Raw genomic sequence first — 940,718 nt, forward strand, 5'->3', positions numbered from 1 at the left:
GGCTCCAGGCTCTGAGCTGTCAGCACAGTGCCCCACACGGGACTCGAATTTATGAACCACGAGATCATCACCTGAATTGAAGTCGGATGCTTAACTGACTGAACCACCCAGGTGCCCCAAGTCTATGCAAGTTCTTACATCATTTACCAAGATGTAATCTGAAATAGGCTGTATTTTATGGACATTCTGTAAAATGTCATATTTATTCACCATATGATTGACATCATGTAATAGTAACAGATGAGAGATATAAGGCAAGTATGGTGGAGGCCTTTGTTTATACATAATATATACACCAAACTATAAGGTTTACACACCATAAACCTTAGAGAATAGGTAGTACATCTACAAAGATTTATAGGATTTCTGACTCCAGACAACATGGAGTAGACACAATCTGCCTACTTCTCCCACTATAGACATAGACTCTGGAAAATATATATATATATATATATATATATATATATACACACACACACACACACACACACACACATATATATACACATATATATATATGTATATATATATATATATATATATATATATATATACATATATATATATATTTGATAGATATATCCAATATAATAAGGCTCTAAGAGGTGGAGAAAAAAAGGCAGATCAAGGAGGAAACTTGGGATCTAAGGAATGACATTACAGGGATTTCCCTTGCTTCTGCCCTCCTCCCTTATGTATCCCAGACTAAGTAATAGAGAGACCAACAACCCAGAAATGCCAACAGGTACAACCACCACCACCACAACAGAAACTACTTGTTTTCCCACTTTTCCCTTATAGTAAATGGCATCACTGACTGCTGTGCCTGAGAAGTAGCAGCAGTGGGATTGGGGGAAGAGGCAAGGGTGGGTAGAGGTTAAGAAGGATTTAAATGTGGGGTGCCTGGATGGCCTAGTCAGTTAAGCATCCAACTTCAGCTCAGGTCATGATCTTGCAGTTCATGAGTTCAAGCCCTGCATTGGGCTCTGTGCTGACAGCTCAAAGCCTGGAGCCTGCTTTAGATTGTGTCTCCCTTTCTACTCCTCCCCGCTTGCACTCTATGTCTCTCTCTCTTTCTCTCAAAAATAAATAAACATTTTTTAATTAAAAAAAAGAAGGATTCAAATGATAATCCAATGATAAACAAGTTTTAACTGTATTATTTATGATTTGTCTTATTGGTTATCGATGATGTAGAGCTAATCATCAGTGGTGTAGATCAATCATCAAAGGAACTTTCTAGGGATACATACATTCTTATGTTGTTCACTCAATAGCAAAAATTCATTTTCATTGACTTTATAACTTAAAAAATCTATCAGCCAACTTCAGAAACAAGTGAATTGAAATATCTTATCCTCATTTAAGTGGAATATTCTGCCCCATTTAATAAACTAAGATAAATTATTTATTAAGTTAAACTTCATTCCTTTGAAATCCATAGAGTAAATCAACCATATGCAATTTTATTATAGTGTTTATTTTTTATTGGTAATTGAGTTACGTGAATGTCATATAAGTCAATTAGTTGAAAAACAGAAACACTGTGATATCAAGAAATGTCGAAATGTTTGAAAGGTGATTGTGAAAACGGACAAAACTCAGGACAAATTCTGGCTTGTTGAAGACACAAATGTGGTACCCTGGTCACTACCAGGAAGATGAACTTCTGTATTTCTTATTCAAAGAACACAATGAGAAGAGCTCAAGAATTCTGTCTTCAGCTGCTGACCAATCTGTAAGAGGCTTGGAAACTCCCCAAGACCAGGACTGAGAGCCATCCCCTTCACCTCTGATCCTTGAATGCCTGATTCTGATTCTCTTTGATGGTGCCAGGCCCCAAAGGGATTGGTTGCAGGATGTAGACTAAGGATTGAATTCACCATGACTGGACAAAAGCACTCTGAACACAGTGCTCCTTCATTGCCCGCTGAAACAAGTTCTGAATCCCATTTTTTTATGGCACATCACACCAGGATCACATATAATCCTAGAGTATCTTTATTTGTTCTATAATTTAATAGTACACCTATAAAATAATTACATTATACTTATAGCTTTTCTTCATTTATAAACAGACAAAAAAAAAAACAATTAAATACAATTTGAGCCATTGTAAGGTAAACTTTGTACATACCCCCAGAAGGAGCTTCACACTGCAGCATATCATATTGCTTCCATTGCTACTCCCACAGTTGGGTTCAAAGAGTGTGTGCTCATGTTTGTATTCCGTGAGTTCATAGCTTAATCCTTCCCCTATCTACTTGGGTTCTGTGTTAATAAAATGACAGGGTTGGCTCTGTTGTCAGCCAGAGACTCCCATCCACCCCTACCCTACTCTACTCCATTGACCTCAGGTACAGTCACGTGGACTTCCTTCCTTCGCAGCGTTTCTGCTGTGGGTCCCGCACGGAGTCTGGCTTGAGGTTTTCCATTAAATGGAAAAATAAATTCTAAAGCTGGACACACTCTCCACTCTTTCTCTCTATCCCAAGGTTCCAGCCTTCAAGGATTTCTGTTGAGTTCTGCCTCCTGATTCAGGGCTGCGTATAACCATTTCTAAAACCAATACCCTCTTGTGCAACAGCACATTCTGCTCCGGTCTCATGGAGTTACAGAAGTGATAGAAATGAAACCCGCAGCGTAGAGGCAGGAGACGGATTCACCGCCATGCCACAACCTTGCTCTCCGGGTGAACACCTGCAGATCCCCCATCGCTGCCAAAGGTCAGGAAGCCTCAGTTCCCCGAGCAGCTTGTAGAGGGTCTCACAAACCTGGAAATGGGTTTTTCTGAGTGCCTTTGGCAGCAGCACTTGAGATTGAGTGCTCGGGGGAATTACCAATGAAAGGTCTTCAAAGTGTGCTGCTTCCCGCCAATGGCATCTAATTCACATTTACAGATTCCATAAACGTTACTCACAGGGAAGTCTTTGCGGGGCAATCTAGCAAAGGGACTCGATGTAAGTATAAGTTTTCAGGATGATAAATTATGTCAACTTTCTTATGCCAAGAGTGCACAACATGAAAACCTCAATGATTCATAAAAATGAAAAATGAGTTGGTCATCTTTTTGTTTTTTCAAAAATTCCATTCTTTGAAAAGGAAGCTTCTGTAGGATAGTTTAACTAGCTTTCCGTTCTATATATTTTATTTTTTATTTCCTCCCACACCACAAAGTGAATGGACTCCTTATACTTTTAAATATTTCTTTTACCAGGAAATATCTTTTGTTTAGTGCCATGGCAGTGAAATAGTATAACTTCTCACACCGCATGTGCATATTAAATATCATAGGGCTTTTAAGTTCCCCCTTAATGACTTCCCAGTGAGTCCCCTCCCTACACCCTTCCATCCCAATCCACTTCCTATATTGTGCTGCAATGCTTTAGGACCTTCAGTGAAACATTATTCATTGTCAAATCACAATGTAAAATCACCTGGCGTCTCCCTGCCCAATCTAAGAATAGGTGCATGACAATGAACTGCTGACTAGGCATTATTTCTGAGTGAAACACCTTGTTGTGGGCCTGACTCAGAATAGTGCTGCAAAGCCAGAGTCCAAACACGTGAAACAATACATGGATAGGTCTATAGTGCTTTTTAACAGCTCTTTACAATACAGGTCAATTACAAAACCAGCGTTAATATGGAGACCTTTGTGTGTAATAATATTCTAATTGCAGCAATAATAGCATGCACATCAGGGTTCATCTGAGTCCACAGATGGGGGGGGGTGGGCGAAGTGAGGAAGAGGTGGTGGGGGCCGGGGGTAGGGGAGAGTGTGGCCTGCTGAGCAAGGTCCCCAGGGAAGCCCATTTCATGATCCCAGTGGCTCAAGTCGTCTTCTCAGTATTGGGGTTTTAGAAGAACCTCCCTGTGTCCGGACGTTGTCCAGAACCGCATCACAGCAGCGCGAGGGCAGCCCTCCCTTCCCAAGGGAACCTCTCAGCTGGAGGGCCCTGGCCCAGCGGGAGAGGCGTGAGGGCCGCATCCTTCACTTCCTGGGAAGGGGGAGCTGGAGTGTAGGGTGAGGCCAGGGAAAGACTCGCTTTTCCACATGGTGGAAACATCAATGCCGGATTGGCAGGGCAGCCCGGGAAAGGCCCTCTCCGGCCGCTGACTGGTGGCTGGTGGGTTTCCAGCCACGTCCCTCGGGCCTTGAAACGCAGCCCGTTTGGGACGCATAGGAGAGGCCCGCGGTCGGTCAGGAACACATCGCAGCGAAGCTCCGCTTGTGGCCCGCGCGTGTGACGAGGGCGCCGTGGGCCCCAGGAAACGTGCTTGCTGCGGAAGGGGCCACCGGGCAGCGCGTGCGTGGGCTCAGAGGACGGGGACGCAGGCGGCGGCGGCCCAGCCAACTGGCGCGCGGGGCGAGCTGCGTCCCGCCGCAGGTGCTCACTGCTTGTCCGAGTCGCTCAGGTTCACCGACATGCACCGACACTGCTTCACCTTCTGGATCTTTTTGAGTCGGAAGGGAGGGTCCAGCCCGGGACATTCGAGCTCCACCAGGACCGAGGTGACGCGCTGGGGCTTGCAGAAGGCGCACGACTGGAAGGACTCCTCCTCCTTGCGGACGTGGCGCGGGATGTAGAAGGAGTTGCACTGGCCGTAGCAGAAGCGGTTGAGGATCGTGCGGCTGCGGCAGCCCTCCTCGCTCACCGTCTGCCGCAGCGGCTGCGTCTTGCACCAGTCACTCTTGAGGTACTTGCGCTCGGTGACCACCAGGGCCTCCTGGCTGGAGGCCAACACCTCCTTGATCTGGTGCTGCCATCTCTCCGAGTGGTTGCTGCTGCCGTCCTTGTAGGGCGAGGGGATGGCGCCCGCCGGCCGGTTCTTCCGGGCCTCCGCCGCCTTCACCAGCACGGCCACCAGGCACAAGGACAGGGAGAGCTTCCAGAACATCCTGCAACGAGAGAAGAGTTAGAGGGGGCGTCTGTGGCGGGTGCAGGCGGGCAGCCGGTCTTCGTGGTTTCATTAAGAAGGGCTGCCGTCAGGTGGGGCCGCTGGAGGGGAGAGTGCAAGGACGATGTCCTAAATACTGCCCCGCAGGCAAGACGGGGGCTGAGACACTGCCAGGACAGTTAGAACACGAACACACGTTGGACAACTACAGAAGAATTAAAAAGCAAATGTTGTCAAAACTAGCCCAAGCCAGTTTGCTGGAGTGCCGGTGATAGTCAATAAATGTCACTGCATTTTCACTTAGTCCTTGCGCAGTGCTACCCTATGCGCATCACGCGTCTACCTCATTTGATTCTCAAAACAGTAGATGGGAGGTGGCATATATTAGCCCTACTTTGTAATGGAGGAAATTGAGGCCCGTAGACATTGAGTAATTTGCCCAACGCCACACAATGACTAAGAATGTCCCAGGATTTCGAGCCAGGCATCTGCCTCCAGAGCCACCGAAAGTAACCGCTAGACATGGATATATGATCAAGAAAATTAACAAAAAGGAAAGGAAAGGTGGGTATGGTTCCACAAGTTTCTTAACAATGAGTACTTGGGGGGGGAGGGGAGGCGCCTGGGTGGCTCAGTCGGTTAAGCGTCAGTCTTCCTCTCAGGTCATGCGCTCACAGTTCGTGAGTTCAAGCCCCCTTCCGGCTCTGTGCTGACAGTTCAGAGCCTGGAGCCTGCTTGGGATCCCGTGTCCCCATCTTTCTGCCCCTCTCCAGCTTGTGCTCTCCCCAAAATTAATATTAAATAAATAAATAAATAAATAATGAGTACTAAACTTAGGAATGGCCACAGATTAGGAAAAGTAGTATTTACACCTCTGTTAATTGCTGTGAATAAAAAATCACATTTAACATCTGCACGAAGATAGCCACATTAATTCAAGTGAGCCACGAGTTAGTTTCTTATAGTGGAAACCACTTCCCAGTTGTGAATTAAGAGATGAAGGCTGTATTAAAACTGCCTTAGACAATGCAAGAGATTGTATCTCCCGTCTGCATATTAGGGCCTGGTGACACAAGTGTGCAGGGATGGGAGCTGGAAGAAAACTTCCTTTGAAACATGTTTTGTAGAAAGCAAACTGATGTCTCTGAAGTTTAATTCGCAGTTTCCATTGTAATGTTTACATTAATACCCTCAAGGGACAGCAGTGCCTCTCAGTAGAGATGATTCTTACATCCTGACACCTGTAGTTCCTTCTTTACCCTTGTCATCCTCACCATCATAGTCACATGTGTTCATTGCCTCGCTGGGTATTTTAGCATTTGTAGAACTGCATGAGACTCTCATCCTTTCTTTTTTTAACTTTTTTTTTTTTTTGAGACAGAGAGAGACAGAGCATGAACGGGGGAGGGGCAGAGAGAGAGGGAGACACAGAATCGGAAGCAGGCTCCAGGCTCCGAGCCATCAGCCCAGAGCTGGATGCGGGGCTCGAACTCACGGACCACGAGATCGTGACCTGAGCCGAAGTCGGCCGCCCAACCGACTGAGCCACCCAGGCGCCCCGAGACTCTCATCCCTTTAACACGTACACCCTTTTAACATGTACAAAATGGCATGTAGTTATATGTATATAAAAATTATATAGTTGTAGAGTGTATACTAATTACATAACAGGCATAAACATCATGGCTGAAATTTATAGTAAGTATATTAACTCTCTGAAGTATTATCAATGTCTTAAATATATTTCTGCTAATAATAATAGTTCGTATTTATTGGTGCTCAAAACCTATCACTCTTAGGGCGCCTAGGTGGCTCAGGTCATGATCTCAGGGTTCGTGAGTTGGAGCCCCGCATTGCGCTTTCCACTGTCAGCACAGAGGACAGTCCACTTCGGTTCCCGTCTCCTTTGCTCTCTACCCCTCCTCTGCTCTTGTGGGCTCTCTCTGCCTCTCCCTCAAAAATAAATAAACATTAAAAAAAAACATTGCTCTTACATTTTCCTTTCGTGTGTAAGCACATTTAATCATCAACATTCTACGAAATAGCTATTATTATTTCTCCCATTTTATAGATGAGGAAACTGAGGCATTGAGAGGCTTCACAACTTATCAAGATCACATGGCCAGTATGTGAAGTATTTGAATCCTGGCTCCAGGCATGCTAGCTCCAGGTGAGTATACCTATCTCATTGTTAAAAATATTGGTGTTAAAATATCTATGCTAAAATATTTCTTTCTGTCATTGTTATTAGTCTAAGTGTAAGCCACAAGAGGCTTTTGCAAATCGTCTAGCAGAGAATTCCTTCATTCATCAAGTTTTGTTGAGTATTTATTCTGGAATAAACTTTAATAAGCCTTGTGAATTCCAGCACCTCCCACAGAGACAAAGCTAAAATTCTTCCAGTGTCAGATGAGCCCTGACAAGATCTGCTGTCCCCATCGTTACCTCACGGGCCTCGTCACCTACACTGTCCCCCTTGCTCATTCTGCTCCAGCAACACTCACCACCTTTCTGTTTCCAGAACATATGTGGCATTTTTTCTGCTCTAAAGCCTTATGTTTGCCTTTCTCCCAGATATCTGTATGGCCTTCTTCTACAGTCTTCAAGTCTTTGCTCAATTATCGCCTCCCCAGTGAGGCCTTAATAGGTAACTTCACCATAACCCTGGCATTCATTGTCTCCTTCATCCCTGCCTTGGTTTTCTCCGTGGCACTTAGCATCCTATAGAATTGAATAATCTTACTGATTTTTGCATTGTCTGACTTTTCCAACTCGATTTAAGGTCCAAGAAGGAAGGACCGCCTATTTTCCATTATTATATGTCTTGCATTCAGAACAATGCCTGGTACATTATGGGTGCTCAATAAATATGTGCTGAAGGAACCATGAATGCCATGCATTTCATTGCCTTCAATGAGCTTGCAATTTCTTTTTTTTACATTTTTTTTAACGTTTATTTATTTTTGAGACAGAGAGAGACAGAGCTTGAACGGGGGAGGGGCGGAGAGGGAGAGGGAGGCACAGAATCGGAAGCAGGCTCCAGGCTCTGAGCCATCAGCCCAGATCCCGATGCGGGGCTCGAACTCACGGACCGCGAGATCGTGACCTGAGCCGAAGTCGGACGCTTAACCGACTGAGCCACCCAGGCGCCCCTGAGCTTGCAATTTAGAAGTTGGAGAAAGGCATGCAGTTGACGGTGCTATAGTTTTAGAGACACAATGGCATAGGTTTCCATGGTGGTGATCCTGGGACGGAGAACATCTGAATCACCGGGATGCTTTAGAATGTAGATTCCTCACCTCCACCCCAAAACATTCTGAATCAGTAGAGTTGAGGTGGAGTTTGAGATCTGTATTTTAAAAAAAATGCTTTGGGTGATTTCCATTGGCACCAGTGCCCCCAGGGCGTAGGGGCACAAGGAAAGAGCATCAGTTCCTCCTGGAGAGGGAGCAGGAGATGCCCAGGAAGTAACAGGTAAATGGGTGGCTTAAATTCCAAATAACGTGCTCCCAGGCAGTGACACTGACAAGAGTGCAGAGGTAGATAAATGTAATGGCAAGAGGCAAGGGAAGTAAAAACACTTAGAGCAGACCGGGGAAAAAGGGAAAGATTTTCTTTTTTTGTAAAAACATTTTGTGCAATGCAATTACTGAAATTATGAGGCCGAATTTTTAAAGGACTCTCCTCATGCCTCCTTAGTTCCAGCACGAATTGTCATATTAAAATGGCCATGCTTCTAGCAGACTCATGGCAAGCAACTGAGTATTGGACTCATTCAACTTACACAGCTTATTATATTTGCAGAATGATTTGTGATCTCAATAGTCTCTTAAAAAGAAAGTATGTTGGTTCCATTTTAATAACTTCCAAAATTATTAACATTCTGAGTAAACACAACCAAAAGTTTGTAAGTCCCAGCCAGGAAAGATTTACAGAGTCACCCTGGTCCTCCATACCTAGTTCCAGGAACAGCTTCACATGCATCTCTGATAGGCTAAAAAAATGCATGCGTTCACTCAACAGGTCCTAGCTGTTGTCAGGGAGAACAGAACTAAAACATGTTCTGATCAATTTGGGGCAAAACCCCTTAGAGTCACAGTATTAGATGTGATGACTAACAACATGCATTCTTTGAACACTTGGAAACATTTTCAAAACATCTGGCAATCACCCTTAGAAGTTATGCCTCATAAGAACCTAAGAAGAAAAGCAAATCTCCCATTCTCAAGACCAAGAAAAGAGGCTGATGATAGCTAGGTGACTGGGATCAGCCCAAGCTCCTCTCTTTCCTTTCCTCCATCTCATATCTTTATACTCCTTCACACATAGCAACAGGAAGGTTGTCGAGGATCTGGAACCTCAGTGTCAGGACAGGTAAGTAGGCAAGAGGTATTTGCCGCAGCGACTGTTAGGCTGTATCCTCTTCACTTCAAGGGTTCAAGGGCACACTAAAGGCTCTGAGCCAGGTTTTGCTCATGGCAGATACTACAGTGGCCCTGAAGTGTGTGGGGTTCCTCAGGAGAGAACAGGCATGCCTCTTTCTTCAGTTCACTGTTTCACACACACTTGCACACACATGTCGGTGGCCCCACCAGGACCTGAATTTAGCACTGCAGAGTCCAGCTTTGCCTTGGAGCCCTTTGCTACTCAGAGAAATGCATACAATTTGCATTTCGTTGTGTGCATCGAACATCTTTCATCTTACCCTCACATCTTGTGTTTGGCTTGTCTCAGAAGAAACTCGTAAATAAATCTTGTTTGCTTTATTAACCATCCTTGTGGCCTGACAAAGTTATAAATTTGCAAGGGGTGCCAGGACCATAAATGTTGATATGCTAAGCAGCGGGGTTGGTCAAAGTAGGCTGTGGGGAGAGAGAGGTAGCAAAAGCACTTTCTTCTTTTTTTTTTTATTTTTACTTTTTAAAAATATTTTTTTAGCGTTTATTTATTATTGAGAGGCAGAAAGACACAGAGTATGAGCAGGGGAGGGGCCGAGAGATGGAGACACACAGAATCTGAAGTAGGCTTCAGGCTCCGAGCTGTCAGCACAGAGCCCAACGCTGGGCTCGAACTCACAAACCTCAAGATGATGACCTGAGCTGAAGTTGGACATTTAACCGACTGAGTCACCCAGGCGTCCCAGAAGCACTTTCTTCTTAAGTAACACCCCCAGGGCCTGGCCTTTGTTGATATCAGAACAGGGGCTACACAGACCAGGGTAATATGTAGGCAGCTAAAGAACAACTGGCCCCTTCTGTCAACCTTTCCTAGAAGTGTCCAGGGGTTCTACAATAGGAGCTTGAGCAATAATGCTTCCTAATTTCTAGGAAAGGCCGTGGCAGTGCTGAATCCTCCCTGCCAAAAGGTGTATGTAAGTGACCAGAGGCCAAGGGTTCAGTTAAGCTGATTAACTCACTCCCAGAGTGACCTTCTTGAGTTTTAGAGGTCGAGTCAAGACAGTACAGAGCTGTGCATTAGTGGAAGGTAGGATGCGGCCCGAACGTTTTCTGTGACCTGAGAATTCTAGGATATCCTTGGAAGGTTGAAGGGAAGCACCCAAGGCTGAATATCAGCGCACACATCTGAGACAAAGTTGCTCCCATGGCCCAAGTGAAAACAGAATCCAAATCAAACAGGAAACTCCAAACAAAACCCCCAACAGGGTTAGCATTTAGAGATTATCTTTGTGAGTGTTACTACTAGCACCTCAGCAGCCAAATGTACTTCATCTCGACATGGCTTTTGGGCTGGGAGGCTGTGCTTGAGCTCTCCAACTGGTGGTGGATATTCCTTGGCTCAGGCCTCCTCCTCCTAGCCTAGACCGCTTGTCTGCTAAAACCACTTGCTTTCAGCCACCGTAATCTGCCGCTCACTGTGGCCCGTGGGCCTACCCCAACCTGAGGTCTGTTTTTGTAAACAAGGTCACGTTGAATACACCCATGCCTATTAGCTACATTTTCTTTATGGCTGCTTTTGTGTCACAAGAACAGAGTGAGCAGTGGGAACAGAGATGGAAGAGCCCACCAGTCCAAAATATTTACTGCCTGGCCTTTCACAGAAAAGTTTTGCCAAATCCTGTTCCAAACGTTTTCTCTCCCAATTCAGCCATTGCTTTCTTTTTATCTTTGTTCTCTTTTGCTAGAAAAGTAGCTCCGAATTTTAAAATTTCTAACTATGAAATATTTCAAACATAGGGCAAGCTAGAACATATAATAAACTCTCTCTACCCACCACCAAGGTTAAAACAATATTAATATTTCCCATCTTTATTTTGCTATCGCTTTCAATTTTGAAAGAAATAAAGCAATATGGGTGATACCGAAGTGTTGTCCTCCTATCCTTCTACACTCATTGAAATGACCAGCATGCTAAAGTTGGTTATATCATTCCTAGTAATATGTTTACGGGTTATGTTTTGTGTATGAGGGCATGTTTTTGTGCACGTTTGACCTTCACATATCAAGTATATATATATATATATATATATATATATATATATATATATGTATATATATGTACTTCACATATATATAGCTATACTCTTCTTGAGCAACTTTATTTTAATTTTTAAAAATTTCTGAGCAACTTTTAAATTCAACAATAGGTGTTTGAGATTTTACACATGTAGACGTTTTTAGGAAGACTCTATTCACCTCCACTGCTGAATCTTAAATACCAGTTGATAAATTCACCTTATTGAAGGACAATGAGGTTGCTTCTATTTTGTCACTATGACCAACAGTGCTGCACTGAACAGTTTTGTGTATATTTATTTGTGCCCACCTGTCACAGTTTTTCTAGAGGAGACACTGAGAAGTGGAGATCCTGGGTCATGGGATATGTACAACTTGAGCTTGACTAAGTTTTGCTAAGTTACTTTTCAAGTGCTGATACCAGTATTCTCTCCCCTGAGTAATATGTGAGTCCCTGCTCCTACACAGACTTGCTAACACCTGGTGCTAACGATTTATTTCCTTTTGCCTATCTGAAAAATTTGAAATGATGTCTTATTATGATTTGAAGTTGCATTCTTCCAATTATAAGGGAGTTGATCACCGAGCTCAAATACTTTAGTTGTACACTGAAAGGGAGTGATTGCAACTTGTTCTAAGTAAAGGAGGAAAATTAAAATTTTAGGAAAGGAAAAATAAGAAGTAGTAACTATAAATCTTCTTCTTTTGAATTTTTATTTTTTATTTATTTTTATTTTTTTAATATGAAACTTATTGTCAAATAAACCTGAACTGTCATGAGAAGAATAGGAAGTGGCTTAGGATTTCAAAGCAGAATGATCAGGGAAACCCACATGACTCAGAAGTTTGAAATCCAGGGGCACTTGGGTGGCTTTGTCAGTTAAGCGTCAGACTTTGGCTCAACAGTCCGTGAGTTCGAGTCCTGCATCGGGTTCTGTGCCGATAGCTCAGAGCCTGGAGCCTGCTTCAGATTCTGTGTCTCTCTCTATCTCTGCCCCTCCCTCACTTACGCTCTGTCACTTTCTCTCTCAAAAATAAATAAAGATTAAAAAATCTTAAAAAAAAAAAGTTTCAAATCCAAATGGGTCATTTACTTTTCCAAGTGAAAGTGCCTGAATGGAACACTGACTATCATTTTGTTCCAGGAGAAGTTTAATTTCATCTGGAGAAATTATATTATGTTTTTAAAAAAAGTTTTCAACCAAAGAAGAAATGATACTATCATTACTTACTTTGACTTCTGGATAGCAAGTGTATCATTTAGGAATTTGTGATCAGGGTTCTTAATCTTTGAAAAAATTGTTGGGATGAACTCAGTCTGGGAAATGTAACACTGAGGCAAGATGGCAGCAAAGCGTTAAGTTAAATAAGAAAACGGATGGGAAAGCTCTTTGAAAGCTGTAAGCTTATCCACACATGGTTGCTTTTCTCTAGAGCAGAGTCACTTGGGGATGGGAGTGAGAACATGGTTTCTGGGCCTGAGGCTGCCCATCTCATGACCTTATGTGACTCACTCCTGAGCTTCTCTGGGTTCTCCCCTGTAAAATGTTAATGGCACTTGCCACCCCCCGTTCCATGTTTCTGTTATGAGGAATGTGGAACTGAGATCCAGTCATAGTCCAAGAACTCTCTGACCGAAAAGGACCATGAGTTTTATTTGAAAGGAAGGAAGAAATTATGAGCAATCTATTAAAGATTTTATAGCCAGTGACATTATTCTCTGCAGCCGTTAAGCAGAACCTTCATCGTCATCATCATCATCATCATCATAGTTGTTATTATTATTATTATTATCATTTTCAGATGAAGATTTCAGGCTGTGGTTCAAGGAATCCGTCATACTTCAGTAATTCTGCACTCCTCAAGCCCTTGTGGGACAGCCTTGTGTGTTCAGGATGAGCTTCTAGAACAACAGGCTTCCACGTCTTCGACAGCAGAGTAAAGATTTTCCATCAGCGTACACATAAAAACAGAGTGGCCTGTCCAAAATGCTCTGAGCAAAATAAAAAGCATGTTGCCCAAGCACCCCATCAGCTTTTCTTGTTCACTCTCTAATTCTAGCTACTTTGCTTCACTTGTAGTGTGACAGTGCATAACAGTGGGACATAGCATATACCGAAGCCTCACGAAACTGTGTACCCCCTGCTCACTTCCTCTGGAATTCACGACAAGAGTCTTTTTATTCTTTCTCTTTAGTCTTTTGATGTGTTTTACTGATTTTTCTCTCTCTGGCTTCCTCTTAGAGGTTAGTGTTCCCCAAGGGTTTTTCCTGTTTTCTCTTTCCTCACATTCCTACTAAGAATTTCATCTGTGCCCATTTCAGCCACCAGCTGCTATCTGCTTATGATTCCCAGACTCCACCAAATATTCCCTGGATGCTCTGTAGGCAACTCAAATTTTATGTGTTCCAAATCTCATCCTATTTTCTCACTCATCTCTTCGGAAAGTTACTATCTCAGTGAAGAGCACAGCACTTATCCTTTCAGCCAGGCCAGAGAGATGAGAGTTAGGGCAGGCTCTCGTTGATTTACCGCCTGAGAGCCAGAGGCACGATGCTGTTCAGGTGCTGGAGCCCAGGTTCTTCATGGATGCTGCCACATACCATGGAGCACAGAGTTGATAGGTCTAAGTCAATGAGTAACAAAATGTGAGAAACAACCCCCTGGCAAAGAGTTTTACTCCCCAGGAAAAAGAGACATGCTGGAAGAACTTATTCTGGTCTGGGTTGTGCTGACACAAGGATCTGATAACCGATGCTTCGGCAGCCACCATGAAGATACAGCATGGGGTGAACGTCAAACCTTTGCCATATAAAGCACAAAATGGAAAGCTGCTGGATTCTTGATTATGTTGGAAAGCCATTGAATTAATTATCCCTAGAGCTGCTTATCTGGACTTCAATGTTGTCAGTTAATAAACTCTTTAGTATTTAAATCACTTTTATTTGGGTATGGAGAGTATCCTATCTTCTCCCATATTAAATCCATTAATAAGACCTCATTGTCTTTCTTGCCTCACTGCTAAACCTTGCTGTTACCACCTTGGTCTGGGTGCTCATCACCTGAATATTACACCAGTCTCCTCACTGGCCTCCTGCCTTCACACTCACATATACCTTCCAGAATCCTATCAGAATGAACATCCTAACATGAAGATCTGTCTATCCCTTTCAGTTAAACCCTTTTCAGATTTCCCGTCATGTGCAAATTCAAAGTCTTTGGCACAGTGTATACAACTTCTGTGATCTCTGTCTCCTCCAGTCTTATCACATTATCCCCTCACAATATGGCCTTATGCTTGAAACACACAAAACTCTGTGTCCTACCACATGCAAGGCTGTTTTCCACCTGCAAACATTTGCACAGTTATTTCTTTTGTTTCTCTGACCACCACTGGGCATTTAAGTTTCATTCAAATGCCACTTCCTTTGTGACACCATCTGTGTTTCCTGTATTCTTCATTTCTGCCACCATCATACCTGTCTCATTACAACCACAGGGCACTGGATGGCTATTTGCTGCACACTTTCCCTCACTAGAGTGTACGTTATTGGAAGATAAGATATTTAATCTTTGTTTCCATACTGACTTGTAGTGGGTCTGCAGAATAGTTTTAAATGCCTATTTATGTATGAATGAATGAAAGATTGAATGTTTTTGTAGGTTTTAGCTACACTGGTATAGATGTGAATGTTTTTATTTTGATTTTTTTTGGTGTATTTATTTTGAAAAAGAGTGAAAGGGTGGGGGGTGCAGAGAAACAGAGGGAGAGAGAGAATTCCAAGCAGGTTCCAAACTGTCAGCTTAGAGCTCGACGTGGTACTCAGTCTCACCATCCATGGGATCAGGACCTGAGCCCAAATCAAGAGTTGGATGTTCAACTGAGCCACCGACGTGTCCTTATTTTTTAAAAAATGTTTAATGTTTATTCATTTTTTGAGAGAGAGTGAGACAAATACAAAGAACAAGTTTGGGAGGGGCAGAGAGAGAGGGAGACAGAATCTGAAGCAGGTTCCAGGCTCTGAGCTGTCAGCATGGAACCTGACGTGGGGCTCAAACTCAAGAACTACAAGATCATTACCTGAGCCGAAGTCAGATGCTTAACTGACTGAGCCACCCAGGTGCCCCAAGGTGCCCCTATTTTCAAAAACTATAAAGAAGAACTTGAAACTGGGTTAACTTTTCAGTAGTAATGCTCCTTTTTATGCAAGACTCTAATCATGATGATTTTTTTTTTAATTTTTTTTTTTAACGTTTATTTATTTTTGAGACAGAGAGAGACAGAGCATGAACAGGGGAGGAGCAGAGAAAGAGAGAGACACAGAATCTGAAACAGGCTCCAGGCTCTGAGCTGTCAGCACAGAGCCTGACGCGAGGCTCAAACTCACGGACCGTGAGATCATGACCTGAGCTGAAGTCGGATGCTTAACCGACGAGCCACCCAGGCGCCCCTAATCATGATGATTTAATGCATATTAGGCTATCAAAATCAGAAGTCAACATAACTTTTTAAAGTAGAATAATTTTTTTTACAATCTAATAAACTGTTGCTTACATTTCAGTAGTTATATTTTTTTGGGTCCTTATTCTCTTTTTATTTCAAGCTGTTGCCCACTTCTTTTTGTATTTTCTGCCACTGACCTAATGTTTTTGGCATCTCTCATCTTCCAACTGGCAGAAGTACAATGCTGGGGGTTACAGAAAGTCTTTCCAAGAGGTATGTGTTCAAGGGTGGCTTTGAAGGAAGCAATTTTCAAATTCTCAACCTCCATTTGTTCCTTCTCTTCTCAGAGATCTGCCCTAGAAGTTGTCTTTACACTGAAGGCGTCTGCAATGGGACAGGTAAGTCCGCTGCTTCCTGCCTCTATCAGTGTCCCTTCCCCCACGTGACAAAAGGAAATGACAGCTTTCATCCACCCTGCTTCTACTGTGTTGTATTGCTTGGGGTATAACAAAGATTCCAGGGTACAAAGTGAAAAGACAATTCTAAATATTGGTACTCTCACTAAAAAGTAAAAGTCATTTTCATAGATCCTTTTCCATGTCAGATTGTTTTCAATAATTTGCTTTAAATCAACCCTGAAGGAAGACCTAAATTGTTGGGTGATCTGTCACCAAAAATAATTTTTTGCTGAAATGGTATTTTACATGTAAATAAGTTTGAAAGATTTTAAGAAATTGAGACATTGTTATTAGAAAACACATTTCTATTACAACCTTTTCTTGTGAACATATTTCTTTAGCATAAATTGTACACATAATATAACCATACACATACATACACACACACACACACACACACACACTATATGGTAGAAATTTTCTGCTGATTTGCTGAATCTTGTTTCTTCCTGGCAATAACTAGTATTTATTCATGAAATTATAAATAACAGTAGCAAGTCTCCATGTAAGGGGCATCTTTTTAACAGAGGTAAATAATTAAAATTTACCTTTTTGTATTTAATAATTTGTTTACTAATTTGTGACTTATTATGCTATTTTGATCAAATACTATTCTATACTCTAATGAGTAAACAATCAGCAGGAAATATTTAAATACTTAAAGCTTACAACAAGAGAATTAAAATTTGCATATATACCTTTTGGTCACAGAAAAAGAAGGACAATGCGAAAAGACTTTTAAACATAAAGCATGTTATAACAGGATAAATTCTATGGGGAAAACTAGAAAGACATATGAATTCAAGGAAAAATGATGTCATTTGCTCAGGGGTAGAGCAAGACGTGAAGTGGGCTGCAGGTGGAACTCTGGGATATAAGCTTTTCCAGACACTGAGGAGAGGAAACCTACAAAGGAGGCAGAGGAAGGGTAGAGCTAGGCTTTAAGAAGTCAGATGAGAGAAGATTGAGAAGTGTTCACTGGATCGATCTTTCATCAGTCTTGGCTGGAGGAGTTTTAGAGACTTGATAGGGTGGGAGCAAGATTGCAGTGAGGATAATAGGTAATAGTTTCTGGTTTCTGTACATTGAAATGTTGTTGGTAAGCAGTAATTCATCTAACCGTCCAAATATTTAACAGTGTACTCCAAATGGAGTAAAAGGACCAACTGGGAAAGACAGAAATTACTTTCTGAACCACATCAGCAACCCAACCAATATCACCTGAAAAGCTGAACAAAATGAGGCAAGTGCCAAGCTGATGCCTGTGATTGAGGTTCCTGGTACTTTTCCTAAGGTTTCCTTGATGTTCAGATAATCTTCTCCCCAAACACCTAAGCTGCTAGTCCTCTTCAATGGAAGACTCCATCAGAATATATATCAAGCCTGTTTTGATCACTACCATATCCCTGGAACTCAGCATGGGTCCTGGCATATAGAAAATGACCAATAAATATTTATTGACTAAATGAACAAATATATAATATTTTAGAGAAATTATAGATGTCATAATTGCTAATATTCAAACAGTCATAATACAACTGATATTTGAGAAAGAAGAAAGCCTGAGAGATTAGGAATCAGTCCTTTGCCTTTTATTTAGGAAATAAAGTAACTTTACGTGTACCATTCAGGCAGCAAATATTTACTGAGTGCACATGTGCTCATGATATGTTTGGTGTCCATTCTGCTTTTTATAACTCTCTGTTTAGATCTTTTCTTGGATCACCCTAATTATAAATAATGTAAATAAAAAGACTTCTACTGAACTTTTGAAGTAATTCTAGAGAATGTTTCTCGTTAACGTCAAATAAAGCCAGTTATACCTTACGTCAAGCTTATCGAATCTTTTCTAGTGTATTGTTTCCAAACACAAGTATTGGCACATATTTCTATAGAGCAAGTTCTATTAACAATATCTACTATTTGCATTCAATACAGATTCAATATAGGACTCTCTTTAATAGGTGGTCCTCAAACTTCACTATAAATGAGACACACCTGGGAACTTGTTAAAAATGGAGATCCCAGGACCTCATACTGAAGGAGTTCTGATTCTCAAGATTTGGGCTGGAATCTGAGAAATAGCATTTGTAATAAGCATTCCATATTCTGAAAAACACAGCCTAAGTTATTTGTCTAAAATATAATTATCTAGGTTCTGGTCCATTGCCCAGGGCAAACTTCGTTAATTATATCTTCATTAATAAGGACTAGAGACTAATCCAGCGACATGGAGCAATCAGTGTTAAAGTTAATTGAAATTCAGATCTAACATCTCTTCATTCTGTGAGCAATTTCCCCATGTTTAGAGTAGAGGATTTCTTTAATGGTTTGTGACAGGAAGATGTGAGGGAAACGATTTGCAAATATTGTGCTGTATGTTTCCATTTAGGATGCCTTTCTCTCACGCCTGTGTACTGTGGCCTCTGCAGCTCCATGGATCTTAATGTTGGGAGAAATCCCTGCACGGGGCCCAGGTGAGAGGGTCTGAACCAGGGACTGGCCAGTGCAATTCAGATGTGGTGGATGTTGGCTTTCACATGCATGCAGAGGCCTGCAAAGGAACCAACTCGTTTGATTCTCATGACCTGCCTGCCCTTCTCTTCTACTTTTCCATGAAGCTTGGGTCCCTTTCAGGTAACACACATGGAGTGGGAGCTTAAAAAGCTAAAGAGAATCCACAGCAGGTATCAACTATGGTAAAAAGGGCCACATAAGGAAACCTGTACATTTAATATTTAGAAAACCATAGGTATTTGGCAGAGGTATTGGCGATGACAGTGGTGGGTGTTAAGGGAGAGGAATCCCTACGAGCTACCATCACTATTTAGAGGGCTCCTGGCTGCTCCAAAGCAGGTAGGCCAAAGCGAAGTATTCTTGCTGAATGTATGTTATTTTAAAAGATAACAACTATAGCTCTTTAAAAAGTGAACTGGTGTCCAGAATACATAAATCCACAGAGACAGAGCACAGATTGGAGGTTTCCAGAGGCTGGACGTGGCACGGGGAATGGGGGACTATTAATTCATGGGAACAAGATTTCTTTTCGGGGTAACGAAAATGTTTTGAAACTAGATTGAGCTTGTGGTGGCACAACTTTGTGAATGTACTAAAATGTCATCGACTTGTGCATTTTAAAATGGTTAATTTTGTCCTAATTTAAAAAAAATAGCAGAGAAATTAAAATAAACAACGCCTTCAACAAATTCCATTTATAGTTAAAATCTAAATCAGTAAAAATCAACCATTTAAAAAAAAAGTACATGAAGAGGTTTATAGCACATTAAATACTTTATCTCTGAGAACATACGTAAATAAAAGTTCCATGATTGCCCTTCAAGGACATTATAAAAGAGATGTCTGCCTTGGGTGAAAAATAGCATTATGTATAACCCACGTTAATTTGCTTTTCTTTTTAAACAATGTTTTTGTCTTTAAAATAATATTTTCATATGGTGGCAAAAATTCTGTTTTATACTTCTAGAAAATTTGGATAATTCAGAAAACATTAAAGAGAAATACAAATAAATTTCAATGACTGTAGAATTTTCTAATAGATATGTGTTCAGTGTACTTAATTATTCTTCCGTTTAGATTGTGTCCCAATTTTCAACTTTATGAGTATTACTGCTATAAGTATTTACCTGTGTATGTGAATTTTGGAGTATCACACAGAGATCTCTGGACTCTAAAATTTAACGGGTTTGAGCATTTATTTAGGAAATCAAGTCTCTTGGTCCAGGGACAGATAGTTGAGGTAGCTGCTGCAGGCCTTGATAAGAATGAGTGTGGAAACCAATAGTTCAGAACTCCTGACCAGTGAAAGAGCCCACAGAAGTGACAGGGGCTGAGCAGAAGCAGAGGAATGGCCTTTGATAGAAGGAATGACGTTTGATAGACTTACTATCTTCTCAGTTTACCATGTCAAAGATTTTTAAATATAATAGAAATTTTTGAAGATCCTACACAGGAGAACAGTGAGAAGCAAACATTTGGGGGAGGTTCTCTTCGAATAAATATAGGAGAAGACTTTGCTGGTGAGGAATAAAGGAAACATGTGAACAGAGTATCAGTATGAAGTGTCTATATGTGTGCTCAACAAATATCTAGTAATAAAAGGAGGGGTCTTGGGGTGCCTGGGTGGCTTAGTTGAGCATCTGACTAGATTTCAGCTGAGGTCATGATCCCAGGGCTATGCGATCAAGTCCTGTGGCAGGCTCTGCATGGAGCCTGCTTGAGTCTCTCTCTCTCCCTCTCTCTTCTTCTCCCCTGCTCATGTTCTCTCGCTCTTTCTCTCTCAAAACTAAAACTAAAAAATAATAAAAAATAAAAGGAGGAGTCATGGGGCGCCTGGGTGGCTTGGTCGGTTAAGCGTCCGACTTCGGCTCAGGTCACGATCTCACGGTCCGTGAGTTCGAGCCCCGCGTCGGGCTCTGTGCTGACAGCTCAGAGCCTGGAGCCTGTTTCGGATTCTGTGTCTCCCTCTCTCTCTGCCCCTCCCCTGTTCATGCTCTGTCTCTCTCTGTCTCAAAAATAAATAAACATTAAAAAAAAATTTTTTTTTAAAAATAAAAGGAGGAGTCTTGACATCAAATGGGACAATATCCTTTTATATTAAAATAAATGTAAAATATTTTAAAAATGATTTCTCCGGGTAACTCAATAATAGGTTAGTAGAAGCATTCTGGAAATTATGGATAAAATTTCCTATTTTCTTCCTTAGGGCCCTTTTCCTCTTTTCACAATTAATTACAGATACATTTTGATCAGAGTTTCATAAAATGCGGTTCCCTGATTAGCAACATTTATATCACCCGGGGATGTTCTAGAACTTGTCCCTCACTTCCATCCCCCAGATCTATTGACTCAGAAACTCTGGGGGAGGAGATGGGATGTTTTGGGGTCCAATAATCCACCTTTTAACAAGCCTTACTGATGATTCTGGTTTTTTTGTACATAAGCTTTCTATTACGAAACTTGTAGGTAGAGGGCTTTAATAATAAGAATTTCTAACAATTGCAATTACTTTGCTCCTTACTAATGGCACTACATTTCTTACCTGACACATTGATTTAAAATCAATGCAAGTACTGTATATAAAGTGTCTTGGGGTGCTTGGGTGGCTCAGTCGGTTAAGCGTCTGACTTCGGCTCAGGTCATGATCTCACGGTCCGTGAGTTCGAGCCCCGCGTCGGGCTCTGTGCTGTCAGTTCAGAGCCTGGAGCCTGCTTCAGATTCTGTGTCTCCCTCTCTCCCTGCCCCTCCCCACTCACTCTTTCAAAAAATGAATAAACGTGAAAAGAATGTAAAAAAATAAAGTGTCTTAATCATTCCATATAAAGTTTTCATCTGAAATACTTCGTAAAATACTCACTACAGTGCGCATCTAAAAATTCATAGTTCATTTGTTATTTCATAGTTCCACTTTTCCTGGAAGTTACATTTAGTGAAGGTGCACAGGTAAGTGCCCAGTGACACAGTAAGTGACAGAAAACTAAGTTTCAGATAGCAGGAGGTCCTATGAAGAATGAACACCAGAATGATGGGAGAAAAATGTTTTGGCTGTGGTGTCCTTAGATCGAGTGGTTAGGGAAGGCCTGTCTGAGGAGGCCATACAACCTGAGCCCAAGAAGGAATGATACTCTGATTTCTGGAAAGAGGGAAGAGCTAGCATGGGAACAGCCTGGGGTGAGGACAGCTTGTCATGCTCTTGCAAGAGAAATGCCAGTGTGGCTAGTGATTAGTGAGCTGGGGGACAGTATCGAGACATGGGGAAGAGGCAAGTGGGACCAGATCATGTATGATCTTTTGGACTACAATGAATGTTTGGACTTTATTGTATGTTCAGCGAGAAGCCAGTACAGGGTTTAAAGTAGCAAAGTGGTATGCCAAAATTTCATGCCTTAAAAACTGCTCTGTGAAGACAGGAGAGTACATGAGTAAGAAAGCAATTTGGAGACCATTTGGGGGGCTACTGGGATAATCTAGATGAGAAATAATGGTGGTAGAGAAAAAGAGAAGGAAATGGTTTTGAGACATGTTTTGAGAATGGGAACAACACAACATATATTTGGCTAGATTTGAGAGTGAAGCAAATTTCTTGTAATAAAAAAGACTAAGGGAAAACTGGTTTTAGGTCAGAAATCAAGGATTTGATTTTGGCCATGTGAAGTGAGACGTCTAGTAGACAACCAAATGGAAAGGATCAGTTAAGTTGTTAATGAGTCTAAAGGTGAGATGTGACAGTGAAGGGGAGATGGTGTTTAAAGCCAGGCACACAGATAAGCATATTTAGGCAGACACCAGAGAAGAGTGAGTGCTAAGAACGGCTCCGGGGACTTCCCGCCTTACAAAGGTATGCAGAGAAGGAGAAACCAGCAAAAAAGATTGAAATGGAGCAGCCAGAGGTGAATAAAGTAAATGAGGAGTAAATGTCACATAAGCCAAGAGAAGAAGATGTTTCAAGAGGGAGTGGTTAACTCTTTGGAATGCTACTGAAATCAAGTAGGTGAAAAGAAAAACAACAACAACAACAAATGGTCCATGGATTTGACAACATGGAGGCCACTGTCAACTGAACAAGAGCTATTTCAGTGGAGATGCTTTAAAAGGAGGCCACATTACACAGGGATGAGGAGAAAATGAGAGATGAGGAAGTAGGAACAGTGGCTATAGACAACACTTTTTGGAATTTTGCTGTGCATGAGCACATAGGAAGGAGATGGCAGTTGGAATGGGGAAGGGGGGCAGATTATGAGGTTATGGAAAGGTTATGGATTGTTTCAGTGTATGTGTGTGCAGTGATGCCATTAAGCTTGTTCTTCACTGAAACAACAATGAATGGCTCCAACTTATCCTATAAATCTTCAGGTCCAACCAACTGAATTTTAACTTTTTCTTTACTCACAGTTTTGATTATTTATTAAATGCTTTTTATTAAGTGGACCTATTAGTCCAATGTCTTTTTGCCTCACTTTCCCCCTGAATAATTTAAAGTATTAATTTTTGTTACCTCCCCTTTGATAAGGTCGAAAGACATTAGTATAAGATAATATCTCAGAAGCGCTTTAAGTCCCTTGGAGGTACTCTATATCAGCAAGGCTTTTATTATTTTTCCTCATTTACTCATTTCCTTTCTCTCTCTGGGAGGGCACTTTTGAGATTATACGAGGTTGGGATTTATGAGTTAAACAACACAAATACTTAACAACACAACTACTAGCACTTAAAGAAAAAGGGATAGGGGTCATTGCATAATATTGTAAATTTTGGGACTAACAATTTTGTTTTGTGGGTTTTCTTCCTGAGGCTGTGTTCCAGAGAGGGCAATAAAGGGTAAAACTCATTAGTGCATCATTATCTTTTGTCTGAAGGAAACAATGTGTGGTTTCTGGGCAGCCCACTTGGTGTTTGCATTGGTCCTGGATGTATTTCAAACCAACTATATTGTTTGAACAATTCCCCCTCTTAAACATGAAAAAGACCACCACTAAACCACAGAGTTGATGCTAAATTACTAGGTGATGACTCTTCTGGCTCCTAAAGGTTTCTAGATCTCAGTCACTGAAATCATGGATCTTTCTTCTAATGAGAAAGATCTAAGCCTTTATGGTAGACCTCCCATGCAGTCTCCCCACTGCTGCCCCCAGTGTGCTCCATGGACTTCTGAGAAGTTTGCTTTAGAATCAAGGTCGTTGAGTTCTCTCCAACCCTGACTCTTAATAGCAATTCTTTGGGAGCTACAAAGTATTCCCAGGTCAAATCTGCAAATTCACAATTATCAGCAATTGTATAATAAATCAATATGTTTGATAACGAAAATCTAGTCTGTTTTCTCATTATCAAAATGAGGCATTAAGTGGATAGTGGTGATTTTATTTTTATACTGTTGTTCCCTAAGTTTACTTATCTTCCTTAGGGATTTCATTGGACTTGATTTTTGTTTTTATTTTTTAAAACGGTGGCATCAGAAGAGCATCTATGAAGAAACTGAAAAAATACATTTGGGGTCGTCTTGGCAGAAAATATTTTTCATAAGGATTTCAATTAGATATAGTACTATCTACTGTGTCTCAAAAGATTTGTTGATTAATTTGTTTGATTTGCTTATTGATTGATCTATTTATTTTATTTATTGCTTGAATTGCTTCTAGGAATCATATGTCTAGATTTAAGCAATAAAAATAAAAACAATTGGTTTATATTATTTTCCAAAAATGCAAAAGTTTCAAGGTTTGAATGTCAGAGACCTAGAAAACTGTAGGTATAGAAGAGTCATCGTATACTGACTGAGCCTCAGATCTGGGCCTGAATTGTGGGTTTTATTTTTGTTCTTATGATGATCAAGTGTCCAATATGATCCAGTTATGCAACATATATGGGAAGATGATGGTTAAGCAGTGATATGGTTGTCCTGGAACCAGGCTGTCTGGGTTGCAATGCCATTTCCAACACTTTCCATTGGTAAAATCTTGAGCAAGTTTTGAACTCTCTTTGTACCACAGTTTCTTCATCTATGATCAGCTAAGGAAACTGAAACTCCATCATTATTAAGAGCCAGGGTTCAAATTTATGTCTGACAAAATGTTCCTTGCTCTTTCCAAATATACCACAATTACTAAAAAATGAAAATTTCCTTTACCTATGTATAGTTTAACAACGTGTCCTTCTAATTCTATCATTTAGATATAAAAAAACACAAAATGATATTAAAAATGGAAGGAAATTATTGTGCTATTTTGAAATTCTTAGTAAATTTTGTATAAGGAGACCCATATTTTTAATTTTCTCTGAGTGTTCACACTTAGAGGCAGAGAATTCAGGAACTGTCTGCTCCAGGCCTCTCCTGGCTGCCCTCTATTTCCAAGGGGATTATTCCAGCACATTTATAATCTGCTGGGGCCCATTTGTGTGCCCTTGGTTAACACTGGATGGCAACTGTTTCTTCAAGATAAATTCTTTGATTTATTTTTAATTATGAATTTGTTGAAAGCAATTTAAATCCTGAAATACCACATTATAGCTAGGAGTATACCTAGTGCCAGCAGAAAATAAGAGTCCTGTGACATAGACCCACTACATAAACCCGTACCTTAAAAAACCCAAATCCTATGTAGCATCATTCAAAGATACTTCAGAGATGCCAAGACAGTGAAGGTGATACCTTATGAAACAGCAGGTTTTGTCATCAATGTTTTTTCTATTCCCTTTCACAGTGTTGAGAACAAAATATCATCATTCCTGCAAAACATGCCTGTTAAACTCCTTTCACATAAGCCAAAGAGTTGTTTTTCACGTATCTAAAGATGTCAGTTTTTCCCAGTTAATTCAGGCTGTAGTTGACTTACTTGTGCTTTTCAAAGGACTATACATTCTTGGAAGGCAAGGGAATAGAGAGATACTCTTGAAGAAATGAAAAATGCAGTTTTGAAGTATTATCACCTGTCAAATTCAGCCATCAAAGAGACATGGCTAATTAACTCATGGTGAAAAATGTCAATAATTTTGCTAGATGTACTTGCTTTTTCTCTAAAGGTTCGGCAACAATTCTGAAAGGTCTATGTTATGTAGAGAGAAATGTGTCCTTTCCTTTTTTTCACTTTTTAGCTATTAATTCTTCCCATGTCTGAAGGTCAAAGTCAACTATTGAAGTGTAAGAGTTTCCAGATTGCTAACTAGATGAATTTATAAGAACTAGCCCTGTTCAAAAATTATGTTTTGACCAAAGAAGTATATCACATTCAGAAACATCCGCTTCATGAAGAGAAACATCCTTCTGTGTAGCAACATATTTCACTCTGATCCTGCCCCAAATTTGTGCTTTTGGTCAAAAGAGGCTTTGGATTAAAAAAAAAAAAAATTGCATGGATTGCACAGCATTACTGGACGGTAATTGGAAAATAAAAACTCTCAAAGTAGAGACTGTCTTTATGTTAGGACAGCATGTTTTTATTTCTTGATTAATTTACCTTTTTTTAACATTTATTTATTTATTTATTTATTTATTTATTTATTTTTGAGAGAGAGAGAGAGAGAGAGAGAGAGAGAGAGAGCACAAGTGGGGGAGGGACAAAGAGAGAAGGGGGGAAAGACACAGGATCCGAAGCAGGCTCCAGGTTCTGAGCGGTCAGCACAGAGTCCAATGCAGGGCTTGAACTCACCAACTATGAGATCATGACCTGAGCCAAAGTCAGACACCCAACTGACTGAGCCACCCAGGTGCCCCCCTGATTAATTTATTTCTTGATAGAATGTCAGTTACTTCTAAAGACCAGTGTTGTTGTGGGTTTTCGGAGTGCAATAAAGTGGTGGTGTTGATGGTGTTTTGCTTTTTCAAGTTTCCTGAGTTTGGGGAAGGAAGAGAACTGGTTGTCAGCTTCAAGAGATAATTGTCTTGGTCGAAACCACATTTGAGAAATTGATTCATTTTAAATGCATTAAAGCTAAAAGTCCATCACTACATGAAAGACTCTTGCAATGCATTCTTTTAAAAAGCAGGTATTTTTGGAAACTGAAGGACCACCCCTTAAGTTTTCCAAATGTACATTTCACATATTAGGAGTATGTGAAAAACAAAAGTTAGTGATGTGAATAAAGTCATTTGCTCATACACTCAATGCTCTTAGGTTGGGGCTATAATTGTAATTGGTATTTTTTTCTCTCCCTGACCAAAATGATAGCTTTTTGCTTATGTCACTATCTGGATGGATTCTTCTATTATGTCTCTCTTCTAGATTCTTCATTTTTTATTTTCTTTACTTTTCATTTTAGTTGTCATCTTTATTTTCTCACTTTCTTATTTTTCCTCGTAATAGGACCTAGCTTTTATGATCACCATTTCCAAAAATAAAATTTCTTTGTTCTCATTGGTAAACCAACCAATCATACTAAGTTTCATTATTTTTGGACTTTAGGTCAAGATAAGCTGGGTATTAGCGTATATACTATTCACTTGACACTTAAAAAAAAGTGAAACCACATTTGGTCTTTCTTCCTTTACCTTTCAATTTCTCTTGGTCTCCTAAAGTTAATCCTAGTGTTTGTCTAGTACGTTCTGGAAACAGAAAGGCACGCTTCTTGTTTTTGATGATATAATCGAAGTTTTTCCAATTTCCCATAAAATAAGTTTAAAGCAAAATGAAAAAGACTTAAAAATGTTTTATGAAAAGGTCATCCACAGGTTGTCAGAAGTTGCTTTCTAATTTGTAAAAGCCGCTCGAACTCACCTACTTCTGAAAACATTTTTTGTGTATATCCCAAGATCATGGTTCTCCTACTCTCTTTTTTTTGGAGGGTGGGGGGGCAACTCATCTCATCACCATTTCTGCATTTTCCTTTTGTTCAGTTTCCCTAATTTGCTCGTAAAGTCTTTGAGTATAGGTGTCATGTCTTAAAACTGGAATGGGTCCTAGTGGTCTTCTTGTTCATTCTTCAGACACAGGAATCCAAGCTGCAGAATACCTACCTTGCTTTTGACTTTGTTTTCAAAAGCAGTGACACTTGGGTGAGACTCTGGGACAGAGTGAAATGCACACTCTGCTTGCAGATTAGCTGCTTCGAGGTACAGCCATGAAGCAGATATTTCATGGATGGATATTTAGATGGAAAACAAAACACTTTCATGAAAGTGGTTTGTTTTGTTTTTCCATCTAGATTTTAAATTCATTGAGAGGAGGAATTATTTTTTCACATATATATTTCTTTTAAAAGTTTTTTTGTATAATATTTTGTATTAGTGAACAAAAGAGGTTTTTTTTTTTCAATTTAGCTTAGAATCAACAATCTGCTTCAGCATCCTGTCTTTCATGTTTTTTTTGGAAAGCAGGAAAAGTAGAATAAAGTACCAAAATAGACTCCTAATATAACTGTAGTTTGGGTAAACTTTGTTTATGATCCCACTAAGTTCTCTCTTTGAGTCCCTTAGTCTCTTCTGGTTTCTCTGCTCTGAGTTACAAAGGCTTCATATTTTCCTGACTCTGTCTTGTGAGTGATGGAAGCAGTTTATAAATGTCATTAGTATGCTTTTGCTTAGGATTTCTTATTTCTATATATTTTAAATATGAAACAGAAAAAGACAGGAAGCATCCCAAAGGAAGCACAAATGACAGGATATCATGTATTAATGACATCTGTTAGAATATTATCTATTCACAATGGAGAGTTTTCTTTAGATCTCTCATATTGTGCTTACAAGGGCCAACTCTTTCTATCCTCAAGGATATGAGGTATATACTTAAGGAAGTATATATATTGCAATTCAATCAGGTTTCTTACAAATAAAAGTGGAGGACTGGATTTTTTAAATTGAAGTTTAGTTGGCATATAGTATTATTTTAGTTTCAGGTGTACAACTATTGATTCAACAATTCTATACATTATGAAATTCTCACCACAATAAGTATAGTCATATCTTCACCATGTAAAGATATTTACAATATTATTGACTATATCCCCTATGCTATACTTTTCATCTTTGTGATTTCTTTATTGTATAGCTGAAAGTTTGTAACTCTTAACCCCTTCTGAACAAATAAACCAACAAAACCAGAAATAGACTCATAAATACAGAAAACAAACTGATAAGACTGGTAATATTTATTATACCTTGGGTTGTTCATATAAGTGATATATATATTTGTGTGTGATATGTGTTTTTAAATATAATTTTAATCCTAAAACAATAATTGAAATGTCACAGAAAATCCTGAGGTGGGGAGGGAGATATTGAGAAAGTGTTGAAACTAAAATAAAAAGTAAACATAAAGCACAGACTTGTGCAACATCTTTGTCAAGGAAAGCCATAAATAATACTCTGGGCAGAGTCTTACCTTGATCACAGTGAATTTGGCTTCTGACACATTCAAGGCTCTGTTGAATGCTTTACTTTGATAAAGCAGTTTTGGAACAGTAGTAATTAAAATGGGAAGGTAGAGTTTTAATGGGAAATACAACTTTAACACCTTTCTGTCAGTATCTAGCAGTGACATGGAGCGGGAATGACTACTAATGAAAATTTACAGTAGATTTATGAAATGATTCCAGAGAAAATGTTATAGGTCCTTTAACCTCTAAAGGCACCATTGTCAGGAGTTCTAATCAAAAGGCACCTCTGCCCTATCAGTTCCCTTGTATAGGAATGTTTGTCCTTGCCCCTGAGAAAACATTGACTTACACATTTGTAACTTCTAGTAATTTAGGTTACAATTTTCTCTGGTGTTTGCTAAGACCAAAGCCTGTTTGGCCAGATACAATACACTGTAACTTCATTCTCCTGTTTTACTCTATTGTTTGAAGTACCTTTCCAGGAGTGAACATTCCATCTATGTTGAAACAATCAATACATATGTCCTTGAAACTTTCCAAGGGACAAGAGGACTCAAGAACAAAACACCAAATGAGTAAAATCAAAAACTTTTTCACACCCCCTACAGATTTTTTTTTGGAGATCCAACAATGACTTTTTTTTTTAACAATGACTATTTTAAAATAAATAGTACGTATACAAGCATGTAATAAAATGGAACAGAGTGGAGAGTTTCTGTCGTCCCTCTCTTAGCCTAATAGGCATATAATATCATCAGTTTCTGATCGTTATTCTAGAGCAGGATTTCTCCTTCTTGGCGCTATTGACATTTTAGACTGGATAACTCTGTGCGGGGGGAAGTTATCCTGTATATTGTAGGATGTTTAGTAGCATCCTTGGCTTCTACCCACTGGATACCAGTTGCAGCCCTTCCCTCCCTCACAGACACAACACCAAAAAATGTCCCCCAGATAGTCCCAAGTGTTCTTTGGGGAGACATTTAACAATATACCTAAAAAAACCTCTATAACAGTAACTCTCCATAAAGAGAGGTCTCACTATTTGGGAGATCCACACCATAATTCATTAAATGCATTATGAGAATTTATTGAACTAGTAACTTATTGATATTCCTTTAGATTTTTTTTATATAAAAAAAAGGTGCCAGTGAAACGTTATATGCAGGGTGCATATATATTCGGGATGCCAGTGAAAAGTTTCACACATGGATTATTTCAATATATGTAATTTCACCTTTAATATAAATTGCTGGGTCAAAGGTTATGTGTGTTTTTAATTTTGATAGGTATTTCTAAACAGCCCCTTTCAGAGGCCAATCAACTTACATTCTTGGTGACGAGATTGTTTTGCGAACATAGTGTGTTATTAACATTTAGATTTTTGCCAATGTCATAGGTTAAAAAGTGGTGTTCCAATGTGCTTTTAACTGTCATTCCCACATTAGGAGAGAGATTAAGTAGCTTTTCATTTATTTGAAGATCTATTTATATATCCCCTTTTACGAATGTCTGTTCATATCCTTCACTTATTGTAACTGACTTTTAGAAATCCTTTACATACATTCTTTGTGATATGTATTGCAATATTTTTTTTTATCCAGTTCTTTGTTTTTTGATTGGCTTATAGGGCAGAATATAGGGTTTGGAAAAAGACTCAGATACATATGGATATTTAGAAAGTGATTATGTTGGTATTTTGAGTAAGTGAGGAATTAATAGGCTATGCAATAAATGGTGTTGGGACCACTGAAAAGTCATGTGTGAAATATAAAGTTGAGTCAATAGCTTACATTATACCAGTATAAATTCTCATGGATCAAAGATTTAACTAAATGAGTAAAGAATCAGAAGAAGCCAGAGAAGTGTTTCTTAATAACCTAGGTATAGAGAAGATGTTCCCAAGTATCACAAAACAAACAAACAAACAAAACATACTAGGTTGAAATACATTTCCTTTTTGATGCCCTTTCTTTTGTACCCTTTTTTCCTACCATAATTTTCTGAACTAGTTCCAAGACCAAAACAGACATATCAGCAGGGCCTCAGCCCCTTTAGAACAAGCCTCAAGTGACCTCAGGATAATGATGTTGAAGCATTGGGCGTTAACAGCCACACCAGGAGCAGCTCAGGACTGTGGAGAGTCCGTGGCTTTTGGACCAGGCACACCTGGTTCTGACCTTGTGTTCCTGTTGTGGAGAGACTCTATAGAACCTTGGGCAATTCACACAACTGCTCTGAGTCTTAGTTGTCTTCACTTTCTCATAACCTCAGCCGAATTAAATGTTATAAGGCATGTGAAGCGCCTAGAGGGTGTAGGTGCTAAATGACTGATGCTCATTCCCCTACTCTCCCTTCTCCCTGTAACATCAGATTCTGTACAAGCTTCTTCCTATATCCCCATGTCCTCTCCAATTACACACTTACTGAGTAGGAAATGTCATGATTTCTTGGCTCAAGATTACTTAGCTGTACCCTGGTGCTGAGTCTCCTTTTAGAGGCAGTGTTGTAGGTAGGACTATGGCTCCTTGTCTTCTCTCCGAAGTACCTCCTTTGGAGAGATGAACAGCAAGCCCCAAGTATGTTTCTTAAGGCTCTCCTGGCTGTGACCCTGGAGCTACAGGGGAATTTTTGAGACTGAAAGGACAGGGGGAGGATCCTGCCCTGGAACCTGTAATCCTCCTGTATTCATTTTCTACTGTCATAGCAAATTGCCACACACTTGATGCCTTAAATCAACACAGATTTATTATCTTACGCTTCTGTAGACATGGAATTCAGTAGACTGAAATAAAGGTGTCTACGGGGATATGTTCCTTTCGGGAGGCTCTAGGAAGGAATCCACTTCCTGCCCTTTCCAGGTTCCAGAGGCTGCCCACGTTCGTTGGCTCATGGTTCCCTTTCTCCATCTTGAAAGCCAGCAAGGTTGCATCTCTTTGACTATTGTTTTGTACTCACATATCCTTCTGACCCAATCTGGAAGGGTTCTCCTCTAAGTACCCTTGGGTTTATTTTGGGCCCACCTAGATCATCTCCCCATCTCAAGATCATTAACTTAATTACCACTGCAAAGCTCCTTTGCCACGTGGGGTAAGATAGTCACAGGTTCCAGAAATTAGGTTGTACACACCCTTGAGAAGACGTTATTTGGTCTACCAGACCTTTATAACATGATCTGGATGCTGTGCACGATCTGGGTGGTGGGCAAACCATCCATGAGACATTGGGAATCATATTTTATAATTATGTCATCACGATAAATACATTGGCTGGGTCGTTTGGGGTGATGCATTTATCAAACTTAAGGCCCTTTGTATAACCAGCACATGATTTTAATATGCTGGTTTCTGTAGAAATCAAAGCAACTCAATCTCCTCTGTGCCTCTAGCATTAATCCAGCAAGCATTTAAACCCGTGTTCTCCCTGGCTTGCTTGGCCATCCAGGCAAGCAGTCCGAAAGGCCCTGGGTGCAGCTGCTCAGGCTATCATCCGTGCCATGGCCTGGATCAGGTTACTTTGGCCTTCTTCTCTAACTTGGCTCCCTCCCAAGAAGTACTTTGATTTAAATATTCTATTACTGATCTACCAGGCACTTTCTGACCCCCGTCCATCTTTTTGGCAATTCCAAATTTCCATGCTTATACGAACGTGTCTTTAAGAGCATCTATTGGGCAGATGCACACTTCTTTCATTGCTTCCAAAAAACTGGACTATAATGAAAGTCTCTTAATATTGACACACGGCACAAAAAGTTAATGTTGCCAGGTTAGAAATTGCATTTCTAAACTGTTTTTCTGGGCCTATGAAGAGATGGCCTAAGTGCAACTGGCTGGAGAGAAACTTGAGCCCCTAGGATGGGGTCAGTTATCTTGTTACCTTTTAACCCTATTAGCTGATGTTCCACTAGCTAAGCAGTACTCACTAACAGCGATCCTCAAAGCCCAGACTACTGACAAGACAGTTTGAGAAGTCAAGGAAGGGAAACAGAAAGCGAGCTGGTGAACCGGAAGCCCGAATTAAGTCAACTCTGGGGAGAGGGTACTTCTTCAATACATTCATTGGTATCCACGGCATGTTGATTAATCTTGTTCAAAGTCTGTTGGCATTTTCTACCACTGTCTCAGGAGCCCATATACGAAATGGCATTAATTTTTATTAAAGAAAGGGAAATTTTATCTTGATAGGTTTAACAATATGTACAGTTGTTTATCTTCATAGATCACTCTCTATTTGTAACTTGAAGCCATTTATAGGTGTCACTAAGAGTCTTTAAAATAAAGATAATTGCAGCGGTTTTAAATCATTAAAGAACATTAGAATTAATTTTAGTGTTTTTGGTTTTGGACCAACTTCTTAGGGTATACTCAGATTTTACAGAAAATACCTTGTTTATGACAACCCAATAGAACTAGAAAGAAAATAAAAATATTTTATAATGCCATTTCTGCTGTTGACAGTAGGAAGTGTTTTGAATATGTGTGTTGGTGGGTTTGGGAAAGCCATTTAGAAGGTGAAAGAAAAAGGAGTAAGGTGTGGCAGAAAAGGAAGAGGAGAAGGACTCTAGCTGCACCAAACTGTCATTTAGTTAGTGCTTATTGTACAGGTGGAATAAATATTTATAATCTCTCATCCTTAATGCAGGTGATATTGTTTTCCCAACCTCATAGATACACAGAGTAAGGCCTTAATTACTTGTCCAAGATCACATGTGATACTGTTTTCCCAACCTCATAGATACACAGAGTAAGGCCTTAATTACTTGTCCAAGATCACATAGCCACTAAGATGTGGAGACAAAAGCAAATCCACTAGTGTCTGAATTCTGTCTTTGCTTATCCCATCATGCAATATGTAAGATTATAGAAATCACCCATGACTGATTCTGCTTTCTTAGCAGAGGAATATGAAGTTATAGAAAGTGGGTTAATGTGGAAATGGCCAAAAATAACTTTCAGACAGATACAAAAAAAATAGGTATTTAAAAAATGCACTTACAATAGAATCCTTGATTGTGTGTTCCAGGTAACGAACACACATCTTATTTAGTCCCTCCAGGGACCTTTAGGGGCATAGTAGGCTCCTTACTCCTCTGTTATATTTGAGGAAGCAGAGGCTCCTAGAAGTTGGAACTCTATTTAAAAATTTATTTGAATATTAAATTTTACTCAGAACGATGCAATTGCCTTTTAAATAATGAGATTTCCTATGGGATTTTGAAATTGCTGATATTGGATCTACTCTGTGAATTTAGGGAAGTAGGTGCTCAACAATGTTTGTTCAATTGGTAAATTCTAAGTCCCAAATAACCATGATTCTCACTGGCTACTCACTCTTTCTTTATTCATCTATCTCCAATTCCTAAAATTTCAGAAACATAATTGGCCGTAAGGAGAAAGCTGTATCTGGATTGAAAAAGAAATATTTTGGAAATGGTAAGAATTGTTTTCTTTACAAAAAACAAACAAAAAAAAAACAAAAAAAAACCCAACCTAGAACCACAAAACAACTACGTCAAGTTAATTAAATAAATAATTAGTACTAAACCCATTCTCAACATGTTCAGTGAGTTCCTTAGACAAGTCTGACTTGAAAACACATCTCACAGGCCCCCTCCATGCATGTCCAAGTGTTCTGGCTCCTCAGTTCCAACATTACCCAGGGACTTGCCAGGGAAATGATAAACAGCCTGCCTGCTGGGGTTTTATGACTTTCTAGCCTTAGAACAGCTCTTTATATCCAAGTAGAGCTTTAGATTTAGCATCAAGTTTTGCCAAAGCCACATCAAGGAGAATCATTTAACTTGAATTGTTTTACATCTCTGATTCTTACACCCCAGTGAGAGGGCTCTTGGGGATTTTTTAAAGGGAGCATTTGATGAATCCCTATATCAGCAGCCAGAGTTGCCCTAAGGTGAAATAGGACCAAAACTGTTTGGATTCAGTTTCCTTTATTATCTGACCACTTAAGATGACAAGAAACTTTTAGCCTTAGTTCAGTAGGTATGTGAGGGTGTTGGGGAAGACATTTTTCTGCAGGACTTTCTTGTGAGGTGAGGGAAGTCAAAATGGATGGGTTCTTACAAAGTCGTGTCCCAGAGATGGCATGGTCATTTATATTGTGCCTTTTTGATTGACTCATTTGAGCCACTGGATAGACTTCTCCTTAAAAATTGCCTATGACTTTGGTTTTCTTACAGTTTGTTAAGCTTGTGACAGCATGCTTACGTCAAAGAATTTAGGAAATGACAACAAGGCATAGAAAGTCAGAACCAGAATGAACACAGGAAAGTGACAGCTCATTTAGCAAAATGGCATATCCTCCCAAATTGCTGATCTCATGCCTCATCTTGACACGACTTCCCAGCAGCCTAACCCACGGGGCTTCTACCCTAAAGCAAGCTAGTGTAAATATCTACCTGACATATCTATTATTCAAAATGGTTAGTAATGAATATATCAGATAAATAAAAAACAAAGGAAAACAAAAAAACAGAAACAACTTAAGTCTGCTCACAGCTCTGTTTTATTCACTAAATTCCAGGATTGTCAAAAAGTCCCGAATATATTTAATGACTTAGAAAAATGGAAGTGCAGTGAGTATATGAGTTGTATAAATTTCCCTAAGCTCCTGGAGATAGATGCTTTGGTGATGTACTTCCCAAATGATGTCAGTGTACTATTGATCCCCCTTAGGCTGGGCTTTCTCAGGTTCATTTCCACAGACACTAAGACACTGACCATACCGTTGTTGCTTAGATAAAAACAATGTATTTTATTAATAAGCAAACACAAAGCAAGTCCTTACATTTACTACCCAAGGACTTTGATAAAGTAATCTTAGAACATAGGTTATCTCTAAATGCTAGTTAATGTTTCAGTTCCAAGATTCTGGTTTTAGATAATAACTGACCACTGACAACGTGATTGGGCCCCAAGTTTCTTAAGAAAAGGGAGTAGTTCAATGTTTCCTAAAACATGAATCTCAGAATGTTCATTCCATGGAATAATAGAGTTCTGTGACCAAATGAATTATGGAGACTAGGGTTAACATGGCTATACAGCCTCCTTTTCTGAAAGACTTAAATGTGACTAATGTGATATGTGAGTCTCTAAAAGAGAGTTATAGTGTGAAGTATTTCCTGACTTCTCAGACAATGGAAACTTTGGAGAAGTATCTCACCGGACTAGTGTTACAAGCTAGGGACATACTTTGGGACCTTCCAGACAAGATGATTTCTAAAAGTTTTTCCTGCTCTAAATTCTCTGATAATCTTTGGTTCACACAAAAAACCAAGCTATTCTCCAGATACTTCCTATACGCCCAGCTCTCAACATTCCTTTCTAAAATATATGACTCCTTTAGAGTGTAAGGATCAAAAGGATCACATGTGGCTTCCATGAAAAGAAAGGTATTTTGAAATTGTAGTGCATAAAAAAACACACAATTCAAGGGGAACTTTACACATAGTTTTAAATAATGTTATCATCACTAACCATTCTGACATGGAACAATACTAAATGAAATCACTCTCTTAAAAAATGAAAAGATCAATGTATACCAGGCAATGAAATGATAAGCTCGATGGAGAGCAGCTATTACCAAAAAGCCAGAGAGTCTTTCTGCAGTGGACATGTATGTATAAAGGACTCCAAGTTGAATGATATGTCTCTCATATTTTTCCTTGCATATAAATTATAAAAATTGGGCCTCACACTTTGAGGGAATCATTCATTTTATCTAACAACCAAATGCTTGTGAACAATAGTACAAAGTGAACCGATAAGCTGGATGGAGAGACAGTTGTTCCTAGAGCTAACTTTTGCTGCTTTAAAGAAATTTCAGAAGAAAAATAGACAATCCTGTAAACTTTGAAATGCAGACAGACAGGTAGAAGCCTGTGCTATTAAGGGCTTTATTTTATTCTATTGAGTTCTCAATCAGATTTGTTGACAAATAATTTGGATAACTGAACTTATTCCCAAGAAGTTTGTGGGATTAAGAAACTTGCTTAACCAAGGAAGATTCATTTAGAAGCTCCCGTTTAGATTCCCACAAGAGGAAGAAATAGTCTCAGCTATTTAGCAATTTTTTTTCTCTTTCTGGCACAAACTGATATTTTTCTTGTATGTTCTCTCAATCTCCATTTATAGAGATTTTCTTTCTTTACCCTACCCTTCTGGAGTACCTCAAACAAATTGACGGTATAATTAAAATTTTGATTTTTCTGGGAGATAAGTTAATAGGGGAAGGCAACATAGTTAGAGCTGGACAGAAGTGGTGAGATTAAACATGATCAGATCTGCGTGCCAGCCCTGGGGAATGTGTCCATCTCAACTCATGGTTTATAGTCACTGGAGTTTTAATCAGATTTGTATATAATAGTATTTCATAATTTTCCACAGAACTCTTTTTCCTTTCTTTGGAAAAAAAAAAAAACAAAACCCTCCCAAACAAAGGAAATAAAGAAACAGAATAGTATAGTTGGTGTGTGGTTACGCAGCAAGGCCAGTCACTTTTCCACCCTTTTGACATCTTTCTCCTCCCTGACACTGACTCAAGAATCTTAAGGTGCTCTCATTGTTCTTCAGATCTAATAGTCACAAATTTCATCAATCCAAACAACTGGGAATAATAGGCATTGATATATGCTTTGGTTCTAGTCCTGGATCTTCACTAACTAGCCTCTAACAAGCCATGTGACCTATTAGTTCTTCATCTTTTTTAGCCCCTATTTCCTGTTATAAAAAATGAGGGTTTTGAACTAAATGGTCTTTATCGTCCCTTCCATCCCAAACATCTATGAGTCTTGAACTTAAAGAAAATTTTCCAAAATAAACCAGAGTTATACAATTTATTTTCATTCTTACAACAAATTTTAGTTAAAGGACTAATAAATTAAAAAGTACAATTTAAAGCAAATTGCCAGACACAAGTAATAAAAATGTAAATGACATTTATTAAGGGCCAATCTATGTCAGGTACTGTAATAACCATATCATAGAAGTTACATGAATTGATCCGTGCAAGAACCTCACTGTTACCACTTTACAGGTAAGGAATAATGCTTTGAGAGTTGAAGTACCTATCAAAAATAGATAGCTAGTGACTAGCCAAAGTGGAATTCAAACCCAGGTTCTTTATCCTCTAAAGTCATGCTCACAACCAATGCAGTTTACTGCCCCTAGAATTCTGCTTTGAATTGTACACTGGTTCCCTCATACTTTTCAAGCTTTTTAACTTTTCTGAACTTTATTTGTATTGGTGCATTCATTCATTCAACCAGCAGCATTCGAGTGCTTATATACCATAGGCATTATGATTGATATTACAATACAGGGGTGACTACAGCATTAAACCTATGTAGGAAGAGTTCTAGTTTTGTTAAGGAGTTGGGCAAGAAAGGTTGTGTTTAAAATAAAATGTAGTAGGTACTATGAGATATATGAGACAGGTGTGCATGGTACCTGAAAGTAGAGATCAGGGAAATAAAAATCAGTTCTTCAGAGAACAAGAAGTGGAGGGATATCTGAATTGGCACTTTAAGAACCAATAGAAATGTGCTAGCTGAAATGGCTGGGAAAGGGAAAGGCATTCCAGGCAAAGAGAACAGATGAGTTCAAGGGTTTGTGGGGGTATCACATTTTCTGAAAACTGTATTTATCATACACAGTTATAGAGAGGCACTGTGTGTATGATAAATACTGGGAGATGACTCCGTAAAACTCTATGACTGTATGGAACTCCATCCTGAAAACATTAGAGAGTCCCTCTAGAATTTTAAATATATTTATGTAATAGGGAAGTCTCTTCAGAAGCAGCGATAAGGCATGAGTAGGATGGAGGGTGTGGGTGGCCCTGTCTAGAGGTAGGAAGAAGATTTTAAAACGTTTCACAATATGCAGCCCCCACCCAAAACTCAAAGGATTCAACTGGTGGAATATAGAGAAGCAGTTGAATATGAGTGATGTGTGGAGGCAGGGAAGCAGGATGGAAAGGATTTTGGTGATGGAACAGATATTGGAAGTAGAAGAGAAGGAGATACTAGTGGCCGTGTCTCCAAATTTCTGGTTTGGCTGACAAAATGGATGGTAGCTGGCTCTCTTCTTGGGCAACTAGTCAGCAGAAGGAGGAAAGACTTGAAGAGACACACAGTTTAGTCTGGAACATGATATTTTTGAGTTGCCTGTGAAGTTTCATTCAGGTAGGTAAATGTTCCTACCACATACCAAATAAGACATGGTGTGCTTACCTTGGGTCGTATATATTTGAGAAAAGGACAGATTATAAACAAATAACAGTGTCAAATGTGTATTAGGCATAGGTATTAGTTAAAAATTATTATAATGGCAATAATATTAATAAAACTATAAAACTATAATTTTAATCACTATGTACAGGAATTGAGTAGTGTATACTTTATATTGATGCATACATTACCCCATTAATACCCTGATAACAGTTTGGAAGTAAACATCTGGATATGAATCCTTTTTATAGAGATGAGAAATATGGATAAGATAATGTAACTTATCCAGGGTTATGCTGTTAGTGAAATTAAGTGTAAGAGCTGACACTTACAAACTCAGGTTTGTCTCTGTCTTCAAAACCAGTGTTTTGTTTGTTTTCTTAGCCACAACACTTCTTTGAGTTTGTAAAGAGGGATGATTATAAAAAGAAGAGATCATAAAAAGAACAAAGAGCCAAGAATGACAACGTCTAAAGAACAAATGTGAAAAAGCATTATTTGTACAGCAAATTTTGGGTAAAAAGATAGAAAGCAAAGTTCAGCCAAGGCTTTCATATAAACCAACAGAAAGATAATATCAAGAAATAGGCAGTGATATACCATGTTAGCTGTGGCCAGGAGGAATAAGATAAGGATTCAAGTGAATCCTTTGAATTTGGAGATACGCAAGGTATGAATGATATTTGTCAGAGCAATTTTACTGTGGCAGGTGTCACAGTGACCAAATTGCATAAGGCTGAAAACTGACAAGGATGTGAGAACTTGGCAACACAGTGCAGACTATTTGCTCTTCGTTTTAGGTAAAATTGGTATATAACATTATAGAAGTTTCAGGTGTCAAATATTATTATCCAATATTTGTATGCACTACCAAGTGTTCAGTCTTAAAATCCAGCTACCATTCATCACCATACAATTGACCCCTTCACCCGTTTAACCCATTCCCCACCCCGCTTCCCTTCTGGTAACCACCAATCTATTTTCTGTATCCATAAGTTTGGTTTTATTTGTTTTTTAGATTCTACATATGAGTAAGACTATACAGTATTTGTTTTTCTCCAACTAACATATTTAATTTAGCATATCTTCAAGGTACATCAATATTCTAAATGACAAGATTTCATTCTTTTTAGTGACTGTGTAATATTCTAGTGTGTGTGTGTGTGTGTGTGTGTGTGTGTGTGTGTGTGACATCTATATCATTCATTCATCCATCAATGGCTATTTAAGGTTGTCTCCATTTTTCCATTTCTTGGCCATTGTAATAATGCTGCAATAAATATTGGAATGCATGTATCTTTTTGAATTAGCATTTTTGTATTCTTTGGAATACACCCAGAAGTGAAATAGCTGTGTCATATGGTAGTTTTATTCTTAATTTTCTGACGAATCTTCATACTGTTTTCCGTAGTGGCTTAACCAATTTACATTCTCACCAACGATGTGTAGGTTTCCCTTTTCTCCATATCCTCTCCAATACTTGTTATTTCTTGTCTTTTGATATAGCCATTCTAACAGCTATGGGGTGATATATCATCGTGGTTTTGATTTTGGTATTTCCATAATTAGTGGTGCTGAGCATCTTTTCATGTGCTTGATGGCCATCTGTATGTCTTTGGAAAAATAACTGTCTATTCAGATCTTTTGCTCATTTTTAATTGGGTGTTTTATTGTTGTTGACTGGTATGAATTGTTCATGTATTTTGGAATTGATCCCTTCTCAGATATATGATTTGCAAAACACTTTTCCCATTTAATAGGTCTCCTTTTGTTTTGACAATGGTTTCTTTCACTTGCACAGAAGCTTTTTAGTTTGATGCAATCCTCCTTGTTTGCTTTGCTTGAGGAAGCATGATCCCTTGCCTTTGTAGTCATATCCATAAAAGTATTGCTGAGACCAATATAAAGATTACTACCTATATTTTCTTCTAGGAATTTTACAGTTTCAGGTTTTACATTCAAGTCTTTAATACATTTTGAGTTAATTTTTGTGTATATTGTAAGATAGTGGTCTGGTTTCATTCTTTTGCATGTGGTTGCACACTTTCACCATCACCTTTTATTGAGAGACTGTACTTTGGATGTTCTGGGTTCCTTTGTCATAAATTAATTGTCCATATATGTGTGGATTTAACTCTGGGCTCTCACTTTTATTCCACTGATATGTGTGTCTTTTTTTATGCCAATATCATGCTGTTTTGATTACCATAGCTTTGTAGTATCGTTTGAAATCAGGAAGCATGATACCCCCAGGTCTGTTATCCTTTCTGAAGATTTCTTTGACTCCTCAAGATCTTTTGTGGTTCCATAAAAATTTTGGAATTGTTTGCTCTACTTCTTTGAAAAATGTCCTTGGAATTTTGATAGAGATTGCATTAAATCTATAGATTGCTTTGGGTAGTATGGACAATTTTAATAATATTAATTCTTCCAGTCCCTGAGCATAGAATATATTTCCATTTATGTATGTCTTCCTCAATTCCTTTCATCAGTGTCATAATTTTCAGATCTTTCTCTTCCTTGATTAAATATATTCCTAGGTATTTTATTCTTTTTGATGCAATTTTAAATGAAATTACTTCCTTAATTTCTCTTTCTGACAGTTTATTAGTGTATGGAAAGCCACAGATTTCTGTATGTTGATTATGCATGCTGCTACTTTGTTGAATTCATTTATTAGTTCTAACAGTTTTTTGGTGGAGTCTTCTGGGTTCTATATTTGTCATCTGCAAATAGTGACAGTTTAACTCCTTCCTTTCTGATGTTGATTCACTTTATTTCTTTTTCTCCCTGAATATTTTGCATTTTTTATTTTTATATCTTTTAATTCAAGTATAATTAACATACGGTATTACATTAGTTTCAGGGGTACCATATAATGATTCAATAATTCTGTACACTTGTTGGTGCTCATTAAGTGTACTCTTAATCCTCCTTATCTATTGTACCCATCCTCCACCTGCCTCTCCTCTGGTAACCATGTTTGTTCTCTGTATTTAACAGTCTGTTTGTTGTTGTTTGCCTCTTTTTGTTTGTTTGTTTGTTTCTTAAATTCCACCAGGAGCCCTACTGCACTGCTGATGGAAATGCAAATTTGTACAATCACTGTGGAAAAAAGTATGGAAGTTCCTCAAAAAATTAAAAATGGAATTACCATCTGATCCAGTAATTCCACTACTGGGTATTTAACTAAAGAAAATAAAAACACTAATTAAAAAAATATATGCACCTCTATGTTTATTGCAGTATTATTTACAATGACCAAGATATGGAAGGAACCCAAGTGTCTATTGATAGATGAATCCATGTTTTGCCTTTTTGTTGTCACACTTCAAATTTTCTTATTTTATGCATCTTTTAAATAATTATTTCATTTTTAATTATTTTTACGATTCTCACTATTTTACTGTGAAGATTAAACTAGTTGCTTTAAAAGTGCATACCGTTACTATGCATTTACCTTTTCCAGTGAGATTTTTACTTTTGTATGTTTTCTGTTATTAATTAGTGTCATTTCAGTTTAGAGAGGTTCCTATAATATTTCTTATAAGGACAATGTAGTGTTCATGAACTACCTTAGCTTTTGATTATCTAAAAAAACTCAATCTTTCCTGCAATAATGAATGGTAATCTTACTGGGTAGAAGTCTTCGTTGCACTTTTACATATGTTGTGCCACTCTGTCTTGCAAAGAAAGATTTCTGCTGAGAAATCTACTGTTAGCCTTGTAGGGTTTTTCTTCTGTGTATTATGCTGTTTTTCTCTTGCTGATTTTAAGATTCTCTCTTTATCTTTAACTTTTACCTTTTTAATTATAATGTGTCTTGGTGTGACTCTCTTTGGGTTCATTTTATATGAGACTTTCTGTGCTTCCTGGATCTGTATGTCTGTTTCTTTTCCAGAATTAGGGAATTTTTCAGCCATTATTTCTTCAAGTAAGTTTTCTGGCTTTTTCCTCTTTCTTTTCTCTTTCTGGGACCCCTATAATGCCAATGTCATTCCACTTGATGTTGTCCGAGAGAGTCCTTTAAGTTATCTTCATTTTTAAAACTCTTTTTTCCTTTTGTGTCTCTACCTGGGTGAATTCTATTACTTTGTTTTTCCAGGTCACTAATCTGATCTTCAGATTCTCCAGTCTGTTGTTGAACCCCTCTACTATATTTTTCAATTCAGTTGTTTTATTCTTCAGCTCTGTAACTTCTGTTTGGATCTTTCTTATATTTTCTGTTTCACTGTATTCATCCATTCTTCTTGTGAGTTTAGTGAGCATCTTTATGGCCATTGCTTTGAACTCAATCAGATAGATTGCTTATTCCAATTTCGCTAATGTCTTTTTCTGTTCTTTTTTTCTTTTGTTGGAATGTATTCCTCTGTCTCCTCACTTTGCCTGACTCTCTGTATTAGGTAAATCAACTAACTTTCCCAGTCTCGAAGGAGTGGCCGTTTGTAAGAGATATTATGTGGAGCTCAAAGCACAATTACCCCTGACTACTAGAGCTAGGGCTCAAGTGTCATCCCTGTGTGAGATGCATACATGCATTTGTTGTTTTGAGGCCACATCCATGGTACAAGGGTGGGTAGGGCTGGTGCCTAGCCTGGCTGCCAGTACAGACTAGTCTTTCAAGAAAAGTGATTAAGAAGGGAAGGCAAAAGTGGCTACACTGAGACACAGGTTATGTTTCCATCACAGCAGTGACAATAAGACCCGTAACAATTTTTGCTAGGTTCATGAGTAAAGAGTGGATGCAACTAGACTTTTCAATATTAGAAACTATTAAGGAATAATGTATCTTAGATGATTTGCCAAAATAGCAATCAATGTATTTCCTACAATTTGCCTTCTATGGCCCTAAAGTAAATTGCTTGAAGAAATTGGATCTTAAAGATTGCAGATAGAGAATTTTTGAAGTATATCCATATTCAAGCAGAGATCAAAGAAGCCCAAACAAACCAAAGGAATTTTGGGCTAACGATGACGACTGGGGATTGAGTAAAAATTCTTAAAAGAAACCTTTTTAACATTTATTTATTGTTGAGAGACAGAGACAGAGCACAAGCAGGGGAGGGGCAGAGAGAAGGAGACATAGAATCTGAAACAGGCTCCAGGCTCTGAGTTGTGAGCATAGAGCCTCACTTGGGGCTCAAACCCACAAATTATGAGATCATGACCCGAGCTGAAGTTGGACGCTTAGCCAAGTCACCCAGGTGCCCCTGAAGAGTTCTTTTTATTTAAAAAAAATTTTTTTAACGTTTATTTATTTTTGAGACAGAGAGAGACGGAGCATGAACGGGGGAGGGCCAGAGAGAGGGAGACACAGAATCTGAAACAGGCATCAGGCTCTGAGCTGTCAGCACAGAGCCCGACGCGGGGCTCGAACTCACAGGCTGAGAGATCATGACCTGAGCCGAAGTCAGCCGCTTAACCGACTGAGCCACCCAGGCGCCCCTGAAGAGTTCTTTTTAAATGAGCTATCTTGAGGTGTCTGGGTGGCTCATCAATTAAGTATCCTACTATTGTTCTTGGCTCATGTTATGATCTAACAGTTCATGATTTGAAGCCCCACATCAGGCTCTGCACTTAGAGTGCAGAAGCTGCTTGGGATTCTCTCTCTCCCTCTCTCTCTGCCCCTTCCCTGCTCATGCTCTCTCTCTCTCTCTCTCTCTCTCTCTCTCTCTCGTTCTCTCTCTCTCTCAAGATAAACATTAAAAAAATGAAAGTGCTACCTTGAAGATTATGACTCAGATTTTTGAGGAACTAAGGTATTTGACAGTGGAAGAAATCACATGTGAAATTCCTTAAATAAAAAAATGACTTTAAAACATAAGAGAGAGAAAGAGAGAGAGAGAAGGCAAAAGATCAGCACTCACCTAGAGTGGTTAAAAGAAAGGCAGCTCCAAAGAAGGTAGTTTATTATTTATCCATTAATTTATTTTGCTAGATTATAAGTACATGTATTTTCAAAGCAGAAAGGGAAACAGTAGAAGGAAGCAAGAGGTTTAAATTACAATAGTCGTAGCCAAATCATATAGTAAGAGACTATAATGAATCCTGGAACAAGATCTGTAATGAAATGAGAATGAAGGGGCATTCAGCCAAATGCACAGGTAGATGTGCTGACCTTGAAATGATCAATGGGTAGTTTGCCTTTGACTTCAGGGAAAATATGTAATGATGGAAGAGTAAATTGGTACATTTGTATAAAGAGGAGTGAGAACTTGATGCTTGTGCCTGAACCATTTAATTTTCTCAATCCAGGAGGGGGTATGGCAATTTTTTCCTAGTATGAAATATTGAAAATATGGGTTTCATGTGTAACACAAAGTTCCAGCATGGGTTGTAGATCTGGAAGCCATCTGTTATGTGCATGAGAATAAGATCTTCCAGGAGTGATGTGAGGTTTAAAATAGGTAAACATTGAACCTTGGAGAAAAATGATATCTGGGACGAGCAGAGGATAAAATTCCTTCAAAGAAGATGGAGAAGTTTGGAAGAAGCATCACGCAGAATCCAAGAAAGGCAAGAGTACCAAAGAGCTGAGTGCTGAACAAAGCATACTGCCACACCATGTTAGAGAAGATAGGATGGAAATGACCAGTTAATTCCTAACAAAGTAGGTACCTTAGTTAAAGCAGTTTTGTTTATGCTGTGGGAGAGAAAATAAATATAGGACTAGAACAGACCTTAGAAATTACAACCTTCCTTCCTCCCTCCCTTCTTCTCTTCTGGTTCCTTCCTTCCTTCCTTCCTTCCTCCTTTCTTTCTTTACTCTTTTTTAAATTTCAATTTTAAGTGAAAGCTATTTCAATATATTTTAAATTGAGAGCAAAAAATGGAGTGTGAAAATAGAGGAAATAGAGAAAAGACTGGGCAAGATTGGACATTGCATTCTCTAAGATGGAAAGTAGGGAGAAAAGAATGGTGACTTGTGGATGGAAGTAAGTTCTCTAGGTGAGGAGATTCATGTCTGGTAGCCTCTCCATTCTGTGAAGCTGTCTACTGGGTTGACATGACTGTGAACATGGGATGAAAGCTAACAAAAACATGGTAAATGAAGGAAATAGCACTGCAGGAAATTAAGAAGGGAGATAATTATGCCCAAGGAAACAACAGAAAGAGTTCGATAACCTCTACTTGTAGCATTTTATTATAAAAATGAAAAAAAAATCAATAATATAAATTCTGAAAAATACACATGATTTACGCAATAACTTCCATAATGTCCTATGGAACTTTGTGTCAGACATTGAGCCCTGAAATGATTGAAAGACTCCATTTCCTCCAATAAAAAGACCGAGTTCTGCCTTATTAAAACTAAAGAAACATTAAACCTCAATAGATTTCATATATTTGAAACATTAGAATTTAAAACTAACAAAAGTCAATAGAGAGAGAGGAAAAAGTCAAATAAGATTGTCTAGAAAGTAAAATTTCTTGGCCACAGGAGCTTTAAATTTAATTACTCCTATTACCTCTGTACTAACTTAAAATGTCCAGGGGTTAAGCTTTAGTGTGTCCCCAAATGCCAAGGTCTGTGCCTATGTCTTGACTGTCTTAATTAAAAGAGATATTTTAAAAATCATCTTGAGAATGGTTTTTCTTAGCTCTTTCTTGATTTATTATTCCCCTAACAAAGTCAACCCATTTAAGAAGAAATAACATAAAGTAGCTTCCTTAACTTCAATAACCTGGGAAAAGGTTTACAAGAGTATGGAATCATCAAATTATCCTTCCATCCACGTCTGTATTAAGGACATGTAAGAACTTTTTAGAACAAAGTTTGGCTGCCAGCATATACTCAATTAATATTGCCTATTTATAAAATATTAAATTCAGTGAAATACTATGTGTATGTGTCTCTCCCAAAATGAATCTGAAACTTGGCACACTGGCTAAAAATGCTTTGAAACATCTCTCAAATGAACAATTTTTAGATATTACATTTTAGAAATGAAATAACAGTATCAGATAATTGGCAGCAAAGTCATTTTCCCAAGTACCGATGCCAAGCACATGGCAGACATCCATTATGGGCTGATGTAGATCAAAAGGGGCTGAGACACCATCTCATGCTTATAGAATTTCAGAATTAGAGACATTTGGAAGGGAAAAGTTAGCATCATTTGCCACGTGAAAGCCAAGCCATGTGCACTGAGCTGCATTTCCTCACTAGGCAGGACCCATTCCTTCCATCCTTATTTACCACCCCCTCTGGGTTTCTTATAATAGCCAGTGAATCCAGAATTAGTCAAAACTAAATGCCTCACTCCAGTTACAACAAAGGCTGACTTAGGGTCTTCCTGTTGGTGATAGGTCTCCTCTCTATGTGCCTGATAAGCCAGAATCTTTCCCCCTCTCCAGATAAGCGTGCATGAGTGAACCATCTAAAAGTACTTAGAAAAAAAAAAAAAACTCTAATACTTCTAGAGAAGGGAAAAGTCAAACACCGCTCTCCTTTCCTGGACCCCCATCCAAGGGCCTAATTTTCTTCTATTAGACCACATTCTCTGGTCGCTCTTTCACATCAGGCTCTTTAACAAAATACATTTGTGAATTGATGCACAGTTTTAAAATGTGCTTGAATACTTCCAGGACTTTGAAAGGCCTCCTGAAATAATGTAGTGAGACTCGCTGGAACACATAATCCGTACACACATGATGAAGAAATGACTTGGAGCTAACAGTAGGCTTTGGAGGGTAGAAGGAGGAAAAGGGCAATTGACTTGTCATGTTAAACTCTGTGTAACACGGATGAAGTGGAGATTTTAAACTGCAATGTTATTGTAAATTTTCCAGTAATCTAGATTTCTGAATTGCAAATACTGGAAACCAGTTCTGCTTTCCTGCTTCACACTGACAGCGACACTTTGCTTACCCACATCTGAGATCTTGTGGCTTTTGATTCATGCTGTTGTTGATGCCTCCTCTTCTGTTTTCTCAAAATGTAAATATTTGTTCTGTCTGCATCCTAATTGCTAGTCTTGGTGTCTTATTGTGTATGAGGGCTGTGGTAACTCAGATGCCTCAGGGTCTCTTGCTATGTGCTGGGATTTCATGTCTTATGACATTAGCTTGGCATAGTAGTCAGCTACCCTGTTCCATGCCCCTGACTAAACTGCAGTTATGTCTCTAATTGAAAGCCAAAATTATTTGAGTCCTCTCTACAGAGAGGAAACCCAGAACTATTATTCTGTACACACACCAAACCACAGGAGCCTGGGTGAGGGTCTGTAATGACAGGGCCTCCTACACAGCACATTTGCAAGCTTTCTACTAATTACCTTAATTTTCTTTGTCTAGACTAACTTATTGCATTGAAAAGCTCCTTTTCTAAAGGAGTGGGGGTGGGAGTGAAAGGGACATCGTTAGTCCTTCAATTCCTGCCAAGTAAAGAGGAGAGAAAGACATGAATAGAACCAAGAAAACAAATAGAACAGAACCAGAAGATTTGCCCTTGAATGGACTGTTTCCTAGAGCACATGCTGATTTAAAATTGATCTGGGAGTCTGTGATCTAGGAAGACTGGAATCACTACATCAGAAAACACATTAAACAATATATAAACCCAAAGAAGAAAGGTGTTTCATAAGAGAAAACAGTCACTAAGCAGGAAAATGACACTCTGATGAGTGTCAATTCCTACATCACCAGCAATAATGAAAATTCTGTTCTGTTCTGCTTTCTTGACATTTTCCCAGTTTGTCTTTTCAGACTGAAAGTAAATGGGTTTGTGTGGAATAACCTGGCTTCTCTTTGGCTCATTCTTGTGGTGAACACTAAGAGAAATTTAATGTCTCAGCTATAAGCCATTTTGAAAACTTTTTTTCGTAGATAAAGGGGTTGGATCAGCTTAAGTAACTCAGGCTGCATTTTCACCATCCCTAAAAGCTAGAGATGAAAACAAATATTGATATTTACAGATTGTATGGCTTTAAGGCTAGGAAGAGGAGCACGAGAGGTGCTCATAGATGGCCACAGTGAACTGAAAGGCCAAAGGGCAAGGCTGGCTCTTCCTGGGCTGCAGCTGCCCCTTTGGTTGCCAACAGGCCAAGGCCATGGGAACATTAGTCCTGGCTGGGAGCCCTAGAAACTCCTTTCCTGTGAGACATTCTCTTTAGCCAAATTCGTAAGGCCTGCTGGTTAACTGACTTCCCACCTCTCCTCTGTTGGGAACATTACATGTATTTCCATTTGCCATAAGCAAAGACTTATTGGTTTCCTAGGATATGATGATGGGTTTCATTTTACTGCTATCTTGTGTCTCCATTATGTTTCCCTTGATTGATCTACTTTTGATTTAGGTTAAAGTAACTCTCAGTGGACCAAAAATTCAGTGTTTATTTTTATTTTTGTTTTCGGGGGTTTGTTTTTGCGTCTTCGTAAATTGTGCATGATAAAGATATTTTTCTGGATTAAATATACTGATAAATCCTCAAACTAGGTGTAAATTGAAGAACTGATGCTGTGTTTTTCCTAGCAGAACAAGGAAATAGCTTGAGTTTCTCTTTCTAAGTCTGAGGGCACCATTGTTGTGAAGGTCCCAGATGTGTCTTGGGTCACTGGCTCTAGGATAGGCGTAGGTAATTTGGGCTGGGCAGCTACACACTTGGAAGTGAACAGTGCTCCTGCGGGCTTTGTCACTCATTTATCCAGAGTAATTTATTACAGAGTAATTTATTACATTTATTATAGAGTAATCTCTGTGTCCCATTTCTAGGAGTGATAATTAGATATTGATTAGATTGGTGGTTTTTAGCCAGACGTGACTTTGCTCCCCAGGGGATGTCTGTCAATGTTTGGAGTCATTTTTGGTTGTCACTACTGCGGAGTGGAGTGTTACTGGAATCTAGAAGGATAGGCTCCAGGGATAATGCTAAACATCCTACGGTGCTCAGGACCATCCTCCACAAGAAAGAATTATCTTGTCCCTGATGTCAATAGTATCAAGAAATTTAATTCATGAGAAATCATGAATTAAACTGACAGTTTGCTGCTCTCTCACATCTTTCCAGATGCGATGGAATTTAGAGCTATCTCTCGTCATTCTATGGCAACTGATTCAGCATTTTACTTTCTTAGGAGCTGATCCGTTTTTTCTATAATGCTGGATAACTCTTTGGATTTTTTCCCTCAGTTTTAATGGAACTGGAATCATAAGAAGCTTTGGCGTAAGAAATTAACACCAAGCGAATCTGCTATAAAACTTTGCTAATGCTTCTGATTTGGGATAAAGGTGTCATATTTTTTTTATGCCTGGTAGATTTTTATCTAGATTTTTTCCTAGTAAATTAGAGGTTGTTATAAAATTATTCACCACCAACTGGAAGAAAAAGTTCCTTCCATTTATACAAACTCTATAAAATCCCACAAAAAAATCACCTTCTTTTTGAAGCCTCCTACTTTCTTCCCAGCACATTCTCAAGATCTCATTAAAACATCATTTCCTCTGTGAAGCATCCCTAAATGTCCTAGGCGGAATTTTCTAGATCACTATATCATGTTTATTTGTCTGTAATTTTATCCCCCCATCAGATTATGAATTACCTAAGGTTGGGGCCAAGCTTGCTTCACGTTAGGATGACTCTACAACTCAGCAGAGTAAACAGAGAAAGTGCTCAGTAAAATGTGTCAGATAATTAGTCTAGAAATTATCACAAATATTTCATGTTAGTTTTAGGAACAGAGTACACCTTTAAAAAATATTTGACATAAACACAAAATATGTCATCAAAGGTAACTTGCTATAATAGTAAACCTACCTTGACATTGATCTTTCCTAGCAATAAGTAAATAATTACATTTTAAAAGGGTTGATACATAGGCTTAGCACTATTTCTGAAATTTGACATTTTAAGAGAAAAACTATATATGAGACTATTATAATTTTAAATTTTTTTTTTCAACGTTTTTTATTTATTTTTGGGACAGACAGAGACAGAGCATGAACGGGGGAGGGGCAGAGAGAGAGGGAGACACAGAATCGGAAACAGGCTCCAGGCTCCGAGCCGTCAGCCCAGAGCCTGACGCGGGGCTCGAACTCCCGGACCGCGAGATCGTGACCTGGCTGAAGTCGGACGCTTAACCGACTGCGCCACCCAGGCGCCCCGAGACTATCATAATTTTAAAAGCATATTATATCCTTTGCTATGGAACCAAGAATAGAACTAAGGTTCATATATTCAAAATGCCCCAAATGTGACTTGAAAAACTTTGTATCAATCACAGCTATGTGGTTTCTATTATTATTAGAAAAATGATTCCACTCCTATGTTTTTAAGCATTTTCAAGTTCATCTATGCCCTTTCACACATCGCCTTTATTTTGTTTTATAATCTTTGTAGTTTGAAATATGTGATTTTGGCATACTGAATGCTATACTCTTTTCCTTTTCTTATCTTAATGGCTAATGTTGTTTTATGTATGATTTGTGTATGTGTTGTAAAGAACTAAACTATCAGACCACTCTAAATCTTCTCATCCCTCTGGCCCATGAAAAGTTTTACAATTCTCAAAATTCAAGACTTCATATTACCCACACCAATTCATTTCATAGACAAAATTAGATTGAATATTACAGATCACTAAAATACAATACAATCAAAAGACAGTTTTGCATAAAACTATACAAAAAAAAACACCAATGACAGTTGCTTAATTAACCAAGTAATACTTATTAATTAGTTATCACTTAAGTCAAAATATATGTTATTATTTATTTTTAAGATTTTATTTTTAAGTAATCTCTATGCCCAACATGGAGCTTGAACTCACAACCCTGAGATCACGAGTTGCATGTCCTATAGGGGCGCCTGGGTGGCTCAGTCGGTTAAGTGTCTGACTTCGGCTCAGTTCATGATCTCACGGTTCCTGGGTTCGAGCCCCGCATCGGACTCTGTGCTGACAGCTCAGCGCCTGGAGTCTGTTTCAGATTCTGTGTCTCCCTCTCTCTCTGCCCCTCCCCACCTTGCGCTCTGTCTCCCTCTGTCTCAAAAATAAAATAAATATTAAAAAAAAAATTAAGAGTTGCATGCCCTACTGACTGAACCAGCCAGGTAGGTGCCCCATAAATAATGTTTAAAACAAAACTAACTAACTACTCCCAACTTATCCCCATCTCTTCACAGTTGTTTCCAATTTCTCTAGGAAGAATTTGTCACTTCATAATTTGTCCACTTTATGTATGTCTCACAAAACCGCTCACTGCCAGAGCCAAAAGGTAGGGACATGCGCATGTCTCATCACATTTATCTTGCCCTCCCACAGTACCTATCACAGAGTTCTGCACATAACTCACTAAATTCAATGGAGGTATGCACTACAGAGAAGCTTGCAAACAATACTCCTTGCATCTGTGCTTCAAAGGTAGGCTTCTCAGAAATTAGTAAAATGTACTGCAATGTGTTGGCACTGTCCATGGTATCTTTTGGAAATGAGAGATAAAATAAGATTTGTATTTAATTGAAAGAAGTAGTTGTCAGCTCATTAATATTAATCACCTGCCTTGTCTGCTTAATATTTTAAAGTACCATTTTAGATGCTGGCAACACAAAGAAGCAACTTGTCCTTTGTGGGTTTATAATAAATACAATTAGGAAAGTAAAATGCACACGCACAATGTCAAAAAATGCATAGCAACATAGGTTATCATGTAGAAAATGCCAATGGAAGAAGGAAATAGTGACACCAGAGTTCACAAGAGAGAAGACACTGAACAGTAAGGTCCCTGTAAATGCCCTAATGAAGGAGGTGAAAATTGGCCTGACCTTAAAAGGAAGAAAGGGATTTAAAGGGGAGGGGATTGGGGCACCTGGGTGGCTCAGTGAGTTGAACATCCTACCTCAGCTCAGGCCATGATCTCATGGTCTGTGAGTTCAAGCCCCGTGTCGGGCACTGTGCTGACAACTCAGAGCCTGGAGCCTGCTTCAGATTCTGTGTCTCCCTCTCTCTCTGCCCCTCCCCCTCATGCTCTGTCTCTCTCTCTCTGTCAAAAATAAATAAACATTAAAAATTTTTCTTAAATAAAAAATAAAGGGCAGGGAATGATGAAAGGTATTCTTGGCAAAAAAAATGTGAAGAAATGCCTTGGAAGCTGGAATGCATTTAGCATGGTTACAAAGGAGAGATGGGAGAGGAGTATTTTTATGTGAAAGAAGGTTAGGAAGGTGTCTCTAAGAAGACAGAGTGGTGCATTAGACTAAGAATGTTAGATACCAAAGAAATTTAGATTGGTTTTGATAACTGAAAAGATCTTTAACAAAATAGTCAATGAATTAAGAGTTGTTTTCGGAGGATTAACATGGCACTTAAAGGAAAATTCTGGGAACAGGAAGTCTTTGGGAGAAAATTATAATCATCTACTTATTATATTAAAAAAAACCAAGAAGTCAGGTTATGGCACCTTAAATGCTGACTGACAAGTTATTGAATAAATGAGTAAATAGATTTGAGAATCACAAATATGTGATAGGAGAAAGAGAAGGGAATGTTAAGTTACTGTAAAGAAAGACAATAAGATTTAGTGATAAACATTTGCTTTTTTAAAAAGGGAAGAATTTATATGGATTTTTTTATGTTTATATAAAAAAACATAGAAAGAGGATTTAGGTTATTTAATCTCATAAAATATCTAAGACTTTCTTTTGAAACTTCCAAATCTTTCCCAATTGCTCAGATTTAATTTCTCCATCCTAGTCCTTAGAACTTTGTAAGCAGTTCTCTTAAAGCTCTTATACTATGGTCTATATTGTATTATTTTAGTACAAGACTTAAAAGCTTTGGGTTTGGGTTGATAAGAAAATAGTGTTTCCAATAACTTATAAAGAATAACTAGTTTTGCCAAAAAAAAAAATACATGAGTCTAGTTTAAGATATTGAGAGTTTGAAGTAATTGTAGGACTTTTAGTAAGGGGTGTCTAATCGATAGGCAAAGATAAAGAGTTCAAGAGTGAGGATTTGACAAAAGTGTCCCTTTAAGCCATGAAAATATTCAGTTGAGATTCCTGAGAGAAAAGGAAAAAGGTTATACAAAATGAATGTCCATGTTCAGGGAGGGAATGAAGAAAAATGAAGCCAGTGAATTTCATTTAAAAGAAAATTTCTAAAGTAAAATAAGAACTAGGCCCATGTGGAATCACAGAAACTAAAGGAGGGAAGGAATTTTAGAAGAAGATAAGAGTAATCCAGGAGAATAATGACTGAAAGAAAGATCTTTGGTTTTGGTATTTAAAAGGTCACTGTTAACTGTTGAAAAAAAAGAAGACCCAGGCAAAGTAGCAACCAAAGTCAGATCAGACTTAAGAAGTAAAGCAAGAAGTAGAGATAGAAAATGGAAGGAGCTTGAAGGTAATATGTTAATTACTGAGTCAAATTTAGAAAGAGAGAAGTCACCATAGGGTTAAAAAAGAAGTTAGGGTGTGCCTATGTGTTAGGAGGTCTGAGCAGATTTACAAGGTAAAGAATCAATAAGGAGTAAAAGATTAAAGACGGAACAGGAAATACTGTGCATCAGAGCAGCAGAAAGTTCAAGAGGATATGGGAATTTATAGTACAGAATGACTAGAAGGGAACTAGTCTTGTAAAAGAGGAGATGCAGCTCTTTCTCTGAGATAAGATGGTCCGGCAAGCTATGAATATATGCTTTGAGCCTGTGAAAAAGATGTGGCTCTGAGTTGTGCAGAGGTGGCAAGGAATAAAAAGAAAGGTAGAGTTCCATTTATGGAAACAAGTTAGCCCTTGAGAAGGATAGAACTGTGAGAAAAGACTCTGGAGGCAAGGTAAAACAGGATTAGGGGCAAATTTAAACCATGAAGACCTTATAATGAGCTTATAAATGAGTAAGTTTTAAACTCATGGCACAATTTTTTGCTTTCTCCAGCAATGCTCAGAAGACTGAGTGAATGTGGATGTGACTCAGGATGTGGGGGGCAGCATAATTAAAGGCCCCAGTGAGATTTGGTGTGGGGGGTTGGGGAGTAAGAGGAGATGGAATAAGGCCAAAAATGGCATTAACTCAAAAGCTAGAAAGGATTGCTTTCTGTTAAAATGAAAGATGAAAATAGAATTCTTTTAAACATTGTCAACACCCAGTTTCTAATCTTTAATTTTCTAGCTTTATAATGGCATTTCCTTTTTGGTCAGTCTGAAAAGATTTTAACGATACTTTTGTTATATGCTAATTAAAATGGTTTTCATTGCAAATTGCAATGTTTTGATTGATCAAAAGCAGATATTGTGCTGACGTATGCAATAAATGGGCATTTTCAAACATTCCCAGACTATATTCTTTAAATTAGGTCTTTCATATATCTGGACATATTGCAAATAGTATGACAAGACCATGAAGATCAATTAGAATGGAAAATTAGAATTTAAAATACTGATTTTGAAAAAAAAAAATCTTCCATGGCCTAAAGAACCTACTAAAAGTGTTCTATAATGAGCTAAATATTGCAAAATGTTCTTCCATTTGATTTATTCTGTTGTATTCTGAATTGGGCTGGTTTCTCATCTTCCCCATGCTTTCAGTGGAGCTGATCCAAGCACAGAGTCTTCTTTAACATTGGAAGGGACTTTGCATTTGGATCTCATCCACAAGGATTCAAAGCTAGATGGAACACTGGTTCTTTGAAATGAAATGACTGTGGATCTTAAGTCCCTGACATTTGAAAAAAAATCTGGTTGATTCGTGTTGAGATCTGAGTTCAGTGACGAATACATATATTGAGTATTGGGGCCTCCTTGTCATTAAACATTTTTTTAAATGAACAGTTGAATGAGGTGCAAAGTTTAAGCACAAATAAGAACGAAAAAAACACATAGAAATCAGATGTGTGTTCTCTTTCTTTTTTCCTCCTTGAATGCTGAGTTCAGACTAGTTGAGGCTATTGAAGACAAATCTTTGTTGAATTAATGGAGACAGGAGGAAGAATCATTTAGAAAATCAGAGGTTCTTGGAGCCAGAAAGGATCCTACAGATTATGTCACCGTTCCTTATGAATTTTGTATATCAGGAAAACTGTGACTTCAAAAATAACATGATATGTCTAGGTTTACACACCTATTTACTGAATAATCCAGGACAATCCACCAGAACTTTCAGTTTAGTTAGCTAACTTTCCATTGCATCATGCTGCCTCTTAGAAGTTTCTCTTAACCCAAATAATTTATTAATTGGATAACTTTCCATAGAGAGTATAGATTTTTCTTGTAGCAATAGCATGAGGATTCTAGGGTAATTTATTTCTCTCCCTATAGGAATCAGCTACATTTAAAGTATTCAACTAAAATAATTTCTAATAGTTATCTTTGAAAGTGATTTCAGTTTTTCGTAGTCTTCATAGTTTTAAAAGAGATTTTTATATTTTTAGAGAAGTTTTAGGTTGACAAAATTTTTGAGAGGAAGGTAGAAAGATTTTCCATATAACACCTGACCCCACACACTCATAGCCTCTCCCATTATTAACATCACTCACCAGAATGGTACCTTTTTTTTTAGCTAAAGATGAACCAACATGAACATATCATAATCACCCAAAGTCCATAGTTTACCATAAGGTTCACTCTTGGTGATGTAAATCATGTGGGTTTGGAGAAATGTATAATGATGTGTCTCTTATCATTATAATATCATACAGAGTATTTTCAGTGCCCTAAAAATCCTCTGTGTTCTGCCTGATTATCCCCCCACCCCCACCCCTTGTTGGCAACCACTGATCTTTTTAATTGTCTTCATGGCTTTGTGTTTTTCAGAATGTTATATAGTTGTAACCACATAGTATGTAGCCTTTTTAGTTTGGCTTTTATCACTTCATAATGTGCATTAAGGTTCCTCTATGTCTTTTAATGGTCTGTTAGCTCATTTCTTTCCAGTGCTGAAAAATACTCTATTGTTTAGATATATCACAGTTTATTTATCCATTAATCTATTAAATGACATCTTAATTGCTCCCAAGTTTTGGCAATTAAGAATAAAGCCACTATAAACATCCTTGTGCAGGTTTTTGTATAGGTATAACTTTTCAATTCCTTTGGGTAAATACTAAGGAGTATGATTGCTGGATCATAAGGTAACAGTATGTTAAGTTTTGTAAGAAACTGCTAAACTTGTTTCCAAGGTGGCTGTGCCATGTTGCACTCCCACCAGCAGTGAATGAGCATTCCTGTTGCTCCACATCCTCTCCAGCATTTGGTGTCATCAGTGCTCTGGGTTGTGGCCGTTCTTATAGGTGTGTGGTATCTTATCATTGTTTTAATTTGCATTTCCTTGATGATATATCATGTGGAGCATCTTTTCTTATGCTTACTTGCCATTTGTATGTCTTCTTCGGCAGTAGGCTTTATTTTATTTATTTATTTATTTATTTATTTATTTTTTAACGTTTATTTATTTTTGAGACAGAGAGAGACACAGCATGAACGGGGGAGGGGCAGAGAGAGAGGGAGACACAGAATCGGAAGCAGGCTCCAGGCTCTGAGCCATCAGCCCAGAGCCCGATGCGGGGCTCGAACTCGCGGACCGCGAGATCGTGACCTTAGCTGAAGTCGGACGCTTAACCGACTGAGCCACCCAGGCGCCCCAGTAGGCTTTATTTTTTTAAAAAAATGTATTTGTGCATAGGAAAACAGTTTTTGGTGGAGCATAAAGAGCCCCAGGACAGGCATCAGTAGATTTGGTCTTGTCATGGATCTGCTGTCTACAAGCTGTGTGATGCAAGATCCAGCCTTCTTGAGCTCATATTCATTGGCTGTAAATGAAGAATGATAAAGTTCTTCTAGCCCACTTTGATGTAGGGATGAATCTTATAAGATGTTATATTTTAAAGTTCTTGAAAAATGCCTATGTAAACTGATAACACCTTTTCCTAATTATTAAGCTCTTCTCTTATGTAGTATTCCATGGATATTAAGAGTAGTTGGTGACCACTTTCTATATATTTGAAGATTCTCAATCTCATTTTAAACATTTCTCTTCTATCAATTGCATTCTTGTCTAGGTACCTGGAAAACATCTTATAAGAAAGAAATTCAGTGGTATTTCTGCAAGAGACTCTGTATGGGAAATAGTATATGGCAACCTGATTTCAGCATGCTGAGATGCCAAAGAATATTAGAAGTCTACGGGAAATCACAGAGGCTTTGAAGTGTCTGTATCCTGACCACTGAGCTAAAGTGACCCCTGAATCAAAATCTTGTCACTTGTGACAATGTGGATGGACCTTGAAGGCAAATGTTAAGTGACACAAGTCAGACAGAGGACAAATACTATATGATCTCACTTATTTGTAGAATCTAAAAAGACCATATTCATTAGAAGCAAAGATCAGACTTGTGGTTGCCAGAGGTGGAGGTGGAAGGGGTGGAGGGGTGAGGGGGTGGAAGAATTTTGTAAAGATGGGCAAAAGGCACAAATTTATGCTTATTAGATAATTAACTTATGGGGAGATAATGTGCAACATGATGATTATAATTAATAATAATGTGTTGTATATTTGATAGTTTCTAAGTAAGTGTATATTAAAAATTCTTATCACACGGAAAAAATTGTAACTAGATGAGGTGATGAGTGTTAACTGATTGTGATAATTAGTTTATAATGTATGCATATAAAACATTACGTTGTACATCTTAAGCTTATACATTGTAAAAGTAAAGGTACTTTCCATCTTGACCATGATATGGCCTAAAAGGAGAATCTAGCCAGAGGGTGGAAGGCTAAACTAGGTTTCAATTCTCTTGCAGTTGGTATGTGGCAGCTTTCATGGCCACAGGGCAAATGGCACATGCAATTTTTATTGTCATTTCCCCATTCCCTAGGAGTTAAATTACATGGTTTTCTTTTGATGTCTTCACTAGGGCTCTCTACATACTGGCCAATCTGTCAGATGTGTAAAAATCCCCTAAATTCAACACGAAATATGGACATTGACACAATCTGACAGGACTCCACATTTAATTAGGCACACGTTCCCAATTAACAATCATAAAGGAGCTCACACACTTTAAACAGTTAACACTTCATTTTTAAGGCAGTATGAGGTCTCATTATCTACACAATGAATACTTTTGAGAGCAATTGAAATGAGATGTATATGGAGAAGTATAAAGAAATGCTGTGCACAGGTCTATAAATAATCTAAGTAGAATTTAGTTCCTCAACAGATAACATCTGAACTCTTACAGAGTTTGGTTTTCTTAATTCCTCTCCTAAAATTCCATGGAAAATACTCCACAGATTTACAGACAATGTGAATCTGCTTTAGAATACACTGACCTAGAGAAAAAAAGTGAAGAAAAACAAATTCCAGGTATAGGTGGATGAACTCTTCTCCAAGAGTGAACAATCATCCCTGGTTGAGGGGCTTGCCAGTGTCCCATGAGTCTAGAAAGTCCCCAGCCTCTAGAGTTGCTTGAATCATCAACTCCAGACTTGGATGCTAAATGCATTAATGTCTTGTCTTCCTTTTTGCATCATTTCTTTCTTCTTTATCCTGGAAGAAAGCAGTGACCTATGATCTATCACTTTCCAGGTTTTTTGGAACAGTTTCTAGAGTCAGCACCTCTTTCTCAAATACTACTTATAACCCAAGAAGGAAAGAGATGTTCTTTGCAACTAGTGAGAAATAACTTCTTGAGCAGAGGACCATCACTGCCTTTAACTCTGCCTACACATTCAGGAAAGCCACATAACACAGTAAAATGGAGTTGTGAGTTGGAAGTTTAAAAATTCATTTATTCCAATTCAAATTAAATTGAGAAAAAAGTAATGTGTTCGTTTGATTTTCACTTTGAAAATGAGGAAGGTAGAAAATGAAAAAAAATTTTTTTTGCTCTAACATGAGTCTTCAAAGACACTTGACATATAAGTTACAGTTAGAAATAAATGCATAAATATGGAAATAATATAAAGTAAAATTATACATTAGGGAAGCTGTCTTTTAGGTGTTTTCTCTTTGAAGTCACTATCTAAAATCCTCCTTTCGAAAAAATATAATTTATTGGACACCTAGAGTTGCACCCTGCAGTAATCCTTGGAGCTTAAACTTTTGATAAACAGACAAAAAATAAACCAACTCATGAATGCCTATCTAATTCTGCTGCCATCTTCCCTTCCCTTTTCCAAATAAAAATGAATCTGCCCAGGTCCCTTTGGGGTAGATCATTCCCTTCTGCTAAGTGTGTCCTTTTTGGTAGCACATTTAGATTTTTAAAAATAATTCCTTGGGATGCCTGGGTGATTCAGTCGGTTGAGCGTCTGACTTTGGCTCAGGTCATGATCTCGCTGTCTGTGAGTTCCAGCCCTGCGTTGGGCTCTGTGCTGACAGTTCGGAGCCTGGAGCCTGCTTCGGATTCTGTGTCTCCTTCTCCCTCTGCCTTTACCCCACTCATGCTCTGTCTCTCTCTGTCTCAGAAATATTAGAAAAAATTTTAAAAAATAATTCTTTGACGTTAAAAAATGAGAATTTAATGACTCAGTGGGGAAGGTACAAAAGACTGAATGGATTAATAAAAAAATGAATGAATTGGCAAATTCAAAACATATTTTTTGAACATCTTCTATGTTCCAGGCACTGGAACTACTAAAAAGAACAAAGCATATATGGCTCATAGATTCATGACACACAGTCTATAGATGACCAATAATGCCAGGATAGCAAAGTATTTGTCTGCCCTGAGTAGCCCATGGAAATTAGAGATAATTGCCTCCTCTCCAGTCACATAAGCGATTCTCTTGCACTGTCCATCTCATTTGAAGTAGATCATCTCATGCTTCTTGTTATAATAATTTATAAACATGTTTTAGCCATTCTCCACTTTATTTTTCTTTCACTTGATTTTAGGTTCTTTTGAGAACAGAAACAGGGTCTTATTTGTCTTTACATTATTTACAATAACTATAGCTCCATAGAATATTTTTAAGAAATTTAATTTGTTTTCTTCTGGTTCAGAAGAATGATCAAGAACAAATAGAAGGCAGAAATTTTTTTTTATTTACCTTCTTTATTTTTTTATTTTCTTTTTTAAAATGAGAATACTTAAGTTCTACGCTCTCAGCAAATGTCAATTACACAATACAGCGTTATCAGCTATAGTCACCATGCTATACATTCAGTTTCAGACCTTATCACAGAAAGCTTGTATCCTTTTACCAACTTCTCCATTTCCCTCACTCTCCAGCTCCTGGCAACCACCATTCTACTCTTCTTTCTACAGATTTGACTTTTTTTGTCTTTGCCTGGCTCATTTCACTTAGCATAATGCCCTCTAGGTTCATCCAGGTTGTTGCAAATAGCAGCATTTCCTTCTTTTTAAGGGTTGAATAATATTCCACTGTGTACATATATACCATATTTTCTTCATTCATTCATCTGCTGACCAACACTTAGGCTGAGATGATCATGTGATTTTTATGCTTCATTTTGTGAATGTGGTGTATCACATGTATTAATTTGTGTATGGTGAAACATCTTTGCATCCCAGGAGTAAAACTCACTTAATTGTGGTGTATGATCCTTTTAATGTATGGTTAAATTTGGTGTGCTAATGTTTTGTGGATGATTTTTACATCTATATTCATCAGGGATGTTAGCCTATAATTTCTAGAGAAAGTGTGTTTTTTAATTTGGAAGCTTTCAGCACCTAAACTTAAAGTTCAGATTTTAGAAATCCCTAATTAGTTTCAAAAGAAAAGTTAGAACTGAATAAGCTGAAATGTTTCATGGTGTATAATTTTCAGATACTACATAGTTCCTGAGTTGTACTTATTTAATTCTGATAGTCCTTTTGGTATAATGCTAAAAATTTTCAGACTTCAGCCCAGGAATCCTAGACAGAAAAGCTGGTAAATACACAAATGTTGCATTCGTTCAGAGTGCTTAAATCTATTCCAGAATGGTACCACCAGGAACATAGGTACAGTATGAGATTTTTTTTTCCCATAGAGCCGATAGTATTTGGTTGCAGTAGTGATATCTCCTAACCACAGCTGTCCAAGTAAGCACTGATGTCCATAAGTAAATGTTGACGTGGACAAACACATTTGCATAAGCAGAGCAGCAGTGATTACTAAATTGTTATAAAAATTTCACGTGGTCACAGAAAACAGAATCGGGATTTAAGTTTCATCGTTTGTGCACTGCATTTCCTTTATTCTTCACAGTTTTATCTCATTCCCATAACCACAGCATGTTTTTCCCTGTTAGAGTTGGAGTTGGCATATCTTGTCCCCTCCCTCTCACTTCCTTCCGTGCTGTCAGTGCAGAGCCCAATGTGGGGCTCAATCCCACAAACTGTGCCATCATGACCTGAACTGAAATCAAGAGTCAGTCACTAACTGACTGAGCCACGCAGGCACCCCTAAAATAGAATTACAAAATTTTAAAAAAGGAATCAATCATAATTTAAGAATTATGGCCACATAACTAGGAGGCCATATTTTGTCATGTTAAATAATGCAGAATCTCTATCCAAGTTCAGGCCTCACTGTGCTTTGGTTCTACATTCATAATAACGAGTTATTATAAGGACTGGATACAGTTTATATGTGTAAAACATAGCCTAAAAAGCATTAGAAATAGCTACGATTGGGGATCCTGGTTGGCTTGGTTAAGTGCCCTACTCTTGATTTAGGCTCAGTTCATGATCTCGTGATTCATGAGATCAAGCCTCTCCTCGATCGGCACTAGCAATGCAGAGCCTGCTTGGGATTCTCTCTCTCCCATTCTCTCTCTCTCTCTCTCTCTCTCAAAATGAATAAAGTTTTAAAAAAGGAAGAAATAGCTATGATTATTGCCAATGTGAAAATGAGCACATGTTGGTTTCTAAAGTGGGGTGTATAACTCAAATATCATTTTAAATAAAGAGGATTAGTACCAAGATCAAGCAGAAATGAATGATGCAAAATGACACTGTGACAGTATTTGGTGTGCCCTCCTACCGTCTCTGAGGATGGAAGAGAAAGCTGTACATAAACTAGGATTGAGTGTATATACCTCGGGGAATGTTGATGTCACCCTTATTTTGGTTGCAGATGATCTTTTTAGGAGTAATTTATCGGCAGATCAAGAGATGAGTATAAAATAGATCTTCAATGATTTGAGTTTAAGATATTTGTACTGGGAAGATATTCAAAGCATGTTATTCATTAACTACTCACCCCAGCTATCCTTGGAGAATAATGTTATTTGAAACAGATGCAAAACCTCCAGTCAATTCATAATTCCCACAGAATAGATAGATTTTAGTTGCCAGGACATTTTAGTCACCTTTGATTTAATAGTCCTTGGGTTTTCTTTTCTCTGTCAAATTTATTTTTCCAAGGTGGGACAAAAATTAGCTTTGTGACATCTCTTTACAGTTTATATGAGTTTCTAGTAGAACATATCCTAAAAGCGTTTATTCAATAAATACTTGTTGCAAATGCTGAGAGACTGACTTTAGTCACCATTTATTAATGAGCTACAGCTTTCTCTGTCATCAGATTCCAGTATCTGTATGCGGCTTTACATACTATATTCATTTAAGTTACGTTTGATGTTTGAAAATGAATAAATCTTCAGTTAGTGTTATAAATTAGTTCAAAATTTAACAAAATCTTTAAAATTTTCTTAGTCTCTGCAAATCCTGGAATATAAAATCTCTGACAAGTTTGGGAAATTTTGCTGAACAATAAGTAATAAAAATCAAAGTAGGCTTTTATTTAAAGGTACCAAGTTGAACACATACAAAAACTGCCAATGCCTCCCCCAAAAAACTGCTTAAATGACAGGATATTAAGAAAAGGATGAAGGATGAGCACCTGGGTGGCTCAGTCGGTTAAATGTCCAATTTTGGCTCAGGTCATGATCCCACAGTTTGTGAGTTTTGAGTCCTGCGTTGGGCTCTGTGCTGACAACTCAGCGTCTGGAGCCTGCTTCAGATTCTGTGTCTCCCTCTCTCTCTGCCCTATCCTGCTTGCATTCTGTTTCTCTCTCCCCAAAATAAATAAACATTAAAAAAATTTTAAAGAAAAGGATGAAGGTATTAGGTTAAAAAAGAGATATAAATCAAAATGCATACAAATCCAAACAGGAGAACAGACAATAGCAACAAAATGTTGGAGGCTGGAAGGATGGGGTTGGTAATTCTCTAAACACCCTAAGCCAGCAGGGAAGCAGTCAAAAAGTAATTAAGTACACAAGGAATCTCACAAATAGGGGTGAATTGGGGGCTAAAAACAGGAAAGTTGGTTTAAGGTCTGTTTAGGACAGAGTCAGACTTTAGCACCTCTACTGCTCTATGTAGAAAGAGATCATCTCGCCCCAGAGTGTGATGTATATGTTTATTTTTTGAATACACACATGTACATTCATTCTTTGGAGATGGTCAAAGCAGAAGGTCTCTGGACTAAAAGACAGCTATAAAGTGAGGACACTTGTTAAAAAGAGGGTGACTGAGGGAATGTTGGAACAGGAAGTCTCCAGACATCCTCCTAACTCAGCAACCAGAACTCTGGCAGCCATCTCCTAGACAGGATAGGAAGAGCCTTCCCAGGGAAATCTGTTAACCCAATGTGCGATGGAAAAGGCCTAGTGATATTGCCTTTGGGTCTCCCCAAATAAAGATCTAACATAGATCACTCACAGTACATTTTACTATTACCAAGTCTATTCAGCAGTACTGCACTGCCAATCAGTTTTTTAGTTCAATTTTAAATTTGTACCAAAAACTGCGAGGATGTGTGGTAGGCATCTGAGGAAAGCCTTTAGTATTAAAGAAAGCCCCAAATCAGCCAACCAATGAACAGAAACAATTCAGAGGAAATAACTATTCGGGGAGAAAAAATCTTGACATCCTCAAGGAAGACATCCTCAATGGAACCTTTGGGAAAAAAGAAAACACCACCAAGAAAGGACTCTTCAGGGAATAAAAGAGAGCTCTTGGAAGCTAAGGAATTCTATAGCAAAATAATTAATAATAATAATAACGCAAAAGATTAGAAAAACGTAATAAAATGGGGAGATAAAGTTGAGGGAATTTTACAAACTGAAAACAAAACAATAAAAAATGGAAACAGGAGAGAGATGATTAAAAAAAATTAAAGGACCTGTCCAAGATTTATCTGAATAAAAGGAATTTCAGAAGGAGTAGAAGGGAAGAAATTATCAAGAAAATAATTGAAGAAAATGTTCAAGCAATAGAAGACTCCACCATTATCTATCATAATGAATGAAAACTGCATACCTAAATACATTGTTAAGAATTTTCAAAAGTGAGGCAAGGTGAAAATCCCAAATTCCTCCAGAAAGGAAAACCAACAAAAAACAAGAATAGTTTTTACATAAATAACCAAGGATGAAAATAACATTGGACTTCTCAACAGCTCTACTAAAAAACAGAGCATAATGGAACAAGGGTTTCAAAATTCTGAGGCAAAATGATTTTCAAACTGCAATTCTCTTTCAAATTAATAAACCTATTTTTATTTCTTCATTAACAATTAAAGTAATACATGTATTTTCAAGCATGCACATTGTAGGAAATTCAATCTTCCATGTGTCTTTTTTGATGAAGTTACCAGACTGTGCCACACCAGATTAAGGAGAAACATAATAAAGGGGAAGACATGGGCTCAGAAACAGATGCAGTATTTGGTGAGCTGTGCTGGTGTGAGAGATCCCAAAGATGGCTGCTGTGCAGCTGGCCCCAGAGCAGCTTCCGGACTGGACCAGGTCAGAGGGCACTCACAAACACTACCTCAGTAAGATGAAAATCAGAGAACAGCTAATGTGATTAAAATATCAACAGGAGATGATGCAACTATGGAAAGTTTGTGGCTGGAGAAGCAATAAATAGAAAGAATATAAAAATAACAACCAATTATTAACTCAGGGAAAATAAAAGATGCAGGAAAGGGAAATTAACAGTAGTGCACCGCATAGCTCCATAGTGAATTGTGTTTACATATTTATAACGGTATATGGAGTTAATATTTTACCTAACCAAATCTCTAGTATTAGGAGGATGTGTATTAGGGAACACGTGTGTGTATTTGGGAGATGGCAGTGATGGTTTTGGTGCCATGAGGTGACAAATCTCAATCCTCATCTTCCACGGATGCTAACGGCTGAAAAATTAAGATCTCAACATATAAGCAAATTATATACAGAAATAGAGGTAAATACCAAAAAGGTTAGCTGTTAACATTGGAAATAATTGCCTTTCAAAAGTTGAAAATTTGGTGATGGATTAGCATCTGAGGGGTTTCTGATTTCTTAATTAAGCTTTGTAGAAAAATTTGCCTCCAAACTGTGAGAATGCAACTTCGATGAATTAAAAAAATAAACTCAAGAAGAAACAAAGCCTAAAAGTATATAAAGCATTCCAATAAATGAATAAAATAGTAACTATGGAAAGAAAATACATAACTAGTAAAAGCAGATCGAAGAAGTTCAGCAAGTCCTGAATTATAATTTAAACTCTGATAATTAGTGAAGTACTTTGATTTCTTTTTCTTTTTTTCTACACTGATTTCTACTAATTGGAAAGATAAGGGAACAACTGAAAAGTGGGTAAAGTCTTCCTTGGACACTCCACAACTGGCTACTCCAGCAATTCTTGAACTTGGCCTTAGAACCTTTTTTACTCTTAAAAAAATTATTGAGAATCATGAAGAGCTTTTGTTTCTGTGGGTTGTATCTATCATATTAATCATATTAGCAATTAAAACTTAGAAATTTTTAAATTAACTTAATTAATTTTCATTTACAAATAATTATAATAGATTCACTATATGTTTTATGAAAAGTATATTTGTCAATAGGGAGAAGAATAACATTCTTTTAGATCTTTTGTAAATCTCTTTAATATCTGGCTTAACAGAAAACAGCTGGATTTTCATAATCTGCTTCTGCATTCAAACTGTTGTGTTGAAGTACATGAAGAAAATCTGGCCTTACAAAGATATGTAATTATGTACCCTTTCTAGATACTTATTGTGAATGTTCTTTGGTAGTACACCAAAACCTGACATAAAATTGTTTCTAAGGGTTAGTTGAAATGTGGAATTTAAAATGATATCAATTAACTTCCTGAACTCTGTTACATTAAAACTCATCCGTCTACCATTCACTTCAAATGGATCTTGTATTCAAACAGGATTTTATCAACATCATGCACTGGCTTCCTGAAATGCAAAGATCCTGAAAATGCTGACACACTTATACAATATGAAAGAAATCAGCCATTATATCACTGCCAGTCTCATCAAGAAAGTCTTTGACAAGCTGTCAAACTACTGTGGCAGATAAAATTTTCCAAACTTCTAATATTTTCTTGGAAGGTCGGAGTTTTCCATTGGCAATAAATACTGTCAGTTGCTCTCCTTGAAGTGACAGACTCATTTTGTTCCGTTTTGTTAAATTCTTCCAGATATACATGTTGGAGTAACCCTAGTTTTCCTGATGTTTGTTGGTACTCGATGGTGTTCAACTCAGTCACACAAGTGCTTTGCCTTGAAACAGTCGTGGTGTTTCAGTGTGCAGCAAGAATGTTTTTTGTGTGCTTCTCATTTGCCACATACAGTATTAAAAAGACATCTACTCAAGGGTTGATATTTAATAAAATTAGGAATTTTTACCACTCTGTTGAGAATGTCCTTAGGTGAAACTGAAACTGGCAAGGTTCTTTTTTTTTTTTTTTTCTGTGATTGCATGGTCAAATACGACTATGATACAGTTTGGAGACACTGCCCTGACTGGTGCTGAGACACTTTAAGTTTTAGCCGCCACTGCTTTTGTACCATAATTGCCAATGTCAACACAGTTAAAAAGACCAATAATGTCTTAGTATTATTATGACCTTTTGGACTGCCAGAAACTGTTTCAGGGACTCATTCTGGGCTAAATAGTATGCTCCTGGAAAGTGGTGATTAATCCTTACTCTTCTTTGTTTCTATAATATATGGTCAAAAATATAATGACTTGAACGAAGATAGTTGAATGCAACATTTATGTGGAAAATAGTAAATTCATGGGAGAATGTGACAAGAGGCAGACCCTCAAATAACAAATTTAAACTTCTGTATGATATTACTGCTTACTATTTTCCTTAAACCTTGGCCTCCACTCATCCTCCACCTCTCCTACTGCTTCCCAACTGGCACTATATTGGCCTATAGAACAAATCAGCATTACGCCAAGCCTTGCATCCAAGACGTCTCCATCCAGCTGAAACCAATGCCTTTATAGTTTCTTTTCCCTGATCCCTAATAAATTACTTGGTTTCTTTCCAAGAGCTGATTGTTCTGTCCCCCTACAGGCAATATCCTTCTACTATTTCCTAACTTCTCTACGTTTTCCCTGGTCTTTCATATCTGGCGAAAATCCAAACATTTTTATGATGTATTTCCTGGTCACCTGACCCTAGTGACATATGCCATCCCTGGCCAATGATTTAGGTTAGGTTTAGATCACATGACTTAAGATTTTATAAGTAAGCAGTCAATTTCTTGCTAATTAATTCATGGGTATTAATCTTATCTCCCTAGACATCAAGCTCTTGAAGTGTGGAAATCATCTCTTTCAAGATGAGCCCAAGAAGGAAGGAGACAAGTTCAATGAGTGGCTTGTGAACCAATAATTATTATGTAATCTGTCATCATTTATTTTTCTTGCAGACTCCATAGTGTTAATAAGATACAGGCTTATTATAGGTCTTCAATAAATACTTGTAGATTAACTGAATGCAGAAAGCAAGGGTTGCTATTTGGGAGAAAGATTATCCACAAGGGAGTTAAAAGACTTGAAGGGTTGTATGTGGTAAGTTTGAACACAGCAAAACCAAGTAAAGTTGGTAGATTCCAGTTTTCCAATTGATTTTAATTATATTTTATTTGTCCACCATAATAGGCCCAGGCAAGAGTGGAAAAGAAGAATGCAGTTAAAAAGAATAAAGCCTTTGTTTCTATAAATAGATTACTTTACATAAAATAGCTCTTTCAATAATAGTAAGATAAAATTTTCACAGAATCAGTCATTTTTGTGTCCTGATACAAGGTTTTTACTGAAAAAATTTCCTTAAGACACTTGCTTAAAACTGAGATTTGGTCATCAATCTCACAAAATAATGCAGCACTTAAAAAAAAAAAAAACCACCATAGAAACTGTGAAATGGAAATATTTATTGTATATTTATTATTTGTCAGATACGTGGATATCACTTATTTAGCCCTCCCACCACGTCTTCAAAATAGGTATTTTTATCTTCATTTAGAGAAAAAGTCACTGACACTTAGAAAGAGTAAGAAACTTGACCAAAGTCACAGAATGTCTAAGTGTGGGTTCAGTGTTGCGCACTATAGTCTGAACCCATGTTCTTTTCTCTCTATCCCATAAAAGGATTTCTTGTTTTAATAAGATGTAAAATAGCCTGATGAAATATTGACTAATTAAATATATTATAAGCTACTCTGTGACTACTAAATGCAATACTATGCTTCTTCTTGCTAGTTGAAAGATGCCCTACCAAAAGAAAAAAAACATAAACTTTTTTGGATGAGGTGTGCATTTGGGGTGATGGTAGTTGCTTAGAGGCAGGTGATGCAATCGCCTGCTTGTTGCTGACTCAGAAGGGCAAAGCGATTGTAAACATCAACAGATGGTCCCAAGGTCCCATTCCTTTGGTGAACTATGTGACGCCAGCTCAACAGATCTACGGTTGTGGCACTGGATGCCCTTCTACTACATCATTTTACCTCGTCAGTCTGATGAAATAACTGAAATTGAAAAACGACAGAGCTGCCGTAACCTTTAGAAGCAGCCCTGCCTCTGAGACACAGCCATTTTGTGCTCTGAGGGATTACGATTCCTACGCTGACAGGTGGTGTGTCAGAAAGCAGAGCCTAATCCTCCAGGGGCTGCCTTGGTGTTCAGTTTCGCCTTTCACTGTAGGTGTAATCCATGCCATGAGTTTAATATTTCTCTGTGGGAAAGACACCAAGAGACAGGATCCTGGAGAATGTCCCGGGATTTCCAATGTCTCTAGAGGAAATTATTTATATCTGACGTAGGGCTTTCCCTTTAGAATTTCCTATATAGACGTTTGTAGAACTACAGAGTTTGTAGTGTATGTATGCAAAAACATATTTGTTTTGAATTTAACATCTCTTTACACACCCACTGCATATGCCCAAAAGCATGAAGTCCTGTGTCTGGAGAACACAATGCTCCTTGGGCTAAATTCAGGGAGGATGAACTTCTGTTTGTTGCTGTACATTAAAGAGTAAGAGGCAAGTTAGCAAAATTCCCTGTATGGATACATTCTGTCGTATAATGGCATAACAAATTGATTTAGACAAGAACAAAATAGCTGAGGATGGAAAAAAATGTTCTGTGCCCAGCTATTAATCCAAGTATGGGATAGGATTGCTACCTTTTGTCTGAGTTTCCCAGGATGTTAGTCAAGGGGACCCATGTGTAACTTAGGCAGTCTCCATAGCAACTGCTAGCATGACCAGGGCAACCTGGAATCCCACAGCATCTTGCAAATGTCTGTGTTGGCAGGACCACATTACCTAGATGGCCTTGCCTCGCCCACCTTCCCATCCCTTACCCACTTTTTCCCATTAACCTTCCTTCCACTTTATGTTCCTGGCCAAATAAAAAAATAAGACAGACTCGTTCCCAATGGCTTTTGAACTTTCAGTGTTTAGGGATATATAAAAAGAAGATCCATAGGAGCACCCAGAGTTGAATTGTCTAAAACTACTTTGGAGAGAGGTGAAGGTGTGACAATTTTAAGCCCTATTATCAGTATGTACTACTGCCTTGTCTCTTACCCTTCCTTCTCTGAGCTGAATCTAGGATAAAGCTAATGAAGTGTAACCTCAGGGTCCCCTAGAGGCCAGCAATATACTCACATGGTCATATGGTTTTGTAACATTTGCAAAGGTAAGGTATATTAGCTGCAATTGGTTAATACTGAAAATCTTTCCATTTCAACCTGCCCTTCTGCATACTTTCCCTCGTCAGGTAATACCGGCATGGCCAGGGGCCCACTTTGCACTTTTCACCTCTAGGAGAAGCAGAGTTGGAAATATATTCATTCTGGGTTTGGTAGGATGCATTTATGTGGTTCACAGTCACTCCTGTACACGGGTGAATGAACTTCCAGTAATTGATGCCTTTTAGGAATAGTGCATTGACTTTCTTTTCGTCAGAGCTATATATTTGTAATTTTAGATTCTGTTCCTTGAAGAGGTTCCTCAAATTAATTTTTAAGCCCCACGAAACCTGAATCTTCCCTTGACTTTCTTTTATATGTCTCTTGGTGTTTGCCTTATGTTAATATTTTATTCTATATGGATAGAAGATTTCCTGTTGTTAAACGTATGATTGTGGAATCCTTATTACACTTTAAAAAATTTAGTTCAGGACAGTGTTCTATTCAGGGTTATGCATAGCCTCTATATGTTCTAATGCCATAGCGTATTTACTTTTGAGAAAGGTTTGAGATATGAATATTTTACATATGGCTTTGTGGACTATGTTTTTACTAATTGCAGTGAGTGTCATCGATTAAAGCAATGTTTTAGGCAGTACATACCTAACGTTTACCTGTTGGTTACCTGAAGTTATTCCTATTTATTGTTTCCTCCATAAACTTAATGTCACTGAATTATTTGACAGTGTAGGGAATAGTCATATTTAACTCTGAATGCTCATGTTAGATTTTTTATTTGCAGTGTTTTGCATCAAAGCCACAGATGGACACTAAATCATTTAATCTTTGAGCTTTTGTGTTTTTCTTTGAAACTGGGGGACATTTTTTACTTTGATATTTCAGCATCAAACTTTAAAGTATTAGTTAAAGATTCTGAGAAATATAAAAACACAACATCCTCCAAAAGAAAATGTAGATTTGTTTTATAACAGGTTACAAATTGAATTGAGGATCTCTGTTTCTGGCCAAGTTAGAAAAGAGGGGACTGAATTTGTGCTCCTGCCTCAAACAACCAAACCCCAAAACCAAAATCAACCCAAATAAAACAGACAAAATATTTGAAACTGTGGTTTTCAAAACAATGAACCCAAGGAAACAAAAGACACTGATCCTTGAGAGATGGAGAACAAGAAAGGTGAACCTTATGATTGCCCCAGCTTACTGCTTTGAGAGTTTCTAGGTTGCACTGCAGGGAGAGGGAGCACAGGTGGAGCCCTATAGACCTCCTGAATTGAAGAGATAAAGCTGAAAGTCTGGGGAGATCAAGGTAGCTAGAGTTCTCAAAAGAGAGTCTATAAGTGGAAAGAACAGCACAGGGAGAGAATTTCAGATGTCTTTCGTGGGTCCTCTTATAGCGTTCAGCTGAGTACTGATCAGAGAATTCATGTGAAGAAACTACCCAGGGCCAGGAAAAGAATTATCTAAATGGATTAGAGATCCAAAAGGATCAAACTGCTTCCATGTAACTTGACCACTTCCCAGAACAAAACCCAAGAATTTTTAAAGCATTATAGAATTATCCAGTGCCCAACAAGGTAAAATTCACAATGTCTGGCATCCAATCCAAGATTACCAGGAATACAAAGAATTGGGAAACTATAAACCACAATGAAGAGGAAAAGCAATTAATTGAAACCAACTAAGAATGGACACAAACGATAAAATTAGCAAAGAATTATACTAAAAGGTTATTATATTATAGCTATATGTTCAGAAAGTTGAGACACAAAAAATATAAAAAGACCCAAACAACTTCTAGAAATGGAAACTACAATATCTGAGATTAAAAATACACTGGGTAAGGATTAATGCAAGATTATATATTGCCGAATAAAAGATTAATGAACTTGAAGACACAGCAATAGAAACTAGAGTTGACACTTGAACAACACAGGAATTAAAGGTGCTGACCCTTTGTGTAGTCGAAAATCCACACATAACTTCTGGATCCTCAAAAACTTTACTAATAGCCTACTGCTGACCAGAAGCTTTACCAATAACATGAGCAGTTGATCAAAACACATTGTGTATGTTATATGTATCATATACTATATTCTTATAGCATAGCTAGAGAAAAGAAAATGCTGTTAAGGAAATCATTAAGAAGAGAAAATACATTACAGTAGTGTATTGTGTTTATTATATAAAAAAAAAAAAAACCCTATATAAGTGGACCTGTGCCGTTCAAACTTGTGTTGTCCGAGTCACCTTAAAAAAAGAACTTAAAAAATGAAAAGAGCATCAGTGAACTGAGGCATAACTTCATTTGGTCTAATATATGTACAGTTGAAATCCCCAAAGGAGGGGCTGAAATAGAAAAAAATATTTGAAAAAAATAGCCTAAATTTCCCAAATTTGGTGAAAACTATAAACCAACGGACCTGAGAATTTCAGTGAACACCAAGCAAAGAAATATGAGAAAATTATGTCAAGGACCATCATAATTGAATTGCTCAAAAACAGTGAGGAAATACAAAAATTACAAAAGCAGCAATATAAAAGAGACATATGTACAAAGAAACAAAGGTAAGGATAGGAAGAGATTTCACTTCCGAAAGAATGCAAGCGAGAAGACAGTGGAACATCTTTAAACTATTAAAAGAAAATGTTACAGCAAACACTAAAATAACAACAAAGAATTATAGATATAAGCCAACAAAGCAGTTATGTAAGATATATTCATAAAAATTTCTTACTTCAAAAGAAGGCAAAAAAGAAGTAAAGGAGAACAGATATAAAATAAATTGTTAGATGACGGACTTAAACCTAACGATATCAATAATTGCATTAAGTGTAAATGGTTTAAACATTCCATTAAAGGAAGATATTGTCAGATTGGATGAAAAAGCAGCTATATCTATAATAAAGACCCTTAAATATGAAGTTAGATTAAAATAAATAAGAAAGTAGATTAAAAGTAAATGGGTGAAAAATGGTACACCATGCTAACACTAATCAAAAGAAAGCTAGAGAAGGTTCCAGATGGAAAGGAAGGAGTAGCATTGTCTTTATTCTCAAATGACATAACTGTCTATGTAGAAAATATGATGGAATCTATTAAAAGGTACTAGAACTAACACATGAGCTTAGAAAGATTACAGAATACAAGGTTAATATATAAAATCAATTTTACTTTTATATAGTGGGAACAAACATTTGTAAATTGAAATTAAAAAGTGATATCATAATAATAACAAAAATATGAAATACTTAGGAATAAAACTAACAAAAGGTACACTATATACTACAGAACATTGCTGACATAAACTAAAGCAGACTTAAGTAAATGGAGAGACATCTTGTCTATGGGTTAAAATGCTCAATATTGTTAGGATGATAACTATGCTTAAGTAGATCTACTGATTTAATTCAATTTCAATAAAAGCCCAAACAGGCTATTTTTTGTAGATACTGAGCTGAGTCTAAAGTTCAAATGAAAATGAAAAGAACCTGGAATAGCCAAAACAATTTTAAAAAAGAAGAACAATATTTGTAGGTGAACACTTCCTGACATTAAAACCTTTTATGAATTTATTGTAATCAAGATAGTGTAGGGATGCCTGAGTGGCTCAGTTGGTTAAGCATCCCACTCTTGATTTCAACTTGGGTCATGATCTCACGGTTTGTGAGATCAAGCCCCGCATTGAGCTCTGTGCTGACAGCATGTAGCTTGCTTGGGATTCTCTCCCTCTCTCTCTCTGCTCTGCCTTCCCTCCTTCTCTCTCTCTCTCTCTGTCAAAATAAATAAATGAACTTAAAAAAAAAAGATAGTGTGGTGTAGCATCAAGATAGACAAATTAATCAAAGAAAAAGAATAGATTGTCCAGAAATAGATCCACACATGTATCCACACATGATTTTTGACAAGCATGTAAAGGTAATTCAGTGGAGAAAGGACAAACTATTCAGCAAATGGTGCTGAAGCAACCAAATATCCGTATTTGAAAAAGTGGACTTTGATCCATACTTTTGCACTGTATGCAAAAATTTTGTGATAGATATGAAATCACATATAAAATCACAAATTTGTGATAGATATAAATTTATTTGTGATAAATTTATTTGTGATAGATATAAATGTAAAACTTAAAATAAAAACTCCTTTAAGAAAACAGAAGAAATCTTTGTGACTGTAGGCCAGGCAAATATTTCTTAGCTATGGCACCCAAGGTAAAATGTATTTTTTAAAAAGCCTGATAAATTGGATTTTATCATCAAAATTTAAAATGTCTGCTCTTCAAAATAAACTGAGAAAGAAAGATGTTATTTAAAAAGTGAAGACAAGAGCCACAGACTTGGAAACAATATTTGTAGAACAGATATCAGATAAGGGACTTGTATCCAGACTCAGTATATCCTAACGTCTCCAAATTCATTAATAAGAAAATAAACTAACACATGGGCAAAAGAACTGAGTCATCACTTCATTAAAGAATATATACAGGGGCGCCTGGGTGGCTCGGTCGGTTAAGCGTCCGACTTCAGCTCAGGTCATGATCTCGCGGTCGGTGAGTTCGAGCCCCGCGTCGGGCTCTGTGCTGACAGCTCAGAGCCTGGAACCTGTTTCGGATTCTGTGTCTCCCTCTCTCTCTGACCCTCCTCCGTTCATGCTCTGTCTCTCTCTGTCTCAAAAATAAATAAATGTTAAAAAAAAAAAAAAGAAAAAAGAAAAAAGAAGATATACAGATGGCAAATAAGCACATGAAAAGATACTCAACATCATGAGTCATTAGGGAAATGCAAATTAAGGTCATAAAAATACTGCCGCATACTTGTTAAAAGGCTAAAAAGGGTGACCATATCAAGTGTTAGCAACTGGAACTATTTCACCGTTGGTGCAAATGTAAAATGGTACATCCACTTTAAAAGACAGTTTGGCAGTTAAAATAAAAAAGTTAAACCTGCACCTACCATTTGATACCGTCTTTCCATTTCTAGGCTTTAACCAAGCGAAAAGAAAGTATTTCTGTGTCTAGACTTGCACAAAAATGTTTGTAGTAGCTGTATTTATAACAACTCAAATGCACATCAACAAAGTAAATGGATAAACAAATTGTGGTAGAGCCAAACAGAGGAAAAAAAGACTGAACATAAGGATACATTGAACAAAAGGATACATACAACGACATAGATGAATATCAAAACAATCACCCAAGTTAAAAGCCAGACACACTTAATGTTTCCATTTATACAAAACTCTAGAAAATGCACTGGGTGGTAGAGGGATTCCAAAGGGCTAGAGGAAGCTTCTGAGGGTGATGGATAGCTCACTGTCCTGATGGTGGTGATATATGTCAAAATCCTACATTTTAACTAAGCATAGTTTATTGTACAATTTTACCTTACTAAAGCTTTCTAAAAATGAAATTGAAAATGTGTGTTAATTCTGTATTGGCTGTTGTTTGCTTCCCGCTGGTTTCCCGGTGGTCGTGTGGACTTCTGATCCATTATGTTCTTACAATTTGGTTGGAAATCTCTTGTATTCTTCAGAAGCTTCAAGTTGCAGATGTACAGATGGAATTGCTTGTTTGATTTTCATAGGCATTGAAATACTTTCCCTGGGCTTAGTGTTGTTAGGTCTCTGATACTACCTTTTTAAAGCTAAATTAATTAGGATATGAAGGTTTTGTGAGTAAGTTGCAGAAAGTTGAGGAAGCTCTAGTAAAGGACAAATATGCCTCATTTTTTTTTTTAATTTTTTTTTTCAACGTATTTTATTTATTTTTGGGACAGAGAGAGACAGAGCATGAACGGGGGAGGGGCAGAGAGAGAGGGAGACACAGAATCGGAAACAGGCTCCAGGCTCCGAGCCATCAGCCCAGAGCCTGACGCGGGGCTTGAACTCACAGACCGTGAGATCGTGACCTGGCTGAAGTCGGACGCTTAACCGACTGTGCCACCCAGGCGCCCCCTTTTTTTTTTTTTTAATTTTTTTTTCAACGTATTTTATTTATTTTTGGGACAGAGAGAGACAGAGCATGAACGGGGGAGGGCAAATATGCCTCATTTTAATAAAATGCCTGAAACACTTATTGTCTAGACAGCAATACTCTACTGATGGAATTGCGTTCTCTATCAGGGATTTTCAAAGTGTCTTCCCGGAAAAGTCAATGTAGTACTGATAATTCTGTTTTGTAGTTTCACTTCTTCATTTATTACCACCAATAAAGTCATTCCAAAAATGACAGTGACGGGTAACCTAAGTAATCATGTATTTGTAGGTCATGTGCCACGTTGTTTTTGAGTGAGTATATTAGTAAAATGTACAAGATGTAATCATCTGCATATAATTCTATGTTAAATTCCTTGCTCTTTTGATATTAATCATTACTGTTCTGAGCCAAGTGCCCCATACCCTATGGGCATACAATTAGTGAATCTTATGATTTAAGTAGGAAACAGTGCATATAGGAGAGACCTGGCCTATCCAGGTTAAACATCCGTGTATTACCAATTTCATTCATATAATATTTCAACATTTGGAACACCTTTAAAATGTTATCATTAATTTTGATATAGAACCAGTACATCTAAAAAAAAAAAAAAAAAGAACTAGTATGTCTATAAAAGAAACGTCCAGATTTTTTAAACTGAAATTTCACGTGAATGTATTTTTCTACTTTGTGAAAAAAATTGATTCTACTCCATGATCTTCTAATTATATTCAACTTAAAACTGGCAATCCTTATGAGCAAGCAGAACTGACTAGTAGAAGGAACATTGGATAACAAATTCCATAAATCTGTATTCTATTCTAAAAGGTGGGTAGCCTTGAAGAAGTTTTATCACCTGTAGAATGAGAGCTGTTTGGATTGACTGATTTCCAAGACCCTTCCCAGTGTTACATACCTGATTAGGACATATCTTTAGAGGAGGATTCAGGTCAGTTTCATATGTGGTATTTATGGTAGTCTCTGCCATGCAATGAACATTTTAGGGGTGCTACATGGGTCCTCAAGTTCCACTACCAATTACTTCTCAGTTTTCTAATTGAAGAATTTGAATTACTGTGTTTGAGCACTGAGGAAATAATGAAGCCAAATGCAAGTGCTGGGTTCATCATCAATCCTCTAGTTCCTGAGACATTCTGACTGCCAGAATCAGGCATCTACGTCAGCATCACCAGTGAGAATTGGCTGATTCCAAGAGGGAGTCTAATTACACCCACAGGGCCCCATGAGAATTTTGGCACCTTTTGATCCAAGATGTAATTGATGCCGAAGTAATGATAAATAAGCTTATTCTTTCTTTCTCTTGTCTTCTCTAGTTTTAAGTACAGCTGGAATATTCCAATAAATTTATTAGGAGTCTTTTATTTTATTATTTAAAAAGATATTTGTGTTCTGGTGTATCCAGACAAATCTTTTACATTGCACATAGTTTGTAGAAGAATTTCAAGCAGTAGCTAATGAGGAAATTGAGTTTATCGCACTGGTGTGTTCCCATTGCTTTAACTGTCTATAAGGTAATAGAATGAATCAGTAGCACTGGAGCAATAACGAAAGTACTTGACAGATGAGACATAGAATGACTTTTCTAAACCTTATTTTTCTATATAATTAGACACACCACCATTAACTCAAATTACCTTAAAGAGTTAAGTCTTCTCCAGCAGCTGACAAGTTACATCCCTATGTCAACAAAGGAGAGACATTGACAACATCTGGTTTATTTTATCCCCAGGTGGACTATGTCTTTGACTAATGATTATAGAGAGTTAAAAATCAATTTTCTTACAGTTTTGAAGTAATCTCCCATAAGTCTTGTTTCATATAGATAAGGCCCTGTTTTTCTTGGTGGATTGGTTATATGGGATATCATCAATTCAAAAATGTTGACTGAAAACCCTAACTATTTCAGGCAAGCAGTCAAATAGGGTGACTAGTTGCATAATCATTAAATTAAGCATTTGTTTTACCCAAGTGTCTAGACTGGCACCACACATTGAGGTATAAGGAGGGAAATGATATGAAAAAGGAGTTTTGTTGTGATAACACAGCTGACACTAATTCTCAACTTGCTTTACTGGCAAAATAAAATGATGTATCTTTCATTTGAATCATAGAGTCTTTAATCTTGTATTAGAGTTAGTCACCTGCCTTTGGAAGTGAATCTATCAAAATAGTGCTAACATGTGGGCAGAGCTGGGACTAGGGTGAAGCAAGTAAGGTGCTTCCCTCAAATCAAAATTTAAGTAGGAGCAAAAAAAAACTCAGTAATTAAGATAAACAACATTTTTAAAAAAATTTTTTTTAACGTTTATTTATTTTTGAGACAGAGAGAAACACAGCATGAACGGGGGAGGGGCAGAGAGAGAGGGAGACACAGAATCAGAAGCAGGCTCCAGGCTCTGAGCCACCAGCCCAGAGCCCGACGTGGGGCTCGAACTCGCGGACCGCGAGATCGTGACCTGAGCTGAAGTCGGACGCCCAACCGACTGAGCCACCCAGGCGCCCTGAGAAACAACATTTTTAAAAGATGCTAAAAAGAAAACCCAAAACCAAGCCAAACACCAAGTCCATGCAAAACTATCCATGATGAGTAAAAATATCAAAATTTTAATAAAGATAAGATCACTATTATTTGGATTTTTATCCCTTGTGGTTTGAGATTAGTATATATAACTTCACACAGTATCATTGCTGACACCATCTATATTTAAAACTTTGATATTTTGTTCATCATGGATTTTTTTGCACTAATTTTGATTATTTAAAATATTGCATTAAAATATTATTTATCTTGATTACTTAGGTTTTTTGGCACCCTCTTGAATGTTGTACCAGAGGTGTTCTTGTCTTGCCCTTGTACCAGCCCTGGCTTTCTACCTCAATGCACAAGGTCAGGGATTGATATTCCAAGGTCACACAGTCAATAAGTGGTGAAGTCTGGATTCAACATTAAGCCTCATCAGGCCTTCTGTTGAGGACTGTGGTCTAATACTTCCTAAAGTGGCTGTGCAGTCTAACAGCTCTGGAGAAACCAGCTTTGTTTCTTTCCAGACTGGGATAGTAAATCCAGAGCTAACAATCTCAGAGATGAGATTGAACTTTGACAGGGATCCAGGAATGAGTTAAGAGCCAATTATCTCATGTTAGAGGAATCTTTACATTTTTTTGTTATTGTTATTGGACAGGATTCAACCCTAAAAAGACAAAAAAAAAAAAAAAAAAGGAACTGGTAATGCAAAATGGTAACATCTAAGGAGTAATTTCTCAGAGAAGAATCTAGTTTTATATAGCCTAATGATGAAACAATAACCTCTCTAACATAGTCCTGGTGCTTTTCTGATGTTACCTCACCTGTGCATTTATTTCATGCAAGCAAGAGCTCTGGTACACAAAAGTAAGCCCTTGGAAGAGGAAGGGGTGCTTTCCTCTGAGATAGGACAGAAGATGTCAATGGCTAAAAATAAGGGAAAATGCTTACTTGCAGAACAGAAGAGGAATATCAGATATTTGCAGGTAGAACTAGTAAAGTTAAAGTTGCTCCAGACAGCCAGCTTGGAAGTCAGTGAAGTAGAACAGTGGAACTATTGGTGGGCAGATGGGGGTGGTGAGAATGTGGAAGGAGAGGGCAAAGAGGTGGACAGTTTTGGAAGACTCTTTGTGGTAAGTGTGGTGAGAGTTATTCTAATTTTTTCACAAAAAATAAGACCGCAAGATCATAGTCCAATGGGAACAAATCTAAGATTACATGGTGGAAGAGAATATGAACCTAAGATTTACTTAACTGAAACTTAGTTTTCAATAACATTTCATTTTTCATTTAGGAAATTTTCCTAAAGGGTAACTCTTCTCTTCCATTTAGTGTGTTGTTGCATTTATATTATTAACATGTTGTTCATTCCAAGTACCATCACAGCAAGATTGTTCATTAAAAAAAAAAAAAGATTATACAGAAGGAGAATGAATAACAATATCAGAGTTTGGGTGATACATGCTATACTGGGAAAAAAAGAGGAAAGAACAAAACCACTTCTGTAAAATCATAGAGCATTATCAATGGTAAACCCAAGAAAGAAAGGCTATTTTCCCAAAGTAAGAAGCAAAATTAATCAAACTGCTATGTGTCCTATGGAAGTAACTTTTAAAAACATTTCTTCCAACTCCTCATGGCAAACAACCACATATCTTATAGAAATGAATTCTCTGGAGAAAACAGACAATGAAGAAAGAAAACCTATGAGCTCAATGATGTACACCAGCTAATCCATAAAGGCAAGCATGAAAGCTGAACTAGAAGTCTGAATTCATAGATTACTCACTTTGAATTACTGGGGCCAGCAATGGAATTGGCTATGTTCTCTCTGCACCTTGGTTTAGCTCCTCCCCCCCCCCCAAATGTAGTGTTTTTCCAATCTTGTAAATGGATCTGCCTTCCCTTTCTTGACTGAGCTTCCTGCTTTCTTCTAGGGAATGTAATGCAGCATTTGTGACAGCTGGTCACATTACTAGCACCACCCTTCCATATTTTCTGTTCAGATATCAGGCAAGCCACAAATTCTGGAGAATCATAGCTTTGGTTTGGTTTGGTTACAAAATATTTTTTAAGAAACCGTGAAACCACACGAGTCCATAGTCCCAAAGGCTTCCAAGCATCCCTGGTTGACTTAGTACTGTAGTGGAAATGGGGAGGGGTGAAACTTAAAGAATACAACTCTAATTAAAATATTCAGAAGGCTTTCAAAAATTTTAAACTGAACTCTTTAGAGTAAAAACAACTAAGCATTTGGATGTGATAACATATCAGAAATTATAACATTTTTTTCTAAAAATTTCAAGTATCCCAATGGGAACTATATTGCACTCAATAAACTGAGATTCATTGAGCTCTGCTAGTTCTTTTTACATTTGCTTCCAGTATTTTATTTTTAAAATAACCACATAATCAATATTTCAGAAAAGAATACATAAGAATACTTGGCAATATTTTTTATTCTGTTTCTGATGTATATTTCTTAGTAAAGTGCTACATGGTTTCCTTGCTCAGTCTCAGTACTCATCTAATAAACAAATCAACAGATTTATATTTGAAATATTTATACAAAATTTCCAAATGAATTATTTTGTCTCTATTTATAGTAGGCTTCAAAATTCGTCTTTGGCTTATAGTGGGTCTTTCTTATTTTCCTTTACAAAGTCATGCAAAGCCAGGATCTCTTCTTTAAGTGAGTTTTAAAAACATTCCTGGCAGTGTCAGTATCAAAATAAATAGAAGTTCCATTCCTGAAAACTAACATGGAACTGAGTCGGCTATAAAAGTGATGTTGTCGCAACTTATTTCAACAAAGAGAAGTTCTAAAATTAAAAACATGTTTCTTCTGTCATGTGTCATACAAGAAAAAAATTGGAAATAAAGGAAAACTCAGTGTGTTCCTAATTTAGATTCCTCTTCTCTACTATAAACATAACTTTCTCCGACAACGACACACAAATATGTTGTGCTACTCTTGAGTATTGAAGGAATTTCTTTTTTTATGTTTGGTTCCCACCATTTGGACACAGCATTAAAAAATAAAGTTTATATACATGGATGATAATGAGAGGTGGGTCTACTATTTATTTACACGTATGTTTTTTTAAATAGGGTGTTAGTCCTAACTTGAAAACCAGAGCATCATGAAACATATTTCTTTGAGAAATTATAGTTTGGGATGTTAGTCTGAATGCCAAGTTTTTAGATAGTTTGATTAATTCACAAATTATTAAATTACCTGGTTAATGATATTAGCAATTTCTAAATCATAAGCTTATGGTTACCTATGTGTATGTTCTATATAAAATATTTTGTGATTTTAGCTATAGGTTTATGGAAAATTCACAATGAATATTAATCAAGTACAAATCAAATCCATGTAAGCAAATCTACATTTTTTAGAATAATTGAGGTGACTAAACAACTTATTTTCTAAAAATAAAATATCCAAGAATTTGAGGCCATCATTTCTTGAGAGCAAGTCATGAATCTTTGTATACCTGTGGCATTAAATTCAAAGAGCAGGAAGCTGAAGGTGTGTGGTCTGAAGACTGCAGGGTGTTGGCTTATTCTTTTCTTTCTGGCTTCTCACTCTATGACCCTTGGCAAAGCAATTCTCTTTCTCCAGTGTGCTCTTCTAAACAATGGGTATAAAAGCACTTGCTACTCTACTATTTAGCCTGACAGAGGCTTTCTGAACAATGCTTCTGGTTTGTATGTCATATTTCCCAATTATTTTGTTTTTATTTGTTTCCAACCTGCCTCCACTCAGGTTCTGAGATCTCAAATTCACTGATGGTAAAATAAATGAAATTGGAATTCTTAACAGATGCTTCGCCATAAATTCTTACGGGTTTCAGCCAAATGCATGGCAAGCTTTACGGCTGCTTATGAGGGTTAATAAGATTAACATCTAAGAAGGGCTCTTGGGAGGAAACAGCAAGTTAAAATGATCACACAAGTAATCCACATGCTGGACTCACAGGGGCACATTATATTCCCTTGTTTCCCAAATTGTGATCTACTAATCACTTTTATTAGAATTACGTTAAAACATAGATTACAAGACTTTGGTAGACACTAATGAATCAGAAGTCCTAGAGCAGAGATTGAAAATCTGCATTCTTAAAAAATCTCAAGATTAGGGAGTTGGTGAATCTTATTTGAGAATTTTATATCTCAGGCTTTCTTTACACAACGGGGCATGGAGAACAAGCTTGAGCTGAATATCAGCTGAAATCAGGGTGCTGCTGTCATTCACTGTTACTCTCAGCTTCCTCCTTCCCCTGGTTAGACTCCTGGTTTACAGTTCTCATTGAGATACCCAACTGAAATGATTTGGAAGGGATGGTAGGCAATTGTTTACTGGAGTGATACTTATCCAGAATACAATAAATAGTATATATTGAGTCTCATAAGAAGGAAATTGATTGAAAGGGAACAATCTTCACACTCAGGTAGGAATTCATCTGGTATTTGGCACTTTTGAGACTAGAAGATCTTCTCCCTCCTGTTCAGACACTTGTTGTGAGGGCATTTCTCGAAAACCTTCAGGGAGGAGAGATGAATTCCCTAAGCCATAGCTGCCAGATTCCACATAGCAATTACATCCATACCAAATTCTCTCTGCCACTACTCTCTGTGGAGAAACGTAGAGATTTGTAGAGAAGTCTACAGATTGTGGGAAAGCAATGGAAGGCCGTAACATCAACTTTACAGGAGGATCCCAACTACCCCAGGATTGATTAATTTATTTTTACATTTGTCAGTTCATTCAACAAATATTTCAGGACAGATGTGCATTAGAAGGAGCACAGAGTCAGAGTGCAACTAAGCCAAATACTTTCTATTACTCTCAGAGTCATCATGTACTGTAAGAGAATCATGATTATGCCTACTTTAGAGGGTAGATGTGAGGATGAAGTGGTATCTGGGGTGAAGGCACCTTAAAAATAAACTCTAATGCAGAGCAAGCATTCTTTTTCCCATGTGCAAGATGCTGCAGTAGAGGTTACAGGAATGCAAGGATGTCGAAGACATGTTTTCTCCCCCCTCAGAGTAACCGCAGTGTCATAAGGTGTTGACATCCACACGAGCAGCTATAGTGTGAATGCCATGGGAGTGGATGAAATGCTAAAGTTCTGAAGGATTTTGTCTGGGATCACATGGAAAGTTTTGTTGCAGTGCATAACGGCATATTATTTGGGCTTTGAAGTGTGGTTAGGATCTCCAATGACGAGTAACTAGACGGGCATTTCTCAGAAAGGAGAGGACACGAGGAACAATGTAGGCTTTCAAGGATGGAAGATGTGCTTGGGAGAAGATACACTTTGCCTCTAAGTCCATCCCTACCTTGGGACCATACTCTTCCATGTGGCAGTACAGAGAGCAGCTATAAAAGGAGAGTAGTTGGGGCGCCTGGGTGGCGCAGTCGGTTAAGCATCCGACTTCAGCTAAGGTCACGATCTCGCGGTCCGTGAGTTCGAGCCCCGCGTCAGGCTCTGGGCTGATGGCTCGGAGCCTGGAGCCTGTTTCCGATTCTGTGTCTCCCTCTCTCTCTGCCCCTCCCCCGTTCATGCTCTGTCTCTCTCTGTCCCAAAAATAAATAAAAAAAAAAAAAAAAAAAAAAAAGGAGAGTAGCTAGGGTCAGCCATATATGCTTGTTGCTCTTCATGAGACTCAAAGAAACCTAAGCCAGTATGTCTCTAAAAATGGAGATTTCTCTCCAAGATGTTTGAAATTTGGGCAACTGTAAAACATTATCAAAAGTTCATGTCAATGCTAAAACAGTTCACAGTAATATGTATGCAAGGGTGGAACATGAATAGATAAATTAGGCTTTTGTTAAATTTCTCTTCTTAGCCTATTGAAAATAAAAATTGAATTTTCACAAGCTTTCTCTTCATACTAATCATCAACAAGTATTTTCATTTGTTGGCATGCTTAATCAATATATAGTTCTTGTTTAAAAAATTGATAACTCTCTTTGACAAAATGTTTATGGAGACACTTGTCTTAACTTGTTAATTACTACTACATACTTCATCTTCTATGCAAAATTTAGTTGTAAAATATTCAAGATATTGTATATATTATATAAATATTTGCATTTAAAAACCTGAAATAATGGAGGGGGTAGCCAGCTAGTTAAGAGCATGAACTCTGGGACAACTGAGTGATTTGGTTGGTTAAGCATCTGACTCTCGATTTTGACTCAGGTCATGATATCATAGTTTGTGAGTTTGAGTCCTGCGTTGGGCCCCATGCTGACAGCATGGAGCCTGCTTGGGATTCTCTCTCCTTCTCTCTCTGCCCCTTCCCTGCTAGTACCCTCTTTCTCAAAATAAATAAATAAACATAAAAAAAAAGGAGCATGAACTTGGAGTCAGACAGCCTGAGTTTTTAACACAGCTCTGAGATTTCAGTAGCCCTCTGATCTCAAGCCAGTTACTCAACCTCTAGCTGTCAGTTACCATATGCAAAATACAGCTAATAGTATTCATCTTTTACAATTGCTATAAAGACTAGGAGGACCCTATATGTAGTCAATTCTGAATGGATTGTAGCTAATATTAAGTCCAAATATTTTAAATCAAATTGACTCTTATCAAAAAGCTTAAAGAGAGTTTTATAGCCTCATAAAAACGTTAATAAAATGTATTAAATCAAATAACATTTTAGTTAAACTAAGTTATAAAAATTAATAATTTTACTTAATTTACATTTTTATTATTTATAAAAGTAATGCATCTTGTAATAATGTAATATATAACACATATATAATATATTATATGTGATTTATATAATTATATTTTACGTTAATGTGAATATATACAGTGATATTATAATAAATATAACATAAATGAAAATAAACAATATAAACATAAACATAAATATAATATATGTAAGTGATACATATTATTTATATAATTATATTAATGTATTATATAATAAATAATATGTATATAAAATAATAATTAATTGATATTTTATTAAAAATGAATTCTCTTTCTCAATTGTACTGCTTTAGATTTCCAGAAGCATTTTTGGGCATGAAATATTTTCTAGATAAAGAATTAAACTTGAAATTGAGCATTTCTATGCCTGTTAATTTACATATATAAATAGCTATTGACTAAATAAGGGTTCTGACATCAAATTTTCAATACAAAGATTTCTGCCTTTAATTTTTAAAAAGATATTAATTACAAAATAAGCTAATATGAATATATAATTGATTATGGTGGTTCACCAAAGCAAAGCATTAATATTCATAGTTCAAGTAAACTCTTCAATAGATATCTATTTGGAACCTGTAAGGAGATTCTGTAATAAAGTGGTCCTCAAACTTCAGAATCATGTGAAGGCTCATTAAAGCACTGATTTCTGGGCTTTATCCCCAGATCTCTGATTCAGGAGGTCTGGGTGGAGGTGAGAATTGCCTTTATAACAAGTTTTCAGGTGATATTGATGATGCTGGTCAGAGAACCACACTTTGAAAACCACTGCTATAATTCATTACAAGAATTAAAAATGTTAGATTCTTATTGTCTCATATGAACAAAACTTTATTAAGAAATCTGTTATATTATTTTTCTCTTCTTTGAACCAAGGACCAATTATTTGTATGTTTTTCTTTTGTCTTTCTTTTTTTTTCTCTTTAGATTTTTTTTTCTTTGAGTACAGTTGACACACAATGTTACATTAGTTTCAGGTGCACAACATAGTGATTCAATTTATCTATATATTTGTTCCTGAATTCAAAGAGTAAATAAAATCTAGGAAAATCTGTTTCTTGGAAAACGATTTCTGGATTCCATTGCTGACATTTTTTCTTCCACTTTAGATATGCTCTACTAAGACCTCTTTGTATTTTATTTCTCCTCCTCACCATACTTTATTTTAGTGATAATGACAATCTCCCTTTATGGGATTTTAGGATTTTTCTTTGCCTAAGTCCTAAAAAAAAATATTTCCTTGTATCTACCTGTACATTGTCTTATAATGTATAGTTATGTTGAATTACCACCTGAAAATACAATTTCTGGAATGTGACACTTTGGAAATAATCCTTAATTGCAGAAAATGTTGCTTATTCAGCATAATATGCATTAATTTCATGGAGGATAAAGGGGCAAAAGAGGATAAGAATATGTTCAAGCCTGAGTAAACATCAGAAGTATCCAACCACAAAAAATACAGATGTCATTTAGGAAAAATAAAAAGATGTGACAAATAGCTAATAAGAAGTTGCCAATTTTCCTATTTCACCAAACATTCATACCAGGAACTTTCCTTGCAGGTGCTGCACCAAATATGCCTGAAGCCAGTGCCTTTTTTTGAGGCAAGTGCTCCATTCAAACAACAGGGCTTGAATTGCCTTCTATAATTTTGCTCTGATGACCAAAATATGCTCTACATGAATTCAGACTTCTAAATCACCTTCTTCTATCCTCTTCTTCCTGCTTTCTTCCCTCATCCTGTTTTTGTCCATTTGATTCTGCATCACATCTAGTTTTGAACCTGAATCTTCTAGACACACGGCTATCTCCTTCCCTTCCTGGTGCCTGAACAAGAATGTGCAAGGAGTACTGCAGAGTTGGTCATTGCTGCCACCCTCCCATTTTTGTAGTTTCCTTTGCATTTGGAAAAAAGAGTGTGGTTTAGTACACACAGTGTGGCATTAAAATGAAGCTGTAGGCTCCAGTCTATCCATTAACTGCGATACCTTTACCTACAAATTTAGGTTCCTTATCATATTTGTTTGATTTCATGAGATAGTAGTGAGAATCAAATTAGATAATCCAGGTAAGTTTCTTTTTATGCTATGTAAGCATAACCTACATAACAGGGCTGGGACTAGGGTAAAGCAGGTGAATTGCCTGGGTGCAACATTTAGGGAGGTGCTCACTCTCAGGGTTGTGGCAACGCAGAGTGTGAAGGCTGCCTGCAATTTTCCACCCTTAACTGTTGTTGTCACATGCAACTCAGCTGTGATTAAGGGGTTAAAATCAGAATGAAAAACTGGCATTAAATAGATTAAACACTATTCTTTTCCCCAGGGGGGATGTAATTAACAGAGACAACAGTTTGGGGATTAAAGAAAAAGAAATAAAGCTCCTAGCTGGTGAAAGACCCCTCAAAAATTCGCAATGGATACATGGCAACACACTCTACCCACGAATAAAGCTAATCCTGGGTTTCAAGAACACTGATTTAAGAGTACTAGCAGGGAGGAAGCTTGCACTTTTAAAAAGAATTTGCATTGACTGAGCGCCTTCTCAGAACAATTTTCCCACTTGGGTCCTCAAAGAAAAGAATTTAGAAGAATTTTACTATATTTAATTCAGAACCCACATTAAAAACAAACAAAACCCACACATAATTAGAGCAGGAAGCCTTCTCTCTGACTTATCCTAGAAACTGTTATGCTTCACAAGCAGATTGAAGGGAAATTTCTCCCTGCCTCAACATAACATTAAGACAAAGATTACTACATAGTGACAAAGCTAAATCATCTCAGGAGGATAGAGTTCCTTGCTCACTAATGATTATCATGTGCCAAGAACTAGCATGCTATTAATACTTGCAAAGTTCTCTGGACTAGGAATCCATTACTAGCAAAAGTACAAGTCCATTTTTATTCTAGGTAATTAATCTAATTTGACTTTCTCCTGATTGCTGCTTAGCAGAAATGGATGCTGACTCCCTTCTCTGTAAAGAACAAGTAGATCTTTACAGTTCTCACCGAGTAACCTTACAGCATAGTTATCTCTCTCTTTATCATACCCTGTCTATGTTCAGTGAGTTTTCCAAGTGCAGAAAATTGTCCAGGGCTATGATTATTAGCATAAAAGATATCTAGTGCCCAATGGCTGGCATGTAAGGAAGGAGGGGGGCCTGGGGAGAAAGGCCCAGGAAAGACCCACAATCCAGGCCCCCAATCCCAAAGGAAAATAATAACTAAACCCTACACATTCAAGGTGATTTCCCAGAGAATACAGAGTTAGGCAGCCTTCAACCTTCATATGTTGCTTCCTTCAAAGAGAGCTGAAAAAGCATTTACCTCACTATAAATAAGATGGCTTTTAAAGAATGAAGTTCAAAAGTGTTGATTTCAGGGATTTACTCAATCTGTAAAGATGCTTCAGGCAAAGAAACATGTTTGAAAATATCCTTCCAGGGTTCCATGCAACCCACTCTTCTACTGAAAGTGAATTAAATTGGACAAAATCAGAGACTGCAGAAAAGGGCTGAATACATATCAGTCATTAAAGCAGTCAGTGGAGAATTCTGGAAATAGATATGACATATATTGTAGATATTTCTGGATTAAATTGATTTTACTCTCTAATCTGATTGTTTGACCTACTCTTGGGTATGATTAATTTTGCTATTCTAAAGTCAAATTGTTCTAAGCAATATGTCAGAGAAAAATAAAAAGGCAGAGATAAATGGAAAATAAAATCCCTGAGAAAACTGCCACCCAAAAATAACCTCTGCTAAAATGTACACTGTGTATAAATATTTCCTTCCAGACTTTTATGCATACTTATATACATATGCTTATGTCCAAAAATGTTTAACTTGTGTTGTCACTTTAATGAGCATTTTTCATGTAAATAAATAAGCTTTCATACATTATTCTTACCCACTGAATTGTGTTCCACTGTGTAGATATCATGGAAGTTATGAATGCTAAATTTAGATTAGACTGAAATATACTATAATGAATGGCATCCTCATTAGTCCAGATAGACCACAAATGCTTGGTTTTCTTTTTCTTTTTTAATTATGAAAAAATACCCTATGTTAGATATGGTCTTTACTAGGAACTCACTTATGTGGTGTAATCTCTAATCTTTGACCTGATGTGCAAGCCACAAGAGTAAAGCCTGCCAGAGCCCCACCATGTTCCCTCAGTCTCCTTACCACTTCTGTGCACTCCAACCTGGTTCTCAGGAACTAGCGCCTTCCTCTTTGATGGAAGACTGCCATCACACCGCCACACCGAGCTCACTGTGCCTGCATGCACAGGCAGCTGGCAGTGCCTGGGAGTCCATGGTCTCCCTGGGGCAACCCTCAACCAGTAACTGACTGACAGATGTAGATGTATTAATATCTCAGCTCTTTCACTTCTGGGCAAAGATAATTCTGAGGTTGAATTTTGCACTGTACTTTGGTGTTGTCCCACGGGATTCAGAGCCAACTGCTCACCATGGTTGCTGGTTTAAAATGCACTCCTTACTGACTGCCTTGTTCTCCCTGGTCACGTCTGTGCACTTCCCAATATACTGCTTGCACTTGAATCCTTGGCCCAGGGTCTGCTTCTGGGATTACCCAAACTAAGACACCTGTTATGGTCTCTTCACCAGGAGGGTGCTGAAGGCACCACCTCTGTGTTGTTGCAGAAGTAACGTAGGAATTCACCCAGTCACCAGACAGGAATACTCTCCTCACTGCACATCCGTATAGCATTTGATGTATTCACAGAAAAGCAAAGCAGTGAAGGCCACGTTTATTTTTCATATTGAAAAACTGTAGACTCTGAGGTTAAGAATATTTTGTACAAGGTCATGCAGCTAGTTACCAGAGGATCTGTTTTCTTATTAGACAATCGTATCTTTACTAAGTAGCAGTTGTGTTTCAAAAGTGAGGTTAGCTTGGGATGGATATGTTGCCTGAATATCTTTTATGAAGTCTCAACCTTGAAATGTATAGTCTATTCAGAGTATTTTAAAAGCATAGTTATTTGCTTTATTCCTGATCATAATCTCCGCTTCCCATCCTCTTTATGTTACGTCTGCAGCACCTCTCTCACTTCCTTTGTCACCTAAGGGTAAACTGTCTCTGCCATGCACTCTATGGGGTCATAAACTCCTAAGTGCCATTTAGCTGAACCTCAGTAGGTTGGACTCAAGGGGGGACAGTGATGTGCATAGTTATAGTTCAAGGCAGTGTGCGGTAAGCACTCTAAGAGAGGTGGAAAGTCCTTTGGGAGGACAGAGGAAGGAAAGATAAATTCTGGCAGAGGGAGCAGGGAAGGCTTGATGGAACAGGTGGCCTTTAAGCTGGACTTGGAAGAATGGGTAGGATTTCAACAGGCGGATGTCAGGGTGGGGAGGGGCAAGGAGAAAAGAGCAGCATGAGCAAAGAAAAATGAAATATGTGTTCAGGGAACGTCAAGTGGAGTGGGGTAACGGGTTCACAGAGCACATCGTCAGAGATGGGAGAGACGTGTTTAACATTACATGCCGAAGGACTCTACTCTTAGTGCCTGGGGGGTATCATTTTATTTGGTGAGCAGCAGATCTGTGAGCAAGGAAGTGTCTTACTTAGTGTGTATTTCAAGAATATTTATCTGAAGACACAGTTGTTGTTTTTTTTATTAAATGCTACTGTGTTGTACTCAGTCATCTTTTTGCTATAGAATAAAGTTCACACAGAATAACATCAGAGTCTTTTGCCATGACTCTGACACTGTATAGTATCTGGCTTTGCCTGCTTTCCACCTCATATCGTGCCACTGCCATTGGTACACTTAGCTCTGAGCACATTTGCTTCTAGAAGTTCCTGGAAGTTCCTTCTGGTCATCTCTGGCCCAGGGATTCCACACTGCTCCTCCTTCCAGCCTCCACTGGCTTCCTTCCCCCACCCCCCACGTTTTATTGAGGTATGACTGACATAGATCATTGCATAAATTTAAGGTATACAGCATAATGGTGTGACCTACATATATTGTGAAGTAGTTACCACAGTAAGTTTAGTGAGCATCCGTCATCTATATAGAAACAATAAAAAGAGAAAGAAAAAAAAAGAGACATTTTTCCCTGTGATGAGAAGTCTTAGGATCTACTTTCTTCACAACTTTCCTATACATCCTGTAGCAGTGTCAGCTGTCGTCACCGTGGTTCATGTCACATCCTGGTGCTTACTTGTCTTGTACCACAGGTTTATACCTTCTGACCATCTTCCTCCAATTCTGCGCTGGCTTCTTCTTAACTGACATTTTTTCAAAGAAAATCCCCTTGCCCACCCAATCTAAAGTAACATTTGTGCAATTTTCTACATAGAAACTAACAAAATTATTTATGATTTGTTTGTTGTACCCTCTCTGCCACTGTAATTGGCTCGTGAGGGCACGGATCCTATAGTCACGGTCTTTTAGGGCATCCCCAGAGCTCGGCAGGGTGACTAACACATACAAGAATCTAAAAAAAAAAATTGTTGAATGAATAAATTGAATGAAGTAGGATTAATATTGTTAGAAAACTGAAAGACATAACACCGCTTTGAGATATCTCTAAATAAGGTATTCAGCATCTGATTATGGAGGTTTGTATCATGGTCTCTGAAACATACTGGCTCAAGTGTGTAGAATATCATACAGTTTTGGATTTCCTTGCTAACTGATGCATCGTTTCTAGGTGGAATTTCCTTTCACTACATTTGTTCCTTCTTCCCCACATTTCCCACCTCCAGCATTTTCTGGCCATTATTTCAACTAAGTGCTAGGCTTGGTAATTTTCCTAATGATCTGGAAATGGATTGCTCTCTTGCAGATGGCCATCGATTGAGTTGCCCAAGACCTGGTCATAAGTCATGACTTGCTGAAAAGAAAGGGAGTTTTTTGAAGTGGAGGGGCCTTTGGAGGTCATCCAGCAGCTTTTGAAACAGCTCCAGAATCCAAACTAGTAGACCCAGTACCTTCCCGGGCAATCTGGTTTCCTGATTTACTATGAGGTACGGAGCTGTTTATGATGCTTTTGATAGAAAATAAATGACTCTTAATTCCACTGTATGATGAAGTTCATATTTGAAATGTTTGAATAGGTTTTTCAGACCATGGTCCTACAATTGGCTATAAAATTTTACAGTCTTGTTTCAAGGATATAAAAATCTGTGATTGGAGCCTCTACTCCAGGCTACAACTGGAAGAATCATAAAGCTGAGGCTACAGCTGAGAGACACTTCTTCCTGGCTTTCGAGTAAAAAAATGCATCAAACTAAAGAATCAATGTATAAAGGTTGGTAGGCCTGATTTAAGACTACTTCTAAAATTAAGTTTCACCTGGAGGCTGAATGAAAGAACATTAATTAACACGCCCAATGATCTCTAGAGTGAAAGGCAATCAGAACTGTCAGACACAGTTTATTCCTAAACTGAGTTCACGTGGAAAGGAATTACTTGTTTTATAATTATTTTTATCGTGCCAATAAATGGGCACAATGAGATATCATCACAATAGTGGCAGTTTTGATATTTGAAGGGAAGCCCTACCTTTGTTTATCATGTGGAATTTCTTCCCTTCAAGCACATGATTTCTTGCTGTACCTCCACGAACATAACACAACTCATTCTCAACATTTCAACGTTAGAATAACCCAAGGAACATATGTATATGAATTGCCCGAAGTTATGTTGTAGGTAAGTATCCATGGCTCGAATAGAAGGTAAAAGTTTGTATTTCCTGGAGCTGTATGATTAAAGTGGCTCCTCGTATATGTAAATATTATTTATCTCACATCTTTGAATGCAGTCAAGAACCGGAAACCAAGTTAAAATGATCTCTGAATAGCAAAAATACGTGGTGCAAAATTCATGCACAAAATCTTCTCCATTTTTTTAGAAGACCGTCTTCCACAAGCTTGTGTACTTTTATTTAATACTTAATTTTACTAAGCTCTGTTATTTGGCTTTCTGTTGCTAATGAAACAAATTCACCATGGTTGAAAGTAAGGAATAAGAAACCACAGATTGGAAGGAGGAAAAGGAATAGAGTTCTTATGTGATTTAGTACACAGCATACAGATGAGAAATGTCTCAGTCTCATAAAGATGACAGGACTTAGTTATAAAGCATTTGGAACAGTACCTGGCACATAGCGAGCACACTATAGATACTTATTAAATTAATATAAATAAATGTGTGCTTAATAAAACATGAGGGCCTACGGCACAATTGATGTTCTCTAGGATGATAATGATTTTACAAAGGAGGGTTTTATCACTTTTAGTACATTATGTTTAATAGGGCAGAAAAATAAACAATTTTGAAAATATTTCCATCAGGGAAAACAAAACATTTAAACTTAAAAAAAATAGCAGTTAGAGTGGTACATTGTGATTATTTTCAAAACTCACATAGGGTGGAAGTCCAACACCTGATGTCATTGGACAAATAGGGTTTTCCGAAGTCTTTCTGTTCTTGATTTATTCCTTGATTTACTGTGTAACATGGAGTCTATCACAATTCTGAGATGTGACAGAAACTACTTTCTAGTGACAGCAGTATATTTGGAGTCAGTTTGTCATGTGAAAGGAAATGCTCGAGGTCCAGTGGGGACCGAGCTTCTGCATCCATCTCTGGCCTTAACAGTGATCTTACAGAACTTACAGAAAACTGCCGAAAATCATATGCTTATGCACCTTCAAAATGCTGTCAACTTTGGGCCTTCTGCTCTCCACCACAGAGACAAGCACTCTGAAGACACAGGTCCTGTCACTGCCCCTTACACCATGATGCTGAACGGGAGAAATTTGCTTCCCTGGCTGGCCCCTTGCCTGGAATGTCTCCATCCCACTCCTCTACTCCCTGATGAAATTCCAGGATTTCTTCAAGGCCCATCGCAAATGCTACCTCCTTGGTGATGCTTCCCCTCCCCGCATGCTCCACACGCACCACAGGAAACGGGAGGCTTCTTTGTGCTCCACCATCACTGGGCATCTACGTCCACCATGACCTCTGTCTTAGTGTCCTCCACTGGGAAGCAGAAAAGCATGGCGGCTATGAGCAGAGGCTATGCACGCATCGAGGCTTGTAACCTGTTTCCACCGGTTGTATGTTGACAGACCTTGGACATGTTCTCCTTGCTGAGTCTCAGTATCCCAGTTTGAAAGGCCAGCATAAATATACTACTTAGTTTATAGGACTGAGTGAGAATTACACGGGATAATGAACAAAAAATCAATTAACAGAGAGGGCGTCATATGGACAGTTCTCAGGGAATGCTGGCTGGCACTGTTACTATTACTAACATAAGTCATGCATGTATCTTTTTTCACTAGATTGTGAGTGTCAACAGTGATTTCTTTTTTTTTTTAAATTTTGTTTAATGTTTATTTATTTTGGACAGAGACAGAGAGAAAGACAGAGCATGAACGGGGGAGGGTCAGAGAGAGGGAGACACAGAATCCGAAGCAGGCTCCGGGCTCCAAGCTGTCGGGCACACAGCCCGACGCAGGGCTCAAACTCCCGGATCGCAAGATCATGACCTGAGCCGAAGTCGGATGCTCAACTGACTGAGCCACCCAGGTGCCCCAATAGTGATTTCTTAATAGTGCCCAGCCCCACCCTGGCACACAGGAGGTTCTTAGTACTTGTCAATGAATATATGTGGTTGCCTTCAGTGTCACATGTGATTTTCCAGGACTGTGTTTTCCTGAAGGGCTTACACTCCCCGAGGGGCCAGACCACTCTTCTTCCATGCCCTTGTTTGCCTGTAATGGCCTGCCTTCTGCCTGTTGTCCCAGAATATTTATTAACAGCACCCACTTAACCTCTGAAAAATGTCTGGTTTGGACAATAAATTTTATGGTCACCTAGTTTTGAGTGGCATCTCATCAGCTTTATTCCCAGAAACTAAGTTCCTTGATGTGCAGAACACATACTACATTTGACATTGTGGGGAACAGTCAATCAGTTGCTTTCTGGAGCTAAAGTCCTTCCTACAGAGGAAATATTCAATAAATAGATGATAAAAATAAATGGATGAAAATTGAGTCATTATTTTCCTTTTTGGGGGGGAAATAAAATAGGGTGAATACAGGATATGAGTCTAGGAAGCTAGGAATATTGGACTGGGAAACTCTTTCTGCCATTTAGAATTAGAAGTGGCATCACCCTACCTGGGTAGAACATGAGAGCATTTAATAATAAATCCATAATGAGATATAAGGGCAAGACCAAAGAAAAACCCAAGTTAAGGGTATATACGCTTATATATATGTTTGGCCTCAGATCTACTTATGAATAATATTTTCAGGGAATGCTACTATGAAATTTAAAGAAAAAACTTAGTTCAGAGCTTTCTGGGTGTTTGCTTGTTTGTTTTTTGATTCTAGGCAGTGTGATTCACTGGCCTAGCCCTCAGGAAAATGGTGCAGTACTTGCTTCCTCATTAATCCTCAGGTTCCTTTTCTTAACTTATTTTGCTCTCTCAGCACTAGGCCCCCATCCCCTCCCTGTGTACCCTGTTTCCTGTGTCTCTCTCCCCCTGTGCACCTGTATACTGGCCTTGGCAATCCAGAGTTCTTTGGTCAATCTTCAAATACCCCAGCAGTGTTTTTCTTTCCAAGTCACTTTCCAAATTATGGAATGGAAGGTGTTATTTCCTATTAAGGGAATTTCAGGCACCAGAAAACCCACTGGGAGGAAAGGCAATCTGAGGATGAGGATAGCATCCTGGAACACGTCTGGAGGCAGCATATTGAGTGGATGGAAAGCATGGGCTTTGGAGTTCGGCCGAGTTGGGTCTGAATTCTGGCTCCTTGCTACTGGAAGTGTGGCTTTGGGTCTTCATTTGTGTGAAAAGAATAACAATAAGACGTGACTCTAAGGTTGCTTTGAAAATTAAATGGGATTGTCTTTGTAAAACACCTAATAATACGTGTGTAGGTTGTAATCTTGCTGAAGGTTATGAGTTAGAGCTTTGGAAGTAGATAGACAGAAGGCTTAACTTTTGCTTAAGGGGAAATAACTTGACACCCATGCTTCTGAAGCACAGAGATAGTAGTGCTTTTCTCAGGATGGTTATTAAGGCTTAAGTGCACGTAAAAAAGACTGACTCCAGTCCTTGAAACATAGTAAGTCCTAAATGAGGTGTGGCTATTATAATAACAGTTATAATTAGATTGCTCTACTATGGACGGGCCCGATGGGTGATAGAGATTATTTTTCTTGTCATTATTATTATCAAATCTTTGGCATTTCTGAATTCGTTTGAGAGATGGATATCTTCCTTATTTCAACATAAGGTAGAACCCTGAATCTAATCAATCATTTTATATAATAACATTTCTTATGTAGGGGCAACTTAGTCAGTGTTTGAAATCCATTATGTTTTTCCAGGGAGAAGCTAAGGAAATGCAAAAGTACATACAGATCACTTGTTATTTTCTGTCCCCCATCACCACTTACCACAGTCATTTGCATGCACCCACCCGATATGACAAGGTGACTGGATCTATCTTTAATGCCATCTTGGGCTGCGGAGAGCAGTTTAGAGCACTCCAGGTAAGCCGCTGTTATGAAACAGGATTCCAGGTCAGCTGCCTCTAGTCACGTAGATGTACCCAAACTTATGCTCTGACAGAAAAACAAACATTTGGTTATCTCCTTGTGCGTACTTGGGGGAGAGGGGGGAAAAAAAGAAAAAAAAGAAAAGGATCTGACCTTTTGATATTCACTTTCTCCATCCTGCGTTCTGGCCAGTGGACAAGTAAATAAAGGCTGGAAACTACAAGCCTGCTGTGCCATTCTTCGTCATGAACTAAAATCCAGCCAACGCCAGATATGAAACCAGAAACAAGGAGCATTACTACTCTACTGAGGCACATTGCCTTCCTCGGATCATGTTTTTCCAAAGAGCTACACCTGAATGTGACTTGCTGGGATTCCAATAATCCTTTTTTATGATCGTGGTTACGATCCTTTCGGAAAAAGCCAGTAATGAGACCACTGTCTCTGGTGTGCAGCAAAACCCAGAAGCCAGAGCGTTCCGAGAGCAGAGTGCCGAGGGAGCCTCCTGAGCCACGGGCAGGCAGACCAGCAGGACATTTTAGATGCCACGGACTGTCTGCATTTACTCTTAGTTCAAAGAACTAGGAAAAAGTTGCACAGCACATCTATTGTACTCTCACAAAAGCAGAGCAACAACAAAAACGAAACTGCTAAGCAGATGATGTGTGGGAGTTGTAAACTGCTTAGCATACCAGGCGCACGCTCTCCTCCCGCACAATGTGTGCTTCCTAGTCTCTACAAAGCAAAACTAGTGATTCACATTTGCCCCTTTTGCCCCGTTCCCACTTCACTTAGCTCAGAGGTAGCCCTCCCTATTGAATGCTGCTGTTACCTGGTTAGCGTGTGTCTCCCCTGCTGGACCGGGTGCTGCAGGAGGCCCGGAGCATGGCTTAGTCCTTTTTTTATATTCCTCGTGCCTGGCACACTGTAAACACTCAATAATGTGTGTTGATCGTATGTGTGTAAATCAGAACCCTGGCGAAACAGGGCAGAAGTTCTAAACTGATGGCCAACTTGCTAATATTACCTGTGACTTCTTCTACATTTAAACAGTTATAGATCCTTACTTTCAACTCCACATGCTCGAAGTTACTCGTTTTTTCACGCACCCTAAAAACATCTTCAATGCACCTACCCTTCAGGCCAGCTACTGAAGGGGTTTACACAGATGGAAAAAATCTTTTCCCCTCCTTTAATGAGATTATTGAGTCTGTGTCATGAGCCACAGTCTATATATTCAGAAGCCTCCCTAATAAATATTTTTGGGTTTATTTGATAGTCTTGGCTGTCATCTGAAACAGAAAATCAGTTCAACGCCACAGCAGTTACTATTGACTAAACAGCTCCAAACCTCAATTGGCCAATGTTTTAATCATATGGAGACAATCTGAATTTTACTGCCATTGAGAAACAACAGGAATATCTAATGCAGGAATTAGGAATGCATATCAATTTTCACAGTGCAGTGTGGCCATTATGAGAGTACACTTTCTTGTTGTCATTAAAAGGGCTTTCTGGTAGCCAAACTATTGTTCTGGTGTGTGGTGAGTCTAAAGACTCCAACGGCCTCTCTGCCTTTGATCTTTTGAGTTTCTAAAGTTGTGGGATTTTGCATGCTACACTGATAATCTGGGAAAATGTACAATCACTATAAAAGGAAATTTTCCTATTAGTCCAAGAATAATCGTTTATAGCAAAACCACCTGACAGAAACATGTGGGTGCATATCACCCTCGTGAAGACCAAAGATATTTTTACAACTGAGGATTATTTTCTTCCCTTTGTACAAATCCATATGGTGCCTATTCAGACATCAGTCATCAGCAATACTGTCTAATTCAACCCCAAGAATAGAGTTCACAATTTTTGCTCCAAATATGGATAAAAAGAAATTTTATGAAGAGTTAGCTGTTTCATCTTCCACAGCCCAATTACTTGAGGTCAATGGCATGTAAACTCAACTGGAGTAGGGAAGCAAACATGAATGAAGTAGCCAAGGAGTATGGCTTTCCTGCCTTGAACAGACCCTGCTTCATCTATGCCGTTTCCTGCTGCTTCCTCTCCTGGAGTAAAACATCTTCCTCACTTTGCAAAGGATAATGCTTCTCCCACACTGAACAGTCCATCTGTTGCCAACTCTCATGGTAATCTGGGGGCACCACAGTAAGGACTGCTGAGCCTCATTCATTCATTCAATAGAGAGTAAAGGAGGGAGGTGCCCACTATTTATTGGGGGATCTGTCCCAGGTGGACGTCTGGTTGTGCATGTCTGGTTCCAGAAATAAAAGGAAAGAGGAAGGAAAAAAAGCACTGTGCCAACATGACTTGGCTAAGGAAGAGCAGAATGTTTTCCTCCTGAGAGTGACCTTCCTCTGACAAACAAGAGGGAGAAGGTTCTGGATGGACTCTGACACCAACTCTTTTCTTTTCCCAAATCCTGTCCAGAGGTTGCATTTGTTGGTGAAAGTAATTCTAAGTATGACCAAGCAAACCAGTCTAACCAGGGCATTTGAACCAGAGAAGACACTAGTTGTTGGGGATGAGGAAAAACCTGACTACATATATCATAAGAAAGATCCATCCTTGATCCAAACAGAAGGAAAGGAAAGTCATTGCCATTATTTCAGTAAGCCAAAATGTACTATGACACTTGGAGACCTGAGAAGAAGAATTTAAGGCTACTTTACTCCTCCTACTACTTTATTCCATTTTCTATCTGTTCATCACTTGCATTGAAGACACTGTTGGACTTCTAAAAATGACTGGGACTATTTCAATGGACCTCAGCCTTGGAGAGTTCAAGCTCTGGGATTATTTAGTATTACAGAGAGCAGGAGAAAAGTTCATCCAAATTAAACAACAACAAACTCCACTGCATTTATACAAAATCCTTCTACTGTCCCCAAAGCAAAGTGATTTCTCCCCCACTTTGGCACACATCCTGAAGGCTGCACCTTGGACCTTTGTGAAATCTCCTACAGCACTTCATGTACTGTTGATTTAGGCTTAGCGTAGTGGTGGAGGTCCACTGGGGAACGCGGTGTAGTAGAAAGAGGAATAGGCAGGGAGATAGGGAACATGGATTCTACTACCAGTTCTGCAAAAAGCTAGTTAACTGTCTTTTAAAAAAATTTTTTTTGAAAAAGGTTTATTTATTTTTGAGAGAAAGAGAGAGAAAGTGCAAGAGACAGAGGGGAAGAGAGAGAGGGAGACACAGAATCCAAAGCAGACTCTGAGTTGTCAGCACAGAGCCCAATGTGGGGTTCAAACCCACAAACTGTGAGATCATGACCTGAGCTGAAGTCAGACGCTTAACCCATTGAGCCACCCGGGGGCTCGGGGGCCCCCAGTTAGCAGTCTTAAAAATCACATGACTTTCTGAGCTATCAGTTCCTTATCTGTAAAATGAGAAGATCAAATGAATTGTTTCTTTGTATCTCTAAAACTGGAAGTTAGAAGACTAATACATAACACGGGTCATAGGGTGGAGAAAACAGAAAGGTAATCATGAAAAACGGCGCACGGTATGATTTGCCCAGGCCTTAAGCATCAAAAATTCTTCAATGGAAGTGACATCTCAATCCTCCAACCCCCCTGGCACCTTATCTGCCCACATCCTTACCAATTATATCCAGTTTTCATCTTGTGTTTTTGTTATTGAAATATATGTTCTATCTTCCCCATCAGCTATAAGTTCCTTGAAAATATAGTCCATCTTCTGATATTCTGCCATTTCTAGCTCTGGATCCATAAATAATCGTCCAAAGAATCAATGGTTCGGATTTAATGTTTAATTCTTTAATTAACTTTAATTCTTCTACAAATTATTACATTTGAAAGATAAAATTAAGACTCAAACATTGATCTCAGTTTATAAAATTGGATTTGAACTCTCAATTCTAAAGTATTCACAGAAATGAGCTGTTCTTTTAGTAAACATTCACAGGTACTCATTCTGAGAACCTTTGCTTTTTTGCCCCAATGCACTAATACCAAAAGCCTGCTAAATACATACATACATACATACATACATACATACATACATACATAAAAACAAGAGTTACATCTTTGTGCCTGGGTTGAACATATTATCTTATATAATTCTTAAAACAACACTATGGAATTTTAAATGAGGAATACTGCTGCTAAGTAGCTACTAAGTCATAGTGCCACTCAGACAGGAATGGAGCCTGGTTTATCTGATTCCAAAGTTCATGCTTACCAGTGCATGCTCCCTCTGTGTTTGATTATCCACCCAACACAACCTACCTAGACTGTTGTCTCTGTGAGTCTTTAGTAGGAACCCTACATCAATGTGAGGCAATACAGCTAAAATTATTGAAGAAAAAGGCAGTATGTAAGAGCTTTGTTGTAGTGAAAAGGCAGTGAATTTTATTTGGCGTTCTTAATTTAACGCTTACTTAGCCCCCTGATGGCTTCACAATGTTAGGAAATTTACTGAAGCTTAATAAGCTTCAGTTCTTTGTCAGTAAAATGTGGACAATAGCACTTATCTCAATAGTTTTTATAAAAAATTCAATGAGATATTGTATGTTGAAATACCTGAAATGCATAGTATGTGCTCGATATGTCCTTCTTTGTCCCCCTCCCGAATCTGCCTTTCAGCATAGGCACTGCCTTCGCAAACAAAGTCTGTAACAATAATAAATGCTTTACCTCCTTAGAAGTTACCGGAAGCCACCAAGGCTCCAGCCATCCTGAAAGCCATTTGCTATCAACACTTCCATTGAGTTGAATGGAAGTTGCTCATCCTGCCATATACAGGATTCTTTTTTGGGTCTTATTTGAGTACTTCGTGGTCCAGAACTATGTTCTCCGTGAGCCAATCTCACAATGATACTTATATTGAGTAAAATCACAAGTATCCTTTCTCATATGTTCCTCCTTAATTTATTTTTTAAAAATGCGGCCACTGGTTCTGCAACAACAGTGACCTCTACAGGGGTATTCATCGATTCATTTGCCAAACATTAAGTATCTTGGACTAGAGATGTAAAGATGAAAATGCATGGCCCCTTAGATATCTCACAGGACAGCAGGGGAGAAAAGAAATGAAAAGACAGTTAGAATGCAGCATAGAGCTATCTATGACTGACTGGGAAAGCCATGCAAAGAGTCTCTGACTCTTTAGGGCACTCGCCAGACCTGATCAGCAACTGTGGCCTTCAGCCATCCAATTCACTCATCCAACAAGTGCTTTCTGATGTTTGAGACTAGCCTAGAAACACTCGCAAAGATATGTGGTATGAGACATGACTTTCAGGACTCTTCTCTCTTTATAGAAGCTGGTTGGCTCAAACCCTTGCAAATCCAAATTGAATAAAGCAACGTCTTTGTCTTTTGGTCTTGACCATGTAGCCTCAGTGTTATGTGGAAGCATCAAGGGCCAACTCCATATCTGATGTATGACTCCCCGCAACTGAACTCGATCCAGTGCCCCCCTCACTGCCGCCTGCCAGCAAAGCTTCCTTGGCTCACAGGGTGGCTCATTCCAGTTGAAGCAACTTCAGCTGATAGAAAGTCTGCCATCGAATAAGCCAAATTTACCATCCTATAGAGTGAGGTGTCTTACATTTTTGTCCCCCATGGACTTCCTTTGGGTCTGATGAATCTCCTTTTCAGGATAATGTTTCTAAGTTCAGAAATGTATACTCTTAATAGAAAACTGTGTGTGTGTGTAATATAATAAAATATAACAACATATATTAAAAACAAAGTGTGATATAGATTCATGAGGTCTTTTTTATAACCTATTAATAATAAGATCTAGAAATAGGTATAATAATTACCATAATTTTGAAGTAGTGATATGTGTGATATTTTGAGACATCTGTATCAACTGTAATGTGATATGAAAATAGCTCTGGGGGCGCCTGGGTGGCTCAGTTGGTTAAGCGGCCGACTTCAGCTCAGGTCACGATCTCGCGGTCCGCGAGTTCGAGCCCCACGTCGGGCTCTGGGCTTATGGCTCAGAGCCTGGAGCCTGCTTCCGATTCTGTGTCTCTCTCTCTCTCTCTGACCCTCCCCCGTTCATGCTCTGTCTCTCTCTGTCTCAAAAATAAATAAACGTTAAAAAAAAAAAATAGCTCTGATCTCTATTGGTGACAAAGTGATGGTTCTGCTAACACTACTGTGGTTTTTTGCTCACATTCATAACTAAAAGAAATGGGAAATTACAATCACAGGGTAGTGGAAACAAGGATGCAGTTTTTTTTCCACCCAAATTCACAGACTCCCCTGAGTTCTCATAGACTACCCCATAGTAAAGAATTCTTTCACAGAGATTTTTAAAAAACTGTTCCTTGCAACCACAGACAGCAAATAAGTCCTCTTGAACTCTCCTGCTTCTCCTAAATTAAGCCCTCCAATTCAAAAACTGACATTGTTTCCATATTCTTCAGTAACCTTATCACTTTGTCTGTATGAGATAGTTTGCTAATTCCTAATTAAAGCACCGAGACCAGAAAGTCAGCAAGTATCCCAGTGTGTTACAACTAGCCCACAAAACCCCAAAGGGATGAAGGATAAACTTGCACTGGCACCCTCTCATAATGAAGTTGTCTCTCACAGGAGAAAAGTCTGTCAAAATGGTTATTAAGCATTTTAAAGTCAAAGCAATACTTTTTTAAAAAGAGGAGTAATTGACTTTTAATGACAGTTGATTTTCTTACTGAAATGATCATTTTAAACAAACGTGTAACACAAGGCATCAGTAACACAAAGCAAAAAATGAAAAAGTTTTTTCCCAAGATGACTGGATTTGTCATTTTTTTGGCCTATGCTACATGTGTGTATTTACAGGTTTTTGAAGACTGCACCTTTCAACAGATAATAAGCAGGAGTCTCTGATCCTAGCCATAAACTAGATATAATTGGATCTCAATAGAGGTACAATTAATTAAGCACCAATTCTGCTCTGGAAATAAAAAGATGAATAAGAAATGGCTTCTGTCCACAAGGGAACCTAAAATTTATTGAAAGATGTAAACAGATGACAAAAATAATTATACAAGGGAGACTAAAACCATCATTTATTGGAGGGGAAGAAATAGCCAAATAATGTAAAGAAAAGATAATAATCAGTAGACTTATATTGTCAATCAAATGGTTTTGTTAACAAGGCAAAATGATACCATAGACTTTCAAGGCATCCTGTATTATAATACTATGCAAACACCATTATCATTACTAGGATATTCTTTGTCTTTCCCACTTGTTTGAGCTCTTCACAATTATCCCATATAACCTTGAAGCACCTCCCACATGGTATCCTCTCCACACATAATATAAATAAGTGAATGAAGGTGTAACATACTATGCGAAAGGTGGAGGACAGGGGTTTGAAACCCAGTTCTGCAATTTGCTTGGCTGTGTTAAATTTGAAAGCTCTTAATCTCTCTCTAACCTTAGTCATCTCACCTGTAAAACGGGGATAATAACAAGAATACTAGGATTTTGGTATAGATTATACGATACCTATAAACTGTTTAACAAACAATCAGCCTTCAAGGAATGTCAGCTATCGTCACAGAAGGAAGCATGTAGAACTGATGCTCAGAGCTGGAATGAAATATGATGACCCACTTCCACTTTCTCCTTTTAAAGAGTGGACTCAAGAGATTGTAGGTTGTCCCTAAGGCCATATTTCCAGTGTGAAAAACAGGAACAGGTGAAATCCCAGTTCTCCTGAGCTTCCCAGCTTAGTAAGTTTTAATACTAACCAGATAACACTCTTCTAGGTCAAAAGAGTCTTAATACCATCTGGTTCTCTAAAACAAAGTAATGTTATTGTCTGTTTACTCCAAAGTTTACATTCTCTGAATTCATAAAAGTGAGATACCTTAAGTACCTTTCCCATATTATTTGTCAAGTTGAAGTCTTGGATATATATCCCTGAAGCATTTCTATTGCTACAAATATTTAATGAGGAACAATGAGGCATGCTCTCTGCAGGCTAGAGGATGTGGCCCTGAGACACGAGCACATCCTTAGCAAAAGTGTTAAAATTGACACCTATCTATTTTTCTCTCAGATACTAGGCTTGAGGATTAATATTTTTCATTTGTTTATAGTCTATCAAATGAGACACTCCTATGACTACAGATATAAATCAAGCCACAGTCAATCAAGATTATTTCCATATATGTAATTTTAATCATTTAGTGATGAGTTGGTGATATAGAAAGACGTTTGCTGTTGTTGTTTTTAACCGTATGAGTAAATGGCTTATACAGGAATTAAATGCAACAATGTATGTGGAAATATAAAGGGTCATGCTGGTGATAATAACCATACTATTTTATTACTGTTGCTGTTGTTACTGCTATACAAACAAGAAGCTCAAGAGCTATTTGTTGAATGAATGCTTGCATAATGGCCACGTTCTTAGCTATCAAATGTTGTGGTTATCATCAACCGCCTTAATCAATAAACCTTGCAGAAGATAAATCCTCGAGGTTGTAGTAAAGATTAAATCACATAATATGCAGGAACGTGTCTAGTATAATCTGGTAAGTGTTAAGCATTCAAGAAATGTTAGCCGAATCTTAACTTGTAAAATGATTAATAAGGACAAATTAAAGATAGCTTGAAAATTTGATGAAACTTAGATTCATAGAAAAAGCAGTTGGCAATGAAATCTCATTACAGAGCTGCTGGATTTAAATGAACTCTAAGTACAATATCACACATTTATCAACTTTCCCCAAATGCCGCTACTGCAATTAGAAAATATAACGCATTACTCAGGGTTTGTGTTGTAATTGCATAAAAGCAGAGCGAAGGTGGCAAGTTTCCCACAGGTGATAAGATTAGCTTCCTCCAGCTTTTAGAATCATGGTCATAGAACCAGGTGGAATGATTTTTAATGCAGACAGTATTTGTACTAGACAAAGCCAATTTGGCTTAGCATTTCACATGAGCTAGTCAAGTGTTCGCCTGCTCAGTGTGTGCTCTTTTTCCGCTCTCTTGCTGTTTAAATAAATTATAGGAGAGGAGAATTTTAGTTTGGAACTGCTACTAATCCATAACATGAAAGTCATGTTTGCGAATATTTGTGCTCTTGGCATCATATCCTTCAAAAACTCTATTTCAGGAGAATTTTTCCATTAAGTCATCTATTTCCTTTGTTTCTAATTCCCTTGCATTCATAATTCAGAAATGTTTTCTTAGTGTAACATACCCTCAAGTATGTCTTTTCCTGAGGGTTCCTGTATCTGCCAGAACACCATGATCTTACTTACCCTGTTTTGCCTCTCAAACAGGTAAGTACCTTCAAAGAGATTTCTCCTTCAGCCATGGGATTCCTTTATTGCAAAGTAATCTAAAAAAAAAAAAGAGATGGAAACCAGAGTTTCTCTGACTGAAAGGAGCTTCGAAGCGATACAATAACTGAAAAGCCACGGTGGAGATTCTCAGCCTCTAGGATTTATCTCTTCCTCCCTTGTTGCTAACACCCCACTATTAAAGCATTGTGTTTGGTTCTGTGGTGACCCTGGATGAATCCTCCCCTTTCATCCAAGCTTTCTCAGCATTGGGGCACTGCATAGTTCCAGACGGTACATGGGAGTGCTACACAGGCTAATCTGACTGCAAATGCGGAGGACACACAGTGACCTCCCTTTCTTCCCAGACACCAAGAAATCTTTACTTTGTCCTTGAAAAAACCTTTTTCTCTGATTCAAGGACACCATACCTCCTAGCAGAGTAGAGTGGCACCAGAGAGAAGCAGCGATCAGAGCCTCCAAGGCCTCATTTGTACACACAAATTGAGCCTTGCTGGGCAGCCCCTGAAGGTCCCAGGATTCACTTTCCTGAATTAGCCTCAGAATTATCCTTTCTTGACACAGAGGTCATGGCTTCCCTCACCCTCCTGTGCCTGTCCCCAGCCCAATGTCCCTTCTGCCTCCTCTTCTCCCAGGAGGAACCTCAGCTTTTTACCGAGAATGTTTTTTTCTGGGCCTCTCAGACTTTGTTTTAAAGCCCCCTCCTGAGCTGCCTCCTAGGGCCTTCATATTTAGCAGCAAGTTGTGTGGCATTTGAACTAAAGAGGGCAAAGAGACAAAAGTATCTTGTAGCTAAAATCACCGACCTAGCTAAATTGAGACGAAATGTGCAGAAATTACCACTGCCAGTTGCAGGCTTCCCACTTTAAGAGTGATTATCTCTCCTATGCACATTTATACTTTGCCCCCATGATTTGGCTGATCCGTGAAAGAGACAACAGTGCGAGGCTTATGAGCCTTGAGTTTGTAAAAGGCTGGACCAGGTGTGCTAAGGACTAGGTTTGACCATCTCTGAGATTCTAAGAGGTGGATGCATAATTCTTATTTGTTAGCACATGGTCTTAAACTCTGGAACACTAAGAGACGCTATTCCAGCCCTTCTGTTTTGAAACCAAATTCGCGAGGATTCTAGACACACTATTGACTGCCAGCACATAAAATGTATTCTTGTGGCCTTGAACCTGCCTTTGACACATGCTTCATGTAAAGGCTAGGTTTATGGCTAAAGCAGCGCATAAGCCTTTCCCCTGGAGAACCAACTCAAGAAACCTTATTCTTTTTTTATCTTTTATTCTCTGCATTCTACTTCCCTTTTCCCCACCCACCTGCGGGCAGAGCAAAGATAAAGACTGAATAGCTTCAAAGAGTGAAGTTAATTCAAAGCAAGAGAAATTGAGTTCTCTCTTAACTATGTTGCTTTCCTTATTTTGCCAGGCGGCACCAAGTCTGGAGGCAAAGGTGGAAACAAACCTTTCTGAATGTGGTATCCCTTGTTAAGTAAGGCCCTAGACTCTCCTTTCCAAAAGAAGGAAGGTGCAGACAATTAGGGAGACAGGTTCAGCTATTTGGAGATTGGAGTCTCCCCCTGGTCAAGAGGAGGCAACACTTTTCAGAGTTTGTATGCTGCCCTCTCCTGGCCTGTGTATACAGGAGTGTTAACAGCTCATCAAGTGTATCGATTTTCATCCCATACCTGTGTGCAAGGTACCTGTGTACACATGAGACTGTTTAGAATACTCAGAAAATCTCACTAAATTTGATACTTGAAGCTTATTTGAGGAAATAAACTCATTATTGCTTTGACTCTTGGATTCGTATTTAAGGATGCCAATCTTTATGCCATCTTCTCTCATACCCTAGTGCTTTGACTCTCTCCTTATTCGTCCTCTTACTGCCATGTGGGGCTCTGCTCTGCAAATCAGTGTTCCACATGAGCTGGGTCCTATGGATGTCCTGGCCAAAGACATCTTCCCAACTAAAAGTGGTGGCCATGGGAAATATCTGTATTTAGATTAGTGGTTTGAGGACCATACTTCAGCCTGACATGTGATCAAGAGTAATTCTATGCATTATTAGTCAGCACGTCCAATTCATATAAAGGAGTACTCTGTCGTAGGAAGAGAAACAGCTAAGTGAACACAGGAATAGATGGCACCGGAGGCCGAATTTATAATTGCATGTTTTCCCCTTCGAAACAATTTGTCTTATTTGGGCTGGTCCTTTGTGTGACTTGTTTTAAGCCCAATACTTGGCACGTTTGGTTGCAATAATTCATTACTTTCTCCTAAATACTTAAAGGACCCTGATACTGAGAAAATGCTTACAATCTGGCATGATTGCTGTAGCGACCCTGGGGTACAAACATGGCTGGTCTAATCTGTTGTGTGCCTGTGACTGCGCAGCCTCTCAATGTTTGTCCTTGACCTAGGCCGGCCAGGCCTCTCCATATCAATAGGAACTCGGGCGCCCAGACTGGAAGCCTAATTCCATTCCTTTGCTTTAGAAGAAGAGGGCTAAGGAAGAGGTGTTTACTCTAAAGAGATTTAAAGGCATGTACCTTGTTTAAACTTTACCAAACGGGTAACTTGCGGGCATCTAAAGCTCTGGCTGGCTATACTAAAATGCACAGGGAATGAACTTTTGATTACTTCTCTCAGTGAAGAATGATAGCACAAAACAATGAGTAATCAAAGCATTGTTTACATTTATCTTCAAAAAGCCATCGTGTCTCTTAGTTCAGACAAAGTGTGTATATACATTCAGTCTCAAATTTACTTTGTCACCACCAACATGACCAAAGTTGCTTTAGAGTTTGAATGGCAAGAGGGAAATGGGCCTCAATTTATTTCAGATATTATATTTATAGATTGAAAATGTTTATAGTGACACAAGACTACACTTTTAACTGTAAATAGAATTTAGTTGGGTCAATTAATTATATTTATTTAAATAGGTGAATTCTTCACAGTCAGTTTCCTTTGTGATGTAAAAAGAGAAAATTATTCATCTATAAAATAAAAATGCTCTCTCCTAAATAAAATATTCATTTGCCATGTATATTCTCTGACATGATTTCAAAAATACCCTGTTAAATCATTCAAACTTGGCAATGGGCAAAAATATGGACATTTTTCATGACTACATGCATGCATTTTCCTTAATGACAAAAGAACATGTTCATTTGATAAAAAAAAAAAAAAGGGTCAGTGTAAATTCTCCATTGTGATATGTAAAACAAATACCTTTCTTATAACTTCCTTATCTACCTTGGGCAGGCACATGTCTTGGATAAGGAGTGCCCTGAAAACCAGCCATGACAGAATGGGGAATTGATTGCGAATTACCAACGGATGGTTTGAATATGTTCCACCAAGAATCCACAGAGAACAGTGCTAGTAAGATAAGGTATTCTATTGCTCTTGCACCTGCTGCAGTGGCATTCTCTTGTTGAACTAGAGCCTCAATCCGAATATGTTCTTCACTGCAGGAAAAGCTGGTTTTCCAGGCATTCAGAGCAGTTATACACCAGTTATTTGAGGATCGCCCAAAGCAAGACTAATCTTTTAACTCAGGCTTCATTCAATCTCTATTGGCTTTTCGAAGGGCAAGACTGAACTCATTAAGCAATGTTAATTTAATCACAAGTAATCAACAGGAAAAAAAAAGTTATATAACCATCTTCAAATTTTGAAATCAAACATGGTAAAAACCCAGGGAATAGATTTTTTTTTTAAACAAAACTCATGTCTCAAAATAAGATGAAGAAAAAATGGAAAAGAAATGGCCAGATGTCTACCGAATTTAGTATCAAATAAAATCAAACCAAAAATGGGCATTTCCTTACAAGTATCACATTTATAATACATTTCCAATTCACGACTTTTTCATGGAGTAATATATGAGGTCTTGAAACTCATCCTGCCTGAGGGTGCAGAATACAAACGCATTTTCCACTCATAAGACGATGTAAAAATAAATCAGGTACACAAGAAGAGTCACTGACCATTACACTGAGAAATCCCTTTCTCCCTTCTCTCTTCTTCTTCAACCACAGCAAAGCGATACAGAGATATTTCACTCAAGAGCTTAGTCCACGTTGGCCATTCGCTTTAAAGATCAAAACCATGCTCAAGTCCGCTCTGGTTCCTGTTCCTCTGGGGAGGCTATTAACCTGATAGGTAGGTGGGAACGCTCAAAGCCTGCTTTCTAACAATCAGATAGTGTTTGAGTTGCTGTAGGTCACAGTTATAACGGAGGTCACCGAGATACAGAAGTGGGCAGCATGGCAACATGCAGGTACTGATGTTATTTTAAAGGAAGAGATGACGGTCAAGTTTGAAGGTCCTTGTTTTACACTCACGGATAATTCGATAGGTGAATACACCCTGTGGCCCCCAAACACATGTTAACAGCTTTGATTATCCAGGGTGAATCAAGCGAGCCACTCACTCAGTGCTTTCTACTCTGACCGGCAGTGGAACCAACGATGTCCATTACTTTTAAGTGCCCGGCGAACGTAGAAACCAGAAACCTTGTCTGTGCCACATTAGTCGTGACAAGCTGCATACCTGCAATGACGTGATGGAAGCCTCCTCCTCGGGTCCCTCTCCTCTGAGCTATATAGTCCACTGCCGGCCGCGCGCTGGCTCTCCCTCTGCCGCCTTCGGGGGCCGGAGTGCCGCGGACGCGCATGCGGAGGCGCGCGGGGCTGGGGGCCGCGGGCAGCCGGCTCCGCGGGGCGCGCTGGGCTGCGGCTCGCAGATGTGCACGGGCGCGAGACTCAGCTCTGACTCGGCGCGGCGCTGCACCGGGATATTACCGCGGTCTGGGATTTCTATTGGCTCCGCGCACCAAACAAATCACACCCGCCACCCCCCTTCTCGGTTTCACTCAGCGCTTGTTTCTCATCTAAGCCACAAACGTTGCAGCCACACACACTTCACTCGCTTGCAGTGTTTCTCTTTTCCTCCTTCCAGTCTGGATTTACAACCCTGTGGTCAGCTGTAACATTTTTTTTAGCAGACTTCCAATCCAAACCTTCTTGTTTATGTAGAGAAATTCTCCATCCTCTAAACCCGCAAAAACCACTCATTCCCCTCAGATCTTCCTCCTTTTGTTGATGGGTTTGCAATGTGAAGAATGTACAAAGCCTGCGTGTGTGTGTGTGTGATGCGTCCGTGTGTGCGCGCGCGCGAACACACACACGCACACACGCACACACACGCACACACTCACACACACACACACACACCAGACTCCTTTTGTTTTGAATAACTGAGGTCAGTGAAATTAAAGGCAAGCTGAGCCCAATAACCTAAGTGAGAGCTCAACTAATAAAATCTTGAATGAATTCAGTGGAAAACACTCATTGCTTGAGTTTGTTTTCTGCTCCAAATAGAGCTTTGGTCATTATCCCTATTTTTGTTTATTGAATGCAGAGGTTTTTAATGCAAATCAGACTCTTACAGCATCCAGTGAACATGGAACAATGACGCCAGACCAATTCTTGTGCTGCGTGGGCTCCGTGTGTTGTATCAGAAGGCTCCAGTGACGCCTGCCTGCTTTCTCTTACTATTTTTTGGTCTTCGGTCCACTGAGGGTCTCAAGACAGACACTCTCTTAGTGGGATTCACTGGCCAAAGAAAGCTGGTGAGACTCTGCTGATAAAGTTTCCTGAATTAAAAATTTCAATCTGTATATGCCAATAGTGAGGAAATGGGCCCCTCAGCAGAGAAGGAGCCCAAGAAACATTTTCTGAGTCTGACAAACTTGGCTTGGAAAATTAAGAATAAAATAAAATTTCACTGTGTTTTCTCAAACAGAACTTCCCTTAGCTTCCATCCCCCCTAAAATCATTTTTACTTGTGCCTGTGAAAATTTTAATGACGGTTATTTTTGATAAGAAACGTTGCTTCTGAAATACTGAGCTCTATTTTGATTTTTGACTTGAAATTTTTTCCCAATGTTATGACTTTTGTATACTATTTTAGTATTTGGTATTCTGGTTTCAGCCCAGCTCGCAACACGTTTTGTTGCAAAGTCACAGGAAATAAAAATTAGTTTTGAAATTTATTATCACCAAACAAACTACGTGCTTGTTTTCTTGCTTGGACATGTTCCAAGAAGCCTTATTTTCAGAAGAGGCCAACCTGAAACCAGCCGAAATTGACAAAAGAAATACAAAACAAAACCACATTTATCCACATTGGTTTCTGTCAACCACAATCCAACTTGAAATGGCATCTCCTTATTACTTTTACAACTCCAGTCCGTTCCTTTTCCTTAGTTAAAAAAATAACACTGTCATAAATCTTTGAATGTGTGAAGTGTATTTCCTCTAAAGGTCTCAACATGTGTAGAAAGAAAGGAGGTATAGGTAAGACTTTCCAGATTTTCCAGGTGGAGAAACAGAGTCAGAGAGTGATAAAGTGATTTGCCTTAGGTTATGAAGGTAGACAGCAAACAGAGCTGGGGGATTCAATGATTGCTTTCCTTCTTATCTTTTGAGATTACTGTTCTATACAAATTATTCAACTCAAAGGAAAGTAAAGTGTTAATACAGCAGATTTTGGATTCGCATGTGCCTTTGCAAAGAAGAGCTAACAATTCGTGAAATCATATGATCAACTTGATAAATAGTTATTTTACACATTATTCCAGGACATGTCATGGTATGTTCTGATAAATTGCCAATAATTTGTAGTTTCTTAGAGTTGTCTTTCTAGAAAGAAAGAATTGACTGATAAAAACAAGCAGGTTATGATATTTTCTGCTTGTTATTGGGGGTTCACTATCACTCTTTGTATCCCTGAAAAGACAGTGTCAATAAAATCATGGATAACTTAAAGTCACAGAGAAATCTTAAACTTTATTTTAGGTGATAATTCAAGCCTTCTTTCTTTTCATTAATGAGGAGCAAAGCTGGATGGTTAAGAGACACCTCTTCTAACCAATTAGTCACGTGATTAAGAGAAAATAAATTATTAGTATTTATTTTTCTACATTTTATTCTTTTGATCATTTTGCTACTTTTAAAAGATAGTTTTCGAATACCTTTCTCAAATGCTGCAATCCAATTTGCTCTTTGTACATGACATAGGTGGCAGTAATAGGAAAAACTGCATCTCAGAATGCGCTACAGTAGACCGGCAAGCAGATTAATGGCAGAACAATCCTATTTTATTTTCCACTCATTCAGCCACATCAGGATCATCCTGTTAAGGTCACTGTGTGTGGCACTTTTTACAGGAGACGTTCACAAATTGGCATGTATCCAGAGGAGTCAATAAGACACATGATTCTGGATATTATAATTTATAAGAGATGATGGAGAGAATTGGGAAGTTTGTCTTGGAGAAAGGACTTGAGGTGAACATGATAACAATTTTCAAATAATATATGTGAAAAAGGAAATATATTTATCATCCATATATGCTTCTCATGTATTGTCATTTTCACAAATATTTTCTTGAATCTTTTAAGAGCCCTATGAGGAATATAGGATAAGTAGTATTAGCCTGATTTTACAGATAAAGTCTGTATAGAAAAGGATAGTAAGCTAACATGATTTAGTTATGGTTAAGCCAGTAAAGGATGGGAAAAACTTGAAAAACATTCCAAGCCCAGTGCTCTTCTGGGGAGAAGGTAAAGAAGGTGAACTAAGTTCCAAATAGGGTAAGATTTCTCATAATAAGGGGATGCAATTAATTGTAAGGATTTCCTGGCAAATTGATGCTTTGGCAAGGACTGAAGTAGTCAAGAAAGGGCTCACATTCATTGAAAGAGATTATTAAAGCATCGCAGAAAGGGTCAAACTGGATGATCCATGGTCTATTTCAGTTTGACAGCATCTTTGATTCTATTATGGGCCTTCAGATGTTGTAAAAGAACTTGTAGTTTCACCAAATGATCTTCACGATATATTATTAAGTTTAAAAAGGCTTTGATTATGATCTAAGTATATTTCTGGACTAAAAATGACTACAGGCAGTCTTTTAACGTTTTACAGGTATTATAATATGTATAGTTTGTAATAGGAAAAAAATAAAAAATGATATATGGGGAAAAATAAAAGAGGTTGCAATTTTTCTCTACTATTCAAAGATATGAGATTTCCACATAACTAGCATACTGAAGACTGATTGCATTCCTAATAATATAAGCATCATACTTGATGTTTCCTATACCTATTTATCATTTTCTTTCCAATTTATATTAGATACCTTTTTAATGCTGATATTTTTTCTTGCTTATCTCATATTCATCTTAGTAGCTTTCTTTTAACCTCTCAATTTATTGATAAATGTATAAATAAATGCTTGTTTAGTCCTTTTATTGCTATAATAATTTCCCTTAGGTTATTATGACAGTTTAAATTTGAAATTATTAAAATGATTTTTATATGTGAAAAATTTTAATTCTTCAATTTAAATTTATCGTCATACATCAGATAAAAATCTTCATTTTATAGAAGGTAGAAACTGTTTATTAATGTTGCATACTCTCATCAAAATCTCCAAATGAAATAATATTTACGATTCCCTGATATATATGAATCTACAGTTTTACCACTCACACATTTCTACTGTTTACATGTATGGAATAACATTTATCTCTCTTGTGTCACAATCTTCCTGCTCCAAATGCATACGAGTGATTTATAAGATTTATATGAGTTTTATAGCAAAAAATATAGCCCTTACTGGGTTGCAGAACAAACTCCTTGAGCATGAGAGTGCCATCTGTCATGTTTGTGTCACCCCAATGGAGCAGAGAGCACAACCCACAGAGGAGCTTGGGAAATTAACAGGAAAGGGAATGACCACATATTCAGCTCAAGCTCTATATTTTCCCTTAAGACCCAGGGAGCAGGTGGCTGTGGGTGTTTTTGATTCATTAGTTCCTGTTCATTAGATGTCAGCAAGGCCTCTGCACTGTACTCTTAGTTCTGAGATATGTATGGAAGGAAGCTAAGAGGGCAGATTCAGAGTAGAGGGAAGATAGAACCACCTCTGGCTTCAGTGTGCTTATGACATGGCAGATACAGGAGATAGTTAAAATAAGATTTAGTAATGACAAATGTGGTTGAGATAATGGCCAGGACAGTCTCAATTATAGTGCCTGCCACCCCACAGCTCTTTCCCCAAACTCACAGCCCAGTTAAGGAAGTACTAGATAGTTTCATAGATGAGTGTAAATGCATCAAACTCATGTCCCTATCGCTACAGATATCAGACTGGACTAGGCTCAATGGCAGCCAATCCATGCAAAGATAATGGTGGTAAACTGTCATGGAGATTTCCTCTTTTGAGAATCTTGAACTAAGGCTATTTATGTATCTCTCTCTCTGTCTACCTACCTATTTATCCATCTATCTATATCTTTCCATCTATCCACTTATAGTTGACAATTGATAGCAATAACATAAGCTTAAAAAGTCTGAAAATCAGAGAAAAGAGAATATCCTACTTATGATCATGCTAAAAATGGTCATTTATGAAGTTTTGGCTAGGAATGCAGCACGAAGAATGCAAGCCAAGATGAGGTCCAGTTGTTCAATCTTTCTTAGCTTCCACTGGCTCTATTTATATTTCTCTCGTTTGTATGCATTCTTATACCAAATCTCCCAATGCTTGAGGTACGTTTTGTGAGTTTCTCCTCCTTGGAAATGAGACTACAAGAGGAAAAGAGTGCAGTGAAATATGGGGGAAGCTCCCATAATCTGAAAAGTTTAGATTAACCACAGGCTGAGTTTTGGACGATGGACATTACTGCACTATCATTTGGCATGTGGACTTTGATGTCAACACAGGGGTGAATGCTGAGTCACTTACTGTTTGTGATTTCTGCTTTTCTTCTTGGGTTTTGGTTTTTACATATATAAAATAAGGTTAAAATACCCACAGTGTAGACTTCAAGGAAGATTAAAGTAGATTTTGCTTCAGAGAGATTGTACAATGCTTGGTCCAGAGAAAATACTTAATAAGATGAGGAATCCAAACTCAATAGAGCAGACATTTCATATGCTATGGATAGCAAGAGCTGCAGAAATTCACTAATCAGCATTTGAATGCGGATGGGAGAATCTATGTTCAAAATGAATTGGGAAGAGGTTGTCCTCTCTGGGATTGCCTTTAACACCCACAATATAGTCTACTGATTTGATTTTTAGAGATAATCCCAAATCCTCAGAGCTGTACCATATGGGAAAAGACTAGGCTGCCTATTTCTATTTTAGAATAAATTAAGACTATACAATTATATGATAAGTCTCTCTACACTCCCTAAGGGGAGGGACTATGTCTCATTTGATTTTTTATATCCAGTGCCTACCAGTGTTCCTGGTACATAGCTGGCACTCATTAAAGTTTAGTTGAATGGCTTGTTTTATAAATAATTTTATGAGAAAATTGACTGATTGATGAGTTGGTTTGTTAATGGAAAGATAACTTCTTTACATGGATTGTAAATTGGCTTGGAATGTAATTCTAAAAAAGGGGGTTCCAATCTGTTTTGTCCAAGAGAAATACTGTTTGAAGTAAGTGGCTAATGGTGCTTAATTGTATTATTGTTCAAAATACTAATTTCCCCACTCTATTGTACCCATCCCTAAGAGAGAGTTATATAAGTCCTCTTCCTTGACTAAGACTTGGCAATTTGGCTTACTCTGGTCATAGGTTACATTTTATTTCCCCAACAAAGCTTTTAGAGCTATGCATGGCTCCCAGTTGCCCACCGGCTCTCATTTTCTTCCAGGAGACCAGCAAGGTCCTTGGGTCTCTGAATCAGGACAGCATGAGGACAGCCAAATTGATACAGATATGAGGATGAGAAATAAACTTTAGTTGTCACAAACCACTGTGATTTTGTGGTCACTTAGTGACTGTAACAGAACATAGTTTCAGCTGACTGATACCACACACTTTTAAGTCACTTAAGATACCAGAACTCTTTTGCATAGATAAGATCCAGTATGCTTGTTAATAGGCAAATATCCATTTGTCTTACTTACATTGGATATTACACTAATATAAATGCTATGTAATGAAATGCTAATAAAGAAGTATCAGATTTGGCACCTAATTCTCCCTTCTGTGTTCAAGCTTTATTCACCCCAGTGCCATATACTTTCTGAATACAAGGCTCATGTGTAATCAGGAATCATTTGGTGAATATTTCTGAAGCTCATTTCCTGACATGAGGCCACAGAGGACACATTGGGTTGACAACTGTGATGCTCCAGAAGGGGCCCATGCTGGAATGAACATCCACACCAACAGGACCTCTGAATGTGTCTTGATCACTCCTTTCCTTCTTCAGTGACTCTCCTAGGAAGGACAATAGCAAAGGGGGGGTTTGTTCTAATTCTTACCAGACTTACTGATCTATCACACTTTGTTATAGAAGTCAGTTTCCACATCTGTAAGATGGGAATGTTAAGACTTATCACCCGACGTTGTGTAAAAACTATCCATAATATAAGCAAAGTGTTGAGCAAACAGTAATGTGTGTTTACACCTCTGTGGATTTTCATGTGCACTTTCTTCTCTTTGAAATAGTTTTTCACCTTGAAAATTCCTGCCATTCCTTATAGACTCAGCCTGATGCCACCTTGTCCTTCAGCATCCTCTTTTTGTAGTGGATCAGACATTCCTTTCCTTCTAAAATTCCCATTATAGAAAGTCTCCCTTTGTCTTGTTATTCTTAGTGAATATAATATGTTGCCCATATTTTACTGCAAACTGCCCAGACAGATTAACTTCACAATTAAGACAAAGAATTTGGGAGTCAGACAGCCCAGGTTCAAGCCTTCACTACATCAGTGTCTCAATCTCTCTCTGACTCAGTTCCCCATCTATAAGAGGGATATCAATAACCCTTCTTCATGTATGTATCTGGTAGACTTCTTGGCAGTAGACATACAAATAAGCTTTGTTAAATGAACAAGAGGCTGCTTGTGCCATTGTGGAAAGAAACTCTACTTTTCCCTCTCTTCTAGTATATTCTATTTAATAGACACCTTCCATGACTGCTATGTAACATCCATTGGTTACATCTCGGAAAAATTTCTGGAGGAACAGTCAGAACTTAAACACTCTGTAGTGATTTTCTTTGGTTGTGCTTATAATAGTAGAAGGTATTAATTTGTAATTAATTTCTGTTAAGAATGGCAATATACAATATTATTATTTCTTTAAACTCTAGTCTGGGTTATTTAAAATGTACATTGATCGGGTCACCCCTCTCCAGTTCAGAGCCAGAATTAAAATAAAACAGTCATCACTGTCGCTTCTGTTCTCCCACACACACATTCCTGCTGTCTGAAAGGACCCAAAGCAAATGTTCCTGATATATTTGGAAGGGAACAAAAATTAGTACGGAACAGCATTTGACCTCTGTCTTATATTAATGTGAATCTTAGGCTGCCCTACACGAATTTCCGAAAGTGACATATCTCCCTGTGGGATCAGTGACAGGGGGACAGCTGGCCAGCCTCAGAACAAGCTTGGCCCCATAAGGGCTGCAGGGCTGTCCTGTTAGAAAAGCAAGGGTAACAGACTCCTCCCCAGCTGGTGCCTTTGTATGGACTTTCTCATCAAGGGTAGTTACAGAACCAGGGTCAAGGAGTCACAGATCTATGGGGATTTGGTAACAATAGGATTATGTTCTGTTAGGCTTAAGAATTCAGAAATTCATGAATATTGAAGAAATGCATGTGGTCACCATAAGAAAATATTGATTAAACTTCTGTACCCAAGTGTCAGCATATTAGGAGTTAATAAAGTGAACCAAATTGATTGGTAACATTGATCTCTAACTCAGGCAGTGGAATTAGACCTTGGGTGGGTAAAGAAATCAAAACCAGTAGACATACCCTGTGTCTTTGCAAATAGGTCTAAAGTTTATTCTTTGGTTTCATATTATCAAAAATATTCTTTAATTTAATATTATGTATGTATGCGTGTGTGTGCCTGCATATATGCATGTATGTATGCGTGTATGTATTGACAGTCACTTGTAGACAGGATGCAAGACAGAGTTGAGTTTAGTGTGAGACCCCAAGGCATTCATATAAATCACATTACACACAGAAGTACCTTGTCCCTCTGTTCTCCTCTTGAATGGTTGGTTGCACTACTGAATAACTCCTTACCACATCTTCACTCAAATTGGGATAAATTAAAAGAACTAACATCTCTTATGGGTATATTAAGCTTTATGTACTTTCAGTGGTTTACTTCATTTAAGCTTAACTATAATACTTTAATTTCAATAGCGTTGTTCTCATTTTACAGGTAAAAAAGTCAGAGGCTTCCCCAGCCAGCAAATTTAAGACCTCAAACATGAATTTGAATCCTCCATACTCCACAATTTATGCTTTCTGTCTTGCAATAAATATTTTCCCATAAGAAACATAATGCATTCTTACTGTAAAGCTCTAATGTAAAGCTCTAAACGCACGGTTAAAAGAAAGCATATCAACCATAATTCCATCACTAACTTTTTAGTATTCTCTTTTCTGACTGTTCGTTTTTTGGCTCAGTTGAGATCATACTATATATTAAACTTCCATATTGCTTTTCTATTTAGTATTATATGTGAACATTTGAAATCTGAAACAAGATTATTTAAAAAAAATTTAAATGTTTATTTATTTTAGAGAGAGAGACAGAATGTGAGCAGGGGAGCAGCAGAGAGAGAGGGAGACACAGAATCTGAAGCAGGCTCCAGGCTCTGAGCTGTCAGCACAGAGCATGATGTAGGGCTTGAACCCACGAACCATGAAGTCATGACCTGAGCTGAAGTCAGATGTTTAATTGACTGAACTACTCAGGCGCCCCATGAAACAAAACTATTTATAAAGCATGTTGTGGTTACATAATATTCTAGGTTATGAATACATTAAAACAACTTTTCTTATCAGACGTTTGAATTATTATCAGATTTGCTATTATAAATAAATTTGTAAATAAATTTGATTATATAAAAATAGCTATACATTGTGGATATCATAAAAGATACATTCTGAGAGATGGTTCTGGGTTTTTGTATATTCAGCTTTTTTTTTTTAAGTTTATTTTGAGAGAGAGAGAGAATGAGAGTGGGGAGTAGCAGAGAGAGAGAGAGAGAGAGAGAGAGAGAGAGAGAGAGAGAATCCCAAGCAGGCTCCGCACTTTTCAGCATAGAGCCCAATGCAGGGCTCAAACCCATAAACTGTGAGATCGTGACCTGAGCCGAAACCAAGAATCACGCTTAACCGACTAAGCCACCCAGGTGCCCTATGTACATTTAACTTTTAAGTAACACTAATTTTCTCATTGTGACGTTCTTAGCCACCTATTCTTGCTAAATTTGGAATTCTGTGCATTAACTAACAAATACCTCAAGCTCTTCAATTCTGATAATATCTTCCTTAATTTAATATTTGTTTGCGCACTTATTTATTGGTGATTAACACCTCTCAGAGAGGATTCCAGACAGAGCCAATTTCATGTGAACCGCAAGGAATTCATATAAATCATATTCTAAGCCTGAGTACCTTGGTCCTCTATGATCCTGATGGGTGCATCAGTCTCCATCTTGTTTTCCCAGAAAAGAAATTCCAGGTATTTTCCGGGTTCCAGTACATTTCTGAGTGAACTTTTATTTGTTTCTATGACACCAGGTATTTGTCAATCATTTTAATATTTTATAGTATTTATCCTATTTATTTTACAAAAACTAATGACTATTGATCGTGGAGGTAGAAAATGGAAATTATTATGTATGGCCAAAGTGGCAAATTTTTATCCTCATTTGACCCTCACTAGCCTTCAGTTATTTGACTATGTGTATGTTCAGTAATGAAAACACAATTAAGAAACATATGAAATGTTGAAAATGCATGTAAAAGATAGTGTTTAAACAGTGAGGTGAAATTAGGGATATTAGAATGATTTCAGCAATTTGGTGATTGAAACTTCTCTTTAGAACTATTTCTTAGTTTGTGGCCTGTGGATGGTCTGTGCCAGAATAACCTGGGGTCCTTTTGAAGAATGTAAATTCCTCTGCTTCCACCAGGAGTGAGAGGTGGAATAAGAAATGGCATTTTAACACATTTCTCAGGAGAATCTTCGCCACTTTTAATTTTGAAAACAATTGCCCTTAAAACTTCTTTTTCCACTGGTCAGCGTTTCCATGTTTGGCATTTGAGTGGGTTTTCAGAAATATGTGATAAATTCAAGGAATGTCTATAGTACATAATACTGTTAAAGGCTACTCATACACATATCTAAAATTGCTTGAAAACTTTCTATGCTCTGCTGTTCCATAATCTATGAAATTGCTAGTTTCTTATTACAGGTATCATTTTTTTTTTCTCATTTGTCCAATCTTGGATTTGTCCTTTGTTGTTTCCTGTTTTTAATGACAGGACAATTAGGTGTGTGTGTGTGTCTTAAATTATCAGTGTGTGTTAACCAATTTATTTGCTTACAGTTGCCTCTTGCCATCCACTCTTGGCATCCAGGAGACAGTAGAGCATGGTGGCCAAGTGTGAGTCTGGGTTCAGATGAACTGGCAGACCCTGACCAAGGAGAAGACCCTGGGCAAGTCAACCCAAATTAGGTGTTATTTTCATCTGCCCTGTAGGAGCCAGTGTTTACAACAGCCATGTGCCTTGGTATTCTGTAAACTGTTTCTTTGTATATGCTGTATTCCTTTAACTTTTAAGATCTTAGTATGTATTTTTCTGAATCTATGAAGTAGTTCTTTATATAGCAACGGTCTTAATCATCTGCCATGTTTATCATAAATATTTCCACAGTATATTGTTTCCCTATACATTTACCCATGCTATTTTAGAAATATAGCATAAAAGTTTTAAAGTATATTCTGTCAATATATTAATATATTTCTTTGTTATGTCTTTCATTATTTTGCAACATTTGAAATCTATTTCCCATCCAAGGGTGAAGTCAATTTTTGCCTATATTTGCTTTTATTTATATTTGAATTATAAAATTTGACAAAGAATAATATATTAATACAGGTTAATTTTAAGTAATATGAAGTAAATTACATTTAAGTTAGGTAAAATGTATTTCATTACATAGTGTAAGGTGACATGGTTGGTGAATAACTAATACTTCTAATTTATATTAGACTAGATATTTGTATGTATGTTAGATTATATGTGTTTTATATATTGATTATATTTTATATAAATGATATACCCATTTCTCTGCTTAAACGGCCCTTAGCTAACAAAATAATGGTCCTGATCCTATTGGCTGTGGGAATTTTCATAGTAACATAGGTACTAATCAACAGAGTGGTTGTTTTTCTCCTGATTTGAATGGTAATAAGTGAAAGTTTTACTGTTTCCCCATTAGGTATAAAGTGGGTGATTAATATTTATAAATATTTGTCATAAATATAATATTTGTTATATGTTATTTTATATTGGTTAATTATGATAGGGAAACGTTCTTCTGCAGTAAGAGAATATTTTGAAATGTAGTTAGTGTGCACTCCTCCTTACGCTCATTTTGTGTATAGCTAACTGTGCTTTAGGGTAGGGACCTAACAGCAAGAGGAGAGAAAGCATTTATTCAATGCTCAGCTTTTGAATTTCAAAACAGACCTTCTATCTTCCACATCAGGACACTTTTGATTGTGAAAAGAGGCACGTTTAATTATGTTAGGACAACAGGGTAGGCCCAGACTGTTCCCAGCTACATTGAGAGAGTCACAGTCATTCCAATCACAAAGGATAGAGTTGGAATAATGCATGCAAATGTAAGAGGAATGAAAATCCTCAGAGCTGGTGAGACACCAGACAGTCGAAGGAAATGCAATGGATTTGGAAATTGTTCAATGTCCCTCAGAAGGGATTCTGAGCAGATACTCCAATTCCCTTCTGGGTCTAAATCCCCTGAAGGCAGAAGGAACCTGTGAAGTCCTAGTTATTCTTATCCTGCTAGTGTGAAGCTGATATGGCTGAGGGTAAGTTTAGGTACAGGCGGCTCAGTCAGGCTCATAGGACCATGCCCAAACAGGGTGGCATGGGGAGCAGTCAAAGGAGTGAGGCATGTGCATGGGGAGCCAGTGAATCTGGCAAAGCCCCTTGATAGGGACCAGAAGGATGAAGGAGCAGATGTTGACGTGGACAGACACCTGGAGTGAGCAGGAAAACTAGTTTCAAGAAATGACAAAGGGAGGGGGAATGACCGCTAAGGACCATGGAGCAAGGATGTGTATGACAAGATCGGGCTCTATATTTGGAAGATAATTCTGACAAAGTTATAGAAGATGTACAAGGGGAGAGGTGTAGATGGAATCTGTAAACACCCAGCTACCAATACCGGAAATCATCCAGTCATCTTTGCTTTCCTCTCTCCCTCAGCCAAGCCTCCCGTATAGCTGAAGACCAAGTCCCATTGTGATCTTGAATCTTCTTGCCCTAACTCAGATCTTCTTTACATAATTCATGTACTTTGAAATGACTTTTTTTCTGCCACTCCTTCCACATTTCACTAGCTCTTACTCTTAGGAGGTAAGCCATGGATCTCGCTGAGAGTCTATTAAAATGTATAGACCTACTCAGTCCAATATGGTAGCCAGTAGTAACACGTGGCTATGGAGCACTTGCATGGTGTTGGCTAGTCCTAATTAAGATGTGCTGTCAGTGTAAAATTCATACCTGATTTCAAAGATTTCATATTTTGAAAGGATGAAAAACATATCATAATTCATTTTTTATTATATTTTGAAATGATAATATTTTGGATCCTTGGGTTAAATAAATTAAACTTTCTATTAAAAATAATTTTACCTGTTCCTTTTATTTTTTATGTGAATTCTAGAAGATTAAAGTTACATGTATGGCTCACATTACATTTTACTGGGCAGTCCCAGTATAGATACTTGCTTTAGAAAAATACACATAGTCACGTGAACAATTTATTTTTTTTCAATATATGAAGTTTATTGTCAAATTGGTTTCCATACAACACCCAGTGCTCATCCCAAAAGGTGCCCTCCTCAATACCCATCACCCACCCTCCCCTCCCTCCTACCCCCCATCAACCCTCAGTTTGTTCTCAGTTTTTAAGAGTCTCTTATGCTTTGGCTCTCTTCCACTCTAACCTCTTTTTTTTTTTTTTTTCCTTCCCCTCCCCCATGGGTTTCTCTTAAGTTTCTCAGGATCCTGAGAAACGTGAACAATTTAAATGCATATTTAATTGCTGGCATCTATAATCCTATGTAGGATTGGTAGAATCCAGGTAGAAAATCGTAGGCCCAGGGGCACCTGGGTGGCTCAGTCGGTTGAGCGTCCAACTTTGGCTCAGGTCATGATCTTGCAATGTGAGTTTGAGCCCCGCATTGGGCTCTGTGCTGACAGCTCAGAGCCTGGAGGCTGCTTCGGATTCTGTGTCTCCCCCTCTCTGCCCCTCTCCCGCTCATGCTCTGTCTCTCTCTCTCTCTGCCAAAAATAAAAATAAACATTAAAAAAATTAAAAAAAAAAAAAGAAAATTGTAGATCTAATCTATTCTCCAGAATGCTCTCTGATGGAGCTTTCAAATAACAGGTATAAAAATGGATCTCTCATTACCTACAACATGAGATATGAATTACTGTAATATGAATTTCTGTATAATATTTACTTTTCCAGTCCTTTTTCCGGACACATCCTGAGCACACACATCCTGTCCTTCAGTTTCTCCAAACAATTTGACCTTCTCCCAAACAGATATGTATACAGCTTTTTTTCCTTTTCTCAGCCTCTTCCCTCAGCCTAGGTATTGCCTCCTTCCTAGTTTTCCTGTCTAAATACTCCTCATTCAACAAGTTTCCATTCAAGTATCATTCTCTCTGTTAATCATTTTCTGGCACCAAAGTTTGAGGTAGTTACTGCTCTAGAGTCATTCTGCCCAATTTCAGTGTATTCACATTACTATTATGTCAATGAACTTCATGTTGCAATTATATATACACATAATTAAGGGTATTACACATAGATATATGTATCTGTCTTCCATACCGCAAATATGAACTCTTTCAATCAATGACCTTAGTCATTAATAGTAACAAAACCTAACGACACAAATAAACAAGAAAAACACCAAGTGAAAGAGAAAGTTGACCACAAGTTTCATATGAATTGACCTCTTCCTTAGCATATTGTGGGTGCACCATAAAAGTTCGTAATGAATGAAAAAGAAATCTTAGAGAAAAGATCACGTATTAGATTTCTGTTTATGTTAATAAAGGCTCAAACTATGTGAATGGAATTGTGGAAATAGAAGAGAGATAAAAGAGATCTGTCTCATGTTTGGATAGAGAAAATAAGAGAAAAAAGGGGCCGAACAGCACTTTGAGCCCACGTGATGGAAATGAATGATGATGGCATTACTGGAAATGGTGGGAGGCTGGGAAAAGCCAAAATGACAGAAAGGTTAAGATAGAGCACAGAAAGTTAGGTGCTGAGCCCAAGTGGGTGTCCGGTAACAGCAGGGTATATTACGAGGAGATTCCAGCAGTTACAAAACATTTGACTAGAGAGTTTGGGTGACATTTGAAAATTATCTGCTTAAAATTTGTAAACACAGCCATGGGAGATGTGATCAAGGGAGAATATGCGGAAGAAAAAGAAGAGAATCAAGGCCAGAGTCCTGGGTGATAACACTTAAGGGTGGGAAAGAAGAAGTGAAACCCAACAAATAAGATAAAGACAAAGAAACTAGAGATGGAGAAAGAGAGGGAGAAAGTTATGCCAGAAAAAAAAAAGAATGGAACAAAATAAAATATATGCAAAATTGGGCAAAAATAAGTATCAAGATGATGAGGAAGTTGTGAGTGTTAAATGTCACAGAAATCAAGTGTGATGAGGACAGAGAAGAATCTATTAGATTCTATGTATGTGAGTAAAATTTCTTTGCAAGGAATAGAAATTGTTTGGGAACTTCAAGCAGAAAGGGATTTACTATATGAAATTAGGTGTTTTTGAAGTTGTTGACAGGGAAGGAATAGTGAAAATCAGGGGCTGATGATTGGTTTCAAACTCACATGATCCTCGTGGAAATCAGTGGTCAGCATGGTTCTGCTTTTGTTCCTGCTGGTGTCACCACAGCCCTCCACCCAGGGAGCTGACCACACTTGTCCACTTCAGGAGGAAGATGGTGATCACCTCACCCAATACTTTGGGATGAACAAGTTACATGTGACCCGTGAAAGAATGGTTTTAGCAAAATGGTAAGATCTGAAAGCAGATCTGAATAGGTAAGAAATGCAGAATAAAATGGAAGAGCGGCAGTTGAAGCATAACTGCCCTTTTGACATGGTTCACTATTTTCTTGCAGGTTCGAAAAAACCTCGCGTTTGTTAGGAGAATAGCCTCTGGACTAAATCTCAGCTATTCTACTTACTAGTTTTGAAATTCAGAGCAAGTAGCATAAGCTCTAACTATCCACTTGCTTATTTGTAGGATGAGGGTAATAGTAATACTTGCAGGATTCACTCTGAGGGTGAAATTATTCAATCCTTACCGAGTGCTCACAATAGCACTGGGCACAATGCAGCATACAAGGCTCTGGCACTCTTGTTAGTTGGGCCCCATGCCCTTTTGAGTAGGACCCCTACCTACCATAACATGAATTTCCTAATTTTTATCAAGTGTTACATTAGTTTGCTAAGGCTACTATAACAAAGTACACAGAACGGGAGGCTTTACCAACAGAACTTTCTCACGGTTCTGGAGGTTGGAAGTCCAAAATGAAAATGACAGCAGAATTGGGCTTTCCTGAAGCCCCTCTCCTTGGCTTATAAATGGCTGTCTTTTCCCTATGCCTTCAAATGGTTTTTCTACTGTGTGACTGAGTCTAAATTCTCTCTTATAAGGAGGCCAGTAAAACTGGAGTAGGGCTCAACCTAATGACTTCATTTTAACTTTAACTCTTAAAAGATCCTATCTCAAATATAGTTATATTCTGAGGTACTTGGGGTTAGGATTTCAACGTATGAATTTGGGAGGGACAAAATTTAGCCCATAATAGGTGTATCTGACTGAAAAAAACTTTACATTTTATCCTTTGGGGAGGGAAATTTGGAAGCGTGTTAAAGGACTAAGTCAGATACAATTTTTCACCAGAGGAAGAACTAAAAAACTCAGTCATTAATTGGTTTGCTTGAATTCACACAGCTGATAAGTGGCAACAAATTCTGCCAAGTTCTAACACAATGTTGTTATACACTTGACCCTCCTCTGTTCCTCAGTGCCTCTTATTTATGTCATCTAAGCCTGAATGCTTCTATATATATAAGAACAATTCTTATAGCTTCCGTTACTTAGATATTGGATTAAGTAGTGCTCTTATTCCATTAGGGTGGAAAAGGCAGAGAACTAGACGCTTTTACAACAGAGACTGAGTAAAAGACAAAAATACAAAAAAGCCCTTGGGTAGGGCTGTCCCCAGAAGGCAACTTGCTACTGTGTGGCTACATGAAGTCTCCACCAACTCCGCGTAAAACCTGTTACTGGAATCCTCTAGCTCAGGCCCCATGGCTGCTTTTAAGGCAGTCTGTGCCACATATGTATCTGACTGATGTGGTCAGTGTGGTCATATCCAGCTTATTAATAAACTCTTTTGGCCTTGCAGATTGCCTAGAAGATTCCAGATTTCCCCAACTACTCTGTTTGCTGGACAACTATCATCAAGTCTCAAGTAGGACAGCCATCTCTGTCCTACTATTTAATGATTGGGCATAATAATAGTATAATGTACTCACTTTGAACAGGTGATCTATTCTTTTTTTTTAATGTTTATTTATTATTGAGAGACAGAGGACGAGCATGGGAGAGGCAGAGAGACGGAGAAACACAGAATCCGAAGCAGGCTCCAGGCTCTGAGCTGTCAACACAGAAATCCACGCGGGACTCGAACTCACAGATTGCGAGATCATGACCTGAGCCGAAGTCGGACGCCCAGCCAACTGAGCCACCCAGGCAGCCCACAGGTGATGTTTTCTAATCAGGAATTAAACAGTATATCAACTCTTCCTTCATCGTCCTCTGTGAGGCGTAGGCTTTAGAGGTTAAGGAAAGACACTTGAATTTGATCCTAGCTCTGTCTGCCCGTTAGTGGTTTTATAACTTGGTGCAGATTTTAATCTTCCTAACCCTATTTTTCTTACCTGTACAGAGGTGATAATAATACTGTCTTCCCTTAAAGGTTATTGTGAGTATTAAGAAAATGCAGGTAGCACGAGTTGCATAGTCTATGGTATATAATATGTACTCAATAAATATTAGCTATTATTAATATATATAACTAGTTATGTTACATATAATATATAATATATAATTACATATAATATATAATAAGTCTTGGAGGAGGAAAAAATGCACATGGGGAAAATAGCTGAAAAATAAGCTTCTAGTTCATATTAAGCAACTGCTCTTTGGGGGCTAAGTTTCCAAATTTATATGTCACATATAAAATTTTTGTTCAGAGATCTAATCTCCCTTTTCACAGCTCACTCTTATTGATATTTCCAATTTTTGCCATTTATGTTATTATTATAAAATAATTCTGTGATGTAAAAAGTACGGAGAATAATACAATGAATAAGCACATACCTACAATCCAACATGACTTCACACATTACAAAGCACAAGTGGAGCCTATTGTAAGTTTTTATACAATGCCCTTAACCTCTCTCTCCCTCTAGATCTTCAATCTTAAACCATCATTCCACCTTAAATCTTAAATTTTGAATCATTATTCCACATTAAAATGGGCATGACTTCCCCCAGATAATAGTTCTACTTGATAGCTAGTGAAGGAGCAAGGCTAGAAACATCTATAACTGGGTGCCAGACTCTGAAAACTGTGTTTTCCTAGTGAACATTGTTCTATTTGTTAACTTACAGAGAAAACTGCCACCACCATACTTTTCTCACCCACTGTATTTAGAGGAACGGGTTTTAAATTCTATGCCCTTACTCATTAGTGAGTCATGAAATCAAGTTAGTGGGTTGTGGCCTGCATGATTAAAAATAATAAAATAAGACAAAATAGAAAAGAGAAATGAGGAGAAAATATCAAAGTGCACATAAGAAGGACAAATTTTCTTATGTGAACTTTTTGTTTCACTTGTTTCAGACTTGTACATGATTACATATTTATATATGTATACACAGTCGCTATGTGAATTATGTTTATGTATTATAATTCAGAAAATTAGATTTCTTCCCATGATTTCTATTGAAAAAATCCTAAAAATGGCTGAGGTGGAAGATTTGAAAATGCTACAACAGACCTGCTGTCCAGTCTTCAGCATCTGAGTGAAGAGGAAGCAATGAGATGATAGTGCAATACCAAGTCAGTGCTTCAAGACCAAGGCTTCCATCCAGAAACTTGAGACAGGAAATGTACCCTCAGTCCTTCTTCTCCCATGTAAACCATTCACTGCCTGGGAGTGTGTATAGACAAGAGTGCACCCTCCATCCTGAACACCAATACCTCTGAGAGCCGAGGTGGGGTCTTACTCTTCCTTGTGTTCTCCATCCCTCCCACTACCCAGTGACTTTCAAAGTAATATGCATGAAGTAGGCTTTTCACTAAATGTTTGTTTTTTATGGGGACCTGGGATTTATATTTATTGTCAATGGTAAGATATGTGGACACAGAAAAGACTGTCATGAAGAAAGAAGTGTTTTTCACTCACAGATTCTGGAAACAAGAACCGCAGCATGTCATGCAGGGCCACCTGGGGAAACACCGAGGTCAGTCAGGAGGTAGAGAAAGTGAGGGAAGAGCATGGGCCTTTACTGTGATTTCTATGGGAAGGAATGGATGAAACAAGCTAAGTGAGTTTTGGATCAGTTATTTTGAATTATTTCAGTGGCCTCTGGGGCCAAGGAGCTGTCCCGAGTTGTCTGGTACCTGACCCTCGGGTGATTAGGGCAGGTGGATAGTGGCCCAGAGTGTGAGAGCCCATGAAGCAAGTGGTTGGGTATATGGGCTCAGAATTGTTGGTTTGCAAATGAAAGGCATACTGAAAGGTGAACTGTTTGCTATCTCTAGGAATTGGCTGGTCAGAACCAGCATCAGCAAGACCTCAAGATATCAAAGCATCAAAAATACAGAAAATAAAGAGATACGATTAATGATTATCACAGTTCGAGAAATGCACATAGACTGAGTAATAAAGTTGTTTTGTAATAGTTGTGCTGTGAAGCATACAGCAGAATATATGTCTGTAATTTTATGTTGTTCTCTCTCTCTCTTTCTCTCTTTGTCCCCTATTAATACGTCTAGTTTGGTGCTTGGTATTCATTTTTCTTTTTATATTTAAATATAATAATAATCTTGAGTTAGTAGATATAAATTAGTTTCTGCATGAGAGGAGATTCATTAGAACATCACTTTGCATCAAACCAGGAGTTATAATATATTAAATGAATGTATCTACTCATATGGAATCCTACTTTTTTGGCATTTTTTTGCTTTATTAAGCAAAGAAAGAGTGATAATAGTGGTTTATATTTGTTAAGATTTCCAGGTAAGATACAGAATGTCCAATGAAACTTGAATTTCAGGTAAACAACAAAAATTTTTAATATAAGTATGTTTCTTATACTAAAGTATTGCATGAGATAGACTAAAGAAATATATTGTTGTTTTCCTAAAATTCAGTTTAACTGGGTATTCTATACTTTATTTTTTATTTTTTTTCCTTTGGCTAAGTCTAATACCTTAATGTGGTAGACAGAATTCTAAAAATGGCTCTCTAGGACTCCACACCTTAATCTCTGGAACCTGTGAGCCCGAGGAATTTCCACTCCCATGATTATATGATGATACATACAGTTCTATAGAACACAACTGACCTTAAGATTGGAAGGTTTTCCAGTGAGCCTGATCTAAGCAAATAAACTTTTATAAGCAGAGAGCTTTCCCTGGCTGATGGAGGAAGAGGGAACAGAAAAGAGGGCAGAAGAAGAAATCAGAGAGATTCAAAGTGGGGACAAAGTGAAGACTCTACACTCCATGGCTGACTTTGAAGATGGAGGGGGACCACATGATAAGGAGTATGGGCAGCTTAGAAGATGGGAAAATTGCAAGGACCTGAATTCTGCCCAAACGTGAATGAGCCTGGCAATGGATTTTTTTCCTAGATGCTCCAAATAAGAACTCAGCCCATCTAATACCTTGATTTTGGCTTTGTGACAAACTGCACATCATACCCAGATGAGCCCATCTAGACTTTGGATCTACAGAATAGTGAACTTATATTATGGATATTGTGATTAGCGTCTATGTTTGTAGTACTTATGCAGCAGGAGAAAATAGATATAGCCTTTATATACATTTGTTTTCAATACACTTCACATATATTTTAAAATTTGATTTTCAAATGGAAGATAGACACAAGATGAGTTTTACTGCAAAGTTTAAGGTCCCCTGGCTTTGCAGATATAATTAAAAATCAGATTGTCAGGAAGCTTTTGTTTTGTTTTGTTTTGTTTTGTTTTTGTTTTAAACAAGTGTTATAATAAAATACTTGAAATAAGGCATGGATGTTTGTGAAAACCTAGATTGTTTGTTCTTTGCTTTTTTTTTTTAATCTCTCCCTTAATTTTCCAGATATGAAAGCCATCCTTTTGGAGAGGATTTCCCATGTTTGGTACCATGGAAGAGTTTTTAAAAGAAGTGAGCTTTAATGGGATTGAAAACTAAAGAAGGAGTCAGTTTGGGGGCCTAAAGTAGAAGAGATAGAGAGGATTAAGGGCCTATATATAAGGTACCAAGGGAGTAGCTCCAAAATTATTCTGTCACTTTGGTTGTAGAGATAATCCAAGGCTTTGTGTGTGTTCTACAGACCCCTAGCCAAGTATTAAGTTCAAAAGCAGCCTGCTCCATTTTTCATTCCACATCTGAGCATGGCCAAGGAATAGGATTAGAAAGCAGTGAGCTGGGGCTCATACTCTGGCCCATGGGGCTTTGAGAACATGATCCACGTTTTCACAAAGAATGAAGACTGACAGTACGGAAGCTTGCCTGTTCTGGCCTAAGGATTCACACTGCTGAGAGATAGCGTGTCCTGAGCTATACCAGGTGTTTATTGTAAGGCCCACCCCAAACAGCTCCACAGAAGGAGATTCACGCCATTTTCTTCACCCCAGCTTTCTCTGACTATACACACAAATTCTCTCTTATTTCCATTGTCTTTAAGGTCAATAGCCCTTTCCCTTTAACCTAATAGTTAAGATAGTAAGCCCTAGAGGCAAATCAACTTGGGTTCAAATACTGGATGTAGAAAAAACTCTGATTTTCAGCAAATTACTTAACTTCTCCAAACCTCAATTTCCACATCTGTAAAGTTGGAATAATAATAATCAAACTCATAGGGTGTGATAAGAATGAAATAATATGTAAATGAAGCTATCATTATGCTTGGCATATGTTATACATTTTTAATAATTAATACCATTGACTTTATTCATTATTTGTACTATAATTAACTGTTCATTTATGTTCATCTCTTATCAGATTATGAGTAAGTTTGGAGAGTAGTGGCCATATCTTACTTCTATTAATTTCCCTGAACGTCTACCATGATGTTTGGCACGTAATAGATACTCAATAAATGCTTGCTGAATGAATGGATTGATGAGTCAGAAATTGCTTTGAAGTGTCCCTGCTAGAAAATGTGTTTGGCTGATTTTTTAAAAAATGAAAAGTATGCAGTGGGTTTGGGTAAAGACAGAAGTTTTTCCTTACCAGGTCTGGGACAACACATTGTCAGCATCCTTGTAAACTTGGAAAAAAAGAATTGGATGGCATGCTTTCCAGATATATCACATTAAGTGACAGGCCAGCTAAGTTTCAGTCTTGTCCCCATGTACTTTTTTAATTGACCAGCCATGGCAACTACCCAATCCAATGGCTTGCCTTCTCTCTGCCCATAGTCTGTTTCCCTAAATTTATCCCCATTATCAAAGTGAGAAAACTGCTCCCAAACTCACTGCCATGTGGACATACCAGCATGGTGTTAGTTCATATTTTGCCTGAGGTGTTAGAGCCATGTGGATGCACTTGAAAAACAGGAAAGCCAAAACGATTCCCAAAGGATTCCAGAAATTACTTTTGGAAGCACATTTAAAAAAATTCCAAGTGGATGTGTCTGGAGTAAGAAAAGCCTGCAAGTGTGTATGTCCACCTTCAAAGTTAAAGTTTCTCTAACTCAATTGCATACTTATGGGTTTGTTGTTTCTAAATGTCTGGTAAGATGCCCTGAACTATTTGTGTACTATCACATACATCTCCATATTTCAGTGCAATTTTCCATCTAAAAACTTTCCACATTTTTCCATGGAGATAATGCAGTTTTCTTAAATCCACACATACTCCTTATGAGTCAAGTAACCTACATCATTATTCTCAGACAGGAAGTTTGTCTGTGTGTTTGTGTATGTGTGTATAGGCACACATGTGTGTGTGAGGTGGAAAAGTAATGTTTATGTTTGACTATTCAAAAGATTTCACTGATTTTCATCCTCATTTCTAGAATACGGTCCTCTTTCATAAGATATGTTTCTGTTGGAAAGATTCATTTGGTTCCTAAAACCAATCACTTATACCTATAAGAGTGTTTGTTCAACAAACATTTTTGAGCACTATGTGCATAAGGCTCTGATAAGAATTCTGGAAAATGCAAAGTGATACAACAAAGCTCTGGATAAATAGGAGTCTGGTTGTATACAATTATACAAAATGCAAGCAAAAGCAGAAATGATACCGCTTATGGAGTTCAACAAAGAGTGATCATTTCTGGCTCTAGTGAGCTGGAAAGACTTTGGAGGAGGTGAAATTTGAACTCAACCTTGAAGTATGGGCAGGATTTTTGTCAATGGAGTGAAAGAAATATGGTGGGAGAAACTTCCCAAAAGGTAGATGAATAAGGAACAAAGAGACAGAGCTAACAGATTATAGGAATGTGTCAGGAATGCATACAGGCTTGTTTATCCAGAACAGAGCTTTTATGTTGAGAAGGAATAGGAGGAATATTTGCAAGGTAGACAAAAGTCACTGGAAAGGTCAAGAATGGCAGCTGTATCAGGACTCATTAGTTTGTAAATAACAAAATACAAGATAAATAAATGACTTAGAACTCTTCAGGAAAACAAATAAACAAAAGAACCCCAAATTGATACAATTCCAGGCTTCAGGAAAATAAGGTGTTGGAAATACCCTGTGGCACTTCAAAGAATCAAGAGAAGACTATAGGAACCAGAAGAAGGGATATAACCAGCAATCAGTGACTCCAGGACTCCAAATCCCCCTTCCATTTGTTTTATTTTATCCCTTTTGTTTAGTTGTATTCTTTTCTGTTATACAAATCTTTGCAGAATAGAGTTAAAAACAATGGCCACCTATAAACCCCCACTTCACATACCTCTACTGTCATGCTGTTAGAGGCAAAGCTGCCTCTTCTGCTCTAAATCAGGAAACAAAGTGATTGGACTCTAATTTACTTAACTTCAGTCACATGACCACCCTAGTCCAATCACATAACAATGGGAACTGCCATTATGATTGCCAGGCCTGTATCACATGCCCACCCTGTCATCCTATGAGAAATGAGCAAGCTTTCTGGAAAAAACAAGTACAGTAACAGCCACAATTTATTGCACCATGCTAAGAGTTTTATTCTTTTTGAATTAATTCACTCATTTATACATTTATTTCTTTGATTTTCATCATATAGACAAAGGGGAATCATTAAAGGTGTTTTATCTAGTAAATAAACCAATCAAAGCAGAGATTATAGTGTTCTCCAGGGTAGACTGGAATGAAGAAGAGAAAGCTATTTGATTATCATACAAAAAGTGATGCAGCTGGAACCAGGGAGGGGTCATGTGAATGAAGAGAAAGGAAGTGACAAACTGGATAGTTAAGAGGTAGATCATTATGGAAGAGACAAGAAGACTGCAATTTAAAATATGAATAATATAGGAGTCAAAAATGACTACTGACCAGAGTAAGGGAGACTATTAAGGCAATACAAATTGAAATTGGAAAGTCAGAATGAAAATTAGACTGAATAAGAAAAGAATATTCCATAATAATAACATTCTGGAAATAATGGGTTTGAAGTGATAGGGAGTCATCCGGGTGATATTTCGTGCAGATAGTTACAAAGTGCTCCAGAGGGAAGTTGAGCTAAGGATTCACACTGGGATCATCTGAATCAAGATGCAGTTTGAAGTTATGGGAGGGGACCAAAATTCCATAGGAAAGGATATAGAAAGACAAAAAACAAGAAAGCATATAGGATGATGGGGCAGGAGGAAGAAATCTTTAACCAATGATGGTTCTTATTATGAACAGAATTGTGTCCCCCTAAAAAGATATTTTGAAGTTCTAACCCTGGGTACCTGTGAATGTAACCTTATTTGGAAATGAGGTCTTTGTAGATAAAATCAGGTTAAGATGAAGTCATTAGCATGGACCTTTAATCCAATATGAGAGATATCCTTACAAGAAGGGGGAGATTTAGAGACAGACATAGACACAGAGAGAATACGGCTATGTGAAGGTAGAGACAGAGACTAGACTTCTGCTGCCCCAAGACCAGGAGTGCCTGGGACCATGAGAATCTGGAAGAGATGAGGAAGGATCCTTTCTGAGAGGCGTCAGGGGAAGTACAACTCTGCTGACATCTTGATTTTGGAAGTGGTGAAAAAGGGCACACAGATCCTATTATTGAGAGTTTGGCCCTCTTCATGTTTGGGAGTGAGTTTTCATCTACTCTGACTAGAAACAGTCTGCGGTGTAGACTCTTCCACAGCTGAGCCATTAGGGAAATTCAGAAAAGAGAAAGTTTTAGGTAGGGAGGAAACATTTTGGGACTGCTATGTATTCCCAGGCAATAAGCCATAAATGGAAGGAAAGGAGAATCACCTGGTCTCCTATTTCCGGAGTTGTGAACACTCCTGGATAATATCACAGGCAAAATTAGGAGACAGAAGACATTTTTTAAAAAGGGCCCAGTGTTTGGGATACATATTTACTAAATTTTGTTAATATTTTAAAATTCCCTTTAGGCCCATGGGTTCTCTGTGTTTAAAACTAGGGGATTAATGTAGCCAACTGGACCATCCACTGGAGAGATTAGCCCATATTCTTGTGAAAAGCTTGAACTAAGAAAATCTGCCAGCTGCATAACAAGCTAGTCCTCTGACAAAAGGGCTACACATATTTTCACTATGCTTTGTGTGTTCATGAAATGATCCAATAGCTTTTTTGTCAGTGAAGACCCAATGGATTGCTTAAGATTACTGGAGACTTTCACCGACCTTCAAAATTTGATCTCTGTACTAAGTTGTTTGAGGGCCCAACGTATTATGTAGCAACAAATGGATAATGTTTTATAACAAATCCTTTAAAAAATATGTCTATAAACATCCAGTGTTGTAGTACAAATGCAGTAAATGTTATTCCTGGTAGCCAGAATAGGCTCCCATACCAGGAGCAGGCTCAGTTCTGCTTAGTGCACCAAGCTGAAATTCACCATCCTCAGGGTGGCCAGGATTATGAGTTTTGCTTAAGATGAGGCCAATATCATGGTCAAATCAGAATGTTTCCTCCCCTATACATGCAATTCCTTTAGGAATGAAGAAATGCTTCTAGAAGTCAAACCTTGGGAAACAATACTCTCTTTGAAGTGTTTTCCTTCAGTTTTTGCACAAGTAGCTTAAGAATTGCCTGATTGAGACGTGAAAACTTTCTCCCGAGTTTTCTGCTGAAAGGAACATTTTGGCTACCGTTTGGAGTGAAAAGCATTCTTCTCATATAGGAAACCTCAGTTAAAGTACCACTAAATATATTAGCTATGTGACTTAGGGCAAGTCACTTCACTGCTCCAGGCCACAAGTTTCTCTTCTGTAAAATGGACAATAGATTATTTCTGAGAAGGTTGATCCTATAATTTACTTTCTCAAGTGAATTATACTAGCCACAGGAATGCACTGGAACTATCCTGGGGAAACTAGAATGTATACTCATTCCTCTCTCAGGAGTTTTGAAGCCCTGTAACCATATGCTTCTCAGGTTTACTGTCTGTACCCAAATCTAATCGCTGGGCTGGTCTTTATGTTACAACTTTCCTCTGGGCAGGATGTGTCTATTCTGCTTTGGAGAATAGTTCAACTTAATGGAAGTGTTTATGTCTCTTAGGTACAGCAGAGGTAAATGTTAGGGCTTGGGTAGCTGCTGGGGAATAGTCAGGTCTCTTATGTCTTATCTAAGCAAAACCCAACTCCAGACTCACTCTTCTCCCACATGGGTTGATATCCAGGTCCCAAGAGAGAATGTTTTATTCCTACAACCTGGGATCTGGGTAACCATGAGCCAGTACTAATCCTTTGCTGTTCTGAGAGTGATATTAAAAACCATTGCAGTGAAGACTGTGCATAGGTTACCGTCTTTCATTTGTGGTGATAATAGCCATGATCCTTACATTGGAGGAGGTAATAGAGTCTAAAGGAACCTAGGAGTAGCCCATCTTTTTATCATTGGCAGATTGGAGACTAGAGATACGATTTTCAGTTTAGAACTAACCTACTTCACTTATGTAATAATTAATTCATCCAGCAAAAACTTAATGATTATAACTATGCACCAAACATTGTAGAGGAGACTCAGCTTATCGGCTGGGAAACTGATAATTACAATACATTACAAAATTGATGGAATAGAAATCTCAACAAAACATTAAAAAACCACATACTTTGTGAGGTGGTTCTTATTTCTCTCCTTAATATGCTTTTCCAGTCTACATTATTTAAATTACTTCAACTTACTAAAATGCAGGAATTTAGTTAACCCTTTGTCATCCAATTCTACTACCCTGTTCAGCCCAGAGGAGTTTAATGTTGGTTTAAAATGGATTTCTTGTTAGCTTATCTCTAATTTTTTTAAAAAATAGTATTAAAAACATATTTCATATTATTAAATGTGCATTTAGGAATAATTTATTTGGGGGACATTTACTTTGGCACCCATTTTAAATTTATTTCTCCTTTGTTATTTTAAGAGATTAAAGGTAATTCATGATATAAAAGTAATAAAATAAAAAAAATAAAATAAAATGGATTTCTTGTTAATGACATTGAATTGACATCCAATGCAGTTATACTAGAGTGACATTGTATTTACACAAATTCCCTCTTGCTGGAAAGAATCTAGTTTCATCCATGTTTTTTCTCTCTTCTCATTTCTTTCATTTATTTTCCTTCTCTGTTCTCTCGCACAGACACTTAGTCACACATATGGTGTTTCTGTGACACATATTCGTCTTTGCCTTCTTTACTCTGTCACACGCTCACTGTCCTGGGCACATACGCATCCCTAATCACTCATCCTGTCGAAGCCTCTTACACACTGAGTTTCTCACTCTTAACTACACATGATCTCAAGTTTGTAATTTCCTACAGATGCTCTCTGTCCCTGGAGACACATTCTCTCTCCTTTGAGCACACATCCTTTCTCCAACAGCTTTGCTCTCATATGCACACACCCACATCTGCAGGCACTCATGCTTTTGCCCCCGGCCCCTCCTACACCTCAGGCTTCTCACTGGTGATCAGAGTAGGGATAGGAGACAGGAAGGGTGGAGGAGATACCAGTAAGTCATCTGCCTTCCACCCACATTTTCTTTAATTTTTTTTCTTCCTTTCTGGTAAGCAAAGAGAAAACTTGCTGTCGTATGGTATGGCTTTTTCCAAGCATAGCTGTGGTGCCAAGGATTAATGTAATAAGAAGGCATTTGAGAAACCTTCAGAGTGATGTCTTTACAGGGGACAAGGAAACATTTTACTGTCCCCAAAGAGAAAAACCTATCTCATTAAACAGCTATTCTTCTAAGAATTGTGACCAATGAGGTAGTTCATTAAATAAGGCACTGTGTCTCTACCACAAATATTAGAATTCTAGAAGAGACAGTACATGAAATAATCAGGAGTTATTATTGAATATTGATCTACATCAGGAATTGGCAAACTTTTATGTAGCAGAAGCCATATAGTAAATATTTTTGGGCTTTTAGGCTACAACGATTCAACTGTGCCATCATAGAATGAAGGCAGCCATAGGTAATACATCAGTGAATATGTGTGGCTGTGTTCCAATAAAACTTTATTTATAAACACAGGTAGTGGGCTGGATTTGAACCATTGTCCCTAGTTTGTAGACTCCTTATCTACATAAACAACACGATGTTTAATTATACTTTTTCTTTTTTCTTCCTCCCCCCCCCCCCAACCGTTTCTCTTACCATTTGATTTGAAAATGGCTGGATGAAATTCTCATCAAATTTGGAAGATTCATTTAGAATGGTCAGATGTAAAGAAATCAGCTTTGTACTTCATGAAAAGTTCTCATTTGCTGGATCTAGAATCTTGCTAAAAAGATAAGAAATCATTTTCTGAAGTAGTAACTGTATCATGCAATGAGAACAGATAAGTAAACAACTGTTTCAAGTATAAGCCCCAATTAGATTTTTACCAGAATCAGGCTGCTGCTGCATATGTAGCCACCTCTCTCTCTATCTCTTAGGATATTCCTGGTGTGTAAGGGAATGACATACAAGGGGAATGAGCCCTAGTACAGAGAAGCTGAGACAGTGGGAGTGAGCAAGACCTTGCTAATGGGCATGTTGAGGAAGGTTACATCCACACAAGGGAAGCTGGGGAGAAGGGTGACATGATCACCTTGGGGACTAGTTGACTCCAGTAATTCATAGTCTAATTAAGGTTTTTAATTTTTTTCTCCTCCAGTAAAATTTCATCTGAAAGTATTTTGTTCTTTCTTTTTTATTATATATACATATATATTTTTTGAGAGACAGAAATATTGAGAGCATAATCAGGGGAGGGATAGAGAGAGAGGCAGAAAAAGAGAGAATCCCAAGCAGGCTCCAGGCCACTAGCACAGAGCCCAAGGTGGAGTTCAAACTCATGAACAGTGAGATCACGACCTGAACTGAAATCAATGATCCAATGCTTAACAGAATGAGCCATCCAGGCCTCCCTGAAAGTATCTTGTTCTTGAGCCAACCAGCTAGAAAGTAGTTGTAGATTTGCATGCTGCACTCTTTATTAGTTTTCCTTTGTTCTTGAAATGCTATTTAAATTTGGCAACCATTTCTGAATAGTAGAATATGGTGAAGATATGTGCATATTAAGATATTTATACAGTATATTGTTAAATGAAAGAGAAAAGCAGATTTTAGTGAGGTCCTTATAGGAAAATCTCACATTTTGTGTGCATGCATATAGACATAGACACACATACACATATACACACTCTTGTCTAGAAAAGTTCATACAAATATGTACAAATTTTTAACATGGTCATTTCTGGGCAGCATGGTACTACTAAGGTACTATACTTTCTCCTTATCTATTTCAGTCTCTTTGTCTTCGTCTTTGTCTTTCTAACCATAAGCAAATATTAGGCTTATAATTCAAAAGGGCAATGAGGATATTTTCACTTGGAATATTTTTTAAAGTTGAACAGTCATGACTTCAATTCTAGAAGGAGGGTTATTCTTATGTTGAGACTGGGGAGGAGAAAGCCTTCCTCTTATTTACCTTGCCAGGTCTTCTTGGCCCTTCCTACATGAGTTGTTGGAGTAAAGTTACTTCCCATATGATTCAAGAACGTGCTTTATGAAGTGAAAGGATAACTTTGTCCTTGCATTTAACATTATCTATGAGTCAACAGTTGAGCCATATTAAAGAAAAAAGAAGATTTTGAATGCAGTGTTCTTTGTAGATTATCATTTTTATCATTTCATTATCATATCATTTTTGGAAAAAAAAATCTTGATTCAGGCAGGTTTTATTTTAAACCAGAGATTTAGTTTATTGCATGTGATATCATTTCCCCAGATTCCCCAGTTCACCACTGAATCACCAACCCCTTTCCCTGATTCCTTGTGACCCAAAGACCACCAAAATTTACATAACATCCAGTTTCTTCCTGTTAGTGGAAGACTGTCATTCAAATGTGTGCATATTTCTTGATTTTTCACTATTCTACACATCACTACCTCATGGTATGAACTGGCATGTCATGCCTCCCTATCAGGAATGTTGGGGTTTTCATTGTAGACAAAGATATTAATACCGATTATGTGATTTTTCATATAAGGGAGAAACAGTGTCAGCCTCAGCATATACCAAGGTGAACTCACAAATGTTCTCTACAATCTCCTTCTCTTGCACACACGTTCTCTCATAATAGTATCACATTTAACCACATCATCCAATTTGAAGGTATCATCCTTTGCTCCTCCTTTGTTTTTCTTTAATCATCTAGTCCTCTCTATCCCTGCCACCAATGCCAAATTCAGACCCCTATCATCTTATCTGACAGCTGCAAGATGGCCTTCCCATTTAGTGTACTTGCCCTCGGTTCCTTTTCCCTCAAATCCATTCTCCACGTCTATGTCATTACCAATGTTAATTTGATGGGACACTTTTTTGTTTACAAATACTCATTGGTCCTCAAGACCTACAGAAAAAACTCCATATTTTCTAACATGGCATTCAGGACCCTTTGTAATCTTGGGTCAGCATCCCTGGCTAGATACATGGATACATATCTTGCCATTTTCTGCTTCCAGTGTTTCATTCCAACAGCATAAAACCGATTCCAAATTCCCATATACATCATCCTATCTCATGAATTCTGTTTTTGGCTCATGTCTTCTCCTTTTGAAATGTATTTTTTCCCTATTGGCTAACTTCTAGATGTTCTTTAAGATATAATTCAAGTATAAAAATTCTATGAAGCTTTGCCAAACTCTCCTGGATAGATTAAGTCCCTCTTTTTGTGTGTTTTTTTATGTAACTTTTTCATTGCACTTATCAACTTGAACTAAAACTATTTGTGTATCCATATTTCAAATGGTTCTATTAGCTCTTAGAGGGCAGATAGCTTGTTTTACTGTGTCTCTGACGTGTATCATAAAGATTGAAAGACTGTAGATGTCTGCAGATACCTACTGAATAAATTGATTAATCCATAGGTATGTATTAGTTATCTGTTGCTTCATTGCCTCAACATTCAGAGGCTTTAAATAACAGATATTTGTTATGTCCCATAGTTCCTGAGAGACAAGAATCCAGGAGTAGCTTAGCTGGATGGGTCTAGCACAAGGTCTCTCATGAAGTCAAGATGTCAGCTGAGGTTGTAGTAACCTGAGGGTTTGGATATGGCTAGAGCATCCACTTCCAAGCCCATTCACATGGCTGTTGTCAGGGACACTTCATTTAACCTCTCCATGGGCATCTCCACAGAATTACTCATGACATGCTAGCTGGTTTCCCCCCAGTGAGTGATCTGAGAGAGAAAGAGAGACCATAATCTAGATGAAGTCACACTGCCTTTTATAACTTAATTTCAGAAGTGCTGTAGCATTACTTCAGTATTACTGTAGTATTACTCCAGTATTCTACTGGACACAAAAACCAACACTGATACAATGTGATCTGGATATCAGAAGGCAGGGATCACTGGGTCATCTTGGAGGCTGGCTACAACTGGCAAAATTTGTCACATTCCTAAAATCCTCCTAAGTAGATATTCTCTCATTGCCTACTTATAGGTCATTTCTGGACATAGAAATTATCCACAAAGCAATGGAAATAAAAACAAAAATAATAGTCCAGTTGGGTTCCTAAACAAATGGTACTCAATTCAGGGAAGAAAAGCATTCGGACAAGAACAAATACAACGGATGCAGTTTGTATTGAGCTCTGTAGACAACAGCTCAGCTGGCCAAACTCTTTGAGCCCTTTTGTTTGCTTGTTTAAAGAATGAGTGTACTGATTCACATATAAATATATTTTTCTAAAGAAAGACATACTCACTCATAGACAACCTTTTTTTAAAGAGGTGAGATGGCAGCTAGCCCTGCACAGAGGTTGCTTCCTCCCTGGCTGGATGCATAGTTTCCATGCCTCACATTTCTAACATGGGGTAGAGTTCTTGCCTCCCAGGAGGGAATGATTTTTTTCATTCAGTTGTTTTCCATATTCCTTACTGACTTCCTTCCAGAGGAGGAGTAACTTACCTGGCTGGAAACTGGGAAAACAGTGCAGCTCTCCATTTTTGTTTGTTTGTTTGTTTGTTTTGGCTGTATCTCATATTTCTGGCCACTCATAACTATATGGACTATACCTATTCTCAGGCAGTCCATTTTGTCATTGGGTCCAAGCCACTTCCTCTGAACCTGTTTATTGTTAAATAAAGTTGTTACGTTGAACTTCTATGATTTCCATATCTGTCCCTCAGCTGGTTCCAATACACTACAGAATCCCAGGTTCAGTTAGATTTCCCATGTATACAGTCTCATTACACTCTAATTTTTCATGGCACTCCTTACACGTGCAATGTATTTTTTCCTCTTCAGACAGACATGCGTTATGCCATAGCAGTTACAGTATGCACATGGAAGTCATATCTTCTGGGTTTACATTCCAGCTGTAATATTTATTATTTATATGCAGTTTAGCAGGTTACTTAACCTTAAGAAAATAGTTCACAGAAAAATTGAATTCTGAAAAAACAGAGTTCTCATATACTCCTTCTCCCCTTCACCACAATTTTCCCTATTCTTAACATCTTGCTTTGATGTGATACATTTTTTTTTACAATTGATGATCCGATGTTGATACATAATTATTAACTTAAAGTCCAGAGTTTAATTTAGGGCTTATTCTTTGTGTTGTGCAGTTCTCCAGTTTTTGTCAAGTACATGATATTGTGTATCCACCATTATTACAGTATCATACAAAATAGTGTCACTGTCTTAAAAATCCTTGTGTTCATCCCATTCATCCCTCCGGCCCCCCAATCCCTATGAAACCAATTAATAAAAAAATAAGATATTGGATTTTACCTTTATTTATTCTTTCTTTAATGTTTTCTCTTTCATTATGTAGATCTGTGTTTGTGACCTATATCACTTTTCTTCTCTCTGAAGCTTCTTTTAACATTTACTGCAGTACAGGTCTACATGAACACATTTCCTCAATCTATATTTGTCTAGGTCCTTTTTTTCTGTGTTATTTTTGAAAGATAGTTTTGCTGGATATAAAATTCTAGATTTTTCTTTCAAGATTTTTATTTTCCTTTGATTTTTCTACAGTTTTAATTAATTTGTCTGTGTGTAGGTTCCTAGGTATTTCACTTGTTTGGTGTTCTGTGAAGTTGTTGGATCTATGGGTTGATGTCTGTTATTAATTTTGGAAAATTCTCAGTTATTATTACTTCAAACATTTCCTCCATTTCTTTCTCTTTTTCTTCTCCTTCTGACATTTCCATTATAAGCATGCTGTATCTTTTATAATTGTCTCATAGTTCTTGGATATTCTGTTGCATTATTAATTTAGTTTTTTAAATATCACATTCCCAGGACTTATTTTTTTTTGTGATTGGAAGTTTGTAGCTTTGACTGCCTCATCTGTTTTGCCAACCCTTCTACCCCCTACCTCTGGCAGCCACCAATCTGGCCTCTGTATCTGAGTTTGATTTTTTAAAATCCATATATAAGTGAGATCACACAGTATTTGTCTTTCTTATTTTACAGCATTTATCATACAGCATTTGTCTGACTTATTTCACTTAGCAAAATGCCCTCAAGGCCACAAATGGCAGAGTTTCCTTCCTTTTTAAGGCCTATATATGAATATTACTAATATTCATATATTATATATATTCATAAATATTATATATTCATATTATATATATGTTCATATATATATAAATGTGATATTATATATATCGCATATATATATAATGCGATAATATATATATATATCACATTTTCCTCATCCATTCCTGTTGATGGACACTTAGGTTAATATGTTTTGGTTATTTACAATAGGTTATTTAAATACACAGAAATGGAATTGATGAATTCATGGTAGTTGTATTTTTAATTTTGGGGGGACCTCCAAACTGTTTTCCATACTGGCTGTACCAGTTTACAATCCCGCTAACAGTGCATCATGGTTATCTTTTTTCCACATCCTACACATACACTTGTTATCTCTTATCTTTTTTATGATAAACCATTCTAACAGGTGTGTAGTGATATCTCACTGTAGTTTTGATGTGCATTTCCCTGATGATTACTGATGTTGAGCATCTTCTCATGTACCTGTGGTCCATTTGTATTTCTTTTTGGAGAAATGTCTATTCAGATCCTAAATTTTTAATTAGATTGTTTGTTTCTATTGGGTTTATGGTTTTTTTAAACCCATATATTTTGGTTATTAACCCCATGTATAGCCTTTATGATTTGCTCATATTTTCTCCAATTCAATAAATTGCCTTTTGATTTTGTTGATGGTTCTGTTTGCTATGTAGAAGTTTTTAGTTTTATGTAGTCCCACTGGAGTTTTGTTTTTGGTTTTGTTGCCTTTGCTTTTGGTGTCAAATCCAAAAACATCATTGTCAAGACTGGTATCAAGGAGCTTAGGCCTATGTTTTCTTTTATTTCCTCTGTTTCTTTCTCTTGTCCTTCTGGCATTCCCATCACGTGCATATTGTATATTTTGTAATTGTCCTTATAGTTCTTGGGTATTCTATCCTCCTTTTTCTTCTTATTCTTTTTTTTTTTTTGCTGTTTTGGGGTGGTTTTTTTGCACCTCAGCTTTAGAAGTTTGATGTATTGATGTCTGTTTAAGCCCAGTGATTCTTATATATCTAGTCTACCAATCAACCTGTGAAGTGCGTCGTGCACCTCTGTTACAGTTTTTTTTTCTAGCATGTCTCTTTGATTTTTCCTTAGATTTCCCATCCCTCTGCCTACATTACACATCTGTTCTTGCATATTGTCCACTTTTTCTACTAGTGTACTTAGCATATTAATCATAGTTATTGTAAATTCCTGGCCTCATAATTCAAAACTCTGTGCCAAGTCTGAGTTTGTTTTTGATGCTTGTTCTGTCTCTTCAGACTGTGTTTTTGCTTTTTAGCATGATTTGTAATTTTTTATTGGAAGCTGTATGTAATATATCTGGTAAAAGGAACAGAGATACATAGGCCTTTAGTCTGAGGTCTTATGACTTTGTGGCTAGGAGTTAATATGTGTTTCTCGCTAGGAGTTAATTTGTGTAGCTCTGATGTCAGAGGCCAAAATTTCATCTAGTGTTATTGTTTTGTCTCCTCTGTTGGTTTTGGGTGTTTCTATAGACTATTTAAGTAGGGTATGAGGCTTGCAGTTATTTTAGCTCTAATCTTCTGGAAACTTCATGAAGTAGGGGGTAAGGTAGAGAGGAGGGAAAATATTACATAGTCCTACAATTAGGTCTCTTTTAGTGTGTCTAAGTTAGCTATTTCAAAACTCAGTAAGTTAGAGGAGACTGGGGCACCTGGGTGGCTCAGTCGGTTAAGCATCCAACTCTCTGTTTTGGCTCAAGTCATGATCTCACGATTTCATGAGTTTGAGCCCCACATCAGGTTCTGTGCTGACAGTGCAGACCTTGCTTCGGATTCTCTCTCACCCCCTCTCTCTACCTCTCTCCTGCTTAACACTATCTCTGTCTCTCTCAAATCAATAAATTTAATAAACAAATTTTAAAAAGTTAGAGGAGACTGGAGTTGGATTTTTCCATTTTTCCAGGTTGTTTAGGCTTTGGTAACAACTCCTGCTAGTTAGGATCCAGTAAGAGCATTTTCCTTGAGGCAGCCTATTTTTAAGGAGGACAGAGGATTTGGGTCATATTTAAAATGGCTACTTTTCCTTTCTCCTGCTGGAAGAAGGAGAGGATTTTTTTTTTCCTCAGGTTTTCACTGTGAGAACTTGGTAGGGATCCTGGAGGTAAGACTCACAAAAATGTGGAAGCCACCCAAGACTGCATCCCAGTACATTTATTCCTCAAGCTAATCTACACTGAGCATCCAACAATGCACCAATTACAGTTTTAAGTGTTCAAGCTGATACTGGATCCAGCTGTGGAATTTTGCTCCCGGGCTTCCTTTCCTCACAAATTGTGGTTCTCTGCATCTATGTGTTTGTTTCTCCAGTTTTCAGGGCAACAGTTTACCTCATTGCCTCAATTATCTGATGCATCTAAGAAGAGTTCTTGAAGTTTAGTTTGTTTAGCTTTCCTTTTTTCCTGTTAGGAGGACAGGAGAGATGGCTTCCAACTTCCTTATATTTTGGAACAAAAACTGGAACTCCAAATTACTTAATTTTTTGTACTTTACTTTCTTCATTTATACAATGAGTAGAGTCATATCTACATTACAGGATTGATGTGAGGTTTAAATGAGTTAAGGGGTATGTAGAAATTGCAGCAGAGCCTGGCATGTACTAAATTGACAATTAGTAGTATTATTAAAGGGCATAGGGAAGGGACCAGGTTTGTCTTGTTCATTCTGCTCCCCGGCGCCTAGCACAGAGTAGGCCATAAATATTTGTTGACTAAATGGTCTTGAAGACTGACTAAAACTTTGTATCTCTAACATACCACATGTTTTCTTTCACTTCTACAATCATAGGATTGTGTTCATGTCTGGGGCTCTTTAACTCCAGATCACAAACAGATAGGGCCAATGACACATGTGAGGAGGGACGGCATTGTAGCTACTTCCCACAGTCATTCACTGGAGATGAGGGGCTGACCAGTGACTAAAGAGATTCACATCATGGTACCATTTTATATTTTCATTAATCCAATAGAATGTATAATACAGGTCTTCACCAACTCTATGTCCCTGTGACATCTTGAGTTGTTTGTTTTTTGTTTTTTGTTTTTTGTTTTTTTTTTTTTTTTTACCTAGTTGGGTCCTTTCTATTGCCTACATAGGGTACATCACATCCTTCTTACCTGAAAGTCTGGTCAGTCTAGGAAATTATGAACGTGACAGGGAACACATTCAGAATTCCTTATCAGAATGAATTTCACAACGTCCATGTCAGTGAGAACCCTTTACTATGTAGGTAATGGGATATTCTCAACATTTCAATACCAAGCAGATATTTTTGGCTTTACTCCATCTAGTGGTTAAAATCAGAAATATTTCCTTTGGCTCTTTCCCTTTCTTCCCACTTTATCCTTGCTTTTCTTCTAATTTCTTTTAAAATTTACTTTCCTTAATTTTAGGTCATCCAGTCTTCTCCAGATCTTCTGCCTCCTATAGATGCAAAGGGTTGTCTGAGATTGTAGATCTTTGGTTTTACACTTTTTGTCTTTTTGTTAAGGTGTGTTCAAAATAGCAGGTATTGAATAGGTAAACACAATTTATGCTTCTTTAAAAAAGATAGACTTTGGTCCTGTCTGTTTCCTTTTAAAACCCCTGTCCATTGAGAAAAGTAGCAAAGGTAGGCTCGAAGAAAAAGAATTAGCATTTAGTCAGCACTTTATCTCATTATTTTAATTACTTGTTCTAGAAAATAGTTAAGGTAGTTTACAAAGTCTTATGAACTTTAGGAAGAATTCTGCAATAAATAGAGTAAAATTAGGAAAAGGAAAGAGGCAAGGGCATAACATGGAAGCTCAGACAATAAGACAATCAGTAAAGATTGAGAAACTTATATGAGGGCCACAAATTGCCTATAGAGTGTCCAGCAGTGACTCCTGAAAGGGAAGTCTGATTAGTCACTAGTTTCATAATTATGTATCAGAAAAAATTAAATCAAAGATACTGAAGAAGTGCAAGCATTCCTAACAGACTAGAGTGGAATATCTGTCCAGATTAGCATAAAGATTGTCCAGTGTGTTATTCTGAATCATACCTTCAACAACATTATTAATGTCAGTACAATGTTAAGGTATTATAACGCCACAGGGGCATCTTTCATGATTCACATTACCCTCTTCAGAGGTAAACATGAAAATGAGATCCAATTCATGTGGTTTGACAGGAGGTCAAGATGCTAAGGTTCAAAATCACATCTTGTGGATGGTCTGCCTCCATAAATGGGTGAAATTTAGAGCCACAAGAGAAATGACTGAGTCTATCCTGAAAGTAGTTTCTCTCCACAGTTGTTCCTAAATGTTGGGTGTCAGTGAGCTGAGATTGTTACAGTATCTAGTGATTTCTAATAAAATAGTGGTTTCTATCTTCGTCTCTTCATGAGGGTTTCCCTGAGATGACCCCAGTTTAGACCAGCAGCCTCACACTTATTTGGTTGCACATGGGTATCTCTGCCAACAACCTGTCTAACATATTCCCCCAGACTAATCCTTCAAAATTTGCCTCTGATCACACCATTCCCTGTTCATAAAGATGAAGTGGTTTCCTTATTGTTTGAATACTTCAAATCATAAATCTTATCTTATTATTTAAAACCTTTCAAACTTACCATTACCGTGTAATGGTAAACTAACCTATCACATCCCCCTGCACAAATGTTTGAATCATCATACCATTGTTGACAGTGTTTTTGCAACTGTCTTATTTGTGGCCTCTTACATACACCACCAAACCAGCAGAAAGTGTATCATTTCTGCAAATCGTATTTCAAATACCAGCTCTTCCATGGTATGTTCTAGATCCCGCTTCCTCCTTCATCCTCTGCGTTCTTATGTAGTTTGCACATCTTGTGGACCTCATCTTGTTCCAATTTACCTTTTCATTTCATTTCAAGTGCTCTTCTCCTAGCTCGCTGTGTTTCAGCCACCCTGGCTTCCCTTCAGTCCCCAGGGCCACCATGAACTTTTCTGCCTTGGAGCCTTTGCCACCCGTCTCCTGTCTGACAGGGTGTCCAATTATTGACTCTTTGCATGGTGACACTTATCTCAGTTCTCAAGATGTCCCTGCTATAAGCCTTCCTTAATAAAGCTCATAAAGTGGATGTCCCTCTTTATTCTCCATTTTTCCCATATGACACATTTTTCAAGACATAATTTACAGCTGCATTCATTTGTTTGCCAGTTAATTTTCTATCTTCCTCCACTAGATTGTGAACTTCAAAGAGTGGGCTTATAATAAAATTTTGCTCAGTGAATGAATGGCATATATCATGAATGCTGTTATAGTAAAATATTGTAATTATTTGTTTTTATGAAACATCACAACTTCTCTACGCCTGGTACAGTACTGAAAACAGAAGATGATTGATAAATAAAGATGTTTCTTGAAATCAGTTGATTGTGTGGCTTTCTCCTTCATGGTTTGTAAGACTTTTGAGGACAAGAATGGTGTTCCTAGGTGATACTATTTCTCACAAAATGGTACACATGACAGTAGTTGTTTTATTGTATTGAAACAATAAATAGAACATTGGATTATGGAAAATGCTTCCTTTTTATTTGTTCCAGAAAACCAGTACATTGAAACTATGAAATTTTATGGAAGATCATTATAATGTGTTATCATAGTATCCACATGTAATTAAACACATTATAATGGATGTATAAATAACAGGCATGTTTATATAGCACTGCACATTTTTGGGGCAATAACTTTAGTTGATAATGTCAGGGCAATCACCCTCATTTTCTTCTAAAATGGGCATGTTGCCGTTTCTAGTGCTTCTTTTCAGGATTGAATGAATGTTATTTTCACTGGCTATTTTTATCACCCACAAAACACCGTTTACACACGCAAAAAAAAAAACCTTTTTTTTTTTTTTTTTTGTTATTTTGGTTGTCACAAAGTCCAAATGTAAATATCAACATGAATTAGCGGATTGGTAAAATAATGTAGTGGAAAAGAGCTTCAGCTTGAGCCTAAGTCTGAAGTAGCTTTAAGCTAGGAACCAAACCACAAGAGACTCTTCAAAACTGAGAACAAACTGAGGGTTGATGGGGGGTGGGAGGGTAGGGAGGGTGGGTGATGGGTATTGAAGAGGGCACCTGTTGGGATGAGCACTGGGTGTTGTATGGAAACCGATTTGACAATAAATTTCATGTTAAAAAGAATGAAGTAGCTTTAAGCTGTGGCTTTACAGTAGACAAGTTTGACCCTAAGAAAATAACTGGTCTCTTTTCAACCACAGTCTCTTTCTCCTTTTTGCTTAGGATTGTATGCAAAAGGGAATTTTGTATATTGCTCTATACACAGTAAGTGTTAAGTATTATATCCTAATAATAAATAAAGAGGAAAATTTTGAAATAGGAAAATAAATTCTTATTTCCTAGTAATTTTCCTAATGTGATCAAAAACTAGCCAAACTATGTGGCTCAAAAAATTTTCCACTTTATGTATGTTGATTTCTTGCCTGAAGGCATAGTTATTTTCTGGTTTGGAATTTTTCTCAAACTTTGTTTCTGCCAATACTCTTTAGGGTAATGGCTCCATTTTAAAGGAAATAGAGTACTAGATGTATATAGAAAGAGCTGTCAACACCTCTGTTAAGTCAAGTGGAATCCAATCTGAGCCCACCCATTGCACATGGAGAAATGGTTTATCTGCAAACTGAAAAATCCACTTCATTAAAAAAAATAGCTCTTTATGATGTGATCAATTACTCAGAATGACCTGAAAATGTCAGATGTGTGGTCCCTACTCCAGTCCAATGAAGGGAGTAATTTTCAGTCACTTGTCCAGTGGTTGAGCCAAGAAGAGAGTAAATATTTATAGGCTTATCCTAGGGTGCTGGCTAACAGAGTGCCTGGACAGCTTCTAGAGCAAATAAACAAGACTCCCCTACAGTATTTAAACTTGTCCACTATTTCTCAGCCAGCTTGATTATATACCACTCATTTCCAACCACATTTTGATTGTCCTGCTGCTAAGTTATAACAAGTATTTTAGAGGGGACAAGAGTTGTTTTCTTTCTTTTTTTTTTTTTTTTGGACCGCATGTTTAGATTACATGAGCCATTGTGTTTATCCCATTTTTTACTCCTTAGCTTGCTTATTCCGTCTTAGTAGGTGACCACAATGTTTGCTTTTTCTCATTAAGCTTTTGAACATCACACAAAGTATCACAACAGAAAAGTATTTAAACAGTCTAATACATAAACTGATTAAGTAATTTCATCTGAAATCAAATATCTAACTTTCAAGAGACTTGCAGTTGAGAGACAATTAATTTTATGAGGTTCTGAGAATTCATGAAGACTTTAATTTCCTGTTTAAATTTTCATTGATTACATTAATAAAATCATATCTGTTGTAAGGATTTTTTTAACCATGTGTCTTTTTAAGTTCATATGTGAATCTTCCTGACAAGTCTTAGAATTTTTCAGCTGGGACTGATCTTGGAATTTATTCATCTAGTCCAAACCCCTCATTTTACAAATAAGGCAATTGACATCCTGGGAGGTTAGTAAGGGATATGCCTCAAGACTCGATGATTGCTAGTGATTTTGTGGTATGTTTTCCCAAGACGAGCCTTCTAGCCTTCCTGATAACATTTTAATTGTTGTTTCATGAACATGGTGCTATTCCAAAATACAGAGAAAAAAAAACCCACCTGGTTTATCAAAATATTTCTTAAGCCCATAAAGATGGTAATTAATCTTCTTTGGATCATAAACTCCTTTGAGAATCTGCTGAAAACTCTGGATACTCCCAATAGAAAAACTCACACAGACAGAAATTCACATCTCATTTCATGGAATCCATAGACTCCTGAAACCTTAATTCCAGATTTATTTATTTATTTATAAAGATCTATCATAATAATGGTAGTCTAATTATATTTCTGTACTTGAGTCAATTTAGATATTAAATGCCATTTGAAGTAGTGTGAGGGTTACTTATTAAATGACAGCTATTATTACTAATAAGAGTAAAAATAATACACTCAGCAAAAATACTATTTTTGATTTCTATGACCACATTGTCAGAAATAATGCGACTATTTCCTTTCAATTTCAACTCAAAAAAGTAAACAGGTTTTGTTTCACATGATGGAATGCTTTACAGACAACACAGAATGAATGTTCTCAAGATTCCCTAACATACATCTAAGAAATAGCAATAATAAATGCCATTGATCTACATTCAGGAATCGGAGGGGATTCCTGTACATCATAGCAGAGTGTTTTATCTGATATGCAATGGCCACATCGTAAGGGGCTTTCTTATGCAGTGGGAGGCTAGCACAAGTTTGTATCTCTCCAAGATTCATGCTTCAGATCTCAGCCATGGCAGTGTCAGCGCAGCTGTAAGGAAAGACATCCACACTTATTCACGCTTAAAGACATAAAGAGAGACGTTATGTTAAAAGGATACTATGTTAGCAGCTTCTAATCCGGCCTCTCCTAACAAATACCCCATCAAAATACCAAACAAGACAGAAAAACAAGCATAGGAAAAGATAGGAATCTGGGTGGAATTTTTAAATTGCCTAACTTAAAAAAATGCAGATGCCAGTGTTATTCTACCAAACAAAGCAAGTCTGCTTGCCTGAAATAAGGTCAGAAAACACTTCCTATTTTCCCAGCTGTTTACTGTAAACAAACATAAATAAACTGGAAAACTAGAAAACTGTATTTTGCAAAGATGCTGCTCTTGAAGGCAGGTCTGAACTCTCCAGCACCTTTTCTTCCACTTCTCTCCAGCACCCACTCAGAGGCCAACCCAGGAAATGAAGAGGCAGGAAGAAGGGAGTGGAGGCAGTGATGTGATATTGCCTTGGAGGAGAACTACTCACAAGAGAAGCACAGCGTCTTCACAAGTGATCCACAAAATGAGGAGGAAAAGGCTTTCTGACAGGAACATTTGCTGAGGATTATGGTCATCAAGAACAAAGTTTTACTCTGAAGTCACCAGGCATTGAGATAAGAGATCCAGCCTCGTGACAGCTGAGTGATACTAGATGAAAGAAAGCCCTCCAGACTTTTGCAATTGGTTGAGGGGCTCTGCGCATCAGCCCACCTTCCCTCCATTAATAGGAAATGTGGATTCAGCCAGAGTCAACGTGAGTAGAATGAATGAGCCAAGAATAATCCAAGAAGGCTGTTGGGTTTGAAAGTTTTTATTGAGGTCTTCTATTATTCGAGGATGAAGTAAAAAAAAAAAAAAAGGAATGAATGTGATAAAATATTTCAGGACAAAGGAACAGAACCATCGGGATCTTAGAAAATTTGAATAAAAGTATGTTAAATCACATACTAATGTATTCATGATATGATAGTGAGTGTAAGAAGCAGGGCACAAATCTAGGCATACACTATGAACTCAATTTCATTTTAAAATTATATAACACACCCATATACTCATATACCCAGATCGGTAAATGGTGAAATTACAGTTTATTTTTAGTTTCATCATAGTTTTATGTATAATTTTCCACTATAAACATCTGTCATTTTTGTATCAGGAAAACAGAAAAAAAAGTTTTTAAGAAAATTAATAAAAAGAAATATTAAGGAATTGACTGAGGTAAAGAAACATGATCTCCAGCCTTATTTTAGGTCTTCAGTGTAAGACATGAACAAGCAGAGTACCTTATATTTCACAATAATACCCATTATCACAGTGTGGTTGGACCACAGGGTGAATATATTAGTGGCTGATTTCTTTCGGGTTCTTAGGTTTAAATGTTTAAATATTTCATTTTTAAAAATTAAAAAAAAAACATTTCAAAATGTTACTAATTATTTTATAACACAACATTTTTATTTATTTTTATTTTTTTAAGTTTATTCATTTTTGAGAGAGAGAGAGAGAGAGAGTCAGAGCATGAGTGGGGGAGGGGAAGAGAGACACAGAAACCAAAGTAGGCTCCAGGCTTTGAGCTGTCAGCACAGAGCCTGACTCAGGACTCGAACCCACCAGCCGTGAGATCATGACCTAAGCCAAAGTCAGATGTTCAACAGATTGAGCCACCCAGGCATCCCAACACAAAATTTTAAACCAGTTGATGATTTATTAAATGTGTTTAGTTTTTCCCAACGAACAAACAAACAATAAACACTACTAAATCTATTTTATTGCATGAATTTTTTTCATTAAATCCACTGCTTTAGGATTTCTGTGGCCTCTGTGTTTTGTTCTAAACCTTGTGCATTGGCAAAATCATTAGATTCCTTTGAGAAATATTGAGGCTATTGTCAGCAATAATTTTTCGCAGGGACTCCATGATCAGCACACTTTGCCTTCAAATGGAGATTATTGTGGTATTTGTGGTACCATTCAGGCTTTCCAATTCAAAGAATCTACTAGTGATAATGTGACTTATTATTTCCCACATAAAAAGATCAATGCCAATGGTGCAATGTGGTTTCATTGGCTTGTAGGCAGTTCAGTATTTGCACTCATTGGAGACAACTGGATGTTTCAAGATAAGTCAGGCAATTCTCAGACACAGTATAAGCCATGAGAATATACTCGGGTTTTTGGTTTGCATTTTTCCAGACCTGTGGGCTAAGGTTGACTTATGTTAACATAACTAATCTCCATGCATGTGGAATAACAATTTTCATACCATTTATGAATAACTCTTTTTATCAAATTTAGAAGTTAGCAACACTAAAGATTGTCTTGCTGATTTGTCCAACTCCTTTACTTTAAATTGTTTTTTAGAACTAACAAATCTTGTACATTAATCTAAATTTCTCTAGTTATTGAGAAAAAGCTGATAAAAACATCTGTGTTAGCTTATATGTGGAATCTAGAAAAACTGAACTTGTAAAAACATAGAGTAGAATGGTGGTTAGCAGGGCCTGGGGGCTAAGGGAATTGAGAAGATTTTGTTTAAGGGTACAAACTTACAACTAATAGATAAGTAAGTTCTGGAGATCTAATGCACAACATACTGATTGTAGTCAACAATACTGTATTATAAACTTTAAAGTTGCTAATAGACTAAATTGTAACTGTTTTCAATACAAAAGAAATGATAAATATGTGACACGATAAAAGCATAAACCAACATATTGTGCACCTTAAACTTATACACTTAATATATCAACTACATCCAATTTTAAAAAATTATGAAAAAAGATCTGTGTTAGTATTTGTATCTTTGACATCCATGCTGCCGACAAATAACTAATGCTTTCCATATTGAGATGTCAGAGAATATTGAACTGTGTGGAATTCTCGAACTTGCATATACCTTTGGGCTCACTGTCCCACTTTTAAACATGATAGCATGTTTACAGGGAACTGATTATGCTGTAGGTGGGAGGGAAGGAAATTATAACCCCCTTAAAGGGAAGTCCTTATGTATCAGTATTTTGGTGTTGCCAGACTAATGCTATGTAACATACATTCCCATAATCAGTATCTTAATAATCATAATAACATATTCTCAAGGATGTGCTAGTTGGTTAGGGTGACTCTGCTGCTTGTGACTGAGCTCATTCATGTAGGGTGGCTTGGATTTCTTGATCTAGCTGGGACACGGATGTATAGCTCTACTTTTTGCTTCAGGTCTGTGGGTTGGCCAGTAAGCTCAGCTCCACATGTTTCTCATCCTCCTTGGGGCAGCAAGCCAAGTAGGCAAGTTCTTCTGATGGCATGACAGGGGCTGAGAGGGCTGTGGAGCCAAGCACATGCATCTAAAGCCCCTGCTTGCATCATGCCTTAATGTTAATATCCCTATAGCCAGAGAAAGTCACAAGGCCAAACCCAAGGCCAAGTGGAAAGGAAGTACCCTTCTCCCAAAGTGGTTAGAAGAAGGAACGGGAATTTTTTGAACAACAATCAAATGTATTACATCGTGGTAAGTTAAAATGCTGGTTGAAAAAACCTGCTTCTGGCCATGATGAAGTAGCTTCAACTGGACTTAGCCTCACATTGGGAACTACTCTAAAAGCTGGAAACACTACCGACACGACCGCTTAAAGACATCTCAAGTCCGAAGGCAGCCAGGAGTTGAGAGGCTGAAACCCAGAGACGAGAGAAGCACATGGAACTGAGCACCACGTGGCCTTTTCTTTTTCTGTTTGGAGCACGTGCTCATTTGCAGCACGTGAAGTAGAGGCCACATGTAGAGAAGCGTGTGGGGCTTGCAGCAGTCCCTCTGAGCTAGAGAGCTGGAGAACACAGATCAGTGCTTCCAAGGCATCCACTACTTATGAAAATCTGATCAGAGAGAGAAGGAAATAGAACTCTAGAGACTTGAGCCTAAAAGTCTGTGTGAAATGCTTCCTGGAGTGTTGTTGTTGTTGTTGTTGTTGATGCTGCTGCTGCTGCTTAATATGTACCTATGTGATGGGGCGCCTGGGTGGCTCAGTTGGTTGAGCGTCCGACTTCAGCTCAGGTCATGATCTCTCCATCTGTGAGTTCGAGCCCCGCGTCAGGCTCTGTGATGACAGCTCAGAGCCCGGAGCCTGCTTCGGATTCTGTGTCTCCCTTTCTCTCTGTCCCTCCCTCGCTCATGCTCTGTCTCTCTCTCTCTCTCTCTGTCAAAAGTAAGTAAAACAGTAAAAAATATATATGTACCTAGGTGAGGCAAATATTACTAGAAGGGTAGAGAGCTAGGAAGAGATTTCATCAGTCTTATAGTGCTGCAAAGACAGAGGTAGTTTAGGGTATGCCATGCAGGAGGAGACCGAGGAAATACTCTTCAATGAGAGTCTTCTGGAAGAGAACTAAAAATCTCTAAGTATTTGTAAATTAGGCAATACATTTCTAAGTGACTCACGGGTTGAAGATGACATCAACATAGGAATTAGAATATTAGTAATAAGAAAATATTTTGAATGGATGACAATGAAAAATAACATATACCTTGTGGGATTCTGCTAAAGCAAGGCCCGGAAGAAGATGTAAGTGCGTATTCTAGAACAGAAAAAAAAAATGCTAAAAAGAATTGATCTAAGTATTCATCAAATTAGCTGGGGGAAATATGGTAAATTAAGACCAAAGAAAGAATAAGGAGTGGAATAACAAAGCAAATGGCAGATATCAGTGAAACAGCAAACATAATATAGAGAAAATCAATAAAGCTACAAGTTAGTTCTTTGTAAAACCTAAGGTCCATAAACTACTAGGAAGATTGATATCATAAAGAGACGAAAACACAAATTGCCAGCATAATCATGTCTCATAGATATTGGAGAGGTTTAAAAAAGGATATAATGAACAACTTTTGCCAAAATTAGGTTATGGTCAAATGGACAACATTCTTTAAATATAAAGGACTACTTAATAAAACCAAAATAAGAAAAAAACCCAGAAATTCTGAAAAATGAAATAATGAAAAAATTGAATCTGTGATTACACACCTTTACACACACATGCATGCGTGCGCGCACACACACACCCACACCCACACCTCCCCACCCCCCTACACACACCAAAACAAAATCCCAAACCAAAAAACTCCAGGCTCAGTTGTCCTTACTGGTAAATTCTTGTAACATTTAGGGAAGAGATAAGGCCAATGCTTCAGAATCTCCTCCAGAGAATAGAAAATGTGGGAACGCTTCCAAACTCACGTTTGAGACCAGCGTAACCTGACTACTAAAACTCCTGAAAAAGATATTAGGAGAAAGGAATATGAACATACATAAGAATAGCCTCCACAAAGTAGTAGTAACATATCAATTCCAGCAACATTGGACAATAGATAATGACCACATTGGGTTGATTTCAGGAATGCAAAGTTGTTAGATACCTAGAAAATAATGTAACTCACCTCATTAATAGGATAAAGGAGAAGAAAATAACATCATCTCAATAGATTCAATAAAATATTTGACACATTTAATGTCTCTTATCAAACTAGGGATAAAATTGAAGATAAATGAGTCTTCTATATGTCAAATTATAAAACATTACTGAAAGAAATTTTTAAAACACCAAGGTAAATAGAGGGTTAAATCATGTCTATATTGCAAAACTATAAATTGATCCCAAATTGGTTTATAAACTGAATACAACCTATGTAAGATTCCTGCACATAGTTTTGCATGTATGGGAAAATGAAAAACTAACTGAATTTCATGCTAAAATGGAAATGGCAAAGATAGTTAAGTCAATGTTGAAGGGAAAAAACCACAAAGAACTTGTACCCACAGATATCAAGAATTGTCTTAAAGCTATAGCAATTAAAACTATGCAGTATTGGGGGAAGTACAGATAAGGAGATAAGTGTAAATGTAAGAAGACTGCAGAAACAGATCTATTTATATGCAGTCATTTAACTTATAAATATGCTGCTGCAATACTATGGGATTGTATCCAAAATATGAAGTTGTTCACAAAAACGATAATCATAGGGATTGTCTTTTATCAGTAAACACATCATTTCCCTTTGAAATTGAAAGCATCATTGGTTGATACCTGAAGAGCTCATTCACCTTTAAAAGAAGCACCTTGTCACTTTATTGTAATTTTGACAAACAACTGAAGAACACTGTTTCTTAAATGCCAGTCTCTTGTGTATTCTGTAAATTAGGCCGGGGCAAGGAGGCTCCTCTCTAACACACGAGGACATTCAGAGCTAAAACGAATTATTATTATTATTTGGAATGAAACAAAGTGGAAAACAGTCTCCACTCTGCCGGTATAGACACTTCAAATTCAGGTAAAGTGCCTTGCACTTGGGTCATTTGTACTCTTACAAGAGACTGAAATTTTTACAGCTTCAAATCTATTATAATTTTTAGCTGGGATGAGGAGAAAAGAGTAGGAAAAACCCCAGTTGTCAGGCAGAACAGGTATCTGACTTGGTCTGAAGGCCATGCTTTAATTTCCAGCCAAACAAACAAGGTTTTTTTCTGTCTGTTTGTTTGTTTGTTTGTTTTGGTGTTTTTTTCCCCCAAGTTATATCAAATATCTGCTACCCAGACCCACCCTGGTATCCTGCAATGAAAACCCTTGGTTTTAATTTGACAAAGTATCAAAGAAACAGGGAAAACTCTTTTGGGACTAGTTTTAACATGAACTCTGTGCCCCCAACATGCCATTCTCACTTAAATTTCTATTACGTGGCTGTTCTGAATCTATTCACCAATCTATAAATGGTAAATGCTCAGACCCGGTTTCCTTTCTTGCGTCAAACATTCCCATTTGGCCAAAGTAAGGGAAGTAGAGAGGGCAGGACCAGCCACTGGTGTTTCTACTTTACATTGTTATTCATTTAGCTATTTAGGGTAAAGAAACTTGGAGAATCAAACTACTGGTGTTGAACTGGTTAAGCAGATTATTTTAGGGGATTTCTCTCTGCTTTTCACCAAGAATCCACTACATCAAGAGGAACTCTATTAATACGAGAGATGAGCCATCAACTATTTTATATTTTCAAGGCTTTGGAGGCTGATGTCAGTCCAGACACATTATTCCCTGGAGCTCTCAAGTCAGGCCCACTACCTTTCAGTGCTGAGAATTTGAGTGATCTGCGTGTTCTGGCTTTAAATAAGAGCATGTCGTAGCAGAAAAACTGGAAAGTGAGGCTGGGTATTAAGTCAGTTACAAACTAAGTGGTTCTTAAGGGTTTTGCTGCTTTGCCATGAAATTTGCATCTAGGAAACTGGATCTGTGCTCTAGGCACCACATATGTTTCATATTTGCCAAATAAAGTTTCAAACCTTCTCCTCTTGTTCACCGATTTCCCATCTGTGATGTGCATCTCTTCCTTTTTCTCTGAACGACAGTCATTGTGTTCTGCCCTTTCAGATTATTATCTTATAGTGACTGGAACTCATTGGCCTCAGAAGTGTTCTTTCCCCCACCCCTTCCCCCTGCTTCGGGAATGTAACCAGACAGCTAGACCATTCCCAATGCAAACTATGATTGAGACAATACTATTTTAGAGCTGGGAGACACAGTTTCGTGCCATGGCAGGTAACTGTTTTAGGTAAAAGATACAAGACCAACACAATCATGCAAAAGTCTTAATGATCGGAACAAAAACGGCCAATAAATAGAAATAGAAGAAAAGGGTCCACGTGCTTAAGTGCCAGTTTACACTGAAGAGCATTTGGAATTCACCATTCTTGGTATGCCGTTGTCTTCTCTTATTTTATTTATCTGGTCTTTCTTTGGGGCAGGGTAGGAGGGAATGACCCGCCACTAATAAATCTGTGGGACACAGCTAATCACTGTCCCTCACTAATAACCTTGACTGACCCTATGTTCTCAAGCATTTTCAAACCTCATTTAAAAAGCTAGCCTGCACAGCAGGAGATATTAATCTATTGTATCTGCTAAAGAATTATACTGTCAGTGAGATTTCATGAACTGAATGCAAAATCATGTATAGATACATATGTTTATTTTTGGAGAGAGGTTGTATAGCTTTCTCCAGATTCTCAGAGCAATCCAATGCTTCCAAAAGGTTAACAGCCACTGTAATTAGAATTGCTTCTTTGTTAAAACACACCCAATCTCTGGGTTTTATACAAAGTACTGAAATTTTAGGTCTCTCTTGCTTGCCTAAGCTACCATCATTTCTGTTTATTTTCTGAATTATTAAGAGTAAAGGGATCATATTGTTCTGCCTTTTGTGTTTTTTTAAATTTTATTCTTGTCTACATCTGGGCAACTTTCAGAAAAGCAGAAATCTGTGTTTGGCTTCTCATCTTACTTTTGAAGGGCTGGCAGAGCAGTGACTGCCCACCCTGGTTGCTACAGGACTTTTGTTATTGTTGTTAATTATTATGTTTCTGGGATGCTTTTAAAATATTCTTTTTTTTTTTTTTTTTTCATTTCTGTCTCAATTACCCTCAGCTTTCTTAGCTCAGAGGAATTCAAATAAATTACTTGTTCCTAAGAAATTTTATGCTGGTAGATTCGTGAAAGACCTTCTCTGCTTTTTGCCTTCCATTCTTAGACACAATGACAGTTTCCTGCTTATCTTAAGGGCTATCTTGTTTCCATAATTCACTTCAATGAAATTGCCAACTGTATAGAGAATTAGCTCTCTAGCTCCAGAGAGGTATTTGGGATTTCAGTAAGTGGAATTGCTATATTCTATTTACTAAAGAAAAATGCAGTCACCTTCATCTATCCCCCAGCTTTGCTTAGATCACAGACCCACAAAGCTGTCTGGGTAGCCTACAGTCTGGCCATATTCATCCAGTTCATTCTTCATTCAAAGATACCAGCCTACAGCCACCTATTACTTTCCTACAAGATCTCTGGGGAGGTGATTTGTCAGTAACTGGGTCAGAGGACAATGGACTGGGATAAAAGTCAAAGTTTGAAAGTTAGATTTTTCAAAGTGCTTTTAAAACATTTTGAAAGAACAAGGAATATTAAAGAACATCCCTTGGTGATTTGAAAATTTTAAAAATTTGTTAATAGGTTCACATTTTTGAACTGGCAAACTGATGTAATGAGTATTATTTCATAATTTACACATTAAGGTAGATGGAAAGTGATCATTCAGCTAAGACTACTCATCTTCCTAATCAGTTAATTTTTTTAAATTTTTTATATGTTCATTTTTTTGATAGACAGAGAGACACAAAGCACAAGTGGGGGAGGGGCAGAGAGAGAGGGAGACACAGAATCCGAAGCAGGCTCTAGGCTCTGAGCTGTCAGCACAGACCCTGACGCGGGGCTCAAACTCACAAACCGTTGAGATCATGACCTGAGCCCAAGTCGGATGCTTAACCCACTGAGTCACCCAGACACCCCCTAATCAGTTAATGTTTACTGGAGAGAAACCAAAGACCTAGTCAAATGGCTGGTACTGCTAAAGACACAGAACACAAAAGTTGCTTACGAAAGCGTTCTCCCAATTTCTGCTAAAATTTCAAGAGACAACACTTGAAATGTTGCTTCACCTGAGAATATATTTGAGTGTTTTCCTCAAAACTACTTTTTTCTTTATTCAGTGTTCATTCTATGGGCCCTGTATTTGGAAATCCATAGGCTGGTTTTGATAAAACATTTGCTTTTTTTCTGAGAATGGAGAGCCAAGGATAGCTGAGGCTAATTGCATAAAAAAGTCTGAGCTACGAGTCAGTGACCCACCAAGAAGCATGCACAGGTTATGAATGCCATTCAGTAATGAAGTTATTTTTATTAATCTTGAACTCAGGAAGTTAAAGTGTTGGACCCACAATCCTAATTTCTTAAAGGGCTGATCTTATGAAAATTTTAACCTTAGTTAACCCAGCTTATCACAATACTGAATAACCAGGATGAGTACATAGTTGTTTGTTATGAAAAATAAACTGGGCTATCTGTGTTGTACAAAAAGCACATAAGAACAAATTTACCCTCTAGATTTTAGCACGAAGGAGAAAGGATGCAAGTTATCTAATGATCCCAAAAGATAAGAGCAATTGTCTTACCTCCCATCCTGTGTTCTTGTTGGTCACTTGGGATCCAAACCTATAGTCCCCAAATCCCAACATCACTAATAGTGCTTACAGCCTACTGACTTCAACATAGATAAATGGCCCCGTTAATGTCAGGGCAGTTTTGTTTGTCTGTCTGAAGAACATACATCTGTATTTTAAATTGCGTTATCCAGTTTATCCATGGGATAAGAGATGTTTACCTTCACAAATTCCTGGCTTCTGAGCTGAACTAAACAGGACAAGTTTAAAGACAGGAACTCAGAGCAGTTCATAGCCTTTTGGCAGCTCTGATGTGGTCTGCCAAGGCTGAGTTAGTAAGATCCAGGCTTATCTCTTGGCTTCTGGTTTGACTGCAGTGGGATCTCAGGTCTTTTTTGCTACCTGCATCTCCAGTGGACTCCGTGCGAGGCTGGTACTTGCAAAGACGATAAAATAACACTGCAAAGTATTGTTTGGCATGGGATGAGTGTTCGCAGATGTGAGTCCAAGGAATTGCTCAACAGCTTGCGGAGGCCAAGTATGATCTGCCACATCAGTGGCACGCCTTCCTAGGTCACCTCACGCTGGCTCTGGTCCAGTTCAGTTGCTACAGCCAAACCCAGGCTTTTCTCTTATCCTCTTGTTTCCAGTTTGCTGTGTGTCTATGAAATGAGGTGTTTCTTCATTATCAAGAAGGGCAGAAAGGTGGAGGGAGAATATGAGATAATGAGCACAGGACTCTAACAGGTCAGCCCCTCCATTCCACTAGGTTTGTGCTGGCTTGGAAGTGAGCTGCTGACCAGTGTTGGACAGGGCAGCTACCCGCTGCCCTCTACTGTGTTCCCTGCTTCCATCAAGCACCCTACCACAGCTCACAGTGAAGAAGGAATGGGAACCAGAAGAAGCAAGGGATGGGGAGTGTCCTCTTTACCAGGCAGATCCCCATGGTCATGCAGCTATGGATTCATGCCAGAAAAGCAGCCACCTTTCCCATAGTGAATGAGCCACAGTGATTTTCAGGACATTTTTTTCTTTTCACTAAAATGTGATTATTTTTTCCATATTACGACATTCAGTGGGAAGGAAAATGTGTGTGCAAATAAATATAGGTTAGGTCCAATCGAATGCAAGGTGTCTTGTATCATTGACAATAGAATCCATTGGTCATTATTACACGTTTTGAACCTCTACTCAATAAATGTTGAATTAAAATGTAGAACAAAGAATTACTGGTGAGTAAGATTCTAGATGTCAATTTAGAAGATACGCATCTAAAGATGATCTTTTGTCCTGAAGTCATCACATCACCCTCCCTTCCAACAGCTGAATCACTTTACTTTCTAAATCAGACTCCATAAACGATCCCATTTTTAAATTTCCAGATGCCGACAGTAATGTGTCTTCCAGTGGCAATTCTCAAGTGAAACAAGTAAAATGAAATTTTATCTGAATTCATTGTTGGTCTATTTAGTTCTTGATTATAGATATTGCCCTCCCTGACTTCTGCCAAATGCAGTTTCCTAAATATAGTCAGTGTTTGGTCTGATGTCTTCTTTTGAAGACCTTTCACTTCTTTTTGTCCCAGATACTAATTTTAGAAATTCAAAGCAAAGACTCAATTTTGTTTAATTGTAAGCATTAGGAATGAATCTGAGCTTAAGTGTTGAATAGGTTGCCTTTTCAAACTTTGAACTTATTTTCTCTTTCCATCCATTTATTCAGTTTCAATAATGATGAATTTGCTAACGAATTATATAGAAAATCTCTCTTTTGCCTTCCTTCAGTGTTAGTTTCTCACTTCCTAGCACTGTTTCATGGGATAAAAAATAGTTTTATCCTATAAAGTTTATAGCATAAACTATATAAATTCTGTAACAGAGCCACAGATTAAGTTGAAGCGAATAACCATGGGTCACATTTGGCTTTGGGGAAATAATTACTTATATTACTTTCATGGTTGAGTTAACATCCAGGATCCAGTAGTGCACCTTCCTGAAGTGTCATCAGTCTTTAAAGAGCCATGTCATCTTTACCCTTTAACTGATAATGAGGAGGATTTTTTTTTTCATTCTCAGTCTTGCATAGGATGATATGAAATGTTTCTTTCACTGCATGTTACTAGCACACATCTATCCTCTGAAAGTTTATTTGGTAGCTTGTCAATATCAGTCAACTTGAGGATAAGGTAACAGTAATTTGATGAGTAATTCATCCTTTTGTGAATTCTAACAGACAGTGCTGTAAATTGGAAATGAGAAAAAATATGCTGTGATCGGCCAGGTCCTGTGATGTGTGCATCTACTGACAAGAAACCATGAGCACGTGCGTGATCCATATATCTAAGTTTATGTAATAATGTATATCTTTAAAGACAATCTTTTGTAAGTGGGCATTAAGCTTCCACTTATTTTAAAAGTTCCACTAAATGTTCCCACTACAAAAAGAAATGGTAGTTATGTGATGTGATGGAGATGTTAGCTAACACTGCAAGTGTATTTCATAAGTGCGTCAAATCAACATATTATACAACTTAAATTTACACAACGTTATCAATTGTATCTCAATTGTATCTCAACAATAATCTTTTGTGTGTGGGGGGGAGTGTCAGACACTGTAATAAGGATCAGAATGACAAAATTGAAGCACTGTTTACCTCTTTTGTGAAACTTTTACTTAACCACTGCCATCTCATAGTACAGACTCATTCTTTTATACTTTGATTGTACTCCATACAGACAGTAGAATGTGGATTTACAACATTTGTTGAACTTTTTGTTTATATATATCTCTCACATATTAGACTGTAATCTCATGGAAGAGAAACACTATGTTTTTTTTTCAATATATGAAGTTTATTGTCAAATTGGTTTCCATACAACACCCAGTGCTCATCCCAAAAGGTGCCCTCCTCCATACCCACCACCCACCCTCCCCTCCCTCCCACCCCCCATCAACCCTCAGTTTGTTCTCAGTTTTTAACAGTCTCTTGTGCTTTGGCTCTCTCCCACTCTAACCTCTTTTTTTTTTTTTTCTTCCCCTCCCCCATGGGTTTCTGTTAAGTTTCTCAGGATCCACGTAAGAGTGAAACCATATGGTATCTGTCTTTCTCTGTATGGCTTATTTCACTTAGCATCACACTCTCTGGTTCCATCCACGTTGCTACAAAAGGCCATATTTCATTCTTTCTCATTGCCACGTAGTATTCCATTGTGTATATAAACCACAATTTCTTTATCCATTCATCAGTTGATGGACATTTAGGCTCTTTCCATAATTTGGCTATTGTTGAGAGTGCTGCTATAAACATTGGGGTACAAGTGCCCCTATGCATCAGTACTCCTGTATCCCTTGGGTAAATTCCTAGCAGAGAAACACTATGTTTTAATTACTCTGAACTTCTAGGTTTTGTTGCCTTACACTTAGCAGATATTTAATAAATAGTCATTGAACAAATGAATTAACAGTTTCTGATCTCAAACAGATGGACAAAAATTTCGAACACATGAATTGTGAAAGAGAAATTGAAGGTATATGCCAAATCCTTACGTAGAATATTATGTGTGAAGATTGGACCCACAAAGCAATTACTGTTGTATTTTTATCTTTTGTCTTAGAGTCAGAAACATTTAAATAAGAAGGGATAATGTGGCCTAATATGTTTATTTTGCAGAGAGGGGAAGAAGGACTTATAAAGGTCAAAAGACTTATCCAAGATAAACAGATGCTTTATCTGTTTAGAATTAGCACTAAAATCTCCTCATCCTTTGAAAAATACACGTATTTTTCAGGTTGCTAGTTGTGTGTTTTCAATGTGATATTTATTATAGATCTACCTCGGTTTACCCTTTAAGTTTGCATTTGTGAGAAGTGTGAATGCACGTGATCATTAAAAATTATAGTTTTTATTGAATCAAAATAAAAGTAATAAAATTCATTAGTGTGTCTTTCACAGTCATGTATGAAGACATACAATTAATAATAATGAATACTTACTTTTATTGAGAGCTTATATATTACCATGTATCAAGTGCCCTTCTAAGCATTACTCATATATTAATTCATTAATCCTCTTAAAGAACAGGTATATAAAGATAAGACAATAGTGACAAAACAATTATGTGTATTGGCCAGTATCACAATCTAGTAAGTAGCAGAGGATGATTTGAACCCTATCTTTCCCTGGAATCCAAGCAATTGACTTCTAGGCTGTTTTCTGCTTCAGATCAGACATGGTCCTCACCATCGAAACAGGTACATAAATGTGTGAACACAGCACAAGGCAACAAGTCCTAAAATTTAGATATTTGAGAATCCAGAAGAAGTAAATAGTATTCATTCGGCTTCTAAAAGTGGCCATAAACCAGCAGGGAGCTATGTATGCATTGTCATCTATAAACTTCACAGGGCGTTAAGACCTATCACTTGACTCCCTCCTACAATAAGCTCACATATCCTCCTTGATTTCTTCTTCCATTGCGCCAACTTTGGTGTTGAATAAACATGTTGCTGGATCCTGCAGAGAATGTTTGTGGAGTATACCTTTTACTAACTCTTAGTCCTACAGATAACATTCACCAGTTAGGAGCTCTGACACTTAAAAACAAGAAGAGATTGGACTAACTCCGTTTCTCTCTGGATGTCTCTATGAGTTTCTTTCTCCTTTATTCCTCTTCAAAAATCCAATGTATCATGTTTATTAAGAGATCTTGGCAGAAGATCAATAAACTCATATTATTGGGATTTTGATTTAGTGTTTAGTGACTTTGGAATCAATACTAGAGTATTCAAACACATATCAGAATTGATCTATAATATAGTTGAGGTTCTGGTAACATATTTGCCATGGGGTTGCTTTGAAATGTGTTCCTGAATTCTCCTACCAGAGAATGTCAATTTCTCCTGTATTTAAATTTGCCCATTGAAAATTACAAATCCCATGAAAACTTGAAATATATTATTGACACTATTTTTCATGACATAATATCATCTGTGTTTAAATAACAAAACCATAATATGGAAGAAAAAGCATTATTTACTTGCTTGTTCTTCTGCTCTTTTCTTTCCATCCCTGAATGGAATAGTGGAATGGTTAGCACTAATGAGCTAAACCAACAATTGAAATGGATATAAGAAATCCAGGCATCCCAAAGCAGACACAGCTTGCTGATTTTAGACTCAATGTGGCACATGAGAAAACAATCAGATGAATTTAATTTACACCTCTATTTTTGCATTTTATATTAAAATAGCACTATGATACAATGGAATGGCCATTTAAATCTTTCCTAGTTTTGCCACGAACAGGCTGTATGACTTTGAATACATTACTCAGCATGATTTTACATTATTTCCTTTTCTGTAAACAAAGAAGGTTGTAAATAGACTGGTTTCTTATTCTACTACCTTTAAGATCCTGAATCAAATAACATGGATAAATTTAATAAGGCTCTCAAGGTATTAAAGTACTTTTCAAGAGTACAACTTTGAGTCAAACAAACCTGGGTTGAAGGCCAACTTTGCCACTTCCTAACTGGGATCTTGGGTAACATACTTAGTATTTCTGAGCCACACATTCCTCATCTATGAAATAGTGAGCTCTTTACCCATCTCACTTGCTGTGTAGATTAAGGGAATGTACACAAAGCCATTTAACACAAGATCTGATGTAAAATCAATTCCAAATAAATGGTTATTTCTCTTTTCCCATAAACCCCACAACAGATTATTCCTCTTAAAAATCCAACCAGTGATAGAACCATATCAACCAAGAATTATATCATTAAGTTTTATTTCCATTGACTAGAAAATACATTCTCTCTTTAACTTTTGGTTAAACTACTAATTCGATGATACCTGAAGCAAGGCATAATCAGCAGAGAACCAAAAATCTCTGCTGATAATCAGCATATCATGTGGATGATTAGTTTGGTTGGAATTTGCTTTTTGATGTTTTATTATGAAAATTTTAAATAAATAGAGGTGTTCAAGTAATTGTACAACAAACTCTCACGTAGCCATCATCTATACTCTACCTTAAACTGTTAATTTATTTGTTGTATCACATTTCTATCTACTCATTGTTCCTCCATCCACCTGATTGGTATTTATTGCAAAATTAAAAGAAGTTACCTCCATTAAAATCCTGAGAATAAAAATAAAAACTAGAAATATGCTTCCCCTAGAACCAGACCAAAACATATACCAATGTTTCAGAACTCTTAAAAATAATGAGATGTTTCCTATTCCATAAAATTAGTAAACAAATTTTTTACCTCTTTGATAGCTAAAATATTTATGATAACTATAAAGCAAGAATATTTAAAATAGTGGAACTGAAATACATTGTAAAATTAGACAGTTCAGCCATCATAGCAGAAGACACATATGTCCTTTATTTTTCTAACTTGAGAATAAAGCTAATTAATTATATATATTTTATTCTATAAAAATTAACTCCAAAAAGTATTCTTATATGAACTGAAAATACAGAGGCACCTGGGTGGCTCAGCCAGTTAAGCCTCTGACTCTTGATTTTCGCTCAGGTCATGATCTCATGGTTTGTGAGTTCGAGCCCCTCATCAGACTCTGCACTGACAGTGTGGAGCCTTCTTGCTATTGTCTCTCACTCCCAATCTCTCTCTGTTCCTCCTTCAGATGTGCGTTCGTTCTCTCTCTCTCAAAATAAATAACTTAAAAAAAGAGAAAATAGCATCCTCCAAATGCTATATTTTGACACTTATGCAGCTCAAATATTAGATGAACAATATTTGGTTCACCAAACTTTTCTATGCCAAATTCAAATCCAAAGGAATATTTCTGTTTAATTATTCTACAATAATGCTGTCAAATGAGCACTGTTAATGAAGATCCCAGTGGTCACTTTGTTAAGGCACATAGTTGACCCTGGAACTCTCCATATTTCAGTTGGTTACAGCAAAAAACCTGCTTTGCAGCATTGTGAATATTTCTTTAGGAATGAAATATCCAAGGGCATTTATATGTTAGTTTAAACTATCTCTGTGTGCAAACTGTTTCTGTACACTATTTCTATGCAAGCTCTGCCCATCTACAAATGTGATCTTTTAGATTCTGAGCTCTTTCTCCAGGTGGTTTCAGTTTCATGGGATCCATTCTTCTCTCCCTCGTTGTGGCACTGCTGGTACCATTTCTTGCTCCCTTAGGCAAGTTCTATCATAATAAAGAGCAGCCTGTGTTTCTCCAGAAATGCTCATCCATTTCTCCTTGGGATTGTCTGCCCTGCAGAGATAGTGTGTTCTATAGAAATAACAGAAGCCCTTGGGCCAGTTATTCAAAAAATATTCACCAAGTGCCTGCAGGGTACCAGGCACTGTTCAAGGTGCAAGGGTTACAGTGGAGTGAGATGCATCCCTTGTCTTTATAGAGCATACTTTCATTCAAATGGGATTGAAAAAAGAAGTCTACAAAATGGCTGAGATAATTTCTGGTCCTGATAAGAGCAATGAAGAACATAAAGCAGTGTGATAGGGGTAATGGAGGAAGCTCTTTAGGGTATCAGAAAAGACCTTTCTGAGTAGCTAACAGTTGAATTTTTATCTGAATGATGAGAAAAATGATTGTGGGCACATCGAGGAAAAGCCACTTCTCAAGCAGTTGAGGAGGAGATAACTGGAAGCATTTAGGTCTCAGGACAGTAAGGAGGGATCTAGTGCACAGAGTGGAGAGGTTGTCTTAGGCAGGGGCAGTGACTTACTCCACTGAAACAGGAGGGAGGCAGGTGTGGGCACTGACTCTGGGTGGTATAACAATAAAGGCATTCTGGATGAAGCATGAGGTTCAGGCAACATCTGATGGTGAGAGGAGGTGAGGTACTGGATATTCTAGAAGGGAGAGAAGGAGAAGTGACTAGGGCAGCATGGAAAGAGTGTATGGCTTTGCTAAATGCCTGCTTCATACTTGTGGTCTTAAGCTTAATATGTATTCAGTTATCCTGGTTGTGTGACTTTTCTCAGACTATTTCAGTTGCTCTGGGGAGGGGGGTGGTATGGACTAAGTAGATGTTTGGAAATTCCAGACAAGTATGACTGTGGGAAAGAGGAGGAACAGAAGAAAGGATGTTGGTGGGGCAGTGGTTATTGAGGAGGATCATGGAAGCTAAGCTTGTTAAGAAAGGGAGGAAGAACATGTGAGGGTGACAAATGATGGAAAATGGTAGAAGGAATGAACTAAATTAGTTATAGGTGAGAACTTGAGTAAGTTCGCTGAAATTAGTAGAAAGTGATGTTGAGATGTGAGATATTTAAAGTGGAGATATTATAGGTGGTGACAATAATTCAAATGATAGTAACCGTTATTGCTTACTTACAATGTGCCAGGCAAAATGCCAGGAGGTTCAGAGTCATGAGTTCATTCAAACTACACAGCAGTTCTCAGAGTCAGGAAGCACAGATGCAGCCATTTTACAGAAGAAACTACAGAACAAAAAGTAAGCAACTTGTTCAAGTCATGTAAGTAGAAAGTGGCTGGGCCATGTTACAAAAAGATAACCACATTTAGAGTGAGGCAATGTGAGTTGATGTCCCGGGTAGAGAAAAGATTATTGGAGCAAAGGAGAACGTGGTCAGAAAAGCCAGGATGAAAGATAAATCACTGTGTGGACTGCAAAGATGGAGTTATGACAGGGATAGTAGCAATGGAAAGAAAGATGGCCACAGAATCAAATTCATCAGTACTAGGTCGAGTAACCAAGAGGTTGACAAATGATAGCACCAAGAGGAGTAATGGGTGTAAACTTCTGATCACCTATGTCGCAAGCCATACGGAGGCTTTGAAGAACGAAGAAGAGGTGGTTTAGAGGCAGCAGTGAGGACCAAGGAAAGCCTAATACACCTCCAGAGCCTCAAGTATTTGGGAATGTATATGTTAACTATGTTCTCTTATTTTCTGTGTTCTTGATGGTCTGGCAGCTGGGGCCTCACTGACTAGGGAGAGACCCAATGTGGCTAACCAGTTCTTACAGAGAGCAAACTTGCCCAGGGGTGTGCCTTTCATATGCAAACTATTGAATGCAGCTCTTCCCCTCCATCCACTACCCAGCCTGGCTTTTGTACTCCAACAGTATAGCTACTCTGAGTAAAGAGCCAGACAAATAGATCTAAGAAAGGCTTAGTCCAGAATCAGAAAGAGCAGTATCCAAAACATAGCACAAGTTCATGTGCCTCAAGCACATGACTGCTGGCATATCATGCCCAAAGACTTCATCTACAGAGATGTTAAGAAAGAGCATTTAAAAGATGTGCAGCACTGAAAAGATGAGTTACACTCAAAGTTACTGTGCTCCTTCTTTTTTGGGTTCCCTTTGACGAGCATTGAAAGGGCACAAGCATAAGCTGACTCCGAAGGGGACCCTCTGCCTCTTGCATCCTTGTTCCATTTCCACACATGCCACAGGCTTTATGTCATGCCACCAGTTATAAGTCAAAGATGAAATAGCTTTCCCTCAGGAAGCTATTGATATTCTTGTTAAAATTTATTTAGCATTTGCACTTATACAAAGCATTTCATCATATATTACCTGAAGAATGATGCCAATAACAGTATAAATGACAGTAACAGAAGCAGAAACATACTTGGTCACAAAGGCAGAATTCTATGGTTTGCATTATAGCTTTGCCACTTAGGAGATTGTGGTGCTTGGGAACGTTCTTTAACCCCTCTGGGCTCTGATTCCTATGAGATGCATGATCCTATTCCTCAAAGCTTTATGCTGTAAGTATCGACATAAATAATGGATAAGAAGAAATCTTTAAATTTCCTAGTACATCACAGGGGTTTTAAAATGTATATTGTTTGTGCATGCATATACAGATGTATTAATACATATAATTTTGAAATATAAATTGTTGAATGTGAAAATACCAAAAATGTGAAAATACCAGTCACTGAAGCTTAATGATTTCTAAGCAGTCTTGAATGATGTCACTATTGGTATTTTCTTTTCCAGCGGTACAGCTATCAGCTTATTTGAATATACAAAGTGACATATAGAACAGGGGTTAAAAAAAAAAGGAAAATATTTACTTGTGCCAATAAAGTAAAAAAGCAAACAAACAAGTTAGTTTGAAGAAGATATAAATGGAGATCTAAAAACCCAGAAGATAAAAAATGAAGTGAATACAGAAAATTCTGAATCCTGAGAAAATTCATGGAAAAAACCCAAACAAATAGAATATTTATGGCAAAGAATGGAAGGAAGGAATTGCATACACCAGAAAGACAAGACCACAAAGCAGCCTGGCACCATGAAAGGAGAAAGCATGTCTAAGAGAAATGGAATAAAGCCAGTGAAGATGGGAATCATCAAGGAAAAACTGCTGGAATAGAATCATTGGGTAGGAAATCAAAAGCCAGTGAAAGCCAGTTCAGAACAAGTATTAGAAGTAAAAACATTTTTTAAATATTGTGCTTAATAAAATGCCTTAAAACTGGATATTAATTAAAAAAATACCTAGATTGTCAAATGGTCTCTTTCTTCTTAAAGAAATTATATAGAGCCTCAATGTACTTGAATACACCAGGATGAAAAGTAGGGCATAGTGGTCATCAACAAACACTTTAATCATCTGATGTTTGACTCTCCTGAGGTCAGAGTTTCATCAATTTTTAAATTTAGTTTGATAATTTGGATGTAATTGGGGTATGGTGAATTAGTTTAGATGAAGTTTGCATGTTCATATTAAACATAGTTGCCAATGATTTCAAAAGTCCTTGACTGCCAAGATGAGATGCCTTCACATTTTCCCTGGCAAGGCTTTTCCTGGGTTTATCCTTCTTCATAGACATAAAGCTGAGATGGAGCCAAACATGTCAGATATTTATATCCCTTTGCTCTTTCCATGCCATACTTAATCACTAGTCTTAGTTAAATTGCTAGATGAATTTATTTCAGGTAAGATGCAGTGATGGATGGCTGGTCCAAAGGGCCATTCGTTGAAAATGTATCTTACATGACGTCAGAAAGCACTTTGATAAATGATAGATTCTTAGGAGGACATTCATTCCAGGCTCTTTGTAGCTTTTTCCCTAATTCCCACTCATCTTTCAAGTCTAAGTTTAAATATCACTTTATCCATGAAGGTTTTCCAAACCCCCTCAGCTATGTTAGGAGAGCCTGTTTTCTGCTTCCTTAGCTCCTGATTTCTTAGTAACACACACATCATTCTTCTAATGACCTATCAGTGCAGTACTTCCCAGCCCAATCATAAGATCCTATGACTTGCTCAGTGCTGAAGCCTCGATATCTAACACAAAAGCTTGGAACATAGTCAGCGCTTAATGAGTACTAGCCTGGCATACAAACTGGTAAATGACTATGTAAATAAAATGAATAGAATCTGAAGAAAAATTTGATAACAGTATGAACCACAAGGAAAACTTTCCATGTTCTTTTAGTCCCTGGAACTGTCCAGAAGTACCGTGAAGCTGGTAAGGTAGGCAATACTATGTCAATCTTACACATAGAGACTTGATCATTGTCATATGATCATAGACTTCCTACCTTTATGAAAAGGAAAATGTTCATCTCATGGAATTCATGTTAGTTCATTTGGATATATGATGACTATAAAGCTACACATTGGCAATTTTATTTGATTTCTAACCTAAGAAAATTACTTATCAGGTCTTCATTATTGCTTTACTTTCTAAGTTCAGTGTGAGGTCAGATCAAGCATGTTGTCTTCCAAGGAGCACACTAAAGAAGAGTAGGCCAAGCTTTCAGTAATGCTGAAGAATTTTGAGAAAATTTTACATTGATACAAAGGGCCAATGTGGAAAAGACTTGGACAAAACCAGAGTTTTGTCTTTGAACATGGGTGATGAAGAAAATTGAAGGGATGGACAACAGTCATTGTTACAAACCAGGAGGCCAATTCTATTACCCATAAATCTTGACAGATGCTGGAATTTTCAGTCACAAAAAATATCTGAATATCTGGTAGAAATCATCTAATGGCCCCTTCATTGCCTGTAGAACAAGTTCTTTGCACCAGATACAAGATCTTTCCCAGTCTCCCTAGAACCCACCTTCCCCTTCTCATAATCCATCCAAGCACCCTGCACTATGATCACATTACCTCAAAACAACACACACTTCTCCATTCTGGGTCTTTGCAAGATGTTCTCATTCTTCCTAAAAGGTCTTTTTTGTGACACTTTTTTTTTTTTTGGTATGCTTAGATTCCCATACAGAATATTACCAGTTGGGTGGCTTGAAAACAGGAATTTATTTTACCACAGTTCAGGAAGTTTGAAATCCAAGATTAAGGTACCATCAGAGTTGGTTTCTGGTGAGTGCTCTCTTCTCAGCTTGCAGAAGGCACTTTCTCTGTGCATCTTCAAATGGTCTTTCCTCTGAGCACATGAGAAGAGAAAGAGATCTCTGATATTCCTTCCTCTTCTTGTAAGAAAGCCAGTACTACCAGATTAGGTCCTCACCCTTTACCCCACTTAAACTTATTTACTTACCCCAAAACCTGTTTCCAAAGAGAGTTACATTGAGTAGTAGGGCTTCAGCATGTGAATTTTGGTGGGAGGAAAGGGGGCAGAAAAGGGACAGAATTCAGTCCAGAACACCTCTCCAGGGAAATTCTTACCCATCTTTTAAGATTCACACTGAATACTTAGGTACTAAGGGAATACAATAATCTAGGATTATTGGAGAGGGGAAACTTTAAATTGATTTCTAAAGGATGCGACACATTGTTCAGAGGGAAGAAAAGAAACTTAAGGAGGATAATCAATGAAACAATGAGGCAAGAATCAATAAGTGTCATGAAAGAAAAGGGAAAAGACTGTGGCAGAGAGGTGCACGCTCAAATAAAGAAGCAATATCGATTAGTCACCAGACTTCGTAACAGACAAACTGAAAGAGACTGAACCCACCAGGGAATGACATACTCTAAAATATAAATCTCTCTTGGTACTCTCAATGTTAGTTAGCAAGTCTTGAAGAACCTGATAGCACCAGAGCTTACGGGTGCTTACGGACTTTCAGTGAAGAAAATGTTTCCCTTCTTCCTTGGAAAGTCACTTGCAACTTCCTAGGATGGAGATAATTACTAGTAATACTGAATGACCAAGCACATACAAATCTCTGTTTTTAAATCTAAAGATGCTATATCACTGCTTAGAAACACAGAGCAAGAAGTTTCAAGAACAGACGTGTAATATCTACGCACCTTCCTCCCTTCTCCCTGCTCGATGCACAAAAATGCTACTTCATTTCTTTGTGGACTTGGGAGTCCCAGTCAAGGTCACTCCTGTGGGTGGAAGGTCTTTGGTGAAAGGCTAAATGAGAGAGGTCAGCATCTGGCATGAATGCTAGTTGTTATATATCGACCAGAAGGTTCTTCATCTCTTTGGCTAAAATGAATTATGTCCACAGGATTAGAAAATCCCCTGAACGAACCAATAAAGCAATTTCCAGAAGAAAGAGGTTATCTGAAAGAGTTTCTTCTTGGAAATTTTTCTATCCTTAGAACAGACAAAACAAGTTTCACTTAATGGTCTCTTGAATAAAACGAACAACAACAAAAAAAGAGATAAATTTTAAAAGGCAACATATCCATTCTATTTCGTTCCAGACAGGCTTTTACTAAAAACATTGATCATGAAGGCACCAGCCTTAGTTTTCTAAACTTCAGAATTTAAAATAAACAGCTATCAGTCTCCTTTCCTACTGAGGGAGGTTAAATAGCACATTCTTTCCCACTAAACCAGAAGCAACATAATGCAGAAATTTTACTGACAGTTTTAAAGTGAATTACTGGATACAAAAATAACAGTAACAGTCCCACAGCGTAGCTAACCAATCAAATGCTTTGCATGATAAAAATACAAACATGGCCAAATCCTAGATTTAAAAGAAATAATATTTAGATGCTATTAGGATTTCCATTTCATAAAGTAAATCCAGCATACGAGCTGCTGTCTTCAGCAACTGAAGCTTTTCTCTACAGCTATTACTACATATCTATACAGGGTCAGGCTCTCATTATTCATGCTTAAATCATTGCCTTTTCATTCCATTCTGGAATCTCACATTCACCTTTTCTTCACTTCCATTCTTTACTGTACTAATCAACATTGAACGTCTTTATTTCCCCCAGCTTTATTGAGATATAATTGACACATAACATTGTGTAAATATAAAGTGCACAATGGGTTGATTACTTTGAATTACAAGTATGGATGTTAAGACTCTTTATATTCTACTCCCATGCTACCGATCACCTTCACTCTTGCCCTAAAGTCTTCATGCCATAGTCTTTCTTGCATCCAGGGTACACCCAAGCTGCACCTGAAACACCAGTTTCTTACCCAGGCCTCTCCCTGAAACATCAATGCTGTAAGGCTCAGCACTGCTCCGCATCTGCCCTCAAGTCTTTCCTAAGAAACACAGCTGGTCTTAACAGCTTATTTCTCTTACTTCTTTTGCAACTGCTACTTACCCCTTTTCTCTTGTATTTTACTCAGTGTCAATACATTATCCTCTCATTTTATGCTTCTATGTTTGTCATTCTAGTTAGGGCTTTAAGAGCCCTGTTGATTTCAAAATAGTCCCCTTGCCCCAGCCAGTAATAAATATAGAATCTACATTCTAAATGACAATTGGCTGGTTGACTCTGGTTCAGCTGAGACCTCCAAAGCCCTTATTGTCCACTATTCTCAAACTTCACTGAGAGATAACAAATAACAAGACAAACTAATCAAATTTTCTTGCCGCACTTTCCCTATCATTTTCTAAAACAAATTTTAATAAGACAAATTAATATAAGAGAGGAACAACAGTGCACAATAGGAATACTGAGGAAGAGATGAACTCTCTGCATTCAGTGTCCCAGGATACGTTAATTTATGACTGTTGAAATATAGCAACAGACCTTAGTCTTTAGAGAAATTTTAATGTTGTGGTTTTGGAGTAGAGATTCCACCTCCAACAGCTCTGAGACAGTTTGTATTATTATATACTCTCTCTTCACCCTTCTTCCTGCCATATTCCTCTCTCTTGCTGCTCTCCTCCATCAGGGCCCTGATCTGTAGCCTTCTGCTACATGGCACTCTACCGCTAGTTCAGGGGCTCTACCTCCAACGTTCTCTGACCCCTAAGGGCTTTAAGGAATCACAGAAGTGCCTTGCTTACACGAAGGGCAGGTACAGGGCTTTTGAAGGACTGTTTTCACAGTCTTATTGAAAAGGAATCAAGCATGGTGCCAATCGACAGTGTGCTAAGCATCTCTACACAGCTGAGTTTGACAATATTGACAAAAGAGAATCTATTGGATCTAGATTTCCCAACCCATCTGTGGATAATGTAGCTGACGTCAGAAAATTGTGTCAGCATCAACATGATTTGGTTGGGATATACATTAACTTGTATACAGAGAGATATTGTAGTCTAGTAGCAAATATCACTGCCCTCCTTCAAATCACATCAATCCATCTATCCATTTGCAGTCTACACTATTTCACCCATGTGTCAACATCACTGAAGTCATCATGATTTCTCATTCTTCCCACTAAGTTTCTGAATTCTTCTGGAGAACTAAAAGATGTTCTCCTTGGCCCTCCAAAAAGCCATACTAAGTGGACCTCTGTATAAGCTGCTATTTAAACACAGTTCTCTCACTCCAGGCTTGCTTTATCACTTTCTTTCATCTCCCAAACAGCTTCTGAATCCAAACTTTGTCCAGATAATTTTTAGTTTAAATAAAAGATAAGTGATTACTTACTCTCATGCAATCTGCTACATATTGAATGTTTGGATCCCTAAAATTCCTATGTTGAAACCCAGTCCCCAATATGATGGTATTTTGTGGGAAGACTTTGGGAAGTGATTAGAGTCATGAGGGCAGCCCTGGTGAGTGGGATTAGTTTCCTTATAAAAGAGATCCCAGATAGCTTCCTTCCCCTCGGCTATGTGAAGACACAGTGAGAAGACAACCAGGAAGTAGCTTCTCATCAGACATTGGATCTGCCGGAGCCTTGACCTTAGACTTCTCAGCCTTCAGAACAATGAGAAATATATGTCTGTTGTTTATAAGCCCCCCAGGTTATAATATTCTGTTATAGGAGCCCAAACAAAGACATAATACCATCCTGTCTCAATGTGGATTAGCCTTTCTTTTTTTTTCAATTAAATATTCTTTTGTTTAGGTATAATTACATTTGTTCATTTTGTTTAGTGATGTGTTGGTAGAGTTTATAGTGATCTCATCTGTTTCTATATCAGTACCCTGTCTTAAGTTATCCATATCTTCATAGCAAGAAGGGATGCTGTAACATAGCCTAAAAAACTACTGAGGGCCAGGCACTGTGCTAGCTGCTTTCACATGCATTATTACCTTAGTTTCCATTGAGTAGGACTATTTCATTTTCTTTACACTGTGCAATCTGTAGTAAATCACCAAAAACAGATGTGTACCCAATCATTCTGCGGTGTAGAAGGAAGATGACGTGGTTAGGATGATATACTTTATCAAAGCAAAACTACCAACAACAGCAGCCAAAACACAGCAAGAGATGATATCATTTCTCTGGAAATACCATGCCTCCCAGAATGGAAAAAGCAACTTCAGAGAGAAAAAGAAAAATCCTTTTAAGTCATTTAAGCTGTGAGTGTCCTCAGGACATACTATTTTCTTGTGACATGATAGGCTGACAGAAGCTGTGAGCCCTCACTTTGTTCTATACTTCTCACTGCCTTGAACAAAAGACTGAAAGGGGCTTGCACAGGATTCAATTGCACAAGGGCTGGGTACCCTGAGAGCCCTCTGCCTTCGTGCTTCAAGGTTAACAGAGAAACAGTTTCCCCCAAAGGCTTTCCAAACAGAATTATTTAGGTCTTTTACACCTTTCAACATGTCTTTCTTCTCCTTCACCTCTACCTCCTCCCCCACTACCCTATTCACTCCTTCCTCTAAAGTTGGCTATAAAAGACTTTGCATCTTGGTTTAGGGTTGGAATCACATCAATTCCAAACTCAGCAGGCAGGCTCCAAGCCTGTCTACTTCCAAGGGGAGGCTGTCAGAAGCAAGGCTGCCTCTGTGACGAAGACCAGTGCAGGAGGGGAAGCCACATATTTCAGACCCGGAGGGGGAAGTGCTGGCCCCGTTGTGACGGATGACAAGATGCCACAGGCTGTGAAACAACACCAACCCAGTGGGAGCTGCACCCTGCTGCTTGGAGATGGCTGTGCACATTTTGGCTGGACTTCGTTTCTCCTCTTCTGTAGACACTGAAGCCTGTGATTAATGGTGGGTTCCAGGGGTTTGAAAGTTATGCAAGTTCTCTGTGGTCTCCAGGGAAACTGGTGCCAATTCAATTAAACCTATCACATGGTATTGAACCTCTACTAGGCACTTGTAAGCGAGCGAGGTTTTTGGGGGGAAGGAAGACACAAAGAAGTAAATGATGTCATCTCTAACTTTCAGGGTTGCTGTGCAGATTAGAGATTGTATTTTTAAATTGCATGATACGTAACAGGCACTTAGTGAAAGAGAGCTTTGGGAATTGGAATGGTGATTATGCTTATTTACTCTTAGGTGTGGAGGAAAATGTTGCTGTCCACTTTACAAAATGTATAGGTAGAGAGAGGGATAAAAGGTAGGAAATGTTTCCCTTCTAAAGCGTGTGTGTGTGTGTGTGTAATCATTTGTACCTTAATAAAAAGTTTTTCCAGAGACCCCAATGGACAGATAACAAGCAACGTGGGGGTAGAGGCATGATAGAATTGATTACAGCCAACTGCATTAGTTGTGATCCTTGATTTGAAATTAAACAGAATGGGGCACCTGGTTGGCTCAGTTGGTTGAACGTCCCACTCTTGATTTCAGCTCAGGTCATGATCCCAGGGTTGTGGGATCAAGTCCCACATTGGGTTCTGTGCTGAGCATGGAGCCTGCTTAATATCTCTCTCTCTCTGTCTCTCTCTCTCAAAATAAAATTCAATTAAATTTTTTTTAAAAAAGGAAAATTAAACAGAAATGGCTTCTGGATTGTGTCCAAGTTATGTCACTTCTTTGAGGCTCAGTTACCTCAACTGTGAAAGGAGAAATAACACTACCTTGTAGTGCTGTGGTGAGAATCTAAATGAGAAAAAAGCTGTTAGGGTAGCACTCTGCCTGCCAAGCTGCAATTACTCTAGCAGTAACGCACCCAAGGGTTGGACCAGAGGGGAAAAGAAAAGGCTAGTTGAAGAGGCAGTAGATAGAGAAATAGAGAGACCTTGTGTTCAAAAGCTCAGTAGGCTACTAGTTCATTCAGCAGTCTTGGACAGTTGGCATCACCTCTCTGGTTGTCAGTTTCCCCATTCTGGAAATATAATTAGAAGCATGTTAGTGTCCTTTCACCTCCAGTGCTCTGGGATTCTTTGAGATGATTTCACCTTCCCTAGAATTCTCCTCTCCAACCAAGTATAGATGGAGGTACTGGCAAAATGTTCAGGCTTTCACTCATTCTCTAACCCTAATGAAGAGTTAGCTCTGTTTTCCTGAGGGGAAGAAAAGGCTAGAATCTTTCTTAATCTCACATTCTGCTGTGTGACCAGGCACATGTTATTATTATTCTTTGCTGTCTCTGCATATTATTAAATAGATGCCAAATTCAACTTGACATTTCAAAAAAAAAAAGCTTTCAGAAATGCAGACTGCTTTGGGATGTAAGATTTTTATGCAAATATAAAACATTAATACATTTAAAATTTAGAGCACTTTAGTCTCCAGGAGAGAAAAGAGTTTATTTTTAGATACTTAATTCAGTGCTTATTTAATAAGTATTTAATAAATATGAGGCAAATTATTTAACCTCTTCCTTTTTGTGTAAAACTAAGGTACCAAGCCTGAAACAGTCTTCTTGAGAACTTGGGGCTGAATGAGGATAGAATTAGCTTTTTCTACCACCTAGTTGTGAGGAGTGGGCTTCCATTCAATGGCCTCATGTTAAAACTAGCTGTGGAGTGTGGAGGATGAGGCTCCTACTACCGATGGGTTCACCTGTTACCATAGTAACCACACATAGTTTTGTTTTCTTCTTCTTCACCATCACCTTTATGGAATAGCTTTTTGGTGTAAGTTATTAAACTAAACCCCAGAAATGTAGCAATTGGTCTTCCCAAAGATAGGTGAACACAGAGTAAACAAATCTGAAGAAAACCGATTCTTTCCTTGAAGTGGGTGGAAGTCTGGAGCAAAAATTAAATTGAGAGAAAACAGGAAACTTCTTGTGCCCTATGAGACACCCTGCCCCCCATTGTGATGCTCATTACAAATGCAAGCTGCTGGACCCACTATGTGTGTGTCTGTGTGTGTGTGTGTGTGTGTGCGCATGTGTATGTGTGTGTGGCATTGGGGGGGGGGGGGTGAGGTATGCATAAACTCTGAAAATTGGGTTTGTGTTTCATAAAGTCCACATAAAAATGAACCTTAGGGGAACTGGTAATCAGAGACTGGTGTTCTTATGTAACATGGACATTTTGCTTTTAAATAATATTATTAATACACTTGGCTGCTTTAAAAATAATATATATTCATTATTGAAAGTTTGGATAAAATAGAGAAGAAAAAGACACTGGATAATCCCAGGATCTCCAAGTAACATTTTTCACTGATGGACTTCTGACATGATACATATATGTATTTCAGATTACAGTTACATAGTAGTTAAATATAATGCGTTTATCTAATGTGTATATTTAAATTTACATTATGAGTGTTTTTTTTTGCTACTTTATATTCTGCTTTAACAAATCTAATAGCAAGTTGTGAACATTTACATGGCCACCAAATATTCTATTGTAATTTGCTCAGCAAACTTTTTCTGTTAAAGGCAATACAATAAATGTTTTACTTTTTGAGTCACAAGGTATCTGTTGCAACTACTCAACTCTGCAGTTGTTCAGAGTAAACAACCCCAGACAGACAATATGTAAATGAATGAGCTCGGCTGCTTTCCAGTAAAACATTATTTACACAAACAGGTAGCAGGCTGGGTTCAAACTTCTCCAATAGAACAGCGTTTTAAATGACAGCATACTTTATTCTGGGGATGTACTCAAATAAAAAGAAAAGTCATAATTGTGTGCTGTTGAGCATTACACCTTGTCAGCATAGTGGTAATGTGTATTTTCTTTTCTTTCTTTCTTTCTTTCGTTTTCTTTTTTCTTTTTTTTTTTTTTTTTTTTTTTTTTGTAAATCAAACTCATGTGTCTATAAGATTCTTTCTTTGGAAAGAGAGATTTTAGGAGAAGAGCTGTGTAAGAGCTTGTGATACATACTAAAAGAAACTTTGGAAAGTTTATGGCAATTCCTGTGTAGACAGCTAGGGGTGACAGAGTGTGGAGCATTTTTTAAGATGAAAGAGGTTTACCATGACTAGATGCTAGAGCTCAACAAGGGAAATGACAATGAAATTGATCAGCCATCATTCTTGCTGCAAATATATTTTTCAAAATGTTTATTTATTTTGAGAGAGAGAGAGAACATGAGCCCATGAGTGGGGGAGGGGCAGAGAGAGAGAGAGAGAGAGAGAGAGAGAGAGAGAGAATCCCAAGCAGGCTCCATGCTGTCAGGGAACTCAGGGCTCTATCTCACGATGTGAGATCGTGATCTGAGCCAAAATCAAGAGTCAGACCCTTAACCGACTAAGCTACTCAAGCACCCCTTTGTTGCAAAATTGATTTGTAGTGTTTTTTCTATACAGGAAGCTTAAACATTTTATCCAGCTAAATTCACCCATCTTGTTCATTGTTAATTTATGTTAAGAACTAAGAAAGTTTGGGGCGCCTGGGTGGCTCAGTCGGTTAAGTGTCCAACTTCAGCTCAGGTCATGATCTCACACACCATGAGTTCAAGCCCCGCCTGGGGCTCAGGGCTGACAGCTCAGAGCCTGGAGCCTGCTTCAGATTCTGTGTCTCCCCCTCTCTGTGCCCCTCCTCTGCTCATGCTCTGTCTCTGTCTCAACAGTAAAAATAAAAACATTTAAAAAAATTAAAAAAAGAATTAAGAAAGTTTTTCAGCTCTTGATATTGAAAAATATTCTCTTAAATTTCTCCAAAATGCCTCTTTGATATTCATTTTTCTGTTAAAAACTTGAATGCATCAGCAATTGACTTTGTGGTCAGTGTTGAAGGTCAAACTTTCTTCCTTTCATTTCTTTTTTTGCTTTCTCCCTGCTGGTTTTTTTTCTTGCATTCTGCTTGCCTTCCTTTCTTCTTTGTCTTTCCTTCTTTCTTTCCCTTTCCTTCCTTCTTTCTAATAGTTAGGCAGTAAGAACACACCAATTATTCTATGATCCATAGTTTTTCTATGTATCAGCAGTGTTATTTTGTCATTTAACACTATATTAAAAATCCATGTTTTTTTTTTCTGATCAATCTATGCTTTCCCATTACTTTCTGCCTGTCCCTGAGTCACTGCAATATTGAACACTGTTTTGATAATCATGACTTTATTATGTCTCTTAATACATGCCAACCTTTGTTTTTTTAAAGCTATCATTTATTCTTCTAGAGCTTTAGAAAAATTAAGTTTATGAAGAAAATCAGAATTTTATAGCAATTATATTATTTTATAGATTGATTAGAAAAGAATCAACGTATTTCCAGTATTATTTCATCCCATCCAGTCCGTAAAGTATCTCTTAATTTATTAAAGTCACCTTTTAGTGCCTTGGCAATGTCTTCTACTTTATCTCTACAAGTTGCACGTATGTTTTATTAAATTTATTCCATTCAATTTTTGTGTGTTTTAGTACTATCGTGGATTGTATCACCTTCTCTTACAATATTCCATTTTTCTACTGTAGCAGATATAAAGAAAAACATTGAGATTTTAGTATAATTGTAATTAGTCAGCTTACCCAACTCTCTGTTGTTTGTTACAATAGCGTTTCAGCTGATTTTCTGTTACATTTCATCTCCTTTATATATAAGCATTTTCCTTTTTTTCTCTCATTGCATTGTTTAGTGCTTTCAGGAAAATACTAAAAAAGTGTTAATAGCAAAAATCTTTATATTCTTCCTCATATATTTAGATCAATTCTATTTTTTTGGCTAATATGAAATTGCCTATTATTTGATACTCATATGCTTTACCATATGAAGAAAATACCCTTCTCTTAATAGTTTATGAAGAGATATATTGAAACTAAAAACTGATAGATTTTGTCAAAAGAATTTTTTCCATCTTTCAAAGTGATTATGTGGTTTATCTGCTTTAATTCATTGGTATTGAACCATCATTGTATTTTTAATTAAATTACTCTGGTATTATTCTTTTATTATGGTATGTAAGGCAGATGTTTGCATCTTTCTTCATAAATAATATCTTAATTCTTGCAAATTGGAATAAAGTTAAAATGTCTCTTCCTCCTACTATATTATAAATATATATAATAATATACATATTACACAATTATGTACATTATAATTACACACATATGTATTATATATTTAATGGCCCTATTCTTATTTTTAAAAATTTATGTATTTCTTTAAGAAGGATAATATTAAATACTTATGACAACTTCATTTCTCCCCAGTAAAGTCCTCCAAATCAGTTATAGCCTGGCCTTTCTTGCTGAGAAAACATTTGAAATAGAATTTCTTTTCCTTTAATCCAAATGCATGAGATTTTTGTATTATCTTCATTTTACAAGTGAAAAAAAAAGAATTTTGCCCTGTTTTTCCACAAATAAGTGTTGTTGTTGTTGACTTTTGCATCCAAGATTTTCCCATTCCACATCCACTTTCTGCCATCCAAAACCACCTAGACATTTCTGCTGGTTTGTCTTCTGCCATATATAATCCAGACCTTCTTCTTTTTTTTTTTTTTTTAATTGTCATATCTATTTTGGGTCTTCTATTTTACATATCTCTACACTGGTGTAGTGGCTTTCATTCAAACAATCATACCAAGCACTGCTTTCTGGGTAGGGGAGAGAGACATAGTCATCTTGCCTTCAGAACACATGTAGAAGGATATTTATCCACACAATAATAACTAAATTATAAAGGCTTTTCTAATTCCTCCTCCTTTACCTATCCCTGTTCTCCAAGACAGGAAGGGAAACTCTCGAATATGTGGGATTTGTGTTCTTCACCGCCCCCCTTGCTCATGCTCTTCCCCACCCCACAACTCCCCAACCTCTCAGTGTGACCCTCATTAATTGCTCTGACCTCACAACAGCCCTCATTTGTTCCCCAGAGTATCGCCTCAGATCTGTACATCACTTTGATTACTTCCACATCTGGGATTCGTCACACGCTTGTGTTAACCATGACCATGTGCAGAATTACCCAGCAGGATTTAGGAGACACTCAGTCAGAAAAATCATCCCTACTAAGAACAACATCTGGAGAAAATTAAGGGAAGATATTTTTCCATTGAGAATCCTTTGGAAATATATTTATGATGTAGAGACAGACAGACACTAGCACACAGGCAAAAACGGATGCTGCGTCTTCTGTCCTGACGGATAAGGAAGAGCACTACTTCTTCAGAAGATTCCTGAATTAATTATGCACCATAAATGCAAATGTCTGGCAAATTCACAAATAAACAAGGGATTTTCTCATAAAGTCTTGTTTAGAACCAGGCGTCACTCCCAATAGAAATGTCTCCATGGAGTTTTTTGATACCATGTGTGTGAACAAATAAAGATTTTATAAAAGGGAGGAGGGAAGTGGGCCACATTTTCCTGAGTTGGATCATTGAACATCTCCAACTATTTTCCAAAGCTTTGGGGTTGGCAAAAGCCAAAGTTGGCTTCGCCAAGCATTTTTCCCTTAATTTTTAAATCCATGTGCATTAAGGGAAATTTAATCCGTATGTTTCTGATTCATTTACACTTAACTCATCAAAATATTGTTTTGTAAGAGTCATTTGGCCCTCAGAAGGACTTAGGAGCCCTCTTAGCAGCACACAAACTCTCTCTTTCTCTCTTTCTCTCTCTCTCTCTCTCTCTCTCTCTCTCACACACACACACACACACACACGAGATCACAAGGGTACTCACACATATCCTTGGTTCCTTAGAATCAAGTGTCATTACTCTCCCTGAACCCACATCTAAATGGCTTTGTCTTGGTAAATGATGGCCATTTAATGTGTTTTAGGCTGGAAAAAGTTTTATTTTCTACTCTTCTGAGTATATTTGGAATGAATCATTTCAGGAGTCCCTACTTCAGGTGTAGGCTATATTCTGCCTCTGGATGAGTGGCTCCTTTAAGGACCTAATGTTAGGCAGCTTAGACCTTCCTGTGTTACTTTAGTGAAATATATAATAAAAAATGCATTAATTTTTAAAACGTGGATTACAGTCAGTTTAGAGGAGATCAATGATGATGGTGAAGATTTAAGGAAAGATAGACATGAGTACCTCCATGGAGCCTGGGGTTGAGGAAAGCCAAGTAATGTACATGAAGGTGTAGGTGTGGGGAAGGCTGTGCTAAGGTTTCATTTTTATATTCCCTCTGCCTTATATAAAGGAATGATTTACTGGCAGCTGTAGATTGTGGCAAACATTTCAGAAGTGTTCCTGATATTAAGAGTTGGAAACTATTAGAATGTATTCTTAAGAGAAGTAGCGAAATATGTAAGCCATCTAACAATACATCTCAAAGAAGTAAGATGAATGCCAGGACATCATAATGCCTATGAAAGTCTCATCTTATACCTATTTTAAATAAAGTCCCATTCTCCTATATGGCAGATGGGAATTTGGGGTGGTAGTTAAGGAGGCAGAAGAGGGTTCAGTAGGTTTGCTAATGGGGGAATGACCTCCATTTCTTTCCCCGAGGCAACCACTAGGGATTTGGTGAACTCAATTGTCATGTTTTGCAAATCTAAACTAGAGGAAACAGGCTATTTGCAAAAATATGTCTGTTACTGGTGACAGCATCTTCTAAAGAGGGATCTGTCTTTCTATTGTTAGCGTGACATCATTTGTTTCACCTGACTTTTTCACAACTCATGTTTTTCTTTTCTCAGGGAAATGTCTATAATTTGATTGTATTTTTCTAGTTTGACAGCAGGTAGTCTTTCTTCCTGAAGCTGTCATCTTACTGTGAACAATTTTGTCAGACTCTTAACAGATTTTACTTTTTTGAACATTTGTAAGTTTTCCTAAGTATTTACTTCCAAATGAAGTTATACTTGTTTAATTTTGCTTAGGATTAAATACTATTTATGTTTCTCCTCCGAGGTTTTGAAACAGAGTATCACATAATGGATTTTATAAGAAGAATACATTTAATAGCCAATTAGATTAACTATCAAATCTGTTTAAAGAAAAAAAAAAAGAATCTGGTAATGGCTTGATTTCACCAAACTACTTTGTATATTTTTATTTTCTAAAAAAAATTCTATTTCCTGGAGCTTAAGTTCTTCAAGTTTTTTTTCCTCACTTAATTGAAACCACTATTTTCAAGGGAAATGAAATTAAAGAAAGATGATATTTTCTCACTCAGTAGAAACTTGTGTCATGTGAACAGCACAGATTCTCCATTGACATAATTTTACTTTTATTTTTTTTGTGTGTGAATTTTTTAAAACCGTAGCACTCCAGAAATCCTGCTTTCAAAGCAAAGACAACTAAACATTTGAAACATTTAATCTTTGTTTCTGATCTCCCACTTTCACTCATCCCCAAACCTGGGCGGTTATTTTTCCTATTCCTGCATACTGGCTGTCTTCAGGCAGTGTGGCTGGGCATCCTGAAACTACATGGCCTTCCCTTCTTTCCACCAGCAAGTCTCTGCTTAGCCCAAGAAGATCCGTTCAAAAGGCCACACAATGTGTTGTTTTCCCACCTCTCAGAACAATTTCCCACCTCTCTAGTCCTAAACAAGTATAACATCAGCTACCATTTACTGAGTGCTCAGCCTGTGCTAGCACTTTATGTAGCTGATGAGGTCAATGCTCACCTCAATGGGCAAAGGCTACATGATTAAAAATAGGATTATTTGTATTTGGGTCTGTTTAATAGATTGGGATTTCCTGAAGTCAGGAATTTGATATGCTATTATATATACCCACCCAATGTTAATTGAGTTAAATATCAACAAACAGTCTTGGTAATGAGGCTTGTAGATATTACCCTTTCAAAGTGGGGAAATTTAGTCAAGAACATGGCAGATTCATTCAACTTCACACATCTGGAGTATAAACTCTATAACAGTGTATCCTTATTGTTTCATTCACGAATTTATTCCCATTTTTGTTGCAACTCAATTTTGTGACACTTAATTGGACACCTAATAGGTGACTAATAACTGCTTTAGGTCTCTTGACCTCACAGGTCTTACCTTCTATTTGAAAGAATCAGATAGAAAATAATTAGACAATAACTGAATCCTATAGCAGATGATATAGATCCCGTGGAGAGAAGTAAGACAGTGTAAGAAGGAAAAGAAATACAAAAGATGGAGGTCGGGGGCTTGCCCTGGAGTGAGCAAGGAGGACCTCTTGGGTAAGGGGATATTTGGACAGAGGCACAAGGAGGGTAGAGAAGCTGGCCATGCTAATACCTGAAGGCAAATGCTCCAGCAAAGAAAACTGCAGAGCAACAGTTCTGGGGTGGGTACATGGCTTTTGAGGAGCAGGAAGGAGGGCAGGTGGGTAGCAGCCAGTTAAAGGAGGCTGTGGCAGGATACAAGATCGAATAAGACAGAGTCAAATCTTGGAGAGACTTTTAGGTGATGGGGTGGGAAGGTGGAGGGTTTGAACAGGGAAAAGCTGGCATTGACTTGTGTTTTAAAAGAAACATCCTGGATGCTGTGTAGAGAAGCCTGAAGAGGAACAAGGACAGATTGGGGAGACTATGAAAGATGCTAATGCTGTAACCCTGGGAAGAAGAGCTGATGGATTGGGGAGAAATGGCTGGATTCTAAGCACAGTTTGCAGTTTGAGCCAGTATGATTTGGAATAGTAGAATGTGGATTGCAGTAGAAAATGAGGAAGTAAAGACTCCACACTTTTGGGCTTCAGAAACTTGAATGTTGTTGTGTCCATCTATTGAGGTGGAGGAGACTTCAGGGGAAGGAGGCAGGCCAGGGTGGTGAAGAAAATGAAAGTCACACAAGACAAGCCAAGGCTAAGGCCCGGATCTGACTTATCCTACTGGTAAAGGTATACTTTTATATTTCAACAGCTCATTACTTACCTACATAGTGAAAAGAAAAGTTCAAGGTGCCAGTTCCCAGTTCCCACACACCAAAATGATGACCCAAAAAAGAAGGGGCTAACTGACGGCAATGTGAATGTGGGGCAGTTCTGCTCAAGTTACCTCTTGAAAGAAGCAAAGTGGTTTTCTAGTCTGCAGCTCTATTCTCAGGGTGAGTAGGCAGAAAGCTTGGGAGGCGATGAGCAACTGTCTCATGACAGCCTCTCAGGGGATATGGAGAGGCGAGTAAGGGCTGGCCTTGTAGCCACAACCTCCAGGCTTCCTGTTATCTTGTGTTTTTGGGGAATCACAAGGCGTTCCGCCAAGACCTAGAATAGCTGTGGTTCAAGCCTTTGCCTACGTGGCCTCTTTGGATACATGCAAGGCCCCCAGGGTGACATGGTGTAGCCCTTGCTCTATGGGATTCAAGAGTTTGGGTTTGGGGTATGTTGGACATCCACATGGATGTTTGAGACGGGTTTGGAAAAGGGGTGGGGGAAGAGGTGCTGGAGTTTGGCCAGGAGATTATACATTCGGGTGTCACTGGCACATACATTTTAAATTAAAGCCAGGAAATGATGAGATCACCTAGAAATGAAATGAAGAGCTGAGATGAGGTCCAAGTTCAGTATAAGCTTACTCATTAATTTGCATGTATTCAATTATGTATTTATTCTCCTTACCAAAGCATATGAAACACTTAGAATTAAGTTTTCAACTACCTCCACAAATTAAATACTAGATAGCAAAAATAAGGAATTGAAAGAACTTAGAAATTATAAAAGGAACCACGAAGAACAAAGCATGATGTAAAGAAACAAGTATTCAGGCCCTTTGCAGAAAAGAAGGAAGGCTGGGTAGGAGAGGGAGGCATGGTGATAACCATCTGCCGAGATCCGATGATCTCAGCTCTCCTGTACTGTCACTGTAAATAGGAAAAAAATTATACTACAGAGGAATTTTTCACTTTATCTTACTTTCTTCCGAGTATCTTTTTTTCAGCATGTGGTCAGGACAAGGGCAGGGTCAGAGGTGCATACTTCAAGAATAAAGGTATGTATATCCCTGGTACTTCGAATGAATGAAAAAAACATTTTAAAAAATGTCAAAGAAGACAAATGCATCCAGAGAAATAAATTTTATATTTCTACCTTCCCTCCTTAAAACTTGTTATTAGAGTGAGAGCCTCTAACCCACGAGTCTAATGCTTGCCAACCCCCATAGCTGGAAGTCAAGCAGTGATTAGAATAGAAAGCACCTGAAAACACCTTCTCAGTCACAGCTCCTCTGAGTGAGCGCGTGAACACAGAAAGTTTGGAGGTGGCACGTCAAAGTATTGATGATTTTTAACAGGCTTATCATGGGATTCTAAGTATCATCCCACTTCACCTACTTTAGGCATAAAGTCAAGCGACATCTATTTATACGTTTGAATTTAAACGTCCCTAAGCTGTTATCCTGTTCTCGTTTGAATACCTTTCTCCCTCTTGAAAGCCCCACCTTGGCCGAGATCATCAGTACCAAAGCCTCATGGATAATTCTCAGAACAAAGGCTCATCCCTAGATACTTTCCATTTCATCAGGGACATGTTGGTGTTTTTCAGGGTTGTGGCTGCTGCTGCTGCAAGGGCTGGTTACTGAAAACATCTCTGGCAGCCTGGTTCGCCCACCGGTGACCTAGCCAATGCCACCCTGGTTGTAGAGGTCTGACCTTTGCAGCATGTATGGGTCAAGAAATCCCTCCCTATTGGGATTCAATGTTGCTCCCTGACCCCAGGCTGGGCTGCCACTACATGAGCTTGCAGCCACTCAGCTCTTCGAGCAAACAGCTTCACAGACATTGTCTGCAAGGCACCGCCTTGTCAGGCGGCTGACAAGTGCCCAGTCAGCCTCTAACATGAAGCAACATCCTGGCCTGGGACAAGAGAGACATTTTCTGTCTGTCCTGATCCCAGGCCTGCCAATTTCCTGCTCTGGTATTTCATTTTGTACAAAGAACTCCTGTTTAGCTTGTTGTTGAACAACAAATGACTGTTGTAGACAGTGACAGTGCCAGAGCTCAGTGAATTTCTGGACACCTGTTACCTCCTGGATGTCACCACACACCCGTCCCTTGTTATCACACTTGTGCACATGTCCTAAGTCATTTGCTCAGTGCCCTTTTGGATCATGCTGCCCCTGGAAGCCTCTTTCTAACTTTTTAGAGATTTCTGACTCAGATAAGGGATCTGGGAGGATCCTCTGGGTAAGCTCTTAGACATTTCAGGGATTCAGAAGAGTTCTCCCAGAAACTGTGAGATACAAACTGAATAATATCATCCAGCTTCCATAGTGATTCAAACCTCAGTCTGCAAATCATCTTAAGGTGCAGTGTGCTTATCACCCGGGGCCCATGATCTATAAATTTAAAATCTTAGAGGCAGTCACCAAGCTTCGGAAGGGCTTGGCTGAGGTTAGAAGAATGTCTAGAGCACTGTCCTTGGCAATCACACGTCATGACAAAGAGCTGCCCAAAGGCTTCTGCAAGAGGGAAGGGTCAGCATTACTTCGAAGGACAAGCAGTCCAAGTCTTGGAGTCTGCTCTCTCTCTCGTCAGAAAACGGGGACGTGAAGGGATTAAGGATTTCTTTGGTTGTCCTTTCTATTCAAATATAGCCTCCAGCTGGAAATTATGATGTCTTAAAGGAAAAAAAGCAAACAGGATCAAAAAGAGAATTTAATGTAACTGATATACATACATTAATTGAATAGCACGCAATTCTAGAATTCTACACTAGGGTAGAGGTTTTTTTTTTTTCTTTTAGTTGTCTTCAATTTTATAGATAGATGACCCATAATAATTTATTCATTCAGAAAAGAAAAAGCACTCTTACTCACTCCCTCTGCCTTGAACTATAATAGCCAGTAAAGTATTTAGGGCAGCAATTTGGCTCTACCAAATTTTGTCATAAGAAGTTGGGCAACTCAGCAAGTCACTTAGCCCATCAGTTCTATCAGCTATAAATATTGTAATATTTATTTTTTTGAGGTTGCTAGGAAGACGATGATGTTTGAAGCATTTAGTGTGAAATCTGTCCCCTAGTATCATGTAAAATAGTTATTATTAAGATTGTTAGTAACTGATATGTACTACTCCATGCACATTCTCGTTTTTCTGTCCCTCTCTTCCTTGTGAAGTGACTGCCTAGAAATTACATCTTTGAGTTGCCATAAATTAAGTTTTCTGTTTATAAACAGGTATAATAGACTTCAGAGTGATTTTCATAATTTCCATCCTTCACCTTATACTGCAGTCTCACTGAATCTGTCAGTCAGAACTATGCTTAAAATGTATACCCAACACTTCTGTGACCTTGAACATCTGCCTCTTTCAGCCTCCTGAGAAATACTAAGTGACCACTAGATGTCAGGCTTGTTAAATAGTTAAAATGCACTGTATTTTTCACCCCTATAATTCAGAAACATTTTTTCCTCTTTTTTTAAAACCTTTTTTCTCCTTTTAAATAAATTTTCAGTGCATTTGACCACAGTCTCATGAGGGTCACGTTGCCACTGGTTTAGAATGTTCCAGTATGCTGCTCAATTTTATCTGAGTTTGTGAGTCTGTGATTCATGCCAGTGTAATTTGGTTTGTTCAAAGATAAAACTTTAAGGACAGACTCTAGTGTCTTTGTGCTCATGTGACGAAGCAGCTGACACACACATTCATCCATGGCCCCAAGTTATGTTGAAGAAGACACACAACTGCAAAGCTCTACGGAAATCAAATGGTGAAGAGACACCAAGCTCAGAGAATGGTCCAAGGGTGGCGACAATCAGAGGCTACATCGGAAAGAAAACAGCTAGTATGATTTTTTTAAACAGCAACTAAATTCTGTCTTAGACATTTAGGTTTGTGGGATAAAAGGTGTCTTCTTTTCCCTTAATTGCACTGGGACCCTGAAACTGGACAGTGGACATGTGAGCTTGGAATCTTGAAGGGCTGGTTAAAGAACCAGCTCTGAGGGTAGCCTGCATAAGTGCCTTTGCTTAGCAACATTAGTGTCTGGTTTAAAGAGGCATTCAAATGTCTGAATATAATGACGGAAGTGAGCCATAATAGGACTGAGGAAAGAGCAAAAGAAGAATGACAGAAGAGAGCCCTCTGGGGGAAGAATAAGCTTGCCGAGGCACACAAGAGGAAGAACATTGTATTTTACAAATTATGTAGGTTCCTAGGGCCTAAAGTGCATAAACGAAGAAAACAAATAAATTTGATAAGAAAATTATACTAGTTCACTTTTTTTCCCTACCTATGTTTATAAGCTCTGAATTAAAAATATAACTTATTCATTTGTGAACAGTCATAGCCAAAATGTAAGTTTGTAAGTTTGCACCGTAAGTGCATTTCACAGTCTAGAGCTAACCATTACACATGGAACCCCATGTAGCTATAACATTGTCCCATAAAAGGCAATATTATTCTAATTAGCCTATCTTTATATTTCACCCTAGTTCTCAAAAATGCTTTTCTGGTGTTTCTGGTGTTCTGGTGAAGGAAACTTTGAGAGTATCCATCCCAATTACTTATATTTCAAAGAGAAGCGAACACCTCCTGGAGTTGATAAATTTACTGCTCAAGATCTCAGTCAGCCTGAGATAATTCTTGGAGTTCATTTACATCTTATAAACATTTTAATTACTCATGTAAGACAGCATTCTTCAATGTTTCACAAAGCAAACAGGAGAGGGAGGCTTCCCTGGTGTGGATATAGCACAACATCTCTTAATGGTGATGGCTAAGGGGACCCTACTATGAACTTTCAGAAATAAAAATAATAATAATACTTCATTTATTTTTGAAAGAGAGAGAGAGAACACGAGAGGGCCAGAAAGAGGGAGACAGAGGATCTGAAGCAGGCTCTTCTCAGTGACTGTAGAGCTCAACGCAGGGTTTGAACTCATGAACTGTGAGATCATGACCTGAGCCAAAGTCAAGAGCAGTCACTTAACCGACTGAGCCACCCAGGTGCCTATGAATCTTCAGAATTTGAGCGCAGTTGGCAGACTCAACCCCCTGAGACATTGCTCTCTCTCAAAGGTTTATTCCTTTACCAGTGACATAGGGGAAGAAAAAAAGGGGTGGATCTTCACTTTACGGTTGGAGAACCCTTTCAAAAGGAATCAAGTAAAATTTTGTCGGTTAGTGGAATGAACACAGGGTTTGAATGCATGGCCGGAGTTAAAACCTACATGACTTGTTAATTAGCCTGGAGCTAATTCTCAGAGTGGCAGAAAAATCAATTGTTAAGGTTAAACTGCCCAGTTAGCCTATTATTACAGCCAGAATTAAAGGTAGTTTGTTGAGAATTCGGAAGAAAAAGCAGACATGGGCATAACTTGTGCAGCGTAAAACACGGTAACATAATTTGAAAAATCATCTGGATTTTCCAGGACAGTATCAAATTTCATGCAACAGAATATATTAAATGTCTAAAGCATTAAAAGTGTAAATACGTAAAAAACATAAAAAATGTAAAAAACATAAAAAAATATGTAAAATATGTAAAAATATTTCTCTGTAAGATTTCTTCTATGCTTAGATTAGTTACCTTTTTTATTTATACTAGTCTTCTTTCTAAGAGATTGAAAATGGTTTATAGAAATACATAACTACAAATAAAATAAAATTAACTGCATTAGTCAGCATGTCCTTATGTACTTGCATATAAATACATTCAAATGCTGGAAAAACTCCTTGGGGAATTTTTTATTTCTAAAAATATCCTCATTATATGTCTAATAGTAGAAGAGCAAAAATGTGCTCAAAAGCTCTGAGGGGGAAGTGATTACTTTGGTGAAGGAAATCAAGAAGGATGGCTCCTGATGGAGAAGTCTGGGGAGCTGTCCTATTGTGAATGCCATGGCAATTCTTACTGGTCCAGCTTAAATTCTTCCTAGAGAAAGCAGTAATACAAAGGATTCCTACATGATGCCTTCTGATGTCAGTGATATAAATACAGGACCCTTTTCCTCCTCTCCTTTCTTCTCCCTTCTGAATTCTTCTGCCTTCTTTCTTCTCATTTCCTTTTCAAATTTTCTTTTTTCCTCTCTCGCCTCCCTCTCCCCCCTCTCTTTTGGGTTTGATTTGCTAATAGCCAATAAAAATAGCAAATATTGGGGCTTAAGTGGATGAAAAGTCCTCAAACTAATTGTCCATTACTTCTTGAACTAATTATCCTAGGGATATATTTAAATATAAAGTGAGTCTGGCTCAACGACTCATACACTATTTCCCAAATCTCTCTGGCGGGAAGATCTGTGGGAGATCTGTTTTGCCCATTGGTGGGTAAAAAGTTCATGTCAGATGCCCTTCAACCTAAGGCCAAAATGCAAGTTCATTCTTGGTTCTTGTTGGAAATGGCATGAAGTTACACTGATTTTTATTTTTTTGTACACTAAGCACTAGTTACCGAAAATCTAGCAGATTTAGATTATATTGTTAGGATTGAGAAGTTTTGTTATTTAACACCTGACAGTGTTTCAGACCTCTACTTTACTTTGCAACATTTCCTACATGATCTCTGCTATGTTCAGGACAAAGATGCTCTATCAGTGTTCCAGCCAGGTTTGAGTTTCTATTAATTTTTATTAATTTCCTAATTATTACCTTAGTTAACTCCATCATTATTAATTTAGTTTGGAATGGGTTTTTTATTAACCCTATGAATATTTCACATTTAGATCTGCAAGATTTCTGGCTCCAAATTGTATCATAAATAAACTTTAAATTGATATACATTGCAGTTCAAAAAGAAACTGTCTATAATATATCCAAATATTAACCTTGTTGATATAGCTAGTATATTTAATTCCACCCTGCCCATACCACTTTCCCTAAACAATGACATTTCAATGCTGATGTGTTGCTGATGATGAATTTGAGTACTTAAATACATTGCCATGTTCTGCCAAGGTAAGCATAATCAAATTACTGTATGTAGAACATTGTTGCTATTTATTTATATTTTCTCCACCTTTGATGGTTAACTTTATGTGCCAACTTGATTGGACTATGGAGTGCCCGGATATTTGGTCAAACATTCTTCTGAATGTTTCTATTTTAACATTTAAATAAGTAGATTGAGTAAATCTGATCACCACTCCCTTACGTGACTTCATCCAATTGAGTGAAGGCATAAATAGAACAAAAACACTGACCCTGCCCTGAGTAAGAGAATTCTTTCCCACCTAAATGCCTTCAAACTAGGACATGGCTTTTTTTCCTGCTTTTGAACTCAAACTGAACCATCAGTTCTTCTGGGTCATGACTTACCCTGTAGATCCTGGGAGTCACCACCTCCATAACTCCATGAGTCAATTCCTTATAATAAATCTCTCTCTCTCTCTCTCTCTCTCTCTCTCTCTCTCTCTCTCTTTCTCAGTATCTATTACCTATATATATCCTATCTATCTATCTATCTATCTACCTATCATCTATGTATCTACCCTCTATCATATAATCTTCGACTGGTTCTGTTTCTCTGGAGAATCCTGACTATATATCTTCCAACATTTACTTTTCATTTCCAACAGCATCCCACTTGGAAATTATTTCACTCACACTGTGTACATATTACACACACCATTTTTCACAGTGGGACCGTAGGTACCTGTAATCTTGTTACTGAGACTAAACTGGATGCCTTTCTCACTGGATACTTATAAAGATAAAAGCACTGACAAGATCAATAATCATGCATAGAGAGGTCTTACTATGTGTCAGACACTGCTGTAACTACATTATATGCATTTTAACTCTTTTAATCACAAAGCAACTACTATGCTCTTTTTACAGATAATAAAAGTGAGGCAGAGAAAGTGAGATAACAACTGTGTTAGCTAGAATTTCAGCCATAAACATTCTGATTCCAGAGACTATGAAGGACCAGATAAGGAGCTTGGATTTTTACCTAGATGGCAACTGGAAGCCATTAAGAGGTTTTTCTTAGGAAAATCACATTGAAATTTCCCACCCACATGCGTCTGGCTATGTCAATTGGAGGGGCTGACCCAGAAGTAGGAGGGGTAGGCCAGCTGGGCAAGAAATGGAGGATCCTTGACTGATGTGGCCAGAGCTTCATTTAGGCCACTCACTTCTGGGAATTTACCTGCTTATTCCAAAAAAGCTAATCCAAGCATAATGCTCCAAAGAAGTGCCTCTATCCACTAGTCCTCAAATTGCTACCCAGCAATCTTTTGACTTGTGTTCAAAACATTGGAAACTTTTCACCAGGACTGTGACATAGAGGGACAGAGTGTGGGAAGATGGCTGGAGTCCTCTCACTGCCCTTTGGGCCCAAGTGACGTGACCAGTGTTCCTACTACTCAGGCCACTAGGAATCCTCATTTCCAGGGCTGATGCTCCAGCTTCCCATCATCTTGTGTGAGTCCTGAAAGCCTTCCCAAATTTCCCTTTCCTTCAGGTGAACTATAGTGGGTTTCTGTTGTTTGTAAATGAAGAATTCAAATTGATATTCTAAGTTATTTAACTCTTTTTATACAAGTGACTAAGTTATTTATATATACGTCTGTTTTCTTTGCTTTAGACAGAAAATTATTCTTAATATCAACACTAACTTTCAGCTGGCATAATAGGGTATATGCTCTCTCCCAATGCTCCCAAATGTTGCAAAATTCCGGGGTACTGAAATGAACAGAAATTAAATTTCATTGTTAAAGCATATTTACATTGCATTTCCTCCATCGGATTAGAAAGTAAAAATCTAAAACGTCTGTATAATATTATGAAGAGATATGCCATTAATATGGACAATTAATGGTAATAATAATATATAACAATGATTATGCACGTTCTCTACAGCATTGGAATCCAGCTATCCTGATATGTGTCAGCACTATAATATTATAAAAAGGGACAGAAAGCATCCTTATATTCTAAAATTTCAATATTCTGTAATATACTGTATTCTGACATTCAAGTGGATGAGATTAGGATGTACTTTGAATGATGGAACTGTTCTAGCATAATGTTTTGCTAAGATACTTTTGAATATTTAGCACTTTATGGTTAGAAGAGTGACATGGAGAGTCTCATCTCATGGAAGGAAGATCATCTCTTTTTGTCCCTCGCCTGTAAGTCACACAGACAATTTTGTAATAATGGATAAATCAATGGAGACACAGATAAATGCACACCAATTCTTTGAAATATTATATATTTGCCTTGTTTAGTGATTTAAAAAATGTTAACTCATTTGATACTCACTGAATAGCTCTGTGGATAGAGTAAGATAAATGCCATCGTTATTTTCCCTGTAATATAAATGAGAAAGCTCAGATTCGAAGATATTAATAATTATTACACTTAATATCTGTTGAGTTTCCACTAGCTATCTTGAATTAATTTCTCACATAATACTTCAATAACGAAGTATTTCTATTATTGTTATTTAACGGATGGGGAAATTGAATCTGTAGAAAATTAAGTATCTTGCCTAAGTCCCACAGCTAAAGAGGATCAGGTTTAGAGTGGTGTCTCCCCTCTCACTCCAAACACTGGGCTCTAAATATTTTTCTTCTGTCACCTAAGATGACACAAATAGCAAACAGCAGACTCAAGGGCTCCAAGACATACATTTCCCTGCATATTTTACTTCTCTGAAATTGGGATGCATCTTATAACCAACAGCATCATGCAATCACTGTCTCCTGTCTTAGCCATTGCTGCCTGTGTATGCAACCCTCCGTTGCTATTCTTGGTGCAGGATTGGAATGCTTCAGTAAGCAGACCCTTTGGGGAAGAAATAAGAGATTTGGCTGTTGCCTGAAGAACCTTCCATTGACACCTTCTGGTAAGGTCAAGAAAAGATTGGCATCCCTACATTAAAGCAAATAAATATACCAATGCAACAGAATCAAGAGCCCGGAAATAAGCCAAATCATATACAGTCGAATCACTATATGATAAAGGAGCCAAGAATACTCTGGGGAAAAGATAGTTTCTTCACTAAATGGTACTGGGAAAATTAGGTATTAACATATAAAAGAATGAGAGTGGACCCCTTTCTTACACACCACACACACACACATACACACACACACAATGAAATATATTCAGCCATAAAAAAAGAAGGAAATCCTACCATTTGCAATGACATAGATGAAGCTTTAGGGCATTGTGCTACTTGAAATAAGTCAAACAGAAGATCAAATACTGTATGATATCACTTATATGTGGAATCTAAAAACAAAAAAACAAAAGCAAAAGCCAACCATATAGAAAAATAAATCAGATATCCAATTACCAAAGGTGAGGGTTGGAGGTGAGGGAATTGGAAGAAGGTTGTCAAAAAGTACAAACTGCCAGTTATAAGATAAACAAGTACAATGGGTGTAATGTGCAGCATGATGACTATAGCTAATACTGCTATATGGCATATTTGAAAGTTGTTAATAGAGCATATCCTAAAAGCCCAATCACAAGGAAAAAAAACATTTTCTTTCTTTCTTTCTTTCTTTCTTTCTTTCTTTCTTTCTTTCTATGTGAGATGATAGATGTTACTTAAACTTATTTTGGTAATCATTTTACAATATATGAAAGTCAAATCTTTATGTTGTACATCTTAAATGTACATAGTGGTCTATGTCAATTTTATCTCAGTTAAATTGGGGTAAAAAAGAAAAGGCCAACATCAAAACTTACAGCCTGGGTGCCAACACCCAGTTATAGTAATGCAGCCCTCTTTTAAGAAGTGCTAGACCACCAGCCCTTGATGATATAGATGAAAATGCTATGTGGAAAGATGAGGACATCAATGACTCTGGTTCCAAAAGTGACCATGAAGAACCAGATTTTGAATGAGGAGAAACTTTTGGGATCCTTTGACAACCTATTCCTTTCCTATTTTCCTCTTTGTAGAAATGATAATGTGACTAAGTATTAGCTGAGTAAGTTCTAAAGAAGGTTTCAATACATTGAAAATAGAAATTGTTATATAAAATCATGGTGTTGGTTTGATTGGCAGTGTTTGTGGGCTCTCCCCACCCTTTTAGAGTGGTACATAATAAACTAGTTCATTTTACAGTTGATGCATCTTTGATGTGATGAAATATGGTAATATTCCAATGAGTTAATCTGTTCTTCACCATAACAAGCTGCTGGGTCCTATTTTTATATTTTATACATTTATATTTTGTGCTTCCTTTGCCTTACAAGAAAGCCAGAGGTCAGAATGCAAGATTGAGATAGCATGTTAAACAACTATTCCAAGTGAGTACTATGAACCCATGAACAAGTCTTAGACATTGGAAAGCAGGCCAAAATTACTTAGAACTTTCTTGCTTTGCTTATTGTTCAGAGCCAGGTGTCAGCAAGCCTCTGAGTCTGGCAGACATGAGGACCCAAAGAAGCCTTGTATACTTGAAGTTGCAGTTCACTTTAGATCCTAAGAAGCAGGGAGCACACACACACACTCTCAACACTGTTTCATTGTAAAGGTATGTAGAACTTTCAAGGCAGGTGGCACAGTAGTTTAAAAACTTCTGTCCAAAATTCACTGTATTCCATGCCCTGTGCTTACTCCTGGATGGAGCATGGCAGGTCAAACAGCTGTCCACATAAAAGACAGGGACACAAAATAACACAGATATAACTTGTCTCTGGTTAAGATGAAGAAATGCACAGCCTCATGGGGAAGGATCCCTGAGGCCAAAGGTAGGTGTTAAACAATGATGTATGAGAAAAACCTTCCTCACCAAGAGAAACAATTTCCACCTTACTAGGTTTCCCTGAATTCTTCAGTTGTTGAAGTTGAATGTTAAGCTAAGTCAACATTTAGTCTTTGGTAAGAATGATAGAACTATGTATATATTAAAGAAGCTGAATAGCCTAATGTGAGATATAAGAACTAAAAAAAAATCTGTCTCATCTAACATTGGATACTAATTGGTCTTCAATTTTGATGATCTATTAGATAACACACAAGTGTATTATTTCCTTTAATGTAAGCTGAGGTCAATTTATTAAGTCAGTTGTTCCACAGACACTAGTCAAAACTTCAGTCTGATAAATGTGAAACCTCTGTTGATTTCTGTGAAGTTGATTGCCTACATAATGTTTTCTTCTTTATTGGAAACAGTTCTTGAAATTATGGGTCTTCCACAAAGTCTACACAATATTATTTTTTAATTTTCTTTTTAAGTTTTTATTTTAATTCCAGTTAGTTAACATACACTGTTACATTAGTTTCAGGTGTACAATATAGTGATTTAACAATTTTGTACATCATCCTGGTGCTCATCACCACAAATGCACTCCTTAATCCCCATCACCTATTTCCTCCATTCCCCCACCCACAACCTCTCCAGTAACCATCAATTTCTACTTACTAATTAAGAATATGTTTCTCAATTTTTCTCTCTTCCCCCCATGCTTGCTTGTTTTGTTTCTTAAATTCCACATATGAGTGAAATCATAAGGTATTTGTTTTTCTCTGATTTATTTTGCTTAATATTACACACTCTAGCAACATCCATGTCATCATGAATGGCAAGATTTCATTCTTTTTTATATAAACAATGCTGCTGTAAATATTGGGATGCATGTATACATTGAGTTAGTGTTTTTGTGTTCTTTGGGTAAATACTTAACAGTGCTATTGCTGGGTTGTAAGGTAGTTCTATTTTTAACTTTTTGAGGAAATTCCATACTGTTTTCCAGAATGCACCAATTTGCATTCCCATCAAAAGTGCATGAGGATTCCTTTTTCTCCACATCCTCATCAACACTTGTTTCTTGTGTTTTTGATTTTAGCCATTCCGATAGGTGTGAGGTAATATCTCATTGTAGTTTTGATATGTATTTCTCTGATGATGAGTGATATTGAAATCTTTTCATGAGTCTCTTGGCCATCTGTATGTCTTCTTTGGAAAAATGTCTATTCATCTCTTCTGCCCATTTTTAAATTGGATTATTTGGTTTGGGTGTTGACTTGTACACCTCTTTAGATATTTTGGATACTAACCACTTGTCAGATATGTCATTTGCAAGTATCTTTTCCCATTCCATAAGTTGCCTTTTAGTTTTATTAATTGTTTCCTTCACTGCGTGAAAGCTTTTTATTTTGATGTAGTTCCAGTACTTTATTTTTGTTTTGTTTCACTTGCCTCTGGAGACCTTTCTAGAAAAAGTTGCTAGAGCTAATGTCAGAGAAGTTACTGACTGTATTTTCTTCTATGATTTTTATGGTTTCAGGCCTCACATTCAGATCTTTAATTCGTTTTGAATTTATTTTTGTGTATGGTGTAGGAAAGTGATCCATTTCTTTCTTTTGAATGTTGCTGTCCGGTTTTCCCAACACCATTTGTTTAAGAGACAGTCTTTTTCCCATTGGATATTCTTTTCTGCTTTGTTGAAGATTAAATGACCTTATAACTGTGGGTTTATTTCTAGGTTTTCTATTACATTCCATTGATCTGTATATTGATTTTTTTAAAGACGGAAGAGTTAAGATGGCAGAGAAGTAAGGGGAACCTGGGATTTCCTTGTCCCTCAAACACACCTGTGTTGAGGTCAGATCATTTAGAACACTCAGGAAATTGATTTGTGGAGATGCAGAAGGGTCTCCACAGTTGGAGGGGGACGGCATGGCAATTGTTAGGTGTGTGGAAGAGAGAAAAATTAGGGGAAAGTATAATAACTGTGCTGTGGAAGGAAGGGAACCCTTTTCCCTGGAGAGACAAAAGGGAGAGAAAGAAAGAGGAATTGAAAGAGTGCAGCATTGGGTTCAAACAAGAGGAAAGCCTCTTGGGACCTGGACTGGGGAGCAAAAGATAATGGGTATTGTGGGTATTTGTTTGTTTGTTTGTTTGCAAAGAACGTGTGGTCCTCAAACTCTGAGGTTTTAGAAGTGCAAGACTTTCTACAAAACAGAGCTGTGGTGTCAGCTCCTGGGAAGAAGGAGGATATGGCCCTAGAGTGCATAGTGTAGTGTAGGGATCTCCTGGGTCCCACTGGGAGACAGCATTACCTTTCCTGGAGTACTTTTGAAAAGGGTATAATACCTCTCCAAGGAAGAAAGGCCCATTTGCCAGCTAAGGGCCTTTCATTGGCAGGGGACAGAGGCACTCACAGAGGGCAGATAACCTGGTTCCTGCTTTTAGCAGTGCTATGTTACAGATTCCAAGCACTGCACAGACATGGGACTGTTTTTCTGGGACAAAGGACATCAGACACAGCACTGGAGAGGGTTCATTCAGGAGCAGAGGGACAGGTCTGTGTGGTGCCAAGTCCTTTGAAATTTTGGGTTTTGAATCCCAACCAGATGCCAAAGGAAAAACGCAGGAGAGCTGTGGTACAGGGCACGTTGACTGCCCTTGTTATTCTGTGAGGGTTTCCTGAACAGTGAAGTTGTGAGGTCTCCTGTCTGGGGACAAGAGAGTGGGGTAGCACCATTTCCTCCCTCAACACCAACATGGTGGGACTTCAGAGAGCAAAAACAGCAGACTCCAGTGGAGGCGGGATCACTTGCATCAAACCCCATTCCCCTGTGCGTGCAACTATTTATTTCCTGGGGCAGGACGGCGGACTCTGAGTCATCACGGAGGGCCTCTCCTCCAGAAGACCAGCACAGGCAGCACTCCACATGCACCAAGTATATGGAAAATAGAGTGCTTCAAAGCACTCTAAAGCAGTTCAGGTGGAAATAGAATGAGGTTTACTTTTTTTCTTCTTTTTTTCCCCTTTGGAATCATGCTTATAATTTTTTATTTGTTTATTTGTTTGTTTTTCTTCCTTTTTTTTGGGGGTCGGGCTTCTTTTTTCTTTTTTTTTTATTTTTCTTTAGAATCAGACATATAGTTTTTTGATTATCTCCTTGGTTATTTTTATTTCATTTCCTTCTCTCTCTCTCTCTCTCTCTCTTTCTCTGGATTACACTTTTTTTTACCTTTTTTCCCCAGACTTATTTTAACAAACAAATCAAAGCATACCTAGTTAAATGTCCAAACACTCCCCACTGCAAGCAATGAAGAACTCTGCAGAGGACTGAGCAGTGGGAAAGAACAGCCAAATGCAACAGCAGAATGCATACAGCATATATTAGAAACACTTCCTGAAGTGCCAGGCCCTGGAAAGTGTATGACTCCTTCTTAATATAGGATTACATTCAGGTGCAGGAAGCATAACAAGCTTTAAAAACACACAAAAGACAGAAAGATAGCCAGAATGACAAGACAGAGGTATTATCCCCAAAAGAAAGGTCAAGAAGAAATCACAACGAGGGACTTACTCAAAACAGATGTAAGCAATATATCTGTACAGGAATGTAGAACAACTGTCATAAGACTATTAGCTGGGCTTGAAAAAAGCATAGAATACACCAGAGAAACCCTTGCTGCAGAGATCAAAATCTAAAAACTAGTCAGGCTGAAATGTAAAAAATGCTATAAATGAGATGCAAAACTGACTGGATATAGTTACAATTAGGATTGAAGAAGCAGAGGAGAGAATAGGTGATATTGAAGATAACAATACCGAAAATAATAAAACTGAAAAAAAAAGAGAGAAAGTAGCTATTACATCATGAAGAGAGACTTAAGGAGCTCAGGAATTCCATAAAACAAAGTAACATCCATATCATAGGAGTCTCAGAAGAACAGTTGGAAAACGGAGCAGAAGGTTTATTTGAACAAATTATAGCTGATGACTTCCCTAATCTGGGGAAGGAAACAAGCATTCAAGTCCAAGAGACATCAACAAAATCAACAAAATCAACAAAATCAACAAAATGGGTCAAAATCATGACATATCATAGTGAATGTGCAAATTTCAAAGATAAAGAGAGATTTCTGAACGTAGCTAAGGATAAAAGGTCCTTAACCTACAAGGGTAGACACAAGGTTAGCAGCAGACCTGTCCACTGATACTTGGAAGGTCAGAAGGGATTGTCAGGGACTATTCAACATAGTGAATGGGAAAAATATTCAGCCAATAATTGTTTATCCAGTAAGACTATCATTCAGAATGGAAGGAGAGATAAAGAGTTTCCCAGACAAACAAAAACTAAAGGAGCTCATGGAAACTAAACCAGCCCTACAAGAAATTTTAAGGGGGACACTTTTAGTGGAAAAAAAAAGGACCAAAGCAACAAAGACTGGAAAGGACCAGAGCACATCAACAGAAACACCAACTCTACAGGTAACACAACAGCACTAAATTCATACATTTCAATAATCACTCTGAATGTAAATGGACTAAATTATTCAATTAAAAGACATAGGGTACAAGAATGGAATTTTTAAAAAATCCATCTAAATGCTACCTTTAGACCTAAAGACATCTGCACATTGAAAGTAAGGGGATGGAGAAACATCTATCATGCTAATGGACATCAAAAGAAAGCCAGAGAAACCATACATTTATCACACAAGCTAGATTTTATTTTTTTATTTTTTTATTTTTTTTTACTTTTTAACGTTTTTTATTTATTTTTGAGACAGGGAGAGACAGAGCATGAATGGGGGAGGGTCAGAGAGAGGGAGACACAGAATCTGAAACAGGCTCCAGGCTCTGAGCTGTCAGCACAGAGCCCGACGTGGGACTCGAACTCACGGACCGTGAGATCATGACCTGAGCCGAAGTCGGCCGCTTAACCGACTGAGCCACCCAGGCGCCCCACACAAGCTAGATTTTAAAACAAAGACTCTAATGAGAGATTAAAGGGCATTATCACATAATTAGGGAGTTTATCCATCAAGATGATCTAGCAATTATAAATATTTATGCCCCCAACTTGTTATCCATAAATATATAAATCAATAATAAAAATAGAGAAACTCATTGATAATAGCACAATAATAGTAGGGGACTTTAAATACCCCACTTACAACAATGGACAGATCACCTAAGCAGAAAATCAACAAAGAAACAATGGTTTTGAATGAAACACTGGACCAGATGGACTTCACAGATATATTCCAAACATTTCATCCTAAAGGAGCAAAATACATTTTTCTCAAGTGTACATGAAACATTCACTAGAATAAATCACATACTGGGTCACAAATCAACCCTCAACAAATACAAAAAGATCAAGATCATACCATGCATATTTTCAGATCACAGTGCTATGAAACTTGAAGTCAATCACAGGAAAAAAATTTGAAAACCCTCAAATAAATGGAAGTTAAAGAACATTCTACTAAAGAATGAATGGGTAAACCAGTAAATAAAAGAAGAAATTAAAAAAAAAAATACATGGAAGCAAGTGGAAATGAAAACAAGAGTCCAAAACCTTTGGGATGTAACAAAGTTAGTCCTAAGAAGGAAGTATATTGCAATTCAAGCCTATCTCAAGAAGCAAGATAGGTCCCAAATACACAATATAACCTTACACCTAAAAGAGCTGGAAAAGGAATAGCAAATAAAGCCTAAAGCCAGCAGAAGAAGAGAAATAATAAAGATTAGAGCAGAAGTAAATAATATAGAAACAGCAACAACAAAAATCAATAGAACAGATCGACAGAACTAAGGTCTGGTTCTTTTAAAGAATAAGCAACATTGATAAACCACTAGTCAGACATATCAAAAAGAACAGAGAAAGGACCCAAATAGATAAAGTCACAAATGAAAGTGGAAATATCACAACCAGCACCACAAAAAATAAAATATAAGGGAAAGTATGAAAAATTATATGCCAACAAACTGGACAATCTGGAAGAAATGGACAAATTCCTAGAAACTCATGCACTACCAAAATTGAAATGGGAAGAAATGGAAAATTTGAACAGAGCCACAAACAGCAAAGAAACTGAATCAGTAATCAAAAATCTCCCAATAAACAAGAGTCCTGGGCCAGATGGCTTTCCAGGTGCACTCTACCAGATATTTAAAGAAGAGTTAATACCTATTCATCTCAAACTGTTCCTAAAAATAGAAATGAAGGTTAACTTTCAAACTCATTCTATAAGACCAGCATTACCTTATTTCAAAACCAGACAAAGAACCCACTAAAAAGGAGAATTATAGGCCAATATCCATGATGAACATAGATGCAAAAATTCTCAACAAGATACTAGCAAATCGAATTCAACAGTACATTAAAAGGATTATTCACCATGATCAAGTTGGATTTATTCCTGGGCTGCAGGGCTGGTTGATATTTGTAATTAAATCAATGTGATACACCACATTAGTAAAAGAAAGGATAAGAACCTTATGATCTTGTCAATAAATGCAGAAAAGACATTTGACAAAATACAGTATCCATTCTTGTTTAAAAATCTTTTAACACTTATTTATTACTGAGAGACAGAGCATGAGCATGGGAGGGGCAGAGAGAGAGGGAGACACAGAATCTGAAGCAGGCTCCAGGCTCCAGGCTCCAAGCTGTCAGCATACAGCCCGATGTGGGGCTCGAACTCACAAACCACGAGATCATGACCTGAGCTGAAGTTGGCCACTTAACCGACTGAGCCACCCAGGCACCCCTGCAGTATCCATTCTTGATAAAACTCCTCAACAAAGTAGGGATAGATGGAACATACCTAAACATCATAAATGGCATACATGAAATACCCACAGCTACTATCATCCTCAGTGGGGAAAAGCTAAGAGCCTTTTCCGTACAATCAGGAGCAAGACAAGTATGTCCACTCTCCCTATTACTATTTAACATAGTATTGCAAGTCTTAGCCTCAGCAATCAGACAACAAAATGAAATGAAGGGCATACAAATCAGCAAGGAAGAAGTAAAGCTCTCACAATTTGCAGATGACATGATAAAAAAAAAAAAACCCAAGACTCCACCCAAAAATTGCTAGAACTAATACATGAATTCAGCAAAGTTGCAAGATATAAAATCAATGTGCAGAAATTGGTTGCATTTCTACACCAATAATGAAGCAGCAGAAAAAGAAATCAAAGAATCAATCCCATTTGTAATTGCACCAAAACCCATAAGGTACCTAGGAATACACCTAACTAAAGAGGTAAAAGATCTTCACTCTAAAATCTGTAGAACACTTAATTAAAGAAATTGAAAAGGACACATAGAAATGGAAAAACATTCCATGCTCATGGATTAGAAGAACAAACATTGTTAAACTTTGCTAACCAAAGCAATCTACACATTTAATGCAATCCCTATCAAAAGGCCACCAGCATTTTTCACAGAGCTAGAACAAAAATCCTAAGATTTGTTTGGAACCACAAAAGACCTCAAATATACAAAGCAATCCTGAAAAAGAAAAACAAAGCTGGAGGCATCACAATTCCAGTTTTCAAACTATATTACAATCTGGTAGTCATTAAGACAGTATAGTACTGGCACAAAAACAGATACATAGATCAGTGGAACAGAATAGAAAACCCAGAAATGGACCCACAATTATCAACTCATTTTTAACAAAGAATATCCAATTGAAAAAAGACAATCTCTTCAACAAATGGTGTTGAGAAAAGTAGACAACAACTTCCAGAAAAATGAAATTGGATCACTTTCTTACACCAGACACAAAAATAAATTCAAACTGGATGAAAGACCTATGTGTGAGAAAGGAAACCATCAAAATCCTAGAGAACACAGGCCCAACCTCTTCGACCTCGGCCAGAAGAACTCTTACTAGAAAAGTTGCCAAAGGCAAGAGAAACAAAAGCAACTATGAACTATTGGGACTTCATCAAGATAAAAAGCTTCTACACAGCAAAGGACACATTAAACAAAACTAAAAAAGCAGCCTAAGGAATGGGAGAAGATATTTGCAAATGACTTACCTGTTAGAGTTAGTATCCAAAATCTATAAAGACATTATCAAACTCAACACCCCCAAAACTAATAAACCAGTTAGGAAATGGGCAAAAGATATGAATAGACATTTTTGCAAAGAAGATCCAGATGGCTAACAGACATGAAAAGATGCTCAACATCAGTCACCATCAGGGAAATACAAATCAAACCATCATGAGATACCACTTCATACCTCTCAGAATGGCTAAAAATAACAACACAAGAAAAAATAGGTGTTGGCAAGGATGTGGAAAAAGGGGAACTTTTTTGCACTATTGGTGGGAATGCACACTGGTGCAGTCACTAAGGAGAACAGTATGGAGATTATTCAAAAAACTAAAAATAGAACTACCCTATCATCCAGCAGTTGCACTATTCAGTGTTTACACAAAGAAAACAAAAATACGGATTCTAAGGGGTACATGTATCCCAATGTTTATAGCAGCATTGTCAGCAATAGCCAAACTATGGGGAGAACCCAAATGCCCATTGACTGATGAATGGATAAAGAAGATGTGGTATATATATATATATATATATATATATATATATATACACACACACACACACACACACACACACACATACACACACACATATACATATATATCCATATTCAGCTATACAATAGAATATTACTCAGCCATCAAAAGGAATGAAGTCATGCCATTTGCAATGACTTGGCTGGAGCTAGAATGTATTATGCTAAGCAAAATCAATCAGAGAAAGACAAATACCATATGATTTCACTCATATATGGAATTTAAGAAACAAAACAAATAAACATATGGGAAGGGAGGGTGGAAAGAGAAGAGATGGAAATGAACCACAAGAGACTCTTAACAATAGAGAAGATACCAAGGATTGATGGAGGGAAGAGGGTGGGGGATGCGCTAGATGGGTGATCGGTATTAAGGAGGACATTTATGATGAGCACTAGATGTGGTATGTAAGTGATGAATCACTGAATTCTACTCCTGAAACCAACATTGTATATTAAATAACTAAAATTTAAATTAAAAGAACAACAATAAAGAAAAAGACGGAAGGAGCTTTTACTATATTTACATCCAACAGAACTTCACGAAGAACAATCCTTAGTGCACAATCAGGTCCCTTGGTGGGCGAGGCATTTCACGTGGTGGAGTGGATTGGAAGGATTAGGACTGTATGGGGCATCAGTTCTTCCTGAGGGTAGCTTGGGGCTCCTCTAGCTCCCCTGCCCCCAACTTCCACGAGTTTATCTGTGTTTTTGTGTCAGTACCATACTGTTTTGATTACTATAGCTTTATAATATAACTTGAAGTTCAGAATTGTGATGCCTCCAGTTTTGCTTTTCTCTTTGAAGATTGCTTTGGCCATTCAGGGTCTTTGTGGTTCCATGCAAATTTCAGGATGGTTTGTTCTAGTTCTGTGAAAAATATTTTGGTATTAATAGGAATTGCATTAAATATGTAGATTGCTTTGGGTAGTGCAGACATTTTAAATGTTTGGTAGAATTCACCTGTGAAGCCATCTGGTCCTGGACTTCTGTTTGTTGGGATTTTTTTTTTTTTTTATTACTGTTTCAGTGTCTTTGGCAGTTTAAATTTGTTCTGTTCAAATTTTCTATTTCTTACTGTTTCAGTTTTGAAAGTTCATATGTTTCTATGAATTTATCCATTTCTTCTAGTTTGTCCAATTTGTTGGCATTTAGTTTTTCAGAATACTCCTTATAATTGTTTGTATTTCTGTCATTTTGATTGCTATTTCTTTTCTCTCATTGCGATTTTATTTGCTTTGTTTCTCTTTTTTTCTTGATAAGTCTGACTAGAGGTTTACTGATTTTATTGATTTTTTCAAAGAACAAGTTCCTGGTTTTATTGATTTGTTGTATTGATTTTTTAGTTTCTATACCTTTTATTTCTGCTCTAATCTTTATTATTTCCTTCTTTCTGCTTGTTTTGGGTTTTGTTTGTTGTTCATGCTCTATCTCCTTTTGGTGTGAGATTCAGTTGTTTATTTGAGATGTTTCTTGCTTCCTGAGGTAGGCCTGTACTGCTATTACTTCCCTCTTAGGACCACTTTTGCTGCATTCCAAAGGTTTTGGACCACTGTGCTTTTATTTTCATTTGTTTCCATGTATTTTTTAATTTTTTTCTTTATTTCTTGGTTGATTGATTTATTGTTTAGTAACATGTTATTTAGCTTCCATGTATTTGTAGTCTTAACAGATTTATTTCTTGATTTCTAGTTTCATAGCATTGTGATCAGAAAAGGTACAGAGTAGGACTTTGATCTTCTAGAATTTGTTGATGCTTCTTTTGTGGCCTAATATGTGATCTGGAGAATGTTGCATGTGCACTTGAAAGGAATGTGTATTCTGCTGTTTTAGGATGGACTGTTCTGAATATATGTTAAATCCATCTGGCCCAGTATGCAATTCAGTCATTGTTTCCTTGTTGATTTTCTGTTTAGATGATCTGCCCATTGATATAAGTGGGTGTTAACATCCCACACTGTTATGGTATTATTATCAATTAGTTCCTTCATGTTTGCTATTAGCCTTATTATGTATTTGGGTATTTCCATGTTGGGTGCATAAATACTTGCAATTGTTAGATATTCTTGCTGGATTGTCCCCTTTATTATGATATAGTGTCTTTCTTCACCTCTTGTTACATTCTTGGTTTCAAAATCTAGTTTGTCTGATATAAGTATTGCTACTCTGGATTTCTTTTGATATCTATTTGCATGGTAAATGTTTCTCCATCCCCTCCTTTCAATCTGCAGGTGTCCTTAGGTCTGAAATGAGTCAGTCAACTGTAGGCAGCATATCGATGGATCTTGTTTTTTGTTTTGATTTGTTTTGTTTGTTTAATCTATTGTGTTACTCTATACCTTTTGATTGGAGCATTTATTCCATCAACATTCAAAATATTATTGATAGATATGTATTTATTGCCATTTTATGACTTGTTATGTGGTTGTTTCTAAAGATTTTCTCCAATCCTGTGTTGTCTTTCTCTCTTTCAGGGTTTACTGGTTTTCTTTAGTGATATATCTGCATTTATTTATCTTTATTTTTCTCATATTTGTTAGTGGTTTTTCATTTGTGTTTACCATTAGGTGTGTGTATATCATCTTCTGCTTACAGCAGTCTGTATTAAGTTGATAGTCATGTAGGTTTGAACCCATTCTTTTCTCCTCTCCTCCCCACGTTTTAAGTATATGGTATCATATTTTACATCCTTTTTTTTGTGAGTTCCCTGACATATTTTTTATAGAAAAAAATATTTTTACTATTTTTATGTTTCCTAGTTTCATACTGTCATGTTTGGCTTTTTTTTTTTCATCCAAAAAATCCCTTTTAATATTTCTTGCAGGGCTGGTTTAGTGGTCATGAACTCCTTCAGTTTTTGCTTGTCTGGAAACTCTTTATCTCTCCTATTCTGAATGATAGCTTTGCTAGATAGAATATTCTTGACTGCAGATTTTTGCCATTCAGAACTTTGAATATATGATGCCACTCCCTCTGGCTTGGAAAATTTCTGCTAAAAAATCCCCTGATATCCTACTGGGATTTCCCTTGTATAGTACTATCTTCTTATGTCTTTCTGCTCTTAAAGTTTTTTTCTTTGTTGCTATATTTTGCCAATTTAATTGCAAAATGTCTTGATGTGTATCTGTTTTTGTTGATTTTGATGGAGATTCTCTGTGCCTCCTGGATCCGGATGTCTGTTTCCTTCTCCAAATTAGGGAAGTTTTCAGCTATTATTTCTTCAAATAAAATTTCTGCCACCTTTTCTTTCTCTTTTTCTTCTGTGATTCCTATCAAATGTTATTACATTTGATGCAGTCACTGACTTCCTAAAAGCTACTCTCTTCAGTTTCACTTGATCACTTTTCGGAGGGGAAGATGGTGGCGTAGGAGGATGCTGGGCTCACCGCGTGTCCTGCCGATCACTTAGATTCCACCTACACCTGCCTAAATAACCCAGAAAACTGCCAGAAGACTAGAAGAACGGATTCTCTGGAGCCAAACACAGACGAGAGGCTCACGGAAGAGGGTAGGAAGGGCAGGAGGGTAGGGTAGGCAAGAGGGTAGGAGGTGGTGTGTACTACACGGACTGGTGGGAGGGAGCCGGGGCGGAGGGGCAGCCCGCCGGCCAAGCAGAGACCCCGAGTCTGGCTTGCAAAAGCAGAGAGGCTGTGTGTGTTCAGACAGCGAGCAGGACTTAACATCTTGAAGGTTATAAGTTAACAGCTCTGCTCAGAGAGCGGGAAGGCTGGAGGACAACGGGAGGGAGAGTTGTTGAGGCCTGGGATGACAGAGCTCAGCTTGGCGGGGAACAAAGGCACTCTCCAGCGCCATCTCCCTCATGCATCCCCCAGCCAAAATCCCAAAGGGAACCAGTTCCTGCCAGGGAACTTGCTTGCACTGCACAAACACCCAACGCTGTGCTTCTGTGGATCCATCCCTCCGGCGATGGGTCTGACTCCCTCCTGGTGTTGCAGGGCCCCTCCCAAAGCGGATCACCAAGGATAAGTGAGCTGACCCTGCCCCTCCTGTCCCTGTGCACCTTGCCTATCCACTCCAGCTAATACACCAGATCCCCAGCATCACAAGCCTGGCAGTGTGCAAGTAACCCAGATGGGCCACGCCAACCCACAGTGAATCCCGCCCCTAGGAGAGGGGAAGAGAAGGTACACACCAGTCTGATTGTGGCCCCAGCGGTGGGCTGGGGGCAGACATCAGGTCTGACTGTGGCCCCACCCACCAATGCAAGTTATTCAAGACAGCACAGGGGAAGTGCCCTGCAGTTCTTTCCAAAATGACGAAATGGAAGAATTCCCCTCAAAAGAATCTCCAGGAAATAACAACAGCTAACAAACTGATCAAAAAGGATTTAAACAATATAACAGAAAGTGAATTGAAAATAATGGTCATAAAATTAATCGCTGGGCTTGAAAAGAGTATAAAGGACAGCAGAGAATTTATTGCTACAGAGATCAAGGGACTAAGGAACAGTCAGGAGGAGCTAAAAAATGCTATAAACGAGCTGTAAAATAAAATGGAAATGACCACAGCTCAGATTGAAGAGGCAGAGGAGAGAATAGGTGAACTAGAAGATAAAATTATGGAAAAAGAGGAAGCTGAGAAAAAGAGAGATAAAAAAATCCAGGAGTATGAGGGGAAAATTAGAGAACTAAGTGATGCACTAAAGAGAAATAATCTACGCATAATTGGTATTCCAGAGGAGGTAGAGAGAGGGAAAGGTGCTGAAGGTGTACTTGAAGAAATAATAGCTGAGAACTTCCATGATCTGGGGAAGGAAAAAGGCATTGAAATCCAAGAGGCAAAGAGAACTCCCTTCAGACATAACTTGAATCAATCTTCTGCATGACATATCATAGTGAAACTGGCAAAATACAAGGATAAAGAGAAAATTCTGAAAGCAGCTAGGGATAAACACGCTCTAACATATAAGACTCGTGCCGGATCTCTCTACTGAAACTTGGCAGGCCAGAAAGGAATGGCAGGAGATCTTCAATGTGATGAACAGAAAAAATATGTAGCCGAGAGTCCTTTATCCAGCAAGTCTGTCATTTAGAATAGAAGGAGAGATAAAGGTGTTCCCAAACAAAAACTGAAGGAATTTGTCACCACTAAACCAGCCCTACAAGAGATCCTAAGGGGGATTCTGTGAGACAAAGTACCAGAGACATCGCTACAAGCATGAAACCTACAGACATCACAATGATGTATCTTTACATCTTTATATCTTTAAAGATATAGAATATCTTTCTATAATAACACTGAACGTAAATGTACTAAATGAGCCAACCAAAACACATAGGGTATCAGAATGGATAAAAAAACAAGACCCATCTATTTGCTCTCTACAAGAGACTCATTTTAGACTTGAGGACACCTTCAGATTGAAAGTGAGGGGATGGAGAACTATTTATCATGCTACTGGAAGTCAAAAGAAAGCTGGAGTAGCCATACTTATATCAGACAAACTGGACTTTAAATTAAAGGTTGTAACAAGAGATGAAGAAGGGAATTATATAATAATCACAGGGTCTATCCATCAGGAAGAGCTAACAATTATACATGTCTATGCGCCGAATACAGGAGCCCCCAAATATATAAAACAATTACTCACCAACATAAGCAACCTTATTGATAAGAATGTGGTAATTGCAGGGGACTTTAACACCCCACTTACAAAAATGGGTAGATCATCTAGACACACGGTCAATAAAGAAACAAGGGCCCTGAATGATACATTGGATCAGATGGACTTGACAGATATATTTAGAACTCTGCATCCCAAAGCAGCAGAATATACTTTCTTCTCGAGTGCACATGGAACATTCTCCAAGATAGATCACATACTGAGTCACAAACCAGCGCTTCATAACTATATAAGAATTGAGATCATACCACTTGATTACTTTCCATTGCTCTGTTTTTGAGTCATTACTTGGTTCCTCTGCTTTTCCAAGCCTGCTGTTCATTGCATCAAGCTTTTGTCTAATCTCGTTTATTGCATTCTTGATCTCTGACTGGGTCTTCTTTATGTCTTTATTTATGTCTGATGTCTTCCACTATTTTCTCAAGTCCAGTGAGTATCCTTATGATCACTACTTTAAATTCTGTTTCAGGCATGTTACTCATCTCGGTTTAACCTTGATCTCTGGCTGTGACCTTATACTGTTTTTCATTTGGGATAGACTTCTCTGTCTTCTCTTTTTTTCTATGCCTCTGTGCCTGTTTCTCTGTGTTAGGAATGTCAGCTATATCTCCTCTTTGTGAGGGTAATGGCCTTATGTAGAAGAGGTCCTATACTACCCTGCTATGTGGTGTCCTCTGTTCCTCAGGGCCTGGTGTTTCTGGGAGTGTCTCCAATGTATGCTGCATGTGTCTGTTCTTTTGTCCTGGCTGCTTTATCCTTCAGACTAGTTGCCTGCAGTGGCTTTCTTTGCCTGCTATGGGCAGTGTTTGATCCCTGGCCTGAATGTGCCATGTTTTAACTAGGTGTGCTCTGGTCTGTTTGTTAATCAACATCTGTCATTGTCATTGGAGCTGAAGCTCCACAAATCTTTTGAGTCAAGAGAGGTGGTGTTGGCAGGAGTTTGTGCCTATCTTCTTGGGGAGAGGGGCCACCTCTCTGGTACTGAGGAAGGGCTGTTCCACCAGGGCCTAGGGGAGGCAGGACTTGGTATAAGTAAGGCAGGTAGTTAGTGTTTGCTCTGTTGCCACAGATGGCTTTGCTGATTGCCACAGGTGGCTCTGTGCTTATGCTGAGGTGTCAGGGAGGGAAATAGCACCAGCCGGTTCCTTTGTTCTAGAGGGGTCTCTCTGGGAACACTGTCTCTCTGGGACAGCTCCAAGGTAAGCAAATAACCTCCTCACTGTGTGCCCCGGGTGATCTCTAGATTGCTGTTTCCACACACTGTATGCCTGCTGGTTGTTTGCCTGACTTCTTTCCAAGAGCAACACAATGCCCTCTGGGCTCTATCTGTGCCAAGCCCTTTGACCTTCAGAACTATAGGTTTTAAGCCCTGCTAATTGCCAGAAGTCACAAAACTTGGCCCCTTTTGCTTTCCAAGACAATTGCTGTAGAGAATTGTCCACCCCATCTGCTCTTCAGTGTGTTTGTCTCTTGCTCTTCTTCATGACCTTGGCTCTCTCCTAACCACAGCAACCACAATCCATTTCTCTTCCAAACCAAGTCTCTGCACTTCCCACCTTCTTTGATGTGGCCTCTTCTCTTGTGGGACCCAAGGAATTTAACAAAAATCCCCTACCTCCGAACAAGCAGAGCAAGACTAACTCCATTTTGTGCTACACCCACCGTCTCACGTATAACCCCCACCCTAGTCAAGCCCCTGAGCACACCCTTACTGGAAACCAGCTCATATAGGAATGCGGAACCCCTAACCGCCCAAGAATGTAAACCCTGCCTTTTGCCTGCCAAACTTGCGCGCCAATTCTTAAACCCCGTCTTTTGCCCGCCAAACTTGCGTGCCAATTCTGACCAGAGTGATAGGCTAGTTCAAACAATTACTATAGGGTAAATTGTAATTCAATTGGTCACCTGCGTGTGGACTGACATGACTATGCAGCTTTCTGTGTGTTATAATCTCATTGGCCACTGGCCCCTATAAAATTGCTACGCCTCTTAACCTAGGGGTACAAGTCCCTGCTCCGCTGTCGGATATACTTGGGCCCAAGCTTGAGCTTGCAAATAAACCCTCGTGTGTTTGCATCGGTATCGGCTCCTTGGTGGTCTCTTGGATTCGAAATCGGGGGCATTACACTCTACCTTCAGTTGTGGAGTTTGTCTTATCAGACTTCAGGTTGCTTTCTGGGACATTTAGGATGATTTGATAGTTATCTTGTTGTATTCATGGGACTTTTCTGTCATGTTCCCCTCCTCTTGTCTACACAATATGTTTTAAAAAATAATAATTCTCAAGCCTCAACATCTGCTACTCCGGCATATTTACTATCTGGGGCTATTGACACAGGAAAAAGAGCAAACACAAGAAAATTAGCTGCTTTTTTTCTGCCTCTTTTTCTTAAACATAGATGAAATTCCCCTATTAAAGATATCCTGCCTGAACCAGAGAAAAGTAACATTCAAAGATAAGAATTTGAGACTGAGTGAATTCTATACACACAGACTTTGTCAAAATCATTTTCTTCCTTTGGCCTCTCCACATAGTCACTTCCTTACAATCACCTTTCTTTGTTCAATCTAATATAAAAGTAAGTGGGTTTTTCCTCTCTTAAGCCACCATGACAAGTTTTGGGGGGATAGTGGGGTTCATGGAGTAGGGATCCAGTGACCAAGAAAGAATTTTTGGAGACGTCTTTGGTGCCAAAAGGTGATTTCATTAAAGCATGGGTACAGGACCCATGGACAGAAAGAGCTGCCCTGGGACCATGAGGAAAGACTGGTTGTAAACCATGGAGTTGGGGGAGGTAAAGCCCAGGGGAAGTTTCTAATGAGATTTTCATATGCTAAAGACTCACAGGATACTGGAGGCCTAGCTATTGTCAAGTTAAGATTGTTTTCCCTCTAGCAAAGTATTAACATTAAGACATTAGGGAGTTCCTGGAGAAATGCTGTACTCTGCCAGCCTCAAATATTTGCCAATGGGCTACAGGTTATAAGGAAATTTAATTTTATCTGCCATTTCCTTCTGCCGTTGTTTCCCACATCAAACTATATATTAGAGAGGACTGCAAAAATCTCTAATATTTGCTTTAGAAAATATAGTTATTTTTCTTAAAATATTATTTATGTTACCATGTAATGATTTGTTCCTTTTTATTTTTAAATAAAATAATAAATGTGTTTAAAATAAAAGAAGTGGGTTTTGCCATTTCTTTAGGTCTTCATTCTGTATGAAGTCTCCATGTCATGTAAAACTTTGCATTAAATAAATTTCTATACATTTCTCTTGTTGATCTGTTTTATGGCAATTTAATTTAATTTTCAGGCCCAGGTGGAAAGAATCATAAGAGAGTAAAGGTAAAAGTTTGTTTCCCCTATAGATCTTACTCCTGGGATGTTATATATTAGTTAACTATATCTTATACAGTTCTCTTTTGAACCATAAGGTAAAACTTATCATCTCTATATTCTCTCAACATTTATTATTTATCTGTATGTCTTAGATAATACGCATACAAATGAATTCCCTCCTACTTAGTTAGATATCATTTATGCAACATCATTTTAAGCATACACCAAGTGCAAGATACAGTGTTAACTCACTTATGAGGGGCCATATCTGAATATGGTGAAGTATAAGGGCTTTGGAGTCAGGCACACTTGAGTTCAAACTCCACCTCCTACCAATTACTAGCTGTGAGGATGAATTTTCTAATAAAGCAATTAGTAAATTTACTAATAAAGTGAATTTATAAATTCACTAATAAAGCACAGATTTCCACTCTGTGACTTCTTTTCTCATTCTCTTAACAATCTCTTTTGAAGAGCAGAGGTTTTAAGTTTTGATAAAATCCAATTTATTAACTTGTCCTTATATGGATCATGTTTTTGGTGTCATATCTAAGAAATCTTTGCCTAACCCAAGGTCACAAAAATTTTTTTGTTGTTTACTTCTAGAAGTTTTATTGTGTTGGTTTTATATTTAGGTCTCTGACCCATTTCGAGTTAACTTTTGTGTATAGATTGAATTCAAAAGTTTTGCATATGGCTATCTAATTGTTCCATCATTGTTTGTTAAAAAAGACTATCCTCTCTTCACTGAATTACCTCTGCATATTTGTCAAAAATCAGTTTTGAATATAGGTGAGTCTATTTTTCCCAACCCATGGACAGGGCATATCCCACCATTAAATTAGATCTTCCTTAATTTCCCTCAGTGAAGTTTGAAGTTTTCAATGTATAGATTTTTCACATATTTTATTTAATTTATCCCTAAGAGTTTCATATTTTTGATGCCATTGTAAATAATATATATGTATTTTTAAAGTAGGCTCCACATAGAGCATAGACCCCAAAGTGGGGCTCGAATTCACAACCCTGAGATCAAAAACTGGGCTGCAATCAAGAGTCAAATGCTTAACTAACTGAGCCAACCAGGCACCCTGTAAATAGTATTTTTCTTTTTAAGTTTCAATTTCTTATTGTTTGTTCCTCCTGTATAGAAATACAAATAATTCTTTACTGTAACTCTATGGGTATATAATTCACACATCATAACATTTATCCTTTTAAATGTACAATTTATTGGTTTTTAGTATATTCATAAATTGTACAACCATCACCATAAATATTAAAATATTTCATCACCCAGAAAAGAAACTCATTACCAATCATTCAACGTTCCCCTCTTCAATCAGACTCTAATGACCAGTAATCTAATTTCTATCTTATTGACTTGCTTATTTTGGTTATTTCATCCTCTAATTTATGAGATATCATTCTCATATTTCCCATTAATTATTTAGATATGTTTTCCTTTAGTCACTGACCATACTTATAATAACTGATTTAAAGTCTTAGTTTAATAAGTTCAACATCTGAACATCTTCAAGGACAGTTTTTATTGGTTACTACCCCCTGTCCCCCATGTTCATGTTTTCTGTCTGTGTGCATGTCTTATAATTTTTTGGTGAAAAATGGACATTTTATATAACATGAAGGGGAAATTTTGGAAATCAGATTCATCACTCCTTCCTCTAGTTTATTGTTGTTTGTTCTTGTCATTATTTTTGCTGTTTGTGACTTTCCTGGACTAGTTCTCTTAAATCTGTATTCTTTGTCATATATAGACACTTAAGTCTCTGTTAGGTAGGCTTAGTGGTCACCTAAAATTGGACAGATACATTGAATAAATAAATTTCCAAGCATTTGCTGAGAAGCACTGTGTGTGTGTTGTGTTTATTTTTAATACTGTAGCAAGTGATTTACAATTCTTCCTTAATTCCCCCTTTCTGCTTTCACAAAAGCTGGAGGTCAACCAGAGGTGAGAGATTAAGACCTTCTCAACTTTTTCCTGGTCATGTGTCTGGCCCTGAGCCTATGCATGATCTAGATTTCCTAGGACTATCAGCTTTTCAAAGCTCCCCATAGACATCTTATTCCTCAGATTTTCTTTTCATGTTTTTTTGGTCATCCCCTTATAAGCCCCAACAGAATCATCACCTCACGCCATTGTAATGTTCAGCAATTACCACTGATTTTTTCTGGCCAACACCCTACTGATAGAGCTGTCCTCACAGAGCAAGCTCTGAGTCAGCTCAAATAAAGAGAAGCCCTGAAAATAAACCCTTTCAAGGAGCTGCTAGACAAGAGTGACAAACCTTTTGAGGTAAGTCTGTTGGAGAAGTCTAAACTTATTGCTCCCCCTACACTGACAGAGGCTTTTGGTTTTCACTGTAGTTGTGAGAATCTTGGTTTTCAAGGTTATGGACAAGGGAAATGGGGAGGAAAATAGGACAAGTTAAAATACCAAAAGCTCACCATTTTTACAATTCAGATGGCTTTGTTGAATAAATGCTCTTCCAAGTTAATTGGTTAATTGCCAATTGGCCAATTGGCCAATTGGTTAATTGCCAGAGTTGTGGGGGGGTGGGGGGAAGGATTTTGGTTATTCATAATGGCTAGTGTTCTCATTATTATTATGGAGGATCAGACTTTTGGAGGACTTTATCATTCTGGAAGTACTTCCAAAACAATGTTTTTTATATATAGATCTTTCATCTTATAACCTTGCTAAATTCACTTATTAGTACTAGTAGATTTTTGTAGATTTAATTGGTCCAAAATGTGGACCAATGAATTTTGGCTTCTGGCAGATCTTATTAAGTGTTCCAGTAAACTGAGAGACAAAAAATTGTGGAAGACATTACCTGGGCTCAAAAGCAAGTACCAGGGTTCCTCTTCTGCTTTCCATCCAACTTATGTGAAATTCACATGGACATTTCCTGTCAGGAAATAAGTATTCCATTGTTTCTGTTTTATGTACAAGTGGCTATGGGAAGCAATCTGAGGTCTTAATGTTCTGGCTAGAAAAGAAATCTCAGAGTCTATCTTGCAGACAACTCTTCCTACAGACATGCAGAGAATGTAAGTTCCATGACTTGGGTTTGGACTTAGAATGTCCACACGATAGCCCGAATCTTTATCCATTTTCTCCATTCTATCATTTGTATGAAAGTCCTGTTTTTTAAGACTTTACAATGATTCTTCCTGGTTAATTTATTAGTCATTAATTCTTAACAGAAGGCATTTTCTTTCAATTTGCTTATAGACATTCATAAGCACTTATGAATTTATTTATGTATTTTTTTTGTGGGGGGAACTCCGGAGGGGAGGATGAGGGGGTCTTGTGGTGACATTGCTGGGGAGCTTTCCTAAGCTAAAAAAATCAGTTATTAATATTTATTTGAATCAATTGTCTAATTTTTAGTCATCCAAAGGCCTGAAGGTTAGAGAGGCACAGGGCCAAGTTTTGAATTTGTGATACCCACGTGTGTGTTGACAGAAGAAAACTTTAGACACAGAATTAAAATACAGATCTTTCAATTCACCTTTATATCATAAGGCTTTCCTTGCTCCATTCAAAACTTCAAAAGAACCTATGAGATGAGAACTGCCAGCAAGCTGGAGGAGGGAACAAGTCTCTCTGAGAACAGACAAGACAAAGTAAGACACAGGCTCATGACTGGTCTTTTTGCATGGTATAGCTTGTCTCTTTCCTCAAGGTATCATTGATAGAGGACACGATGGGTCAGGGCTTTGAATATTGAAATCATTATGTAAGCAGCAAACTGATGAAGTTCAATCTGTTTATGTTCAGAACATGCAGAAGTTCACATGCATAATGATATTTAATGGTTCTGATTTTGACAAGATTTATAACTTGTTCTTCAAATAGGTAATGAGTGCTGACGATGTATACAAGAGAAAAATGAGGCCTATTCAAACACAATACAGAAAGAATACATGTTTTTCTCCACTATGGATTTATATTAGTAAGACCTGCCTAAGAAGCCCATAAGGCTGAGACTTACAAGCACATATTCTCCCAAAAAGCATCTCATCTTCTAGTCTGTGTTTAGTTTATTTGGTTGTCTGGATATCATATATCTACAGTGAAAGCAGATGAATGTGTCAGATGTTTTTCCCTTTTTACTAGCTGATCAGGATCTTCAGTTCATGGCTGATCGGCCGTCATGTCATAGATGTTAGTCAGCCACATGCAGTGTTTTCAGTCTTTGGAACACAAATCCACACCCACACAGATCTGGGGCTTTACATCTTTGGGATATTGTTTCCTCACTCAGTAATCAGGGAGTTCAGAGTTCAGGGCTTTAGGCTTCAAAACCACCAGAGACTGAGAGGGCTGTAGATTACTCTCAACTGACATGGCATCCCTGAGACTAGTCTGCGTTTGGATGCACCAAGCCAGTGAAGTCTGTAAGAAGCTCCGTTGGTTTCACAATTAGTTTATCACTCACCTTTTACAGCCAGAAGCCAAGAGCAAAATGGGTATTAGACTGCCCAAAGATTCACTGTATTAAGTACTCAAGTGTCTTAAATGGAGCGAAGAAACTGCAGGTCATAATCTTCCCTTATCTCTACTAGTTTAATTTGTTTCTCTATACAGAATACATTTCATAGATAATTGCCTCTATTCTCTCTCCACAACCATTTTGAAAGTGCCATGCTTTCTTCTTATAACAGCTGATAAGTTATTAGTAATAAAGAATTCTGCCTTTTCATTCTTAACTAATTTGAAATGCAATATATTTGAATACTTTAACATTCACCCTCAAACTAATCTTCTTCAGAACCATATCCCAGAAAGTCCGAAGTAAATGGAACTTTTTGGTAAATCAGACTTTTTATTTAGGGCAGGACTTAGAGATATTTTAATCTCTTAGGGCATAAAAGAATTTATAAATTATTTTAAACCAATGAAGAGTAGTATTTATGTATTTTGAATGTTAGCAACATCACCTTTACTGGAATGGGGAAAAGAGAATACATTTTGATAGAAATACAAGAAAATGCATCCACAGTCCCACCAATTGGAGTTAAGCATATTAACTTTTTAGCATATTTATTTGTTTTCCCCCTCAGGTTAAAAAAATGCACGTTATAAATGAACATACAAAAATTTCTTGAAAAATTAGAATGTTACTCCCATTTCCAAGTAAACTTTCATCTTCACCTTCACCTCTGTCATGATCCATATTGATTCAACCTCCAAGTACAGACAATTGCTTTATCAGAATGTTTCTATGCACTTTTATACACACCACACACACACACACACACACACACACACACACACACAGAAAGTGGTTTTTTTTTTCTGAGTTTTTTTAAACATAAAATAGTTGTACACTTGATTTATCGGCTTACTTTTGTATTCAACATTATTTTTGAGGGCTCTCTGTATTGGTGAATACAGACAGAATAATTCACTCTTATAACAATTGAATGATAATCCATGGTATTTAATTTCATTATTTCCCTATTGCATTGTGAGGTTACTCTATTTTCTTTTCTGTAATAAAGCATATGAAATGTTCACCTTTGTCTCTGTCTCCTTATCCAAATGTATTTCTTTAATCCGGAGACCTGAAAGTAGAATTGATGAGAGATTGGGTATGTACATTTTCACATTTAATACATACAACCAAATTGCTTGCAGAATGGTTGTAATGATTTTTACTCCCATCAGGGAAGTGTTGGAGAATGTGGATTTGTATACTCTCACCAATATTTAACACATTTGGATATTAAAACATTGCCCTTCCAGAAAGATGAAAAATAATTATCATTATTTTTTAATTTAAACTTAATTTAAATTTTAGTCAGTTAACATACTGCGCAATATTGTTTTTAGGAGTGGAATTCAGTGATTCATCATTTACATACAACACCCAGTACTCATCACAACAGGTGCCCTCCTCGGTCAGGTACCCATCACCCATCCAGCCCATCTCCTACCCAACTCCCTCCATCACTCCTCAGTATGTTCTCTATTGTTAAGAGTCTCTTGCTCATTTCCCTTTCTTCTCTTTCCAACTCCTCTTCCCATATCTTCATCTGATTTGTTTCTTAAATTTCACATATGAATGAAATCATATGGTATATGTCTTTCTCTGATTGACTTATTTAGCTTAGCATAATACATTCTAGCTCCATCCAAGTCATTGCAAATGGCAAGATTTCATTGTTTTTGATGGCTGAGTACATTGTGTGTGTGTGTGTGTGTGTGTGTGTGTGTGTGTGTGTGTGTGTAATGGATACCTATAGTTATTTATAGTTAATTTGTATTCCCACCAACAGTGCAAGAGCATTCCCCTTTCTCTGCATCCTCACCCACACCTGTTGTTTCTTTTGTTGTTAATTTTAGCCATTCTGAGAAGTGTGAGGTGATATCTCACCATGGTTTTGATTTGTGTTTCCCTAATGGTGATTGATGTTGAGCATCCTTTTATGTGTCTGTTAGCTATCTGGATGTCTTCTTTGGAAGTGTCTACTTATGTCTTTGGCCCATTTCTTAATTGGGTTATTAGTTTTTTTCGAGTGTTGAGTTTGATATGTACTCATAGATTTTGGGTACTAACCCCTTATCAGATATGTCATTTGCAAATACCTTCTCCCATTCCTTAGGCTGACTTTTAGTTTTGTTGTTTCCTTCATTGCGCAGAAGCTTTTTATCTTGATGAGGTTCCAAAAATTCATTTTTCCTTTTGTTTCCCTTGCCTCCCGAGACATATCTAGTAAAAAGTTGTTCCAGCCAAGGTCAAAGAGGTAGCTGCCTGTGTTTCTATATCCACTCATCTATTGATGGGCACTTAGGCTGCTTCCATAATTTGGCTATAGCAAATAACATTGCACTAAGCATAGGGGTGCATATATCTTTTCCAATTAGTGTTGCTGTATTGAGTAAATACTCAGTAGTAGAAATATAGGATCATAGGGTAGTTCTATTTTTGACTTTTTGAAGAAACTCCATACTGTTTTCCACAATGGCTATACCAGTTTGCATTCCCACCAACAGTGCATGAAGGTTCCTTTTTCTCCACATCCTTGTCAATACCTGTTGTTTCTTGTGTTTTGTTTTGTTTTGTTTTGTTTTTTTATTTTAGCCATTCTGGCAGGGGTGAGGTGATATCTCATTGTGGTTTTGATTTGCATTTCCCTGGTGATGAGTGATGTTGAACATCTTTTCATGTGTCTGTTGGCCACCTGGATGTCTTCTTTGGAGAAAAGTGTTATACCTTTTTCCCATTTTTAAGTAGATTATTTTTGGTGTTGAGTTGTATAAGTTCTTTATATATTTTGGATACTAACCTTTTTTCAGATATGTCATTTGCAAATATTTTCTCCCATTCCATAAGTTACCTTTTAGTTTTGCTGATTGTTTCCTTCACTTCCTCCTTGTGCAGAAGCTTTTTATTTTGATGTAGTCCTAATAATTTATGTTGTTTTTGTTTCCTTTGCTTGAGGAGACATATTTAGAAAAATGTTATGGCTGATGTCAAAGAAATTACTGCCTGAGCTCTATTTTAGAATTTTTATGGTTTCAGGTCTCAAATTTAGGTCTTTAACCCATTTTTAATTTATTTTTGTATATGGTGTAAATGGTGCAGTTGCATTCTTTTGCATGCGGCTGTCCAGTTTTGCCAACACCACTTGATGAGGCTTTCTTTTTTCCACTGCAAATTCTTGCCTCTTTTGTGGAAGATTAATTGACCATATAATGGTGGCTTTATTTCTGGGCTCTCTATTCTGTTCTGATCTATGTATCTATTTTTGTGCCAGTATCATACTGTTTTGATCACTACATTGATCAAAGTTGTAATATAACTTCAAGTTTGGGATCGTGATTCCTCCTATTTTGTTGTCTTTCAAGATTGCTTTGGCTATTTGGAGTCTTTGTGGTTCCATAAAAAAATTAGGACTGTTTTTTCTAGCTCTGTGAAATATATTCTGTTTTTATTTTGATAGTGATTGCATTAAATATGTAGATTGCTTTGGGTAGTTTGACATTTTAAAAATATTTGTTTTTGCAATCCATGAGCATGCAATAGCCTTCCATTTGTTTGTATCATCTTCAATTTCTTTCATCAATGTTTTCTAGTTTTCAGAGTTAACATTTTTCACATTCTTGGTTAAGTTTATTCCTAGATATTTTATCATTTTGTGTGTAATTATAAATGGACTGTTTTCTTACTTTCTTTTTTTAGTGTATTATTTCTTTCATTATAAGTGTATTTTTATTAGTGTATTTATTAGATTTTTATTAGTATATTATTTCTTTTATTATTAGTGTATAGAAATGCAATGGATTTCTGTATATTGATTTTGCATCCTGTGACCTTACTAAATGTATCAGTTTTAACAGGTTTCCTTTCTTTCTTTCTTCCTTCCTTTTCTTTCTTTCTTTCTTTCTTTCTTTCTTTCTTTCTTTCTTTCTGGTTTTCTCTGTAGAGTATCATGTCTTGTGCAGATAGTGAAAGTTTTACTTCTTCCTGACCAATTTGGGTTTATTTTATTTCTTTTTTGTGGTCTGATTTCTGTGGCTAGAACTTCCAGTGCTATGTAGAATAAAAGTGGTGAGAGTTGACATCCTTTTCTTATTCTTGACTTTAGGGGAAAAGTTCTGAGGTTTTCCTCATTGAGAATGATGTTCGCTGTGGGCTTTTCATATATGATCTTAATTATGTTGAGATATCCCCACTCTAAATTTGCTTTGTTAAGGACTGGAATTTTTTTCATGAATGGATGTTGTATTTTGTCAAATACTTTTTCTGTGTCTATTGAAATGATTGTATGGTTTTATGCATTCTCCTGTTTATGTGATAAATGACATTGATTTGTTAATATTGAAATATCCTTGCATCTCAGCAATAAATTCCACTTGGTCATGGTGAATATTTTTTAATATATTGTTAGATTTAGTTTGCTAATATTTTTTTGAATATTTTTATATCTATGTTCATCAGAGACAAGAGCATGTGTTTCTTTTTTTTGTGGTGTCTTTATTTGGTTTTCATATCAGGGTAATGATGACCTCAGAGAATGTATTTGAAAGCTTTATTTCCTTTTCTATTTTTTGGAATAATTTGAGGGAATAGTTATTAACTCTTCTTTGAACATTTGGTAGAATTCACCTGTGAAGACATCTGGTCCTGTACTTTTTTTTGTTGGGAGTTTTGGATCACTGATTCAATTTCATTGTTGATAATCAATCCATTCAAGTTTTCTATTTTTTCCTGCTTCAGTTTTGGTAGGTTATATGTTTCTAGGAATTTTTCCATTTCTTTCAGGTTATCCAATTTGTGGGCATATCATTTTTCTTAATATTTTCTTATAATTCTTTGTATTTCTGTGATGTTGGTTATTTTCCCTCCTTCATTTCATTTTTTTGAAGACAGTACCATATACTCTATTGATCATACATGACAAGGTAGGAATCCCCAAGCTCTTCCCCTTCCTCAGAGGGGCTACAATATAAACTGTGGAGGTTGGGAGCTTCTCAGTATGTTGGTAGGTGAGTTGGGACAAGGACTCCCCAGCAACTGAGGGCCTCTGTCTTCCTCTTGCTCTTGCTGAGGCTGGTGGTCCAGGGGGGTCTTATTCCTTGGAGGCCATGTGGACCATAAGGTCCACCACCCAGTTGCTGAAGCCAAATTCACTGTGTCAAGGAAATGAGCTTGACACAGTGGTCATTGAGAGCAATGCCAGTCCCAGCATCCAACGTGTAAGAGTGAGTGTTACTGTGAAAGTCTCAGTAGACAACCTGGTCCTTGGTGTAGTCCAGGATGCCCTCGAAGGGGCCCTCTGATGCCCGCTTCACCACTTCCTTGATGTCATTGTATTTGGCAGCTTTCTCCAGGCAGGGGGTCACATTCATGATTGACATGTTGAGGGTGGGTACATGGAAGGCCATGCCAGTCAGTTTCCCATTGAGCTCAGGGATGACCTTGTTTACAGTCTTGACTGTACCAATAGAAGCAGGGATGATGTTCTGGACAGCACATCTATCATTACACAGTTTCCCAGAGGGGGTATCCACAGTCTTCTGGGTGGCAGTGATAGCATGGACTGTGGTCATGAGTCCCTCTATGATGCTGAAGTTGTCATGAATGACCTTGGTCAGAGAGGCCAAGCAGTTGGTGGTGCAGGAGGTATCTTGACAGAGTTGTCAGACTTCTCATGATTCAAAATGATCACAAACATGGGGGCATCAGCAGAAGGAAAAGAGATAATGACCCTCTTGGCTCCACCCTTCAAGTGAGCCCCAGACTTCTCCATGGTAGTGAAGACCCCAGTGAATTCCACAATATACTCAGCACCAGCATCACACCATTTGATATTTGTGGGATCTTGCTCCTGGAAGATGTAGCTGGGCTTTCCACTGATGAAAGTTTCCTGTTCTTGGCCTTGTCTGTGCTGTGGAATTTGCCATGGGTGGAATCATAGTGTGGAACATGTAGACCATGTTGCTGAAGTCAAGGAAGGGGTTATTGATTGAAACAATATACACTTTTCCAGTATTAAAAGCAGCCTTGGAACCAGGCCCCTCAATATGGCCAAATTTGTTTACTCGAACCTTCACCATCATGTATCAGGACATGGTTGGCACTGCACCAAAAGATGCACCTATCTGTCAAATGGGAAAGAGCAGAGAGCCTATCCTCTTTTGTTTCTAATTTTGTTTATTTGAGTCCTTTTTTATTTTTATGACTCTGGTTAAAGGTTTATCAATTTTGTTGATCTTTTCAAAGAACCAGCTCCTGGTTTCATTCATCTCTTCTATTTTTAAAATTTTATTTTCTATTTTGTTTATTTCTGTTCTAATATTTATTATTTCCTCCCTTCTGCAGGCTTTGCATTTTGTTCTTCTTTTTTAGCTTCTTTAGGTGTAATGATAGGTTGTTTACTTGAGATTTTTCTTGCTTTTTGAGGTAGCCCTGTATTTCTATATACTTCCCTCTTAGACCAGCCTTTGTTGCATCCCAAAGATTTTGGACTGTTGTGTTTTCATTTTCATTTGTCTCCAAGTGTTTTTTTAATTTTTTCTTTGAATTTTTGGTTGACCCATTCATTGTTTAGTAGCATGTCATTTAACCTACATGTATTCTTTCTAGATATTTTCTCATGGTTGATTCCTAGTTTCTTAGCGTGGTGATTGGTAAGGATCCATGATATGACTTCAATCTTCTGAAATTGTTGAGTCTTGTTTCATGGCCTAATATGCTGTCTATTCTGGAGAATGTTCTATATGCATTTGAAAATAATGTGTATTCTGCCATTTAGGATGGAATGTTCTGAATAGGATGAATAGGACAGACTGCTCTGTTAGATCCATCTGGTCCAATGTGTCATTCTAAGCCATTGTTACTTTGTTGATTTTCTGTTTATCTAATATCTGTCCATCGATGTAAGTTGGTGTTAAAGTTATTATTGTATTACTATCAATTATATCCTTTATGTATGTTATTAGCTGCTCTACTTTTTGGGGTGCTTCAAGTTGGGTGCATAAATATTTACAATTGTTAGATCTTCTTGTTGGATTTTTCCCTTTTTGATAATATACTGTCCTTTTTTGTCTCTTTTTACATTGTTGGTTTTAAAATCTAGTTTGTCTAATATAAGTATTGATACTCTGGCTTTTGTTTGACATCTATTTGCACAATAAATGTCTCTCCATTCCCTCACTTTCAATCTGCAGGTGACTTTAGACCTAAAATGGATCTCTTCTTTTTTTTTTCAATTTAAATCCAAGTGAGTTAACGTATAGTGTAATAATGATTTTAGGAACAGAATTCAGTGATTCATCACTTATATATAACACCCAGTGCTCATCCCAACAAGGGCCCTCCTTAACACCCACTAACCATTTAGCCCATATCCCACCCAACACCCCTCCAGCAACCTTCAGTTTGTTCTCTGTATTTAAGAGTCTCTTATGGTTTGTCTCCCTCTGTTTTTGTCTTATTTTTGTTTCCCTTTCCCTATGTCATCTCTTTTGCTTCTTAAATTCCATTTATGAGTAAACTCATATATTTGTCTTTCTCTGACTATTTCACTTAGCATAATACACTCTAGTTCCATCCACATTGTTGCAAATGGCAAGATTTCATTCTTTTTCATTGCCAAGTAGTATCCCATTGTATACATATACCATATCTTCTTTATCCATTTGCTAATCAGTGGACATTTAGGCTCTTTCCATAATTTGGCTATCGAAGATAATGCTGCTATAAACATCGGGGTCCATGTGCCCCTTTGAGTCATCATTTTGTATCCTTTGGGTAAATACCTAGTAGTGCAATTGCTGGGTCATGTAGTAGTTCTATTTTTAATTTTTTGAGGAACACTTATACTGTTTTCCAGAGTGACTGCACCAGTTTGCATTCTCACCAGCAGTGCAAAAGGGTTTCCCTTCCTCTGCATCCTTGCCAACATCTGTTGTTTCCTGAGTGTTCATTTTAGCCATTCTGAGAGGTGAGGTGACATTTCATTGTGGTTTTGATTTGTATTTACCTGATGATGAGCGATGTTGAGCAAATTTTCATATGTCTGTTAGTCATCTGGATGTCTTATTTGGAGAACTGTCTATTCATGTCTTTTGCCCATTTCTTAACTGGATTATTAGTTTTTTGGGTGTTGAATTTGGTAAGTTCTTTATAGATTTTGGATACCAACCCTTTATCTGATATGCCATTTGCAAATATCTTCTCCCATTCTATCAGTTGCCTTTTAGTTTTGCTGATTGCTTCCTTTGTGTGTAGATTTTTATATTGATGAGGTCCTAATAGTTCATTTTTGTTTTTATATCCCTTGTCTCTGGAGACATGTCAAGTAAGAAGCTGTTGCAGCCAAGGTCAAAGAAGTTGTTGCTTATTTTGATGGCTCCCTGTCTTATATTTAGGTCTTTCATCCATTTTGAGTTTATTTTCATGTAGGGTATAAGAAAGTGGTCTAGGTTCATCTTCTGAATGTTGCTGTCCAGTTTTCCCAGCACCATTTGCTGAAAAGACTGTCTTTTCCATTGAATGTTCTTTTCTGCTTTCTCAAAGATTAGTTCGCCATACGTTTGTGGGTCCATTTCTGGGTTCTCTATTCTGTTCCAGTGATCTATGTGTCTGTTTTTGTGCCTATACTATACTGTCTTACAGCTTTGTAATACAGCTTGAGGTCTGGAATTGTGATGCCTACAGCTTTGATTTCCGTTTTCAACATTACTTTGTCTACTCGGGTCTTTTCTGGTTCCATACAAATTTCAGAATTGTCCTAGCTCTGTGAAGAATGCTTGTATTATTTTGATAGAGATTGCATTGAATATTTAGATTGATTTGGGTAGTATTGACATTTTAACAAGATTTGTTCTTCCAATCCAGGTGCATGGAATGTTTTTCCATTTTTTTATGTCTCCTTCAATTTCTTTCATAAGCTTTTCATAGTTTTCAGTATATAGATCTTTTACCTCTTTGGTTAGATTTATTCCCAGGTATTTTACGGTTTTTGATGCAATTGTGAATGGGATAGATTCTTTTATTTCTCCTTCTGTGGCTTCATTATTGGTGTATAGAAATGCAACCGATTTCTATACATTGATTTTATATCCTACGACTTTGCTGAATTCATGTATCTGTTCTAGCAGATTTTGGGTGTAGTCTTTTGGTTTTCCATGTAGAGTGTGTTGTCTGATTGTTGAGCCTAGGACTTCCAACATTATGTTGAATAACAGTGTTCAGAGTGGACATACTTGTCTTGTTCTTGACCTTAGGGGGTAAGTTCTCAGTTTTTTTCCCATTAAGGATGACATTAGCTGTGGGTCTTTCATACATGGCCTTTACCATCTTGAGGTATGCTCCTTCTATCCCTACTTTATTGTGGGTTTTTATTAAGAAAGATGCTGTATTTTGTCAAATGCTTTTCCACATCAATTGATAGATAATGTGGTTCTTATCCTTTCTTTTATTGATGTGATGTATCACATTTATTGATTTGTGAATATTGAACCAGCCCTGCATCCCAGGAATAAATCCCACTTGATCGTGGTGAATAATTCTTATAATGTATTGTTGGATTCAATTGGCTAGTATCCTGTCGAGAATTTTTGTATCCATATTCATCAGGGAAATTAGTCTTTAGTTCTCCTTTTTAGTGGGGTCTTCGGTTTTAGAATCAAGGTGATGCTGGCCTTGTAGAATAAGTTTGGAAGTTTTCCTTCCATTTCTATTTTTTTGAACAACTTCAAAAGAATAGGTGTTAACTCTTCTTTAAATGCTTGGTAAAATTCCCATAGAAAGCCATCTGGTCCTTGACTCTTGTTTGTTGGAAGATTTTTGATTATTGATTAAATTCTTTACTGGTTGTGGGTCTGTTCAAATTTTTTATTTCTTCCTGTTTCAGCTTTGGTTGTTTATACATTTCTAGGAATTTGTCCATTTCTTCCAGATTGCCTAATTTGTTGGCAACTAATTGTTCATAATATTCTTTTATTATTGTGTGTATTTTTGAGGTGTTGGTTAGGATCTCTCCTCTCATTTGTGATTTTATTTATTCAGGCTTTTACTTTTTCTTTTTGATCATTCTGGTAGAGGGTTATCAACATTGTTAATTCTTTCAAAGAACCAGCTCCTGGTTTCATTTGTCTTTTCTACTGTTTTTTGTTTGTTTTTTTTGTTTTGTTTTTGTTGTCAGTATCATTGATTTCTGCTCTAATCTTTACTATTTCCCTTTTTCTGTGGTTTGAGCTTCATTTGATGTTCTTTTCCCAGCTCCTTTAGGTATAAGGTTAGGTTATGTACTTGAGACTTTCTCCTTTTTTTAGGAAGGCCTGGATTGCTATACACTTCCCTCTTATGACTATAGTTATTGCATCCCAGAGATTTTGGGCTGTCATGTTATCATTTTTGTTGGTTTCTGTGTACTTTTTAATTTTCTCTTTAATATCTTGGTTAATCTATTAATTATTTAGTAAGATATTCTTTAATCTCCAAGTATTCATGGCCTTTCCAAATTTTTCTTGTTGACTTCAAGTTTTGTAGCACTGTTCTGAAAATATGAATGATATGATTTCAATCGTTTTGTACTTGTTGAGGGCTGACTTGTGCCCCAGTATGTGATATATTCTAGAGAATGTTCCATGTGCACTTGAGAAGAATGTGTACTCTGCTTTAGGATGAAATGTCCTGAGTACATCTGTTAAGTCCATCTGGTCCAGTGTGTCATTCATAGCCATTGTTTCCCTGTTGATTTTCTGCTTACACGATCAGTCCGTGTTTGTAAGCGGGGAGTTGAAGTCCTCTATCATTATGGTATTATTATCAATGAGTTTCTGTATGTTTGTGATTGATTTATATATTTGGGTGCTGTCAAGTTGGAGGCGTAAATATTTACATTAGATCTTCTTGGTGGAAGATTATGATATAATGCCCTTCCTCATCTTTTGTCACAGTCTTTGTTTTTTTAATTTTAAATATGAAATTTATTGTCAAATTGGTTTCCATACAACATCCAGTGCTCATCCCAACAAGTGCCCTCCTCAATGCCCATCACCAACACTTCCCTCCCTCCCACCCGCCCCCCCCCTCCCCCCCACCATCAACCCTCAGTTTGTTCTCAGTTTTTCAGAGTCTCTTATAGTTTGGCTCTCTCCCTCTCTAACTTTTTTTTTCCTTCCCCCCCGCCCCCATGGTCCTCTGTTAAGTTTCTCAGGATCCACATAAGAGTGAAAACATATGGTATCTGTCTTTCCTTGTATGACTTACTTCACTTAGCATAACACTCTCCAGTTCCATCCACGTTGCTACAAATGGCCAGATTTCATTCTTTCTCATTGCCAAGTAGTATTCCATTGTGTATATAAACAACAATTTCTTTATCCACACATCAGTTGATGGACATTTAGGCTCTTTCCATAATTTGGCTGTTGTTGGAAGTGCTGCTATAAACATTGGGATACAAGTGCCCCTATGCATCAGCACTCCTGTATCCCTTGGGTAAATTCCTAGCAGTGTTATTGCTGGGTCATAGGGTAGGTCTATTTTTAATTTTTTGAGGAACCTCCACGCTGTTTTCCAGAGTGGCTGCACCAGTTTGCATTCCCACCAACAGTGCAAGAGGGTTCCCATTTCTCCACATCCTCTCCAGCATCTATAGTCTCCTGATTTGTTCATTTTAGTCACTCTGATTGGCATGAGGTGGTATCTCAGTGTGGTTTTGATTTGTATTTCCCTGATGAGGAGTGATGTTGAGCATCTTTTCATGTGCCTGTTGGCCATCTGGATGTCTTCTTTAGAGAAGTGTCTATGCATGTTTTCTGCCCATTTCTTCACTGGATTATTTATTTTTTGGGTGTGGAATTTGGTGAGTTCTTTATAGATTTTGGATACTAGCCCTTTGTCTGGTATGTCATTTGCAAATATCTTTTCCCATTCTGTCGGTTGCCTTTTAGTTTTGTTGATTGATTCCTTTGAGTGAAGAAGCTTTTTATCTTCATGAGGCCCCAATAGTTCATTTTTGCTTTTAATTCTCTTGCCTTTGGATATGTGTCAAGTAAGAAATTGCTGTGGCTGAGGTCAGAGAGGTTTTTTCCTGCTTTCTCCTCTAGGGTTTTAATCATTTCCTGTCTCAAATTCAGGTCCTTTATCCATTTTGAGTTTATTTTTGTGAATGGTGTAAGAAAGTGGTCTAGTTTCATTCTTCTGCATGTTGCTGTCCAGTTCTCCCAGCACCATTTGTTAAAGAGACTGTCTTTTTTTCCACTGGATATTCTTTCCTGCTTTGTCAAAGATTCGTTGGCCATACTTTTGTGGGTCCAATTCTGGAGTCTCTATTCTATTCCATTGGTCTATGTGTCTGTTTTTGTGCCAATAACATGCTGCCTTGATGATGACAGCTTTGCAGTAGAGGCTAAAGTCTGGGATTGTGATGCCTCCTGCTTTGGTCTTCTTCCATATTACTTAGGCTATTCGGGGTCTTTTGTAGTTCCATACAAATTTTAGGATTGCTTGTTCCAGCTTCGAGAATGCTAGTGCAATTTTGAATGGAATTGCATTGAATGCGTAGATAGCTTTGGGTAGTATTGACATTTTAACAATATGTATTCTTCCAATCCACAAGCACAGAATGTTTTTCCATTTCTTTGTATCTTCTTAAATTTCCTTCATAAGCTTTCTATAGTTTTCAGCATATAGATCTTTTACATCTTTGGTTAGGTTTATTCCTAGGTATTTTATACTTCTTGGTGCCATTGTGAATGGGATCAGTTTCTTTATTTGTCTTTCTGTTGCTTCATTATTCATGTGTAAGAATGTAACTGATTTCTGTACATCAATTTTGTATCTTGCGACTTTGCTGAATTCATGTATCAGTTCTAGCAGACTTTTGGTGGAGTCTATCGGATTTTCCATGTATAATATCGTGTCATCTGCAAAAAGTGAAAGCTTGACTTCATCTTTGCCAATTTTGATGCCTTTGATTTCCTTTTTTGTCTGATTGCTGATGCTATAACTCCAACACTATGTTAAAGAACAGCGATGAGAATGGACATCCCTGTCACGTTCCTGATCTCAGGGGGAAAGCTCTCAGTTTTTCCCCATTGAGGATGATATTAGCTGTGGGCTTTTCATAAATGGATTTTATGATGTTTAAATGTGTTCTTTCTATCCCGACTTTCTCGAGGGTTTTTGTTAAGAAAGAATACTGAATTTTGTCAAATGCTTTTTCTGCATCTATTGACAGATAATATGGTTCTCATCTTTTCTTTTATTAATGTGATGTATCACATTGATTGATTTGGGAATGTTGAACCAGCCCTGCAGCCCAGGAATGAATCCCACTTAATCATGGTGAATAATTTTTTTTATATGCTGTTGAATTCGATTTGCTAGTATCTTATTGAGAATTTTTGCATCCATGAAAAGATGCTCAACATCACTCCTCATCAGGGAAATACAAATCAAAACCACACTGAGATACCACCTCATGCCAATCAGAGTGACTAAAATGAACAAATCAGGAGACTATAGATGCTGGAGAGGATGTGGAGAAATGGGAACCCTCTTGCACTGTTGGTGGGAATGCAAACTGGTGCAGCCACTCTGGAAAACAGCGTGGAGGTTCCTCAAAAAATTAAAAATAGACCTACCCTATGACCCAGCAATAACACTGCTAGGAATTTACCCAAGGGATACAGGAGTGCTGATGCATAGGGGCACTTGTATCCCAATGTTTATAGCAGCACTTTCAACAACAGCCAAATTATGGAAAGAGCCTAAATGTCCATCAACTGATGTGTGGATAAAGAAATTGTTGTTTATATACACAATGGAATACTACTTGGCAATGAGAAAGAATGAAATCTGGCCATTTGTAGCAACGTGGATGGAACTGGAGAGTGTTATGCTAAGTGAAGTAAGTCATACAAGGAAAGACAGATACCATATGTTTTCACTCTTATGTGGATCCTGAGAAACTTAACAGAGGACCATGGGGGCGGGGGGGAAGGGAAAAAAAAGTTAGGGAGAGAGCCAAACTATAAGAGACTCTGAAAAACTGAGAACAAACTGAGGGTTGATGGCGGGGGGGTGGGGTGGGTGGGAGGGAGGGAAGGGTTGGTGATGGGCACTGAGGAGGGCACCTGTTGGGATGAGCACTGAGTGTTATATGGAAACCAATTTGACAATAAATTTCATATTAATAAATAAATAAATAAAATCTTTGATATACTTATGGCTACTCTGGGTCTCTTTTGACATCCATTAGCCTGATAGATGGTTCTCCATCCCCTTACTTTCAATCTGCAGATGTCCTTAGGCTAAAACGAGTCTCTCATAGGCAACATATAGATAGGTCCTGTTTTCTTATCCTTTCTGATACCATATGTCTTTTGATTGGAGAATTTAATTCATTTACATTCAGAGTGATTATTGAAACATGAATTTAATTCTATTTTATTACCAGTAAAGTTGATGCTTCTGGTAATCATCTCTGGTCCTTTCTAGTCTTTGTTGCTTTTGGTCTCTTCTGTTTTGTTGTCTTTCCTCCATTCAAAGAGTCCCACTTAAAATTTCTTGCAGGGCTTGTTTAGTGGTTACTACCTCTTTTAGTTTTAATTTGTCTGGGAAACTTTTTATATCTCCTTCTATTTTGAATGACAGCCTTTCTGGATAAAGAATTCTTGGCTACATATTTATGTATTTTTTATTCAGCACGTTGAATATATCCTGCTGGTCCTTTCTGGCCTGCCAAGTTTCTGTGGACAGATCTGCTATGAACCTGATCTGTCTTACCTTGTATGTTAAGGACTTTTTTCCCTTATTTCTTTCATAATTCTTTCTTTGTGTATTTTGTGAATTTGACTATGATATGTCTTGGTGATGGTTGTTTTTTGTTGAATCTAATGGAAATTCTCTGTTCTTCTTGGACTTCAATGTCTGTGTCCTTCCCCAGATTAGGAAAGTTTTCTGCTATAATGTTCTCACATAAACCTTCCGCCCCTTTTTCTCTCTTCATTTTCTGTGACTCCTATGATTCAGATAGTATTCCTTGTTAATAAGTCACTGAGTTCTCTAAATCTTGTATCATGATCTTTTTTCTTTGTTCCCGTCTTTATTTCTGCTTCATTATTCTCCATAACTTTATCTTCCATATTGCTGATCCTCCGCTTTGCTTTGTCCATTTTTTTCTTCATGGTGTCAATTTGAGATTACATCTCAGTTATGGCATTTCTAACTTCAGTCTGACTAGATTTTACTTCTTTTATTTCTGCATAAAGGAATTCTCTGGGGTCTTCTATGCTTTTCAGAAGCCTAGCTAGTATTCTTATATTCGTGGTTTTTTCTTAACTTTTTTTTTTCTTTCCCTTCCCTCTTTTCTCTATTCTATCAAGCTTAATTCAACAAGCAAACCAAAACAGACCTAGGATCTACTTTCTTTTATTTGATTTTTTTGTTTTGTTTTTAATTTTTTAATTTTAGTAATTGTTTTCTTCCTCTAATCTACTATTAATTCTCTCCAGTATATTTTCAATTTTCTTTATTGAGTTCTTCATTTCTGATTTTTTTTCTATCTCTTTGTCTTACTGAGGTTCTCCACTCTTATCTCAAGTTCAGTAAGTATATTTATGATCATTAAATTCTTTATCATATTACTTACCTTTGGTTTGTTTAGATGTTTTGCTGTGATTTTGTCCTTTTTTTTTCCATTTGAGATATATTCCTTTGTCTCCTCATTTTTGTCTAACCTCTGTGTCTGTCTCTATATATTACAAAGTCAGCTATATGTCCTGCTCTTGAAAGTAATGGACTTATACAGAAGAGGTCCTGCAGTGCAGTGTCCCCTGTTCACTGGAACCTGGTGCTTCAGGGGTGTCTCCTATATGTGTTGCATGCACCCTGCTTTTGTGACTGAGCTGCTTTTTCCATCAGTCCAATTGTCGGCAGTGACTCTCTTTGCAGGGTTTGGTCCCTGTGTTGTAATGGGTCAGTCTGGGGCCTCCTTGGGCTTGAGTTGAGTCAGACTAGCTGTTTTCCAGGGATGCAGTAGCACTTAACTACAGGGCACTTCCCAGTGTCCCTTGAGAAGCTTTCTTTGTTGGGTGAGACTTGCAGTCAGATCACCTGTCCTTCCCCATCCCACTGCTGCAGCCACAGTTGGACTGGTTTGTGTGGTTATCTTCTGTCCCTGCGACAGGAATCACTTTGGAGTGGTGTTGGTCCCTGTTGGGGCTGCTTGCACACTGCCAACCTTGTGGTGCTGCTTTGAATGGGCTCCAGCCAAGTGCATATTGGAGGAAGTAGGTCTAAAGGAGAATGTAGGAGTGTGGCATCTTGTGTTAGCAAGGTTTGTTCAGGTCTGCTGTGGGAGGGGAGCTGGAGCTGAGGCCTGGCTGGAGGGGGTGTGTCCACAGGAGAATGCTAAGATGGGGCAGTATTGTAGGTAGTGAGTGTTGGCACTTTGTTCCACAAGTGTTCATCTGTTTAGGCTGGGGGGCCAGGGAGGGAAATGAGAACTAGCTCTTTTGTTCCTGTCGAACAAAATCTCCCAAAGATCCCTGACCTCTTAGCACAGGCTCTAAGATTAGTAAAGAAATCTCCCGCACCCCATATGCCCCAGGTTTTTTTCAAACTGCTGATTTTATGCTGTATCTCTTTGGGTGTTTGTTATGCTGTCTCTTGGCAAGGACTCAATTTCCTTTCACCCTTCTGGTTCACCCATTCCTGAGTCTGCTATTTTTAAAGTTCAAGGTGTTAAAGTCTGCTGATTGTAAGAACTTGTAAAATTATGCCCCTCTGATTTTCAAAGCCCAATGTTATAGGGATCCTCCATGCCTGGAGTGGCTGGCATGAGGGTCTTTTTTACCTTCTCTGCTCCCACGGCATATCTCCATCCCAGGGAATGTTCTACAGATTCATTTAGCTTCTCAACCACATCTCCACCCTCCTTACCCTCTTTAATGTGGCCTTTTCTCTACATTTAGCTGTGGAGAGTCTGTTCTGCCAGTATTCTGGTCATTTTCTGAGTTATTTACACTGATGTGTTACCTAGTTGTATCCATGGGATGAGGTGAGCTTAGGGTTCTCCTATCCCACCATCTTCCCCAGAAGTCCAGTTGAATATATAGAATTTTAAAATCATATTTTCACTTTGCTGACTTCTGACATTTCACATTGCCAAAGATAATATAAATCAGACTTCTGTTTCTTTGCCCCCTGGTAACTTTTGGGATATTTTAAAATTCTCTTTTATTAGCGGTGCCTAGGTGGTTCAGTCGATTAGGTGTCCGACTTCAGCTCAGGTCATGATCTCGCAGTTTGTGAGTTTGAGCCCCACATCGGGCTCTGTGCTGACAGCTTGGAGCCTGAAGCAGCTGGAGCCTGCTTCAGATTCTGTGTCTCCCTCTGTCTCTCTCCCCCTCCCCACTCACACTTTGTCTCTCTCTCAAAGATAAACATTAAAAAAAATAAAAAAAATTTTCTCTTTCATTAGTATTCTAAAGTTTCACTATGAAACTCTTGGTATGAATTCATATTATCTATCTATCATCTATCTATATATATATATAACTCTGCCTCCTCTTTTCTCATATTTAAATACTTTATTGCTTTAAAACTTTAAAAATACTTATTTTGAGGTACTCTTCAGATTGACTTTGTCTTTTTCCTTTGGTGTAAATTCTTCCATATTCTGTCATTGACAATGCTTACCTTATAAGCATTTTTATGAACATAGTTTATAAGCTCACATTTCACACATTTCTCCCGTATTTTCTCCCATGGAAAGCCACAGTCTGTTTCATATCTCTGGGTCAGGGTACACTTTATGCTCAGGGAATGCCCTTCTATTTCCTGCCCTGCACATGCTGGTGACATGACAGCACACACCTTTCATGTATGCAGGATGATACTGGACACTATGGCCCTTGGAAATGGCTTAGTTCTCTAGTAACCTTGGGAAGTGTGCCAAGCTATCCCAGTCGCTGCTCATGGCAGAGTGCTGTGTTTCACAGTCTAAGCTCCCTGGAGGTAGTGTTGAGTCTCTGGTCATGGAAGTATGAGAGTTTCTGGCCACTGCCCCTGTACTTTCTGTTTAGATCCATGCCTAGCTCTCCAGTGCCGAGTTATTTTAGTTTCTGACAATATTCACTTTGATAATTTTCTTGTTAGAAATGGTTCCCGTTATCACTTTCATAAGCAGCTATGTGTTTTTTAATCTTGAAAATTTAAAAATTATTTCCATTTGGAGTGGAGATTTTAGAATGTGTTTAATCTACCTTCATAAATATTAGATCTTAGTCTAGAGGAAGCTGAAATTCTTTTCAGGCAATCTTGTGCTAGGGCCATTAAGGCTTATTATGGAAAAGAGGTAGAAAGAGGGGCTTTTGTGCCTGAACACTTGAAGAAATTTAGGAAGACCAAAGGTAAGAATAAATCAGGGAAACGGGATGGAGAGTGCATACTGCAAATTGCAGTATGTACCATCATAAATTTGGTTCCCTTATATATCTGCAGCCCCAAAAGTGCCAGGGCAAATAACTAGGATAAGAACTAGTATGTGGAATTGATTATGTACCTCATTGCTGTGTCACCCCACTGAGTTGGCCTACGGGCAACTCTTTCAGATCCACTTTCCATCTCTTTCTGTAGCCTGTGCATTGCAATCTTACCTGCCAAATGGCCAGTTCTTACTTGACTGGGACTATCACCCAGCCTGGACCTGAGAGCTCACATGACAAACACCACAGCCCTATATCATGGAATCAAGAGGTTTCAGAGTGTTTAAGACCTTTCATGACAAATAATTCAGTCTCCCTATACTTCATATCCACTTCTCTGGTCCAGGAAACCTCTGGAAATGTAGTGTATGGGGAAGGAGAAGTTCCTCTATTTGTACTTTGGGGCCAAAAGTCATCCTGCACTGAGAAAGATGGATGATTTTACCCCTGATATCTTATTACTACCATCTTCTCTCCCTTGCACTTCTAGCTCACACTAGCTAGGTTCCTAGAAGAGTTTCTGTCACACACACAGGTGAGACCACAACTGCTTTCTAACAAGTCCTATTCCTATTTTCCAGAGATGCAGTTTCCAGTTTCATTTGTTCAGGATGCAGTCTCCTTGACTTAGCCAAGTTTCATTTTTTGGTCGCTCTTTTGGTCCTGATGCTTTATTGACTCCATATGGTTGGTAACCAACCTACCATCACACCTAACGTCTCTCCATGTCTTTCCTCTGGTCTCTGGTATTCTGATTCACCACTTGGCTTTGGCCCTCTGCACGTCAAACCAAATGATTCCACTTGGGCTAGGAGTGGTGTTTGAACATGTATTTTATCTTTTTAGAAAAATGACCTTTTGGAGGAAAAGAAAGGGAAAAGAGTAAAGTACATATTATTTTTGACTTCTATTTATGTGCCTAATTCTGCACTTGATAGTTTAGATATGTTGTCTCAATCCTTTCAATCAATACTGGAATTAGATGTTACTAACCTTTAAAAAGATAACAAACACCAATTCATTTGATTTCCAAACAAGTTGAAATGATTAAAGTGTCATAACTTAATAAAGACATCAAGATTTAGTAATCAGTTTATTAATCAAGGAGTACTCATGTCTACCCAGGAACTAATGATCTTTGCAAAGATGAAGTTGCAAATGGATTTTCAGCTCCAGGGAAACTTCCCTAGGCATTCAACGGCATATGTAATAGTTTCTGTCTTAATCTGACTTTTGAATAATACATCATTTGGTATTTTTTAAAGGTTAATTTGGTGTACAAAATTCTGAATAAAAAGATACAAAAACATGGTTGCACAACAAAATATGTGGGATACCTGCATGTGACACATGATTTTAGTTCTCTCTCAATTCTTCATGTTCATCAAATTCTTCTCTATTTTCTCAAAATGGCTTACTTCCCGTTGATGTTTTAGAGAGTATTAGAATAAGCAAAGGGTTACTCATAGACAACAGTAAAGCCATTGGCTATTTCAATGTATTCTTTCAAGTACATAATTACCTCTGGTTGATGTTTTAGAGGGTATTAGAATATGCAAAGGGATAGTCATGGACAACATAAAGCCATTGGCTATTTCAATGTGCTCTTTCAAGTATATAATTAAGGACACACAAATCCTATGTGTGGAGACAATCAGTGCATTTACTTGGACTAAATTTATGTTAGTTAGCCAAGACTTGCTTTCCTCACAGACCAAAATTATTCAAAAACCATCATACATGTATAAAGAGAAATGAGCACTCAACAAGGAGAATGGCGGATGCATGGAAGTTCTGAGTAGCAACATGCACTCACATACTTGTAATGAAGAGGGAAAGTTTTTGCCTTCATTTATTTTCCTGGTCCCTGACAGGGGTAGAATTGCTGACCATATTTCACTTACTTTTATTCAAGCAGAAAATCCATTGAAGTTCCACAGGAAACATTGCTGTAGACATTGCAAAGGGAAGAATCAGGTCAATGCAGTTTAGAGGATGAATTAGTTTTGCAATTGAGTGTGGACACTCTGGGCCACTGCTTCAGTGGATAACTTTTTAAATTGCTTTAAGGGAGAAAAAGACTTCTTAAAAACCATTTTAATCATTAGAAACTTGAGAGCTTTTCTTCTATGCTTTATAGATCAAATTGTCCCAGAGTCAGGTGGGAGACAGTTGCCATGTGCTTATTTGAATGAACTCCAAGAACTCCAACATTTTCTTATATGCTCCTCCTAAAATACACTGTTTTGTATACCGAGCTTTGTCTAAAGTATATTAAATGGAGTCATTAGGTTATTTAAAGATTTTATGTACTTGAACTCAGAAACTGACTCACAGGCTTACTAGGAGCTCCTGACTTGAGGATACTTGCCTGAATATTTTTTTCCTATCATCTGTTGACATTATTACCCCTTTCATTTCTGTATAAATTTTTGATTTAAAATTTTCAGTAAGGATGGGCATCCAAGGAATGACAATTTATAAGAGATAGCCTCCAAAAGAACCAATTCTATTTGTGCAAGATTCATTGTCTATTCATCTAATAGGTATTGCTTTCAAATAATGTTTCTTTGAAGTAGCCTTTCAATGTAGGTTCAGTACCATCTGCCCAAGGCTGTCCTGAATGTTTCTAAGAGAGAGCATCTATATATTTATATTTATGTGCACTTTATGTACTCCTTTTAAAAAGTCATAGGATGTATAATTAAATCTTTTTTAAAAGTCTTAAAGTAGTTACAGTGTTCCGATTATTGTTCATATGTAAACTTCTCCTATCAAGTGGCTTCCATTTTGTGACAGTTCTAGACACTAGTTCACAGACTTACTACTGATTTCTCACCGATGTTGGTAATTTTTTTTTAGAATTTAAATTTATCTACAATAATTAATAATTACCTTATTTACAATATTATGTTTCTCTTTTTTAAATATCCAGAATCTGCAATGCCTACATGGATGCAAAAGTAAACAAGTTAGGCCCATTTCCCCACTGTGTGACCTTTTGTGTCCCTGACCCAACTTTTTAAAAATTTTTTTAATGTTTATTATTTATTTTTGAGATAGACAGAGCATGAGCAGAGGAGGATTAGAGAGGGAAGAAGACATAGAATCCAAAGCAGGCTCCAGGCCCTGAGCTGTCAGCATAGAGCTGACGTGGGGCTCAAACTCACGAACTGTGAGACCATGACCTGAGCCAAAGTCAGAAGCCACCCAGGTGCCCCTATTCCCGACCCAATTCTTAAAGGGAGTCAGGTTTCTTATTTGGGGCCCATGGATGAATTTCAGAGGGTATTCTGTGAATGCTCCAAAAGTCAGTGGAAATGTTTCCTGTGTGAGAGCGTATGTGGATTTTCATAAATTTTACCAAAAGAAGTTGGGTGGTGCAGTGGATTGGTGCAATAGAGTGGGTTCTGGAGTTGGACTGCCTGAATTTGTATAGCAACTCACTACATGGCTGTGTGACTTTGAACAGGTTACTGAACCTCTCTCTGCTTTAAAATTCTCAAAATTGCAGAAACGGGCTGCTGTGAGGATTAAATGTGAAGATTTTATGGGTATGTAAAGCCCATAGTACTGTGGCTTGGCATTTACTAAGCACACACTAAAGATTAGTAATCACCATTGTGTTCTCAAAAGAATTTGTAACCACCAAAGAGTTAAAAGCCACTGACTTAAGGCATTTTTAGAATTATACTTGAAAGAAAAATACCAGTTTCTGAGTTGGGAAGTCACACTCAAACCTAATTCCCATTAGCCATTAGCCAAACATAGAGATGTGTATTCATAATGAGGCTGAAAGGGCTGGTAAATTGCTCTGAAAATGTGAAAGGCCAGTTTGTGTTGCTCCTGCAGGAGAGAAAAAGAATCTACCCAGTCCTGGCCTAGCCCCCAGATGAAACACTTTCAGTCAGCTCCTGACTCCTGTACCATCCAGGGTTGCCTTAAAGCCCTAAAATAAACTTGCAGGGTGATAGCTTAAATTGCAAGTCTACATTTATGGATGTTTTTCAGCATTTTCTTTATCAGCGTGTGGAAGTCAAAATTACAAAAACAAGGAGATTCTGCATCTTTTAATGAAAGATAAAACAACAATATAAACATACACAAATTTACAGAGAAGGGATCAACTTTAATACATTTGGAGTAAAAGGTGTTTCTTATTTAAATATGGTATAAAAATAAATGCAAGAAACATTAACTGAGAATGTATAGACAACAGACAAAGACAAAGCTTGTTTCTGACTGTGAACACATTGGTGAAATGAAACTTTCTGTGCTAACTTATTGGTTAATAAACGTGAAGCCATATGTATACTTATTGATATATGCTTTTTTTCTTTTACAATTCTTCCAGTTTTTGAGTGAATTTTCAGTGAACTGTGTGTCTAGCAGAAGCTTTAAGAGAAAGAAAAAAAAAAGGTTTACTCCACTTGAACTTGTTAAAAAGGAAACGACACAGATCCAGCTTAGTACAAGGAGAAAGTAAGCAGACAACATTTTGCAGTGGAGGCATTGAGACGGTAGAATCCCTTGGAATGGCAATGCCTGAATGTACACAAAGAGAGAACAATTCAGGTCCTTTGCTCATGCAACATCTTGGCCTAATGTCCTCTGCTCCAGGTAACAACAAAGAGCTACAAAGTATATGCAATGACTCCAGTCTGCTTCCATGCTACAAGATGATCCTTTTAGTAGGACTGAACGAGGCTTGTTAACCTCTTTGACGTGAGAGATTTCCCCTGAGAAAAAAAATATAAAACAAGGGGGAAAAAAAGAGTATGATCACTGAAAACCCGATTAGGAGTAACATTTATTTACTGCAGTTGATTTTAGTGCAAGGGTCAAAATGGAACCCTTTAGATACACCTTAGTTCAACTTCCTTCCTCCCTCCACCAACACATCAAACAAAATGATCCACCCCTCTTCTACCCTCCCACCCCTCTACCCACTTCCTCCCCACTGCAAACAGACTGATGGGTTCACAGCACAGATTAGCAAATAATAAAACATGTTCATAAACGTTTCATCAAGGCTTAGCAATGATGCAACACCTAGATTTGCAACTGGTTCTAAACATGTTACAACAAACCTTAGTAAACTGCTCTGAAAGATAGCAATGTGAATGCATTCTTGTTCAATTGCTGGAATTAGTGTCATGTTTATAAATATCTAGATATGCAGAGTGTACGACTTAATTAAATAAAATTCATTTTTTTGAAGGTGGTAGAAACTCACATTGAGTCTGTCCCCCATCCTATGTTATAATGGAGAAAAAAGTGCCAATTATACATCTACAGATAAAAGTCTATTTGCTTCTGACTTCAAACCATAGACATCTTCTTATCCTTTTCCACCCAATTTCCTCCAACCCCAACCTCAGAAAAATCCCATATATTCTGATTCCACATATGTGTTAATGCCTAGAGTACATATTCATTTTTTTTGAAATCTTGAAAGCCAACACTGTCCCTGTTGATACTAGTACTCTAGAGAGATAAAAAAATTTAAATTTCTGATCAAAGTAACAGATTGTCAACTGATAGTTTCTGTTTCATGTTTCATTTTATATGTACTAGTAATGAAAATAAGATGGTCCACTTATTGAAGAAAATTTATATTTCTCAGAGGATAAAATAATAATGGAAAGACAAAAGATTTTTTGAGAAATATAATATTTTAGTAATAAATTACTCATAATAATAGTCTTGATTTACTACTAATATGGATCAGATTTTGATAAAAAGTGGTCTGCTGTTGGGAGACAAATCATCACTCATGGCCATATTTCGGAGAAAAAAAGCAATATGTTTAAGATATGATCAATGATTTCAAAATCAAGCTTTCTTTACACGCTTCACAGTAACTGACAAGGGTCTTGAGGATGACATGAACAGCAGCAATGAAAACCAAGCACCGTTTCCTTTTAATCGGGGAAAAAGGATCAAAACTTAGCTTTCAGCAACTAATAGTAGAAGATAATTTCCCATTGGCTATGCCTTAGTCACTTTATTGGAGGAAAAAAAAATAAAAGAAAAAGTTTGTTAACAAGACACCCTACTTTACATTATATATTGGCCTTATAAACAAAATGTTTGCTCTTTTTGTCTCCACTTCTGTGCTTGTTTTCTTATCCATAAAATGGGGATAATCACAGTACCTACTTAAAAGCTTTCTTCTGAAGAATAATGAAGTTAAATTGCCTAAAACTAGTCTTGGAATATTCTATGTACTAAGTTCATGTTGGCTATTACCTCACTATATTATTGCTGTCATTGTTTTTATTGTTATAGGTTTTCTAATTAGGACACGGAGACCAAAGTCACTATTCTGACTCTAAGAAGGGCATAGAGTTGCTAATGAATTGGAATCTAAAGTTTTACTGCTTTTCCAAACCCGGGCAAATTGATCAAATAATTTTGGAATCTCAAAGCTACCCTTCTATACTTGAAGACCACAACTATTTCCTACATTTACTACTATATTCAATTCTTGTGCTGTTACTATAAGTGTGTACATGAGTTTGAATATATATATATTCAATATATATATATTCAGAATATATATATATATTCTGAGGCTGAACAATATATTTTTAAAAACTGCTTACTATCTCTAATGTCATTTGTGGGATGAAGAAAATGTCATATTTATTGAGGCATAAGACTGAATGCTTGCACGGCAGTAGAGGAGGGGAAAGATGCTAATGTAAAATTGTTACTTTTCAAACTACTGATTAGTGCGATTTGTTAAAAGCTACTGGGAAGAAGAATGAAATAGTAACACTGAAAGAAATTCATTTGGAACTCATAGAATCATTTTTTATTTGGACTATGAAAACTACGGTTATCTTTGAAAAAATCTAATAAATATTAACATGGCTCTCTTTCTCCAGATTTTTGAAACATCTTTGAAGCTCTTAGTACTTGGGATGGTATGGGCTTCACTAAAAAGGGAGTGAGGTACGACATTAGCTTGAGAGGCTATTGTCCTAGGAGATCATTACAAAACACTCATTCATGGAGCCCCATAGAAAAGTACAGGCCTACAGTCAATCTGGAAGTTTGTGATAATAGCAAAACAGATGAACAGAAATGGGAAACAATCACATGATGAAACACTTTGTTTGATATGAACTTAATGTAATAAGGATATTCATTTTGTGCACTGAGACAACTAAAAGGCAAATCTGGGTACAACATTAAAAAAAAAAAATTAAATTCCCCACTCTGGGGTCAAAGTAAACAACATGGGTATGCAAGGAGTCATGCAGATTTGAAGATCTGATTTGAATCTGTTGGTAAACCCTGTTCAAATCCTGCCTTGTTCACACACTGGAAAAAAAAAAAAAGATAGGCACTATTCTAGTGCAGAAGGAAATATAGTTAATCATTCTATTGGAAAACTTAAATTAAAAATAACACTGATCCTTTCTTGTAGGTAAGAAAGGATGTATTTATGCATCTGCTGTTTTGTAAAAATCCTTTCCAGTGCAGTTCCTTGGAGGCTGTATGGAATCAGCCCTTGCCAATTATCTTTTCATAATTTTTTCAAGTTGAAGAATCTGAGAAATTTTTATAACTAAGTTCTAAAATCTTAATACTGGGAACTGAGGGCTAAAAAACCCTAAACAATTGCAATTTTTACCAAATTGCTTACAATTGAATTCTGTATGAATAACATTTATTTTAAACCAAATGACTACATATGTGTTGTGTCACTTATCCCTTTCTGATAAGATTCTAAAGAATAAGGATTACATTGGAAACAGCAATCCACAGGAAAGACAAAGACAGAAACTCAGAACAAAACAAAACAAAAATTCAAAATCCTATGAGATTTTGTAATATTTAGTTAGTGGGGAAAAAAAAAAGAAGCACATAATCAGTTTCAGGACAAAATACACCTCAGATTTTGCTGGCATCTAGGTGAATACTGTATCTACCTAATCTACAAACAATATAGTTGTCACAAAAATTCATATAAACAAGGAAAGTTTTCTGGTGTCTCACAGTAAAACCTCACCTCCATCAAATCAATCCCTCCTTATCTTAAATGCTGCATAGAGATTTTGTTATAGTTAGGAAAATATGCCCCACACCCCAAAACAAAACAAGCAACCTATGTGTTTGTTCTTAGCTCTTCTAAAGTAACTAACAATATTTAAGAATTTTACATGATTTTAAAAATCTTTCTTGGTCTCAAAGTAGTAACACAAAGTTGACAATAAGGAACTGTGAATCAGTAGACATGAATACGAAAGCCAGGCTCTTAATTCTACTCTGAGAGCCTGAGACACTATGGAGATGGAGGTAACTCTCCATACTCCTTTCCTGCAGACACTAATCCATAAAGGGAGTGCAGAGAAGCTACATATGCTTGGGTGACTAAGCCACTTGTTTTATTACTGTTGTAAAAACACACAGCAGTCTTTCTCAGTCGATAGGACACTCAACAGACCAAGGAGAAATGAAGGGATAGATGTTTAGAAGACAGCCATGAAAGAGCTTAAAGAGAAAAGTAGGGGATTATTAGCATCTTTTGGATTAAAAAAATAGTTAACCTCTTAACTCACGCATTCCCTTACCATTCCAACTTGTATGTTTCCTGTCATTGCATCCTACTGTCTCCTAAGTGTTGCTCTAGACCCTGGAGTACATTCTAGAATGTCTTGTAGGCTCCAGAGGTCATATTGAGGGATTGAGAACAAGAAAATGCAAGTCTTCCCATTGAGTGCCTGTTGGTGTATGTGACCCAGTTGTCTCACAGAGGCCAGCCCCACCCCTATGTGATAAGGAGCTGACTGCTTGGTGATGATGTGATACTGCTGGGCCAGAGATGGGGTGTGCAATTAGAAACACTGAACTCAAGGATGCTGTTTGGTTTTTTACTCTCATGTTGAAAAATGCCCTTGTTTCACTTAGAAGTACAAATGTCTTTGCCTGAATTCCCAAATACTTCATAACATGGCTACCCTGGCCTTTCAAACTGCCTATCATCACTCCACAATATGGTTCATTTTATCTCTATCAGCTTGGGCCACTATCCTTGCATCTACCTGTTCAGATCTTATCCACTCTTCAAAGACAACCTTATCAATGTCTTTGCTAGACTCTTCTAACTGGCCCCCTAAACTGCTCTGCTGATTCCCTCTCTTGGCTTTCTTGCCCATAGAATCAGAGCTAGTGTATTTACAAGCCGTTTTGTATAATTCATTAAGTCGATTGGTTTGGTGAAAAAATCAATAGCTGTTAAACAACATTAACATTATAGAAGTCCTCAAATACATACTTGATTCTTTGCATGAGTTGAGGTCCTTGGCTGAAGTCATATTTTAAGACTAAACTTCCTGAAACCAGGGAAATGAGATTCAAATGTCTTGGGCTAAGTAAATTTTGACTTGGGGGAGGAGAGGCACAGTAGAGTGAAAAATGGGAAACACTCTAGTCATACCCTAAATATTGACTAATTAAATGACAGAATCTGGGTCTTTTTAACTCTTATTTTGCCCTGGGTGCTCCTATCAAGGAAATTAATCGAAAAGGTGTTAAGAAGGAATTGAAGCTAGACTACGTGTTTGGAAAGCTCTTCCCTGCTTAAAATGAAACCAATTCTCCTGGGTAAACTTGCAGGTGAGTTTACTGAACATGTGAATAATTTTAGCAAAACTATGGGGAGTGTCAGTTCCTAGAAAGTTAAAAATTTAACTTTAAAAAAGTTAAAGATGTAATCAAATTGTTGAGAGGAAGGAAGAAAAGAAGGAAGGAAGGAAAAGAAGGACTCGGTAGCTAGTTTGGGGGATGGTATATGTGATATTGAGCACTGGAAAAAATTCTATCATTATACTAAAAAGAGAGGGTTTGTGAACACATTTACATTTAAGTGTAGATTACTAGCTTCCTGTGCATATTGAGAAAGAACAAGTAACACCAAATACTTTCATTTTCTTAGTTTAAAATATTTTCCTAAAATAAACGTGGTATATATCCATTTGAAAAATGAGGGAAACATAGAAAAATATAAATAAGAAATAAACATTACTTAAATTCAGTTATTTACATACTAATATATCCTTCTATGTTGTATGAATTTTTTTAATTTTGTGTTTTTACAAAAAACTGAAATTTACAAGCCATTTTGTGCATAGCATTGGCTTATTATGAGTAACATACATATTACTCATGTTACATATGTTTTTTTTTGTAAAATAATTTCAAATTCATTGCATTAGTGAAAAAGGAAATCAATTTAGACAGATGCTACCAACATTAAGAAAAAAATTTAATATCAGCATGTATCAAAGTGCATCACACATCATAAGGGGATGTACTGTTTCTGAAATATTATTTTAGTTCTACACATATAAACACACACAAGCAGATTATACAGTAATACAATATACACACACACAAACACATATTAATTATTATGTCAAATGTGGGTGACAATACAAAAAAAGATGAAAGCCACTGTTCTGAAATATAATTTTCAATAGTTGTATAATATTCCATTAGGTAGATATACCTTAATGTATGTAAGAAATTCACAATTGTTGTACATTAAGGTTGTGTTTTTGATTGGCAGTTATATGGTACAATGAATATTCTTGTATATGTGTGAACATCTGGGTTTTCTCAGAATTAAATTATTAGAAGTTGAATTACTGATTGAAAGTGAAATAATTTTAAAACTTTTGACATATTCTGTAAAGTTCTGTTCAAAAAAAGTGTTTAGCAATTTGTATTCCTATTAACTGTGTATGAAAACACTGGTTTACTTACTCCCTTTCTAACACTAGATATTATCATTTTAGAATTTAAAAAAATTTTTTTATGTTTATTTATTTTTGAGAGAGAGAGACAGAGCATGATCAGGGGAGGGGTGAAGAGAGGGAAACACAGAATCCAAAGCAGGCTCCAGGCTCTGAGTTGTCAGCACAGAGCCTGACGTGGGGCTTCAACTCAAGGACCATGAGATCATCACCTGAGCAGAAGTTGGTCCCTTAACTGACTGAGCCACCCAGGCAACCCCACTAGATATTATCATTTAAAAAAATAACCTATTTGGAGGAAAAGGTTATTTTGTTGTTTTTAAAATTTTACTTGACTATTAATGAAGATAGATTTTCTTTCTGTTTTGTCATATTTATTGATTATTTGTATTCTTTTAAAACTGTTCAAGTCTGGGGCGCCTGGGTGGCTCAGTCGGTTGGGCGGCCGACTTCGGCTCGGGTCATGATCTCGCGGTCCGTGAGTTCGAGCCCTGCATTGGGCTCTGTGCTGACAGCCTGGATCCTGCTTCAGATTCTGTGACTCTTTCTGTCTCAGCCCCTCCCCCGCTTGTGTGTGCGCTCTCTCTCTCACTGTCTCTCAAAAATAAATAAACATTGTATGGAAACCAATTTGACAATAAGTTTCATATATTTAAAAATAAATAAATAAATAAACATTAAAAAATAATAATAATAAATAAAAAGGGTTTAGCAGACTTGAGGATAGGAGGTTGGTTGCTTTAACAAAGGTTTGTGGAGTAAGTCATGTAGCAGTCTTTTGTGGTATCTCTGTGGCCAAGATACAGAAGGGTCAATGAAGACTCCCAATCAGGTTCTGTGCTGTCAGCATGGAGTCCAGTGTGGGGCTTGATCTCACCAACCGTGAGACCATGACCTAAGCTGAAATCAAGAGTCAGATGTTTAACTGACTAAGCCACTCAGGTGACCCTCTATTTTTTTTTCCTATTGGGAAGACAATATCCCCAATTAGGGGATAGGATAGGGGTTAGGTTATGTCTCTAGTACTGTATTCAGTTACCATTTTGGAGGACTGCTGACTGGAGCAAATGTTTGAGGTAAGCAAACAAGATGATGAAAGAACATGAGACTATTACATGAGAAAACATTAGAAGTACATTTTTATGATGCAAGTCTTACTCAGATTTAATTTAATAGCAATTTAAGGCATCTTTACTATATTGAGTCCCATTAAGTATCCAGCTTAGTTTTCATAGAAACATCTTTCCTTTTCATACTCAAATTTCAAAAGCTGATATATTTAGTTATGTAATTAGTATCAATTCAGATATGATAAAATGAACATGGCAACAACATAATTGACTGTTAACCACATAATTCAACTGGTAGTTGCCGAACTCTGTGCGCACAACTGGAGGGTTGCCTCTTAGCTGTGACATTTGTTGTGCCCTTGGCATCTACCAGTTGGGAGAGAGCGTCCATTAGTCTAGAGCAGTGGTTTTCAGAGCGTGGTCTCAAAGCCAATAGGAGCAGTATCACTTAAGACTTAATTAAAAATGAAAATTCTTGGGGTGCCTGGGTGGCTCAGTCGGCTAAGTGTCCGACTTCGGCTCAGGTCATGATCTCCCAGTTCGTGAGTTCTAGCCCCGCGTCCGGCTCTGGGATGATGGCTTGGAGCCTGGAGCCTGCTTCAAATTCTATGTCTCCCTCTCTCTCTGCTCCTCCCCTGCTCACACTCGGTCTCTCTCTCCTTCAAAAATAAATAAAAATATTTTAAAAAAAATTAAAAAAAAATAAAAATGAAAATTCTTGGATCTCAGCAGAAAACTGCTTAATCAAACCTTATGAGAGGCGAGATTTAGCAATCTGTCTCATCAGGTGTTTCTGCTGCAGCCAAATATGAGAACCATGGATCTCTGGTAAGAAGAGGTCAGGTAGGAATGCTTCTACCTAGATAACAGTTCTTAAATGTTATTGTTCTGACATGTTTGTAACAAAATGTAAATGCGGGCAGAGGGGCAAAAGGAGAGAGAGAGAGAGAGAGAGAGAGAGAGAGAAGGCCTCTGACTCAGTTTATCTTGTATGAGGTAATGAAATCTGTATTTTCCAAGCCCCAGTGATTTTGAGATTATGGGATATGGGTAGTTGAACTGCACAGAAAAACAGCAAATTTGAGATTTTAGCTAAAGAAAATAAAAAGAACACTTGAAAGGAGTTTATGTAATCATGCCTTCAAGAAATTTGACAGCTGTCAAGATCTAGATAAATGTTTATTTTATTCTGTCCAGTTCCAGAGATAGAACTAGGGAGATTGCATGGAAGCTACAGAAAAGTAGATTACGCTGAAAATAAGAAATGAATTTCTAATATGTGGCATGGACTTCCTGTGCCCTCCAAGAGTACCACATCTCTGGAACTTACGAGCCAGGGAATGCTAGATGCCTACTTGTGACTGCACCCACGGAAGAGACTGAGGCAATGTGCTGCCCACTGAACCTGGGGAAATTGAAGCCTCTAAATTCCTTTTCAATTCAGAGGCTTAAAAAATTCAGGATCTCCTCAAAGTACCTTGAGGACTTAACTTTTATAATTAGAAAAGTTAAAGACTTCCCAGTATCTTTTACTAGTTTTATGAGAAATATGTTCCTCTTAGATATTAATAAGCATGTGTCAAGTGAATACCCTTGATAATAGGTGTTTGTTATCCCCTTTTGTGATTCAGCCATGTCTACTGGGTAGTTTTTCTGTTCCTGATGAAATAGAAGGGAAAAAATCTTTAATATCAAAGCAAGTAAATCAAAATGACTTCATAAACCAAAAAAAATAAAAATAAAAATAAAAATAATAGCAGAAATTTTCTTTTCCAGAAACAATAGTCAGTAGAGTTTAGAAATGGTGTTTTAAATTTTCAATACCACAAGTCTATCTTAATAATGGTCTTTTCTGGTTGAAATTATAGGTATAAGCATTGTATTTGGAGTTGTCCAATGTTTGCTCTTATTACTCGTAGATCCTAGCCACTTAAAAACAACAACGAAAAAAAAAACAGCCATCAAAATGTGACGCATAATGCAGGAGATACGGGATTTTGCCCAGTCTGGGCTTGCTGGAGGGTATCTGGAGGTGCCTAAGAAAATGTAACAGGGTGACTGTAGGATTGGACATAACATATCTAGGTCAATAAACATGTATGCAATTTATATAAAGATGTCTATTTTTTAATTTTAAATTGCCTATTTTAGTTGTATTGCCTTGAAGTCCTAGCAAAAGTTATAGAAAAGTAAAAATCTTTTTTTTTTTTTTTGACCAGCATGGCTGGTCATCAGTATAAAAATGGTGATGAGCACACAGCAATGGTGCATGTGGCTTTAGAATGGGTAAGAAAAAATGAGAAATAGATGGCTTGGTGATGATATAGGGTTGCCTAGTAAGACCTCATATCTAGAAATAATTAACATATGAATCTACTTTTAGCGGAAATTAAATTTAGACATCATAACAAAACCAATCTTTATCAAGTTAAGCTCCATTTTTATTTTCCTAGCTACATAAAACAAATTTCTGAAAAGAATATGTAAACATGCTGCCTTTAGACCATTGATGAACTCGTATTTAACTCTATGTAATTCTCTTAAATTCTATTTAACTCAATGAGGTAATTGAGACTGATACAGAGATTCAGTTGATTATCTGCAACTACTTTGCCAAACATTGTAAGGCTGAGTACGTAAGCACACTGGAACATTCCATATTCTCTTGCGTTACTCAGCTAAATTCTGCGACTTGATGTAAGATTCAGATATAGTTGAGTAATTTTCAATTTTACATATCTTCAAATAAAATCAAAGTGATAATGTAAAATTACCTCTTATGTAACTTTTACAATTCCTAATTGATAGTTTGAAGTTTATTTTTCTATCAACTCTTCCAACAAACTTGGTTCAAAAATGTTTTAGCCTATATGTAAACTTACTGGTGTTAAAAGTTCTACACTCCCACCTATACTTTTTCTATTTTACTGGCCCAGTTCTTGTTATCTTCAGGTGTGGATTAATATAGTAGCTGCTAATCCTGCAAACATGTCCTCCTGTCTCTAGGTTCTCCTAACTTGCCCTCCACCCACATCTTCAGCAGAGATGACGATGGCTTAGTGTGTGGGTCCAGAATACAAGGTGTCTCCTTGATGACCTTCTTTTGTACTATGCTCCTCTAACTGGAGACTTCATGGCAGTCCCTGCCTGTGACACAGCTGCATTTATCAAGTGCTCAGACACTTTTTCCAGTTCTGCTTTTGTTCTCTCCCCTTCAGGGCCAGCTCCCCCAACTATCCAGTAGGCAGGTCTCTTGCTTAGGCCTTACTTAACTCTTCTCCCTGCCTACTCTGTGCTGCTTTAAGCATGATTTATATGAAGTAAACTAGTGGGAAGCTAGTAGGAATTTCGTTCTGTTCATTGAACAGTTAACTTTCCTGAGAAGAATGAACCAACTTAGGTACACATTAGTGGCATCCCAAAAGTAGTTACTTCTGTTAATATCTGTTGTTATAAAACTGTAAGCTTCCTAACAGTTGTAGCTATTTCTTATTATCTATGTACTCTAAGATAGGGAGCAAAGTGTCTGACCCCCAGCAGGTGGTCAATTACTGTTTTTGTTGCTGTTGCTGTTGGATAAAAGAATCCAATAGTGCTTGGATACATGAGTACTATTGGGTTATAAACTTGTTATGCAGAGCCGCCAGGGTGGTTTCCAATTAAACAGGAAACTGGGACCTTGTAACTACTGGTGTTAACCCAAGGCTTCCCGTATATTAGAACAGTACTTTGGGAAATGCTATTAAACTTCTGCCTCTGGGATATGTACTAGGAATGGGGAAGTTTCCCACTGGGGACTGTCTACTCAGCAGCCTCAAACCATTCCTTAGGGGGCACCTGGGTAGCTTAGTCTGTTAACCATCCAACTTCAGCTTAGGTCACGATCTCATGGTTTGTGAGTTCAAGCCCTTCATCGGGCTCTGTGCTGACAGCTCAGAGCCTGGAGACTGCTTCAGGTTCTGTGTCTCCCTCTTTCTATGCCCCTCCCATGCGTATGCTCTCTCTCCCTCTCAAAGATAAACATTAAAAATACATATTAAAAAAAAAAACATTCCTTGGGAACCCCCAGGGTTGCATTGGATGCTCCCTGACCAAAACCACCATACAATCCACAGCTTATAAAACTTGAGTGGCAATTTAAGAACTAATGATGTTACTAGGGGAACATAAAGATATGCTGTCCAAATGAAATCAGCTACATTTCACACCAATCAATTTACCACATGCTGCAGGGAACCTGAAATTGCTTTCTTAGGCAAGTTATCACCACAAACAGTTTCAGTAAAACAAGATAGATAGCCATATATGCCAACAACAAAATGATAAATGAGTTTCAGGTCCAGAAGAGAAGAAAGAGGAGAAAATGTTTCATCTTTTAGCAGATAGATTTTAGGTATTTACTGGTAATATCTATGGTGGGAAACCCCAACAACCAGTTTATAAATTATATTTACCTAAGATGCTCTAGGAATTTTCTAACATAGAGATCTCTATGAATATACCTGTAATCTCAAGCAAAGAATCTCAACCAGAAAAGAATATGCACAAAGTTCTCCTTCAGATTAGTATGCATTAGTATGCATTCACAGGTGTACAGATAAAATAAATAAAAACCTTCCCTAATCTATGGTATATCGTGATGGATGTTTATCTGAAGCAGAATCTGCTTCATTATGAGGGATGCTTATGTAAATCAAGGGTCTCACTAAGTCCTTGAAGCCTTTGCTGTAATGCAACTTCATTAGTAAAAACACAATCTGGAGAAGGACCATTCTGAATACTCTAAGGTTTGTCTTTACTACATTGTGGTAGAAATTGGTATCAAGGGAAATGAAAGCAAAGACAGGCTATAGGATAGTCAAAACTTAATGTATACCAAGTGAATGAATAATCCAGACTAGTAAAACAGTATATAAAAACAATGATAAAAATGTAGTGTATGAGTGGATCTTAGATTACCAGGTCATTTTTCTCTATTGGAATTACTCATAGTGAACAAATCTGAACAAGTGACAAGTTTATACAGGATCCTTTCTAACAAAGTTTATCTACACTTAAGGTACCTGTAAGCCCAAAGGAAAATCTAGAGCACTCGACCAGAAGTGCCAGGGCTTAATCCTAAATGGAACCAATGTCCAGTCCAATGGGCAGTTGGGAGGTCCACACGAATAGATTTCACACTGCATTGCCCTACTCCTGGCATTGCCCCACAGCTAGTCTGGGGCTGTGTTTCCCAAGCCCGGAATCTGTATTATTCATAGGATTATACTGAATTGACTGAATGGTCTCAATGTATAATCTTGGCGGTTATTAGCGTATGTGGAGAAGATTTTATGCTGGATTTCACATTTGATGAAAAACCAAGTTAAAAATCATTTAACTAGAAACAATCCCTAGAGCCTGACAGTGTCTTAAAAAAAACAGCGAAAGACTCCCAGAATGTGACTACAATTCTTCATAGATTGAGGACCAAATGGTAACCAATTTTTTATTAATGTGTAACACAGTAGTTTTGAAATTAAGAATACAAAGTATGATTCCTGCCTTCTTCAACCAGTTATTTTTTCATCTAGTGTGTGCTCTCATGTTAGGGAAAATATAAAGATAAGAGAGGAGGAAAAATAAATAAGTAAACATCTTTTATAACTTTGCATTCCATTTAACCAAGCAATTAAAATTTTTATGACCATAAGAAAAAAAAACAATATTTTACTTGACAGATATTTATCATACTTTGATCTACAATATGAAGAAAGAAAGAAGGAACAATGTAGATATCCATCAATAGAAGACTGGAAAATAAATTTCAAGTATATCTATTCAGAGGAAATTTGTGTAGACAATAAGTAAAATTATGTAGAAGAATATGAAAAGACCTGGAAGATATTTGTGATGCATTTTAAGCAAATAAAGCATGTTTCAAAAGCATATGCAATGTATAACCCCATTTATTTATGTATTTATATAAAGAATACTTATATTCATTTATATATGTTTGTGCAAAGTGCTAACTAAAGCTACTCCTGGCTAGAGAGATTATAGGTAAAGAAGCAGGGGTTCAGCAGTTTCTAAAAATTCATATGGCATGAAAGCATGGATTAGGTTTCAAATGTAAATATTAACATGTCAAGCTTTCAGGTCTGGGCTCTTTTACCTCATTTGTTGCATATATTAAATTTACATGAGGTGTGTTAACCAGCATCTCCATAATGAGCTCAGGTAAAAAATTTAATTAGATGTAAACAAAAAGAACATTCTAAAAGAACTAAGTATTCTTTCTCACTTGTTAACACTCCAAGGAAATTACAGGATTTTATTTACATTTGTTCTTATTAGTATGCATACCAATCAATTATAGTGTTACATAAAGATTTGATCCCAAAAGATTAACTGATTTCAGAGTCAACTCAATGCTTTTGTTAAAATTCTCTCACAGAGTTTTCACAACTTCTGGTAATTTATGACCATCTCCAGAGCATGCCTTCCAAGCCTAATGCACTAGCATAAGTACTGGGGCCACAGGGTTGGGACAGCCAAGATGGTCATGATATCCTTTCTGTCAATTCTTTTTTTTTAATTTTTCTTAATTTTTATTTATTAGCTTTGAGAGAGAGAGAGAGAGAGAGAGAGAGAGAGAGAGAGAGGAGCAGATAGAGAGCGAGGGAGACACAGAATCTGAAGCAGGCTCCAGGCTCTGAGCTGTCAGCACAGAGCCTGATGCGGGGCTCGAACTCACAAACCGCGAGATCATGACCTGAGCTGAAGTTGGACACTTAACCAACTAAGCCACTCAGGAGCCTCTTCTGCCAATTCTTTTAAAGGCTCTGCAGATACTGGGCTTCATTGAGATAGAGTAAACTTTCTCCCCAAAAGAGGTTAGATTAGGCAAGTTCCTGGAAGCTCAACATGAACATTCTCTATTTCTCATTTCTCCTTTTATAGCCCAGAGCCAGGCTGATTTAATTTCCCCTTCACACAAACTAAGGAGAGGAGGTAAGCAGTACAGTCAGAACTCGATATATGAGTTGTGGTTGAAGGTGTGGACGATCAATCCTCTTACCCAGTTTCCCACCCCTCCCCCCTTATTTCCTATCCATTCTCCTTGTGATTTGTGTGGCAGACAGATGCCATGAGACTTTAGTGGTTGGAGAAATGGTGTCAGATTTGGTGATGGTGATGGAGGAAGAAAACAGCTGTTAGAATTAGCACAGCACATGAACTCTGTCAAAGGGAATGACGCCTACGTAGTAAGAATAACATTTAAAGGCATGAGAGAACATAGCAAACCTTGAAAGACCTTACCCTTAAGGTCTTATCTGATGGCAAGGAAAACAAAGTAATAAAAAAGTAAATCACAGGAAATGAGATGCCTTGAGACAACAAGGGCAAGGTGAAGGTATTACACAAATTTAATTCTTAACCCTCCAGTGTTGGGCAAAATGAAAAGAAAATAAGTAATCTATAGAGGAGTGAATTTAAAGTCAGGAAACTTTGCTTCCAGTCTTGGCTTTAATTCTCAACAACTGATTGATACTGGTGAAGTGATCTATCCTCGCTATTCCTTAATTTGCTCATCTATGAAAGGGTGGTGACACCTGCCCGACCACCTCCTCAGATTGTCATATATGTCAACAACAGTGACAACAAAACAAGCAAGAAAGAATGAGTGTCTTTGGAACATTGTAAAATGCTGTGCAACTGTTAACTGTTTATTCTGTAAGGTGCTGGCAAGAGTTTATTAGTCTTGGCAACCAACAGAAGTTTTAATGGTATTGGGAAGAACTGTCAAGCAAAACGTTTTTGATTCTTGTGTGAAACAAAACAGTGATGCCATTTCTATAAGCCAGGTTATGAGTAACTGTGTTAGAACATGTAAATAAACTTCTACAAACAGATACTAATTGGAAATGGACTCAGACTCGAGAGGAGTGGCAGGTGGCTGATCTTCTATCAGTTGGAAGTATATGAAGGAGCAAGGTGATCAATGGAGAAAGAAAGAATTTGGGAACAAAATAAATGTGGGGTCAGTGCCAGGTCCTAATAACTATGTGATTCTGGGCAAATTTTGTACCTCCTTCGACCCTTCAGTTTTCTCACTTATAAAATGGGTAACATAATGAGTATAATAATACCTAACTTGCAGGGTTAGATTATATTAAATTATATAACATAAAGTGCCTAGTGCAGAGACTGGTACATGGCAAGAATAGGAGTCATTACTATCTCACTTTGCCCAGGCCCTTTCATAGTCTACATACTTGTTTACCTATATTTTCCCTCTTCTGTTTCTTTCTTGAATACTGTCTATCCTGTAGCCTCCCTGTATTTGCCAGACTAATCTGCACACAGGACTCCTTTAAAATGTTTATTTAAACTCCATATTGCCTTCATTATGTCTACCTGATTAATAATAAAATCATTTTTCATCCTGTGTTAGAATTATTGTATTGATCCTGTAAAGATATCCTATTAAATTTATTATGTAGGTACATTGGATTCCTAACACACCTGCTGACCCTAAAAGTAATCACAAACACGGAGCAACACAGAACCAAGGGGAAAAAAAAGAAATGAGGATAGAAAGAGTTAAAGGGAACTTCAAATAGAAACTAACCATCCTAAGGTTTAATATTGTATAGTATATTAATTTTAATTTTTGTATATAAATAATTGCCAGGATAGAAACTTTCTTCTCACGAGTAATAAAATAGATACAATTGTTTGTAATCTACTGAGGAAATCAGAGAGCCTTTCTAATTTCCTTATTCCATTTCTTTAGAGTACTACTGAAACAAAATATCCAATGAAAAATATTACTTTTTGTTTTCCTGGATGGAAAAAATAACCCCAAACAATTGTGTCTGAAGATTATCTGTAATGTATTAGTGTGTTGTGTGTATATATGTGTGAATGTGACTCAACCTCTTTTTCTTCAGTAATTCCAGCCTTTTCTCCCCTTCTCCTTAAAAGGATGGATGTCCTTCTTGTCCTAGTGAAATCCACTTAAATGTAATTTCTTCTGGGAATTCTCACATTACCTGTGGGTGCTCCCTCCCCACCCCAACACCAAGCAGAAAAGTTTATCTTTCTCCTGTGCGTCACAACATCTTGTTTATACCATGAGATTCCTTAGCAATTAAGGTATCTACCTTATACACGCTCCTGAGACACAGCACAATGTGTGGAATATAACTGACATCTCTTGTATGAATTTTGACTGAAGGCGTAGATGATTAGGCTTGCCTTCCCCTTATTTCCTATTGATCTTTTCTTAAGTTTGCAGTGTGTGACAATGTGGTACTATTTTAAAAGTTGGAGAAGTAGGTCAGAATTGGGGATGGTGTTGGAGGAAAGACAACTATTTTGCTTCCCTTTTCCATCTTCCATATGTTGTGTTATAACTTTTAATCATATCAAAGAAAATTCCATTCCAATCTTTAGAACAATATTATTTCAGCATCATGTTAGCAAAGGATGAATTTGGAAGAATTATTAAATGTTGCACAGAGCACTGTGCAACAGCCTACAGCTACTTTCTCCAGCAAAATCTTGAGGCTTTTTTTAAAATATTGTCTTTATCTTCCCATGATGACTTATGAGGCATGGTTAGGAAAATTTTATTTTAAAGGTCAGAGATTCCAACAGAACCAGCCAAAATTTTTTGAAGTTTATAGAGTGATTAATTCCTAGAGTTCTTCATTTTCCAGCCCTTTAATTTTTGCAATCACATTGACTGTTCAAAGTATATACAGCTTTTTAAAGTCTTTCAAATACTCTGTTCCTAGTCACAACTGGCAATTCATAAATAGAACTGATTAACATTCCCCACCACAAAGATATTTGAAGGAAACTAAAAACAAAAACAGCGTCTTTGTTGAATCCAATTTGCTTACATTTCAACACACATAACTCCACTTAACTGGCCATCACAGCAAAAGCCACAACACACACACACACACAGCAGCATGGAGCTAACCACACAACTCAACAGACAATGCAGACAAACTTGAGTATAAACCAAGATTTTTCTACCTCTTTTTCATAACAGGTTAGTGCTGGCCCTCAGTGTTGGTGTACAGTTTTTATGGCATGGGAAAATAGGGATGTTTCTGCCCTATAAAAATAAATGTGTTGAAGGCTTTAGTTTGAGCTTACACAACGTCAGAAAGTTGCAAAGGCACTGGCACAATACAAAAAAAAAAAAAAAAAAAAAAAAAAAAGGAATCCCACATACAAATATATCACCAAAATATCACCAAAACACATGGCAAGATACTAAGAAAACAGTGGTAGGAAAACTACTGGTTTCTTGGATGATTTATGCAACAGTTTTCAACACCTTCCCAAAAAATAAAGCATAAGAGAGGCACGCTGGTGGGTCTTTGGTGGGCATATCTTGTCACCAACCACCATTCGTACCAAGTCTTTGGCTTTAAACTGCTCATTAGGCCATTTTCTCTCTGCAGAAGTAGAAAGCACAGAACCCTCATTGTTCTTTAACTTTTAAAAAGCCTTAGGAAGGGCTAAGAGAAAGAGCATGTAGAAATGCATGCACTATCTTTAAGAGAGAAAGGGATACATGGAATGAAAATAAAAATACATAAGAAATACTTTCTTCATTTTATATGTCATAATATACACTTCTTTCCAAACCTTAGTTTGACACAAATGGTTTCTTACGGATGACATCTTTACTCTAGAAAGAGCTGGGTCAGAAAGATAAGCAGGAAGCAGAAGTTCTGAGTTCGAATAAAGACAATACTTTTGTTACATCAACGGATGAAAGGTGAGTGATGGGGCTAGAAATTGGGAAAATTTCCCAATTAGACTTAATGATTTGTAATTCCTCAAAAAAAAAAAGAAAAAAAAAAAAAGAAAACTTACCACATTCTGTGCAAATTTCTCAAAAGATGTTCTGCGATCCATTGAGTGTTCCGACTTACATGAATGGGGTGGGTGTGGCAAAGGGAAATAGGGAACATAAATAAAAAGAAAGCAAGGAAAACAGCATAAAGAGACAGGATGATGAAAGGAGGCAATGCCAAATCCATGTTCTAAGTCACAGGGAAGGTAGGAAAGCTGCCAAGGAAGGACGCTAGACACAGGACATAGGCTCTGTTTTTATTAGAACTTCTATTTTTAACACCAAAACTCTTCCTGTGCAAACAAAATGGTATGATTTCAAGCAAAATCAAATGACACTAAAATGAAGTAGATTCATGAAGGTTTTACGCTGACATTTGCAAAGCCTACATATTTGAAAATCAGTGGAATATCTTCAGAATTTCTTCATACTTTTCTGTTAGGACTAGATTTCTGTTGATTATGTCAATTCTGTCAAGCATTGCTGTCCAATAGAATTTGCTGAAAGGATGGAAATGTCATTCTATGTTGTCCAATATTTCAGAAGCTGGGGCCATTGAGTACATGAAATCTGGCTAGAATTTATGTACTCTTAATTAATTTAAATTTAAATTTAAACAACCCCATGTGGCTAGTGGCTGCTGTATTGAACAGGGCAAGTACAGAGTATTTATTGGCAAAGGCAATGGACTTTAAAAAATCCTATTAGCCTAAATGACAGTCATGAATTACACAAAATTATAATTTCATCTCAAAAGTTTCAGGACGCTATGGACTATTTTAACATTAAAAAATAATGAATGATGTTCAATTTTTATATTCAGATTTTCCATACCCTGCCTTAATGATTACATTGATTATAAACATTAATTGAATAATGAGGTCTATTGCACCTCTTCCAAAATGTGTTTGGCTACCTTGTTAGGTGTGTAAAGTTCACCATCAGGATACTAAGTAATCCAGGACAAATGCCAAATTAAAATATTTTGAATCGAACATAACTACATTTTGGCAACTATCATTGAAAATAATAAGTCTATATTTGGTTATGGGGTATGTGGCCAAAACCTTACACTCAAGCTTCCTGGACAAAGAAAACCCTCTTCAAGTTTTTCACCTAATGATGTTATTCTTTCCTTTTCATTAATTTTAATTTTTTATATTTTTATATCCATAAACTGGACATACAAGAGACTAACATGAAACATGAAAACAGGTTCTAAAAAATGTTGTAAAGCATGAACATCTGCAGAAATAAACAAAACAAAAAAGAAAATAAGCAATCAACAAACAAAAACAAAAACATCTTAGATGGACCTTATAAAACACAAAGGTTTGGGGAAGGTCTTGGAGTGTGTTCACTTACCATTTGTCCAATACCCTGGCCTCAGTAGAAGGAACTACTCCATACAATTATAACTGAGAACCAGATCGAAAAAGGTCACAAAGAACCAATACCTTTTTCTTTGCCTGTAGAAGCTCTTGATAGGCACTGGATCTTATAAAACGTGGGTATGAATCACTTTTCATCAATTTGTAAATGTGCTCCTAAAAAGAAATAATGGTTGAAGCGCTTCTTTATTATTTCTCAGGGAAAATCAAATCCTTTGTCAAGAATACAGGGTATGGTTCAAAACAAATCTGGAAACAGCTAAAATTAATAATGATAATGTTGATGAGAATACTTTGTGTTTACAGAACATATGAATCTTCAGATTTATAATTTTATTCATGATCAATATTTAAACTGGGTTGAGAGCTACAGAGGAGGCAAATCATATCCAGTCCTTGAAAAACATGGAATTCAGTTAATGGAAGGTCATGAAGTTATTTCAAATCAAGTTGTTGATTTATATAGGTCATTTGAGAATATAAATAAATCTACTATCTCTTAAAATTACTCCAGGCCAAAAGTGAATGATATGAAGTCAAGACTCAGTAATCACACTAGCTATCTACTTGGAGGATGCAGACTGCCCAGATGAATCATCTCTTCGGTACAAATTATATTAAAAAATTGTCATCCACATCCACTTTGGGCCAGAGCACAAATCCAAGAAATATTTTGTGATATTTAATTGCTAAATCTCCTAATTTGTATGCATTAAAAAAAACCTCCTTCAGTGACAGATTAGGTAAATATTTAATAATTTAAACCTATAATCAGTCCACAATGTTCTATTACGATGATGAATATTGATAGACAAAGAAGTCAAGGAAAAAAATATATTCATCCCATTCAGTTGTTAGCCCCATCTAGGGAGATTCTGCTCTGGCCTATTGAAGTTCAATGGAGCATAAATGCTCCTTCCTCTTTCTAGTCTAGTGAAAAATCAGTTAGATGTAGAGAGTATCCTGGATGTCCCAATCTCTTTGTTTGCAGAAAAAAAATATATTTTAGGAAATGACTCAGTTTCCCCAGTCTCAAACACACTATTACCACGTAGAGCAGAAAATCCTCTCGGCTATGATTTGGAGTTATTCTCACTCAATATCTAGCCCAAGGCTCACCTCCAAAAGCACGGTACATTCAAGACCCTATCAGAATTTGTTGTTGGAAAAGTGGAGAGAGGTCTTGTTTTGGAGTCAAGCATTGAAGGTTTCAGATCTTATCTTGCTCGAGACCTGCCACTTACAAACATGTAAATTTAGGTCAATTATCCCATCTCTCTGAGCCTTAGTTTTCCACTCTGTACAATAGGGTTGTTGTGAGGCTTAAAGGAATGGTATATATTTAGCAAAGAAGGGGAGTATGCATAGTAAGTGCTCAGATATACTTGCATATATACCAGGCACACTTCTAGTGATTGCCTGTATTAGTTAATTTAATCCTCACAAAACTTCAGTGAGGATGGGAACCATTATTATACCCATTTTAAATATGAAGAAGGTCATAGAGCTTTGACTAGAACCCAGGCAATTTGGCTCTAGAGTCTGCTTTCCTAACCATTACACTGTTTCTTTTCTCAAAAAAATGGCAGGAATTTTCATTACTATATTTTTGAGGATGGGGTTAAAAAACCCATCAAAAACTGGAGTTAAATATCTGAGCTTAACTGAAAAAGAAGCCCAGGGTCAGGTGGTAATGTTTTCTATAGAAAATTATGCCTTTTCATTTTACTGAAGACCTATTAAGCAAGAATATTTTTAATGCCACAGATAACAAAGAAATGTTCTTTTTAGGACTTCAGGGAGATCATTTCAAACATTTTACATATTGTTGGCTCTAGAAAAATGCTTGAAATTTTCTCTTGAACTGAAAGAAAGATAAATCCACAGAGAAGTAAGCAACAGGACTATAATTTTCATCCTGCTCTCTTGCATGTGTCTATAATTATTTCCACATAGAAGCCCATGGGAAAGCAAAGATGGGTGTCTGCTTAGCTATCTCCACCTGTGTTAGTTTTCTTTTTTTTTTTTTAAATTTTTTTTTTAACGTTTATTTATTTTTAAGACAGAGAGAGACAGAGCGTGAACAGGGGAGGGGCAGAGAGAGAGGGAGACACAGAATCTGAAACAGGCTCCAGGCTCTGAGCTGTCAGCACAGAGCCCGACACAGGGCTCAAACTCACGGACCGGGGGATCATGACCTGAGCCGAAGTCGGCCGCTTAACCGACTGAGCCACCCAGGCGCCCCTGTGTTAGTTTTCTATACGATGGCTCGTTTCTTTAGACCAAAGCCAGGAGAAATGTACTTTCCACCGGGAGTGAAAATAAGGTCTTTTAGATTTTAAAATCTTCTAGATTTTATTTTAGTAATATTGTTATTTGAAAAACAAGATACTTTCTAGAACTAATATTCTTCTTTTGAAGAGGTTTAAGAAATTAAGATGTATGCATGTTCCAATTTAAAAGCCAATTTAATTTACAGGGGCGCCTGGGTGGCTCAGTTGGTTGAGTGTCTGACTTTGACTCAGGTCATGATCTTACAGTTCATGAGTTCAAGCCCCGGGTCAGGCTTTGTGCTGACAGCTCGGAGCCTGTAGCCTGCTTCCGATTCTGTGTCTCCCTCACACTGCCCCTCCCCCGCTCTTGCTCTGTCTCTCTCTCTCTCTCTCTCTCTCTCTCAAAAATAAATAAACATTAAAATTTTTTTAAAAAAGCCAATTACAGCATATCATTAGGAAAATAATACCCAAAAGTTTAGTTTTCTTCTTGAGCACAATATTTTTTTAGAGAAGGAAAAATTGAGACTGTGTCTAAGGAGGCAATTGTGCCCAGTTTGAGGAAAAAAAATCTAAATATTTGTCTTAGGATATTAATATCTTAATATTAATTTCCTTTTTTCCCTTTTCACAGATTAAAAACTTAACTTGGGAAATTCATATATGCCTAATTCTATTATTTCATTGTATCATAAGAGACAAAACTGGCTTGAGTGTGACATAACTGTAACCTACTCTAGCTTAGCCCTGACTATTCATAATGATGAATAATTTAGGAACGTCAGCATCTTAGAATCTCCACATTGGAAGATACCTTAAAGATTTCAACTATGTGTTACTGAGCTGAGGTCAACATTAGATAAGTGTTTTCTCGCATATTGGGAGATGAAGTAGAAAAATGAAGTAAAAGTGTTCAAATATTTCAAATATTCCCCTTTAAGAAATTTTCACATAAAAACATTCAAACTTATAAAACATTCCCAAGCTTCAGAAACTGTTCATTTTAATGTGTCTCTCTTTTCTTCCAAATCAATTGGAATTATTTTACATACAGTTACCTAAATTGAAAATATTAAGTCTAGCTGCCAATTACAATGAAAATAAAGCAGAAATACCTCAAACGTCAATTTTCCAGGAACACATTTGTGACATAGTGTGAGGCCCACCCATATACCAACCTGAGCATCTTCGAATGTGTATCGTCCAGGTTCCTTCACATTCTGTGTGGTTTTATCATAGCTCTTAGAATCCAAGTTAATGGCACTGGGAGCTCCAGGAGCCAGAAATTCTTGCCATATTTCCTGAACTCGGGAAGGGACTTCTCTAATAGGCCTTTTCTTCAGGTCTTCCACTGCTAGCCAGAATCTATGGAAAATGTGACACCAAGCATTTACTGTGATGCCTCATAATTTGCAAATTCTTATAATATTGACTGATCACACAAGTCACAATAATGCCTAACAATAAACTCCTTTTTTTCTCAGGGTGTCCAATATATGGCCTTTACTGAATTTTTTTTCATTAGTTGTATTCAAAAGTATAAATGTTTTCAAAAGGAAATATTGAAAACAATCTCTTTTAAGTGTTTGCTATTGAAAGCAGATCTCCCAGAGCCCTGATTCTTCACAACTTTAATTTTTACTACAGCAAAATAGCACCACTAAAGAACCATTTATTAGAAAGGAAGAGGAGATTGTAGGGAATTAGAGTGAATGACACAGAGCATCTGCTTGGGGGATAAAGCAGTGCATTGTACTATATTCTTTGGATCTGTTGTCCATGTGAGCAATGAGAGTTAGTATGGAGAGGATTTTCTGCTCTACGTGGCAAGGGAATCACAGCGAAGCTTTACTGGAATTAAAAGAGGCCTGGACACAAGATCAGAAAAGGCCCTAGCTGGAGAAATCAGGGCAAGTAACTAATTTTAGGCTGTTTAATTCAGAGAGTTATGGAATGACAGAAGCAACAAGCTTTCACGTGCCACTGTTTGAAAGGTTTACATTTGCAGAGGCATCAAAGCAATTCAGAAGCTCTGGAAAACAAACAAACAAAACAAATACTGACTTTCTTCTAAATATGTAAATACATTTTATATGCTTCTGTATAGAATATATATGCTGTAAGGAAAAAAACCCACCAGAACATGTTTTGGCTAAGAGCAAATAGCAATGTCTAATAATAAAGGGTCACATTGTATTAATAGGTTTCATTTCTTTAAATTTTGCTCTATGTTATATCATTTTGGTTAGGACTGGAAATAATGTTGAAAAGATGAAGATGGTGGGTGCCTGGGTGGCTCAGTTGGTTAAGCATCTGGCTCTTGGTTTCAGCTCAGGTCATGATCTCATGGTTTCGTGAGTTCAAGCCCCATGTTAATCTCTGTACTGACAGCATGGAGCCTACTTGGGATTCTCTCTCTTTCTCTCTCTCTCTACCCCTCCCATGCTCGTGGCCTGCCTCTGCCTCTCTCAAAATAAGTAAATAAACTTAAAAAAATGAATATATATGACATATATATTATATATATCACTATAATTGTTAAAATGAAAAAAAAATACTTGAAAACGGAACATACTAGGTCTATGTTATCCTCAACATAGACCATTATCACCCTAATGGCATATGTAGTCATGAAATGGGAAAATGACGAAAGACAAAGTTCACTACAGGCTACAGAGTCTTAAGAGAGGTACAATATGACCTTTAGAAACAGAACCTTCATACAAACAGAACCTTCATAATTATTAACTTGGGCATTAATGTTTGGGCATAAGTTTTAACTCGGGCATTAATGAAAGGTCAGAAATAAGTAATAAAGCAGTTGAGTTAGAGTTAGAAAATCAAATATTATTCCACCTAGTGAGTTTCCAGTTTCTAGAGATTATTTTCCTATAGATATATATAACAGTAGATACTCCAATTTTGGACAACGCCTTACACATGAAACTACCATTATTGTCTTCAGAAGGGAAGGCTCAAGACTATTTCCTCCAAAAATAAGAGATTTGGACACTGTGCAATCTAATTGCCATCTGAGGGAGCATAAATGTTGTAATGAATGCTCATTCAAGTCCATTCCAGCATGCTTTCAACACCTTAATTGAAAGAATTTTTCTGTCCTCAAAGAAGCACTAGAGAAAAAGGTACACCATTCAAACAACTGCCTAACATTAGGACCCCGGGAGCAGCTATCAACAGGGCAAACCACATAGTGTGGGAGTGCAAAGCAGGAAAAAGCCTTCTGCTGGGCAAAGCGCTGGGCTGGTAAGGGAAAGCTGATACAGATGCAGTGACATCTTAATAAACTTGAAAACACAGAAAAATTAATAAGAACACTTACAGTAATAAGTAAGTGCAGGCTCTATTCTAAGTGGTTTAGTCATATTTACTAATTCAATCTCTACAGCACTAGAGTATGTGCTATTATTTCCCCCATTTTTGAGAAAAGGAAACTGAGGATATGAAGATTAAGTCACTTATTTAAGGTTGCCCACTATGAGTGTCATAGCTGGGGTTTGCCCCTGGATAATTTGCAGCAGTTGATGTGCTCATAACTGTCCCTAAGAGCATCATCGCCTTTCTTTCTTTCTTTTTTTTTTTTTTAATGTCTATTTGTTTTGGAGATAGACAGAGAATGAGTGGGAAAGGGGAAGAAAGAGAGGGAGACAGAATCCAAGCAGGCTCCAGGCTCTAAGCTGTCAGCACAGAGCGTGATGTGGGGCTTGAACTCATGAACTACGAGATCATGACCTGAGCCAAAGTTGGACCCTTAACCAACTGAGACACCCAGGTGCCCCACATCATCACCTTTCTTATTCTCGGCCTTACTGTAGATGCTGTAATAACTCAGTAGAATGGAAAGCGCACTGGTAAAATCCCATCATCCTTAATATATGGCAGCTGGAATATGAGGAAGTAAGTGTCTTAATGTCTTTGAGTCTTGAGTTCTTAATCAGTAAAATGGGATAATAATGTCTGTCTCACTAGGTTTCCATTAGATGACAAGACAAATTATGTAAGAGGCACTTCTGAGTGCCTGACACATTTTTAGACACTCCACAATAAAACTCATATTACTACATTTCCTTAGTACTTCCGCTATGCTGCATGTTTTACCTGAAAAGGGAATGAGTAAAAACACACTAATGGACAGCAGAGGTTATATTTGAGGAATAAGTTATCAATAAACATTATTTCTTGACTTTATTTTCCCTGTCTTAATTCTGGAAGAACATAGGAGTGTCATGCTTCTGTAAAGAGCAGGTGCTTACAGGCAGCTGCTTGATAAGACAAACTGAGACTACTTTAAGCTCAATTAGCCCTCCTGGACAACTGGACTATTCTTTCTTCCTCAGTGTGTGATACCAGAAACAGTGGGTTCAGATTTGGGGAGCAGTGGAGTATAGCCTCTATTGGCTTTTAGAAAGCCCAGGATTCCAATTACTAGCCTGACTCGGACAAGATGCTTAGCCTACCTCAGACATATTTTGCTTATCGGAAAATGGGGCACAAATGTTTAAATTTCATTTTTGTTGTGGTGATTAGATGTTTGATAATCAGAAAGAGTGAACACTAAATATACCATGGCATACTTATAACAGTATGGATATAATTATAAAATATATTAAATATGTCATATTTCTTAAGTGAAATGACTTAGATGGAAAACTAGCATGGCAGGGGTGCCTGGGTGGCTCAGTCGGTTGAGTGTCCAACTTTAGCTAAGGTCATGATCTCTCAGTTCCTGAGTTCAAGTCCTGCGTCGGGCTGTGTGCTAACAGCCCAGAGTCTTGGAGCCTGCTTCGGATTCTGTGTCTCTCCCTCTCCCTGCCCCTCCCCCACTCAAACACACACACACACACACACACACACACACACACACACACACACACGCTCTCTCTCTCTCTCTCTCTCTCTCTCTCAAAAATAAACATTAAAAAAATTAAAAAAAAGAAAACTAGTATGGCATAAAATTATTGACATAAGAAATGGTTAAGGCTTGAACTAAGGAATCAGCAGTGATTCAATTCATTCATGAAACAAACACAGTTGCCACTATTTCCTTTGCCCAGACCTTCTTTCTTCTTACATTTTGGCTGGTTATATCTTGACATCCAAATCACAGCCTAAAGCTATTTCCCCTAGGATGCCTTTGCTGACCTCCAACTCTAGGTTAGCTATCCCTCTGTACTTCTCAGATCTAAATAAACACGATTTTGTGTTGTGATCTGTGTTCTCTGTATCCACCACTAGGCTGCAGTTTTAATGAGATCAGGAACCATTTTTATTTGGTTAGGTGATACTGGCCAGGCTTATTACTTGTTTATTTCTTAAGTTTATTTTTACTTGTTTTGAGGGAGGGAGAGAGCACGAGCAGGGGAGGGGCAGAGAGAGAGAGGGAGAGAGATAGAATCTCAAGCAGGCTCCAAACTGTGAGCATGAAGCCCAATGCAGGGCTTGATCTCACAAACTGTACGTCATGACCTGAGCCAAAACCAAGAGCTGGACCTTTAACTGACTGAGCAACCCAGGCGCCCCATTTCTTGTTTATTTTTTCATCATGATACCTCTGATGTTGGCATTTATTTAAAAACTTAGAGAACTAGAGGAAATTCCATCTTCCCATCTGCTAAAATGCTAAAAATATCTTTTATCTCTGCTATATTTTTTATGCATTCCTTTACTCAATAATTGATGATGTGACCTTGATATAAAAAAAAATCCTTGGGGCGCCTGGGTGGCTCAGTCGGTTAAGCAGCCGACTTTGGCTCAGGTCATGATCTCACGGTCCGTGAGTTTGAGCCCCGCGTTGGGCTCTGTGCTGACAGCTCAGAGCCTGGAGCCTGTTTCAGATTCTGTGTCTCCCTCTCTCTGACCCTTCCCCGTTCATGCTCTGTCTCTCTCTGTCTCAAAAATAAATAAACGTTAAATAAATAAATAAATAAATAAATAAATAAATAAATAAATAAACGTTAAAAAAAAATTAAAAAAAAAAATCCTTAGCAGTGTAGATCTTCTAAAAGCCTTCCCAAGATGGGTTTGCACAAACTTGAATGAATAGAAGGCTGCATCCCAACAATTCATGACAGGCATGCATATATAATAAAATTATTCCAGGTTCCATCTGTGATCATCTTGCTTCAACCATAGGACATCTGTCAAAGTTCTACATGCTTCTGAATGGTTTGGTATTGGTATCTGTTAAATCATCTCTAAAGAATGGGACAATGCCTGGAGCTGCAGTGTTCCAGTGAAAATAAATGAATGCTGGGACCTTACCATAAATGAGTTCCACAGGACTGCATAAGTCATGGGAAAGTAAATTAGGGTATCATTTTCAAAAGAATAATGAATTAAAGAGCTCGTGGAAAAACATTTTTATGCAGTGGAAAGTTATCACTCACTTTGGTGATCTCAAAAAGAGCCATTACAATCTATTGCAGTGTCTCACATTTAAAAATTCAATTTCCAGGTGCCTCTTAAGTTAGAAAAAATTCAAAAGTATGTAAGGATGATGCATACAACAGATGGGTGGAATGCACACCCCTCTCCTACTAACAGCTCAGTGTGGTGCGGCCCTCAACTGTCCTGAAGCTATATTTAAATGTGCCAAGTGAATGAACTGCCCCACAGTGTTGTTTCAAGTTATTTTTAATAGGCACTCAGACCTTACTTTAAGAAGACCAATACTGATAAATAATGATAATTTAACTTCATAAATATTGTTGGCCATTCTTCACTTTGCCAAACATTAGTTCAGGTATTATACTTCTTTATGGAGTCCATTTCAAATGCATCACACTTATATACTTAATAGATGAAGAGATAATGTAAAAATAAACCATTATAAGGAACTAATAATTCTGGATAGGCTTTTCCTTTGTTACCTTTTTCCCTCCATCAGGAGGCAGAAATTCAATGGGTTCATATTGTCATCATGTTGGTACGAGGGTAACTGATCTATTTGGTGCAAAATAACCAGACATATCACAGTAAGTCTCTCTGACATAGAATAGGATACAAACAATGTGTCTTACCTTAAGTTTTCTGAGCTGAATTCTGACTCTAGAAATTTAAGAAACTGTTCTCTCCCAACTGGGTCTTTCAATGCTTCATCCATGCCAAAACCCCATCGTTTTACCCTCTGCTGACTTGGTTCTTTGCTATAGGAGATAAAATGAGGAAAAATATACTCCTTTCATGCCAATTCTATCTTCTGCTATTACATCTCCCCTCAAAATCATATATATCTTGAGGTTCCCATCTTTAACATATCTTTCAGGAAAAAAAAAATCTGTGATTGATGGCTGTGCATGAAATCATAGTGAAGTATACATTAGGCATTAACAACAGTCTAATCTTTATTAAGCCTAGGCACCAAGTGCTCTAGAGGGATTCTTTTAGATTTTTTTCTGCAACTTTTGAGACAGGTACTATTATAATTCTTATTTTATAGATGAAGAAATCAAGGCTCAAAGAGGGTTATAACTTGCCAATGTATGACATGTAATAAGGGGCAATATTCTAGACATTCTCACCTCAAAGCACAATTTCTTAACCAGCATATAGTGTGCAGTCTCATAGTGGTATATTCTACTGGAGGAAAATGCATTGGGAACCAAAAGGCCTAAATTCTAGTTATGAGTTTGTTGTTGATGAAATGTGTGACCTAATCCTGGCTGAATCACAACATTCTGGGGCCCCAATTCCTCATGTATAAAATCTAGAACTTATGGATGAAGAGCCTGCACTTGTCAAGCATTTAAGAACACTGTCTGGAGGTAAAAGAAAGAAAAAGTCCATAAACACAGTCTAGAGAAAGGCCATAGAATATGAAATCCTCACTCTGTATAGTGATAGGCACTGCTCTCTTCATGACTCTGTCAAGATTGATGATATAAGTCTTCCCTTATACAGGTCATAAAGGAAACCAGGGAATCTTAAATTGTGCTTTGGTTTTCTTAAGACGTCAGTATCTTGTCAGATTCTCTTAGAGTGTTAATGGCAAGTTCATTTTGTTTTAAAATTGAATGTATAGAGCCATACCTGTATGGTGCTTAAATAAGTATGGATTTAACAATCATTTTGCTTGAATACAGGGGCCTGTGTGGCTATGCGGATTTTCAAAGAAGCAAAAACCATGAGCTAAATTTCAAGAACTGAAGATCCCAACTCTGAATAATCTATCCTGAAACTCTTGTACCTCTAATTTTGTGCCAGTCCTCTGGCAATGTGCATCTGAACACAAATGCAAGTATTTAAGGTTTAAAAACCATTACCTTGAACAAGAACTTCATATCACGGGCTAATAGAGACACAGAGTAAAATTAGCCTTACAATTATCAGTTACAGAATTCTTCCTATTTTACCCCAAACCTGAAATAACTGAAATAATTGGAGAGAAAAGAACATGTCACATACCTTGCTTCAAGTTCCCAGAAAGTAGTATCATCAGACAGCCATGGGTTAGAAGGGTCAGGTGGCACAAGAAATGGGTCATATTCTACATACTGTTCCGTGTAACTTAACAGACTAGAGAGAAAAAAAAAATATTTTCATCTTTATTAGTTTTTTCGCTGAGGTTATACCCAGCCCCAAATAAGGGATACAATATAAAAAGGTCTGGGCAAGGAATTGCTTGCTTATAGAGTAGAACCCAATGGCAGTTTCCACGTTTCCATAACTTTTGTGCATCAACTTATTGTTCACCTTGGAAGACAAATGTAGCTAAGGAGTCCATGTCTGTCCATGCCCAAACCAAGTGAGGCAACATCCCTCCATTAAAATGAAGTAAAATGGAAGGTGTCAGTGTGTGAAAAACAGTGCTAAGGGTCAGTTCCAATCCTTGGCCAACCAGTCCACTCACAGCTGAAATTTTAGCAAACTTGGAGAATGGGTAAAGGAAATTTTTATTAAAAGTATCTACAGGAGTTAGATAAGGTGGGAATCACTAATATTTTTTTTTAATTTGTATTAAAAAAATAAAGAAAGAAAAGAAAAAGACAGAGAGGAAAGGAAAAAAGTTGAAGAGGTGGGATTTGGCAATACTCCAAAGTGAAGAACATGTGTGCCACTAATAACAGATTTAAATGAAGAAAAGGAAAATATCTAAAATTTGTGTTTAATTCAAATTCTGAAGTCATGCAATAACTGAAAAGTGTCAATGTTAAGATGAATTTACAGAGAGGCTCTAAGTTGCCAAAAAGTAACTTGATAAATTGAAAGGTTCATTTCTCTCAGCAGGAGTGAAAAATTCAACTCCTTGGAAATATCTTCTGTATCTGATTCTAGTTGTGCAGGACTGGATCTCGAGAGACTAAAGACAGTAATGATCATTCTTTCATTTAAACTATAACAGAAGAGTTCCCTGAAAGTTTCCTTCCCTTCCCTCCCCTCCCCTCCCCTCCCCTCCCCTCCCCTCCCCTCCCCTCCCTTCCCCTCCCCTCTCTTCTCCTTTCCTTCCCTTCCCTTTCCTTCTTTCTTTCTTTCTTTCTTTCTTTCTTTCTTTCTTTCTTTCTTTCTTTCTTTCTTTCTTTCTTTTTCTTTCTTTCTAGGTTTATTGTTTTTGAGAGACAGGGAGAGATAGAGCACAAACAGGAGAGGGGCAGAGAGAGAGAGGGAGAAACAGAATCCAAAGTAGGCTCTAGGCTCTGAGCTGTCAGCACAGAGCCCAACGTGGGGCTTGAACTCACAAACCATGAGATCATGACCTGAGCTGAAGTTGGACACTTAACCGACTGAGCCACCCAGGCACCCCATTTTTGAAAGTTTTCTATGTGCAAAAGGAAAAATAAAATTTCTTACAGGATCCCATTTTAAACACAGTTAACTATCATATGAATTTTTTTTATTTATATGGGCATCTTGAAATACTTACCTATCAGCAACTTTTGACATTTTTAACCGATGTCTATCTAACTGTATTTGCCAATATTTAATCTGAAAAGAATTAAAGAAGTAGTTATGTAAGTAGTGACATTCTCAAAATTTTCACCTCGAAATTCTGATACACTGGGCAATTCTAAATAAGAATATGTTCCAAGTCAGTAAAATTTCAAAGTCTGAAAAATCAAATGAGACGACTCTGAAAATTAAAGTGTTTGAAAAAACATAGTCAATATCCCTTTAGAACAGCAATGAATTTGAACATTCTGCATACTTTGACAAAATATAACTTTATTTTAAAAGCATTATAGAGATTTTAAACATTTATTCGGAGTGAATAACCAAATCAGAGTCAATCCCCAATATTAAATTCAGAAAATAAATATATTTGTTATTTGTACTATAATTTCTTTTTTTTTTTTAGTTTATTTCTGAGACAGAGCATGAGCAGGGGAGGGGCAGAGAGAGAGGGAGACACAGAATCAGAAGCAGGCTGCAAGCTCTGAGCTGTCAGCACAGAGCCTGACACGGGGCTCGAACTCACGAACTGCGAGATCATGACCTGAGCCGAAGTCGGTCGCTCAACTGACTGAGCCACCCAGGTGCCCCATGTACTATATTTTCAAAGTAAACCCTACTTCCTAATACTAGCCCAAGAAAGCATCAAAGATAGGTGTTTGGGGAATAATTTTACCAACATTTCATAACAAATGTCCACAGGGACATAATCACACATAGAAAACTTCAAAACTCTCTAAATTACTTTCCATTCATGGTTATTATAAATATACTAGAGGAAGTATCATTACACTATTGCTAAACCAGATCACAATAAAATATCAGGGAAAAGAATAAAAAAGTTATTTTGAACCAAACCAAGAGATTTCACTATTATTTGATATAAGAGACCCCAGTGTTTGCTCTCGAATATTACTTGGGGCCCAAACTATTTATCAATTTGTGAAACAACAAGTGACATATGCCATTACTGCACACCAGTGTTAATACAGGAAAACTTCAGAGGCTTATGAGGAGCGGGGGGGAGAAGCAAGAAAAAGCTCTACGTGAAGATCATGTCACATGATTGGATACAGAAAACACGTGACTCAACGGTCACCAGCTTCTAGTCTTCCGTTCTTCAAGAAGAGCTCCAGAGTACAAAATAACTCTTGAAATGGAGACGCCTAATCATCAGTGTAGGTCATTTTAAAGAATTGGTTCGAGGAAGCAGGATTTGGGGAATTAAAGAGTGAAGAGATCTGAAAAACACCTCTCTATATTGATACATTTTCGAGTGACTACACACCTTAAAATAAGTGATTTCACTAACTTTTAACTGCAAGTCTTCTCTATGAAACAGTCAACCCTTCAAATAACCTTTGAGAACCCTTGGCATTAAGATTCACCATGTGGTCTTCATAGCTACTACTCTGTAAACCCTTAACAGATCATTTTATAGGTAGACCCACCTGTTGTTGTAATTCATCTTCTGTTGGAGGTTTAGTTTCTGGTGTGGGTGTGTGGGTAGGACTGTGACTTCTAATGTCATTTTGTAAACCATAGACAGACTATATTAAAGTAAAAAAGAAATATTTTAGGACAAAATATCATTTATAGCCACAGACTTTCTAAAAGGTAATTTTGTGTTATATATTCAGTAAGGTAACTCAAAGCTTTGTTACATATTTGATTAAGCTTCTCATTAAAATTCAAAGACACTGCTGTCATAAATATCTTATGAATATAAAATAGAAGCACAGCTCTTTGAAACAATATGTGGTTAGATTATTAACTTTGACAGAATAATCGATTATATGGAAAGATCACGGTAAGTCTGATAATAAAATGTGGGGATGGACTGAGAGTACTAAGTTGGAAAATAACACTGTACAGCATTTAATAAATATTGATTTCAAAATAAAATAGGGGTGGATATAGAATAGATTAAAAACTTTATAAACCAAAAGAAAATGAAAAGAATCTGAGTTTTACAAAATGGAATACTGAAGAGAGAGACTACGTCAACAATTCTGTTGTTGATTTGGTTTCTGCTAGTGTGATCAAGGACACCCCAGAGTGCTCCAAATTTCCCACCTCAGCATTGGGTTATTTACCTCAACACACGGGCCTTGACATTTGGTGCCTTTGGGTGCCTTTTGCAAGCACCAGTGACCTCAAAGTTTTCACCTATCTTTGGAATCCTTGATGCCCCAGTGCTTCTTTAGTATTTTGTCAAAAGGCCAAATCTACTGTTTAGGAATACTCTTTTTTGAGAAAGACCCACTGCTTAGTATGTACAAATAAATATTTAGAGTCTTACAGAGACAAAAAAAAGTCTTCACCTGAAGGCGAGGCATCTCACATATCAACTCAAGGGAGAAGCCAAATAACTTTTTCTTTCATATCAAAGAATTATGATTTTAAAATAAAGGATTTAATATAAGCTACTGAGCACTTTTTGTTTGGACAAGAGGATGAAAGATAAGGACATAATAAAACTGCTCAAGCCCCACAAAATTGAAGTTACCAGATAGGTTTGGAAGAAACTCTTGAAATCAGAAGAGGGTAGATACAGATGTTTAAATGAGCCAATTTTCAGGCCCATCACTAACCATACAAGTATCTCTACCTTCTATTGTGTTTTGTTCCTGACCTGTTTTTACTCGGACTCTATCTTTTCTTAATGTTAACCTGTTAGCTCTATACATGGACCTTTGGACTTGGTTTTTCCCTTGTAACTCCTCCTTACTTTGCCCTTAGCCTTTCTTCAATAGATACTCACTTGGATTTAACCTGCCTGAATTATCCAATTTAGACTATCTTTGGTAAATCTTTCAATCTGCCCTCTCTTGACCTAGTGTCAACCTCTTGGAACTTAATTTCTGTCACTGGGCATCCACAGTGTATTCACATATGCCGTGAATTAATTATTAACAGGAGTGAACTGAATGGCTTAATTTTTTCTGTTCTTCCATTCATTCATTCAACATTTATTGAACACCTACTGTATGCTGGAGATAATGCTGAGCACTAGGGATGTAGAAATAAACAAAGATAGGTATGCTTCCTCCTCCATTGGAATTCACAACCTAGCGGAGGGGAAACATGTTACACAAATAATCACACAAATAAACATATGATTAAAACTGTGGTAAGTACCATGAAAGAAAACAATAACAAGAGCATAGGGCCTGTGTACAGGAGACTTAATTTTCACCGAAGAAACAGAGAAGGCCTATGTGAACTACTAATACTCATATTTGAACTTTGAACTCTGAAGTGACAGCTGAGGTTGATGATTTTTTAAAATTGGGTGAGTAAAAGATCACCAATTATTCAATAATTGTAGAAAATAAATGTAGACATTGTCCAATGTTTATTATTTTTCAGGTGTATTACATTAATTTTTATAAAGAAAATAAAAAGACTCTAAGGTTTAAACATTACATTCTTATTTACCTTAGTTTAATTAAAGTACTTAATAAGAATCAATAGTTCATAGAAAGATGCTTATAAGATAAGATCGCTGACTATTTTAACAGTAAGTTTTTGGGTTAAGATTAAAAATAATTTAAAACACGGCTGGAAAAAATACGACATTTTGTGGTGTCATGGAAGTAAAATGATGTATAAATTATCTTCTGTCTCTCTATTTCTATGATTACTTCAGTATGTATGCACAGCACATAGGTTCAGGAAGGTCCATGGAAGAATCACATCACGGGAAGGTGGTGTTTAAAGCTGTCTTCTAGCAGTCTAGCTACTGCCTCTGAGGTTACTGTGGAGTGTCCATTTTTTGTCTTACATGCAAGTAAACATCAGGAGTCCTGACTTTCATCAGTCAGAGTGCCTTTAATTTTCTGGGGACCAGTGATAGCTTTTAACTTTGATTCTTGGTTACAGTGAAAATGGCCACGAGTAATGAAGTTTTACATAGAGGGCTTATTTTATGAACAAAGGAGGTAAGGAAATTGATACGAGTTTGGCAGACAGGTTATGAGGATCATCTGAAATGTAAAAGGCTTTGAATTTTTTTTAAAGTTAATACATTAAAATATTGGCCTAGGGTGGGTGGAGTAGACCTAGCAACAGGTAGGAATGGAGAGAAAGGGACATGGAGTTGTCTGAATGTCTCAATGTCTGCAGCTGGGGGTAAAGAAAATTAACTAACTGGGATCCATTTTGAGTTGTTAGCAAAGCTAGTTACTAATCAAGATGCTTTGATGTGATGAACATGTCCACTTATTCAAATACAGGATTCCTGGACCAGCTTTCTTCATATAGGGTACTACCCAAATGAATACTGGGCAAGTTATTCATAAAATGAAACAGATCTGATGTTCTACGTAAATATGTTCATATATGATTTCCCTTCACGTCTTAGAAGAAAGAGGTCTAAGAAAATTCTCTACTTTTAAAGCAGAAACGAAAGAGTGCAGAAAGTTTTTATGCTTGTCTATACTGAGTGAAATCTCTGGGATTTTTCCGACTGGTGGTGGAGGGAGGGGATATTTCTCTTTCTTCTGGATTGCTCAGCTCAGCTAGAAAATGGATTGTGACCACATTTGCTGCCATGTGCAGGAAGCCCTGGCAGAGAGAGGGTAGAGAAGAGAGGGCAGGGTTAGAGAGACCCTGATGAGTCCCTGGGTCCATCACCCCCAGGGCTAACTCTGCCCCTGCTGGCTCCCAAGGCTTTAGAATATCCCCTGCTTTTAGCCATTTTGATCAGAGTGTCTATTGCCTGCAAGTTTATTGTCCTTCTTACTTAAAACCCTTTTGTGTCACTGTAAGGCATGAGTAGTTTCTTCTGTTAAGATTAAAATGCCACATTATGCATACAGACATGAGGAAATGCCAGTATTTTTATGTATAAACAGCTGTAGCCACTGCATTAAAAGCAGAAAAACTAGACATTTAATTGTGAATTTGCTAACCGTTCTTCCAGAATGTCCACATTAGCTATTAACTAAAATATGAAGTGCCTCAATGCCTAAATGAAGGTGATAGAAAAAAGAAAAGTAATGAGACAAGAAACAGCTTACTGTTGTTTTGAAATATGGGCTCTGGAGTTATAGGAAGTAATCCAAAGTGTGGGTTCAGTCATGTATGCACAAATGCTTTTTTAATTTTCCTCAGGTTTTGTGTTGTTCTAGGACCCTTCTAGTTATTGTCGTAGAGAAGGATTCATCCTGTGATGCTTAATTTTTTGTGTCAGGTTGGCTGGGCCACAGTGCTCAGATATTTGTTCAAACATTATTCTGGTTGCTTCTTTGAGGATGTATTTTGAGTGAGACTAAAATTTAAATCAGCAGACTTTGAATAAAGCCTATTGCTGTCCATAATGTGGGTGGGCCTCATCCAATCAGTTGAAGGCCTGAAAAGAACAAAAAGATAGACCTCATCCAGGCAAGAGGGAATTCTGTCAGCAGATGGCAATTCTTCCCTGGGACTCTAGCCACTGGCCTACCTCATTAGATTTGGGGCTTGCTAAGCCTCTACAACTGTGTGAGTTAATTTCTTAAAATAAATCTTTCTCTATCTCTGTCACTCTCTCCTGCCCCCTTTGGGGAACCCTGACTAATACACAGGCTGACCTATTATAATTAAAATTTTAGAAGCAGGCTGAAGAAAGCCAGGCACACAGTGCCCCTTAAAATTTGCCTAGATTAGGCTGACTTCCTTCTGACTATGCTACCTTATCATCCATAGAGACTTACGGAAACACATTTTCACCTACTTCTTTCTATTTTAGTAAAGACAGGTTTAAAAACTGCCTAAATACTTAAACATATCTCAAATAAGATATACATCTAAGCCTTCTCTTCACATATTTGATATACATATTTGAAACTCAACAATTAAATATAACATTCCAAACCCTGACATTGTTTAGGTACATGTGACGGATTACTGCTTTAGGGATTTACTGAGTCCCTTATTCTTGTTATATAATCATGAGAAATATTATTGCAGCTGAATGCCAAATAAATTAACAGCAGCTCTCTCTGCTAAGCTCTCTCTGTTTGCAAAGATTAAATATAATTCAGGGGTTCCACTTTCTTACTAGCAGTGGTTTAAGACAGAGCGTGGTCACACAGCTAAGGGAATAAAGGACACAGCCCAATTAGCTGTGGCAGACAAAGGCAGTTTCCAGAGGTGACAGATTGGCCTCTGCCATTTGTGTCTAGGGCTTACAATCCCACAGACTTGCCTGCTCCCCAAGGACATAACTGTGAACACTTCAGAGGATAGTGGGATAGTTTGTTGTTTTGCCATTTTTTAAAATAAAATGGTGTGGCAATTGAGAATCCCAAATCATTTAAATTCCCTCGATAACAGGTTATGGACTGAGTTGCATCCCTTTGAAATTCATGTTGGAGCCCTAATCCCCAATGTCACTGTATATGGAGATGGAGTCTATAAGGAGGTAATCAACATTAAGGGAGGCCATTGGGTAAGACCCTAATCTCATGGAGCTGCTGTCCTGATAAAAGGGACAGACACCATAGCTCTCTGCCACGTGAGGACAGAGCAAGAAGACAGCTGTGTATAAGCCAGGAAGAGAGCTGTCACCAAAATCCAACTTAATCTGGGACTTCTAGTCTCCAGAACTTTGAGTAAATAAATTCCCATTATGTAAGCCATTTGGAGCATTTTGTTATGGTAGCTTGAGCAGACTAATATATACCACTTAACACAATTATGTGGCTATATATGTATAGACATTTGTCTGCTTGCTCAAGGTATACACTGTCATTAGATCATGAGCTATGAGCGCAAGGTCATGTCTGTCCCATTTATCGTCTAAACACCAGTAAAAGCCTAGCACAGAGACCTGTTAAATCTACTGATTGAATGGCTCATTCCAGTTACTAACCAAATATGAGCTAAAGTAGCAGTGGTCATAATTCTAAAAAAGAAACCAGTATGTGGCTTAGAGTCCTATAACCTTCTATGTAAAATGACACTTGTGAAGATTCTAGAAAATTCAACATGTTTGAATATGAGAAGCTATATATATCCAAAGGTGAAAAAAAAAAAAATCAGCATTCTCCAATTGTTGAAAACAAGGGCATGCATGAAAACAAGGGCAAAAACTTTCTTTTTTCTCTGGTAATTTTCGAGTTAGGGAGCTCTGCTTTAGGCCCTGTGGTTCTACCATTATTGATTTACAGGAAACTCTACCACAACCAAGACAAATAGAGCTTAGTAGTTCCATCTCTATAGCATTTCACCTTGCCAGGCCTGGTGTTTTCCCATTATTAAGTGAAGCACGGCAATGCCAAGTAATGCTTTTCAAGCGTTCAGAAAGCACGATGCCACGTGAAACACTGTCAAAATAACAATACCGGATGGCGTTAAGAAGACAGCGTAAATGATGGCTCTCTTATCTTTCAGTCCTATCTGCCCATCCATATGCTTTCTCTTTCCGAGTCAGAGCATATCTCAGTTGGTGTCTGTTGGGAAAACTTGACACAAAGGAAGGTATCATGAAAAGTAATTCTTCAAAATTCAGAAGTAGTGATAGGTGGCTAAATGTGCTTTTGGAGAGCTGATTGCAGCTCTGGATGCTGTTCCACAGCACAAAGCCAGTCCCTAGTGCCCTCAGGCTGTGCTGTGTGCAGAGGATGGAAGGAACTGCAGGAGGCCCGTCACAGGAGAGCAGGGCCAACAGGCCTGCTTTGGTCTGGCTTTGCCTCTTTCTCTCAGAGAGCCCCTGGGAGCCACAGCTTTGGAGCACTGCATCTGAGCAGGTTTTGTGGCACTCTTCCCTTGGCTTCTTTATCCTGACATCAAGGTAAACTGCCTTAAAAGAAATAAAGAGTACTTGGATCACACTGGGGCCTCTGAACATGATATTTCTAGGGATAGAGGAAAAAGACCACAAGAAATAAGACTAAAAAAAAAAAAGTGTTTAGTGCCTATAGCAGGGACATACACCCTGGAAAGCCCTAATGCTACATAAGGAAACAGCCATAAAAGGGAAGGTTTTAAACTTCTGGAATGCTTTAATTCATTGGTGCCCGTCATGGGCTATGTCCTCAAGCCAGAAATTCTGATATGCATCAAGTGTTCTTCACGAAATGAATAAAAATGCCTTCTATGTGTCTGTGTTACTTAAATAAATATGTAGGTACTATCGCTATGTATTTTCAGGAGATTATTTACAATGTCACTGAATTCTGGATAGGTTTCTTTTTGTTTGTTTGTTATGTATTCTCTCATGTAACAGATACCAAATGAACAAACAACCACTATCTTACGGTTGTGTCACAAAATTCTGGTGTTAAAAGGGGTCCTCATGCAAACTCTGTAGTCCTACATCTTTATGATGTCCCTTTTCCTTCAGAATTTTCTCTGAAAATGCCCTTCTCTCATCAACATCACTTTTTCCAAGATAATCTCCATCTGTGTTTCCTCATCCTCCGGGTGCTGAAAGAGAAGCCTTTCTCTGTTGATGACCCTTCTTTCCAATGGAGATAGGAGGTATCCTTGGCATCTTTGCCCCATCAGGGACACTTGCATGCCTTGGGACCTGTGCATGCTGGAAAACCACATGCTGGAGAACCGGGATGGTTCCACTTGCTCAGGAGAGATGGACTGACGGAAGACCAGGGTTTGAGCTCCCAGATTTCCTTCTAGCCAAGGAACAAGGAAGAGCAGGGAAGATGCTAGAATATATTCCAGGAAGTGGGAGAAAATTTTTTATGACTGGCATCCTCCTATGGCGTCCTCCTATGGTGTGCAACTTATTACCGAGATCAGCACAGCAAAGGTGGATTTTACCTTCCGTGTTTTATGTGGGTTTCTCATTCTGGATGACTTCTTAATGTCCACTTCAGTGGTATTTACACATCCGGGCTGGAAATGGAAACACAGAGAGACAAAGGAATCTTTGGGGGTGAGGTTTTTGATTCATGCATTAATGACTTGCCATCCACAACCTGAACAAAAGCTGTGATGACACAGGTCTCTGGAAGTTCTTTCTAAATGGCCACAGCCACCCATCAACGGAGCCAGTAAAAAAAAAAATATAGTACACTCTCACTCCTTGCACATAAAGGACTTCAGATACCATTCTTGAATATATGCCAGAGAAACAGGGACAAGAAATGCACAGGCTCTGCCTTTGAAAGTGGGTATTGACATTAGTAGGGGCTAATCCAACAGACTGGGAGCAAGGGTGTCCAGAGACCAAGCGGCTGATGGCCCAGCTGGTACCCACAGACAGCCCTGCTCAGAGTACTCCTCTATGTGAGGTGACACTGTTATCAAATGGCTGTTTGCTTCCCAAGTTGGAAAACTACAATTAGTTGACCCAGCTCAAATCCCAGGTGAATTTTTTTTTGCAATGATTCGTGAAATTGCGGGACTAGGAATATTTGTTTTCCATACACAGAATAGGATTGTGGTCAGCCTGTTACTGGTTCTCTGACAATCTCAGGAGCATCATTTTGCCAGACTTACTGTTCTGTTGCACAGAAACAGAGAACTGTAAACCTTCTTTTGTATTTGGAGGAGGGGAGGGGTTGAGGGAGGGAGTAAGAAAAGAGGGAGAGGGTGGGGCTGAGGAGGAAGGAGAGGGAGAAAAGGAAGGGGAGGAGGGAGAGGGAAGGGAGAGGTAGTGGGAGGAAAAAGAGAAGAAAGGAGATTCAAGAATACAGGGGACCTTATATCTGGAAAGGTCCTTAGATATCACTTAGTCTTTAGAAGTGATTGGAAGGAAGCATTTTTGTGGGTTGTGTTTCCCTAACTTTCAAGTTTTGGTACCAGATATAGGGATCTCTGGTACTAGTATAAGAAGTATCATGTTGTATAACTCTGGGCAGTTTCTCTGTTTTTTCCCACAGAATGTAAGATCGTTACACATGAGATATACTTGAAAGTGATTACAGAGACACTATGAATGTGGAAAAAGACTTTTGCACAGTTGGGATGTTATGGGAGGAGGAGGGGCAAAAAGGCAGCAATGATGTGATTCTGGAAATAAGCTGTTCTCCACACTCATTGGCAGGCAAGGGGCTTCCCTTTTGGTTTAATGAAGACTTGCATGCAGGAATTTCCTTGAAGAACCCTCTCCTGATAGAACAGCCATTGGGAAGAAGCTCCACCATAATAGTGTAAAGGATAAAAAAGTAAGTAAAGAAAGCCCTTTTTCTTGATTTTTTTCCACATAGGTTGCATGTGAAATATATATACTACAGACACACAAATACACACATGCATGTGCATGCACCCACACACACTGCACTAAAAATGAATAAATCACAAATTTGGTTTGCATATATAGATATGCATATATATATATATATATATATATATATATATATATATATATATATATACCATGATCTGCTTGGCAGTAAGGAGGAAAAACACCCACATGGGTGGGATGTAGTTACTAATTGACACTGAGTAACTCACTTTAGCTACCTCACCATACTGATCAATGTCTGATATTCTGACTTAATTTTTCTGTGGCTACTAGCAGCATAAGTATTTTTCAAGAGACCCCAGTGAGTTTGATATGAAGCCAGAATTCACAACCACTGATAACAAATATAACAAAGATAATGGTTTAAAACTATTAAAGTAATATTAAAGTGTTTTCATTTCCTATTCAATTTCCATTTCCTTGAAGCCTTCCACCCATAAGGCTCGGTCCATTAGGAAGACAAGGCACTGAAATTCTTTATGCTTTTATTGATTCATGGCAAGACAGATCATAGAAATCTTCTTCTAGGGGCACCTGGGTGGCTTAGTCAGTTGAGCGTCCGACTTCGGCTCAGGTCATGATCTCATGGTCCGTGAGTTCCGGCCCCGCGTCGGGCTCTGTGCTGATGGCTCAGAGCCTGGAGCCTGTTTGAGATTCTGTGTCTCCCTCTCTCTCTGACCCTCCCCCATTCATGCTCTGTCTCTCTCTGTCTCAAAAATAAATAAACGTTAAAAAAAAATTTAAAAAAAAAAGAAAAAAAAAGAAATCTTCTATATGTTAAAGGGTGGGAATAGTAAGGGCATGCCCTTCCATGACCTGGAGAAAGACAGACCATTTATTATTTATTTAATAAATACTTATTTCTGATTTTGTGATAAGTTTTGTGATAAATAGTGACATACAAGGACAAAGGGATGATCTTCTAATATAGTAAGCATGATAAGTATGTGAATCATCAAACTGTAGGAGCACAGGACTGGAGAGAAGTTTGGCCAAGGCATTATGCAACAGAACATTTCATATATCCATTGTTATGTACATCCTCTTGGCTCTCACCAACATGGCTGAAATATATTTATTTATCATTTGAGCAAGTTTGATCCCAATAAGACCATGCTGTCTTTGGTTATTTAATTTCTTTCTTTTAGTTTTAGAGAGAGACAGTGTGCAAGTGGAGGAGAGGGCCAGAGGGAGAGAGAGAGAGAGAGAGAGAGAGAGAGAGAGAGAGAGAATCCCAAGCATGGTGCCCGATGAGGGGCTCAATCCCATGACTCTGGGATCAGGACCTGAGCCAAAACAGGAGTCAGATGCTCAAATGACTGAGCCACCTTGGTGCCCATCTTTGGTTATTTTAATATATCAAATGTACCACTAGCTGGCACCAGATCCACATGAAATGTTATGGCTAAATTGGTTTTCTGCACTACTAAGCATAGCTTCCCAATAAAATACAAATAACATCACCGTTACCAAGTAAGCACTCAATAAAAATGTTCAAACATGTACTACTGGCCAGATATAATATTAAATTCATAGTATTGTTCAATTTAAGGAATAATGAAATAATATTTACACTGACCTAGAAAAGAATCATAATTATTTCTAGTGATTCAAAGATAAATTTATTTTCAATAGAATTAAGCTGTGTTGTGACATTGCTGTAACACTATTTATTAAAAAGTACAATTGAATTCCTTGGAATCCATTCCTGAAGGAGCAAAAGGATCATATTATTGAGAAATATTACTGCCATAGTGTACATGTAAGTGTCTCAACGAGTTGCAAAACAGAGATGAAATTTTGGTTTCATCATTGATGAAACCATCATTTTACTTAAAACAATCTGAATATCATTTAGTTCCTGTCATGCAAAATGACATTATTGTAGCAGAAGGCACACTCTGCTCAGGATAACTGGGGAAACTTAAGGACTCTTCAGTGAAGAGAGTAATGGAGAACCACTTTCTTTAATTCAGTCCCAGTAGCTGAAGTGAAATTTTCTGAAGTGATTAAAACAATGTCTTAAATGACAAATAAATGGAGAGTTAAGAATAAGGTGGCAAATAGAACTGATAATATCCATATTCCTGGAAATTAAAAAAAAGACATGATTCTGGGAAAATCAAGACTTTGAATGTTGAAATATTTGTCTTTTTGTAACACAGTACAAGTTTTAAAAGTTCAATTTGCAATGTATTTTACCTCAATGAAAATGATTCTCTCCTTATCCTCATAAAAAGTGGTTATAGATTTTAGAGTGATCAATCTCAGGATACTTTTTTAAACATTCAATTGAAGCTTTTATTTCTGTTCTTGGGCCAACAGGGCTTACTAAATGCTACACACAAAGGAAGTTGTTTAAGGTAACTACACTGGAATTCCTTTCATTCACCCTTTCATTCATCTGACTACTACTTAATCTTATTTGCTGGACACAGATTCTGGATTATGTAATCCTGCTTCAGTGTAGGCTATGAACAAATTCTGAGAGTCAACAGACAGAAGGAAGGCTCCTGCATCAGAGGGGAGGGAAATGTACCAAGATGCTTGGAGCTGTGGAAAGTGGTCAGGTCAGGTAGAAATTATAGCCCACGGTAAGGACTTTGGTTTAAGTCTAAACATAAGGGGATGTCATAAGGGAAGTGACTTAATATGATTTATATTTTTAAAAACTCAATCTCTGTAGGGCACCTGGGTGTCTCTGTCAGTTGGGCGTCTAATTTCGGCTCAGGTCATGATCTCACAGTTCATGAGTTTGAGCCCTGAGTCGGGCTCTGGGTTGACAGCTCAGAGACTGGAGCCTGCTTTGGATTCTGCGTCTCCTTCTCTCTCTCTGACCCTCCCTGGCTCACACTCTGTCTTTCTCTCAAAAATAAATAAACATTAAAAAAATTAAAAAAATAATCTCTGAGCCTGGAGCCTGCTTCAGATTCTGTTTCCCTCTCTCTCTGCCCCTCCCCTGCTCACTCTCTGTCTCTCTCTGCCTCTCAAAAAAAAAAAAAAAAAGTATATATATACACATATATACATATATATTTATATGTATTTATATATTATACATATAAATAATATATATTCATATATATAACATATATATGTATGTGTATATATATATATATACATATATATATAATATATATAAACTCACTATGGTTTCACAAAAAAATAACTCAAGATGGATCATAAACCTTAATGTGAAATGCTAAACTATAACCCCCCCGGAAGATAGCATGGGAGAAAATCTAGGTGATCCTGAGTTTGGTGATGACTTTTTAAACATGACACTAAAAGCACCATACATTAGAGAAATCAATGATACATTGGACTTCATTAAAACTAAAAACTATGCTCTGTGAAAGACAAGCCAGATTGGGGGAAAAAAAAAAATACAACACTTGCAAATGGTACATCTGATGAAGGACTGTTATCCCAAATACAAAGAACTCTTAAAACTCAACAATAAGAAAAAAAAAACTCATCAATAAGAAAATGAACAACCTAATTTAAAGGTGGGTAAAAGTATCCACATATGAGTGAAGACATATGGTATCTGTCTTTCTCTGCCTGACTTATTTCACTTAGCATAACCCTCTCCAGTTCCATCCACATTGCTACAAATGGCCAGATTTCATTCTTTTTCATTGCCAAGTACTATTCCATTGTATATATAAAACACATCTTGTTTATACACTCGTCATTTGATGGACATTTAGGCTCTTTCCATAATTTGGCTATTGTTGAAAGTGCTACTATAAACATTGGGGTACAAGTGCCCCTATGCATCAGCACTCCTTTATCCCTTGGGTAAATTCCTAGCAGTGCTATTGCTGTGTCATAAGGTAGATCTATTTTTAATTTTTTGAGGAACCTCCACACTATTTTCCAGAGTGGCTGCACCAGTTTGCATTCCCACCAACAGTGCAAGAGGTTTCCCATTTCTCCACATCCTCTCCAGCATCTATAGGCTCCTGATTTGTTCATTTTAGTCACTCTGACTGGTGTTGAGGTGGTATATCATATGTGGATCCTGAGAAACTTCACAGAAGACCAGGGGGGAGGGGAAGGGGGAAAAAAAGTTGCAGAGAGGGAAGGAGGCAAATCATAAGAGACTCTTAAATACTGAGAACAAAGTGAGGGTTGATGGGGCATGGAGGAGAGGAGAAAGTGGGTGTGGGCATTGAGGAGGGCACCTGTTGGGATGAGCACTGGGTGTTGAAACCAATTTGACAATAAATTATATATAAAAAATAAATAAATAAAGATGGATAAAAGGTCTGAACAGACACCTCACTGAAGAAGATACACAGATGACAAATGAGCGTAAGAAAAGATGCTGTACGTCATGTGTCATTAGAGAATTGCAAATTCAAACAATTAAATACCACTACACGCTTATTAGAATAGCCAAGATCCACAGCCCTGACAACATCAAATATTACAGGGCATGTGAAGCAACAAGAACTCCTATTCCTTGCTGGTGGGAATGCAAAATGGTACAGCCCAGTAGTGAAACCCTTGACGGGTTTGTTTTTGTTTTTGTTTTTGTTTTTTACCTTTTTGTAATTCAAGTGCCTGATTTAGGCATTGATGAGTGAGCAACGATTTCAAAGAGGAACCCACTTCAAATAATAAAGAAGCAGTTTGTCTCCAACACAGATGCTCCTTTGTTTTGGAGATCTTGGTTGGTTTCAATACTGATCATCTTGGCTACTTGTTTTTATTTTATTTTTGTTCTTTCTCTTCCAGTGTTTAAATTTCCACTCTTATGTTTTAAATTCACCAATAAAGAGTGAGCCCATGAAACCCTAGGTCCCCAACCTCAACCCCAAGAAAAGCAGTACTCTGGGGCTCATGCGCTCTCCCCTCTCCTCAACTTTATTATGTGGCCCCAGATGTGCTATGTAATTGCTTTTTTCTGTAAGTTGTAAAGCATTATTTTTTCAAAGTTTCCTGATAATTGTTGTGGAAGGGCAACTTGCAGAAGAACCACATAAGAACCACATCATTGATCCAACCATAACACTGGTTATTGAGAGGCTGAGACCAACACAAAACAAGCCACTTTGGAAGACAGTTTGGCAGTTTCTTACAAAACTACACATACTTTCACCATTTGATCCAGCAATTGTATTCTTTAGTATTTATCCAAAAGAGTTGAAAAATTGTGTTCCCACAAAAGCCTGCACGTGGATGTTTATTGCAGGTTTAGTCACCATAACTGCCAAAATGTGGCATCCTTCAGTAGGTGAATGGATAAATAAACTGTGGTATGGAACACCATGGAATATTATTTGTGGATGAAAAGAAATAAGCAAACCATGAAAAGACATGGAGGGCCTTAAATGCCTATTATGAAGTGAAAGAAGTCAGTCTGAAAAGGCTACACTGTATGATTCCAACTATACGACATTCTGGAAAAGGCAAAACTATGGAAACAATAAAAAGATCAGTGGTTTCCAGGGGTTAGGGAGAGGAATGGATGACTTAGGCAGATCACAGAAAATTTTTACGGTGGTGAAACTGTTCAGTATGATACTATAACGGTGGATACATGTCATTATACATTTGTTTAAAGCCATAGAATGCACAACACCATTACATTAGAGTGAACCCCAATGTAAATTATGGACTCTGGGTGACGATGATGTGTCTGTGCAGGCTCTCTGATAGCAACAGAGGTACCACCCTGGGGAGGGATGCATTTTGAAGTCAGAATCAACACAACTTGCTGATGGATTGGGTTAAGGAGCATGGTGAGGCAAAAGAGTCAACAATGACTCCTAGTTATTGGCAACTGGGTGACGTGGTGCCATTTATTGAGACGAGGAAGGCTGGGAGAGGAACAAATGTAAACAAAGAGAGAAATCAGGGATGGCTCCTGGATTTCATTTACACACAATTTTAGTATTTTTACTGAATTCTCCAACTAGAATACAGCTCTTTATGCAGTCATTGTCAAGGTTCATGGCTCAGAACACTTCAACATTAATGCTTATACAATAATCTGTCCCTGGCCGGCCACATCCTTTTGTGTCTTTGACTTTTTAGGTGCATATCATTGAGTGTGCAAAACCAATGTCTGATAGTCAGTTATGGAAAACCTGGTGGAGTGGCATCCCATTACTCAGAGCCTCTACTACATTTCTCTAAATTCTTCTCCAGTGCATCCTACCACACTCTCTTAATCTGCTCTGGTTGAAATCAGACCACTTCTACTTAATATCTAGTAACTGTCTGTTCATCCTTCTGTGATAGTCCCTTTTTATAGACTAGCAGCTGCCATGCAGACAAGTACAGCCAGATTGTCACAGTTCTCAACAAGCTACCAAGAGGACCCTAATGAGTGAGCTTGCTATGGCTTCTCTGTGATCACAGGCATTGCTCATGTTTCATGTCCAGTTTTTAGACATTTAAAATATTTCTAGCTAGAATTTCTTTGGAATAAAAAAAAAATCACTGGGTAGAGGCTGAGTTGTCATACTTACCTTGAATAAAATATGAGCTCCTTCAGGAAGTGACAAAAGCCTGAGGCAGGTATGCATGGGTCTACCACTCATACAAGTGATTGATCTCCCTCATGTCCTATGATTTTTTTCTTCACAAAATGCTGGTTGCAATTTGAGGGCATGGAAAGATTTTTAGTTGGGGAATGAAAAAGACCCCTCTTAGACTGAACACACACACTCCAACTTACTGTGCACTAGGAAGTCCTGGGTTCGCATCAAGGGCGTTTTCATAACCTACAGCTAACTGGCATTTGGGATGGCATTATGTTGCTGTCCTTCTGGGATCTCATTCATGGGAGGGTGAGTAGCAACATGATTTTGGGATTCCTCGTCCATAAGCTTAATATCATCAAATGTCTTCACTTTTTTTTTTTTGTTTTTACTTTAACTCCTCATGTGTTTGTTGAATGTAGGCATGAAGGAAATAAACCTAAACCAGATCTCTGATGGCAATGGAAATTTCCCCAGCATAAAAGTTAAGAGCTGAAAAGTAGGAAAATGGATCACTTAACTGAATTGGTGAAAACAATTTTGCAGGTAATACTATTGTTGGTCTTGACGATTTAATGGTGTGCTGTAACTGGTGAACAGAACCAAATAAAATTCCTCATAATATAAATAACTCACCAAAAAATAACTAAAACTCCTAAGTAGTACAAATAAGTAACTTCAAAAGGCTTACAATAATTGTTGCAACAAATGACAATGGGACAACTAGAAAATAACAACTTCATGAAAATCAGTGGATATTGGAATTGGCCTTGAATTCAATAGCCTTGAATTACAAAGGATATGGGAGAGTCTTAAGTCATATGTTCCCAAATGGAAAAGAGGCATATTTCCCTCTCCGGACCAGATACACAGAGAAAGGCTGTCTTTACACACAACTCAGCTCAGCAAGACCTCTATAAAGAAGATGAATTTCAAAGACACACTCTGTTGCATTAAACTTGATTTCCAAAGGTAGGAAAAGATAAGTATTTTATTTATCTAGTGGTGTCAGAAAAGAGAGGTTCACGTAAAGTTATTTTGCAGATTAAATATTTATCACTAAGAGCCAAAACTCAATTTTATTTTCACCATTGGAAAAAAAAGATATTCTAAAATAATTCCCACACATCCCTAGATTCTTGCACAATTATATCCAAAGCAATGCAATCTTTTCTTGTTGATTCAAGGTCATTATTGAGAACTACACTTACTGTGCCATCCTTAAGACAGCAATGCCTGTGAGGCTGGATGGCCTTAACTCTTAATGGCTTTTGAGCTTTCATGACATTTTAGGTCATTTTTTGAATGCCTCTGCCTTCTGCCAGTCAGTTGTCAATTTTGCTGCTCTCAGTGTCCTTCCTCCCAGCACCAACCCATCATCCTCTAATCTGTTACTTGGATTCTGACAGGGGTCAGGAAAGCAGAAAAATGCTTCTTGAACAGTGTCTCATATTTTTGCAAATGAGCCAACCAAAGCACCTGAGTTAGAGTGTGGGTGTTTTTAACAATTTCTTTGGCTAAAATTTTTGGAGTTTATTCTTGGCTAAGTTTTAGGTAGAATTAGGTTTTTGGATATGTGAGGAAGGAAATGCAAGTTGTGACAAAGGGAATGTAGGTAACTTCTCATATCTTTCAGAAAACTTATCAGGACATAAATATCTACAGGCTAATTAAGTGGATCAGAGTAGATGACATGAAAACTTTTTCTGGAGTTCTGAGATACGGGGACTTCACACAGAAGGGGAGCTGGCAATTCATTCTGTGCTCAGGGGCGGGAGGAGAAGTGCAGTGAGACACTGGGCAGTGCCCTACAGGAGTGTCTGCCCCAAATCCTGCAAGTGAACAATCATGCCCCTGCTCTACCAAACACTGGTGGGAGAAGCCTTCCAGACACAGTACTAGTTTTAGTTCAGTTGCTCAGAAAAGACACTGACCAGCCCTGAGCTCCTCCTAGCCTCCCCATTCCATTCCTCATTGCCTTTGCAGCAAAGGCCATATCCATCCACCAGGGTGTTCATGCTATGATCTGGCAGTCGTCAGCCACAGCTTGCTTTCCCTTCCTTCCCACATTTCATTCAACAGCAAGTGTTGTGCACTTTACTCCAAACACATCCTGAATTTATCTGCTCCCCCTCGTGCCAAAATCCTGGTCCAAGCTGCCATTATCTCCCACCTGGACTATCTCAGCAGACTTTTGATTTGTCTTCATCAATCCTTTCTTGCTTTTTACACTCTACACCCAAGTTGTTCTCTGCACTGAAGCCAGACTGACCTTTCAATACTGTAGCCATGTCACCACTCTCCTCTTCAAGCCTCTTCTTATCACATTTCAGATAGAAGGCAAACCCTTTCCCATGTTCTACCAGGTGCTACATAAATGGCCTCTGTCTGCCTTTCCAACTCTGTTTGGTGTCTCTTTGCCTCTGCTCACTTCAGTCCAACCTCATCCACCTCCCTCCTATTCCTTATATGTGTCAGGTTCTTCCCTTTGGACTGGCTGCTACTTCTTTCCACAAGTATTGTGTAGCTGGCCCCTTGCCATTTGGGTCCGACATAATGCTTCCAATCATATCACCTTGTTTTTATTTATAGCACTTGCCTCTACATGTAATGTTCTTATATATTATCTTTGTTTATTCTTTCTCTACCAAAATGTAAGCTCCTCAAATATAGAGGCTTTGCCTGTCATGTTTAATGCCATTATTTTTTTTCTGTTATGTAGTAGGTGCTTAATGAATATGTAATGAATAAATCAATGAATGAATGAGAGAAATCATACATTTTACATAATAGTTATTTCTGAACACTACTCATGCTAAAAAGATGAAATGGGTTTTATTTACTGTGTTTTGGTATATGTGTGTGTATGCTCAAGCATATTTGTACCTATAACTTAAATCCCAGACCAATTGGTCATAAATTATCATTATTATCTTACATTATGAACAGGAAACATATTGTCTAATTCTTCAGTTAGGCTTCAAAGAAACATTTGTTTCAAGAAAATTTAGCTCAAATATTTTTTTCTCTTGAAATATAAGTAGCCCATTGACTGATAAGTATATATGGCTAATGGTATATTGCTTCCAGATTTTATGGGGGTTGAATACTTAAAAAGCAGGAGGACACTGGGAACTTACAAAGGCTCAGTTTTAGAGAAGGCAATATGAGCAAACTCCTCTGCCCCTGAATTTACAATTTCCATTCAAACTGTCTCCATTTTGACCTACAGTCTTCAAGGACAAATAAAACTTGTGCCCCTGTCCATTTTCCCTACCTGGATGTTTAAGGCACAGTGCAGTTAAGATGAAACAACTTAGCTATAGGGCATAATAGCACAGCTCATGAGTCAGTTTTTGGTTTTCCAAAGCTTGTGGGTTTCTAACAATATAAAGTCACCCAATCCATAAAAATGGGATGTCTTTCCATTTGTTTGTGCCTTGTTTAATTTTTTATCAGTATTTTGTAGTTTTCAATATACAAGTCTTTTACCTCATTATTTAAGTTTATTCCTAAGTAATTTGTTCTTTTTATGTGTCCTGTTGTAAATGGGATTACTTTCCTAATTTCCTCTATAGATAGTTTGTTGTTAAATATTGGAACCTTTGCACACTATTGTTGGGAATGCAAAATGGTGCTGCCATTATGGAAAATAGTATGGACATTTCTCTAAAAATTAAAAACACAATTGCCAGAAGACCCAGCAATCCCACTTCTGAGTATTTGTTTTAAACAACTGAAATCAGAATCTCTAAGAGATAGAAGCACTCTCATGTTTAACTGCAATACTACTCACGATGGTCAAGATGTGGAAACAACCTAAATGTTCCTTGACAAAGAAAGGATAAATAAACTGTGGTAAATGCATACAATAGAATACTATTCAGTCTTAACAGAAGAAAGAAAGAAAGAAAGAAAGAAAGAAAGAAAGAAAGAAAGAAAGAAAGAAAGAAAATCCCACAATATGTAAGAACATGGATGAACTTTCAGGTCATGGTGCTAAGTTAAATAAGCTGACAACCTAGAAGACATGGATAAATTCCTAGAAACATACAATCTTCCAAAACTGAACCAGGAAGAAAGAGAAAATCTGAATATACCGATTACAAGTAATGAAACAGAATCAGTAATCAGAAAACTATGAAAAAATAATAGTACAGGACCAGATGGATCCACAAGTGGATTCTACCACACATTTACATAAGAAATAATACCTATTCTCCTCAAACTATTCCAAAAAACAGAAAAGAAAGCAAAACTTCCAAATATATTCTATGGGGCCAGGATTTTCCTGACACCAAAAGTACACAAAGTCATCACACACACACACAAATCTATAGGCCAACAACCCTGATGAACATAGATTCAAAACTCCTCAACAAAGTATTAGCAACTACATAAAATACATTAAAAAATTATTCATCGCAATAATGTAGGATTTATTCCTCGGATGCTATGATGGTTCAATATTCACAAAAATCAATCACATCACATACCATGTCAAGAAAACAAAGGAAAAAAAAACTCATATGATAATTTTAATAGATGCAGAAAAGAGCATTTAACAAGATTCAACATTCATTCATGATAAATAGTACTGGAAGTCGTAGCCACAGCCATCAGACACAAGAGATGAGAGACAGCCATATTGGTAAAGAAAGAAGCTAAACTGTCACTATTTGCAAATGACATGATGCTATACATAGAAAATCCTGAAGATTCCACCAATAAACTACTAGAAATTACAAATAAATTCAGTAAAGTTGCAGGATACAAAATTACAAATTGGTAGCATCTCTAAACACTAACAATGAAGTCGAGAAAGAGAAATTTAAGAAACAACACCATTTACAATTGCAGCCAAAAGATTAAAATACCTACAAATAAACCTAACCAAACAGGTGAAAGACCTATACTGTGAAAACTATATAACACTGATAAAAGAAGTTACAGATGACACAAATGGAAAGATAACCCATGCTCATGGATTAGAAGAATTCATATTGTCAAAACATCTGTATTACCCAAAGGAATCTACAGATTCAATGCAATCCCTATCAAAAGGCCAACAGCACTTAAAAAAAAATACAACTAGAACAAATCATCCCAAAATTTACAGGGAACCACAGTAGATCTCAAATAGTCAAAGCAGTCCTGAGAAAAAAAGAACAAAGTATAATAACTCCAGATTTCTTTTAAAAAAAAATTTTTTTTAATGTTTATTTATTTTTGAGAGAAAGAGACAGAGCATGAGTGGGAGAGGGGCAGAGAGAAAGGGAGACACAGAACTGGAAGCAGGCTCCGGGCTCTGAGTTGTCAGCACAGAGCCCGACGCGGGGCTCGAACTCACAGACCGTGAGATCATCACCTGAGCCGAAGTCGGACGCTCAACCGACTGAGCCACCCAGGCGCCCCTAAATTTCAAGATATACTACAAAGTTGTAGTAATCAAAAGTATGGTCCTGGCACAAAAATAAACACATAGATCAATGGAACAGAATAGAGACCCCAGAAATAAACCCACATTTATAAGGTCAGTTAATCTATGACAAAGGAGGCAAGAATAGACAATGGGAAAAAGACAGTTTCTTCCATAAATGTTGCTGGGAAAACTGGACAGCTACATGTAAAAGAATGAAATTGGACTACTTTCTTACACCATAAATAAAAATAAATGAAAAATGGATTAAAGAGGTAAACATGAGACCTGAAACCAGAAAAATCTTAGAAGAGAGCACAAACAGTAATTTCTCTGTCATCAGCCATAGCAACATTTTTCTAGATACATGTAAGAAAGGAAATAATAGCAAAAATAAACTATTGGCACTACATCAAAATAAAAAGATTTTGCACAGTAAAGGAAACCATCAAAAAACAAAAAAGTCACCCTACTGAAAGGGAGAAGATATTTGCAAATGATATATTCCATAAGGGGTTAATATCATATATCTATCTATATCTATCTATCTATCTATCTATCTATCTATATCTATCTATATATATATATATCTCATACAACTCAACACCAAGAAATCAAACAATCCTATTTAAAAAAAAAATGGGCAAAGGCCCTGAATAGACATTTTTCCAAAGACATACAGATGGCCAACAGACACATGAAATGTTGCTCAACCTTACTAATCCTCTAAGAAATGCAAATCAAAACCACAATGAAATATCACCTCACATCTGTTAGAACTGCTAAGATAACAAAGACAAGCAAAAACAAGTGTTGGTGAGGATGTAGAGAAAAAGGAACCCTCTTTCACTGGTGGTGGGAATATAAGCTAGTGCAGCCACTGTGGAAAACAGTACGGAGTTTCCTCAAAAAGTTAAAAATAGAACTAACCTATGATCTAGCAATTACTACTGTGTATTTATGCAAAGAATACAAAAACATTATTCAAAGGGATATATGTGCCATGTTTATCTCAGCATTATTTACAGTAGCTAAGACATGGGAACAACATAAGTGTCCATCAATATCCAAATAGATAAGAAAAATATGGAACAATGGAATATTATACAGCCATAAAAACGATGAGATCTTGCCATTTGTGACAACATGCATGAACCTAGAGGGTATGATGCTAAGTGAAATAAGTCAGATTGATAAAGAGAAATACCATATGATTCCACTTATGGAAAAATGAAATGAATAACAAAAAGCAGAATCAGAACTATAAATGCAGAGAACAAACTGATGATTGCCACAGGGGAGGAGAGTGGGTTGGGCAAAATGGGTAAAGGGGAGAGGAAGATGCAGCCCTGCAGTTTTGGAATGATTAAGTCATGGGAATAAAAGACACAACATAAGGAATATAGTGGATCATATTGTAATAGCCATGTAATGGGACAGATGTTAGCTACCTTGTGGTGAACATAGCATAGTGTAGAAACTGTCAAATTACTAAGTTGTACACCTGAAACTGATGTCAACTCTATTCAAAAATTAAATAAATAAATAAATAGATAAATAAGCCAGTTACAGAAAGACAAATACTACATGATTGCACTTTTATGAGGTATCTAGAATAGTAAAATTCACAGAACCCAAAAGTGGGATGATAGTTTCCAAGGGCTGGAGGGAAGTGGAAATAGGGATTTTCTAATTAACAGGTTTATCATTTGAGTTAAGGAAAATGAGTAAGCTGTAGAGATCTGATCTCATGTTAAGTATTCTTACTATAATATAAAATTAAAACAAAATGTGAGTTTTAGGCATAGAATAAAAGAGCTTAATTTCCAAAGGACTCATTCTGTTATCACTGTTCTTCCTTGCTCTGTATTATGGAATTAATGATTAAAACCCCGTAGGAAAAAAATCTAGATTCTAGATGTAAAGCATACAAATAATACAGATAATAAGAACAGTTCTTACATCATGGAATACTTTGTCATTTTCCAGCCATTGTCATTTGAGTTTTGTAAAACATTTTATAAACCACACAGGTTCAGTCATTCTGAAACTAATTTTTACTGAAACAAAACATCAAAGACTTGCACATTAGAAGAAGGCATCAATTTTATCTGGTCAATCCTAGCACCCAATTCAAGATTCCTTCTGAAACAGAAGTCATTCAACCTTAGCTGCTACAAGCATCACACTTTCCCCTAAAATTACCCCATCTATGTACATTCTTTAGAATGTAGAAAATCTTTTAATAAGTCACTTATTGAAAGGGTTATGCTATCTTTTAAAATGTTACTACCACATGAAAAAAGAGAAACAACATGACTACAAAATAGTTAGGATCATGGGCTGTATTAACTCCTGGAAAAGTTAAGTAGCCCCTGGGAGCCTGAGTGTCTCCTACATAGTGGAGGTGAGAGTAATGGTACCAAACTCGTTGTTGTACACAATAATGTGTGTAAGGGGTTAGCATATTCCTGACACACAAAGTACATGGAGCACATGTTAGCTGCTATTATTATTGGAAGTAAAGTTTGACAAACAGAAAATAATTACACAGCAGGAAACTGGGTCTTTCAGACTGTTAGAATTTGAGGAAGTTACCGAATGGAACCAGAAAACAAAACGAACAAACTTTAGCAATTTAAGACCAGATACCATATTTAATCAATAAATGAGTAAGTACCTTTTGGGGACTAATTATAAAGTATTGTGGAGGGAAGAGTGCAGAGAGCTCTGTTCAGTTCAAAATCCTTCAGTTCCATCAAGTCAGGCACCAAATTCATACGTTTGAGTTTGACTTCCTCAATGACTGCTTTAACTTTTCGCTTCTCAAAGGGCTAGCTTCTAACGTTTGAAAATATGTAATGACAAATGTCTTTATGTTGGAGTTTATTACATGAAATGTAATTTGGAAAAATCTAGCTGTTACTTGTGAGAAGATACATAAAATTGTTGAAAGGGAATAGCAGAGCTGAGGAGAAATTTTTAGAGCTTTCTGGGCTTCAAAGAATTTATTTTTGTTCTCATTAATTTAGATTGTTTTAAATTTCAATTTAGTTATGTTTATCAGAAAAAGAAAGTTCATCTGAAGCTGACACCTGACATTGGATTAAGAGAGCACAGCCTTTCTTTTTCTTTCTTTCTTTCTTTCTTTCTTTCTTTCTTTCTTTCTTTCTTTCTTTCTCTCCTTCCTTCCTTCCTTCAATACAATTTGGGGAAATTGTATCTGAGGAAAATCAAATGAACAGAAAAAACAGAGCCCAAATAATCACTGTTCCCTATGGAATCAGAATCCATGCTGGCAGTATTGGCAGATTGAGCCCATTTTTGCTTGCTCAGCTATCCCTTTATAGACCACGTGCACTTATGTGCTTGTGTGTGTGCACACGCATGCACACGTTCTTAAATTAAATTTCATTTGATTTCAAACCTATGGAAAAATTGTAAGGAAGTTCAAAGAACTCCATAGACTCTCAGATTCTCCAAATATTTTTATTCTACTTCTCTGCCTATAGTAAAAAAACAGCTACTGGCGACTGGGGTGGCACACAGGACTTTACCTCAGCTATCATAGGAATGGTTTTCTTTTCTTCCTAGCACTTGCCCAGATGCCCAGCAGATGCAAGACCAAAACTGTCCTCTACTCACTTCCCTGAGATGTTGGCTGTGGCCCTAGGGCCTTGCTCCCAGGACCACATCCACACCCTCACGATTTCAGAAGGAACAGGATAGAAATCTGAGCACAACATTTTGAAAAGCTGCCAACACACAGGCTATAGAAACACCAAGTTAATAAGGGGGAAGACAGTTTTTATTCTCACTCTAGCCATGGCTCACATAAATAGCATCAGATATTACATAATAATAGGACACTGTATCTCCAAATCTATTCCAGGATAGAAAGAACAGAGGAAGGATAAAAGATGTAACCAGGGAGCAAAAAAGAACAGTTTCACTCACAGAGGCTCATGATAGTTACATTGTCAAAATATTTTTTAATCCAAAGGAACAGATGAGAATGATAGAAAAGCTGTTCTTTTTTCATAATACAAAAGAAGATTTAAATTTGGATTAACACATTTTGGATTTCCTAAAACAGTGAAAGGAATCAGAAGCTGGATTGTGGACCACTGGTAGGCCTACTTGAGCACTGAGGATGGAAAATTGCAGCATTTCTATTGGCTTCAGCATAATTTGTTTCTCATGGACACCCCAAAACTGACAATGCCAAAAGTTACAACAGGAATATCATTGAGACTTTTCAACAATATTAGGAAATATATTAGGAAATATATTAAAGCTCCAAATGAACACGTGGAATTATGTACATAAATTATACATACAGTACAGAAGTAAAAACTACCCCCTGACACACACACAATGTATAGACTACTATACCTGCTCGTTCAAGTCCAGAGTTAGCCCTGGGAGTTTCTAGGTTTTATACCTGTCCCACTTATACAGCACATTCCACATCATGGCTCTTTCCAGCAGCCTAACATGGCTATACTTAGCTCCTTTTCAGAGATGTTGTGATAACAGACATACACTGCTATTTGCCTGCCTCAGAGATCAAACAAGAAGAATGAAATCTTGCCATTTGCAATGGCATGGATGGAGCTAGAGAATATTACACTAAGTGACATAAGTCAGAGAAAGACAAATACCATATGATCTCACTCATATGTGGAATTTAAGAAACAAAACAAATGAGCAAAGTGAAAAAAAAAAAAAAAGAAAGACAGAGAGGCAAACCAAGAAACAGACTCTTCACTACAGAGAACAAAATGATGGTTACCAGAGGGGAGAGGATGGGGGGTGGGTTAAGCAGGAGGGTACTTGTGACGCACAGTAGACCACATAACAAATGAAAAGTTCAACTAATAATTAAAAAAAAAAAAACTAGTTGCTATGCACAAAGCTGACGCTGGTGCAATAAAATAGACAGATGTGTATTATGAATTTACAAAGAATGATTGATTACTATTTAAATAGAGATTGCATGGGGTTTTGGAGCAAATGCCAGGCTTTTAGCCCTAAGTAAGGAATTCAGTCTAAGTCCTGTGATGGTTAACAAAACTCAACTCCTCAGAGACTTGCTTGTAAAGCAGGGGCACTAATTACCTACCCTACAAAATCTCTGTAAGGAATGAGTGACATAATGAATGTAAAATGCCTTTGTATAAAGGTATTAATCAATGATCTTATTGTTATTGACATAAATCTACAAGTACTATTATTCCCTTACACTTTGCAGAGAAGAATCCATGTGGCAAGTATTTCACATGTGTTTCCGCTGAATAATGTACATCTGAACAGCAGCACAGCTTGAACAGCTGAGTATCCGGAGCTCACAGGCGATGCCATAAATCGATGAGCTTTGTGATAGCTGACAAAGTTCTGTTGACTCAGACCTGGTCACTGATGCCCTGGTTGATTCAAATATCAGAGCCCTGTGACAGAAAAACCTGTCCTACGTCCTGCATCAGTGTGTTGAGTGTCACCCAAAAGGTGCATGTAGGAAAGAGGGAGAGCAGGTATTATTAATTTGCTCACAAATTCAAACCGTATCCACAGAGCATCCACCATGTGCCTGGCACTGGGGTGGACATAGTCAGGAGCAAGCTAACTGCAGGGGTGAGGACTCTGTATTTTTATAAGGAATGGGTGCTCCGGCATGCCTGCCATCTCATTCTCAGTAATAAAAATCATTTGTATGAGGTACTGTCATACTCCTCTTCATAATTTTGTTTTGTTCAGTATTGTGACAGAAATTATTAGCTCTCTTAAAAATGTGAAAATTAAGGAGCCTGGGTGGCTCAGTCAGTTAAGCATCTGACTCTTGGTTTCAGCTCAGGTCATGATCTCATGGTTTGTGAGATGCAGCCCTGTGTCGGGCTCTGTGCTGACAGTGCGGAGCCTGCTTGGGATTCTCCCTCTCCCTCTCTCTCTGTCCCTACCCTGTTCACATTCTCTCTCAAAATAAATACATTTTGAAAAATGTGAAAATTAAAGTTGAAAAATGTTGCCTAAAGGTCAATATAGGCAGCAAGAGGCATTCTTTAGTTTAGGAATTATACCTTCATGTTCCTTCTCTGGGGGTTTGGCAAGGAAATCACCTGGCACAACTGTGAAACATGTGTACAGTTTCCTCTCTCCCACTGACCTAGAACCCTGTGTCTCCACTTCCTACTTAGAGGTTCCTAGAGGCAGTGCCCTCAGCACTTGCATGGATCACCCATAGCAATGACAGGGATTTCATTCATGGTAGGATCGGACCTGGTTTCCTCTTTTCTCTCCAGTTTTGTTTTCAAATTCTCTCCAGGGACTAAATTTCACTGTGGGGGTTACTCGCCAAGATGGTAGGTGATGTTCCCTAGCGATATCCTCCTGGTATTCATACCCCTGCACATCACACTTTACTACCATTGGTCTGTGTGACTAATAGACTATGGCAGAGGTCATGGTGTGATACTTTGAAATCTGGCTATAAAGGAGTACTTGGGGCCCTCTTTCTATCTTGGGGTGTCGTGGGGAAGCTATGTCTTGAGTACCCTTATGTAGAGGTCTTTGTGGTCAGGAACTAGAGCCTCCTCCCAACCATGGAATGAGTGAAGTGGATTCCCCAACTCCTTCAAATGACTGCCGTCCTGGTCAACAGCCTGCCTGTAGCCTCATGGGAGATCTTGAGCCAGAACCATCCAGGAAAGCAACTCCAAGATTCCTGACCCTCAGAAGCAGTGTAAGATAACAAACGTGTGTTTTTTTTAATGCTGCTAAGTTTGGGGGGGGGGGGTAATTTTTTATGCAAAAGTAGACACTATTACATTTATTAAAGCTTTGAACTTCAAATCCAGCTTTTAGTTCCCAAAAGACTTCAGTGATGCCACCAGGTCATACTTATCTGCCAACTTTTTTTACAATCTTACCCTTTGCGTTCTTGTCTCCCTTCAAAAGCATGATTGCCAAAAGAACTTTACCAATTATTGAACAATGACTATGTTCTATGTACATATAAACAACTTACATACTTTATCTCAGTGCATTCTCAATGGTCTACGAGGCAGCTATTATTACCCACCTTTCAAAACTGAGGAGCCTGAGACCTGAAGGTGTTTAGTAAGATCACATACCTACGCAGTAAGCTGGTATGGGAGCCAAGTGTTTTTAGCTGTAGTTGTTCTCCTGATGTACTACATCGAACTGAGTGGCTGTGCTAGCTCCCCTCAGGCCCTCAGCTTTCAAGACAGGGAGAATATAAATGGAGAGAAGCTGTGGTTTGTAGAGTTTGTATCGTAGGAGGAGTGGGGACAGAAGTGAGAAGCACGATTTTTCTGTCAAGCTTTATGTAATCTATCATTTGGATTTAGCTCACAATCAAATATTGCTCTACCTTATGTCTCATCACATGAAGGAGAGATAATCCCTTATCAAGATTTTCTGAATCATGGGAAAGCATACCAAAATAAATACCAATGCCCTTCTTTACATTAAAGATTTTGTTACAGAAATCAAAAAGAAACCTAATATGGGCCCCAATCTCACTTTTGAACGTCCATATCAAAATCCTAAATAAATAAGAACAAACAAAATCCAGTATTACATTAAGAAAACAATGAGTCACAACCAAGTGGGGGTTATTCTGGGATTTCAGGGATCAGTCAGCATTAGGAACTCCGTTAAGAGAATTCACATATTATTAACACATGTGAAGAGAAAACATGAAAAAAGCCTGAGAAAAAAATTCATCAGTCATTCCTACTTAAAACAAAAGAACACTCTACACCAGCAGTTCTCTTTCAAGGGTTCTGCAAGATCAAAAATATTTTCATAGACTACTATGACATTATTTGTCGTTTTCACTGTCATTCTCTCATGAGTATACAGCAGTTTCCCAGGAGTTACATGGCATGTGACACAACAACAGATTGATTGGAAACCAGACATGAGGACGCAGCTGTCTTCTACTGATTAAAATGATTTGCAAAAGTGTAAAATAGTGCCACTCTTCTCGCTAATTTTCCTTTAGTATATAAAATGTGCCATTTTCCATTAAAATTCTACTAATTAATTTATTTTGTTACTGGTTTCTTGTCATTTTAAATAAATCAAAAATATTTTTTAAAATATATCAGTTTTTTTTTAAGAGGGACAGAGAGTACACGTGCATGCAAGCAGGAGAAGGGCAGAGAGAGAAAGAGAGAGAGAGAGAGAGAGAGAGAGAGAGAGAGAATCTTAACTAGGTTCCACTCTCAGCATGAACCCCAACTCCTGCTGGCTCCCACAACACTGGGATCATGTGAGCCAAAGTCAAGAGTCAGATGCTGAACTGACTGAGCCACCCAGGCACCCCAGTTTTAATTTTTAATATAGTAACTACCAATAGAGAAAACTCACATAAACAAAAATTCTTTAGGGCACATCATAATTTTTGGGAATGAAAAATAATAATATGACCTAAATATCTGAAAAATCACACCTATATAAGATACAAGTTAATGTCCACTTTCTTAATTATATACCTAGTTGCTTTTTTTAAGATATAAAAGTAAAGAAAAGCCATTTTTATAACTACAACAATTGAGAAAGAAGAAAGAAAGAAAGAAAGAAAGAAAGATAACAAGAAATGTGTAAAAACTGCATGAGGAAAATTTAAGATGCTTGTGAAAGACACAAAAGTAGATATGAACAAATGGATAGGATGACTCAACACCATACAGAAGTCAATTCTCCCAAGTTTTGTATAAATTTAACAAATCCAGTTAAAATGCTAAAAACTCTTTTTTTCTTCTTCTGATGCTAGACAAATGGTTCCAAAGTTCTATGGAAAAATAGCAAAAACCTAAAATGAAGAACAATGGGTGAGCAGTGGAGTCCGAGGTGGAGGAAGCAGCCTTACCACACATTAAAACAGACCGAGATCAAAACGTCATGGTGCAGCAGGTGAAATCCCCAACCTGGACCTCATTCTCCTCCTTCATAATTAAAAGGGAAACTAAAGAACCAACCAAGACAAAAAAATCATTAATATAAATGTCACCTTTCCTGTTTCTAAAGCACAAAAACAACCATTCAGTCTTTGGGATTGCTAGGGTTTTTTTTTTTTGTCACTTTAAGTGCTACTTTTCAGGAACTTGAAAGTTGATGGGAGGGGGGGGTAGGGCAGAGCAATGCAATTACCCTTGTTAGTGTGGTGAAATATCAGACATTAATGAAGATTGATGAGGATACCACATAATCATGTAAGTCTTTTCTGGCCATTTTTATTTTTATTTATTTTTTTAATGTTTATTTGTTTTGAGAGAAGGAGAGACAGAGCATGAGCAGGGAAGGGGCAGAGAGAGAGAGAGAGGGAGACACAGAATCTGAAGCAGGCTTCAGGCTCTGAGTTGTCAGCACAGAGCCTGAGGTGAGGCTTGAACTCATGAACTGTGAGATCATGACCTGAGCCGAAGTCTGACGCTTAACCGACCGAGCCACACAGGTGTCCGTTTCTGGCCCATTTTTAAGCATTTTAAAACGAAGAGATAAAATGTAGGATGTCATATGAAGAAATCACATAACTACTTGCATATTTTAAGAGGTTTCTAGGCCTCATTTTCTCAGAAAGAAAATATGCTAAATATATTTTCTCTCGAAGAAAATATTGTCTCCTGTGGAGAGTGTATCCCAAGTTGCAATCACTTCTTTAAAGTAGTAAATAAAGAACAGTCTTATCAGAAATTTCTATGGTGGAGTGGAGACATTTTCCTCAGGATAACCAAACATTATATGAACATGAAATTATTATGAAATTTGTATTATTTTTATGATGATAATATCCTCTCAAACATAAAATAAGATGTAGCTACTAGGTCCACATTCGCACAAAAACTACCAACATTCTCAATATTTGAGTTAATGAAGCCAATGGCATAAGTTATTTGAAAATTTAACACCACTCCTCACAATAACAACAGCCAGAAAACAGCAGAACTGCTTGCAAAAATCGATTCAGTTTTTGGTGCAATAAGAAAAAGGAGCAGTCACTTAATGTACACCAAATTTCAAAAGCACGTTATCTATGTTAGAAATGGAAAATATATGAAAAGCTATGTTGACTATGAAATATGCTAAAAAAAATATTCAGTCAAGTTCTCTGGGAATGCATCCATCCTCCTTTCTGGAGTTACTCCAGAGAGCTGTCACCGCTTCTGAGGCTGAGTGGCATTGAGACAATTTAGGTGATTGCTCTCACATGTGTGAAAATCACGCTCTGGTCCTACCCAACACCACATCATTGGCTAAAAGGATATCAGATATTAATTCCACGTGCAAAGTAATAGACTTTGGGTCACAGAAACACGTGTGCAATCAAGGAGCAACCTTCCTGTTGATGGATTTAACCTTCAAACCTCTTCTTCCCTCTTCCGTCTGTGTTCCTAGTGAGCTTACTACACATATAATCCATAATGTACTGAATTTAAGAGCTGTATAGATAAAAAAGCATCATGTATCACTTCTTTTCATTATGTTGACTGAAATATGATGCTCTCGAATTTCCGTCTGAAGTCCTTTAACCAATAACTTTCCAAGTGCATCTTCCCTGAGGGAGAAGCGCTGAGTCATGTTAGGTGGGGGAGGAGGGAGGTAAGGTCCAAGTTCTGACTTAAGAGAAGGGGACCTTATGCAGCAGTCCTGGGCTATTCAGAACATGAGATCTCCCTGCTCTCTGATGCCATCCACTGAACAATTAAAGGGATAAAAACATTCTTCATTTAAAGAAAATCTGCCTCCTTTTTATCCAAAGAAGGATAATTCTCCTTTTTCCAGGGACAGCTGCTGAGATACTTGAAAACAGATGATTAACAGCATCCAGCTTTTCTGCCTTAAGCTTAATTTCTTAGCTCTTCTCACTCTTGTACATGTTATCACACCTTCCTGCCCGCCTCCCATCATCCTACTCATGCTCCTCACAAGATGGCCAGCATTTCTAGTTAGCCCTGAGAATGCAGTGCCTGGGGTGAGGTACCACTCTCTAAGTATGTTGTGACCACTTCAGAGCATGGCAGAAGTGTGCCTTCCCTCATCTGGGATGTTATGGCTCAATTCAGTGGTTCTAAGACTATTTGATCAAGTGTAGTTTTTCAAGTATAAATGTGATGCATGCTCCTTGTAGAAAATTTTAATTACCTATATATCAAATACCCAACAATTACTACAAATCAACATTTGGCATATTCTCTCCTAACTGCTTCTCTAAACAGCTGTTTTTTTTTAAAACAAACTTGGGATCATATTAAATATAATTGTATATGCATATAATTTCATTTCATATTTCAGCATAGTTTTTCTCTATATTTATTTTTGTAAGAGAGACAGAGAGAGAGGGAGAGAGAGAATTCCAAGGAGGATCTGTGTTGTCAGCATGGAGTCCAATGTGAAGTCCAATCTTACCAACTGTGACGTCATGATCTGAGCCCAAATCAAGAGTCGGACACTTAACTGACTGAGCCACCCAGCTGCCCCAAATTTTCTCGACATTAAAAAAAATTCTTTGAAATGCTCATCTTGAATGGTTATATAATAGCTTATATTATGAATATACCTTATTTAACTACCTCTTATTTTTGAATATCTATGCTAGTTCAGATTTTTAGCTACCTGGATATATTTAACCACTGTAATTTTGCCTAGTTTAGGATAAATTAACTTACTGTTTTAAAAGATTTTAACTTTTTATTCATACTGCTTACTTACTTTTCAGGAATGTAATGTCAATGCACACATCTACCATAACACTTAGGAGTGATTCTCTCCCCATTGATCTTGGCAGGATTATGTAGGATTAATTTAAACTGTTTTTTTTTTTTTTTTTTTAATTTTAATGTTTATTTACTTTTGAAGGAGAGAGAGACAGAGTGTGAGTGGTGGGGCGGGGGGTGGGGAGCGGCAGAGAGAGAGGGAGACACAGAATCTGAAGCAGGCTCCAGGCTCTGAGCTGTCAGAACAGAGCCTGACACGGGGCTTGAACCCACAAACAGCGAGATCATGACCTGAACCGGTCGGACGCTCAACTAACTGAGCCACCCAGGCACCCCGGATTAATTTAAACTTTTAAATTTCAGCCCATTTTAATGGACTGAAGAAAATCAGCATATCTTTCTTTTAAGTTGCTCTTTTTATGACTAGAAAGGCTAAACGTGTTTCCTATTTTTAATAGACATTTATATTTTTGTGTGTGAATTGTCAGTTTAATGCTTTTTTCCACTTTTTATGTGAAGTCACAGTATTTTTTCTTTCTGAATTATATATTATTTTATACATTAAGAACACTAAAATTTGTCATGCTCGTTCCAAATAATTTTCAAAGATTATCTATTCTCCTTTTATTATGTTTTTAAACATAAAAACTAATTTTTAAGTTAAATTTATTTGCCACTTATCTTTGTGATTTCTTTTGCTGTCTTTAGGCACAAAAAGTTTCCCCTATCCTAACATTAACTAAATGTAAATATATTTTTAAATCAGGTTTTTGCACCTTTTTTATTTTGATTTCTTTCTTCCTTCCTTCATTTCTTTTCCTTTCCTTTCTAAAAAAAATATGCCTTTTAAATGAATTTTATGTGTTTTGATGTGAATAATAAGGTGAAAAGTTATTTTTTCCAACTGACTTAAGAGCATTTGTTGAATAGTCTACCTTGTGCTCATTATTATGTGATGTTTATTATATATCAAGAGCTTAAATATGCTTATATTCATTTCAGAGCTATCCATTCTACCATTATCATAAGGTTTTATTTATTGCATATTAAAATAAACATGTGAATGATTTCCACATATACCACCAGTCTTTTAGATCATGGTTTTCACATATATTAATTATTAATTCCATTTACCTTTGGTCAACTGGAGTAGTTCTCAAGTAAGATTTTTTTCCCCCAGAACAGTTATGTGGGTGATATAGTAACATAGTTTCACTTATACCTGAGAATTTCTGTATTTTCATTGTACATGAAAGACAAATTACATATAATCTTTATCCCTTTAAATTATATACATGTTTTGCTGTCTTGCAGCAGAAACTAAATTTTGATTGTATGTAGCTAGCTAACTACTTTTTTTCCCCTGCCTGAATAGTACACATAATATAAAGTGTTTTTTTCTTGCACTTACAGAATATAGTTATAGTTAATTTTTTCTTAATTTATAGAGCTAATGAAAACAAAATTTTAACTTGAATAAGTGGATATATATGTTCTCAGTAACTTCCAAATGTAGCAATATTTTGAGAATGGAAAGGCTCATTTTAGGTAGAGTGGTAGAAAAGTTCAAATAGAAGGCCAAGAACCAGACAATCCTTAACCCTCCCACTCATTTTTGAAAATCCTTTAGCCAACATCACAGTTAATGGTATAACATGAAGCCCTTTCCCCTAAGAATGAGAATAAGACACGAGTGTCTGCTCTCACTGGTTCTATCAATGACTGGAGGTACTAACTAGTACAATGGAGAAGTCTTAAATCCCTTGCTAAATCTGGGGATGGGTGGACAGAATGAATACATCAGGAGTCAGAGAACAGGTGGGAACTGTAGAAAAGAGCACTTCAGTTAAGTCCAGCTTTATCTCTGTCCAAGCCAGGAGAGAAGGGCTTTAAGAGACTTTTGTGAGACTTTAGTATGTGTCTCCTACAGTGTCAGGGACACCATAGATTGGTGATGACACAATATTGAAAAAACTAGCACAAGAGGCAGCTTAACCAGCCTGTGGCAACAAAAGAGAATTGAAGTTTTGCAAATGAGTGTGCTCCTAGGGTTCAATGGGAAAGAGAACATGGGCTTCCAGAGGTCCAGTTGTAGTTCAGATAAGAGAAAGCTGGATGGGTCTTCTAAGGTGCCTATCCAAGAGGTCCTCCTGGAGGGATGAAGAGACAGCAAAGAAAAAGCAATACAATAGTCCCCCCTTATTCGGGGCATACATTTCAAGACCCCCGTGGATGCCTGAAACTGCAGATAGTACTGAACACTCTATGTACCATGTTTTTTTTCCTATACATAAACACCTATGATAAAGTTTAATTTACAAATTAGACACGCTAAGAGATTAACAACAATAACTAAGAGTAAAATAGAACAATTATAACAATATATTGTAATACAAGTTTTGTGAATGTGGTTGCTCCCTCTTTAAACCAGCTTACTGCACTGTACTTACCCTTCTTGTGACAATGTGAGATGATGAAATGTCTACGTGGTGAGGTGAAGTGAGGAGACTGATGTAGGGATTGTGATACAGTATTAGGCTACAACTAACCTTCTGACCGTCCATCAGAAGGACCATCTGTTTCTGGCCCCATGGTTGACCTTTGGGTAAGTGAAACTGCAGAAAGTCAAACCACAAGTAAGCAGGGAGTGCTGTAGATATTGCTAGAACCCTAGGGGCTAAGGAAGAATTATGTAGCTAACCAGATTAGGGATCTATTGTCCCTAATCAAAGACAGCTGCAAGCAATAAATCCCCAGAGATAGAGGTGTGGTCAGCCAAGGGCGTATACAAGTTCCCACAAGAGAAAGGTACTTTTGCACATCTCTAAACCCAGGGGTTATGAAAGCTAAGTCAACCTATCAGTCAAGTCAGTTAAGAAGATATCTGCTCCTAGCATCTCCAGCTCCCACCACTCTATCCCTGGATGTGTCAGAAATCATGGCTAGTGAGATGGGAATAGGGAATAAGAAGCTAGATTGGAAAAGGCAGAAGAAAACAACAATTGCCTCCTTTCCCACCTCTAGGAGCCTGGGAAAAAGAAACCTCAATTTCAAATTAGATGTGTAGTTTGATTATGTCTTGCAATTGCATATCTGATCAAAATTATGTTTGGGATTTACTGTAGCCCATAGGATGTTTCACCTAAGACCGAACAGAGAAGTCATGGGGTCCATACAAGTTTTTGTTTGGGTACAGAAGAACTAGCATGGTAGGATGTATTTAAAGAGGAAAATAGGAACCTAAAATAGTTACTTTACAATCACTGGCATATGTCATACCATTTTCACTCAGCGTCTTTAAGTCAAATCTAGCCCACATTTGGCTTTTGTATGTAAGAAAAAGATCTGTTCCCTTAAGTCTCTCTTCCTTGGGATAATCATAACTAACCAATGATTCCAGTCATTCCTGTACTCCCCAAAGCACTATATTATAGCTCCATTAGAGATCTCATCATTTTCATGATAATTATCCTTATAAGTCTCCATCCCACTCATCCCAAGATAAGAATTTCTCCATCACAGGGACAGCATCGTATTCATCTTTGCGTTTTTAGCCTTCAGTACAGCAAGCTTCCATACATGTTGGTGGAAATATATACCAAATGAATGGGTCATTTAAAGAAACAGTCTTTTCCAACGAAAACAATGTTTTTACCTTATTCCATTTTTTTTTTTTTTCTGGCCAACCACTTATCCTATTAATACAGGACTATATTTAGTATATTAATAGTATATTTAGAAAAATGTATTCCATAGGAATAATGAAATCTCATGATGTACTCATTTGTTTAATGTGCACACTGAGTACACGATCATGCATCAAAACAGCATAGGGGTATACACATAGAGTAGTACAACTAATCCTTAAAAATGGAATTCTGATTTTTTCTCTTTCTCTGAAGAATTCTTTTGAATGTATTTATTCCCATCCAGGAGAAATGAATGGCAGGATTTTCCAATACTATATTCATGGCCTACAGGGCATTAGCTTCATCCTTCAAAGAGATAAAAATGCCTGCAATTCATTTTTTGTGGGACTTTGGTTTTTACCACTCCGATTTCAGATGTCAAAAACCCATCCACCATATAAGGCAAATAAACCAAGTATACTGAATACAACAGAAAACTAATAAATAGGCTTTATCATATTCCATTTCAAGGTCATGACTATACAGTGAACAAAGACATGCAGTGAAATAACCAGCAGGTTTTCTGCAAGACTGGACCTGACGTTATGCGGATAGAATTCATTTTTATCTTCTACTGTCATATGACATTGGTGCGTCCTTGTGATCAGACATTTTTCTGGGCTCATTGCTCCTGGGACATGCCCTCTATTTCACTTTAAAAAGATGTTTTTATCTGAGGTTAAAAAAAAAATTAATAGGATTTTTGAACAGCTTTAAGTTTACGGAAAAATTGAGCATAAAGTACAGAGATGTCCCATATGGTCTCTCACCCACCCCGTGGTTTCCCTTATCATTAACATTTTATGTGAGTGTAGTACCTTTGTTACAATTGAGAAGCCAGTATTAATACATCATTGTTAACTAAAGTCAGCAGCAAACACTGGGGTTCACTCTTTGTGCTGTAATTTTATGGGTTTTGAAAAATGTAGGACATGTATCCACCATTATGATATCCTACAGATTAGTTTCACTGCTCCCCAAATTTCCTGTGCTCCCCCTGTTCACCAGGTCCTGCCTCTATCTCAAACCCTGAAAACTATGGATATTTTTCCTGTCTAGTTTTGCCTTTTTCAGCATGTCACAGAGCTGGGATCATGGCCTTTTTAGATTGGCCTTCACTTAGCACTATGCATTTAAGGTTCACCCCATGTCTTTTTTGTAGCTTGACAGCTCATTTCCTTTTATTGATGAAAAATATTCCAGTTTATGGACCACAGTTTCCTACGGAAGAACATCTTGCTTTTTTTCCAAGTTTTGACAATTGTTAGTAAAGCTTCTATAAGCATTTATGTCCAGGTTTTTGTGTAGACATGTTTTCAACTCATTTTGGTAAATATATGGTAAGAGCATGTTTCATTTTGTAGGAAACGCAGAATGTTTTTCCAAATTAGTCATGTAAATACTTAATATTTCACTCCATTCTCTTGTTTGCATGCTTTCTGAAAATAAGTCTGGTGTAATTGTTATCCTTGCTCTTCTGTATGGGTAAGGAGTTTCTCCCCCTCTGGCTTCTTTAAAGATTTTCTCTTGGTCTTGATTTCTGCAGTTTGAATGCAATATACTTATGCTCAGATTTTTTGGTATTAACTCTGTTTGACATTCTCTGAGCTTTGTGGCTCTGTAATTTGGCACTGATTTTTGGAAATTAACAGTCATTGTTGCTTCAATCAGTCATTGTTTCAATTCTTCCTTTCTGTCTTCCTTCTCTTTCTAGTCTTCTCACTATTTATCTATCACACCTTTAATATTGTTCCACAGTTCTTGGATAGTTTGTTCTGTTTCTTTTTTGTTGTTCTTTTTTTTTTTTCTCTATACAATTTAGTTTTGGAATTTTCTATTGATACTTCTTCAAGCTCATTGATTTTTTTTTCCTTTGGCCATGTCCAGTCTATTGATAAGCTCATCAAAGGCATTCTTCATTTCTGCTACAGTATTTTTTTCTATTTATAGCCTTTCCTTTTGACTTAAAAACATTTTTTAATGTTTATTTATTTTTGAGAAAGAGAGACAGACCATAAGCAGGGGACAGACAGAGAGAGGGAGAGACACAGAATCTGAAGCAGACTCCAGGCTCCGAGCTGTCAGCATGGAGCCCGATGCGGGGCTTGAACCCACAAACTGTGAGATCATGAGGTGAGCTGAAGTCAGATGCTTAACCAACTGAGCCACCCAGAGGCCCCACCTTTTGACTTTTTATTAGAGTTTCCATATCTCTGTTTATATCATACCTCTGCTCTTACATGTTGTCAACATTTCCTATTAGAAGCCTTCGCTTATTCACCATACTTTTCTCAAATTCCTGGTCTGATTATTTCACTATCTCTGCCATATTTGAGTCTGATTCTAATGCTTTATCTCTCTTCAAACTGTTTTTCTTTTTTCTTTTTCTTTTTTTTTTTTTTCTATATCTTCAATTTTTTGTTGAAAGCCAGACATACATGATGTTCTGGACAAAAGTAACTGAGGTAAAAAAGCATTCAGTGTGTGGTTTATGTTTATCTGCCTAGGGGTTAGACTGTGTTTACTGTTTTCTATTGCTGTAGTTATTATCAGAGACTAAAATTTTCCCTGAGGTTCTTGTTTTTATCTCCCCAGTTGTCTTGGGGAGACAACCTAGGCATCTTAAGATCTGAGATGTGTAGCTCCTTCCCCTGTAATCCTCTGTTGTTACTTAGCACTACTCATGTGGTGGTTATACCTGGGTGAGGGGAAGCACTGGACAGTGTATGGTGAGGTCTTAGTCTTCTAGGGAGCCTGTGGCTCCTGGGCTGTAACCTTTACAAGTTATTTTCCCCTCTCTCAAACTAGAGGGAGGCTTGAGTTCGTTAGGCTTTGGTAAAACCTTGGTCAGTCTGGCTCTATTGCTTCTCTTGAAGGCTAGTCTTTTTACAAAGAAGAGAATGTTCTGGGTATATTTAAAAATAGTTTCTTTTCCCTTTCCTCTGTGAAGAGCAGGAAGGGAGTTTTCTCAGATCTTTGAATCTAGTCTGAATCTAGTAGAGATTCTGGAGGTAAAACTCACAAAAGTGTGGGGCCTGCCCCTAACACTGGCCTCCCCTGGAGTTGTCATTGTGAAGCTTGTCTACACTGAGCCTCTAGCAATTTGTCAATTAAAGCTCAAGATTTCTTACCCCAGCACTGGGTCCTGTAGAGGTTTCTGTTCCTGGGATTTTCCCTGGTCAGTTGTGATCTCCTGTAACCGCCTGTCTGCCTCTCCAGTTTTGAGGACTGACACTGGTTTGCCCTGAGACATCATTCCCTGATGGATCTAAAAATGGTTGTTGATTTTCAGCTTTTTCCTGTTATGAGAATGGAAGTGACAACTTCCAAGGTCTTTGTATGCTGGACTGAAAGTCTTGATTCACTTTTTAAAACTATTATTGTTTTTTCTTATTATATGTTGGAAATCAAATAGCTATGTCCTGGGTTAGGAGATTATAGGAAATGAATTGCAAAGCAGAACACTGCTTTCTGGCCTTGCTGAAAACAGCAGCCACACTTTGCTTATCTAGTTAATGTGTATCTAGGGGTTAGGTCCTACCTATACTCATAAATTCCTTAGACCATGTTATCTCATGGAATATTTTATCCTGTCTTAACTTGTTTTTCTGCACACTTTCTATACGTTCTTACTGGCACGTAGCCAATACTGACATTGCGCAATGTTTCCCTGAATGTATGCTCAATAAATACGGGAGCCTGAGAGCTGCTCAGGGAGACATCCCTTGGCCTCCCTCTCACCTCTCTTGACTTGCATGGAGTCTTGAGTAATACTTTCTGCCGTCCTTGGCTTTGCTGGACAAAGCTGAAACCGAACCCACAACTATATATGTAAACACCCATTAGTTTCTAATTTTAATACAAATCAGAAAGAGAGACAGAGAGAGAGAGAGAGAGAGAGAGAGAAGACAAAATAAACAGAATTTCAACATTCAGAGAACACTACTGTTGATACTTGTGTATCTATCCTTTTCAGGGATTTCTCTATGCACACATCAGCCTGTCTATGTAACAGTCTGTGTATCTATCCATCCATTTTTCCAACTACCTACCTATCCACTTACTCCTCTGCAACAACCAAATAACTACCTCTGGGCCTAAGATGGTAAGACTGTATATAAAATAAATGGTTGTGGTATTATCCTTTAAAAAAAAATCTTTGCAAAGAGGTTAGAGAGGGAGAGAGCCAAAGCATAAGAGACTCTTAAAAATTGAGAGCAAACTGAGGGTTGATGGGGGGTGGGAGGGTGGGTGATGGGCATTGAGGAGGGCACCTTTTGGGATGTGCACTGGGAACCAGTTTGACAATACATTTCCTATTAAAAAAAATCTTTGCAAACTTGATAGGTAAAAAAAAGTAAGCATTTTTCATTGCATTTTAAACGTTTCTTTGATTTTTTTCTCACTGATTTACAAGTTCTATATTTATTAAAAGATCACTCTTTTGCTATATATAATATGGTGTCATTTACCTTGTTTTTCTCTTTTGTTTTTGTGGTGTGTATCACTTTTGAACCTAAACACAAAAAAGATTTAATTGATGGTTTTGAGTGATAAATAAGTCTGAAGGAACTCAAGTTGAACTCAAGTTGAATATAATGAGTTAGTGAAAATTATAAGTTGAATATCAAAATTATGGATGAAATGGTGGAGTATTAATCATATGGAAGGTAATTTATCATCAGCATATAATGAAGTCTCCTTCTCCCATGTAATGAAAGTTATAAAATATTGAGGATAGCAAAGTACAACTACCTTCAATGATATGAAAAAAAAACTCATATGAAAATGCTTAATACAAAAGAGTGCATGTTGATAGTGTCTATAAATTGATTATTTATATAAAGATTAAAAGTAGGCAAACATCTACATTGTATGAGAAGTTACTACTGGTAGAGAGAGTAATGACTGGAATGGTCACCAGTGGGGCTCTGGGATCCTCGTAATGTTTTTTGTTGTTGTTTTGTTTTTTGTTATTTTTTAAACTGGATGCTTGTTACATGGCTGTGTTCAGTTTGTGAAAATTCATTGATACTTATGCTTTATGCAGTTTTCTGTATGTATGTTATACTTTAATAAAAGTTTAAAAGATAACTGTCCCTTGACCTTATGCTAGGTTTCCCTACCCTTTTCCCAAGAAAATGTGCCATGTTGGTATCTCCAATAGCATATGTGCAGGAATATTTTTAATTATAGTCTTGTGCTTTATAGTTTGTGGTACAAATAATATTTCTTTTTAGTCTTGTCTTCAAAGTATAACTAGGCAACTGTGGGTTTTCAAGGTGAAGAGGAAGGGTGGCACACTATATATAGCCAACTCCACTTCTCAGGGCACACATCTGACTATGCCCAGAAGTAAAAGGGCCTATGTTCCCTAAATTACAGCTTTTTGGATTAACCCTCAAAGTCAGTGTTAATTAACTTGGTGGGGGGAATCCTTTCACCATGTATACGTATATCAAATCACCATGTTATACATTTTAAAATATCTTACAATTTTGTCAGTTATACCTCAGTAAAGCTGAAGAAATGTAAAAAAACAAACAAAACCAAACAAAACAAAAGTCAATTTAAAGGATGTAAGCTGGATCCACAGTTGTGGAGCACAAGTTTGGTTGGACCCAGAACACCACCACCATTGTGAAAGTCTCCACTAGACTTCCTTTATTTCCTCTATGATGATTTTATTTCAAGAACCTCATTGCTCCTTTCTATTATTGGACTTCAGGCAGAATCACCAAAATCTAACCAAATAGGTCTTAGCAACTCTGAATCTTATGGGACTTATGCAGATCTACCACCTCTTCCCCCAGACACCTTTAAACTTCATATTTTTTTAAAGTTTATTTATTTTGAAAGAGAGAGAGTGAGAACATGTGAATATACATGTGTGAGTAGAGGAGGGGCAGAGAGAGAGAGAGGGGGAGAGAGAGAATTCCAAACAGGCTCTGTGCTGCCAGTGCAGAACCAGATGCAGGGCTCAATCCCACCAACCGTGAGATCATGGCCTGAGTCAAAATCAAGAGTTGGATGCTTAACCAACTGAGCCACCCAGGCACCCCAAAACTTCACATTTTAATAAATTTACACACACATGCACACACACATGCTTCATAATACTGCTTCATACTGATTTATTTGAAGAAAAAATGTATAGGGAGCTTAAACAGATTTTCTGGAATTATGGGACTATATATAAGGAAGAAGAAAGAAAAGAAAACTTCTAAATAAATTACTAATTTTCTTTGACTCTGTTGCTTCCCACAGACAAACAGTTCCTGCCTCAGAGCCTCAATTGTTACCCTTAACATAATGAGCTTCAAAATTAATTTGATGGCCCTAAAATATCCCTTAAACTATGTCACAAATCTACAACTATAGACATTTCCATCTGGATGTTATGTTGTCATACTCAGCATGCCCTAAAACAAACTCAGCATTCCAAATCTGCACCTAACTTTTAGAAAAATCCTTTGCATATTTCATATTTCCCCGATCTCTCAATTACTTGGTTTGAGATTTCAAATTAAGTTGTATCCTACAAAATGCTACATTGAAGCACTGAAGACACACTCTTTGCTCCGAAGACCATGGTCTGACAAATATAAGACAAGTATTCTGAAGTTAGTGTCAATGAAACCATTAAAAATGCTAATATGCGACCAGAAGTCCTAGCCAGAGTAATCAGGCAAGAAAAATAAATAAAAGGTATCCAAATCAGAGAAAAAGAAATAGAATTACCTCTGTTTGGAAATGACATGATTATATATAAAAATTCCTAAAGAGTCTACCAAAAAAACCTGTTAGATTTAATCAACAAATTCAGTAAATTTGTAGGATAAAAGTCAACATACAAAATCAGTACTGTTTCCATACACTAACAAAGAATTATTTTAAAAAGAAATAAAGAAAACGATACTATTTACAATAGCATCAAGCACAATAAAATCCTTAGGCATAAATTTAACCAAGGAGGTAAAATACCTGTACACTGAATACACAAATAAATGGAAAGATATTCTGTGCTCATGGCCTGGAAGAATTAACGTTGTTAAAATGTCCATACTACCTAAAGCTATCTGTAGGTTCAATGCAATTCCTATCAATATTCCAATAGCATTTTTATAGAAATAGAAAAAAAATCCTAAAATTCATATGGAGCACAAAAGACACCAAATACCCCAAGTAATACTGAGAAATAAGTACAAATCTGGAGGCATTACACTCCCCAATATCAAATGATATTACATAGCTACAGTAATCAAGAGAGTATGCAATGGAAATAAAAAAAATGACATACCTACCAATGGAACAAAATCAAGTCTAGAAATAAACCCATGCATATATGATCAACTTAATATTTGACAAAGGAGAATAGATACTCCAAGGAGGAAAGATAGTTTCTCCAACAAATAGTGCTGGGAAAATGGATATTCGCATGAAAAAGAATGAAACTAGACCAGTATCTTAGCCACTCACAAAAATTAACTTAAAATGGACAATATGTTAAAAAAATAACTTGAAATGGATAAAGGCTTAAATGTAAGGCCTGAAACCATAAAACTTCTGGAAGTAAATATAGGGGGTGGGGCATCTGGGTGGCTCAATTGTTTAGGGTATCAACTTTACTCAGGTCATGATCTCGAGCTCTATGCTGATGGCTCAGAACCTGGAGCCTCCTTCAGATTCTGTGCCTCCTTCTCTCTCTGCCCCTCCCCAGCTTGCACTATCTGTTTCTCTCTCTCAAAAATATATTAACATTAAAAAAAAATAGGGGAAAACTCCTTCCATGGGTCTTAGCAATGATTTTTTTGGTTATGATACCTAAAACACAAGCAGCAAAACAGAAAATCAACAAGTGGGACTACATCAAATTAAAAAACTTCTGCACATCAAAATAAACATTCAACAAATGAAAGACAATCTATAGAATGGGAGAAAATATTTGCAGGCCATATACTGGATGAGAAGTTAATATCCAAAATATAGAAAGAACTCATACAACTCAATAACAAAACAATAAATTGAATTTAAAATTAGGAGAGGATCTGAATAGACATGTTTTTTTCCAAAGATGCCTAATGACTAACAGATACATGAAAAGATGCTCAACATCACTAATCATATGGGAAATGCAAATAAAAATCACAATGACATATCACCTCCTATCTATTAGAAAGGTTAGTATCAAAAACACAGGAGAGAAAAAGTGCTAGAGAGGATGTGCAGAAAAGGAATCCTCATGCACTGTTGGTGGGAATGCAAACTGGTGCAGCCACTGTGGAAAACACTATGGAGGTTCCTCATAAAATTAAAAATAGAACTACCATATGATCTACCAACTTCACTTCTGATGTATTTCTAAATGAAAAGAAATTACTATCCTGAAATTACTATCTGCATCCCCGTGTTCATTGTAGCATTATTTATAATAGGAAGATATGGAAATAACCTAAGTGTTGATCAACACATGAATGAATAAAGAAAATGTGGCATGTGTTACACACACATACACACACACTGAAATATTATTCAGCCGTAAAAAGAAGGAAATCCTGCCATTTATGACAACATGGATGAAACTTGAGGACATTATGCCAAGTGAAACAAGTAATGGAGAAAGACAAATCCTGTATGATCACTTATATGTAGAATCTAAAAAAATATAACAGATGCATTGACACAGAGAACAGATTAGTGGTTGCCAGAGGCATGGAGTGTGTGTATGAAGGAAATGGGTAAAAGTGGTCAAAAGGTAGAAATTTCCAGTATAAGATAAATAAGTCCCAGGAATATAATGTCAGCATGGTGACTATAGTTAAATACGTATATTTTAAAAAGTGCTGAGAAAGTAAATGTTAAAAGTTCTCATCACACACACAAAATTGTAACGATGGATGTGGTAATCATTTTGCTACATACACATATATCAAATGATTATGTTGTATATCTTAAGCTTATTCTATAGTACGTGTCAATTATACCTCCATAAATGGAAAAATTAATTTATAAATGGTAATATATGTAAGAATAAGCCATTGCATGTAGAAGCTATAGGTAAATAATAACTATTTTCACTATTTTGTGATGAAGATTTGTTCAATTTAAAATCAGGAAGAATTAAGATTATTATTTTTATTTTGAACTTTTAATGAAGTACATTTCCATTTTCTGTACTTAAGTATTTTTATTCTGTAAGCCTTTTTTGAAGTACATGGCATGAATCAATCCCAAACTAACAGATTTGGGAAGCAAAGAAGTTGATCTAATTCTTTTTTGTTTGTTTGTTTGTTTGTTTGTTTGTTTGGAGATGGGGGGGAGGGGGGAAGGATGCAGTGAGGGAAGGAGAGAAAGAAATCCCAAGCACTCTCAGTGTGGAACCAATGTGAGACTTGAACTCATGAACCATGAGCTCACGACCTGAGCCAAAAACAAGAATGGGATGCCTAACTGACTGAGCCCCAAGGTGCCCCAAGTTGAACTAACTCCTGATACTTCATGCTGGAAGGACCACTAAAAATTACTAATCTCACTATACAAAGGAGAAAAGGAGAAAATTGCCTTTTCTCCACCATATTTCTGGCGAATGAATTTCAAAGTATACTTGAATTAATCATTCCTATCATTTAAGGTTGGCAATGATATTTAGTTAAGTATTAATGAAGTTTTTACATTGAGATTTTATTTTCCAGTTGTTTCCACATTGGTCATACAGAATCCAAATGGGGTAAAAGAATAAGCCTCATTCCAACTCCACCTAATCAAATTTCCAAAATATGAAGACAACTTTCTTGGGTTTTCTTATCCTTAAGGCCACTAATCTCTCTAATAATTTCACAATTAATTTTTCTTTTTTTTCTTTATTTAAAAAAAAATTAATGTTTTTATTTATTTTTGAGACAGAGAGAGACAGAGCATGAGCAGGGGAGGGGCAGAGAGAGAGGGAGACACAGAATCCAAAGCAGACTCCAGGTTCTGAGCTGTCAGCACAGAGCCTGACGCGGGGCTTGAACTCACGGATTGTAAGATCATGACCCAAGCTGAAGTCGGACGCTTAACCGACTGAGCTACCCAGGTGCCCCACAATTATTTTTTTCTCATTTTTGACTTTGCCCCTTTAACATTCACCTCAACTAGAGCTCAGCCACATTTTTTTTTTAAGTATGGTTTCTAGAACTAGGCACAAAGCTCTAAAATTGAGTTCCTCAGCACTGTGACAAGGGTAATTTTTTCTTCAATTGAATTAGTTCCTAAAATTCTATTAATACAGACTAAGAATATGTTGGCCCTTGAAAGGGCTTCATTCAAATGTTGAAACATTAAATACAAAAATTAATATAAATCCCAAATTATTTGACATTTACTACAATTTAGTGTATTTCTCCAATTATATTCTTGAGTAGTTAGTTTTTGACAATTCTATGTGGAATCCCTGAAAACTGAAGAGTCCTTCTTGGGGTTAATGACTACTTTTCTGGAGTAAATATAAGCATGCTCAGAGAAGCTAAATTTATTTCATAATGGTATTAAGTGAAATAGAAAGATTATATGTTAAGAGGCCTCACGGTTTTTTAAAAAGTAAAATCATATTACATATATTTTCTATATATTCTTCAAGTAGAAATTTATGTAATATAATATTTTAAATTAATTTTTAAAGTATACTTTAAAGACTCTGAGCTGCTGAGATTTCCCTTTCTCCACTACATTTCTAGCTACTGGCTTCCAACCCATTTTTGATTAAGTAAATGCCAGAGTAAAACCAGATCAAATCAAAGCAAACCAAACAATGCAATGTGGCAGATACTTGAATTAATAAAATCTTCATGAGGATTAACTGTTCTCTGTTATATTTTTTATTGAATGTTTAATGGTAGGATTTTACAAGAAGAGACAAAATGAAAAAAAAACAACAACAAATAATGCTATTAAAATAACTCCATTTCTGGTTTTTGAAAACAGAGATATTTTCTATATTGATGAAGCTAAAATCAATCCAGGAAAATGTAATTATGTGACTTAAAGGTCTTTCAATTAGGTTGTATTATAAACCAGTGAAATTTGACTAGAGTTTTTTTTTTTTTTTTTTTTATTCTAATGGGAATATCGATCTCTAGACTTTTAAGACTTATAGTGGTCAGTTAATATTTTTATAATTAGTCTTTTTGAAACCAAAATAAAAACAAGGGCATTCTTTGTGATCTTTTTAATGTACTAGTAATTTATGTGAACTAGATTTATCAATATATTTATAAAAATTTTAGATTGTTCTTGAAATAGTAATAAGTTACACAAGATTATTCTATATGAATATAGGAGATAGTACTTACTGGAGAAACACTACTGGAACTAGCCCTTTACATTTCATATTGTATAACAACACCTGACCACGGTGTTCCCTACATGGTAGCTGGGTGCCCCTAGATCAGGGATATGTGGCCTACAGTGTTTTAAAGATGGCTTTAACTTCGGCCTCTTGAAAACAGTAAAATGAATGAAAAAAGAATATTCAAAAACCAGAAGTAAAATATACTAGTAAAATATTCCTATAACAAGACACCTATAAATATAGCCATATCACACATGCAATATTGCTAACTTTTTATCCCCTCTTTTTTTCAGAATGGAGGCATGCAGTGAGCATCTCACTCTTGCTGCAGCTGCTTTCTTTGACTGGAGCCACTCTACTCCCCTGTTGCTCCCCTTCCTTTGTGAATCAGACTATGGAGTAGAAAATAGTTGGTTCAGGCCACTACTAGCCTTGTGTACATGGGCAAGTCATATAAATCCCATGACCATCTGTATTTTCCCCACAGAAAACAAATGTGCAGTCATGCCTGTCTTAAAGGGTTCGTGACTATGTTCATAAAATGCTTCCACTGGATGTGAATTTTAGGAATCAAGGACTATGTTTTAATCAACATTTCATGCAGTACAATGCCTGGCACATGTTGATACAGAGTAAGTAGTATTCTTTTTTTTTTTTTAATTTTTTTTTTTTTAATGTTTATTTATTTTTGAGACAGAGGGAGACAGAGCATGAACGGGGGAGAGGCAGAGAGAGAAGGAGACACAGAATCGGAAGCAGGCTCCAGGCTCTGAGCCATCAGCCCAGAGCCCGATGCGGGGCTCGAACTCACGGACCGCGAGATCGTGACCTGAGCTGAAGTCGGATGCTTAACCGACTGAGCCACCCAGGCGCCCCAGTAAGTAGTATTCTTACATGATGCTGCACATGGTAGGAAGGGTGGCATGCTGTGGTATTCTGTGTTTCATGGGGTTCAGATATGGCTTTTGAAGGAAAAAGTGATTAGTCATTGTGTTGGCATGTGTCTACAGGACTGATCCATTTACCTAAAAAAGTTGGGGACAAAGGCTATCCTTCAGACGTTTCAAAAAGTAAGTTTTAGAGGTGAACAGAGAATAATCCCTTTGAAGAGAAGAGTCAACACAATCAGATCATTCCAGATATATTAGTTGATAAACACCAAGGAAGGTCATGTTATAATTCTATTGCCTAAACCTAAGAGATAGATTTCAAGTTCGAAAATAATAGCCTAAATAAAATGAAAAGTGTAGGAATGATACTAAGGAGAGATCCCACAGATTAGCTTCCTCAACATTTGCAACTGCTGTCATCAGCACCTACACGTTGAATAAAGGAAATGAATTATATATATTCAGGGTGGTTTCTCCCTCTGGGTGCTCCTTAGGATGATTTTCTAATTGGAAGCCTAGTAAGGGGTGCAGCAGGCGACCCCTTGGAAAGCATTCATATGTGTTCCTTGCTGCAGGGAGACACAGAGGACTGAAGCATGACTCACACTAGACAGAGCAGAAACAACTGTGTACAAGTTCTGTCTCCAACACGGCCACACAGAGGGCCAAGGACCATGGAATAAGTCCTCATGAGCAACCCTCTTGAGTTGACAGGAGGATGCAGGCCATGAAAGCTGAACAAGGCTAGCGATGGGCCACCAGATGTCCAGGGGCATAAAGTGGATAAACACAGAAACATAATGTGTTGACTGGTTTCCAAAGACAGCTTAAACCAAACAAATAAGCAAGCAAAATCCTACTTCATATTCTTTCCATTCTTATGCATGTAACCTTATAATCCTTTTTCACCATGAGTAACAAAACTCAAACTGAATATTGAGCAAAGAAGCCAGTTAATTCTCAATTCTAATCTTCTAGAAATTCAAAGAGAGAAAAATTCAATATAGAATTTAACAATTGCATTGTTATCTGAAATTGAAATATATATATATATATATATATATATATATATATATATATATATATATGTAAATCTTTGGAAAGCAGATCTATTTTGGTCTGGTCCTGAAGGAAGCTGAGAGGAAAATTTTAAAATATTCTCATCAATCTTGATTTGTCTCATGCTGTGATCCTGATATTTATTCTAATAATACTTCCAGAAATATTATTCTCTAATGTCTTGCCTGCTTGTGTTTAAAGAAATATATAGAAAACAAAGACATACTATTAAAATATAAAGAAATATATGAGATCAGACATGTTTTCTTGTGAATGCCCATAACCAGTGTTGAATTCCTTACAGTTTTGTGGCATTAATCAAGGACATTCATTATTTGTCACTCTGGGTCACACAGCTTATGTAAGACTGCTTTGTTGAAATCTTTTTTCTTTCAAGGGTATAAAAGTATCAGGTACCTCAAATTCCAAGAGTGATGTCATATTGGGAAAATGCACAACTTTATAAATTAAGCGTGACACTACTGAATTCTGGTCATCGTACACGAGAGTGGCAATCTTCCCTTAATGAAATCATCAAGATTTGTGGAAGAGTGATGGGGTTACCTCATTCTTCCCTCACTTTCTCAGGCATCCTTCACTTTCCAAAGGCTCAGATTATGAACTGGAGATAAGGTGTGCACTCATGCTTACCACAGGTCTATGAACATCCCAGAATGCTCTCTCTTGGCTATCGAGGATCTTCCTTTCAATCTTGTCTCTCTTCTTGTCCACTCTGTCAACATGGTAACAATGGATAATAAGTGATATTAATTGTAGCACCTCTCTGGACAAAAGGCCGCAACTTGAACAAATTTTCCAAAAGACTCACAAGGACTCACTTTGCTTGTGCTTCTGCTTGCATGAAAATGAACTCCCACTTCCGGGCAAATGCTCTCTGCAGCCTGGCCAGGCTCTCCTGAAAAATACACCACAGGTGAAGACTTTCTGGTGCTCATGATCACTACTCCCTTCTCATTTATCTACCGTATGAATTTGTCAAGAAAATATAGTCTCTAAAGTAGTAAGTGTACTCCAGTTCTGAATGATGAGTCATGCTCACTGAATATAACTCATCCTCATATTAACAGAGGAAACAGGGAAACCTATCACAAATATTAATGTTTATGAATAATTGACTTGAGAGAATACAAGTAAACATCTAAAATACTAAAATTACTTTGTATATAAAAAGTGCTCAGTACTAACCTATTGGAGTTTTCTGTGCCCATTTTAGTGAGGAACAGAAAAGCAATGCATTTTTACTATTGATTCAGTCAATCCATCCAGTTCCTGACAAGAATGTAAACCCTCAGAAGACTACTACCATTTCTAGTCAATGCTTCAAAGTCAGTAAATCACAACATAGCAATTGTCGGAACAAATTACATCAGATTAATTTTACCTGCTGATGGTGACCAACCTGAAGGTTCTGCAAAAACCATTTACCCAAAGTAAATGTTCTTTACTTCTCTAAGTTTGGATGTCTTTACTATATGCAGGACACATCTCACATTTTCACACTTGAGTTTAGCAAGTAAGACATACTCCTCCCTTCTCCCATGAATTTGTGTGTGTAGAAGTTCACCGTCTCCAAGGAAGCAAGCAAGTCAGGCATTTGGGCCATTATGATGCTCGATCCCTGGGAATCTGGTCCTTAAAATCCAGGCATGTAGAAAGTCAACAGAATTCCCAGAAATGACCATAGGCCTTATTCCTGTTCATTTTATGACATTCTTTGCCAGAAAGTCCTTAGTACTTACAGCTTCATAGTCAGCTAGTTCCAGCCTTGCCTTGTTTTGCATTGTTCTCTTGCAGAGATAAACCGCTAAAAGGAAAAAAAAATTAATTACATCTTCCCTGCTTGTTAACATGAAGGCACTTACTGAAAATAAAAGATAGTGTTATAAATCAAGACATCTCGGTCTTTGCCATTTTTTTCCACTCATCATTTTCAATGATTTATTTTTTTGACAAAAATAAAGAAGGTATGATATTTTTACTGAAATTCAAACATAATGGTATTTATAAGAAAAAAGATGTTCATGGGGAGTGGCTCAGTTGGTTAAGTGTCCGACTTCAACTCAGGTCATGGTGTCATGGTTCGTGGGTTCAAGCCCCATGTTGGGATCTGTGCTGACAGCTCAGAGTCTGGAGCCTGCTTTGGATCTGTGTCTCCCTCTTTCTCTGCCCCTCCCCTGCTCACACTCTGTTTCTCTCTCAAAAATAAATAATAAACATAAAAAAATTTAAATTCATTCAAAAGACATAGGATATCAGAATGGATAAAAAAACAAGACCCATCTATTAGCTGTCTAAAAGAGACTCATTTTAGACCTGAGGACACTTCCAGACTGAAAGTGAGGGGATGGAGAACAATATATTATGCTCCTGGAAGTCAAAAGAAAGCTTGAATAGCCATACTTATATCAGACAAACTAGACTTTAAATTAAAGGTTGTAACAAGAGTTGAAGAAGGGCATTATATAATAATTACAGGGTCTATCCATCAGGAAGTGCTAACAATTATAAATGTCTATGCACCGAATTCGGAAGCACCCCAATATTTAAAACAAACACAAACACAAGCAATCTTATCCATAAGAATGTGATAATTGCAGGGACTTTAATAATCCACTTACAACAATGGATAGATCATCTAGACAGAGAATCAGTAAAGAAACAATGGCCCTGAATGATACATTAGACTAGATGGACTTGACAGATATATTTAGAACTCTACATCCCAAAGCAGCAGAATACACTTTCTTCTCGAGTGCATATGGAACATTCTCCAAGATAGATCACATACTGGGCCACAAAACAGTCCTCAATAAATATAAAAGAACTGAGATCATACCATGCACACTTACAGATCACAATGCTATGAAAATTGAAATCAACCACAGGAAAAAGTCTGGAAAACCTCCAAAAGCATGGAGGTTAAAGAACATCCCACTAAAGAACTAATGGGTCAACCAGACAAGTAGAGAAGAAATTAAAAGACATATGGAAACAAATGAAAATGAAAATACAACAATCCAAACCCTCTGGGATGCAGCAAAGGCAGTCCTAAGAGGAAAATACATTGCAATCCAGGCCTATCTCAAGAAACAAGAAAAATCCCCAATACAAAATCTAACAGCACTCCTAAAGGAACTAGAAGCAGAAGAGCAAAGAAACCCCAAACCCAGCAGAAGAGAAATAAAGATCAGAGTAGAAATAAACAATATAGAATCCAAAAACAAACAAACAAACACAGATCAATAAAGCAAAGAGTTGGTTTTTTGAAAAACTAAACAAAATTGATAAACCTCTAGACAGGCTTCTCAAAAAGAAAAGGGAAAGGACACAAACAGATAAAATCACAAATGAAAATGGATTTATTACAACCAATCCCTCATAAATACAAGCAATTATCAAGGAATACTATGAAAAATTATATGCCAAAAAACTGGACAACCTGGAAGAAATGGACAAATTCCTAAACAACCACACACTACCAAAAGTCAAACAGGAAGAAATAGAAAATTTGAACAGACCCATAACTAATGAAGAAATTGAATCAGTCATCAAAAATCTCCCAACAAATAAGAGTCCTGGACCAGATGGCTTCCTTGGGAATTTCTACTAGACATTTAAAGAAGAGTTAATACCTATTCTTCTCAAGCTGTTTCAAAAAATAGAAATGGAAGGAAAACTTCCAGAATCATTCTATGAATTTAGCATTACTTTGATTCCCAAAGCAGACAGAAACCCAACCAAAAAAAAAAAAAAAAAAAAAAAGAAAAAAAAAAGGCCAATATCCCTGATGAATATGGATGCAAAAATTCTCAACAAGACACTAGTGAATCGAATTCAACAGCATATAAAAAGAATTATTCACCATGATCCAGTGGGATTCACTCCTGGGCTGCAGGGCTGGTTCAATATTTGCAAATAAATCAATGTGATACACCACATTAATAAAAGATAAGAACCATATGATCCTGTCAATAGATGCAGAAAAAGTATTTGACAAAATACAGCATCCTTTCTTGATGAAAACCCTCAAGAAGGTCAGGATAGAAGGAACATACTTAAACATCATAGAAGCCATTTATAAAAAGCTCGTAGCTAATACCATCCTCAATGGGGAAAACTGAAAGTTTTCTCCCTGCAATCAGGAACACGACAGGGATGTCCACTGTCTCACCACTGTTGTTTAACATAGTGCTGGAAGTCCTAGAATCAGTAATCAGACAACAAAAGGAAATCAAAAGCATCAAAATTGGCAAAGATGAAGTCAAACTTTCACTTTTTGCAGACGACATGATATTATACATGGAAAACCCGAAAGACTCCACCAAAAGTCTGCTAGAACTGATACTTGAATTCAGCATAGTCGCAGGGTACAATTAATGTACACAAACTGGCTGCATTTTTATACACCAATAATGAAGCAACAGAAAGAGAAATAAAGAAACAGATCTCCTTCACAATTGCACCAAGAACCATAAAATACCTAGGAATAAACCTAACCAAAGATGTAAAAGATCTATATACTGAAAACTATAGAAAGCTCATGAAGGAAATTGAAGAAGATAGAAATGGAAAAACATACCATGCTCATGGATTGGAAGAATAATATTGTTAAAACGTCAATACTACCCAAAGCAATCTACACATTCAATGCAATCCCAATCAAAATTGCACCCATATTGTTCTCAAAGCTACAACAAAGAATCCTAAAATTTGTATGGAACCACAAAAGGCCCTGAATAGCCCAAGTAATATTGAAGAAGAAAACCAAAGCACGAGGCATCACAATCCTAGACTTTAGCCTCTACTACAAAGCTGTAATCATCAAAACAGTATGCGATTGTCACAAAAACAGACACATAGACCAATGGAATAGAATAGAGAACCCAGAATGGGACCCACAAATGTATGGCCGACTAATCTTTGACAAAGCAAGAAAGTACCCAATGGAAAAAAGACAGTCTCTTTAACAAATGGTGCTGGGAGAACTGGACAGCAATATGCAGAAGAATGAAACTAGACCACTTTCTTACACCATCCACAAAAAATAAACTCAAAATGGAGGAAGGACTTGAATGCGAGACAGGAAACCATCAAAACCCTAGAGGAGAAAGCAGGAAAAAAACCTCTCTGACCTCAGCTGCAGCAATTTCTTACTCGACACATCTCTAAAGGCAAGGGAATTAAAAGCAAAAATGAACTATTGTGTCCTCATCAAAATAAAAAGTTCCTGCACTGCAAAGGAAACAATGAACAAAACTAAAAGGCAACCGACAGAATGGGAAAAGATATTTGCAAATGACATAATGGATAAAGGGCTAGTATCTAAAATCTATAAAGATCTCACCAAACTCCACACCCGAAAAACAAATAATCCAGTGAAGAAATGGGCAGAAGTCACGAATAGACACTTTTCCAAAGCACACATCCAGATGGCCAACAGACACATGAAAAGTTGCTCAACATCACTCATCACCAGGGAAATACAAATCAAAACCACACTGAGATAGCACCTCACACTGGTCAGAGTAGCTAAAATGAACAAATCAGGAGACTATAGATGCTGGAGAGGATGTGGAGAAACGGGAACCCTCTTGCACTGTTGGTGGGAATGCAAACTGGTGCAGCCACTCTGGAAAACAGTGTGGAGGTTCTTTAAAAAATTAAAAATAGACCTACCCTATGATCCAGCAATAGCACTGCTAGGGATTTACCCAAGGGATATGGGAATGCTGATGCATAGGGGCACATGTACTCCGATGTTAATAGCAGTCCTTTCAACAGTAGCCAAATTATGGAAAGAGCCTAAATGTCCAGCAACTGATGAATGCATAAGGAAGATGTGGTTTATATATATAATGGAATACTACTTGGCAATGAGAAAGAATAAAATCTGGCCATTTTCAGCAACGTGGATGGGACTGGAGGGCATTATGCTAAGTGAAATAAGTCAGGCAGAGAAAGACAGATACCATATGTTTTCACTCATATGTGGATCCTGAGAAACTTAACAGAAGACCATGGGGGGGGGGGGAGGGGGAAAAAGTTACAGAGAGGGAGGGAGGAAAACCATAAGAGACTCTTGGATACTGAGAACAAACTGAGGGTTGATGGGGGTTGGGGGAGAAGGGAAAGTGGGTGATGGGCAGGGAGGAGGGCACTTGTTGGGATGAGCACTGGGTATTTTATGGAAACCAATTTGACAATGAATTCTATTTTTAAAAATTAAAAAAAGGAAAAAAATATATGTTTAGAAATTTTCTTTATTTTTATTAAATAAGAGGGAAAATAAAGCCTTTTAAATAACACATCAAATGAGCTTTAACATCTAGAGACACAGATAACACCATTTTTTTAAAAGGAACTGCATGAAGAAGGAATCATTATTGGCACATTTGATTATTTCCATAATCTTCTGTCAACTGAAAGAATCTCTTATTGTAAACTGAAGGCTTCTTGGCATCTCCTTTACTACATTTCAGAATCATCAGCTGTTTTTCCACTAGGAGAGAGAAAGCTGTAACATCTTCCCTAACTACAATATGATGACTTTTTAATTCCATTTTTCTGAGGACTCCGTGTCCTTGCTGCCAGGGGAAGCCCACCTGGGCAACAGATTTACAGGATGGGTGCCAGAGGGAGTGCGGAGGTCACAGCAGCTCTGTCACTGACAAATAATGTTCCTTAAGTTATTTCAGGATTATTAGCAACTCTTATGATACCATCAAGACAATCAGAGCCCTCTGGTACAGTCCTGATTTCCAGGACATTTTTTGCCATTTTCCATAACATATGATATTTGAATCTCACGAAATTCAAGATAAACTCTATATATGGTAAGTGCTGAATGGATCTGCTGGATGAAGAGTGTAAATTTCACTTTTTTGTAAGGTTAGTTCTGGAGGTGCTTTTATAATTCCCACCATTGCGCTAAGCTATGCCACCCTCAGTTTTCGATAATGAAGTTTCGATACCACTGAGGAAATTATCTTACACAGAAAATCTGAGATCTCTGCAAACACTGGTGTTGTGTCTTCAATTTCTGCTCTCTAAAGCTTCTTTTATGAAGGCCCAGGCAAAGGAGAAAGCCAACTACGGCCCAATGTTAACATTACTACAGACACGTAAGAACCCAGGAGATGATTTGAGAGCATATCTTTGTATAAGCAACCATGGGAATTTTATTTTTCCATTAGTATTACTAGTAGTAGTAATTTTCAAAATTTCTGATTCTCAAAATTAGTAAAAGACAACCTTCAAAAACAAAAATGACATGATGCATTCATTTTCTAATTAGCCATAGTTCATGCTCACTCTTGAAGAAACTCTTACTGACAGGGCAGATTTTTTTTATTTTTTATCTTTTTATTTTTTTAATGTGAAGTTTATTGTCAAATTGGTTTCCATACAACACCCAGTGCTCATCCCAACAGGTGCCCTCCTCAATACACTGACCTTAACAAAATATCTAACATGTTCTCAGCAGCTGGTGAAAGAGATTGTAGTGTATGTGCAATACTCCTGAGAATGTCTCTTCTTGAGAGAAAGACAAAAATCTTCCTAAATATCTAAATTAAATAATTTCAGCTTTCCCATAGAATTACCTTTAACCAAATTTCAAGCCTGAACTACAAGCTCCATGGGTTTGTCCTCCTGCACCAGCCTCTACTTGCTTCATTTATTCCAGTCATCTAATCTTTGCTCTTTTCAAAATCAGACCCCCTCTGGGAAACATATTTCTACCCTCATTAGGTAAACTAATAAATAAAAGCAGGAGCAGGGTGATTTTTTTAGATGCCTGTTCACTAAGAAGTTATGCATCCTTTAATATAGTTGTCCTTCAATGCAGTTTTCTTTAATTCTCTAGGAAACAAAGTGGAGGCGTGGACAGGCAGAACTAGGTAAATAGTAGCTGTTCCATATGTATTTGTTAAATAGGGTCTTTTCCAAAGGAGTTATTTGGAAGTCAAATCTAAAGTGATTTCTACGGGTCTTTTTTTGTAAAAAGGAAGAAGGAAAAAGTCTGGGTTAGCAAGTGGGGAACATTCTGGATACTGTTAAAGATACTGCAAATACAGTTGGGACTGAAAGGGCCCAAACCTCACTGAACTAGTCTAGATACAGGACAGTATGTGGACAGGTAGAGATGATCCTTCCATTCTTTATCAGCAGAGGGTGTCAGCATTGAATAGGATGCAGATGAGAAGGGGCTTCTTAGATGAAAGAGGGTTTCAATTCTTATTTACAGTTTATTGGAGATTTTAAAAATGAGAGTAGTTATGCATCATCAAAACTATGGCTCAGGTCAAGTGTTTTTGTACTAACCCTTAATCATTTAGGGCACCAGAGTGCTCCAGAGGGTACTATATATGGACATAGGCCCAAGTGCAAGTATGAATATTCCTTAACAGAACCCTTGAGTTTTTTTCTGCAGTGCCAACATATTGAAAACAACTTTAAAAAATCATTTTCCTGGGTTATTTTTAAATGTTTTCCATTATTGAGAATTTAATTTAAATTTCAAGTTTAAATATATCTCTCTGCAGTAATTTTCGACTAGAGAAGACAGTTTTGAGGACTTAGGCTCAAACAAACAAGAAATTTAATAGAAGGATATGCCACTAAGTGGAAGAAAGTTCGAGAAGGCTTAACGTACCACTTTGGCTAAAATGGCCACATAGTAAATGCATAGAATGTGGCCTGAATATGCCTTAGGTGTAAAAGTTTCTGGATCACACATCTACTGAACATAGAGTGAATGCTGGCATTAGTTTTTTCCATTTAATTTCATAAAGCTCTCCAAGGTGGAATACTCTGTTGAACAAAAACCGATGTCTATGACAAAAGTGTTCAGAGCTATATCACAGAGGTCTGTGAGAAAATCATGAAGGTACCAATATGTAAACATTAAAAGAACATAAGTATATAATATAATTCATGAAGACTAGAAATATAATTGCCACATAAATATTTGAAAAATATCCCACTTGCAACCAAAGTCATACAAATGTAACATATACCGCCATAATGAAACTGTTTATCTTTTCAAGTTTATTTGTGTGAACAAATCCTTCCACAGTCCCTGAATGAAAACTCAAGCAGTATCTACACTCTTGCTTGTCACTCAGGTAATTCAGAGTCCCAACTTATAAACAAGAATGTCTATCCTGAGTAACTGTCAAACATTCATGTCTGGTTTCAAGCCTTGAGGTCTGTCCCTCTCCCCCAGGTTCTGTGAGTAAAAGAAGCATGGTTGTCTTCTTTGTCTTCCTTGTTCTTCTGTGTCCCTGCCAAGTATTGCTGACCAGGGCTTCTAAGCCTTCTGGAGTTGGAGGATAAGGAGGAAGGGGAACAAAGGAGGGTGCTGCCATTCTTACTCGACTGATGCCAGTGTGGTGATCTAGTGTTGTCATTCTCTGGACTGGGCAGAGGTTTAAAGCTGATTATGTTTCTCATGTTACTTAGTAGGATGCTTTGGAGAAAACCCATCCCACCATTGCCGGGGATCTCTCACCTGTAGCCATTGTTGGGGCTGATCACTGCCACAGCCCTTAGACTGTACCTCTGGCCTCTCTCTCCAGTGTGTTTGCCTGTCCAGGCTGTTCCCTAGGACAGGACCATCTCTCACATACAGCTTAGATTACACATGCACTCTTTGCCACAGAACATAGCCACCTGCCTTTCAATTCCTCCATCCGTAACAAGATAGCCTGTCCCTTGCCCTTTGTAATTCCAAGGCCTGGAATTCATGATCCATTGTGTCCCAGAAGTAGATGACTCCTGTCAAGTATTCTCAGAAACCCCTTGAAATCTTTGTCACTGGACTTGAGGTGGGGTGCATTCCCCATTCATTCCTCCCACTTGGGGCTGATGGGACCAATGACTTCTGATGACCTAACGGCTACAAAACTAGTCTTTAAGCCAACATCTTATCCTTGAATACACTCAATGTGAGCTGACAGTAGCTAGTGTGACAATTTGTATGTCAGTGTAGCGGAGCACTTTCACACCTGGTCTTGATCCACTTAACACTTTGGCTGGATTTCCGTTTTGTAACACCCAGTTACAAAAATCACTTTCCACTCATCAGAAGAGCAGAGATGTTACAGAGTGGCAATAACCCATTCTGGCCACAGAGCAGTGGAACAACACTGTGGGTGGGCATGTGAACAGCAAAGATGTCTTTGGGGAAAAGATTTTGACAATGAGTAACAAAGCCTTGAAACATTCACGGCCATTGTTCCCGTACTTGCTCTTCTGAGAATATAACCCAGGGAAACAGCAGGAAAAACAGCAGAGGTGTAAGCCTTCATGGCATGGAATATAGGACCACAGTGGGGCAATGAATTCATGCATTCAATGAAATGTTATATTGTCATTAAAAGTGATAAACCCAAAGGGGTGCCTAGGGGGCTTGGTCGGTTGAATGTCTGACTTTGGCTTAGGTCACGGTTTCATGGTTTGTGAGTTCGAGCCCTCCACCAGGTTCTCTGCTATCAGGGTAGAACCTGCTTCAGATCCTCTGTCCCCCCTCTCTCTCTGCCCTCCCCAGTTCATGTGAGCTTTCTCTCTCAAAAAATAAACATGAAAAAGAAAATGATACACTCAAACTGGTTAACTTCAAAGTTGAAATAATTTGATTTTTAAAGTCCTTATCTCTCAAATAGACCTATCCTATGACCCAGCAGTAGCACTGCTAGGAATTTACCCAAGGGATACAGGAGTACTGATGCATAGGGGCACTTGTACCCCAATGTTTATAGCAGCACTCTCAACTATAGCTAAATTATGGAAAGAGCCTAAATGTCCCATCAACTGACGAATGGATAAAGAAATTGTGGTTTATATATACAATGGAATACTACGTGGCAATGAGAAAGAATGAAATATGGCCTTTGTAGCAATGTGGATGGTACTGGAGAGTGTTATGCTAAGTGAAATAAGTCATACAGAGAAGGACAGATTCCATATGTTTTAACTCCTATGTGAATCCTGAGAAGCTTAACAGAAGACCATGGGGGAGGGGAAGGGGAAAAATATGGTTAGAGAGGGAGGGAGCCAAAACATAAGAGACTCCTAAAAGCTGAGAACAAACTGAGGGTTTATGGGGGAGTGGGAGGGAGGGGTGGGTGGGTGATGGGTATTGAGGAAGGCACCTATTGGGATGAGCACTGGGTGTTGTATGGAAACCAATTTGACAATAAATTTCATATTAAAAAAAAAAATAAAGTCCTTATCTCTCATTGTAAAAGTTCAGACAATAAAGAAAAAATATAAATATTAAAGAAAAAATCATTATAATCTCACTTCTGTCATTGTTTGGCACATATTCCGGATTTTTCCCTTCTATATACATCCACTAACATACACATGAATATCTGTATTCACATCAAAAATCTGCATATATTTACATAATCTGCATATATTTACTTAAAACATTTTCAAACTTTACTACATATGTTGTCTTATTAACTTGTTTCTTTAATATTATATTATGGCTAACTTCATATCAATAACTATTGTTTGGTAATATTCATAAAAATTATTTCATGACAATCCATTTATTATTTATTTAATGAGCCATTATTGTTGAACACTTGGATTATACCCTTTGTCTTGCATTATTTATTAATACTTCTGCAAACATGTATGCATATATGTATACAAGTATGTATGGCTGTATATTTTTTAGGTATCTGCTAATTTCCTAAAGTACTATTGCTTCATGAGGATGTGTGCACCTTTCAATGCACCTTTCAAGTCCTTTGGTCTGTGGAACTAAATTCCATAGAGTTTAGGCATGAGTAAGTCTTCTTATACCCTCTCCAACTCTGGAGAGTCCATTTTCAGCCAAGCAACCAGAGTTATTCTGTTAAGACTTAAATCAGGTTTCTGGGGCACCTGGGTGGCTCAGTCAGTTAGGCGTCCAACTTCAGCTTAGGTCACGATCTCAAGCACGGTTCATGAGTTCAAGCCCCATGTCGGGCTCTGTGCTGACAGCTCAGAGCCTGGAGCCTGCTTCAGATTCTGTCTCCCTCTCTCTCTGCCTCTCTCTCTCTCTCTCTCTCTCTCTCTCTCTCAAAAATAAATAAATATTAAAAAAAAAGACTTAAATCCGATTTCACTTTATTTTAACTTCCCACTTTTCAACTACTTCCTATCTTATCTCATTTCAGGTAAAAACCAGAGTCCTTGCTCGTCCATTACTTTATCCTGGGACCTTGTTTCCCTCTTCTCTGGCAGTACCTGTGTCCCCCTGGGCCCAAGCTCCTTATCTCCCTCCTCAGGGCTGAACTGCCATTTTCCCAGTGACACCTCTCCCCCTGCCCACCCCCCCCCCCCCAAGCCCAACATCCTCTTCCACACAACTTTCCACCTCCTCACACACAACTTCTTTTTAAAAATTTTTTTAAATGTTTATATGTTTTCGAGGGAAAGAGTGAGACAGAGCGTGAGTGGGGGAGGGCCAGAGGGAGGGAGACACAGAATCTGAAGCAGGCTCCAGGCTCTGAGCTGTCAGCACAGAGCCTGACATGGGGCTCGGACCATGAACCCTGAGAACATGACCTGAGCCAAAGTTGGAGGCCTAACTGACTGAGCCACCCAGGCGCCCCCTCATACACAGCTTCTGTATCCATTTACATGAGTAGCTGAGGAGCTTACTTTCACCCCCTCCCACCTGCCCTGGAATGCCAGCTCTACAAGCACAGGGAGTTCTGCTGATTTTGTTAGTCTATGTGTCCCCTTGCTTAGAACATACTTGGCACATAGTAGGTGCTCAGGACATACTTGTTAAGTAAAAACACCACTAAATATTTCCTGACCATTTGGGTGTCTTTTTTCTTTTGTGAATTAGCTATTCATGACTTTGCTAATTTTTCTCTCGGGGGATTTGATTTTTTCTTATTAGACTTAAGTCCTCTTTATACGTGAGTGATAGAAACTAATTTTTAGGTATATATGCAGAACATATATTTCCCCATGTTTTTTGAGGAGAAGTTTAATAAATGATACAGATAATATTGAGCATACTTCAGCAAACATTGATTTACTTTTAAATTATATATATATGTATGGGTGTGTGTGTATATATGTATATACACACACACATATAGCATTCATAGGACATGTTCCACAACCTGCTTTTTTTACTCAACTTTACTGAGATTCACACAGTTTTCCATAGTTGGTATCTCTTAACCGCTCTCTTCTATCCTGTGAATGCAGCACACATTGTTTCAGCCATACACCTATTATTAAATACTTGGATTGTTTTCCTTTTTTCTTTCTTCTCAGTTTTATTGGGACACAATTGACACGCAGCACTGTAGGCGTTTAAGGTGCACAGTGTAATTACTTGACTTACAGAATTGTGAAATTATTACCACAATAAGTTCAGTTAACATTCAAAAATAAGTTTTTTTTCCTTGTGATGAGAACATTTAGGATCCAGTCTCTTAGCAACTTTCAAACTATGCAAACAGCAGTGTTTGCTGTAGTCATCATGGCACACATCATATCCCCAGAACTCATTTATCTTGTATCTGGCAGTTTGTACATTTTGACTCCCCTTCCTGCAATCCCCCCACCTCCCACCCCTTGCCTCTGATCTTTTTCTATTTTCCTAGGAATCTGTTTTTTTTCTTTCACACTCCATATAGTAGTGAGAAAATGCTTTCATTTTTCAGAGCTATTACAAATAATGACTCCATATAGGCTTCCATTAGCATATTTTCTTGGAATTGGTAGCAGGGATTTGTGGGACAGGCACAGCATGCATTTTATAAGACACTGCCAAACTTCTGCCCAGTATGCCTTCCCAAATATGCCAGTATCCTCACCTTCAGGCCAGACTTGATTTTGTGCCAATCTGGCTTGAAAGAGACACTTATTTTCACTGCTTGCACATGAGAGGTTTTAATGGGAAAGATGTCTATGGATTGCCCCCCTCACTAATGTGGCTCTATTTAATACTTTGTACCCTGGTTATTTTTCATTCTATCTATATTGCAAACCCTGGTTCCTTTTTCTAATTGTATTTGCGTGATATAGCTTTGCTTCACCACTATAACTGACAGAGTCAGCATGTTTTACTTAACTTCCTTGCAGACAGATATTATTGGTTTTTATTTATGAGCTAACTTAAAGATGCCTGTTATTTTATTTTTTTATTTTTTTTAACGTTTATTCATTTTTGAGACAGAGAGAGAGCATGAATGGGGGAAGGTCAGAGAGGGAGACACAGAATTTGAAACAGGCTCCAGGCTCTGAGCTGTCAGCACAGAGCCCGCGGGGCTCGAAGTCACGGACCGCGAGATCATGACCTGAGCCGAAGTCGGACGCCCAACCGACTGAGCCACCCAGGCGCCCCAAGATGCCTGTTATTTTAATAGATGGACTTAAATATTTACATTCATTCTTGTATCAGCTATGTTTGTTATTCCTTTTCTTACATCTTCATGCCTCTGTCTCTCTCTCTCCTCCATGATTGTAACTTCTTTGTTGTCTACTTTTTGTGACATGGAATGAGTTTTCTTTAATTTATCCTTTAATAATTTGGAATAAAACTTGTTACTATTCCATTAGTGGCCATTCTCATATGTTTAAATAAATGTCTAATATATTTTTCTTGAATTTTAGCTGCAGAAATTAAATACAGCCTAGTGCTGCCCCCCATAAACGATGAAGAAAATAATACATCTTGACTCTCTGCTATTTTTATAATTTTAGTGACTAGATTTGACTGTATGCTCTATTATAGTTTTATAAAAATTAATTATAGTATTCACATTCCATTTGGAATTCCTTTTATCATAATTATTTAGATCCTGGAGGGCATGGAGAGAAAGCTGTTGTCTTGGAAAATTAAGGTGAGTAAACTTTGCTTTGCACATTTCTTTTTAAAACTAAATTTGCGAAAACTATTCTATCACAACTCAGATCTTCCAAAAAGGAGGGCCATGGCCCATTGTGGCTACCCTGTCTGTTTCTAGGTTCCCCTGCCGTTTGCTCACTCATTTTGGAGTGAGGCCCCTGCACTGGTGAAGCTGACCTAAGGAACCCTGGGTTTGCGGTGGCGGCTGTCGGCCCACAGCAACAATCCTGCAAGGATCCTACGTTCCTCCCCTCTCCCCACTTTCCCCCCTTTATTCTTAAGCTTGCTCCCTAAACGTCCGAGAGCCTGAGGTGCTTTATGAAATCCATGTCAGAGACAAAACATCAGACAAGGCATAGGACTGTCTCTTTGAGTGCTGCGTTTAAGCTAAGAAATCTTAACCCAAGACAGGGCAAGCCTTTCCCTACCCTCCCAATACTTACTTTTATCTCCAGCCCACATGGGTTGATGACTCATTAATGGGGTAGGTCTGAATTTCATCCAATTCCTTAAAGCTGCCCTAGTTTCTTGAGAAAAGAAATTGTAAGTCTGATATCACTTCCTTTCATTTGGCTAATCTTCCTTTCATTTGGCTAATGTCTGTTGATTCCAGAAAGAATACATCTTCCAAGTGAGTTGTATGTGGTGCCATTCTCTAATTTCCACACTGTCCTAGTAGTTCTTTCCATTCTAGTTTTGTTTTCTTTTCTTTTTATTCCATGCAGGGGCAGCAGGAGCAGTTTTGGAAGATGTCCTGGAAGTATAGTGTGTAAGTTCATTTTTGCTTCTTACATCCACCCAAGATGCAAACATGTTTCGTAATTGTATCTATGCTGAATGAACATACCCTTAAAACCTCGATGAGTTTTGGATTTTTATTTAAAAAAAAAAAAAATTTTTTAACGTTTATTTATTTTTGAGACAGAGAGAGACAGAGCATGAACGGGGGAGGGTCAGAGAGAGGGAGACACAGAATCTGAAACAGGTTCCAGGCTCTGAGCTGTCAGCACAGAGCCCGACGCGGGGCTCGAACTCACGGACCGCGAGATCATGACCTGAGCCGAAGTCCGCCGCTTAACCGACTGAGCCACCCAGGCGCCCCGAGTTTTGGATTTTTAAAAAAACAAGAAAAGCTTAAAAACATTACCCTTAATTTCACTCTAAAGGGAAGAGGTAATTATCTTCTTTAAGAACAGAATTTCCAAAATAATTCTTTGAAGGAATTTTAAATTTAATGATAACACAGTCCTATAAAATCTAATACTCATTTAATGATTCAACCACTGGGAATGAATCTGTAGGAATGAAAGGTAATGAATAGCAAAAATTTAGGGAATTTTATTTTCTTAAAATTTATAACTCAACAGCAACTCATACATTAATTAACTGAAAGAAATTAAATTTTAGCAGAAAATTAACTAGAGGACATATTATGAAAATAATTTTAAAATTATTTAATTTTTTGATATATGTTAATGAAGACCATGTTACTATAAAGTAGAAGTAGGACTTCACTGCTGTATGAGATGAAATACCTTAACTAAAGAAGATTAATCAAGCTAAGAGAGATCTACTATGGTAATTGAACACCTGGATGGTGAAAGTCTTCAAATAACTGCCTTGAAGGTCTAATCGTAAAAAGAAAGAATTCCTTTAGGGCATCTCTGGAATAGTAGCCAAACACCACAAAATGAAAAGAATCAGAGCTGTGGACTTCTATCTCCTCCTAAAGGAAGAGGAAGTGCTCTCTGATGATTCTACCACACAGACTGCTGCATCTTGAGGCGTTTACATGTATTATCTCATCCACAGCCTTACATCAACTATCTCAGAAAAGGTATTATCATCTTTATTCAACCGACAGCAATAGTGAAATCCAGAGAGATTAAGTCTATTTCCAGAGCCATACAAATAAGTAGGTGAAATCCAGAGAGATTAAGTCTATTTCCAGAGCCATCCAAATAATAAGTAGGCGAGTCAGAGGATTCTTGGGTTTGTAATCACATAGCAGATACTTATCACACGCAATATAGGAAGGCAGCAGCAATGGGAGCCCCACACTGGCTCTCAGAGAGTGCTAAGAAGAGAAGTCTTTTGCATTTGTTTTCTACATGCTTCCATTTTTCTTAATTTCTGAGAATGTTGCTCTGAAATATAAGAACTATTACTGTCACTGTGAATCTTATTTTAATCCAGTTCTCTGGGCATTCATCCATAAATTATATTACAGATTGTATTCTCTAGCCACTTACACTGCTAAAGAAATGAAACAGAGCTGTTTAATTTGTCTTTCTTTGTAAATATACCAATGGTTCCTAAAAGGTTTGATTGCTTTGCTAAGGCTCATGAGTTTCGGCAATTTGTAATTCCGTATGTTGCCAAGATATTTTATCTCCTCAGATTTTCTTTCTCTCTCTTAAAAATTACAGCTGATCATCATTTGCTGATTCTGTACCTGAAAATTTTCCTACTTTTGCTAAAATTTATTTGTTGCTCCTCAGTCAGTACTTGTGATGTGTTCACGGTCATTCACAGCCATTCAGAGCAGCAAAACTTGAGTTTCCTGATGTACACATTCTCGGTGGAGGTGGAAGAAGGCAATGCTCTGCCTTCCTTTTCCAGCTCATTCTGCACACAAGTGCCCTTTTGGTGGTATTTTTAGTGCCACCTGTTTTGCATTTTTGTGCTTTTTCTTGGTGATTTTGCTACCTAAAATGACCCCCAAGAACAGTGGTGCCGTGATGTCTAGTGTTCCTAAATGCGAGAAGACTGCTATGTCCTTTTTGAAGAAGATATATATGTTGGATAAACTTCATTCATGCATGAGTTAGGATGCTGTTGGTTTTAAGGTCAATGGCAATTATGTGTATACATATATATATGTGTGTGTGTGTGTGTGTGTGTGTATGTGTATATATATATTTAACATATATATGTTAATTATATAATTGTATGATTATATATAACATTATATATAATGTACATATTATACATATTATTATATATATTATATATAATATATTATATTATATATTATAATGATATAATTATTGTACCTGAGGCTTGCAGAAAGTGAACCCTGTATTTCCACAAGGAACAACAGCTCAGTATCTACTAATACAGTATTTGTGGCAACTTTATAGGACATGACTACCTCAAATAATAAGAATCAACTGCGTGTGTTTGTACCTTATTCCCTCTGTTGGAGAGCAGTGAGTTAAACAGAGCTTTTCTATGATAACAAAGATACCTTCAAAACTTTCAGAAGCTCTTTCAGAAGTTACTCGTAGTAGTACCTGACTTCTCATTCTTTTTTATGTGGCATTATTATCTCTGGTGCTTATAGCATTTAATAGGTTTTTAAACCAATAATGTATTTTTTAATGTAGCATAATAAGAAACACCAAAGTTTAACTTTTATCATGATATTTCAGAACCACTGTTGTGATAAAAATATTAAATTTCAAGTAACTTTCCCATAATACTAGGTCAGGAGCACTTAATTTCTCTTTCTCTTATTTAAATTTATCAAATGAAGCAATAGGTTCTGAAAATCGGTGCCTTTTCCAAGAGTACATCAATAAAACATCCAGCAGGAATAGGAAACCTAACAGATAATGCCAAAGAGCTGTGTAACTTTCTAATGAATGAGTGATCTACATTCACTGAACTGGGATCAAAATAGTCATGGGAGTACCTGGGTGGCTCAGTCAGTTAAGTGTCCAACTGAACTGATTTCGGTTCAGTCATGATCTCACCATTCATGAGCCCTACATCACTATCTGCACTGATAACATGAAGCCCGCTTGGGATTCTCCCTCTCTCCTCTCTCTCTGCCCCTCTCCCACTCACAATCTCTCAAAATAAATAAACCTTTAAAAAAAAAGTCATAAATAGTATTTTTGGATATCTGAACTTGGATCCTCCCCACTCCTTTTCCTTGGTTTCTTAGATAAAAGGAAAAAGACACAGGCAGTATGTTATAAAATAATATTATAATCTATAAAAGGATGCAATTGACATCAGAAATTACTGATAACTCGGGACATGAGACTCATGCTATGCCTATTGTCTAATCCCCGATCATCAATTTAGAAAGACAAAATCACAGATATCCTAGGAGAGGCCATGGGGTGTAGTACGTAGTAGGAGCAATGGTCCATGAGTTTTCAGATCTGGAGTCTGCCCACCCTCATTAACTGTGATTTTGGAAAAGGCACTTAACCTTCATGAGACTCCAGTTGCTCACCTGTGTAATGAGGATAAAAATACTTGGTGCATCTATTCCACAAGATTGAGGTTAGGATTATAGGACACGATATACTGACGAGTGCTGTGTTAACTCCAAAGGGAAAGTAATGTATGGAATTATTAGCTGTACTGTTTTTCAGGTTCACTGGACAAGTTTCTTCTTATAGGAAATTACAGAGTACTTTTACAAGTGAACTATCCTTTTAAAAGCCTTGTTGGCTATGGATTTCTACATAAAGCTTTTTTTTTTTTCCAAATGGGACACTGCAGAGAGGGCCCTTGAGATTTTTTAGTATCTCACTTGTGAACTGTCTCTTCCTTGCAGAACTATCATGAATTAGCACCGCTAAGAATTTTAAATAATAAACTTAAGTACATATGTGTTGTTACATCTGAAGTACACTGTCCAACAATCTTGAAATATTTTCCAAACTTTATGTTAAAACATACTTCAATTTTAAACATATGACCAGTTTTGTTCATAACAGGCAACCATTAAATTATATTTTTAATTTCATTATTCACTCTACTTTCTCATCCTTTTTACCCTTATTATCACTCATCATCTGAATACTGAAACTCTATATAAAACTAAGTAACTGATCAATGTTTTATGTTAATAGCTGCACCAGATTTTTGGGCCATCAGGAGAGAAAAATGATAGAAAACGATTTTTAAAAATTCATTTATTTATTTAATTCAACAAACATTTACTAGATGCCTGCTATGCGCCAGATGGTGGGAGTACAACTGTGAATAAAACAAAAAGACAAGGGTCCTATTCTCAATGAGCTTACATTCCAGAGAAATTCAAAGTGAAGAGGGCCCCGAGAGGGCAAAAAAGACAGAACTTCCAACTGCCCAAGTACATATAGGGTGATGGGGGTCAGAAGCCTGGAGCTGGGTTCACTGTAATACTGTCTTCTACCCGCAGGGGGCCACATCATACCAATTACTCTTTCAGCCTTGGCTGGTAAAAATGGAAAAGTGTCGGTTTTATAAAGATTTTAAGAATCTTAGGATGAGAGGGGTCTATGTGAAGTAATTACATGAGTCTCCAAAGTATCTTTAGTTCCTGGAGAAGAACTGAATATCTGCCTTTATGACGGGGGAAAAAAAAACAGAAGAAGAAGAAAAAGTACAAGAGATGTGATGGCTATTGGATGCATTCCTTCATTCAGCAAATATTCATTGAATGCCTACAGAGTACAAGTGTTCTTCTAAGCCCTGGGGATAAAGTGATGAGGACAGTGGTCCATCACTGCTCTTAGCTTATAGGGAACTGGTCTAGAGTGATGGGCAACGTATAGTACTATGAATAATGTGAAAGCAATGTCCAATATTTATTGAATACTTTCCATGTGCCAGGAACTATTCAAACATCTCACATACTTATCTTGTCCAAGTGGTGTAGCCACACCAAGCAGGTGCTATTAGTTTTCCCATTTTGCAGATGAGGTAATGCAAGTAGGAGGAGATTAAGTAATTCTTAGTTGAGGCAAGAGTCAAAGTCAAACATTAGACATCAAGGAACACTGGTTAATCACCAAACCATGATAGATACTGGGGTGAAGCCCCCACTTGTGCTAGCTCTGTGTCTTTCAAAATAAATAAATAAACTTTGTAGAAAATTAGTCAAGCTCATATGAGGTATATGGATAGTAAATGGGAGAGAACAGATAACATAATTTTTAATAATAACAATGCAATAGAAAAATAACACAACATAGTTGCTATGTTAATGTGGTTGAAATATATTATTTTTTGTTAGAAAATAGCACACCTGTTTTCTGTTATTTATCTAAATGGAGAGAATCTAATATAGAGAGAATCTAAATAGAATCTAAATCTAAATAGAGAGAATCTGATATGACTCACATAGTGATTTTGAAACTTGAACACAGAAAATCTCTAAATGACAGTGAATCTCAAAATGGCCCTGGGTCAGTTTTATGGCAACCTCTCCCAATGTATACTGGAGGTTGATGGTGGCTCAGAGAAGCAGCCAATAGGGTAGGAAAAGCTGATTTTTAAAAGTAACTTGGCTAACCTATATGCAACTTCCCTCTCAAAGTTCCCTTCCATCTCTTATTTCTTCACTCCTATTTGCCAAAACAAAAACTGGTTGAGAACCTTGGCTTCCCCGCCCCCTCTGCACTCCAACCACCCCCCACCCCTGTCAGCACTACATAAAGTAGCCTCAATAAAATGAAACCATCTGCTTCCTTATGGACAGAACCACAATGACCTTTGAGGTTGTTTCTCTTCTTTTTAGGAGAAGATAATGCTTATACTAATAAAAGCTTGAAAATAATAAGGGATATAAAAAGAGTAGTGATGAAAATACTAATAATAATAGTAATAGCTAACACTTATCTAGCTCTTGCTATGTGCCAGCCACCATTTTAATGCTTTATAAATTAGACAATTAATCCTTCAAGCAACCCCATCAGGTGGATGTATTACTGTTATCTCTGTTTCACAGATGAGAAAATTGGGCACAGAGAGTTAACTTGTTCAAGTATATAGCTATTAAGGAGCTGAACTGAAATTTGAACCCAGTTGTCTGGAAAGAACTATTCTTATTTGGAGAAATATTCAGTACAGACTCTGAGTCAAGGGTGTATCCTAAAACGCAAAGTAACCTGGAGAACAGTTTCATGGCTCTCCAGGCTGAAATAAGAGGCCTAGGATGTTCAGGACAGTACAAAGTAAGAAGAGTAAAGTAGCCTGATCAAGGCAGGAGAGGATTAGGGTGACATAACTTTGCTAAACATCTAAGGACCTGTTTCCTGAACTCTTGTGTTTATGTTTTGCTCTTTGACTTTACGTGTTCATTATATTTCTTTCTTGTTCTTTGGAAATTCTGATAGGTTCCCTCCATGGACCTTCCCCAGAGGTGTCCTGATTAAAGGATATTAGCAAAAGCATCTGTGACCAGAGCAGCACTACAGGTCTGCAAATGGTAAGTTATTCTAATTAAGGTTGTAAAGAAATTAAATAAACCAGATTGTTTCACAAACCCAAGAAAAACACACAACAGGTAAAAGTTAGGGCTTTGACAAATGAACAGATGAGACATAATTTCAAAAGTCAACAAGTGATGCCTGTTCCTAGGTGGGTGACAAAGTTTTCTGTCCTTTCTGAGTCTGATTCCTGACAAATGGGAATTTTAATACATTTTTTTCTGACTTCATATGATGGCTGTGAAAATTGAAGGAAATGATCAATGTAAAGACCTTTTGAAAATGTAGAAGGTATTATGCAAATGTAAGATTAAATGTATCTGCAACAGAACTGATTATCAGCTTTTTAGCCAAGTCTGATGAAAACTCTAAGTACACTTCAGATTGAAAGGAACATATAATTTTTAGAAATAAGTTAGAATTTGACTTCATGACCTTGGCAATAATTCCATTTTAAATATTCAACAGTATATTTATAGTCTAGATCTCTCTGTAATGCATACATTTCTTTAAGCTATGATTAGCCAACTATATTAAGAAACAAAAAAAGATACATTTTTTTTTCAAATTTACGATGTAACTTTATATAAACTGAGATGTATTCATTTGTTCATTAATTCATTCAGTGTGCCAAGTAAGGTTCTAGGCACTTAGATACACTGAAAATTCAGTCAATATTCCTAGCTGCCTCAATCCTTACGTTAAACTGGGAGGAGACGGACACATAGGTAAACGATAATTATTTTTAGTATTCACTATACATCTCATAAATAAATGAATAACCACCATTACTTTCCAAGCCAATTTAGTGTACAAGTCACTTCCACGTATCTCCTCTCCACCTTCTCTGCGCCTGACAGTAATGATGTCAGCTACAAACATATACCCCACCTAGAGAGGGAGAGGTGCTACATTCTGGACTGAGATAGGAATACTCTGCTCATTCCTACTCTCTTCTGGACAAGAAGCTAACCACCTGTGACAGACATATTGCCCACCCTACTCTAATGCCTCTCTGTTCACTGAAGCTTCCCCTCATTTTCCAAATAAATCCCACTTTCTTCCATAATGAACACCATACCACTGACCCTGCAACACCATTTCTATCCAGTGAGCAGGCTCACTCTTTGCCTTTAAATGTTTAAAAAAGACATTTGTTTTTTTTAAACAAAAAGTTATATGGTCCCTTCAATCTGAAGTATACTTAGAATTTTCATCAGACTTGGCTAAAAAGCTGATAATCAGTTTCATTGAAGATACATTTAATCTTACATTTGCAGATACATTTAATCTTATATATATATATGCAATATAGTTGGACATATAAGGCTGAAGATGGAAGAGTTTGGCTAAATTTCTCCGAGGTAGTAAATGGAAGAGGAAGGGCTCAGCTCAAGGCTTTAGGACAAAAAGTTCCTAGAGTATCCCAGAGACTCCATGAGAATAGGAGTATCTTATCAGGTGCTGACTCTGGCAGTGGTAGTTTGTGGTAAAATCCCTCACACTGCTTCCTTATTTCGTGTTCATATAAGTTAATTAAATCAGAGTATGGGGGTGCCTGGGTGGCTCAGTCAGTTAAGTGTCCACCTCTTGATTTCAGCTCTGGTCACGATCTCACGGCTCGTGAGTTCAAGCCCTGCACCAGGCTCTGTACTGCCGGTGCAGAGCTTGCTTAGGACTCTCTCTCTCTCCTCTCGCTTGGCCCCTATCCTGCTTGCTCTTTTTCTCAAAATAAATAAACTTTTAAAAATTAAAAAAAAAATCAGAGTATGTATAATGTATCCTATAATTAGTTTCTCTCATACACTTGCTCGTATTCTTTTTTGAGGTTCATAACAATTGTATGTCCATTTAGAATATGAAATTAAAACCAACTATTCTACATTGCTTTCATCAATTTACAACTTTTGATGGACTTGACATCTTACAATTTTGTCCCTTAAAAATCTCTCTTGATTTCTAGGACAAGGGATGTTTTATGACTGCTTAACTGTAATTTCAAGCCCCATAGGACAAGTATAGAGGTCCTCGTTGAAATTCAAAGATGGTCATCTCAAATATTGCTGTTCACAATCCCTACGTTGTTTTCTTCCTACAAATTTGAGCATAGATAGTTGGCGTCTTTAAAGCTAAGTATAATTCATTGGACCACAAAATAAACCCTAGGAATCACTCAAAAATGTTTATTGAACACCTACTGAAACTTCGGCTATTGTCCTAGGCACAGGGGATACAAAGTGAAATAAGAACTAGTCCACAAACATTCAAGTGACTCACAATCCAGGGAAAAAAGATAGCTGCCTGCCCCTCTCATCTGGGCAGAGAGGATGGGGGCAAGAAAGGCTTCCCTAAGCTGACGGTATGTTTGCTTAGTCCTAAAGATCCAACTGTGTTAATCTAGCCATGACATTTTTACATGACTCAATTTTCCTTTGATTTTCTTCTCCTTTCCACGATGGGGATAAATCTATTGTGATAAAAAGTTACACATAAAGACATCCTTAAGAAATAAAAAAAAAATCTTCTTCTAGATAAGCAGCAGGAACTTAGTAGGACTCACTTTTCTTTTTCCCTTATTTATATAGTTTATGTTAAAATCATACATATTTCTCCCATAATGGAGCTTGAAATCAAATATTTAACCATGCTTTTCTGGGTGTTATTTTTGAATATGTCTTAGAACCCTTTTATCTGGAATTTGTCACGCCCAACCTTCCTCCAAGGATGCCCTCTATGAAAGCATGGACTCACCTCAGGGAAAAAAAAAAAAAGCATTTTTAATTTGACTCCAAAAATTTTGACATAATTTATTATTAACTTGCTTATTTTTAATTTTTTAGAGAGAGAACACAAGCAGGAGAGAGGGTCATAGAGAGAGAGAGAGAGAGAGAGAGAGAGAGAGAGAGAGAGAGAGAGAATCCTAAGCAGGTTCCATGCTCAGTGTGAAGCCTGAGGTGGGGTTCAATCCCACGGCCTTGGGATCATGACCTGGGCTGAAATCAAGAGTCAGAGGCTCAACCAACTGAGCCTCCCAGGCACCCCTGACATAAATTTAAATATTAATAAATCATATAATTCTAAAATGTAAATACCCACATTTAAAAAAATATGGGCTGCAAACAGCAAAGAAAATACATGGACAACCTCTTCTGTGGGAGGAATTTGTATTATTCTTTCTTCTTGAACTCATACATTAATTACACTATCTCTATAGAACTGATCACTTGTTAGTCTGCTTTACAACAGAACTATATTTAGAAATTAGTTGACATTTGAAAATTTCCTATGATTATAAGGCTTCTATGAAAAATTTTTCTGATTTCAGTCATCTTTACAATTGTTATTAATCTATAGTTTATGAAAAAACATAAATATATTGCAACATTTTCTAAAGAATAATTTTTAAAAAGTGAAACCTTATTGAAAAATTTTCACTTAATATAAAAGCTTTTTCTTAATAGGAAAATTTCATAACGGTTAGAAAGTCCACTGTAAAAAAAAAAAAATGAGGAAACATAGTTGTTTAAATCTATGGTTCCCTGGAAACCTTGACAAGTCTGTGAATACCTCCAGAGGAAAATGTAGCCCAGTCCTAACTATTCTGAAATTTCCAATGTGATTTTCTTCCCTGAGAATACCATTTTGAAGAGTGATTTTAAACTGTCAAACATAGGAGATATATGAGATTTTCAGAACTGATATATTATTATTGTCTGCCTTTTTAATTCTACTTTGATTTAAACTCTAAAATTAATTAGTTTTTAAAAAGCAGTGTTTGTTTTGGCATTTGTCAATTTTTTATCACTGTTTCTTGCATCTCATTCTTTCCTTTTCAGCATAATTTCCAAGATACAAATAGAAGTCATTCCCTCTTTTTGGAAGAGGGGAGTCAGGGTGGAGAAGAGACTGGAATCCACTGCACTTTTTTTAGCAAAATAATACATTAACTAAAAATAAACAATGCATAACCTTCTCCCAGAAAAGATAGAGACTGTTAATGATATACAGCTTTGACGTTACTTAAAGCATGTTTTGCTATGCTTTTTGTGTGGTCCACATACGCAGACATACATGCACGGTGTGAGTATAACATAAATTTACTTTCTTCTGTAGTTTTGGAGTAAGTCTAATAATTTAGAGTGACTTGAGTATTCTTATTGAATATATGCCAGTCACCTGTAGTTTTACAAAAGGATAACATTTTCTCTCTGTCTTCCTTTTTCTCTCTCTGTAAATTTCTGTCATTCTCAACTTGCTCAGAAAGATTAAGCAGTAGAAATCTAAAGTTTAGAAAATCTGCTTCAAAAGAGAATACTTCTTTACTATTATAGAGTAAATTGTTATTCCCTAGGGGTTGGGGAGAGAAGGTTTGTAAAGGTTTATATGCATTGCCTAACACAGAATATTGATTAGTCAACCATGCTGGATAATGTGTGATATTAGCCTTAGACTGCAGAAAAATAATGCTAGCAGATGGACATAAACCTATTAAAAAAACAAATAAAACACAGTTCATATTCTTTCCAATTTCAGTGAATAATTCATATTATTTATAATGTTTCATACATTGTTAAATATACAAATATCATAAATGATTCTAAAACATTGCAGTGCACCTACTATTAAAGGTTACCAGTAGCTAATACTTTTTTCCAGCTCAGAGGGCAGAAGATTTAAATGCCATGAGGAGCTAAAATGATCCATATCGCTATGGTTATGAGCCTTGAAACTTAGAGTGTGCACCTTAAAATCAATTTCAAAGTTTCCAAGGAAACCAATGAAGACATTTCAAGACAAGATTAATGTGATTTGCAAATCAAAATCCACTTAAGACTGTTGTCACAGCATTATGAGTTAATTGGTGCTTGCCACATTTTTTTAGAAAGCCAGAAAAAGATCTTATATTCATAAACCCAGCAATAACTGAGACAGCAGCCCTCAGTTTCTTCTCTGCTTCGTTAACATAATATATTTTGAATACAATGAAGAATACATAAAAGAGTCCTTTGTTATGAACTCAGATTCTGTAAAACCTTAAAAAAAAGAGAATAAGAGCATCAAAAAGCCCACAAATCTGTGGGGATGTGCAAAAGAGTAAGAGAGAAAACTACTGATTGAGTAAACATTTATGACTGATGCTCTGCTAGGTGTAAAATGCGATTTGATTTTGAGATCCCATTATATTGATGAGGAAACTGAAATTCAAAAAGTTAAGTCACTGACACAAGGCCACAGCTAGTAAATGCTGAGTGAGGATATGAAGCAGTGTTTCTGGTTCCCAAACTCATGGTCTTCCCAGTGCATCATGCAGAAACAATGGTAAGTGAAGTGCAACGTGTTCAGGGTCCTCGCAGAAGTTCTAAGGTGTGGAGTTCAAGTCCAGAGCTGATGTATGTCTGAGACAAAGAGCTAGAGGTGAGAGAAAGGTCATACTGGAGGTATGCTGAAGGGTAAGGTTCATTTGTGGAGCCTGCCTGTTACCTCTCCTTGACTGCTGGCGGATGTGGATTAGGGACCGTCTCTCACTTACCGTTGTTCCTGCCACTGCATGAGCACAAGGCCTTGCACACCCCTAAATGCTCAGTATTTGTTGAATTGCATTGACATAATTGGTTGTGTCAGGTGTGAAATAAAACTAATTTGTGAAAATGTCACCTGGGGCTTTGAATCTTCAACTTCTAATTTCCCAGTGTCCATCTAACCTGCCATCTGGCATGGTCCTGCTACTTATATTGTGACACAGACTTCAGGTGGGAAGTCCTCTGTGTGTTCACTACAGTGGCCTGAGGCATACAGATGCTACATGGGACCAGGATCTCTAAGCAAATGTTTATAAAGTTTACCCCAAGTTTGTGCTGGTTGTGGAACTATTCACTTTGATATCTCCTTGTGTTTCTGTGTGACTGTGCTTTGGAAAGACTGCCAGTGTCTCATTAAATGTCTTCTCAAGGTACTGCACGAGCCGTTGTGCAGGATTGAACCTCCAAAGTGCACTCAGCAATTGCTAAGTAGTGTCCTAGTGATTCCATTCCCAGAATTCACTCCTGACACATTTTATCTTAAGGGTCTTTTCATCGGGTGGTTTGAACAGAGAATTGCAATAGTCAGCTAGGCAGTGGAATTCGGGTTCTCTCTATAAACTAAGCAGAGTTACTCAGCTGGCAACATATGTCTAAAACAGAAATATGTTTCAGAAGGGTTTGCAACAACAACAACAGCAAAAAGAAGAGTTTGCAAGCCTTGTCCTCTGCTTCCCTGCCACCCCAAGGAAAAAGCCTGAGGTATAGCCTGAAACTTGACAAATACCACAGTGATCTGGGAGTACAATGTGTTATCACTTTTATTATAACAGTTGGGAGCCAGCCAAGGCTTTATAAAGAAACCATAAAGCAACAGCAGGAGTTTGGGCAGCCTTAGAAAAATATTTCTTGGCTTAAAGAGAAACTTCTTAACAAGAATCTGACACCTCTAACTTAGCATGAAAGCACAGACCAGGTCAATCACAGAAAATTCAGCTTGCCAGAATTTGTTCCATAGCAATAATAGAAACACAATGGCAGAGCACATTTAGTATATACTTGGTAGCCTGAGAACAGTTGCAACCATTTAAGACTAAGTTATTGAAATTTTTTATTGGATGCTCTGCTAAATAGGGCTTCAGCTATCTTCCTACTTATCTCACTTTATAGTGTGTTCTAAATTTGGACAATAATGAGGGGTATGACCTTGGCCTGGTAAGTCCTGCCACTCTCTGGAGCTCAGTTGCCTCATCGTTAGCTGAGACCATTGAATTGAATCATTTCTCAGGCTCCCTCCAGCTCTGACATTCCACGGCTGGAGGAGGTCATGGTCTAACACTGACAGTAGCATTCTGGGGTAGGGAAGAGTTTTAGTGCATACAGCCCCTACACCCACAGAAAATTCAGATCCTGGCCAGGGTCCTCAGGTTTTCTCTCTTGTTTCACTTTCCAGGGTTCTCATGACAGCCTTTGCCTAATGCGATTTAAAACAACATAGAGGTGCCTGGGTGGCTCAGTCGGTTAAGCGTCTGACTTTGGCTCAGGTCATGATCTTGCAGTCTGTGAGTTCGAGCCCTGCATCGGGATCTGTCCTGACAGCTCAGAGCCTGAAGCCTGCTTCAGATTCTGTGTCTCCCTCTGCCTCTGCCCCTTCCCCCACTTGTGCTCTGTCTCTCTCTCTTTAAAACATAAAAAGACATTAAAAATTTTTTAAAAAATCTAAATCTCCCTTCTGTTAAGAAAATGTAGAAGCAAAATACTAAAAGTCCCCCCACCCCTTCTTTGCTCAAGAGGAATGTAAAAACAGATATGCAAATCCCCCTTTAAGCAGGTACTTAAAATTTTTTTAAAGTTTATTTTGAAAGAGAGAAAGAAATTGTGCACCTGAGCGTGGGAGGGACAGAGGAATAGAGGGAGAGAAAGAATCCCAAGCAGGCTCCATGCTGTGCTGTCAATGCAGAGCCTAATACTGGGCTTGATCTCACAAACCATGATATCGTGACCTGAGCCCAAACCACAGGATTTGGAAGCTTAACCAACTGAGCCACCCAGGTGCCCCTAAGCAGGTTTTAATTAAGGGATTTTTTTTTTTTTGGCAAATCACATGGACTTAGAAGTACTGTTATGTTTGTTGTTTCAGCTCATGTTACAAAAAACCTCTGTTATCCAACCAGAGAATCACACAGTGTAGACTATTTACCACTCAGGCATAAAAGTTCTGCCTCTAATTTCCCAGGTTAACATTTCAAAGTAAGACTGAAAACTAAGTGAGCTATAATAGTCTGTTTTCCACCCCTGCCACTCAATACTCAAACAATGAAAAAAATAATACCTCTCCTGCTGATATGCTTATTAACCAAAACTGTCTTTTCAGCTTTAATTGCTAGACCTGAGAAAATTGAGTCTTCATGAAATAGTACTTCTAATTCATACAATCCAGGAATATTAATATTTATTTAAATTATAAATGATCTTGCCTATAGTCTTCTGTATTTTTTTTTAACTTTCGTTTTCATTCTTTGATCTTCAAAAAGTCTGCATGGGGAGTCCAGATCATTTTTGTTTTCATCACTGCCATGGTGACTAGCTATTTTTTGCTTACTAAGACTTTAAATGAAATAAATGTACTTCCTGATGTTATTAAGCCTAAATATAATGGGATGTTTTGCTTGTACCCTGACACCATCAAAGCTCCCTACCTTCTTCCCATTCCACCTCCACCTAGGGGTGCCTGGGTGGCTCAGTCTGTTAAGCATCCGACTTTGGCTCAGGTCATGATCTTGTGGTTCATGGGTTCGAGCCCTGCATCTGGCTCTGTGCTGACAGCCTGGAGCCTACTTCAGATTCTGTGTTTCCCTCTCTCTCTGCCCCTCCCCTGCTCATGTTCTGTCTATCCCTCTCAAAAATAAATAAACATTAAAAAAAAAAGAGGTCCACTTCAACCAGAATGTTTCCATCCTGATTCAGGTCCCAAAACATAATAACCACAATTACAATTTCCTAAGTGCTTCCATTGTGTCACTTGAAGAAAGGCACCTGATTGTGTGAGTCAAGTGATTCACAAGGAAGCTAGAAGGTGTCCTCAGTGAACTGGTATTAGGAGAGCTTGTTAATTCAAACAAACCCCTACAGCTGTGTTTGTCAATGCAAGGCCTGCAGTGCACTGCTCCAGGGATCCTGAGGGCTGTAAAGGACGCAGTGATGCAAGTATTCCTTCAGTTTGCATCAGGAAATATCAGGCAAAAAAGGTTACGTTAAAATCTGGAATGCAGAGGGGCGCCTGGGTGGCGCAGTCGGTTAAGTGTCCGACTTCAGCCAGGTCACGATCTCGCGCTCCGTGAGTTCGAGCCCCGCGTCAGGCTCTGGGCTGATGGCTCGGAGCCTGGAGCCTGTTTCCGATTCTGTGTCTCCCTCTCTCTCTGCCCCTCCCCCGTTCATGCTCTGTCTCTCTCTGTCCCAAAAATAAATAAAAAACGTTGAAAAAAAAATTTTAAAAAAATCTGGAATGCAGAAACTGAAATCAGCTAGTGAATAGAACTTACTGAGGCTTCTAATGCAGACTTTGCTGAGAAGTCTGTCACATGATACTTGGCCAGAACGTTGCAAAGCTTTGAACACACATATCCATGGATAATTGAGATTCCAATCATTTTCCAGGAGAATATTTTATCATTACTGAAGCCCCAGTGTTGTTTTCAGTTGGGCATGATTTTCAGTGACTGATGTCCATGGCTTTATTTTTCATTTTTTTATTTTTTGAGATGGATCTGTTATTTAATTAGGTTCTTTGTAAGAAATTTAGAACACCAATTTGTGAGGGTAAACTCCCTTCGTGAGAGCAAACACAGCGGAGGTAGCCCTGAAGCTGAGGAACGGCTTTGATTTTTGGCAGAATTTGCGAGTCCACAGCTTTCTGATCAACCTTGCGCTGCTCTGTAATCTCATATTTCTCTTTCTCCGTGTCGAAGATCTCACCTTCCTGGTGTCTGGGCTTACGCAGCTGCTTCTTCTTAAAGTAAGCATCAGTGAGGTGTTTGGGGATTTTCACATTGCTGATATCAATTTTGGTGGAGGTGGCAATGACAAATTTCTGGTGTGTTCTACGCAGAGGAACTCGATTAAGGGACAGAGGTCCAGTCACAAGTAGCAAGCCACTGCTCAGTTGCTTCAGGAAACCCACTCTCTTGCCTCTGTGGCGCCCAGTGAGGATGATCAAAATGGTCCCAGGAGTGATGCTAGCTCACAGTTTCCTCACATGCTGACTAAAAGGTTTTTTGCCGTGGCTCAACAGCTTCCGAGGCACATCTTCAGTAGGATAATACGTAGGCATTTTGCGAAGTTTAACCACTCGGGTACCACCATTCTTGTCACCACCAACTGGTTTTGTGACAGTAGCAAGAACCTTCTCCTTCTTTTTCTTTTCAATCCTGGATTTAGCTGCTGAATACTTCCTCTTGTACATGGCCTTTCTCGAATACATAGCCGATCGGGAATATCTGCCAATTCCTCTGACTAGGACAGGGTTTCGGCTGCAGTGGGGCTTCCCCTTCTTTGGCGTTTTAGCCTTGAGGTTACCCTTCTTAACCTTGCCACCAGCATCAGCCTTCTTGGCTTCAGGTTTCTTCTCCTTAGCATCCGGCTTCTCAGCTTTTTCGCCTGCCATCTTGCAAGATGGGAAAGCTCCATGGCTTTAAATAATTCAACATTAATGCTTATCTTAAGTCATCATCATCCACTTAGATTGTTCAGAACTGTTTAGTTAATCCCATGATGCATATTTGTATCAGTGGCATTCCTAGACAATAACCTTCCAATAATTTCACAGGTAAACAGCACACATACATTACAGTTCATATATGAGGTATCCATACTCCTTTTTTCTGAAATAGATACACCTATTTTGTAATTTATCCTATACACTGCCACCTTATGGTCATTTTTTTCCTACCTAAAACGTACGTGGGTAAGATAATGGAGACATTATCTTTTACCCTACCTAAATGTGCCATAATAGAGTGGTTGAAATTCAGCTGTAAATTATAGCATAGATAGATGAGAAAATGATTTCCTAAACAGCATTGCCCATTAAGGATCAGTATTCTAGAGAGGGAGAGGTGCTAGATTCTGGACTGAGAAAGGAATACTCTGCTCATTCCTATTGTCTGTTGGACAAGAAGCTAACCACCTGTGACAGATGTATTGCTCACCCTACTGTAATGCCTCTCTGTTCACTGAAGCTTCCCCTTATTTTCCAAATAAATCCCACTTTCATAGTGAAGGCCATGCCACTGACCCTGCAACACCATTTCCATCCAGTGAGTAGGCTCACTCTTTACCTCTTTTCTCTCTTCCCTTATTTATCCATTCATCTCTGTTCCTTTTTCCCACTCCATTGCCAAGTAGTTGAGAAAGCAGTCCCAGCTGCCCAGTTTCCTCACTGCCCATTCCCTCGTTGGAATCTGATCTCCACATCCTTTTCTCATTCCCTTTTGCTGGCTCCTCTTCTGGCAATTTCTCCCTACATGTTGATATTCTCGAAATTCTGACCTGGTCCTTCTCTTTGTTTCACTCTGCATGTCCTTCCTGAATGATCTTGTCCACAACCATGCCTTGAATTACATTGTAGACACTGAGGACTCAAAAATCTTCCCATCTGATGCTGACTTCTCTCCTTTACTCCTTTACTCCAGAATTACATTGGCAGCTGCATACTGACCATGTGTGGCTAAACATCCAGCTAGTTGTAAATCTTGTAAACACCACCATGGTATGCAAATCTGAGAAACTCTCATGCTCACTGGACCATGAAAGTAAGGCAAGTGTGGTAGAGCTTTATGGGAAAAGCATAAAACTCAGAAATCCTGGCTCCAATCCTGGCTGTGTCGTTTTTAGCAAATAGGGAAGACTCTTTATCTCTCTGGCTCTTTTTTTTTTCCATCTGTTGACTATGGCTAATGACATTTTGAAGATTTTTTTGTGAGGGATTAAATCAGATAATGTATGTAAAGATGCGATATAAGCTGTGAACTCTTATTCAAATGTCTGATATACTATTATTTGAAATGCTGTTGGATAAACAGGGATATCCATTTAAAGTGAAACAAAATGTTGGGGCGCCTGGGTGGCTCAGTCGGTTAAGTGGCCGACTTTGGCTCAGGTCACGATCTCGCGGTCCGTGAGTTCGAGCCCCGCGTCGGGCTCTGTGCTGACTGCTCAGAGCCTGGAGCCTGTTTCAGATTCTGTGTCTCCCTCTCTCTGACCCTCCCCCGTTCATGCTCTGTCTCTCTCTGTCTCAAAAAAATAAATAAACGTTAAAAAAAATTAAAAAAAAAATAAAGTGAAACAAAATGTAAAACCACCAGGAATGCAAATATCAAACTAATCTGACTTGGCAGGGGCGCTTGGGTGGCTCAGTCGGTTAAGTCCAACTTTGGCCTAGGTCATGATCTCACCGGTCCCGAGTTTGAGTCCCCCCATTAGGCTCCGTGCTGACAGCTCAGAGCTTGGAGCCTGCTTCAGATTCTGTGTCGCTCTCTCTCTCTCTGCTCCTCCCGCACGCACACACACACACACACTCTCTCTCTCTCTCTCTCAAAAATAAACATTAAAAATAATTAATCTGACTTGGTAAGCTAAATAAATATTGACTGCATGGCTTCCAAATATTAGTGTACATCTGGAAGTGCTTATTGATGCCAATTCTTGGGTTGGCATCTTAGATTTCATTGGTTGGGAAAGAGGCCAGGTTTCTGCATTTTAAAATTATCCCAGTTGATACTGATAAGTTAGGGCCATACATTGAGAAAGAGTGAAATATTAGGCACTTGAGAGACTACAGGTCCCCAAAACTCCATTCTAGTGACTTGCAAAGGCATCCAGACTAATCCCCTATTAGGAAGCATTTTGATTATTTCATATTATAATGGATTTCAAGGCTTCCAAATTTGGGCTTTGTACACAGAGCAATCATCCATCACCCACCCCCAATACATATACACAAACATACACATGTATATTTACATATGTGTATCATAGACTGATTAATGGAAAAATTTTTCCTCGTAATATGTGAATAAATAATAATGTAAAGACACAAAATAATGCAGACATTAATTAGGCAGTTAAAAGTTGAATATGCATTGCTATAAAATATCAAATGTGTTTCTCTTTTTCTTGTCATACTGTTGATTGTGGGTGGCATAAAGACAAGACTACAAGCCAGCAGAGGCCAGGGAATTGCTAAGGAAGGGCCAAACCAGAAACCAGTAGATAATGCAAGTCATTAGGCATGAGTCTTCTCAACAGATATGCTTCACTATTTGGACAAACCAACATCAAGAGATTTCCAAGCTGGTGGCTCAGTTAATATGTGAAGTTCTTTTCAGTACAACAGGGAGCATTTCTAGAGTTGAGATTAGAACTAGAGATGCATTTCAAAAATACTAATAGAGTCTTAATTTTATTTTGTAGATACCATGTTTAGGGATGTTTAAATTTTCCATTTGGATAACTATATGTGTATTGTATGTAGGCATGATACACGTATACATATAATACACTCAAACGTGTGTGTGATATTCACACACATATGTAAATGTATATATGCACATGTCAATATAAGTTAAGAGAGTAAATCAGGTGTCTTAATTTTTGCCAAAGTCAGGTAAAAGTCAACTGTTTAGTGGCTTACTTTTTTTTTTTATCAGTAAGTTTCGTGTCTTGAAATGACGAAGTGTGGGACATTTTAAATTTTTTTTTTAACGTTTTATTTTTGAGACAGAGAGAGACAGAGCATGAACGGGGGAGGGTCACAGAGAGAGGGAGACACAGAATCCGAAACAGGCTCCAGGCTCCGAGCTGTCAGCACAGAGCCCGACGCGGGGCTCGAACTCGCGGACTGCGAGATCATGACCTGAGCCGAAGTCGGATGCTCAACCGACTTAGCCACCCAGGCGCCCCTGTGTGGGACATTTTATAAAGGAGGAGAATGATTTGTGCCAATATATATATTCTAAAGATGTCATAAATTCTTTACTTCTTTTTAACTAAAAGTCTTGGATGATGAGTTAATTCTCACATTATACTGGGTAAATGTGTTTTGTTTTTAGGACATGGTTTGTTGTTTTTTGTTTTGGCTAAACTAGTTCAGGGTGAATATTTAATTTACAAAATAGATTATAATACCAATACTACCCTTTATAACTATAGTCATAAAAATACAGTATAGCTTTTCTTTTTTGTTAACAGAGATGCATGGGTGTTCATCAATTCTACAAATTAGAAGATTCCTGCAATTTAGCTGAATCAGTGGAGATTTTAATTTTTTTAATTTTGTGTTTTAAAATTTTAATTATCCCAGAGCCTCTGTAATTTTGAATGATGATGTGACATTCTTAGTGGGGTGTGATGTTTTATCTTTCTTTCCAGATGCATCTCTGAACTTGTGCCAGGGCACATTAATTTGCAAGTGACCACTGATCATGATAGCTTTGGGGAAAACATGTCAGAACATTAACATGTTAATTCTGTTCATCACAGATTTATGGTGGAATGGATATAAAGTTTAAAAACATGCAAGGATTATTAGAATTCAGTTGAGATGCACTCTTTGTTTGTCTACCCTTTTATCAAGGTCTGCCAACTTTGTGTGCCAGGTTCCTCTCTTTTTCCATTCTAGGCCACTTCCAAAGCTACAGGGAAATCAAGAGGAAAATAACAGCCTCAAATTTTCCATGACTCTGATGGTTGGACTTCAGACATCCTCCAAAGGCCAGGGGAAAGGGAGAACACATGGAAAAGATACAACCAACTTTGTTTCCCACTTCTCTCAGATGTTGATTGAGAGATGATCCCATGATGAAATATTGAAGATAAAATGAAATAAAAGCAGAAACAAAATAGACAAAAACAACTTGCTTAGTAGTGATTTGTTCTTCCTTTCCCCTATAAAAATCTGCTCTCTGGTTTCTGGCCCAGCTGTAAACAGCTTGGAAATCGTTATTCCCATCTATCCTCACAAAACTTTAAAAAGCTGAATAAAGTAAAAACCAACTGTTTCTTCCTAGATCCATCAGAGAATGGAGACCAGAGGGCAAATCACTGTCTCTAAACTAGAGAGGCAGACAGGCATATACAGAAAATCAGGACTCACTGGAGCAGAAGCCCAAAAGCAGAAACCTCCATCTGGGGTAGGAAAATTAAAACTGTTAACTGACTTATTGCTGGAAGCTCAGTATGAACAAGCTAGAACATTAAAAACTCCGGGGGACTGGGGACATCACCCATTTGTGAATTTTACCTCCAGGAGCCCTACCAGCTTCTCGCAGTGAAGATCTGAGAAAAATTCCCTCATGCTTCCAACAAGAAAAGGGAAATAGCAACCATTTTGAAATACACCCAGAACATTCTGTTCTTTTTAACAAAGCTTTTCTCAGGCGAAACTATATTACAGTGCCTAATAAACTGGGGTTATATCTGAGTCTAAACTACCTGGGGGGAAGGGAAATACCAATTCCAGCCCAGTCTTGTCTGCTTCCTGGGGATAAACAAATAACCAATTTAAGCCCCTTATACTGTTCCTATGTCACTTAAGGGGGGAGGGAGGGGGCCGGGGAGATCATCTCAAACAACCAAGGAGCATCTGTGAAGGTCGCAGCTCAGGGGCACAATAAAAGACTGAGATCTAATCATTGGACTATATACTGCTTCCCTTCCCACACTTACACACAACTCCCTCCACATTGATAAAAGGTTCCTGTATAAAAGAAGCAGCAAATGTAAAAAACAAAACAAAACAAAACTCATGTCTCAGACCTTATGTCAGAAGAAATATCTAAGGAAACCCAAATACAATAGGGGAGCCAAAAACAAATACACCAGAGGAAAATAGAGCCTCCAAAACCTATAGCTACAGAAACAGGGGACGCAGCCTAAGGCCTCGTTAAACATAAAACCTCACATTAAAGGCCATCTTAGTTTCTTTTATGCAGTACGTTATGTTCAACTTTCAACAAAAAATTACAAGGTATGTCAAAAAAACAGTTTGAAGAGGCAGAGCAAGCATGAGAAGCTGATTCGGATGTAGAAGGGATACAGGAATTATCAGACTTGGAATTAAAGACAACTGTGACTAAGATACTCAGGGCTCTAATGGAAAAGGTAGACAACATGCAAGAACAGGCGAGAAATGTAAGCGGAGAGATGGATATGCTAAGAAAACAATCAAAAGGAAACACAAATCAACACACGGTACTAGAAATGAGGAATTCCTTTGATGGGCTTATTAATATTAATATTATATTAATATTAATTGCATTACATTAATATCATATTAAATATTATATTAATATTAACATTACACAGCTAAGGAAAGAAATCAGTGGGCTTGAAGATGTCAATAGAAACTTGCAAAACTGAGGGGTGCCTGGGTGGCTCAGTCGGTTAAGCATCCGACTTCGGCTCAGGTCATGATCTCACGGTTCGTGGGTTCGAGCCCCGCGTCGGGCTCTGTGCTGACAGCTCAGAGCCTGGAGCCTGTTTCAGATTCTGTGTCTCCCTCTCTCTCTGCCCCTCCCCTGTTCATGCTCTGTCTCCCTCTGTCTCAAAAATAAATAAACGTTAAAAAAATTTTTTTTTAAATAAAAAAAAAAGAAACTTGCAAAACTGAGATACAATGAGAGTACCAGAAAAGAACAAAGAAAGAACAGAAAAAATATTTGAAGCAACAATGACTGAGAATTGTCCCAAATTAGTAATAGTCAGTACTATGGATTGAACTGTTTCTCCTTAAAATTCATATGCTGAAGCCCTAACTCCCAGTAAGTTCCGAATAGGACTGCATTTGGAAATGGACCTTTAGAGAGATAATTAAGGTTAAATGAGATCATAAGACTGAGACCCTAATCCAACATGACTGATGTCTTTATAAGAAGAAGAAGAGACACCAGGGATATGCATGCATCGAGAAAAGACCATGTGAAAACACAGTGAAAAGGTGGCCATCACTAGCCAAGGAGGGAGGTCTCAGGAGAAAACTATCCTAACAGCATTTTGATCATGGACTTCTAGCTTCCAGAACAATGAAGGGGGGGGGGGGGAACCTTCTGTTGTTTATGCTACCTAGTCTGTGGTATTTTGTTATGGGAGCCCTAGCAAACAAATATAGGCATCAAACCACAGATCCAGGGTGCTCATAGAACATCAGATATGATTAATACCAAAACATCTTCCCTCTTTCCCTCTCTGTCTCTGTCTCTCTTTCTATCTATATTTATATATCTATCTATATCTATATCTATCTGTATCTCTATCTCTATCTATCTATCTATCTATCTATCTATCTATCTATCTATCTATCATCTATCTCTATTATATTCTGAAGGTGAAAAACCAAAGACCAAGAGAAAACGTTGAAAAAAATTGGGAGGAAGATGGGGGGGAACACATTTAGAGGACAAAGGATAAGAATTACATGAAATTTCTCATCAGAAACCACACAAGCAAAAAAAGAGTGAAATGAGATATTTAGTATGTTGAAAGAAAAGACTGAAAACCTAGAATTCTTTATCCTGCAAAATTATCCTCCAAAAGTGAAGAAGAAATAGACACTTTCTCAGACAAATGAAAATTGTGGATATCTGTTGTCAGTAGGCCTGTCTTTTAAGTAATGCTAACAGAAGTTCTTCAAAGAAAAGTAAAGTTATATAGTTTGAAACTCAGAGCCACATAAAGAAGGAAGACTTCTAGAGAAGGAGTCAATGAAGGCAAAACAAAGTATTTTATTTTTAGTATTCTTAATTGATCTAAAGGATAATCATTTGTTCAAAATAGTAACAGCAACAATATATTCAGTGATTATAGCTTATAATTAAGTGAAGGGAATGACAGCAGTGTTGTAAGGTTGGGAGGAAGAAAGTGGGGATATTCTCTTATGAGGTCCTTATACTACTCATAAACTTTACAGTGTTATCCGAAAGTGATCTTAGATTGGTTGTAAATGCATATTTAAAACTCTAGGGGAATCTTTAAACAATTAAAAGCATATGAAATGCTCAGTTAAAAGAAGAGAAGGCAGAGAAAAGATGGGAGAAAGAAAGAAAGAAAGAAAGAAAAGAAAAACAAAGAAAAAGGGAAATAAATAGAAAATAGCTACAAATAGGATAGATATTAATCCAACTACATTAATAATCACTTTAAATGTAATGGTCTAAATATGCCAATTAAAAGACAAAGACTCTCAGAGTGGACAAAAGATAGGACCTAATTATACGCTGTCTACAAAAAACCCACTTTAAAAATAAAGACACAGATAGATTACAAATAAAGGGGAGGACAAAAATTTGCCATGCTAACACTAATAAAAAGAAAGCTAGAAGATTAGCTAAATTAATTTCAAAGCAGACTTCAGAAAAAATAGCAACTATTAAGAAACAGAGACATTATTATGATGAAGGGGTTAATTCTTCATGAAGACATAAAAATCCATGTTTATTCTCCTAATAACAGAGCATCAAAACGCTTGAGACAAAAACTGAGAGACTTCAAAGAGAAATGGCAAATATATATTATGATTAAAGACTTCAGCACACATCTATCTGTAGTTGAGAGATCCCGTGGTGGAAAAATTGGTAAAGACAAGCTGAACAGAAGAGCATCCTCAATCAATCAGATCAAATTGACATTTATATCCATCAATAGCAGAATGTATAATCTTCTCAGGCTCCAATGGGACATTCACCAAAACAGGCCCTGTCCTAGACCATAAAGTACACTCTAACAAATTTTGAAAATAGAAATCTTACAGAGTGTGCTTTCAGACAGCAATGAAATTAAACCAGAAATTAGTAACAGAAAGATCACTAGAAAGCCCTCAAATGTTTGCAAGTAAACAACACACTTGAAAATAACGTTTGCAAAAACTCTCAAGACAAAAAAAAAAAACAACACTTTCACTAAAGGACACTAAAAATACAAGTTATCAAATTCTGTAATGCAGTGAAGGCTGTGCTTAGAGGGAAATGTATAGCATTGAATACATACATTTTTTAAAAAAGATCTAAAACCAATAAACTACACTTCCAAAATAGGAAGTGAAGAAAAGGAAGAGAGCAAATTAAATCCAAAGGAAGAAGAAAAGAAATACTAAGAATTTACAGCAGAAATCAATGAACTTGAAACAGAAAACCAGTAAAGAAATTTAATAAAATCAAAAGTTGGTTATTTGAAGAGATCAATATTAATAAACCTCTAGGCAAGCTAACCAAGAAAACAAAGACAAAAATTACTAATATAATAAATTTTAAAAAGGGCTATTACTACTGATACCATAGACTTTAAAAAGATAGTAAAGGAATATTTTTTAATTGTTTTTAACGTTTATTTATTATTGAGAGACAGACAGAGACAGAGCAGGAGCATGGGAGGAGCAAAGAGAGGAGGAGACACAGAATCTGAAACAGGTTCCAGGCTCTGAGCTGTCAGCGCAGGGCTGGAACTCACAAACTGCGAGATCATGACCCAAGCTGAAGTCGGTCGCTCAATCGACTGAGCCACCCAGGCGCCCGAGGAAAGGAATATTTTTGATTAATTAACTAATTAATTAATTAAGAGAGAATCCCAAGCAAGCTCCATGCTGTCAGCACAGCACCTGATGCAGACCTTGAGCCCACGAATCATAGGATCCATGACCTGAGCCAAAACCAAGAGTCAGATGCTCAACTGACTGAGTCCCCCAGGCACCCCACAAAAAAAGATAGTAGAGGAATATTAAAAACAACTCTAGCCTACAAATATGGTAACCTATATAAAATACACCCATTTTTTGAAAGATACAATCTAAGAAAAGCCACACAAGGATAAAAACATAATCTGAATAGACCTATAACTGTTAAATAAGTTGAATCAATAACTGAGAATCTACCAAAACAGAAAGCACCAAGATGTTTTCAATGGCAAATTCTACCAAACATTTAAAGAAGAAATGATACCAACTCTCCACATTCTCTTCCAGAAAAGAGGCAAAATAAAAAGGAGTCATTTATAACAGTCTATGAGTACAGTATTATCCTAAGAGTAAAATCATAAAAATACATTACAAAAATGGTAAAGTATATATCAATATTCCCATGAACATAAATATCTCCAATAAAATATTAGCAATCCACATCCAACAATGTAAAAAGAAGAATCATACACCATAACTAAATGAGATTTATTCTTGGTATGCAAGCCTGGCTGACCATTTGAAAGCCAATTAATGAAACCCATCACATCGAGAGACTAAAAAATAAAAACCATATGATCATATCAATAAATGAAGAGAAAGAATTTTTTTTTAATTTTGTTTAATGTTTATTTATTTTGGGGAGAGACAGAGTGTGAGCGGGGGAGGGGCAGAGAGAGAGGGAGACACAGAATCTGAAGTAGACTCCAGGCTCCAAGCTGTCAGCATAGAGCCCGATGCGGGGCTGGAACTCACGAACTGCGAGATCATGACCTGAGGTGAAGTCAGGCACTCAACCGACTGAGCCACCCAGGCGCCCCATTGCAGAGAAAGAATTTGACAAAATCTAGCACCTGTTCATTAAAACAAAACAAAACAACTCTCAACAAACTAGGAATAGAGGGAAACTTCCTCAACTTACTAGAGAACATCTACAAAAACCCTATGGCTAACAGCATATAAATGGTTAGAAACTAGATGCTTTCCTGTTAAGGTGAGGAACAATGCAAAGGTGTCCCTTTGCACACTCCTATTCAGTATCTTCTGGTAAGTTCTAGCTAATTCAGTAATACAAGAAAAATAAATTAAATGTATACAATTTGGACAGGAAGAAAGAAAACTGTCTTTGTTCACAAATGACATGTTTATCTATGCAGAAAATCTAAAAAGGGACTAGAAAACACTTAGAACTACTAAGTGATTATGACAAGTTTGAATGATAAAAATTTGCTTTTTTTGTAATCCAATAATGAACAATTGGAATTAGAAATGAAATATGCAGTACCATTAACATTAGCATACAAATGTAAATAGTGTGCTAAAAAAATAGTTTCTTTTAAGAAATTTAATGAAATGAGTACCAGATTTTTAAAAAATAATATATTTCATTTGACTAATGATTCAAAATATTATTTTGACATTTAAAAATAAACATTATTTTTGACATTTATTTTATTGTTTAATGGGAGATTTTTAATTAAAGTATAGTGACACACAATATTACATTAGTTTCAAGTATACAAAACAGTGATTCAACAAGTTTATACATTATGCTGTATTCAACACAAGCCATTCTATTAGAATGGCTAAACTTCAAAATACTAAACACTGGTGAGGATGTCGAGCAGTAAGGAGCTCTCATTCATTGCTGCTCAAGATGCAAAATGGTACAGCCACTCTAGAAAATTATTTGGCCATGTCTTACAAAGCTAAGCATAACCTTACCATATAATCAAGTAATTGTTCTCCCAAGGAGTTGTCCAAATGAATGGAAAACCAATGCCCCACAAACCCTGCATACTAATGTTTACAGCAGCTTTATTCAGTTACCAAATGTGGAAGCAGCCAAGACGTTCTTCAGTTGGTGAATGGATAAACAAACTGTGGTATATTCATAAAATGGAATGTTATTCTGTTATAAAAAGGCAGTGAGCTATCCCATCATGCAAAGACATGGAAGAACTTAAACATTTGTTATTAAGTAAAAAAAAAAAAAATCTGAAAAGGCTCCCTACTGTATTATTCCAATTATATGACATTCTGGAAAAGGAAAAACTATGGAGACAGGAAAAAGAGCAGTGGTTGCCAGGGGTTCAGGAGGGAAAAGGGAAGGATGAATAACTAGAGCACAGGGAATTTTTAGGGTAATAAAACTATTCTGTAGGACACAGGAATGGTGGATACATGTCATTATACCTTTGTCAAAACCCACAGAATATACAATACAAAGATTAAACTCTAATGTAAACTAGGGACTTTAGTGAATTATAATGTATCAATATTGGTTCATCAATAGCAACAAATGTACCACTCTAATGTAAGGTATTAATAATAGGGAAGAGTATGAGTAGGATTGAGGTGGTTTTATGGGATTATACATTCTGTTCAGTTTTTTTTTCGGTATACCTATAAAACTACTCCAAAAACTAGAAATTAAAAAAAAAAAACTGGCTTCAAAAATAGACATAGGAGTATAGTTACATCAAAAGTGAATGGTAAAGAATTTGGGAGTTGTATGGAGGACTGTGAAATAGAGCTGTAGACGCTCTTAAGTTAAAGCCCTTATGAAATAAACAACATCTAAATTAAGTGCCAAAATGAATGAAGCTGGAGCAACCCTCTTTCCCCTCTGCAGTTTTGTTAACGGGATGGACTCATGTTTTAGGGCAGGAAATAAACAATGCCTACTTTTAGAAAAGTGAAGTTCTTTCGTGGCTTCTGTTTCAATGTACAACTCTGTTACTGTGTCTACTTGTTAGCACAGTACTCTTGAGCTTCCTCGTGCCTTGTCCTCCAGCCCTCACTGCAAGCACTTTGTGCTAGATCAGTCTTGATGCACATACACCTGGGGAAGTCCATTCCTGACCCCATTTTAATTGGCTTGGAGTGGAATGATTCTTGCTCTTGGATGGAAACTATCAGAAATCTCACTTAAGTTGATTGTCAAAGAGTGGTGTTCATAGATGTGTAGCCCTGCAGCCCATACTGGCTTGTCTTAAGCACTAAACATAATCAACATATTCTGCTTTTCTACAACACCGAGGTGAATACAGAAAAGTGTTTCTCCACAGAAACTGACCTGTAAAGGTTTATTTTTTGCAGAACCTACTTGGTAAATTCAAACTGGTGGTGGAAACAGAGGTTGGGATGCCAATATATAGTGAAAGAAAACATTCCTCAAACCTGCTTAAGCACTAAACTCCTGTCTGCCCCAAGTTATCTTAGAAAAGACAGACTAAGTAACCACTGTGCTTTGGGCTTTGTGGCCCAACCACATCACATCATCAATATCCTCTTTATAAATTTTTTTTAATGTTTATTTATTTTGAGACAGAGAGAGACACAGCATGAATGGGGGAGGGTCAGAGAGAGAGGGAGACACAGAACCTGAAGCAGGCTCCAGGCTTTGAGCTGTCAGCACAGAGCCCGACGCGGGGCTCGAACTCACGGACCGTGAGATCATGACCTGAGCCAAAGTCGGAAGCTCAACTGACTGAGCCACCCATCAATATCCTCTTTATAAACAGGAGCTCACATTTCATAACAGTATTTTTTAAGCACATGCTGGTAGGAAATTCAAAGTTGGATAATTTGTATTGCTGCTATGATTTATTTGTGCCTAAAAAGAAAAATCATAGAAGATGCAGCATCATCGCCTGTGGAGGTGATGCAGTGTCTAAGAATCATGATTATTTACTTCCTCTCTTTTTTTTTATAACATCTTATTGAATAACTATTTTTCCTTCACTTGTATATAATCCAAGTAAGCTAGACACAAACAGCTATATGTTTATTCAGGAGGGAAAATAAAATATGATAATTAAAAGTTACGTCTATGGTTAGTTAACAAATTGCAGGTATTCCAGCTTTGGGTAGAAAATAGAAGGCGACCCTCTCTAAAATGGACACAGTAGGAGTTAACGTGAAACGGAATTACATGAATCATTTTGAGATGACTGACTCTGAGGGATGTTCTGTAAATGATGTGCTGTGTAGGCCATGCCATTTCCTCAGGCTTTCCATTGGAACATCAATCTGCTGTGAAATGAAACATGAGCCGTTATTGTGAACACTAACATATTTGTGAAGAACACAAGAGATGTGTCTAGAGAGAACACTGAGAGTAAGGATTTGCTTTTCTGCAAGGAACAGAGGCGATGCATCTGCCAGGCAATAATGATGATGAGCAAAAAACAATATTGATTTACTGAATATGAGAGGAGCAATGCCAGTTTCCTTAGGCATATTAATTTTGATTATTCCAATAACTTTAGAAAGTCAGTATTACTATTTCTGCTTGAAAAGTGAGCAGACTGGGACTCAGAAATATTACATGCCTCACCCAAAGTCACAGAGTTGGGTCTGTCTGCCTCCGGCTCATGGGGCTTTGTCCGTGAGCTCTTTCTCAGCTGTTCAAGTGTTTCAACCACTAGAATTTCATCCTTTGTAGTGAGACAACTACCAGGCAATATCCCAGGTTAGAAAAGATCTCCACAAAACTCTCTAGATCAGACCCACAAAGAAGCAGCTGTTTTTTTTTTTTTTTTTTAATAACTTCTTTCTCTAAGTGCCTCAGTTTTGAAGAATGTGTGCCCTGAATGAATAAATCAGTGCTCTCACTACTGGAAATGATCATCTATTCTATTAATTTATAACTTTGCCGGTTTTTAGATGGTTTCCCATGTTAGTTTGAATCTTTGATTGGCATCTTGGATGAAGTACTAAATTCAAGTTTCTGAAATGACAGAAGTGAAGGATAGCTCCACTGGATTTTTCTACAGCCTTCTTATAAAGATGTCTCTCTAAGAGCAATGCCAAAGAAGGCCAGATGCTGTAAAGCTTCTCACTGCCTTTGCATATGCTGGTCCTTTGCTTCAAATGTGTTCTCTGCACTGTCTCCTGACAAATTTCCCCTCCTCCTTCAAAATTCAACTCAAATGGCTCTCAGTTCTGTGAAATCACTCTGCAATTTCCTGAGTAAATTCAATCTCTTGTTTATTTTAAACTTGTACATAATTTTGCACACACTGCTGCTATATTCACTCAGCACTCTATAGGAACTCCTGTATAATTCTTTCTTCTCATCTAACCTATGAGTTACCCAACGTTTTAGATGAAGTCAGAGTCACCTTGTTACCCTAGCACCTAAGAAAGTATTTGGTGTAAGAAAAAAATCCTCAATAAATATTTGTAGAAATGACACTTTAAAACCATGCAGTCTTATCTTGGAAAACTGTAGTCTTCAGGAAGATGTGAAAAGATGTGCACTTGTTGGGGGTCTATGTTCTTGAAGAGCTTACCTAAAATCATGGTTGTTGAACCAAGTTCATTCTAAGTTCACTAAACTTGATTTATTACAATTAAACTTCTGTTATAGCTTTCTTTTGCTTGCCCTCACCATATTTAATATACCTTCTGCTTACAGAATCATAGGATGCCTGAAATAATAGTGAGAAAAATGGAGCCCCAGAAAGTCAAGGGACTTACCACAAATCACATAGCTAAGTGGGAGAGTAAGGTGGAACTCTGGGTCTCTGAGCCCCTTTGTTATTCTTTCTAGTGGACCAAGGTCCTATGGAAAAATAACAATAACTTTTTAAAGCTTGTTTATAGCTTTTTAACTTATTCACAAGAAATGGGTTTTAATAGTTGTGTGGGGCATTATACCATGGAAAAAGTTGCCACCAGGTTTGTGCCTTTCCAAACAAAGCCATTCACAAATTTGATGTTGGCAATATTGGTCCCATCGTGGTATTGTGGTTTTCTTTTCTCAATCACAAAGCAATAAAATGCGAGCACGTGTTCATCCATACATATTGGCTGTCAGTAATAAAACGAGGAGATATTGTACTGACCGTAGTCCGTGTTTTCTGGCTCCCAACAATTTGATGGCCAAAAATAGGGTGTCTGTGGAACAAAAAGAAGTGGAACCCAGGTTAAACAGACACAAAATGAGTAGAGTTCTTGGTTTATGAGCTGTGTTCATCTTTGGCAATTATCCAGAATAGTTTGCTAATGATGTATGTTTTGTAATACAGGGAAAGTACCCAAACAGGCATTGTAAGACTTTCCTTCTACAATTACTTGCTGAGCAATTGTTCAGTCCAAATATGTGCAGCACCAGCCGGTTCTTTAAATGTCATACATTTGCTGCAATTTTATGTCAACTGACATAATGGTAAAAGGTGTGATTGCATCATTCAAAAAAAAAGTTTTAATCCACAAAGACTGAAAGCAGAGTATTAAATTCAGCACGACTCAAGATAAAATATATTTAAATATAACGAATCATTTTTTTGATTCATGTATCTCATTATTGTCATCAGTAGACCCAAAAGCTCAACTATGAAAATTTACCCTAAGATCTGGCTCTGTTAATTATATGATGTAGCTCTCAACATTATCCAACTAGATTAAAATTTTTCTGTCTCACTTTAAAAAAATATTTCTTCATAGGGGCACCTGGGTGGCTCAGTCAGTTAAGTGTCCGACTTGATTTCAGCTCAGGTCATGATCTTGTGGTCTATGGGTTCCAGCCCCACATCAGGCTCCATGCTGACAGTTCAGAGCCTGCTTGGGATTCTCTCTCTCTCCTCTCTCTGCCCTTCCCCTGCTCATGCTCTCTCTCTCTCTCTCTCTCAAAATAAATAAATAAATTCTAAAAAATATATTTCTTCATAAAAACACTTACTGTTTTAAAATTTTAAACTGCACAGCCAGAAGTGATTTTTTAAAAACTAATTTTACTTAATTGATTTAATTTTAACCTATTTTAATTGATTGGAGTGATTAACAATTGACAAATCTCAGTCTGTGAAATTCTAGAACCTGACTGACAAAACCACAAAGACACTGACCAGGAAAACCCTGTTATCATCAACATTTTGTATTTTCTAATAGTGCTTTTCTAGCCCCACTAGTTGGACATGCATGGCTCCAGACCATGGGGAAACTGAATGACTACTGTGTACTCTCACAAGCTTTGATGATTACTCCAGGACTCGACAGAACAAATGACTGCAGACATCAAACTTGTGGGTTTGATTATATTTATTAGTCAATTACACTAGCTATCCATGTGTAATGAGCATATTTGACGTAATCTCTGATGAACCATTTGATAATTCTCCCTCTAGAAGATGGATTCTCAAGAAGGGGGAAAGGATAATTGGGGAGAACTGTTTGAATCTCTGAGGGAGAGCCTTTTCAAATTGCTTGAGACTTTCAGGGGATTTTGATTTAGCCTCTACTCCTTCTGGGAATTGCTAATATAATAAAGAAGTCTACTGATGTTAGTTGTGTACACATGTGAACAAAATGACAACAAGAATTCGAGGTGGGGCGAGTTGAAACGCTAGAAAAAGCAAGACATCAAGAATTTTTATAACCCCATCCTCACCTGAATCCCACTTGACTCCTTGGGAGATAGAGCTTTGAGGGTAAAATTGGGTCAGGATTTAGGGGAACCATAGGGGGACAAGTAGTTAAAAATCTTGCTTTCATGAGGGCCATTGGTTTTTGAGATACTTCTCAAAAGTGTTATTTCCTGAGGGTTGCTTCTTTATTTTGTGAGGGGCGTGTGTGTGTGTGTGTGTGTGTGTGTGTGTGTGTGTGTGTACATGTACCTTACTTTTAAAACACCTATTCTAGTCAGACTGGTCAAACACGTACTTTTTTTCTCAAAGCCACAAAGAATGTTCTTAACTTCATTCTCACCATTTTTCTTTATTCTTCCATCATTTACTTTAGTGACAATTCCCTGACTAAAAGTAACAGAATGAAGCTATTTTATGTTCTGATATTATGTGGAAATGCCATCAAACCAACATTCTTCACTCATATTGCAAGATTTTTTTCTAGGAAAAGTATTTTAATTTATAGTAAAAGAGAATTTAAAGAATAACAAATGCTTATAATTCACCAAAATTTAAAAATTTACTTTTAAAGTTCAACTAGATTTCAGGACATTTTAATATATGAGTTTCTCTTTGCTTTTCAGAGTTGGCTTCTTTCAACTATGATAAAATTGAGCTAGCTATTGCTCAATAACCTTTAGCACATATACTAATGTGATGAAAGTCATGAAACTGACCTAGAGAATCATGTCAGATCTCAATTCCAGCTAGCTAATAGAGGATAATTAGACAATTGCAAGTTTACAATAAATATAGAAATCACATGCTTTAAATTGTGCTGAAAAATGGAGACAAATTTACATACTGCAGCATATCAATGAAATTAAATGAAGAGTTCTATTTGTCTCAAGTTCATGCCCAGAAGCTTCTTCAGATTCCTAATGATAGTTAAAATCTCAGTCATTCACTGGTAGAGTAGTAAATATGATATGGCAAGTTTCCTATTTTAATTCATGATTTTTGAAATCCTCCCAGGGAGTTGAATTGCAGCTCAGTGTAATAAAGAACTTTCTGCTGCTTGGAACCAACACAAAAATGGAGGTGGACACCTTGAACAAGAATGTGTTTTCTCTTACTAGAGCTGTTCAAATAAAAACCGATTAATGCCTTCACAGTCATTACAGCAGGAATTCAATTACCCCTGACTTTTCTGGAGCTTCTTTTGTTTGCTTTTTAAATCTCAGTTTTAAGATCCTATGACTATTAGATATACAAATATGTCATATTTAGATCCTATTTCAAATGTTAATAAGTCTTTAAAACATTTAACATTTAATATTTAACATTAATTAATGTAATTTAAAAGACTATCTATCATCTGTCATCTATGTAGGCACATTGAAAAATTGCTAGCCTTCTGCCAATACCTAGCAGTGATGTAATACACCTATCACTTGCACCCGTTCCCTTGCTTTGTTCTAAAGCTCTTTAAAAACAGTCTCTCCTCTCTCCAGAATGTAGGGTGACCCATTCCCAGCTCTGCTCATCTTTGATCCATGGCCATGACTAAGACATATAAACCTTGCCTGCCTACTAATTTCAATACAGGGAGGACAAGAGCAGAGTCAAACATTGTCAATCACGTTAACTCACAACATCATTACCAACTTTGGGCCATGTCTGAGCTAGTTTGCTTTAAGAAAAAAAAATTAAACTAGGTAATTCTCCAGAAATAAATAGACTGTATACAATGCTTCCCTTACAGATATGTTATTTTGCACAGAGACAGTTTTACTTGTAATATGATTGTGAGGATAGATAAAAGTTGTTATTTTTGTAAAAACAAAAATCACAATTTTTGAGATTTTTATTAGGCCTAAAGTTTACTTATAGTCTGTATATGAAAAAACATTTTTAATTTTTTTAATGTTTACTTTATTTTTTAGATAGAGACAACAATAGATATTGGGGGAGGGGCAGACACACACACACACACACACACACACACACACAGAATCTGAAGCAGGGGCCAGGCTCTGAGCTGTCAGCACAGAGCCTGACATGGGGCTCGAACCCACAAACAGTGAGATCATGACCTGAGCTGAAGTTGAATGCCCAACCAACTGAGCTATTCAAGTGTCCCTATATGAAAAAATTTTTAAAGAAAGATTATATGGAAAATGCAATCTTCCAGTAGAAAAGTAACTCCCTTAAAAAAATCAAAAAGTGTTCCTAGTATGCAAATAATTTATTTGCTAATAAACTAATAATTTCTATTTATCAAAATGTTACCTTTTAAGACGACAAGGTACTTTAACTTCTCAATAAGCTATTTTAAGCTACCACCACATTAACTATAAAAAAGGATAATATTCCTCTATTTTAAAGCCTTTTAAAATTATGTAATTTGACTAACATATGTTGCTTGAATATTTAGGTCAGTATCATGATTTCAGGAGACTGCTTTATCTCCTAGGTATTCAGTACATAAAATCCTACGACTATTTGCCTTGTATAAAAGGGTCCTAAGGAAGTGACCGTGAGGGTGTTCCAGGAAGACAAAGATCTTTAAATGTTTTTAAAACATATTACCTCTTTGTTCTCTGTTTGCCCAAGCAAGTTCTTTGGTACCCAGGTTATTGTTTTGTCATTTATTTATAGAACATCTAATGATATTCAGAACAAATGAGAGAGAATGCTCCAGTGTCTACAAGTTTGACAATGGGGAGAATCCTCCAAAAATACCTAGAGCAAGAGTCTCAACTCTGGCATTATATGTGCCCTAATTTTATGGGCTGGAATCCACCAGTCAGTTATTAAGAAATCATTATATCTAATGAAATATGAACTCAAGTGTCAAGTGCATGCTCAATGACCAAAATTAGAGTCCACAATCTTTTTTGAAAGAATCTGCATTTTTGAAAGAATGAGCATCTATTTCATTTGAAAAGGACTTAGAAAAACTCGGATCAGTTTACAGGTTATCTAAGGTATACTTCTGTCTCAGATGAGTGCACACACACAAAGCATCATGCACGTCAGTCTTCGCAGTCTTCTTGTAGGAAGGCCTCAGATACCAACATGCAGAAGGCCTTATAAGTAGCTAAATTCTGTATTGGAGCTTTCCCATGAGAATTTGCTTTGACCGAAGGCAGTCTTATATCATGGACAGGGTCCAGAGTATAATCAATTCAGTTCCACCTCTCAACTTCCTTCCCAGTGGCTAATGCAGCTTACACATGAATAACTCTCCCACCTCCTGAATTCCAGTAAGCCACTCTCTGAATTTTTCTTAACATTTTATATAAAACATATCTTCAATCATTATACATTTTAACTTTCACAAGTCATCTTAGCCAAGCACATTCCATCTTTCTCTGCTTACTGTTTCTTCAGTTTTAAATTTAATATTAATTCGTTTCTAACTAGCTAAGTCAAATAAAATAAGTTCTATTTTCAAAATTTGTTTGTAAAAACAATCAACAAACAAAATGCAGATTTCTATTTTACAGTTAAGGAATATTTTCATCAAACTCACCTGAAACCGGTAAAAGGTGCCATCATCTTTGAGTGTGAGGACGTGATCCGATATTGGAAAGAAGTAGCCATGGGCAGCCATTAATGTTCCCAAATGTAGCGCCTCCACTATTTCATGAAAACAGACAAATAAAAATGTATGTAAAATCTTTTTTTTTAATGCTGATTTACAGGAGTAAAGGATTTTATTCTCTTTAGAGTATATTGTTACATTCAAATTCTTGGCATCCTAAACAACTTGGCTTTGTACTTTTTCTTTTTTTCCAGTTCTTTCACACAGGGTACTGAGATGGCTCTGCTTCCTGGTAGTGACTGTGCAATGGCCAGCCATATTGCATGACGAACGGTGGACAAAAACACAGCACTATGGAACATTGAGACTGGAAAGTTATTCTGAAATCATAGAATCTGAGTCCTTCATTTTACAGGTGAGATGTATTTTGCTGTATGTTAATGTCTTCCAAAAACAATTCTATTCGGCATTTATATAGCACTTTAAACTTTTAAAAGTATTCTCACTTGTATCACCCCCCGGCCTATATTATGGATATCCAATACTATCAACAATTCTTCTAATGACATGGATCACTATTACATGATGTCATCGGGGAACATTAAGGCATCTAGAACCGTTTATGCTGTGTTAAGTGAGCGCTAAACAACCATTCATGCTGCTACTACAGTCCTGAGATCATCTGGACTGCTCTAGCTTCTACAGCTCTATATTCAATGTTCTAGATATGGACTATGAAGATGTTTATTTGACAATGAAAATATTACAGTTTCCCAGAAGGCTGAGAAATGTTTGGAACATAATACTTTGATACTCATTCTCCTTTTATAGCAGCCAACAATTTCTTCCAATAAAATGGTTAATAAAATTTGGTCAACAGAATTATTATTGCATTTGTACAGGGACAACATGAAGTTTGGCTAACTTAAATTCTAGAAAATATGAAACTCGATAAAATAATTTTTTAGTCCATCAACAAGTTAGATTTATTGATCTGTTTTGTATCTTTCTATACAATTTTGTTATGGATTTATTTCTGTTTTTTAGACAAGTAAATGGTTCTTTAATTCTAGAATTCTTGCAATAGTTCCAGGACTGTATAGATCTATCTTTATTTCTAGCCATCAATCCTGGGAGCTTCGATTCTCCAGCCAATACTGAGTCACTAAGCTGCTGGCTGTGGTGCAGATAAGCATAGGAGTCCTGTCCCTCCCCTCCACCCTCCCATGCTTATAAAAGCTAATATAAAAATAATTATATTTTTATAATATAAAAATAATATAATATAATTATATTATAAAATATATAAAAATATATATTTTATATATAATATAAAAATAATTGTTAAATTTTATCTGTGACAGTGCCCCTTTTAGTTGTCATCTATCATCCTGTAAACACTTCAATTGGTAACTTACTTCTGGCCTGTCTCTGTTTTGTTCTTGTCGATAATAAAGAACAACTGCCAATCATCCTCTTTGCCATGTTCTTGGACGACTGTTATTAAGTGTCCCAGGCATCTTATCCATACTATGAATTAAGTCCTTCCCTGCACAGAATTTATTTTTCTACAAAGGAGCATTTTTTCATCAATTATATATATGTGTGTGTGTGTGTGTGTGTGTGTGTGTGTGTGTGTGTGTATAATGTCTATATCCTTTTAGCTCAAAGCCAAGACCTTTTCAAAGCCTGTGCTGCTTACAGCTATATACCCACATATTCTTTGACTCTTGCTGAAACTCAGGAGCTAGTGTGGTGTTGTAAGAAGAACAAAACCTTTGGAGGCACTCACGAGTTTTTGTTACTTAAACAATGTGTGCCCCTCCCACCTTACAGAGTTGTTATAAGAATCAAACAAGAATATGTGTAAAGAAGTTGGAATAGTGTCCTGTGTATAGGAGACATTCAGTATATGGTAGCTGTTGTGCCTTCAATATTTACACATGAATTCATGTTACCTGAATCCAAATCACTGCTAGGAAGTCCGCTTGCATAAATTTGTGTTCAAGTAGGCTGAGTGAGAGAAACTGGCAGTCCTAAATAGCATCCTAAGTAGCCACTTACATATTATTTTGTGTATGTGTGGATTACTTATAAAATTGAAATAGTAAGAGAATCTATAAGGATTGCTGGCTCATAATAATGTGCAGGTGCTTATAGACTTGTTCATATTCTGAGTCCCTGGACTCTCCTGTCAGGTAGCACAGGTCAGAGCAACCCATTACATCTGTTTTCATATTTCAAAGTCAGATGGTGCACCTATAATGTTATAACCATCTTTATTTGTTATTTTCCCAGCAGTCTATGGCTGAGGAAAACATGATTAGCACTACTTTCCAGAAAGAGAAATGAATTATGGCACATGAGAAGGTTTGCAGGGAGTAGATTCAGGAAAGGAAAACTGAGATGCCCAGAAAGATAAATAGAAAAAGCCTTCTGAACTCTAATCATAGGACTGAGTGTGACTAAAGAAACAACAAAACCAGTGGGGTGCTAAAGTACTCATCAGGATTAAAAAAAATATGGTGAAAGTAACATAGCGAAGCTGCAGGAAGAAAATCAGAAGCAAACAAACGTAAGCACATTCTGACCTTCCTGCACCCACTGGATACTGATTCCGAGAGATCATCCATTTCTGGAGGGGTAGGTACATGTCTGGAGGTTTTCCTCACGTAGCACTACCATGCATAGTCAGATGGTAACAAGTCATGTGCTTTGTCACAGGACCACCAGAGAACGTAGCTCCAGGACCCGAAAAATACTCAGAGGAAAAATCAGGGAGTTGGGGTGGATTGTCTGTTTTCTTTCAAACTTTTAAACTTGGCACTTAGCATATCAAGAGTGATAAGAGCTATTGAGCCAATATTTGCTGAATGAGTAAATAAGCAAATTTATGAATCACGACATACCAAAAATATGAACAACGTAGTGCTGCGTGAAAAAAGACAACACTAGCTATTTTGTGTTGTGATGATGAGCACCTTGTTCAGCTCTTCCAAGATAATGCAGATGTTCATAGTCTCATTTCACGATACTTTTGTAAGCTTTTGAGGTGAGGCTGTGGTAGGTATTTCAACTACGGGAAAAGGTAATCATGAGCTTAACGGCATAAATGCCACTAAGAGATCTGAGAGTGGGCATGGTGTCGCGTCGTCAAGGTTGAACTGTTTCTTGCTAGTGATTAAGATGGAGCTGTACTTCCCCATGGTCCTTCTGCTTCTGAATCTCAGCACAGCCTTAACCTAATAAGAATCCAGAGGACGGCTGACAGTCTTGGAACAAAGTGTTGAAAGAGTTTAATGAGTAATCCATCAAGATGGCCCTCCAATAATGACACACCAGATGGCTCCACAACATTACGCTTCTCGGCAAAATAATCACTAATTAATCTTGTACGTGTGTTATTTGCGTCACCCACACAGCTAAATAAAGTTCAACAACAAACCTACCATAAAATTCCAGTTTATTTTTCTTTCGGGTAGTCAAGCCATGAACAAACTGAGAGATAAAAATCCATCTCCAAACCACAGTTACGATGGGAACAGCCTAGTGTAGCTTTGTTAAGCCTGATCTATTCATTGCATTACTACGCTCCAAACCCTGACTCAACAGGATTATCAAAATTCTTTAAAAGCAAAGAGAATTCTGCATAACATAATTTACTTTTGAATCACAAGTACTTGAGAAAGTTAATAGGATGAAAAGCATATTATAAAATAGGCTTGTGTTGTTCAGTGCTAGATTTCTGTACATAGAAATATACATAGATTTCTATACTTACAACATATTTTCAAAACTCAGTAATATTTTCCTTATCCAGAGGCCCAACCCCTGGAAGTCCCAGCCCCTCCCAAATGTAGTCCATAATTGTGAAGTGATAGAAAAATGTCTCTGAATCAAGAAAATAATAATAAAATAATCTTGCTAAATCATGTTTTTATTTCTATCATATATTATTCATTTTTATTTTCTGTGTAATACTTAAGAATGGTATTGTTTCATCAGCAGCACACAGCGTACTTGAGGTAGTAATTGTGATTAGTATGTGGGGAGAAATATTTTGGAAGGAAATCCACTCAAAATAGAAAAAAATGACAGCTGATGATATGATATTAGGGAGAAAAAAAGCTAAAAAGCAGACAGAGGTTAGTTGCTAAATTATCAAATAACAGGCATTCATCAAGCTGATTCTGAGTCATAAAGATTTTGTTGAACTTCTTACTCTCTGTGTAAGGAGACAGGGGAGTGGTCATTTTAGAAACTCTTCAAAATATTATAATTTTTTTAGAGTTGGCATTTCAAAAGGTGAAGTTAGCCATGTGGAAAAATCAAATAGGTAGCACATTATATCCTCTCACAAGGTCAAATAAAAGTGAACTATTACTATATTTAGGAATTTGTGAGGTAAGTCCACATTCTCAATAGTTCTATGGTTACTGAAAGAAGTAGGTATTTGAGATTTCATTGATTTTTTTTTAAAGCATCATTTCCACATAGAAAAATCTTGTGCGGCTTGCTTTTTAACAATCATAATCAGGAAGTAGAAGTGGATAATATGGTGATATAGAATAGATAAGATAAAATAGATTCTGTTTGGAAGACATAAAAACAGAGGCATAGTTTAGATCAACCGTGAGGAATGCACTAGGTAATTAAGTACATAATATTCCCGAATAAAGGAGCAGAGTAGAGGCGAAGCAGCCAGGGCATGCAAACCTGCTGCCTGGGTTCAAATCCTGACTCCCTCACTTGCTGGCTGTGTGACTTGGCAACAGACTGGCATTATCTGGGCTTCAGTGCACTCATTGCAAAATGAGGATAATAAAATATTTACATCAAAGTTTTGTTGTGAGGATAAACAGAGATAATATGTGCAATGTGCTTAAAATAAGGTCCGCCATGTAAAAAGCATTCTAAAACTTGAGTTATTATCAGTTAGTTGATACTTAAGAAAGGATACATAGAGTAGCACTTAGTCTAGTGCTAAAACAATGAGGAAACTGGTAGCTGGTGTTGATCTAAGCCTCCAGGTCATGTTAAACACTTATAATTCAACATCTTTAAAGTCCTCCAGGTGATCAAACTGGAGTCTTTTGTGTGTAGACGATGAATCTGCTCTAGAATATACCTCTACTTTCTCCTAGACAGCAAAGAACACTAGCAGGATCCCAAAGATTTGGTGTCATAGTTATAAAGAAAGATTTCCAGAGGTAATATACCCTGCACACTGGGTTTACAATCCAAAACCTGACAACGCCAGGGATCATCGAGAAAGCCCCTGGCTTAGGAGAGAGGTGGGCAGGACTGACTGACCAGGACATGCTGAGCTGACACTGCTGAGAAATATTGGTGACAGGGGAATCACAGTGACAGCAGCCAGAACACAGATGAATTCTTAGGAAACCATAATATTTGCTCAGGATTCCAAAACAACCCATTAAGAAAAAAACAATTGGCATTGAGAGTAACACAATCATAAATCAGTGGCCCTTATCAGAGACAGAGTAGAACAGTCAAGTTGCCTAATATCAGCAGGTATTAAGAAATTATTGAAATATTAAGAGCAATGCTAATTTATTTTATTTTATCTTAAGTTTACTTATTTATTTAGAGAGAGAGGGAGAAAAAGAGAGAACATAAGTGGGGAAGGGGCAGAGAGAGGATCCCAGTGCAAAGCCTGCCTTGGAACTTGAACTCACAAACTGCAGGATCATGACCTGAGCTGAAGTCAAAAGTCAGATGCTTAATAGACTGAGCCACCTAAGGTGCCCCGGCTGAAATTTTTTTTTAAGAGGGACCTATGTAATACTGGTGTGGAGAACTGGTTTAAGGTCTATGTTATATAATAACTACATGATATCAAGATGTTTATTTCACAAATACAGTATATCCCTCTGTATAACTGGTAGTTCCATCATTGTACAAAATGGACTACATTTCAACAAGACTTTATTATATTTATATGTATTATAGGTGCATAGAATGGTAATTCATATAAGAGAAAATCACTTTGAGTTTATCCAAGAACCGTGTAAGGAAACTGTAATAGTCACAAAAGCCAAGGCAATAATAAGTTATTCTGGAAAGCAACATTCCCTCTAAAATTCAGCATACTGGAATGCCTGGGTGGCTCAGTGGGTTGAGCATCAACTCCTGATATCAGCTCAGGTCATGATCCCAGGGTTGTGGGATCGAGCTCCATGTTGCTTCTGTGCTGAGCATGGAGCCTGCTCAATATTCTCTCTCTCTCTCTCTCTCTCTCTCTCTCTCTCTCTCTCTCTCCCTCTCCCTCTCCCTCTCCCTCTCCCTCTCCCCCCCCTTTCCCCATGTGTGCTCTCTCTAAAAAATAAAAATAAAACAAATAAATAAAATAAAATAAATAAAATAAAATAAAATTCAGCATACATTCTGTAAAATTTCCACCAGTAAGCCTGGCTGAATGAGCTGAAAGGAGGTGGGGGGGGATGCAGTGAGTTAATTTATTAGACAGGGGGTTTCCCCAGCATGTGTTGGTTCACATCAGCAACAGTACATGCTACTGAACAAGCACACATGCGTATCAAGGAGAAACATGCTCAACTGCAGGTTGTGGGGTTGAATTTGAATCCCAGTTTAGTTCTGTGACTGCATATCCTGAGTAAGTCATCTTGTTTCTCTGGACCTTAGAGTCAGCATCCATAAGTGCAGGGCTGGATTGCCACATTCTTTCCAACTTGGATTCTCTGGCATTCAACCAAGCTTCAACTGGAAGTTGTGGCAAAAATGCTGCCACCCTTATTTTGCCTCTTTGTGTCAAAGGGAAATTGATTTTTCTTCTTCTGCAAATAATCCTTCCACGTCTATGGCCAATTCTCCAAAAAAAAAAAAGTACAGTATAAAGTATACTACCTGAATTGAATTTCAGTTGCTTAAAACTCAGTCCTCATGATGACCTAGGGCTGCTACAGTAAAGAATTTTGTGTCCAGAGCAAATATCACACTTATTTCAAACAAATAGGAACTGGATTGATGAGTATTTTATATTTATATATTTTTTCTGAAGCTAGTTGTAAAAATACAGGCATGATATGGGAATAACCAGTAATTCACCCCATGTAACAAAATGACCTGGATGCATTTGGTTTGAAAATCAAATGTCACTCCTAAAGAATAAGCAACATAGTCTTCTGATAATACCTAATAGTATCTCTTTTTTTAAAAAAAAAAAATCACTATTCATTAATGTATTTAAATCATGATGAAGTATAAGACTTAGCATCCAAGATCCATAGCCTTGGTCATAGAAAAAGGCACAGTTACTATGAAATTTCTAAACAAAGCCAGATGTAATTTCCTTTAATACTATTTTGCAGAAACCGGTGCTTCTACTGGAGGAGCAGTTTGGGGCATCAGAACTAATGTCTGAAACTCTCTAGATTACCTTTACCACCTGCTGTTCTCTTTTTAAAATAAAAATCCCAGTTGGCATAAACACATGTAACTTATCAGTTTCATTTTCTCATGTTTGTGTCTTTATGCTGGGTTTTGTGTGTGTTGGAAATAAGCAATGTCTGGGAATTCCTGATTTTTAATACACAATACATGGCATGGTTCTACTCAATAGAGATGGTCCCTTGCAAGGAACAAAGTTTGGAAATGAGAAGGTGTAAGTTTGTTAAATGAGATGCAATCATTAAAATAACTGCTCTTTTTTCCATTTAAAAACAGCACAACCATCCATCAATAATCTGACTTTAATTTTAAATATCAAAAAGTTATGACATTTCACAGAAGTGAGAATGAGGCAGACTCACAAACCAGAATGAAGAAATACAGATTAAAGGATCCTAATTAAAGGATTAACACCCCCTAAAAAATTACTTTTGTACAATAAGCCAAAATTTAAACACCAGATGTTTTTAAATTAAAATCCAATCTAAAAATATGGTTTCATAAGATGTGTAGACAACTCTACTGCCAAAATTCGAATCAAGATACTCTAGATGCTATATAGATGAGAACAATAAGACATGACTGATCCTCAGTGGGTTTGTAATATTTGTGGACCACCCTTCTACATTTGCACCTGCTGCAGAGTGCACAGCACTTTATGAGGCAGTAGTTAGAGCACAGACTTTGAGCAACATTGTCTGGCTGTGCTGCATATTAGAAATCCTCTGGTTTTGGATTTGAATTTTTAAAACTTTCACTGTCATGAACAATCTTGTGATAAACATTCTGGTGACATACCTCCTGCTTGACTTTTCCCCTGAATAACTATATTGTATCCAAGAGCCTGTGTGACATCTCCACTTGAATATTGTACAGGCCCCTTGCATTTATCATTGCAAAACCAAACTGCTGACTTTCATCTCACACCTGCTCTTTTTCAGTCTTTCCCATATCAGCAAATGTCAGTGATATTCATTTAACTTCTCCAGCCAAAACACTTGAATTGTTTTCGATGTCTGTCTTTCTTTCACTTATCACATCCAGTCCAGGAGCATATTCTGATGATTGTTCCTTGTGAACCCAGAATCTACCCACCTCCACCACCCCCAGCCCAAGCTTGTATCATCTCTTGATGAGATCTCATTCAGAGAGGAGATGACATTCAGATTAGTTTCCCTTCATGCCCTGCTCTTTGCCACAGTGATCATTTTAAAATGTAAACCCAGCAATTCCATTTATAGGTATTTATCTGAAGAAAACAAAAACACTATTTCAAATAGACACATGCACCCCTATGTTCATAGTAGCAGTATTTACAATAGCCAAGATATGGAAGCAACCCAACTGTCTATCAATAGATAAATGGATAAAGAAGATGTGATCACACACACACACACTCACACACACACACACACACACACACACACACACACACACACACACAGGAATATTAATCGGACACAAAAAAAGAATGAGATCCTGCCACTTGTGATAACACAGGTGGGCCTAGAGGATATTATACTAAGTGAAATAATTCAGATTGAGGAAGATAAATACTGGATAATTTCACTTATGTGTGTAATCTAAAAAACATGAACAAACAAATCAAAACACAGACTCATATATACAGAGAACAAATTGGATGATTACTAGAGAGGAGGGGGTTGGGGGCTAAACAGAGTTGGTGAAGGGAATTAAGAAGTACAGTCTTCCATCAGAATTACAAAAGTATGGCCAACTAATCTTTGACAAAGCAGGAAAGAATATCCAGTGGAAAAAAGACAGTCTCTTTAACAAATGGTGCTGGGAGAACTGGATAGCAACATGCAGAAGAATGAAACTAGACCACTTTCTTACACCATTCACAAAAATAAACTCAGAATGGATAAAGGACCTGAATGTGAGACAGGAAACCATCAAAACCCTAGAGGAGAAAGCAGGAAAAAACTTCTCTGACCTCAGCCACAGCAATTTCTTACTTGACACATCTCCAAAGGCAAGGGAATTAAAAGCAAAAATGAAGTATTGGGACCTCATGAAGATAAAAAACTTCTGCACTGCAAAGAAAACAATAAAAAAAACTAAAAGGCAACCAACCAATGGAAAAAGATATTTGCAAATGACATTTCAGACAAAGGGCTAGTATCCAAAATCTGTAAAGAACTCACCAAAGTCCACATCCAAAAAACAAATAAATTCCAGTGAAGAAATGGGCAGAAAACATGAATAGGCACTTCTCTAAAGAAGACAGAAGGCACATGAAAAGATGCTCAACATCACTCCTTATCAGGGAAATACAAATCAAAACCACACTGAGATATCACCTCATGCCAGTCAGAGTGTTTAAAATGAACAAATCAGGAGACTATAGATGCTGGAGAGGATGTGGAGAAATGGGAACCCTCTTGCACTGTTGGTGGGAATGCAAACTGATGCAGTAACTCTGGAAAACAGTGTGGAGGTTCCTCAAAAAATTAAAAATAGATCTACCCTATGATGCAGCAATAGCACTGCTAGGAATTTACCCAAGGGATACAGGAGTGCTGATGCATAGGGGCACTTGTACCCAATGTTTATGGCAGCACTCTCAACAATAGCCAAATTATGGAAAGAGCCTAAATGTCCATCAACTGACGAATGGATAAAGAAGATGAAGTTTATATATACAATGGAATACTACTTGGCAATGAGAAAGAATGAAATCTGGCCATTTGTAGCAACGTGGATGGAACTAGAGAGTGTTATGCAAAGTGAAATAAGTCAGGAAGAGAAAGACAGATACCATATGTCTTCACTCTTATGTGGATCCTGAGAAACTTAATAGAAGACCATGGGGGAGGGGAAGGAACAAAAGTTAGAGAGGGAGAGAGCCAAACCATAAGAGACTCTGAAAAACTGAGAATAAACTGAGGGTTGATGGGGGGGGGGGGGGGGGAGGGTTGGTGATGGGCATTGAGGAGGGCACCTGTTGGGATGAGCACTGGGTGTTGTACGGAAACCAATTTGACAATAAATTTCACATTAAAAAAAGAAGTACAATCTTCTAGTTATAAAATGAATAATGACACAGGGATATAGTGTACAGCATAGGAAATATAGTCAGTAATATTGTAACAACTTTGTGTGGTGACAGATGGTAACCTGACTGACTGTTGAGAACGGTCTAATGTATATAAATATTGAATCACTGTGTGATACACCTGAAACTAATACAATATTGTAGGTCCATTATTCTTCAATAATAAAATATAAATAAGATCCTGTAATTCTTAGTACAATCTTCCAACAAGTTCTCATATTTCTCAGAACAGAGCTCAAATTCCTCGACTTGGCCTTAGAAAATCCTACCTGATCTGGCCACCAGTTACTTATCTGTCTTCTATTATTCACTCCTTCACAGATCCTGCCCTAGAGCACAGACCTCCTTGCTGTACCTCAGACATACCAGGCATGTGCCTGCCATGAGGCTTTGCACTCTCCGCCTGGAATGCCAGCACTCTTTGTCCAAAGAGTTGGACATCCCACTTCATTCCTTCAGTTGATCTCTGGCCAAGGCCACGACATCAGTGATTACATACCTGACTGCACAGTATAAAACAGGATTCACTCTCTACACATTTTTTTTACTTTGTCTTCTCTTCATAGCACTCACCACCACTTACCACATTACACATGTATCTATTTATTATTAATCTTCCAATGAACATGCAAGCTCCATGTGAATGGGAACTCTTTTTTTCTTTTTGGTTGTTTTTAATTTGTTTGTTTACTTTTTTGGTTTGCTATCTTATCAGCACCTAAATTGTCTGTAATATTACAAGCAACTAAAAAAAAATCTATCAGCAAAAATGGACACAAGAATCCTATATTATTTCATAGAATGAATTCTTAGAAATAATACAGTCAAAAGTTACAGACATTTTTAAAGCACTGTTGAATATTGCAAACTTAATTTCTAAAAGTGTATATAATTTAAATTCTCACCAGGAGGTTATAACTGTATTGGTATCCCTGTAAACTTATGAACCATTTTGCATTAGGATTCATTTCCTCATTCCTCATTTGCTGGAATAAATGTCCTGCTTTAATTTGAATTAATTTGTGTTGTGATACATTATACTGAATTTTAGCTTAAAAAAAAAAAAAAGAAAAAAAAGAAAACGCCCCAGTCTTAATATATCTAGCATGAGTGAAAGAAAAATACATACAAAGTTTTCAGTGAAGGCTTTGAGAAAGGCTGGTTAGACCAGGCATGGAAGGGTATTAGACCCATGGGAAGAGTAAAGTCTTCAATTTCTCTCCAATCCTCCTAAAAATGCTTTCCTTTCTAATTCTTCATTTTTGATTTCTTTCCCTAGGATTTAACTTACTTGTCTACTTAATTACATTATAAAACCTTTTATACTTCCTTTAATTTTTTCTCCATTATTGATTCATACCAGGCTTTAGCAATTTACTCCATGAGTCTTCATTTCTTCATCTATCCATTCATCTACCCAACCATCCATCCATCCATCCTTCCACTCATTCATCCATCTTGCTATTCATCTAACATATAATTATTCACTTTATGCTTGGTTTCATTCCATGGATACAAAAGTGAATATAACATGCTCTCTGTTTATATCTTCAAAACACACAATGCAGTAGAATATGCTTTAAGAAAGCAGGTAATGACTCTGGCTTCAAATGAGACATGATAAAGAGCTTAGAAGTTGTCACTCCCATCCTTACAATAAGGAAAAGCTGAACAAGCTGAAAATCAACTTTTCCTGGAGCAATCAGACAACTGAGGTTGTAGGAAAACCTCTACCTGAAAATCTGCAGGGACAGGCTCATTCAGAGACATAGCCCAGATTTACTTACTTGGAGAATCAATTCATCCTTTCTTTCCATTAGTGATAAACCTAACAAAATATATACAGGATCAGTGTGTAAAAAACAGGAAAACACTGACAGAAGAAATAAAATACAGTATATTTCATGGATTGGAACACTAAGGTGCCATTTTGTTTCAATTTGATCTACAGATTCATTGCAATACCAATCAAAATCCCAGCAAGCTATTTTGTAGACACTGATAGAATCATTCTAGAGTTCAGATGGAAAGGCAAAAGACCCAGAATAAGCACCATAATACTGGAGAATAAAAACAAAGTTGGAAGAGTCACACTATATGACTTCAAGATTTACCTTAAAGCTATAGTAATAAAGAAAGTATGGTATTGGTTAAAGAATAGAAAAATAGATGACCAGGGGTGCCTGGGTGGTTCAGTTGGTTAAACGTCCGACTTCAGCTCAGGTCATGATTTCATGGTTGGTGAGTTTAAGCCCCACGTCGGGCTCTGTGCTGACAGCTCAGAGCCTGGAGCCTGCTTCAGATTCTGTGTCTCCCTCTCTCTACTCCTCCTCAGCTTGCACTCTGTCTCTCTGTCTTTCTCAAAAATAAGTAAACATTTAAAAAAAGAAAAGAAAAATAGATGACCAGAACAGAATACAAAGCCCAGAAATAGACCCATACAAATATAGTCAATTGATCTTAGACAAAGATGTAAGGGTTATTAAAAAAAAAAAAAAAAAAAAAAGGGTAGTCTTTTCCAGGAATTATTGTGGTTTTACACAACCAATTGTTATGTGAAAAAAAAAAAGCCCAATGAACTTAGATACAGACACTTACATTATCACAGATGATGTAAGGTTCACTGTAAAGTGATGCCCCACTGGCCCGCCCTTCATACTTTTCTTTGGAAAGAAGTTATGAATTGTAGCCCAAACTTAAGGAGTGAGGAGTTACCCTCCATCTCATTAAGGGTAAAATGTATACATAAATTATTTGTAAATTTTTGGCAATGGACCTTTGTTTTTATCCTTTATTTATTATTTGTTTATTCATTCATTCATTCATTCATTCATTCATTCATTCATTCTCTATCAGTATGAACCTATGGATGCATTTTTAAAAAAATATTTTACAATATAATCCAGTGGTACTTTATTTTGTTGCAAAAATTATTCCATCTCTGGTCACTGGGAACTCTTTCAGTTGGCTCCCATGTCCCCTTAGCATACCTCCATCATTATGTGTACCCTTAAATACATATTACTAACTGAAAGAAGCCAGCTTAAAAAGATTATAGACTGTACGACTCCATTTATATGACATTATAGAAAAGGCAAAGCAAGAGAGATGGTAAACAGATCAATGGTTGCCTGATGTGATGAAAATGACATTTTATATCTGGTTTTCCTGCCCCAAACCTATAATCCCAGTTTAATAATGCAAAAAAAAAAAAAAAAATCAAACATATTCCAATCCAGGGACAGTTTATAAAATACCTGACTATTACTCAAGACTGTCAAGGTCATAAAAAACAGGAGAGTCTGAGAAACTCTCACAGTTTAGAGATGGTTACCAAGACATGACAATTAAATGTAATGTTGTAACTTAGATGGGATCCCAGGACAGAAGAAGGACATTAGGTAAAAAGAAAGACAATCTGAATAAATTATGGACTTTAGTTAATAATGTATCAATATTGGTTTCTTCATTGTGACAAATGTATCATACTAACATAAGACATCAATAACAAAGGAACTGGGGTGGGAGAAATTGGGAAGAGCAATCAATGAAATTGTATTCAATAGCATGGAAGAGTTGAAGTTGTTTTCAAGAACTCAGAATAAAGATAAATGAAAGATGCATTGGTCACATCCCCAAAGGGCTTCCTGCCTGGCTGTCTTCTGATCTATGTTCCACAATGTTGTCCTTTGATCTTCTAAAGAACAAACTCTAACTTTGTATTTGTTCTAAGGATCAAATATAATGCAACTAAAGTTATTTAACATCGTCTCTGGAACAGAGTAGAAACAAACAAATGTGGCTATCATTTTGTTGCTTTCCAACTTAAATCTATTCAAAGTTACCAACACCTCCCCATCACCCAACTCAGTCCTTAATGATGTCCTTGGGGGCAAGTTTCATCCCTGCTCTACAAAGAAGTTGTTTCTGATAACTTATCCTGCCCAAGCCCTGCCTTTGCATTATATTCACTCATTCTTTCAGTCAAACTAGATGGTCTGGAGCAGGCTGGTTTTCTCTTCTGTGCCTTTACTCTAGTATTTATTATATCCAGAGAAGCCCCCTGGCTTATCTCCACCGGGTGAAATTCTATGCAATCCCCAGGGTCCACTCAAATACAGCCTTCCCTCATGAAGTCTTTTCTAAACCCGCCAGGAGTGCACCCTCCCTCCAATGAGCTCCCAATGCTTGATATCTTTTATTGTAACTAATTGTGTTCTGGTATTAGTCTTTCATATTATTTCACAAAGATCCTGAAGGATACGTTATCTGCTTAAACTCTTTTTATTTCCCTGGCCAAGCACTCTACACCTGTTACATGTGGAATTTATCAATTGTGTTGAAAATAAAGAAAGGAAAAATGACTTTAACTTTAAAAAATATTTACTTTTGAGTATTTCTTTGATACCTATAATAAATTCCCACTTTGATAATAGATACAATTAAAGCTTGCAATTCAGGGGCTGATATATTACTTTTAAAAGACAAAGTTGGACGAGCCTATGTGGCTCAGTTGGTTAAGTGTCCAACTCCCGATTTTGGCTCAGGTCATGATCTAACAATTTGTGAGACTGGGCTCCATCCACATCAGGCTCTGCGCTGAGGGCATCAAGCTTGCTTGGGATTCTGTCTCCCTTCTCAATGCCCCTACTCCACTTGTTCTCTCTCTCTCTCTCTCTCTCTCAAAATAATAAATTAATAAACATTTAAAAGACCAAATTAAGAGTTAATGTCTTGATTGAAGCCTCACATCGAATAGTTGCTCTAAGAATAACAAGAAGAAAATATGTAATTTGTATGAAAGGATTATTAAATTTATTATTTTGTACCTATAAATTGCAGTGTTTACTATAATAAAACTTGAGAATTTATTAAATTTTGAAAATAACAGAGGATAGAAAAACCTCAAATGTCATCATCTCAATTTTTAATTAACACATGGCGCAAACACAAAAATTATTTCAACTCAATCAATCCACATTTTATATCCAAGTACATGCTTACATACATTTGGATAGAAAACAGCTAAAACCCAATTTACTTTTCTTCCAGAAATCTTTGAGCCCAACTTTGTTTTAAAGTAGGCTTCACCCTCAGCACTGAGCCCAACATGGAGCTTGAACTCACAATCCTGACATCAGGACCTGAGCCGAGATCAATAGCTGAATATTCAACTGACTGAGCCACCCAGGCAACCCTAAACCCAACTTAAAAAACAAAACAAAACAAAAACAAACAGTAAAATACTCAGACTAAAGGCATTTGAGGTGAGACTCCTGGAACTTGGGACCTTACCCATTCCTCCACTGATGCCATAAATGGGCCTAAGTCTAGTCCCTTAATTTTACCCGTGGTAAGAAATGTTGTATTGCCTAAACCACAGTTTTAGAGTAACTAGCTGAAACAAATTCTGAATGTAAAAACTTCACAAAAGCAACACAGCTTGAGACTTAACTATGTTTAAAAAAAAAAGAAAGAAAATATATTTTATTCACATGAAAAAAACTGTTAATAAGAACTTTAGTCTAATTACAAAAATGTCTAATGGGAATGGTCTATGAAGTGTGGTTATGAATAAAGATATGGTAAAATCCATTTTAATCATATTAATTATTTAGCATGTTCAGAATTTGAATTTGAGTAACAAAATAAATTTTGAAATTGGAAGAAAAAAGACAAAAGCTTTATGTAAATAATTGCTTCCAGAATTTTTATTTATTTTTTCAGAAATTTTTATTTACATCATTAATAATAGAACTAATTACTTGAATTGTTTAGTTTTTATTGATTAAAATGGTGGAAGTAGGGGCACCTGGGTGGCTCAGTCGGTTGAGTGTCTGACTTTGGCTCAGGTCGTGATCTCATGGTTCATGAGTTTGAGCCCCGCGTCGAGCTCTGTGCTGACAGCTCAGGGCCTGGAGCCTGCTTCAGATTCTGTGTCTCCCTCTCTCTGCTCCTCCCCTGCTCACACTCTGTGTCTCTCTCAAAAATAAATAAAGATTAAAAAAAAAAAAACTACAGAAAATGGTGGAAGTGGTAAAAATAATTTGTAAAGTAAGGCATGTAAATGTACACTTTGAATATGAAAAGAGCAAAGTTGTTAAAAAAAAAACAACTAGTATCAATGATAATAAAATACCACCGTTTTTAAAGTTAGCAAGTATGCAATGATAGGGAAACATACTGTATCAGAGAAATAAAAGCTTCATAGTAGTATTTATTTCCGCTTTCAATCTTCTTTGCCACCTCCTCCTTTGTTTCAGTTAATACAACAATGATATCAATATGTAGGTACCAGGTTGATGGATGAACACCAACATTTTATCTGCCTTATATCAAAACAATCTATTATAAACTGGGAGCTCATTTTAGTTTTAATCAGCATCTTCAGAAATTGACTGTAATTAATAGATAACAGATCACACCTGTCAGAATGGCTACAATCAAAAACACAAGAAACAAGTGTTGATGAGGATGTGGAAAAAAAGGAACCTTCATGCACTGTTGGTAGGAATACAGATTGGTGCAGCCACTGTGGAAAATAGTATGAAGTTTCTTCAAAAAGTTCAAAATATAACTACCCTACAATCCAACAATTGCACTATTGGGTATCTATCCCAAAAATACAAATACACAAATTCAAAGGGATAGCGCACCCCTATGTTTATAGCAGCAGTATTTACAATAGCCAAATTATGAAAGCAGCCCAAATATCCATCAATAGATGAATGGATAAAGAAGATGTAGTATGTATACATATTATTCAGCCATAAAAAAAAGGATACAATCTAAAAAAAATAAAATCTTGCCATTTGCAGTAACATGGATGGGGCTAGAAAGTATAATCGTAAGTGAAATCAATCAGAGAAAGACAAATGTCATATGATCTCATTCATATATGGAATTTAAGAAACGAAACAAATGAGCACAAGAAAAAGAGAGAGAAACCAAGAAACAGGCTCTTAACTACAGAGAACAAAATGGGTGATGGGGATGGGGATTAAGAGCACACTTGCCACGATGAGCACTGAGTAATGTATAGAATTGCTGAATCACTATATTGTACACCTCAAATGAATATAACACTGTATGTTAACAATATTGGAATTAAAATTAAATACTTAATAAAAAAAAGATTCAATATAGGTGTAGCTTAGTAAGCAGTCACAGGAGTGCCATCTCTTCTATGTAGAAATCACAACTCCAATTTATAGGATGCAAAAATATTTTACTATTATGCTCACGCTTATTTTTACTTACTTCAAATGAAAACTTCTGTGCAACCAACTGAGGTGTCCAAACATAGCAGGCATAGACCAGGAATTTGATGAGTTGTATGCTATCTATTGGCATGCTCTATATGACTTTAAATTTGAAGTGTTCCTTGTGATTACAGTATGTAATGAAGTTGTTAGCTCCCTGCACTCTGTCTTCTGAACCTGAAGCTTTACTAAATCTGCTCTCTCAGAAAGGTCACCGATGACTACCTAGTACAAAGGAGAGCTTCCCCTTGCTCTCTCAGTGCTCTCTCCTTAACAAGCCACTGATGAATCTCTCTTCGTGGAACCTCTATTTGATGCCCTCCAAACTCTATCTATTTTGCTGTATTTCCCACTGGCTCCCAGACTCTTCTCTGTTGTTGTCCTCCCAAATGCTATAGTGAGGAACTCTCTTGAAATTTATCTTTGCAAGGGATCACATTTGCCTTTACTTTTTCTACATGCTTTCTTCTTTGGCAAGCTCATCGAATTTCAAAGCTTTGATTTCCAAATGTATAGCTCATTCATTCACTTAGTCAGTACAGGGGGGAAAGTACCAAACAAGGTGCCAGTCCTATTCTTAGGAAGTGTGTAGTGTATTTTAATAGGCAAAACAGGCAAATAAATGGGCCAACCACACCATGTAATAAGAATTTCAAGGAAGTAAGTGCAGTGTTCTGGAAACACATTAAAAAGACTATTCAATCTTGAGAGGTCAGGACACTGTTCTGAAAGAGTTGATATATAATTCAAACCCTAAATGAAAGGCAGGAGCTATGAAGCAAAGAGGAGGTTCCTAGTAAAGAAAACAGCACATGGAAATGCTTGTGATCAAGAGGATAATGCCATTTAACAAACAGCCAGCAATCTGGTGGCTATGAGGCACAGGGTGGGGCAAGAAATTGTGATCTGAGTGGACACAATGGTAAATATGGTTACTTCAAAAAGGGTTACATATTCAAGCTAAAAAGTTTAGACTGTATCCTATAGGCAATGCGGGATCAATTGGAGTTATGAAACCTCAGAAAAGACATGCTTAGATGGAGTTTTGGAAAGGTCATTGTAGATGCAGTAAAATGAATATATGGGTGTGGGACAAGGAAGAAGGGACATGAGTTAGAAGACTGTGGTCATTCCCCATAAGATGTGACTATGGCTAGAATTAGGCAATGCAGAGATATTTTTTTCCACTGAGGTATTTTATTTGTACGTATATATTATACCCCCAGGAAAAGAATTCCAGGACTTTCCCTTCTATGTGTTTTCATCTTGCTTCTTCATGGTCCATGATGTCAGCTGAGGCTGTTAGTACAATGAAATCAAACTAGTGGGATCAGAGAAGATTATTCTGCCATTTTTCTAGATCTTTGTGTTGTACATCAAATCTGGGGCTGATCACTACACACTTGTTTAACATGTCCATGAGGTTCACAACAACTTTCCTAGTTTTGTGATCATCAATGACTTCAAATTCACCAATGTAACTAACCATGCTTCTTCATCACAGTTAGAAACTGGACAATGACTTCTGAACATGGCCTGAATGGACAGGGAGCTTAGCATCTGCTTGTATTTTCAGCATTGTTAATGTTCTAGAGAGCATCTGCTAGAACATTCATGAGCACCATTATGGCAGCACAGAAAGATGGTGGAAAGAGCAGTGGAGAGGTATTTAAGAGAAGTCTACACAGATTTGAGGATAAAATGATGAGGTCAGTTTTTATTTGTTGAATAAATGAAATGCCTGCTAAAAATCCAAGTGAAAATCTCTGTAATATAGTTAGATCTATAGACCAGGAAGTCAGAAGGAATTCTACACGCGTGTACACACTAGCAGTGAATTAAATAAAGAAGTACATGGCCTGTAGAGAGCCAATAAAGGAGAAAGACCATGTTTGTGTCTGAAAAACCCTGACAGTTAAGAGGCAAATAGAGAAATCTGTGAAGAATACTAAATCGGAGGGTGAGAAAGTTTTAGTGCAAACCAGACAATGGAGTAATGTAAGACAAGAGGGAGTCAAAAATGTTACAGTGAGGTCAAATTAAGGGCTTAGAAATGATAACTGAATTTAGCAACAAGAAGAATATTACTGGCCAGACTAAGTAAAGTTTCAGATTATAAGCAGAAGATACAAGCAAGATTCCAGTGAATTGAGAGATGAGTTATAGACAGAGGAATTAGAGACAGGACAGCTGAGTTTATAAAACTAAGAGAGAGGAAAGTAGCCAGGATGGACCATCTATCAACATAGAACTGTCTTGTAATGGGGAAAACCAGTGGTGAATAAATTGATTAGTATACGGCAGTTCAGGATAGACAAGAGAAATAGGAAGGATGCAATAAGAACCCTGAGGTGGTGCAAAAGGTAAGGATAACAAGCACAGGAAGCCTAACCCAGATGGGCAAGGAGACAAGAATGGTTATAGACACTGTCATGTTTTCTTGTGAAGCATAGTGAGTCAGAAAGTTGACAAATTTCCTCTTTGATTTATATTTTCACTAAAAGTTACAGTCTGCTGTTGAGAATGGCAGAGAATGAGTCTATTGGGAGACTTCAGGAAAATGAAGGCTTTGAATAATCACTCCCATTGAGTAGGAGCTATGACTACAAAACATGATTGCCAAGAGACCCTGAAGGCCTGATTGGGTTTGGAAACTTAGACACCTTGGGGACAATAATCTATAGCACTGAGTGTCTTTTCCATAGCATGTGCACAATTTTAGATAGAGACAGGCCCTTAGCGAGACTGACCCAGGATTATACACTCTGTTGGTGGATCACTGGAAGGACAGGCCAAGAGAAAATTGAAAGCATTTGTTAATTAAAGTGGCGGACTGTTTTGCTCCTGGTACAATGATTCCTCTAATGTCTGTCTTGCCTGTGAGAGGGGCAGTATGGGTATATTGACACCACTGCACCTCAAATACAAGAACAAGCACATTTTGTGTGTGCATAATTGTTAAATGCATGAATGGTCCTATCTTCAAACCTGGGTCTCCGGTTACTGTTCAATCACACCATCACATCACAGGGAGAAGCCTGGGCTTCTACCATCCTCATTACTCAAAGAATATAACATTCCACAGGGGTGTTGTTTAAGATGATGGGAGAATTTTGCATCATTTGTATGATATAATCTAAGTAATAGCTTACACTTCTGCCCCATTCTTTATTTTTAAACTGTCTGCATCTCTGTCAACTTACTTGAAACTTTGTCTGTGACATGGTGTGCCTAAAATCAATGGTTTGCTCAAATGCCTCGGTTAACAGAGGTCTTCCCAACCACATAGCTTTATTTAACTTTTAGTGGCAGCTCCTGCAAGCCATGCCCCCAGGATTTGCTTAAGTGAGCGAATATGCAATGTGATGGAACATTTGACAGAATCTGCAGAAGTGCAGGTGGACAATGAGCATAGGCATGAGAAGGAACTGCATGAGCTCCTCCTTTCCAGCAATGCCGGCGGGGATGGTGGGGCGGAGGGCGGGGGAGCTCCCAGGTGCCAGGTACTCATGCTCGACTCTTTGCTCTTATTTCTCTTATAAAGGGCTAGGTGGAACAGTAGGGGTGTAGGTAAAGGCAAGTTAAGGCACCAAATTAAAATTTCCTTTATACTTTGAATAATTTCTTCCTGTTTATGATACTGCATCAGTGACCAAGAACTTATTAGGCTACCATTGTACATATGTTAGTATATTAAGCATTTTATCAAATTTGGGGGCCCAGTTGAGAGCTGGAAAACATTAATAAAATATAGGGGTTCATGATTATACAAAGGCAAGGAAATGGGGAAATACCTATTTCTAGAGGGACAAGATGTTCTCCTTCCTTGATGGCTGATCATTGCTTACCAGATGGAGCAGAAATGTCTCAGGAGAGCAATTCTAGGCTTTGCATGCCCAGCCACCCAACACCTTCATCTTATCTCCTGTGTCATTCCAAAAAAACTGACCTACTTTCTCTCCCTAAACCATAGGAAAAGAAATGTCGACAACTGCTACTTTTCTAAGCTAGAAGCAAGTGGTCTGACCTTGAATCATGTTAGAAAACATAGGATATCTGAAGGGGTCAGGATACTTTCCAATGGCTTTACATTTGTTGAAAAATTCTCAGAAAAAAAAAAAAGCATAACCTAAAGTAGTTATTTCACTTGCTATAATATCATTTCTGGCCTAGAGATAAATTTCCAAATGATAAATTTGGGTTTTTTTATGATTTTTATGAGACTTTATTATGTCCTTGCTATGCCTTTGCTTGGGTTTTCCAGTGTACTCTAATATTTCAACCAATAAATCATGATTGCTTCTAATAGGATCTACTATTTGCTCATAAAACTCATTTTTCCATGGAATAAAAGCAACCTCCTTTAGGCTGTTTCAGAACATTAGAGTAATTTCTTGTGGTTGGATAACATACATATCCTTGACTTTACTTAGGGGAAAATAGATTATTTGAAATCTATGGATGGATAAACCTGGAAAGTTTCACTTTCTGTTCTATAACTAGACACTTTGTATGGCACGGAGGGTCATGGGAACCTATTGTTTCACACTTCGAGGTAAACTTCCATCTAGAGTGTGAACCAAGAATATTGAAATATGAAAGATAAAAAATAATAACAGCCTATTTATATGTTAATATTTTCTTTGTTAAAATATTCAATTCAATAATATTTAAATGCCCAATATGTGCCAGGCACACTAAAGATGCCAGGGGCAGAGCAAATACAAAACGAAGACTCTGCTCGCAAAATGCACATTCTTTTTTTTAAATGTTTACTTATTTATTTTTTAAGTTTTTTTAATGTGTATTTATTATTGAGAGACAGAGAGAGACAGAGCATGAGCATGGGAGGGACAGAGAGAGGAGGAGACACAGAATCTGAAGCAGCCTCCAGGCTCTGAGCTGTCAGCACAGAGCCCGACACGGGGCTCGATCTCACAAACTGCGAGATCATGACCTGAGCCAAAATCGGACGCTTAACCAACTGAGCCAACCAGGAGCCCCCAATGTTTATTTATTTTTGAGACAGAGACAGAGTATGAGTAGGGGAGGGGCAGGGAAAGAGAGGGAGGCACAGAATCCTGAAACAGGCTCTAGACTCTGAGCTGTCAGCACAGAGCCCGACGCGGCGCTCGAACTCAGGAACAGCGAGATCATGACCTGAGCCGAAATTGGACGCTTAATCAACTGAGCCACCCAGACTCCCCTCAAAACGCACATTCTAATGAATAGGTGCCTCAGATTTTTTTAAATGACCTGAAGTCAGACCATCATGTGACAGTGGAGGGACAGCCCATGCCCCTTTCAACAACGGTGGTATTATGTCAACATGCCTTTGGAAGAGGTCAATCCCCAAACATACCCTAAAAAGAGGTCAGTCCTAAGATGTCCTAGGAAGAGGTGAATCCTGGAGTCAGATATGAGAATTCAGAAACTGTGGCCAACAGTAGGATGAAGAATAGCTGTATCCTTTTCTTATTGACTCTTATAAGCCCTGACTCTGGGCCTGAATATGCCTGGAAGATTTTCAGGGTTTGGGATGTTGACCACTGTGCCTAGATGTGAGGAAGGCAACAGGGAATCAGTTTCTAAAGGACTTACCATCAGATCTGGACTGTGAAGGGGTAACAGTTACTTTCCATGATGTATTTTCTTTTTACTATCTGTGACGCTCAAAAACATCTTGTGAAAACTTAGAGTCTGGGAGATGAAAGTGGGAGTCTGTGAGGATGTACAGTCTTCAAAGAACCCAAGTAGGAGTGGTGCCCTTGGTCAAGGTCCAAGTGATGGTAGCAGATGATCACTGTGCTGGAACACAGCAATCTCAAAAGGGCAATGGTGGCTCTGGTAAGGATGTGGACATCACAAATAGGTGGAGGGAAGGGACACGAGATACTGGTTCATGAGTGGCCCAGGAAAAATATAAGATATGGGGAAGGGAAGACATGAGTGGGACTAGCTCCAATAACAAAGCCAGTGAGATCTCACGTCTTCAAAGGAGACTGGACAGATATGCTAGAATTTTAGCTGTCACTACCTGAGTGCTTTTTATGAATGCTTTTATTCTCTTCTTTATACTTGCCAGATTAGCTATCGTGGGTTTATAATGGTGTTTTATAATTCAAAATGTTTTAACAACATTAATGTGTGCTCTATATAGTACTATATGTGACCGTCTGATATCCATCCCCAAGAAAAGTCTGTTGACTGACCTACCAAGCAGCTACTAGGGGGCCCTTGAGGAAATAACCAAGGAAAACCTGGCAGATCACTTAGTGAAGGTTAAGGTCTCAGCACTAAAGCCCCCAGAAGGATAATAAACAAGTGTGTGTCCATATTATTGCTTACAAAGAGGCCCACAACTACCCAGACCACAGATATTTCCATGGATGAACCCCAGCAGAGGAAAAATCAAACGTCAGGTTTGCTGAAATAGCCAAGTAACCCTTGACAGTCTGAAAAATCTGACATCCTCTCTTTTTGTGGCTAGGATCAAAGTCGTAATGACATCTGGCAGATCGCCTTCCAAAAAAACTGGATTAAATAAAAGGAGCAGTTATTTATAGAAAATGACAAAGTCACAGTCCAAACCTGTGCCTTACATGAAATGGAGTTAATCAGAATTCTATGTAGTGTACATGATGTACCCTAGTGGGCTTCAATGTCCAGGTATTCGTGAATGCAGCAAAAAGGAACAATTCTGAATAATCTAGAGATACCAATCATTTAAATTATAATGTAATTGCAAAATTAAAAAGGTATTATTATTATTAGACATAAGGACTTCTTTGCTTACAGGGGAATTTTCAAAGTATGAAAATCCTATTATATGTTTCACTGAGTTTCTTAGAGTCATTATTTTAAAAAAAGGTCTTCTTTTTATGTAAAAGCAGGAATCTTTATGTGTGGTTTGCAGCCAAAGGATAATGAAGAGACTGGTGCATTCATGCCATGGTAGGATCACATTCTGGTCACAAATCTTCTGTGAGCACTGATATCACATGTTCTGTGCTGCTGTTGCAAGCATTTCTTGCCATTCTTAGATATAACAATTGGAAAAACTTTATGAATAGGACAAGTAGCCTTGTTCTCAGCTCAAATAAAGAGGGGAAAATCCCAATTCATTCTTCGGTTGGGAAATGAAAAATCTGCTATCTTAGTGAAAGATAAAGGAGCCTGACTTTTCAGACAGCTCTTAGACAACAGTCTACGGCTCTCTCTGGATAACATATATAAGTACTTACATTTCCCTGTCCTTTTTGAGTGGCTGATCCTGATGAACTGGTCTATTTTCAACAATGTCCTATGCTCTAGGCCTTATTATCTTTACCAATTCCTTTATAATTTCCTTTCCTTCTTTACAATTTTCATTCCTCCCTTTTTTCCTTCTTTTCTCCCATCCAAACCTCCTACCTTTTTTTTTAAAAAAAAGTGTACACTCGGGGCACCTGGGTGGCTCAGTTGGTTGAGCATTCGACTCATGATTTCTGCTGAGGTCAGGATCTCACGGTTCATGATGTAGAGCTCTGAGTTGGGCTCTTCACTGACATTGTGAAGCCTGCTTGAGATTCTCTCTTTCCCTCACTCTTTGCTTCTGTCCCACTCATGCTGTCTCTCTCTCTCTCTCAAAATAGATAAATAAACTGAAAAAATGTGTATATTTCTTTCTCTCCCCCCAAAATCAAGTTGGCTTATAAAAGAAACATGTGTACACAAAAAAGTTAATAAAATAGACAGTGAAGACCTAAAAAGAAGAAAGCAACAGAGAGGTCAACCAGCTGTTAGAAGAATTAGACAATGCCACGGGGCAATTGTGTTTTTCCATTAGGTCTTTATTTTTGTTTTTTGTTTTTATTTTCTAGTGAATAGGATAGAAATATCAACCTCTGCTGATTTATGGAATGTTCCTAAGTGAGTTAAACAACTATTTAAAAGTACACTGAATTCTAGCATCATTATGCTTGCTCAAATTTTACAAGCAAAAGGACAGCAATTCTAATTAGATTCCCAGCTGTTTTTAGTATTTTCCTTAACTGTTGGCAACTCTAATAAGTAATCTATAAAAAAAAAAATCTGCCAATCAAGTAAAAATGGGAAAGATCATAAAACCCTGGGACTGGCATTTACAGGTGCGTGTGCTGGCCGGTACAAACCAAAATAGGAAAATGGCATAACCAGATGGCATCTGCTGAATCTCTAACAAATGTGCAGTGTGGATATCATGTCTTATATCCATCAGGTATGAATCCTAGCTCCCCATCTCAGCTCTTCTCCAAGCCTTAGAGACCTCATCTATAAAATAAACTTGATACTCCTTCTCTGGATCTGAAAATGTTAATGTTTTGATATCAAATGTATCTGGTTTGAGTACTGGTTCTATCTTTTAGGAGCTTCATGATCTGAGACTTAGATTTCTGATATACCATGTACTTCATGAAGTTTCTTTCTCTTTTTTCTTTAAGGCTGAATAACACATATCAAGTTCTCAACATGGTGTTTGCACATTGTTGGTGTTCAGTACACCTGAGTTCTCTTGTCTCTTCCCTATTTCCAAGAACTAAATAGGAAGGAAACATCCAGCATGGTACCTGAAGGCACCCAATTAATTAATGTTAATGTAGTATAATTATTTTCCATTGTTATTGCAATATAGTGATGGAGGGGGATATGAAGGCAGCCAGAAGCCCAAACCAGAAAAGGCTTCTATCAACAGGAAAAAAAAAAGCCCTCTTGGTGGCAGAAACCATAGCAGATATACTGGGAATAATGACTTCTATTTTGGTAATGAAAACTTCTATTCATCGACTTTATGAAGACCTTTCAGTATATTTTGGATTTTAAGTTTTAATTACGTAGGGCAACTGCAGAGATACATTCGTCAAATGACAATAGCAGTCACTTGTTCCATTATAAAGTGCATTTTTAAATGCAAATGCAGAACATGCATACATACATACATGGAAAAAGTGATATTGTTAAGTAATAAGTTAAATGAGACAGTTGGCCTCAACAGGCTGGATGTGATTGGGCTTTACTTGTTGGTACTGATTACTTTGAATGGGAGACATCATGCAGCAAACATCTGCAGACTTTTTCACTTTCTGCATTTGTAGAGTATTCCCAAGGGGCAATGGGCACCAAGAGAGACTTTCCTGATGATATGAAATGTACAGGATACCATACTTTTTTAAAGGTGGGGTGGTAATAGAATATACGCAAAAAGGAATTACTGTTTTCTTCCGAGGAAAAGCTAGTAACACACTGAAAAGAATACATGAAGAAAACCATGGCTCCTGCTCATCTCATGTGAAAATAATTAGAACGACAAATAGTTTCCCTCGTGTAGTTAACTCTGAAGGTTTGGCTGTAGTAGCAGACACATGGGTTGGGAGCAAGTGCCCAAAGATATGAGGCATTTATTCACGTCTCTTTAGGCGTTATTTAAAACAGAAAGTGCATATTTGAAATATGTATACTTGGGTTATGTCTACTACCTTGAACTAAGTCAAACTAATCAATCTTGTTAGAGGTGTATGAGATGGCTCTGATTTATGATTTCTTGCATGTTATCACCAGAAGGTTAAATGATGCCTTAAAAACTCAGAATGTTTTCCTAAAATGGTTCACTAGTATTGGAACAATAAATAATAAGGGAGTCACTTTATTTCTTTCATATTGACATGATAGCTTACAGAATGGACAATAAAATATGTATTTTATAAGGTTTTTTTTTTTTTTTTTTACAAGAGGGTCTTGATATAATTTGAAAGAGTGTTTTAAATGTCTCTATTCTCCTGCCACCCAAGTAAGATTGTTGTTTGAAGCAATATGAAGAGCACACAGAAAAGATTTCTTTTTGATTTGGGGTGCCTGGGTGGCTTAGTTGGTTAAGCATCTGACTTGGCTCAGGTCATTATCTCACAGTTCATGAGTTCAAGCCCTACATCAGGCTCTGTGCAGGCAGTTCGGAGCCTGGATCCTGCTTCAGATTCTGTGTCTCCTTCTCTCTCTCTCTCCCCCTTCACTCACATCTGTCTCTCTCACAAAAATAAACATTTAAAAATTAAAAAAAAAAGAAAAGATTTCTCTTTATTTTGAATGTAAGATATATGCATTGGAATATGTAGAAAATAGCTTTAACAAAGGGTATACCCAGGATGCATTAGCTAAATATAACACCAAATCTAAGAAAATCAATTACTGTATCCCAAAAGACACTATGTAAGGGACCATCTGATCAGCTGGATTCATGCACCTCTCATGGTTGCTAACCATGTAAGGAAAAGCAGAATCTAAGCCTGAAATAATTGTGCCAAAAGGAGAAGACACACAGGGTAGAGATTTGGAGATCAAAGTTCTGTTTCTTTGAACAGGTTTTTGTGTGATTTCGGACATTCATGTTTTTCTCAGTTGACTTTCCAATTGTAAAATGAATATGTCTTATGTCTGCATGGCTACTTCATACTATTGTTGTAGTATTCAAGTAAAACGATCTGTTTTAAATTATTTAGAATAGCATGAAATGCTTTGCAAGTACAAAATATTATCAAGGATAACAGAGACATTCTATACGTTCTCAATTCTGATATACCCTCATGTTCCTTGAGCTGATTTCTCTGGAAGGCCAACCAAATCCACAGGATATGAAGGCTACTTGTAACACAGTTTTATTATATTCATTAACAGAATTTGGATCATTTTGTCTAGAGGACTTGTAGAGAATTGGGAGGTAGATGACGGACTCTAATGGTGAGCATAATGGGTTGATTTAATTAATTCAGTGAACAAGATATTTGATCCAGTTGAATGATGTGTAAGCAAAATATCTGGTTGACTTATCTGAATCTCAATTTTCCAGATATTTTTACAATAGATAATACCTTGAGAAGAAGAAATTTTACAACTATTCAACATTCAGTTTTTATCCTGGATAAATCTCTATTTGTTCTTAATCTCACTCTTCTATCTGCATTTTAAACCACTTCTTTCAAATTGGGTTTGGTTTAGATAAAGAAAAATTCATTTGAAATTTCTTTCTCTTCACTTTTCCTCATCTATTTAGGGGAACACAAACTGAATCATTGGTTATCAAAAACTTAATGTCACTTCAGTGGATTCCCATTAGTAAAAATCAAGCGATTATTGATAACTGATCTTGACACTTCAGTCGATGACTGGAGAGGATGTATGTCTTCTGTCATTAAGATTTTTTTTAGATTTGACTAAAGCAATAAGGCTAACATGTAAAATAAAAAATAAAAGATAAAATTAATCAATAAATTGAGTAGCAGCAAGTGTAAATAATTCATGGTAAAGAAATTCAATTGGGAGCTGAATTAGAGTCTTCATAGAATGAATAGGTTGTGTTTGAAGGCTAGTATAAAAATTGCATGCATTTTAAAGAATCCAAGTTAGCTAAATATGCCTGCAAATGTTCAGAGTTTTAAAGGAATCTGGCCTATTTAAAAATAAAATCAAGATTTGGGCACACTAGAATGTTGACTCATTTAAGCTTCACAAAACACCGTATTAAAAGCATTTTGCTGAAGAAGAATAAAAAGAGAGAGAGATTAACTACCTTGCCCATGCTTACAGCCAGTAAGTACTTGAATCAAGACTTGAGCTCAAGTATGTCTTCAGAGCCTATGACTCATTTTGTATGAGTCAGGTATGAGTATGTCAGGTAGTGTCTCAAGGAATACTGAGATCTGAAGAAGTATGGGTGGATGGAGAGAAAGAGAAAAGTGGGGCAAGTAGGGTACCATTAAGGGAATACAGAGAATGTACTTAATATTCTTTAATATCTAGTAGTCATAGTGAGGCTCATTTCAGATTTTGGCTACTCATTGGACTGAGGATCTTAAAGTACTCCTCACCTTGGTCAGCATCACTTCAAGAGCTTGGCAAGGGTGATTCTTCCAGTGAGAGGCAGCAAAGATTACAAATGAGCAGAGTGATGTCAAGAAGTTATTAATATCTGCCAGTCATTTTGTGAAGGATGTAAACTTCATTGAAGCTTTGTCTTTTGATAAATTTTCTCAAAATATCATCCATAATTAATGACATGATTGATACTAGACACAAAGCATATTTACTAACAAATGATGAATAGGTTCTGGAGGATAAATTTTGCAAACAGAAGCCAAAATATAATAATACATATCACAGAAAGGCATATCTGAAAAGCAGAAGAAATACAGATGTGGAAGACTTTTGCAGTAATGGCCCAAATTTGTTCACATACTTCTGTATCTATGCTGTTGGATAGTCCTTCCCTACACTGGTTCTGGACTTGGCCATGGTACTTGCCTTGGCAGATGAAACTATAGAAAATGTGACTTAAGTACAAGCCACTATAGTAAGACACCAGTGCCAGCCGGCCAAAGGATGAGAGAATGAGATTCACCTAGCTGACAACCTACCCAGTATCGAATACACCAAAAAATCCTAGATTATCCACCCAACCACCTGGCTACAATCCAGAAGAAGAAAGCCCACCAGAAATCAGCCAAACAAACCCCCAGAAAATGTGACCAGCCAATCCACAGAATTATAAACTAAATAAAATGGTTGTTTATTTTAAGCCATTGAGTTTACACAGCAAAATCTATTTGATATGATAGAATACTGTTTCAAGCAATGAGAAAAACAAGCAAAAGGTATTACATACTTGTTTCCCAAATAGAGACCTAGTAATCCAGAAGGATCATACTGCAAGGACTGTGTGTATGTCCAGGCATAAAGGGTTTGGACATCCTTAAAGAATCCCATACCTCAGAATGATAGGAGAGAAGCAGAATATTGTTGTACAACCAAAAGTAAAATAGAAAAGTACCATAGGGTCTTGGGAAGCACAGCGTACTTTCCCAGTGTGAAGCAACATCACTTGGTGTGCCCCCAATCTAAGCTTGGTAGAAGCAAAGATTATAGACAGCCAGGAAGAGGTCCTGTCAATGTGAACATGAAATCACATAGAAGCAATGGAGTGGACCACCAACTGAAGACACTGGTGGTGGACATTATGCCTCCCAGTAGGTGCCGATATAGACAGAGATCCACCAAGGGCTAAATTCCTCCTCTTACTCTCCTGCCCCCATCCAACAGTTGATGTGCGTCAATTTCCTCTCTATGAAACCAAAGTACCACTTTATTTTATCAGCTAGACTCTAACTCTGAGACTAATGCAACTTATTCTGGGCTTTGTGTTTTCATACATATTCTATGTTCTCAGCAATAGAGTTGAAAGGTATTAATAAAATTATTAACTCTTCACACCACAAAAACATAAGCTAACTTTATAACTATTAACTCATCAACAACAACAACAAATCACACAAACAGAAACCTGCATCCAGTATTAAAAATTAGGGAAGGGTGCCAAAACACATGACTCCAAAGTCTAATATACTATTAGACTAATCTATTGGATTAGAGTGCAACAGCCTCCTAAGACGGTGCAACTCTCGCCCCTTGTCCCCAGATGGGCATCAGAACCTGCTCCTTTCCCCAGGAACTGGTGTCTTCTTCCAACTTGCCACAAAATCCTTTCAAAAATGATTGACATCTAGAACTTCCAACAATCCTAGAGGTCTTCGAACAACCACTTCACAACAAGATAGAAGCCTGACAGAAGTTCCTGTCTTCTTTTGAAATGTTCAGAAAATTTGTACGGTTAAAATTAGACCTTTTATTATAACAATTATTTAGTCTCTCTTTATGAGCAATTCCAAAATACTACGATTAATTTCATATCTGCATCCATCAGAGTGAGTTTCATGATGTCGGTTATGTTCTTGACCATATTTAATCAGAATCATGCTGCCAGATTGATTCATTTCTTTTTTTAAATTTTTTTTTCAACATTTTTTATTTATTTTTGGGACAGAGAGAGACAGAGCATGAACGGGGGAGGGGCAGAGAGAGAGGGAGACACAGAATCGGAAACAGGCTCCAGGCTCCGAGCCATCAGCCCAGAGCCTGACGCGGGGCTCGAACTCACGGACCGCGAGATCGTGACCTGGCTGAAGTCGGACGCTTAACCGACTGCGCCACCCAGGCGCCCCTGATTGATTCATTTCTGTGTGCACATCTGTTATATCTTCAGAGCAGTCATCAATGCTTCTCACTCTTCTTAAAATCTAGCCTTTTACTCTGCAGAGGTTAAACTAGTTCATTCAAACCAATCAACCAATCAAAAACTGTTTTTTTGGCCAGTCATAAATATGACTAAAGAACATATATGTTCCTTCCTGGATATGATTGAATTTATCTTTCCCATGTACCTTCTAATGAAGCTTTACAATTTCCTTCAACTGTTGAGCAGCCAAATAAAATCAGTTTTCAGATACATTATAGCTAAAATTATATCTCATGTGTAAATTATAAACAATGATTGTTTCCTACTGGCTTATCATATCTGTACCTGTTTCCTGCTTCTTAGACTATTACCAAAGTGCACTTTTGGTCTTAGCTTACAAGAAATATTCTTGAATCCACTTCACCCTTTGAGCAATAATGTTTCTCATAAATCAGTAGTTTCTTGGTTTTCAGTGACTGTGCCAAATGGGGCTTTGGTCTGGTGCTACAGTTTGTAAAGCCAGACTGACATGAGGCTAAAATGTAAATTTGATAAGACTGTGGCTCCCTATGCCAGTAACTATCTCCTCTTTTCACTTAGTAACAATATGATGCTGGCCATAGGTGCTTCAACTTTAATTGTTTTAATCCTTTTTAACCTACTAGGATAGGTATTCTAAAAGCTCACGTGCCAGATGAGCAGGGGGTGTGCACAGGCATTTATGTATGAAATTACACCTACAGTTTCTGATAACATGGCTTTATAAAGTTAGCTCAAAAGAAGGAAAAATACAAACTTTGCCTTTCAATGTACTGTTATTTCTAAACCATTCTAAGGTGGTAACCAACCGAGGCAGCAGCAAAAGACGTGCTGAACTCTTTTCTAATGGATGTGACAGTTTATTGTGTGGTTGATGTATTGCCCTCTTTCCCTACCAAGTCATTCTCAGTCACTGTAATACCAATTTCTGTGAGTTTTTTGTTTGTTTGATTTCTCAGCATCCTCTCTAAACAAAATACATCTTATTTTTCACTTTAGGGATGTAAACTGTTTACTGCATGTGAAAGCTCTTACATGACATTTTAAAAAAGCCATTAAATGCCTTCCATATGAAGAATTTGTTCTAGGCAATGCACAATGTGAGCTGGTAGAAACTGTTCCCAAACTGTGGAAATAAGCTCAGTGCTCCAGAACAGACATAATGTCCACCACAGTAAATGGCTCCATGACTTAAATAAGAGCACTAAAAAATCATGTAGGCATGATCAAAGAATCAAAATTACAAATAACATTGTCTTCAACCTCATGCAAAAATGAAGTTAAGGAAAGATTATAAGTTAATGAAATTTACCCTTATGTGTTTTATGAAGGGCAATTTCATTACTTCATAGTCATATATAATATAATCACATATATTATATCTACAATCAATTATGAACATGTATACAGATTACCCATTCTGCAATTGCCAATCATCTGAATCAAATCTTATGAAATGGAACATTAAATATGTGAAAAATTGTTAAAATACACTAAATAAATTTTAGTTAAATATATGTTGATTGCCATAAAATTTGTATAAATGCTAAAAGCATAGTTTAGATGTAATTATAATTTTTCAGATTGGCTTGCTTGTCATATTAGCCCTGAGAAAAACATATTTTTTAAAACCACAAAGCAAATAATTCTATCAATGGGAAAATGATTTATTTACCTGGATCTTCTATAGTTAGGTTCTTTATTAACCATTGAACAATGTCTGACCCTAGAAAAAGGAAAACACAAATATTTGTGAACATTTGTTTATATATGTTAACTCTAAGAACTTGCAACTTTTGTCACTCACGTTAGTAAGAATGTTTATTTTTTAGTTTATATATATATATATATATATATATATTTATTAAAGTATAGTTGACACACAATGTTACATTAGTTTCAGGAGTACAACATAGCGACTCAACAAGTCCACACATCATGGTGTGCTCACGGCAAGCATAGCTATCATCTGTCAGCCTATAACACTATTACAATACCATTGGCTCTATTCCCAATGCAATACTTTTCATCCCCATGACTTATTTACTGTGTAACTGGAAGTCTTTACCTCCTACTACCCTTCACCCATTTTGCCCATACCGCCTCCCCTCTCTCCTCTGGCAACCACTAATTTGTGCTCTGTATGTATTTCTCTGAGTCTGTTTCTGCTTTGTGTTAAAATTCCACATCTAACATGAAATCATATGGCATTTGTATGCCTCTGTTTGACTTATTTCACTTAGTGTAATACCCCCATAGAAGTCCATCCACACTCAAATGGCAAGACTGAGTGTTTCTAATTGTTACAATAACATTAAAGATCAACCACATATGGAGTACCGAAAACAGAATGTGAATACATAGTTTGTTTTCAATGAGCCCAGGTGAATACTAGTAAATTAGTTAATACTAAATATTTAGGCACAAAGGTTTAATATGCCTGTACTGGATAAAATGGTTCATTCATCTGTTCATTGAATAAATGCTTATTGAATGCCCACTATGTTTATTTTTTCCTTTTTTTTCAAATTTTTATTCAAATTCTAGTTAGTTAACATATAGTGCAATACTGGTTTCAGGAGTAGAGTTCAGTGATTCATCACTTACATACAACACCCAGTGCTCATCACAAGTGCCCTCCTTATTACCCATCACCCATCTAGCCCATCCCCACACACCTCCCTCCATCGGCCCTCAGTTTGTTCTCTATTGTTAAGAATCTCATATAGTTTGTTTCCTTCTCTCTTTGTTCCTTCTTCCCTCCATATGTTCATCTGTTTCTTTAATTCCACATATGTGTGAAATCATATGGTATTTGTCTTTCTCTGACTTATTTTGCTTAGCATAATACACTCCAGCTCCATCTATGTTGTTGCAAATAAATGCCCACTATGTGTGAAGCACAATTCTGAGCATGGCATAACCAACATTTTATAAGATGGTCCCTTATATCTACTCTCAAGCTAAACCAAATTTGTTGTTAGCTTTTAAACACTCCTGTATGTTTCAAGTCTCCGTGTCTTTATAGTACTATTCCCTTTGACTGAAATGTCTTACCACTATTTTCAAGACACACAAGACTCATTTACAATAGAACTTTCCTTAACCCTCACTTTTGTCCACTGACTTTACAACAACCTCCATTGGAATTCACTGGTACCTGTGTAGAATTGTATTGTAGAATAGATCACACAATGTTACAGCTGTTTATTTGAATAATGCCCTCAAGGAAGTACCTTGAAGTGGGGTACCATATTCATGTTTCTATATTCAGAACATAGCAAGTGGTTAATAATGTAGGATGAATAAAAAAAATTATTAAATATGTGTTTTTACTTCCTAAAGAAGGAATGTGGGATGGTCTGCAGAAAATGTAATGTTTGAGCTAGATTTTGATATATGATAGACAAAACTCAGTTGCTGGAGGCCTATGTCAAAGTTAAAAAGGGAAAAATAGCCAGCAAAAACTATTTGGTGTATTCTTTCTATATACCCCATGCTGGGAATAACAGGAACTTGACACAATAAAAGTATGTGTATTCTTTTAAATACAATAATAAAAGTATTCACAGTGTATTCAGCAGATCTTGAACTCCAGGCTAAAGAATTTGGATTTTTTTTCCCCATAAGTCAGGCAGAGAAAGGGAGACATGGTATGTTTGTTGTGTTTTGTTTTGAACAGAAGAATAACCTTATCAAAACAAGTTTAAGGAATTTGATTGGCAATACATAGGAAGTGCCTTGGGCCAGTCAAAAAGAAAGCAGGGCAGCCAACATTTCTACTGGTCGAGATCCAGGATTGAAAGAAAAAGTACTGAACCAGTTCAGTGTACAAGTGGGTTAAAGCAAAATTAGAGGCTTGCTTCTGGACTTTGTGACTCATTTGGTATGGAGGTGGCCAGCGGAAGAACGGAGAGAACTCAAGGTTTCCAGTACAGGAGCATTGTGGATGAAAAGGATGGTGAAAACATGAGCAGAAATGGGAGATTCAGGAAGAAGACTTGATCTACCTGAAATACTAATTTCTATTTAAATTTGGCTTTCAGCATCATTCATTTATACATAAAACAGCAAAAAATATGTATGAAAATAGTTTTGTCTACATAGTAAGCTGCGTCAGGACTACATGAATGAACTTTCATGTGAGCTGAGATTCTACTTCTACGCTCTCGGGGACTGGCCTCAGTTGCGTCTCAGATGTGTATATGTACACATGACTGACGTTAACAATGGCTAAATAATTATTACTGCTTGATGCAAAATAGCTCAAAGCTATCTTCAAAGTAAACTTGGGGGAGCCTAGCCAGCTCAGTCAGTAGAGCATGCAACTCTTGATCTTGGGGCTATGAGTTCAAGCCTCATATTGGGTGCAGAGATTACTTCAAAAAACTCTAAAAATAAAATAAATACACTTGATTATCAAATTTGAGAACAATATCCTAAAAGTTTTAAAAACACTAATACTCAACATTGATTTCCATATGCATGCATTTTTAAAACGACTTCACATGTTGAATCTAACGTATAGTCTTCTATATCTGTTTTGTTTACAACTGCCATTGATTTCAATACATGTGAGAACATGGTTTCACCTAGATCCTAAAGCAGCTCTGAGGTAAGGGAGGAGGGGAAACCACTCACGAGAACACAGGTATTTCAGAGAGCTATGTTCAGCCTCACAACCTAAGGTTGAGGCATGGTCACCCCTTTAAAAAAGAGGAGGACTCAGTTTTTCAAATATGTATGTATTAATACTTGACAAATGTAGAATTCCAGGTATTCAAATCTTATGTGCTATCTCCAGGTAACTTGCTCATTTTCCACATTTGAGCATCTACTTGGGGAACATATGTGAGCAGCCACTGGACTTTTTCCATCTTTTCGAAGAGAGCCAAACATTGGTTCCAAGACTATAATTTTCTCTTAGTGTAAAAAATGATTTAAAAATGCTTTTAGAAGGAGTTTTTTTAAGTTTTCTTCTTTTTTGTCTGAGCAGAAAGAAATACAAAAAAGCCTAATTTGAAACTACATTTAATTCGGGAAACAGGAAACTTTCTTTCCTAGCCTAGATTTGAGTACTTCTATTATGGTCATATTCTCTGCTCAGCTCTGAAAGGGATGATTGCACCACTTGTCAATATCACTTAGCAGATGCTATAGTGGTTTTATTGTTGTGTGGTCACCTCAATATATCTATGGCTTTAAGTGGAACGTTATGAATTACTTTATTGTTAAATGTATACCCAAACTCACCATATTCACCTATTCTGCATCTATGACAGCAAGATCTTAACTCCAAGAGAAAGGTAGGACACAGAGAGAAAAAAAAAAATCCAGCATCATGATGGAAAAAGAAAACTGAAAGAGAAATGTGGTATCACAGTCATATTGAGACCTACAATTCAAACTTAAAAGGGTGCATTACAGCCAGGAGGGGTGTAGAAAGAATGGCACATTTCTAGCAATGTGCCTCAGCCTTATGTTTAATGAATAAATGAACAGATATGTATAATGTACATATCCAGAGTATTTTAGCATGCATGCATCTTTATTCACAGTGCCTTACAGTAACATGAAGAATTGTTTTCTCATTGTTTTTCTTTTCTTTAAAAGATGGCAAAGAGCTATTGAATAGCTATAATGTGAAACTAGCTAAGAGACGCAACAATATCTTAAACCCCAAGAAATAAAAAAAAATACCTCTATGACTATAACTACCAGAAACTTTAGCCCTGAGCAGTACCTATTATTGCTTTGAATTCTTAGAGGTTACTCTTGTAACCTTTAGAGTTACAAAATTATGTGTTCCCTGTACTTAGCAGAAACAGTACAGGTTTTATTATTGTGTAATCCCAGTAATCTATGACTCAAAATGAAAACAAGTTAAGACCGTTCCTCATACACTACTCATAGTTGCTCACATGCTGTACTGTTTCTTACTTCCATGACTTTGATGGTGCTATTCCATTTCCATCTCTTTTTCCTTTGGCCAATTTCAACTCAGCCCATTAAAGTTCAGGTCACACGTTAACGATTCCAGGAAACCTACTCTACCCACTCCTCCTGCAGGGGGGGTGTATTCGTCTTTGGATCCCAAACACCCAAACCAGTGCCTCACATGTAAAAGATGATCAGTAAATGTTGAAAGAATGGATGAAATGACCGCAAGGTTCCCTCTCCAGATCATTCTCTAAGAAAGTTTACAAAAAGATGGCATCCATCATACAAAGAATATTAGATTGGCATATAGTGTTCAGCCACCATAATCACCTTTCACAGTGATACTTGTCCCATTTAAAGGCTATCTCTTTACCACTCCACCCACAATTAAAGCAAAACAAAGTAAGACATTTAGACATCAGTATTATTTCCTCACCCAGGCTATGGAACTGACTGGAAGGGGCTTCCCCAATTCTGGCTCTGCTGCAGAGTGACAAGACCTGAGCCAAGTCCTGCCCTACACCTGCATTACTTCCATTACACCCATGTTCCCTCTACTGATTAGAGCACACTCTCTCAGCTATAAGTGTCAGCTATAGCTATCTGCTACTGAAGCTGATGGGAGGCTCACAAAGAGAAAAATATTGTGAAACTTTTGCACGTATATATGAGGACTTTGTAAAGCAACCAAAATGTTACACTTTTGATTTGTATCGTTTACGAAAATACTCATTTTGTAATTTCTGCTAAAGCCATTAATGAAAATTTTAGCTCTTAATCAGTGGAAGAAGCCCAAATACTCCTTTTCAATATTTCTCTTTCAGGAAAGTAAATAGGCTCTTTGCCTGGGGTAGAGTTCCTGGATTGGTTTTCAAGCCGATGTTTAATCAAGATCATGACAGTTTATCTGCACTTTTTAAACTTTGTTATATAAGTTCCATAAACCATAAAAAGAGTTCTTCAGACACAAAACAAGGACTTTGTGACTCTTCAAAGCCTAAGAAGCTGTAAAGTTAGAAAGTAAAAACAGCAAAGCAGCAAAGATGGCAATAATCAAAGGATATGAGAATATCAAGATGACCCTAAGGACAGTTTCCCACCCTCTCCCAGAACTCAAAATGATTACTGACCAACCAGAGAAGCTTTTTTTTTTTTTCCCAAATTGTCTGCTCAGCAACACCACTTGTCTCTTGTATAAGATGGCAAGAATACATGAAATGTTGTGGAATTAGGCAAGTGAAGGGGAAAATGGTTCCTTGCTTTAGTCTTTGTTGTGATACACAACACTGTGAAAAATCAAGAGAAGGATGAGTTTGCCATAATGTTGCCTCACGATAGGGAGAGAGGATCCCTTTGAAGAACCATTTTTACAATTTTATTTTATTTTATTTTTGTTTTTATGGTTCTTCAGACCCACAAGAAATGAAATAATTAATAAAAGTAGAAGATGTGCAAATAAAATATGAGTTAATGTGCAAATAAAATAACTATGAGTTAGCTAATCATTGGAATTTACCAATTCTATATGCTAGCCACTAGGCATAAAGAAAAGATTGTAGACCATTCCTGTCCTCAACACTTAATCTGTTTAAAACTAAACACAGGCTATGTCTCATTGTCTCTGTGAGGAACTATGAGATGAAGAAAATATGTATTTATTGATAAATAAAAATTTCCTCCAGTGAAGTCTACAGCTGCAATAGGAAGTTAGAGCAAACTAACATTTACTGAGTTTTAGGTGCATAATATGGTAGGTATTTCACATAAGTTTCCATTAAAATCTCTACTTCAGCTTTTAATAGTAAATTCTCAGAAATATACCAAATGAAAATACCCAGAACCAAAATAAGAATGAACCATCCCAAATGTATATCTAAATATGCCTCTCTCCTAATGAAAAGTTTGCAATGATCTTTTCATTGGCATCTGGAATCTGAAGACTTGAATGGCATACAAGGTCCTCCATGGCATGCCTCCTCTCTACCTCTCAGCCTCAGATCCCACCCTTCCATCTTCTGGATATTACAACTTAACAGCATCAATTTGAACTTCTTTGACCATAAATAGCATGATACTTTACACTCTATGCTTTTACAGACACTGTATATTCTGGTTGGAATAACTTCCTCCATTTAAGACACAGCCCAAGTATCACTTTCTCTTGGAAGTTGTCTTGGTTATTATCTCCTTCACCTCCTGTTGCACCTGTTCCTGCCCTGGGATCTCATAGCACCGTGTCCATTCTTCCATTACAACATACCACGTTGAACATATAGCATCTAAACATGTATCGCTAGAGTAGAATCCTCCAGTACTTGAGCATGGCACCTGGGAGAGCCTCAAAAACTACTAGTCAAGATTTGAAACTAATTTCCCAAAGACCAAACTCAGAATATAGTATTCCTATATTCTATGGAATCTCCCTGTATTTTGAGGTAGTTATTGGAATTCTTTAGCTGTTATTGCTAACCAAACAAGCGTATATTTTCAATGCTATGAAATTAAGAGGTATTTGATTTCTTTGGATTAACAATATCTTGTAAATAATCAGAATTTTAATAACAATTGTTAAATAGAGTAAAAAGGTAGTAATTTTGAACAGTACCTTTTAAACTGGAAACTCTTCATTTTGATAAATAATAATGGTACTATTGAGATAAATACATGTATCCTGTTGATGATATTTATATTTAAGCACTTCTACTTTGCCTCATTTGGTCAATAAAGTTAATATATTCAGAGTTGAAAAGTAATTATACGTGGTCCACAACTACATTTTGGTAATTTTATTTTTTAATTAAACTTTTTAAAAATAGACTTTATTTTCTAGTTCACATAAACTTAAGCAGAAGGTACAGAGATTTCCTGTATACCTCCTGTCCTCATACATGCATAACCTTTCCCAGTACCAAACCCTACCAGAGTCCTACATTTGTTACAGTTGACGAAGGTGCATTAACACATCATTATCACCCAGAGTCCCTAGTTTATATTAGAGTTCACTTAGTGTTCTACATTCTATGGGTTTAGACAAATTTATAACGACATGTATCCACCATATTGTATCACGCAAAGTAGTTTCATTGCCTTGAAAATCCTCTATATTCCACTATTCATCTCACTCTCTCTAACCTCCATCAACTAATGATCTCTTTATGGTGTCCATAGTTTTGCTGGTTCTAAAATGTTGCATAATTTGAATCATACAGTATGTAAGCTTTTCAGTCTGACTTCTACAGTTAGTAATATGCATTTGAATTTCTTTCATGTCTTTTCATGGTTTGATAACTCATTTCTTAGCACTTTGCATTGCTTGAGGGTGCCTAGAATATGCAATGGGGAAGGATAGTCAACTCAGTGAATGTTGCTTGGGGAACTAGATAGTCGCATTCAAAAGAATGAAATTAGACCCCTATATTACACCATACACAAAAATAAACTCAAAATGGATTAGAGATTTGAATTTAAGAACTGAAACCATAAAACTTGACATTGTCCTTGACAATGTCTCATTGTCTCTGTGAGGAACTATGAGATGAAGAAAATATGTATTTATTGATAAATAAAAATTTCCTCCAGTGAAGTCTACAGCTGCAATAGGAAGTTAGAGCAAACTAACATTTACTGAGTTTTGGGTGCATAATATGGTAGGTATTTCACATAAGTTTCCATTAAAATCTCTACTTCAGCTTTTAATAGTAAATTCTCAGAAATATACCAAATGAAAATACCCAGAACCAAAATAAGAATGAACCATCCCAAATGTATATCTAAATATGCCTCGACATTGGCCTTGGCAACAATTGACATTGGCCTTGGCAACAATTTTCTAGGTATGTTATCAAAAGCTCAGGTAACAAAAACAAAAATAAAATAATAAGTAGAAATATATCAAACTAAAAAGCATCTGAATAGCAGGGTAAGTAATGAACAAAATGAACACAGAACCTATGAATTGGGAGAAAATATTTACAAACTATCTTATAAGGGGTTAATATCCAAGATATATAAGAAATTCCTACAACTCAATAGAGAAAAAATATGGGCAAAGGGCCAGATAGATGGATAAACAATAGGTGTGATAGTATTCAGCCTTAAAAAAGAAGGAAACCCTGCTATTTGCAATGACACAGATGGAGAACATTATGTGAAATAAGCCAGATACAAAAAAAGACAAATATTGCATGACCTCACTTATATGTGGGATCTTGAGTTCATAAAAGCAGAGAATGGAATTGTAGTGGCTAGGGACTAGAGGGTAGAGGGTGGAGGTGGAATGGAAACATGTTGGCCAAAAGGTACAAAGTGTCAGTTATACACTATGAATAAATTCTGTAGAGCTAGTGTATAACCTGGTGACTACAATTACTGGTATTGTACGGTATACCTGGAATTGGCTACAAGAGTATAACTTTAAGTGTTCTCACAACAAATAACGGTAACTATGTGAAGGGATAGATACGTCAATTAGATTGATTGTAATATTCATTTTCACAATGTATACACATATCAAAAGATCAAACCGTATACCTTAAATATATGCAATTTTTATTTGTCAATTATACCTCAGTAAAGGTCCCTAAACCTCTCTCTGCCACATGAAGATACTAAAAGTACGTAGTCCGTGGGCTGGATGAGGGCTCTTAGCCAACCATGCTGGCATCCTGATCTTGGACTTCCAGTCTCCAGAACGGTGGAAAATAAATTTCTGTTGTTTACAAGCTATCCGGTCTATAGTGACTAAGCCCGAGCTGACTAAGGTGAAGGACAAGTTCCAAGGTTTGACAACTATGAATGAAGCTGATCTGTGTGCAAGCTTTGTGTTTACAATTCCTTTGAATATATACTGAGGAGTGCAATTGTAGGGTTCAGAGCATGTTTGTTTGGTTTTATAAGACATCACCAACCTGTCTTCCTAAGTGTCTGTACCGTTTTGCATTTCCACAAGCAGTGAATGAGATTTTCTGTTGCTCTTCATCCTCAACGGCATTTCGTATTGTCACTGTTCTGGATTTGGGCAGTTCTAACAGGTGTATGGTGGTAAAATGTTTAAATTTGCATTTTTTGATGACATATGATGTAGAACATCTTTTCATGTGCTTATTTGCTATCTGTATATCTTCCTTTGGGGGGGGGGAATCTGGTTTTAATAAACATTGGATTTAATAAACCTTTTAATAAACCTTTAAACCTTGGCTCAGGTTTTAATCAAGTTGTTTTCTTATTGTTGAGTTTCAAGAATTATTTGTATATTTTGGCTAACAGTCCTTTATCAGATGCTCCTTCTGCAAATATTTCCTTCTAGGCTATAGCTTATCTTTTCATTCTCTTGACATTGTCTTTCACAGAATATAAGTCTTTAATTTTAATAATGCCCAGGTTATCAACGATATCTTTAATGAATTGTGGTTTTGGTGTTGTTATCTAAAAAGTTCTTGCCATACCAAAAGTCAACTTTTGGACCAAAAGTTTTCTCCTATGTTATCTTCTGGAATTTTTATAATTTTGAATTTTGCTTTTAAGGTCTATGATCCATTTTGAGTTAATTTTTGTGAATAGTATAAGGTCTGTGTCTAGATTTATTGTTATTATTTTTTTGCAGGTGGATATCCAGTTGCTCTACCACTATTTTTTTGTTTAAAGGACTATCTTGGGGCGCCTGGGTGGCTCAGTCAGTCCAGTGTCCAACTTCGGCTCATGTCATGATCTCGGTTTGTGAGTTTGAGCCCCACATCAGGCTCTGTGCTGACAGCCCGGAGCCTGGAGCCTGCTTCGGATTCTGTGTCTCCTTCTCTCTCTGCCCCTCTCCAACTTGTGCTCTGTTTCTCTATGTCTCTCAAAAAGTAAACAGATCTAAAAAAAAATTTTTTTTTTAAGTACTATCTTTGTTCCATTGCCTTGCCTTTGCTTCTTTGTCAAAGATCAGTCGACTATATTTTAGTGGATCTATTTCTGGCATCCTTGTTCTGTTCCATTGATCTATTTGTCTATTCTTTCACCAATACCACACTGCCTTGATCACTGTGCCTTTATAGTAAGGTGTCAGACCTTCAACTCTGTTCTCCTCTTTCAAAATACTGTGTTGGCCTTCTGGATCTTTCACCTCTCCATATAAGTTTAAAAATCAATTTACTGATAACAATGATATAACTTGCTGGTATTTTGATTGGGATTCACTGAATCTACAGATCCAGTGGGGAAGAACTGACATCTCAACAATATTAAATCTTCCTGTTCATGAATGTGGAATTCCTCTTCACTTATTTAGTTCTTTTTTTATTTCTTCCATCAGAGTTTTTTAGCTTTCCCCATACAGATCTTCTACGTATATTTTCTTAGATTTATACCTAATTTTCCTTAAACTTTTAATTTCAAAAAGAAGTATAGATTCACATGCAGTTGTAAGAAGTAATACAGAGGAATACCATGTACCCTTCATGCAACTTCCACCGAAAGTTAACATTTTGCAAAACTGTGGTGCAATATCACAACCAGGATACTGGCATTAATACAATGAAGTTATATTCTCATCACTGCATCACTACATCCTCATCACTACAAGTGTCCCTCATAATGGTCTTTTATAGTCACTCAATTGTTCTTAACCCCTGGCAACCACTAATCTATTCTTCCATTCTACATTTTATCACTTTAAGAATATTTTAAGAATATTATGTAAATAGGGTCATACCATACACAAACTTTTAACATTGGCTTTGTTTTTCACTTGCTCAGCACAAATCACCGGAGATTCACTCAAGTTGTTGTTGCACATGTCAATAGTTCATTCCTTCTTCTTGCTGAGTATTACACTGCTATGAGCATATCAGACTATTTAATCATTCACCCGTCGAAGAACATATTTGTCAGTTTGGGCTATTATGGATAAAGATGCAGTGCTATAAACATTTCTGGGCAAATTTTTGTATGAATATGCATATATTTTTATTTCTCTAGGATAAATGTCTGCAACCACAATTGCTGGGTCTTTTGGTGTTTCTTTTTTTGTTAATATGAAATTTATTGTCAAATTCGTTTCCATACAACACCCAGGGTCGCATTTAAAAAAAAATGTTTTTGAATGTTTATTTTTTTGGGGGGGAGGGGCAGAGAAAGAGGGAGACACAGAATCTGAAGCAGGCTCCAGGCTCTGGGCTGTCAGCACAGAGCCTGATATGGGGCTCGAACCCACAAACCATGAGATCATGACCTGGGCTGAAGTCAGACACTTAGCTGACTGAGCCACCCAGCGCCCGCCCCCCACCCCCAACTTTTCTTTTAAAGCAATGGCCAAACTATTTTGCATTGTGGCTATTTTCCATAGCCACAAATTCACTGTCATTTTAATTTGCATCTTCCTGATGGCTAATGATGTTAGCATGTTTTCATATGCTTACTTGATGTATCTATTTTGATTTTTCTAAGTGTTTTTCAGGGTATTGCTTTGTATAGCCTTTCACAGTTAATGTTAAAATTACATTACATACACAGACCTTATCACAGCCTCTTAGTGTGTCATCATTTTACCAGTTTGAATGACAATAAAAATCTTGTGTTCTTTCATGTCCCTTTAATCTCCATTTTATAGTCTTTCCTAAGCAATTATTCTATATATATTTATAACCACATCGTGCTTTGTTATATTTTTTTCTTCAACAATCAAACAATTTAGAAAACTGAAGATATGGTAAACCTACTGTATTTGCCTATATACTCACTTTCTATGTTTTTCTTCTTTTCTTATCTTTTAAGCTTCCTTCTTTTAGTGTTTCCTTTCAATTTAGAAAACTTGCTTTGGCCATTCTATTCAAGTAGGTTAGCTAGTGAACAAATTCTCTCAGTTGTCCTTCATCTGAGAATGTTTTTATTTCCCCTTTACTTCCCAAGGAAATAATACTGGACACAGTATTCTGGGTTGACAACTATTTTCTTTCAGCATTTAAAAATTTCATGTCATTTCCTTCTGTCTTCCACGGCTTCTGATGAGAAACCTGTGGCTATTTGAATTGTTTTTCCCTTCCAGTTAGAGTCGTTTTTCTCTGACAGCTTTCAATTTTCTTGTTATTGTTGTCTGTAGTTTCCAGAAGTTTAGTTATGATGTATATTGGTGTTGATTTCATTTGGTTAATGCATCCTGTTCTCTCAGCTCCTTGATCTGCATGCTATGTTTGGGGAGTTTTCAGCCATTATTTCTTTGAGTACTTTTTTGCCCTAACCTTGTTTTTCATCTCCTTCAGGACTCCAATGACAGAAATGTTAGGTTTTGTGCTGCTGGTTCTAATTTTGCTATGAGGTTTCTCAAAATGAAAGCAAAGTATGGAAGTTTAAGGTAACTAAAGTGTATAGTCCTACTTTTACTGAGGTATAATTTATACACACTGATTTTTGGTATAAAATCTGGTGAATTCTGATAAATATACATACCACTTCAATTAACATACAGAAGAAAACATTTGCATTATTGTGGTATCTTAAATGCCCTTATGATTGCTTCTAGTCAAGATGACCTCATATGCTGACAAAGAAAACTAGGATTGTCATTTCTGGCACCATGTTTTAGTTTTGCCTGTCCCAGAACTTTATGAAACAAAATCTCATAGTATGTACTTGCTTGTATCTGGCTTCTTTCCTCAACAACTGTTTTTGACAGTCATTCATTTATTGCATGATCAGTTCTCCTTCTAGGTGCTGAGTTGTTTCCACTGTATGAATATACTACAGTTTGTTTATAGAGCTTTGGGTTGTTTCTGGTTTATGGTCATTGTAAAAAAACACAAAACTGCTGTGAACATTAATGTGGATATCTTATTGTAGACATATGTTTTCATTTTATTTTATTTGTTTTATTTCTGTGAATACCTTCCACCTGCTTTTGACAAAGATAGAATATAATATTTCTTAACCTTAAAAGTTAGAAGGTGGAGTGCAAACAAATGCCGGTGGTTTCAGTGGGTCAATAAATCTCAATCTGATACTGAATTGGTCTGAAGTATAGCTCTCATTGCTTTCACTTCAATTAAAAAATGAAGTTTAGCAAGTATTAACTCCATCAACTTACCATCCCTGCATGTACAAATTTGTCTCTATTTATTTATTTTTAATGTTTATTTATTTATGAAAAACAGAGAGAGAGGGACAGAGAGGGAAGGGAGGGAGAGAGAAGAAGAGAGAGAGAGGGAGAGAGAGAGAGAGAGGGAGGGAGGGAGGGAGGGAGGGAGGGAGGGAGAGAGAGAGAGAGAGAGAGAGAGAAGCAGAGAGAGGTAGAGAAAGAGAAGCCCAAGCAAGCCCTGCACTAATAGCACAGAGCCTGATGCAGGGCTTGATCTCATGAACCACGAGATCATGACCTGAGCCAAAATCAATAGTCAGGCACTCAACTGAATGAACCACCCAGGTGCCCTTAAATTTGTCTGTCTTTAAATCTCTCCTCTCCTCTTTTCTCCCATTTTCTGAGGAAGACGGTTCTACCTTCCTACCCAAGGTGAATCCCTCCTTATCTTATTTTCTTCCATCTCCTCAAGAGCTTCACTATACTTTGCCCTGAAGTCTTTTTCAAACTTGAAAAAAAAAATGAAGCTTTACAGACAACAGCATGGCACTCAGACTCTAGCAAGTGAGAAAATATTGCACAAGCAATCCTACAATTAAATAGGTAACTAAAGTGACAAATGTGAATGCAAAGTAAAGGGAACAAGGAAAGATGAAAACAAAGGATCCTGGTTTAGCTTGCAAGCTTGGGAGGCTTCTCTGAGCAATTGTTTAGAAAATGTTGAACTATGCATGAGGGAGAATTATAGCTAAGGAAGGTCCCAGAGCAGATAGACCAGAGTTAGAATCAAACTACAAGGGATGTGATTTAGGCAGGAAGTGAAGCAAAACCCTTTTTATGAGATGGAAAGAAACAGTGTGACTAGAACGTGAAAGTATTTTAAAAGTGTGGAAATTGTTATGTTTACATCTCAATTTTTCCTGTGACCTGGGAAGCATAACAATTTTTTGAGGCAGCTATGGGTGACATTCGGAATTTGAAGAAAGATGTGAGGAATTGGTAGTGCCTCTAAGAAAAGTGGGCGAGGCTGCTGATGCAGGATCAGTTTGCTACTGGGTGAGTTTGGGAAGCTTAGGATCTGGAGTGTGAGCACCCTCCCCCCACCACACACACACACTCTCCTCCATCACCCCCATCCCCCAAATCTCCATCATCCCCTTCCCTCCTTCATCCCTATCACCCTCCCCTCCCAACGCCTCCATCACCCTCCTCTGCACTCCCCTCCATTACCCCCTTCCCTCAAACCCCCATCACCCCATCACTCCTCCCCTCACACTCTCCATCACCCCCCTCCCTGCATCAAGTACTTCCCCCTCCTTTCTGCACACTTCCCCCAGCCCCCACCATGGCACAGCTCTCAGCTATGCAGACACAACCACAGCACAAAGGCAGCAGGAGGTTTTCATGGTGTGTATGGCACAAAGACAAGCCCTGGAAGTCTTTCACTGGTTGAGGGGGTTGAGAGAAACTGTTGAAAGAATTAGAGGAGATTCAAAAGTCTTGACGTGATAATAAAGGTAGGGAAATTCTGTCATTCCTCTTAGCCCACAGCAAATGCACAAATATGTGATGTATGGGCAAATGGTCAATCTCTGCTGTATACAGTGGCAAAGGATGCAGTGTCCCTCAGGGAAAGACCAAGTTTCTGTTAAGGCCAGGAATCTGCAAGGCAGTTTGTATATATAAGCAAGATTCAGTGACTTACATAAAACTCTAGTCTGTCTCCTCTTGAATGATAGAAAGTTACCTAGACCAGCACTAGCCAGTACCCCAGGGTAGAATGACATATGACAGTAGACCCAGAAATGGGAAGTGGGCACCTCTGTCATCTTTACAAATGAGTAGGTATGTTGGAAGGCACATTGTAAATGGCTGGAAGCAGAGTCAGTGATGGGGGACAGACTGGAAGGCAGAAGGATTAGGTCTAAGTACAGTGCAAAACTGAAGAGTTCAGCAAATGTTACAGGCTGAAATGATGTCCCTCCCGAATTCCTATGTTGGAGTCCTAACCCCCAGTACCTCAGAATGTGACCAGAGGTATTCGGAGAGGTAGTTAAGGTTCAGTCAGGTCATAAGAGTGAGCCCTAATCCAATATAATTGGTGTCCTTATGTCAAGTGGAAATGAGGACACAGACATACACAGAGGGAAAACCCTGTGGAGACAGGGAGAAAGTGGCTGATGAGAGAGCATAAGGCAAGCTGAGGGCCAAGTACAGGCTAACAGCACCACACCCCTCCAGGTGGGATATGTGTGATATTTCTTGGACACTCCTGGCTGCCCAAGAACAAAGGAAAGGAAAGAAAACAAATGGTTGACTGATAGAAATCAATCATGCAGGGCACGAGTCTCCTTCAGTCTACAGATATCTTAGTAAACTGCAAGAAAAAGGCAATCTTATCCATAGCCTAATCTCAAGAAACCTATAGACTTCATTGCCTGGAGCCCTAATCACCCTCATCAAGATGTTAAGGGGGTTGCCATCATAATGTGGGAAACAAAGGCAAAGGAAAAATTAAATTCCCTTACTGTCTACAGCCCATTGACAAGTCCTTGAAACAGGCAGAGTGACCTTTCTCTAGAGACTCAGCTGCCTCAATAATGACACTTTGCTAAGGGAAAAAGGGAATCTTGGCTTAACATTATCCTAAGCCCCCAGAATCCTGTGAGTCTCCTTAAATACATAAAAATTCCTTTGCAAACCTCCTTTACCTATAACTCCCAAGTATATGTTGGCAATTATACTCCAAGCATATGGCCCCTGATATACATCTGAAGGGTCTCATGACTGAGGTTTTACTAACCAGCAATAAATAGTGTTTTCCTAGCAACAGCTAGCCCCTCAAGGTCCTGGAAACCTTGCTTCCAAAATTCCTTAGAGACTTATGCTTTCTTTAACCCCTTCCCAACCTGAAGGTATATAATCAATCACTCTTCACAACCCCAGTGCAGCTCTTTCTGCCCATGGGTCCTGTCCCTGTGCTTTAATAAAATCACTTTTTTTGCAACAAAGACGTCTTCAAGAATTCTTTCTTGGCCATTGGTTCCAAACCCCACCATCATTCCAAAACTCGATCAGTGGCCATATATAAACCAAAGAGAAGCCTCACGTGAAACCAAGCCTGCTGATGCTTTGATGTCAGACATCCAACCTCCAGAACTGTGAGACAATAAATCTCTATCATTGAAGGCAGCTAGTCTGTGGTACCTTGTTATGGTAGCCCAAGCAACCAACAGAGTAGATAAGAAGGCCTTTGGGTAGGCCCTAGAATAAAGGTATAAGAGGCATGGTGTGACTTTATGGGCTGGGGGATCTAAAGGGGACATGGCACTGAAGTGGTTGCCCATTGGTGCTATGATGAATCTCTGATGACGTACTTATTGGATAGTCAAAGCATTGGGGTCCTCTATGGAGTCATGCTGACAGCAAAATACAAACATTTACCTGGATATAAATGTTTAAGATGAAAAAAAAAAAAATCAGCAACTTACGCTTTTGTGTTTCTAACCCAAACACACCAGGGGAAGTCCCAAATAGATGAGGAACCCTGCTTTGTAATGATCTTTCTCTGGCAAGTTCAACACCCAGAAAAGAACAATTGCTGATCATCTGTAATATGTCAAGAATGTAACTGCATTTTAGAATATTTTATTCTGTCCTCCTTCCTAGAAGAAAAGACCAAGAGACAGAAATTAAATTGAAACCCATAGATCAAAAGTTTAGCTTGTCTTCCAGAAATGCATCCATATATTGGTTAACATTTATAAGACTGGTCCCTTGGTGGTTGTATGACTTTTAAGTTAATATCTTTCTTCAACCAACGCTCCAATCTCCTGCTGATCCTATCAGTGGATCTCATCTGGGAATCTCAGTATCTAGGATGCCATAAGAGGGAAATGTGCTGACTGCCTCCCAAGGAAGAGTGATGAGTTCCACCAAAATCTTGATCCTCTTATCAGAAATATCACCACCACCTCTCTTGCCACATGAGTTTCCCCTCTCTTGATGTGGCCCCTAGGCCTGGAAAATCTGTATAATGAGACAGTTTTCATAAATTATGTATAAGCACCACATAAATTGTTTTGGCCTCTAACCAGAACTGTATGTGTTTAATTTTAATTAAAACTGAATACATAACTCTAGTGATATAAAAGTAAGGTTTATTTTGCCTCAAGCAGAGAAAATCCTGTAAAAGAGGATGCTCCTGGGAGAGCCAATCCTTTTGGGTTAGTCTCAGAAACATAAAAGGATTTTTTTCCGAGTTCTTGGATTGCAACAGTTAGGAGAAAGTACTGGTTGACTGCCATAAAAGGACAGAACCCATAATTCCTGAATAGCCAGAAATGTTTGTGGGTCCAAAGGCAGAATGCTGCATGTGCTACTTCTTAGCGCCAGGGCAGGGGCTGGCCTTGTGGAATGGGAATGATGGCAAAGGGGAACAGCCTCAGTAGAGAAACAATAGCATCTGGACTATTTGCTCAAGGAGGACCTGGGGGAGATGGAAGAGATCCAGCAAATTTTTGAGGCTTTTGGGTGCTAGGCATGGAAGCCAGATGACAATTAAAAAATATGTGGCTTACTGGGGTTGTTGCCAGCATGGAATAGGGTAACTATAGATGAGGGTGGCCAGTTACAGACAACACAATGGTGGTGGGGTGGTGGTGGTGGTGGTTAGAGGGGGTGTCTTACATTGATCATGTCCCGAGAATAGACCACGGGCTGCACCAATGCTGGGAAGTGTGGGTGCAGCCAGGCCAGAAGGCAAGACCCAAAGACACAAGACACCTCAATGAAGGCCAGTTAGAGCCTGAGGGGCAAGGACAAGGACAAGATGCTTGTGAGAAATTTGAGGCCCTTCCTGCAAAGCCATGTCATGTAACCTAACTATGCAGTGGAATACTAAGGAACTGGATGTCGGTAATGTCTCTCTTGTTCCATTTTATAGTAACAGCTTCTTAAATCTATGATCAAGTGCCGTTTCCATTTGTTCTGCATGAGTGGGAAGAGGCTCATTTATTGGGCTGGATCAGAATGTCATCTAAGAGGGAGAAAAGGAAGGGACTTGGGAAGAAACTTTACCCAAACGACAGTAAATCTCCAGGGAAGTGACAGTATAAATAGGAAGTGATTCAGTTTTATATAATAGGTAAGATTAAGCCATATTCCCAGTCTCTCACTATCCCCCTTCCTGATGATCCTTCATCTATGAATAGAAATTAGGTTCATGAAGAAGTTCAGGTCAGTTTTACAGAAATAAAAAGATGTATATTTTGTTCAACCTCGTGTTATGGTAGTTAATTTTAAAAAGCTGCAATAGCAATCTGAAAGGGAAATTTCTTTCCATTTCATAACTCAGAAGGCTTGACTATTGCCTCCTCCCTGCTGGTGAGAAAATCCAGCTCAGTAAATGAGCCTCTTCCCACTCATGCAGAGTCCAAGGAAATGACCCTTGTCAATGAATTTAAGACACTGTTACCATAAAATGGAACAACAGAGATGTTACCTACATCCAGGTCCTTAGTGTTACACTGCATAATTAAAATGTCTCTACCATATCATATTAGTAAAAGACATAATGGCAGGAGGGGACAAAGTGAGGAAATGTCACTTCTGAGAGTCAGAATATTAATGGGACCTTTCTGGCTGATAATGTTACTAACCTTGTTAAATCCTATTCGCAGTAAAATACTAAGGAGTGAGAGCCACTAAGAAGATGTCCCTCTTGAATAACTTCAGTGGCATCAGGGAATTAACTTGAGAAATGGTGGTGATGGTCTGCTCTAGATAATAGACTTTAAAACGCTGTTTCCAAAAAGATCTCAGCTGTCAAATATCACATTCAAATCACCAACCCTACGTTTTCACCTTCTTGTCTTCATGAAATAATTTCTCTTTTTCTTCATAGACTTTCATGGTCTACATTTATTTTATTGGAAGTCTTAAAATACAAAGTCCAGACAGTGTTACAGTACCTAACATGGAAAATGAAAATGATTTTCTTCTGTGCATGCTCTATGTTTGCATCCACCCCTCCATGTATAAAACTTGAGTCTGTCCAATAGTCAGCTAGCATTGTATAGATAGTATCTATATGTAATTATGATATTAGCCTTTCATGCAATGCTATCTAATGATCAAATTTTAAATATTAACAGGTCACACAGCACTTGATCAACTTTAAATCCACTGGACAAATGCATTCTACATTACCTATCTATATGAATTTACAGAATTAAACTTTTACAAGCTCCTTCCAGTCATTTTGGCTGTGACCCAAATCATGTCAAGACGAAGACAGAAGAAATTCCTAGGCCAACAAGTGGGTAATGGTACAGCCACTTCCTACACAGGAAAACTGCTCAACTCATTCACATATTCATTAATATTCTTTTAATATGTATTATGTTCCAGGAAGCACCATGATAGTAGAATGCCTACAGTCATATGAAGGAAGTAAAACATTCCCATAAATAAATACAGTATGAACACTTCCATATGAGTAGTAGAAATAACTATGAAAATCTTGGGAAAAAGAAATATTTCCTGCTTCTGGTGACGACAAAAGGCATTTCAGCTGGCTGTGAAGACTGAGTAGGTTTTCACCAGACTGACATAAGACCAGCACATGGGGTAAAGCAGGTTTCACAGGTTGCACTAAAGGCAAAAATTTTAATGGAAGTGCCACATAGTTCAATTCAGATGGGATACAGTATGCGATAAAACTTTAAAAAGTTGCCAGATTTCAGAAGACCTCTTCATTCTCCTGTATATATATAAAGATTTTATTTTTAAGTAATGTCTATACCCAATGTGGGGCTCAAACTTACAATCCTGAGATCAGGAATCATTTGCTCTATCCACTGAGTCAGCCAGGCATCCCTCTCCTATATGTTTCTAAGCATTGAATCATGAGTTGAAAAATTCTCTCATGTTCTTAATTCACGATTAAAATACCTATATACAAATATCCATGATTTCAAAAGATTTGCATTTTTTATCTCCAAGTTCTTGCAGAAAGTGCAAGCCATCTCTTGGAAGCTGACAGAAAGCCATGACTTTCAATGATACATTTTCATTTTACCTGAAATTTTAAGTTTCATATGTTCATCTGTTCCATACTTTCTAGGCTCACTGTTCTGATACAACTTAGAAGACAAAATTAAATGCAAGAATCATTCGATAGAAGTTCCCATTCTGAGTTAAGATTTTCACCACTTTTTCTTGGTTGCTAAAGAGGTAAGCTGTATTCAATTTGCCTTGGCTTGAACAATTAAAAAAACAGTCTAATAATAAGACGTTAACCCATTGATATTTATAGCCTGATTTCATAGAGATACTAAGAGCCAAAGCATGTGCTCTGAGGTAAATTTGCTTCCCAGAAGGTTATAGTCTTGTAAACTATGGATTAAATGATTGATCTTATACTGATTGACAGCACTGAACAAATGTCAACCTCCATTATTTTCATGTCAGTTTCCTCAAAATTTTGGTCTATCATTATCAACTGAATTTATTTAAATTAATTTAATTAAAGAAATTAATTATTTGGGATAATTTCACTAAGATTTTTAGCCTTTTAAGAACAAGTATTTTCTTTCTTTCCAATGATTAACATTAGGATAATATCTGTTATAAAGAATCAAGTCAGATCAGAATAAGACATTGGCTTGCTCTGATTCTCCATTTTAGTTGTCTCTTCAAGTTGGAAAATTAACCAAGTTCTGTCTTGTACTATAGTTAGAAAACTCCCATATAGATCAAAATCACAGAATTTTAAGACCATTATGTAATGGAGTCAAGCTGTTTGCTCAATCCATAAGTGGATCTGAATTTATTATTTAATTTATAAGGTTACAAGAAAGTGCTCAGCTAAAAATAATTAATCAGGAAATAGGCAGAACTACCTCATAAGACTATGGAAGAAGTCACATGTAGGGTATGAGGCAGGGTGGGATTATGTGGCATATGGGGAATGATGATGAGTTGGCCCCTATATCATACCAAACCAAGCTTAAATTCCTTAGCAAAAATGTTATATGAGGGGAGCCTGGTGGCTTAGTAGGTTAAGCCTCTGAATATTGATTTTGGCTCAGGTCATGATCTCAGGGTTTGTGGGTTTGAACCCCGCATCAGTCTCTGCATTGATGGTATGAAGCCTACTTGGGATTCTCTCTCTCTCCCTCTCTCTGCCCCTCCCCTGCTTGTGCACTCTCTCTCTATCCCCAAAATAAATAAACATTAAATGAATATAAATAAATAAATAAATAAATAAATAAATAAATAAATAAATAGTATGTATGTATGTTACATGTTCTCTTTCCTGCTACGCAGCATCTTCCTGAGTCTTTGTGTTCTCACCGGGTTTTTATAGACAACGCATTATGGAATCTAATTGTTTAAATCCACTTTGACCATCTCTGTCTTTACCTGGCAGTTTTATACTATTCACATTTAAAGTCATTATTTCTATCTTTGGATTAAAATCTGCCATCTTCGTACATGTTTTCTACTCATTGCACTTGTTCTCTCTCTTTCCCCTCTCTTGCTGTCTTTTCTTTTAATTGAGCATTTTATATGATTCTATTTTATCTCCTCTCTCGGTGTATATAATTTATGCTTATTTTTAATTTTTAATGGTTGCCCTATGATAGACAATATACAATTTTAAATCATCTAAATCCACTTTTTTGAAAGAACAAACTAAGTTGTACTTGCATCTTCCTGTATAATCGAATCACAATCATGGGAAACAAATGTTGAGGATGATGAAGAAAGATAACACTCAAGACCTTGGTGATGAGGTAACATGGTGCAGTAGTGAAGAGCACGGACTCTGGAACAGTCTCCTAGGCTCAAATTCACACTGCATGTCTTTCTGTGCTGCAGACTCCTTCTCTGTTAAAATGGTACTGTAGGGGCGCCTGGGTGGCTCAGTTGGTTGGGCGGCCGACTTCGGCTCAGGTCATGATCTCGCGGTTGGTGAGTTCAAGCCCCGCGTCGGGCTCTGTGCTGATGGCTCGGAGCCTGGAGCCTGTTTCAGATTCTGTGTTTCCCTCTCTCTGACCCTCCCCCGTTCATGCTCGGTCTCTCTCTGTCTCAAAAATAAATAAACGTTAAAAAAAATAAATAAAATAAAAAATAAAAAATAAAATGGTACTGTGATAGTACCTACTTCTTTGAGTTGCAATGAATAATGAATACATTTTTGTAAAGCTCTTACAACAGTGCCTGGCACAGTGTAAACACTGTTCCTAGTTACGTGACTTCTAATAACACAAACTTTGTTAGCATTTGGGCACATTTCTTGCAGGCCCTTATGGGTTTTTTTTTTTTTTTAATTTTAATACTTTCATTGAGGTATAATTCACATGCCAGAAAATTCACCACTATAAAGTTTACCCTGGAGTAGTTTTAGTATAGTCCCAGAACTGTGCCACCATTCCCACAATTTTAGAACATTTCAATCACACCAAATAGAAACCCCATTCCCATTATCAGTCAGTATAAATCTATACCTGACCCTCAACCTCAGCCCTAGATAACCACTAACTGCCTCTCTGTCTCTAAAGATTTGCTTATTTTAGAGTATTCATATAAATGAAATCCTCTCGATCCATTTTCGGTAACATTACACCACTTCATTATAAGTGCAGGTACCTTCTAACAGAGAATTTCTAATTCCTCCTGTCCTTTGTGACATTGCTGTCATTTAATTCACTTACCCATATGCTATAATCACCCAATGATTGTGCCTATAATTGATTTTAAAAAGCCATATTTTAGAGGCGCCTGGTTGGCTCAGTCAGTTGAGTGTCCGGCTTCGGCTGAGGTCATGATTGGTTCATGGGTTCGAACCCTGCATCAGGCTCTGTGCGGACAGCTCAGAGCCTGGAGTCTACTTCGGATTCTGTGTCTCCCTCTCTCTCTGCCCCTCCCCCACTTGCACTCTGTCTCCCTCTGTCTCAAAAATAAATAAACATTAAAAAAAAAATTTAAAGCCATATTTTAGACAAATTAAGAAAAATAACTTATTTTATTTTAATTTTCATTAATTTCTTTCCTGATGCTCCTGCTTTCTTTGTGCACGTGCAAGTTTCTGACCTAAGTCATTTTACTTCTGCCTGAAGAACCACTTTTAACATTTCTTGCAAGGCAAGGCTGAAGGCAGTGACTTTCTTCGATTTTTACTTGTGTGAGAGAATCTTTATCTCTATCACATTGCTAGCTAGACACAGAATTCTAGGATTGGTAGATTTTTCTTTCAGTACTTCAAAGATTCCACTCCATTCTCTTCTTGACTGTATAGTTTCTAGTGAGAAGACTGCTGTCATTCTCATGCATTTCCTATTGATACATTGGTTTTTATCCCCCTCTTCCTTCTTCCAAGATTTTCTCTTTGTCTTTGGTTTACTGAAGTTAGAATATGATATACCTAGATTTTGGTTTTATTATTATTGTTATTATTTTAAAAAATCTTACTCCTCTTTCTTTTAGGCCTATTTTTTTCTACTATAGCTCTTAACATATTAGTCATAGTTATGTTAAAGTCCTCATCTGATAATCCCAGTATGTTTTCTATACTTAGTTTGGTTCTGATGATTGTTTCTTTCTTTTTTTTTTAACGTTTTTTTTTTAAATTTATTTTTGAGACAGAGAGAGACAGAGCATGAACGGGGGGGAGGGGCAGAGAAAGAGGGAGACACAGAATCGGCAGCAGGCTCCAGGCTCTGAGCCATCAGCCCAGAGCCCGATGCAGGGCTCAAACTCACGGACCGCGAGATCATGACCTGAGCTGAATTCGGCCGCTTAACCGACTGAGCCACCCAGGCACCCCTAGTTTGTTTCTTTAGACAGTGTTTTTCTGGGGTTCCTGGGTGGCTCAGTCGGTTGAGTGTCTGACTTCAGCTCAGGTCATGATCTTGTAGTCCGTGAGTTCGAGCCCCGCATCGGGCTCTGGGCTGACAGCTCAGAGCCTGGAGCCTGCTTCTGATTCTGTGTCTCCCTCTCTCTCTGCCCCTCCCCCACTCATGATCTGTCTCTCTCACTCTCAAAAATGAATAAATGCTTAAAGAAATTTAGACTGTGTTTTTCTCCCATTTTTGCATCTCTTGTAATTTTTTTGTTGAAAGCCATACAAGATGTATAAGGTAATCAGGATTGAAGTAAATGAGGCTTTAGTGTGACTATTTCTATTAAGATGGGAGCGTTCTATAATCTTCTGATTGTCAGCTAGTTAGTGGGACTGTTTAGTGGGGCTATGGGCTTCACATGTGTTTCTGTCCCACTCTCCTTGGGGGGTTCCTGTTCCCTTCCCTAGCTAGTGTTTCCAATATATTTCCTTGAAGTCCTGCCCCCTGGTGACTATGTTTTGTTTTGTTTTTTCTTTTTTCCCTCAGGTTAGGTAGTGCAGAAATGGGGTGGAATCCTTCCCCTAGCTAGAATAAGGTTCCAGAATCGCACTCTAGAAAATTGCTTCCCCCTGGAGACAAGAACTTTTTTGGGCGAAAGAGATTGGGACAGTTTCCTTTCCCTGCCCACTGTCGAGGCCGTGTAGAAATCTTTCTTAGAGCCTAACCGGGAGAACCTGGTCTGATTCCTGAAGGGAAACCCCAGAATGTGTACAGAATGTGTGAGGGCCTTACTATGAACCCAGGAGTTTCTCATTCTCAGGCTAGTCTCCCTAAGCCCCCAGTAATTCATCACAGTTACTATTTAAGTGTTCCTGTCAGCTTGTGGTGTTTAGCATCTTCTGCTCCTGGTACGCAAGCCTGTGTCCCTATCCCCACCCCTATGCAGCTTTTCCCCGGATGAAACTCTATCTGCAGGTTTTGGGGTGGCAGGTTGACCTATGACCCTAGTGCTCTGATAAATCTAAGAAAAATCATTGGTTTTAAGTTTGTTCCAGTTTTTCCTGTTGTAAGGACAAGAGTGATGAATTCCAAACTCTTAATATGTTGGAGAAAAAAGTAGAAATCATGTATTCTCTTATCTGTGAGAATCTTAGCAAGTTTCTAAATCTCTTTTTGCATCACTTTTTTTTTCCATCTGAAAACATGGGTGCAGAGTGATTTACCTCATGAAGTTGCTTTGAAGGGATAAGCTCTAGAAAACATTGGCTACGAAGCATGGCATGAAGTAGGGGCTCAATTAATGCTATCCCCATACTCCATAATGCCAAGTAACTAGTTTGGCTGCATGAAAAGGAATGAATTATTGATTTGCTCCCCTGACTTCTATAAACATAACATATTTTTATAGGTAAGTGGATTTTTATGATAGTGGATCAAATGGCTGTTTCGTAAACTGTATCTAAACAAAAGAGAATAATCCAATGAATTGCTCATTCCAGGGATATGGTCTGTCTAATCAATAAAATATGAATGTGTACTCTCCTAGGGCGATCACAGAAATTGCCACAAACATGTGGGCCTTCAACAAATAGGAATTTATTCTCTCATAGTTCTGGAGGCCAGCAGTCCAAAATCAAGGTGTCGACAGGGCCATGCTCCCTCTGAAAGCTCTCAGGGAAAATCTTTGCCTGCTTCTTCCAGTTTCTGGTTGTTCCAGGCATTCCTGTGGCTGCTTAATTCCAATCTTTGTCTCCATCTTCACCTGGCCTTCTCTGTGTCTTCTTCTTTCGTGTCTCCCATAAGGGCACACTTGTCATTAAATTTATGGCCCATCCACTTAATCCAGGATGATCTTATCTCAAGATTCCTAACTTCATTACATCTACAAAGACCATTTTTCCAAGTAAGTTCACACTAACAGGTTCTGGGGTTCAGGATGTGGACATATTTGGGGGAAACAACCATTTGACCGACTAAAATACATTAGCTAGCTATGGCACTGGGCAAGCCTATCGGTTTGGTTAAACAATTAAAGTTCTGTGTAAAGTTATAGATTGCCCCAGAAGAACAGAGAAGGGTGTTTTTATTCCTTGTCCAATATAATGGATTCTGTGATACAATCACTGGGGCTAGATCCTCAAAGAAACATGATCAATTGTATCAACTTACTGTTTTGTCCCAGAATGGGTCACAATATTTTGTCTTCAGAGGCAATTTTGGATGATTCCTTTGAATAGAGAGGAAGCAAATAATATGGCTCTTATATTATAAATGGAAAATTAAGACAGAAGGGTAAGCCAGTTACTGTTTACAGTTTAATTAGAAATGCTGACAGAAAGACTTGCAGTGTTGGTAGAGCTCCCTATTAGTGCTGTCAACATAGCTGCACTGCCTCATCTTCTTATTTTCTTTCTCAAATTTCAATCTGGGCTCCAGAACCAAAGAAGTTCTATTTTGCATGCATCAGTAACAATGAGCAATTTACACTTAGCTATCTTCGCCTGTAAAACCACAGCAGCTGCTTGGGAGTCCTCATTCTACTGTGATAAGCAGGTTTGCTGTTTTCTTCCTCACTGGCTCAGCACTCATGCCAGGGCTGGGGTGGAGGGCTGGGTAAACAGGAGAGCAAGGAGACAATAGCATTCCATTTCTAAACAAAAAAAAAGTTGTTTCAAAATCCAGTTTACTGTCTTAATTTCCAAGGTGTGTGATTCATTTTCAAAATGTTTAGATATTCTCTTGGATGTAATGCTTTGGCTTCAATCCTGAGAATATACATAGCATTTGGACAGCAGCACACCTCTGATTGGTGCAGAGCAATGCCAAATTGTACAGCTTACTGGAAGGATGGATGCACAAGAACATTTATCCAATTTCAGAGTAAGAACAAGGTATTAGCTGACTCAGTGGAATGTGGACACTTTTAGATTCTGTATTCATAACTTTTAAACCTATATAGGAAAATAAAAGTAAGTGGAGGGTAGACTATTAACTAGGATTTAATGTTTTTTTCTTTACTATTAAAAATCTCAGAGGAAACATTCTAATGGATATGATAATATCCCAGTTTTATACCTTATGAAAATCTATTTAATTTGTTTCCATTAATCATTAATCACTAGGTGCCCCACCACTATAGCTGTACTTTACTTTTCAATACACAAGTATGTGCTCTGTTCAACTTGAGAAAAACAGTGGGAAAGGATGGCCTGAGGTGTGGGGGTGAGAACAGTGACAGGAAGGTGGCCTTGTGGATTCTCTCAGACAACTGGATGTTCTGCTGTACTGTTTAAGAAAGCCATTTTAGGTGCAATGCAGGGACCTAGGATAACGATATTAGTTGCCCTTTCTTGATAACCAATTATACACAAGGCTTTTCATATTCAAAACCTCATTATTCTTCACAATAGCCCTATCATAAATGCTTTCAATTTCATGTTGTATATGATAAAAATAAGGCTTAAAAGGTCAAGTAACTTGCCAATGACCTCACTAAGCAAGAATTTATGGGCAGATCTGTTTGATTCCAAACTCCATTCTCTAAACCACAGATCCTATCCCTATCATGAATAACTAGTAATACTTTTTTTTAGCACCCGTGACATTGTTTTTAATACTTTACATGGTTTTATCCGTTTAATTATAAGAACTATAGGATGTAGGTACAGACCAAGATAGGATATTTTCCTCAGCTTGACTAAAGCTTAGACAGGCTTCTTCCTGAGTTTTAGCCCCAACCTCCCTTTTCTTAGAGCATTTACTTTTGAAAACCTGTAATTGTAAACCCTTTCCCTGACCTTTGGGGATGTAAATCTTTTAACACATCTAGCCTGTTTTACAACTTAGGACTGTCTGTCTCAAAGAGCTGGGAGCCAACCCCATGAAATGTAATCATCAAGAAGACAGCACCCCTAAGTCCCAATCTCTGTGAGAGGATAGGAACCTAATCTTAGCGGGGTCTTGACCCAAGTTGTACAACTATTTCCTCTCAGAAAAATACAAGAAAGATGACTTTTTCTTTAAGTAAGGCCAATTGACAAACACAGATGACCTGTGATCTTCCTCACCCAATTCTTAAAAACTCTCCCACCTCGACTTCAGTGGAGTTGAGTTCAGACTGCTTTCTGTTTTCTCTCCCTTTTGTGATAGTCCAAGTAAAGTTTTCCTTACTTGTTTAAATTTGTCCAGTGCAATTTTTGCTTTGATAGTGCTTTTTAACACCATTTTAAAAATAAGAGCTCTGAAGCCCAAAGATGAACTATTTCTCCCAAGATCACATGATTGGTAGAGCCAGGGCTAGAACTCAGGCAGTCTAGTTTTAGAGTCCTGCATGAATCATTATACTCAAAGAGAAATACTATATTCACAGTGTTATGGGGAAACATGTGCCTTCACATAATAGGTGCTTGAAAGCTGAAAGCCATGCTTATGGAGAACAAGAAGGGAAATATGACTCAAGTCAAGCAGGATCTGCTTCAGATCCAGGAGGTTCTTCTCAGTAACCTTCCAGCCTTGGGTGATCACAGTAACAGTTCCTGAGGTTTGTGCTTGTCTGTTCTTGTGGCTGAGTGGAAGTACAAGGGCCCTCATTTCCTCCACTGGCTTTACTACTCTCTTAACCTTCCAACAAGAAGGTCACAAACACTACTGAGGGATAAGGAGCTAGTGTGTGACATTTCTGGGTGACATCTCACTACATTACTTATTAAGGTCAAGAAAGAAATGTGAACTGGCCCATTTTAAAGATAATCACATCTAATGTAAATGTCATTTGATAAGTTTAAGGATGCCAAACGGAAGACTAAATTACGGAGTGCAAAGTCAAGTTTAGTCAAGAAACTAATATATATACACAGAGAACAAAGGAAATTGTGGAGAGACATGTTTCTTTATGCTCAAAAAGGCCTTGTAGCTCATTGATTTGAAATGCTTATGTATTAATTTTAACTGAAGACAATTTAGGCCAGCTTTGTATTGTGCCCATATTAGAAAAGCAAATGTGATAGTCTCATCCCTTTATCAAGAACTAGAATAAGTCAAAGCAACCCCTGATTGCAAATTAAAATGCTAATTTCCACCCATTTTAATTTTTGATAAATTCCTACTGAGAGCTACTGATTTTAGAAACTTTCAAACTCCTCAGTAGCTTCCGTTCTATTTTGTCCCCAGGAGTTTGCCTCAAGGGTCAATTGGTTTCAAGCTCTATTATAAGGAAGTCTAAAATGCTCTCAGGAAAAGTGAATGCCATCTTGGTAGAGAAAACACATTGAAATTTATGAAAGGCAAAGTATTTTAGGCCATTTAATGTGCTCTCAAATGCACAAAAGAGTTGAGGAGACCAGCTTTTAGGGAAAGTAAAATACACAGTCCTTAAGGATGATAGGCCAGTGGTTAGTAGGTGGTAGCAGTAACTGGAATGTGCAATCTAAGCTTTATTGAATGCTTACTAAGTGCCTATGAATGGCTGAAAGGCCTGACACGTGTTAGGCATTTTAATCCTTACAAAAAATACTTTAGATGCTATTATTATTCCCCATTTATAGCCCAGAATAGTAAAACAGAGAAATTCAGTCATTGCCCAAAGCCATACAGCTGGGTAGCTGAGATTTGAACCTACAGGCTGACACCAGGTTCGTGCTCTTTTAGCCACTAATGCTTAGGGGTAGTGTGATTGTGGGAGGGAGCATTTCATACTATGTATTGTTGAAAATCACTAAGACCAAATTTGTAGGAGGGAGGACTGTTCTTTTCTTTAATCTGCACCTGGAAAGCTAGAGAGGATGAAGCATGGGAAATTGTAAAAGCTTTTCCTTGAGTGGAGGATATGACAGTTCATATAAGGACGTAACTGTAACAGGTTATGTTATAACAACTATAACTATAACTATAACTATAACTATAACTATACCTAACTATAACTATAACAATGAATTCAGTTACCTGATGGAGCTACTGGAAGGGAATACAGAACCCAAGTGCCAAGAGGTCTACTAGATAATGAACAAAGTCAATACTATAAATATAACTGACAGTGCACTAACTTCCTGGAAGTGAGGGCGGACTGGTGTTAAAACTGAATCACAATAGGATGACATATCTCAGATGAAACAGAGTCTAGATTCTTCAGGCTGTTTTATTCACTACATAGAATGGACAGTCTATGGTGATGTAGGCATACATTCTAAATATGAAAATACTAGGTGGATATTGGTAAGTTATCTCTTTATAGAACTTCTTCTTAGCACTCAACAATCCATAAATAATTAACTGAACAGCTATTTGTTTAGTGTCTACTGCCACTATTTGAACATTAAGCTCTGAATGGGCAGTAACCATGTTTCTAACAGTGAACCAGACATGCAAAGTGAGGCTCTGATGGCACTTACATTACAGTGAGAGAGACAGATAATTGTAATGTTGCATAAATGAAAATATTTCAGATATTAAATGCTGTGAAGAAAATCAAAAGCATACTATGAGAGGAATCACGAGGTGACGGGTTATGTTAATAATATTCCATTTGACTGAGAAATCACTTTACTGAATTGAAAATGTCTACATTAAGATGTCTGCTAGGAAAAAGTTTGGAATTCATACTCAATTTACAGAAACAAGTACAATTACAGTGTATGCATAGCCAAAACTTGAATGTTGCAATATTATACTTGTTATACAGCTAGAGATGATGTATAGTTAGAGAACGGAAAAAGAGGGAATAATACACAGCCCTGTGCCACTGAATTCATCTCAATATTAGATTTTGACCCAGGAATGGAGATTGAGGGTGACACGTAGGAGAGCCAGGAGAGCATGGCATTGCAAAAGACAACCAAAAAAAAAAAAAGTGTCTCAGTCAAGAAAGTTATGAGTCAGCAAAGAAGGTGGAGACCAGTGAGAACCTAGACAGGCACAGTGAGTTTTGGTCAGGGTACAGATACCTTTTGGATAGGTAGAAAAGCAAAGGACAGGTAACGAGACACCAAACAGACAAGAGTCAACAACAATGTTTTTTGTCTTTGAAAGTCTAACAATCTGAGAAGCAAGACAGGATGGATTCATAACAAGATACATCTTTAAAACCAACATGGCAGTTGTAGTCAAGTGTCATCAATGATCCAGAAGAGCCACAGAGAAGGATGAGCTGTGGCAGACAGGAGAGCTTCCAAGGATATAAGACTTGATCCTTATCTTCAAGAAGTTAGGAATTAGATGAGAGAAGAGAAGGAGAAAGGATGTTCTAGACAAGGTGTTTGACCAATGTGGGCAAGTGGGAGAAATCATTTGATTGCTGGGTTGCAACAGAGATTTTTTCCTCAGGATAATGGAGGATATAATTGAAGAGGCTGAGGTCAACAGGACACCTATCTTGAGGTGGTTCAGTAGGGTTCCAGGGTGAGGTTTTTGAAGTGAAAAAGAAAGCAACTGTTTTCTCACTAACACAACACTTACAGTGAGAAAAAAAAAAAAAAAGGTAGCAATCTAGTAAAATGGATTGCATCCAATTCCTTTCAACTTCAGGTACAGATACCAGTACTTATTTTAAGTGATCTTTTAGGAAATTAAAAATAAAACAGGTAACATTCACTCATTTTAAAAACAACCCTTCCCCCCTGCAAATCTAGCTTTTTAATTAAAAAAAAAAAAAAGGTTGACACGGGGTTTGGAATTGTGGTTTATGACAATTTGGGTGGTAGGCTAAACATCTTAGAAATGAGTTTCCACACATTTGCTATAGAACCTGTTGTTGCCATTTGATCAGAATATTCTGTTCAGTGGCATGTGAAAAATAAGAGATTTAATATTTCAAGCCTTCAAGATGAATGTTACAACATCTGAGCGAGAATAAATGCCATGATTATCCAATTACCTTGCATCCCTGGGTCTCATTTACCATCAGTTTTCCCAGCATGCTGATCTATTTATAGGTAAACTGAATAATTCTCCCTAAAGGGGATAATATACTCTTACTGACATCTTGCCCCCAAACTCCCTGATTCCACAGCATCGATACATAAATATACTATGCAGGAAACAGTTGCTTATGTGCATAAGGTCTGACATAAGCCACAGCTGCCAAAAAGACTGAATTAGCTTAATCTTATTTCACTTCTTTTTGGTGGTGTTCACCTTTTAAATAAAATTGGTTGTGACAATATGTGAAATGGAGAGACACAAACCACAGACACATTATACTGATGACAGTTCTGCAGCTTTCTGCTGAAGGCATTCCCACATGATGTACGACACAATACTACAGCATCCATGTTTGTCCAAGAGCATTTGATTAAACTATTATGCTGAGTGTAAAGATTACTCTTCTTAGCTTGCCACTTTCTCTCTGATGTTTGGCAATTTATTTAAAGGAATAAGCTACGTGTAGTGTTTTACCTCCTGTTATCAAGACAATACTGGATTGACTGTAAGGTTTAGAGGTGGTGTCTTTTTTTCTTTTACACCAACATGGTCTGTCAAGACAACAGGTGCATCCAATACTGATTGACAGATGTGGATTTCTACTGTAATTCATTTAAGTTGGTCTGATTTTGTCACAACTTATGTAACTTTTAAAAATGTACACACCCACACACACACACACACACACACACACACACACACACACACACTCCTCAGTAGATGGCTCTGGCTCCTATCCAGCTGTACAAATCCTAACCTAGATCCTCCCTGTTCTGTCTCTTTTCCTCACTGTTCCCATCATCAAGTTCCATTGGCTCTGTCAGTACAAGAATCTCAACACCTGATTCATTCTCACTTTCTCTGTCTCCACACTAGTCTAAGCTACCATCATCTCTCCATGGGCCTCTTAATGGGTCTCTTGGCTTCCACTCTTCCTTGTAAAGCCATTCTCCACATAAAAGCCAAAGTAACCTTTTAAAAATGTTCCTACAAAAAATCCTCTCCACATATTACCAAAGATGGAAGCTGATAGTCCAAGATTGTGATCAGGGGACAGTAATCTCAATTGGGCCAGCCCAAGTCATATCCCACCCCTCTGACCAACAGACACAGTGAGCCCTCCTCACAATATCCCAAGCTAACCATGCTGAATGAATTCTCCTTATAAAAGAGTAGGGGTTCTGATATCAGAAGAAAGGGAAAGCAATGATCCATACTAAAAAACAATGGATGTGTATTATACGCTCATGATGAAATTCTCAGATTGGTTCACAATAAAATGAGAAAAATAAATATGACATGTTGAAATTTTTATAAAGCTAAATATATTCAATTTAAAATTTTTCTATATTTTTATTGTCCTTTCTAGTTTTTTGGTGATAAAATGCCCTCCCTTCTAATAAATTACAGCAATAGCAGATTCCAGCTTTTCCTGTGTTGTCTTTACTTGGCAAAATAAGGTTAGCAACACTATGACAGTCCCCAAATATATTATTTAATTTTACTTGTTCATAATACCCAAACCTTTGGGAATCCTTAATTTAGAGCACGCATTTCTGAAGTATATTCTAAACTGCAGTTGAGGTTGCCTGCCACAAAAGGATAGAAGAAGTTTATTGGTTTATTTTCAAATATGCTCAGAAGTGCTGGGTTAAAAAATATTTAAAAAGAGAAAAAAGGTATCCTTCTACAGAACTTTTCATAACCTTAAAAATGCTACCATACACTGTGAATCCCTCCCCCCAAAAGATTCAGCATATAGCATATCCCACAATTATTTGGCCAAGGAATTTTCTCATGAAGAATCAACCTAGGAGACTTATCCCGGGAATTGCTAATCTAGAAACACATGAAACACTTCAAACATTTGGTGTTTGCTGGTGAATATAAATGCATCATTATACTTTTTATAAAAAGAGAAAATGAAGAAACACAAACAAAATTAAGATGTAAATTCTTAGTGTCATATTACCCTTGATTACAACCTTAGTATTTTTGAAATATTCTTTTCTTAGCTTGGTCTGCACATTTGTAAAAAAAGTAATTCTCATCACATGCTTATATATTCCCAAATGACTAAGATAACAAGCCTTTGTAAGAGTTTGAAACAATATCTTTAGACCATTTCTGAAGTTGTATTACTGTTGCCAGAGTAACTATGAAGTATCACCAGGCAGGGGAAGGCACAAAAATATCTCTCTCTCCAGGTATCAAGCATTGAATAAAGCAAGAGGCTTGGAAACTTGTGATGGAACAGGATGTTACAAAGCTATCATTCCTGTACCTGTAGGTTAGAGCTAACAAGGTCAATTTAATGACAAAGAGTCATGAGACAGTTACACTCAGCTCCCCTGCAAAAGGAAACCATAAAAACTCAAAAATACCAAGTAACATGCTTCTTGCTGTAAAGTTATGCTGGTTACATAACAGGACACAAGTAGTTTTATAATCAGCATTTGTTTATAGAGGTCTTATGCTGTGTCATCCATGGAGTAGCAATAGGGGTTCTGATTTATTCATTTGGATAGAATTTATTGAGGCCATGTGGAGAAGTGAGAGAGCCAATACCCTAATGTTAAGTAGATTGGACAAGGGGAAAAGAATAATAACCAGAATAATGACAGATGTTAATAGACATCTGTATCACTGATAGAAAATGAGAGTATGAAGTAATACTCATTTAAGAAGATAGAGACATCCATCCTATTTCGTTCTTCTAACCCTCCAGTTCTTTTCATACTTAATATTAATAGATACTCAGGGTAGAATGGCCACTATTTTAAGAAAGAAAGTACTAACAGGGAGGGACTATTGGGAGGGGGGAGACAGCTTTGCTGTGGACTCAGGATCCAAGCATGGCTGTAGGTCTCAGGATACAAGGGAAGACATCATCTCTTGTTGGGGTAGTGTTTGGTGGCAGGGAAATAGGAGAGCAAGGCTAGGTCACAGCATGCAGGCATCAGGTAGTGTGCAGTCCAGCACCTGCTCTGAAGTTAAGTGACGTGATGTAAAGGGAATGTCTAAGTTTATCCCTAGAGTTCCCAGGCCAGAGATCATTAAAACATGGAAAAAGGCAGGGATGCAGACTTTCTCCAGGTACACACACACAGTGTGTTTACCTTTAACTCTAAAACACGGGGATCAAATAGAGGGATGTTAAAACAACAACACTCCAAGATCATCATTTCAAAGAAGGATCCGAAGTAATTCAGAGAAGAGAACATCGTCTCAGGGATGATTAGGAAAAAATTCAGAACTGGGGCACAGTGCAAAAGACACTCAGAATAATTATGTAGTGTGCTTTCTCAGTGACATCTCTCAGCGACTGACAGTTCTAAGGATGTACTAAATTTTCTCCTGAAAGTTATGGCCAAACCAACTCATACAATCACAAACACTACCATCACCACCGTCATTACCATCACCATCATCATCCTGGTCGTCATGATAGCTAACAGAGATGGAATACTTACCGCATATTTATCATTATTCTTAATGCTTTACATGAATTAACTCTTTAAACTTACTTCAACATTCAGCTGAAAATTTCCCTCCCTTCATTGAGATTTTCTCTTCCTCTACAAACTCAACTATTTAATGGAAAAGAACATAATTCCACATTGTAATACAGATATGTTACTTATTTACTTTCTTAAAGGACATATTGTGCCTGGTTCCACTTTATGCCTCTCAGTGTACCCAGCTACTAATAATTGCACAATAAACTTTTTTTGGTAAATAAACAAAATAAAAATAAAATGATCTGATATTTTGAAGACTCACTGTCATTTGGAATACAAACATGCCTTTGGATATATCATTCAAAGAGGTCAATTAATTACCTTCATTTACTTATGTCAAACTGTGTATCTTCAAAATTACCAGAAAATAAAAGACAAATTACAAATGAATCTTACATTAGTTGTGATAGCAAACTATCAGTTGATCATTAGCATAGTAAGGGTGCAAGTACATATCACATTGAAAAAAACAGAATAATTATGCTATTGGCTACTTATGCATTACATTCTTGATTTGCAACAGATTTTCATTCATTAGTCATGCCACTGAAGGCCTAAAGGGCAAAGAAGTGTCATCCAGAAAACAGCTTTGCTGTAGTCGCTGGGTGCTTGCGGTGGTTGGTGGTGGTTGTCTTTAGCAACATGTATCACATAAAAAATCTAATTCTAAAGCACATACAAAGTTAGTATACTTTTCATTCCAAAGGTGTCTTTGCCCACTTCAATGAGCAATCAACATAGTTTCCTGAAGAAGCCTGTGAAGTTACTTGATAAGTTATTTGCTGCTCCACTGTACAAATATGGATAATTGGGAGCAGGGATCCAATGATTTGCATAAGTGTTCTGTAGTAGAGACCAACTAACCAAGTCTTCCTGGACACAGAGACACATGCGCCCAGCTTCCCTTGCAGTTGTGGTCATGTGACTGAGAACTAGCCAATGTAAGCTGAGCAGAAATTTCCAGGCTGGCTCATAAAAACTTCCCGCATATGAACCTTCAGGCATTTTTCTGTTTGAATCCATGGACAAACATGGTGACCACGTGAGCCACAAAGTTAAGCTGAAGAAAAGCACAAGGTAGAAGAAGCCTGAGTGGCTGAGTCACAACCTGGAAGAAAGCTGACTAGGGACAACTGTTTTGGACTTTATACAGATAAGAAAAAAATTTCTATTATAATGAATCAACTAATGAACTAAGATTTGAGAGTTTATCTTTTAGAGCAGCCAAGCTACATTACTAACACAGAAATTGGCATCTGGAAGTGAGATGTTGCTATAATGAAAGCTTTAAGTTGGCTTAATAGTCACAGAGTACCTGGCTAGGAAATATCTATCTGAGGTTGGAAAGATGGAGATCTGTGTTATTGAGGATAACGTAAGTCCATCATGCGCAATGATGTGTAGACCAACTAAGTGCTCTGGGAAGTGAACAGGGAAAGTTAGATTCATAGCTGTATTTATTACAATTGCCTCTTGCTGGCACATCTTCTTTTTCTTTGGCATGCATCCAGAGTAGATTTCTCATGATCCTTTGCAATTCACTGTGGTGTATGACCAAATTCCAACCGTGTGGAATGCGTGGAGTGATCTGTGCTACTTTCTAGGCCTGGCCACCAAAATCTCCTGTACATGATACTCTATGATCTTTCCTCTTATAGGTTGAGGCACACAAGCCAGAGACCTTGAAAGTCACCTGGTGCCAATGGCAGAGCCACAAGATGGAAGAATGCTGGATCCATGAATCACTACTTCGAGGAGAGATGATGGCTGATCAGGGACACTTGCTTTGGATTGTGTGTGCAACAAATAAACTTCTATTGTATTTAGACACTAAGACTTAGGGTCTTTGCTTTTAACTGACAGCATTACTCTAATAGTAGATTCATACCTGTGTTAAAGAAAATTGAACATAAAATGATTTCAAGGGTCCAAATGCTGCTTCTCCTAATATCCTACCCTAATCTCACTATGATGATGCACTAGGAAGGACAGAAACCAATCAGATATACTTATTCTTTAAGACAATTTTTACCTGTAGAACAACTATGAAGAATAACCCAAGATGGACATATCTTCCCTTGGCCACTCTTGGCCTTTTAGTGTTTGCTGTAAACTGAGTCTATTCTTTAGAAAACTAAGCTTTGATGGGCTAGAGCCATCAGAGAAGTAGAGGCATCATTTATGCTGAAGCCAGTAGACTAAGGTTCTTTTCCAAAGAGTTTTATTGATTTTGGCAAATGTGCTTCCAAATGTATTTGACATGCATAGGCATGGGTGTTTAATGAACAGCTTTTTCTACTGAATGTCCTTTTCCCCAAGGTTTTCTTGCAAGCAGCTTGACATGTGTAGATAATTATGGAAAAATATGTAGACTCACATTTTTACCTTTTTAAAAACCTTTTCCTGTTCTCAGAAATCTCGCTCTGGTTATTATAAATCTTGGTTCTAAATAACCAACAGCACATATTAACCTCTGTAGAAACATGTCTCTGCAACTCTCCTTTATGTAAAGTTGTTGTATTTATCCAACAGGTGTGTGTGTGCGCGCATGATTAAATTATATATGCAGCTCAGAGGCAAATGTAGATAGAAGGCTATGCTAGAATTCATAGATTCAATGTTGAACTGTGAGACTCTCTGAAAATATAACATGCTTTTAGAGGCATATTTTTATTCTGATTATTACCTTTTGAAAGTGAACTGAAAGAAGAAAATACTTAGCAAATTATAGACACTTCTGAAAAACTGACAAGGGGCTTATTACTTCTGTTTCAATTTTTTAGTTTTATGAATTCCTCTGGCACTACTGGGAACTGAGTTTTACTACAATGATATTTCACTAACGTCAAATTAATTCCAATCACTTCAAAATCCAAAGTTTGGTATTGCATACTCGGCTTTCTCATCATCTCACTTCTTATTTTATTAACTGGAGAGGCTGAGGCCTAGAGAAACTACCTGTAGAAGTTTATGTGACTTTATATCCCTCTGTGATGTGCAGTCAATCTCTCTTACGAACACTGAACATAGCAATAACCCCTAAAAATATAGCTCTACCCCAATCTTGAGGTTAAGCCCCAAATGCTGATACTTTCTACAGAGTTATCCCTGCAAAGATGTCCCTTCTGTTTGTCCAGTGGCAAAGGTGCCCCATTATATTTGATCTCAAAACTTCCACTTTTCCCAATACCCTCATGCTGATGTCATCCACAGAAATGAAGCCACCAGACATCAGGCCCCAAACCAGCCTGATGTCACAGCTACAAACTCTCAGTTACAAGCAGGGCAAAGGGGGACTGGAGGTTCACATCACTTACTACACTTAGGATTCTAGAGGCTCTGAGCACTCAGACTCAGTTTCAAAAACTCAGGATCCTGGCTGTGAACTAACTTAGTACCACTGTTGATAAAGGAGAGATGATATCTTTTGAGAACAAACTGTCCTGCTAGACTTTGAACTTCTGGAGGATTGGAAGCATGTCTTGTTTGTTGTATCCTCAGAATCTATCAAGTACTAGGGCATGATGGGCTGTCTGAAAATGTCTGTGGGTTGGCGTAGTAAGGAAGAAGTCAAGACATCCTTGACCAACCACATTGACTAAGATACTGCAATGGAACACCTGCTATTCCTAAATTAACTAAGGTGATATGAATCCCCCATATACCACAGAGAAAGAAAATACTTAGTGATGACTGCAGTTTCTTCCAAATGAATCCTGTCATGTGTGTGGGAGCCTGTAAGTATATACCCTCTGGTAACTACAATCTATGCATTTAATTTGTTTAGCAACATATATAATACTTGCTATAGAACATTCAGGTAACACAAGAAGGGATTACCAAGAAGTAAAAATCTCCTAAAAGTCTATCACAGGAAAAAACTCCCACCATTTGTGTAAACATCTTTCCAGTAAGGTTTTTTAGGTATATCTATGGCTATGCTTCCTATAATTTATTTTTATTTCTGTTTTTTGCTATATGAGTTGTACTTTTCTTCCTCTTGAAAAATGAAGGTGGTATGTATATGTGTCTTGTTTATTTTATTCGTGGTCACTTCTATAACTTTAAATAATACATTTTTAGCTTTATTTTAATTCCAGTAAATTAACATACAGTGTTATATTACTTTCAGGAGTACAATATAGTGATTCAACACTTCCATACAATACCCTGTGCTCACCATGACAAGTGCACCCCTTAATTCCCAGAACCTACTTCACCCATTCCCAACCCACCTCCTCTCTGGTGACCCGCAGTGTGTTCTCTAGATTTAAATCTGTTTCTTGGTTTGTTTCTCTCTCTCTCCCTTTGTTTTATTTGTTTGTTTGTTTTATTTCTTAAATAGTACATTTCAACAAAATTTTAATTTATTAAGTTCAAATATAAGACAATACTTAATAAAAAATATATAAAAGACTAACAGCAATTTACTTATATTTCCTCTCATCTCCATTTCCTTGTAGCATGCTCCAGGATTTATACGCCCTCTTATCCTAGAGAAATTGTCATTGATTATTGTATGTAGTATAACATTTCCTTTCTTTTGTGTAGAATTTCCAATAGACATTGTGAAAGATTACATGTTCAAATGATTTTGAATGCTCATTATTAGTCCATTCATTCTACATATGAGTTTTAAAAAAATTATTATCCACTTTCGGTTCAGTAAACTATACCTTCTAGTACATTTCCTGTCTTTGAAATGCTCTGAATCTTTTTTTTTTTTACATTTATTTATTTGGGGGGAGGAGGGATAGGAAGAGAGAGAAGGAGAGAGAGAATCCCAGGTAGGCTTTGCACTGTCAGCATGTAGCCCAACGCAAGGGCTACATGAGATCATGTAGATCATGACCTGAGCCAAAATCAAGATTCAGATGCTTAAGTAACTGAGACACCCCGGTGCCCCGAAATGCTCTGAATCTTTGAATTTGTGTACAGTGCTTCTGTTTTCTTTTTATGTGGACAATAGCATAGTTGACTAAAATATAACTTAATTACACAGTTTTGCCTCAAATTTTGTACATCTTGTTGCAATCCCTTTTGCAATACAATGTTGCAGAGGAAAAAGTCTGAATCCAAGGTAGTTTTTTCCTTTATAATTTATTTTATGTGTATACTTGTAGTAATATTTATATATCCTTGCAACTACCACAGTTGTCTTTTTCCCTTTTCCAGTTTTACTGACAAATTTAATTTAATTGACAAATAAAATTGTATATATGGGCAATGTGATTATTTCATATATGCTTTCATTGTGAAATGATTACCACAATCAATTTAACATTTCCATACCTCATATAGATATAGTGTGTGTGTGTGTGTGTGTGTGTGTGTGAGAGAGAGAGAGAGAGAGAGAGAGAGAGAGAGAGAGAGAACCTGTAGGATCTCTTCTCTTAGCATATGTCAAATATACAATATCGTATTATTAACTATAGTCATCATCCTGTACATTGGCTCCCCAGACCTTATTCACCTTAAAACTGAAATTTGTACCCTTTGATCAACAGCTTCCTATTTCTTCCATCCCAGCTCTTGGCAACCACCATTCTACTCTCTATTTCTATGAGAGTTCACAGTTTTTTTTCTTAGATTCCACATGTAAGTGAGATCATACAGTGTTTCTCTTTTTTCCTCTGGATTCTTTCACTTATCATGATGTCCTCCAAGTTATGGAGGACAAAATAATGCAGTGTGTGTGTGTGTGTGTGTGTGTGTGTGTATGTGTGTGTATACACATCCATTCCATTCCATTTTCTTTATCCAGTGATGGACACTTAGGTTTCCACATCTTGGCTATTGTGAATAATTCTCCAAACAACACAGAAGTGCAAATACCTTTCCAAGATCCTGATTTCATTTCTTTCGGATATATACCCAGAAGTGGGATTGCCAGATAAGATGGTAGTTCTGTTTTTAATTTTTGAGGATCCTTCGTATTGTTTCCCATTACAGCTGGACCAATTTACAACCACCAACCGTGCACAAGGATTCCTTTTTTGCCACATCCTCACCAAAACTTATCTCTTATCATTTTGATACTAGTCATTCTAACAGATGGTTAATGATGTTGAGCATCTTTTCATATACTTGTTGCTAACCTGTATATCTTCTTTGGAAAAATGTTTTTACAGGTCTCATGACTGTTTTTTTTTTTTAATTTTTAATCAGGTTGTTTGATTGCTATGGAACTGTATGCGTTCCTTAATATATTTTGGATATTAACCACTTATCAGATACAGAGTTTGCAAATACTTTCTCCCAATCTGCAGGTTGTCTTTTCATTTTGGTGATTGTTTACTCTGCTTTACAGAAGGTTTTTTGGTTTTATATAATCCTTCTTGTTTACTTTTGCTTTTGCTACTCGTGTGTTTGGTGTGATGTCCAAAAAAATCATTGCCAAAGCAAACCTCAAAAAGCTTTTCCTGTGTTTTTTTTTCTAGAAGTTCTAAAGTTTCAAGTTTTAACATTTAACTGTTTAATCCATGGGGCACCTGAGTGGCTCTGTTGGTTAGGCATCCGACTTCAGCTCAGATAATGATCTCACAGTTGGTGAGTTGGGACCCCGCATTGGGTTTTGTGCTGTGGGCTCAGAGCCTGGGGCCTGCTTCAGATTCTGGGTTTCCCTCTCTCTCTGCCCCTCCCCCACTTGCACTCTCTCTCAGTCTCTCAAAAATAAATAAAAATATTAAAAAAATGTTAACTCTTTAATCCATTTCAAGTAGTTAATTTTTTGTGTATGGTGTAAGACAGGGATCTGATTTCATTCTTTTGCATTCATATATCCCGTTTCCCTAGTACCATTTATTGAAAAACTATCCTTTCCTTATTTTGTGTTACTGGCACCCTTGTCAAAGAATAGGTAACGGTATAGATGTTGATTTATTTCTGGGCTCTCTATTCTCTTCCATTGGTCTATATGTCTGCTTTCATGCCAGCCACATACTATTTTTATTGTTATAGCTGTGTAATATAGTTTGAAATCAAGATTGTTTTGGCTATTTGGAATCTTGTGGTTTAATACAAATTTTAGGATTTTTTCTATTTCTATGAAAAATGCCATTGGAATTTGTATAGAGATGGCATTGAATCTGTTTATTACTTTGGGTATAATGCATGTTTTAACAACATTAGTTCTTCTAGTCCATGAACATGGAATATCTTTCCATATATTTGTGTCTTCTTCAATTTTTTTTTTCATCAACATCTTTTAGTTTTCAAAGTACAGTTCTTTCCTCTTCCTGGTTAAATTTTTTCCTAAGTATTTTATTATCTTTGCTGCTATTGTAAATAGGAATATTTTCTTAATTTCTCTTTGAAATAGTTTAATGTTAGTATATAGAAATGCAACTTATTTCTTTAGGTTGATTTTGTGTACTGCAACTTTACTGAATTACTTTATTGGTTCTAACAGGTTTTTGGTGGTCTTTTTGGTTTTCTATATGTAAAATATTGTCATCTGCAAATGGAAAATTTTATTTCTTCCTTCTTCATTTGGATGCCTTTTATTTATTTTTTTTCTTGCCTAATTGCTCTGGCTACAACTTCCAGTACTATGTGGAACAGAAGCAATAACAGTGGGCATTCTTGTCTTGTTCCTAATCTTCACAGAAGGGCTTTCAGTTTTTCATCACTGAGTATGTTAGCTGTGGGCTTGTCATATTATGTTGAGGTATATTCTTTCTACATCTGATTTGTTGAGAAATTTTATCATGAAAACATGTTGAATTTAGTAAAATTCTTTTTCTGCATTTATGAAGATGATCATATGATTTTTATCCTTCATTCTGTTAATGTAGTATATCACATTTATTGATTTTTGTGTGGTGAACCATCCTTGCAACACAAGGATCTCACTTGAAGCTGCTGTCTAATCCTTTCACTGAGTTGATGTATGTGGTTTGCTGTTTTTTTAATAAGAATTTACACATCTATGTTCATCAGGGGTATTGGTCTGTAATTTTCTTTTCCTGTGGTATCCTTGTCTGACTTTTGTCATCAGGGTAATGCTGGCCTCATAAAATAAGTTTGGAAGTATTATCTCGTCTTCAGTTTTTTGGAAGAGTTTGAGAAGGACTGGTATTCCTTCTTTATATGCTTGGTAGGAAGTCATCAATGAAACCACATGGTCCTGGGCTTTTGTTTTATGGGAGTATTTTTATTTATAGATTCAATTTCCTTACTTGTTATTGTCGGGTTCTGGTGCTTTGTAATAAACATGTAGCTTTGTAATAAATATGCCTGAAACACCTTGGCTCATTTTAATCTATAGACGAGTCTGGATCTATCTTAAAAATCATTCTTGTTGTTCTGATGGTATAACCATTATCTATAGGCTTAATATTCATTTCTTGCTCCCATATCTATAATCTTTTCTCTAATTAAATAAGTCAACACAATAATTTAGAGTAGTTTTTAAACAGAGTAAGTGCTCAGAATATTAATCACCAATATCATTAGTTGCTTTAACCTCTCCTTATTTCTTATATTTAGGCTGACTTCTTGGTCTTGCTCCTCCTATTACTGACTCAGCTCTGTAGTGTTGATTCTTCACTTTGAGTTTCTAGTGAATTTTTAATTTCTGCAATGGCAATTACTTTCTCTTCAGTTTCTTTCCTTATTATGGCTAGCTCCCTTTACATCTAATTCCCTTGTATTATCATCTTTGATCTCTTCACTCAAAACATTAGATGGTGGCTTTAAATTTTACTAAATTCCTTCATGTTGTAAAACATTTGTCCAAAAATTTCTTCTAACTCCTTGTGTGTGCCTTCCCAAAATGTGTTCTTAAACAATCTTTTTCATGTTCTTTTACTTTTGGGCTACATTTTGCATACTTAACAGGCAAGTTATGTTATGTCTAGGTATATTTGAATAGTGAGAACTATTCCATGGAAGCCTGTCTTTTGTCCCAAACTAGAATGGATAGTTTCTCCTTGAAACTCATTGTTGTTTATTTGAATATTGTTTGGAAAAATCTCTTTAGAACATGAGCAGGAGGGCTAGAATTTACTCTTTTTAATTATTTTTTAATGTTTATTTTTGAGAGTGAGAGAGACAGAGCATGAGTCAGGGAGGGGCAGAGAGAGAAGTAGTCACAGAATTTGAAGCAGGTTCCAGGACCTGAGCTGTCAGCACAGAGCCCCACATGGGGCTCGAACTCATGAACCGTGAGATCATGACCTGAGCTAAATTTGGACACTTAACCGACTGAGCCACTCAGGTGCCCCAAATTTATATACTCTTTTTAAAAAGTCTTTCAAGAAGGAGTTTGTAAGAGAAGGGAAAAGGGCCCTGAGTAGTTATAGTCAGGTGATTCTGTTTTCTCTCTCCTACATTAATTACTCTGAATCCCCAGCACCAAGGGCTAGCTAGCTTTATAAAACTAAAAGTGTGCCCTGATCTGTAAATAGTCCCTTTGGGACTCTGACTTATTTATCTACTTTTGGGGTGGAATGGCCAAACGTTTTGTGGTACATTTGTAGTTTATGACTTAAGAATTTTTCATAGTCTCCCAACTATTTCATTTTCTGCTGACATTGTGGGTAGAGACATTCAATCCCTAAAAAATTGTCTCTTAACTTGCCAAAGGGGAAGTGGTTAATATTTTGGTGCCATTCAAGTAAAGGCCTTGACAAAACATTTGTCTTTAGTGGGGAGGACAAATTTTGAATTATTCTGCATCTTCTTTGAACTGCCCATACCCTGAAAACTTCAGTGTCTCAAAATTAGAGAATACCAGTGACACTGTATTCAGAATTCTTTCCTGAGACTCCCCTCATGCTTCAGTGATCCCTCCAAATGGGAATGATTTCCCAAATCCTCATGTATTTCTTTTGGTTTGTACAAATGATTCTGTAGTGACACTGAAAGTGTTTAACATGTTACTGAGAACTTTCTTTAGGATGAAGGTACATTTTTACAAAACACTGTGAACTTAAGTATAAAATTACCTTTTTTTCCCCTGAGATTTCTTAATACTCAGAAAATTTTATAAATCAGAGGGAAACAATTGGGTAGATCAGATGAGGAAAAATTTCATTGAAACCTGGAGTTTTTAAGAGGAGAGGCTCTAGAGTTGTTGAAAAAGCTGAACTGCTCCTAGAAGATTCTGTCCCAACCCCCAATGCATGTTGGACTTATTGCCTGCCTTTCCTGTCTGGAAGTGTTTCATCTGACCTCAAATGTCCCCACTAATAGGACTTTTTTTTATAAACCAGTGTCATTTATACTAATCAGGAGCCTAAAATCCACAGTATTTTTTCTGGAAAATTTCTTCCTGATCCTAACTCTACTGTGCCCCTGACAAACACCTAAATCAACAGCCATCCAGTTACCACTGGAAGACTTTGGAACAATTACAGATCAGGATTATTAGTGCTACATTTAGTTGTCTTATGCCATTTTGTGGGCTGGCCTAAAAAGATGAAATTCTATCAATGAGACATGATGGGAAAATTCATTTTATCCAACAGATGACAAAATAACTTATGAATTAAAATCTATTAATAATTGGGCACCTGTCTGTATTATGCTGTCATTTTGTGTGCATTCCTTTATCTCTTACAAGTTGTAGGCCTTTTAAAGGGAAAAAATGCCTTACTTACCTTTTTTAAAATTATCTACATACTTTGCAGGAAAATTACTTCTCTAAAGCTGGGGCTACTTTTTAAAGGGCTTCATTTTTAATAATAGTTTCTTACTTATCATGTTATTGCCTCAATTTGTTCATTTAACAATAATTCTACCATTACAGGAAAGCGAGGTCATGTGAGAGCCATGTAGTGGTTTCCTGTCTCCAACAAGGACTTTGAACACATTTCAGTGAATATTTCAAATTCTCTGCAAGAAGATGCTTAAGAAGCTCTGGGCATTAAGAGAGAAAGATGTACAAATATTTTCCAAAAATAGTAATTATCAAGTAAAAACATAGTAATAAAAAGTAAAATACGGAGTTAAAAAATAAAACATTGAAGAAAACTTAGCTGAAAAGTCACTTCTTCCAAGAAACTTCCCCTGACCCCTCAGACTAAACCAACTCCTTTGGGCATCCATAGCATCCTCTGCATAATTCTGTCTTTGCACTCCCCACAATACTTGCAATCATATGCTTACACATGTCTTTCTCACTAAACTGTAACTGTCACTTGTGGTAGCACAAGACTCTATTGGTCTTTGTCTTCTCAGTGCCCAGGTGCTCTACATAAAGATTAATTCTCCCTTGGAGTGTAACTAGAATGATCTATACCTCAAATCTGTAGACAGAAGGTTCTTATGCTACTCTTTAGCCACCAGGCTTTTTTCTTCCTCTTCATTATCCTTCTCAAACTGGCAATTCCTTATAAAAGGGATGTGCAATTCACACAGGTTTAAATTTTACTACCCCTAAATGCCCAAATGAACTCAGAAGAAACAGGATGAAGATAAACGCTAGTGTTCCTCCAATGGCTTATTCTTCCAACAGCAGCAAATTTTCCGAATAGCCAACAGGCCCCAAGTCTCAGGTGTGCCTAGAGGCAGAGGGCTGCTGGGATTTAAAGCCTATATTTATGGTCTTGATTACCTTTTACTCAGAGCAAAAGGAGAGGTTATAGAGAGAACCAGTCATTCTGAGGTTTGCACTGAGGCCACATCTCTTCCAGGTTACTACAAATAATGATTGAGTATAATGGGGTTACTAAAACAGGCCATTCCTGGGAGGCACAGCACATTCTGACTATGAATTTAGCTTGAGAACTTCCAAATGGCCTTGTTGAACTTTTCATAGAACTGCACTGGAATCGGAGACACTTTCATCCAACATTCCTTCCTTCCATCCCTCTCTCCTTTTCCTCTTTCTTCCATCATCCCTCCTTCCTTCCTTCCTACTTTCTTTCCCTCCTTCCTTCTTTCTCTTCCTCTTTTACATGGGGTCAGATTTGTACTATGGTCTGACATATGTGCTTTTATAGCAATACAGTTCAAATTTTCATATTATATCCTTTATTATACTCTCTAATGTACTTCAGACAGGGAACTCTGCATTCAATTGTCACTAATACTACTTACCACTTAATAGAAGAAGAGAATCACTTTAATATGAAAAAATTAATCACACAAATATCTAAGCCATTAAACACTAGGTACTATTCAAATCTTCTCGGTCAAATAATTGTTTACAATTCCCAATGGCCTGTGAATGGCCTTCAGAAACCATCATGGTACATGTGTGTGTGTGTGTGTGTGTGTGTGTGTGTGTGTGTGTGTGTGGTGGGGGTGGGGTGCCGCAGGTCACTATAAAGTCTTAAGTCTAGAGAGTATTCCCCTGACTCAGGATAAAGTGTTCAAATGATGTTCCCATGTCCCTGCTTCAGGTCCATCTATATTCATAACCCCAAGACAGGGTCAATGATCTGGAAACCAGACTCAAATTTCTTCACATGTGAGTCTAATGAAGGACATAAACAAAATATAAAAGTAAGTTTGATATCACCTCTTACAATCTCATTAGAATTACTAAGGAATAAAAAAAAACTTTAGAGAATTTTCTTAAGGAGTAAATGAATGTTCTATCCTCATAATTTCCCTCTCCCAACCTCCACTCGAGGTCTACATAAATCTGATGAGAGAAGCCCACCACGAGGGCATGGCCTCCCAGCCTCTCACCCACAGGTCATGGCATCACTGCAATGGGACTATTATTAAAAATAGTACATGGTGCCCCCTTTCTAATTAAACTCTCTGGAAGATGTTATATAAGTCTGCTGCAAATTTGTTTCTAAATTTGCTAAATAATGCCAAATCATTTATAACATCTTGGATGCAGCTAGAAAGTTTGCTACTAAATTTATGCCCCATTTCATTGGGGAAAAAAAAAATCACATCCATATCAAATAACATTTAGCAAATCTCTGCACCTGCATAACTCCATACTTGTCATCAGGGCTATTAAATAACATCCATTGAGTGAAGATGCAACCCGCTCAAGTGGAAAAGGTGTATAACAGTTGTGGGTCAGGACACCTGAATTCCAGTATTCTATCTGATACACCATGAGCTCATCACCTGGGGTGAGTCATGTACTTTCTGGGGCAACCAATCAGTCAAGAATTTTTCTAGGGAATATACTGCTCCTGTCCCTGTGAGGTAACATTCTATGCCTCTAAGAGACAGGCACACACAAGAGCGTGTGATTCTTTGGTCTTTTCATCCCACTGTTCAGCACTGTGTCAGCTTTCTAGGGCTGCCACAACAAAACGTCACAATCCAGTTGGTTTAAAACAAGCAAAATTCATTGTCTATGGTTATGGATGTTAGAAGTTCTAAAATAGACATGCCAGCAGGGCCATGCTTCCTCCGAAACTATAGGACAATCCTTCCTTGCTTCTTTCTAGCTTCTGGTGTTTTGCTGACGATACTTGGCATCCCTTGGTTTACAGCCAAAACACTTCAACCACTGTCTTTGTCATCATGGTGTCTCCATTTCTGTTTCTGTGCCTGAGTCTCTTCTCTTCATATAAGGACATCATGCATATTGGATTATGGCCCACACCAGTGAGCTCATCTTAACTTGATTACATCAGCTTCCTGATATATTCCAAATAAGGCCACATCCGCAAATAGTGGGGGGTTAGATCTTTAACGTATCTTTTTGGGGGAACATGATGCAACCCACAACATTCACTAAGATTGGAAAACTGGATCATTGAGTTAAATATATTTCGATGTGTTCTTTAAAATCTGATTTCTATGCCTCTTACAATGAACTGGGAATTACTGATGGTGTCCCATATCCATGTTTTCAGAGTTCTGAGCTATCTTTATAACTTCTCATTTACAACGCAGATGCATCAGAAGCAAAGAAATCTTTATTCCTTTGGATATTTCCTTACCTTTGTAAAACATCTGAAAATAAAGACTATCCAGTCAGCTCAAATATCAAGAGACATCTTATTCCTCATGCTTCTGTTAAAGTGTCTCAATATCTTATTCTAATATGTGATCAGTAAAAAGGGCTTTTCCCCCTTTAATCACAATTTACTGTGCACAACGTTTGTAATGAGTTGCATCCCAATGTTTCAGAAGACTTAGCTTGACCGTAAGTGGGAGGATGACCCATCTGGTGCATCTGGCAAGCTTTTGGCATACCGCCAGGAGCCAGGGGATCTTCTTGCAAGAAATTTTTTTGGGGAAAGATGAAGCTTGGCCCAGTGAACTTAGAAAGAAAGCTCTGGCCATACAAAGGCTGGGGAGTTGTTGAATATCTCAGTAAGTTCTATGCCTCTGTTCATCTCCAGGCCCTTGGGACTGAAGTCTGGGATCCATGTTAGTAGGGGTGGTTCACTTAAGATTGATCAAAAAAAGTTATTTTATAAACACTAAGAGATTCTCCATAAGACAGTGAGGCACAGAATGTATGTGTTACTTGGGTGTATCCAGCACTTCCCTCAGACCTGGGCAAGAGAGGTCTGGCATCTGGTTGCATCAGGCTACAGCCCCCCTCCTTGGACCTCCATCAGGTGAAGGTTCCACACAGCTAAGGGGATGGGTCCACCTACTGTCTATGCTCTTAATTCTAGGCCATGCTCTTGGTACTCAGAAACTCTATACCCAAATAGACCTGATTCCTCTTCCATGGCCTTCCCAGGTCCACTCCCCCAATTTATCATCCTGATGGCAGATTGCTCATTCAGTATGCATACAGCAGGCTTGAAGGGTGGCCAAGGGGTTGCTATTCATAGAGTTGCTATGGATAGTGCTTGGATATGCAGAATGGAGCATCCATACATTTTTCCATGAGGCTGATTGGCATGTAAGAGAAAAACAGAGGTAGAAAAAGAAGCAGAAGTAGGCAGTAGGCCGGGAATGGCATTCCAACCATCATGGAAATCTGAGGAGTGCAAGAATCTGGCCTTCCTGGTCATTATCAAGGTAGACTTATCAAGATGGGAAGGTAGAACATATATTACTGAACATTTTCTTAGCTTAATTCATAATTCAAATACGTAAGCCTAGATTATGAGGGTCCCCATTTGTGCTCCTGCCCTGAAAATGTTAAGAGTGGGTCTAGGTGCCCCTCTGCCACAATGCGCCCCCAAAGAACAAGTGGGAGTAATTGTAGGTCCAAGGAAGAACAGAGAATAGCAGGGAAGCAGCTGGGATGACAAAACAGAAGTTCAATGAAGTTAGGTCACTGGTCCCACATCACGAACCTAAACAAGGGTAGAGATAGGATCCATATGCAGGTCTATTCCACTGCATTGCAGTTTCTTTATATTATGAAATCTGGAATTACTTAGGGTTCTTTCTCTTCACTGTGTTTCATGGTGTCTCTCATTCTCATGGTGCTAGTAGTCCAGCACATTGATAACAATCGTGTTCACATATCTATCCAACACCCCTCTTGCAGCAAGTATTATTAAGTTACTTTGGAAGAATGATTTTAATTTCCTTTTATCTTAACCAGATTCTCATAATTCACACAAACCAATCAAACCACCATGGAGCTCTAGCTACTTCTCTTTTAACTGATGCTGCTCTGACTTTTTTGGGAAGACCTGTCAGGACCATTCTGAGACAGGGGCTCTACCAGGGGCTGCGTACAAGGACTTCCGCAGATGTCCCTGCCCCAGAGCACACAGCCTCTCACACTCCCCTCAGAACTGCTTTCACTGAAGCCTTGGCTTTAAATTTGAAGTGATGGGGATCGTGAGGAAAACATGCTTTTTTGTTGTTGTTGTTTAGGAAAACATGCATTTTAAGAAAGGCAAAATTTGGGGGCACCTGGGTGACTCAGTCAGTTAAGCATCTAACTCTTGGTTTTGGCTCAGGTCATGATCTCGCAGTTCATGCGTTCAAGCCCTGCATCACTGAAAGTGTGGAACCGGCTTGGGATTCTCTCTTTCCCTCTCTGTCTGCCCCTCCCCCACTTGCACTCTCTCTGTCTCTCAAAATAAATAAATAAACGTTAAAAAAAAAAAAAGAAGGTCAAGACTGGGCTTTATTATTTATCTTATCAGGTTATTTTCACTGAAACCTTTTATATAGTTTTCCCCTATTTTCCATTTTGCTAACAAATGGATTGAATTTTTTTGTAATGGTAACACATTAAGATTAAAAAAAAACCTAAATGTTATTAAAAAGATCCAAATTCATCTTGACTAGAACGATCCCCTTTAATGATGAGTTGATTTAAATATCCGCAGCCAACATTCACTAACATTTGGACAAAGTCGGCATTGATAGGAAGTATAGGAATTAAGGAAAATTTAGAAAATTATTTTAAATTCAGAGTCTAGTATTCACTATTTGACATTGCAACACTGGGGAAAATACAGTAGGCCCAAGAAATATGCTATCTTCATATATTGAATCTTCTTTTCCCTCTATTATGAGAAACTTGGGAATGTTTTACAAAAGTTTTGGAATTAATCTTGCTAATCCATGTTCAAATAAAGCCACTGGCCCTCAACAACCAGAGAATGAAATGACCATTATTCATGAGGAAATGTGGCCCATCCACTGAAAGGTGGGCCCTGACTCATGGGCCACACCACAGCGGGAGGGAACTGGAAAATGTATGCACCCCGTGCCTGGTGATTTACATAGTGTTTAAACCTTGCAGTGAGTTACACGTTGTTGCCTTCATAACTGAGGAAACTGGGATTCAGAAAGATTAACCTTCTACTTGAGTTTAAAAAAGTAGACAGTGACAGTCTCTTCAGACCCGGATCTGATGGTAAAGCTTTGTCTCTAACACATGGAGCTGCCTCAGAGTGTGGGCAACCCACTACCACAGACAAACTCAGGACTTACAGCAACTCAAGTTTATTCCCTCACAGGCCTACAGAGCGGAGATCTGAAGCGGGGCTTACAGGGCTAAAAACATTGTTGACAGGGCTGCTCTCCCTCTGCAGGTGCAGAGAACTTGTATCCTTGTCTTTTCCAGCTTTTTGTGGCTACCTTGGCTCCTTGAGCACTCTGACCTCTGCTTCTCTCTTCACATCCAGCCTCTCCAGCTGCTTTGCCCAGGGCCTTCTCCCTGCCTCCCTCTTGTAAGGACCCCTGTGATTTCACTGGGTTCCCCTGGACACTGCAGGCCACATCTCAGGGACAGCTGATTAGCTGCCTTAATCCCCCTGCTGGGTAACCCCATTTACCAAGGGAATAGACAAATTCAGGAGCCCTGATTCTTTTTTTTTTTTTTTTTACGATTTTATTTTTTTTAAAGTAATCTCTACACCCAGTGTGGGGCTCGAACTCACAACCCCGAGATCAAGAGTCACATGCTCCACTGACTGAGCCAGCCAGGTGCCCTGCAGCCCTGATTGTGCCTACCGCAGGCCGCACCCACCCACACATCTTCAGGTATGTCACCAGGTGGCAGGGGATGAATCACACTCTGTGGTTACAGTGACAGGAGCCCTCAGATCAAGAAAGATGGAAGGAGTTGAGCAAATAACAGTGAAACAAGAACTCCACAACCAAGCTCTTGTCCACTGCTTCTTTTCTTGGTGAAATAAAATGTCAGTCTCACTACGGCTTGCTCTCTCTCTCTCTCATCTTTCTCCCCCTTCCTTTTCTACCCCCTCTCCCCTTTCCCCACACACTTAATTAGACAACCAACCTAAACCATTTAAATAGCTTCTGTGGGGGGGGCGCCTGGGTGGCCCAGTCAGTTAAGTGTCTGACTTCGGCTCAGGTCATGATCTCACAGTTTGTGAGTTCGAGCCCCACATCGGGTTCTGTGCTGACAGCTCAGAGCCTGGAGCCTGCTTCGGATTCTGTGTCTCCTTCTCTCTCTGCCTATCTTATTCACTCTTTACAGTTTCTGTATTCAGGAGAGACTGCCATTACTCCTGGCTCGTTTCACAGATGAGGACATTTGGAGCAGTTAAATAACTAGATTGCAATCACACAATTAAGTATTAAGTGGCAAAGTCAGTCCTCAAGCCATGCTCTAGACTCCCACACTGAGACCCTCATGGCCACATAACAGGCCCACAGTGCACGGTTTCACTCCGATCTTACCTGCAAATCCTCACTGAGCTTCCCCAGGGATATGTCCATCCTCCACAAACATACCATACACAACATTCATGACCAGCTGGTTCAAATCAGTTCAACATTTCCCAAGAGCCTAACATGTATCAGGGCCTGAATTAGATGCTGGGCATACAAATATGAATAAACAAATGTCCATGCTTTTCAAAATCTTATGGTTTATATGGGAAAATGGGAGTACCATGAAATGTTAATTCGGCATGTTAGGGGCTAGGATAGAGGTATGCATAGTATGTTACAGAAGCCCAACGGAGAGGCCCTCCACCAGCGCTGCTGAGGAAAAGGAATGGGGTGGGGTGGGGGGATTAAAGTTTCCAGGTAAAGAAACACTTGAGATGGATCTTAATTGCTGAATACAAGGTGAAGAAGGTAAGGATAGGGTTTCTAGTCAGGGATAGAGGCACCATCGAGGCCTAGGGACATGGGAAGCATGCCCCATTCGCAGAGCTATACGCGAACTTTTTGCCATCCACACTCTGGAAAGCCACGTATCTCAGCTTCACCTTTTCTATTTGGATAAATGATGAAGTCACTCCTCCCTCCTGTCAAGGTTGGAAACTATCTATTTGATTTCCAAATTGCCTGAGATGATTTAACCTGAGGGATCCCACAATAAACCTAACCTAATTCTTAGCAATTCCCAAGCAAAAGTATCAAATTGATGGCTCTCCCCTGAGACAAAGCAATTCTCTCAGGAGATATGGTCTTAAAAACTTGAATTTTACTGCATAGTGTGGGTGCTTTTTTTTTTTTTTTTTTGACAGAACACTGATTTCTGAAAATGAGTAGAAGCAAGCTGTGCAGCTGAACTTAAACGGCCTAATCATGTCATCTGTCTGCCAGAATAAGACAATTTTTTACCCTAATTCACACCATCCTCCGCTTGATTTGAAAGACACCTACATATATTTGACTAAATTCTAGGTGTTTCAAAAATGTATACTGTTTCTTCCTAAAGGCATATGAATCTGAGAGAGAAATCCATTATCATAAAGCAATAGCACTGAAAATACCTCTTGACATATATTTAGACTTTCAGGAATAAAATGAAGATTGATGTCATACAGTGAAGTAATTCACCAGAACTCAGTGAAAATTGAGGCCAAATAAACTTTCTAACCAAAATAGTATCCCTTCCTTCTTGTTCTTAGACCTCCCTCCTCATTTCTTGGCCACACAACACAAAATATCAACTGTTATCGCGAATATCTACAGCAAGGTTATTTGGGAAAGACACCCGCCCACCATATAGGACAAACAGATCCCTGCTCAGTTACCTGCTGGATATTCTCAGTTGCCACCTTGTAGATCTCTACTTAGTTTGCTTTAGTGAATACTGCCCACACTGACCCTAGAGGATGGAGCGTTTTCCTAGCGTTTCCCCTGGGGCATAGGAAATTAATAAAGTTAGTTTTGACAATTTTGAAATGAAGTTCCCATTCATATTTGTCAAAGAATATAGCAAATACCAGTTATAATACAATGTACCTTTTGGCGACCTATTATTTCTAGATTGACTACAGATATATTTAAATAATTCTACCTTTGGTGATCCTACCTAGTAATAAGGTTATCACTGCTCACTATTGTCATAATGAGTTTTTTGATGCATAAAATATATATTAAGCATCTACTCCTCTGTGTTCAGAAATGTTCTATGACCTATGCCTGTCCTGCTTAACAGGTATCTATTGATTTAATGGGTATGACAGAAACAAAAGAAGTAGAAGAGAATCCTTGATCTCATTAGACTTATGATAAAGTTAGGAAGAGAATATATATGAATGGGGATTCATAAATCATCCCAGAACAATAGAAATACAACTAAGGGCTAAACTGTGATTTGGTTACGATAGCTCAGCAAAGGGTGACACCAGGTGTAGCAGAAGAGTCAGAGGGAAGTGTATTAAGAGATAACTGTGTAAAAGGCAAAACCTCTAGTGCCCAAGGTGGCCAACCTCCTGGCCAGCCTCTTCCTTCCATCAGACTCTCTAAATGCTGACGATGTCCGGCCTTAAATCTTCATCATTCTCACATCTATCTGCATTGTCTCCTTTAGGGGAAAACATTCAGGTTACATGGAGCACATACCAATGATTCCCAGTCGATGTCTCCTATGCCAACCTCCCCTTTGAATACCTGATTTGAAGATCCAACCACCTACTTGACAGCCTCATATTCCACATCCAGTAGGCTGTTCAATGCATAACATGTCCAAAACAGAACTTTTAAACTCTCCCAAATATCCCCAATATCCTACAATACTTCCCAAGTATCCCACATATCCATTAAAGATGTCAAAGTCCAGCCAGTTGCTTGGACCAAAACCTAGGAGTCACCTTTGACTCTTTTTTTTTTTTTTTTTTTTTTTTTTGCACATATATAATTCACCAGCAGATTCATCAGCACTCATATCAGATTAACCCAATCACTTCTCACCCTCTCCACTGCCCCCACCTTTGTGCAAGCCACAATTCTTTCTCTCTGCTCCACTTCTGCATGTCTGCTATCCAACAAGCAAAGTTACCTTTTCAACAGCCCAAGTCAGCACCCTTAACTTAACACATTCCAACTGGTTTTCCATTACTAACAGAATCCAAACTCTTTTACTATGCTTTACAAGACCCCACCCTATTAATAAATTATGAACCATTAATCATATCAGTTTGGCTCATTATGACCCACGTTAAAAATACTAGTGCAGACTAAAAAATACCTTGTTATACCATATACAGTAGGAGTAACTATTTTTTGTTTGTTTTTTAGTTTTATGTATGTAGGCTATGTGTGTATTTGTTTGCAATGCAAAATGTATTTATTGAGTAGCATCTAACAAAACATGTTTGCATAGGGGAACCTGGGTGGCTCAGTCGGTGATCTCACACTTCATGAGTTCAAGCCCCACACTGGGCTCTCCAGGCTCTCTGCTGTCAGCCTGATTTGGATCTTCTGTCTCCCTCTCTCTCTGCCCCTCCCCGACTCTTACATGCTCTATCTCTCAAAATAAATAAACATTTAAAAAAATGTTTGCAAGTCCCTGACCTACATGATCTGGCTCATACCCACCTCTCCAATCTTTTCTCACACCACACTCCATCTTTTTCACTGCAGCCCCACTGACCTTCATTTTAGTCCTCAATCAAGAAAATCATCCCTGCCTCAGGACCTTTGCACATACTACTCTCCCTGCGAATGATTTATCTTCAGATTTTTACATGTTTGGTTCTTTCTTATTATGGATCGCTATTCAAGTATCAACTCCTAATAGGTGTCCTATCAAAAGTGATACCTTCCTTTCTGCACTGTGTCCTGTGACTATCACACCACCCTATTTAAGCTTCCTCTTGACACTGTAGTCACCTCATCTTATCCATTCACTTATTTGCTTGCATCTATTTTCTTCATCTCTGTATTAGATCGTAAACCTCCATGAGTTCAGGGTTACATCTGTCTGATTTACTACTCTGTCTTGGTATAAAGAATAGTGTTTATCATACAATAAGTGCTTCATAAGTATTTGTTGATGAATAAAGGAAACTGAAGACCAATTCTCTCCTATGGGGGCATAGCTAGGGAGATCTGTAGTCTCTCTTGGGCTTCTCAGGCTTCCACTTAGAGATGATAAAGCAGAGGGATTAGTATCCAAAACTCCTCATTTTGGCTTTGTATTCAGTCTAAGAGGCCATTCATTTCAGCACGTTATGCTGTTAATTATGGGTCCACCTTCTTCTATTATGTAGAAAGGATAAATAGTTATTATTAAATAGTCATGTAATAGGTAATGATTTCTTTCAGGGAAATCATTATTAAAACTGCACAAACACATCAATAAAGCTACTTATTTGACATTAGGACATACTGACTAAATAGATTCCATTTCTCTTTCATTCACATCATGTGTACTACCTGCTTAGAATAAGGAGTCATTTTTTTGCTCTTCCTCCCAATTGATTTCTTAGTTCATGCCAACATGCACATCATTGCTATGATCAAAGTAATTTTTTATAATAGTTATTTACTTCCAAGACAGTGATGTTATTCTGGCATTACTGACTTAGTTAACATTATTTTAGACACTAATTAGTTTCTTAATTCATTGTAGAGAATAGTCAAATTGATAATTTTATATAATATACATTTCATAAGCATTGTTTTCCCTGAATTTTTTTGGAAGTAGATGGAACGTGATTCATTGAACAATGGACATCCTGGGTGTCAGTTAAGTGTCCAGCTTTGGCTCAGGTCATGATCTCATGGTTTCTGAGTTAGAGCCCCATGTCAGGCTGTGCCCAAACAGCTTAGAGCCTGGAGCCTGCCTTGGATTCTGTGTCTCCCTCTCTCTCTCTCTCTGTCCCTCCCTGCTTGCTCTCTCTCAAAAAGTAAATAAATAAGCATTAAAAGTACAAAAAAAAAAAAAGAAAATTAATAGGAGAAGGAGATGAGAAGTCAGCTATTTAGTGTCCTGGTTCTAGCTCTAATCTTTACTAGCAGAAAGAAATGGGTATGTCACCTAAATTCCTGGAGCCTCACTTTTCTCATGAGTACAAAAAAAGACACCAGTTTAGGTTAACAAAAATCCTACTCTTTATTGGGAGTCCTTGTACTCCAAGAGCTATTTTAAATTAATCCTCAGCTCATCCTCACCAAACCCTCTGGAGTAGGTTATATTAATTCACCCATTTTCCATATGAGGGAAAGGAGGCAGAGAGAGAATAAGTAACACAGACAATTAAGTGGTAGAGATGCTTTGAACCTAGGTGGTATGATTCCAGAACCCATATTCTTATTCACCTATGTTTCTTTAGGATCTACAGTCTTGTCTAACTGTTAAGAGTTAAATTTACATGTTTTGTATACTTGCATCTTATGTTAGCATATTGTATACTTATCTCATTCATCTGGCAGATTGTAAACTACTTAAATGTAGAGACTATGCCCATGTTTGAATAATCAGGGGCAATTAGCCTAGTGCCTCGCATGCAGTAGGATTCAATACTTACTTTAAAAATTGTCAGTGTGGAGATAAATTCAGGCCACAATTTTGAGATAAACTGAAATGAATCTAAGGTTGTTTCTGAGAGTCTGTGATTCAGGGGTTGAATTCTCTTCTTGAAGGGAGTGCTGTGTCTGCATGACCTCACCTATGACTTATTCTTCAATCTACTGCAATATGGTTTTCACTCCATTCATGCCACTGAAATTGCTCTTGCCAAAGTCAACAACAAACTGCAAAAGAGTTTCTTATCTCTGTGTATGGTCTCTTCTGAGATCATTTGATATTGTTGCCTACCCCGTTTTTCTTTTTTTTTTTTTTAACGTTTATTTATTTTTGAGACAGAGAGAGACAGAGCATGAACAGGTGAGGGGCAGAGAGAGAGGGAGACACAGAACTGGAAGCAGGCTCCAGGCTCTGAGCCATCAGCCCAGAGCCCGACGCGGAGCTCGAACTCACGGTCCGTGAGATCGTGACCTGAGCTGAAGTCGGACGCTCAACCGACTGAGCCACCCAGGCGCCCCTACCCTGTTTTTCTTAAAGCACTCATCTCTCTTGTACTGGGTGATACACCACCCCCCTGGCTTCTCTCCCACCTCTCAGGGTGCTGTGCTTGGTCTCCATTTCAGGATCCACTTTCTTTACCTTATACCTACAATACTGGCATCTCCCAAGACTCTGTCATAGGCCCTTCATGCGCTATCCTCCCAACACTGTATTTGCTCCTTTGGCTTTGCTCTATCATCTAAACACTAATGATAAATCTATTTTAGTAGACGTAATAGATTTTAATAGATAATCATTCCAATTTTAAATCTATACCTCCAGCACAGATCTCTCTCATGAGCTTCACACCTGGTATAATGGTAAAAACTGATAACTTACTCTTAACAATACTTCATTATAGATGGTGCAATACATGTGTGGAGTGGGTTAGCATCTGAAGTGTCCAAATAAAGAATCCATAATCCAGGGATGGATAACTAGCATTTGGAGTTAATCAAGGATCCATATTCTAGAGGTGGTTTCATAACTGCTTCGTATTATAATAGTGTATCCCAGAAGGCTTAACTAGATGCCAAAGTTAGAAATAAAATTTTGCTTATGAAATGAGAGATGTACAAACTGTGTTTTTGGCTGTAAAGATCCAGCAAGCCCAGCAGTCCATCCCTCTGAAGCATCACTCAAGGGTTAGCCTTGATAGACCTGTGTCTCCTCACTTCACAAAGAATGCTGTCATTTGACCTGACCCTATAAATGACTGGTCCTACCAGACACAAAGTTTAAGAAGTCTCATGTATCTTGAACACCTACTGCATAGTGCTTTGTATCTTAAGTTCAACATGTCCAAAACTGAACTGATCAACTTTGCATGAACTTGTTCCTCCCTGTAATGTCTTTTACATACTCAGTGAATGCATCTGCATTCACTCATGGTCTGAGCCAGAAATCTGGACATTACTTTTAACTTCTCCCATTCTTCCATTCTCCAAATTCAACAAATTACCAAGCTCCATCAACTTTATCACCTAAATAATTCTCTAATCTACCCATTTCTCTCCATATTCACAGGCATTTCTCAAATCTATGCCACCAACTCTTCTCTCTCCTGGGTTACTACAATGACCTTCTGTTTTTTTTTTTGTTTTTTGTTTTTTGTTTTTCTGTCACCAGTCTGCCCTTTCTATTTTATTCTCTATACACCAGTGACTAATAAAATGAAAATCTGTATTCTAATTATCCTGTATTTACTCATCATAAAATATGGGTGGTATTCAAAATACCTAACTGTTAATTGTATAGACACCAAATAGTCAGAACAAATGCCAAAGAATTTACAATGAGAAACTGTTGTAAACACCACTTTGAACAAGCCAGGTTATTTGTGCAATTGTATCTCCTACTAGTCTGTAAACTGTGATGTTGTAAATTAGGTAGGTCAGAGTCAACCTTTGTATCCTTACCACATAGCTTGACATATAATAGGCTACTGTTAAACCAACAAAACAATGTGAATGAGAAAAGAATTCAATCGGCAAGCCCATATTTTCAACCTGGCATCTAGAATCAATTTCAATCTAAATTGGGGTTAAGGAGTGGTGTGGATTTAAGGAATAGTGACCTAACACTTCTAGGCTCAGTATGAAATCACACCTGATGCTTTTGCAGCCCCAATACTGAACTCCACATTCACATTCTTACTGTCTCATTCTCATTTCTCTTTAGGAAGTGATTTCATTTCTTCTACTCTCATCTCCCCTTCACTTCCCAGTTTCCTTCTTAAGAACTGGAGATGTTTCTCAGGATCCACATAAGAGTGAAAACATATGGTATCTGTCTTTCTCTGTATGTCTTATTTCACTTAGCATAACACTCTCCTGAGAAACTTAAAAGAAGACCATGGGGGAGGGGGAGGGAAAAAAAAGTTAGGGAGGGAGCCAAACCATAAGAGACTCTTAAAAACTGTGAATAAACTGAGGGTTGATGGGGGGTGGGAAGGAGGGGAAAGTGGGTCATGGGCATTGAGGAGAGCACCTGTTGGGATGAGCACTGGGTGTTGTATGGAAACCAATTTGACAATAAATTTCATATAAAAAAAGAGAAAAGTTTATTGGTTAAACCTAAAAAAAAAAAAAAAAAAAAAAAAAAAAAAAGAACTGGAGATGCCCCAAACCTCAAGACTCAGTTCACTAAAGCCTATTGATTGACTTAGTGCAACCGAATTCTTAATTGCCTACCAAGGTTTAGTTGAGCCCAGTTGAACAAATATTTTTTGACAAATTCTTGGAATATAATGATGAACAAGTCATGCTCTCTTTCCCTTTAAGGGAACACTGTGCATTGGTGGAAATAAATATGTAAGTGAGTCATTGAGTAAATGGCTAAAAAATGTTTAAAAAATGTTATCCAACAAGAAGACTAAACTCATATTTAGGATATCAGCATAGTGGAGCACTAAGGACAGTAAGAAAACAATTAGGAGAGTTTGATATAGTTGTTATAAAAAGGAAGCAAAACAAGGAGCAATAAACAAATTCAGAGCTTTGAAGACTTCCTTAACCTTCCTCCCTTAACCTTCCTTAAGGTTACACAATAAGTAAGATTACACAACAGTCTCATCCTCCCAATACAAAGGACCTCTAAGAGTCTTAATCCACCTCTAATAAGTGCTAGAATAAAGACATAAATAGGATGGTATGGGAACACACAAAAAAAACAATGAATCCAGTTAAAGCAGGGGAGGGCAGGTTAGAGAAGAGAAAGCATTTTAGAGGAAATGATGTTTGAGCTAAGTGTTACAGGACAAGTGAAACAGGTGAAGGCTTGGGGAGCTGGGAGACAGGCAACCCTTTGGTGAGAGCCTTTCATCACACTTAATTAGATCTTCAATACTTCTGCTAGCCTAGAGCATCATCTCTTATCTCTCTATTATCTATCCAATTTGCCACATTGAACCCTTTCTCTGTGTCCACTGTACCACTTCTGAGGTTTATCGAGCTTACAAGCCCTATGCTTGGCTGGATCCCAACACCCATCCCAACGAGGCTGGTTTGTTCACAGTTTTTATTTTGCTTTTCTGTCAGGGTCACCTGAACTTCTCTTTGCCATTAGCAAATGTCAGCTTGCATCACCACTATCTTTCAAAACCTTATTCAAAATTATTTTTCTTAAGCAGTTTTTCACAGTGGATAGAAGCATACAGTTGAAGAACTCCTTCCTTCTAAGTTTTTTTTAAGTTTTTTTTATTTATTTAGGTAATCTCTATACCAAACATGGAGCTCGAACTCATGGCCCCAAGATCAAGATTCACATGTTCTTCTGACTGAGCCGACCAGGCATCTCAGGCCTTCTTCCTTCTAATGAAAAGTGATCAATGCATTCTATTTAGAATTGTGTATTCATAAATATATATTCAAAGAAAATACATATCTGTATGGCCAGTGATAACTAATGTTATTCAGCCAAGACTGTGAACTTCTCAGCTGAAGGTATCCAATTTTTCATTGCTTCACATCATCCTGTCATCATCTCAAATGCCTGGTAGAGCAACACCCACACAGTATGGCCACAAAGGCTCATTGAATTTTCACTTAGTTTTCTCATAATTTCTCACAAATGTCAGATTACTGGCAAAAATTTTATCAGAGGGAGCAAAGTAGGAAATTACTTAAATCTCTTGATGGAACTTAATCGTTTTTGAAGAATTAGGGCATTTCATATGGGAGCAATATCGAAATAGATGACCTGAAACAAAACTTGTTTCCCCGAGAATCTGCAACTCCTGAATTGTCTCTGGAGGCTGCTAATATTTTTTTCAGTTCTTGCTGAAAAGGAAAATAAACAAATGCAATCTACTTCTGCAATCACTCTTTGCTTCTCTGTGAATACAAAGGCAATATTTTATAAAGGATATTCCTTAGACCACTGATCTTGTGAGGTGCTCTAGAAAAAAGGCTTCTTTGGGAAATAACTGGGAAACACTGCATTGGATAGCCCTGGTTTGGAGATGCACAGTAAACACTAGCATCTTAAACACCATGGTATCTCAGTAAATAGCCTAGTTTTACTTTGTTAAACCCTTCATTTCACAAGTGTAAATGAAAACAGATTTAACAGATTTTTCTCCCTCAACAATATCCTTAGCAACCCTACTGCGTGGAATGTCAGATTGGGAAATGCTATATTGTTCCCTCCACTGAATTCATATGCTGACAGATAAGTGCTGTGTAGTCTGAGGCATTTATTTTGACTTTATATAGAAGCTTAAAGTAGCAAGTATCTTTTTGATGTTTGTTGTATTTAACCACAGTAAACAAGCACAGAGTAAACAGTTCTTCGATGCTAAGTGTTTACTTGCGTAATCTAGTGGATTTTATTCCAACTTTTATAATTGTAGTAGTTACTGCTTGAATGAAAAAAACCTGAAAATAAAAATAGAAATTCTAAGAAATGAGAACACTAGCACTGAACCATAGTGCTGCGGTCTAAGCAGACATTCCATCATTGGGTTGATGGTGAATACAAAATGGGTGTTTGATCACCATATACTCACTTGATATTCTCCTCTATAAGAAGTCTTGTTTCTGGCTTGGACTAGGGCCCAGCCAACGTCAGGAGAACCGCAGGCTCCCACATACAGATTCAGAGCAGAATTACAGGTTCGCAACATGGGATCCCCAGGGGGCATGTGATTTACTCATTAGGCCCCAAAGTAGGTATTTTAAACATGGACCTGGTCTCTCTAAAGACACAGGATTTATTTATTTATTTGATAGCCATTTAAAACAGACTGTTTTCATCTGCCTTCATTTCCTTTTGGTGCCACTCTCTATTTCCAGAAGCTTCTTAAAAGTAACAACTATCGGGGCACCTGGGTGGCTCAGTCGGTTAAGCATCCAACTTTGGCTCAGTTCGTGATCTCATGGTTCGTGGGTTTGGGCCCTGCATTGGGATTTGTGCTGACAGTGCAGGGCCTGGAGCCTGTATTAGATTCTGTGTCTCCCTCTCTCTCTGCCCCTCCCATGCCCATGCTCTGTCTCTCTCTCTCTCTCTCAAAAATAAATAAACATTAAAAAAAGGTAACAAATATACAGAGAATTGATAGGATTTCAACATTAGTGCTTTACTGAGTTTCAGTAAAGTGGGCTATTAATCTCTCGATAAACTATTGCAAATATTCAAAATGGAAAAACAACCACTAGCAAGAAATCATGGGTATAAAAACTCAGATGTTGATCCCTGACACTCTTCAGTTTTCATGCCTTAGCACCCCAATTCAATCTAATATTCTATTTAACGGAATCCATGCACTGTGTCCCTTCCTATTTTCCAACATAGAGCAATTTCTTGCAATTATACCATTTATTCATCCATTCACTTGGCAAGTATTATTGACAGCCACTCACTGCTCTGGTTTTACATTACATTTGCAAAATGAAGTCATCATTTGCTTTTCCAATTCAAGAAAAATTTACCTAGACTGAAGAATCTAAGACATCTTATCAAAAGGCAACTCATATCTGAAGGAAATCAGATAAGGGGCAGGCTATACATTTTGTAGGTCAATATTTTTCAAAGACATCTGTTTCAGAATCGCCTGAAGTGTGTTTGAAATGCAGACTAAAAGGCCCAAATGAGACTATCTGGGGTCATGGTCCAGGAACCTACATTTCTAATCCGTACTCCTGCTGTTCTCTGTGCACCTAAAATTCCATGGGGAATCCTCCTCTAAAGGGTTGGTGGATGGAAGTCTGCACACAAACCCTTCAACAGGAGCACCTCCACTCTTAAGTCTTCACTTTATTGAAGTTCCTGTATGAAGTCTTCAAAATCAATGGATTTCAGTGCTAGAGCTTCTTTGAAAACCACTTAAAGTGTGAGATCACCAGAAAGCTTTCTCTATGGGGCTCTAGTTTGACCCATCATATTTTAAGCGTGGAACAGTGGAGCAAGCATGGATTTTGGAATCAGAAAGATACCCCTCAACTAGTTACTAGTTGGGTATGTTTAACAAGCTAATTAATTTCTGTGGGTCTTTTCTCCTCTATAAAACTGGGTCAATAGCAGGGAATAACAACAAGGTGGTTGTTCAGATTAGAAGATTGACAGTTAAATACTTAACCAAAGAGTTGGTTTATACTGGGTATTCTCCAAATTTTAAGCCTCACCCCTGCCTAATTTCTTTTTTTTTTTTAACATTTATTTATTTTTGAGACAGAGAGAGACAGAGCATGAACGGGGCAGGGGCAGAGAGAGAGGGAGACACAGAATCGGAAGCAGGCTCCAGGCTCTGAGCCATCAGCCCAGAGCCCGATGCGGGGCTCGAACTCACGGACCACGAGATGGTGACCTGAGCTGAAGTCGGAGGCTTAACCAACTGAGCCACCCAGGCGCTCCTCACCCCTCCCTAATTTTGTCAGCTTCTAGAGAGTAGCTGTATAAAAGTTCTTTTTAAATATTTTCTAAAATGCTGTTCTTGAAGACACTGGCCTTTATGTTGCATGAAATAACAAATGTTAAATTTCTTACAGAATGAGGTACTAGGATCAAGTTCATTATTTTCATTAAAACATTACATATTTCTGTATAACATCAATGGGAATTATTTAAACCACCACGCATTCTTTTACCTCTACCACAAAGTTTGGATACAACATTAATACTCAGTAACAGGAAACACTTCTTACTGTCTCTAGACTGTTTATGTTTATTTTTTAATATCATTTATTCAATAAAATTTTTAAGCCATTCGACAGATTTATTGAGAGGGTATACTGTCACGTGGAAAAGCTAGACTCTGATTACTTGAATATAAATAAACCTCATTTTTTAGCTCTAAGATGTTGGACGAACTATTTCTTAGCCTCAAACTCCTGAAATACTAAATTAGGCTAATAATAGTACCTTTCTCATAGAATTGTTATGGAAATTAAATAAAACAAACCATAAGTGGCACTTAGAACACTATCTGGCATTTGCTATGCACTCTGACCATGCTATTTAGTATTATTTACCACATGGAGAGTAGTTAGTGAAGATATATGGTTAAAAGGGCATGTAAACTACCTCAAATCTTCCATGAAAGTAATGTAATATAAAGCATATAAGTGAATAATGTAGTAAATGATAGGCTCCTTTATCTCATGCAAAAAAAAAAAAAAACAACTTGACTACCATCATTATGTAATATTGATCTTGACATCAATGCTAGCTCTAACCCATTACTCAAGAAGACATTCCTCATTTACTTTCCTTGAGACTGTCTATATGAATCAATGGATGAGCAATCAGAAATGTATATGCATTCATGCACACTCCATTGATTTGTGTTATGAAGACCAGTAGACCTATGAAGCATCTAGTCCATTCTAGGATGGTCCCCACTCAAACAGAGACACCTTCAGCACTGGTTTGTTCTGTCTCCCTAGCATAAGGTTTGCAAAGGAAGGAACTACACTCATAGGACCTTTGTGGTTAAGTGGTTAGCTAAATAGCTCACTTCTATTTCCTTCTCCCTACCCACACTCTAGGTTCATTACTATTAAAAATCAAACAATGTGAGGTCTTGATTTAGTATTTTCATTTAGCAACACTGTTCCCTCAACACATAGTTCTTACAGCCTTCTTTCTTTTTTCCTAAGGACCCTCACCTCTTTAGACAAACCCAATTGTCTAAACTTCATTTGCTCCTTAAATAATAATCACCATCACATCTAAAACGTAAACACTCTCACTGAAGCTTTTATATTAAGGTATTTGATTGACTCAGGAACAAGAACACCAAAACTGGGATCTGTTTTATTGTGTGCAACATTATTTCAAGACTTCCCTGGAAGTTAAGGTGAAGCTAAACTGTTTATCCCTTGCTTTGCTTGTTGGGGGAGAAAATAAGATAGAATCTTTAGACAAAGGTGGCTGTTAAGGAGGGCTCAGTGAAATAATCAACTGATTTGTGATGGAAAGAGGATAAATGTTTCCCTCCTGGGCTGAAGTACAGTTTGTTCAACCCTGCATAGCTTAGCATCAGGGGCTTAGATTTTCCAAAGGGTGTAACTGCTAACTCCCAGGTGAAGTTGCTGGTTGAGCGTTGTTAAGCCTTAATGTTCCCTTTTCTGATGAAATGCCACAACAGTTAAATGAAGCTAAATGAATGATTTCTGTTATGTGTCTGGGCTTACTTAGTTGGTTCTTCCTTTCTATTTCTATTCTGTACTATAAAGATCATTGTGTATCCCTCTGTCCCCATTAGCCAAAAACTCTTTAACTATAAGGACTGAACCTGATTTAACTCTATTGCATGATCCTATCTTGACACTTAGTAGACCCTCAATCAATGTTTGTTAAATAATCAGAGACTACATGAGAACCACTAAAACTGTCTTTCCAGGGCTTTGAACAACCTACATACCCACTTAGTGAACATACATGAAAAAATTAAGAAATGAGAATTTTTTTCTAAGAACAAGATTTGCAAATAGGTTAATAATTACAGAGATCATTATAATAAGAACAAGAAAATTGTGTTTTATGTAACTAGTTTCTGGCCTATAGGTTAGTTAGATGCATAGGTAACTGCTCCCATCTAAATGATCTAGACAGAGTAGAATGAATGTTCTGAGTTCAAGAAGATGGAATCATAAAAGTAAAGCCTTATACTGAGGATATTTTAAAAGTAACAGCATAGGGGCATCTGGGTGTCTCAATCTATTGAGGTACCGACTCTACTCTTGATTTTGGCTCAGGCCATGATCTCAAGGTTGTGAGATCAAGCCCTATGTCAGGCTCAGCACTGACCATGAAGTCTGCTTAGGATTCTCCTTCTCTCTCTGCCCCTCTCCTGCTCATTTTCTCTCTCTCTCTCTACCCTCCCCCCCAAATAAATAAATAAACTTAAAATTTTTAAAAAATATATAAAAAACAACAGTATAGAATGAGGCAGACTTGACAGGAACTCACGAGGTTTGTTGCCCTCCAGCAGCCAATAGTGGGATGAAGTTAACAAAGAAGCTAACACAGTATTCACAGAACTAATTCAGTGCAAAATTCAGTCAGAATTTTGAGTAGTGTAAAGTTTACTTTGAGCTTTTTGGGTTCTAGGCATATATTATATATATTAATTGAACACTATTTGTCAATACTATTTATTTGTCAATGCTATTTGCCAGTCTCTAAGGACCCATATGATAACCAAAGCCAAAGAATTATGAACAGCATAGACTTCATTTGGCTTTTCTTCCTTATTCTGCTCTATGATAACCAATAACTGTAGCTGAAGTCTGAGGATTTACCAATCATCCAGATGATACAGTAATATATATTACACATATTCTTACAATTACTCCCACTCCCTTTTTGTAGATGAGGAGGCAGAACAATGGCATTGGATAGTCTGTTCAAGGTCATATAGCTGATGAATGGAAGAGCTGGGTTTTAAGCAGGGAGGGCTTGATGTGCACTCCTTTTTTTAAAAAAAAATTAGTGTTTATTTATTTTTGAGAGAGAGACAGAGCATTAGTGGGGGGGGGGGGGGGGCAGAGAAAGAGAGGGAGACACAGAATCTGAAATAGGCTCTAGGCTCTGAATTGTCAGCACAGAGCCCGACATGGGGCTCAAACTCGGGAATGGTGAGATCATGACCTGAGCTGAAGTCAGGCGCTTAACCAACAGAGCCACCCAGGCACCCTGAGTTTGCACTCCTAATCATTACCTCATAGCTCCTCTTCTCTGATAGGATTTGGAAATGGAAAACAGAAGAAAGCAATATAGTCTTAGCAAGAAGGTAAAAGATGTTTAAAAGACAAGAAGAACATTAGGAGTATTTTTTTTCAATTTTGGTCAATATCATGTTCTTTATATTATCAGAGATATATATTTTGACACTAGTACTGTATTTTTGTATAGGTAATGCATTGGTATCTCTCATAACCCTCATGTTCCATTTCTCCATGGATGCAGTGCAGCCCTATGAATAATTTAAAAGCATTACCACCTAGCAGTGGGTGCCTTAAAATATTGCCAGATACTCCAGAGATACTCCAATACCTCAGAGCAATAAAGAGGAACAGGGGAAAATTTGTCAATACAGATTACTAGCGGAACCATTTACATCTTGGTAAGTCTTCCCTATACAAATCAGTAAGAGAGAAAAGAAAGCATTACATGAATGGCAACCCTACTGAGGAAAATAAATTATACAATGACATTGGATCTCTTTGGGGAAGAGGGAAGAATATCACATCATTCCGACTTATTCAAATTTTCATATGTGGTTTTTTATATGACTGAAATGGTAAAGCATACATGAGGACATGGGTGAAAACGACATTGAGGGCTGTATGAAAATACAGGAGAAACATACTTTGGTTTCTTGCTGACTTATTTCTGAGACATGAAATTGTGCTAACCAAGAGTGCCCTTGATGTGGGGAATCTACTGGAGTTGTCAACACACTGAAATACCTTCTTCCCCTGTCATTTACTTGGTCACTGCCATGTACAGGTAGGTGAACAGCTGCCACCCCAGGGAGTCTTTTCCATCTACCACACATGTCACTTCCCAGTCTAGCAGCTGAACCTCAGAGAGGGCCAGCTTCTGGTTTGACTGTTAGATGCCTGTGCAATACCAATTATTGGATATGTTGAGTACTGCCCCACTGATGTAAATAATAAACATGTTTCCTCAAGGGCAAATAACTTCTTTAATTAAAAAAAACATATAAAAATCAGGGCACCTGGGTGGCCCAGTTAAGTGTCTAACTTCAGCTCAGGTCATGGTCTCATGGTCTGAAGTTTGAGCCCCACATCAGGCTCTGTGCTGACAGCTCAGAGCTTGAAGCCTGCTTCACATTCTGTGTTTCCCTCTCTCTCTGCCCCCCACTACCCCACCCATGCTTTCTCTCTCTCTCAAAAATAAAATAAACATTAAAAAAAATTAAAAAAAAAACATATGGAAATCAATTAAAATGTAATCAGTGATTTAAGGGACTGATTTGGCAGAAATTAAAAGTGATTCAGATGTAAAGGTATAGGTTTAGGTATAGGTAAAGGTATAGGTTAGTTCATGGTTCCTAGGTAGACTCGGGGAAATAAGTCGAATCCAGAAATGTGCAAAATGCTGTAAAAAGTCAGTTACACAGTTAACTCAAAAATAAAACTGAAAAAAAAAGTGTGCTTGATAGGAACAGGATATTGGAAAATTACACTGCAAGAAAAGTAACTGACAAAAAATCAAATAGAATTTGTATTAGGAACAATTCACATGCTATGAGTACCTTATGTTTTTTGTTTTGTTTTGTTTTTTAACGTTTTATTTATTTTTGAGACAGAAAGAGACAGAGCATGAACAGGGGAGGGGCAGAGAGAGAGGGAGACACAGAATCGGAAGCAGGTTCCAGGCTCTGAGCCATCAGCCCAGAGCCCGACGCGGGGCTCGAAATCACGGACCGCAAGATGGTGACCTGAGCTGAAGTGGGATGCTTAACCGACTGAGCCACCCAGGTGCCCCTGAGTACCTTATGTTTATTACATATGTATATTTGTATTCATATTGCTACTTACATATTAATGTGTAATATCTATACATTATATATACACACATGTATATGGTCATTTAATGCTTATAATAACTTTATGAGAAAGGTATTGTCACCTTCATTTTACTCATGAGATAATTGGGTCTCAGATATACCGTGTACTTTGCCCAGTGGCACACACAAGTTAGGCAGGTTTCAATGAGGCTCAGATGGCACAACCATCCAAACACAGGGCCACCCCAAGAAGGGTGGAGTTCTCAGTGCTCACAGGGAGATTACCAGCCCACCTGCACCCTGATCTCCAGGTAAGGGAGCAGGTGGGGAGAACTGGAGAGGCCACTGAAGAGGGCTAGATTTTTAAGTTCACCCCCACCTATAGATAGTCTCGCAAAATGCTTTACCAAGCGGAGGAAGGTTTTTTTTTTTTTTTAATTTTTTAAAAAATTTATTTTGGAGAAAGAGAGAGAAAGAGAGAGAGAGAGCACACAAGCGGGGAGGGGCAGAGAGAGAGAGACAAGGACACAGAATCTGAAGCAGGCTCCAGGCTCTGAGCTATCAGCATAGACACCAGCGCAGGGCTCAAACTCACAAACCATGAGATCATGATCTGAGCCAAAATCAGACACCTAATCCACTGAGACACCCAGGCACCCCACTGAGGAAAGTTGTTTTACACACAGCTGTGAGTGTCTTTCCGGGCCTTGGTCAGGGCCAAGTTGAGCCTGCAAAGGAGGGCAACCAACTATGGGCTTAAGCAACCCCAGAGGACAAGCAAGGTGAGCTGGGAAAGGGGGATAATTATATTAGGTGTGGAATGTGCCATGTCACTGTGGGGAAATATTATGAGAACAGCCCAATGGAAGGCCACACTTGAGTGCCTAGCCATTGAGGACAATGTGGGATGCTCCCTGTTTAGAGGAGAAAAACGGGAGAGAATCTTTCATACCCACATAACTCAGAGGGGTAAGTGATGGGAGTAAAAAATTCCCATTGTTTTTCAAAGAATTTGACAATAGCTTTGGGTTTCCATTCTGTGCACTTTCTGTGAAAACTGAGTAAAAAGAGCTTGATTGTCTTCCTTTTACTGATATTTACTAAATATGTATTCTCTAGCTATCTCGGTGGTTAGTGGCATTTCTGTGAAAACCTGGCACTCATGACTACTTTCAATCTTTTCCTGTCTCCATAGGAACTTAGTTTGTAGCTGAAAGAACATACTCTGCAATTTGAGTTCCTTATTTCCTTTTCTAGGTGGGAGGTTTGGGACTAATTACATCTTAGGTAACAGGTATTCCTCAGAACCAGCATGCCTTGCCAGATATTTTGAAAATTATCACAAATCTAAAAAGATATCCATTTATCTCTCATAGCATAATTTAGTAGATATTCTATGGTTTATGTTAGGAGCTCGTCCTGAAGAGAAGGCTGGTTTGGTCCAAGAGAAATATAGAATGGGGTTTAATTAATGAATTCCCCAGTTGCTGTTCTTATATTAGTTTGCTAGACATGTCATAACAAAATACTACAGACCAGATGACTTCAACAATAGAACTGTACTACTCTATGATCCAGCAATAACACTGATAGGAATGTAGCCAAGGGATACAGGAATGCTGATGCATAGGGGCACATGGACCCCAATATTTATAGCAGCACTTTCAACAATAGGCAAACTATGGAAAGAGCCTAAATATCCATCAACTGATGAATGGATAAAGAAGATGTGGTTTATATATACAATGGAATACTACTTGGCAATGAGAAAGAATGAAATCTGGCCATTTGCAGCAATGTGGATGGAACTGGAGGGTATTATGCTGAGTGAAATAAGTCAGTCAGAGAAAGACAGATACCATATGTTTTCACTCATATTTGGATCTTGAGAAACTTAACAGAAGACCATTAGGGGACGGGAAGGGGTAAAAAAGTTACAAACATAGAGGGAAGGAGGCCAACCATAAGACACTCTTAAACATAGAGAACAAAGAGAGGGCTGATGGAGGTGGGGGAGAGGAGAAAGTGGGTGATGGGCATTGAGGAGGGCACTTGTTGGGATGAGCACTGGGTGTTGTATGGAAAAAAATTTGACAATAAATTATATTTAAAAAATAAAAAGAAAAAAAGAAATGTATTTTCTCCTAAAGCCTCTCCCCTTGAATTGGAGATGGCCTCCTTACTGTGTCCTTACATGGACTTTTCTCTGCATGCACCCCTGGTGTTTCTGCATGTGCCCTAATACCCTCACACCAATCAGATTGGATGGGGGCGGGCACACTAAGGGACCCACTTAAGTTAATCACTGCCTTGCAAGGCCCTATCCCCAAATGCAGTCATATCCTGAAGTACTGGAGATTAGGACTTCAACCTGTGAATTTGGAGGGGATGCAATCATGCAAAACAGTGCCTTAGAGAACATGTATGAGATTAAAGATAATTATAACTTAGTAAAAATATGTCAGGCTTTTGTTCATGTCTTATTTCCATATTCACTCGCAGTGTCCTTTTGGTCAAGACAGTTTTGCCCTCTAGTTTTCACTTGCTTTGCTATAAAATGGCAACAAAAAAAATTATCTGTACTTCACTTACTAATCTTCAGGTGCTAAATTAATTTTAAAACATAATTTCAAGGTATATATTTTAAGTAGGATGAAAATATCCTTTGCTACTTAAATTTGTATACATTCTTTAATTCTTATCTGATTAAATGCACCAAATTAAAAAAAAAAAACAGTTAATAATCAAAGGTCCAATAACGAAATATGGGGTGGATGTTCAAGTGTGCATCCTGACTCTCACTCTCCAAAGTCAGTTAAATCCCATTGTGAAGTAGCCCCATCCTTGGATAAGCATGGGACTACACCACCTACCCTACTAAAGGCAAAAATAAAGGAAAGGGGAAGGATGGAATGAAGGTAGAAAGGGAGAAGGAAGGAAGGAAGGAAGGAAGGAAGGAAGGAAGGAAGGAAGGAAGGAAGGAAGGAAGGAAGGAAGGAAGATCTTCATGTTGAAAATGAAGTTCTATGTAATACTAATTCTTAATTAGCATTTTATAGTTTTTGAAGAATTTATTATCACTTTCAGATTACACAAAAAGAGTGAAGTTGAAATTGTTAGTTTAAGAAATGGGTAGAACTAGATAACATTTATGACATTTTGGAAGGCATCAAACAAAACCCAGCACATCTGATAAGTTGAATAGATGTATTTCCTTAAAATATCACAGTGTTGAGGGGCGCCTGGGTGGCTCAGTGGGTTAAGCATCTGACTTCAGCTCAGGTCATGATCTCACAGTCTGTGAGTCTGAGCCCTGCATCAGGCTCTGTGCTGACAGCTCAGCTCGGAGCCTGGAATCTGCTTCGGATTCTGTGTCTCCCTCTCTCTGCTCCTTCTCTCTCTCTCTCTCTCTCTCAAAATAAACATTAGAAAACTTTATTTTAAATATCACAGTGTTGAAAACCCAGGCCTTGAGAAGTGACAAGCACACGGACAGCTCTGCTAGAGTGCCCTGTGACCTGACGTGTGCCCACACAGCCCCTGCAGGCAAGGCTCATTCAACTGCAGTCTCAACCTTGTCTGGCAATATGTTCTCTGAGATTCTTCCTGGAACATGGCAAGATGCTGGGCCATGAGGAGCTGCCACACAGCCTAAACTGCAGCAGGCTCTCCATCCCACAAGAGGCTGTCCATCCCTCAGGAAGCTGTCCATCCCACAGGAGGCTGTCCATCCCACAGGAGGCTGTCCATCCCACAGGAGACTGTCTATACCACAAGAGGCTGTCCATGCCACAGGAGACTGTCCATCCCACAGGAGGCTGTCCATTCCACAGAAGACTGTCCATCCCTCAGGAGACTGTCCATCCCACAGGAGGCTGTCTATCCCTCAGGAGGCTGTCCACTGTCAGGAGGCTGTCTATCCCACAAGAGGATGTCCATCCCTCAAGAGGCTGTCCATCCCTCAGGAGGTTGTCCATCCCTCAGGAGGCTGTCCATCCCACAGGAGACTGTCCATCCCACAAGAGGCTCTCCATCCCTCAGGAGGTTGTCCATCCCTCAGGAGGCTGTCTATCCCACAAGAGGCTGTCCATCCCACAGGAGACTGTCCATCCCTCAGGAAGCTGTCCACCCTCAGGAGGCTGTCCATCCCACAGCAGGCTGTCCATTTCTCAGGAGGCTGTCCATCCCACAGTGGCCTGCCCATCTCTCAGGAGGCTGTCCATCCCTCAGGATACTGTCCGTCCTATAGGAGACTGTCCATCCCTCAGGAGACTGTCCATCCTACAGAAGACCATCCAGCCCTCAGGAGATTGTCCATCCTACAGGAGACTGTCCATCCCTCAGAAGACTGTCCATTCCATAGTAGACTGTCCATGCCATAGAAGACTGCCCATCTCACAGGAGGCTGTCCATCCTGCAGGAGACTGTCCATCTTGCAGAAGACTATCTATCCCTCAGGAGGCTGGAAAGGGTTGCTTTCCATCCACCTCCCTGGTTCCAGTGGGCATGAAATTTTGCACTTTCGCCTTCTTTGGGCAGAACCACAGACTATAAAACCACTTAGCTGCAGTGTAGAACTGACACGCCACTTACTCTGTATGTCATCTGGGCCCCTGGGTTTGGTGACATCCTGCAGGAACAGGGATGCCACGGGCTGACACCATCCTAACCTTGCTTTTGCTCTCTGTATAAATAAAAACTTTCTGAATGCATTTAGCCTCCTTACCAACCAAATGTATGGACACGGGGCAAGCCAAGTGTTTAAAAATATATTCATGCTTTTTTTTATGAAGGTAATTTATTGTCAAATTGGCTTACACTCAACTCCCAGTGCTCATCCCAACAAGTGCCCTCTTCAGTGCCCATCACCCATTTTCCCCTCTCCCCCACACCCCCATCCACCCTCAATTTGTTCTCTGTATTTAAGAGTCTCTTGTGGTTTGCCTCCCTCCCTCTCTGTTTGTTACTATTTTTTTCCCCTTCCCTTCCCCCATGGTCATCTGTTAAGTTTCTCAAGATAACACATGAGTAAAAACATTGTTTTAATCAGGTATGGTAAGATATGCAGACACAGAAATGATGGTCATGAAGGAAGACATTTTTGCTTACAGTTCCCTGACGCAGGAGGGACCTATGTGCCGTGTGGGGCCACAGAGGGAAGTACTAGGGTCAGTCAGGAGGCAGAGAGGTCGAGGGGAAATCATGGGCAAGATCCTCATTACCATTTTCATGAGGAAGGCAAAGTAAGATAAAGACAGCACAAACAGGATTGCCTGGTTTGAATAATTTCAGGGGGCTCTGAGGAATAGGGGCTGTCCTGAGTTGTCTGATACCTGGTCATGGTGGGTAGTGGCCCAGGAGTGTAAGGGCTCTGTGACAGCCAGACAGAGGAGGAAGTTTGGGGTATGGGCTTTGGACTGGTTGGTTTGCATATGAAAGGTCCCTGTAGGCCAGACCTTCACTATCTCTAAAAATTGGCAAGCCCTGGGGGTGGCAGTGTTTCCAGGGTAATAAGGCCCCAAGATGTCAAAGCAGCAGAAAATATGGGAAATAAAAAATATGGTTGACATACCACATTAGTAGCTGACACTGTGCTATTGCTTAAGAATCGCTTGACTGCTCAACAATAGATATATAAAAAAACGTAACAAGCATTTAGGGGTGCCTGGGTGGCTCAGCTGGTTAAGTGTCTGACTTCGGCTCAGGTCATGATCTCACGGTTCTTGGGTTCGAGCCTCACGTCAGGCTCTATGCTGACAGCTTGGAGCCTGGAGCCTGCTTCAGATTCTGTGTCTCCCTCTCTCCTCTGCCCCTCCCTGGTAGTGCTCTGTCTCTTTCTGTCTCTCAAAAATTAAAATTAAAATTAAAATTAAAAAAATTAACAAGCATTTATTTAGCGTCTGTGTGTGGGGGGGAGGGAGGGATATAGAAGTGGGTGAGATCTAGCCCTAATCTCAAGGAATTTACAAACCAAAATTAAGGAAATAGAAATGAACACCAGACCAAAAAAAAAAAAAAAAAGTCAGAAGGGGATGATCATAAATGTAAGAAGCTGATAGTGATTTTTAAAAACTTTAAGAAAAATATAATATATAAAAAATGTTTCAGAGGCATACCTTTCTCCAGGCATGTGTATGTGTGCCCCTGTCTTCCTGCGTAATGTTATTTCTTTACGCTCCCAAATAAATGTAGGACTGAAAAAACTACTAGTACAGGAAGGCCATTGCTCTGGGGCCAGTGACTTTCTTCAGAGGGGTGTCCCCTAAGATCCCAGCTAGGTAGTGTGCACATGATTGTCAGCACTCTGGAGACAGGCTGGGGAAAGGAGGTAAGTGTCCCTGGGTTCAGTAATACAGATTTGCATTTATTTGCCTTTTCCATCCAAGCTCTCCCTACTGTACCTGATATTCTCATATCAGGAGATTCCCAAGATTTCCAGAAAATAAGCTGTGAGTTTGTTGGGGTACAAAAGTGACCTGGGTCCAGTTGCTCTAGATCCCCATTCTTTCAATAAATCCATCTCTTTTCAGCCCTGCTCCTCAGCTAAGTCTTTCATCGTACAGAGTTCTATGGGGGTAAATTAGCTCATTTCTCACTGGTGTCCTCTGTTGCAAGTTGGGTGATAGTTCTGTCTACTCTGCTAAGAGTGGACACTTACTTCTCTTCCATAGCTTCCCTTATTCCAAACCAAATATATATATATATATACACATATATATGTATGTACATATATATGTACATATACATATATGTACATATATATGTATATATATTTGCATATCTCACCCATTGTTTTATTCTCTTTCGCCTGTTCTCCTTGTCCTTGTGGATTAACACTTTTCAAATATTCTTTTATCAACACTTCTGTGGGTTTGAGGAAGAACAGAAGATAAATTGTCCTGGTCAGTGTTCCACCATGTGTAATGAGAAACTCCCAGCGCAGTTAGGTGGAGTATGCCTTCTGGTTTCTGTGACATCCACACATTTCACAGTGTCTGATTGTACAAGGTGCTCAACAAGAAACTATCACTAAAGAGGCAGCTGCATAGGACAAATGTACACTTTGCAAAGTTAGACTAGTTTGGTTCCACAAATATTTTCTGAGCACATATCCCATGCCAGGACCATGGACACTGGACATGAGGGTAAACAAAACATGACTCTTACCCCCTGATCCATATTGTGATGAAATCCTCTTGGAAAAGGGCTAGTCTGAAAAATCACAGTGGAAACCAGAGTATGCATCACCCAGGCTTGTTCCTAGTGGTGGTTTCTAGCATCTGGGAGGAAGAGAAAGCTGCAGAAACCTGATTACATTCAGATAATTTAAAAGTTAATGGGCAATACCCTGGGGGATTGATTCACCCTTTATAAATGCCATCTTCTTCTTTGGATCCCTGCAATGGGCAAATCAAGTGTGGGCTATAGACCTCAGTGACAGAAGCAGTGACAAAGCAAAGCTGTCTTTGTAGCTTAGCTTATTTTAAGAGAGAAAAAAAATGATGCTTTATTTTGGTGTTTCAGCCTAAAAGCCACTTAAAAAAGAAATTTTCACCCAAAGGAAAAAAAATTGATATAACCAAGTCAGGTGCCAGACACAAAGAACCTCTGGGATACAGATGGACTGAGGATAATTAAGAGGAATGTATTATTCTGGGCTCATTACCAGAAGCCCAGGTTAAGCTACCTTAAGTAAAGTTGGAATTCACAGGCTCAGTAGCTGAAAGTTTTAGGAACCACTGGATCCAGGTGCTTAAAAGTTGTTGCCAGGAGCAAATGGCTCCGCTCTCTTCTGCGCTGGCTTCACTTTCAGACATTTTCCCACTTTCAGATTTATACCTACCAGCTTAACAACATTCAGGAATAGAAAGTCTTTTCCACAAATGTACCAGCTATGAGTCTCTGATTTTCAAGCCTAAGTCACGTTTGCTCCCTCGCCATTGATCTGGAGATTAGGTTGTTCCACTCAAACCACATAGATGGAGAGTGTGGTGAGGTGGTTACCCAAAGGAAATCAAGTAAATGGTGCTAAGAAGAGGAGGGATGGCTTTTAAGCCATCAAATATGGTAGCTACTAATTGGTGTAAGATAACACTGGCCTTGGGAGTTTTGGCTGCATCACTATTTTCAAAAACTCCCTAAGTTCTTAAACAAGCCAGACTGCTTAGCACGGAGGGGTGGTTCTGAGTGTAGCTATTTTTGGATTATTTACTGATCTTCCACTGAATTTGCCCCCATCAACCGTTAACATCCCTCTCTTGCTAAAAGGCCACCTGACCAGAAAGGTTAAGAAAAATATTCAGTAACCTCCAGAGAAAGGGTAGAATACTTATTTTTAGCTTTCTGGTATTTGATCATAAATGCTTTCAGCCTGGAATGACTTCAATGAGATTTGTACATCTGAAGGCTGCCAAAAAGAGAAGGGGAAAAAGTCAAATATTAAAGGAAACCTTGCTCTCATCCAAAAGAGGAAGATTCCTTAAATTTTTAAAGAAAATGTTAGTTCTATTTTTAACTCTGTTTTTAGGTTCTTTAAGGCTTCGGCTAAGAGGAGAAGTAGGTCTGATGGCAAAAAGCTTTAAAACCCAAAGGTTTTATACCCAGTACATGTTAACCCTGTATTAACAAGTCCTTGATAAAGGGGAGAAAGCAGGTGTTCCATGTACAATCCAGTTGTCTATAGTCTCAGTATTGTCCCCAGATGGGTCCTGGAAGATTTCTAAAAGGGACTTGTTCTGAGAGAGAAAGGTCACTAAAAAAAACATGATCTCATAAAAATAGATCCACAGGCCATGACAATTGTCCTTTTAAATTAGTTTGTCACCTTAAGAAACCTATCTGTGGAATGAGTGATCAAGAGGCCAATGATTCTTTGCATCAAGTTTTTGTCAAGGTTTGCTTTTCAAACCTTTTAAATCATTGGTGCAACTCCTTTGAATGCATCTTCTAAGTTGACTCTTGGAATGGTACATCCATCACCAAACTCTGCTCCAAATTCACTTGAAGTTGGCAGCTTTAGGTTTCAAATTGTGACTTAACACCCAACCCATCCTAAGATTATACTGAGCATAGGGCAGCCCACCTGGAGGACCCCACAGAGGAGTATCCAGAGCTGCCATGATATGTGGAACAGATAGTTCCATTTGATTCAGGTGTGATGTTTCTCAGGCTGATTCTCTTCTAGGATGCTCTTCATTTGCTTCCATACCTCTCTCCTCTTCCTTGATAAGTCTTTCACTGATATCAACCCCCCCTTTACTTTTTATTTTTTTTTATTTTAGAGAGAGAGAGGGGGGCAGAGAAAGAGGGAGAAAGAGAATCCCAAGCAGACTCCATGCTCAGTGTGGACCCCACATGGGGCCCAATCCCACAATCCTGGGATCACGACCTGAGCCAAAATCAAGAGTTGGATGATCAACCCACTGAGCCACCCAGGCGCCCCCAACACAGACCTTCTTGATGGCTCCTCTCCACTCTGAACCCCACAGTATGAACAATTCAGCATTTAACAATATACCATTTTACATTCCCACCTAATTATTTCAAATGTGAAATTTTGTTCTCACAAGAATTTTAGCATGGCTGTGATAAATACCTTCTGGTTTGATACTTCACTGCACAATCTCTGAGCAGACGATCTGAAGCTCCACACACAGGTACTCCCACTACATATTTAGGTTGGAATGATTATTGAAGTTTAAAATCCCAGTACTATTATGAGGTAGAAAATTTATTGCTTATGCCAACAATAATTAGACTGAAAATCACATCAAAGAGATCTTTGGACTTCGTTTAGTATCTATTTAGTTTGAGGCTGGGTGTATAGTTTCTGTTTAAGGAAAGAATATTGTCCTTCATCTGTGCTGCACTTAATGGCCAATTGATTTTTATTTACATCCTGGTAATTCTTTGAACATTAGGTTCTCTAACATGAGAATTCAGCACTCTGCAATAAATATGGGGGAAAATTTTGCTCAGTGAGGAACTCCAATACCACAAAAGAAAGGGTGTAGTTTTCAAAACTCATTTTTGTTTGCATGGCAAAATTTGACCTGGTGAAAATGATTCTCCAAACCTCCAGCTAGAGAGGTCATGGTCTAAGTCCATCCCACAGCACAGACTAGAGACAAAATTGAAAGTCCAAGCCCTTAACTTTCCTCTTCTGACTCTCCATGGTCTAAACAAACACTCTTAAATCAACTGTTTTCCTTTCTCAATACAGCCCTGTGTACAGGGGAAAAATGGGATTGGCACAGAAAAATAATTTAGTATGTAATTTTTGAAGAAGAAATTTAAAAATAAACAACTACCCAAAATATTTCATTGTAACAAAATGCGACAAAGGGGAGTTAGGACAAAATCTCATATTTACACAAAAAGCACAACTGTTTCCCTGGAAACAGGCTGAGCAGTTATGCAAATGATATGAGCTGGTGGAAATATGACCCAAAGAATAAATGAAAAAGACAAAAGTGGCTAACAAGGATACAAATATGTCCTGTGGTGAACAATGATAAGAACAAGTCTGAAAACCGTGTAATGTGATAATCGTGGTGTTTAGAGAGAAGTAAGAGACATACTGCTGTGGAATTTGGATGGGCCAAGATTTGGCCCAGGTTCTGGGAACATTCGGTACTTTGTTCCTGTGTCTGCTGCTCAGTCAGAGGAGGGCAAAGAAGGAGGGAAGGCAAGAGGGAGAGGGTCCAGTGTTTCTGGTTCAGGGATAGGTCTCCAGGGAGTTTACACAAACACAGTTCCTTCTTTAGGCTGGCCACTGTCCTGTTTGTTTTGTTCTGTTTTGTTGTGTTTCTTTGCACCACATCATACTTGTTCAGCACAGGTTAGCATGCTGTTTTTCTTCTCCTTCTCCTAAATAAACATGGCACTTTCTCACCAAATAAGGCACCAATGTCCTAATGTGAACAAACTGATACTTGTAATCAAGTCTTAAAACCCAACAAAAAAGCCAGTTGATTACTACTCATGCCACCTTCTCTTGAGAAGTCTCTTACTGGACTGGTTTCTCTGTGAAGAAAGAGACATTTTCTAGCTGAATACATAATGAAACAAAGAAGGAAAATTAATTCAAATTATTTTAGGGAATCAGATTATGATATATATTATACTCCATATAACATGTAGCTATGTTATATAATATGACAATATAATTATATAATTATACCATCATAATATGTACAACTATATACACATTATTAGATTTACCTAGATTCAAATGTTAACTCTACTGCTTACTAACGGTATTACCTGGGGAAAGTTATTTAACTGCTCTTTTACTTATCTTTGTAAGAACACTAATATAAAAATAATACATCTAAAAGGTTAATATTTACTGAGTGCCAAGTACATTGTAAGCACTCATTAAATGTAAGTAGTTGCTATGATAGCTCCTTTGACCTAAATGTTTTCATATTCATATATGCATCAGAGACAGAACTGTCATTTTAACATATAATGTTCTTCTCTGCAACTTGGGAAATGGGACTAAAATCCACGTCTCTTTCCACCATTCAAGACGGGCTTTGAAGAATATTTACATTTGAATATGGGGATGTCCAATGTTCTAAAAATTCCCTTTAAGCCAAATAATAAAATTTAAATTGAGAGTGTTTTCGGCCTCTGGAGAAATTTGAAGATTGTGTTCAATTTCCTGATTCTCCATCCTGAAACCCATCTCAGCCAGTAACAGACAGCAGAACAGAACTGCCATCATTCTCGTGCTCCCCCCTGAGATAAAGGCCTCATGCAGTGCTGGATGCCAACAGAGCAAATAATTAGACTGAGTGCTCTTTCCACTGCCAACGAATCGAGAAGTGAAATTTGTTGTGAATGTACCTGAATGCCCAGGACATCAGCTGTCCTAGGAGAAGTCATTAACATTTGCTGAGTGTCTTCTACTGAGCACTACGGAGGATACGAATTGAAATGAAAGATTATTCTCATTGCCCAGATGCTTACAGCCTCTAGTAAGAATCACATCATGTGCCCATTGAGGATAAAATGTCAGGTAAAAGAAATTCCGTGAAGAAGAATGCAGTGCTAGGAAAACCCACAGGTACAAATGATTATGGCAGGCTGGCCTAGGAATGGGGCTGGGATGGGAGGGAGTAAAGGATGAAAAAGCTCTCTATCCTAGAGTTCTGGGAGGTGAGAATTTACAAGCCATTCTACATATGTTCTCAGAGAGGAATGAAGGGAAAACCAGATGGTGTCATCAGGATAAAAAGACAGCACAAAACATAGATGATAGACACACTTTGAACATGTGTGAATAATAATTCATTATTTCACAAAACACCTCCACGCTCACAATTCAGTCATCAAGATTTATTCATACTTGGGGATAATGAAGACTTTAGTGTCATCCTAACTAAATGTCTAACTCTACGGTTAATTTGGATTTCCTCTCAAAAGAAAGCAATGTTAATGGATTAATTCAAAGAAATAAGCTCTTCTTTAATAGGCTTTTCTTTCGCAACCTATCATTTCTAGGTTTTTAGAAAATAACTAACCAAGGAACAAAATTAAGCTTTTCAGGTCTGTTGACTTAAAGACAAGTTGACATTTGTGAGAAATAATTTCCAGAGTTGATTACTACAAAATGAAAATGTCTGCATCAGTGAAATCTCCCAAGATAAATTTGCAAGATTGCTTGTGACTTTCACTCTTTTGTTCTTTCAGTAAATGTCCAGATGACACAACCGCCTGAGTACGGACATTATAATAACACAGAAATTAGTTAAGAAAGTAAAAATGTGGGGCACCTGAGTGGCTCAATTGGTTAAGCACCAGACTTCAGCTCAGGTCATGATCTCACAGTTCATGGGTTTGAGTCCCATGTTGGGCTCCACGCTGACAGCTCAGAGCCTGGAGCCTGCTTCACATTCTGTGTCTCCCTCTCTCTCTGCCCCTCCCCTGCTGTCACTCTCTCTCTCTCTCTCTCTCTCTCAAAAATAAATAAACAGTAAATTGTTTAAAAAAAAAGAAAGTAAAAATATGATTTATTTAAGTAAGAAAACCAATATCAATATGTAATGATCTTTAAGTTCAAATGGTAAGATGTGAAAAGGGCAATCAACAAATCTTTATGTCCCTAAAAGATTTCACTTTGATATGTACAGCTATTTTGTTGTGAGGAATAAAAGATAGGACACATTAAAGAGTATTTAAGGCTATAAGGCACTTTGACAATGTGAAGAATGATTATTATTTAATTAAAGTGACAGGACTTAAGTTAATACCTTTTAAGTACCTACTAAGCAGACCTTGTACCAGATGTTACAGAGCATCCAACATAGATAATTCCTTGGTCTTGCAACATATTAGTTGCCTAGTAGGGAAGAGAATTCCAAATCCAGGCCAAAACCAAGCCTCTGGAAGGGGTAGTAAAAATCATCATCATAGCACTGGGTGTTGTATGGAAACCAATTTGACAGTAAATTTCATATATTAAAAAATAAAAAAATAAAAAAAAGAAAAAAAAATCATCATCATAATATAAAGCATAACTATAATAATGTTTCTAATTATTGCTCATTTTCTATGTGTCACACACAGAAATAGTGACTTTCCCAGTAACATCAACATCAAAAACAAAACAAAACAAGACAAAGCCTAAATATCCCCTTTTTTCCTTGTTATCTCTTGTGCATGTATTATTGTCTACTTATCTCTTTTCAAACTGTATTTTTAACACAGGACCAGTAACAAGTTCTACCTTTTAATTACTTAGTCTATAAATTCTTCATATCTCTTTAATGTAAAAGCTACCTTTTTAAGGGATACCCTTTTACTGATCTGTCCAAACTCTGTTAAGTCAACCCTGAGGTTTGATTCTTAAAAAATGGCATGAAATGGTCTCAATTCTGAGGAGCTCATATTCATTTGGTTTTAAATATGGGTAGGATGGTTTTCTATTTCTCTCCAATTTCCTTCCGTGTCATCTTCAATGCCTTACTCAAAACCTCATGTGGTCTTGTTCATCAGAGGAACACATTGGAGCAGTGACTTCAGGAGACTGGACTATTGGTGGCCCTCTGATTCATTTCATAGGTCTCAACTGTAGTGCTGAACCTATCATCCTAAAGCTTGATTTTGTTTTATATCTTAAAAATAATTAACTTTCTATGTGGCTCAATCTTATCTGTATTGATAACTTTCAGGACTTTCACATATTCTGGTGTCCTCATCTTTGAATTTTTTTCTTTTTTGGCTTGAATTGTCACTTTTTAGTACAATCTGGCATCCTCTGTAAATCTGAAGAGTCCAGATGCCTATAAAGATAGTTCTTAAATGCTAAGATAAAATTCAGCACCAGCTGGGATTCCCCAGACTTCCAGAACATTGTTTGTTTATGACTGCAGTATGTTTTCTTCCTTTTCTATTGTCCCTTAACCATGCCAAAATAGTCCCAACTTTGCCATGTAGAAATTCTAAATAAATGATATCAATTGCCCCTTTCATAACGTCTCAAAAAGAAGTTACAACATCAGTAAGCTCATTCCTTCATAGAATCTTGGCTATGTGTTTGCCCATTCACTCTGTATTTAACTATGAATCCCATCAGATTCCCAGGGAGGGACAGGAGAACTGTAAGTTCATACACATAGTTCTTTTCTAGTGAGCTCCTTAAGAATAGAAATCCAGTATTCTGTAGGCACGGGCATATCTGTCCAGTAAAGTAGCATTTGGCCCACTGATTTACTCTTGAGGTCTGTATATAATCTTAAATAGAGAAATCTATCTCCAGAGATTTATTTACAGCTGTTGGTCATACAGCAATAAAATGGGTCAGTTGTGTTGGAAAGAGGCTTTCCTCTAGGGAGGACATCAGAGGGAGAAGCCATGGTATTCTGAATAAAAGATAAGGTAACAGAACCATTCCAGACAACCAATGTGGTTGGTAGTCAGAGAGAAGTCTTATTTGTAGACTTTGATAGACATACTTGTGTATTTGGACAGAGTTTTTCCTCCTTGAAATGGAGTAATCTGGAGAACAAAATCAACCGCAATCACAACAATATTCACTTAAAATATAAAATGGCAAAATAAGATGTTTAGAAAGCACTACAGGGAAGCAGAACCACCATGTTCCAGTTACCTGGACAGAGAAACAGTTAATGGTCCTCGTTGATATGTCTATTAAAAAAGCTAAAGTGGGGTGCCTGCATGGCTCGGTCAGTGAAGCGTCCAACTCTTGGTTTCAGCTCAGGTCATGATCTCATGGTTCATGAGATAAAGCCCCATGTCAGGCTCTGCTCTGACAGTACGGAGCCTACTTGGGACTCTCCCTCTCCCTCTCTCTCTGCTCCTTCTCCTCTTTCTCTCTCAAAATAAATAAACTTAAAAAAATAAAAATAACGAAGCTAAAGCTAAAATCAGCATTTAGATATTGCTCAACTTGTAATGTTTCTTCTAACATTCTGGTGAAAATAAGGTAAGTAAAAGCCTGCCATTCATCTTAGTCATAACAAATTGATCCAACCATATTATATAATAAATCATTTCCCTACAAATACAGAAAGCGCCCAATAAATGTGTTACCTCATCATTTCCCCCAATAAATATCTAACCTTATCATTTCCCAATAGCATTGAGCTATTAGAAAAAGAATTATCTAGAACATATGCCAGAATGTCCAAGCAGCTGAGATTAGAATTCTTTGCTGTTTCTAATCACTTACTGGTGCTATTTTACAATAAGGAAAGAGTGACAACGAAGAGGGAGTGAAGAACCTTTCACAGCAAAGATAATTTAAATACCTAGTTGATTATGTGACAGTTCAGCTTCTCCTCTCATTCCCCCATTTGGCTGACTGTGTAGTTACTATGTGCCAGTCACCTTGTCACTTTGTCAGAGAGGGTGTGGCAAGGAGATGACAAAGAAAGGATGGGCTTTTTGCAAATGTTCCTGTCTCTCACAGATCAAGTTAGCATCTTGTTTTCTCCAAGAACTTATTTTTTCAGAACTCAGCTTTAAAAACTGCCAATATTTTTTTAGAGTACTTTTTTTCTTTCTTATTTACCACCCATAAATTTCCCTTTTGCATTCTTGAATTTTCTTTGGGACATCATAAAAACAAAATATTACAAGCATAATTTCTGCCAGCATATTTTATAATTATTTTGAAAATCAATCTCTTTCTGAGTTTCTGTATACCCCATGATATCCATTCCAACAGTAGATAAAACATATATATATTTCACAGTAAGCTGTCAGTTTCAGAAAGGAACATCTTAGACTCTTAGAAGCATCTTATAATTACCCAGATAGTCTTACAGGCTCCACAGAAAAACATTCCAGATTACTCATTCTTATTGTTTTTAAATTGATTCCAAATACAATCAGGGTTAAGTCATACAAGGCATCTTGAAAGTTATTCTCAAAAACAGTTAGATGTAAAATATGTACTTATTAAAACCTGTATGGCTTAGACCATATCATCAAGCTGGCTCTTTTTAATTCTTACCTCTACAACTATCCACATGACAAAGTTAAACCTACAGATTGTGCCTCTATGACACTAATAAATATGAATATAACCCTTAGAGGAATAAAGGAGAAGAGGCAGGACATCTTTATATTATTACATGTAAAGGCAACTTGATTTTTAAGCTCATATACACCGCCCAATTTTCATATACATGACTGAAAACAGCAAGGAAACACAGAGAACAGTGTACATTGTTAGACAGTCAAGTTAATAATAAAATATAAGTAATGATTCTGTATCCAGTACTATAAAATATAACAATTCCTATTTCGATGCATTGGAATAACTCAACATGTCACTCCTTTTGACATCAAACATGTTAAGAGAAAAAGTAGGACAGAGAGAGAAAAAAATGGTCAGAATAAATTCTAGAGAATTAAAATGTTTTTCTGAGCCTTAAGACCAGAGACCAACAGAATAATATTCAGTCTTGGAAAAGAAGGACATCCTGACTTCTGTGACAATATGCATGAGCCTGGAGAACATTATGCTAAAGTGAAATAAGCCAGATACCAAAGAACAAATACATGATAGCATATATATGAGGAATCTAAGTTGGTCAAACTCATAGAAGCACAGTGTAGAACAGTGGTTGTCAGCAGCTGGGGAAAGGGAGAAATGGTACAAAGTTTCACTTATACAAGACGGGTAAGTCCTAGAGATCTACAAGATCATAGTGCCTAAAGTTAACAATATTATATTGTATACTTAAAATATTTGCTAAGAGGGTAGCTCTTATGTTAAATGTTCTTATCACCCATAAGTAAGTAAGTAAGTAAGTAAATAAATAAATAAATAAATAAATAAAATAAGGTGGGAGGAAACCTTAGGAGGTGATGGATATGTTTATGGCATAAATATTGCTGATGGTTTCACCAGTTTATACTTATCTCCAAAGTCATCAAGTTGTATACATTAAATATGTATAGCTTTCTTATGTTAATAATACCTACATATGTAAAGTAGTCTAAAAAGAAAAAAAAAGACTTGAGACCAGCCAAACCCACACACACAACATACAAACTATTAGACAACTTTTCTGACCATAAATTTTGGTCTTGCCAATTGGTGGTAAGTGCTGTACATGAAATCACATTAAAAGTGACTCATCAGGGACACCTGGGTGGCTCAGTGGGTTAAGTGTCTGACTCTTGGTTTCAGCTCAGGTCATGATCTCATGGTTCGTGGGTTTTAGCCCTGCATCGGGCTCTATGCTAACAGTGCCGAGCCTGCTTCGGATTCTCTCTCTCCCTCTCTCTCTCTCTCCCTCTCTCAAAAATAAATAAATAAACATTTTTTTAAAAAGTGACTAATTCTGATGAGAAATGGAATTAAGTTGCAAAAGAAGGACAGAAATGAGATTCAACTCTTTAATTATCAACATGTTTCTGATGGAGAACCTTCTCAAGCTAATAAAAGACAAAAGATAGAAATGCAGAAACAGCTGACTAGAAGGCCCTCTTAATTTCTACCATTTTCTCCTCTATTTACAGTGCTTGGTGATTTAGAACAGGCACCAGCCTTTTTGGCTCCTGAAAATTTGTTCAGTAAGTTGAACCTTCAAATATGTTAAATAACTGATTTAATAGGGGCATTTTTATTTGATAGTTGCCAACAGGCAGTCCTGCAGACTTTTCTGATCCCAGTGGGCTGCTTAATGAAAACCCACATCATTTACAAAAACAAAAACAAAAACAAAACAAAAAAAAAACAACAAAAAAAAACTGAGAGGAGAATTCTGGTTTATTCCCTGCTATTGAAATTCATTTACAGGGAGTAGGGAGGTGGTGGATATTTCTAGAACTATTACCTGAGGTTTGGCGAGCATTGGTTTTAAGCTTATCTATCACAAACACAGTGATAGCTTCGCTCCACATTCTTCTATAGTGCACAGACCATGATCCATTTTGAATAAAGCAGATTAATGGGGGGTTTGAACCTCATGTACTAATTGGTTTTCTTTGTTAAGACTCAAAGAGAACCACTGGAGGGTTTTTCCCGTGAGTGCTACATTTCCAGACACAGAACAATGTGATTCTCAGCCACTTACATGAGATCTTTGTGGAAGTGAAGTGAGGCCACAGTTCTGCAGGCCAGGACTTAAAGAGCAGACATATATGAACCACATATTCTGCTCACCCCTAAGTGCTCACACTCAAAGCGCACCTTTGGTCCTCTGATATCCTCCTTCCACACAAAACTCCAAAAGAGATCTACTCAGCTTCTAACCAACAAGTTACCCAGACCAGATCTCGTGTACTTATTGTACTGCTAAATACCTGTGAATTCCAGATATGTATATTCAACAGCTGGACATTTTACCTGGTTGTTCTGCGAGGATGATCTGAAACTCAACATGTTTAAAATTTACCATCCCTTCTCCATCATTTCCATGAAAAGAGAGAGAGAGAGAGAGAGAGAGAGAGGGAATTCCTGTGTTTACCAGTTCATCTGTAAAAGGCATCATTGTACATTCATTTTCAGGTCATAAATATGGGTGTCTTTGTGGGCAGTGCCTTCTTTCTTACTTGATCTAACCTCTCACTTCCCCTACCCCCACCCTGCCCTCTTGAATCCTGCCACTGAACTAATGAAGTCCATTCTCAGTCCTTAAAGTTTCTCATACATCTGATTATTTCTTCAATTCCACTGGCCCTAAGGCTCAGGCTGTTATAATCTTTGCTCTAGATTGCAGCCTCAGCTCCCATCCTTGTCTCCCTTGTCTATAAACTGATATTTACTCCCTACATTTTTCCCAGACAAACTGCCATTTAAAATTTTTGAGGGGTGCCTGGGTGGCTCAGTCAGTTAAGCGTCTGACTTCAGCTCAGGTCATGATCTCACAGCTCGTAGGTTTGAGCCCCTCATCGGTCTCTGTGCTGACAGCTGAGACCCTGGAGCCTGCTTCGGATTCTGCGCATCCCCCTCTCTCTGCCCCTCCCCAACTAGCGCTCCGTCTCTGTCTCTCAAAAAATAAAATAAAAACATTACAATTTTGTTTTGATAATGCCATTTCCCTGCTTAAAATTCATCAATTGCCTCTGACTCTTTATAGGATAAAATTCTGTTTCCTTAAGATTCTAACTACTGCTTTCAGTTCTAACTTCCTCTCTAGACTCTCCATATGCCTCATCCTGTGTCAAGGTCACTACAACTTAAGAAGTTCCCTGAGCTTACTAGGCCCTTTCATATCTTGAGTTTTTGAACAACTGCTCCCCTTTTGTCTGCCTAACTCTGATTCATCCTTTACAGTGAATCTTAGATGTCACCTTCTCCAAGAAATGCCTCTGACCCCAAGAGCATGGGTTAGACTTCACACACTCTTCAGTGCTCTGGGTTTACCCCAACATGAAAATTACCTCACCTTATTTGTCCGTCTCCCCACTACAGAGTAGTCTCCTCAAGGACAGAGACCATGTCTTGCTTCTCTGTATCTCCAAGCCTGGCAAAATGTTTACAATACAGGAGGCTCCTATGGCATATGTAATTTATTAGTAACAAACAGAAATCTATAGAACCTGCTACAACCAGCCCTAGACACCCACCTCAAAACATCATGGAATGAATTTCCAGGTTCTTGTTCATGTGGTTTATATTATAAATAAAGATAATATCATTAGATTCCAGAGAAAAATTTTTTTTTTACTTAAACACAATTTAAAAGCCACAATCATTGACAAAAGGTTTATAAAAATCCAAATAATTTATGTGTTGATAAAGCCACACAATAGTGAAACTACTTTCATGATTCATATGAATGCAAATATCTCCTCTATAATTACTATTATTAGTTATCCACTTAACAAATATTTAATGAACACCCCTATGTTAGACATTGTTTTTGGTGCAGGGGTTACAAAACTGAGCATATGGAACCTTCTTATAGTTTACCGTATTGTCTGGAGGATAGACATTAATCAAATATTACCACTAATGAGTTTATAACTATGCAACAGAATAAAGTACTCCAAAAGAAAATAGTCTCATTTTATGAGAATAGATAAGAAAGGAAACTGGCCTAGACCCAAGATGGGTAGGTCTAAATTGAAAAAAAGGGGAAAGGGGAAGAAGCATTCCAAAAAAAACAAGGAAAAAGCCTAGCAGTGGAAATCTTCCATGGCAAAAGGGAGCATGGTGACGTGTAGGAGATGAAAAGTAGCCCCTGTGGCTAGAACCAAGGGAGCAAGAGAGAGTCCTCTGAGAGATGGAGTCTGATGGGTAGGTAGGGGCTGAACTATGTTGCTGCTGGGAATCTTGTTCAAGATTTTACCTTAATTCTAAAATGAGAAAAGGATTTAAATGGATCAGATTTGCAACTTGAAAATACCAGTGTGGAGAAAGATAGGATACGGCACGGAGTGGATGTGGAAACCAGTTAGGAATCAATGTGATAATTCAGACGAGTGGAGATGACAGTATGGACCTATAGCAATATAAGAGCAGACGGCAAAAAGCCAACAGATTTGATGGCTGCTTAGAAGAAAAAGGTGACAAGACGTGTTAATGAAATAGGTATGAGAAGAAAGGGCTGTAAAAGAGAGGTCAAGGTGACCCCAAGGTGATTCCAGTACTTCTGGCATATGCCACCTTTCCTGAGTCAGGAAACAGGAAAGGGGCCGTGGAAGAGACGTGAATTTGTGGAAGAGATGTGACACGTTGAGTTTGAGGCTTCTTTGGGACATGCATTGCATAAGGAGTTGAATATGTTGAGTTTCTGAGAAAAGATCTGCACTAGAGGAATAAATAAAGTCTGTCATTAAAGCTATGGGCATGGAGGCGCTGGTGAGGGAGAAAATATCTTTAAGATTTCCATTGATGCTTCATCAGTCTAGCTATCTCATGAATAGTCTACTCTGTTGTGTTCTCTTCCAGTAATCCTTTTCACACACTTTCCCCCACACTGGGTTCTCTGAATTCTAGAATGTATGTGGAAAGGAACCTTTGACATCATTACGTGTAACCTCTGTGTTTTAGAAGCAAAGAAAATGCAGCTGTTTTCCCCAGGTCTTGAAGGTCCCCAGAGGTAAAACAGACAAAAGCTCAGGTCTTTTTGCCAATCATTCCAGTTTTTACCTGGAGTGAGGACATGAGGACATGCTGGGAGATAAATGTAAGCGTCCCCAGTACTCAGAATCCTACAGATTCTGATATGTGTTCATTCATCATAATGAAAAAACACAGGCTCTAGCAAAGGACGAAACTTATGGGGGAAACCCACAGCACTGGCAAAACGGAAGTGGGATCTTGAGCTGAACTGATCTTGGTTTGAATATTAGTAAGCAAATATTGCTTACTGCAAAACTTGACTAAAAACTTGAACTCTCTAACCCCCTATTTCCTAATTACCTTCAAGTGTTATAAGGAATAAAACTGATATACTAAAAGCTACTAACCAGATAGTAGGCTTTCAAATTACTAACATTTTCCTGGAAAGTAGAAATAAATGTTTTTCATCCATTATATATATGATATACAAAATTAATATAACATATATAAAACATATAATATATAATTATATATATTAAATATATATCATTATATATATTTTAAAATATATATTAAATTATATATTAAATATATAAAACTATATAATATATAATTAATATAAAGCTAGAAGCTATTGTAATTGTTAATATGATACATAAGCAGTTACTATTTTAATATATAAAACCAAAATAACAAACCCTTATAAAAGAAACCGTTATTATTAAAAAGAAAATCCCAACATATGATTCAAACTCTTAAAACATTAAATATTGAACAAATAATTATTTATCTCATCAGGACTTAAATCCTATTTATTATTATTAGACTCTTAAACTCTATAAATGTCCATGATTGTGAATGGACAAAAAAAATCTACATCCAAATAATATTCAATATTATTAAAATGTAATGTATTTTCCAGAAATAAAGCACTCAAAAAAGCCCCATTTCAACATTTTGTTGTTAAGCAACTAAAAAACTACGTAGTCAGTTTTTCAATTCATTCAAATATGCATGTAGTCAAAGGTAAATGGTACAGTAGTAAAATACTATCAAAGATGGACCAAATGTTGTGGAAAATGTAAAATTAATCATTTCCTCTTATTCACAAACTTGTGCTCCATCTGGATTTGGATCTATATTCTGCTTCCATTCAGAGTTTAAACACAAAGGATTTGTGGCTGATATCAGTGTCACAGTTTGCTTTACCAAGGATTTTCAGGTGAGAGATGAATAAACATTGTAAGTTACAGGATATGAATTCTAGGGCAATAGTTACATCATAGGAGTAAGTTTTATGAGACTCACTCAGAGAAAATCCCCAGCAAAATCTGCAAATATTATATTTTTAGCTTCATAGTTATTTTTGTCCAATTTGAAGATGCAATTGTATAAAAACGTAATGAGCACTTTTATGATACTTTTATGCAGTATTATTTGAGCTTCATCTTTCATTTTATATTGTGATGGAGAGTTTGAGTTCAAAGGCAAGATGTAGCCCCACTTGAATGGTGAGGATTCTGGACAAAACAATTCCCAAGTACACGGACACTTCTCAGATACTTCTGGATTTATTCCTTATCTATCTTTAAAACATGACTTGAAGCAATTTATAATATTAATCCCACTAGTCTTTCTGTCTCTCTCTCTCTCTCTCTCTCTCACACACACACACACACACCAGATTAAAACAACAGCAGCAAGAAAAGACAGACAAAAATAAAAACAATTAGAAGAAAAAAGAAGGTGGATATGTCAGTGATGAGTCAGGTGAGAAAGTACCAATGAGATGTTCAATTTAGCAATGAGCTTTCTAGAAACTAGAGAAAACAAGAAAAGGAAAACAGAAGTTACACATTTCTTTTTGTTTTAAAAAAGGAAAAAGTCAAGTTTATCATCAAAGACAAAATTTTCTTAGTATTATTGTAGAAGAAGTGTATGTCATGGACCCTGTCGTAAGCAATGTAATGAACATGATGTAAATATCCTCAATTTATATTTTTCAAAAGTTAACAAAGTAGTATGTAAATAATCATTTCTCTACCTAATCCAAAGGCTTCTATATCATCATACCTAACCTCAGAAAGGACGGGGATAGGCTCGATTGAGGCCAGATTGTAGAAAAGAAAAAAACAATAATAATCAGAGCCCTTGAAAGCCTGAGAAAAATCTGCACAAGCAAGTTGATGACTGCACTCAGTGCCCTGGATGAAACACAGGTGTGGCCTAGAACTCATTCCAGTGCCCTGCCTAAGGCATACTTCTTAGGCTTTGGTGTTAAAACTGAGGTTCTGATTTAGTGGGTCTGGGGTGGGCCCACACACTCTGTTTCTAATAAGTTTCCAGGTGATACTGACACAACTGGTCCAGCGACCATGTGTTGCGCACCAAGACTTTAGGGAGCATCAACGGGTGACCTGAAAGAGCTGGACTAACAATACTTGAGACACGTTTCCCTTGTGGAACAGTCCACACAAGACAGACTCCCAACCATCACGCCACCCTCCTCTCACATGTGACATCACTCATTCATCACAACTGGTTTCTGGTTCTGCTAAGGGTCGTGAAGCTAGTAGATTCCTTGTTTCGTTAGGAGCTCTGCAGTAGAATATGGGGCCCTCCTAGAGAGCAGAGGGAGAGGCAGACAGAGGAAGGAGAGCAAGCAGCAGGTGTCAACCGGGGCCACGAAAGAACACAGGAATTAATCCCAAATCACTGTAAGAAATATCAGGGGAGAAAAATTACCACAAATACCAAAAACTGCTAGTCAAGCAGATACCATTATAATTTGGGGATATGAAGAAGAAGAGGTTGGTAAATACTAGACATAATACTATTCTGCCAATTAAATCTATAGAAAAACATCTCATTAAACCTGTGAGGCAGAGAGCTCCTGAAAAGTTCCCAGAAAACACAGAATGATACTTAGAAACTAATTACATTAATATGAAAATGTCACGGATATTCTCTTTATGTAGTAACTACCATTGTTGTTTTATGTTAATGAACATTCTTCATCTATATGTCCAATCTTACCTTAATTTTTTCTTTTTTCTTTTTTTTTTTTTTTTTAGAGAGAGAGAGAGAGAGTGCAAGCAGGGGAGAGACAGAGGGAGAGAGAGAGAATCCCAAGCAGGCTCCATGCCTAGCACAGAGCCCAATACAGGACTTGATCCCACGACTGTGAGATCATGGCCTGAGTCAAAATCAAGAGTCAGACGCTTAACCAACTGAGCCACTCAGGTGCCCCTCCAATCTTACTTTTTAATTAAGATCTTAATATTGTCAAGCAAGAGTTCTTCCAACAGGATGCTACATCAGAATAGTATGAATTTTTATGGAATCGTATGAGGTACTGCTCCTCAAAGAAGTCAACCAAAAATTTTAGATTTACTACTAGAGTGGGTAACTCAAACTTGCAGTCCAGCTTAATCTGGTGGGCTAAACTTTTCTTGTTCAGCCATTTTCATTTATGGATATTGTCATTAAGAATTCCTCAACCGCAGTGCCTTTACATAGGTCATGCCCTGTTGACTTGACCACAGTTCCCAGGGCAGATGGGTAGGTAACTTAGAGCATTTATCTGCCTAGAATCTAACTGCATTTTGGGTTGTAACCCTCGTATTAGAGTATTTAAGGAGGCAAATTCTCTCATAGGTCATCAAAATATGAGTAACTTTCATATTTGCATTTAGATGTAAAGTTAACTTTAAGTTCCTGACTGCAAGTTAAATATTTCCTAGAGGATATAGGACACATAAAAAAAAAAAACAAAAAAACAAAAAACAAAAAACAAAAAACAAACAAACAAAAAAAAACCCAAAAAACCTTATAAGACAAAGTAGAGCATAATAACTGCTATTAGAGAAGCAAAAAGACAAGTTTTTGTTTTTGTTGTTGTTTTTTTTTTTTTTTTTTGAGAGCACAGATAATGAAAGCTCAGGATGGTTTTCTCCAAAGAGCTCTCTGAACTAGCAGTTGAAGAATGGACAAAATTCTGCAGTCAGAAGGACCCAGAAGTGGGGAAGTGAGATGGTGAGAAGGGAAGAGATGGGGTACAGTCCCAGATGTTAGACAATACAATATAGGCTATTGTCAAAGAAGAACAAGGAACTGGAACAAAGTGGGCATGAAAGGAAATAACAAGAAAAAAGGGGCATATTTTGTGAGAGCAAATTTCATTCTATTGCAGCTTTTTAAAAAATATTTATTTTTGAAAGAGAGAGAGACAGAGCATGGGGGGTGGGGGGCAGAGAGAGAGGGAGACACAGAATCGGAAGCAGGCTCCAGGCTCTGAGCTGTCAGCACAGAGCCCTTCCCAGGCTAGATCTCACAAACTGTGAGATCATGACCTGAGCCAAAGTCAGACACTCAACGACTGAGCCACCCAGGCGCCCCCATTCTATTGCAGCTTTTGTCTGGTCCCTGTTCTCTCTCCTTTTCCATCAGAGAAAATTCAGCCACTAAACACAAACATGTAGGCCCACCTATCTGCATTCTGGTAATTACTACCCTCTTACCAAGGCTGAAAACCATTGCTCTTCTTTCGACACTTGTTCACGATGAAGCACCACAGAACTCTTCTTCAGGAGCCCCATCAACACCCTTCCTCCACATGCTCTGCACCAGCCTCCTCAGCCTACTGACTCACTGTGAAGGCTCTGGCCTGTCTGATTCTGCCTCCTCTCCAAGCTGTGCTTGCCCAGGCCCAGCATGCCCAAGCCCCACAGCTCAGGCTCAGCTTCAGTCTCGTGGAGCCAGAGCATAGATTTCTAACTTACTCCTATCCATGTCTCTAGGCTTTTTCCTAGTCCCTTTTAATCAGACCCGTGGGGTCTACCTATTTCTGTTAACGAGTCCTTTGTCTCACAGCCACCCAAGTGAAAAACAAAACCAACACCACTGGGTCATATCCCCTAAAGCTTATATTCCCAGCTATTCAACAGATCCTCATGTTGAATCCTCATGTTGAATGAAGGCATCCTCTCTATGCCTTCACTTCCTGGATATCAGAATGTTGGCACCCAAACTATCCCTACACAGGCCTCAGACCTACCATAGTGACAGCAGCCCCCACTGAACACCAATTCACCCTGAGGGCCTACGTGCTCTGGGAGAGTCTAAAGTGTGTCTCCATATTCTCCACACGTCACGGTTAGATTCATTGGATGGGCTTCCAAGACCCTCATCCTCTGACCCAAGTCTGCCTGCTCCATCTCTACAGCCCCTCGACACATTGTTCCCTCTACACATCCTCACCCTGGTCACCCCAGTGCTGCACACACAGCTGGGGGGGCTTGAGGCTGACAGGACTCCTCACTTTTCAAACTCAGCTCGCCCCTGCTGTCCAGGAAACCCTTCCTGACTCCTCATTGATTTTTTTCATGCTCTCAATCCCTACATATAATCTATACCATCTTGTTTCATATAATCTTTAATATCATCTTCTGTTATTTCACGTTTGTTCATTATGTCTTTGCAACTGACCCAGAGTCAATTAAAGTCATGATTTTTACTTGTTTTCTTTTTTGTCTTTTGGATTTGTTTTACTGTCACTCCAAGGATCCAACGTGATGTTGGCATGAGTATTTTATAAGGAGTTGGTGAATGCATGAGTTTGAGAGTTTCCATTCTCAGTGGCTACAATTGTTTTTAAATAGTCATGTCAAAGGTGCTGGAGAAAAGGGTGCTGTGCCGAATACACACTTACCAGAGAAGACACTAGGTATCTTGGAAAGAAAGCTTTTGACAGTACGAATAGGAATTCCGTTTTTTTCATCTTGCATGCGTGCTATGACGTCTTCCATCTGTAACAAAATAATTAAAACCCTTTAAAAGTTGAACTTTTTAGAAAAATCAGTTCTTATAACAATTACACCAGTTTTCCCCAACTGAGTATAATACCACATTCTTGCCTTTCTACACTTCATCATATTGATATTTTATTTTGGTTAAAAGACGATGGAGAAAACAGTAAGCAAAGTGGCCACTTTAAACTCCATTAAGCTACTAAAAGGAATTCTGTGCTTTGAATAGCACCTCTCTCTCCTCGTTTCACATTCTTTGGTTATAAAGGTCGACATAAAAGAGTGTTTATTTTTGAAGCTGTCAGAAACCACTGTAATAGCAAAATTCTCCCTTCGTTAATGTTTTCTCTACGGAACTCAGTGCAAAAGAAAAGAGAAACCTTAAAAGTGTCTGTGTGGGGGCGCCTGGGTGGCTCAGTCGGTTAAGCGTCCGACTTCAGCTCAGGTCACGATCTCACCGTCCGTGAGTTCGAGCCCCGCGTCAGGTTCTGGGCTGATGGCTCAGAGCCCGGAGCCTGCTTCCGATTCTGTGTCTCCCTCTCTCTCTGCCCCTCCCCCATTCATGTTCTGTCTCTCTCTGTCCCAAAAATAAATAAAAACGTTAAAAAAAATTTAAAAAAAAAGTGTCTGTGTGGATTTCCTCTTCAAGCAAGACAGTTTCTATGATTTGGTTTATTGTGAACTTTAACCTACCTAGAAAAGCAGGACCAACTGCCAGCAACTGAGGCTTCTCTTGCCCAGGCATTTACTCAAGGGTGATTCCTACCCACATGATCAGATGCACGCAGCACTGTAGCTCTCGGACCATTTCCACCGTATCTATGTTTCAGTCTGATTAGTACACTATCTCCTGCTTTTGAGAAGTTTTCACGGTTTGAAAGAACTATGCTTTACAAAGCCTGATGTGGAATTTAGTTCTGAATAACATTCATGCAAATCATAACCGCTGTGTGTCTCTAAATCTGTGGCACACATATACGCACAAACACACAGAAGTGGTGCCATGGAGCTCAACATCCAGTCATTCACGGACTCGTTCCACAAACAGCTGGGATCACCGACTCTCAATCAGACTTACCGATGGGCACTGTGGAAATGAAAATGAATGTAATACAGTTGCTGTCCTCAAGAAAAAGTCACAGTCAGTACTGAAAACAGTGGTAAAATCGGAGTAAGGTCTGTGGTTTGGTTAAGAGTGTACCAATATCAATCTCCTGTTTTTGGTAATTTTACTAGAATTCTATGAGATGTTTATATTAGCAGAAGCTGAGTAAAGCGCATCTGGGAATTCTCAGAACTATTTTTGCATCTTTTCTGTTTAAAATTATTTAGGGGCGCCTAGGTGGCTCAGTAAGTTGAGTGTCCGACTTTAGCTCAGGTCATGATCTCACAGTTCGTGGGTTCAAGCCCCGTGTCCGTCTCTGTGCTCATAGGTCAGAGCCTGGAGCCTGCTTCAGATTCTGTGTCTCCTTCTCTCTCTTCCCCTCCCCCACTCATGCTCTGTCTCTGTCTCTCTCTCAAAAATAAATGAACATTAAAACAATTTATTTTAATTATTTAAACAGAAATGTTTAAAGTTTTAATTTTAAAAGCTTGAAATCATTCCAAAATAAAAAGTTAACAAAAATCACAGTCTAAACCCTATACCAGTGAATTGCCAAATTCTCACCAACACAGCTTCAGAATGGTTTTCAAATAAGAAATTTTATTTGCCTGGATGAGTATTTTTCAGACTTATTAACATGAGAAACTGTTCACCAGAAACTGGAGAAGTGGGAAGAATGGGTTTCTGACTCAGCTCTTCTTATGACCATCCATGTTGCTTTGAGCTAAGTAAGCAACCTCTCTAAGGCTGCTTTCTCACCTGTAAGTGGTGATAATAATATTTATAATTACTCCTTTACAGTGTTCATAGGGTGGGGTTGGGGCTGGGCCGGGGTAATGATTTTAAGGTTAAATGATACAACATACGTAAAGCACCATACACAGATAATAAAGCTTGGACTTCAAATATCCACACGTACCCCCAATGCTGAGGGATGTTTATTCTCCACTCCCCATGTTGTGGTTTGTTTCTTGTTTTTCTTCAGAGGGAGCACCACTGCCTCAGTCCCCTACACCTTTCTGCTCCTCACACCTGCCACTCCAGGCCTGGGCTGACTGATCAGGCAGAAGAACTGGGAAATGAGCAATTGGTTGTGGGCCCATCCTCCTTCCATTGGGAAGCCCACATCTAACTCTGCTGTGTGAGAGACCTGCCCGAGTGAGCGAGTACGTCTGATGAGGACTGGGTTTCAGGATTAAAGTTTATGTGTGCATGAACATTCTTCAATAATAGCTGTACCTGCAACGCAGCTGATGCTGTGACTTCTTTCTGCCTTACGCTTTAGTTGTGGTTCTCAACTGGTTCGGAATTCGGAAAATGAAGGTGTTATAATCGGCCCTCCAAAGACCCTAACAACAGCTACATCGTTTCACGTAACGAACACATTTCATCTAACTATAGAAAACTGAAAATAGTTATACTTTTATGACTTTTTGTTTTGTTACTGTTTGCCCTTTGTTCACCTGACAGTGTCCAGGAATGGAAAATAAGCTGTTCTGCGATGTATAGTGGCAGCCTGTAAACCCTTGGATTATCAGTTTAATGGTTTAAAGTAGGTCAGATTAGACAGATGTGGAAACTTCTGACACCCGTTAGTACCTCCAACACCCCAGGATGTGGCAACAATCAGCTCTGGTGGGGGATGAATTAAGGTTCATTGCTATGAGTAGAGGTGTTTTCTCTGCAAAGTCGCACCGCCTCTCAGTTCACTGGATCCCAAAGGAATGAGATTAGGAAACTGGGAATTGAAAGTGAGCTCTGTGGTTTTATTTTGAAAGTTTCAATTTTTTTCTGAGCCATAATTTCCACAATAGAAAAAAAAAAAATTAAACTCCACGTAAAAAGAGGATGCGTGTTCTAGACTGAAAATGTGATCATCAAAAGGTATTCAGTTGTTTATATCTTTATTCAGATATTATTTATCCATGAAGCTTATTTACCATGACCTAGAAGGAACAAAGAACAACTCAAACAACAAAACAAAAACAAAAACAAAAACAATCTGGTTTCTAAAAGGTAACATCAGTCCCAGAAGCCACATGTAAAAAACATATCCATCTTACTTAATAAAGTTTCCTTAAGCATTCACTTGGAGTCTACTTATTTTTATATTAAGCGTGGTTTTAACACACTTGATTATCTGCTTTCCCACTATTTGCAGTGGCAACTTCGGTGAAAAACAGAATGTTAAGAGCAGAGAAACTAATAGAAAAAGCTAGGCAGCAAGAGGGACAAGAAAATATATAAAGTAACTCCAATAAATACTAAACTTCTGTGGGACGATTTAAATTTAAGGTCAAAAGACTCAGATAGCTCTCAGATAGCTCCAACATTCCAAAAGAAGATATATACACATACACACATCTATTGATCAATCCGTCTATCATCTGTCATCTTCATCAGTGTGCCATTGAGCTGTGAAGGGTTAGACTATGTTCACTCTCAAGCCCTAGGGTGAGGAAAATTTCAGCATGGGATGACAGAACACTGAGCATGCCTGGTCACTGGGCATGCCTGGTCACTGAGGCTCTCTCTGAGTCTTATTTTCTTCACCCTTCAAACAAGAAGTTAGAGTCATGTGATCTGTAAGATTTCTTCCAGCTACAAAATCACTGAAGTCTAGAAATAATCATCACTTTTCAGAACTGGGTAAGTTTCCTCACTTAAGTTAAAGAGCCAGTTTCTGGGGTGCCTGGGTGGCTCAGGCTCAGTCAGTTAAGCATCTGACTCTTGGTTTCGGCTCAGGTTGAGATCTCAATGGTTAGTGAGTTTGAGCCCCACCATTAGTGCAGAGCTTGCTTGGGATATTCTCTTTCCCCTTCTCTCTGCCCCGCCCCTCCCTGCTTACTCTCTCTCACCTTCTCTCAAAATAAACTTAAAAAAAAAAAAAAAAAGAGCCTGTTCCCTGTCAGAGACAAATAGATGAACCCATTAAATTGATCAGGAACTTTTACAAATTGCTTCCAACTGTCAGCACATTTTAATTTCAATGCATATAGCAAAGGGATTAAGAGCATGAACTGAGGCCAAATTTGTTTGAATCCTGGCTGTGCTACCTGCAAATTGTATGAACAAACAGGTTAACTTCCTTTACAACTCTGAGACTCAGTTTTCTCATCTGTAAAATGGAGATAATACTAATAGTATACATCTTATCAGGGGTGAGGATTGATGAATCAATGCTAATTAAATGTGTACCCATAATACTGCTATCCTCCTCCTCCTCCTCCTCCTCCTCCTCCTCATCATCATCATCCTCATCAACATAAGTTTCTTCTCTCATCATTATACTAGGAAGCCACAGGCCTTCTCTCTTTCTTTGACAATTGGGCTGGCAAAGACAGCTGTGGTCAAATGCCAACTATTTATTAGAGGCAACCAACTACCAATCACAAAGTAGACAGAGGTACCTATGGACAAGCTCTCTCTTGGATTTCTAATAGAAGACTGGGTTTGTGTTGCCCCTCAAAAGACAGGTTTGATTAGAAGAAATGTCAGGAAGAATATTTTTGCATATAAGCAAGGACTATGTAAACTATGAAAAATAATATTTAGAAGAAGGGGGGAATGAATTACATTCTTTTTTGACAAAGTGAAAATGTCCCTGCTCTCATATTTTCTTGATGAATTTGCCTCTTGAAATTTAGAGGGTCAAAAGACTGAATTACAGGGCACCCGGGTTTCTCAGTTGGTTGAGTGTCTGACCCTTGATTTTGGCTCAGCTCATCATCCCAGGGTCATGAGATTGAGCCCCGCGCCAGGCTCAGCGCCTAGCAGGGATCATGCCTGGGATACTCTCTCTGTCTCTCCCTCTGCCCCTCTCCCTTGATTGTGCTCTCTCTCTCTCTTTCTCTCTAAAGTAAAAAATAGAAAAAAAAATTGAATTGAGATTGAGTACTCTTTGCAAAAGTAATCTTTTTTTCTACCCGAACTAATTCTCTATTTGTTAAAGAGTAAAAATTATCTCTTGCAAAGTAGTTTTGAGAATATCCATGGTTCAATTTGTTCAAAAAAGTTTTAGACCTCTATTACAGAGTGCTTCACATTTTAATTACTATCTTACATCTCTCTGTTCTCCCTCAGATGTGAACTTCCAAAAAAAGAAATCTCACCTTACTCATTTTTGTATTGTTAATATGTAAAGTATATGGCCCACAAGGTGGGGCAGGGGGAAGCACTGAATTTTTGTTTATAGCACATGTTTGATTTTTCTGAGACCTAAAGCAAAAGTGCAAGTTAAATCATTTTAAGATTTCACTTTGAGATTTTGAAAATGTTTTATTTATTTTTTCCTCTTATCTGACATTTGGTGAAAAACTAGCCTGGGTCAGAAATATTAGAACAGAAGAGCTCAAGGTGCAATAAGCTAAAATATTATTTCTGTTCTATTTCATGCAGGGGTTCTTCAGCTTGTTTATTAGAGGAATTCCTTCCTTCAAAACATGAGGGTAAATCAGTGACTGAAGTAGGTCCTACTTGTCGGTGTGACACTCAAGTTCACCGTCACGTACGTGTAAGCTCTTGAGATGAAAGGCGCTACTGAACTCCAACACACTGCTCTTTTTCCGGGAATTCGTAATTAGCCTTTCCTTTGGAATAGTTTAGAAGTCACTTCAATGCTTGTGATGTATTTCAAATACTGCTCAGGTTAAACAGTGCCCGCCCTCACACTTGGTGGAATGAAAGAGAAAGCAGACTATGCAGGTACATCTTTGAGGAGCTTTACTAATTATTCAAGAGGGGCCCGTCAGACAGGGGACTCCCACGTACCTATGAAAACCAAATCACTGCCTTGAAACCTTTCTTGTTCCCTAATGTTCTAAACAATGATGGGAGTTTAATTAGATTTACTTGCAGCTATATTTGCCAGAACTTTATCATAATATCAGTACTACTGATTTCATGCAGAGACACCCTGACTGTAGGCGAAACATTTGTATGAAACAAAGCTAAAACATTTTGTTCTCCGTAGTTCTAAAAGAGAAATGAATCAATCAAAATCTCAAAAAGGAAGTTTCCCAACTTCTTATTGTAATTCACCATTAAGCACAGACGTTTGGAAATATAAATGAGAGCCTGAAAGGGCATATTGAATGGATTTTTTTCCTACGTGCACATGCTTTCAAATCATTGTGTGTGGCCATCATTTCAAGTGCTCGCTATGACAGAAACAATTACACAGGTGTTTCTTGGATAGCTTAGAATTTAGTGGTGGCAGGTATTATATAACTTAAATCTGCCTATAATTCTTTTCCCTTCAAGAAGCCTTGCTAAAGAAGAATATGATTTGCACTTCCGAATTCAGTGGTGACAGCGAGAAAGCAGAGTCAGCCTCTAATGAAGGTTAAATAAGAATTATGAGATTAAAATTTGCAACCCAAACTGTTTTCTGCTACAATAATTCAGTTAAAGTTGCTTCTAATTGGTATGATTTTCCTGCATGTTACAGTGATGGCAGTCAGTTTCTCAACCCAGAATTAATTGCTTTTTCACATGAAAAAGCTACCATTTTCATGAATAAATTATGACTAAAAAGCACATTTATAAAATCTAGTTACATGTAAACCTGTTCTAGTTCATCTTGTGTGTAGATTTATTTTTTCAAGAGCAATAACTAATTTTAAGAAGGTAGAGATTTTATGTTTCTATGATTTTACAGAAGTAGAGAAAGATTTCTTCCAGTTTATGGATGTTATTCTCATTTGTTTTTAAATAAAGCAATTCTCTCATCTATGTTAAGGAATATAATAAACAAACAAACAAACAACTATGCTCATTAGATTTGTTAGGATTACTTGGGTTACAAGTGATAGAATTCTGACTTAAATTGTCACAAACAAGGAAACGTGTTGTAAGCATTGTGGGATGTTTTATGTAACTCAAAGATCAAAATGTGAGTGGGTCTCAGGCAGAACATTGTCTCTGCCTTTCATCTTGGCCCCTTTCATGTCTGCTTCACTTTTCTCCACCGTTCAGAAGCTTCTCCTCGTTCTCCAATGGATAGAGCAGGCAACATGGTGCCCCTACCTTCTGAGTTTTATAGCTTGTAGTCCAGAAACCCAAGGAGAAATCGCTTCTCCCTCTCATTCCCATACCTGAAATTGGGGCCAAAACTATGCTTTGTTGGGTGGTTGAGTTTGGAAGGGGTGCTGGCAGAAAAAAACAATAGTGTTCACTATAGCTTTATTCAATAGGAAAAACCTACTGAAAACATAGGGATAGAGTAGTATGGTAGGAAAAAGAAATGCAAGAGAACCAGTCTAGGGGAAAGAGAGAGAGACCTACTGAGTAATGATACAGCACCAAAGAAAGACAAAAAGGCAAAAAGAGAAGAACCATGGGGCAGGCAAGCAACTCAACAGAAGTAGTTTTCACAGCCATAAGAGAGAAAGAAGCTTCTTGGCTAATTTACATGTAATATGTGGTCATGGCAGTATTTGCCCATGAGTTAAAAAAACACACACACACAAAAACAAAACAAAACAAAACAAAACAAAAAACCCAAGAATATTACATATCTATGACAGAATAACTTACGTTTTCAGATTATTTTGTTGTTGTTGTTCCTCTGAGGGGCCATTTGTTTAACTTTCAAAAGGAGGCTAATGGCTACTTGTTACTGCAGTCAGAGTTCAAGTAGGAGAGTTGCCAGTGTCTCCTGAAATATTGGGAAAGGTTTCATGAAAAAGATAAGACTGAGCTGAGCCTACAGGGCAGCCAGGATAAAGCAATGGAAAGAGAAGGAGGATGCAGAACATGTGAATCCTAAATCAATTGCTCATCCTAGCTTCAAGAGGAGAATGAGCAAGACTCTTGCTTACAATGGTGACCTGTACAAGAATCCTTCTGCCACCTCATCTAGCTCTGTCCACCTCTCTGAAGGCTACAGTGATTCTCAAACCCATGTCCACTGTGTCATCATTTACTTCACGGGTAGCCTGTTTGATATTCTCTCTGTAATAGACTCCTGGTGGCACCTATCTTAGTCCGCTCAACAGACAAATTAACTTGGGAGCAAGTTGAATATGTCACCCTTTATTTCAATTTTTGATTGACCTGACGACCTCATAAACTCTCTGTAAGTTAAATAACAATTCAAATTTATCCACAGTAAGGTCCAAAACAATTATTCCAGCCTTGAAAATTCCCACTCTCCTCACAACACCTCATGCTCTACAAATGCCCAGCTATGGCTCATTGCTTCACATTTTCTCATACCATTCCTTCTGCCAGCTGTGTCTTTCCTTTTTCTACCTTCTCTGGGGGAAATTCTATTATACTTTTAAGATAATTTTGACATTAATTTTCTTACTGAAATCTTCCCTAATCCTTTCCCCTGCCTCCCTCATCCCAGCTGAATACAATCATAGCTCCTTTGGAACTCATAGATAACTTTATTATAACTTTATTTTTTTATTTATGCCCACCTTACTTTAAATGACTTATGTATAAGTTGATTCTTTACCTATTTATCATTTCTTTTATTTTTTAATATTTTAAAATTGTTTAATGTTTATTTATTTTTGAGAGAGAGACAGAGAGATAGAACAGGGGAGGAGCAGAGAGAGAAAGAGAGAGAAAATCTCAAGCAGGCTCAGCACTGCAGAGTCCAGTGTGGGGCTTGAACTCATGAACTGTGAGATCATGACCTAAGCCGGAATCAAGAGTCAGACACTCAACTGACTAAGATGCCCAGGCACCTCCCTAAGTTTTTGTTTTGTTTTTGTTTTTAAGTAGGCTTCATGCCCAGGACAGAGCCCAATGCAGGGCTTGAACTCATGACCTTAAGATCAAGACCTGAGCTAAGATCAAGAGTCAGAGATGCTTAACCGACTCAGCCACCCAAGTGCCCCTCATTCCTTTTAGATTATAAATATTTTGATGGTGAGCCCCCATTATGTATTTGGGGACAGAGACCATAAGGAATTGGTGGTGGAGATCCTCTGTTTTTCACTTTACATATTTCTGTGCTATCTGTAGGCTTGTTTGTCTTTTAACCATGCACCTTGTTTATATATTACCTTTATAATTTTTTTCATTAAAAATTTGGACTGAGCATGCTCAAATAATAAGATTAAAATCTTATACTATAAACTATTCAAACATCTATCATCACACATTTTGGGGTCAAATGTCCCCAGTTATGTGCTGTAATATACTGTATGTAAACATTCTGTGCAACGACTAGTGGTCTTCAGCAACTAGACCGGTCTATCTAGAAATTATTTTTTTCTCTGCCTTTTAAATTCAGTGCTAATGGACTAAACTGTTTACATTCTTTTTAAATTAGTCACACCTCATTATCACCCTGGTAGACAGAATCAATAGTCTTATCATCAGCCCTCACTCAGGAGACAGGAGAAATCCTGATGAATGAGAAATCTTTCTTGCTAACTTTCTCCTTGATGCAGATACCTGATTCTGAATGAGCTCTTTTCCTATTTTAGTTTCTGGAATTAGCTTGAAATTCCTCAGCCTCCAGGGTTTAGCAAAGACAGACCAGTCATTCTCTTAAAATAACTTCTCAGTGAATATTTAGGAAACAAATGATCTAAAGACAGCCACTGCCTTGAGCGAGAGAAAAAGGAAGAGAATGCAGAATATACCCTGTATTTACTAATCCTCCGACATTAGGAGAAAGGACCAATAAGAGATGTCAGGAGGCTCCTGACTGAGCTTGCCATTTTAACACAGTCTCATTAATGGAAAGGGCCTCAAAGTACTGTCACAGAGTACAAGAGCTCAACAATAGCTTTGGAATTACGCTAGTGTTTCAGTTCTTTGATCAAACCTTAGCTTCTCTTTACAACCATGTATGTCTCTTCATTGTTCATAAATTCATCCAACACCTTCCGAACCCATTTAAGTTTTGTGGCTCCTTGGGTAATACATCCTGTTACCTGAAGTCATAGGTATTATTTAATTTTTTAACTAATATTGGACTTTCCCAAGTTTAAAAGATGCACCCTCATCTTAAAATTCCAGACTTCAGTGACTAAGACCTTGTCTATCATACTCATGGTACATAAATTATAAATTCTGATCCTGTGTTATCCCCTTCCCCTAATAAGGAGGCCCACCCTTTCGCAAAGTTCTGCATAGAGTACCTCCCTTGGTATTGCCAGCCCTAAATGATAAAGAAATCCTGGTCTATTGCTGGCCATTCAGCACCACAGACCCATTTCCAGGAGCCTGTGAAATAAACTTTATCCCTTCCTCCAAAACCTTCACACTTGGCAGAACAGAAATTTATGCTTACTACCTTATCCATCCTCCATCCAAGATTAAGAACAATCTTATATAATGGACAGACAGCATCTTAGCCATCTACATAAAGTGACTGAGATCAAGAGATCAACCCAGTGGCAGAAAGAAAGCTCTCATCATGGTGTTTTGTGATTCAGAAAATGGCACATTTGCTGAAGGCCTAGAACAGCCCCACTATTCTGTAAACCCCCTACAAAGTTGCAAATTTCATGCATGGGAACTGTTAAAACAAATGATGCTTCTATCAATGACTTTGTCCTTCATCTTTCTCCTCAGACTCATCCCTCAGGAGAAATTCACTCAGCACTGTTTCCTAGGTACCTCTGTTCTCCAGGATCATTATGTTAAAATCTTTTATTATAGTTTAAGAACATTCACACCTACTGCCTAAAGGGGTGAGTATCACCTGTGATATATTCCTGAGCTCTTAGATAAAAAAAATTATGTCAAAATTATCAGAGTCATTGAAGTCTTCACTTGATTACAGAAAATCTGAATGTCTTCAAAAAGGTTTCAATGAATACAAATTCATAAGAATTCATGAGCATAAAAGAGACAGGAATGGCTATGAAGGGAAGATGGAATTTAAATCAGGAGACATCAGATTCATTTTAGCTTTTACATTAAAATATAAATTATTTAACCTGTAATTCAGTTTCAACACAGTTATCTACAAACTATAAAATGCAGTGAAGTCCACCCTTCCACATATTCAATAAGCATCCAGTATTTGTGAACAAAAATGTCATTAATATGACATAATGAAGTTGAACATTCATGCTTAAATAACAAGAAAGACAACAAAAACCTGACTTTATTTCATCCCCTCCTTTCTTGCTCTCAGCCTCATTAAGGAGTTCTCATATCATCAAGCTTACATAGTATTTTTAGCCAGGGGATGGGGGGGCAGGTAACAGTTAGAAATCAACCAAATAAAAGTAAAGACAGAAATATGGATGCCATGTTTCATCATTCCATTAAAGATATTACCACACATTCATTATTTGTTCTGTAAGAATCTATAGAGATTCTCAGAGAAAGACATGAAAATTCTTCTTTCAAGGTCTCTTGTCATTACACAATTTCCATAATGACACTTGGCATGATGTGGAATGATGTTGGGAACAGTGGGATCAAACACAGGAGGCAAGAAGTGAGGCAAGACTGTACAATTAATTTGAACACGTAAAGCTCCAGAGTTAGCCGAGTGTCTGGAGACAATGGAAGGAGGATGCTATGTAGTCCAGTCCAAATGTGAAATGAGGCTAGGTTAAAGATTCAGCTGGAAGGCATAGTAGTTCACTCATCTTGGGGAAGCCTCCCATTTTAAACGTTTGTATCTTTATCCATTAAATGGAGATAATTCTACTAATAATTCTATTAATTCTATTAGAAATTTTTATTAATAATTTAATAGAAATATTATTTCTATTAATAATATTATTTCTATTAATATTATTAATAAATTAATAATTTCTAATAATAATTTCTATTCTAATAGAATTAATTCTATTAATTCTATTAATTCTAATAGAAATAATTCTATTAATTCTATTAATTCTAATAGAAATAATTCTATTAATTCTATTAATTCTAATAGAAATAATTCTATTAATTCTATTAATTCTAATAGAAATAATTCTATTTCTCATGTTCAATGAGGAGCAAGTGACATATATGTATAAGATACATAGTTATAAAAACTATCAAGTATTATTATGAATACTATCCTTAAGTCACTGAGCACATGTACCAGGGTCTTCTTAAGTGCAGAAGTCGAACTGAATTCTGATTTCAGAAGACCAAGCATTCAGTGGTAAAGTAAGAAGTAGTAAAAATAACAAGAAGCTTGACCTTTGATCCATCTTATACTCATTGTTTTTTGTCCTTTCTGTACCCTTAGCCTGGTAAGAGCTATAAATATGCGATGAAGTTCTCAGAGTCCAAGCACTGTCAGGGAGACTTCAGATACAGATACTAATCAAGAGGGTCAAGACCAGAAAGGATAGCACACTGAGTGAGGAAATGTAAGAGATACATGTTCTTGCAGCATTGATCATGGTGGGAAAACATGACAAACTTTCTAAGTTGGAGAGACAAGGCATCTGTGTTCACCGTGGAATGTACTATTTCCCAACCTTGAACAGCCAGGCAGCTCTTTGCCCATATGCCTTCTTGGGAATCTAGAATCTGAAACTTCTTGCCAGGGCTCAGAAGCCAAAGGTGTGAGGTCCTTTCTAAGGATAATGAAAGGATGCTTTCCCAGTGGTTTCATTGATGTACAGACAGGTTCACCTGAGTTAGACGCTTCTGTTATAAAAATGCAAACAATAATGCCAAATGAAGTCATGCCCTACACAGCCTTCTTTCTCAGTGAGGGTTCTGTAAGAGAATTAAGCCCTTCAGAATATAAATAATTATTTTCTCAATTCTCTCAAGTTGGTAGAGGACTAGCAGCATTCCAAATGCATAGGAGAGAGGTTAATTTATCACATACAATGGCTCCCTCAGGCAATTAGGGCTTAATATTCTCAGAAAATCCAGGTTGAGAGTGCTGCTCTGGACAAAACCTGTCAGCACATGGAGTGCTATTTTTGGAGCCAGAAGCAATAGCTGTGCTCTGCTTCCCCTGAGAGGAAACAAGGGATTTGGATTAAGTGTAGGCGTAAGGGCTGAAGACCCGTATTTTCAATGATGTGATACCAAAATATATTACTTAAGTAACTTACTTTATGACAAATTCTTTTGTAAAATGGGGGCTCAGAGATGTCTCTGGGACAATTTTTGTGTAGTTTTGCCAGAAGTGATCAAAAAGATGACCTTCAGTCACCCCCACAACATATAGGTTTCCCCCGTTATGAAAAAGTAACGCTCCCATGAAACCTCTCATAAGCCATAATGGCTTAAGGTGAAGAAGCCATTACCACAAATTTATTTGGAAAGTTTTCTGGACATTCCCAGACCCCCAAAATAAGTCTCCTAGGCTTTTCTGATACCTTAGGTCACATTTTGCCAACAGCTACACAAAATAAGTGGAGATAAAGCACAGATGGTCACGGACAGAATTCAAAGCTCTGGTGGCATGATGCTGAAACACTGAATGTAGTTCCTGGGGAAGGCACTAGCCAGCACCACGCTCACTGACTGGGGTAAGCACTGCCTCTATTAAGGGCTTGCTGCAGAAAGGATGCTTAATATTCCAGTTTGGGCCTTTTTTCGTAGAAATGAAAACCATCTTTGGATGTATTTTGGCCAGTAAAAACAGGTACTAAAATATCTCTTTCATAAAAGCAAAGTGGCATAAAGAGAACTTTCTAAACGCAGGGACACCTGTACATGATTAGTGCTAGCAGAGGTTCATCCGGGCTGCTTAGTCTAAGAATTAATACCCTGCCTGTGAGTCTCATTCAAAACATTTTTTAAGGGATTATAACCTGAATGCAAGGCAAAAGCACTTTAGGAGGACAAAAGCATAATCACGGCCATCATGATTGCCATGATCATCTACTCCAGATGCACACGCTAAAAATAAATATATGTGTAGTGATTTGGCCATTGGCCTTAGGTTTCATGCTTTTTAAGGTTTTAAATTGGTTTTTGCTCCTGCTGAGCTTGACCTTTTCCTCTGTGTGACATTCCTTGGTTTACTTATTTCATACATTGATTTTTAAATTTCAATTTTCTAGAATTCTTTTGAGATCGATGAGTAAATCGTAGAAAGGAAAAAGGAAAAACATTTCCCCCTTTAACTGTCCCTTTGCTAAGTGCTGCCAATTCAAGGCACTACAAAGTTAAAATGGACTTTATTTTTCAGAAGCATTTGAACAGGCATATTGATCTTCCGAACCCACTGAACAGTTAGCTCTAAAGAAGAGAAAACTCAATGTAAATTTTCTGGTTCATCTTTTACATGTGCAAGGCTGGGAATGGGGAGCAGGCAAAACAGCCCCCTTGCTGATCCACCTATGAAAGAGAGCTCTCCATACAGGCTTAGTGCAACTGCTCATTCATTCTCTTGTACTCTAGAGAGGGAAATTAGGATGCATTGTGGATTTGTTTACACAAAATCCCTAGGCAAAGTAGGTCTAAGCCTAGACAACTGGATGGATAACTTCTAGCCCAATAACTTTCTTTTATATCCCCCGTGATTTTGTTTTCTCCATACCAAGGGCATCAGACCTCTTGGTTGCCTTCTTCCCGACAAAAGTTCTCAAAGATTTCATGATAAACTGAAAAGACAAAACAAACAAAGGAATGTGCCTTACTTACTGCGAGACAACCCGTATCTATTATCTTAAACTTTGGACTTCAGAAGGTCACATAGACTCAGCAACTGTGGCTGGCTTGCAGCTGTTCCACAGCACCAGCCAGAAATCCTGATCTGAAAACCTAAGTGTATTTGGCTACTGTCAGAGGCACACGTACCACGCCCAAAATAGTTCAAATACTGCAATGTTACAATAATTATTATTTATATGTGCATGTGTCTAACAAAATTATGGAATGTAATCATTTGCAATACTGGTTTGAAGGACTTGTCCTTATATCAACAATACTTCCCCTCCAGATTCCGTAAGCTGTGTGACGTTTACAACTATTATGTCTCCTGGATCTAACTTGACCTGCCATATGTGCACTTGCATGCAAAAAGAAGCCACATTATGATGGTGTTACATGGGGAAAACTGTCTAACCCTATAATCTGTAAAGTGCTTCCTTGCATGTTATGTGCATGTGGAGCACCACGTAATACTAAAAACTAAGTCATATTTGTAAGGAAATGTAGTAAGATTGATTGGATGTGTATATACAATTTGTAATGATATTATTCCATTTTTCATTCACATCTACCAACTTATCCCAGTTCCTAAATGCATTCTGTTTCTTCCAGTGAATGTGGCTGAAGTGTAGCCAGAAAATACTGAGAAAATAGATATAAATGCTAAAAGCATAAATTCACCTAAAAGGCTGGGAAAGATCTCAGTGTCCCTTATGCATGTTTAAACCCTTGCCAGGATGTGTCTTTCATTACAAAGTGCGTTTCTCCTTTAAGCCAACATCCCTTATTACAAAGCACAGTATCATATGCTGTGTAATACATACATCACCAAGGCAACAACAGAGCTATATGTCAAGCAGGGAAAACAGAAATTAACTTCGGACAATTACCTAGCATTACAAAGAAGGAAAGTAAAATATGACATAGTGTAACTAGGTAACACAGGTTGTGTGAATGGAAAAAAGAGTCCAGGTGAAGGGAATCACAGAGGAGATGCTATTAAAGAGATAGCTGGGGCAAACGTAATTTCAGCTACACAGAACAACTTACTCCACATGTTATATATATAGGAATTTGTATGCATCTTTTTGGAGGGTGGGTGAGTGTTAATGGGATGTTCATGTTTTGTCTTTTTTTTTTTAAATTTTTTTTTCAACGTTTTTTATTTATTTTTGGGACAGAGAGAGACAGAGCATGAACGGGGGAGGGGCAGAGAGAGAGGGAGACACAGAATCGGAAACAGGCTCCAGGCTCCGAGCCATCAGCCCAGAGCCTGACGCGGGGCTCGAACTCACGGACCGCGAGATCGTGACCTGGCTGAAGTCGGACGCTTAACCGACTGCGCCACCCAGGCGCCCCGGGATGTTCATGTTTTTAAAGCACAGGAGTGAAATAATAGAAAAAATATATATTGATCTCTGCCCTGGGTTCCTGACACAGAGCTCCTAAATCCCTTGGCATTTCTCAGGTGAAAGCGTCTTTTGTTCCAATGAGATGACTCTTGATGGGGTCCTGCGTGGGGGCCAGTCACCAGAAAGACCAAGCCATGATTAAAAGCTTTGAATTTTCAGTCCCATCCCCCATTCTCTGGGCGGGAGGGCCTGGAAATGGAGTTAATGATCCACCATGCCTAGGTGACGAAACCCTCATAAAACCCCCAGAAGTAAGGGGTTCAGAGAGCTTCTAGGTTAGTGAACAGATCTACCTGCCAAGAAGATAGCACAGCTCAACTCCAAGGGGACAGGGTTTTCTGCTCTTAGGACCCTTCCAAACCTATGTATCTGTTCACATGGTTATTCATCTGTATCCTTTCCCATAGCATATTTTTTATTATATAATAAACCAGTAAATGTATTTATCTGAGCTCTGTAAGCTTTCCTAGCAAATAATTAAATCCAAGGAGGGGAAGGATCAAGGGTCAAAAGTTGTGGGTAACCTTGGGACCTACTACTTGTCAACATCTAAGGTGGGGACAGCCTCATGGGACTGAGCCCTTCCTTACGCTGTGGGGTCTGCACTAACTCCAGTGAGTGTCACAGTTGAATCGAATTGTAGGACACCCAGCTGGTGTCTTAAATACTTGGTGTGGAAAAAAGCCCACATAACTGGTGTTAGAAGTGTTGTGAGTGCGGTAGCAGTGTGAGGGTAAACAAGAACCACTCGGAAGTAAATGGTTTTCCCTATAATACACAAGTCTACATTTCAGTGATGACTTTAAAATGCGCCCTGCGACATGCATACACATACACATGCATGTATATGTACATGCTTTTCTATGTATATAACATTGTCCAACCCCCCCATGCTGGAATTTCACTGAGGTCTTCGATTTCTGACAATCCCTCCCGGCCCCCACCTCAACACACACACCTTTTTGCATCTGATCCCTATTCTCTTGCTACTAATGCCACCATGAACATTACTATCCCACTCATATGCAGCTACAGATTCCTGATTACTCTCCCATCTCCAGCCACCGCTTCCCCTAATCATTTCTTTCTGGATAATCCTGCCAGATCAACGTGTCAGAAGCATAGGTCAAAGCAAGCCAGTGGGTTCGTTATATGTAGCCCTACCACTAACTACACACTTAAAAATCTCTGGCGGGCCTGGGTGGCTCAGATGGTTAAGCATCTGACTTTGGCTCAGGTCATGATCTAGTGGTTTCTGGGTTCAAGCCCCGTGTCGGACTCTGTGCCGAAAGCTCAGAGCCTGGAGCCTGCTTTGGATTCTGTGTCTCTCTCTCTGCCCCTCCCCTGCTCTCACTCTCTCTCTCTCTCTCTCTAAATAATAAACAAATATTTTTAAAAAATTTAAAAAAAACTTTAATGGCTCCACATCACATACTGACTTAAGTCTGACTTAAAATTTCTATTATGTTTCTTACCTCTAAGTGTTTGGGATTTGACATACTGTCTCTAACATGTGGTACTAATTAATTTTTTTGTAATTAATAATTTTATTATATTAATTTTATTAATTAATCAGCATAATTTGAAAATGATTACTAATAAAAATTAGTTTGTAATTAATTTGATTAATTCAGAAAATTAAACAAGGAGGCCATTAGATCTAAGTGGCTCTAATACTTTGGTGGCCTATATAAGCAAACTACAACCTTAGCCTGTAAATATCTCAATGTTAAGAAATTGAAACCTAAGGGGGCACCTGGGTGTCTCAGTCAGTTAAACGTCCGACCTCGGCTCAGGTCATGATCTCACAGCTCATGAGTTCAAGCCCCACATCAGGCTCTACGCTGACAGCTCGAGTCTGGAGCCCGCTTCAGATTCTTTGTCTCCCTCTCTCTCTACCCCTCCCTCACTCATTCTCTGTCTCTCTCTGTCTCTCAAAAATAAATAAACATTAAAAAAATTTTAAAAAAAGAAATTGAAACTAAGGCCAACCAATAACAGTCAGCCAACTACACTCTTCCAAATAAGGCAAATACTAAGGACAACCAATCATAAACAGCCAAGTATGCCTGAAGCTATAACCCATCAATTTCCTTTCTTTGATTCTATATCTTCTCTAGATAAGACTTTCCCAGCTCCCATCTCCAGAATGCTGATAACCAGTTCTGGTTTGGTAATGGCCTATTGGAATCAATTTTTGCTCAGATAAATTCTTAACATTTTTAACATTCCTCACTTTATCTTTTAACAAAATATACTCAGTCTATTTTTGTTTAGTCCTTCATTGTTTCATTGTTTGTCTAATCAAATGTCTATTGAATAAACAGGGAGGACCTTAATGGGAATTATAGCTAAGGGCGCTCCAACAAGAAACATATAAAGTACATTCAAAACCACGGCTTCATGAGCTATAATGCTTACTGGATTAATATTGAGTATCAGGAGGTTCTAGAACATCTAACTCGGCTTGATATGAAAGAAGGGGAAAGTGACATTTATTGTACACCAAATATGAGCCAAGTACCCCACACACATTTAATTACATATTCATAACAATTGTAAATTAGGTATTATTGAATATGATTAAATATAAGGTGATAACCCCCCAATAATTATCTATCAGAAAAGATGGGGCATATTTACACATGAAGTTTTACCAAGTTTCTGATAACGTGGAGATAACATGTGCTCCACAAAACATTGTCACTTGGATGCTAGCTCAGTCAGTGACACTTTCAGATACTTATAAAGGTTATGTACTGGGATTAATTTTTAAAAGAGGCAAATTCACTTAACATACATTTAATAATTATGTACAACTTCAAATATCAGATATTGTAAACAAACTCTGAATGAGTGTATTTTTAACAAATACACCAAGCAATAACTTTTTCCAAAGTATAAATATTCACCACAAGTCAGATGAGTGGGTGAGTGGGGGATAGTCTGGCTCAAAATTTGCCATATATGGTTTTGTCTTTACCCTACTGAGGAGAAAAGAGGCTCAGCAGGTTGGGACCTACCCAACAATACACAGCTGTGAATCAATCTGCATGGAAACACTAAACCACAGTGATGTTGAACCACTGACAATGATTTCCCCCTTTGTCAAGTGTAAATCCCACAGGGACCCCAAGATAATCTGAAACAGCCCCACTGAGAATGATCAATTTCTTCAAGTCTCCACCAGTCAAGAAAAGCTTGTGAACTTTACTTTTTGTAGCCAGAATAAAGAAAACAATGCCTTTGGTTTTCATTGTCTTAAAGAAAAAAATAAAAATTAAATAACATTTTAAAACTGTTACCTGCTTCCTTAACATTTTGATACCTTCATGGATATACAACTTTGGGAACTAGAATTAAGAAATATATGACCCTCGTCCAACAGAACCAGGTGGAAGTCTCAGTTCTGTCATTTGTTGAACGATTTTAGGAAAGTACAGTTCACCCTTGGATAACATGTGGGTTATAGACACTGCCCCACACCCCCACTAAACACAGATGAAAATCCACATATAACTTTTGATCCCCCCCCAAACTTAACTATTAATAGCCTACTGCAGACCAGAAGCTTACTGATAACATTGTTTATAACACATATTTTGTGAGTTATCTATATTATATCCTGATTCTTACAATAAAGTGAGCTAGTGAGAAGAAACCGTTACTAAGAAAATCATAAGGAACAGAAAAATACATTTATAGTCCTGTATTTACTGAAAAAAAATCTGCATATAGGTGGATATACACAGTTCTAACCCATGTTGTTCAAAGATCAACTGTAATTTATTTTTTTTTAAAGATCAACTGTAATTTAACGTCTCTGAGCCTTAATCTCCTTCCCCATAAAATGAGAATTCTAATTCCTTGATGAAACACATGCTTTTCAACTCAACATTTGTTCCCCCTCCCTCTTCCCCCATAAACCCTGACATGACACTATTTCCAAAAGCACCTACTCTGAAGTGAAACTACCCTATTTTCTGAGCGGCTATTGTGACTCTATTCCCTTTTAAAACTGTGCCCTATAGGGTTAATGAGGTTAAAACCAGCAGAACATTTAAAGCTTGTTTTTCAGAGAACTGTTTTTCCCTAATCAGTTATTGTTTCTTTTCAGACCCCATGAACAAATCTACTAGCTCTCTCTGCAGAAGCTTGCACTCAAGGTCAACTGATTCCAGCCTATGAACAAGCAAGTCCTGCATACCTCACCTGAGATAAAAAGCCTAAGATCCCATCCATTTTATAGACTCTCAGGCCACACCCATAGTCCCTTCCCCTTGTACAGCAGTTACCTCTGCTTCATTATAATGTTAAAGTCCCCACTATAGGGGGAGCACAAGGTTCACTAACATATCATACGATGCACATATAGGCATGTTTTCTAAGTATGCCTGCACAACCTTATGCCCATCTTTACATGCGATGACAAAGTTCCCCTTTCTAAATATTCATCCAAAACCCTAAACAAAAAGAACCTCCTCACCCCTGCTCAGGGAGTCACAACCTTATGCCCATCTTTACATGCGATGACAAAGTTCCCCTTTCTAAATATTCATCCAAAACCCTAAACAAAAAGAACCTCCTCACCCCTGCTCAGGGAGTCACGGCTTTGGAAATTATTCCCCATGATCTCCTATTTGCTGCAAATAAAGATTAGTTTGTGTGACAACCCTCCTGGTGTATTTTCCCCCTGTAACTCACCAAGGAGCGAGTGCACATTAGTTCAGTTACACTTTTATATCACACTCTGTATTACATTATAGTCATCTGTATACATCTCTTATTTGTTCTGTCCCCTTTTAATGGGGATAAATAGTTGAGGATAAATACTGGTTTAATTACATCTGTATGTGTATCCTGAACAGTACCTTCTGAGAGACTGAATACACAAAGAGAAAATAGCCAGACCACGCACGACAATGGAACGCTGCCCCACAACCTCTTCAATCAACCCAGGAAGCCAAAATCACAACATCACAGTGATCCCAGAGTTAGGACCTTGGTAATGACTATTGGCTTCCTCAATTTTTGCTCCTGCTTCTATCTCAGGATCAACCAGAGAAAGCTAAATGTGCTCCCTCAACCAATCATCTAAGATGCTCACCTACAACTTCCCACTTCAAACTCAGCAATGCCTTACTGCTCAGTTAAAAGCTATGGGTATAAAATTAACAGGATTTCTTCCAGGATACATTTACCCTCCTATTAAATAAATATCAGTTATTTTTTCAAAAATCCACTTACCTACCATTGAGGGTCCTGAATACTAATTCTCAAATGGAGAGGCGAGAACAAGGGCACTGGCAGTGAATTCAGGCCCTAGTGGGGAAAAATGATTGTTTCTCCCCACTGGATTTGTACTGTGTGGCTCAGGCTTACTTCTTTTCTTCTCGCCAGCCCTGGACACTTGTTTTGGATCAGTATCCTTGGGGAGTATGAACATTGTTCTGCCGTTAAAGGGCCATCTTTTGGGGGTGCCTGGGTGGCTCAGTCGGTTAAGCGGCCGACTTCAGCTCAGGTCACGATCTCGTGGTCTGTGAGTTCGAGCCCCGCATCAGGCTGTGTGCTGACAGCTCAGAGCCTGGAGCCTGTTTCAGATTCTGTGTCTCCCTCTCTCTCTCTGCCCCTCCCCTGCTCATGCTCTCTCTCTGTCTCTCAAAAATAAATAAATGTTAAAAAAAAAAATTAAAAAAAATAAAAAATAAAAAAATAAAGGGCCATCTTTGTATCTTCGTGGTTGGTGTTAGTATCGACAGACATGGAGGTGATAAATATGTCCTGTCTAGGAAATCTGTGCTCTTAGAAAGTAGAGTCATATGAAACCAAATGTTATGTGACATACACTTAGACTGCTCTAAAATTCTCATTATATGTGCAATTTTTAAGTTTTTACTGCAGAAAAAATTAAATAGGCACAAATAAACAGAATACATTGGACTCTTGTGTACTCATCACTCAGCTGTAGCAATCATCAATTTATTACACCAACTTATGTTTTAAAAGGAATATAAACTCCTCTACAAATAGTATTATTTAAGAAAATGTATATTGATTTTTCAGTTAGGGTGACTTTCTCACATAAGAAGTAATTGGGCTCCTGCGTCACAGTTTGGCTGCTGGCCTCCTACCACTGCGGATACTTTGGCATCAGATGTGATCTTATTTAATAAGCAAAAGAGAACAGTTCATATACTAATAAAGTAAAATTTATACTCTACTTTTATATACATTCATAGATAACATAATTTTTATTAACTCCTTTGTACAGATGATGGAAATAAGGGTCTGGAAAGCCAAGGGACAGACCCAAGGATAGACTCAAGGTTACACACTGGTAAAAAGTGGACCTTCTCGTGAGGCACACTTGTAGAACAGGACAATACGGAATAATATTTCCAAAAATATACACTGCCAAAAAGAAAAATGAACGTCATTTTTTTCTTCAAATAAAATATAAATGTTTTTGTAATACAGTCCCCTCTCGGGGAAATTTGGGGGAAAAGATTTATACCACCCTGAAAATTTTTCACTTGGTTGCATACAATGACAGCAATCCTTTGCATTTCAACCAAGACCTTGAAATGTTCTCACTTTAAGTTCTGCTTGTCTTCTGACATTCCCTGGAATTGCTGCTAGGATTAATATAATTTTGAAACTACACAATCCACGTCATTCAATCTCTATGACAGTTGTTAAAACAAATGTGTAATGATTCTCTCAAAATGCCTCACTAAAGTAGCTGGTATTTATTGTGAATCTACCATGTTGAAAGGTTAAATGCTTATTGTGGTCTGTGGTTTGTGACAGGAAAGGAGGTGAAGAATGACTTTCCCAGAGAAGGGGTTTTTCAACTTATGCTTTTAGCCCTGAGTACAAATCAGAGACAATGAGTGGAGGGACATAGCCAAACCATGGGCGACAAGGCTTTGGATGAACTGGACCAGAACAGAAAGTTTGTCGGGCATTATCTGTAGGATTAAATTGAAGAGTGTTACACAGAAGCTTGAGTGGAAACCTGACAAGGGTGACAGAGAGAAAACCGTAGGAAAAAGAAAAGCTGCAATATAATTCAAATCTGGATAATCTAAGGTCTTGATGGAGAAGCCAACAAAGACAGAAAGGACCTTGGGCAAGAAAACAGGTAATGGCTATGGGAATGATAGCCAGCACTGTAGAGAATCAAAACAGCACAAGGTTGAATCCAAGCCAAGGCTGGGCTAATATGACCATTTGTAAGAGTGATAAAGATTCTCTACTGCAAAGGCTTTCACAATTTTTCAGCAACCCGTCCAGTAAGATAAACATTTTCCATTGTGACTCAGTACAAACATGCATATTCCTACATACATAGATTTAACTGAAACAAAAGGTTCACAAACCAACACTTACCTTACCCTACTCTCTGGTATTTTCCATTCTATTCCATCATATTAAAATAAAAATACTGGTTACTACTTTCTCAGTTGCTTCCACAACCTACTAATGGAACGCAATTCAACAGGCAGTTTGTAAAATGCTACTCCACTGAGTGCATTCCATGAAGAAGTAAGTATAAGCATGCAGTTTCCATCCTTAAGATCCAATCACAAAAGTTAAACAAATAAAAAAAAACTACCTGCCCTCCTCTGCCACTATCTTATCTCATTTCATTTAAAGCTAAACCTCTTGCCTTCTAGAAAGAGCTAACACAGTCTTTAAACTTTCTGATCACAGGACCCCTTCATATTTTTAAAAATTATTAAGAATCCTAAAGAGTTTGTGATCTATTAATATTTACCATTTTTGAAATTAAAACTGAATAACCTAAAGTATGTATGTGTGTGTGTATATATATATATATACATATATATATACATATATATGTATATATATATACTTGTTTCATCAAAATTATAATAAATCCATTACAAGTTAACATGTTTGTCAAAAACACAACTATATTTCCCAAGACATATTTAGCAAAGGGAATGGGATTATTTTACACTTCTGCAAATCTTTTCTAAAATTTTTTTTTTTTTTAACGTTTATTTATTTTTGAGACAGAGAGAGACAAAGGATGAACGGGGGAGGGGCAGAGAGACAGGGAGACACAGAATCGGAAGCAGGCTCCAGGCTCTGAGCCATCAGCCCAGAGCCTGACGCGGGGCTCAAACTCACCGACCGCGAGATCGTGACCTGAGCTGAAGTCGGACACTTAACCGACTGAGCCACCCAGGCGCCCCTGCAAATCTTTTCAAATTTGGCTGAGGAGAAGATAGCTGGATTTTCATATCTATGCTGCAATCTGTTACAATACATATATATACTTTTCCAGATATTAGTGTTTTTATTTTTTTAATTTTTTATTAAGCTTTTAATTTTAATCCCAGTTGGCTGACATACAGTGTTATATTGATTTCAGGTATACAATATAGTGGTTCAACAATTCCATACATCACCCAGTGCCCATCACAAGTGTGCTCCTTAAACTCCATCACCTATTTCACCCATCCCCCCCATCCTCCTCCCCACTAGTGACCATCAATATATTTTTTGGTTGCATAAAATCTGGCCTCACACAGAAAATACTTTGAAAATGAACAGGTATTTTAATAGCCTTTTTATACAATTGAGGATACTCTGACACTGCACCAAACACTATAGGTAGTAGTTTCTTAATGGTTAGTTGAGCTATAGAATCTGAAGCCTTATCAGTGAACTTTTCATTCTCTATTACATTAAAATCCATTGGTCTATGTTGTACTTTGAATGGATCTTTTACCCAGGAAAATAGTGCCAGTGGTTGTTTGGAAAATATTGGTTCACTGAGTTAGGAAGATCTCTCAAATACGGACACATTTCATGATACAATATCAAAAATGGCACTTGTTAATATCACCTCTGATCCACTGAGAAGCCTTAACTATGGGAAGCTGCCAGATTCACCATGCATGACAATTACACATTTTCCAGAATCCTTTCATGTGAAAGCCTGAACTTTGTCTATGGGCAACTAACATTGTCAGTTGTTTTCCTTGAATTGAATTGAATTGAATTGAATTGAATTGAATTGAATTGAATTTCTGCATTTTGTTCATTAAAAATGGATGAACAAGTCTTCCAAATACTCGTGTCTGAAACAACAGAGTTTGTCCTTTGGCCATTCTTTCCAGTAACAATGCTGTTCCACTCAAAGGACACTAGGTCAGCTTGCCCCTCAAAGAGTGGCACAGTGCTGTTCCCAGAGACAACATCGTACTCAGGTAGGCAGTCATCACCCCTTCAAAGCCATCTTCCACATTGTGGGTAGAGTGATGTGAGTGAATTCAATTATTTTGCTTTTACTGAAAATGTTTTGGTGTTTCTCCCTTGTCTTTAGGCTTAAGCTCAAAGTGCTTGGCACTGTATAAGGTCCTCCCCATACTGAAATTCTCATCTCTTTTCCTTCCCACATTACCGTTTTCAGTCATTTTCCCAAGTGAGCTGTCCTCATGCCTCTGAGCCTTGGGACAGCCTGCCTACCTGGGAAAATTCTGCTTATCCTGCAAGATTTTTCTCGAGGGTCCATAGCTGCAAAACACCTTCTCTCATGCACATTGCTCTCTATATACCTCTATTATAGTCCTTATCACTGGATATTGCATTTGTCATCTATTTGTCTCTCCATTAGACTATGAATTTCTTATGGATCAAAATTGTATCTTGTACAGAAATCTTTTCACCTAGGATACATTATATGTCAGAAATACACTTGTTGAATGAGTGAGTGAATGGGCCAGAGATCCCTTGGATTCCCTTATACTTCCTGTTCATGGGCAGAACTAGTCTCAGACCTAGAAACACATGGGCCTGTAAGCAGAAGTGAATAAGGACAGCAGGCTTAGCACAAAGGGGCTATTCCAGACACCACAGCAGCAGGTGATGGAGTCTGGTGCCCACAGAGAGGATCTGGAGTACAGGTGTACCAGTTCAGCACATTTTAAACAGATTTAGTAAGCCTGCTTCCTACCACTTTGAATTTGGAGGAAAGACTGACTAGAGGCCAAGCTTCTATACACACTGAGATCCCAGGAGAAGGCTGTGATCCCAGGAGAATGTGTCTCCTGACTCTAAAGGATACTCAGAGTGCAGAATACTAGTGATTTGGACAGTTCATAGATGATATCAGGAAGCAGGATTCAGAGCCAAACTGTTTGTGGAATGTTGGGTAAAAAAAAAAAAAAAAAAAAAAAAAAAAAAAAAGTTCTGAACAGATGTCTCCAATATAAGGCTTCCAGAAGTCTCGCTTTTCCAACTGCAGCAAGATCCCTAAGAGAGGACTGTGGTTTGCAGTGCTTCCAAAACAGTGGGGCTGCAGAACCATGTTTTATAGGAGAATATCAGAAACTAATGCTCAGTAGAAGACACTTGGAATGACCCTGAGGCATGCAAGGGTCTAGGTTTCGGTAATGAAAGAACAACAAAGGAAAAGGAACATAACACAACTCCCCCAGGAAGTGGCAACAAGAAAACTGTCATTTGAAAATTTGTCCAGAAATGAATCCTGGAACTGATGCGGCCATACATCAAATGTAACAAACTATGGTTTGACTTTCCAATGGAAAAATCTGGGGGAAAAACTAATCGTATGAAAGCTTCTAGAAGACCATACTACTCTAAATATCTAGTTAGAATCCACTTGTAACTTTGAGGTTTACAGAAGACAGACAAAGCGGGGGTTCTCCTGTGTTATCATTCCAACTTGTTTTCTAAAGGTAGTGAATTATCAAGCTCTGTTGCAAGATTCCTTTACTACTTTTTAAAAAATCCCTTATAGTGTTGCCTTTAGCAAAGTCTGTGCTATGCAAACACAGTTGGCACCAACAGTGACCTTGGTCAATGGATTCACACTAAAGTAATCCAACGACTTGGCACTTCTTCATCCTGCTGGCAAGAGGCACAGAGTGAAGAATGGAATCAATATGTGATCTTCAGCTAGCACTTGTACCTTCTGCTTAGTATTCTTCCTGTTCTTCACCATTCAAATGCCTAACGCTCATGTGGTGCTCAATAAACAATTGTTAAGTGACTGAACAAATGCTGAAAAGCTCCTGCTTTTGTGTGACCAGCTCGGCATGGTTGCTCTCATGAGTGCACATGAACCCCTGAGGACATGAAAAAATAAATAAATAAATAAATAAATAAATAAATAAATAAATAAATAAATAAAGGGTAGCCTCAATCAGGCTCTGAGACTCACCCATAGCCTTCCCTACTGTGATCTCCAGGCCCCGAAGTTCTGTTAACACCCATGGCTCTGAGATCTTAAATCTAATGCAGCCCAGCAGCTCCCTTCTCCTTCCCATGCCCCCATTTTTAATAAATATTTATCTATTTTTAGAGAGAGCGAGAAGGGTGGGGCAGAGAGAGGGAGAGAGAAAGAATCCCAAGCAGGCTCCATGCTCAGCACAGATCCTGATGCAGGGTTCTGTCTCACAACCATGAGATCATGACCTGAGGCAAAATCAAGAGCTGGATTCTTAATTGACTGGGCCACCCAGACACCCCTATTTCTTCATTATTTTAAGCAGCCTCTATATGTGACTGATTCTGTCTCATCAATGGCTCTCCAAACCACCTGCTCCTTTCTGTCAATGGAACAACTTCCCTGGTTCAGACAATTACAGCTGGACTAATCCGAGAGAATGCCCTTCCCTCTACCGATAATCCCCTACTCCCTGGCAAGTGTATTCTCCCTAAAAAAAAAAAAAAGAAAAAATCCACAACCCATCAAGGCTTAGGGGCCAGATGAGAGAATGTGGCTTTTGGTTTTGACACCAAACATGCTTGATAATATGTTACCCCAGAATGATGCAGATCTATCCCCCAGCTGTGGCCACAGTGGACTGGGCACCCACAGCCTTCCCCTCCACCCTCCCACCCTCCCCAGGAGAAGCAGAGAATCTTGTGCTCCTTGAGGGAAGCTTGATCCCAAGGGAATGAATAAAGGTGGAGCTGGACTTAGAATTCTCTATCATCCTTCCAAAAGTTACTGATCAAATTAATCATGCCAATTTCCCAAGCGAGGAATTAAAACAGGAGTGGGGATAATCAAGGGCTATGCTTGGAGAAATGTTTCTTTACAAGAACCAGAGATAGAGGAAAGAGGCTTTCCACCACCAAGCTTTATCAAAGCATTAGTCAACCAATGGGAAGAGAGTTTTTAAGGACAGCTGGATCTCCCTTCAGATTTTTGTCTCATTCCTACAGAAGGTTGAGGTAAGGGGCGGGGGGGCACTCAAAGAAAAACAAAATAATAAAAAGTTGTTCCATTAAAACTGTAGTGTCAGGGGGAACCAGAAGTATTGCTTTGGAACCACTTGATCCCCATGGAAGGCCCTAGAGAGTTGCTCTGGTCAGGTGGACACACGAGACACACATCAGGGGTCCCTGCAGTGCCTGGAGGCTGGACTGTTGCTGGTTATCACCTCTTTCTGTAGTGTTAGACTGGTGAGGCCTGAAGGAGCTTGGTTACATGAAGATGAGGGGCTGTGTTCAGAGACTGAAGCCTTTGTCCTCTCCCAAGATGTCAAGCAGAAAATGCTTCAATTTGAAAACAATGCATCAATGTTTTTGGCATGGTATTGCCTTCTTGCTTCATGAACCATAGCCCACACAGCTGGGATTCTGTGCCCTTGAGTTCATGGAGGATTACTTTGACCTTCCAGTGGACAATCTGAGGAAGTCTTAAGCCACCCCGAGATTTCCGCAAATTCCCTTTCTGGCTCAGCTCTGTCTAAACCCAGGGTCGTTATTCTGTGCCTGTATTGTACTGAGCTCATATTCGGCCCTCACATGGGTCTCTACAAGAATGCTACTCACTCCAATATTTTGTGAGATCATCTTACCATCCAAGGGAGTAAGACAGAGGCTACATCTCACTGCAGTGTTCGGGTTCTCCTGTGGCCAGACACTTGGAAGCACATGTACACACCCTGACCTGGTACTCCCCTTCCTCTGAGAAAAACCCATCCTCCTCTGCTCTGAGAACAGCTTCACCACACCCAGCTTTCAGTTTCTACCCAAGTGTGCTCAGCAAGGAATTTTCCCAACAAACTCATTCTCTATTTAGGAAGAGTTCTCCTGCCAGCTGTTAAAAGAATAAAACAATTTCTCTGTCTTTCCAAACTAAAGTAATTTCGACACATGGTAGGTTCTCAGAATATGATAGGTACATAAGTTGTTCTGGGTAGAGTCCTTTTCAATGTGACCTGCCATGGAAGCAGCCTGGGGCTGAGGGAGAGTTTTATATTCCCCCATCTAATGTTTAAAGGATTAGGATAGGCATATATCAAATCCCCTGTACTGCATAGATCTTATTCCCTCTTAGGAACCTAAAGTACTTTCAGACACCATCTCACTAACACCCACAGCTCCTAAGGCGAGGAAGAAATGCCCTTGTCTCCAGTTAGAGATGGAGCCCAGAGATGTACATGAGCTAGGGCTTCTAATCTTGCCCACAAGGAACACAGCACAGAACCTCAGCTGGGACCACCAGTTTGGGGAACCCAACTGTAGGGCTAGAAGACAAGGTTGCCTCACAAACAGTTGTCAAGGTTTGCTCCTTCTGCTCTCAAAAATACTAAAAATGGAGCTTTTCCCATTTGTACTTATTGAGGTAGTATAGCATGGGGTTCAAACTACAGGCTCTAGAACAAGTCTGCTGGGGTACAAACCATGGCAAACCACAGGCTCTAGAATGAGTCTGCTGGGGTAAAAACCATGGCTCTGCTACTACTCTCTAGTGTCTGATCCTGGATAAGTCAGCTGACAGTTAAGTGTCTCAATCTCAGCATCTGAAAAATAGAAATGGTAAATAATAGTATCCACCTCACAGGATTATTATGAGGATTAAGTGAATTTACACCCTCCTACTCCCAGCCCCCCATACACTCAATATAGAGCTTAGGAAAGTATCTGGTACAGAGAAACACCACAAAAGTGTTAGCTATAATTATTTCTTCTTTTCAAATTGTGCGTTCTTTATTTAGTAACTTGAGTTGATTTTTTTTTGCCTGGGTGACAGCATTGTCTAACTATAGAAACTAAACTTGCAGAATCCTGAGCATATGATTAACTCCAATATATTACCATTCTATTGTTCGCTCCCCTGCCTTCCTTCTTCCTTCCCTCCTTCCTTCCTTCCATTTTCTTTTTCATTCTTTCTTTCTTTCCCTCTTTCTTTCTTTCTTTCTTTCTTTCTTTCTTTCTTTCTTTCTTTCTTTCTTTCCTCCTTTCTGTTCCTTCCTCCCTTCCTTTGTCCCTTTCTCCCTTTCTGTCTCTTTCTGCCCCTCTTTCTCTATCTTTCCTTCTTTCCTCCTTCCCTTCCTTCTTGAAAGATTTCCTAAGTGCCTACTATCTGACAATGGTACAGTCACATAGTACACAGTCACATCTGGTACACAGATAAAGGAGTATCTAATTCTATGTGAAACTATCAAGAGAAACTTCTCTGAGAAGGAGGTATTAGAGCTGAATCTTGGTGGATAAATAGGAGTTTGCCAAGTAAAAACACTTACAATATTTGGGAGATTTTTTTTCCAGAATACATACATTTTTTGGGAGCCCACATGCAACAATTATAAAAATAACCATATTTTATATGGTCATAAATCATGTTTCAACACATTTAATGGATTGAAACTATATAGAAAACCCAATTCTATTAAGCCATAAATCAGTTACTAACACAATTAACAATGCATATTAGATGGCTGTTTAAAAAATTATAAATTTCCATGCTATTTTATCAATTAAAACAAAAATATGGGTGAATATTTAAATAGTATAGACTACAGAGTAACACTGCTGTATATCTATATTTATTGTCATCTATATATTTAAATATAAAAGCATAGTTTTAGAGGTTGTTCTCTACAAATAATTTAACATATTTCATAAATATATAAGGATGTTACTTTCAACCGAGAATAACAAAACAGCTTTTAAAAGTATATGTGAATAGATTTGAAGGGGGAAATATGAAGATACATATTATAAAAAACTTCAAAAAATGTCACAACATCAAAAAATGTGAACTATGGAATACATGTATATATGTAAGCGCATAAGAAAGACCTGCATCTCTATGAACTATTTCAAAATTATTTTGTAAAGCAATTTCTCAGGAGCTGATTATGCAAATTCTCTTTGGACATGAGAATAATAAGCAAAGAAAAGCAGCTCTTCTGAGGAGTGAGTACGGAATCTTATGTCAAGAGGTGGTAACTCTTTTAAGGTTTTTCAGCCTTAGATACAGCTCACGTTTTTCCTCCCATATGGATCTACCCTCTTGGGACCAGAAAGAAGATAAATTAAATAAATAATTTAAACAAGTTAATAATTAAACAAGTAAATAATTATACTGATGTTCCCACCCAGAAATACTAACAGAAGGATAGCTACTTCCTAGAAATATTAACAGAAGGATAGGGGCAAATATCATTTTGAAGAACTTCTCAAAATTAAACTCTTCTAACATCTTGAAAAAGAATTTTCAAAACAGAAGTGATATGAAAAGAGCTGAGTTTTTACCCTCAGTATCTACTTAAAATAATAGTCAAACTTACCAGAAGACTTACTTGCAAAATGCCATAAACGACCTTGTATATTCAAGTATACCTAGAAGTTACAGGATACTCGAAACAAATGAGCAAATAAATGAAAAAACTAAACCTGAATATCTTCAGGCAGTTTGTTTTTTGTTTTTGTTTTTTCCATTTTTTGTTTTAAAGTTTTTTTAATGTTTATTTATTTTTGAGAGACACAGAGACAAAGCTTGAGTGGGGGAGGGGCAGACAGAGAGGGAGACACAGAATCCAAAGCAGGCTCCAGGCTCTGAGCTGTCAGCACAGAGCCCATGCGGGGCTCAAACCCACGAACCGTGACATCATGACCTGAGCCAAGGTCGGACACCCAACCGACTGAGCCACCCAGGCACCCATTTTTTTTTGTTTGTTTTAAAATCCCACAATATAAGAAATCTTGAGTTAGGGTGACTTGAGATTTCATTAAACCAGGTCCTTTCCATATTTCCATTTTATACTATCAGCATGTGACCTTCATCATCAAAAGATGTCTGTAGCATCCCCAGGCATCATGTTCTCACATATCAAATTCCAAAGACAGAGGAAAAAAAGAAAAAAAAAAAAAAAAAAGAAAGTCTGTCTTTTACTTTTACTTCCTTAAATAGAAAAACGGTTTTCTTAGCAACCACAGAGAAAAAATCCCTTTAGGTTAAGTCACCCAGATTTGGGCTCTGTGTGCTTCCTTAGACCAATCACTGGCAAAGAGAATGGACTACATATAATCAACCTCCCAGAAAAGCAGTGGTTCTCAAACCTGAATGTGCACCAGAGTTACTTGGAGGGTTTACTAAAACACAGATTTCTGAGTTGGTCTAGGCTTGGGTTCCTGAGTTTGCATTTCTAACAGGCTTCCTAGTGGCGCTGGCCTGTCTGTGCATGTCTTACACTGCCAGAAACCATGTGGGAACGTGAAAGCCTACATAAATTCAGGGATATGTTAAGAGAGGGGCAGGGGTAATGACTCGAGTAATCAACCAAAGTTCGTCCTAAATCTGTCACTATTATTTTAAAATTCCTTTTCAAGAATTACTATGTTAAAAGGACATCACAGGTATAAGATGAGTATCACTTAGGCCAAGTCACTGTACCTCACCTGACTTCAGTTTCAAACTTCCCAAGAAATGTTTTAACAGATCAGTTGGGAATTTTCTGATAAATGAGAAGAAGATAATCTGTCACTTGGACCCTCTTCAAGTCTCCAAAGGAAGATGAGTTAATCTCCATGATAAGACTCTGTCCTTATTCCTCCAAGGGAAAATGACCTTGCCCAGAATAATCCTTTTTATTTTGCTTACAACTTCCTTGCCCGTCTCCTCCCTATAAAAACCTTCCCTTTGTACAACTCCTCAGAGCTCCCCTCTGCTTGCTAGATGGGCAGCTGTCTGATTCATGGATCATTTAATAAAACCAAGTAGATCTTCAAATTTACTCAGTTGGATTTTTTTTTTGAACAACTATTATATCAAATTAATGATATGACCACACTTCTGGGTAAGAACACAGTCAGAAAGTTACTATCACTGCTCAGTAACTGCATTCTTCAGATTCAGTGTCATGTAGATGACAGTACCAAACTTCTAATAAGAATGAATATTGTTGAGGTGCCTGGGTGGCTCAATCAGTTGGGTGATTGAGCATCTGACTCGGTTTTGGCTCAGGTCATGATCATGGGATCAAGCCCTATGTCAGGCTCCATGCTAAGCATAGGATTCTCTCTCTCCCTCTGCCCCTGTCCCCTGCTAGCACTCTCTCTCTCTGTCTCTTTCTCTATAAAGTAAAATTAAAAAAAAAAAAAAAAAGAATGAATATTGTTTGGCTGACTTTAAAAAAGAATAAAGAAGGTGGAGATTAAAATTTTTCTAGCCCAGCAAGCATCCACTTGGTAACCACTTTTACATAAAACATCCAAAAGAATGGACTTCACCAGATGTTCTTTTAATTTTCCAGGGATTAATTTGAGAGTTAATTATCCATTTTAAGTGATTAACAACAACAAAGGAAAAAAAAAAACACTAAGCTCTGTACTGATGCTTTTAATTGTACTATGAACCACTGTTCATTTGCATTTTTAAGAACTAGAATCATTTTGACATGCAACAAAATGTCCTGGAATGAATCTGCTATTCTGCTTGGCAACACTAAGCAAGTAATTATTTCTACAAATCCTGAAGGATACTCAGATGTTAATGTTTGTTAATAAGAAAGGAAATTATAAGAAAAACACAAAAATGACTTCAATGATGACTTCATGACCAAAAATAGATATTTCTTAGTAACTCTAAAATCTTCCACTAACAAAAAACAATGGATCGTTGTTGGCTAAATAGCAACTTGGCTAAACCACCAAAGACCCAAATTTTTTCAAGTCACTTAACTTCTCTGAGCATTGGCTTTCTCACCTGACCCACTGAGGGTTTGGATTGGTTTTTTTTGTTTTGTTTTTCAGTGTTCTTTCCACACATAATCTAAAGGTGACAACTCCTTTCTCTGTCCCATCCATTTTGGAGACAGGTGTTATAAGCAGTTAAATGATGGGGCACTTGGATGGCTCAATCGGTTAAGCATCCAACTTCAGCTCAGGCTGTGATCTCACAGTTCACAGTTAATGGGTTCAAGCTCCACATTGGGCTCTGGGCTGACAGCTCAGAGCCTGGCTCCAGAGCTCCAGGCTCCTGGAGGCTCTCTCTCTGCCCCTCCCCTGCTCCCGCCCTGTCTCTCTCTCTCTCTTCCAAAAATAAACATTAAACAAAGTTTTGTAATAAAAAATAAACAAAAAATAAAATAAAATAAAGCAGTTAAATGAGAAATGATAGGAAAAAAGATTTAATTACAAAGTGAAAGAGAACAAGAGGTCAGGATAATTCTGGTCTGAAAGGTGAGTTGGTTGTGACAAAATAGTGATGCCAGTGATTTAGAAAGCAACATAACTGAATTACAGAGTTATTTAATGCCAGCTTGAAGAATGACATCTTTGGAGCACCTGGGTGGTTCAGTCCATTAAGCTTCCAACTTCGGCTCAGGTCTTGATCTCACGGTTCATGTGTTTGAGCCCCACGTCAGGTTCTGTGCTGACAGCGTAGAGTCTGGAGCCTGCTTCAGATTCTGTGTCTCCCTCTCTCTCTGCCCCTCCCCTGCTGGCACTCTGTCTCTCTCTCTCTCTCTCTCTCAAAAATAAATAAAAATATGGGGCACCCAGGGAGCTCAGCTGGTTAAGCGTCCGACTTCGGGTCAGGTCATGATCTCACAGTTTGTGGCTTCGAGCCCCACGTCAGGCTCTGTGATGACAGCTCAGAGCCCGGAGCCTGTTTCAGATTCTGTGTCTCCCTCTCTCTCTGCCCCTCCCCCACTCACACTCTGTCTCTCTCCCTCCAAAATAAACATTAAAAAAATTAAAAATAAATAAATAAACATTAAAAAATAAGAATGATGTCGTTGTATCAATGACATGTCTCCCTTTTTTAAAAAACATTGAGAAAAATATGTTTTTCTCCTTTAGATTTCACTCTCTGTACCGTAAAAAACAAAAACACCTTTCCAGAGTCACACATGAGTCATACTGATTGTCAAATTATATTAAACACTCACAGCACACAGAGAAAGAAGCCAAATGGATATTTGGAAATGTAAGGGAATTTGAATCTCATTACATCCCAACCTCACTTTTTGCCAAATGTAAGCAGTAAAAATGTGCAAGCTGCAGCTGGCAAAGGCCCAGCATCCTATGTAACTTAACTAATTTTTTTCTAAGGAAATTAAAAAAAAAACAAAAAACTTTGGCTCCCTTTGCTAGCTGCCCCATAATAAAATGGAGAGGAAACAGTTATTAGCCAAGCAAAGACTGAAAGACATTTTGTTAATCAACTTGAATCACATTACATATCCTGTTAAGAATAGATGATGCTTCAAAATACAGCAAACTAAATGTAGCATCATCACCCATGCTGACTGGAAAATGTGAAGGATCAGATTTAATGAAAGGAAACAAAGGAGGAGTGGTCCGTGATGTACACCTCTCAAAGGACTGTCACCGTTCACAAGCCAGGGATTCTGCTCCCTTTTTCATTAATAAGAAACTCCCATGGACACAGTTGAAGCCTTTGCGGAAGCCTGAAGACGGCAGACATGATTATACTTGCTCTTATGCGTCAAATACAGAAATAATTAAAAAGTAGGAGAATTTAGGGAACTGAATTGTTCCAGAGAAGTGTTCATTCATTAGCCACTCAGTAATCATTACAGAGCACGCCCACTGGGCAAGGTCTGGGTAGGTAGAGACATGCCTGTCCTCATGGAGTTCACAGCCTATCAGTTACTAACAACACCTGGTAAAGAGCAAAGTTCCAATCAATGCTTTTTTTAATCAAAGGAAAAAATGATCATACAACTAAATAATTAAATATAATTGCCAGATGGGCGGGACAGTCTGGAGCTCATGGTACAAATCTGTGAGAAGAGATACTTGAGTTTTTTCAGAGAGGTGTATTATTAGCCCAAAACTTCATAAAATATAAGCAATCTCAAAGTTAAAAATTGGTTTTATTATTAAAGGCATTAATAATTCAACTTAAAATAATGGGTTCTCTGTAGAAAAAGCTCCGAAAAACATAGTGAAACAGTGAAGTTATAATACATCGAACAAGTTACAAAATAATATGAAATAGTGTTTCTTTACATTGGTAAAGATTAGAAAATATAGTTAAGAGGGGCGCCTGGGTGGCTCAGTCGGTTAAGCGGCCGACTTCGGCTCAGGTCATGATCTCGCGGTCAGTGAGTTCAAGCCCCGCGTCGGGCTCTGTGCTGACAGCTCAGAGCCTGGAGCCTGTTTCAGATTCTGTGTCTCCCTCTCTCTGACCCTCCCCCATTCATGCTCTGTCTCTCTCTGTCTCAAAAATAAATAAACGTTAAAAAAAAATAAAAATAATTAAAAAAAATTAAAAAAAAGAAAATATAGTTAAGAGAAAATAATTAAAAAATAAACTTTTGTTTACCTAAAATTGACTATAAACAGAAATAAATGAGATTAGCTATATATCAAGCTGACAACCACAAAGAAGAAAAAATTATTTCAAATAACTTTTCAGTATAGTTGTGCAGTTTTAGTGATATATAAGTCTAAGGACAAAAAAAAAGTGTGAAAACAAGCTCTACATTTTATTAGTGGGTTTGCTGTTTGTAATAATATGTATTCTAATCTTGAGACTTTTGGGTGCACACTGTACAGTAAAGAAACTAAGCAGATGTGTTGATATCAGCAACCATGATGTTTACTCCGAGGGAAAGGAAATACAAATATAGAAGAAAAGAAAGCAAGAACACTCATGATATTATTTTTTAATTGTTTTCTTAAGTTTATTTATTTATTTTGAGAGACACAGAGACAGTGTGAGTGGGGGAGGGGCAGAAAGAGAGGGAGAGAGAGAATCTTAAGCAGGTTCCGCACTGCTAGCATAGAGCCTGATGGAGGGCTCGAACTCACAAAACCATGAGATCATAATCTGAGCCGAAACCAACAGTCAGATGCTTAATCGACTGAGCCACCCAGATGCCCAATTTTCTTTTCCTTTTCACAATTTTAAATTTAAACTGGAAAAAAATAGTGTAAACTAAAAAATATGTACACATTTTCTTCCCACAGTTCTTTCTACTGAAAAGCTTAGACACATCAACACAGTAGCAACGAGAAAATTTAGCTCCTTGGTCCTGGTTTCCAAATACATTTCCCACCAGATAAAGAGCTGGTGGAGTCCAAGTTTAGGTCTGGACAAGGTGAACTTGGGACAGTTTGGGGTGTCAAAAACTAATTTAAATCAAACTATATCAAAGGACTCAAAGGAGGCTGAAAGAGCTCCCATGGATTCACAATAAGAGAGAGGGAGGGAAGGAGAGAAAGAGAGAGAAAGCCAGGAAACAAAGAAGTCCATAACATCACCTATGAAGTATTCCTGCCCAAAGTGTTTATCCTGAATCTGACCCAGTGTCTTCTCCGGCACTAATACCATGGCCATTAGCCACTTATAACTATTTAGATTTAAAGTAATTTATGTTAAATAAATTTAAATTTCTGTTCCCTAAGCATCCTAAGATAACTCCCAGGATCTCCACCCCTCCCCCCCTTGACTGTGCTATGGTCACATGACAAAAAGACTTTACAGATGTAATTAAAGGCCAATAATCAGTGACCTCAAGACAGGGAGATTATCCATCTAATCACCTAAGCCTTTTAAAAGCAGAGTTTTTAGGGGCACCTGGGTGGCTCAGTCGGTTGAGCGGCCGACTTCGGCTCAGGTCATGATCTCAAGGTCTGTGAGTTCGAGCCCCGCGTCGGGCTCTGTGCTGACAGCTCGGAGCCCGGGGCCCGTTTCGGATTCTGTGTCTCCCTCTCTCTCTGACCCTCCCCTGTTCATGCTCTGTCTCTCTCTGTCTCAAAAATAAATAAACGTTAAAAAAAAATAAAATTAAATTAAAAAAAAATAAAAATAAAAGCAGAGTTTTCTTCCATTGATTACAGAAAGGAAGCCAGACATTTGAAGGTGAGGGGGTTTAACTGGAGGATCCTAGCGCGGGCTGTGACATTGTGTGAGGGCCTCTGAGAAGGCCCAGGGCCAGGAACTCCGCTCAACACGGAGGGGCAGAAAGACAACACCCCCAAGGGTATCTCCAACCACAAGGACCTGAAGTCAGCCTACAACCAGAATGAGCCTGGAATCAAATTCTTCCCAAAGTCTTCAGATCAGAGTGCGGCCCTGTGACACCTTGACTCGCCTTGAGAGACCTTGGGCGTGAACCCTGCTGAGCCCCCTGGACCTCCGACTTACAGAACCATGAGCTACTAGAGACGTGCTGGTTCAAGCTGCTAAGACCACAGTGAGGCAGCTGTGGAAAACTAAGATGTTAGAAGGCTGAACCGAGGTGGCATATGGATACTCACCGCATTATTCCTCCAACTTTTCTGAACGTTGGACATTTTCAACATAAAAGGTTAATGAAATTTGTATTTTTTTCTCTGCGTAAAAATCTGAGAAAATGCAGAGTAAATTAGAGGGCGGGACTTCTGGCTACTTCTGACACTTGACAGTACTGACAGTACTGACAGTGCTGACCCTAATTTATGATCAGCTTTACTACAAAAGTCCATTTCCTGGTTCTGGATTCACAGAAAATCTACTTGAGAGCCCCAATCAATATTTCCTTTTTAAGTGGCGGAAGTATGGAGTGTGTGTGTGTGTGTATGTGTGTGTGTGTGTGTGTGTGTGTGTGTGTGTGTGTGTGTAGTGGGGAAGTAGACTTGTGTTAGGAGAAAAACAGGTTATTTCCTAAGGTGAATGGGCCAAAACTGAGGGAAGAAGTGACAGGTGTCTCCACAGATGTTCTGTAAGAAGGGCACATAGATATACTAACAGGGAAGTTTACAAGTTTAAAAGACGTTGGCCTTTCCTTCTTCCCATACTCACTCCATCCCCACACCGACTCCTTAGAAAGAGAAGTCATCTGGGTGCCTCTGTGGCACAGTCGGTTAAGCATCCGACTTCAGCTCAGGTCACAATCTCACTGTTCATGAGTTCCAGCCCCGCATCAGGCTCTGTGCTGACAGCTCAGAGCATGGAGCCTGCTTTGGATTCTGTGTCTCCCTCTCTCTTTCTGCCTCTCCCCCTCTCACTCTCTGTCTCTTTCTCTCTCTCAAAAGTAAATAAGCCATTTAAAAAAAAAAAGGATAAGTCATCCTTAGCTCTATAAAGTCTATGAGGGGAAAGCATCCTACATTTTCCCAGAGAGAGGAGCGGCTGGCAGGCAATGAATGGCAGAGATGAAGCAGGTGCCCAGAGAGGAGAAGATTTGCCAGAAATGTAAAGGGAAAGAGATTCACTCTATCCTCACTACTTCTGGGATATCTCTTCCCATTTTTTGCAGCAGTGTTTTGAGAGAATAATGGGACTGTGTTCGCCTAGGGTGGAGGAAACCTATGTTCCAGGACTCCCATGTCTGCACAAGACTCCTAAGAAGAGAGGCTGAGTAATCACGGGGAAGCAGGCACACAGTCCCACTGACAGATTCCCAGGAGCCACCATGGGAGCTGCCTGGAAGCAGACTGACCCCTGAAGTTTAAATGTGGACTCCAGTTGCATAAAGATGTCCAGCACAAGATTATCTCCCTGAGTACTCCATATAAAATGTCCACTCTGGACACCCTATCCCTCTTCAATAGTCTATAAAATTCATACGTTCCTCCCCTGGAGTGAAGTAAGGTCTTAGAAAACCAGTAAGAGGACAGAGGGGAGTCAGCAGTCACCACCCGAAGGTGACCACACAATGGTACACACCTGTACATGTGATGCTGCTTTGACTCTCTTTTTAATAAAATCATGTCCACGCACTGGCTTTCTCATTATAATGATGAAAACTATTTTTTAAAAAGACATGTTTGAAAAATGAGAAAATTTACTGACTGTGGACAACAAAAGATAAACAGTGTTATGAACATAGTATAAATCTTCTTGAAGAGAATAAAATGTGCCAAACAAGATACATCAGGTCTAGCCGATCATTTCTTCACTAGCCAGTCAGTTTCCAATGAGCGAGCATTGACAGTAGAGGATGGATAACAAAGTTTGGTTCAATCACAAAAATATATTGATACTTTGCAACATCAGATATGGTAACGCGCTCTAAAAGGTGTGAGTAACAATTACTTCAGAGACTCAATAGAAATATAGGTTTCAAGGCTCAACTCCCAGAGATTTTGAGTTTGCAAGTTTGAGGTGGGGTCCAGGAATCCTCCTTTTTCAACAGAGATCCCCACTGTCTCCACAAGTGACTGTGATAGAGATTTGCCTGGGATAGCACCTTGTGAAAACCTGCTCTAGTGGTTTGGGAGTTGAGGATGCCACCCCAGGGCACTGCCCAGCCCCACTGAGTCCCGCCCCCTCCCTGCTTAATTTCACGGTGAGCGCCCCCTGTGGTACACTGGACATCCCCGTACTGAGCTCCAGCCACAAAGCCCATTAGGCAACAAAGCTGGGGTGAAGAAGAAACAGAACCATCTGGTTACCTGAAAATGAGTATAATCTCCATTTTTAAGGAACAAAAAAGTTGCTTAATTTTATTCTACCCTGTTTTCGTTTCCAACTGGTTTTGGGACGGCCCCTACTCCCAGCTCAAGTACATTTGTTAACACACTTGTTTAAAAAATTAGAAATGGAATTGTACTATCCTTACTTAATTGTCACAGGGTGTTAGCATCTGACTTTCTCTTCCCATATGTAAAAAATGCATAAGTTTCACATGTGAGGCCTAGAAGGGCCCCAAAGCATCCATGAAGACGAATCTTCTGTGAACCTGTAGGTCACCTGGGTCACCTTAATGTCCATTAAAGCAAATGTAAAATTCTATTACAAACCTAATTCTAATACAATGTCTATTACATTTAACTGCTCTGACCAGGTTAGTCAACAAGGACAGGTTCTAAAGGATGTATGGTCCCTGAGGGCTCCATTCAGACATCATACTTCAGAAATATTTTCTTTACCCTTACGCTCTCCTCCCTGCACATAGGAGAGATGTTCCTCGATGTTCCACCAGAATATATGGCATTTTATGGCATTTCTTTACATTTTTCTCTCTTTCCTACTGTGAGTTCTCTGAAGGAAGCAGTTATGTTTCTTTGGTCTTCACGTTTCTACTGCTTAAGTCAGAAAATGGCAGAGTCTCTGGTAAATAAATAACTTTAATGAATTACAGCTGAATTAAAAACACTGGGCCTGGGGTGCCTGGGTGGCTCAGTCAGTGACTGGTGATTTCGGCTTAGGTCACGATCTCACGGTTCTTGAGCTCAAGCCCTGTATTGGGATCCGTGCTGCTGTCAGCATGGAGCCTCCCTGGGATTCTCTTTCTCTCCCTTTCTCTTTCCCCCTCCATCTCTCTCTCTCTCTCTCTCCCCCTCTCTCCCTCCCTCCCTCTCTCTCTCTCTTTCTCAAAATAAATAAACTTTTAAAAAAACACTGGGCCTATTTAATATATGTAGAATGTTATTGACATGTTTACTTATTGTGTTTCCTTTATTACTGTTTTAGGGAATATGAATATATTACAATGGGTCTTTTATCTGGGCTCCAAAACTGTTTATCTATTCACCAGTTGTGATGGACATTTGGGTTGTTTCCACTTTGGGGCTATTATCAACAATGCAACACTAATGTACAATTCTTTGGATGGACATATATTTTACTTCTCTTGTGTAGAGAGCAGGAGTGGAATTTGTGGGTCAGACAGTAAGCTTCTGTTGAGCTTTTTCAGAGACTTGCCAAACTGTTTCCCAAAGTGGTTGCACCATTTTCCATTCCCATGAGTAAGTGTGAAGGCTCCCATTTCTCCACATCACGGCCAACGTTTGTTACCGTGTGTCTTTTTGAGGACAGTTATTGTACTGGGTGTGTAGTTGTATCTCATTGTGGTATTTACATTTCTCTAATGACTACTGATGTTCAGCATCTTTTCCTGTGCTTAGGGCACACTTTTGAATAAAGGGACAATTTCAAAATACATTCATTTCACTAATCCCAACTAATCTTTTCTTATATAAGAAAATGTCTTATTATCAATTTCTTATTGTAAATCCCCATCTCAGAAGATACTCTCCTTGTCTTAGGAGTTTTGCCTCATCTAATATTTACAGTCATGATCTTGGTGCCAACCTGATTAGATTCTATACAATACACATCTTGTTTCTGAGGACGCCCCTTTAGGCGAGCGACCCTGCCAAGAGGGACCTGCAGGATGTCCTTGCTGGCCCTCCACATCTGCCCTGCTCTTTCTCCCCCCTACTCTGTGCTCTGCAGGCTGCCTCTATGCCAAGCTCCCTGTGTCTGGCTTCTGACTGGAACATGGGCAAGAGGAGAGCAGAACTGGAGAACATCCTCCCTCTGCTCCCTCCCTGTGGGCTGCAGTTTGGCAGTGACTCCTGTCTGACAGGCAGGCCCTTTCCTGTGGCTAGATGCTCTTGTCATCTCCCACCAAGATGTCCCTACCCTGGTATCTTCAGCTCCAGCAGTGGAAAGGGCTTCATGTGGTGACATTTCCCTTACTGTTCTCTATTCCCTGATGGTCCCTTAAACTTGCCATCCTCTGGGCCATCATTCACTCTCTTCAAATACCTCCTGTCCTAGGTGTATTCTTCTTCCTGGTGGCATACTGACTGATACAGAGGGTGAGCAAAACTCCTCTTTTAAATGCAAGACCAGAACATAGATTCATATAAACAAAAGGTTAATACTACAGTTATCTTAAAGTAGTTGCTTCAGCCATATTTGGCAGTTACACATTATGTTCATCCCTCTCTGATCTCACAGCATTTGGGCTTCTCTTGAGGACTTGAACTCCCTGTCTTGTTTTGTAGTCACTCATAATAGAAGAAAATTCCACCACCTCTACCATAAATGGCATAATTATGGGAAAGCCACACTTTGGTTTCCCTACAGTCTACTAAGCAGCTTTCTGTAGTCCACGAGTATAAGCACCTTTAGAGCCTATGGGCCTTTACAAAAGATACTCTCTACCCAGACTGGAATTATGGATGGCTGACCATCAAACTTCTCTACCAACAAGGAGTGAGGGCAAGAGAGGAGCAGAGCCCCAACCAAAGCCTACAGAAGGAGGTCCAGGCAGAGTCTGAAGACAGAAGCTCACACCAGTTAGATCTCTATAAAAAAGGAGCATGCTGACCTGAGAGAAGGCATCCCTACCACTTCCAGAAGCATTCAAAAAGGATTTTTGACAAGGGCTTCCACTTCTGGTTCAAGGTTGGGTTAGATAACCTTCAAAGTCCTCTGCTACTTTAAAATTCTGATTGCATGGTCTTATTTCTGGTTTAATTAGCACTTCTAATGGTGAAATTAGAATGAAATTTGCATTTTCCTACCTTGCATACTTCCTGATAATCCTCTCCATTTTGGAGAAGATACAAGTTATAAGATTTTTGTCACTTAAGTTCTCCTTTAAAGGGAAAAACCACAGTTAGAAGAGGATAAAGTTTTTATATCTGTTGGCTAAAGATAAGGAGGTAATCACAGGTCTGCTCTGTGGGGGTGGGAGAGGCAGCTGATGAAGGGAGACGAGTGTGCTCTGGGCTGAAGCATTTCCCGTAGCGAGTGACCTAGGAGCAGAGTAGTCACACAACTGCTGCCTTACCCTTATTTAGTAAGATGCCAGCATCAGAGGAAATATCTGGAAAACCCTATGGTGTCACAATAGCTGACTTCTGACCATAAATAAACTAAGGACAAGATTCCCAATCTACACTATATGACAAAGCAAAAAAAAAAAAAAAAAAAAAAAATCAGAAGTTATCTTCTTTCTCCCCAGAGGTCAGTCACTGTCTTTCCCAAGTATATAATGCTTCTTTTTCTTTTTTTCCCCCTTTGCTTTTTTAATAGCTAAGTTTTGCCATTCTGCCTTGGTGTTACCAATCACCACCTCCAGCCTGCCACATGGAACTGATAACACATACATATAGATTCTAATTTCCACCAAAGGCATCTCCAGAAAGAAACTGCTCAAAAAAAAAAAAAAAAAAAAAGGAAAAAACAAAGAAAAAGAAATTGCTCTCTGGCTGGTCCAGAGATCATTGCAAAACTCAGGACAGCCAGTGAATAATGCAAAGAAAGTCATGTCCCCATCCTTTTCCTCCACTCATTTGTATCCAATGTGATAATTCCTTATATGCCAGAACTACATAATCTAAATTAATCTCAATCTGCTTTAAGGTGAGACGACCATTATCATTCGCTGTGGTTAGCAAACCATAGCTTAGAAGTAGGATTATTTTCTCAGTATTGGATGAAAATGCTCGTTATATGATATATCACTTACCTTTCCCTGTCTTGGTCTTCCACCATCTATAAAACATAATGAATTTTCCCTTCTCCATATATTATGATTAAGGAACAATAGAAAAAGTTTTGATAATGATAGACATAAATGATTTAGAAAAAACAGTGCCGATACTGATAAGTAAATAACATAGTCTCAACATGGAATTCCTATGCAAGGTCCCAGAAAAACACATCTTTAAATCATTTGGCGAGTCAGTCCACAAAGCAATAGAATTTTGATATTTTTCCCTTTTTTTGGTAGATTAAATATCCCATCCAGATTAAGTGTATACATGTAAGGAGTCAATACAATACCTAGACAACATGTTATTTTCTTACCCTCTTTTTACTCATTTGTTCATTTAATAAATATTTATTGAGAGACTACTATTTTTCCAATAAGTGTATTGGGCCTCATAGGCTGTAACTATATTCATGTGCCTGGTGACAAGAAAATCTGAATTGGTCAATATGGTTGTTTCAAATTTTCTATTGACTTTGCTTCAATTTAGTCAAATGGTAATGAATAGGTTCTACTGATAATCAGGGTCAGGATAAAACATAAACCCCTTGGTTTCCCTATGTATATCTTAACTTCTCATAGACTATCTCTCATTATTTTATTTCCAGCATTTAGCCTCATGCCTAGCACAAAAGAGACTTAAGGATTAGTTGAACTATAGAAAATAATCATAATGCTAAATGGCAACAGTCCCTCCAATTTCACCTCATGTTTTCCTGACCTGCAAAATGATACAGATAGACAAGGCTGGTGTTTCCCAACCAGTTGGGTCAAGACTGGAGCTATTGTAAAGACCTGAAAATCCATATATATTCTAAGCCTTGTGTAAAGACTGAATACATTATTTGTCACATATGTACACAGACATAGACACACACACACACACACACACACACACACTAATATAATAACAAAACAGTTTCAATGTATGTAGATTTTTGTGCCTAAGGAAATGAGGGTCATTTAAAAGCATTATTGAATTTATAATACGTTTTGTTTGGTCATTATATATATAATTTTTTAAGACTATTTTTAATCTTTATTTGTGTATTTAAGGTTGTCCTAAATTTATTTTATCTTAAGATGATTGTGTGTGTGTGTGTGTGTGTGTGTGTGTATATGTGTGTGTGTGATAAAAATACTTAACATAAGATTTACCCTCTTTGCAAATTTTTGTGTATACAGTGAAGTTTTGTTAACTATAGGCTGTGTGACACCTGGGTGACTCAGTTAGTTAAGCTTCTGGCTCTTGATTTAGGCTCAGGTCATGATCTTACGATTCATGGGATGGAGCCCCACATCAGGCTCGGTGCTGACAGGATGGACCCCGTTTGGGATTCTCTCTCTCCCTCTCGCTGCCCCCTCAATGGTCACTCTCTCCTTCTCTCTCAAAATAAATAAATAAACTTTAAGAAAATAAAAACAAATCTCTCTAGGACTTATTTATTTTGTATAACTGAAACTTTGTGCCCTTGGACTAGTACCCCCTCCCATTTAAAACAAAATTATTTCAGTCTCAGTTTTACCTGAAGCACTAAGTCCTTCCAGGATTTGAAAAACAGATGGTCAGGGGGAAAAAAATCATGACTGAATACCTCAGTCATATTGAGAGTTCAAACTGGTAGGTTTGGAGATTAAAATAGGGTTTCCTTGGATAAGCTGCAGTATAAGCCCCATCCTGTAGGGTATGTAGGGTATGTAGGGTATGCCCCTCCATCTGAGGGGATTGGAAAACTGATACATATCCCCTGGGGCTTGAACTGACGTCTGTCTGATTCATACCTAAAAATCTACAGGAAGAGAGATAGTAGCTGACAAGCAATGGTGACAGTGCCCTGAAGAGCAGGTGCTGCAGCCTGTGTCCCCAGAGTGTCACAGCAAGGAAGGCTCTGAGGTAGACTCCTTGGACCCTGCCTGTGAAGACAGCCCAGATACGTGAGGAGGCTCCAACAGAAGGAAATTGAAGGGTATTACCCAGTATTCAGGGATTATAGAAGGGATCATAAATAACTACCAGAGGAGAAACACTCAACTATGTCAAGGACACTGGAAATGGGACATATCAAGTGAACAGAGGGGGTGGTGGGCTAAGAGCCCTTTTAGGTATGAACTCCAGATTGCCAACATACTTAGGTTACATCTCATACAATGACTCCATTTCCACTGGTTTGTTACTCTAGTGAGAAGATGCACTATAATATATAACACATTCATTAGACGAACTAGGAAAATATCAAATGAAATGCATCTCAAATTTATATTAATGAACTTTGTCTCAGAGGGAGAGATACCTTCTCATGTTGGCATCTACAGGTATTGTGAATGGAATACCAACTTCTAATACTAAATGATTATCTATAAAAACTTTTCCTCTACCTTGGGCTGTAGACTGAGCTACCTTTGCAAACTATGTCTATGGTACATTCATTTCATCAACAAAGCTATTCCAGAACATTCCACGTACTTACTTCTTATTTGCTTTTATAACCTAATGTTTGGCCCTGTAAGTAGCATTCTCATTGATTCCAATGTTTATGTTTAATGGGTGACTTAATGGAAAATGAGGAAGGAATGTGCCAATATTTCTAGTTCACTGAGAGAGTCAAGCAAAGGGGATTTCAGGACAGACCAAAGTCCAGAGGAAAAATGAAAATGAAGAGCTGGATACCAAAGTCATGTATATTTGATACTTTTCCTGATAATTTATATCTAACTCTGGAACAAAAAAATTCCCAGTTTGAAATTATCAAGAAGACATCATTTGACAATATGGATTTTTTAAAAACAGGGAAATATAGGGGTGCCTGGGTGGCTCAGCCAGTTAAGTGTCCAACTTCGGTTCAGGTCATGATCTCATGCTCATGAGTTCGAGCCCCGCATTGGGCTCTGTGCTGACAGCTCAGAGCCTGGAGCCTGCTTCGGATTCTGTGTCTCCTTCCCTCTCTGCTCCTTCCCTGCTTGCGCTCCCTCTCTCTCTCTCTCTCTCAAAAATAAACATAAAAAAACAAAACAGGGAAATACAGGTCCCTGATAGTGCCTTTTTGCATCACTCTTGAAAATGTTATCATTCATTGAAAATAGAGCAGCAGTACCCTAGTAAAGACTCTTTCAAGTTGTTCAGAAATACTGAGAATGTCACCAATAGCAACTGTTATTTTTTTTGTCATTGAATGCAACTCTTTCATTAAAGTTGTTGAACATTCTAGATTCTTTCAGCCATGCTCTAGTGTGCTTCGATCTTGCCAACTCCGTGTGTCCAGCAACACTGACATAGTCCCTAATGCTCCTCACCAAGTATTTCAGAGTCTCCACTTCAGGGAGATGATAAGAGAGTACAAGGTGGACCCCTGTATTAAATGGAGCCATGTGGCCTAGCTCAGCCAAGGAGCTGTGAGTGGTAAATATGTGCCACTCCTGACAAGCATTCTACATATCTACTGGTGTGAGACCACCCTCTTCTGCCTACCTCAGCAGCCAGCAGTGTTTCAGTGGATGCGGACAGCACAGGGTAGTGCCCTCAGCTGGCTGTGCAGGCATGTAGCAAGAGCGAGGAACAGAACTTTGTTCTAAGTCGCTGAGATTTGGAAGTTATTTGTTTCTGTACCTTAAACTACTCTGATTGAAACAAATGTCTTATTGCCTGTCACTTTACAGATATATGTTGATGGGGTCACTTATTAAGTATGCCTGGACTGCAATAATATCTTTATTTTTATAACTCTGAGTTGTATAATTAGAATTCAGTTTAATAGAGATAATACATTTCTCATTTAAGTGTCACTCAAAATAAAAATCTGCTGATGGGGTAGCCGGGTGGCTCAGTCAGTTGAGCGTCCGACTTCGGCTCAAGTCATCATCTTGTGGTTCGTGATTTGAGCCCCGCGTCAGGCTCTGTGCTGACAGCTCAGAGCCTGGAGCCTGTTTCAGATTCTGTGTCGCCCTCTCTCTCTGCCCTTCCACCACTTATGTTCTCTCTCTGTCTCAAAATAAATAAACACTAAAATTTTTTTTTTTTAAATAAACATCTGCTGCTAGTGAATAGTCATTGTGGATTTTGTGTAAATCCAGTGCAGAGAATGGTGTCAGAACAGCTGGCAGCTGAAGTGAGGGCAGAGCATTCCTGGGAGACCCACTCACTGTCTGCAAGATGCATGCAATTCAGTTCAATACACTTTAAAATAAAAAATAATCACTAAGGGTTTTCTATGAGCATCGCATTATAACAAGCATGATGAGGTACTGTACAAGTTGCTGAAGAGGAGAGTTATACAAGTTATACATATAAGATCAGATTTGACCCCCAAAAAAGTGATTAGTTTCACAAAGGGCTTACAGGGAAAATGCATTAAGGGAAATATTCTGCTCTGGGGAATTCTTTCAACAGAGGAGGGGCACGGCCCAGGCTACTGCTGCCTGGGGCCCAGCAAGCAATGGCCAGCACATTCACCTGCAGATCCTCATCTCTTATGTGGCCTTATCAGTAATAATTTGATCAGTGGTAATTTGATCTCCTTGCCCTTACTGCTCTTTTCTGTGTCTCCATTTGTCCAGAATCTGGGCAGGGAGGGGGCACTGTTTGTTGGCCCCTCAAATGCAGCAACAGAAATGTGTAATGGAGAAGTCCAGTGTTAGCCTGAGCTTGGAAGCAGGGAAGAAATATGGTTTGGATGTGAGAGAGGTGGGGGAATATTCCAGAGTGCAGGGTGCTGCACAAAATCAAGGATGAATATTCTTAGCTGAATGTATTTTGAATTCTCTAAAGGGCTTTCACCTACATGATAGAAGTGTATGATTTTTCAGATGGTCAGTATAAGGACCTCATGCCCTCTTCTAGGGACACAAGATTAACAGGGAAGGGCACAGACACATACTGCTTTTGTGGGCAACACTGTAATGGAGGAAGATGGACAAAATCAAGTGATAAGCATGTAAAACATTTATAGACACTAATGAGTCCCAGGAATAAAAATAAAGGCAGGCAAGAAGGCAGAGAATAATGGGGGTTGGCTCTTTTGGACAGGTGGTTAGGGAGCTCTGGTCTGTGAAGAGAGTATTTGAACAGAGACAGAAAAAACCTGAGGAGACGTGGGGAGGAGATAATCTCAGACCCAGGGAAGAGCAGCTGTACATACCCTGAGGGAAAACTGGTCTGGTTTCCTGGGAGAGGAAAAGATGGGGGTGGGGGGTTGGAGCCCAGGACACAAGTGATAATAGGCTGACAGTGGCAGGAGAGGCACCTTAAGAAAGGGTCAGTGAACGCCAGGGCAGAGCCCAGAGAAGTGAAGTGATTAGAACATTCTTGAAAACGAATCTGCTGCTGGGTGTAGGGTATTTCCAGAACCACCAGGAAAACTGGCCAGAGCCCATTAAAATATTTCAGGTGTAAAATGATTAGAACCCAGCCTTAGGCAGTTACTGCAGATGCCAAAATCTGAAAACTCATACAAACTCATATGAAGATAAGTTGGCAGAGCTCTGGAACATATTGGATGACAAGGGCAAAGAGGAGAGAGAAATGACAGACAAGTCAGGGTCACTGACCTGATTTCACTGTCAATGATGGCAGAGATGGGACATAAGGGCACCTAATAAATGATCACTCCAAAGGGAGATATAGTCACCAATGACAGTAATTGACTATATATATACATATATATATACGTATATATATATATATACACATATATATATGTATATATATATATGTATATATATATATATGTATGTATATATATATATATACATATATATATATTCCAAACAGCTATGTTTTTTAAAGAAAAGATACAAATAAGAAAATCAAAAAAAAGGTAATAAAAAAGAAACCTTATCACAAACTCACCAAACTCAAGATAAACTGCCAAAAAATGTCATGCTTAGTAATGAAAACAAAATAAATACCTTTTAACCAGTTAATACTGAAATACAACCATTTTGATTATACACCTTCAAACATGAACAATGGAGATTTGCATACATGAATTTGTTAGAAAAAAATACGGTATCTTTTGTATTTTTCAGGGCCCAGTGAAAAACCAAGAAATTCGAGAACTGTCAGAAAGCCCTGAGTAATACATAGTCCAAAATTTATGCTCATTTGAAGAAAAATAATCCAAATTCCTGTGATGCCTAGTCAACTAAGAAACCAAACACCTTTAAATAAAGTTGTTTAAAATATGCATATTTATAATTTACTTTTTTAAGTTTTATTTATTTTTTGAAAGAGGGAGATAGAAAAAGAGAGAAAGAGAGACATAGAGACAGAGAGAGAATGAGTGGGGGAAGGGCAGAGATAGGGAGACAAAGAATCCCAGGCCGGCTCTGCTCCATCAGAGTGAGCACGATGTGGGGCTCGATCCCACGAACCATGAGGTCAAGACCTGAGTCAAAAAAAATCAGCCCAACTGACTAAGCTACCCAGCTGCCCCTAAAATATGTATGTTTAAAGTAAAGTTGTTTCCCCAGGCTCAAAATGAGATTTCCAGTAGCCTTCTATTTTTAAAATATGAAAAACAAACACAGATGAAGACAGTTAATCTCACAACTGAACCCTGTGTTTCAGGTAGTATGACTCTTCAAATCCAATATTTAGGTATTGTCTGGTTTTTAGAAAAGGCCAAATGGATCACAGGCTCAGTCAGAAATCCTTCTTTGAGTTCCCTCTTCTTTTCTCTAAGCCTCAATTACTTCTTAGTAATTCCTGTGTGACTAAATCAAATTAAAGTAACCATCACAGAAATTATGATGTGTAGTCAGACATCAATCATCATTAATCCTCCCAGCAAATTATTTCAAGTGCTAACCACTATGTTTGGAGCTATAATATTAGAATTCCTAAATTTTCACACACATGCATGCACATGTGCACATACACACTAGAGGATTAATACACAGACAGACAGATGAATAGATGGAGACACAGATAGACAGATGGATCCCAGCACTGAAGAACTTACAGTCTGGGTCTGAGAGAGCAGACAGTAGACAGCCTTGAGCTGTCAACCACTTCAGGAATTGCCCTAGCTGCAGACAGCTGCCTCACACAAGGTCATATCCCTTCCTGGGTGGCTTACAATCTAATAACGCAATCAAGTGAGGGCATAAAGACCTGCCCATCTTGGCCCAATTTGGGACAACTCTGAAGGTCACTCTAATTCCAGCAATCCCCATGGGGTCTCTGCCACTGGGCCAGCATTGTAGCCTGAATTCTTCCTCTTCTGCCTCTTGTCTCCTTCTCTTCCCCTCCAGGTGTTGGTCCCAAGAATACTTCTTAATCAGTGTTTCATATCCCAAACTCTGACTACAATCTGCTTCTGTACATGCACATGTGTATACATACATACAGATGCATGAGTGTCATATATATTTAACAAGTCTTTACCAAACATAAGCATGCTACCTGCCACTCAAGCTGTTAGAACTCTTACTTCCACAGTGCAACTTGCATAAATATCCCACTGGCAGTTCTTGAAAGAAGAAAAAAAAATGGAAGCTGGAAATAAGTGCCACTCTGCTCCCGGCTGGACATCCCTTTATATTGCTTCCTCCTACCTCTAGGATCCCTGGCTGGCATCAGCTCCTGAAAGTCTGATGCTCTAACATGAGTCAGCGAAGGAGGCGAGGAGTTGAGGCTAGGAAAGCTTTGGAAGTATGCAAAGGGACTTCCCACACTTCCTTCCTTCCACAACCCAGAGTGTGTTCCTTGTGCTCCACATGGTAAACCACCTGCCATAGAAAATGGTTAGTAACTGGTGTGAAAATCATTCCTACTAATACTTAAGTAAAAACTGTTTGCAAGAAAGGGAAGCTTCTCATCCCTGAAGCTTCGGAGTAAATCCATCCAGCAGATCCAGATGGCCATTCTAGCAGCAGAGACAATCATCTTTGTCTGGGATCAGCTAATATTGGCCTACGGGCCAAATCTGGCCTGCCACCAGGTTTTGTATGGCTTATGAGCTAAAAATGTTTTCTGGATTTTTTGATGATTGAAAAGAATAAAAAGCATAATATTTCATGATATGGGAAAATTACATGAAACTCAAATTCCAATATCCATAAATAAAATTGTAGTTAGAACACAGCCATGCTCATTCATTTATATATTTTCTATGGCCCCTTTGCCCTACAATAGCGGAGGTGAGAAGTTGTGACAGATGTCATATGGCTCACAAAGTCAAACATGCATACTATCTGGCCCTCTACAGGAAAAGTTTGCTAACTCCTGAGCTATATAACTTAGGGTTCCATGGGCAAAATACCACACATCTGGTTACTGGTGAATGTCCCAATTTGGGTCTTCACATAGCTAGACTGGCTACATATACACAAGTCTGTAAGTGCCTAGCCTCTCACAAAACTCTAAACACCTTCCACAAAAGCACACAATGGTTTATAGACTCCAATTCAAGCTCAAACATAAAGGCTGTCTTTCTTCACATCTTTTTACATCAAAATATCTGCATTGAGTATGGAGCTGGAAAAATAACATTTGTCAAATAAATGGGAGCCACTTTAATGTTGAATAGGTGAATGAATGGCTTCATATTCTAATATTTAAGCAGTAGAGAAATGTGCCAGCAATGATGATGCCTATTGTGGTATAAAGAATATTTTAGATCTGCTTCTCAATGTAAGGTAGAAAATATTTTCCCTGGACTTTTCCCTAACATTTCCAAAAATTTAACTCATCCCTGGGTGTCAATGGCTTTGACACAGCACTTACTCTTCAGATACTAAAAATTATGTAGTCAAAGATATCAGAAGATTAGAAATGAGATGTTCAATCCTAAAAGTTCACATTAAAGGTCAATTAAATATAAAAACGTCTGGGGTTCCTATAAGCACTGCAAAACATAAATATCAATTTGTTACAAATCTACCCATGAAGTCATCTATCTGTCTCTCCATGAATTTATTTATGCAATATTTCTCAAAAGGGCACTTAGGAATTTAGCTTACTCTTATTTTTCAAGGTATATTGAACTTGAGGGAGTCAAAGTTCACAAAGAAATGATAAATACATTTTTAAAAATATTTTGTGAACACATAACCCATTTTTGTTACACCAATTATTACCTTAGAAATGACAATATTTTCTTTCCCACTTATTTAAGCTTTAAATACCTTCCATAATTTAATCTCACCTGACCTGTCCAACATTACATTCTGTTACCCACCTGATTCCACTCTACCTCATCTACTTGCCTCACTATCTACCAAACCATTAAGTCCTTCCCCTACTCACCATGTGTTTTCAGTAACTGTATGTCTTTTGTTCTTCTTCCCCAGAATCCCCTTTTCTTTCTTCCCTTATTGACAAACACCTACCAACCTTTCTAGAAGGTTGCCTCTGCCCCAAGGAGAAATAAACATTACTTCCACCCATTTGTTATTCTTTATTTAAAAAAAAAACATATTGGGCATCTACTATACACTCAAAAATAGACAAGAAAATGAGATATTTCTGCTTAATAAGAGCACTGAGGTATGAGCAAAGTTTTATGGGATCAAAAAAGAACACAGAAGAAAGACACTTAGACCAATAGTACACCAGTGTAGAAAACATCTTTAAGAGGAGGTGATGCTGAGTTAAGTACATGCAGGGATGAAGGATGGGAAAGGGGAGAAGGTATTCTGGGCCAAAGGCATAGCAGGTGAGAAACCAGGAAACTTCTTGAAAAGGTTAAGTGAACATGGTAGAAAGAAAACCTTTTCCTAAGTCCATTTTGTCATACTTTTGATAGAGCACTTGGAACTTCATGCTATCATTAAGTAATATGGACCTGATACCCCTATTTTAGCTCCTCTTTCTACAATCTGTCAGTTGTACAGCATCAATCTGGAAGCATTTGGGCTAGGCACTGTCCTGGAATTGATTTTGGAAGAACCATGGTCCATCGTTTTTGCCTTATCATCTTGTGATGCAGAGCATGACTCAGCCCTCAAAATCAACAAAACACCTTTCTTCTGAATAGGCCAAAAAGCTCTGGGTAAGATTCTCGTCCTCTTTATAAAATTCACGTCAGATGTTAAATGGCAGATATTACTTTGTTCTTCCAAATGAGGGAGAGTGAGTGACTCATCACCTGAATAGTCTGTGAAACGGAAGAAATGAGCAGCAATCAAGAATGGGGATGTAGAAGAGTGTTTGAATTTAAAATGGAGTGTTCTTATAACTTTCACGCTCAAAAAATTCTGTGAGTCTTATGTATTGGTTTTTTATATGTATCATCAGTATACCTAATAAAATAAGCTGTTTCCACAAAGGTAATGAATCAATTCAGAATTAAAATGGTGATTAGTCAATTTGATGCGTAAACTGTCTTAGAATTATGGAGGAGTCGCATATCTTATTTCACAGCATCTTATTCAATCTTTCAACTGAAATTCGATTTCCCTTTTCCTGACCCTACAAAACCACCCAGGCCTTACTTTCTATAGCAGAACTTTTCAAAGTGAACTCAATATTGTTTATCACATTTTGTGAGTTTGAAAATACTATGTTAGATGCTGGAATATGGAAGAATTGAGAACAAATATGGAAGACAATGCATTTGGAATTCGGTTAAACATGAATTAATAACACCCAAACCATCTGCAAAAATGCTTAAGAAATCTTCATAAAATACAACATCCTCTTTCAGGAGGAGTTCCAAAGCAGAAACGACATAACTCCAAGGTTGTCTGTATATGCAGATGTATCAGGATAATTGAAATATAATTTTTGACAGGCCTTAGTTGTGAAAAAGGACACTATTAATGTAGTCACAAGTCCGCTGAAAGTTCTGCCACTGACACGGCACAGAGGTCACTCCACTGACAGGGCCAAAATCCCTATTCAGATGTGGCCAGTCCACTCTACCTGAATGGTGTTTCAAAAACATGATTAAAAATGTTCACACAAATGGCATGGACCACAACAGTATTAGTAACAATAACTAACATTGAACTTAAATGCTTATTTCAATATATGCCAGGAGATTTGCTCAGCATTGTGTGTATATTATCTCATGGAATCATAACTATTCTATTAAGCATATGTTATTATTATTCCCATTTTACAGATGGAAAACTCAGACTTAAAAGTTAGAAATTTATTTTCCAAGTTTATGCAGCCAGTAAATAGTGGAGCAGTTATTTGAGTTAAGATAATCTGAAGCTGCTTTTTAAACCAGTTTCCAGTTCTGATCATTGCTGCCTTCGTTAAAGCCTGTCCCATGCTTAGAAGGCAGACCTAGAGTCACTATATTGGAAATGACAGTGTTACATTCCAAAACTTATAAAAGATGAGAGTTAGGCTGTCCTGATATTTGCCACTATGAAAACCATATGATCAGAACAGATATGTGCAAAGTCTCTTTAAAGACAGGCTGGCTGCATGGCCAGGAAAGCATAACAACTTGTGACTTAACAGGGGTGACAAATGGGCTTCATCAGAGGAAGCCAGGAAAAGAAGGAACCTGAAGCAAGCCTTGTAGTGACCTTCCAACCCTTTCAGTGGACAAAAGGGTGATTTAGCTCAACCCTTTCAGTCCCAATGCTAAATGTGGCTTTGTGGAGATAACTGGGCAAACTGCTTCTTTTTAAGCACAAGGCCAGCAACCAGTTTTCCATTTGTAATTTGGCTTCTTAATTACTTTGTCTGTAAAGAGTATTTAAATTGACTAGAGAACATAAATTGGCAGAATTCTTGCCAATTTCCACTGCAAATTAATAAGTTCTGCTCTGCTTTAGGTATGATTTTATAAGCTGGGATGATACATATTTCCATACTAGGGATGGACCGCCTCTGGGTTGTGCCAACCAAATCAGGTCTCCAAGTCCCCAGGGCCAGGCCCACCCTTAGAGCACAGTGGGTTGAACCCACTGAAATCATGCTCAGGGACTGTTTGGCAAAAGGACAAAGGCAGACCCCAGCAACCCCCAAGAGCTCCCCTTGTGCCTCCCATTCAAAATTCCTAAAGCCAAAGCAAATCAAATTGGAACTTTCATTCCAACATACTAGAATAGTCATCTTGAAGGTTAATGATTTGCACCAACTTCTTCCCTATACTTTCTTTAGAGTTTTTTCTGAGGCTCGCCATTCTTCAAATAAAATGTCATTTTGTTCTGGGACAAGTAACATGTGGATTGGCCGGCAGAAAATAAAGAACACTGGCTCTGCTGGAAATTTAAACATGGTGGCCAATTCTCAGCATAACAATCCTTCCCATGTGCTGACCCCAGAGGAAAGGGTAAAAGAATGAAAACACAGCAGGGCTTTTAACAACGTACTCAGTAGGATGTCTTTATCAGATTGACAACCTCCAAGTTCTCAGGGCAGCCAGATACACCAGACCACATTACCTTCTCAAGAAATATTCCATACCAAATGAATTCACACTACTCTGAACATGTTAAGTACAAAATAATGCTTGGTACTCTTCATGTTTCCAGAGTTTGACTTTCAAGAAATATTTGCCATAGTTCTGTGAAATTTTTAGGATGGTCTTTATTTGGTGGTAACACTCTGATAATAATATATATTTAATTATATTTAATAATATATATTTAATAATATATATTTAATTATTTTCTGCACTTTAGCAGATTAATTCTCATCACTACCATTTAATTTTTTTTAATGTGTATTATTTTTGAGAAAGAAAACGAGCAAGCAGGGGAGAGAGACACACACACACACACGCACACACACACAGAATCTGAAGCAGGTTCCAGGTTCTAAGCTGAAAGCAGCAAGCTAAACACAGGACTCGAACTCACAAACCGTGAGATCCTGACCTGAGCCGAAGTCAGACACTTAACTGACTGAGCCACCCAGGTGCCCCCTTATCACTATCATTTTATATAAGAGGCAAAAAGTATTTCTTTTTATAGAGAAAAAAAAAAAAACAAAAAGCAAAGATAACTTAAGCATGCTTGACCAAGAGAAAACACTGAAGAAAGTAAAAATGCTGAGTAGAACTGCAGAGAAATAGAGACAGAAGCAGAAGCATTGGTGCAGGGGCATGGAGCACACATCGTCAAGAAATGAGACTCATACAAAATCAAATGTTTGGCACTGACAGTCACTTTCAGAACACCTTGAAATGCCTGGACATAGTAATTACACTTACTATCCAGCCTTCATTTTGGTGAAAATCCTTTGTTGGTGGACCCCACTATGTCGTTCAAGATCGTCTCATGTACAAACATCTATCGACTTTCAAGTCTGAGAACCTCTCCTCTCTCAGTGTTGGTCCTGGCGTTGTGTTCTTTTTCCACCAGTAATTAGCACAGATAATCAAGTGCATATTCCTGAGAGGTAAGGGAAAGTCCTTTGGGCAGAGGTCACAAACAGAAAGATGTACGAATGCCATCACAAATCACATATAGACATTTCTCCCAGTGTTCCTAGCCAAATACCACATTAAATAGGACTTTTGTCATAACTGCCCAGGAATTATCCTGCTTCATACGTCCAGGTTAAGAATGGTAATTCTGATGAAAAGTAAAACAAGTCGATGAAGAGTGGCTTGTAGGCGAGAGTTAGCTAAAACTGAAACAGTGCTCACCAAGTACAAAGCCTGTTGGTGGTGGCGGTAGTGCTTTGTTTATTTCATTATTTTTTATTATCATTTGTTTCTGGTGACACTGAAAAAGCGGGACTCTGAAATGAAATACTTTATCATGCGCTTGACAGCATGAAGAAAGTAAAAACCAAAATCGATAGCCTTGTAATCATATCACTACCTTCAGTGGCAAAGATAAGAAGAGTACAAACTAAATGTTTTTAATAAATAGAACAGTTACACACAAAAAGGAAAGAAAGCAAAGGAAAATCTCAGTGGAAATCATGCGCTTTGCTGAGAATCATTCTGCTTTTTTTTTTTTTTTTTTATCTTCCTCACATCAGTGGCAATTCATCTAAGAAAGACAAAAAAGACCTTTGGATCCTTTTTTTTCTCTCTCTTGATTCTTTGCAATAATTAGCAGTATCTCCTATAATACTTTATGCAAACTTCCATTACAGCGCTTTTACCATTAGATTATTTGCTTCAGCACGGGTCTCTCCCAGCAGACCTAGTGTGCTTGGAGGGCTAGGGCTGTCTTAATCATTCCTTCACATCCATTCTCAGTTCCTGATACACAATACATGTTCATTGATGTTTGTTATACAACCCAACAGGTTGAAAATTTAGTTGTCTACAGGAGGGCCAAGCAAGCAAATGTAAATGAATGAACGCCAGGTATAAGATGAACAGTGGGGTGACTGTCACTCTTAGGAGCCCTTGACCCAACTAAATGGGGCAGCTGCTATTTAGATCTGGCAGACCATTGGAAAGGACTTTTCTAAAGAAACTAGACATCTGAATATGTATGGGAAGATTTCCACATTTACAAATACTTTATAAGCCAAACAAAATGTGTCCATGTGGCAGATTTTGCCCATGACCACCAGTTTGCAAGGAGCATATGCTAATATACTTGGGATCTATAAATTTAATAAGAAGGAAACCTTTTTTTTTTTCCTTAGTGTCTGAATTTAAGGAACTATTCTCAGAGTTGTCAATAAGGTCTAATATAAACTGAACACCACCTAAAAATATCTATCTCAAACGGCCATAGCCATAAACAAAATACTGAGTTAGGCCATTCACATACAATCTCACTGGTCAAATTTCCATTCTATTCAAATCTTCAGCTTCCTCTGTGTAAAGAGCTCACTGATTTGTATGTGAATCTTCATAATTTTTTTCTTTTTTTTTTTTTCAACGTTTTTTTGTTTTTGTTTTTTTTTTTTTTTATTTATTTTTGGGACAGAGAGAGACAGAGCATGAATGGGGGAGGGGCAGAGAAAGAGGGAGACACAGAATCGGAAACAGGCTCCAGGCTCCGAGCCATCAGCCCAGAGCCTGACGCGGGGCTCGAACTCACGGGCCGCGAGATCGTGACCTGGCTGAAGTCGGACGCTTAACCGACTGCGCCACCCAGGCGCCCCGAATCTTCATAATTTGATGGACTGACTCTGGTAAAGAGCTAGGAGACCTAGATATTTGTGATAGCAAGAGGTAGGCACTAACTTTATATATAACTTGATTTGGGGGCACGGAAGTCTATATTTTTAAGCAGTTGGCTCATTCTGGGAGTGGAATATGTTGGATGAATAACATACACAAATATGATTTTCTTAACCTACCAATTTATTAACTCACTCAGCAAATATTTAGTGGTTGTACACTGGGTGTCAGACTCCATGCCAAGGGTGAGCACACAATGTTGAAAAAGACAACTCTGATACTAAACTTTCAAAAACTTGTACCTAAAAGCAGTGGTTCTCTGGTTCTCCAAGTTTGGCACTCCTCCCCCCACCCCCAGTCCAGAAGCATTAGCATGAGCTGGGAAATTATTAGGAATGGAAATTCTTAGGGCCCACCTTAGAAACACTGGGGGTGGAGCTCAGCAATCTGTTTTACTAAGACTTTGCGGTGACTCTGATACTTCATGTCCGAGAAGCAACATTCTAGAGGACAATTTAAAAAAATCAAATAAAAAAGAAAGTGTATTAGTTTTCTAGGGATGTCATAACAAATTACCCCAAACTTGCTGGTTTAAAACAGCAAAAATTAGCCCTCTCACAGTTCCTGAGTCCAGAAGCCTGAAACCAAGGTATTGGGAGGGCCATGTTCCCTCCAAAGGCTCTAAGGGAAAATGTTCCTTTGCTTATTCCAGTTCCTGATGGCCTCTGACATTTCTTGACTTGTGACAACATAACTCACGTCTCCCTCTATCTTCACATGGCCCTCTTCCTGGTATATTTCTCCATGCCCTCTCCTCCTCCTGTGAAGACACCAGCCACCGTATTTGGGGCCCACCCTAAATTCAAGATGATTCCATCTCAAGATCTTTAATTATATCTGAAAAAAGAAAAAAAGATCCTATTTCCAAATAAAGTCCTATTCTGTGGTTCTGGGTGGACATAAATTTGTTGGGACGGAGTGAGCACTACTCAACCCACTACAGAAAGGAAATTTTAAAATCATCCGTTGAGTGAACATCATGAAGGAAACAAGGAGCCAAAATAGAGAATTTAGAGAATAAAAATGGGGAACTTGTTCACTTACAGTGGACAGAAAAGTCTCCCTTAATAGGCTACATCTGAACTTGGGAACTGACGGATGAGATGCAATCAGTTGCTGAAGGACAGGAGAAAGAACAAGACAATGAGTGGGGGGGACACATTTCAAGGAGAAGTAGCATATGGCCATGACCCTGAGCAAGGAAAGAGATGAGCATATCCAAAAGAAGCCCCTGTGGCTGGAACCTAGTAAGCAGGAAGAGATGGAGAGAGTTGAGACCAAATCAACTATTCCAAAGCAGCTCCACGGTATAGCCCCAAGGCTGAGGACAGGGAAAAGCTGAAGCCATTATTTCAGAGGTCTCTAAGAAGTCACTCTGTAGCTGACACAGACTAGGATGGGAAGAGCCTGAGGTTTGGGATTTAAAAATTTCCTAGACAGTGCCTTTGGTTGCAGTTATTTACAGACGAGACTGTCGTGAATAAATAGATGAGAACACTTCTAAGTTTGTGAAAGACTATACTGCCGAATAAACCATACTCCCAGCCTGCAAAAACCTGCCAATGTTCAGAATCCAAGAGAACCCTGGGCTCTAAAACTAACATCAACTGAACAACCCCAAGAAGGGCATGATCTCCAATGTCCTCCCAGGAATGAAGTCATGGGCAGTAATGCACGAAGAACAATCTTTCTGAGGGCTCAGACAGAGGGCACAAAGACACTGAAGAGTGGTGTTCCTCTCAGAGGGCATAACCTGGGCTTGCAGGATAACCTCAGTAAGAAAAAATGCTCTGCTACCAGGGAAGAAAATCTTTTGCTATTCCTGACCAGTCAGATTTGATAATTACAATGAAACAGTGTCTGGCCTGTGTTCCCCATTCTCCTCCTCTATGAATGAGAATTTTTATTAGGGTTTCCTATGCCACTGATCCATTGCAGATGGGTGAGTTGGGGGCCAAATAACTTGTCTTTTAGACAAAGAAAAACACTATTCAGACATGGGAGAACGTGTGAGGATGGCCCAGAATATCTTGGACTTTGGTTCAGATGCAATAACTGGTTAGGACTATGGGCTTTCCTCCTTTGGGGATCAAAGGAGATATGTTATACGTGTGGTGTAAAAACACAAATATTTGGGTGGCCAGGGGCACACTAAAGCAGATTGTTGGATTTCCTCCATTACCTATGCTCCACATTTCAGTGTGATAAAGACATCAGCTTTTAGCTGAGTATATTTCCACCCAGGATAAATACATTGTCTAGCCTTCCTTGAGGTTAGGTGGGATCTTGTGACTAAGTTCTAACCAATACGATATAAATAAAAATGTTGTGTGACATCATCCAGGAGTCATCCATACAAATACAAGTTATAAACTTTGACTCTCCTTTTGTTTTGTTCTTACCATGACCCTGTTATTACCCAAATGTTGCTTGGACAGAGACAACCAGGGCCTTATCGCAGGGTGGTATGGTAATGGGAGCTAGAAGAAGGGTGGACAGCTAAAAAAAAAATATTGGAACAGAGCCTTGGACCACATGCCTCAAGATTTTGTGAGAGAAATAAAATGTATGTGTCAATTTGGGGTTTCTGTTATTTGCAAATAATCCAATAGCAACCAATGTAGACATTCAGCCATTATTAACAGGTGTTTAGATGTTACCCTACTCATGAGATTTCACGCAGCTTATGAGAGAGTTTCAGGCACTTATTACAACAGGACCCACTTTACATTTTATGTCCAACTCTGTGAAGAATGATGGGAAAGAGAAACAGAAGTACAGCCCATGTGGAGTATAGTGGCCTGCATAAAGATAGCAGTGATGGAGGTAGGGTGAAGGGGATACATTTGTGTTATGTTTTAGAGATAAAATACAGTACTTTTTGATGAACTGGATAAGGAGACTAAAGGGAAAAAAATAAAATATTGGCTATAACTCATGTAAAATACAAAAGATACTTATTTCCATTAAATTCACTGAAAACTGAAATTTCTCTGGGGTATATAAGCCCTTATATATACAAGTCCTCTAGGTTTTCTCCACCAGGACTTGGCTGCACTAGAAGTTGCTTTTCCATTGTTCCCACTGATTACACAATCACTTCTGTGCTGTCAAGATACCTTGCTGGTTTTGTCTTCTGTTTTCTAATTCTTCCAAGTTATTAATTAAAAAAAAAAAAAGCACAACTTATGTGACAATCTAGAGTCCAAGGTCTCTCCTGACATTGCTGATTATGCTTTTAGATGAATGAACACACTGACTTTAATAAAGAGAATGCAAAATATAAAGACTAAACTCGTAAAATAAAAAGATTTCCTATATTCAGATTTGAAATAATGAATGTACTCAAAAAATAATACCTTAAAATCCAATACTTAACAAGAAGAGGAGGGCAAAGAATAAGATATGGTTATTGGAATTTGCATCTTTATATACATAACGTTGCCTCTCCTTGAGCATGAGCTAAACCTGAGAATACGGAAAATGTGATGGGATGTCACTCCCATGACTGTGTTATGCTATATCACAAAGCTTAAGGAATTTTTCAGATGTAGTTAAAGCCCCTATTGAGTTCATCAAAACAGAGATTATCCTATAGGGACTTGACCCTTTAAAAGCATCTAGAGGTCAGAGACTTGAAGAAGCAAATGCTCTCTCTCCATTGCTGGCTTGGAAGAAGCAAACCACCATGAGTTACACAGCTGAGAGGAAGTGAATGGTGCAAATTACCTTAAGGAACTAGAAGCAGATCCCTCCCTAGTTGAGCCTTCGGATAACAATGCAGCATGGCTGACATCCTGATTTAGGTTTTGTGAGCCACTGAGCAGAGGAACTGATTAAGCTTTCCCCAGACTCCTGACTTTTGAACCCACAGAAACCGGGAGATAATAAGTGGGTGTTGTTTTAAGTCACCAGGAAGTTTGTAGTAATTTGTTCTGCAGCTATAGAAAACTATAGGGGCGCCTGGGTGGCTCGGTCGGTTAAGCGTCCGACTTCGGCTCAGGTCATGATCTCACAGTTTGTGGGTTCGAGCCCCACATCAGGCCCTGTGCTGACAGCTCAGAGCCTGAACCTGCTTCGGATTCTGTGTCTCCCCCTCTCTCTGCTCCTCCCCTATTCATGATGTCTCTTTCTCTCTCTCTCTCTCAAAGATAAATAAACATAAAAAAATTAAAAAAAAAAAACTATACATATACACACACATGTGTATACTAAATATGTTCATATATAAATATAAAACTATATATACATAAAAAACTGTATACATATATATGCATATATATGTATATACTCCTTAATTGTATGCTCTTTAAGAAAATCAAGAGTCTTGGGGCACTTGGGTGGCTTTGTTGGTTAAGTGGCTGGCTCTAGCCCAGGTCATGATCTCACGGTTCATGAGTTTGAGCCCCACATTGGGCTCTCTGCCGTCAGCACAGAGCCTGCTCCAGATACTCTGTCTCCCCATTTCTCTGTGCCTCCCCTGCTCATGCTTGCTCTCTCTCAAAAACTAAATAAGCATTAAAAAATTTAAAAACAAGAAAATCAAGAGTCTTTTTCATCCAAATGTGTGTGTGAATGTGACAATGTATGTATATATGTAAATGTGTGCTTCTTTAGGCATTAGCTCAGCTGAGAATAGGTAACTGCAGCAATAAAGAATACATCCAAATCTCAGCTGGTCTCTTAGTGACATCCCTAATGAAATTCTGCAATGACTCTGTTGGACAGTTGCCATGTGGCTCACACTTCAGAGATGCTCATCAGCATGAGGGGAACCACTAAGGCAGCTAACTAATACAAACAATAGCAGCATCCTCACATACAGGTTTTCTGGAATTTCCTTGACAGCTAACCCTTCTCACAAAGTGTGTCAGGGGCACCATTTATACTTCAGTAAATACTTGTGTTTTTCTTAGTATCCAAAGACTGGAAATAATGAATAAACTTGAATAAACTTCATTTTCATTTATATTCCTTTCTCTTTTGCCTACCTCCCTTTTATTAGTCACATGGATAATGTCCTAAAAATGTCATTTTAAAAGTGAAACTTTAGGGGCACCTTGGTGGCTCAGTTGGTTAGGCATGTGAGTTTTGATTTCGGCTCAGGTCACGATCTCATGGTTTGTGAGATCGAGCCCTGTGATCCAGCTCTGTGTTGACAGTGCGGAGTCTGCTTAGGATTCTCTCTCTCCCTCTCTCTCTGCCCCTCCCCTGCTTACTCTTTCTTTCTCTCAAAATAAGTAAACTTAAAACAAAACGTGAAGTAATCCATTTCACTTTTTTATCAAAACCAATTATCTTTTAATATATTTTGATTCTAGACAACTTTGCAGTCAGCCTGAAAAGATGTGTTTATTTACATTTATTTTATTTTAATTTTAAGATATTTATTTATTTATTTATTTATTTATTTTAAGTAGGCTCCATGCCCAACATGGGGCGTAAACTCATGACCCTCAGATCAAGAGTCTCATGCTCCACTGACTGAGCCAGCCAGGCCACCCCTACAAACATTTATTTTAAACTTACTATGTATGTGAAGCACTGCAGTGTGAGGTATGAAGTTTATGATTCCTGCCCCAGTTTACCATGTCATTGAGGAAGAGTCAGGCTGGCAGAGTGATTACACAATGACAAGGGGGGGCCGGTGTTCAACAGGCAGATGAAGATCACAGTGGCTGTGCCTGTGAAGGAGGGAAAGTTTCACTCTACCATTGAAGCACAGATAGAGAACCACTCCAGTTCCAAGAGGGAATTATTTATTTTGCATTTTACGTAAATCAATATTACTCTTAACAGGCTTAGATTCCTATTTTCTCCTGTAAATCTGATCTCACCCAAGCTTACAGAACACTCAAGATTAGAAGCCATAATGTCATCTTTTTTTAGGATGTTGAGAAGTGACAGGTGATAGGAATAACCTAATTAGGTGAGCAAAGCACTCTGGGGCCATTGGATGTAGAAGCCATCAAGTCTACAAATTTTAATAATCAAGAACAAAATTATGGTTTTGTAGCCCACTTTGTAATAATAGCCATGAGTCATTAAAGTGAGGTTAAATTATGTTCATTATGTTCTATTTAATAAAGGAAAGAAACATGTACTATGTTAAATGTTTCCATCAAATTAGTTATTTTTAATGCTACCTAAATAGGTGAATGCCTTGAAATTTCATTCATCAAATATGTCACTTTCTCTTAATGCTGGAAAAATCAAATGCTACCATACTAAGTAAAGCATCACATTACATTTGAATAGAGTTATTAATGGTTTCCAAAATTTTTCCTCATTTTTCACCATAATCCCATAAATCAGAGGTAATTCCCCTTGTGCCAATGACTCATTTGAGATGCAACCACTTAATCTTAGTCAAGTCAAGGACTCCGTCCTTTTAACTGCTATTAATGTTCCTTTATTTACCCATCCATTCACTCAGCACAGGCTTATTGAGCATTAATATGACCCACAGTTCCATGAAATAAAATATCAGAAAGTTTAATTATGAATGTAAGTCCACAATTATAATATGACATGATTCAAAAATTCTCTGGAGTTTGGTTTGATAACTAGGTTCTAGAGTTTTTAAATTACTTTATAATATTTTTCATGGAGCTACATATGGGAATACCTTGGGTATTTTGAGAAATGGGTTATTTCTATACTTAATTCACAAGTGACATACGCAAATGAAATAGGAAGGATTCTAGCTTTCTCTGAATGCTCTTCAGATAATTAGTTAATTTAAACAACTTTGTAATGTTTTGTTAATCAGTAGGAGAAAAAAATTCAGTCAAGCTAATGCCTCTGTAGGGGCATCTGGGTGGCTAAGTGGGTTAAGCGTCTGATTCTTGATTTCAGTTCAGGTCATGATCTCACAGTTCATGAGTTTGAGCTCTGCATTGGGCTCTGCGCTGACAATGTGGAGCTTGCTTAGGATTCTCTCTTTCCCTCTCTGTTACTTCAATCTTTCTCCAAAAGAAATAAATAAACATTAAAAAAAAAAGCTAATGCATCTGTAGACAAATGGATTAACTATATGTTTCTTTTTCAATGGATTTCTTTCGATAATATGTAGATTAGTGTATGTACTCTTCTTGAAATATCCCACTTAGCAACCAAGTTAAGGAGCACATTTAACAAGTAGAAAATTGTGAAGTAGAAAGCTCAACTGAACTGATTTCATTTGAGCCCTTAGCAAACTAGGATTTCTCCAATAGGACTCAGCTGTACCAGAAGCTGCTTTTCCATTGTTTCCACTGATTATGCAATCACTTCTGTTCTGTCAAGATACTTGTTGGTTTTGTCTTCTGTTTTCTGATTCTGCCAAGTTAGTAATTCAAAAAAAAAGACACAGCTATGTGACAATCTAGAGTCCAAAAGTCTTTCCTAACATCGCTGATTATGCTTTTGTATGAATGAACACATTAACTTTGACAGGAGAACGTGAAATATAATGATTAAAATGGTAAAATAAAAAGATGTATTATATGCAGATCTGAAATGATGACATTCATTCACAGAAAAAAATAATATATTAAAATCCAATACTTAACAAGAAGAGGAGGGCAAAGAATGGGTACAGTTAATGGAATTTGTGTGTGTGTGTGTGTGTGTGTGTGTGTGTGTGTGTGTGTGTTTAAATCACTGACCAAAACTAAGGTACTACCCATAGTTTAATGCTATATGGACAACAAATTGGACTCACATTCGAATTAGCCAGCCTTTGAACTGACAATCCAAGGACAAAGCAAATCTGGTTGTCTGAACTCAGCTTTGGTTTCTATGTCAGTTAATTTGCTGTTGACTTTGAAAACTTTAAATTGTTGCCATCCTCAAACCTTGAGAAATGAGTCATCTGTTTCTGTCAAATGGATAAGGACAAAATCAACAGGGAAATTTTATTTTCAAAGTTCAGAGACAACGCAATAAACACTAGAGATTATTTACCAGTAACTGTGCTATTGTTTTTGTTTTTGTTGTTGTTGTGAGTTTTTTTTTTTTTTATTTTCCGGAATTCACAATACTCCTTTAAAGAATACAAAAGGCAAGCAACTTTAAGAATACAAGTAACAGGGTGCTGGGTGGCTCAGTTGGTTAAGTACCTGACTCTTGATTTCAGCTCAGGTCATGATCTCACTGTTTGTAAGTCCCAAAGGCAGGGCTCAAATTTAGGAACCGTGAGTGTAGAGCCTGCTTGGGATTATCTCTCTCTCCCTCTCTCTCAGCCCCTCCTTAGCTCGTATATGCACATGCTCTCTGTATCAAAATAAATAAATAAATTTTAAAAGAAAAAAAAGAATACATGTAACAATCAGGCATTCTTTCTGTCAAATTATTGCAATAAACCAAAGCCAACGAATTTGCTTGGTATAACTATTTGCCCTAGAAAGGGAAGCATAAATAGGCCATTGCCATTTTTTCCCTTAGAGATTATTAGACCATCTTGTGTCTTAAATGCAACTTCCAAATTATATTCCTTGTAATAAAGCATACATGATGACTACAACTATCTTCATTTTTCAGTTTAATAACTGAAGCTCAGAAGTTTTGTTTCTCTTGGCAAAAATCACCATTCCTATGGGGCAGATGTAGGATTTGAACCACAGCGTGGACTACACCCCAAGCCTCTACTATTATTAATAAGCTCATTTCATCAGTGAATTTGGATACTTTCATTACCTGACTCTTCCTTTCCTTTTCTGTACAAAGAAATAACTATGCCTATCTTACTTAGGTCATAGGGTTGTTACGAATGTCAAGTATCATAATGTATAGAAATAAGTTCCTAAAAGGAACTTAACAGCCAGGAGGTTTTACTTCAAAGCATACAGAAAGTATGGTTGATTTATCTGAGAGAAAAGTGTGATTTGGCTTTAGGTTAGTTACTTTTATGGTAATTTGAAATTACACAGTTTTCGTCTCCTACCCACCCCCCAACCCCCACCACTACTCTTCCACCAGCCAAGCTAGAGAAGCCCAGTTTTACAGTCAGACATACTGCTTGAGGGAGTAATAGGCCACAGTGGTCCACATTCCCATCCTCCCACAGCACACGCAGCCAAAACACCTACTCATATTTATCCTGGAGGAAGGTTGAGTGAGAAAATACTATGCATGTTTCTGAGTCAGTTTTAACCTAACACCCACAGGATACAGAGGTTGACTCTTTTAAGGATGCAAATCATTCCCAAGTGTGTTGACTTCATATGTTCAAGGGGAGTTCCAGCACTTGCTACCTAACTTCAAGTCTGCTGAAGGGAAACCAATGAAAACTATAAACTTTTTTTTCATATTTTTCAATCCTTTTTCAGGACTACATTAGGGACCTTCCCAATATGTGTGGTGATCTTAAGAAACTAGTAAGATAGTATCCAATTTTTAAATAAAATGGTGAGCTTGGGGCATTACCTCAGGCACCATGTTGAGAAAACTGAAAATCTGACATGGAAGCATCTCATCACTTTAGCTATGCTCCACAAAAACTATGCTCCAATCAGAGACAGAAAGCAAGGGCAACTTGAGGAGAGCAAATCTTTGATTTGGCCACATTTGCTTTGCAGATTTGTATAAGTTTATTTTATTCCCAATATCAGGCAAGACACTGATCTGTTCAGATCCACAGAATTAGAGTGAGCCATTAATACTGACGAGAACACAATGTACTGCATGGCACACCCAAGGGACACTTTTATTTTTAAGATCTCAACTCAACCATCCTTTTTGCCAGGCACTGGGCGAAGAGCTTTGTGTGGAGTATTTTAATCAATCCTTACGACATTATTATATGGGGCTATCACGGATTCCTATTTTGTACATCAAGAAAACCACTAGTTGGTGGTGGATCCAAAGCTAGAACACATCACACTCTTGAGCTGTTTTCAAAAGGTAAGCCAAAGGTAGTTACACGAGGGAAACTCCTTCCTTCTCCTCCACACTTTTGTGGTCAACAGGAAGAGGACTTCTATCAGGGGTGGTTCCGTGAACAGTGAATAACAAATTATGGAGTTCTTTTTAGTGTATTTGAAAGGGAAAATCTGGGACACCTGGGTGGCTCAGTTGGTTGTGTGTCAGACTCTTAGTTTTGGCTCAGGTCATGATCTTATGGTTTATGGGATCAAGCCTCAAGTCGAGCTCTGTGCTGACATCTCTGAGCCTGCTTGGGATTCTCTCTCCCTTTCTCTCTGCCCCTCCCCCACTTGAGCTCCTTCTCAAAATAAATAAATAAACATTAAAAAAAAAAAAAAGAAAGAAAGAGAAAGTGTTTCCCATATGTTTCTGGACTCTAATTTACAAACAATATCAGAAGGAAGATGCATGAGAAAAAGAAGGCATTCTTGTCTCCTGTTACACATTAGTAGCTTGTAAGATTCTCTAGCATCTTTATACCATCACTGCAAGCAAACTAGAGAACAAAGGAGAGGGAAACTAGTTAGGTGCTACAGCAGAGACACTTTGGTCATCCCCAGTTTGGTGGGGATTCATCTAGCTCTCTGAGTGAGCACTGGATTTCTCACTCACTGCTTGTTGGGTAGTCTCCCATACTCCACAGGTGTAGAAGAAGTCCTCCTCAGAGGGAAGGCCAGGCTTTGGTCCAAGGTTAATGAGTTTTCACAGACCTCAAAGTGCCTGCAACCTAAGAAGAAAAGTGGATGGTACAACAACGGCAGAATGCTAGCAGTTTGTGATAGGTACCATAAGAGGGCCATAGAGAAATGTGAGAATTCAGAGAAAGGAGTGTGCCAAGCCATGTGCTGGCAGGAATCCACGACAGAGGAGGCAGAGAGGCACACGCTGTCTGTAAATTTAAACATGGAAAGACCAGATGCCTAAGAAGGTTGACTAATTTAGCGAGGAGGTGATAGTTGGGGAGGACGAAAAAGAGGGCACTCCAGGAGGAAAGAACAGCTATAAACAAACTATTGAAACAGGAATGTATGTGTCCATTTCAGTGACCCATTTGCTAAGAGAAATAGTGGATATATAAGAATAACTAACATTTAAAGAACAGTGATTCTTTACTAGGAATTATCCTAAGTGATTTACATGCAATTATCTTATTTAGTCTGTGCTATAGAGTATGTTCTGTCAATACAAGGCAAGAACCATCACTATTGCCACTTACAATAGGACCTTAGACTCACTGAAGTTAACTGGCCAAGAACCACCAGACAGCCTGGCCCGGCTTCCTTTGTTATTCTGCTGTCCTTTGAAGTAAAGATACGAGAGATAAGGTTGTGAAGAGGTCACAGGCTGAGGTCAGAAGCCCCTGGATATTATCCTAAGATAAGATACATAAGCAACAGAAAGCCTTGAAAATTTTTATCCAGGAGTTGGTATCAGAGATGAGCTCTGGAAAGATTAAAGTTTCCCAGAATACTGTTTTAAAACTTGGATTCTTAGTCTGTTTACTTGTTTACAAGCTTATCTCAAGGATGGAGGAAAAAATTTTTAGTTATTTTTGAGTCAGTATCTTTCAAGTGCTCATTTCACCCTCCCCTACCTCTGAACTAACATTAAGCACCTAGAAGAGTCAGATCAACTTTTCTAATTGGCTGAGGATTATAAACTGAGGAGTAGTAAATGAGGGTCTGAGATTGTGCTCAACCAATGGGGCAGGAAACAGGGCACTGAGGCTTGTATTTTACATAAAGACACAAAGGAGCTGTACTTCAGGTAGTCAAAGCTCGCTCATTGTGCAGTCTCCCCATTATAGGATACAGTGAGTCTTGGATATGACCAACTATACTATCAACTTTATGAGCAAAATAGCTTCTACTCTGAAGCCTTATGACCTGAGAGAAACCCGGGAGAGTGAAGCCCTATGGCAGGCTCCTCTGTAGCCTAATGTGGGGATTCCCTCCTCTGAGTAATACTGAGATTGGGCCTGAAGCAATCTCCAGAAAAAGAAATCTATGCATCTCTGCATTTCAGGTTGTAAGACGGTGATGAGTAAAATTGACATATCACTAACTCACCAAACTGAGAAGGCCTTTGAGGGCACGCACAGAGCTAAGTGGTTTACAAACACTGTTTGACTGACTTGGACAAAACATCAGATGACTATATGGATAAGTGCATAGTCTCAAGGGGTTTCCCTTCTAATGCAGGGAGAAAGACAACTGTAACAGTCAGTAAAGAGAAAAAGAAAGGGGCTCTGAAAGAAAATCATATCATGTCATAAAGTAACCAAGTGGAAGCCTATATCCCAGCACTGGCCATGGCAACACATGAACCAGCAGTGACAAGGAGTCAGCGTGCAAAGGGCCGATGCAGAGGGAAGAGCGATTACAATGGTACTGAGGTGGGAACACCTCCATTTATTCATACCAGATGTTTGGAATCACAGAAATAAACTTTTTATTCATCACCATCTCGACTATAACTTGTGCAAATGCTATAGATCCTACTGTAGGATTGATATGCACCCAAAGGAGCTGTATCTCTTCAGTGCTCACTGGGTAGAATTCTGAAGGTGCCTACTCCATTGTAGCTCAGCCTGAAGCTCACATGCTAATTACCTCCCACCATGCTGCTTCAGGGGCCACATGTCTCCTGCCGTAAGATTTAGGAGGGTGGGAACATGCCTGATATGTTCACATAGACAGTCTTAGGATTTAACAAATGTCTACTATTTTTTGTATTCTCAAAAACATTGGTTGATGAGATGATTTATGATCAGTTAATGTTATGAGTCATTGTAGTACCAAATTTGGGCAAGTAAAGGGCTATTATCACTCCCACTTGACATATTGGAACAAGGAGGCCACAACTAAGCACAGTGCCAAAGGCAGGTAACTCCCATTCCAGATACAAAGGCCTTCCATTATTCATAATACTACTGCATATTAAATCTCCACAAACACATGATTCATTACCACACAGATTCAGATGGACAACATGTGATCCACAGTTTCCCTCAACATAGTAATTACCAAAAGAAGGTCTAATGATTTGTAGTCTTCCTAAAAAGCATGTTATTCCAGTTCTCCACCAACTTCCAGAAAAACATGAAAATATGACAGTTTGTTGATTCACAAGAATTTGCCTCGGGTTTCTTTTTATATGGTGTATTGTTAGTACAATTCAGTTTTAGTGATAGGTTAACTGGCAAATATACATTAAATCATACTCATAAGATACACTCTGATAGGTACTATCAGAAAAATAAGATACACATATACATATACATTTCCTGACCTTCAGGGGCCCTAAAATCTAGTCAAGGAGATGCCTTTCATTATATGAAATAGTAAATAATAATCTAACATTACAATAAAAGGGAATTGATAAAATGTTATGAGGACACATACGACTCACAGTCATCCATCCATCAGTGTGGTTCAGATATAAGGTGGATAAGAATCTTTAGTAGAATTTTTGGTAAATACAGAAAGTGAAAAATAAACACAGTAACATAAAGTGTGTATGTGTGTATACATGTGGTTTGTTCTCCCTTAAAATAAAAATTAGTTCCAGAGCATCAACTTTAAGAAACCCAACTCGATACCCGTTCTTGTTGCATGGCAACCACAAAGAAGCACAATGCTGCAAGGAAATCTCTAGAGAATAGCTTGGGCGTGGAACAATGTTTCCAAACAGAGAATAAGGTTTCTGTCTCTATAATCCCTCTTCTATTACAGTAACACCTCATTTGAGAAGCAGCATGCCATTGTAGAAAATCAGGAGTCAAAAGGGCTTGAAGTTGGAGTTTCCTGACTCTGCTACCAACTTGACGTCTGTCCTTTCCACCACCATCCTGGAGGGAGCTGCATGGACACAGGGAGTCAGGAGCTCTCTCCAGCTCTGCAGTCAGACACATCTGCCACTCGCTTTTTGTACAATCCCAGGCAGGTCATTCTGCTTTTACAGATTATATATTTTTTTTCATCTATAAATTGGGAAGAACAGTACCTCTGTAAACTGAAATGCATGTTACTAAGTGAAAGAAGGTTACATCTGAAAAGGTTACATACTATGTGATTTCAACTAGGCAACATTCCAGAGAAGACAAAACTCAGGGGACAGTAAAAAGATAAGTGGTTTCCACGGGTCAGAGGGTGAGATGAATAGATACAGTACAGGGGGTGTTTTTAGGGCAGTGAAGCTATTCTATATAATACCATAATTGTAGACAAATGTCATTATGCATTTGTTCAAACACATACAATGTACGAGAGTGAACTCTAATGTAAACTATGGACTTTGGGTATTTATGACAGGACAACGTGCATTCATCGACTGTAAAAAATGCACCACTCTGGTAGAGAATGTTAATAATGTAGGAGGCTATATGTATGTATGGGGACAGGGAGAATATAGGAAATTTCTGTACCTTACTCTAAATTTTGCTGTGAATCTAAGATGGCTCTAAAAACTAAAGTCTATTTAAAACAAAGAATAGCACCTCTACCACACAGTATTGAGAATTAAATGAGATAAAACTTAGCACAGAACCTGCCAGGTAGCCAGTGTTCAATAAATATCAGCTATTACTATGATCTTGTTTCTTAGCCTATAAGTCAAAAGTTGCTGATTGCAGTGAAAAGTCAGAACTGCTAGAAGAAGACATACTGATGGTGAAAACGTGTTACGGGAGAACACAGAAGAATAATGGGAAGACGCATAAGAATTCTGAAAGAATGTTGTGTGGAGCCTGTACAGTAAGGACACAGTGCCCTGCATCTTAGCTGACCAGCGAGGATTGGCACATCATGGCAATACAATCAACGGCACTGGCAGGTAAGAAAAGCAGGGTTGGAAATTCTCACTCTCCTTCAATCCCATCATTTGGGGACTCTGACTGAATCACTTCATTACCCTGAGCTGGGTCCCTGCCATCAGCACCAGCAACAGGATCGGCTCAGGTCCTGTCTGCTCTATGTCAGCTTACAGGACTAGGACCTTCCTGGCATGGGCCATCCTGTTGCAAAAAGCTAAGTAAGCCCCACAGAAATCCATTTGTCACAGCAATGATTGGTGACCAATTTCTTCAACTATAAAAGAGGAGACAATATGCGTCTCACAAAGCAGTGGAGAGAACTGAATGAAATGATGCATATAAATCATCTAACACACACTCCCAGCATATAATAGATGCTACATCAGTGTTGGTATGGATAGGAATGCTTTCTAAATGACAGCTCACAGTGACTTTCAGGTGTCAGCACAGAGCTACATTTGCTGCTATTCTGACCTTGGTATTGTGTCTCTGCTTTGAAAACTGAGTTTGCATTACATTCCTGGGCCTTAGTTTTCCAGATGTTATGAACAAGCTGCTTTGTAACATAGCACCTGGCACATTTAGGTTCCCAGAAATGTCTTTTGAAAAAAGGAAGGGATAAGCGTATGCATAACATGCTCTAGTCCCCGTTCACTTACCTTCATTTTAATAACCCTCTGCTAGCATTTGACCCCTGCCATGTCCCTTATCTAGTCCCTTATCTAAAACCTGAAGCCTAGACTCAAAACTGAGTCTGGTGGCCAAGCCCTTCTCTCTGTTAGAGAGCACCCAAAGTCCGCATGCCTTACTGCTTGGACATACAAGTAAATCATGTTCCAGCCTCTCAGTCTTTGGACTTCACACATGTGTCTGTTACACTATCAGCAACTGCAGTATGATTTGGGTGTGTGCCATCTGTGGTATTTCGTTTGCACTGTCGGCACTTACAAAAGGCTCAGCCCAGCTACCTTCATTCACTCCATCTCAACAAAGAGGACTAGGATCTTTCTGGTCTGGCCCATCCTGTTGCAAATAACTAAATATGTCCTGTGGATGCCCAAAGTACAATAACCATGCTCCATTTGTCACAGCTGTAATGACCCCTGGAATTCAGCAATCTAAGTATGTGTGGAAGACAGGTGAGTCAGGCCTGCAGTCAGTCTATCGACATATGGTATCAAAAAGTCTCCTGGCAGGGAAAATCACTCTCGAGAAAGGAGTCAAGCTGGGTTAAGTACAAAGCCAAACTGTAGAGAAGAGGACTGATTCTATGAGTTCAAATCTGTTCTCCAGTCTAGTCCTCCCATACATTCCTGTCTGAATTTTGTCAGGAAGTGGGAAGGAGAGATCATGTGTAGAAAAACATGGGAAAACACCAGAGAACATATGCAAACCATGTGGAAAAGTGGAGCATTAATGAAAAAGAGCATTCTTTCTACTTCTGTATGGCCTTGGCACATGAAGGACATCAAAGAACCTGACATCCCACAGGCATCTTCAAACCAAAGCACATCTGCGGCTTCATTCAAGAAAGAGACAGAAATAGCTAGAAGTGACAGTGTTGCCTACTTGAAGCAGGTGGACAGAGCACTGGATGATGGGAGTGAAGAGCTACCCACTGGCAGTAACTCACCTCTAAGGATTCTAAGGATGTCAACAGAGAAGGGATAAGCACAGAAATAATGGATGTCATCTAGTACCTGACTGGACAATTTGTGCACTCAAAGATTATGAACAGGGTGGTTAATTAATCAGCAAAAAAAATATATTGAGTGAAGTATCCTGCTAAGGATCATGACTCCATAATTATTAAGTGAGGTCAACACCCAAGAAAATATAAATTACCTAGCCACTTTGTTGAAAATAACAGAAAATTATATGAGTTTATTCATCTATTTATCTAAAAGCAATCCCTAAAACACAACCACAGGTCAGGTTGCTATGACAAACAATAGAGAAGCATATGGTTAAGTTATTCTCAGAAGTTCATAGCTATATCAAAAATCATAGAATTTCAGATGTCATTATAGAGATGTGATTGAAGAGCTATGGAAGCCCAGATTAACCTACTAGGAAAAAAGTAGTTCATAGAAATTTGGATGAGAAAGCAACCTTTAATTTGGATATTCCCAAATACAATAAAAGAGAAAGAAAATATTGTGCAGGTGCATTTTTATAGGAGACTGGGCTCTAAAGTAAATATGTAAGAAAAAAATCAATAGAGTAAAATTTATCCTTGTATATTCCTGAAATCATCCATGAAGTACACATGGATTTGAGTCTATAATCCCGTAGAATTTTTAACTTTAAAGTCTGAGAACCACCAAGTCAATCTAAAGGACAGAATGAAAGAAACCATGTGTACATGGTCTATGCATGAAAATATTTCTGCTTTTAAAGTAACTTCTTAAAGAGGAATCAAGAGATAATTCTATTGTTTCTTTCTCTGTAGAATTTATCCGATCTTAACATGAAGTCTCTATGATCGCTTAAAACAGAGCTTCAAAATTCATGAAGCAAAAAACTAATAAAACTGAAAGAAGAAATTTTAAAATCCAAAATTGTAGATGGAGATTTCACCATTTCTTTCTCTGTAATCAATATAGCAAATAGGAAATAAGTAAGAATACAGAAAACTTGATCAATGGTACCAACCAAGCTGACAAAGGTGATATGCACATTCTTCCTAAGTGTATTTGGGACACTCATCAAATGGACCATATTCTGGGCATAAAACAAACATTAAGAAATCATAAAAATTAGAACCATACAAATTACTTAACCATAGTAAAATTAAACTAGAAACCAGGAATATAAAGATAGCTGGAAAATCCCCCATGTTTTGAAATTAAAAACATGCTTCTAAATAACTATGAACCACCACCAACAAAAAAAAGTCACATGGAAAACTAGAAAATATTTTGAGTTGAATGAAAATGAAAACCCAACATATTAAATATTGTGGGATGTATCTAAGACATTGCTTAGGGGAAAATTCATAGCATTAAGCACATAAATTAAGAAAAAAAATCCAAGTTTCCATCTTAAAAGGTGGGAAAAGAAGAACAAATTAAACCCAAAACAAAGAGAAGTAAGGAAATATAGTTAAGAGGATAAACCAGTAGACTCAAAAGCAGAAAACCAATAGAGAATATCAAAGGTTGGTTCTTCAAAAAAAAAAAAAAATCAATAAAATTGACAAATGTTAGTTTGATCAAGAGAAAAAAGAGAAGAAACAAATCACCAATATCAGGGATAATAAAAGGGACCATCACTATAAAATCCTACAAATATTGAAAGAAAATAAACAGATGTTAATAACTAGATGTTAAGTCACTCTTACCTACTCAAAAAACTTTTGTGCTCATCTAAAAACCTGTTCATGAAAGCCTATAGAGAATCTATTCATAATTCAAAAATCTAGAAACAAGCCAAAGACTCATCATCAGGTGAAAAGAGAAACAATGGCATCCACAAAATACAATGTGACTCAGCAATAAAAATGGATAGAAAGAATACTGATATATGCAATACCATGAACGAATTTCAAATGTGTTACACTAAGTGTAAGAAGACACATTCAAAAGGCTTTATGATATATGATTCCATCTATAAGACATTCTAGAAAAGGCAAAAATATAGGGACAGAAAACAGATCAAAGGTTTCCAAGGAATGGGAGAGGTGAGAAGTACTGACTAGAGCAGGATAGTATGAAGGAATCTTGGGGGATGATGGAATAGTTTGCTCTCTCGATTGTGATGGTGGTTATGTCACTGTATTTGACAAAACTCATGGAACTTTAATGCAAAAAAAAAGTAAATTTTATTGTTTAGGAAAAACGTGAATAAAACACTACCTGTGACCTTACTGCATATCTTGTGATTTGCCTGTTACTTTGAATTAAAACAAAACAGTGGAGTTGCATCTTGGCAAAGGTCAAGTTCCAAAGTCAGTGATAAGTTAAATATAGGTGTAAAAATAACCACATGCATTGCAGACAGACTCCCATTAAAAACTGTTAAATTTTTAAAAAGTCATTATATTTTTTAAATTTTCTTTGAAGTGAAATTTAAAATTCACCCCATATAGGTATATAATTCAATTATTTTAGGAACATATATAGTGTGCAAACATCACCAGGATTCAGCTTTAGAGCATTTCCACCATCCCAAATGATTTGCTTGTGCTTATTTGAAATCAATAACCAATCCCCACCCAATCCTAGGCAACTGCTAACGTACTTTCTGTGTCTTTAAATGTTTTTTCTAGTCATTTCATACAAATTATATCACACAATATTTGTTCTGCTGTGTTTGTCTTCATTCAGTTTATATAATTTTTCTTAGTTCACCCATGTTGTTAACATGTATCAGTAGACTGTCTCCCTCTCTCTCTCTCTCTTTTTTTCCACATAGCACTATTGCATCAATATACCTACCACATTTTGTTGGGACAACTGGGTGCCTTAGTCAGTTAAGCGTCCAACTCTTGATTTTGGTCCCAGTCATGATCTCACAGTTGGTGAGATCGAGCCCCACATCAGTCTCCATGCATCAGCACAGAGCCTGCTGGGGATTCTCTCTCACCTCCTCTCTCTGCCCCACACATGCACATTCTCTCTCTCTCTCTCTCTCTCTCTCTCTCTCTCTCAAAATAAATAAATAAACTTAAGAAAAATATATACCACATTTTCTAGATCTATTACCAGCTAATGGACACTCAATTTGTTTCCACACTTTGACTCTCATGAATAATGATGCTATGAATATTCACATGTAAACTTTGTGTAGATTTTTTTCTTCATGTCTCTTTTCTTGAGTAAATAACTAGGAGTAGAATTGCTGTACTATATAGTTAGGTATAGTGAACTTTTTAAAAAAGTGACAAACTGTCTTCCAAAGTGTGTCTACAGCAGCAAAAATGTAAGTTATAGTTTCTCCACATTTCCCGTCAACATTTGCTACTGCATTGTTTTGATCACAGCCATTCTAGTGTGTGGACAGTGGTATTTCCTTGTATTTTAACTGCTTCTTCCTAATGACTAGTGATGTTAAACATCCTTTCAGAGAGGTTTATCTGCCATTTGTAGATGTTCTTTGTGGAAATGTCTTTTCAAAGCTTTTGCCCATTTCATTGGGTTGCTTTTCTTTAAGTTGTAAGAATTTTTTATCTATTCTAGATGCAAGTCCTTTGTCAGATATACATGTTTTGCATGTATTTTCTCCTAATCTACAACTTCTCTTTTATTATCTTAATGGCTTCTTTTGAAATGAAAAAGTTATTAATTTTGATTATGTAAAAGATCACAGGATCCGTCATCTAAGATGTTTTTTCTAGCATTTTTACCTGATTCTTGTGGAACTTCATAAACTTCTTTTCTCTCAAAAAATCCACTTCTTGAACATGCTCCTTATCTGGCATTAGCATACAACTGTGACAATGAATTCCACACTGAATGAAAAGAAATAGATGATGGATCTTGTGGTCTTTTGTCTTAACTCCATTTGCCAGGTATCATGATTCTCTCACATTATCCTCATAGTAACTTATGTTCTTTTATATCAAATCCCAATGGCTTCTCCAAAATACTGAAGAAGAATAGACTGCCCAGTTTAGAGATGACAAAACTGTAACAATGTTGTTTTTCAAGTATGCAAAGGTTATAGTACAGAGAAAAGTATTCAGTATAAACCTCTGTCATTATTATCATTTTTAAAAAGGAAGGGTAGATGTTATAGAGGAGAGAAGAACTAAAAAAAAAAAAAAAAAAAAAAAAAAAACAATAAATAGGGGAAATTTTAGTATTACAAATGAGATCTCAGTTTAGGTTCAACATATACTAAGATCTTACTTACTGGAAATCAGACACAGTATGTCACCTGATTTTATCCTCCTGACAATCCTGTGAGGTAGATAATAGATCTCTATCTATAGACAAAGAGAGCTAAGCTTGGAGTAGATAAATGAATTGTCCATGGCTGGGGCACCTCCATTGGAAGAGCATGCAACTCTTGATCTTGGGGTTCTGGGTTTGAGCCCCATGTTGGGTACAGATATTACTTAAATATATATATATATTTTAAAATTTTTATGTATATGTATTTTTAAGAGCAAGAGAGACAGAGTGTGAGCAGGGGAGGGACAGAGAGAGAGAGGGAGACACAGAATCCGAAGCAGTTTCCGGGCTTGAGCTGTCAGCACAGAGCCCGACGTGGGGCTCGAACTTACAGACCATGAGATCATGACCTGAGCCGAAGGTGGATGCTTAACCAACTGAGCCACCCAGGTACCCCAATATATTTCTTTTTGAATGAGTTTCCAAGGCTTTATTGCTAGTAAGTGAAGTAAGAGTTGAACTCAAAATTAGAGATTGTATACTTTTTCTCAAGTGTTAATTTCAGGAGGAAAAATTATAAAATGCCAGCATACAATTATTTCAGGAAAGAGGCGGTCTTTACAGAAAGGATTTCAATTGTGTGTGACAAATGACAGTTCTTTTCAGGGTCAGTTCTACCTGTGGTGTACAGCTCAATAAAGGTGGAATGCCAAAGGTCAAACCTTTCAGGCTCAGGGTGGCTGCCCCACTTCATGCCTTTTTGAAGAAACCAACACTAACCACGTGCATACTGCCATTTACCTTGCCTCATTTCTAAAATAAGAAAACTAAAAGTTACTGTCTAAGGCTCTATTCACCTTCAAGTATCTGTTTCCCTTCATCTAACATAAAGATTGTTTAGTGTAATTCCATTATTGAGTTTGATGTTAGATCACAGGGTATGGACTATCAAAGGTCTGCCACGTTGACTGCATTACGGCTTTATCTGAGGATAAAAGTAAAGTTAGATTTTTATCATTTCCATTCTAGTCCTTTCATTTCTGAAAACACACACACACACACACACACACACACACACACACACACAAGAAGACCTTAACTAATTACACGCAATGCTGTTCACAAGTGAATATGGTTAATTATTGATATAATCAATCTAGTTTTTAAAAAGTTTGGTAGTTTTTCAGAAAAAAAGCATTTAATTTTAATAAACATGAAATATGTACAAAAATGAAAAGGTAATATCAATTATAAGGTTACTTTTTAAAGCAAAGTATTATAACACAGTAGTAATAAAAATATGGTTTTCAGCTTTCAATCCATGAAAATTTTATTTAAGTAATTTCATGATCATAGTTTTATTAACCCTCCTCACAAGTTTTACAAAGAAACCATGTTTCAGAGTATAAATCAGTGATAGGAACAGTAAGAATCACCTTAGTGACAGTCTTGGAAAACTGAGAAAAAGCCCTAGGACTGGTATTGACTGATGTCATAGTTCTGTGACAACATTGCTGTGTGACCTTACATAGTAAATCAACCCCCCTCATAAGTGACTTACTTATTTAGAAAGAGGATAAGAATCCCTTCCTATTGACTACCTCAAAAAATTAGCTTAGAATTGTATGAGGAAACACAAAAGTACTTTGAATGTTTAGAAATTCAGCAGAAATTCAAACTACCAGCCAATACAATGCACCTGCTCTATAGATCTAACCCTTATTATCTCTTAGGTTTTATTCAGGATGAAGAAACAAAATAGAAATATCCTATTATTTTAGTTTTAGATTTCTAACTCATTTGTGACAATGCCCTCTATTTCAGTTATTTATCCAACTGCCAAAAACATTAACAGAGGTCCACTTCCACCTGCTCAGCGCTGTGCTAGGAGTCATGGAGAATATGGACAAAAGGCATATAAAAGACATGCTCAAGTGGTCCACAGTGTAGCTGAGGAGGCTGAGATAATGGACACTAAGAACAAGAAATGGTCTGCAATAATGAAGTCGAAATTAGATAAGATCAAGGAACTCGGTCAGCAAGTGGTTGTCTCAGTCAATGTATTCATGGATTTAAGTTCTTCATCTTAACAACTTATTCAATTATTACATTTTAATCAGGATTTGTATTTTAATATAGTAAGGTTCACATGCAGCTGTAAGAAATGATACAGCAAGTCTGGGTGGCTCAGTCGGTTAAGCATCACACTTCGGCTCAGGTCATGATCTCACAGCTCATGAGTTTGACTCCCAAGTTGGGCTCTGTGCTGACAGCTCAGAGCCTGGAGCCGGCTTCAGATTCTGTGTCCCCATCTCTCTCTCTCTCTCTCCTTCTCTCTCTCTCTCTCTCTCTCTCTCCTTCTCTCTCTCTCTCTCTCCTTCTCTCTCTCTCTCTTTCTCTTTCTTCCCCTCCCCTGCTCGGCTCTCTCTCTCTCAAAAATAAATAAACATTAAAAAAATGTTTTTAAGAAATGATACAGCAAGATACCATGCACCCTTAACTCAATTTCCCCCAATGGTAGCATTTGCAAAACTATAGTATAATCAGGATATTAACATGATACAGTAAAGCTACAGACCATTTCTATTACCACCAGACCATTACAGCCACACCCACTTCTCCTCTGACCACACGCCCTCCTTAACTCTTAGCAACCACCCATCTACCTTCTCAATCTTTCTACTTTTGGCATTTCAAGAATGCTATGTAAATAAAACCATGTAGTAGGTAACTTTTTTGTTGGCTTTTTTCACTTAGCATAACTCTCTGGAAAATCAGTCATACAGGCTGTTGCCCATATCGATCACTGGTTTCATTCTATTGCTGCGTAGTATTCCATGGTATGGCTGTACCACAATTTGCTTCACCAATCATTTACTGAAGGACATCTGAATTGTTTCCCATTTGGAACTGTTATTAATGAAGGTCCTATAACACCTGTGTATAGGTTTTGGTGTGAACATAAGTTATCATTTCTCTGAAGAAGGCCCAGGAGTACAGTAGGTGTGTGTTTAGTTTTTCAGAAACTGCCAGACTGTTTTCCAAAATGACTAAACCAAAATGACTAATTTACATTACCATGAGCAATATACAGGTGTTTACATGCCTCCTCATTATCACCAGCCACTGGAGTTTTCACTATTTTTTATTTTACCATTCTGATAGGTGTAGAGTGACACGTCATTGTGGTTTTGACTGGTATTCCGCTCGTTGATAATAATGTTGGACATATTCTCATGTGCTTATTTGCTATCTGTACATCTCTAGTAAAATATCTCTTCCTATCTTTGCCCATGTTCTAATTGCACTGTTTGTTTCTTGTACTGCTGAATTTTCTAAGTTCTGTATATATTTTCTAGATACTAGGCCTTTGTCAGATATGGAGTTTGCAATTATGTTCTCCTAGTCTGTAGCTGGTCTTTTTACCCTCTTTTTTTAATTTTTTTTTTTAACATTTATTTATTTTTGAGACAGAGAGAGACAGAGCATGAACGGGGGAGGGTCAGAGAGAGGGAGACACAGAATCCGAAACAGGCTCCAGGCTCCGAGCCGTCAGCACAGAGCCTTTTGGTATCAAGTCTTATAGCTATTTGCCTTGGCCCAAATACTGAAGATTTTCTCTTCTTTTTTTAAAAAAGGTTTATACTTTTATATTTTATATTTAAGTCTGTGATCCATTTTTGGTTAATATATTTGAGTTTTATATAAGCTATCAGACTTTGAGACTCTCATTTTTTTTTTTTTGGTCTATGAACATCTAAATGCTCCAGTATTAATTACTAAGAGATCGTCTTTTCTCCATTGACTTGTTTCTGACTCTTTGTCAAATTCAGTTGGTCATATTTGCGTGGATATATTTCCAATTCTCTATTCTGTTCCATTGATCTATGTGTGTATCCCACTGTTAATTCTACAATTTCATAATGTAGCAGTATACTAAGTCTTAAAATCAGGTACACTGATTCTTCCCACTTTATTCTTCTTTTTAAATTGTTTTAGCTATTCTAGTTTCTTTGAATTCCATATGAGTTTTAGGCTAATAAATACTATAACACATACTATACTATACATATACTATAATGAATATATTATATAATACTATAATACTATAAAAATCACGTTGGAATTTTTCTAGGAAATGTGTTAAATCTGTAAGTCAGTTTGGAAGGATTTGATATAGTAAAGATATCAAATAGTAAAGATATCAAATAGTATAGTTTTAAGTCTTCCAATCTATGAAAATATAATTAAAAATAAGGTATAATATTATGGATTGAATTGTGTCCCTCAAAAAGACATACTGAAATTTTAACCCTGAAACCTATAAATGTGATTTTTGCAGGAAATAAGGTCTTTGCAGATGTAATCATAAATCCTAATCCAATGACTGGTCTGGCTTCTTCATAAAGCAAAGAAAATTTGGATACAGACACACAGAGATGAGGATACCATGTGACAACACAGAGGCATAGATTGGAGTAATGAGTCTACAGGCCAAAGAATGCCAAGGATTGCCACTAAGAACAAAGCTAGGAAGAAAACAAGGAGTAGATTCTCCCAGAGAACCTCCAGAAAGGAATCAATCCTATTGACTCCTCGATTTCAGATTCTAGCCTCCAGAACTATGAGAGAATAAATTTCTGTTGTCTTAAGTAAAAAATGAAAAAAAAAAGATATTTTTCTCTATTTATTTAGACTTTCTTTTATTTCCTTGATCAGCATTGTGTAGTTTTCAGCATATAAACCCTGCACATTTTGTTACATTTACACCTAAATACTTACTTCTTTAAAATTGTGAATGATTGTAAATGGCTTTTAATTTCCATATCCATGTGTTTATAGAGAAATACAATAGGTCTTTGTATGTTTATCTTATATCCTGTGTTTACTGAATTCACTAATTGGTTTTAAGAGTTATTTTGTAGATTATTAGGGTTTTCTATGTAGACAGTCACTGCATCTGAAAATAGTGGCAGTCCTGTTTCTTCCTTCCTACTCTGCATGACTCTCTTTCATTTTGTTTTTTGTTTTGTTTGGGGTTTTTTTGGTAGATGTTTTTATCAGATTGAGAAAATTCCCCCCTACTGTAACCTTTATGAGAATTTTTTATCATAAATAATTATCAAATTTTTAAAATGCTTTTTCTGAACCATTTGATATGATCATGGAATTTTTTTCTTCTTTAGCCTCTTAATAGGGTGGAATACACTGACTGACTCTCAAATATTAAAACAGCTTTGCATTTCTGGAATAAATTCCACTTGGTAATAGAGTTTAACTTTTTATATTACTGAATTTTACTTGCTAATATTCTATTAAGGATATTTTCATGTATATTCATGCAATATATGGGTCTACGGTTTGTTGTCATTATTGTTTTTGAATCATCTTTGGTTTGGGCATAAAGATAATACTAGCTTCAGAAAATGAATTAGGAAGTATTGTTTCTTACTTTGTTTTCTGGAAGAGATTCTATAGAATTGGTGTTAATTCTTTAAACACCGGGTGGAATTCTCCAATGAAATCAAATGGGCCTATGGGTGCCTGGGTGGCTCAGTGGGTTAAGCACCTGACTTTGGCTCAGGTCATAATCTCAGGATTGGTGAGTTCAATCCCCGCCTCTGGCTCTGTGGTGTCAGCACAGAGCCCACCTCAGATCCTTGGTCCCCACCCCTCTCTTTCTCTGCCCCTCCCCTCACTCATGTTCTCTCTCTCTCTCTCTCTCTCACACACACACACACACACACACAATAAACATAAAAAAATTATTTAAAAAATTATAAATTCAAGTTCTTTAATAGTTATGGTGCTATTCAAATTATCTATTTCATATTGAGTTAGTTGTGGTACTTTGTGATGAATTGGACCATTTATGTGTGTAAAAGTTGTTCCTGTGGTGAAAAAGAATGCTTTCTATCAACCAGAATGGATATATAAATTCAAACACCCCACTTGGACTTCTCTGTCATCAGGCTGCTGATGGTATTTGTTCACCTCATTACAGCCTCAGGAGGTGAAAGTCTCAAGTATCCCCCTGGGCCTCTTCTTACATGAATAGTGGTGGGGCCACATTTTTTTCTGTGGTATTTGGCTGGAGATTATTGTCTAAGAAGTTTCTGTCTTACAAGGCTGCCCCTTTCTTGCTCCTTTAATTAAAGAGAGCAGGCATTTCTTACTGTTTTGGTTTGGCTTGGGTTTTGTTTTGGTTTTGTATTGTCCTCTGTGTCTGTGGACCTTTCTGGGATGCCAGCTCTTCAGCTTTCAAAGCTTATCACGATGCTGTCTCAGGTTCTAAAGACCTTAAAGAGTCTGTTTATTTTCTCCACTTTTCAGAGTCTCCTTATGTATTTTTTATATACAGTATTCAGACTTTGTAGTTGTACTTAGCAGGATGAATAGGGAAAAGTATGCCTGTTCTACCTCTCAGAAACAGAAGTCATCCAGGGCTTAGTTTTAAATAATTAGTTTGAAATAAATTGACAGAGATGAACTTGTGGTACATTAAACAGCCTGATCAAAACATAAATCTTTACTTATGAAACTAATCCTTTGCCCCTTTATGGACAGTCTGCTACGTCTCAGGAGAAGAAAGCTCAAGAGAGGAAAGGAGAAAAACAGAAAATAGGAGAAAATGGGAGTTTCTGTATGCCATTCATTACTTTACTCCTGCTTCACCCTCAAGGCAAGTGTAGGACCCCAAAATACCAAAAGGTCAGGCATATTCTAAGGCTGACTCCAACATCAGTCTAGCCAATAGAGATTATACATCCGTCCATCTATCTATCTATCTATCTATCTGACATATATTTTAATCACTCACTTTTTAGGTACTCTCATGCTAAACATAACAGAGAAAATTAAGTTAAAAAATCAAAGTCTCTCTCAGAATACCTTAAAAACCTGCATACAAAAATACTATAATAATAGTAAGGTTCTAGTGAATGGCATAAAATGGGCCACATTGCTAGGAAAGGATTAAGTATGTTTGTATTGGAAACCATAAGTTTTTTCTTTTTCTCTGGTTTCCTTGCTCCTTGTAACCAAATCCAACACCTACAAGATCAGACATCAGTTCTAAAAGCCAATTATGAGAGAGGCTGGAAGTATATCAATTGATAAATAACTCATCCTCTTTAAGCCTGTAATGAGATGGCTAATCCAGGAACACTGGCCTCCTAAACTCCCCTCAGAATTTCCTTCATCCTTTGCTGCACCAGAGGATGGTGCTGGCCAGCCCTGTGCATCTGAATCTCAGACTCACTTTATCACCATCCTGCGTCAGCACAGGGCTTGGCTCCTGCCATGTTTGGTCAGGTCTCCTACAATGATATCTCCTGACATCCTGGATCATGAAAATTAGCTAGTGGGATTTCCAACCACTGTTTCCCTCTAGCAGGTATTGTTAATCATTTCATTATAATGAAGCCAGTGACTTCCAGAAAATGGGTAATCTAACAAACAAAGATAAAGTTTTTGTTCTTCAAAAATGAAGCAGATTTCTGCTTCTGGCAATGGAAATCACTTTGTTTCTCACCAAGTGCATGTTGAAAATAACTATAAAAGCTGAACAAAATATATAAAACTGTATGTTTGAAGTCATCAGAGAGTCATTAAGATAAAGAGAAGCTTCATGGCCAAGAGTCTGAAAGAAGGGGAACCAAGAGAAGTTTACCCCCAAAGCAGCAGCTGACAGGCTTACAGATTGAATGAAATATTTAAAAGTTGCACAGGAAAAGGCAACAAAAACTTGAGTTCAGAGTCTTCCAGGGATTAATAGCCTTAGGTAAAGACACAGGATGTCATTAGGGACCCCAGGGCACTTCAGCCTACAAGTAAGTGTTAACAGGAAAACAGATCAGCCCTCATAAGAACCTAAGAAAAGCCTTAGGTCAGCTCAACCCCTTAAAGGATTGAGGTGATTGGCATTTGACCAAGCTACTGGTCAGAAGCAAATCTAACTCCTACATGGAAAAAGAACATTCATTTAACCTCAAAATATCTCACGAGTTTTCTTTTACTATATATGACAATACAATATATGAGACTCAATAAAAAATAATCAGCATATTAAAAAAATCTGACCGAATAACAAGAGGAAAAAAAACAGATAGTGCATAAAGACCCATGAGAAATCCAGTTATTGTATGTTTCTGATAGAAACTTCAAAATAACTGAGATTAAATAGTTAAATAACTTGATAAAATTAAGCAGAGTTAACAATGATGAAAACAAAGACAGTGTAAATTCTAGAATTGAAATTAAGAACTTTGTAAATATATATACCAGTATGTCATACAGAACTGAAGGAAAAACATCAGTGAATCGGAAGATGAGTCAAATATTAAGATCAAAAGAAGGAGAAAAAAATGATAGAAAATGAAGAGCATGTCAAATTTATAGGACATGCACAAATGAAAAGATTAATATACATGTAATTTATTTTTTAATGTTTATTTATTTACTTTGAGAGAGAGAGAGAGAGAGAAAACACGAGCTGGGGAGAGGTAGAGTGAGAAGGAGAGTGAAAATCCCAAGCAGGTTCCATGCTGTCAGTGCAGAGCCCAACTCAGGGCTCTATCTCACAAACCATGAGATCATGACCTGAGCCAAAATCAGAAGTTGGATGCTCAGCTGACTGAGCTACCCAGGCATCCCAACAGACATGTAATTTAAATCTAAGGAGATAAATAGAAAAATGGGGCAATGGCGATATTTAAAAAGATGATTACAAAGAATTTTCAAAAACTGATCAAATACTGTAAGCTACTAATTTCTTAAAAATTCTGTGAACAGGGGCACCTGGGTGGCTCAGTCAGTTGAGTGTACAACTTCGGCTCAGGTCATAATCTCACCGTTTGTGAGTTCAAGCCCTGCATTGTGCTCACTGCTATGGGTGCAGAGCCTGCTTTGGATCCTCCGCCCCCCTCCTCTTTCTTCTGCCCCTCCCCAACTTGTGTGTGCTATCTCTCCCTCTCTCAAAAATAAATAAAAACATTTTTCAAAATGCTATGAACCTTAAGAAGAATCAATAAAAAGAAAACAACCCAGCTAGGTATATTATAGTAAAATTGCTGAAGACCAAACTCAAAGAGAAAACCTTAAAAAAAGATATATGATAAAAAAAGTATATTAACTGCAAGGAGATGTGGACAATAAGACTGACAGCTGAGAGCTGACTTCTCAACTGAAGTAACAGACATCAGAAGACAGTAGAAAAATACCTTTCAAGGGGCGCCTGGGTGGCGCAGTCGGTTAAGCGTCCGACTTCGGCTCAGGTCATGATCTCACAGTCTGTGAGTTCGAGCCCTGCGTCAGGCTCTGGGCTGATGGCTCGGAGCCTGGAGCCTGTTTCCGATTCTGTGTCTCCCTCTCTCTCTGCCCCTCCCCCGTTCATGCTCTGTCTCTCTCTGTCCCAAAAATAAATAAAAAACGTTGAAAAAAAATTTTAAAAAAAAAAAAAGAAAAATACCTTTCAAGGACTGGGGGCTAGCTTGGGGGAAAGGCACTAACCCATAACAAAGGTTGGAAACATACCAGAATGTGAGCAAATTGAATTAAAGTATACTATAGCTCTTGCATTGAGTTGGTAATGGTAAAAAATGGTAATTTACATTAGACTTCAATAATTCAAGGATGCATTTTATAAACTAAGGTAACTAATAGTATAATGGTAAAAGAATGTGTATCTAGCCAGCTCACATGGGGAGAAATGGAAAAATAAATAATACCAAATCCACCTGAAGGAATATAAGAGAAGGAAAATATAGAGCAGAATGGGTAAATAGAAAACAAATGGTTTTAAACTAAATTTATCAATAACATCAAATGTAGATAAACTATTCAATTGAAAACAAAAAAAAAACAGTTCAGCTGAATTAAAAAAAAAAAAAATATATATATATATATCACATGCTGCTTACAAGAGACACACCTGAAATAACAGAATATACAAAGGTTGAAAGTAAAAATAGGAAATACATATACCACAAGAATACCCATCATAGTATTTCGATCAGTCTCAAAGTAGACTTTTGCAAGAAGAACCACTTGAGATGAAATGGCTATTCTCAATGATAAAAGAGTTAATCCATAAGGAAGATAAAACATTTTAAAATTTGTGCACTATTAATAAACAGCCTCAAAACATATAAAGAAATTAGTGGGAGATTCAATTCTTTTATCCAGGAATGAATACAGCAGACAAACAAGAACAATCAGTAAGGAGATACAACATAAAAAAAAATGTAATTACAAATTTGATCTAGTTGACCTTTTAGAACATTGCAATCAATAACTATATAATAACATTCTTTCCAAGTACACAATGTATCAAAATTAACATATAATGGTCCATATGCTATTTCAAAGGTTTGAAATTATAGAGCATATTTTTTAACCTTAGTGGAATTAAGCTAGAAATGACTAAAAATCTCACTAGAAAACACCACATGCTTGGAAAATAGGCTGTACATTTGATAACTCATAAGCAAAGAAGAAATCATAAGAGGGATTAGGAAATAGTTTGAATGAAATTATAATGAAAATACTATACCTCAATACTTAGACGTTTTCTACAAAGTTGTGCTTAGAAAATAATTTACATCCTTTATGGGGTGCCTGGTTGAACATCCGACTCTTGATATTGGTTCAGGTCATGATCTAATGGTTCATGGGATCCAGCCCTACATCAGTCTACACTGCCTAGGATTCTCTCTTCCTCTCTTCTCTCTCCCCCTTCCCCATTCTTTCTCTCCTCCCCTCAAAATAAATAAACTTTAAAATAAAAAGAGAAAAAATTACATTCTTTAAAAATATATTAGAATAAGGACTGAAAATCAATGATAAAAGAATATCAAGAAATTTTAAAAGAAGAGCATATTTAATGCAAAGAAAGTATTAAAGGAAACAAGAAATAAGTATAAGTTAATATAACTGAAACAAAGGCACAATAGAGAGAGGGATACAAAAAAAAGTGGTTCTCTGAAAAGACTAATATAACTAATAAACACTTGGCAATATTAATCATGAAAAAATAAAAGGCAAAAATAAATATTATCAACAATGAAAGATGAGATTTTACTACAAATCCTGTAGATGTTAAAAAGATAAGAATGGACTATTTTGAGAAGCTGTGTGCCACTAAATTTGAAAATTTAGGCAAAATGGACAAATTACTAGAAAAATACAAGCTAACCAAAATGATCCCTCCAAAACATAAAAATATGAATAATCCTAACACCTATGACTTAAATAGTCTGCCTTTCTTTCTCTCTCACTCTCTGTCTCCCTCCCACCCCCTTCCTTTGCGTCTTTCTATGACTTTGCCTGGTTCTCTTCTACTGCAGATGTATCTCCTATGGGGGGGGGGGGGGGGGTGGAAGAATGGCAATGGCTACAGAGACTACAGGTTTACCTCATCTCAGCTAGTGAGGCTCCCAAATGAGAGAACTTGTCTCTTTTGGCATTAGAATATAAAACCCCAGGGAAACAGGTGTGAAAACTACACGTGTCACATTCTACCCCTAGAGTTGGGGTGAGGAGTGAGGTGGGGATATTTGGCAACCTCACGAGAACCAAACAGAAAGACAGATGGCTGGTTCCCCAAAAGAAAACAGGGTACTGCTTCCAGAAAAAAGAGAAAGGAGGCTGAGAATGAAAACAACAGCAGATGTCTACTGTATTTCTCTTAATGATTCCCAGTCCTGAAGTATTAACAATATGCATAGCTATGTTGTTTTTTCCTGACATCAGTAAGAGTCAGAATTACGTTTTGAACCTCAGATGAGGAAAAGCACTGCCATCACACAGAACATGGGTCATGTAGCATTCAGTGTTTTTATCTTCAAAATGTGGGTGCCCCTTTTCTGTGTGAAGACTGAATAAAATTATATGATGTATAAATCTTTAGATATGGGTATTAAATGCTATGCAGATTTTATTGAGATTATTAGTAACAACTCCAAAGCCTTGGTTCCTTCAGTTAAGGGAACCACTGAAATTAATCTCAGGTGTGGATAAATCACACCCCAAATCTAAAATAAACAGCATTAAGAGATTATTTGAAAAAGGTTATGGTTTAAAATTATAAAAACTTTTTTTTTAATTTTTTTTTAACGTTTTATTTATTTTTGAGACAGGGAGAGACAGAGCATGAACAGGCGAGGGTCAGAGAGAGGGAGACACAGAATCTGAAACAGGCTCCTGGCTCCGAGCTGTCAGCACAGAGCCCGACGCGGGGCTTGAACTCACGGACTGCGAGATCATGACCTGAGCCGAAGTCGGCCGCTTAACCGACTGAGCCACCCAGGCGCCCCTAAAAACTTTTTTTAAGTTTATTTATTTATTTTGATATAGAGGGGAGGAGAGGGTCAGAGATAGACGGAGAGAAAGAATCGCAAGCAGGCTCTCAATGTCAGTACAGAGCCTGAAACAGGACTCAAATTCATGAACAGTGAGATCATGACCTGAGATGAAATCAAGAGCCGGATGTTTGACTGAGCCACCCATGCACCCCTAAAATAATAAAAACTTTGTGAGACTCACATCAATGTGTTAGTCAACTATTTCCTTGGCCCTACCATAATATATTCTTTCCATCTCCTTCTTATGATTAAAAAAACCCTTTTAGGGGCACCTGGGTGGCTCAGTCGGTTAAGCGTCCGACTTCGGCTCAAGTCATGATCTCGCAGTCCGTGAGTTCGAGCCCCGTGTCGGGCTCTTTGAGGACGGCTCAGAGGCTGGAGCCTGTTTCAGATTCTGTGTCTCCCTCTCTCTGACCCTCCCCGTTCATGCTCTGTCTCTCTCTGTCTCAAAAATAAATAAACGTTAAAAAAAAAATTAAAAAAAAAAAAACCTTTTAATGATACATGTGAGCAGAAAAATACATATGTCTTAAATGTAAAACTCACTGGGTTTTCATAAACTACACACATACATGTAACTAACAGCCAGATCAAGTTCTTCCCATAACTTGATCATATGGAAGATCTTTCAGATTGACAAACTCAGGTTGAAGTTAAGCAACTCATATTCTAATCTTAAAAATGCACTGTTTGGGATGCCTGGGTGGCTCAGTTGGTTGAGCATTCAACTCTGGATTTTGGCTCAAGTCATGATCCCACAGTCATGGGTCAAGCCCTGTGTCAGCCTCCATGCTGAGCATGGAGCCTGCTTGGGATATTCTCTCTCTCTCTCTCTCTCTCTCTCTCAAATAAAATTTAAAAAAAAAAAAAATTTTTTAATGTGTTATTTGATTTTAGGGTCTTCCTTATATCCTTTGTGCTACTTTTCCTCATCTAGAAGCTAAGAGCAACATATGCCCCACCTGTGTCACACTTCAGTTCTAGGACTATACTGCAGGTAACCAAGTCCCTCTCCCTAATAAACTTGTCTCTCCTTTGGTGTCCCTCTCAGCCTACACGAGCTTCATCTAGTCACCCTGGCTCACTGCTCAGTTTCCACCCATCCTCTGAATGCCTGCATTGCCCAAGACGGAATCCTGTCCTCAACTTTCCCAACTTCACACATTCGCATTCAATTCTCCTTCTCTGGCCAATTTCATCTGATCAGTTTAGTGCTGTGACTCTCAAGGGTAAATCCAAATCCTGATTGTTCTCCCCAGCTCAGTCCAAGATTTTCAACTGCCAGTTCAAGTCCTGTTGATAAATCAAATATGACCTATCAAAAACAAATTCATCTTTCCTCCCCAAACTTTCTCCTTATTTCCTATTCTTTATTTCAATGATCACTTTGTGACCCAGGTAAGGAATCTTGAAATGATCAACTCTCCCTGGCTCATTTGCCAAGACTTGTCCTTTCTACTACCATAATGTCCTCTGAAATGAAATACCTCTTTCCCTCCATTCCTCCCCCACTCCTCTAACTCAGTTCTTCCTCTCCTGCCAGCACTACTACAAATGTTTCCTGACTGGCCTGCTAGTCATCAGTCTCATTTCTACAACCCATCTCCCATTCTCTAATTGATTTATTTTCCTAATGCATGTCAGATCATGGCAGGCTTCTGCTTCAGCCATTTTGCATTAGAGGCAGAATAAAGACCAAACTCCTTAGCCTGGCAACCTGCCTCATTTCCAGAACTTTCCACTATGAAATAGCTTCATACAATTTGAATTTGATCCTACAGGATCATTGCTCCTACATTTTAATAATACTATGCTTTTGTTTCTAATGTTCTGCCTCTTCTCTACTTACTACAACAGTATGTATCCTTCAAAGTAAGGCAAGTATAATCCTCACAGAATAAATCACTCCATTTCAGAATCCAGAGCTTAAAAAAATACATACATTAAAACTTAAAAAGTACAACAATTTTGTGTATACTTCGTGCCAGCATTCTAATAGACATTTTATATAATTCATTTAATCATCATAGCAATGCTGTATTTTAGAGGTGACAACAAACTTGGGTTCATTAGGATTGAATGATTCACCCCAGATATTACTGTGTCAGACAAATACAGGAACCAGAAACAAAATTCAGAATTATATGACTCCAAATTCAATTTTCTTTATATTCTGTAGAAAAAATTCTATTAAGTGGTTGTCTATTCAACTTGCCCTAAGGAGAATGTATGTTCTCAGATTGCTGAGAATATGAATTATTTAGTTTTGTCCCCTCCCTAAACTTAGCATCTTAGCATACTCACACACACACACACACACACACACACACACACACACACCCTAGCTGGGTTTCTTTCATAACAATCTGACTCAGTAAATGTTGAATAAATGAATGGATACTTTGCCAGGATCCATTCACAAACATCTACTCAGTTTTTATGATAGATATTAACAATAAAAGAGCTATATTTATCCCTGTGGAACTCACAAACATAGAGGACAACAAAAGTAAAACAACATCACTTGGTATAGTTATTAGTCTAGAAGTAGCTCACATATGAGGCAAACCTACTTTTAATATGTATTCCCCTTCCCTAATAAGAAAACAGGTCTCTCTAATTATCAAACTAATTTGAGCGATAGCACCAAAAATAGAAGGAATCTAGCACAGAGATGGGTCCATTCTGAAATGCTTTGTTCTGAACACTCAGCATGTAATCTTGCTGCTTAGAAGATGTTTTACCTTTTATCCATGTATCTTTATCATTCAAACCCAAGGCCATGGTTCCATTCTGCAATATCTTCCTCTCTCTCTAGAAGCATCTGTATTTTTGGCTGCCATACCTTCCTACTGGGATCTTGGCACCTGCTTCTTTTCAAACTGGGTTCTCCAGTTTTCCTTTGATGATCATTCCTCACATGAGCACTGAGTGCCCTAAATTATAACCTTTCAGCAGATTTATTTCTGCTTACACCAATCAAACTAAGATTCTGTGATTTAAAATCAAGAATCCTGCCTGATACAATCCCAGTCTTCTGATTGACATATACAGGGCAATCACAAAACCAGTGTGCTAATCCCAACAATTCTATTTTTTTTCTGTTAAAATATAGCATATGGATGCCAGAAGAAGAGAAAGTTGGAGAACAAAAAGTCCAGACTGTTGTGTTTGTTTGCCAAGCTCTGGAACATTCTTTTTTTTTTTTTTTTTCACTTTTTGATTATTTTTCTGGAATATTCTCTTATCCTATAGGCCATAAGAGAGGTTGAGATAGGTGAGATATGATAAGCGAGTTCCTAAAATATATAGCACATATCACAAATTTGCAATGGGTATTGTACAATCTTGTTGGTGAATAAAGGAGAAATTCATCTAGCAAAATTTAAAATTAAAGTAACTATAGCATTCTTTTTCTTAATGTTTGAAAAGCTAATTAATTGTGGTGCCTGCCAATTTAGAATAGACATGTTTAAAGACAAATGAATCTAATTTAGAGAACTCTCTACAAAAGTCGGCTAGATTTATCAACAAAAGAGAAGAGACTATTGTCTCAAATGTCTTTGTGTTGTTTTTTTTTTCCTATCCTCTACCAAAAAAAAAAAAAAAAAAAAAAAGAATGAGTATATTAAAAGACATGCTAATGGTAGAAGTTTTCACTAATGTTTTAAATTGGCTTTTTATAAAGCAACAATTACATGAACTATAAAATGGATAATATACAGAGGATCATTAATGAAATACCCTGAGAGCTTCAAAATGACTTACAGTAAAAATTCATATTTGAACATCTTGCCATCAGAAATGCTGAGTGTAAAATAATATCCACATTAACAATATAAATATAGGTACACAAAAGAAAAATTATTTAAAATAGATTCGTCTCTTTTTATCTATGATCATGAAATTCAAGAATCAATAATGGATTCATCCCAGTTCCCTAAATTCATTTCAGTCATTATTTTTGAACTTTTTTGCTTAATTAATGAACTAATTAGCTCATTGAGAAAAAGCAAGTAGTATGATAGAATGGCCTATCTTGAATATTTTCCTGACCCTAACTTTGAAGAAATTCCATAAAAAAATCACCATAGGGGCCCACCAGTAATGAGAGGTAAAGAGACTTGATAACTCACAGCCTGGAGGAATGGAACAGTGGATGAGGTATGAAGACAGCCGACATCTCACAGCTGTAAGTTCCGAAAGGGCAGACCTCCGCTGGCCGACTCCATCTTGTTCTGTGTCCTCCACCTTGACCACGCCTCCTCCCCTTGAATAACCTCCCGCTCACCCCTTCAAACTTCCCGAACAGGACTCCGACCCTTCCCCAGCCAATCGGCCGAGGCCACGACCCTTCCCCAGCCAATCGGCCGAGGCCACGACCCTTCCCCAGCCAATCGGCTGAGGCCACAGCCATTACCTCACCAACTGCCCCTAGACCCCTATAAAACCTTTGTGCTTTTGAAACTCGCTCTCTCTCTCCGGCTTCTCACCCCTGCGTCGGTACAGGTAAGGGATTGAGCTCGAGCTAGCTTGAATGAAGGCTCTTTGCTTTTGCGTCGGACTCGGCTCCCTGGCGGTCTTTAGGGATCACGAATTCTGGGCATAACATTTGGGGGCTCAGCCTGGGATCCCCAAGGCCCCCAAGGGATCCCCCGACCCGGAGAGCCTGACTGGCCACGGTTAGTGTCTGTTCGTTCCGTCTTTTCTGTGTGAGCTCATTTCTGAAATTCTGGTAGTGCCCGACGCGGTCTAAGTGGCCGCACTGGAGGACCACGGGCCGGGTGTTTTGGAAGACGTTCCAATCCTCCCTTTTGGAGGGATGTGGAATCCCCTCATCGGTTTTGGAGGGACGTGGAATCCCCTCAAAGGTCTGAGACGAGGCGGGTCGCTCCCGCTGGTTGGCGTGAGGCCGTCCTCTAGCTTTCGGTTTTGGAGGGACGTGGAATCCACTCAAAGGTCTGAACTAGCTTTCAGTTTTGCTTCCACGGAGTTGGAAGACTGTTTCTAAGGGCCCTCTGTTTGTTTCTGTGTTTCTCTGTTTTGTTCTGTGGACTTACTGGATGGACGTTATGGGACAGACTCAGACTACCCCTCTACCCACCCTCTTGGCTTAAGCCCTTCCTAGTCCCACTCCCTCCGGAGCCAAAGCCCATTCTTGCTTTACAGGGGACAGAGAAGAAGGAAAACAAGAAAAGTCTTACCCAGCCTTCAGCACCCCTCTACCTTGTCCTAAGGGGGGGGGGGGGAACTGAAGAAGAATTAATTGTTCCTCCCCCGTATAACCCCCCTAGGATGTCAGAAGAACACCATCCTCCCCCTCCGGGGGAGGCAGACGCTGTTCGGAGAGCGGGAGGTGGAAACGCTCCAGTGGGAAGCCCGCTCTTTACCAGACAAAGGGCTCAGAGGGAGCAATCTGCCTCTGCCGCCGATTCCACTATTCTGCCCCTGCGAGACACCGGACCCCCAGACGCGGAGGGGAATCAGCCCCATCACTATTGGCCTTTTGCCACTAGTGACCTCTACAATTGGAAAGCTCAGAATCCTAAGTTTTCTGAGAAACCGGCAGGGCTTATTGATTTATTAGACTCTGTTCTTTTTACTCATCGACTCACGTGGGACTACTGCCAGCAGCTTTTGCAGGTCCTGTTCACGACTGAGGAAAGAGAATGAATCCTCAATGGGGCCCGAAAACTAGTTCCGGGTGCAGACGGGAATCCCACCACCAACCAGGCTCAGATAGATGCCTCCTTCCCCTTAACTTGGTCCCAGTGGGATTTCAACACGGCAGAAGGTAAGGAGAGGCTCCGGGTCTACCACCAGACTCTAATGAGGGGGGGGGGGGGGGCTCCGAATGGCTGCTAGAAAGCCAACCAATTTGGCCAAGGTAGGAAATGTACAACAGGGAAAAGATGAATCTCCGGCTGCCTTTTTAGAATGGATCATGGAGGCAGGCATTCTGTACCTATACCCCCATGGATCCAGAGGCTCCGGAAAGCAAGGCAGCTGTTATCATGGCCTTTGTAAACCAATTGGCCATAGACATTAGGAGAAAATTACAGAAAATAGATAGACAAGGAGAAAAAAGTCTGCAGGACTTACTGGTGGTAGCCGAAAAGGTATATAATAACCGGGAGCCTCCTGAGGACAAGCAGGCTCGTGCCGTGGCGGCTGCCAGCAGTAAGCAGACTCGAGACCTGGCCAGAATACTACTGGCTACCACTGCTGACTTCCCCAAGGAACGAGACCGCTGTCGCCGGCAGACAACGCAAGAAAAGGTAAAGGAACCACCAAGGGGGGGAAGCAAAGGCTGCAGAAAGATCAGTGCGCATACTGCAAGGAGATAGGTCATTGGGACCGAGATTCTCCATAAAGGGCCGGCGGGAAGGGAAGCAAGTCCTAGAGTTGATGAACTGAGTGATTAGGGGAGTCGGGGTTCGGACCCTCTCCCCGAACCCAGGGTAACTCTTAAAGTGGAGGGGACCCCTGTTGACTTCCTCGTCGACACCGGAGCACAACATTCGGTCCTCTGCACCCCACAAGGAAAACTAGCCAGCAAGAAGTCCTGGGTACAAGGGGCAACTGGTATGAGCCAGTATTCATGGACTACCCGAAGAACGGTAGATTTGGGGACGGGCCGGGTATCCCACTCCTTTATGGTAATACCAGAATGGCCCTACCCACTGTTACGATGGGACTTATGACCAAGATTGGAGCTCAGATAACTTTCAGACAAGGGGGGGCCTCAGGTCACCAATCGCAAGGGCCACCCCATCCAGGTCCTGACCATGAAACTGGAGGATGAATACCGCCGCCTCCACCAGGAGGCGACCCCCAGAGAGAGGATAATATAGACAGATGGCTACGAGAATTCCCCTCGGTTTGGGCAGAGATGGGGGTGGGGGGGAATAGGACTAGCCGCTCACAGGACCCTGGTCCTGGTAGAGCTCAAGCCAGGAGAGAGTCTGGTAAGGATCAAACAATACCCCATGTCTCAGGAGGCCCAGAAGGGGATCCAGCCACACATCCGGAGACTACGAAGCTTAGGGGTACTAGTTCCTTGCCAGTCTGCCTGGAACACCCCCTTACTGCCAGTCAAAAAGCCTCACATAAATGACTACCAACCGGTACAAGACCTCCGGGAAGTAAATAAGAGGGTCGTGGACATACACCCAACTGTTCCCAACCCATATACTCTCTTGAGCATCTTGGCGCCCTCCAGGGTCTGGTATACTGTACTAGATTTAAAGGACGCCTTCTTCAGTCTGCCGCTGGCACCCCAGAGCCAACCCCTGTTCGCCTTCGAGTGGCATGATCCGGAGGAGGGCTACAGCGGGCAACTCACCTGGACACGGCTACCTCAGGGAATCAAAAATTCACCCGCCATCTTCGACGAGGCACTACACGAGGACCTGGGTGAGTACAGAAGGGAGCACCCTGGCCTCACCCTCCTACAGTACGTAGATGACATCCTGATTGCTGCCGACATGGCCAAAGACTGTGAGCGAGGGACCCAGGACCTGCTGGCTACCCTGGGGGCCTTAGGGTACCGGGCATCCTCGAAGAAGGCTCAGATATGCAGGGAGAGGGTAAGTTACCTGGGATATATCCTGGAGGGCAGACAGGGGCAGTTATCAGATGCCAGAAAAAAAAACTGTCCTAAAGCTCCCTACTCCCACCTCCCAAAGAGAAGTAAGGGAATTCCTAGGATCAGCTGGCTACTGCCGCCTCTGGGTTCCAGGTTTTGCTGAGATCGCCAGGCCCCTATATGAAACTACCAAAGAGGGGAAAACATTTAAATGGGCTGAAAAAGAAGAACCTGCCTTTAATCAGTTAAAAAAGGCCCTCCTAAGTGCCCTAGCCCTGGGCCTACCAGACATTACGAAGCCCTTCCCCCTCTTTGTAGACGAACACAAGGGAATAGCAAAAGGGGTTCTAACTCAAGCCTTAGGCCCCTGGAACCGCCCGGTGGCTTACCTGTCCAAGAAACTAGACCCAGTGGCTGCCGGCTGGCCGCCATGCCTAAGAATTATTGCGGCGACAGCACTCCTAGTCAAGGACGCAGACAAACTGACCCTAGGACAGGAGATCTGGATCACGACCCCACACGCCATTGAAGGGGTCCTGAAACAGCCTCCTGATAGATGGATGAGCAACACACGTGTGACTCATTACCAGAGCCTCCTACTCAACCCTCCACGAGTGCGGTTCCACCCCAGTGCAGCCCTCAATCCTGCAACCCTGCTGCCCGACCCTGACCTAGGTGCTCCACTACATGACTGTGTGGGAATCCTGGAACAAGTACATAGATTCTGGACAGACCTGACCGACCGGCCCCTCCCCGATGCCGAGGCTACTTGGTTCACTGATGGCAGCAGCTTTGTGCGAGACGGACACAGGAGGAGTTACAGCGGATCAAGAAACTCCCCATGGCCCAGGAGATAAAGGGATGGTGGTATACACCTAACAAGGAGCTTGTGCTGCCAGACCGGCTCAGAGTCTCAATATTAGAGCACATGCATCGGTCTACTCACATGGGGGCCCAAAAATTAAAAGACTTAATCCGACATGCCGGAATCAAGATTCACCAACAGGACACCAAAATAGAGCAAGTTGTATCTGCCTGCAACACCTGCCAACTCACCAACGTGAGAGCCACATCAAACAAAAAAGGAACCAGGCTCAGAGACACCAGACCAGGAGCCCAATGGGAAGTCGACTTCACTGAAGTCAAACCAGGAAAGTATGGTTATAAATATCTTTTAGTATTTACAGACACCTTCTCTGGCTGGGTGGAGGCATACCCAACCAAGCATGAAACGGCTCAGACGGTGGCTAAGAAGCTACTAGAAGACATCTTACCCAGGTATGGTTTTCCTGCCATGATAGGATCAGACAATGGACCAGCTTTTATCTCGCAGGTAATGCAGGCAGTAGCCAAGGCAGTGGGGCCCCAGAGCTCAATACAGGTAGAAAGAATGAATAGAACCCTAAAAGAGACCCTTAACAAATTAACCATGGAGACTCGCAGGGACTGGGTGACTCTCCTACCGTATGCCCTTTACCGGGTTAGGAACACTCCTTACACCTTGGGTTTTACTCCCCATGAGATCATGTTTGGCAGGCCACCCCCTATTATTCCCAACCTTCGAGCTGAACTTCTTGCTGAGTTTAAAGATCAAGAACTTTTTCTTTCCTTGAGAGGGCTCCAGAGGGTGCACGAGGACATTTGGCCGCACCTCCATGCCATCTACGAGGCTGGCCCGACCCCAACACCTCATCAGTACAGGCCGGGAGACTGGATCTACGTCAAGAGGCACCACCGAGAGACCCTCGAGCCGCGCTGGAAGGGACCCTACATCGTGGTGCTGACAACCCCCACCGCTCTCAAAATAGATGGCATCACGACCTGGGTCCATCACACCCACGTTCGGCCAGCGGACCCCTCCTCGATCCAGAAGGACTTCGTCACGCGATGGGCCATCAATCGGGACCAACACAACCCGCTCAAGCTCAAGCTACAGCGCATTCGACCCACCTAATATTGGTAACTCTGTTAACTCTGCTTGTCATTGCTCATGCTGCCGGGAGTCCCCACGCCCCCCAAAACATCACCTGGCAGATCATAGACACCAGCTCGGGGACAATTCTTAATCAGACCTCCCAGAGCCACCCCAGGGACACTTGGTTCCCAGAGCTTTGTGTAAACCTCCAAACTCTGTTCCCCTTGTCACCATAAATGCAGCCGGTCCCATGAATGGGTCCGTAAGCTACATGACAAGGGGGGAATGAAAGGGCAGACCTACGTTGGCCAACAACATCTTGTTCTGTGTCCTCCACCTTGACCACACCTCCTCCCCTTGAGTAACCTCCCGCTCACCCGTTCAAACTTCCCAAACAGGACTCCGACCCTTCCCCAGCCAATCGGCTGAGGCCACAGCCATTACCTCACCAACTGCCCCTAGACCCCAATAAAACCTTTGTGCTTTTGAAACTCGCTCTCTCACCGCTGTGTCGGTGCAGGTAGGGGATTGAGCTCGAGCTAGCTCGAATAAAGGCTCTTTTGCTTTTGCATCAGACTCGGCTCCCTGGTGGTCTTTGGGGATCACAAATTCTGGGCATAATAGCTCAAGCTGAAAATCCTGGCTGTAATTTCTGTATTCATATCCCCATGTCTAACTCATTAGCAAATTCGCTTTACTCACCCCCAAAACACACCTGAGAGACATCGATTTCTCTCCATTCTCCCTGGTACCACACCATTATTAAGGAATGAACTTATACACCAGCTTCTTAACTGGTCTTCTGTTGCCACTGTTACCCACCTGCAATCCATTTTCCACATGACCCAAGAATGAACTTCTAAAAACCTAATCGGATGGTTTCACCTCTCTTCTAAAAACTTCATTGGCTTCCCATACTCTCAGCATAAATTAGAAATTTCTTACTTTGACTTAAAAATCTATGTTACATGAAACTCCCATCTGTGTACTCAATCTTATCCCTTATCACCACCTTTTTCTCCTACCATACTCATCCCACTGGTCTTCAGTTCTTCAACTGCACTGAGCCACTTCCTCCTCAGAACCTGTGGACCGCCTATCATTCTGCTTGGAACTCTCTTATTCATCTCCTTTACCTGTCAATCTTTATTTAAATGTTACTGCCTTGGAGAGGTCATGTGTCCAGCCTATTTAACATAATCTCCAGTCATGTTACATGGCTGAATCGTAACTGTCTCCATAGCACTTAATGCTGTCTGATATTTCTTTCTTTCCCTCTTTCTTTCTTTCTTTCTTTCTTTCTTTCTTTCTTTCTTTCTTTCTTTCTTTCTTTCTTTTCTTCCTCTTCTCGCTCTTTTTCTTTCTCTTATGGATTAAATATCTGTGTGCCCCTCCCCCAATCCCAACTTCATATGTTGAAGACTTAATGCCCAGTATGATAGTAAGAAAAGGCAACGGGAGAACAGTGAGAAATCAGCCATTTTCAAACTAGGAAGAGGCCTTACTAGGAAACCAACTGGCCAGCACCTTTATCTTAGATAGCCCAGTCTCTGGAAATGTGAGAAATAGTGTTCTGCTGTTTAAGCCACCCAGTCTATGGTATTTAATATGGCAGCCCAAAGTGACCCACTCTCTTTTCTTCCTCCTTTCTCTCCCTCCTTCCCCTTCTCTTTCTTTCCTTTCCACTTTTCTCTTCTACAAGTTAAGAAACATGCATGTATTTTTTTTCCCCACCATTGTTCCAGGAACAGAGTGTATATTTAAAAATGTGTGTGTATAGTTTACATGTTGATGTCACAGAGACATCTACAAAATTCAATTGTTCACTTAGTGAATATTTATCAAGCACCTATATAACCAGGGATTGGAATATGAGACAGACAAAGTCACTGTCTTTATGCAGCCCACACCTAGCTGGAGGAGACAGAGAACAAGCAAGAAAATTCCAGCCCGTGATAACTGCTGGGAATGAAATTTAAAAAGTAATAGCAAAAAAGTTATGACAGACTCATTCAAAAGGGTTCATTAGCTGAACCCACCAAAATAATCAAGTGAGATGTAAAAGTGTTTTACAATTTTATATCTCATTCTGCTGTATCTCTAACACAAACAGAAGCAGCTAACTGGCCATAAACTACACTCAAGTGGAAGGTTCAGTGAATTGCTGCCACTGGGGGAAAAAGGTAGATTAGAAAGTAGACTGACTCTTTTAAGGTTTTAAGTAGGACCCCTATTATCGTTGCCTTCTGTTTTTTCTCTAAAATAAAAAATGAATAATTCTTGCATTTTTCTGAGGACATAATTCTTCTGATTTAGCCCTTGCCTCATACCATGCATCTCATGCCCATGTCTGAGCCAAACACTGGCCATCAGAATGGGATTGCTGCAACAGGCTTAGTGATGTCATGAACCTGGAGACGTTTGCAAACCACAATGGGATTCTGTTGCTGTAAGATGGACAAAGGGCTCTGATTCTGTCTGCTTTGCTGTGTGTGTGTGTGTTTCCCGACAGACTGAATTTTCTCCCAGCACCTGTCTCAGACTTGCCACCTCAGTGACAATGAGCATCTCAATGAGCTGGTTTAATTTTAATCCTCACCCTTCCCAGTTGGCCCTGTCCCTATGCAGCTTCCTCTGCCATAACAAAGAGAAACATTGCAGGTGAAAGGTATACCACCATGCCTTCCCTATTCCACCCCTCTGTCCCTCCCCAGCCCCATGTCAAAACCAGAAAAAAGATCCTGAAAATCTTCATAACACTGCAATACTCTTGTTCTTTTCCAATCAGCCTATGTGGTCTGGCAAACAAAGGGAGGAAACCTTGAGAGATTTAAAAACATAATTAGCAGAGAGATCTTCAGGAATGGTAAGGGGACCCTTGATTGTTTTAACATTACCAGACAGTGAAAGAACTTGCTGAGAGGCCTTGGAGCCAGCGTTGGAAACCTGTAAACACTCAGGCAGGACAGAAGCTTCTCTGAAGGCAGAGAGCCTATCTTCACCAACACCATGTCCCGAGTGCGAAACCCATTTCTTACAGCATATAGGCTGAATGATGATAATTCTGTGGCTTTTTACCTATAATGATAATAATACAAATTCTGTGGCTTTTTACCTATCAAGCATCTAGCCCCATAGAAAACTAATTATTAAATCGGTGTCAACCTGGTGGTCCATGGCAGGGCACTGTGTGAGGCACTGTTCAATCTGACACTTTCAGCAGTGACTTGACAACCTGGGGCACACAGATGACACACTTATCATCTGTGAAATAACACACAGCTCAGAGGAACACAGCATGAATTGGGCAGGAGCATCTTGGTCCAGATAAGAGGACATAATGAAATTTTAACAAGATGGTATTTAGTAAACCCCAAAATTATCTTAAAAATGAAACAAAAACTCTACAAGAATGAAAGGGCAGAATGTGATTGAACATCAATATGATTACAACTTAGGAGTTTTAATTGACTATTAATAACAGTAATAATAATCATGACAGTAATAGCAGCTAACATTTATCAAGGCTTTACCATGTACTGGGCACTGTTCTCATCATTTAAAATGTATTATTAACTCATTTAATCTGTACAACACCCTTGAAGTATCAGTATCCTCATTCTACAGGTGAAGAAACTGAGACACAAAGATATAAAGTAACTGAAAATTAATCAATAGCGTAATGTGATTGTCAATCGTATTAGTATTAGTGTTATCTTAGGTATTATTAAAGAATGGTGCCCAGAACAAGAGAATCAATGACATCAGACTGCACTTAAATTGTTGTATTCTGTTCTGGGCTCTGAGAAAAGCAACAACTTTGAAAGAAAAAAGTAAGTGGAAAAGACTGGTGAATTTGTATCCAAAGAACAGAAAGAGGAGAGGAACATCGTAGCTTGTGGGAATCCTCAAACCCAAGCGGCTGCTTTAGACATGGGCTGTGCAGCTTCAGAGGCCAGTCATGAGAATCATGGCAGTATATTCCGTAGACTATTTGCTCTCAGTTTCCCAAATTACAAAGAACAAGGATTAGATGCAAAAGAAAATAAATATGAGCTCCACAAAAAGCTTTCTAGTGGGACTTCGTAAGATGGGAATCATACCTCACTGACAATATAAGAGCTGTGGACACCAGATGACGGAACCAAGTGACTACCAGGGATCTTTACTCTGTGATTCTAACACAATCAACTGTAGATACTATTTTGGTAACACATCAGCATAAGTAAATTCCAGGCAAATGGTAAATTATGATAACCAAACTAAAAGTCCTTTAAGAAGACTTCTCTATCTGAACCTCTAACTGTTCTAATTAAATGCAATACTTACTGACTTTTATATGCCCAACTAGCCAGAGGCAGGGATCATGCCTTATTTATAAGCTTACAGCTTACTTCCCCCTGAATAGAAATAGCTATGTTGAAAGAACTATCACCTATTGTTTTGAAACAAATAGATATTTCAAGAGTGAACTGACCTAAAGCCAAACTGTCACCATCTGAATTTGAATTTGGCCACAGATTACCTTAACTGTATTTGCTTTCAACGACTGCTAAACCCATTTTGCATTTGTTTTAAATTGCCTTTCAGTATAATGCATGTGTCAGGTAAATAAATTAATTGGATTAAAGATTTTACTTTTTATTTTCTCATATAATCTGATTTGACTGAATTTACCTTTCTGAAGTTTAGTTCAGGAATTTTTTGTTTTGGTTTTGGTTTTAGTTTTGGTTTGCTTATTTGTTGTTTGTTGTTAGTTCCCTTACTATTGTCATTTTCCCCTAAATTCTGGCTTTGTCATTTTCCTCCCATTTCTGTGATCTCACTAGATCCCCGTTTTGAACATTGTTCACCCTGGTTCATCCCCATTGCTGGATGTCATCAAGTTGTTGACAAAATCACTCTTAGAACATTTTCCATCAAGTTTTTCACCTCCTTCTAAAAAATAATTATTATCTATTTTTTAGGGAGTATATATAATCTTTTTTAATTGGTACAGATATTTTCTAATATTTTAGTGGCACAGAGAGGTTAAGTCAAGGTCACACAATTAGTAAGTGACAGAGCTAGAATTCAAAGTCCCAACCTTATGTATTAAGTCACTAGGCTATCCTCCTCTATCCACCTCACATTCCACCATGAAATAAAAGGCAGCATAGTATAGTATCAAGCAAATAATAGTTTTAAAATTATTTGGGAACCATGCCATCTCATTCCTGAAATGGCAACTTCACCTTAAAGTTTAGCAGTCTCTGAACTTCACAAAGACCCCATCACTTTACCTCAATAGCAAGAAACACAAAGCAGTGGCGACCAAAGCCATTCACAGGTAGGTCTCTTCTGTACTTGACAAAAGAAGAAATCAGAAGAGACTTTGCAGCCAAGGCTACTCCAGCATAGAGTTGGTACTCATGAGAATTTGTTGAATGGAGGCTAGGTTCTTAGGCTGCTGTACCAGCACTATTTTATACAAAGCAGTGAAATCAATCTGCCACATGAAATTGCACCTACCCCAGTTTGAACTGTCCAAACGAAAGTGGCATTAAGCCCCACCAAGCTTTAGTTCATGGTGATAATGTAATGGGCTATAACAGTGTCATAGAAGGAAATCTGGACCAATAGTGAATAAAAAAAGGGGGGGGGAATCATTGTTGTGTCTCAGTGCCTCCGTTTCTTAATCCAAAAAATAACTGTATTGTTCACAGAATTCTAAGAATCTAATATACTTGTGTTAGATGAAAAGTGTTCTGTGTAACAGTAACAAGTTATACAAGAATAAGAAATCAGTATCACTATAAAACTCCTAGAAGGTAACCTAGGAGAAAATCTAGATGACTTCGGGTCCGGCAATGACACAAAAGGAAAAATCTGTGAACAAAAGAATTGATAAGCTGGGCTTCACTAAAATTAAAATTTTCTACTCTGCAAAAATCAATGTCAAGAAAATGAGAAGACAAGCCAAATCCTGAGAGAAAATATTTGCAAAAGAAACATCTGATAAAGGATTATTTTCAAAAATATGCAAAGAACTTGTAAAATTGAACAAAACGAAAACAACCCAGTTTTTTTAAAAAATGGGCCGGGGCGCCTGGGGGGCTCAGTTGGTTGAGGGTCCGACTTCAGCTCAGGTCTGATCTCACCGTTCGTGGGTTTGAGCCCTGAGTCAGGCTCTGTGCTGACAGCTCAGAGCCTGGAGCTTGCTTCAGACTCTGTGTCTCCCTCTCTTTCTGCCCCTCCCCCACTCTCACTCTGTGTGTGTCTCTCTCTCAAAAATAAATAAACATTAAAAAAAAAATTTAGGGGCGCCTGGGTGGCTCAGTCAGTTAAGCATCTGACTTTGGCTCAGGTCACGATCTCACAGTCTGTGAGTTCGAGCCCTGCTTCAGGCTCTGTGCTGACAGCTTAGAGCCTGGAGTCTGCTTCCGATTCTGTGTCTCCCTCTCTCTTTGCCCTTCCCCCACTCACGCTCTGTCTCTCTCACTCTCAAAAATGAATAAATGTTAAAAAATTTTTTTAAAAAATTTTTATAAATGGGCCAAAGACCCGAACAAACATCTCACCAAAGAGGACATGCAGATGGCAAATAAACACATGAAGAGATGCCTCCAGTATATATGCCATCAGGCAACGCAAGATAAAACAACAGCGAGATACTACTGTGCACCTATCAGAATGACCAGAATCCAGAACACTCATACCAAATGCTGGAGAAGATGTGCGGCAATAGGAGCTCTCTTTCATCGCTGGTAGGAATGCAAATTGATACGGCCACTTCGGAAGATAGTTTGGCTGTTTTTTGCAAAATTACACACTCTCACAATACAATCCAACAGTTGCTCTCCTTGATACTTATCCAAAGGAACTGAAAACTCATCCATACAAAAGCCTGCACACTGACATGTATAGTCAGTGGCATAGCCTTATCCATAATTGCCAAACCTTGGAAGCAACCAACATATCCTTCAGCAAGTGGACGGATACATAAACTACTGTAGATCCAGACAATGGAAAATTATTCAGTGCTGAGAAGAAATGATCTATCAAGTCATGAAAAGACACAAAAGAAACTTAAGTGCATATTACTAAGTGAAAGAAGCCAACGTGAAAAGGCAACATGCTGTATGATGACAATTCCATGACATTTTGAGAAAGGCAAAACTATGGAGACAGTGAAAAGATCAGTGGCCACCAGGGATTAAGAGGAAAGAAGGAAGAAATGTGTGCAGCACAGAGAGTTTTTAGGGCAGTGAAACTACTCTGTGATGCTATAATGATGGATACATATCATTATAAATTTGTCTAAATCCAAAAAATACACACCACCAAAGGTGAACCCTAATATCAACTGTGGACTTTGGGTGATGATGATGTGTCAGTGTGGGCTCATCAATTGTAACAAATGTACCACTCTGGTGGGGGAGGTTGATAATGGAGATAGCTATGCATGCATAGGGGTGGGCCTATGTGGTAAATCTCTGTACCTTCCACTTGATTTTGCTGTGTCTAAAGCTGCTCTAAAAATAAGGTATTGGAAAAGCAACATCAGTATTAGTTGTTAACTCAGTCTACGATGATTATGCTCAACCATGATCGTCATTTCTCTAATATGTCAGGTATGAAATTTGTACTATGAGGAGGCAGGTACATATAATTACAGTTTATAAATGTTCCAACATCAAATTTGTAACACTTGTATATCTGTCACTTGGGATATTCTGTATCCCTACTAAGTGTTCACAGCCAAATCCCATAGAGCACAGATGGCTTCCTGGACAGGTGACCCAGGCAGTCACAGGTCTCAATGCTTAGAAGGGTCATATGTTTGATTTAATGCTTTGCTGTCTCTGTCTTGAAATTCTCACTAGTATTTGAATAAGGGGACTTGCATTTTTATTTTGCACAAGACCTCACAAATTATGTAGCTGGTCCTGCCAGTGGGATAAAAGCTGAATCTGATGCTACCACGGGTGGGCGAGTTTGAGGAAAAGGCAGGCTCAGTGAAGGAAGCTCCTGCATCTGACTGTAGCACTGAATCCAAATCACAGGGACCTCAGAAATCATTCAGACCCACCTCTGATTTCAGTTGAAGAAATCGAGGTCTCCCTTCAGAACTTCAGCACTTTGCCCAAGTTCCCCCCGCTCATCAGCGGTATGTTTCCTGCATTCTGTCTAATGAATGACCTGCCCTGGAATAAGCAGATGTGGTTGCAGGACTGGCTTTGTGTCCCAGGTCACAGGTGTCCCTCATAATCTGCCTCCTACTGCTCTGTGGGTCACAGCTCCCATTTCCTCGGTAACCTGTCTTCTCACAAAGTCCCTAAAATCAGTCACTGAGAAAATGGGCTGATCCTTACTGGTTTTTGTTTTCCTATTTATCCTCAAGTATTGACAGCCTGCTGGTGACCTTCAGACACAGGCTTTGGGCTCTGCACTGATGCTGCTTATTGGGAACACATTTACAGTGCTGTGTTATTTATCTATCAAAATGTTTCTGAAGGATGAGGACTCATTGATACATAATGTCTTGTTTGCAAGCATGACCTTGGGCATCAGATGTTAAATTACCAACCATGAATCTCACTTGCGGTGGTTAAGCACTGAAATGCCTTCTGCTCCGATCATTACTTTATGCTCCTCGCATACAAATCTGAGCGAATCCCAAAGTCACATCAAGTTGTCTGACTCAGGCTGTTGCCACTCATGTAAAATTAAACCACATATGACAGAAGGTAAAAGTGAGCCACAGGAATGGAAACAGGAAAATTTAATTGATGTCTGTATAGGAACTAGTCAACATCCACCTCCCTTATGGTCACGCTCAAAATCACTACTGAAAACGTTGGTATTCCTCTTTGTGCCTGTCTTCCAGTTGCTGCCATAGTGATTAGGATATGCATTCTTATCGCAGTTTACGCCTGAGATTAATGTTACATCACTTGATATTTAATGTAAGGGCCTGTGGATAGTGTAATTCCATTTACAGACCACTCAATCCTTTTGCTATGGTTTAAAGCACTCTTCCCCATGTTATAAAAACTCCACGATACACTGTTATTAACTTAGGTATGAACATCAGTTGACTTTAAGTAATTTTTATTTTTTTAAATTTCTTTAATGTTTATTTATTTTTGAGAGACAGAGAGAGACAGAGCATGAGTGGGGGAGGAGCAGAGAGAGAGGGAGACACAGAATCCGAAGCAGGTTCCAGGCTGTCAGCTATCAGCACAGAGCCTGATGCAGGGCTCAAACTCAAGAACCGTGAGATCATGACCTGAACCGAAGTCGGACGCTTAACCTACTGAGCCACCCAGACACCCTGACTTAAAGTAATTTTTAAAAGAAACTAAAATAGTCTTTTATTTATGCACATATCAACAATGCCCTTTGCTTTTCTTTCTTTGCTGTGGGTCCAAGTTTCCATTTGGTATCATTTCCTTTTAGCTTGAAGAACTCAATTTTAGCCTAACTGGTATTGCAGAGGGGAGTTTACATCAGTTTACTGTAGACATGCCAGAAAGAAATTCTCAATTTTATTTATCTGATAATTAGTTTTTCACAAATATGATCTTGTTTATTTCTTTTTTTTTTAATGTTTATTTTTGAGAGAGGGAGACAGAGGATCTGAAGTGGGCTCCTCACTGACAGCAGAGAGCCTGATGTGGGGCTTCAACTCACAATCTGGGAGATCATGACCTGAGCCCAAGTCAGACGCTTAACCGACTAAGCCACCCAGGCATCCCAAATATGGCCTTTTTTAATATATAATTTTAATATATATATTTAATATATATAATTTAATATATAATTTTATAATATATAATTTTATAATTGACAGGCTTTTTCCCCAGCACTTGAAAGGTATCATTCCATTTCAGTGTGGTCTCAACTGTTGACAACAACACATCAGCTATCTTAGAAGATTCTTATCACTTTTATCCAGGAATATGCTTCTTTTTCCTCTGACTTTAAGATTTCCTTTTAACCTTTGGATTTCAGCAGACGTGTCTGGATGTGGTTTTCATTCTGTCACTGACCAAAATTCTTGGACTGGTGGAAAACCAACTGTTTTGGACCAAACTTGCAAAATTTTCTGCCAAAGTTTCCTCACCAATATTTTCTTCTTCATTTTCTCTCTTCTCTCTGTCAAAGACTATAGTTAAAGTGTGTTAGACAGTTGAATACTGTCCTTCAGATCACTGAAATTGTTTATTTTTTTTTAGTTTTTTAAATTTTTTTTTAGCGTTTATTTATTTTTGAGACAGAGAGAGACAAAGCATGAACGGGGGAGGGTCAGAGAGAGGGAAACACAGAATCTGAAACAGGCTCCAGGCTCTGAGCTGTCGGCACAGAGCATGACGCAGGGCTCGAACTCACGGACCGCGAGATCATGACCTGGGCCAAAGTCGGCCGCTTAAACGACTGAGCCACCCAGGTGCCCCGAAATTGTTTATTTTTAATCTTCTTTTTGTGTCTCATTTTAGGTGATTTCTACTGATTTGTCACCCAATACATTGCTTCTTCTGCTGTGTCTAGTCTGCTGTTAATCTCATCCTATATATATATATATATATATATATATATATATATATATATATATATATATTAATTTCAGCTTTCATATTTTTAAGTTCTTATATTTCTATTTGGTTTGCTTTTTTTTACATTTTTCTTATTTTTTCCTTGAACCCCCCACTTCTTTATGATTATCTCTATCATCTCTGGTAGACTCTTTACATATTTATGATAGTTAATTTAAAGTAGTTGTCTGCTAATTGCAATATCAGTACTATTTGTGGGTCTGTTTCTATAAAATTATTTTCTTCTTGGCTAGGTCTAGTAATTTTTGATTGTTTAGTACATTGTCAATGTTTCAGTGTAACATCTTAGAGTTTGTTGTCTCCCTCGTAAGAGTACTGACTTTTGTACCAGTAGGCAGTTAAACTACTGGTGAATCATCTTGACCAAGGTGAAATTTGATTTCATGTTTCAGGAGTATATGCCTATTTTTAATGTCTATAGTCTTAGAGCAAATATCTCAGTCTGGATACATAACATTTATTCCTAAGGGCAGAATTTAGAAGTTTTTAATGGGAAGTTGAAACAAGTTTATCAACATTCTCTAACCTGACAGGACTCAAATTTCAAAGCTGTTAGTAACAGGAAGCAGCTGAAATCCCTGCTAAACTCTTTCAGCTTCCAGCTGGTGCTTTCTCCTTGGGTTCTCTGGAGACTCAACCAGCACATGTGCAGTTCAGGGTCAAGCAAGGACTTGATGGGAGTTTACATCGTATTTTGCAGCTCCTCCTTCTATCTCTCTTTTCTGGCATTTCTTTCTTCAACTTCCAGCTATCCCGGCCATTCCAACCTCTTTTTATGTTTATGGCTCCCCAGGCTGATAGGACTTTAACTTTCTGCCTCAGGTCTAGCCACCCATGAAATGCGGTTTGGAAAGTGCTCCTGAAGGAAAACGTTTACAAATGTTGACTTGACCAATGCCAGTTCCCTTATTTGAAGGGTTGGATGCCCTCAACGCCTGTCTGCTTTTGATTGTTTTCCAGTGATGAGAATTAAAAAAAAAAAAAAAAAAAATGTTTCCAGGCTTTATAATTGTTATCAGCACAAGGGTTAGTTTTACACAAGCCTTTCTGCAATTATGAAGACCAGCGTGTCTCAGTTGAATTTTTAAACGTGTGTTATGTTGAACAAAATGATTTTTAAATAATTTTTTTAATGTTTATTTATTTTTTGGGAGACAGAGAGACAGAGTGGGGGAGGAGCAGAGAGAGAGGGAGACACAGAATTTGAAGCAGGCTCCCGGCTCTAAGTGTGTCAGCACAGAGCCCAACAAGGGGCTCGAACCCACGAAGTGCTGGATCATGACCTGGGCCAAAGTCAGACCCTCCAACTGACTGAGCCACCCAGGTGCCCCATAATTTTTAAATAAACAGATAAGGCTATGTGCCTCTCTCTACAAATAATAATAACAGTATTTACTCTGTGCCCTATTTCTTTTATAATTTTAACATATATGAACTTCTTTAATTCTCATGACAGGCCCAATGAGGTAGGTTCTATTATTGTAAGTTTACAACTGAGGAAACTAAAGCTCAGAAATTTTAGGTGACTTGTATAGGTTCATAAAGCTAATTACAGAGTTACTTCAGGGCACACGATTTCCACACTAGCCTCCCCCTCTCCCCCACCCCAGAAAACTGAGATGGCTTTGCATTTCAGTTGAGTGGACTGCCTCCCAGACTGGACTATAAACTCTCTCATGGGAATACCTTAACTATGCCTTCTACCCACCAGTGCACATGAGTACAGTCATAACCATTGTTACATCTTCCATTTTATAACCATTATCATATCTTGCACATCAGTAGGCTGATCTCCAATGCCTGAGCCTTTTGTCTCTCATATGAGTGAGGAAGATAATGCACTTTTAAATCCCTAGTAGGAAAAGAAAGCACCCTCCTAAAACTGGCATAATTACAATCCCTCATCTTTCAGCTCATCTGCTTGAAAGAATAGACTGCATTATAATTCACAAATGTATAAATTAAGTGAAGCTAATATACAGAAAATAAAATTCATAAGATAACTGAACTTCACTTTTCCAAAGTACTTGAAGGGAAAAGCATCGATGTTCACACATGTTAGAGACATAAGAATGTTGAATAGAACAGTAGAGAATTATACCAATTAAATTAGAATTATACCCACATCATTTGAAGAGTTGAGAACCTCACTGAACTTTAAAAAAAGAAGAAAGAAAAGAAAACATGGCCAGTTTAATTCTATAGACTTAAAGAACACCTGATTAGATGATAACTTACTATAATTAAACCTTCAAATAGTGAATTCATTCTAAGTCCAACTCATTTTCAGAAAAAAAATACAAACCAAATGAGACAGGATCTTGTCACTACCAGCCATATTTGTGAGAAGGGAGATGCGGTTTTCTGGACGAAGGTCCACTCTACCGAGAAAGTGTGGTGGGGATGTTATTTCCACTGACAAGGATGGGTTCTCCTTTCCCCAGTAACATAATATTTCCTCTGTGTAACTTCTCCTTTATTCTCCATCTATGCTATTGGACATGTCTGCCCCAAACCTAGCTCTAGCCACATAACCCAGGTCTGAGAAATTGGCCTCCTGATCAATGTGATTGATTTAGGAATGAGCTTGAGGCCCAAATAAATTGAAAGAGATATAATCCGGGGCGCCTGGGTGGCGCAGTCGGTTAAGCGTCCGACTTCAGCCAGGTCACGATCTCGCGCTCCGTGAGTTCGAGCCCCGCGTCAGGCTCTGGGCTGATGGCTCGGAGCCTGGAGCCTGTTTCCGATTCTGTGTCTCCCTCTCTCTCTGCCCCTCCCCCGTTCATGCTCTGTCTCTCTCTGTCCCAAAAATAAATAAAAAACGTTGAAAAAAAAAATTTAAAAAAAAAAAAAAAAGAAAGAGATATAATCCTGGGAATATGAACAAAACAATTGGTAAAGGGAAGCTTTCTTTCACTGATGTTGAGGGTAGAATGTAAACTTAGAACCAGTGGTGGCCATCCTGCCAACTCTTAGGGAGAGTCTGAGAATAAAAACCAATGCTTAGAAATACTATATTTCTAAGAGTCCTAATAACTTCATTTAAACCAGAATCCTGAAGCTCTGGAAGGTATACCTGAACTTTCAGTTATTTTAATCTTCTAATTGTCCTTAAGACATTTTCAGTTGAGTTGGTATTAAAAACTGGATGTTTGTGCTCCCAAAATTCATTGGTGAAGCTGTAACCCCAGTGTGGCTATATTTGGAAATGAAGCCTCTAAGGAAGTAACTAAGGTTAAATGAGGTCATAGGTTGGGACCCTGATCCAGCAGAACTGGTGTCCTACAAGAACAGATCTCAGAAAGCTCTTCTTCCTTCCCATCCATGCCCAGGAGAATGCACAAGGAAAGGCCATGTGAAGACACAGTGAGAAGGCCTACAAGCCAGGAAGAGAGCCCTTATCAGACACTGGATTTACTGGGACCTTGATCATAGACTTCTAGCCTCTAGAACTGTGAGAAAACAAATGTTTAAGCTACCAGGTCTCTGGTATTCTGTTATGGCAGCCTGAGTAGACTAATAGAGTTGGACTATTACTTAAAACTATGAGTCTCTATGTAATTCAGGAAGTAAGAGTCCAAAGGCAGATTTGTATTGCAACCTTATCATGCCAGTTCACTCCATTAACAAAACTTCCCTTCAATTAAAACCCAAATGATTTCAAAGACCCCATAGTGGGATCAGCATGAGACCCCATTGAGACTGCAAATCCACTCAGTGCCAACAAAAGCCTCCTAAATGCACTTTAAAAATTCTCCTTTCACATTTCCAAGTGACTTACTTGCAAAACTTAAGGTTCCAATTAAATTTAAAGGGTTTTCCAATCACATGATTGGCACCAATTATTCATTTAATGAACATACATGTTAAGCCTAGGCTAATTACATTCCTCTCAAACCAGAGCCCTTCAGACTCAAGATTATTTCAACTTGACACAAAAAGGTAATACGGAAAATGGTAATCAAGAATTCTCTAATGCAGGATAAGCTCTCAGATGGACTTCAATTGATTTTGCAGGTTCTAAAATTCAAAAGAGCAAAGCTAACTAACCATTTAGCTGGTTACTCCTTTCTATCTTTTGAGGCATTAATAAAAAGAAAGAACCATACGAGAATACTTGGTAAATATATATAAATAGGTAAGTGGATAAATGCATTTGTATGTATGTGCCCATGTGTGCCTGTGTGTGTGTGTGTGTGTGTCTGTGTGTGTGTGTATCCTTGAATGACACTCTTCTTCACCCTCAGGTTCTGATAGATTCTAATGAGGAAAGGGCACAAATGTGTTTCCTTCAAGAGTCTCAAGTATCTTTTTTCATACTTCCTCTCTGCTCCTTCTTCAGGTGACAGCTCTTGCTTTAGAGAAAATGGGATTTAATGGGTCAAATTGACTCCCACTGAGTTTTGCCACAAATAGGAACTTTATCTATATTATGACCCATAACATATAGGCCAAAGTACATCCTCAGTAAATGCTAAAACCACTTCTAACCCACTGGGAAGACAAGCGCAGTCCCCTGACACGCTTTCACATCTAGTTAATGCACAGTGCCCACCAGAGAAGACCACTGTTATAGGTTCAACGAAACACTCAGACCCAGAGGCCTCAGACTGAGCATCAAGTCCCCCTGGAGCAATTGTTCTCAAACTTGAGCATGCGTCAGAATCACCTGGAAGGATCATTAAAACACATTGCTGCTCCCCAACCCTCCCCTTCCACCTGGGTCTCTAATTCAGTAGTCCTTAGGTAAGACCCAGAATTTGAATTTTTAACCAGTTTCCTGGGGATAATAATGATGCTGGACTGGCAAACCACACTTTGAGAAACACGGACTAGAAGCTTTGGGACAGGAGATACAGCTTGCCAGTATGAAGACATCAAGTGTTCTTCCTGGGGGAGGCCTTATAGCTGGACACCCAGTTATCAGCAGTTACAAGGTTCACATCTGGCAGGTTTGAGAGGTATCTCAGCGTAGAAATCACATGCCTCACATCTTTTTAAAATTACTCTATAAACGTAGCTTCCCGGAACCCCCAAAAAAACATGTTGATTACTTGAGTCATCATCTAGAATCAAAATTATGGCTTCCAGCCAGGCATTTATAGGTCTCCCTGTCCGAGTACATTACTAATCAGGGGTCAATTTTACAATGTTGCCTAGTAACAAAGTTGACCCAAACCATCTTTATATGTTTCCAGGGAAACAACTGGAAGATAAGTGAAGGCCAAATTTTCGGGCAGAAGGGGAACGGACTGTTTTGTTTCCCCTGCCCACTGCACACATACCTCTATTCATACAATACTCCTGTTATAAAAGTTAAAATAAAAATGAAAATACTTATGTCCAAACTTTCCCCAATTCTTCGATATTGGTGTAGCTGAATGTTAAAGCCACCAGTTGGAATGACCAGGCCAATAAAAGAAGAAGCTGACTTGTTTTGTGCTTCCTCGATGTCATATCACCATACGCATGACAGTGCACATCTTTTACGTGTTGTATATTACATCACAGGAAGCCTTTAAATCCCACGCCAAGGACACTTGCTAATCTCTAACCTGATATGTAAATAAGAAATACGTTTCTACTTCAGAGATTCTGTCATCAATTTTTTTCACCTTGCTGCTATATGGACTGCTTCATTTTGTTAGGCTGCTTACTGAAAAAGACTTTATACATAAAATATTTTAATCCTGACAATGAATGGAATTTTGAAAAGAAGCAACTCTTAGCCTAAAGAATTCTTACTTCCAGTCACATTCACCTAGGGATCTTTTTTTTTAAAGACCAATTAAAATGTCTGGATATGAGATCCACACACAGAATGTTCTTAAAACTCACCAGTCATTTCTGATGTGTAATCAGGGTTAAGCTCCTTTGATAGTAGAGTACATTCCCTAGAGAAAATTATTTTTCTTTCCTCTTGCCCTCCCTCCTCTTTTTTTTTTAAGTAGGAAAGGGGGTAAATGCCCCTCAAATTAGAGCCAAAGGAAAGAAAATATTGGAGTAGAGACAGATGTTCTAACTATGTGCCGTGGTTAGCTGTTTAGGAGTCCTACTGATGTATCAGAAAGACCATTCTAAATCTTGGGACAGGTGGACTCTTCCTGTGTTAACAGTGTGATTATCAATATCGTTAATATTGTTAATACTCTTTATATTAGGAAGTGAGGTAATAATGAAATAAAATGAAGAAATGAAGCAAAGCTAAAAAAATTATACGAACACAATGTTCCACATTTCACTGAAAGAAGAAAGAAGAACTCATCCTCTATTGGTGAAAAAATATTTATTTTTTTATTTCTTAAATGCAAAAGCAGCAAAGACTGGCCAGGTAGCTATCCATTTTCTCCCTTCCTGAGCACACACCTCAACCAGATTTTCCTGCCTTCCTATTTTTGGTTGTAGTGCTCTGACTGAGTTCTAGCCAGTGGAGTATGAACAGACATGATAAACACCACATCCAGGCCTGATTAATAAAAACTACTCATGCATGATTATAATGGTTAATTTTATGTGCTGACTTGGCTGGGCCACGATGCCCAGCTATGTGATCAAAAATTATTCTAGGGGCGCCTGGGTGGCTCAGTCGGTTAAGCGTCCGACTTTGGCTCAGGTCACGATCTCACGATCCATGAGTTCGAGCCCCGTGTCGGGCTCTGTGCTGACAGCTCAGAGCCTGGAGCCCGTTTCAGATTCTGTGTCTCCCTCTCTCTCTGACCCTCCCCGTTCATGCTCTGTCTCTCTCTCTCTCAAAAATAAATAAACGTTAAAAAAAATTAAAAAAAAAAGGATATGTGTATCAAAATGGTAAGACATGATATCCCAAATTGCATATTTACATAATAAGAACACAATCATCTTAAAAAAAAAATTATTCTAGATGTTTCTGGGAGAGTATTTTGGGAAGACATTTACATTTAAATTGGTACACTCTGAGTGAAGCAGATTACCCTCCATAGTATGGATAGGCCTCATCCAATCAGTCCAAGGCTTGAACAGAACAAAAGAGTGGCCTCCTCTGGGCAAGAGAGAATTCTACAGCATCAGCCTTTCTGTGGATCTCAAGCTTGTCATCCCACTCTGAATATTTTAGACTTGACAACTGTCTTAATTGTGTGACCCAACTCCTTAAAATAAATCTCTCTATAAATGTGTGCGTGTGTGTGTGTGTATGTGTGTGTGTGTGTGTGTGTGTATGTGTGTGTGTGTTCTCATGCACGCACCCTATTGGTTCCATTTCTCTGCAGAGCCCTGACTCATACTATGACTTTTTAGAAAGAACACTAAGAATCAAAGGAGAGTGCAAACAAAATGGTATGAGTTTGGTTTCCATGTCAGAAGCCCTCCTGACAACTGGAAACATCCACACTGAACGTGGGTTAGTGAGAAACCCTCATGGTGCTAAGCTACCAAGATCTGTGGGTTTGTTACAGCTGTAAGCATTACTTAATCTGGCTAATACAGCAGATGTTGAAACAGGAAGTATTATATCCTTGATTCTCTAACATTCTACAGCAATGATTCTCAAAGTTAGCTGCATATGAAAAAATGTCAACGTTTTAAAAGATAGTGATGCTTAGTCTTCATTCCCAGAAATATATACTAATTAGTTTCTTAAATACAGCCTTAGAACTGGAATTTCCTAATGCTCTGCAGGTGATTCTGAAATGCAGCTAAGTTGAAGAACCACTGGTTCTTCAGGAACCAGGATGACAGAGACCAGACTTAAAACCAATATGGAAGAGAAGCCAAGAGAGGGAAAAGCTTAATATAAGTGGACAGTGCGATGTGCTTGGCACACATCAAAGTTCTTGAGCTATATTATCATTGTTGTTGTTAGTAATGGTAACAGGAGGAGATACCCATATGTCTCAACAAAACTACTTCATAATTATTATGATTCCCACGTTTTAAATGAGAGAACCAAAGCTCACACTGAAAGGCGAGGTAACTTGTTCAAAGTCACACAGCTAAGGGCAGAGCTACTGTTTAATTAGTGATCTGGCTGATCCCATAGTCCATACTCTGAAGTCTAAGCTGCAAAATCTCCTGTTAACCTGAAGAAAATGTCCTGATGAAGATAACCAAGAATCTCACTGTGCAACACACCGGTCAGTCTAGAACCACAGTTTAAAGATGATAGTAAAATCGTATCAGAGAGATGGGACCAAGTTGCTGGGTAATCTGCAAGCAGGTCCTACAAGAAATAGGTAAAAGAATATGTAAGACTTGGGTTTTTAAAAAGACAAAATTAAATTGATGAGTAAAGAGAAAAAAAATATTGGAAAAAGAAAACATGGCAGTGCCTTCAAATACTGGAGAAGTTAGGGGTGACTGGGTGGCTTGTAGCTTGAGCATCTGACTTCAGCTCAGGTCATAGGCTCACAATTCGTGGGTTTGAGCCCCACATCAGGCTCTAAGCCTGCTTCAGATCTGTGTCTTCCTCTCTCTGCCCCTTCCGCTCATTCTCTCCACCCCCCTCCTTCTTTCTCTCAAAAATAAATAAACATTAAAAAAATTTTAATACTGGAGAAGTTATAATATGAAAGATGTTATTATGGTTATTACCAGATAAAATAAGCTTATTCTGCTTATCTATAGGGAGTTAAATCTCCAGGACATAAGTGAGATGTTACAAAAAAGAAAGTTCTAGTTGATATAAAGAACACTTTCCAATAACTAGTGCTATTCTAAAAAGAACAAGCAAGGTTGCTATGAAATTTTAATGAGAAAATATGTTTTGTAAAAGTGTATAAAATTCTGGGTATTTTTGTGTCTATTCTCACTCACGTTGGTGAGGTTCCATCCACTGAAACATTCAAGTAGATACTGAAATTGTGGTTCTGCACTAGAAGGAAACAAGACAAAAGATAATTAAGTCCCATTCCAATCCCGAGAGTCTAGTTTTCCATGGCTTGGACTCCCAAGGAAAGATGTCTTGTGAAATGCCTGATCTAGTGACTGGTGAACAGAACACACACACTACATTTACACAGTCTATGGTTTCCAACACCATTGGTAAGAACATACAGTCTCTTTCTTTCCATCACTTATGTTAAAAAGAAGGTTCACAGCAATACTCTGACCAGTTGTAGCTTGATGAAGACCTAACATGAGGCTAACTCTGGACTACTCTGAATCTCAATACCACAGAATTGAGAATTGAGATTACTAACTAACTCTGGACTACTCTGAATCTCAATACCACAGAATTGTGGATAAAATACTTCCAGAGACAGAATGCAAGACCATGCATGTCTCTCTTCTCTAGAAGCTACCATGGTCAATCATTCCATTTCATTTCTGCATCTGTGCTTTGTCTCATGTTCTCAGGAACAAGCTTTTCAAACAGACGCACTACAGTTTTGAAGCCTGTGCAGTGTGTAGCAGGGCAGAGGAAGCACAGTGTGACTTCAACAGAAGTTTTATTTGGAAATGACCTAGACCCCAAAATGTTGCTTGTGGTCCAGCACTTGAAGCATAGTGGGGAACTGAGGAAAATGTACAATTTGGGAAAAATACATTTTAGATAGGTTCCTATAATTCAGGCAAAATTAAATGAAGGGGGCTTAAATTATTCCAAAACTTCAAGCAATTCTGCTAAAAAGACATATGTAGCCAATATACCAACTATCTTAAGGTATAACATACCTGATTTCATTGTTAATATCATAAGAACTTTAACAAATCCTAAAACTCTGTGCTCTCTTTCCTCTCTCATAAAATGGACAGGTCACCTGAGGGCAGGGAGGATTCTTCTCTCATATTTAGCACTGTGCCCCCAGCACCTGGACCACGGTATCTGCTCCACAAAGACCCACTGGATGAATGAATGAATAAATGAATGAATGAGCAGGCTTTGAATGTGAAATGCGTGATGTGCCTTTTAGAGAAATATTCCAGGCCTCTGAGTGACTATGATATTTCCACCAAGCTTCTTTTTAAGCATATGACTTATTTAGCACCTTAAAGTTCATGTTGACAGAGAAGGTGAAAGTACGCACACTCCTTGGAGATCAGTTATTTCTGACTTGTTAGGTACTGATAACAGCAGTGATAACAGTCCAGCCTGAGCTGGATATAAACAAGAGCTGTATGCCAACTTCCCAATTGCAGTTTCCATGTTGCGTCGGCTCTGTTTTGCTGCCACTGAGAAAAGAGTGCCATTTAGTGGTGGTTAGAGTTAGGGAAAAATGGGTCCACTGTGCTAAACATATAAAATCTCCTCTAGGTTTTAATGCAATGGCCCTCAACACTTGGGTTACAGCCAGGAGAAAGTTTGCAGGTGTCCAACAGGGCACTGATTCATCCACAAGGACAGCCCAGTGGCTACATTTCAAACTAAGAGTGATGGAGGAAAGAGTGCCCCAAGTCCCTCATAATCCCCTCACACACCTTCTTGTAAAAGAGGCTGCTAGCCAAATGAAGACGCTGCCTCAGAAACAGAAAGCGAGAAGGAGGAAATCCATCCTATTCTCTAGGTGAAAAACTGAAATGTTTTGCAGGAATGTCAAAATCTCCTCCAAAATGTACGAAATAATGTGCTTCCTACTGTCACAGTGTGTAGGTACCGTGAGAGGGGCTGGAGAAGGCTTGGGTCCTTATCTGTGAGCACTTCCTCCCGGCATGCTATGGAAAAGGCAAGTCTCGCAGAGTCTGGTCCTTAGCATGATATGATCCATCTCCATCTAAAAAGTTAAGAGTGCTTCCCATTCTTCAACTGTGCAGTGAACCTTAGCTGAAAGCCTATCAGTGGTCAGGCATTGTAGTAGGCATGAGGCACATAATGAGTTAGTCGGGTGCCATGGGGCAGAGGCAGGAGATAATCAACGGTGAATTACTGAATTACCTAAAAACTATTCCATCACATAACACTCGCGGCCAGTGTTAAGAAGAACAAGGTACCAGGAATTTGCATAACAGGGAAATATGACCTGGTTACTTGAATGAGGTGACGTTTGAGCCGAATACTGAAAGATAAGCAGGAAGTGATTGGAGAAAGCCATCTTCACACTTGAGAGGAAAAGCAAACAATTACTTTTCAAAACTCTTCACATTAACAACTTATTCACCATGTAGTTTTTGCGTTGCTTTTTTTTTTTAAATATTAGATTTCAAGAGTTTTAGAAACCACACTGTAATTGCAAATAGGCTTTATTTGCCCAGATGACACCATCACAAATTATCACCTTTTCACGTTGCTTATGTGGGCCTTCAAATGCACAAGGACGTGTGGGGATCTGCGTGCAGCAATGACTATGAACTGACAGCATGAAGGTCTGGTCTATGAGGATCTCCAAGGATGTTAAAATCCACTTCGGTCAACTGCAGAAACATTTTCTAGGGAGGTATCCAACATGCCAAAATAAGACCCGCATGTAGGGTATTTCCACACGCACACATGCAGGAAGAGAATGAAGGCTGTGGGGATCACAGGAACCATCTGCCTGACTCCCCGAATCTCAGGAGACAGCTCACAGAGAGGACACAGACTCTTCCAGGGCCCAGCAAGTGTGGCGGCCGAGGGCACCATCTGTGGGATGCCATGAAATCTGTCTCAGGGTGAAACAAAGTCTGTGTAGAAATTTGTTGATAGAGGGAGAAGGTAAAGTCTCTTAGGTAGCAGGTAATGAGTATGGAGCCTGAAATCCCAGGACAGAATTTTATTTGACTTCATTATGCAAAAGGACAGCTTTTGGGGCCAATAAAAGACATGTCAAATTAAAGGTAGAGGAAACTCTTAGCACTTAAGTGACGTGATTAACCAGGGACCCTGTGGAAATCTTCCACTTAGCTTATAACTCTTTATTATCATTCTTCTATTTAATGTGGTGGCAGATTGTTTTCTGAAGATGTTTCCCACCACATCTCCCATCCCACATGTTCTTCTACAATGTGACCTTGCCATGCTCCCACCAAGAGGTGAAGTCCAGTTTGTCTCTGCTTGAATCTATGTGGTCGTTTGACTTGCTGGTAGCCAGAAGAATGTGGTGGAGGTGATACTGAATGCCCTGGCTATGTCAGAAAGGCCATGGGGCTCCTGCCTGGCTCTTTTGGGACACTTGCTCTGGAGAGGCCATCCACCATGGAAGCGGTCTGCCCATCCCACGAAAGAGAAAAGCCCATACTGATCCAGACTTCCACCCACCCCTTCCAACATGCCACAAATTGAGGATGAAGAAACCATTATAAAAGTGATCCCCTGAGAAATTTGAGTCTTACCCCTGAGCTCCCAGACATCCCAGAGCAGAAGAAAAACACCTCCCTGTACCCTATCTAAATACCTGGCTCACAGAAATCATAAGCATAATAAAATTATACTGTAAACATAAATAAAAGCCACTAAGCTTAGAGAGGTTTGTAACACAGAAATAAATTATTAGAACAAATGTTTATAAGTTTGCTTGTTTGTTTGTTTTTAAAAAGGTTATTATGGGCATTGAGCTCATTGAACTCAAGAGAAACCCAAGGTGCAGAGAGATTAAGCCAATTAGATCATGGAATCATAAATAGAATTACACAATCAAGCAATCAAATGATCACCTAAAGTTCGTTTGAGGACGTTGAAACCCTGAGAAATAATGACTTGGATCAAGTTACATAGTCTATGAAGGCAGATCCAGGAAAAGAAATGAGATTTCCTAAAGATTCTTGGAATCCAGAGATCTTTCCAAAATATTAGACCAAGCATCATACAGTAAAAAGATCACATGTTCTGAAATCAGATCTAAAATGATTATACCCTTACTTAATGCCTCAGTGTCCTTATATTCAAAATAGGAAGAATCCTGAGATAGGTCGGTCAATAACGGGAAAACCACTGTGATTTGAAGGAGGTATGCAGTTTAATAGATTTGTACTGGTGTTAATTTCCTGGATTTGATCATTCATCTACGATTATATAAGACACTGATATTAAGGGAAACTGTGTGATGGGTAAATGGGAACTTTCTGGACTGTTTTTTGTAATTTTTAGAAGTCTACAATTGGATCTAAATAAAAACAACAACCAATACCTACTTAGTAAGATTTTTTAAGACAGTGTTTACAAAATGTCATGGTCGGTAATTAGAAAGCATTCAAATACAATTTCCCTATGCTTTCCCTATCCCAACCTGCTGATAGAGCCAAAACAGATGGTCTGCTGACTCGTGGTTCAGGTCTTGCTCTCCCAGGCAGTGTCCTCACATATCATCGCTATAGTCAAGCACACTGCAGCCAGGGAATTTCTGGGAACATTAACCTAGGAAGCAGGAGATGGGAAATGGGAATCTTCCCACGGGAGTGAAATCTCTACGCCTCTTCTCTGACCTATGATTGCTTGGCAACCACAAGCTCTGTTCCAGCCAAGAGTCCTCACACATGCAGCCTCCATATCTATTCGCCCTCGTGTGGAGGTTAGACATCCTCCGCACCACGGTCGTCTGATGCCATCTGTTTGTGGCCATGAGCTAGCTGAAAGCTCTCTGAAACAGCCTTCCAAAGCTAACCGAGCTGCTCTAAATATTTGAAGAGACAGAAATGGGGTTGCACCAAAGATGGTCTAATAAAATATTTAAAGAGCTTTTTTCTAACAGTGCATAGGCCACTTCCGTCTTTCTTCCTCCTCAGGGAAACATGCATCTTATCTGTTTACATCAGAATTGAACCTGACTGGTCTGGGAACCCTGCCATACCAGGACGGAGAGATGGAAGGGGAAATTGCTGGGAAATTATCAGAATCATTTTAAAATAATTTCACCAATGCAAATCTTCAAATCCTGGGAACATTCATAAAACATATCTATGAAGATAAAGATACTGAATAAATAGAATAGCAATGGGCTTGGCCTCCTACCTCAAAACCATGGGGATTAATTGTTCTTAAATATACTGTTGTGGGTCCATGACAGGAAACGGATAACCTCTACAGTTCAGCTGAAGAGCTGTTGCTCAATAGTCAGAATTTGGGCCACAAGATGATCAGTCTGCATCAGTTTACAAAACCAATAACCTCAATCCATCCATACTCAAGGTTCTTTCTACAGTGCTCTACTGTTCTCTTTAATATTAAGCTAATTTCCTACCAAAAGTCCTTGTCTTACCATTCTTGGAAATTCCTACTGGATGTGAATGCATGTAGAAACAAAACACATATAATTTAGGAGCACACAAGCTCACTTTTTTAGAAAAAAATTGCTAACTATGCCATAAAGCCATAATCTATGGACCCAACTTTGATTCTTGCAATTTTTTTTTTTAATTTTTAAATGTTTAATCATTTTTGACAGAGAGAGACAGAAAGACAGAGCATGAGTGAGGGAGGGGCAGAGAGAGAGGAAGACACAGAATCCGAAGCAGGCTCCAGGTCCAGGCTCTGAGCTGTCAGCACAGATCCCGACACGGGGCTTGAACTCACAGACCACAAGATCATGATCTGAGCCAAAGTCGGACACTTAACCAACCAAACCACCACCCAGGCGCCCCTTGATTCTTGCAGTTCTATACTGAGTGAGCAATATTGGCCCTAAGGCTTGTACAATGAGTGAGAATTTTCTGAATCATTAAGTAAAATTCAATGATATTTAATAAAGCCATAGGGTCCAATATTGTCTTATGCAGATTCCTTGAAAATTAGTTGTCCTTGGGTTTGTATGGAAATCTCTGCATTAGAATCATACATAATGAGAAGTCACTGCTCTCTAACCATACTAGATAAAGTTGTTCATTATACAAACATTATCTATTTTTGTTCATTTTTACTTTATATCCTGGGAGAAATTATCTTTTATCTCTCTTTCCTCAACAATTTTATTATTTATGAAATTAGATCACATCTTACTATCTCCCTGAGATGTCAAATTCCCCCTAGAAACTATAGTTCTTGGTCTGTACTACAGTTACCTGATCAGGCTGCTTTGTTCCTGTCCCCAACTATCTCCCAGAGTTAGTATGAAGCAAAATGTGATTCTACCCCTGGAGTTCTAGAAAATCATTAAAAGGAAGATACCTCATAACTATATTATGGTAATAGTTATTTTTTATCAGAACTAAAGGGGGTACCCTATTAATTTTCATCATATAGCCTGTTATGTTTTATGTCCTCAAAAGGGATAAATAAATAGATGCTCTTTTGCTTTGTAAAATGCAAAACTACTGGCAGAGTCTTCCCTGTCTGGCCTCAGGGACATTTATGTCATCCTCTTGTCCAATCACACAATCACATTTATGAACAAATGACTAAAATAGAGGCCATTTCAGATCTAGTTTTATCAAAGATGACGAGAAAGCTCTGATCTAAGTAAAAGACAACAGTGTAGAGAATTTAAGGAGTAGATTAGTCATGAGGACATCAGGAAAGGGCACTATCTAAGAACAAGTATTAATGATCAGAGGTAAAATCTGAAAAGATAAGGAAACAAGAATTTATTAGGAAAAAGTTGCTTCTCCATGTCCACTCCTATGCCCATATTGGCCAATAGAAGTGTGCTTTCTGCTTCCTTGAGCACAGGGAGGTAACCAGACCCAACGTGGGGATAGCCGAGGGGCTTGTTTCCTTTCTCAGACACGTCCCCAAGTACACATGCCATGACATCCATACTAGTGTTCCTCTTGTCACACCCTCTTCTGCCCACTTCTGGCCTGTGTCACCTTGACCCCTCACCTTCTCTCCTGCAGAGTGTTAACCACCTTCACCGAGTCATCCAAATCTACATTTCCGATCCTTAGGCATTTCCCAAGCAGCTGCTAACAACAATCATGATCATAACTTCAAATACTCTGATGATACTCTGCCAGGAGCTGGCAACTACTCTATGACATAAGTCTAATATCCCCACTTTACAGATAAGCAAACGGGCATGTTGGCCCCCTCCAATTTGGGTCCTTATCATTTCTTCCCAAAACAAGTGCAGTGAAATCATCTTCAAACCCACCTCCACTAAACTGCCACTGTTCCATATCTAAAAGATGATATAACCAAAGCCTTTGCCTGACTGCATATCTTCAGTGTCTCCCGCCCCTGATATTGCCTAAGGGTGCACATCAAATCACCCAGGAACACTTTTCTAAAAGAAGTGCCCAAGCCCACTCCAAAACCTTGAGAATCAGAACCACCGTAGGGCATGGAGTCTGAACATCTCTGTTCTGATTTGTGTCTCTAATTCAGACCATAGACCAGTCTAATTCAGATCACCGTGTTCCGAGAGCACTATTGAAGTACAACTTACTTCAACCATTTTAAGTATACAATTCAATGATTTTTAGTAAATTTACAAACCTGGGAAACTATAACCACAATTCATTTTTAGAACATTTCTATAACCCCTAAAAGATTCTTTGTGTCCATTTGTAGTGAAGCCTGCCTCCAACCCTCAGGCCCAGGAAACATTTTGTCTCCACAGACTTGCCTATTCTGGATATTTCAGATAAATGTAACCTACTAAGTCTGGCTTCTTATACTTAGCCTAATGTTTCTGAGGTTCCTACATGTAACTTTTAGCAGTAGATGGCTCCTTTTTAGCGCTATAAATATTCTACTATATGCATATACCTCATTCTTTTGTAGTCATTCACCACTTGAAGGATATTTGGATTGTTTCCATTTTGGCTACTATGAATAATTCTGCTTTAAGTATGTGAGTACATATTTTTGTGTGGATATATAATTTCAATTTGCTTGGTAAATCCTTAAGTGTAAAATGGTTGAGTTGTATTCTAAGTTCATATTTAACTTTCAAAAGAAATGTCAGACCCTTTTCCACAGTGGTTGAATTATTGACATTCCCACTAGTGATGCAAGAGGGTCTCATTTTCTCCACATTAGCCCCACCAACAATGGTAAGTGTCTGTCTTTTTGATAATAGCCATTCTAGTGGGGAGAAGAGGTCTCCCATTGTAGTTTAATTTGTATTTCCCTAATGACAAATGATGTTGAGCATCTTTTCATGTGCTTTCATATGTGCTTTTAATGACTATTCATATGATGCATCTTCTTTGCTGAATGTCTATTCAGCTCTTTTCCCACTTTTTAAATAAATTGTTCTGTTATTGAGTTGTAAGACTTCGCTACATATTCTGAATACATGCCTTCATCAGATAAATGATTTGCAAATATTTTCTTCCAGGCTGTTGCTTGTCTTTTCAGTTTCTTAATGGTGTCTTTTGAAAAACAAAAGATTAGATTTTGACAAAATCTAATATATTCATTTTTATTTTGTGGATTAGGCCTCTGGTGTCATATCTAGGAACTCACTGCCTCATCCAAGATCATAAAGATTTTCTGCTATTTTCTCTTCTAGAAGTTTTATACTTTTAGCTCTATGTTCAGATCTATGACCAAGTTTATATTAATTTTGTGTATGATGGAAGATAAGGATCTAAATTCATCACTTTCCATGTGGATATCTCATTGTCCCACTTACTATTTTAACAACAGCAAAAACAAAAAAAAAAACAAAAAAAAAAAAACACAACCCTGTCCTAATCCCCTTTTAATCACCTTGACATGTTTGTTGAAAAACCAGTTGAGTATTAAGTATAAAGACTTATTTTGGGATCTCTTAATTCTGTTTCATGATCTAAATGTGTATTCTTAAGCTACACTGCCTAATTAATGCAGGATCATAATAAGCTTTGGATTGGGTTGTATAAGTCCTCCGACTATTTTCTTTCAAAATTGCTTTTGATATTCTGGGTCTTTTACGTTTCCATATAAATTTTAGGATTAGCTTATCAATTTCTGGAAAGAAAAAAAGAAAAAAGAAATCCTGTGAAGACTTAGCTAGAGATTGTGTTGAATCTATAGGTCAACTGAAGAATGACTATCTTGACTATATTAAGTCTTCTAATCCATAAACATGTAATTTCTCTGCATTTACTTAGATCTTCTTTAATACTTCTCATCCATGTTTTATAGTTTTTGGGGTACACCTCTTGCATTTCTCTTATTACATGTATTCCTAAGTGTTTTGGGCTTTTTGACGGTAGTGTGAATAAAATAATGTTTTTCTTTTCATTGTTGAATTTTTCATTGCTAGTATATGAAATACAATTAGATTTGTAGACCACTGGTCTTTATAAAATAACATCTTATAATCTTTTTACAGAATTCATATGATGGATTTTCTTTTCATGAAAAGATTTCCATGCCACAATCTCTGCCTGCTACTTTAACATCATTTCCCATCATGCATAGCTCATAGTGTTTGTTTCCTTACTGCTGAACCCTTAGCAGTACCTTATACCCCTATGATGTTTCTTACTTAAATTTATCTTCTATCTCAAGTCTAGTTTACACATCACCTTATCCTAGAACCCTTTTCTAATTTCTATCTACCTGTTATGCCACTCACCTTGAAGTGTGAAATGCACGTACACATACACAGAGTTGCTCTTATGTGCTGCTGAAATTCTAAAAATAGAGGTCTGTTATTGTTTTTTCTATTGCATTTTAACTAAGTACTTAAATGTACACCTTGAGAAACTAAGACACCGTGTGCAGCAAATTCTGCTAGTTTTTAATCAATATTCATCTCCTTCCAAAGTAATAAATACTCTAAGTTTTCACTGGGCACATTAAAGACTGTATCTCCCAGGAGTTAGATGCAGCCGTGTGACTCCACTGTGGCCAGTGAGCAGGGGTTAATGAGGCAGCTTCCAGAGATCTTCCCTTCCTTTATCTCTTCCTCCTTCTCGCTACCTAGAATCAGACCTGATAGCTGAAGCTGTCCTGCGGCAGCCCCCCTGACCATGAAGTGACCGTAGGAAGAGACTCACACATAGCAAAGTGATAATACGGGAATATCCCGGGTCTCCATACACCAGCCTGGACAGCCTACTTTCAGTTTTTCCATCAGAAAGACGTACATTTCTCCCTGATTTAAGCAGTTGTCTCTCTGTGACCTACTGTCAAACTCAATGCAAACATTTACACCACACTTTACTGTATCCTTAGTAGCGCCTACACATTGTAGGTGCTTTAACTGATATTTGCTTATTTATTCCAAAGGAGAAGCAAAAGTGGAAAAAAGAAACTTCATGGGATATCAACTTCTAATTCAATGCTGAACCATAGAGTCATGAAATCTACTTCCATGGTATTAAAATCCTAATTTTTAGGTATACAGTATGACCTTTAGCAACATCTCAGAGTTTTACGTTTAACTTCTATTCTAATTTATTTATCATGATACTAATAAGCTGGAGTGTTTTGTTTTGTGGGGTTTTACTTATTTATTTTTTTGCAGGGGTCACGTAGCAGAAAAGAGCAAATTTATTCAATGATTCCATGGATATTCAAGAGACAGAAGGCCTGTAATTGAATATAATAATAGATCTCACAAAATCAGAATGGTTGGTGACAACAGCATACAAGCTGTTAAACAACTGGACACCACAGATGAAACGCTGAGGTTCAGAGAGGTGGCATGAACTAATTCCAGGTCACACAAACACTGAATGGCAGACCTAATGTCACAACTCAGATCATCTGACCTCCAGTTTGGTGTTCTTTGAATCCGTTAGTGTCCCTTTGGTTGTGAAAGGCAAACTGGCTAACTTAAGCATGAAGGGAAATATTTTTTTTTAATCTGGGAATTTACAAGATCAAAAACTTGGAACAGATAGGAGCCAGGTAGTTCTCTGAGGTTTCCACGGCAATATTGGCTGCAGGGCTCATGTTGATGTGGCCGATGGAATGAATGGATAAACTCCAGCAATATATAATTTTTCATCTATATCATATATATATCATATATCATTTTTATAGGTATCATACATATATATAATATAATATAATATAATATAATATAATATAATATAATATAATACACATATATTTTTTCCATTCCTCTCCTCCTTCCTTCCTTCCTTGCTGACTGATCTGCTTCCCAGGATAGTGACTGAGAATGCCAGGTATCCATTTTTCCTATTTTCCTTAACTTGATGTAGAGAAATAAAACATAAGGAAGTCTCTTGAAGGTGCTCTGGGAAGTGTTTGTTTTCTGAGAGAGACAGACAGAAAAAGAGAGTTTTCTGGTTTCCTGGCTTTCCCCTTCACTTTCTATGAATGTACCTGTATGAATGTGAAGACTCCAGTTTGGGCCCATGAGATGACAAAGTAGGGGATGAAAACCAACACCCTGAGGACAGTGAAGAGAAACTGTAAAGTGCCTGAGTCTCCTGTGGTGTCACTGTGCCACTGAGCCCTCCCTGCCAATGACCTCCTCCAGATCTCTTGTTACGTGACATCACATATTTATTGCCTAAAGCACGATAAGTGGCTCATTTCCTGCTTTCAGCCACAGAACATCCCAATTGATACATCGCTCAGGATTTTAAGTTCTGAGGGTCTGAGGGACCCAGAGTTTGAGTGGCCAACTCTACATTTAGTGCCTTCTGTGATTGGAAATGGGACAGTGTGAGGAGCGATCCAGTGGAAGGAGACTCTGGGACCCTCCAGCTTTCCCAGTACGAAGCCAAGCGCCAGAGTGTGCCTTCCCACTGAGAAGCTGTGGGGAAGGGGAGAAGGAAGCAGAACTCCCAAAACAAATGTCCCTAATATATGCATTCTCTGCATATTCACTGAGTGCATGAATACCACAAAGCAAACTGGCTAGTTCATGATTGTACCCCTTGAAACACTTAGAAAGTCACCTGTCCCCTTATCTTTTCATCTGAAAGCTAGTAAAAAGTGACACGTATTCAGGAATATTATGTTATAGAATACGTAATTTTGCAATTCAAGATTTTATTTTTCCTCAGTGTGTAGCCATGAAACAAATTTACAGATATCAAATGACCCAGTTACATCTCTCACAAATGCTAATTTCTCTTGTTAACGTCTTGTCATTTGACCTAAGTAAGGACTTCTGCATACCCATAACATGTACAGCATAGTTTTTATTTTTTAATTTTATATTTCTAGCTTATAAACACATTGATTACATACAAGAAAGACCTCCTATCTTATTAAATTGTGCGTGGTATTGGCCACTAAGCCCTGGGCTAAGTAAAACTTGGGCAGAACATAGTTTGACTTGACAGAATATGAACAATCTAAGACAGAGTAAATTTAAGTGGAAGGTCCCAGAATTATTATTATTATGCCCAAATTACTTCACTAAAGAAGCAATATGATTTTGGTTTGAATTTGAAGCTGACACAGGTTAAAACTTGAACATAGGGCTGAGTAGAAAACCTACAAGAAGAAAATTCAAGAACTCAACATAATTCTAGGATCTAAAAAAATACATCTTATTTTCAATATATATACATATGAATTCTAGGAGCAAAACCTATGCCCTGTTAATGCTAAAAAGAAAAACCCTTCATTCTTTTCAAAAGCTCTGCTTTGTCGGGGCGCCTGGGTGGCTTGGTCGGTTAAGCGTCCGACTTTGGCTCAGGTCATGATCTCACGGTCTGTGAGTTCGAGCCCCGCGTCAGGCTCTGTGCTGACAGCTCAGAGCCTGGAGCCTATTTCAGATTCTGTGTCTCCCTCTCTCTCTGACCCTCCCCCGTTCGTGCTCTGTCTCTCTCTGTCTCAAAAATAAATAAACATTAAAAAAAAATTTTTAAAAATAAACATCTGCTTTGTCCATTTTAATCCACATGTGGCATTTTCTATGGAGAGCAGGCCAAGGAAAATGTACATCAAGCAGTTGTTAACGGCCTTTTGAGAAAGTGATTTAAGTATACAGGCAAGTACTGGGTCAAAGATGATGGTTTAAACCATAAAGGAAAGAAAATATGGGGAAAAGTTAGCCAATAATCCAGCTATTAAGGAACACAAAATTGAAACCTAGAGATCTTTGTCACATTCTCAACACATTCAAGAATTGGCATTACTTCTGGACCACAGAATTCATAATCACAGGTCAGAATACTTAATTTGAAACTGATTTATATCCAGAGAGTATAATTTAGGAAATATATAAAACTTAGGGTGTCTCCCAGATTATAATAAAAATGGTACTAGGCAGGCAAATGTCACCCAGTTCTTCCTAAATGGGGGCCTTGTGCACATGACCATGGATCAGTACATTTCAAACTCCACCCACAGCGATGGTGTTTCCTTAAGAACCCCCATCAGAATCTCTATTTCAGAATCGCTGTCACTAGAAGCATATTTTATATAATCATTTGTCTAATACAAACCACAGAAACTGAGATTCCACCAAGCCTTCTCTGAAGGAATGAATACACAAAAGATAAATTAAGAAAGCTTTACTGAGAGACCAAAACGTTTTTAAATGTTAAGAAATGGTTTCTTCCGTATTGGATGGAAGTTCTGCCAGGAGAGGCAAGGGGGGCATGCATGACCAGTCAACCAAAGAAACTCCACTTATATTGTACATATTGTTTCTAAATATTTTCTCTGAGGAAAGCATAGTACAGGGTAAAGCCTCCACACACAGTGTTCAAGAATAATTTGGGCCAGGAAAGATGTTAATGCAACTTTTTACTCTGTTATAGAATCCTCTGGGAAAGGAAGGCTTTTCTTGGGCTCCTCAGAGAATTTCAACTAGCTTGGACAAGACGAGTGTATCAAGGGCTTTGCAGATATGCTGAAATAAAGCTTCTCTGTGTGAGCCTAAAACTCCACCTGCCAAGATAGTTCCTGGGACTAAGCCTGGTAACTGAAGGATAAATCACTCCCCCTCTTCTTTCATAACAGGCCCTTCCCCCCAGGACTCCACATGCACTTGGAGAAGACAAGAGTGCAGCACGGAAAAGGCTATGACAGAAATGTGGTGGAGGGTGTTGTGGGAGCAAGAGAGGGAGCCACGTGGAGCCAGCCAACCCGTTTATCGTGTGTGTGTGTGTGTGTGTGTGTGTGTGTGTGTGTGTGTTCAGAGGTCTGGAGAGAAGGAAGAAAAGGATGCAGCAGTGGCTATAATCTTCTACAGGTAGTTTTTTGTAAATATCCAGTGGGCATGCTCTCAACATGCCATCTGGGATCAGCTACTTTGGGGCCAATGACTTTGCACCATCAAAATACATCCCAATTACAGCTTTATTACATATATGGTTGCCTCAAGAATTTTAATAAATACTATTTTCTCTTATGGTAACTTTACTAACCCTCTCATTTACCCATTACACTAGATCCATTGAGCAATCCAGGACAAAACAATATGAAAAAAAGAAAATTTTAAATGTTATAAAGTAAACATATGAATAATGTCTAAAAATATCTAAAGTGGAAAGATAAGGAGATAATGAAGCACTAAAGAGCCTGATGAGGTTTTGAAATTTGTCATAAAACATTTTTAACCTGATTTGCAGATTTTAATTGGCTGCTAAGTATCCAAATAGCTGTTGGATCTCTCTCAATCCTGTTTCCACTCTGTTGGTTCCATGCCATTAACCTCTCTTGTTCCAATCTAGATGGCATCTGCAGGTTAGTCTCTTTGTGTCCACTGTGGACCCCACCCAGGGTGTGCTCTACCCAGCAGGTGGAATGATCTCTGTAAATAACAAATGTGGTGGTGTCCCTCCTCCATCTAAAACCCTTCAATGGCTTCTCCTAATAGCCTTCAAGGTAAAGTCCAAACATTTTAGTCTTTCTCATGGCCCTCCATAACCTGACTCCTTTCTTGCTACTTACTCAACTTGTTATTTGTGCTCCAGACAATAGAACTCTCTGTTAAACCCTACACATGCCATGGTTTTGTGTGGCTCCACTGCATTTACTGGCCATTCCTCTTGCCAAGGATGACCTGTCCCTGTTCTTAGTCTAGATTGGTAGTTCTCAAGGAACATCAGCAGTATCAACAAGGGGAACTTGCAAGAAATGCACAGTAACGCTTCACTGAGACCTTCTGAATCAGAAATCTGGGCACTGGGGCCAGCAATCTGTCAACAGATGATGTATATCGTATACTTTTACCTGCTGTGCTTGTATCTAGGAAGACATGAAGTACAGAACTGAACAACGAAGTAGCATGTCATCAGTTACTACCTTGTCTGCACTTTGGGGCCTAAAGACCATCAGGTCACTTGTTCAAACTAAAAAAGAAGTGGCTTAAGGAGAGTAAATGGATAATGAGAGGGGCCCCATGGCTTGAGGGGTGAGATAAACATTATAGAAGCAGAGACTCTCAGTGTCTCATGAGTCTCAGGAGGTCAAGTTGCCCAATCTCATCATTTCACGGAGAATGAACACAAGGCCCCAAAAGGTGAGCAGCTTACTTGAGGTCAGACAGATGGTCATGGGAAAGCTAAAACAAATGTGTGGTGGGAGGAAAAGGCTGCGTGGCAAAACGGTTGAGTCACTAATGGCCACTGACACAAGCCACCAAGGCAGAATGAGAACCGTGACATGTGCTGCTCAAAATAATTCAGTGATCTTGCAGTTTGGACACCCTGCCACCAGGTAAGTAATACCCCAGTTAGGCTGACATGATTCCAACCAGTACCAGACTCGAGTCATGGATAAGTGTGAAGGCACTAGAAAGTTTGTTCTTTTTTTTTAATTTTTTTTTCAACGTTTTTTAATTTATTTTTGGGACAGAGAGAGACAGAGCATGAACGGGGGAGGGGCAGAGAAAGAGGGAGACACAGAATCGGAAACAGGCTCCAGGCTCCCAGCCATCAGCCCAGAGCCTGACGCGGGGCTCGAACTCACGGACCGCGAGATCGTGACCTGGCTGAAGTCGGACGCTTAACCGACTGTGCCACCCAGGCACCCCGAAAGTTTGTTCTTTAAACATGAACATAAATAAATAAATAAATAAATAAATAAACAAACAAACAAACATGAACACAAATATTATCCATATAAAGGTGAGTGTGCAAACATTACCTGTAAGAAAACAGAGCCTATCAGATTCAATCTATTGTTGCTTCTAAGGTTACAGTAACCACATGAAAGAGTACATCTCATAGAAACATGGGTGTGCTAAATATCTATTTTATTTATAATTATAACATTTGTATGTATACATATATAAATACACTGTGCATATACAGCATATATATAAATACTTAGCATACTGAGTGTATATAAGTGTAAATACTGAGTATATATAAACACTCTGTCTATAAATATATACACTGAGATGTAGATAAATATATATAAGAATGTACATAAAAATTATAATTATAAAGACTATATATATAACTATATATTACATGTAGTTGGGAACTATATATATATGCAATTATATACTATATATTATATATGTTATATTTATATTCATGTATGTATAGTTAGGAATTGTAGATATAATTAGGAATACAATTATATAATTATAACATTGAAGCTATCATGAAATTATAACATAATATTAATTATAATATTAAAAATTAAATGAAACTATAATACTTTAATAGCATTGTAATTTAAAATTGTAACATGAAAAAATAGATAAATGCTATTATTTGGGGGCAAATATCAACATCAACAAATCACTGCCCCACTCCCTGAGCCATTCCTGCTCGTGGTAAGCACTCTTCAGAGGACTCGTGCTGGCCTCCTGGGCTTCAGGAAAACCTGACGTCAAAGTGCCTTTAGGTTCATTCTGACAGGTTCATTCTGCCATCATTTCTTCATCTTTAGTAAAGGTAGTCCATTTGCCCTCCTTAGGAGGTCAGAGCTAATTAAGAGGACAGCCTCAGCTCGCCCTCCCAGCACTCCTAATCAGCTACAAGAGTCTGTTTGTTTCCCTCCAGATCCTCTGCAGGAAGATCCCTTGCTTCTCCTCAGTGAGAGAATTAGGGCCTCAGGAGAGACTTATTTGTGCAACAGAGGACAGAAGCAGTCCACTTCACAATTCAGGTAAAGGGCACAGTCCTTCTCTGACACACGCCTCATGACTGACCTTTAAATAAGAGTTGCTGCATTTGTCTGTAAACACTATTAACAATGCTTAGCAAATAAATTTAGCTCAATATTTCTTAAGCATAAACTTTTTTAGAGCTGTTTTCTATTTTCATCTCAACATCCCATGGACTAAACGTCACAGAGCCAAGGACAGCACACATCCCTTCAAAGGGGGCTGCCTTTGATCTTAACCCCTCTGCCTCCTAGGAGTGCTTGGCAATCTCATGGACTAGCCACCAGATATGTTCCACACTTAGAAAAATACCTTTGGGATTTGGGTGTTCTTAAAAAACTCTCTCTGCCTTTCGGGTGTGCATGAGCTGCATATGATCCCTACACTCCCAACTTTAGTACCAATGACTGATACTGGAGCGAATGCACACACACATCCATGAACATGAACAGGGGCCCTACTATCCATCTTTATATAAAGCCTATTCTTTGACAGGGTTGCCACCCAAGAAACAGCAACCTAGGGTGCATCTATTTTGTTTCCGCAGAAGTGTCAATACATTTGCTTTTTGAAATTTACTTCCTAAACATTTGTAATACCTTTTGTTACTCTTTTCTTCTTCTTTCTGCCTTTTGTTTACTCCACTCCCACTCCTGTTCCCCAACCCAATCTTGATTTGTCTTTATCCTGCAGAAGGGGATTTCATCAGAATCCTACAGCTATTATTTTAACTAAAGAAGTAGAGTTGGGGAACCTAGGTGGCTTAGTCCGTTAAATGTCCAACTTTGGATCAGGTCACAATCTCATGGTTCATGAGTTTGAGCCCCACATCAGGCTTTATGTGAACAGCTCAGAGCCTGGAGCCTTCTTTGGATTCTGTGTCTCCCTCTCTGTCTTCCCTCCCCCACTCATGCTCTCTATCTCTCTGTCTCAAAAATAAATATTTAAAAACTTTTTAAAAAGTACAGTTGATGAGTGCCACCTGACTTATATTGGACATTTCATTAAACACAGTTCCATTTTGACCTTCCCTCTATCTTCACAGCCAGTGAGCCACCAAGAATCAAGAATCCTTCCTTCATCACGTAAGATTTAATAAACCATGGAAAGGAGTCTAAATGTTATTCTAAATACAGTATTTATTCTATCAGATATACTGTATTAGCAAGAAAGTTTTAGCAAGAAAGTTACATGATTTGGTTGTCACTTGAAAAGAGCAGCCTGGTTTCTAGGAGGTACAAGAATGGGAGCAGAGAGACAAATTAGAGGCTTCCTAGAAAAATCTCAGGGTCACTTGACTAAGGGAAGTACAATAGATGACTTTGGGATACACTTTGTGTGGTGTTGACGAGGCCATTGCTAATGGCTTGGAAGGAAGAAAGAATGAGGGCTATGAGGAAATGGAATGAATCAAGGTGGATACCTACGTTTCTACTTGAGCAACAAAGGGAAAAGGTTTCCCTTTAATGACATAAATATAGAGGAATAGGATAAATTTGGAGGAAGAAAGGAAATTAAGAGCTCTGTGTGGGCCACAGTATGTTCCAGACGCCTACTAAGCAAGCAAATAAAAATGAATGAAAACGGTCACAGTCTTTTTATTGGAAAGGCAAGAACCTGAAAGTGTAATGATATTGGAGCATCCGGCAGAGAGATTTTCTATTACAAGAAGTAAACACTTGAGTTTGTCTTGAAGGCAGCACATCTCATTACCCAAAGAACTTTTTTTTTTTCCAGAAGGACTATAAGTAAATGCACAGCAGAAATTTTTCTGGATGCAGAGGTGTTAGAAGCTAAAAATAATAGAGCAGACTGATGTAAAAGAGCTCCTTTGTGGTGGGCAGTGTAGAATGTCTGCAGATTATTTTCTTTAGTGTAGAATTCCTTTCCCTAGTATGGATTTAAACTGGCTTAAACAATTACATATTGTCTTCCTTAAAAATGGATGCATGTCTTTGGTGATAGGGTGTGGATGAAGATTGGGTGGGCTAGCTCAAAAGAGATCAGGAACTGATATCTCAAAATTAGCAGGAAGTATATATAGGCCACAGAATCCACTTCAAAGTGAGACATGACTGTAAAATACAATGAAACGTGGCTTGATTAAATTTACCTTTACTTTTGTACCTGTGTATTTCCAGACAATAACTCAGACATAGAAAAATATACTGATGCTTCACCATTGTGGTGTAGCATCACTATGTACTTTTAATCCTGGGGCCAAATCACATCCCTATATACAGAGAAGATGAAATTTCTTCTGAAGGAAGTAAATATTTTCTCTGCCCATGTTCCAATGGAGAGATTCATTCCTGTAATAAGATTTAGAAAGTTATGCCTTAAAGTAGAAGGAATGAAGATAACAAGAACAAATCTTATTCTTACTCAGAGACGTGGAGGAGCCATGGCTCTGGATTACAAGTAGGCAATAACTACATATGAGCAGTCCTTTAGAGGTAGGTAAACAGACTTCCAGAACATGGTAACAGGCTAGAATACGAGGGATATGTGCGTGTCAGCTTTAACGGTGGTCACATCTAACAGCCACTATAATTGCTCTCTTCGCTGTTTTCTTTTGTTATTCCTGAACATACTATAAATTTTGTAAAATTAAACACCCATGTTTGGAGGAAGCATCACAGGGGAGAGAAGCAGGAGTCCAAAGGGAGCCATTTCCAGGAAGTGGGGGCAGAGAAGAAAGCAAGCAGTGTCCACTGGGCAGCACTGAGATGGACGCTGGCTGAGGCACATAGCAGCAACCAGAGGAACAAATTTAATAGTAACCATCCCCCAAGGACTATCAGAAATATATGGGAAGAGAACTTAGCAAAAAACTAGAATTACTTTTGGAGGGAAGGAGGCTGGAGCCATTGTACATCTGGACTTTAAAAGAGAATGTGTCCTCATTTTGTCTACGAAATGAGACATCCCTGGAACATTTGACTATATCCTTTTCTAGGCTATAACTCTTTCAAAATAAGAATATACCAGGTAAGAAAGATTTGAAAATTATTTCTGAATGAAAGGCTAAATATATCTTTGAATCAAACCTTTTAAAGAGGTCAGTTTGTTTTAAAGCATCACCAAGTCATACTTCTTGAATTTGTATACCACAAATTCCATTGTTATGAATGTTATGAAATAACTGCTTTTAAATGAGCTTGAAGTTATAATGGTAGAAAGACATGGATTTTTCTGTGCATAAATCATTTGGTTGAATAGCCACATGTCATTGTTCATTGCCAATAGTAGCAGAGACAGCCAGCCAAGGAGACCCAGAGGGTAAGTACCTGTAATAGATTTCTTAATATAATGCAGTCAGGTAAGTGGTGTGGGTGTCTCTACCAGGAACAAGAATTAACATGGATTTAGCTAGAGTAGCCTGGGGACTAACTGAGGTTCTCTTCCCAACTGAAAAACAAAAAACAAAAAACAAAAGAGCAATAGTGTGCTAGATCTCTAAATACTTTTAGAAAGTTTAATAAGAAAATAAGTGTAAATCATATGCTATCTTTCTGTGACTTACTTATTTCACTTAACATAATACACTCCAGTTCTATCCACGTTGTTGCAAATGGCAAGATTTCATTCTTTATTATCACTGAGTAGTATTCCATTGTATATATATACCACATCTTCTTTACCCATTCATCAGTTGATGGACATTTGGACTATTTCCATAGTTTGGCTATTGTTGATAGCACTGTTATAAACATTGGGATGAGCACTGGGTGTCATAAGTAAGAGATGGATCACTGGGTTCTGCCCCTGAAGCCAAGACTACACCATATGTTACCTTGAATTTAAATTTAAAAATTTAATTAAAAAGTTTCCATACAACACCCAGTGCTCATCCCAACAGGTGTCCTCCTCAATACCCATCACCCACCCTCCCCTCCCTCCCACCCCCCATCAACTCTCAGATTGTTCTCAGTTTTTAAGAGTCTCTTATGGTTTGGCTCCCTCCCTCTTTAACTTTTTTTTTTCCTTCCCCTTCCCCATGGTCTTCTGTTAAGTTTCTCAGGATCCACATAAGAGTGAAAACATATGGTATCTGTCTTTCTCTGTATGACTTATTTCACTTAGCATCACACTCTCCAGTAAGCACAAATATTTTTTTAAATGACAGCATTTTTCAAAATAAAAACAATTTAATTAGAAAAAAATCATTTAAAAACCTTTGCCTTTGAGATGAAATTAAAAAAGAATGTCTTGTATCAATAGACTTGTTTTATGGTTCAGTATGTAGGCTTTTTTGATACATGATCCATCTAAATTGAAATTAATGTGTATTCTTCATTAATTGGATTACTACTGTATGACTGTCAACATGGTCAAGTTGATGAATGGTGTTGACCAAGTCTTCTTTTTCTTCCCCTGGTTTTCCATCTACTTGTGCTGTCAATTACTGAGAAAGGAATGTTAAAAATTCCAAATATGTTTCCCCCTTTGTTTCTGAGAATTTTTCTTTTGTGTATAGTGAAGTTATGTTATTAGGTGCATAAACATTTAAAATTGTTATTATCTATGGTAATATTCCTTGTCATGAAGTCTTTGATATTTACATAACTAACCAAGCTTTCTTATGCTCAGTGTTTGCAAGGATATACATTTTTCCATCCATTTACTTTCAACTAGTGTGTGTCTTTATACTTAAAACATTTAAAACACTTAACTATAGACACCATATGGTTGGATCCTGAGTTTTTTGTTTTGTTGTGTGTTTTTTTAGTTTTCAAATAATATTTGCCTTTTCGATACAGTGTTTAGTCCATTTACATTTAATGTAAATAATGATGTAGCTGTTTCAGTCTCCCATCTTGCTGAGTTTTTCATTTTTTTTTATTTGTTCCCTCTGAACTTTGTTGCTTTATCCTTCATTTCCTACTCATTTCCAGGATTATTTTGGGCTAAGTGTTATTTTTAAAAATGTATTCCTATTTTATTTATTGTCTGTTTTTACCTTTTTAAAGATATAATTGACATATAACACTGTAGAAGTTTAATGTAGAAGTTAATGTACAGTGTAATGATTTGACATACATATATATTGCAAAATGATTAGTTAACATCTCCCATAATCCCAAATACTTACCCTTTCTTTGTGGTGAGAACATTTAACACCTATTCTTTTAGCAACTTTTAAGTATAAAGTATTGTTAACTATAATCACAAAGCTGTAAATTAGATCCCCAGAATTTACTGACCTTGTAACTGGAAGTTTGAATCCTTTGACCAATATCTCCCTATACAAATGTGTGTGTGTGTGTGTGTGTGTGTGTGTGTGTGTGTGTGTGTGTGTGTATCTCACACCTTTATTCATTAATCTGTAGATGGATGCTTGTATTGTTTCCATATATTGGCTATTGTAAAAAAAATGCAGCAATGAGCATGAGATTGCAGACATCTCTTTGAGATCCTGATTTCTTCCCCTTTGGATATATACCCAGAAGTGGGATTGCTGAATCAAATGGTAGTTCTATTTTTAATTTTTTTAGAAATCTCCATACTCTTTTCCATAATAATTGTCCCAATTTATATTCTCACCAACAGGGCATAGGGATTTCCTTCACATTCTCACCATCACTTCTTGTATCTTATCTTTTTGGTAACAGTCATTCTAAAATGTTTGAGGAAATATCTCATTGTTTCATTTACATTTCCCTCATGATAATGATATAGAGCATTTTTTCAGGTACTTGGAAATTTATACATCTTCTTTGGGAAAATGTCCATCAGTTCCTCTGCCCACTGTTTTACTTGGATTATTTGTTGTATTACTATTGAATTGTAGGAATTCCTTATATAGTTAGAATTTTACCTTTTAGCAGAAATATGGTTTGCAAATATTTTCTCCCATTTGGTATGTTGCATTTTCATTTTTTTGATATTTCCCTTTGTTATGCTTCTGCTATGCAGAAGCTATTTAGTTTGATGTAGTTTCACTGCTTATTTTTTGGTTTTGTTGCTTGTGATTTGGGTGTCATATCCAAAACATTACTGCCAAGACCAATGTCAAGGATCTTTATCCCATTTTCTTCTAGGAGTTTTACAGTTTGGAGTCTTACATTTAAGTATTTAATCCACTTTGAGTTAATTTATGTGAGTGGTACAAGCTAAGGATCTAGTTTCATTTTTTGCATGTCAATATCCAAGTTTTTCATCATATATTTCCCCCATTAGGTAGTCTTGGATCATCAAATATTAACTATATTTGCATGAGTTTATTTCTGGGCTCTCAATTCTGTTTTGTTGGTCCATATATCTGTTTTTTGCCCGTACTATACTTTTTTTTATTACTATAGATTTGTAATATAGCTTGAAATCAGGTAGTGTAATGTCTCCAACTCTGATCTTTCTCAAGACTGCTTTGGCTATTCAGCATCTTTTGTGGTTCAAGAAAATTTAAGGTTCTTTTTTCTTCTATTTCTGTAAAAAATGTCATTGGAATCTTGATAGATATTTCAGCAAGTCTATAGATGGGTTTGAACAGTGTGGACATTTTACAATATTACTTTTTCTGATCCATGAACATGGGATAGCTTTCTATTTGTTTCTGGGTTTTTTCCCCATTAAAAAAAAATCAATATCTTATTGTTTTTGGCGTACAGATCTTTCACTTTCCTTTTTTTTAAAGTTTATATTTTGAGAGAGAGAGAGAGAGAGAGGGAGAGTGCACAAGTGGGGGAGAGGCAGAGAGAGAGGGAGAGAGAGAATTCAAGAAGGCTCCACTCTGTCGGCACTGAGCCTGAGGCAGGGCTCGAACTCATGAACCACAAGATCATGACCTGAACCAAAATCAAGAGTTGGACGCTTAACTGATTGAGCCACCAAGTGCCCCAGATCTTTCAGTTTATTGACTAAATTTACTCTTAAGTTTATTTTCTGATACTATTATAAACAAAATTGTTTTTTTTTAATGTTTATTCCTAAGGGAGAGAGAGAGAGAGAGAAACAAAGCATGAGCAGGGGAAGGGCAGAAAGAGAGGGAGACACAGAATCCAAAGCAGGATCCAGGCTCTGAGCTGTTAGCACAGAGCCCGACATGGGGCTCAAACTCACAAACCATGAGATCATGACCTGATCTGAAGTTGGACACTTAACTGACTGAGCCACCAGTGCTCCAATGAAATTGTTGTCTTAACTTATTTTTCATCATTTCACTTTCAGTATATAGAAACACAAATGGTTTTGTATGTTGATTTTATAGCTTGCAACTTTACTAAATTTGTTTATTATTTCTAACAGTTTTTTGGTGGAATCTTCAAGATTTTCTCTTTATAAGATTATATCATCTTTAAACAAAGACAATTTTGCCTCATCCTTTCTGATTTGGATGACTCTTATTTCTTTTTGGTAAGAGTAAGCATCCTTGTCTTGTTCCTGATCTTAGAGGAAAAGCTGTCAACTCTTCACCACTGACTATAAAGTCAGTTGTGGGCTTGCCATTTACAGCCTTCATTAAGTTAGGTTTCTTCTATAGCCCATTTTTTGACAGTTTTTAATCATGAAAGGATGCTGTACTTCATCAAATGCTTTTTCTGTATTTATTAAGATGATTATATGGTTTTTATCTTTCATTTTATTGATGTAGTGTATCATATATTGATTTGTGTTTGTTGAGCCATTCTGGCATCCCAGGGATGAATCCCACTGCATCAATGATATATAATCCTTTCAAAATGCTGTTGAATTCAATTTGCTATTATTTTGTTGAAATTTTTTGTATGTATATTCATCAGTTTTCTTTTCTTCTAATATTCTTATTTTGCTTTGGTATCACAGTAATGCTGGCCTAATAAAATGAGTTTGGGAATGTTTTTCCTCTTCAATTTTTTGGAAGAGTTTGAGAAGGCTTGGCATTAATTCCTCTTTAAATGTTTGGTAGAATTCATCAGTGAAGCCATCTGGGCCTGAGTTTTCCTTTGTTGAGAGGGTTTTATTTTTATTACTGATTCAATCTCCTTACTCATTATTAGTCTCCTCAGATTTTTTATTTCTCCCTGATTCAGTCTTAGTAGGTTGTATGTTTCTAGTAATTTATCCATTTCCTATACATTATCCAAGCTGGTATATATTGGCCATAGTACTCTGGTAACAATAATCTTTGTGTGTGTGTGTGTGTGTGTGTGTGTGTGTGTGTGTGTGTGTGTGAGAGAGAGAGAGAGAGAGAGAGAGAGATCAGTTGCAATGTCTCAATGTCTCCCTTTCATCCTGATTTTCTTTGGGTCTTCCCTTTCTCATATTAGTTTAGTTAAAGGTCTGTCAGTTTTGTTTATCTTTCCAGAAAACAAGCTCTTAGTTTGGTTGGTCTTTTTCATTATTTTTCTGGTCTTTATTTCATTTATTTCTTTTTTTTAATTTTTTTTAACATTTATTTATTTTTGATACAGAGAGACAGAGCATGAATGGGGGAGGGTCAGAGAGAGAGGGAGACACAGAATCTGAAGCAGGCTCCAGGCTCGGAGCTGTCAGCACACAGCCCAAAGTGGGGCTCGAATTCACAGACCATGAGATCATGACCTGAGCCGAAGTCGGACGCTTAACCGACTGAGCCACCCAGGAACCCCTATTTCATTTATTTCTGCTCTGAGCTTTGTTATTTTGTTCCTTCTTAGCCTCTTCTACTTTTCCTAGTTCCTTGAGGTATTAAGTTGTTTAAGCTTTTTTTTTTTTTTTTAACACAGTTGACCCTTCCACAACACAAGTTTCATCTGCACAAGTCCACTTATATGGACTTTTTAAAAATAAATACATTACAGTGCTGTAAATCTATTTTCTCTTATGATTTTCTTACTAACATTTTATTTTCTTTAACTTATTTTGCTGTAAGAATACAGTAAATAATAATATTATATACAAAATATGTGTTAATCAACTAGTGATGTTATTGGTAAGACTTCCAGTCAACAACAGTTGAGTAGTTAAGCCTCTGGGGATTCAAAAGTTATATACATATTTTCCAATGGAAGTGAGTGTCAGTGCCCCTAACTCCCATGTAGTTCAAGGATCAACTAAGCCTTTTATCACTATAAACTCTCTCAGAATTGCTTTTGCTGCATCCCTTAACTTTTTGGTTCTGTTTCCATTTTCATGTGTTTTAAGGTGTTTTAAATTCTCCTTTTGATTTATCTTTGACCCATAGTTTGCTCAGGAGTATGTTGGTTAATTTCCATGAATTTGTAAATTTCCATTTTTTCCTCCTATAATTGATTCCTAGTTTCATACCATTGTAGTTAAAAAAGATACTTGTTTATGATTTCAATCTTCTTAAATTTCTTAAGAGTTGTTTCGTAACCTAGCATATGATTTATCCTGGAGAATGTCCCAGGTGCACTTGAGAAGAATGTGTATTTTTGCTGCTGTTGAATGAAATACTCCGTATATGTTGTTTAGGTACATTCAGTCTAATGTATATTTCAAGTTCAATGTTTCCTTAAGATTTTCCATCTGAACTATCAATTCATTGTTGCAAATGAGGTACTGCAGTCCCCAACTGTTATTGTATTGATCTATTTCTCCCTAAATTCTATTAGTTATTTGTTCAATATATTTAGGCACTCCAATGTTGGATACATATATATTTATGATTGTTATATTCTTTTTTGAACCCATTATCATTATATGATAACCTTCTTTGTCTCTGTTATAGTTTTTGAGTTAAAGTCTATTTTGTCTAATAGGCAACCCTGATGTCTTTTGATTTTCACTTGCATAAAGTATTTTTCCCATCCCTTCACTCAGCCTATATGTGACCCTAAATCTGAAGTGAGTCTTTTGTAGGCAGTGTTTAGTTGGGTCTGCTTTTTTTTTAATCCATTCAGCCACTCTATGCCTTTTGATTGGAGATTTAATTCACTTACATTTAGAGTAATTATTGATAGGTAAGGATTTATTAATGTTCTCTTAATAATTATTGTCAGGCTATTTTGTAATCCTCTTATTCCTCCTCTCTTGCTGTCTTCCTTAGTGAATTGCTAATTTTTCTGTATTATTATGCTTTGATTCCCTTCTTTTTATCTTCTGTGTCTCTATTGTGTATTTTTGTTTTGTGATTACTGTGAAGCTTATATAAAATATATAGTCATTTATTTTATACTAAAAATAACTTGGATCTTATACAAAACCTCCACTTTCTACCCCTTTTTATGTGTCTGATGTCACAGTCCATCTCTTTTTATATTGTGTATTCATTAACAAGTTATTATAGCTAAAATTATTTTTAATATTTTCGTGCTTCAACTTTTGTATTAGAGTCAAGTGGTTTATACATCAACAAACTACAGTATTATTCTGAATCTGACAATGTACTTTCCTTTACCAATGTGTTGTATATTTTCAAGTGTTCAAGTTAGTAATTAGCATCTTTTCATTTCAGCTTGAAGGACTTGAAAGAAGTTCTTATAAGTTCTTATAAGGCAAGTCTACTGTTAATGAACTCCTTCAGCTCTTGTCTGTCTGTGAAAGTTTTTATTCCCTTCATTTCTGAAGGACAACTTTGTTGGATAAAGTGTTCTTGGTTGGAAATTTTTTCTTTCAGCACTTTGAATATACCATCCCATTCTTTCCTGAACTGTAAGGTTTCTGCTGAGAAACTCACTGACAAACTTATGGGGGTTTCCTTTTATGTGACAAGCTTTTTCTTCTGCTTTTCAGATTCCCTCTGTTTTATATTTTTGACAGTTTTATTATAATGTGTACTAGAGAAGATCTCTTTGAGTTTAATTTGTTGGGGACCTATGAGCTTCATTAACTTGGATGTCCAAATTTCTCCACAGATTCTGGAAGTTTTCACTCATTATTTCTTCACATAAGCTTTCTGCCACCTTCTACCTCTCTTTTTATTGAACCTGATGTTATCTCATAGTTAACATAGGTTTTCTTCACTCTTTTTTTCATTTTTTGTTTATCTGTGTTCTTCTCTGACTAAATATTTCCAAAGGTCCTATCATCTACTTCACAGATTCTTTCTTCTGGTTGACCCATTCAGCTACTGATGCTATGGCATTTTCCATTTTATTCACTGTATTCTTCAGCTTCAGGATTTCAGTTTGATTCTTTTCTTTATCACTTCTAGCTCTGTTAAACTTATTATTTTGTTCACGCATTGTTTTTCTCCTTTCACTGGATTATCTTTCTGTGTTTTCGTGTGGCTTGTTGTTTTCCTTAAAGTATCTATTTTGAATTCTGTAATTGGGTAAATCACAGATATCCATGGATTCAGGCTCTGTTACTGGAAAATTGTTGTGTTTGTTTGGTAGTGTTATGTTCCTTGATTTCATGTGCCTTGAAGTCTTGCATTGTTGACTTCACATTTGAGAGCAGCAGTCAACTCTGCCAATTTTTACTAATTGATTTCAGTAGAGAAATATCTTCTGTTAGCCCTGCTGGTATTCTGAGGCTTTCTCAGACCTTCTATGGATTCACCTGCTCCATGCTTCTTGCTCCCTCTTGTGGCAGAATTCTTAAGTTTTTATATGCTCAAGTTTGTGGTCTCTCCCAGGCTTGTTTCTGCATGTGCTCACCAGCCATCTGCAAAATTTTGCTTTTTCTGCCACTGGGAGTGCATACGTGAGCCAAATACAGAGCAGAGAATGTGTGGGTGAGATGCCTGGAGCACTAGGGGTGCCTGTGGGCCAACTGGAGTGATCTGTAGGCAAAGCATTCCCAGTGGCTCATGGGTGGGCCTCCCAATGGAGTCCATGACATGGTCAACAAGGTCTATGTCCCATTGATACATTTTGGTCCAAGCCCTGGCTGCCACTCACTGCCTCCAAGTCATGAAGCTTAAAAATAAATCCCCTAGATGGAACAAGAGAAATAGACCTCTCTCCCAGCATCCATCACAGCTGAGGAAGCCAGGTTCTCATTCATAGTATCACTTTCCCTCACAGGAAAAACCATGGACCAAGATGGGCTTTCTTGGCACTGAGTTGAGGGAAGAGTGACAGGACTAAAAGTTAATCTGTTCTTACCCTCTCTAATGCATCCAATGGCCCACTGAAACTTCTCCACTGGACTCCTACACTTCCACCAACCCTGTCTCATCCATGGGTGATTCATCTGGCCCAGAGTGGCTGGAGCCAGTTCATAGGTCAACTTCAGGGTCCACAAGCAGGACTGAGGCCTGTATGCCTTTACCCAATGCACTTGTGGGAAAGACTTCTCCTGGGTCTCATGGCATGTGGTGCTGGTGACAAAACCAAAGTCAAAAGGGTCCACAGCAACATCTTCATAGTTGTTCCCAGGCCTACAGCTAGGACTATGGTTGATGATCCAGCTCTCTGGTTGAGACCTGTCTTCTCAAAATGGCTTTCCTCATTCTTGGACTATTCCAGAGTTTCATAACCTCTTTATTTCCCACAGATTCCACAAAGGCAATTTTATCCATGTATGGATACCAAACTGTTGTTGTTGGGGGGGGACACAATTGAAGGAAATCTATCTTATTTGGCCATTTTGCTGATGTCTCCTCTATTGCAGTTGCTCTAAAAATAAAATGATACCTCCCTAACTTGTCACAATCTACCTTGAATTAATATCATGCTAAGTTGTGAATAATGTAAGAATCCTTAAAGCACTATAATTTTATTTACATACCTTGTTATCGTATGTTTTAATGTTACAATTGTCATATATTTTAATTTTATGTATGATATAAATCTCAAATACTGCACTATTATTTTTGCTTTAAATTGTCTATTGGCTTGCAAAGAACTTAATAAAAGAAATAAAAATAATCCCGTGTTTATTGACATATTTGCTATCTTAAGTTCTCTTTATTTCTTTTACAGGTAAATTTCCTTTCCTGCCATTTCCTTTCAGCCTAAAGGACTTTAGTGTTCCTTTGAGTGCAGGTCTGCTAATGGTAAATTGTCTCATTTTTTCTTTATCTCAAATATATCTTCTTTTTTGAAAGATATATTCATTGAATATAGAACTCTAGGTTGACATGTTTTTTTTTTCTTCCTTTTAGTATTAAGCAATGTTGTTCTATTGATTTTTGTCCTCCATTGTTCCTAGGGAGTCGTTATCTGTGATCCTCATCAATATCCCCATCTGTTTTAAGTGGCTGCTTTAAAGATTTCTGGGGTTTTTTTTTCACTTTTTCCCCCCAGAAGTTTTGTAATGATGTTCATAGGTATGGTATTCTTTGTCATTAATATGGCTTGGGACTTTCTCATATTCTGGATCTATGATTTATGGGCTTTGATCATACACACACTTGCTTTCCCAGCAATGATGGTTCTGGGCCGTAAGCAACAGGTGAATACAGGTAAGACATACTGATTGGCATAGATCACAGAGTAATTTGTTCATCTGGAATAAACAAAGTTTCTGACTGGCCAAAATTATCTGTAATAGGCCAAAGATTATCACACAAAAAGTGGTAGAAAATATAAAAATATAAAGAAAAACAACAGAACAAAGAATACTTCTGAAGCTCTGAGGGAAATATGTGGAGGCTGAAAATTAACCTGCACTTCAGTATTGCAGTGTTTGAAGAAAATAAACTAGAAAAATTTGCTGTATATGCTTGTCATGGGAGGAGTCATTGGATGTGAGTACTGGGTAGCGTGGCACGTGTGCATTTGCTGTGCACAGTGGTAGTGTTAAAATTTTTTTCTACCACAATTACATTTATATTTATAGTTTAGGACATGAAAAAATATTAATAATGCTTTCCTTAAATTAGATAGATAGATATGTACATATAGTTCATATAGTGTGTGTATATATATATATGTATATATATTTTAAAATGTAGCTTTATATATATAAATATGTGTATGTGTATATACATGTGTGTGTGTGTGTAGATATATATAAAGCTATATTTTAATCTAGTGCATTCTTTTTATATTAGGGAAATATTTGATATATTAATAATCTGTATCCATAGGCAACTACAATTTATAAAGCTTTTTAATATATGATTTCATATGACACTCATAATAAGCTTATTAAATAAATAGAACATGTCTTATTCTTATGTCCATTTAATAAATGAAAACCTCAAGGTCCAAGAATGTGTGGCTTACCTATAGTTGCCCCAATATAATAGGCAATGCTGAAGTGTGAATCTAATCAGGTCTGATACACTATATCCTGTCTAATTTTTAATCTGAAACAATTAAAGTGTTCTAGCATCTAATCCATACCTATCTACCTAAAATCCCCAGCAATTAAGAATTACTAATTCCCAGTGAGTCCGGGAAAGTAAATTTTATTCTATTGTCTGTTTATAATTTTGAGGACATTTTCATTCCTATTATCTATACTTACTTAAAAGGGTCAAAAAAGTAAGTATTATTTGTATTTTATTTTATTATTGTTTTTAATATTTATTTTTGAGAGAGAAACAGAGCATAAGTGGGGAAGGGGTAGAGAAAGAGGGAGACACAGAATCCGAAGCAGGCCCCAGGATCTGACCTGTCAGTACAGAGCCCAACGCCAGGCTCACCCCCACAAACCGCAAGATCAAGACCTGAGCCAACATCAGACGCTTAACTGACTGAGCCAGACACCCCAGTATTATTTGTATTTTAAAGGTAAAAAATAGAAACAAAAAATTTAATGACTTACTTAAGAGCACACAGTGATGGTTTAGTCTGGAGAGTTTATACTATCTGAGAAAATTACTCTGATTTCTTTTATGTTAGATACCAAACAGTTATACAGACATTTCACAATAACTAATGACAGTATAATAACAACCTAGGTCGACTTAATGTGAAGACTGTGTCCCCCCAACACTCCCACACAGTCACAGCCCAGGCACTGGGAGGCTAGGAAGTAGATCTTATTCCTGTCTAATTTTCTCTACTTGTAACAAGGAGCCCCCTTACTGGCTGCCAAACCAAAAAAGAAATTTATTGGAGCACCTGGTTGGCTCAGTCATGATCTCTTGGTTCTTGGGTTTAGTCCCACATCAGGCTCTGCACTGACAGCTCAGAGCCTGGAGCCTGCTTCAGATCCATTCTCTCTCTCTCTCTCTCTCTCTCCTTCCCCCACTTGTACGCTCTATCTCTCTCTTTCTCTTAAAAAATAAACATTTTTTTAAAAAGAGAAATTTATCAGAGCAATACTGTCAAATTAATATTATCTGAGAAATACTTGAAACTATTTGCCAAAGACTGTTATTAAGTGGGCTCTGCTACAGAAGTTATTTCAAGACCATTTCTTTTTTTTTTTTTTTTGGCAGTTATTATTAAAACTTTATTTTACATATGACACAGAGCAAGGTTAGGTAAAATGCATAAGGTCACTCAGCTAGTGAGTGGCAGAAGTATGATTTTTACCCAGGTGGTATGATGCTGGAGCCCACACCCATAACATCCTTAACATTATTATTAATGCCCCAAAGTATTAAAAGTATTCTTTAAAAAATGGCATGGATAGGGTCTATCTAAGAGGGAAAAGGGTAGCATGCAAAAGAGTTAAGGAATATTCGGTAGATGGATTTGTAACACTTGGTGACTTACATAATCAGCACCAACAAATAGATTTATACCATAAAAAAAGAAAAAGTACAGGTTATACTGAGGTTCTAGCTTGGTTGACTGTACGTTGTTGTCATTTGCCGAGATGAGAAGTACCACTTGTAGAGAAGACTTATATGGAATATGCAGTGGGAATTTGATTTCAAGACCATTTCTAAGTAGATTAGAAACTGTTAGTTGGCCATCTCTGCTCTAATCTCTGAGTTCAGAAGAAAAATGTGTATAAAAAACACAATTTTCAGAAATTCTGGTAACTCTGTTGAACTTATTCATAATAATTCATAGAAGGGTAAAAATTGAATAAAACAGGCATAAAATAAAACAGGATAAAAGGGGACTCTTGAAAATCCACAGGCTGTCTTCAAAATCAAAACATTGCTAAGTCAAAGAAAGAGGAATTTTCTTTACAGAGTTCCTTTTTTTTTTTTTTACTTTTACAAGAAGATTGTACAAGAGTACCTGCAGATACTTGAAACCATTTTCAATGTTCAAAAACTAATTAAAAATGTTTAAAATTAGCCAGCTTCATTTCCTTAATGAAATGATCACATTAAAAATATAATAACATTTTATTAAAATAATACTTTGAATTTTGTAAAAAATTATTTTTGTTGGGAAAAGATCAGACAATAAAAAAGTTAAAAGAAAATTAAAGTCATGGAAATCTCACTTCTCAGTGATGACAACTATGAACTTCTAAGTGACTGTATTCAAGACATTTCTTCATATAAGCATACACTGATGTAGCAGGTATGTTTTACTTCAGCAATTTAGGGAATGAAATAACCTTAAGTTAAATATTCAAGTTAGGTATTAATTCTGAATATCTTCATCTTGCCCTTCCTTCCTCAAAGGCTGTCTTATCTCCCTAGGTTCTTTCTTTCTTTCTCCAATGTCATTGGAGGGAGGCCAATTCAGTCCATGGGGCAGATGCAGATATTACCACAGGGAGCACAGTCTTCCCTGGGCCCTACCAAACATTCTGTCATGACCTAGAGCTTAGGTCACTCAGGTGCCCTGAGCAATTCTTTTCTTTTCTTTTTTTATGTTTTTTTTTTAATTTATTTTTGAGAGAGAGAGACAGAGTATAAGCAGGGGAGGGGCAGAGAGAGGGAGACACAGAATCTGAAACAAGCTTTGAGCTGTCAGCACAGAGCCCAATGTGGGCTCAAACTCACAAACAGTGAGATCATGACTTGAGCCAAAGCCTGATGCTTAACTGACTGAGCCACCCAGGTGCCCCGAGCAATTATTTTCTAAGTGTGAGATTGCCAGGCCCAAAGAATGCAGTTGGGATATTCATACACATTTAGAAAGCTGCCTTCCACAAACATTCTATGAATATACATCAGCAGAAATACTTGAGGGGTGCCTGGGTGGCTCAGTTGGTTGAGTGTCCAACTTTTGATTTTGGCTCAGGTCATGATCTCACAGTTCATGAGACTGAGCCCCAGGTCCAGCTCTGTGCTGACAGCACAGAGCCTGCTTGGGATTCTCTGTCCCTCTCTCTCTGCCCTCTCCTCTACTTGCAACCTCCTTCTCAAAATAAATAAACTTTAAAAAAATAAAAATAAATTTTAAAAAAGAAGTACTTAAGATTGCCTGTTTTTCTTTACACTGGATTTGTTGAGATTTTTTAATTTTTGAAAACCTGGTGGATGAAAAATATTGAGCTGCTTTTATTTGTATCTTTAATTATTTATGAAGTTAAATTAATTTATTGCCCATTTGTACTTTTGTTGTTTTTGTTAACTGCCTATTGATATACTATCTACATTTTCCTACCATGATATTTTTTTATCAAGTTATAAAGCATTCTTTCTATTAGAAATATTGAAATTGGCCTTAAAAAAGGCAACCATTTTACCTGATTTTTAATTGGACGGTGTTGAGTTGTAAGAGTTCTTTATATAGTCTAGGTACAAATGTATTGTTGGACATGCATTTTGAAAAACTTTTCTTAGTTTGTAGTTTGTCTTTTCATGCTCTTCACAGGACTTTTCAGAGAGCAAACATTTTCAACTTTCATGAAGTTTAACTTATTAGCTCTTTTTTTTTTTTTTTTAGAGTTTTGTGCTTTTTGTGTTGCATGTAAGAAAACTTTGTCAAATCTAAGGACACTAACCTTTTCTTTTATAAATTTTATATTTTAATTTTTTTAGTATATGATTCATTTTGAGTCCATTTTTTTACGTGGTATAAGGTTAAGAGCCAAGGTTCACTTTATTGGTTATGACTAATTTTTTATGACTAATTGCTATAGCACAATTTGTTGAAAATATTATCTTTTCCTCACTGAATTGTCCTAATATTTCTATTAAAAATCATTGACTACATATGTGTGGTCTATTTCTAGACTCCTATTCTGCTCCATTGATCTGTCTGTCTACACCAGCACACTGCTTTGCTTACTTTGTAAGTCCTGAAATTAGTAGCGTAAATTCTTCAACTTTGACCCCCTTTTCTCCATAGTTTTAGTAATTATAGGCCTTTTGCATTCTCATATAAATTTTGGAACCAGTATGTCACTGTCTGTCTGAAAAGCTTCCTGGGATTTTGATTCAGATTACATTAAATCTACAGATCTTCTGGGAGAGAATTAACTACTAATAATCTTGCGTCTTCTTTTTTTATTGATACGCAGTGTTATATTAAGTGAACAACATAGTGTTTCAACATTTCTCTACATTCGTTACTCAGTGCTCACCACAATAAGTATAGTTACCATCTGTCACTACACAAAGTTTATAATTTTATTGACTATATTCCCTATGATATACTTTTCATCTCTGTGGCTTATTTATTATATAACTGGAAGTTTGTACCTTTTAATCCCCTTTATCTATTTTGCCAATCCCCATATCCAGCTCCCCACTGGCAACCATCAGTTTGTTATCTGTGTTTAAGAGTCTGTTTTGTGTTTGTTTGATTTGTTTTTAGATTCCACATATAATTGAAATCATATGGTAATGGTCTTTCATATCATATTAATATTTGTTACTTAGCATAAGACCCTCTAGGTTCATCCATGTTGTCACAAATGGAAAGACCACTCTTTTTTATGGCTGAGTAATATTCCATTGTATAATAATATTGTATCTTTTGAGTATATGCCTACCTTATGACCCATATATTCTTCCCAGAAATATATGTTATTAGAAGCTCTTGGACAATGTGTCAGGAGACACATCAAAGGATGCTTCTAGTTCCATTGCCTGTACAGGAAAGATATTACAAGTTTTCTTCATCAGCAAAGAGGATAAATAAATGGTGGTGTATTGGTGCATAAATAAATTATGGGATATTATATGGCAGTCAACAATGAATTGACTCAAACATAACAGTTATTTTAAAAAACATTTCATACAGTATGATTCTATTAATATTACACAAAGATACGTAAAGCTAGTAACACGTTGTTTCATAATGCAAATATATGTGGTAAAAATGTAAAGTGCTAGAGAATGATAAATACAAAATTTAGAATAAGGGTAACTTTTTAGGGAAAAGTGATGAGACTGGGAAGGCTTCAAAGTTTTTTTCTTAATTTAATGGTGAATTCACAGGCGCTTATTGAGGTGTTATCCTATACAGTATATACATATTTTACACTATTCTTATCTATTTAATATTTAATTAAAAATCGTTTTTTAAGGGAAAGAGCAAGCAATTTTGTTGGGCAGGGAAATAGGGGTAAATTAAATCTGACACTAGTGAAAGAGGGCAAAATCCACTGTTTTAGTCCATTTGGATTGCTCTAACAGAATACCATAAACTGTGTGGCTTGTAAACAATGGAAATTTCCTTTTCACAGTTCTGGAGGCTGAAAGCCCAAGATTAAGGAATCAACATTTTCAGTGTCTTGTGAGGTTTGCTTCCTGATTCACAGATGGTTGTCTTCACACTGCATCCTCACATGGATGAAGGGGTAAGAAAGCTCTCTGGGATCTCTTTTATACGGGCACTGATCCCACTCATGAGGGTTCCAGTCTCATGGCCTAATCACCTCCCAAAGGCTCCACCTCCCAACACCATCACATTGAGGGTTAAGATTCAACATACAAGTTTTGGGGGATGCAAATATTCAACCCACATACACATTTGCAGTTCTTTTCCTTTTAATATTGTGCAACTGATTCTTTATTTACACCTTTCTACTTCTGACCTATAAACTGCAAAGCAATGTCCTAAATAATAACTGCTGTCACCAATGTAAACATTTTTTTTGACACCCACCTCCTACAAAGCCACTAAAGCACTTAAAAATGAAAGAAAAAAAAATGTTGTCTAGAAAAATGCACCACTAGGTGCATCTACACATAACACACTATAAGTAAGAGATAAACAGCAGACTCTGGTGTCAGTCTCCAAGTTTCTTCTCACTTAGAGACAGATGAGAACTGAAAGCCAGAATGGCTTGAAGAGTGTTCTGGGTCTGGCTTGGATCTCCATGTTGTAGGGCTTTGTTCTCTATAGTCTGACATGAACCTGACACATTTCATTTCTTGCTTCATGAGGTCTCCCTGGTGGCTGTAGATCTCTATGACGTGAGCACCCTTTGGGGAATTCTGATGATAGGAAGGAGGGTTTAAACCCCATTTGACAAGGAGAATCACCTTCTGCTTGAAGTAGAAATGAAAGTGGATCCTTAAGTGTGCGAGAGGCAAAGATAAAAAAAAATACCATTCTCTGTGACACTCCAGCAAATAGCACCTGACGCTAGAATTACTGTTTGATGACTTCATTCCCACCATTGTGCCAGCTGTACACATGGAGCAAGCACACATTGCTTTCCCTCTACAATTCTGATTCATGATGCATGAGGTTGAGAATAATGTGGAGCACGTGGATGCTGATAAGCTCCCCCAGGGTCTCTGATTCTGCGGCCCTCTCTCTTCTCCAATATAAAATGAATGATTTAGAGGCTACAAGTAGAAAGGGAATCTCTTCTTTCTGTCAAAGAGACAGAAAAGGAGCAGTCAGAGATAGACCTAAGAAAACACAATTCCAGGGGCACCTGGGTGGCTCAGTCGGTTAAGCGGCCGTCTACAGCTCAGGTCATGATCTCGCGGTCTGTGAGTTCGAGCCCCGCATCGGGCTCTGTGCTGACAGCTCAGAGCCTGGAGCCTGCCTCTGATTCTGTGCCTCTCTCTCTCTCTCTCTGCCCCTTCCCTGCTTGGTCTCTGTTTCTCTGTCTCTGTCTCTCAAAAATAATAAACATTAAAAAAAAAAAAAAAAAAGAAAACACAATTCCAGGAACAAGGATGACAGTGTCCCACGTGGTTAAGGAATGAGACGAGCACTACCCAGAGGCCCTTGGTTTTGATGGTTGATGGGTGCTATTAAAAAATGAGATATAGCTATGATTTAAAGGATGAGAAAGATTTAGAATAAGTTCATTTTATAGGCAATGTAATCCAAAGAGAGGGAGAGATTATCTTCAGATGTGTTTTAGTCCATTCAGGCTGATATAACAGAATACTATTAACTGGGAGTCTTTCAACAACAGAAATTTATTTCTCACAGTCCTGGAGTCTGGGAAGTCTGAGATCAGGGAGCCAGCACAGTGAGGTTCTGGTGAAGGCCTTCTTGGTTTGCAGAGAACCTTCCTACTGTGTCCTCATGTGGTGGAGACAGTGCGTAACCTAAACTACTCATCCTTCATAAGGGCACCAATCCTATCGTAAAGTCTCCATCCTCTTGCCCTCACCCAAGCCCAAATACTTCCCAAAGGTTCCACTCCTAAATAGCAAATACCATTGCACTGGAGATGAGGGTTTTAACATAGGAATTTGGGGAACACAAACTTTCAGTCCATAGGAAGCTGGGTTTTGCAACTTCCATAGGAAGTCGTTGTATAATTCTTACAAATTAGTTATAAGATACCAACAATTCGTAAAATAACATTGACTAATCTCAAAATATTCTCAGAATAACCAAATAAATTGCAAACCAATAATAACATTAAAAATTATACTGTCTGGCATTTTTTACCACCTGGAAAGTGCTAGAAACCAACATTTCTGATGTTCTCCAAGAAATACTCAATGTACTCCTGAGATTGATCCTAAAACTCATCAACTCTGTGCTGAAACACCCACAACATAGCAACATAGAATTTTAGAGTAGGTAGATCATCCTGTCCAATTATCTTGTCTTCATTCCTTTGTAAGATGAAGAAAGTAGGTTTCAAGGAGGACAGAAGCTGATTGTGTAAATCTTTTCTAACCCTGAGGATACATAACATTAGAACTAGCTTGCTGAAGTTCTTACTATTCTTCTAAATAAGTAAACAATACCTTCTTCTGATCTTTTTTATATAATTTGTCAGTAACTACTGTTTTTCAATTCATCCAGGTGATACATGTGAAACACAACCACAGTATCACTGGTTCTGGATCAGCTGTGCCCAATTTTATGACGTAAAAATAAATGTATTTTGAGTTGCTCTTGGGAATGAAAATATCTCTCTATTATTTCACTCCCAAAACCAGGTTTTGTAGAGACTGGCATTAATCACCACTGAAAACCTTCCACCATGTCATCAACAGGTGCAGTTAGTAATGCCTAAGACTTGTACACAGTGTTATTCTGAACCAAACAGAGTTCCAGGAATGAACTGCCTACAGCAGGAAACACTAATGTGTGAGACATTCTAAAGGCAGACATAAAAATGAACAGGCACTGAGCTTGAGGGAAGAACAAAGATGTCAATCGTCACTACATTTAAACGAGGTAGGTAGCTGAAGAAAAATTGCTAACAGCATTTAAGGGCACCATTGTCCACAAACATAAGCAGATAGGGCTCCATCACTGAGGGATTTGTGATGTGCTTCTTTTTATAGATAGATGTGGAGGGGAATGGGCTCTGAATTTGGGTTTGACTGGAAGGAAGGTGTTCCTTACCCTTATGCACTTCACTAAATTCTCAAGTGGGTGTTCATGATGTAAGCATGCACAGAAAAATAGGACACGGGTAATTCCATTAGTCAAAGAAACCAGAAATTCTGACTTGGAGTCCAAAATATTTTATGACAATAATCTATATTTCTTGAAATTGTGAGATGCCAGAGATAGGGAAAAGAACAGACTGAGAAGTCCCTAAATAACTGCAAAACTAAAAAGAGGAGAGGTTAGGAACAATAATACAAGTAGTTAAGGATCAGGTAAAGTTTAAAGATCTCTGATGACCTTTACCTATTGGGAATCCCTGCTCTAGAATCCTACATGCCCCCCCCTCCAAATTCACTGGCTAGTAAGCCTAGCCCATCAAACTATTTGTTTTCTATAAGATGGTTTAGTCAATTAAGCTGTCAAGATTTTAAAATGTATGCATCTCTAGAGTGGCTATGGGTGTGTATAAAAATTTACATTATTTCTCCAAAGAGATAATTACTGAAAACACTTTGTTCTCAAAAAAAAAAAAAAAACATTTGTCCAATACCTAGTATGATTTCAAAAAGTCTTCATACACATTAGCTATCAAACAACTGGTACCTACTGAAACACACAGTCACCAGTCATTAAGGACGAGGATCCATTGTAACTGTGAGGTATTCTCGCTGATCATTTATTTACAATTAGGAGTATTCTCTCAAAGCACTATGTTAGTTTGGGCTGCTATACAAAAATACCATAGACTGCATGGCCTAACCAATAGAAATTTATTTCTCACATCTGTGGAGACTGGAAGCATATTTGGCTCTCTAGTGACAGTGTGTTTCCTGGTCTGCAGGTGGGCATCTTCTTGTTATATCTTTACATGACAGCAAGCAAGAGCAGGCTCTCTGGTCTCTGCTTCTAAATTTTTTTAATGTTTATTTATTCTTGAGAGAGAGAAAGAGAGAGAGAGCGCACACACGAGCGGGGGAGGGGCAGAAAGAGAGGGAGACACAGAATCCTAAGCAGGCTCCAGGCTCCAACAGAGCCTGATGGAGGGCTCAAGCTCACGAACCATGAGATCATGACCTGAGCCGAAGCTGGACGCTAACCAACTCAACCACCCAGGAGTCCCTCTGGCTCTGCTTCTAAAGAACACTAATCTCAACCATGGAGGCCACACACTCATGACCTAATGACCTCCCAAAAGCCCCAGCTCCAAATACCATCATATTGGAGGTTAGGATTTCAATATATGAATTTTGGACAGACACAAACATTCAGTCTATAGCAAGCACATTCTCAAACTTCTTCCCATAGACCAAAACCCCAACTGCTTTTAAACTATTATTAGAATAATACATGTGCACATTACTGTTCTAAGGCTACCATCTCCTGATGAAAATTTTTGACCACTTTCCCAAAACATTAAAACAGCTGAAATTTTGCCAGAATGCACAAATCTATGAAACAAAAATCTGCAATTTTTGAGGCTTCCCTGTACAGTCTTAGGCAATATGGGGAAAGTACAAGTTCCTGTCTTTAAAATTCTTCTAATCTAATTTAAGAGAAAAGAGCATACTTCCCTCTGGAGAATTTAATTCTGTCCAAAATGTAAGTGAAACATCAATTTCTTTTTAAAATTTTATTTTCAAGTAATCTCCACACCAATGTGGGGTTTGAATTCACAACCCCAAGATTAAGAATCACACACTCTACCGACTGAGCCAGCCAGGCACCCCTCAACTTTTAATTCAGTAGGCCAACAATTAGGAGACTCCCCCAACTCTCCCCACTTCTTTAGCTTCCCACCCCTCATTCTCTTACCAGCTTGCAGGCACACAAAGGAGAGAAAAGAAAAGCTATGTTCTTGGCTCACAGAGAATTGAAATGCCTTGCCAGATTTCATGCAGAAAGTGCTTACTAGAATTAGAATTACCTTTTACTCTACTAATCATTAAATAAGTAGGCAGAACCAATCACCTTTACTGTTATTGAAAATTAACAATCTATAATACCATGAAGGTAGAAGAACTTAAATAGTATATTTAAAGACATTTTAGAGCCCAACTTCCTAAAACTTTAGATCTCCTGAAAACCTCAGACACAATTTTTAAAGTCTATTGACTATCTAATGAGACTGTCCCTGATAATTCTGATGTACATGGTTGGCAAGAGGTTAATTTTTTTTTTTCATTTCATCCCATTCATTTTGATTTATGGGAACTGGAAAGACTTCCTTTTCTTACAAAAGTAGAGTTAATTGGGACACTTCTTAATCTCAGTGACTCCCATTTCCTCTGTGAAAATGAGGGTAAAGCTTTAGATTAAAATAGATAAAACTGACAGGGAACGTGGGTGGGAGAGAAATGAGAGAAACTACTCTAGACTAGGGGTCTTGTATGTTTCAGACACAAGAAGCGATAGAAGGATTTTAGTGGCAGCATTTAGTTTCACTGAATCTCGTAATTTATAATGTTTAAAGCTTTTGGTGACCTTTTCCAAGGCAATTAATTTACTTAAATATTTAGTGAGAGCTACAGCAGGCTTTCAGTACTCACTCATGCATGCCATGTCTTTAAAGGAACAGAATTAAGCAGATAAAATGAGAAAATCATAAAATACAACACTCTTTCTCAGGTAGCCACAGGTTCGTCTTAATCTATGTCTACATGAGCAAAGACCAAGGTCATACAAGTCAGACCACTTAGAGTTTGAACAAGAAACAGACAATCCTTGGGAGGTTCTAATTAAACTGACTTTAGAAATTCTGTGAACATCACTGCAGCCTGAATTTTAACAAGCAAAAATTCAGGGGGTGGGGAGGACTATTCAAATGATCTACAGGAGGTAAGACACAAGGAAAGTCTCTTACACCAATGGAACTATGCCTGGCAACGTGGTAATTCACATCTCCCTAGTGCTATCCTATAGGGCTCCAAAGAAAACAATTACTCTAAATCTACACCATCATTTTTTTAACTTTCTAAATCTAAACAGAAATGATGATTCTCCAAGACTGTAGGCAATGCCAGTCACAATGGGGGATCATGTTACACAGCAGGACAATTATAGCAAGATAGAGCTATGAGACCCAATTCCCTTTTTTGTTTTTGGTCCACATAACCAAGGCCACTTCCCTCTTCTACACTCACTCCCCTTCCTCTCAGTTTCTAGCATCAATTTTAAGAACTACTGCTACATTTCTCATGTTCGAAAAGGTTGAAAAGCACTTTAAATATCCTGCTTAATTCCATCTGGAAAATATTTATTGAGCAGCAGATATGTGGCAGACACTGTATTGGGCAAGTATGAATCAGGCATAGCTCTATTTTCAACGAGCTCACCAGTTAATGGACCTGCAAAGAGGGAAAGGTACAAAAGCTAAAAAAAGAAACCACAAAGATTAGGAACAAATTATATAACACTAACATATTAAATCTAATAGCAACGATAATCATTTCTGACACCAAAGAATGAAAGTATCCAGGACAAACCAAGCAGAACACTGGCTTCTTGTGCCAAACCCAGCTATCTGCCCCACTGCACCTCAAGACCTAGCACCCCAGCCTCTACTGACACCAGTCAACCGACACAGTTTAAAACTGTAAAATATTAGCACTAGAAAGGACCTTAGAGCTCCTCTAGTTTTACTCCCTCGATTTAGGACTTAAGCTAGAGATTAAAATTTTGGTCCATAATCCCATAATGTGTTGATTACTGGAGACCAGAATGAATGCAAGTCACCTGACTCCCAGCCACCTGTGCTCTTTTAGCTATACCCCACAGTTTCCCATCATAATGCAATTTGCCCTGTACCCACCGAATTCTCACTGCTTGGGTGGAGAAAAGCCCCACTTTCACCACGGAGTGCCCCCAACCACTGTGGCTCTCCTGGTCTCACTCTTTCATGAGCTCCTACAATACTCACAAGCTAAGCCACACAGCTGACCTATCAAACATATTGTTTCCTGTAGGAAACTCCCAAGTACATGGTGAGTGATTGGAGGGTACAGACTGGTTACCTGGCACTGCTGTTTTGCTCCTGGCTTCTGTTGGGCACAAACAAGGCAGGTCTAAATACTTCCTCAGTGGCTGAGTCATCATTTAATGGAACCTAACTATTTCTGTCCAGTTAGGTTGGGAATATCAACAACCTGCTATTACCTGAAAAGGCCACACCTCTCTTCAAAGTTGCACTCCTGCTTTATCACAGGGCAGTCAATATAAGCATTTGGGCATCAAAATTCAAAAGATATTCAACTCAGGTTTAGAAAAGGCAAAAAAAAAAAAAAGTGTGTTATAGTTTGAGGGGGGAGATTTGTGGGGGTTGTTGCTTCATATGTGTCTAGACCTTGCCTAAAGCACTTAACCTCTCTGAATCTTGAGTTCCTCATCTCTCACATGGAGATAATGTCCTCTTTATAAGTAGAAAATATAGTTGTGAAGATTAAAGACAATTGTGAAGATCAACCACAAACCATTCTGATGCCCATTTCCTCCATCCCTATTCTTCTTAGCCCCTAAAACCAGATCTATCCCGTGTTTCATTCTGCTAGTTCCTTCTAACATGGGTCTAACAATGGGTCTAACAAATATCTAAGGAGTTAACTAAAATGAGCTTAAGATGAGATTCCTTCCTAAGATATGTATGCTTCAACAGAAGACTACTAAATCAAAAATGCTATTTTCTCTGATTCTTTGTGGTATATTGTGTGCAGATAAATCAGGGTAATTTTATGATTGAAATGAAACTAATAAATACGAACTGCATATATATATGTGGATGGGCCAGAGGAAACAGCTGTTATTTTCAAAGCACAGGTGGAAAAGGATTTTTCAAGCGAAAGAAAATTATGTCTCAACATTAGGGTACATTTCACATATCCTCAATGTCTGAATTTTAGACCTCACATACAAGGTGGGAGCCCTCCTCCCCTACCCCATTCCTCATTCCCTCTTGCAGTGTCTTGGTAATTTACACTGTGCCTGGCAACGGAAAGGGAAGGAGACATTTCTGAGCAGTCCCAAGCACTACAAAGAGACTGCAGGAGAGATGTGTGTGTCTACAACATGTGTCCTATTAGAATTAAAATACTTAGGGTCACTTTTCAGATTCTAGGGACCCAGGAATTCTATGGCTCCTGGATAAAATTGCAAAGTATCTCACTGTCAGTGAAGTAAATGAATATTTTATCTTAATAACATCATACCCAAGGCAGTAATACCTTTCAGCAAAAGGGCTGCCAGAAGTTCACGGACACTATCAATAATCTCAATAACCCTCCTGAGAGAGATTGTTTACACCTGTCCTTAATGAACATCCCTGTGGGAATAGAGATTCCTGTGTGAGGCTTGAAGCAAAACAGAAACTGAGCTTAGCCTCTGAATCAATAGTTCACAATCGTGACCTTTTTTTTTTTCACATAATTATTATTGTTGTTTAGAATTTGTGGGTTAGTTATTCCCAAATGATACTTCCCCAAGTCTGTATTTCTCAATTTCTAAATGGAGATACTGCACTTCTTCAAGAGAGTCATGACTATGGACAACCTATGCTATTCACATTTCATAAAGAAATCCAAAATATCACAATATTTATCCCATTTATTTAAAATACCAACATCTCATATTCTTGCAGGTCCTCTGATCTGCTTCTAGCCAATGGCCCTGTGTCTGGGAAACACGTAATGAAACATGGGAATCATAAAGGAATCTTTACATTGAAATGGCTCCACAGAATATGGGTACAGTGGAGTCGGTAAAACCAACAGGGCTGGTCCCTGGCACTTCTCTGCCTCATTCTGTACAAGCACAAAATAGAGCATCACTGACCATCTGTCAGTGTCTTTTAAATACACAACAGACAGAGGAGCCTGCACTGATCTGAACTAGGCAGGGTCCATACTCCTTAGCCCAGAAGATATCTTCTGGAAGCAGGTTGGACCTGTGTGGATACCACTCAAGCCATTCATTATTCAGCAGGCATTTACAAGATACCTGATATGTGCCAAGGGACTGAGGATGCAGCAGAGAATAAGAGAGTCTGAAATGCCTGCCCCATAGAGCTTACATGTCCTAAGTTGTTGCAAATCCTGACACTGTCATGGGGCCCTGACAGGGGAAACAGATGTGGATGGCCTAATATCCATAGAAAATGCTGCCAGAAAAAGTCAGAGGTCACAGAACTTCATGTCAGGATTTCACATAAATGCTGTATCTTTGGTTTTAAATAGGAGGTAGGGAAAACACTGTCCTTTCTAAATTATAATAAATAATGGATAATCTGATAGTTGGCCATATTGCTTATTATAGCCACTGCACAACACCCTGAATTTGTAGAGATATTAAGAGTTTATCTAATAGATAGCGTTATTTAAGTAAGCTGGTAACAGCTTAACTTGTGTTGGAGTATTTTTTAATTTCCATAAATTTAATTATGGACAGCTTCTCAAAAGAACATGTCTTTTTTTTTTTTTTTTAATATGGCATTGGTTCTATTTATTGATGGAAAACCCTTAAAACTTTACAGTCATTTTTTGAGAATAGTCTTTCTGGTCATAACTATGGGACTATGATCAGGGCATGCCATAGCTTTATTCCCTCGGCTATGAACCAAACTTATCGAGGTTTCCATCAAGCTATTTTATTTTATAATAATAGTAGATCAATGCAGTGTATGTGGATCGACTTTCTCTCATGATGTTGCAAGAGAGGGAAAGGTTAATGCAGTGAATGGGGCAGGAAAGAATGATGGAGACATAAACACACAAATAGGGCAGGAGAGGCCTAAAAATAAGGCCCAGTATTAAATGTGTCTTGATATCTGGGGAAAACCAGGAAGGCTTCGAATGGCCTAACCGCAAGTTCCCCTCCCCATTGTGCTTCCACAGATAAGGTCACTTAGCAAAACAAAATACACAACAGACCGTTGTCTGTTTGCCGCAGGGAGGACAGACACAGTCCCTGCTTATCCCTGAGTAGTGAGCTTCAGCTCCCCATCAGCCTATGGAATTACTCAAACAAGTCAATCACATCTTCTTATAAGAACCATTACCCCAACTTCTTGTTACCTCAAAGGCTGCTTCCCACATCCCCTGCTTCTTCACTCTGTTCCCAAGGGCAGCCTCCATGTGGCTCTGTATGGTGCAGGGTTCTCCTCCTCCAGGCTGTGAGCATATGTGTCTAATACACTGTCTTTGATCTCACCTGTCCAGTGTTGGGTGCCATGTGTTCAGCCATCCTATAACCCTGGGATGATAATTTCTCCCTCATCACCAGGGCAAAGAGAAGGAAATCAAAACAGAGCTGTTCGAGTACAAAGTTAAAGCATACGGTTGATTCTGAGTATCTAGAAGGTGGTGAGGTATAGGGCATCCAGGAAGGCAACAGAGGCCAGGAAGATGCCGAGAGAGTTTCAACAGGCAAGTAGACAACAGCCATGAGAGGTGTAGCCAGAGGCAGCCTGATGAGATTGACATCTGTCCTCACAATGCAGGGTGAGAGGGCAGGGATGATGCCAGGGCTCCAACAGGGCTGGAAAAGCCAAAGAAAGGATGAACTTGGACTAGTTACAATACAAGGACTGAGGCACAAAGAACCACATATAAATGAGTCAATGGGACATGTGAGATGTGCATTTAGTCCCAGGAAAAACTAGAACTTTGATCACTCAGGTTGAATTGTGAGGTAAAATAGCAGCATCCACGTCACCTTGATCCCAAGTTATCTGGGTAACACTAGAGCAAATTACATTCACCTCCCTCTTTCTCCTAGCTGCCTTTCAATGTACAAGACAGCCTGGTTTCCAGGAGCTACAATAGAGCTGATCTGTACAAAGAGCTTGCAGAGAGCTGGAGAAAAATCGTGAGCCACAGAAACTTTAGGATTCTCACTTGGGATCTGAGAACCTCAGAGCCATACCCCATTCTTCTGCCCTTACCTCACTGTAACCAAGTTATTGTTCTGAGGATTAACACCAAACTTTCAAGACTGTTATTCACCTATTTGAAAAATTATTTTGCAGCTTCTATGCATAATTCTGGCTTCATGGCAGGTCTCCATGATTCTCAGATAATTGGAAGTGCCTTATTAAATCTGTTAACTAACCCACTATGACTGGGGACTTGGGTATTGTCAAGATCACACGTGGACTCCATTATCTGATTTCTGAAAGTGGCTTTTATCAGATTATCTCGGCTCCGTAATTGGCCAAATCTCTCCATTCCTTTTCCTTTAATTTAAAAACCCTATTCAGTTTTCAGTCACTGTTAAACACCCCTTCATTTCTTGAGCTTTCTCATCCAAAGTCACATTTATTTTGCCTGCATGTTATCTGCCCTCAATATATTTAGTAAGGGCTTCTATGTGGTCTTCACAATTCTTCCACATTTTGTGGAAGCAAAACATCATTCATTTATTCAACTCATATTTATTTGTGGAACACTTTTTTTCTTTATTTTTGAGAGACAGAGACAGACAGAGAGACACAGAGACAGAGCACGAGCAGGGGAGGGGCAGGGAAAGAGGGAGACGCAGAATCTGAAGCAGGCTCCAGGTTCTAAGCTGTCCGCACAGAGCCCGATGCGGGGCTTGAACCCACGAACTGTGAGATCATGACCTGAGCTGAAGTCGGGCGCTTAACCAACTGAGCCACCCAGACGCCCCAATATTTACCATTTTCTAAGCATTGGATAGGAATTTCAGAGACAGTGAAGAATACAGTTTTATTTTCAGGAATTTAAGCATATCTTCTGGATATAAAATGTGACAACAAAACCAAGCAAATTCTTTTTTTTCTTCTTTTCCCTAAAACCTCTTCAGATCTTAGATCTGGGATTGTACTTATGAGAACAGCCCTATAATTCAGACCCCTGCTCTCTGTCTGTGCCATAATTAAGTCAGCCAAGTCTGAGCCAGTCTGAGTTAAAACCTGTGTTCCACTAATCCAACAAATCAGGAAATCATTCTGTTTCATTTCTCTTTCCCTGGAGACCTCTGTCTTTGTCTCCAGGCTGGACTGCATGCTTGCCAGCCCCCTGCAGAGCGGTTCTGACCTGTTCTCAGACATTCCCCAAAGGCTGGGACATTGTTTCCACAATCCCAAGTTTATCCCTCTGTTCCTCCTCTTTTCCAGTATCTACTCAAAATCAAGGACAGGAGGTAGGTCTGGGGGCTCTTGCTTGTGTGGAAATGGAGACCTGCTTGCCTAATGGAGGGTCTGACTGGGTCCAGAACTCTACGTAGATGACTATGACCAGGCCACTGTTCTTCAGGACCGGGAGGGATAATTCCATTAGCTTCTACAGGAGGCACTGCTAATCCCAATCCTTTGTTGGGGCCTATTCTTCCTTCTGGCCCTCTAAAAATCCACAATGATTTGATTCAATTATTCCACTTCAATTTTTGGTGCTGGATACTTCGCAGATCTTTCTTTCTGGAGACTCCTAGTCCTTGGTTTGGGGAATTATTCTCACATCTCTGTTTTAACTCTTTTTTTTTTTTTGCCCTTATTATCTGTATTCTTCACAGCTTCCAATTGTCACAAGGTAGAATCCTAGTTTTTGTTTTCTCTCCAATTGTCAATTTCTTTGCCTGTTATTTTTCTTTCTAGGAAAGTTCTTCAACTTTTTTATTTGACTGTTCTACTTTTTTTAATGCCACATATTTTTTAATTTCAAAAAGTTCTTTCCTGTTCTCTGATTTCTCTTTTAAGCATAGAATACGTTGACTCTTTTGTTATTTCTCTGAGGATATTAATTATGAGATTTTTTTGAAGTGTTCCTTTTTGTATATTTTATTAGTTTCCAGTGTTTACACTTTTTAAATTTTTAATTTGTTATTTCCTTTTAGATGTTGTTCTAAAATGTCTGATTCTGAAATATTTCTAAAGTTCTTTCTGCCACTGAAATTTAAAACTAATAATAAGCTGATTGGACCTCTGCAAAAATATTGGTGGTCTTGCCAGGTGAGTGGGGGGCTCCATGTTGGATGGGTGGGCAGTGAGAGGCATTTTTACTGGCATGCCCCAAAGCTCTTGTCTGGAGGCCTTTTCTTCTCTCCTGAAGAAAGAATCATCTGAGCTTCTGACTGCTACTCATCATTTAGGAGCAGAGTGGGGAGGAGAGCTGGGGCTCCCACTGTTCAACATGCAGACTTCAGCTTAATTCTCTGATTCAGCGCTCTGCCTCTCCTCACCCCAGGGCAGGCTTCTCATCCTCTACTCTAGTGACACTTGGGCTAGGGAGGCTGTCCTATGTATTATAGGATGTTTAGCAGACCCCTGGCCTTTAATCATTAGATCCCCAAGTTGTGATAACTAAAAATGTCTCCAGATATTGACAGATATCCCCTGGAGAGGTAGGGAGAATAGTCCCTGCTTGAGAACCATGGCCATGGTATGCCTAGGCTCTCTGAGACCAGAGTTTCTCCAGTTGTAGGGTTCTGGGCTCCTATAGAAGCAAGGGTAGGGGTGGACATGGGAGAGAAACTAGAGGTCTAAACACTGTATGTATAGATTTTCCTGTAATCTTGCCTCATGCTGTCTGTGGAATCTGGAGCCTCTGTGTGCCTTTATGGAAAAATGTGTAGTGTTGCTTGATGACATCTGCCAGCATAAGTTATAGCTCTCTCTCTCCAGTCTCTACTCTTCCAACCTCTTCACATATTCCAAAAATGCATGGGCACCTCTACCTACTCCTGACTCCTCTATTCTTCACTGCTGACCTGTCTTTTATGCCTTTTACTGGCATTTACATGGACTTTTAGAAGGGAGCTAAGGTGAACCATGGTCTGCTTTCAACTAGAAACCTGTACTAGTATTTCACACATTTGATTGTTTAGAGGAATATACAAGGATTGTTCCATAGCTATTCTAGAAATTCTGACTAATTATATGGAGTGATACTGACCATCCCTGCTACTTTTTTTCCCCTAATCCAAACCAGCTATCACATGTTGCCAGAGCATTAGTTTTAATAGTTTAAGAAAAATGAAAGAGTTGACAGAATCTTGGGCCTCTTTTATAAAAATCTGTTTTGTAACTAGCCTAAAAGCCTTAAGTGAACATGGTAGGAGGACTGTGGAGGTGATGCTCCAGCGCCATGCTGCATTTTGTGGAAACGTGGGTGGACACCTTCTGGTGGACACACACAACAATGTCTACGGATGCCAGCAAGTAAAAATAAACCTGAAGGAGGACTGGATTCAACCACACATTCCCTTCCCGAGGGCCCTCAAGCAAGGCCTCCTGCCCAGTCGTGTATTCGTATCATGATAGATTCCACCAGGTGCTAAGAGTAGTGATACATTCATCACATAATCTTCCAAAGCTCTTCCAAGAATAATTGCCAGAAATGTGCATTCAACTTGTCTGTCTATATGCCTCTGGTCAGATTTAGAAACTAAGGAAAAGAGAAGAGAAAAGATGGAATAGAAAAACTGAGAAAGAAAGAGAAACCTTGAAGCAGAAGGAATCTGAAAAGAAAAGTGACTCCCATGGCGAGAGGGAGATCTGCTACTCTTTGAACCATAAATACATGTGTTCCGTCTAGATGCACCACACTTACCCCAAATCAGACCTGTTGGGTTTTCAAAACTTATTGTGTGGATTTTCCAGTGGAATTTTACACTACTGACTACACAACACAAGAGCAAAGTGTTCAGTGTACATCACCCAGCAGTGTGGACTCAAAATTGGTTGGCAAACGTAGGACATTATGAAGCTGAATGAAATACAGCTCATTCTTTCTGAATGTCATTACTTCTGGCAGTGAATTTATCAGCAAGTGAAATGAGTTGGATGGCACACAGGGGCAGATACACGTTTTTGAAAATGAACTCAGAGAACTTGAGTATTATGAAATCTTAGTTAATTCACCTCATTTCCTTCGGAACCGGCTTAAGCCTCATCTCCTCTGGGAGGCCTACAGTGTCAGCCCTGCCTGACTCCACTGTTCCACTGATGAATGTCTGCCCCTGCCTCCTCGACTACACCCACTAACCTTAGCTTTACAGTGGTGTTCGCTCTCCCATGAGGGCAATTCCCACCAAGCTTCTCCACGTCAGTGGGCAGGACAGAATGGGGCTGAGGACAGTTTACCTTGCAAGCCCATACCCTTGGCCTAAAGCACTATATATTAAACTGGACAATGGAACAATAGAAATTTATTCCTTCCATCTCTCATGGAGTGTAGAAATACCTATCTTTTAATGACCTTGGGTGTTATTTTGGTTTTTTCATTGCAAATCCTACATGAATAAAACTTCATCCTAAACCAGCTTAAACTTCTTTTTTAATGGACAAAATTTAAGCCATATTCCCATGGCTTACAAGCAAACTGAAGCAATGCTGTCCATTCTGATGGCCCTTGGAAAGTGTACTGATAACTCAGAGATTGAGTATCTGCCCTAGTTTAAAGAATACAAGGACCAGTGAGAGCTCTGGTGAGTCTGCTTTATTTTCCTCAGGTAGGTCATTGGCATAGGCCATGAAAAATACAGAAGATTTAATATTCATAATGACTATGAAGTAACATTCATACAAATAAAACTCCCTGCCCAGACATATAACATCCCTTTTGATTTCTGCTTGGGTCCTACTTTAAATATCATTTCAGTGGCTGAAACATACATCACCTCACTTCTGACCTGTGTGGAAAGAGAAGCTGTGTATTTTCTGCTGGTGGAAATTTTATAATGTGAATTTAAAAGTCCAAAATTGTAAATGCATTTCATAACCTTTAAAATTATTATGATCCCCACCCACGGATGACCTCTGAGCTTCCAGATGTACAGACTATAGAGGTCACTAGAGAATCTTTCCTAAATTATCATTTTTGTGTCTCAAAAGGAGGAATCAGATGTGAAAAGCTGTCCAAGCACCTCTCTAGTCCAAACAACTGCCATCAAATAACTGCCATGTGTTCAGTCTCTCCAATGTCTCCCCAAAGAGGGATTTGCCCAATACTTCTTGCAAAGACCTACTCAAAGTCACACATGATCTCACTCCTGCTGACCTCCACAAATTATTTTCTGTATCTTCCCCCTCACTGGCCTCCTGCTGTCTTCAAACACCTCGGCATTATCAATTTTGGGCTTCTGCACTTGTTTCCTTACCTTTGGATGCTCTTAACCATATTTTACTGTGGCTTATGATTTCTGCTCAAATTATGGTAACCTCATATAGGCATTCCTAAACCCTCAGTCTGAAAAAAAGTTCTTAACCCCATCCATACCCAGTCTTCTCCTAGCTCTCTTTCCAAAGTTGAGGTCTTTAATCAATTTTGAGAATTCTCAGCCACTCTTTCTTCAAACAGTTCTTCCCTCTCTTTTCTTCTCTCCTCGTAGGTTCCAATTACCTCTATTAGATCATTTGATATTTTCTCCAGCTTTCAAGTAGCCTGTTTCATTTTTTTCTCTTTCCCTTTATGTTACCATTTGGATCATTTGTTCACTGGTTCACTTGGTCAAGTTTAGGATCCTTTCCTCTGCTATTAAGCACATCAAATAAACTATTCTCTATTTTGCAGTTTTCATTTATGGCATAGCCATTTGGTTCCTTTTTATTTAGTTTCTCTCTGCTGAGTTTTCCTATGCATTTTCATATATTTTCCACTTTTCTACTGATCCTTTAACAAATATATCATAGGGTTTTCAAGGTTTTTCTGATAACTTCTCTACTTTTATTGACTATTTCCTCTCTTGACTTTGAGTTATAATTCTTGCTTCTTTGTACATTTCATGAATTTTTATTGTGGTTCAGACATTTTAGTATATTAAATAATATATATTAGATAATATATTAGTATCAGTATAGTATAGTACATATTACATGATAATATTAGAGACTAAAGAAAATATTAGTAATTTCCAGGAAAAGATACAGGCCTTCTGTCAGGGCTGAGTTAGGCTAATCTGTAGTTGAGATGAGTCTGAGCTTAGTTTAGCTTTAGTTATATTCAGTTACCCACTGCTTTCAAAAGCATAAAGACACAATCAGGATTTTCCCTTCAGCAAGACTGGGTTATTGGCAAGTCTCTGGAAATATTGTTCCGCTATGCCACCCAAATACCAAATTTTCAAGGTCTAAAAAATCTCTATCTACTTTTCATCCCATCTTATAACTGTTTTTCATTTTGTCTTGTTTTGTTTTTGGTCTCTAGAGAGGTTTCTTTCTTCCTCCACTCCCACTTCTGGCTTCCTATACTCCTTAAGATATCTCTCTTAGTACTGCTGCCTAACTCCTAGCCGCTATAAGGCCTGCACAGTACATTCTGTGAAGTCCTTGATTCATCTAGTGGGATAACTCTCAGCTTTCCCGCCCCTTGCCAATGTTTGGGGGACTTCTGCAAGGCCCAAAGTGAAGGCCCAAAATGCCTAAGAGAGATCCATCCGTCTCATCTCTTCTGCCCTATCCCTAGACTTCATTACTCTTCTGCCTTATATTTAAGAAAAGCTTCCCATACCTCAGGGGTAAATTAGGTCAGCAAACCTGCTCTGATTCCATCATTTGGCATCATACTTCTGTGCATTTGGTGAAGGTCCCTAGGAAAGAGCTGGCAGATGGAGCAGATATGCTGCGTTTGAAGCTCCTTGGAATTCTAACCCTTCATGCCAATTCACACACAACTGTCAAAAGCTGAGGTGGTTTCTCTGTATCCTTTTGTCTATGATACATTTTTCCTTTCCTACTGACACATCAAGAATGAAAGCAACTATGGGTCTCTTCCCTCATAGGAATAGTTTGTCACTTTCTGGAATGCAAATTCTGCTTTCTTTGTATACTGAGCTCTGATGGGTTAGGAAGGCTATAATGCTCTAGAGTATCTGGCTTGAAATCAAGACTGGAGTAAGAGTGACAGTAACTTCCTACACCCACTAGAAGTGGAAGCACCATCATGTCTCATTCATCTCTATATTTTCAGCATCTGGACTGGTGTTGATACTTGATAGCCACTCTATCGAATTTTTGTTGAATGTGTACAAAGAGAAGGATGGTATTAATTAGACAGTAAATTGGTTGTATTAAACTGGACAAAGATTAATTAAACTAAACTTGCCCTGAATTTTTTGAGGAGATGATGACTACACAAATAATAGAACTATTTAAATCATGTCAGTAATGTTGCCATTCTAAGGCAACTCTGTGCTTGGAAGTAATACTGCTTATTGTGATTTTGTGACATGGAGAGCTGCATAGATTTTGCAGATAAAGAAAAATCAATGTCATCTATGCTCTATGATTACGACATCAACAGAGAAGAGAAACACAAACTATAACGTACTCATATGGAAAATACAGAAACGAAGTTAGAAAAAAAAATTAAGGGAGATTTGAACTGGTTTATTACTCATGACTTTTCTAGGTTTAAAATGAATATAATTATATTATTAGTAAAACCTCATTGCTGCTCTTGGAAATGCCCTGTGGTTACATTCAGTATTTCCTCTCAATTTCATGATGGACTATGGAAAATCACAAGCCTAGGGTTCTCCTGGCTCATATTAAGATGAGAAACTACACTGAATTAAATGTATCATCCCCCTTCTAAGTATGTGCTTTCTGATTATATCACAACCAGAGCACTGAGAAAACATTTCCTTATACAGAATGGACTATTCAAATTCACTTTGGCAGAGTGAACATGCTCTTGTATTATCTGGAAAGGTACTTTGTTTTACTGACAGAAATGAGAAGCAAGGGTCAGAACAGTCAGTGTACTATGAGTGTACTTATGGCATCCAATACCATACATAAGCAAGGTATGGCTCAGCCGAACAAATAGATCTCCCCTATTATGCAGACTGACTATAGCTAGCTCACCTCCATTCAGCTCTAGTTGGGGAACTGAGTGGGTTATTAGAACCACACATTAATAGCTGCAGTCCAGCAATAATACTTTGATCTAGGACTGATAACACACTTCTCAGTACCTATTAATTCATATTATGAGTCAAGAAAGCTGTCTATTTTTCCAATCTCAGGAAAGGTAATATTCAGTAGGAATACTTTGTACAATGAGTCACTTGCATCAGTAAAAATACATGTTATAACACACCCTTAACGGGATACTTGTTTAGACATTCTTAAATGTGGTCACCTAGGGATTATGCTGGCTTCCTTTTTGCATCCTATGGTAGTTTAAGACGTTGACTTGATTCTTTAGAACGCTTTGTGGTAGGCAACGTTGTCAACCTTGAGAGCATCTTTCTCTCTTTTGTAGCAATTAAAATCAACCGATAATATCTTTACTAATGGCCCCAGATGGAAACACAGTTAAGAGCAGGCAGGGTATTTATCCATAAAAGCATGTGAGGGAACTCCTTCCACTGATATCGCAGAGCCCTAGTTGACAACAGGGAGAGAATCAAGCATGCACACTTTCAACCAGCCACAGACTAAGCAATGTCATTCCACATGGCATTTTAGCTGCTACTTTTCCCTCAGTTCTGTCACTTGTACATACCTCTCTCAAAGAGTTACAGTAGAAAATGAAATCAAATCAGTAAAAGAAAGACCTATTTCTTTAGTAGAGGTATCAATATTTCAAATGGAGACTTATTCAAAATTTTTAATGAATCTATGTAAATGCCCTATACAGGCTTGCATGGGTTAAATCACGACCAAAATGTGCTACACTGATGACTGAGAAACAGTGACATGGTTGTAGGTGAGATACTGGGGGGGGGGGGGGGGATCCAATTAGATTTATCATCTTCCCCCATTTAAAGCCTTTTCTCTGTCATAAAACTCTTGTGTGGGTAAGTGAGAACATAGGGGTTACAGTGAGATTTGTCCTAAATAACTTGGAAATGACTGAAATAAGTGACTTTAACATCAGCTCAGAATGAATCAGGCCCCAAGAAGATGCTGGGGACCTCAAAAATATTCTGTAAATAGTTTAGGCTAAACACGATTAACTTGGGGCAACTCTTGCCATTAGTACATTTAGCTCTTGATAAAGCCTGAGAAGTTAATATGATTCTTTTCATAGACACAGATATACCTTTCTGCCCAACAAGGAAAAATACAGTTCTTAAAAACAGAGTAAGAAATACCTTGGAAGTGCTAATTTTATTTCCAATGCTCAATTCCCTTTTTCATACTGTTAAATGGGTTTAAGGAGCAATGCTGACAATCTTGTAAGATTTGCGTACTCAAACAACAATATGAATCTTCTTAAGCAATCTCTTTTGTCACTTCATTTTAGCTTAGTAAATGTCCACACAATCAGTGTTTATTGAGCATCTTCTTTCATAAAAGTATTTTGAAGAAAAGCAGCAGAATTATAATGGTATCCTTCCCCCAAGGGATTCATAATTTGCTACTTTGCCTATGAATATTTGCATCGTAAAATGGAAGACAGTGAAGAAAAGTGAAGGGTGACTCTAAAGGGGATATTTTGAATAAACAAGTCTATTTCTTTTCTTTTCTGTTCTTTATCTTAATAATTATGATACACATACAGTAAAAAAAGAGAGAGTAAAAAAGAGGGGAGGTGTCCCTCTTACCTCTGCCTAGTGACAATCCCTATTACTAGTTTTTAAAAATATATCCTAAAATACACATACAAAGTAGCATTTCACTGTTTTTCCCCTGAAATATATCTTGGAAATCATTCTGTATTATTATTAGAGTTGCTGTATTCTTTTGTCATATAAACTCCCATTGTATACATGTACTATAATTTAAAATTATAATATATTTAGGGGCGCCTGGGTGGCTCAGTTGTTTAAGCATCCGACTTCAGCTCAGGTCACAATCTCACGGTCCGTGAGTTCGAGCCCCGCGTCAGGCTCTGGGCTGACGGCTTGGAGCCTGGAGCCTGCTTCCGATTCTGTGTCTCCCTCTCTCTCTGCCCCTCCCCCGTTCATGCTCTGTCTCTCTCTGTCCCAAAAATAAATAAACGTTAAAAAAAATTAAAAAAAAATAAAATTATAATATATTTAAATATTCCCTCTTGATAGACATTTAGGTTGTTTTGATTCTTCTGCTATAAAAACAATTTGGGGGGATAAATGGTATAGAACACTGTTCCAATTTCTTCTATTTCTGCTCTAAATAATTTTGTGGAAAAGTGTAAGGCTGGGCTCAGCTTTTTCATTTTGTTATGCCCAAAGAATTTTGTTTTCAATTTTGAAGTCAGCTAATTTACTACAATATGTATCTACTTTGACTGTTACATGTAAACATTTCTTTGCACTTGCATCTTGGGTTTAAGACTTCTTTTGATTATGAAAATTGTTCCTGAGTTGCATGTTTAGATTTTTTTTCCCATTTCATTGTTTGACTCTCTTCTTCAGAAACAGGAAATACATGTATATGGTTTCATTTTGTCTTCCATACCTATCATTTTTTTTTTCCAAATCATTTAACACTTTGCTTATCATCTTCATTTTGATTGCTTTTCTTGATGTTGTCACACTCATATTCGTAATCATATTTATTAAACCACTTATTGAGATATGATTGACATGCAAAAAGGTGTATATACTTTACGTATACAATATGTGAGTCTGAAGATAAGTATACACTCATGAATCCATCATCAAATCTTTGCCATAAACATACCCATCACCTGCAAAAGTTTCCTATTGCCCTCTTTATTATTTATCACAGGAACACTTAAGATCTACACTCTTAGAATCTACTCCTGAAATCATTGTTGGACTATATGCTAACTAACTTGGATGTAAATTTAAAAAATAAAATAAAATAACATAACATAACATAACATAACATAACATAACATAAAATAAAATAAAATAAAATAAAATAAAATAAAAGAGACTGTGGGGGAAAAAAGATCTATGCTCTTAGAAAAATTCTAAGTATACAATACAGTATTGATAACTATAGGCACTATGCCATACAGATCTCTAGGACCAATTCACCTTGTATAACCAAAACATTGTACCATTTGACTAACACCTCCCATTTCTCCTACCATATTTTCAATAATCTCTAAATTCCTTTATGTTGCTGTCAAGCAAGACCCCATATTTGATGATTTTATTGATTATTTATTTTGTTTCACTTATTTACTGAGCTCAACCAGCTCGTTTCACCTTTTTCCATTGCCTCACATCTTCCATGACCTCTTATATATTTAATTTAAGTTTTTGTTTTCTGGAAGCTATTGCTTTCTTTTTAAAAGAAAAAATTAAATAAAATAATATTCTGTTCAGAAAACTATTTTTTAGGTGTACATTCTCCATCTGCCAGTTGTATTTGTTTTGTCTAATCTTTCCTGTGTTACTTTAGTGCAAAATTTGTTCTTGGTTCTTCTTACCTCCTTCCCTGCCCCCCATAACTTATCATGTGTCTTTGAACAATGTGAGTTTCTCTCGGAGCAGGTAGAAGCAGGTTGTTGGATAGGCTCTGTGGGACACAGGGCTGGGTGAAGTTTCTTCCAGCAGCTACAGGCTGTTCACAGTGCATACACTCCTTCACTCCCCCAGCTTACAACTATGGCGCATCTGTTTGATTTCTCATTCGCCCACAACCAGCAATCCTTCCCTCACCAGCCCATGCACCTCATTACTGCTATTCCCAACAGTGAACTGTTGTTTTGCCCCTCATATTGTGCTATGTACTTTGAAGGTCTGTGCTTTGTTGGTTCTGTCTATAAACTGTCATTTTGAGCATCCTGACTCAATGTCTCTGCACACCTCTCCTCGCCTTAGTGCACTTGCCCACTCTTCCTCATACATTGTAGCCTGGGATGCCAGATGCCTTCTAGTTCCACTGAAAATGGATGTTGTTTCCTGTTTCCAATCTCCCTGTTTTCTGAATAAAAAGTGGGAGCAGCACTCTCCTTACTCCATCATAAAAGGAACACCTAACCACAACCTTCACCTAAGGGCCTCCACCAGCATACACACCCTCCCCATAATGGACACAATTAGTGCCTGCACTCAGTGGCTCCTTCCCCAATGAAGACCATGGGAAATCATGGGCAATATGGAAGGCAATGAGACCTCAGAACTTCCCTGTAATAAAACTGAGCACAGAAATACACTGGAAAACATGTAAGATAATTAGGACAAAGATGTAACTTTTTGGGGTGCTTGGTGGCTCAGTCAGTTAAGCATCTGACTCTTGATTTTGGCTCAGGTCATATCTCACAGTTGGTGAGATCAAGCCCCACATCAGGCTCTGTGCTAACAGATTCTCTCTCTCCCCCCCTCTCTCTCTGCCCCTCCCCCACTCGCTCGCTCTCTCTCTTCTCTCCTCTCTCTCTTCAAATAAATAAATAAACTTGGAAAAAAAACCAAAATATGTAACTTTCTTCAGTATCCAAGAAAGCTCAGAGAACTCCTTTTACAACTGACGAGGAAGGGCAGAGCCCAGTTATGGAGAAAAATGGGTGGTAGTCCCTATCGATTTTCTTACTATTTCTATATTTGTTCTTTGAGGGAAAGTAATACCAAATGCATTATGTATAGATCTACTCAGTGCTGGAGTTATAGGGGAAAATGGTACTTATCAAAGGTAATAACTGAGCGCTTAGTGCTAATTTACTCATTTAGTGAGTAAATGTTCATTTACTGAGCACTTAGCTATGTAGCGTGCACTTAAGTCTGAGGGATTTTAGGTATTACAACTTTATTTTGAGATAATTGTAGGCTGGCATGCAATGCACAGAGGCCCTGTGAATACTTTAGCCAATCTTTCCCAATGGTAATGCCTTGCAAAAGTATCACAACCAGAATATTGATACTGGTACAAAGCACAGTGCTTTTCCATTACTATAAGGATCTTCATGTCACCCTTCCTTCTACAGTCATACACACTTTCCTATACTCTACCTCCTCCATCACTCTGGGGAATCAATAATCAGCTATCCACTTCTATAATTTTGTCATTTCAGGAGTATTATATAAATGGTATTATGCCATATGTAAACTTTCAGGATTGGCTTTCTTCAGCATAACTTTCTAGAGATTCATCCAGGTTGTTGCATGTATCCATATTGCCAAGTAGTATTTTATACGATAAATCGCAGTTCAACCATTCACCTGTTAAAGGACATTGAGATTGTTTCTACTTTGAGGCTTGTTATTGGCTGAATTGCGTCTCTAAAATTCGTATGTTGAGGTACTCACCCTCAGTGCCTCAGAATGTAATGTGTTGGAGATAGAGTTGTTGCAGATATAGTCAGGTAAGATGAAGCCATACTAGGGGAGGGTGATGGGAGTAGGGTGTGCCCTTAATCCAATGTGACTTATGTCTGTATAAAAAAAAGAAGTTTTTAAAAATACACAAACACAGGGAGAACTCTATGTGAACATGAAGGCAGAGATCAGGGAGATGCATCAGCAAGCCAAGGAGCACCAATGATTACCAGCAAACCACTAGAAGCTAGGAGAGCAAAATGAACAGATTCTCCCTCACAACTCAGAAGGAAACAACCCTGACAATACCTTGACCTCAAGCTTCTAGTACCTAGAAGTGTGAGACAATAATTATCGGTTGTTTAAGCAACCCAGTTTTTGGCACTTTGTTATGACAGCCCCAGCAAATAAATACAAGGCTATCTCATCAACAAAGCTGCCGCAACCATTTGTGTACAAGTTTTTGTGTGAATATGTCATCAACTCTCTGGGATAAACGCTCAGGAGTGCAAATTCTGGGAACATGGTATGGTATTTACAGTTTTACCTTTTTAAGAAACTTCCAACTGTTTTCCAGAGTGCCTATATCACTTTACATTCCCAGCAGCCATGTATGAGTGATCCAATTTCTCTGCATTTACACCAATATTTACTGTTGTTATTTTTTATGTTAGCCATTCTGACAGCTGTATAGTCACTTCATATTGTTGGTTTAAAATTCATTTTTCTGGGGTGCCTGGGTGGCTCAGTCATTTAAGCATCTGACTCTTCACTTCGGCTCTGGTCATGGTCTTGCATTTTGTGAGTTTGAGCCCTGTGTCGGGCTCCATGTTGACAGTGAGGAGTATGCTTGGGATTCTTTCTCCCTCTCCCCAGCTTGCTATCTCTGTTTCTGTCAAAATGGATAAAGTTTAAAAAAAAATAAAATTCATTTTCCTAATGGCTAATGGTGTTGAACATATTCTCATATACTTGCCATCTGTCCTCTTTGATAAAATATCTCTTCTTTTGCCATTTTATACTTAGATTGTTTGTTTTTTTACAGCTGAGTCTTGAGGACTCTTTATATATTCTAGATACTAGTCCTTTGTCAAATAAATGGTTTGCAAATATTCTATACTGGTCCATAGCTTGTCTTTTCATCCTCTGAGAAAGGTATTTCAGACAGCAAAAGTTTTAAATTTTGATGAAGTCCATTTTAGTGATGTTTCCTTTTACAGATTATGCTTTGATATCAAATACTGAAACTCACTTTAACTATATATCCCAAAGGTTTCCTCCTATGTTTTTCCTAAAAGCTTTATAGTTTTACATTTTCTATTTAAGTTCATGATCTACTTTCAGATAATTTTTGTGTAAGATGTGAGACTTATGGGAATTGTGAAGTTAAGATTCACTTTTCCCCATAAGTATCCAATTCTCTCAGCCCATTTGTTGAAAATGCTCTTTCTTCCATTGAATTGCTTAGGAACCTCTGTGAAAAATCAGTTGGCCATATTTCTGTTGGTCTGTTTCTGGTTACTTTATTCTGTTTCACTGATCTATGTATGTGCAAGTAACACATACTCTTGATCATTATAGCTATATAATAAATATTGAAATTGATAAGACTGATACTTCCAACACTATTCTTTTGTCTCTCCATTTACTTAAATCTCTTTTGATTTGTTTGATCGGCATTGAACAGTTTTCAGCATATAATTCTTGTATATGTTTTATTTAGATTTACACATAATATTTCATTTTTATCTTTAGCGATTATAAATGGGATCATAATGGGATATTTTTTTAATTTAATTTTCTTGAATTATGTTTTTAAATTCACTCTGCCAAGCTCTGGTTTTGTATGGTGCATTAGGCCATTTATATTTAATGTAATTGTTAATATGTTAGGGCTTAAGTTTGCCTTTGTAATTTTTATTTTTTATTCTGTTTCTTTGTATCTTGGTTTTCTTTTTACTATCTTCCTGGGGATTACTTGAACACTTTATAGAATTTCATTTTGATATATTTATAGCCTTTTTAAGTGAGTTTCTTTCCATAACTTTATTTGTTGCTTTATGTTTTACATTATAGATATATAACTTATCATAACCTATTGGTGTCACTATTTTACCAATTTGACTGATGTATAGAAACCTTAAAACTCCCGTTATTTCCCTTTATCCTCTGCTTTTTATAATATAATTGCCTTAAATATGTCCTTTAAAAACATTTAGAGCCACATCAGACAGTGCTATAGTGTTTGCTTCAACTGACAAACATACTGTAGGAAACTCAAGAGGAGAAGAAAAAGCTATTTTATTTACCCATACTTTCAGTTACCATGTTCTCTGTTCCTGATGTTCCAAGGTTTTTTCTTTTACCATTTATGTTCTGTTTAAAAAATTCCTTTAGCCATTCGTTTAGGGTAGTTTTGATGGAAATAAATTCTACATGTTTTCCTTCATCTTGAAGGTTGTTTGATTTGCACTTCACTCCTAAAAGATATTTTTGCTGGGTGTAGGATTCTTGGTTGACAATTATTTTATTTTTTCAACACTTAAATAATAATGTGTCACTTCCTTCTAGCTTCCAATGAATGTTTCTGATGAGAAATTTAATTTTTTTTCTTCCATAGCAAAATGTCACATTTCTCTGGTAACTTTTAGTGTTTTTCTCTTTTTCTTAAATTTTCAGAAGGTTAATTATGGTGTTTTTGTGTGACTTTATTTGGGCTTATTCTGTGTGGAGTTCATTCAGTTTTTTGAATCTGTAGGTGTGTATCTTTTGCCAGATTTGGGAAGTGTTTTTAGCAATTATTGCCTTGATCACCCTTTCAGTCTACCCTCTTTCTCATTTCCTTCCAGGATTCAGATGGCACAAATGTTAGACCTTTTGTTATAATCCCACAAGACCCAAATCTGTCCATTTTATTTCAGTCTAGTTTTCCTGTTTTCCAGATTGGGTAATTTCTATATTTTACCTTCCAGTTATTGATTCTTTCCTCTGCCCCCTCCCATTCTGCTCTTGAGCTTTTTCTTCTGGTTACGGCATTTTTCAGTTTTAAATTTTCTATGTAGTTATTTTCCATATGTTCCGTTTCTTTGTTGATAATTTGTACTTCTTTGCTGCAGTTTTTTTTTTCTTTCATTTGTTTCAAGTGTGTTCATATTGCTCACTAGAGTATTCTTATCATGGCTGCTTAGAAATCTCTATCAGAAAATTCTAACATCTCTGGCATTTCATGATGGTATCTATTGATGGATTTTTTTCATTCATTTTGAGATCATCCCGATCTTTAGTATGATGAGTGATTTTCAATTAAAACCTAGGCATTTTTGTCATGTTAGGCATTTTGTCATGTTAGATCTTATTTAAGTCTTATGTTTTAGTTGGCTTTTGCTGACACTGCTTTGGCAGGGAAGAGGGGATGGTTCTACCTCATTACTGCTGGGTGGAAGCAAGAGTGCAGTTTTGCCATGTGGCCTCCAACAACCCTTGGGGAAGAAGGCTTGTCAGTCTTCAACAGGGATGGTATTTCCAGCTCCCCACATGGTACCTACTGACACCACAGGGCAATGGTGAAAGTCCTAAGTCTCCAGTAGGCCTCTTCTGATACCACCCCATACAGAGAGGGAAGGATGCCTTGTTATTGTCCAGGCTCCCCACATAGTCTCCAACTGACAGTGGGTGGTGGAGGGAAGTCCTAATTCCCTGCATGGTCTTCTCTTCACACCACCCTGCTGAGGGTGTTGGACACCTCATTATAGTCTTGTTGAAGGTAGCAGTCTAGCCTCTCCATTCAGCCCTTACTGGCATGGATGGGGTGAGGTCATAGTTTTTTGGAGCAGAGGAACCATGACCCAAAAGTACCTGCCTTCTGGGGTTGTCCTTTTTCTTCTTCCATTTGGCTAAAGAGATTAGGTTTTGTTCCCCCCCCCCCTTTTTTTTTTTCTGTGTCCATTGTCACTGGCCTCTTCTATACCATGCCTGGCATGTGAGGCAAAGGGAAAGCCTAGAGAAGTCATTAACCATATCATCCTTCATTCTCCAAAGTCCCTAAACAGACTGACTTCCTCTCTCCTGCTTTCATAGTCTCATGTTTGTTTACATTTAGGTTCCAAGATGTTGAACTGTACTTAGAGTGTCCAAAAAGGAAAGGTACATATACTTCATCATCTTGAACACAAAAGTCTGTCCTAGGTATTCTACATGTAATTTCCACAATAACCCTCTGAAGTAAAATCATCATCTCCATGTTACATATGAGGAAACGGAGTCACAGAGAATTAAGTGTCTTAAGGTCATACAGCTAAAAGTGGCAGAGCCAGATTCAAACTCAAGAAGTTTGTCTCCACAGTCAGTGCCTTCAAACAGTATCCTAAAACTCCTCTCAAGTAATAAATGTTCATGAGGAAACCCTTTACTGGTCTTGGTTGGCCTTTCCCTGCTGGGCTGGATTCCTGACTATTATACAATCACTGGGAGGACCCTCTGGGGAACACTGTCCTGGTTACATGCCCCAGACTTTCCCCATGCCTCATCCACAAACATACACCAAATCTAAGAGGTTCAGGCTCTTTACACAAAATAAATTATAAGTCACATTCCTGGTTTTTGAAGGTCTACCACAAGCATTATTAGCAACTTGAAAATGACTGCAAATGTAATCATAAGCCTTTTATTATTGATTACATCCTTTTGGATTCAAAACTTTTGTTTTCTGCAACCCTCTTCCTGCATCATCTTTAAGGTAATCATTATTTTCTCCTCTTCAGGTCACTTCCATTCTCTCTGTCTTCAGCCCTAGTCATCCCATTTGCTCCTACATTGCCCCACCAATTCTGTCAACTTCTCTCATACCAAAGCCATGGCAGCACTGAGGTAGAATGGAGCCTTACGGATCACTGCACAGGTTACAAGGTTACTAAGTGACCTGGACAATGTCCCACTGTTTCCTCATGGTAAAACTAAGACTGGAACATAGAATCTCCATGCAGTCTACTTTCTACCACATCACACTGGCCCTCTTCCTCAGCTCTAGCAGAGAAGTGTGAACTGGTTTCTCATTATTTAATACATGAGTCACTTCCTTTCCTTCTACCAAACCTAATCCAGAAACACTATCAGGAAGAATTCCCACCGTATTACAAAAAGGAAGGTGGATGACAGTATCCTATCAGCAAGTCTGAATGCACAGACTATCTCCTTGTTCAATCACAGACAGATTATATCAAAGCTGCCTCACCAGGAATCAGTCTGATTCAACCTCTGAGCTGCTTCTCTTTTTATCCACCTAGCAGCCCAAACTGAGATCTTCCTACCAGGTATTTGCGGCATCCTAGATAAGAGCCAGCCCCCTGCAGCTTTGTTGCGGCCAGCCTGACTATTGTAATTTTCCAGAAGTCTCCAGTTATGTCACATTGCTCAAGAAAAGCAAAATCATTAAAGTTGTTTCACAGTTCCATAAACATGCCACTTGTAGCTCTCTTCTTCTCCTTGGTGACCTACACTACCCACCACAATCAACAGGGGGCATCTAGATTTCAGTGCTGAATCCCTGCAGATCCCAACCATCTGCACACACTCTTGTGAAAGGCTGCACAATATAAATTTCTGTATTCCATGACAAAATAACCTGGCATTAATGCTCAAGGTAAAATTAACTACAGTATTTTTAAAAAGCCTTTAGTCCCCTTGCCTTTGCACTGTTGGTGGGAATGCAGACTGGTGCAGCTGCTCTGGAAAACAGCGTGGGGGTTACTAAAAAAATTAAAAACAGAACTATCCTATGACCCAGCAATAGCACTACTAGGAATTTACCCAAGAGATACAGAAGTGCTAATGCATAGGGGCACATGTACCCCAATATTTATAGCAGCACTATCAACAATAACCGAATTATGGAAAGGGCCTAAATGTCCATCAACTGATGAATGGATAAAGAAGATGTGGTTTATATACACAATGGAATACTACTTGGCAATGAGAAAGAATGAAATCCTGCCATTTGTAGCAACGTGGATGGAACTGGAAGGTATTATGCTGAGTGAAATAAGTCAGTCAGAGAAAGACAGATATCATATGTTTTCACTCATATGCAGATCTTGAGAAACTTAACAGAAGACCATGGGGGAAGAGAAGGGGGGAAAAGTTACAAACAGAAAGGGAGGGAGGCAAACCATAAGAAACTCTTAAATACAAAGAACAAACTGAGGGTTGATGGCGGGGGGGCAGGGGAGAGGGGGAAATGGGTGATGGACATTGAGGAGGGTACTTGTTGGGATGAGCACTGGGTGTTGTATGTAAGCCAATTTGACAATAAATTATATTTTTAAAAATAAAACAAAATAATTTTTAAAAAGCCACTGGACATTGAAACATGCAGATACTGCAAAAGTAATCTAAACTGATCAATGCTGAGGAAAGTTGCAATGTGTCCAGGGGCCTTAGCATAAAAGAACTTCTCTGCCTATTAACATAAGAGGATTACAGTAAAGGTAGTACCCTCCTCTCAGGGCATAAAGGTTACATGGCAATGAGGTCACCAGTATAGTGTATGATATGTAAGGCCCTGGCTCAAATTTTCCCAAGAAGTGCTCTGCCTCATATACTGATCTGAGGCAAAGGAAAATTCTTCCGGTTATCCATACTTGTATAGACCCCTAACACATACACATCTGTCATGTGACATATGGATTTCTGTATAAACATCACATGCATTGCCAGGGGTCAGGTGCCAGTTCTGTTCTAAGAGAAATAACTGCCAGGCTTAGACATCTGTAGTAGCCACATTTTCTGGCTAAAAAATCAAATATGTGACACAGGACAAGACACTTGAAAGTGGAACTCTTCTAGAAAATCAGAGGCACCAAGTTGCAGATCAATTAACATTTTATTTTTTATTTGATGGAGAAACTTAGGAGAAAACTGGGCCAACTGAGATAAAGCAAGTTGCCTAAGATCACATGGCTAGAAATGAGATTTAGGATTAGACTCCAGGTTTGTTCTTCTCCAAGGCTCCTGCTCTTTCTCATGTATCTAGTTCAGTCTCCTTCATCTCTGAGCAGGTGAGCAGACCAGCATGCCTTTATTTTTTCCCTCTGACAAGGCTTTGTGGAGGACATGAGCATCATGAAGTGCTCAATGGATCCTCACCACAACTTCATCTGAATCTGTCATGAATCGTTCAGAAGTATGTGTGGCACAGCGATGTAAGGGAAGCAAAACTTCCTTCTGATCTCCAGACACCTCAGATGGGAAGCTGCATTGCCACAGATACCAAGGTTATCTGTCAGCAAGCAAAAGTAAAGTAAGTCCAAAGGTCTACCTCCATTTTCAAACTGAGGACTTCCAACAATTGCAAAATCCTCTAAAGGAACACACCCATTTCTGAAAAGTCCTGAAAATTATCTTCATTGAGCCCTTCCAAAAGGATCTGGTCAAGAAATTTAGTACTTTCAGGATAGGATTCCTCCCCAACCCCTGGAACTTCTGTTCTACATTTGATTAGAGGTTCTGGCCCCAGGAACCTCTCCATCCCCACCCTCCAGCTATTCATCAGGAAATAAGCCTTTCTGGAGAACAGGAAACATTATCACAAGGATGCCTCCCAAGGGCTGCATCCTTCATACTAGATGCCAGTCAAAACCAAAGCAACCTTCCTGCTTAGTGATTGTGTAAATCCATTCAACTTTTGCAAATTCCCAGACCATTCTTTGTTGGTGTTGTTTTGGTTGTACAAGGTTTAATATGCAAAACAGACTGTGGCACCAATTCTTCCTTCCAGTGAGGGGTTCTGGTCTTGGAGGAGGAACCACACTCAGGAAAACACAAGCACCTTTTCCATGAGATGCTTAACATACAAGGCCCTCATGGTCTGTTTCCTATCTCTCTATCAAGCCTCAGCATCCAACTCTGTTTTTTCTCCAGTCAATTCAAACTAACTGTAGGGCCCTTAGGTCATACAAGGCCCTGCATCACCCTTTCCTTAACTTTGCATTTTCCTTGGCATAAAAGTTTCCCCCTTTCTGTCGTATGAACCTTACCCATCTAGCAAATGTCGATTTAGTCCAATTGTGCAGTCACTGGGAAACACTTCCTGATTGATGGGGTTGTCCTTCCACTGGGTCCCCTATACCAATTGGAGTTCAATAACAGCTAATGAATTGACCAAACCTGCCCCACAGTTAGATTCTATGTAATGTGAGGAAGTTTTCTTATTCGGTTATATAGTTCCAGATTCTAGAACATAGTAGTTACTATGTAAGTACTTAATGAATCATCATGCACCCGACTCACTCAATGATTGAACAATATTTATGGAGTAACCACAAAGCATATATAGAAAACACTGGGTTCCTCAGCACCGATTCTAAGTTGTGAAAGCTTTCATCACTTCATCCTCTCAGGTGCCTTAGAGATCAAACAGACTCAAATAATCTGCCTGGGGGGTGTGGCGGGAGTAGGGCATGGCAAGGAGGAGGACAGAGTGGGGGCATTGCTATGCCTGGGGATACCTAACTGGGAGGAGGATCCATGGAGGCGAGGTAAAGCAGAAGGACACTCCACAGCACTGCCCTGTGTACTCACACTGAAAGAGGAAGGTCTTGGTGCCATCATTATTCTAGCTCAGTGGGAATTTTCAGTTGTGGAACTCCTTAACACACTAGGGAAGATACCATGCAAATCCTTGCAAAGTCTAAAGCAGCACTGCATTTTCTACCTCAGTGTTTTTACCTTCCGGCTAGTTGCATATGTGTGTGCAAATCTCTCCTTAAACCTGAATGCCAGATTAGAAAGAAGGGTTCGTACATACAGGTGTTTGTAAGTGAGAAGTCTATATTTTAGAGAGTGCATATGTAATAATGTCTCACCTAGAACTGCTATAGACAAGATGATCAAGAGGAAAAATAGCAACAGCTGATGCCAAATGTGTGATTCAGATGATTCAGAAATTAAATGGCATTCCAAAGAACGTGTGCAAATTTCCCTCAGACATGGTCCACTAGCCAACAGATTGAATTTTTAAGATATATGAATAACTTTTCTGACAAAAGCTTACTGAAATAAAGCACTGGCTTAGAAAATTAGCATGGTTTCGTGAGATCCAAATATCTCTCTCATCATCCCACTACCTCAGTGCTCAAAATAAAAATAGTTTGTTTCATTTTTACTTATGCTAAATAGAAAGGGAATTTTGGCCTGTTGTCATCCCAACTTAGGTTGCTTGATTGATTAAAAAAGAGAATGAACTCTCCTAGAATAATAAGCATTGCAGTCAATTGAATATTAATTGAACACCTCGGCAAAAATTTATAAAAAGGAAGTGGTGTGGGAGGGTTGTAAAGAGGCTTTATAATTGGTTTGATCTCGATCTGGATACCAGTTTTATTAGTTTTCAGCTGTTTTAGTCTGGATAAATTACATAAACTCTCCAAAGCTCATTTTTCTCAACTGCCAATGGAGACAGTATACACCTCATGGATTGGCTAGATGAATTATAAACTTGTCACTTACAAACACCTTGCCTATGTGATCTCTACTTGCTAATATGGCACTAAAACTTCAAAGGAGATCTGCATGCATGTATGCAATTAACCAGAATATGATGGCAGCATAAAATGGCATAAGCATCATGCATGTAATCTAGTGTAGAGTGAACACTCATGTTTTGTTTCCACCCACCTCACCTTTTTGCCAGATTTCTATTGGGAAAATGTCAAGATAAATAAGGCACTTCCGTGTCCTTAAGGAACTCAGACTGGTAAAGGGATAAAATATATACAAGTTATGCCAAACGGGATACATGCTCTAAGAACAGAATAATCCAAGTACTGTGAGAACACAAAGGAGGAAGATGGTGTGTCAAGTTCCCTTGGACATCAGGATCAGCTCCATGAAGACGGTGTTTTAATGGGCCCCACTGAATTGGAATCTTCTTGAGGTGTGGTTTACAGCTCTCGATTAAGCCTCACAACTGAACTATACATGGTAACACAGAAAGAAATTGAAGCTAAGGCAGATGGTCTTCTGATAAAGGATCCTGGGGGAATTTCCACTGGTCACCAACTTGTGGAGCTGAATTGAGGATCGCCACAGAACAAAATATAGGTTATTACCTAAAATAGGGCAGTGCTACCAACCTAAGGGAAGGTCCAGCATGCCTTTTTCTTCTTCTGAACCAGAGAATTCCCAATGTTTCAACCAAAGCACTAGGAGCTCTCCCTCAGTAGGGCAACCACAAAAGAAATTGTGTCCTGGCCTATACCTTAACCCATACTATTCATTCTACAGCTTTTTACAGAAACTAACTCCCCCCGCCAAAAAAAATAATAATAACAATAAGGGAGGATGTCAATGGGATCACTTAGGAAATAAACTACTCCCTGGAAAGGGGTATGATCCTAAGAAGCAAAATGCAATATGGTGGCTTGTGTAGTAATTTGGAGAAGAGCCCTGGTAGCAAGGGTACATTGGGGCTGTGGATTTTCAATATGTCTATTTAGTCCATCAGAGAGACAAACAGTAGGGACAGAACATCTCATTAATCTAAGACCATAGTGCACTGGTCTAGACATAGGGCTAGAAGCTACTCACAGCACCAGAAGCCCAGGCTGTGAGTCTAAGAAGACACTATTGGCATTCAAACCAAAAGTGGGTAGATCCATGGACAATCCAGCTGCTCCTGCTATAGCCAAATACTTAATCTATATCAAATGCTCCTCACCCCAAGGAAAATAAGGAGGAAACAAAGAAAGGAAGAGAAGGAAGGAAATAAACCATGTGTCCTAAAGAAGAAAATAAAACAGTATAGGGATAATCATCCTAAAAAATCAGTGGAAAAATATACCTTCTCAAAATTATTTACTACAAAAAACCAGAAGATTTCAAATAGATTACAGTATATCCATATGACATAATATTTTGCAAACTTTAGACACATGTTCTCAAATAACATTTAATATAACAGATTACAATGTAATATGAAGTGAAAATAGCTGATGTAAAACTTGTATTCATAGTGTTTACCAATATTACAAAATTCTGCATATTTGGTACATACATATCAATTAAATTTGAGTGATCTATAACTCTTACATCTGAGTGATGTGATTATGCAAGAATTTTAGTTACTAATATTTTTCTACTGTCTTGCAAAATTTCTGTCATTTGGTTACTTCCATGACTTAAAATTTGTTATATTAAGAAAAATAAGTAAGTTTACAAGTGTAAAAAGAACAGAGGTTGAGAAAAAGAGTCTTCAAAGCAATGGGGAAATGTCATCAAGGACAAGTCTAGATGGAAACACAACCCAAATCCCGAGTCGCCAAAGGACCAGGTGTGTGAGCGCCAACAGTTGTGGTAAGCAGGAAGCAGGGACTGGAGTCAGATAACAAAGGGACACCACCCTCAGAGACACAGATTCTCTTCTGTCCACAGCACCTATTGTGAATATCAGGGAGGGGTGGGTCAAAGCTGAGTTTTTGGATATTACTCCAGCAAGTAGCATCCTGAATGAATTAGAGGTGAGGGGCTATTCTAATAGCCCACATGTCAAGAAGTAACTGGATAAGTGGTCTCAGTGGCACCCTTTCAGGTACAAGACTCACAAATGTTTAGATACAGATGGCCTGGGATAAAGGAGGACTGAAGATGGCCTCAAAGCCCTGATTCTGAGTAGCTAGAGAACCTTATTATTCATAAATATTGAGGAAGAAGTTCATTTTGAATATGTTGAATTTAAAGTGCCCACAGAGTACTAGAGAGAATTCTAACTGGGAGTTAGAAACATGAATGTGCAGCTTGAGAGAGAAGCCTGGAATGGTGATGTGGATTCAGGAATCATCTGAATGGACATGAGAGGTGGTCAGATAATAGAGGAGACAAGGGAGATGAAGAGCAGGAAGAGAGGGAGAAAGGCGAAGGGTCGCAGAGGAGTTGGAGCAGAGGACAGAGGCAACAACATTGGACAATCACACTTTATAAGAGAAGAAGAAAAGCAGGCACTGACAGAGCCAGAAGAAAGGAAATGGAAAGGTGAGCCCTTGTTTCAGCACCACAGACAAGGGGTGGAAGATGCCAAGGGGAGAGTCGGTCTCCATGGTAAACACTGTGCAAAGTTCGAAGAGACTGAGCACTGAGTAATGGCTGCTGGAAATGGTGATTAAGAAGGAGGTCAATTAACATAAGCATTTTTAAGTAAAAAATAAAGCCTGAAATCATCTTGTGTTATGTAATTAGAATAGACATGTCTCTGCAGAAACCATAATGGTAAAAACACACCTGGAGTCCTGTACCCTAAGCATTGCATCATTTCTGCCTCCTCCAAATGCACCGGTGCTCTTCATCTCTGGAATGCTACCAGCTGGAGGCCAGCACCACCACAACCAACAGAACAGCTGTTGTAGCTCTCAGCTCTGCCCTTCGCCAACCGCATCCCAGTCCGGGGCCTGCATAGAGATGAAACTGTTCTTCCAGACATTGCTGTGTGTGGGACTCAGCCTGATTGCAGGTGTCTGTGAACAATGTCTGATTTAGGGTATTTTTTGTAATTACTGGAATGATGGAACTGTCCTTTGGTTAGGTAGTAAGTAGGAGAGACCAATTCATTCCTAGCTTCCTGGACTGAAAATACATATATTTATCAAGTCTAATTGGATTTGCTTTAATTAGTTTTTTTAAGTCACAATTCTAGCAATGCATTCATCAAACTGACTCTTTTCCTTAATATTACAGAGGAAATTTTCACTTAAATATCCCTGAAAACGGGTCTTGCTTATGTCTCATCATGCCCCCCAGGGCCAGTTTGGAATAAGGACAAAAGCCAGCTGTCTGGTTTTTAAATAAGTTGATTCTCCTTTATCTGTTTCTATGAGCTAAAGTAGAAAATACAGATGACTCTTGAATAGCATGGGGATTGGGGTGCCAGATCCCATACAGACAAAAATCTGCATATAACTTTTGACTCCCCCCAAACTTAACTACTAATAGCCTAGTGTTGACTGGAAGCCATACCAATAAACATTTGGTTGATGCATATTTTGCATGGTGTATCTATTATGTACTATATTCTTACAATAAAGTAAGCTGAAGAAAACAAAATGTTATTAAGAAAATCATCAGGAATAAAAAAAATACATTTACAGCACTGTCCTGTGTTTATTAAAAAAAAAATCCACATATAAGCGGACCTATGCAGCTAAAACCCATGTTGTTCAAGGGTAAACTGTATTTAAAATTATTTGAATCTGTGCTACCTATTTGTTATTAATAATAGTACTAAAACAACAAACAAAATCTGCTTGAGAAACAGTCTAGGGTAACTTCAAGTTGAAAATCCATGTATTACATTTCCTGCAATTACTACATATATTTGGTATAAATGTGTCACTATTGCAGGGTAGAACTCCCACAAATCCCAACTGTCTCAATATGACCTTGTGGCATGCAAGATCTCCAGTCCTCAACATAAACAATGATAGCCTGGACCATCACTGAACAGAGATGTGGAAGAGTATTTCCAAGTATCAAGTAGATGTTTAGATTAGAACTCTGTTTCCCAAACTTATATACATCCCCACCTTCACAATTGATGCTACAACTGTGACCCTCTTGTACTATTATTCACTTAATTTTTCTTTAAATCAACATTTTTAGCTGAGCCTTTTTCAAAGTAATAACACAACTGACCTTATAGTATAAAACAAGTAAACATGACCAAACAAAACGGAATTAACCAAACCACTAACAGGTTAATACCTCTGAGAGTTCTGAATCTTAAAGATTTATTCTTTGTACTTGAAAATTTTGTAGCACATCATTCATTTGTTATCATTCAATTAGCATATGTACCCATATCTCAATTGAGCCCCTGCCTAATGAAGCTCAATCTCAATGTGAAACCTTTATGTAAAGGAAATCTAATTACAAATGACAGGATGATCTGCTATACCTAAAGAGCTTTTTAAGACACAAGTCATATGATGGAATCTGGGCCCCATTCAATTCAACAAATTCACCAGGTACTCTTTGGTACTAAGGGCAAGGCAGTGAACAGCAGATACGGTCCCTGCCCAACAGACCTGAGAGCAAGACATCAAACCAGGCAGGAGGGACCCAAGTGATTAGAGATGGAATAAGGGAATTTGGAGATTTGAAACCCCCAGAGAAATGGTTTCTAGCTTGAGATACCAAAGCTGACGTTAAAGAGGAAAATACCAACATATTAGAACAGTTACCACCAAAGTTCTTTATTTCATTCCTTGTGAGGTCATATTACTTAAACATAAGAGATGATTATTATGGAATTTATATTTTTCTTCAAGTCTTGGCCCTCTAGGACTCCATCCAAAATTCAAATTATTTAAAACAGCAAAATCTATTTCTACACATATCCTCTCCCCTTCCTCAGGTCAGTACTGAACGAAATTCTAGCTGCTGGGCAACTTCCACTGTCTTCAGTGCAGAATGAGAGTGTGTGGGCGTCAGGCCTGAGGAAAGCCCAGGAATGGCCTTGGCTCCTGACAAAGAGCAGAAGACAAAGGCTTTGTCTCAAACTTCCCATCTTCCTCTGGTCTTCCCCATCTCTCTCAGTAGGAACTTTTATATTTCCAGTGCTGCGGCCAAAAGACCCTGGGTCATCCTTGACTTGTTGCTTTCTTTCACATCCCACATCCAATCTGTCTTCACATTCTATTAGATGTATCTTCCAAATATACCTGGAATCCGCCTTCTCACCATCTCCATGGCCACCGCTCTGATCCAAACCACCACCTACTCCTACAAGGACTTTTGCAATAATCTACTAACTAGTCTCCCTGCTTCCAACAATATCCCTTACCATCTAATTTCCAGACAACAGCCACAGTAAATACCTCCATGTGTAAATCAGCTCATGTCACTTCTCTCCTCAAAACTCCCTCACAGCAAAATGTCCTCCATCTCCCTCACAGTAAAATGTCCTTGAGGTAACCTACATGTCCCACATGGCCTGTCCTCCTGTTCCATATGTGACTATCCTCTTTTCCTCTCCCTGTGGCCCTTCCCCTCCAGCCTCTCTTGTGTACTTGTTGTCCCCTGACCATCCCAAACATCTTTCCACCTCTATGCCTTTCCCTTTTGCTGCTTTCTGTTTGGTCACTCTGCCCCCAGTAGTGCCTTCTCACTTCCTCTACATCTTCACTCAAAAGTTAGCTTTTACCAAGGTCTTCAAAAATTATCTTCTTACCAAGGTCTTCTCCTGGCCACCTGATTTAAAATTTCAGTTTGTCCACCAACACTCCACATCTCTCCTTTACTTCTATGATTCTCATCACCAATTAACATGCTGTGCATTGTACTTAGTTCTCTTACTCATTATTTTATCTCTTTAAAATATGAACTCCACCAAGAGAGTGATTTTTGTGTCTTTAGTTGACTGCTATGTCCCCAGAACCTAGATCAATGTCTGGCCCATAGAATGTGCTCAATGGACACCTTTGGAATTAATTTGTAGAAGGAGGGATGGAAGGACAGACAAATTATAAAAGTGAATCCTAAGAAGGATAGCAGCCCCATTTTAGAGCAAGATCAAGGTTAGTGGATTAAAATCAGAGACGATACAAGAATGTTTTACCAATGTAGAAGATGCATAGGGGGAAGACATAGGGAGAAGATGTATATTGTTGCAATCAGGTATAGGATATATATAACCAATCAGCTTTCCTCATATCTATATTGAATGTGGCTTTTATTATTCAGCATCACTGGAACAAAAATCAATAACAAATTTTGTGATCCTAAAAACCTCATTTTGGAAACCTGGGAATTCCTTAGCAAATAAGAGTGACCTTGTTACTAGGAAACTCACTACCAGGTAAAAATTCAACAATGTGATTTGTCAATACTGGAAACAACTACATCATAAAGCTTGAGATGCTGTGAAGTCTATAAAAGGCATTGCTGAATTCTTGATATGAAAACAATTCCAGCACCATAGATCCTTCTTGGCTTTACAAATCCTCAAGTCTCTCATTAATCTAAGCTTCAGTAACTACTTGATTATGGAATTACAGCACTTTAAAAGTGTCTCAATCCTGAGAGGTAAGTGTACAGGTAATGGGAATCCTCTCTAATGAACAGTGTCTAAGAAAGTAACATCAACGTACCTTGCAGTGGCTCCTACTTCTGTGTAAAGGTGTCCAATGAAATGGTGAGGGAACAACTCTAATACGTTGCAAAGTTTAATTACTACTAGACCTAAATCAAACACTGAAATAGGGGTGTGCTATCACTGTAAATGGAAAAGCAATATATTAAGACTTTTTTGAAAAACGTTCAATCAGAAAACCAGCAAAATCATTTATTAAAAACAACCTGGGCAGCACAGAAAAATTTTCAAGCCAAGTCTCATTTAATTCCCATTGGATTCACTACCAGTACATCAATTCACTCCCCTCAAAGGAGAAGGTGGGTGAACAGACACCAACAGGACACAGAAAATGAATCACAAATTCAAAATTATTCAAATCCAGATGTAAAGAAAAAAAATCTAACCACCTAACTGTGGATTACTAGGGAAGTGTGATATAAAATGGATAATCATAAAAAAGTTAATTACAAACCAAGAGAAGACCATCATCCCAAGCCAACATGAAGCAGCCTGTGTGCAGACCTTGATGAGGGATCTTGCACTGTTTGAAAAGTTGAAATAAGGGCAATTAACCCAAGTAGGGTTTGCCTGACTGACACCTACTTGTTCTTTGGTTCCAGCTTGAATGTTACCAGTTCAGGGATACCTTCCCTTTCTCACCCCTCCAACTACAGAGTTTTCCGTACATCTGCTGGTGGCACCATCAACTAGCACACAGCAGTCATCAGCACCCTCGTGTGTTATTAAAGAGATGCTTAGCCTAAGTGGAAACTAAGACCCAACTTTAGAGAAAATCCTGGAGCCCACAGAGAGTGGACAAGAAGCTTCTCACAAAGAATTCTCCCCAAATAAGGCTTATTCCTTCTATGTATGTCAAACATTAAGCAAAAACTTGGGTGGTACAGCCAACACCATGCTAACTGGCGGTAGCAATATCACGAAAGCTCAAGCTCCTTCAAACTCTCCAAGACTCTCATCATCTAATCTTCCAAGGAGAAAATCACATAGTCATAGAGAAAGAGTTTGGGGTTCACTGTTTTTATTCCTTCCACAACATTTTGGTGACCTTATGATAATCTTCTAGAAAAGAAATATGAAAACAAATGTAATAAGATCAATGAGCTGTGCCCAGGTCTGGGAACATCTTTGCCATCCCATAACTCAGCAGATAAAGAACAAGAGGCCGTAAAACTGAATGCACAGGGGAGTCCAGAACTGCTACACTGATCTCTGCAGGCAAGAAAAGTACTTCTTTTCTCACTTTATTTTTATTTTTTTATTTTTTTAATTTTTTTTTAATTTTTTTTAACGTTTATTTATTTTTGAGACAGAGAGAGACAGAGCATGAACGGGGGAGGGGCAGAGAGAGAGGGAGACACAGAATCCGAAGCAGGCTCCAGGCTCTGAGCCATCAGCCCAGAGCCCGACGCGGGGCTCGAACTCATGGACCGTGAGATCATGACCTGAGCTGAAGTCGGACGCTCAACCGACTGCGCCACCCAGGCACCCCATATCTCACTTTAATTTTAATTCTGTTGTGTACAAGCTTAAATAGAGGATCAGTCCCCAAGAGAGGATGATATGTTCAAAAGAAAGGGATGGCTAAATAACCTGAGCGAATGCAGTCCTAAAGACTTGATCTTCCCTTTCTAATCTCTGGCACACATAGGCTTGTTAACAGTCTCCATATTTCCCAAGCAAGTCTGTGTTTCAATTATTCTGTCCAGTTACCACAGTGACCATGTCATGGGTGTCATTCACATAATAGGTAAATACATTAACCTCAAAAAATACTATCATAGTTGCTAGAATGCAGAGAACTTATAAGCAAAATATATATATATATATATATATTTGAAAGTGAGCTATGAAAAAGCCAACTATCTTGAGCAACTCCAAAGACTTTTTTGGCAAATCTCTTTGCTGAGAGCTTTGTATATAAATTCCATCATCAGCTTCGGCTGCTATGGCAACTGGAATATTTCGGAAATGATTTGCAGCAAGTATCACTACATAACCAGCATCTTTTGCAGGAAACAGAAAAGACCATGAGACCTAATCCACTCTAAATTTCAAAACACAGCTTCAATTTTCATTCCTGAAACCCATTTATGCTCCTATTTGCAATCAACTGATAACAACCTGGTACACTGACCAGCACAATGGAGGAGACTTTCATTTTATTCCTTAACTAGTCACATGAAGTCATCTCAGTTTTATTGGGCTTTTCTTTTTGTCTGTTTTAATAGACTATTTTTTACAGCAGTTTTAAGTTCACAGCAAAACTGAGCTGAAAATACATTCTTCCCACATCCTTCTGTCTACCCCCACCCCCACCCAGTCCTGCCAACACACATATACACAGTCTGCCCTACTATCAACATCCCTAACCAAGGTGGCACATTTGTTACAACTGATGAACCTACACTGATACATCAGTATCACCCGAAGTCCATTATTTACATTAGGGTTTATTTACTCTTGATGCTGTATATCCTATGGGTCCTATGGGTCACATCCACAAATGTATCAGGATGTGTACACACCATTATAGTATCATATAGAGTAGTTTCACTGTCCTAAGAATCCTCTGTGCTCCACCTATTCATCCTTCCCTCCCTGCTAACTCCTGGCAACCACTGATCTTTTTACTGCCTCTGTTATGCCCTATAGTTGGAATCCTACAGAATGTAGACTTCTCAGATTATCTTCTTTCACTTGGTAATGCACATTTACAGTTCTTTCATGTCTTTTCATAGCCTGATAACTCATTTCTTTTTGGTGTTGAATAATATTTCATTGTCTGGATGTACCATAGGTTATTTTTCCAATCACCTACTGAAGGACATTATGGTTGCCTCTAAGTTTTGCAATTATGAATAATGCTGCTATAAATATCTGTGCACAGGTGTTTATGTGGACAGAAGTTTTCAATGCATTTGGATAAGTAACAAGGAAAATGGTTGCTGAATTATGTGGTAAGAGTGTGTTTAGTTTTGTAAGAAGCCACCAAACTATCTTCTAAAATGACTTCACCATTCTGCATTCCTACCATCAGTGAATGCGACTTCCTATTGCTCCACATCCTTGCCAGAATTTGGTGTTGTTAATGTTTTGGATTTTGGTCATTCTAATAGGCGTATAGTGGTATCTCGTTGTTTTAATGTTTTAATGAATTTGGTGTTGTTAATGTTTTGGATTTTGGTCATTCTAATAGGCGTATAGTGGTATCTCGTTGTTTAATGTTTTAACATCTGGACGTATGATATTGAACATCTTTTCATATGTTTATTTTCCTAGGCCTTTCTTTTTAGTCATTTCATATGCCAAGGCCCAAATGTCCCACTGAATGCTATGCAACAGAATGAAGACAAGCCCTTCCTTCAGTGATCAGTTGGCTCTGATTTAAGCAAAGAACCAACCATGGTTCTCATATTCTACACTGAAGCTCTCCTCTTCCTGGATTACTAAAAATAGCTAATTTTGTTTGCTAGAGCAAAGAAAGCTGTGCAGAAATGGAAAGTAATGCAAACAAGTGGGAAATTCAATACAGCTTTGGGACCCGTGCACCCTACCTACACATACGAAAAACAACATAAAAGATGTTCTCAAGCTCTCTGCTTATGCCATGATATGAAGAGAGTTCATTTAGAATTATCAGTGTTTGTCTAAAAGTCCAAACTGTCAAATTAACTCTTCCTTGAAATTTTCAGAGTCTTCCCCTAAGCATTTAGGGATGATGAGTAGAAGGGTGAAGTTTATCTGTCTTTCTCTGTATGGCTTATTTTCACTCTTATGTGGATCCTGAGAAACTTAACAGAAACCCATGGAGGAGGGGAAGGAAAAAAAAAAAAAAAGAGGTTAGAGTGGGAGAGAGCCAAAGCATAAGAGACTCTTAAAAACTAAGAACAAACTGAGGGTTGATGGGGGGTGGGAGGGAGGGGAGGGTGGGTGATGGGTATTGAGGAGGGCACCTTTTGGGATGAGCACTGGGTATTGTATGGAAACCAATTTGACAATAAATTTCATATATTGAAAAAAATAAATAAATATATATAAAAAAAGGGTGAAGTTTAACCTCTCCAAATGAATTTGTAGAAAAAGAGACATGCTAAGCTATTTAAGTATATGCTACAGGATAATGAGGAAATCTGGGGTGGGGGGGCATTCTTATTTAAGCAAATGTGCTAGAACCCATAGGAGCTAACCAGCATTCTAATTAAAAATTATAAACTCTTTAAAATAATGGCCAAGAAGTTTGGGGACTAAATTAATCAAACTGCCATTCTTTTCCCTCCTAAAGCTTATTGATCTTGTTTTTAAGACACTTATGATATTAGAGTCTCTTAAAAGATTCCTACCTGTGCATTCTTGATGTAGAAACACACTTACATTAACCTTTTGAGGGAAATTTAACACAGTCCCCACTATTTTAATCAATACCAGGAAGTGTTTCCAGCAGCTCAATCTTCCAAAAACATATTTTAAATGTTGTAGTCAGTGTGGGCAATATATAAGAAGTGTCAAGCAAAGGGAAAAAAACTTTGGTGATATTCATGGATGTCACCTCCACCCATTCATTCATTCAATAAAAATTGTTTCCAGTAACTACTGCATTCCAGGCACTGTTGTAACTACTTAAATATATAAAGTTCGCATTGATTTAACTATGTAAATAGCAGAATATGTTAAAAGATGGTAAGTGCTATGAAGGAGGAGGACTGGGCTGGGGCCGTGGGCAGAATGGGACATGAAATGGAGTCCTTATTAGGAAGGTGGCATCTCAGCAAAGGTTCGAAGGAAGTGAGGGAATGAGCCCTGTGGTCATCTAGGGGAAAGCATTCTGGGCTGAGACAGCATCCAGTACAAAGGCCCCAAGGAGGGAGCTGGTTTGGCACACTGAGAGGCCAGCAAGGAGGCCAGTGGGAGCAGAACGGACTGAAGGGAGAGGGTCAGGTACAGGCCCTTTCAGTCACAGGCTGGACTTCGGTTTCTCCTCAGAAGGGAAGCCCCTGGAGGGGTTTCAGTTAGAAGAAATAACTTATTTTTAAAAACCTTTTCTATTTTAGAAAATTTAAAACACATGGCAAGTAAACAAAAATGTGTAAGAAACCCCAGTGTATCTGTGACTTCGTCTAAAATACGGTACCATTTATACTCCCAACCCCACCCCTACCACAGATCATTTTAAAGAAAACCTCAGACATCTTGTCATTTCAACCATAGCCATTTTGGTAGGAATCTCCAAAAAGCAGGCACCCTTTTTTCCAACAACAATGCGATATAATTATCGCCTCCAGTGTGGGCTGAAGCAGCTCATATTGGTCTGGCCTGCAAGCACCAAAGTGTGCAACCCGACCCTCTCGGGGTTCCCTGGCTTCACACTTGTAACTTGACACTGGCCGTGGGGGAGTATGTACTCCAGGGAAATCCACAAACACTCAAATCAGGGCTTCTATTTCTGGAGATCCAACTGTTAAATATTTACCATCTCATCTCTGATTCACGCTTGAAAGGATTAACAGTGCTTGTTGATAGCATTATGTCCACTCAGTGGTCACAGTTCCTTAGTAAGCTTATAATTTCTTTAGTTTGTATATTTGAAAAGGGGTCAAAAGAAGATCTACACTTTGTGATTGTTGATACTCTTGAGCCTCTTTTAATCTGTTGGGTCTTCAATATCTCCCTTTTCTTGCTCGCTCGTTTTTGTAGTTACTCGGTAACACCAAGAAACTAGGCTGCTCATCCTATAGAGTTCTACATAGTCTGGATTTTGCTGACTGCATGTGTGGTTTCACTTAACATGTTCCCGTTTCCTGTAAATTGGTGGCAAGAACAAGTGCCTTGCTCAGATTCAGGGTCCATTTTTTGGACAAAACTTCACACACATGGCAGAAGAGTACTTTCTTTCACCAGGGGCAACAGTAATGCAGGTTAAGTTTTACTTGTGGTGGTAACAGCCTACTAATGACCATTTCAAAATGATAATTCTTTAATTCTATCACTTTTCCTTCATTTACTACTTGGAATACATTTATAAGAGAAATTTCCATTCATCAACCATTTGGTGAATTTACACTTTAATGGGATCACTGAGTGCTGTGCAGAGAAAAGACTGTAGAGATAAGTGTGGAAATAGATGAGTTAAGTGTGAGCCACCATCAGGGCTAAGACTCAGGTGTAACCCTGGAAGCGTGAGAAGCTTCAGATTCTAGATCTGTCTTGAAATACATCCAACAAGAGGTCTCATTGGATTGGAGGTGTGGTTTTTGCTATCTGCACATGGTTTTTGCCACTTGCACATGTCCAGTGGGAGAGTGATAGTTGAAAGTTTATAACAGACCTAAGGCGGGAATGGGAGTTTGGGGTATAAATGCCAATCACTCAGCCAGAGGGTGAGGTGGGGTAGGAGTGGAGTGTGTAGAGGGAAGAACGTACCGTCCAGGTTTCCTACCTATCAAAGCTCTGGGTTGCGTGTCTATTGCTCAATATGCAATTAGCTCAAAATTACAGCTGTCTTCTTCTTAAAGATGGTAGCAAACATTACTGATATAAGTTATGGTGCTAGCTTGTAAATAAAACACATATAAGTCTGAGAAAATCATGTATCTCTAAATATGTGATGTTTGAAGAGGTCTTGGGAATGTAGTGTCAAAGATTTACTTACTTAACTGCACACTGTAACCAGGAATCTTTATTATTACCTATATTTAGGTATGTCATGAATTAAAATACAATGACTAATTGTAGTAATTACAGTCTGTTGTAATGCTCTTGATCTATCAAAAGAAAAAGTTGTTCCATTGTCTAACAACCAAATTTTACAATAAACTTCACCTGGTATATTATTTAAAGGTTTTAAAATGTTCAGACCTTCTGTGTATGAGTGGTACAACTGCCTAATTTCCTTTGGCTAATTTCCTTTCCTAAGTTTTAATGGAATAATTTACAAATGTATATATATTTTTCCAGCATATCTGTTCCCACTGACTAGTTTCCCCAAACTTATTAATTTAAAATATATATATACACATATATGTGTATATATGTGTATATATATGTATATGTGTGTGTATGTATACATATATATGTGTGTATATATATATATAACTAGGGAAACAGGCATTAATATAAAGCTGCTTCTCAGCCCACACCATTTTCAACCTCATGTTTCTAGATCCATTCCTGTCTCTATGACCACCATGATCCCCTAGACTCTGGCACGGCCAAAGCCACCAATGAGTGTGCCAGGATATTACAGGGAGTGTGCCAAGAATCTGTGGGAGACATGTTCTCTGAGACATTTATAAAAGGAATAAAACAATCTTATAACTGGATGAGCTCCAAAGGTCTTCTGAGAAACATTACTCTCTCCATGCTCTTTTTTATAGAAGGAAAAAGATGTAGAGAGGAAAGTGACTCCCTCTAAGGTCACTGTAACTAAGCAGTGGAAATGAGGTTGGAAGTGGTTTATGGGACTTGAAGCATGGAATTCAGATGAGAATAAAGAGAAGGTAGATTAATGTATTTCCCAATTAGCTAAAAGAGGACATCATACTCTCTCTCTCTCTCTCTCTCTCTCTCTCTCTCTCTCTCATACACACACACACACACACACATATTTGGGCACCCATTTTGGAACAGAAGAAGTTAACTGACAAAATTAATGTCCCATGACTGGTTGTCACAGTGTCTCCTTTCATAGGACACTAACAACAAGGTAATGAGATGGTTTTTAAAGGAGAAAGGCTGCAAAAAATGACATCAAAGCCCTTGTCAGGCAAACCAGTATTTGCTCACCTGCTGGGTGTGTTTTGCTTGAATAGAGTTTTATTGAAAGATACTATTGTGTTTCCCATGATTTAGATATTACTTTTTCAGCTTTGTTATAATGGTGACCATAGAAAATGCTCTTGTTACTGTCCAATTTCTATTTGCAATTTACTGAATGAGTCATTTACAGAGAGAATCCTGGAAACATCCAAAATACCATGAGTGGTCCCTGAAAGCACATTCTCTCCACTCCATCCTAATGAATTTAAAAGTGGTTAAAGGCAAACTTACTAAATTCATTGACCTATTAATAATGCCACATTGAAGAAGATTCTAATGGAAATTCTGTGTAACCAAGTACCAAGGGAGACAAATAACAAATGCATATTATATAAAAATAAGCATCAGACTGTTTCGAGTGCATCAATTACCTTGGTACTTCCCATGGAGCAAAGGCAGTGAATAGGTCTTTCAAATATATTTTTTAACTCACCAAAGGACCTCGCAAACTGCTAAAAGAGCTTTATTCATTCATTCAAGCCTAAAAGATATAGGTGTCCTTTAGTACAATTAAAATCTAAGAAGAAGATAATGAAAAGATGCTGGTCACTGATCACCCTTATATGGCATGCCCCATTCTGAGTTATATCAAGACATGAATGTTTCTGTGCTGGAGCAGAAATTCCATAGGAGTAGGAGCCTCGTTTGCTTTGTGTCTCTGCTGTGTCTCCCAGCACCTGCAGTATCTGACAAACGTAGGTGCTCCGTCAATATTCTTGAATGAGTGAATGGAATGTCTTCCCAGGGGAGCGGCTGCCCTAAGGCACCACAGCATCCCGTGGGTGTCCTTAGTGAAAGTCATGTCTTCCCTAGGCCTCAGGATACAGATACAGGAGGCAATAAGGAAATGTGTTCATTCAGTTGCATGTAGACACTCAGCTTTTCACCTCAGTCCAACAACTGATTTCCCTGTTATGATTCTATGCTTAAAATGTGCGGGTGGATGCACACATCCTTACCTAGGGGATATTAGGAATAACTTTGGACACAATGATCTCTATTCTTTGTCAAGGGCTGTTTCAGGCAATGATGCCACTTAGAAGCAGTGCCCGCAGTTGCTAGGGAGATGAAGAAAATGGGGTAGGGAAGCACTGAGTGCTTTCTTTAGCCGGCAGCCCAGGGCACAGTGACCAGAATTGAGAAACAAGGCCAGCCCAGCCGCCCAATCAAATCCCTCACAGTCCACTGAGGCTAGAAGTAGCTGTGATCCCATTTTTGGTATTCAAAATAGAACCACCAAAATATTAGCTTAAAACTCAGCTATATTCTCATATTTCAGTTTTGTTTAACTAGTCAATTGCTTTAAAAAGTGTGTGTGGGGGGGAAACAAAGCAGCCTTATCTTTCACAGAGACGTGGATTAAGCCTCTGGAGAAAGTATTCCACTTCAGACATTGGCCCTGTAAGATTACCAGTAACAAGCCTGCCAGAGGCACTGAGGAAACTGTCTTTTATCAGCTGGTCCATTTCCTGAGAGACTGAGAAAGGCTCACGCTCAGCTTGTAAGTACTTCTGAGAGCTTGGGCAAGACAGCTGCAAAGTATTCTCTAAGGTTTCTATCATGACCTGGAAGTAAGTCTCCTTAATCTACTAGTTTTACTGTAACTCTGGGCTGCTTCGTACAGCATGGTGTTCAGGCCTGTTCATTGGTCCACACCACAAATACAGTGCATGCGAGTGCTCTGAGCTTAATGCACACAGAAAAAAAGCCCAGGAAAGAAAGGGGGATTTATTAAAGGAAAGCTAGCTAATACAGAGTTTTAAACTAAACATGTTTGGAGTTTACATAACTCCAAACATTGTGCTCCTGCTCTCCATCATCATTTCTGAACTGAGGACCAACATCACGTGTCAGTGTGGCATCAGTGAGCGAGTACCTGGGCAAACCAGGAGCTCAAAGACCTCCCATTTTGCTTCTTTTGCTTATGTTGCAACAACCTCTCCTGTAACATTCAAGGTATGCAAGCACTCAACAAAAAATGACAAGAAGAAAAAGCCCAAGGAGTCCCTAAGGAACAGAAAATCCAATCACCTTGGTCATGCCATAGGCTGCTGTAAAGAAATTTCACTATCAAAAGAAATTATTTCAGTGTCGTGGCATCTGGAATTAAAATTGTAGGTATCTGGCGTTTGCCACTGGATACAGAAGATTTAGACAATAAACTCATCATTTAAAGTATTACTAGAATGCTATATGTGTTAAAGTCAGTATAATACCAGATCTGAGGAACATTATGTTATCACGTTATACTTTACAGTACATTTTCCTATAAAGGAGTCGTGGAAAAGGATACAGATTGTGACATTTGATTCTTTGGCATAGGAGACAAGGCAAAATGCAAATGTTAGAATCAATCTCATATTACAACATAGCACTTCACGTGGGAATTGAAATAGCAGATTCACAGATCGCCATGGTTGCCTCAGTTTAACTGTTCACCACACATTCTTATTAGCTCAGTTTAAAAGAATCCATTTGTCACACTGGCATAAGTAACCTTAAGAACTCTAGCGAGCTGGGTTGTAACACCATGGTTGATTCTACTCACAAAAATATGTTAGCATTCCAGAGCAAGGGGCACATCTAGCTCCAAAACACCAATGATGCTGTCCTGTGAGTAAGTGAAATATTAACTTTGAGCCTCACAAAGGAGGTTTGATTACAAAATTAAGATCGCTAGATTACTAACCACAGGAAGCCCTTCCTTTCCTTTTACAACCGTGCAACAAATTTTCATTCCTGATCTTTATTCATTTAGTAACTATTTATTAAGCAACTACTATGTGTCAAGCACTAGTCTAAGCACTCAGGATGCACCAATGAACAAAACAAAGATACTGTCCTCATGGAGTTTACATTCTAGTAAGAGAAAGAGACCAGGGACAATAGCATAATACAGAAATTACATCTGCTGTTAGAGGGTAATAAATGTCATGAGTAGGAGTAGAGTAAAGGGTAATGGGAACTAAGAATATCAGGGAAAGGGAAAGGCAGAGTATTATTACAGGGGCAGGGATCATGGAATCATCACTAACAATAATAAACACTAAAATCATATATATCAGGTAGTGATTGACACTAGGAAGAATAAAGCAGGGTGAAAACAGAGTAGTGCAGGGAGTGGGGAGCTGGCTATCTTAAATAGAGGGCTCGGGAAAGTTGATATGTGAGCTGAGAGGAATCACAAGTCTTATGAATAAATGGAGAAAGAGAATTTCAGACAGAACATCAGGTGCCCATCACTTGAAGTAGATGAGCTTGGCACATTCTAACCCCACCCAGAAGCCAGCACTGATGTAGCAAAGGGCCAGGGGGAAACCCCAGTGGGAGATTTGGTGATATTGGCAGTCAGAGCAACGGCCAGGCCCCGGCCTCATAGGGCTTGAGGCTCAGGCAAGGACCAATGGTGCGCTGAGGGTTTTGAGTACACCATGGCACAAGTTAATTGAAATGTTTAACAGAACCTTTTGGTTGCACTACAGAGACTAAACAGATAGTAGGTAGCAACAGTCTGGGCAAGAGATGACAGGAATAGCTGTGGAATCATTTAATGTGGATAGAGTCATGATGTATTTTAAAGGGAGAGCCAGGGGAACTTGTTGATGGATTGGACACAGGGTGAGAGAAAGGACAGAATCAAGGATAACTGAGGTTTTAGTTTAAACAATGGAATGAATGCTGGTACCATTGTTTGAGAGGCAGATGATGGCAGGCACAGATTGGGCTGGAGTGGAGAGGCACTAGAAATCAAGATCAACTTAGTAGCAGCCAAAATTTAACCTAAGAGAAGCCTCACAGTGATTTATTTTAAATTTAATGGTGGTCAATCTTACAATCTGCTTCATTTACAATGGGAATTTTAATGTTTGACTTTATGTACATTTTTAAACGAATAGTGACCCTCTCAAGTTGTGCATTTCCTCTCTCACTTACTTCCTGATGTCTGAAAATAGTTATACCCTATTGCCTTGAAATTTCAGAATAGGAGAAAAAATACTTCAAAAACTGAATGGTTAAAAAAAATGTGTCAATAACTAACAATGAGTCATTTTCTCATGGTACCAAAGTTTTGAATGGATTCTCTTTTTGATAATTTAGCTAAAATACATCTCCAACTATACCAACAATTCCCACCTTATTAACCGTCCCTCTACTGAGCTGCAGACTACCAAACACAACTAGCTGACCAGATAAGGCCCTGATAAAAGAAGCAAACTATTTAAGACCACCATCCCACAAGGGATGTAAACTCTTCTGTGTCATAAACAGTTCTAATTCGAAATTTCTTGCTGGCCTTGGACAAAATAATGAAGTAGATAAAATTCATCTTTGATGTCTAACTCCCCATTCTGAACTTTTTCACTATCAACAATATCCCTGCTTCTCTAATCAGTGAAGCAATATGACAAATTCAAGCATACTATGATATAAATGACTAATACGAAATCATGTGGCACTTCTCTCAAGAATGTTAACATCTTAGACAAACAGGAAGCCTTAAGCCCAAGAAACATATTGTTAATCATCAAGAAGAAAGAGGAGAAAGGGTTTTTCCACAATGTCATAAACAGACACAAACTTTGAAAGTCAAGGGATAGGTGGCGTTGCTTTCGGCTTCTAGTTTGGCAGTGATGTGCTAACAGAGAAATAATTGGCCCTCCAAAAAAAGTATTCATTTTTACACATAATAAATGTATGTTCAATAAATACAAGTTTATTATAAATTATACTGATATTAAGAATATGTACCACATAATTCATCAAGAATAAAATAGATAATACCTCTTACTGTAAATTTCATACAGCCCATTGATACTCCCAAGGATGCTTACACTGGTTTCCACCCAATTCTTGTTTCCATAGCCAGCCAACCCATGGCTGAAATTTAACCTGGAGTTCACAAATGAAGTTGTATCTCAATCCATAATTCCTTTCCCAATAAAGTTACTGTCATAATTTTGTGTGTGGCATGAATGTTGGTTGCCGTTTTTCTTTATATTAACAATAAGACAAAAGTAAAATAATGAAGATGAATGTCAAATTTTACTTCTTTATCAATGATGTGAGCAAATTCCTTTTGACTCAGGTGAACAGTTTTCAAATCACCAGAGAACATTCCACTCCTGTTTTAAAAAATTTTTGCTATTTACAATGCAACAGCTACAGACACAACGCACCTTTAAGTTTTTACCTGAACTGCTAGTGTTTTCTCCAAAACTTTCTGAAGTCTAGACAGTCAATAAAACAATCAACCAAGTGCTAATTTGTACTGTTTGCTGATCTCTGTGGTGCAAACAGTCCCAACATGGCTATTCTAAACTTCCAATTCCAATGCGTGACACAGAACCCAGAGTTGGGAAGAGATGAGCAGTTTATTTACCAGATGTAAATAACTTTTGGAGCATAGATAATTATGAAATGTAGGACAATAATGAGGAATTTATGAATTTCAAGTATTTATTACATCCTTTTAATATAAGTTATTGAACTATATTAACAACCGACAGAGACCTCCTGAGAACTTAACAATGGACAAGAACACATACCAGCTCCAGAACACCACTGGTCACCAATAAGCAACCTGTTAGGATGGCCTGGAGCCCAATGTAGGAAAACGACCTGCCTCTTATTTTCTACATTTATCTTTTCTTAGGTATCTCAATGTGCCTGGTGAGGGGCAGGGGTGGCAGGGAAGCTATCAGCTCTTTAGCTGAGTCAAACCTAAATCCTGAGCCAGGCTTCTCACCCAGGAACGCACCACACTGAGGACCACATGCCTACCCACCCAGGATTCTAATGATAGATGTGGGAAGGAGAGATCATCAGTGGTTATCCACACACACCAGTATGCATCCTTTGGAAAACATCATGAAATAAACATCTCAATTGTTGACATTACAAATGTCCCTCCTTGGATTATCAAGGTTTCAGACTTCTGTGTTTTGGCCACTCATCAGTTGATGTTGTTGGATATATTTTTAGGTTCTGAATGTATTTCACAAGGACAACAATATCATCATATCCTTTGCCAAAGCAGAAGATAACATTTGGCAGTAAACACTGATTCATATATCATCCTAGTTCTTCTGACATTCATTCTCAAGGTTTTGTCTTGCCTCTAGAAAGTATATCCTTTCTTGCATATTCCACATGATAACTATCTCCTGCCATTTTTCTTGACACTACCGCAGACTCACTTCACCCTCTTGATGGAGAGTTTGAGCGTAATGTTTATTCCTTGTGTCGTAGATCTGTCTATGCCTTACAGACATATACCTTGCCACCAAGGAGTTTACAGACAAAGCATAAACATTCTGATAGGGGCGCCTGGGTGGCTCAATCAGTTAAGCATTCGCCTCTTGATTTCAGTTCAGGTCATGATCCCACAGTTCGTGAGTTCGAGTCCCGCTTCAGGCTCTGCACTGACAGTGCAGAACCTGCTTGGGATTCTCTCTCTCTCCCTCTGTCTGCCCCTCCCCTGCTCTCTCTCTCTCAAAATAAATAAATAAACAATAAAAAAAATTGTGATAGGAAAGTATAAATAAATACATACATACTGACAATAGATTAACATTATTAAGTCAACATTGGAATCCAAACATGAAACACTAATGGAAGTGTTCACAGTTTGCATAATAAAATTTAACAGTAAAAGTATATACGTCTATAACACTTCACATTAAAAAAATTAGACTCGGTTGGAATGTATCTAGTGGATGGCCTCAAAGGACTCTCCTCTTTAAAAAGTCCATTCTCATACTTGATGGCATTTTGATGTACCCTCAGGTATAGGTGTTCACTTGCCAGCATTTAGGTGCTTCTATCATGAGTACTTTGAGTATGGGAGATTTATTTTACAATCAGAAATAGTCAACATTTATATTACTTGTAATCATTATAAAGCAATAACTATTTGATTATTCAATTCTCTGCTTCATTTGTAAAAAGCCATATAGGCTTAAGTCTTTAAAAATGCATGGCATTTGAATTTTTTTAAAAAAACATGGAAGGTAGAAACAGATGATCAAATGAAGGGCACTGATCCATAAATTGCTCCTCAAGTAAGACATCTGGGTCATCTGTAATTTTTCAAATCATTCATCATATTGCTAAAGTGATTAAGGTGAACGGCTGGAGCAACAACAAGAAATCTATGTAGACAGAGTAGCATCCACAGGAACTTCTTATCTCCTAGACGTTGTAGTCTGGATCCCTCTGGCAACTTTAACTGGTTGACTGATAATATTTAATATGAAAACTGGTAGGTTGTCAATAAATGTTAACTTTCTTCTCCCTTTCTAAAATAAAAGCCATTTAGTGATGATTCATTACTTGACTTTGATTTTTCCTATGTTCATCCAAGGAATGTGGATATAAAATACTGATATAAAAGAAAAAAACATATAGGAATACATCAAAGTATTACTGTTAATGGTATCTGCTAAATGTTGACATTTTTACAATCTGTAAGAAAATACACCAAATATTAATGGCAGTAATGTCTCTGGATGGAGGGACTATAGGTAGTGTTTTACTTAATTTTTTCTGTGTTGTCCAAGTTTTCAAAATGATCATGTATTACCATTGAGTTAGAGAAAGTTTTATTGTTAATAGAGTAAGCAAAGAGAGAGCATAATCCTATCTCATTTAACTTGTTAAATAACTTTAAGAAAATATTTTATAAAATTAATTTCTGCTTTAAAAAGTTTTAATGGACAGAGCCTTCTATGCATTGATCAGAAAACACTTATCACACTGTAATAATTGCAGAGAGTGTGTTATTCCCAAGGGACTAGCACAGAACCTGTGGGATAGTATATACTATTTTGAATGAATGAATGAACAGCAATCAACTTTGACATTTTCATAATTTAAGCAAATGGCTGACCTTCGTCCTTTCTCTAACTTAAGTGACTGGCTCTTTTTATTTCATTTATTCTTTAAATTTACATCCAAGTTAGTTAGCATATAGCACAACAATGATTTCAGGAGTAGATCTGTTAATGCCCTTTACCCATTTAGCCCATCCCCCTCCCACAACCCCTCCACTAACCCTCTGTTTGTTCTCCATATTTAAGAGTCTCTTATGTTTTGCCCCCTCCCTGTCTTTATATTATTTTTGCTTTCCTTCTCTTATGTTCATCTGTTTTGTATCTTAAAGTCCTCATATGAGTGAAGTCATATTATATTGGTCTTTCTCTGACTGACTAATTTAGCTTAGCATAATACCTTCTAGTTCCATCCACATTGTTACAAATGGCAAGATTTCATTCTTTTTGTTTTTTTTTTTTTAAGGTTTCATTCTTTTTGATTGCCAAGTAATACTCCATTGTATGTATGTGTGTATATATATGTATGTATGTATATATATGTATATATATATGTGTATATATACATATATATGTGTGTATATATGTGTATGTATGTATATATATATGTGTGTATGTATATATATATGTATATATATACATGTATGTATATATATATGTATATATATACATGTATGTATATATATGTATATATATACATGTATGTATATATATATGTATATATATATACATATATATACATACACACATATATATATACATCACATCTTCTTTATCCATGATTGGCTCTTTGAATAGACCAGAATGGTTATACCAACCAACAACATGTTCTGACACCTTAAAAAAAGTTATTTGGGTAAGTTATTTGTGTAAACTCAATCCACTAATTTAATTAACAGTATTATTCAACAAACATTAACTGATGGCACAGCAGGTCCCAGGTTCTTTGTTAAGCACTGGAATAAAGGATGGAGAGACAGTGACTCTCCTCAGTCAACAGACTAGTGGAGATAGAAGTTAACATACAGTTAAAGTAGAGGGTACCAAGGCATGCACTTTCTGTAGCAGCAGCAAAAAGGTGTGAGGTGTGGGGTGTGGGAGCAAGCCTTCTCTGTTCTAACAATGTATTAAATTAAAATACAGCCATGTTTACAACACAAAGCAAAATAAAGATTAGACTGGACAATCACCTGAGTAATATAATCAGCGTAAACACCCAATGTTCTGTAAGTTGAACAGACAAGAGGAAATGGCAATCCTCACTGCTATTAGCACTGGCTCACAGTAGAAGACTGGAAGACGTGCTGACTGCCACTCACTGCAAGAAATCTTGATCTGGAAAGGGAACTTTATGAAGACTTCATAAATATTCAAGTCTCATGTTAATTTATCATTTCCCAAATCCAACTCCTAGGTCTGAAATGTGGGAGTGGGGTGCGATAATTTTTCCTTAACTTGTACCACCACAGGGAGAAATTCGTCTGGATCAAACTGCTGCAGAATACCAGAGTCACATTTTCCATCTCCACTTTAAACATTATTGTCTTTCCTGTCCCCCAATGAAATGAAGTTGCCTCTATATTAAAAGCCTAAGCACGGTGTCTTTTTGTCTCCACAGCTTGCTACTTCCAATAATTGAGAATCCACGACTGGATTTGAACCCAATCTCCCTTGCACCTCAGCCAGCTACTATGCCTCCATGTCATTCCACAAATACAAAGCTGGGTGAAAAATCAGATTTACTTTCCAAAGACATAATGAAAAACATTTAGCTTAATTCAGAATCAAGCCAGATATTTAACTACTTCAACTCAGACTCTTTCAAACTTTTCTTCCTAAGATTGTTACATCAAACCACAGAATACAGTCATTTATACATAACAACATGAAGACAGGAGCCTTGTGGTTGCTGCAATTCTGAGAACTACCACATGTATCCTATATTTACTCCCAACCGTAAATAACAAATCATATCTAGAACTAATAATCGTAATCTTAAATAATCTCTAGTATCTTCTGCACACAGTAGCAGGCCTCTTAAAACAAAGCTCAAAAATGTGTCCCTGATTCAAAAGTGTGTAATTCTTGCTCATTATTTGTGGAATAAAGTCCATGCTTCTGCTCTAGAATTCAAGATTCTTGACAATTCTGGGCAAACTGCCTCCAGTCTACCTCTTCACTGATTCTCCGTGTCCTTTGCAGAATCTACACTCAATCCCCGAAAGACCTTGTATTGTTCCCTGAGCATTCAGAGCATCTTGCACCTCCACGTCTGTTCTCTCCCCATTCTTCAAACCAGACTATTCTTCCTCTCAGCTCACCTATTCAAATCCAAATCATCCAAATCCCTCCTCTACAGAGCTTCCCAGATTCTCCTATCTGAGGGTAATGTCTCTGCCCTCCACACATGCACCTTTCTGGTTTATATCTCTCTTCCCGCCTCTGCCATATCTTACTCATTTTTATAGATTTCCACAGCAGTTAGCACATGGTAGGTGTATAATTACAGAACTACAAGCAAGTAACAGGATCTTTTAAAATAATTATTCAGAAGACATTCCAGAATTATTTCATTTCTCTGCATAATCACACCTATCCACTACCATTATTTGATAGGCACAGATGTTGTAAGATACTGGGAACTCAGTGTTTACTCTATAGCTGACATCACTAGTAAATATAGATAACAGCTTATCTGCCATTCATTATTTTGCTCATATAAAGAAAGATCACGAAAAAAAAAATCTGATGTTTGAATATCCTGCTGGTATAAATTCACAGAAACAGGAGTTTACTATTATTTGCCACTCTGAATTTAATTATCAGCTGTATGAATTGCCTTTTATGAGTGAACCCAGAGCCTTGATACTAAGCAACTCCTCAGACATTCTGAGGAAATTTCCTTCAGAAAATTTTAAGACCTTCCTGGCATTAAGTGATAAATACCAACATGATTATTACTTAAGATGCTAGTTTTGGAAATCCTATTAAGTGGTACATCAGTGAAGTGTCAATTCTTTATGGTCACACCATCAGCCCTACCTTTTCCTAGAAAAATATTTTATAAAATGTACGCGAAATATATTACCATTCATGAATTCCCACGTGAGAGACAAATGAAAATAGAATCACAAATATTGCTCAGACCTTGAATTTTTATGCTGCAGCCTTGGAATACTCTGAAGGGCAGAAATCAATTTGGTAGGACTGAGAAATAAAATGAATTCTGAATTCTTCTGACAGTAAGAATTAGATATATAAATTGTATCAAGGCGGAAAACAAAAACCAAGGGATTTTGATGATTTGATTCAATCATTTAAATATATTTATTTTCATGCACTACATGCTCCCCAAACTACTGTGATATTTTTTATTTGGAAATACAAGGAGAGATTTCTTAAAGAGTGAAGCATCTGATTCTGTGGTAATATAAAAGTTCTTGATAATATGCTCCTGTAGACATATTAAGTGCCAATGAATACACCAAGTTCTGCTTAATACACAATGTTTTAAATACCTGTAGATGTAGTGACAATTTCTTTCATTTAAACAATGATGCATTTGCAAGACACAGCATCCACCTCCTCTAAACCAATGAGGTACCTCTCAGAGCCTGTGCTGAAGAGTCAGGCCTAGGGGAACAGGCTTAATACCATTCTCCTTCCCCCTAGGTCCAGATATAGGAATAAGAAATGAGCCCTCACTCAAGGACATCTAATGCACAGACTAGGCTGTGAGAAATCTATGCCCAAGTGTTAAAAGATACACTAGGCAATCAGATTCCAAACTCAAAATTTTGGAGGCGGAAGATCAGGAGAGTGAGCCAGTATAACTTAATGTTGTGAGGAAGTACAAAAGGCCAAGTACAGGGTGAAGGCCAATCAGTAGGAAAAAAGGCAAATGAAGAAGTTAGGGAAGTCTTTACCAATCAAGAACAGGCCTGAGAGCTGTCTGTGTTCCTGAGACTCTGAGATTCTGATTCCAGGCAACCTGTTGGGTTACAACTTCCCTCAAATATACCCCAAACTCCAATAAAAGAGTCACAACATGCCCAAATAATTTAGAGAGATTATGGAGGTCCATAATAATAATTTAACATATTCTTGATAGACTCCTATAGCAAAGAGAAAGGCAAATGGTGCAATTTTTTCAAGTCCAGGTTGCCTGAGCCCAAAGCCCAGTTCTACCATCTACTACCTGTGCAGCCCTAGGGAAATTATTCAATTTCCCCAAGCCTCATATATCTCATGTGTAAAATGGGAACAAGTGGCCTGCCCTGAAGGATTATTATGAGCAAGAGGTGAGATGGTGAATGCATAGTGGTCAGCACTAGCCTTCAGTGTTGTTGGATGATGATCACAATTGTGATGATGGTAACAATGAGGAGTTTCTTTTGCACTGTGGTATAATGGCTCAACAGAGAAATAAATGAGCTTTAAATTTGAACTAACTCCATAGCCACTTATCACTAGCTTGTTCACTTAAAATAGGTAACTATTATAATAGTTAATATTTTAAATGCAGGATGCATTGCCTTGGAGACAATTTGGAATGGAAAATAATAGATATGGAAGTGGAAACCCAGAACTGGTTTTTTTTTCCCTTATAACCTAGATTATGGTTGCCTTTCTATGGCCACCCACTGACGCTAGATCTCATATATAACCCATGCCTTTTTTTTTCTCCATTTTCTCTGCAAACAGTATAACTCATGCTCTCAATTCCCTCCTGGGGATTTTACAAGGGCCTCATCACTGAACCTCCTGCCTTCTCATATGTGCATCCTTTGTTCTGCTTCAGAAGATCCTCCTAATTCATGGTCATCCCCAACTAAACACTCTTCTATACAGCATCACTGTATGCTTAAGAAAGACTAAATTTCCTTATAGTGATCATTACAACCCTTCACAATCTGATCTCAGTTCCTGGCACCATTCCCTACTGTTACCCACCAACTTTCCATGGCCCTTTCCAATATGTTCATTCTCTCTGAATATTTTCCCTGCCTACAGGCCTCTTTTAACTTATATGTCTGGGTCAAATCTGTCCTACTTTGTAAGGCTCAGCTCACTTATTTTTCTTTGTGAAATATATTTAATTCCTATATTGAGAATTAATATTTTTTCTATGGCCAAAGAGTAATCTATGTTTCTATTATAACACATCACATTCTACTAGAAAGCTATGATTGTATCTTTAAAAAAAAAAGCTAAAGTTAAACTTTAAATGAAAAGGAATGAAAATATGATTGTAAATTTTGTAAACAAGGTAACTGATATGAGAAAATTATTGCTAAATATATTTGAAACTTCTATATCATATATTTTAATGTCCACATGTGCCCATCAACAACCTGATTCTAAAGAGATTAAAAGGATTATATTAACTAACAAAAAACAATCATTTACACAACAAAGAGTGTTTCTATTTCAACAGAACAAACTTTCCTAATATGTTGGTCATTTCTGCTCGCTACAATGCCAGGCCTTCCTGGTGCTCTTGAGCACAACAGGTGAAACTAGGTGTCGGGGGCTCTGCAGCCCTTTTGAAATAATTCTTAGTGAGTGATCACTGTGATCCAAAACTAGCAGAGGATTCTTGCACCTACCAATTTTTCAGAAGTCATACAATACTGATGGACATTTTTCCAGAGAAGATCTTCAGGTGGCCCACAGGTGCACATAAGGGTACTCAGCATCACTGGATACTAATGAGGTACAGATGAGGGCTATGGTGAGGTGTCACTTCAGACCTTTGGAATAGCTGTCATCAAGGGAGATGGGAGACAGCAAGAGCAGGTGGGAATGGGTGGCAGGCCTTGTGCACTGTTGCTGGGAATGTGGGTTGGTATAGCCACTGCAGAGAACACTATGGAGGTTCCTCAGAGAATTAGGGATGGAGCTGTCATGCAGTCAAGTAGTTCACTTCTGGGTATATGTCTGAAGGAAAAGAATTACCATCCTGAGAGAGTATCTGCACCCCCATGTTCCTACAGGGTTGTTTATGGTACCCAGGACATGGAGGCAGCTTGGGCGTCCATCGGTAGATGGATGGGTATAAAGGATGCAGGATGTAGAGGTGGTGGCATCCTGTTTAGTTACAGAGGGAGGAAAGTCCTGCCATTTGTGATGATATGCATGGACCTTCGGGGCATTGTACCAGGTGAAGTGGGTCAGCCAGAGAAAGACAGATACTGTATAATCTCACTTATATGTAAAATATTAAACAAAACAAAAACTGATAGAGATCAGATTTGTGGAGCAGAGGGAAGGACAGGGAATTGGGCAAAAATAGTAAAAGGCACAAACCTCTGGTTACAACATAAATTAGTTCTGGGGATGTGATGTGCGTGATGACTATGGGCTGATATTATCCTGCATATTTGGAAGTCACTAAGAGAGCAGATCTTAAAAGTCCTCATCACAAGGAAAAAAAAATGTAACTATGTGAGATGACAGACGCTAGTTCAACCAATTGTGATAACCGTTTCACAATATATACATTATCAAGTCATTATGTTGCACACCTTAAATTTACACAATATTATGTGCCAATTATATCTCAATAAAAATGGAAAAAAGAAAAGAAAAAAACATACAATAAGTACTACTTTCTGATTAAAGTCTATGGTATGCCTCTCCACAGTTACTCGCACAAAGCCATGAATACAAAATTACAAAACAACCACAGGACAGTAAAAAGAATTATTTATATTGATTAAGTAAGAGCTGGAAGTAGGAGAAAATTAAAGCATCTGAACAGCTTCAAGGCATCTTTCATGTATGCACAACATACTCCACACACAGGTGCACATGCTTGAACCTGCTCCCAAATAAATCTTGTTTGACATTCACGTCATTACTATCGGAAAGTAACAACATATGCCTGTTGGCAAGAGGCTCTCACTCCATTTGGGTCACTGGCAACTTTATATAGAGACCATTTGGCAGACTCTAAACATCATGCATGGATTTCAGATCTGGTATTTGTTGTGCATGTGTCTCTTATGTTATAGGACAACATTCTGCTCACAAGCTATTATCACTTCTTTAAGTCAGCATCAAGTATTCTCTCTCTCTTTCCTCCCTCTCTCTCTCTCTCTCTCTCACACACACACACACACACACACACACACACACACACACGTGTGCACACACACACACCCACACCAATTGGAGGGGGGGATATCTATAAATTGATTAGAGAAAAAATGTAATATTTCTTACTTCTCTAGAGAAACAAGATGGCTTGTAACAATTACTTTTTTATCCTTCCTTTATTATTTCCCAAGTACTCTCTCCTCTACAGGCTACACCATTAAGTAAACTAAAGTACAGGGTAACAAGGATCTACTGATGAAACAGAGCAATCCTTCTGCCACCTCCTACAACAAAGGTCAGCTTCCCCAAGGTCTATTAGGTTCCTCAGCAATATCATAAACTTGTTCAAAGCACTGGAAACCTCAGTTTCTTCCCTCAAGATTCATACCCAGAATGGGTACAGGAGCCTCATCTCTGGTTTCACTGCTAATTGGAAAAGACTGAGGGAAGTAAGAAATCCCCCAACATGCTCCTCCTGGGACCCCAGCTGCGTTAGCACATCAACCCCTGATTGAGGAACAAAGAAACCCCATTCAGTCTGGACCCTCCAGAAAGTACTGGATATATCACAGACTGTCTTCTGGGCATATATTACATCTTCCTCATTTGCACTTCAGCTTATTATATGTACAGACTCCTCCAGCTATCACCTTCCTTTCTTCATCTGTGTGCAAGTGTTTCTCTGGGTATTTGTTGGAAGAGGTCATCGAGAGGACCTGACCACAGGTTGACCAATGACCTAGCCCCTGGCAACTGGAGGCTCCTCACCTCCCCTCAGTTCTTGGAGTGTAGTTCTTACCGTCTATTCCCACAGTGGGAGCCATTTTCAAGGACACAGCCTGGAGATAAGAATGTGGTGTTGAGACCACCATTGTAGGGTATCTGTGACTAAACCCCATTAAGACCACTATATAAACTTTAAGATTCTGGAGGGCAGTTGCAGGAATCTACTCGACTTGTGTCCACCCCATAAAACCTCTTATGTAAGTTCCCTGGCTCATTACACCAGCCACTTGCCATCTGGAGTGCCTGCCTCCTCCTTCCCTGCCCTCTGCTTGCAGGGGCCAATTTCAGATTTCAGCCAGGGACCCCCGAGGGTATGAACCAACAGTGTCAATTGGTATGCCCACAAAAGCTGTACCAAATTGTGTTTTTACTTATTTTTTGAACTTCATCTTGTGCTTTAAAAAATGTTCTTGAAGTTTATCTAAATCATTATATGCATCAGGGCACCTGGGTGCCTGACAGGCTGACAGCACAGAGCCTGCTTGGCATTCTTTCTCTCTTTCACTTTCTCTCTGCCCCTCCCCTGAATGCGTGCTCTCTCTCTAAATAAATAAATAAACTTAAAAAAATAATGAAATAATTACTTATATCATGTTTCAATTTTAAAATATATAGACGTTCAATTACAAAGATACACTAAATTTAAATGATTAGAAAATCCCGGAGAAACAAAAATGACAGAAAAATTAAGATCAGGTCTTAGATACAGTCAGGTAATTATAACACCTGTTTGTCATCTCTTACACCTCTGTGCAAGGAAGACCACAACTATGGCCTCTGAACATCCCCGTATTTGTGGGGAATTGCAACTGTTTACAGGACCTACAGTGTCATCAACTGTATAAGATTTCAGGGGCGTCTGGGTGGCTCAGTCATTTGGGTGTCCAACTTCAGCTTGGGTCATGGTCTCGTGGTTTGTGAGTTCGAGCTCCGTGTCGGGCTCTGTTATGACAGCTTCAGATTCCGTGTATCCCCCTCTCTCTACCCCTCCCATGCTCATGCTCTGTCTCTCTATGTCCCTCAATAATAAACAAACATTAAAAAAAACTGTATAAGATTTCATCTGTTTGGTGTATTTTCATACTACAATGTTAAAGGAGATGAACAGCCCAAAGAACATTTGTATGGAATGGAATTCTTTATTAAATGATAATATTCATGGACTTGTATGGAATTCTTTATCAAATGATATAGAACAAGCAAGAAGAAAACCCTGTAGCAAAAGTGTTCATAACTGAACCATGTAGACGGACCTCAATTGTTACACAATCCCATTATACAAGTCACTGTTGTAATGAGAACTAGCAGCATCAGGAGCTAGACCCCACAGCACATCTGTGAGGCTGTGCTGTCCAGTGATCCATGTGACAAGCATGGGTAAGAATGCCGTGCTGATCACAGAGCTGGTGGTGTGCAGAAAAGACAGGCCATCACTCAAGCAAAAGTTAGAAGTAATCAATCAATCAATGTGCGTAGATGTGTTTAGGTTTTGTAGCTATACATTTATGGGTATTTTTAAAGCTCTTATTATTGAAATTCCTACAGGAAAAAAATAACTGTAATTAGGGACTGAAACTCTTGAATATCCCTTTCCCAATGAAATCATTATTCTTGTGTGTCAGGTTTTTGATAGAAAAAGATTTCTCAGGGTATAATTATCACATCAAAGCACAGACCGTAAAGTTAGGTAACCATATTTTTCAAATTGAGCAGAAATAGGGGCATATGGCTTGAAAAAATATTTGAAGTTTTATTTGTATAAAAAGATTATAATTTGTGTACATCTTATACTGATTTTCTATCTAATGGCTCTTTTAAAACCTTTTATGCAGTCAGGACTATCACAGAAAAATCTGGAATTTCCTTTTGGCTGAAGATGGATCCACTTTCAGGCAGTTAAAAAAAGAAAAGCCCATCCTAGTTGCTCACAAAAATCTACCCATTTTAACATCTCTTGATATGTGCTGGGTGGCCATGTTCAGAGCCTTGGTTCTGCCACCAGCTAGCAACCATGGACAAATCACTTGGCTTCCAGAAAGTTTCATCTCTTCATATGTAAAATAAAAGTGTTGGACTACCTGGCCCATTGTATTCTTAAAACTCTGTGACTCTGTAGGCTTTTGAAAAGACCACCAGTCAATCAACAACTCCAAGCCAGGCTGCAGATATTTAACTACCAGAAATCACAGGCCCAGGTCCATATTTAACATGGAATTAACACCTGTCCTGGCAGATTTTAAATCAAGTTCCTGTACCAGTGTGAGTTCATATAGCCATCCTCTGATGACTAGCACTTTAATTTTCAACACATCAATTTAGCCTAACTGAATTTCAAATCTTTGCCTGCTCACACCTCTAATTTTCATATGCCCCATAACCAACGTATGTCAGTATGTCACAGTTATCTTTTCTCCAGCATGCTTGCTCATACCCCCAGGCTGGACTACTGTCTGGGAAGTTTGCTTTAAAGGGTTTTAAATGTCTAAATGTTTGAAAACCCAGTTACAGCTGCCTGAAGGTCTTCACAAACAGAATGCCCATCACCAATGACAAAAGACCTGTCTCCTTCCCGCATTATCCTACTCAAAATAGTTCACAGGAGGCTTAACCATTGTGAAAATGCAATGCAGAGCTAATCTTCCATATGGGGCTTGGTGATGTCAGCATATCATATGTTCCCTTTAATACTGTTCCATAATGAGCATGAAGTAGCTAAAAATCATCAATAACCACTTCAGGAGGAAGTTCCCATGGGTCCTTAAGTGCTGGACCATGTGGTTCCATCCTTGGAATTAGATAAAAGGAAGATGTTCCTTAGCTCTGGGAACTTAAGTGAAATCTTCTAAGACATTTGACAAAGTTGAAGATGGGCTGTAGATAGAAAAGATACATGATGTTTTATAATTAGATTTTACAGTTGTACGCCAGAAAACACTGGTTAATAAGTCAATGAAAACTTGATGGCAAATTTCTAACTGAAGTGAGGCCTCATGGCTGGGTCCTCTGATGTGATTGGCTTCAAGTGGCGCATGTCATAGATCTGAGCGTGAAAGAAAATGTACCTTATAATCTGGCAGCTTAAAAAAACCCAACATTATAGAAAGCTAAATGGAATTTAATGAAATGTAATTGAACAGATTTCAACATAAAGCCCGAGTTTGGGTTTAAATAATCAAATCACCAAAGTAGTATTCAAAGAGGGTCTAGCTACACAGCAGCTTCCCTAAAACATTAACTAAAGTCTTTCTATGATTGCAAGATCAATATGAAATAAATGGCAAGGGGGGTAATCAAACAAAAGCTGTTGAAAACATTCATGTAAAAGAGAATTATAATATCCAGAAAACAGGTGGCAGACATTTCCACTGTACCCTCTACTAGTCAAGCTAGTGGATGAATTTTCTTATGAAACTGTATTTCACCCTAGAATCTCGAAGCATAGTCTTCCACAATATAAAGCAAAATTAAACCTTATTTCTCTCTGCATGCAACAAATGTTTCCACTGATGCATCATTTCATCTCTATTTAGTCTGGCTTTCCATGATTCCTACATTAAATGTGTTCTTCTTTAGTGAATTTCTCCTTCTGTTTTTCCAAACTGTTTGCTCCAGTAGATATCAAAAAACAACTAAAGAGATGTTTGAAATATACATACTATTTTGTTGCCAACTTCAGATCCTCTCTATAAAAAATGAGAAACTCCAACCTAAGAAGGAAGGTATTATATTCAGCCAGTCACTTACTCATTGTGCTTTTGTTTATTGAACTGAAAGTCATCACTAAGTTTACAGAACCTCTTTGTTTCCTTTTGAGTGTGAAAGAATGCTAATGACACTTTCCTGACAATCTACTGAATTTACTGCATTATAAGAGTTGAGAGAATGACCTTGAAAAAAATATGGTTTTGAACCCTGGCTCTTCAATTGGCATCCTGGCCTTGGCATGTTCCTTAAGTTCTCAAATGTAACTAGTTTAAGAATTTTACATATAGCATATGTAAAGTGCTTAGCACAATGTCTCACACATAGTAAAAAAAAAAATACAGTTTAACTATTATGTTGTTACTGAAATCCTTATTAGTGTCATTATTATTACCACTAGTTATTACTTTTGCACACTATGAGACTAAGTTCTAGACTTAGGGTCTAGCAATCATTCTTGCCATTTTATTTCTGCATTTATTTACCAGTCTCACCTAATCCACAGTAAATGAATGACTTACAGCAGTAAATGAATGACTTACGGGCAATTTTATTGGCCAGCTGGAAGTGTGACCAGAAATGTTTCACCAAGACGCAAAATGAGCGATACAGTTTATATTCAGATACCTCAAGCTATGGAGTCAGAAGGTGATTATTCATTCATTCAAGCACAACACAAAGACTTGTAATACAGAGATGAAAAATGATCAGTGTCATAGAGAAGCATCAATAAAATGCTGGGAGAGTTCAGCAGATAGAGGGGGATTTGGTTGGCCCAGAAAGGTTAAAACTGTAATGGACTAAGAGTGCAATCTAGTTTCTAAAATTGTTCTGGGGTTACTTTTATGCTGAATCTCCCTCCCACCTGCCGCACCTTCAGCCTCCACTCCAGTCCTGACATGTCTATGGGACTGACGTTTAAACATTTATTCTAAAAAGTACCAGGTAGTTTTAAAAGGTAATCATGTGAGACATAGTAATGGAAAGTGCAAGCAGAGGACTGGAGTGAAGTGAGGCATCGGCCTGTTAGAGCTTGTTCAGGGGAGACCAACAAATCAAGAAATGGATCTGCAAACCACATCATGTGTGACAGGGCTAAATGAAACAGAAACATTAATCATGGAAAAGAGAAAGCTTGGGAAGCCATGACTGATGTTTTTGTATAGGCAAAGTGCTCTTGTGTGAAAGAGGGTTGAGGTATCCCACGTTAATCCAGAAATGTAGATGAGAACCACGGGAAACTGTGCCAGAAAAATACATTTTATGTTCATGTAAGGAGCTAATTTATAATGGTTTGTGGTGTCCAACTATGGCTTCCTCCTGAGGAAGTGGACTCCTGTCTACTAACGGAGGTAGCCCAGAGGGGCACTAGGTAGGGAAGAATGTGTGAGACAGCATGCATGGCCCCTTCACACTTTGCTTATGAAATGTCTAAGACAGTGAAGCATTTTCCTTTCAGAGGAAACCTAATTAATTGTGCAAACTGTTTTCAAAACTTGACTGTGGTGTAGATCTCCTATTTGCTTATCTGTGAGCAAATGAGAAACAGAAATTTACTGAAGGCTTCACCTTCCTTGGAGAGTTTAGATGGAATGCCAATAAAATAAAGCCTCTGAATCCTCCCCACAAGTTGACATGAACAAGACTAAGGAAAAAAATTACAGTTTCAACCTCTGGACCATCTAGTAGGGTGTCTGACATTACAGACAATATTACATGCAATAGATAGTCTACTTCCCCACCAGCTTTTGTTTTCACGGCCTCCTGCCAGGGAGAGAGAGTTTCATTCCAAAATGGTGAGCGATGATATCTGGAACTATGCCCTCCGGTCTGCCTCAGTTCACTCCCCACTTGTAGGGAAAGGATAACCAACACAAGGTTTCATTTTGCTTTGAAGGATCTTTCACAGGGAGGAAATTCAGGAGTGACAGTTTAGAAAGAATCTCCAAAGCGGAACAACAAGAGGCAGACCCAGGCTCTCCTCAAAGGTATCTGCTACAGGACTCATTTGTGTCTCTGGCTCTCAGGGCCTGCTGAACTCCTGGTTTTGATTAAAAAAAAAAAAAAAAACACTCAGTTGAGGAGATGAGGCAACTAAAATGAGAGTAACTTCGGAAAGTCTGTGTCTTCACAGGTGAAAATTTGCCGCTGATTGTGATAACTAGCTGTGTCTCATCTGGGTCATTCCAATCCTCACTTGGAGTCCATTATAACAGATGTATTCAAAATGACATCCAGGGGCTGGGGGACAAGAAAAACCTTGGAAAGGGAGAATGGGAACTACCTTGTGAATTAGAAAACATGGGTTAATGTCCCCACATCTATAATCTTGACTAAGTCTGAAACTGGGTTTCTCATCTGCCCTACACAGTAAGGAAAGTAACTCACACAAGGTACTGGTGAGGGCTTAAAAGAAATGTTACCTGTAAAAGCACTCTGTAAAGTTAGAAAGGTACTTAGACGTTAGGTTGTGGCAATCTTTTACTATGCCTAATAATCATAACTTGACTCTTTAACTCTCAATAATTTAGCAATGACAAAGTAATACTCTATATTTTCTTAATTTTTTGCAAGAATATCAAAACTATCTGCATGGGTATTATCTATTAATAACATTACTTAAAAGGAAATTTGGAGTTTTATATTTCTTTATTAGTACAAAAATGTTCTTTTTATTTTATATCCTAGTTTTCTTATCTCTACAAAAAGTTGTCCTTGATATTTCCATTTTAATAGGTTTCTGTGAAACCTCTACATAAATAGCAATTATAATGTTATAATGTCATGAACACGGTTTGGCTCTGCAATGTTTAAAATTTTTTTTTAATGTTTTTATTTTATTTTTGAGACAGAGAGAGACAGCATGAACAGGGGAGGGTCAGCAAGAGGGAGACACAGAATCTGAAACAGGCTCCAGGCTCTGAGCTGTCAGCACAGAGCCCGATGCAGGGCTCGAACTCACAGACCGCGAGATCATGACCTGAGCCAAAGCTGGCTGCTTAACCGACTGAGCCACCCAGGCGCCCCTGGCTCTGCAATGTTTAAACAAAACAAAAGCAATAATCACAAAAGAACTTGCTCAAAAATCTGGTGTAATAAGTCAATGATACACATTATATATATACAATATATATACTTCTGGAAAGTGTTTAATCCCTTCAAAAAAAAAGGTAAACCAGAGATCAAATGTTTATCTCGAATAAGCAGACGTCAGATGAGGGAAATAAAAGTTTTTCTGCATTCTCAGCTTCTAGACTAATATTATGAAAATAGCGGTTAACTGAAGAGTTAAAAATCTTTTCCCTTTAAAGAGTAATTAAGGTGTCCACTAATCACAAGGGCAGCCGTTGAAATAGCAGGATTCCTCCTCAGTCATGAGGTGAGCTGGGTCATACAGACCACTCTAGACCATGTAATGCTTTAATATCAATGACACTACTACCACTCGTATGTTCATGGCCGCAGAACTGGTGCACGTGTCAGAACAGGAAATCCCCTCCTTTGTACATTATAGGGCAACAGGGTCAGCATTATTGCCCCCAAACAGTAGAACCCACTCAACTGACAAAACTCTCCTTCCATACTATAGATTTTTTTTAGGTTTATTTATTTATTTTGAGAGAGAGAGAGAGAGAGCTCGAGCAGGGGAGGGGCAGAGAGAGAGGGAGACAGAGAATACCGAGCAGGCTCCACATGGTCAGCGCAGAGCCCAATGTGGGGCTCAAACCCATGAACAGTGAGATCATGACTTGAGCTGAAACTGAGCCAGATTCTTAACCAACAGAGCCATCCAGGTGTCCCCTTACTGTAGGTTTTTTTAAGTAGCATAAGAAAGTCTGTGGATTTTTGTTTCCTTTGAACACCATGACCATTCTGTATTTTTATAAAAGAGAAAATTGCAGCAAAAAAGGTCATGCCTTGCCAAAGGGCCCCACCAGTGGTTCCAGTTATAGAATCACTTCAAGAATCATCAGTTGAGTTACCCAAAGAATCTTTAATGTACACAGATACAAAAGAAAGCCAATATTTCCACAAGCATTATTAAACTGTGACATATTAGTTGTCATTAACAATCAGCAGGCCGGGGTGCTGGGTTCTGCCAGTCTAATGTTCCAAACAATCAAAAATAATATCCATGGGGCAATTAATTTCCTGCACATCGATTATTCCAATCCCCACACCCATAAGTAGGGCTAAACAAAATAAAATTAAACAGCATAGCAAGAGACTGAAGACTGAGCCCACTTGTAAGGGGCAGGGCTGGACGGCAGGGGGCTGTAACCTCAGGAGATGAGTTACATCTCTCAGGTTATTGGGGAAGGGTAGGAAGTTATTCTGGTGCCATGACACATATCTTGGAAACTCACCGCTGAAGTCATCTTTACGTCATCTTTATCCCCTGACACCCCCCGCCCCCGCCTCCCATGTGCACAGCCACATGCATGCTGCACAAACCAAGAAATTAGGACCCAGACCCACTGTCCCAGCAAAATAGCTAATGATAAGAAGAGACCAGGGACTTCAGATTAGTCCAGTGTACTTTCTACTCTGTGGGGGCTACTTGGCCGCTTAGCACTCCTGGAAGTGGAGCAAATGTCATTGCCATTAAGCCAACAAGTTACACAGCAAACTGCAACACTTTCATTTTTGTCTTCGTTAATGGAACTACTTACTAACAAGATGTTAGTCAACAAATGTATTGACTTTGTTGTAAAACTTTTAGCCAGCATTCTAAACCTTCCTTCATTTATACCATCCTCATTCTGTCAGATGCTAATTAAATAGCCACTAAATCTGCCAAGCGATATATTAGTGTCTGTAGGGACACAGAAGCAAAATCAGACGCAGATCCTATTCTTAAAGAGCTCAAAAGATTAAAAAACAAAAACAAAAAAGCATGCATGCGGACACAGACACACATACACCCAGTGAGGTGCTGGTAAATGTTTAACAACAATTAGGAAGGAAGGGAAGGGTGAAGAAGCCCTGACTTACAGCATTTGCTAACTCCCATGATGTAAATACTCCTACCGTGGCTGATTTCAATCTGCCAACATGCCATCATGAAATGCAGAGTTGGGGAGAGATGTGCAAACTTGTCTAAGCTGACTCCAGGACACCAGTACTGTAGTTATATTTGTACATATATTTACGTCAATTTACACACACACACACACACACACACACACACATATAAAAGAACTAACCAAATATTTTACAGTTGTTACGTTAAAGCGTTGGAATTTTTATTGATTTATTTCTTCTTTATAATTTTTTTAGCATCCAACTTTTTTTATAAAGAGTATTTTAGGGGCGCCTGGGTGGCTCAGTCGGTTAAGCGTCCGACTTCAGCTCGGGTCATGATCTCGCGGTCTGTGAGTTCAGGCCCTGCGTCGGTCTCTGGGCTGACAGCTCAGAGCCTGGAGCCTGCTTCAGATTCTGGGTCTCCCTCTCTCTCTCTCTCTGACCTCTCCCGCTCATGCTGTCTCTGTCTCTCAAAAATAAATAAACACTAAAAAAAAAGAATTCTTTTAAAAAGAGTATTTTATTGATTTTAACTTTTTTACCCATTTTATTGAGCTACAGTTGACATATAGCACTGTGTTGTTTAAGATATAGTATGGTACTGTATAGTACAATGACCTTACTTACATAAATGATGACCACAATTACTTTAGTTGACATCCATCTATCATCTCATAGAGATACAGAAAATAAAGTAAATGAAAAGGGGGAAAAAAGTATTTTTTAGATCAGTATTAGCAGCAATATCCTTATCCCACACCATTTTTTCTAGGCAGCCCTGGCGTTACTACAATTATCTAAGGAGCAGAGAAATGGAATCATTTTATGAGCAGGGAAGGTACAGAGAGAGGGAGCAAAAGAGAATCCCAAGCAGGCTCCACGCTGTCAGATGCAGAGCCCGATGCAGGGCTCGAATCAATGAACCCTGAGATCACGACTGAGCAGAAAGTAAGAGCTGGACGCTTAACAGACTGAGCCACCCAGGTGCCCCAAAACCGAGACATTTTAAAGGCACATCCGATTAGCATTCAAGCCACAGGTCCTGGTAGAACTAAGAAAGGCAACACTTTACCCGGTCTGTAATATGGAGCATTGCAAGACTTGGCTCAGCCCCACACCCTCCTGAGCCCCACCTTCACAGCCATCAGACTCTATAACCTAGAAGATACCTCCAGAGCATGCTCCTGCCACACGTTCTCAATCATGCCAAGTATTCCATCATACATGTCTGTACATGGAAGAAAGACAGGCAAGTGGGAACACCAGGAGGAAAATGATCTCTAAATAAAGTACAGGGATCCCGGTAAGAATCTAACTGCTTCTGCCAACCTCCCTACACAGCATTCAATGATATGCCACCTGTCCCTTTTCGTGGTTAATTCTCCACAGTGTCTGCAGCTACCTTCGATAGTTCCTTCTTCAGCTTTCTTAATATACAGATGGATTTTGCTTTGTTTTTTTTTTATCTTTTTTTAAATTTTTTTAACATTTTTATTTATTTTTGAGACACAGAGAGAGAGAGAGCATGAACAGGGGAGGGTCAGAGAAAGAGGGAGACACAGAATCCGAAACAGGCTCCAGGCTCTGAGCTGTCAGCACAGAGCCCAACGCGGGTCTCGAACTCAGCCGAAGTCGGACGCTCAACCGACTGAGCCACCCAGGTGCCCCAGATGGATTTTGCTTTGTAACCAATCAGCTTTGCCTCTTCCCAGAAACTCTTCTCCTTCCCCTTTTCTACTTGCAACTATAAAAACTATTAAGCCTACAATCTGAAAAACCACTGATATTTATAACTATTTTTAATATAAAGAGCTGAAAGTTTCATGGGGGGGGAAATATAATGCCTTATTGCTGCATAATGTTTTAACATTTTTTTCAATATGTGAAATTTATTGTCAAATTGGTTTCTATACAACACCTAGTGCTCATCCCAAAAGGTGCCCCCCTCAATACCCATCACCCACCCTCCCCTCCCTCCCACCCCCCATCAACCCTGTTTGTTCTCAGTTTTTAAGAGCCTCTTATGCTTTGGCCCTCTCCCACTATAACCTCTTTTTATTTTTTTAACATTTTCAAAGTACCTCCACGTGTCTTATCATATATCATTGGCACAATAATCCTCTGAAGCGGCTGTTCCTAGCACCTCTGTATGTAATGGGAAAGAAGCTCCAAGAGCTTACAAGATCCCTCAAGTTCCCAAAGCCATAGAAGGGTAGCTCCCTGCCTTCAATACACTCACTTTAAGTTTCATATTCCAATCCAACAGGGAATCGTCTGGTACAGACCTGACTTCAAATCTTGACACCACCATTTTCCCTCTGGGTGGCCTTAGGCAGAATCTTCACCCTCTCTAGACCTCATTTCCTCATATGAAGAATGGGGGAATAATATACACTCCATGGGACTGTTATGAAAATCAAACAGAATCAAAGTTGGCATATGATGGGTTTTCAAGACATTCACCTCCCATTTTCTTTTTCTTTTTCTTTTTTTTTTTTGAGAGAGAGAGAGAGACAGAGAGAGAGAGAGAGAGAGACAGAGAGAGAAAGCAGGGGAGGAACAGAGGAAGAGAGACAGAATCCCAAGCAGGCTCCACACCCAGCATGGAGCCCAATGTGGGGCTCGATCCCACAACCATGAGATCATGATCTGAGCCGAAATCAAGAGTTCAGACACTTAACCCACTGAGCCACCCAGGCACCCTTCACTTACCCTTTTGGAATTTGCTCTTCCACATTGTTCACCTCTTCTACCTCCTTCCCTTGTATCACCCTTTTTTCAAACACACTCATCCTGCGTCTTACCTGATTTGGCAGTCCTCCCCAGTTCAACAGTGTGTTAACAGTCCTTTGATGTGTAGTGTGTTTTATATACAGTGTGTTTCTATAACAAGAATTAGCCCACACACAATTGGTAAATCAGGGAAATGTGTCAGTCCAACACAGAAGCCCCACCGGCTCATGCACAATTTTTCCAGCATAATACATTTTGTGCTACCATGACAAAGCAGCCAAACCCAAAGCACACATACACAGGTGGGCGCAGCAAGCCACGGAAGGATGCATCACCACCCACGTGGCTTGTTCCTCCTCTTGGCTCAACCTGGCTACACACTAGGTTTCAAAAGGGTTTACTGCACATTCCTCCCAGATATTTGAACAAAACAAATACACAAACACCAGAGAAGGTGCCAGGACGGTTTTGTGCCAAGCCTGTCACTGCTCCTCTATGTGCAGATTCCGATGCTAATGTCCCTCTATCCTTGTTTTGGGAATCTGGCAGACCCCATACTTCCTTACATGCTTCTCCATCAAGCCACCTTCTTCTTTACCTTTTAAAGATAAAGTCTTGTATTACTGTGTTATCCCTTTGTTTATGGGGAAAATAGGATGCTATTGTAGTTGAGCTATCATTTTTAATAAGATCACTATTGTTTTGGCTAATGTTTAATTAAACATTAAATGTTTTGAGTGATTTATTCCAATTCTATTTCCTTTAAAATGTCAGTTATTTTTAGTGTGTGATTTTTCAGAATGTGAGGGTTTTTTTTAAGGAATGTATTGTGCTACAGCAGAAATGCCCATATTTTGCTTTGTTGTGTGGATATTTTTGAAATATGGAAGCACTGCGGATTGATGGAATAAATGGTACAAATAAAGTGTTCTCACTGCACTTACTTAACTCTCTTTGCTAAAATCCAACTCAGCACCTCTTGCCTATGGTTAAGAATGTACAAATTCTACCAAAGATTCTACCAAAGTGGGCAGTTCCTACTGATTTTCATAAATATGCTCAACAAAATGCTTCTAAACATAAAACAAGGTCCAAATATAGTGTTCAAATGAATCTACGCAGAATTGGCCTTGTTCTACCACTTTAAGCAGCTTTTATTATTTTTTTTTAATTTTTTTTTAATGTTTATTTATTTTTGAGACAGAGAGAGACACAGCATGAATGGGGAAGGGGCAGAGAGAGAGGGAGACACAGAATCAGAAGCAGGCTCCAGGCTCTGAGCCATCAGCCCAGAGCCTGACGCGGGGCTCGAACTCATGAACCGCGAGATCGTGACCTGAGCCGAAGTCGGACGCTCAACCGACTGAGCCACCCAGGCACCCCTAAGCAGCTTTTATTATATAAAATGATTCCATTTTTAAATTAGCCAAACTTCTAAGTAAGCAAAGATACTGTGAGAAGACCACCTTCAGCTGTAGGATCTGTGGTATGAGTGAACAAGTACTAGGGCAAAGAAATAAGTTCAAATATTTTTTAAAGTTTTTCCTCTCACCCCTAGCACAAGTACTTTGCAGTAAATAAATAATATGGTTTTCATTTGCATTTGTTTTTCACATGGGCAAATAAGCTTTCCAGACCTCAGTTTCCTTACAGGAAAACAAGAATTTTTAAAAACCGTATAACCGTACTGTCAACTTTATGAGGCTGTGTGTGTGTGTGTGTGTGTGTGTGTGTGTGAGTGAAAGTACTTGTGAATCGCTTGATTCTCCAATCTTGACATTTCAAAGTGCTCAGTTAAAGAACATACAATTGTCATCACTGATTTTTTATCCCCTGACACTTCTAGTAAATTACCTTGAGCATAATAATTGTTCAATAAGTATCTGCTAAATTAAATTGAACCATATGCATAATTCACCAAAGTCCAAATTTCTCAATTAAGTTGTTTAAAAGAAACTAGATTTATTCCAAGATAGCAAATAGATTGTTTTTAAAATTAAACAAGAAACTTGTATTTCAAATAAAACTTGAGTCCTATTACTATCTTACAGATACAAAATAAAAGGCATTGGATACAGTTTCCAAATTGGTTTGAATTTGGGTTTGCTGCAAGTGACAGATACCCAAATTACAATGTCTGGAAGATAAGGCAGGCAGTGGAAAAACTGTTTACAATATTATGATAGATGCATGTCATTACATATTTGTCCAAACCCACAGGATATGTAACACCAAGAGTGAATCCTATGGTAAACAGTGGACTTTGGTTGATGATGATGATGATGAGGAGGAGGAGGAGGATGATGATGTGTCCATATAGGATCATCCTTGATACGAAAATATACCACTCTGGTGAATAATGTTGATAATGGGGGGCTCTATGGAGGGGCAGGAGGTATATGGGAAATCTCTCTACCTTCCTCTCCATTTTGTTGTAAACCTAAGAGCGCTTTAAAAAACTAAAATCTTGGGGCGCCTGGGTGGCTCAGTCGGTCAAGCGGCCGACTTCGGCTCAGGTCATGATCTCGCGGTCCGTGAGTTCGAGCCCCGTGTCGGGCTCTGTGCTGACAGTCAGAGCCTGGAGCCTGTTTCAGATTCTGTGTCTCCCTCTCTCTGACCCTCCCCCGTTCATGCTCTGTCTCTCTCTGTCTCAAAAATAAATAAACGTTAAAAAAAATTTTTTTTAATAAAATCTTAAAAAAATAGAAGACGACATAAGTTAATTTTCCTTTAACATGAAAGTTTACGTAGGCAAGCCAGGTCAGTGGTCAGGGACGCAGGTTCACTCCCTTTTGTTGTTCTGCCATCCAGGTCTCTCACCTTCCACTTCACACCAGGATGACCTGATTCCAGCCAACAAGAATGAGAAAAGGAAGAAAGAAAGATATATCCTTTTTTTAAAGGACACGTCCCAGATACTACACAAACATTTCACTGGCCAGAAAGCATCACAGAAAGCATCCCATGCCCACCAGGTCTTGGAAGCCTAGGAAATGTGACCTTCACTCCAGTGGCCACGTGCCTCCATGTAAATGCAGAGAGCTATTACTCCAGAAATGTCCAGGACAGAGAGGTTTACCACAGTTTTATACAGCAACAATGAGCTTTGAATCAAACAGATCAATATGTACAGATAAGTTGATTAGCTTCTAATCAGTTCTCAGAGTAAGAATATCACTGAGTTTTTACAGTATTTTTAGTATTTAAGGCCATATGTAATATAATGCTAGTTATCAGGAAGAGTCAGAACTCACCTCCTACAGATAAACTGCTTTAGCTTCAAGCCATTAAAACGCCCAGCCCAAATGACCTGTACTGAGACTTAATACTAAGGCATCTTCAAATTAAGTGTTCTAAGATAAATAGATAAATAACTGCATAAGGCCAAGATTTAAGATGGAAGGAGAGATTAATTTGAAATTATCTTTTCTGGTTATAATCATGAATACATCTGTCTTCAGGATAGAGCTGAAGTGCTCTAAATGCTAAAATTCCTAAATGCTGTATTCACTATTATTATCCAAACTTAAATGCATTGGGAATAAAAGTGTGGGGAGACTATATAAAAGCCAAAGAAAGACAACGAATGTTATGATTTTGAGAGGGTCTGTGATATTCTTTAAAGCATTTACAAGATTCTCTAAGAGATGTGAGACTTCTTGCCCCATCATAATACCCCCAAAGGCAATTATTTCACAGATCCAAAACAAATAAAACTGAATTTATTTTTAAATGTGCTATTATTTAAGGTTTTTTATTCATTAAGCTTCATCACTACCATCACCCAAAAGAGTCAAATATGGAGGTTACACTCTTAACTAAAAACCTGGAAATTAATGACAGAACAAAGGACTTTAAAGTCCTTTTTTAATAAAAAAAAGCTAGCTCAGAATCTGACTTTGGCTCAGGTCATGAGCTCACGGCTCGTGAGTTCAAGTCCCACATTGGGCTCTGTGCTGACAGCTCAGAGCCTGGAGCCTGCTTCCAATTCTGTGTCTCCCTCTCTCTCTCTGCTCTCCCCCTCTCACATGCTCTCTCTGTCTCCCACTCAAAAACAAATTAAAAATTTTCCAAAAAGCTAGCTCAGAAGTTCAAACAAAAATAACAGAATTTTGGTTAGACAGAAATCTACATGGTCATACGGTTCATAGGTCAAAACCATTCCTGAGGACAGTCTAATCTGTATTTGAAAGCTCACAGATTCTCCAAAGAAGACATGAAAATGCCCAACAAGTACATGAAAAGATGCTCAATCATTATGGAAATGCAAATAAAAACCACAATAAGATACTACCTCATACCCGTTAGGATGACTATTATCAAAGAGAACAAGTGTTGGTAAGGATACAGAGAACTTGTATCCGTTGTGTACTGCTGTGGGGAATGTAAAATGGTTCAGCCACTATGGAAAATGGTATGGTGGTTCCTCAAAAGAATTAAAAACACAATTACCATATGATCCAGCAATTCCAATTCTAGGACTTGAAAGCAGGGACTCAAATAGATATTTGTACACTCATGTTTATTCCAGCATTATTCTGTGAATAACAGCCAAAGGTGGAAGGAACCCAGGTGCTCATCCATAGATGATGGATAAACAAAACATGATACATATCCATACAATGGAGTATTATTCAGCCTTAGAAATTTTTGGCACATACCACAACATGGATGAACCCTCAGGACATTATACTTAGTGAAATAAGACAGTCACAAAGGGACAAATACACTATGATTCCATTTATATCAGCAATTACATTTATAAAGTAGCAAGGTGGTTGTCAGGACTGGGAGAGAAGAACAGGGAACTGGTGTGTTTAATGGGTACAAGTTTCAGTTTTGCAAGATGAAGGAGTTCTGGAGATGGACAGTGGTGATGGTTGTACAACAATGTAAATATACTTAGTGCCTCTGACCTGTACACTTAAAAATGGTTAAAATGATCAATTTTATGTTATGTACATATTATCACAATTAAAAATTTTTAAAGAAAAAATGATAGACCCATTTGAGCAAATATTTATTTTATTAAGTTTATTTATTTATTTTGAGAGAGACAGAGAGACACAAGAGAGGGAGGGGCAGAGAAAGAGAGAATCCCAAGCAGGTTCATTCAACACTGTCAGTACAGAGCCTGAGGCAGGGCTTGAACTCACAAACCATGAGATCATGACCTGAGCTGGAACAAAGAGTTGGATGCTCAACCAACTGAGCCACCCAGGCACCCCAATTTGAGCAAATATTTAAAAAATAAAAATCCCATTAAGTAGGATGTACCATTATACTAAGGACTCAAGATGATAAAAAAATAATTATCATTTCATTTACTTTTCCTTAAAAGTAATCTAGCAGTCTACACATATATGAAGGAATTTAGATCTTAAAAGATATTTTTTCTCAGGTTTGCCTCAAAATAATCAACTGGGGGATAGCATAAGTGGGGAAGTACAAGCGAAACAAGATTCACCTATCGTTAATAACTACTGACGCAATGCTATGGACACATGAAGGTCCTTTATATCATTTTTTTACAGCTGTATTTGTTTCAATTGTGCCGTAACTGAACAGTTTTAGTCACTTTTTATTGTACACTTACTATATGAAACAGTTTTAAACAAAATTATCAAGAGCCACTAAAGAGCAGCAAATTCTACAATATGTGTAAGAAAGAACATTTTCAAAGGGAAGTGCTCCTTAGACATTACCACTTGCTTTGATAGAGAAACCCAGTTCCTATTCTTTGGGCTTTTGTAAGTAATAGTTAAAATATATTGAATGTTTCCTACTTATCTAGACTTTACATGTACTATTTTTGTAATCCTCACAATAACCTATTATTATCCCCATTTTACAGATGAGGAAACTGCGACTCAAAAAAGCAAAGTAATGTGATTCAAGTTCACAGGTATTATGTCAGCTTTAACCTAGGAGTCTGACTGCAAAGCCTTCAATTTAACAAGCACCTTTCTCTAATGACAAGAGTCTCTTTCCCTTTCTTGGTAGCTAAGGACGGCTTCATCGATCCTGAGTGGCCAGAACTGATGATGCCTGATTGAGAACCTATGGAGGGAGACATTTCATTTTCTAAGGGGTAAGACCAACACCTTTGCCTCAGTTGTCTCAGTAAAGCCCTGAGGATTTTAAACGTTAGCTTCGCTCAATTTAGCATCAGAGGTTGTAAGACCTTGGGCACAGAACTGCAACAAGAAGATACAGATCAACATAAAATTTATTTTAGAAAACAAGATGACCCAAAACAAGTAAACTTTCATATCGCCCATTTCTTCCCCTTTTGTGTTAATAATCATCCTATGATGAGTTGCTTGACATCTGTCTTTGCCCCCTTGAAATAAGCTCAGTCAGGGCTCAGATGCTGTCTGCCTTGTCTAACAAGTCCATCCCTGGTGCTACCATGGTGCTTAAACATAGCCAAGTCTCAATGTATGTGTAGTGAAAGGAACTGAATTCTGAGTGTATGAGTGTTCACCAATTTAATTGGAAGCAACACGGTGAAGAGGAGAGTAGGGTCTTTGGAGCAAGCATTCATTCATTCATTCGTTCCTTCACTCATTTGTGCATTTATGCAATCAATATTTGGGACACCTACTATGTGCCATTTTTCTAAGTGCTGGGAACACAGCAATGAAAGATAGATGTCTCTACCTTGGCTCTGCTTCTAATCCCTGAGCAATCCTGGGCAGTCACTCAGTCTGCAGGGGTCAGTTTCAGCTGTTGTACCAGAAAAACAGGATACTAATAACCAATATGCAACATTATTTTAAGGAAAATGGGTAATATATGTAAAGAAGCAGGGTAAACACTCAATAAATGGCAACTATTCTAATTAGTGACAAATCAAAAGTCAAAACAAAATACTAAGTAGAAGACAGAGCAAGTGACAAATGGCATTAACTTCCAGAGGAAATGCACCTAGCAAAGTTCAGTGAGAAAAATGTTGGTAACAATGTGTTCTTTCTATGTGGTGCTTAGTTTTCTTCAAAATGTTTGGGATATATCATCTTAAATAGGAGTGAAAATCTCCCTAGATTTTTATACAAGAGAAAAAGTATCTACTGGAACCAGTTTGCTTGACATTCAAAAGCTTTGTGGCCAAAGAAGGTTATGCAGATTTAAACTGTTTTTGACATCTTCCAGCAATGACCAAACAGAGGAAATCATGTCAACTGAGCTTCTAAATGACCTACAGCCACGGGACACTTGGCAAGCTGGAAAAGACTTATTAGGAAGCCTACTGTAAAGTTTATTCTTTCAAGGAGTCTCGGTAATTTCCGCAATCCCCTCCCCAAAAAAGGCTACAAGTATTATTTGTCAATCACTCTCAGTCAAGAATTTCCACTTATATTTCATTTCATCTTCTCAAAGATTCTGTGAAGCGGTCTCTTAATTTTATGAGGGAAATGAAATTCAGAGAAGGTGAGAAATGTGCCCAAGCTCACACGGCTCATGAAGGGTGGTACAAGAATCCACAACACAGCCCTTCGGATGGGGAGACCCTGCCCCTCTATCACTGGCACTTCCCACAGGCTTTTCCACCATCCTTTCAACTTTCTGAGATAAGAAAGAGAAGTGAGCTTTAAAAAAATGGATTCCTTATACCCCAACTTTAAATTCTCAACAAGGATTCCAACCACCGTAAATCCCTTTTACCTGAAAGCCTCTGGTTTTTTCTCAGTCCTGTTAGGAACTGGAAAGGCTACAATGCATCCCTGTGATGGCACAAGATGGGAGATTAGCTGAAGTGCCTTTGACATCAAGTCATCTGAGTACCTACAAGTGCCCTTCCTGGATGGTGTCGACAGGCTCTGGTCCCACAACCACTATCATCTCACCTTAGGAGAGCCACCCTCTCCAGATGCTGAAAGTTTCCACAGGATGAGAAAATAAATAAATAAATAAACAAACAAACAAACAAACAAACAAGCAAACAGAGTAGTCATTTGATATCATTTATCATAATATGTACCATCACCTTATCAGTCCAGGGTCTTCCTTCAAAACTTCACTTCTATTTCGTTCTTTTAAAAAAATCATTTGTTGAGCCCCCACTTTGTTGCAAGCACTGTGTGCCTAGTGTCAGACTAGGTATAGCATATTCTTTATCTCTTCCCTTGGGTTTGATGCTGTTTTCCCAAAGGTCTTCACTTCTTAAGCACTGTCAAATACAATAGTCACTAGCCACAGGAGCTATTTAAATTTAAATTACTTAAAATTAAGTATAATTTAAAATCCAGGTCTTGGGTAACACTAGCCACGTTTCAAGTGTTCAGATGCTCTGTGTGGGTAGTGGCCACCATATTAAACAATCCACATACAGATTATTTCCACCATGGTAAGAAGTTCCACTGGACAGTGCTGCCACAGAGCATCATGTTCTGTGTTTTCATCTGCCTAGGACTTCCAGCCAGCATCAAATCAAGAACAGAACTACTCTCAGAGTAGGACAGACCAAGTTCCCGATCTTACCATTCCTGAGGCTCCAAAGGCTAGAGCGCAGTAGAAGGGAAAAAGGAATCTAGTAACCTATCTCTTGTGAGTGACTAGGCATCCAAGGATGCCATGGAGTAACCAGGATGCTGATTACCTACTGATACTGAATTACAAACACAAAGACTTATTGCCGTTATTTTAAAAGACGGAGAGAGCCACAGAAAGAAAAATAAAGACTCGAATTCAAGCTTTGTGACCGCAGACAAATTGCGTAACTTCTCTAATCCTAAATTTCGTCACCTGCAAAGTGAAAAGGTAGATCCATTCTAGGTTCCCTTTCATTTCCAAAATTCCTGGATTCAAAAGCTTTATTTACTTTACATAATATCCAAGGAACTGTGTAGACTTCGAAGATATATAAGATAATACTTCAAAGAGCTTATTAAAAAGAAGCTAGTAAATTTAAAAAAAGTAAAAGCTAGCTACATAGGGATAAATAATATAAGAAAGGACATTGTGAGAGTCATGAAAATGGTATTACCAAAGTATCTCACAGAATCTGCCTCGCTATCAGGAAGACATGAAAATGTTCACCTTTTTTTCCCTTCAAAAAATTTAACAACATAGTAGACCCCATGGCACATACAAGGTGTTTCATAATTTTACTTAAATAAACAGGAATAGGAAAATAATAATAATTACTATTACTGTTACAGACACTTATTGAAGATCTAATATATGTTAGGTTCTATACAAGACACATCCCTAAGTAACTCATTTTGCCATCAAACAGCTCTACGAAGGAAACATTTTTGGTTTTCATTACTTTACAGATAAGGAAACCAAAGTGAAAGTAGTCCGTTGCTAACCCACAACCAGACAGATCAACAGTGGCAGAGCCGAGATTTAAAACCAAGACGACCCGGACACCTGGGGGGCTCAGTCGGTTAAGCATCCATCTTCAGCTCAGGTCCTGATCTCACGGTCTGTGGGTTCGAGCCCCGTGTCAGCCTCTGTGCTGATAGCTTGGAGCCTGGAGCCTGCTTTAGATTCTGTGTCTCCATCCCTCTGCCCCTTCCCTGCTCGTGCTGTGTGTCTGTCTGTCTGTCTCTCTGTCTCTGTCTCTCTGTCTCTCTCTCTCTCAAAAATGAATAAACATTAAAAGATTAAAATAAAACAAGACCACCCAACTGCAGGGCGCGTTTCTTCCACTTCACACTGGCTCCTGAAGAAAAAGTTTACTTGCCAATCACAAGGAAGGATGTCAAATAAGAAGGCTCCCAGCCTTACTCTTAAGAACCCAGCTAATGTCACAAAGCTGCCATTTTCCTATTTTTTCAGTAAACGGAAGAGCAACTTCTTCTCTCTGAATGGGCTCCTCAGCCAAAATATCCCAGCCTGGACCAGGTGGCAATTTTAATGAAACTGGAACCAAGTTCATGACTGTCTGTTAGAGCTCCAATGTCCTGAGACCTTTGTTAATTGAATTAGACACAAGACAAAGGGAAAAGAGGGTAAGTTAAATTTTCATATTGCCTTGGGCAAATGGCAGAAAGAAGTGGGCCTTGTTTTCCCTAAGGAACCGGGTACCCACTTTATCATTTACAATTATTTTATAATTAGATTGGTATTTTGTAAGACAGAAGTCCCTGTCACCCTGACCTTCCAACGCCTCCTTTTCACTGCTATGAACGGGGGGAGCAAGAGCTTGTTTTCCACAATTCTGTTTTCAAGGAGACTTAACATTTCATATATCACTAAACTATCCAAATCCAAAACATTTCCGTATTCTCTGCAGTGATCGCATTCCATCACCAATACCACCTAAAAATACCCTGCTTTCCATCACTCAGTAGAACCACAAAGGCTATTAGAAGGCAATAAAATCCCTAGATAGCTTCTCTTTCCTACATCTGCACTCTCCCCTGATCAATTAGATTCACGGAGGCTGGAGGTGGGAAATAAAGGAAATAAAATTCAGGCCACAAATCCTTATCTTAATCTCACAAATAGCACTGACAAGCAACAACTGGTGCGGGAAAAGCTCAACCGTGGAAGGCTTTCCGGCTCTGAACTCAGGTTAATGATTATCCAAAATCCATCATTGAATTATTACTCATAACATGTCCACTTCTCAGCAAAAAATATCATAGATGACGGTTCTATTCTATCTCAGGGCACATGTCAGTATTTATGTTACTGAGGGGAAAACAGGTCTGCATTTGATTCAGACAGATTAAATTCATATTTATAGTAGACAATATCCCTTAGTCCAGAAAGGAGCTTTCAAGTAATCTAATTCTAGAAGACAGTCCATTTCAGAATTTTTGAGCAATGGCAAGACATTTCTCGTGGTCCCTGCCTCCCACTGACGTCCCTAATTTAGAAATCTGAAGGTGTAAAGGCTCAGACCTTTTCTGATGACCTATTCGCAAGCACTCCTTCCTTTTCTCATGGGTCTTTCTCTTATCACTTATAAATTTACTTCATCAGCACCCTAAACCCAGAAAGACTAAGACAAGTAAGGTTCAAAAACGTCAACAGTTGGGGCGCCTGGGTCAGTCCATTAAGTACCTGACTTCGGCTCAGGTCACGATCTCACAGTTAGTGAGTTCAAACCCCACATCAGGCTCTGTCTACACGGAGCCTGCTTCAGATCCTCTGTCTCCCTCTCTCTCTGCCCTCCCCTGCACTCTCGCTCTCTCTCTCTCAAAAATAAACATTTAAAAAATGTCAAAAATTATTTTTGATAATGGAGTTCAAGGGGGGGGGATATTGACACCCTCAAGGTTAACCAGATTGGACAATCCTAAAGAGACAAATGCACTGAGTTAATACAGAAAATGTCAGCTAACTCGCCACTAACCGACTAGTAACTGTCTGTGGCTCAATTCCTCCCAAAGAAGAAGCAAGTCCTTCCCCTTTCTTATGGGTACCTGTACTCTTATGAAACAGACAGACTTCACAAATAGCTTCCAAAGGCAAGGTCTAGGTCAAGCCAATCAGCATGGGCGATCGTCCTATGGGGCTGACATCTCCCACTGCATCTTTCTGTAGGAAGGGCCAGTGGGCCCCTCTTGCTCTTCAAGAACAGAGCAGTCGGTCCTTAAAGACTAACCTTTTGCCACACCACATACACAGCAACATATTGGACCCCATGGCACACAAGTTTAAAAGCACCCTTTCAAGAGCATATGCGTAACACGCACCCAAACCAGACTGGAATCTGCTCTCTTCTCCAAAAGACATCATTTTATCTTTTACAATGAAACTGAGCATCATCTCAGGGAAAACTTACCTTCACATTTAGGTCTGTCTTTAAAAGAAGAAATTAAAAGGAAAAAGCAACTGGAAGGAGAGTGAGCACGTGGGAGATGAAGAGAGGAGAGGAACACAGGACAGAGGAGAGGACAGGTGAGGTGAGGGCACAGGACAGAGGAAAGGGCGGGTGAGGTGAGGTGGGGTGAGGTGAGGTGAGGTGAGGTGAGGTGAGGTGAGATGAGGACACAGAACAGAGGAAAGGACGGGCAAGGTGAGGTGAGGGTAAAGGACAGAGGAGAGGGCAGGTGAGGTAAGGTGAGGGCACAGGTTTGCTCCATCCAAAAACACATTCATCCCACCAAGGTAGTGAATGAGGAAAATATTTTGATTTTCTTTTCTGGCCATTGAAGCATAAATAGCTGCTGCAGTAATAGCAAAATTATTGGTCATTGTGAGCAGTTCTGCTGGTGAGAGGCCGGCATTCCAGACCATTTGAAATACTGGCCCCAAGGTGCCCTAGATATTTTGTGTTTCAAATGCGGGAATGTCAGCTGTTGGACAAAACGTGATGTATCCTGTCTAGTGGGCAGCATGCTGGCCAGACACCGGATTTGGAATGTGTGTCCCTGCACCCTGGGTTCTAGCTCGGCCGTCCTCCACAGCCAGTGCTGCGTCCAGAACAAGGATTCTGCCCTGTGGAACAGAGCGAGAAGGGAGCAGTGTTTGGGCCTCATCAGCCAAAGCCAAAACCTTGTTCTAGTACCTGACTTCGGCTCAGGTCACGATCTCACAGTTAGTGAGTTCAAACCCCACATTAGGCTCTGTCTACACGGAGCCTCATCAGCCTGCCCGGATGGAGCCCAGAAAGCCCGAAAATTAAATGTGGCCGAGACTCATATCTTACGAGCTTTCAAATAAAGTGTTCTCAAATACATAAAATGGCATAATGACTCTAACTTAATCACTTGCTTATGAAAAAACAGTGTTATGAGCTGAAAAATTGGTAAGGCATATACTGTGTCCGTATGGATGTTTAAAATGTACTTGACATCAAATGAAGCCTACAAAGACCCTTTCTTTTTAAAATTCTTTTAGTGAAGTGCAAGGTTATATTAGTTTCAGATGTACAACACCCTAATACATTACTCTATACATTACTCATTGCTCACCACCCTACTGTCGTCACCATCTGTCACGATACAACATTATTACAATATTAACCATATTCCCTATGCTGTAGTTTTCATCCCTGTGACTTATTTATAATTGGAAGTTTGTATCTCTTAATACCCTTTACATATTTTACCCCATCCTTCCACCTGAGATGCCTCACACGAAACCAAAAGGCTGCTCACAAACATCCCAGGCCGACCTGCAGGTCCCAACCCTGACCGTGAGGCAGCACCACGATTGTCCATAGCCTGCACCACAGCAACACTCACTCTGCCTGGAGCATCATCCTTCTACACACTGTATATTTTTCCATAACGTCACTATGGAATTCTCCATGGAAAGAGACCTTTAGAATTCTCCCATCATTTGGAGGAACTCCTATAATCTGGATGAGAGTAATCACAAGAGAGAGACACATCTGACGAACACAAGAAACGCATGCATCCCAGCTCTTGTCTGTGCATTCCACTTTGCTAACCATTCACTGTTCCCCTCTCTCACAGGAATGTGTTACTACGTGTCATTCATAGCCTACCCAGATAAAACGGAAACGGCACATACATGTCTTTAGTGTGTGTGAATCACCACAATCCTGGTGCAAACAAGAGGTGGCCTGCGGGGGAGGGGAAACAGTGAGAACACCGGTGAACGTTTCTAGCTCAAAACCTATTTCCAAGAACTATGTTTCAACAAAAGTGGAAAACTGGCATGAGAGGATAAAAACAGCAATTTATCCACTCTCTCCACTGTTACTGAGCAATGTGCCATGGTACCCAAGTTCTTTTCTAAACCTGTGATTGACTTCTTGATTGTTACGCATTTGTAACCCAGTGCTTCTTCCTTTAAGCAGGTAGAGATGAAACATCCTAGTAACAGATACCAGTCCTATACGTCTCTCCAATTACTTTGCTGTTCTTCACATTAAAATCTAGCCTCTACTGAAAATATAAATATAAACAAGATGCAAGAAACAGGGGTAAAACGGTCACATGAAACCGTGATGTCAGGTTGTATGTCTCCAAACAGACATGGGCCATTTTGATGTGTGTCTTATTATATAAATTATCTGGTATTTGTACATTATTCTTTATATCACAAATACAAAATATGTGTGCTTGGAGAATAAATAAAAGGATAGATAGGCAATCCATAATCAAGCATTATGAGCACAATTTACTGAACTGAGTTATTTTTTGTGTGAAAATGATTTAGCAGAGAAATATTTTCTAAAAATAAATTGTGTCATTAATACTAAACACAGTAATAAAAGGAGGGCAAAATAAGTAATGCAAGCATTTCCAAGCTTAACCAACAAAATGATAGTGTTGAAAAGAATGAGGCATTATACTCTTTCCCTGAAGACATAGTCTGTTAACTTACCAGTAGCCCTAGCAGCAATTTAGTGGTCACACAACTTACAGAGCAAATTCAAAATTAGCACTAAGAAGCTCAGGTACCCTAAATAATCTAATAACTATTTCTAAAACTCCTAGCCTCATATTTTCATTTATTCTCATAATAATTGACTAAATGAGACACACAGATTCATGTCATATTACGTTTATTTCTAATCAAGATAAGCATTAGGTGTCTGATCAATGTGACCCTAACCTTCTATAAGGAACCAGAAAAAGAATATAGTGTTTGACCAAACAAGAGTAGCTAACTACTGTAATTTTACATCCAAAAGTCCAGCTTTCCACATGCACGTGCCTAGAAGATAGAACTTATGATTCTCATCTCTTGCATATTTTAATATTCAAAGCATACCAAACAATAAAAATATCGTAACTTACTTAAAAACACATAACTGCCCTCCAAACAGCTCTTCTCAGAACGAATTCTATTTAGAATGGGCAAATATCCAGTTATTTCGATCGATGTAGCAATACAATCATAATAATTTAGGCTCAAGTGGATTATGTTCTTGATTATCCAGTTGGGATGCTCTAGGTCTAAAATAAGCAACTAATCTCCAATTTTTATTTCCTATCATACTGTGTTGTCCCAGACACAAAAAACTGCATTCACAGGTACACAATACAACACTGTTTGTATGGCTAAAGAGAAAAACAACTAACATTGCATCAGGATGTCCATTCACCTTCACATGAAAGCAATACCAATATTGCCTCAAACACATACTCGTCACCATCTCTCGGTGATTTGGGCCCACATAGAAGAGGTTAGATTTATCACAGGTCAAAATAGCAGACAGCTTTTCAGCTTTATTCATGAAAGACCATACACAAACTCATCCTGGACTCCTCAATGGGCTCATGCTAATTAAAACCTTTAACAATTTTCTTGATTCCAAGGTATGACTTCCTTTTCGTTATTGCTAATGTTAACCAAAGAAATCTTGCCCCATAAGCGCTACAGATAATATGCTAAGGAAAAATAATCCCAGCATAAAATGCAATTGAAACGATTGGCACAGAAGTTAAATAAAGAATATTGCTTCCTTAATTTTAGGACTATTGTTGATTATGACCAGAATGAAGTTACCTAAGCAACCACTCTAAAGCACACACAATATTCAAATGCATCTTTATTATGGTGGCTCAGTGTCTAGAAGTTTGTTGCTGATAGCTGCAATAAAATGTATAAAGCTATCAGATCAGTTGGTGGCAAGAAAAAAAAAACAACCATAAACGTTTACGTACGATTCATATGGCACTGGAACATAAATACCCATAAACAAAACCATAAAAATAACCCAAAGTAAAAAATAATTTAGGCTAAGACAAAAAACAAACCAAAAAAAAAAACAACACACACACACACAAAAAAAAAAAAAACCAAGAAAAGTTTAGTCGCAAGTAAACTGTTAACACCAACCATAGATTCACAGGCACATTAACTCTTGTTGCTGAACTGCAAAGTGGTCTTTTCATCTCTAAAATGCGATACCTTTATACCACCCTTATAACTCAAATGCTTAGGGGAGTATACGAAAAAGCTTCTGAAAACTACTACGGATGCTACAAAATCACAGGTGTAACAAAGTATGTGATGCCCAGACTTGCGGGTACTGCTGATGGCAGGTTAATCTGCGTGAAGTCGGCCGGGAAGCTGAGGGAGGAGTACGGCCAGCCTCATTCACTTCACTGCGTCCCTACACACTTGAGAATCTCAGACCATCTTCAAGTACAGTGTGCGTACTTTGTGATTTGGGAAGTCTGAGGCCACAAAGTTAGTACATATTCCGGGGAGAAAACAAAATCAAGGAAGACAAAAGTTTCCCTTTGTTCAAGAAAGTGAAGAAATCCTTACCTTTCTGTACACCAGCATGTTGGGTGATTCATCCGCCACCCCGTTGCTGGTCTGCCCGTAATTATTCCCCTGGGCCATGTCACCCCACACTTGGTCAGCTCTCAGGCACTGGAACGATCGGTCTGCCCTGCAGAGGGTTAGAGAGACTTCAGTGAGATGTGAGTGGTGGTGCTCAGGGGGTTGACTTGAATCGTCTTCCTAATCCACAGCTCCCACACCGGGCACACTTGCCGAGAGGCTGGCTGGAGGAAGCGGCACAGAAACAGATTTTTAAAGATTGAATATACACCTACTGTACCCCCAGGGATTTGTGAGAAATGACAGTCTTTCAGTTAGAATAGTCATTGGGCTGTGGTTTTAAGTGACTTGATCTTCTGGATACTCGTTTTCAAAAGTGTTTGAGGGTCACCTAAAAAACCCACGGCTACCGTTTCCGCGCTACAGAGAGTTCTCTGGTCCCCAGTACTTGCATAGCGACTTGATGATGTTTTCCCAAAAGGGCGGAAAGGCAGTACCCTGCGGCGGCACACGCGCGCCCAGGTATCCGGCTAGTTTCCCCGCAGGCAGCGCATCACACAGGCCCAGTCCGCGTGCCGTTCTCGCTCTTCATTCCCCGGGTCTCCCTCTGGGAGCCGGGGAGCTTCGCCCACTTGCACCTGCCCGGCACTGCCCGCCACTGCCCGCCACCCGCTCCCTCCTCTCCACTGCACTTCGGAAGTCAGGAGGGAACTGTGCCCGGTCTGTGCGAAAAGGCACCAGAATCCGTCCCGAACACGGGACCTGGTGGGAGCCAACCCCTCGGGCCATTACCTGGGTCCCCGCGCGTGGCAGCCCGGCTGCAGGAGCCTCAGAGCAACCAGCCCAAGCGGAGGAGACCAGCGAGACCCAGCTCCCGCCGCCTGGCTCTCCGGGCGCCACAAATGGCAGCAGTTTCAGCACCGCGGACCTGGGCGAGCGCGGCGCCCGCAGCCCGGCAGGGGCGCGGGGCTCCCGGGGCGGCCGCGCGGCGGGGCGCCGAGCGAGGGTGGGTGCGGGGCGCGCGGGGAGGCGCCGCCTCCTCCCCTCCCACCTCCCCTATTTACCTCCTCGGCCAAGGTCACGGCCCCGCGGCGTCAGCCCTCGCGGGCGGGCTGGGTGCCGGCGCTGTCAGCTGGCGGCGAGCGGAGCCCCGACGCAGGGCAGCCTCATCACACTCGGCGGATGCGGAACCGCGCGGCTCAGGCCACCGCCGTCGCCGCCGCCGTGCACAGGCCGCCCCGGCAGCCCGCCGCTCGCGCCCGCTCCCCCCCCCCCTCCCCGCCGCCTGGCTGGCCCGCTCCCGCCGCCGCCTCTGCTCCCGGGCGCGGGGACCAGCCGAGCGCGCGCCGCAGGCGAGGCGCCGGCCCGTGCGCGCGACTGGGGAGGCGGGAGGAGGGGCGGTCACGTGGGCCGGGCGGCCGGAGGCGCGGGCGCCCCGAGGCCGCCCCGCCGCCCGCCCTCGCGCCCCGGCCCCGCGGGCGCACACCCCGCGCGGCCGCCGGTGCGGGCGCCGCGGGCGGCCTGGGGGCCCGCGCAGAGCGGCGAGCGGCAGCCGGAAGGGCAGGGCGGGCGCGCGGATGCAGGGATGCAGGGCTGGATGGAGTCCCGCGCAGCCGGCGCGTTTCATCACGTGCCTGCTGACTCCGCTGACAGTGCGAGGGCAGCGGATGATTGATTATCGCTGTGCTTAACTGACGGCGGGGCGAGATGCCGGCGAGTCCTGGGAGGCGAGAAAATGGCCAGGACCGATGGAGCCCTGCGGCCCGCCGCCTGCGGCTTTGTCGGCTTCGTCCTAAGTTTGAGCAATGGGAAGCGATCTGGAGGCTGCCCACTCGAGCTGGAAGCCTCGCCACCTGTGAAACCGAAGGGCCACCCATCCCCCGTGCGCGCCGCCTTCTTGCAAGGGAGGTGCTCAGAGGACCCACCTCTGCGCCCCTGCTCCCACCTGCTGCAGGTTTCCAAGAGGCCCTGGGGTGCTGATCCCCCAGAATTATTCCTCCAAGTCGATGGCATTAATTCCGCTGTAAGGGTTGGAACGACATGAAGAAGCAAAATCAGTGTCGCCCCAATTATAGTAAAGAAACTTGTGTCTCTGGCTTTCTGGGGCAGATTTGGGAAGCTATAAATATCGAGTTTGCTTTCTTTCCTCAGCTGGGCCAGGTGTGGGGGAGAGAGAGAGACAGGATAATCAAGACAGCCCCTTCTCAACATCCTAGCTGCACACAGAATAGAAGTGACCCCTGGTTGGGTCACCAGAGCCATGTGGCCCGGTGCATTTGCCCCAGTCCCATCTGGGCAGGCAGGTTTCACCCAAGGGGCAAAGAGTTCTCTAACCTCTGTTCTAAGCACTACAGGGCAAAGGTTCCCATCCCAAACTGCTTTGTACACACCCTGGTCTGACCCATCTCCCTCTCTTCCCCAGTTCCCCAAGTTTCTCCATTGTGTGCTCTGGAAAGTATGCTGTTTTGCGTCAAAACTGTCATTTCATTTTTGTTTTTTTCTCTAACATTTCCTAAACGTTCTGTTCTACCCGGAACCTACCTCTTCCCCCTTCAGCCCCTCTCTCTTCCTCTTTGCTCAGTCTACTTCTGGAAAGCTGGCATGAATGGGATTAATAAATTTGGAAAGAATAATTGGGTATGCTCACTCAGCTTGACCACTTTTCCTCTTAAGGGCAAGCTGCCTGAGGGAAGCAAGGTTTCTCCTTTGCATCAGTAGACAAAGGGGGCCCTGCCCGTGCTCAGCACTGATGGACCATTTTTATCAATCAACAAACTAGCATATAGAATAGAGCCAACTTTGTATATTTTATGCATGAGATATAAAATACACCCCAGATGCTTGGGACCCCATCTATCCATCCATCATATAGATAGAACATCGATATCTATACCTGGGTCTAGATCTAGATTATCTTGCATAAGTTATCTATATGTAGGTATAGACATGTATAAAATCTCCCTTGACATACTTTCCGCTTATTTTTGCCCTATTTTTTTGGCTTCTTTGGCACCAAGAATGTCTTCTGCTTTCATTTTGTCCTGAACCTATTCTATCCTGCTATCTCCATGCTACTAAACCAATGGTGAACGGTCAATTATCGTATCAAATGGCTTTTCAGCCGTTGTTAACGTTGATCTCTTTCACATTCTCAAAAACGTTCTACATTTATTCTCCTCTGCATTTCTGGTTGCTATTTCTCAGGCTATTACTTGTTTCTCTTTTGCTTTTTCACCCTTAAATTTTGGAGTGCCTCAGATCTCAATCTGTGGGACTCTTCTCCTCTAAATTTACATGCATTCCCTAGGTGGGCTAAATCAGACTCACATCTTTAAATGCTACCTAAATAGTAATAACTTCCAAATGTATACTTTAATGTAGGTCTGTACTCTGAAATCCAGTCGGTCAACTGGCTCTCCACTTGGATACCTAATTGGTGTCTGATTCAGCTTTATGATAACAAGGATATTGTCTATTTAACTCATTGCCATACGTTCCAGGCATAGGATAGTTCCTAGCCCACAGTAGGTGCATGTTAACTAAATGAATCAATGTATCTAATAACAACAATCTGATACATAATCTTTATATTTAGTAATGCATTGTTTACATTATTATCTCATTTAATCCTCTAAAACCCTGCAGAGGTGGTTATAACTGTTATCTCTTTTACATCGATGCACCAATAGGGAAGGAAAGGATCAGACAGGTTAAGTAAACTGCCCCATACAACCCACATAACCACTAAGTGGCTGTAGTGGTTTGTGCCGTGTCAACTTGATTAGCTGGAACTACATTTCCCAGGATGCCCTTCCTTGTATTCAAGCGAGGAGAGGAATTTGTGCAAGATTGAGAAAACAGTGAGGCTGCACCCAAGGAACATAGCACCTTCCTCTCTGGTGGCCTTTGCAGTCTGTGTGTTGACATGTACCAAGTCCCAGAAGGTTCTAGTATGTCCTTGCTCTCCCTCACTTCACATTCAGGTCTTCCAAATTCATTCCCCTCCTGAGCAATGGTACCCCCAAACACTTCATAAAAGACTGAATGTGGACCTACAAAGGCAGCAGCCACACAAAGACCACAGCTTTCCACTGACTTTCCTGCCAGCCTCCTTTAATGGTCCCCCTCCTGCACCTGGCCATGCCTGGCTCCCCAGCTTCCCCTGTAGACTTCAACTTGCCCACCCACTTGCCGAAGACCTCAGGGGGGTTAATAGTGTCTTTTTTTCAGATCTTCCCATTCCTTCTTCTGGAAAATAACTTCCCCAGCTTCCCTCACAATTGTATAAGCTCTTGTTCCCATAATACTCCCCTTACTCCATTGCGTTCACAGTGTTTCTACTTCTCTGACTGAGTTCTCTACCTCTCTGGCAGAGCTCAAATCCAAGTCTTCCTGGTACTTTTCACTATTCCACAAGAAATCCAAGTTACAGAGACAAAAACCTCGAAGCCATTGATACATGAAAGTGCAAAACTGAACCACAGAAAGTGTGAAAAGGGTTGATATTCCAACCAGGCTCTTCAAGGACTGATAGGAGGTCTACCTGAAAGGTGACGAGGAAAGGAGTTTCCAGTCAGGCACAAAGGCAAATTCTAAAACCCATTAGGACAATGACTATAATAAGACGACCACTCATTGAATTCATGCTGTCTCTAAACACATTAAAAATATTCTCACCATTTCTGACAAAATCTACCCCATAAGCTATGAAAAGAAACTGATGTTCCAGTTAGGAAACTTGACTGTGATTGTATACTTTCTAAATATCAGAGTCTGGACTCGGACACAGCGCTGTGTGACTCCAAAGCCCTATGAAAAACACCTGAAAAGTGCCTCTAGCTACAGAATGAGTTTTTAAAAATCCGAGGGTCCCCCACAGAGATGCCTGTCATTCTACTGTCTGCTTCCTCTCTCCTGGCACCTGTCTTCCCTCCACACACGTAACTCACACCTTTCTCACTGGGCACTAATAACTCAAGATGGCTTATGGCTACTTATGGTTGCAAGGCAAATATCATGGAGCAAAACTCAGGGCAGAGCATGATTCACCATTTCTTCTTCTGTTACTGTTAAGCCTCATTAGACGGATCGTAATTTGTGTTATTGTGCATTGGAAGCAAAATTATGTCTTATTACCTTAATACTCCTAGGACTCACATTTTTTTTTTCTTATCTAACCTTGAGGGAATTAGACTAGATCATCTGGATCTTAGAACATAAGGTTTTAATATGTTCTTTTGTACTTTCCTCCTACATGATGGCCCTTTATGTTGTAAACAGCAAACAACATGGATATTGTGGCATGTCTTTCTGTTTCTTTCTTTCCAAAACCATGTAAATATGTGATCCTCAGCTAAAATCATGTTTTTATCATTTTCCTTGTGGACCTTATGTTTTGTGATATTTCTGTCAAACAAATTAAATTGTAAGATGTAATAATGCATCCATTTTTTCCATTCCAGATAAAACTCCAAGGACCAGGTAAGAGCCCTGTTACTTCACTAGGTGGATAGAATTTCTCCCCAAATAATGGCATTCGTGGTTTTTGTTGTTATTGTTTTGTTTTTTGTTTGTTTTTAGCTTCAGCAGTCTTATCTTGGAAAAAAAATAGAATTTGATTTGTTTTTAAATAGTGGACATAATTTCAGTAGTTTGTGAGGACTGTTGTAACAAATTATCACACACTAAGTGGCTTGAACAACAGAAATGTATTGTCTCACAGTTCTGGAGACTAGAAGTCCAAACTCAAGGTGTGGGTAGAGGTGGTTTCTTCTGAGGACTCTGAAGGAAAGATTTGTGCAGGGCCTGTCTCCTTGGTTTGTAGGTCACTGTCTCTCCCTGTGTCTCCTCACACTGTCGTCTGTGTTTGTTTCTGTGTCCAAATCTCCCCTTTCTATATGGACATCAATCATATAGAATTTGGGTTCACCCCACTGACCTCATTGTAACTTGACTACTTCTCTAAAGATTCAATCTCCAAACCAGGTCATAGTGTGGGCACAATTTAACCCATAGCAGCAGTGTTTATTTTTGCAAATCATTAGGGGCTCCAGAATTCCCAAACTGTGAGCTACTTCCTTCCCTCCTTTCCTTTTTAACAGTTGTGCATGAAAGTGTGTTTTTTACATTTTCATTTTTACGTCATACATACACATATATAACATAAGTATATGTTTTATAACATATACATATGGTGTGTATATATAAAGAATCTAAAGAAATATATGTGACTTTTGCCCTCAAGAAGTTTCCATTCTTTTTCAGAGGATAAAATTTCTCTTTTTTCTCACAACTCACACACAGACCAATCTGCAAATCCAGTTGGCCTCTCCCTGCAAACTACGTCCAGAATTCTCACCACCTCCTCTGCTCCCAACATGGTTTAAGCCACAATTTAATCTCTCCTGGGTGAATACAATGACCCAATTGGTTTCTCTGCTCCCATCCTTCCCCATCTACATCTGTTTTCAATGTAGCAGCCAGTGATCACTTTAAAATGAAGCCATGTCACTTGTCCATGTAAAACCCTCCAAAGACACCCCATGTCACCCACATCTTCAAAAAGCCTCATGCTCTGACACCATGTTACCTCCTCTGACCTCAGTTTATGCTGTTCGCCTTCTTACTCACTCTGTTCTAACCACACTGCCCTCCTTGATTCTTTAAACACTCCAGGCATGCAGCTGCCACAGCTATTTGCACTGGCTGTTCCTACTGCCTTGAATGCTTGTCCCTCAGATATTGCTCCCTTCCTTTCTTCAATTCTTTACTCAAATGGCATCCTGTCATTTGATGCCTCTTCTAGAATAGTGAAGCCTATTCTACACACCTTAATTAAGATTATATACTCTCCTTGTACTCCCCTCTCTCATTACACTGTTTTATTTGCTTTCGGAGCATCCATCACCTTCTAGTATACTGTACTACTCAGTTACTGTTTGCTGTCTGTCTCCCCCTACAAGAAGTAAATTCTGTAAGGTCAGGGATTTTCCCTCTCCTATTCATTGCTGCATTCCTGGGGTCTAGAACAGAATACCGCATATAATTAACACCGAATAATTATTTGTTGATCTCTTGTGAATAAATCCATGAACACGATTCTGTAGAAAGACTGGCTGGACTCAAAGAATCCAGTCAAAAACGTCGAGCAAAACTGAATTCAACTCAAGTTTCACTGTGGCTGGAAATGCTCCACCCTTAAAATGCATTTCCTGTGTGTCATGAAGGAGAAGAATAATTCTCTTTCCCACCATACACCCACTTCACAGAGGAACGGTTGAGAATTAATTAAGTGGTAATGTGGAAAAGGCATTTTGAATTTCTAGGAGAAAGCACTTTATTAATTTGAGGCTTTTATTACATGAAAGAATTGTGAGCGACACAGGAGCAAGCAGAAAGAGGAGGAAAATGTTGATGAGATTGCACTGTTCACAATACTGCAATGGCATTTTCAGGGATAATTGATTTGAGATTGATAGAAGCAGAGTGAACAAAGAAAAGTGGTTTGTGAAATCTTACCCCATGGACAGGTTAAAAAAAAAAACAACCTTCTTCTCTGTAGTTAATTCTCAATTATTTAGATCACAAAACCCCATTAATGAAATATTTTCCACTTTTACTATTCTTTTGTCCATTTTATGGCCATTTTCCTGCTAATTAGAACTCCCATAACAATGTCAGAGGGCTGACAAAGGAAAAGACTAAAAAACTAAAATTTGTCCTTATCAGTTGATTCCTCTCTCCTTTCTGTTGAAATGTTTAAATTCTGAACTAGATTACTTTCAGAATGACACCATTTTTAAATGTTATACACTTTTTGATTCACTAGAAAATTAGCTGAGCATGGATTATGACACAACATTTCAGGGCAAATGAAGTCTTTTGGAAAGACAGTCTGGTGGTGATCATACTGACCACATCAAGAGAAGCAGTGGCATAGAAATAGACCATCCCTTCTGCTGGTCAGACACCAGGGGTGGCTGTAACTATAGTAATTGAAAACAGTCCGTGCAACAGGCAGGATGTAGTATCTGGAATGTAGTGAAAACCAAGTAACAGGATCAGAATGGCAACACAAGAGCTAAAAGTTAGTGCCCCTGCAGGAGGGCTAAGCATGGCAAGAACAGACCATATTTAGAACTTTCGGCAGGCAGCAGGGCCGGGGGCAGAGCACCCCTAGCTGGATGGGGGCCATGGGGTTATGACCCCAGAAGACGGGAAAACAGAGCAATTCATTTCTTATTTGATTTCCAAACTCTTAGCCAGAAACAGTCTTCAAATTGGAAATGATAGAAGACATGATTAGAACAAAAAACAATAAAAATGGAAGGGATAATCTTCAAATAATAAATAAAAAAGCATGATTTTGATGAAACAAACTTACTTTCTCCAGGCCACACAGCTCAGCAGAGTTACAGCCAGGACTTAAGCCCAATCTTTAGAATCCAAATCTGATGCTTCTCCCAGTATGTGATGTTGCCTCTAAGAGGCAACCGAGACTCAGAATAAAGGAAAAATTGGTAAAAGGGCTCTTGATTGTTTTAAAAAGTTTGTCTCCATCCAAAGTCAGAGCAGTTCCATTCTTTTGTCCTGAAAGAACTTGGAAAAGAAATTCTCAGGAACTTTTAAAGTGCGGTAGAGAAAAGATGATAGCAAAATAGAGCCAATTTGCCTGAAATAAGAGAGAAAATCGATACCCAAATTAAATTGGTACACAGACTCTGTCCATAGGAAAGTTCTGTCATAGAATCCAGTAAATGTTAATATATTAAGTCCCCATGATACCAGGCATCATGTTAGTCTCTGATGATGAACACACCTTCCCAAGACAGAGGAGACAAATGGGTAAGTCACTGTATTGTGATGTGTTCAGGATATGTGCATTAAAAGTGTTAGGAAAGCACTGAGATGAGAGGCAAGGGCATTTTATCAGTCTTTGAAACTGATGGGAATCTTGCAGATGGACAAAGAGGAGGAATAGCACAGAAGCACTTCAGGTGGGTGGAATAACATGTGCTGGACTGCAGAAACATGAGCAAGGATGAGTGTTTGATGAACAGCAAAAAGATTGGTATGGCTGGTTTCAAAGAGAGGGAAAGACTTTGATGGAGGTGAAGCTCGTATACAAATTGGAAACAGCTTGTGAAGAGCCTACACAGCTCATGCTGCAGAGCTTGGGTTTTAAGCAATCAGAGAGTGGATGAGTTTTGAAAACTTAAAGGGAAACGTGGTGATCACAAAGAGTCAGGGAGGGCCTGCCAGCTACGTGCCATGCAGACTAGCTTAACCTCCTCTGTAAGTATGGTCTCTAGACTGGCAAATGAGGGCTATGTGATGGCAATATATGTTATTCAGCATGGCATGCGATAGTTTCTTTTGTGATAGCTTTGTAAACATGACACTAAAATAGGGGCTTAAATAAGAGTTCATTGGATTCATTGGACTCATAACAGACTGAATAAGGTCGGCAAAAAGAGCACTGATTAATTGACCAGAACCGACCCAACAGGAGGACCTTATGGAAAAGGCTCAGAATTCTCACCTTAGAATTTCCCTTTGTAACTGGGCATGTGAACAGTGACTCTATTACAGGTGGAAACGGCCCAGTGACCGGATGTATAAATGGCATAAAGCTATGAGGAGTAGCTAATGCACTGGAGAATAGCAGTAGGACCCAAAGAGATCAAGGCAGGCTACGAAGATGGACTGAACCACATAAAATGGAATATACCAAGGAGAAATAGTAAGCCTCATATCCAGATCGAAGACAGCCGGATCAAGTAGTAAATACAGGATGGACAAGATGTGACTGAACATCAGTTCAAATGAAAAAGACACTAGGTTTTTGTTTGTTTGGGTTGCAGTTGAAAGCAAACTCAATATTGTTCAAAAAGAGCACACATCTGCCCCCAAAAAGCCACTCTGATGACTGGAAGAAAGAGATATTTTGTCAGTGAAGAAAAAGGCTTGGACGATTTGGGATAATCATCTGAAAACATTAAAGGACTCTCAGAATCAAACAATCTTTCAAGCCCCGGAGGACAAACTTCACTTTGACAGGTAGAAGTTTCAGGCATACATTTCAGTTCAGCACCAGGAAGTACTTTCTAATAGTCAGGCTGTTCAGCTTTAATGAGGAGGTGAGTTGCACACCCCTGGAGGCATCTGAGGTGTCTGAGGGTAGACCCTGGTCTGGAAGAGATAGTTGCTACATTGAAGATCCTAAGTCTAGATGACCTCCAAAGTTGCTTCCATGTTGTCTGACTATAAGATGAGATGACATAGGAGGAAGCAATTTGAGAACTAAATGCTACCATTTTCCTGGGAGGACTTAAAATGATTTTGATCTAAACAGAGACAAGAATGACAGGAAATATTTAAAATGACAGATGGGTGAGGCCATAACACAGCCTCTCTTTGAGTTCATTTTGGGCTTCGGTGTTGTCAGGGAAGACCTCACATGGGACAGGGACTTACTTAGCTTCGAACATTGGGTAGATGGAAAAGGGGTGCAATGGCAGTTGTTCAAGTGTGACCGTGACAGACGTTCCACATGCAGAAACATTCATTATCTACGTTCACGCGGATGGTTTCCACCACACGGTTGTCTTAAGTGCATCTGCCGCTCAGTGACTAGTAGGTCCTCAAAAGATGCTGATTTTATCGTGCTCAGGGCAAGAGGGCGCCTGCTCACCCCAAGTCAAGCCTCCCTTGTAATTCTCTAATTCTCCTTTCTCTGATTCTCCATCATCTCTACTTGTAAATATTGTTTAGCACTACCAGCTAACTATGCATTAGCACTTCTGTATTTCTACAAACCTAACTTGTGTTGAGAAGAAGAAATAGCAAGGAAAAAAATAGATGAAGGAACTGAAAGCTTTACTTAAATTACTTACTACCCTTCTTTAATTGATAGAAAAACATTTAGGAACGTGACCCTAAATTAGTTTGCTGTGTCCATCAACTTTGAATATGAAAATAAGGCAAATATTATAAGAATGACACTGTGACTGAAAGACTGTAAAGCAATCTAAGGTAAAGAGCTTGGTATCTGAATTAAGATTCTCTGTATGCTGTATCAGATTTTCTCTTATAGCATGTTAACCACCTTCTCTGCAGCTTGCAATCTATTTGGCACAGGGTGGTGTTCTCCAATTCTTTTTAAATATTAGTCGCTTTTCTTTCTAATCGTGTGTTATTCAGGGATAATTGTTCAAGGTATGAAAATCCATATTATTTACCTTTGATTAAAAGAGCTCGTTAACTGGATATTTGGAAAACAAAGCTGTTCCTTTTTTTCCCTGAGATTCCCAGTGCAGCCTGTGGGCACCTGGGCACCCAACCTTCCCTGAGCAAGAGGCCAACGTCCTGGATCCATCTCTTTCAGTCCTCTCGGGCTCCTGACCACGTGTAACTGAGCCTCCCAAACACCTCAGCTCTTAAATCTAACAACTGTTTAATTCCTGACTGGCAAAAACGTTTTGTGTTTTGTTTTTGTTCGGATGCCTGAGCTCTGCATGTTGAGAAAGAGGTGGCCACGTGAGGGATCAGCAGAAAGAATGCTAGGTTGAGCAACCCTCGCCTGGCAAGGGCCATGGCATTCCAGGCCTTCAGACTATCTGGCCTAAGGTGCTCCTTCTCTTCACAGACTCATATGTGAAGGTGCCAGATTCAAGTCGCCCATGTGAACACCCAAACCCCCATCACAAAGAAGCATATGTTGGACTCAAACACAATGGACACAATTCCACCCTGACCAGAGGCAGAACGGTCTTGCCAGGAATCCCTTGGGAGAGGACCCAGAGCTCCCCACTCAGCCTCTGAAGTTGGAGGGAAGCTGGGAAGCCACTGCAAGAACTCCTGCAGATTCCCCAACATCTGCCCCAGGTACAGCAGTATATTTTTCTGAATCATTCAATCCTCTATTCGTTAAGCAGCTACATTGCGCCTCAGAAGTTTCTGAATGAATGTCACAGTCCGAAGTAGATGCAGAATTTTCTAGACCCAAAACAGAAACACCAGAGAGGCCCTGAAGTGCCCCAGAGGACATGTCTTCCTGGCTCACCTTCTGTGCTGCCCCAGATATTCCTTATGTCCTATGTTGAACTCATCTAGTTCAATGGCTTTAAATACCATCGATATGCTGATGGCACACCGATTTACATCTCCAGTTCTGATTTATCCTATATCCCAGAGCTCCAAACTCACATTTCCAACTGTTTACTTGACATCTTCACTGGGACGCTTAATAGTCATTTCTATTTAAAGAGGTCCAAGACAAAACAAGTTTCTCAATCTCCATCCCCAATTTTTCCTTTCCCAGAATTCCCCATATGGGTAAGTAGGGCATTCTTTTCCCAGTTACACAAGAAAAGGCTAAGAATCATTTGAGTAAGTCATAGCCCTTCTCTTTTCCTCACAAGTCCTGTCAATACAGATCAAAATAAATATCATGTCAAGATAATTCAACCCCCCCCTTTGCCTGCCACTTTCCCATTTAAGCCACCAGCATCTAACTAGACAGCTTAAGTAGTTTCCTGACTAGTTTTTAGGATTAGCATTCTCCAGATAAAACCACAGTTGTATATTTAAAATAGGTAACATATCATGGTGATGTTTAGCAGCTTAAATCCTTCATCATCTTCCCGATTCCATTAAAATAAAATCCAAACCTTTTACTGTGGCCTTATAAGACCTTAAGTTACCTGACCCCTCATGACCTCTCCAAGTTCATCCCTTTTGCTCAAAACTCAAGAGGTGATCATCTCTATATCTTTTTATTGAAAATTTAAATGTCCCATATTCTTTAAAAGTTTAAATATGATAAAAGTTAAAAGCACTGATTTTAAACTCTTCTCATTTTTTAAAATTATTTTTTCTTCTTGCTGTTCTGAGCGGATAATTTCCACTGTTCTGTTTTCCAGATTGCTGATCCATTCAGCTGCATCAGAGTGTATTTTTCAATTCAGTTATTATATTCTTCATCTCTGATTCTTTCTTATATTTTCTATTTTTTATTGAGATTCTCATTGTGTTCCACCGTTCTTACAAGTTCAGTAAACCTCTTTATGACCATTACTTTGAACTCTTTATCAGATAAAGTTTTATCTCTGATTCATCAGGTTTTTTCCCCCTGTGGTTTTATCTTGTTCTTTCATTTGGGACATATCCCTCTATTGTCTCCTTTTGCTTGTTTCTGTGTTTGTTTCTATGAATTGGGCAGAACAGATACTTTTCCTGGTCTCAAAAGAGTGGCCTTATGTAGGAATATGTCCTGTGTAGACTGCAAGTGCCTGGTGTCTTGGACAGACCAGCTGGAGCTGAAGCACATGTGGGTGGGTCCCAAGGCATACAGTGCTGTGGCCCCCCTGGTGAGTAGGCTGGAGCTGGTGTGGGCACAGTGTAGGGGGGTCCCAGGTCACACTGTACCAGTGCTGCTTTGGCAGGATGGTTGCAGCTGGTGCAGTCTGAGGGTCCCAGCATTTACCATGCTAGGGCCTGTACTTCCAGGACACGTGCAGGCCTGGGGGTCTCGGGACAGTCCTGGTAGGATGACTACAGCCAAAGCAGGCGTTGGCTGGGAGGTCCCAGGGCACTCTGTGCCAGGGCAGTCCCAGCTGTAGTGGACACATGACAGTGTGAACCACATTAGGGCCATCTAGATAAGATGGCTATAGCAGGGACTGGCACAGATCGTGGGGAGAAGATCATGCCACATTAGGTTCACATTGGAGGCATGACTGAGTCTAGTGTGGGCCAGCGGCCCAGGGCTGTACCTCGACCTTGCTCCTGTCCACACTATTTTTTTGTGTGTGTGAAAGGTCTTCTTTATTTTTATTTTTTATTTTTTTCCAATATATGAAATTTATTGTCAAATTGGTTTCCATACAACACCCAGTGCTCATCCCAAAAGGTGCCTTCCTCTATACCCATCACCCACCCTCCCCTCCCTCCCACCCCCCATCAACCCTCAGTTTGTTCTCAGTTTTTAACAGTCTCTTATGCTTTGGCTCTCTCCCACTCTAACCTCTTTTTTTTTTTTCCTTCCCTTCCCCCATGGGTTTCTGTTAAGTTTCTCAGAATCCACCTAAGAGTGAAAACATATAGTATCTGTCTTTCTCTGTATGGCTTATTTCACTTAGCATCACACTCTCCAGTTCCATCCATGTTGCTACAAAGGGCCATATTTCATTCTTTCTCATTGCCACGTAGTACTCCATTGTGTATATAAACCACAATTTCTTTACCCATTCATCAGTTGATGGACATTTAGGCTCTTTCCATAATTTGGCTATTGTTGAGAGTGCTGCTATAAACATTGGGGTACAAGTGCCCCTATGCATCAGCACTCCTGTATCCCTTGGGTAAATTCCTAGCAGTGCTATTTCTGGGTCATAGGGTAGGTCTATTTTTAATTTTTTGAGGAACCTCCACACTGTTTTCCAGAGTGGCTGCATCAATTTGCATTCCCACCATCAGTCCTGCCCACACTATTAAGGTGGAGGAGGAGCATAAAATCTAGTGATCGTTGGCATCTCTGACCCTGGAGAGAGTTCCAGCAGTATGCCACCTGTTTCCCCAAAGTTGTAAGGTTAATAAATGGATTTCCTTCATTTATAATCTAATTTCCTCTTAAACCCCCCCTTTTTCTTTTTCTTTCTTTCTTTCTTTCTTTCTTTCTTTCTTTCTTTCTTTCTTTCCTTTTCTTTTCTTCTTCTTCTTCTTCTTCTTCTTCTTCTTCTTCTTCTTCTTTTCTGTGCCCTAGGATAAATGAATCTGTGCATGGCTCTTCAGTGACATGTCTCCCTAACACTGGTTGCTGCTTTGGCAGTGGGATTTCCATCATTAATATATGTCTGTCTGTCCTACCCTTTCTCTATGTGTCCCTTCTATTATTTGTGCAGAACTGGTTTAATCAGCCCTCAATTCTTCTTTCAGGAGGAACTACTCTGTATGTAGATATAGATTTTGTGTGACCACCAAAGGAAGAAAGTTCAGGGTTTTCCTACTATCTTGGACTATGCTCAATTATCTTTATCTTATACAAGCTGTTTCAGGGAATAGAAAAAGAGGAAAAATCAGGCAGTGTATAAATCTAGTATAACCTAATATCAAAACTTGACAAGGGCAGGACACCTGGTGGCTTAGTCAGTTGAGCATCTGACTTTGGCTCAGATCATGATCTCACGGTTCATGAGTTTGAGCCCTGCATCAGGCTCTGTGCTGACAGCTCAGAGCCTAGAGCTTACTTGGGATTCTGTGACTCCCTCTCTTTCTGCCCCTCCCCCACTGGCACTCTGTCTTTCTCTGCCTCTCAAAAATAAAGAAACATAATTTAAAAAATTAAAAAAAAAAACTTGACAGGGGCAGGACAAAAAGAGCACATGATTAACCAATCTCTTTTGTGGTCCTAGAGTCAAGAAAAAGTTAAAGTAGTAAATTATTAAATGTAGTATGTATCACACCTGTCTATAAATTATATCATAATCTAAAAGTTAGCTCAAGGATGCAAGGATAACTCAACATCATAAAAATCTTTTACTATAGCATAACAGTAAATACAAGCAGGGAGAAAAAATGTATAATCATCTTATAGATGCATATATTATTCAGGAGAGGTGGGATGTGCTGTGATAACAGACAAACCCCAAATTCTCAATGACTTAAAATAAGAAGGGTCTATTTCTTATCAAGAAAAGTCCAGATTAGTAAGTCAAATTTACTGTATATAAAATTCATCATATATTCTGAATATAGAAAATTATGTAGAAAAATTATAAGCCATCTACTATTTATTTCACAGCCTTAAAATAACTATAGTGTCATGGAAAAGAGCATTGGACCAGAGTTGTATAACTCTGGGCAAGTTATTTAATCTCTATGGGGCTTGATTTTTTCATTAGAAGAAATGGGTGGATTAGACTGGATCATCTTTAGGTTTCCTTCCAACTCTGACAGCTCTTATGAGTCAGCCTCAGCACCATCAATGGGGCTGACATGGTGTGGCTATCAATTTCCAAACACACTTATATTTTTAATTTTTTTCTGCTTTCGTCTAAGCTACTTCCATTTTCCTTTTCCTTTCATTTGCTGGCCATGTTTACATAACAGCAGAAACTATAAACTCTCCATAAATAAGTATTTTAGTCTTGGATCCATTTGTAAAGAGCGACGTGGCCCAGAAATGCCATCCGTAAATGATCCTCAGTAAAGCTGACTTGTAACAGGGCTTCCATCATGCTTAGCCTCTTCTGACAAAGTGCTCATTTCTAGTGAACTTGGCTAAGAGTGTGAGATATAGTCACTGTCCTAGAAAAGGGAAAGGAATTGAAAAACATTTTCTAAAACTTTATAGGAAAAAAATACACACATGGAAACATAATAGAAACGTAATTATATGGAAATGGAGCATCATTGGAGTTTCTCACCCAAGGAAATCTGAGCTCACTTCCTTTATATCCTGAGTGAAGGCCCTTCATACAGCCTCCGCAAGACTAGGTTAGTGAGTATGTAAGAGAAAGTTCAGACTATGCAGTCAGACCAGGATGCAGAGTGCTCTCCCATCATGTTGGAGCTCTCAATTTCTATATCTGAAAGGTGAAGATAATAAGACTTAGCTCATAAGATGGCTGAGGGATCAGTGTGGTAATACTTCTTGGTCCTTAGCATGGCACCTGGTACATACGAAGACCTGTATACAGGTTAGTTCCTTTCTTTCCTCAATTTTTTGATAAAATAGCTTTACCCATACTTGAAGAAAATCTTATCGTCTAAGACAACTAAACTGAAAATGCCTAGAGAACATGGTTAACCAGAAACAGCAAATGTCAGTGCCATCTGTTAATACTAGTGCCATGAAAATTCTTCCAAATTTGGCACCAATGCAAAGATAATTCGCAGCCACATTGATAAAGATCTTTGATATCCTTAGGAGAAAAATGTTAAACACAGGCAAAAGTCCACTCCTATCATTCTTCAGTGGAAATGCCATGCTTAATTCTATAATGCATTCTTTTCTTTCTTTCTTTCTTTCTTTCTTTCTTTCTTTCTTTCTTTCTTTCTTTCTTTCTTTCATGTCCCCATGAGACCCCTCAGTAGGTATTTAGACAAGCTGTATCTGTCACCACAAATAATGATGGCATCCAATACAGGGCAACTTAGAATAAACAGGTGAGAGAGACTGGACAGATGGTGAGCATTAACTCCTCCCAGGAGCAGATTTGACAAGGGACAAGAGAGGCTCTTAGAGAAAACTTGCATAAAATGCCTGGTCATCTTACCTTGCTCATGAGTTAAATTTAATTATGTTACAACACCACTGCCTTATTCATTTCTCTAATGCATTATCAAGGACAGTCAGAGCCCTTTAGTGATCTAGAATTTATTAATGCCCATTGGCATTGACAGCCTGTTTGGAGTGAATGAAAATGCACCCTTTCAGCACTCCAGGGAGATAGAATCAGAGGTCTTTATCTTTGAAACAAAAGCTCTCAAAGACCTGAACTCGTAATCTCATTCATAGCACAGTTGAGAGAATAGCAAAGCCACTGGCAGCTGACCCATGATCATTATGGGCGGTGATGCTCCCTGTCCCTCCATCATTGTGTGCCTCAGGTTGACACTTGGTTATCTGGCCTTAACACATCTGGGAGTTGTTTCTCTAGCCAAGATGTAGCAATATGCCTAAGGTGTTTTCTTCCAAGGAGCATGATTGGGCTAAATTTAAAAACCTATACATTATACAGGGTGACTGGGTGGCTCAGTAGATTAAGCTTCCAACATCAGCTCAGGTCATAATCTTGCAGTCCGTGCGTTCGAGCCCCGCCTTGGGCTCCATGCTGAAAGCTTCAGAGCCTGGAGACTGCTTGGAATTCTGTGTCTTCCTCTCTCTCTGCCCCTGCCCTGCTCACATTCTGTCTCTGTCTCTCTGTCTCTCTCTCTCAAAAATAAACAAACATTTAAAAAAGCCTATAGATTATAGTTAGAAAAGTGGAAAATAAAAGCATAAATAATTATAAGCCCATAGGTAAGGGAAGAAAAAGAGAGAAATAACATACAAAAAATTAAGGAGAAATTCCTTTAATAGAAGAGGGCAAGAAATTCTTCAATTTCAGCAAATTCTCTCCGGGGAGAACAGATAAGACATGTGAAGAAAAAAAACTGATAAAAAAAATACACAATAAAAGTAAAGTGAGACGTTCCTGGTAGCTCTGTCGGTTAAGCATCCAACTTCAGCTCAGGTCATGATCTCGCATTCTGTGGGTCAAGCCCCGCATCAGGCTCTGTGCTGACACGTCAGAGCCTGGAACCTGTTCCAGATTCTGTGTCCCACTCTCTCTGCTCCTCCCTGCTCACACTCTGTCTCTCCCTGTATCTCTCTCAAAAATGAATAAATGTTGGGGCACCTGGGTGGCTCAGTCAGTTGAGCGTCTGACTTCGGCTCAGGTCATGATCTCGCGGTCTGTGAGTTCGAGCCCCGCATCGGGCTCTGTGCTGGCAGCTCAGAGCCTGGAGGCTGCTTTCAATTCTGTGTCTCCCTCTCTCTCTGCCCCTCCCCTGCTCATGCTCTGTCTCTCTCTGTCAAAAATAAATAAACATTAAAAAAAAAATTTAAAAATGAATAAATGTTAAAAAAATTAAATAGGTAGATAGAAAGATAGATAAATAAATAAATAAATAAATAAATAAATAAATAAATAGATTTGTCTTATGAAATGACTTCTTCTTCCAAGTATGAAATGTCTGGCAACTTTGATGAAAGTTATTTTGGAACATTTTTTAATCTGGGCACATTATAATACATATACTTTGTCTTATTAGGAAAGGGCAAAAAGAACTGTTTTTTTCCTTGTTAATTAAAATGTGTATCTTGCTGTTTTAATCAGAAATATCCTGTACTACAAGACCAGTGTACCGAATTCTTTTAAGGGGGCATAGAGAAGGGCATATATAAATCGATATTCCAGTGCAGCTAGGAAACTGCCTATCCCTCCAGTCTTGTTTTCAAACATGATTTGAGTGGTTATATGAACAGACTAAGAATGGACAGCCAGCAAGAAGTGACCTAAAGATAGGAGTCTTCATTCCAGAAAAATACATACAAGTGGGCTTAAGAATATGAAATATATGTCATGACTAATTTATAAGATAAATGCAATTTAAAGTTATACTGATAATGGATTGAATGCAATCTCTATCAAAAACCCACCTACCTTTTAGGAGAAATTTACAAACTGGTCCTAAAAATGTACTTAGAAATTCAACTGGCCTATTGCTTCTCGGCCTTTTGGCTAAGATCAAGTGTAGAAATTCAACTGGCCTGGAATATCCAAAACAGTCTTTAAAAAAGAGAACAAAGTTGGAGGATTCACACTTCCTTGTTTATAATCTGCTACAAAGCTACAGAAATCAAGATAGTGTGGCACTGGCACAACAAACAAGAACACAGATGAACACACACAATAATAGAATTGAATCCAAAATAAAACCCATACATTACGGTGAATTGATTTTTTTAAGATTTTATTTTTAAGTAATCTCTACACCCAACGTGGGGCTTGAACCCACAACCCCAAGATCAAGAGCCACATGCTCCACTAACTGAGCCAGCCAGGAAACCCTGGCCAATTGATTTTTTCACTCATCACAAGAAATTCCACGTGTGTTGTTTTATTTTTTTTACTTATCTTAAGGGAATCAATTTTACTGAAGTATGGTTGATGTATGTTATATTAGTTTCAGTTCTACAACATAGTGATTTAACAATTACATACATTACAAATTGTTCACTGTGTTAAGTTGAGTTACCATCTGTCACCACACAAAGTTTTTATAATATTCTTGACTATATCCCTTATGCTACACTTGTTATCCCCATGACTTATTTACTTTATAGCTGGAAGTTTGTGCCTCTTAATCCTGTCACCTACTTCATCCATCCCCCACCATTCTTCTCTTTGGCAACCAGGAGTTTGTTCTCTATAGTTATCAATCTGTTTCTACTTTGTCATTGTTTGTTCACTTGTTCTGTTGCTTAGCTTTCACATGTAAGTGAAATCATATGATATTTATCTTTCTCTGTATTATCACTTAGCATAATGCCCTCAAAGTCTATGTTGTTGTGAATGACAAGATTTCATTCTTTTGGTGGCTGAGTAATATTTTTTATCTACTTATCACATTTTTTTAATCTATTTATCTATCAATGAACATTTAAGTTGCTTCAATATCTTGACTATTATAAATAATGCTGCAATAAACATAAGGGTGCATATATTTTTTGGAATTAGTGTTTTTGTTTTCCTTGGATAAATACCCAAAAGTGTGATTACTGAATCAAATAGTACTTCTATCTTTAGTTTTTTGAGGAAACTCCATACTGTTTTCCACAGTGGCTAAACCATTTTGCATTCCCAACAACAATGCATGAGGGTTCCCTTTTCTCCATATCCTCACCAACACTTGTTTTTCATCTTTTTGATACTCGCCATTCTGACTGGTGTGGCGTGGTATTTCATGGTAGTTTTGATTTGAATTTCCCTGATGACTAGTGATGTTGAGCATCTTTTTGTGTGCCTATTGATATGGCCAAGTGACTTTTTGATAAGGATACCAAGACCATTTAGAGAGGAAAAAATAGCTTATTCAACAAATAGTGCTGGGACAACTAAAATCCACAAACAAAGAATAAGGTTGAATTACAAAAAGTAATTCAAAATAGATCATAGACCTCAATGTAAAAACTTTAAAACTCTAAGAAAATCCTAAGAGTTAACCTTCATGGCCTTAGGTTAAGGAATAATTTCCTACACACCAAAGGCACAAGCAACAAAAGAAAAAATAGATTCATTAGGCTTCATGAATGTTTGTAACTTTTGTGCTTCAAAAGACACTAGCAAGAAAGTGAAAAGACAACCCACAGGATGGGAGAAAATATTTTGATAGTATATATTTGATAAGGAGCTGCTATCCCTAATATATAAACAGCACTTACAATTCAACAATAAAAGGATAAATAACCCAATTAAAAAGTGGGCAAAAGAGGGGATCTGGCTGTCTTGGCTGGTAGTGAACACCCATGAGTTCAAGCCCTGTTTTGGTTGGAGAGCTTACTTAAAAAAAAAAAAAAAAAGTGGGTAAAAGATTTTTGCTAAAGAAGACGTAACAAGGGCTAGTAAGTACATGGAAAGGTGCTCAGCATCATTAGCATTAGGGAAGTGCAAATCAAAACCACAAAGAGAAACAACTGATGCTGAAATTAAAAAGATAATAACAAGTGTTGGTATAGATGAGGAGAAATGGGAACCTTCATACATTGATGAAAGGTTGTCACATTGTTCTTTCACTATGGAAAACAGTTTGGCCATTCCTCACATTATTAAACATAGAATTAACACATAGCCCAGCGATTGCACATGTAGGTATTTACTCAAGAGAAAGGAAAGAATCTGTCTATATAAAAAACTTGGAAACAAATGTCCATATCAGCATTTCTCATAGTAGCAAAAAAGTAGAAACAACCCAAATGTCTGTCAATGGATGAATGCATAAACAAATGTGGCATACTGGAATACGGGGAAATTATTCAGTAACAAAAGGAAATGAAGTACTGATATACACTAGAACAAGGCTCAACGGATGAACCTTGAAAATAGTATGCCAAGTATAAAAACCCAACCACCAGTGATCTGATTCCATTTATATGAAATGTCCAGAACAGGCAAATCCATGGAGACAAAATATAAATTAGTGGTTTCCAAGGCCTAGAAATGGGGGAATGAGTATAGGGTTTCTTTTTGAGATGAAAATCTTCTAAAATTACATGGTGCTGATGTTCTTACAACTCTGTGAATACACTAAAGCCCACTGAACTATGTACTTTAAAAGGGTGAATCTTAATGGTAAGTGAATTATATCCCAACATAGCTGTTGTTAAAACAAAACAAAACAAAACAACAACAACAAAACCGATGAGTTTCCACCAGATTGAAAAAGACTCAAAAGCTTGATGACATTGAGTTGCCAGAAATGTGTTGAAACCGGTCCTTTTACATATTACTGGTGGGGATCCGTGTAAACATAGTGCCTACAGAAGGGAAATTTGCCATGTTTATCAAAATTAAATATCTGCTTTTGGGCTCAACAATCCAACTTCAAGCAATTTATTTTGCAGATAGAATTTGCACATATGCAAAATGATGTATGTATTGGGATTACCCATTGGAGTAATGTTTGTAATAATAAAAGGCCAGAAATAATAAAAATGTCCATCAATAAATAACTAATTAGTTAAATTATGGATGCCCATAAAATGGGATACTGTGTAGGTATAAAAAAATGAAAAAAAAAAACAAAACTATTTATGGACTGATACTCAAATATGTTCAAGATATATTAAGTAAAAGTACAGGGTATATTATGTAAGCTTAAACTAGGTGGACAATCAGCATTATTAATCTTTAAATATTCACTCCTACCAACCACTCCCTGTGAGGAATATGCTTCCCCACCTCATTGACTCCGGACTGGATCATGTGACTTTGTTTAACCAATGCCATACGGATGAAAATGAAAGAGTGACATTTGTAAGTAAAGGATTTAGAGGCCTTGTGATGTTTTTGCTAGGCTCTCTGACGCTCCCACTATCTGCCATGAGAAGAACAAGTGCAAATTGTTGCTGCCTCAGCTTGGAGTACAGAATGACAGATATATGGCTCAAACCAGGCTCCAACCCAGCCAGATCAAGCTAGTACCAGCAGAGCCGCATTTGGGACAAAGTTGACCACAGACCCATGAGCAAAAGGTCCTTGGTATAAGCCACTGATATTTGAAGTTGTTCATTGTCATAATGAAAGCTGCTTTCAAAAACAGGGATAAAAAAGAATGTTTGAAGTTTATTTCCTTGCATATACATAAAGTATATTTCCAAGCCTACACAAGAACCTAATAACAGAGGTTGACCATTGGGGAATTGTATCGGGTGGCTAAGTGACAGGGTGGCTTGGAGGATTTCCACAGAATATTCAGAATATTGCATTAAAAATCAGTCATTTACAGGAATTCTACTGAATAAAATAGATTTTATCAAGTTGAGTCACCCACAGCATAAGGCCAAGTTACTCTAAGAAGCTAACATAAGATAAAGAGAAAACAAGTGTAAGAGGTGGAGATGTATGTAACTTCCTGAGGCCTGATGGCACAATCCATGAGATAGCTGCTCTCACAGCTCCTGAGATAGCTCTCTCTTTTGTTTCCAACCTCTCCATCAACTACAAGCCAGCTGTGTATCTTTGGGTAAGCCATTTAACTGCTCTGGGCCTAGTATCTGCATTTGTTAAATGAGTAGGAGTTTGATAAGACCTCTGACAGGAATCAGCCCGTTTTTTTTTTAATTCTATAGATGACAAAATGATTGAGAGGAAATTATCACAAAATCCGTGTTAAATGACGTCCATAAAGCTAAGTGAACCTGCAAAAACTTAAAAATAGTTATCCTGTTGTTTCGTTGTAGGATAATTTCACTAACCAGTTTTCATGCAATGAGAATATTGAGGTATTTTCTTTAAAGTATGAGTTGGTGTCACATTTTTTTCTTCAAATTTATGATTTCAAGAGATTTCAAAAATCATAACAAACTACCACAAAATTATCACCAAAACCATTGGACATCATGTATTTGCTACACCATGCAATAGCTGATAAAGAATTCTACATGTGCAGATTTTTTTCTAAGTAACTTTTAGCCTTTAAACATTTAGCAACAATAAAAATGTTAAAATCTACAAGTAGCCCTGAATCATGCTGAGTTTTTCTTCACTCTCCCCCACAACTCTATTATTTACTCATAGATGCCAGTAACTCAAAACCTGCAAATTCTTTTTTTTTTCAAGGCAATAGTATCACATTGAGATAGTAACCTCAAGCCAAGAGCTGTTTCACTCCCTTAGAACTATACTTTATCCTTAAAGCCAGGCAAGAGTGTTTTCATTGGTTAAACAGGTAGCAAGGGAATGGAAGAGAAGCAAGGGACAATAAATTCACTTCTTTCCATCTAGGGGAAATGAGATTGATTGGCATGCAAGGCAACAAACAGACCCATAACCCCAGCCCCAATGTGTAACCACAAATGCCAATCTTTAAGACCAATGAACAGAACTACCCTACAGAACAGAGAAATTTGTAAGACTACAGAGTATTAGAAATGCCATCATTTCAGAGTTTTTCCATTGTATTGCTCACATAAAATGTCTTTATAAGATAAATACCCCTAGGAGGTATTTCTTATGGAGAAATAGGAAGACTTAGTGAGCTCTGTAATAGAAGTCTTTTCCAGTTTGATTCATGTCACTTCTCCAAAATAATATTCTACTGCTACCTCCAGAGTCCCAAAGAACTCAATGAGATCAGGTCATTAGGATTTACTACCCAACCTTTCACACTTTATCTCATGGTACCTGTCCTAAATCCAGTCTAAAGCAGTTCTATATATATTCAAACAACAATTATTACTATATTTCAAAGGTACTTTGTTTCATAATACTAGCAAGAATAATGGAAGTATTATAGGTTCTACAGTCTAATGTTATTCATTTAGTGTGATAAACTTTTAAATTATTTTAATATCCATACCATGTTTTACCTACTTCATTTCATCTTAAGTCATGACAGTTTTCCCTGAACTCAGAATCTGGGATCATCTTCCTTTCTTTTTAAGCCAACTATTTCAACATTCACACTCAGTTGAGATATCGTCCTACATTCTAAATTCTTAGGAAAAACCAGAGATCTCCTTGAGGATCATCAACTTTTCCCACTTCAAGTAAAGGTAACTTCAAATTTCTGTTACCAGGTAAGACAAAGTAACTTGCAGCAGACCTATAATCCCTATGAGATGACTAGAAAAAAAAATTTTTTTAATTTAATATTTGTTTAACAGCATAATACAGTTTCCAAAGGATAAAAGATCAAAGCAACCAAGATTCTGGAGAACAAAAAACTGCAAAAAGGTAAGCTGGTGTTTATTAGCCGCTCTGACTGAGGGCCCTTGTCAATTCTAGTTGTAAGCCATGAGGTTGATAATTTAAGCTTCTCCTGGGGAGGTGGCCACAGCAAGAGAACCAAAACCAGAAGATACTATGTAAGTCTCACAATGTGGAGAGACAACACTGGAAGCTTGTGGAGGCAGAGAGTAGGGAAGAGTGGAAACTGAGTCTGGTGGAGAGCCACTTTCCTCTCCAGGAATTGCCTATTTCTGAAGCTAAATGTCTTGGAAGGCTATAAACCTGAGCAGAAATACCCTGAAATTCAGAGTAGTGCTTTTTGCAGTCTTACTGGGAGGTTGATACAGGAATTAGAGTTCAGGATTTGCTAGGGGGAAGGTCCCTAGTGAATAGATCAGGCTCTTAGAAGAATGCACTGAAAATCTACATCGTAGGATTTGGCATGACCCAAGGTAGACAGAGTCTTTTCAAAAATAAAGCATAGCCTTGACTCGGCCCATTTCCTGAATGGAGTACAGTTGCAAGCCCCCTCTATATATACAGCAGAAAAAAAGGCAAAACTTCCCTGGAAAAATAGAAGTTGGGGCCTCTATAATTTTTTTTATGCACAATGCCTACTTTTTAATTGAAAAAAAATTACTAAGCATGCCAAGACAAAGGAACAAATCATTGTAAGCTAAGAGGAGGGATAAAACAATAAAGATACCCAGAGGCAATCAAGATAGTAAGTTGACAATTAAGAATTTCAAAATATGGCCTTTTGTAGCAACGTGGATGGAACTGGAGAGTGTTATGCTAAGTGAAATAAGTCATACAGAGAAAGACAGATACCATATGTTTTCACTCTTATGTGGATCCTGAGAAACTTAACAGAAGTCCGTGGGGGAGGGGAAGAAAAAAAAAGAGGTTAGAGAGGGAGAGAGCCAAAGCATAAGAGACTCTTAAAAACTGAGAACAAACTGAGGGTTGATGGGGGGTGGGAGGGAGGGGAGCGTGGGTGATGGGTATTGAGGAGGGCACCTTTTGGGATGAGCACTGGGTGTTGTATGGAAACCAATTTGACAATTTCATATAAAAAAAACAATTTCAAAATAATGATGATTAGCATGTTCAAGAATATACAGGCAAAGATGGATAAAATGGAATAAAATATGGACACCTTAACCGTAGGGTTGTAATTAATTTAAAAATGTTAAAACGTAAATTCTGGACCAGAAAAATATTATAACTAAAATTGAGAATCAAATGGGTATGTTAGCAGCAGTTTTGACACAGCAGAAGACAGGCTTAGTGAACTCAAAGATATGTTAACAGAAAATAGACAGGAGTATTGAGGTTAAAAAATGAAGAAGAAATACAGAAAAGAGTGGAAGATATTGTGAGCTACATTGAAGAGCTATAATGTACAGATAAAGAAGGGAGGGGGTAAAAACAGTATTAGGGCAAAAAAAGGTATGAGAATTTTCCAAAACAAATAAAAAATTAACCCACAGATCAACTAACAACGAAGACCTTTGAAAGTCAGCAGAATTAGCCTTCAAAAGTGAAAAAGAAATACACTTTCTCAATTAAACAACAATTGGGGAAATCTCTTACTAGTAGTCCTGCCTTGCAAGAAATGTTGAAAGTTCTTCAGAGAGAAGGAAAATGATATAGAAGAACCACTGCAAACCACAAGCTAAGTAAATCAAATAAGATATAAACACCTAATAGCAAAGAATTTCTGTGCCAAAGATAAAGGAAAAGCCTTCACATCAGCAAAAGAAACACATTACTTTAAAATGACAACTGAATTCTCAACCGTAACAATGGAACCCAGAAGATAACAGAATGATAGTTTTTAGGTGTTAACAGAAGATAATCGCCAACTTACAATTCTATAAGCAGTAAAAATATCCACTAAATATTTTTAAAAAGATATTTACACACACACACACACACACACACACACACACACACACACAAAACCCCTAAAACTAAAACTAAAGACGTTGTTGCCAGGAAAGATGGAAATGAAAAAAGAAATGAAGACCAATAGAATGGGCAAATATGTTTGTAAAAAATAAATAAATATTGAATTTTTAAAATATTTTAACTATTTTACAAGATTTAAAATACATATAGAATTAAAATGCATGGTGAGAGTAACAAAACACTGACAGGGAGTTGAATGGAGTTAACATGTTCTAAAGTTCTAATATTGGGCAAGTAGTCAAATGAATCAAGGGTGAGTGCTGCATGTAACCACTGAAAGAATAGTGGCAGGGAGTGCTTGGTTAAGATGACACAGGAATAGGGCAGCCCTAAGCTTGCCTCCTCACTTGAACACAGATAGATAAATATCAAATCATTCTGAACACCCCATAAATCGATCTGAGGACTGAGAAAACAAAACTGCATGTCTACTGTATGTAGAAAAAAATGACCACTTTGGGGAAGGTAGGAACTGTGGAGAGTTGATTTGGGAGAGAAAAGAGCTGCGGGTGTTCCAAAGGGGAGGGGACCCTGACTGCAGAAAGAAGCGTGACAGAAAAAGAGAGAGAGTGAAAAAAGAGTGAAAACACATCCAGGAGATTACACAAGAAAAATTTCCCTAAAACCATTGACTGGGAAAAAGGAGAAGGCTTAAATACCACAAGTTTTTGTTACAAACAACAGAGCAGAGTCTCAAGTTTTAGAGGTCAGCACCTTCACCAAGGTCACCCCTGGTGGTTCTCCAGTGGGGGGAAGGAGGGCAGAGACCCAGTAGCAGGCAGCATGGTCTGAGAATCCTCTAGGTCACTGGGGGAGAAGCAGTTCCCCTGCTTGGAGTGCATTTGGTAGAGGTGATACAGCATTCTCTGGGGGCAAAAGACCGGTGGGCATGATTCAGTACATTCACCAGCAGAGGAACAAAGACACTTGCCGAGGGCAGCAAACCATGGTGCCAGCTTTGTGTGCTGTGATTTACCATAAACTCCAAACTGCTTTCTGGGATAAGCCAGCACTGGCCACAGCATAGCCAGACCCTCCCACAGGGGATCAGCAAGGGGACCCACAGAGGGGGTCTCTGAAGTTTAGAGTTTTGAAACACAGCCATGCTTCCTGCTTGACATAAAACACAGGAGGGCTGCACCACCTGACAGGTACACAGTTCAGACACAGACAGAGAGAAGGTGGGGACCTGATGGAAGCCATGGACACAGAAGACATAATTCTTTGCATGTGTGTGAAGACTTCCTGAGGAGTGACAGGCATAAGCCCCCCTCCCTCCACTCTGAAGATGAGAGGGAGAAGCAAGGCCATTTTCACACTTCCCTGCCCACCAGCACCAATTCAACCTCAGTGAGCTAAACAGCACCACCAAGTGGAGACCAGAGCCGCTAAGTAGAGACCCTCCCCCACCATGGCTGGCAGGCACATCTCCACTAGGGCAAGTCAGCCTGAGTAACAGCCCAACAACCCCTTCCCCCAGAAGACCAGCACAAACCACTCACATGAACTAAGTCTACTGATCATAGAGTGCTGCAAAGCTTCAGCTAGAGGGGAAATAGGATCCAGCTTCTTTTTTTTTTATTTTTAAAATTTTTTAAGTTTTTATTTTTTATCTATTTATTTATTATATTTGTTTAGTATTATTTTTTTGCATCTAGCTTCTTTTTTTTAATGTATATTTCTTCTTGAGAAAGAGAGAGAGAGACAGAGTGCGAGTGGGGGAAGGGCATAGAGAGAGGGAGACACAGAATCTGAAACAGGTTTCAGGCTCTGAGCTGTCAGCACAGAGCCCGTTATGGGGCTCAAACTCACAAACTATGAGATCATGACCTGAGCCAAAGTCAGAAGCTTAACTGAGCCACCCAGGTACCCCTGGATCTAGCTTCTTATAACAAGCAGATCAAAACACACCCAGGATATAGTTGTTTGTTTTGTTGTTTTGTTTTGTTTTTCTGGACAAAATGACAAGATGGAGGAATTCACCCCAAAAGAAAGAACAGGAAGTAGAAATTCTGGCCAGCGATTTAATCAATACAGATAAGAGTAATATGTCTGAACTAGAATTTAAAACAACAATTATAAGGATACTAGCTAGACTTGAAAAAAGCATAGAAGACCCTAGAGAATCCCTTACTGCAGACATAAAAGAACTAAAATCTAGTCATGCTGAAATTAATAATGCTATAACTGAAATGCAATCTCAAATGGATGCCATGACAGCAAGGATGGACAGAATAGAGCAGCGAATCAGTGATATAGAATTTATAATTATGGAAAATAATGAAACTGAAAATAAGAGGGAAACAAAGGCAAAAGATCAGGATACAAGACTTAGATAACTCAGTGAATTATTAAAAAGGAATAACTTTCATATCATAAGAGTCCCAGAAGATGAAGAGAGAAAAAAGGGAGCAGAAGGTTTATGTGTGTAGCTATAACCTGAAAACTTCCCTAATCTAGGCAAGGACACAGACATCAAAATCCAAGAAGCACAGAAAATTCCAATTAAATTGAATAAAAGAAAACCATCACCAAGGCATATCATAGTCAAATTCACAAAATACATGGACAAGGAAAGAATCCTGAAAGCACCAAGGGAAAAAAGTCCTTGACCTACAAGGGATGACAGATCAAGTTCACAGTTTATCTGTCCACAGAAACTCGGCAGGCCAGAAAAGAGTTGCAGGATATATTCAACGTGCTGAATGGGAAAAATATGCAGCCAAGAATTCTTTATCTAGCAAGGCTATCATTCAGAATAGAAAGAGAGATAAAGAATTTCCCAGACAAAAAAAATACATAAATAAAGGAATTTGTGACACTACACCAACCCTAAAATAAATATTAAAGGGGACTCTCTGAGTGTGGAAAACACCAAAAACAACAAAGGCTAGAAAGGGCCAGGGAACATCACCAGAAACACCAACTTTACAGGTAATACAATGGCACTAACTTCGTACCTTTCAATAATGACTCTGAATGTGAAAGCATTAAATGTTCCAATCAAAAGACATAGGGTATCAGAATGGATAAAAAAAGAAAACAAGATCTTATTTTAGACCTTAAGACACCTGCAGATTGAAAGTAAGGGGATGGAGAACCAACTATCATGTTAATGGACATCAAAAGAAAGCCAGAGTAGCCTTACTTATGTCAGACAAACTAGATTTTATTATATTTTTATTTTTTGTTATATTTATTATTTAAGAGAGAGACCATGAGCGGGAAAGGGATTGGGACGGGGGGGGGGGGGGGGGGGAGGGGGACACAGGATCTTAAGCAGGCCTCTGTGCTGACAGAGTAACAGAAGCAAACCCAATGCGGGAGTCGAAATCATGAACCACAAGATCATGACCTGAGCCAAAGTCAGACACTCAACTGACTGAGCTACCCAGGTGCCCCCAGATAAACTAGATTTTAAAACAAAGACTATAACAAGAGATGAAGAAAAGCATTATATCATAATTAAGACATTTATCCATCAAGATCTAATAATTGTAAGTATTTATGCCCCCAACTTAAAACACCCAAATATATGAATCAATTAATAACAAACATAAAGAAACTCATTGATAATAGCATAATAGTAGGAGGAGACTTTAACACCCCCCTTACAACAATGGTCAATTCATCTGAGCGGAAAATCAACAGGGAAACAATGGCATTGAATGACACACTGGACCAGATGGATTTGACAGATATATTCAGAACATTTCATCCTAAAGCAGCAGAATACACATTCTTCTTGAGTGTACATGGAACATTCTCCAGAATAAATCACATACTGAGTCACAAATCAGCCCTCAACAAGTACAAGAAGATCGAGATCATATCATGTGTATTTTCAGACCATAACGCTATGGAATGAAGTCAACCACAAGAAAAAATTTGAAAAGACCACAAATACATGGAAGTTAAAGAACATCCTACTAAAGAATGAATGGGTTAACCAGGAAATTAAAAAAGAAATTAAAAATTTCATAGAAGCAATTGATAATGAAAACACGACAGTCCAAACCCTTTGGGACACAGCAAAGGCAGTCATAAGAGGGAAGTATGTTGCAATACAGGCCTACTTCAAGAGAAAGAAAAGTCTCAAATACACAACCTAACCTTACAACTAAAGGAGCTAGAAAAAGAACAGCAAATAAAGCTGAAGGTAAGAAGAAGGGAAGTAGTAAAGATTAAAGGAAAAAAAACAATACAGAAACAAACAAACAAACAGAAACTGAGTAGAACAGATCAAGGAAACTGAGAACTGGTTCTTCGAAAGAATTAATAAAATTGATAAAACCCTCACCAGACTTATCAAAAAGAAATGAGTAAGGACCCAATAAATAAAATCACTAATGAAAGGGGAGAGATAACAACCAACACCACAGAAATACAAATAATCATAAGAGAATACTCTGAAAAATTATATGCCAAAAAACTGGGAAATCTGGGGGAAAATGGACAAATTTCTAGAAACATATACACTGTCAAAACTGAAATAAGAAATTTAAAAAATCTGAAGAGACCAATAACCAGCAAAGAGATTGAATCAGTAATTAAAAATTTCCCAACAAACAAAAGCCAGATGGCTTCCCTAGGGAATTCTACCAGATGTTGAAAGAAGAGTCAATACCTTTCTTCTAAAATTCTTCCAAAAAAATAGAAATGGAAGGAAACTTCCAAACTCCTAGAACAAGGCCAGCATTACCTGGATTCCAAAACCAGACAGGGGAGCCAGGGTGGCTCAGTCAGTTAAGTGTCCAACTTCAGCTTAGGTCATGACCTCATGGTTAGTGAGTCTGAGCCTGGCATTGGGCTCTGTGCTGACAGCTTCAGATCCTCTGTCCCCTTCTCTCTCTCCCTTCCCCTGCTTGTGTTCTCTCTCTCTCTCTCTCTCTCTCTCTCTCTCTCAAAAATAAATAAACTTAAAAAAAAATAAGACCCTACTAAAAAGGAGACTTACCAGTCAATATTCCTGATGAAACTGGATGCAAAAATTCTCAACAAGATACTAGCAAACCCAATCCAACAGTTGCACCATGATCAAGTGCGATTTATTCATGGGCGGCAGGGTTGGTTCAGTATTCACAAATCTATCAACATGATACACCACATTAATAAAAGAAAGGATAAGAACTATATGATCCTCTTAATAGATGCAGAAAAAGCATTTGACAAAATATGGCATCCATTCTTGATAAAAACCTTCAATGAAATAAGGGTGGGTAGAACATACATCAACATCATAAAACCCATATGTGGAAAACTCACAGCTAATATCATCCTCAATGGGGAGAAAATGAGAAACTTTCCCCTATGGTCAGGAACAAGACAAGGATGTCCACTCTCACCACTGTTCTTTAGCATAGTACTGGAAGTCCTGGTCTCAGCAATCAGACAACAAAAAGAAATAAAAGGCATACAAATTGACAAGGAAGAAATTAAACTTTAATTTTTTGCAGACAACATGATACTCTACATAGAAACCCAAAAGACTCGGCCAAAAAATTGCTAGAATATGAATGCAGCATTCCAGGATATAAAATCAACATACAGAAATCAGTTGCATTTCTATACACTAACAATGAAACAGCAGAAAAAGAAATCAAAGAATCGATCCCATTTACAATTGCACCAAAAACCATAAGTTATCTAGGAATAAACCTAACCAAAGAGGTAAAATATCCGTACTCTGAAAACTATAGAACACTTATGAAATAAATTGAGGAGGACACAAAGAAATGCAAAAACATTCCATGTATTAGAAGACCAAACATTGTTAAAATGTCTATACTACCCAAAGCAATCTATACACTTAATGTAATCCCTATCAAAATACCACAAGCATTTTTTGCAGAGCTAGAACAAACAATCCTAAAATTTGTATGGAAACACAAAAGACCCTTAACTTAAAAAGTAATCCTAAAATAATCTAAAGAAAGAAATTTTCTCTTTCTTTTTTTTTCTTCTTTTTTTTCCTGAAAAAAAAGAAAGAAAATCTAGAGGCATTATGATTCCAGACTTCAAGCTATATTACAAAGCTATAGTCATTAAGACTGTATGGTACTAGCACAAAAAACACACATGTAGATCAATGGAACAGAATTAAAAACCCAGAAATGTACCCAAAACTATAAGGTCAACTAATCTTCAACAAAGCAGGAAAGAATATCCAATGGCAAAAAGTCGCTTCAACAAATGGTGTTGGGAAAACTGGACAGCCACATGTAGAAGAATGAAAATGAACCACTTTCTTACACCATTCACAAAAATAAATTCAACATGGGTGAAAGACCTAAATGAAGACAGGAAGCCATCAAAAGTCTAGAGAACACAGGCAGCAACCTCTTTGATCTCAGCTATAACAACTTCTTACTAGATATGTCATCAAAAGGAAGAGAAACAAAAGCAAAAATGGACTATTGGGACCTCATCAAGATAAAAAGACTGATGAATGGATAAAGAAGCTGTGGCATATATATATCTTTCTCAAAATAATTAAAAATAAAAACTTTAAAAAAACCTGGAGTAGCTATATTATTTTCAGACATAGCAGATTTGAGAGCTAGGAAAATTATCAGGAATTAAGAGGGAATTACATGATGATAAAGGGGTCAATTTTCCAAGAAAATAGAACAATATTTAATATATATGCACCTAGCAAATGAACATCAAAATATGTGAAGCAAAAACTGGTAGACTTGCAAGGAGAAGTAGAAAAATCCACCATTATTGTTGAAGACTTCAACACCTCTTTTATCAGTAATGAACCAGTCCAGCAGGCAAAAAAATCGATAAAGATATCATTGAACCAAACAGTTCCATCCAGCAACTGGATCTGATTGACATTTATGGAATATTTCACCCAACAGCAGTAGAATACACATTCTTCTCAAGCTTACATGAATGTTCACCAAGATAGAACATATCCTGGACCATAATACACACTTTAACAAATTGAAAGGAATAGAAATCATACCAAGTATTCATTCAGCCTATAATAAAATAAAATTGAAAATCAATGAAACAAAGAAAGCTAAGAAATGTAAAAATATTTGGAGATTAAACATCGCATTTCTAAATAACACATTGTCAAAGAATAAGTTACAAGACAAATTAAAAAGTCACTTAAATCAAATGAATATAACTTGTCAAAATTTGTGGAATGCAGCAAAAGCACTGTTTACATGGAATTTATAACATTGAATGCATACATTAGAATAGATCTAAAATCAGTTATCTAGAAACAAGAAAAAAGAGGGGCAAATTAAACCCAAAACAAAAAGAAGAAAAGATATAATGAAAATCTGAGCAGAAATCAATAAGCAAAAACAAAAGTTAAAAGAGAAAACCAACAAAACCAAAACCTGGTTCTTTAACAATATCAATAAAGTTTATAACCTCTAGCCAGGATAATCAAGAAAACAGAAAAGAAACAATTACTAATGAAAAAGGGGCCATAAGTACTATTGCTATGGACATTAAAAGGAAAAAAGAGACAGTCAAGATTTTGACTGAAGGAAGATGGTGGTGGAGGAGGACACTGGGCTCACCACGTCCTGCTGACCACTTAGATTCCACCCACATCTGCCTAAATAACCCAGAAAACTGCCAGAAGACTAGCAGAACGGACTCTCTGGAGCCAAGCATAGACCAGAGGCCCACAGAAGAGGGTAGAAAGGGTGGAGAGGCGGTGCACACTACACAGTCTGGCAGGAGGGAGCCGGGGTGGTGGAGGGGCAGCCTGCCCTGCAAGGCAGAGCCGGGGAGTCTGGCTTGCAAAAGCGGAGGGGCCGTATGGACTGTGTTCTGACAGCCAGCGGAACTTAACATCTGGACTGTTATAACTCAACACCTCTGCTCTGAGAGCCGGGGGGGCTAGAGGACAAGGGGAGGGAGAGTTGTTGAGCCCCGGAGGACAGAGCTCAGCTTGGTGGGGTACAAAGATGCTGGGAAGCGCCATCTCCCTTGCCCATCCCCCAGGCAAAATCCCAAAGGGAACCAGTTCCCCTCACGGAACTTGCTTGCACTAAGCAAACACCCAGCACTGTGCTTCTGTGGATCCATCCCTCTGACGGATCTGCCTCCAGTCCCAGTGCCACAGGGCCCCTCCCGAAGTGGACCACCTAAGGCAAAGCGAACTAAGTCTGCCCCTCCCGCCCCTGTGCACCTTGCGGATCCACCCCGGCTAATACGCCAGATCCCATAGAAACAGCATCACAAGCCTGGCAGTGTTCAAGTAGCCCAGACAGGGGCCACACCACTCCACAGTGAGTCCTGCCCCTGGGAGATGGAAGATAAGGTACACACCAGTCCGACTGTGGCCCCAGCGGTGAGCTGGAGGCAGACATCAGGTCTGACTGCGGCCCCACCCACCAACACTTGTTACTCCAGACAGCACAGGGGAAGAGCCCTGCAGTTCCATGCCACTCCAGGGACTATCCAAAATGACAAAACAGAAGAATTCTCCTCAAAAGAAATTCCAGGAAGTAGCGACAGCTAACGAACTGATCAAAAACGATTTAAGCAATGTAACAGAACATGAATTTAAAGTAAGAGTCATAAAATTAATCGCTGGGCTTGAAAAAACTATAGAGGACAGCAGAGAATCTATTACTACAGAGATCAAGGCACTGAGAAACAGTCAGGAGGGACTAAAAATGCTATAAATGAGCTGCAAAATAAAATGGAGGCGACCACAGCTCGGATTGAAGAGGCAGAGGAGAGAATAGGTGAATTAGAGGATAAAATTATGGAAAAAGAAGAAGCTGAGAAAAATAGAGATTAAAAAATCCAGGAGTATGAGGGGAGAATTAGAGAACTAAGGGACACAATTAAACACAATAATATACCCATAATTGGGATTCCAGAGGAGGAAGTGAGAGGGAAAGGTGCTGAAGGGGTACTTGAAGAAATCGTAGGTGAGAACTTCCCCGATCTGGGGAAGGAAAAGGCATTGAAATCCAAGAGGCACAGAGAACTCCCTTCAGACATAACTTGAATTGATCTTCTGCACGACATACCATAGTGAAACTGGCAAAATACAAGGATAAAGAGAAAATTCTGAAAGCAGCTAGGGATAAACATGCTCTAACATATAAAGGGAGACCCTTAAGACTAGTAATGGATCTATCTACTGAAACTTGGCAGACCAGAAAGGAATGGCAGGAGATCTTCAATGTGATGAACAGAAAAAAAATATGCAGCCGAGAATCCTTTATCCAGCAAGTCTGTCATTTAGAATAGAAGGAGAGATAAAATTCTTCCCAAATAAACAAAAACTGAAGGAATTCGTCACCACTAAACCAGCCCAACAAGAGATCCTAAGGGGGATCCTGTGAGACAAGGTACCAGAGATATCACTACAAGCATGAAACCTATAGACATCACAATGACTCTAAACTCATATCTTTCTATAATAACACTGAATGTAAATGGACTAAATGCACCAACCAAAAGACATAGGGTATCAGATGGATAAAAAAATAAGACCCATCTATTTGCTGTCTACATGAGACTCATTTTAGACCTGAGGACACCTTCAGATTGAAAGTGAGGGGATGGAGAACTATCTATCATGCTACTGGAAGTCAAAAGAAAGCTGGAGTAGCCATACTTATATCAGACAAACTAGACTTTAAATTAAAGGTTGAACAAGAGATGAAGAAGGGCATTATATAATAAATACAGGGTCTATGCATCAGGGAGAGCTAACAATTATAAATGTCTGGGCGCCAAATACAGGAGCCCCCAAATATATAAAACAATTACTCACAAACATAAGCAACCTTATTGATAAGAATGTGGTAATTACAGGGGACTTTAACACCCCACTGGCTTTTGCAAGCCAGACTCAGGGGCTCTGCTGTCCCGGCGGGCTGCCCCTCTGCCCTGGCTCCCTCCCGCCAGTCCGTGTAATGCACACCGCCTCTCCGCCCTTCCTACCCTCTTCCGTGGGCCTGTCGACTACACTTGGCTCCAGAGAATCCGTTCTTCTAGTCTTCTGGTGGTTTTCTCCATTTTGATAATTTTTGTAACACCCATTAATAATAATGATAATGATGATAATAAGGAAAATTCCTAGCAAACTTTCTTAACCTAGATAAAGATGTCTACAAAAACCCAACAGCAAGCATATTTAATTATGAAACATTGAAATATTTTTCTTTGAGACCAGAGATGAGACAGACGTTAGCATTGTAAGAAAGGTTCAAGCCAATGCAATATGGCAAAAAAAAAAAAAAAAAAAAAAAGAAATAAAAGGTAATATGGACGGGGAATGAAAGAATATGACTCCCATTATGCACAGACAACATGATTATATAGGTAAAAAGCACAAACGAATCTGCAGACAAACTGTTAAAATTAACAAGTGCACTTAGCAGTATGTAACTGACACCACTTGGCTTCTGAGAGTTAAATGCTATACCTGGCCTTTGACTTTCCAGAACCCCATCATACCCATTGATAAAAGGGAGCCCAGTTCCATGGCAGCATCTCCCACTGTCAACCCTTCAAGCTTCAATGCCATCAAGCTTCTCAAAGATTTTGTTCCCTCCTTTCCTTTGCAAATGCACCCTTGATTGCCTTGGTGGAAAGACCTTCCTCTGACTACTTTGGCAAGTGATGGGTTTTGAGTTTTACGTATAAATCCACCCTCACACTCTATATCCCTGAGCCTTCTGACCCCCTCAATCTTAAGCCAAGGAGATTTTGGCATTTCTATTTCATTTTTGTTCTAAGTCATGGTCATACCTAAGCTTCAAGGGTCCATCCCAACAAAATATAAGAACCAAATTCAGGCAGATATCCTTGCTTAAAAGCCCCACCAGTATGTCAGCCCCAAGAATTTTCATGGATTATATATCCCATACTTGGCACACATGTGACTTTCCAGGGCAGAATATTAAATTTTAACTCAGGAATAAGATCCTCCATGTCAATAAATTCTTCCCTATTCATTCTGCTCCAGCTCGCACAGCACTTCAATCCAATACCCCAAATGCTCCCTTTCCTAAATATTCTGCCATTTCCTATTAGTGTATATTAGTCATGTGCTACATTTCTTTAACATGATTTCCGTTTTTCCTGCAACAGAGGTTTTGCTTTGCTGCTCAGGGTATGCTGAGGTCTGACCCTGTTTATCGGCCTGAAGCCAATGAGGAGTTGAGAGGGTAGAATTTGGGACCTAACATTATACTGCAAGTCAGTTCATTCCGATGAGATTTTGTACAGTTTCCAGGCTAGGAAAATGTACTCTTCTATGGCAAAGGAAAGAAGACTGCTCTACCTGCCAGAAGGTCTTGAGGGAATTTATAGGTAAAAGATGCTCAGGTTAATCCACCCAAGTGTCTCCATCCTAGGTCTCAAGGTCTTCTGTTCGCTTATGATAGCCCTGACGTTGACACAGAAAACTGGTCCAGGCTATGCAGTCAGTCTCCTTTGCAATTCAGCAACACTTAGAATCAGATCCCAGACCTGATATTCCAGCAGAGCATGGCTTGGGGCTACAGAGAACAATACTCCCCTTAAAAGCTGCCACAAGGGATCCCTAACATTTACAGTATTTCTTTTTTGTTTTTAATGTTTATTTTAGCGAGACAGGGAGATAGAGCATGAGCAGAGAAGGGGCAGAGAGAGAGAGGGAGACACAGAATCCAAAGCAGGCTCCAGGCTCTGAGCTGTCAACACGGAGCCCAACACAGGGCTCAAACCCATGAACCGTGAGATCATGACCTGAGCTGAAGTTGGAAGCTTAACCTACTGAGCCACCCAAGTGCCCCTACAGTATTTCTTAAATTGGCAAGTAACTTTCCTGAGCTAATTGTTTATTTTTCTCACAAGACCATCAGTTCTTTCAAAAATACTCACCTCATACCACAATGCTTATAATTATTCCTGCTCTTACACCCTTTGGTACGGCATCTACTGATCTCACCTCTTTCCCTTCCACCTGCACCTTGCCCCAATTAAATACATGTGAAAGCATTAGTATTTGTTATGTTCTAATTGCCAGAGGGGTTTTGGCATCACACTTGCTCCAACAACAGTTTCTTTTTGATCTCAGATGGGTGGAAAAACCATTATCAAAACCCCATGCTGAGTGTCTGCTTCCCAGAGCCACTCCTTATATCAATTTTTATCACCCAAATTCCCTGGAAAACAGAATCAAAGGCTAATCCTACACACCAATGCTTTATTCAGGTAGGAAGTTTTATTCAGGAAATTAAGAATGAAGGGAAAAGAAAATGAGACAAAACAAATGCACAGTCGTACATGGCCAAGTTGCTGCAACCTCCAAGAAAGCAGTTATTTTCTTCATTCACATAGGATGTCTCAAGGATCTTGGAACTATTTTGCTATAAAACAGTCATCATAGGGAAGAAGGAAAAATATTGTATCTGCTGGATGTCTCTATCTTTTGTCTCTTATTAGTCAAATTTTATCATATGGAACATTTACTCCCCTGTACTTCCAGGTTATGAGAAGCTGTTGGGGAAGCCAGTCTCCCAGGGTAGCACTTTATCTGAGCCCAGAAGTGGTGGAAGAAGCCAGCACTTCCGGGTCCAGTCAGACAAGATTTGGATACGAGAGCCATAGTGGCTTCCACCACACTGAGGATAATGGAGGTTGCTAGAGGCTGGTCCTCCTCAGGGGTAACTGAGACTCCCAGCAGTCTTGACAGCAAGGTGGCAGCAGTTTGAGTTTTCTCCATTAAGTAAGTGGCCAACTATTTGGGAAGCAGGAGAGGCCACACGAATCTGGGAGACATAAAAATTGATATATACCATTTAGACAACTGTCTAGTGAGCATCTCCACAGGAATGGAGATACAATTGGCATGTCCAAAACTGAACTCATTATGTATCATCAAGCTATCTCTGCTGCACTCCCAGCCTAAGTGAATACCACCATTTACTCACTTACCAAGACACAAAACTAAATGTCATCTATCCCCACCACCCTCCTGCAAATCAATCCCCATAGCTATCTAATTTCCACCTTCTGAATATCGCAAGTCACTCTTTCTACAGTACAACTCCTACCTTCATTCAAGTGTGTATTGTTTCTTGCCTGGAAAATAAAAAGTGTCTTAATGAGTCTCATTGTCTTCATTATTGCTTCCAGCGAAGACATTCTCTAATCAGGGTATGGGGAAAGGGTGGAAATAAGGTAGAAACTAAGAGCACACACTCTGGGGACACCTGTGTGGCTCAGTCGGTTAAGCATCTGACTCTTGATGTTGGCTCAGGTCATAATCTCATGGTTGGTGAGATCGAGCCCCGCATTGGGCTCTGTGCTGACAGCGTGGAGACTACTTGGAATTCTCTCTCTCCCGCTTCTCTCTGCCCCTCCACTGCTCATGCTCTCTCTGTCTCTCTGTCTCTCTCTCTCTCTCTCTCTCTCTCCTCTCTCTCTCTCTCTCTCAAAAATAAGTAAATAAATTTTAAAAAAAGAAGTGCTGTTATTAAAAAAAAAAGCATACACTCTGGAGTCAGACTGAGTTAAATTTGATTCTAGTCCCTTTATTTATTGGCTGGGTGACCTTGGGCAAGTTAAATAACACTCCTTTACTCAGTTCCCTGAAGCTTTGGGTATCAGGAATGGGCATATGAACAGTATGTCTAAAGTGAGGGAGTATGATCTATTTCTAGATCTAGTTATGGGATCACTGAGCAGCAAAGTGTCCTACTCTTATATTCTTTTAATTTTATTGCCTCCTTGATGCAAAGATGGTGGTCACCGTCTTGTCTTGCAAAAGTTTAAGGAAGATCATTCATGTGGGCACTTGGCGTGCAGTAAAGAGTCTTGCATTTCATGGCCTTCAACATTTTTCAGGTCACTGATGTGATGGTTTCTAAGACTCAGGCTCTTTCTAGGGCATAGACATTACTAATATAGTCCACTGAAAAGTGACAGAGTCAGGAAAATCTAGTGCTTTGCAATAATTTTTGATCCTGTCATTTGTGCCACAAGTAACTGGCTTAGAAGGTACAGAGATTGCAAGAAGAAATAAAGAGTATTTGTAAAATTGAAGTAATTTTAGATTTCACTTTATTTATTAAAGATATTTGTAAGAGAAAAGCCATTTACAAAGGCATATTGAAGGAGCTGAGTGACTGCCTGTGTGCTGGACCCACAAATATGAAATGAAATGGCTGGCACAGAGATTACGTTAGGGAAGGGCATGATGTAGCATTCTACACTGACAAAGATGAAGGGCATTCTAGGGGCTATTTGGATCAAAATCCTCATTTTGTAGATTCCAATGACCCAGAGAACAAGACATTGGGGTCAGTGGTTCCCAGTTTATCTCAGTTTCTATTACACCATGTATCAGTTTCCTAGGGCTTCCATAACAGATTACACAATTTTTCTGGCTTAATAAATTTAGTCTTGCATGATTATGGGGAAGATAAGTCAGCATTGCCACACTTTCTCCGAAGACTTTAGAGAACAATCCTCCCTGGCTCCTCCCAGCTTCTATTGCTTACAGCCACATCAATCCAATTTCTGCCTCTGACTTTCTTCTGTGTGTCTCTCCATGTCCTCTACTCATAACAATATCATAGGATATGGAGATGATTTCATCTTGCGATCCTTGACAAATTATATCTACAAAGATCCTATTGCCAAATAAGATGACATTGTGACCTCACATGCTCCTCCTTGACACAAGGTTTATTTATTCATGGATCTAAGGGAGCAGGTGCTGGACCCTCCACCTCTCCCAAAGCCTTAGGCCATATCCTCAGTTACAAATGAAGACAATAACACTCCTCTCCTCACAAGAGCTTTACAGGGTCACAGTGGGGATAATGTGAGATATTCCACATGGAGCACTTAGCCCAGCATGTGATACATGGCTAAGGCTCAATAAATACTAGTTGCCATTAATCAAAGCCATCACTGAGTCTTTGGAAGGGTTCACACAGTATACAAAATAAGATTCAGTGGTCCCCAGGCTATGTGGGGAGTGCCATCCAACAGCTAGCTAGTTATTCCCAACTAGGTCACTCCTCTGACTCTGTTATGGGAAAAAGCCCAACCTCAATGCAAATACTTTCAGGGGTTTGTTCTGTTGACTCCTACCTGATTTTCCTGGCTCTTGGCAGTATTTTTTTGTTCTCTGGCTAGTGCCAGGTTCACATTTGGAGATAAAGCTCTAGTATCTGGACTACATCAGAGATGAGCATAAATGTACAAAGACTCTCAGAGTAAACAGATCTAGGACCTGGGCTTGAAAAGCTGGCTGCTGTCAGGAACCTCTCAAAGACAGTCTCTGAATTAAGTGACTTGAGACTTGCCAGAAAAGCATGCTATAATCTCAGGAAATGGCCATTAGGATAGAAAGCTCCGGACCAGGACCAGGAAGACAGATGATCCCTAGGGTGGGGCCCAATGGTGGCAGCTCAATGTCCAGTTACAGCATCTTAAGCAAAAGCACAGTGAGATGCTGGGAAGGGAGCTGAGGTGATGAGGCATCTACTGAATCATGGGATCGGGACTGTACCTCCTCTAGTGGATAGTTGGTGGCACTACCCAGATCCTCCTTCACGATGGAAGTGCTCACTCCCCCAGCCCTTGAGAGTAGCAGCTCTCAGACAACCTGCTTAAGCTAAAGAGAGACACCTACCCAAGGTCACACACCCTCCCTGGGCACAACCCATTGCCAATGTCTCATCTTAGCTCCAGAGCCCCTACAGGATCAGAGGAGGTTTCTGTTATAAATGCACAGCAGGCCAACTTCCCGATCAACCCAATCTTGCTCCTTTCCCTCCCCCACAGGTGTGATCCCAAGAAGAGCCAAATAAAACTGTTGCATGCAAATTACCCTTCCGAAATCCTAGAAAAGCAGGCTTTTCACAGTCATTTTATAGATGAGAAAATTGAACCTCCCAGATCAAGCAACTTCTCTGAAGACACACAGCTGGCAAAAGTACTGGTGTTAAACCCAAGCACGTGCAGCCCCAAAGTCTTGGTTCGTTCACTTCAATCTCTGCCTTCAGTGAGTCACCAGTAATAAAATGGAGATTAAACATTTTAAAGATGGGTAAATAGGAAGCTACATGTGCTGTTGTACAAGTAAGATTCCCTTTATGCTTTCCTGGCTTGCCCTGTTGTGGCTGGGGTGTTTTTTCTTGTTATCTCATTCAACATTGGTTGCTAAATGTTTGTTTTCTTTTATTAGCCCACTGTATGCTTAGGAACAGGCTCCAGTTTCCTAGTTGTGTTTGTCTAGCTCCTTCTAAGCTTGAGCCATCTGTTCCCCTTGAGGTGAATGAAATTCTCCCCAACCGCCCCCCCGCCCCGAGATATCCCTACTTTTTACTTCATAAGGGAAGTCAGACTAGGTGCTTCATTGTCACAGTCGTCATCAGTATCCTCCTCCTTCTCATCATCATCAACATGAAAACACTAAGAAGCCTTAGGGAGCAATATGGTGGTCATTTCCATATACTTGAAATTATGTCACATGATACCAGCAGCAGATTTATCAGATTTATTTGGATTTAAAACTATGATCAAAGTGAAGCAGTGGAACACTGCAGTTAATCAAACAGAATTTCTTTTTCAGTTTTATTGAGAAATAATTGACATACATCACTGTATACATTTGAGATGTAGAGCATGATTTTATATATTGTGAAATGATTACCACAGGCTCAGCTAACATCCATCTTCTCATACAGATACAGGAAAAAGAAAGAAAGAAGAAAAGAAGAAAGAAATAAAAATTTCTCCTGTGATGAGAATGCTTAGGGTTTACTTTCTTAACTTTCCTACATATCATAGTTATAGTCATTATGTCTTATCTCTTTTTCTACGAGTTGGTGTGGGTTGATTTTTTCTTTTTTGCATTCTACATATAAGTAAGATCATACAGTGTTTGTCATTCTCTGTTTTCACTTAGTATAATGTCCTCATGGGTCCATCCATGTTGTCCCAAAGAGTATGATTTCCCCTTTTTTATGGCTAAATAACATCTCAGTGTGTGTGTGTGTCTGTGTGTGTGTGTGTGTCCCAACTTCTTTATTTAGTCGTCAATCCATGAGCACGTAGGTTGTTTCCATATCATGATGATTGTACATAATATTGCTTTGAACATGAAGGTTCAGGTATCTTTTCAAATTAGTGCTATAGTTACTTTTAGATATATTCCCAGAAGCGGAATTGCTAGATCATATGGAAGTTCTGTTTTTAATTTTTGGAGGTTCTATATACTGTTTTCCATAGGGCTGCACCAACTGACAATCCCACCAACAGTTCAGAAGAGTTCCCTTTACTCCACAACCATGCCAGCATTTGCTGTCTCTTGTCTTTTTGCTGATGGCCATTCTAGTTGGCATGAGGTGATTCGTTATGCTTTTAACTCATATTTCCCCGATGATTAGTGACATAGATAATCTTTTCGTGTACGTGTTGGCCTTTCATGTATCTTCTTTGGAGATTTGTCTGTTCAGATCCTTTGCCCATTTTTAATTGGACTATTTTAAAATTTCATTTATTTAGTTAGTTCTTTAGTTGTATGAGCTCTGTATGTATTTTGGACGTTAATGCCTTATCAGATATATGGTTTGCAAATATTTTTCCCATTCTACACTTTGTTTTTTCACTTTGTTGATGGTTCTTTTTACTGTGCAGTTTTTTAGTTCCATGTAGTCCCACTTATTTATTTTTGATTTTGTTACTTGTGCTTTAGGTGTCATATTCAAAACATTACCAGGATTCATGTCAAGGAGCTCTATTCCTAAGCGTTCATTATTTCATACCTCACCTTTAAGACTTTAATCCATTTTGAATTAATTTATGTAAATGGTATAAAATAGAGTCCAGTTTCATTCTTTTACATCTGAATACCCAATTATCCCAGCACCATTAATTGAAAAGACAGTCTTTTCTTCATTGGCTATTCTTGGCTCCTTTGTCAAATGTTAGTTGAACATATATGCTTGGATTTATTTCTGGGCTCTCAGTTCTGTTCCATTGGTGTATTTGTCTATTTTTATGCAAGTACCATTCTGTAAAAAGTGCCATTGGAATAGACAGGGATTGTTTTGAATCTATAGATGGTTTTTGGTAGCACTGACGTTTAATAATTTCAATCCATGAACGAGGTATACCTTTCCATTTATTTGTTTCTTCTTTGATTTCTTTCATCACTGTCTTATAGTTTTCAGTGAATAGAATTTTCACCTCCTTGGTTAAATTTATGAAATATTTTATTGTTTTTGATGCTTCTGTAGGTGGGAGTGATTTTTTTAATTTCTTTTTCAGAAATGTTATTGTTAGTTTATAGAAACACTACCATAGAGGTTAATTTTGTATCCTGCAACTTTACTGGACTCATTTATAATATCTAAGAGCTTTTTGGTTGAGTCTTTAATTAGTTTTTTTTTTTTTTTTTTTGCATATAGGATCATATCCTTTGCAAATAGAGATGATTTTACTTCTTCCTTTCTGGTTCTGATACCTTTTATTTCTTTTCTTTTCTGATTGCTGTAGCTAAGACATCCAGTACTATGTTGAATGGAAGTGGTGAGACCGGGCACCTTGTCTTGTTCCAGACCTTAGTTTTTATCCTTTCACCACTGAGAGTGATGTTAGCTGTGGGCCTGTCATATATGGCCTTTATTACATTGAGATATGCTCCTTCTATGTCTAACTCTTTAAGAGTCTTTTTTATCATAAGTGCATGTGGAATTTGGTCAAATGTTTTTTCTGTGTCTATTGAGATGATGATATAATTTTTATCCTTAATTTTGTTAATGTGGTATATCATGTCGATTGATTCATTTCATTCTGTTAATGCAACGTATCATTTTGATTGATTTGCATATGTTACATCATCCTTGCATCCCAGGGATATATCACACTTTATCATGGTGAATGATCTTTTTAATGTGCTGCTGATTTCAGCTTGCTAATATTTTGTTAAGCATTGTTGCATCTATTTTATCAGGAACACTGGCCTGTAGTTTTCTATTCTACTAGTGTCTTTTTCTGGTTTTCATATCAAGATAATTCTGGCCTCATAAAATGAGTCAAACAGGATTTCTGAATCAAAAAAATTTGAGTTGATTTTCTGTTTCAGCACATACTATCTACATAATCTTGAGTAAGTTGCTAAACTCCTATGTGCAGTCTTTTCATTTGTAAAATAGAGTAAATAATAGTAATTATTGTGATATATATATATATATATATATATATGTATATATATATATAAAGGGCTTAGCACAGTGCCGTAAATATAGTAAATACACTGTCAGAGTTATCTATTGATATGTGGAAGTTAAAGGTGAATAAATTTGGATTGTTCATAAATATCATACATGATATTTAGAGCAGTTGAACGAAGGAATAAGCTGAGTTCTGGCAGAAGATAGCTCTAAAAATGTCTTGGAGAAGTGCTTTTCATTTTGAAGTTTTTTTTTTCATTTTGGAGTTTAAAAATAAATTATTAATTTGGCCTCTGACATGGACAACAGGTTGGTCAAGTCCATGGACTGGCTGAGTAAACATAATAGCATGGTTTCAGGGTGTTTGTTCAGTATGAGATAAAAAGGGAAAACAATACATCAACTCCCATCTTCCAGTGGTCAAAATTTTACTTAAAAGACGGTAACTCCCTGCACTTCAGGGTGCATATGTATGGACACATTGTGGCATTGAGAGAGAAGTCCCAGATGTAGATGTATACACAAAAATGTATAAAGAACTCTGGAAGTGAATAAGAAAACATCAAACAACCCTACAGAAAATTGGTGTGTTGCTTGAACAGGGACTTCACAAAAGGGGATATTTAAACATCCAGTAAACATATGAGAAAGTGTTCATAATCATTTGTCATCATGGAAATGGAAATCAAAAGCACAAAAATATATGACTACACATCCACAAGAAACACCAAAAGTTAAAAGTCAGAGAAAAACTATCTTGGTGTGGAGATAGCAACTGAAATTCTTCCACACTGCTGGTGGAAATGTAATTTGGCAAAATCCCTTTGGAAAGTAATTTGAATCATATATTCTAAAGTCGAACATGAACCTACCCTATTAGCCAAGAATTCCATCTCTACGTATTTACCCAAGAGAAATGCAATGTAAATTCACAAAAAGACCCACACAACAGAGTTCATAACTAAACTACTGTAATAATCCTAAACCACGGTTTCTTGGCCTCAGTACTTTTAACATGTTAGATTGGATAATTCTTTATTGTGAGAAGCTTCTTCTGTGCTTTCTAGGAGAGTTAGCAGCAACTCTGGACTGAACTCCAGTAACAACCCAGCCCATAAAAACTAAAAATGTTTCCAAACATCGCCAATATCCCCTGGGGGGCAAAATCATCCCTGGTTGAAAACCATTACCCTAAAATGTAAACAATCTAAATACCCATTAACAATAGTATGAATAAATCATTGGAAAATATTAATTCATTACAATATTACATATTGTATATGTTTATTAATCTATATCACAAAGAATGTTGGACGAAAGAAACTGGGACAGTTGGCCTCATACCATAACATTCTCTCTATATAGAGTTCAAACACAAAACAAACCTATGATTATAGAAATCAGAATAGTGGTGGACTTTGGAGGAAATAATAACCTGAAAGAGGCACAAGACAGTCTTTCAGGATGCTGGTGATATTCTTGATCTCACTGGTATATTCAATAAACCAAATCAAAAGTTTTAGAGCTATAGATTCATGAGTTGTGTATGCATGTATATTATGTATTTCTGTATGTATATTGTATTTCAACATAGAAATGTATCCTCAAAACAGATTTTCTATTGGGTTTTTTATCAGGAGATTTTAAATTTTTTTTTTTTAATGTTTTATTTTTTATTTTTGAGACAGAGAGAGACAGAGCATGAACGGGGGAGGGTCACAGAGAGAAGGAGACACAGAATCTGAAACAGGCTCCAGGCTCTGAGCTGTCAGCACAGAGCCCGACGCGGGGCTCGAACCCACGAACCGTGAGATCATGACCTGAGCCGAAGTCGGACGCCTAACCGACTGAGCCACCCAGGCGCCCCAAGAGATTTTTCTTTAAAAGAATATATAGTCTGATACATCGCCCCAATGGAAAACATACAAACACCTTTTTTATTGAAATATAAATTGCCTTTTCCACTCTCCAAAATAGCACCTTCCCTCCTTCACTGAATATGGCCTCAATCTTAGGTCCCTCTGCTCTGCTCCTGATCACCAAACAACCTAAAGGAACCAACACAGGGATTTGAAGCACCATGGCATTCTATTAAACTGACCCCACTCTATAGTTTTCTCTTCTGAAGAGTACTGCACAATATGTATTTCTCAAGTTGCAACGTGTTTTTTGAGAATTTTCTACACTTTCCGATAAGTAATACCTTTCCAGTTTGGCAGTCAGTACACTAAAATAACTGATACATTTTACCTCAGTTAAGTTTGGCAATGGATGAATTGCATTTGATTTTCTGGGACTTCATATAAATCTGTTGATTTAGGACAGAATCCTCATATTTTCATCCACCTATATGTAGTTAGTTACAGATGCTGAGTGTGATGTCAGACCCAGTGAAAGCCTCATCTTCTCAAAAAGTAATCCTCGTATTTTGATCCACCTGTATGTAGTTAGTTACAAACACTGAGTGACCACTCAGCTTAGTTACAGTTAGTTACAAATGCTTTTCAGACCACTGAAAGTCTTGTCTTCTCAAAAATTTCTCCACATAGGATCATTCTTGACAGTTATGCTATTTTAAGCTATTCTTTCCAGTTCCGAAAGCCCTCTTTAAAATGAAAACATTTTCTTTACAGAAGCAATATATTTATTTGTCAGAGTTTATTAAATTTGATAAAATGAATTAACTTATCAGTTAAGTGATGAATGCAGTTCAAAGGATGTAAATTACCGATTGCTTATTAGAAGGTAGGTGGAGAGAGGAGGACGTGTAACTGAATGGGAAAGGTCACGTGGTAATTTCAAAATTGGTCCACAAATTCATTGACATTTTTCTCATCAAGAAGTAGGGTCTAACTTTCTTACACCATACACAAAAATAAACTCAAAATGGATGAAAGACCTAAATGTGAGACAGGAAAACATCAAAACCTACAGGAGAAAAGAGGCAACAACCTCTTTGATCTTGGCCACAGCAATTTCTTGCTTGACATGTCTCCAAAGGCAAGAGAAATAAAAGCAAAAATGAGCCCAGCATAAAGCTCTTATTTATCTCGATGGGACCCCATCAAAATAAAAAGCTTCTGCACCGCAAAGAAAACAATCAACAAAACTAAAAGGCAACTAATGGAATGGGAAAACATATTTGTAAATGACACATCAGATAAAGGTTTAGCATCCAAAATCTATAAAGAACTTACCAAACTCAACACCTGAAAAACAAATAATCCAGTGAAGAAATGGGCAGAAGACATGAGTAGACACGTTTCCAAAGAAGACATCCAGATGGCCAACAAACACATGAAAAGATGCTCAACATCATTCATCATCAGGGAAATACAAATCAAAACCACATTGTGATGCCACTTCACACCAGCCAGAGTGGCTAAAATTAGCAAATCAGGAAAGAGCAGATGGATGTGGAGAAATAGGAACCCTCTTGCACTGTTGGTGGGAATGCAAACTGGTGCAGCCACTCTGGAAAATAGTGTGGAGTCTCCTCAAAAAATTAAAAATAGAACTACCCTATGACCCAGCAGTAGCACTGCTAGGAATTTACCCAAGGGATACAGGAATGCTGATTCATAGGGGCACTTGTACACAAATGCTTATAGCAGTGCTTTCAACGATAGCCAAATTATAGAAAGAGCCTAAATGCCCATCAGCTGATGAATGGATAAAGAAGATGTGGTTTTTATATACAATGGAATACTACTTGGCAATGAGAAAGAATGGAATCTGACCATTTGCAGCAACATGGATGGAACTGGAGGGTAATTATGCTAAGTGACATAGCATAATAGCACAATTTCTCTTTTCAGAGAAAGACAGATATATGGTTTCACTCATGTGTGGAACTTGAAAAACTTAACAGAAGACCATGGGGGAAGGGAAGGGGAAAAAATAGTCACAAACAGAGAGGGAGGGAGGCAAACCATAAGAGACTCTTAAATACAGAAAACAAACTGAGGATTGATGGGGGGGCAGGGTAGAGAAGAAAGTGGGTGATGGGCATTGAGGAGGGCACTTGTTGGGATGAGCACTGGGTGTTGTAGGTAAGCAATTGAATCATGGGAATCTACCCCAAAACCAAGAGCACACTGTATACACTGTATGCTAGCCAACTTGACAATGAATTATATCAAAATAAAAAAAAAAAAGAGGCAGGGTCTATCTCTCCTCACCTTGAATGAAAGCTGGCCTTAGTAACTAAATTTTACCAAGAAAACACCACAGCAGTGTCTTCCCAGGTTTTGTGGCTGGGTCAGAAAAGGCTATGTGCTTTCTACCTGGTTCTCTCGGGCCACTTGTTCAGGGGAAGTCAGCCACCATGGATGAAGTCTGACTACCCTAGAGCCCCAGGCAGAGGAGACACTTTTCATGGACTTCCATCTATCCAACAGTCAGCTTCAGCTGCCACCCAGAGAAAGCCATCTTGGATGCCAGCCCAGCCAGACCCTCAGATGACTGATGCCGAGATCTTCTAAAACTATAGGAGAGACCCCAATCAAGCACAGTCTAGCCCAACCCTCCCAGAATTATCCCTCCCACAACATCATCCAGGAAACGGTTTTTTCAAGTGCTTGTTTCAAGTTCTTGCTTTGGGGATTAATTTGTTATGCAGCAATTTTAATCAGAACAGAAACAATCATGAGTTCCTTCTAAAGACAGCAGCTCCATTCAGTTGAGCTCAACAAGCACATATTCAATTTCTACTATGTTTCATGCAGGGTACCAGCACCTGGAGAGTCCAAGGTCATATAGTTATAGTCTCTGCAAAGTAGTGGAGTCAGCCACATTGTGAACAACTACAACAAAGTACAATTATAGGCATAATAAGAGCTTTATGTATAAAGAACAGAGGCGTGCAAACGAAGAAGTGGTTAGCCACTTCCTGGATATCAAGGTACAGTGGCTTTGGAGTTGTTTAGCCAGGTTCAAATTCCAGTATTCATACTACTTAATCCTGCAATCTTGGACACATTACTTCACCTTTCTGATCCTATTTTCTCCTACCTTATGGAAAGGGTTCCCTTGCTGTAATATTCATTCTTCCCCAGAAAAGAAATAATTTAATTGATAAGTTTGGGACATAAAGCAAGCACGTGTGCTACCCTTTTCCTCTTTCTTTTTTCTTTGACTCTGGCTGTTTACAGACCCCAGGAATTTGCTCTTCTCCCTGCCATGTGGTGCTAGCGGTCTGCCCTTTCAGATTCAGGGTGGGGACTATTTGAAAACACGTGCCATAGATATATATCACGTTCTAAGCAATAGCTTTACTCACAACAGACTTGCTATGTGTTTCCAATACATCCTGTCTTAGTCTATTTGGGCTGCTATAACAGAATAACATACACTGGGTGGCTTATAAACCACAGAAAGTTATTTCTCATGGTTCTGGAAGCTGAGAAGTCCAACATCAAGGTGTCAGCATTATTCAGTGCCTGGTGAGAGCCACTTCCTGGTTCATAGATGGCCATCTTTTTACTGTGTCCTCATGTGGTAGGAGGGGCAAGGGAGCCCTCTGGGGCCTCCTTTTTTTTTTATAAGGGCACTAATCCCATTCATAAGAGTTTTAGTCTCAAGACCTAATCGCCTCCCAAAGGCCCCACATCCTAATACCATCACACTGGGGATTAAGTTTCAGTATGCTAATTCTGGGGAGACATATTGTCTTATTGAGGATAGCTTGTTTTTTTGTTTTTTTTTTGTTTTTTTTATTGGCTCAATATTTGGGCAGGGGGAAAAAACATCCATTCAGCCAGAAATTTGAGAACCCAACCAAAATGATGTGGTGAGTCTTTAGTTGAGACGAGGGCATGGGCATTTAGGTGTGGACTTTGGTAAGCACAACTTTGACCCTGGCCACATAGAGAAGCTGTTCTGAGATGAGTAGGTGCTTCTTACAACTGCATATTTATTTAGCATTTAGCTGTGGTTACCAAGGTGTGTAGCTTTAGGCCTGAGGCACAGCCATATGGGATTTCTCATCTTGGTGGTTCACAGCAACTTTGCCCACAGTGAGCTGCTGTTTCTATAGAGACCAAGCTGTGTGCACTAGAGCTTTGGAAAACAGTGTAAAAGCCTCAGCAAAGAGACAGTGTGTAGAGAAGGTGCCAGCCTCCACAGCTTGACCTGGAACTAGAAGGTGTAATTTTTCTAAGCAGTTGTAGCTGAGGTAAGGATTCAACTTTAGGACAAAGAGAGTCCTTCATCTATAGGCCTTTTACACATTATTGAGCAGAAAAATCATTGTTGCTTTCAAATGTCAAGGCACCTACATTCCCCCCTAAAGACACTAGAGGGGATTTACCTTTAAATTCTTCATGCTCAGTCTAAGTGGAAAAGCTAGATTCTCTGCCCAAATTCCACCCTGCCTTCCGGGGTAAGGAACAGTGAGTGGATAGCCTTGAATGTATGTATTTCATCCAAAGGCTGAACGTATTTTAAAAAGACTTCAAGCGAACTGAACGAGCTTTCAAAGTGGGGAGACAACTTCAGCACATTCAGGTGTTGCCTGGGCTAAAAGATGCCTGCAAGTTTTAGAGAAACAAGAGACAATAAAAGCAGCAAGTTCAAAGTGTTATAAACACAGCTGAGCAGTTCTGAACAGAAGACAATTAGAGTTCTGTCCCACGCCTGCAGAAAAAGGTGGAATATTGAGGCAACACTGGAAAATTTAGTCCTCATTAGGCTTCAAAGCTTCAAAACATCCACAGAAGTTGCTGAAAGACTGTACAATTGAGACAAGCTGGGATCAGGAAAGACTGCCCCACAGGCAATGGGTTTCAGGGGATAAAACAATTCCTTAGGCAGCCCAGGGACATGCAGGGGAAAACACCCCAGAAACAGTGGCAGCCACAGGGCAGAACCCACTCATGTTAAGGCTCTGTCCAGAATAGTGTTTTAGCCGAGCACAGTGACCCTGTGACTAAAACTGGATTCCGTTATTGAGGAATAGGGGCGAATAAAAGTTGGACAAGCAGCTAGCAATCTGTCGGGGAGCCCTTTGCAGAAGTCACCGAAGGAGACTTCAGGAGAGCTTTTGCTTTCCAGATGAAACAGAAAAGTCGCAGTCTGCATAGCCCTTTGCCCTTCTCTCTTCTAGGCTTAAATATGTGCCGAGACCAAGAAGCAGAATGCCCATCTTCCAGCATGCAGTGATGAGTGTGGGATGCAAGGCAAAGGCAAGTGGGTCACAGGCAAGTGGCCTCGTCGTTGTCAAGTCACTGAACCAACATTAACGGCTGTGTCCATGATTATATCATGTGACTAACTCCTAATTGTTTAGGCCCTGGAGTCACATTTTCTGCTGCCTCAGACGAAAATATTCATAACTGATAAAAATCCTAAATATTTGTCTTTTGGGTTGGGGTTTAGCTTCCTTTCTCCATGATCGTGTGTGTGCATGTATATGCATATGTCTGTGTATATGTGTGTGTATGTATGCATGTGTGTGTGTGTGTCAGGAGAATGTTGTTGAAAGACTTACAACTCTGTCTTAGGCCTTCCTCACGGAAATGACAGGCAGCTTATGAAACCCCGTCAGTATAAAGTTTTCCCAAGGATCAAAAGGATCTCTAGAATTCATTTACTCCATTTTTATGTCTATATTGCCTACATCTTCTGAGGGAAATATCCTCCTCATTTTCCCATCATCTCAAAACCCATATATATGACTAGAGGGTTTTTCTTAGTATTTAATTTGCATCTTGCTGAATTATATTTCTCCTTTGTCCTTAGTGATCAAAGAGAACAGACATCCCATCTCCCTTGAGTGAAAACTGACCATAATAAATACCTCTCCAGCCTTCTCTGGCAAAATTAATGCGATTCCTTGAAACCCAGGGCTTAGAAGACAAATACTTCACCTTTGTCACCCTCTGACACTCCTGTGGACCACTTTCATGGCCTCCATATCTTACTTCTATAACTTGTCTGATGACAGAAAGAAACATGAAAAGAAAGCCTGACGAGTGTCCAGGACTGGGAGAGAACCATCTCCAACTGCCTTCATGATTTTAGTCCTTATTTTCTAGCCTTGAAGATATTTCTCACTCTTTGTTGTTTCTGACAAGGTTGGAAGCATCTTATTTGTTTAGGGAGTGCTGAGTATATGTTGAAGTTATCTGAAAAAAAAATAATAATTTCAGAAAATAGCCAGGCCCTGGCCCCAGCCTCAGAAATTCTGATTTAATTCATCAGAACAGAATAGGGTCTCAGCATTGGCATTTCGTTAGAGTTCCCGGGTGAACCCACTGCACAGACAGGCTTGCAAACCAGTGAGCCGTTTGCTCTAGCTGTTTTTTATTCTGCCTCCAGTTTGTTCTCCCACCAGGAATCCCTGTCACACCCAAGTGCTTACTGTCCATGGCCGTACCTTGCTGTATACACTCAAGTCTTTCCACCTGAAAGGAAATAAAAAACAGTAAACAGACAAACAAAAAGTTAGTCTTCTGCCCTGAGAAGTCCTGTAGCATTCACCCTTTCTTCCGTAATAGCCAAGTTTTTGGAAAAAACAACCTACTCACCGTTTCTTCATCTCCCACTCATTCTTCAACCTTCAGAATTTTTAAACTGACCTCCTTCCTTATGCACCAATTACAGTCAAGGTGCCAAATCTAAAAACCACTTCTTGTTCTTATTTACTTCAGTTCTCTGCAACAGTTCACATTACTGTCCACACTTTCCTTCTTGAAACACTTCCTTCCCTTGTCTTTAGAAAATCACACTCCTTTTACCCGTCACCCTTATCCATTGGTTCTCTCTGCCCAACTAGTACTTTCAAAACATGGTCTACTCCAGGCACCATCCTTGTCTCTCTCAAAAGTTCTTTTTATTATTATTTTTAAAACTGTCTTATTTATTTTTGAGAGAGAGAGAAAGCATGAGAGTCAAAGAGACAGAGAGAGAGACAGAGGCTCCAAAGCGGGCTCTGTGCTGACAGCCGAGAGCCTGACAGGGCTCAAACCATGAGATCATGACCTAAGCTGAGTTCACACTCTTAACCAACTGAGCCACCCCAGAGCCCCTCCCTCAAAAATTTCTAAACACTCTCCCTGGATAATCCTAATTTCTCCCTGTCTTCAATCCCCTTGTTGAAGTGCTATCAATAGATCTATAGCTCTTCATTCCAGTTTCCAGAGTCAGCCCCATGCATCCAGTTGCTTTCTGTCATGTATGCTGTCACACTTGATATCCCCAAATGGAATTAATTACTTCCCCTTCTCACATGATCCATCCACCTTCTGCTCCTGTTTTCCCTTGTCTTTATTAATGGTACCACTAATCATCCAGTCACCAAAAGCCAAAGCCCAAGAATCAGCTCAGCCTTCACTCGCGGACTTCTCTCGTATTTTCACAAAATTGCATTAATTCTACTTCGATAATATCTCTTAAAATTCCCCTCCGTTTCTCATGCCTTAGTCCAAACCCTCAACTAAAAAACAATGTGTATAATGGTCTCCAAATGGCCTGCATCTTCCCGTTTCAGCTTTCTGTAATCTTTTTCACATAAACACTAGAATTTGATGACATTACTCCCCTAATTAACACACTTCAGACTTCCTAGTTTCTTACAATCTGCTGTTCATTCATTGAGGCCTTTTGTGATCAGGTTTCTTTCTATCCATTTTCACCCTCACCAGGCACACTGAACTTCTTGGCATTCTCTAAACGAGGGATATCCCCAAATCCTAGCATATATGATTATTCCATTGCCAGGAATGTCACCAACAGCTGTCCGTCTGATAAACTCCTCCTCATCTATTAAGGATGGTAAAGTCTGTGCAGGCTTTCTTATCTCCATTGTAACTCCACACCCCAGCATACCTTCCAGAACATGGTAGGTTCTCAGTGAGTATTTGCCATATGTAACTTTCCCTGCTCACCCCCACTGCAGGCAGAGTTAAATCTAATAACTTATTAGGGTCTCTTAGCCCCATGCACATATGGTTATAATAGTGTTCATCCTATTAGACTGTAATGACTTACTTATTTGTCTGAATCCTCTAAGGAATGATCAGCTCTTTGAAGGAAGGGAATGTATTGTGCTTGCTTTAGCATTCCTATCACTGCACAGTGTCTAAAATGTAGTCAACTCGCTGATTTTTCATTAATAAAAAAAATTAATTTTGTTGGTGGGAGAGAGGAGAAGAGGGAGGAGATGGGAAAATTTTATTAATTTATTCATAGAAGGAGTAAGACAGATAAATTGAATTGAGAACTTTCAAAACATGAATGTGCAGCTTTCAAAAAGTAAAGAGACACTCACACATTAAACTATATTTGTATTATTTCATATATATTTGCCTTTTCCAAGCTGTGCATGGAACCAATGTAAAGGAGACCAGATGAGAAATGAGAGAAGACTGCATCCAGAAATGGTTCTATTTATGTGCTTGGATCTAGCTGCACAGACAAATCTTCCCCTTGGTTTTTTAGTTATGAGTCAATAAATTTCTTTTATTTAAGCTAGATTGAGTGAGATTATTTTGTCAGTGGTCCTCAAGTGTCCTACTGATAGGCAAGTTAAAGGCATCCTCTGGGGGTTAGCTCTAAAGAGGTACAGTGTGTTCCAGTTTACTATCTTTTAAACTCAACATAAATCACCTGAGCCATTTAGAGACTGATCAATCAGTTGAAATAAGATATATGATGCTTTCATTTTATTTTCCTAAAAGTAATACAGGCCAAAATTTAATGCATAATGATTTAGTTAAATGATGGTAAATGATTTCACTTTAATAACTGTGATGAAATTTTGAGAATTAAACATTTTTAATAATTGGCAAGACCAAGGCCATTGCAAAATAGTAGTTAGCTAATTATCTAGACCAGAAATGCAAAAGGCATATGTCTATAAAGGCCAGGGAGATAAAATAAAAGAATAAAGTTCACCTGGTGTCAAATACTAAGAAGTAGGTGGAGACTGTGGCCAACTGGAAATAAGATAAACAATTTGTGTAATCTGGAAACAAAGGCCAGCATTGCCCAATATTTCCTTTTTTTTTTTTTTCCCAAAATAAGACAAACCTACATTTAGGTGAAGATCTCCTGATTTTTAAACGTTGATGAGAAATTTAAAAAAGACCCCTGTTGAGAACCAGACCACAGTGTTCCCAGATCATATTCCTCAAGAGAAGATGTGTAAATAAGGTCGCTGCATGATCATGTCCAGAACAAGACATAGATAAGGCCACTCCATGACACAAGAATGACTAGCCATCCTCCTCTGCTGATGAACATCACCTGTTTCTGAGTAGATGCTCTTTTTCAGCAGCTATACCTCTAGACTCACTTTAGTGTTCCTGCCTCCTAGGTATGACCTAGGAGGGTCTGAGTTGACCTAGCTTCTTGATAGCCCCAAATCCAAATCTAGTCTCCACTTCTGAGTTCCCCCTTAGAATCATCTAGCCTCTGAAATACCCTTTTAACAACCCCTTCCCCAGATACCCCTGAGGTTTCCCCAGAGTGAAATCACCCTTGCTGTAACAATATTAAAAAACCTAATGTCCTTAACTACAGACATGTTCCTTATAGTCTCAGGCCCATTGGCTTAAAAACAAGTACTTAGAAAATCTTTTAAAACACTGGGCTGAACATAATTGGCCTAGGAGCCAAGTTTGGCCCACAAAACACTATAGTGTTATCATCTCCACTGAAGCTGGTAACAAGAAAGGCAAAAGGGGATGTAGCAGGGGTGGGCAGATTCCTCCCCCCTTCTTCTGTTTTATATCATATGTTGTTTACTTTATCAGTAGATTAAAGGGGACTGGCAAATCACAACATCTGGTGCATGCTGCTTAACTATAGTGATCATTTTTATGCATGTTAGGAGGGGGAACTTTACTTGATTTGAGCAAATTTATTATCAGAGCTTTCCACCTTAGACATTCCAAATTCAGGTCCTCTTGGAGCTTGGAAGTCTGCTGTGTCTTAGAGGGCTTTTTCCTTTGTAATTTATTAAAATGCAAGAACGGAAATCAGGAAAAATGAGAGACCAGTAAAATGATTTCAATGTTTATAGAGGTAACCAAGATGTAATGGTTTTTCCTGACTAGAAGTCAGTTATATCTTCATTAGAGAAAGAAGATTCTATTCCTAAAATCATATCTCATATAATTAGCAGATTAAAAATGTATATATGTGTATAAAATGTATATATGTGTGTATATATATGTGTATATATGTGTATATATATATGTGTGTATATGTATATATGTGTATATATGTGTATATGTATATATGTGTATATATATATGTGTATATATGTGTATATATATGTGTATATATGTGTATATATATATATAAAATGTATATATATACATATATATATAAAATGTATATATATACATATATATATGTATATGTACTTAGAAAATGTATATATTTATATATACATATATATGTATGTATATTTGTATATACATATATATATACATATAAAATGTATATATGTGTATATATATGTGCATATATACATAAAGATATATACACATATATATACATATATACATATATACATATACACATGAAAGGCAAAGTCTGTGCTTCATGCCACTCTCCTTACCTATCTCAGTGTGGTAAAAATACATTTATTTTTAAAATTCTGCATGTATTCAGAATACAGGACTCTTAGTCAATTTTGAATGGTAAAAAAAATACCTCTCCTATCTCTGGGTGCAGACTGGCTAACTGTAGTCTCAGTATCTTGGGGAAAAATCTATAACCACATAACATGGTTCTGAATTTTTCTTACTACTTATTCATGCACATGGTCTGTGTGGCAGGTGACAATCTGACCAAATGTTTTGCCACCACATAATAAGGGTGACCATATTTGTAGCCTGAACTTTCAGAGTCCCCATTGCCCAAATCCCCACTCAGCCAACTCCACATTTTAGAATCTCACTGGCAACATCCCCTTCCAGGTAAAAAATTCTGTCAGGTAGGATAGATTCTGCTGTGGCTACTGAATAAATCAGCAGGAGCACAGTCACCTACTACCGAGTTCACAGAAATGAGCTTTGGAGACAGATTTGCCAATAGTATTAACTAGTATTTCTTACACTCTGGCCATGCCCATTTCTTTGAAGAGCAGCTTAGGTACATGATTTACTTTATTTCTCACAACAGTCCTCTGCAATGGGTGGTATGTTAGTACAGTAAAACCTTGGGTTGCGAGTAACTTATTCTGCAAGTATTCCACAAGATAATCAAATATTTCTAATACATTTTAACTTGATAACGAGCGATGTCTTGCAATACAAAAGTAGTACATGAGGCCAAACATCACATGAACACAACTGAGCCAATGGTTCTTGAAATTCGCTTTGATGTAAAAGTGCTTTGGATTACAAGCCTGTTTCCGGAACGAATTAGGCTCACAAGCCAAGGTTTTACTGTATCCTCACTTTATAGATGCGTAAATTGAGGCTCAGAGCTTAGGGGGCTTTCAGTTTCACCCATTTGCTAAGTAGTGGAACAGTTATTTGAATCGAGATCTGAGTGTTACAAAAGCTAGTGCCCTTTATTATTGAATCATTTTAATCATTTAATCTGTGTTTAGGGTAAAGCGGCACCTTTGACAATGAAAGAAACACATTGCAAGCCAGCGTGCCCCATCACCGTATGACACAGCGGTTCCATTGCGGAAACTAGGTGAGTCCTTCACATGCACAGAACAGAGCCAGCACTCCAGCACTGAGCTGCATGGCATGCGAACACCACCACCAAATGCACAGTAGTTTTTATCTGAATAGACTGTTCAGGAGGTAAACATCAGAAAATAATGAGTCAGGCTCTCCCAGGCATATGCTTCATTTTTAAGCCAAGCGTGTATAATCACTGCTACTAAATTGCCACAGTAAGAGCATGGCTTGAGGGCATAGTACTTGGGGACATGAGCAAGATGACCACCAGCGGCAATTAACAGGAATAGGCCAAGTGTCTTCACACTCTTCTTACCCCTGGGGGCTGCCAGCTATGCCCTTGTGGGGCCTGAAAGTCTAGGTGCTCTCAAACTGCGACACCTGCTCCCTTTGGAAATAGGCTGCACTTTCTTGGCTTGAATTGCCTCAGTCTCTCTCCTACAACTCCTTTTGATCAAAAGCTGGTGGATGGCACATCAGAATACATTAAATTGCTGGGCTGTGGACATTTCATGGCCTTCCACAACCTGAGCATGCTGGCAGTGGGATTAATGGGCACAAGGAAGGACACTTGACCCTGAGCTGTCCCTGAGCCATGCCCGTCACTGGTGGCCTGGAGACCGTGGTCCTAAAGAGCTGGACATGAGGGGGCAGTGGCCCCAGAGGCCCGGGCCCAACCACAGCTCTTTCAGAAGAGAGTGAGGCAGAACTAGTAATGGAGAGATTTTCATGAAAAATGTAATTATCTTCGAGTGTTTATGGATAGAGAGGATAAATGGCCAGATAGATACATGAATAGATAGATATGATAAAAATGACAGATATGATACATAGAGAGATAAAATAGAGGTAGTATTATACATTAGACAGTAATATTTATCAAAAGTATTTTTATATACATATATACAAGCATATATACATACTTGCATGCACAAACATGAACACAATCACAGGAAATAGAAAAAAGCATTTAAAAATACAATACCATCTAAAAGCTGCCCCTTTGATAAGAGGGAAATGTAAAAGTACAATTCCTTTTTCTTCTCCTTGGTATGCCCTTGAGGAAATGACAATGAATTCCTCCCCCCACCGCTGCCCTGAGGTATAATGAACTGCCTTCAGTTTCTGCGAAACAGATTTTTATTTTTGTGGGATCCTTTGTTCCAATAATGTTATCTTTTCATTCACAGAGCTAATAGGAGTTATTACTGCAGCCCAATACAAAGATACCTCTCCCTAACACTTGTATCCCTAAAGAGTAGCATTGTGAATATTTAATCAATTGAACCATATTTTTTTAATGTAGAAGAGGATTTTTGCCTCTTCAAGCAATCAATTACAAATCTTTTGGTAAAATGTATAATTGACTTATTGTTTAAATCTACATCGATATATACTGGGTTAATTAGAAATCTTTCTAACACAAGAGATACTCCTGCAAGTCTGAAGCCCAAGAGTGATTTTACAAGATCATAATGAGCAGATGAAGTCACCAAAGGTGTAAGGTGACTCTGGGCTATAATGTGGCTAGCAAGGATTTCTAATCTCTTGTCTATTTCCTAATACCAGGGCAGGTAGAGGAGTTATTCAATGCCTCAGTCAGAATCAATGGCTGTGCAGAATTAAAGTATTAGAGAATGCTTTTAACAATGGTCCTGTAATAAAATTCCCACTGGACTGGCAGTCTCTAGATTTTGAACTCCTTGAGCTCAGAGGGTATGCCTGCCCATGTTCATACTTCATTACCCAGCCTGGTGCTTTGAATTTAAATGGTGCTTGGTATATGTATTTTTAAATTATAATACATATAAATATGATTCATGCTTTAGACAAGTGGGAGAGGAATGTGAGAGCAACACATGTGGCTCTTTGAGACTAGAAGCATCTCTCTTCCACATCTCAAATTCGAAGTTGGGGTGACAGAACTGGTATAAACAAAACAGGAGAGAATTTTCACAGCTATCTGAAATAATTTGAATATTTGGAATTTGAATATCTTGTCTTAAATTCAAGTGAAACTAGACAGGCAAAAAGGGAAGGAATACAGTGCATAGAAGAGAATCAATCAATGGGCAGTAAGAGAATTTCATGTAACTACTGGCATATGCTCAAAAAATATTTTTAAAAATCTGAGGAGATCCAACATGGTGGAGAAGTGGCAGGACCCTCATCCTTCAAACACAGCAGTGCTGAGGCCAAAGGACTTTGAATTCCAAGAGTCCGGGCTGCAGAGTGACAGAGATGTCTCCAGGAGCACACAGGGACACCCTGGCGGGCCATAGGTGCATGATTGTGAAATTAGATAAAGCCGACAGCATAGACACAGAAGGGAGGTATCCCCTTCTGCAGAGAGACAAAGGGAAGAGAAAGAGAGGCTGTGAAAGTGTAGGACTATAACTGGACAAGAGAAAAACCATGGATGGGGATGGAGAAGGATCCAATCTCTAACTGTGGAGCTTTCTCCAGACTGGGCCCAGCTGCCCAGTTTGTGCACCTGGGGAGGAGGGGAGCCAACCCTGGGCTTGGTAACTAGGTCAGAGACACAGTCTGCAGAGGGAGAGAGCAATCCCCTCCTTGGAGTGCTGTGGGAAGAAGGCATACAGCCGTTCAAAGGACAAAGGTTCCTGCCTGTCCTCGCCAGCCAGAGGCCATTTATCCGCAGGGCAGAAGGCATTTCCCTGGAACCAGAGTACACGGAGTGGGACCCTTCAAGACATCGTAGTTTAAATCCCAGCTGAGTGCCAGGGAGGTGCGGGAGTCTGCAAAGCAAGACAAACCTCGTTCATGCCCAGGGCACTGTGAGAACAGCCTGAACACAGTGGTTTGGGACACTGGGTCTGGGGAAGAGAGACTGGGGTGTCGCCATTTTTCTCCCCATCACCAACAAGGTGGGGCTTCAGGGAATGAACCCCGAGCCCACAGTGGAGGCAGGACCTGCCTACACAAAACCGTACCCCACTGCACCTGGTAACTGCTCCAGTATCCACTGGAGATTGACACTAACCAACCAGACAGCCCCTCCTCAGGACAAGCGCTGCCACTGGTTCCAAGGCACCCAGCGGGTTTGCATTTTCTGATTTAATTCTTGGGCAATTCTTATTTTATATATATATATATTATATATATAATATATATATATATTATATATATATTTATATATATAATATATATTATATATAAATATATTTAATAAATATATATTAAATATATTTATACATTATATATATATATATATATCAGATATATTCAGATATATATATACAGTATATCCTCTAATCCAGTTATTCTGGTTGTTGGTGTGTTTAAGCAGACATATTTAATCTATTCTCTTTATACCTGTTCTATATCTCCTTCTTTATTTTCCTCTCTCTATTCTCTGGATTAAGCCATATAGTTTCTCAGCCTGGTCAGTTTTCTTTTCTTTTCTTTTTCCATGCTCCTGTCATTTATTTGTTTGTATGGGACAATTGTTGTTGTTGTTTGGGTGTTTGTTTGTTTGTTTTCTCCAGGGGTACTTCAATGAACAAATCAAAGCCTCCCCCACCCCCCAGTGGAGGTTCCAAAATATCACTATGAGTAAGGAGATAAAGCAACAAGAGTAACAAAAACACAGAGCAAGTAACACACTCCAAAAAACACCTCCTGAAGGGCCAGACCCTGGACAGTGTATGACACCTCTTTAATATAGTGCTTGCAGGTACAGGACACATAACAAGCCTTTAAAACACATGATGAATTAAAAAATGCTGTACGGGTGCCTGGGTGGCTCAGTTGGTTAACGGCCCACTTCGGCTCAGGTCATGATCTCGCGGTCTGTGAGTTCGAGCCCCACGTCGGGCTCTGTGCTGACAGCTCAGAGCCTGGAGCCTGTTTCAGATTCTGTGTCTCCCTCTCTCTGACCCTCCCCCGTTCATGCTCTGTCTCTCTCTGTCTCAAAAATAAATAAACATTAAAAAAATTAAAAAAAAATGCTGTAGATGAGGTGCAAAATAAACTAGATACAGTGACGGCAAGGATTGAAGAGGCAGAGGGGAGAATAAGTGAAAAAGAAGATAAAATTATGGAAAAAGATGAAGTTGAGAAAAAGATAAAAAAATTCTAGATCAGGAGGGGAGAATTGGAGAACTAAGTAATTCAATGAGACATAATAATATCCATATCATAGGAGTTCCAGAAGAAGAAGAGAGAGAGAAAGCGGCAGAAGTTGTACTTGAACAAATCATAGCTGAGAACTTTCCCAATCTGGGGAAGGAAACAGACATTGAAATCCAGGAGGCACAGAGAACTCCCTTCAGATGTAACAAGAATCAATCTTCTGCATGGCGTATTGTAGTAAACTAGCAAAATACAAGATAAAGAGAGTTCTGAAAGCAGCTAGAGAAAAACAGTCCTTCACCTACAACGGTAGACACATAAGGGTAGTAGCAGACCTACCCACTGAAACTTGGCAGGCCAGAAGGGAGTGGCAGGAAATAATCAATGTGCTGAACAGGAAAAATATGCAGCCAAGAATCCTTTATCCAGCAAGGCTGTCCTTCAGAATAGAAGGAGAGATAAAAGTTTTCCCAGACAAACAAAAGCTGAAGGAGTTTATCACCACTAAAACAGCCCAACAAGAAATCCTAAGGGGGACTCTGTGAGTGGAATCTTGCAAAGGCCACAAAGGGCCAGAGACATCACTACAAACATGAATACTACAGATAACACAATGACACTAAATCCATATCTTTCAATAATAATGCTGAATGTAAATGGACTAAATGTTCCAATCAAAAGACATAAGGTACCAGAATGTATAAAAAAAAAAAGAAAAAAACAGGACCCATCTATTTACTGTGTACAAGAGACCCATTTTAGACCTGAGGACACCTTAAGATTGAAAGTGAGGGCACGGAGAACCATTTCTCATGCTACTGGAAGTCAAAAGAAAGCTGGAGTCACCATACTTACACCAGACAAACTAGATTTTAAAACAAAGGCTGTAACAAGAGATGAAAAAGGGCATTATATCATAATTATGGGGTCTATCCATCAAGAAGAGCTATCAATTATAAATGTCTATGCACCCAATTCAATAGCATCCAAATAGGTAAAACAATTAATCACAAACATAAGCAATCTTATTGATAAAAATGTGATAATTGCAGGGGACTTTAATAGTCCACTTACAACAACAGACAGATCATCTAGGCAGAAAATCAATAAAGAAACAATGGCCTTAAATGATACACTGGACCAGATGGACTTGACAGATATATTCAGAACTTTTTATCCAAAAACAGCAGAATACACATTCTTTTTGAATGCACATGGAACATTCTCCAAGATAGATCACATACTGGGTCACGAAACAGCCCTCCATAAATATAAAAGAATTGAGATTATACCATGAACATTTTCAGATCACAATGCTATGAAACTTGAAATCAACATCCTACTAAAGAATAAATGGGTAAACCAGGCAATTAAAGAAGAAATTTAAAAATATATGGAAACAAATGAAAATGAAAACATGACAGTCCAAACCCTTTGGGATTCAGCAAAAAGAGTCCTAAGAGGATAATACATTATAGTCCAGGCCTATCTCAAGAAACAAGAAAAATCCCATATACAAAATCTAACAGAACACCTAAAGGAACTAGAAGCAGAACAGCAAAGAAATCCCAAGGCCAGCAGAAGAGAAATAATAAAGATTAGAGAAGAAATAAACAGTATAGAATCAAAAAACAAAAACAAAAACTGTGTAACAGATCAGTGAAACTAAGAGCTGTTTTTTTGAAAAAAATAAACAAAATTGAAAAATCCTTAGGAAGACGTCTCAAAAAGAAAAGGGAGAGGACCCAAATAGATAAAGTCACAAATGAAATAGGACTTATCACAACCAATCCCTCAGAAATACAAGCAATTATCAGAGAATACTATAAACAAATATATGCCAACAAAATGGACAACCTGGAAGAAATAGACAAATTCCTAGACACCCACACACTACCAAAACTCAAATGGGAAGAAATAAGAAATTTGAACAAACCCATAATTAGTGAAGAAATTGAATCAGTTATCAAAAATCTTCCAACAAATAAGAGTCCTGGACCAGATGGCTTCCCTGGGGAATTCTACCAGACATTTAAAGCAGAGTTAATACCTATTCTTCTCAAGCTGTTCCAAAAAAATAGAAACAGAAGGAAAGCTTCCAGAGTCATTCTACGAAGCCAGGATTACCTTGATTCCCAAACCAGACAGAGACCCCCCCAAAAAGGGGAATTACAGGCCAATATCCCTGATGAACATGGATACAAAAATTCTCAACAAGATACTAGCAAATCAAACTCAACAGCATATAAAAAGAATTATTCACCATGATCAAGTGGGATTCACTCCTGGGCTGCAAGACTGGTTTGATATTCATAAATCAATCAGTGTGATACGTCACATTAATAAAAGAAAAGATAAGAACTATATGATCCTGTCAATAGGTACAGAAAAAGCGTTTGACAAAATACAGCATCCTTTCTTAATAAAAACCCTCAAGAAAGTTGGGATAGAAGGAGCATACCTAAACATCATAAAAGCAATATATGAAAAGCCTACAACTAATCTCATCCTCAATGGGGAAAAACTGAGAGCTTTCCCCCTGAGATCAGGAACACGACAGGGATGTCCACTATCACCACTGTTGTATAGCATAGTGTTGGAAGTCCCAGCATCAGCAATCAGACAATGAAACAAAATAAAAGGCATCACAATTGGCAAAGAAGAAGTCAAACGTTCACTTTTCACAGATGACATGATACTTTACATGGAAACCCCAAAAGACTCCACCACAAAGCTGCTAGAACTGATACATGAACTCAGCAAAGTTGCAGAAGACAAAATCAATGTGTAGAAATCCGTTGCATTTCTATACACCAATAATGAAGGCACAGAAAGAGAAATCAAGAAATCAATTCTACTTACAGTTTCTCCAAGAACCATAAACTACTTAGGAATAACCCTAACCAAAGAGTTAAAAGATCTGTATGCTGAAAACCAGAAAACTTATGAAGGAAATTGAAGAGGACAAAAAGAAATGGGAAAACATTCCATGCTCATGGATTGGAAGAATAAATATTGTTAAAATGTCAATACTACTCAAAGCTATCTACACACTCAGTGCAATCCCAATCAAAATTACACAGGCGTTCTTCTCAAAGCTAGAACAAACAATCCTAAAATTTATATGGAACCACAAAAGACCCCAAATAGTCAAAGTAATGTAGAAAAAGAAAACCAAAGTGGGAGGCATCACAATTCCAGACTTTTTAGCCTCTACTGCAAAGCTATAATCATGAAGACAGTATGGCATTGGCACAAAAACAGACACACAGACCAATAGAAGAGAATGGAGAACCCAGGACTGGACCCACAAATGTTTGGCCAACTAATCTTTGACAAAGCAGGAAAAAGTATCTAATGGGAAAAAAAGACAGTCTTTTTAGCAAATGGTGCTGGGAGAACTGGACAGAAACATGCAGAAGAATGAAATTAGACCACTTCCTTACACCATTCACAAAAATAAACTCAAAATGGATGAAAGACCTAAATGTCAGACAGAAAAACATCAAAACCCTAGAGGAGAAAACAGGCAACAACCTCTTTGACCTCAGCCACAGAAATTTCTTGCTGGATATGTCTCCAAAGGCAAGGGAATTAAAAGCCAAAATGAACTATTGGAACCTTATCAAGATAAAAACCTTCTGCACTGCAAAGGAAACAATCAACAAAACTAAAAGGCAACCAATAGAATGGGAAAAGATATTTTCAAATGACATATTGGATAAAGGTTAGTATCCAAAATCTGTAAAGAACTTACTAAATTCAACACCCGAAAAACAAATAATCCAGTGAAGAAATGGGAAGAAGACATGAATAGACACTTTTCCAAAGAAGATATCCAGATGGCCAAAAGACACATGAAGATGCTCGTCACTCATCATTAGGGAAATACAAATCAAAAACACGAGATACCACCTCACACTAGTCACAGTGGCTAAAAGTAAACAAATCAGGAAACAACAGATGCTGGTGAGGATGTGGAGAAACAGGAACACTCTTGCACTGTTGGTGGGAATGCAAACTGGTGCAGCCACTCTGGAAAATAGTGTGGAGTTTCCTTGAAAAATTAAAAATAAAATTACCCTAAAACCCAGAAATAGCACTACTAGGAATTTATCCAAAGGACACAGGAGTGCTGATTCATAGGGGCACTTGTACCCCAATGTTTATAGCAGCGCTTTCAACAATAGCCAAATTAGGGAAAGAAATTAAATGTCCATCAGCTGACGAGTGGATAAAGAAGATGTGGTTTATATATACAATGGAATACTACTTGGCTATGAGAAAGAATGAAACCCTGCCATTTGCAGCAACATAGATGGAACTGGAGGGTATTATGCTAAGTGAAATAAGTCAGTCAGAGAAAGACAGATATCATATGTTTTCACTCATATGTGGAACTTCAGGAACTTAACAGAAGACCATGGGGGAAAGGAAGGGAGAAAAAATAGATACAGAGAGGGGGGAGGTAAACCATAAGAGACTCTTAAATACAGAGAACAAACTAAGGGTTGATGGGGGGTGTGGTGGGGGAGAGGGGAAAATGGGTGATGGGCATTGAGGAGGGCACTTGTCAGGATGAACACTGGGTGTTGTATGTAAGCGATGAATCATGGGAATCTACCCCCAAAACCAAGAGCATACTGTACACACTGTATGTTAGCCAATTTGACAATAAATTATATTAAAAATAAAAAATAAATAAAATAAAATAGATAGAAGATAGACACATAGATACATAGATAGATACATAGATATTTTAAACTCTGAATTGGGCCCAAAGTGGTTTTTCTTTTGTCATTTACATTGAAATTTAAAGTTTTATGTGTAATGGAATATGGGATCTTTAAGAGCAAATTCAATTTCTTAAACTGAAATCATTCCACGAAATGGAGAAAAGAATATTCCATATCAAAGAAAAAAACTTGGGAATATGGCTGAGGTTATAGACTGAGTTTCCTAAGCCTGGGGCACACTCTTCTTCTCTAATCACAGCTTTGCCCTATGTCCCTCATCCCATCCCTACACTGACTCTAGACTTCACATACAACCAGCTCTTCTCAGTGGTCCATCTGAGGATAATAAACTTTTGTCATGTTTTTGATCTTATTAAATCAGATCTAGCCTAAATCTGCATGAGATATCGTTAATGCACGTTGAAAACATTAGATGTTTCAACTATCTTAGTCAATTCTCAACATGGTATTCTTTTAAACTTAATGATCCTTTTGCTCAAACACACTCAGTGGCTCCCTACTGCAGAAAGGAAATGGGAAAGCCTTTCCAGTGGCCTTCGTGTGTCTGTATCTCTGTATTCTCACCCTCTCCTCCCTCTCCACACCGCTTATTATGTTCTAGTCCTACCAGCATCCTTGGAAAGCCTGCTACCAGCCAGCTCCTCCCTTGGAATCTTTGTTCAAATGTCATCTTCTCAATGACCACCCCATTTTAAAATGTAACCACTGCAAACCACACCCTATGCTGACCCCCTTTATCTTGCTCTATTTTCTTTTTATTATTTAAATTTTAGTTAACATACAGTGCGATATTAGCTTCAGGAGTAGAATTCGGTGATTCATCGCTTACAAACCGCACCCAGTGCTCCATTACACTGGTTTCTCCAGTTTATTTACACTTTAAATATACAGTAAAACCTTCGGTTGCAAGTAACTTGTTCTGCAAGTGTTCCACAAGACGACCAAACATTTCTAATAAACTTGAACTTGATAAACGAGTGATGTCTTGCCATATGTGATGTCAGATGTCACATGATGTCACAACTGAGCCAATGGTTCTTGAAATTCGCTTTGATTTGCAAGTGCTTTGGATTACAAGCATGTTTCTGGAATGAATTATGCTCACAAACCAAGATTTTACTGTACTTTACAATTTATTTATTTACTATTGTGCTTATTGCTTATTTTCTATTCTTCACCCATTAGAATGTGAGCAATACAAGAGCAGTGATTTTTGTCATTTTTAAAAACTTATGTATCCTAAAATGCTTGGAAGAATGTCTGACACATGGAAGTTATTTGATAAATATTTATTGATAAACAAAGGAAGAAATATGTTCAGTATTTATTATCATTTACTAAATATAAAAACAATATGAAATAATGAAATTATTTCATGAAATAATATGAAATTCAAAGTTAATTATATGTGATTCTCCAGACTTTGGGTCATATTTCCATAAATAGATGTTCCACTGAGATGTAGAGGAAATAAACTGGTTTGGGTATCACCTATAACTGTGTTCAAATCACAGTTCTTCCCCTTACTACTTTTGCCATAGGGAAAGTTAAGTAAATTTCTGTGGGCTTTAGTAACCCCCTTTGTGAAATGGCAGTGATGTAGATATTCAATGAGCAAGTAGCACAGTTCCTGATGCAATGGGCACATCATAAACATGAGTCTCTTCATTTTCTCTTCCTCTAATCCCTCAGCAGTTCCCACAAGGTAGGAGACAAAAAGGAAAGTTGAAAGTACTTGTAGAGATCCATAGTGTGTCCCCAAACCTCTCTGCACAGGGAATTATGCAGCAGAGGGGGGAAAATGTTAAGAGGCAGGTATCAAACCTCTTCTAACTCTTCTTCACTGGAGGACCTGGCCAGTGGGGATACTGAGAATGAGAACAGGCAAGAGCACACCTTACCCCTGACTGTGGTGACAGAAGTTACAGACTGAACATGGACAAGATAGTGGTGGAAAATTCTGACCACTCAGAGCCATAGAAACCCAACTAAACATCATCAAAGCAAAAACATCATGAACCCAGATGCCAAAGCTTAAGTGAAAGGATTAGAGAGGAAAAGCGGTCAAGAACAAGAAGGTTAAAAGTGACTAGAGGTAAATGGACTCAGTGAAAGTCATTGCAGGCAGCCATGTCCTGCAGCTGCATTGAAAGGGCTGACTGGAGAAGGTGTTTCTGGAGGTGGAGTGGCCCAAGTCTGTTAGAAAGTCCTGCACATAATGAACAGCATCCCCCATGGCCATGCCAGGCCCTTCTCTGGCAGTCTGGAGGTTTTTTTCTTCACTGATACTGTTTTTACACTTCTATAGAAGACCTTTAGCCTAGAGAAACTAGAAAAAGAGGCAGGATAGGGAAATACTAATTTTCTTCCTCAAATCAGAGAGAATATTACTTGATAACTCTGAAGCCAGAAAGAAAATTAAAGTAAAAATATGCTTCAAAAAATGCAGTAAATTTTAATCAAAGTACATGGACACAATGAAAAATCATCAGCAAGTCAGTGAATGAGTATTTATTGAGTAAATGCCCTCAAGATGTATAACCACACTCCACACCTTTCATGCAAACACCACTTCCAGCTTTGATCTCTCATGTTAACTCCCACATTAGGAGTGATATTGATTGAGAAATCCTTTCAATAATATCAATGCAATGTCTGTATTGTTACTAGCTTTTGTAATCTTAGACATGAATATGATATCTTTTATATTTAATAAGTAGCTAACCTGTTAAATTCCATAAAATTTATTAACAAAATAATGAACTCACTACTACTAACAGTAGTAAAACCAGGTGCCAGTCAGAGAGCTGAATAGTGGGCTCACAAGGCACCAGCATCCTCTCCTGGGGCTACTGGCCCTAGAATCTGGCTCTCACTTAGCAGGGTCAGAAATTGACTTTATAGAATCATCTGGTGATGATTGATTTCTACTAAAGAAATTCACAAAACAGGTAAATTCAGATTTTCAAATTTAGGAAGAATCATAATAATCATTAATCCCCAAAGAATGTTCTGTGAAACATTAGTTCCTCAGGATGTTAATAATTTTCCTTGGGGGAAGGGTGCCTGGGTAGCTCAGTCAGGTGTCTGACTCTTGATCTTGACTCAGATCATGATCTCCCAGTTTGTGGGTTGGAGCCCCGCACTGGGCTCTGTGCTGGGCATGGACCCTGCTTAGGATTCTCTCTTTCCCTCTCTCTCTGCCCCTCCCCCTCTCAGTAATAATAATAATAATAATAATAATTTTCCTTGGGGGAAATACTGAGGTTCAAGTAAGTTTAGGAAATTCTAGGCTAAATAATGTTAAACATGTTCCTTTATCACAGACCTTCCCAGTCTTTCAAATCTAAAATTCTATATGAACCACGAAGAGAATCTCAAACAGTATGAAGTTTCCATATACCCTCTTAACTTTCCCTCTGCCTTAGTTTCTCCTATTATTAACATGCATACATTGGTGTACATTTGTTAAAATTGATGAACCAATATTGATGCATTATTTTTAGCTGAAGTCTACAGTTTGCATTAGGTGTCACTCTTCAGGTTGTACATTCTGAATTTCGCAAATGTATAATGAGCTGTATCCACCACTGCTGTATCATACAGAAGAATTTCAATGCCCTAAAACTCTCTTGTGCTCTACCTATTCATCACTTCCTCTCTCCCCAAACGCCTGGCAACTTCTGATCTTTTTACTGTCTCCATACTGTGCCCTTCCAGAATATCATATAGTTGGAATCATGTGGGATATTCTTTTCTTTTACTTAGTAATAATATGTATTTAAGGTTCATTCAGACTCTCGTGGCTTCATAGCTCGTTTCCTTTTATTACTGAATCCAATGTATGGATGCCCCACAGTTAGCTTACCCATTCACCTATTGAAGGACTTCTTGATTGCTTCTAAGCTTTGACAACTATGAATAAGGCTGCTATAAACATTTATGTGAAGGTTTTTCTGTGCATATAAGTTTTTAATCCATTTGTATAAATACTAGGGGAGCAATTGTTTGATCATATTTTTGTAAGAAGCTTCAATCTATCTTCCAAAGTAGCTGCGGCATTTTGCATTCTAACCAGCCATGAATGGGCTGTTGCTCCACATCTTCACCAGCATTCGGTATTGTCACTGTTTTGGATTTTAGCCATTCTAAGAGGTATGTAGTGGTATCTTTTTGTTGTTTTAGTATGGAATTTCCTAATGACATATGATGTGGAATAAGCATAAAGATAAAATAAGCAGCATTTCATATGATCATTTGCCACCTCTATATCTTATTTGGTGAGATATACAGATATTTTGCTTATTTTTTTATTGTTTTGCTCTTTTCTTATTGTTGAGTTTTAAGAGTTATTTGTATATTTTGGATACTTATCCATTGTCAGATGTATTTTGCAAATATTTTTCCCAGTCTGTGGCTTGTTTCATTCTCCAAACAGAGTGTTTTTGCAGGGCAGAAGCTTTTAATTTCAATGAAATCCAACTTATAAATGTTTTTAAGGTGGATCATGCTTTCAATGTTTTATCTAAAAAGTCATTGCCAAACCCAGTTCACCTAGATTTTCTCCTATGTCAACTTTTAGGAGTTTTATCATTTTACATTTTAAATTGAAATCTAGGATCCATTTTGAGTTGATTTTTGTGAAAGGGGTAAGGTCTGTGTCTAAATAATTCTTCTTCTTTTTCTTCTTCTTGCATGTGGATGTCTAGTTATTCTAACAGATTGAGCACTGCTCTGTTTTAAGACTTTTATTTTGAAGGAGACAATTGGGAAAATGCTGACCTAATTTCTGTTTCAATCGTAGAGGTGAAGAAATTGAAATACAGAGAGATGAATTATTTTCTCAAGGTCAAACAACACATTAGGAGGCTGAATTAAGACTAAACACTGATTTACAAAATAGAATTTCGATTTTAATTTCCAATGGCACATATCTTTTCAATGACCAATGTACTTGTATCTGTTGCCTTGTTCCTTTCAAGTTGAAAGTTTTTGCCATATAGATTAAATAATCAGATGGTTGTTTGGTGAAACAGATCAAACGTTTCATCTGGGTAGTGGTGTAATCTGGATATTTTTTTCCTATTTTGCTCTGTAGTCTCCTTTTCTAGTGACATATATTCTCAAATCTCTCAGAGATGGTGTCTTTTTCCTTAGTCACAATATATACGTGTATAAGATTAAAGAAAATTAAACATATGAAAGTTGTATGTGTGTATACACACACACACGTATGATCTTTCATTTTCTTTCTCCTTGATTATATATACCACAATACTTAGGTATTATTATTACTTGAGGTATAACATCATTAATAAGCATACAATTTGTCTTACACCAGTTACTGTTAATGCTAATAAATTCAACATTCAGTTCAATGCATTTTTACTGAGCTCTTTGAATCTTGGAGCTCTTTTACTGAGCTCTATGAAGGAGGGTGGAGATTTCAGAAACACCTGAAGGATTTTTGTTTGTCTGTTTGTTAGTTTGTTCTGTTTTGTTGATAAAGTTTTCAAAGATTCTCCCATGTCTTGGTTGAGCTTTGGAAATATTTCAAAATCTTATCTCTTATGTAGTTACCACTACAGACAGTTAATTTTTTTCATTTATGTTGATTTTTTTGACATTGTACCTAAATTCTAGAAGTTAAGACTACTCGGGCCTGATGATCCCTGGGGGACTGTCAAGAGAAAGAAATCACCCTTCCTTTGGCTCTAACCATTTCCCCCAAATACATATTTTAATAAGTTCTGTGAATGCAGTATCTCCAATATCCGATTATAGGCGAGTCTATTTTTATGGGCAGCAGGTAATGCAAAACATTCTAAAACTATTCTTCCTATTCCATATTCCTTTTCAGGTGTTCAAATAAGTGAAGCTAGAATTACAAATGGCTACTTCACTTGAGTACATGTATTAATTACCCTTGTATGGGAGGAATTCACCCATGTCATCTCTAGATAAAGTAAATCAGTTTCCCAGAGTGAGACCTTGTTGCCACTCAGACCATAGCATTGAATCACTGTCTCTGCTGGACATCACCTGAGGGGTCTAATTACTTTTTCCAAAACCCAATTATCTTACCAGATTGCAAAGTATCTTACTTTAGCAATTGGATGTTTTGAATTGTGGGTGTAAAAACCCCCATTATCTATAAGAAATCTAGAACAGAATATGTCTGAGTTCATACAATTGACACTAATAAAGTTTCAGTGAAAAGGAACAAAAAAACACCAAATTTTAAGACAATAACATTTACTATCTGCTTAAACCAGCCAGGAACTGGAGGAATAAAAGAATGTAGTAAGCAACAAGACAAAACCCTGTACATAGTTGATGTTCAATAAAAAAATTTGTTAAGTTGAATGGACTTGAGTTAATTCATGGTTGAATTATAGACACTTAAGGACTTATGCCATGTATGTGTAAAAGAGGTAGATGTAATTTAGACACCAAAATTGTGGAAAACCAAGCTTACATTTTATTAATTTAGTTTTAATATTTATTTTGAAAATAATTTTATTACAAAATATATTAAAACATACATTAAAGTAGAAGAAACTGTATAATAATAATATATATATTATAATATATATCACATACATTATACATATACATATATATTACATACATTAAAGTATATAATTATACATATATATTGCATACATTAAAGTAGAAGAAATTGTATATTATAATAATAATGAATCAACCAGCTTCAACAATTATAAATACATTGTCAATCTTGTTTCATCTATACTTCCCCACCCCTACCCATCTGCTGCACAAAATAATTATTTTCACTAAATTTAGAAGGTCGTGTACCATTACACAAATCTAGTTTTAGAACATTTCTCTCACCTCCCAAAAGTTCCCTTGTGTTGATTTGGAGTCAATCATACTTCCAACCTCAGATCTAGATAAACACTCATCTACTTTCTGTCTCCATAGATTTGCCTTTTCTGGACATTGTATATAAATGGAACCATACAGTATATAGTACAATGTTTCAGAGGTTCATCTAATTTTATGGCATGTATCAGTTTCATTCTTTTCATTACCAAATAGTCTTCCATTGTAGGGACATACTACATTTTGTTGACCCATTTGCCCTTTAACATACATTTAATGTAAGAAAGTGGTCTAGTTTCATTCTTCTGCATGTTGCTGTCCAGTTCTCCCAGAACGATTTGCTAAAGAGACTGTCTTTTTTCCATTGGATACTCTTTCCTGCTTTGTCAAAGATTAGTTGGCCATACATTTGTGAATCCAATTCTGGGTTCTCTATTCTATTCTATTGGTTTATGTGTCTGTTTTCATGCCAATACCATACTGCCTTGACGACTACAACTTTGTAGACAGGCTAAAACTCAGGATTGTGATGCCTCCAGCTTTGGTTTTCTTCTTCAACATTACTTTGGCTATTTGGGGTCTTTTGTGGTTCCATAAAAATTTTAGGATTGTTTCTTCTAGCACTGAGAAGAATCCAGTGCAATTTTGATTGGGGTTGCATTGAATATGTAGATTGCTTTGGGGAGTACCAACATTTTAACAATATTTGTTCTTCCAATCCATAAGCATGGAATGTTTTTCCATTTCTTTGTGTCTTCTTCAATTTCTTTCATAAGTTTTCTATAGTTTTCATGATACAGATCTTTTACCTCTTTGTTTAGGGTTATTCCTAGGTATTTTATGGTTCTCAGTGCAATTATAAATGGGATCAATTCCTTGATGTTTCTTTCTGTTGCTTCATTATTGGTGTATAGAAATGCAACCTATTTCTGTACATTGATTTTATATCCTGCGATTTTGTTGAATTCATGTATCAGTTCTAGCAGTTTTTTGGTGGAGTCTTTCAGGTTTTCTATGTACAGTATCATCACTCTCTTATACCATACACAAAAATAAGCTCAAAAAGGATGGAAGATCTAAATTTCAGTCAGGAAACCATCAAAACTTAGAAAACAAGCAATAACCTCTTTGACCTCAGCTGCAGCAATTCTTGCTCAACACATCTCCAAAAACAAGGGAAATAAAAGCAAAATTGAACTATTGAGACCTTATCAAGATAAAAAGCTTCTGCACAGCAAAGGAAACAATCAACAAAACTAAAAGACAACCAATAGAATGGGAAAAGATATTTTCAAATGACATATCGGATAAAGGGTTAGTATCCAAAATTTATGAACTTATCAAACTCGACACCCCAATAAAAGAAATAACCCAGTGAAGAAATGGGCAGACCAACATGAATAGACATTTTTCCAAAGAAGATATCCAGATGGCCAAAAGACATGAAAAGATGCTCAACCTCACTCATCATCAGGGAAATACAAATCAAAAACACAATGAGATACCACCTCACACTGGTCACAGTGGCTAAAAGTAACAAATCAGGAAACAACAGGTGCTGGTGAGGATGTGGAGAAACAGGAACGCTCTTGCACTGTTGGTGGGAATGCAAACTGGTGCAGCCACTCTGGAAAATAGTGTGGAGTTTCCTTGAAAAATTAAAAATAAAATTACCCTAAAACCCAGAAATAGCACTACTAGGAATTTATCCAAAGGACACAGGAGTGCTGATTCATAGGGGCACTTGTACCCCAATGTTTATAGCAGCACTCTCAACAATAGCCAAATTATAGAAAGAACCTATATGTCCATCAGCTGATGAATGGATAAAGAAGATGTGGTTTATATATGCAATGGAATGCTACTTGGCAATGAGAAAGAATGAAACCCTGCCATTTGCAGCAATATGGATGGAACTGGAGGGAAAAGTGGGTGATGGACTTTGAGGAGGGCACTTGTTGGGATGAGCACTGGGTGTTGTATATAAGTGATGAATCACGGAAATCTATGCCCAAAACCAAAAGTACACTGTATACAATGTATGTTAGGTAACTTGACAATAAATTAAATTAAAAAATAAAAATAAATTAATAATGGGTGGATGGATAAATAAATAAATAAATAAATATACCAATTCAAAAAATAAAAATAAAAGGATTGGAATGATTAACAAAAGAATGAAATTTGGGAAATCCTCAAATATTTTGATATTTTAAAAACACACTTTTAAATGACCCATTGCTCAGGGTGCCTGGGTTACTCAGTTGGTTAAGTGCCCAACTTCAGCTCAGGTCATGATCTCATGGTTATTGGGTTTGAGCCCCACGTTGGGCTCTGTGCTGACAGCTCAGAGCCTGGGGCCTGCTTCGGATTCTGTGTCTCCCTCCCTCTCTCTGCCCCTCCCCTGCTCACATACTGTCTCTCTCTGTCTCAAAGATAAACATTAAAAAAATTAAATAATCCTTTGCTCTAAGGACAATTCGTAAGAGTAATTAGAAAATATTTAAACTGAATATAAACAAAAAGGCTATATATGAAATTGTATGAGTGGCTTTAAAATTGTAAAACTACTTTGGAAAACAGCTTGGCCTTTTCTTAAAAAGTTAAATGTCGGGGCACCTGGGTGGCTCAGTCGGTTAAGCGTCCGACTTCGGCTCAGGTCATGATCTCACGGTCCGTGAGTTCGAGCCCCGTGTCAGGCTTTGTGCTGACAGCTCAGAGCCTGGAGCCTGCTTCAGATTCTGTGTCTCCCTCTCTCTCTGACCCTCCCACATTCATGCTCTGTCTCTCTCTGTCTCAAAAATAAAACATTAAAAAAAAAAAAAGTTAAATGTAATCTCAGCATATGACCCAGTAATTCATTTCTAAGTTTCTGGAAGAGAAACAAAAACATATGGCCACAAAACAACTTGCACATGAATTTTTATAATAGCCACTATTCATAATAGCCCCCAAACTGGAAACAAATCAACCGTATGTTATTTTTTTAATATAATTTATTGTCAAGTTAGCTAACACACAGTGTATACAGTGTGCACTTGGCTTTGGGAGTAGAATCCCCTGATTCATTGCTTACATACCACACTCAGTGGTATTTTCCCCTTTCCTTCCCCCATGGTCTTCGGTTAAGTTTCTCAAATTCCACATATGAGTGAAAACATACGATATCTGTCTTTCTTCAACTGAGTTATTTCACTTAGCATAGTACTCTAGTTCCATCCACGTTGTTTATAGGAGCACATTCAACAATAGCCAAATCATGGAAAGAGCTCAAATGTCCATCAACTGATGGATGGATAAAGAAGTTGTGGTATACACACACATACAATGGAATACTACTTGGAAATGAGAAAGAATTAAATACTGCTATCCCAATACTTTTAAATCTATTGAAACTTGTTTTAAGATCTGGCATATTATCTATTCTGAAGAATGTTACATGTGCTCTTGAAAAGATTGTGTTTTCTGCTATTATTAGGTAGAACATTCTATAAATATTGATTAGTATAAGTCAATTGATAGTCTTAATGAATTTTTATAAATTATTGCTATTTTTCTATATTGTTTTTTCAATTACTGAGAGTGGATTCTTGAAGTCTGCAATTATTATTATTGAGTTGTATACTTTCCACTTTGATTCTGTAAATTTTTGCTTCATGGATTTTGGAATTCTATGCTCAGCTGCATATATGTTTTTAGTTATTATATCTTCCTGATGAATTGACCCTTTTTACCAATATGAAATGTCCCTCCTTAGTAATATTTTTTCTCTTAAAGTCAGTGATATGTCTGTTAATCTAGTCTGTATTATTTAAACACTTCCTCTTTGCTGTGATTGCTATTTCCATGTCATATCTTTTCCTTTTCCTTTCAACTTATTTGTGTCTTTGAATTTAAGTATGTTAGTTAGATCATAGATAGTTAGTTAGATCATAGATCATCAATTTAAGTATGTTAGTTAGATCATAGTTGGATCTTGTTTTTATTTTCTTTTTATATCCAATCTGACAATATCTACCTTTTTAGTGGAGTGTTTAGTTCATTCACATTTAATGCATTTTAATGTAAGGCATTTAATACCTTTTGTTTGGAGTGTTTAGTCAATTCATACTTCATGTAATCATACATTCAATGTAATAATATTTATGTAATAAAATAAAGCAGGATTTGTATCTGCCATTTTACTACTTCCTTTCTATACAGCTCATGTTTGTTGTTATTGTTTTCCTCTTTTACTGCTTACTTTTTTTGTTAAATAAGTATTATTAGTATATCATTTAAATCTTTTAATTATTTTTCTATTATAATATGCATCTTAAATTAGTAGTCGAATTCAGATTAATACTAACAATTCTGGTAAGAGATAAGAAATTTTCTCCAATATCACTCTATTCCTTCTCTTCTTTGTACTATTATTGTCATATATTTTATGTCTATGTATATTACAAATCCAACAATTATAATTAGTGTTTTATGCAAACTTGTGTTTTTTAAAGAAATGAAGAGAAAAAAGAAAACATGTATTCACATGACGTTTTATATTTACCCACATTTTTATTTTTTCCAATGCTCTTCACTACTTGGTGTAATTTAAGTTACTGATGCTGTTTCCTTTTTTTGCCTAGATGACTCCCTTTAGTATTGCTTGTAAGTCTTGTCCACAAGCAATAGATTTTCTCAGTCTTTATCTCCAGATTTCTTTATTCCACCTTTCTTTCTGAAAGATAGTTTTGTTGGTTAGAGAATTCTTGATTGACATTTTTCCCTCTTTCAGCACTTTGAATATTTTATTTTATTGCCTTCAGGCCTTCTCTTTTTAAGTGACAAGCCAAGTCGCTGCTAGTCACATTGTTGCTCCCCTGTGTATGACTAGTCAGTGTTGTCTTGCTGTGTTCAAGATTTTCTCCTTGTCTTTGGTTTTCAAGTTTGGGTATGATTTTCTAGATGTGGCTTTCTTTCTGTTTATTTTAATTGGAGTCTGTCAAACTTCTTGGATCTGTACATTTTTTTTCATCAAACTTGGGAATTTTTTAGCCATTATTTCTTCAAATGTTTTTTGTCTACCCCTTCATCTCTCTCATTGCTTTCTGAAACTACCAGAAGCCTCTGAAGATCTATTCAGATCTCTCATCATTCTTTTTTTGTGTGTGTGATTTTTCAGGTTGGCAATTTCTATTCATCTATCTTCAATTTCACTGATTATGTCTTCTATTACCTCAAATTAACTCTTAAACCCAAGTTGGAGAGATGCATACCTCAGGTTATTCTTACCCAAAGTTGTCATTTTTTTATGAATAACTGCTTCTCAAAGTTTATTACTTTATTAATTTCTATAGCCATGAAATGAGTTTTTCCAGTTATTTATTTATTGAAAAGAGATTGTACAAATGTCTCACTCTATTATACTGTAAGTCCTGCCTCTATGATCCTGGATTTGTCTCCTAGGTCTGCCATAATAAAGAAGCATAAGTGTAATGACTTAAAATCACAGAAACTTTATCTTGCATACCTCTGGACGCTAGAAATTTGAAATCAAGGTGATATCAGGGCTTCACTCTCTCTTAAGTCTCCAGGGAAAAAATGTTTCTGGACTCCTCCAGCTTCTGGTGGCTGCAAGTGTTCCTTGGCTTGTGGCAGCATAACCCCAGCCTCTGTCTGTCTTCACAAGGCCTTCTTGTCTATGTGTCTCATTCTGTGCCTTTTCCTCTCCTTATAAGAACAGCAGTCATTAGATTTGGGGAACAACCTAAATCTGGGATGATTTCATCTCAAATATCCTTAACTAATTATACCTCAAAGATAGTATTTCCAAATAAGGTCATATTTGGAGGTTCTGGGTGGTCATGAATTTTGAAGAGACCTCATTCAACCCACTATAGTTCCCAAGCTGACTTTTGACATCAGCATCTGGACTGACGGATGCTAGCTCAAGTTTGCATGTATTTTGGTGTCTGTGTTAACTTTATATCACACATATACAATAAATGCTTTGTTCTCTTGTAAATTCTGTGCCTTGATTTTCTCATATTTTAACGAGCTGGGAGCTAATAAACATACCAATCTGCTAGAGTTTTTGCAAAGACTAAATGAAATATTTTTAATGTCCCAATAAAAGTTTTTGTTACATTAAAAAAAAAGAACTGTCATGTAAATGTCTGTTCCATGGCATTACATTGTTGCTTATTGATGATTTCACATGGGTTAAAACCAAATACAATGCATCAGCTAGTTTCCAAAATGTTTAGAGAATATTTTCTTCCAGCACCAATCAAGAAATATCTGCTATATAGGGGCACCCGGGTGGTTCAGTTGGTTAAGCACCCAACTCTTGATTTCAGCTCAGCACATGATCTCATGGTTTATGGTATTGAACCCCTCATTGGGCTCCTCACTGACAGCATGGAGCCTGCTGTGGATTCTTTCTCTCCCTGTCTCTCTGCCCCTACCCTGCTCATGTTCACTCTCTCTCTCTCAAAATAAATAAACTTAAAAAATATCTTCTATATATAAAATGAATCATCAACTGTCATTTATACATTAATGGTTACTGATAAGGTGCTTGGCTTCAAAATGAGAGATGCCACTGGCGATGCTCACTATCACTTCCTCCCCAAAGTGTCAAAATATAACTCAGTGCTAACCCAAACTTAAAATACACAAAATATTCTTCCCATTTTAACATTTGTTTCTATAGTCTCTCACTTCTCACCTCCAGAGCAAACAAATGTACAATTATAGAATTGCATTGGGTTAAACGTTTTCTTTTAAAGACCTTTTATCTTTTATCCTCTTATCAACAGATTAACAAAATTCATATTCTTATTGAAGTCATACCAAAACCCAGTCATCTCAAGGACTAAAGGTTAATTAAATCTATCATTTAGAATACTGTATACCAAAGTCTACTCTCCTCACTTTTTAGAAAGTCAGTTGTGTTGGTCTCATGTAGGGAATCTAGCAATTAAATTTAAGATATTTTAACAGGACCACCTGGGTGGCACAGTTGGTTAGGCATCCCACTCTTGGTTTTGGCTCAGGTTGTGATCTCAGAGTCATGAGATTGAGCCCCACATCAGATGCCACGCTGAGCATAGAGCCTCCTTGAGATTCTCTCTCCCTCTCTCTGCCACTTCCCCACTTGTGCTTGCTCAGTCTCTCTAAAAAACATTGTAATTAAAAAAAATTTTAAATAAGATACCATAACAATGTATTGAGAACACTAAGGATTCTTTTTAGTGAAAGACACTCATTTGCCCTCATAACTTTAGAGATATATAGAGCCAATGATCTGTATTCCCTGACCTGATAAATCTATGAAAATTTTGTCAAGTTCTTAATGAAGAAGCAGGACATTTTCTCCAAATCTCTAGTCTTTCAGGACTATCACTCCATGTGTCTAATAGCATTTTTAATAACTTTATTGAGGAATAATTGAAAAATATAATTGTATATATTTACAGCACACAGTGTGATTATTTGATATACATACACATTGTAGAATGTTACCAAGGTCAAGATAATTAGCACATCCATCACCTCACATAGTTAACTCTTTTTTCTTTTCTTTTTTTAAAATGTGTATTTATTTTTTAGAGAGAGAGAGAGCACATGTGTGCTCATTAGTGGGGCAAGGGAAGAGAAAAAGAGGGAGGCAGAGGGTCCAAAGCAGGCTCTGCACTGACAGCAAAGACCCCCAACGTGGGGCTCAAACCCACAAACTGCGAGATCATGACCTGAGCTGAAGTCGGATACTTAACCAACTGAGTCACCCATGCACTCCAACTCTTTTTTCTTGTGGTAAGAATACTCAAGATCTACTCTCAATGACTATCAAGTATGCAACACCACATTATTAACTCTAGTCACCATGCTGTATATTCAATCCTCAGCACCTATTACTCTTATAACTGAAAATTTGTACCCTTTGAAATAATTGAAATTAGTAATTTGTACCATTAGGTAAAACAGTAGAAGCATTCCTCAAAAAATTAAAAATTGAAGTACCATATGAGTCAGCAATCCCGCTTCTGGGCATATATTTGAAGGAACTGAAATCAGTATCTCAAAGAGGTACATGCACATCCATGATCATTGGAGCAATATTCATAAAAACTAAGATATTGAAACAATCTACATTTCCTTCCATGGATGAATGGATAAATAAAATGAGATACATATAATGGAATGTTATTCAGCCATGAAAAAAGAAGATCTTGCCATTTGATTCAACATGGCTGAATCTGGAAAGCATTATGCTAAGTAAAATAAACCGGACAAAGAAACACAAATATTTACATGTGGAATGAAAAAAAAATCCAATGTCTAGCAGTATTATTAACTCAAATTTTATCCCAAGTCTATCTAACACAGCAAGTAATTGTTGAAATCTAATTAGCTTTCAGATGGTTTTCCTCCATCTTGTTGCACCTCCAGGGCTAAAACTAATAGGAACAAGAGGATATTTTGGTCTATTCTATCTGATCATAGGTATTTTTTTAATGTAGAGATAGGATTTATCACCACACAGATACATATATAAGGGATAATACATGAGGCCTGTTTGTTGGATTATATTAATGATAGCTTATAGTTTTTAATGGCTTAAGTGGCACTTTCACATTCTTTATTTCTTGTTAAGAAAATCTTTGAAGTTGGAAGAGATAATTATTTTAAAGATCAATGACTGAATGAAACTCAGAACAGTTAAGCAAGATGTCCAAGGTCATACAGCTAGAAATTGGCAGAATGGAAATTCAAATTTGGGTCTCTGAATCATCATATTGCTTTGAATATTGTCATTCTAATAAATGTACAATATCATTCATGTTTGCCATTATTCACATTGGTTCCTAAAATATAGCTTTACTTTCTAATCTTAATGAAATATATACTTTTTACACTGTTCATGAAGGAACTTTCAATGCTCTCAACTGAGTTTTGGATTTGATTAGGACTGGAAAACAAGTTCAAGGAAGAATAATCTAAGAGTAACTGGGAGCCACAGATTCAAGGACTCTATTCAAGAATAGATCAAACTGTGTTTGTGCTAATGATCTGTAGAAGGCAGGTTGGCTTTCACAATCACAGGGTGATTTCGGTTTACCCATTATCTCCAAACTGTCCATTTTAAGTGATTAGGCATCAGTTTTCAGGGAAATCTATACATTTCTTTCCACCTAGAGTACTGTTTTTGCTTCCTTGTAAACATCAAAGAAAACAAATCCTATTTAGATTATTTCTTATGATTGACACCAATAATTGGGCTCATGAAGTTAATAAGACAAAATCATAAAAGTAGAACTCATTTGGAAAAATAGAGTCTAGAGATGGTGGGGCCATTAGTTGGAAAATGGAAATATCTCTGTTGAAATGCTCACAGCGTAGGATGGGAAACTGTATTTTATTTCTAAGTATATATTTAAAGGCACTGTGTGGATGCTGTGCTAATGGTACAAAGATTCGCTCAATCAGAAATAAATCCAACAACTATTTGTCGTGCACTTGGTACGTGTTAGAGATTGCTACAAGTGTGGGGAACACAGAAGTTAACAAAACAAAATCTCTTTCCTCATGGTCAGGCCATGTGGCTTGCCTCACCAATGCAGTGTTTATAGAAGAGATGTATGTTGAAGTGGTTAAGATGGAGATGTGTCTTATCACCCTGCCTTTTCTCCCTTCTGGTGTCAATGAGACATCAGGGGTTGTGTGCTGATGATGTGAGAGCCTCTGTCAGCCTTGATCCACAAATGCCTTCAGGGACTGAGCCCCAATCCCCTGCCCACCCCCAAGAGAACATTTTCCTCATTTAAACTTCAATAAAGCATCTTCATACCCTGACCGCTTTGAGACTGAAGTGAGGGAGGGCACAAGAGGTGAGCAGTCAAGATGGAACAACAGATAAACTCCTCCTAAGTCAGGTGTTGGGAAGAACAAAGGCAAGTGAACAAGCAAAGAGAGCCAGGGATATGTGGGTTACATACACACCAGAAGAATCCCCAGATATTCCTTTCTCATAGACTGGGACTTCTCCACTCCCATTCTGGTTTGAATGCTTCCCAATTTCTATCCTTTTTAAACAGTAAATAGGAAGTGGTGGCACAAAGGATCCTGACAGGACAGTAAACCATATTCTTAGAAAAAGAGTGTCCACCCTCTTTACTCACACTTAGTGCTGGTGGTACCTCCAGAACCCCAAACACATTCCCTGGGTCAACACTTGAAGAGCTCTTTGTCCTAACTTAGTAAGTAGGACAGACTGGCAAATCCATAGATAAGTCAGGTGGTAGACCCTTAAATCAAAATGAACTCAGAAAAAGTTATAAAACTGGCCCAAAAGGAAATAAGGTTTGGGGAAATTTTTAGGAGGGTAGATGTTGTTTTGCCCCTTTTTTATAGACCACTAAGTCAGTTAACAAGAGTTACACAGGGATATTATTTCATGTCCAGAACACTCAGAACCCTCATAAAAAGATACATAAACTCCTACATATGCCATCACGTGCTCCTGGGCCACCCATGTCATAGAGCATATTATTTATTTCCATCCTTTCAGGGAAAGCTCCAGAGCAAATTAGTGTGGCCCTTAGTTCAGATTTTAAAATCTACAGCTACCATGTGACAGGCACAGGGTTGAGCATTTGATAAATATTCTCTCATTTAACCCTCACAAAACCCTAAATCCCTTAAATTAATGGTCTTTCCTTATGCAAATGAGTTTTCCCAAAGGCACTAGGGAGCAAGTAGCCAGGAGGATTCATCCTCAGATCTGTCTGAATCCAAAACCCATCCTGGATCACTACACCAAGCTGAGCTAAGGAGAGGAAGGTCTTATCAGTGCCCCTGACTCCACCTCATAGTCTGCCTTTCCACATTGGTTTCCCAGCCTTCCCCAAGGACCTTGAGCCCAGGTGTTCACTTTTCAGCCTTTGAATTCTATTTCTGCACAATTGGGTCTTTCCTGCACCTGCTTTCTCATCAGAGACTTACCCTGAGGATCATGACCCACAGGGTGTGGAGATGAGCTGCAATGATCTAATTCATGCCATAGTGTAGATATTCACCACAGCTTGACATGTAATGCCTCTCAGATAATCTTTTTGTATTTCAAGGATTCATTATTAATAATACAAAAGAATGAGTTATGGAAGCATACTATTGTCCAAAATTTATACAATACAAACAAGGGGTGTGCTACAAATACAGATTTTTCCATTTTCTCTCATTTCTCTCATCCTGATTGAGAGGCCCTATCCCCCAACCCCCCTGATTGAGAGGCACAGGTGAGGAAGCCTGGAACTTCCAGGATAAGGTAACTTTACTTTTCATGGTAAAAACTACTTCATATCTAAAACAACTTAAAATTCAATTCCCTATCCATGATGTTTTTTCCTTCCAAAATGTCTTTCCTTTCCCATCTTTTCCTGTAGGTATTGAGAGCACATGGCAGTTCATAGAAAACCTTCAGCATTAGTAGGGAAGATTCTGTTCCTTGTCATTGGCTCCTACTGTCCTCAATTTGGGTTATAATTCCTGAAATCTGGAATTTCTAGGTTGTTGAGGGACCCAGGTTACATCCTAAGCCTTGGATCATCTCTGAATTTTTTTCCCTTGACCTATAGACCAGGAAAGCTTCTACTTCTCCTTTCTGCCTGGGAGAAACATTCCCAGTTAGTTTTTTTCTCTTACTCTATGGTGTGGGTCTATTCTTGTTGCCTTTCACTTGGGTAATAAAGCTTACTAATTTGCTGTAATGGTAAAAAAAAAAAAAAAAAGGCTACGGGGGGGGGGGAGAGAAAGCAGAGAAAAGAAAAGAAAATTAAAGAAAAGAAAAGAAGGAAGGGGAGAGAAAGGGGAAGAGAGAGAGATGGAGGAAGGAAGGGAGGGAGAGAGGAATAAAGATTGCATTAATGAAAGAGAAAACACCCAGAAGAGTTCTGGAAAATAATGTCTCCCATACAGGAGTAAAATCAGAGCTGAGGAATCATACTAGGTAAGAGGAGAGGTTTGTAAGATTTTTACCTCTCTGTGTACATGGGAAAGGCTTGGTTAAACTGCATTAATCCAACGAATTTAGCATCATTTCTGCCTTGTCTTTAGCCCAGGCCTAATTGGAGACTAATGAGTATTAACTAGCTACATTGCAACCAGCAAACACTTGGAGTCAAGGTTGAATTCAAATCCGTGTCCCACCACTTCACACAGTATAGCCCTTGGGCAAATAACTCAGTCTTTCTGGGTGTCAGGTAACCTTTTAAAAGTGGCATCTACGTGGCACTTGTGTGGCTCAGTCAATTAAGCATCCAACTTTGGCTCAGGTCATGATCTCACAGTTTGTGAGTTTGAGCCATGTGTCCAGCTCTGTGCTGACAGCTCAGAGCCTGGAGCCTACTTCAGATTCTTTTTTTAAAATTATTTTTAATGTATATTTATTTTTGAGAGATAGGGGAGGGCCAGAGAGAGAGGGAGACATAGAATCTGAAGCAGGCTCCAGGCTCTGAGCTGTCAGCACAGAGCCCGATGTGGGACTCAAACTCACGAACCATGAGATCATGACCTGAGCTGAAATCAGATGCTTAACTGACTGAGCCACCCACGCGCCCCAGATTCTATGTCAACCTCTCCCTCTCTGCTCCTTCCCCCACTCACACCCTGTTTATCTGTGTCTCAAAACTAAATAAATACTAAAAAAAAATTTTTTTTAATAGTAAAAGTGTCATCTACAAATATTATAACAAAGTTGTGTGGTGATCGGGGTGTCTGGGTGGCTAAGTCAGTTAAGCATCCAACTATTGGTTTTGGCTCAGGTCGTGATCTCATGGTTTGTGGGTTCATACTCCAAGTCAGGTTCAGAGACAGCACGGAGACTGGGATTCTCTCTCCTATTCCCTCTTTTTCTGCCTCCCTTCCCCCGAAAATAAATTAACTTAAAAAAATAGTTGTGTGGTGATAGACGGTGACTACACTTATGGTGGTAAGTGCTGAGTAATACACAGAATTGGCAAATCACTATGTTGTAGACCTGAAACTAATAACATTGCGTGTCAACTATCCTTCAATAAGTAAATAGGCAAATAAATAAAATGGTATCTATATCATTTACCATGAAGCATTCCATACAAAGCACCTCATGGAAGGGTCTGAACATAGTATATCTCAATATGTGTTTGTTTCCTTTCTCCACCATTGTCCTTTGTTAGGAAGAAATACGGAATGATGTGCCCTCTGCAAGATGGCTGTCTGCAAAACCTGGAGGCGTTCCACTTTCTGGATAAACAGACTTACGCCTGGCAAACTGTACTGATTAAAAGTTCCGATAGAGGAAGAACAAACTAATTTGGAAGGGGTAATTAAGACTCTCCATAGTCCAAACAGGATGATTTCCTGGCCATGCAGAGAACCAATAAACCTCTATCCCAAAGAAAAAGTAATTTTTTGAAACTGCATGAGGTTCCTCCAGAGAGGGAGGTTTCCCAGAACACAGTGGTCTTTGCCGTGCAGTCAGCCGAACAACCCAAAACTTCTGCATCAAAGGAGGGAATCGCAGAATTTTCTGCTAAAGAAACATGATTCTACTTAAACTCTTAAAATATGTACAAACTTGGGGCACCTGCGTGGCTCAGGCAGTTAAGCATCCTTAACCGGATTTCAGGTCAGGTCATGATCTTCTGAGATAGAGCCCTTCATCATGTTCCATGCTGGGCATGGCTCCTGTTTAAAATTCTGGCTGCCCCTCTCCCTCTGCCCCTCCCCCCAAAATATTTGTACATACTAAGTGTCCATAGTACTTAAAAATCACTGCAGGCCATTTGAACCAGGCAATGGCTCCCTCTTCTCATCCAATCATCTGAGATTTAGGAATCTCACTTTCTTCTGCTTTTGTTCATTACACATCCTCCTTTTGTCTCCAGATTGTACTTGGTGTTTCTTCTCACTTTCCATTCTTTTCTCTGCTGTAATCTGCATCTTTTCTTTCCTTGTGAATATTATATTCCATGTTCCCCTTTCCTGTGAAAATGCTACTATTATCACTGGAACAAAGTACTTCCTGAATGATTTTCCCCAATGGGGTCATATTCAGCTCCCCATTCCTCATGGTCTCCTTTGTCTCTAGTGCCTTAGGTTACAAGATGGCTCTCCAACGTTATGAATAGAACCTGGATTCTAGAGATGAGTTGAATTTCTTTGTGAGAAACTAGGTAAGCTTGTCTGAGGTTTAAATTCTAATTGCCAACTTGAGCATCAGGTGATAAGCTAGTAGGCATGTGTTCATGTCAAAAATATTTTCTGGCAGGGCATCAGGTGGCTCAGTGGGTTAAGCATCCAGAGTCTTAATCTCAGCTCAGGTCTTAATCTCAGAGTTATGAGGTCAAGCCCTGCATTGGGCTCTATGCTGGGTGGGGAGCCTACTTTAAAAAAATTTGCTGGCACGCAACCACTGAGACAATCCATCTCAAACACAATCCCCACTGTGGAGAAGACCTCTACACAATGAGTAGGACAGAAGACCCAGCTTCACCCCTGGACTCATGGTTGGACCAAGAGCAGGCACTTTTTCCATTTGTAGCCAGTTCATACGTTGGCCACCTTGCTCCACAGGAAAACTGACCAATAATAGACTTTTTTTAAAAGGAATTTGAAAGGAAAATCAGGCAGGTAGCCCTGAGAGAGATAAAAGTGAAAGGTGCTTGGAAAACACAAGTAAAAACAAAAATCTTCAAAAACAAAAACAGAAGTCCTCCTTACAAAGATAGTAGAGAAATAAAACACCTTTGTTATTGAATAAGCATTAAACCAGAATGTGAGGAGCACCACAGGCGATCCGCTCAGAGATTGCAAAAACAAAGAAATCTTACCCTTTTATACAGACAAGCAGACACAACTTGTTACGTACATGTTCTCATGATAAACAATAACTAGTCCTTGAGTGTAATGACTTGCCAGCACCATTTGTCATCCAGAGTTTATCCTAACTCTACCTGGTATTGGGGCAACCATCTCTGTTAGCTAATTGGCTTTATCCAAAGGTAAAACAAGCATCTCATATCTTTATGGCAGGAGTAGATTGGAAACTTGGAGCAAGGAACCCACTAAAGTTAGGCCTCTACCCTCCCACAGAGACCAGGAGATGAGAGCCCTAACTCCTCTGATGTTTACATTCCAAAGAGATGGCTCCTTCATCCTTGAGAAAGACATTCATGGTCATAAAGCTGACACAAGTCCTATCTCATCTTCAGAAGGATTTATATACATTTCAGAGAAGAGAAAGCATTTATAATTTAATTATAATTCAATTTACATAATTAAATAATTATAATTTATAATAATTTAATTATATTTAAATATATTTGAATATAAATTATTTATTTATTTTATATATTTATTATATATAATATTATGTATATTTTATATATTTATTATATATATTTAAATATAAACATTTAAATATAAATTAATATATATGTAATTTATAATTATAATTAAAGTAAATGCTCAAAGAAAAAGTGGGGAGGGAAATCTCTTTTCTAATTTCAATGGGAGAATTAAGACTTTTTATTTGTGTGTCCTTACAAAGATCCTGATGTAGAGAGAGGCAGGTAGAGAGGGGTAGGAGGACAGTCATGATGGACCTGTGTGAGCTTTACATGATGTGGTAACAGAAACAGTGAGTTAGCAGATGCTATAAAGTAAACAGAGACATCTATCCCGATATTCATATTTATATCAATATCTAGAATTGAGAGTTAGTAGAAACAGACATGTGCATGTAGAAACTACCTGAGCAAATCCACCATTTTTTTCTGTTGCAATTGCCTTCCATTCAGAATCATTTTTTTAAGCCCTGATTGTCCAGATTTCACTACATTCCTCTGTGTATATGTTATTATAACCACACACCCATCCTCCATACACACACCATTACCTAAAGTTGAATGAAGATGCTTTGTTTCTTGGTTTTAAAAAATGGTTGCTTAAAATATGATAGAAAGACTTTTCCCTGAGGGGTTGTCAAGAAAATTTGGGAACCCAGTGTTCTGAACACCCTTCCACCCTATTAAAATTGCCTCCCCTGGGGGGAACCTTGACATCTGGAACATCTGGACATCTGACATCACATCTGGAACATGTGAAGGTCATTCTATGAGTTCAGAGTCACGCAGAGAACTTTAGTGATAACTCTACATGGTTTTGTGGACATGTAAATTAACAAAGTGAATGAAGGATTGTGACTATAGGAGGCCATCTTTGGTTTCCTTAAATATCACAGCTCCTCTTTGGTACGAATTTAATAGAATGGGTCATCTGAGTGGCTCAGTCGGTTTAGCGTCCGACTCTTGATTTCAGCTCATGTCACGATCTCACAGTTAGTGAGTTGGAGCCCTGCATTGAGCTCCATGCTGACAGTGAAGAGCCTGCTTGGGATTTTCTCTCTCTCTTCCCCTCCCACACTCGTGCTCACTCTCTCTCTCTCTTTCTCTCAAAAATAAAAATAAACTTAAAAAAATATATTTAATAGAATTAGCCTCCGTGCAAGATAGTCATCTGTTTGTTCCTTTGCTCATTCATTCAACCGTTATTGGGCCAGGCAGGGTTCTACGAACTGGGGACACAGTAGTGGACAAGCCACACCAGGGCCCTGCTATTGGGTAGCTATGTCCAAGCAGAAAAGCATATAAAGATACCTTATATTGGGCAACAACTGGGAAGAAATAAAGCACAGGAGGGTGAGTGCTAGTGTAGATAGGTGGTCAGAGGGATCACTACATTCTGTATTTATTATCACTCTGGTGTAGGTTAGGCCCAAGGATGAGCTAAACCATGGCAAATTACATCTCCCAGGGGTCAGTGAAAAAGAGAGCAGATGGCTGGAGCTAGAGGCTCTAAAAGAATAAATATGAAAACCCCCTCTCTGTGCCATGGAGGTGGGCCATCTTCTTAGGGCCTCCTCTCAACATCCCCCAGAGAGCACTTAAAGAAGCCAAGTGAGGGATTAGTCATTGTCACTGCTATTAGATTAAGGGGACCATTGCTAAGGAAGCCCTGAGATGTCTTCCAACAGCGATAAAATCATAAAGCCCTGAGGAGGAAGGCAAGGCTGCCAGATGGCGAGGACACCCATCTAGCTACCCAGAGATCCCAGTGTTATCCCAAAGCACGCACTGGGTTGTATTTATACCTGGCACCAAGAGTCTAGCCCACCTGACATCTCAGCGTCATAGCATGGATGACATAGAGGGAGTTAACAAATGGTGTGTTTGGAATGAATGCTTACAGTTACAGCCCAAACCACTGCCAGCTGACTGTGTACCTTCCCTCCCAGACCATCATCAATCAGCTCCTGGAAGACAGGGACCTTGTCTGTTTCTCTTTTCACCGTCCAGTGTACTGCCTTGTGCTTGGCCAGTGGAGGGAACTTAAGGCAGCTGTTGAACAAGTGAGACCAAACCAAATGATCGGCAGTGGTACCCACTTCCTTTCCTTCAGCAAACTCCTCTCAGAAGCAAATGACACTAAGAAATGATAATATTTCTGTTATTGTCTGGTTTGTATTCTATGTGGTGAGAGTGAACTGTTGTAAGAAAATAAATGGCTGGAGAGGGAGGTTTTTAGATGGCCCTTGAAGGTAAAGGTTTGGAGTGCTAGAATGAGAAGCTTGATAAAGCAATAGCTCCCCTCGGTGGCCATAAAGAGTCCTAGCTTTTAGGACACCCATCGCCACCTGTGTGTTTGTGCAACTGTCCCTGGTGGACTTCTGTCGAGGACAGTTGGTGACAAGACACAGTTTGTTCATGCTCAGACTCCCTTCTGGGGAAGACATCATGCCAGACTTCCCACCACGCCTCATCCCATGGGCTTCTCCACTCCTCCATCTTGCCCTGAGGGCTCCAGACAAAGAGCTCTTTGTGCTGAGGACACCTGCTCATTAATCACAATCACAGTGTTTAGAATGTGAATGCCTAGAGCCACAGTCAGTATTGCTCCTGTGAAAGTAAACTCACAGAAACATCACTGGAACTTCACAAAAGCACTCAAGTAAAGTGATGGGCAGGAAATTTGGGAGTGCTCAGTCCCCAAAGAAGAGTACAGTCAAATGCAAATTCTACCCCCAAATACAAATACATAAATCTATTTTGGACCATGCTCAGCAGGCATCACTCTGAGGAGAGGTTAGCAACCATCCCATGAAAGCAGGAGAGGCCCTCTGCCCAGAGAAATTGGCTTTAAAGAGGACTTTGGCCTGGTTCATACCAACAATTACAAAAGCTAGAGTGTTAACATCCCTTACTCCTCACAGAGTCGAAGGAGGGAGCTACTCTGAGCAAGGTAGGTCTTTGTGCCCAGGCTGGGGGTTTAGGGGTCTGGCCAAGTATAAGGCCGTGACTAAGTGCTGTGGCCAGAGGCAGACGGAGAGGCAGGGGATACGATGGTGACAAAGGCTCTGAGTTACAAGGCAGAGTTAGAGACGCCACTGACTATGTGATCATGGACCAGTGATCAGCACACAGTGAGTCTTGTTTCCTCATCCTCGCTGATCAAGGTGAAGCACAAGGTATTCTGAGAGCATGCGAGGAGAAACAATCAGAACTTCTATTTGCATTTTACCTTTATGTTTTTAAATTTCTATTCTTGTATACGTTTTTAAGGCACGTGGTAGTACAGGAGCACATAGATAATCTTTAAATGTTGTGGCCAAAATAGGGTGAAGGCCACCAGCTTATGGCACTACCAGTTAGGAAAACATGGGTTCAAATCTCTACTCTGCCACCTATGAGTCCCCTAACTGTGAGAAGATCCCTTAATTTTTCTGAGCCTAACTTTCCATCTGTGTATTAGCAGGATAATAATAGCACACACGTGATAAGATTGTGTGGATTAAATGAGCACTGAGCGTGGCGCCTGGCAAGATATAGGTATGAAATAGATAATAGCTCTTATTACTCATCAACAAAATGGAGGTGATAATTTCTTTCTTGCCAAATTGTTGTGAAATTTAATGACATGGTATATTTAAAAGCACTCTGTAGAGTATAAGTTCCATACAAGTGTAAGGCATTATTTTTACTGCTTGTTGAAAAAAGTTTTCAAGTGCCAGACTATTAGAGCAGTTCAGTCTAACCCTTCCTGTCTGGGGCCACCCGACCTTCTCTCATATTTCCAAGTTATGGTAGAAGGGTCCAGGAGATGATTCTCACAGCACTCGTGTCCTGAGATTTTTCTCTGTAAACACAACTTTAACATTACCTGGATGGCTGGATATGGCCTCGATATATTCCTAGTATTTCCCAAAATTCTTCTCCTTTAATATTTAAGGTCAGAAATTGAGGTGGTTTGCTCACATAAAGCAGCGCTTTAGCAAACACAAGATTTATGTATTTAATAAGATCTACAGAATCCTGAGAGTTGATGCCAAACTAGGTTTCAAAGACACGGCTGGCTCCCTGAACGAGCTATTTACACAGAAGAAAACATAACCAACTGAATTCCAGCTTTCTTTTGGTAGAGTAAATGATTTATAACTGAAATCATCACTGTTTTAGCTCTGGTAATACCATATGACACTGGCTGGCAGAGTGATGAATACGATCAGAAATACACATTCTGACTCCCCCTATTGAATCACCTTTAATTTGTCTGTCTCAGTGACCCAGGAACAAGGTGGCAGAGTGAGTCAAGATGGTGGAGGAGGCAGACTGGCACTTAGGGTTGACTGAGGACATCTGGAAACAGAGTGTTAGGTCACACCCTCACCTCTAGTTCCTTAGGGGCACCACGTTGTGGAAGATGAAGCCAGCTCAGGGATGCACCTACAGCCATCATTCTCCAGTCCTGAGACTTCCCGGTGACGACACTCCCAGGAGCTAACAGAGTGGAAATTTAGCTGAGCCTGGGCTCCTGGAAAACAGTCAAGGGCAAGAAATCCCCCCCTCTTTGTGTTCCGGGAAATGGCTGTCTGCAAAGACCACCCAGCCCTATGTGATAGGATTAGACAGGGCTCAGGAAGACTTCCTGAAGTACCTAGGACCAGGCCAGACACAGACCCTCCCAATTCCCACAGATGACTAGCTGACCAATTTGGAAAAATGCCCAGTAACTTAACTTGATTAAACTTGACCAAGCTTATCTCCTTCCCCCAGGCCCCAGAACTTTGCCTGCCCCTAAGCTTAAGCAAGGTTTCGTAAAATGCAGAACATCCTCCCCTTAATGGCCCTTTCCTGCCCAAGCTGTCTACTCACACCCCTTGCTCACCCACCCTACCCCTGAACATTCACTTCTCCGTAGCTGTCACTACTCTTTCCCGTGAAAGAAAAGACCTTTTTGCCCAACGTTTGAGACACTTTTAGATGTTACAGTCAGAGCCTTCTTCCTATTGCAGTGGTCCTCGTGATTAGAGTTTCTCCTCATCCAGGTCCAGATTTGTTTTTTTGAAAAGAAAGCTACATTTTATATTCTACCTCTTGCATTTTCTCTTAAACATGATTTTTCTTGTATTCACCTATTAAACAAATATATACATACCAATACAGAAAGAGAGAGTTGAATCTTGGTGCTACGAATAAAAACAGCCAACTCTCTCATGGCCTTATGCTATTAGGGAAGAAGATGAGAGAGAGAGAGAGAGAGAGAGAGAGAGAGAGAGAGAGAGAGAGAGAAGAAAACAATAAACATAAAATAATATGAAGTGCTTCAGAGATAAATAAAGCAAGGTAATTGGAAAAGGGTACCCTGGCTTTGGGATGAGTTGAAATTTTATGCATAATAGTCAGATAAGGTTTCACATATGCAAATAGACCTAAAAGAAATGATAGAGAGAGCTAACAGTGCAAAGGCTCTGAGATGTGTTTTCAGGGTATGTTTGGGGTGTTCAAAGAATTTCCAGGAGCCAAATTTGGTTATAACACAATAAGCAAGGGGCAAGAGATAAAATTAGAGAAGTAGCATGTTCTAGACCACACAGGCTTTATAAGCCAGTGCAAGGACTTTGATCTATACTCTGAATGAGATGGAACAACAGCAAGGAATGTGAGCAGTAGGGCCGTGGTCTGACTTTTTAATAGACCTAGTCTGGACCCAAGTGGAGACTAGACTGGGAGAGAGGAGTGGAGAAGCAGAGAGAGCGTGCAGGGATCTAGTGCACCAATCCCTGCAATGGAAGATGCTGATTTACACTGAGGTGGTGACAAGTCATAGCACAAGACAGCAGGACTCGAGGAGCTGGAATCAGAACTTGAGTTTGGAGCATGATATATTTTATATGCTTATTAGATGTCAAATGAGAGTTCTAGGTGAAAATTATATATACCGACACAAGTTGTGAGTTTGAGACAAGAGATCTTTACAGAATTTGGATGTTAATATATAAGAAACGAATGTTATTACTTAAATAATTCTTTTAATTTAAGTCAAATAATCATTTAATTGTTTTGTGTATTCAAGCTAAATGTGCGTATTTAGCTTTGCCTACTCCACAAGTCTGCTTTGTCACGTATGCTAACTATGCTTTTGCCTCAGGCCTTTGTCCTCTGTCCCAGTGTAATTCAAAGCACAACAAGGTAGCAGTCGAAGACAATGAGCCAGACTGCAAACAGACACATTGTTTCCTTCCACAGGAAAGAAAATGCCAGCTGGCCTGAAGATTGTACTTCACTACACTAGGCTCCTTTACATTCTGGGACGATCTCTTTCCCTTATCCCTACCTGGAAGCAAACATTTCACGGACCACACTTTGAGGATCACTGTTGTAGATCACCAACACATTCACAGATAACTACACAGCTCTTCTTCATTTCATTCAGGTCCCTGAACACAAATCACTTCCTTGGAGAACATTCCCTCTAAAGCAGCTGTCTCCATCAGCTTCCTTTACCTTGCTTTAGTTTCCTTTGTAGCAGTGACCATTATTTGACTTTACATTATGTATTTGTTTAGTTCCGTTGAATAAAGCGAGTTCAATTAAGGCGTGAACTTTGTTTTACTGAGTTATATCTTCAGTGCCTAGGAAACTGCCAGACACATACAAGGTACATAAAAACGAAAGGGAATAAACAGAAATATAATGACTGAATGCTTGCTTACTAGTATCTGTGAATCTGTGTTCCTTTATTTTGTGTTCATCTAATAAATCTTTGCACTTCTTTATTTTTAAAAACTCATTTTCCTTATTTTAGGTATATTCCTTGTAAACAATATATTATGAGATTTGCATTTTGTTTTCATTTTAAACCAACCTAAGAGTTTTTCACTTCAATCAGGGAACTTAATCCATTTACATTGTAAATTGATATGTTTAACATATATTAATTATCTTATTTTTTTAACCATCTTTTTCTTTAATGTTCATTTATTTTGAGAGAGAGAGAGAGCACAAGTGAGGGAGGGGCAGAGAGAGAGAGGAAGAGAGAGAATCCCAAGCAGGCTCTGCACTGACAGAACAGAGCCTGACACAGGGCTTGAATTCATGAACTGTGAGATCATAACATGAGCCAAAACCAAGAGTTGGATGCTCAACTGACTGAGCTACCCAGACACCCCTGCTTTTCCTTTTTTTCATAAAGATATATGTACTCTCCTTACTTTTTCATATTCTGCTATATGGACTGAGTTTGGGAAACTCTTTTCTCTTCATTATTGTGTAGTTTCTCTGATTCTCACATCAGGGATGGAAGACTAATTTGATTCCTCCCCCCACCCTTAGCATTTACAATTATTAATTAGTAACTTTTTCCCTGTGTCCTCACCTAATCATCTTTGCGTTTGCAGTACATATATTCAGCATCCCCATGTAATCCTCTGTCCCAAAACTTCACTTCAGAAATACTAAAATCACTTATGGGATGGACTCTGTTATGCCCAGAATTCACGATCCCCAAAGACCACCAGGGAGCCGAGTCCGATGCAAAAGCAAAAGAGTTTTCATTCGAGCTAGCTCGAGCTCAATCCCCTACCTGCACCAACGCAGCGGTGAGATGCCGGAGAGAGAGAGCGAGTTTCAAAAGCACAAAGGTTTTATAGGGGTCTAGGGGCAGTTGGTGAGGTAATGGCTGTGGCCTCAGCCGATTGGCTGGGGAAGGGTCGTGGCCTCCGCCGATTGGCTTGGGGAAGGATCAGAGTCCTCTTACGCAGGTCGCCGGGCGTGTTTTGATCAGGAAGTTTGAACGGTGAGCTTGAGGTTACTCAAGGGGAGGAGGCGTGGTCTGAGGTTTCTGCGATTTTCCCGAAAAGGGGGCATGTCAGGGACATAGTCGCTCAAGGTGGAGGACACAGAACAAGATGGAGTCGGCAGGAGTAGGTCCGCTCTTTCAGACTCATGGTTTTGTAAGGGGTTAGAATTTCCCCTTCTCGGTCAGGCAGAAGATCTATTTCCGAAGAAAGCAATAGGATCACAATTATATTTGAGCAATCCATTTCATGTGAGTGCAGCATATTATCATAGATCCTATAATATCTCAGTTCACTCATCTCAAGGTGAAGTTTTGACTCAAGCAAGAATTAGGGTGGATATTTTTGGTCCCAGCCCCATACCCTTTAAGGAAAAGTCCACAGATACAAACCATTCTCATGGTCTAAGGGCCTGGGGCAGGGATAGGGAACATAAATCATAGATTGTCACTTAAAGGACATCACCCATGCCACCAGCATTATCAACTCCCCAGATGAGAAGTCTTTGTCCCTGTTTTCCTCCTAGACTCACAGGGTGGGGAGCCAAGTCTAGCTGGTGCTTGTTCTTACTTTCCAGACCCCAGGAAACAAGAAGGAACACGGGATGAAGGGCTTACTCTTGGAACCCAAACCCTCCCAGTGGGAAAAGGCAGGAGGGAGTTAGATCCCCAGAGCCTGTTGCTGCCTTCAGTTCTATAGCTAATCGCTTGTCTGAGAAGCTCTTCCAGAGTTCTGCATCCACTTCCCGCCCTGCTTTCCCAAATACAATCATCACAGCGTTCCTCCAACGCTTACAGGGTAAGGGTAATTTTTGTCTCTAGCTTTCAGCTACTTAAAAAATATGCTGGTCATTTAAATAGAAATTTGAAAGGAAAAATAAAAATGCCTTTTCCTCACACCACCGTCTTGCTCAAAAGTTATTTCTGTGGTATTCTACTGGGTAGCAAGCCCACTAGCAAAAAATCTGGGAGGCAGCTGACCAGTCAGGGCTCAGCTTCAATTCAATGCTGTTATCAAATCAATTTTGGTTGTGAACACATGAATACCATGACGTGGGTGTCTCAATCTCTGTAATTATCTAAACCTAAGGGAGTAATTGTGGCTAGGTAATGGGGGAAAAAGAAGGGAATTAGGGAGAAATGAGCGATCATTTTTAATCAGCTGAAATCGTCCAGGACCAGAGGGGCAGGAGATCTGAATAGAACTTATAAAGTAATAAATAACAATAAGCTGAAAAAGAAGGCAGAGCTGTATATCTATTCTCAAGGGTTTAGAAAGCAAATAGTAGGCTTTCGTGTCTCCGGTATTTAAAATCGTGCATTAATTTTTCCATCACACGATATGTGGGCAATTCAGCAAAACAGAAATGATATAATTTAAAAATTGCCCTAAATTTCCCCTTCTGATGTTTATTCATTATCTTACTCATCTTCATTTCTGGCCAGAACTGTCAGGAGACAGATTCTCAATGAAGTAATCAACAGTTCTGTGTCATGGGGACAGCTGGTAGGTTTCAGTGGTGGGTGAAGTGGTTGACTTTTCACAGATATCTCTGGCAACTTAATTGATAGATTGAGGCATGACTAAAGGCTAGACTAATGCCCTTGTGGAGTCAATTTGAAAGAATCATTACCATATCAAAACACATGATTATCATTAACAAATAATACAATGCTGTTATTAACAGCAGCATCATACAGGCAAGTAGCAACGATTAGCAGCCTTTCTGGGTTTGTTAATTTGCTCACAAATCATAACTATAGGAAACAAAATCCAGAGTTACATAATCAGCCCTAGAGGAGGCTTACTGGCTTGTGATATTAGCTAAGACATTTGGAGTATTATTCACAGGCTTGCTGGGGAGGGTTTGGAGGGATGGAGTCCTCACTCCAAGCAGCTGTAGGTGGTTTGCAAAGTGTAGACTTGTATGCAGAGACTGGAATCCAGGGAGATGCTTGGCGAAGGGAGTGGGGGGAGGGGTCATGGAAACAATACCCAGTAACACTGGTGGTGGTGTGGGAGTGCAGAGGGTATTGGGAAAGCACAGGGGTGAGCAGGCAGATGGGGAGTTGGAGGGTGCCTTGGAGACTGAGCTAGTCCCCCCTTATTTCTAAGTATAATCCAAAGGCAGATCAAATTTGAAACATTTTATTTTTGAAAACTAAAAAGCCTCTTCTTTCTATTCATATGGAAGTCTAAGGTGCTGGCAAATATATAAAATGTGTGATCACATCCCCTGAGTCCTGCAATTCTGCTATTTCCTCACTAAGCATGGCAAGGACCTTTCAATTACTAAACTGCATTATCTATTTGGAAACAGACCACGTGCTTCACAGGGAGAGAAGAGAGAGAAATTCAATTTCATTCTATTACTCTGGCACTTCCCTGTCTTAGTCTACCAAGTGGCCTAGTTCAAATGTTGAGCTAGCACTATTTTAACTGGTGGTGATGAAACTAGGGATCAGAAAAATTAACGGAGATGGCCCCAAACAACACCTAGTTAATGACAGAGCCAGGCCCCTGGTCTCCTAGACCTTTAAATCGCTGTCTTTAAGTTGGGAGAGAAAGTTCTCTCCTAAGAGACTACAAGAAAGCAGCTGCCATATGTTGTTGAATTTCAAGATTTCTTAAATTTTACGAACCACTAAGAAAAGAAAGATTACCAATTATGAAATTACATTAATACCAAGATGCATACCAATTTTACAGATGCTAGTTTATAATATATGTGAGATATATAATATATATTACATATTAGAGATGCTATTCTATGATATATACACATAATTTATTATGTATATATTAGAGACGATATATCTATCTTAGAAAAGCATCTTAGAACTAAAAAAATATGCTAATAGAAATCCCCAGTGATCCCAAATAAAGTGGAAGCTCATCTAGGCAGGATTTTCCATTATTTCAGGTGCAAACCAAGCACAGTACCACACCCAATAGATTCCCCCATCTACTTTAATTAGTTGCTTATTCTATAGAAATCTTCAATGATTCTACAGTTGGTGATTTTATAGCATTTATCTGTGAAAATCCAGTAACATAATCCATTTATATTCTGTATACTTTTGCATATTTAAAATTTTAAATTAATGCACTTTTAGAGAGGTTTTATTTATTTTTTTAATGTTTACTTATTTATTTTGAGAGAGAGAGAGAGCATGTGCATGAGCAGGGAAGGAGCAGAGAGAGAAGGAGAGAGAATCCCAAGCAGTCTCTGTGCTATCAGATAGCACAAACTGTGAGATCATGACCCGAGCCGAAATCAAGAGTTGGATGCTTAACTGGCGCCCCCGAGAGGTTTTAGATTTATGGAAAGATATACTCTCTCTCTCCTGCTCCCAGTTCCCCCTATTATTAACATCATGCATTATTGTAGTACATTAGTTACAATTGATAAGTCAGTATTAATACATTATTAATTGACTAAAGTCTATACTTTGCATTAGGGTTCATTCTTGTGTTATACAGTTTTGCAGGTTTTGACAAGTGCATAATGTCATGTATGCACCATCACCGAATCATATAGAATATTTTCACTTTTCTAAAAATGCCCTTCTGCTTCACCTACTCATCCCTGCCTTCCTCCCTCTCCCCAAATTCCTGGTAACCATAGGATTACTAGGACATCAGCAAGGCTCCATAGTTTTGTCTTTTCCAGAATGTCATAGAGTTGAATTCACATAGTATGTAACCTTTTTAGACTGACTCTTCACTTTCACTTAGCATCTTTCACTGAATGTGCATTTAAAGTTCCTCCATGTCTTTGTATGACTTGATAGCTCATTTATTTTTATCACTGAATAATATTCCACTGTCTGGATGTACCACAGTTTATTTATCCATTTACTTATTGAAGGAAATCTTAATTGTTTTTAATTTTTGGAAATTGTAAGTAAAATTGTTATGGAATCACAAAAGACCTCTCTAACAGCCAAAGCAACCTTGAAAAAGAAAAACAAAGCTGGAGTCATCCCAATTCTGGACTTCAAATTATATTGCAGAACAGTAGTGATCAAAAATGTATAGTACTGGCACAAAAATAGACATTTAGATCAATGGAAGTGAATAGAAATGCAGAAATGAACTCACAATTATATGCTCAACTAATCTTTGACAAAGCAGGAAAGTATATCTAACAGGGGAAAAAACAGTCTCATCAACAAATGGTGTTGGGAAAACTGGACAGCTACTTGCTAAAGAAGGAAACTAGACCACTTTTTTGCACCAAACACAAAAATAAACTCAAAATGAATAAAAACCTAAATGTAAGACCTGAAACCTTAAAAAACATAGAAGAGAACACAGGCAGTAGCTTCTTTGACATTGGCCATAGCAACTTCTTTCTAGATATGTCTCCTGAGGCAAGAGAACCAAACTCAAAAATAAATTATTGGTACTACATCAAAACAAAAGCTTCTGCACAGCAAAGAAAACAATCAACAAAACGAAAAGCAACCTATGGAATGGGGGAAGATATTTGCAAATGACATATCTGATAAAGGGTTGGTATCCAAAATATATAAAAAAACTTATCACACTCAACACCCAAAAAACAAATAATCCAGTGAATAAATGGGAAAAGGACATGAATAGACATTTCTCCAAAGAAGACATCCAGATGGCCAACAGAAGCATGAAAAGATGCTCAACATCACTGATCATCAGGGAAATGCAAATCAAAACCACAATGAGATATCATCTCACACCTGTCAGAATGGCTAAAACCAACAACACAAACAACAATAGGTATTGATGAGGATGTAGAGAAAAGGGAACCCTCTTGCACTGTTGGTGGGAATACAAAGTGCAGCCACTCTGGAAAGCAGTGTGTAGGTTCCTCAAAAAGTTTAAAATAGAACTACCCTATAATCCAGCAATTGAACTACTAGGTATTTACCCAAGGAATGCAAAAGTACTAATTCAAAGGGATACATGCACCCAATGTTTACAGCGGCAGTATCCATAATAGCCAAATTATGGAAACAACACAAGTGTCCATCGACTGATGAATGGATAAAGAAGATGTAGTTTGTATATACAATGGAATATTACTCAGCCATAAAAAAAGAATGAAATCTTGCCATTTGCAATGACATGAATGGAGCTAGAGAGTGTTATGCTAAGCAAAATAAGCCAGTCAGAGAAAGACAAATACTATATGGCTTCCCTCACTCATGTGTGTAATTTAAGAAACACAATAAATGAGCAAAGGGGGGGAAAGAGAGAGAAGGGCAAACCAAGAAACAGACTCTTTTTTTTTTTTATTTTTTTTATTTTTTTATTTTTTAATATATGAAATTTACTGTCAAATTGGTTTCCATACAACACCCAGTGCTCATCCCAAAAGGTTCCCTCCTCAATACCCATCACCCACCCTGCCCTCCCTCCCACCCTGCCCTCCCTCCCACCCCCCATCAACCCTCAGTTTGTTCTCAGTTTTTAACAGTCTCTTATGCTTTGGCTCTCTCCCACTCTAACCTCTTTTTTTTTTTTTTTTTTTTTTTTTCCCTTCCCCTCCCCCATGGGTTTCTGTTATGTTTCTCAGGATCCACATAAGAGTGAAACCATATGGTATCTGTCTTTCTCTGTATGGCTTATTTCACTTAGCATCACACTCTCCAGTTCCATCCATGTTGCTACAAAAGGCCATATTTCATTTTTTCTCATTGCCACGTAGTATTCCATTGTGTATATAAACCACAATTTCTCTATCCATTCATCAGTTGATGGACATTTAGGCTCTTTCCATAATTTGGCTATTGTTGAGAGTGCCGCTATAAACATTGGGGTACAGGTGCCCCTATGCATCAGCACTCCTGTATCCCTTGGATAAATTCCTAGCAGTGCTATTGCTGGGTCATAGGGTAGGTCTATTTTTAATTTTCTGAGGAACCTCCACACTGCTAAGAAACAGACTCTTAACTATAGAGAACAAAGTGATGGTTACCAGAGGGGCGGTAGATGGGGAGAGGGGTGAAATAGGACATAGAGATTAAGGAAGGCACTTGTGATGAGCACTGGGTGATGTATGGAAAGCTTGAATCACTATATTGTACACCTGAAACTCATTTTACACTGTATGTTAACTAACTGGAATTTAAATTAAAACTTTTAAAAACCGTTATAAACTTCATGTGCAGGTTTTTGTGTGGATGTAAGTTTTCAGCTCATTTGTGTAAGTACCAAGTGCAATTGGTGGATCTTATGGTAAGAGTATTTTTAATTTTGTAAGAAAGTGCCACATTGTCTTCCAGGGTGGCTGTGCCATTTTGCATTCCCATCAGCAGTAAATTAGAGTTTCTGTTGCTGCGCATCCTCACCAGCATTTGGGGGAGTCGGGGTTTTGGATTTTCACCATTCAGCTAGGGGGTAATGGTATCTCCTTGTCTTTTCACCTGCAGTTCCCTTATGACAATGATATATAATGTTGAGCATCTTTTCATATGCTTATCTGCCGTCTGTATATCTTCTTTGTTGAGGTGTCTGCTCAGATCTTTTACCTACTTTTTAATTGGGGTATTTTATGTTTATTGTTAAATTTAAAGACTTCCTTGTATATTTTACTTTTTAAATTTCTCATAATAAGACAGTTTAAATAATTCACAAATAAAATAATTTAAATTGGCAAATAGGGGCACCTGGGTGACCTAATGGGATAAGTGTCCCACTCTTGAATTCAGCTCAGGTCGTGACCTCATGGTGGTGGGATCAAGGCCCACAACTGACTCCACACTCAGAGTGGAGCCTGCTTGGGATTCTCTTTCTCCCTCTCTCTCTCTGCCCTTCCCCCACTCGTGCACTTGAATGTGCTATCTCTCAAAATAAATAAATAAGCATTTAAAAATAAATAAATAAACAAATAATTGACAAATAAAGTATAAATAATTTTCATCAGAATGAGAAATTTGCATTAGCAATAAAAATAAAAACCTTGGGGTGCCTGGTGGCTCAGTCGGTTAAGCGTCTGACTTGAGCTCAGGTCATGATCTCGCAGTCCCTGAGGTCGAGCCCCTCATTGGGTTCTGTGCTGACAGCTCAGAGCCTGGAGTCTGCTTCTGATTCTGTCTACCACACTCTTTGCCCCTCCCCCACTCACACTCTATCTCTCCCACTCTCAAAAATGAATAAATGTTAAAATAAATAAATAAATAAAAATAACCTTTAAGTAAGAAAATGAATTTCATTTTTCTCCACTGTAAAATATCATATATAAAACTATTTCCAAACTCCAGAAACTTCTTATAATGTGAAATCATTAAGCAGTCAGATAAATAATTTTCCTCTTTTCAACTTGGATTAATAGTGAAAGATTGATTACTAATTGATTAACAGAATCAAGTGAAAAAAAATATTTTCTCATTAAGCAATCAATTTACACACGGAAGGGGAAGAATTTAGATAAGTACATGCAGATAATCAGGTAGAAAGCCTCATCTTATATATCATCATAATATATACAAAAGACCAAAAAATTTGCAGATTCAGTCAATGCCTTTCTTTCTTTGTTTGTTTTGCTTATTTGTTTGTTTGTTTGTTTGTTTGTTTGTTTTGAGGGGTGGATCTTGGCAGCTGTTTTATTTATTTTTTTTTATTTTATTTTCAGTATTGTTAAAAAAAAAAACAGCTAAAACTGATTGCCAGCACTATTTGTTTAACTGGATTAAATGGCCAATAATCTTCAGATATCCTTGTCTGGAGTTTTTTTCAAAATGTATAGATGCAATTTATATAAAATAGGACAAAGGTATCTTTCATAGAGCTTCTATATACACTTATCTTATTTCTAAAGCACTTGGCAATTTAAAGTGTTAATTATGAAGAAGTAGAGAAAGCCCATGTAGGCATCTGACCCAAGCAATCTCTATATATGGGGATGGGAAAGAGAACCTTCTGTTTTATGGGGAAAAGTGAAGCTATAAAGTACCTTCTCCTCCCCACCGCCATACCTGTAGTTGCAGATAGAGGTCAGGGGTACAGAGAGGTTTCATTTTACAGATATTTCTTGGTTATAGACTAAAACTAAAGGCATGTGGTTTATTTCTCAGGCTGCTTCGACTGTCCATAAATCAAAATGTTATGTGTCAAATATATGCATATATTAGTAACTGTGTTTGAGATAATAATAATAAATTTGAATGAATTGAAAGTGAATTAGGTATATGAGGAGAAGTAAAAGACAGAAATTATAGCAGATATTTAACTATTTAGTATTCTTTTTTTTGATAGACCTTATTTTTTACAGTAGTTTTAGGTTCACAGCAAAATTGAGATTTTTGAGGTACAGAGATTTCCCACACAGCCCCGCCCCCACATACTCACAGCCTTTCTCCCTTATCAGAATCCCCACCAGAGTAGGACATTTGTTATAACTGATGATTTTACATTAAAACGTTATTATAACTGAAAGTGCATTGCTTACATAAGGACTCGCTGGTCATTTCTCAAAGTGAAGTTCGAAAATATGATGCCAAGCACTGGCCCTCAGCTCCCCATTCACCAAGCTATTTGCTAGAGATATTTCCCCATCTCTGCGCATCTCCCATCATGCCCGGAGGAGCCCTCTATTCTTTAGACTTAGATTCTTGTTTATCATTTAGACCTTAAGGCTAATGAAGATCCAAAGACGTAATGTGTTAAATACTTATTGTTGAAAGAATGTTTGTTACATAGCCCATATATATATATATATATATATACACCTCACCAGTGTCTTTGAGTTTGAATTTGTGTATTAATAAAGGAGACAAGTTTACAGCATTCGCCATTCAGGTTGTCTTCCTTAGCCAGTATCGAATCTTTGAACACTCCAGCTCTGAGGTGTAGTGAAAAACAAACTCAATACTCCTAGATGTTCCACTTGTAATTCATTTTCCCACTGAAAAATGAAACTCACAATATTGTGTTATATTTTGCTGTGTCGTAACTAGGGAAGCTGTCTATTTTAATTCTCACAGAACTATTTGATCTATTTATCATGCTTGGAAACAGCTCTTCTGTTTAGGTTTTTCAACAGTATGCAAAGCTTCGCTAATGCAAATGTTTTACTAATCAACCAACACGTGGTGTATGTTTCCTCTGGAAAACAGTTTATGAGAGCTTGTTACAATGAGTTTCATGTTTCAATAGGAGACTAAACCAGATAACCTTTGGATGTGTGCCAGCTTTGTGCTTCTGTGGTGTAGCAGCACATCAGGGTTTACATTCAATGCTTGGTCTCCCTGTGAGATAATCCTCCCAAACCCTATTTATCACACAGTTGAAATGAAAACTGAATTATGAAGTGACAGTATTCTAACTGCATATCCCTGAAACACAAAACTTCATACAACTGGGGATAGAACTATAACAGGGCAGCTAAGTAATTGTATATTTGGAAATCTACTTTAAAATAAATTTGCTTTAGGGGCACCTGGGTTGCTCAGTCGGTTAAGTGTCCGACTTCGGCTCAGGTCATGATCTCACAGTTTGTGAGTTCGAGCCCTGCATCAGGCTCTGTGCTGACAGCTCAGAGCCTGGAAACTGCTTCAGACTTTGTGTCCCCCTCTCTCTCTGCCCCTGCTCTGCTTGTGCTTTGTCTATCTCTCAAAAATAAATAAACATTAAAAAAAATAAAAATTAAAATAAATTTGCTTTGACAATGTGGGTAATGATTCCAACTTTCACATTAAGCTAGATTCTTCTTATTATGTAGATTTCTCCCCTTATGCTACCTCTCCACCCACCCCCCCCCAGCCCCTGCCACAGTAATGGTTTTGTGACTAAGACTGGTGTCACCATAATGTTCTTGGGACAAAATGATAGTCCAATGACTCATCAGGCACTAGAAAGGGAAAATATTCAAGAAACATAACATCATTGGCATTTGAAATATTTCAATACTGTGAATCTCTTCCTAAAAATAAAGACAACTAAAAAACTTGATTCACTGATAAAAGCCACAAATCGAAACAAGTGTGACAGAGTACAGAACAAATTATAATTACTTAAAGAATCATTATGATTACTCATAAATACCTTAACATTTGCCAAACAATTTTTCCTGTCAAAATACATTGTTTCTTCTGGGGCTCATACCCTCAATTTGCCCAATTACTTTCCACAAATGTTCTTTTTGGTGGCTGAGACGCACGATGATATTTTGCTTCCAAAGGCTTTTTTCCGTAGGAACAACATTTGAGAAGCAGATGAATACCTTTCAAAGGCAATTGTAGTTGAGGATGTGGGTGAGAAACATGGAAAAAACATTATCTGGGACTCTGGCTTATGCCAAGAAGTCATTGAGTGGAGCAGAAAGTCTGAAATGCAGCTCACGTAGCTGATGGCATGCAGTATTCAAGATGGCTAGCATCCTATTTTTCTTTCTTTCCCTTGTTTTCCCTGGCTTCTCCCTCCCTTCACTCAATCCGTGTGTCCATCACTTCTCTTTCCCTCCTTTGTCTTCCTTTTTCCGTCCTTCTCTCTGTGCATATTGACCTTTTGAGGTTTACACCTCAGAGACAACTAGGTGTGGGACCTACAAAAATGGGTGTTAATGCCTTTCTGGTTACACCTCTGGAAAATGTTAACCACGCCCAAGATATGATTAATTCCACAGCAACTCATTTCTAGTAAGCTAGAGACTCAGGCACATTAAATGTTGTATCAGCCCAGAACTCACCCTGGAAAGTTGTCCATACCTGATTTAAGTGGCTGTTTTCATGAATTTACTCCATGCTTTGAGTGATCCTCTTCCAATGCTTTTCCCTACTGGCTGTTCAACTGCCTGCCCCCAAAGCACAGCCATGCCTCCCTAACCCAACAGTATCCTGCACTCCTGACCTTCTTTCATCAAAATTATGTCTCATTCCTCTAAGATACTGTTATGTGACTGAAGCCAACTTGGTTGATTACTGTAAGCCAACACCTTAATAATTTAATAGATAATGTTTGCATTTATCAGGGATGGTCACCTAGAATTGAGATTTTCTCAAAGAAGTGATTCAAATAAAGTTCTTATTTGATCAGCAAATATTTATGAAGTTCTTATTATGTTCCACGGACTGTGTGAGACGTTGGTTATTCAGATGCAGACAAAACGTACCTGGTCCCTGATAAGGTTTTGGGGTGATGGTGGTGGGGTTCGGAGCCAATGGACAAGAAAGAATTCTTGAGACGTCTAATAAAAAGGTGATTTTATTAAACCACAGGGACAGGACCTGTGGGCAGGAAGAGCTGCCCAGGGACCTTGAGGAGAGATTTGTTATATACTATGGAGTTGGGGGAGGTAAAGTCAAGGAGAAGTTTCTAAAGAGATTTTCATATGCTAAAGAAGACTCACAGGATACTGGAAGCCTACGTATTGTCAAACTAAGGTTGTTTTTTCCCTCTAGAAAAGTATTAACATTACGACAGTAGTGGGTTCCTGGAGAAACTACTCTGCCTGTCTCAAGTATTTGTCAGTAGACTGCAGGTTATAAGGACATTTAATTTTATCTGCCATTTCCTTCTGCCTTTGTTTCCTACATTAGTCCCTAGGCCCTATTTTCATGGAGCCTTATAATGCAGTGGCTCCTTAAGTCAACGTTATACAGAGTGCACCAGACCCACAACTCCATACATTTTCATACCTTTTAAATCACATCAGGTAGGGTGACTACCTACTTGGTCACCACGTGAATTGCAGAAATTTTTAAGTCATTCTTGGTAGCATTTAGATTCTGGAACACATCCCAGCACAGACAACAATCATGTGAGTTAGAAAGTTCTATACTCATTTTGCAAAGGAAATTGGCTTCACAAAGTCCTCTCTACTTAGGGTCACAGGACAAGAGAGTAACAGTGTCAGGATCTGGAGAAGACTTTGGATCCTAAGTCCATCATTGTCCATCCAACCATAGGTGTCGCTTTAAATCCTTCCCGAGGCCACTTGGATATGTACTCGGTAGATAATCAGGAATCACATGGCATCTTCAGCTTCTCATTAGACCACACCATTCTTTCCCACTGGAATTATAGGACTGCAAGGTAGTTTTAAACTATTACTATTATAATAGCCTTATGCTAATAATGTGTCATTCTTACTGCATAAAATATTCTGGCTAAAGTCATTCAGCCAGTACCATCTTTGTCCTTTATAAACTCACCCTATTTCCATGTCTTCCCCACAAGTGTCAATATGGCACTGTGGGTAGATTACAGTTGGTCTTTTTCTGTCTGGTACTTTATCTCTAGGTACACATCTGCCACCCATTACTCATCATTCTCTTATGTCAGTTGATCAACAAGTGGCTTAGTCCCCCAGCTCACCCTCAATAATCATGCATTACATTGGTGGTACAAGGAGTTGATGAAGCATGAGAAGAGCATGGTACTGCTTTACAATTATTCTATAAATGAACCCAAGATGGCTTCCGTTTATTGGTCCCTAGGTTATTCATTTCTTCACTGAAGACAAAGACCTATTAGTTCAAGAGCCTGCTATCACCAAACTTAAATTTTTACATATCCAATTCTCTTAAATATTGTCTGAAAAAAGCAGATTTTTGGCCATTTAGATCTTTCCTGTTTTGTATACCTCATGTAACCGCAGCCAACATCTGCTATCAATAGATAAGATAAGCCTCATGTCCTAAAGACCTCAAGCTGCTGTTGCCCTTTGGAGCTCTCTGACTCCAAGACTCCTGATGTGCTCTGAGTAGCTTTCCCTGGATACAGAAACCCCCTTTCCAGATTCTCCTCTAACCTGGGAGTTCCCCTGCCCTCCTCCTCTGAGTGGTTTCCTGAACCTGAGACTCTGGAGGGTCTCTCTCTGTGAGGGACTTCCCTCTCCAGCAAATCTGTCAGGATCACCCAGCAAGACTTGTGTATACTCCTGCCACCTTGTGGTCATGTCTTTCCTTGATTCCCTCCCAGATCCCTTAAAACCCCTGAAAATAATCTGAAGTATTTATTCTTGGTTTCATTTGAAGACACACACACCATACACACAACTCCATACATTAGATGTGATTTCAGCTTTTTATTTTTCATTTACGAGTGGTTTTTGGCAATATTTATTTACCTGTTAGTATTGTGTAGCACTGTCATCACTTCAGAGGCACACAATTTTTATTTTACAGTCATATTGGTTATAACAGAAGTGAACTAATTCACAGAGTAAATAATTACTAGTCATGTTAACTCATGAATTTTCAAAGGTAACACTTTGTCCACATAGAATCAGTCTTATTTCATCATAGAAATGTTTGAAGATTACATACAGACAAAATGAAGACAATTCTATGGTGCCAGGAAAGTAAGGAAACACTCACAAAAATCTGACAACTTGTCACATGAACACAAGGTCCAACCTAAATGGCTGAATTTAGAGAAAACTGAATCACAAAACAGATAATAATAATAGAAATTTTAACATGGAGAATAAAAGTTCATAATGTCATACTGTTACAAATAAATGAAAAAAATAAGCAAGTAACTGGGGAGAAGAAACAGATCTGCCTTACAGTAAGGTATAGGGGAGGGGGGAGGAGTTAAGATGGCAGAGCAGCATGGAGACCCTGAGCTTGTCTCCTCCTTAAAATACAGCTAGATCAGCACCAAAACATTTCGAACACCTAGGAAATTGATCTGAGGACTAACACAACAATGTGCAAATTTTAGCCACAGAACGTGACAGGTGAACTGAGGGAGAAAAAAGCGGTGGAGAGTAGGTAACTGTTTTTGCAGAGAAAGGATAGATAAAGAGAAAGGGGAAGAGTGCATCCATGGGTATCATGCAAGAAAAACACTCTTTCGAAAGTACCTGGAAAGAAAGAAGGAAAGCAATCTCTGGGGACTGAATGGAAAATCTGTTCCCCAAAGCCACTGATGGGAAGAAAGGAGAGGGTTTCACTACCACCAGGATTCTATAAACAGTGAAGCACAGAGCCTGAAGTTACAGAGCTCAGTGTCTGGCAGTGCTCTGGTGAGACAATAGGGTGAATCACCAAAAGCAGACAGTGGGGTCTAAGGGGTATGTGTGCCACACAAAGAGAAGCAGTTCCCTTGCTTGGAGAGCATTTGGTAGAGGCCATATGGCCTCCCCACAGGCAAATTCCCAGCGGACCCTGGAGAGCAGCTATGTTTGCTGGTATCGGGACAAAGACAAGACAGTGTGGTGAAACTTGGCACCAGCTATGTGTTGTGATTTGCCATACTCTCTGAACTTCTTCCACTGCACGATTGCATGAACATTTTCTGGGTGAAACCAGTACCCAGCCATTGCTTAGCAACACCATCCCCCAGAGAGTTGGCATGGGTCCAAGTGTGGAGTTTTGAAACAGAACCCCATCTGAGATAAAACTCTGGTGGGAGCTGCTGCCTGGCAGGCAGACAACTTGGGCATGGACAGGGTAGAAGCAGGGAGTGGATGGATACCTGAGAGAAAAGAGGAGTGCTTGATCACAGGTGGGTGAGAGCTCAAAGTTCCTGTGCCAGAGACTAGGGAGCTGGGTGAAGCCCTTTTCACCTCTCCCATGCAGGCCCATGTGCACATGCACAGAGATTGACCCACTCCAGCAAGCTAAGCAGTGCCACCTAGTAGAGAACAGAGCAATTACACCAAGCCCCAGCCAACTACACCCTCCAAACACATCCCCTAGAAGACCAGCACAAGTCCCTCCACCTGCTTAGTGTATGGACTATAGAGGTCTTCAGAGTTTTATTTCTAGGGGAAACTGGATGTATCTTCATTTGGGTTTCATTCTGTTTGCTGATTCACTTATTTGTTCATTATCTTTGCTTCTACTTTTGCTTAAATTGTATTCTGTTTTCTTTCATTTCATCCTCATTGGATACAGAAAGAAAAATTCCTTTTTATGTTATTTTTTTACTTTATTTTTGATTTTTTAAAATTTTTTATTTTAGTTTATCATTTTATTGTTTTATTTTTTAATTTTTCTTAATTTTTTTCTTTTTTCTCTTTTTTCCCTTTTCTTTTCCTTTTTTCTCTATTCTAGCAAGCTTCTTTCAACAAGAAGCCCAAAATAAACTTAGGATCTAGCTTCCTATATTTAATTTTTTTGTTTTGTTTTTAATTTTTATTTTATTAATTTTGTTCCTCCTCCAAAATGGCAAAACTAAGGAATTCACCCCAAAGAACAGGAAGAAATTACAACCAGGGGCTAAATCAGCACAGATATAAACAAGATGTCTAAACTAGAATTTAGAACCACTATAGTAAGAATACTAGCTGAGGTTGAAAAAAAGCATAGAATCCCTCTCTGTGGAGATAAAACAAATAAAATCTAGTCAGGACAAAATTAAACATGCTATAACCAAGATGCAATCTCAAATAGATGCCACAACGGCAAGGATGGATGAAGCAGAGCAGTGAATCAGGGATATAGAAGGTAAAATTGTGGAGAATAATGAAGCAGAAAAAAGGAAGGAAACAAAAGCAAAAGAGCACAATACAAGACTAAGAGAACTCAGTGACTTATTAAAAAAGAATAACATCTGGATCACAGGAGTCCCAGAAGATAGAGAGAGAAAAAGGAGCAGAAAGTTTATGTGAGCAAATTATAGTGGAAAACTTTTCTAATATGGGGAAGGACACAGACATAAAAATCCAGGAAGCACAGAGAACTCCCATTAGATTCAACAAAACCTGACCATCACCAAGGCATATATCAGGCAAATTCACAAAACACACAGAGAAGGAAATAATACTGAACTCAGCAAGAGAAAAACAGTCCTTAACCTATAAGGGAAAACAGATCAGGTTTGAAGCAGACCTATCCACAGAAACGTGGCAGGCCAGAAAGGAGCGGCAGGATATATTCAACGTGCTGAATCAGAAAAAGTATGCAGCCTAGAATTCTTTATCCAGCATTCTGTCATTCAAAATAGAAGGAGAGGTAAAGAGTTTGCCAGACAAACAAAAACTAAAGGAGTTCGTGACCACTAAAAGAGTCCTGCAAGAAATTTTAAGGGGAATTCTTTGGAGAAAAGACAAAACAAAACAAAACAGACCAAAAGCAACAAAGACTAGAAAAGATTGGAAACATCACCAGAAACACCATCTCTACAGGTAACACAATGGCACTAAAGTCATATCTTTCAGTACTCACTCTAAATGTCAATGGACTAAACACTCCAATCAAAAGATATAAGGTATCAGAATGGATAAATAAAAAAAAACCCAATATCTATCTATATGCTACTTTACAAGAGACTCATTTTAGACCTAAAGACACCTGCAGATTGAAAGTAAGGGGATGGAGAACCATCTATCATGTTAATAGTCATCAAAAGAAAGCTGGAGTAGCCATACTTATATCAGTCAAACTATATTTTAAAATAAAGACTGTAACAAGAGATTAAGAAGGGCATTATACCACAGTTAAGGGTTTCTACCAAGAAGATCTAACAAGTGTAAGTATTTATGCCCTCAATATGAAATATATAAATCGATAAATCACAAACGTGTATTGATAATACAATAATGGTAGGGGACTTCAACACCCCATTTACAACAATGCATTGATCATGTAGGCAGAAAATCAAGGAAATCAATGGCTTTGAATGACACACAATGTTTAAATGAATAAACACTTTTTAAAACATTTAAAAAGAACATCAAATAAAGCCCCAAACCAGAAGGAAATGTGATATGTCACATTAATAAAAGAAAGGATAAGAACCACACGATCCTCTCAACAGATGAAGAAAAGCATTTGACAAAATACAGCATCCTTTCTTGATAAAAACTCTCAAGAAAGTAGGAATAGAAGGATCATACCTCAAGATCATAAAGGCCATTTATGAAAGAACCACTGCTAATATCATCCTCAATGGGGAAAAAATGAGAGGCTTCCTCCTAATGTCAGGAATACAACAAGGATGTTGACTCTCCCCACTGTTATTCAACATATTGTTGGATATCCTAGCCTCAGAAATCAGACAACACAAAGGAATAAAAGGCATCCAAATCGGCAAGGAGGAAGTAAAATTTTCACTCTTTGTAGATGACACAATATGTGGAAAATCCAAAAGACTCCACCAAAAAACTGCTAGAACATGAATTCAGCAAAGTTGTAGGATATAAAATCAATGTGCAGAAATTGGTTGAATTTCTTTACACCAATAATGAAGCATCAGAAAGAGAAATCAAGGAATTGATCTCATTTACAATTCCACCAAAAACCATAGAATACCTAGGAGTAAACCTAACCAAACAGGTGAAAAAGCTACACACTGAAAACTATAGAAAGCTTATGGAAGAAATTGAAGAAGACACAAAGAAATGGAAAAACATTCCATGCTCATGGATTGGAAGAACAACTACTGTTAAAATGTTGATACTACCCAGGGGCACCTGGGTGGCTCAGTTGGTTGAGCGTCCGACTTCAGCTCAGGTCATGATCTCACAGTCCATGAGTTTGAGCCCCGCATAGGGCTCTGTGCTGACAGCTTAGAGCCTGGAGCCTGCTTCAGATTCTGTGTCTCCCTCTCTCTCTGCTCCTTCCCTGCTCATCCTCTGTCTCTCTCTCTGTCTCAGAAATAAATTAAAAAAAAAAAAATGTTGATACTACCCAAAGCAATCTACATATTCAATACAATCCCTGTCAAAATAACACCAGCATTCTTCACAGAGCTAGAACAAACAATCCCAAAATTTGTATGGAACTAAAAAAGACCCCAAATAGCCAAAGCAATCCTAAAAAAGAAACCCAGAGCTGGAGTCATCAAATTCCAGACTTTAAGCTGTATTACAAAGCTGTAGTCATCAAGACAGTATGGTACAAAAACAGAGACATAGATCAATGAAGCAGAATAGAGAACTCAGGAATGGACCCACAAATGTATGGACTACTAATTTTTGAAAAAGCAGGAAAGAATATCCAATGAGAAAAAAGACAGCCTCTTCAGCAAACAGTGTTGGAAAAACTGGACAGTGACATGCAGAAGAATGAACCTGAACCACATTCTTACACCATACACAAAAATAAACTCAAAATAGAGGAAAGACCCAAATGTAAGACAGGAAGCCACCAAGATCCTAGAGGAGAAAACAGGCAACAACCTCTGTGACCTTGACTTCAGCAACTTCTTACTCAACCAGTCTCCAGACACAAGGGAAACAAAAGCAAAAATGAACTATTGGGACCTCATCAAGATACAAAGCTTCTGCACAGTGAAGGAAACAATCAATAAAATTAAAAGGCAACCAATGGAATGGAAGAAGATATTTGCAAATGACATATCAGATAAAGGGTTAGTGTCCAAAATCTATAAGGAAATTATCAAACTCAACACCCAAAAACAAATAACCCACTTAAGAAATGGGCAGAAGACATGAATAGACACTTTTCCAAAGAAGATATACAGATGGCTAACAGACACATGAAAGATACTCAACATCACTCATCATGGAAATACAAATAAAAACCACAATGAGCTACCACCTCACACCTGTCAGAATGGGTAAAATTAACAACTCAGGCAACAACAGATGTTGGTGAGCATGCGGAGAAAGAAGAACCCTTTTGCACTGCTGGTAGGAATACAAACTGGTGCAGCCACTCTGGAAAACAGTATGGAAGTTCCTCAAAAAGTTAAAAATAGAACTACCCTAGAACCCAGCAACTGAACTACTAAGTATTTATCCAAAGGATACAGGTGTGCTGTATATGTTTTTCAAGAAGCACATGCCCTCCAATATTTATAGCAGCACTATCAACAATAGCCAAAGTCTGGAAGGAGCCCAAATGTCCATTGACAGATGAATGTATAAAGAAGATGTGGTATATATATATATATATATATATATATATATATATATATATATTCCAATATATCACCTGGCAATCAAAAAGAAGGAAATCTTGCCATTTGCAACAAGGTGGATGGAACTAGAGTGTATTATATTAAGCGATATTATATTAAGCAGGGCATTAAGGAGGGCACTTGGAATGAGCACTGGGTGTGATATATGTGATGAATCACTAACTTCTATTCCTGAAATCGTTATTACACTATATGTTAACTAACTTGTGTTTAAATTTTTTTAAGTTAAAATTAAACGAAAATAGAGAATCACTACTAAGCAAATGCCACCACAATAACTGTTGCAGATAAGATCCATTATGGATGCAAAAATTGGTGAGTGACAGTTTGAGGAGAAATAGGATTTGTATAGTTTCAATATATCTACCCCAGATAGTAACTGCAAAGGGAGAGACAGTAACTTTACCGTAGAAAAACCAACAACAGCCATAAATTTAACCATGTGATTCTGGTAAACAGCATTGGTAATAAGAAATAGACATCATGTGCCTCTTGGTATGATGCACTGAGAACACCACAGCATTTCTGTTCTATTCATGTAAAAAATGGATAATTTCATTGCAAGCATGAGACAATATCAGAAGAATCCAATGGAAGAACATTCTATAAAATAACTGGTCTATACTCTTTCCAGGTATCAAGGTCATAAAAGATAAGAAAAGTGTGAGAAACAGATACAGACTGGGAAAGACTAAGAAGGGTTAACAACTAAATGCAATTTGGGACATCAGACAAGATCCTGGAACAGATGAAGGATAATAGTGAGGCATATGATGAAATTTGAGAACCAGACTATAGTTTATTAATAATATTGTACCAGGGTGCCTGGGTGGCTCAGTCGGCTGAGCGTCCGACTTCGGCTCATGTCATGATCTCACAGTTCACGAGTTCAAGCCCCGCGTTGGGCTCTGTGCTGACAGCTCAGAGCGTGGAGCCTGCTTCAGGTTCTGTGTCTTCCTCTCTTTCTGCCCCATTCCCACTCATGTTCTGTCTCTTTCTGTCTTAAAAAAAAATTTAAAAGTAATATTTTACCAACATTAGCTTCCTGATCTTGAGCACCGTACCGTGGTTGTGTAAGATGTTTACATTAGGGGAAACAGGTTGAAAGATGTAAAGGAACTTTTTATATTATTTTCCCAACTTTTCTGTAAATCTAAAATAGTTCAAAATAAAAATCTTATTTTATAAAAAGGAAAACAAAAATAGTGGTGATCAATGAGGCAAACACCAGGATTTTAATGAAACAGCTGGAAAAATGAAGTGAAGTTGGATGACAAGCAGGATTTGATTCAATTTTCAGTTCAAAAAATTGAAATGAAAAAGTGCTATGAATTTACCCAAAGCAACGTAGACACAAATACCCTGGTTTTAGCTCAGGTTTGACCATTGCTGTTGTAGGCAAGCTGGGTCCGAGGGCCCAGAGGGGGCTGGGCAGGACCAGCCAAGAGGGTCCCTGGCTACACGCAGGATAGAAATCAAACGTGAGCCAACAGGAAGTGAGAGCAGAGTTTGTTGAGGGTATAAAGAGAGAGCAGATACAGAGTATCTGGGAGACTCAGAAAGGAAAGGAGAGAAAGTCTGGTCTTTGCTTGGGATCTGGGGTTTTTATTGAGGAACATGGTCTAGTGTACGTGTCCTCTCAGGCATCCAGGAACTGGTCAGAACAAGGACAAAGATGTAGGTGTCCTCACAAGTCACTTGCTCCTTGGAGCTGGGGGTCTGGACATCGACGTGTCTAGCACTGGGTCTGGAATACACACATGGCGGCTTCATTCGATCATTCTCACCCAGCCCTTCCTTAGATGCTACCTAGTGTGTTGGAAGACGCTAATGAAGTCATAAATCTTTTCTTTTAATGTTTATTTATTATTTATTTTGTGAGAAAGAGAGCTAGCAAGCAGGGAAGGGGCAAGGAGAGAGGGAAAGAGAGAGTCCAAAGTAGGCTCCGCACTGTCAGCACAGAGCCTGACACAGGGCTTGTGCCTACAAACCGTGAGATCATGATCTGAGCCAAAACCAAGAGTTGATCACTTTAACCAACCGAGCCACCCAGGTGCGTATCATTAACTCCTTGACCTTATAAGGAGGATACAAGACAAGTGTAAGGTGGGGGTTCAGGTCCTAGAAAGAATAGAAGCAGAAAAAGGAACCAAAAACAAATTTTTATGGAGTCTTTCAGTTTCCTTATCTCATATATATCCTGTGACAAGGATAATTATATAAAATGAGAAAGCATTATGTGGTATATTACTGTGTTTTAGCTTTTGTGACTGTAAAGTTAGGATGATCTTCCGAAATACATGTTCTTTTATGGTCAGGGAGTATTGAAAGTCATGGTGAGGAATGTCAATAAAACTACATCTAATAATTATGAAAATATAAAGTCAAATATTGCTTAAGTTAAAATCAGAATAACCATACACAGTACGTACTAAGTGTGGGGAGTCTGGGGGCGTCCTTCTTATTTTGGGAAAACATCAAAAAATTCCAAGAAACTATGGTCTCTCTATTCTCATCAGAAGGCTGTTAGTAATACAGCAAAACTGTTTATGAAAAATGTTTAATCGGGGCGCCTGGGTGGCGCAGTCGGTTAAGCGTCCGACTTCAGCCAGGTCACGATCTCGCAGTCCGTGAGTTCGAGCCCCGCGTCAGGCTCTGGGCAGATGGCTCGGAGCCTGGAGCCTGTTTCTGATTCTGTGTCTCCCTCTCTCTCTGCCCCTCCCCTGTTCATGCTCTGTCTCTCTCTGTCCCAAAAATAAATAAAAATACGTTGAAAAAAAAAAAATGTTTAATCATTAAGATAAAATGTCCATGAAAATTTCTCCCTTAATAATCAGAGTGCCTTTAGGATTTGAGAAAATAAAGAAGTAACTGGAGAATTTACAAGAACAACAGTGATTGGTCATGCAAAATCTTGCCAGATGATTTAAACAGCTTTATAACATGAATAGCACAAGGTGCACTTATTAGACATACTAAAAATGATTTTAATTTTATCTGGAATATAATGAGTTGCTTACTTATGTATTGAAATATTATCATTATGTTATACAAATTGGTGGTTCCTAGCCCTGGTGATCCATAAAAATCACCTGAGAAGCTTTTCATTAAAAAAATGCCAATGCCTGGCATCACTCCTCAGAAATTCTGATTTAATTCATGAGTGATGGAGCAAGACATTGATATTTTTTAGAAGTTGCCAGAGATTCTAATATGCTGCCCTTCCGCCACCAGCTGGGGTGAGAAAAACTGTTATAGTTGCATTTTGTTCAAATATATCTGTAATGTGATTTTCAAGATAAACCCTGTAATCAAAAATTACATTTTGGTTGGGGCACCTAGGTGGCTCAGTGGTTGAGCATCTGACTCTTGATTTGGCTCGGGTCATGATCACAGTATTGTGAGATCAAGCCCTGAGTCAGACTCCATGCTGAGTGTGGAGCCTGCTTGAGACTCTCTCTCTCTCTCTCTCTCTCTCTCTCTCTCTGCACCCCTTCCCCACTTGCACTCTCTCTCTTCCTCTCTCTCTCAAAAAAAAAAAAAAAATTGATGCCAGAAAATATGTTAAATAAATTGAATGTTAAATCAATTGAATAATTGAACATAAAAATATGTTAAATAAATATGTAAAATAAATTGAAAATTTTGTTTTGTGTGTCTATCTATACATCAAATAGAATCATATGTAGTTACATAACCCAAAACCAAGAATTCAAAACTTATATTTGATAATATTCTTGATTAATGCATCAATAATTAAACACACACACATAAACACACAAGGAAACAATCCTCTGCTGAGTTATTTACTTGCAAGGCATTTCTCACCTTGTAAAAACTGTGAAATGTATTTGGAATAGATTTAATTAAAATTAACACATTTTTAGCTACTGTTGTGAGGTGACTATTTCCATCATCTTTACTGTTGGTCTGATGATTGCAAAAACATACAGGTTTTATTTAGAGAATTGATCCAGAAATCTGGGTGGTGGTTTTCTCAGCATTTCAGTATGCAGTACAGGATTAAAATCCTGCAGGTTAGCCTTTGGCTGGAAAGACAGTTCACTTTGTCTGTTTTGTCTCTCAAACTCTCTTATCTCTCAAACTACAGCCCTGTCTTTTTTGTTGTTGTTTCCAAATATCTCGAAAGAGTTCAAGGAGAAAGTTGATGGATTTCCTGCACACCAAACATTCAGAAACGCAGCTATTAAGCAAAAGTAAAACTGGGAGAAAATATACATGAAATATGTCAAAGAGTTAATCAACTTGATATATATAAAGCTCATTGAAGTTAATATGAAGACAAAAAACCCAAGAGAAAAATAAGCAAAGTTCAAGGACAAAAAATTCATAGAAAAACAAATGACTAACAAATGAATCCAAAAATTAACATCAATGGTAATAGAAGAAATTCAAACTAAAACAATGAGGTATCTTAAAAGGAAAAAAAAAACGTTCAACAATTTTTTGACATGGCAATGCTTATTATAAGCTGAAATAGTATCCTCATACAATTGCTACCAGCAACATAAATTTGTAAAACTTTTCTGGAAAAGAGTTTGGTAATACAGCCAATCTTCATTATTTGTGGATTTTATCTTTGTTAATTCACCTCCTGGCTAAAATATATTGTAACCCCAAGTCAGTACTGCCAGCACTTTTGAGGCCATTGGTGGACATGAAAAATACAATGCAAAACCTGGGTCACGTGACCTGCACTCCCAGTGCGTTCAAATAAGGCAATCTCTGCCTTCTTGTTTCAGCTTTCATTCTGCAAACAGCAGTGTAGAGGCCAAGGGCAGGCTCCAAAAATGTGCCACCTTGGCATATTGATTATCTTAAATAAAAGTTTGTTATAAACAACCAGCACAAGACACTCAGACTCTCCTCTGTCCCCCTGAAAGCAGGAAACAAATCTCCCATATGAAAAACATTTTCCCTATACTAAGAAGTAAAAAAAAATCCTCAGTCTTTTAAGACAGTGACCTTAAAGTTGAAAAACCTGCAGAAATAAACCCTGTTACTTTACCATCTACTACCTCAGCTGCTTAGAATTCCTCAAGTTCATTATTGGTCCTCTGTGTGCACGTAATAAAACTTCGGAGGTATTTTCTCCTGTTCATCTATCCCATGTCAATTCAATTTTTGATCCAGCTGGAAGACCTTGAGAGTGGAGGAAAAATTTTCTTTCCCCACCAGTGTTCTTTTCATGGTCTATTTGAGGCTGTGGTGTGCCTCACAGAGAAAGTACATTTGTCAGGTAAGCTTAGTTTAGGCGTGAGTCACAGCGCTGCCAGCCAGGAGTTCTACATTAATGAATCAACAATGTATATTAAATAAAAGATTTTTAAGCATAAACACATAAAACAAGGTATTGATCAGTTGAGGAAGTGTGTTGACCAGAGTCTTGCAGGATCTCAACCTTGAATTTCTTGCAGGGGCGGTCGTTCAGTATTTGCTGACTTGGTCTTTGCCATGACTTTTACAGAACATAACTGCCAGGAAAAATGAGAATCGATGGAATATATCAAAAGTACTCTTACAACTTCATACTCTCAACGCCCCAAACCTCCCGGTACGGTGTATCTAGGAAAGTAATTAGAAGAGTGGCCAGTAGTTGACGGCAGTGTTAAAATAGTAAACATTAAAAATCGTCAGTGGCGGTGGGAAGGTGTATGTGATGTGGCCATCCTGCCAGAAAGAGCGGAGGAAAATGTGACATGAAAGCAAATGCAAGCAGCCTCTAGACGCTGGAAAAGGCAGGGCAACAGATGGATTCCTCCCTGGAACCTCCAGAAAGAACCAGACCTGCCAGCAAGTGAAACGGACTTTGGACTTCCAACCTCCAAAACTAACTACACGAGAATAACTCTGTGTGGTTTTAAGCCACTAATTTTGTGGCAGCTTGTTACTCCAGCAATAGCAAACCAAAATAGGCCTATATTGCATTACACATGGGCAGGAAATACAGGCGGAGCCATCTTGCCACAGAGCATATGGCGAACGATTTGAGCGCTCCTGCCACAAGCGTTTTGAGGTTTATTGTATACCACAAATATACAACTATTTACTTATTATTTGGTACATGGTTTTTTTTTAAGATTTTAATAAGCCTCGTCAGAACGAATAAACTCAAAAACAGGTTCATTTTTTAAAATAATTTTTTCTTAATGTTTATTTTTTAGAGAATACAAAAATGACAGAATACAAAAACAGAATACAAGCTGGGGAGGGAAGAGAGAAGGGTGGGGGGGACAGAGGATCCAAAGCAGGCTCCATGCTGACAGCAGTGAGCTTGATGAGGGGCTCGAACTCATGGATCACTCACGAGATCATGACCTGAGCTCAACCCACTGAACCACCCAGGCACCTCGGAAAGTGCATTTCCATCTCACTCTGTGAAGCGTAGCTTTTTCATTTACTTTTAATGACAGTCCTACAAAGTGAATTTCATTTGTTCCTGCTTGCAAGTTTTCTTGTGCTCACACCAGAAGTGAAGCTATAATGCACGCGACTGTGCATTTGTCCAAACCCGTGCGATACTAAGGGGAACCCTAATGTAAACCATGGACTCTGGGTGATAATCATGTGTTAATGTAGGGTTATCACTGGCACAAATGTACCAACTGGTGCAGGATAGTGATAATAGGGGCCACTGTGCACGGGTAGGAGCAGGGATAAATGGAAAATCTTTTACTTTCCTCTCAATGTTGCTGTAAACCTAAAACTAGTCAAAGAAAAATAAAGTACTAAAAAAAAAAAAAAATGAAGCCATAAAGTTGGGTTCATTAACAGAAGAGTTACATTTTTGTATTAGTCATCAAGTGTTTCAAACAGGAAGTCAGTTATCTCCAATGATGATCAAAATCTATTTTTGTTGAGTGGTTGGAAGTGAAAAAGCATCATGAGTATTATTATAAATGCTATTAAAAAGTTCAACATTGAGGATAAATGTTTTTAATCTTGTAGCAATATAGATACTTATTTTGGTGAAACACAGTGTGGTGGTAAAAACAATGTTTTCACTAATTTAAGAAGCTTATGGAGCAAAAGCATACTTGGAACTGGTTATGGTCTAAACACAATTCAAATAAGCTGTGATATTTTCCTCGCTGAAATAGAAGATGTCCTTATCAAAATATATAAACATGTTACATACTTACTTAATCAAAATTTCTTGCTAACAAGCTGACATTTGAAAATTATTTAAGCTAGGGTAGCACACAATGCTTTTAAAGAATGACTTCATAAATCATTGTGACATCCAGTAGAACTGAATTTTTTGTAAATGCAGCTTCTAAATTGTAATTGCATTTTGTTCAGAATTGTTTGGTGTAGTATCCTAAATAATGACTGTCAAAGATATCTAGGTCCTAATTTCTAGATCCTGTGAATGTTACTTCAAATGGTAAAAGGGACTTTGCAGATTTAATCAAGTAAAGGATCTTGAGATGGTCAGCTTGTCCTGGATTATCCAGGTGGACCCCAAAGGCAGCCACATGTATCTTCACTCTTGTAAGAGACAAAGAGGGAAATTTGACACAGGCAGAAGAGGAGGCCATGTGAGCATGGGATCAGAGATTGGCAGGATGCAGCCACAGGATTGCCCCCAAACACCAGAAGCTGAGAGGTGAGAAGAGATTCTCCCCAGGAGCTCAGGAGGGGTGTGGCCTTGTAGACACTGACTGTGGCCAGTGAGATGGATTTCAGACTTTGGGCAACCAGAACTAAATGTCTGTGTGGTAAGCCATCAAATGCGTAGTAATTCATTACAGTAGCCACAGGTAACTAATAAAATTGGAGATTTTTAATCTACATATTTGATAAATGGAGCACCAACAGCTTTAGGTAGTTCAGCTTTTTCTATTTTAATGTTTATTTATTATTTTTGAGAAAGAGAGAGAGTGCGAGAAAGAGACAGAGTGCGAGTGGGGAAGGGGCAGAGAGGGATACACAGAATCCGAAGCAGGCTCCAGGGTCTGAGCTGTTAGCACAGAGCCCGACACCGGGCCTGAACCCACGAACTGAGAGACCATGATAAGAGCCAAAGTCAAACCGACAAAGTTTAACCGACTGAGCCACCCAGGCGCCCCAGGTATTCTAGCTTTGTAATTTGAATTGCAATGATTGAAAACAAAGCTTGCAAACAAGGAAGACATTGAAATTTGTCCCAACAAAAACAAGAGGACTAAACCAATTCCATGATGAATGCTCCAACCATGCATGATTTCACTTGGAGCATCTCAGCTTTTGAGAAAATTTTTGTATGAAGTTCCTACTTATAATTGTGCAAATTAACATTCTGTTTTGGAATAGGATGAATACCAAAATCCTACGATTTCACAGCATCCAAATATGGCAAACAAATCATAAATAAAAAAACTTCTTTGTTTACGTATTACACTTAGCATGTAACCTATTATGCTAAGTGTAGTAAGTCAGCCAGAGAAAGACAAATAGCATGTGATTTCACTTTGATGTGGAATCTAAAACAAAACAAAACAAAGGAATAAATAAAAAGCAGAATCAGACCTATAAATACAGAGAACAAACTGGTGATTGCCAGAGGGAAGTGGGAGGGATGGGCAAAATGGAGGAAAGAGAGTGAGAGATACAGTCTTCTGGTTATGGAAGGAATAAGTCCTGGGGATAGAAAGCACAGTACAGGCATATCGTCAATGGCATTGTAATAGCGTTGGTGAAAGACCGCAGCTGCACTTGTGGTGAGCACAGCATAAGGTATAGAGATGTTGAGTCACTATATTGTATGCCTAAAACCAATGTAACATTGTGTGTCAACTATACTCAAATTTAAAAATTAAAAACAAAAACAAAAACAAAAACACCTATCAAAGTTAGCCTGAATGGGGGCAAAAAGAGAAATTGGGTCAAAATACTATACATGTCAATACAAAAAATAATATTATAAGTATCCTCAATTTAACAGAATTTACTATGAGCTTATCAGGTGCGTCAGCAGCTATAGAGAGACTAATCGCTCAATTAAAAATATCATATAGTCTACAAAGAAGAGTAAATTTAAAATAGCAAACTTTCACATTTATTAACCATTAACACAATTTTAAAGATTACAGATAATTTTGTGTAAAATTTGAAAATAATAAGATCCTACTGGAAAAAATACATTCCTAAAAAAAAAAAAAAAGTGACATTTTATTAGAGGAAGATAATCAGGAACTGACCAGGAGTACCTGGGTGGCTCAGTCAGTTCAGGTTACGATCTCATGGTTTGTGAGTTCAAGCCCCGCCACACAAGTCTGACGACACGAGCTGTGGACATGAGCCCCATGCCGGGCTCTGCACTGACAGCTTGGAACATGCTTGGGATTCTCTCTCCCTCTCTCTGCCCCTCCCCTGCTAACACTCTCTTTCTCTCTCAAAATAAATAAACTTTAGAAAAAAAAAACAAGGAACTCACCAAATTCTACGAATAGGTACCAAGAGTTTTTGCTTCTATTTTTAATGTTCAGAAAATCAGAATTGTTTAAAATTTTGCTTTTTAATGTACATACACAGACATATGTGTTGTTTATTATTTTGGAGAGAATTCTATTTTTGAGATTAGCTTTTGAGTAGCACTATTTGTAGGTCCACCAATATGATAAAATAATTAGTTCATAAACATTTCAAAAATTGTATAATTTTAATTATTTGATGGCTTCCTTTAATTCTACAAAGTGTTCCAGCTTGGTTGATAAATTACACAGCTGGACACTCTTGAGGGGAAAAATGGCCAACTCTGATCTCACCCCAGTCTCATTCTTTTAAAAACCAGTTCAGTATTTGGCAATTGTGCCCATTGTCTTCAAGGAATGAAACAGAGAAGCTAACTGGGGCAGGCATTGTGCTGGGTACTTTATATACTCGCATGAGCCTAGGGATATAAGTATGAATATGTATCAATAGCTCCATTGTAAGGATAAGGTGATGGGTCTACAGGTCTTGAGTTGTGACCAGAAAGCCCCCCAGGAGGGAGCAGAGGTGGAACTGAACTCCACTGGATCTACCTGCTTTCTCCTCCTCCTCCTCCAAGTGCCTAGAGTATGAGCCACTCCGATTAACCTCCATGCCCACATCTGTCTCCTTCAGTGGTTACCTCTCATTTTCCTTGTGTGTCTTGCTCGGCCATTCTCCATACAGCTTCGAATTTCACCTCTGCTTGAACATCTGATGTGATGAATAGCCCTGAGTTGCTGAAGAAAACATGCAGCTCTCATGAAGAGGTGAGAATTCCTTTCTCATCGGACTGAGGCAAAATGAATATTCTTGACCACAGATTCCTTATTTATTTTTTACAAATCATTCCTTTTTTTTTTAAGTTTGTTTATTTATTTTGAGAGAGAAAAAAAGAGCAAGCAGGGAAGGGGCAGAGAGAGGGGGAGAGAGAGAATCTCAAGCAGGCTCCGCACTGTCAGTGCACAGCCTGATGTGGGGTTCAAACTCACAAACCATGAGATCATGACCTGAGCCAAAGTCAGACGCTCAACTGACTGAGCCACCCAGGTGCCCCTTGACCACAGATTCTTAAAGAGGAGGCTCATCAGTTAGAGTGTAGCGTTTGCATTAGGAAACCTTCATTCTCTCCTACCCTTCAATCCCAGAGACTTCTCATTCCAGAGGCTCACGGGTGGATACGTTTGGTATCCACCAGTGAGCTTTTTGGTGCTCATCTTAGCAAACTGATCTGTAGCTGGGGACCCGTCTCCAGTCTGGGAGAAAACCCTGAAGTGCAGGGTGGGTGCAATGTTGGCAGAGGTCTCCAGGATGATCAGAAGATACCAACACAGTGGCCTCAGCTGTCTGGCGTGACAGTGTTGCATATGCTCTGCCTCTGGACATCACAAATGGCAGACAAGAATCGGCAGCTTCTTTCTCCTCACCCAAACTGCAGGTGGGAGCAGCTTGAGATCAGTCGCTCAAAAGCCAGTTACTGAATGTAAATTTAATAAACTTGCTATTAAAAAACCTCTTTTTATGACGCAGTATGCAATTAGGAGCTTTTCTTCCAAAGTTTAAAAAAATTATCAAAGTATAATTGACATGCAATATCCTGTTGGTTTCAGGTGTACATAATGATTAAATGTTTTCATATATTACAAAATGCTCCACACTAGTCTGGTTGCCATCTGTCACCATAGAAAGCTATTAAAATCTCGCTGACTATATTCCCTATGCTGTACATTGCACTCCCATAACTTATACTTGGAAGTTTGTACCTCTTAATCCCTACCACTAAATTCATTCTAGGTTGCCAGTTTTAAGCTTATATCTTTCAAAACATGTATTAAATTTGTCTCTTCCAGATTTCTTGCTGTCATAGTTATAAAGCAAAAGGGCAAATGAAGACATGTAAGAAAAGCCATAGTCAAGAACATGGTCTTTAAAATGTTTGAGTATGAAATATTCTACCAAATTTTTCTGAACATAGATTTTTTTTTCTGTCAACCAAATTAGTTTATTAAGTGAGCAAATTTAAATTTACCCTGTGACTATGAATTTCCCTAATGCTTCTGTGGGTCAAATTGGTGGTAGTTCCAGGTGGATCATGAATCCCTTGACTTTCTCCTCCTGAAATTAGTTTCTCGAGATAGCCCTTCGTCATTCTACAGGCTTCTTCACAATCACATATGCACAACCCATGGATTGATTTTGTGCCCATTTTAAACACACTTACTCACCACGTTTGTCAGTCCTTGCCCCTCGTCAGGTTTATCCAGTACAAATCTTTGGACATGTTGCTGGGAACAGGTCACTGCAGGCAGGAGCACCTGCGCTTGACTTCGTGTTTCACGAACACTTTCCTGCTCACGCTCACATGGAAGACATGAGACAGCTCACAGTTTCAATTCATCAAGTCACCGCAACTCCAGGACACCATACATACACCAGGAAGTAGTGAAGCCTAACTGAGTGGTGAGCACCTCCAAAGAGAATACTTTTTGGATTCGAGTTTTTCAGTCTCAACACTATTGACATCTTGGGCTGGAAAATCCTTTGCTGTAGGGGCCTGCCCTGTGCCTTACAGGATGTTCAGCAGCATCTCTGGCCTCCACGCACTCCATCTCTGGCCAGTAGCACCCCGTCTCCAGTCATCAGAACCAAAAAGGTCTCTAAATATTGCTGAATGTCCCATGGAAGACAAAACTCCCCAGTGTAAAAACACTGAAGTTGACTTGCAGTACAACCCTTCACCAGGGAATTCTAAAAGCCTTACTTAGGATTACATCAGAAAGCATGTACAGAAGCAAAGAAGTTTGTTTCCTTCACAAACATCAAAGGCGGCAGTCAGCTCACAAGATTCAGTGACGACTTAAGTCATCAGGACATGACGATTTATAACATGTCATTCAGGCTATGGTAGACAGGTGTGCATAGACTGAGACCAGGAACTCAATCCACTATTGTCCTTATTATGTAACTGGTTATGTCTCTAGTTGAGCCCTTCAACAACAGCCTATCTAGATGGAAGACGCCTAAGAAAGAACATCCAACATCACGAAGTTCCACAACTACAGATCAGTTGCCCATTTGGTTGTTGGCTTTCAGGCACTGCTAAGCAATTTGATTTTATGTTTTCCAATAAAAATCTTTTTTTTTTTTCCAACAAAACAAAGAGAATGGGCGCTTTGTTTTAAAGCAAACTGCACAAACACCACACCATCCCCATGTGAAGAACACCGGCAGAAACAGTCAATGATGGCTGAAAAGTAGATCCTATAGGTTCCACAGTTGCATGAAAAAAGCTTTGAGGGGTGCCTGGGTGTCTCAGTTGGTTGGGCATCCAACTTCGGCTCAGGTCGTGATCTTGTGGTTTGTGAGTTTGAGCCCCGCGTCTGGCTCTGTGCTGACATGTCAGAGCCTGGAGCCTGCTTCAGATTCTATGTCTCCCTCTCTCTCAGCCCCTCCCCTGCTCGTGCTGTCTCAAAAATAAACATTAAAATTTTTTTTAAACAGCTTTGAAATCCTTTTAACAGCTAAAAAAAAAGTGTCCACTCAAGCTTAAGAGATGTTAGAAGAACATAATCTCACCTTTCATCACAATGTTTCTAGAAGTTTTAATTACAATTTTACATGCTATATACACTGCCATCTAAATACTACAGAGAGTGGGTGCTGATGGCCAATTTTCCAGGAATAAATATCAGGGGTAAGTAAAAAACACAGTTGATAGAGGAGATGCGAGATACTTTAACCAGTGGGACTGTCTCTCCACAACCCTGTCATTTATCATGAGAGAAAGTGCAAGAAAGAACAAAACAAACTGTGAGCTCCCTCCACAATGGAAGTTGATTGAGTTAAATAGCACCTTTAGCTTCAGGTTTAGAAGCTAAACCTGGATCAATCTGGCCTGGATCTCCCTAGAACTGCTTGTTCAAAATCCCCTGTGGTTGTTTCAAGCAAATTCCTGCTGAAAAGTCCCGGCAGTGGTGTGCAGAGACCAGGGGGCAGACTCACTTTCCCAACACCCTCCTCACTTCCCAAGTTCAGGCCTGTACCCTGGTCCTTTCTAATTCACATCCTAGAATTCCTGACCCATAGTCTGCAGCCTTTCTGTGGTAATTCAACTAAGGCCAGGTGTGTGTGTGTAATCAGCACATGGAATACATGTGCCCAGTTTTTTTTAACTGTCCTACTTCCTAATAGACACACATGTGCACATGCGCATACGTACACACAGACACTGACATCCCCACATAGTAGGCCCAGTGCTTGCTTACCTTATGCCCCCAAATCACAGGAAAATAATAGATGTCTAAGTATATCATTAGGAATCAGATAACAAGTACTTTTTCACTACAGGGGAATTGAAAACACCAGCTAAAAAAATTAAAACTCTTTAAAAATTGATACGGAATTTTTATAAAATATATGAATAAACACAGTCACAAAAATGAGATTCAACGACAATTAACATAAAAGAAAAAATGGATCTGTTTGACTTCATACAATTTAATTATTTCATTTTACACTTTTCAAATTCACTTTGGACCCAAGCACATCCCAGGGTTTTACACACCGATCAAAGAGCTCTGCTAGAGACAGTCAAGTTCAGGAGCGGTTTCCTTTCACATTCATCCATTTTTGCTTAAGAAATAAAAGGAGTCTTTTTCATTTTTTTTTTTTTTATTTTATAGAACATATTTTTTTTTATTATAAATTCATTTAAATCACTTTGGACCCAGCATGTCCTTAGGTTTTACCCACTCATCAAACTGCTCTGCTGTGAGATAGCCAAGCTCAATGGCAGTGGCCTTTAAGGTTGATCCATTTTTGTGTGCTGTCTTAGCAATCTTTGCTGCCTTGTCATACCCTGAAGAAAAATACAACAGGCAACGTAGGAGTTAGTAGTGAAATTTGGTTTTCTAAAGCAAAAGATAATCATTATTTACTTGATACTGAGGCTACTGACATCTAAAATAACATTTTTAATCTTAAAAATATTTAACAGTGATCATCTTCAGAGTTATGTTTGATACAGGATAAAACCTTTACTTTTCTTAATACAGACTTCACCATACCTCACTTTGGACAACAGATTTGTTACTAATTGTAGTTGCCAATGTCAATAGATTTTGGGTTCCCCTGTGTAGCTCTCTGGCTGAATTCTAGTGTATAAAAGTTTTATTTTTTATTTTTTTTAAGTTTATTTATTAATTTCGAGACAGAGAGTATGTGAGTGGGGGAGGAGCAGAGAGAGAGACTCCTAAGCAGGCTCTGCACTACCAGCACAGAGCCTGACACGCAGCTCAAACCCACAAACCAGGAGATCATGACCTGAGCTGAAATCAAGAGTCAGACACTTAACCAACTGAGCCACCCAGGCACCCATAATGTACAATAATTTTTAAATGATCAAAACATTATTACCAATCTCAATATTATACCAAAGAATAACTCAGATATTTTTGCAGGGGGAAGAAAAAGAAAATATAGCACCAAGAGATGAAAAAACAACTGAGTAGTAGAAATACGTGTTGTTTCTTTTTTTTCAACGTTTTTTGTTTTTTTTTTTTTGTTTTTTTTTTTTATTTATTTGTGGGACAGAGAGAGACAGAGCATGAACGGGGGAGGGGCAGAGAGAGAGGGAGACACAGAATCGGAAACAGGCTCCAGGCTGCGAGCCATCAGCCCAGAGCCTGACGCGGGGCTCGAACTCACGGACCATGAGATCGTGACCCGGCTGAAGTCGGACGCTTAACCGACTGCGCCACCCAGGTGCCCCAATACGTGTTGTTTCTAACAACATGTTTAACCAGAAGCGATCTCTGCACCAAAGCATAACCAGCTAACTGCTGCTGTGCCACAGCAAACAGTACCCTGTGCGGGAGCTGCAGGGACTGGCTCTCAGTGGGAGGCAGGGGAACGAGGGCCTTGGGGAGGGATGCACCTGCCAGCTGCTTCCAACAGCACCTCTCTACGTGCTTCTCTACGGGCAGTGCCTGGTACCCTGACCTCTTCCCAGAAGCCACAAGGATGCAGTGGGGAAGTTTCAGCACAGATGGAATCAGGTACTAAGACCCAGGTGCACTGTCTGCTTCAATCATTTGCTTCTGGAATGAACAAAGGGGCAGGGCAGCTTTGCAAGCTGTCTGCACTTAACACAATTTATAAAAAAGGTCAGAAAGCAAAACAAGAAAAAACAGAAAAAAACAAAAATGAAACCAATGAAGGAGGAAAAAAACCCAAATACCCCCAGATCAGAGGACTATGGTCAAAGGAACAAAGCTTCCTGAGGCAACACTATTATGAAGCTGACATGTAACCAGTAACCATCTATGAACTAATTAGGGGCCATTTTTTTACTCAACTGAATTTGTAAATACTAAACATACTGAACAGGGTGCTTACTGATTAGAGGAACTTTGAGGAAGAATGTTCATCAAATGTTCAGGGTCAATATAAGAACGGTGTACATTTATTTTGATGACATTCGCATCTAAGCCTTATGCTAACCATTCAGTTCTTGTCTTCAAGTCCTACAAACCCTGTTCCCACCCAGCCCACCACATAATAAGCACACAGACAACCCAGGACATGCAGCTGCAAGGCTCACGCTGCACCAGCAAGGTGTGGTTTATCCTCGCATGGCCTTTACCTCACAGAACACGGATTCCAAAAAAGACTAACCAATCGTCCAGCTTTAAGAGCACCTCTAGCTTCAGTGTTTTGGCAACAGGTTCTGAAGTACAGAGGTGAGGGAACATTTCTCACATAAGCCTCTGGGATCCCCTGTGTAGCTCTCTGGCTGAATGCTAATGTACAACGATTTTTTTAATGTTTATTTATTTATTATGAGAGAGAGCGAGAGAGCACGAGGATCCCAAGCAGGCCCCATGCTCAGCGCAGAGCCCAATGTGGGGTTCAATCCCATGACCCTGGGATCACGACCTGAGCTGATATCAAGAGTTGGACACTTAACCGAGCCACCCAGGTGGCCCATGTACAATAACTTTTAAAGGATCAAAATATTACCAATTTCAACACTACATCAAAGAATAGGATATATCACATTGGGCTCAGAGTTACCTGAAGCAGTCAAATGAGTTCTTACTTTACAAAACTGAAATTATATGTTGATGTGAGGCCAATAGTAGAAAATCTGCCTTGGAAGTTCAGCATTATAGAAGAATTTTTTTAAAATTTTTTTTAATGTTTATTTTTGAGAGAGAGACAGACAGAGCACAAGCAGGGGAGGGGCAGAGAGAGAGGGAGACAAGGAATCGGAAGCAGGCTCCAGGCTCTGAGCTGTCAGCACAGAGCCCGAAGCGGGGCCAGAACTCACAGACTGCGAGATCATGACCTGAGCCAAAGTCGGAAGCTCAACCAACTGAGCTACCCAGGGGCCCCATATAGAAGAATATTTTAAACAGCAAACATATCATGCCAAAATGACTACATCAGAACTGGTTTTAAAACAGAACCATTATTATTGTTGTTGTTGTTATTGTCTCAGCTTAGCAGAAGAGGGGAAAAGGCTTTTAAGACACCATAATGTAATGCAATGAATGTGTCAAGACCTACAAGTCAGACGAGTATCTTTGGTGAGGATCACTGTGGTCAGTCTGCAATCCAAGTCGATATGTTTGAACACATAATAAAATATTTGCAATTCTAGAAAAGGCTTGCAATATAAGAGTCACAGTTTTAGATAAAATATTTGCATTTCCCCCCCTTTCCCTAAAAGCAATGAATACTTAGTCCTTTTTCTTTTGTTCTTATTGGTAGCTTTCCACTTCTGAATTGAATAAAACAAGAAAATCAAAGTGTAGTAGAGCCTCTAGAGAAGGCAGAAAAATGAGTTCATCCCACACTGCTAATCAGCCAGTGCCACCTAGTGACGTTACCAAGTGAGGGCCCAGGCGCTGCACAGAACATTAAGCATCTCAATTCCATTAAGATTCATGGAAGTTTGAACTTCTGAGTTTACCACATTTCAAATAAAATGAAACCTAACGGACAGCATACTAATATATAAACAGTGTCTTTCAATGCAATTTCAAATATTTTATGAGATTTTACTGAAACAATGCCCAAAAGGAATCTGCTGTCCACCTTGATCCAATAATCTCTTAAAAATATTTAGCTTTTAAATTTTGTATTCAAAATGACATTATTATTCCTTAAACCTTACCTATATGAGGATTAAGAGCTGTCACCAACATTAGAGATTCGTTCATCAGCTTGTTGATCCTCTCTGTGTTGGCCTGGATTCCCACAACGCAGTTTTCTGTGAAGGAAACGCACGCGTCCCCCAGCAGCCTGGCTGAGTGTAACACATTTTTAATCTATGAGGGGAGTAGAGCAAGGAAGGAGGAGGGAGGGAGAGACACAGAAGAGAGAGGCTTATTAACCCTAACGTTTTTTGTTCACTAGCATATATGATTTGCTGGCTCATAAATGAATACGTAATTTGATAAACAGCACTCCTACAACTTGTAAAGCACTATATCCATGGAAATTTGAGGACACTGAAATCTAAAAAACATAAAAGCCATAAATACAAATAAACTGAAACACAAGAGACCCTGTAGTGTGATAAAACATGGGTATGAAATGTTAGCACAGAGAAAGAGAAATTAATTCCAGTTGTAGGAACTGGTGAAGTCCTATTTGATGGAGGGGACTCAAACAACCAGAGATGGAAAAAGAATCCTCCGGAAGAGAAGCAAAGATGCAAATGTTAGAATGTCCAGCCTGTTGGAAGCAGTGAATGAAGTGAGGACTTCCCAGGTCTCACTGATCACATTTTTTATGCTTAACAAAACAAATATTCCTCAGGAACTTTAAAATAACCTTTCACACATTATTTTAAAACCAACAGAAAATCAGTTGGTTTTTTAGTTTTAGCATGTTTTTCCTTTTTGGTAACATTTCTAATATGTATAAAGCTATAGTCACATCCTACTCTCTTTTGTTCTAAAACATCAGGATCTGAAAACTATACTCCCAACAATGGACTCTACTAGAAGGCACAGAACCTCATGGTTAAATTCGATACTAATGACTTTAATGTAAGGCAAATGTTGATTACCCTGATGTATTTTCTATTAAAGACAAAAAAATAGATTTTTGTGTTTTAACATAAAAAGATTAGCAAGACATTTGTTGCACACCTATATTTGCCAGGCAGCTCATATTGTTTGGAATCCAACAGGAAAGCAAAAGCTTACACGTGCGAGTTCTGCTTTGGCCTTTTATTTCTCACAAGAACGTACAGGCCTTGAGGACAAATAAATATCTCGTCTTCCTTATTATTCTACCACTAGTACTCAGTACAGTGCCTGATCTAGATTTGACAAATACACTGAATGAATATTCTTAATATTTGTCATTTGCATGTTCTTATCAAATTAAAACCAGACTTTATACCAGATACAAACTGGAAATCAGCCCTTAATATATTTTAGATATAACACTTTACACTAGTAACAGACTCCACGTGACGACAGCCCTGTTATCCGAAGCAGAGGAAAATGGATGAAAGATGATGTCACCTCATTCCATCTTCATGAAGATGAAATAAAAGAATGATTTTTAGACACGAATGTTTTCAAGGTCTGTGGAAGAGGGAAAACAGATGAAGGAAAGCCAGAGAGGGACAGAAGGGCATGGGAGGAGGGTGCTGAGGACGCCAAACAGAAGGGAGTCATGGCCAAGCTCAGAGGTCAGCAAGTCTATGGGCTTGCGGGGGTTCCAAATGACCAGGGGAACAGTTCAAGCACAAGTGGGGCGGGGGGAAGCCAGGAGTAATGAATCTGCCTGAAAGTGAATGTGGGTTATTCCTCTAAAAGACTGAACTTGAGAGAAAAATAAAGCAGCAGCATGAGGAGGAGACAGTTGAGGGAGAGCCTGAGGAGACCTGACTTATTTCTAGCCACTGGCATCCTCACTGGTGAGGGATAAGGAAGAAACCCACACCCTATTTCCACACTTTTTCTTCTATTAAATAAAGCAAACCATCAAATTACTTGAGTTAAAAGTCACCTAAAAGTCATCAAATTACTTGAGCTAAAAGTCTTCTAATAGGGCTATCCACACTTCCCCTAGGCTTCCTTCCAGGCTTAATCTGCTAACATTAACATATGCTTGACTTCCAGTTGCTACTTCTATCATCCCAGGACCTAATGTGAAACCTCCAAAGACTTTTATGAAAGAAAAAACAATACACTTAGATTTCAGTAAAAAAAAAATTAAAAATCAGATTGAAAGCTTACCATCATTGGCTTGAAAACATTCAACTCAAAATGTCCATTGCTGCCTCCAACGGTAACGGCGACGTGATTCCCCATGACCTGGGCTGCAACCATGGTGAGCGCTTCACACTGCGTAGGGTTCACCTTGCCTTCAAGAAAGCCACCAAGGAAAGACTCACATCAAACAAGCTCGTGAGCGGCTGCACCAGTTTGCATTCCTACCAACAGTGCAAGTTTATATACACAATGGAATACTACGTGGCAATGAGAAAGAATGAAATATGGCCTTCTGTAGCAACGTGGAAGGAACTGGAGAGTGTTATGCTAAGTGAAAATAAGTCATATAGAGAAAGACAGATACCATATGTTTTCACTCTTATGTGGATCCTGAGAAACTTAACAGAAGACCATGGGGGAGGGGAAGAAAAAAAAAAAAGTTAGGGAGGGAGCCAAACCATAAGAGACTCTTAAAAACTGAAAATAAACTGAGGGTTGATGGGGGGTGGGAGGGAGGGGAGGGCGGGTGATGGGTATTGAGGAGGGCACCTGTTGGGATGAGCACTGGGTGTTTTATGGAAACCAATTTAACAATAAATTTCATATTAAAAAAAAAAAAAACATGCTTGTGGCTTCAAGATTAGGTATTATGTCAAATTATCAAGAAAAGAAGGAAATCTGACTTCATTAAATAAAGTAAGACATATAAGAAAGCAAGTGTCCAACCATCAGTGCTGATGCAATGAAGCAAACCAACCAAATAAGGAAGGACAGGTTGCCACAGACCGTGAATGATTCAACAGCTCATGTGTGAGGAGTTGGGCAACCGCACATTGAGTCCAGCCCACCCTATCTTCTCGGCTTCCATTCATCATGGACATAGTTACGAAGCCAGGCACTGAACATGCAACAGTGGGTGAGAAAGGCGCAGCCCCTGCGCTGCAGAACTTGGGAGGCCGAGCAGAGACAGCAGGCAGCTACAGGACCTGAGGGGTAAATACAGAGAAGCAGGCTGCTATGGGAACTCTTAGCGCCTCACTGACACTTGGGAGACTGCTCAGAGGAAGTGGACGTTACACTGGAACGTTCCTATTCGTCTTGAGTCCCCAGAGTCCCAGTACCCTGGGAGCACCCCTCTGACGAGCTCAGGTGTGAACCTGACATACCAGGTTCTGCCGACCAGTACAAGGCAACACACTGGGAAGGTTATTTCCTCATCTGTGGATCTGGGTTTCTCTTTTCTAGGCAATTACCTTGCATTTGCCATCAACTAAATTGAAGTCATTTTTGAACATGAATTATTTTAAAATCAGATCTCTTCTCATTCTGTACACATGTGTAGATTTAAGAGAATCAACACTCAGGTCTTTCTTCTTCACTATTAGAAGTCACCTTGTCAGTTTTAGCCCAACACACAGAGGCCTCAATTCTGGCGTACTGCTGTTTCCTTACTTGCTCATGTGACCCACACGTGTTCTCTGCTTTCACCCTCAGTCACCAGGGAAGTGGTGAAGTGGCAGAGACCTGCAGCCTGCTACTGAGACATCCCTGCAGTCTGAAGTCACCTCCTTATTGTCACTTAAGTGTCACTGTTCACCCACTACACTCATCTAACAGAGCTACCAACACTTCCCCTCAGGATTCAGTGACTGTCACATGAATCTGTCATATGGCTTCCTAGAATCCAGACATCCAAAGCCTGTGTCACTTCCCTTACTGAACAGGCCAAAACCCCAAGCAGAAAATGAAATAACAGGCAACTGGAATAATTCATTTTTATTCAATCCAGGCTGACCACTTTCACAGCTGGTTTCAGAATTCTTCTGGCTTTGGATTGTGAAAGAGAGATTCCTCTATTCTCTAATGTAGGAATCCACATACATGCTATTAAAATTCTCTTTTCCTATAATGTTGGGTGATGTTCCCCAATTCTGATCAAAGGTGGCCGACAAAGATATTCTGAAATAACTGTGACACACACGTCTCTATCTATGTCTGGGATCACGCTTAACACAAGGAGACATGCTCTGTTCATGAGAACGCCTGGGTCCCTGTCAAGTTCCAGCGCTAATGTTTACCAGCTAGTCATTACCTGGCATGATACTACTTCCTGGCTCATTTTCAGGCAAGATCAGCTCTCCCAGACCTGAGCGAGGACCAGAACCCAGAAAACGAATATCGTTTGCTATCTTCATCAGACTGCAGGCGGTAGTATTCATGGCTCCACTGAGTTCAACCAAAGCATCATGAGCAGCCAGAGCTTCAAATTTATTTGCAGCTGTGACAAAAGGCAACCCTGAAGAAAAAAATAACCCTATGAATTAAATTATCGTCTAAAATTAAATAGTTTTCTAATTTCAGCAAGATAAATAGAAAGTTCCAGGATATGAAAAGCAAAAACAGAATAAACATATTTACCATTGAAATAAATGTCTCTCAACCATCCATTGATTTTGCCGGCTTTGAAAATGGGTATTCAGAGTAAAGATGGCAGGACCCTAAGCTTGTCTTGTCCCACAAACACAGCATGATAATTATCAAATCATTCTGAACACCCAAGAAATCAATCCGAGGTCTGAGAGAATAAAAACTGCAAGTCTACAAGTACAAAAGCAACCACCTTTTGGAAAGTAGGAGGTGCGAGGGAGATAGAACTATGGATATGGCAGCAAAGAGGGAGCCCTGCTTACAGAGGCTACCACAGCGGAGCGAAAAACCTGAACTCTTGGAGTCCACTACTGTGGGGGAAACAGATAAGGAAAGAATCCTGAATGTAGCAAGGGAAAAAAAAAGTCCTTAATCTACAAGGGAGGACAGATCAGGTTCGAAGCAGACCTATCCACAGAAACTTGGCAGGCCAGAAAGGAGTGGCAGGATATATTTAACATGCTGAATGGGAAAAAAATGCAGCCAAGAATTCTTTATCCAGCAAGGCTGTCATTCAGAATAGGAGAAGTAGAGTTTTCCAGACAAACTAGCAGAGTTCATGACCACTAAACCAGCAAGAAATTTTAAGGGGGGCTCTGAATGGAGAAAAAAAAGACTACAAGTAACAAAGACTAAAAAGGATCAAAGAACATCACTACAAACACCAGCTCAGATAACACAATGGCACTAAATTCATATCTTTCAATAATCTCTCTGAATGTAAATAGACTAAATGCTCCAATCAAAAGACACAGGGTATCAGAATGGATTAAAAAAACAAGATCCATCTATATGCAGCCTACGAGAGACTCACTACTATTGACCTAAAGACACCTGCACTGAAAGTGAGGGAGTGGAGAACCATCTATCATATTAATGGACACCAAAACAAAGCCAGAATAGCCATACTTATATCAGACAAACTAGATATAAAAACGACTGTAACAAGAGATGAAGAAGAGCACTGTATTATAATTAAGTGGTCTATCCATCGAGATCTAACAACTGTAAATATTTATGCCCCCAATTTAGAAGCCCCAAATATATAAATAAATTAATGATAAACATGAAGAAACTTATTGATAATGATACAATAACAGTAAGGGACTTTAACATCCCACTTACAACAATGGACAGATCTAAGCAGAAAATTAACCAGGAAACAATGGCTTTGAATGACACACAGACAAGATGGACTTCACAGATATATTCAGAACATTTCATCCTAAAGCAGCAGCATATACATTCTTTTTGAGTGCCCATGTAACAGTCACATACTGGATCACAAATCAGCCCTCAACAAGTACAAAAAGATCAAGATCAAATCATGCATATCTTCAGACCACCATGCTACGAAACTTGAAGTCAACCACAAGAAAAATCTGAAAAACCTTCAAATACATGAGGTTAAAGAATACCCTACTAAAGAATGAATAGGTTAACCAGGAAATTAAAGAGGAAATAAAAAAATGCATGGAAGCAAATGAAAATGAAAAGATGACAGTCTAAAACTTTTGGGATACAGCAAAGGCAGTCCTAAGAGGGAAGTATATTGCAATACAGGTCTACTTCAAAAAGAAAAGTCTCAAATAATGGTGCCAGAAAAGGAATAGAAAATAAAGCCTGAAGCCAGCAGAAGAAGGGAAATAATAAATATTAGAGCAGAAATAAACAATATAGAAACACAAAAAAAAAACAGATCAACAAAACTAAGAGCTGGTTCTTCGAAAGAATTAATAAAATTAATAAACCCCCAACCAGACTTATCAAAAAGACAAAGGACCCAAATTGATAAAATTTTGAATAAAAGAAGAGAGATCACAACCACCACCACAGAAATACAAATAAGAGAATACTATGAAGAAATATATGCCAATAAACTAGGACAAATTCCTAGAATCTTACGAACTACCAAAACTAAAACAGGAATAAATAGAAAATTTGAACGGACCAATAACCAGCCAAGAATTTGCATCAGTAATTTAAAATCTCTCAACCAAGAAGAGTCCAGGGCCAGATGGCTTTCCACAGGAATTCTACCAGCATTTAAAGAAGAGTTAATACCTATTTTTCTCAAACTGTTCAAAAAAATAGAAATGGAAGGAAAACTTCCAAACTCCTTCTATGAGGCCAGCATTACTTTGATTCCAAAAACAAAGACCCCACTAAAAAGGAGAATTATAGACCAATATCCCTGATGAACACAGATGCAAAAATTCTCAATAAAATACTAGCAAATCGAATTCAATAGTACATTAAAGGAATTATTCACATGGTCAAGTGGGATTTATTCCTGGGCTGCAGGGTTGGCTCAATATTCACAAATCAATCAATGTGATACACCACACTATGAAAAGAACCACAGAATACTTTCAGTAGATGCATAAAAAGCACCTGACAAAATACAGCATCAATTCTTGAAAAAACCCTCAACAAAGTAGGGGTAAGATGAAACATACCACAAGATCATAAAGGCCATCTACAAAAGACCCACAGCTAATATCATCCTGAGTGAGGAAAAACTGATAGCCTTTCCCCTACAATCAGAAAGAAAACAAGGATGTCCACTCTCACCATTTCTACTTAACATAGTGCTGGGAAGTCTTAGCTTTAGCAATCAAACAACAAAAAGTAATAAAGGGCATACAAACTGGAAAGGAAGAAGTCAAACTTTCACTATTTGCAGACAACATGAAATCTGTTGCATCTCTATACACCAAACATGATGCAGCAGAAAAAGAAATGGAAGAATCGACCCCATTTGCAATTGCACCAAAAACAATAAGATACCTAGGAATAAACCTAACTGAAGAGGTAAAAGATCTGTACTCCGAAAACTATGAAACACTTATGAAAGAAACTGAAGTGGACACAAAGAAATAGAAAAGCATTCCCTGCTCATGGACTGAAGAACAATCATTGTTAAAATGTCTGTACTACCCAAAGTCATCTACACATTTAATATAATCCCTATCAAAAATACTAAGGGCATTTTTCACAGAATTAGAACAAACAATCCTAAAATTTGTATGGAACCACAAAAGACTCCAAATATCCAAAGCAATTCTGGAAAAGGAAAACAAAACTGGCAGCATCCACGATTCCAGATTTCAAGCTGTGTTACAAAGCTGTAGTGATCAAGACAGTATGGTACTGGCACAAAAACAGACACTCAGATCAATGGGACAGAACAGAGAACCCAGAAATGAACTCACAACTATAGGGTCAAGTAATCTTTGACAAAGCAGGAAAGAATATTCAATGGAAAAAAGTCTCTTCAACAAAGGTGTTGGGAAAACTGGATGGCGATGTGAAGAATGAAACTGGACCCCTTTCTTACACCACATACAAAAATAAATTCAAAATGGATGAAAGACCTAAATGTGAGACAGAAAACCATCAAAATTCTAGAGGAAAACACAGCCAGCAACCTCTTTGTCCTCCATGTAGCAAGTTCTTACTAGACAAGTGGCCGGAGGCAAATAAAAGCAAACATGAGCTATTGTGACTTCATCAAGATAAAAATCTTCTGCACAGGGAAGGAAACAATCAACAAAACTCAAAGGTAACCTACCAAATGGGAGAAGATATTTGCAAATGATATATCAGATAAAGGGAAAGTATCTAAAATCTATCATGAACTTATCAAACTCAACACCCCAAAAAATAAATAGCCCAGTTAAGAAATGGGCAGAAGACATGAATAGACGCTTCCAAAGAAGACATCCAGATGGGTAACAGATACATGAAAACATGCTCAACATCACTCATCATCAGGGAAATACAAATCCAAACCACAATGAGATACCACCTCAGACCTGTCAGAATGGCTAAAATTAACAACTCAGGAAACAGGTGTTGACAAGGATGTGGAGAAAGGGGAACACTCTTACACTGTTGGTGGGAGTGCAAACCAGAGCAGCCCCTCTGAACACTATGTAGGTTCCTCAAAAAACTAAACAAGGAACTAGCCTACAACCCAGCAACTGCACTAGTAGGTATTTCTGCAAAGGGTACAAAAGTACAGATTTGAAGGGTTACATGCACCCCAATGTTAATAGCAGTATTATCAACAATAGCCAAACAATGGGGAGAGCCCAAGTATCCATCAAATGATGAATGGATAAAGATGTGGTGTATATATACGTATATGTGTGTGTGTGTGTGTGTGTATATATACATATATACATACATATATATATATATATATGCATACACACAACAGAATATTACTCAACCATCAAAAAAGAATGAAATCTTGCCATTTGCAATGATGTGGATGGAGCTAGAATGCATTATGCTAAACGAAATAAGTCAATCAGAGAAAGACAAATACCATACGATTTCATTCATATGTAGAATTTAAGAAACAAAACAGATGAACATGGGAAGGGGGGAAAAAGAGGAGAGTTTGTTCACAGAGAACAAACTGAGGGTTGATGGAGGGAGGTGGGTGGGGGATGGGCTAGATGGAGGATGGGTACGAAGGAGGGAACTTGTGATGAGCACCGGGTAAGTAATGTAAGTAATGAATCAATGAATTCTAACCCTGAAACCAATATTGCACTGTATATGAACTAAAATTTAAATGAAAATTAAACAACAGAAGAATAAAATGGGTATTCAAAACAGCTTTAAAGGGAAAATAATTGTAATACCACCACAGAGTAAACAAGCTAGCACTGACAGATTTTAATTGCATACTGTATGAATCATAGGTGGGAAACTTTTAAAAGGCAAAAGGACTAACATTACCACTTCTAAAATAGATATAAAACACACGCTTGATGGGAAAATATTATTTTTAACTTTAAATTCACAAGAATTTAAAGGAGAAACACCTAGAAAATATATGGACCAAAACAAAAATGAGTCACAATTCATATTATCACTAACCTGTGAGTGCAGCCACTTTTGCAGCAACCTTTTCTGCAAAGCCAATTCTAGTATTTAAACCAGTACCAACAGCAGTGCCTCCAGCTGCGAGCTCATAGATTCTTGGCATGGCGGCTTTTATTCTCGTCATTGCATATGTCACTTGTTGAACATAACCACTAAATTCCTGAAAACAGAAGGAAAAGAAGGTGAGAATATAGAATTTCCTAATGGCTGACAAGTTACTCTGACTGCATGAAACAAGAATTCCTTTAAATATGTTTCAGCTACTAAGTTATGAGCTACCAAGTGGTATTCGTACTATTTTACTTCATATAATGAGCAAAGTATAAGGAAGAATGAGGATTTGTAAACCTATAAGGTGGGACGATGCCACTGAGGATGATATGTAGCCTGTTTATAATCTCCTCTTTTACTAGAAAGCAAAGAAAAACAACACAGAAAATCAGGCTTAAAAAGAACTTTAATACATTAAACTGTTGGTTCATTTGCAGGTGATTTCTTATTTTTTGGTGTATCCTAGACAACTCTCCCATGACAAATGGAAACAGACATTTTCTCCGAACAATTTCAGTTTAAAAACCTAACAGAGAACAGAAAGGTGCTTCACAAGGTCTCAAGAAGCTGAATGACTCACTGAACAGCACAAGCAGCACAAGAAGGTAACAGGTTAGAGTAAGATTATAGCTTCAGGATGCAATTTAATTCTGCTCTTAATGTCACACTGGTTCTCAAAATAGGACATACTTTAAAAAGGTAACCACAGAATTTCTTGTGTCTGAACACAGCAAGGCCCCTTTTAAGAATTATGCAGGGACACTGCTAGGAATTTACCCAAGGGATACAGGAGTACTGATGCATAGGGGCACTTGTACCCCAATGTTTATAGCAGCACTCTCAACAATAGCCAAATTATGGAAAGAGCCTAGATGTCCATCAACTGATGAATGGATAAAGAAATTGTGGTTTATATACACAATGGAATACTACGTGGCAATGAGAAAGAACGAAATATGGCCTTTTGTAGCAACGTGGATGGAACTGGAGAGTGTGATGCTAAGTGAAATAAGCCATACAGAGAAAGACAGATACCGTATGTTTTCACTCTTATGTGGATCCTGAGAAACTTAACAGAAACCCATGGGGGAGGGGAAGGAAAAAAAAAAAAAAAAAAAGAGGTTAGAGTGGAAGAGAGCCAAAGCATAAGAGACTCTTAAAAACTGAGAACAAACTGAGGGTTGATGGGGGGTGGGAGGGAGGGGAGGGTGGGTGATGCGTATTGAGGAAGGGCACCTTTTGGGATGAGCACTGGGTGTTGTACGGAAACCAATTTGACAATAAACTTCATATACTGAAAAAGAAAAAAAAAAAAGAATTATGCAGGGACAAAGGCATAAACCAGAACTCAGCTGAGCAAGCCAGGATGTATGGTTACAGTAGAGTTGTCTTTTTTTCTCCCTAAAAACACTGAAAAACCATGAATACTTTTGATTAGTATTAGGATATATTACTATTTGAAAAGAAAACATTTTAGGAGATATAACTCCTTTCAGGTAGACCTGATCCATCGATCCAGGATCACTAATACATACACTGGCTGGATTCACTTAAGAAGTCTATTTTTACTGGGGAAAACCTGCATAAACTCAAAAGACAGTTCCAATAAAAGCAAGTGTAAATGCTCTGGTAAGATAAAGTAGAAGAGAAAACGGCTTCTGACGTAACAGGGGGACTGATGATCTTACAGAGGAGGCTGGCACAGCCCAACCAGACTCTGGCATGGTGGTTTTCCCACACGGGACAAACAGAAAGGAAAACGTTAGAAACCAGGGGATCCTCCAGCTTCAGACATACACTGTTCCTCCGCGGGAACCACGCCTAGGGCTAAGAACCCACGACGCAAAGAGAAGACAGACCAAGCCTTCAGAGGCAGCTGAAGCCAGGGAGCTTGCTTCACTCCTAGCATCTGTATTCCAATTAATCATTTCATTTTCCCCACTCCTTCTGTAATGAGATTAAGCTAAGTAATCAAGCTTTTGCAGTGTTCATCCTAGTGAAACTACAAGTGAGAATCTTTTCAAGTAAGCAAGCAGCACACTCTCACCTCACCTCACCTCAATTTCTGCAACTCTATCACTTGATATGTGGTATATATAACCATCTTTTGGTATCAAATTTACGTATGCCCTATCTCCCAAACTAAACTATGAGAGAGTTTTACTATCAAAAACTATTATCCGTATTCCCGTCATTTCCTTCACGGTGCATGCCATTAGACATTCTTCAAGGCACCGATCAAGAAACACAAAAATACCTTCCGGTATTTGGGGGAAGAGAGTAATCCTCTTTCACATGTGGCCCAATACAATCTTACAGAGTCAGATATGCCGTGATTAATCAATTTAAAAGTAATTTTTATGGAGCCTACGAATCTAGAGTAAGAGACAAAAGGAGACAAGATAATTGATCCTGGTGAAGGTGAAGATGGGGATGATGGCAGCTAACACCTGCACGTGCTTATTACTGTGGTCCCCATGGTTCTAAGCACTTAGTGAACCAGTTCATTTGAACCTCACAACGACACTATGATAGAGATAGCATTCTCCTCATTTTAAAGCTCAGAAAACTGAGGCACAGAAAAGCTAAGTAATTTTCCCAAGGTCCCACAGCTTGTACTCAGCAACGCTAAGCTCTTGACCAGGCCCGACTGCCCCCAGACCGGCTCAGTGCTCCTCCCTCAGAGGATGTCAGTAAAGCTACTGATTGGTTAATGCAGAGCAATCTGTGCCAGTGAACTCAACTGTGATGAACTTGGACCTCTGAACTAGTATGATTTGGAGGGTAATGTGTCGGCCATCTGCAGCAACCCCCAAATTGAATCAAATCCAATCACACTCCTATACCTGCCCAAGAGTGAGTGGAACAGCGTCCTGGGTGTGAGTGCGCCCAATTTTGATGATCTGGGCAAACTCTTTGGATTTGGCTTCGAGAGCATCATGCAGCTTCTGTAGCCCTGGCAGGAGCACCTCATGAACTTCTACAGCAGCAGCAATGTGCATCGCTGTGGGAAAGGTATCATTCGAACTCTGTTGGAAAATTTACAAAAAATGCAAAATGTTAAATCAGAAGCAACAAAAAACACACTTGAATATCCCTATTAAACATCTCGCTAAATGATTACTCGAAACTCATGCATTTAGTGCTCAATTACATTTATGTGTGGCAAGTCAGAGGTCACTTGAGGTCAAATAAGAAGCAACCTGGTTTAACCAACTCAGGACTGGATTATATATGCAGCTTACTATCATATATTATTATTGTATCTGCTAATAAATGACAACAAAACCTAAAGAAGTACAATTAACAACTGCATGTAAGGAGAGCAATAATAAAACATCCTACAGTTCTACAGTGCAAACAGTCCTTTACAAACATTTCTTCTTTCATTAAACTTGAGGAAAATTCTTATAAGATAGGTCAACACTTTAAAAACAGGAAGCCAAGCTCTCAAAGATATGTGACTTGCCAAAATATTTAGGAACTGGCAGAACTGGGACCTGACAAGGTAGTTCACACTCCACGCTCTGTAATCAACTGAAACCCCATACTTTTAAACTATTATGTTATTTAAAATGATACATTGTAACTTCTTACTATGGAAAATATCAAACCACTCACAAAAGTAGAGTGAATGGTATAATAAACACTCAAGTACCTACACCAAAACTCGAACAATTATCAGCACAAGCCAATCTTGCCTCACCTGTGGCTCTACCCAACTCCTCCATCAGACCATACATACTGGATTATTCTCATGCAGACTTCAGACTGAAGTATATAAAAGTTTATATTTAATTGCAAGTAATAAGTTTGAAAAATTCTTCATACAATAAATTTATGTGAAAACACTTCCCCGTTAACATTTAAAAATATATTAAATAACACCTAGCACCAGATCTTGAGTTCTAAATATTTTCCAGTAAGATCCTCTGAGAGTTCCTTGGAAAAATGGGTGCTGACGGGGGCTAGGACAGGGAAAACACTGATGAGCATGGAACACCTAGTGGTATAAGAAAGCAAAGAACTGCTTTAAAAAAAAAAAAAAAAAAGAAAGGAAAAAAAAAATGGATGGCACATCCAAAGGACACACAAATGTGGTGGCACATCCAAAGGACACAGGGCCAACCCAGAGGGCTTCCAAAGCTGGAACGATGTGAGCAACAACATAAGTAACAGTACTGGGTTAGGACCTTAGGAATAAAATAAATATTCGCGAATTCATGTCGATACACATCAACAGTTAAATAAATATGTAAGTGGGGGGGAGGGAGACAGAAGAGGACAAATCTTTACAGACAAGTTTCAATAAATACACGTAGAAGGACTGAGAGGAGTAGAAAATCACCACTAAAACGCCACAGTAGTAACTGCTATAGGCAAGATCCACATTGCATGCTAACACTGGTGGGCAAAAGTTTAAGGAGAAAGAAGATGTTTGCAGTCTAAACATTACATATCAATTCTGTGTTGATTTTAAACATATGACCAAAAATTTCCTGATACTACTTCCTTTAGCAAGTGAAGCTTAAGTGCAATGCCTGAGCACAGGCAGACGTCAGTGACTCACTTCCAACAGAAAATGGAAGGTGGAGAAGCCCTGCAGACCCCGCCTAACCAAGTGATTACAGTCAGCGTCACCAGTCCCAAGTCACAGGCCATCACATACCCCTGCCGTGAAGCAAGAAGAGCCCTTCACTTCTAAACAGTCTTGCCCAAATCCACAGTCTCTGTCCACTTATGAGAGAGCATCAAACAAACCCAAACTGAGGGACGTTCCATGAAATACCTGACCGCTACTTTCACAAGTGTCAAGGTGACAAAAGACAAACTGTCAAGAGACTGGAGTGGACTAAGAGAACATGACTAAATGCAATGTGTAGTCTGGACTGCATCTTGCAAGAAAACAAAAGATGTTGGTAGAAAACTAGGGAAATCCTAAAAACGTCTGTTTAGTTAATAGTATTGTATACCAATATTAATTTCATTGCATGGTAAACATACCAGGGTTATAAAAATTGTTTGACATTAAGGGAAACTGAGAGAAGGGTATACAGGAACTCTTTGAGGTATCTTTGTAATTCTTTCAGAATTCTAAAATTACTTAAAAATAAAGAGTTTTTAAAACATAAACCAAATAATGCAGCGCCCGGGTGGCTCAGTCAGTTAAGCCTCTGACTTCAGCTCAGGTCATGATCTCGCAGTCTGTGAGTTCAAGCTCTGCATCCGGGTCTGTGCTGACAGCTTAGAGTCTGGAGCCTGCTTCGGATTCTATGTCTCCCTTTCTCTCTGGCCCTCCCCTGCTCACACACTCTCTCTCTCTCTCAAATAGGAATACACATTAATAAATAAACAAACCAAACAATACAAATATACATATACTAAATTCAGGTGTCCTAATAGGGATTTTTATGAAGTTTAAGGCATAGACCCAAGATTCTTAAAAGAAATAAGAACCCATGTAAGAAGTCCTTTCTACTAAAGAATGTAAGCCTAGTGAAGCTTCTTTGCCAAAAAGCTAACGCCTGTTTTACAAGAATAATCTCAGGTATTCTTTTCAATTTATAACCAAGAAAAGAGGAGATGGTACACTGACCTGGCTTTTATTAACGTGATCATTGGGATGCACAGGTTTCTTGCTACCAAGTTCACCTCCCAGCATTTCAATTGCTCTATTGCTAATGACTTCATTTACATTCATATTTGTCTGGGTTCCTGATCCAGTCTGCCATACCACAAGTGGAAAATGATCATTTAATTTACCTTCAGCTACCTGCAGAAAAAGAAATTTAAGAAATGAATTTTTAAAAATAAGCAGTATTCAATATTCATGAAAACTACCGGAATCAACTACAAGTAAGTGATCGCCTATAAAGTGCTAAAGATGCCCACTTCTCTCATATGCTACGTGATTTTCAGATGGTGCTGCACAGCTTGTGGTTGTCCAGGAAGTCCAAGCTTCAGGATCCCATGTTCCAACCACTGCTACTTATAAAACGAAAATTTCATCTATTCTGAAAGATGCAATTTCATGGATTCCAAATGAAAACTGAATCAAAGCTATCTTTCTTCTGTATCTCCAACTGCCTCTTCTAATAACATCCAGATAGGGCCACCTGTAAAGGCTGGCACATGAGGTAAGTTTTTAGGTACACTGACTGCAGTGCTCAGCGGGAACGTCCAACAGATGTTACAGCTGGAGTCAGCATCATAATGAACGAATTACTTGAAAATGAGTTCGCTGATAGTTACTTCACTGCAGATGTCCAATGAGTAGCAACTGCCAAGTGCAGAGACATACACACAGTCCAGATCTGTCCCTGCTTCTGTCATATTTTTATGTGTCAGTTCTTGAATTATAAGCTAAGAGAGTTAGTGGTTAACTTCAGCTTCTAGAATGATTTTAGCTTGAAAAAAATCAGCATGCACCTTAGAAAATTAGCACCTTAAATAATTAGTTCATTTTAAAGTAAAACTTTTTTCCTAGTTATATAAAAATAATAGATGATCAGTGTGGAACATTTTGAGAAGTGAAAACGTTGTAAATTACAACAGCCCTACCCCTCAGGAACAGTGACTCTCGGCACACAATTACGATCATTAAATACATTTATTTAGGGGCACCTGAGAGGCTCAGTCGGCTAAGCGTCTGACTTTGGCTCAGGTCACGATCTCATGGTTCATGAGTTCAAGCCTCATGTCAGGCTCTGTGCTGATAGCTCAGAGCCTGGAGCCTGCTTCAGATTCTGGGTCTCCCTCTCTCTCTGCCCCTCCCCTGCTCATGCTCTCCCTCTCTCTCTCTCTCTCTCTCTCTCTCTTCTCTCTCAAAATAAATAAATATTAAAAAAATATTTTTTAATTTTTAAAAATAAATGAATACATATTTTGCTACTCTCCCCACCCCATACTTCTTTCATGCTAGGTTTATCCTAGAACATTCTTCAAGAAACCAATTTTCTATCGCTTCACAATATAACTTGTATAAGCATCTGTTATGGTCGGATACAGTCTAATTTGTTACTATCATAAATAGTACTGCAATGAACGCCACTATATATACAGCTTTTTTTTTTTTTTTTTTTTTTTGGTATATATACAGCTTTTTAACTGTTATCTCTGACTATGTCCTTAAGATTACATGAAAAGTGGATGAGTGACATTACATCTCCATACATATCATCATCAAATAACCAACTAGTTTTAAAAGGAATCATGTATACATAAAATAGTCAAATCTGTAAGTTTAACACCGCCTCTTCAAGTTTTCTTTAAATTATATAAATTAAAAGGAAAAGTCAAGAGAATTAAAAAGGCATAAGATCATCCAGAAATTCTGCCACAATATCTTAAACACCATATTAATATTCATCCTAACCAAACAAGAAGGCTGCCACATTACCCTGAAATTCATTAACTCAGGAACTCAGTGGCCCTTTCCTCCGCCCGGGGCTGACAGCATCTCGTAAACGCAAGGGGCCTGATGCCACTGCGTAAACAGCACACTTATGGGCTCCTACCTCATCGGCTGCCTTCATTATCGCATTAGCAATCTTCGAATCAAGACCATAATCCTGGTTTACTTCAGCAGCCGCTCGCTTCAAGATTCCAAAAGCTTTAATAACTGGGATCTAAAATGAATCAGAAAAACATCTCAAATTATCAAGTTTTGTTTAGCATAAAAAATTAAGATTGATATTTTATGCAAGTGCAAAAACTAAGTAAACACTAACTGAAGCAACACTACAGTAACATAGGATTACAGACAGATAGGCGTGGAATGGACCAAGATTCACCATGTACCTGTTTAGGGAACCAAACAAAAGCAAGTATGTTGACTCGTTTTACACATGTGTGTATTCCCTCCACACAAACACCAATGTACCTACCACTCATTCTACTTTTGTATAATATGTTACAATGTATATGTGTTTATATACATAAAAACAAACGGTGCTCAATCATTTCACCAGCAAGCACCATTATTTTCCCTCACTGGATCTCATACCACATCATTATTTTTCTTTTTTCTCTTTAAAAGCAATAAAAATAAAAATAATATTTAACTGCCAATAAGTTTTGAATAACCAGTTATTAAATGGGTATCATTTCATCCCGAAGTCAAAAAGCATGATATTCTAGTTATTGAGGGCTTGACACTCTGTAAGTCATTGAATATTTCTTCAAGCCCAGGGTACTACACACTGATACATCTAACTGAATTTCAAACCCTTTCAGTTTGCAGATCTTTTCACTTCCAGCTCGGAATCACCTCACCAAATTTAAAGGGATGAAACTGAGTAACTTTTGATGACGTTTTAATGAAATGATATCTGGTTTTTGTAAGATGAAAGAATTATGTGTTCTTGCCAAAATTAATAGTGCAGATGGTAGTCTGGATTCCATACCAGCTTTGAAGGGAGAGAGAGTGCAAGCAAGAAAGGAAGGGTGGGGAAAAGAGGAAGGAATAGCACAATGGAAGCTACAGTCCTCAAGGGAAATCAAGGTGAAAAAAAAACAAAGAAAAGGAAGGAACAGGACACGTTAAACCTGGGCCAAAGAGAGGATACACTGAGGGGCAAACTGAAAAGGAAATAACTAAAGAGTTTTTCTATTTTGAATTCAAAGAAACTAAAATGAAAACATTTTAAGTGTTCTACCCAAATGAGATAGAGACAAATGGCACATAGGATTCGAAACTTAAAAACTTTAAACATGAAACAGATGCGGGACACCTGGGCGGCTCAGTTTGTTAAGCATCTGACTCTCATTTTGGCTCAGGTCATGATCTCATGGTTCGTGGGATCGAGCCCCCTGCATCAAGCTCTGCACTGACAGTGCAAAGCCTGCTTGGGATTCTCTCTCTCTCACTGTCTCTCTGTCCCTCCCCTGTTCATGCATGTGCTCTAATAAACCTAATAAAAAAAATTTAAAAAAAAAAAACATGGAACAGATGGGAATTGAAATTTCTACAGGAGCACACTGGTGGTGGCTTAAGCTACTGCCAGAGTCCTAAGTGGCAGCCTGTCAGCTCTGGCCATCCAAATGAAGTGACTCACCCCAGTGTCTACAGACTCGTAAAAATGAAAGAGGGTCACAGCAGAGTTTCACTGAACACTACTACAATAAAATGGTAAAAGGACACTGGGGAGAAAAGAAGGGTCTCGTTATTCTTAATTGACTCACATTGGAAGTTCATAATCTTTTTTGATTTTGTTTTCCGTTGGACCTCAGGGGCAAAGGGCTGGGTTTACTCATACTACTCAGGTCAGGGCACATCATCGCCTGCTTTATATTTTTAAAAGTTCAGGATCTTAACGGAGATGAAACAAAACGTGACAAAACAGATACCCCACAAGTCCACCTTTTACAGACGTGTCATGTGCATAGCTGCCCAGTCTCTGGAGCAGCAGCGGCAATCACACCCCCCAGAACCCCATTCTGAAGCAGGACCTCGCCGCCTGAAGCAGGACCATTAAGAAGTGACATGCTTACTGCTACCAACGCTGATTAGGACTGACCTCCTTACTCCCAAGAGTTGAACTAGATGAGGATATTTTAGGATCAGCTGCTACCCTCTGTCGCCTAACCACGTCGCCTGACCCGAGTTTACCTCATCACCAAGACAGCGGTCAGGGACAATGACAAAAAAAGATTTTCCTCAAAGAAGAGTCAACTGCAGCCACTTGTAAAATCGTATAAGCCCGTCAAAGATTCAGTCGTAAAGGCTTAGGAATGGGTTGAAGTTCCAAATGGAAGTTAAAATTACTGTATGATAAAAGTGTACTTAGAAGACAGCTATTAAACCATATCTCCCCGGAGGAAGGCCGCCTACTCCTAGGCTCCTATCCTACCCTGCGCTGTGGCACCGACTAGCGCTCACAGTGCAGATGGGCTCCAGCAGCACAGGTAATCTACTCCTTCAGTTCTTTTCACACTCTGACATCTCTGAAACCAAGGCACATCAATGACACGTCACAGCTCTGACAGCCTTTCTCTTCTGGGGCTACATAACGGTGTATCTTCTAACTGACGTCATCTTAAATTTAACGAAACATGGTAGAAAGTTTTCTAATCAATCATTCGTGTAGCAATGAACATATACTTATATATGTATTACCTATTATATGCCAGATATGGTTAAGAAGAATATTTTTATGTATTTGTGTATGCTTTCCTAGAAACTGCAACCAAGAAAGATAGAAAATATAATATTGAAGAAAAATGTTTTCTTTTAAACCAGGTTAAAAAATTAAGTATTGAAACTAAAAATGTTTAAACTGTAAAATTCTAGTAAAAATCTGAGTAATCCCAGCAAGAATAAAAAGACAAGTCACTGAGTTCTATCAAATAAAACTCTAAAATATTCAAAGTCACAGCTCAAAATAATAGTATTAAAGTTCAAAAAGCTCTTTGATATTTTAAAGAGAAATATCTTACTATTCACAAAGCCAGTTACATAATAACTTCATGTTTTAACTCTGTAAAATATTTATTTATAAAGTGACTCATTTGAATAAAGCCAATACTTCCACAAAACCACTTACTGGCATGCGCTCCGTCACACCTCCAATTTTAAAGTTCATCGTGGATCTCACAGTCTGGGCGCCATAATACTTATCATTTGGGACCTTGAGTTCACCAAAGGTATCAAACTCTATCCGAAAGGAATTTTGGCTTGCCTAAAGAGAAAAATAAGACGCTATTATAGCTTAAAAAGAAACCGAGTATCAAAGCAATAACACCTTGTCAGCTGTAAGGGGAAAGAAACCTTAGTAAGTACCATAAAGACCAAAAAATCCCATTGGATTCTCATTCTACCACCCAGTTCTTTTCTTGAGAATTTTTTTGTCTTTTTTTTTTTTTCAATTTGGATACAGTTGACACCCACAATGTCACATTACTTTCAGGTGTCCAACATGATGACTCCACAACTCCATGTCCATGCTGTGCCCGCCACAGTACAGCTACCCTCTATCACCACACAACACTGTTACAATACCATGGACTACTGCCTTATGCCGTACCTTTTATTCTGGTGATTTATTCATTCCATACCTGAAAACCTGTACCTTCACCCATTTTGCCCACCTCCCCCATCCCCCACCTCTTTGGCAACCAGCAGTTGGTGCTCTGTATTTATGGGTCTGATTCTGCTCTGTGTTTATTCCTTTGTTTTTAAAATTCCACACAGAAGTAAAATCATATGGTATTTGTCTTTCTCTGACTTATTTCACTTAGAATAGTACCCTCTAGGTCCATCCATGTTGCAAACGTCAAGATCTCATTTTTTTATGGCTGAGTAATATTCCACTGTGTATATATATCACATCTTGTTTATCCATTGGTCTATCAATGGACACTTGGGCTGTTTCCATATCTTGGCTGTTGTAAGTAGTGCTACGATAAACACAAGGGTGTATCTATCTTTTTGAATTTTTTTCATTTTCTTTGGGTAAATACCCAGCAGTGGAATTACTGGATCTTATGGTATCCTTATTTTTAATTTTTTGAGGATTCTCCGTACTGTTTTCTACAGTGGCCACACCAGTTTGCATTCCCATCAAAAGTGCACAAGGGTTCCTCTTTCTCTACATCCTCACCAACACTTGTTATTTCTTGTCTTTTTGACGCTAACCATTCTGACAGGTGTAAGGTAATACATAATTGTGGTTTTGATTTGGAGTTCCTTGAAAATTAGTGATGTTGAGCATCCTTTCATGTCTCTGTTGGCCATTTATACATCTTCTTTGGACAAATGTCTATTCAGGTCCTCTGCCCATTTTCAATCAGATTATTTGGGCTTTTTGGTGTTAAGTTGTGTAACTTCTTTATATATTTTGGACATCAACCTCTTATCAGATATCATTTTCAAATACTGCAGATTTTAAAGACAGACGTAGAATGCACATGCTATGCTGAAGTTAAATAAAGGAAAGACTCTGAAGCAAAAATAATAATCTTTTCCAGCTCAGAAGTCTATCTCCTGTAGGAAAAGCTTTGACCAATTCAATGTGCAGTACTTGGGTTAATCTTTATTTTACAGGAAACTTTAGAAAATGGCCTGAAAATGATACTTTAAAGGTTGTAAATGTTACATACTGAAGCAGAGCTCAGCCATGGTCTACAAATACCAGGCATGAGAGATAGATGAGTGCAATATGAACAGCCCAGGCTTTGCAGTCAAGACAGCCCCCCACTTAGTAGCTGTGTCACCTTCAACAAGTCAACTTTTCTCATCCATAAATTAAACGTACAGACAAGGGAGGATGGGCTAGGTCAGTTCTTAACCTTTTCAGGGCAATGCAACCCTTTGAGAATATGAGGAAAGCTATGGATCCTTTCTCTAGAAAAATGAACACAAATACATATACTGTATGCAAAATCTTACATATGATTTTAGAGAGTTTGTATCTTGAAGCCAATCCACTACCCAGAATAAAAACCCATGATCCCAAGTCCCTATTATGGAGACTCCAAGATTCTATCAAGTACATCAACTTATACTAATAAAAAATAAAAATATATATATTTATACTAATAGAAAATTAACAACTGCTCAACAAATATTTTAGAATACTATAAAAAAGACTTACGGTAAAATAATAAAAAGTTGGAATTTACATGATACTTTATAGCAAGGAGACTCCAGAGAGATACTCAGAGCTTTAATCAGTGTGCAATAATTATGAAATAAACATGGTCAGATGATTCAAAAGATTTAAAAATTCCTAGCCAAGTAATTCTGTTTTACTAACAGTCCTCTGAAAAAAAAAAAAAAAACGTAATTTGTAGTTATACCCTGGGACTAGACAGATTTACAAAACCCTTTATATGTTATAAAGCCTTTTGGATTGCAGAAACAGAAAAGTATCATTGTATCTATGTAGACATATAGTAGTATCACCAATGAGGTACATTTTCTTCTATTGTCTAAAAGTCTGTGGAGGACTGGCTTAAGCCAATAAGAAGCAGCAGATAATAAAAATAATCACACGTCAGCATTCAGTATGCTATGCAGCAAACTCTTCTCGAGCATCACTTTACGTGACTTTTATAATCACTCTAGGAGACTGTGCTATTGCATCTGCAGCTCAGAGGAACTGGAGATTTGGAGAGATTAAATAATCTCAGGAGATCACCCAGTTAGCAAGGGGAAAGACCTGAAACCCTCAAAGCCTGGACTGTCAAAACCCAAAAGCTGTTTGGATTTACTACTTTTTTATTACTACTTCCATAAGCCAAGAAACAGAGGGAGTAACTCCAGACTGGCCACAACGGAGCCTTGAGTTGTGCCCCTAACCCCGAAGAATAAAAGGAGGTGGACATGTGTGGTTCGACTTTTCTCTAACAGAGCTTGGTTACACTGACACCACTATACATCACTGTAACTTGCTTCCTACCCTGTAGACCCAAAGCACCTGGGGCTCTGTATCTCCGAAGCACTAATGAAAATATTTTGCGTTATGATCTCTGTTTTAGGTAGCCTAAATAAATCTTCACGTATGTTAAAGTATACTTTGACCGGATGACACTAGCAATGACAGCAGGGGCACTCAACACATAAACTCAGTGTTCTTCTTCTCATCACCTTGTTAGGAGACAGCAACAAGATGCCAGCTCTAAAAGCAGAATGGTTTCCATCAGTCACTTGTGAAATCAGGTTCAACCCCTTAGATTTACACCGCTTTCTGCTTCAAAATTATTAAATTCTCATCATAAGACAGCAGTATCTTTGCCCCCTAAATAACTGGTTGCTCTGATGAAACTCAGATCCATTAAAAGTTACTTCAAAGATCTAGACGAATACATTTTACCACGTTCTTCAGCTTAAACCTTAACAATTTTTGTATTCCAAATCAAGAAACAACAACCTAATCAAATTCTAGGATCCTGACAGTGATCATTAAAAAAGTACAGAAGTCAATCATGGCCAAAATCATAATCTCAGCAAAAACTTCCAAAAATATGCTTACTGTCCCTATAATAAAAATAAACATCCCAAAGTTGCAACAATAAACACCGTCTGCAGCAGCTTAGCTAGCTAGTAACAAACCATTCCAAAAAGCCAAACAGTTATCTCTTCATTTAACCCCAGGAAATATATAGGTTGCATACATTTGTTGAACAGAAACTGAAGCAATGCTGTAAAACACTTTGAAAGGCACCAGGAATTACAGAAAAACTGTAGGGGAGGCTACACTTATGTGGAGTTAGCATCAGTTAGATAAGTACATATATATATATATATATATATATATATATATATATATATATATGGATAGAGGAACAACGAACCAGGTAACTGCCACGTCTCTTCAAACATTCTTTCAAATGTTCTTTACAATAATAACCCACAGAAAAAACGTTCCGACAGTGATCCGGTACATACATAAACACGTGCATACACGCACACAAGGCTGAAACAAAAATTTCATGAAACAGTATGTTATACACCCGTATTTTCTATTCTACACAATTCTATTAAAATATTAATAATAATAATAATAACAATAATACTGGTAGCTACCCACTACACTGATTCCACCATCTACCTATGAGTCCACTTGAGGTCTGAAAAGCACTCGTGTGGTTTTCAAAATCTTCCACATTATCACATACATCATCTCTTCCCAGTGGCCTGGGCATGAAGAGAACGGATGCTCATCCTCAAATAATTGAAAATTATCAGTGCTTTTGAGGATGAAGTGATGAATGGCATCTCTTAAATAGAAGTTTTTAATTCATATAATCCACTGTTACAAAAAAGTAGCATTTCTGAAAACCATGCCTTCATATGCCATAATTCAGAGAGTTTCTAGCAGAAGGCAGTTTATCACTTCAGGTATTTAACACCATGGCTTAAAGAGTTTAACCAGGGGCGCCTGGGTGGCTCAGTCGGTTAAGCGGCCGACTTCGGCTCAGGTCATGATCTCACGGTCCGTGAGTTCAAGCCCCGCGTCGGGCTCTGTGCTGACAGCCTGGAGCCTGTTTCAGATTCTGTGTCTCCCTCTCTCTGACCCTCCCCTGTTCATGCTCTGTCTCTCCCTGTCTCAAAAAAATAAATAAAACGTTAAAAAATAAATAAATAAAATAAAGAGTTTAACCAGCTGGGCATGAGGCAGACACAAAGTGTGACTTCCCAATGGTTCCTGTGAGGCTTGTGCTCATTTAAAATCAGCCCCCCCTTCTGGAGAAGCATGAAGGGTAATGGTCCCGTTCTCTGCAGGCTTATTGCCATTAAGACACAGAAATACCATGTACTGTTAGCAGCCACTAACTCCAGGAACCTCAGAAATTGACGAAATGGTCTCAAAATTTGCATGCCAGTCTAAACCAGAAAAGTCAATAAATACAGGCCTTGAGCCTCTAAGATGTCCCCCTGCACATGGATGTGTAAGATAACCATTAACTAAACCATGGCACTTTCTAAAGAAATGTCTTTCAGATTCTCAGTTTCAGGTGGTTTAAAAGAATATTCAGTGTTCAAGAAAACCCAAATCATTTCTCATGTAAAAGGACAACCTCCAAAGATAAAAATCCAAAGTTTGACTTCACAGCGTTTGGGTTTTAAGTTTCTTTCAGGAAAACTCTGGCTCAACTTAAAATATAGGGTGACCACAAAGTCTTGCAATACTGGCAAATATACAATAAATGTTTTATTGATATTACATTGTAATATAGAAGATATAATCTGTTTCCAGTCTTCATGGCCATCCTGCAGACCATTAAGGAAATACAGAAAAGAAACTTTAAAAGATGTGGGGCTTTCCATCCACCATGCCATCAAGGCACTGTCAAAGCTGGTCTCCACTACATATTCTCACTCTCACTGTGCTATTTCTCCTAGGCAGTATTTATCACATTGTAATTAAACACCCCCAGTAGTCTCTAAACTCTATGCTTGTAGCAACTGTCTTTTTCAAAGGGCCTGATACATAGCAGGTGTTCAATAAATGCATTATCTTATGCTTGTAGTGACTGTCTTTTTCACAGGACTCAGATGAACAGCCTGCATTCAATAAATGCTATCTTCCTAGTGGATGAACATTTATGGCTCATTTGGATACAAGGTAACTTAGGGCATTTATGGTTATGTAAATTCTCAACAGTAGCAATAAAAAAAAAAAGAAAGCTTTTAATAAAATCAACACAAAGATTTTGAACTGAGATTACAGGGCAAAAGATAGATGTGGAATTACGGGGTAGGGGGGAATCCTATCTCCATTTGATCTTAGCTAACATTACAACACTAAAAAAGCAAGGCAGTGCTATTTTTTCAATATTTATAACAGGACAGATTCAGTTCTCCAGCCGCCAATTCCCTTTCTACAAAACACTCAGTAAAAAATACATAAATGTTTTAAAGGCTCTAAATGCACTAAAATTAATTAGAGCAGTAAACTGCAGGAATATGAAGTAACCCTGATTTTGTAGTTTCAAGTACAGTAATGCCATGAAATTATCTTAAAGTTCACAGTTCAGAACATGTCTTGGGCCTTTGAAATATGCTAGATGGAGGCATTTATTTAATGAGCACCTACTACTTGCCAAACACTGTCAAAGTACTTTCACATGGGCAATCTTGCTAGGTACCTGTTATTATTTCCACTTTACATGCAGAAACTGAGGCACAAAGACAAGTTGCCCCAAATCTGAACTTTGAGCAGGAGAGTAGGATTTGAAATCCCATCTCTGACTGCAGAGCTCATACTACAGCACGGTGAACTTGTGCAGAACTGTAACTCTTACTAAACTACCACTTATTCTCCAAACTCCTCCTACCAATACGTGTGTGCCTATGTATTTACAATGCTCGTCAAAGCCCAAATTACTGAAGGTGACACTCGAAAAAGCAAAGGACTTGAACTTGGACCTTTACCTTCCTTTGGTCTTTCTGAATTAAAAAATACTGACTCAGCTACAGTTAGATCCCATCCAATATTCCCTAACATACTTAAGGACACTCTGTCCCCCTCAACAAATTTCAAGGTTTTACAAAAGTGGGGAAAACCATCGTCAGCCTACCAAAATTGACAACTTCGTGAAAAGTAAAATCTTTGAAGTTCCCAAGAACCTTCAACCCCACCCCAAGGCCTGAAAGTTGTTCACCGCCCAGTGGTGATAAAAGGCCGCAGGTCCGGGGCGACGATCGACACTGGGCCTGCTCAGGGGCAGGGGCGGCAGCGGCCCTCGTCCCCCGCCTCCCACCCCGGCACAGTCCCCAGGGCAGCGCCCCAGGGTGGGGGCCTCCGCACCGGCTGGATCGCCGCAGAACGCGCGGCTGGGGTGGGCCCCTATGGAACACCCCAGGGGTCCCCGCAGGACCCTCGCCGGCGGCTGCAGCCCCTGCCCACGCGCTCACCCGGGGAGGAGGCGGCGCTACGAGGCCCGGAAGCCCGCCACGCGGGCGCGCGGCCCAGGCCGGGGTCGGCCGGGACGCCGCGGGAATCCCTCCCGCCTGCCGGGCCGGCGAGCCGGAGGGCTGAAGGTCACCGCGGGGAGGCCGGGGCTCGGGCGGCCAGCGCTCACCATTCCAGCGGCGTTCGGGGCCCGCAGTGGGAGGACCGGCACGCCTCCGAGGCCGGGAGCTGAGGCTGAGCCGGGAGGCCGCACGAGGCGACGCGAGCGCGCGAGGAGTCGGACGACGCGGTACATGGTGCACCGGCAGCCTGGGTAGAATTTGGGGGCGGTTGAGGCCACGCCTCCACGCCCGCTGTCTGAACACATCCCTCCCACGGCGCCTCGCTCTTGTCCAATCAAGCCGAGGGGGTGGGGTGGGACCAATCGTGAATGGCCAGTAAAGAGAGAGGGGCGGGCTTACCTTCCGTGTTGTTGCGCGGACCCTGGAAGCCCTCGGATTCATTGGAAACTAGGGAGAAGGGAATTATGGGGAAGGAAGTTTACGTTGAAACCTCTTTGAAACAGCTTGATCGCTGTTTGAGGCAGAGGGAGGGCGAGAGTATTAGCTGGTGAATGAGTCAGTGTTGGTTGATGACATTCTAGAAAGAAATATTTATTTATCATATAATCACTCATTACATGTTCTCTCTTTGGAATCTTTTAAAATTTCTTCCAGGGGGCGCCTGGGTGGCTCAGTCGGTCAAGCGGCCGACTTCGGCTCAGGTCACGATCTCGCGGTCCGTGAGTTCGAGCCCCCCGTCGGGCTCTGTGCTGATGGCTCAGAGCCTGGAGCCTGTTTCGGATTCTGTGTCTCCCTCTCTCTCTGACCCTCCCCTGTTCATGCTCTGTCTCTCTCTATATCAAAAAATAAACAAACGTTAAAAAATAAAATAAAATAAAATAAAATAAAATAAAATTTCTTCCAGATTACATCTTCCATATAGGAATTTTGGAAATCGAAGCAAAGTATAGACAATGAAATAATAATTATCCATAATGCCAACACTTAAAAAGTCATGTGGAGGTCTCTGCAATTTCCTTTCTCTTCTAAACGGGTACACTCAAGAACTCTCTTTTAAAGTGTAGTGTGGAAGGTGTCCACAGTTACAGGTGATTTTGGAATCTTTATTATTTACATTTAGGTTCTCCCAAGTTTTTTTGCATTGATAATATATGCATGTTCACATTAAAGGCATATTGTTTTAGTATGAGGTGATGACAGAAAAGCACGAACTGATATAAAATTACATGTGAACCACAGTTTTATCTCTTCTCTCTTCTGCTTTGTATTCCTTGAAACCAGATGACAGTTAATCACGAAAGAAAAACATTGGATGATGTCCAGAAGTCAAAAGTCCAGGACTTGCAAAGCCAAGCTTATAAGAGTTAGCCTCTGTCAAACCCCTGGGTAACACTGCTTATGTTATTTTGTGATTTATGAATTTGACTCATGTATTTAAAATACAAAAATCTAAATGAGAGAGCATGATCCTTGAACTACAATCAAAACACTCCAAAAAGCTCACCAGAACTCTTTATACCTCAGTGTCACCTCCCTGTGTCAACTCATGGTTCAGAAACTACTAAAATTCTTGATGAGGGGCACCTGGGTGGTTCAGTCAGTTAAGCATTTGACTCGGTTTCAGTTTAGGTCATAATCTCATCGTTTCATGGCTTCAAGCTCCACATTGGGTTCTGTCTGCTTGTGATTCTCTTTCTCCTCTTTCTGACGGTCTCCCACTCACGCTCTGAGTCTCTGACTCTCTCAAAAATAAGTAAATGAACTTTAAAAAAAATAAAATACTTGATGAAAAGGTGAAAACAGCAGTTACTTCGAAGTTAGAAGGACAGAATAAAAGAAATTCAGAAATCAAAAGGTAATGCAATGGTTTCAGAAAGCAATGAACCACCTATCCCATTTGTTTAGGCTTCCCACAATTAAAAGGCAAACAACACAAAGTTTAGTGTGAAAGTAGTATTCTTAGTGTTGTCATCAGTTTGACAGAAAACGACAGGAACATTTACTAACAATCACTATCATTTCCTAGAAAATGCTAACATTTTGATGCACTTGCTGCATATCCTTCATAAACTAAAAGAAATAACAAATTACTAATACTGGAGAGGCATTTTCTTCCCCATCTTCCCAGAAACTATCATTATTTTTGCTGTGTATCCTTTCAGTTTACCTGTGTATTTTTTGCTTTGTATACTGATATGCAAAAACAATGGTTTTAAAATTTTAAAGCTTTACTGTTCTATAACTAAACTGTTTTTGAGATCTAGCCATGATATTTTTAACTTAATAGTACTCCTATCACATGAATTTAGCACATTTTCTTAGCAATCTTTTAAACTTAGTATTCCACTGCATAAATATAAAATGTTTTATTTATACAGTTTCTTGAAGAAGGGCATCTTTTGCTATTATACACAGTGCTTCAGTGAACATAAGTTTATGGTTTCTTCATAGATCATAGAGTAACATCACATCATGGAATGACATCACTCTATATTCCTACTGCTGCTTATCATTTTAAACTCTTTTTTTCAGTATTGATATTTCTATGCTAGTTGGTTACTATTTGCCTGATGTATGTTTCTCATTTTATTTTGGATAGTTTTGTTTCCTTTTTACTTTGAGCATATCTCCTGTTTCCACCACACAGTTTAATGTTTTAAAATCCAAGTTGGTAGACTTTTAATAAATGATCTGTTTTAATCCCTTCCAACAACCACCTGTTGATGCGTGTTACAATCCAGAAATGTTTCTAAGCACTTTCTGCATTAATTCTTTTAACAATCAAAGCAGTCCTGCAACGTAGGGTCCTATTATTACTTCTGTTCATAGAAGAGAAAATTGATGCTTAGGGGCATTCGACTTAACAATTTTGCAGGCACATTGTGGGACTTATTTTCTGCATCATTATTAATATTTCTCAGGAAATGGTGCCTGGCCCTGCACAGTGATTAAAAATAATTAAAAATATAATAATAAATGTGGTGCCTTGGTCACTTAGTCAGTTGAGTGTCTAACTTGACTAAGGACCATGTCATGATCTCTGTGGGATCATGGGATTGAGTCCTGTATCAGACTCTGCACTGAGCATGGAGTCTGCTTAAGATTCTCTCTCTCTCTCTCTCTCTCTCTCTCTCTCTCTCTCTCTCCTTCTCTCTGTCCCTCTTCCTCACTTGTGCTAAATAAATAAATAAAATAAATAAAAGTTGGGGCAAAATTTATTTTCCTAATAGTGTTGTAACAATATCTCCCATTCCATATGCCCCCCTATAGTATGAATTTGCCACAGGAGAGTCGAAATACCCTCCCCTTTAATATTGGCTGGCCTTATGCCTCACTGATAACCAATAGACTCTGAGAACAGTGGCAGCTGAAGCTATGTCAGAAAAGCTCATGCTTCTTCCCTGTGGTTTCTTGAGACACTTGTTCTGTGGTAAGCCAGCCACCATGTAAGTAGTTCGACTACCCTGGGGCACCTGGGTGGCTCAGTTGGTTAAGCGTCTGACTTTGACTCAGGTCATGATCTCATGGTTCATGAGTTCCCGCCCTGCATCAGTCTCTTTGCTGACAGTGTGGAGCCTGCTTGGGATTCTCTCTCTCCATCTCTCTCTCTCTCTCTCTCTGCCCCTCCCCTGCTTGCTTGCTCTCTCTCAAAATAAATAAATAAATAAACTTAAAAAAAAGAAGTTTGACTACCCTAAGACAGTCACGCCAGAGAGGCCACACACACAGGCATTGTAGTCAGCAGCCCTGGTTGCTCTCCCAGCTGACACCTAGCTTCAGTTCTCAGCCTTGTGAGTGAGCCATCTTAGATACAGAACTCTGATGGACTTGCATAACTGGAAGCCCACAAATAGAACAGATTCCAACCTCACTGTTGTACTTCTGCTTCTCTTCTTGGTTCTGCCCTTGGTTCTGCCCTTTTGGTTTTGAACTTCATCAAAAAGATGTGACCACTGCTTGACCCATGAGCTAGACCAGTGTATTCGGAGGCTCCTAATCCCCTCCCCTGTCCTTGGAATGTCTTTCCTGTCCCTAGAGATTGCTCCAAGGACATAGCCTTGAGATGATGATGTGTTGAAAACATCGCGGGGTACACGTGACTGAGCCCAGTTAGACCTTTTCACAAACTTTTAAGATTTGGAAGTTGGGTGCGGGGATCAATTAGTCTTGCTAATTAACTCAAGATAAGCCTCATACATAAGTTCCCTTTGCTTATTAAAACAGCTACCTACAAACCCACAGTGGCCTACCTAGCTCTTGGGTTCCTCCCTGCCCTCTACGTTTGGGGGTGGGTTTCAGATTACACCGGGGAAAGTACCAAGAAGGCTGTGAACCAACACCTTTTCTTTGTGTAGGTTTCATCTTCAGGGGGGACAAGATGGCGGCAGCCATGCCAGACTTTGAGTCTTTCACTTTCAGTGAAAGAGGGGAACTCTTCTTTCCAGAAACTCTCCCCTGAGATGTGAGTAAGAACTTTCCCAGAAGACCTTAGCAAACCTCTCTTCACATCTCATTGAGCTATATCAGATCATATGACGCTTCCAAATCAATCACTGGCAAAGCAGAATGGGATAATCTAGTTAAAATATTAAAATGCCATGTACTATTTTTTTAATTTTTTTTTTAAATGTTTACTCTTGAGAGAGAGAAAGACAGAGAGAGTGTGAGTGCGGGAGAGGCAGAGAGAGAGAGGGAGACACAGACTCCAAAGCAGGCTCCAGGTTCTGAGCTGTCAGCATAGAGCCTGACACAGGGCTTGAACCCATGAACCACGAAATCATGCCCTGAGCCAAAGTTGGATGCTTAACAGACTGAGCCACCCAGGTGCCCATAAATGCCATGTACTATTAATTCTATTTAAAAATTTTCATGTGGGAATGCAAGCTGGTGCAGCCACTCTGGAAAACAGTATGGAGGTTCCTCAAAAAAACTAAAAAACCACTACCTTACAACCCAGAAATTGCACTACTAGGCATTTATCCAAGGGATATAGGTGTGCTGCTTCGAAGGGACACATGCACCCCCATGTTTATAGCAGCACTATCAACAATAGACAAAGTATGGAAAGAGCCCAAATGTCCATCGATGGATGAATGGATAAAGAAGATGTGGTATATATATATATACAATGGAGTATTACTTGGCAATCAAAAACAATGAAATCTTGCCATTTACAACTATGTGGATGGAACTGGAAGGTATTATGCTAAGTGAATTAGTCAGAGAAAGACAAAAATCATATGACTTCACTCATATGAGGACTTTAAGAGACAAAGCAGATGAACATAATGGAATGGAAACAAAAATAATATAAAAACAGGGAGGGAGACAAAACAGAAGAGACTCATAAATATGGAGAACAAACAGGGTTACTGGGGGGTTGTGGGGGGGGGGGGTGGGCTAAATGGATGAGAGGCACTAAGGAATCTACTCCTGAAATCATTGTTACACTATATGGTAACTAATTTGGATATAATTTAAAAAAATAAAAAATAAAACAAAACAAAAACAAACAAACAAAATATTATCAGAAGCATAGCTTTGAAAAAAAATTCATGAAAACATCATTTTTAAAAATTAGAGACATATCAGATGTACTCAACACAGTAATATAACTTTTCTAGAACTGTCTTTCATGTAAAAAGTTTTCATTTAATTCTAATGGGCATCATTGCTCACTGAACCTTTAAAGCGTAGAGACAACTCATGAACACAGTTACAAAAATATTTACTGAGAATATGGTTTAAAGTTTTAATAGGATATATGCTTTCCTACCTTTTTATGTCTCTTGTTCTTTTTTTCATTATACTTTGCCTGCAACAGAACTATTGGAAGGTGTGAAACTTAGATTACAAATTAAATCTTCTGCATAATTCACAGCATTATGCCGCATTTTCAGAATTTCAGCTGACTTTGACTGCCACTCCCAAGAGAGTTTCTTAGGTTTAGTTTCAGTCTGGACCGGATATAGTCTCTGGTTGTACTGTGTCACTAAGAGAGGAACATTTTAAATTTTATTCTTTATTCCCATTTCTATTCAATGTCTGTCTACTTCAGGAAGATCAAGACTCTCCATAGAAGGAGTCATGTGTGCAAATCCCTGTTTCCTGGCACCCTACCTGCAATGTGTTCCAGGGATATTTTGATTGCTCCTGCCTAGGTTGGCACCCTGCTTTGATACCCATCTAGCCCCCTCTTTCTAGGTTTCTAAGCTCAATGAGTCACCTCTGCCTTGTTCGCTGGGAATATTACATATTGGTCTTATAGGACTCATGAAAGTAATTTTTAAGTTGGAAGGGCACCTGCGTGTCTCAGTCAGTTAAGTGTCAGACTCTTGATTTTGGCCCAGGTCTTGATCTCATGGTTTGTGGGATCAAGCCCCACATAGGGATTCTCTCTCCCTTTCTCTCTGCTCCTCCCTTGCTTTCACATGCTCTGGCTTTCTCTCTCTCTCTCAAAATAAATAAATAAACATTAAAAAAAATTAAAAAAAAAAACTGTAACTGGTTGTTCTAGCCCTCTCAGACTTATCTTTGACACTTTTTAAATTTCCTATGACTTCTGGTAAGCCTGTTACTGGGAACAGAGGAAAGGTGATCATCACTAGGAGTTTGTTGGGGGAGGAGCCCAGCTCACCTTGCATCATCCGATGACAATTTGAATTTTCTAGAAATGGAATTATGGCTTCATATATCAACTTTTTTCTGTTTTTTTTTTTATGTGCTTTTTTTGGTTCATTTCTTCTTATTTTCTTTAGGTTAGTTTTGTGTTTTGTTGGGTTCTCCCCCCCCCCCCACCCATTTCCTGACTTGAAATCTAATTCAGAGTTTCTGCAAGGGTGTGATGTATACCAATGTTCGTACCCCGGTGATTGAAGGTGATTAGTTAACATTGATCATTATCTCACTTTTTATTTTCTTCCAGCCTTACCCATTTAGTAAGAAAGAGTCTTTTTCTTTTTTTTTGGTGCAAATATATATTTTACACCTTTGTAACACTTGCTAATATCTTTTTGTAAAAAAGAAAATGTATATCCTTTTGTAAAATAGAGGGAAAGTCTTTGGTGAAAGTTCATCTATAGGTATAGAATTCTGCTACAACTTCTATGTTTCCCTTCTACTCATCAATGAAACTGATTTTCCGTTTGAAACTATAATATAAACTTATATTTTTATTTAAATAAAATGTACCTCAATTTGAAATAAAATATTAATTATATTACGAAGGTGTTATGCAATAATTGAAATTTGGTAAACAATGGCCAGTTCATTTATTTCATTACTTAATGAAATTATAATGTAAATACCTTTGAGTTAATCATTGACATTATATATTTTCATTTTCAGATACAAACTTTTATCCATGTGAAAGAAGTTTTTTTTTATTTTATGTAGAGGTAGTTTTTTTTTACCTTGAACTTTGTCTATAATAATATTGACCTGCTTTCTTCTTGTTGATATTTGTGTTTTGTTTTTGTTTCTATTTTGTTTACTTTCTGTTCAAGTCATAACTTGATGTCCTGCCATGAGCCAACTGAACAATGCAATAGTTTTCTCTTTCATCTGTCCCAAATCTCAACAGCTTGTTGCCAAAATTGATAGTAACTTTTGATTTCTATCAATCTAAATATCCTCATTATCCTAAGTAAAGACTGAAAATTCTAATTTAGGATATCTCCAAGCCTGGGAGATTACTAGGAAATTTCTTAGAAGAGGCTTGGTAGTAAAGTGGGAAGATTTGGCTCTAGAAGTCTTCCAGAAAGTAGAGCAAAGAGAAGAAAATATGAGACAAAAGTTAATAAAATTAGAAATACAGTCCATTATGTCCAACATCTCAATGATTTTGGAAAACAAAGTAGAAGAAACCATTAAGCAAATAAATTTAAGAAAATATCTTAAAGCCAGCAGACATGAGTTTTCAGAATAAAAGCCTACCAAGTGACCAGAACAACTGGGAACACAGGACAGAATAAGTCACATCATTGAGAAATGTTAGAACATGGGGAGCAAAGAGAAGAGTCTCCAGAGAGAAAAAGTAAATGAGCCACATGCAGAGGATTAGGAATCTATACTACTTCTTAACCACAACACTGGAGGGTAGAGAGCAGTTGACTGATGTCTTCAAATTGTTGAGAGAAAATTATTTCCAGCTTAAAATTCTATACCCAGCCAAATCAAGTGTAAGGATAGAATAAAAATATTTTCTCATGGGCAAGTTCTCAAAAAAACTTGCTTCCCATCTATCCTTTTTCAGAAAACCCCCAGAGAAAGTGATCCACCAAAACTAGGGAGTAAACCAAGAAAAGGAAGGCATGGGCTTCAGAAAACAGTCTCCAACACAGGCAACAGAGACAAGGAGAATTCTCTAGATGAACATATGACAGCTTCCACTTAGCATATAGAACAACCATTACAGAATGAAGCAAATCAGAGGCCCAAGGAGGTATTTCTTCCAGAATATAAAATCTTTAGAGCCTGGAATATATTCAGAAGAGATTTAGATTATTGGAGTAGAATTTGAAATTTGAATTTCTGGTAAGTCTTAAAAAATTCAGCAAAGGAAAACAAGACAACTATTAAACCCAGAAAAAAATAGTTGTATTTCTCAGGAAAGGAAAAATAATCATTATTACATTTGAATAGTCAATTATAATAAATCAAATATTGAATATGGACCTAACCAAAATTATGATGTAATGTTAAAAGAATAAAGAGATGAAAACACATTAATCCTCCTTTCTGATAGTGGGAAGTCATTACCTAAAACCATAAACTAAAAGAAACAAGAAATAACAGTACTGGCATGTTATTTAGAGACATAGACATATACCTGGAGCTGGAAATGATGAAGGTAGAGAGTGATTATTGTTTATGTTGAATGTCTTTTAGAACTTCTTGATTCTTAAAACAATCTGTATGTACAATAACCTTGGCAATACACTACAATTAACAACAACAACAACAACAACAACACAAGCTGACTCTCTGTTCCCTAAGAAAAATAAAGGAAAAAAAAATCAGTTCTTCTACTAATATGCTGGATTCCATATCCTCCCAAAGATATTGCTCCTTTCTTTAAATTTTTAAACATTTTTATTTATTTTTGAGAGACAGGGAGAGACAGAGCATGAGTGGGAGAAGAACAGAGAGAGAGAGGGAGACATAGAATCTGGAGCAGGTTCCAGGCTCTGAGCTGTCAACACAGAGCCCGACGCCGGGCTCGAACTCATGAACCGTGAGATCATGACCCGAGCTGAAGTCAGATGCCTAACTGACTGAGCTACCCAGGTGCCCCATAAAGACATTGCTCCTTAAATTTTCCATCCCTCTCCCTCTATCATCAGTTTATTGGACCATTGCCACGAATTAATGCTATAACTTCCTGTATTCTCTCTCATGTTCAAAAAACAAACCTGCCTTGACCTTGCATCCCACTTCAACTACCTCCCTGTTTCTAGGACATACTGTATTTATTCATCATCTTCACATCTTCACCTCTTATTCTCTCTTCAGTGAGAGGGCCTGCCTCAGTCACAGGCTGCCTTCAGTCCCCATCACTCCACTGATAACTGCTCTTGTCAAGGTCACCAATGCCTTGCACTAACCAAGGGGCAGGTTCAATGGACAGTTTTCTGCATTTTCAGCAGTATTGATGCAATTGACATGCTCTCCCTTTGAAAATATCTTTCTTGATCTTTGTAATTTTGAACTCACCCTTTATTTCATTGGCTACTTCTTCACACTATTTTTTCCCAGCTCTTCACTTGTAGATGAAGAAGTGACCCAGGGTTCAATGCTAGATGATATTTCCTTTTTCTTCCTTTAAAAATTCTGCTAGAGCTACCATAGAGAAGTTTGAGTTAACCACACTCTTAACTTTATACCACATTACAAAGTATAAAGTCAATTCATATTTGATTTCAATATTTTTTTCTTTTCTATTCATCCCCTACTACTTTTAGACTCTAGAAAACTACTATAATGTTTTTCTATCATTTTATTTATATGTATTCTTATAAAATATGTAGTTTTGTGCATTTTACAAATTTTATGTAAATAGGAATGAAATACACATGCTATTATTCTCTTTCTCAGCCATCTTCCTAGCCATTCCTCTTTCACAAGGTGAGTTATCCCTTCACATGATTTTCAATATCACCTTCATGCTTATGTACAGATGCCTCCAAACTTATTTTTCCAGCTTAGACTTGCCCTCTGTGTTCCAGATTTATGTATCAAACTACATACTTAATATCCCTATTTAGTTACCTAACTCAATACTCATATCTCCAACTTATCCCAAAAGATGTTTTAGCTGCTATCGCCCCCCCCCCCCCCACATTCTTTCATATTCAGTAAATGGTTCCAACAGTTACTCAAGCTAGAAACCTGGGAGTCTTCTTTGATTTCTGAACTCTGCTCTCATTCCCCAACAAATGCAGACAGTATGCCCAATTTACCAACAAATCCTGGCCATTCTACCTCAAAATTATATCTTGAGTCCATCGACTTTCCTCCCCATTCACTTCCACTAGTATTTACTTGCTAATTAAATAAGTAAATAAATAAACCAGGTTTCAAAAAATAGTAAACTTCATATAATAGTAAAGGTAATAAAGGAAATAAGCAGGAAGATGTTTAGAGAACGATGGAGGGGGCACCTCTTTTATGCAGAGTGATAAACCTAGGGATATGGTGTTTGAGCTGAAAACTGAACACTGAGAGCTAGCCATACAAAGACAGAGGCATTCCAGGAAATAGCTGCAAGTGTAAAGGCCCTGATGAAATGAATAAACAATTATTGAGCAAGCTGCGTTCGTCAAAGTGAGATAATATTCTATTTCAACCATAGGAGAATGACGAAAACAACAGAGCAAATATTGTATTAATTAATCTCTGCTAAATTTTTTTATAAACTTTTATTCTTCCCAATAATACTGATTTATTGGTATAAGTAAATATATAAATATATGCAGAGAGAAATGGAAATACTGTCTCTTGTAAAGCATACTATAAAGTACGCTCCTCTTGGAGTCATTCTGTTAGAAAGGACCTATTTTAGGGATTAACAGGTAACTGAATCCCAATGAGATTGAATTGCAGCTGCTCCTGACACAGCAGTTACCCCATAATCCCTAGCTTGTCCCACAGCCTCCAGTTCTTCACGCTCAGAGGATAGAAGAAAACCAGGTTCTTCATTTCTCCTCACCCTCAAGAAAGCCCTCCAGAGAAAGAAGGTGTGATAATCTTTAACTTCCTGAGGCCTCCCAGGGGCAACTGTTTCTACCTGACTTTTAGGAACAATAGAGGGATAACTAGCCATGCTCAAAATTGTAGTTTCATAGTCAATAAACTTTGTTCAAGCTTTTGACACCCTGTTATCTTACCAGGCACCCAAGACCTTCATGCTATCTTTCAATTTCCAAAAGTCATAAATTATGACATTCTACCCAAATCCGTTTTCCCCTGCCCAACCTTACACAAAAAGTTAATTATCTCTTCCTTCTTACAACCCAAGGGACATCAAATGCACATTATTCAGATATTGTTATAAAATGTAGCTACTTTATACATTCAAATTTCACTTAGATTTGGATTGTTAAAAAGAAAGAAGAAATAAAGAAAGAAAGAAAGAAAGAAAGAGAAAGGCAAGATGTGACTTGAAAATCGTCACCTACCAGGAGAAAGTCCTGTAATATGGACTCTCCCTGTTACAGGGACTGAGGGAGTTCCTGGGAGTTAACAGTACAGAGTAATTTTATCTATTCCGCTGAGAATGAAATGAGGAAAGAGCCTGGACTTACAAAAAATAATGATAATCATTACCTGTCAGTCTATCAGCATATTGTTTAAAGGCTGTCTAGAAATGCATAATTCATTAGTAATCTATTTTATCTCTTTTACTTGTTTGATACATGTTTCTTTGGCCCATAACTGGAAATTAATTTGACCCACCTCATAAATAATCTAGAAATGTCATAGAACAACAGCTATCGGCATCTTCATAGTCCATCTCACTGTCATAAATCATCATTTTAATTACATCATTTGTGAGGTGAGCCAATACAGACATTCATAAGAGTTGAAGTATCAATTTAAAAGTTATTTTTTAAGTAATTGAGATGCAATGTTACTCAGATAATGATATACTAGCAGATGTGCTTCTTTGAATAGAAGAGAGAGGGCTCTCCAGCTATTAAAGAGAGAGGGCTTTCCAGCTATTAAAAAGAGAATTATGTGTAAATGTCGAGATGTCTTATCTGTGCCCAACTGCCCATATGAGTACTTCCATGACTAGTTGTCTTCCAGGTGAATAACATTCAAAATGGGCACATCCTTGTTGTGTAAAAAATGTTTTGAATCCCTAGGCTAAAAGAGGGCAAATAGAATGAAGGCCACTAGCTTAGTCTCATCTGGACCCATATAGATACTAAAGGAACAACTATTCTAGAAACAGACAGATCCTAATTTTACCCACCAAATAAGTGCTGGAACACCCACAGAAAATGGCAGAAGCAAAAATAAATCCTCTCTAAAGCATTATACTGCTATCTTAGGCTTCAAACTACCCCTACTTTTTTCTTTCAAATACAATTTTGAGCACTCAGTTTAAAATGTGTACATGGAAATTAGAGATCATGGGTACCTGTCCCCCTGCCAAAATAAATAAATAACCAGCGACCCACACCCACCATAAGAATTATAGACACAGACCCTAAGGCAATCATGTTTGTTATGTTAAGTTACAAAAGACAAGTTTGAGAATTTGAGGAAGGATACTAGAAAATAAAAATTAGGCAGTAGATATGAAAAAGAACCCAATAAAAATCCCAGAACTAAAAATGACAATAGTCAAAATCAAGACCTCCATAGATGGGTTTATCAGATGATTAGACACAGAAGAAAAGAGAATTGATAAATTGGGAAACATTTAAAAAGGCTATGCATAACAAAGCACAAAAAGTCAAAAAATAAAAATAAAGGTGAAAGTGTAAGCAATGTGGAAATCTAAACAATATTTGAAGAGGTAGTGGCTGAGATTATTCTAGAACTGATGAAAGAAACCAATCCACATATTTAAGAAACCAAACGGTTCCCTATTAGGATACACAATCTTTACCTAGATCTATCTTAATGAGACCATAGAAAACAAAAGACTCAAGTTAAAAGATAAATATTGTGGATTGGATTTTTAAAATATTTAAATGAATGCTGTTCACAAAGGCCACATTACAAACATACAGATACAAGATAGTTAAATCAAAAGTTTGGAAAAGATGGGAATGCAAGCTGGTGCAGCCACTCTGGAAAACAGTATGGAGTTTCCTCAAAAAGCTAAAAATAGAACTACCCTATGACCCAGCAATTGCACTACTAGGCATTTATCCAAGGGATACAGGTGTGCTGTTTCGAAGGGACACATGCACCCCCGTGTTTAGAGCAGCACTATCAACAATAGCCAAAGTATGGAAAGAGCTAAAATGTCCATTGATACATGAATGGATAAAGAAGATGTGGTATATATATACAATGGTGTATTACTCAGCAATCAAAAAGAATGAAATCTTGCCATTTACAACTATGTGGATGGAACTGGAGGGTATTATGCTAAGTGAAATTAGTCAGTCAGAGAAAGAGAAAAATCATATGACTTCACTCATATGAGGACTTTAAGATACAAAAAAGATGAACATAAGGGAAGGGAAACAAACATAGTATAAAAACAGGGAGAGGAACAAAACAGAAGAAACTCATAAATATGGAGAACAAACAGAGGGTGACTGGAGGGGTTGTGGGAGGGGTGATGGGCTAAATGGGTAAGGGGCACTAAAGAATCTACTGCTGAAATCATTGTTTCCCTATATGCTAACTAATTTGGATGTAAATTAAAAAAATAAAATTAAAAGGTTGGAAAAGATATAATATGTAAATGCTAAACAAAGGAAATCTGAATATCAGACAATTAAGCTTCAAGGTAAAAGTCATACCGTGAGATAAAAAGGTTGTTTCATAATGATAAAAGCTTTATTTTGCCAGTAATATATAGCAATTTTAAACGTGGATTGTTCCATATAGAAAAAAACTCTGTGGAAATAGACAAATGCCAATCAAGGGTAAGATTTTTAACACACCTCTTTCAGTAATTGACCAAATGAGCAAACCAAAATTCAGTAAGAATACTCAAGTTTTGAACACATGATTTGACCTAATGAATATGTATAGGAAAATGCCCACATTAACTGAGAGCACACACTCTTTCAGGCACAAGCAAAGCATTTATGTAAACTTACCTTTTGCTGACCATAAAACAAGTCTCAACCAATTTCATATGTTTGAAAATGTATTGAGCATATTCTCTGACCACAGTGAAATTTTGCTAAAAATCAATACCAGTAGGATAACTAGGAAATCCTATCTACTTAGAATGGAAGAAACGTACTGCTATTCCATTGAACTGTGGGACTAGCCACCACGGTAAGACAATCATTCAAATGATAGGAAATAAAAGAAAAGAATAAAATACTGTCATTATGATTATGGTAGGAAAAAAACACCAAAAAATGTACAGATTATGAATATTAATAAGAGTTTTGCAGTGTTGCTAGGTACAAACTC

At 38.3% G+C, this 940,718-nt stretch overlaps 3 protein-coding genes and 2 pseudogenes across 12 annotated transcripts; all 5 read right to left on the reverse strand.

Annotated features, from left to right (window-relative positions):
- Positions 1–1,459: 1,459 nt before the first annotated feature.
- GREM2 (gremlin 2, DAN family BMP antagonist) lies at positions 1,460–112,501 on the reverse strand. Of its 2 annotated transcripts, XM_019423270.2 has the most exons (3): positions 111,965–112,497; positions 107,355–107,434; positions 1,460–4,903 (listed from the first exon to the last, which is right to left on the reverse strand). In XM_019423270.2, exons 2-3 carry the CDS (start codon positions 107,408–107,410, stop codon positions 4,396–4,398), a joined length of 564 nt encoding a protein of 187 aa, XP_019278815.1. In that variant the 5' UTR covers positions 107,411–107,434; positions 111,965–112,497; the 3' UTR covers positions 1,460–4,395. The 2 variants fall into 2 exon arrangements, with proteins under 2 accessions (XP_019278815.1, XP_019278819.1); XM_019423274.2 differs by lacking the exon at positions 107,355–107,434 and having other exon boundaries at positions 111,965–112,501.
- Positions 112,502–230,559: 118,058 nt separating this feature from the next.
- On the reverse strand, positions 230,560–231,750 carry LOC109250522 (glyceraldehyde-3-phosphate dehydrogenase-like; annotated as a pseudogene).
- A 16,360-nt stretch (positions 231,751–248,110) lies between these two features.
- Positions 248,111–765,280, reverse strand: RGS7 (regulator of G protein signaling 7). 9 transcript variants are annotated; one of them, XM_053909369.1, is made up of 19 exons: positions 765,176–765,280; positions 764,094–764,220; positions 514,827–514,923; positions 416,965–417,015; positions 383,390–383,496; positions 378,352–378,403; positions 332,908–332,972; positions 331,987–332,063; positions 331,799–331,880; positions 289,095–289,169; positions 281,777–281,875; positions 280,300–280,361; positions 278,844–278,954; positions 277,460–277,585; positions 271,601–271,787; positions 268,216–268,305; positions 266,779–266,832; positions 265,927–266,008; positions 248,111–248,794 (listed from the first exon to the last, which is right to left on the reverse strand). In XM_053909369.1, exons 2-18 carry the CDS (start codon positions 764,169–764,171, stop codon positions 265,934–265,936), a joined length of 1,488 nt encoding a protein of 495 aa, XP_053765344.1. In that variant the 5' UTR covers positions 764,172–764,220; positions 765,176–765,280; the 3' UTR covers positions 248,111–248,794; positions 265,927–265,933. The 9 variants fall into 9 exon arrangements, with proteins under 9 accessions (XP_053765344.1, XP_053765343.1, XP_053765349.1 ...); XM_053909368.1 differs by lacking the exon at positions 765,176–765,280 and adding an exon at positions 764,904–765,063; XM_053909374.1 differs by lacking the exon at positions 765,176–765,280 and adding an exon at positions 522,566–522,686 and having other exon boundaries at positions 764,094–764,207.
- Positions 362,536–363,472, reverse strand: LOC109251508 (60S ribosomal protein L6-like; annotated as a pseudogene).
- A 130,259-nt stretch (positions 765,281–895,539) lies between the features above and the next one.
- Positions 895,540–926,379, reverse strand: FH (fumarate hydratase). Its single transcript, XM_019423176.2, has 10 exons — positions 926,210–926,379; positions 919,225–919,359; positions 916,198–916,308; positions 914,277–914,453; positions 911,527–911,709; positions 908,624–908,789; positions 903,393–903,596; positions 901,325–901,452; positions 899,242–899,395; positions 895,540–895,920 (listed from the first exon to the last, which is right to left on the reverse strand). Exons 1-10 carry the CDS (start codon positions 926,333–926,335, stop codon positions 895,778–895,780), a joined length of 1,527 nt encoding a protein of 508 aa, XP_019278721.2. The 5' UTR covers positions 926,336–926,379; the 3' UTR covers positions 895,540–895,777.
- Positions 926,380–940,718: the final 14,339 nt, after the last annotated feature.

Source organism: Panthera pardus, unplaced genomic scaffold, assembly GCF_024362965.1.
Source record: "Panthera pardus isolate Hobbes unplaced genomic scaffold, ASM2436296v1 HiC_scaffold_21, whole genome shotgun sequence".
Lineage (NCBI taxonomy): Eukaryota > Metazoa > Chordata > Mammalia > Carnivora > Felidae > Panthera > Panthera pardus.

Excerpts from the sequence above, each read along its gene's own strand:
- FH (XM_019423176.2), bottom strand. The coding sequence starts at position 926,335 with ATGTACCGCGTCGTCCGACTCCTCGCGCGCTCGCGTCGCCTCGTGCGG. Across the intron at positions 899,396-901,324 it reads ATGTTTTCAAGCCAATGATG|ATTAAAAATGTGTTACACTC; the intron begins GTAAGCTTTCAA and ends CTCCCCTCATAG. Across the intron at positions 895,921-899,241 it reads AGCTCTTAATCCTCATATAG|GGTATGACAAGGCAGCAAAG; the intron begins GTAAGGTTTAAG and ends ATTTTTCTTCAG.
- GREM2 (XM_019423270.2), bottom strand. The coding sequence starts at position 107,410 with ATGGCTGAAGGAGAAATCTCTTTGAAGGTACTTACCTGTTTGAGAGGC. Across the intron at positions 4,904-107,354 it reads TGTTTGAGAGGCAAAACAGG|GATGTTCTGGAAGCTCTCCC; the intron begins GTAAGTAAGATC and ends CTCTCGTTGCAG.
- RGS7 (XM_053909369.1), bottom strand. The coding sequence starts at position 764,171 with ATGGCCCAGGGGAATAATTACGGGCAGACCAGCAACGGGGTGGCGGAT. Across the intron at positions 417,016-514,826 it reads GATACCTAGTGTCTTCTCTG|GGTCAGACATTGTTCAATGG; the intron begins GTAAGTGTGTAT and ends TCCTTTTTCTAG. Across the intron at positions 332,064-332,907 it reads AACTAGCTGACTATGAAGCT|GAGAGCCTGGCCAGGCTGCA; the intron begins GTAAGTACTAAG and ends TGTATTTTTCAG.